At 37.4% G+C, this 1,153,433-nt stretch overlaps 1 long non-coding RNA gene and 1 pseudogene across 1 annotated transcript; one reads left to right on the top strand and one right to left on the bottom strand.

Moving 5' to 3' along the window:
- Positions 1-37,795: 37,795 nt before the first annotated feature.
- On the bottom strand, positions 37,796-600,658 carry LOC147596299 (uncharacterized). Its single transcript, XR_015261405.1, has 5 exons — positions 600,552-600,658; positions 308,957-309,029; positions 237,560-237,667; positions 144,931-144,971; positions 37,796-37,841 (listed from the first exon to the last, which is right to left on the bottom strand). It is a non-coding gene; the product is annotated as an uncharacterized LOC147596299 (long non-coding RNA).
- LOC104484910 (E3 ubiquitin-protein ligase Topors-like) lies at positions 151,942-161,915 on the top strand (annotated as a pseudogene).
- Positions 600,659-1,153,433: the final 552,775 nt, after the last annotated feature.

The raw sequence follows: 1,153,433 nt of genomic DNA on the forward strand, positions 1-1,153,433 counted from the left end.
GTAATTACAGTATTAGAATAAATGGCAGTACATCATCTAAGAATTCTCTGGCAGTACAAAGATAACTACAATTGCTGTGCACAGCTTTCTTTAAGCCTTTTAAGACAGCCTCCAAGATTCCACCACATAAGTAGCAAAAGATCAACTTTTGGACTCCTTTTAATTATCCACAAAATAGTTGCACATTTTGTAACAAGCTGGAGTTATTTGTGTTTGCTAATATCTTTGAGACATGGACATGAACAAGGAGATAGCATACAACACATATGCAAAAATTTTCCTCTTCCATACTTGAAGAGATCCATTTGACAAAATTCAAAGCTAGAGGGTTGCTATCTTTCCATTTCAGTTTTTAAAAAATTACAAATCCCTGACTACCTTCCCTTTCTCAATTACAACATTTCATCATTTCCAGGATCAACCAGTCCAGAGCAGTTTACAATTGGTGACCAAAAAACCAAGAGCACACGTTCCCCTCTCCTTATATTTGGAACTTTCTGTGTTCCCTGGAGTCTACCACTGTAGGATGGCCAGAATAAACAAGATTAAATCACAGACTACCAAGAATACATATGATTCACCTTAAATGTTCATAACTTTGTATTTCTACATATTACCTTAAAAAATATGACTTGTCACAGTCAAGCCTATTAGGACCATATGCTTTTCCAAAATCTCTAATGTTACACTGCAAAAAAATAAAAAACTCCCTGCTCACTCCCACACCAAGAGCCCCCGAAAGGAATGGAGGTACATTTAACATTTATAATCAATGCAACTCTCATAGCAAAAAGATACCTTGTATTCCCCAGCTTACTTGCAGACCAACAGAACCTGCAATGTAAGAAAGAAAAAGTCTGCACAATTAGTCATTGAATACACATATATTCAATATATTTACACACACACGTATACACACACACGTATATAAACAGAATATTCTTTTAGAACTAGTATGTCTACTTTCTGATAGTGTAAACATAGGTAAAAAAAGGAACTAAGCAGTTAAGTACTTCCCTCTCCATGCCCTGAAAAACATTCACAAAGTATAGCAAGTAACACGCTGACATTAAACATACATTGTCAGATTCAGCTGATCACCCACTCTTTTTAGGTTGACAGTGAATGGCTTCCCTTTCTCAGAGCTGGTGAATGATTCAGCAGTCAAACTGCTTTAGTTTTAATTTTGTAATATGTTTGCAAATAATGCTGTATATGTAAATGTCTTGAGTTGCCCTACCTGAAATGAAAAAAAAAAAAAAAAGAAAGAAGTGTAGCAACTCTCTAGAAAGGGTAGCAACAAACCATCTTGTCTATGAACTGTATATTTTTTCTTGTCCTAGACAAGTCCTAATCACAGAAAAAAAACCAACCACTCTGCACTGGATCCTAGGGGAGTACACAAGGAAAATAGAGGTGAAGATCTTAAAAGTCAAAGAAAGTCAACTTTTGCTATGCCAAAGAGCTCATTTTTCACTTGCATCTTTCATAAAGTGGATTTATTTTAATGTTTCTTGATTTATTTTTTTTACAGATCAAATTATGTGTGAGTTTAATCTATGTGTAAGAAATCAAACTTTCAAAATTTTGAACAAATATAATGATCAAAAGAATTTTAAATGTAACATTCAAACCTAGCTGTTCATATCAGTCCCTCTAAGAGGTCCACGGTATTTAATTTCCACTTTCTAATTTTAACAATGACAACACTTAGACTAAAGAAACAATAAAAAGAACTTTTTTGAACTTGAAATAGTACCACTGGAACTAAAAGCCTATCTTTACTGGTAGAAATTGAGTTGCCTGTAGCAAGACTCATTATGACCTCAAATTAGTGATCACACATTTCCTATACAGGAGACTGATTATCATTTAAAACAACAAGATACTCAGTCTCTGATTTATTTCTCATTACACAGTAATGCAAAGAATGGTTAAACGCTTTTCAAAATATATAGTGAAATATAAAATTTAGCAAGGAACAAAAACTGCTGTAAAACAAAGTATATGACACCTACTAATAAAAAAACATAAGGTCTAGGGTCTGTCTTAGTATGATAAATTCAAGATATGATCCAACATTTGTACTTTCACCTCACTGCTTAAGACCAAGAGAAACGACCCCTAAAACATATTATTGTTTGCAGAATATGCTACAGATACCACACATGTGAATACTAAGAAAAAAAAAAAAGCAGCACATCCACGATTTAGACCATGTAAAAGAAAACTGTTCTCTAAAACTTTAATTACAAAATACAGAGCAGTACATCCAGACTTTTTAATACTTAATAAATAGCATTACACTGAGTAGGGCGGGGGCGGGGGTAGGAGGGGAATCTAGCCATTGTGCCATTTCCAGACAATTTTAATTTAACAGTACAGTTAGCATCTTTACAAGATTTGTCAGTTTTAAGCAAGATGAAAGAGGAAAGTGAGAATGAAGGACCTTAATGGTATTATAGTGCCAGGATTGTAGATAAAGAGAGGGTTTGCAGAGTTAATTATTCCTTTCCCACAGACTATGTCCATTGTGTTTTTTAAATATCTTATTCTTCACCTAGGCAATAAAAAGATACTCGGTATATGAGGGAGATCAAAAGAGTACCAGAAATACAGACACAAAGAACTGCAAAGTTCTATAGACCTCACAAGTTCTTTGTCCATGGATCATGTTGGGTTATTTTGACTCTCAGGTTGGGTTATTTTGACTCTCAGCTACAGAATTATTTCACCCTCTTTTAGAGAGACAGAAAACTAAGTGTTGACTATACAGTAAGAAAGGAAAAAACTCCATATATGCAACATTTAGAGGTCTACATAGAGGATGCTGGTCTTCAGTATTGCCTTGTAGCACGATTTCAGCAATACTCATACCTCAGTTCTATAAATTAGTAGCTGACACACATTATTTTCATGTGCGCACACATACACAGCATCCAAGGCAGCTGTGATTTACTGCTCAGTCAGTATCTGAACGCATACAAAATGTACGCATACAGATAAAGCCAGAAAGGTTTTCAATGAGCTTAGTAACACAGTACAGTACACATCCCATAGGGAGAGAATGAACGATAAATCTCATAATGTGTATTTGTGTTAGTTATGAAAGTCGTTTTCTCATGCAGTACTAATCAGAAACATACAGGCAAAGAAAATGAAAGCTTCTGCAAAGAAAAAGCCTAATGTAAGTGACACTCCACTGAACAGTCAGTGGGAAATCACAACTCCACAACATCTGCTTCAACCCTACAAATAAAATTAATTTAAATTAAGTACATAAATAACTTGCTATGCACATATCAACGTAATCAATAAGCAACAGACTCTTAATCACAACTGCCATCAAGATTTGTAGTGAAAGATAAGAATATAGAGATAATTGCAATCAGAAAACATGATGAGGAGAAATAAATTCCAGCAGATTTTAAACAGTGTTAAAGAAAAGAAGTGTTCAGTGGAAGTTTACTGTAGTATGTGAAAAGCCTCCAAAACATGAGGCCAAATTACATCTTCCTCTTCTTATTCCTCATCATCGCTCTTCTAAAGCATGAAAGTCAATTCTGTTTCCCTTACTGGCTTTGTTTATTGCTTGAAACAAATGTAGACCTAAACCTACCATCAGCTTCAGATAGAGACTCTGAAAGAGAAATCAAACTCTAAAGAGTCATAAGTTTTTTTTTTTATTCTCTGCTACTGTATAATCACTTGCAGTTCTGTCCTAGAGTATGTGTTTTCTTGCATGTTTTCAAACTTCATTTTATTGCACACAACTTCACTATTCACTCTTTTTCTATATTTTTGCTTTTGAAGCAGCTTTCCGTACTCCATAAGAACATCCCTGTTGCTTGTTTCATTTTGTCTTCTTTCCACCCAAAGTCCCCAGTATCAATTTCCTTTAAGTTTTGATACTCCTATTTCTATCTCTCCTCCTGATACTTCTCCCCTTCCCCAAAGTCACCTTTCCCTTTCTTTCCTCTTCTGGTATTTCTCTTTCACTTCTGTGACAGAGTGTGGACTTGTGGTATTCTTAAAGAGTATCCTGTAGCAGAAATCCATCATGTGTGGAAAAAAAAAAAAAAAAAAAAAAAAAAGGAAAAATCCTAAAATTTCAGAGTTGTCACTGGTGTCAATTAATTAATTGTTTTTCTTAATTGTCATAATTGTCTTTTCTTTAATTTCTTCTCTACCCTGTCCTTCACTAGGGTAGCAATTGAGGAAAGGCAATGATGGAAACAAGCCATTTCCAGTAGTGATCCATTATTAAGAATAGGGAAAGTGTGCAGCCTTCCAATTCCTCTCCAACCCAGCCCAAATTCAGGTTTCCTCAGTTTCCTGCTCTTGTGTAACACCAGTACAGGAGGGCTCTTTTAAGTGTATGGCTTATTCGGAATTGCATGTATCTCAATAACAAGATGATGTTAAACATATTTTTTTTTCCCAATTGAGTACTTTTCCCAAAATTTTAGGGCTCATGGAAATAGTAAATGTGCATTTCAACAAAGTAGTTTTGCTCTCCAGAAGTTTCTCTAAATGTCAATGGCATGTTCTTTACGCACCCTAAATTCTTAAAGCAGCTCAGGGAATTTGATTCCAAGAGAAAACAGGATAGGTTCCTCTAAAGATTTCTGCCTGAAAAGATAGTGACTTGTGACATAAACAATTGGGGTGAAATTCTTCCCTTGATGACTTATCACTCAGGGATGCTAATGGCTTCAATGGAAAACATGGCTGAGCATCCTAGGGTACAATTTACTTCCTACTGTTTTTGTGTTTACTGAGACTGAAGATTGCTCTAGGAAAGATACTGTATGTGTAGCAGAGAAACTATGTTTGAAAAAGATGTTGATGGATCAAGAGTAAATAAGCAAAGAATTGCACACATATTCAAATAAAGACCTTAAGTTAACATAAATATGTGCGTATATAGTTCAACAGTTTAAAAACTATAGCATGTATGCTAGAAACAAACCATATGCTATCATCACTAACATGGCATCTGCTAGAAACTTTAATGCTCCCAGAAGCTTGCAATGTGTTTGTAGCTCCTGAACAGCAATTCTCAGATTTAGGAAAGAGACCAGCTGCGACACTGAGTCAAGAAGTATGAGACAGAGGTAATGAAGAGAAGGAAACATTTTTAGCAGACTGAATATGTCAACCGCAGTCTTGATGTGAGGATATGGCCCCTAAACATCACCTGCTGTAAAAGAACAACTTTCATTATATGACACCATAGCCATTAAAATTACCAACATATTTTGATTTTATTTTTCCTTGCAGGAGTTTGTATTTTGAATTAGCAAAAAGTTCTTCATTTATGAATTAAGTAAATACACTCACTGGTTTCTGTCAGCATAAAATACATATAACTTCTCTCAATATATGCATAAATGAAAACCTATTACACATATTTAACAGCTATAGATGGATTCTCTGCCAGCTAAAACATTTCATAATAGGAAAACTCAAACACATTAGACAGTTCCTCATTAAAAAAATGAACAAAAATCAAAACAATGCCACGAACCAACCCTAGTCCCCAGTCAACAACAAAAAAACTCATGGAGTGTAATAAGAGCCTTTCTCAGTTCAATGAGGAACAAGTGTATTCCAAAGCTCCTAATGTTTTCTGACTCATCACAACTATTTATACATAAAAAAACCCACAAATGACCTCACTATCGAAAAGAACAAGAGAAGAGAAAGGGAAATAGAGAAATGGAATAAAATGTAAATTGTGAATCCCACATTTATTTATATAATTAATTAATTTGAGACAAATATAGACTCTTACTCTACTCACTCTACTTTATGAAAATAGAGGTGATTTCCCTGAAATCTTATATTAACCTAAAAAGTCAAGAAATGTATTAGTAAATTCTTATTTCTGTGGGTCAAAAGTAAAAATTTTTGCACAAATTCTGTGTTCAGATTTTGCTAGTTAGTTCTAAATACTTTGATTTGGCAAATTACATTTTTTTTAAATTAATGATGCAAAGTAATACGCATAAATATATTGCACAAAGGTATATTATACATATATAACATGCACCAAACCTCTCCTATACATACATAACATGCACAAATACATAACACAACCTTATGAGGACTTTTAGCTTTCTTTTAGTTTTGTTTTACCTTCATTAAACGTCAATGATTGGGAAATGACAAAAAATCAGAAATTTTGCTCACTTGGTTCAGAATTTTGACTCCAACCTCTGTCAAGCATCATCTTTCAAATAAATTGTTAAAGAAACAGTTTGCAATCAGTCAGTCGTAAAGTAAGAAATTCCAATGGTGTATAAAGAAAGAGACTTTTTCTCCAGAAGTCCCAAAGCACGTTCCAGAGAGATGCAGCATTAGCAGCGGCATCAGAAGAGAGATTTTGCTGTATGGAATTGAGAGATTACACATTAAGGAAGCAGTAAGAGGCAAATACATAATAGGTAACCATGAAGATTCAAAATTGTCATGAGGTAATATATAATTATGAGATAAATATGAGATACTATACTCATGCCCCTTTAATTCAATCACAAAAATCTGGCCTACCAAAGAAACTCTCTTAGAAACCCTACATAATCTCTTTATGCTAGTGTTCTCTTGTGCCATACACATACTCTAAATAGTAGTTCTTAGACTATATATGGGCTATTATTACTGTGAGAAGGAGAGTGTTTTAAGACAAATGGGTCAGTGTAAGCCTCTTTACCAAGCTACTGTGCACAGTATATGCCCTTCTGTTTTGGCACTGCAGTGGTGTTATAAATATCCTTCTGCTGCTGATGCTTACTAGCAATGAAAAGTCAAATTACTGAGAAATCAAGTTTTTCTGCATCAATTTTCCCACCCCTTATGTAAGCCAACACAAAACCTTAGTACATTTGTTTGGGTGCAGGTGCCCAGGTGCTGGCATCGAGGGGCTGCAGAGAAGCAGGTATTCCTCTGCAGCCAGCAGAGAGGAGCCCATGCAGGAGCAGGTTTTCTGGTGCGTGAGAGACCAGTACTGGAGTGGAGGAAAAGTGCAAGGAGGAAGGAGTGGCAGATAGGAACTGTTACACACTGACTGCAACAGCCATTCACCATCCCTCTGCACTGCTCAGGAGGGAGTAGGTAAAGGAGTCAGGAATTAAGTCAAGTCTAGGAAGAAGGAGCCAGTGACAGGGAAGGTGTTTTAGCTTTGTCTTTGTTTCTCACCATCCCAATCTTTTTTTAATTGACTATAAGTTAAATTAATTTTTCCTGTGTTTAGTCTGTGCTGCCCTTGAAGGTAATTGGCAAGTGACCTCTCCATCCTTGTCCCAACCCATGAGTTTTTCCATCTTAGTTTATGCCCCTGCTCTGTGGAAAAGGGGGATATCTGGCAGCTGGCCAAGGTCAACCCACCACATATGTGTTCAATGCATGCGGATGATTGTATGGTTTTCATACTACATCTTCCATAAGAAGTAACATATTTCAGGAGTATGAGGGCTTACAAATGTGAGCTGCACACCAAATCTTAACTATATTTTTGTAAAATACCTTAAATGTCATATTTCATGCTTAGAATAGCTCTGTCAGAAAGGAAAAAAAAAGATTACGCTAGCTTGCAGCTTTCAATCAGACCATATCCACAGAAAAACAAAATTAAATCCTTCATTAGATAGGAGCATTAGATAAGAGTAATTCAAATTGTGATGAATAAACCACTACCTACAGAGGAACAGTTATTGAAGAACTTTTGTACATACAACTTGCTTTTTGTTCCAAAAGGGAATTGTTTCTTATTCCCACACATCCAAATCACACATCTTGAAATATACATATGTATATTGAAGGATATGGTGCTGGAGCATTTCTAAGGTGATCACTTTTGCTTAAGTCATTAAATGCTGCATTGAAAATATGGAACTGCTTTAAAAACAAACAAAAAACCAAAAAATGAATACCCCAACTCACTGAAAGATAAAACCAAACACAAATAATATATTATGGGTATGGAAAAAAATTAACAAAAAAAAACTAAAGCAGAAATACCATAAAATACTGTATAACACTAGCAACAATAAAATAAGTCAAAATCCCAAGTTTTTACTCAAAAAGAAGGGAAAAAAGTAGGTTCAATATGTATAAATACTAGTATAAATACCGCTTACTAAGTTGCTGGGAAATGGCTGTCTAAGTTAGAATCTTCTAATCAAATAATGGCACATTCAGAAGAGAAAAGTATATTGAAGAAAAGTGAAACTATGGATTCAGTTTTGCCTTGCAGGACAATGAGGAAAAGAAAAGGCTAACTGAAAATGAGCCTTCATTACTAATCAAAAATCTTCAGTCATGTCCATTTCTCTCTCCATCAGGCCAATTCTGACTTTCAAATATTATATATTCATTTTTATAAAATCACTGAGGCATCCTGAAATCAGTAGCACCAAATGCAAAAATGCAGGGATTTTCAAAGTGATTAAGGTGATTTTATTTATTTATTTATTTGTACAATAACGCTTTTATCTTCAGGATCCCTGGATATCTGGTGAACTTAAGACTAGTTTTCAAGTAAGCAATCCATTGTACTGGATGGGGACCAAAGTGTATAATTCTCTTTCTCAGTTTCACCTGCCAGAGAAAAAAGAGGATGTATCCTTATGCTAAATTCTTTCAAAGAGTTTTAAAAGTATTTCTTTGTTAAGCAAACTGATGTCTGAGTAGGGACAATACAGATATTTTACTCAGGAAACTTATGAATGGATAAGACTAACTGTTTATCACTGGACAGCAAGGTAAGATTCACTTAGTGAAGATTAACTTTATTAACCAGAGAGGCATTTGCAATAATTTTGTATTTCATTTGGCTGCAGCCACTTTTGAAATCTTTACTGCCAGAGAAGTTCCAAAACTTGAGATTGGTTGGAGTCTTGTGTAAAGAAGATAGTTTTGGTTTTATTTTTGCTGGAAAGCTTGCACAACTATGAAGAATACAAAAGACATATAATGTGGTTTTATCTTGCTTTTAAAAATAAAAACTAATAATGATTTTAATTTTACTACAGAAATAGCTACTTTACTTTCTTCATGCTTTCACTATCCTGCTGCTGAAATGACTGTGAACACCCTCTGTAATTACAATGAATGATTAAGACCCTAACTGTTTATGGGCTTTCTACTTAGGGAGAAAGAAGACATACTTATATTTTTTTTTTTAAATAAAGATACTATGGACCAAAGTACTGTTTGCTAATCTACAATGAAATCTACATTGTAAACAAAAACATAAAAAAAAAGAAAACTAAGAAAAAATTTAAACTGAATAATTCTTTATTTCTGTTTCTTTTTTAATAACATGCTAACAGTAATATCAAAATTTTATAGCGAGAATGCTTTAATCCTTTAACAAAGCGGTTTACACATGCAAGAAGTTTTACAAGTTTACTTTACTAGATATAGTTTCTACCATATTCACTTTTAGATAATCTATTCAACAAATCAGTACTGGTTTCTGACTAAAGCATAGATAATCTTATGCTGTGCTTTCAGATAAAAAAAAATATAGATTTCACTAGTTGTTTTTCTTCCCTTATGATCCTAATCATTAACTGAAAATAGAAATCTTTGTTACACAGGTGCTGTAGAAATTTGATAGAAAATTTGAAGTGAAATTTAAAGCAATGCATGCTTTCTAATATAAATTAATTGGAGGAAATTGGAAAAAAAATCTAGTCACACTAAAGCAGAAATCAAAATAAATAAAGAATAATTATTTGGTGCCCACCCTATACCCATATTAGATTACATCCTTATCAACTCACAGTAAAAAGAAAACCTCTACAATTACTCGTCTAGACAATTATTTTGCTAAATACAAAAATGATCAGTGCATAATAGTGTTGCTCTAGGAATTAGACCATTCAAGGCACTACTTTGACTGTATTAAATGTCCATTGAAGAGAATCAACTGCAAATTTTATGTTTACCAGCCTAAAAATTCAAATAAGTGCATTCTGATGTCAATTTGTTTCAAAGTATAGTGAATTTTTGAACAAAAACTGCAATTTTGAGAAACATATATGACAATATATTGATGTACAAATGTTGTAATATATTATTATAACTTTAGCAGTGTGGTATTTTTTTACACTAATTCTACTAAGTACTTTGTAGAACTGCTATATTGCCCTTAAAAATGTGTTCTTTAAGGTTGTTGACATAGTCTAAGGCATATGAAATGGTAAATTACTGTAGATCTGATTGTATCCTTGTTATATTGTTTATTTTAAGAATGGAAATCTAATGATCAGTTCTGTGTATTGTGAAATCTTACAGCATGAAATTTCAATTCATTTCTTGCAGAAAGGGTTGGATGTGCATTCATATTAAATACAACACTATAATTTGACAGATTTTACTCAGTTGCTTATTCACTCTGTGATAATGTAAATTGTAAATCATTATGCCTTAGGATCATGTAGCAAATAATATTGCATATAAGTCCACAAAATGAGAATGATATTCTAAGACTTATTTAGGTTATGAACATTCTTTTAAATAGAGTTAAGTTCTGAGACAAATAGCATAACTTTCAGTGCATGCCAAACATCTACAATAACACTCATTTGCACATGATCATACAAGACAGTTGGGCCCCAAAATTTTTAATAGAAGATAACCACAATTTTAATTTTAGTGTAGACTTAGCTGATTATTGTTTTTAAATGTACATAGTGCTTTGGACTTCTAGAAGGTTAAAATCACTGAGGTGGGGCAGGAAAATTAAGTCACTAGGGAAACTGGTTTGACACTGTTATTCCTTGCTACTTCAATTATTTGCTTGGTTACTAGCACCATGAACAGGGAATGTAAAACCTCAGAAAACTATTCCTAGATGCAAGGTAACATCCTTTTACTGTGTACATCATTCAGTACCAAAAAATACAGAGATGGAATGGATGAGGTATGTGAGAGAACCAGGAAATGTATTTAGGGAAAATGCAGGTTCAAAGGAAGCTTATTGACAGTACCCCAGTCACACCTTGGAAGTGTGTTTTCCATTGCTAATGATGATATCTTCAGCATAATCTTGGATTCACTACAGCTCTTCTGGCAAGTAATGTGAAAATTTATGTTACATGTAACATTAAAAATTTTTACAATATACTGATTATGCAAATTCTGGTGTTGTGGCGGACAGTAAGCTGAACACAAATACACAGTGCACCCTTGCAGCCGTGATGGGAAACTGTGTCCTGAGTTGCACTACCAAGATTACAGACAGTATATTAAGGGATGTGATAATGCTGCTTTATTACGCACTTCACAGAACGGCTGAGTGGCTGAGGCTGGTTGGCCCCTCTGGAGATCGACTAGTACAACTCCCTGCTCAGAAAAGGGTTAGTTAAAACAAGTTCAGAGTATGTTCCAAGCAGGTTTTAATCTCTCTAAGTATGGAGACTCCATAGCCACTCTGAGCAACCTTTACCAGTTTTTAACCACCTTCATAGGAAAAAAAAAAAAATTTATTACGTCCAGAAGAAATTTCAAATCTTTCAGGTTTTGCTTATTGCCTCTTGCCCTTTTCAGTGGACACCTTTGAGAAGAGTCTGGCTTCATCTTATTTACATACTGTCACTCAGGTATTCATGCATGGATAAGATCTCCTCTATTTCTCTTGTTCAGATTGAGGAGTCCCAGCTCTCTCAGCCTCTCTTTGACAGCTGTTTCCATCCCTTAACGCTTTACTAGTGCACAGTAAAAAGGGGAATAAGAAAGACCCAGGCAACTACAGGCTGGTCAGCCTCACCTCTGTGCCTGGCAATGTCATGGAGCAGATTCTCCTGGAAACCATGCTAAGGCACATGGAGAGCAAGGAGGTGGTTGGTGACAGCCAACATGGCTTCACAAAAGGCAGATCGTGCTTGACCAATTTGGTGGTCTTCTGTGATGGGGTGACGGCATCGGTGGACAAGGGACGAGCAACTGACATCATCTACCTGGACTTGTGCAAAGCTTTTGACACTGTACCGCATGACATCCTTCTCTCTAAACTAGAGAGACATGGGTTTGATGGACGGACCACTCGGTGGATAAGGAGTTGGCTGGATGGCCGCACTCAGAGAGTGGTGGTCAACGGCTCAGTGTCCATGTGGAGACCGGTCACAAGTGACATCCCTCAGGGGTCCGTGCTGGGCCCAGCCTTGTTCAATATCTTTGTCGGTGACATGGACAGTGGGATAGAGTGCACCCTCAGCAAGTTCGCTGATGACACCAAGTTGTGTGGTGCCGTTGACACACTGGAAGGGAGGGATGCCATCCAGAGGGACCTTGACAGGCTGGAGAGGTGGGCCCGTGCCAACCTCATGAAGTTCAACCAGGCCAAGTGCAAAGTCCTGCACCTGGGTCATGGCAATCCCAGGCACAAATACAGGCTGGGTGGAGAATGGATTGAGAGCAGCCCTGAGGAGAAGGACTTGGGAGTGCTGGTGGATGAGAAGCTTAACATGAGCAGGCAATGCGCTCTTGCAGCCCAGAAGGCCAACCGCATCCTGGGCTGCATCAAGAGGAGCGTGGCCAGCAGGTGGAGGGAGGTGATTCTCCCCCTCTACTCTGCCCTGGTGAGACCCCACCTGGAGTACTGTGTCCAGTTCTGGAGCCCCCAGCACAAGAAGGACATGGACCAGTTGGAGAAGGTCCAGAGGAGGGCCACGAAGATGATAAAAGGGCTGGAGCACCTCTCTTATGAGGACAGGCTGAGAGAGTTGGGGCTGTTCAGCCTGGAGAAGAGGAGGCTCCGGGGAGACCTGATAGCGATCTTCCAGTACATCAAGGGGGCCTACAAGAAAGATGGGGAGAGGCTGTTTAGTAGTGCCTGTTGCAATAGGACGATGGGTAATGGTTTTAAAATAGAGGGGTGTATATTTAGATTGGAGATTAGGAAAAAAAATTTTTACGATGCGAGTTATAGAACACTGGAACAGGTTTCCCAGAGAGGTGGTGGAGGCCCCATCCCTGGAAACGTTCAAGGCCAGGTTGGATGAGGCTCTGAGCAACCTGATCTAGTCAGATTTGTCCCTGCTTCTTGCAGGGGGGTTGGACTAGATGACCTTTGAAGGTCCCTTCCAACCCTAACCATTCTATGATTCTATGATTCTATGATTCTTGTCATGCTGCTAGACAAGTCAGATCTATTACAAAAAAAAAGTTTCTTTAGCTTTGTTATTGAGAACTTTATCTTGTGACTTGCATAGTTTTCAAAGTACTGTTATTGCTGTAGTTATTATATTAGGCATTTTTCCACATAAAACAACATGAAGATTTGCAGCCTCAAGTAGCCAGCTCTTATTAAGAATAAACTTCAGAAAAGAGTGTAGGACGAAGATTTGGCACTTCTCTGGTCTGGAACACCAACAAAGTTAGTATATCTATTGGTTTACACAGATTTTCTTTTTCATTATTCATTATTGTATGATGGCTATAAGGACATATGTTCTTTGTGCAATTAAGTCAACAAGCAAGTGTTGACATCTATTTTACACTTTTCAGTATCATTCAGTAACATCAACTTGGGTCTTGAAATCAGGAAAATGGCATCTAAATTATGTCACACCAGATAATAAGTCCTTCTTTATAGTTTATCTTTTGTACAATTTGCACAGTAAGTCAAAATGTGTAGAGCTGGTGTGGTAAAAGATGTTATCCACAGCACGTTTGGAGAAAATGATGATTCTGTAGATAATTTTGATGCCATTAATTTTTGGGAGGGGAAAGGCTTTTTTTGAGAAGCTTAATTCTTCAGATAAAGAAGTTTTGAATAGAATAGAATAGAATAGAATAGAATAGAATAGAATAGAATAGAATAGAATAGAATAGAATAGAATAGACTATTTCAGCTGGAAGGGACCTACAATGATAATCTAGTCCAACTACCTAATTAATTCAAAGCTGAACAAAGGCTAACACATGTTATTAAGGACATTGTCCAAATGGCTCTTAAACATTGACAGGCATGTGGCATTCTTGAAGTTTCTGGGTCAACTGCCAAAGATACCCTTTTAGAGTTACTATTTTTTTATGAAGTAAACATATTAATTAATTTATAGTGTTTATAGACAGATTTGCACTTTTGAAAACTTACTCTCCTACTGAGGCTCACTAAACCTAAAGAAGTATCAAGATGTGACAAAACTCTCAGATTCCAAACCAGTCAGAGATTTAAAAGAGAATTATATACATTTTCACACCCAGGAGCCTGCTAAAAGTACATTCCATTTGTAAAGTTATAATTTATTAAGAAAGACAATCCATAATCCAAATCAGGAATTCTAAAAAAATAAATTCAGATTTAAATTCTGTTTTTTCTGGAATAAGTAAATAAAACGTTTGTAAACAAATCTTCCCTATCTATTTTGTCCTTCCTGAATCAGTCTTTTATTTAGTCTCTATTTCCAGCTTATTGGTTTGCAGTGACTTCCTGGACTGAGCAAATACCAGAAATTCTGTTTTGTATCCATAAGATACATCAGCTCAACAGCATGACTGTTCACTCACTGTTCCTGTCAGAGGCAGCTGCTATTGCTGTTATGGATTCCCCCTTTACTCAAACTTAACACATTTTGCATGCTCTATGCTATTTTCTAGAACCTTTCTTCCCTCCTTATCACAAAATACACATGGAGCTCCTGAGAAAATTCAGATTAGAAAATGCATCATACTAGTGAAAGCAGGGATTTATGACCAAGGAAGAGCACTGGGACACTATCCAAACATGCAGGGATGGGGTTAGTAAAGCCAAAGCCCACCTAGAGTAGCATCTGGGTAAAGGATGTGAAAGGAAAAAAAAAAAAAGATTTCTATGGGTACATCAGAAGCAGAAGGAAGACGTAGCAAAATGTGGGTCCACTGCTGAACAAGACAAGAGACCTGATGACAAAGGACACTGAAAAAGACTGACAATACTTTCTTTGCCTTGATCTCTAAGGGTAAGGCTCATGCACTTGTGACCAGCATGAAAGTCTGGAGGAAGAAAGACTTGGACTAGGTGGAGTAGGAAGGACCAGGTTAGGGATCATTTAAATCAACTGAACATGGGACCTGATGGCTTGCACCTACCAGTACTGAGGAGTTGGTTCATGTTGCCAGACCACTCTGAATTTATCTTGAGAGTCTGTATTGACAGGTGAAGGTCTTCTAAGGCTAGACGAATGTAAAGATCATGCCTCTGTTCAAGAACAGAAAGAAGGAGGATCTGAGGAACTATAGGCCAGTCAGTCTCTCCTTGATCTCCAGAAAATCGATACAGGAAATCCTTCTGGAAACCATTTCCAAACATGAGGGACACAAAGGCATTTAGGAGTGCTCAGCATGGATATATGAAGGGGAAATCATGCTTAACCAACTTCATAGCCTTCTATAACGAGGTGACTGGAATGGTGAATGAGTAGAGAGCAGTGAATGTTGCTTATCCTGAATTTAGCCAACTTTAATCACTGTCTCCCCTAACATATTAATAGGCAAATAGGTGAAGTATGGATTATGTAAATTGGACAGGGCTCTGAGCAACCTGATCTAGTTGAAAATATCTCTGCTCCTTGCAGGAGGGTTGGACTAGATGACCTTTAAAGGTCCCTTCCAACCTTAACAATTCTATGATTCTATAAGGACTGTGATCAGACGCACAAAGTCCAACTGCAGGCCACTTACTCCTGCTGTATCCCAGGGGTCAATACTGTCTAACTGGGTCCAACACTGTTAAACATGTTCATTAATGACCTGGACAATGGATAGGGTGCACCTTCAGCAAGTTTGCAGAAGTGGGTCAATAGGCTGACACACCAGATAGGCATGATGTAATTTAGAAGGACCCAGTCAGGTTGGAGCAATGGCTAATTGGAATGTCTTGATGTTCAATAAAGAGAAATGCCCAAATCTGTCCTTAGGGAGAATTAGCTGCATGCAGCAGCAGTCAGCTGGAGTCCAACTGTCTGGAAAGCAGCTCAACAGAGAAGGCCCTAGTGGTCCTGGCGAACAGTCAGTTGACATGACCCAGCAGTGCGCCCTTGCAGCAAAGAACCCCACCACTCCTGGGCTGCATTAGGAAGAGCATTGTTGGCAAATCAAGGGAGGTGATCCTTCCTCTCTGCTCAGTACAGATGAGACATATCTAGGTACTTTGTCCTGTGCTGGGCTTCCCAGTACACAAGAGACATGGACATACTAGAACAAATTCAATAAAGGTCTACAAAGATGATGAAGGGACTGGAGCATCTGTTATACAAGGAGAGGCTGGGAGACCTAGGAGTGTTTAGCCTAGAAAAGAGAGGTCCCATGGGGCAACTTGTCCATGTGTATAAACATGTGATCAGAGGAGTCAAGAAGGTGGACCTAGATACTTCTAGTGGTGCCCAGTGCCGGAACAAGAGGCAACAGACCCAAAGAGAAAGAGAGGAAATCCAGTTAAATATAAGAGAAAACTTGTTTTACTGTGATCGTAGAGTCATACTGTGGAATATCACATGCCTCTGAACATCAGGAAGCACTTTTTTTTTACAGTGAGGGCGACCAAGCACTATCACAGGTTGCCTAGAGAGGTTGTGGGGCTTCCATCCTTGGAAATATTCAAACCTGCCTGGGCACAGCCCTGAGTAACCTGCTGCAGCTGATACTGAGTGACCAGAGGACTAGACTAGATGATCTTCAGAGGTGCCAACAGCCCTCAGACACTCTGTGGTTCTTCTTATAGGTGTCTCCATATATCCCAGAATAAATAACGAGAACAAGACAAATATGCAGCCTTCCTCCCTAAGAAAACTGCACTAAAGCAAATAAATATACCCTGAATTACAGGTTATATTTACTAGAAATAGATGGATTATTCAGAAATTCTTCGAGATAAACATTTAATATTTTACATGTTGTTATGTCAAAACTGGAAGGTACTTCAACTGTAATTCCACTTCTAAAATGTTGCAAAATTGATTGTATAGAAATGCTAAGCATAGAGAAAAGGCATTTAAAGTATAAAGGAAATTGCAATTAAAAAACCCCTCTACCACCAATAAAACAAGCTATTGTTCTTTGTGCGTTCCATCTTATACCAGCTCCAAGCAAGCAAATACATTTCAAATACAGCCTCTGGATTATTTTATAGCCTCCTTTTCAATTAGTAAGAAGGTAAAAAACAGGTATTCAAATTGCATCTGTTCAGCTGTAGACGTATATTTCCTGCTACTCTTCCCACAGTGCTCTATTCTGCTTTTCAGTGTATTATAGAACTGCAGGATTACTGCCTTGCCTTTGATCTAATAGCTACTTGGAGTGTTCTGAGTGACTGACAGCACGTGCAATGACCTTCAGATAGAAAAAAAACAACCTTTTTTTTTACACAAGATTTAATTCAATGCAATTTGTCATGCCTGACTCAGTTTTATTTAGTTCATACATACTTACAAATCCCTTGCAGTGTTAATGACATTATCTGTATTAGTGCATTCATTGATAATAGGAGCTGTTGTGTGCTTTGTGGATCTGCTTTGAGAGAGCCCAGGTGGGATGAATGAAATATATTTAGTAGAAAGTGAGAAAAGGAGAAAGAAAATGTGTGTATATCTTCTAGAGTTTCTGTCGCTCAAAAAAAAATATTGAAATGTCAGTTTAGTGAAGACCCTAAAATAAATCATGCCCATACAATGATACTCAGTATTTTCAATCTCTCAGAAGAAATTGTAGTTAAAATATTTCTATATACCTGCCATCTATGGAAATTAAGAGTTTGCAAATGAATAATTAAAAGAAAATCTTGCTGTTTCTTCATAAATTCAGAACAGCTACTCGATTCTATTTTGTATTTTTGCTATTTTCCAAGAAATAAGAAACCAAAGCCATTCAGTAAGCAAAAAGCAAAGCATATATCTTTAAAGAACAACAGGGCTATTTACCCATTAGCCAGAAAACCAAAATGTTGTAACAGGATGTGCTTTTCAAAAATTGTTGTAATTTAGCCCCGCTCAATACCAAGCTACGCAGTCTCTCACTCACTCCCCAACCCTCTGAGAGAATAGGGGGAAATAATATAACAAAAAGTTTGAGGTTTGAGAAAAGGACAAGAAGAGATCATTGAAGATACCATTATGGGCAAAACAGACTTGACTTGGGGTAAACAGGATATTGAGGAAGAGAACAAAAAAACTTTCCCCCTCTCCCCCTTCTTTTCCTGGGCTTAACTTAATTTCAATTATCTCTACCTCATTCCCCCCACACTGAGCAGCACAGCGGGGAATAGGGAATGGGGGTTATGGTCAGTTCATCACATGTCACTTTCCACCGCTCCTTCCTCCTCACAGGAAGAACTCACATTCTTCCCCTGCTCCAGTGTGGAGTACCTCCCACAGGCTCCAGTTCTTCATGAACTGCTCCAGCGTGGGTTGCTTTACCATGGGGTGCAGTCCCTCAGGAACTGCTGCCCCAGTGTGGGCCCTCCATGGGCCACAGCCTCCTTGAGGCATCCACCTGCTCTGGCATGGGGTCCTCCACCAGCTGCAGGTGGATCTCTGCTCCTCTGTGGACCTCCCTGGGCTTCAAGGGGACAGCCTACCTCACCATCGGCTGCACGACAGGCTGCAGGGGAATCTCAGCCAGAAGTAACATTACTCCTCCTCCTCCTCCACTGACTTTGGCATCTGTAGCCATTCTCTCACAAGAAATTCTTCATAATCGGCTCAGGCAGATACCTCTCAGGTTGCCTTCACTTTTCCTCTCTTTACTTCCCTCAGCTGAGGGCAGGGCGGGAGGGCCACAAGGCACACAAGGCTCGTGCCTCCCCCTGCTTCTGCTTCTTCACATCCTCTTCTTTTTTGTTTTTTTTTTTTTAACTTCTTTTCCCCCTTTTAAAACACATTATTAGAGAGAATTATCAGGGAACATTCTGACACCAACTGGCTCAGCCCTGGCCAGCAGGTGGTCCGCCCTAGGCCCGTCACAGTTCACCAGAGAAAGGGGCAACTTCTAGCAGCTTCTTGCAGAAGCTGGCACCATAGCCCTATCCTCTAAACAAACCCAACACAATAATATAACATTATCAGAGCAAAGGGAAAAATATATATAAAGTAGTAGTAGTATATTGAAACTTGCATATTTTACTTCACAGAGAAACAAAACCTGTGCAGTCTAAAACATTATAAGCCTGTGATTTTACCAACTTCAACTCTATGTAACAATCAGTTCTTAGCAATGTAAACTCCAAGGTGGGCTCTTCCAATGCCAGGGTATCTCATGGATCTTTTTCTTCTTGAAAGACAGTCAGTCCGTAGCAGTATATACTTCCCATCTACAGCTGGTTTTGCATGGCAGACTACCCAACAACAAAGATTTTATCAAAGAATGAGAAATCAACTGCAATGCCATGTGAAGTAACATACATGACACAAGTACTTGTTACTGGTATAAGGCTTGTGGTTGTTACCTGTTGTTAATAATTGTGCATATGCTGCCTAGGATCAATTCATTCATATGCCACACTTTTTATCCCAGATTTGCTGGATTAGTTGGCTTTTTAATTAACATTACATTGCAGCAGCAAAGTTTATAAGACAAATTGAATAGCTTAAAATAAAAATTTTAATCACTTAAGCCTTATTTTAAGTTATGTTTTAGCTTGATTTTTAAAATGTCTACAAATGCAAAAGAGAAAAATGAAAAAAAAAAATCAGGTCCTCTCTGTCTCCTCTGTTCCAAACATGCACAAATTTGAAGCCCATAAGAATAGAATGAAAACCTTACTTTATAAAAAAGAAGCAGCTAGGCAAATGACCAAGAAGGGAGAACTTATGCCTGCCATAAAGTTGCTGTACAGCTGTAAAATACTTACTTCCAATATGCCTCAATTTTGGCTGACAAGGAAGGTAGAAAATGACATGCTAAATGTCTTCCCCCTGTCATGCCAAGTAGAGAACACGTGAGATTTTTTGTTGCAAGAATTAAGATAGATGTTTGAGAAGATTAGACTTTTTAAAAGCATCAAATGTGTGATATTTAGATTGCCTTGGCAAGCCCAAGAAGATCCTCATGGCAGGGAACAACAACAGGAAAATCTATCAGAGGCAAATCTATCAGAGCAGTACAGGCTGGAACTATATAAAAAGTAACTTTAAACATTAAAAGAATTACACAAATTCTTAATCATGGAAGCTGAGAATAACATTCATACACGCCTTTTGCATCTAAAACCTCAGTATGAGATATGAACAACCCTCAAATCTTGTAACTTCTGCACATACAGAACTCTCAACAATGACTAATCCCACAAAGCTTTTTCCTGCCAAAAGGGATGATAAGCAAACATACAAGGAATCATTTATTAATGAGAAATGCTACTGTAGTCTCTGAATCCCGTTATACTTCTTGAGCAGAACTCGTATGAATATTTTTGCCATCAGTTCTTTTTTTTTTTTTTTTTTGTTAACTATCAGGCAACTAGGCCCTAGGAGATGATCAGCTTGTTTGTCTGAGCAGAGCAGTGTGTCAGTACCACCCCTCCACATCTCCTGGTGTGGAAGGATGCAACATGTGCACAGTGCCTTCATCACCCTGGCAGTCTATTACAGTCTGCCTCTACATCAGGAGGCTGCCTGCCTCAGTGCTGATAACAAAGCACTATCGCTTTTCAAAGTGACAGGGCACAGTGACATATCAACACTAGAACCTAAACGAAAAGCCCCTTCTAATTTAACTGCTAATCTGCTGAAGCTGTGTTCAAACTTGGCACCCTTGTTTTCAATTAAAACTTTCTTGTAGCTAGAAAAAAAAAGTTTGGTGTATGCCTTGGCCTTTTTGGGTAGTAAAGTCAGGAAAGAGCTGAAAGGCTAGGTAACAGAATGCGATATTTTTCATACTGCTAAATGTCAGGTATCTGTTTTTCAGATAGAAATTTCTCAGGACACACCTTCTGGAAGCTCTTCCAAACCATGGAAGGTTTGCTATCAAAATGGAAATTTTTCTCTGAAGTAAGATACATATTGATTAACATGCTTATAATGTCACTGGATGACCTTTGAAGGTCCCTTCCAACCCAAACCATTCTATGATTCTATGATTCTATGTCAAAAAAAATTATCCATTACTCAGTGTTAATACAAATGTTGTACCTACAATTATTAACAGCAGAATGGAAAAATGTTAGAATCTTAGTGCGTTTGGCAATTTGAACAGCAAGAACAACGGTTTCTGTAGATTTTTAAGGCCACACTGGCAACTAATCAGCCTCTGCTAAGTGTTTTCTTTCACTTTCACTAATGTCTTGACAAACTAACCTACAGTATAAGGTTTTTAGGCTGTTATTTACGAAAGAAGAGTGTACTCTACTTCAGAGGATAAAAAGCTGGTATTGCTGTTTTAGGGAACATTTGAAGCAATATCTGCATGAAGATGTTAAAAATTTTTTGAAGTAACGTTTCCCTTTGGGCAGACAGCAAGTTTTCTGACAATTTGTCTCTTGAACAACTATTAAGTACAAAGAGTGATTATTTTTTTATTTCTTTTTTTTTTTCAAATCAGCTTCTACCTTCCTTGGTTTCCTTCAACACATTTTTCTTCAGAAAGGTGTTTCAGTGAATTGGCTATATATCAAAATACTGTCTTCTGTGTAATCACATGAGTCAGCCTGTCATTATTTGATTGATCCAGACTTGGATCTATGAAAAATAAAACATACGGCTTATATCTCAACAAAACTGGATTTTATGTGGATAAATACAAACACAGAATTAACAGTGGCTAGGACCATAAGTTTGCTTTGGTTTTGTTTGTTGTTTGTTTGGTTTTGTTTTTGGTTTGTTTTTTTTTAATTTAGGTAACTGTAATGCAGATAAAAATGAAAATATTTTGAAGTTTAGTTATGCATTGTTATGTAGAATCAATGTTTCCTAATAAAAAAAAAAAATCCCTACAATGTTTACAAACTAAAGGTAAATTAAAAAAAACTAGTTAAAGATGTATATTTGTGTTTAATAGCTAATCTAATGCAGAAAATATCTCGAGCTCTTAAAACAGATATGTAGCTATAATAGCACGTACAACACAGTTTATTTTTTTCCACTGAAAACATTCTTACATCTAATTTTAAAATAAAGAAGTAAAATTTACACAGTTAGTAAATCGTGAATTATGTAGAACTCTGTTTCTAATATTCTATGCTAATCCAAATATTACACTGGCCTTTAATTGGAGTCCTGTTTGAATATGTAAATTCATCAGTCTTAGCAACAAGATAAAGTTTCATTAACAAACTACTTTGCCCAAACTTTTGAGAAAGAAGTTGTACAGAATTGAGTAGAGACTGACACTTCCAGAATAATATTTTCATTGGTCCTCCGGCAAGTTTTATCAGGCAAGTGTCAAATTCTTTGCTCAGTACAATAAGCTGTTCCAAATTTGTTAAATCATGTTCAATCTGTTCTCTGGAAGGAAATTTATCTTAGCTATTGTCCTATCTACATGACAAAATATAATATTTTTTGCTTAGGATTATGTCAGAGAGGAAACTGTGGACATATGTAAAAACCTTAATGGGCATTATTTTCTACATTTCTTGCTGTTGGGTACTACTAAGTGTTTCTCTCTTCTTTCTTCCCAAGCTCTGATTTAATATTCCTCTGTTTTCTTAGAAAAATAATACAAGTTTATTTAGCAGTGCTTGGAAGTGACTAAGGTGTTTACTATCTACTTATTAACTATAAATTTTATCTTCATAAGTATAAACACATATGCATACATAACAGTAAAAGTTAAGGAAATTAATTTAAAACTATTGAGTTAACATTATATATGTCAGTTATGTCTATATGATAATTTTATAGAGGATGACAAGGGACATAAGGAAATATCCTAAACCACAGAGTATGCTGGGGAAAGGAGAGGATGCACAAATTACATTTGAAATTAGGCCAGATTTCCCAGATCTTGTGTGCTCTCAGAAGATGAAACTCTTTCCAACATGTAATAAAAGTCCTTGAACATTCTGACAGAAAATGATTTTATTCAGATGTATAAAAAGCTGATAGCACAGTGGAATGATAGCTCATGGCCTCACCACATGTATCCCAATCACAATATATTTTTTTTAAATCTATGTTGCACAGTGATGAGGATCATAACTACTATAAGTTCACCCATGAACTACTCTAATAATGGAAAACTGCCTTCAAGCTCTTTTACCATGAGCCAGTTAAACTGCCAACATGGCTACATCACACTGAATTGTTGAACAGGAGGAAGCCATACTTATAAAAGTGTTGTTTCTACATATATTTTGTCCTTCCTATGTGATGTTAATCTAAATGTTTTTAGACAGATAGGGGACTATCTCACAAAGGCCCAATTTGTGAATCGTATCTCAGAAGCTGCCTAGATTTCATGATACATTACAGCTTCTCTAATCCAAGAGGGGCAAACTTCTGTGAAAAATCCTAATGATCAGATGGAGGATCATCTTCCTAAAAGGGAGTCTGATTTTTGCTCTTGGATATTCAGTGTTAAAAGATAATTTCCCAGATGATCTAAAACTGGTTCTTTTCTGTATTTAGTAAGACACAAGTCTGCTTAACACATAGTTTGCCTTGGCTTGTAACTGAATTTTCCATAATAAGTTATAACCAATCAAAGTGAAAATCTCTGCATCCACCTTACTTAGTTTTTTCTATTACAATTACTAAGACTACTTCCAAAGAGGAGCTTCAGATATTGACAGATATATAAAACATAGAGATGTCTGAAGGGGAAAGTCAGCAAGCTCTCTGCAAATCAGGTGCTCAAATATTCCATCAGGAGTTACACCAGATAGTCCTTTTTCAGTGTACAGTTCTGTTCACATACAAGCACAAATTCACTAATTCAAAATCTCCATAACAAGTCAGTAGAGAGTAGGGAAAAACTGATAAGTGACATGATAAGCACAATAAACAAAAGAGGCCTAGAAAAGAGATAAGATCTTGTGAACTCTAATAACAACATTCAATTAAAATATAGTGGTTTAGAAATAGGATTTCAAATGTCGTTTTATTGCATAGTTTTAAAAACTATTTCATAAAATTTTAAAAGGAAAGGAGAAGGGAAAAAAAAACCACTCTGCAAAATGTTTTTTTATTTTTAGGAGAAAAAAGCATCAGGTAGCTGGTTGATTTTGCAATCTTATATAACTGACAAAGGCACTTTAAAGCCATAAAGCCTCTAGCAAAGTGGTACAGCAGATAAAGATCTAATAATTCATTTGGAAGAATACAGTTCAAATCTTACATCTTGTGATCCTATATAAAATGTGTTGTACCTCAGCTCCTTCTCAGAAACTTAGGTAACAAAAGATTATGTCACGTGGTTTAGAGACCAGATTCTCTATAGAAGGTATCAGATTGGAACGTGCTCTGGAAGCCGCTGTTTCTATGAGATAGATTGTAAGAATATCTAGTAAGTCAGCACTTCAGTTGTTGAATGTATTTTGGCATACATAGATGTATCTCCCTTCAGAACGCTGGCCCACCAATCAATTCCAAATGCAATACATATATCCATCCTAATTTAAATGATAATGACTTATGGATTTCTCTTACATCCAAAACTACTCATGGTAATGTGAAAATTTTTTTGTTTGAAAGTGGTAAGAACCAAACTCCTTTCTCAGTTACACATTCTACATGTACAATCTCAAAAGCCCATAGGTGACCTTTGTAATTCTTAGCAGCTTATGTGGTTCTACTGAACAACATTCTGAAGATATCCAGAGTATTACTTTGAGGCAAAACTTTTTAGTAAGTGACTTCTCAGACTCAAGGTTATTTCCATGTAAACTTTCTTAAACCTGATAATTTACAGATTGTGAATTTGGAATATGACATAAGGTTCAATATGAGACCAAAGCTTTGATCTAGTGATTTACTGCACTTCCTAATAAAACTGAAAAATAATTTGCTGACAGTAAACTGGTGGCAGGTGTGCTTTAGTGTTGACAGCTGCATTTCTGACATGGATCACAGAGAAACTGTCATGTTCATGCTAGAACATCTGGAACATTTGATCAGATTTCAACATCTAATTCAAAAAAAGTTGTCTATTATCATTTCACAAAATAAAGGAAAAATAGTATTATGGTGCAGTGTTCATATTAGCACAATAATAATTCATTAAAATGCTCTCTGAAGAATTTTGTACATGTCTAACTAAAAATAGAAATAAATATCAGTATCATAACCAAATGGTAACTTTTGTTACATGATAGGCATTTCAACATCCTTTTTTTTTAATAATATCAGGCTTCCCCAGGTGAAAAACTACTACCCAGATACGTATTGATGTATGCCCATATGAGCAGTTTTTGCAAAATGCATTACAATGAAATTGGTCATGTGGCAGTGTTACAACAGTCATTACTTGGGCAAGGATGAAATCTTTGTCTGACTACCTGAACCAGCCTAAAAGTATCTATCCAGTCCACCACAACCGAGCTTTGAGAGTTTTCCTGCTTCACATCAGGAGTCTACAGAAGATTTTGCTTTGTTAACTTGCATTTCACAAATGAGAGACAGAAATGTCCGCCCACCTCTGCCACACACAGTCCCTCTTAGAGTTCAAATTGTAGCAAGAGTTTCTTAAGTACCACAGCTGCCTGCTTTCCTCTCCCTCCTTCTCCTCCAGGTAACAATCTCTTTTGAGCTGCTACCACCTCTTGTTCACTTTACTGCTATGAAGTTGCAATGGCACCACCCTCAGTGTCAACGGCCCTTGCAAGGGTTACTACAGAGCATGAATGGCTGAAAAACCAAAGCCATACATTTTTCTTTAAAATACTTATATAAATAATATCTACTTAATCTCTATTTATGAAGTACATTCAGTATTTTAAGATGTGTTTTTGAAGTCATTTATATAAAAGCCATTAAATATGAACACTGCATATACATCTGACAGTAATACCACTCACCAAGTGAAGTATCAATCATCAAATAAAATAGGTTCACTGATTGCTTAGAATATTATTTGGTCATCTTTGCCAGCGCAATGGGGCAGACGAGCACCATGGAAATCTTTAAATATTTTATATCTCTTCTGTGTTCAACTGATTTTGTTGTAAATGCTTGCAGTAGATGCAAAAACTAGGTCATGTGTAACCACAGGAGCAAGAAAATCATGAGCAAGAACAGATGAATGAGATTAAACTGCAAGTAAATTATTCACTCTTAATATATTACTGAAAGTTGTAATGACAGTGCGAAGGACTAGGATGCTGTAATCTTCATGTATCTGTACCATTGTAAAAGCCTTGAAGACCAATTTAAATTTTTGCCTAAAAATTTGTCATAACCCTCCTTTAAGATATCTACTTTCTAATTTGTTGAATAATAATTAGAATATCAAAGTGTTTTACTTTATAGTGAAGAAAACGCAGAAAGTTCTGGCACATATTAGTATACCAAGCTTGAGCTGAGCAGTGTAGGTTTCCTACCAACTCTGACTAGAACTATGAGCCTTCCAGATGAAGTAACTTAACTAAAAGTGAGTGACAGCTTCCTGACCAGCTATTTATTTATTCTATTTAATTGCTCTGTTTTTGAAGTCTTTCTTCCCATTATCATCCTTTTCCACATTGTTCTGTAAAGAATCTACAAATACAATCTTGTTTGGAAAGAAAATATATCTTGAATAGAGGTCAAAGAAGCCATTTAAAGGGTTAAAACTCTGAGTATAACTAGAGTTTTCCTTAGTAAATACCACAACAAGGTATCTGCTGGGTACTGGCTATGAGAAAACAGAGAATCTGTAAAAATATCTGCTAAGAAGAAATTGTTCATGAAACAATACCTACAGAAAGTATCACTAACATTCAACAGCACTACATAGAAGGCAAGAGAAAAGCCACTCAAAAACATAAGGCGAGAGAAAAGCCACTCAAAAACATGAGGTAGGAGGGAAGATGAAAGAACACTGACATAAAAATAATGCTACTTAACTGCAGCATTGTGAATTTTCTCTTTAATAGAGTCCCTTTGAACTGGCCAGGTGTATTTTAGTACCTATGTGGCACTATGAGTCAGCAGGGCACTCATGCACAGGACTTGAAATACATGAAAAATGAGTCATATAGTTCTTTTAAAAAATTATTTATTTTAGTACATATTTAAAATAAATGAAACATGAATAGATGGAAATAGAACTCTATCTGAGAAATACTTAATATTCAGGATTGTATACCTAGAAACCAACAGATTACTGAATGACCTAGGATTACTGAGAGGGCCATGCAAGGGAAGGACCAGTCTGCTAATTCATGAGAATTTCACTATTATCCTCACTGCAATTTAGTCAGAAATATATAAAATTTAGTAAATCTATGTTTAGAAAAGAGGCAGAACTCTTCAGTTTATGGCAAATGTTTTCTAATTGTTGTCTAATTCGTTTTCTCTGCATAGTACGTAGCATCCTTTCTAAGTCATACTTCAGCTCTTGACACATTCCTAAAAGTTACAATCAAAAAACCACAAAGTACACAAAGTGAGAAAATGAGAATAGAAGAATCTGTTAGATCAGAGTCTTCCTTCTCTCCTCCACAGAACTAACTTCTATTCAAATTTAAAATTTAAACGTGTAAATTATCTGACATTTATCGTACTCAATAGCATTTCAAAGCTACAGGTATAGCCAAGAACTGCCTAAACACTGATTCCCCATTCATGGCTAAATGCTGCTGTTTGGTTCATTTTCAACTGTTTCCCACAACAACATTCCTTTCTAGTTTATTATGTCAGTGATGCCAATATTTTTAAGAAAGAGAGAGACATTTTACACACGTAAACAGGAGAGACTGAAAGAAACACGCTGTACAGTTACAGCGTTACAGTTCTGCTGTTATGCTTAAAGAACTGAGAAAAAGTAGAGGAGTGAAAAATTGTTAACATTGTTCTTTGGAAAGTGATGGTAAGAATGACCATGTGTCTTCAAGAAGAAGTATGTGTATTTTGATGTAAGCATGACAAATATTATGTGATGTTTCACACATCTCAGTGGAGTCTTCATGGTCTGTAACAGTGTCCTGCACCAACTGTTACTGAGCTGGAGGGGTTGTTTTGTCATCTTTCACCCTGCCCATGGTTAACTGTATGCAATATGCTTTGTGCACAAGGCACCATGCCAAATCCCATGCTATCATTGTTCCCTGATCAATAACGGCAGCCTTGTGGCACTTTGGTTATGACAAAATCAGATACTAATGCTCAAGAGCTGAACTTAATAAGACTTAGATTATTGTGTCACTTCACCAGTGAATTGCCTCCCAAATCCACACTTAATACAGAAACTAGCATTGCACTTTAAAGCTGAGTGTCACTCATGAATCCACATATTGTATTTTAGGCATTTATTTTCAGTTGAAATTGGCTTGCTAGGCTGAAACAAAGTGAAGGAGTACTTTCTGCTCCAGCTAGCAAGGTACTATTTGAGGTCCATCACTACAGTATCAATGTGTCAAACCTTTCATAAGGAAAGAGAGCTGCCTGAGGGCAATAATAATTGATCATAACAGACTGAGCCACTGAAGCAAGAACACAACTCAAAGTTATTCGTTATCAATGTCTGCTTTATTTCCTCTATGAATGAGTAGATCTCTTTTGTTGGAAAGGAACATGGAGATGGCATGATATCATTATGGTTTGATATATTTTTACACAAAGAATTTTTACACAAAGTGGTTTTTGGGCTTTGCTTTTGTTTTGGAAGGATTAGCAGCTGGAACACTGGCTCACCTGTCCCAAAGGAGGAAAAAAGAAATTTACCGTAACAGAAACAAGGGGAAAAGCATATGCTTAGGGTTAGAATGTGGAGGAGATTGGTCTTCTTTCTTATAATGGGGGAGACATCTGTTCTAGAGAAATACAATCTACTACATTTTTCACAATCTCTGTTTACATTTTGTTAGTTTTTTCAACACTAATTGATTTGGAAATAGCTAGGGAAAAAAAGCCTTATGTCTAATTACATCTAGTAAAAAGAGGCAAACCTGGACCGATACTCATACTGCTGTAGTGAAGGAATTTGTGGCAGGCCTGCATTCTCATGTAGGTTCTGTTTCGTGGTTTTGGTGAATGGGAAAGGAAGATCCAGGCTGAAAGCTCTAATATCCTTCCAGAAACAGCTTCTTGTTTGGCAATGTATAATGTCAATGTATGTTTCCTTTAGTTTAAACTCTCTTGTATTTAGACAGCAGAAAGTAGGGAAACTGTGACACAATATTTTGCTACCTTGTCCCAACTTCCTTTCAGTTTTTTAAGTTTTTGTTTTTCAGATTATGTGTCCTTCCCTGACAACACAAGTCACTGAGGCTAGCTAAGATGTACCTTAAATGTGTTACATGGGCAGTCTAGGGTCCTCTACACACATTAAGAATTATGTGCTTACGTATGTGTTCTGTATCTAGTAGTCTTTGGGCACTTTTATACCACTGTTTCCCTGCCCATGATAAAAACTACAAGATAATTCCACAAAACCAGAAGTACGTATTGTATTCTTCTGAGTTATACATATCAAACCATGAAGAGAAAAGAAGAAACTAATCAAAACAGCAGTAGGTTTCCTCCCATGATTTCAGTAAAATTACCAGAAAATTTAATTCGATTGGATAAATACAATTATAATTATTCTTTTTAAATATACATGAAAAAGTGTGTCCAGTTGTATCTGGAGAAGGTGCTGTTTGTATTCTAGAAAAGGAAAGTCTCCCAGAAGTACAGAATTCTGTTTGCCATATTATAGCAACCAGAGGAAAATCAGAAATATAAAATACGGTGATGTTAGTGCACAACTCTTGAAGACATTAAAGGAAGATTCCATGTTTAAAGCATCTAGAAATGGATAAATGTAAACAGGGCTGCAGAGTGGCAGTCAAAAAAAAAAAAAAAGCAAAATGCTTCATATTTTTCAATCAACTTTTCTCTAGAAGCTAGACATGCTTTCAGATGTATGGGAAAGGTTAGACTCAGCATTAATGCCTATGGAAAACGATGAAGAAATGTAATTTGGAGGAATGACAAAAAGAAAACCTGAGAGAAATTAGAAAGGTATGACAAAAATTTCTCTAAGGAACTTAGAAGATTAAATAATGAATGAGATTGGACATAAGGAAGAAATTTTTTAAGATGAGGGTGGTGAAACACTGCAACAGGTTGCCCAGAGAAGTTGTGAATGCCCCGTCCTTGAACTATTCCAGATCAAGTTGGATGGGGCTTTCAGCAATCAGATCTAATGAAAGATGTCCCTGCTCATAGCAGGGACTTGATGATCTTTAAGGTCCCTTCCAATCCAAACCATTCTATGGTTCTATCACTTTTTCAAAAATATTTTAAGAACATCTAGCAGACTTTTGACGAAGAATTCTATCCCAGTACCAAATCCAACCTTTTGAACTCAGCCATCAGATTCCACAGATGTTTCCTATAGGTTACTGTAAATTATGCACATCACTGTAGCTTTCAGTGTTGTGAATGAAGAAGTGTTGTGCGCTTTGGACTCTAATAACATTTGCAATCCAAAATTACAAGCATATGCTGTGTCCAGCAGAGTAGTGAAGCAAGCTTTGGGAGTGGGAAAGTTTCACAGTTCTGCCAGTTACTCTAGGTCAGTTATGTGTCAGCAGTGGCTAATACTGACAGCAGACAGATAAAGCCAAGGTATCACATGGGAATTCTGCTGTAGTCCTAAACACACCCCAGAAACACCCTCCACTTGGCAGAGGCTGTGAGAGTCTCAGTGACATCAGAGCCCCACATTGCCTTGGAGCTCCTCCTAGTCTCTCTCTTCCAAACTTCTGTTAAAAAGCAGCAGTAAAAATGGCAAACACCCTCCCTAAAGAATATCTGCCTCCAAGCAACTCATACCAAAGATATGAATTTCAACAAATATTCCAAGATTACTGCACTTCTAGATCTTCATGCATTTGCAAAAGAGGAGACTGGAGGAAGTTCCTACAGTGTATCTCCTTACATAGCAGCAGAGTATATATGAGCTAATAGCTTAAAAATAAGGAAAAATGTATTTTTTTCATGCAGAAGTAATCAGAGTGCAAATGATACTCTGAAAATGTTCTAAGCTTGCTCTTTTACAGCTCTACCTTATAATCCTGAGCATGAAAAAAGGAAAAACCAAGGCAAATGACATGGTTCATTTGCCTCTATGCTTTTGTCTTAGCTTAAAATGAACTCATTATTAATGAGAATTTATAGCTTGGGTTTCATTGTGGAAGGAAGCTTTTGCTAGCTTTCTCCCAAGATGTAGTCCCTCACTGAAGTTTCTCTTGAATACGTTAGCAACTGCATGTTTCTCAAGATAACCCTAAATATTTTGAATTTTGAAAAGAGCAGAGATACATCCATATAGAGATACATACGAAAATCTTCCCAAATGCATGAACATACAAGAAACTAGGCCTCAAATCCACAAAATCTTGTTCCTATTATGTAGTAGTTCCACTCTTTACTTCAAAAAGAACTATTCTGTACAAAGAGATTATATGATATTTCACTGTACGAAGTATATAATATAAGGTTAATACAAATGTTTGGATGTCTCTTACTTTTTCACATGACTGCTGCTGATCTGCAAAGGGGTTAAGTGGTTTTGGAAGCAAGAAACAAAGAGTTAAAGCACGAAACAAAATGTTTCTTAAATAAACCATGCTTATGTCTTTCTGTTTAGAGAAAGCTAATCTCTAATAATCACTGGATTTTTTTTCCATAACCTTTCACATATTTCCAGGTATAGAAATAGCATCTTCTCCAGTCCTCATTTTCTGCACTGCAACCTGAATGTAGTTGATTTGTGTGCTACTGATGTGGTGGTGTTAAAAAATCTGATAGTTTTATAAACTGAATGCCATCATCTATATGGCACAACAACTATGTATATTTTCTGTGAAGAAAAGAGAATAGATCATACTGAAAGGAAGGAAGTGTGTCAGAGAGGAAGGATGCTTAAGAATAAAATTCTAGTCTCAAATTCAGAAATGGCAGTCACTTGCAATTGGTATCTACTGATGAGAGTGACAGTTTATTCACAATCTGTCATGTAAAGCTGACATATTGGGTGCTGAATTCCACTCAGCTGCGCAATGAAATCTCATCTATTTTATTACCTCAAGAACTACCTCCTTTCTGTTGAAAGACTTTTGCAGATGTAAATATGCTTCAAAGTCGTTTTCTCAATGCAGATGACTTCTTTTTTTCCCCCTAATTTCTCATAATCAATAAGATGTTCCAACACAATCCTAATCTTGATCTCCCAGTATACACATAGTCCAAATAAATAACAAGTTTCAGTTCAGATACATACTTTGATAAATACTGATAGGGTTATCAGCAGTCAAAAGGACAAGTCATAGTACATAAATTAATTACTCTTGATATGGTAGGGAAAAAAAAAAAGACAAAAAGAAAATTGTATCCTAGAAGTTGTGTACATCCATTCAGAATGTGCATTCAGAGGTGTTGCAAGTAAAGCCCTATGTAACTTCTCAAAACACAAACATGACTGAACTGAGGGAAGATGGAAGGAAGAGATTGTACTTGAAGAAATTGCTAAGAGTATGGAAATCATATAATTTTAATTTGACACTTACATAGAAATATGTGTTCTAGAACACAACATGTCCTTTCTTTTCTTCCTTCCTAGTTCAGCTTAATTTTTAAATTAGACAAAAATTTCTAAGGAATTTGTTTCAGAACTGCAACAATATTTTCTGATTTTCTCTCAAAGGTTGGTTTCATTTGGCACCTAACAAAACATAACAAACTTTATGCAGCCTATCTAGTAATGAAGTCTAAAACTATAAAAATTTCAAATGTTTTCAGATTTCTTCATTATTCTTTCCAACTTTTCAATTTCAGTGTAATACAGTGAGCTGAGTGGAACTGACAATCTGACTGATGGAAGCTTGAGGCTATTTCAGAAGAAAAATTACCTAAATCTTTACAGTCAACCACTACTGAAAAAATCACACTGACCCAGCTGGATCTTTGACTCAGAGTTACAGAGTTTATGCTATCTTCTTTAATGTGTTTATTAAAATAACTAATTATTTTTAATTGGAGTTCTGAATTCAAATCATTTAAGAACTTTTTTTTTAAGACTAACATTGCATTTAGTTGTATACTTATTTACAGATTATAGAAGGAATTTTCTCCTAAAAATTTGGAAGTATTCATCTGAAATCAGATTTTACTGGACTCATTGCCCAGCTGAATGTAGACTAATGTATTGGCTACATCTTCTTTGAAAATTAGGCCCTAAATCTTTTTTCCTACCTCTGTGTATTAAGAAAATAATGTATTTGTACAGTATTGTAACTCAGGTGCACTGGAAATAAGAGTAGTTTTCACTATGTATTTTCTCTTTTTCTATTTCTACATAGTTTCTCAGTAAGCATACAAATTCTGGAAAACTGTTCCACAGACATATACAAAAAAGAACACAACATTTCCCTGAAAGACAATGAGATTTTTATCTGATATTGGACCACAGTTATGAAGTATTGGGAAAAAGACCATGTTGGTGACGTATTTTCACATGGCTACTCCTAAAATAACTTTTGGAAGGCAAGCATAACTCTGTATGAAGTGAAAAAAATAGTTTGCTTCAGATGTTATTTCAACAAACCAATATTAATCAAATTTGAACTGGACCCTTTACACATCCACAGACGTTGACAACTCAGGTGATACTTTTCAAATGGAATATTCTTTGACAAAGTTTGTTTCCTTCAGGAGCTGAAGCTGGATAAAGATGAAAAGGCGGGACATTATCCTTTGAAGCATGTATCTAATAACCTAGCAACAATCTAAATACCTAGTCTATTTTTTTCTTCTATATTTTCCATGTGAGTTTAAATTAGCTAATCTCTGATAAACCTGTACTTTAATAGCACTTTCACTCCTGCAGTGAGTAATGTAAATATTTTCCCCACTTTCATGCTGAATATAAAATAATGAGAAAATAAAAGAGACAACAAAGAGTGATTAAATTTTGGTTTTCTGATGTGTTAAGCAATAAATCTGATGCTGCATATGGCATTTATAAAGTTCTTTAGAATTTTATTGGGTAAATTCCTTATTTCTCTCCATTTTTTGCAAGGTAATGGCTTACTCATTTGCTTAAGGTAATGGCTTACTCATTAATTTTATGTTCTTTACAATCCTAGTGAAATTAATTTATATGAAAGATATAGATATAAATACTCACATACCTAAGAAGTATAATATGTGGATCTGACTGACAAGGCCTTTAGTGTAAGGTCAAGCTCACTAGAAGCGTATGAAAAAGGACTTCATTTGCAGGCCATTGACATTAATAGCAGTCTTTTCACTAGGTTTTGGGAAAGATTCCAGAAGAATAATTGTCAGTTCTTTAAAAATTAAAATGTACCTCATGATTATTTTTTTTTAAGAAAGGAAAGGAAATAGTTACCTTTAATAAAGAAGTTCTCAAATTTATCCCTGATGTAATTTTATCAATGAATTCAGTGAGGTTACATGAGTCACTAATCTTGTCTTGCACCATTAAGGAAAGATAGTACAATATCTTTTGGTCTTGGGGAAAAATTCCTTCCTTCAGAGAGTTAACAGACCTCTGCTGAAGCAAATGGAAATATTTTTGCTATGTTGCATTTTAAGTAATCTCTTTTTCAGATATTCAATACTAATGTTGGAGGCTGGATGAAATAAACAATTTTACCTTTAACTTACAATTTACATTTCTCATTCCACATCCTTTGCAAATGGAAGTAAATCTCAGTTTACGTAAGCAGATACTGACAAGGCCTTTGAATATAAGGTAATAGCTTAAAGCTATTTTTCCCTCTTTTCTATAGCCTGACAGCAACCAACAATAATTGTGTTTAGTGAGATGGCTGTGAACTGTCAAAGAAATTCAAAGATATGTCAGAAAATCAGTCTAAGAACAGTTGGTAATAAACCACTGACAACAGTAGCCACCAGTGTGTCCATTACTAGTCATTTTGAGTGTGTCAGGAAAGGCATGTCTGTCACCCATTGAACAGTTTAAATAATGCAACTGGAGAAATTTATTCCAAAATTAATGCCTGTTTTGCAGTGTTACACCATCATTTCTTCCTTGATTGACTTCATTTAATTTCTAAAAAATCCTTGTCTTCTAGAATTTGCAACTCTGCGTGATAGCCCTGTCTCTTGGTCCACAAGCCCTATCTCTTGATCTATAAGCAAGTTTCAAGATGCAATTAGTGCTGGTTGAAAACTAACAAAGTTCCTTATAGAGAAAAGAATATAGCCACCATTGCAAAACCCTTAGGATTGTAATGTGAATTTCTGCTTTATGTGAGAAGAGATTTACTCCCACTGTATGTTTAGCTCCATTCACCTGGAAATGAGATTCAAGCTGCCTTTTCTTTTAAAGCTGATTTTAACTTCAGAAATAATCATACTCCCAAGTGATACAATGACATTCTCAGAGGTACAAAAGACTGAATATCATTAAGATTTTATAGGGTCATTCTAATGGTAATTTTCCCTAGGCTGTGGCCATGGTGGGACTTTTTAATCAATACTTTCAGAGTATGCTTACTTAAAAATGAAAGCTGTCTTCAGTGTAAAAGCCTTTTTTTTTCTGTTTCATATTTTCTGCAAGTTGGCTAACTTTTCATTGATGCCATTCCTTAATAAAAAATGAATTTGCTAAACAAATTGTGTTTCAAATAAAAGAAATATATATTTTTAGGTGATATATTTTTATCTTTCAGAAGGACATAATGTTTCAGCAAGAGCATCTTTTTTTTTTTTTGTGAACGTCACAAAATTAAAAAAAAAAACCCTAAAAGAAACTCAACATATTCCTGAAACCCTAGTTTCTCAGACCATGAGATATCATTGGTTTTGTACACTTCTTTCTTAAAAATTAAAGCTTTATTGTACACTACACACACATACACACATGTGTACTTGTTTGTATTTTATATAGCATCTGTTGTCCAAAATGTAAGAAAAAAATTTATCAGCAGCAATCTTACATTAAGTAATATATTAGTATTATTATGAGAATTCTCAGTCGCTTCAGTGTATTGTTACTAAACACTTGAGTGTTTCCTCAACCACCGGATATTAAAAATTTAAATTTAACAGGACAGATTTCTATACAGCTAGGAGTTTTGACAATATTAGATGACTTACTACTACAGAATTTCTATTAGTACAGGACCTTTTCAGGAATCTGAATAAGCCCTGTGTTCCTGTACACTTTCTTGGTATCTAGAAACAAGCAAGATTTGAGAGATTTGGAATTTAAAAGCACCTTATAGACTTATAATGGACACCTCTAAATCACCTGCTGCAGGGAAGATTCTACAACTGTGCTGTGCAGCATGTGGGACAGCAATAATCAGCTCCACTCCTCAAGAACTACGAGCAGAAGAGCAAGAAAAAATCTCATGGAAAACCAAAAGAAACAAGATGGAAACAAAGCCTGCCAGACTTGTCCAAACATTAAGAAAAAATATTTTACGTAACTCTTAAATTGATACCACAAAATTCTAAGTTTCAGGCTTTCACAAGAAGCTTCTGAAACAGAAATACGCTTTTAAGCTCAAAAGTTGCAACTCAGTACAAAAAAAATGACATGATAAAATACATCATTGTTTCTGCCATGGTGCTTTTTGAACTACTACCTGCACACAATGAGTGGAATCACAAAACAAAGCTGACAGATTTGTTCCTCTGAGCTTAAGTTTCTACTTTCTACGAGTGTTGTTTGTTTGCTGCCCATACATACAGAGTATGACAGCTATTTGTGTTATATAAATGAGGTTTCCTCTTGAGTTTGATCTCAATTGCATGCTAATCATATTGTCCCTTATTATAAAACAAGCACTTGACTTTATTATATTTAATATTATGAAATAAGCTTAAAACACAGGAGAATACTTGGGTAATCTGTTTAAGCTTGTCTATCTCAATAGCTTTATTACATTACTTATTAAATTATTTCAGCAACATGCTAAATGTCAACATACCTTTTTCAAATGACTTCACATTAAACATAACATTTCCCCAAAAAAACTTAGTATATGGAAAGGAGAAAAAAATTGGAGAAAAAATTGGACTGCAGCAACCACAGATTTCCAGTAATTTTAGTTTTCATTATAAGAGCTATCTATGTTGTACCTTACTGACCATAATTGTCACTTCTGTTAGTAGGAAACCATTTTGATAAAATCCATAACATGATAGTTTTAGTATCTACTACTGCTTGGCTCTTATTCATTCCTAAAAGATGGTTTCTCACAAGGGATTTAATGTACAAAAAATGCAGTTTACTTCTGGAGAACCTCTGTCATTTTTATGAGTCTTTTTTTTCCCCTGTTTTTATGGCCTTTTTGTTTTATGTTATCCCTCTCACTTTGAAATTATGTCAGGTCCTGTGTTTGATGACTATGTTAACATTAGTCCCAAAATGCAACATGGTCAAGTTACACACGTAGCACTGAAGTACAGTTAGGTCATGGTGTCTTCAGTCAAACTATGCTAAGACAAACAAATATGAACAAATTCATTTTCTCTTTACACTGTAATTAAAAAAAAACCACTTTTTTCCTCATAGTTTCTTGAAACAAAAAGAGATTAATTAATTGCTGATATTACCAGCTGACATTATCACAGACTAGGTAGGAATTTTTTTTCATGCTCCAGGAAACATAGTTATATACTGGAATACAATTATTCACAGAACCATTCAAATTCAAGCTAAAGAAATAACAAACATAATTACTTACCTTGAGCTTTCAGGTTTGGAATTCAACCAAAAACTCTCTATCCTGAGATCTGAGAAACACAAAATAAAAGCTTTCTATCACCACCGACAATAAATATTTAGACGTTAGATATACAGTAAAATGACTAAATTATAGCTCAATACTACAAATAATTAACATATGTATATGTTATAGGAAAATCTATTGGCTTAAACCTTGACTAGCACACTTTGAAAGAAGTGCATTTCATGTCAAAAAAGCAGCCCAGTAAAGTCTAAGCTTTCTAGTGTGTTCAGTCTTCCTCTCCCTATCCCCAAAGAGTGTTCTGAGGAAAGATTGATTTTAAGGTCTGTCCTGGGCTGAGAATTTGTGAATTTCCATGGAGACTAATAAGCTCCAGGGATATCTGGATAGAAGAGGTTCAGACTGCACACCAGAGAAGCTCAAACTATGACTTGAGAAGTTTATTTGAACATAAATAGTTTCTTTAGAAAACAAATTACTTTAATGCTCAGAAGATATTTTAAAAAATCAGACTACATCCTAAGATTTTGTTTCTAAGAGTAGAAAATAAAAATAACCAAAATAATAATAGAGGATATACATTTCATGTATGAAAGGGATCAGAATGCTCTGTGACAGCTGATAAAAGTACATCAAAGTAAAAGCAATAGAGAATCTGACTGGGGATGGATGTTTGTAAATCTGGGGATGCAAAAATGGAATTTCTTCTATAAAAGTAGAGGAAGAAATAGATTAGTACAGCAAATCTCCTTTATGACTATCAAATACAAACAATTCATCATTGAATTAACATTCATTTTATGGACTTGGATGCATTTCTTTATAATTGCTAAGATTCGTTATATTTATCAATACTATAACCATGCTTATTTCATTAATAAGGCTTGAGGTTACACATTAGCTTAATAAGAACAATCTGAAATTGATTTTCCTGCAGCAAATTAGTTTCCAACCTTTTGTCTATTGGCATTTTTCTCTTTCCAGCACAACATTAATGAAGATTAATGTTCAAAATTTAAAATCTGGCAAACAAATATTAGGAAATACACAAAGTGAAAACGTGTCTGAATAATAGAAAAGAAGGATGCACAGAAAAAAAAATGATACATAAGCATAATACTAAATTTATTTTCATTTTAAGCTAAGAGTAATTAACATATTAAAGAAGAAGATTAAATGCTATAATGGTAATCTGCATGCTTTAGAAGAAATATGTATGTCTCTGTAATCTTAAGATTATTCAAGACATCCTATTAACAGATTATCCATTCAGTGCTTGCAGTGTTGCCAAGTTCCAAAAATTTTTCCATGGTGTTTGCTTTAGACAAATTAGTTTTGTGAAATTAGTTTTGTGTTTTGTTTTTTGTGGGTTTTTGTTTGTTTGAGTTGGGTTTTTTTTTGTTGTTGTTGTTGTTTTTTTTTCCCCTCGTGGCTCAAGAAATGGCACATGTTCTTCCCTAAGTACTTTAGACATATTCAAAAAAGAAACTGAGGATAAAAATGTATATATTTGGCCTTTCTTTATCTTAAAAAAAAAAAAAAAAAAAAAAGTCAGGTTCTTTTTCTTTTTAAAGTTTCTAACAGGTTTGGAGCTGAACATTTAAAAGTGAATATTTCACTTTCATTTTTTTTCCTAATTAAAGACATCAGAATTTGCACCACAACAATACATTTTGTCCTAGGTCTCCTAAGCTGCTGAACAGTCTGTTTTGTCACTGCAGAAGTCATCATGCAATATCGCCATTGTATTTTTAGGGAAAAAAAAAAACAAAAAACCAAAAAACAACAAAGTTCCTATCCTAAGTGTTTAACTTACTCTTATCTCTCAAAATAATTTTTCTCAGGATGTTCTTTTCTACTTTGTAATTTTCTTCCCTTCATTTTTCTTTCCTTATGAAAGTAGCAGTATATGCCCACCACAGGAGTATGATAGCACAAGTGAAAAAATGCCTCTTAAGTCAAATATACTTTCTAAACAATTGGTCTAGAGGAGTCTAAATTAATCTGTGACTCAAACCATCTTTTTCTATTTTGTTATTTTGAATCTCTATGGGGATAAATATACTAGAATATTATGCTATAGTTTTAACCCATTGAAAAAAAAAAAAAGGGTTACATAGTATTGGAACTGGGTGCAAAAACTTAAATGTTATTACCTTCCCTTCAGAGAATCAGTCCATTATAGCACCAGTCTAGTCCTTACATAGAAAACTTTCAAGTGCTTTAAATCAGGAAATTAGAGGTTAATAAACCTCAAGTATAATCTTTTTTTCTGTTGTGAACTAAAATATTGATGTTGAAAAGTTACAAATTCTTTCTGTCCACAAACTTTTCTGCTCCATAAAATCATCTTGGTATTTTCAATTAAAATTTCTCACGTACTTTGAGAGTTTTAGATGAAAAAGTGCTTTTTTTTTTTTTTTTTTTTTTTTTGCTAAGGATTATTTCTATGTATATAAAACCAAAATATCAATAAGATAGTTCATTATACTGTATTGTCAGCAAATTAATCATACTTTGGAGAGATTAGGAAGTCTACTTCCTGAACATCATCTGGCTTTATTTTAAGTAAAAAGCAATTTATTCACAGAACTCAGGGCATTATTCAGCAACACTTAAAGGATTAGCCAGTTCCAACTTTTGTAGGATGATTCTTTGTTGTCCACAATTACCACAATTTTAGAAAACAAGCTATTATTTTATCTTACCTAACAGATTGTTATCTTCTCTTAACACTATAACTTAATTAAAAATAACTTATATGAATGATTATTAACTAAGTGAACTATTGTGTTTTTAATCTCCTTTTATAACACTCCTTATTTAAAGGCACTATGGGAAATACCAGGCAGTAATAACTATATGATGACTCAGTACTGGACAATGTTAGTGTACCTTTATTTCAACAGGTCAGAAAAAAATAAAGAAGGGATTAAACCTCTGCTTTCAATGATCTTTTTTGCACTTTGACTTCTAATAACTGATTAATAAATCAGCACAGAGAACAAGACCTGCTACTTTTATGATGATGATTACCGAGACAAATTCCAGTAGAAATCCTAACAGTATGTATTATCACCTTACTTCCATTAATTCTTATTTCCTTGTGCAAAGATTGTATCAATTATCAACAAACAAATGTTTGTTTACTCACTGATACTTAAATTCAGTTCCAGGAAAAACATTATCCAAAATATTTTTTCAGTCCTGTTAGACAGTATCCTGAACTATGCACACCAAAATGAGGATATAATTAAAAATTAAGAGTTTTCTAAGGAGGCTATGAAAGCAAAGGAATTTTTAACATTTCATTCAAGTGTAATTATGTTTTTGGCAGCAATTTCTAGTTAATTTTTTTAATGTCTAAATATTTTGCTACTTATGAAGAATGCAAGATCCTTCTCCCCCTGTTTCTCTTCAAGAAATTTCTTGAATTTTTAAAGAAAAAAAATATAATGTAAAAGAGACAGGTGAAAGCTTCATAGATTATTCTGTTACCTAGTTCTTTCACAACTGGAAGCAATTTTAAGTACAGTCTACAGTAAGAGTAGCAGGAGTGCATTTTGTTTAGGACTGGGCTGTCATTTTACCTGGTAACTGTGTCCGCTTGACTTAAAAATCCCAAACAGTCCTTATATATTCCCAAATGTGTGTTTGATCCATGAACTTTAAGTATTGCACTGGTTTTCCAACAACAGCCATTTCACAACCTTTCTATATTCTTGCCTAATCAACATCTTTTTCAATCTGATAAAATTTTGTGAAAAGACACAAAAATACCTGCTGAAGAAATAAAATGGTTCCATTAAATTTTTATTCACATTTTCATAATCTCTTGAGGTTTATGGTAAAAATGCAGTTGTTGGAGCTGAACAGCTCCTCTCTCTTCTGGTTTATGGTAAAACACAGTTGTACGTATTTCAAAGCCTACACATTCAAAAAGGTATCCAATTAAATTATTTAATGGAGATTATCTTCATAATACCCTACATAAACTTCTTGGCAGGTAATCTATACTTGCATAAAATACCTCTCTTTCCCTTTCTTCTTAGTATTAACCTTAACAGAAAATCCAGCTTTGTTGACAAAACATTGCAGTTGGGCTTCCCTAACACAACACAGAGCCTAAGTTTTACATAACAAGGCTATCAAAGGTTTTCTATTAAAGGCTGACTTTTTCTTGCAATATCTCTTTGGTAATTCCTTTTGTTTATGTGAACTGTAAATGCTACATCTGGATGTCAGGGCAGATGCTCCCTCCCTTAACTCCATTGGTCTTGAAGCCCAGATACACACCCTAGAATACGTACTTCTTATTCACCAGAGTGAAACCTCAACACACACTTTCCCCTTATATATTTGCCATTAAAAGTAATCTCAGATGTTGTCATACTTTAGCTCTGTTTAGGACCAACCTATGCAGTCTCTCTCTCTCACTCCCCCCACCCTCTGAGGGAACAGGGGGGGATAATATAACAAAAAAAAAAGGCTCAAGGTTTTAGATAAGGACAGGGAGTTAAAGTTACCATTATGGGCAAAACAGACTCAACTTGGAGAAAACTATGTATTTCCTACTATTAGTAAAACCAAAGCAGGATAATGAGAAAGAGAACAAAGCTCCCCAGCCGAGCTGCACTGGGGGAATAGGGAATGCAGATTATATACACTTCATCACATGACACTTTATGCCACTCCTTCCTCCTCGGCGGAAGAACTCCTTACATTCCTCTCCTGCTCCGGTGTGGGGTCCCTCCCATGGGCTACAGTCCTTTACAAACTGCCCCAGTGTGAGGTCCTTTTCCACAGGGTGCAGTCCCTCAGAAACAGACTGCCCCAATGCGAGCCCCTCCATGGGCCACAGCCTCCTTTGGACATCCACCTGCTCCAGTGTGGGGTCCTCCATGGGCTAAAGTGGATCTCTGCTCCTCTGTGGACCTCCATGGGCTGCAGGGGGATGGCCTACTTCACCATGGGCTGCACCACAGGCTGCAGGGGAATCTCGTCAGGAGCAGCATTACTCCTCCCCTTTCTTCTTCACTGACCTCAGCATCTGCAGCTGTTCCTCTCACAAGACATTCTTGACAATCAAGCTCCATCCGATGCCTCTCAGGTCCTTTTAACATGTCCTCTCTTCACTTTTTGCAGCCCAGACAGCTGCCCGGCAGTTTTCACTCCTTTTTTTAAATTATTTTTTCCCTTCTTAAATATGTTATCACAGAGGTGTCCTCAGGGAACATACCATCACCACTTGGCTCGGCCCTGGCCAGCAGCAGGTCCACCCTGAGCCCGGCTGAGTCCACCGGCAACTTCTAGCAGCTTCTTGCAGAAGCTGTCACTGTAACCCTCCCCCTCCTCACTAAACAAAACCAACACATGCGTACAGGGCTGGCCAGGAAGGAACTACAGTATTCTTCAATAGGTCCTGAAACTTGGATGGTTCAAGAAGCAGCAGTGTGGATCTAGTAAAGAATTTATCTATGCTGTACTGGAACTTGCAGTATTACATGTATTAAATTTTTGTGTTTCTGCATTCTACCAGTTATTTCTCTTTTCTTTCTGTGTATTTGTAGTCATATTCTTGTATTTTTGTTACATAGTGTTGATTTCGGATAAGCTCTCTAATTTGTCAAGATCTTTGTAAATTCTAATCCTGTCATCTGGGGCATTTACAATCCTGCCCAGCTGTTTGTCAGTCACAGATTTTTAAAGCTTATGTTTTTTTTTTCCGTCATTCACATCTCTTCTTTTTCTAAACACTGAAAAACAATATGGCCAAAACAGGCTCCTGTAGGACCTCCTACCTGAAATGATTAATAATGATTCCTTCAGTTATTAAAGCAATTTTTAAAAGAGTTGGTTGCATCTGATTCGTATTTTGCTATTCTGCTTAAAATAATGTAATAGCATGTACACCCTGTATCCCACTTAATAACAACATAATTATATCATATTTACATTCCTTTCCCTCGTGGAAAAAAAATCATGCTGTAGCAATTCATAAATAAATTTGCCTTATGGAGACAAAGGCATAAAGAACATTTCAGAGAATATTCAGGACTATCCATCACTTCCTCCGGGCCTAGTCCAGTATGGCACTATAATCCTAGTTAGTCCAGTATGCAACAATGCAATTATTTGTTTTAGTTGCTGTCACTGAAAACATGCTCTACGTAAGAAGAAACAGAAAGAGAGAGAAACACCACAAAAAGTATTGGCAAATCACGGTGAAAATGAGAGTATTCTTTTTTAAAGTATTTAAATTAAAATAACTCAAACCTAACTTTGTAAAACTATGCTAAAGATTATGCTAAAGATTATGTAATAATGTGCTCTTACACAATTCATAACCTTGCAAAGGACACCATAACTGTCCTATGTTTTGTTATCTTTGGGATAAGAAGTACACAAATAACATAGCACAAATTCTAAGGACATGAGAAAAATTGAAATTAATTAGAAGTGTACACAGCAAAAGCAATCATTCTGGGGAGTGTAGAATTTACAAGATACATCTATTTTATGATCCCTTTCAGTGTACTCTAGGTTATATAAAGAAATATTTCTTCTATTAATTTAGTTTATGGAGGTATGCTACTGTGTATAAAAATATATAAAAAAATATAAAAATATAAAAATCTTTTTACTGTGAAGTGTGGAAAGACAATTTGAACAGCTGGAAATTATATTAGAGTCAATACTATTTTAAGTTTTCAGATACACTAGAATTATTAAAAAACAACATAATATGGTTATCAAATATTGACAAGCATCAGGCAGTACTACTGTTGAAAATATCAAGCATTGCTGCAGGATGGATTTCGTCTTTATTTAACTTCCTAAAATGATGTTTGTTTTGGGTTTTTTTAAAAGAATGACACAATTTACAAAATCACATCATAAAAATAGTTGATCTGTAGATAAATGTTTTGGATGAAGGAAATATGGTAGTTAAAAGGAAAAGTTTAAAGGTTCAGAGCCATAATGGTAACTGCTGCCTATTATTCACAGCTGCCAACTTCTTTTTTTTTTTTTTTTTTGGTGCAGCTTCCAGTTAAACCAGTGCTTCAGTGCTTTCACTGGAAAATAAAAATGCACTTCTAATACAAAGAGGCTAATGATTTGTCTTCTACAATATTACTTTACAGAATGTGTATGTCAAAGGCTAAGATCCTGATTCACTTCAAGCATGCAAGTATGTGAAAAAACAATTTTGAAGAACTCAAAGTTTATAAACAAGCAAGTCTGTTCTCATCTCACAGCTTGCTTTGTTGCAATTACTAGAGAAAACCCTAAAGTTAAAAATATATTAGTTACAAAGATATCTCAGACTATCATTTTTACTGAAGAATTACAAATACTGAATTAAGCAAAGTTTCTTTAAGAAATATCTGGGCTGTATACCTGAAGTTTTATTGTGTATAATATTTTTTTTCATGATGAGCTACATATTTTGAATAACTACAAAATATTGCACGTGTCAAATCACACTTGGAGAAAAGAAAATACACTCTTAAATTAACAGCATTTTTTAATACTATGTATTCTTCCGTTGTGATCACCTCAAGCACTAATGAGTGCTAAGGAGCTGGTGTACAGGGCTGGTGGCTCGTAACATTAGAACAGCTTCTTAGCATTCTCTTGTCTTGAGTCACAGAGTAGTTCAGTCCCAATCGGACCAGAATACGCAGTCTCTCTCGCACTCCCCCACCCTCCAAGAAAATAGGGGAAGATTATATAAGAAAAAATGGCTTGAGGTTTGAGATAAGGACAGGGAGAAAATCCTTAAAGTTACCGTTAACGGGCAAAACAGACTCGACTTGGGGAAAACTATTCCTTTATTACTACAAACAGCAGGATAATGAGACAGAGAACAAGATAACCTCCCTCCACCCCTCCCTCTTCCCAAGCTTAACATTATCTCTACTACCTTCCCTCCCACCCTGAGAGGCACAGGGGAGAAGAGGGAATGGGGGTTGCAGTCAGTTCATCACACGTTGTTTTATGCGGCTGCTTCATGATCGGGGGAAGAACTCCTTACATTCCTCCCCTGCTCCTTCCTGGGGTCCCACCCATATGCCACAGTCCTTCCTGAAACTGCTCTGGTGTGGGTCATCTCTTCCACGGGGTGCAGTCTCTCCAGAATGTCTGTCCCAGCAGGCCCTCCACGGGCCACAGCTGCCTTCAGGCATCCACCTCCCCTGATGTGGGGTCCTTCATGGGCTCCAGGTGGATCTCTGCTCCTCCGTGGACCTCCATGGGCTGCAGGGGGACAACCTGCTCCACCATGGTCATCACCACAGGCTGCAGGGGAATCTCTTCACATCATCTATCTCATCTCCTCTCCACTTCTTGCAGCCGGGCTGGGCCAAGTCGGACCCAGTCGGGCACCTGGAGAGAGGCCAGAGGGTGAGGCCTGCAAGGCCCATGAGGCCCACGCCTCCCCCTCTGCGCCTCTGCCCCCGCTCAGCTTCTTCACATCCTCTCTTCTCTGTTTTTTTTTTTCTGTTTTCCCCTTCTTAAATACTTTATCGCAGAGGCATTATCACGGAACATTCTGCTACCAGTCGGCTCAGCCTTGGCCAGCAGCAGCTCCGCCCTAGGCCCGGCCGAGTCCACTGAACAAAGGCGGACGACTTCTAGCAGTTTCCTACAGAAGCTACCACCTTAGGCCCCCCCTCACTAAACAAAACTACAACAATCTGTTTGTCAAATGGATACAGAATGAACAGGCTCACATCTCTGCTCTATCCAGCATACATACTTGCTATGAAATGTAACTCTAAATCACTGGCAAGGCTGGAATTTGGATCTGCAATATTATATTCAATTAGAAAATAAATTAAAAAATAATGGAAAAGAGTTCGATTTAAAAGTATCATATATGCACTTTTTTGAACTGTGTTCGTACAGATAACAATGTCCGTCAGCAATACAGGTGGGAAATGCTGTGCTTTCCTTTTTTAAATGACAAAACACACATAGAAACTAGTGAAATAAATGACTCTACAGTTCACACACATGATTTAATAATATCTTGACCTGCACTAGAAACCAACAACAAATGTCTGAAAGTATGTTCCACTATCAGTCCACAAGTTCTATTGTACTTATCAAGGAATTAGATTATAAGAAAGCTTTTATGTATGTGTGAGAGGCAGGAGCAAGGACAGAAAGAGAAAGGGAGAGAGCCATTACAGCATAACATAACATAACTGTTCACTGGAAACTCAGTAAATTTTACATCAGAATCCCACAAGTAAGAATTGTTAGATCATTCCCAAGTCACAAAACAAAGAAAGAATTCAAGAGGAAGAGTAAGATACTTTGCAGTTCTTTGTGTAGAATATAGAATCATTGCAAGAGGTCTTTAAATGTCATCTAGTCCAACCACCTTGCAAGAAGCAGGGGCATCTTCAGCTAGGTAAGATTGATCAGAGCCCACTCCAACCTAGCCTTGAATATTTCCAGGGATGGAGCACCCGCCACCTCTCTGGGCAACCTCTTCCAGTGTTCCACCACCCTCATTGGAAAAATTTTTTCCTGTCTGAATTCAGATTCAGCCTGAATCTACCTCCTTCTATTTTAAAACCATTACCACTTGTCCTATCACAACAGGGTTTGCAAAAGAGTTTCTCCCCATCTTTCTTAAAATCCCCCTTTAAGTACTGGAATGCTGCAATAAGGTCTCCCCAGAGCCTTCTCTTCTCCAGGCTGAACAGCCCCAACTGTCTCTGCCTGTCCTCATAGGAGAGGTGCTCCAGCCCTGTAGTCATATTCGTGGCTCTCCTCCGGACTCTCTCCAACAGGTCTACATCCTTCTTAAGTTGGGTGCTCCAGAACTGGATGCAACACTCCAGGTGGAGTCTCACAAGAGCAGTGTAGAGGGGGAGAACCACCTCCCTTGACCTCCTGGCCAACTTTCTTTTGATACAGTCCAGGATGTGGTTGTCTTTCTGGGCTGCAAGCCCACATTGCTGGCTCTTGTCCACTGTCACTCTCAAGTCCTTCTCCACAGGGCTGCTCTCAATCCATTCTCTGCACAGCCTGTACTTGTGCTTGGGATTGCCCCAAACCATGTGCAGGACCTTACACTTGGCCTTGTTGAACTTCATGAAGTTTTCATTGGCCCATCTCTCCAACCTGTCAAGGTCCCTCTGGATGGCATCCCTTCCCTCCAGCACTGTACCACGCAGCTTGGTGTAATCAGTGAACTTGCTGACAGTTTACTGAATCCCGTTGTCTATGTCACCAACAAAGATGTTAAGCAATTGGTCCCAATACCAATCCCTGAGGAATGCCATTTGTCACTGGTCTCCACTTGTACATCGAGCTGGTGAGCACAACTTACTGAGTGTAGCCATCCAGCCAATTCCTTACCCACGGAGTGGTTCATCTGTCAAATCCATGTCTCTCCAGTTTAGGAACAAGGTTATAGTGCAGGACAGTGTTAAGTGCTTTGCACAAGTCCAGGTAGATGATGTCACTTGGTTGACCCTTAGCTGTCATTAATCACCTCCTTATTTTCCATCTGCCTTAGCATGATGTCCAGGAAAATCTGCTCCATGATCTTGCCAGGCACAGAGGTGAGACTTACTGGTCTGTAGTTCCACAGGTCTTCCTTGTTTCCCTTTTCAAAAATGGAGGTTATGTTTCCCCTTTTCCAATCAGTGGGAGCCTCACTGGACTGCCACAACTTCTCAAATATGATGGATAGATTCTTGCTCCAGTTCCAGTTCCCTCAGGACCTGCAGATGCATCTCATCAGATCCCATGGACTTGTGCACCTTCAGGTTCTGCAGATGGTCCTGAACCTGCTCTTCTCCTACAGTGGGTGACTCTTCATTTTCCCAGCCCCTGCTTTTGCCTTCTGGACTTGGGCTATGTGGCTAGAGCCCTTGCTGGCAAAGACTGAGGCAAAGAAGCTGTTGAGTAGCTCAGCCTTCTCCATGTCCCTGTTATCTCCCATTTCTTTCTGGAGAGGGCCCACATTCTCTCTAGTCTTCCTTTTATCTTCAACATACCTAAAGAAGCTTTTCTTGTTTCCCTTGACATCCGTGGCTAGATTTAATTCTGTCAGGGCTTTTTCTTTCCTTACCTGATCTCCAGCTGCCTGGAGAACCTCTCTATAATCTTCCCAGGCTATATGTCTGCGCTTCGACCCTTCAAGGGTATATATATCCTTTTGCTTCCCTTAAAACATCAAACTCTGTTAAAATGCATTTAGGAAAAATAGCTGGAAAGATGACTTATGGTCTTTTAACCATATTCCTTTTACACACATTTTGTTCCAACTTTGCTGTTATTTTCTGTAGAGATCGCATCGAAAAAAAAGAAAGCAGCTAGTGTGAATCACACTGCTCTAAATCTGATTCAGATTCACTGTGTGATGTAACCAGATTACTTAAAATTTTTATGTATGCTACAACAAACTCATGAGGGGTTTGCTTTTACTGAGAAAAAATGTTTTTTTTTTTTCATTAACACCTCCTATGAAGTCAAATAATTAAATATAAGTTGGGGACAATGATGCTAAATTCTTACCATGCACGAAGTTAGCACTATCTTTTATTTTGAAATGAACACATTTGCTTTGAATAAAAAAAAAAAACAAACTTTTATTTCTTTACTGAAGAACAAAGCTCCAATTCATTTACTAAGTGCTACTGTGATAGCGGCAATATGGTCTCACGGTTACAGTAGAGGAGAGTGGACTTACTTACTTTGCCACTAATTTACTGTTCAGTATTAGACAAATCATGATTTTGTCTTTAAGTTTCCTCATTGTTGAACTGTGAATAACACCTGGTCAATGACTTCAAAGATGTGAAATGCTTTCCTTTTATAAACCATACACGAGTCTCTAAGAATGGCAATTATATTTTGTCAAAGCAGAGAGAAATTTTTCCTTCCAAGTTTGCTTCGTTACCAGATCAATCTGAAAAAAACAGATAGTTTAAGGAATACTTTTAAATATTTCTATTACCATGGGGTTTGCAGAGAAATCACTTAATGAAAAGGCAAAGACAATTATTTCTATGGAAGACTAAGTAGCATTTTTACACAGAAAAAAGAGACCATGCAGTCTAACATAGATCACAAATGTGAGATGAGAACTAGTGTAACTCTAAGAAAGAGGAGGTAACCTTCTTAGAGGTAATCATAAAAAGAGGGTGTGGAGGGTGAATGCTCTTTTGTGTAGTTGCTTGTTAATCCACTATAGTATTTTTGTTTTACTGAATGAAAACAAACTCAATCATATACATTTAGGACACTTTGTTTCTTCTTAATTACAGATAGGCCAGTAAGAATAAAGTAAAATGACTGGATAATGTGTAGACTGTTGCACGGAGATGATTCAGTTTTATCTCAAGCCACAAACATTTATAGAAATAATTAAGAGCTTATGTAATCCAAGAACAGGAAAAAAAGATTTTAAAAAAGCGCACATCATCACTATATCATCATCCACTTCAATAAGTTTCTGCAATACATATGTGTGCAAACCTGTACATTCATCTTCACAAAAGTAGTACTCGTGCAATTGAAAAAAAAAAATAGGTTTTTTTTTGCTCTGTTTTCATCTACTGGAGTTTAAAAAGCTACAGCCTTGAAATTTCTTGTCATAAGCATTCCTTTGTTTGTTTGTTTTTGTTTTTGTTTTTGTTTTTCCCTGAGTTCACTCTTCAGTGATTCCTTCTTGGTTTTGGACTTTTTAGTTATATACCCACAGGCTAGTCTATGTTGATTTTAAATGTGAAATTAATAGATCTGATCTTCAAACACAACAGTTTTTTTCATAATGTTCTGCACCAGTGATGGAGGTCTCATGGAGTTATTCTGATTTATTAGTTCCACTATAATTTCCTCAGGAATTGCCACAATGTGCAATGTTACAGAAAGCCACCTCCTTTCTGTGGAGAAACATTCTCTTACCATGGAAGATTTCAGCTGTCCCTTTCTCAAAATCTTAAATTAATCACTTTGGCAATTACCAGTTCCAAATTGAAAACAGTTTGACTCCTATTAAATGAGGGGATTTTGATGACATAATTTTTGGGTGTTATCATTGAAATACAGTTTGTGTATCTAATAATTTCCTTACATGGTCTTTCACATGCTTTTTGTATGCTTTTTAATATTTTCTTCTGCTTACTGTGGAGCTGTTGCAGTGAGTCCTCATTTGAGCTTGTATAACTTGCGTGCACAAGTGTATCTGTCACTTTCCAAGTTTCTAGAGCAACTTTTTTAGGTTTCCCATTTGATTTTTTTTTTCCACAAAAGCCCTTCATTTCTAATGTAGTTCTGAAAATGTATATAGACTGACTGATACAAAGTGCCTAAAAAGAGAAGCTGAGTATTACATTTTCAATACATTTCAGGGTTTTTTTTCAGGTCTTCTGTATTGCCCTTCCCAAAGATCTCCCAGCCAAGACTTAATTTCCTCTCCCATTTTACATACTGTGAACCAGTCTTTCTTGAATATTTGAGAAAAACTCTTGGAAGGCTAGTTTTAAGACCTATCAACTCTGAAGTGAACCTCAGAAAAGCTAAACAGATTTCCAAGGAAATTAGGATTAGTGGATTTAAATCTGTGTGGTATTAGAATCACATCACTCCCTTCCAATCCAAACCATTCTCCCTTCCAACTCAAACCATTCTCCCTTCCAACCCAAATCACTGTATGATTCTAAATATAAATCAATAGTTATAACTCGGCAATTAAAACTGTAGCTATATGTCAAATCAGTATCAGGCATGAAAGATACGGTATCCAAGCACTTCTGTTAGGAACATGAAGAATTAGCCACTTCATAGTATTATACACGTCCTGTGCTTTATTTTAAATCATTTTATACACTAGATATATGGAGATATAATACTTTCAATGTATCTTCAGAATGCAGAGCAGAACACTCTCCTTTTTTGGTGTATTTCAGATAGAGAGCAGTAATATAAATACTAGCAAACAAGAATTTCTCTCTCAAAGGCTCCTATAACTCTCTCTTTGCTCACATTTTGTCTGCAAAGCACAAAACCAGGCAAGATTGTCAGATGTGAGACAACTGCAGACCCTAGACAATTATAACAGAAGAAGGATGAATCAAAGAGCAGTAGTCACTCTGCTGCTGCCCTCTCCCTAACTTTTTCCCTGGAAAATGATATCTGATTTTCCTCACTCTTCTTCCTTCTATCTCACACTCTCTTTCCTAATGCTTGTCTCTAGGTTCAAAAGTATTCCTCACTCAGTCCCAGAGAGGATGATTTGACATCATCTTGAATATGATGTCAAATACAGATGGTAGGTACTATCTGAATTAAAAAAAAATGATTAGGAATTAGGAGATTGTGCTTTTCAAATAAAAATTACATGTACATCGGAGATCACACAAAAAGTGATCTCCCTCTCCCCACACCTTAGTCTGGCTTGGGAAGTAGAGCCTAAGACAGGAGATTTCAAAGTTTTCCTCATGTACCTGTTTCACTGAGATTTCTTTCACAATGTGAAAGAGTTTTGCTTAGAGTTTAATCATTTGCCCCATTATACCCTGTGATCTAGTGCTTATTTCACGTGAAACAAATAAAACGATAAATAGAGAAACACTCAAGTTTATGAAAACACTCTGAGGCAGTTGAACTGAGAGCCATGGGTATGGCACTAGATTGTGTTTTCAATAGTGAAAAATACTTTAACTAGAAGACCATTTTGCTATGAAATTTTACAATTATGGTCTATAATTATTCTGCCTACTTCTGTGTTCCATCCAGTATTCAATAAAAGTAGTACTCATTTTTAATGCATTACTTCAGAGATTGCTCATATTTCTTCAATTGTCTGCTATACATTCTGTTTACATAAAAAGAGGTACATTACCAAAAAGTGTTGTTTTTTTTTTTTTTTTTTCTGAAGGGAGTCAAAGGTTATAGTTAATACACAGGAATGGTTGCTCTTCTCACCCTATCATAGTCATCTCATACATCACTAGTGACTTCTGGCACATTTTTCTTGAAACAGAAAAATGCATCGTGTATGACTGATTTCCAGTTCTTTCAGATGATACAGTGACAAATAAGAAACCAAAGCAATTTAGTCTGAGGTGTCTGTTAAATATCATAGAATCTAACTTGTTAGATAATCAGCCCATTTCCTCCAATTCAACACCTAAATTTATCTTCACACAGTGTACCTATAAATAGCAAGTAACATGATATGTGTACATTAGCAATTAATAAATGAAGATTTTTTTAATTTTTAGTATCACTGCAAACCACTACTGTGCTGTAATTTCAATGTTCATAATTATTCATGTATGAGTAGTCTTTAAATTTGAAAAACATGGTTAAAATTGGTTTTAACTTGGTTAAAATTTCCAGAAAGACCTTGCTGGGAAAATTATTGTACAATAAAAGAATTATTCATTGTTGTCAATGTGTCGTATTTCAGCCCTGCTTGGGACCAATCTATGCAGTCTCTCTCTCACTCCCCCCACCTTCACAGGGAATAGGGAGAGATAATATAAGAAAAAAGGCTCCAGGTTTGAGATAAGGACAGGGAGAGATCCTTAAAGTTACCATTATGGGCAAAATAGACTGGAGTTGGGGAAAACTATCTGTTTATTATTAAAAACAAAGCAGGATAATGAGAAAGAGAACAAGATAACTTCCCGCCACCCCTCCCTCTTCCCAGGCTTAACATTATCTCTACCTCCTTCCCCTCCTCGAGCAGCACAGGGGGGAAGAGGGAATGGGGGTTATGGTCAGTTCATCACACCACACATTGCTTCAACACCTCTCCTTCCTCCTCAGGGGAAGAACTCCTCACATTCCTCCTCTGTTTCAGTGTGGGGTCCCTCCCAGGGGCTACAGTCCTTCGTGAACTTCTCTGTTATGAGTCATTTTTTTCGACAGGGTGCAGTCCCTCTGGAGTGGCTGCCCCAGCATGGGCCCTTCACGGGCTACAGCCTCCTTCAGGCATCTGCCTGCCCCGGCGTGGGGTCCTCCATGGGCTGCAGGTGGATCTCTGCTTCTCCGTGGACCTCCATGGGCTGCAGGGGGATGGCCTGCCTCACCATGGGCTGCACCAGGGGCTGCAGGGAAATTCTGGCCAGGAGCATCATTACTCCTCCCCCTCCTTCTTCACTGACTTTGGCATCTACAGCCGTTTCTCTCACAAAAAAATTCTTCACAATCAGACTCAGGCAGACATCTTTGAGGTTCTCTTCACATCACCTTTCTTCACTTCTTGCAGCTGGGCTAGGCCGAGTAGGGCCCAGTCAGCCGCCTGGCAGGAGGCCAGAGGGTGAGGGCTACAAGACCCACAAGGCTCATGCGTCCCCCTCTCTGCTCCCGCTTCAGCTTCCTTACATCTTCTCATTTTTCCTCTTTTTCCCCTTCTTAAATATGTTATTGCAGAGGCATTACCAGGGAACATTCTGCTACCAATTGGCTTGGCCCTGGCCAGCAGCAGGTCAGCCCTAGGCCTGACCGAGTCCACTGAACAAAGGGGAGCAACTTCTAGCAGCTTCTTACAGCTGCCACCGTAGCTCCCCCCTCACTAAATAAAACAAGGACACAATGTTTTCTGATGTTTTCTCCTTTCTTAGGACATTGTGACTAACAGCATTTCAATTAATAAGTATTTAACTGCTTATAAGTAAGCTTAAAACACTTCTTATGCAATGAAGTGTATTCAAGGTCTTCCTACAGGGAGATGTAATGCTTCTTCACAGTATAAAAAGACAGGAATCATACTGTTTTTATAGATGCAAAATACTAGTCACACTCAAAAATTTGTAATGCAGATACATCAAACAATGCTTCAACATATTGACAGATGCTTCATGTTCCTGGCATTCAGAAAATAGCCTTTTAACAAGTGAAGCTGATTTATGAAAGTTCCTAGTTCAATTAACAAACATATTCCTAATAAAGTTACACGGGAAAGAAAAAAAAAAAATTAGGGATTGGCAAGAGGAAGAAGTTACCACCAGTTATATCAGATACGAATTCAAATCTATCCACAAAAGGGCACTTTTGCACATGCTGTAGTGATAAACACTGCCCATCTGTTTCAGACATTCACAACAGGGAAGACAGCTACGAACTGAAAACCATCGTCATGAAACTGTTTGTAAGGCAAGAATACAATCCATAAGAGGCAGCATCTCAGACATCTGGAGCATAAATTCCATGTTGTTATTTGGAAAATTTAACAATTATGTTATGGGATCCATATGTACGAATAATTTTTTTTTCTGCTGAGCTGGCCGCAAACATACACTTGATGCCAATTTAATAAGTGTGTGTGCAGATGGGTGAAATTGAGTATATTTCAATGGAGAAGAAGTGAAGGGAAGAACTAACTAAGAACTTTCTTGTTCTTAGAACTAACAAGAAAGAACTAACTAATGGAGATGGTTCTTTCTTGTTAATTCCCTACTCCTTTTGATCCTGAAGGCAGAGCAAAAGAGGACTCATCGAAACAAAGCACTGAAGGGCTGAGCAAAGGTCATTTAGGTCATCTACTTTTTAATAAATATGGGTAATGTATATGTATTTTCTGTCTGCCTGCAGACCAACAACTAACACCCATGGGATCAAAGTGAGACAGGGGACAATGGTCAGCTATGGACATTACACATATTGTTTTTACCTAATCATTATTAAATTAGCCTGATATAACTAAGTGTTCCCCTTTTCCTTACACCATTGTGTGGAATAAACAACGAGTTCAGCTACCTGTTTTCTGCAGATTCAGTTGTCTGATTAATGAACTCCAAAGTGAATCAATGTAAGATTCCAGGAAGCTGGAGGAAAATCTTCTAAAAAGCTTCTTTTAAAAAGTTAAGCTTTTCTAAGAGACTGATGTTATACATAGAAAAGGAGTGAACATATACACATGTATCTCACACAAAACCAAGATTAGAGCTCCATGTTTGTTTTGAGAAAACTTCTCTTCAACAACCAAGATATTTTTTAAAATGACATATCTGAAATTCTTCCAAATTCATCCACCATGATCTCTGGGAATCCATTCTGGGAATATTCTGAATGTATAAATAATAGCTTAAATTTTACTTTATTTATCATTTTTTCACCATATAATTTATTTCATATATTTAAGTACATTTTGCATTTTATAAAGGTAAACTTATATAATGCAAACTATGGTTAAGATCCACATTCAGACCTCAGAAACTGCAGTCATTACTTTTTTGTTCATTGAGCTTGAAATGCAGAGTTAAAGAAATAACACACAGAACTCACACTTTTACACTTATAGCAGTTTTTTTTTTCTGGAACCAGATATTGTGTCTGTAATTACTTTCCCATTTAGCAACTTTTCCTGTTTTAACATTTTTGATAAGTGAAGGCAAAATCTAGTCTTAAGAATTAAATGCTTACAAGTGATTTCTTAACAACATCACATAAATAAGAGGAAAAATCATGACAAATATCTCAAGCCTATCCTTTTCCTTTTTCCCTTGTGTGAAACTCATAGAAATGTGGTTCTTAATGACTTCAGTGGTAGGGAGGAAATCCAACTTGTTAAAAAAGCACAAGCAAATTTAAGAACATATAGGTGCTATGAAAATATCTTTATGTCAGAAAGGTTTAAGAATGGTTAGGCTGTACTTGTGTGTTTTTTTTGTTACTAGACTATATATTCATTAAATTTATTGAACACACTGAGCATTAAGAGCTCTATGTACTAGATCGTGAGCAATCCATCAAGTACTTCTTAGATGTAGGTAATTCAATTTTGAAGATATGTATATAAAGCATTCAGTATTCTCCCATTTGTTAACATCTTCCATTTAATCATGGGTAATTAGGACATGTTGATAAAACATAAATGAACTTATTAGTTTACTAGGCACAATAGAGGATGTTCTTCAGCACTGCTGGTTCAGCTGTCCCCTTGATATTCTGTCCTCTAACCAACGGAAACCTATAAAAGCAGCTTTGCAGAGGTTGTGCAGACACAGTATAGTGGCCACACTTGCATCCCTCTTCAGTTTTTTCCAAAAAAAAAAAAAAAAAAGGAAGGTCTCATTCCCCCTTACAGCCTGCGCATCTCTTTTTGACAGCCAAACACATGATGAGTTAACACTTTCATCCTCTTCAGAGCTGATACAAGCTACAGTTTTTATAAACAGGTATACTGAGCTTCCTAAGGATTCTTATACCAGAGTTAAATTCACATGAACACAGTGTGTGTCACACTCAACTATGTTTTTATAACTGTATTTTTAATTCTCAAAGCATTAAATGCAGAAGTAGCTAAACACATGATATGCAAAAATTAAGTTTGTGGAGTTTTTCCACTACAGAAAGAATCAAGTGGTTAAAGAGATCATATCTTCACTCTGCTTAAACTATAGTTACAGTTCTCTGTGGAAACAGAGGAGAAATAGGCTAGTTCAACTGGATAATCACATAACACTCCAGAGTGTGGGTTTTTTTCCATTTTATCTCCTTCTTAAAATATAAGAATAATAATTAAAAAAAAAACAGAAAGGCCTTGAATTAGACTGTGTTTGCTTGTAAAGGCTTGAGAGTAACAATATTTGCATGCAAATACACTGCTGTGAAAGATCAGCAATTATCTATAGATTATCTACTTTACTTGTTACCATACAAAACAAAAAGTTATGACAGCGTTTTTTTTCACAGTCAATATGTACACAATCAGTCATTTAAATTATGTAAATAATATGCTGTGCTACAAAGATACCATCATGTTTTCTTAAACTGATATAGTTAAATACTTCTGTGTTTTCATTTGTTCCAATCTTCTTCTATTTAAAAGTCTCAAGAAGAAGTGAATTCACATAACTGAATTTTTGGAGATGAAAAAATCAGATCAAAATAGATATTTCAGCGTTCTTGAAATGCATCTTTCTAACTGATGACATGTTTCTATATGATGTATTGCAGAATAATGCCCATTACTGATGGTCAGTTATTCTTCTAGGCAAAAAACTCGTTTTTAAGAAAAAAGAAAATTGCTTAACAGTCCAGAAAATTCCTCTATATTGCAGTCATGCATGGTAAATGACACCAATGATGGAACAATTAAAGAAGATTCTTCTAGCCAGTCAAGCGTCAACACTGTCAGCTACACATTTCTCAATCAAACAGCTACTCTCCTTTGTAAGTTCAGTTTTTTGAATAAGAATTGTGAAGTGACTTAGCCAGCTGCCCTATTAAATGCTGCAAATGATCACTCTCACATTGTATTTTATATCATTTTCTGATAATAGTAATTGCTACCTCACAGCCAAAATAAAATAAAAATATTATTTTAGGCTTTCCAGCAAGAATAATTCAATCAGATAAATGAGACTATGTCCAAAATTTGAATACAAACACTCTGTCAATAGCATTACATCATGGATTAACCCCAACCAACAGCTGAGCCCCACACAGCTGCTCAATCCTTCCCTCACAGTGGGATGGGGAAGACAATTAAAAGGGTAAAAGTGAGAAAACTCATGCATTGAGGTAAAGACAGTTTAATAGGTAAAGCAAAAGCTGTGTGCACAAGCAAAATAAGGAGTTCACTACTTTGCATTGACAGGCAGATGTTCAGCCATCTCCAGGAAAGCAGGGCTTTATCAGGTGTATTGATGACTTGGGAAGACAAATGCCATAATTCTGAATGTCTCATGTCTTCTTTTTTTCCTCAACATTTATTGCTGAACATGACGCCACATGGTATGGGATATCCCTTCGGTCAGCTGGGATCAGCTGTCCCAGCTGTGTCATCTCCTAAACTCTTGTGCACCCCCAGTCTATTCATTAGTGGGACAGAGATGGAGACAGGGAAGGCCTTGACACTATGTAAGCACCATTTGGCACTGACTAAAACATTAGTGTGTTATCAACATTATTTTCATGACAAATCCAAAACATAGCCACATACAAATGACCATGAATAAAATTAATTCTATCCTAGCCCACATCACTACAGTTATTAATAAATGTGAAAGATTTTGGGACTCAATACGTCATCAATAAATTCGGTGTTAAGAACAAGTTATACTCCAGTTATACCTTTCATTTATGACTCTGAGTTAATCTTATAATTAACTTCTATCCAATCAAGTCTTACACTATTTAAAGACTGGTACATTTTATAATATTGCACTGCCCAATATAATTTTAGGGCCCACTGTGATAAAGAGAAGTTATCATCTAGATATAATAAACCAAAACAAAGATTGTAAATGTTTACTAACACATTACTCTGTGACATCAGTAACAAAATTCAGAAAAATGCAGGAAAGAATATGCTCCTGTGTGCATGTACGTTTTGGGAATGCGCCATCATCCATTGTATGTGATGAAAAAAACCTCCAATCACCTACACTTCATGGATTTTTTTTAATAAATCTGCAAATAACAGTTCTCTTCAGTTTTTAGTTAAGCACAGCCATTTCTAAGCAGAAATACATGCATTCTGTAGCCCTGCAGAAAGGGATCTATGCGTGATGGTTGAAGGCAGGCTCAGTATGAGTCAGCAGTGTGCCCAGGCAGCTGAGAGAGCAAACTGCATTCTGGGGTGCATTAAACATAGCATAACCAGTCAGTCAAAGGAGATGATTATTCCACTCTATCCAGTGCTGGTGGAGCCTCACCTTAAGTACTGTGTGCAGTTCTGGGCCACACAATTTAAGAAGGATGTTAAGGTACTCAAAGGATCTTCACATAGGAGTTAGCAGGGCTCATTGAAAGAGCTTTAAACTAGATTTGAAGGCAAAAAAGGATAAAACCAGGCTTGCTAGATATAAGCCTAGGAACAGCATGCCAATGTTTGAGGGATGATGCGCTATTGAGGCCTTTAGCCTGCCATCTCAGTGGAGTTAGGGGATGGAGAGCCATGTGACAGCACAGATGCAAGTGTTAAAAACCATGAAAGCACCTCAGAATGGTCATGTAAAAATTAGGGTTTCTTCCTCAAAACAGGTGACAAAATCAATAGTTTGACTGAAGTACATTGTCATAGTTCAGCCCTGATTGGGACCAGACTACACAGTCTCTCTCTCACTCCCCGCCCCACCCTCCAGTGGGACAGAAGGAACAATTGGCAAACAACAAAAAAACCAGCAAGAACACATGGGTTGAGATGCAATAAAAAAATAAATTTTACAGCAATAACAGAAGAAAACAAAACAGTGATGGAAAACAAATACAATATAATGGCTTACAACAAATCTCCAAACCTAGTTTCTTTCAAGTAGCAGGAGGGTCCCATCACCACCCTCCTCACTTATATTCTGAGCATGATGTCAGATGGAATGGAATAGCCCTTTGGCTAATTTGGGTAAATTAACCCCAGCTGTTAGCTAATTAGTTAACTATCCCAGCTGGGTGCCCCAGCCATAGGGGCCACCAGCTCCAGTTCTCTGCCCAGCTCAGGTGAATATTAACTCTATCCTAGCCAGAACCAAGACATACATCTACACCAACACAGCCAGCATGGGCAACAAACAGGAGGAGCTGGAAGCCACGGTGTAGCAGGAAAAATATTATGTAATTGCAATCACGGAAACATGGTGGGATGACTCACACATCTGGAGTGCTGCAATGCACAGGTATAAACTCTTGAGAAGGGATAGGCAAGTAAGGAGAGGCAGTGGGGTAGCCCTGTATCTTAGGGAGTGTTTAGATTGTCTAGAGCTTGATAATGGTGACAATAACATCAAGTGTTTATGTGTAAGAAACAGGGGAAAGGCCAACACAGCAGATATCATGGTGGGAATCTGTTACCCAACCAGGATGACGAGATAAATTAAATATTCTATAAGCAGCTGGGAGAAGTCTCACAATTGTTAGCTCTTGTTTTCTTGGGTGACTCCGATTTACCAAATGGCTGCTAGTAATACAATACAGCAGAGACGAAACAATCTAGGAAGTTCCTGAAGTGTGCGGATGATAACTGCCTGACACAGCTGGTGAGGGAGCCAAATAGGGAAGGCACACTGCCAGACCTGTTGTTCGTGAACATAAATGACTTGTAGGTGATGTGATGATTAGAGGACATCTTGGGCATGATGATTATGAAATGATAAGAGTTTTCAATTCTCCAAGAAGTAAGGAGCAGGGTTAGTAGAACTACTACCTTGGAGTTCTGGAAAGGAGACTTTGGCCTGTTTAGAGTCCCTTGGGAGGCAGTCCTCAAGGGCAAATGGGTCCAGGAAGGCTGGACATTCTTCAAGAACGTCATCTTAAAGGTGCAGGAACAGGCCATCTCTATGTGATGCAGGACAAGCTGGTGGGGAAGAAGACCGGCATGGCTGAATAAAGAGCGTTGACTGGGACTCAGAAAAAAAAAAGAGTCAACAGCTGTCTGAATATGAGCTGGCAGTATGCATAGGTGGCCAAGAGTGCCAATAGCATCTTGTATTGTATCAGAAATAGTGTGGCCCGTAGGAGTAGGGAAGTGATCGTCCCTTTTTAGTCAACGTTGGTGAGACTGCATCTTGAATACTGTGTTCAGTTTTAGGCCCCTCACTAAAAGAAAAATATTGATGTGCTGAGGCATGTCCAAAGAAGAGCAGCAGACTTGCTGAAGAGTCTAGAGCCTAAGTCTTATGAGGAGAGGCTGAGGGAACTGGGTTGTTCAGCCAGGAGAAAAGGAGGCTAAGGGAAGACCTTATCACTCTCCACAACTACCTGAAAGGAGGTTGTAGTGAGGTGGGTGTTGGTCTCATCTCCTAAGTAGCAAGTAACAGGATGAGAGCAAATGGTCTGAAGTTATGCCAGAAGAGGGTTAGATTGGATATGAGGAAAAAATACTTCACTAAAGCATTGGAACAGACATCCCAGGGAAGTGGCTGAATCACCATCCCTGGAGGTAGCTAAAAGACTTGTGGCACTTAGGGACATGGTTTAGTGGTGGACTTGGCAGTGTTAGGTTTACAGTTGGACTCAATGATCTTATGGGTCTTTTTCAACCTAAAGGATGCTATGAATCTATGAATGGGTCCAGATGAGGACAACAAAATCAGTGAAAAGGCTGGAAGGAATGTCTCATGAGTAGTGGCTGCAGACTTTGTCTTTTACTAGTTCGGAGAAAAGGAGGCTGAGGGGCAACCTCGTTGCTCTCTACAGCTTCCTGAGGAGGGGAACTGGAGAGGGAGGTGCTGATCTCTTCTCCCTGAGATCTAGGACACATGGTAATATTTTGAAACTGTGCCAAGGGGTGGTTTAAACTGGACATTAAGAAACATTTCTTTATTGAGAGACAGGTCAAACACTGGAACCAGCTTCCTAGAGAGGTGGTCGATGCTCCAAGCCTGTCAGTGTTTAAGAGATATTTGAATAATGGCCTTAAGAATATGCTTTAACTTTTAGTCTGCCCTGAAATTGTCAGGTAGCTGGACTAAATAATTGTTCCAGGTCCCATCCAACTGGAACTAAACTATTCTATTCTATTATATTGTAAAGAGAAAGCTGTGCTTCTCAACTATTGGTTAGCAGTCATGTTTGAAAAATGCTTTATGCTTCTCGACACTATGGTGCAGTGGTGAAGATATCAGGCTGTCAAACAGCGACCAATTGTGGTTCAACCCAGCAGGCAGCTAAACACCACAGTTATTTGGTCACCACCACCCTGCAGTGTGATAGGGGAGCAAATTGGAAAAAAGTAAAACTTGTGGGTTGAGATAAAGACAGTCTAATAAGACAGAAAAGGAAGAGAAAATAAGAATAACAATTATAAAAGAATATACAAAGCAAGTGATGCACAATACAATTGCTCACCACTTGCTGACCATTGCCCAGCCAGATCTCGAGCTGTGGTGCCCTCTGGCTAACTCCCCTCAGTTTATATATTGAGCATGATGTTGTATGATATGGAATATCCCTTTGGGCAGTTTAGGTCAGTTGTCCTTTCTTTACCCTATCCCAGCTTCTTGTGCACCTCCAGCCTTCTTGCTGGCAGGACATGAGAAGTTGAAAAGTCTTTGACTTAGTGTAAGCACTACTTAGCAAGAACTAAAACATCAGTGTGTTATCAACATTATTCTCTTCCTAAATCCAAACCACAGCACTATTTCAGCTACTAGGAAGAAAATCAACTCTATCCCAGCCGACATCATGACACCAGTTTTGCACTTTTTGTCTCACAGTACCTAACCTGTTTTGTGATTTGGTGTCCAGAGGTCTGTTAAGATTCTTAGGCTGGTTTTTTTTTTGCCTCACTTGCCTTTTTCTTGTATGTTGTCTCCCTGATACAATTATGGATTTTTTGTTATCTTGTGCAGAAAACAACTAGTATTTGTTCTCTCTCCTCACTTTCTCACATTTTGGGGAAAGCCACTGAACACTTCAAAACAAAAGGAGTGGAAGTCTATTTGGATAGGGCATTTCAGATTTGTATGTTTATTATTCACTCAATTTTATTTAAACATTTAATTACATACCTAAGACACTAACATTACTGTAAAGTCATCCTCACTGTAAAAAATGTACTTTCTTGTGTTTACATGGAATTTCATTGTCTTTTAACTTGTGATCATTGCCTTTTAACCTGTCACTGGGTACCGCTTAGAAAAGTCTGTTTCACTCTTCTTCATTCAGCCCCTCATCAATGTATATTTATACACATTGATGAGATTCCCCTGAGCTTTCTCTTCTCTAGGCTAAACACTTTAAGCTCTCTCAATCTCTCCTCACATGACAGATACTCCAGTATCTTAATTATCTTTGTGGTCCTTCACTACACTTCCTCCAGTATGTCCATGCATCTCTTGTACTGGGGAGCCCAGCACTGGACACAGCACTCAGATGTGTCTCACCAGGGCTGAGTGAAGAGAAAGATTCACCTCCCTTTATCTGTAGACAATGCTCTTCCTAATGCAGCACAGGTTTTCTTTGCGCAAAGAGCACATTGCTGGCTCCTGGTCAACTAGGTGTTCATCAGAGCCCCCTGTCCTTCTTTAGAGAGCTGCTTTCCAGCTGGTCAGCCTCCAATCTGTTCTAGCCCCTGGAGTTATTGTTCCCCAGGGGCAAGGATTGGCATTTGCCCTAGTTGAACTTCAAAGGTTACTGTAGGCCTATTTCTCCAGCCTGTCCAGGTGCCTCTGAACAGCACACTCAACTGGTTTATCAACCACTCCTCCCCTTTTGCTATTCTTTGCAAACCTGATTCTGTCCCATAGTACACGTCATTCATGAAGATGTTAAATATTGCAATTTTTGAGCAAAGGTAGTGAATATCTCAAAACAAAAAGGGTGGAAGTCTTTCTGAGTGGAGTATTTCAGATTCATGTGTTTATGTGCTCTGCTTGATTCAGACAATAGAGTACACACCTAGGACAGTAACTTTACTGTAAATTCAGGATTGTTAAATAACTGATGATGTGCATGCAAAAATACCATGATGCTTGAAACTCTACTATCCTGCTCTGATGGTTAACAGATTAATTAATATCTTAGTTATCAAATATTAAAAATAGATATGTTTTTAAAATTAATATACTATTGAAATAAACACCAAAATACAAATAATTTTTCACAAAAGTGATTGTCTCAATGGAAAAATATGAAAATCTAGATTTAAATGATACAATATTCTGTGACTTGAACACAAAAAAAATAGACCAAGCAATTATACTAGCATATGGCAGAAGCAAGAGCACTTTGTAAATCTAAACACAGCATAAAATAAGGAATAGTTAAAAACCTGAGTTAGGTAAACTTTGCCCTCCTCACTAATTTCAAAAACGTTAAATTTATAATAATTTTTCTTTTGAAGCATTAAATGCACTAACACCTTTTTGTCTCTGTCTCTATATTTCTGGGGTCAGAAAAGACCAGAATTATCCAGAAGCACAAAAACTTGTTTTGGGAGTATTTCCAAGCAAGTAGACAGCAGAAGTGCTGTGAATCTTACTAGTGGATTTTTATTTTTTTTTCATTTGAGAAACAGATTTCCTTTCCTATTTTGCTGGGTAAAAGTCTTCTCATTAGCTAAAAAAAATCAAGCTAAATTTTAAACACCTCCCAAAATCGTGCAACAGTTTGGGTGTGGGCTGAGATACCTCTGTTGTGAGTATTAGGTTTTATTTACTCAATTTATATACATTACTATATTAATAGTAAATATGGTTAATATGGTAGACTTTTTATCCTGATGAATATAAGAGAAAACTTGCTTTTGACCTATTATCATAATAAAGAGAGAATATAATAACAATCTCCATCTTTAATTTATCATCATAACACTGCTCTGTGAAATACATGCATCTTTAACATGCAAAGGCAGTCCTGTAATGCAAAGAAATTAAGATTATTTTCTCCACAGTGACATTATCAGAAACTGAATCAGGCTTGTGGGACTGTGGCAGAGCCTATGCCGACCACTTTTTATATACGTGATCTGAAAGAAAAGGGAAGGAAGGGAGCATCTCTTAGAAAGAGACCTGGAAGCTGTCATCCTGGATGTGTATCTGCCTCACAATATTTTAACGAGAAAAATCTCTCCCACCATCAGCTTGGCAGTGATGTTAAAACAAAGCTAGCCCAATATTAATGTTTAATGTGCAACTCCTATGTGACATTTACCTCTCAATAATTTTAATGGAAATTATGAACTCCAGGAATGTTGGGTTTCAGGCTTCGTTCGGTCACCAGGTTTTCTTTGTTTTCCTGCATACATATATGTTGTAGTGTACTTGTATTTTTGTTTTGATTTGAGAAGGCACACCATGCTTTGAGAAAATGACACCTCATTAAAAATAAGAAATATTTCATTCCTCAGTAGTCTGATAACTTCTCTGTCAGTTCACAGCACTTTCTCTGAGCTCTATATGCTGATTATACTGATCCAAAATGACTGTCAATAGAGGAATGGAATAAGTATATTGGGATTTGAGCTAGCAGCCTTTCTATTTTAACTTAAATCTGTTGGCAAGGCAACTGGAGGAAAGTTGGAAATTATTTTTTAAAGAAAACAACAGTCCTAAGATGGTCGTATATATTTTAATCACATCCATTTCTTTTTGGTATTTTGGAGTGTGTTGAACCAGCAAAGGAAATAATTGCTATAATAGCCTTCCTTATGCTGCAAAACAGCAGACTTCTACAACTCAAACGCCCCCATAATTCTTTTATAGCCTTTCCAACTGTGAGAAGCAGCTTCCCTTAGCCCTTGGCCCAGAGGTCTCTTAACATCAGTTCACAGCCTACAGTTCAGAAAGTTAAAGAGATGGCAAAATTTACAGTGTTAACCAACTGGCCCAGGAGGTTGAAATTCCACTAAAACAAGGGAGCATAGAATCATAGAATTGTAGAATAGTTTGAGTTGGAAGGGATCTTTAAATATCACCTAGTCCAACCTCCCTGCAAGGAGCAGGGACATCTAAAACTAGATCAGGTTACTCAGAAGATGATCAGAGGGCTGGAGCACCTCTCCTATTAAGACAGGCTGAGAGAGTTGGGGCTGTTCAGCCTGGAGAAGAGAAGGCTCTGGGGAGACCTTTTTGCAGTATTCCAGTACCTGAAGGGTGCTTATGACAAAGATGGGAAGAAACCTTTTAGCAGGGCCTGTTGTGATAGAACAAGGGGTAATGATTTTAAACTAGAAAGAGGTAGGTTCAGACTAGATATAAGGAGACATTTTTTTACTACGAGGGTGATGAAACACTGGAACAGGTTGCCCAGAGAGATAGTAGATGCTCCATTCCTGCAAACATTCAAGGCCAGGTTTGACAGGGTATCTTATCCTCCAGATATTTTTTTGTTTGTTTTTTAGGTTTTTTGTTGCACAGTTTAACCCAAGATTTTTGGTAGCTTTTAAAAAACACTCTTACTTCATAATAGCCTTCTGGTTCCATCAACTGGTAAGTCATTGATCTGCTGATGGTTTGCTTTGCACACGTGTTATCTCAGCCGTTCTCTCTCTCAAAAAAAAAAAAAAGTTTAATTTGCTAGGAAGAAATTACAATATTTTTGAGCTGACAAGCTAAAGTTTTTTTTTTTATTTTATGATTTCTTGGTTTACGATTAGACAGGTAACTCTTTTTTTCATCTCTATTTTCACCTTAATTCTTAACACCTCTTATTCCATCTAGGCTTCTGCACAAGCAACAAAATGCAGATGGCAGACTAAAAATGACCCATCTTTCTCAGGCATTTCACAGTTCAGGAAAAACATGAAAGAAAGCTTTGCTGTTCATTCCTGCATATGTCATCCTGAAGAGAATGGTTTTTGCATGAGGTTAAAAAGAGAAAAATTATCTCTGTAAAGATGGCTATAAACTCATGGACACCCTTGGAGATTAAAATAAAGTCACTGAATTACAACCAGAAGCTAAAGTGGAATAAATGGAGGGCACAGGCCACATTCTGGGAGGTAAACCTGTCAATGAAAGAGGAAATTACTTATGACATATATATTTGAGATTATCTAATTTTGACCCATAAACACTATCTAATTTTGACCATAAACACTCTCAAGGCAAAAAGATTCAGGAATAGTATATATTAACGTCAATAATACATGCAATCATCTAGAGGGAAGTAGAAAAAAATAGAGTTTTTTTATTTACTAAGAAGTACTATCAACTGTTCTGAAAGCTTAACTGCTTGCTTAAAGTGTATTCTAATCTTCCTGTCACTGTCATGGTTTTCTAAATTTTCTGACCAAATTAAACCAAAGGAATCATCCTTACTAAAAGCAACATCAGACAATATGATAGATAAGCTTCACTGAAGTGACTAATAAAATGAAGGCTTTTCTTCATTTAATTTCACTGGTCAAGTAAGACAGAGGTATAAATTACATGTATCTACCTTCATGTTTTGTTAAGCTTAAATTAGCGAACAACATGCCAGTCTGCCCGTTGATCTGTGGATAAGGGGAGATAATTGGATATTTTATAGTTTAAATTCAGCAAGATGTTTGTCAAGGTCTCCCATAATATCCTTATAATCAAATCAGTGAAATATGGACTAAAAGGGGAATAAAGGTGATTGGAAAATTGGCTGGACAGTCAGACCAAAACAGGTGTGATGAACCCAGCTAGAGGCCAATTGGCAGTGTTGTATCTCAGGGTTTGATTCCAGAGCAAATACTGTTTAATGTCTTTATCAGCTACGTGGATGATCATGGAATCATAGAATCATAGAATGGTTAGGGTTGGAAGGGACCTTCAAAGGTCATCTAGTCCAACCCCTCTGCAAGGAGCAGGGACATCCCCAACTAGATCAGGTTGCTCAGATTCCCCTGGAAAACATGCTAAGGCACATGGAGAGCAAGGAGGTGGTTGATGACAGCCAGCATGGCTTCACAAAAGGCAGATCGTGCTTGACCAATTTGGTGGTCTTCCGTGATGGGGTGACAGCATCGGTGGACAAGGGACAAGCAACAGATATCATCTACCTGGACTTGTGCAAAGCTTTTGACACTGTCCCGCACAACATCCTTCTCTCTAAACTAGAGAGACATGGGTTTGATGGACAGACCACTCGGTGGATAAGGAGTTGGCTGGATGGCTGCACTCAGAGAGTGGTGGTTAACAGCTCAATGTCCATGTGGAGACCGGTCATGAGTGGCGTCTCTCAGGGGTCCGTGCTGGGCCCGGCCCTGTTCGACATCTTTGTCGGCGACATGGACAGTGGGATAGAGTGCACCCTCAGCAAGTTCGCTGATGACACCAAGTTGTGTGGTGCTGTCCACACGCTGGAGGGGATACCATCCAGAGGGACCTTGACAGGCTGGAGAGGTGGGCCCGTGCCAACCTCATGAAGTTCAACCAGGCCAAGTGCAAGGTCCTGCACTTGGGTCATGGCAATCCCAGGCACAAATACAGGCTGGGCGAGGAATGGATTGAGAGCAGCCGTGAGGAGAAGGACTTGGGAGTGCTGGTGGATGAGAAGCTCAACATGAGCAGGCAATGCGCCCTTGCGGCCCAGAAGGCCAACCGCATCCTGGGCTGTAACAGGAGGAGTGTGGCCAGCAGGTGGAGGGAGGTGATTCTTCCCCTCTACTCTGCCCTGGTGAGACCCCACCTGGAGTACTGTGTCCAGTTCTGGAGCCCCCAACACAAGAAGGACATGGACCAGTTGGAGAAGGTCCAGAGGAGGACCACGAAGATGATAAAAAGTCTGGAGCACCTCTCTTATGAGGACAGGCTGAGAGAGTTGAGGCTGTTCAGCCTGGAGAAGAGGAGGCTCCAGGGAGACCTGATAGCAAGGGGGCCTACAAGAAAGATGGGGAGAGGCTGTTCAGTAGGGCCTGTTGTGATAGGATAAGGAGTAATGGTTTTAAAATAGAGAGAGGTAGATTTAGATTGGATATTAGGAAAAATAATTTTACAATGAGGATTGTAGAACACTGGAACAGGTTTCCCAGAGAGGTGGTGGAGGCCCCATCCCTGGAGACGTTCAAGGCCAGGCTGGATGAGGCTCTGAGCAACCTGATCTAGTCAGGGATATCCCTGCTTCTTGCAGGGGGGTTGGACTAGATGACCTTTGAAGGTCCCTTCCAACTCTAACCATTCTATGATTCTGTGATTCTATGATTCTATGATTCTATGATTTACTCTATTCAGTCCTTTACTGCTAAGGTAGAGGTTCTTGTTGTCCTTGGTTTTCGGATGCCATTTCTGAACCTAGGTGGACTTTGATTTTCCTAGCACCAATTCTGCATGCCAGAGTAGTGTTTCTAAACTCCCCCTTTCCAGACTCTCCCTGCTTCCAGCTCCTGTATGCTGCCTTTTTGCATTGGAGCTCTGTCATCAGTTCCCTGCTCAGCCAAGCTAGCTTCCAGTATCTTTGCTTGTCCCCCTGAGTACCACAGTTGACTGTTGCTGCACTTGGAGATGCTGTCCTTAATGGTTTGCCGGTTTTCCTGAGCAACTTTGACTTTCAGTTTCTGTCTACCATTAATGCCCATCTACCATGTGCCAAATCTCTGAATAAGCCAAAATCTGCTGATCTGAAGCCCTACTCTCTTTCCTCACTCCACTCAAGATCTTGGACTTTCTGATAATGTGATCACTACAGCTAAGATACCATTGACTGTCACATCTCTAGCCTGTTCTTCCCTTGAGCAAATAGCAGATCAAACTGCTTATCACTTCTGGTTGATGAATCCCATATCTGTTCACAAGGTTATGTCCAATACTCTCCAGAAATCTTGACTGCTTGTGTCCTCTAGTTTTGCCCTCTGACCAGAGGACAGAAACAGTAAAACTTCTGTGAGAAAAGTGTTCTTGACACAATTATTTAAAGAAAGCTTTGTCCACTTTCCCGCCCTGATGAGTTATCTGTAGCACACTCCTGCCACAGTGTCACAGTTAGTGGTCTGTCCTCTAGCTCTGAAAGACAAGCTCTCAGCCTGTCTTTTGTCAGTCTCCATAGATGAGCCTCACACATCCAAGCTGGTCCTTCACATCGTGGACAGTCCCTGCCCTTGTCTTCACTGTCTGTCTTTCCTGAAGAACCCATCACTCACTCCAGTTGTTGAAGCTGTCCCACCACATCTGCTATTGCAATATTGCTGTAGTGTTGCAGTTGCACATGGAGCTCTAGTCCCTCCTGCTTTGTCTCCAGAGAGTATTTGTGTATGTACACTTGAGGCAGATGTGCCTTTGCCCTGTATCATCACTCCCTTGTTGCCACCATCCGGCATCCTTCTCCATCCATCCCATCTGAACTTTCCCCACTTGACTTTGGGTCATTATCTCCCTCCCTGGTATCACCAGTTTAAAGCTGTAGTTACCACTTCAGACAGTCTCTTGGCAAATGTGCTCTTGCTACATTTTATCAGGTGAATCCCGTAAACCCTTTGCAGTCCTTGATCCTCAGTGTGGGTCCTATGGTTGTAAAAGCTGCGTCCTTGCCATCAGCACCTACTGTGCAAGAAACTATTGACCCACAAGATCCCCAAACTCTTTTCCTCTCATTGACAGAACAAAGGGGATACTCTCCCTTTTTCACACCCTGTGGCACAAACCTTGCTCTGCTATCAGCATCAGGGGTTGCTGGTGTGCAAGTCCCTCACTGACACCAGCCAAAAGCCATTGGGTCCTTCCCTTGGCAGAAGCAGGCTGCAGACAAAACCTCAAATACACTTTCGTTGGAAACAGCTGACAGGGGTTGTCAGAAATGAATGCTAGAGCTTGCCAGGAGGAACAGCCTGCTGTGGTAACCCTTTCTGTTCAGCTGCAGGAAGCCCAAAGTGCCTAGGGTTGTTCCCAGGAGATCCCAGAAGCAGAGCCCAGAGATTACTACACAAACAGCTGCTCATGTAGTTGCATGTGCTAGCCACACAACAGGAGCTGCCTGGTGAACACATAACTCCTTGTTGCTACAGAAAGAAAGTCATGATATGTGCAGTACATGAGTCACCACTGTCTACCTAACCATCTCCACTACAATATCCAGCCAGCTTCTATATCTGGAATACTTGTTAGGCAGTAGTTCTTTTTGGTTGTTGCTAAAACAAGAAAATACTGTAAAGTTCAGATGTAGTGAAAGTTACTAATGGAATGGACCAACTAGGCACTTGCTGTTACCAGTAAATTTTTAGACAGACTAAAGAACAATCAAAAATTATTCTAGTCCCTTCTGCATACAGCAATATTAAGTGTTTATAATACTAGAAGTGGAAATGTTTCACAAAGGAATAGGTACCTTACATTTAAATTTCCTTTTTAATATTAGAGATAGTCACATTTTTTTTTTCCATCAAAGTTGCTTTCACTGGAAGAAAAAGTTATGGAAAAGAACTACTTGCAGCAAATTCATAGTTTAAAGTTGATGGCAAATATTTGGAAAAAAAACCCATGTTTATTTTTCCATGAAAGTTACATGGTAATTTTTTACCTGATTTATGAAATCCATTCTATCAAAGTAAAATTTATATAGTATGTATGTAATAAATTAAAACCAAAACAAAAATAATTAAAATGAGGTGATATTAACCTTTTGAAGGGGACAAAAAAAACTATGAAACTAGGCCTTTGGAATGGCAACAACATTGCATACCAAACACATTCTATAGTTTAATTAGTGATTTTCTGCTATAGCTTCAATTTTCACAAATATACTTGCAGTTTTCCATTCCACCTGAAGCAATAGTAACCAAAACTGCACCTGAATGTTCACTTGAATGTTCTTTCTTTTTTTTTTTTAAAAAAAAAAAGGACAAAAGTATACTTTATCTTTACAATCACTTTTTGCTTTTTGGTAACTTTGAAGATGGAGTGTTTTTCTCGTATAAGCATAGAGAAACAGAAACAGAAAATAACCCATTGTGAGGAACAGAGATTAAAAGTTTGCTAGTAGAACAGAATTTACTGCAGTACTCTAGCTGATGTTTACATATGATGGAGCACTCTCTTTGGAATGTTTCTGTTCTATCCTTGCACATCTTTATCTCCATCATTTCCAAGCAGGGGGAAGCAGGGGTTCTAACGATGTTTTCTCACTAGCTGACCCAGGAGAAAGACACATGTAACATGAGGGAACAATTCATTGCTTATAGACTGTAAAGGAACACTAGAGGATGAGCTGATGATCTTTAGATGAAGAAAATTTCGCCTCAATATAAAGAAAATCTGCTATAGATTGTTGGGTTATATCAGTAATTTAAAATAAATTATGACTTCAGCTTACTAGAAACAAAGTTGGAATTCTTTCTTTATTTTCTTTGTCTAATCAAATTTGTGACTGTTCTTTATTCTTCATCTATTCTTACTCTGGTTTTGCTCTGTGAAAACTGAAACATAACTAACAGTAGCAACAGTACTACAAAAAAGCAATTAATAGAATAAAATTGTATGATTTTTTTTCCAAAGAGAGACTCGGTTAACAATTTTGTTTGCAATTAGAAAAACTGACATAATGTAGGCATACAGAGAAACATAACCTGGACAATTTTAGGACAACATCTGAAAAGTAAATAGAAGGATGGGTACCTCCTTCCCTTGGCCATTCCCAGTATGCATCCTCTTTGAGCTAACCTTAAAAGTTTCAGGTAAAGGACACCTTGTAACTTCGTGCTGCATAAGTCCACCTGCAGATTCTCCAAACAGCATAGTTCCCTGGCTAATCCAGTCTCTTTCAGTTTGCGAAGCTGCAGGTCAGAAATTGAAATCCTGACCAGAAAAGCAACACTAGAAATAAGAAGGTATAAAATTAAATGAAACAAGTGTTTGCATCAATAACTTCCTTAAGTTACTTGTGAAGACTAGAACTTTTTTTTTGCTATGTACCTTTCAAACATGTAAATCTTATGTTCTATAAACTGGAAAATATCATTCTTCTGCCTGATAAAATGCAGAGATAAACGAGTAATACACTACCCACTTTTATCCATATAAAGAAACCGTCCTGCACATAATATTTAATAGCTACCATCTAGTTATTTCTGCAGATAAACATTCAAAAAAGACTAAGAGGGATAATCTGTGTGATATGGGCTACGTTTTAATAACTTCTTATTTACTTTTTAGAGATAAGCAATACCGAAGGACTGGCAAGCTTAAAAGATTGGCAATGGGATGCAGATACATTCAGTAATGGGTCAGTAGTTGAGATCTACTCTAGGCCAAACATAACTGAAAATTAGCACCTGATGGCAGTCATCAGGCATGTGAAATGTACTAGTTGTCAGTCAAGCCAATAAGGAGGTTTCAAGATTTAAGGAAAAAAAAATAGCTTGTAAAATTACAATCACTTGGCCATCTGGGCATTATTAGGGTAGCCAAAGTTTGACTATCTTGAAAGATTTTTCCATACATCCTCCCACTGAAGACAGCTAACAGAAAATCTGTATGTCAACTTGCTCTAATGTTGTAAAAGTATTATTTTATGCCTACGACATTACACGGGCTGATTTTCAGATATTTTGAAGTCTTTTAACCAATACAGGATTTAAACATTTTGGGGCAGATATGTTTCTTCATTTGTGCAATGTGTGTCACTGAATAAAAATAATTCACAGACTAGCACTAGATTCTGGCAGCTGTGAGAGCAAAAATACTCTCTAGTAAATAATAACAGTAGTAGAAACAGAAATAGAAATAGAAATAGAAATAGAAATAGAAATAGAAATAAACTTCATAATAATTTTATTAATTCTAATAATTAATTTCTAATATTTTTTTCCTTTGGAAATGTAAGATACCATTCTATGATTCTATAAAATTGTAATATTCAACATTCTTGTACAGTCCCCAAGAGGATAAGTAATTATTATAGATACTTAGGGGACGACTGAGGTTTTCACCTGATTTCACCTGTCAATGAGCTGTATTAACACAGATAAGTGCACACTCCAGCAGAAAAATAAGCCAATACCATCCAAACAAGGAGTTTTATTCTTATCCTGTTTATACTTAATAATTCAGGTGGAATAATACTGAAGTTGCTAGAGCTATGTGTAGAAGCGGAAGAATATCTACAGTTCAGCTAAGTCTCATAACTGGTCACTAGAAATGTCAAAAATAGAGAATTCTACAGCAGTACACTTATTAAAAACAAACAGGCAAGAGTAAAGTGCATCATATACAGTACTTTTTAGAGAATTTAAGTGTAAAGTGAACCGTATCTTAGAAGTGATGTAATTTTTTTTATACAGCAGACACTATTGACAGCTTGGGGTGGCCTGTCATAACATGATGGAAATGTGTGTATAGCCAAGAGTTTTCTGCATAGCATTTTTTAAAAATGCTATGTTTCTCTTGAGGGCATTGTTAAAGTGAGGTTTCAGAAGCCTTTTAGATGAGCATTTCAGAACTGTGATCTTACTTGTATGCAGTCACGCTATAAGCAAAATACTCTCTAGAGGAAAGAGAGTGGGTGCCGGGGCAGAGCTTGATATTTTCAAATTATTACTGTTATGTCTGCTCTACTCAAGTTTAATTTCACGTGTTCTCATTAAACCCATCATTCAGAGCTACTGTCTGCCAAGATAAATACATTCATTTTCTGCTTTTCATATTTTGTCACAAGAAGATACATATATACCACAAAATGAAATAGTAACTCCGAAGTATGTCTTTGTAAATAGACTGGTGCAATCTGCATATATCTCTAGAGGCCTAGTCTAGATGAGTTCTTAGAAAGACTGTAGAAGTATGAAGGTCTTAGCCACACCATTGTTTTATTTAGTAAAGGAAACTTGGTTTGTTTGTCGATAAATACGTATATTAGAAGTAAGTTTATAGCAGTGTTCCCCAGAGCTCAGTCTTGGGACTAGTCTTGTTTAATATCTTTTATCAATTATCTGGATGAGGGGATTGAGTGCTCTCTCAGTAGGTTTGCAGATCACACCAAACTGGGCACGAGTGTCGATCTGCTCCAGGGTACAAAGGTTCTGCAGGGGGATCTGGACAGCCTGGATCAATGGGATGAAGTGAATTGTATGACGTTCAACAAGGCCAAGTATGAGGTCCCGCACTTTGGTCACAACAACTCCATGCAATGGTATAGGCTTGGGCAAGAGTGGCTGGAAAGCTGCCCAGCAGAAAGGGACCTGAGTGTGCTGGCAGAGAGCTGGCTGAACACGAGCCAGCAGTGTGCCCAGGTGGCCAAGAAGGCCAACAGCATTCTGGCTTGTATCAGGAGCAGTGTGGCCAGCAGGAGCAGGGAAGTGATTGTGCCCCTGTACTCTGCACTGGTGAGGCCGCATCTTGAATACTGCATTCAGTTTTGGGCCCTTCAGTAGAAGAAGGGCATTGGGTTGCTGGAGTGTGTCCAGAGAAGGGCAACAAAGCTGGTGAAGGGTCTGGAGAACAAGTCTTATGAGGAGTGGCTGAGGGAACTGGGATTGTTTATTCTAGAGAAGAGGAGGCTGAGGGGAGACCTCATTGTTCTCTACAACTACCTGAAAGGAGATTGTAGGGAGGTTGGTGTTGGTCTCTTCTCCCAAGTAACTAGCGATAAGATGAGAGGAAATGGCCTTTAGCTGTGGCAGGGGAGGTTTAGATTGGATATTAGGAAAAATTTCTTTACTGAAAGAGTGATCAGACACTGGAACAGGCTGCCCAGGGAAGTGGTGGAGTCACCATCCCTAGAGGTGTTCAAAAATGTGTAAACATGGCACTTCAGGACACAGTTTAGTGGACATGGTGGTGTTAGGTTGATGGTTGGACTTGATGATCTTAGAGATCTTTTCCAACATTAAAGAGTCTATGATTCTGTTAAAGATTTAAAAAAAAAATTGCTGTAAGAATTTTTAGAATATTAATAAAATTTACAGATGACCTACTTCCTTGGTTGAGTCTCTAAAGGACTATTGCATAGAGACTATTCTGACAAACTGGCTTCTTGTATTCTGCTGAGGTTGGATTTTCTGAAAGAGAATGATCAGGCTTTAGCTCTCCAGGTGCTAAGATCTTCAAGACATCTATAAGTGGAAATACTTCCCTTATTCTGCAAAACAATGTATATAAAAAGACAAAAGATTGTTTAAGATAAGAAAGCCTCATTTGCAAAGTATATGTTGTCAGAGATTATAATCTATCACAGTTTAAATTTTTGCTTGCACATTCTTTGTTGTGAATGAAATAGCACTTATGTAATCACAGTAAAGAGCATAGCATGAACAGGGTGTGCTGTCAGGTAGATCTTTGGAAGAAAATTGGAGGAGTTTTTGGGTTGTGTTTTTTTTTTCTTCATGCTCTACTACATGATCTAAAAAAGATACTAAGTTTATTTTATGTGTTTAGAATATCACAGTTGCAATTATAATATACAAGCAGATTAAATATTATAATTTCATCCCTCACAATATAGTTGACTATGGTCAATATATACCTACACACATTTATTTTTAGTAGAGTATTGGAAATGTTAATATTCTGCTTTTTAAGTTTTAGGTTTTGAGGAGTTTAAGGGAGAATGAGTTGAACTCCACACTTCTATATCATAGCCTCTGTTTCTGCTGAAAATGGCATACTCTTCAGTCAGTCCAATCATCTTTTGTGATTGCACTTAATAAATATAAACAGAGAATTCTAGACTAATTAAAGGGATTAATAATAATTACTGTTAATTATATTGTGGTTGTGAAATCTCCATCCTTGGAGATATTCAAAAGTCATCTGCTCTGGCTGAACCAGCTTGAGCAGGGTAGTTGGACACCAGAGGTCCCTTTCAATCTCAACCATTCGATGGTGCTATGAAAAAGTAATTAAAAAATTGCCAGTGTAAGGACAGTTACACTTTCTTACACACATTTACTCTAACTCACAAAAGAGAAACTGTGAAAAAAAAGACAAGAGTAAGCTAGGTCAGGAGAAAGTAGTAGAAAATCAGTTAGTAGAATAGGTACATTTCTGTATCCAATGGCCCCTCGCAAGTCTTTTGTGTGTGAGTTTATAATTTTTTTTTTTTTTTAAATCTCTTTGTATTTCTGAACTCCAGTGTGCTGTGGTGAACTGCTGACATATCACAGGTTACCCTGCAAAACATCTGTGCGATACTGATAGGTCTTTCTGAAGCACAAGAGTATGAAATGTTCTGAATGTTCACAGCCTGTAAGAGGTGGTAACTCTTGAACAAAGTTTACAAGCATAAGACATTTGATTTACTTCAACGGCCCAAGTGCTTCAAGAAGAGGGACTACCATGCTAGCAGTCACTAAAGTAGCATTTTTAAAGCTAAGTGCTTTAAGGTGTTGCCATGTACACTGACACAAAGTTAAAAGATTCATTTGCCTAAGGTCCTAAAAAAAGGTTTAGGCAACATGGGTTCTGAATCTAATTCTATTTCAGACTGAGTGAGGGTTCAGTGGTGATGATGTAGATATATAACTTGTTCTAGGTTGTTAAGATGGCATCAGGAGAGGAGGAGAGGCCAAGTGATTTCAACCTAAGATTTACCTTTCACAAATGAGTCTACAGGACACCTAGTAAGCACCTGGACAGCTACCAGATCCCTTTATCTACAGTTGTGGCAAATGATATAAGAAACCCATCAAAATTATATTTGGTAATTCAATATTAATATGACATTTTAATTTTAAATATTTCATGTGAAAAAGTTTGCTTTAATTATTTACACAGAAAACTGGTTTCTTTCTTTCAGACACATAATTTCCTTCTCTATTTTAAACTTTTTTTTTTTCTTTTTCCATATGTACTTTTGTTTCTTTTCTGGATATTTTGTCTCTCTTTCCTCTTTTTCGTGTTATGGTTTAGCCCAAGTTACCACACAGTTCCTTGCTCACCCTCTGCCTCCCCAGCGGGATGAGGGAGAGAACTGAGAAGAAAGGAAAACTCATGGGTTGAGATGAAGACAGTTTACTAAAATAGCAAAGGAAAATGACAATAATAACATAATATAAGGATATTAAAATATATAAAATGAACAATGTATATTTTCTCACCACCTGATGTACCGATGACCGATATATCCCATCCCGAGCAGCAATCATGGAAACAAAACCGAGCGGCAAGCAAGGGAGCGAAAAGGGAGCCAGCAAGGTAGAGAGACTGATGCCAGCAAGCAAGAGAGGGGTGGATGCCAGGCAGGCAGATACTTGCCCTGGCCAACCCCCACTTATATACTGAGCATGATGTTTATGGCATGGAATACTCTCTTTGGACAGTTTGGGTCAATTATTCTGTCTGTCTTTCTCCCAGCTTCCTGGGAGAAAGATGCTTCCTGCATCTGCACATTTGTAAGACTTGGAAAGCCAGACAGTGTCCTTGGTCTCATTAACAACTCCTATCATCAGAGTGTTTTATCACCATTCTTCACACACAAAATCCAAAACACACTGCCTAGACAGAGGAAAATTAACTCCATCCCTGCTGAAACCAGGATGTCAGACATTGCCTTAAAAAGCAAGTTTTCAGCTTCATTCATTACTTCGTTATCAGTAACTCTGGTAGTTTCTTTCTCAGGAGTGAGGGAAAAGCTGGTTATGCATTTTAGTTGATGTAAACCAATCTCCATATAGGGTTGTTTCAGCCACCAGGATGTGCACGGGAATGAAAGAGCTCCTTCAGATATGGACAATTTTTCAGAAGTCACTTACTGAAAGTTGATAATTTTTTTGCAAAATACAAAGAATGTTACTCAAGCTGTAGAGATGTTTTTAATAAAATATATAAGATCATTATAATAACATTACATGACTTTTGATATAAGTAATGACGTCTTCTGATATTAGTAATGACAGATGCTATCACAACACAGCCTTTTGATTTACTGTAATTTAATTACAATATATTTTCATACTTAAGTTCTATTACTTTACAGATGCTTTCATTTCAAGGATGATTAGAGTTCAAGTCTCAGAGGAACTAAGAAATTATATTTTCTACCTGAAATTTGAGGAAAAAAAAAGCATCAGAAAAGTCAAACCAGAAAGAAAGAAAAAAAAACCCCATACACACATACATATACAAGAATACAGCTGAACTGAATATTTCATCACCAGGTTATTAATTTTAGAAAGACACTTCCAGAGATTATGTCCTCTGCTTGCTAAAATTGCTAAATTCTATCAATATTAATAAATTCTGCCAGATATATATCTAAAAATATTTTTAAAAACTTGACAGGAAAGACATATTTTACTATGATATTTTCCCAGTTTATACTTTTTCCCAATTTTTTCTGCCTACTCATCTTTCAGAAGCAATTACGAAAAACTTTATGTTTATGCCATCCATATATTTCCAGTAGACCAGCCAGTCTCCTTGGTTCTATGTAATTACTGAACATTAATTTTTCTACCAAGTGCTGTAGACGATCCATTCCATACCTCATGCCACCTTCCTCTCACACCTGCCCCAGCTTTGCTCAGGTCTCCCTAAGGACTCTGCTTTCTGAACTACCTCTGTGGTTTTACTAGCCACCATCTTTTCTCTCCCTTCTCTCTTCAAGGAAATTCAGGAATAATGCCACAGCAAAGGCAGACAGAAGGAGAGGTGGGAAAACAGGAGGGAGGTGATACACAGCACTCAAGCCTGGCCACTGCGGTGGCTCTGTGCTGCCAGGGCATCATTTGCAAGACTTCCCCACAAATTGCATAGCTGTTATATGCATGAGTTTATAAAATAACCACAGACCTACATACAGGTTTCAATTTTGAAACAATTTTTGAAACAAATAGACACACTTTCTTTTAATTTGACTAGTCTTGGGTGTTATGTAGAACTGAGGTCTTTTTTTTTTTGCTTACACTAGGATCTAATACTAAGACAGTTTAGCATTTTCAGGAAGGGCAGCAGTCGTTTATTGCAGAGGAGTGCAGTTGCTCAGAGTTTGGACTGACTTAGTACCTAAACAGGACTTCTGTCTTCATAGCAACACAGATCTGCTGAGGGGAGATTCCAAAATTCATTTCACTTTTCTTATTCCCTGAGGAGTCTTTCCTGGCAAGATATATGGCCACAGCTTGATATCATTCACACCTCATTAGCAACAATAGTCACATGGTCTCTTCATCTCCTTATTTTCTCTCCATATACCTGTCCCACCCCCTATCAAATAATGAAAAATAAAGGAAGAGAACATGTGTCACTATAGGTATACCAGAATTAAGGCTCTGGATTTGTATCTCACAGAATGTCAGCATAATGTCTCTCTTTCATTAGTGCTTTCTTAATCGGGCTTCTCCTACGGAAAATTGACTTTACTTCAGCTATTTGTATTACATATTGTTTAATTAAATTAACTCAGACAACACCCCTGCATATAAGGAAAGATGTAATGGCAACTTGATTTTGCTGTATTAAAACTATGTGGAAGAACACATCGAACACATGAAGGGTAATATACAAGTTTAAAGCCATGCAGCAACCCTTTGCTTTTTCAGCTAAAAATTAGAATAAGTGATCTCAACAAGCATCACAGAGAAATGAGAGTTTTCTTGGACACAATGTTATAAGCAAAACCGTCTGAAATTTTCAAAGTTATCTAAAATTGGTAACACCCACTTGTTTTCAGTTCAGTGGAATGTGTAAGTCTAACTTCCTTGGCCTCTTCTGTAGACATATAACCTGTTCTTAAGCATTGGAGATGTATCTGTACTGTGGCAAGATCCACATTTCTAACTTTATAACAATATTAATTTAGAGTTACTCCAAAGAAAGGTAAATGTTAGCACTCCTAGATTTTACAAATGTCTCCCAACACTAGTCTGTTGATGAAAACAAATGCCAAAGTTCTTACAAATTGGTCTCTATTAAGTAGAGTTTCAATACAGGAACTCTTAATAACCAGTACGTTAATAAGAACATATTTTTAAAAAGTGTTAATCATGTCCATCAGCGTAATTTTCAGTTTACACCTGACAAAGTCTGATAAAAAGATTAATAATTCATTACTTTTAATGTAAAACTAGCTATTAGTAAAAGTAAGGTTAAGTATCTTTCACTTCCTAATGGGAAGATGGTAGTATTTTTAATTTGATTTAAAAAAATATTTTTTTAAATATACTTTTAATTTTAGCCCTACTATTGCCTCATAAATTGACATCAGTCTTTATTCCTCATCTTGTGAATCTATACATTCAGCATGATTATTAATATAGGGAATCTTGGAGAACAACACTCTTCAGTATGATTTAGGACTATGTAATGAAGCCATTCACAAAAATTTTAGCAAATTAAGGAAAGCTACAAAGAAGCTTAATCCAAAATACAGAGCTATTGTTTGCAGCCTTGGTAATTTGTATGAATCCTTCACTTTCATGTGCCACAAAATTCAAGACACGAAATATGTAGAAAGTCACTACGAAGACACTACTGGATTGTGAACACATAAGATACATTTTGTAATAGAAGCTTTAAAGCAAAAGTACCCTCACTATAAGGAAATAAAAAACATGGAAATATTATAAAAATTGAAGACTGCAAAATAAGGACTTGAAATAAGGTTAGATGGGGGTAAGGTAAAATATTTTCCCAGAAGAATCAAGTGGGACATTTTACAGATGTTTTCTTAATTTGTCTATACATCCTATCAGTCTATTTTGATAAATATCATAGTAAATTCTACAGGCAAAAGGTACTCTTTATAATCCAATTCAAAACTTCTGTAGGAATATCTGAAAACTTTTCTGCATAAACCTCTTTACACATGCACTTTATTTAATTGCAATCATTCTTTTTACACCACCACTGCAATAATTTATTTTGTCCTCTTCCCTAGCTAAATGACATGCAATTTTCTTTATTTCCTTTCATAGAACAACTGCTTTTTATATAAAAATACATTGTTTTTCCACGCCTTTCTGCTCAATCTACATGAAGAACGAGACTCTGTGCCACACCCTGCCCCTAAACTTGGGTCAACTGAGCTGTGGCTAATTTCAAGAACAGGTGCTGCAATAAGCACTCAACAGGAACTGACAGACTGTGGCTAATTTTGCAACATGAAGCACCTGAAGTACTTTAATATGCTTTTCTTCTGTGGGTATATACCAGTATATGAAAAGATTTCAATAAAACTTAAGGAAAGCCACAAATTTTTGGTCTTGTGAATAGCTACTGCTGTTTGGAGTGCCACATTGTGTATCTCATGTGTCTGAAAAAAATTATTTTGTTGGTGATTCATGAATACAGATGCTATCATCTCATACCAGCATTCAAGGAAATAAATGGAATAATTACTACTTCTTGTAACATTTTTTTTTCTCTTCAGTATTCCTATTAAGGACTTAGTTCAGAAACAGTCATTCTGGTTTCAGGTCTTCTAGTACAAGCTCAAAAATACCATATGGCCGACAATTTAGTTTTGGTGAAAACTTTTTCTGCCAAGTCAGATTTTCTATAAAAATGACCAAAAATTACACTTGCACTTAAATGCACGTTATATTCAGCCACTTCAACATTATGCAGTGTATCACATGTTGTTCTGCAGATAGTGTAAGCTCTATGTTCTTTGTTCTGGACACTCCTTGTGGTTTGGTCTGGCTAACTCAGTTGAAATGTGGTTCTGCCATTTGGTTCATATCACATTTGGGATTGCACTGGTCAGATACCAGTTCTGAGGAAAACACAGTCTTGCATAGAACAAAATTAACAAAACAAAATTAGCAATCTGGTGTGAATATGGTTTGCACTACTTCTCCTTTTCCAAGCACTACTTTTCCTTTCTACTTCCCACACAACTCTGGATAAGCATCTATCTTCTGTTTTGTTTCCAAATACTTTTCCCCCTGCTTTTCTATCTTATCTTAGACATGCAAATATATTCTTGTAATCGAAATACCTTCCTGTAATCCAAATACAAGAGAGCACTTTATCCCACTTCTTTCTAAGTGGCTTGACCTTGTCTCAAAAAGTAGAAAAAAAAAAAACAACAAACAAACCCAGGAAATGAAAGGTATTCTAAGGATTAGGACACAGAAATTATCACAGGCATAAGGAATTCATAAAAACATGGGTAGCAAGTGTGCCTTCTTCATTTAGCTCGTAAGTTGTGGTTTAAGAGGAAATCACTTGTATGGATCTTTCTCCTACTAGGAAAGATCTCTAACACATTTTGCTGAGCAATGAGCAGGAATCAAGCTTTTTGAAAATTTGCCTAGGAAAAACGTGTGGGTTACACTTCATCAACACATTGCAGTAGTTAAAAGGAAGGAAGACATGTAAGTCCAAGGTTTTCTTCGTCCTCTCTTAGAAGGAATTAGATGAAATCTATGAAAGGTATTTAGAGAAGAAACTGAAACTCTGAATTAAGTAGAGGATATCACATTATGGCTTTCATTTTTTTTTTTATTCTGAATCCTACAAATTTTGCATTAGTAGGTTTGTTTGTTTGCTTAGGGTATTTTTTTTTTTTAGTGCAGAAGTGCTGTTTCCACAAAAGGATACTTCCACTCAACATTCCACCTATAATTAGAACTTGGGCCTTCTTTTATAGTAGTAATTTGAAAATCAGTCTGTTGTATCACAGGTCTAATCATTTGGCTGCTACATAAAAGAGTTTAGCAATAATTTATCCTCTAACTGAAGACTATATAAAGGGTATTGTTATTATTGCACTTAAAGACTATTTAAACTTCATAGAAACCTATCACTCTATCCTTATACATGGTAAGTGATGTCCTTTTGCTGAGTAATAAAATTTGATAATGTTTTAAAATCATCAAATTGTAAAACTTCAGAAAAAAAACACAGACTACAAAATATATAGGAAACCTTATCCCATAGAATTTGGAATAAGTTTTAAACTTAATGAGGCTTAAGCACTGTCTTTGTGAAACATGAGTTACATTCATGAGTTTGCATATAAGACAGTGCTGACTAAAGAAATATATTAAAAATGGAATCTTAAATTTGAAATATATAATACTGAGATCAAAGGACTTGCATGTTCAAAGAACTCTTTCATGAGTACTAAAAGACTTAGTACTACACAAAGTTCCTTTCCTTCTAGTAAATGTGTTCCCAGGAGAGGCAATTTAAGTCTGTAAAGGTCTTAACACACAGCTCACATGTAACACATCATTCAGGGGTAATGAAGAGGTGGTGTAGTCCATTCACAGGCTTGAGTGGAAGTAAAAGTAACCAGACAACAGCCCCAGTCAGTGATGCTCAGACATAACTGAAGACAAAACATGTAAGGTAACTGAAAAAAAAAAGTGGTCCTTGTTACATTTTCACTGGGTAGCATGTTTATCTTGGATTTTAACTGACTCAATGAAAGCTTCTCTTCAGAAATATTCCTGACTTATATTTCTGTTGCAGCCATGCTTCCAGCCACTTCAGTGGGAAGTGTGTTATTTGGCCGCAGTGATATAACTGACACTGGGATTTTTCATCTTTATTAGCAAATGAACCTTGATTTCATATCCATATTCAATTGATACAAAAGAGGGTTATTACTCCTGCTATGAGTTCAACAAAAAAAAATTCTGTAACTGACCCATGTTTTACTTACCAACTTAAAAGATGGAACAACGTCAGACCGGATGAGTAACTAAATCTGAATATTAAGGTTTTACATTGCCTTTCTCTTAATGTTATTTTTCTTTGAAAATCAGGTATGGATTCACATCTCAATTGCTTCTACTCAAAACAGAAGCAACAATGTAGTGTTTATTAAAAGCAAAATCTGTTGCTATGGAAACGATTGTGAAACTAGAAATTAAGAATGATGTCAGAGAAACATCTCTTGCACACATATACATATGTTTTTTTTCTAGAGTAGGAATTGGATGGAATATTAGAAAATATAAAATGTGAATAAAAAATAGATTTTGTTTCTCTTAAGGCTGTGTTATTTTTCTAACAAACAAAATTAAGCATCAAACATCCTAGCGTGCGGTTTCTTCCTTTCTGAAACTACTTCTAATTTTTGTAACTAACTATGTCATACAATACAAAATATCATATTCTATGCAGCATGCTTTTTTATTCTGTGCAGTTTAATGAATAATATGGGAAGATCAACAATCTTCAAAATGTAGTAAGACAAGTATATTACTTCCCCAGACCTATTTGCAAACCTATGATTTACTAAGTATTGCCATAGAAACAGAACCAACTTCTAAATAGTCTTCAAAATAATTATTTTCAGAGTTTGTCTGTGGTATTTTTACTTATTCTAGGACTCCTGACACTGGTTCATGCTTAATTATCAAATTGACCGATACACGCATGGGGGGAATGCAATATTCTTTCCTTTGTGCTAAACAGGTATTGATTAATTCTATTCTTTATTACAAAATAATTTTATTTACTACATATGAAATTACTACCACACTTTTGGTATGATGTAGCTCTCAGTACAAGGGCGCTTTTGTCAACTTATTTGAACTATTTAAACTTGAGAGAAGCAAGTTGGCTTAAATCCAAGAAAGTAGCCTAAACCAAGTCCTAAAAGTTGCTGACTTGAACAATAAAGCTAACCTTATAATGTATGCCTGACAACATATTTTTGTAAAGACCAATTTAAGCAAGATACCTTCAACAGAAAGGATGGATGTTAGTCCTTCCGATAACATGGTTAATATATAATGAGAAGAAGGAGTTGCAGTGTGATCCCTAAGCTTGTCTGTTGATGTTACTGAGAATGCACAACTTCTTAGGTTGTTTTCGTTTCATCAAAATCACGATACTCTTGAGTGCTGGCAAGGAAATATGAGGTAATGAGAATGCAGTGAACATGCCTTTCATCAGCTGAAAATCTTTAATTGTAATTGCAGCACATAATGGTGTAATTAGTTGTCTAAGTGACAGGATAGGCTTGAATCTTTCCTACTGTTTTGCAAAAAGACTATTTATCTCCCTGAAACCTTTCTTTAGACTAGATGAGTGGCAGTGAAAGATTGAAGGTTTTTTTTAACCCCTAAGTGTCTGAAGTAAAGGAGGGACTTTCCCTTACAAAATCTCCAGAAAAGCCCTGTGAAGATGCATTGAATTATATAGAGGTACTTGATTATCAAAATCTTTCAAAAATTTTGTGAGAAGTATTAATTTGAATCAAGAAGAGTAACACAGAAAAATAGGATGTAAGGACATGTACAGGAAGCAGCAAAGAGTGGGTACTTGGAAATAATTCTCTGATACTTAGGAGCAGTCAAGACTGATTTGTTTTGACCGTCATTAACACGTATTCACAAATAAGATCAACATAGAACAGGCTAAAGGAGTGTATCTTTTTTCTCATTAAAGAAGCAGTTAAATATCACTGACTCATTTTACAATATAATTTTATAGTGGGGATAGTAGCCCCAGTTCATAGCTTATTGTAACTGTTTTTCTGCCTCTTGAACTTAAATTTAGGATTCTGCCATGGTGGATATTGATGTGTTTTAAAAAAAACTTGACTTACTCTATATTCCCTAGTTCTCTGTTTTAATGAAGAATAAGTTGCCCAAGTGGGGCACTCATCAGTACTTTCGCCTCCTCATTCTTCCATAATTCTTTCAGATGGTTTCTGGGAGGAACTAAGAAGAAGGAGAGTGAACCATGACACAGACCTTTGTAAATGCAAGATGTGTCTAATTAACTGTTGCTGCTGCCTGGTGGCCTCTTTAGGAAACCTTCTGAGAAATCTTCCCTGAGAGTCTGATAAACATATATCAATGCATATCATTCATATACATGAAATGATGGGCTTTGGAGCAGATATTATACTGACACTTCAATAAATGTAGGTTATTAACATTTATACTTAATAAAAAAAGTTCCAAACAAACCTCTACATAAAATTAAAAATCTTGAAGTAAAGGAGTCAAGCTCCTGTAATTAATTCATTGAACACAGTTTAACATATAAAGCTGTGCATGTTACAGCTGTAGAAAAATGTTTAAGTAGAACATTTGCGTAATCTTAGTTTACTGCAATGTTAAATCAAAGGCAGAATTTTAATGACTGAATTAGAATTTGACTGGTAGCTCTAGTGCTATGTTGACACATCTTTTCACTTAGTATCAAAAATTCAGAGAGATAGTTTTGCCCTGGATATTACAGATTATAGCAGAGGTTAAAAAAAAAAAAACAAAACAAACAAAAAACCAAACACCCCCCCAAAAAACAGACAAAAACCCAAAATTTATTATGCGAGATTCAGAATATAGTTTATTCCAATAGCCTTCTCTCTTTGTACAAGAAGAAAATCAATACCTGTCTCAACGTATTTAGGCAGGTACTCATTTAAAAAAAAGAGCTCTGGAAACAAAGTCTCTCTTCAGCAATGAAGAGGTCAAAACTCTTAGCAAACCTTTTTTATTTATTTCTGAATTTCATATTTCACACATGCACGACGCACTCCACATTTCAGTAATTTTCTATTTTCTCCTAATTGGATTAGAAATGAAGAAATAGATACTCTTAATCTTGATCTTTTTTTAAAAAATAAAAAAAACCCTTTTAAGCTAATACATATTTACTTGCTTTTTAGTAAATAAAATATGTCTGAGGATCATATAGTTTAGTATTCAAAATATAACGGTCATCTTTTTGTATATGCTGCTAGAAGGTTCTTTCTCAATTGTGCAAAAAGTCATTAATTTTAACAGATATATCTGTATATTACAAAGAAATTATTTTCAAAGCTTTCCTTTCAATTTTTTTTATCCTTTCTTTCTTATATAGACTTAGCTTTAAATCATAAAATCATAGAATAGTTAGGGTTGGAAGGTACCTTTAAAGGTCATCTAGTACAACCTCCCCTGGTAAGGAGAAGGGGCACCTCCAACTTGATCAGGTTGCTCAGAGCCCAGTCCAGCCTGGCCTTGAATGTTTTCAGGGATGGGACATCTACCACCTGTCTGAGCAACCTGTTCCAGTGTTTCACCACCTTCATTGGAAAAAAAGTTATATATATCCAGTCTGAATCTAGCTCCTTCTAGTTTAAAACTATTACCCCTCATACTATCACAACAGGTCCTCCTAAATAGTTTCTCTCCATCTCTCATATAAGTTCCCTTTAGGTACTGGAAGACTGCTATAAAGTCTAGCCACAGCCTTCTCTTCTCCATGCTAAGCAGCCCCAGCTTTTGTGGAAAAACAGCAGATGTGGGGGAAATAGAAAAAATACTGTTTCCCAAAGTTCAGCTTACAATCTCAGCATCAGAGAAAGTCTTGATGTAAGACGCATCTGCTGCTCGTGGGAATGGAATGCGATTGGCATGGACAAGGCCAATTCTGGCCTGACAGAATGTACAACATCCTTGAAATGGGGAACAGAGTGGTACAGAGCTACCATGGCTCATCCCTGCTATCAAGACTGGCAAAGATAATTGCATAGCTGCTATGAAGGAAGATGGATCACAACTGCTGTATCAGTAACAGTGGTGAAATTGTGTCCTGTAACTGAACTTTGCTTATTATAATGTCATTATAATACTAAAACACATCTCCATCCCAAAAGCTACCTGCCTCAAACGTACGACCACCCCTTACTGAGCATGAATTTCTTTTAGTCTATACGTTTAAAAGCAAAGCAAGAAAAATTTACACCAATTCTAACAAAAGTATGTATGACTAGGGTCACTCAAGCTCCACACAAAAGTAAATAAGTAAAAAACAGTGTAAAAATGACTTAAGAAAAGCAGGACATTGGGGAAGGTCTGGGATCAGTCGATGGGCTGGACCCCTCTTTCCTGCCCATAGGGATGCCTATTGGGTAAGAGCTCTGTGTTATGTGCACTTAGATACTAACATCTTGCTAGCTATTAAAATTTACTATAAGTTCTGTATACATATATATATATACACACACACACACACACACATATATATATATAGTTTCAAGTTTTTTTTCAGAGTTGGGATCTTACCACCAGCTATCTTTGAACCTTTATCCTATCACAAATGTATAATAAAATTTGTCTCCCTATCTATGAATATAAGTTTCCAGAAACTTTAATAATTGATATAAAGGATAGAAGAGATTTGTCTTAGTGTCGCTGCCCACAAAGAGTCCCTGAATAGGTTAGATGACCACCCTCTGACCTTGCAGACTGCCAAGAGGGATTTGTCCCAATGATGCTGTCAGCATAAGCCTGACAGGCTGGCCAAATTTCAAAGAGTTTGAGGAAACTCTCCTTCTCCTTAAATGGAATGTGAGAGGCTGGTTGGATACAAAGGTCTCATCTTTCTTGGGAAATGGGCAGGCTGGTCAAATTGAAAAGAGTTCAGAGTAACCCCCCTCCTTGTCCTCTATTGACACAATCTCATGTCTTATCATGACAGCTCTCTCAGCCTGTCCTTATAGGAGAGATGCTCCAGCCCTCTGATCATCTTTGTGGCTCTCCTCTTATTTTTAAGCTACTATTTTGGTTATTGAATATTATTATCAATAATTACACGTTATTTCTTTCTCTTTCCGTGAAGATTTATTGTAATATTTTGAAACCTTTCACCTCACTAGCTAAGTGTTAATCAGTTCATTGCTTTACAATGGTACATGGGGAAGGATTTCAGTTTAAATCTCTGCTAAATATTCTGTTTCACCACTCATTCCTGAAAATGTAAAAGTGACAAAAATATTAAAAGAAAAAAAAAACGAAGATTAGGCAATTTCTGTGTCAAAGGCTTTTGATACAAAAAGAAGGTACCCTTGGATGACCACTATTGTATTTTAAACATACAGACTGACTGTAAGTCCCAATCTCCAATAAATAGGAAAAAGCCAGTCTTTCATATGATAATTTCAGAAGCTGGCATTTACATATCACTTTTCCAAAATTTGTGGTATAGAGGTATTCCTTTCAATCTTTCAAAAATCCAGGCCCTTAAGTTGCATAAAACACAGTAGCTCTGCCAGTTGATTACTCTGTTTGTCAAAAATATTCAATATTATGTCACTATATACTTTAGAATTAAAAAGAAAATACAAAAATCCAAATTTCCCATGTTTCTCTAATTAGTTTTCCTGATGATTAAATAGTTTTTCTTTGGACATAAGATAAACTGATACCAATTTGTCACTGGTATCACCTAAAAGTGTCTGAATACATGCAGAATCCACTGCATTCCAGGAAATCCTATAGACTTTTAGGGAATCACTATAGCTGGTTTCATACAAAACTGGGAGCTAGACAACTACTTTTATAAAATGTGCTCCAACAAAACCTTGTCTCAGTCAGCTCCTAGTACTTCTTATATGAACTGCAGTTGCACAGCTTTTGTACTACTTACGCATTTGCGTTGGTTTTGCATAGTGGCAGAGGCTACAGTGGCCAAAAAGCTGCTAGAAATTTCTCCTTTGTCCAGTGGACTTAGCCAAATCTTAGGCTGACCTGCCGCGGGCCAGGGCTGAGCCAGTTGGTGACAGAATGTTCAGTGATAATGCCTCTGTGATTTGCTTCCTGATTTCTTACACCTGAGGATCCAGAGTTGTTGCGCTCTATAAAAAGTGTCCTTAAAGATCTGCCAGCTCTGTTCTGCTCTCCTGTCCCTGAGGGAAGTTTCCTAGGAAGTCCTATTGACTAAATCCTTGAACAGATGGAAATTTGCTTTCCTAAAATTCAGGATCCAGCCTTAAGTCTTTGCCTGACATGTATCCCTTAGGACTGTGAACTCCAGTGCATGATTGCTGTAGCCCAAGCTGCCTCCAATCTTGATGTCACCAATTAGCTCACTTGTGTTGGTGACCGACAACCTTGGTAGAGCTGTCTATTACCTGCCTTAAGAAGTTATCCTCGATGCACTCCAAGGGTCTCCTGGATTGCCTACAGCTCACCGTGTTACTTTTCTGGCAGATATCGGAGTGGCTGAAGACCCCAGCAGGATGAGACCCTGCAAGGATGATGCCTCCTGTAGCTGGAGGGGAGCTGTAGGTGAGTCTAATCAATAGGCTCCCCTTGATCACATACCCTGTACTAAATATCAACAACAAAGTTCCCTTTGTTGCCTCAGTCTCCAATTCTTACCCAAAATTCTGTGGTGAGCACTCCATGTTAGGTAATTTTCACATTGTTTTGGCAAAAAAAAAAAGTAAAAGAAAAAATCTAAAAAAAGTTTTAAACATGGCAGATTGATGTAATTTTTACAATATTTACCTGAAAATATACACTGAAGAAAACATTTCCTGTAATAGAAATATCTTCAATAGAATAGCTGAGGCTGGCAATTGTGTCTGGAGATTGCCTAGCCTCAATTCTACTCAAGTAGAGTCAACTACAACAGGTTGCCCACAGTGATGCTGAGTTGGTTTTCTAACGTCTCCAAGGACAGCAACTTCACAGGCTCTCTGGGAACCTGTTTCATTGTCAAAGGGTTAGTAACTCCAAAAAATGAGACTGAAGAATCCTTTACAGGTCAAATCCTGCCCCTGTGCCTCCCCCTGTGCCTCCCCCCTGCCCTGCCCCCCAGTATTTTCTTTGAAGTTATTTTAATTTTTTTTTTTCTTCTTCTTCTAATGGTCATTACTTGTTCTCCTGTCCTTGCACCAAAGGTAAAGTAAAAGTCCATTTCTAGGATAATTGGTCTTGGTCTATCTTGGTCATCAAGTGTTCTGGGCAGGAATATTTTAAGCAAAATAACTGCAGTTACAAGTGTGCATTGGATTATTTTTTCTCCTCCATATTATTGAAAAAAAATCGAAGATATTAATGGTATAGATGTTCTAACTTCCTTGTTTCTTCCCATGGTCTTTAGAGGACCATGCTCTCTTTGAATACGCAGAATTTAAACAAGAAATGCCAGGTGTTTCTCTTCAACTTTCCTTTGACTGTCATCTTGACATCTCTACATATGGATCAGCCAGCTCATGTCCGTGTGTCACTTTGTATCTCATGTCATATCTGCCAGGTACATTAAGGTATCTTAGATGTCCCAAGAAGTCTAAAGCGGCACTAAATATTTATGATTGAGGAAATAAATTAACTTCTCTCCCATATTTTAATTAATTTATTACTCAAGCATAGCTTTAAGTCAGATCTAGAGCAATATGGAGAGTAATGACTTTTTAAAGTTCAAAGCAGCAGATTTCTGAGGCATTATGCCTCCCTGGCACGCCAGTGCAAGCTACTCTCATTTTAGTGGACTTGGAGGATATGAGATGAGAAAACTAGCTGAAGATCTCTTACTAGAGAAAGGTAATGTTTAGAAACATAAATAGCTGCTTTAATTCCAAGCCTTGGTGTTCAATATTTGGGAACTATTTGAACTTTGAATATTATTTACACGTAATAAGAAAAGTTTTTTAAACATAAGAAATAATGTACAAAGCAAAAGACACATGTGGTTGTTGGCTAATTAATGGGCACAACTTTGTAAATAGCTTGTTTGTTTCTGGCAGGAAAACTCTGTATTTCTTCGTGATTCATGTAACAGCACTGTTAAAACCTAAACAAAATCATGCTACTGCTTTTGATCTTATGTTGTTTGTATTATCAATATTGAGGTCAGATTTGAAAACTACTTACTTGCATCAAAAATCCATAGTGAATTGTATGTAACTTCTCATTTTCTTAGTGAAAAAAAAAAAAAAATCAGAACACTTGTTGAATTCGTATCTCAACTACAGTTAATTAATTTTTATGATGAACTAATCCTGCACATATCTTTGTTACACTTCATAATCACAGCTGAGATTTCATAATGCAATAGAGTATTTATGCCTTTCCAAGCTCACAGTGAAGTAGGATGCTTATTATTGTTAATGACTATTGATTTCTCCCATGTAAAATTACAAAAGGATAACATGGATTAGGATAAAAAATGTATTTAAAGATGCCTTTTTTTTCTGACTGCAGGAAAGATTGATATCTACATCTAGATTGTATGCTACTGCTAAATATGTGAAGAATACATTCATATAATTAGAGAACAGTAACAGTTCAGGCACCGAGCTGATGAAGCACCTTAAGAACCAACATAAAAGATGCTTACTGTAATTTTTGTTATTGCATTAGCTAATGTTGTAAATTATCTAAACAGAGAAAAAGACTAGCATGACCCATTTCTTTTATGAAGTCCTGAATAAGGAAAACATTCTTCTTTAGGAGAAAAAAAACATTATTTCAGAAAAAAACATTCAAATACTTTCTTAAGACTGCAATCTACTCTGAGTGAGTGTTAAATACTATTTTTTCTTCTGTGTTTATGCTTTTAAGCTTCCCAAAACAGCTCCTGAACTATGCGAGGGGTTACTACGCTGCTGATGAGCTTCACTTCTTTTCTTGGGTTCTTCCTGATTCCCTGGCAATATAGTTCATATACTTCCTTACACTAGCACCAAAACACAATAAACTCAATTCTGCATGGTCAGCATGGATTGTTGTTGGTCTATACTTGGGGCAAATCATGACTGAGCAATCTGACTGCTGTCTATAATGAAGTAAGAGTCTCAGTAGGCAACAGAGAGTAGTGGATACTGTTTACCTTGACTGTACAAAGACCTTTGACGTGGACTCATGGAGACTCCTTATAGTCAGATTGGTGAGATATGTACTAGATAAATGGATTATAAGGCGGATAGAAAATTGTTGGGATGACTATGTTCAACACAATATGATGACCAGTACAAAAGCTGGTTAGAAGTGACATTCCTCCAAAGTCAATACTGGAGCCAAAAATCTTTATTTATGACCTAACAATGGGATGGCTCATTAAAACACTACATTTCCCTGATGACTAAAACCACTCATAGAAGAGAGCTGATGCTCTTTAAGGGCTGTACTACCATCTGCCATGACGACCGCTGTTGTCTCATTGTTTCCCTGTGATTTCCAACAAGTCTTTATCCATAAGTTGTCTGTTTTGCTATAGCATGATGATTAATAAACATTTGGTAAGCATTCACTGAAGAACAGCAAGAAAACATGAGAAGCAGAAAAGTAACAGAGGGTTGGTCTTCACTTACTTATCCATGAGGGACATGATGAAACCCTACACTGATTCCAAGAAGTATCTAAACATGTGCAGGAACAGTAAGTGCAGATAAACTGAACACATTTTGTTTGGCTCCTTCTAAAATAAGTGCTGCATAGTTTTTAAGTTTCAGAGAATATAAGAATTATCTCATATACTTCTTCTTTGTGTAGGAACAGAGCTTCATAAATGCTTTGATAAAGCTTTCTGATTATATCAGGCACTTTTTACCTATTAGAAAACAATTTAATAATTTATATTTTTAAAAACTAAAACATTCAGAGTCACCTATCAAATTATAATGTTTAATCATCTAAGATTCAGTTGTTTTTATAATATTTATCTACTCATATATTTCTCTTCCCTATTAAGAAGTGTCTTATTGCAAGGGCCTCAAGGTCAGTGGCATTAACTTCCTATGTTTTTACAGGACTGAACATAATGTTATGTTATGAATTTAACCTTATGGTGTTGTATGTTACAATGAAAATACAATTTTGCAGTTGTTGAAGAGTGAAGACTGAACCCCTAAACTTTTTTTTTTAATAGGTTCCTGAATTTGAGCAACCACTCTTAAACCTAAATGTTCTACATAAATAATTTCCTCCTTCTTAAGGGAATAAGTATTCCAGTTTTGTGTACTTAGGATGTATTGCTCAAAGAGCTTTTAGACAAAAAAAGGTCTCACTCCATAAAGTCAGCATAACTTAAAATGTAAATAAGAAAATAAACACAATAATATCTTTTCTTCTTCAAATAAAAATGTATTGTAATTATAAAGGGCAAATGATTATAATGAGCACAAGCACTCATGTAACTTGTCATATTGCTCACTTGATGAATTTAAAATGAAGGGGTTTATTTTCTTCTGATGCATGCATATAGCTTCAATCATACATCAATAGAAGAAAAGCCTTTAGGTGTAATGAAACACAAAACTAATTTTATGTAGTGTGTGGGGTGCAGATATGGAATCCTTACAATGGACTCTGGAATATGATATTTTTTTCACTAGACTCTCCTTCTTATAATCAAGCTTGCATGCAATGGAAACTACTTGCTAGCAGCTGTAAAATTAGCTCTGACGGTGTCATATTTTTACTGACTGTCTTGATCAACTTAGATGCCATTTTGTTTTGACTCATCCTTGATCATGCAGAGTGCACTCATTTATAGTCTAGTTTTAAAAATATATTTCTCATTAAATTATTGTTTTTTTTCTAAATGACTTTCTACTCTTATATTTTAAAAACAAGGATTTCAAAGTACTTCCATTTTTTAGTGCAAAGTCTATTTAAAAGAAATAACAAAATAAAGATTTTATCTTCCTTGAGAGGACAACTGTTCCCACAATCTTCCCTCAATGCATTGCAAGCTCTATCATACTTTTTCTTTACGTATATATGGAGTGCATGAGCTCATTTAGAAATGTGTATTTAATTTGACATAGAAGTGCACAGAGTTGCTGTTAGTGTTCTAAGTATAGAATCATACATTAAATTACCACTATCTTGTAGACTTCAAAGCCAAACATAAAGAGCTGCTTTAGACTCATGCTACATTTAAAATGTTTTTAAAATAGTTATTAAAAAAGGCAGAATAGATTAAAAAATTCAACATACAAGAATGGTATAAAAAGCAGAATAGAGTTAACTCATTAAATAAAACACAGGTTTGTGTACCATATACCTGTATACCTGTATACCCCATTCCACAGAGAGATAAATTAGAAAGATTAAAAAAGATAACGGTCATGCCTTTAATTCCATAGTTAGCACTTAATCCAGATGTAATCAACCACCAGAGATACCAGTCTTAAAATGTCATAATTTTTTGTAAAAAACTAATTGCAATTCTAGTATAAAATCTTCCTTCATCCATCAAGTGGGTCTTTTATATTTTCCATTAGAGAAGTAACAGAGAAGAAAACTATTGAAGCTATTCTTTCTTTTAATAGATGTCTCATTAGTTTAGTAGATCGAGATAGAAAATCGATGCATTAAAATTATGAATATTCTTCTTTTTTAATATCCTGTCCATTGTTGGTTTTTCAATTTTAGTGTTTTAGTGATCTTTCTATCACAACAGTATTTTCAAAGAATTATAGTAGCCATAGGTCATCTCAGATTCATCACTTTGCAGCAAAGTTCAGCAACTAACTACTCTCAGTAGAGTCAAAGAGCTAACTAGGATATAAGTTTATAACTCCTTCTGACCAGATTTAGCTTTACTTAAAAGTGTTAAATCAGGCAAATGAGGTATTTTGTACATAGTTAAAGGTTTACAAAAGGTCCTTGATCTTCAAGGTTGCTAAACAGGTTATTTTAAATTTCTATCATTGTTCATCTTTCCTGACATGAAAGATAAAAAGCCTTTCTTTTTAGCCCTGGAAGAGTTTTAATCTAGCGAGCACAGCAACAGCCCTTTTGAAGCTTTCTTTATTAAACATATAAGGAAATATTTCTGCCTATTTCAGGGGCCAATGATGAGAATATTCAGAGCTTTTAGAAATAATAACTCTAATAGCACGCACAAATCAAAAGGGAATAGAAAACAAGATGTTTCACTGTGTGATGTACTTGTAGCATTCTTCCCTATTGTTCTGGTTTTGTTGGGTGGGGGGCGGGGATAAGGTGGTAGCTTCTGTAGGAAACTGCTACAAGTCGTTCCCCTTTGTTTAGTGGACTCGGCCGGGCCTAGGGCGGACCCGCTGCTGGCCAAGGCCAAGCCAATTGGTAGCAGAATGTCCTGTGATAATGCCTCTGCGATAACGTATTTAAGAAGGGGAAAAACAGGAAAAAAAACGGAGAGGAAGATGTGAAGCAGCTGAGCAGGGGCAGAGAGGGGGAGACGCAAGCCTTGTGGGCCTTGCAGGCCTCACCCTCTGGCCTCGCGCCGGGCAGCCGACTGGGCCCAACTCAGCCCGGCCTGGCTGCAAGAAGTGGAGAGGAGATGACAAATGAATAAGATGTAAAAAGGATCCAGAGAGGCGTCTGCCAGCCTGTTGTGAGGAACGGCTGCAGACACCAAGGTCAGTGAAGAAGGAGGGAGAGGAGTAATGCGGCTCCTGGCCAAGATTCCTCTGCAACTCGTGGTGACGACCATGGTGGAGCAGGTTGTCCCCCTGCAGCCCATGGAGGTCCATGGAGGGGCAGAGATCCACCTGCAGCCCGTGGAGGACCCCACGCCGGAGCAGGTGGAGGCCTGAAGGAGGCTGTGGCCCCTGGAGGGCCTACTGGGACAGCTGTTCTAGAGGGACTGCACCCCATGGAAGAGATGACCCACACCAGAACAGTTTCACAAAGGACTGTGGCCCGTGGGAAGGACCCCACGATGGAGCAGAGGAGGAATGTGAGGAGTTCTTCCCCCAACGATGATGCAGCGGTGTAAAACAACACGTGATGAACTGACCGCAACCCCCATTCCCTCTTCCCCCTTGTGCCGCTCGGGGTGGGGGAGAAGGTAGTAGAGATAATGTTAAGCTTGGGAAGAGGGAGGGGTGGGGGAAGTTATCTTGTTCCCTGTCTCATTCTCCTGCTAATTTTAGAAATAAATGAATACTTTTCCCCAAGTCAAGTCTGTTTTGCCTGTGGCGGTAACTTTAAGGATTTCTCCCCATCCTAATATCAATCCTCAAGCCGTTTTCCTTATATCACCTCCCCCCATTCTCTTGGAGGGTGGGGGGAGCGAGAGAGAGAGACTGCTTAGTCTAGTCCTGATCGGGGCTGGACTACGACACCTATTCACAGAGCAGGGGGCTCCAATTGCAAAATCTACAGTCTTTAAAAGAAGTTTTGTATTATAATCTGTACCACCATCTCGGTTAAATTTTTCAAGAAAACTTTGAAAGGATTTTATTTAAATTGAAAGGAAGGGACATAATGAGAATCAACAGAAATTGATTTCTAGAGCTATCTGTTTAGTTAGTTCTTCATAACCAATTAAAGTGTTAATTTTGATTTTGGAAATTTTCCAGTTTCTGTCTGGATGTACTGTGACAGTCTTTTTCTTGTGACCATTAATGGTTTTCCAACTCTTTTTATGGACTATTGTTGTACTATTTCCCAATGCTAGGCTTGGAGTTGCTACTTCCAAGAAAGAAAAATATTGTTATTTCCAGTATTTTTGTTTAGAATTAGATTTTGTGTTCAAAAGTAGCAATCTTTTCTTCAAAATATAAAATTTGAATGCAGGAACTTTTTTTTTGCTTTTTTCACATCTTTCTCAGTTATAAGTTTATATACACAGTACAGTCTCTTTTTTTTTCTCAGCTTTCGGAATAGACAACATATTTAAGAAGTTAATTGGCCAGCTTTTTGGGGATTCTGCTTTAAGAAGCAGACATGCCAGATTCTACTTAGAAATAAGCTATAAACCACTTTCAAAGACAATATCAAATATAATGCATATAAAGGAGTATGAAGCAAATCAGCTGTGTAAGTTACTATTGCAACATAGCAAGCTATGCTTGTCTTGTTTAAAACAGAAAACAGGCCAGCATGAACAGTCAGAGTGTCTTGCCCATGGTGACAGCTCACTAGGAGAACTGTACTCCTTTCACTGTCTATCTCCTTGAATTTATTGCTGCCTTTTTTTATCAACACCCTTTGCCACTTGTATAAGAAAATTACCTGCCCTCTCGGACAAAGAGAGCTTTTTAACCTCATAGGACTTCAGCACAGAGCAGAAGCAATCCTTATTTCCCAGCAGGAATCTCTGACTAAGTGATCTCAGGCTTCACATTGCAAGCTTTTAAGGAGATTGCAGATCACTAATTGATATTCACAGTACCTTGAACGCTGCATATTCAGACATTGCATAACACAAGTTAGAGAAGCACACGTGTCTGTCCCACTGCATTAAGCTCTCTTAATTAAACTGTTAAGTAATACAGTCATGCTACAAAATTTTTGGTATCCAAGAAAGGAGAAAGTGCCTACAAAGCTGATACATAAGGTTTTCAGCAGCTACTTTCCTTTAAACCAAAGTAAGAAGAAGGGAGAGACAACTGAAACAAAATGAAATAAGTATCATAAATGGAACTGACCCATGGTCCCTACATCCATTCTGACAGAGGCCGATTTCTGGTATTTGTCAAAGAACTGCAGCCTTAACTCTTCCCATAAAGTACCTAACACAAAAATTTTAATATAAATAAAAGTGATTTACCTGAATAGCACTCAATATACTACACATTAAAAGTATTTTTCTGTCACTTCTCTTCTATATGTTCCTTTAAAAATGAAAAACCTCTAATATCTTAATTTATGGAAGCATCTCTACACCTAATGTTATTTGTTTACTTCCTCTAAAAAGACAGTATTATCAAAATTGAATACAGAAGTGTAATATTAGATATAGATTTAAAAAAATAATTATTTACATGTGGATTAAAAATATCTGACAAAAATGTTGACAGCAGGCAGAGATCTCACAGTCACCAGCCTAGAACTTGTTAAATGGAGGATTCCTCTAATATTTCGGTCTCTATCAATTGACCCAAGAACTCTTTGTCAATGTTTTAGAAATTATGTACAGTACAATATTTCTCAGCAGATATTTTTAATCTTAATCAACATATTGCTTTACTTTTGAATGTGACTGCACTGTACTAATTGAAAAACATGTAGTAGGCAAAATTGAGTTCATATATTCTTTCCAAATGCCATCATCTTCCATTTACTTGTGGTCAACTGAACCTGCTGTCATGTTGCTAAACATGCAATTGGCTAGATCATTTTGAAACATCTCTTTCCTTTCTCATCCTTTGCTTAGAAGCATTTTTCAGCGCTCATCCCCATTTAAGTATATGTTATAAACTTTTTTTTAAGTAAAAATTTTAATGTAATTTAATCTGAAAGCCATTTTTAACAGTTTTGCTCTTTTATTTTGGCTTGCATCTAAAAATAAAAACTGCACTCACAAAGTTTCATACTGATAGGCAAAATTCTGTTTTGTATTAGTTCCTTTCTAGAAAGTGTACATGAACTGCAAATCAACAAACAACAATATTTCTGATGCATATTTGTAATAGTGCATGAAATTATATTTTACAGACAGGAAGAGTTTTTGCCTCTGTACACACTTTAAATATTGGTTGAAAGTGTAGATTGAAGTATTATGAGTTTTATTCACTAGTCTGTAAGCAATCCTTGGTCCAGTGCTTTACTTAACAACATCAAAAAGGCTAATACAGCCCTCAAAATTACTAATACAAAAATTTTGTTCCAATCTTATATTAACAAAACAGCTGATGGGGAAGCCTCATTGCCAGCATCCTGGTGATTCTAGGACAGTTTTTTTTTAATGGATCAAATATTTTAACCTGGATTTCCTCAATACAAGTTCCATTAAAACATTCTCTTCAGACAAGCCACAAAATTATTTCAGCAAATACATATTTTCTGACAAAAAATATTTACTAAAATGTATTCATTGTTTTTAAAGATGCACACATATTTAATTGGACATTCTACAATAATTAATAAATGATACAAATTGAAGTGAACAATTTTTCATAGCTTTTTTTTTTTTTTTTGTAAGATATTACAGTACTTTCCTCCAAAACAAAGGTTTAGTGGCAAAGATACAATTTCGTGATTCACAGAATATCACTGGCTAACTATTTGTAGTCATGGTACCATTTGCACAAAACTGGAATTCAAGGCATATTTACATAACTGTTAAGAAAAATCAAAGTGAACTTTCCTTCATTATATTTGTCATATAATTAGTACAACTGTTCTACATCTTAATTCAATGGAGGAGTTATACATACAATGTGTTGCAAGGAATTCCTGTGGTACTTAAGATATGTTCTGGTCAAGAAAATATACACTTCTAGGAGCATTTTTTTTTTTCTTTCAAATAAAGGAGTCTTGTAACATGCATCTAAACTTAACACAGTATTATGATCTCTGGCAGTTAATCTCAGTAAACAACTTTATCGAAGACTTCCACCAAAATTTAGGCACTCTATTTCACTCGAGAGACAACTAGTCAGAAAAAGACAAAAATGTATTTGTAAGGCACAGTCAGGTCACTGGATTACTCAGGAAGTGTTATTGGTAAAATAGAAGCTCTTTTCAAAGACTCTCATGTTCATGTCATAAACTGATTAAAAATAATAAAAGAAGTAATTTTAAAATTTTCTTTTGACAGTACTCTAATTAATATAATTATCTACATGCTTATTACTGCTAGAAGTGGTTTAATATTATACTCTACTTAATTAATTATTTAATTAATTAGGCTTTCTGGATTTCTTTCACTTCCCTTGTGTTTTTCTAAAATGTTTTGTATATAGCTAGTCAGATATATAAGTTCTCATACTGTAACATTTTAAGTTGCCTTTGTTAATATATCAAATACTAATACTCTTCCTTTAAGTTTCTAAATAGGATCTTAAAGGAAGTTAGTAGTTTCTGTTCTTCTGACTTAATGTAATTGTTTGGGTACTAGAGGAAACCTAGGTGGTATGTAAACATATCATAAATTATTAGTGACAGTTTATTCCTTAATAGAGATTCTCTATATGCATGTCGTTGTATTAACAGCATTCATTATTACGTACAAAACCATATTTTAGTTATTTTTTTTTAATGAGAAATACAGTTAATAGCTGCAATGCAGTATTTGTCAAAAGCAATGACGATAAAGGGTCCACATGCTTTCCACTGGGAAGGTGACTGACTGCTGTTGCAGAGCACTAGTACAAAGGTAGCAAAGAAGTAACTTTTCTCTACCTCAGCTCCTTGATGAAAGTATGCAGCAGTGGACTCTGAATATGAAAACACACAGTTGTGCACAGTATTAAATGCAAAATATGCATTGAAGTGAAGACTACAGCCCGCAACCCGTGCTTCAAGCCATTGGCTTGCTAAGGAAACAAAAATTTTGCCTCTCTCTTTCCTGCTATCTATTAATTCCTGTAAATGACACTGGAATACTGTGAAATAATTTTAATACAAAAATAATATGAAAAATTCTGAATTCTGGAGTGAAAAGTTATGTATAATATTCAAATTTTGCAGATTAGCAAGTAGCAAATCAGTTACATTACTATAACTTCCTGGCAGACTTAAATGCACCTTTCCTTGCAGGTTATATACATCTTTCTTTAGGCCTGAGTCATTACAATCTTAGTCTAAGGTGCTAAGGGTACTAATACATTTTTTTCTATGCCTAAGTAGGGAATTTCAATTTCTTTGCATTCTTCTGGTACATGCAAAGGAAGAAAGGATTTTTAGAAATGATTTACATTTGAAGGAAATATGTCAACACTCTTGTAGCCATCAGTAAAATAAATCTAGAATTCCTAAAATAATTTGTCTATTTCTAGGAATTAGTTCCTGTAAACAAACCTAATAATATTTTAAATGTTGTTAAATATTAGATAGCTGATCTGGAAATTCTTAGTTTTTCAGCAACCAATGATGACCTGAATACTTTTAATAAGATTAAAGACAAACCTACCAAAACTAGTAATAAGTACAACTGGAGCTTCCAAAGATCTAACATCTTAAAGTGGAAAAAAAGTGTAAGTGAAATGATTGGACAATATAATTTATGTAAGACCTTATAAAAGATAACTGACGTTTAAGAAATGTTTACTAGATGGCCAAAAAGTCCTTGTTATGTGAATTCTCAAAAAAAAAAAAAAAAAAAAAAAAAAGAACACTTCTGATAGTATACTAGCTCTACTTGAGAGTATCCTGGAGGTTCTGTGCAAATATACCAGTAATTTAAACATAGTATAGGGTCTGCAGTTTGTTCATTCTCAGAAATGATGATAGAACTAACTAGTTATCAGCTACCTTTCAGAAAGTACCACATTTTATAGGCAATAAGCACTATATGAAAAAAAATATATATATATTTTTAAAAGACAGTTTACATACACATTCATTTAGTGACATTATCTACATCTCAGCCAAGTTTGTGAAATCAATTGTATTTATGCTTACTTTTTTCTTTTTTCCAGAATAAATAAAAGCAGATTTAAATCCTGTACTCTCAAGAAGAAAAGAAGAAGAAGAGGAAGAAGAAGAAGAAGAAAAGCAATAGAACTACATAAAATCAATAATTTTAGTTCTTTTCCCTGTAAAAGTAAAGGATCAAGGGTTCAGATATCTACATAATCGACATTGGGAATTAGCATTAATTGTTTCCCTAAGGATTTCCCACCTAAGTCACCTTCTGATGTAATAGTGAAAAAAAAAAAAAAGTCTTTATAGCTTTTGTCCCATTACTCTACAGTAGCCTTTAAAATCTCTTTGCTTCAGAATATCACTTTGATCACTCAGGAAATATCAGGGAGCCTGGCTGCATATACAATGAAGATAACATGTAGGTTGTCCTTTAAGCAATTGCTTCTTCTGCACAAAATAATTGCCTAGAAATTCATATTAAATCTCTAGCTAGTGAATTGGTGATTTGAAGTCTGAAGATCTGTAAAGAAATCAAGGGAACCTCTGCATAATACAAGATTTTCTGTGTGAAAATGTCAAGTGCAGATTCTCAGCAGTGGATGAAAAATTTTTGCTGAAACTTTAGAAGAGATATAATGGAAATTTCAACTTGGAAAAAAAAATTAGTAAAACTATAAGCAAATTTTAAAAAGAGAAACTTAATAAAAATCTTCTGCTGATAGAGCTTAACTACAGGATGTTCCTAACTTCTCCATATTATTTTCAACTAACAGTACATTTGCATGTGTTTGAAAAAAAAAAAAAATTATATTACATTCCCTTTCAAAAGTTTCAGGAAGAAAACATTAAAAAATACTACATGAACAGATTATTTTCTTCTGAAATTGTAGTTCATTAATATTTCAATGCTTAAAATTTATCCTAAGGACAGGAAAGACTTGTTGAGTATATAGGTACTTCTGGGACATTGTCAGTTTTGTTCTATCACCTATAAATATCATTGGTATTTCATAGGCACCTGAATACAAATTATAATAACTCTGTGCCCTTGAACTCATTGAGATACACATATTCTATCAGTCTTCTTGAACATGAAAGTAAATTATTTCCAATAGAATTTGCTCTATCATGGCATAGCAACATAGTTCAAGAGTGCTGAAAAATACTAACTCCTTTACAAACTGACACTTCTTCTAGCATAACATCTACTAAAGCAGAAAAGCATAGTCACCTAGATAGTCAATAAAACAAAAGAGATGAGATGACTAATGCAGATCCAGACTTCTCTATAATCTAGTGCACAGAATCAAAAAGTCAAAAGGTCATTTCTGAAATGCAATATGCTAACTTCAAAGTAAGTCCTTGAATGTGAGGTTGTTGTTTTTGTGAAAGTCAATACACATTTCTTTTCTATTCCAAACAATACAAAATCTATTCAATCTTTGGAGAGATTTTAAACCAGGGAAAATTTAGTAAAATACTAGGAAACAGCAGACATTAACAGATCCTTGTCTCATTTAAAGGCAGGGGATCTTCTTATACTTTGAGCAATTCTTCAATTATATGAGTATGATCAATCTTTAATAAGAGCTACTTTTCCAGTCAAAATTCTCGAAATACTGTAAATTCAGTGCCACATAAAATTAAATAGATCATCTTGGAACACATATTCTCCATGGAGTTTCAAAACCTCAAATATGGCATCTTATTCATTATCACACAAAATCCCTTAAGTGCATGGTCATCATATTGAAATTAGGATCAAAAATAAGATTTTTACATCATTTCAACAAGTCTCTAGAAATTAATTGTATTTTCTCCCCTAAAAGCTATCTTTGTGTTGTCATGTATTTGTGTGGAATAAAGAAGATGAATTAATAAACTATTTTAAGCTATTACAGATAAAATAATTTTGACTAGTAAAACTAAGTTAAATCTAAGACCACAATACCAATAAGTGTTTTACATTGTCAAGCTAGATTTATATTCCTGCATGTAAATTTTAGCTCTTTGTAGTGTCTTGCTTTTCAGTTCAAGGATGACACAATATTAAGCAACATTTAGATGTTGTTGATCTCCATGAGATCTATTCTTCATTTACCTAGGTTTTTACTACCTGTAACACATACCTCTTAAAGTGAATGATTCTGATGAATTACTGTAGGCATTTTACTTAATGTCCTGGAGCCACATTACAGGTGTACAGTGCAGGGTCGTTCAAAGTCTAATAGATATTTTGTTTTGTTGTAAATAAATGTAACTTAAAGAGTTTAAAAACTCCTTTTTCTTGTTTTGCTTATGAAGTAACTCTTGATCATACCAGTACAACTTATTTTAATGGAGCAGTGTACTGCAAAAAAAAACAGAAAGAAAAATTGCTTTGTATTAATCTATATTGTATTATATATAAGACCTTCTCTCAGTGTGCCTTTTTTTTTAAGAAGACTGAATGTCTCACTCAATCTTTTTGCATTCTTTGATTTCAATAATCATTTAAATAACAGTTGCAAAATTCAGTTCAGAAACATCTGCTTTCATTAAGACAATTTTAGGCAATAGTTCCACAGTTGTTCTGAGATTTATTTCCTTACAGTTAGAACATCTAGTACTGTCGTGACTATTTGGTGGCTTTGAGCTTACTTGAGTTGAGTTATAATAAAACTACTAATCTTGAAGTGGAAAGAACACATCCCCAGATTAAGACATCTAAAAATCAGAAGTACTATTTTTTTCTCTGCAAAGTAAGACCAAGTTTCCTACCATTAGGATCAAGAATCAGACCTCCTTATCTCTGCAGAAAAAAAAATAAATATCTATACCAAGCCATTTATAAATTACTCAGGAAATCATCAGGAGATTAGTGACCTTGTCAGATAGATCAATCTACATAGTTTGTGCTGCACAAATGCATGCGTACATCTGAACATACAAACACTATATGTACTTACAAACACAAAAATATATATGGAAGTATTATGCATCTGTGTGCACACACATCTCAAAGACCAAATCCTTGTTAATACTGAGCTCCTGCAAAACCTGTTGAGTTGTATTGGAACTGTGCAGTTCTTCAGAAGGTATAGACAAAAAATAATGACTCATATTAGGTTGCATGTTTAAGCAAAATAAGCTAAAAACATAATAATTTACACTCTGCATACTTTTACTGAGAGTGAAAAGGAGATAGCTGTGATACAGGAAATTAGCTGCATCACAGAATATGAAACTAGTATCTCAATTGTAAGAAAGATCAGCCACTCTTTTCTCTACAGCTGTAACAATATCGCTGACTTTTGTGATCTAATTGGTACAATCAGAAGGCTTAAATCTATACTATATGTCTATATTTCCTTTTGTTAGACTTTTTTTTTTTCCAAACAGTGTGTGCAATGGTAATGAGAAGATAGGGAAGAAGCATGTAAAAATTACCACTTCAACTGCCATGCTGGATAGAGTAAAGAGAAGAAAACACATGACAGGTCATTTGACTTTAAGGGAAGCATGTAATCTTGTACCAAAAGAAAACCAGACCTGATAATTTTACAATTTTATACTGGTTTTGATCTCACAAGCTATCCAGTGCTTTACAAACTACAAAATTATACTTGTATTCTCTTTTGCAGTAGAATATGAAGGCATGTTAATATTTTAATTTTCTACTGATGATAAGCAGAATGCTTGAAAAAAGAGAAAGGTCTTTTCATAGGTAACTATGGCATAATTAAGCAAAGACAAGTAAAAGTTGATTAAATGGTCTAATATGCTTATTTTCCTACATTATGAAAATGTGTACGTTGTTATGGTCATTTAACCACATCTAGTAACTAAGTAACACACAACCACTTGTCCATTCTCCCTGCTCCTCCGAGGAATGGAGGACAGAATTGGAAAGAAAGGAAAACTCATGGGTTGAGATAAAGACAGTTTACTAGGACAGCAAATGAAGAGGTAATAATAAAAATTTATACAATAATAATAATAACAGCAATAAAATGTAGGGATAATAAAATATACAAAATGAACGATGTACCTAATGACCACCATCTAATGACCCAATGACCGATACAGCCTGTCCTGACCAGTGATCATGGGACAGAACTGACAGTGATCTCGGAATGATCCTGAGAGAGAGAAAGCAAGAGTGTTGCCCTCCAGCCAACCCCCACTTATATCCTAGTGTGATGTCTGTAATATGGAATACTTCTTCTGATCAGTTTGAGTCAACTGTACTGGCTATACCCCTCCCAGCTTCTTGCACCTGCACACCAGCAAAACTTGGGAAGCTGAGAAAAGTCCTTGATCTCTTAGTGATAACTAACTAATATAATCGATGTATTATCAATATTTTGCACATATGGAATCTCATCCTAACTCAAACACACAGCAGCTACTGGGGAGAAAATTAACTCAATCCCTGTTGAAATCAGGACAATTGGGCATAAACAAAGTATTTGAGTTCTCATTATTTTCGTTATCATGCACCTAAAAAAATTACACAGATTGGGATGTTAATACATGAGAGGATATAATCTTACAAGGTAGTGAGGGTTTGCTTCTCCTTCCTTTTACGTCTTTAATTTCCTTGACCAAATATATCTTTTCAATGTCATCCTTTTGCAAAATAAAGTAACCTTAATAATAGGAAGCTGCATATCATTTTAAACAGTTAACAGTTAACTGAAAAAGTGATCACAAGAGGGTTGTCTTGTTTTAGCTGTGTTGGCTTTAATGCTAAAAATAATTGTCACACAATAACCAGTAGAGGGAAGCCACCTGGAGAGTGTTAATTGTACTGTAGGACACAGAGATACTGCAACAAGGTTTACATTTTTCAGGTGGAGGTTGCTCATACTCGTACTTATTTGCTGCTACTAGCATTCTGCATCTTAGCAAAGGCATCACCTTGAGCTTTTTTTCCTAATGATTATCCATTTTCTCTCCCTGACAATTGACAAGCTTGACAGACTTGTTAAACTACCAGATTTATAATTTGCAGAAGACCTTCCTCAGTAGTACCTGAATAACAGCAAAGAAGAGCTATAATGTGAACCTAGAAAGCGTTTTAATTCGACTCTTATCTTAAGTCAACTGCTGGCAGAGCAAATTAGGGTTTTTTTCACTAATCAGGAGGAAAGGAATGTAACAGGAAACCAGGAGTACCTGGGCTATGATTCCCACCTCTTTTAGGACTGTTGGCTCCATTTAGCTAATAAATTTGTTCTTAATTTCTGCTATTAGAAAGAGGCTTAATAAAACCTTCAGCCTTATCCTAAAGGCTGGCCTCTGGCCTCTTTACTTGTATTTACTTGGTACTTAATGTTACATGTATGTAGTTTCAATAAACAGTTTAAAACAAAATTCATACATCATTCCATGTGATCTTTTTTTTTCAGCTTCTTTGCTATCATTTTCTATAGATTGCAGACAGAAAAAAAAATGCATTCTGCTTTGAAAATTTCATGAGTAATTTCAGCAACTCTTCAAAATTCACATTGTGAGGTTTCTATAAGATACTCTTCTCCAATGCAGCAGTGCTGTGATGGTTCAGAATTTGAGGGAAAAAGCACTCATACTTCAGAGAAAAAAAAAACAAGCCATATTGATGGATTAGGTTTTTTTTGTCCTACTTTCTCTAATATATAATTTAAATACTCTATATTTTGCCTTTTAATATAATGATGATACTAGGAGTTTTGATTTCTAAAAAAAGGAAGGATGAGTAAACATGAGATCCAGAATTAACACATTGATATGATCAGGGTAATGTGACTTTCAATTGCATCTTTTCCACTAAAAAGGAGAGTAACCAGTATTCTAAGGAAATTGCAAGTGATTGACATGTAGGTGTTATCTTTGGAACTTACCCACCAGACAGTACAAGAAACCTGAGCATGAAAAACTGAACAAACCAAATGAAAAAAAAAATTAAAGTAGAGTTAAGGTAATTTCTTACACCCAAGTTTCAAACCCAGCTATATTCACAAACACAAACCCTGTGATCTTCATAGTGTATATGCTAGCCAGCCTTATGCATTCATACATATACTTGGAAGACAGAGGTTTAAAAGTAATAAAAATAACTATTGAAACCAAACAGATATAGATAAGTAAACACATCCTTCAGGATCACCAAGTTTTTCCCCTGCCTCTCTTTATGTATGCTTTTGCTTTGTTTTTAGAAGGCACCTTCTTATTAATTTGAGGCCAGAACGTTTTTTCTTGCCGGAGTCATAGGTTGGAGATCCTGAGTGTAGCCTTGACCAGAGGGCCATGTCCATGTCTGTTTAGTGACAGAAAGGATAGAATCATGAAATATCAAACAAATGTTGAAGTTCAAAAAAGGAAACACAAGGATAAAGGGACACAAAGATTACCATTTTAAAGCATTAATATTCATATTCAAAAGGACATGTTTCACATTAATACAAGCCAAGTCTCATTTGCAAGCTACAGATGGAGTACTCCAGCTTTTTAGTGATTTCCTTTGATTATAATGACATATGTTAGTAAGGGCAGAGGTGGTCAACTTTAATGCTGCTGAATCCAGAATATGAACACTTAAGAAGACAGAAAATGTCCCTACTTTTTAGGTTAATGGGAATGTAATAGACCTCAATAAACATATTTTCCCCTCCTTCCCATCAGCAAAGGCCAAACTCAGTAATGCAGCACATGAACAGAGCATTTACCAAGTTAGCAGCAGCTTGACTTAACCAAGGTCAGACAGGCTGAAACTGTCTCTGTTGTGCCATGGAACAGCTATTTCTACTATTTTATAGTAGAAATAATATATAATAATATATATATAATATATATATATAATATTTACTACTTTTAAATGTTTAAAGATTATTATTGTTTTTTCTGAAATACTTAGCTTGCTCAGTAGGCAAATATACAGGTAAATAAACTATTGAATTACAATCTATTTTTGTAGCTCTAAAATGCACACTATTTAAAAATGTATTTCACCAGGTAATTCTTCTAAAATGATTACTGTACTTTTTGTGCAGCTGTATAGCCATAGTCCCTAGGATATGCCTAGTTAATGAAAGAAAGATGTGACTGCAGCCTACTCCTGATGTTCTTGTGCAAGCTCCATCTACCTGATCAAGGCGGATCAACTGCACGGTTAAGATGAGCTTTAGCACAATGTAGAACCGCAGCCCTCTTTACTTGGAGAGTTTTTTTCCCTTTTGCTGGCTGGAACACAATAATCATTTTGTCACTGTGATTTTCCTGCTACTTTTATCCATTCCAGGGGGGATGCAATAACCATAGTAGTGTTGCAATAACATCTCTGTTTTGCATTAAAGTCTCACACCTAGGCCACAGCTGTCTGATTGAAGACCATAGCACAGAATATACATGTGGGGATGTAGTGCCAATGTAAAGTGCTAACAACTGCCTGTCAATTAATGCTATCTAGTCAGCCTAGCTACAGAAACAGATGGCAGTATGTGCAAAAAATGTATGACTAGCCATGATAAATGATGGACCAACATAGCCTAACAGTAGTTTTCAACCGAGACACCAGTTGTGAGAGTTTAAAATTACTATTTTGAGAAAACTAGCCCTTTCTTAGTATCCCAGCCTTATTTAATTACAATTCTTCCTTCAATAATGGAGCCATGTATACATAGTTATGAGTGGTTGAAGTGTTCTTATGCACTTCATTTGCATAAGAACAAGTCTATAAAGATGCAGACAGGCTAGAAGTGAGGACTTAATCTGAAAACTAGATGATCATTTTAACTGGTAGGCAAGATAGTTTTACCAGAGTTAAGAATATTCTTCTTTGAAAATTGATACTTGGTTTTATGGAAGGGAAAGGGAAAGAAAAAGGGGAAGAGGAAGAGACATTCTGTTTCATTATTGAAAGGTTTAAAATTTCAGGTTTTGTCCTGGATTGGAAGAATATTTTGAAATAAAAAATGAACGAGAACTCATACTCAGGATAGTGTTTGCATTGTTATTATAATACAGAAATGTCTTACATGCTTTATAATACTTGACTAATGCACACAATGAAACTATTCTTTCTTTTGAAAAAAAAAAAGGTAATTCAAAACAATTAAACCCTTGTGCAGTTCACAAAAGAAATTGATAAAAACTTTTGGGCTACCAAAACAGGTAATCCTCTGCTTACATTAATATTAACTTTGACTTAACATTTGTATGCATTAGCCACATCTCTCAATACCATTTTTGCTCCATCCTTTGAAAAATACATGATAATTTTGTTATTGGATAGAATATTTTATTTTAAGGAGAATCCGCTACTATACCATGCTTTAGCTTTTTTTGGTGAAAGATAAATCAAGATATCTTTTTTTTTTTTTTTCAAAATTGTAAAAGAATTGTGATATAATGAAACCAAGCATAGGAAACTAGGGGTTTTTTTTGCATCCTAGCCTAGTGCAGGGCTTTATGACTAGGCTTTGGAGAGAGTTTCTTCTCTTAAACATTCTAGTCCAAAAAATAGTGAAAGAATTATCAGATTAATACAGTGTTGAATCTACAACTTTTTCACAAAACATTTAATTTCAAAAGAAAAAGGCTAAAGTTTTGTTGGTTTGGTTGCATTTTTTTAAATGAAAACTATGCCGATGTATACATACATATATAAACTTTTTTAAAAGCTTCTGAAATAACCTTTAACTTTTCAGAGTATCCTAGTTTACTGCACAGAGTGTATCTGGACATATTTTTAATTACTCAATCATTTTTTTCTAACCAATTAACTTCACATGTTGTTGGAGACTATTGAATGGGAAGCCTAAATGCTACATGATCAAGTACACATTCCCTGTGCACTCCCAGTATAATTGACCCCCTTTTTAGTCATTTTATGAGATTCAGACCTTTTGTGTGTGTGTGTTCTTATTCCACTAAGCTTCATATAGGCTCTGTAAGCAGCAAATCAGAAAAGAAACCTGAGGAATGAATCTGAAAACATTTATGGAAAGTCTGAAAGATACAGAGAAGGTACCAGTAACATTAGCTGTAAAAACTCACTCAGACATGGTAGTGTTTGTAAGAGGAAAGATTCAGGAATGATCAAAGGTGAGATGTTAGAGAAACTTACACTTTTGAGAGAAATGCACATTTATAAAACTAGGAGATTATAAAAAGACACCTTTCAGACTTAGGTGGTTTAGTGTGGTGGGTTTTTTTTACAATTTATTCACCAATGTTATCCTCTGCATTAAAAATAATAAAAACCAAATCATGAAGTCTTAGAAAATTTTCTAATTGTAGTTCTAGCAACAGTTTCAAGGCTTCATCTACAAGAATGCTGTTCTGACTGAATACTACTTTCTGTTTTCTCTTGTAAGCATATATGAAGTTTGGGTGACTTTATTAAAAAACACATCAAAATTCATCGACTTCTTTTATATCCCAGTGGAGACTGATGATGGGTGGGTTCCTCAGGGGTTGGTATTGGAACTGGCTCTGTTTAACATCTTTGTCGGAAACAGGAACAGTGGGACAGAGTCCACCCTCAATAAGTTCACGAAGAACACCAAGCTGTGTGGTACCACCCACATGCTAGAGGGAAGGGATGCCATCCAGAGGGATCTTGACAGGCTGGAGAGGTGGGCCCATGCAAATCCCATAAAGTTCAACAAGGCCAAGTGCAAGGTCCTGGACATGGGTTGGGGCAATCCCAAGTACAAACACAGGCTGGGTGGAGAATGGATTGCAAGTAGCTCTGAGGAGAAGAACTTGGGGTACTGGTGGATGAGAAGCTCAACATGAGCAGGCAATGCGCCCTTGTGGCCCAGAAGGCCAACCACATCCTGGGCTGCATCAAAAGAAGTGTGGCCAGCAGGTCAAGAGAGGGGATTCTCCTCCTCTACTCTACTCTCATGGGACCCCACCTGGAGTACTGCATCCAGTTCTGGAGTTCCCAGCATAAGAAGTATGTGGACCAGTTGGAGAAGGTCCAGAGGAGGGCCACAAAGATGATGAGAGCGCTGGAGCATCTCTCCTGTGAGGACAGGCTGAGAGAGTTGGGGCTGTTCAGCCTGGAGAAGAGGAGGCTCCAGGGAGACCTTCTAGCAGTCTTCCAGTACCTAAAGAGGGCTTACAGGAAAGACAGGGAGCAACCCTTTAGCAGAGCCTGTTGTGATAGTACAAGGGGTAATGGTTTTAAAATAGAAGGAGGCAGATTCAGACTAAATATAAGGAAGAATTTTTTCCCAATGACAGTGGTGAAACCCTGGAACAGGTTGCCCAGAGAGGTGGTAGATGCCCCATCCCTGGAAACATTCAAGGCCAAGTTGGACAGGGCTCTGAGCAATCTGATGTAGGTGGAGATGTCCCTGCTCCTGGCAAGGGAATTGGACTAGATGACCTTTAAATGTCCCTTTCAACCCAAACTATTCTATGATTTTATGATTCTTCTATCTATCACCTCAGCACAATTTCTGACCTCTTAGATCTTATGCATTCTATTTTATGCACTATAAAACCTTGTTGTCATTTTGTATTTAAAAAAAAAAGTATTTTTAACTTCACTTTTATCTATGCATTGCTTTTCCTCTTATAAGAGCACTCACTTTTATAATCTATGTTCTGTTGTTATCTATTCTTCATTGTTCATACCGTGACTAGAAGAGCCTCTATAAAAAATAGCACAACTGTACCTTGTTATTCACAAAATCATTGAAATTACATAGAAAGGGAAGGGATGGAGTCTCCATCTCTTTAAATATTTGGCCCAAGATTGTATATGTCTCTGAAAGAAATTAACGGCTCAATGTCCACGTGGAGACCGGTCACAAGTGGTGTCCCTCAGGGGTCCGTGTTGGGCCCGGCCGTGTACAACATCTTTGTTGGTGACATTGACAGTGGGATAGAGTGCACCCTCAGCAAGTTCGCTGATGACACCAAGCTCTGTGGTGCCGTCCACACGCTGGAGGGGAGGGATACCATCCAGAGGGACCTTGGCAGGCTGGAGAGGTGGGCCCATGCCAACCTCATGAAGTTCAACCAGGCCAAGTGCAGGGTCCTGCACTTGGGTGATGGCAATCCCAGGCACAAATACAGGCTGGGCGGGGAATGGATTGAGAGCAGCCCTGAGGAGAAGGACTTGGGAGTGCTGGTGGATGAGAAGCTTAACATGAGCAGGCAATGCGCCCTTGCGGCCCAGAAGGCCAACCGCATCCTGGGCTGCATCAAGAGGAGCGTGGCCAGCAGGTGGAGGGAGGTGATTCTCCCCCTCTACTCTGCCCTGGTGAGACCCCACCTGGAGTACTGTGTCCAGTTCTGGAGCCCCCAACATAAGAAGGACATGGACCAGTTGGAGAAGGTCCAGAGGAGGGCCATGAAGATGATAAAAGGGCTGGAGCACCTTTCCTATGAGGACAGGCTGAGAGAGTTGGGGCTGTTCAACCTGGAGAAGAGGAGGCTCTGGGGAGACCTTATATTGGTCTTCCAGTACCTCAAGGGGGCCTACAAGAAAGATGGGGAGAGGCTGTTCAGTAGGGCCTGTTGTGATAGGATAAGGAGTAATGGTTTCAAAATAGAGAGAGGTAGATTCAGATTGGATATTAGGAAAAAGTTTTTTACAATGAGGGTTGTAGAACACTGGAACAGGTTTCCCAGAGAGGTGGTGGATGCCCCATCCCTGGAAACGTTCAAGGCCAGGCTGGATGAGGCTTTGAGCAACCTGATCTAGTTGGGGATGTCCCTGCTCCTTGCAGGCGGGTTGGACTAGAAGACCTTTGAAGGTCCCTTCCAACCCTAACCATGCTATGATTCTATGTTTCTAATTAGTTAAAAAAATGTTACTGAGGGATTAATAAAACTGTGCTGTTGTTTTATACAGTGACCAGGAATAAATTAACAAATTATGTAAAAGATCTGTTGTGCCCTAAATAATGTCAAACAACCTTATACTAGAAAATTTTAGAATAATCATAGTCATTATTAAATACATAGCATACTCTAATGTCAGAGATAGTATAAAATTCCACGTCTCAAAAAAATCCAACCCCCCAAAAATATAATTTCAATTTCTAACACAGAAAAAAGTCATAGAAGCAAGGCCTCTGTTTGCTAACAGTCATGTTTCCTCTAGCCTTTGAAATTCAAGGAACAATTAAAGTTGCAGCAGTTAAAAATTATCCATTAATTAGAGCTGGAAGCAAGCACCCATGAAATACAGGTGATAACCATAAATCAGAACAATTAGTCTGTCTAAAAAAGCAACACAATCAAATCAGAAACTCTCTACCAGCTGCTCATTTAATCTTAGGTTGCAGTGTTTTTCTGTTCTGAGGAGACAAATCTGTATGGGATGATGTTGAAATTTTACAGCTATGCGTCCCTCAAGGTTATTCCCTGAAATAAAGTACAGCCTGAGTTCCCACTCCTGTTAAGATTTTTTTTCATATAATCACCTTTAAAACTGCCAGTAGTTTAAAAGAACCATGAATAAAATTAAGAAGAAACATGAATAAAATTAAAAGTGATGTAGCTTTTTGTAATTTTGAGTGAAATAAGTTGATACAGTTCATTTCCCAAAATCATTTAGATAGATACCAGTATTCAATGCTATGATGAAATGTAATATAATCATTAGAAAGAATCACAAGTGAAAGCTCGAAGTCCTACCACATTAATGCAAAACAGAAAAAAAAAAAAAAAGAAAAAAAAAAGAGAGAGACCTTGAATAGAGCTTCACAATGCCTGCAGAGAAATGGAGAGAAACATAAATAGGAAGGGACAAAACTAGAGAGGCAAAGCGACATACACCATTTATCTCTTTACCCTAAGTGCTGTGCCTGTCATGGTAGGACAATTAGTGGTGTGAGTCAGATTCTATTAGCCCATAAATTTTATCAAACATCAGCTCACCTTTATTTCAAAGTAATTCATTTTTTTTGCAGGTCTCATAAATAATATAAAATCTTCAAGGAATATCTAAATATCTCTCTATATTCCAACAAAAAAAATGCAGGGACAAGTAGGAATTTCTCACAAAAAAAAAATTACTTGGTCATGGGAGCCTTTGGGGAGAACATTTATTCTTTCAAGACAAAATAGATACCAAGCATATTTGGATAAAAGTTTTGCTAATTATTACCATGTCTAATTTTCTTCCTCCAATCTCACAGATATCTATGGATTACTCTTTCAGAAAAAGAGATGTAATGTGCCAGCCCCTAGACTATCGCTATTACAACTCACTCTAATGCTATCTTTTCCCTCTCATCCTGTGCAAAAGAAGGATAGAAGAGAAAAAAAAAATCTGTTACATGTAAGAAACTGGCAGAATATTACAAGTTGCTATTCATTAGAAGTGCCCTGAAATAAACAAATAAAAATATAATAATAAATTGTGGGTTTTTTTTTTCTTTTTTCTTTCAGCAAGACTCTATGGCAACAACACTGAACAACAGCCACTGCCCAGCACACTGCTAAGAGATTATTAGCCTCAGTGAATAGGGTTTGTTCCTGAAAGGAGTAAAAGAAAATTAAAAAATTCTGGATGGTGAAATTGCCAACTGGAGTCTACTTTAATTATTTAAGCTCAACCAAGATGTAATTTTATGAAAACATCATTACTGTTTGGAAATAAACAGTAAGAAAATAATTGAGAAAAGCTGTGATTGAATAACCTTTATCTTCTTTGTCCTCTCTAAAAGGTGGAATATAATTGCAGCTAAAAATGTACCCTTCTACAATCATATTCTAACCTTCAAACATAAAGCTATAATCAAAATAATCCTCTTTTTTTTTAGTTTCATGGAGTCAACTGTTTCTTTCAGTTATTTCTGTTCAAATATTGCAGAGTGCTAACTTATTGCTAGTAATGAGATTAGTTTCTGACCCTAAATGAGCAAAATCTGACAGTTATTTATCAGAAAATGGCAAATACTCAACTATGCTTCAGCTAGAAATCACAAATATAAACACAGTCAATACAGTCAAACCAAGAGCAAAATTGTACCAACATACACATTGTTTCAGGTTTGCTGTATTAATACATCATTTATATAATTTACTAGAATATAATTTCACATCAAGTGCTTTACAAGTATGTTGGTCAAAAGTGAAAGCTTTCCAGTGGAGGCCCTTAGAAATTACAGTAATGAAATGGGATCTATAAATACAGAAGACCTATGATAGAGGGGGAAAAGAAAGAAAGAGAATTCTAAATAACAGTTTTCTATTGCTTTTTTTTCTTCTTCTCCTGGGAATCAGCCTGAACATTTACTTTATGCTACAGGGAGCCCTTTGTAAAGAGCTGGAAATCTATCTTACATACTCAGCTGTTTCTTAGGTCAAGTACTGCTCAGTAAACATTCATAGAATTGTGTATGACAGGTAATATTTCATAATGGCTTCTTCAGTTCTAAGCCACCCATTCTTTAACACTGAACTACCAAAACTGAATTAATATTCAGCTGAAACTGGAAATGTATAATTATCTATTTTACACCAAAATTATTTTAATTATGTGAGGAACTGAGCAGAGGAGTTAATACTTTAAACTGAAGACAAAAATATTATTAGAGGTTACTTCAGAAAAAGTAATATATACCTGTTTGATTTTTTTACCCCCAGTACTAGAATTATTTCAGAATTAGTGTTAATAATAATAGAGATAAATAGCATCATCAATATGCATAATGCTATTCAGTATGTGATTGCTTGTTGTGCCATACAAATAATAACTCTCTACACATAGCAATCAGAGGCACAAAGTGATGTAAATGATACAGTAAACCTCACAATATATTTTACTTTCCACGAGAAGAGAACACAACGCAATCTGAGTGCTGTGGCTTGGATAGCACACAGTAACACAATAAACTTGATTGTCTACTACAACTTCACCTTGTGCAGCTATTTACCTCTGAGAATACTGAGGTATAAAATGCTGTGAAACCATAAGTGCAGGTTTTCACATCTACTTTGTAAGATAAATGACTATATCAGATGCAATTGCGAATAATCAAGTTCATTATTACTTTTCTTTGTAGGACAGTATTGTCAGAAGTGAACAGTTACACAGAATGTAGTTCCAGGATAGATTTTATTCAGGGGAGAAATCAGTTTAAGGATCTCCTTATTGCTCCTGTGAAATGGAGCTAGCCTTCTGTATTGAACCAAAACTATGGTTTGCAGGGGAAGGCTTCATTGTTAGTACCATTACATAACTGTAAGGTTAGAAAAAGGAACTGTATTACTGGTTTTTACTCCAATCATTTCAGCCAAGTTGTTTACAGCACAGCCCTACATAAAGCTCTGTTAGAACAACTGAGGGAGAAGCAAACAGGTGTGAAGACAGAAACTGATAAACAGGAGCAGAAGGAGAAACATTTATTCTTTGCTCAGCTGCAATATCACTGAAATGGTCTCACCAGAGTCAAGAGAAAAATGTGAGTGAATAAGTGCCCTTGTGAACTAGGATGTCATATTTTTCCTTGCAGAACCTTTTAGTCCTTTGCCTGAGCAAAATGAAGCTATATAAAGTTAAGAATTTATGTAAAATATAATAATTTAGTAAAATATCTCTGTATCAGAGACCCTAAAATAGTTTAGTATTAGCCCATCATGCTTACCACGAAATATCATGGGCAATATTTACAAAGAAAAGAACTAGTGGAAAGCCTTTGATTTTTAATGTTCATTAATGTTATTTATTTTCTAACCTACCTCAAACAAAGGCAAACATGTTTTTGCTTATTTGTATATTTTCATTATATGCTGGGATAGAAATGTAAAATAAAGAGAACAAATTTCATGATTAAAAATTAATGCAATTAACAGCTTTGTTTTAGTACATAATCCAATGAATAGAATACTGATAAAGTTTTAAACAAATTATTTCTTATATTCTTATCTGAAGCTGAGGACACATACTACCTTGGGGTGGAGAGGACAGAAAAAAAAAAATTACTTTCCCTGCAGGTAACACAAGAACACTACATGAGATGAGATCTTTAAAAACACAGAAGCCTTGCCAAAAATCTTTTCCCGCTTTTTTTTCTCTGTACATTTTAATCATCAGTTCACCAGCTATTTTTGACTCCATTAATGTAAATTCTGTAATCTTGCAGAACACGGCAGTTTTCATAAAGTTTGTTCACTTACAAAGGTCTTAATTCAGATAATCTGTCAAACAGAAAAAAAAAACAAAATCCCCCAAATTTTTCTTACTTACTTCAAAAATTTACGGCTTAGCACCGTTTAAAATGGAGGTTCTAGTCTTTGATGGTTTTCTTCTTTTCCCTGCTCTCTGAGTCTCTATGTGAACATGTTTAGTTTCCCAATCCAACAGAAAAATATTCTAGATGATCTTGAACTGTCTGATTAATGGATTTGATGAATACAACTAGTTCCCATGTAGGGCTCATTTTTCATACTTTTTAGACAAGAATATGTATGTACCACAGTTGTACTTGCAAGTATCAGAATAGTTAGGCAGGAAAAGATGAATTTGAGAAAGATTTCCGAAGAAATTTGATAATAAAAGAATCAATTTGGTGAGTAGCTTTTACTCTCAGTGGTGAACATATAGTTATTTTTTAAATTAATCTTTAAAAAAACAGATTATATGATTTTTAATTTCATTTTTTTTTAAATGCAAAAACCTGTTTGTACAAGTGGAAAAATTGAAACCAGGAACTACATCACATACCTCAGAGAAGTAATCTGGAAATATTTCCAGACAAAGCTCCCTCTGTTTTATTTATGAATCACACAGTGATGCATTCAAAGAATAAATTTAAAGTTACAGAGTAGTACTGTAAAGATAGAAATACCATTAGTCACTGTCTATACTGCATTCCATGGGCAATCACTTTCTCTCCAAAGATACAGGCAATCCAAACCTAGTAAATTTATTTATCAATTAATTATTGTTAAGATAGACATGCAAAATTCATTCTCTACCCATTTTTTTTTCATTCTGCAATAATCTTACACAACACCATAAAATTTAGAATTCCTTGGCTTCTCTCACAGTTAGCTTATGTTATTTGAAATAGGAATTAAAACTGTTTTTCAATGTTTAAGCCACTTTGCCTGACTAGGTGATATAAGGTGAGGTAACATGGGTCAATTTTTTTTTTTTTTTTAGTAGAAATTGCTAATTTAAATGAAATTTCTATAGCAAGAAACATTTTAATAGGATAGGATTAGAAAGTAAATTTATAAGAAGACTATGCCTGTCATTTAAATCATTTAAAGCACTTCAAAGAAATTCAAGTCTTAGGCCTTCCCAGAATACTTGCTTAAAAAAAATAGACAGCTTAATATTGTATTTTCGCACCTGGTCTTCAAACACGTGAATTTGGGAACCAGGATAAATTAAACACATAGTGGCATGTATATCAAGCCTGACTGACTGACTAAAATACTGTGAAACCATGTTCTAAGTCTTTGTTAGAAAAGTTAATTTCCCTCAAGAAAATAATATGTATTGTCGTGAATAATTTGTTACTGTATAACTGAAGCTCATTCCTGTGTGGAAATCTGACACAAGACCAACTGTACATTACATAAATTATTTAAATAATTAAAAGAGAGAGAGCAAACTAGAATTAAAACATACAAATATGCGTGCTTATACATCTATACATGTCTGAGGATATACATATGTATTTTTTTAAAAAAGCAGAAAAGCTTTTACATTCTGATTTTCCTTTGGCAGATGGTACTTTGTATAATGTAGAAATTTTTTCTGCAACAAGCACCAATATTATTCTTTTCCTGGAGTTTGTCAAGCCTTCTCCATCTGTCTTTTCCTAGGGAATTTTAGAAGGTTTGCTATTGGGTTTTTGAGTTTTTTTTCTTTTTTCTTATTTAAAAATAGTTAGAAAATTAAGTAGCTATTCACATAATTTTCTGCTGATAGCATGCTCACTACAGGTCCTAGGGAATGCCTTTACTTGTTTATACCTGAGTGAAGGAAATCCATTAATTTAGGAGTACTTGCACAAAAATTGAGCAACAGATACAAAAAATTCAGAAACTAAGTAAAAGAATGAGTAATTCAAGCTAGATATAGAACAGTAAAAAAAAAAACCCAAAAAAAAACCCAAAACCCAAAAAACAACCAGAAATAAAACTGATAAATTACTGTAAAACAAAGAACTGGTAGTCAGTTATTTTGATTTATGTGCTTCATTTTCATTTCACATAAGTAATCTATATTGATACAAACACAAACTTTTGCCTCTGCTTTATTAAGTAATATATTTCAGATTTTATGCTTTTAAAAATGGGAAAAAGTAACAATATTTGGGTAATGTGTCAGACAATTTGCTTAATATTAGCACAAGGTGAAATTCAAGCAACTTTCACAGAGATAGAGATACTACTATTGCTTCACCACTGTGTTTGACTTTGGTTTGAGTATTAGTTCTGATTCTGAAAATTCTAGTAGATAGATATAGTTGGTAGTTTTATATGCCATAACATAGGTATTAGTTTCTGACTTTTAGATAGGCAAAGTGATAATTTCAAATATTCTATCAGAATAAATTCATATGACATTGCATTGACTAATTTCTTGGTTTTGTACTGACTGTACCTATCAGTTAAATTTTTACTTCAAAACTTCAGTTTTATTTGGTTGTGCAAAGTGTATGCTACACACATAAAATATTCTTTCCAGTAAGAAAGAACGGCTGAAAATTATTTGTTCACTGAGGTATGTTAAGCCACTTTTATTCCAGAAAGTGCTTGAATGAGACAGTTGGCTGAACAATTTTAACATAAAGGTCAAATTACACAAAGCTGTTGGGACTATACACAGAGAAGAGCAAGGTAGAGGAAGTTTCTGGCCCTAGATGAAAGAGATGCTGGCTGGCATTAGCCTGGAGAAGAAAATAAAATAACTCAGATGCTCTCTCACAAACATACATACAAACATGCCAGGGTAGCATAATGCAATAGTTTGTGGCTTTAAAGTCTCATTTTCCTTCTAGAATAAAAAAAGAACAGAAAAAAAATAAAGCTCTATAAAAGAGGAAAGACACTTTTAGTCAGGAACCATGTAAGATATTAGTCTCGTCGCAACTGATCTTCAAAATATAATCCATACCTGAACTCAAAATATTATTTGTGATAAATGCTGTATAATCATGAGTTTTTTAAAGACTACTAAATTTTGGGTGTGTTACCAAGAATATGGAATCAAGTACTAGTGCAGTACATTCATAAACGTTAGGTAAGTTTTATGAAGTTGGTGATGATTGTACTTTTGGCCACATATGAAGTTTTGTGAAGGAAGTAAACACAATTAGTACAAAATGCACTTCCCAGCTGGTAAAAAACTCATTCCACTGCAGAAATGGAAGGCGCACAGCTCTGACCTTCTTAAAGAGACTTCAAGTTTTCCAAACTACATAAAAATAACAAGTGTTGCAGTACAAAGGGGAGATATTTTATGAAAGTTAACAGGCATGAGTTGAGACTGTATGTTCAGAATTTTCTGTTTGTTCATAGTTTCTAATTGTTGAAAAAATGTATTTTGTAGAAGTGTTTTCATATATGTACTTTCTAATCAGTAAAAAGAAAAAAAACTTCAGATTGAAAAATTGTTGAAATAACAAAACATTTCCTTTTAAAAATAAAAAAGTACATTTTGAAACAAAAAAAATGGTTTATTAAAATCATAAATTCAAATAAAGCAAAATTAGGTGTTGATATTAATTTCCTGCTTTTTTTTTTTTTTCTTGTGAAATTGACATTCCTATTGACCTCGATGGTAATGCTAGAGAGTCAAGAGACTACATTTCAATGAGATTTTATAGTTACTGACAATTTTAATGCTTTCCACTGAGAGAAAAAACTTCTCTCTGTAAGGTAATATGTACTAAAACTTGTGAAAGTTCACTTCCACTGGACATCTCCCCTGTAGTAACATAGAATCAAGTAGCTGACATTTAACTGATTGCTGAAGTGACCAACTATAAATTTGCGTAAAATCATCTTACAAGAGTATTTTTTTCCCCCACTTACCAGCAAACCTAATTCATAACTGGAAATAAGATGAATTTATGAGACTATAGTTTTATTTCTAGATTGGAATAATAAAGGTAGAAAATTTCAATTGTGACAATGCTTACAGAGACCACAGGGAAGCTTTTTTTTTTCTAAGAATAAAAATGACAGGTGAAATTTTGGCTCTTTTCTAGTTAATAGAGCAAATATTTTCATTTCAGTGTGACTATTTCACAGAGACTGGAAAAAGTTCTAACAACTGTTGCTAGGACAGTTTTCTTCCATTTGGGACATGAAGTGGCCATTTTCTCATGTTAAAGTACACTTTAGAATTTACATTTTTATTTTGCAGTTATAGTAGTTTAGCCGTGATCCGGACCAGACTATGCAGTCTCTCTCTCACTCCACCCACCCTCTGAGAGAATAGCCTGCCTCACCATGGGCTGCACCACAAGCTGCAGGGGAATTCTGGCCAGAAGCAGCGTTACTCCTCCCCCTCCTTCCCTCAGCTTGGCGTCTGCAGCCGTTCCTCTCACAAAAAATCCTTCACAAAGGCAGGCAGATGCCTCTCAGGTTCTCTTCACATCTCATCTCCTCTCTACTTCCTGCAGCCGGGCTGGGCCAAGTTGGACCCAGGCAGCCACCAGGCAGGAGGCCAGATGGTGAGGGCTGCAAGGCCCACAAAGCTTGTGCCTCCCCGTCTCTGCCCGTGCTCAGCTTCTTCACATCATCTCTTCTCCTTGTTTTTTTTTTCTTTTTTCCCCTTCTTAAATATGTTATCACAGAGGCATTATCATGGAACATTCTGCTACCAATTGGCTCTGACCTGGCCAGCAGCGGGTCTGCCCTAGGCCCGGCCACGTCCACAAGACAAAGGAAAAACTACTTCTAGAAGCTTCTTACAGAAGCTACCACCATAGCCTCTGCCCCCCAGATAAAACCAGAACAGCAGTGTTTTCTTATGCTGAAGTCTAATTCCACATTCAGTAGTTCTCTAGAAAAAAAAAAAATTCATTTTAAAATTCATTAGGACAGCATCTATTGCCGCCTCTCTTAGCATGCACAATTTTGCCAACATTCAGAAGCCTAAACCGTGGCATTCTTTGAGCTTGCAGACTTATCATGAGAGCTTGTCCAAAAAGGTCAAATAACTTGAGTTTCATGTATACGCTCAACCGGTATCACCAGCAAAAATCTCAATAACAAGGTCACTTGATTTCTTAAAATTACTTACACGTAATGGGGAAATGACTGTGGAATAACATCATTAAAAAGAACTATGCATTATATGCCAACTGTTTTTCCAGACTTTCAAAAGTAGTTGCGTTGTTTCTAAAGTATCTGGAAATGATATTTTAATAAGCTGGAACAAGTAATCTTAACAAATGAAATATTATGTTAGAAGAATGGAATGAAGAAATCAACGCATGGCTTTTCAGAAGCTGTCACAAATATGACTAATTTTTCAGCTAAGACTGAAGTACCTAAGAATAGTTCTAGAAGACTTAATCATAGCCTCTCTTAATCCATAAATTTATCTTTTGAACATGTGAGACTGCATTTTTTTTACATTTTTTTTTGCTGTTAACTACAACCAGAAATCACTGAATAATTTTTGTTTTAAGTTTGCAGCAAAAATTTAAGGATATAACATTTCTTATTTATTTGCTGTTGTTGCTGCGCTTGTTGTTATTCTTACTCACTTTGCTTCCTATGTCAGAATATGAGATATTTCCCCTGAACAGAAATATCTGAATTTGTATTTAAAGACGTGAATCAACATTATTCTCTTTCTAGTTCTTTAATTATAATAGTATTGGAAACTGGTCTTGTCAGCAAATTAGCTTTAGAAACCTTGCATCTCAAGTCACCATGCAGCAAAATGAAAAATCTTACAAAGCCGTTCACTTCTGCTCGATAGTGGATGTGTGCCACATGTAGAAATAGACAATTTCTCAAATTCCTAATTTCAAATTTTTAAGACTGTAGAGGAAAGTATCTGTATTCACAGATGCAGAAGCTACTGGAAATTAATAGAAAGAAGTCCCAAGACTTTTCTAAAACTTTTCTAAATTGTTCTGATTTTTTTTTTATAAATTAAAGTTTGCAAGTCTCAAACAATACAAACTTTTCCAACTATCTTTTCTGTAGACTAGAAAGAAAAAAAAAATCCATATAATTTCTCTATACTTGCCTTATCCTGCTCACACTTACATTCTTTTTTGCTCTCTAAGGGCCAATTGTGCTTTCTGGCAAGACTGAGGAAGAGTCGAAGAAACTAACAACTATGGTGCCACCCAGACATACATCCTCTTCCTGCTTAAGGGAGCTAAAAGCCACACACAGATCTCAGAGACTGATGTGCTTCTGAATGTCACCTTAAAGAGTTTCCTGTCAACCAACACAGGAGGAAGAAGGAACTTTTGTTGATGCTAAATTCTTTCCTTATTTTTTTAATCTGTGAAGTTTTTACTAAATCTCTATTTCCATAAATATAAGTAAGTACCAGGTAGGACTACCTTTTGCAAGAGGAACATCACATTCGTTCTTCACTTGGAGAAGCAATGGTCTTTAGGCTAGGGAATGTTGGATGAATACATTCAGTACGAACACTCTTTCAGGCCAAAAAGCTTCATGCAAAAAGTGATCATGCACGGTTCTTGCTAGTGAAAAAGAACACCCGGAGAAGGTAGAATCAAAATGGAAAACTTGGAAATTGTTTATCAAGATTTCCATGGCACAGTGTGACATTGGGATAAGGAATTAGGTCATGAAGTCATAGCTCAGCGAGTTACTCTGTGGCTGATAAGCATAGTGTAGAATTATAGAATCATAGAATAATTTACGATGGAAAAGACCCATAAGATCATTGAGTCCAACTGTAAACCTAACACTGCCAAGTCCACCACTAAACCATGTCCCTAAGTGCCACATGTATGTCTCTTTTAGCTACCTCCAGGGATAGTGATTCAGCCACTTCCCTGGGACATCTGTTCCAATGCTTGACAACCCTTTCAGTAAAGCAATTTTTCCTCACATGGAGTCTAAACCTCTCCTGGCATAACTTCAGACCATTTGCTCTCATCCTGTCACTTACTACTTAGGAGATGAGACCAACACCCACCTCACTACAACCTCCTTTCAGGTAGTTATGGAGAGTGATAAGGTCTTCCCTCAGCCTCCTTTTCTCCTGGCTGAACAACCCAGTTCCCTCAGCCTCTCCTCGTAAGACTCAGGCTCTTCACCAACTCTGTTGCTCTTCTTTGGACGTGCTTCAGCACCTCAATATCTTTCTTGTAGCGAGAGGCCTAAAACTGAACACAGTATTCAAGGTGCAGTGTCACTAGTGTTGACTAAAAAGGGACAATCACTTCCCTAGTCCTGCTGACCACACTATTTCTGATACAAGTCAGGATGCTATTGGCACTTTCGGCCACCTGGGTACACTGCTGACTCCAGCCAGCTGTTGACCAACACTCTCAGGTCCTTTTCTACCAGCCGCTTTCCAGACACTCTTCCTTAAGCCTGTAATGTTGCATGGAGTGGTTATGACCCAAGTGCAGGACCTTGCACTTAGCTGTGTTGAATTTCATACCATTGGCCTTGGCCCACATATTCAGCCTGTCCAGATCCCTCTGTACAGCTGTCCTGCCCTCAAGCAAATCAACACTCCCACCCAACTTGGTGTCATCTGCAAACTTACCGAGAGTACATTTCAGCCCCTCATCCAGATCACTGATAAAAAAATTAAACAGAACTAGTCTCAGTACTGAGTCCTGAGGAACACCACTTGTGACCAGCCACCAACTGGATTTAGCTCCATGCACCACAACTCTTTGGGCCTGGCAATCCAGACAGTCTTTTACCCGCCAAAGAAGAGTCCACACAACCAACCCACAAGCAGCCAGTTTCTCCAGGAGAATACTGTGGGAAATGGTGTCAAAGGTTTTGTTAACGTCCAGGTAAACAACAGGCTTTCCCTCATCCACTAAGTGGGTCATCCTGCCATAGAAGGAGATCAAGCTAGAAAAGCAGAACCTGCCTTTCAGAAACCCACGCTGACTGAGCCTGATCATCTGCTTGTCCTGTGCGTACTACGTGATGCCACTCAAGACAATCTGCTCCATAAACTTCCCTGACACCATAGTCAGACTGACAGGCCTGTAGTTCCCCCGATCCTCCTTCCAGCCCTTCTTGTAGATGGGCATCACATTTGCTAACCTCCAGTCAATGGGGACCTCCCCGGTTTGCCAGGACTGTTGATAAATGTTTGCAAGTGGCTTAATGAACACTTCTGCCCCCTCCCTCAGTACCCTTAGTGGATCCCATCTGGTGCCATAGACTTGTGTGTGTCAAAATGGTGTAGCAGGTCACTAACCATTTCGCCTTTGATTATGGCCACTTCATTCTGCTTCTCATCCCTGTCTTCCGGCTCAGGAGGCTGGGTACTCTGAGAACAATTGGTCTTACTATTAAAGACTGAGGCAAAGAAGGCATTAAGGACCTCAGTCTTTCCCCTAGCCTTTGTCTCTGTGTTTCCCCCCACATGCAATAAAGGATGGAGACTTCTTAGCCCTCCTTTTGTTGTTAATATACTTATGGAAACACTTTTTATTGTCTTTCATGGCAGTAGTCAGATTACATTCTAGTTGGGTGTTGACCCTTCCAATTTTCTCCCTGAATAACCTCACAACATTCTTGTAGTCCTCCTGGGTTGTCTGCCCCTTCTTCCAAAATTCATAAACTCTCTTTTCTTTCCTGAATTCCAGTCAAAGCTGTTTATTCAGCGAGTCCAGTCTTCTTCCCCACCAGGCTGTCCTGCAGCACATAGGGACGGCCTGTTCCTGCACCTTTAAGATGATGTTCTTGAAGAATGTCCAGCCTTCCTGGACCCCTTTGCCCTTCAGGACTGCCTCCCAAGGCAGTTCTCCAGAAGTCCAAGGTAGCAGCAGGCTACATCCATGCCCCGTGTCATGTCATCTGTATTGAATTGTCCAGGAAGTAACTGCATGTAGCCAGTTAGAACAATTCTTTATATAATTTGAGGCCTTCCTTACACTGGAATTTCTGGTGACTTGAGATTTCAGTATCCCTTGGGTCAATCTCACTCGAACTGCTTCCATGTAAGAAAAATGTAGAAAAATGTATCACTTAGCTATAATAAATTGATGTGCCTAGTGAAAAGTAATTTGATACTCTGAAGTATTTGAAAAAGGCAAGAGTGCAACATGCATCCCTAGTAAAGAAAGAAAGATCGTCTCAGAGTAATATTTTTATAAATAGTTTCACCCATAAGGCATCCCATCTGAGATTCGTACTGTGTGAGAGGTAAGACTTAAAATATATGTCTAAAAAAAATTTTATTTTCCAAAGGCTGTACTCCACTGCCACCTGGTAACTAAAAGAATCAGTGTGGATATTCTGTGCCAACAGCATACTGTATACAATATTAAAACAAATTAAAATGTTCACATATATTATTTATAAGACTTTTATAGAACACAATATTATTTTAGAATTATCTAGTAAAATTTGCACTGAGGATAAAAAACACATTGTTATTTTGCTGATTATATGTGTAACTATACACATAATTATGGTTATATATATATCTAGTTATTTTTCCAATTGTTACATATTAATGTATTGCTTTATAATACATATTGTATTATATGTATTATGTATAAATAAAATGATACTCTTCTCTGTGTATATGCACTTATTCACATAAACATCAAAATAACACTACTTTTTATATAACAATTGTGAGAATAACAATACATTTTGTATGTGTATGCACATATATATTTATATATTTATACATCCATGTGTATGTATATATTTGGCCAATGCTTTTACTTGAAGGAGGAATGGGGGAACGGTATAGGAGTGTACAGCACTAGACAAGCAACCAGGTAAAGTTTCCTTTTAGTTGCACAGGAAATAGACACAATTAGTCAACAATCTTCTGGCTTTGCAAGCAACAGAAAATCTAGTTGATGACTGGAAGAACAAGACTGTTTGCCTTGCAGAGGATGGAAGCAGTTACTCTTACAATGATAAACCATTTCTTTTGGGTTATCAGACACTTCATTTATAAGGAAGAGATGAGAACATATGTACTGCTTGATATTGTCATCTCTAACACTCTTACAGAAGAAAACGTATTCCAGGAGACTCAAAAAAAAAAAAAAAAAAAAAAGAAAAAGCTAATGACAATAGCAGCTATTTGTTGAAATAAAAGTTTTGGGTTTGTTTTTTTACTTTTCTGCTGATAATTCTTCAGTTGTCATGGAGGTCACAAACTGCAGCTTTATGAGGACAGAATGAGGAAAAATCTCTCATGCATTCTGAATCTCGGTACTCCTGTCAGTCTGTGCACTATGAAATTAATATCTTCAACAAACATATTAATTTTAAGCCTTGTGTAAAAGTTAGATAGTGATAAGGAACAGATAGGTATGAAAATTAATTAACTACACTTTGAAAAACCATTCTGAGATGAAAAGATAGCCTCACTGTACTAGGAACAGAAGTTATAATCCAGATTCCACATAAGGTGAGTTTAGTTAAAGTTATTAAAAATCCCAAGCTTCTTACTTGTGAACTTCCTTTTTGCTGTGATCTACAGTATTTTCCTTTATTTGACCTAGAAAATACAGAACACACAAAAGAGACATAGAAAACTTCATAGTCCTATGAATTAATATACAAAATAAATGCATTCTGGGTAAAACATCAGAAATGTTGCTATTGCATTTTCCTATGTTATTCATCTAGTGCAATTTAACATGCTAATAAATAGAAATGTCAGTCTAGGCAATGGTTCAGGGCCTTAAGCTGCTTTATGCTGTATGGATGTCTCCCTTGGAGTGTTACATTCATACTCAATAAATATTACTTTCGTATCTGGGCATTCCTGAACTTCAGTATCTTTATCTCCTTTTGTCAGCATAGAGCCCACTAATGCACAAAATTAGAAACAAGCATTGACTGTTTCATCACAGCACAAACATGATAACTGATATTCTGAACTTTATGCACCATACGTTAATAATTGGCAGTAGAGTAACATCATTATAATCCTCTTGTGACGGAAGAGCTGAGTCTCAAATGCTCTCTCATGCTAGATCTGCAAATACGAATGTGTGAAATAGAGGTCAAAATACAACATAAATTCTATTTCCCTTCACTAAAGATCTAAAAGCATTTTTTATTCAAAGGGTAGGATTGGGATCCTCAATATGTAATTAAGTAGCGTATTATAGATCTACACTTCTTTTCAAAATAGAACAAAAGGAGGATATTCCACATTTCTGTGATGTGAAATTTCAGAGGGTTTTGAAGCACAAAAGCAGCAAGTGGCAGACATTGAAACTGAAGCAAGGGAGTACATGAGGCTACAGGCTTCTACTCTGATGCTGATTAAGATCTTGAGAATGATGGAAAAATAAAATTAGCACAACCTTTGAATGACCCCAAGCCACAGTCATAAATTTCACGTGCGTTTAATCCATACATTGCTTGACATTTTCACTAGCCTCCTACTGTAAAGAATCATACTGTCTTCAGTCACTACCTTGAACAGAGTTAGATCTTTGGTGCCTGGGCTACTTATGACTGATCTTAATTGACTGAATTACCACATTAAGATATGCCATTTTAGGGCATAGTTACCCCAGCACTTCCTCTGGTAACAAAACTCATGTAAGAAATCTCATTTTACCCCTATCCAGAGGTAATTATTTCTGCCTCTGTGATATGGTAAATGCCTCCCATGTGCTATGTTGACCCAACTGCTGTTTAACCATTGCGTAACAGGATTGCAGAAATGGTCCTTTTCAGAGGAATGGGACTTCCCTGATTTCAGTGCTTCACCTGCCTCGAGTGACCGCATTGCACATGAACTGAGGGTGCTATTCTCATCACAGTCTTGATTGAACCAGGACACTTTCTGAGACTTGAGCAACAAGTGTTTTGAGGTTCAAAACCAAATGGCTTCTTCGGAAAAGGAGTGGGGAGATGATACAAGTGTTAAGTGAAACGGCAGAGGTAGAGTTATTTGTCAGAAAGAAAGGACACCGAGCAGGGGTTAACACCCATGCTGAAAACTCACATAATTGTAGTTTCCTTTGTTGTAGCTTTGTTGACTTGTTGGTCTCTTATAAGTCCTAAGTTTCTATCCCATGACTGCAAATAGATACCTTGGTTACACCTGAAATATGTCTGGAATCGTGAGTAACAGTTAACATGCTGTAGTCCTGTTCATCCTACATACACGGATCTGGACCTGCTCAGGTATTGTGCAAGTCACAGTTGGACTGAGGACTTCATGGGCCTCGTCAGTTTTGCATAGGCTCCTGCAGCATATCTAAAAGGTTAATTATAGTCACACATTCAGGAATTTCACATGCATAAATGAAGTAAAGTCTTTGCCAAAGGCCTGGCAGTTCAGCCACTGTTCAGGAAGCTGACTGCTCTGCAGCTTTCAGCAGTTCCTAGGGCTACTTATTTCAGTATAAAAATGGGAGAAAACCAAATAGGAACAGAAATGTTGTCTGATATTATAACGATCTTTGGTATCCAGAGTTTAAGATTTATTCTGATGTTCTTTTCCACATCATCCATCACAAAAAGACATCAGAGAGACGGAAGTAAAAAAAAAAAACAACCCTCTTTCTTGCTTGAGGCTTGGCTTAGTTGGGGCTTTTTTGTTGTTGTTCTTTTTTTGTTCTTTTCTTTCTCTCAGTTTATTGCAATGCTTAATTTTAAATACTTCACTTAACTGGTTTTCTGACTAAAAAAACCTCTTTAATTAAAAAAAAAAAAATTCAAAGCCCTAAAACATGACAGTAAAAATTTATTGAGGATCCAAATAGCTAGAAGCACAAATACCCTGCAGCAACTTCTATGAATTCATAGTGTGTGGGAGTGGATGGGGTTTATACTTCTTTGTAATATGGTCTACAAGGAAGGGGAAATCGGAAAGACACAAGCACTCATTGCCTATCTTCAGAATTTTTACATTTCATTTTAGTATTGACTTTAGAAGGTCTTCTCCTTGCTTCTGTGATTACTGCTTACTTACAATCACATAAGTACAAAGCTACATATTTCTGATTATTTTTTTCTAGTAAGAAACAGAGTCCTAGTAGAGCCAGTATTCAGTTGTCACAGTATTGTTGGAGTATAAGAACTCAGCAAAATATGAGACTGAAGTAGACAGACTCAGGTATGTGACACCAGAAACAACTAATGAAAAGCACCAGAATATTTCACCATTTGAGTCAGGCTGAAATGGAGAAGTACCTGACAAAAGTCAATTATCCTGGATCCTATAAATAGCAACCCTAAATAAGACCCATTGAGCTCTTCTAGATTGCAGTGGGCTGTGACCAGCATCTCCCCACTAAGGCATAGTCTCCTTATATTGAAGAGGTTTAGGGACCGTCTGTCGGTAAAGTTGACGAAAAGCCAGAGCAAAGTTCAACTTCTCGAGGCTCAGTTATCGCCTGTTGAGGAACGCCAATGCATTGTGAATATTAAAACTGGATCAGTGTGGGCAAGATCAAAATCCTGGGGGCCTTCAGCTTCCAAAAAATGCCCTATTCACTACTTCATGGTGTGTCAGTATACTCTTCAGGTTAATACCAGTGAACAAAAGGTCATTATCACTTCTTCTCTCCCAAAACACTTTTCCCACACCAGGCCATGTGATATTGCTGTGTCCATCCGTGTTTGTGTGCGTGTGTGTATATGTGCACCCTAGGTTTCAAACAGTTTTCAAAATGTAGTTAATTGTAAGTCATGTAGGAAATAATCTTAGTACACTTCCAGCTTGCATAAATCATACAAATATTAATTTCCTAACCAAACAATTTATTTATTCAGTGAAAACTTCTTCCTTCTTCCTTTGGTAATCTAATGCGTACCTTTAGTCTGAGTCATTGCCTCGCTGCTGGTACATATGTTTACATGCACAACTGATAGAAAAGAACCTAGGTTGAATAGATCTTTCTTTGTAGTTTAGTGTTCTTGACTAACACCAAGCAGGAGATGAAAATGATGTCTGGGTAATTAACCCTTCTCAACTTTCTTCCAGGAGTGTTGTAAAACTGAGGCATGTTCTGAAGAAGGAAGCAAAGATTGTTTAGAGCTATGTCCTCTTAACTTGTGAGCCACTACATCCATGTATTGGCACAAAGTGCTTTTGTATTACAGTGCCTTTGAAACAGATCTTCAAACTGTGACTGAGAGAGAAACAGGAGTCCTGTCTGCTTCTTTGTCAGCAGTATTATTTCTTAGTCACTGGAGTGCCTATGTATTCATTTTGAGCGGTCTTCCTACAAGAAAACCGAGCTAAAAGTTTTGGACTTCTATCTTCAAAACTGAAGAAGCTGACTAACAAAATGTGTGTACTCAAGCTGGGCTAATAACTTAAAGGACTAAAAATTTTTAGAATTTGTAATTGCAATCACAAATCAATTACAGGAAGAGGTATTTATTTTATTTTTTTTTAAGTGGAACAGCAAGGCTTTTCTTATATAAAAGAAACCAATGAAAACGAAATTATCTAAACCAAGGTGATCCCTGAAAGTATGTCTGAAAACAAGCCGATAGAAAGCTCATACCTCCCTCATCTTCCATCTTCTTCTGTTACTCTGACTAAGAGAGATTTAGACGGGATATCTCTGCACTACAATAGATTGTCCTGTATGAACATAAACTAATAACAAACACCAGACAATAAAGAAGTGTGATTTCTACTTACAAACTTCAGTTAAAAAATAAGGGAAAAATGTGAAATAGATTACCTAGCAAGAAGTACATTATTTAGAGTCATGCAACCTAAGAGAAACAGAGGCTCTAAATGGTTTAGTATGGGGTGAAATACAAACTACTGACAATTGTTTGAAACACTGGCAGCACTCTGTACGTATTATGAATTTCCTGGGAGAACAACCGATTTTGACCTTTTCAGTGTTCACTGCACATAAGAAATAGGACAAAGTGGTACAGCAGCATGGTGACAGAACACTACATATGATGAAATTAAGATATTAAAAGCCCTAGAACATTATTAGAGATGGTATTGTATATTAGCATGATATTTAAAAATCAAATATGTACCTTTTAAGGTGATACTTACATCCAGACCATACTTTTCATTTTAGATACTCCAAAAAACTTTCTGGCTTCTTGTCTACTTATGTTTTCAGCTTTTATGGAAACAAAAGTCTTTAATAACTTCTGACAGTCACATGCAAACACCAAAAAGATTAATTGCTCGTTTCAGTAAAAGAGAGGGGTTTTTTTTCAGACCTTAAACTTTGTAGTATAAACTATGTAAACATAAAAAGATACAATCTGTCATTTATTGCCTTTAAAACAAATGTATAAATCAAAATTGTCTATTGTGAAAACATTAAAGAAGTGTATTTTTTTCCTTACTAACATTTAGTCAGATTTGTTGGGGTTTTTTTTTGCCAAACTGCATAGGCTCAGATAAATACGGTGCTTTCTAGTGAAATACTCAACAACAAAATATTAATATATCATGATAAGCCCTATTCATCATACTCCATATTTAATGCAATATCTGGGTTGGTTGTTTGTTTTTTTTTTTTGTGAAACCTGCTGAGTGTGTTATATTGTCTCTGTCATTTAGTTTTTCTGTATTTTTATAGCTAGATCCATTATCTAATGAGGGAGAAAATGCTGTATAGTGTAATGTTACCTCTAGCATTTTTCTTTTTCTCACTAGCGTTATTCACATATTTTGCTCATTATTGTCCCATGAAAATTATTTATATTCTGGCTTTTTGAGGAAACACCACATATTGCAACAACTAAAGGATTTCCTTCAGTGCTCCAGGAAATCTAATATTTTAGCTCTTGGGCATTTGAGTCATTAAGGGAATTTTGATGTTCAGTACCCTGCAGCAGATTCAGCCATGTATAAGTCAAAACAACCTCACTCCACTTATGGTAAACGATCCATGCAGGAATGTTTTTTTTTTATTATCTGTTCTTTTTCCTTCATCATAGACAAAATTTTTTTTAACCAGTTTTTAATTGTCGTTTCTCAAATAATGGCAAAAGGTAAAAATGGCATCTGCTGATTACCACAAAACAATGACAGATTGTTAAAATCTGGAAAGTTCTGAAAAGTTAAATTTATCTGCCAGTATTCTACAACTAACTGATTTCCATGATGTCTATCTAATACCTTTATTCTCCACAAACCTCCAAGTAGGAAAACATCTATAACCAAGTGCAGTGCCAACACAATCAGTTTTGTAGGCCTGAAGCTTAGGATGTAGATCTTGTCCATTATTATTTCGAGTGAAAAATGTTCTTAAGAACTTCTAATTAGGATTTAATGGGAGAGTTGAAATGCAAAAAGTATTCCTAAAAGGATATCCAAAAGCGAAGAAGGATATGAGACATCTGAAGTTTGGTCAAAGCAGGAAAGGAAAATACAGTGATAAAAGACACAACACTAAGCATAGGTTAGCTGACCTAAACATTAACTTTTTCCTTTTTTTTTTTTTTTTTTGAATGCATACCTTTCAAAAAAGTCAGTAATGAATCAGGAATTATTTTCAATTAAAAATGTGTTGAAAAAAACATAAAATCTATTAATAATCAGTGATAATATTTCTTATATTACTACAAGGACTAGTCTTGCATTTAATGACATTGAATAGTTACATTCAGTAGGCTTTTTCTATACCTAACTACTTGTAGCTGTGAAGGAAATTCAGAAGTTAATCTAGTCTGCTGTTACACTTTCTTTTTGTCCACTTATTAAGTAAATTGTTCTAATTTAGATTTCTTTAAATTTTACATCCATTTCAAAGAGAAGAAAAATACTACGGTTCAGAAATGTTCACTGAGTGTAGCTCTTAATTGAGTGAATAATATAATCAACATAGTCCCCTTTTTTTTTTTTTCATTTCAGCATTTTAGCATGTGAAAAGAAGGAGATTTTCTAGAGCATATCTAATATTAAAAGTAAAAGAAAAAAAAAAAGCAGGTGAAACCCAGGAAATTCCAGATCCATCAGTTAAATATTAGTTGTAAGGGAGTACACTTGGAAATATTCTAAAGTGCTTTGAGAAACACCTGGAAAAAGACACTTTGATTTAGGATTGCTACTCAGGCACCCAAGTTCATGCTTAATTACATAGCATCCTTTGAAAATATTTCTGTAATAATAGATAAGATAAATTCTCCATATTCTGTAAAATTACTCTTTCAAAATGTATTTGAAAAGGTTTCATGCAGGAGGTAAGTGGTTAACATAAATGACCAAAAAGAGTACATATTCTAATAGATATTACATACCCTCCTTCTCCTTGAATTCCCTCACCAATATAAGATAATATAGCAAAGGAAATAGAAATAAATACATTATAGATTCTCTTTTACTCAGTTACATTCTCTACTCTGCGTTGTTGAATAGGTCAAAAGTGAAGATAATCTTCCAGGAGGAACTTACATTACCAACTGGTGTCAGAAATGGACAAACATTCTCTTTGAGTTAAAGAAAAATGTATAGCCAAATTAAAACAAATCTTCTATTTCATTAGCAATTTCTGTAAGGAAGATATTTGAATGCTCAAATTTCATTCCACCATCTCATATTTTCTAGTGAGCTCATAGGCAAGGCCTCTCTTCTGTATTTATTTATTTGGAGTTTGTTAAGCTTCTGTGGACCATTAAGGTAGTAAACTAACACTGTAATAACTTGTATTTCATGTGGGTTTTTGCAGTATGGAGGGAACTGCAGAACTGGAGTTGCCGACTAAGGCTGTCCTGAATTGGTTTTTAAAGTTCTGTTGCTGATCATGGGCAATTCAAATTAAGAATTATTACTTTTCTAAATTTGTATATAATCCAACAAAATAACAGGTTTTTTTTTCTTAAGCATAGGCAACAATTGTTTATGACAGAGTAAAACTCTAACTATGTACCTTTTCTTTTAGCCTTAGGTCAGTCTTCCTCCCCTTCTTACTTTTAAAGACCTCCATCTTGTCCTTCATGACAGTAAAAATTTTAATCTTTTAACAGGATTTCAAGTTCTTTTTGATTAGATTGGTATTAGTACAACAATCTAAAATGGAGGAAAGTCATGATGCATCCTTATGCTAATAGAGTCAGAATGACAAGTCATGTTTCATACAAGTTGAATAGAAATTTAGAAGGAGCAACAAAGTATTTCATGAGAGGCAAAAATAAATGGATTTACATTTAAAATGTACTATTGTTTTAAATAAAATCAGGTTCTATTAGTAAGTCAGTGAAGAAGTTTTTGTTTTTCTAGTATAAGGTTTTATTTTCCCTTCATTCCTCTCAAACCACAGCTCCCAGAGAGGAGAGCTCTTCTGGAGGAATTTCACTGTCAGATAAATTAATTCCAGCTGTAGAGCACTAATTAATAATCCACAGTTACCTCTCTGCAAACTGAGATAAGGCAACTAAAAACCATACTGTTTGCATACAAGTGCATGAAATAGTATGCATCAGGTTAGAAACTCTGGTATCTCTCTACATTTGGAAAAAAGGATTAAATATAGAAATATGTGAGAAAATGTTCTTTTATTCCATTTATTCTAGCTAGTCTTTCAGATTTGTTTTTGGAGAAAGCTAAACTAATCCTATTCAACTGGAAAATAATTTATTCTAAAATTATTATTTACATTGGTAAGAAGTCATTGTGTTGAGTGATCACATAGTAATCACATCTGTAGAATATTTGTTAATATTTGGATTTTATTATAGTAAATAAAAAATTCAAATTTGAAAAGACCATTCCACCTCACTAGCATCTAAAATATCAGCCACTTTATGAAGGTATAAAAAAAAAGTTTTACATTTTTTACAAAAATCTTAAATAAGAATTATCTTTCTTTTTAGTAACCTATTCTTCTGCAATTGTTTTTTTTTAAGATGCCACATGGAGGAACTGTCCTCTTTGTGCCTGGTAGTTCGTTCAAGATTTGTTTAGAATTCTTGGTCACATAACATTTTTTATGAAACAATTAAAAAAATATTCTTAGGTTGCACAACCAACAAAATATGAAACACAAGTGTTGATTAAACCTAATTAAACTCAGTCTAAAAACACATTTCTGTGTATCAGGGGAGATCTAAGATTGAGTTGGAAACCTGTGAGGATCAACTTCAGACCAAAAAAAATTAACAAAGGTAAATTTTCAAGAAATTTCTTTGAAAGCTTTCTAAGTGTCCAAAATAGGTGAAAGTGACAGGTATTTGTGGAGTTTTGCCATTCTGTGGATGGTGTGAATCTGATAGTACAAGTTTCTTCACACTTCTGCAGTCCTTCTCACGTTTCCAGCTCTTTCCTATTTCACTTTTCATCTTTTTCAGAGTTTGCCATTATTTTTTTCTTGCTCTTCACTAACATGTCTGTATATGCCAGAAAACCTTGTGATCCTTTTACCATTTCTTCAAAAATCTCAGTGTAACTTCTCACAGCCTTTTTTTCATCCTTTCCATCAACTATACTCAATAATGACAAAGAAAACATACAGTTGAGTGCTACCCCAAAAGCAACTAGAAGTGCTGTTGTGAAAAACAGCTTTTGTCAAGCTGTTTATTTTTCCTCTTGGAACTATACCTCAGAACCCCTTTTTAGCAATGCTTGAAGTCAATTAAAACAATGTCCTTAGGACTTTAAAGCAGAAGCAGTTAGTACCTGCACTAGCACAGAGGCACAACATCGTAATGAGCTGCTGGATGAGAAGGAGATAGCTGGAAACTTTAGCAGTGTGGAAGTTTATGGGACTAAACTACAGACCTATGGTTCAGCAGAAGGCCAAAAGCCTTGTGGAAAGAACAGGAGTTAGGTTTAACAAACATTTCTAGAGTAAAAAGTAACCCAGCAAAAAGGTGGACACACATCCATTCAGCTGTCAGAGGGGCTGAGAACTGAGTGGATTCTTATCTGTTCCAGGAAAACAAAGGCAGGACTCTTTGCTGACCTCATTTTCATTCAGCCGCCAAGAGAGGAAGGAAGGAAGATCCTTGGAAAGCTTTCCTTTTAGAAACTAGGAAAAAAGTGCTTATCAGCTCTAAAAATAAACCCTGTATCATCCTAGTTCCCAAAGCACTAGGTATCTTTTAGCAGCCTGAATTCTGTTAGTGATATTTGAAAGATAATTCTTCCTTTTTAATTTTACACTGAGCTTAATTTAAGGTATATTATAGAATGAAACATATTCTCTAAATACAAAAAGCACCAAAAGAAAGGCAATTTTTAAGCAACTAATTACCCTCTTTAAGAGCATCATTTTATTTAGTTCCTAAATTCCCTATGTTTTTCCCAAATTTACATACACTAGAAATATAGAATCTAGAAAGCTGGAATCTATGTTTTTCACCTACTTGCAGGACTTTAAAGAAATAAAATCAGTTAAGTCTCTCTTCTTCAGATCTTGTTTTTCACATTCAAAATCAAATTCATAACTGATTTTTATTGCTAAGACCAAGCCTAACTAAAAATATTTTTTTTTTCTACTTACAGCACAATAACTTATCTGTGGGACTAGATATTGAAAGATATATTAGAAAATACTCATCTTTTCTTTATTCAGAAAAAGAAAAAAAAAACATGGCACAGGTCATGCTTTGAATGATTCATACTGCATTTATACCTCTTCCTCTTTTTTTTTTCCTTCTTAAAAATTGCAATAGTTTTTAGATTCATTGGCATTTATCTCTCAAAAGTGAGTTTGTAGCGGGTATTATAATGACACAAATAAAAATATTTTAATTTCCAAAACCTACTAAAAGGCTGTCTAAAAAAAGCAAAAGGATTTGAAGTTCAAATGAAAGACGATATCTGAATAACACTAATCCCCAGGAGAATGCATGGCACCTGCCAGACACTGTAAAGGTTTTATAAATGTTGTCTTCTGCAAAGTCAACTGCAAACATCATAAGGCCTTTGGTAAATATGCATACCAGCCTTTTTGTTTGAGCAGAAATATTGAACTTCCTGACATTATGATTATAAACTACAGAAGATTATTTCAGTTTTTTTTTTCAAAATATTTGATTAGTAGCCTCTCTGTTTTTCCTTGGGATCAAGTTTCAAATCACACACAGAGTTAAGTGTTTGAGAAAAGTCTTCCTTAGCAATACAAGGCTGGCAAAACAGTCTATTTAGAAGTTGATTATAAGTTTAGGTATAGAAACACTGAGGTTGGAGAAGAAAAAAATAATTTAACTGCCTGATGCACGATATCAGAATGAGCAGGCATAATTCTGCACTGCAGGAAAATAATATTGTTGTTTATATTGTATAACACAAAATCTTCATCTCTTTGGCAAAGGCAAAATACCGCATTTTGTCTACAATTATCTACTCATAAGTATATCAAATTAATTTTATCTGATGCTCATAGTGTTTCCTTTTTTAAAGAACAATAAAATTTAAAAAAACTAATAAAAATCAGCAAAACATCTTAGGCCTCAAAATAGACATAAAGAGTTTCAATGAATTATAAAATGATTTATACTATGATGCTTTATAGAAACATCATCATTAAGACAAAACTTCTACATGTATTATTTAGCCTAGTTTCTGTTGTTATAATAATGCAGTCAGAAAAGGGAACAATTTAAAACACTACTGTTTGGACAATGAAAAAAACAATATCATCTTACTTTTCTTCACAATGATTTTTTTTTATTGTTTCCCCTTTACTTTGCTTCAAACATGGAAAATGCCACAGTGCAGACCTTCAAGTACCTCAGGGAAAATTTTTAATCCAGATAAAAGGATTTAAATTCTTCATCTGACCTCCTCATATCCAAACTTTAGAAAGAATTTTCCATCAGCATAAAATTTACACACGTGGATTTTTGGCCCTACCTGTCTTAAAGACTGTCAGAAAATATTTGACTAAAAACATTCTGAATATTAAACAAGGGGGGAAATCTAGGAAACTTTGTTGCAGACAGACTTGCATTTGACTCTGTTTCTTTGGAATAGGCATCATGCCATAAAGAGAAAAAATAATCTGCAAATATTTACCTACATTACACAATTTTATTATAAATATATTTAAAATTTATTTTATGTTAACTGCATTATTGCATAATAATAGTTGTAATAACAAATTTAACTTTAGTTGCAAATAAGGACTATAATTATTCTTCCTTGCAGACAAACACTCCTACTGGCTGTTCAGAAGAAGAGAAACAGGTGAAGATGCTTTCTAATCCACCATTTTTGAAATGTTTAATTGACTTTGGACAATGATATGATTATACCAAAAGCTAAAAGGAAGAATTTTCTGTCCTTTTGCACACACTACATTTATAGGAATGTTTTAGTCCTAATATTTTTAGATTGTTTTTACTATAAGACCTAGATTGTTTTTATTATAAAAAAGAACATATTTTATGGTTATAATAAGAGGGATAAGCTTTTGAATAGACCAGGAATTAGAAAATATTACCTGTCTACAAACTTTGAAACCTGAAGCCATTTAAAACAATAAACAAAATAATTTAAAATTAATAATGTACCTGCTTCCAGACACTATTGCTTAGAAAATTTCCAAATATATGCATTACCCATTAATCAAGTTTTAATAGAGTTTCATATTAGTCTGTCCAATAAAGCAAATATTCAAAGTAGGTGTTAAACATTTGTCATTCAACAGGACAGAGCAGGATTAGTTTAAAACTATATTTCAGCTCCTTCTTTTTTATTTCTCCAGAAAAATATATGGTTTGCTTTTTGAAAGAAAGTTCAGCATCCTGTTCTCCTATATTCTAAAGCTATTATTTTTTAAGCATTCATGCTCAGTTTAAAGACTTTTAAAAATACTTTAATTAAAAACATTTGTTAAGATGCTTTGCATTTAAATGCAGTCCAGGATTAACCTTATGAAAAAAAAATTGCAAATATTAAAATATGACTTCTGTTGATATAATGTTAGCTTAACTCTGTAATCTGAACTTTGTGTGGAAACATATTTATTCTAATGACACCTCTGCTGACATAAAATACTAATCTGCAAATTAGTGAACCTATTTTTACCTGCCAATAGCAGTATAAGTGATGCCTATGGACATGGTTTAGTGGTCAACTGGGCAGTGTTAGGTTAACAGTTGAACTCGATGATCTTAAGGGTCTTTTCCAGTCTAAATGATTCTATGATTCTGTTCTATGAATACAAATGTAGTACAAATCTGGAACGGATAAAAGGTAGTAAGACATAAACATTCTGCTGTATTTTGCATCAAAATACTGGGTTTAGGACATAACAGTCACATTTTTCTGTTCGCTGTATCTTCTTCTTCCTAATTTGCCAGAAATGTCTTGCGTTACTTGCAACTGTATGAAGTTAAACTGCATTCCTAGAGTCTTCTCTCTGAAAATATTTTCATTTAGGAAAAGATCAGTTATCCTTCTTACATTTAAATTTGTGGTTCAGACTTTGCTTATGAATCACCTAATGTTTGCAATGTAATAAATTTAAGGAAAGAAAACTGCATTGGCTTGCTTCTTCCCATTAGAACTTTGTCTCTGCCTATCTAGTGAAAATATCTTGAGGCATTATTAGGATACAACTGTGGATAGTAAAAGAATAGCTTCTGAACAAAAAAGACATTTGTGAATTGAGTATGATGCCAATTTCTCAGTAGGCTTGAAAGCAGCATAGCTTCAAAACTGAAAGGTTTATGCCAAGTGTCTCTTAGATTGCCCTGCTAATGTGACTCGAAATACAGTGTATTCTCACAAAACACATCAAAGGAAGGGAAAAACGAAACTCATTAATTGAAGCAATAAAGATTTATGTTCAAGCAGTGAGATGATGAGAATTAATACCACTCTGCTGAATGGAATGGAACTGCAACAATTGAATTGAACTGGAGTTCAACAAGGCCACATGCAAGGTCCTGTACATGGGTGGAGGCAATCCCAAAAATAAATACAGGCTGGGATGAGAATGGACCGAGGGCAGCCCTGAGAGAAGCACTTGGAGGTACTGGTGGATAAGAAACTCAACATGAGCTTTCTGTGTGCTTGCAGCCCAGAAAGAAAACTGCATCCTGGGCTGCATCAAAAGAAGTGTAGCCAGCTGGTTGAGGGAAGTGGTTCTGCCCCTCTACTGTGCCCTGGTGAGACCCCACCTGGAGACTGCACCCAGCTCTGGAGCCCCCAACATTAGAAGGACCTTGTTGGAGTGAGTCCAGAGGAAGGCCATGCAGATGATAAGAGGGCTGGAGCACCTCTTCTATGAGGACAGGCTGAGAGAGTTGGGGGTCTTCAGCCTGGAGAAGGGAAGGCTCTGGGAAGACCTTATAGCAGCCTTCCAGTACCTCAAGGGGCCTTATAGGAAAGATGGGGAGAAACTCTCTTGCAGACCCTGTTGTGATAGGACAATTTTTTTTTTTATACAATGAGGGTGGTGAAACACTGGAACAGGTTGGCCAGAGAGGTGGTAGATGGCCCTGGAAATGTTGAAGGCCAGGTTGGACAGGGCTCTGAGCAACCTGATCTAGTTGAAGATGTCCCTGCTCCTTGCAGGGGGGCTGTACTAGACGAGCTTTAAAGGTCCCTTCCACCCCAAACTATTCTATATTCAATGATTCTATGATTCTAGGATGATTTCAGTGACTGTAGGAAATCATGCTTATATTTGGGGAAAGGAAAAATGAAAGATTTTCCTAGGAGCCAAGCATAGAGGATCATAGATGATCTACTGCTAGTATTGCTCCTACCTTCAACTCATTTCATCTTTTTTTTTTTTTTATGTGTTCGTTGAAACAAGATTCTTTTTCCTGGCTAGTGAACTTCTGTTTCTTTAGGGACTGGATTAATCTTTGTTCTAAAATCCAAGTCCTAAACACATGAAACCAAAGGCAAAATTCCAAGTGCACTCATGTTCTCCTTTATAACTGCAGGACTATAGTAACTTTACTTTTTGACTCAAACACACTTGCAGTATCATGAACAAATAGAAATAAGTATTAGAAGCCAGCTTTGTAATGTAACATCATACCACTTGCAAATCATTATTACTTACATTGCACTAATTTTGCTGTTGAAAAACAGCATGACAACTTCTTGACTCAGCAGAAACTTGACATAACAAAGACTCTACTGCTAGTCATTCCCTCGGTACCAAGCAGTTAATATATACTGTTCATTTCCGCTAGAGTTGTGCCATTGAGTCACTGGCATGAGAACCTGCTGCTATTGGGATAAAGCATAACAATACAAAATGTGGACATAAAAAATGCTTTAGTTTTAAAGCTCATCAAGTATGCTATGTGAAGAGAGACATAAACTGTATATCAGACCTCTGTAATTTTTTTTTTTGCAACAACAAACAACTTTCCAAGTACTACAGAGAAGATGGATGTTTCAAATATGGAGAAAGAAGTGCTTAACAGGTAGTTAAACATATAAAAATATTTTTATATGGTTTTTATGTGTGAAAGACGTATATAAATGAAAAGATACAGATAAGTGTACTTTATAATTGACTTTGTTTTGTAACAATAGCTCATCTTCCTTTGGGTATATTTTCAACAGGAAAGTTACTTGAAACAAGAAAATCAGCTAGGATGTTTCTCTATTAATAAAACTTTAGGAAATCATGAGAAACACAGCTAGTTAAACATTTGATACTAATTTACTAAAACTGTTAATGTTTAAATTCAATGCACTCTAAAGTATTAGTTAGGGAAAGTTCTTACTGAAATCAAAGTCAAGTCTGAACAAACAGTGTAGGACTTCGTAAACAGGACTCAGTGGGAGCGGCTTACGATTCTTAGAATTAATGGATAACAGATTTTTAGAATTCATGGATAAATAGGTTCTTGAAGCTCAAGATACAGTGTCTAGTTGCTGTTATAATGAAAATTATAATATCACATATTATATCAAATATTAAAAATATCAAGGACAAGGAATTTTTTAACTTACTCTTCTCCGAGCCACATCCTGTTGTGTCTCAGGACAGAGATCTGAAAAAAAAAATAACAAGCATTTGATATTACTGGTAGTAAGAGTCATTGGCAATTGCCACAATTTTAAGCATACACAGAGTTATGTTTGTTGATAGAAGTAGTCAGAAAGAATTATGACTCATAAAGATTGCAATACCCGATACATACCTGAAAAGAACAACTAGGAAAAAAAGTGGAAATGCACTTCTGCTGTTCTTTCCTTCCTCTTTTTAAATTTACCTGATGTTTCTGAATTTCCTTGCAAGTCTATTTCAAATCGTATCAGAGAATATTTTAATTGCAGTTTTCATAATTTAATGTTTAAATTATTTCATAAGTGAAAGTCTGAAAAGATGCAGAATTCAAATTTTGTACTATAAGTCACCATTTCCAAATATATATCTTTGTAATTCTTGAAACATGTTCTCAGACTTGAATTAGTGTATGGATTTTAATATCATTTAAAGACCAACCCAAGTAAAAAGTCTATAATATAAAGCACTTACATGTATTGTTTGCAAGGCTGCATAAAACATTCTAGCAAATATTATAAATTGGCTCAGGTATTTTCTCTGTATTTTTGGAAAATTAGGACTCAAGTAATAATAATTAGATAATAATAATGAGAGTAGGCTATCCACATTAACTTTAGTGTTCCTACATGTTAGCCCTTGATATTATTCAAATCATAGAATCTTAAGGTTGGAAGAGACCTCCAAGATCATCAAGTCCAATTATCAACCAGACACTACCGTGCCTAATAAACCATGTCCCGAAGTGCCACATCTACACGTTCTTTGAACACCTCCAGGGATGGTGATTCCACCACTTCCTTGGGCAGCCTGTTCCAGCCTGATGACTCTTTCAGTAGTGTTTCCTAATATTCAACCTAAACCCCCCCTGCCACAACGTGAGGCCATTTCCTCTCATCCTATCAGTAGTTACTTGGGAGAAGAGACCAACGCCCACCTCCCTACAACCTCCTTTTAGGTAGTTGTAGAGAGTGATGAGGTCTCCCCTTAGCCTTCTCTTCTCCAAACTAAACAATCCCAGTTCCCTCAGCCCCTCCTCATAAGACTTGTTCTCCAGACCCCTCACCAGCTTTGTTGCCCTTCTCTGGACAAGCTCCAGCAACTTCTTGTACTGAGGGGCCCAAAACTGCACAGAGTATTCGAGATGTGGCCTCACCAGTGCTGAGTACAGGGGCACAGTCACTTTGCTACTCCTGTTCCTGATGCAAGCCAGAATGCTATTGGCCTTTTTCGCCACCTGGACACACTGCTGTGAATATATGTGAATATACATATATATATATATATATATATATATATATGAACAATTTTATTGCAACAAAATTGTTCATATGTAGAATTTTTAAATGCCATTGCAGAACTTGGCAACACTGCATAATAAAGTATGAAAGCTTAATCACATTGATTTGAGAATTGGCACTTTATTCACTAGTGGTCTGACCACATGTAATATCTATACTAACAACTGTAATGTGCACATGTTAAGATCTTCATGCATTGAAGAGGAAAATTTTCAAAAGCTCTGTTTGTCACTTTTTCTCACCTGTTTTCTCACCAATCAGTACAGGCATAATATGCACCCCTAGCACGAAACCCATGTACCAAATGTTCACATAAGTATTCCAAATGCTTCTATTCAGAAAAACTTAAGGTTGTTGTAAGCGTGAAATTTTAAGGGGTGCAAGGTCTCTGAATAACAGCAGATACTATTAAGAGGTTTAAATCTACCATACTAGTCCTTGAAGATCTTGGGTTTAGCCCTGCGATAACTAGAAATGTTGAATTTTAAGTGTCCAAACAGGAGAAAATTAATTGCCCCTAGGAAGGATATTTCACTTTATGGGGACAGAGGAAGAAACTTTTCTTAAGAAATTTAACTGTATAAATAATGAATACTTGAAAGTGATTTGGAATCAAGATTTTTCAAATATATTATTGGAAATACGGGCAAGTAAGAATTGCAGTCAGGAATTACACCAGAGGTATATATAGTCAGTTTAGGACATGGCTGACTACATGGCTTATTACTGCTGTATACATGCAGCTGTTGGCCTAAGCAGATATTGAGAATTCCAGTTCCTCTGACCAAAAAAAAAAACAAAACAAAAAAAACCAACCAAACAAAAACAAACAAGCAAGCAAACAAACAAAAAATAACCAGATCTAACCAAGGGCTCAGAATGTACAAATTTATTCCAGTCTGTGTTCATGTTAGTTAGACTTTCAATTAATTTACTTCAGAAACTGAATTACACTTCTGTGGGTTATTTACACTTTTAAACTTTGCAAGGTTAAATTTCTAATTAGCAGTGACCTTCATCTAAATTATTGTTTTCCTCCTTTTGAAACTAATTGAGTCATATAGACACTCTAAAAACCTTCCACAGCTCACCTTTAAGAGCAGTGACTGATCTTGTCACTTGTTAGATTTGTTGAAATGTTTCAAGGGGGTTTTACTGATCAATATCTATATGGAGGGCATGAGAAAGAGTAAATCATATTCTGCAAGTATTCTTTAACTGAGTTTAGAAGCAGGGGGCGTATCTTTGATGTGAAAGGAAAAGCTACTGAATTCTTTAGATTCAATAACCCATGCACTTTTTTTTTAAGTTAAGAATTGTAAGGATCAGTGAAAACACATAGGACTATTTCAAAGTGTCTAATTCATAGCATTTGAAAAAAAAAACAAATTAAAAGAGTTTCTTCACACAGCAAATACCTAAATTCAGGATGTTATTCGCAGGATAATAAATATGCGACAGAGCACCAAGTGCTTATTCTTGAGTACAGGCAAACCAGTCACATCCTTGTGTGGCACCTCACCAAGGTGATATCTGTTTGTCAGCTAAGTGATGTATTTCCTCATGAAACAGTTATTCCCTTCTGCTACCCTTCCTAATCCATTCCTCAAAATATCAACTTTTCTATTGTGTTCCTTTATCATTTAAAATCAGAGGTATTGGACAATAGTCCTTCCAGATAACTTAGTAGTTGGCTTTTAATAATAATCCAACCTCCTCTACCCCATGTCAGTTTTCCTAGACCTGCAGCTAAATAATGTTTTACTTCAAGGACTAATGTTTATAAGAATTCCAGAAACAAAGATCTATACATTGAACCTAAATAGAGATCAAAGATGTGTTTGGAGCTTTTATTGATCATTTAAGAAAACAAACTGATTTCTTGGCAGCAGCTGAGTGACCTGTGTGATATTTGACCATTGTGAATTAATTCTTTCTTACCTTATTTACATTAGCGTCAATTAAGAATAAGGTCACTGGATTTGATATGTTACAATGATGAAAGTAAGCAGAGAAAATGCATGATTTCTCTCTGAAATGGTAAAGTGACTTGATTCACTCAAAGAACACCTTAAGGCAATAAATATTTGAACAAAGAAATAAAATTTTGCATTAATATAGCATTTGCCAATGGGCACAAATAGCTTAACCTTTTACGATTCTTTCAAATGCTTTACGGTAACCCCTGATTGATGAATTTCAACATCACTTACTTGATTTTTGGGGAGATTTGTGAATGAAATCTGAGGGGAGCTCTCCACCCACTTCACACATGAACAGAAAATAATCTTCTCACTTCATCTGTTCAAGCATTAAACTGTGTTTGAGCTACTACCTACTTCTGCTGCTTTCATGATGCGCAGAACCAGAAAAAAAGGACATAGCAACTTTTTTCTTCAAAGAACACTCAGTGTTTTGAATAATCAATGTATTTGCAGTAAGCAAAAATATTTTCTTTGAATAGCAGACTTGTCATGCTCTGAACTCCAAGGCCTATTCCTTACTCATCATATGTCCATGATTTATATCATGTAGAAAACAAAAAAAGCTATTCTGGACAGTGTATTTCTGTCCTGAGGCATATTTTTGTCTGGGTTTGTCTTACACCTTTTCTTCATTATGTTATTAAAGATGGCTAAGCCCTAAGATTTTTGAAAAGTATTTCAGTATGTTAAAGATAGATGTAGTTTTGCCAAAACACTTAATCATCTAACTCTAATCAAAATGATTTCTAAGAGCACCTGTGTAGGTTAGGTGTTCAGGTGCTTTTCCAAGCATGCTAATTCCTTTGAAAATACAATCTGCAAGCCTTAACTTGGAGTTCAAAATTAAAGAGGTGTTTCCATGACTAGACAGATGTTAATGACATCAACAGCTATTCTGAGATTTATTATGGAGGCATCTTAATCAAGAGCATCTGATCCTTCTTTTGGGACTAGGACTGATGGGAGACTTACAGTCTCAGCTATTGCAGTTCTGATGATGATGTGTGTGTGCATATTGCTTCCATGGATATAAAGCCACTGGATAAACATTAGTTTTATTTATAGAATGGTATTTCTTAATAAAGTTGCAGCTGGAGGCCTTTAAACTAGATGTGACTGTTGTATACTTACTTGTGCCGACTCTTAAGTGTCAGTCAGCAGTATGAAATATTTACTATCTGAAGCAAATGGTGATGAAATGTAAAGAAAAAAAATGAATCTCTATCAAAATTAAACCTCTCTTGAAAATACATTCAATTACTGTCAAAAGACTTAAAGAATTTAACCTTTAATCTATGAATATTTGTTTCATATTGATTTATTAGTAATTTCTAGATAAAAAAAAAGTGTGTGGTATTTCAGTTTGCCTTCCAGGATCTTTGTAGCAAAGGCTAGCTAGCTAGCAAATACCTAATTCCTTGCAACAGCTTGTCAATTATAGGTAAATACACACATCAGAAAAGCAAGGGGGTTTAGAATATAGGCAGTAAACTGAAGAGTTATTTTGTATACCAAAATCTTTCTTCAAGAGGAGAATGAAGTGGTATCAACAGATAAAATGCACAGCTTACAAACACCTACATAATGAAAATAAATAAATAAGTGTTTTCCAAGACATGGGCCCATAAACACATTGTTAATTCATAACAGAGGAAAAAAAAAAGAAGAAAATATATTAAAAATACTGTCTTGGGACACCATCCGGAAATTCTCATTGTATCATGAGTAATTTCATATCTGTGTAAGTGATTTTCCTTATGTAACACAGTACACAGGAGAGTAGAATTTGATTTCTTAAGTATTGTCTAGCTGGATGTAGAATTAAGACTGAAATGAATCACTTGTAGTCACAGCATATTAATCTTTAAAATCTTCTTCATATGTTACCACTAAATGATAATTTTTAAATGTTAATAGATCTTCGAAGCGCAGAAGATGCATGATCTTTCTCTTCCTACTTAACTACTTATTATCTAATACAAGTATTTTACATTCAGTCAAAGCTATTACACCTTCAGTTTTGTATCAGAATAAGAAAGCTGGGTAAAATACTGACTTCATTATTTTTACTCTTATAAAAAGAGTAAACTGTTTGGAAGTCTTGGAAATACCCTGAATTAAGTTTACAGGCATGAAGAAGTAGCCCTGATACCCATAGACAAGATTTGTGCGACTGTTTTGTAGTATAAAATAAACAAGCAACGTAATTTACATTCAGTATGTTTGGTTTCTGAGAGTCTTGATTTTAAGTGCAAGGAGTACTTTAATTCTTCTGCCTCAGCAACATTGAAAAAAATGTTTGTTGTCTAATTCCAACATTTTCCATTATTGTCAGATCCATAAAATGGATTGTATTTTCATTCACAAGCCTTATTAGTAGAATTTTACAGAAATTTGATCCTATTTTGCTATTTCAGCATAAATTTGAACACTTAGGCTTGAAAATTGATAGTCCAGAGGTGAGTAAGTTCAATGAAGCATGTAGACTGGGCACAAATCACTGAGGTTATTTACTTGTCTTACAGTTTGTGAAGAATTTCTTAACCACAAAGAGACAGAAAACTTAAGCAACAGTGAATGTTTCAACTCCAGAACAGTTATTCTAAAAGAATATGTAAAAATTTTCTGCATGATCATGTTATACTTGACTCCCATTCTGTTATTATAGATACGAAATAGAGGTATTCTTGATCATTATAGTGATAATAGCCTAATAAATGCAATAGCTCTTCATCATATACACATTACATCATATTCCTAAAAGGATGTCTTCTTAACATTATTCTTTCAAAATCACTTCAGGACTCTGCTACAGCCTAAGACAGCAGTTCTACCAATGTGCAATGACAGCAGTGTGAGAATCATGCCCAGACTGCTTTATATTAATTCATGAAAGAGTATTAGAATCTTTGATAGGGGGAGGGGGTCAGAATCTATCTAAGGGATCTGTATTAGTTCTGGCAGCTGAATTGCACCTGTGAGTGAAAAAATGGTAATTGTACCATGTTATCAGCCTGCAACATTGACATTAATGTGTTACACCACTATACCATTACATGGATGGAAAAGTAATATTTGTCTTTGATTTCTTTTTTTTTTTTTACCAGGGAAAATGTTTTCTGTACAAGACACAGAACATAAAATACAAAAGGAGGAATATTTCTACAGATATCTACAGATACTAATATCTATCCATCATCTTTATTTTTGTTTTTTCTCTATTGGATGTATTTTACATTTTCCTTTTATGTAAACTTGTTGTATAGTCTTCTCAACAAAATCATGCACAACAGGCCTGGACAGCATTGTTCATCCACTAAACAAATTCAAGCTATGATGTCATTTGTCCTCTGTCTTTCACCATGGTAAACTCATTGTTAACTTCTGATACAGTTACTCAACCACCTTCGCAGCATCACTTCAGTCCTTTAACAACCTCTGTTTTCAAGTCTAGATCTCAAGTCACAACGTGTTTCCAAAAAGAGCTGCACAACATACTAACGTTTAGCATAGAACTAGCATCAATATTCCCAAGAACTATCTGTTATTATCTCAGCTTGTCTATCTCACTTTTAGTTTTTCTGGAAGCTGCCCTATTAAATAGTCAACACTACCTAAGGGAAGGCTGTTTATTAGTACTAAAATTTACCAAAAATATAAGATTATGACAATGACGAGTGAGTAAACATACTTATTTCCCCTTAAGTCTTACCATTTTCCGTACATTTAGAGATAGTTCAACTACTTCAAACATTTCTGTTAGGCATTTCCATGTGTTTATACCACTCTGTTGTATCAAAAAAAAAGTACACTGAAAGCTTTACTTGCATCCTTCTCTCATCTGTCCCTTCTCTACAGATAGTTTTAACCATTTAGAGTTGCAATCTTTCTCCAGCCTCTCAACTTCAGTAAAATAGCTATGTAACCATGTAGTATCTTCATCAATAAAAGCATGACCCTTTTTTGTGATTGTGTTTTTTGTTATTTGCATCTTCTGTTTTTCCATTAACCTGGAATGACTTGACAGGAACTATCTCATCAACTAGTTTGGACTTTTTGTTTTAACTTTCCTAACAATGTACAACACATTAAAAAGTTTTTCCACTGTGCAGTTACCTTTTATCTTTCTAGTTTTAGTGTTATTTCCTTCTGATCAAGTATTTCAGAGGCAATAGTCTCAGTCTTCTAAGGGAAATGGAATTTTCTACTCCATCTCCTAGTTTCAAATGCTTTCCTTCCTGTAGAATTGTAGATTGAAGGTGATAAATTTCAAGGGATGCTTTTTCTCAATCTGAATGAATCTTGACAAATCATTAATATCAGTGGGATAGGAAGTTTGTATTGTTTAACACAGCATATAGGAAGGACAGGGAGGAACCCATTGCAGATGAAATAAAAGTGATTCATTATGTTAATGAATCTAAAAAGAAAAACTGTTTAGAAACTTTTTACTCGAAGGAGCATACGGTATATAATTGACCAAAAACCTTGTTTCAGCAAACATATAAGTGGTGATATAAGTAAATGGCAAGGGGAAAAAAAGGCTGCCAAAATATCCCAACACCACCACATAATAGCATCATGTTGCAAGGAAGAGTGCCTTCTAACCAATGCTTGCTTTTCATGCTACACCATCCTGTAAAACCAGTCTTCAAGAACTGTTGTGTTTCTGAGCCAGCACACTGACTTTGAGTTCAGGGTTTGTGCAGAACACAACTTAAGAGACCCAAAAGCACAATTGTCCTGAAGGAGGTAAACTGATGACACTTCTGCTGAGTTAGCTTTATTCTGATCCTGTAACATAGCATACTTTCTTCCAAAGATGATTTTCTTTTGGTTTGAAACAAAAAGTGGAATTCTTTGATTTACACATTAACACAAAACAGTTACAGCCTCTCCCCCAGCATTAAGAAACGAGGAAAAGGCATGTATGTTAACCCTAGGATTTTGGACAGTTTCCAGTTTGGATAATTGCATTCTGTCTACTAACAATTCTCCTGCAGTTTCAATTAGATACAATGTTCTTTTTCACTGTCCTGAGCTGTGGTGCAGTATTGCTGTTCACTGTTTAACAGCTGCCACATTTCACTTGGGAGGTGCTTGCATTTCAGTATTTAATGAGATGAGCCTTATAACAGGGCTTTCAATTAGCTGCATTGTGACTTTTAAACTGCAATCTGTACCAGAAAAAAATAGATGCTGTGAGAAGGCAGAATTTCTCAGAAAAATTTCAAATAGATTAGGAAAGATGTCCTGACACAAAGATGCAGAGAGATCCTGAAAATCAGGGTTTCTATCCACTGAAATAAGCAGTAGGCTAGGGAGTCACACTCATTCCACCTTTCTTCTTTGAGCATATAGATTTTTGTTTTTTTTTTTTTTTACAGTTTGTGTAGGGAAGGCTGATCATAACCTCAGTCCACAGCTGTCAACATCTCCCACTTTTCTCCTCATATTGAAAACAAACCATATGTGCTTTTGAGTTCCATCAGAAGAAATAAAGAATGGGGACAGCTTTATCATATCATGAGTGAATGTGCTCTACTTAGCTCAAGCTGGAATGGGAGGGAGGTGTGACTATCATTGCTATGTGTTGGTATAAAGGAATGACCCTGACTAGGAGAAAAGCCTCCAGAATTTTTGAAAGAGAGCTCAAAGCAAAACAAAACTGAAGAAAATACTCATTTACATCAGTTGGAAAGTTACTGAAAGACTGGAGAAAATATTGTGTAAAAAATACTTTTGTCCTTATCATTACTTACGATCCAGGCACAGGTAATTTCTCAGTGTGGTGTTTGTGAATTTCGCTGCCTAGGTCTCCACAAAAATGTACAGAAGACCTGAAGGAACCATTCAGAGACTCAAAAGTCAGATTTCAGTATTCAAGATTCAAATTCAATCACTGAAAACTGGTGCAACACAGACATATTAAAGGCCATGTGGTAAAAGGCTGAGGTAGTCCCCAGTCTGTGCTGAGGCCCAGCATCCAAACTGTATGTGATTCAAAGGTTTTCACTGAGATTAAGTCCTGTCTATCACTTAGCAATGAAGGCCCACTAACAGTTGGGTCATACTATGTGCACTCCTCAAGTAGATTTTCCATTTCAGTTTCATCTGGAAGGTATCCCATTGGCAGACCCAGGACACAAAGTGAACCAAAGCCTGATCAGTGGAGACACTCAGAAGAGTAACTTCAAAAGCCTGGTCCAAAATCTAATGCTAATGCCAACACAGTGTTTGTAAAACGTTATTGTAACTCAGTTTATTTGTCAATCTTAAAATAAACAAAGCCAACTTTACATTTGCAGATGATGCAAACAAAAATGAAAGGCAAATGAATGAGATATGCATTCCAAGATCTCTAAATTCTGACTCTGGAAATAGTATCTCTAGAATGCTGATGTTTCTCGAACACTTATTTTTTTTACACTCTAAATACATCTGCAGATGAAGCAAGCCATAAAACTAACTGTGAGTTATTTATGATGTCAACAGATGACATGATGTAGCAAATGCTTATAATATAGCAAAACTCTAACAACAGACAGATTTTTAGAGATACCTACAGGAATTTTGTAGCAAGATAAGGAAAAAATAGGTATGCTTTTTCTTAAAATCAAACTATGGTAGAAAAGTATGACTATCCCTATTCAAATCTCTTCTGAGTTTCAATCAGCTACATATCAATATATTTCTCCAGCTTGGTTGATTCATTTCCCTTTTTTACTTTTCAGCTCCAGATAAAGAAATTACGGCATACTGATGACGGAAACTATGTAAACATGCAGATATACAGATAGCCATTTCTTGGAGCAATTTGAGATATATGTAATTTCTGAGTTTATCCATTTATCTGTCCAGGTCTACCTTGGATCTTAATGATCAGTATGTAATAAAAATCACAAAATCTTTACTTGTCATACAGCACCAACTACTATCGCTGAATTAAAATCTCTCTAGTAAGGAATTAAAACTTTTGTTGCTTTTCTTCCTTTTCAGACCAATAAATAGACAAAATTGTATGTGATACAGCCAAGTACATATCAGAGGAACAGTCTTTCCTGTATTCCTATAGGAAACAAGTACTCTTGCATACAAAATTTATTTCTAATATGTTCCATAAGGTTGAAATCTTCTTTCTTTTTACTAATCACTTCACCTCTCAACAAGCTTTGTTAGATCACTGAATCATGACGAGTGATTCTTTACATATTAAGATACTCAGTTCACACTGATGAACTAACAAATTAAAATGTAATATGAAATGATGACACTGAGCATATTAGTTCTTTTGATGTGGGGAAAGAATCCATAATTAGGCCAAGATTTGCCCTTTAATTAAAATATTATCACACTGATAATGCTGAATTAAATCCAGTTTTGAGGAATTCAGTGAAATAACATTAAAACACAAGAAACTATCACACATTTTTTGTCCTGAAGCAGCCATATTTCATTACACAGTACTGAAGGTTAGAAAGCAATCAAGTGTGTTTTGCCATCCCTGTCTCAGGATAAGGTAATTAGTCTGAGAGTTTGTCTCTCTCTCTCCCCCCCACCCCTCCTTATTTTTTTAACTGTGCTTACCCAAGAGGAAAATGAACCACAGTACTTATCAGCACAATGCATACATCAATGATACTGAAGGCAACTGACCATGGCTGGAGCCAGAGGTTAGCTGCAAATCCATTAGTGACTGAAAAAGAAATTTAAAAAAAAAAAATCTATGAATCTAGGCTATAGCTGAGTGATAAGTGTAGAAAAGTCACAAAACATGACAATGTAATTTGCATTAATATTGGATCAGAAAGGCTCTTAAAAGGCCAAGTAACAGAGGTGGAAAGTTATCTATGAGGGGACTGAGAATAAACTTTAAAAAATAGTAACATAAAAAATGCTTCAGTCATGTAGTTATTTGCACTCAATCTGAAAAAAAACCTAATTTTAACAAAAAAGCACCTTCTTTCACGGAAGGATGATAACTACCAGAAGATTATAAAAAGAATGAAATAATTAAAAGACCTTTAAGATCTTAAGTGGAACAGTGACCTCAGAAAAAAGAGACACTAATATTTCAGATTAGAAGTTGAAGATGACACATTAATTATAAAATAAATTGTATTATAGTTTTGGATTTGTTGTAGTCTTATTGATTCTGTTTTAATTAGAAGTTGTGCAAATTGGGTTTTAGTAATTCTCATTTTAATTTTATATCTTCCACAGAAGTCACCATAGTTAAAGGTTATTTATTTTTATTTATTTTATATTTTGCCATTAGCTATTCATACTTTGCAACCTCTTTAAAATTTCATGAAGTTTCATGACTGCTCTGTTTCTACTCTTACTACAAAATATTTCTTTTATTTATTACATAAAAATATTTCCACCATAGATTTGACTAACTTCTTCTTCTGGTCAAAAGAAACTATAAGAAGGAAGATGCATCATTTTATATACAGTTGCACTTGAAGGAAAAAAAAAACATTCATTTACCTAGCAATGATGTTACCAGATGGTCTTTGTATTATCTAATATTTTGACTTAAATAAATGCACATTTGTGGTCTATATCTTTTTTAGATCTTTGTTTTATCAGAAAAATAAACCTAAATCATTGTACCCAACAATTAATATGACAGGATAACTAAAAGTGATGCATTCAACATTTTATTGACTTCATTGAAGAATCAACTATAAATTCCTGCAAGATGGAAACCTCTTATTTATATAAAAGCAACGTAGGTAAAAGCTGGATGTCACAAAATCATTTTGTTTCTGTTAAATTATGCATACTGACCATTTAACTACTCAGTTATGAAATACAGTCAAATAGAGGTTGAATGCACAAGTTTTTGTTGTAAATGTCATCATTTATACAGTACATCAAATATGTCACCAAAAATCCAGCTGTCCAAACTATAAAAGGATGTTTGTAAATGCTGGTTGAAAAGCTTTGTACACTAATTTGTTAAGTTGACAAATTTATATAAATTACACCAATTGATATAATAAAAAATATATATTAAATCACTTCTTAAAAATAATTCTAAAAACAGAGAAATCACAGGCTTCAGTAGTAGTTACCGTTGTCCCTATCAAAGGAAAACCAAATATTTTTCAAACAGAATAGAAATTCAAGAAACTCGTATGTTTCTATAGCATTGTATAATCTTTTTCACTGAAAAGATGAGAGAATTGGGTTTCTATGACTATTTAGAAAAATAAGTGTCAGGAAACTGCTTCTTGTGACTTTTTCAAACTCTCTGCCATTGCAGTGATCTTTGCATGGAGGGCTATTTCAGGACAGATTGCACACAAAATGGAATATACCCTTTTAGATGTATTCTTTGCCGGGCACAAACCCATCACTTTTCTGTCCACTCATGTGTGTGCCTGTCCCTGTGTGTATGTTTTGTGTGTTTGTACAGCACACTTTTTTCCCAGCATTCAGCACGTGGTCACAACCTGCTCCTGGGCTTCCTGCAAAAGATGGCTTAATGACTTTTGCATAAGTAATTTAGTCACTCATTTCCACCAACTCATAATGCCTGAGTATAATATTGATACCTAAAATAACTTAGATTTATGGCTAAGCACAGTGGACAGTCTGACTAGAAAAAAAGGCACTGCATACCTGAGGACATGCATAGGAATGACATCTGGCTGTTTCTGCTAGTTATAAAACCATTGACTAACTTAAAGCGGAAAGTACCTCTGAAGGTCACCTAGGCCAACAGTTTCTATATGTGGTCCACCAATAGCAGCCAGCATTGTTGGCCCAGTAAAGCAGAAGTAGAGGGCATATGAACTGTACAGGCCCAGCAGAACTTTGAGACTGGTACTTAAGGTTAAATACTTGGTTTGTTTTTTTTTTTCCTTAAAGGATGGAACTAACCGTTCTAATATTTTTGATACGTAAAGGTTGGTCTGTTTTGGAAATGTGCCTCAGAGGATGTTAATCAAAATCTTAAGGAACCACTTCAAAAGAGTCATTTAAGTATTGGGAAGACAGAACAAGTGCTGCCTGCAGTCTTCAGGTATGCCAGTATGATTCAAGTTCCACTTAAAACTTCCAACAATTCAGAGTCTGGTTTTAACGTGAAACAGAGACCTGGAATTGCTTGAACAATTTAAAAATTACTCATTGCATGTACAGATCAGATAAATCGCAGCACATTACATACTAGTAGCAACTGACCCTGGAGTCAGCAGAACTCATAGCTTGCTGTGATGTCACAGGGTAATGAGCTTGGTGCAGGAGCAACCCCAGCAACATCATATATCTGGTTCTGCCAGTGCTTCCGAAGTCACTAGATCGGACTGCTGTCTGTCCTCTGACCATAAGCCTTACTGTGTCCCTCAGTTGCTTTTCTTGTTCATTTTCAAGATATCTTACTCTGTGGAGACACAGTCTTAATTCTGTGACACTAAGCAATATAGAAGAACCACTGAGCAGAAGCTACAGCATGCTGACTGCCAAGAGAATTGCCCAGAAGATCCACTTCCAGCTAGTTCCTCATATGTCTTATCCCCAAAGGGCTTTGCAGAAAGTCTGCAGCACAGGAACAGCTGCTGAACCTTGAGAGATTAAAACAGGACAGGGGAGAAACAACATCAGTAGGAAAAGTGGAATGTAGAACTGATAAGCAAATAGACGTCCTTTGGAAGACAGCAAGAACAAACACCAGTGTCAAGGCTGAGCTTCTAATGGTGGAAAGAATGTCAGTGTTTTACAGGACAGGAGGTGTCAGTTGCTGTATTTCTGACTTGTCTGCATTCGTAAGGGAACTGCTGTTTTAAGACTTTTGTGAATACATGATGCTACAGATTCCTATGTGCCCCTGAAAGAGGGGGTGTTGCAAATGAAGACCTCCACTTAAAATGGAGGAGAAAAGACAGTTCTGCTCTTGTTAATGAAGGCAGATGAGATTACTTAATTGGGGAGAGCAATTTTCTAGAAATGTAGTTCCTAAGTCTGCATATTTTTCAGAGTCCTTCTTTTCTGTGTTGGGATAAAATTTACTCATTACACCTACATTTCTTCTGTGTTCTGCAGAGAAACCAAGCAAAGTAGTTAGTGTTGTGTCGTCTCTTTGTTTGATCTTCTCTCAGTGCTGGCTAATACTGGCTTTTTTAACTTTAAAGACAGTGGTTATGAGTCCTTTTTTGTATAGACTTCGAGATTTTTTTTCTCTCTGGAAGAGTAATGGTCTTTCTGTCTCTTTCTTTTGTAGAACATTACTTCAGCAGCTAAGGAGTATACAAATGCCATAACTGAACATCCCCCACCTCCTTCTTCTTCTCACAACTTTTATCGCTAAGTGTGATGTCACATGACATGGGATATCCCTTTGGTTGATTGAGGTCAGCTGTCCAGCTGTCCAGCTCCCAATTTCTTGTGCACCCCCAGCCTACTGGCTGGCAGGGCTGTCTGAGATGCAGAAAAGGCCTTGAGGCTGTGTAAGCACTGCTCAGTGAAAACTAAAACATCCCAGTGTTATTAAGACTGTTTTCATCACAAATCCAGAACATAGCATCATACAAGCTACTATTTAACTCTATCTCAGCCAAAAGCAGTACCTCCGGTGACTCTAAATTAGCATCTCCTGATTCTAAAGCCCCATCTGCTTGCACCAGTTTGGCAACAGTGGCTAGCTAGATCACTGGTTCCAGAGGTTCTATTTCTGTTTGGTCCAGCAGGATGCCTACCCTGCATGCAGTCTGTCTACTCTCTTTTCCACAGAATTTGTGGTGAAGACGTCTTTAAGGAGTACATCCTCAGACCTTCAGAAAATAGCTCTTTTGCCAGCCCTGATGACTGGAGATTTCCTCACCATCATACCCTAAGGTGAGAATAACATAGTTCAGTTGAATTCATCACTCTTGGCCCATCTCCTTTTAACTTAGAAGCAGATGATCAGCATGTGAAATATGACTCTCCTGCTCCGTTGTATGATGAAGAGCACTGTTTAGACCCATCAGTTGTTACAACATCTCCATATAAGGCATATCCTCGAGAGCTAGATCACAGTTTGTCTGTGGTATTGATCAATCCCCCTTGGGTGATGAAACTCTAGGGCTAGCATAAGTTCTCCTCTACAGGTTTCAGAAAGTTCTGGTGTGGACTTTGCTGTGAAAAGAACTGAACAGTAAACTCAGTTGCAGGCTAATGCTGAGTTAAATGACAGTGACTGTTCTTTGGACAATTGTGTTATTGTGTGTTAAGCCATTAGTTGAGAGGATAACAGTTGAGCTGTATTTGGACACTAAGAAGTCCATCAGGGAAGAGAAAAGGGGTGATGTGAAGAAACAGCAGCCAACTCAGTTCCACCGTTGTAGTGACACTGAACCAAGCAGTTCTTTGCCATACTCCTCTATATACTCATATACTCAGAGAACGTAAGTAGGTTTAAAATCTGCTCATCCCCTTCAGTTAAGTAATCTTCTTCAGTTAAGAAGAAAGATGACAAGAACAAATGCAAAGTAAAAGATGTGTCTCCACAGGATTTGATCTGGAGTCCCTCTTTAGGAACAGACACAATGTGTTCTGCTTGTAATCACAGATTTTACAGAAAGGGAAAATCCTCAAATCCACAATCCTATTCACAGCACAGTCAAGGTAGTCATGGCCAAAGAAACAGAAAGCAGCATCATGGCAAAGGTCAACATAAAAGGAGATGATCCAGAAACAGACAGTAGCATACACAGGAGCACAAGAAATAAGAGGGTGTTGAGAACTCATGACACCAACACTTCTCAAGAAAGCCAGAGAGAGTCTCTAAGTCATGAAAGCACTACAACCACAGAAATAAGTAGATAATAAGCACGTATCAAAGGCCCTGGTAAAAGAAGCTCAAGAAGCATAGATGGTCATTGTTACTATAAAAAAAAAACCAACTGCTAAAGTAGATAACAGGAGGGTTCTGCTTTTTGTAGTCAAAACATGGTTGAAGATGTCTATGAATCCTTATGGAGGAGGAGAACTCAGTCTAATGCTCACTATTCAAGACGAGTTACTAGTCTATACAGTCTTTTACTGAATCATAGGTCTGCATAGCTGGAGAAGACTCTATGAGAGACATTATTCTTATTATGAAAGCTGCAGGTCAAGGAGTTAATCAAGCAATAGGTCAAGGACACCCTCTGGAAATACTGGTAGAATTAAAAGTGAAAAGCGTGTTGGAAAAAGGAAGTACAAAACTCACTACTTGGACAATGCGGTCAAGGATAGCACAACTCTAGAGAAAGAAGACGACTACAAGAAAATTTTATCAAAATTCAGTGATTGCTACAAAAATGAAGACAGCCTTTCAGACAATCAAGCATGTAGTGAGACAAAGTGTGAGAAAATGAAAAAAAGAGATGAGGAGTCCACGTGTGGAGACAGTCTACGAATGAAAAATGATACTATCAAATACATAAAAAGAAAAAGGAAAAGCATAAGAATAAACACCAGAAAGATCACATAAGTAACTCAGGATATACTTTTCCAGTTATGATTACAACTGATAGTGATATTGACAAGGAGCCAGAAAGTATTTAATTTGACAGCAGCATTACTTGGACAGGCACAACTCAGATAAATGAGAAGGAAAATGAGTCTCCATCTTCTTTTCTGGGAATGAAAGAATGTGAAGATATTTAGAGAGTCAGTGAAGAACTTGGAGTAGCCACCAAAAATTATAGTTTTACTACCACAAGAAGGATGTTAGATGGTGACATTAGAAATGCTGAAGTTGACTTTCAAGAAATAGCAACTGATCAGAGTACTGTTGTAATTAATACATCCTCAGTCTTCAAACAGAAGTTGTAACTAGCCATGTTCAAGGCACACAAGCAGCATTCTCCAGTCAACTGTCTTCTTCTAGAAAGGACTTTCTTTCTAGAGCATCCAGAGAAACCACCATTGATAATAAGACTGTCAAAGAGATTTGTCAATAAATTCTGTTGGTCTGAATACCCAAGATTAAAAAGACAGAGAAAAAATTATAGAAAGAGAAAGAGAGAGAGAAAGAGAGAGGGAGGGAGAGAGAGAAAAATAGAAAGAGAAAGAGAAAGCAAACCAAAAGCAGGAAAAAGCAAAAGCAAAAGCAAAAGCAGAAGAAAAGGCAGAATAAAAATAAAAATAAAAAAATAAAAAGAAAAGAAAAAGAAAAAGAAAAAGAAAAAGAAAAAGAAAAAGAAAAAGAAAAAGAAAAAAAAAAAGAAAAAGCAAAAGAAAAAAGCAAAAGAAAAAGAAAAATAAAAAGGAAAAAGAAATAGAAAAAAAAGAAATAGAAAAAAAGAAAAAAGAGAAAAAGAAAAAGAAGAAAAAGAAAAAGAAAAAGAAAAAAGAGCATAAACAGGGAATAGCAAACAGAATGCAGAGTAAAATGCTGGGGACATCCCCACTCACACACACTTGGATACAATCATAGTTACAACCAACCTGGTGTGCCAATCCCCAGGTGGCCAGGACAGAGGCCCCGGCGGGTTGGGGTTGCTGAAGCAGGCAGTGTCAGCATAACAGATGCTGCCAGCAGTGCTGTGCCTCTGCCCTTGGAAAGCTCTTGGGCCACCAGACTGAGCTCCTGCTAGAAGCTCCTGGGCTGCCTGGCCAGTTCTCCACTCTGCTGCAGAAAGGCTGTACTCATGTGGCCTAACTCTTTCTATGCTTCCTGCCTGGGATGAGCAAATCCCTTTTCTGGGGCTGGGGAATGTGGGGTGGTGTCAAGTCTTTGGCCAGGTCTCACTCATACCTCATCCATCACCCTGGGGAGCTATGAACATCATCTCAGTACACGTTGCAGCACAGACAGCATAGGGGTCTAGAACAGTAGCTCCCCAACAACACTGGCTAGTTATCCACTGGCAGAAGTTTGAGCCTGGATACCAGAGCAGTTTTACACCCCTCTAGTGCCTTCAGTTTTCTAAACAATGGTTGGTAACCATGGAGATTCACCTGCTGAAGGAGAAAATAAGATGGCCACTGCTAAGATACCTGGACAGTGTCCACCTTCAGGTATACTTTGGTGGACACTCAAATCATGGTCATGGTCATGGAAAGCATATGCCTAATGCAATTGGAGAAACCCTGATGCTCTCCTTGTCAATGAATAGTAACACTTTGCAAGTATAGTTCAAAACTCACAAAATGGACTACTGGATTGCAGTATGATGTATCACAGGAAGGTTATGAAAGCATACCCTAGGTAAAATTATTTCAATGGAAGCATTTAATTCCATTAGCAGTGCTAAAGTATTCCTAGTGTACAAATCTAATCTGTAGGACTAGGAGACACTTCCCAGTTCCAGGATCTAGGGGCTCGTCTTTTTTTATTGAATATTTCAAAGCACCACAAATACTTCTTTCCTCTCTCCTCCCATAGTCCAGTTTCTTTTGATTGGAGACACGCAGCCGTGCAAGAAAGGGAGCATGCAATATATACCAACAGGTCCTGCTGTGTTAACAAAGATATAGGCACTGTTCCCCCAGATAAATTGCTTTTTTCTTAATGTAATAAGTATGAGACTGGCAAATAATAAATAACTTTGTGTTTGGAAAATCTGTATGTGAACTAATCAGATTCACAGACAATTTCACAGCTTTCTCTGAGCATTTAAAAGAAGTCCCTAAGAGACAGAAACATGCAGACAAATGTTATAAGGAGTTAATTCCAGGAATTCCACATATAGTTTACAGATTATGAAACCACTGATCTTTAGTTTTTGTTTCTGAGATCATTTCAATTGGGATAGTAACAGACTTGATTTCCACTAATTTAAGTCCAAAATCATTGTATATTTATTTATTTTAAGATAAGATTCTTATGTTTTCTTTTTGAGGATGTATTCAGCCTTTACTCCAGATAGATGATGAATGCTGCAAATACCTACTAGCATTGGAACATCTGTACTCTTGAGCATAGTTCTTTGTCATCAATGTTCGGAAGATAAGTTTTAAAATTCACTGGCTTACATAATAGGTGCTAGCTTATCTTTCTATATACTGAAATTGTATATAGAATGACTCCTGTAACCAAGACCTCTTTGCTTCCCTCCTGGGGTGGTCGTGGACTCTCAGAACAGTAGATGATCATACACTTAAGAATTCAGAGAGCTAAATAAGAAATTTAATTTAACCTTGATGCCATGAAAAAGTACTCTTTCTCCAGAGTTTGAACAAGGCTTTTTTTTTTATTTTTTTTTTTCCCACTAACTTTCTCTCAGTGTTGAAAAATAACGATATCACAAATGTACAAACCTGGGCAGAGCTAAGAAAGTGTTTATTACTGTACTACCTATTGGAATTGTAGTGCAGTGGAAACAGAAAATAACAATAAATACTATATTTTTAAAAATACTATTCTTCAAAAAGACTGTAATTCTTGGTATCTAGCTGCTATTAGAGAAGCCACATCATGTCAGACCAGAAGCACATCCAGCAAAATACTCAAGAGCGGGCAACAGCATAGGCAAAGGTTAGTATACAAAAGCTAAGCATGGAATATTTCCCTAGTATACATTCTTAGCTTTCAGTTTGCAATCTTCAAATATATGTCAAACTTCTATGCTTAGTAGTGTAGTACAGGTGACAGGATATGTGCCATAGATGCATAAATATTTTAGTATTCTTTCTGAAGTTCCATTGTAGTACACTGAAAGATAATAAGTATTACTGTAAGTACTTGGTATTCCCCCTTGTTCCTCTTAGATTGTAGGAATATGTATAAAAAAAATCCCATAAAATAAAAATTTTGAGTTCTATGTCAAGTGTGAGCTCACAGCCAAATATGTAAACTGTGCAAATTAGAAATATGGACTGACCGTATAATTAAAATGTTTATAATTATAATTTTGCTGTTAAACCAGAAAATATTTTCAACATTCAATTATCCATTCACTAAGCTGTTGAATAGGTTATTTTTCTTCCTGTTAACAATAAAGTACAAGATAGTCAGGCTTGTTTACCTATCAGTATGCATATTAATAATATCTTTCATTTTAACTGAGGGATTGAAAAATTGGGGTGCTAAAAGGAAAACTAACATTAGACAGAAGGATAGACAAAGGTACATACTGTATGAGATCAAGGAATTTGGTGTTAAAGAACATAGCTCAATTTACCCTAGAGAACCAAAAATAAAATCACTATTGGTTCTTGGCTGATGCTCCTTCTAGGAGCAGAACATGGAGAATACGCATAAATCGTAACATCACAACTCACAACTTCAATAAATGGCAATTATTTATAAATTACTGAAGGTTTCTTTTATTTGATACTTGCAGTATTGCCAGGTTAGCAGGTTATGAAATAATGGTATTAACACTAGGCGCAGAAAGAAGCAACTAGTTTGTGGTGTAAAGGTTCTACAAAAAACGACCATTAGTCTTTCCTTCCTCCCTGCTTGCCTCTATTCCCTTCCCCTAATAACTCAGTGATGGATTTTGGAATTAGCAAGCAGCCAAATGGTATTTTCCATTAAATTACAATTATTTCTAACAAATTACATTTTTACACTAATTTTTTTTCCTCTGTCTCCTTTTAAAAATATTGTGAAATATATCCATATTGCAAAATGAGTTTAATATATCCAATCAAAAAGGTTCAGAAATGCATTTTGGAGTACTGTGATACTACAATACCAAGACTGCCACAAGAACAAAGAGTTTTGTTTTGTGATATTTCTGTTCTTATTGTTCTGAGATTGTCATGAAGATGGATGCTATACAGTTTCCTGCTTTATTTTGGCAGCCTTTGTTATGAATATGGTCTGATTTTGTGCCAACCTTTGTCACTAGAATAAGAATCAGAATACATTATGAAAACTAAAATGTACTAAGCATTAAAATTCTGTGATAGCTCATTCTTGTGACAAAGAGATCACTGGGAAAGAATGGCACAAAATTAATCAATTATAGTGACAGTCTCACGATTGTAATAAGAATAGAAAGTGGAACTACATTTTGTGCATTTACATAACGGAGAAACGGTTTTAAATTAACTCATTCACATCTGGACATTCACCTCTTTTACTGGAAAACTAGAATTATTATTCTTTGACTAATGACCACAGATAGTAAATGTACTCTGATATTTTTTTAAAAAAATGCAGTTTCTGTTTATTTTTCTGTCATTCGCCAACATTATCATAATCTCTTTCTAATATATATATTTGTACTTTTTCTCCCAGAAAGAGAAAAGTTTCACCAGCAGCTCCTAGTTCATAGCTATATACTCTGGAAGTGCAGTGAGAAGGAAGGCAAAAATGCTCCTTTGGAAATTAAAAGAAAAGAAGGATTTTTTTACTGTCTGAAATGCTCCTCTTAAAATTCTTACATTCTTATATTCATATTCTTATATGCATATATTTTTTTCAGATTATTTTATCTCTTGCTTATTCCAATTAAAAAGAATACATCAAAAAGCAATTATTTTCAGGAATATGAGAAAAACCAAAAGATAATGGTATTTAGAAAACTCCTCTGTCTGGTTATTGATTCTTTCTTCTTTCCCTGGTTATAAGGTAGAATTATCAAACTCCAGCAAGAGCCCAGGCATATAGATCAATGGTTGAGACCTGACAGTACAGATTCTTTTAGACTGGTGATTAAAATGATATACTCTTCTTCTTGGCCCTGCCTACATGTTTATGAAAATCAAAGAAAATAAAATGTTCCTTGGTTTCAGTGATTCTGCTGCTTCATTAGATCTGTGACTATGCAACTGGAAAATTATATAGAGCTTTGCTTGTTAGCTGGATTATCTAACAAAAAAAAAAATAGAGTTCTGGAGACTTCTCTCCTACTTTTTGATTTTTTTCCATCATAGTACAGTTTCCTAGAGTTGAACGTGGGATCTAATATGAAACTAACCTTCTTTATGGATAAATGTGGTTGTCAGGTTATTATGGTGGTCCATTTTCTCTTCATTAGGATTGTCTTACAGTGAGCAAATTATATGAAGTAGGGCTTCTAATATAATAAAAATTATTAACTATTAGGAAATAGATTCCTTTCCTCCTTCCTGCCAGAGTTCACTGCAGAGATACACAAGTAAAGATGCTCACAGAAATGTCAAGTCTCAAGGAAATGGGCACACAATTATGTTTGGGTCATTTTTAAATAGTTTTGAATTAATACATAAGGAAGAAAAAGAATTTACCTCTAAAATTATTTTTTACTACTGATAATTTTCCTTTTGTTATGCAACTTACTAAAAGTTATCAATAATGGAGTTTACACAGTTGCCACATGACCATCAAAACTAATCTGAGTTTTACTTATTTTAGCTTAAGTATTTTTGCTATGCAATTCATGTTGGTACTATTGCTAAATCTATTTTTAATAAACATTCTAGTAACAGTGGTTAAAAAATACTTTTTTTTTATCAGTGAAAGTGTGGAATGAAATGCAAAATCGAGCAGGCAAAAATAACCTTCTTCATTTTGGAACCTCAAAATATTTTGACTGAATGATATCCAGCCAAATTGAGAGGATAGAAGAAAAATTTTGTATTTAAAATTAAAAATGGAAGCCAATAGCAATTTTTTTTTTCTCCTTTTAATATTTTTGACAGTTTCGTTAATTGGTAAGTAGGACAGTGAACTTTTTAAAATGTATGGTAAATAAAGTGATGGTTCTTAGACTATATTATTAAAAATTAATTTCAGACAGTAAAAGAAATTCTTCATAATGTAAAATACAAGTAATCATTTAAAGGAATATACATAGAGTATTTCCAAATAAAACCTCTATAATTGTGATAGATCTTGATTTTCTACAAATTCCTTATTTTATTTTATATGCTGTTGTACTTTCTTGATGGTTTGGTAAGATATTATTTAATTCCTACATCTTTATTTTCTCCTATATCTTAGGAGGAAAGATAAAGAAGTTGCAGAAAATTACCTTGTCCTTCACAACAAAAGACTAATGAGAGACCGCAGGTGATCATTGTGTTCATTCCAATAAGTGACTGTCTTGGTAATTCATAGCATTAGGAATCGGTCTTGGAAAAGCTTCTTTCTTGGTTTTGTGACTTACCCACTAACAGGCAAAAGTTACACCAGATGAATTACTTTATTGGGCTTTTTAAAATCTTTCAGAAAATTTTCATGTCTTTATATACACATCTCATAGCTAAAGGCTTCAGGAGGCAGTTGCCTTCCTTTGACAAATAAAGTTTCTGTAAAATCACAAAAGCATATCTTTAATAAACTTGCTTGAAACAGATAATTTTTACTGAAGCAGATAGCAGCTGATATCCCTGATCTAGTTGAATCGTTAGAGGAATAGAGCTAAAGGCTGCACAAATGCCATTGTTGTATCTCTAAAGGAGATAGAATGATATATTCCAGTTGCTTCCTAGCTCAAATTAGTGTAGTGCTAAGCCCTGTATATGTACACTTGCATAAACACTTAACTGGTGTGAAAGTTAAAATAAAAGGCAAATCTAATATTTTTCCATAAAACATTAGAACTTATTTATTTGTTTTAAGAAATTAAAATGTGATTTGCTATGTATCACGCTGTACGCACTCTTGCCTTGTGTGTGATCCCAGGATAGATCATCAGATTCTCAAGGATCCACAGAGCTGAACACTTGAGCTTAATTTGCCCATGGGAAATAGTGCGCTAACTAATAGTATCATCCGATTAAGTCTTCTCAGGCAATACTTGTGCTTGGTGGCCATAACATACGAAACTAACATCCCACAACAAAATTAAAATTCAGTGTGATTATCTCAGATGATGATAACATGCTCATAGCATTTAGTCCACTCAAGCATAATACAGTATTCTGATCATAAAAGTAAACTATCTGTCAAAACTTGTATTAAATTCAAGATAAGATGGTTTTCACTAGTTTTTACATTTTACATCCTTTCAAAAAACATTAAAGAAAATTTAAAAATCCAAAAATAACAGAAATTCTCTAAACTTTTGAAGTTGCAATTAATTTATTGAAGCTGAGAGCTCTCATTCTAACACACTAGTATTTTGCAGAGCTAGATGAATGCCTGACTAATAAGATTCACAGTATCTTCAAATTTTGGACAGTGAAGGATGGTTCACATATTTTGGGCTAACATGATTCAGATTCAGTAAGGATTTTTTACTGCACAACAGCCTCTGGATCTGCTATTAATTATTCTAAGGCATCTCTCTTTCCTCTTTCCTTTCAGCTATATTTTTCCCGATTTACATTGCTGGGAGACATTTGTGCCACTCTTGGTCTTTGGATTCCACTCTCTGGAGTGCTAATGAAGAACTCAGCAATGTGCTGAGTAGACAAAAGAGAAGAAAGTGAAAGATCATATCCTGGAAACCTTTTTGCTCTATTACGTTTGTCATGGCACAAGAGAACAAGTATGGGGAAGTGAACAATGTACTTCCAAATACTGATTTCTTTTAGATTTTGCTGACTTTGAAGAGGAGAATCTCAGCAGGGTGCCTAGGAGTGCACAGAAAGAGAACTGAGCTTTTAAAGTTGAATTTCCAAGAGACTAAGCCCCAAAGATCCCCAAAGCCAGGCAAAAGAAAACAGCATTGTTCACTGCAGTTCAATTCTCTTGTGGACCCTTTTCAACAAAACTCAGTTTTCTTTTTTCTTCTTCTTTTTTTTTTTTTTCCATAATGACACTTGTCTTGTCCTTTCTTTCTTCTAGAGGCAGTACAGTTTCTCAGTGGGAAACGTAACATTCTGAATAAGGTGTTATGAAAGCTCAGACAGAAAAAAAAAAAAGTTACAAAAGAAATAGAGAAAGGAAATGAGGAAAGATCTAATAAGGTAAAAGGAATATAGGAGAAGGTAGAAAGAGTTATGGATGAATTAAGAAAAATCTGAAAAAACTTGAAATAAAAAATGATTCAGACATATCTATGTTCTTATGTAAACCTAGAGGGTGACAGGTTGCTGTTTCCATAGGTCAGTTTGCACAAGGAGCTGGGACACAGCCCTTTAACTCTCACAGTGTAGAAGGAGAGGCAAAGGAGAAGATATTGCTGATAAAGAACTGTGAAAGCAAATGAATCTGTAGCAGTAAGAGTGACATTGTTAGGCTTTAAACAGGGAAGTGTGTTGTGATGTTAAGCTTCGTCAAACAGCAAAAGGTCCACCCAGCTGCTCACTTACTCCCCCTCCTCTGCAGGACAGAAGAAGATAAGATGAAAAAAGCTTATCACTTAAGGTAAAGGCAAGGACATAACTTACTAATTACTGTTATGAACAAAACAGACCTGGTTTGTCACAAATACAGTCTGAAAGGAGAATGGATTATGAGGAGCCCTGAGAGAAGGACTTGAGAGTTGCAGTGGATGAGAAGCTCAACATGAGCTGGAAATCTGTTTGCCACCCAGAAAGCCAACTTAGAATCATAGAATCATAGAATCATAGAATGGTTAGGGTTGGAAGGGACCTTCAAAGGTAATCTAGTCCAACCCCCCTGCAAGAAGCAGGGACATCCCCAACTAGATCAGGTTGCTCAGAGCCTCATCCAGCCTGGCCTTGAACGTTTCCAGAGATGGGGCCTCCACCACCTTTCTGGGAAACCTGTTCCAGTGTTCTATAACTCGCATCGTAAAAAAGTTTTTCCTAATTTCTAATCTAAATCTACCCCCCTCTATTTTAAAACCATTACCTCTCGTCCTATTGCAACAGGCCCTACTAAACAGCCTTTCCCCATCTTTCTTATAGGCCCCCTTGAGGTACTGGAAGACCGCTATCAGGTCTCCCTGGAGCCTCCTCTTCTCCAGGCTGAACAGCCCCAACTCTCTCAGCCTGTCCTCATAAGAGAGGTGCTCCAGCCCTTTTATCATCTTTGTGGCCCTCCTCTGGACCTTCTCCAACTGGTCCATGTCCTTCTTCTGCTGGGGGCTCCAGAACTGGACACAGTACTCCAGGTGGGGTCTCACCAGGGCAGAGTAGATGGGGAGAATCACCTCCCTCCACCTGCTGGCCACGCTCCTCTTGATGCAACCCAGGATGCGGTTGGCCTTCTGGGCCGCAAGGGCGCATTGCCTGCTCATGTTAAGCTTCTCATCCACCAGCACTCCCAAGTCCTTCTCCTCAGGGCTGCTCTCAATCCATTCCCCGCCCAGCCTGTATTTGTGCCTGGGATTGCCATGACCCAAGTGCAGGACCTTGCACTTGGCCTGGTTGAACTTCATGAGTTTGGCATGGGCCCACCTCTCCAGCCTGTCAAGGTCCCTCTGGATGGCATCCCTCCCTTCCAGCGTGTTGATGGCACCACACAGCTTGGTGTCGTCGGCAAACTTGCTGAGGGTACACTCTATCCCACTGTCCATGTCACCGACAAAGATGTCGAACAGGGCCGGGCCCAGCACGGACCTCTGAGAGACGCCACTCGTGACCGGTCTCCACCTGGACATCGAGCCGTTGACCACCACTCTCTGAGTGCGGCCATCCAGCCAACTCCTTATCCACCGAGTGGTCCGTCCATCAAACCCATGTCTCTCTAGTTTAGAGAGAAGGATGTTATGCGGGACACTTCATCCTGAGCTGCATCAAAAGCAGCATGGCCAGCAGTTTGTGGGAGGTGATTCTCCCTCTCTACTCTGCTGCCATGAGATCTCACCTGGAGTACTGTGTCCAGCTCTGGAGCCCCAAGATAAGAAGGATGTGGACCTGTTGGAGCAAGTCCAGAGTGGGGCCGCAAAGATGATGGGAGGGCTCGAGCACCTCTGCTACAAGGACAGGCTGAGAGAGTTCAGCCTGGAGAAGAGAAGGCTTCAGGGAGACCTTTTTGCAGTTTTTCAGTACCTAAAGGGGGCAAATAAGAAAGATGGGGAGAAACTCTCTTGCAGATCCTGTTCTTATAGGATGAGGTTAATGCTTTTAATATAGAGGGAGGTAGATTCAAACTGGACATCACAAAAATTTTTTTTCCCAGTGAGGGGAGTGAAACAGTGGAAGAGATTGCCCAGAGAGCTGATTGATGCCCCATCCCTGAAAACATTCAAGGCCAGGTTGAATGGGCCTCTGAGCAACCTGATCTAGTTGGGGATGTCCCTGCTCCTTGCAGGGGAGTTGCACTAGGTGATGTTTAAAGGTCCCTTCCAACCCAAACTATTGTATGATTCTATGATTTGGGGAAAATTAATTTAATTTATTGCCCATTAAAATAGGTCCAGGTACTGAGAAACAATGACAAACATTAAGAAAACCCACCTTTCTTTCCCCCTCTCTCAGGCTCAACTTCCTTCTTCAATCCTTCCTCCTCTAGTTGCCCCAGGCAGTATATTTGGGGTGGGGGTTCAGGACACAGTGGTTTCTCTCTACTGCAGCTTCCTCCTCACTCTTTTTCACCTGCTCCAGTGTGTATGTGTGTCCACAGGCTGGAGGCAAGTCTCTACTCCAGCACTTAGAGCACTTCCTCACTCTCCTGTGGCTCTTGTGTTCACTCTTGTATTTCCCATTATTTTTCACTCCTCTGACTGCCCAGCATCTTTGCCCTTTCTTAAACATGATTTGCCTGAGGAACCATGATATTTTCTGAGGAGCTCAGATGTGCTGTTTGGTAGGTTCACTGGAGGTGGTTGGAACCAACTGTGTCCAGCATAGAGCAGCCTCCAGCCTCTTTTCACAAAGACCACTTCCACAGCACTCACTGCCAGCATCTGGGCACCTGCATGGGATGTACAGCTGTTCACTACTGAGTGATGTGAACGTTGCAAGTAGCCTTGCAGAAAGAGGAGCAGCTTAAGGGTTGCATGAGGGGGATCCATTCCAGCTGTAGGTTGACAAGGTTCAGGCTATTTACGGTCTGGGGACCTATACCTTTAGGACCTGTTTCTTGAGGGAGACTAACCAGGCAGGCTTCACCTGTTTCGACTTCGAATTTTTAGGGTTCAAGAGGAACTGTCTTCGAGAAGTGACAAAACTGCAGTGCAAACCTAACAGCAGTATGGTCCGCTTTTAGATATTTAATTCAGACACCTGAAGCACTGAGTACCTTATACACGACTGTAAGGTACTTGGTGTACATGACACCAAGTTGGGTGGCGGTGTTGATCTGCCTGAGGGTAGGGAGGCCCTTCAGAGGGATCTGGATAGGCTGGATCACTGGGCTGAGCTGAATGGCATGAGGTTCAACAAGGCCAAGTGTCAGGTCCTGCACTTTGGCCACAATAACCCCATGCAGCGCTATAGGCTGGAGGACTGTGAAGAGGAAAGGGACCTGGGGGTGTTGGTTGATGCTCAGCTGAACATGAGCCGACAGTGTGCCCAGGTGGCCAAGAGGGCCAACGGCATCCTGGCCTGCATTAGAAATAGTGTGGCCAGCAGGAGCAGGGAGGTAATCATCCCCCTGTATTCGGCACTGGTGAGGCCGCACCTTGAGTATTGTGTTCAGTTTTGGGCCCCTCACTACAAGAAAGACATTGAAGCCCTGGAACGTGTCCAGAGAAGGGCAACAAAGCTGGTGAGGGGTCTGGAGCACAAGTCTTATGAGGAGCAGCTGAGAGAGTTGGGATTGTTTAGTCTGGAGAAGAGGAGGCTCAGGGGAGACCTCATTGCACTCTATAGCTTCCTGAAGGCAGGTTGTGATGAACAGGGGTTTGGCCTCTTCTTCCAGGCAACAAGCAGGACCCGAGGAACTGGCCACAAGTTGTACCAGAGGAGGTTTAGATTGGACTTGAGGAAAAACTTTTTCTCTCAAAGAGTGGTAAGGCACTGGAACGGCCTGCCCAGGGAGGTGGTGGAGTCTCCGTCCCTGGCAGTGTTCAAGAGGCGGCTTGATGAGAAGCTACAGGATATGGTTTAGTAGCTGTGGCAGCAATGGTAGTGGGAAGACGGTTGGACTAGATGATCTTATAGGTCCCATCCAACCATGTGATTCTATGATTCTATGATTCTATGATTCTACTCAGTGGTGTCCTTTTCTTTTTTTTTTTGTTTGAGTTTATTTCTCATCAGTCCTAATCCTAACTGAGAAAAAAAAAAAGGAAGGTTTTTTGGGTTTTGGTTTTTTCTTTTAAAATCTGATTTTAGCAGATATTTTTTTGTTTGATTTTCCTTGGTTTACTGATACCTAACTGCGGAATAGAAAGGCTATTCTGCAGACCTTTATAAATGCACTGAAAAGTGCTTAAATACAGACAAACATCATCATGAATGTAGGTTGTTTTTATTTGCTTTTTGTAGCTTTGTGATCTATATAGATCAATTGGACAAGAAAACTCTTAAGCCAAAGTATTAAAAGCAAAAAAAATCACTGCAAATCTGTGACTGGAAGTAGGTTTTAAGCATGACAATTTGACTTAAAATAGCAAAGCCAGCAATTATCAGCAATGTGTGGTAGAGAACAGAAAGCAATGCATTCAGTTCTGAAAATGATCTTGTCTTTTTTTTTTTTTTCTCTTCACTTATTTTAGTTCTCTAGGATGTGAAGGCCCTCTAGTTCCAACTCAAAATAAACAGATTTGTTTGTGTTGAAATTCTGTGCACTTTGCAAGATGTGCCTTTATAGTAAACATTTTTTAGAAGGGGAATTAGCTCTGAAAAGACTTCATGTGAATATGTGGTCTGTATCAAAATCACACATTTGGTATTGATCCAAATTTTTCATTATCCATCTGCACATTTAGAATTAAGTAGGAATGGCCAACTTCTTTCTATATGTGTACTTATACCACAGAAATGAGATCAAACCTATTGAAAACATCTGAGAAGAGCAGGAATTGAGCCCTCCTCCATCTGCATTTTGGTGATACACTTCATATCTTTTGAGGATTTCTTCTGAGAAGCATTTGGAATGATGCCCACTCGAAGCCAGTGAAGAATCCACTAACATTCCAACATCTGTTTTGTCTAACCTTTAGTGTTTAACAAAGAAAGATGCTAAAGGGATATAGCAGAGGGATGGTGCTTGTGAATTTACAACTTTAGGTTGCTTGAAAGTGTTTTATTTTTGGAATTGTTTTAATGTGTGTTTTACCTACATGGGTATATGCACATACATACAATTGCTCTCCTAATGTTTTAAATAAATGTTATTTCTCTAAGAAAATAATTAAATTCATTTAAGGAATGTGTATAAACCACGTGACATTCATAACTAAGTGTCTCATCCCCCTCCTGATTAATATTTTGTAGAATGCATATTTAAAATATTTTTACATCTTTCCTCTATAGCTTGCTAGAATCTTTCTTTTTAGAAGTCACGTATTAGCAAAAGAGATGTCACTTCTAGCAATTTCTGTCTTTCGGTAATCTAAGTTGTTTTAGGTATATACATTTAAAGAAAAAAAAAAAAATCCCCCAAACACTGAAACCATTACCGTGTTACTTTTCTTGTATCTTGGAAATCAATCTAAGGGTTAAAGTTCCCTTTTTTTCCATTTGAGTTAAAAACAGTTGCCACACTGCCACCTTATGGCTAACATAGATTTTAAAAGTAAAAACATGTCTCCTACCGAGCTTGTGTTCTGATACTTCAGCATTTCATGTGGTTTCCACTGTGTAAGTAGAGAATTAAACAATAACCTCTCCTGAGAAGCAACTTAACCTCTAGTTTAAATTGAAACATCGTTACCTGACTGGCTTTGTCTCTCAAATTGTAAGAACAGAGTACAAGACAGGGCACACAGGAGGCTTAAAATTGGGCAGGCAACATCTAATCTCATTTTTACAATGATGTCAAACTGTGTTAAAGTCTTTCATCAACATACTCTTTCCTTATGTGGTTCAAGTCTACATATCATACATTATGTTAATGATGAATCCATTGAATATGCCATTTAATTCTTCTAAGTGTATCTATGTAGCCATGAAAAAATAAATGTGACACACACTTAACAACTGTAGTAGAAATTCTGTAGTAGAATGTGTGGTTTCAAATACATTCAAATTTCTTAAATGTGTACAAAATATCTCAGTAAAATTATGCATCATTCTCCTTATTTAAACAGTTAAAAATTACACATTGCTTTCTAAAGTCCAAGCTAGAAGTAAACAATTTGCCTTTCTCAAATGTATTAAGAATCATATCAGATCATCCCTAAGTAAAATAATAATAAACTTCCTCTAATCATCCAGTTTTTTTCCTAAGTAAAATAACAATAAACTTACCCTAATTATCCAATGTTTTTATTCTTTAAATTTTCCAAACAAAATTCTTGCAAATATATTTTTGAGAATAAAAAGATCCCATCTAAAAGAGCAAGAATTGACAAATGACAGAAGCAGGCACTGAACAAGGTGAGTATTAATAAGAAATATTTTGCAGCAAATAAACTGTTTGATAAAAAAGCACTTAAGTGTTACCTATTTATTTAACTTATTTAGTAGTTTGTGTTCTGGGAAAAATTTTTGTTCTTTGGAGTCTATGAAAATAGAATCCAAGAACGTATAAGTGGCTTTCATGCACTGAAGTACTACGATTAATTGGAAAAAAAAAAAAAAAAAAAGCTTCTTTTCAAAGAGTATCAAAGCACTTGATCATTAAATCAGTATAACTGAACTGAATGGCTTCATCCTACTGATTATGTCAGTGAAAACCTCTGTATCATGCATTGTATTCAATTTTTCACAATTACTTATCTGAAATTAACAGTCAGTCAATATTCTCCAGCATTTGCTTAACTTGTGTTCTCTCGGAAGCATCTATGCCAGCAAGTGCATTTGCTGAAACAGTGCAGAATAAAATTCAAAAGGATTTTTTAATAGACTTGAGATAATGTGGTGGTTTGGTTTTGTTTTTTTTTTCCTCAGTATTCATCCAGATGTAGTCAAAAGTGTATGAGCACGCATAAAAATGCCAGTAGCAAAACCAGTCTTTTTTCCTAATGGTTATTAAAAAGCAAACAAACAAAACAAAACCACTAAAACATATATATATATATATATATATATATAAACCAGCTGAAAACAGCTGCTGAGCATAATATGAAAATAAAAGATGCAATTCTTTATGAAGAAGTTCAAAATACTACTAAGGGAGAAAACAAAGACGGAACATCCTGCAAGCAAATCTGTACTAGACAAAACAGTATGAATACAGCTCTATGAGAGGAAATTTCCCTGGCAACAGGATGACTCTTATGCCCCCCAATCTGATTGATCCAATAGATGGAACCTAGATGAGAAGACCTACTTTAAACTGGTGGTATAGAGCTGGAAAATTCACTCGCATGTATTATGTCTTGGATAACTAAATTGATTTTTTTTTTCTAAAAGGGGATTATGAATGCATTTCCTACCATAGGATTGTCTAAACTGTGCATAAAGCATAATCTTTTAGTAGCATTGAATAATCTATTGTGTTTATATTCTGAAGATAAGGGCTATTATTGCTTTATTTGCATAATATTAAAAACAATATGTAGCACAATTATTTAATTCTAAAGAAAAGACAATGAAATTAATCAAACTGTCTCTTTTTGCACTGAGTTCCATTGAAGTGATAATCTAAGTGTTTATTTTGATTTTTCACACATTTATGAGACATCAGATTACATTTGTATAACTGTAAGAAAACTTGGTTAATGAACTAAATCTCTAAAGAAGAATTAGTGGAAAACATTCCAGGACAAAACCAAACATGCTATATTTACGCTTCAAGCAAACATAGTCCTTTTTGATGGACTATGCAAACTTACCTCCAAATACTTTAATTACAATTTGCATTTGTTCTCCAAGACCCAAAAGGTATCTTGCTGTGTGTTTATACAACATGGTTTGTTGTTTTGTATAAAACCTGTTTACTTCAAGAGCCCAAACTATCGTGTACTTTGCACAAAAGTCTATTAACTATTTCTTTTGGACTTAGCGTTCAGTATGCAAACCTCTGTAATCTTCTGTGTGTCCCATTCAGTTCTTGGAGTAAAGTGAAAATTATTAATTTACTCTGATGATCTCATATCATATTAGCTTCCCACCAAAAAAAATATGTTTTTCAAACTGCAATATGGTTAATTATTATTGCCCTTCACACTTTGCAAATGGAGAACAAATGCATAAAGATTTCAGTGCAAGAATATTTACTGTTTTGGGAAATTCAACATAGAAGATGAAGCCTGATTTTTCAAGTGTATATAAAAATGCATACATAATTTCCCTTGCAGTAAAACACTTCTAGATCTTCAGCCTATGAATACAGATAAGATACAATAAAAAATTAAAAGGGGTAGGCGTTTTCTATTTGTCGTGTGAAGATCCAACAGTTCTTCAAATCGCACACCAAGAGTGTTAGAACAGGTACTCAGAAAAGAAATTAAATGTAGTACATATGCCCACTAATACAGCAATACAGAGTATCATTTCACTATTACTGTGTATAAACTGTATACACATTTTATAAATAATCTAGTCAGCTTTCCCCTTACAAATATAAATCTCAAGATTAAAGAAGCATGTACAATGATGTGACTAATAAGGAAATTCAAACCAACAGTGAAGTAGATACTCTCGCATGTAGTTGACATGGACAGAATCTGAGAAAATTTTGATCTAGTTTCCCTATGATGTATTGGAACACGTGGCAAAAAAAAAAAAAATATGCTTTGCTCCAAAGTGTTCGGTAAAGTAGGTTTTTTTATTTTGACCTAATAAATATATACTTTCAAGATGGAGCTCTATTCTAATAAGTAGCCTGGAAAAGTGTTATCAAATAGTTCAATACTTCTACCATCAATTATTAATAGATCACATTTTCTCAGTACTTTAAAGGGATAACTTTCCCAATAGCTCTCAAGCTCTGTGTGACCCCAGAAGAAAATCAAACCAAACAAATAAAAAAAGCAAACACATATACAAAAAAAAAAAATTTTGTTGCATTCACCACTGTTGCAAGTTTCACTAACTCTGCTGTCTTCACCAAAACAAATTATCCACCATATATCAGGTACTTTTAGGTTCCTTTTAGCTGAGTAGATTTTTAAAAGGATCGAACAAACTCATCTACTATACATACTACATAAATAAACAAGCACAAAAAAAATAATTACTTCATCTCATATCGGTTTCAATGAGCTTGGACTAAAGTATTCCTTCTGCCCTGGAAAAATTATTCAGTAATATTATTTGTCTAAATTACTTGCTAGACAAACAGATGAACTGTTCTATACATAAATATGGATAAATTCAAAGATCTATACAGTGGGTGGGTTAAATTTAAGAGTTACTAGAGATTCATTAGAAGTACCTCTGCATTTTGGAAAATGTCATGTCATTTGCATGGATGGCTGTATTTGTGTAAGCCTAATCTCAGTAGCACAAGTAAAAATAGCAGTGAAAAGGATATGTCGCTAAATGCAGCAATTCTTTCCTTGATTCCTCAGGCTTCTGGCACATGTTGTTACTATTCCACTGTTACTACTGCCCCACCTGTTATTCAGCTTAACATGCATATATTACAACTGTACACCTTTACTATCTTGTTTGTAGCCAATAAGATTATTTCAACTGTTTGTGAGAGGTTTTAATTTGTTAAGGGGTAGGGTTTTAATAGATCGGCTGCACTTCAGAAAGATCCAGGAGCCAGTGAAGACTGCAAGAGCACTGATTTAATGTTTCTCCTGAGTAAGGCTGGTATATGGGCAGGTAGTTTCTTGAACAAATGTCCCAGGTATAAGGAATGAAGTAATCTAACTTAGAAAATTCTAAGAAGCATGGATAGCAGAAAAAAGATTACATCAAAAAGGAAAAACCTAAACAATATAAAAAATCATTACTTTTTTAGTGACAGTCATGTCACTCAGTATGTTCTTTTAAGTGCTGGCAATAATCAAATTACCATATTTTTGCTTTATGTCTGTAGTATGAAATGAAAGTTACACAAGGGAGATGACTCTTGAGGAAAAAAAGAAAAAAAAAGGAATCCCGTGCATAATAGTTTTGATGCCAAAACTAAGAAATTCAGAGTTATATAACTGGCCTCATAAATAATTATTTTCATTTTATAGCAACAAATCTGAACTTTACATGGAAGAGAGAATATAGGATGGGGTCTTAGAAGATGATAATTAGAAAAAGAAAAAGGAAAAGGAAGTTTCATTTATCTGCAGCTGAAACAATCAAAAGGGAACAAGTGTCTTTCAGCTGAAGGTTATTAATCTGTATCTACTATATTTGAAGATTTAATAAGGAAGCTGTAAATAAGGAAATTACCAGCTGCCAGAAAAAAAAAAATTCACTATTAATTTAAATTAATGTCCTTCAGGCAAGCTAACATTTTGTTAGCCTGCAGGCTAGTTCTACAATAGAAAATGCATAAATAAACAGTTAATTTATTTCAAAGTTCATTTTCCATTATTTTAACTAATATGAAAATAAACTTTCCTAGACAAAGCACTGTGTTTACAAGAATGAACAACATGAAGAGTGACTTCCCTGAATGATACACAACTAAGCTTGTTTGATTCTTGATTATTGTTATTGATTCTTGATTCTTGTTATTCTCTTTGTCCTCTTTCTTTCTTTAAAGGTGACTTTTACATTGTAAAATTTTCTTAGAACACGTGCCTTGCAAAAGTCAAACTGTAAAGCTTTTTATCCTGAACCTGAGGCAGATAAAAACTACTCTGTGATCTATGTTTTTATACTGTACAAGATGTCAATTATGAGAAGTAATCTTGGTCAGTTTCTCAAACAAAACTGTTTCAGAGATGCCTTTAGTGGTTGAAACCACAGTTTGTCCTCTGTAGCTCACAAAACGTTCTGCTAAATATGTTTTACCTAACATTACCCAGAAAAGAAACACACTGTAAGTGCACCTGCTTACATTATGTCCTTTTCAGCACGTCTATGGAGTGCAAAGAAGAGTAGAGAGAAGATATTGCTGTTAGCAAATATTAATCTCCTGCGTCTATGTAGGGAAGTGCTGAACTGCAGGAAGACCTAAGGCAGGTCATAAAAAGCAGGAGTTTGTGCACTATTAATTACCACTATACGTCATATTTTATCTACAATTCAGACAATCTTCAGGGGAAAAAAGAAAAAAAAAGCCTTGTATTTTCACAAAGTATAAGGTTATAAAAACTGATCTTTATACAATATGCAAAAGTTACATGATTCACATGTTACTGTTTTCCTTATTTATAATATCCCATGATCTGTTTGGGAAAAATAAAAACAAGATAAAAAATATACAAAATAATAACATTTGTATGAACAGAAACGCCATTAGTTTATCATGTTGATTCTATATAATTCTAATGAACCAGTCACTGCCATACTTTGAAAGATAACTGAAGAATATACATAAGAAAGAGTTAAAGTAATTCAAAGGAATAAGTTTGTTTTAATTCCATAGCAGATCTTTAACTTTACTTTCACAATGTGAAGGTTTTTTTAATATGACAGCTGTTATATTCCTGATTTGCATGACAGTGCATATTGTTATTTTCCAGAGGGAAAAAAAAAAAAACAACACCCCCCCCCCCCACACACACACACACAAAAAAACCCATCATGTAATTTATCTCCTTTGGTTCCTTGTGCAGACATTAATATTTCCATACTGGTCAAGATGTTAGTAATGTAATGATTACTGTGCTAATGAGGATATACCAGATGCTTCAAGACTGCAAAGTTGTCTGGGACATACATAGACATCTGTCTGGGACATTCATAGACATCTTCAGAATCAACAGCCATTGCTTATCTTCCATGCAGCCAGTAAAATACTGAACCCTCTTTATCAAAAGCCCAGCTATTTATAAGTGTGGGAAGAATGTTTGGCTGAGATGTAGATAATTATACATCTGAGAGTGAGTAATTAATTTAAGGATCACAGCTTAAGTGGAAAGCAAGTTGGAAGCGATGCAGAAGGACAGACAATGTTTGACAAAGCCTGAAGCAACCTTCACTTTCATACTTTTCTTCAAGCAAACTCCAAGGGCCACAACTTCACAAGAATTGTATTTTCTAGGAGGACGTGCTGATACTGGCCATTGGGTTTGCAATGTATATTCTTGCTTTTTTGAAGAAGTAGTAGTGCAAAGGGGCAAACACCAATTTGTACTCTGAATTTATACCTTGAACTGTCTTTGAATTCAGCTATCAGCAAATAAATAGTTTGCAGTAGCGCATAAAGTACTGTAAATACAGTCTCCCTCAAACAGATTTACAGTATATGTAAAGATTAGGGCGTGAAACAGAAATTCTTGTTTCTCTGCTACAGGATGTTTGTAGTATAGTGTAATATTTTGACAAATAAATAATATTTATTTCACTATTTTAAGCAATTAAACAGAGTAATCAATGCTTACAAGTCCTCTTCAGTAGTTTTCACATCAGTTCTTCTTTGAAAAATATTTGGAAATATTCTATCTCTCTGGAGAGTCTTTTAAAAATAAATAAATTGCTGACGTTTATAAAAAAGGCATGTATTCACATTTTCTACAGAGGCAAAGGACAACAGAGCAATTAAAACAGCATTATGAAAAAGAGATTTAGACAAAATAATTTCTACAACGTACCTCTCAATAAAACGAACATTACTAACATTTTGTTGCTGGTGATTTTACCTGATTATAATGTTTATTTACAGTACAAAAAAAAAAAAAATCTTACTGATCTCTGCATATCAAATTGTGGTAAACAAAAACATGCAGCCAAATAAGTTAAGTCAGGCCTTATTCAGAGGCTATTAAGCATTTGTAATAAACTATGTGAAAGATTTACAAAGCCAGAGGCTTATCTGGGACTGCTGTGAAATACAGCTCTCTCCACTGGGTTTAATGTATAATCATGTGATGTTCTCAAATGGCGAACTCAAAGCTTGCTTGTACACCATCTCTTAAAACCACACAGTTTTGCATTTTTGGAAGAACAAACACAGAATAATGCTTCACATTAACTGTAACTATGTCTCACAGTTACTATCGTAATAAATTACACAGAATTATTTAACCCTTACTCCATTAGTTACATGAAATTCATAAGGGCTAAAGAGCTCTCTGAGTAGCAATTGCTGTGTAAGTACTTGGAAAACAGAAAATCTCTGAATTTACTTCCTGTATTTTGATTAACCATGGAATATCACATTTTTAAATTATTTTACAGCAAGTTTTGCTTTGTTATCTCACTTACAGAACGCATACAGTAATCAGGTTTTTTTTTTGTAATTACTTTTTTTAAAAGAAATTCAGTAGTAGAATAGGATTAAAGTGCAACTCTTCAAAATCACACTACATTGACATAAATAATTACTTACAGGACAGTAACATAATCAAACCATATCAACCAACTGACACACATGAATTCCAATAGATTTCTATCATCACTAGCAAATCATAGACTTCAAAAAACGTATGTTGGGAAAAAAAAAAAGAAATAAAAGATTATAAGTGAAAGTTTTCTCACTTGTATCTAGGATTACAGGTTAAACAGAACAATCTTAAATTATTTCTTTTTTTTTCCTCTCCTCCTAGAAAGATGTTTAAATGCAAAGGAAAAACAGAAAAGCATCATCCAGAAATATGTCTTCAGGGAGGCATAACAATATTGCTGTTCCTCATTCAAAAGTATTTGAATGTTCTAATTTCTATCAGCAAAAGCAAAGGTAATATGAGAGGAAAAAAAGTAGCAATTTTTTGTTACATGAGAAAGAGATAATTTCTAATACACATAAGGCAAGAAACTTTTTGAAGAACAATGCACAAGCCTATCACAAAGCCTACATCTGTGTTTGAAGATTTATTTCATGTACTGTGGAGATGCATTGTGGGCATTTATGGAGCTGGATTTTTATCAACATGTTTTAGTATGTTTTACAAGCATTGGCAGGATGGGGCCAGGAAGAATATGCAGAAGGGATACTTCAGAGAGTGGTGGTGTGCAGAATCAAAACACAAGGAAAATATTTTAAAAGAGAAAAATTGGTGAATGTTCATGGGAACAGAGTGCTGTCTGCATGTGACACAGCGATGATAAATCCAGCATGACCCACCTAAGAAATCCGACTTTCACTAACATCTGAATCAACCAAAACAACACCATGTCTCAGTGATGAGGATCTCAACAGTGGTGTTAGAGGCACAGATCAGACCAGTTCTTTGACTCTAATTTCTGGTGGTAAAAACAGCAAAAACAAATGACATCAAAGGCAACATAAAAGACATTCATCAGTTGTGCTGATCAAAATATTTATACAATGGTTGTGTTAATTGTGATTCTGTGGATAAATATCAGATTACTTCAGGTGTTTCATTGCTACAGCAAGAGCATTGCTTCAGAAACTCCAGTGTAATATAGCAATAACTATATTATGAGGACAATTTTGTTTTCTTCCTTGGATAATCGTTACTGGGTGAAGCTTCATAATGCTGACAGAAATTAATCATTCCACATTTGATATCTAAGAAATAGAATAGAAACTTCTGTTTGTAGAGTACCTTTGTCCCCGGTAGAAAAAGTAACTTAGCACTGAAGAGTTCCGGTCAACGGCTTAGTGTCCAAGTAGAGACCAGTGACAAATGGCATTCCTCAGGGGTCGATATTGGGACTGGTTCTGTTCAACATCTTTGCTGGCGATATGGACAGTGGGATAGAGTGCAACCTTAGCAAGTTCACCAACAACACCAAGATGTGTGGTGCGGTCTACATGCTGCAAGGAAGGGATGCCATCCAGAGGGACCTTGATAGACTGGAGAGGTGAGCCCATGAGAACCTCATGAAGTTGAACACAGCCAAGTGCAAGGTCCTGCACAGGGGTCAGGGCAATTCCAACTGGACCTGTTGGAGAGGGTCCAGAGGAGGGCCACAAAGATGATAAGAGGGCTGGAGCACCTCTCTTATGAGGACAGGCTGAGAGAGTTGGGGCTGTTTAGCCTGGAGAAGAGAAGGCTCCGGGGAGACCTTATAGTGGCCTTCCAACACCTAAAGGGGGCCTACACGAAAGACAGGGAAAAACTCTTAGGTAGAGCCTGTTGTGACAGGACAAGGGGTAATGGTTTTAAAATTCATGGAGGTAGATTTAGATTAGATATTAGGAATTTTTTTTTTTTTTTACAGTGAGGGTGGTAGAACACTGGAACAGGTTGCCCAGAGAGGTGGTGGATGCTCCATCTCTGAAAACATTCAAGGCCAGGTTGGATGAGGCTCTGTGCAACCTGATCTAGTCGAAGATATCCCTGCTTCTTGCAGGGGGGTTAGACTAGGCGACCTTTGAAGGTCCCTTCAAACCCTAACTATTCTATGATATATTATATTAATAAAAGTTCATAAAACAATCATAAACAAACAGCTGTGTTAGAGTACAGTAAAGCACAATTATACCCGTAACACAGGGCAGACATAGTAGAGATAGGACAGTACTGACCAAGATAAATGTTCACTGTAAGAGAGAATAGAATTCAATTGAAAGGCAAAAGTAGAAAAAAAAAAAAGCCTGGAAGACCCAACCAGATAGATTGTAAATGCCTAGGCATTACAATTAGATTCAAGCTACAGTTACATGCAATTGGAGAAAATTGTTATCAGCATTGCACTGTCTTGAACAGCTGAATCAGCTGTTAGCATGAAATATTGAACAACTAAACCTTAAATTGCAAGAAAACTTTCCTAAGTATCAACAAGCTCAGAAGAAATTAAAATTCTTTCAGTGTGAATGCAAAACTGTAGGAGTAAGATAGGATCTGAGAATTCATAAACAAAAGATTGTGGTTTTTAACAGCTCTGTATATTAAATGCATGTAGTTAAAGTATTTTTGTCATCTGTCTATTAATAATCAAGTAAGCAGAATGCGAAGGGCACTTTTGCTACTTAACTTGTAGAGAAGCTGAGACAATAAAAATAGCGTAGCTATATACCAGCATGCATATACCTTGAAAAACAATGATAGGCAGGGAACAAGACAAGTCATACCAATCACAGTAACTTATACCTCTTAAGTTAAAGAAGCCACTAAACATTAATGCCCTACTTGAGGCTCAGCCTGGTAGGAGACCAGAAGCAGGAGGTTAAAATACTGTAACAACCACTTCAAGAGTGGTCAGGTGTCCTGGATGTGACTTTTAGCTAAAAATTTTTGGACTGGATGCTGAATGTATTCCCATGGGAGTTCCCCAGTAGTTGCTGAACAGGAGTGGCATTGTCAGTGTCCTTTGAGTAGATGGTACATTTTGCCTGCTAAGGGAAAGAAGGAATTCTGCAAATATAGTCAGAAGGGAAATTGATGGCATCACAGTGCTGTGATATGTCAAAATAGCAAAGAGCATAACATGATAAAACTAATAAGAATAAAATATGTTTAGTAAAGTGCATGATAGAATTCAGGAAGAGCATGAACCCACCAATAATTGCAACAGTCATTCTTCAAAACTCATTCTTCAAGATTTAGCTTTTCAAATACTTGATAATTTTCTCTTTGCAAGCTCTGCACTCCAGTCTCCTTTAAGCTTCTGAATCCTGACATTAAAAAATCCAAATACATTATAAGCATATATTGAAATTTAAACTACAGTTTTGTTTCAATTTTTTTTTTCTGTAAAGTAGTGCATCATCTTATTTCTTTTCCATACTCTTTATAAATCACACTTGTAAAGATATTGCAGAAAGGGATCACTGAGTATAGCTTTGTTGCTGTTGGTTCAAACATGCAAAAAGAAAAGATCAGCCATCCAAACAAATATCATCAACATGCATTCTTCTTAATTTGCAAAATTATACAGTTTATTTACGTTTTTCTTTTTCCCCCTTCTTGAGCACCATCTGCAGTATTTCAACCCTGTAAAATGCCGTTTAGTGCCATAGGGGGACTTACATAATTTGTGTTGAGTTTCCCTGAGAGTAGTACAAATTGGTTGTTATGACATGTTTGATGAAGTTAACTCTTACTATCTCATAAGACTAACATAGAATACAGTAAAAAAAAAACTCTAGTGTTGCTGTAGCTTGGGTGAAGTTGACGGAAAAAAAATATTCTAACTTTAAAAAAAAAGAAACAAACACTTTTGGACTAATATATATATCAAAACAGCTTTAATACCAAGTAAATCAGTCCACACTGACAGCTTGTCTACCTGTAGGAGTTACTACACAATGAACCGGGATATTAATTTATTGGACACAATTTACTCTGCATTATCGTCCCATGTGTCCTTAGCTTAGATCTTAGATAATAAGCTTTCCACTGAGGACTAGAGTTAACATAAGCTGTAGTTTTCATTTGTACACACACAGTGTATTAGGTGTTTCCCAGAAGACGCAGAAGATACTGAAGATTATCTTTTACAAAACTCACTGAATTTGGTAAAAAACAATCTGAAGACTTATCAATAAATGTGGTTCACTAGGTTAAGAAAAACTCATAGACAACATAGTTTTAGGAACTTGTCATGGAAAAGGGTTGATTATGTATTTAAATCCTACCTTCTCACTTCCTTCTTACAGACGGAGACATCAAATAATTAAGTGATATAGAAGTAAGATACGCAACAAATAGTTCTTCTAATAACCTAGAACTATATTCACATTGATCAAAAGTGAGTGTCTTCATAGTTTTAGTGAAAATTCACAGACAATAAGCAAGAGAGAGAACAGCTAGTATTAGACACTTAGGGTTGGCTCTTGAAAATGGAACTTTCATCCTCACCTTCTTCAGCTCAGTAAATATCCTATGCTGACATATACATGTGCATGTCTCTCTTTCTCCATCAGACAACCTGTTCCAGAAAGAAAGTTCTTTCCCAGCATGTGCTGTTAAAATTTATGTGTCCCCACAGAAGTTTTCAGATTCCACAATTACCAAATTGACTCTGCAATCCATCAAGACCTTAGAAAATAATCATGTATAGTTAAAATTTTCTAAAAGTTCTAGATGTAAAATTCTACATTAAGCTAACAACCAAATCAACTTGCATATTCTTTTTAAGAACTAGGTAAATGTTCTCCAGTTTATCTTAGATGGCCTTTTTCCTCTGCCTGCAGTGATGAATGCACCCACCACCTATGAATGCACAGAGGATTTCCAAACTGCTGTCTCACAGGATGTAAGTGTTCTGATAAAAATAGCATCATGAAATAAACATTATAGACAGAGATAGCTGATGAACTGCATTTATAAAACAAAAGATTATTTCTGTCTATGCTATACCAGTATGTCTGAATATTCAGTAACACAGCATGTAAAGTTTTAATTAATTTGTTTGTTTACTTAAAATCAAAACTTCCTAAAAAGATTTATTCCAAGGTAAATGTTTCTGCTGCCTCAAGGACATCAAAGAATATGCATGATGGCATGCAGGGCAATTATAGTCATGTTTTGTAGGGTCACTAATACAAATTTAATACATGAAAAATGGTTTTGGTAAATGCAGTAATCCAGTTTTAACTTTAATCAAGAATTTATGACCTAAATCTATCCAAAGCTGATATGAACTAGCCTAAGACTATACAACTTTTTCAGTAATCTTTAACCAAAGTAATTGATTGGCTGTAAGTAAGATGAGCAACCATTAAAAGAGATTGATGAAAGACATAGGGAGCTGTGTGTGTCATTTTGAGCACATAACAAAGTGTTCGGAGAAAACAAAAATATTTAGAGGCTTCTGTTCTAAATAAATACTATAGTATGTACCCTGTATGTTCTTTATTTTGGTGAAACTGAAAATATTAATAAAATTTACTGATTTATTATTAAACAAATTGAAAAACAAACCCTGTATGGGCATTTCAAAATTCATACATATTATTAATCTTTTAGTTTTGTGTTGTTTTTTTTTTTTTCCTTTACCTTTAGGCAGCACAAATCAATCAAGTTTGAAGTGCTAAGACAAAAATATTAGAAGCATAATTCTCTAATACCCATAGTGGATTGCTTCAGAAAACATATTGCTGGTATAGTAACACTAGCCAGAAGTGTTCTAATTTTTGGTTTTAATGCACTAGATCTTCCTTTTGATCTGAGTAACAGTGGATAAATTTTCATTGATGCCACCTTTCAGTCCAACTGCAAGTTAAATTGTACAATATCTCTCACTGCTTTTCAATTAAACCTGTTCTACAACATCATGAAGAACACTCTTGTGATAATGTCTTGTAGTTAGAGCTCCGTCTCTTTGCTGAAATCCATAGCACAAGCTATAACATCACTAGAGAAAAATGAGCATTTGTCCAATAGAGAGAGACAAGAAAAACAAATGGGTCCTTATTACAAAAACCTGTAACTGAAAGGATCAAAAGACACTGAACAGGAGCCCTGTTACACACTAGCTGGCGATATCTCTTCAAAATCATTGTTATTATTATGATCCCTAATGACCACCTTCAAGGAAAGCATAAGGAGGCATATCTTCTTAATCTTTACTCCCTTCCAGTTGAGCAGAACTTTACACTGTTATAGAATCATAGAATCATAGAATAGTTTGAGGTGGAAGGCAGCTTCTAAGGCCATCTAGTCCAACCCCCCTGCAAGAAGCAGGGACATCTTCAATTGGATCAGGTTACTCAGAGTCCCATTCAACCTGGCCTTCAATGTTTCCAGGGATGGGACATCTACCATCTCTCTGGGAAACATCTTCCAGTGTTTCACCATCCTCATTGTAAAAAAATTCTCCCTTATATCTAGTCTAAATTTACCATCTTTTAATTTAAAACTATTACTCATTGTCTTCTTGCAACAGGCCCTGCTAAAAAGTTGCTCTGTATCTTTCTTATAAGCCCCCTTTAAGTACTGGAAGGCTGCTATAAGGTCTCCTCAGAGCCTTCTCTTCCCCAGGCTGAACAACCGCAACTCTTGCAACTTGACTCCATAGGAGAGGTGTTCCATCCCTCTGATCATTTCTGTGGCCCTCCTCTGGACCCACTCTAACAGGTCCATGTCTTTCCTGTACAGTGAGCTCCAAAGCTAGATGCAGTACTCCAGGTGGAATCTCGCCAGAACACAGTAGAGGGGCAGAATCTGTGGGGTTTCATTTTTTTTTTTTTTCCTACAGAGTCTTTACTTTAAAGAAATGCTTCTTTTCTTAAGTTTATAACTAGAGTCAGTGCCATCTACTCCGTTCCATCTTATTCAAGGAATGATGATTCTTCTTTTTTCCCTCTTTTTTTTTAATCTCTTTTTTCACCAGATTATTTTTTTCCAGTAAAATGTTACTAATTTTTAATGTATTTAATTAAGTTAGCTCAAAATTATCCATATTCACAGAAATGTGATAGAATATTTTTTTATGACAGAAAGACAAAATTTGGAAATACATTTTACTAGAGCGAATTACCAACACAACTTTTCTCCTTTCCACTTTTCACATTTCACCTTTTTGTCTTACAATGAATGTGACCCACATTTGGACCACTGTAGATTTTTGTGAGGACTCGAGTTATATGGGAGGGAAGTTGTACAAGGTACATGAAATGCAATTTTCCATTCAGATCTGTCTGTGACAATAGGTTTATACAGAATTAAGTACTTAAGCCAACTTCAACACTCTTTTGAGTAAGAAATAGTACAACTATTTCTAGTTGCTATTAAACTTTGATTAAACTGTATTTCTTTAATGGGTTTACCTTTTCCTCTTACTTATTTTTAACATTAGTGCCCATTAATAACACCTTCAAATACAATTACGGACACTTCTCTTATTTTAGAAACATCAACATCGTTTTACATTCATTAACTCTGACATTTAATATCTGAATAAATCAAGGACAGTTAGGATAATAAAAAGGCCAGTAACATATCTGTAGCACCACAGAACTTATGACAGGATTGAAAACCTTAGAAATTTAGAAAATACTTGGAAGAGAGCCAATGCCATCTTTGCTACGTCAGCTCTGCAGTTAGAAGTGTTCAAGACAAATTTTAAAGTGACGATGTGATAGCTGTAATGGTTGACGAGATGTATAAAGGACAAAATTACTGACCTGCAGACCAGCCATCTAAATGGCTCTGTCAGTTAGTTGAAGGACCACAGCTTTTGTGTTTAGATCAGGGAGGTGGGGAGAAAGATATACTCTTAAATATTTGGTGGTGATTTAATCAGGGTATCTGAGACCCCTTCGAGGATCCAACCCTGAAAATGCTTGGAATGGAGACTTTCCACCCACACAGTGAACTACTAACTAAACAATTAAGGTGATGTTACAGTAGTAGAAAAATAACCACAGCAGTCCTGCTATTATTAGTTGATTCTAGCTAAATGCAGATGACCTAATATAAGTATTTATATTGTTATTAAGCACTACTGTGCTTTCTGTTTTAAGTGCTCTAGCTCCAGAAAATTGCATAAACATTGCATCACATGAGAAATTGTAGCAAACTGAACATGGTGTAAGTGCTTGAGTTACAAAGTTAACTATACAGAGAATCATAGAATCATAGAATGGTTAGGGTTGGAAGGGACCTTCAAAGGTCATCTAGTCCAACCCCCCTGCAAGGAGCAGGGACATGCCCAACTAGATCAGGTTGCTCAGAGCCTCATCCAGCCTGGCCTTGAACGTTTCCAGGGATGGGGCTTCCACCACATTTCTGGGCAACCTCTTCCAGTGTTCTACAACTCTCATAGTAAAAAAAAAATTCCTAATATCTAATCTAAATCTACCCCCCTCTATTTTAAAACCATTGCTCCTTGTCCTATCACAATAGGCCCTACTGAACAGCCTCTCCCCATCTTTCTTGTAGGCCCCCTTGAGGTATCGGAAGACCTCTATCAGGTCTCCCCGGAGCCTTCTCTTCTCCAGGCTGAACAGCCCCAACTCTCTCAGCCTGTCCTCATAAGAGAGGTGCTCCAGCCCTTTTATCATCTTTGTGGCCCTCCTCTGGACCTTCTCCAACTGGTCCATGTCCTTCTTCTGCTGGGGGCTCCAGAACTGGACACAGTACTCCAGGTGGGGTCTCACCAGGGCAGAGTAGAGGGGCAGAATCACCTCCCTCCACCTGCTGGGCACACTTCTCTTGATGCAACCCAGGATGCGGTTGGCCTTCTGGGCCGCAAGGGCGCGTTGCCTGCTCATGTTAAGCTTCTTGTCCACCAGCACTCCCAAGTCCTTCTCCTCAGGGCTGCTCTCAATCCATTCCCCGCCCAGCCTGTATTTGTGCCTGGGATTGCCATCACCCAGGTGCAGGACCTTGCACTTGGCCTGGTTGACTTCATGAGTTTGGCATGGGCCCACCTCTCCAACCTGTCAAGGTCCCTCTGGGTGGCATCCCTCCCTTCCAGCGTGTGGACGGCACCACACAACTTGGGGTCATCAGCAAACTTGCTTAGGGTGCACTCTATCCCACTGTCCATGTTGCTGACAAAGATGTTGAACAGGGCCGGGCCCAACACGGACCCCTGAGGGACGCCACTTGTCACTGGTCTCCACATGGACATTGAGTCGTTGACCACCACTCTCTGAGTGCGTTAGCAAATACTTAAAATTGTTTTCTTCTTCATAAGATTGCAGCAAGAGCTCTCAAAAGTATAAGTAACATTTCCTGACACAGCAGGCTAAATTGATGGTAGCTGGGTAGCAGAATGAAGTATGAAAAGACAAATGTAAAAAACTGTGTCAAATTGGAGGCTGCAGAACATCTCTTCAGACAAATTAAATTCAATAGGAAATACAAATTCAGCATATTTCAGTCTATGCTACACACATCACAGTGTTGAATCTCATGTTATCACATTGCCTGAATTCATCCAGTTCTTCATAAAGAAAGTCTTATTACAGTTGAGACAAGACATTTTTTATTATCAATTACTGAGAAATAAAGGAACTCATAGAGAGTGAGTGATTATAAGAAATTAGTATTTCATGCTGACATGACACATATATATCTTCCAACTTCTGTGAGAAAGCAACTTAGTGTTATAGTGTCCTGGAGATAACCACTCCTGAAGCACAGCTCCTCCTGGTACCCTGACTGCCAGTGCTGGGCTGGATGTGCAAAGGAAGAGTCCCCTCTACACACCACACAATTGATGCTACGTAGAGTAAGTGGGTCACACTAACCACACAGCAGGCTCAAATAGTAAACCCGATCACTCAGAAATCGTAGAAGTGATCACAGATTGTCCAGAAGGCAAAGATTTTGGAATGTCATCAGAGAAGGAAGTGAACCATGTTGAAGAGGTCCCACCATGTAATAATCCACCAGAATATGAGAAGCAATAGGCCGCATTCACTGATGGGTCCTGCCATATTCATTAGGAAAACATCAAAGGTGGAAAGCTGCTGAGTAGAGTCCCACATGATAAGTTGCAGAAGGCTCTGAAGGACAAGGTGAATCAAGTCCATTTGCAGAGGTGAAAGCCATCCGGTTGACTTTAAATATTGCTGAATGAGAAAAATAGCCAGTGCTCTGCCTCTGTACTGAATCATGGATGGTGGCAAATGCCCTGTGGGAGTGGCTAAAGCAATAGAAGTAGAGTAACTGGTAGTGCAGAGGCAAACCCATCTGGGCTGCCATATTGTGGCAAGATATTGCCTCCCAGTTAGAGAAGCTGGTTGTAGAAATACATCATGTAGATGTCCACGTACCTAAGAATCAGGCTGCTGAAAAGCATCTAAACAACCAGCACAGGGATCAGGCTACTAGAATTGAAGTGGTTCAGGTGGATCTGAATTGGCAACATAAGGGTGAATTATTTACAAGTCAGTAGGCCAATGACACCTCAGGCCATCAGGGAAGAGATGCAACACATAGATGGGCTCATAATCAAGGGGTAGACTTTACTATGGAAACTATTGCGCAGGTTATTTATTAATGTGAAATGTGTGCTGCAATCAAGCAAGCCAAGTGTTTAAAGCCTCTGTGGTATGGAGGATGATGGCTGAACCATAAATACGGGGAGGCCTGGCGAATTTGTTGTATCACACTCCCACAAACACACTAAGGCAAGTGCCATGTGCTTACAATGGCAGAAGAACCACCAGGTGGCTGGAAACTTATCCCGTGCCTCGTGCCACTGCCTGGAACACTATCGTGGGCCTTGAGAAGCAAGTCTTGTGGAGACGCGGTGCTCCAGAAAGAATTGAACCAGATAACTGGACCCATTTGCAAAGCAACCTCACGGACACCTGGGCCAAAGAGCACAGCATTTTGTGGGTGTATCACATCCTCTATCATGCACCAGCCTCTAGGAAAACTGAACAATACAGAAGATTACTAAAAATTACACCAAGAAAAATGGATTGTGGGACCTTCAAATACAGGGATACACATTTAGCAAAAGCTGCCTGGTTAGTCAACACTCAGGGATCCACAAATCAAGCTGGCCCTGCTCAATTAGGACCTTTATATACTGTAGAAGGGGATAAAGTCCCTGTGTTGCATGTAGGCAATATGCTGCGGGAGACAGTTTGGATTATTCCTCCCTTGGGCAAAGGCAAACCTATGTGTGGGACCTGGATATACTTGGTGGGTGATGTAAGAGGATGAGGAATTCCTGTGTATCTCAAGGAGATCTGATTTTAGGTGAAAATAGCCAATAATTTGAACTGTATTATGTTAATTGCTATATAATACTGTATGTCATCACTTCTATTGTTATGTGTCATATCAAAGGCGTTACAGTAAAAATCACCTAGATTAATTAAAAATGAACTTAAAACTGAGCAAAGTGCAGTGGTAATGGAACCAGAACTGGCTTTAGCAACTGGTGCCCAGCAACTTCCTCAAGATCGACATCTTCAACCATCAGATCATGGACATGATACACCAGCTGCATCAAATACACCAACTGAGCAAATGCTACATCATCTCTTCTGCCCTGAGAGACTGTTGTGACAGATAGAGCCCAAAGTCATGGACTAAATGAACATTTTGGAGGGATGGTCCATAGACTAAGGGGATGATATCTCTGTGTGTGTATATGTATATGTATCAAAGACAGGAATAATGGTGGCTATTAATTGGAAAGTGTAGGATCTGGGCATGACACAGATGGTATAGAATAAGAGGTGGAAAATATCCTGGTTCCTGCTAGGACAGAGTTAATTTTCATGTTAGCTTGGAGAGGAGCTGGAGCCAGTGGCTGGGGGACACAGCTGGGATAGTTTACTCATCAGCCATCAGCTGGGATAGTTTACCCAAATTAGCCAAAGGGCTAGTCCACACCATGGAACACCATGCTCAGTGTAAAAAGTGGGGACAGTGGGGAGAGGTGGGTTTTTGCTACTTGTGAGTGAGCTGGGTGTCAGAATCCACTGTGAGCTATTGTACTGTAAATCCTGTGCTTAGTATACTCTGTAATTGTTTTTGTTTTCTCTCTCTGTTTTCGCTTCCTTTGCTGTTCTGTTAAACTGTTTTTATCCAAATCCATGAGGTTTTTTTCTTTTTCTTTTGATTCTTTTTTTCTTGTTCAGTAATATTTAAAGGCAGGTGGATGGCTTTCACCTCTGCAAATGGACTCGATTCTCCTTGTTCTTCAATGGCTTCTGTGACTTGTGTAGGACTCCACATAGCAGCTCTCTACCTTTGATGTTTTCCTAAGGACTACGACAGGAACAGTCGTAGACAGTGAACACAGCATATTGTTTCTCATTTTCTGGTGAATTATAACATGGTGGAGCCTCTTCAGTATGTGTCACCTCCTTCTCTGGTGGCACTCAAAAGCTTTTCTTTCTGGCCAGTGCAATCCCCTTTCTTTTTTTTTTTCTGATTCTCCTATCCATCCCACTGGGGATGGGAGGGAGGAGGGGGAATGAGTGACAGACTGTGTGCTGTAGTAGTTGCTGAGTGGGGCTAAACCATGACACACAATAACAACAACAACAAATAAATAAATGAAAAAGAAAGGAAAAAAAGAAAGAAAAACCATTTTTAAAAATTCTTTTAATGCTTCTCTATAAGTGGGATATTTTTACAACATAAAGTATCTTTTACATATAAAAGTTCTACTCTTCTTTAAGAAAAAAAAAACCTGTTTTTTTTTTTTTTTTAAAAAAAAAAGCATAGTGTTTTTCTGTGACATTTATTTTGCGAGGTAAGATCATATGAATACCAAAATCCAGGAATTTGAAAGCTGTCATTAGGTGCAGCAATCACACCCATGTTTTTTAGTCAAGTGTAATTACTAGCTTGTCTGAACTGAAAATACATAGATGGATTGAGAAGTAATGACTAATGTTGGTGAGTTATCATCTCAGAATCCACCTCCCTGGACACAAGCCCTGCCTAAAAATCTGTGCAGCCTTGGTCCCAGCAAGTTTTAGGATGTCAGGCAAAAAGATCAACCCCAGAAAAGTGTGCAGTCTACTTGTGTGGATGCACAAATGCGGGCCTGAGCCTAAGAGGCAGAGGCACAAGTGCTGGACTTTGTTCTGTGTTGAAGTGTTTCACCCTCAGAAGCTTACTCCATCTTGAGTATGCTCCACTGCTTAGAAGGATATGGAATCAAGCCAAGAGGACAAGGAATAGAGATGAAGTATAAAAGTTACAAGCTCGATTATTCAGTGGGAAGGGCTTGGGGCCACCATTGCTTTCTCCCCTTCCAGATACCAAACGCCCTGACTATTTCTGGTTGGATATAGGGTAAAGGGTATAACTTAGTTTCATAAGTCTACTTTTTTTTTTTCTATGCCCCAATATCCTTAGTGACCTCAAGGGTTATTTCTTACATTTGCTACTGCAATTAGGTATATTTTGTTCCTGTTCATCCTTTCACATGATATCAAACTCAATGAAAGCTGCTCACCTTTGTGAGTGTGCTAGCAAGTTCCATTACAGATACTAAATAAATGTACAGAAATTGTCACTGAATCTTAATTATTAATTATTCAGCTTAATCTGTGTTGCTTTTAATACAGGTTTCTGTTAATGGACTATTTAAAAAAGCAACTTTCATTAAGAACACTATATAGGGAAATACAAGACTTAAAAAGTGATAATACTTCTACTTTGTGAAGAGAAAGATAAGGAGAAATTTAGACTGTTTACATGCACATAATATATTATCCTGTAGTTGTTTTTCACTATGCGGTCTGATGGACACAAAGGCAGAGCTAAAGACTTCTGAGTAAGTTCCCTAACCCATTATTCTACTAGTATGAGATCTAGCTCTCCAGAGAAGTTACTGCTAATGCTAACCTACAGACCACTAGCTCAGCTCAAAAATACATCACAATAAATGTGATAAAGACAAAATACACACACACAAAAAAAAACAGAAGGAAGAACTTAATGTATGTATTTACTCAATGTTCTTCATTTTTTTTCATGTCATTCTTTCTCACACAGTTTAGATAAGAGATATCAGTGGCCAAGAAAATCAATGACATTTTTTAAAAAACCTTAGCAACACTGCAAACACTGTTACAGTTTTTGTCACTATAGCTCAATGTTACTTAACTTTCATCTAGCACCTTGTTCCTTAGTTCTCCCACTAATATGGACATCACTCCCTGTCTTTAAAAATTACAGGTATTTTGCTATGAATGTTAGGCCCTTAAAAATGTTTATTGAATTCTGAGTTTTTCATAAAAATAGGCCAAGGCTAATAATTTCCAATAGTTTCAAATAAAACAGGCCAATATTTTTTTTTGGAGGTTACACAAGTCCTAAACCCAAAGTTTCAGAAACATAAACAATCTTGGAGACTTCAAATTATTTCTATTAACTTTAGCCTGCATTGGAGTAGTAAACTTAGAATTATAGACTTATAGAATCATTTAGATTGGAAAGGACTCTTAAGATCACAGAGTCCAACCATAAACATAACACTGTCAAATCCACCACTAAACCATGTCTCTAAGCACTCTATCTACACATCTTTTAAATACCAGGGATGGTGACTCAAACACTTCCCTGAGCAGCCTGTTCCAATGCTTGACAACCCTTTCAGGGAAGAAATTTTCCTGTAATATCCAATTTAAACCTTCCCTGGTGCAACTTGAGGCCATTTCCTCTAGTCTTATCACTTGCTACCTGGGAGAATAGACCAACACCCATCTTGCTACAACCTCTTTTCAGGTAGTTGTAGAGAGCAATGAGGTTTCCCCTCAGCCTCCTTTTCTACAACAGGACACTACAATTCTATTTTAAGCTTTCAACAATTTTTGAAGTAAATGTGGTCATACAATAAAGCACTTCTGGTGTGAAAATATTTGTTAAACTACACATATATCTTCAGCAGTGGGATAAATATTAGTTATTATGTTTTGGGGAAAAAAAAAACTTTCTTAAATCTCTTTACAGATGTCATATTTATAGTCATGCCTAATACTCCTTACACAAATGTTATATATTTACAAATGTAACAATAAGATAAGGTACACTGATATGAGATAAGGACGTTGCAGTAATCAGTCAAATACACAATTCTTAAGCATTACTATTCACAGATTTCTAAAAAAGCTCCTCTGAGAAACAAAGGTAAAGTGAGTTGGTTCCAGGAATAGTTTCTGGAAAGGTAGGTTTTTCTTTCTTTTAAGGAAAAAAAAATAGCATTGTATTGTGTTAAATAGGAAGCAAACTGAAGCTTCAAGCATGGATTTACTAGTTATCTGAAAGAACAGTTTCCTTCTCTTTCCTTTCACCATCAACTGTAGTGTAAATCCCAGCATCACACAAGACAACTGTGAAGACACAGTGCAAACCCTATTCACCTTAACAAACAGCAGATAACTTCAGGCCCAAGTAGTGATGGAAGCATTTTACAACGTTCAGCTAATCACAGATTGCATTTCAGTGAATAATTCAGGAAATATCGGTAGAGAGAGTGAAGGCTGATGGTATTTAATAATGTTTTGGTTGTTGTTTCTTTTTTTTTTTTTTTCCTTAGAGCATAGGTCACCTGGCTTTATATTTTAAATGTATAATAGTTGCTTGCAAAGTTGAAAAATTCTCTCTAATCTGTAAAATAAACAAATACAAAATAATGCATATTCAGAAGTTACTTTATTTAGTCTGAAAATAAGTACTAGCAGGTACAACAAACTACATGACCAGAACTGACTTTAAAGCAGAAACTTACGTTCTCTGGTAACATCCAAAAATATCCCCAGAGGAAAAGAGAGTATCAGCTAACAGGGGCAAACTTCTCTACAGAGAAGCAGTCAAACAACCATGAAACCAAGCAAATGGAGGATGCTATCTGCAATTATGTACAACTTATATTGTTCTGAAAGTTGTGGAAAACCTCTGATCACCATCAACATATGGCAAATACCCGCAAGCACTGAGTATCAGTGATTCTCTTCAATGCTTTTTCAAGTATGGAAAACGTATGAAACATTCATGAATTTTCATACATATTTATAAATAGGTTATCTACTTTTCACAGTAATAAATTAGATGAAAAAGGCAAAAATAAACTTCACTGTACTATCCTCTCTTCTGCAGTCTTTTCCAAGTGAAAAGATGACTGAAAACTCTGATGTCAAGCTCACTGGTGTGCACCAATATGTAAAAAAAAAAAATGTTGCTGCTTAAATACACTAAGTTTTTTCACTCATTGTAGACTGCACATTTTAGTGTCCTCCTGTCTTTACACACGTCCAAGATGCCCAAGTCATGAAAAAAAAAAAGAAGATCAGGGACGGAAAGAATAGGGGTACTGCCTGTGAAACTAACATTTGGGCTACTTTCTTAATTACAATGAGAGATCCTAGAATTCACTAATTAGCTGAATTTGATCTCCAGTACCTCACCTTTACTGCTGCAATTTTACTGGTGCCTACACATAGTAGTCCTTCCAAAAAAAAAAAAAATCAACAGATAGTACATTTTCATCTATATCTACTGCAATTTATACAAAGAAAGGAGATACACACTCTCTGTACAAATAATTTTTGGCTGAACAGATTATAGAGCCATTAATTATCATGCCTGATTTCTTAGAGGTTTTCAAAATGTAGCCATAATACCTAACAGCATTTTATTTAAAGTGACATAGCTTCAGTGCAGAGCTGTTTGATTATAGAAGTGGCACAACACCGTTTTATCAGTAGTAGAAGAGTATTTACAGATTTTTTTTTCCAATGTAAATTGAGTAAATATAATAATAAAAATGATGAAGCAGTTTTAAAGGTTCTGGAACACACACATAGAAACATAGAATTGTTTATGTTGGAAAAGACCTTTAACATCATTGACTCCAATCGCTAATGTAACACTGCCAAGTCCACCACTAAACCATGTCCCTAAGCACTGCATCTACACATATTTTAAGGCATGGTGAGTCCACCACTCCAGGCATGGTGAGTCCACCACTTCCTTGGGCAGCCTGTTCCAATGCTTGACAACCCTTTTGGTGAAGAAATTTTTCCTAATATCCAATCTTAAACCTCTCCTGGTGCTATTTGAGATCATTTTCTTTTGTCCTATCACTTGTTACTTGGGGGAAGAGATTGGCATCGACCTTGCTACAAACTCCTTTCAGGTAGTTGTAGAGAGTGATAAGGTCTCCCCTCAGCCTGCTTTTTTTCAGACTAAACAAACCCAATTCCCTCAGCTGCTACTCATAAGACTTGTGCTTTAGACACTTGACCAGGTTCATTGCTCTTCTTTGGACACGCTTCAGTACCTCAATGTCATTCTTGTAGTGAGGGGCCCAAAACTGAACACTGTATTCAAGATGCAGCCTCACCAGTGCCAAGTACAGGGATGCAATCACTTCTGCAGTCCTGCTGGCCAGGGTATTTCTGGTATTTCTGATACAAGCCAAGACGTTACTAGTCTTCTTGGCCCCTTGAGCACACCACTGGCTCATATTCAGCCAGCTGTCAACCAACACCCGGAGGTCCTTTTCTGCTGGGCAACTTCCCAGCCACTCTTCTGCAGGCCTGTCACATTGTGTGGGGTTATTGTGTGTGTCTTGCAGAAGATATGTCAGGGATAAAATTAAGTAGAATAATTCAGGTAGTAATGGAGAAGCCATGTTGAAATCCATTGTATTTTAAATACTGAGTGAGATCTTTATCATTCTTCTATACCTCTTCTTTTTTTTTTTTTTTTGGTCAAAACAATATTTATAATGCAACTATTACTTTGCTTTTAAAAGAAAATTAAATTAACATATTTTGTCAAGTAGATGAAATTGAAAACCAGAATGAAAACAAATCACCCTATATATATATATACATATATATATATATACACACAGGTTTTTTTTCCGTTCTCCAAGAACTTTATTCTCCTATTGATATGTGTTAATTCACAATTAGTCCTGTCAGTGTGTCTGTGTAAAACACTAGAAAGTTTAAATATATGCTATCACATATCATAGCACCACTCAGCTGGGACCACTTTCTTTTTGAGATTAGATTTAATTGTATATAGTAAGACTTAACTCTCTATTTTACTTTTCCCCACATTTATTTTGATTCTAATGAAAGCAATGCTGCTTATTGTCTGCATACTACACTTAGAATTTCCATTGACAGAGGGATTTTTTGATCTAGCAAGAAAAACCTGCCTTTGGCTTTACTGAGCTTTACTTCCTTGAAATCTAGCATCTGCCTTCTGAAACACTCGAGTAACATGAACACCTTTAATAAGTCCCTTAATAATCGGAGTATCAAGTAGAATCCACAAGTTCCTTCCTTTCAACCTTCTACAGACTGGCTATTTTTTTAATCTTTCAATTTCACCAGTTTTGTTTTTTTTTTAATGTAACCTCACCAGCATTACTGTGGAAGTCTACTAAATTCTGTCATTTGGAACTGCTTGCCTGCAAAATGTCATATCACCTCTTTTGAAATCTCATTAGGAAATGTGTTTTCTGCCTCAGATATATCTCTGAATTCCTTTAGCCTTCAGTTAGCATTCAGTGTTCAGAACTTTTAAGGATGCAGTTTGTAAGTAAAAGCTTCCATAAAATAAAGTAGAATTGAACCTGCTATATTTATGCACCTTATATTACATTTTTAACTTATTTCCAATCCATGACATTGTGGAAAAAATGACTCAATATCATAGCAACAACTGTAATAAATAAAGGAGGAGGAAGACTGAAAGTCTCAATGAAAGCAGAGTGAATCTATATATTTACATTTTACCTCTACTTCCTAGTAAAAACAAAAGGTACTTTCCATCATCTGTTTAGAGGTAATATTTATACTACTTTCAAAAATTCTTTCAGTAGCAGTAGAAGTCATTTCACAAAATGACTTAATGCAAATCGTAGTGTCAGAAATTTCTAAATTTTTCAGATACAGAAACAATTATGAATAAGGGTTATTATTAATTTCATAGTACTGACATTATCTCAAAACTACAATATAGATGCAAAATGCTCTTGCACGTAATATTGGATTCTCAGGGGAAAAAAAACTATATAGAAAGATTAATATTTTTCTAATTTTTAATGAACAGAAACTTTTGTCACGTCTTGGTATCTGATGAAATGTAGAAGATTTTTTATTTTTTTCCCAGTGCTGTGTAGTACCTTCGTGTAGTAGCTATTGCAGAGACCTATGCCCCTTATGAAGTATAAACTTAATAATCAAGATAAAATAAATTAGTTTGCTTTGAAGTGAAGTGTAAGTTTTTGAAGATGACACAACTAAAACTATTAAATACTCCATAATGCCATTGTGATACAGGCAGACACAATTTTACATAAGTATGTGACCACTAAAAGAGCAAATAAATGGTATGAAAAAGATTTCAATAGTAACAAATTTTATATTATAGGACTCTGTCCCTGAAATAAGGTCTTATTGGAGACTGAATAACCTTAAAATTTCTCTCACTATAGTTTGAAGAGATTTACGTACTGCATCTGATTTGATACCTTGAGAATCAAGAACTCAAGTGGTTAATGGGGCAAAGGGAGGAGGGGTAGGAATGAAAAGAATGAAAGTTTTCCACTCTGTAAGTCTAGGAAACTTTACATATTTTGTATTTTTTAATTGAATTGCTGAGGAGTTCTTATCCTCCACTATCCTTACAACACTAGCATTAGTAAAAGAAAACTAAAAAATAAGTGGTATTATTTCACCTTTCAACTCCCTTTTACACTACTGCAAGCCACACCTTTAAATAAGGGTGAGTTCTGCACATTTGTGTTTTCACCAGTATGGAAAAAAAAAGAAATATTACAGTACTCCAAACTGTCTGATGGATGTAGTCGTCTTCTCTGTAATGGAATGTTTATTTGTCATCTAGCTGTTTTCCAAGTGAATATAAGTGGTATCTTGCTCCTAAAATGACTGATGGGAACCTAAAAGGTCCGTTTGTCACAGTTTGTCTTTTACAAACAAGATAGATAGATAAAATGCTTGTGGCTCAATCTTTGGCATAGAAAGAGAGATTCATGTTTCCATCAGAATATGTGTACTTTAAAAAAAATAGAATCTACAGCCGCTAGTTTTCTTTTTTAAGAACATGGAAGAATTACATAGCAGTATGTAGATTATGTTATTTGCAAAAGCAAGAACTACTTTATTTTCTATTTGTTTGTGTGTCTTGAGGGCAGGAAGAAAGACTGAAATACCATAAGAGTATGCTATATCAAACTATGTCTTAACTTGAATTTATTCCACAGATGATACATCTCGCAGTTAAGGCAAAACTTCAACATTTCAAAGTTATCAGTTTGGTTCTTCTTTTTTTTTTTTTTGTGTGGTGACTGCAAAGTAACACTAAGTTTGTCACATAGTACTGAGCATGAAATAGAAAGGTCATCCATAAATTTATGGAAAAAATAAAAAAAAAACCCAAACAAATAAAATGAAAAGCAAGACCAGAAAATACAGCAATATAAGTTAGATTTTTTTTAAAAAATTAACTGCATGGTCACTGTCTTGAACATTTGTTTTAATTTCACTGTCTTAAAGATCAGAGAAACTGGTCATTTTTTCTGCATTATTTTAAAACTGCATATTATATTTGAAGTTGTTTATCACAGAAAAAATATATATACATATATTCAATTTTATGTTTAAAAAATTATATTTAAAGCATAAGTTTACTTTTTCTTTTTAAATCAAGGGGGTATATTAAGTTCAACAACTATAAGCTTTTTCTAGGCAGAAATTGTAAGATCTTGATCTTTGAATTCTACTCATCTTTCTACTTTTTTCTTAGGTAGGAGAGTAAAAGTAACAATTTCATCCCTCTGTAGATGACTATTAGTTGAATTTTCTTTTTGCTTACTAAAATTTATAAATTTTATGTTAAATAATATCAAGGCATGTAGGTCTACAATCTTAACATTAAAGAAGTATCTTTATTTTTATATTTCATATTTTTCCAGTGTCTTCCAAGAGACAAAATCATATTTTGGTTTTTAATAATTTAAATAGTCCATCAAATGCACTCTCTACAACTGAGTTTTGCTATACATATAAACAGAATCAAAACTGATATCTCCTCATTGATGGGTATTTCCTTACCTCTGAATTTCCTTTGATGATAAAGGTGAAGCTATATATTTTCTGCATTCCACACTGCTTTCTACGTTTCTACTTCAAAATAACCAATAAGTAGAAATCATAAGAACACAGATGTTGAAAAACTTCCATTAATAACAGGACAACACTCAGACCCTCCAAAAAGTTACCAATTAAAGAGATACTGTGATGTTAGAAATTTTTTCTTAAGAAAACTGTTGTACATGTAAGATAATAATATGTGCCTTTTAATCAGAACAATAAGAGCTTTCAGCCTAGCATTTAATATTTTAGAAACTTTTTCAGAATACCTACAGTTATGTAAATATTTGTTCCACATGCTTAATCAACAGGATGTCTAGGTTAGCTTTGTGTTATGGTTTAGGCTCTGGGATGTTTTTAACACATACATCTGCAAAAGGTTTGTTTATGGACAAGGATCAGCTCACATCTTCTTTACCAAATGTTTTACACAGTCAGTTCAGCTGAATCAGCGTTCAGTGGGTGTAAACAGCACTTACAGTGATTTTATATCCAAGGCAAACATTATGACAAGTTACTGCAAAAAAAATCTCCTGCTACGAGAAGCATGCATATTTGCCATCATATCACAAGAAACAATCTCCCTGCATTTTAAGGTAAAGTTTTGCCCTTTCCATAAGGCATTCATGGCCTTAAAATGTCATTGCAAGAGTGTCCACACTCTGCATTTTATTTATCATAATGACATCTGGCATAGAGCTTACAACATCTCCTCACTTGGCACAAAGAGTTCAATAACAGCACACAATCATCAATACTTTTATTCTTCGTTTTTCTCTCTCTTCAACTGGCAGGTGCAAAAGAAATTTATTTGGTTGCATGAATTGTACATACATGCTTGTACAAGTAATTCTATTTTGTGAGAAGCTTAATCTAGAATACACTACTTCTTTTCTCCTTTCTCTCTGACTAGTAATAGTGTTTTGCACAGGACAAGGAACAGGAGAGGAAAGAATGTAGGCAGCCTATGAGAAGAAAAAAAATGACAATTTCATCCATACATACGTACAAATAGATTGTTTTGGAAAAAGCACAGACTGCATCTCTAGCCTATATTATCTTTCTGTACCACTATTCTGGAGCGGAGATCTTCATTCAAGGCCACTCAAGGACAGCTGACAATGGGTCAATACCACAGTGTGGTTTAAGCCCTAAGAATTATATCACATGTGCATGTATATGACAGACAGTGTTATCAGGGAAAAAACAAAACAAAACAAAACATGTAAGTGCCAGGATCTAAGCAGATCCACAGGCTTCATTGTTCCTTTCTGCTACTGTCCTGTTCCAGTATTTCTGGACCTAAAATCAAAACAGAAACTCTTGAATTTACAATTGCAAAAGTTTAAACAATATATATTTTTTTCCAGAATTTTTGTTTCTGAAAACATTCATACATAAAAGAATAAAAACCTCAAAATATTTTCTTGTTTGAAAATTAATTTCTGATTCCTCCTACTACAACAGGAATGGAATTTATTAAAAACAAAAAGCCCCTTAAAAGAGGTATGATTAGTCAGTAGTTGAAAATATCAACTGCAAATTCAGACAGGTTGTGAAGATTGGTACTGTGCTACTGCTGTGAGCTTCTGACAGTTGTTGAAGGAGACCCCACAGTACCCTGTCATATATTTATAGCTCTGGATTGTCATACAACCACTTTTACCCCTCTCAGATGTGTCCCTCCAATCCGCCAGACATACCCATCGTTTTCTTAATAACTTAATCTCTGGTAGCCAAACAGGAAGAAGATTGGAGATATTTTTACTCTGGTGGACTGTTTTAAGTAGAGCCTACATAACCTGCTTGTCACATTGTGCCACTTACTACACTGCACAAGACAGCAAAGGTTATTTAGTCTCCTAGGACACCTTCTCTCTTGATTAGGGTCAGAGGAAAGATAATTCCTGACCTCCCTTTGTCACTAAACTACTTGAGCTACCTGAGATTGTCTTCCAGAGTAGAGTGAACAGAAACCAGCTGATCTTCCTCCAATTAACTCAAGCATATAGATGAAAAATCTTTATGTGTTTATGTAAGCCACCACAGAGATAGCCTGGTTAGAAGGGGAATGTTACTGAACAGAATAAATTATCTGCTGAAAAACACTGACAGAGAAAAAGGCCTGCTAGCCTGAAACTGCAAGCCTCAGGACTAGACCTCTGAAGCAGAAACATCCTTGAAAAGTGCAGCTGGCCCCTTTGAAGTGCAGCCAGGATACCTAGAAACCAGAGATATCCTGACATACCACGGATAAGCACAAAACCAAGGGACTGTAATAGCAATTTATCGTCTGAGGAGGTGGAATACTATCTGGAAAAGTAAAATTGCTCCAAAAGGACAGATAATGTCTTCATCTATTGGATGTTATAGGTGAAAAATAGAAATTAACACCATCTATCAGCTTCTCGAAGTAGGATGTCCTACACACTTTTACATCTCTAGGTTATAAGAAGACTTTAATTTTATCCAGAATGGAGCCTCTCTCTCTCTCTCTGTCTGAGAAATTCCATGTCAAGTTCCGCATGATTCTTCTATGGGATCTTGGACTTTCACGCCAGACTCTGTTTCAAGGATCTGTTTCGAGACTCTGCCTCCTAGTGGTTCAGTCTGTCCACTCCCCTTCTGGGGATATTTGAGTCCCCCTTTGGCTCCTTCTGAGATCTGTCTAATTCACTTCATACTGATATTATATAAATAATAACTATTTGCTATATAACACTGGAGAAAATAGGTTCAGGAACAAAAACTGTCTGTGACACCTACTGTCATGTAAAAGCCGATGTGCAGACCTTTGAAAAGTCCTGTCTTCCAGAAGTGGCTGGACACATCCAGGGTATCCATTGAGAGTGACACTTCTGTTTGTGCTAAATTTTGAACCCTATCTGGCAATTTCAAGAGTTTGTTGTCCTTTTCTTATTCTCTTTTTTTTTTCTTAAATTATAAGGGTCACTTCAGCCCCTTTTTTTTTTTTTAACTGCCCGAAGCTGCTTGGATGGGTTTACAAAAATCTGTCTCTTGTATGAATAGAAGTAGTGACAAACAGTACTATATTCGCCTTTTCTATGCTGCACACATTTATGTAAATTGCTATCAGAATTCATAGAATCATAGAATGGTTAGGGTTGGACGGGACCTTCACAGGTCATCTAGTCCAACCCCCCTGCAAGGAGCAGGGACATCCCCAACTAGATCAGGTTGCTCAGAGCCTCATCCAACCTGGCCTTGAACGTTTCCAGGGTTCTAACATGAATGGTGTAATGTATTTATTCTCTCATTAGTTCCTATAGAAATATCTTTGATCATCCTCTTTTCCTTTTTCTAGATTTTTGATATACAGGCCAGGGAAGGGACAGAATTACATGCCACATGATAATGACCAGATATACCATCAGGTATTTAAATGGAAAATTTGTATTTATTGTCTTTATTTACTTTCAAATAAAGGACAATATATTATTTGTCTTTGTCTATTTGCCTGTGATTTGAGCCACTGGAACCTACAAAGCTGATTCCAAGCACTCTCCTGTGCATGACTATAGCTAGTTGCCTTCCTAGTAATCACAAACTTAACAGATAATTCAAAAAGGTGCTAAGTATTGTGGTCTGATCTGTCAAACTAAATTTAAACTCTAGACTATGTTTGGATATTTAATTGGATTGAAACCTGTTTTCAGCAGAAGTGAATACAAAATGCATTAATTTAATGCTTTTTTTTTTTTTCACAAAATTAGCAGACTATAAATTATCTCAACATCCTCAATGTTGAGTGCTGGGGATGTTCTTATTTTTCCTAATATCAAAAGCCTACTGAAAGCTCCATTAGAGACCAACCTGTTGTCATTCAATAAGGTCTTTTCAGATACTTGTTTCACAGCTATCACACTGGCAAAACAAGCTCTTTGAGGAGCTTTGACTCTGTGAGAAGCAGAATAACCTTAATTTAGCATCTGCCAGGTTCAGGTGTGTCGTAGTTCAGCCCCAACGGGGACCAGACTACGCAGTCTCTCACTCCCCCCACTCTCCGAGAGAATAGGAGGAGATTTGACAAACAAAAGAAAACCAGAAAAAAAAACAAACACGCGGGTTGAGATTGAACAAAAAGTAAATTTAACAGTAATGACAGAAGAAAACAAGACAGTGATGGAACACAAATACAGTACAATAGCTCACAACAGATCTCCACATCCAGTCTCTTCCAAGTAGCAGGGGGCCTCCATTCAGCACCCTCCTCACTTATATACAGAGCATGATGTCAGATGGGATGGAATAGCCCTTTGGCTAATTTGGGTAAATTAACCCCAGCTGTTAGCTAATTAGTTAACTATCCCAGCCATAGGGGCTACCAGCTTCAGTTCTCCACCCAGCTCAGGTAAATATTAACTCTATCCTGGCCAGAACCAGGACAAGGTGGCTGTGTATGTAACAGTGACCCTGCTTATCTACCAGATGTCTTATATGTATTCTGTTCTGAGATGCTTTGATTTCAATTTTCCAAGAGGAAGAATACTATGTTAAAATACATGTTTAATTAAAAAAGAACCACTATATTTTTTGGAACTTGACAATACGATGGAAAACTGATTTCACTTAATATGCTGCTGCATTCACTTGAGATCTATTAATGATTATGATCTAAAAGTGTGAAGCCTTTCATCAACTATCAGCAAATTCATCTTAAAAAATAAAGTAGATACACATGCAACATGAAGAAGAAAAAGCAATGAAATTCAAGATTCAGGTGATTTAACTGGAAAATCACTGATTTATGGTTATATTTTTTCTGAAACTACATGCATATTAAAAATTATGAATAGCATCAGCCTGAGACTGTTTTCATTCTGGTTTGCTAATGGATAGGGGGAGAAAACTGTCTTTTCTTCATTTCTTCTATTTATTTAGTGACTTTTCTGTGGCCACCATACATTGTGAAAAATAGTAATTTTGTACATTGTCAGATCATTATGTAGTTCACCCCAGTGGAGAAAAACTGAACATATAGGCCAGGCACTAAGTAAACTTTTGGAAAAAAGGAAATTGTTCTAAAACGATGTTTCCAATCTTTCCATTTTAGCCTAGCAGAAGAATGCATTGTATTTTGAGTATTCTGTGTCAAACTTTCTGGTAGTTTGATGACAGTACTAAGTTCTACACAGCCTTCCCATCCATAATCAACCTCTTGTTCTATATCTACGAAGATGAAGATAAAGCATACATAGGCTCCGTTTGAATATATATATTACACCTCTCCAACAACTTAGATAAGAGAAATGTGTGCTCTAGAAAAGAGAATGCTCTACCTAAATACATCCCTCAAGCTTATTGTCTTGATAAGGAGGAGATTTTTTAAAAAACTGCTTTTATTTCGAGACCTCCTTGACCTCACTGGGTATCCTTTTCATATTATAGTTGAATCTATGTGCAGTGATGTACCCATATTTTCACATATGCAGGCACCTGAGAACAAATTAGTAAGGGAGGATTAGTCCAAACATCTTTCTATAGGATCCTTGATGCTGTTGTTTTTTCAAGACATGCAATGATGAGTGAAGAAAGCGGTTGAATCCATAGGTGACTTACGTCATTATTAAAAAAACAGTTTCAAAAACTTTGTCATAATCACATTAATGATCTTGAAGTTGCAAACTGAAGATACTGATTTATTTACCAATTCTACTGCTCTTAGCTTTTAAATTTAGCCTTTATTGTGCTCAGATCCCCAGTACTAAATATTTTGTCTTATCTTCTATGTGCAATGTTAATTTAAAACTCAGGTTCATTCAGTATGGGCTGATTCCTACTACACTTCAGTTCTGCACTTAACAAAATGTGACTCTGATCTTACACTTGGGACCTCTCATTGCCATCATAACACAAGAGGGTAATAATAAAAATAATGTATTCTACTACATGTTCAATAGAAATAATAAGTAAGAAATTATGCAGACAGTTGCTAATATTTTGTTTTCTTATGTCAGAATATACAATTGAGCCTTCTTACTTTTAAATGTACAATAAAATTCTGCTTTTAATAGGATCATCTTGGAGCTTTTCAAATAAGATAACTTTTTATTATCTTTTCTAGGATTGTTTAAAAATTCAGGATTGATACTTCCTTTTATCCGTGTATCCTGAATATTTCTATTATAAGTGTTTGAGTACTCATACAGTCCCCAAAAATGTCTTTAAGAAGAATTAAGGTATTTTAAGTTAGTAAGACATTGAACATTCAACTTGTCCCTCAAAGACTGCTGTAGAATGCCTATCTTCAGCTTAATTTACCATAATCTTCCTTCCTTAACCCAAAGACAGGGAAATATTGACAACTCAAAGCCGTTCTGAAGTTTGGAAATTTTATGCAATTCCTATCTCATGGTTTAGGGCAAAGTTACATGACAAATGCAGTTTGTCATATTATGCTGCAATTTATCATTAGGATATTATCACATAAATCTGGCCGATATATCAACATTGTTCTAAGCAGATGTTTTTGTTTAAGTCTACCAAATCAATTTCATATACAATTTAATTTGGCCCCTGCAGCCCTTTATGAAGCAGTGATCTTGATCACGTCATGCTGTGTCATGTGAGATGTGCCATTTGTTTTTCAAGATGGCAGAAATAGTCTACACTAAAATAATAATTTTCTTTCTGTTTATTATGCTTTCCAGTGCTGCCACAATCTGTAATGCTGTAAGACAGAATATGTTATCATATGCTAAAGCATGAGGAAAGTGTCATATGCAAAGGTAACTCATCATTCTGTAAAAGTCCTTAATTACAGGCAATCCTACTAGATATATATGTAGAAGACAAATTACAAAACTATTACAGATTTAATAAAAAAAAAAAATCTGTGTTTTAAAAACCACATTTGTGTGGAGAATTTAAAGAAATGAGCATAGAAACAAATAATACAGAGGTGTATATTTGGAATAATAAAATATGTGCAGCAACATGCTATGACAAAAATCATTAATATTAATCCTAAAGAGTTTTAATATAATTTTTTTCTAACAGAACATTCAAGTCACTAAGGATGGGTTACAGTATCTTATGTTATACCTTTGGTGTAGTGTATGCACAAACAAAAACAGTGACTAAGCATATACAATCAAGTTCCATTTTTAAAAGTGGCATAAATACAGGGGGCAGATTGTAAACTGTGCTTGGGTGTCTACCAATGCAGTTTTTATACAGATTTTTAAAATGTCTTGATGCCTAACTCCCATTGGTTTCATACAGCAATACAGACTCATAAATCACTGTGTTTGTGCCATGATGATCTGGAGAAAGTCTAAACCCTATGCACACATGAAAAATACACCCATATAAGTGAACAGAAAGAAATTTTGAAATTACTACTTTATATTCTCTTTCATTCCTGTTCCCTCTAAAATATTTTTTTTTTATTATTTAATTTGCTAATGTAGATAAAGTAATCTGTCATTTAACACAGTAAATCACATGTGATTTGCAGAATCCAATGCAAGGAACAAATTAACACACCTACACTGAAGTAAAATTGCTTATGAGTTTGGACACAAAATTAATGTAATTTTAAAATGAAAATGAAATCTGAAGATAAAAGTTGAGTATTTAAGTCAACGGCATCAGTTAAAGCATCTACTGACTAACTTACAGATAGAATCACAACCACAAAGCTTGTGGTTTAATGAACATTTTTCAACAGTCTGCATACTACACCTAACTTTTCAAAATAAAATTTTCCTAGCTGCCTTTAGGAAAAAGAGAACAGCATGTATAAATTTTATATACAAATATCTAAATCAGTTTATTCTGTATCTAAACACTAATCTATAGTGTTTAGTAGCTGTGTTTCAGCCTAGTTCAGCTTTTTCTTTTTGATTTTCCCTAAGCAATATTAAGTAAAATCTTTCTGTCAGCACATTGTATTTCCCTCTATATTACAAGATCTGACTGCTGCAACAGAGAAAGAAAATAAATACTAAGTCAGCAATGTGGTCTGAAATGCAAAAATGATGAAAGCAAAAATTTCACTCTAACAGTGACTATTCCCAGTAGTGCGCATGGAAATATAGTACAAATGTGGTGAAAGGTTAACTAAAACTGGATCTTGCATATGTATTCTGGCTTTGTCCAATTGATTTATAATTCAGTATTACCAACACTGTATCATGTTCAAATCTCCTAGCTTTGTTTTTCCTTTCTTTAAATATTTGAAGCTTCAAAGGTAATAAGTGCCCAAATAAATTACAACAATTAGTACTGAGTTCTGTAAAATTATCTCTATTTTTTTTTGTACTTTCAGAATTCAATGCTTTTCTCTCTGCAATTGTAGAGGGTCTACTCCATCAGAAAATGAGAAATTTTGCTGTTCACCATGCCACAACACAGGAAAAGGAGGAAGGAGTGGTATAGACAAAGAGCTATTGGCCTTTAGACATAGGGGCTACTGTTAACTTTGCACTTTTTTATTTTTTCCTCCCCAAAACCAGGCACACTGATTTCTTTTGGAAAACTTAAATGCTCCAAACTTCAGGCCACATTATTTAGCTAAGTACAAATACTCTACTTGACTGTAAACATCCAAATTAGAATACAGAAATAAAGTTGAAATCTAGTATCTTGTATCAACCTTTTTTGCAACTATTATTTCAGGAAGGGCTGGACAGGACACATTTGCCAAAAATAGAATCTATTTAGTAGATATAGATTAAAAAAACATTCCTCCACAAATTAAAAGCAATGAAACTAACATGGGTGTGCACAGGAAAACTATGCCAACTTATAATCAATATTGTGGACTTCTACACAATTTTTACTCCCATGGAAAGTAATTCAGTTTAAAGTTTAAAGTTACAGTTTAAAACGTTCAATGCTTGCAAAAGTACCTAAATTTAAAGCCTATTGAAGGGTGTCACTGATTCTTTTTTTTCTTTTGAAGATCTCAAGACTTTTTTTCCTGGAACTGATTCCTGTGTGTTTGTCTTACAGTATGTGCAAATCATATGAGGGTTTCGCATCTGTACAAGCACTACAAGGTACTTTGAAACATGCCACATACTTTACAGATTCTTTTTTTCCCGCTATACTTACATTGACACTTTTGCAAGTATTATCTAGCTCTTTTTTTTTTTTTAATATTGGGGATAATATAAATCAAATTGTTTTTTAAATGATCTAGATACTAGGTTGCCTGTTGAAATACATTGTTTACGTATAAGTCAGTTTTCAAAACCCAGCTATCTTCTTGTTCAGACACTTAACAGGATATGTTCTAGGAATAGCTTTGAGATGGATAGAAACAGAAATAGAAGACACTGAATTTCTTTGAGTGTCAATATATATGAACCATATTATAAGACAGTGGGCTATTAGTAAATCAAATTAGTCTAGAAATTGTTGCAAATTGGTTGTTCCGCTGATGTCAAGATACAACTAATTAAAGCTTCATAATATTTCAGAAGATACTGTATAGCTTGTCTAACTGACTGCCTAACTGCCTATCAAATTAACAAGTTATTAACCATTGGTCAGTATTATATTTACATCGAGACTGGTAAATGTCAAAATGAAAGCATGAATTCTTTGTAACTGTAAAGAAACACAAAGTAAAATTATGATCTGCATTTAACGGATGGAGAAACTCTTCCGCAGAGAAAACTACTTGCCCATGTCAATTGGCAGTCCCATCTCCATAACAGGAATTAAAACCTGTCTCAGGTAAGTTGCTATTCTGTAAACTACACAGTCAATACAGTACTGATCTACTAAAGAAGAAAGGCTTATTCTGACCATACTTTTTACAGCCTACATCCTGGGAACAATTTTCCTCTTTAGACTTCTTTCATAAATAAACAACAGACCCAAATGTAAAGTTCAGATTCTGCTTTTACAGACTTCAATAGTTTTTGATTGCTGATGCACGTTCTTTGCTCATTATAAATTAAACAAGGGAGATACATTTTTACCTGAAGAAGCCTGTCTGTCAAATATGTGGCTAGCATGGTGTTTTTCATAAAATTCTGCTATGGATGGCTAACATGCTGATTAATGGATTTTAAGGATAAGTTTGCAGTTTTGAAGGGTAAGTACTCTTTCCAATTTAGCAACCAAAAAATTAAAGATTTTTTCCTCCTGCAAATGTATGCAGATTTATTTAGAGTTGGTATATTAATAAATGACAACTGCTACAGAAAGTAGTCTAGCATTAAATTAAATACATTTCATGACCCACTCACTCAAAATGCATTATCTTTTAATATATTATGTATGCAAATATAATGACACTGCATAAATGACAAACTTAAAGTCTTGTGCAACAATAAAAGCGTATTTCTCTGGTGAAAATAACCTTGAATTATTTATAAAATATTACTGTTTAATAATATTGCAGTATTATGTAATTGGTTTAGCACTTAAAAGTATTTTTTTTTTTTAAGAAAAAGAAATAATAAAAGCTGCTTGCCTATCTATCAGAAATTATCAATAAAGGATAATTAGGGTATTTTACTGCAAGATACAGGACTAACAGAAAACAAGTCTGGAAGGGACTCTTTAAGACACTTCTTGCCCTAGGACACTAATAATTATGTAATCCATGTTTCTAATTCTTTTTCTAATTTTTTTTTTTTTTACAAGTCTGAAATTACGGAGTTTCTACAGCCTGCAGAGTATCTACACACAACTGAAGATGTATTCATTTTCAAATTGAAATCTCATATACAATGTCATTACCTCTTCTAGCCAACATGCACAGGAAAACTTACATTATTATGTCTGGAGCAGGCTACCAGGTTTTTGGAGCATTATCAATGCCTATCCAACTCTTCTCTGAGATAACATAACTACAGGTGTTTCAATCTGTACTCATTAAGTTTTCTGGAGTTCTAAATTTCTTTTTTGTGTTTCTTTAGGCTTTTGAAATGTCTCACCTTTTTCTAAGAGGTCAATTTCTGGAGCTTATGTCAGTACTTCATCTATTAAGACAGCTATTCATTATTACATATTTCTGGAACGTTTTATTTCTAAGTGTAATTTTTTAAAAAAATGTATTTATGTTAAAGTACAACATTATATACGCTAAGTCCAGCATTTGCTACAGTACTTTAATCTTGTGTTCAACACTACTGAAGCTCCTCCAAACATAGTGAAGCACATAAAAACTTTTTTTTTTCTTCCTAATTGTTGGTTAGTTGTAGAAGATTGTTTGGTCTACAGCAACTTCACAGTGAATACAGTTTGATATCTGTTTTGACAGTAAGCCACTAATAGCTATTCTTTCAGTAAGGTCACTTAGACCACCATGCTTCTCAATTTAGTTTATGAAAATACCATACAGGCTAATGGCAAAAGGCTTAGTACAGTCATGATACTGACACATACTCTTTTCTTTCTCTGAAAGTTTTGTTAGCCTGCTCCAGAAGTAAATCAAGTTGATTGACATGATATGCTTAGAATAAATTCAAGTTGATTGTTTTTCTTCTACTTTTCCTCCGGATGTGCAAATACAGTTTATTTTATTATCTCTCACAGTGCTTTCTGAAAACGGAAGTTATTTTGGCATGTCTGTATTTCCTCAGCTGCTCGTCCTAAATGCCTGAAAATATATTCATCACTTTTCAGTCTTCTAGAACCTTGTCTGTTCTCTGCATGTTCTCAAAGACAAGTGTTAATGAATGCATGAATGTGTCAGATAATTGAAAATCCCTATCTCTTCCAAGTAGTCTCCAACAGTTCCCATCCCATTGTACTCTGAGGTCTTATGCATGTTTGTCTCATGCAGCTGTCCCTGCAGTGGACTTTTAGGAGGACAAAGGTAGTGAACAATTCTGCTTTGTCATCATTGCACATTAAGAGCTTTGCACTTCCATTGAGAATTAATTTTCTTAATTTTCCACTTACTACCACCACATCTATAGTTTATTTAACCACTCTAAAATTATTAATAAATTTAAGCCTGATTAATCTGATACCTAGTTGTGATCTACCAAATCCTACAAATGAAGAGCCTGAAAAATTTGAATAACTGTATTGACAGGAAATATTTTAACCATTCTAATAACAAATCACTGTTTATTAAGAGAACATTTCAAGACTAAAGAGACAATGGAAAGATGAGAAATGTTTTTTTTTTATTTCAAGGAACTCTGCATCAGGCACTGAAAATAAGCCTTCAGAAAGTATGTAGTAGAATGGTTGGAAAAAAGTACTTTCAAGAATTCACTGCTTCACAGTTGTACAATGTTTTCTCCTTGTCCACTGTTCCTAAACTGGAAATAACCTCTCCTCACCACTGAGAACAGTTTAGTACCTTGCCCTATTTTGGACTGGGAACAAAGTATTTAAGAACAGCGTAGAAAGCCTGCACATGTAGTAAATTATCATTCTTGCCTGGGAGAGCACAGGTAATTCTTAGGTATAAAAATGATATTTCATACTTTTCCATACATGCAGAAACACCACAATTTGAAAATATTTGCCAGTACAACAAAACATACATATACTGACAAAACTAGAAATTTTCCTAGAAGGTCAGTGGTAGCTGAAATTTCCTACCAGCTATACACTTATCACAATAAACATTAAACATCAAATAATCTTTTTTTTTTTTCCCGAAAAATAAACAACCTAAAATCACAAGGAAATGAATTTTAGTAATATTTGCTAATGTTATCTTCACAGATATTTAGATATTTTAATAATAGTGTAAGTTATAAATTGGCTTATTTCCATGCTGAGAAAAGTATGCAGAGTCAGAATAATATTTTTATAAAATAGTTGGGATCTTTTATTTAAAAAAAAACCAAACCAAACAACTCAATTTTTTGCATCTTTTCTGAAACTACAATGCCATATTCAGTGAACATGCAGAAAATTAAGTAATAGGGTTTCAGTTAAATAAACGAGTGTTAAAAATATATATATTTTTCCAGTATTATAATAAATAAAAAGTTTTTTTTTTCTATAGAAACCTTTTAAAAACAGGCTTTAAGTCAATTTCATTATTTCCTAGGATATTAACATCTTACAACAATGCAAATGCAAATAAAATTTAAATGATTTTTTAAATATCCTAGATAGACTGCATCCTTTTGTATGCATCTGTACATTTGGTCATGCATCAAGTCAACTTTATTGAAGTAGCACACACTGATTATTTCAACACTGAAAACAAAATCACTTGATGCTTTCTAAGAAGTTTAATATTTGTGTAAAGAGAAGGGCAAGACAAATGATCAGTTAATGACCCGAGGCCTCAGCAATGTATCTTCAATGCAGTGGATAAAGCTAATAAAACAATATGCTAAAGCAAATTAATCATGATATATGCAGATTTCAAATTAGATTTCAAAGATAGAGGTTGAATGACAGTCTTTAGCACTAGCTCAATATACATAGGACAATTTGTCAGTTAAAAACATGCTATTTCATACTGAAGTGACACAGGCTTTAACAGTATGTAAAGTACAGTAATAGCTCAACATCTACAGAAATAAATAGAAATATGAATGGAAAAAGCCTGAACATGATTTTGTATTCATACGTTCATTGATGTGTGTCCTGATTTTGTGTAGCTGCAGGGGCTACCGTGGCAGTGTCTGCGAGAAGCTACTAGAAGTTTCCTCCTTGTCTGGTGGGCTCAGCTGGGTCTAGGGTGGACCCGCTGCTGCCCAGGGCCAAGCCACTTGTTTACAGTAATAATACCTCTGTGATAATGTATTTAAGAAGGGGAATATAATAATAATTAAAAAAAAAAAAAGAAGTGAAGAAGTAGAAGCAGGTGCAGAGAGGGAGGAGGCACAAGCCTTGTGGCCCTCACCCTCTGGCCTCCTGCCAGGCAGCCGTCTGTGCCCAACTAAGCCTGGACAGCCTGGCCTGGCCAAGAGAAGTGAAGAGGAGATGTGAAGAGAACCTGAGAAGCATTGGATTGAGCCTGATTGTGAATAATTTCTTGTGAGAAGAACGGCTGCAGACGCCCAGATCAGTGAAGAAAGAGGGGGAGGAGTAATGCAGCTCCTGGCCAAGATTCCCCTGCAGCCCGTCGTGGAGCCCATGGTGAGGCTGGCTGTGCCCTTGCACCCCACGGAAGTCCACAGAGGGGCAGAGATCCACCTGCAGCCTGTGGAGGACCCCACGCCGGGGCAGGCAGATGCCTGAAGGAGGCTGTGGCCTGTGGAGGGTCTGTGCTGAGGCAGCTGTTCTGGAGGGACTGCACCCCATGGAAAAATGACCCACATCAGAGCAGTTTCACAAAGGACTGTAGCCCATTGTAGGGACTCCATGCTGCAGCAGGGGAGGAATGTAAGGAGTTCTTCCCCCGAAGAGAAAGAAGCAGCATAAAACGATGTGTGATGAACTGACTGTAACCCCCATTCCCTCTTCCCCCCCGTGCTGCTCAACACTGGGGAAGATGTGGGGAGCAGGAAAGGGGAGGGAAGGGAGAGAGATGGTGGGGGAAGGGGAGTGGCTATGAAGGGAGGAGGTAGAGTTAATTTGAAATAAAGTTAAGCCTGGGAAGAGAGAGGAATATGAGGAAGTTGGTTTTTTGTTCTCTATGTCATTATTCTGCTTTGGCTTTATTATTAATAAATTGAAATAGTTTTCCCCAAGTCAAGACTGTTTTGCCCGTAACTGTAACTTGAATGATCTCTCACAGTCCTTATCTCAAATCTCAAGATTTTCATTGTATTTTCTCTCCTCCATTCTCTTGGAGAGTGGGGACAGTGAGTGAAAAACTGTGTAGCTTGGTCCCCAGCAGAGCTGAACTAAGGCAATGTGTCAAGTATTTCTTATCAAGGGAGGAGTAAAGATTAGCTAGTGTTTGTAAAGTCAGAACTGCTTAGAATCAACTCGGCCATCATTCAGAACTGCCAGGTACCACTATCCTTGTAACTTTGTTAACATTCAGGTTTTTTTCTTCCTTCCTCTGTAAATTATGAATATTTTTAGTATTTTGATATTACATGGAAAAAAATTCCCATTAATCTACATTCTTATTACTATACTAGGAACTAGGCTTTAGAGTCCTAAAATATGCATGTAAGTTATTTTTAAAGGACTATTTATTCCCCAGACACTTTAAAATTCATTTGGAAATGCTTGAATACATTTGCTTTTTGTGATACTTCAGTATATTAATGAAAAAAAAAAATTGAGTGGGAAAATGTCAAATAAAAATCCCGTTAATATGATAAATCTTAGACACGGTCATATCTTTTAATTAAATCATATTGAAAAAGCTGATCTGAACTTAGTTAACTTTGAGGTACCACAGAAGTTGTTCTCTTGATTAAGCAGAAGATCAAAGAAAGAGTGAAACTGCACTGGCTGGTAAGTTACTTAAAAGCTGTTTTAATTAAAGAATGTTAGCTAATATTCAATTTAATTGTGTTAGAGGCAGCATCCCACTGATAGGAGCTAGGAGATATAGTTAGCTTGTTCTCTGTAAGTTATATGTACATTTGATTGATTTTATGCAGTTTTGAACAAAGATTTGCATTACAGAGACCTGAGGGGAAAAGCTAACTTTAATTTTAAATGTATGCATAAAAAGCTGTTATTTAAAGAAGAAAGGAAAAGCAAATAAAAAGCAAATAAAAACCAAAAAGCCTACAAATTATAAATACTTCCCACCGGTATGTTTTTAGAAAGCAAAGCTCCATTATCTTTTACTTGATTTTATTCCCAAGGTTATGTAGTTTTTGACTGTTTTACTTGAAACAAAAACAAGGTACCCACTGAAGACTGAAATTCATGTAACAAGACAAAAGACTTGCACCAGGCATTGACCATTAGGACTTTATATACTGAATTGTTGTTCAAATGTACGCACCACATTTTTCTGTTTTATTCATGTTTCACATCAAAAGTCTTTTAAGACTTCTGTAAGGAGAAACTATTTTATTTTCAGAATTGCTGGGAGAGCTGGGAAAAAAAAAAGTGCTTTTTTTTTTTTACAGCAGTATGATAGATGTTTTATCCTTTCAAATCGTAGCTTGCACCATCTGAAAAGGTATTTGCATGATCACTCCAGGCCAAATAATACAAAATTAGTATTTAGGATTCCTCTCTGTAAAGAGATGAGAGACCTTTAAATTCTCTTTCTTTCATTCTGTTTTCCAGGTTGAGTGTGTCTATGTTTCTGTGTCACGGCCTGGCTCTACATTCCTGGAAATAAATTACTTATGATAAGAGCCGAGATCTCATAACAGTTTGAAAAGTACATGAACCAGTCACTTCTCTCAAACCATTTCTGGATAACCTTCTAGAAACAGACACTGATGCAGTTGAGGCTGCTTCATTTAGTCATGGCATATGAGAGTTTCTCCACCTATTGCTGCTTCACTGGTGTAGGCAAGGAAAAAGCAAGTTGACCTTCTCTTTAAGAATGTAGTCAAAGAATGTGTACTGCTGGTGGGTTGGAGAGGCCTTGATTTTCCTGGCTATGAAAACACTGATTACTGGAATATTGTACCCATTTTACTTCTGGCTTTATAACTCAAGTCTCTTGACTTAGGTGGCTGACATATGGGGACTTTCACACCCTCCATGGCTTGTTTCACAGGTAAGGCCACTGGAAATGCAAAGAATATTACAGAACTTGGCACGTATTTGCTTTAGATTCGGTTCTAACATCATATTGGTTTCGTAGTTTAGCCCTGATTGGGACCAGACTACACAGTCTCTCTCTCACTCCCCTCAACCTCTGAGAGAACAGGGAGAGATAATATAAGGAAAAAGGCTCAAGGTTTGAGATAAGGACAGGGACAAAGCCTTAAAGTTACCATCACGGGCAAAACAGACTCAACTTGGGGAAAACTATTCATTTATTTCTAAAGCCAAAGCAGGATAACGAGACAGAGAACAAGATAACCTCCTCCCACCCCAGGCTTAATATTATTTCTACCACCTTCCCCCCTGAGTGGCACAGAGGGGAAGAGGCAATGGGGGTTACGGTCAGTTCATCACACATTTTACGCTGCTGCTTCATCGTTGGGGGAAGAACTCCTCGCATTACTCCCCTGCTCCATTGTGGGGTCCCACCCATGGGCTACAGTCCTTCATGAAACCGCTCTGGCGTAGGTCATTTCTTCCACAGGGTGCAGTTCCTCCAGAACGGCTGCCCCAGTGGGCCCTCCACAGGCCACAGCCTCCTTCACGCCTCCACCTGCTCCGGTGCAGCATCCTCCACAGGCTGCAGGTGGATTTCTGCTCCTCCGTGGACCTCCATGGGCTGCAGGGGGACAACCTGCTCCACCATGGGCTGCACCATGGGCTGCAGGGGAATTCTGGCCAGGAGCTGCATTACTCCTCCCTTTCCTTCTTCACTGACCTTGGCATATGCAGCCATTCCTCTCACAAGAAAAATTCTTCACAACAGGCAGGCAGACGCCTCTCAGGTTCTTTTCACATCTCATCTCCTCTCCACTTCTTGTAGACGGGCCAGGCCGAGTCGGGCCCCGTCGGCCACCAGGCAGGAGGCCAGAGGGTGAGGGCCACAAAGCCCACAAGGCTCACACCTCCTCCTCTCTGTCCCCGCTCAGCTTCTTCACATCATCTCTTCTTTTTTTTTTTTTCTGTTTTCCCCTTCTTAAATATGTTGTCACAGAGGCATTATCACCGAACATTCTGCTACCAATTGGCTCGGCGTTGGCCAGCAGCAGGTCCGCCCTAGGCCCAGTCGAGTCCACTGAACAAAGGGGAACAACTTCTAGCAACTTCTTACAGAAGCTACCACCATACCACTCCTCTTCACTAAATAAAACTAGAACAACTGGATAGCTCTTCAGTCTGAGTACCTCAACTGATAAATGCTATTCAGACTGAGTGAAGTTATCATAATATGTTTCCTGTATTTACTCCCAAGACTTTGATTATCCTACCATCTGACTTCACCACAGCAATCACAAATCTGTCCATATCTGTCTGTTAGAGCACTGGGTGTGCCCTAGCCTCATTGCAAAAAAATTTCTTCAATGTTTGGAGACCAATTCATCTTTTCCACACCCTTGTTTAGGACCTATCATGTGTCCACATGCACTTTCTGACTGGCTATGAACTATGCAAAAACAGCTTAAACAAATCAAAGTTAATAACTATTAATATCATGCGTGTCCTGTGCATATCAACGGTACAAGGAATTCCACCATGATTATTAGTTTCTGTTGCTTAATATCCAAGAAGAAATTCCTGCGTAGTGTATTAACTAGGATTCTCAATATAAGTGAGGGTAGTAGATTCTGTTCTCATTTTTTTCTTTTTTTTTCTTTTTTTTTTATGAAGTACTTTCATATAAATGGTATATAAAATGGGATATAACAACACAGAAAGTAGCTGGGCATTTCAGCAAGAATGAATGATCTTAAAAGCTTCTTTCTAAGTATCTAGTGGATTATAAACAAATCTTTCTTGAAGGTTTGCTTTTTCATGAATTCAAGGGCAGTAGGTTCAATTGTTGCTGAAGGAGAAGAAATTAGAGTGGAGGAGAAGTTTGCTTTCTACTTTGAATTAATTATTATTTACCTTTCAGTTTCTGATAACTGATGGAAATTGAATGGCAGGCAATAAATAACAGGTTTTCTAACTGAGACCACTTCTTTTAATTTCATAAGGATTGATTCATTACCAAAGAATAAATTCATAATCATTCATATTGCTATACATTTTATTCAATCTTTCAACATCGCACTTCCTATCTACTTCACATCATTTTATAAACCAATATCCATCCTCGTAAAACATCCACTTGAGTGGAAATTTCCATCTTGGGAAACTACTGTGTCTTTAATAATTCCTGTAAGAACTGTACAACATTCATTGACATGAAAATTTTTTACTTTTTTTTTCAACGGGTTTATTTCCCAGAATCTACTTGGCTTTTGCCTTTCCTATTTCTGTATTGGCCGCTAAAATATAATTGGTCTTCTGCCTCAAAATTCCTGCTGTTTCATGAGCTCTGTTACGATTCAACATAATCTATTTCCCACTGATGCTAGAAAACATAATAAGGTCACAGCAGGGAAGCTTTAGCTTCATTAAAGCACATTATTACAAAAAATAAAATGATCTAGGGTAAATTGGTTTTGTCCTTGTGGTACAGTTTGCATATATCCACATTAATCTGAGCATATAAAGCAGCAATAAATTTGCTAGCCCTATTACATTACAAATAAGTCTCCTTATCTTTCATTTCACCATGGGAACTTCTAGTGGCAGATGGAGATGTCAATACTTCACGTTCCAGGTGATGTCTACCTTTGCTGGGTAAAAAAATATGAAACTTCCCTACAAGAACCAAAAACTTCAATCAATAAACATGTTTATTTCTTTCTCTAATTTGTTTTGAAGAATTTGTCTGTGACCAGCAAATGTACACGTCAGACTTATTTAAAAGACATGGGCAAGCAAGGAAATTAATTTAAATTTTTACCCTCTCAGACTTTCATTTATCATGGAAACCTATAACAGAGGGACTGTGCATAAAGATTTAAGATAGAGAATCAGTAATTGTTCTATTTATCTAGTTTAACTGATACTAAAATCTGACAGAATGAATTACAAGTTGCAGACAGGAAGGCTTATCAATTCATTACTGCTTTCAAGGTCCTCCCTTCTCTTTTTCTCTTCGCCTTCAGCTGCTGGCAAAGGATAGGCTTTTGCAGTTCAATTTTTCAGTTTATTTTTGACTGCTTTTAATTAAATTTGATGGCCTGCTTCTGCACCAGTGAAGTTATTGCAGTTGCAAAGCACTTTCCTCTTATAATGATGGCTCCCTTGATGTCTGTTCATTATTAACTGCTTTTCAAAAGTGCTTCTTTCAACTCTCATTTTATAAATATTTAAATAACTGTGAATTTCTATAACATAAATATCTGGGCACTAGCGATAGGAATTCTATTGCCTATTTAATAGGTTTTACATAGTAATATGATTTTTAAGTAAAGTTATACATTATAATGTTAATTGTGGAAGTGTTGTCCCTAAATCTTGTTACTTGTAAGTGTCAGCACAAACTGTAGTCATATTTCAAAGCAGCAGTAATCGATGAATTAGTCAGTAGTTTGTGAACTATTGCTTATGTAGCTATATTTTTAACACATCTTAATTATTCAGAGCAGTGGAGAAATAAGTAAATAATACAAAACAAAACAGAGAACTCCTAATCTTTGCACTACAAGCAATAACTTGAATTAACCTCAACACCTTCTGAAAGAAATTTCCATTTTTAATACAAAGTTACCAGGAAAAAAAGAAGGTAGAGCAAGGGAAAGGAAATTTTTTTAATTGCTGGCATATTGACTAATGTGAGACAAGAGACTGTAACAGCCAAGTCTGGTGAAGAATTTAAGAGCTGTAAAATCTTTCAACAGGCAGGACATTTGTTAAAATAAAAGACTTCTCCTTGCTGTTTAATGAGTAAGCTACTTGCCCCATCTCCCATGGGCAGGGAGCCTTAAAGGAATATAATACTCCTCTAAACATTGAAGAAGAGAATTTGCACATCCTTTCTCATACTGACAAGTGCTTTGTTCTGCAAGGAGTCACACTGGCTTCAGTGAAAATTCTCTCAGAGGACAGATGCACTCAATACAAGTAATACAGGCAAAATGTGAACACCACTACTCAGTAATGAACAAATTTTGCCTTTTGAGTACAGAAAAAAAAAAAAAAGAGAATAAGAGGTAGTTTGCCACATGGTTGTGGAAGCTTAGAATTATCTTACAATATTCTGTTCTAGAAAACACAGAAATTTCAAATTGTAAATCGGCTATCTCTTTGGCAAAAGGTATATCTTCCTAATTACTTTTGCATTACATAGGACTACAAGTTTCAAAGCCTATGCAAGCAAGTAGAACTTTTTTTTTTCTTTTATCCATAAGGACTGCTCTCTGCTCCAGTTTTAGGGATCATCTGCTGCTGCAAGTTCCTCACCTAACTTTAAATTTAAAGTGCACCTAATTCCTCCTCAGAAGCCAAAAGTCCAAAGTTTGGTTAAGATATTAGTTTAGTTTGTTACTTGAAGTAAGTCCACACTGGCTATGTTCACATGACAACTGAAAATAAAAAGCATAGAAATTCTCCTGCATGACAGTTGGAAAAGGTAGCAATATAGTGCACCCACTGCAAGTGAAGGAAGGAAGCTCCTCTTCTATGAATGTAACATAGGCAGGTATATCCATATTAGATTTAATAGTGACAGCTAAGGTAAATGTGGCCTTGAAGACCTTCGTTCAGTTTAATAATGCACACACACACCTCCCATGTCCTTTACTTTCTACATATTCAGGACTATAGAATAAGTTTCAAATGAGTCAGTTGTCCTCTGTTCTTTCACTTAAAAAAAAAAATCTTGATGTTCTCTGACATATTATAGAGGCAAAATATAAGACATGCTTAATTTACTCATATTTCATAATTTCATACTTTCAATAATTTTAATATAGCCCCTTCAGTTTCTCAGCTGGTGTGATCCCATCTGTCACACACAAATCCTCCAGAAATGTCATACTGCTGCAGGAAATCTGTCCATCATGATCTAGCTGTCCATTACCAGAGAAAGTGTAAGTTTTCTGTCCCCACTGATTCTCCCACCTTCTACAAGGACTACCTTAAACACTTCAAAGAAAATATAAGTAAACTAGGGGAATTCTTGCACGTTACTTACAGCTGGCTAGGACCACTTCTTTTCTAAGTTCAACCATGTTTTAGATGAAGAATAATCTTTTCTAGTAATTCCCTACAAAAAAAAGGCAACTTTACATTTAAAGTAACAACTGCAAAGTTTCCAAAGGATCAGCAAATCTTAATTATTTTATTAATTATGTTGTATCAATAGCTGCTATCTCTTCAACTAACAGTGCACAACCTTTCTGGTCAGTCACGAGAGGGACATACACCTCCATTTCCTTTTTACAACTTGATTAGACCTACTAATCACATAGAATCTAAGCTGAACATCCATGCATGATGGTTCCAGGCCATGTGTCCTTTGCCGCCCTGAGGAGCAGGAGATAGTAGCTGTAGTGAACAGTGACTGTAGTTACAGACTGAAGAGTTGGAAACAAAATCTATGAATGAAGATGTAATCTATGAATCTATTATGCAATCATCATCCTCAGTCTCCTCTTTACTGAGCAATGTGAGTCCCCACACTTGGAATTTGAAATAAATACCTGTACATCTGTCTAAGAACTGTACTGAGGTCCACCACAAACAAAAAGTTCAATTTCCATGAGACTCTTCAGTGATGATGGAATAGGTCAGCACTGAGCTGATCTGTCCTAAAAGAACTGGGTTTCCCAGGGAACCTGAAACCCATCAGGTCTAGATCAAGTTTCATACAGATGTCAGAAAAGATCTTCAAAGACAGACAAAACAAAATGAATGTATTAGCTGCCCTCTTGAAATATTGCTGAGCTTTTCACAACCTCATGAAATGTTTCAAGACTAGAGAGGGATCAGGTGTTATATTTACTACTAATATGCTACAAAGCAGTGAATATCTAAACGTGTGATTTTTGCTGTAATAAGCAACGATGTGTTTGTGTGCATGTAGGCTGTTTGCTAATCTGACTGACATTATTTGGATGCTAATGATTTATTAGAGAATAGTAAGTTATATTTAAATGGCTTTTAAAAAAGAAATACAGCATCAAACTACAATGGCTTGGGAATTTTTAAGACTGATCTGAGATAAAACATGGAGAGAGTTGTTCTTGTGTAATGTTTGCTTGCAAGTTTGATCTGTAATATCAACAGTGAATTCAGAAGTTCTTTCCTTTAAATTACTGCAAACATTCCTCAGCAGAGGAAGCTAACTAAACTTTTCTCCAGAAAGATTACAATCAGCAGGTACAGTTCTATGGAGAATATATTTATTTATAGATGAAAATAAGAATCAATACTAGAAATGAAAGAAAGAAGAAAGCTAGCAGCTTTAAGAGAGTGTGAATTTTAGATGTCATTACCTATTTCTTTTGATTTGGAGGTCAAAAAGAACTGTAGAAAGATGAGGTACAGAGACATGAGTGTTCCCTCTCATTTTAGGTTCCAAAAAATTCAAGCCATTTTGGTACAAGTGATGTACATTTTATTCCAACATATTTAGATTAAAACAACATAATTTTTGTCACTACTCTTACCTTCAGAGTAAATAAATTGCAAATGTTTCTGGTTAAACATTTGCCTCTTAATTTGGATAAAACATATTACAGGAAAGTTACAGGGGAGTATAGGCAAAATATAAAACCTAATCACAGATAAACAGAGTTCTTCAGAGATAAAGGATAGCATCACTCCCTTCCACAGTAAATGTGGATAAATTGGCAAAACTTTAAAAAATGCTTTAAATGAGTTAATTTTGCCATTTGTATCAGTTCTAACATTTTAAAGCCTCATATGTAATCATTAATGGAAAAGATAATACTCATGTCTATGTACTGCATATTACATCAAATTAAGAGTGATGTTCATACTATTCACCCTATTAAATTAGGTAGATAATTTCAAAATGGAGTATTTCATTCTAGATGGAGGGGATTTTCATGTAAGAGGACTGACATGTCTGCACAAAGTTCTTCTGAGATCAACTTGGCATGAACAAATAGAGATCTACCTAAATTCATACCCCTCCCTCCCCCTAAACCAGTCAGGGATATTATCTGGCTTAAGATACTTAGAAAATTATTCAATAGTCCTGTTGTGATGTGTATCATATGAAATACAGATACATATGAACCTTCTAATGAAGCCAGTCTGTACAATATGATAAAGAAACTATATTCCCATTTCAATAAATTATTTCTGAAGTTTTTTTTGCCCTTTCTAAATATGGAAGTTTGTATGTGAAATTGTAAGTAATAATCTTGGACTACTTGTTTTGAGAATTACAGATAGGCCTTTGCAAAGCACGACTTTATTTTCAAGGCTTTAACCTAGAATTTGTGAGAACATCTCCCTAGCTTTCCATATATTCCTTATCATAGACTCATAAATCATAGAATCTTTAAGGTTGGAAAAGACCTCCAAGATCGTGAAGTCCAATCATCAACCTAACACCATAATGTTCACTAAACCATGTCCTGAAGTGCCACATCTACACATTTTTTTTAACACCTCCAGGGATGATGACTCCACCACTTCCTTTGGCAGCCTGTTCCAGTGCCTGATCACTCTTTCAGTAAGGAAATTTTTCCTAATATCCAACCTAAACCTCCCCTGCCACAACGTGAGGCCATTTCGTCTTGTCCTATCACTAGTTACTTGGGAGAAGAGACCAACACCCACCTCCCTACAACCTCCTTTCAGGTAGCTGTAAAGAGCAATAAGGTCTCCCTTCAGCTTGCTCTTCTCTAGACTAAACAATCCCAGTTCCCTCAGCAGATTCCCTCATAAGACTTGTTTTCCAGACCCCTCACCAGCTTCATTGCCCTCCTCTGAATGAGCTCCAGCAGCTCAACGTTCTTCTTGTACTGACAGGCCCAAAACTGCACACAGTATTCAATGTGCGGCCTTGCCAGTGCTGAGTACAGGGGCACTATCACTTCCCTACTCCTGCTGGCCACACTGCTGCAGATATAAGCCAGAATGCTTGTATTTCCCCAGTGCTATATAACATTTGGGAAATTCATTGCTCTTTCTGCACCTCAGTTTCACATTTGCATAGAAAGAATAGTAGTTCCACTCCACAGGACTTATGAAAATAGAAGTTGTCAGGCTCCTACATTTTTAGTAATGATACTGGTGTGCTAGAAAAGATTATTATATTCACATACCATTGCTGTTTGGTCTGCTCTTAGATTGCCTCATTTATTTAGTAGCTTGTATGTCTGTCACACTTACAGTATAGTTACTATAAACCATCAGCAAATTCTGCACTTATAAATATGCAAAAGTACTTACAATTCTATATTTGTAGCTGTTCTGGTTTCAAACACTTTCAATAATGTTATTTACATAACACACTACTATTCAAAGATTCTTTAAAAAGTTGTGTAAAATGCTGTCAAGCTACAATTTTAACACATTAATAGTTTAAGAGCTGCAGATAGGATTTTCATCATGGTTAATAGGAATCAGTTTGCTATTTTATAGTTTTACAAATTGATATTGATGACCAAACAGGAAATAGAACTTCTTACTCTGCAGAGAATATCAGGTAAATAACATCTCCAAAACTGGCAACTCACTATCTGATTATTTAAAGGGCTAAAAACTACGGAGACAAAAGGCTTAAGCTTCTTTCTTGCCCTTATTTACAACCTTAATCAGTCCAGAGAGATTATTTCTCTTTTCCTGTGTCTAAGGGAGCTCTTTCTAAAGTGTGGTATCTTCACACATGTAAATGGAACAATTATAAGAGATTATAAGATTAAGAAACAAATAATAACTATTTCTACCTTGTTGAATTTTGCCATAACGTGGAACATCAGGAAAGCTGCAAAAATATTAACCTTGACCGTCACTATGTATTAAAATCAGGGATAAACAATTGATGTTCAGATAAGTGCTCTCTAGGGAAAGAATAGAAGACTTCATGTAATGGGGCTACTAAAAGCTTGTGAAAATCTGATCCTGATGTTATCCAGACCCAAAGCTTTAACCTTTCTAGAGATGAAAGCTGAAGCCTTGGAACAGGAGTCAAGATAAACGGGTTCCTTTTCTGGCTTAACACCAGACTCCTGGTGTCAAGTGCTTACTTCACTGTGGCTTGGTTCCCAAATGTAAAATGAATATAGTCGTGTTTCCTTCCCTTGCCTTTTATTTGCTAGCATGGGGACAAAGGTGGCCTAGAAAGAGACCAATACAAAACATCCTACTGTCAGGGTATTTTAAACTGCAGTAACATAAACGGTAATATTTATTAGTTTTATATCTTTCATTTTACTATGATTTATTTGTTGTTACTGAGATTGCAAGTGTTAAGTTAATTTCATTAATATATACAGATTTTATTTTTAAACTAAAATAATCTTTTGCTTTAATTCTTACACTTTTCTCACTGTAAATACTTGTGAAATATATGACTTAACATACTTTATGTTCATCTGTTTTTTTATATTGCAGAGAAGATAGATGCTTTCCTAGTCTTAAAAAATTCAGTAATCCTGCTCTGTTTGTTCTGTAAAAGCTTTTCACCACATGCCAGGGAGGTATTTGGGAAATATTTGAAACGTATGTGCTGAATATGTATGAATGTAAAGATGAATCTGGGGTGCACTTAGCTGCAGTCTGTAACAATATGAGGCACATCCACATTCTACTAGAAATTTCTGATCATTTCACTTTTCACACTTTTCTTCAAGAAGGGCATCCTGACATCCAGAATAAAAGAAGTCCATATATTACAGTAAGGAGGTGTCTTTAAATAAATAAACGCTATTTCTCTTCCACAGGTAAATTCGGTAACCTTAATCTGGGCTGAATCTCTGAAAAGCATGGGGAACAGAGACTAGTTGACAGATTCTTGACATGTACTTCTTGAACAAAGATCAAGCCTCTGAATACATGTTCTTCTGGTGTTTTATTTAGTGTTTGCAGTCACAAAACTAGATAATTATTTACTGTACAGATAAGACCTCTGGGTGTCAGTTAGTCCAACCTCTCTATGCAAAGCACATCCAATTAAAGCATATTCTCTGGACGATGTCCAGTCAGGTTTTGAATATTTTTAAAAATGTCCACAGTGTCTCTGGGTAACTTGGCTACCATTACAGTAATCTTTTCACATTATTTCTAGCCAAAATTTTCTGTGTTCCAGCTTGTGTTTGTTGCCTCTTGTTCTTCCTCTGTGCACCTCTGGGAAGAGTCTGGCTCTGTCTCCTCTACATCCTGCTATCGAGTAGTTGTACATGTCCTCTTCTCGCCAACAAAATTGTCCCTTCCTCAGGCTCAACAAGCCCAGCCTCTACAGCCTTTTCTTAGATGCCCTGTCCTCCATTCCCAGACCACATTGGTCAAGATTATCTCCATTACATCAGTGTCTGTCTCATACTGGGGTGCCCAAAGCTGCACACAGCATGTCAGATGCTGTCTCACAGCTATTGAAGAGCAGTGCAGGATTACTTCTCCAGACCTACTGGTTACATCCTTGCGAATGCAAAACAGGATGTGGGAGTGCTGTGCCTGGCTGTACTGCTGCCTTGGGGCCAGCCTAGTGTCCCCCAGAGCTCCCAGGACCATTACTGCAGAGCTGCTCCTCAACTGGTCAGCCTCGGCCTTTACTGTTACGATCCAGATGCAGGACTTTGTGTTCACCTTCCTGCAGTTCCTGACAGGTAATTTCTCTGAGCAGCAGCCCTCCCCCGCAGCAGACTCATGGCTTCATAAACATTTTGTGTCATCTACAAGTATGATGAGAGTGAAATCTGTGCCATCATTCAGGTCATTAATGAAGAATGTGGAATAGTATTAGTGCTGGTATTGCTGCCTGAGGGAAACTACTGCTTTCTGGTCATTAGCCAGGGTTTGTATTATGGATCACAACACAGGAAGCCCAGCAGTCCAGGCTATTTTCAACTCACATTGTTCACTATTTATCTAGTTCATATATCACCAATTTGGCAACAAAGATACTATGAAATCTGCATCAAAGGGCTTTCTGAAGTAAGGGTGATCAAGTATATACCTTCTTGTCCATCTACGGTCTTCTCATCAAGGCTATCACATTGGATAAGCCTGATCTGTAGGGACTGATAGAGACTGAAAAGGTTAATTAATGTCTCAACATTGCTAGATGATGGAAAGATATGAGATTTTGGTTGGTTGGTTGTTTTTTTGTTTTGTTTTGTTTTCTTTTGGTTAGGTTTTTTTTGGGTTTTTTTTTTTTTTTTTGGAACCACCATGGGTCCACGGGGTGATATAAAGTTGACAGCAAATTTATAGTGTCATTGTTTATTGACTGTGCTCTGAGTTGGAGGCAGGGAAATCCGTTTTCCTGCTGTGTATCCAGACCCCAGTTCTGGTGGACCAGAAATCCACAGCCACAAGCTCCACAAGTACTTGGTTGCCAGCCTCACCAAAAAGCAAAAACTGAACTGTTTTGCCAAAGAAAAAAAAATGGTTGCAAAAATGAACAAAATGCTTAATATTTTCATGGTGCTGTATCTTGGGACATTTATGATGTTGTGAATTGCTGTAGTTTTGTTGGTCTATCTTTGTTTACCTTATGATTGTCCTTGTAAACAATTACTTGCTTCTTCTGATCCCCCAGAGCCATAAGCCTCAAAGTTGGCCTGGGACAAATTTTTAGTTGTGTAAGATAAATGTTGATATGTTAATGTTCTGGTTTTGTCATTTACTTAGATATTATTAATTAAATTGAAGTATCTAGCATTTATGTCTCTTTGTACACTAACTGATAAACAATAATGTTCAGAATTGTACATATCTTTTTTTTTATTATTATTCTCTTTTTTATTATTTTCTTTCTCCTTTCCTCTGTCATTTATGCCACCACGGAACTCCGTCCCTGAGGCAACAATGTTGAGCCACGGGGTGGTGTAAAAACTGTGTAAAAAATTTGTCTCAACATTGTTGAAACAAGGGCCACCACCTGAGCAATGGCTTCCCCTTATCTTGCAAGGCAACTCCTGTTGTCTTGCAAACCTGAATGCCGAGCTGATTCCGAGAAATCTAGCCCTAGCCCCCGGCATGTGCCCAGAGATACATATAACCTAGTAATGGGCATGCATATCGCCCGGTAATGGATCACCCGGTAATGGGCATGCATATCACCACCAGGGAGGGGTGCGGCTAGGAAAACCAGCTCTCGAAATACAATGAAAACAACCAACATAAAAAGGGAGACTTCTAGACTTAGACACTTCTTCTACACTTCGAGACTTCTTCTACACTTCTTCGACACTACAGACTCAGACTTCTTCTTCTACACTTCCACATTTCACTTCATTCAACGGAATACACATTCGCCAGAATACACATCCACGGAATCAACATTGAGACGACCAACACCGGACAGATCGTCGCCCCATTGAGCAAACTGAACTGTCGGTGGTAGCTCCGTGGTGGTAGCTATTACAACCGAAACTATTTTCCCTCTTTCCTTCCTTTCTCTCCTTTCTCTTCCATTTACAAACTTCTTATCGGGTTAATAAAGCTACCTGGCACTTGACTCTGTTTTGAGTCTTAATTCTGTTCCTGAGAATATGAACAAAACCATGCTCCGGTGCGTGAGAGGTCAGTCCAGCTGCCCCTAGCCCCCCAGACTCGTCTGAGTTCGGCTAGAACACAAGGGGGCCTTCCTCTCGTCCGAAATCGGAACATGACAGGGACCTACATTTTCCTGAACTTGTTAAATATTGTGTCTATGATCTAGAGCAACCTCCGTGCTTCAGTTTGCATAGCAGCTGTTAAAAAGATAAGATATTACTTACCTGCCTTACATGATATTTCTAAATATATAAAATCACTTTGGAATATGAAATAAGTAAAACAAAACTACTATAAGTGACAATGATCTCAAAGGGATGTACATACCATTCACATTCCACATCACAATTTTGAGGCCGACTTTTTTCCATCACTATGCTTATTAATGCTAATAATTTCATATCATCTTTTCTTACTTCAGAAGTACTGGTTATCTGATATGCCACATAAGTACACCTCTTGGATGAGAAGTCATTTTTCAATTTGTAAAATGCTAAACAAGTGTCAATCAACTAAACATTTTGATCACAGCCACTACCTATGACTCTCTCCTTTTAATGTGAAATTTAATGACAAAATATTCTTCCTTCTTCAAACATTACTGGTTAGCACATTGCATAAAACACAGCAGAGTGCTCAGCACTGTCGAGCAGAACCTTGAAATTGCTTGTATGCCACTAGCTTAGATAGCTTCTTTGATCTTGAGACGAATTTGTGAGACACAGAATTTTAACATGATGTAAACAGAATGGATGAAACATCCAGTAAGTGTGTCAATACAGAAATACTGGTCCTAATTTCACCTTGCACATAATTGAAGAAATGGGCAATCTCCAAGATATCCCCACATTGCTTCTGCTTGATAAAAAAAAAAAAAAAAAGTATCTATGAAGTAGAAACGTTTTTTTTTCTGCTTGAGAATTAGTGCAACTCTTGATTTCTTTGTCCAACCTCATAATATTGAAATAAAGACTAAACAACTATAAAAAGTATTCTGCTTTAAACAGACAATAAGATAATGAATTTAAAAAATGTATTCTTCCACAAACTGCTGTCAGTAGCAAATCTTTCCAGGTTTAGTTATTTAGAATTGCCTTCTAAAAATCTGAAGATTGCTGATTTGTCCCAGAAAAAAAAAAAAAAAAAAAAAAACAGACGAAAATTAATTGTCCCTAGTAGAAAAAAAAAAAAACACAAGCAACCTCAAAAGGTTCACAAAACCCAGTGAGGTGGCAACTGGAAAATCTGTGCATATCAAAGAAGCCCACCAGTCTCCAGTATATCTAGGCAATTGTCACAATCACCCTCTTTAGACTGAGTAGGGCTAAAAAAGTAATTATTTTGTAGCCTGAGATCTCCTGCCTGAGATTCCCCTCTCTAGCTATGTATCCCTTTCATAATTGACTCTTAGTGAATATATAAAAAAAAATACTTGAGGAATTACTGTTAACCTTCTAGGAGCTATTCTAGACTTCATTCAGAAATCAAGGTACCTCTACTGCATACTGTGTATAAATTTGATGTTTTGGTATAGGATGGCTTTTACTGACATCTGTGTTTTAGGATGCTACTTCTGCTACTTCCTGTCATTTCATCCCAAGAAACCTTATGACTTTATAAATTTTTCAGCTCTTTCTGTCTGCCACAGGTTGCTTACCTCGAAAGGTCTGCTTTAAACATAAGGAGTGACAGCAAATGGAGCTTTTAACAGAGGTCTTGTCACAAAAGGAGCACTACTGTTAGAAGATAACTCAAAGACTTTTTCCCTTCCTAGTTTCTCCTAGGATGCCACAGAAAGTGATATCAGAAATAAGATTTTGTAAGGCTCAAGGTATGTTCTCATTATTGCACCCAAACTTTACAGTTAGTCATGTTTTACCTAAAATACTACAGTTTGTCTAAAGTAGATCTTGCTTATTAGCTACTTCCTCTCACTAGCTATTGGATCATAACAAAGAAGTCCCCTTCTCAAAGTCTAGGGGTTTTTTTTAGCATCACTGGGCTTCATCTTAATCAGCAGCCACTAATAAACTCCCTTTAGGCCACAGGCTTTTTAGCTTTCAGAGAGCAATAAGTATTTGGAGAAAATAAGCTGCCTATAATTAATAGAGAGGTTTGCTAAATGCAGCTATCAATTACTAAATTTCTGAAAGAATGCTCTCACTCTTCCAGAAAACTTTGAGTCACACGTCAAACACTTACACAGAATAAAATTGCTAGTTGAAAGTTTTAAAAGGAAAATAACAGCTCTTCCAGAAAACTTTGAGTCACACGTCAAACACTTACACAGAATAAAATTGCTAGTTGAAAGTTTTAAAAGGAAAATAACAGCACACATAAATGTTAGTCTCAGTTTGAATCAAGATTATGCCCATTTTCTTTCCCCTCTATGCCTTATCCAAAAAGATCTTTGTTTAAATATAATTTAAAATTTAGTTTAAAAAAAAAACCCTAAAAATCTCTTAACGAAGATTAACACATTTTATTTGATACATTTGAAAACCTGTGAAGAGTCCTAGTTCTTTTACTTTATGCAGTAAATATTGTATACGACTCATAGCTAAGCTTCATTTGGCTAGCAGTGGACAAAGAAGACAAAGCATATGTTCAACTTTGTCAGCATTTCTAATAATCAGTAAAGTAATTGGTTATCCAAGATTAACACAGCCACTGAAAGAAATCTGGTTCCTCTATTAGACTGTCTCTAAGCAAATAAACACTCTGAGTGATTTCCAAAGTATTGTAATAATGTGAGCTAAGAGTTCATTTTGCAGCAACATTAGCATGCTTACATAGATTCAAATTATTTTTCAATATCATATCTTGCCTGTCTCTCTGATACATTAACATATTTTATTGATACTCCACCCTAACCACCTCTCTTTCTTTCTTTCTTCTTCCTTTTCCCCCTCCTCCCCTCCCTTTTCTCCTTTTACCAGGCTAGTATTCTGCAGGTTTCTTAGCAGTTGTTCAAAGAGGAAAATAGACTGTTACTGAAAAGTTATACTGTGTTATACTGTGAGTAAAAAGTAGATCTGACCAACTGAATAGCACCCTGCCTTTATCTTCTCCATGAGGTCCTTCTAGCTATAGAAAAGTAAGATATTTTTTACATTTACCAGGAAAGAATACTAGGAAAAACAAAATATTCTAAGTTGAACTGAACTGTTGCAGTTTACAAATAATAAAATACTAAGACTACAAGAATGAGATGTGTGCATTAATACAGCTAGTGTCTTCCACATATTTCTGTTAAGAAGTTATCCACATTTTTTTTGTTAATGTGTGTGTATAATTCCTGTATTTTGTGAATTTAGCACTGATGTCACCTTAGCTCCTAGAACATGAAGGATAACTTGTGGGATTCATTCAGAGACCATCTTTGGATAACCAAGCCTTCTAACTCTGTCCTTCATCTCCATTTTCTCCCATGTTTTTTTCCATAAGAAATGCAATAAGAAGAAAGGTCCATTTAATTAGCACCCAAATAATTTTTTTTCATCAATTTGTCTTCCACATCAAACAGACTAATATTTATCTATATTTTCTTGATCACTGAATATATACACCTATGTTCATGTTCCATATTTATGTTTTATAATAATGTGCCATTACTTTAAATGACTGCTTTCAATTGTCAAGAAAGGAAGAGGAATCAGAATATGATGTCATTAAGTTTGCAAAATAACATTATGAAGAGATGAAGTTACATAGTGATTCAAAGATGTGTTTAAATGAGAAATTGAATTCCGTGACATGGGAAACCAAAGTACTCTACAGTGTCTTAGAAACGACATTTTTAATTTATATTTGTTGTTAGAAATCAGCAGGCTTTGTAAATTTAGTCTGAAATTAACTTCCAAATGTGTAAAACTTCACTTACTTGGAGTTGAGGCTGATCAGCTCTTCCACAGCTGGTGCCAACATTCTGCCAGTCAAATTCTTAACTAGGTTATAAAGAGCCAGGAAAGTAGCTGGTTTTTACTCCCACCTGGAACAAAATATTGTGTCAGTTACTTTTTTCACGGTCTTCCAAGTGCAGTAAGACATTCATTACGTTTGCCTATCACATTAAGGGTTCATCAGAACACTCATACAAAGAATGAAAGCATAAACTATTTACATTCTCTGAATTTCTCCTTGAATGTGTGATACAACATGTGTATAAATAAATGATCTAAATAATACTTCATTTTGCTATAAAAATTTCCTATAAAATTTACTGTTTTCTTCATTTGTAACAGTTAAATTTTTTAAAAAAAGATTTATTCTTATAAGATGTGCATTTCTAAGTACTGCTAGTGAAGATAGTAAAGTCAGAACATCTAGCATTAGAAAATAGAAGTGTTTCAGAGCAAAGTAATTTAATATAGGTATCTTACTAATGAAGATTCACATTTATTTTGATCTTAGAGTACTATTTATTTTTTCCATATTTCTTCACCTTATTATGGACTACAGTCTTCATAATTATGACAAACTATTTTTAAAACAGACGGTTAATTAAAAAGTCTCTCAATTTTAAATTGCTCTCTGTCACCTGTTAAAGGTCATGAAGATAAAAAGAAGTCCTAACTGACTTTAAAAGTGACAAATGTTATTTCCATCTACAAAAAGAGGCAAAAAGGAAGGTTTAGAAAACCATAGTTCAATTAGTTTCACTTTAGTTCCTGGGAAAAAAAGTATAGAACTGGTCTTCATGAGAGCTATTTGCAGGCGTAAGAAGGGCAAGCAGCAGCAGCATGATAGCAGGCAGATGTACAGCAGCATGGTGACCACCTGGCAAAAGCAGTGTCCTCTGCTTGTGTGCTTCTAGCATCTAGAAAACCTGATGCAGCCACACAGACAGAGCTCCTGTCCAAGCATGTGACCACCCAGGTTTCTGGCTGTGGGAGGTGCAAAGTGATATTCCTGGAGGTAGAGAGTGATTGCAAGCAAGCTTGTGGCAGGTGTGACCTGATAAATTAATTGCCCTGCTTGGTGGCTGAGCTGCAGGAGTAGGTGGGCAGACTGAGGAGCATTTGAGAGTCTGAGATTGATCAATGGAGCTGCACTCTGCCATTTCTGATGCATACAAGGCAACTCAATGTGGCTACTGTGAAGACAGGTGCCAAGAAGAAGGAAGTGTTAAAAGGGATAAGGAGGGATGGAAGAAGATGGGAACATCTTTCCTTATCCTATAAGATACCCTTACAGAATAGGTATGACGCCCTGGGTACAGTGGACAAAGCATATAATGGGATAAATGATGAACCTATGCAAGCAGTCTTACCAAGGTCAGAGAGAACAACCTCTCACAACAAAACCTGCACTAAGATCAGTGCCAAGAAGAAACCACAGTGAGTTATGGTGATTGGTGATTCCCTCCTGTGTGGAAAGGAAGCACCCATTTGCACACTGGACTCTTTTCAGGGAAGTTTACTGCCTCCCTGAGGCCTGAATTGAGGACATCACTACAAGACTGAAAAGCTTAATACAACCTTCAGACTATCCATTCCTGCTCTTTCATGTAGGTACTAATGATGTCACAACAAAAAGTCTGAGCTCAATCAAGAGAGATTCCAGAGCCTTGGGAAAAATGCTAAAAAAATTCAGGAGCACAGGTAGTGTTTTCCTTGATCCTCCCAGTAACTGAGGGAGACTTTGGAACAGGAAGGTAAGCCCAGGACATCAACACCTGGCTCCAGGACTGGTGCCTTGGCCAAAACTTTGGATTTTTAAACCCTGGAAGAGCCTTTGAGACATAAGTTATGTTGGGGCCTGATGGGATCCGCCTGTTGCAATGGGGAAAACACATCTTTGGGCATAAGCTGATTGAGAGAGCTTTAAGCTACAATTTATGGGGCAAGGAGATACCAACAGGATTGCAGTAGGTATGCCAAGGGTTGACACGGCATCACCTGAGTGTGAAAATGCTAGTGGGAACATTTACACTGACTGGGAGCATGGAGTGCTCAGGAGTGTATCTGAAATTCTTGTACACCAATACAAACTGGATGAGAAACAAACTGGATGAACTGAAAGTATTAGTTAGTACCCAGAACTATGATATTACTTGTATTAGTGAGACTTGGTGGAATGAGTCCTATAATTGGAGTGCTGGGATGGAGGGCTACAGGCTGTTCAGAAAGGACAGGCAGGGCAGGCAAGGTGGAGGTATTGCACTATAGATAAGTGAGAGGTTTGATTGTACAGTCCTTGCAGTTAGTGGTGGTGATGTGGTTGAGAGCCTCTGAGTGAGGCTAAGGGGGATGAAAAGCAAAGGAGATACTGTAGTGAGTGTCTACTATCGATCAGCCAGCCAGGACATAGGAACTAATGAATTATTCTACAGGTAATTAGGAGAAATTTCTGGATCAGTACCCCTTGTTCTTATGGGAGATTTCAACTTCCCAGTCATCAGCTGGGAATATCAAAGTACTGTGATGAGCAGGTCTTGGAATTCTTGAAGTTTGTAGGAGAGAACTTCTTGTCACAAGTACTCAGTGAGCCAACAAGGAAAGATGCCCTCCTAGACTTGCTATTTGTGAATAGAGGACTCATGGGGCATGTGATAGTAGACAGCTGTCTTGGCCACAGTGATCTTTAAATGGTTGAGTTTAAAATTTTCAGTTTAATGAGAAAAAAAGGACATCAGAGTTGCTACCCTGAACTTCAAGAGAACAAACTTTAAGCTATTTGGGTAGCTATTTATCAGGGTACCCTGGGAAGCTGCTTTTGAGGGTTTAGAAGTTCATGAGTTCTGGTCAATCTTTAAGAATAACCTTTTAGAAGCATAGGAGCAGGCCATTCTGCTGTGCCATAAGTCAAGCAAGCAGGGCAGTGTACCAACTTGGCTGAACACAGAAGTCCTCGTGGAGCTCAAGAGGGAAAAGAAATTGTATGATCTCTGGAAGCAAGGTCAGACTTCATAGGAAGATTACAGAGCTGTGGTTCATATATGCAGGGAGAAGACATGAAAGGCCAATGATCAATTAGAGATGAAGCTGGCCAGTGTTGTGTCAAGTAATAAGAAGGACTTTTTAAAGTATCCTAATAGCAAGAGATACAAAGAAAACATTAGACTGATACTCGTAGAAGATGGTCATCTGACTAATGGGGATGAAGAAAAAGCAGAGGCATTCAGTGCTTTTTTTTTCCCCCTCAGTCTTTAACAATATTGACAGACCTTGGGGTGCTCAGTCCCCTGAGTCAGAGGACCACAAACGTGGTGACAGTGAACAGTGACTTTCCATTAGTGGACGCTGAAATTGTAAGAGATAAACCGTAACAGCTGAATGTTCACAAGCCCATGGGGCCCAGTGTAATTCATGCCAGAGTACTGAAGGACCTAGCAGATGTTATGGCAAGACTTCTCTCTATCATCTACCAAAGGTCTTGGGAGTCTAGGAAGGTCCCTGCTGACTGAAAGCTAGCCAATGTTATTCCAGTTTTCAAGAAGGACATAAGGAAAGACCAATGGAAATATGGACCTCTTAGTCTAACCTGAGTTCCTGGTAAAATCATGGAGAAGGTCATAATGGGTACTACTGAAAAGACATAAAAGGAATAATAATGCAATCATCAGACACAGTCACCCCAGGTTCACTGAGTCGTGTTTAACTATTGTGACATCCTTCAGTGATAAGGTCATTTGCCTAGTGGATAAAGGGAAGGTGGTGGATCTATTTTTCTGGATTTTAGTAAGGCTTTTGATACTATTTCTCACAGCGTCCTTCTGGACAAGTTGTCCAGCTGTGGGATGAATGAGTTCACAGTGCATTGGGTGAAGAACTGGCTGAAGGGCAGGGCTCAAATGGTTATAGTTGAATGGAGCTACATTCCAACTTGTGACTGGTCACCAGTGGTGATCCTCAGGGCTCAATTGTAGGGCCAGTTCTCTTAGATATATTCACTAACGATCTGGATGCAGGAGTTGAGTGCATCATTAGCAAGTTTGCTGATGGTATTGTTGGAGGTGGGAGGTGTTGGGAGGTATTGTTGACTTGAGAGACAAGAGGCCTTGCAGAGGGATCTCGATAGATTGGGGCATTGAGTAATAAACAACGGGATGAAATTAAAGAAGTCAAAATGCTGTATTCTGCACTTGGAACAGAATAACATCAGGCACAAGTCTAAACTGGGAGAGGAGTTTCTGGAGACCTGCCCTGCAGAAAAGGATCTGGGGGTGCTGGCTGACAGCAGGCTCAATATGAGTCAGCAGTGTGCCCTGGCAGCCAAGAGGCTAAACTGTATCCTGGGGTGCATTAAACATTGCATAAACAGTGGGTCAAAAGAGGTGATTACCATGCTGTATTCAGCATTTATGCAGCCTCTCCTTTAGTATTGTCTGCAGTTCTGGGTGCAACAATTTAAGAAGGATGTGAAGGTCCTTGAATGCATCCTGGGCATTTGTTACCTGAGGGCAACAAAGCTGATGAAGAGGCTGGAAGGCACATTCTCTGACAAGTGGCTAAGGACTTTGAGCTTGTCTATTCTGGACAAAAAGGAGGCTGATGGGTGACCTCATTGCTCTCTACAGCTTCCTGAGGAGGGGAACTGGAGAGGGAGGTGCTGATCTCTTCTCCCTGTCATCCTGTGATAGGACACATGGGAATGGGTCAAAACTGTACCAGATGAGGTTTAGACTGGACATTAGGAATCATTTCTTTACTGAGAGGGTGGTCAAATGCAGCAACAGGCTTCCTGGAGAGGTGGTTGATGCCCCAAGCCTGTCAGTGTTTAAGAGACATGTGGACAATGCCCTTAATTACATGTTTTATCTTGTGATCATCCCTGAATTGGTCAGGGAGTTGGACTAGATGATCATTTTAGGTCACTTCCAACTGAAATATTGTATTATGTTCTATTCTAGAAAAACCTAACACATATTTAGTAAGTGTACAAACTGTGCTTGACCAAACTGATTGCTTCCCAATATAACAAAACATTTGGTGGATGAAGTGAAATCCACATATTATCTCAAGCATCACAACAAAAGTTAATAACATTAACGATGAAATACAAAAATGTGCATGTCTTAAATATCTGTTCCAATCATATATACTGTGATTCACAACTTCTGTACCACTGCATATCTGGAAGTGCAGAGTGCATATCTGGAAGGACAGAGACATGTATGAAGACACACGTGTGGAAAAACACAATGGAAAAAAACCCATCATTTATTATTGATATAACATTAACATATTCAGTAATTTTATTATGTTTTCTTGGCCACATGAAAGATCTGTTGTTTAAATGAAGAGAACACCAAAGAACACCAAACAAACATGAGGAGAAATAATCATCATATTAAACTCCCAGCTCTGTTACAATACAATGAATGGGTTTCTACAGAGGGCGTAATTTTTCACAAACTCATTGCCTTAACACAACTTTACAGGGAGCTTTTGTGCTATGTTAGCACTGTGGGCAGGACAGCAAAGTTCAGAAAATCACAGCTGGCTTATAAAAATTTCAGCTCTTTATCCATCAACATTCCTTGCCGTACAGGGTATAAAACTTTTGTATCAATGATTCCTTATAATAAGGCCAGACAATAAGAATAATTAATAGTATACAGTTAGTTCCTTCATGCTGTATACAAACATTGGTATGTACAAACATCTGAGAGAGTGGTGACCTTTCATGTACAGTAACCATCTAGGAGAACTAAACTATGTTATATATATGTTATTTTACATATTAATGCTATTTTCTTGACGTTAAATGAGACATCTTTGTTTCTTCAGAAGAGTAACTGTGACCTAAGCACTACAAACTTTCAGTACCACTTCTCCTGTCCTCTAGCTGGTCAAAGAATTCATTTATTACACACAATTAAAATAATCCTATAAAATTAATATGATGTAATTTCCTAACAGCTCCTTCTACTGTGTTCTAATTCTAACATAAAAAAAAAAAAAAACCAAAACACAACAACCTCAAATTCCTCATCTTGGATACAAGAAGTTAATGAAATTTCATGGAATGCAAAATCTACATTATTCCATAAACACTCTGCAGTTGCAGACTGACACAATTAGTGAATTCCGTCTCTCAGAAGCCCTTTTCTACTTTTTCCTTCAGTACAAGCTTTAGTGTAAGTTGTTCATACACACAAATACTTCTAAGGACAGACAAATTTCATTAAATAGGCCTACAGATTTGACCATGAGTAGCTATCTAGAACAGAACTGAACTAGGACTTTTTTTTCCAACTGTTCTAATGTTTTTTTGAGTTTCAAAACTTCTTTTCCACAGGAAGCACTAAAAAAAAATGTTTGAAGACTTTGTCAAAAACTCAATAATCTTTCCAAAGGAAGATAACAGACAAATCTAAGCATCTTTTCCTGATACATTTGGACTGGAAAGACAAATAGGTGGAATGTGGAAGAGAGAAATAAATCTCTTTAAAGTGCTTCAAACATAAACTCTCTTTGTTGTACATGACCTCACAAGTTGCATTTTGCAACCAACTAATATTTTCTTATGAGAAATTATTCTAATGGTAAATTTCCGAATAGCTCTAGCCTGGAATTCCCCAAGGTAGAGGAGCACAGGAGACATATGACAATTAACTTAATACTGAATCACCGGTAGACATTAAGGGGTAGAAAACACCTCCCTTTTACTACTCCTAACTTGACATTGGAAAACAAACTTGTGCAACAGCAACACCATGAGATTTTTCTCCCATACGACCCTGTAAGGAAACAAACTGGGTGCATATTTTCCATTCTGGTGAACCAAGTAACCCCTTTCTCTCAGAATTTCTTTTTCTTATTAAATTCTTATGTTTTCTTTTAATGTACTTCATCTTCTCCTATGCCCTTTCTTGGCTTCTCTCCTCTTCTTGTTTCCTAGTTCTAGTTTCCATTTCTTTTAGTCTCCAACTCCACACATTTCAGTTTCAGTAAACCTATGAGTGCTTTCACCACCTTCTTGCCCATCAGCCCAGCAATTTGTTTTTCTCTTTTCTGATAGGGATGCAGTTGGTCCAAAGTTATTTTTTTGCTGTATTTTGCACTTGTTATCAGTTGGGAACAGAAGGAAACATCACTTTGGCTCCTGAATGAAAACAGCAGATAAGGATGAAGCTTTGGGCTGTCTGCTACTTCTGTTAACCGCTACAGGAGCACTGTGCATTATTGTCTCTCTCTTCTATTATGTATGCTGAAATTCCCTGCCAGGAGGGCTAAAACATTTACATTTTCTCAGAAAATGGGCTGAGAAAGCTAGATGCCAATATATAGTTGACAATATTAGAAAAAGGTTAAGCTTCAGCATTGATATTTACATATATGCTTCTGGACATAATGAATTCCAATATATTAAATTCAGACTTATGATGCTGCTGCATAAAGACGCAGGATAGACACTAAAGGAAGGCTTATAAGGAGAAGTAATATCTCTTATTAGATTTGTTGATAGAACTGGAAAAAAATGACAAGATGCTGGCACAAAAGTCCTTGTTCAGGGCAAACAACTACAGGGAAGAAGAATTCAGGTATGCTAGATGTCACATGGGACACTGATATTATGGGTTGAAAATTTCTTATTAAAATCAGAAGAGATAATCTGAAATCCTGCCTCAGTCATCACAGAAACAATACAATAGGCTCATTCGCAATGACACTCATGATTTCTGAAGATGCGAAAATATTTCCCAAGTTCTTCTTACTAGTATAAATTCACCTAAAAGGAAAATTATTATAAAAATTACATTATATTCTTTCAGCTTCTATAAATAGTGCTAATAACACAGAACTCAGTAAGCTTTTGCTGATTTCTTTGAACACAGGTGGATGGCTATATGTAATGTTGATTACATGAAGAGAAATTCTATTTCTCTTCATTCACACAGGGGTATGACCCTAAATTATGCAGTTTTTCCATTTTAAAAAACTCATTTACATCTACATTTACAGAAGGCTTTCTAACTTTAAGACTTAATTTACCCTGCACCTTTTACCTCTGTTTGTGATCTCCAGATATGTTTACGTGGAGAAATTTCATTTTTCTATTCACTTTTACTGTGTACAGGCAAAAAAAAAAAATCAAATTACTAGAACAAATAACATCAAATTAATAAAACTAGTAATATACACACACATCTTATTTTTAGCTACTATTCCTGAAATTTACACTCTTTAAGAGTAATTTTTTTTTTTTCCGAATGCCAGAATATTTATTACATTTTATGTATTTGAGAGCTTCATTTCCTTCTTTAGTTAAAAGTATCAAAACATTTGCCATTGGGTCATTTTCTTCAGACATAGTAATACAATTTTTAAAAAAGCCAAAACTAAGACAAAATTAAAAACCAAGAGAGAAGAAAAAAAAAAGCAAAGCATGTTCTCAAATGAAGGGGTTTTTAGTTCTTAAAGGTTAGTGTATATTAATTTTACAAGTTTTTATCAATAATGTTGTAACTACACCACAAGCATGGCACCAAACAATTACAGAAGCAAGAAAAAAAAATTAAAATACATCTAATTTTTGTTAGGACTTGAGTACCATAGTCCTGTTTCTAAGTGTACAACATATCTTTTTAAGTGACAATACTAAAAGAAAAGAAAACAAACAAACGAACAAAAAAAAAACAAACAAAAAAACCCAACAACTTCACAGCTATAAACTTCACTTATCTTATTATCTTTATATGTAACATGAATTTCAGAATTTTTATTGATAGCATCAGAAGATATTTGCACTACAGAACATGGTAATCCATGAGAGGCTTTTCTATTACCTCTTTATATTACCAGCTATTGTCCCTTTATAAAAATTTATATTTATCAGCAAAAAGTCATATAACATGTTGCCTATTTTCCTTGTGGGGAAAATAATAAGGAATCTCTTTTACTGTAACATGTCTTCAAGAGAGTATGAGATTATTAGTCTTCTGCTGCTGTTAAAGATGTAGGCTCTGTATCCTACTGCCTATTTTCCTGACCTCTCAAAACAAATTTTCCAAGTTTTCTTGATCTGACAAGAAGGTTCTTGTCAACTGCAATGGCTTTTAGGTAAGATCACAAGTCCTCAACCCACAAGAGATGCCATGCTTGAGACTGGAAGAAACTTGACAAAAAGATGAGATTTCAGCCAGGGCAATGCAGAGAGAGCACACATCCTCACAGGCTGCAAGATGTTAATAAATATATTGATCCTGTCTTCAGAACTAAAAATGGCTTTCTTAGGTAAAAAAAAAAAAAGCAAAGGCATCTTCAAAAGCACCTTATGGAGTTGTAAAAGCTCATTTCTGAGCACAGCTTCTTAATTCTCTGCCCATTCCTGAATTTTAATAGTTAATTTACTATTTGAAATCATAATCAACAAGGATTTCATAGAGAAAAATGTTGATAATGTTTTTCAACATTGTGGTCATAATAATGCAAAAATAGTCATAATTATAAACATTTATCTGCCTACTTTATTTTATAATGTCTTGTTTGCATAGTCTATTTAATTCCTTTCAAAGAATATGATAAATCTTCTGCAATGAAGAACCTGTTCACTCCATAAAGCAGTATTTTTTTTCTGTATGAGAAATATATTGGGTTTCTGGGTGGATAAAGGGAGCTGTAGGAGTGGTTTCTGTGAGAACAGAGGCTCCCACCACATAAGACAGACCCAGTTCTAGCCATCTTCAAAATGGATGCACCACAGGACACAGCTAAGCCCATCAGCCAAGATGATGGTGCCTCTGTGATAATACATTTAAGAAAGAACAAAATACACTGTGTAGCAGTTGTGAGAGAGGAGAGAGAAAAATATGAGAGAAACAGCCCTACAGACATCAAGGTCAGTGGAGAAGGAGGAGGTACTGGAGCAAAGGTTCCTATGCACTTCAAGGAGAAGATGACAGTGCAGCAGATTGTCCCCTGCAGCCCATGGAGGACCACGGTGGAGCAGATATCTACACTGCAGGACATGGAACACCCCACACGAGGGGGCATGCCCTAAAGGAAGCTGCAAACTGTGGAGAACTCACACAGGAGCCTGCGGAGAGGAGCCCACATGGGAGCAAGTTTTCTGACAGGACGTGCAATATAACAATAGCAAGTCTATTCCTGAAGAGCTATACCTGTGGAAAAAATGCATGCTGGGGAAGTTAAAATCATAGAATCATAGAATGGTTAGGGTTGGAAGGGACCTTCAAAGGTCATCTAGTCCAACCCCCCTGCAAAGAGCAGGGACATCCCTGACTAGGTCAGGTTGCTCAGAGCCTCATCCAGCCTGGCCTTGAACGCTTCCAGAGATGGGGCCTCCACCACCTTTCTGGGAAACCTGTTCCAGTGTTCTATAACTCGCATCGTAAAAAAGTTTTTCCTAATTTCTAATCTAAATCTACCCCCCTCTATTTTAAAACCATTACCTCTCGTCCTATTGCAACAGGCCCTACTAAACAGCCTCTCCCCATCTTTCTTGTAGGCCCCCTTGAGGTACTGGAAGACCGCTATCAGGTCTCCCTGGAGCCTCCTCTTCTCCAGGCTGAACAGTCCCAACTCTCTCAGCCTGTCCTCATAAGAGAGGTGCTCCAGACCTTTTATCATCTTCGTGGCCCTCCTCTGGACCTTCTCCAACTGGTTCATGTCCTTCTTCTGCTGGGGGCTCCAGAACTGGACACAGTACTCCAGGTGGGGTCTCACCAGGGCAGAGTAGAGGGGGAGAATCACCTCCCTCCACCTGCTGGCCACACTTCTCTTGATGCAGCCCAGGATGCGGTTGGCCTTCTGGGCCGCAAGGGTGCATTGCCTGCTCATGTTAAGCTTCTCATCCACCAGCACTCCCAAGTCCTTCTCCTCAGGGCTGCTCTCAATCCATTCCCCGCCCAGCCTGTATTTGTGCCTGGGATTGCCATCACCCAGGTGCAGGACCTTGCACTTGGCCTGGTTGAACTTCATGAGGTTGGCACGGGCCCACCTCTCCAGCCTGTCAAGGTCCCTCTGGATGGCATCCCTCCCTTCCAGCGTGTCGACGGCACCACACAACTTGGTGTCATCGGCGAACTTGCTGAGGGTACACTCTATCCCACTGTCCATGTCGCCGACAAAGATGTTGAACAGGGCTGGGCCCAACATGGACCCCTGAGAGACGCCACTCATGACCGGTCTCCACTTGGACATCGAGCCGTTGACCACCACTCTCTGAGTGCGGCCATCCAGCCAACTCCTTATCCACCGAGTGGTCCGTCCATCAAACCCATGTCTCTCTAGTTTAGAGAGAAGGATGTCGTGCGGGACAGTGTCAAATGCCTTGCACAAGTCCAGGTAGATGATGTCAGTTGCTCGTCCCTTGTCCACCGATGCCGTCACCCCGTCATAGAAGGCCACCAAATTGGTCAGGCACGATCTGCCCTTTGTGAAGCCATGTTGGCTGTCACCAACCACCTCCTTGCTCTCCATCTGCCTTAGCATGGTTTCCAGGAGAATCTGCTCCATGACCTTGCCAGGCACAGAGGTGAGGCTGACCGGCCTGTAGTTACCTGGGTCTTCCTTGTTCCCCTTTTTAAAAATTGGGGTTACGTTTGCTCTCTTCCAGTCATCGGGGACCTCACCAGACCGCCACGACTTCTCAAATATGATGGCCAGTGGTTTGGCAACTTCATCCGCCAGTTCCCTCAGGACCCGCGGATGGATCTCATCAGGACCCATGGACTTGTGCACCTTCAGGTTCCTCAGATGATCTTCTGGGTGTTGTTTGGAACTATACCTGTTGTTTTGTTCCAGGAAGCCAGGCCGCGGGGGGAACATCTATTTACAGCTTTCCCCACCTCACCAAGCTAATTTCAACAGCTTTTGAGAATTTTGAATACCCTTTTGATACCCCTACCACCGTGTTCATGGTGACAAGTCTCTTGCAGCTATCTCAGATCTTGATATTGATGAAGTTTAAAGTTTTTTAAAAGTATTATGGCTCCTCCAATCCCGGGAACAGACACTGTGGCTACTCAAACTGCTGCTACAAATACTGCTGCTACTTCAGCCACTACGGCAGGAGCTGCAGCTACCCCAGCCCCTGCTATGGGCACTGCGATTGCTTCAGACCCCACGCCAGACAATGTGGCTGCTCAAACCTTGGCAAGCAGTACCAAAGAGAAACCGAAAAACCAATCATCTACACCAGTATCAGTTGCCCCTGTACATAAGAAATACACCAAAAAATCAGTTTGCATAGTGAAAGATGATGATGAACCAGGCCCATCACATCATCAGGGAGACACAGAAGGGGAGGTAGTCACCCGGTCCCTATCCCTGAGTGAGCTGCGAGATATGCGAAAAGATTTCAGCCGTAATCAAGGTGAGCAACTTGTCACCTGGTTGCTCCGATGCTGGGACAGTGGGGCCAGTAGCCTGGAATTAGAAGGCAGGGAAGCCAGGCAACTGGGATCTCTGTCTAGGGAAGCAGCTATTGACAGGGCGATTGGAAGAGAGTCAGCAGCCTGCAGCCTCTGGAGGAGACTCCTGTCAGGTGTGAGGGACAGGTGTTTCTTTAAGGAAGATATTGTATGCCACCCAAGCAAGTGGACCACCATGGAGAGAGGTATCCAGTTTCTGAGAGAATTAGCTGTTCGGGAGCTGATTTATCATAACCTGGATGACCCACGGACATCTGTAGATCCAGATGAAATTGAATGTACCCGACCCATGTGGCAGAAATTTGTACAGAGTGCACCATCATCGTATGCCAACTCATTGGCAGCAATGAGTTGGAAAGATGATGAGATGCCACCAGTACGTGCAGTGGCTAACCAGCTCCGACAATATGAAGACAATCTCTCTTCCCCGATGCGGGCCTGTGTCTCAGCTATAGAAAGACTGACTGAGAAATCTGAAAGCCAGTTTGAAAAACTGTTAGAAAAACTATCTGAGGTGTGTCAGAAACTTGAAGATTCTTGCTCCCCACCTGCACGGACTAATATCTCAGCTATTAGAAGAAGACCTCATCCTCCTCCTGCTCAAGGGAGACGGTACATGCGACGAGATGACCTATGGTTTACCTTGCGTGACCAAGGAGAGGATATGAGGAAGTGGGATGGAAAGCCTACCTCGGCCCTAGAGGCACGTGTACGTGAGTTGCGAGGTAAAACAATCACAAAGGGAGGTTCTTCTAGGCAATTTGCTGCTCCAGTCTCCAGTGGGCAGTTCCCCAGACAGCGTAGAAGGGCTGATCTCACCTCCGATCCTATGGAAGGAACTTCTGATTCATATTCACAGAAAGTGAATAGGAAATATTATAAACAGGACTAGAGGGGCCCTGCCTCCAGCCAGGCAGAGGAGAGGGACAACAGAGTTTATTGGACTGTATGGATTAAATGGCCTGGCACATCAGACCCACACAAGTATAAAGCTCTAGTAGACACTGGTGCACAGTGTACCCTAATACCATCAAGCTATAAAGGGGCACAACCCATTTGTATTTCTGGAGTGACAGGAGGATCCCAAGAACTGACTGTATTGGAGGCTGAGGTAAGTTTGACTGGGAATGAGTGGCAAAAGCACCCCATAGTGACTGGCCCAGATGCTCCATGCATTCTTGGCATAGATTACCTCAGGAGTGGGTATTTCAAAGACCCAAAAGGGCACCGGTGGGCTTTTGGTATAGCCACCGTGGAGACAAATAAACAGCTGTCCATCTTGCCCAGACTTTCAAAGGACCCTTCTGTTGTGGGAAAGCTGAAGGTTGAAGAACAAAAGGTACCAATTGCTACTACCACGGTGCACCGGCGGCAATATCGCACCAACCGAGACTCCATAATCCCCATCCTCAAGCTGATTCGTCGACTGGAGAGCCAGGGAGTGATCAGCAAGTCCCGCTCACCCTTTAACAGTCCCATATGGCCAGTGAGAAAATCTAATGGAGAATGGAGACTAACAATGGACTATCGTGGCCTAAATGAGGTTACACCACCAATGAGTGCCGCCGTGCTGGCCATGCTAGAACTTCAGTATGAACTGGAGTCAAAAGCAGCCAAGTGGTATGCCACCATCGATATTGCCAATGCGTTCTTCTCCATTCCTTTGGCACCAGAATGCAGGCCACAGTTTGCTTTCACCTGGAGGGGTGTCCAGTACACCTGGAATCAACTGCCCCAGGGGTGGAAACACAGCCCCACCATTTGCCATGGACTGATCCAGACTGTACTAGAAAAGGGTGGAGCTCCAGAACATCTGCAATACATTGATGACATCATTGTATGGGGCAACACAGCAGAAGAAGTTTTTGAGAAAGGGGAGAAAATAATCCAAATCCTTCTGAAAGCCGGTTTTGCAATAAAACAAAGCAAAGTCAAAGGGCCTGCACAAGAGATCCAGTTTTTAGGAGTAAAATGGCAAGATGGACGTCGTCACATTCCAATGGAAGTGGTCAACAAAATAACAGCTATGGCTCCACCAACTAACAAAAAGGAAACACAAGCCTTCTTAGGTGTTGTGGGTTTCTGGAGAATGCATATTCCAAATTACAGTATGATTGTAAGCCCTCTCTATGAAGTGACTCGAAAGAAGAATGATTTTAAATGGGACCCTGAACAACGACAAGCCTTTGAATAAATTAAACAGGAGATTGTTCATGCAGTAGCCCTTGGGCCAGTCCAGACAGGACAAGATGTGAAAAACATCCTCTACACCACAGCCAGGGAGAATGGCCCTACCTGGAGTCTTCGGCAGAGAACATCAGGAGAGACTCGAGGTCGACCCCTAGGCTTTTGGAGCTGGGGATATAGAGGATCCGAGGACCGTTATACTCCAACTGAAAAAGAGATACTGGCAGCATACGAAGGAGTTCGAGCTGCTTCAGAAGTGATTGGTACTGAAGCACAGCTCCTCCTGGCACCCCGATTGCCAGTGCTGGGCTGGATATTCAAAGGGAAGGTCCCATCTACACGTCATGCAACTGATGCCACGTGGAGTAAATGGGTAGCACTGATCACACAGCGAGCCCAAATAGGAAACCCCAATCGCCCAGGAATCTTAGAAGTAATCACAGATTGGCCAGAAGGCAAAGATTTTGGAATGCCGCCAGAGGAAGAGGTGACACGTGCTGAAGAAGCCCCACCATACAACAACCTCCCAGAAAACGAGAGGCGATATGCTGTGTTCACTGATGGGTCCTGTCGTATTGTAGGAAAACATCGAAAGTGGAAAGCTGCTGTGTGGAGTCCTACACGACAAGTGGCAGAAGCCACTGAAGGCCAAGGTGAATCAAGTCAGTTTGCAGAGGTGAAAGCCATCCAGCTGGCTTTAGACATTGCTGAACGGGAAAAATGGCCAAAGCTCTATCTCTACACTGACTCATGGATGGTGGCAAATGCCCTGTGGGGGTGGTTAAAGCAATGGAAGCAGAGCAACTGGCAGCGCAGAGGCAAACCCATCTGGGCTGCTGCACTGTGGCAAGATATTGCTGCCCGGTTAGAGAAGCTTGTTGTAAAAGTACGTCACGTAGATGCTCATGTACCCAAGAGTCGAGCCACTGAAGCACATCAAAACAACCAGCAAGTGGATCAGGCTGCTAAGATTAAAGTTTCCCAAGTGGACTTAGACTGGCAACACAGAGGTGAACTATTTTTAGCTCGGTGGGCCCATGACACCTCAGGCCATCAAGGAAGAGATGCAACATACAAATGGGCTCGTGATCGAGGGGTGGATTTAACCATGGACACTATTGCACAGGTTATCCACGACTGTGAGACATGCGCTGCAATTAAGCAAGCCAAGCGGCTAAAGCCTCTGTGGTATGGAGGATGATGGCTGAAACACAAATATGGAGAGGGCTGGCAGATTGATTACATCACACTCCCACAAACTCGCCAAGGCAAGCGCTATGTGCTTAAAATGGTAGAAGCAACCACTGGGTGGCTAGAGACATATTCTGTACCCCATGCCACTGCCCGAAACACCATCTTGGGCCTTGAGAAGCAAGTTCTCTGGCGACATGGCACTCCAGACAGAATAGAGTCAGACAATGGGACTCATTTCCGAAACAACCTCATAGATACCTGGGCCAAAGAGCATGGCATTGAGTGGGTATATCACATCCCCTATAATGCACCAGCCTCTGGAAAGATTGAACGGTACAATGGACTGCTGAAAACTACACTGAAAGCAATGGGTGGTGGAGCCTTCAAAAACTGGGACAAACATTTAGCAAAAGCCACTTGGTTAGTCAACACTCGGGGATCCATCAATCGAGCTGGCCCTGCCCAATCTGAACTTTTACATACTGTAGATGGTGATAAAGTTCCTGTGGTGCATGTAAGGAATATGTTGGGGAAAACAGTCTGGGTTGTTCCTCCTCTGGGCAAAGGCAAACCCATCCGTGGGATTGCTTTCGCTCAAGGACCTGGATGTACTTGGTGGGTGATGCAAGAGGATGGGGAAGTCCGATGTGTACCTCAAGGAGATTTGATTCTAGGTGAAAATAGCCAATAATTTGAACTGTATATAATCATGTCTGTAGTTCTTTTATGTTCTATCAGAGGTAGTGCAGCAAGAATCACACTCAACAGTGAAGAACAAGCTTTGATGAAAACTGAGCGATGTGCAGCAGTGATTGAGTCAGAGCTGGCGACCAACTACTTCCTCGAGATCAACATCTTCAACCTGCAGACCATGGATGTGATACACCAGCCGCACCAGAGGTACCAGCTACGAGTTTCAGATGCAGTATGTAACAACTTCACACTACATACCATCTCTCCTGCCCTGAGAGACTGGTATCACAGTTGGGGCCCAAAGTCATGGACTAAATCAACTCAACAGACTTTGGAGGGATAGCTCATAGATTGAGATAGTGATATCTGTGTGTATATCTATAAGCATGACGTAAATGGTATGGAATAAGGGGTGGATACTGTCCTGGTTTCAGCAGGGATGGAGTTAATTTTCTTCTCAGTAGCCGGTGTGTTTTGGATTTTGTGTGTGAAGAATGTTGATAAAAACATTCTGATGATACGAGTTGTTGTTAATGAGACCAAGGACACTGTCTGGCTTTCCAAGTCTCGTTAAGGTCTCATTAACGTGCAGATGCGGGAAGCTGGGCAAAAGACAGACAGAATAATTGATCCAAACTGGCCAAAGAGAGTATTCCATGCCATAAACGTCATGCTCAGTATATAAGTGGGGGTTGCCCATGGGAGGGGGCATCATTTTCAGTTATTCCTTTTCTTGTCGGGTATCCGTTCGGGTACCCTTGGCATTCTTTTCTTCTCTCTTGCTTGCTGGCATCATTCCCTCTACCTTGCTAGCTTGCTCTCCCCCTTTGCTTGCTGCTCGGTGTTGTTCCTGTGATCGCTGCTCAGGACGGGCTGCGTCGGTCATTCGGACACCGGGTGGTGAGAAATTGTACGTTGTTAATTTTGTATATTTTGTAGATACTAATATCCTTATATCCTGTTAGCTTTGTAGTTTTTAGTATTTTTAGTAAACTGGTTTTATCTCAACCCACGAGTTTTCCTTTCTTCCCAATTTCTCTCCCCTGTCCCACTGGGTAGGGGGAGGGTGAATAAGAAACTGTGTGGTGATCCGGGCTAAACCGCCACAAAGTGTTAGGAGTGAAGTTAAACCTGGGAAGAAGGTGGGGGTGGGAGGAAAGTGTTCTTAGTTATGTCTTTGTTTCTCACTATCCTACTGTATTTTTATTTGGGAATAAATTAAACTAATTTTCTCCAAGTCAAGTCTGTTTTGCCTGTTGGCGGTAATTGGTGACTGATCTTCCTGTCTTTCTCTCAACCCATGAGCTTTTCCATCTTATTTTTTCCCCTGTTGTGTTGAGGAGGGGAAATGAGACAGTGGCTTGGTGGGCATCTGGAAGTCAGCCAAGCTTAACTCACCACAGAAACATCTCATTTTTAGGAAAGGAAAATAAGGTAGTTTATTCCTTAAGAAAAATACGTAAATGGAGGATGTACCGTGAAGTACTTAGACTTCCTTGAGATTCATCATTTTCTTATTTAAATTGAGCTATAAATTAATTAATTTATTCAACCTCACATTTACAGTGTTCTTTAAGAAGGTACAGATTTTCCCCATTATTTCTTTTTTTTTTTATCCTAAATGGATAATGAATATTCAAGACTTTGCTGCATTATTTCCTCTATCTAATTTTAACCAGATACATTTCCAGTGTGGGATAGTTCTGTCCCCATAAACAGCGTAGAGACATTGACAGAGTACAAGCTTTTCCATCTTATTTTCTCCCTCTGTCCTGTTGAGGAGGGGGAGTGAGAGACCAGCTGAGTGCAAATCTGGCAGCTCTCTAAGGTCAATCACCACAGCTGCCAGCCTTTTGACCTGAGTGTTGCAAGGGTTGACAATTTCCCTTTCTTACAGCCCATAGGCATAATGACTGTATGTGTTTCTCCCTGAGTAGGGCATGACATTGAGGGAAGACTGCATGTGCTTTTCTACTCCAGTTTCTTAATAGTGGTAAGATTTTATTATCTGAAATATACCCAGATAATCCAAACAAAACTGATCTCAGTTTTGACTTTTCTTGTCAAGAAGTTATTTATTCTGACCATAAAATTTAGAAGCTGAAAAAAATCATTTTTTCAGTTGTGACACTTAAGGAGCTCCATCTACTCATTTTGCTGTAGGAAAAATAAAGAAGTCAGCAAAAATCTTCTGTCTCCCCATCAGACTGAGTAGGGAAAATTCCCTACTTGAATAAAATCTAGTGATCAGCATGACCTTGAATATATGAGCAGATACACTGAAGAAAAGGTTTGTAATGTCTTTGTATCTATCTTTTCTTTCAGTTGCAGCTAGTCTCTGATTCTTTTGAGGAAGAGAAAAATATATCTAACAAATTACTCATCAAGACAATGTAATCCTTGACTTTGCTGATGACTGGCTAAAGCTCTGAAGCATGAAATTTGATTTTGTTACTAGTTTAATGTATAGATGCAAGTACAAAGAGCATTAAAATATCAATGCATTAAATTCTATTTTCCCCAGTAGTCTTGAAAGATGATGATGAAAATGGGGAATCAGAGATTAAAAGATTTTAAGGTTCAAATGAACCAAAGCAGCTCTATATCCATAAAAATAACACACAGAGGTTAGAAAATTTTCTGGAGAGAAGTATACTTGTTAATAGCTGTGTTATCAAATGATTGCAAGTTGCACTACTCTGACAATATTTAAATATCTCACAACTAGAGCATTTATTTCTAATTCTAATACTACACTTGTCTAAAAGTTGCCTCTCAATAACTGGATTTACATTGCCATTTTGTCTTCAAAGCTGAACAACTATACTCTCCTTTCTATTATTGTCGTGTGCATACATTCATCCCTCAATCTTCTTTCTGATTAAGCTAGACAACTTAATCTTCAGAGGTCTTGCATTTTAAGGCTGGCTTGATGGTGTTTTCAGAATGAAAGATCTGTCTTCCATCCCTGGCAAACAGTTCCACCCTTAAACCTCATGGTTGAGTGAATAATCATCATTCATATATGCTGCAGTTGGGTACAGATTCATTTCTTAAATAAATTGTCCTAATTTTTAATATGGAGACATCTAAAAGTTAATGTATATGGCAGGAAAATCACTGAAAAGATTGGAAACTGCTTGGGCAGCTATTAAAATAAAATATAATTTTACTTCATTTAGGTACTACCAACCCTTATTATTATCATAATAATACTTACAATTACTTCTAAGTGCAAGAAAGAGCAAAACTAGCAATTTCATTAGCAATCTCAACCTGTAACTCTAGGATCGGTTTCAGAGTTCATAAGCAACAAAGTCTGTGAAGGATACAGTAGGTAAGATCGCTACAGAAATCATAAGTGCTTTCAAATGATGGAGGGGGGAAGAAAATACAAGAACTATAACTGTATATACAGATTCACCAGTATGCTGAATCTCTACTTAGATCATACATACTTACTAATGTGAGGCAGCTTTTTTTAAGATTATGTCCATAGAAACAAAATGCATCTAAGTTAATTATAGAAGTGGAAGAAGTGGCTGAACAAATTGTCTTCTGATTTCTTGGTATGTAGCATCATGATGTGAAGCAAAGACAGCTGGCAAGGAATTCTCAAACAAAACCGACAGTTACTGTAAATGTTTTTTTTAATCACAGAGCCATAGAACTATAAATAATTTAGGTTGGAAGGGAACCTGGAAGTGGTTCTTCTAGTCCAGTTCTCCACTTAAAACAGAGACAACTTAGATCAGACTGCATGTTGTTTGTCTAGTCAAGTTTTCAGTGGAGATAATTAAAACAAGAAACTCCAGGGATTCCAGTTCACAGAGCCTGACTACCAGAAAAGCCTTGGATTTAATAAGGTTTCCTAGATCTTAGAATCATAGAATAGTCAGGACTGAAGGGACCTTTAAAAGCCACCTAGTCCAACTCCTCTGGAAGGAGCAGGGACATCTCCAGACAGATTAGTTTGCTCAGAGCCAAGTCCAACCTGGCCTTGAAAATTTCCAGGGATGGGGCATCTACCACCTCTCCGGGCAACCTGTTCCAGTGTGCCACCACCCTCACTGGAAGAAAAAAAAAAAATCTGATCTAGTTTGAATCTGCCTCCTTCTATTTTAAAACCATTACCCCTAGCTGTGTCACAACAGGCCCTGCTGAAGAGTTTCTCCCCATCTTTCCTGTAAGTCCCCTTCAGGTATTGGAAGGGCGCTATAAGGTCTCCCCAGAGCCTTCTCTTCTCCAGGCTGAACAGCCCCAACTCTCTCAGCCTGTCCTTGTAGGAGAGATGTTCCAGCCCTCTGATCATCTTCATGGACCTCCTCTGGACCCACTCCAACATGTCTGTCTTATCAGAAGGTGTTACCCTACAATATCTGTATACCCTAGCAACCACAGCTCAACAAGGGAGACAAATTTGGTTAGATAAGTTTAAGCTGGATGCTTCAGATAACTTCTTTTTTTTTTTTTTTTTAATGTTTTATGACCTAAAAGAAGATATAGGACACCAAATATGGTAAAATTTTGGAGATACAAGTTATGATGCACTGTTCCCCTTAGTTCACAAAGTGTGTTCCTGAAACGTTTAGTGAAATTTGGCCAGATGTGTCAGGTGTGCTCTAACTTTCCATTTGCTTGCACAAATGTTGTGATAGGCTTGTTCAGAAGAAAAGGAAAATAGGTCATCAGGAAAGAATGTAATTACTGATACATTCTGATTTTATTTCAGAAATCCTTTACTGTGCATAAACAGTCCCTGGTTAAAGAATTGCTGTGCTATTAAAACAGTTATTTGACTCCACACATAAAGACTGGCATAAATCAGTTTTCAAAAACCATATAGGTGGATCTCAATTTTAAGCTTCATGTATCACTGATTTTTTTTCTATACACCTCCAGGAACAAGCTATAAAGCCAAATAAAAGATCTGAATTTTAAAAATTTAAGGCTTCCTTATCTTTCCACCAGAAGTAGACCTATTTTAACAAAAAGTATGGCTGGAAAAATTGTATTTTTAATTCTAAACTTAGGCATAATTGTCTCTGGCTGATTTCTAGCTTTCTTTGATATAAGATATTCTACCATCTTTGTTTTTGTGAATGAATCTGGGAATCTAAAGTGACTATTGGCAACACATACAAAGACTGTCAAAAGCTACAATGCTTTTATCAGGAATCAGCTGTGTTTTCAAGAAATGGGGAATGGTAAATGTGTTACCCCCACACAAGCCACATTGAAGCTGTGATATGGAGTAACACTTGCTCAAATATATTTTATTTACTCTCTCATCAAGGAACTGAAAAATATGCTTACTTTACATGTAGCTCTTGATAATTATGCTAATATGCAGGTTTTATAAGGAATATAAAGTTATGCTGGAAAGAACTAGAAAAGATAATTTCCTTCTAAACCAAGGAGTTATCTTACAGTACTACATGAAGAGCAGATTTATTCAAGTGCCACTTTCATCCTTGTCAATGATAAATTTTTTATAAAGTTGTTTCAGTCATCCTGGGGCTATGTTTCACCCTGAGCACACTCACCAGGGCCAATCCCAACACCCACCTGCAACCTGACATCACAGCCTGGACTTAGGCTGTCCTCAACCCCACAAAAGTGCCTGATGTCCTGCTCTGCAGCTACCCCTGACTGTTCTTTCAGCCTGCCATGCTCCTTGGCTGGGGGCAGCAGGACAAACTCTGTCTGAGGTTCTGCCCTACCAGCCCCTAAGGATTCCCCATTACTGCTGGCCCCAAGGGAGCCCCTATTCCACATGGCACCCTGAAATATATTATGGAAATTTAGGTCATAGGAACCTGAAGTAGGTCACATCAATGTCTTTATTAATTATCTGGATGATAAAGTAGAGTTGTTTAGTCTGGCAGAGGAAGGCTATGGCTAGCCTTAATGCCATCAATGTACATAAACATCTGAAGGGAGGATGCAAAGATGATAGATCCAGGCTCTTTTCAGTGGTGCCCAGTGATGACATCAGAGGTGATGGGCACAAACTGAAACACAAGAGGGTCCTCCTGAACATAAGAAAAACCTTTTTCACTGTTGAGGTGACCGGGCACTGGAAAAGATTGCCCAAAGAGATTGTGGGATCTTTATCTTTGGAGATTTTCAAAAGTCATCTGGACATGGGCCTTGGCAACCTGCTCTACATGACCCTGCTTGTGAAGGAGTTTTGGACTACATAACCTTCTAACTTCAACCTTTCTATATGGCTGGTTGCTGAATCCTAACTATGCAGCAACAATTTTTGATGTCGTACCTCCCATTCTTCTGTCCTAAAATAAGAGCTACTTTTCAAACTTACAATTCTCCTAATAAGGTAGATGTAATGGACTGTTTTCAAAATCTTCTTTGTGGCTTCACTTGCGATTAAGTCAATAAACGTAACTGAAGCCACTTATGTAGCAAAGGCAGAACTTGCTATAAAGCATACTGAACAGTCAGTACACTAGATGAAAAACCACAAACACCAGATGCTTCATACTGTTTTCAGGTACTGCTCCTTTTTCAGGAGTACGCAACAAAAAATCTTGACACACTTTCTTGGTTTGATTTGGAAGACAGGAGATTAGCTTCTTAAAATATACAGAGACCAGATAATCTGGTTTGTTGTTTCTGTGAGACTGACGTTCTTAATAAAGGCCTACTAAGCCAATAAATGATCTAAAGAATTTTTTTTTTTTTTGTGTTAACAGAGGAGGGAACAAAAAGGAGATAAAAACCTGTTGTCAATCATAATATGTTTTAGTCAACAGATAATAGAGTATTAGATTTTATAGGCTTGCAGGCACTCAGCTAGTAGGATTCTGTACTAAATCTAGGTTTGTATCAAATGTGATTCTTCAGGAGTATTTTCAATGCATAATCCAATTATAATTAGAAACTATAACTGAAACTGTTTAAAATCATGCAATATTTCTCCTCATTCATTTTGCCTATGGTAATTTAATTAATTAAATCTGAATGTTTTCAACCAAATCTGAATGTTGGTTCAATGAATTCAGGCACTTCTCACCTGTAATAATATATCCTTAGTAATCTAAGTAACAGATATAGAAATTTATAATATTTTTATTTTGTTTTCTTAATGTAGAAGATTGGTGTAAATCCAGTATGAAGTTGTACTTTATTTGAAGGTCATGCTTATGTATTGCAGATTATGTCTGCTTACATAATCATAAAAAAAAATTAAGTGCACTGTTATAACTAAACTCAGATATTCAACAAAGAATCCTGGACTATGAGGCACCATATCAGATTTCAGAAAGCACACTTGCCCTAGACTTTCCTACAATATATAAATCCTATATCTTACACAATGTAAATTCAGCCTTCTGTGTTGAATGTTATGTTCTTTAATTGTTTCACTTCTGGACACATTAAATTACAAGTGATAAAGAGATCAAAACTTATTTTTTTTTCCTAAAGTGATTCAAATGCAATTCTGCTTGTCAAGTACAGTTCAAATCTGCTTCACTACATAAAGCTAAAGAATCAAATATTCCTCAGGATCTTAGTCTGAAAGCACTTTATACTCAACAAATAAAGGTTTTGCTCAAATTTTCATCATAAATCAGGATTCCTATGCAATTGCCTTCTTCTCACTGTTATAAAACTATTCTCACATCCCTACAACCTACCTATGGAGTTGTACCATTCAAATGAAAGTAGAGTCAGCAGGACTTTTAAAATCTAATTATATTAGTTATATATTCAGAATCTCACTTACACCTTTCAAAATCCTGGCATGCAAAATTATTAATCTAAGGGAGGGTGACAAGACAGAGGAAGGAACAAAACCAAATCAAACAAAAAACCTCACACCTCAACCAACACATTTTTCACTTCTTACTTATTACTTCAGGTTCATTCACCTCAGCAATACAACTGATTATGCACATATCTTTTCTAGCCTTTCTTATTGCTTTTAATAATCTGTCATCAAACAATGGCTTTGCTCTTGTATTTCTGTCTTGCCAAAATACACATATTTGTGATTTCTTTCTAAATCTAATATTTTTTTTTGCTCATGAGGCAAGAAAGTGTCTGCACATGTCAACAGGACCATAGGGGAAAACTGTTCAAGAACCCTTTTATTCCAATTATCAGACAAAAATAGTGCAATGATTCTAATAAATAGTTTTACTAGATTATTATTTTTTTATTATTATTATTTCCAAGACACAGGTATTTTAATGAAACAACTATATGTGCAAAGCCCTTTTTTTCCCTTTGAGATTCATAATGATAGCTAAGCCATATTGAAACTGTAGTCTAGTATACATAATTTCTACCAGGTCTGTTATAACGCCACAGGCTCTGTAGAGACCTCTCAGTGCAGGGTGTCAGGACTTTGCTGTACCTGCCTGAGCCTGTACTTCAGCTTGCCTTAATAAGTGTATAATGCCCAAGTAACCATTGTCAGAAAATTCTATTTCCAAGAGCTGATCAACTTTACAAATGTAACTGGTTGGTCCAAGCACAGTGAAGTGCTGACTGTGAGCTAGTATTGCTACAAAGCACTGTGGAGAGCCACACAAGCATATCAGAGAGCTAGTTCAGGTGCCTCACAAGATTTAAATTTCTCTTAGTTGTTGTTAGACCACCTTTACCAACATAAGGCTCATTTACACTTGATATACCTTTTTTCAGTCTCAAGTTATCTCCAGCTCCAACTGTATAATACTATTTTAGTTGTATCCATGTGCTTATTTTGTTCCAGAATACTTGCCTCTAAAAAGGAACAGGGAGAGGATCTTTTATAGTGCCAGTCTTCATTTAAGGCTGATATTATTAAGGTGGTTTTTTTAGTGAGTGATAATTCCTTGAGTCATATTTGGGACTGCACTCTCAACTTCTCAGTAAAATATGTCACTAAAAGCCTCAAAAAAAAACCAATGTCCCCAGATAAACACTCCCTTCTGAAACAGATTTTCAAAGATGGGTTAAAATACCGGAACTGAACCAGAACTTAATTACAGAACCTTATGTGGTAACAGAATCAGTATAGTATATCCAAATACAGCAACACGTGGCAAAATACTAGAGCAACAATAGTCCATGTTTAGGAAGTAATTCAACAACAGAATGACAAAATTAAGATAATTACCCAATTCTTGGGCCAGATTGATGTCAACCAAAAAGACAATACATGCTCCCTGTTGTTTCCCCCACTACCAATTCTAACAGAAGAGCTACTGGAGTTCAGCTATTTGAGCTCAAAAACTACTGTTGTTTACTGAAATTAGGCCGTGAAGGATTGAAGATCATTCTTGCTTCCACCAGCTTGAAGGAATCAATGAAGTTGTCATGATTTCTACTTACCCATAAGAAATTGCAACTGCACCACATTCCTCACAGCAGTGTTAAATTCCCAGTATGAAGCCAAGTTCATTACACGTTTTGTATGCAAATCCTTTTGATAAATGTTAGCCTAGACTTTGAGTGAAGATGTCAGGGAGGAGAAAGGTCTGACTGCTCACTGTGGGGAGGGACCCAGGAGCCAAGGGTGAATCCAAGGCAGACAGGGTGATGTCCTCCCTTGATGAGGAGCCAGGGCACTGAGACAACAAGTCAGGGTTAGGATCAGGCCCAGAGACCGTGATCAGGGAGAGCCTTGGTACACTCTCCAGAAAAAGAGGGTGGCTCAAGCTTCTGGCTTATCATCAGCAACAGAGGTAGCCTTTGTCTAAATACCTTCATTCATACCGCTGAGTGCCTTAACTCAGCCCACTGAACCTGTAGGAACAGGGCTGTAGTCAGGATCCCTACAGAATGGACAAGAAAATAATGCCATGTGTCAGTCATATCTAGTAAAAGCTATAGTCCTTTTGACTTCGTCTAGCTGAAGAGACATCTCAACTGGATGTTATTTTAACTACTTATGGTTCAAGATTATCATAAGGACTGTTTGTTTATGGGACTGTGACTACTGAACTTGAAGAACATGTACAAAAACTAAGGGATGCAATTTGTGCCATTGGATTATTAATACTTACTCCTGCTATTTTATACCAATAGCACTCTCTGCAATCTTGAGAAATACTGTATAGTTTTTCCATGCTTATACATTCAGCCGTATCCTAATTCTGCAAAAACTCATTGATAAGTTCAGTTTCCCAGTGTAGAAAGTGCTGTCCACGATTTTCATCCACAAAAGTTAATTTAAGATAAAAGCTAAAAAGAACTACAGACAAACACATATATATGTTTATAGGAAAAGTACATTTGAAATCTGGACTTGCTTGTTTATTAGTTTTCATATCATTTAAATACTTTCTCCTGTATACACTGTTAGATTAATTTATTATTTCGGGAATGTTCTGCTCTTTTTTTACTGTCTACCAACCTATTTGAAAATTTTGTTTATACCAAAAGTCAAAATTGAGAGAGTATTGTGAAATATTGTTTTAAACAAGGTCTTCAAAATACTACGAACTTGCAGCTGACTTTGAACAATAGATTTCATTTTTACTGCATTGCTGATGCTTGTATTTCATATTGAGAGTCTGTATAAAGGCCTATATTATATGCTTTTATGGTATGAGACAGGATGCCTTAAAATCCACAAAGAGGTTACTTAGCATCTCACGAGATTTTTTCCTCACAAAGCTTGTTTGAATATACTCTTGTAAAACTTTTCTAAATCTTACCTAAACAAATGAAAGCTATAGCTGACATCTATGGCCCCACCATCACATTCTAGAATGTGTTATATTATACTGCTAGCTGAGTGCTCTGTGGAGCAGTGTCATAGAATCATAGAATGTTTAGGGTTGGAAGGGGCCTTCAAAGGTCATCTAGTCCAACCCCCAAGCAAGGAGCAGGGAGATCTTCAACTAGATTAGGTTGTTCAGAGCCTCATCCAACCTGGCCTTGAACATTTCCAGGGATGGGGCTTCCACCATCTCTTTGGGAAACCTGTTCCAGTGTTCTACCACCCTCACTGTAAAAAAAAAAAATTCCTAATATGTAATCTAAATCTGCTTCCCTCTATTTTAAAACCATTACCCCTAGTCATGTCACAACAGGCCCTACTGAAGAGTCTCTCCCCATCTTTCTTGTAGACCCCCTGAGGTACTGGAAGACCGCTATCAGGTCTCCCCGGAGCCTCCTCTTCTCCAGGCTGAACAGCCCCAACTCTCTCAGCCTCTTCCTCAGAGGGCTGGAGCACCTCTGATCATCTTAGTGGCCCTCCTCTGGACCCTCTCCAACTGGTCCTTCTTATGTTGGGGGCTCCAGTACTGGACGCAGTACTTCAGGTGGGGTCTCGCTAGAGCAGAGTACAAGCGGAGAATCACCTCCCTCGGCCTGCTGGCCACACTCTTCTTGATACAGACCAGGATGCGGTTGGCCTTCTGGGCTGCAAAGGCGCATTGCCTGCTCATGTTGAGCTTCTCATCTACCAGCACTCCCAAGTCCTTCTCCTCAAGGCTGGTCTTGATCCAGTCTCTGCCCAGCCTGTATTTGTGCCTGGGATTGCCATGACCCACATGCAGGACCTTGCACTTGGCCTGGTTGAACTTCATGAGGTTGGCACAGGCCCACCTCTCCAGCCTGTCAAGGTCCCTCTGGATGGCATCCCTTCTCTTCAGTGCATCAACAGCACCACACAGCTTGGTGTCGTTGGCAAACTTGCTGAGGGTGCACTCTATCCCACTGCCCATGTCGCCGACAAAGATGTTGAACAGGGCCAGGCCCAACACAGACCCCTCAGGGACACCACTCATCACTGGTCTCCACTTGGACACTGAGCTGTTGACCACTACTCTTTGAGTGCAGCCATCCAGCCAATTCCTTATCCACCGAGTGGTCCGTCCATCAAACCCATGCCTCTCTAGTTTAGAGAGAAGGATGTCGTGTGGGACAGTGTCAAGTGTCTTGCACAAGTCCAGCTAGATGATGTCCATTGCTCGTCTCTTGTCCACCGATGCCGTCACCCCATCATAGAAGGCCACCAAATTGGTTCAGGCACGATCTGCCCTTTGTGAAGCCATGTTAGCTGTCACCAGCCACATCCTTGCTCTCCATCTGCCTTAGCAAGGTTTCCAGGGGAATCTGCTCCATGACCTTGCGAGGCACAGAGGTGAGGCTGACCAGCCTGTAGTTACCTGGGTCTTCCTTGTTCCCCTTTTTAAAAATGGGGGTTATGTTCCCCCTCTTCCAGTCATTGGGGACCTCACCAGACCACCACGACTTCTCAAATACAATGGCCAGTGGCTTGGCAACTTCATCCGCCAGTTCCCTCAGGACCCACACATGCATCTCATCAGGTCCCAGGGACTTGTGCACCTTCGTGTTCCTCAGATACTCCCGAACCTGCTCTTCTGCTACAGTGGGTGGTTCTTCATTCTCTTCATTCTCTTCATTCTCTTCATTCTCTCTGCTTGTACCTTCCCCAACTTCAGTGGCGAGACAAGAGCCCTTATCAGTGAAGACTGAGGAAAAAAAAAGTCATTGAGCACCTCAGCCTTCTCCATGTCCTGGGTAACCATGTCACCCGTTTCCTTCCGTAGGGGGCCCACGTTCTCCCTTGACCTCCTTTTGTCCCCAGCATACCTATGGAAGCCTTTCTTGTTGCTTTCAACGTCCCTGGACAGATTCAATTCTGTCAGGGCTTTAACCTGCCTCACCTGATCCCTAGCTACTCGCACAGTCTCGCTATAATCCTCCCAGGTTACCTCTCCTCATTTCCACCCTTTATAGGATTCCTTCATGATGTAAAGAAACAGAATTCAAAGATCATCCTACAGTCTAGAAAATGTGGCTATAGGTTATGAGTTGGAAAAGACTGAGCACAGACAAGTACAAAGCTATAACGCTAAAGCACTACAGGCTTGCAATAAGTTAGTAGCCGAGTAATTGCTTTGTGATAACTCCAGAAAACTGTAAATGACCACAGGGTGCAGGTACAGAATCACATTCATTATGTGATTAGTATATTTCCACTAGCAACATTTTTAGCTAAATTATTAAAGTGCAGTCAAGGATAAAATGTCTGAGGAGTCTGAAGTGGCTGATACATGGCTAAGGTTGCAAGGAGAATTTATCACTGCTGGTGATATACAAAGCCAATGCATGAACAAGTAGGAGATTCAGTAATAAGGGTTGTCAATATAACACTTTTTCCCAACAATAAAATCAATAGTATAAAAAATCCTTAAACAGTACCAACTGATTTTGCAGCTTTCAGCCTTAAGATGATCCATGTCTCTCTTAGGAGGTACAGCTGAAATTTATTCCTAGACATTTCAGGAATGCTACCATTCTATAAGCTTGTGATTTATAAGAAAAACTCACTGCTAGGAAAATCAGACAGCCTTCTGAGTTAGGGAAAGGATATTTTTCTCCCAAATAGGTAAACAATTAATAAGCTAGAAGGTCCAAAAGAAGCAGATGGGAAAATTCAGGGAACTAGTACTATATTTAGTAATTATAGCATAGTAGTATGCCCTACTCCGTGGGGACATAACTTTATCTTTGCCACTAATTCACACTGGTATGAATGAAAAGTATCTTACTAACTGACAAATTTCACTCCAGGAAGAGGAGCATTTTATTTCCCACAGTCATGCAATGACAGATGAGTTTAGGACCCTCACATTTCATTTGTATTTCCCACAGCCTTCTTGGATATCTGAAGAATGCCATAGACCTTTCCAAGCATGGACTGCCATGACAAATAGCATTAGGTCAGTGGGCTCTCTTGATCTGTGAAGGACAAATTTTGATCCAAATTGGACTACCGATTTGACTTTTGGGCTCAGTATAATGAAATATATAAGGAGGAAGTAAGGAGTTTGCCTCTGGATATGAGTTTCCCTGCATTTACAGGTCTTTCCTGATACTTCATTTCACTCTTATCAGTGGTGTCCATCATATTCTGTAGCAAATGAAAGGTTAGAGTCCACTAGGTTTGAATTAATTAAATTAATTAGGTGGGAATTTATTGCTACTTATAATAAGAGCATTTTCTTGCTTAGAATTATGGTGATCTTTACTGATTCAAATTAGATTTTTCTGATTTAAAAATGAATCAGTTTCACATGTAAATATGCTTTTAATCTCTTGTTTCTCTTCTGAGGTCTGCAAGTGAACTAAATAGTCAATAAAATTCTCTAGCTGATTAGGATTTTTTTTCTAAATATAAGTCTTGTGTTTCAGTTTCTCAAACAGAGAAAACACTACACTATTTTTCTAAAGAATATGGAAGCAGAACAACAGCACACTACAGCAAAACTGAAATTGTCTTATACAACCCAGATATTCTGGGATGAAAAAAAAACTTGAATTCACATGAATCTCTCGAAAGTGCAGAGGCCTCAAGTGTAATGCCTCTGTGATACTAATGTGGTTAGAAGATGAAAGGTGTCAGAGTGGTCTGAGGCATGAAGTCAAAGAAAATAAAACCAGAAAAATGTAGGATTGACTAACAAGGAGGTATGGGGAAAAAAAAAAAAAGAAGTAGGAATTGGTTCATGAACGTGGAATTAGAGTTTAAATGAACCTTGGCTGCCACACAAGGTTGTATATGTGGTCTTAAATAATGAAGGCACAGCTTGCTCTGCATGCAGAGCGACAACTACCTTTTACTGGAAAAAAAATGCAGGAGGGAAAATAAAGACCGACACCCAACAACATGGAGACTTGGGATATGATTCCTGAAAGGTTGTTTAGCCTGGCTTTGCTCTTGAAAGAGATTATGAAAATAAGTACGTGCCTAAAACTCCAAATTAGACTTGAATGGGCTGGAGAACATTATATTTACCTTGTGAATGAAGGAGATTGAATTGAAATAACAAAAGAAAATACTCATTTACAAATAAAAAACATATCATATCTTCTCATCAAGAACAGCTGTATATGATTATGTTCAGTGTCATCACAGTACTTTGAATGATGCCAAACAGAACACTATTTTCCACAGGTTGTGATGAAAAGCTGTGAAATATGCGCTTTGCAAAAGAAAAATCAGATTTTGGATATGGCTTACATGAACCATTTCAATCTAAGATCTTAAAAAGATTTATATTTAAACAATTTTATAATTTTGAAAATAGTGCATAAATAGCTTGTCTGAAATGTAGTTTTTAGAAGCTGAAGAGTTAGAACTAGTCTTTAATTTATGAAATAATGAAATGGAATAGTTTGATATATCTCTTTTTCTCAAAAAATATTCTTAAAGAAACACACTGAAGTAAGCATTTTTGGAAAGTATCAGCTTTTGCAACATGGCATTTTTTTAATGAAGAGTAATTCATTGAAAGAGCCTATAGCTAATATAGTAGTGAAGTCACATTTTTTTTTGGTGAAGGAGCCTGACTCCTCAGCATGACAGTTGCCTATCTTGGAGTCCAAAACATTATTTTTTGTAGCAGATATTCCTGATGCAGAATAACTTCATGTACTGTAATTCCTCTTTAGAATTAGGTAGTTTTTTAAAATAAATCACATTATCTGGGAGTTGGATAGTTTCTTGGACAAGATGAAAGGTCAAAATCTGAAACATTCAAGGAAAAGTCTGTTAAAAAGAAGTCTATGAAATTACTTGTTACCATGCCCCAAAATTAGATAAGCAAGGAAGATGCAGAGTACGTACTAAACAAAGGAAGAAATATTCAAAGAATCATAGAATCATAGAATGGTTAGAGTTGGAAGGGACCTTCAAAGGTCACCTAGTCCAACCCCCCTGCAAGGAGCAGGGACATCCCTCACTAGATCAGGTTGCTCAGAGCCCCATCCAACCTGGCCTTGAATGTTTCCAGAGATGGGGCCTCCACCACCTTTCTGGGCAACCTGTTCCAGTGTTCTATAACTCGCATCGTAAAAAAGTTTTTCCTAATATCCAATCTAAATCTACCTCCCTCTATTTTAAAACCATTACCCCACGTCCTATTACAACAGGCTCTACTGAACAGCCTCTCTCCGTCTTTCTTGTAGGCCCCCTTGAGGTACTGGAAGACCGCTATCAGGTCTCCCTGGAGCCTCCTCTTCTCCAGGCTGAACAGCCCCAACTCTCTCAGCCTGTCCTTACCTGTCCTCATAGGAAAGGTGCTCCAGCCCTTTTATCATCTTTGTGGCCTTCCTCTGGACCCTCTCCAACTGGTCATCTGCATGCTTCTCTGTCAGAGAATCCTTGGAGACAGCTATGCTACATTTCAGCATTTCATACAAACATACTCAGTTTCTCAGTCTGCCATCATCTGTGTGGGCTACATTCCAGATGAGAACATGTGGGAAAGCATAGTGTCTAAGCTTCATGTTAGTCAGGGAGGTTAGCCAAATGTCTGATACTGATAACTGGGAGTAAGGCCAAAATATTCTTGGCATTTGATATATGGCTAGGTTTTTCAGGAACTAAGCCAAGGAATTCTGCATAGGGGTCCTAGGAAAAAATCTACTGAATGTGTTCTACATAATGCTCTCACTGTACTAGTGAGATATGGCAAGGACTGGTGAATTCAGTAGTCCTTATCTTGGTGCAACTCCCATGGACTTTTATAAAAGTTTTACCTAATGCAGAATATGGATTACTCCATCAAAAAAAAAAAAATGGATTGAAAATCTCATTGCTATTTTGCATGTAACATACAGAGTAAGGATACCTTCCTGTTAAGGTTTGTTTATAATGTCTTTTTTTTTTAGAAATAATTTTTTATTTCATGGTTATTGCAGTGAAATTAATGTAGGCAGGATTTCCTTCTTAAAATCACGAAGGCACTATAGTCTAAAGCATGAACTCTTTTACTTTCTGTACAACATAATTTTGTTAGTTAAGTATTGGTGTTACGATCAACCCAGTCTAACAATCAACTTGAAAAAGAATTAAAAGAAAAGTTTTGTGTTAGTACAAATAGATCTCTCTGCTGTCAGCCTTTTTTTTGGTGTTTTTTTTCCATAATACACTGTACTATGAAGACAGTCCTACTAGCATTAAAAAGGTACTAGCAGTACTGTGATTGGAATTTTCACAGGAAAGGAAAACAGCTGAAGGATTTAGGTGTTCTACTGTTGCACAAAAAAAAAAAAGAGAAGATAATTGAAGGAAGTATAAAATAATAATCAACAGTTGCTAAAATATAGAATGTAAATGTTCATGGGAATACTAAAACAAAAATATTGAAGTGTGAAAAGTAGTGTTCTTATTTTAAAAAAATAAACATTTCTCTCATCAGTAACAGAAGATGTAGTGTGATACTCTGAACAACAAAACAAGAGCTATCATTCAACTGACTTAGTGTTAAACAAAAAAGACTCCTGCCCTTCAATCTACTTACCCAAAAGCTTTTGCCTCTTTCAGTCTCTGTCATCTTTAGTTATGCCCTTTCAAAATACATTTTCCTTTACAGAAAGCCCAGCTTCACCAGTAACCTCCTCAGGGCTATCCTCTGGTTCAGAGGAAACTGAATGTGTTGTAGTTGTTCTATGTCATTCACTTCTGTATCGCAAAGAGAGGTCCAGCAGTGATACACCCAGAATAATCTGCTACTGCTACAGCACTTAGTATCTGAGAAACTACTCTATTGCTTCTGTTACTGACTCAGAAGCAGAATCCACCTGAAGGTTTCAAAGGCACATGCAGGAGAAGATGGTACAGCCTCCTTTGTTCTCTTCATATCCCTCAATTAAGACTGATTGTCCAGGATGAGGTACTGCTAATGTGGACAAAAACTTGTGTATTCAAAGTGTAAGGCTTAGTGAATCTGTATAATTCTAAATTTACACAACATTCTTAGATCCTGAGAGAAAAATTATGTTTTCATTCATAATTTTTCATATGCTGTAAACAATCTATTACAGTAATGTAAAATAAAAAGAATACTCTTACAAGAGAGCATAGAGTTCAGAGGACTATTTTTTAAATGTATTTCTGCTTTAGTCAAAATGCTTGACATATGACAGTTCCCAAATAAATTATTAATCATAGAATCATAGAATGGTTAGGGTTGGAAGGGGCCTTCAAAGGTAATCTAGTCCAACCCCCCTGCAAGAAGCAGGGACATGCCCCACTAGATCAGGTTGCTCAGAGCCTCATCCAGCCTGGCCTTCAACGTTTCCAGGGATGGGGCATCCACCACCACTCTGGGAAATCTGCTCCAGTGTTCTACCACCCTCACTGTAAAAAAATTTTTCCCAATATGTAATCTAAATCTACTTCCCTCTATTTTAAAACCATTACCCCTATTCGTGTCACAACAGGCCCTACTGAAGAGTCTCTCCCCATCTTTCCTGTAGGCCCCCTTGAGGTACTGGAAGACCACTATCAGCTCTCCCCAGAGCCTTCTCTTCTCCAGGCTGAACAGCCCCAACTCTCTCAGCCTGTCTTCATAAGACGGGTGCTCCAGCCCTCCTCTGGACCCTCTCCAACTGGTCCATGTCCTTCTTATGTTGGGGGCTCCAGAACTGGACACAGTACTCCAGGTGGGGTCTCAGAAGAATGGAGTAGAGGGGGAGAATCACCTCCCTCCACCTGCTGGCCACGCTCCTCTTGATGCAGCCCAGGATGCGGTTGGCCTTCTGGGCTGCAAGGGCACATTGCCTGCTCATGTTGAGCTTCTCATCCACCAGCACTCCCAAGTCCTTCTCCTTAAGGCTGGTCTTGATCCATTCTCCGCCCAGCCTATATTTGTGCCTGGGATTGCCCCAACCCAGGTGCCGGACCTTGCACTTGGCCTGGTTGAACTTCATGAGGTTGGCACAGGCCCACCTTTCCAGCCTGTCAAGGTCCCTCTGGATGGCATCCTTTCCCTCCACCATGTCAACGGCGAACTTGCTGAGGGTGCACTCTATCCCACTGTCCATGTCGCCGACAAAGATGTTGAACAGGGCCAGGCCCAACATGGACCCCTGAGGGACGCTACTCGTCACTGGCCTCCACTTGGACATTGAGCCATTGACCACCACTCTTTGAGTGCAGCCATCCAGCCAACTCCTTACACACTGAGTGGCCTGTTCATCAAACCCATGCCTCTCCAGTTTAGAGAGAAGGATGTCATACGGGACAGTGTCAAATGCCTTGCACAAGTCCAGCTGGATGACGTTCATTGCTCGTCTCTTGTCCACCGATGGTGTCACCCCCTCATAGAAGGCCACCAAATTGGTCAGGCACGATCTGCCCTTTGTGAAGCCATGTTGGCTGTCACCAACCACCTCCTTGCTCTCCATCTGCCTTAGCAAGGTTTCCAGGAGAATCTGCTCCATGACCTTGTGAGGCACAGAGGTGAGGCTGACCGGCCTGTAGTTGCCAAGGTCTTCCTTGTTCCCCTTTTTAAAAATGGAGGTTATGTTCCCTCTCTTCCAGTCATCGGGGACCTCACCAGAACTAATCTGTAAGATTTATTAATACAACTGAATTCCACTTTTCAGATTACTTTTAATGACTTATAATAAAATACCAGTTTCTCCTTTTTTTTTTTGCTAAGAGTATCTGAAATGAAATTTTAATTTCAACAAAATATCTTAAAAAATTTCTTATAATTTTACTTTGATATGATTAACTTTTTAATCTGTATAGGACAGTAGTTTTTAATAATTAAAAAATAAACATGGAAAAGTAAATTAAATATTTTTAAATAAATGGTCTATTAAACCGAAAGCACAATAGGAGACAGAAAATAAGGGAAATTTTTTTCAGTTAGTCCAAATCATGTAGAAATAAAAGTTTCTACTTTCACCCAGTGAACAATGAAATCAATTAATTATACAACTCTATGCATATCATACTCTCAAGAGTATATTCTACAATGATCGAGAAAGATAAGAGGAAGTAAAGATACAGGGAACCTTTTTCTTTAAAGCTTAGAAATAGTGCAGGAAATAATCCTGTTTTTTCTGTATGTGTTCTAGAAGTTGGAAGAAAATAAAAGAGGATGTTACATTTGCTCTGATAGGAGAAACAGAGGAGAGTTTTCTCGCTTTCTGTTCCTTCCACACAGGACAGAGCAATGTGGCAGAAACACTATTTTGAAATCCAGTAACAGCTGTTTGGCACAGTGTTAAGTAAATTACCACCAAAAAAGAGCCCTATCAAAAGCTTTTTCCAATCAGAGTTGGTAATGTACATTTCACCATCTTGCCAGTAGTCAGACTGATCACCTGGCATAGGAAAGAATTTTCACATTGGCTTGGGGTGCTGCAGTAAAGCAACTGCTGCAGTAAAGGAAAGTACATTTTTCTCTTTCACATACTCTGATGTTTTCTTTGTCAAAAGAAAAACAAAAAAGAAAGTTCACAAGTTTCTCCAAGAACTAAATCAGCTATGCTTTTTTTTTTTTTACCTTTTCTTCATTTTTGTTTTTAATAATTAATAGTGCTGTAGTACTTGTGATCCAGTTCAACCATGTTATAAACAGGCCAAGGATCATGTATTTTTAAAACCTTTTTAAGGGTGAACTGATTAATTGTTGATCCTTCCCAAGAGGAAAGGAGGAAATGCAAGGAGAACATCATCATATAAGACTTCACACTAAGTGTTTATCCTACTTGTCTAGTACTAAATCAAGCTGTTTGAGCTTGGTTTGATGTCCCAAATCCTCCTTACATTCCAGTTCAAGTTCCTTTTTAGGCAATAGCTTCCACCAAGCAAACTCGCAGATAGACCTAGCAGTAGCAATGGAAAACTCTTGCAACATGACTCCAAGGTTATCTCTAGAAGAAGTTCTAATGGCAATTTGATTCCTCTGCAAAGCACCTTCCAAAGCAGAAACAATAGTAGTAAGTTTTCCTAGGGACATTTTCAGCAACAGTCTTGACAAGCATTCTCTCATAGTTTCCTTAGAATAACAGTACCAACAGAAAGGACAATGAGAAAGATTTATTCATTCACTTATCACTGACATGAAGATATGTTGAGAACATAAGAAAACATCTTGAAGAGAAGAGAATATACCTGAAAGTCTCCAATTAGCTACAAGAATGAAAGTAGATACTTTTACTTGTAAAGACTGTAGCAACAAAGATAGTAAAGGAATGTTCCTGTAAGGATTTACTGGACATCAAACAAGAGTCATCACTAAATTGAACATGTCCTTTACCTTATCTGCTGAAGTAACACAGCATGATGTGTGGTAGTGCATTCAAAATCACAAGTTTGTTACAGTCTTGACTGAAAATATCAAGTTAGGGTGATTATCAGTGAATGTTAATTTAGGTATCTGTTATAAATATTACTTGTGTGGGTGACCTATACAAAATTGATTTATTTTAAATGTATATGATGCCAAACATTGACAAAGTGTTCATGTATAAAAGTAGTTCATTTGCAGTGGAACTATCAAGTTCAAATATATTCAGAATATGCAAAAAATAATTACAAGTTTTGTAGCTTACTGTCTTAAATTAGTCTTGACATTTTACTCAAAACAGCTTTGACTTTCTACATCAAACACTACATTGCTTTAATCATACTATTGCTATAAACAATTTAAGAAATCTTTAGCTTTTGGTTCCACTTCCATTTACATGCATGGGTTATTTAGCACTATACTAGTACATGAATAAATCTTGTCTTCCATGTAGAATCTATCTTTAATATGCTGATTGCTAACTAGAAGATAACTGCTTCATTGAAATTCACTTTTCAGGTTGTTTTTTTTTTTTACAGTAAATGTTATTTACTGTAATACATAATGAAAATCCAACAATGCAGCTCTGGGATACCATTAAACTGACAGATATGCTGTAACAACATTTTCATTATAGAAGTGTCAACACTTTATTTCTTACAAGAGACATCAACAGCAAAAAAAACCAACAATCACTTACTTTTACTAGCACTTCTTGGAATTTTGAAAGTATCTTTGCTTATAATATAATTGCTGTTCTTAATCACATTTGTTATATTCTTACAAATAAGTCTTGGCTGGTTATTTCAGAAGCTACAGATAACTTCTACAGAGTGCTCTAGGGAGAATAAACAATGAAATTACACTTTATGTGTTTAAAATAACATAAAAATATAGGCTGCAGAATAAGTAATAGATCAGCAAGCAGTTTATAAAGTTATTTGACATGGATCTACCTGCAAAATCTTTTTAATGTAAATACATTTAATCTTTTTTTCCCACTAGCAGTGTCAGAAAGTAAATCTTAGGTGAGTACTGCTATCACACATTCTTACTCTATAATCTTTATTGAATCACTAAATTCAAAAATCACTGACTCTGCAAAGATGCAGGTCAAACTGCTTTCCTGAGAACAGTTGATAAAAAATTTCAATTATGTTTGAGATAAGAGTCCACATTTTCAAACTACATTAATAGGACCATGAGGAATACATTTCTAACGGGTAGTAAATGTAATTTCTGCATCTGCCAGTCATAAATATATAACTGTTTGTACCCATATCCTAAAATCTTCATCTATTTTCTAGGAACATTGATCTGCATTTGAACAATGAGCAACTAGAATCCAGAAACAACCCTGCAGAAAAGTAGTTTGCAGAAGTGGATATTTGCTTTTCCAAAATTGCCTCATCACACTTTGGTGCTTATATATTTTTTCCGTAACAGGACACTTGCAGTTATTAGCAAATGTACATATGCTTTCACTGTGCTCCCTGGCCACTCAAGCAGAAAAAAGCCTATAAGAGGTAGATATGGAGATGAACTTCATAAGAGGTTTTTATATTTCTATAGAAATTATTATCTAAAATTATTTCAGAAATCATAACTTTTAGTATTTACTTCATCCTGGAATGCAATGCAGCCAACTCTAAGGTAACCAATTACAATTGCTTTATTACTATGAAGCAGCATGACATAGTATTCGGGATAGGAAATAAATGTTTAAACTCTCAGTAAAATTGAAAATACTGTGGCAATTCATGGAGGAAAAAATGTAAATGTTTTGTGAGATTTTAAAAAAACCTCTTTATTAATTAACTCTTAATTAATTTCTTGTCCCTTAAAAAGTAACCTAAGACCTTAGATTTTTCTTTTTTTTTTTTTTAATTTTTGTTTTGGTTTGGGTTGTAGGCTTTTTTTTTTGAGATAAAAGAATGTTTCCCAGGGAAAAAAAAAGGTTCAGAAATTCAATTAATTTATCTTATAAAATGAAAAATAACTGTTATATTTTGTATGATTGGACTGTCTATCCAAGATCTAGATTTTAACATGCACAATCTGGAGAAGGCCAGCCTACACAAGACAACATAATTCCAGTAAATTGTGTTGTTTTCACAAACAGTGATATAATGTTGTGGTTTAGTTACAGTCAGCAATCAAGTACCACACAGCTGCTCAATCACCCTCTCTCTCCCCAGAGGATGGGGGAGAGAATCGAAAAGAAAAGAAAATTCATGGGTTGAGATAAAGGCAGTTTACTAGGTAGGCAAAAGAAAAGATAATTTTATATATATATATATATATATATATATATAATTATAGTAAAACTAATAGAAAAAAATAATAAGAAGAACAATTAAAAAAAAAACAAAACAACCAAAAAAACAAAACCAATGAATGTTGCACATTTTCTCACCACCCAACAAACCAATGACCGATACAGCCTGTCCCGACTAGCAATCATGGAATAAAAAAACCACCTGTAAATTATCCCAGAACGATTCTAAATGGTGAGAGAAATAAAAAAAAAAAAAAAAAGAGAAAGCTCACAAGCTCACCCCCCGACTTAAGTGCTGAGTGTGACTTTTATGGCATGGAATACTCTTTTTGGCCAGTTTGGGTCAACTATTGTGGCCATATCCCTCCCAGTTTCCTGGATCTGCGCATTAGCAAAACCTGGGAAGCCAGACAGTGACCTTGGTCTCTTTAGCAACAACTAACAACATCAGTGTATTTATCAACATTCTTCACATACAAAATCCAAAACACATCACCTACTGAGAGGAAAATTAACTCCATCCTAGCCGAAACCAAGATATACAAGAAAGACAGAAATAATATATTTCAATTACCTAAATAAGTCTTTGCTTCACTCATCCAGGATTTTGTGTTGCAGTGAAATAAAGCTGCTACCACAACATTTATTTCTTCATATTTTTTGATTCTGACTTAATCTCTAAATTATGCTCTTTCCTCAGTAATTGAACACAAAGAAGAACACATTGCTTGATTTTGCATTGAGTTCAAAGATTACTTGGAAGTATTAAGTTCAATGGTTACTTTGCTGTGTTCTTCATCTTCTCCAACAAAGTTTCAGAAAACTCCCATGGTAGTTTTATTATATTAAGTAGTTAGAAAGTGTATTGCCTCCCATATGTAATAAAGAGATAAAGAAAAAAATGTGTACATTTTTACAAATCAAAATTCAAAACAGATGGATTTTGTCACTGTATGAAAAAGTGTGCTGATATTCCTATGATGAAAATAAAAAAAATGTTAAGTGTTTTTTTTTTTAAATAACATAAAGTTATGAAAATACATACTCTGAATAAGATGTAGTACTTTCTTGCCATTTGTAGTTTAGAAAAGAAAACAATCTTCTTTTCACAAGAGTTATGAATAGATGTTTGAGATCTGTAGACAAAGCTTTCTTACAGCTGCATGTCAATACTACTGTATTGATAATAATTAGGAAGAATATTACAACAGAGTTTTTCATTAGATCCTCCTAAGATAAGATCCTCCTCCCTTTCAAAAATATAAAACAAAATTTGCGTAAATAAATTCGCATTCAAAATGAGAGTTTGGTGCTTTGATGCTCATCAGAGTTTCATCCTTCTCTTCTGTGCTCTTGAAATTTAGTCTTTAATTACCAGTATTTGAGCTTCCAGAGGATGTCAGGATACTTATTCTCCAAAATCCTGGTAAGGGTCAATGACTGTTAAGCACCTGAGACACCACAAATTTCCAGGCCCTTTTTCTTGCTCAAATTTCCACCCATGAATCACTATCAGAAGAAGGACAACCAGAGATAACAGAAAATATCCATGTCACTTATGAGCAATCACCTTTTGGTGTTGACAGCATCTAAGTTAAAAAAAGAGCAGATAACCTGAAGACCTTTACCAAAACCAAACCAAAATACACACAAGAAAAATCCAGCAACAACAAAAAAATTGTACCAGCTACCAAAATTTCATAGGTTGCACTCAGGAAATAAATGACATGGGTGACAGTCAGTGATAGAAAGGAAGACTTTTCCTGTTCATTGTTTCCCACGATTTTACAACTAAATATTTTAAATTGCATTTGATATGAAAGCAGATCATAATGTTGTCACCTGAAGCTTACAATCATGTTCTCTGTCCACCACAAAGAACTTTTACATCCCAATAGCTTCAATGCTAGCTTTAAAATATGTTTCCCTAAAACCTATTATGGAGTAATTGTACAGGTAGGTTTTACAATAGGTCACTTTTGCAAAGTAGTAAGAATTCAAAACATTAACTTCTGTCCCCAAAGCATGAGTTGAGTAAGATAGAAAGCAGAGGAGACACATTCTTCATTTATGAAGTCTAGCCACAAAACTACTGGAATCCATCTGGCTACATTTCAGTATCTGATGTTTTGGTAAACTAGCTTTGGTATTTTGATTTTATATTATGTGTTTCTTAACTAAAGAGAAAATGAAAAATAAGCTGAAAGAAATACCCAGAACTTTTTGGGAATGTGGGTGTTACTGCTAGCATTAATAGAAAGATATAACTGAAAGTGTTGATCATCTCAGTCATAGATACACTGCCTAAAGAATCTTAAAAGTATTGTGACTTTTTCTGAAGAAGTTTTCAACGGTCAACTGTAAATTTTCACTGTTAAAATATCATAAGATTGACTATTATGGAAGACTAAGTTATATGTTCTCTGTGGAGATGATGATGTTAATTCAATACTATTTTTGAAAGGCTTCTGAGCAAACTTAAAGTATCCCAGATATGCTTAAATACCTGAACATCCCAAATACCAATGTGCAGTTTACTGATATTGTCCTTGCTATCTATTTAGCATGCTATTTTTTCAGAGCAGTGACTTCACAGTATATGAATGATAGTGATAGAATACAGTTGTCCAAATATCAAATATTTTGTAAGTAATTTTTAAAGATATCACAAATACTTTCTTTCTTATGTAAGACATTACTGGGTTTTTTTTTTTGTACAAATAAAATGTAATGATATTGACAAAAATATTATTAATCAGAATAATTTTTTTTTATTCTGTTGCAATTCAATTATCTGCAGCCAATTATCTGCTTCTCAAAAATAGATGTCTAACAGCCAAGGTAATAAAATGAACCCATTTTTATCAAGTATCTGAAAAAAAGACAGAATGTATTTTGAAATACATATAGCCTTGAAAAATATCCTTGTAACTTAAAATTTAAGACATCTAAGAGGCTTAAATAGTAGAAGTACATTATAAGGGAAATCATAAACAACATTCATGATTTTTCAAGTTATTAAATGAAAACAAATGAGCAAAGATAATTAAATTATAAGCCTTGAATTTTTTAGCATTACTAATTCTGAGAGCTCAGTTATGTAAATACACCTCCAAACTTTTACACTACATAATGTACTAGATTAAGATTTAAACAATGAGCTTACCTGACATTTTTTAATCTTTCCTACGTAGATTTTGTCTCAAAAATTGTAGCAAGTGTTTTAGCAAGTGAATTTTAGGTTACTAAAGATGAAAAAAAAAGCATAGCAGTCCAAAAAAAAAAAAAACTCAAAGAAAAATGAAATTTCATGATAAATATTGTGTTAATCCTCCCAGAAGAATTTCATTCACTGTTAATAAAAGTCAACCAAGGAAAACAGACTCGTAGATGCAGACATCATTCAATAAATTTACCAAGAAAATAATTTGGTGACCTTTTTCTTTCTTTCTTTTTTTTTTTTTTGTCCTCTTTTTTTTTTAAAAAAAAAAAAAAAAGACATGCACAGTTTTTTGACAACCTATGTAAAGTGTGAGAAACAAACTCAGATTTTCATTGGGAAGGGTGTTTAGATAGATTTTTTTTTTTTTTTTTACCACAAGCATTCCTAAGGAATATTATGCTACTGCAGTGGTCAACATCTTGTACAAAAATGAAATGTTTAACTTTGCAGAAAATATTAAAATACTCATCTGAAGTACCCTCACTGGAGTTCTACACCCATGAAGTTATAATTTTTCATGCACAGGTATCTATAAACAGATGCATTGATTTTCTAAACAACTTCAAAAGGAGAGAATATAGAAAACTGGTCTTAGAAAAATAGGCATCTTTGCTGTTTCTGCACTGATGAGTGTCTTAAGAGAACTGATTATTAGGAAAAAGCAAGAGCTCCTTTCTTTACCCATTCCTCATAAACATAGAACTATCCCCCTACTCCACACCAAGGAAACAAGGAAACTTTTTTTTTTAAAAACTTTTAACAGGTACATGAACTGTTGAATCTACAAATTAACTTCTTTTTGGAAGGAAGTTTTTCCTATTCTTACAGAAGTCCAACCTCAGAAATTCACTGGTCTGTATTTGAAGGTTGTACTTGATTTTTCTTTTAGCATTCCACAATGATATTTTAATTCTTTCTGGCCAGTGTATCAAATGAAGCAGGTCTTTTTTTTATTATTATTATTTATTTTTGTCTGTCAGTTTAATCTGTTAAAAAGAATTTATGATTATCAGAGAGAGATTGGCCTCTTGCCTATTTGCTTTTTGGTCTTCCTTTACCACTACACTGAAAACCAAGAAAAACATATCTATATAGAAGATAAGAAAACAAATGTCTGACAGGGTAGAAAAGATGGGAAAAGAATAATATTTTCAGTGAATCTGTGCCTCTAGCTGTCAGGAAAAAAAAAAAAAAGTTATGTGACCTAAGTGTAAAACAATTACATGCCAATGAAGATGACAGGAAAAGCACCACTTCTGAATTACTGAGTCATATTCTCCCCTATTTCAGACAGGATCGTGTCTCCTGTGTCTTTTTCATTTCTATTTCCCATTCTCTCTCCTGATAAGAGCTGACAATGTTTCACCCCTCTCTTCTATTTTATACTCTGTGCTGTGGAAAAATTCTCTGTCATACAGAAGTGCATGCTTAATATTTTCTCATATTCTGTTGCATTTAAATCTCTCCTTCTTCAAAATTTCTCTGATTGAAGAAGAAATTTATTTCCCTCCCTTCCTTCCAGGACTTCTAATATGAATTTGATAACTGGGAATCTAGTAGACAGTTTCCTAGAACTGAAACAATAAGAGAAGGACCACTGCATGGGAATTCTGAAAATATTTGTATGTTGTTTGAGGTATAATATTTATTCTGATATGAATTATTATGTTTCCATATGTAGAATTATAGATGTCATTTTCAATCAATGTCTTCAAATGACAAATAGAAATTGATATTGATATTGGAAAGTACAGAAACCTTAAACTAGTCTTTTCATAACAGTATACTTCCTTACCTATAGCACTGTCATTTCTACAACTCTTGGGCATTCAGAAGTTGCATCTTGTCAAGCTAAAGTTCAGATCTTGTTGAAAAGTAGGAGGTTTCTGTTCCCTAAGATTAGGTTCCAGCAACTGCATGGAAGTGTTTTAGTTATATATTTTTTTATATATGTCTTTTTCTATATACATATTTGTCTTTAATTTTGAAATTATTTGTTCATATATTGTCCCCAAATGTTAGATCAGTTCATTCTTTCCAGTGTAATCTGAACACCTAGTGATGTCATTTTAGACAACATAATATTTTAAGAAATCAGGCACTTACTTGGAAATAACCAAACCAAGCAACCTTACCTATGATTTTATTGCATAATATTTCTACATTTTTGTGAGGAACAAACTAGATGTGATAAGAGATGTGGGGAGAAAAGTGAGCTTCTACCCGTGTTTCAGAAGCATTCCTCTAGGTCTTAGTCATTACAAAAAATATGTATGCACTCAAGAAGACAGCTGTTTACAACAAGGATCATAAATTCTGTTTATAGTATTGCAACTTTTGAAAGCTTTGGAGACAACTAATGATGCTAAAAGCTTTAAAGATTCATAAAGTAAATTTCAATAGTAAGCAAAAGATACAACATTCATTTATACACCTGAATTTCCATGTTTGAAAAATCAGACCACAAAAACTAGTAGGAAGAGACTATCATGACATTTGGCATTGAATACTTCCGCATGTTTCTTTTTTGGAGACTCTTTTCTTTCCAGTCTAACCAGTGACAGAAAGCTAAGCTGAACCTAAGAATTTATGTCACAAAAGGTTTTCTAGCTCAAAGAAATGAAATCATAATAATAATGTAAAAAATTATATTAGCAGGGGGGTTTGCAGAAGTGGCTTCTGTGGGAAGATGCTAGAAGCTTCCCCCACATCCAACAGAGCCAATACCAGCTGGCTCCAAGACGGACCCAATGCTGGCCAAGGCTGAGCCCATCAACAATGGTGGCAGCATCTCTGTGACAACTTATTGAAGAATGGGGAAAAAAAAAAACCAAACCTATGCAATAGTAGCCAGAGAGAGGAGTGATAATATGTGAGAGAAACAGCACTGCAGACACTAAGGTCAGTGAAGAAGGAGGGAGAGGAGGTGCTCCAGGTGCTGGAGCAGAGCTTGCCCTGCAGCCTGTGGTGCAGGCCTGGTGAGGCAGGCTGTCCCCCTGGAGCCCACAAAGGCCCAGGAAGGAGTAGAGATCCACCTGCAGCCTGTGGAGGACGCCACGCTGAAGCAGGCTGATGCCCAAAGGAGTCTATGACCTTGTGTGAAGCTTGTGCTGGAGCAGCCTTCTGGCAGGACCTGTGCTCCTGCGGAGAGAGGAGCCCACACTGGAGCAAGTTTGCTGGCAGGACTTGTGACAGTGTGGAGAACTCACACTAGAGCAGTCTGTTCTTGAAGGACTGTACCCCATGGAAAGCACTCATGCTGGAGCAGTTCATTAAGAACTCCAGATCGTGGCAAGGACCCATGTTTGAGAAGTCCTTGGAGGATTGTCTCTCATGGGAGGGACCGCACACTGGAGCAGGGAAAGAGTCCGAGGACTCCCCTCCTCGGAGGAGGAAAAAGTGACAGAGATGATCCATGATGAACTGGCTGCAACCTCCATTCCTCATTCCTCTGTGCTGCTCAGGGGAGGAGGCAGAGAAAATTAGGAGTAAAGTTAAGCCTAGGAAGAATGGAGGAGTGAGGGAATGTGTTTTAAGATATAGTTTTATTTTTTATTATCCTACTCTGATTTGATTAGTAATAAATTAAACTAATTTCCCCGAGTCTGTTTTACTCATGACAATAATTGATAACTTATCTCTCTGTCCTTAACTTGACCCAAAAGCATTTCATTATGTATTTGTCCTGTCCAGCTGAGGTAGGGGAGTGACAGAGCGGCTTGGGTGGGCAACTACTCTCCAGCCAAAGTAAACACACCTCAAAAACCTATGACAGTTTTGAAATAAAAGTAGAAGGCACATTTATAAGCCATATGAACACATTCACCTATATGCTTATATGAGCATATTCACACGCAGATTACTAAAGACATTATTATAATATATATTATATTATATTATATTATATTATATTATATTATATTATATTATATTATATTATATTATATTATATTACATTATGTTACATTATATTATATTAAATATTATATATATTATATTATACAATATATTATATATATTATATATTATTATATTAAATTATATTATGTTATGTTATGTTATGTTATGTTATGTTATGTGTCATAGTTCAGCCCCGATCAGGACCAGACTACGCAGTCTCTCTCTCACTCCCCCCACCCTCCGAGAGAACAGGGAGAGAAAATATAAGAAAAATGGCTTGAGGTTTGAGATAAGGACGGGGAGAAATCCTTAAAGTTACCGTCACGGGCAAAACAGACTCGACTTGGGGAAAACTATTCATTTATTTCTAAAATTAGCAGGAGAATGAGACAGGGAACAAGATAACCTCCCCCCACCCCTCCCTCTTCCCGGGCTTAACATTATCTATACTACCTTCCCCTCCCGAGCGGCACGGGGAGGGGAAAAGGGAATGGGGATCACGGTCAGTTCATCACGCTTTGTTTTACGCCGCTGTATCATCGTCGGGGGAAGAACTCCTCGCATTCCTCCTCTGCTCCAGCGTGGGGTCCCTCCCACGGGCCACAGTCCTTCGTGAAACTGCTCTGGCATGGGTCATCTCTTCCACGGGGTGCAGTCCCTCTAGAACAGCTGTCCCAGCAGGCCCTCCACAGGCCACAGCCTCCTTCAGGCCTCCACCTGCTCCGGCGTGGGGTCCTCCACGGGCTGCAGGTGGATCTCTGCCCCTCCGTGGACCTCCATGGGCTGCAGGGGGACAACCCGCTCCACCACGGTCTTCACCACGAGTTGCAGAGGAATCTTGGCCAGGAGCCATGTTACTCCTCTCCCTTCTTCTTCACTGACCTTGGTGTCTGCAGCCATTCCTCACAACAGGCTGGCAGACGTCTCTCAGGATCCTTTTTACATGTTATTCACTTCTCATCTCCTCTCCACTTCTTGCAGCCAGGCCAGGCCGAATTGGGCCCAGTCAGCTGCCCGGCGGGAGGCCAGAGGGTGAGGCCTGCAAGGCCCATGAGGCTCGCGCCTCCCCCTCTCTGCCCCCCGCTCAGCTGCTTCACATCTTCTCTTCTTTTTTTTTTCTGTTTTCCCCTACTTAAATACGTTATCGGAGAGGCGTTATCACGGGACATTCTGCTACCAATTGGCTCGGCCTTGGCCAGCAGCGGGTCCGCCCTAGGCCCGGCCAAGTCCACTAAACAAAGGGGAGCGACTTCTAGCAGTTTCCTACAGAAGCTACCACCTTAGGCCCCCCCTCACTAAACAAAACCACGACATTATGTTATATTATATCATATTATGTTATGTCATATTATATTATATAATGTCATATTATATTATATTATATTATATTATATTATATTATATTATATTATATTATATTATATTATATTATATTATATTATATTATATTATACTATATTATATTATATTATATTATATTATATTATATTATATTATATTATATTATATTATATTATATTATAGGCAGGTTTTAGAACGAAATATTTTGTAATTAACAGAGTTCAGATTTAGACTTTGGGTTCAGAATGTCCTCCATCAATGCCACACTTACATTTAAAGCTATTTACCTCAAGAAAAATAAGGACATTTCTTTTTTTTTTTCCTTTCTTTTGCTGTTGCCCTCCCCCCCACCTTTCAGTACTGCAGAAAGAAAATGGATATCTGCTTGGTAGTCACTTATAAAATGCAAGGCTATAATTTACAGACTCTTGTTCATGGTAGGTTTTGGTCCAAAATAATTAAGTCATTTTTTAGTGAGATACATTCTCTCACATATTGTTACATCACATTGAAGTTACCTGAATACGTTCCCTGGCATGACAAATGCCAATGAGGTTCATTTTAAAGCATTTGCCAGACAAACAATTCACACTGCTTTAGACAATGATCTGTACAGCTGGTAACAGAGCTTGGTGGTAGTAGCAGAAATTATTTAGGAACATAATTTTTAAAAATATATTTTACAGTTGTTTTTGCAATAACATTACACCTTCTTATATTACATTTCTTTTGCATTAGTAATTTATTCACACAAACCACACTGTTCCCCCAAGTAAAAGAACATCTTAGAATCATAGAATCATAGAATGGTTAGGGTTGGAAGGGACCTTCAAAGGTCATCTAGTCCAACCCCCTGCAAGGAGCAGGGACATCCCCAACAAGATCAGGTTGCTCAGAGCCCCATCCAGCCTGGCCTTGAGTGTCTCCAGGGATGGGGTCTCCATCACCTTTCTGGGCAACTTGTTCCAGTGTTCTATAACTCGCATCATAAAATTTTTTTCCTAATTTCTAATCTAAATCTACCCCCCTCTATTTTAAAACCATTACCTCTCATCCTATTGCAACAGGCCCTACTAAACAGCCTCTCCCCATCTTTCTTGTAGGCCCCCTTGAGGTATCGGAAGACCGCTATCAGGTCTCCCCGGAGCCTCCTCTTCTCCAGGCTGAACAGCCCCAACTCTCTCAGCCTGTCCTCATAAGAGAGGTGCTCCAGCCCTTTTATCATCTTTGTGGCCCTCCTCTGGACCTTCTCCAACTGGTCCATGTCCTTCTTGTGTTGGAGGCTCCAGAACTGGACACAGTACCCCAGGTGGGGTCTCACCAGGGCAGAGTAGAGGGGGAGAATCACCTCCCTCCACCTGCTGGCCACGCTCCTCTTGATGCAGCCCAGGATGCAGTTGGCCTTCTGGGCCGCAAGGGCGCATTGCCTGCTCATGTTAAGCTTCTCATCCACCAGCATTCCCAAGTCCTTCTCCTCAGGGCTGCTCTCAATCCATTCCCCGCCCAGCCTGTATTTGTGCCTGGGATTGCTATGACCCAGGTGCAGGACCTTGCACTTGGCCTGGTTGAACTTCATGAGGTTGGCACAGGCCCACCTCTCCAGCCTGTCAAGGTCCCTCTGGATGGCATCCCTCCCTTCCAGCGTGTCGACGGCACCACACAACTTGGTGTCGTCGGCGAACTTGCTGAGGGTGCACTCTATCCCATTGTCCATGTCGCCGACAAAGATGTTGAACAGGGCCGGGCTTAGCACGGACCCCTGAGGGACGCCACTCGTGACTGGTCTCCACATGGACATCAAGCCGTTGACCACCACTCTCTGAGTGCGGCCATCCAGCCAACTCCTTATCCACCGAGTGGTCCATCCATCAAACCCATGCCTTATAAGAAACTTGCCTTATAAGAAACTGTTTACCCAATTGTTTATTTCTTAACAAGTAACTTCTATTAATGGTGGTTTGTCCTACTAGGCTTCTATTAAAAACATGTTAGGCAAGCAAAAAATGTAGTCACAAGCCTATAACAAGGACCAGATTTCTTCTTGGTGCTTTGTCAGGGATTTTCATATAACTTTTTGGAGGTTTTTATTGGAATTGTAGAAAGTGAGCAACACTAAAACTCAGGCCACTTATTTAAAAGCTTTATGTTTCATCACTCGTTGTCAGTGGTTTTGGCTTGGCTTTTTTGGTTTTTCTTGTTACAAGCAGTGGCTTAGGTCAACAGTAATGATTACAGAAAATAGGATAATGGTAAATTCAGTCTGTATACTTGTCAGGGGAGAATTCCTACAAAATTTACCCATCACAGATTCACTAGATCTGAGAATTTGTTTTCAGAAAGAATATCTTTCAGATAGTACTGAAGGCGTGCTAACTGTTACTATTGTTACTATTCTTACTACAGTAATATGTGTAAAAAAATAAAATAGCACTGTTGAATTGCATACCTTGTTACTGTCTGCCTGTCCTCTTAAACTAGGGAGCCAATACTTTAAACAAGCTAATTTCAAGGAAACTGCAAGTCCTTTATTAAAGCATTTCTGGATACATTAAAATAAATTGTTCTTTATATTTTTTTAATCTTTTAACTCTGTTTTCCTATGAGACATAAATTGTTTTCAGAGATACTTGTTTTGCAAAACATTAACTCAATTTTTAGGCTTACATTAGCACCTTTTTAAAGAATAAGCACCTTTTTAAGAAAATTAGTTGTATAAAATATTTGTCTTTGAAGCTCAGAAAAATCAACATTAAAAAACTTGGCTAATTGTTTGTTAAATTTTTGTCATTCATGATATTATACAAACCAAAGCACATAGTTGTTGAACACAACTTAATAATCAATACTGTATCACTGATATGGAGCTGCTTTGTAAAACTATAAAATGGTTTGAACCAGTATACTGTTCTGAAACTCTGGTATGGAAGCAGTCTTTCTAAAATCAGTGTCTTTTCCAAAGAAGTGAAAACTTACCTTGGATTTTAATGGAACTTACTCTAAATTGACACGAAAATATGTAAAAATAAACCCAAGCAAATCTGAGAAAACTCAATAGTAGTTCACTGAAAATCTATTACATTTGCTATAACCTAAACACTTACGAACCAGTCTGATCTTTGTGAGAATGTCAGTCAGTAGAGAACCAACTAGTTTTTACCCTGCACAAAATGGAACCTATGTATATTAAGGTTCAGCTATCTTGCTTTCCTACAGGAAACTGAAACAAGAGATTGAGGTGTTCAGAATAAGTTTTTCAGGTTGTTGGGTTTTTGTTTGGTTCATTTGTTGCTTTCCTGATTTCTTTTTTTTTTCTTTTTTTTTTTTTTTGTATGGCTACTTGCTTGCAACAACACTACACATTACATTTGGAAGCCTCTTTGCAACAGAGTGGAGATCAAGTAACAAATGACACCCTATCATTTTGTAAAACTAACATATACATACTTGTATAGCTGCACACTTAATCTAGTAACTCTTACTGAGATAAGAAAAAAAAAAAAGGCAAAGTTTATTAACATAGAGCTATATTAGGACCTGACCAAAAATCTGTTCAGTGGACTGCACTGTATGGACATAGCACCTTGATCCATCTTACATTCACAGTATAAACAGGTACTGAGATAGTCTCTCTCCTCTCTGCTCCTGATTGTATTAATGTAAGACCTCCTAAACCCAGTCAATATGACATTCTGTCATTGCTAGTGCACGTTATTCAGAATTCAAGCATCTGACATCATGGCTATTATAACAGTATTCTACAGAGCTGCATCATCTAAAAGGACATTTAAAATCTTGAAAATATCTCATCTTCATAGAATTATAGAACGGTTAGGGTTGGAAGGGACCTTCAAAGGTCATCTAGTCCAATTCCCTTGCAAGGAGCAGGGACATCCCTGACTAGATCAGGTTGCTCAGAGCCCCATCCAGCCTGGCCTTGAATGTTTCCAGGGATGGGGCATCCACCACCACTCTGGGCAACCTGTTCCAGTGCTCTACAAACCTCATAGTAAAAATTTTTTTCCTAATATCTAATTTAAATCTACCTCCCTCTATTTTAAAACCATTACCTCTCGTCCTATCACAACAGGCCCTACTGAACAGCCTCTCCCCATCTTTCTTGTAGGCCCCCTTGAGGGGGTGAAGACCAATATAAAGTCTCCCCTGAGCCTCCTCTTCTCCAGGCTGAACAGCCCCAACTCTCTCAGCCTGTCCTCACAGGAGAGGTGCTTCTGCCCTCTCATCATCTTTGTGGCCCTTCTCTGGACCCTCTCCAACAGGTCCGTGTCCTTATTATGTTGGAGGCTCCAGAACTGGACACAGTACTCCAGGTGGGGTCCCACGAGAATGGAGTAGAGGGGCAGAATCACCTCCCTCCGCCTGCTGGCCACGCTCCTCTTGATGCAGCCCAGGATGCGGTTGGCTTTCGGGGCCGCAAGGACACATTGCCTGCTCATGTTGAGCTTAAGGACCCAAGGACTACTGTATTCTCTATCAACAAAACTGTTTTCTACTAATTATTCTTAATTATTATTGTCCCATATGGTATAACAACACCTTTTAACACTAGTTAGGAGACAGAAGTTCCGTTTCCTGGAAAACTAAACAGTTTAGACTTCAAATTTTTTCACGAGTATTAAAAAGAAAAAAAAAAAGATACATGTACTTTTGTTCATTCACAAGGAATAAAGAACAAATAAAAAGCCTGGTCTCAGAGGAGTAACATCTTTTCCAAGAATGGTTTGCCTAGGTGTTAGAGCAGTCAAAGAATACTTTGCCTGGTCATTAGAATAGTCACATAGGGCACTGAAGATATCTTGCACAGACTACATCTAGCACTTATCCTAACTGGAGATTGATGAGGGTAAAAAAAAAAATCCCACAAAACAGTCACTTATGTATTGTTTGAGCAGTTCTGTTTCATATTATAACACATTAGAGAGAAATTGGCAATATGCCTTGTATTAGGAACAGCAGAGTTTTGAATCTATATCCCTTAGGAGGGAAGACTGTGAAAACCCCACAAATTTGGAATTTCAATCATCTCTCATTCTGACAAGCATTTTTATCAAAAACCCAACACCTCCTTCAAGGAAAGCTTTTATCCAAACCAATTTTGTATAATGTTAAAAAAAAAACAAAAAAACCAAAACCAAAAAATGAAAACAAAACCAAACTGTAGAAGGTTTTTGGGACTATATCTTAGAGTTTTATCTGGTACACAGCATCAAGATGCATAGCATCAAGATCCAAGAAGTTGCAGAAGTAAATAAAAATGGCCTGCTATCTTTTGTTACAGGATCAAGAAAAGCCTGCTGGTATTTCAGCTAGAGAACTTATAAGCATCATGACCTCAATTAATTTTAACCAATCAAAAGTTGGGAACATTAATATGAAGAACTCCAGCTTCCACAGAATAAGTTGCATCTCTGCACTTCAGGTAACTGTTGCTACATATTTTGAGGAGAAAATTCTTGGATTCACAGGACTGCAGATCCATCATTTCTTACCATCCCTACTGCTTTGATAATTTTTACTTTCCCTTTCATGACTTCTGTCCTCCTCACCTGCAAAAAAGGAAATATGTTATTACCAGTTTTCCTGCATAGTTACAGAAATCACAATAACTGTTGGAAAGACACATAGAATCATAGAATGATTAGAGTTGGAAGGGACCTTCAAAGGTCATCTAGTCCAATCCCCCTGCAAGAAGCAGGGACATCCCCTACTAGATCAGGTTGCTCAGAGCCTGATCCAACCTGGCCTTGAATGTTTCCAGAGACGGGGCTTCCACCACCTCTCTGGGAAACCTGTTCCAGTGTTCTACCACCCTCACTGTAAAAAATTTTTTCCTAACATCCAATTTTAATCTACCCCCCTCTATTTTAAAACAATTACCCCACATCCTATCACAACAGGCCCTACTGAACAGCCTCTCCCCATCTTTCTTGTAGGCCCCCTTGAGGTACTGGAAGACCAATATAAGGTCTCCCCGGAGCCTCCTCTTCTCCAGGCTGAATAGCCCCAACTCTCTCAGCCTGTTCTCACAGGAAAGGTGCTCCAGACCTTTTATCATCTTCGTGGCCCTCTACTAGACCTTCTCCAGCTGGTCCATGTCCTTCTTATGTTGGGGGCTCCAGAACTGGATGCAGTACTCCAGGTGGGGTCTCGCTAGAGCAGAATACAAGCAGAGAATCACCTCCCTCCACCTGCTGGCCACGCTCCTCTTGATGCAGCCCAGGATGTGGTTGGCCTTCTGGGCTGCAAGGGTGCATTGCCTGCTCATGTTGAGCTTCTCATCCACCAGCACTCCCAAGTCCTGCTCCTCAGGGTTGGTCTTGATCCATTCTCCGCCCAGCCTATATTTGTGCCTGGGATTGCCACGACCCACGTGCAGGACCTTGCACTTGGCCTGGTTGAACTTCATGAGGTTGGCACGGGCCCACCTCTCCAGCCTGTCAAGGTCCCTCTGGATGGCATCCCTCCCTTCCAGCATGTCGATGGCACCACACAGCTTGGTGTCATTGGCAGACTTGCTGAGGGTGCACTCTATCCCACTGTCCATGGTACCAACAAAGATGTTGAACACGGACCCCTGAGGGACACCACTCGTGACTGGTCTCCACATGGACATTGAGCCGTTGACCACCACTCTCTGAGTGCGGCCATCCAGCCAACTCCTTATCCACCGAGTGGTCCATCCATCAAACCCATGCCTCTCTAGTTTAGAGAGAAGGATGTCGTGCGGGACAGTGTCAAGTGTCTTGCACAAGTCCAGGTACATGATATCCGTTGCTCATCCCTTTTCCGTCGATGGTGTCACCCCCTCATAGAAGGCCACCAAATTGGTCAGGCACGATCTGCCCTTTGTGAAGCCATGTTAGCTGTCACCAACCACCTCCTTGCTCTCCATGTGCCTTAGCATGGTTTCCAGGGGAATCTGCTCCATGACCTTGTGAGGCACAGAGGTGAGGCTGACCGGCCTGTAGTTACCTGGGTCTTCCTTGTTCCCCTTTTTAAAAATGGGGGTTATGTCCCCCCTCTTCCAGTCATTGGGGACCTCACCAGACCACCACGACTTCTCAAATACAATGGCTAGTGGCTTGGCAACTTCATCCGCCAGTTCCCTCAGGACCCGCGGATGGATCTCATCAGGACCCATGGACTTGTGCACCTTCATGTTCCTCAGATGATTCCAAACCTGCTCTTCAAGTACAATGGGCAGTTCTTCATTCTCCCAGTCCCTGCTTGTGCCTTCCACAGCTTGGGTGGCGAGACAAGAGCCCTTATCGGTGAAGACTGAGGCAAAAAAGTCATGGAGTACCTCAGCCTTCTCCATGTCCTGGGTAACCAGGACAACGGTTTCCTTCTGGAGGGGGCCTACATTCTCCTTGGACTTTCTTTTGTCCTCTACACACCTATAGAAGCTTTTCTTGTTGCTTTCTATATCCCTGGCCACATCCAATTCCATCAGGGCTTTAGCCTTCCTGATATATACATATACAAAAAGAAGATACAGCAAAGAAGTAGGATTGTATTTACACACATAACAGCAGCATAATCCAATTTTAAAAATGAAGATTAGAAATTCAATCAATGCCTTCTGCTTATTCGTGATAGTCAAAGACACGGTCTGCATCAGTGTGTAATTCAAAGGAACTGGATAATTTCATAGTACAGTGAGGAAAACTTACTTGGCATAATTGACTTATTGACACCAGCTGTCCTCCTGCTGTCACTTTTAATTCTCTAAAAACAATTGTCTCTAACATCCCCTACTGCCAGACACAATTCACACTCTGTGAATTATGGGGGTCATTCAGGACTTTAGCATACATTTTCTTCTTTAGTATCTGAAAAGGATTAAATCAATTGAGCAAAATTGACACTTTGCATTTAAGTTTGTTAAATGAAGATTTATGTCCAGCTATACTATATATAGTTATATTTCTATTAAATAATAACACCTGTATACCTGTATTTTTTATTCAGCTTAAACATATTTGAATTGTATTTACATGTTTTCCCTGGCAACTAAGCAGGCCCAGATATGTCTTATCAGAAGCATTTTGTGGCATTTTCCTTATAATTTTTTAATAAAACAAATAAAATTAAATAACATTCTTACTGGCAACTATGAGTTTAAAAAAAAAAAAATCCCCACATTATTAATTTGGTTTTTATCCATGAGGAAAGCCGCACAAGAAAGTAAACCAACTAGCTAGTGAAAAATAAGCTACTTTTTCTTAAAGGTGTTTATTGATAATAGTAATAATATTTGTTTAACAGCCAAACAAAATATTTTTTTGATGATCACAACCTCATTCTCCATCCTAGTTCATCAGTTTTAAATCACAGTAAACCTCTTCAAATCAATGGATTTTTCCAGGATGGAATTACAGGTAAAGATGAAAAACAAAAAACAAAGTCTACCACAGCAGGAATTATAATGTGCCTGTGTAAGTGAGACAGATATTAATGTCAATAGATAGAAAATAATCAGATAAGTTTTACAATCCATCATTTTTCTGGTCTGAATCTGATTCCATCAAGCAAAAATATAAAGTCTGTAAGAAACCATTAAAGTAAATAACTTTAAAACAGCCATATTGCACTGGGTTATTCTGTTATACATTCCTGTAACTATCTGTAAGAGCTGAAAAAGGCAGCATATACACAAATAAAACCAGCCATGATTAAAAAAGGAGCTGTAACTTTGGATATATGGTGTGCTTGTTTCAGATACAGTTCAAGTCACAACAGGAGGATTTTTCTTAGGCAAAGAATAAAAGTCACAGAAGTGAAGGGGACCCTCTGGGGAAGAGACTTAATATAAGATGAACAGCTATTCTCAAAGTATAAATCAAGGCTCTTCCAGCACATACTCTTTACAAACTTACAACTTACTTGCTCACATCTGCATCTAGAAGAAAGACGGATATGTACCATTTCTTCAAATACTTTTGCATATTGTTATGTCTTAATTTGTCCCAGAAACACTACTCTAATCTGCATATTGACTGAGATATTTCTTTGCACAGAGAAAAGTTTAAGGAGACACAATGTCTGAAAAGATAGTGTGACTTTCTCTTTAGGAACAGCTGCAAAATACAACTGTAGCACTAAAGAGAAGGATCCCTTAAAACAACCAGTCTCCATTCTTTCGAGGACACACTTGTGACGTTCTCAGAAAGCACTCTGCTACTTCTAAGATGTAATTATCAATAACAAGCTGAGAGCAACAATCATCACCTGTGAAACTGAGTTTATTAGAGTGAAATAATCCGCACAGTCCAGAAGCTGTCTATAATAGAGCTTACTAATTCTAGGAGAAAATTTACTTGGATTCATTTCAGTTAAATGAATTACTTCCTTTTATGCAACACAGATATGGAATGTGCTGTGTTAAGTGATAAAAGTCATGCATTCAATATGGACACATGAAGGGATTTCAATCTCTTTGGTCCACCGCAAATTTTAATATCTGGGAGTCTAGCCAAATGTAATTTCAAGGCAGCTTCCAAATCAGTGGGAAAATATCACAATCAAACCTAGATAATTAGCAGTCCCCACCTTTGAGCAAGTCAAGATTTACCAGCTACTGCAATTAATGTAAGAGCCATGAGTTTATTGTTCTGAAGGCAGCAGCTTTTCACTGGATTAAAAACAGGAGCTGTTCTAGGCAATTTTGATTTGATTCTGTTTTTACAGTACAGTGTGTTGTACTGTGCTAAGGTTTTGTTGTTGGTGCCATGTACATTACATGGAAAGCTTATGTACACAGATGTTGGATTTAAGTGTTCTGTAAACATAAGACATTTCTCATTTAGTTCTTTATATTCAATCATAAGACTGTATTATACCTGTATTTCCTGAGAAGCAGCAGAACTTGAAAGGATAATAGAGAGGTACTTGGCACTTTACTCATATGAAAAAACTCAACAATTATCATTCCACTTTCTATTAGCACTATTATTATGATGGTTATTATGAGAAATCTCTCTTCCACTTCCCCTGTACATTAGTGCCTCTTCTTTGATGAAATTTTAGCACTTGTGATCTTCCTATTAAAGATTTTTTTTTTCTTTAAGTTGTAATGTGTCTCAATGTCTCCCTCCAAATTCTTAAGGAAGTTCTATTCTGATCTTGATCAACCTTTCAACAAATATTATCTGATCACTAGAATGAAAGACCTAAAAATCTTCTCAAGATATTTCACATCATATCTTTGTACGTGTCTCTCAGTTGAGAAAAATCTCTCTCCTGCCTAAGATCAGCCCAGAAAAAGAATACCTTAATATTTATTCATGTTAATCCCTAGAAGGAGACGTGCTCTAACACCAGAATGGAGGTATATACACAGCATGACTGTCTACTGTGTCTTTCAAAGCAAAGGACCTTCTAGGCAGGTAGCTTAACTTACTGTGTTTTTTTAAACTTCAATTTTTTTATATATATGATTGCTGCCTCAACAGCTTGCTGCCTCCTTCAGTGTAGGTCCATATTTTTGAGAAAAAGGCAAACACCTCAAATATTCACAAATTTATTTTTGCTTGTGGTATCCTTGAAACTGACCAATTTTTATACATCCGTTACAGTTTACTGTCAAGCAAAGCATCCAGGACAATGGATCCTGACCCATGCAGGAGCACCAAAAGGAAATGGCAAGCGATACTAGTGGGTAACTCCCTGCTACAGGGAACAGAGGCACTCAAGTGCTGACCTGACTTGTCTAGGGAAGTCAGCTGCTTGATGAAGACTCAGATCTAGGATGTTGTAGAGACACAGTCAAAGCTTGCCAGACCCTCTAACTATTAGCTTCTGCTGTTCTTCCATGTTGAAACCAATTACACTACAAGGGGCAACCTGGAGGATAACAGATGTGACTACAGTGCTCTGGGGGCAACAGTTAGGGCATTGGGACCCAGATGGTGTTTTCCTCACTCCTGCGGGTGAGAGAAAAATCCATAAGAGGAAGGCACATAGTAAGAATGTGATTCCAATTTTAAAAGCTCTAGTTAAAAATGTTGATATTTTGAAGTTCAGATAATTTAATTTTTATACAACATTGATGGGTGGTCAAAAATAAATCACAGAAGATACTCTGTGATGCAGTAGGCTTTCTGTGGTTAACGTGAATTCTCATGAAACTAAGCTGAATGATATATTCCTGGAAAACAATCCATTAAAAATATCATCAGAAATCTAAATAATACTACACAGGAAAAACAATAAAGACTAGGTTTTATTTTGGTTTTGTTTTGTTTTGTCAGTGGACAAAATGAACAAAACAGTATTTCCAGTTGTTAGCTTTGACTTTACATCCTGAAGGCCAGAAGCTAACTTAACCAAGAGGTATACAATTGCAATAATTTTCTTGTTTTAGTTGAATATTTTTAAATTGTTTCCAATTTTCTTGATCTTAAGAGTGAAAGAAATACTGTATTTCACCTTTTTCATGAACTAAAAATGTGGTGAAATCTGCTTTTCTCAGCTTGCTCTTCTGGAGCTATCTTACATGAGATAAGAGGTTTATTTTATAATATCATATGAACGTCTGTTATAACATACATTGTAATTTGCATCAGGTAGAAAACTGAAGTGTGAAGAACACATGCAAACTGAGCTTAAGGTAGCACATTTTCTTTAGGTACCTTTATCACAAAACAGAATTCCCACATCTTTAATGAAAATTTCCTAATTGAGTGTTATGAACTTTTTCTCTTCCTAAGAACAAACATATTAATTTTGGTGAAAATGCTGGACAGAAAACAGCCTTTTTCCCCACATATCCTTTGCTCCCCTGATAAACCATCCACAACTAGGATAACATTGGTATTGGGCAGGGATTTGTGTGGAATGATGGTGGGGTTGTCTGAATGAAACAGGGTTTTCCATACTGCTGCATATAGTCTTGTATCATCTTGTACGGAGCTGCCCGTTGAGCAGTCTGTGGCATGGAACTGCTAATGTGCAGAGACTAACACAACTGTATCACCATGGTGGAGCCGATAAAACACACCTCAAAGAGCAACAGGAAAGAGATATTGAGAAGCTGCAGCAGTGTACGAAAAAAATCTCTGAAAATAAGAATAGATGAAGAAGACTTAAACAGTATTTCCTTGTATGCTTGCAAAGACAATGGATAGCCATTGAGCAGGTTTATTTCTGACATTTTGGAGATGTGGTATTTTAAGAGTCTTCAGTTCAGTCAGACAAGTTAGACACTCTAGCAAACTAATGCAGGACTTTGATGATTATTGTATTCGATGCACAAGCATTGCATTTTAAAATAAAAAAAAAAGTGAAAAAAAGAGAAATTGCAAAAGAGATTTGGGACTAGCTCAGCTCATAATAAGATTGTAAACTGGGAAAAATTCTCAGGTAGAAATAAAAGATACTTGTCTATTGAAAGAGCAAGCAGAATTTGCAGAGCAGAGGTCACAAAGAGATTGAAGATGACGGTAAGACAAGGACGTTCAGAGACTGCAGATAGCAGAGAAGTTGAGAAGGGACAAAGATCACAAAATGCAGAGATCGTGGTGGTCATCACATTCATACACAAACAACCACCAGCTCTGAGGCAGAGAGGAGGTGGATGCATGGCACGTGGAAATAATCACCCTCAGGTTTTTCCCTATCAAAGTAATACATTACCAGTACAAACACGGTAACTCCAAACAGCAAAGTCAATCGGTTTCACTAGCTCATCCATGAAACTGTTCAATAGAACTGTGTAAGCATTTTTAAAGCAGCAGAAAAGTGCTTGCCCAATTGGGAGAAAATGGAGTCAGAAACATGAGTAATGATCACTTACATACGTTAAAGATGGACATATGTAGAGAGAGATACACATGGAAATATTCTGAACAAAGAAACTGGGCAAAATGAATTATAATAATCACTACAGCAATTGGATATATACTTAAAAGGAAGATATATAATTAATGTAATTGTTTTAACCTTTCAGAGTGCTTCGGGCAGGAAAAATACATCATCGATTTTGAAAGATAAAATTTATTCTCATCCTGACCGTCTCAGTTCAGCTACATAGATTTCAAATTCCATATGTCCCTTTCGGGTCAATGAATTGTCTCATGGGAGTATAACTAATATCTTCGTGGTTGCTCTGTGCAGTATTACTCCTGGCTTGAACTAATTCTAAGACATCACAATTCAGTTAAGAGTGTTCCATTTCCAAAGCATCTGAAGGATATTTCAGTTCATGAACATGCTTGTTAGCAAATTAAAAGGTATTCTAAGAAGCATTTCCGCTTTCTTTGTACTCCTCTACAACTCTGTGGTTTGTAGTAAAAAAACCCCACACACTTCAATAGTAATCCCTTTCTAGTATGCATTTAGGACACAGATAATTCTATCAATAGTGAAGTCTCTAGGTTATTTTAGAATTATTTTTAAACACTCAGCTCCTTTTATCAGGTACAGCATCTGTTTGAACTAATCACATGGAACTATCAACCTATGTTGTTTCAGTTTTACACAACTCAAGGCACCATTTTGTTTCTTTTTTCCTTTCCCAGCTAGCTGTATTTCCTTTGAACTTGGTGATAAATCTGCAAATATGCAGCTGGCATGTGTTCACTATTTCCCAATATATGCAGATTAGTAGGAACAAAAGCTATAGTTCTGACTAGGCTTCTGGTCTACTGCTGGATGTTGGGACATCACGTACAAATTTTCCTCAAATTTACCTCAAAATACAAAATGCTCAAATCTTACACTAGCAAATCTTTCAGTCCAAGGAACTCAGTAGAGCAATAGCTGTAATCACTACCACTCTAAATATTTCTATTTTCTGTAGCTGTAAAACTAATGGAAACTGAAGGTTCTTTTACCCTGGCCAGTATGAAGGTGTGAAACATAAAGATTGTAACTGGGCATTGGTTTTCTTGCTTTAAAGTTATTTATGCTTTTATTTGAAGCAGAAAGGACATTTAAATTATGAACACATATAAGAATAATTCTATTATGGCATTGTATATCACTTCATTTCCTTTGCAAATTAATGGTTTTAAGCTTCTTTTACTGGAAAATTTCAAAGTATATCATAAATAGTATTAATTATTTTTATATTCCTTCTTGTAGTAAATAATACATTCAAATATTTTTCACATTCAAAATTGGAGAAAATAACTTCTCAATACTATCTTGGCAGGTGTCACCATCCATTCCCACTGAAATCAGAAGGTTTCCCATCAGTTTGTGTGGAATCAGTTTCAGAAAAATAAGTTACTTACATATTTCACTTTCATTGGTCTAAGTAAAAGCATTCTTCAAAAGGATCTACTTCCATTTGCAAACTTGTGTATATCAAATAAATTCAAATGTTTTATCCCTGTCACAGTTTCCTTAAGCTTTGAATATTGAGTTTTATTCAAAACATATACTTATTTTAATTCATATACCAGACAAAAAAAACCATACGTATGTCGACGGCAATGAAATAGTCTGAATATGTGAGTTTGAACTGTGTTTCTCTCACCTAAATTAATTTGAGTTAGAAATTCATAGCTGGGCATTTATATTTTCAAAAGACTCCTTGAACTAGTAAATCCACTAGTAAAGATTAACAAGAACAGTTATACATAACAGTTATAATAAGAGCTCAATAAGACCTAATGTAATTTTGGCAGTTTGTTGTGGTTTTTTTAATTTTTTTTTTTTTTTTAGATTTAAGGCATATGAGTTCTTTGTGAGGTATTTTCCAGACACATGTTCATTTCTCCATGTGCAATACAGCAAAGTAAAGAAAGACAATTTAACTGCAGATAAATGATCATTACAACTGTTAGCTACCAGGTTAACCTCTGTTGCTTAGTAGTTTTTTTCCCTTATAATCCCTGGATGGGTATTGGTTTGTCCCTCTTTTTCACTGTTTTTTACCAGCTTTTGTTGTTGTGGTAGTTGTTGTTATTCTTATGAAAATCATTATTCTTTCTTAAATTAGCATTCTCTGATAAATTACTTTGTTTTAAAAATGACTGTGATCCCATTAAATTCCCTACTTTGGCAGCTACATAGTTTAGACTCCTTTCTGACTTCTATAAGGTGTTACAATTATTAGAAAAGCCAAATCGGGGACCTTGAAAACCTCGGTTGTGTGGAATTGTTGGCAAATATTACTTTTAATAAGCCTTGATCATAGAGTAACTAAAAGAGTCATGTGTGTGTATAAATTACTGCTTCATCCTATCTTAGTCTTAAGATCTCTAGAACTCTTGGTTTTGATGTTTTTAATCACCATTTGCATTTGTATTCATGACAAAGTTCAAAGTCACCCTGGTATTTTGGAAATATAATTCCCTTTTGAATTACTAAAGTTCAAAAGCTACTGCTGTTATTACAACAGATTTGCTTATTACTGTGTATCAAGCCTTCTTTCTTGTCATTCATAAACACCCCAAAACATAGTTCCAATAAAATTTTAAAAAAGAAAAGAAAGAAAAAAATTAGATTTGTACTCATGGGGGAAAAAAAAAAAAGCTTTCCAAATGTAGTTAGCATACCTGGAAATAGGCATTTATAATGAAAATACTGCTAAAGCCTATCTGTATTTGTGCTGCAACCTGGTCAATGTTAGCAGAAGCATTATGCATGAGAGACACACAGTTTTATGCTTTGGAACACTCAGAAACTAGCAAGGCATTTTCCATAATTTACTTTTATGAGCTTCAGTTTTAAATGAATTTTCGGACTTAATGTTTTGGGAAATTATTATGAGAAACAATAATTCAGAGTTGACCTTTTCTGAACTACCTGATATTTGATTGGTTTAGCTAGCAAGGTCTTTAATTGAATTTGTCAGCAACAAAAATATGCCTGCTAACAGCTGCTGACTTACATTTTATAATAATTATTATTATTATTACCTGAGATAAATATTTATGCAGATGAAGAAAGAGAGTAGAACAAAGTCACCTACATAGCACAAAGTGAACAGCTCAATGGAAAAGTTGTAATACTTTTTTCTTTAGAAATACATTTCTGAATTAGCAGAAGTTGTAATACATTTTTGTAATTTAATGAAAAAAAATCACAAGTTATATATCAGATGATGTGGGTAAATAATGCCTAAATACTGTGTTATTTCCTTAGCCAGACCTTCATAGCATCATCAGAAAAAAATACTTGAAATGTACTTGAAAATTCAGGCTCAATTCATATTGACGTCTGCTCACTAGTCCAAAAAAGCTCCAGACAAATACAGATTTGTTCTTTGTGCATAGTCTTGTTCTTTCTGCAATGTACCGTAGAAGTAACATGTATAATTTTACTTTTTAAAAGACATACATTGAAAGTCTCTAATTAAAATAGGATGAAGCAACGAGAGTGCTGAATTTACATAGAAAAACATTATATTATAAAATGAAACTCACTTCCAAATAACTCAGTTCTGATCTCTTATAGTCTAAGAAATCAATAATTTTGCACTGATTTTGTGATGAGAGAATTCTTGGGTTTTCTTTGTTTGCTTGTTTATCTGTTTGTTTGTTTTGAAAGTATCTTAGTGTCATTAAATAATCTGGCAAAGAGAGGAACCATGAAATGTGCCACTGTCTTCTAGGCTTAAACAAAGAATTTTTTGAGATTAAACAGCAGTTTCTTTCAAACCTATCTGACAAACCTTTAATGCTCATTCTTTAATGATGTCCTGCCTAATTTCTTGCCATAGAACTAAAAGAAATGGTTCACATGTTCTACATCATTGCTGAAAAAGAAAAGAAACATTTCTTCAAGGAAAGCATATCACTTCTTATTAACCTAGGGGACTGAATGCGTGTGAAATTATCTCCAGTAACTCAGAACCCAAAATGAATTCAAGATCAGGCCTCTTGATTTTCTAGATACGATTCTTTTTCCTATTGTCATTACCGGAGCTCTCCGCTTCTGAACTTAATGAATAGTTTATATATGGTTATCGAGACATAAAAGCACTGTATACTATTGGGAACTTCTAATGCTGACTGTGTTTGGATAATGTGGGACTTATCAGAGATATAAAAAAAAATCTAAGTACCAATTAGCCTTCTTTGAAGGAAATAGTTTAATTGTTGTACTAGTCTATATGAATGAATTACATGAAGTGAGAAACAATGAATAACAAAGATTTTAGAGTAGAAATTTACACCAAAAATTATTTATCTTCTCTAATGTTTCTGAAATTACAAATTTTGTATTTTATTTAATATTTGCAATAAAGTAGATAAACGCATTTCAACCTGTGGGGGGGGGGGGAGAAGAAATTGTATTTCAATTTTAGAACTGTCATCAGCCTTTGTAACATCTCTTATACAGAATTCTCCTAATTTAAGGAGAAAACATTCTATTTCAGGGACATGGGATTATATGCTATTGCCTATAAAATAAAAGATTATGCATGAGAAGAGATCTTGCTCTAAGTATCCAAGACACATGCGTTTTTTGTTTGTTTGTTTCAGCTAGTGGAAAAACAAGTAAGATAACAGCATATCTGAGATTATCTTGTGCTGCTCACTAACATAAGCAACTTGTCAAAGGACTTTCTAAGGCATGAAGTATCACAAAGATCAAATATGGAAAAGCAGTAGAAATCTGATCCTGTGATTAGAAAAAGAAATCAACAATCCAAGTAAAAAGTTGAGATTATTGTATTCTTTGCTGCAATTCTTATGCAAGCATTTTAGATGAAAGAGAAATATTAAGATGCTTTTAAGAAATTCAAAATTAAAAAGAATATTTTTTTGCAATATTTTCCATGGCACATCTTGTGCTGTACTCTCTATAACAGAAGAGTATGTACTGTAGAGGTATTTTAATAAATGTCTACCAATAATGGATGTATGATGAAGAGACTACAGATTTTAAAAATCTGTGCAGGAAGCCAAGTGTCATGGTGGTATAGCATCAACCTATTAGGGGCTTGTTTTACACTGTAGCTGTGGAATTCATGACAAGCCATGTCATCACAGTGACACACTTCATACAGATCCCTTCTTTCTATATGATAGCATGTTGCTTATTAAAAACATATTTCCATTCACCCTAAAGAGAGACAATTAAGCTCAAAGTGTGTGATGATAAACCCTTTAACCCTTTAAATAAATTACTTTTTCCAAGTATTTGATGTTATTCTTCACCTGAAAACAGGTAAAATCAGACAAATCCACTATTCACCTCTTATGATTCCTAGCAGAATGTCAGTATGGTATTCTCAGGGGAATCAGGTGTACGCAGCAGCCCTATAACAGTTATGTGCCAGTTTTAAGCAGGGAAAAACACATTTTCATACTGAAAAGCTGTTATCCATATTACTGTAGGAGATTAGAAATGCTATCATGAAGCAGTCAAACTAGAGAAACTTAATATAGCTATTTATAACATCAAAAGAACAATATTGAATATTTGAGAAATAGTGAAAGTCCATTTGAATTCAAAATGGAAAAGAGAAATGAAGAAAAAAAAATCACTTTGTATGCCTTGTCTTCAGAAGTCTGATATCCTATCTCACAACTTGCATAAAGTACAACAGATCTTCAACCACTGTCCATTCTGAAAATGAACACTAGATAATATGGTAAATAACTTGTCTTAGTTTTACACATAAAGCCTACTTTTACGAAGGTTAACTACTATTCTGTAAGAAGAAAATACATTATCAGTTATTGAAATGATATATACACATATATATACAAGATAATTGTCTTGACTTAGAAGGATGCTAATTTTATGCCTATTTACATGTAATCACTGCTAATTTCAGACAATACAATAAATATTGTTAGGATAAGAATGAAAACATAATATATAGATTAAAATATTTAACCCAGAAAAAAAACCATTCAAATTTACTAAGCAAAAGTATTTTTGTCAATTATAATTTTGTTTTTAAATATTTCTAAAGTATGTTGTTCTCTGCTACGGATACACTGAGGGAGAACAAGCTTTTTCACTACAAAGTTTTGGTGAGCTCCACACAACACATTGTGACTCAGATTAAAAGTTGTTATCTGTGAACAATGAATTTTTTTTTTTTGCATACACACCCTTCACTAGGCAATAAGGTCTCTCCAAACTGTAAAAGGTCTTTAAATGGCCTTTGTGAAGTAATCAATATTTTTCTCAAAATGATCCTATCATTTAGGAAAAATTGGTGAATACATTAACTTATTTTTGAACATGTGATTATAAGATATACATAAGATATTTGTAAGAGAAGATTGACATACATGTGTAACCACAAGTCACACTAAATATTTTCTTTAAAAAGTTCTGTTTCTCATTCATTTCATTAATTTACATTCATTTACAATAAGGGAAAATGCTATTAATACACCTATGCCACAATTAACCCACAGAACCTGTATTGCATGACTTCAAAATTACCTGGTAAGGTAAAGGTAAAAATGTACGTGTAGAGAAGCAACATTTTCTTTCTTTCAGACTATATTATAACTTTTGCTGTTTTGTAACTCTACAGATCACATTTTGTGACTCATCTGCTATGGTCAGCACATAGCTACTGAGAAACACTGAATTGTATTACATATTTCATTCCACTTTTATTTGTGGTGTGTTGCATATTTGGGAGCAATACCAATATTTATTTGCAAGAAAAATATAGATTAAGAATACTTTCCATTTTATTTTAGTGAAAATAATTTGTAATAGATAATTCAGAAGGAAAAACTCTGATACTCTTGAGAGATGTGTTTTCAAAATGCCTATTATATGAAGACTCGTTTATATGAAGACTCGTTTGATTCGGGTTTCTATCCACACATGACACCATTCTACAAGAACTAAGTTACTTGAAGCACCTCTAATTTTGAGGACAAAAACATTTTTATTAATTATGTTTCTGTGCTGTACCAAGTTTTTCTGCAGTTCCATTAGGGTCGCATTTCTAATCACTACTCCTTCAATGGAAGTGACTGCCTGACTTATGCTATTCTCACTTCCAGTAAGAGTATTTTTACAAAAAACATAGATTTTATCAAAAGAAGGAGGTTATTTTTGTCCTAATTCTTCTAATCTTAAGCTTGATTAAGTGGTAAAGTTAATTTTGTGCTGACGGTAAGAGGCTAAATGAACTGGGATTTTTTAACTGCAACTGCAATACTGCCTGGTGTTGGAGTGGAGTAGAGAGGAAGTTCACTTTTTAACAGGGTGCCTCATTAGTTTTGAGCCACAAGACCTCCTTTTTGACTTGAGGTGCAGTTGACTCTAAATAGACATCTGGATTTTGACCCTTCTGATGTGATTGCAAGATGTGAACCATTGTCATAACATGCAATTGTTTTGGGTTCTTTATCCCCAGCACTTGAACTCCCTTCACTATCACATTTCAGGAAGCCAAATAACTGTCAAGCTAAAAGAATGTTCAAACTCAACCAACCTAAACTGACTTTAAAATATGGCCTAGAGGTTAAAGCTTTAATATTCTAAATTTCCCTTGCCAAGCTATTGAACTGACAGCTAGTGCTAAGAATTTTAAAACATCAATACTTATGTATTCTCATTAATAATATCAAATTCATTAAAAAATCCTTAATAATTGTCTCCTCTGTGAACACAAAAAGTAAAATACTGCATCTTATTTGCCTATATCTTTCATAGAATCATAGAATCATAGAATGGTTAGGGTTGGAAGGGACCTTCCAACCCCCCTGCAAGGAACAGGGACACCCCTGACTAGGTCAGGTTGCTCAGAGCCTCATCCAGCCTGGCCTTGAACGCCTCCAGAGATGGGGCCTCCACCACCTTTCTGGGAAACCTGTTCCAGTGTTCTATAACTCACATCGTAAAAAAGTTTTTCCTAATTTCTAATCTAAATCTAACCCCCTCTATTTTAAAACAATTACCTCTCGTCCTATTGCAACAGGCCCTACTAAACAGCCTCTCCCCATCTTTCTTGTAGGCCCCCTTGAGGTACTGGAAGACCGCTATCAGGTCTCCCCGGAGCCTCCTCTTCTCTAGGCTGAACAGCCCCAACTCTCTCAGCCTGTCCTCACAGGAGAGGTGCTCCAGACCTTTGATCATCTTTGTGGCCCTCCTCTGGACCTTCTCCAACTGGTCCATGTCCTTCTTGTGTTGGGGGCTCCAGAACTGGACACAGTACTCCAGGTGGGGTCTCACCAGGGCAGAGAAGAGGGGGAGAATCACCTCCCTCCGCCTGCTGGCCACGCTCCTCTTGATGCAGCCCAGGATGTGGTTGGCCTTCTGGGCCGCAAGGACGCATTGCCTGCTCATGTTAAGCTTCTCATCCACCAGCATTCCCAAGTCCTTCTCCTCAGGGCTGCTCTCAATCCATTCCCCGCCCAGCCTGTATTTGCGCCTGGGATTGCCATCACCCAGGTGCAGGACCTTGCACTTGGCCTGGTTGAACTTCATGAGGCTGGCATGAGCCCACCTCTCCAGCCTGTCAAGGTCCCTCTGGATGGCATCCCTCCCTTCCAGCGTGTCGACGGCACCACACAACTTGGTGTCGTCGGCGAACTTGCTGAGGGTGCACTCTATCCCACTGTCCATGTCGCCGACAAAGATGTTGAACAGGGCCGGGCCCAGCACGGACCCCTGAGGGACGCCACTCGTGACCAGTCTCCACCTGGACATCGAGCTGTTGACCACCACTCTCTAACCAGGATGTAGTAGGTAACACTATTCTTCAAATACACTACCAAAAAAAAGTCATTCAGAAGATGGATCAGAACAAATAGCTGCCTGGTTTAATAAGTAACAGACTCTGGACTGGGTGATCTTTACATACTAAAGTCAAAAATAATTTAGCCTGTTAACTTCGTAAATTCTCAATTTATGAACAAGAATAGAAAAAAGTAAAGAACAAGACTCTATGCTACATTAGTGGTCCTAACTCTGCAATTGATGTACATCATATAATGACCATTTCTATGTCCAAAGAAAATGTAATAGCATACAACTTTATTCTTCTCAGTATCCAGTACTTTGAAAGATTTTCTTGTACTCATTAAATTCTCAAATATTAATCTCTTTCATGTAACAGGAATGTATAATTGGAGTTGTAAAAGTATTGCTCTAGTTTTATTAATGGATCAATAGAAGTATGGAAAAATACCACAAAATGGTATCCAGCTTAACAAAAGCCCACAAAAGATGTATTTCTTAGCACTCAAGCTCCAGCAGTGATGTAAACTTTCATTTTATAACAAAAAAAAAAAAAAAAAAAAGCATGGTTTATTAAGGTTGACTGGCCAAGCATAAGCAGCTGGAGGTCAGAAATACTGAGAACCACCAGTCATGATTCTCTGAACTGTGACTTGCAGTTGGACCCTTCATTATTCAGAACTGTTCTAACACCTAGAAATATGTGACCATCACTCCTGTTGTCTCCACTCAGGGTCTAAAAGTAAAAATTAAAAATAAACTTATTTCAGATACATATTCCTAGCCAGGGACTGTTATACAGAAGTTACCAGAGTGTTGCTAAGATCTACAGAAGTCATTACATAATTTATTAGAGCTTCATAAAAGTTGTTCATCCAGGGAATATTGACAGGACACAGTGACCTCTTAAATCCATCAGCCCTCCCTGTTTTCAGGAAAATATAAGCTTCCACAGACCAGTCATACTGGAGTGGGAGAGGGGAGGGAAAATTCTGGAAAAAACAGTGACAAAGAGCTGAAATTTGAAAAGCTGACGATATCAGATATTGCTGAGTGACTTACGCTTTACCAAACTAACTACAATAACCACTCGTATTTCCAGACATATAGGAACCTAGGATTTCTGAAAAACAGGCACTGAGCATGTATGAATCAACTGCTCTGCTCCTATGATATAAAGTTGAGCTGTAGAAACAGAACAAACATGATGCCTCTGTGATTCAGACTTCCTACATGTGAAATCAATCGTAGACTTACAAATTTGGGAATTTGCCAAGCGAGAAAGGAAGACATTTCTCAAGTTTTGTCACACAGACACAACACTGAAGGACATTGCTTTAGCAGTTAAACCCGAAATGAGAATTCAAAAGCAAAGCAAAAGGTCTACATCAACTTACCACCTCACCACAATGTCCTCACAGCGCAATCAATGACTGGAGGATTAAAAGTGTAAGACTCTTCAAGATTTCCCTGAAAGAGAAAATAAAACATGTTTTATTTGCATTTCTACAGTAACACAAATAAATTCTGAAGGGTTCAAGAAACAGAAAAAAATTAGTATATTGACAATAAATAACTTGCAAATTGCTATCTTTGATAGGCAGCAGAACAAAGTGGAATTTCTAGAGTAATGCTGATGTAAATCAGTCTAGATCATAAATGGTCATATAGTAAATTATTTTAATCAGATATTTTCTGATTAATGTGCTCATGAAACAATTGTGTTTTCAACCACATTGTCTTAATTATAAACACTTTATTGCCAAGTCAGTGTGCTGGACCAATTCCTTTTCAATATACTATTTTTAGTGCAAAAATGTAGTTTCATAACTGAACTAATGCTATTAGCTAACAAAGTACACCAGAGGTATTGCCTAGATCTGCAGTACTTGCACAGGCAGTATGTTAATCAGTAAATTACCTTAACAGTTGGTGAAAACAGAACTGTAGCCTTGCCAGTAGTAAAGCTATCTGTTCACATATCACAAAACAGTGTCAATCTCTACCATATGGATGTCCATTGGAACTCACTTATTTAACTCTTTCTCACTAGAAGTCAGACTTACAGAGGTTCTATACATTACCTAAGCCAAAATCTATGACTGTCAAGTACACACTAAATGCAGGTATCCTCTTTACAGCATATATTTGAATGTCGCTATAGGAAGATACAATTAAAAAGCACCTTTCCTTTCAGTTGTGTGTATCTTCGTACTTTACTTTTCGATGGATTTAATTAGTCCCTAGCTCCACACTGGTCTAATTTCATATTATTTGTAGCTTGGGAGAAAAAGATAATTGCTTTTGCGAGAACAGGATTTCTATCATGCAAAGATATTCCTTTCTAAACTGACTTTTTCTTTTGCTTCTTCTTCATCTTATTCACATCTTCCCTTTCTGTTTTTGTAGAATGCATCGACCTGTTGATCCTTCAGGCAAACAGCCTATTTTGGCTGCCAAATACTCTTAACTTATTTCATCACATGTGAATAGTCCAGACAAATGATGGTCTATCTTTTCTTCCATAATAAAAGATTGCTTAAGGGGGTAAAAAGCAATCAAAACTGACAAAACCTCAATTGTTTTCTCATTATTGTATTATGCAAGAAAGTTCTGCTTTTTGGTGGGGCTGAGATTAGTATTTTCATGCTGTATTAATTTGTTTATTGCTTCACCTGTGCAATCGTCTTAGGATCTCTTCTCTAAAACATGAGGGTTTTATCCTTTCTCCCTTCTTGTTTTCTAGCTGTAACTTCCCTACTTGTCTTTTTAAGTATCTATCCTTCCCTTTTGAGATGTTTATGTACCTTAATACTTCTCATGCTCCCACCTTCCTTCTGCCTTCCATAAATATAAAATTGTTCCAATTTTTCACCCTTCTCTCTTTTAGTAAAAAACAGCTGGCTTAGCCTTAACAGAGACATTCTACTTTCCTTCTCATCCTTCTTGTACCATACTCTATGGGCCTTTGTAACATCTTCATTTTTAGTACTTCCTTTTCCATTCTTTAGTCTCTTGAATACATATTCCACTTAAAATATAATAATGAACAGAACAACAAAAATAGTAGATTTTGATTTGATGCTAGTCTGTAGATCTTGTAGACTTTATCCTGCTAGACTCCTCTCTTTGTTCTAAAAAAAAAATCCCCCTCAATAATATAACTGAAACATATAAAGTGACAGTAAAAATGAGGTAGTAATACAGACAAACAGAGACTGTCAGGTTTTTAGCCTTTTGATCCCCTCTTACGTACAGTGGACATTGACCACACTTTCAAAATGTGTATGGTGTCCAGAAAGAAATTAATTATTCACTATTGAAAAGTTAAACTAGGACAAGCAATAATAAAAAAGAAACACTTTTTTTTACTCAGAAATATGATAAGCATAACTGTCACTGTCAAGTATTTTGTACTCTCAGTAGAAGCACGTTTTCTCATTCTATTGAATGTGATGGTTCTCTGCAACGCTTTTCATACTCAACAATCACATCCTGCAAGTTCAAGAGCAGGCCATCCCAAAAAAAAAGCAGGAAGTCAGACAAAAATGCCAGTGGACCTGTATGGATAGAACCATAGAATAGTTAGGGTTGGAAGGCACCTTTAAAGGTCATCTAATCCAACCCCACGGCAAGGAGCATAGAATCATAGAATCATAGAATCACATGGTTGGATGGGACCTATAAGATCATCTAGTCCAACCGTCTTCCCACTACCATTGCTGCCACAGCTACTAAACCATATCCTGTAGCTTCTCATCAAGCCGCCTCTTGAACACTGCCAGGGATGGAGACTCCACCAACGGACATCCCCAACTACATCAGGTTGCTCACAGCCCCCTCCAGCCTGGCTTTGAATGTTTCCAGGGATGGGGCATCTACCACCTCTCTGAGCAAACTCTTCCAGGTTTCACCACCCTCTTCTCCAGGCTGAACAGCCCCAACTGTCTCTGCGTGTCCTCACAGGAAAGGTACTCCAGCCCTGTGGTCATCTTTGTGGCCGTCCTCTGGACTCTCTCCAACAGGTCCAAGTCCTTCTTATGTTGGGGGCTCCAGAGCTGGACACAGTACTCCAGGTGGGGTCTCATGAGAATGGAGTAGAGGGGTAGCATCACCTCCCTTGATCTGCTGGCCACACTTCTTCTGATGCAGCCCAGGATCTGGTTGGCCTTCTGGGCTGCAAGCATACATTGCCATCTCATGTTGAGATTCTCATTCACCAGTACTCCCAAGTTATTCTCAGCAGGGCTACTCTCGATCCATTCTCTGCGCAAGCTGTATTTGTGCCTCGGATTGCCCCAACTCACATACAGAAGTTTGCACTTGGCCTTGTTGAGCTTCACAAGGTTTGCACATACCCACCTCTCCAGCCTGCCAAGCTCGCTCTGGATGGCATCCCTTCCCTCCAGCATGTCAACCACACCACACAGCTTGGCGTCTTCCGCAAACTTGTCGCAGGCAAAGATGTTAAACAGAGCTGGGCCCAGTACCGACGCCTGAGACACACCACTTGTCACCAGTCTCCACTTGGACATTGAGCTGTTGACCATAACTCTCTAAGTGTGGCCATCCAGCCAACTACTTATCCATCAAGTGGTCTGTCTGTCATATCCATACCTCTCCAGTTCAGAGAGAAGGATCTCGTGCTGGACAGTGTTAAATGCTTTGCACAAGATGACATCAGTTGGTTGACCCTTGTCCACTGATGCCGTAACTCCATCGTAGAAGGCCACCAAATTGATCGGGCACAATTTGCACTTAGTGAAGCTGTGTTCGCTGTCAGCAGTCACCTCCTTATTTTCCATCTGCCTTAGCATGATTTCCAGGAGAATCAGCTGGATGACCTTGCCAGGCAGAGAGGTCAAGCTGACCAGCCTGTAATTCCCTGAGTCTTCCTTGTTTCACTTTTCAAAAATGTGGCTTATGTTTCCCCTTTTTCAGTAGGCAGGAACCTCATCAGACTGCCATGACTTCTCAAATATGATGGACAGCAGCTTGGCAACTTTATCCGCCAGTTCTCTCAGGACCCATGGATGCATCTCACCAGGTGCCACGGACCCAGATGGTCCTGAATCTGCTTTTCTTCTACAGTGGGTGATTCATCATTCTTCCAGTCCCTGTTTTTGCCCCTTCTGCAACTTGGGCAATGTGGCTAGAGCAACATGACACTTTAGCCAGCAGATCCCTGAAGAGGCCAAAGTCTGTTCTTGTGAAGTCCATGGTAGAGAGCTTGCTACACTCCCTCCTTGATGCCTAAGGATCTTGAACTCCACCATCTCATGGTCACTGCAGCCACGGCTGCCCTTGAGCTGCCCTTGAGCCTCCATTCCCCACCAGCCCCTCCTTGTTGATGAGGACAACGTCTAGCATGGCACCTCTCCTCATTGGCTCCTCTGTCACTTGTGGGAGGAAGTTATCCACACATTCCAGGAACCTCCTGGATCGCTTGTGTCCTGATGTGTTGTCCTTCCAACACTGTCCATATTGGGGTGGTTGAAGTCTCCCATGAGGACCAGGGCTTGCGATTGTGAGGCTGCTCCTATCTGTCTATAAACAGCCTCATCCACTCAGTCCTCCTGGCCAGGTCCAGCAGACCCCCTACTATAATATGTCTCCTGTCCCTACCCTCCCTTTAATCCTGACCTACAAGCTCTCTGTCAGTTCCTTATCCATCCCCAGGCAGAGATCCATGCACTCCAGCTGGTCATCGATATAGAGGGCATCTCCTCATCTCCCCTGTCTGTCCTTGCTAAAGATCCTTTATCCCTCCATTCCAACGCTCCAGTCATAGAAGCCATCCCATCACGTCTCTGTAATGCCAACCAGGTCGAAGCCCTGCAGGTGTGCATACATCTCTAACTCTTCCTGTTTGTCACCCATGCTACATGTGTTAGCATAGAGGCACTTAAGCTGGGCCCCTGATGAAGCTGACTTGCTGGCTGAAGCAGCTGGGATTTCCTTGAGCTGCATGTTAGGAGCTCTCCTACTTACCTGCAATCCTTTCTCAGGTTCTGGGCACCTGTTGGGTGAACAAAGCACTCTTGGCAAAATTGAAACATAAAACAGTGTATGAAAGGTAGAAATATGGACAAGTAACCTGAGAGGAATACAGAGACACTGTCTAAGCATGCAGAGATGCAGACAGGAAAATCAAAGCCCAGGAATAGAATCTGGTGAGACATGTCAAAGGGAACAAGAAAGGCCTCTGTAAGTATATCAACAAGTAAGGAACAGTAGGGACCTCTGTAAGTATATCAACAAGTAAGGAACAGTAGGGAAAATGAGGACCCACTGCTGAATGTGGCAAGGGTCCTGGTGAAACAGGACATTCAGAGGGCTGAGATACTGAATGCCTTCTTTGCCTTGGTCTTAACTAGTAAGACTGCCCTTCAGGAATCCCAGAGACCAAAGGAAAAGTTTGGTGCTATAGGTTGATCAGGCCTTACCTACATTCCTGGGAAGGTGATGGAGTAGCTAATTCTGGAAACCATTTGCAGGCAGTTGATCAACAAGAAAAACACCAGGAGCAGTCAGTGTGGATTCACTAAGGGGGAGTCATGCTTGGCCAACCTGATAACCTTTTGTAGTGAAAAGGCTTGATAAATGAGGGGAAAGGAATTAATATTGTCTACCTAGACTTCCATATGACTTTTAACACTGTCTACAGTAACACTCTCAGAGAAATTATGACAAAGTATGGGCTGGATCAGCAGACAGTGAGGTTGAGTGAAAACAGGATAAATGGATGTGTTTGGAGCATTCTGACCAGCAAAACAAAGTGTACTTAGAGGTCAGTAACCACCTGTGTACCCCAGAGGTAAATACTGGGTAGTACTACATTCAATGCCTCCATTAATGATCTAGAGGATGGAACAGACTGTAGCCTCAGCACTTTTGCAGATTGACACAGAACTGGAAGGAGTGGCTGATGCACCAGAGGTTTCTGCTGCCATCCAGTGACCTCAACAGGCTGGAGAAATGGGCTGACAGCAACCTCGTGCAGTTTACAAGTAGAAGTGGAAACCAGCTTTGCACAAATGGCTCTGGGGCTCTTTGTGGACACTAAGCTGAACATGAGCGAGCAATGTGCATTTGCCCAAAAGAAGGCCAACAACTTCCTGGGCTGTAGCAGGAGGAATGTTGCCAGCAGGTCAAGGCAGGTGATCTTTCCCTTTTATTCAGCAGTTGTGAGGCCACACTTGGTGAGGTCACACTTGGAGTACTGTGTCCATTTTTGGCTCCGTAGTACAAAAGAGATATGGACGTACCGGAGAGAAATAATGAAGTGCCATAAAGATATTGATGGGATTGGAGCATCGCTCCTTGTTGTAGTTCAGCCCCAATCGGGACCAGACTACGCAGTCTCTCTCTCACTCCCCCCACCCTCTGAGAGAATAGGAGGAGATGATATAAGAAAAATGGCTCAAGGTTTGAGATAAGGACAGGGAGAAATCCTTAAAGTTACTGTTACGGCCAAAACAGACTCGACTTGGGGAAAAAACACTCATTTATTTCTAAAATTAGCAGGAGAATGAGACAGGGAACAAGATAACCTCCCCCCACCCCTCCCTCTTCCCTCCCTCTGCCCTATACTACCTGCCCTCCCGAGCGGCACCGGGGGAAAAGGGAATGGGGGTCGCGGTCAGTTCATCACGAGTTGTTTTACGCCGCTGTGTCATCGTCAGGGAAAGAAGTCCTCACATTCCTCCTCTGCTCCAGCGTGGGGTCCCTCCCACGGGCCACAGTCCTTCGTGAAACTGCTCCGGCGTGGGTCATCTCTTCCACAGGGTGCACTCCTTCTAGAACAGCTGTCCCAGCGGGCCCTCCACAGGCCACAGCCTCCTTCAGGCCTCCACTTGCTCTGGCGTGGGGTCCTCCATGGGCTGCAGGTGGATCTCTGCCCCTCCGTGGACCTCCATGGGCTGCAGGGGGACAACCCGCTCCACCATGGTCTTCACCACGAGTTGCAGAGGAATCTTGGCCAGGAGCCATGTTACTCCTCCCCCTCCTTCTTCACTGACCTTGGCGTCTGCAGCCGTTCCTCACAACAGGTTGGCAGACGCCTCTTGGGATCCTTTTTACATCTTATTCACTTCAACTTCTCATCTCCTCTCCACTTCTTGCAGCCGGGCTGGACCGAGTTGGGCCCAGTCGGCTGCCCAGCGGGAGGCCAGAAGGTGAGGCCTGCAAGGCCCACAAGGCTCGCGCCTCCCCCTCTCTGCCCCCCGCTCAGCTGCTTCACATCTTCTCCCCCTCTTTTTCTGTTTTCCCCTTCTTAAATATGTTATCGCAGAGGCGTTATCATGGGACATTCTGCTACCAATTGCCTCGGCCTTGGCCAGCAGCGGGTCCGCCCTAGGCCTGGTCGAGTCCACTGAACAAAGGGGAGCACCTTCTAGCAGTTTCCTACAGAAGCTACCACCTTAGGCCCCCCCTCACTAACAAAACCAGAACACTCCTACAAGGAAAGGCCAAGAGTACTGGGACTATTCAGCCTGGAGAAGAGAAGGCTCAAGGGAAAATTCATCAATACATATGAATATTTGAAGGGAAGGCGCAAAGAAGATGGAGTCAGGTTTTTTTCTTTGGTGTCCAAAGACAGGACAAGAGGCATTAGGAACAAGAAGACACAGAAGGGTCTGTATGAACATCAGGAAACAGCTTTTTACTGTGAGGGTGACTGAACACTGAAGCAGTTTGCCCAGCAATAGCTGTGGAATCTCCATCCTTGGAAATATTAAAAAAAAAAATCTAGAAATGGTCCTGGGCAATCTGCTCTGAGTAGCTCTGTTTGAGCAAGGAGGTTGGTCCAGAGCCAACCTCAGCTATTCTGTAATTCTGTGATATTTTATTCATAGCACTTAGAGTTTGTGGTTTTTTCCACCCACCTAGGCAGACTGTGATTGATAACCACCTTCCACCTTTTTCTATATCTCACTGAAACATTCAGAAGCCATAATATTATCTACTACAATGTAATTATAACATATATTCCTAACGATTCAGGAAAAAGTAAAAGGTAATCAAATAGCAATAAATGGGAAATACTGATCAAGCATGTTTCACCCTAAAAATTGCCTTCCCCTAAACATCAGGGGAAACCATTTTTGTCCTAATACAATACCAGTTTCAGCTGAAAATGTTTTGGTTTTTTTTTTGTTTGTTTTTTAAATGCACTGCACATGCAACACAAAGAAAGTTTTCAAAAACAGACAGGTAAGAAGTTTTTTTTTTCTTCCTAAAAATCATAACTATGTAAAGACTCCGTGACACCAAAGGAAATAATGAACTTGGAGCAAAGTCTATTGGTTCCTCAGATTCTTCTTTTTATGAGGGAAAGCACAGCTAAGAGATACTGAAAAAAAGACTATTTCCTGAAATAGAAAATAGTTCAAGAAAATGCCAGCAGAGTGTATGTGGTATGGTTTTAAAAGTATCCTTTTCTCCTGGATTAAAGTTTAAGCATGATTTATGACCTCCAAGTATCCAAGCATGTAGAGACATAAAAATCTGATCACCAAGATTGCTGAATATTAATGAAAGATAGAATACAACCTTGATCCAAGTCCCACTGAAATCAACAGGAAACTTCCCTGACAGATTAGGCTTTGGCCTAGCCTTCTAGATTAACAACTTAATGAAGCACATGAAAAAAGACTCAGAGTATCACTATTGACTAATTGTATCAATTGCATCCAAGCTAGTCATAAATTAATGAAACAGAAACTACATTTGAGATGTCAGGATTTTAAAATCTGATTTCCCTCTTTTCTCAACAGCAAAATAAATTGTGAGGTATTTTTCTCAAACTAAATCTGTATTTCTCAGTGCAAAATCTCACCCAGATCTGATACAAAACAGAAAGTAAGTGAGATTACACAGAAATTCTACATGTTGCAAATCTAGAAGTACTAGAACACTGTAAATAAATACGGACTGGAAAGCTTCTGACCATGTACAATCTCTTTTGCAAAGTGAGCTTTATGGAAGTACAAAAAGGCTTCTTTTCTATTGTTTACAGTCTAAGGAAGTGGAAGTGGCAAGGAAGAAATATGCAGCTACCTCAAGTCACTTTTACAGCTACTAGTCGAAGCTAACATCTGCCAGCAAACATGAGTTTCTTACTCTCATGTACACCCAGATGAAATGAAAACAAATCTCAGTCCATGTATTTTCTATTTTCTTCTTTAAGCTCTGTGATTTTAGATGTGTATATGGAATTACAATGAGGTAATAATTACAAAATAACTAGTAATTATAAATAGAGTGTTATGTGTTTGATCCCATAACTGGGTCCATGGAATATGCATCAGACTTTGGGTGGTGACTATGGCTAACAAAGAACTCATAACTTGAGGTCTTCTGTAACGAAGTCCATGCTCGATGTCCATGTGGAGACCGGTCACGAGTGGCGTCCCTCAGGGGTCCGTGTTGGGCCCGGCCCTGTTCAACATCTTTGTTGGCGACATGGACAGTGGGATAGAGTGCACCCTCAGCAAGTTCGCCGACGACACCAAGTTGTGTGGTGCCGTCGACACGCTGGAAGGGAGGGATGCCATCCAGAGGGACCTTGACAGGCTGGAGAGGTGGGCCCGTGCCAACCTCATGAAGTTCAACCAGGCCAAGTGCAAGGTCCTGCACCTGGGTGATGGCAATCCCAGGCACAAATACAGGCTGGGCGGGGAATGGATTGAGAGCAGCCCTGAGGAGAAGGACTTGGGAATGCTGGTGGATGAGAAGCTTAACATGAGCAGGCAATGCGCCCTTGCGGCCCAGAAGGCCAACCGCATCCTGGGCTGCATCAAGAGAAGCGTGGCCAGCAGGTCAAGGGAGGTGATTCTCCCCCTCTACTCTGCCCTGGTGAGACCCCACCTGGGGTACTGTGTCCAGTTCTGGAGCCTCCAACACAAGAAGGACATGGACGAGTTGGAGAAGGTCCAGAGGAGGGCCACAAAGATGATCAAAGGTCTGGAGCACCTCTCTTATGAGGACAGGCTGAGAGAGTTGGGGCTGTTCAGCCTGGAGAAGAGGAGGCTCCGGGGAGACCTGATAGCGGTCTTCCAGTACCTCAAGGGGGCCTATAAGAAAGATGGGTAAAGGCTGTTTAGTAGGGCCTGCTGCAATAGGATGAGAGGTAATGGTTTTAAAATAGAGGGGGGTAGATTTAGATTAGAAATTAGGAAAAACTTTTTTACGATGCGAGTTATAGAACACTGGAAGAGGTTGCCCAGAAAGGTGGTGGAGGCCCCATCCCTGGAGACGTTCAAGGCCAGGCTGGATGAGGCTCTGAGCAACCTGATCTAGGGGGGTTGGACTAGACGACCTTTGAAGGTCCCTTCCAACCCTAACCATTCCATGATTCTATGATTCTATGAATCTGCTATATTTCTATGCGTGGTAAATTATGGTTATACATATGGGGTTTTTTTAACCACTTGGGGTTTTTTTTGGCTGCTTTTTGATCCTGGCAGCCTAGCCATTCTGAATTTCTTTCCTTTTTCATGTCTGGGAACATCAGAGGAGGAAGTAACCCCGAACTAGCAAATATTTATCCCACCTCACTTCCTACTCACATTACATGCTTTATGTGCAGAAGCAAATATAAAATTGTTTGAAAACAGAAACCAAATTATTAATTAATTATTAATAATCATTAATTATACCTCTTGATCATCTACCAAACGTCTTGGGAGTCTGGGGATGTCCCTACTGACTGGAAGCTAGCCATTGTTATTCCAATTTACAAGACGGGTGTGAGGGAAGAGCCAGGGAACTACAGACTTGTTAGTCTCACCTCAGCTCCTGGTAAAATTATGGAGAAGATCATACTGGGTACTACTGAAAAGCATTTAAAGACTAATACAATCATCAGTTTACAAAGGGAAAGTACTGTTTAAGTAATTTTATATCTTTTTATGATAAGGTTACCAAGCCAGTGAATGAAAGGAGGGTGGTGGATGTAGTTTTTCTGGATTTTAGTAAGACTTTTGATACCATCCCTCACAGTATCCTTCTAGACAAGTTGTCCAACTGTGGGATGAGTGGGTTCATGGTGCACTGGGTGAAGAACTGACTGAAGAGTAGGGCTTAAATGGCCGTAGTGAATGGGGCTACATCTGGCCGACAATCAGTCACCAAAGGTGTTCCTCAGGGCTAGAGCCAGTCCTTTTCAATATATTTATCAATTATCTGGATGCAGGAGTTCAATGCACCATTAGCAAGTTTCATGATGAAACCAGACTGGGAGGTGTTGTTGACTCAAGGGAAGTTGCAGAGGGATCTAGACAGACTGGAGCATTGGGCAATGATTAATCAGATGAAATTTAATAAGACCAAATTCTGGATTCTGCACCTGAGACAGAGTACCACCATGCACAAGTCTAAATTGGGAGAGGAGTGGCTGGAGAGCAGCCCTGCAGAAAGAGATCTGGGGGTGCTGGCTGACAGTAGGCTCAATATGAGTCAGCAGTGTGCCCTGGTAGCCAACAGGGCAAACCGCATCCTGGGGTGCATCAAACACAGTTAGTGTTTGCAGTTAGTCAAAAGAGGTGATTACCCTGCTGTATTCAGCATTGGTGCAACCTCACCTTGAGTATTGTGCACAGTTCTGGGCCCCACAATTTAAGAAGGATGTTAATGTACTTGAATGAGTCAACAGGAGGGCAACAAAGTTGGTGAAAGGGCTGGAAGATGTGTCCTGTGAGAAGCAGCTAAGCACTTTGGGCTTGTTTGTTCTGGAGAAAAGGAGACTGAGGGGCGACTTCATTGTACTCTGAGGAGAAGTTGAGAGGGAGGTGCCAATATCTTCTCCCTAGTATCCTCTGACAGGATGCATAGGAATGGTTAAAAGCCACATCAGGGAAGGTTGTTCATCAGGAACAATTGGTATCAGGAAACATTTCTTTACTTAGAGTGTGGTCAAACACTGGAACAGACTTCCGAGAGAGGTAGTCAATGCCCCAAGCCTGTCAATGTTTAAGAGGCATTTAGATAATGCCCTCAATAACATGCTTTAACTTCTAGTCAGCTCTGAATTGGTCAGGCAGTTGGACTAGATGAATGTTGTAGATTCTTTCCAGCTGGAAATATTCTATCCTACAGGAGCAACAGTTGGGTTTTCATGTTGGTCATTTTCCTCGTAGGCCTGGAGTATCATCTGCATTTGAGTAAATTCTAAAAGTAACAGCCTTTTTTTCCCCATGCAGCCAAGTTCTAGGCCTTCCATCAGTCCCTGGAATCCCACCCAGTTCTATAAGGGCTCTTGTCACAGAAGGCAGAACATGGGCAGTGACCATGTCACAGAGGGGCTAGTGACACAGCCCTCCCCTCCTAGGGAGGTTATAAAAAGGGTTGTATGGTGAGCCAGCCTAGGCTGGAGCCAAGCTGGTGGGCGAACAAAGGCTGAGATGGATGGACAGGGAAAGGGACAGGGAAGCAGATTGGCAGGGCCTCAGGCAAGGAGGCAGGGGCTGTTTGTGATGCAACAGATAGTGGCTGTTCCTCCTTTGCTTTTAGGGCCAGTGAGAGGACATGACCAGACAATGGCATTCTCCTGCCCTCAGTCACTCAGCCAGAAAGAGTTGGAGCTTTCTACAAGGACATCAATGTAAAGATAAGAACTCAAGATAACATCTAGCTGGTGCTGTTTTCAAGCTATCAGCTCTTGGCACAAACCCCAGTAATGCAGCGCCCATGTCACTGTTAGCAGCAGGGTGGCAGTGGCCCATACCATGGTGCAGTCTGTGACATGACCAGGCCAGGACCAGTGTCTCCTGGCTGCAAGGAAGACCAGGGATTGACAGCCTTGGCCTGAAGCTGCGTGAGCCCTGGGCAGGGGTTGCCTATGGTGACCAAGGGTGGCTGCTCCCCTTGTTTGTTGATACTATCCTTTTTATTCACAGCCTCTGGCCCAGAGATACAAACAGAATATGGTGCAGTTTCATGTCCTCCTTCCTCAGCCACTCAGCCAGAGATTCCTGCAGCTTTCTACAAAGCCATTAACTTAAGGACAAGTACACACAGCCCCACTCTGCACCACACTATGGTCTCACAGGCAGCTGGAAGCTACCCGCAGTCATGGACAAGTGGAGCTCAATGACACTCACCTCTCTATCCGAAACAGACCTTGCAACGCATTTATGAATCCATTGGTTAGTTCTTCTGGTTTACGTGGAGTTTTTTTGGAAAATATTTTGGACCTTTCCTTACATAACAAGAGACAGGATGCATATATCAATGGTAAATGGTGTCCCAATGCCCATCTGCCTCATTTCCATGCTGATATCTGAGATGCCCCTTCCTCCTAATCTTAAACCTAACTTGCTTTATTCATTGATTCTTCAATCTGATATCACCAGATAAACACAGACAGTTTCATCTTCATGAACTTTGCATCCTTTTATAGGAATTTACATACTACCCAAGAGATAACATTAATTGCTTCAAAATGTGATCCAACCATCTGAACATCAAACTGCAAGCAGGATAACAACATAATTTATTCATGGAATTCAATAACTGTAAATTCCTTCTGAATTATCACTCTAAATGTTCATACTTCATTTCCTAGTTTCCTGTTTTTACAGGAAATAGTATTGTACATAAGTAACGATTAATCACATTTATTATTTTTTCCTTACAAGTTGGATGCTTTTTTTCAGTGAACTATAATTTGAAAAAAAAAATTATTAAGATTATAATTCTAAGACACATGCTTAGTTATCCTAACTTTCTCTAAAAGTACAAAAAACTAAAACTCTAGTGTTTATATATTGTAGATGAATACAATTACTCCTTTCCTTGAATTCTAAAACATTTATGTTTATTAAAAACATTTGAACTTGATAAAATGCACCTATTCCTTTATAGCTTCCTGATAAAACATTTTATCTACTTTTATTTTGCATAGGAATAACAGGTATATGCCTTCCTTCTCCTTACATTATAACCAAGTGAAAAACTATGAATATCCATCAGTAGTTCATTTCCAAAACTCAACTTATATTAAAAAAAAAGTTTGTTTTTTTTTTCCTGAACAAGTAATTATTTTTTTCATTTATATTTTAAAAGATACCTTTACATACAATTTAAGTTTAAAATTGAATATTTTATTTTTGCTTTCAGTACGATAAACTAATTTTTCTATATGAAGAGACATTTTCTGTATTTTCTATATGAAGACAAAATTTTGTATCAGAAGTGTATTGTCTTGAATCACTCCCTAACAGCACGGGTCAGATTTCTCACGAATACTGATTTTAAAAATTTAGAGTCATCAGAAATCACATTGTTAGTTATAGATTACAAATAAAAAGTAAAGTACTTTGGAATATCAAATGAATGAAGATCTGAACCTTCTCCAGAACAGGAAAAGTGAGGATAAAAGCACCTACTTTTCAAATAGGTTGGGTTTTGTTTAATTTTTTTTTTTTTTTACCGGACTATCTAAAGGTAAGGAGATACACTCAATGATAAAGAGTACCAGTATATTTGTTAAGTGTAGTTATATTTAAGAATATCAAACTTCCTGAGGTATGAAAAATAAATTGTTAAATAGTCCAAAGCTGGCTCCGGTCTTATACTAAGGTACTAAATTTAGTACACAATTTTATAGTGGTGCCAAGTGTCTTATAAATCAATATGGAACCAGGAAAGATACTTTTCTAATCTTAGGTGACTCGAGTACAGTGTATTACAATCCAAATCTAAACAAAACAAAAATCAATCCGCTAAGCCTATCTTGAAAGCTACAGATATTACATTTCTGAGAGTTTCTCATGTCCTGTTTTCTTGTTATAAGCTTTTAAGAAACAACCAAAATATTTCAGATTCTTTATTGCTATTGGAAACTGAAAAAAGTAAACTGGAAAGATCTCAGCTTCAGCTCTGACAGGTGCCATATATTTCTGAAGTGCTGATTCTCTATGCTACTGTCTCTCACCCATTAAGGAAGAACCCATTATTCTAAACTGGCATATGACATTGCAGGATTTTTGATCCTTGATAAAAGTAAAGAAATGTAAAGTAGTATAAACTGCAAGGGAAGCATATCAGTGTGTCTGGAGCATTTATTTAATATGATCTTGCAATGCCTTCAAATGTGCTGAAACAGGGTTGCACACGACAATAAACTGAATCAATCATTTTGAAGTCAAGAGTGTTACAATATTAGCTATATTTTGCACAGTCATACTGTAAGCACACACTACCCCTTCTATGATGGGGTGACAGCATCAGTGAAGAATGGATGACTTCATCTACTTGGAGCTGTGCAAAGTATTTGACACTGTCCTGCATGACATCCTTGTCTTTAAACTGAAGAGACATGGGTTTGACGGATGGACCACTCGGTGAATAAGGAATGGGCTGGATGGCTGCAGTCAAAGAGTGGTGGTCAATGACTCAATGCCCAAGTGGAGACCAGTGACAAGTGGTTTTCCTCAGGGGTCAGTATTGGGCCTGGCCCTGTTTAATATCTTTGTTAGTGACACAGACGGTGGGATAGAGTCCACCCTCAGCAACATGCTGGAGGGAAGGAATGCTATCCAAAAGGGACCCTGACTGGTTGGAAAGGTGGGCCCATGCAAACCTCATGAAGTTCAACCAGGCCAAGTGCAAAGTCCTACAAATGGACCAGGGCAATTCTAAGCACAAATACAGGAGGAGAATGGATAGAGAGCAGCCCTGAACAGAAGGACTTGGGAGTGCTGGTGAATGAGAATCTCAACATGAGGTGGCAATGTGTGCTTGCAGGACAGAAAGCCAACTGCATCCTGAGCTGCACCTAAGGAAGTGTAGCCAGCAGGTGGAGGAAGGTGATTCTGCCCCTCTACTCCATTCTCATGAGACCTCACCTGGAGTACTGAGTCCAGTTCTGGAACCCCCAACATAAGAACGACATGGACCTGTTGGAGAGTCCAGAAGAGGGCCACAAAGATGACCAGAGGGCTGGAGCACCTTTCCTATGAGTACAGGCTGAGAAAGTTGGGGCTGTTCAGCCTGGAGAAGAGAAGACTCCAGGGAGACCTTACTGCAGGCTTTCAATACTTACAGGAGGCTTATAGGAAAGATGGGGAGAAAGTCTTTAGCAGAGCTTGTTCTGTTAAGTTGAGGGGTAATGCTTTTAAAATAGAAGGAATTAGATTTAGACCATACATCAGGAAAATTTTCTTTCCAATGAGGGTGGTGAAACACTGGTAGAAGTTGCCCAGAGAGGTGGTGGATGCCTCACCCATGGAAACATTCAAGGCCAGGTTGGATGGGACTCTGAGCAATCTGATCTTGTTGGAGATGTCCCTGCTTCTTGCAGGGGGGTTGGACTAGATGACCCTTAAAGGTCTCTTCCAATTCTAACTATTCTATAATTCTATAAGCAGAATTAATAGAAATATGCAATTAATAAGGGATATATGTTGTCTGTGTTGGAGGCTGAATTGTGCTATTCAAATTACTACCTTGAATACACGTTTCACTACATTTTAACATTGATGTGTGTATGACTGAGATTTCTTAGGCTGACACTGTACATCAGTTAGTATTTCCTTTATGTATACAAAAGCATCAATTACCTTTTTTTACTTAAGTTACTTAATTAATCATCACATCATAGGAATTCTGATTAAGCAATATGAATACATAAGTTATGTTCTGAAAAACTGGTGCACTATCCATTTCCCCTTTTTATAAACACATGCAAATGTAAGATTCTTTATGAATTAATCCACTTTTCTATCAGTACCATTTGTTACACTAAACTATGTATCTTAGCTGTTTGTGTCAAGTTTCTTGCTCCAAGTACAAGGGCTTTTATAACTTGAAAATTAACTTGTTTAGTTCACCACTACTGAAAGACTTTCTTCATATTCAGTATTATTTCCCCTTCTGTCAATATTACAATTTTTCTTCTAAATATTCTTAATAAAAAAGCACTACTTCCAACCAAAGGAAATAAAATTTATTCTAGATATTCTATTTACTAAGCTCAATGATAGCCTATTTTAAATAGATTAATTTACTACCATTTTCTTGAAGAGTAGTAAACACATTCTGTGAACATTTAAAAGAAAGAGGAGGGAAGAGACAGAAGAAGAGTTACAGGACTGAGGCTTAAAAAGTGAAATCATAAGAAAGAAAAAATAGGATAAACCACTGCAAGGTTGCAGTAGTGTAATATAAGTTTGGTAAGACTAACATTTTCCCATATTTGGGAGCATGCATACCTTTCATCTCCCTCCCCCTGTTTTTTTCCTACCTACCTTTTCATGGCTTTTTTCTATTTTTATTCAATTTCTTTTAATAATTTCACTGTTAAGGCTCATTTAATTCTCATCTCAGTATGATTAAGGATATCAGTATATCAGTATAGCTGTAAGTCTAAATCACAGATGATAAAACCTCAAAAATTGCCAAAATTAACAGTACAACTGAATATCATAGGATAGCCCTGGAAACGTCTCTATTTGGTTTCCTAAACTTGCAGACACAGAAAAATCTTAATGACTTTGTCAATGGCCATTGGTTATTTAAAAAAAAAAAAAAAAAAGAAAGAAAGAAAAAATAAAATTAAAAAAAAAGTCCTCCCCTGGAAAAGAATGGTAGATTACAGTGCTATAAATACAAAGAAGAAGATTATATTGCAACACACCCTCAAAGCATTAATAGGCTGGTTCCTGCTTCAGAAGAAAATGACTTATAAAATGTCTGTGATATTTTCTACGGAAATATTCTCTCCCTTAAAAAATCTCATGTCTCCAGAACATTTATTTCCTGCCTCTAAGTATAAAATACGTGAAAGCAAATGTCACAACCCCCAAACCTTGTTTCTAAGTCCTTGTCACACAGTGTTACAAGCTCTGGAGAGAAAAGACACGGACCATGCTGAGTGGCTGCCAGCAGATTTTGGAGACAGACTGTTCTGATAGACTGTTCTCTGTGTGACCATGGCTAGGCCTCTCTCAGGTTTGTCACTAGTAAATGAGAATGACAGTCTTCTGCTATGTCACTGACATGCCATGTAAATAAATCCATTGAAGAATACTGTGAAAGAATGTGAATCTACGTGAATGAATGTTACTCATTTCAATTACCTCATTAGGGCTAATTCTCTTGCGGTTGTCCTTTGGTTTTCTTCATAATCACTCTTGTATTGAAACAATGGAAATTGACATTCATTGTATTTCATGCCTTAGGTATGCAAACCTAACAGTTACCAGAGAAAAGAGAGTATGTTCTGCTGTCATGTTATTCTGTCCTCTCCATTGTCACTCCCCTGACACACAGTCAATGAGTCTAGAGAGCTCAGCATTGATACTTAAAAACTAAGGATCTCATTTTCTGCAAATTTACCTCTTTGGAAACAGTCTGATGAACGTCATACTAGCACAGGACAAGAGGCAGAAGTACATGACTTCAGACTTTCCTTTTGATGGTAACTGGACTACAGATTGTTTTTTCCACGATGCCAAAAGGCATCCTCTGGTATTTGAATGTTACAGCCAAGGACAGACAAGAAAGCCTTTAACCACAGAAAAAATGTATCAGGACAAATGAGATTGCAGCCAAGCAATTTTTTTTTTTTTTCCCCCAAGGAGATCTCTTTAAATAATGTGGTTGTGCCACATAGTCAATGCAGTACAAATAATTTGCATGCTGAGATATCCCAGATCTGAGTAACTTTATTTAGATGCTGGAAACTATTTAATTTCACCAACATAACACTGTCCATAACATCAGTTATCTTCAGATTTAGACTTTTAAAAGTATGTAGAAAACCTCTAAAAATGGAAGCATTGAAAAATGACAATATTGGTTTCATTATAAGCAGAGTAAGGGAACTAGAAGTTGAATCCTTTCCAGACTGGAGGTACTTAGGCTGAATTAGAATAATTGTCAGAGATCAAGTTCTACACTTCTCCCATTTCACAAAAAAAAAATGTTTAAAGGTAAGAAAGACTATATAACACTTTGATATATACCTAGTGTTCTTCCTTCCTTGTGATTTTTTCCCCCATAGAATTGAAAAATGTTATTTTTATTTAGAAAATTTATTTTACACATTGCAAAGCAAGATGAAACATAAAGAGCGTGAAAAACTTGTATTGCTCAAATGAAGTTTATAGTGTATTATGCCTTATCTAACCATTTGATTTTATTCAAGAAAGAACACCAGGAGATGTATCTTTGGTTCCAAAGAGTAACATTCAAAAGGAGGAAAGATATTCATCCCTCAAATTAAAACATGTAAGTGTAAAAATAATATCAAAATCAGGCATTTTAACATATAGCAAATACGAGATCTAATTTAGCTTAAGCTGTTTCCTTAGAGAACAAGAATGCAAAGTTCTGCAAAAACGTTAGATAAGCCAGGGAGAAAGAAATTTGGTCTAAAGTGGTGGAGAATATTTCCCATTTCTAGAGACAGTGGGAAAGGAGATCTTAATGTAAATGTGCAAGAAGGATACTGAAATGGGTTGATTTAGGTTTTTGTCTCCACTGCATTTTATAAGAATAAATGATATTTTGCCCTTAAATATGTTTCTCTGAATACTTTCGTTATCCCACATCCATGGTCAATCCAGAACATTAAAGGTCATCTGTGTATTAGTTCAGAAAGCTGGCAGCAGACAATTAAGCTAAGAGTTTTATTTTCATTTGGAGATGTGGGGACAGCCTATTAAGACCTCTCACTTGCCTGATCTTATTTTCACCAACAGACTGAAACACAGCCTCTCTCTTAGGGTATGGGACAAGCAGGCAATCTTCCAGGAATGACTTTAAAGGCAAGTAAATCAGTGTTTCTCCTCTTGTAAAGTCATTCTCAGTAGTATGCTATTTAGAGGCAGCACAATGAAGAATAATATCAAGAAACATGGCATTGCCCCAGTGGGAATGTAGTAGCATAGGAAGCAAAATAGAGGGGTTTCAGGCTGCTATTTGGTAGAGATTTAAGCTCTAGTAAAAAGGCCCCTGCAGAGAGATTAAGTGAAAATGTGTTTAACTCTTTTTCACCTATTAGAATAGCAGCAGAGTTGTTTTACCTTGCATTTGACAAAATTTGCCAATTTCTATTCCAATGATGTTGCAAACTCAAGCTGCAAAAAGAGCTCCTAAATCGTAGGAAAGAACACTGGTAGGTCAGATAGTACTGTTTTCCCCTATTATCACGAGTTTTAGTAATATTAATATAAATATTAGTATTATTCTCCATGAGGCAGAAGTTCCTGGCAGATTTATCACGGGCTGAGGCAAAAGTAGCAGTCAGGGCCAACTCCGAATGTCAAGACCTGGGGCAGCCCTTAAAGCCTGGCCAAATGCAGGCCCCTGCCCGGGTCCACTGAGGTCCAGCCAGTTCCCTTCACACCTCCTGCTGTCCCTGACAGCCTGGGCCACATGTAGGCCCCTGCCCGGGTCCACTGAGGTCCAGCCAGTTCCCTTCACACCTCCTGCTGTCCCTGACAGCCTGGGCCACATGTGCCCTGCCTATCCCCTCAGTGCACTGCTGCAGGATGGGCCTCACCTCCCTGCCCCCTTGGCTCTTTCCTCACCCAGGAGGCTGCACCCCACAGGGAGGGCTCTGCTTAACTTGGTGTGTCCCCAGCTCCCAGCTTGTCTACCCGGGGATGGCTGCACTCCTGCAGCACTTTCCTGAGCCCCAAGCTGCAGGTGGAGGCCAGGCCCTAAGGCCAAGCCATGGCGGACATGCCCCAAGGCTGTGCCAGAGGCTGCCCCACAGCCCGCCCCAGCTGGGTTCCATGACGCTAGGGCTCAGAGCTGAGCCGAAGGTCATTGATCTCATCCTTCTCCCTGGTCCCTAACAACAGGAATCTGGGCTGACCCTTCAGCTTTCACCCCTGCCATGTCTGAGGCCTTCTCTTGCCTCTGTGCTTCACCTTAGCTTCACATCCCCGCTCAGGCTCTGTGACTTTGTCAGACCCCCCTCCTCTTGCCCAGACTCCAGTCCCTGCTCCAAAACAAACCAAATAAATTTTAAAAGTGTTGTTCATTCTTTGTTGAAGTGGAGCAAGTATTTCGTCCTTGCCAAAAATTTCGGTTGCTAGACCTTTTTGAAAAAAGTTGAATTTTCTGAGGTTTGATCATGGTCTTGCCTCTGCAGTAAATTATCTACCTTAGGCTTTTTGTTCAGGTATTTCTGGTATTTAGAAAAATATCACATCATGTCAAGGGGAAGAAAAAAATTCTTTAATCAAATTGCCTCTTAATTGTTCAATTGTCAAAGCACTATAGAATTAATTCCCATATTAATATTACATTTCTATAAAGCCTCTAGATTAGTATACTGGCTAGTCTATAAACTTTCTGAGGTTGAAACTGTTTATACATTTTTTTTTTTCCCAGAGTATTAGGCCCAGAAGACATCACAGCAAAAACAACTCTTTTATGTGAACTAACTTATTGTGCCTTGGAAACAACCGCAGTAGTGACAATGCTCTGTATTTACTACACAGCTCAAAGGTATTATTTTATAAAACCCACCAATCTTCTTAGTGTAATTAAGAATTTGGTAAATGAAATGCATATACAAATTGCCTTGTCTTGTTACTATACTTTTTTTTTCATTTAACTTTTTTTTTTTTATTTTTAATGGTGGACAAGGGATGAGCAACTGATGTCACCTATCTGGAATTGTGCAAAGTATTTGACACTCTCCCATACAACATCCTTCTCTCTAAACTAGAGAGACATGAATTTCACAGATGGACCACTCAGTGGATAAGGAATTGGCTGGATGGCCACACTCAAAGAGTTGTGGTCAATGGCTCAATGTCCAAGTGGAGACTGGTGATAAGTGGTGTTCCTCAGGGGTCGGTATTGGGCCCAGCCCTGTTCAATATCTTCGTCAGCAACATGGACAGTGGGATAGAGTGCACCCTTAGCAAGTTTGCCAAAGACACCAAGCTATGTGTTGTGGTCAGTACACTGGAGGGAAGGCATGCTATCCAGAAGGACCTTGACAGGCTGGAGAGGTGGGCCCATGCAAACCTCATTAAGTTCAACCAGGCCAAGTGCAAGGTCCTGCACCTGGGTCGTGGCAATCCCAGGCACAAATACAGGCTGGGTGGAGAATGGATAGAGAGCAGAGGAGTGTGACTTGGTAGTACCAGTGGATGAGAAGCTCAACATGAGCCAACAACGTGTGCTTGCAGCCCGGAAAGCCAATCACATTCTGAGCTACATCAAAAGAAGCATAGCCAGCAGGTTGAGAGAGGTGATTCTGCCCCCCCTACTCCGCTCTCATGAGACCCTACCTGGAGTACTGCGTCCAGCTCTGGAGCCCTCAAAACAAGAAGGACATGGACCTGTTGGAGTAAGTTCGGAGGAGGTCCATGAAGATGATAAAAGGGCTGGAGCACCTCTCCTGTGAGGACAGGCAGAGATGGGGTGTTCATCCTGGAGAAGAGAAGGTTCCAGGGAGACCTTATTGCAGCCTTTCAATACTTATAGGAGGCTTATAGGAAAGATGAGGAGGAACTCTTTAGCAGAGCCTGTTGTGATAGGATGAAGGATAATGGTTTTAAACTAGAAGGAAGTAGATTCAGACCAGACATCAGGAAAACATTTTTTTTCCAAATAGGTGGTGAAAACTGGAACAGATTGTCCGGAGAGGTGATTGATGCCTCATCCCTGAAACATTCAAGGCTGGGTTCGATGGGGCTCTGAGCAACCTGATCTAGTTGAAGATGTCCCTTCTCCTTGCAGGGGGATTCAAGTAGATGACCTTTAAAGGTCCCTTCCAACTCTAAATATTCTATGTTTCTAAATTGCTTCTATAGCTTTCTAATTCTTTTATCTTATTGGCTCCTTTATATACCTAATGAATGCATTTGGCATTTATGAAAATAGCATATTACCATATTTCAAATGTTCAGAAATTCCTATAAAATAATAAGGAATATCTTCTACTAATGGATCAACTGATATGTCACTCAAATGCCACAAAACACTTACTGGTAAGCTAAAAAGTCATAAAAAGAAATGGAGAAGGGGAACCACAAAGCAAACCCTGAAAATTTTGTAATTATTTCTTCTTGTCATACACCAACAATGAGCTACAAAAAGCACCCTGAAGCAAGACTGCAGTAAACCTTTCCCTTTGTGTTATGATTCTACTTTTTCTGTAAGTCAAGAACTATAGACTGAATAAAATATCTGACATCACGGAAAATGTCAAATATGCACATATCCAGAAAATTATGTTCTGTAGAAAATATATATATATATATATATGTACTCTTGTTATAAAATACAGCACATTTTAAAAACATTCAAATATATGAATGCAATTCTCCACCACAAAAATCTCCACTTTCAGTCTTTGAAGCCATCATGTAGTCCAGTACTGGCTGAGTGAAGCCAAAGTTTCCAAGGACAGATTTACAAAAGAAAAGATAAAGTGATCTTCTACTTGTTCCCATCTTCTCATGTCATCTCACAACAGCATCCTGTCTCTCTAACACTTTCTGAATATAACACATTTCTACCAGCAATTGATACAAGTAAGCTTAGACCATAAGCAAGAGCAAATGGAGGTTAACAGCAAAAGGGCCAGGAATCCTTCAAAGTCTTCTGAACAGATGTGGCAAGTGAAGTACATTTTTTTTTTCATGGAAATAAATAAATAAATAAATAAATAAATAAAAAGAGAAAACTAATGATTCAGTAGAGATACTCATGTTAGTAAAATATATAAAGTTAGAAAATATTATTCTGTGGCTGCCAGTGCACTATTAGTGACTCCTTTCGCCTGGTACATCCATTTTGCTTTCAACATAGCTAAGAAATTGTCTGTCATCGGGTAACTAAAAGCTCTTTCATAGCACTTTTATACAAATTTGTGTATACTAATGTAAGTCCTTTAATTATATTTGGCAAAAAAAAAAATGCAATAGCCTTTTAGACTGGAAGAAAATAAAAACTCTTCTTCTGTGTGTTAACTGTCACATTTAAATCTGGATTACAGTTGCATTAGTTTAAAGTAAGCACAACAGTTTTTATCTCTCATATTTGTCACTAAAGAAACTCAGAATAAGTTAAGATTCTCTTAGACTTCCATTTCATTAGTGAGCTTTACTGACAAGTTCTTTAAATATTAAATAACAGGAAAATTGATGGCAGTGGCAGCTTTATAGATATAATCCCTTGATTATATATGTATTTTTGATTATACTTCTTATGTATGACAATAATTTAATTGTAGTCAGGTACATCTGGGTCCTAAAAAGGCTTATTTATGTACCAAGATATAGTTAAACAAGGAGTTCCACTGCAGAGGGGTTGTTTGCATGATGGAGTTAAGTCTATGTATAGCTGAATAAGCGTTAGGAGCCACAGGCAATTGCTATCTCAGTAGTTGCACTGACTTTTCATCAGGAGGAGAAAATAAGTCACTATAACATTTTTTTTTTCAGGCAAATTTAAAATAAACTCTGTTCATCATTTGTAGGAAGCTGCAGCATACACTAAATTTTAGTTATTTGTCTCCTTTCTAAATATTCTATTTTACAGTATATCATGAACAGGAAGATATTGTGATCTTTTGTGACTAGAAAACAAAGTCTAAGCAACACATCCATTTAGGAAGACTATGTGTATCCTGTTCAATTTCACTTATACTATAAATGTGCTCAGAATGACAAGTCCACTGTAAGGAAATCCCTACAGATGCTGAATAAAAGCCAGACTAGCTTCAGGTTCTTGCAGCTGCAAAGTTAACTTAAGTAGTGCAGCCCTGTAACCTAAACACAGACTTAACTACAACTTTGATCCACCTTCATTTCTCTTGATTATGGATAGAACAAACTAATTATGATGTAGGAGTTAGATGCCTCTTGTTTTGGTTAGTTTCAGATGACTTACTGATACCTGTTATGCTTGGTCTTCTTGAAAATTAAAACTGAAAAATAATAGCCTGTGTAAGCAATTCAGCCATCAGCTGTAAAAAAAAAAAAAAATCTTAACAGGAGAGTTTTCTTAGGATTATCACAAATTTTTAGTCATAGCTAGGGTGGGTGGAGAGTTACTGCCATCTGCTGGAAGGATTATTTTCCTGATTCAACTAAAATAAGCAAAAATGTTTGTTTTTTTTTTTTTTTAATAGTAAAGTAATGAAAGATTAAGACATTTACCATTGCTGAAATTTAGATACATAAAATCTGTATAACCATCTAAATACTCATTATTGTAATGGCATCAAGAGTGTAAAATTGTGAAAATATGGACCTAAATCTCCTTGCAGCGCAGCGTCTGAATGGGAGGCTGATAAATAAACCAGATTGCTAAATATGAACCAGAGGGTATAAATTCTCTCAAAAGTGGGAGATGAGAACATGCAAAGAAAAAGGGGAATTAAAGGCAAAGATGTCTCTGTGGACAACCATTTTTTTTTATTTTATAGCATAAACGTAAATACTACTGTATCATTCATGAATATACGTAAAAATACTATTTTAGGGGAAAAAAAACCCAACAACTACATTTTAAAAAGGCATATGCCATGGATATGTAGCAGAGTAGCAGGGACCTCACAGGGACCTAGCTTTCTGTAAGTGTTGGCAGTTCCAGAGAAGGAAAAAAAAAAAAAAAAAGAAAAAAAAAAAAACCACAACAAGAAACAACAACAACAACAAAAAAAAACAAAACCAAAACCCACACATTCATTTTGTCCTCCAGCTAGAAGACATCTATTTAGGTCACAAAATACACTTCAGTAGTTAGCACTGCAAAGTCACGTTGATGCTGAATGTAGAATAAGCAGTAACATGTAGCTTACACAGCACTGGACATTTTTTAAGAGCTTTTCTGTCTTCATTCTGTTTCAGCTATGTATAGTCCCAAATGCAGACAACACTGAATACTCCTTTCCAGCTACAGGCCTTCAAATACTGATTTTATATCAGCCTGCTGAAGATTTCAAGACAGCCAAGTTAGATGTTGAATGGTTCAGACTGAACTGTGATACGGACATCAGTACTCAGCCTCATACATTTGCAAGTTTATACCAGAATGTCTATAGGCATATGTATTCTACCAAGAAAGAAAGAAGATGTCATATTTAGTCTCTATTTGCTGTCTCGAGGCTATCAGAACTCAATTTATTTTGTCAATTTATTAACCTATTTTAATTTGCTTAGAAATTAATGAAACTGGGAAGAAACAGCAATGAAGGATGGAGTGGAAATAGGACCAGCTAGTATGAGGAAATCAAGCCACCTGAACCACTTGGAAATACTAAGATGGGATAAAGAGGTACAGTGTGTAATGGCTGGCTAGCTAAAGAAGGAAGAATATAAATACACAGGTGAGGTGTGTGGTGAGAAGGAACTATGATCACATAGCCAAATGATAGATTGATTTCAGGCAATCATGCCTGAAATATTTGCTGTACCCAGAAAATATACACTAAGTTATATCATAATTCAAAGCACATGGTGAAACACTTCTGGTAGGTTTCATCACATTGACCATTTCTAAGGTGCAAATAGCAGTTGTTAAATTCAGCACACTGGAATTTCACTCTCAGTGATTATTCATATAGTCCTAACTTTAACTTTGTATTTATGTCCAGCATTCATTACCCTGGTAGCAACAGCTTTAAACTGACCAACACAGATGAGATGTGCTGGGAGATCTCCTTTTAAATGCACACACAGAGATACACAGAGATACATCTCCTCCCATTCTGTTGATTTATTCTGACGAGCAAGAGCAATATGTTTTCCCTCTGCATGAGTTAGGTTCTGGGAAGTCTAAAATTTGCAGTTATTTTTCCATGGTTGTCAGCTTCCTGTGTACTGAATGTATATATACCATATTCTCATGCCTCTACAGGGCCACACTAGGTTTTTTCTAGGTGTTATCTAGATAAATAAGCATTTCTCAAAAAGTGGGACACATCTTCCTGGGAAGAAACATAGGACAATAATGCTCAAGGAGTATATAAGCTACCTGAAGGAACTAGTCTGATGTCAGTGTGATACTGTGCTTGGGCTAACTAGAGAGAAAGGCATGAAAAGCAGAGCGAACCTGTATTGAGGGAGCATAGGTAGATGTGTGATAAACGAGGTAAAGAAACCTGTGTGTAGTCTTTACGATCAAAATTGTTGCATTCAGTATAATTTGTTAGCCTTAGTTGTAATAATGTTTTTCTGAAGTCTAGAAAACCTAAGAAAAGATTAAATGTCAGAAGTACACTCAGATTCAAAATATGCATAGACAAATCTTATACAAACCTTTTGTCTAGAAATGTGAAATGATCAACAGCTTCTGAAAAACATCATCTCTGTAATTTTATGTAACATTTTGGTGACTCTGTGACACACTTTTGCAAGAAATTGAGAAGCTCAAAGAATCACTCTGGACAAAGATGACAAAGTCATTCCTTTAAACAAATGTAAAAACTGTGAAAGGCAAGTTCAATCTATTACAGAATATATAACTTATCACTTTGTAAAATAACTTTTCATTTAGTTCCTACGACCAATCTATTCTGCAGAGTGCTCAGACTGGTTAGAAGGCATATATAAATTAGAAAAACAAAACAAAACAAAAATAATAAATAGAATTACTGACTGTTCATAAAATTGAGGTGTTTTCTTAATTTTTTTTTTAAAAAAAAAAGGGAAAAAAGTTTTTACTCTCATGACCAGTTTCTTCCTCTAAAGGAGATGCACCTCCAAACAGTATATCTTTCACTGTCCCTTGCTCCTTAATTTAGTAGAAGCAGAATTTTGTAATACTTGCCTCTGTAATTTCCTTCTACTTACACTCAGATTTTCTATACACTCTGATCTTAACCATATTCTTTCAATATTACTTAAGAGAACAAGTAAAGTTGTTGACTCGCAAAAGCCACTAGTCTGTGCTGTTGTATAAGAAATCTACATGATAGGTAATGTCTTTAAAATACAGCTCAACTCTTTTTTTTTAATGAACATATTTTGTACTGTTAAATAATACTGCTAAATATTTAGATGGTGTCCCTGCCCAAGGACAGGGTTTGGAACTAGATGATCATTAAGGTCTCTTTCAACCCAAGCCATTCTATGATTCTATGACTTTGGGTCTGAATTAAGTTTTAGCTTTTACTTTCCCAGAATCTGCGATATCGTGACAATCTTGAATTAGAAACTGTATCATATTCAAAGTATCAAACATATTTTACTTCTCCTTTGATTTTTTACTAGAAATAAAACATTGTATCAGGCTAGCTCAAGTATTAAATCTTTAATTTTCAAGACCTAGGTGTGCTTTCTAACAACTAAAATACACAATGGGAAGAATAATTTTTTCTAATATGTATGTCAATGTAGAAGAAAGAAGGAAAAAAAAAAGGAGAGTGAGTAACCACTAACAGAACCATTTTGTTTGTGAATGTTATATGCAATCTACACTTCAGAAGTCTTTGCAGACTACTTGATGATTATGGATAAGGATTAAGCTAAAGCTTAAAAATGGTATTAATGCTATTTGGAAATTATCTTCCACAATAATACAGATGTTCACAGGGGCAGGGGAATAAAAAAAAAGTCCCTAAAGGATATGTCTAGTACATTTTAATGGGACCAACATTATTCCAGAGGTAAAAACATTATTGATATCCTTACAGATGGGTAAGAATTTTTTTTTTTGTCTTTTCAAAAACTTTAAACGGATTATTGCTGCATTTTAACAACAGATTTGTAATCAAGGTTATAGATTATTTTTGTTAATGTGACTTTTGGCTTTACTCTTTCTTTTTCTCCATATGGACTTATATTATCCGTATTAGAAAATAGGGCACTATAAAAAGTTATAAATTTGAAATAATTTTTCTTCTTCCCATTTAAAAACATGAATTTTACATTCTACCATAAGGTAAAAATCCTTGTTAATGACGCCTGTAAGCAACTCCACAGAAGGGATGGGCTGTAGCCATTTTCTATTATTATCTCCTCTATTCAATCAGCAGATAAAGATAATCCTTTCTTGATACAAAGAATTTTATATCTACAATATTTATACTCTATAACAATTTTCACTTCCCCTGGTTGCCTTTGTCTGCGAAGGATATAATTCTTAGAGTATATCAGAAGCATGTAATGTTTTAATTTTTAGTTTTGAAAGAATCAAAAGTAAATATAACATTATAATAATATAGTAATCCCAGTAAATATGTGTGCTGATCAGATGCATGCCAATTCAGTAGGACAATTAGACTTTTCTGTCACATTAACATTTTGATTCATATGTCACAGAAACATAATATCACACGAAGTCTATACTCTTGGACTGTTAAATTTTAGTTAAATTTTATACACTATACAATTCTCATATTTTCTTCAAGAACCACAGTCCTTACTGTCACACAGAGCCTTGCCTTTAGAACTTTTATAAGCTCAAATTACAGGCAACCAATCTGAAGCATTTTGCAGGTAATAAGCAGATCAAATATTCATGAAAATGTGTAATTCAGTTTTAAATATCCATGGACAGTTTGTTTCCATGGATGTTTTACTACTTATACATTGCTGAATGTGATGGGAGCTAGAGAAGTGTTTAGTCATTTTATAACAGCAATGTGATTTTGAGTGTGTCAGTGCAAACTCAATCTGCATATAATTTGGATACTGTCAGCTATTTAGCAGTGTTACTCACATACTACACATATAGGAAGTGCATTTCAACTGTAAAAAAAAATCTAAAATCCATGACTTTTTCTATGTGCTTAATTCTACATGATAATTACAGTTAGCATTCACAACTGAATTTCAAACATATTTATTACAAAAAAAAAAAAGCGAGAATTATAGGCTTTAGGGTTTCAATTGATACAGAGAGTCTAATGGAGAAGTCAAAAGCACAACTCCCAACCTACCTCTTGCCCAGCATCAATTTTCTGGCAGGAATTCCCACAGTCTGTATATATTCCATTTCCAATTCAGGATATCAAGGAGAAATGTTAATGCACAAGGAGATCTAGCTACATGAGTTTCATTAACTTTAAATGTGCCATGCTGGAAATATTCTCTATCTACTTTGAATTCATGCATATATGCTCTAGTCACACCCATGTGGAAGACTCAGCTCCCAGGTTTGCAAGCAGCATTCACAGTCCTTTATCCCTACAAATTCTGTTGAACCATAATCCTGGCATACTGATCTGAAAACAAGTGTGTTATTACAAATTTAGGGCATATTTCTTCATTTTTTAAAATAAGTATTTTCAAAATTAAGTAGTTAAAATTTGATATTGCATTGATTAGAATGTTATTTGCTCTCATTTAGCTAGTTTAATTGTTACTTTTTTTTTCAAAATCTAGCTGCAAGCATAATAAGGAATAAACATGCTGTTGTAGCTTACTGAGAAAAGTCAAGATCCACTGGAGTGGATCTAAAATGGGGCAAAAAGGTAAAAGAAAAAGGTTTGGGTTATGTAGGGAGAAGGCCAGGTCTACACACTGCATTCTATGAAATCTAAAATATTTTGATGGCTTGGATCAACCATTCTGACTTAGTCTCAAAATGAAACTGTTTACATTAGTAAAGGTAGTCCTGGGGAGATTCTCTTTACCTTCATTTTCATGTGCATGTGGTCATGGGATTATAGAAATATGTACTCTAGGATTATGGAAAAATGGATAACTGGTGGTAAGAAGATGTCCATTAACTGAATTCTTCATCTATCAGGGAATCTATTTTATTTTGTCAAATATGCAAGCTATACTGCACTGGGTTTGCATGGTAAGGTTTTGGTAGCAAAGAGGCTACAGAGGTGCCTTTTGTGAGAAAATGCTAGAAGCTTCCTCCGTTATTTGATAGAGCTAGTGCCAGCTGGCTCCAGGATGGACCCATCAATGGCCAAAGCTGAGCCAATCAGCAATGGTAGTAGCGCCTCTGTGATAAGATGAGGGAAAAACTACTATGCAGCAGCAGCCAGAAATTAGAACATGTGAGAGAAACAACTCTGCAGATGCCAACGTCAGTGAAGAAGAAAGGAGAGGAGGTGGTCCTGGCAGCAGATCAAAGATTCCTGTGCAGCCCATGGTGCAGACCATGGTGAGGCAGGCTGGGCCTCTGCAGCCCAAGGAGGCCTACGGAGGAGCAGAGAGCCATCTGCAGCCTGTGGAGGACTCCATGCTGGAACAAGTGACTCTGTGACCCCATAGAGAGAGAAGCCCACACTGGAGAGAGTTCGCTGGCAGGACTTGTGACCCCATGGGGGATCCACGCTGGAGCAGCCTATTTCTGGAGGACTGCACTCTGTGGAAAGGACTCACATTGGAGAAATTTGTGAAGGACTATCTCCCATTGGAGGGACCCACGCTGGAGCAGGGGAAGAGTATGAGAAGGAAGGAGCAGCAGAGACAATATACAATGAACTGACTACAATCCCTATTCCCCAAGCTCCTGCACCACTTGAGGGGAGGAGGTAGAGAAATCCACAGTGAAGCTGAGATGACGAAGAAGGGAGCAGTTGGACGAAGATGTTTTTAAGATTTGGTTTTGTTTCTCATTAACCTACTTTGATTTAATTGACAATAAATTTAACTAATTTTCCCAAGTCAAGTCTGTTTTGCCCGTGATAGTAACTTGTGAGTGAAGTCTCCCTGCCCTTATCTCAGCCCATGAGCATTTAGTCATACTTTGTCTACCCTGTCCAGCAAAAGAGGTGGAGCAGCTTGGTGGGCACCTGGTGCTCAGCCAAGGTCAACCCACCACACTATATATACAGCCACCCTTTCTAAAGGGCTTAGATATTAGTTTAATACCTTTTTTGAAGGCCTTAAACACTAGTTTTAACATATGTAATTGAACAGGAAACTCATAAACTGTGAAGTTCCTGGATTTCTAAGGACTCAGCACACTGAGGCCTGAAACTCCTTGGTTTCCTCTGAAGTAAATGAGAGGGTAACTGTAAGACTTTCAATTCTGTATGAGGTCGGGACCTACAGTATTGTAGTGGAGCAAAGTAAGAACTGGTTATAAGAACATAAATTTGTTTGCCTTGACAATCTGTGCAATTCTAAATGAAACTAAATTACAGAGATGTGCTTCTAAGTAATCTACTGTATGATAACAAAGTATTTGTTGTGGTTTTGTTTAGTAGGGGGGGCCTAAGGTGGTAGCTTCTGTAGGAAACTGCTAGAAGTCGCTCCCCTTTGTTCAGGGGACTTGGCCAGGCCTAGGGCGGACCCGCTGCTGGCCAAGGCCGAGCCGATTGGTAGCAGAATGTCTCGTGATAACGCCTCTGCGATAACGTATTTAAGAATGGGAAAACAGAAAAAAAAAGAGAGAGAAGAGAAGATGTGAAGAAGCTGAGCGGGGGCAGAGGCGCAGAGGTGGAGGCGCAGGCCTCATGGGCCTTGCAGGCCTCACCCTCTGGCCTCTCGCCAGGCAGCCGACTGGGCCCGACTCGGTCCAGCCCGGCTGCAAGAAGTGGAGAGGAGATGAGAAGTGAATGAGATGTAAAAAAGATCCTGAGAGACACCTACCAGCCTGTTGTGAGGAACGGCTGCAGACACCAAGGTCAGTTCAGAAGGAGGGGGAGGAGTAATGCGGCTCCTGGCCAAGATTCCCCTGCAGCCTGTGGTGACGACCATGGTGGAGCAGGTTGTCCCCCTGCAGCCCATGGAGGTCCACGGAGGAGCAGAGATCCACTTGGAGCCCGTGAAGGACCCCGCACCGGGGGAGGTGGATGCCTGAAGGCAGCTGTGGCCCATGGAGGGCCCGCTGGGACAGCTGTTCTGGAGAGACTGCACCCGTGGAAGAGATGACCCACGCCGGAGCAGTTCTACAAAGGACTGTGGCCCGTGGGAGGGACCCCACGCTGGAGCAGGGGAGGAATGTGAGGAGTTCTTCCCCCGACCATGAAGCAGCGGTGTAAAACAACATATGATGAACTGACTGCAACCCCCATTCCCTCTTCCCCCCTGTGCCGCTCGGGGCGGGGGGGGAAGGTAGTAGAGATAATGTTAAGCTTGGGAAGAGGGAGGGGTGGATGGAGGTTATCTTGTTCTCTGTCTCATTATCCTGCTGTTCGTGGTAATAAATGAATAGTTTTCCCCAAGTCGAGTCTGTTTTGCCCGTGACGGTAACTTTAAGGATTTCTCCCTGTCCTTATCTCAAACCTCGAGTCGTTTTTCCTTATATTTTCTCTCCCTGTTCTCTCGGAAGGTGGGGGGAGTGAGAGAGAGACTGCGTAGTCTGGTCCGATCGGGGCTGAACTACGACAGTATTACATGCAAAATATGTGAAAAACCCAGGCAGATTTTACCCAAATAGATTTTACCAGTTAGAAGTTTGCAATATGCTGGTCATACTTTAAGTCATGTGACAGTTATGTACATGTCAGTTATTCGTGGTAGTAAAATACATTCATTTAAGACCATAATTAATCTTAAGATATATATCTGCAAAGAAGATCAAAATTCATGTAGAGGAAGCCCAGAACATTGTCCATGGTAGTAATTATATGCATTATAATGTAAGAGAGAGAATATAAATGTATGTATACTGCATCAACTTTCATGAATTTTCTCACCAGCGTAACAAATTCATTTTCTGCATTCTGTACCTGTAAAACTGACTGACATGCATTTGCTAATATTCTTTGAACGAAGATTAGCAATGCTACATTTCAATTGCACTTCTTTGCCACCAAAGAGCATATTCAGAGGGCCAATAAGTAACCTTGCATCAGTTGAATTTCTGCTGGTTGACTCAATTAATTTTTCAACCTGTCCAAGGCCTCCCTCACACTGCAAAGAGAGAGGCAGGATCTCAAAAAAAATTACGTTGTATTTTATTGGAAGAGATTATAATATCACTTTTAACAAATTGTTTATTACTGACTTTTGACCTTGAAGGCTCATGACTAGCAATGTAAAGTAACGAAATCCATAATGCAGTGGCATAATAAGTTGACTAGACACTACCCATATTTTTCTATCATCAGGTATCACGCTGTGTAAGCTGCTGCCTCTGTGCATTGCTTTTTTCACTCCAACAGAAATCTGCTTATTTCTGTAGGTATTGTATTGTCGCATTACTAAACTGTTCTTTTTGGATTAAATCCATCATAGGTAAACCTGCACACACATGCCTCTGTGTATCTCGCTGCTAGTTTCCAGCTCTTGTTGGCTAATTGCTAAAGTTTAGCAGTTTTTTACAATGTATTCAAAATTAGTTGTATATCTTTCACAAAGCTTCAACAGCAGGGAACAGCATGGGCTGGGTGGGGGAGGGGAGCAGAATCAATTTCTGGCTATGGGGAGGAATGTGTAGTTTACTATGGTAGTCTATCCTCAAGTCTCATTAGTGAAAATATGTCCTCCACCTCCACTGACCCTCCCACTCCATTAACCTGTGTTTTGTGTCCTTGTTTTGTTACAAAAATTAAGATGAGAAAGTAGATTTTTTGTTATTACTCAGATAGGAGAGGGAGGTATTAAAACTGTTTCAGCAAAGTAACAGATTTTATAAGGTTTCTCAAACAAATGTTATATACCATAGGTGTAATATTTGTTTAAAACAGTAATCATAAAGTAATCCAGAAAAGAAAACAAAAACTACAGGAAGAACCACAGGAAATTGATGAAAAAAAAAAAAATTAGTGAAAGGGAGAAATGAAGACAAAATACTGGTCTCAGTGACCAAAGGCAAAACTACTGTACAATTTTCTGAGATCAAGATTCCAACCTTTGCCTTCTGGAAGCTGCTGCTAGGAAAGTTTCTCCAAAGGACTGAGATACAGGAGAATGGGTGTAGTTCCGGTGTCAGGAGCCAGAATGGACAGACTCAGTTTTAGGACTGAAGTCCTAGAGTTAGGAGACTTGTCTATAATTGTCGTTTTTCAGCATATCTCAAAAAAAAAAAAAAAAAAAAAAGTTTATCTTCAGTAGATTAGGAAAATGCATTCTTCCAATTGTGGAAAAGAGTTTTCTTGAGTAGATTAGGAAAATGCATCCTTCCAACTGTGGTTGTGCTTGTACAGGGAAACAGCTCCCTGTCCAGTCCCTAAAACAGGTGCAAAGCAGCAGTTACATAGTTGGCAGTAATAGAATGCCTATATCTTGTTTGTTATTTCAGCTCTATGCAGCATAATAAATTATGTTAACATTACTGTGTTCTATGCTTTTTTCCATTGGTTTTTTGTTGTTGTTGTTGTTGTTGTTTTTAATCAGAGAAACACTGCTCTCATTTTTCTGCACAGGTTAAATAAAATTTGAACTAAGAAAGATCCTCAGCAGACAGAAATTGACCTTGCACTTGTGGCAATTAAACTCTGTTGTGGATTGGGTCCCTACAGGGTATATCAAGATTAAATTCTTCCTTTAATATTAGTGTTCTTTTCTATTATAGCTGTGTGCGCAGTGTAGATCTGATACAGCACTGAATGCGGAAAGCTTGGTAACATTAACAAAATTGGAGTCTGGTGGTTAATGACTCCTAAATCTCCTGCAATATTAATTCCTTTTCTTCTCCTTGACTCCTTTTTGTCCATTTGTTCTAGCTTCTTAAGCTATTGTTTTAACTGCTTTCCTTCTTTTAATCAGGATGTAGTAAGGAATGTTTGGCCTTTCTTACTAATATGTGTGATGTGCTCAGAATACACAAGACCTGGTAACAAATCTACAAAGATTACTTTGTCAATAGGGAGAATATCCAGCACATATACCTCAGCCAAAGAATGCTAATACAAAATCGTTTTCTTCATGAAAGGGAATAAAGCTTCTCCATATCTCCAGCCGGAGCCTCTTGTGTTTCAGCGGCCTCTTGTGTGCCCCTGCCTTTCAACCTCCCACCATGCACCACTATGAAGAGCCCAGCTGCATCTCCTCCATCCCCTCCCAATGGTGCTGGGGATGCTGTTGGGTACCCCTGAACCCATCCTCTTCTCAGCTGTACCAGCTCTGGTCCTATAGCCTCTCCTCACAGGCAAGGGCTTCAGGTCCCATCATCCCTGCGGCATCCTCTGAATCCATTCCAGTTTGTCCATATCCTTCCCATGTCTGAGGGTCAAAACTGAATGTAATATCCAGATGTGTTCTAATGAATGCAGAGTAGAAGAGTATAATACCTCCCCTTGATGTCCTGGCCCTGCCCATATTCATAAAGTCCAGTATACTTGCCGGTGGGCTATACTGAACTATTTTACAGTTACCTACAACTTGGAAAGTCATGCTATGATAACTACTTTACTTGCTTTGTTATTTTTAATATCAGTAGTGATAATCTGTATAAAAACCCAATCTTGTAATGTTATGGTCACTTGACAGTCAATAAAATTATGAAAATCAATATCATCAGTTAAAATCTTGAGAATGGCATGCAAAGTAACAAAAATAAGTAAGAAGTTTTTTAAAAGTTTTTTAAAAGTTTTTAAAATATTTTTAAAAGTTTTTAAAAAGTAAAAAAAAAAAATGTAGCTACACAAATTTGAAGATTCACTCTAACCATGTGTAAGGCCACTGCTTTATGTTGCAGCTGTAAAGAATAGAGTAAAAACAGAAATAAATTCTGAAGTAGCGTTATCATGTACCTTACATCTATCTGCAGACAGGAGAAACACAGTCAATGCCTACTTTTCAAAGAAATCAGATATAATTATATTTTTTAAAATCACATAAAAATTGAAGCAAAAAATTCTGATTATTTAGTATCTATCATTTATTCCAGTGAAGGTTCTACTACCTAAATGTTTATGAATCCTACAAGGATATTTACATAACCACCACAGTATCAAAGTTACATAACAGAGATAATACTAATATTTAGTATATCATTCTTGATTCTAATAGTGGAAAGACATTGTTTCCTACGCACATTTTGATCACTTTAGAGTAAAATGTTTCACCTCATCAAAAGTTCCAATGTTTTTTCTTCTCTTCTAAAGAAAGACCTGAAAACATGACTGTATATGAGATGTATTGTAATCTTCTCTTTAGCTGCCATTTACAAAGTTTGATAACATTGCTTTAAATTGATATATATTCTTTAAACCTAGTTCAAGATCTTCATAAAGAGAATTTGCATCAGTTCTATTCAGTTTACTCAAACAATTTACATTAAAATTTATATAGATTCATCTTTGTGGAACAGAATTCTATATTTCAAAGAACATACATTAATTACCCCTATGGATTCTCCTGAAACTGACACTGAAATGTAACCAAACTAGTGTCACAAACATCCTGAAATGGTGACGTATATCAGCGAAAGAATTCTCACTAAATATTGGACAGACTCTGTGAATTTTAGTATTATTTGAGGACATTCATGACTTTGTTAAGTACAAGGATAAGAAAAACTACAAACAGTAGACTGAATACTCACCTTGTGAAAGTGTTTCAAGTGTGAGTAGATAAGACATCAGTATTGAAGATGAACATGCTTTATTGCTTTATTATGTAGTACTGTTTCTTCTAAATATTTTAGCATTCATAATATTTTCATTTATACATCAAATAATCTGTATCTGCTATAAAGCTACTCTGAGCTGTATGTGTGAAAATATTCTCAGTCTCTATTTTTCTTAGGCTTATGGACTGTGTGTGTAGAAAACTCTGTTGGGAAGGGCTATTTTCAGAAAACCGTCTAGCTGTTTGAAAGATGCAAGTGTGCTGAGCCTTGGGACAACAAGACAAGTAGAAAAATGTGATTCCATCAAAAAGCTATTGAAGAAAAGGTTAGTTATTATGTCCTTGGTTGTTTGACAATCCCTTTGATCCAGTACATTGCTATGTGGGCACCAGGGTCTGTCCATGCAGATTATATTTCAGGAGTCCTAAAAACTGTCAAGCTGCTTCAGAAAGTTCATTTTTATAGTCTTCATTTAATCAAAGCCAAGACTGAAATTGACTAGAGGATGTGGATCTAAGAATTTAGTGCTTTTACTGTTATTCTCATTTAACCCAAGATTTTTTTAAAAGACAATTTGGATTAATAAATATTTGGTAATTTTTGAGTCACTTAAGGGAAAAGTAACTAAAGCATGTGTGTTATTGCAAAATACCATGAATTTCAGAAGAAGTAGGGAAAAGTTCCTTATTCATTCAAGATTTAGGAATATTGGCAATGCAAAAAAAAAAAAAAAAAGCAACCACATTTTACCATCAAAAGAGTTACCATTTTAAACAAAGAATGGAAATTATTAATGAAACATGCAATGTTCTTGCAAGAATAGAGGCAGTCTGCAGAAGTTTTTCCAGGCAGAACTAGCTGCTAATTTGTCAGCACATGGTAAAGTGTTCATAAAGTGCCCTACAGAACTAAAGATCATCTAGTCCAACTCCCCTGCAAGAAGCAGGGACACCTCCAACTAGATCAGGTTGCTCACAGTCCCATCCAACCCGCCTTTCAATGTTTCCAGCGATAGGCCATCTACCACCTCTCTGGGCAACCTGTTCCAGTGTTCCACCACCTTCACTGGAAAATAATTTTTTTCCTTATATCCAGTATGAATCTATTTTAAAAGCATTACCCCTCATCCTATCACAACAGGCCCTACTGAAGAGTTTCTTCCCATCTTTCTTCCCCCTTTAAGTACTGGAAGACCACTATAAAGTCTCCCCAGAGCCTTCTCTTCTCCAGGTTGAACAGCTCCAACTCTCTCAGCCTGTCTTCATAGCAGAGGTGCCCCAGCCCTCTCACCACCTCTGTGGTCCTCCTCTGGACTTGCTCCAAGAGGTCCCTGTCCTTCTTATGTTGGGAGCTCCAGATCTGGACACAGTACTCCAGGTGGGGTCTCATGACAGCGGAGTAGATAAATTTCTACTCTTTATTTTTGAGAGTGGAGGAGATCAATTTCTTTATTGATCACACAGATTTCTGACCATTTTCTTTGATTTAATCATTCTATCCTTCACTACTTAAAAAAAAAAATCTTATTAATTTGTTTCTACTGTTGAAATGGGCAGAAGAAGGAAAGGTCATCCAGACACTCATAATTTCCCTTAAAATAACAAAAGAGTGAAGATATTTTCTGTTTTGCTTTAACTGGGTATCAGAAGAGGAGAGGATGGCATATGCAGCAGCTAACCTATTCACTAAATTCCAGATGTTTCAGCTGAAAAATAAAATGTTGTAACAATATCACACCTTTAAAAAGAACAGTCATCACCATCAACAGAAAGTAGAGGTATTGAAGGAATAAAAAACACCCATCTTGGGACCTAGAGAAAGTAGAGCAAGGAAGGAGACCCAACTTTATACTTCCAGCATCACTTCAGGAACAGACTCACACCGAAATGCCAGAATTAAGTATTCAAGGATGGAAAATTTGAAGGTGTACCATCTGTGTGAACACATAACCCTTGGGCTACAAAATAAATAAGATCTATTCCAAAGAGTCAATACAGCAGACTCACAATTTTCCTTCCTGTTTTGTTAAATCTTGATGGTGTTCATCAGACTGGATGATGTTACCAGGGCCTTAACAGAAAGCATTCAAAAATTCTAGGCTTACAGCCTCATTATGGACTGTCTTCCATTGTCCTGAACAACCCAGTATTTTATTACCATCAGTAGATTGTAGATAAAAGACTTTTGGGCTGCCACTTAAAAGAAAAGAAAACAAAAGAAAAGAAAAGAAAAGAAAAGAAAAGAAAAGAAAAGAAAAGAAAAGAAAAGAAAACAAAACAAAACAAAACAAAACAAAACAAAACAAAACAAAACAAAACAATCAATTTTACAATTATTTTTTTTTCACATCTGTCTAACAGCAGATAAAATGCCCAAATCTCTACTCATGTACCTGCTTTTTTGAACTATCCTAACAATTTAAATCTTCAGAGCTCTTGCTAAAACCTGCCTGGAACTTTTTTCTGTATTTTTCCCAATAATTCCTACCAAAATATGGACATTATTAAACTGATATTGTTTAATTTCTACAGTTCAAAGAAAAATACCAGTAATTTCACTAGACAAGTTGTTTAAAAAGGATTACATAGTTCTCAATACTTTAATCAGTTTTAACAGATCATTTGACAGGTCAGTCTTGGACTAGAATAAAGTTATTCTTCTTTGTTCTTTTCAAGCACTCTGGACAATTTTGATTTTTATATGCTAAATAAGATTGTGCTTCCTCTCAGCATGAGTGTATGTATTTCAGCAGACAGACCTTTCTTGGTTTTACTTGCACAAGTAGTTATGAATAGCACCTACTTTGTTTATAGCCCACTGACATCTTCGTACATAAAGTGGGAACAGCTGGGTCAGAAACCTTCAGTAAAACTGCTATGCGTCAGTGCTCGCATACACCCAAAGAAGAATCTCCAAAAGAGCTAATTACTCTTTTAAGAGCATCAATGGAAAGTAGTTGCACAACTGTGTATTTCCTTCTCTTATCTGAACATCAAATGCTCCCTGAACTTGAAACAATCCAAGCTGCTCATTCTTCCTAGCAAGTCAGTGAAGAGATTCAAAGCTGTACATGTTGAAAGGCTGCCTTTCTGTCTTTCCTGTACCCCAGGAAAAAGAGCCTGCTGATCAATACATTGCCTGAAAAGTTCAACTGAATTTTCACAATATATAGACATATTTACTTAATTTCCTGGGGTTTTGGGGGGTTTGGTTTTTTTTTTTCCCCCATGATGCTTTGTGACTACTCAGTACAAGAGAATCTTCTTCTGCTAACATTTATAATCCAGATTGCACACACTAATAGTATAGGTAACACGTCTTTAGTTCAAATCACAGCATACAGCACTCCTACTATTCCTACAGAAACAGACACAGATATACAGAATGCTTTCTATTCATATTCATCCAATACTCAAGTAATGCTTTGTGAAGATGTACACCTTCAGCAGCTTAGAGTACTTCCACTGTTAACCCCCACTGTCCTTACTTTAGGTAATTGTGGTGACACAAGACAATTTGTGGCAATTTTCTATAGGTCACCCCTCTCATACCTTTAGTTCATGCAGGACTATATTAAAACATACAAACCAAAACATTCCTAATCCTTTGGGTGGACACCTTTTACGTATTCTTAGTAAGACTGAATTCTCTTCTATGAGAGCACTCTTTCATGAGATCTTGAAATGAACAAACCTATTTCACAGGAGAACCTCTTCCATTCTTCCTTGTTCATCAGGATCTCATCTCCCTATACCCCTTCTTTACAAGATAACAGAAGACAAGCCAAGGTGATAATGAGTATCCAGCTTCTGAGGAGTGAGGATGTGGGTAAGTGAGTTATAAATCCATTTTGTGCCTACTCCCAGACTCTGACCCAATAAATCCAGGAGAGACAAAACTAAGGTTTAGAACTCTGGTTCAAAAAGCTTATTTGCTTTCTTGCCTTGCTGCATGTCTATAGGATTTCCTGATTTAGCAGACATGTTCAGGGAACTTTGATAAAATTAGAAAAGATGTCTGTTCCTACTAAGACCATTAGAATAGACTGTATGCTAAGCATCTAGGGAGTGTTGAATAGATTCAAAAGCTGAGCAAAACCTTAGCAAGACTTTGACAGATTACTTCCAGTCATAAATCCAACAATGAGGTAAAAGTTAACCTATTTATAGTCTTATTTCAGTTAAATCACAGGAAACTATATAAAAATGAGATAAGATACAAAGTTAACTGTAGAATCTGATGTGACTCCATATCACTTAATATGATTTGATTCACCTTCATTTGCATAAAAGACTAGTTACCTGAATTCTGCTTATAACAAAATATGGACTGGCAGAAATTGGTATTGAAACTGCTGAACAATCTGAATGCAGAGATCAAAAAGAAAAAATCATAGTATGCATCACGTTCTCCAGACTTACATGACAGTTTTATTTTCATTTGAAATTCTGACTTCATTGAACTGTCACCAAAAATCTCCCTTGAACTAATTCTGAAAAAAAAAAAAATCAGATTTCTCTTATGTTTACATAGAGAGTCAGATTTTTAAAATGTACAGATATCACCAAGAGAAGATTCAATCCCTGTGCCTGCATGAACATGTACAAAAAAAATTCAACGAAGATGTTTAATGCCAAAAGGAGCAGTGGAACAGTTTTCCCATCTTTATAGCATATGTATTTGGAGAGCAATTCTATATCTTTTAATTTATGCAGGGTGACTAGCTGAAGTCAAAAGGATTTATAGGGAACAAATCACTTACAGCAGTAAACCTCATTTATTGATAGATGTTTCACTGAGTTTAAAATAAGATTATAAAGTACTACCACTTTCATACTCAAACTTCTTGCAAAATCAGATGTTTGAATGGCAGCAACTTTACTTCTTACATCATGCTAAAGTTTGAAAACAAAACACAACATAACAAAAAGAAGAGCAATTCACAGAAAATGCAAATGTATTTCTACTATCTTTCAACAAAAAACTTTGGAAAAATGGTGAACTGAAATTCTGCATAACAGCCTTTTTCCATGCTGTTCTGGTTTGGCGGGGGAAGATAGTCCCCACGATGGACCAGAGGAGAAATGCGAGGAGTTCCTCCCCAAACAACAAAGTAGCGGTGTAAAACAATGCGTAACGAACTGACCGCAACCCCCATTCTCTCTTTCCCCACCGTGCCGCTCGGGGTTGAGGGGGGAGGTAGTAGAAATAACGTTAAGCCTGGAAAGAGGGAGGGGTGGGAGGGAGGTTATCTTGTTCCCTGTCTCATTCTCCTGCTAGTTTTAGAAATAAATGAATAGTTTTCCCCAAGTCGAGTCTGTTTTGCCCGTGTTGGTTAACTTCAAGGATTTCTCCCCATCCTTATCTCAAACCTCAAGCCGTTTTTCCTTATATCATCTGCCCCTATTCTCTCGGAGGGTAGGGGGAGTGAGAGAGAGACTGCGTAGTCTGGTCCTGATCGGGGCTGAACTATGACACATGCTTAGGTAAAAAAAAAAAAAAAAAAAAAAAAAAAAATCTACATCCACCTACAATGCAAAGTAAAAAAGACACCTTGTTTCTTTTTCCTTCCACCCCCTCCAAACTACTTGGCTCCATCCTAGATCCTTTTTGTCTCTCTCTCTGGAGAGTCATGAACATCTAATTTACAGTTTGTTGAGGTAACATCGTATTGGACTTATGTCTACCTAGAACCTACTCATGCATTTTTCCCTAAAATCTAAAATATAGATACATCTTATTAAACACTGATGAACTTAGTTCTTTATAATAATGGAGCAAAATACTGTCAGGGAAATTAATCTAATTTCCGTGAAGACTATTGACTTAACTGTCAGGAAAACAATACACAGGGAACATCAAGATCCAATTTGACATCTCTTCAAGAGGCTGAGTATTAATGAGTAATTTTAACGTGAAAAAGAACTGGGTTAAATGGATACAGTTGCTGGGGGCCATTTTCATCTGAGTTAATGTTTAAATATGACTTAGGTAATCAAAGATTTCTGTACCTGGAAGACTCCATAATCCAATTCATGATAAAATGAGATGTAACTTTGTACCTCATATTGAATTACCAGCTTGACTGAATAGGAAGCAAGTGTGAAATCTAAAAATGCATTATCTTCAGTACTTTACAGCACGGTGAATTCCTTCATTGTGTTGACATATAAAACATCCGTATAACTAGTCAAAAACATATCAAAAAAAATCTCCCAAATTTTTTTTGTAGTTTCTTCTTTCTTCATAGAATATGTCCTGCTTTTTGAAGTTGTTTATATTATTGACAGTTTCACATGATAATTTCTCTTTTGTGAATGATCAACTTATACCTTATGTTTCCACAGCCTGACACAGAGAATTTTTTATTCTTCTAACAAGCAGTAAAGCCAGAAGAAGTCTGATCTCTAGGTAAATTTCAAAAATGTTGATGTAGCTAGCATACATATAACTGAAATTGTACCCTGTAATTTTTATTTCAGCACTATCTTTTAACACTAGTTATAACTAAATGAATATCAGATAAATCTTTCTAGGTTATAATAACTACAATTCTGTACCCTCGATGAAAATAAGTTTCACTTTTCAAGATTTTTAAGGTTTTTAAGATTAATTTTGAAACTGAATTTATCTAGGGCTCTGGGGATTTGAAGAAAATAGTAAAATATTCTAATTCAACTAATAGTTAATGAACTTATATATCAACTGCTATTGTTAAAAACCAGAGTTTTGATCATTATTACACAAAAATATTTCAAAAAAATTGTATTTTTAGAAATACACATGGTCTCCTTTATGTTCTTGAATAAAACAGGGCAGATCTGACTAATTTAGTTGCCTTCTATGATGGGGTTACAACATCAGTTGACATCATCTGCCTGGAATTCTACAAAGCATTTGACACTGTCCTGCACAATATCCTTCTCTCTAAACTGGAAAGACATGGATTTGATGGACAAACCACTCAGTGGATAAGAAATTGGCTGGATGGCCACACTCAAAGAGTGCTAGTCAATGGCTCAATGTCCAAGTGGAGACCGGTGACGAGTGGCATTCCTAAAGGGTTGGTATTGGGCCTGGCCCTGTTCAACATATTTGTCGGCGACATGGACAGTGGGATAGAGTGCACCCTCAGCAAGTTTGCCGACGACACCAAGTTGTGTGGTGCCATCGACACACTGGAAGGGAGGGATGCCATCCAGAGGGACCTTGACAGGCTGGAGAGGTGGGCCCGTGCCAACCTCATGAAGTTCAACCAGGCCAAGTGCAAGGTCCTGCACATAAGTTGGGGCAATCCCAAGCATAAATACAGGCAGGGCAGAGAACCAGCCCTGAGGAGAAGGACTTGGGAGTGCTGGTGGATGAGAACCTCAACATAAGCCGACAATGCATGCTTGCAGCCCAGAAAGTCAACTGCATTCTGGGCTGCATCAAGAGAAGTGTGGCCAGCAGGTCAAGGGAGGGGATTGTCCCCCCTCCGCTCTCATGAGATGCAACCTGGAGTACTGCATCCAGTTCTGGAGCCCTCAGCATAAGAAGGACATGGACCTGTTGGAGCAATGAAGAGGAGGAGGGCCATTAAGATGATTAGAAGGCTGGAGCACCTCCGTTATGAGGACAGGCTGAGAGAGTTGGAGCTGTTCAGCCTGGAGAAGAGAAGGCTCCGGGGAGACCCCATAGCGGCCTTCCAATACCGAAAGGGAGCCTACAGGAAACACCGGGAATAACACTTCAGCAGGGCCTGTTGCAATAGGAGGAGAGGTAACGATTTTAAAACAGAAGGAGGTAGTTTCAGATTAGATACTATGAAAAAATTTTTTACAATCAGGGTGGTGGAACATTGGAAGTCGTTGCCCAGAGAGGCGGTAGATGTCCCATCCCTGGAAACATTCAAGGCCAGGCTGGATGAGACTCTGAGCAACCTGATCTAGTTGGAGATGTCCCTGCTTCTTGCAGGGGGGTTGGACTAGATGACCTTTAAAGGTCCCTTCCAACCCTAACTATTCTATGATTCTAAAAAAAATATTTAAAGACTAGAAGGTAAGCATTACCTTTGAACATAAAAATAAGTTTCTTTGGAAGAGCTCAAGGATTATGCTAGTGTTTGGCAGTTACATTTTGGGGACTTAGAAATGAAATTTTATTCACTTGTCTTCCATAAGAAATTATCCAAGATACTTTCATTTCAATTTTCACTTCTTTTCTTACACATGGATATGTTTTCCAGAGAGGTTACCCAATATTGAATGAATAGTTTCTTAATTAAATTTCTGTTTAGCTGCCAGCTGTCAGCTGTGGTTATCCTCTTTCAGGATTGATGTTGAGGTTATAGACCATCCAAGAAACAATCTGTCTGGTAATCTTATAAACTACCAGTGTCAAAGACATCACTCTTATAAAGCACGGAATTAAAGAATGGTTAAGGTTGGAAGGGACATCTGGGCTTATGTTTTCCAACGTCACTGCTGAAGCAGGGTCATCTACAGAAAGTTGCCAAGGACCATGTCCAGATAGCTTTTGGATATCTCAAAGGACTGAGATTCTACAACAGCTCTGCGCACCCTGTGACAGTGCTCAGTCACTCTTACAGTGAAAAAGTGCTTCCTGATGTCCAGACAGAAGCTCCTATATTTTAATTTATTGCCCCTTACCTCTTGTCCTGTCACAGGACACCATTGAGAAGATGTTGGTTCTATTTTCTTTACACCCTCCCTTCAGATATTTGCACACATTGAAAAGCTCACCCTGAGCCTTCCCTTCTCCAGGCTGAAAAGTCCCTGTTCTCTCAGCCTTTCCTCATAGGAGAGTTTCTTTTTGTGGCCCTTTTTTGAACTCCCTCCAGTATGTTCACATCTCTCTGGTACTTGGAAGCCTGAAAGTGGACACTACACTCTAGATGTGGCCTCTTCAGTGGTGGGAAAGATTACTTCTCACAAAAGGGAATAATCACTTCTCTTCATCTGCTGACAATGCTGCCCCTACTGCAGCCAAGGAAGTTGTTGGCCACCTTTGTGTCAAGCGCACATTGCTGGCTCATGGTCAGCTTTTACTACCCTACAGCCTTCTCTGCAAAGCCATTTCCCAGATGGATAACCCTCAGCCTGAGCATATTCCTTCCCAGGTGCAGATCTTTACACCTTCTGAACTTCATGAGGTTGCTGTTAGATAATTTCTCCAGCCTACTGAGATCCCTCTGGATGGCAGCACAACTCCTTGGTGCATCAGCCACTCCTCCCAGTTTTGTGCCACCAGCAAACTTGCTGAGGGTACATTCTGCTCCATACTCCAGATCATTCATGGAGATATTGATCAGGATCAGATCCAGTATTGCCCCTTGGTGTACATCACTAGTTACTAGCCCCCAAACAGATTTTGTTCCACTCACCATCACCCTCTAGGCTTGTCTATTCACCTTTTCAGGTTTTCAATCTACCTCACTGTTCACCTCCAGCCCATTTATCAACAGTGTGTCTTTGGGGATACCATGAGAGCATGCAACTGGTATGCCCTGCTCCCGACGCCTGGTAATAGTGCCATGATCATTCTGTCATGGATTCCTAAAAGAACCTGTATATCCCCTTAGTGTCAGGTGACAGAAACTGTCAAAAACCATACCGAAGTCTAGGTAGACAATATCCACTGTGTTCCCTTCATCTACCAAGCCTGTCATTTCACCACAGAAGGTTACCGGGCTGGTCAGCCATAATTCCCCCTTTGTGAACCCATACTGACTGCTCCCGGTGATTTTCTTGTTCATCAATTGCCTGGAAATGGCTTCCAGGATTAGCTGCTCCATCACCTTCCCAGGGATGGAGGTGAGACCTGACAGTCCTGTAGTTCCCTGGGTCCTCCTTCTTGCCTTCCTTGAAGATAGGAGTGACATTTGCTTTCCTACAGTCCTCAGGCACCTCTCCTAGTCACCATGATCTTTTGAAGATAATCAAGTGGCTTTGCAATGACATCAGACAGCTCCCTCAGCACTCATAGGTGCAACCCACCAAGGCCCACGGACTTATGCATGTCACGGTTGTTAAGTATTCCCTAGCCTGATTCTCTTCCACCAATTCTCTTCCATACTCCTTTCAGGTAGTTGTAGAGAGCAATGAAGTCTCCCCTCAGCCTCCTGTTGGCCTTCTTGGCCACCTGGGCACACTGCTGGCTCATGTTCAGCTGGCTGTCTACCACCATCCCCAGGTACTTTTTCTCTGGGCACTTTTCCAGCCATCTTTCCCTAAGCCTGTAGCATTCCATGGGGTTGTTGTGACCGAAGTGCAGGACACGGCAGTTGGCCTTGTTGAACCCCATACAATTCACTTCAGCCCATGATGCAGCCTGTCAAGATCCCTCTGCAGAGCCTTCCTACCTCTGAACAGATCAACACTGCCACCCAATTTGATGTCACTGCAAACTTACTGAGGAAGCACTCAATCCACTCATCCAAATCATTGATAAATACATTAAACAAGACTGGTCCCAAAACTGATCCCTGGGGAACACCGCTTGTGACAGGCCATCAACTGGATTTAACTCCGTTCACCACAGCTCTCTTGGCTCAGCCATCCAGCCAGTTTTTTACCCAGTAAAGAGTACACCTAAGACTAAGTCATGAGCTGCCAGCTTCTTTGGGAGAATGCTGTGGGAGATAGTGTCAAAGGCTTTTCTAAAATCCAGGTAGACAACATCCACAGCCTTTCCCTCATCCACTAAGTGGGTCACTGGTCACAGAAGGAGATCAGGTTGGTCAAGCAGGACCTGCCTTTCATGAACCAATGCTGGCTAGGCCTGATCCCCTGGTAGCCACATGCCACATGCCAGGTGAGCACACTCAGGATGAAATACCCCATAATCTTCCCCAGTACCAAGGTTAGGCTGACAGGCCTGTCGTTCCCCATATCCTCTTTCTGGCCCTTCTTATAGAATCATAGAATGGTTAGGGTTGAAAGGGACCTTCAAAAGTCATCTAGTCCAACCTCCCTGCAAGGAGCAGGGACATCCCCGACTAGATCAGGTTGCTCAGAGCCTCATCCAACCTGGCCTGGAACATTTTCCAGGGATGGGGTATCCACCACCTCTCTGTGTAACCTGTTCCAGTGTTCTACCACCCCCAGTGTAAAAAAAAATTTTCCTAATCTCTAATCTAAATCTACCTCTCTCTATTTTGAAACTGTTACCCCTAGTCCTGTCACAACAGGCGTTACGGAAGAGTCTCTCCCCTGTAGGCCCCCTTGCAGATTTCTTGTAGATGGGCATCACATTGGCAAGCCTCCAGTCATCTGGGACCTCCCCTGTTAACCAGGACTCATAAATGGATAAATGATGGAGAGTGGCTTGGCAAGCTCCTCCACCAGCTCCCTCAGTACTTTCAGCTGGATCCCATCTGGCTCCATAGATTTGGGGTTGTCCTGGTGGCATAGCAGGTCATTAACTGCTTCCTCCTGGATTACGGGGGCTTTATTCTGCTCTCCATCCCTGTCTTCCATCTCAGGGGACTGAATACTCTGGGTATAACTGGTCTGGTTATTAAAGACTAAGGCAAAGAAGACATTAAGAACTTCAGTCTTTTCCTCATCCTTGATGGCAATATCCCCCCCACCCTCACGTCCAATAAAGGATGGAGATTCTCTTTCTGTTGTTAATGTATTTGTAAAATCATTTTTCGTTATTTCTAACAACAGTGGCCAGATTGAGTTCAAGCTGGGCTTTTGCCTTTCTAATTTTCTCTCTGCATGACCTAACGAGATACCTGTACTCTTCTTGAGTTGCCTGCCCCTTCTTCCAAAAGTGGTAAGCTCTCCTTTTTTTCCTGAGTCCCAGCAAAAGCTCCCTGTTCAGCCAGTTGTTTTTCTTGTCCACCGCTTCGTCTTACAGCACATGGGGACAGCCTGCTCCTGCGCCTTTAAGACTTCCTTCCTGAGGAATGTCCAGCCTTCCTGGACCCCTTTGCCCTTCAGGATTGCCTTCATTCTATACCTGAACCAAAAAGTGCTACCTTTACCAGCAGAGTTCAAATGTTTACTGAGTTAAGGCATAATATTAGTAGTTCCAATTCATGTTCCAATAGATTAATTTGTTACTGATTTTTTAATGAACATTGACTCCAACTTTTCTCTTTGATTCCCATGAGTGAGACAGCAATGTTATTTGTTTAATAAACATTGCACTCCTAATTACTTTTGTCTCACTAAGACTTCCTGTGCAAAATATACATTAGTTACTCCTCATTATATATCAGCACTGAAGACTAAGCTCTGGACACAAGCTACAAATAACCTTTAGCCCTTACATTAGCAAAACTTCCACTTAGGCCAGGAGAGTTTTGCTTACAGAGTGAAGGTAAAAGCCCTATAAGCAGCAGAATGAATGATTTCTGTCTGCTTGCATCCTGGAGATAATAATTCTACCTGCCAACTCTTCTTGGAGTTTTTGCAAAGTAAGCTGTGAGCACGTACTGGAAGTAATCAGACACTCCTGTCTTATATTGTGAGTGGTGAACTGGAGGCATAGCTGAAGTGAAATAAAACTTAACTTCAATATGCTTTTATAAGTCATAAATATTTCTATGAAACAGTAACAGAAAAGTCAATTTTTCATAGCAGTCTGTTTCACATGAAACACATTGGAGCAGCATTATTTTGAACCAATTTTTGTGCTTACCAAAAAGTACTTGAACAGAGGCCTCTGCTACAGTTTGATATTTATTTTCCTGCTAACAAGACTAACTAGTTCAGACTCTTTCTAGAATTTAAACAAGTGAGCACCAGAGTGATTAAGCATCAAGAGCTGATGACAGTAAACTGACTGGTGAGCTGTACAGATCAGAAGTAAGAGTAATCTTGCAGAGAGACCTGGACAGGCTGTAAGAGTGGGCTAGCAAGAACAGTGTGAAGTTTAACAAAGACAAATGCAAAGTCCTGAGACAACATAACCAAAGAACCCAGTAAGGACTAGGAAATATGTAGCCAGGGGGAAGTCTTGATGAAAGGGAGCAAGGAGTCCTGGTGGACAACAAGCTGAAAAGTAGTCAGCAGTGAACTGTAATGAAGGCAAATTGAATTCTGGGCTACATCTCCAGGGACATTACTAGCAGAGATAAGAGATGCGATCAACCCACTCTACTTAGAACTTGTCAGGCTGTGCCTGGAGTACTATGTCTAATTCTGGTCCCCACAGTTCAAGAAAGACACAGACAGACTGGAGAGGGTCCAAAGGAGGGATACAAAAATGATCAAAGGGCAAAGAAGTTAGGTCTTTTCTCCAGGGAGAACAGAAGGCTCAGAAGGTACCTCATCACAGTATTCCAGTACTTAAAGGCTGGCTACAAAAAGGACAGAGGCTCTCTCTTCATGCAGAATCACATGGAGAAGAAAAGGAGCAACAGATAAAAGATGCACCGGGAAAAGTTTCATCACAATGTAACAAAGAAATTTTTTACAATGAGAACAATTAGTCACTGAAACAATCTCCCCACGGATACAGTAGAGTCCCCATGACTGGTTGTTTTCAAGGTATGATAGGACAGGATGCTAGATAATCTCCCTTTCCTACAAAAGGCTGGACCAAAGAATCTTTCGAGGTCCCTTCCAACTAGGCTGTTCTGTGATTCTGTGAATTTCTTAAAAATTAGAATTATTTAAAATCTAAGATCTAATAGATGATTGTGAGATTTTTCACTCGCTAGGGAACAAATTAAAAAAGGATATATATTCTCCAATTTAAGTTAACATATGCAAATCAGTTTCCTGTGTACCATATGGTATACTCCAGCATAAGTGGAATGTAAAATAAACAGGACTGTTTAATTCCCAGTTACCTTCAGCGAAGTTATATATACTGCAGACTAACTCTGCTGTGTAACTGACTCAGTGCATTACAACTTGTGGTCTGATAAAGTTTATTGGTTCAGCTACAGCTTAGTATATAAGTGTAGTGTTAAGCAAACACGAAGACGATGCACACCCCAACAGAGAGACCAAGCTAATAGCTCCTCTGTGACTCAGAACCTTGCAGGCAAGAAGACATGCAAATACATTGTAAAAGCTGAAATAATCTGACAGACCTATCACTGAACTGACCTGATAGTTCCCGAGCTGCTCTTCTACCATACTTCACACATTTGTCATAATACCAGAATGCCTCTCTCTTTCCCCACCTGCCCCCCACCCCCCCCCCCCCCCCATTATTCGGGGCATGAGAACCTGCTTGACTTCAGTCAAGGGAGCTTACAACATTTCATACTAAATTAGAAACAAATAAATCCATTCAGAGAAAATCTGACTTCTGTCTTTGATAGATTGAATGTCCCAAGATACAAAGCTATCTTAATCTAATTTTCAATTGCTGTTACTAGTCATTCTTGTCACATTATAAGAGATACCTATTACCATGTTTGGTTTATGTAAAACAAGGATTTGCATAGTTGATTTCTCAACAGGAACTGCACTAAGAAATTAAAATAATGGGCCTTACAGTAGCAGACTGCTGTGATGACAGTAAGCTAATTTCCAAGGCCTGAGAATTTAAAAAATGTTTTGACAACTAGCAGTGAAAGCTTTCAAGCCAGTTCCACTTCCATAAAAAGTGCCACCATTTTTTATCATGCATTCATAATCATGGACTTCTTCACATGAAGGAGAATTAGCAATCCTGATTTATTTTTCATTACAAAGAGCTGTCAGGTTTTTAAAATGCTGTGCTTTAGTTCTATATTCACTTCAATGCTAAACACAGTGAAGAGCTTATACTAAAATACTCCCATATTAAATAACAGGAAGGACTAGTAACATTTCTGAGCAAATTGCTAGCTAATTTATTTGATGTGTACATAGGCACCCACATACCATATACAATTTGAGATACTGTAATTTTCATCAGGCAAATAGTCTGATAGATTTTGAGGCCTACACCAAAAAGTTAAGGCTGATCTTAAGGTCATACTAAATCCCAGATTTACTGATGATCCCTGCTATTGAGTTCTGCAGCTCAGCTCCTTGCAGCAATCCAGAACATTACTAAGAAGACAGCCAACATTTCAGGCATTGTCAACGTCATACCTGTAGTACATCCTCCTAAAACCACCCTTACCTGCATATATTTGGAACTCTGGTGCACTTAAAATGATTACTGATGAGAAGTCACCTCCCATTTCCCATTTCCTGGCTTTCAACTTGTTGTTCCCGCACTTAGTGGTAGCAGAAGGAAATTCTTTAAAATTGGACATTCAGTTCTGCTTAGGAATATCTAAGATTAACCTAAGTTTCAATACATTGCTCAGCTGTAGTCAATGGTTTTGAGCATTTGGTTTTAGCAATTGCCTCCATTTATAAATAGGTTTGGTGCTAGAATGTGTGAAGTCAGATCTTCTGTATATTGTAAGTTTGGGACCTCCTATTACAATTTCCCTAATATGGAGAAACATTATGTTCTGTTATGATTCTGCAGCATCATGTCTGAAGTACTGATTCACTCCACACTTCTTAATGCCACAAAATGTACTCCTTCAAATATGAAACATGTTTCAGTAAAACCCTGCGGAAATGTGCTGATATCATAAAGCAACTCCTCTTCCCCTCAAGCTGAGAATCAGAAAATTTTGGTCTATCTTCAACGACTAACAACCATCCCAAATTTTTTGGCTTTCAATTTAATAAAGTTAGAGGTTTCTCATTCTTATTTGTATACTGAAATCAAAGCATACCTCAGACATAATTGTAATTCATATATAAATAAGGGATGCAGTTGCCAGTAGATTAGATTTGAGTTGGACATTGGGCCATAGATGTTATGTAACTTGACTACTAAGAAGTATATTTGAATTAAACTTTTCTTTTTAAACAGGCTATATATTAGGTTATTGATGACATACACAATGACAGCACCCAACATAGAAATTTTATTATGATTCAGCTCTATCTGTTTAAGGCTACAGTAATGGGAACAGAATCAATAGGATCTGGCTAGCATGAGATCATGTTTCCCCACCAATAGGTGTTTAAGTAAGTGCTTACACACAAAAGAGAAAATTGTGAGAATGATTCATCTGAAATTCTTATTGGCATCTTTTCCAGTCATTTATTACAAATTGTGTCCCTGTCTAAATTACACCTTAATATCAAATGATGCAAAGTTGTAAAGCAATATAAGTAATTTTTAAACATAACCACTTGAAGTCTTTATGTACCTCACAGCTGCTAATTGTGACACTATTTCCAGAGGGTTTAAAAAATTGTGCTATCTTCCCCAATTTATATGACTAGTTTGCTCTAAGAAGAAGAATGTTCAGGTATTCATCTGAAAACTTGCTATAATCTGTCAATATATGCTGCAACCTAGGGTTACATTTGATGAAATTTTCTTTATGAGAGGAAAATAAAAACAAAATTATAACAAAAGGAATTCAGAAAGCACTTGCAATGATAGGTGAAGAAAGGGTCAATGTATTGAAGAATTTAGTAATAAGTACCATGGAAATTGTATCAGTTTCACTATCATCAATATTAAAGTTGAATTTATAGAATCATAGAATGGTTAGGGTTGAAAGGGACCTTCAAAGGTCATCTAGTCCAACCTCCCTGCAAGGAGAAGGGACATCCCCGACTAGATCAGGCTGCTCAGAACCTCATCCAGCCTGGCCTTGAATGTTTCCAGGGATGGGGCATCCATCAGCTCTCTGGGCAACCTGTTCCAGTGTTCTAAAACCCTCACCGTTTTTTTTTTTTTCCTAATATCTAATTTAAATCTACTTCCCTCCATTTTAAAACCATTACCACTAGTCCTATCGCAACAGGCCCTACTGAACAGCTTCTCCCCATCTTTCCTGTAGGCCCCCTTGAGGTACTGGAAGACCGCTATCAGGTCTCCCCAGAGCCTTCTCTTCTCCAGGCTGAACAGCCCCAACTCTCTCAGCCTGTCCTCACAGGAGAGGTGCTTCTGCCCTCTCATCATCTTTGTGGCCCTCCTCTGGACCCTCTCCAACAGGTCCATGTCCTTCTTATGTTGGGGGCTCCAGAACTGGACACAGTACTCCAGGTAGGGCTCACCAGGACAGAGTAGAGGGGAAGAATCACCTCCCTCCACCTGCTGGCCACGCTTCTCTTGATACAACCCAGGATGCGGTTGACCTTCTGGGCCGCAAGGGTGCATTGCCGGCTCATGTTGAGATTCTCATCCACCATCACCCCCAAGTCCCACTCCTCAGGGCTGGAAATAAAAAAAAAAAATCGAAATAAAAAAGGAGGAGCCTATATTCTGGTAGGCCTTGCTGAAAAGCTGGTTCAAGTGGAATATTTATGAATTCAAGGATATAGCTCTTACTAACTGTGATCACTAATGTTACAATTAATTTGACATTTTGGGACAATACCAAAATCAAATGAAGAAATAAATTACAAGAAGAAACATAAACTGGAACAAAACAGTTTAGGCTTGCAATGGAACTTTGGGTCATAGAGTCAGTCCACTAGAATCAAAAGCAACCACAAAATGTAATAACTCAGCAAATGATTGTCATCTCAACACAAAGATGGGATTTGGCTTGCCCTACAGTTTAGTAGAATGCTGTTCCAGAATTGTGTGAAGCTTCCTTTTATTTCTAGGCAAAACCTATTAATGGACATTACTTTTGTTCTTACACTAACAATGCCTTGCCTTATTGTTTAAATAGCTTTTTTTTCTGTTTGATATTTACACGCACTTCGCTCTTTTTCTCTAGTCCTTCACTCTGTCTCTCCCACACCTAGAAAGAAATTATGTCCCCTTTCAGTTTTTGTTTTACAGTGCTAACTAGGTAAGATTTTCTATTTTCTCTTTTAAAGTGAACAAAGATAACAGCTTTTGTCTGTATCTATTCTATTTTGAATATATATTTTTTAATACTGTGTTTGAAATTAAATTTGGAATGAAAGACATAGTATAGCATAGCATAGCATAGAATAGACAAGACTATTTCAGCTGGAAGGAACCTAAAATGATCATCCAGTCCAACTACCTGACCAATTCAGGGCTGATCAAAAGTTAAAGCGTGTTATTAAGGACATTGTCCAAATGTCTCTTAAACAGTGACAGGCTTGGGGCATTGATCACTTCTCCAGGAAGCCTGTTCCACTGTTTGACCACCTTCTCAGTAAAGAAATACTTCCTAATATTCAGTTTGAACCTCCTCTGACACAGCTTTGAACCATTCCGATGCATCCTATCAGAGGATATCAGTGAGATCAACACCTCCCACTCTAGCTCCCCTCCTCAGGAAGCTGTAGAAAGCAATGAGATCACCCCTCAGCCTCCTTTTCTCCAAATAAGACAAACCAAAAGTAGCCAATGTGAAACGCATGAGAGTTGCTGTACACAACTTTGTTGCATTTAGTATTTTTTTTTTTCTCCAAAAAGTCTTTGAGAGGGTTTATGTCAAAGAGTTGAAAAGCTGAATAACTTCAATGAGAGGATCTTAGCAATGGGCTTGCTGAAAATATTTATTTAAATATTAAATATTCAGTGTTCAGTATCTTTTTCAGAAGTGTATTCAGAAATCAAGATTTTAAGTACTGTGTTATTCTTAAATGTCTCTGTCCAGTAACCTAGGACAGAGGAGGAGGAGAATTGAAGGTACCAAAAACATCATTCAGTAGAACTGTTTGATGAAATTACTACCTTTCTGGTCACAGGTGGACAGGAAGAATTTTATAATTACTTTAAAAGGAAACATAAACCTTTGTAATAAGACTACAGACTAACTTCCTGCCCTGACTGCGCCAGAGTGAGTGCCCAACATCCAAACACACAGCATCAAGCAGAGCGAGGCTCTGCCTTTAGATCTCCCATTTTGCTAAACACTAGGCTTTATCAGGGACTTGACGTCAATGCCATTTTTTTTTCCTGCCCAATTTACCTGAGTTTCACGAGAATTAAATTTTAAAATATTCTATTTATTGGGTAATATCACACTGTTAAGCAATACAAGAGTTAGCCTCATTCTCTTCACAATTTAGCCTCCCAAAAATGCTCGGAGTTTTGCTTACATGGCAAAAGTCCTGAAAACTCAAAAGTTTCCATGACAGGGGAAACTCATCCTCCAGAGGGCTCTTTTTATAGGATACAGGACCCATAAAATCAGATCTAACGTTAAAATATGCATTTAAAGCGGAAAAAAAAAAATCCCGTTAAGAATAGCTCTAATTATGATAAAAAGGCCACATGCTTTAAAGACCCTTATAACTGATTTAACCTTTAAAAAACAGTACTGATTTATCTCTCCACCATCACATTCTAATAATGAATCTCTCTGATAAATGTGCATCTTTTTAAAAAAAAAAACACAAAAAGGGCCAAACTCTGCTTACCTTACTTAACTACCACCATTGATTTAATGACATTACTTACAGAAATAAAATGAATAGGACTGCAATTTCCATATATAAATGCTGAGTATTTATTTTTTAGAACTAGAACTGCCTTAAGATGCTCTGTAATGATGGGAAATATATATATATTCAAAGAAATAGTACTGACCTAGTATCTGCACTTTTCTCAAGCTATTTTCAGCACCTTCTGCACATTTACATTTTATAAGCAGGAAAGGAACATTTCTCTACATTGCTTTATAAAAAATAGGGGCTGACTTTCGTTTCTGTCTGTCTAGAAGCATACTTCACTGAATAAAACTTCAAAGTCTAATCATTCACAGCCTGTCTTTTGGCTTGTGGCAAGGACATGGCTTAGGTCAAACTCTCAAACTATCAGTACTTTTTGAAGGGGGTTATTAGTAAAGCAGTATCAAGAACATAGTTTAAAAAACAAGGTTAGAAACAGTTCATCCTCTCATAAAGCTCAGAAAATCCTCACACAGACCTTAGACATGTGTATGTTTCAGTCATGTGCAAATCCACACTAAGCAGAAGCAGCAAGGTGATATTTCCCTGGATAATATTTAGACGTTCCTTCTGAAATATTGCATGCATTCAAATTATTTTCTATGAAAAAAATAGTGTACTGAAGAATGCATCTTTATCAAGCATGCTAAATTTTTTTTTTGGTTTTTCACCATCTTTTAAACAATCTTAACATTATTATGTTAAGTTCAACATGAGCTGACAATGCGCGCTTGCAGTCCAGAAAGCCAACCACATCCTGGGTGACATCAAAAGAAGCATGGCCAGCAGGTCAAGGGAGGGGATTCTGCCCCTCTACTCCACTCTTGTGAGACCCAACCTCGAGTACTGCATCCAGCTCTAGAGCCCCCAACATAGGAAGGACATGGACCTGTTGGAGAGGGTCCAGAAGAGGGCCACAAAGATGATCAGAGGGCTGGAGCACCTCTCCTGTGAGGACAGTCTGAAAGAGTTGGGGCTGTTCAGCCTGGAGAAGAGAAGGCTCCGGGAAGACCTTATAGTGGCCTACCAATACCAAAAGGGTGCCTACAGGAAAGACAAGGAGAGACCCTTCAGTAGGGCCTGTTGCGATAGGACTAGTGGTAATGGTTTTAAAATGGAGGGAGGTAGATTCAGATTAGATATTAGGAAAAAAAAATTACAAGGAGGGTGGTGGAACACAGAAGCAGATTGCCCAGAGACATGGTTGATGCTCCATCCCTGGAAACACTCAAGGCCAGGCTGGACAGGGCTTTGAGCAACCTGATCTAGTTGGAGATGTCCCTGCTCCTTGTAGAGGGGTTGAACTAGATGACCTTTAAAGATCCCTTCCAACACTAACTATTCTATTATTCTATGGTTCTATGATTCTATTATTATGGTCTGCTTTATCTTATATTATACCTTTCCAGTGCTAGCCAGCAAGCTTAAGTTATTGAACTAAGCAAGTAAAACCTTTTAGACAGCAATGTGCATGGGCTAAAATGCAGTCTGATAATCACTGTAATCAAAGAAGTCCAACTGATGTCAAAGATGGCCCCCACATAGCACAGCAAAGGAACAGACAAGGCTATCAGATGTATCACAGCTGCAGGTGATTACCTCCAATTCAGGTGCTGATGAATGTCTTATTAACTAACACAAAGCCTAGGCATAAATAGTATTATACAAAGAATAAACCTAGAGTTGATCCAGGACGACATTCTGAATAAGATTTTTAAAAGCACATAAACCAAAAGCAAACTAGCAACATAAATACAATAAATGAAACAATAAAGTAAGTGTACAAAGGCAGAAAAAAAAGGCCTTATTCAGTAGTTGGAAACTCATAGTCATAAAAACTCCACTGTATTTAAAACTAGGTCATAATATAAAGAAAGAGAAAAAAAAAATGACAGTACTAGAAAACTTTGACATAGACAATTAAGAAAAGTGCGAAATGCCCATCACTTGGTAATCATATTTGTAACCGTATCACAAGTCCATGTGTCAAAGATAGCTAAAATACATTATGAGGGTTAGCTGAATATTGAAATGTGACCAATTAAGAGTAAAATTGAAAGAACAGTTAAGAAGGATAACATAATACTAATTTTCACTCCATATACATAGTGGTAACAGAACGATGATCCAAAAACTTGGGAAGACATAGTATCAGAACAATAAAGTAGGATTACCATAGTATGCTAAATAAAAAAAAAAAAAAGACCACAAGTGGATACATCATTAGGGATAAACACAAAAAATACATCTGAACTAACTAAAATCCAAGTATGATACTTTAATACAAGTATTGGTGAATAAGACTAGACTTCTGTAACACTGCTTTAAAGTCAGACTAGTATGATAAAGAAGAAAATGAACCTTGGAATACGTTCATTGCAAGCTGAACTCATTTATTTATATTATTTACATCTGAAAGTATGCTTAAGATTCTTTTGCAACCCTGAGGATTCAATACATAATTTAAACATAGGTATTAATTTTAAGCACCATTCTTACTCAGTTGTAAGTTGAGTGTGGTGTTCAGAATCTTATAGGGCCTATCCATAAGCATGTCCTACTGCTATTATCTCTGACCCTCAAACTCCAATCACATAGATTGGAAAAAACATTCATCAAAGGTCTGTATTCCTGATATGCTTCTGTCTACCCAAAGCTTTGTATTCTGGGGTGATGACAGAAAATCTGAGAAAATGGATGTCTGAGTGACCATTTTGCTGGTAAAAATATCTTAATATCTGTCACAGTTCAGCCCCAATCAGGACCAGACTACGCAGTCTCTCTCTCTCACTCCCCCCACCCTCTGAGAGAATAGGGGGAGATGATATAAGGAAAAACGGCTCGAGGTTTGAGATAAGGACAGGGAGAAATCCTTAAAGTTACCGTTACGGGCAAAACAGACTCGACTTGGGGAAAACTATTCATTTATTACCACAAACAGCAGGATAATGAGACAGATAATAAGATAACCTCCCCACACCCCTCCCTCTTCCCAAGCTTAACATTATCTCTACTACCTTCCCCCCCTGAGTGGCACAGAGGGGAAGAGGGAATGGGGGTTGCGGTCAGTTTATCATGTGTTGTTTTACGCTGCTGCTTCATGGTCAGGGAAGAACTCCTCACATTCCTCCCCTGCTCTGTTGTGGGGTCCCACCCATACGCCACAGTCCTTCCTGAAACTGCTCCGGTGTGGGTCATCTCTTCCACGGAGTGCAGTCTCTCCAGAACGGCTGCCCCAGCGGGGCCTCCACGGGCCACAGCCGCCTTCAGGCATCCACCCCCCCCGATGTGGGGTCCTTCACGGGCTCCAAGTGGACCTCTGCTCCTCCGTGGACCTCCATGGGCTTCAGGGGCACAACCTCCTCCACCATGGTCGTCACCACAGGCTGCAGGGGAATCTTGGCCAGGAGCCGCATTACTCCTCCCCCTCCTTCTCACCTGACCCTGGCGTCTGCAGCCATTCCTCTCACAAGAAAAGTTCTTCACAACAGCCTGGCAGATGCCTCTCAGAATCTCTTCACATCATCCATCTCATCTCCTCTCCACTTCTTGCAGCCGGGCTAGACTGAGTCGGGCCCAGTCGGCCACCTGGCAAGAGGCCAGAGGGTGAGGCCTGCAAGGCCCATGAGCCCTGCGCCTCCCCCTCTGTGCCTCTGCCCCCGCTCAGCTGCTTCACATCTTATCTTCTTTTTTTTTTATTGTTTTCCCCTTCTTAACTACGTTACCGCAGAGGCTTTATCACGGAACATTCTGCTACCAACCAGCTCAGCCTTGGCCAGCAGCAGGTCTGCCCTAGGCCCGGCCGAGTCCCCTGAACAAAGGGGAGCGACTTCTAGCAGTTTCCTACAGAAGCTACCACCTTAGGCCCTCCCTCACTAAACAAAACCACAACAATATCTCAAAGCCAGATCAGCAGTACAACAAATCAGTGACTCCTTGACAGAACTATTGGATGCAGGAAAAAGGAAATGGTCATATATATTCTACTTATTATGCACAGTTTACACAATGCAAAAACATCAAGTGAACAAACATCAGTAAAGAGCTGCAGTGGGTCTGCAGTTAATTGGTGTCCTCTCTTTCTCCTTTGGGCACTGAACTATTAAAAGACAATAAATCAGCCAAAATAATTCTAATCGGGGAACAGTGCGAGATGAAGTGGTCTGAAAAATTATCATTCAGAACAAATAGGCATTCACATTGCAAATCGTATATGAAATGCAATATTAATATAGTTTATACAATTCTGAAATAAAAGGTGTACACACTCTCTTAACAAGGAAAAGGGAAATCTGTAGATTTTCCAAAGATTAAAGAGAATTCAGGAAGATGCAGATAGTTAAAAAAAAAAAAAAAATAAGATAGGTATTTCAAGAATACTTGACCTACTGACAATATAAAGACAGGCATGATATAAAGAGATACAAAAATAAGACTACGGAATATGTTACCAAAACAATAAAAAAAATAAGATGAAAAGTTATTTTAAAAGGCACAAACTGTTCCTGGGGTGGGGGGGCGGGGAAAGGTGCTGCTTTCTACTTTTATACTTAAAAGCACAGAAAAGATGATAGGCAATTTGTCCTCATACTGCAGCCCGGTTCAAAACCTCTGTGGGAAAAGACCCTTTCACAGAGACCTCCTGCTCATTCAGGATTTTCTATCTGTTTTTTTTTTTATTCTTAGTTTTTAAATTTTCTCAATCCAAGTAAGTCTAACCTAGAATAATTTTTTAAAAAATTATCTTTGTATTTAGAACCATTCCCTTTTTGTTATGTTTATTGCAGATGTGTCAGTCTTTATTTTTCTCCAAAATTACTCTTACTAGTCATATTGCACAGTTTTAAAAATGTCTAATATCCTGTCAGTTGCAGCTGGGGAATGAGAGGGACATGCTTCTTTTGTTAAAATTAAGAAGAAAATCTTATCAGGTTGATATTCTATTGATATGCCATGGAAAACCCAATCTCATTGAGCCATCTTTCATACCAGAGATAATACTGCAAAACTGTATGCATCTTTTCTTTAGTTAAAAAGTAATACTAATGCAGAAAATAGATTTTTTTTTAATCTATGCTTTTCACAGTTCTGCACATGTGTTTTCCTTATTGCACACTCTAAGAGCAAGTTATTACAGAAAAACAGACACATATGAGGAAAACATTTATTTCCAAGCAATTGCTAGGCTAAATCTTGCAAATTTTTTTTTTTTTTTTTTTGTTATATCCTATTTCTACTCCCTCAGAGCTCTGAAGAGAGATCGCAATTTGGCAGCAAATAACCTGCAAAAAAGCTGCATTTTTCAGTGATGAGTTCCATGTCGAAGTGCATGTCACAGTCAGGTCTTCCATACCTAGCCACAAGTACAACAGAAGCAAAAGGCTGTCAGTAACTGGGAGGCAGGCTGGCAAACTAAATCAATCTATCCAAACCTGTAGTGACAGAAGATCTGTTAAACATACCCCAAGAGGCATGACTTTGAGCACCTTTGCAGCAGATAGAACAGGTTGAGATTGGAATAACAATAAAAACAGCCAGCTAAAATCAGGTGCATAGCATCTACAACTTGTCTCCAGTCTGCTACCCACATTATAATCTATAGGTACAGAGAAATTATACTGGTAAATAAAGGAGGAGAAGGAAAACATATATGCCTGTTTCATTTTTAAATCAGAATTGAGGAATGGTGGGGAGGAAAATTAATCTCAAATTATTGTGCAAAAAGATTGTACTGTTCTAGGAAACATTAAAATACGTCAGCAGTCTCATGCACATCTAATAAGAACAAGGGTAATTGGCTACCACCTGCTTCACATGAGTAATCCTATTGATTTCAGTAGAACTACTTGCATGAATAAGCCAATTAAAAATTTACTCTTACTGAGCATTCACATATCATCCCTCCTGTGTCTCATATTTTCTGAAGCTCCTAAAAAATTGTCTACAATTACTCCTTTTTAGTATTATCTCAAGGTCCATATTCTCTGCCTTCAGGATACCTGTATCTTTTTTCCTTAAATTATGTTAATAATCTCTGATAAAAGGATAGCCATACACTGAATAATGCATGCATGAATAGCAAGACAGTAAAGTTATTAGTCTAAAATAGCTACAGATATCATCTTCCTGCTTAGGATAACACATTTTTGTTGTTAAATGTATCAGTCTAATGTCCTACCACTATGACTCAGCCAGTTTAAAGTACATGAAATCATCACTCATAGAGATTTTGTCATTTTCTTCCTATTGATTCTACCACTGCTTATTCAAGCCATAACATGAATTATTTCTTTTATGTAAAAATATTGATGTAGTACATAATTTATTAAAAAAAATAACTTATTTCTTCAGTCTCCAGATGACTTTCCCTAATTTTTAAAAAACATCCAGTAAGGCATATAATATACAAATGGGACTTTCACACTGTGCTATATCACCTGTACAGTTATGCCAAATTATTTTATCAGAAATAATTTTATTGCAATAACTATCACAGGACCAATGTTAGCCACTTAGTGTAAAGTGTTACCAACTTTTCACTCAATATTATGAAACTTAATTGTTATGACTGCAATGTAAAACTTACATTATTACATTCTACTTGACTAACAAAACTGTGGCCCTGAAGATGGTGATACACATTCTTTGCACAGCACTTAGAAGGGAAGGAAGAAGGTCACTGCAATTCTCTAATTTTTAAAGCTGGACATCTCTGCTCTTGTTTGCAGACTTGTTAGCCACTGTATGTAGGAAAGAAGAAAATTCTGAATCAGGGTGAACTGGTGAAGAAAGAATGTGCTTGGAAAAGAAAGTCAGAAGGTTTTTTGAAAGCCAAATCCCTGTTATTATAAGAAGACTTTGCTCGACACACAAACTAAATGCCACAGTCCTATATTGTTAATTTTATTCAGAGACTATTATACAGTATTAAATTACATTAACATGATTGCAAGCTTAAAGACTCACTTATTATAAACATATTATTAAGATTACATTGCCTTATTTTTCTTTGCAATGTATCAGCATTTATTTTGTGCGAGTGGAGGCATGCACTTCTAGGCAGTAGGAATGATTTATTGATAATCAGAATTTCACAGCAGAACTGTCTTCTTTTACAGTTCTTCTCTGAAAAGAACAGCAGAAGTATTGATAACAGTGCTGCATAGTCCTGCATTTTGGGGTCTGCACTTCAAAATCTAAAACAGGTCTCCGTAACTGACATATCTGATGTTACTGGGTGGACAGGTGACAAAAATCAGCTAAGTAACCAGCACATGGAAGATTCCTAGACAGTAAGGTTTTAACTGTACCTATGCAAGGAAGCACTGTCTGAATGCCCTTGTCATGCAGGTTAAAACAAGAATATCATAGAATGTTTCTAGAATTATAAGAGGCTGCTATAAGGTCTCCCCGGAGCCTTCTCTTCTCCAGGCTGAACAGTTCCAGCTGTCTCAGCCTGTCCTCGTAGGAGAGGTGCTCCAGTTTTCTGATCATTTTCATGGCCCTCCTCTGGACTTGCTCCAACAGGTCTGTGTTCTTCTTATGTTGGGGGCTCCAACACAGTACTCCAGATGAAGTCTCAGCAGAGTGGAGTAGAGGGGAAAAATCACCTCCCTTGACCTGCTGATCATGCTTCTTTTGATACAGCCCAGGATGCAGTTGACTTTCTGGGCTGCAAGTGCACATTGTTGGCTCATGTTGAGCTTCTCATGCACCACCAAGTCCTTCTCCTCAGGATTGCTCTCAGTCCATTCTCCGCCCAGCCTATATTTGTGCTTGGCATTGCCCCAACCCATGTGCAGGACCTTGCACTTGGCCTGGTTGAACTTCATGAGGTTTGCACAGGCCCATATCTCCAGCCTGTCAAGGTCCCTCTGGATGGCATCCCTTCCCTCCAGTGTGTCAACTATACCACACAGCTTGAGGTTGTCGGCAAATTTGCTAAGGGTGCACTCAATCTCATTGTCCATGTTGCTGACAAAACAGGGCTGATTACAATACCAGCCCCTGAGGAACACCACTTGTTACCGGTCCCCACTTGAACATCGAGTCATTGACCACAACTCTTCAAGTGCAACCATCCAGCCAATTCCTTATCCACTGAGTGGTTCATCTGTCAAATCCTTCTCTCTCCAGTTTAGAGACAAAGATGTTGTGCTGGACAGTGTCAAATGCTTTGCACAAGTCCAGGCAGATCATGTCAGTTGTTTGTCCTTTGTCCACCAATGTTGTAGCCTCGTCGTAGAAGGCCACCAAATTTGTCAGGTATGATTTGCCATTACTGAAGCTATGTTGGCTTTCACCAGTCACCTCCTTATTTTCCACGTGCCTTAGCATGATTTCCAGGAGGATATGCTCCATGATCTTCCCAGGCACAGAGGTGAGACTGACACGCCTGTAGTTCCTCAGGTCTTCCTTGCTTCTCTTTTTAAATACAGGGGTTATGTATGCCTTTTCCAGTCATTTGGAACCTCACCAGACATCTTTATTCACCATGCTACATACATTTGCCTAGAGACATTTAAATTGGGCCTTCAAGGAAGCCAGCTTGCTGACTGGAGCAGCTGCAGTGCTGCTTTTCAAGTGCTATCCTGCTGAACTGTGATCCTTCTCCAGACTCTGGGCACCTGTTGGTGGCACTGGCATAGAACTGACAGTAGTGGGATGGACTGAGGTTCCGCTCCCTCATCAATGTTAGTTTAAAGCCCTCTTTACCAGCTTGGCAAGCCCACAACAGAAGATGCTCCTCCCCTTCTCTGTCAGGTGGACCGCATCAGCCTCCAGTAGTCCAGGTTGCTCAAAGAAAGTCCTACAGTCTACGTAGCCAAACCCCTGGCTGTGGCACCAGTCTTGTAACTATTTGCTGATTCACTAGATTTGACTAGCCCTTTCCAGCCCCTTCTCCTTGACTGGGAGGACTGATGAAAAAACCACCTGCGCTTCAGAGTCCTTTGCTGTCACTCCTAAGGCTCTGTAACACTTTTTGATAATCTTCAGGCTGCTCCTGGCTGTATCATTGGAGTCCATGTGAACCAGTAGCAGCGGGTAATAATCAGTGGGCTGTATGAGGCTTGGTAGTCTCTCAGTGACATCCCCAATATGAGTCCCTGGTAAGCAGCACACCTCTCTAGAGTGTGTGGCGGGTCAGCAAATGGGTACCTCCATACTTCTCAGAAGAGAGTCACCCACTACTATCACCTCTTGCCTTTTCTTGATTTCACTGGTTGTTATATGAGGAGCAGATCAGGTTGCCTTACTCAGCCCCAGCATCTCTCTTGCTGTAACAGATCTTTCCTCCTCAGTTTTCAGAGGTGAAACGGTTCTGCAAGGACACCTCAGGTTTCAGGGCAAGTCTCTTCCTCCTGCTGCCCCTTGCCATTGCAAGCTTCCGTTCTTCCGCATTATTGGCCCCCTTCCCTTCTGCAAGTGTCAGTGGGGGAGTTTTGGGCTGTTTGGCAGGGGGTTGTTGTTCCGGTGCAGACTGTGCTTGGAACCAAGCATCCAGCTCCTTCTCAGCCTCCCTGACACTACACAGCCTCCTCACCACCTCCTGCAGCTCAGGCACCTGTCACAGGAGCTCCACCTGGGCACATTTTCTGTAGGCAGGGCTGCCACCTGTCCCTGCCGCAGGACAAAGGTCCAGGCACTGCCTGCAGCCTGAGGCCTGCACTGCAGCCTCTCCCTTAGCAACTCCATCTGTGTAGAGGCATCAGCCACCACTGGGGTAGCTGGTGCAGGCCTCCCAGCAAGAGATGCAGCCTTTGTCCTCAGAGGAGTGCTCGCTGTTCTGCTGTAAGGGTCAGGTAGGACAAGTGCCCCTGACCTGTGCAGATGGTCACAGAACAGTGCCTGGTTGCTGGGTTATGCGTACTTCAGGACTCCCACTCACCCACTGGAATGCCCCTCCTTTGAAGAAAAGATGCCCTCCCTGCACATCCTTCCAAGCTAACTGACACACCACGTCCTGTTTGCCCACCTTGGTCACTGGTGCTTCCTAAGGGCTAGCTTTATACATCTGGTGGGGCTTCACTGCCATTGCCCCTGACCCCACTCAGGTCTCATCAGCCACTGTCTTGCAAGCTGTGGGCTTCTGGCACTTCTCTTGGCTTCCCCTGAGCTTCCTGGGTTCGGAAAACCCCACTCTGCTGTGGGTCTTGCCAGCACCGGAGCTGTTGCCTCAGCGACTGAGTTCTTTCTTTTATGCTTATTTTACTATGGGCTCACAATGGGGTTTTCTTTAGAAATATGTCTAGCAGTCCTGTGTATGCTACACTAGGAGGGTTGTCAAACAGATAAAGAAGTGGCAGGAATAGCAATACTGTTACAGAATTTGTAGTAAGATTTATGCATCTCCTGGTGTTACACCTTTCCCCTTCAATGTCGAAATGAATCAGTATAAGAAAATTTATTCTGAACTTATTCTAGATAGCTCTCACAATTCACATTTTACTCCACATTTGTACTAGAATTAATTGTGTTACAAGTGTGTCACATCACATTTAATATTTTAAAAAGAAAATAAAGAAAACCTTAAAATAAAGTTTTACATAAGATATGCTTATAAGCAAGTAAATAGAAACCAAACAGCCATATTTGCTTTTAGGAAACAAAGTCATTTTCCTGTTATTATTCTTTCTCCTTTCAAGTAGCCCGAGACAGCCTCTTTAACTTCTTTTTCATTTATCTTTCCTACCAGTTTCCCTTCCCTCTACGCAAAAAAAAATCTACAAAGAAAATTAGCAAATCACTACCAGAACTACAATTAATTACAGGAAATAGCATTCGTAACATTGTATACATTCCTCCTACTTTTATAGCTAAATTAAGATAACAAAGTTTTAGCTACTGCTTAAAAATGTAGGACCATAGTATGAACCCTGTAATACCTAGAATTGTGCCCGTTAAAGCATTATTCTCCATTAAAAGACTTCTGTACCACTGACGTTCTCTGTGATTAGTTATTTGTTCAGATACATAGAAATTCTGTCTCCCTGTAGAGCAAAATACGAGCTCTTCATATACTCAGTGGAGATTTCAGGTGATTTAAAGCATTTTAATTCCCAAACAGCCTCTGTCCATTGACTACATAAAAAGCCTGGATTTATAAACTGGCTGCCTAGAGTACTTACCAGGAGAAGCAGTAACCTGTCCTCACTTCATTTTACCTACATCTGTTTGTTTTACTATGGGGTGAATCCACCTGGAGAATCAATTCAGAAAGGAATTGATTCTAGTCAAAGAATCACAGTAGTATGTCATTAAGATAAGAATTTTTGTGGTTTACTGTAAGTTTTTCCATTAAATTAAAAATTTGAAGTATTTTTTCAGCTCAGTAAAGCATTTTATTAACCATAAAATATTCTGAGTGTTTGCACTACTACAGGAAAAAAAAAAGGCATTTTAAAATGGAAAGTAATTTTGACTGAAGTACAGAAATCATTAATTTTTGTGTCAAAATAAAATATTTCACTCGATTTTTAGACTTACGTTTGCACAAAACTGGGAAATGAATTCATGAGATGTTTTATTCAGACATGTCTTATTTTCTTCAGCAGGAAAGAAATAGAGTTCTAATTTTAAAATCCATAAAAAGTTAAAAAAAAAAAAAACAAAGCAAAACAAAAACAACAAAAAAAATTCAACATAGACACACTCATGAACACATTAACAGATTACAATGACCTAGGAAATCACAAAGTAAAATCAGCCACAGAAGAAGTCTCTTCTTTACATAAAGAATGAATTAGGTAGAAATCTAGCTGGAGAATGAAACAACATAAAGAATGAGGCACCATACCTGTCTATTCTTTTGTTTCTTAGATTCCTCTCAATCCATGTTATCAATGCAGTTTGCTGGCTAAACTGCTTATTGGCCTAACTTGGGTAGTCAGCAAACAAAAAGCAAAAAATGCTTAGAATAAAAGTGCTACATCAGCTGCCTCTGCTGAAGATCCTTTATGGTCTGTCTTTTAAGAAGAGCAATATTCCATGCAATAATGTGAAAATCAACACATTTAATGTGAAAAAGCGATATTCAACTTTAAGAATAATTATTTTGATGACGCAGGGCATTGGCCACCCACTGATTGTACTGTCAAACAGCAAGAAAAAGGACTAGCTCATATCATCAATAAATAGCTATGCAATAACTTTGGCACATGCCAAAGAAACACCAACAGAACTGAAAAGCTGTTATTTGGTATGTGAGCCACTAAAAACAGATCATTAAGGAATGAATAATCTGACAGGTCTTGTATAAATAACTAAAACCAAATGTAAGCTGAAAAATCTATACCTAGCCTGAAATATTCAAAATTGTCTAGGAAAACTTAGCAGGAGCTAAGTATCTAGCCTTGACAGCCAACTTTGAAAACTTGGCTCTTTGCTTTTCCTGGCTTTCCTATTTTTTAAGGAATGAGAAATAACAATTCTCTTACTTACCTGTTTTGTACCTTTGATAGAGAAGTGAAATACACTTCTCTTAGAGGAAGCAAGGCTGCGTACTACTGCTCATTTGATCACAATACCAAAAAAAGCACTTCTATTTCCTGTGTGCTGTGGTGGTGTTTTCAAGTCACACATCGTTTTAAAATCCAATAGGTAAATCATAAAGGAAAGCACTGTAAATTAATACAGAGTACAATTCAGTGAAAAGACAGCTCTAGACAATAGTTTTTATGTGAACTACCAAGACTAGATTCTTAGATCCCAATAAATTAAATTATCTTAGTCTTTATCACATTTGCCATCAAGGAAATTTTCCTTTATTAATATGTCAAGTTAGGCTTAACACTGTTTGTGGTCTCTGTCAGTAGATCAAAGCTGCTTTTTTAACAGTTCTGTTCGCGCTCATTACATGCAAATCAAGGAACTAATTTGATCCTATCTAATCGGATCTTATCTAATTATCAGTTTAACCTGGCAATCAACATGGCAGACTTGGATTCCCTAGGAAGTAGGGAAGAATATCACCTGCTAAAAAAGATCTGGAGAATAAAGGAAGCAGGGTCTAAATTCTGGAGGAAAATTTCTGTGCCAGGAAGACAGTAACTGGTGTAAGTAATGCTTTTTCAGTAGACGACCTTCTTAACTCTGAGAAGAGATAGGGAAGAAAGAATGTAAGTGCAGGGAAGGACACAGGCTTCTCACATCTCAGGGGCAAACCTCAGAAGTCTTGGAAGACTGTGAATAAACATCAAATATTAATTTTCCTGAGGAAACCAACACTAAAATATGAAAACAATCACTCAGATCTGCCAATAGCTGTACATTTTTTTTAAATCTTGTTTAAACTGAGAAGTTATCCTTTTTCCTAATTCTTCATGAGCCTCGTTATTTCCACACTCAACTTCCTCCAAATAGCTGAGGTATCAATTCAGAGTGCCTTGCAGATTTAAGCACTAGTGAAGAATTTGTTACAGCTACTTGACAAAGCTTCAGATACTTAGATCTACAGAAAGAGAGAGAGGAGGAGAAGTTCTTGTCATTGGGGAAAATAGCTATGTACTGCAAATTCCTGGTGGACTAACAAAAAAAATTGCCTTGAGTACAAGCAGTCACAGATACAGAAAAAAACTGTTGTCCTTCTCAGTCAATGAAACTTAAAATCCTTAGATGCATTGTTACAATACAGAAATCTTACTGATTATTTCTGAGAATCTTACTAGGATCCTGCTTAAATTCTAGAATAACATAACTAATTTATATTAGGAAGTATTAAAAGTGTGTCCATTGGGTTTGCGTGGAAAGGGTTTGGCAGCAGGGGTGCTACAGGGGTGGCTACTGTGAGAAGCTGCTAGAAGCTTCCCCCATGTTCAGCAGAGCCAGTGCCAGCTGGCTCCAGAATGGACCCACCGTTGGCCAAGGCGGAGCCCATCAGCAACAGTGGTAACACCTCTGTGGTAACGTATTTAAGAATAGGGAAAAAAATCTCTGTGTTATAGCAATTGCTATGGATGGAGAGAGGAGTGGAAATATGTGAGGGAAACAACTCTGCAGACATCAAGATCAGTGAAGAAGGAGGAGGACATGCTCCAGGTGCCAGAGCAGAGATTCCCCTGCAGCCCGTGGTGCAGTCCATGGTGAAGTAGGCCATCCCTCTGCAGACCATGGAGGTCCACGGAGCTTGTAGAGAACCCCACACAGAGGACGTGGATGCCTGAAGGAGGCTGTGACCTTGTGTGAAGCCCATGCTGGAGGAGGCTCCTGGCAGGACCTGTGGACCCATGGAGAGAGAAGCCCACACTGGAGCAAGTTTTCTGGCAGGACTTGTGATGACCCTGTGGCGGACGCTCACTGGATCAGCCTGTTCCTGAAGGACTGTACCCCATGGAAAGGGGTCCCATGCGGGAGCAGTTTGTGAACTGTAGCCTGTGGCGAGGACTCACGTTGGAGAAGTTCATGGAGAACTGTCTCCCGTGGAAGGGACCCCATGCTGGAGCAGGGGAAGAGTGTGAGGAGTCAGCAGAGACAAAGTGTGATGAACTGACTGCAACTCCCATTCCCTGTCCCCCTGTGCCACTTAGAGAGAGGAGGTAGGGAAAATCTGGAGTAAAGTTAAGCGTGGGAAGAAGGAATGGTTAGGGGGAAGGTGTTTTTAAGATTTATTTCTCATTATTTTACTCTGATTTGATTGTTAATAATTTTAACTAATTTCCTCAAGTTGAGTCTGTTTTTCCGGTGATGGTAATCTCTGAGTGATCTCCCTGTCCTTATCTTGACTCATGAGCCTTTTGTTACATTTTCTTTCCCTTGTCCACTTGCAGAGGAGGAGTAATAGAACGGCTTTGGTGGGCACCTGGCATCCAGCCAGCATCAACCCACCACAAATGTGTGTACTCTGAAAACATGTTTTACAGAAGTGCATATATTAACAACAGCAATGACAAAGGTACAACTGAATCGTCACCATTAGCTTACCCAGCAGAGACAAACAACTGTCCTCAAAATCCAAGGCTCATAAAAGCATAGCAGACAGAACTAGAATTGTGAACTCACAAAGTGGAATAATACGCTTATGTCACTAACGCCTGCTGCCCTGTGCAAGCAGGGCACGCTGCATTGTGGATCTGTTTCGACCACTCATGTACTGTTTAGTTATTACATTCAAAGTAATTCCTTGTCAATTATGTCTGTTAATGAAAAGTGCCTTTTTTTTTCTCCAATTATATGTAGTCTATGGAAGTAGCATGTTCTTCTAAGCTCCAGAATCAGAAAGGACTCTCCTTCATAAGCATATTGTTTTAACGAGTGTGACCAGAAAATTATTCTTTTTTATTTCTGAATTATACATAAAACTCTCTTCCCACAGCAGAGATTTATATAATTTTAACATACTGAAATGCTGTCTTAAGCTGAAATAATCTATGCATAAGTTTCATATTCATAAAACGAAAAAAAAATCTGTAACAGTAGTAAAGCAGAGAGCCACTAAGTAAATTGGGTGTGACGCTACTGCCATGTGATGAAAAAATAAAGAAAAATAAATCAGAGCAGAAAAACCTTTCTTTAACAGACCAAGAACAAGAATTTTTCAAAACATAGATATAATTGAACTATTTAATATATCATATCATGCAGCTATATATTTAATTAATGTGATTTATTTTTAATTGACTAATTCTTTTAAAATTTGTATTTAAATCATGTGTATCTTTAATTCACTATATCACACTAGTATACAGTTAGTTATCTCACATAGCCTACCAACACAAACATATTAAAAACATGTGAAATCAAAGAAATATTTCAGAATTACCAACTCACATAAAACATCTTCCTAACACCACAAGACTCTTTCCTGTTATGTGTCTCTAAGAAATCAAGTTTTACATCATGTGTGCTTAGCATGTGTTAATTGCAGAAATAATTATACTCTATTATAAAGGACAGGTAATCTCTTTCTATTTTAACGCAACATACTCTCATCAGTCATTGCTTTTCATGGTAGCTTTTAGATGTCTTTGACATCACGGCTTCTATCTCTTATTACAATGCATTGGGCATAAATGCATGCTCAATGCCCTTAACAGTTTTTTGTTTCAACCATTTTTTGTGTTATGTGCATATGCAGGTGCGTAATATGTATTTTGCACATAATTTACCTAAGCTGGTAAGGAGGCAGAGGCTTAAGTATGACACTATTATATTTCTCAGTGCAAAATTTCCCTATGTAATTATGACTCTTTTTCCTATTCAATATTACGCAAAATTTTCCATACGTAAATTGAAATGTTAGTTTTTCCTGTGTCTAGGAGCACAAAAGAGAAATATGAAATGTCGGTTTATACACATATTTAAATTTCAGCCACACTTTTCTGAATTGAATCTTTAGTCAGACAGCTTGTAAACAATAAAATTGCATCAACTTGTTTATATTTATTGATTAAACTAAACTAATCCAAACTTGCTTCAAACCAGCTGTGAAACACTTAGAATAATCCTTGCTCTTGTCACTTTTGTATTTTCACTGACAAGAGTACTTTCCAAAGCACATTCCTATGCTATCATCCAGCAAATAATGCCCCACGTATGCATTCTCTCCATTTGGGACAACTACCTTCAAAATAGATGTCCCATACTGTTTTTAAGGGAACAGAGAAAGTAAAGCAAGCATACTTAGAAATAGAGCTAAGTGACCCACTTTCAATTTTAGATCCACTTTTAAGGTACCAACCTCTCACTTACTCAGTCTGATGTGGGAATAATTTTAGATTCAGACTAGTGTACTAGGGACATAAATAAATTGATTTGTATGTGATCCTTGTAAATGAAAATATGCCTATCATACTGCTTAGCTGTGCACTCAAATGCTGAAAGATTAGTGTCCTAAATGAACATATAAACCCTAGTGTTCTTTAATTAAATTTTGTAATATTTTACTACTAAGTCCCAAATAATAAGAAACCTCTAGAATTTATAAATACATTAACTAAACAGACAACAGATGGTATTATTTATTAGAGGGCTGCAGTTATCTCTTGGGTTTACAAAGTTCCTGTGATTGTTTTGCAGATGTTTTTTGTCTTAAGATTTGTCCAACTTCTAAGAAATATTTTATAAGTAAAATAAAGAAATTAGAAAAACATATATCGTATTCATGATGGACTGAACTAATATGCAAATCTCGAAAGGTTCAACAAACCCAAGTGCAAGGTCCTGTACACGGGTCAGGGCAATACCAAGAACAAGTACAGGCTGAGTGAAGAATGGATTGAGAGCAGCCCTAAGGAGAAGGACTTGGGAGTGCTGGTGGATGAGAAGCTCAACATGAGCTGACAATGCTCACTTGTAGCCCAGAAAGCCAACTGCATCCTGGGCTGCATCAAAAAAAGTGTGGCCAGGAGGTCGAATGAGGTGATTCTGCCCCTCTACTCTGCTCTCATGAGACCTCACCCGGAGTACTGTGTCCAGCTCTGGACCCACCAACATAAGAAGAACATGGAAGATACAATAAAATAGAAAAGGTTCAGAAAAGGGCAAGAAAGACACTCAAGGTCGAGGGTCCCGCTCTGTTCAGCTCTTGGGAGACCCCACCTGGAGTACTGCATCCAGCTGCGGAGCACCAAACATAAGAAGGATGTGGACATGTTGGAGCCCATCCAGAGGAGGGCCACAAAGGTGATAAGAGGGCTGAAGCACCTCTCTTATGAGAACAGGCTGAGAAAGCTGGGGCTGGTCTGGAGAAGAGAAGACTCCGGGGAGACCTTATAGTGGTCTTCCAGTACCTAAAGGGGGCTTATACAAAAGACGCAGAGAAACTCTCTTGCAGACCCTGTTGTGACAGGATGAGGGGTAACGGTTTTAAAACAGAAGGAGGTAGATTCAGACTAGACATCAGAAAAAAATTTTTACAATAAGGGTGGTGGGGCACTGGCACAGGTTGCCCAGAGAGGTGGTAAATGTCCCATCCCTGGAAACATTCCAGGCCAGGTTGGACGGGGTTCTGAGCAACCTGATCTAGTTGGAGATGTCCCTGCTTCTTGCAGGGGGGTTGGACTAGATGACCTTTAAAGGTCCCTTCCAACTCAAACTATCCTCTGATTCTATGATATACAAAATAGATCATTATTAAGTATCAAGTAACTGAATGTTTATAAGAATTTAATTAAAAAAAAATTATTTAGAGAACTCTGCTTAGGAAAACACCTTCCACTGATAAGTTGATGTCTCAAATTTGAAAGTTATTAAGATAAAATTTATCCAGATGTATTTTTTTTTCAGTATTACTGAGTATTTTTCGTATGTTAAACAAACAAACACAGACACACCTCTGCCCCAGCTCTCCACCATTAAATGAACGAACATAGTATCAGCTTATTCTGTTCTCACAGTGCTCATTCTCATGGTCTATCACCAATTCTCCAAAAGCCAAATTAGCAGCACTAATGGAGTCTAACCACTTTCCACTAAATACAAGGGGAGTATTTCCAGTATATCCTCTCTTGGTTAGTTCTTTCCTTCTTTGTCTAGACAGCAGACTCATACAATTTGTCATTCTTATGAGAGGGAAATGTCATTGCTATTTAGGTGCCTCAGCAGAATAAAATAATAAAGGTAGCTTTTGTTATCTCAAAGCATTTTCCAAATAAGCAAAAATTAAAATCTACATATATAGAAAATCCACACAAAAACGTTTCTGCAGAAATAGAACACTCAGCATTTTGTCAGGATGAAGAAGACACAACTGAAACTTTGTTTTTAACTTTAATTATGCCTTTGTCTTACCAGTGAACTGAAACTTTGTGTTTAACTTTAATTACACCTTTGTCTTATGAGTGAACAGACAGCCAGGTTCTGATTCTCTTATGCTTAGATAATGCTACTTGATTGCAGAAGGGATTGCTAGCGTTACTTTCTCTTTTGTGAGAAACAGTTTCAGACGCTGAAGTTGAACTTAATGCTGACAAGGTGCTCAGTGTCATCTGGTTCTCAAAATATTAGCCAACTGAGATTTTTCTGTTTTTATAGAGGACCAAAATGTTACAGGCCATTTAATCTGTGCAGAAGATCCGTTGTGTATCTTTATAAGCAGGAATCTAACTATCTGTATTTGGCCGCATATTGGTTGGTTCATGCATTCATTTCTTTTTATCTTAGATGGCAGTTGTTCTCCTTTTGTTTCGTACAAGTTCTCTTTCATAAGAACACCAATAGTGAAAAGACTTAGAACGGTATTAACTTTATTAAAGATTTTATTAATTCAGCTAGTCATCAGGTACACTTCAGCAGTTGTGCATACCTTTCTGCTCTATTTTTGCTAAATGCATCTACTCTGGAATTTAAATTATGACGAAAAAGTGGCTGACTAATCTGAATTTCCCAATTTATTCATGTTCAATAAAAAGCTATTCATCAGCTTAAACTCAGCTGCGAGTTCAAATCAAATTTAAACCACCTGGGAGTAAACAAAATTGCTCTTCTTCCCTAGCACTTCAGCTGTGGATAAAAATAACAAGCACATTTCCAAGCAGCTCAAGATTCCGAAACCTCTGTTTCTACCAAAATTTCTTACTGAAATGATTTAATGATTAGAAAAAGCACCTTGGGAGCATGTTAGATTCAATATTTTGATCCATGATTAAAAAGAACAGAAAAAAAAAATAGTGGTAAAATCTTATTTGGAGGTTATAAATAGGCTTTTCTTTTCACTAGTGTCGGTATTAATCAAATATTAATTGCAAGCAAATTTTAGGTTATATTGTCACATTTGCTTGCCTATTTTTCAGTATCTTCATAATCTTATACTTTTTCTATTTTCCTTCCATTTACAGACTGTGTCCAAAAACTTGCAACTGGAAAAATGAGACAATTGAAATTACTGAAGAAGCCAGGTGGAGTGTGAGGTCTTGGCTATAAAATATACATTTAAAAGTAAAGTTCAGCTAGCCAGTTTGCTAAATTAAATACTGTTTTGCCTGAGTTCTATTCAATTCTGACAAGATAGTTCTGTTTAAAACCCCAGCAAAAGGTTCTGGTTAATCTTAAGGACCCTGGGATCAGGAGAGCCAACTGTCAGGATCTTCTTCTGGAGTTAAGCTGCTCAAAACCATCTCTGACACAATGCAATGCTCTAAACTGGATTCTGCCTGCTAGGCTTTTCACTACTGCCATCCGACCTGCTTTGCTCTTCTCACTGGGATGTTGTGGGACTCTGCCCTTGGCCTTATAGGCTTTGCCCTTCTGTTACCAGTTGCTCCTAGCTTGCCTTCCTTTCTGTAGCAGCCATTCTTGCTGCTCACTCACAACAGTTCATATATTGTCAATTATTAAATTGTGACTGATGTATTTTTAGATAAAGTATGATAACTATAAGATTTTTCTCTGCCACGAAGGGGGAACCTGTGCATTGAGAGTCACTCCATCTCATCTGTTGTAAATGATTGATTTTGTATGTTTCACTATAGGCAATGAGTGGTGACTAGAAGTCTCCTTCTCAGCTGTTAGCACATGAACTGCTGCTGAACATGGATGAATTGCAGATTCTCCTATGTGACCACACTCCTCCTTACATGACCAAAGTGTCATGTAATATATATATATATATATTTAATCTAGAAAGCTGTATCTGGCTCTGAGTTGCAGTTAAATAGCATTCTTTGCTGTGTAGTCATACTCTTATCAGAATCACAATGCACTGCACTGTATAGCAAAAGACGAACCAGCAACTGTGGCAGGTGTAGCCTCTGTCTCAAACAGGGCAATGACTCAAGAAAGGAACAGGTTGTAATAGGATGTTCCACTAAGAAGATTATACAAAAGATGGTATAAGATAAGGAAGACTTCCTTTATTATTTTACCTTTTATAAAATCCTCGTGCTTTGAAACTCTTTGAACAAAAGATGACACCTGTGGTATTAGTGAGATAAAGAGGTATTTCTGATAGTGTTCATATTACTGCAGCTCATAAAGATTCTAGTGAAGATCTCAAATAAATAATCACTAAGTAAATGCTCAGAGTTAGTGACTCTTATACCAGAAAAATTAAAGACAGGAAGAGAAAGAGCAGCAGAGAAAAATGTAGCAACCTGTCATTTCCCTATCTGGTAAATGGCAGAGCTAAGATCAGAATCCATGTGATGTTAAGTATTGCTGATGAAGAATTTAGGTAAAACATTTTCTTTCATCCAGAAATGGTCAGCTCACTGAAAGTTAAAACTTTGTCAGAAACAGAAGTTTCACAGATAGTGAACTGGAAAAAATCTCTTACAGTTTCATAGTACTACTGCAGTCAAAGAAAGAGAGTCAAAGAAAGACATGAGATAGTTTAGTCATTAATGCCCTGCTCACTTCTAAGATATGTTCTTGCTTTTGCTCCAGGTGGGAGCAACCTGAATTTTGATCTCCTGTATCTCAGTGATTGCTCAAGTTCCACCATAAGAGAAGACCTTCTGAAATACCACAGTGATTGATATTTATCAGAAATTACACAGGAAGATATGGTCAGTTAGATAAATATATTTTGCTTATTTAAAAATGTAACATCAAATGACACAGTAACACTTATTCAAGCTAATAGTAAGTACTTCCAGTTGAGTAAATAACAGAAGTTTTGAAATAGAATCACATCAGTTTATCAAAATCAAGTAATAGAAACATGCATGGCATTAATAATGTCTGCATATGTGTGTATATATATAGATGCATTAGTGCCATTTTAATGACTGAATGTGGAAGAATTTTTAGCATCTAAATTATGCCTCACCATTTTTTTCTGCTTATTTACTTGAATGTTTTTATAACAAATTTAAATAGAAAGCTAAATATTTATAAAGCTCTGTAAATTATCTCAGTCATGACCTTAAAAGGAGCCAATTCCTTCCAAAGTATAACCTTCCTAAACTCAGAAATTCAGAAAAACATAATTTGAGAAATACTTCTTTTTTTTTTAAGCTGAAGAGTAACAATATTTTCCAGCTATTTGCAAAGGAATAGCTGAATTGGACTTTTACATAATTTTGAAGTTAAACCTGCTACTTCTATACCTCACACTGATGTCAATTAAACCAATGGTAAAATACTACTTAGCTTTCTCCTGAATTACTGAAGTTACAGTCATATGTGCATTTGATATTCAAAAACAGGTTTACTAGACAGCACACATTGTATCAGCATCAACCTTTTTTTCCAATGAAGACCAAATTGAAGAATCACTGTATCACCCATCAGCTATTTCTTGCTCTCCTTTTCTGCTAAGAAGGGAAAACAAAAGGCAAGAAGGTAACACATTTAGCAACTTTTACAGAGAGGTTGGGTGATTCACTGGAAGGTATGATTTATTTCCCAGTAGAAAGGAGTTGAGGGAGCATCACTGCAAGGAGATTTTTCAAGGACAAAGTTAACATACTTCTAGTGGAATTCAATCTATTTGATCAAATGGCTACTCCCATGTGACCACTTGATCTTGAAAGTGTTTTTGCTTTGGTCAAATGGTAACAGGTATTCTAAATTTTGCAGGTAATTTCTTTATGGAGGCTATCTTCGGTTATGTTTTCTCAGTATATCTGTTTTGGTAAGTATTGCAGTGCTAGAGTTACTAGAGTTAATGAATGAAATACTGAATTATATTCAGACTACATTTTTAATACCTGTCAGAAATTTTCATGTTTGGATTTTTTTTTTTAACAGGTAGTAGCCCACATGTAGTAAGCATAAATTCAAAATATTTCTTAGTAAGTCCCTCTTTTGCTCTGTTCTTTACTATTTTGTGGAAAAATACTGCCTACTCCTATTTGACTTATAGACTGGTTTATTTTTTCCTTTAAATAATTCTATTTATAGGTGAAGACATGGCTTCAGAGAAGCACTGGCCTGCAGAGTACATATCTAGTTTAATAAGCAGCTCTATCCTCTCTTCAGCTCCAATGGATATGACCGAAAATCATTATATTTATGGTTTTGGATTTTATAAGTACACCACATTTCAGTAGCTGAGCAGATATTGCTTCCCTCAAATCCACCAGTCTGAAAATACATATACCAATTATTTAAAAACTTAATAGTCCAACTTGCATTACATCATGTCCCCAAAATTAGATGTCATAAAGCAGAAATAGCCTGAAATAGAAATGCGGAGTTCAGCCACCTCAGTAATAGATACATTAAAAATATAGAATTCATTAAAAATGCATAGCAGGGAAAGCTTAAATATTTACAATAATAAATTTGTCTTGCTCCAATTTTTAATTATCTAAGCATTTGCTGCTTCTGTGGATGAGTAATCATAAAGAATACCAAGTGCAACCATATTGTTTTTCTCTCCAATGATAATAGTTACGTATTGATCTCTTTGTAAAATCAAGTTAATACTTTAAGCAGAAGTTTATTTGTTTAAATCACAAAAGCACATCAATATTTTAGTTTATGAAAGTCTTAACAGAAATTCATTATAATGTTCTTGTGAAAAAAGTAAAAAAATAATGCTTCTACTGCCAGGGAGGAGCAAGCATGGCTGCTCCATAAAGACAGGCAATAGAATGGATATTTCTGATCCCCAGCTGCCTAATCTGAACAAGTCAAGGCAATCAGCTATGTCATTTTGACTTACTGCTTCAGAGCAGGAAGGTGGTCTGCGTATGCTCCTCTGAGAATAAAAAGTGGGTGCAGATTAAAGTTCTCTTCTGTTACACACTGCACTGCCAAGACAGGTGTCCCTTAACTACCCGTTCTTCAAAACCTCTGTCTATGACTTACAGGCATGAAAGCACCAAAAGGACACTGTTTCTTTAGCATACATGAAAAGAAATTAATTTGGAGAAAGATGCTGAAAAAATCAAGTGAACTGTGGATGTTCAATGTAGACATTGCCAATTAAGAAAACTTTGAAGTACAGCGTTTAAAGGACTACATATTTTTAAGCATGTGGATTGCTTCCTAAGCCTGGCTGTAACATCTACACTTTATGTTTTCTTTCTATAAGTCAAAGAGAAAAAAAAAAAAAAAAAAAAATTCTGACAAAATGAAGGGAGGAAATGCTAATCTGCTTCATCTAATGCTGCTACTGAAATAAATGCTTTACCTGCCTAAATTAATTCACCTGGTTAGTCTTAATTTGATGCACATTTTCTGTTTTCAGTTGAGGACAGCTAAATAAAACACCTGTTGATTCCTGGAATAGCAGAAGATAGTGAAGGTTAGCAGAGTCTAAGAACCATGGAGCCACTGTCAACAGCTTCCTTCAGACCTGAAGTGGAAATAGATGTACAAATGAAAAAGAAAGAAAACATCTTTGCACAGTAATGTAAAGCATAAAAAGCACATTATTTTTAATATAACTTTATGATGCCTTTTTATGCTGACCACAAAATCTGTCAAAAGTACCCATAAAAGTAAACTACAAACTGCTTGTTATTTTTCCAGCTATTTCTTGGAAATTAAATTTGTTGCTAACTGCAGCTATATTGAATATTTTCCTGTATTGGTGGAGAATAACATTAAACAAAGATTTTTTTTTAAGAAAATAAGGAACAGTAATATTATTTTAATGATATGTCTCCTTCTAGTAAGTAATTGTTACTAGTGCTCTTTTGCCAGGGATTGTGGTTCTACGGTTTATTTAAACCTCTCTATGAGTAGCTTGCTTCTGAAAGAAGTGATCTTGGCCTGTGTTGCCTTCTGCCCTAGTTCTTTGTTCCTATTTCTTCCTTACTTTCTGTGCAGCAAGTTTATCTCACTGAAACGTTCTTTTGTTGTTGTTGATATTGCCAACAGCTGGGACATAGTAGGAATGTGGAGTGGAACTGGAAATATCGACCTAGTAGCTTCAGTTGTTTTTTCTGATAGCTTCCAGGGCTAGAACAGCTAAAAGTCAAACCTGAAAATTTGCATGAAACTATACTCACACACATAGATACATACATATTTTCTGAGCAGATGGTTACAGACATATATATTTCCAGGAGTACACCTATTCAGCTTAGACTATATGATTGAGATTTGAGCTTTGCTCAGTATTTACCAAATTTTGCAGTAAAAGTAATCAGAAGCACAACCTCTTAAATTAAACATCAATTAATGATGACTGTATCTAAAGGAATAGATTAATTATAGTATCATTGTATAAAACCCAGACTAATATGAAATTCCATGAAACAAACAAAAGCTAAAAACGTAGAAAGCCTCAAGGGTTCAAAGCTTCAGAAGTGCTTAGTGAAATTTGGCATAAGTAATGTTTTTTATACATTGTCGTAAATCTTAAAAACCCCGCAATGGTAAGATCTTAATCTGTGGGCAATCAGGGACGTTGAAGACAACTAAATTGAGAATTATCTCCTGAAAGGTACCTATTTTCTAATTGTATTTAACTTTGGTATTCCCTATTCTGCCTAAGATGGAATTCTAAGTGTCTAAAGATACTTCTGGAATATTCTTAATTAAAAATTAAGGCATGTAAAATACATTGGTTTATTGTCCCACATCTCAGCTCATAGAGAAAAAAAATAACTTATTTGCTCTGTATTTTTTTTTTCCAGTTTATCACATCAAGCAACTCATGCTACTTATGTCTCTCCACCTCAAATATCTCCAGCTATCTTCTCTCTTTACAAGTGTAGTATAATAGTCAACTAATGCTCTTGAAGCATCTGACATTTCAACTTTCACTTTTGGGTATTTCAGAAGCAGAGTGATGAAGTCACATTTAGTATTTTATGTCTTGTTACTGAGATACAAAAGATACAAGATAAATTCCACAGATTAGTCAAAGAAATACCACCAGTGAGTTCATATTTTTGAAATTTTATGGTAGAATATTAATCAGAGACAGAAAGCTGTAGAGTTTAATACTTTATAAGTATTTTCAACATACCAGAAACTTAGAAGCAGCAGCATTATAAGCATACAGAAATATGCCAACCTCTGCATTATGATATTATATGCTCAAAAGAAAGTGTACTTTTTTTCTCTTTCTTATGAAAAAAGGTAAATCTGAATTAAACATTTCCATAACAACATGGCAACCAGTAGTCTTTGGTGGTTTTAGGAGATAACAATAGGTAGGTTTGAATGACAGCAGTAAAGTCTCCTTTATTTTAAAGGTAAGAGTTAAATCATAACGATTCCCTGAACCGTAGTCATGCATGTTAACTGGCTTTAGCAAAAGACTAGAAATCATTTAACTACAGTTGTGGAGTAGACTCCACAATTATAGCTAGCCACATCAACCGCACTTTCTGCTTGGTATCTTGAGTAGGAAGAGTTGAAAGGAGATGCTAATCATTCAGTATGACTAAGGACATGCAAACTAAGACAATGGAGCAAATGTGGATTTATGTCCTCTCTAGCACTTATTGTTCTGACTATCTGTCTGTTACCAGTCTGTAACCCACTCACAGGACTTCTACCTTTCCATTTCAGGTTAATACATTACCACTGTCTTTTGTGCTTTAGTCAGGTCAACTGAAGACAATACTATTGGATCCTTGAAAAAAAAAGGAAGTTTCCCACTTACACAGGAAAAAATATGAAAAAAAAACATAAATAGAGAAAAAAAAAGTTGAGTAAAAAAAATGGGAAGTTGAGATAGATAAAAATAAATAGAGATAACATTTCTGAAGATAAGTGAGTCAGAGGTTGTCCAGAAAGCTGGTGGATGCCCCATGCCTGGAAACATTCAAGGCCAGGTTGGACGGGGCTCTGAGCACCCTGATCTAGTTGAAGATGTCCCTGCTCCTTGCAGGGGGTTGGGCTAGATGACCATTAAAGATCCCTTCCAACCCAAACCATTCTATGATTCTATGATTCTATGATTCTAGGTAACAATGATATGGTACAAGATTTATACACTTAAAAAACTTGTCTTCTGAAAACTCTCAGCAGCCAAGGAATCTAGCTAGGTTATGTTTTGAAAAAGTAGGGTTGGTTTGTTTTTTTTTTTTTTTCACAAAGAGTGGTGAGGCTATCTCAAAATTCTACTTACTTTTTCCTCAGCTTTATAACTGAACTTCAGAAAAAATCAGCTACATGGTTAGTTACTATATTACTTTATTCTTAACTGTGCAATTACAGCACTTTAATGACAGTTTCTGTGTGTTTTATATGACAAAAAATTTAGGAAATATTTTTAGTATTTTTCTTCTAACTTATACATACAAACCACATTTTGACACTTTTACTCAGACTTAGCAGAGACCACCTGGTATTCTTAGAGAATACGGTATAACAAACAAGTTAAATAATGCCACAATAAGGTATGCAGCACATATTTAAGATTCTTCCCGAGCTCCAACTGCTTTGTTCTGTTTTGGTTCTTCATAAAGTTTTACTAAAATGTCAAAAGTATATCTAAGGAAGCACAGAAAATACCTGATCACACTACTATAACACTTGTAATTTGGTTTAACAGGAAGTAAACAGTGATAGATGAAAATTGAGGTCATTCTTACACAGAACATGTATCATCGAACAGCTTACACTGCTGACACACATCAGATTTCTTTAATTCTTTTTCAATTTTTTTTTTTTTTCAGAAGGGCAGATTTTAGGTTCATAAAAAACATATTAGTTCAAAGTCACCAAGTGCCATAAAAGCACTAACAGGAAATACTGAACTGCTAGATTATTATTTATTCTACAAAAATGTGATTTCTTTAAACATAAGATCATCTTTCAGGCAATAATTATTGCAACAAGATATGCAGATTTGATTTATCAGGAAATTTTTTTTTTTTTCTGGGGGAGGTGATAGGTTTAATAAGGGAGGAGATTTTTAAGAAGACTTTAATGCAATTAAATAATTACCCCTTAACCTTCAGCCATGTAAATTAAGACTACACAAATTAGCATCCCTCATAAAGCAAGAAAACAAGACAGGACAACAAAATAAGAAATATTAACACAATTTCATAATAGGTAATGTTATCAAGTTTATCGACCTGTTCAAAAGGGATACTCTGCTTGCAGTGTATATGTCCAGAAGACATGCTGAGGATGCTGGGTTTTTCTGTTTCATGCTACAGGTTCACAAAACTACTAGCCAGATCTTGCAATGGTGACAGATATTCTGAAGGCTTTTTCAGGCTACCTCACAATTGTTCTCCTGATAAGTCTTTATAGGAGGTTTGATTAGCAGTTAAGGAGTTGTCGCAGCATGAACTGCAACAAGATACTATGTGTTTCTGTAGTTTTGTGAATATCCAAGAAAATTGATAGACACTATTGCAACTAGGACATTTTTTTTTTTGTATTGTAACAGCACTATTCTCAACAAAATTCTTTGTGGGGCTTGTCTCAGATTATGTTTCTGGAAGGCAGATGGCAGATTAAGCTCTAGGAGTGGAAGACATGAGGAAATATTTACTTTGGCAGTTTCAATGAGCTTTTGTGTACAAAGTAAATGCCCATGTGCGCAATGCAGATGCAGATGCAATGTTGCACAGAAACACTCATGCACATGCTTAGTTTGAAACATTTAGGAAATGAATAGACTCCATTTGCAAAACTCAAGTGCTGTGGACTTTAAATATATGCAGGTCTCATTTGCAGCTCAGTAGCAGTTTTGAGGATTTAGATTTAGGTTTAGATTTTGGATTTGGGCTTTTGTCATGCTCAGTGGGACTGAAGTTCTGTGTATCTAGTGCAGAAAGTCAGATTCTCATGTCAGAGGTAAAGAAGCCTCATTCCATTGAGAGAATCAGCAGCAATAAGTTTGAACGTGCGCAAGGTTTATCAATGTTTGACAATGACAAATCCTCTATATTAAAATAACATTTGTTCTGACCATCTCTGAAATGCAAAGAAAAAACTTTTACCAGAAAATTATATACTTATATAGGGACCTGATGTCATATGCTTAAATCACTGTTAAGAGATTTGCCATGCACTTTCAGACCATGGTTACATAGCATTACAGATGATGAAGAGTCATAGCACTATTTTTACAATGCTTTACAATTAATTTAAAAAAAAAATGGCCAAAAAAAAAAAAAAGAGTCCCATTCTATCAAGAAAACAGAATACAGAGATTTAATATACTTTCGTCTAGGATTTCACAGCCAGGATATAGAAGAATTGAATTGAATTATTACCATATTTAGAACACTGAACACTTTTTTTCTAACAAGACAAATGTGCTCTGATTTCTGAGTTATTAAACAAAAAGAATAACAAAAAAAAAAGTTTCATCTTTGTAAAGATTAAAAAGACTAAACCAGATGCATATTAAGTACCATACAAACTGGGAAAGACTCTCCAGTGCACAATAGGCTAAATTTGTCACAAACTCTAAACTAGTTTATCTGCTGTAGCATAGCCCATTCCCAGAGTTGAGTTAAAATATGATTTCTCAGTTGAACTGACATTTCTTTTTTTTCTGTCTACTTGATTAATTTCAAGGATAATTTATCAGGCTTTATTTTCATTACATTTAGTACGGATTTTATTGAAAGAATGTGCATTTGTTTCCTTTATGAAAGAACACTACAGCATTTACCTGACCTTTTACTTGGTAACTGCATTACGTATAATGATTATCTATCTACCAGCTATTGGCTGGTATAAAGTATTCGTCACTAGTTTAGTAGTTCATAGGCCAAAACTGTGACACTACAGGGTTTACCCTAGAAGTCAGTGGCATTTTGGTTATGGGAAAGGCACTCTGCAGTGAAGATTTCGGGTATCTCTCAGACTTGGAGTATACAGTGTGGTAATTGCTATTCATCGTAAAGTATTTTTAGAAGTATTGTTGTTTCATTGTGGAACAGAAAATACCTTATTCCACAGCATAGTAGGGTGTAGATGTCAGGTTTCTTGCTGCTGGCCTTTATAAAAGACATTTATACAGTAGAGGTAATTTTATATGTATTTATATATATATATTTAATAACTTCAGTTCTGGAACACTGGCACATTTAAACACCCACACTTCAGAGAACAATTGGCCACAAGGGTGAAATTTCCATCTCTCTTATAGTAGGAAAAAAACCACTGTTCCGAAATATGATGAAATATAAGATCTGCAATATCGCTGAACTAGTTTAAACATATCTTCAAAATAGTTTGTAATCAATTTACTACTTCTACATCTCTTTTCTAACTGGAGTTCAAAACAATGTAAAGATATTCTACGTACATTCCATTTTCCATAATCTATCAAAAAGGTTTGTAAAAATTTATTTCCTAAAGAAGGTGACAAATGCATATTATGCAATGTACTGAGTAGGCACAAGGTTTAAACTAGGTTAAAATCCCACCAAATGTGCAACTTATTCCTGGTTTTGTCTCTTTTGAATAAGAGAGTATCAATTTTGCACTCATTCTGATACAATATGCTTTACCTATGCACTATTTATGTCCAACAATTCTAATTCATCGGACAGGCTTCAGAGAGATTTTTAATTTTAATTCCATTAATTGTAAAACCAAAGGGTCCAGTGACTAAAAAGTAGTCAGAAGCCTAGAAATTTTCATCAGAAGGAATTTCAGCTTCAGTAAGAAAAATGAAGTCAGCTCTCTTATCTCAGTGAAGAGGAAAAGAACGGCAAGTTTAACTTGTACCAGACTGCTAGTCTGCGATTTGCCCTGCAAAAAGAGGAGAGGGAAATTTTACCACAGTTTCAGTTGTTACAGTGATTTCTAGACTTTTCTTTTGATGCTTAAAAAAAAGGCAAACACCTCTGCTCAGTGTGAAACTCATCTCCCAAAGTATAGGCGGTCAAATTAAATCAAACTTCAAAATCAACAGTGATCCATAATTAATTACAATATTTTGTAAGTTTCAAAAATCAGCATCAGCTTAAAGAGAAATTTAGCCTGTAGTGTATAATGTTGTTTTGTTTTCCTTTAATGAAGGCTAAAAGAGCTTCCCAGTTTGTACAGGTGGAGTAGAATTAGTTAGCAAAATTTAAAGGAGGCTTTGAAAGATGTATTACTGTTACAAGCACATGCTCAGGTCAAAATAGAATTTATTTTCTGTTCCTACCTCTTATGGGCTTTGTAAGTACCTCTTAATGCAGTAATAATTTAATTTATCTTCCATTACACTCAGAGGCTGAGGTTTTTCCCTGGTTACGCAAAAAATACTAGAAGTGAATTCCGCCAAAAGAAAAAGCAAGTATTGTGGTGTCATTTTTCCTTCTTCCTTTTATTCGCCTTTAATAATTAAAAGTCTTGTAAATTCCTAGTCTTGCAGGCATTTCTAGTGAAGTCAATAAAAACGCTCACATTTGCAAATTATTTTGACAGAAGGATTTTTGATTGTTTTACAAAAAAAAAAAAAAGATGATGCATATCTGCAGTGTGAATCTGTCAGTGTTTGTTTAACATTTTACTACTAAAAAGGATTAAAAACTGCAACTTTTAAATCAGGATTTTATTTAGGAATATAAATTTGTTGAGCTTTTACCTTCATCACTAGATTTTGTTGTAATTGGTATAGATTCACAGATGGTCTTTAGCTGAATACAAAACTTGAGAACATTTTGGTAGTCCAAATATTATCTAATCAGCATATCTCATTAGTTAAAACTCTTGTTTTAGTAGCTGGCATTCAAACAAAACACATTTTGAAGGGATATTTTAATTGGATTTTAAACTCATCATTGATTAAGCTGGATGGCATCATCTGATCTAACATTTTAATCATCCATTATTTCAATTAAATGGAAATTCAAGACAAGGAAGTTATAACGGTATCAATTATAAAGGATGAGGTGGGAGTAGGGGGGTGGTGAGTAGGAGGGGATCCAGAGAACAAATAAGACCTTTACAGGAGTCACAATTCAGCAGGAGCTAAGAAAAGGCAGTTTTGTGGTTTTTTTTTTTTTCCTAGGAAGTTAAGAGATTTAACTGTAAGAATCAACAAGACTACAGAGGATGGTTTAAAAAGATATTTAGTAGGTATTTCAGACTGATGGTACCTGAGAGAGAGAGTTGCAGCAACAACACAGCAGCAGACTGAAAGTGGAGTTCAAGAGGGAGTTAAGGTAACAGAGGATGAAAGGAACAATGACTGCTTGAGGAGGTGGGTTGGAAGGAATTCAGAGAACAACTGACACCTGAAGGATTAGCATTAGATCATTGTGGTGAAGTAAGAGTGGCAGGATACCACTGCAGAGATTAGAGAGAGGGATAAGAAATAACTTCACATGGGACACACAGAGGAAATTCAGGCATACAGGCTACAGAACAAACAAAACCTCAGCTACAAATAAATTACCTGGTTGGACATTTTTGTTTAGGTTTTTTTTGTTTGGTTGGTTTTTGTTTGTTTTTAAAAAGACAATTGTTCTCAAAAGTGACAGCCCTTTTGTCAGGCTACCTGGATAGATGCTCATCTCCACACACACACAGGAGAGAACCAGCAATGTTGGCAGTGGTGGGGAGGATGGCACACAACACAGGATCCCTAATCATCCATCCAGAGCCAGAGCAGCCTGTGGCCTGGGTGTCCCAGGTGATCTCAGTATGGTGGGCAGCTCCATTGGCCAGCCTGGGACTCTCCCAGGACCATGTCCCTGCACTGGCCAGACTGCTGCCAAGGACAGTATGTGTACATGTATGTGTATGTGTATGTGTACACATATATACATATATGTAAATGTAAATGTCGATATATATCTGTGTATATACTTATGTGTCTATACGTTTTCCACTAATGGCCTTTCATTTTAATAGTGCATACTGACTGATCCAGATAACGTAAATTGCTTTATAGTAAGATTCCAAGATTCTTGTCTTGAGTGACAACTTAGAAACTAAACAGCAACCAACAGCTGTTTTCATCAGAATAACATCCATCTAACAGCTCAAGAGGTTTTTTCCCTAGAAAGATGCTGAGACAGTTGATGATGATTTCACATTAAGTTCTCAAAGGCTTAGCAGCAACATTTCATGAGTTTTTCTCTGAAATGTGAAAGGCCTAACAAGCCCACTGCAGAGATTCCTTTCTGCTTGCCCACCACACAAAGACTGCCAAGATTCCTCATGCTGGAGTGAGCCACTGGACTAACCACAGACAATTATCTACCAAACAAATGGAAAGCATATCACAAATTAAACTATTGAGTTGTATTTGCAAAGAAGGAAGGACTCGGCTTGTGAGTCTGTTGAATTTCTGAGACAAATAACCAAGTAACAAATAATACTGAGAAGAATAACATTAAATTACACTTCCATCATAATGAAAAAACCTCAACAAATCCCATGTATGTTTTTTACATATATTGTGTACATATATGTACACACACAGTATAATTTTACTTTTATATCTACCTATATCTACCACATGCTATATATTATAAGTGTTATATATAAAATACATATATTTTAATATACGTATGTTTCTGTATGTACATATGAAAATACTCTTAGCTAGTCACAGTCATGTACTTTGCTCTCCTTATATTCCTTATGCTCTCCTGTCACATAACTCAATAGTAAGACTTTAAACAAAGATAATTTTTAAAAAGAGGATAGTTGGAAAGCTAAGAAATCAATACATGGTATCAAGAGACAACTCTAGTGTCTCAGTAAATATATCAAAAAGTAGCTTTGCAACTGGATAGGATTCTACCACAAAAATGTCTCATTCATCAGTTTACTTAAAGACAGGGAAAACGAACATTAGTCCTTTACTGAAAAAGAGTTATTTGTAAAAATAATCATGTCAATGTCAATTATCATATTAAAATGACATTTGAAATAAGGAAGGTGGGGGTTAAGTGACATAAGATTTTAACACAAATACTTTTTAAAATCTTCAAAAAAGAAAAAAAGCCTTTTGGAGTGTAATATGAACACAGAGAAATGAGAGAAGACCATGCATTATTTTTTTCAAGTAAATTAATATTGCTGAATTTCACTTCCAACGTGAGGATCAAGAACTGTTTGCATATGTTTCTATTCGTTTTAAATCTGAAAAGAATATTCAAATCTTGACAAAATACTAGGATCTTGATGTATCAAAGGCTGTAAATTACAAATCTTATCTTTAAAATCTTTTTTCAATAAACCATCAGACTGCCTTTACCAAACTGAATCTTAACCTTCTCAATTTAAACAGAAACAGTGTTACTAAAATCCCTTGCTGAAACATTGTAACAATGAGATAAACACACATTTACTCCATATAGATATTTAACCTAAAATAATTTTGTCTAGAGACTCTTTAAAAGAAACAGACAGGAAAAATATTTTAAAAGAAGTGGCCAAAGTTCACTGCCTCTGGAGTACTTTTTCATGTTCATGCTAGCAAAGCAATGAAATAAAATATAAAGCTAGTTAATCTGGTTACTGGGTGATTTTTGTAACTTCAGGGAATTACATCAATTTGGAATAAAAAATAGCAAAGAATTCTAAGACGGGGAAGATATAGCTTTATCAAGAAAGACAAGTTGGTAGGAGAATCTAATGTAATGTGGAAGGTAGTTGTCTTTTCTAAGGTACGTAAATGAAGTGTGACTGTAAACCAGGAAAGTAAAAACAAACAAGAAGTCAACCAAGCCTTAACGACCTGAGCTATGTTGGATGAAGGAAATTGACTGACATAGTACAATTCCATATGTAACATAGCTACACGATTACATTTAAAAATCCAGGTTGTGTGGTCCACAAGAACTGGCAGAGTACTCATATAGGAGTCTTTATTATCTTAGTTGTCAGTATAGTCTTGACTATAGGTTTTTCGTACATCTTTAGTGGTCTGCAGTACCTTCTGAAATCTCAATCACTGACTGTTTTTCAATTATTGAAATCAAAACACTTGCCATAACTGGTGTATACCACAAACAACTACTGTAAAACAATATTGAAAAAAAAATACTTAAGCCTCAAACAAATATAATTTCAAAACCCTGATAGTTTGCTTACTAAATATGACATCTTAGCTTCCAAATAAAAAATAAAATAAAATCCACAGCATTAAAAAAAAAAATATGCTAATGTAGCAGTGTAAACATAACTTGTGGATGTGTTAATTTTAAATCTGGGTTATTTATTAAGACATAGTGCCTTTGTTCATTTTAAGAAATAAATGCCTGGAACTGGATTTCTTTTAGACAGCAAGTATTAATTTGACTGACAGTTCAGTCAGGTATTTCAGGATTTTTTGTATTATACATATTCAATTTACTATGGAGTGGTTCATACTTGTTCAAAGGCCTTAAGAAGAGCAAAAAGCTCTGTCAATTTTATTCCCTTCACATCTAGGGAAATTGTGATCAGCATAAAAATAAAACTAATTTCCACAATTTCTGAAAAATATCTGTTGCTAAAATCTTTACCTTTTTCTCAAGCATAACAGCTTTCTGTACCCAAAGATTATATAAACTGAACTTAATTGTAATTCTAGCTCTCAGGGGTACCTGCTTGCTATTTGGCAGCTCTTTGATTTGTGACTCTTTGATTTCATAGCCTCTTATCTATTTCATAATTCACACTCTCTTTCCTTTCCTTAGCAACAAATATTTTATCACAATGGCAGGCCATGCTGAAAATGAAAATAAAATAACTGAAAAAGTGTAGTTTTGGTTCCTCCTAATTTTTTCCCCTAGCACTTTTATGCTCATTTTGATTTTGGATGGTTAGTACTCAGGTAATGTCAGCCTGTATGCTTTCGGCACATTAGTGTATTATATAATTCGGTACTTAGAGTTGTCTCACTGTAGATAATGTTGAACTTCCCATGTTCTTTCTGCATTGTTTCCTAAGGGTAAGTAGATAGTAGGATTGAATGTTACATCCTGGAAGCTTAGCATGGTTGTTGAAATTTGCTGGACATTTTGCAAAACATACTCTAGTATCAGAGGCGACACAAGAAAATGCCTAATTATCTCTCTCAGGTGCAAACTTTAGGGAATTGCTAACATTCACATACACTTTTTTTTACTAGCTTCTCACGTGAGTCAGAACAATAAGCATGTTTGCACCTAAATTAATTTTTCCAAAATGTTCCCTTATCATAGCAGCAGGAACAATTAATGCAACTGAATGCTTTAGTCCTTGCTGTCATGGAATGAGGAGGGCAGTAGGTGGTCCTTGCAGAAGTGCTAGATTTTTTTTTTATTTTTTATTTTTTTTAACAGCAATATAATCTGCTAAAGCCAAAAATCCTCAACTCATTTCATAGATTTTGGCAAGAAGCTTCTGCACATCAGCTATTTCAAAACTAATAACAGATCTGGAAAATAATTTAACCAGGGAACAAAAGTGAAGATTGTTACACTTTGCTCTCCATCCTAGAAGCCATCTACTTCTCGGTAACTCATTTATGTGACAGAAGTTCTTAAAATCTGATACTACATTTTATTGAAGGAGAAAAGAAAACACATATTTCCTTTTCTCCTTCTTTCACTCTCTACATCATAATATCCAAACTTAAAGCCTAGGTGTAAACTTAAATTATTTTTAAAGTAAGGTAAGAATGAGCTTTTTATGTTTGAACTCATTGTTCTTCAACTAATTATCTTGTTACGCACATCATTGAAATAATTATTCTCATTTTCCTTAACAATGTGGTCATATAAGGATTGGTTTTGGTACCTAGTGAATTAATATGAAATTCCTAGCAATCATACCAGACATAAAAACTATGTTTCTACTATCGTAATATAAAATAATGGTTCTGCTAATTCAATTTATGAAATAGGAAAGATCAGGAAATAACGACACAGAGTTCTGTGGCATTTTGAAAACAAGTATTCTACCCACTGCCACTTCAAAAAACCCTGAATCTTAGCATGATATTATCGTTTCAACAACCCCCCCAAAAAAAAAAAACTTCAAAAAAGGCCATTAAAAAACTCACCCAGATTTCTAAAGGCCAAGCTTTCAACAATATTAAAAATAGTTTTGGAAGTGTCAATATGTTATACTTCCAGTTCTAATTTGTCAAATATAGATAAATGCTAAGGTAACAATCCACTCAATTACTAGTGAAATCTTAAAATCACAAACTCTGTAATTTCTTCCAGGGGGTAAACCATGAGAAATAAAGTCCAATATTTTTGTTACTGAATATCATGTTTCTTAGTAACACTGATAAATTTAAACTAATGACAGAGAGCTATCAAGATTGAACTTGTGCTAGAAAGAATGATACAGGTATGGGTGAAATCTATATGTATTGGAACAGGCTTCCATGCAATAAAGGTTTAGCATACAGATAAGAAAGAAATGGAGGCTATCACAAGTATCTGTATAATCACCAGGGTGAGGTACTGGTTACTGACTATTTTCTTTGGTAAATGTTATATTATTAATATTATTTGCTTGTATCCACACACCTACAGAACATATGTATGCTTGAATAGAGCCTCAGTAATTACTAACCGTTAGCTTAAATACAAATCCTTGGTGTCAGATTTCATGCTCCTTAATAGCCAGAAACCCAAATATGCATGCATCATGTTCTTTGCTTCTGAAGAGAAATAAATTAGTGTGTAAAACATTGTAAATGATGTCAGAATAGTTATTCAGGTAATATGCACACGGTTTTTTTTTTTTCATCTGCTAGAATACCATAAAATACCTTCCACAACAGTAAAGCTTTCCATTAAAATGGCTGATCTGTCTACATATTTAAACAATGAAAACATGTTTTTTATTTCTTAAACAAACAGAGCTCTACATTTCAATGTATTGGTATTTTTCATATTCACAGTAATAATTTTTGAAGTGAGGGAGGAAGCATAAAAGAATGAAACATTCTTATTAATTAAGTGTAGGCAGGTGACGACAAGGTACAATGGCACATTGCAATAGCTGTGAAGACTGCACATGCCTTTTTTCCCCCGAGTCAATCCATTTTCATATTACTGAGCAAACATTCCAAGTATCAGAAAAGGTGTCCAAAGATAATGAGAGTGAGAAGTAAGAATTCATCATTGCTGAAACTTCAAAAACTTTTACCTGTTTTACTTTGCAATCACACCTCCAGGTGAGAGAGGAAGAAAGAAATTTGTGAAGTTTTATAGCTATTCCAGTTACCTTACACCAGTCCTCATTTTGCAGACACTGAATGACTAAGATATTTATGAACTCACATAGTGAACAGTATGCCACCATGACAGACAAAACTGTTTTAAGTTTAAAGGACACATGCACTCCCTATCCCCATAAAATAGCCATAGTAGAAGTGAGCATTTTAAAAATTAGATAGGGTGAAAAACAGAAATATCAAAAAAGAAAACATCTCCATCAGTTTCAGTGAGTTTGTTTCCTTCTCTCTTCCATTATGAAGTGAATGTACAAATTAGTCAAACATAACTGTGAGGAAATAATAAAGGTAGTAAGAGCCAGATGCAGTCATTAAAGAGAGAAAAGAAAAAAAAAAAGAAATGAAATTTTAAAATAAATTTTTAAAGGCTCATTAAGCTAGCTTTGTGTAATTTTATTGGGTTTGGACATTTAACCAAATTAGCTTGAATTGCTTTTTACACAAAAGTGGAATTTGCTTTAACTGCCACCCTCTAAAGAAAAGAAAAATTCCAATTAAGTAATCACTTTGATTAGTAGAGACTCCTAAATATACATAGGCTTTTTGTAACCAATTATTATTTATGCAATTCTTTAGAAATAAGTATACTGTATATTAAGTAGAAAAGGCCAGCATTTTCTTTCTCAGTAAAAGGTCAATTAACACACCTCCAAACATGCATTTTCAGCTTCTCTGAAACTGTATTTGCAAATTCAGACTAAATGGGCCAAACAAGTTCATTAGAAGTGGATTTGGTAAGAAGTGGTCTAGGGGCAGTTCCTTTTTTTAGCTTGCTACATGATATGTACCAATTTTGTACGTGGCAGACACATTCAGTTATCTTCCTTGTCTACTGTAACCACCCCTACAATGTCCACTTTCTAGGAAAGTATTTACCCTCCAGGTATCTTTGAGGATAACAGCTACAAATTTATCACAGCAAGTTAAACAAGAGGTCTACCGTTTGCTTGTATGAAGACTGAGATTAAAGTTTTCCAAGTTGATCATCTCAGGTAAATAACTTAATAACTATGTTACTGAACTATACAAAATCATTAAAGAAAATAAATATTCAGTGCAATCATCTTCAGCAGATGTATGGGGTAAGACTGTGGTCAAAATGCCCAGGTTGATGTCACACTGAAGCAACAAAATCCGATTTTCCTAACAGGCTCTCCTTGCCACAGAGCTTTGACAAACATTGTGATGGAGTATATTTAGTATTTTCAGTTCAGCAAACTCGATTTTGCATAAAATATTTATTTATACAAACTAGGAAAACATTCACTCCTAAGTTTAAGAGTATGGCTTCTCAGAATATCCTGTAAGATTCTTCTCCTTCTTTGTAGGTTCAAACCACCTGAGCAGAGGAAGGTCACGCTGTTTTCTTTGGGAAAGACATGGAGGAGCATAGAAGATCCACAAAGAGATAGACAGGAAAAACAGAGAAAAAACTTCTGTTCCCGCTCCCCTTCTTGAAGGGTTCTCGGATCACATCACTATGGCCTCCATGGCTAAGAATCTTCAGGGACCATAGCCTTCCCTACAACATGAATCACATCAGATCTGTGGCACTAAATACACACAGCTAATTCAGAATAAAATTCGTAAAGAGATAATTGGTTTACATATGTAGGGATAAGGACTGAAAGTGGCCTGAAACTGGTCAGTCTTAAGCACTCCCCTCACAGTAACTTCTTATTCCCAGATCTATATAGAGGGATACATACACATAGATACACTAACATATACACATATATAGACACAAATTTATATATAGACACATGCAGACCTATATATACCTATATGTATATAAGCGTGCAAATATGTATATATATTCAGTTTCAATGAGAGATAAAATAAATCAATAAATTAATTGTTTCTAGTTCATCTCTTGGGATAGCAGTTAAATATATTGACATAGGTTAGCAACAAAGAATCTTTGTCCGTATCTTTGCACATATAGAAACTTCTGCATAACACAGAGTACAGGGATTCCGACACTGCAATGTGCACTTTCTATTTTTTATTCCCCCTACATTCAAATAAGGTTTCATTTTTTACAGAAATGTTGATAATTTGAAAACTTGGGGATTCATATTTCAATAAAAATACAGTGGCAACCTCGAAAACTTGGGGATTCATATTTCAATAAAAATACAGTGGCAACCTCAATCATCTCTTCCATGCTTTTTCCTCTTGGAGAAAGACAGAAATCATAGAATCATAGAATAATATGGGCTGGAAGGGACATGGAATGCTTTGAGTAATTTGAGTAATTTGACAATGTAGGTCCTTCAGGAGCAACAATGTCAGTGGTCAACCTAATAAGATAGAGTATAAGAATTATGAAATTAATTATTCTTTGTTCCTCCTGATCTTGATAAAAAAGCTGAATTACTCTTTGTTTCTAGTGTTGAGAAGATCAGTAAACAAAAAAAAAAGAAACACCTCATATTTCTTCAAAGAAAGAAAGGAAAAGAGTAGCTTGATATTACTGAAAATCAGAGTAGAAATATTAAGGACACTCAAATGTGAAAAAGTACTATCATATCCCACTTAAGTACCCTACAGTTCTACTGTTATGATATGAAATATATTTCTGTTCAACATCTTTGTCAGTGACATGACCAGTGAGACTGAGTGCATCCTCAGAGAGTTGGCTGATGACACCAAGCTGTGTGGTGTGATTGACATGCTGGAGTGGAGGGATGCCATCCAATGGGACCTTGACAGGCTGGAGAGGTGGGCATATGCAAATGTCATGAAATTCAACAAGGTCAAGGGCAAGGGCCTGCACATGGGTTGGGGCAATCTCAAACACAAATACAGGCTGGGCAGAGAATGGATTGAGAGCAGCCTTGAGGACAAGGACTTGGGGGTACTGGTGGACGAGAATCCCAGCATGAGGCAGCAATGTGCACTTGCAGCCCAGAAAGCCAACTGCATCCTGGGCTGCATGAAAAGAAGCATGGCCAGCAGGTCAAGGGAGGTGATTCTCCCCCTCTGTTCTGCTCTCATGAGACCCCACCTGGAGTGCTGCATCCAGCTCTGGAGCCCCAAACATCAGACAGATGTGGACCTAATGGAGAGGGTCCAGAGGAGGGCCACAAAGATGATCAGAGGGCTGGAGCACCTTTCCTATGAAGACAAGCTGAAAGAGTTGGGGTTATAAAGCCTGGAGAAGAGAAGGCTTCAAGGAGACCATTGCAGACTTTCAATACATAAAGAGGGCTTATACGGAAGATGAGGAGAAACATTTTACCAGGGCCTGTTATAACAGAACAAGGGATAAAATTTTTAAGCTGGAAGGAGGTAGATTCAGACTAGATATAAGGAAGAAATTTTTTTACAGTGAGGGTGGTGAACACTGGAACAGATTGTCCAGAGAGGCGATAGATCCTCCATCCCTGGAAATACTCAAGGCCAGGATGGACAGGACTCCAAGCAACCTGATCTAGTTGAAGATGTCCCTGATCCTTGCAGGGAGGTTGGAATAGACAGCCTTTAAAGTCCCCTCCAACCCAAACTACTCTATGATTCTATAGCATCTTGTCTGCTTTTTAAGTCAGACATTTTAATGAATGTTTATCCATTAGACTGCCAATGTCATATTTTTGGTAGTTTTTGTTATACTCATTATAAAATGTGAATGATTGAATGACTCAGATCATTAAGATATACCAGCAGATGTGAATGATAAAGCTATTCATCTCCACTGCTTTCTTAAATAAAGTTATTACTGAAATTTCACACGAAACATAAGCCTCCCAAACTCTTTTCTAATAACTACTCTCCACAAGACTATTTTGAAGCCTCTTGATAAAATGTTTAGCTGAGAAATAAATATTCACTGAAGAGATATTGGTATCAAAGACAAGCATTTAGAACTTCACTGGCTTTAATGCCATATGAATTTAGTAGAAAGGTAGGATAGAAAAAAATCTAATATCTTGTTCTGTAGTTGCGTGCAGGAGATGGTACCGATAAAAGTGTTGCTCCATTCACTAATCATCTTGAGGTGTTTTTCTGCTATTCCTAAATGCTTTATTTCAAGAGTTAAAAAATAAGACAGCAACATCATTTTGCCACAAATAAAAGTAAAAAGGAAAAGTAAAGGAGGAAAAGGAAATAATTTGGGATTGTACCAGCATATTTCATAAGGCTAATAGTCCCTGAAGATTGAATCCTGCTTCCACTGGCAGCTCTGCAGCCACACTACACACATGAGAGACTTAGCACTCCTTATTCTGAATAGGAATAGCCTAAATTGTCACAAAACTGTGGAAACTGTTTTCTTGCATCAGCAGTGTGTGGTTTACCTTGGGAAGCGATGGTATTTAGGAAGAGTGATTTCCCTTCCAGTCCATCAGCTTGATCAACTCAGCAAAGCTTTGTGCCATTCTGATTCACACTGAACCCAGGCACATGTGAGCAGTGCACATCTCACTTTGTGCTCCCTCCAAGGGTATTCAGAAAGGTTATCCAAAAGTACAGATAACATATCTGTAACATGTATCTTTGCTAATGCTGAGAGAGAGATAGGCTTTTCTGGAGAGTGATATCAGAGGAGGAACCCCAGCTGAGTGCTCTGAGATGCCCTGCAGCAGAGCTTTGTAGCCCCATGTACGGCAGAAAGGGTCTAGAAAGACTAGTCTCATACACCTAAAATTGGTCTCTGTGGCAACTCTCCAAAGTATACATTCTTGTGTACACTTAACGTAACTGTCAGAAACTATTCCAGTTAAGGAAGATGATCTGCAAGACTCTGTAAGAGAACTGCTAACTATATGCATAAGTGTTTGAAAGTCATTACCTATTGCATGTAGTTACCTTATTTGCTAAGGACAACAAAATGCATTGTATTTTTTTGTAGCATATAGTAGTATTCAATGTTTTCTTTATTAATTCTTATTTTATACAGTAACAGAAAATATTACATGATCTTTAATCCTTCAGGGGAAAAAAAAACATAATGACATAATATTTAAGTATGCTTGTTTGTACTTATTTTAACATAAATAATGAGTCTTATTTCAGACACAGTGTGGGGCAAGCGATCAGTATGACAGGATGGATCTAACAGCTTTTGTTTTATTAAAGAAGAAAAAAAAAACAGCTGAGCTGTAACTTTCAAAAATGCATATATAAAAGCTATTTTTAAAAAGAAGCTGATTAAATATTCTCTCTAGCTACACAGAATTTCCTTTACACATACAGCACCTGTATCTAGGTCAGGTTTAAATGTAATAACATCTAATTATATTTGCAATGGTGAAATACATTGGCTAAGTGTCATTCTTGAAATGATATGATCAAAACGTGTGATAAAATATAGGATACATTAAATCAATAGTTGCACTAAAGGAAAGCTGTTCTAAAATTCTTACTCATGAAACCTGATTCAAGATCAGCATGCTCTAACACACACTTTCAAGTCTTCACCCTGTCCTTTGTTCTTTTTAGCTCTAAGCACTGGCTAACCATTAACTCTTGTGGTTGAAGAATTCCAGAAGAGACAAGAAAATAAATATATATCATATATTATTAAACAAAACAGATTGTTGTGATGTCTCCTGTTTTTAACACACACACCAGCATGTATCTCTGCTTATATAGACTTTTGGGATACAAAACACATTCTCTCAGAAGCTTTGGTATAAGCTAAGAACAGCATTTCAAAGCCTTTGTTTTTAATCCCTTAGTCTTCTGTAATTTAAGCAGATGCTTTAATATTATCTCATCAAATACAAAAACCAGAATAATTGTACTCAACATTGCACTTGAGAAGGTTTGAACAAAGACTTAGACTCATCTCTTTTTCATCTTTGGGCATCTGGGCTTGTTCAATCTCAGTTCAGGTCACTAGTTAAAATAAATTTCATGTACCCCACCTGCTTCTCATCCCTCTACTGGAAAATGATTGACAGCACCCGCTCCAGAAAGCATAGAAGGGTAATATAGAATTATGTAAAGATAGCTATACTCACAGTAAAACTTGAAAGAAAATTGATTAAGTATATGCAATGTGCAAAATTTCTAGGGATGTAGCTAGGAATTCCATTCCCAAAGAAGCAGAAAGATAAAACACATCTTAGGAAAGACAATTATTCTTTTACTTTCCTTAACAAGGGGCATTAGCATTCATTTCATGTACTAGTCCCACCTTATGTAGTTAAGAAAGAAGTTACTCTAGGTCAAACTGGAACATACAGAAAGAGTAGTTCTTGTATGTACATGCTTAAAATGTAATAAATAAATAAATAAATAAATACATTTCAATACAAGAGGCCTTTGCAAATTTTCACCTATTATTCTTTTGATCTGCTCCAATACTACATATCTGGTAAGCCTCCATCGGTTTTGCTAGCTGACACATAAATGAGCTTTGTTAAATACTTTGGCAACTGCAGGGTTATCCCATGACTATAATAAAACCTGGAAAAAAGTACCTTGTCCTAAAAAAAAAGGAGTGTTTTTAAAATGTTAGTTAGTTTTGTTGAAACAGATTTAAACTAAACAGAAAAAGAATGAGAATTATTTAGAATTCTGAGGAAAATATTCTGTCACACTGCGGGCTCTCATATTTTATGTTCTAATAAACTTAAGAGTACTAAAATGGAGTCAGTTTTTGCTAGTTTTTTCCTTTCTTTACTGCATTCTCTCTGAATTATACAATCAAGCCTCATACCATATTTGCACTTACAGCTTGCTTATTGTATCGACAGGTTTATGATTTTACCTTACTGTTCATAAAATGAACTAGAAGTGAAAAAAAATGACTGAAAAATTAAGCCATTCTCCTTAGTTCAATACCTTCAACTTCTCTGATATCTTTGTACACATTACAGAAACAAAGTTATCAGACCTTCAAGCACTTAAACTACAGCATCAGGATCCAGGTTGCTTCAAGATGAGTAGCCATGCGGCAAAAACATGGCCACTAGGAAGTGTTTTTTATATTTTGTTCATGAGTCAAAGCATGCTAATTTGGCCTGTCACGTTTCCAGGACAACCACAGAAGCAAATATATGTTTCAACCAAGGACATAGGAGATTGGAAAGAAGGAATTCTGAACTTGTAATGAAATGAAATACAATAAAATTTAAAACATAAGCAAGCAGTAAAATAAAAAAAACCAACAAAATATTTAGCACACGTTTTACATTATGTCCCATCTTTTAATATATTTATTTCAATGTGAATAATGAATGCTTCCATAACTAATATAGGTAGATATTCCATTATCATCAGAGCCATTTTACCACTGGCAAAAATGAAACAAAGAGGTTCAATTCAAAAAAGGAGTCACCATCAGGACTAAAACAAAGGAAACTTCTGAGACAACCTGTGAAATACCACTTCTCCTTACTCAGTTTTAATTACCAGTTTTAAATACTAGTTGCACTGGGGTTTCTTTTGGTCACAAATCAATAAAACCCTTCTGTATTCAGGACTCACTCTGATGCCCCAGAGGAAGGTTTAACTTCCAGTCACACAAATTGCAAGTATTACTCTCTGTCAGACATTCTGTAAGAAAGAACTGCTTGGTAGTCTAGTATTGACTGGGAATGTATAAAGTAGAAGGTCCCAGGATATCCCAAATTCAAAGAAGTTAATGCTCATCACAATTGTGCATGTTTTTTGTGGAATCATACACATATTAGTGCAAAGAGCATAATTTATATTAGGCAGCCAAAAAAATCTGAATTTTATAAGGAAGAAATATTAGAAATAATTAGATATTTTTTGCACATTATCCAAAGATGAAAGAGAAAAGGCTATCCAAAGTTTTATCAAGGATCTTATGTTAAGAGTTCACTCTCACTTTGAACACTACTATTGTTATTTCAGCCTACTGATAGCAATTTTTAACGCAAAATATATACAGCTATATTTACTAACTTTGAGACATTAATTTATTCTATTTCTGGAAAGTCTAACTTTTAATAGGTACATAGGTTAGAGGATTTCAAGAATATCCTTTTTACAGGCATCAAACTGAGCAATAATATTGCATCTTACATATCTTTTATAGTTCTAGGGTCAATGAAACAAATCTTGTGTGAATTCATAAGAAAAGCAAAATGTAAATTCAAAGATATGGAAACTACAAAGCTTGTATAACTTTCAAAAGCATACAAATAATTTGATAACACATTTTACATTGCCTTTAAACAAAACAGCAAGTAACCAGAACTACACAATAGAAACAGCACGTTTATGCTCTGATAGGAATTCATTCATCACTTCAAAGTAATCTGTTGAAAAGAAAACTATTATGTTCATTCTGTTTAATTCAGCTTATAATTGTATTTAATTATAGTGCATTATACAATGTCATCATATTTGATATCTGTTCTGCACCTTGGGGGACAGGGTTAGGTGACTGAGAGAGAGAAGTCGTGCAGAGTTCTCTCTGGATTTCAGCAAGAAAAGTCAAACAACAAATGGCTAAATAAAATAAGTACTTCAATAATAAGAAGAATATAGATAGCAAGTAAGTCTTATGTTTCTTTAGATTCTGGGAACTCTGCATTGGTGCAGCCTTGGACAGATGCCAAACAGGCTTTTGTCGACAGATCCATCTCAATATGATGCTGCACCAATGAAGTGTGCATTTTGCTGCACCAAATATGAATTAAATGTTTTAAGTAACCAGCTTTCACAAATTAGAAAAAAAACCCACAAAACTTGTCGTGGTTTAACCACAATATCCCTTTGGCTAGTTTGGTCAGCTGTCCTGGCTGTGCCCTCTCCCAGCTTCTTGTGTACCTCCAGCCTTCTTGCTGGCAACACATGAGCTGAAAAGTCCTTGACCTAGTGCAAAGCAGCACTACTTAGCAATAACTAAAACATCAGTGTATGATCAACATTGTTATTATACTAAATCCAAAACACAGCACTATACCAGCTACTAGGAAGAAAATTAATTCTATCCCAGCTGAAACCAGGACAGAACTCTAAAATCTTAACTGAACTTCAAGAAAATGTTATTAAATTTTATAGATTAAACTACTGAGCTCCGAAGTGTTCCTCATAAATCAGTTTTATGGAAAGAAAAGAAACAAAAGATTTGTTCTTAAGGTTTAGCTACTATTCAGCACAGCAACAATTATCATCATCAGCTTTTCCTGGAGAGAAGAACATAATAGATGTCATAATTAGGTTAAACACGGATCTTTCATACAGTTCACTTGGGCCTGTGGTGCCCCTCATATTCTTACAAAAGTGACACAAGGGTCAAAGGCTTATTATTTCTATACTAGATTTAAAGTTCATATAACTAATCTGATACTTTTGATAATTAACAGGGATTTGTATTAAAACCACAAATTTTAATTTTGATGTTTATCCCTCAGAATAGGATAGCACAGCTTTAACCTTGTATCATAAAAATTGGACTTATTCTTCATGCATTTTTACATTCTGCAATTTAATTCAGTCTACCAATTTTTTTTTGCCAATTATAAAAAATAAGAAAAAAAGGAAACAAAATCTTATTCACAAAAGTTTGTATATACATTAAAAATTATATAAATTAATTAAACATAGTATAGTTTATTTCATTTACATTCCACCTCAGACAGGCAGTAATTTTGAATCAAAGAATTAAGAACTCTGTAACTGGAGTATTAAGTTTAGTAAAGCTCTACTTCCATTTAGACACAAGTGCTAAAAAACACTCCTGCATGTCTAGAACAATAGTTGTGATATTCTCAGAAGACAGGAGCCAATAGCTTGAATTAATAAATTATGAGCTAGAAATGGAATTGATTTTTCAAAGTCTTAAGTGCTTAAGGAACTTAAGACATTTTTCAATACAGTACACTAGCACACAAAGATACGTTTTCAGAAATATCTAGAAATGTAGATATATTTCAAAATATTATGCTGCTTATTTCCTACTATTAACTCAATTATTTTGGGAAATTTTACCTCAAAGACATATATTTATATTCAAAAATTTTATTAAAGTGAGATGGTATGCAAACATTGCATTTTATAGGTAACAGAGATAAAAAAGACCCAACAAGCTGTTTTGAATCATTTGTGCATATGTAGAAACAGAAAAAAGAAAATAACTATCTACAAATTATTATCCTGGAAAACAATTTAAACACCTATGATAGAAATAGCACTATTTAAAGGCAATAATAAGCAATGTTATGTTTCATTTAAAAAGTTCAATTGAAAAAAAAATCATAAGAATTTGTATTAAAACCACAAAGTTTCTAAACCAGATTTAGGGTTTATATGACTAATCTGATACTTCTGATAACTGATAAGGATTTGTATTTAAAAATCAAAGTTCCCCTCAGAATAGGATAGCATAGCATTAACTTTGTGTGACAAAAATTGGACTTAATGTGATCTAGTATAGTTACTCTTAATGCATTTTTACATTCTGCAATTGAATTCATTCTATCTTTTTTTTTTTAATCTAATCTAACTTAAAATGTATTTGGATTTATGGAAGCTGTGAAATAATAGTAGTTTGTGCTTTAGTTTAGGTAGTTGAAAAGTTCAGTGAAGTTGAAAAATGTCAATAAATTCTAACATAGCATACCACATTTTATAACAGATCTACTATGCTATTTCTATACTCATTTGTGGAATTTTTATAAATTTTAATATGTTGATATACTTAAATTTTAAAGACCATTAAATGTTAAATATTCCATTTTATTTTAAAACACAAAGGTCAGATGTCTTTTGCTTTAACTGGAGGTTATTTAGCTTGGAATGAAAGACTACCAAATTACAGAGCTCATCACTTTAAACTGTTATTCACAAAACCAGCATTGTTATTTACTGCTGAGATTGAAATTATAAGAAATGTCTCATGACTTTCAGGTTATAAAGGTGTAAATTGCTTATCCTAGCAGTAGATGAAACAGAAATGACAGGTTTTAATTTTACTAAGACTTTCATCAATACAATCCTTTGAAACTGGCAACAAAGCTTCGAAATCAGGGTAGCAGAGAATACTTTCTCCTTTTTTTTTTAAATATGTTCTTCACACTTTTTTATTTCTTAAAAATTATGTCAATCCAAAGACATTTTAAATTTAATTTGCATTATATTCATATTTTGAATTACAGCAAATTGTACTCATCAGAAATGAGAAGCTTCAATTGATTTTATTGTTATTGATAAAGCAGAAAAAGAATCTGAATAAAACCCCAGATTAAAAAAAAAAAAATTGAGATATTGAACACCAGTCTTTACAAGACCCTGGAGACCAGATGAAAATCCTGGAACAACGCTGACTTACACTTAGTGCAAAAAGGGTCAGCTTAGGGAATAGTTAAGCAAACTGGACATTTACAAAACTGTGGGCCCTGAGGTATGCACCTGTTATCTAGCTGACATCATTGCAAGGCCACTCTAATTTTTGAACAATCATGGCAATTGGGAGAGGTGCCTGAGAATTGAAGGAAAGCAAATACTCCTAACTTCAAAAGGGGCAGGAAGGAAGCTATAGGGAACTACAGGCCTATTAGGCCTCACCTCCATCCTGGGAAGGTGATGGAACAACTAATCGTGGGAACCATTTATAGGCATGAGAACAAGAAAAAGGTAATCAAGAGTAGTAAGCACAGAAGTAAGGGTTGACAAACCTTATAACCTTCTACAGTGAAATGATGAGCTTGGTAGATGAAGGGAGAGAAATAGATATTGTCTATCTAGACTTTGGGAAGGTTGCTGATGCCTCCTCCCATAACATCCTCATAGAGGAGATGGTGCAGTATGGGGTGGATGAGCAGGTAGTGAGATGGACTGAAAACTAACTGAATGACCAGATCCAGATAAAAGGAAAGTATAGGGCAGTAACTACCAGTGAACCCCAGGGATCAACACCAGGTCCAGTCATGTTCAATATCTTTATTAATGATCTGTATGATGAGGCAGTGTGTAGCCTTAAAATGTCTGCTGATGATACAAGACTGGGAGGAGTGGCTCATACGCCTGAGTGCTGTGCAGCCATCTGGAGGGACCTTGGTAGACTGGAGAAATGTGAGGACAGAAACCTCATACAATTCAACAAAAGGAAGTACAAAGTCTTGGACTTGAGGAGGAATATTGTCAAGCATATAGGGTTAATGCTGGGCACTATCCACTTCAGAAATGGCTTTGCAGAGAAGGCTATGGGGGATCAAAGTTGCAGATGGAACCATCAATGTATCCATGCCATAAAGAAGGCCAACAGCTTCCTAGACAGCATTAGGTGGAGTGTTGCCAGCAGGTCAAGGGAGGTCATCCTTGATTCTACATAGCACTTCAGTCAGGTGACATCTGGAGTATTGTGTCCATTTTGGGGTTCCTCAGTATAAGAGAGAGATGGATATACTAGAATGAGTCCAACAGAGGGTCAAAAAGATGATTTAAGCACAGGAGAAACTCTCCTATGGGGAAAAGTGGAGTGAACAGGAACTTTTCAGCCTAGAGAAGGGAAGGCTCATGAAGATCTCTTCAATGTGTACAAATATCTGAAGAGAGAATGTAAAGAAAATAGAGCCAGGCTCTTCTTAGTGGTGGCCAGAGACAAGATAAGAGGCAATGGATACAAACTGAAACACAGGAACTCTTATCAGGAGATACTTTTTCACTATGAAGGTGACTAAGCACTTGCACAGCTTGCCCAGAAGTCTTGTGAAGTCTCCCTCCTTGGACACACTCAGAAGATGTTTGGACGTGGTCCTGGTCAGCTTCCTGTAGGTGACCCTGCTTTAACATGGAGTTTCTAGAAGATGACTTCCAAAGGTCCCTTCCAATCTCAAGCATTCTGTTTTCCTGATTTTGTCTTTCTGTGATTCTGTGAAACACTATTTATTATTTTAATAGTTACAATAAATTGGTCATTAGCATAGAGGGAGGTAGATTCAGATTGGATATTAGGAAAAAAAAATTTACAATGCAAGTTGTAAAACACTGGAACAGGTTCCCCAGACAGGTGGTAGAAGCCCCATCCCTGGAAACGTTCAAGGCCAGGTTGGATGAAGCTCTGAGCAACCTGATCTAGTCAGGGATGTCCCTGCTCCTTGCAGGGGGGTTGAACTAGATGACCTTTGAAGGGCCCTTCCAACTCTAACTATTCTATGATTCTATGATTCATTATATATGCCATGTGGACCTTGACCAATTTTCCTAATTGAAGCTCAGTATATTGCTAAGTGGCTAACATAAGGGATACAAATAACACATTTCAGCATCAAAATATATATCAGTTTTCCCAGTCACTGTGAATGTAGAACATAAGAACATGTAAGCTATGTCAGATCCACAGCACCTCACTTCTGATAAAGTGTTGTATAAAAGAAAAAAGACATGGAGGGTTATTTTTTCCCTATTTTACCTTCTGGCAATATAATTTTAGCTTCTGGCAGTTAACATTTAGGGATAGAGAATAGAAAAGACTTAATAAAGCTGCATGTGAGACTGTAATTTGGAAGAGATACCTGGTACTTGTTACATCTATCAAATATTAGTGACTAATAAAGTGTGTTTAGTACTGTGTAATTTCTATTATTATTTTCTTCTACTGTGAAATATTTGTGCAGGGTTCAGTGCTAACTGTTAAAACTGTAAGTCATTTCTGGTGACTCGGAAACAGAAAGTTTATAAAGACAGTTTCCTGAGAAGGAGGGAAATAAGTTTTGAGTAGAAGTGGTTGTAATTTTGTCAGCAAAACAAGCTTTTGAACATAAAAGAGGGAGGAGAGAGGTAATCCAACGACAAAATAAGAAACAGGCCAATGAATGAAGTGCTTCCTGACAAGAATCAGGGAGAGAAAGAAACAGGGTTTGCCAACATGCAAAATAAGACTTTATCACCTATCAACTTTAAAAACCTTTTGCTGCCACCTTCCAAATCTGTTTTCCACACAGTGCCTCCAAATCAGTCTTCAAAAGATCCTGTTTCTAACTTAATATATCTTTAAAAGAAATCTCAACATTTGATAGCATGATGAAACACTCCTGCAGTGTCAAGGTAATCGGCAATTCTTCAAATAAGGGGTTATTGTTTCTGGGCAAAAGCTAGTTTGAACATGTAAAATAAGAATAGGCTTTTTTTGGGGCAACATATGAGTACGATACAGGATGAATAAGGGCAGGACAGGAAATGGTGTAAGACAAAATTTATTCATTATGTAAACCTAATGTTAGATATCTGTAGTTGTACTATATGTGTTTTTCTACTGTATTTCCATCTATGCACACATAAATCGTTATAAAAGTATATAAAACAGTTTATTCCAGTATTCAAGTTACAAAAGCTACTTTAACACAATTAGTTAAGCAATATCAGAGTAGATTAAAAAAATAAATAAGATTTAAATTGCACCATGCTGACCAATAAATACACTTGTCCGGATGAAATTAGTAGAAAAAAAATTAAGTTAATTTCAAAGTTGGAACTATCTTCCAGAATTCAGTCCTGAAGATTTAAATTAAAAAGAAAAAATTACTTGATTTCAGCTCTCATGACAGTTCACTGTAAGGAATGTCTGACCATTTATTGTAAAGAGGTGGCAAGTTATAATTAGATAAATGCTGCAGAGCAGGTCTGTGTTTGCAGATGATGTCAAGCATCTCTGATGGAAGTAAAAGGAATTTTTAGGCTACAATTTCAACTAATCAAAGAAGATCTTAATAAATAAAAATATTTTAAATGACTTTATTTTTTAGGTTAAAATCATAGAATCTTTCAGAGAAATTCTAAGAATATTTCATCATCTACAAAATGCCATGTTTTAGTTTATTTTTCTAAAAGAACAATCATTCTCAAATTCTGCCAGACACTATAAAGGAAAAAAAAAAATTAAGCACTTAGTTTTGGAACAATGAGTTTTGTTCATCAAACTCAGGACCACTATGAATGGTATTTTAGACTAAAAAAATACATATTTGTGGATCTCTTGTTCAGTTCAAGACCCACAGACATTCTGAGTATTGTTTTGTTCCCAGAAAATTATACCTTTAAAACCTATAATTAGAAAAGAGTTAAACTATTTTGTAGGGGAAACCTACTTTTTCTGAAAGTCCCTCATGGGCTCTTTTTGTTTTAGCCTCTGAAAACAATATTCTATTAATAGGTGACAAAAATTGAAAACATTCCACTTATTGAAAATTACTATAAATTTTTATAAAGTTAAGTATTAAAGAACACAGCTTTGTACTGAAAGTCATTTTTATATATTGGAATTTTGCAAAAGTAGATTTTATTTTTCCTCCTTGGCTTATTCAATGTTTCTCATAACAAATGCTTACAAGAATTCCTACATAAATCATAAAAGAGAGATGGATATATTACTTATGTTTATATGAACATACACTATGAAAGAACCACTTGCTATCTCAGTCGAGCATTATTAGAGACCATAAAAAATGTTATGGAAATGAAGCTTTGTAGATAGTTTTGGGGAACGAGCTGTGGCTCCTAACATACTTTACACCCTTGTATCGAGAAGAAGAAATATTAATTCATTTTGCTGGTATTACACATGGCCCAGTATCTCAAAACTTCACTTAGATTAGGGGGCAGGCAGAAGAGCAAATGAGACATTTTGTATTTATGAAAGCTATTTCATACTCTAAGCTGAATTGACCAAAGTACTTCAAGTATCACCTAGAGGTAAAAAAGGAAAGGAAAAAAAAAAAAAGTGCACAAATAAATGCCCAACATGACTGTCTCAACTTTAACCTGTTTTCTTACTAGAGTCTTGGCTATTTCAAAAATTCTTTGAAGGAGACTCTTTGTGTTAACAATATGTATCTGGCCCACAAAATGTTGAAATAACAAGCAAAGCACAATATTTTGTAAACTATTTTTTTTTCCAAAATGGTAATAATACAAAAGATTTTATCAGATCTTTGAAAGAGTACATTGATACATAAAGATTTTTATCAGGTAAGGAGAAATTCAGTGTGTTCTAGGCATTGTAGGTGATAACACATTTTGGAAGAGAAATGTTTGGTCAATGCTTCTTAAAAAACATTTCCTTCCAGGATTCTATCCTTTCAAATAGGCATCTGCATATATACTGAAACACTATACCAAAGAACGGTGGAGATCTACTATAAATTGAGCATTAAGAGCTCTACCTTTGAATTAGTCTAATTTCTTACGTAACATCTAAAGCACTTCCAAATAACAGCTGTTTTATACACCACTATAAATTTTCTAAAATTTGTTTAACTGTTATCTGGGTAACCAGTAGATCAACTTACTTTCAATTTACTTTTTGGATCAAGATCAGGTCTAGTGCAGAGCGGAATGAATACTGATTATTTATCTCTCAGCAATTACAACAGTAAAAAGGAAATACATTTTAACAGCCTCAGCAGATTTCTTAACACTGTTTGCATGATTAAATAATTCCCACAAACAATTTGGAAATCTTATTATACAGAGGCCCCAGTGCCTTTTTCAAATTAAAAAAAAAATGCAGTCTTATAATGGTTCTTTGGAGATCATTAAAAATGATACATTGTTATGCACATTCATACACCATGTATACTTACCATATACAGTACAAGCCCCGCAATCAGATTTTCCCTGTCCTGACCACTGATAAGCACATATCACTTTAAAGAAATGGGTGTGAATTTCTCTTTTCCAAGAAAATTTCTCCACATTAATCAAATTGTTCTAAAAAAAAATTGTTCTTTGCAAGTATTTTGCATATGGATAGTATAGGACTATTTAGAACTAATGCTCAATAATGCACAATCAAGTTTCCAAAAAAGTTAGACAAGCAGGTATTGGTTGTTATAAAAATAATAATTTTTAGTTGCATTTATAAACAGGCATCCTGGTTCTGGCTAGGATAGAGTTAATTTTCACCTGAGCTGGGAGAGGAACTGGAGCTGGTGGCACCTGTGGCTTGGGGACACAGCTGGGAGAGTTTACTCATTAGCCAACAGCTGGGATAGTTTACCCAAATTGGCCAAAGGGCTGTTCCACCCCATGTGACATCATGTATCTACATGTATCTACAGTTAGGATGGTGCTGAGGGGAGATTCCTGTTACTTGGGAGGGAGGTGGGCATCATAACCACTGTGAGCTATTGTGCTTAAGTATTTTCTGTTTTGGAGGTTTTAAAATTTGTTTTCAACCTCTGTTTTCTTTTATTCCGTTATTATCTTAATTTTTTTTTTTTTTATCAATCCATGAGTTTTGCCTTCTTTTCTTTACCAATTCTCCTCCCTTCCCACTGCAGGGTGGGGGGAATGAGTGAGAGACTGTAGCTTGGTCCTGAGTGGGGCTAAACTACAACAACAGATATAATTATTGTTTATTACAAACCTTCTTGTACTCAGGAAACAGTGAAAATAAAGACAATGTCAAAGACAGGTTACTGATGCTATAACATTCAATATTTCTGTATCACTATAATTCATCATGTACTTCTGCATTTTAGAAATGTGATGATCACATATTTTAACAAAAAAAAAGTCTTGCTCTTTTACAATGGAAATCACAGAAGCTGACATAAAGAACTTTTAATATGCTGTAATACTAACTATATTACAAACACATTAATATTTTATTACTTACTACCTGGTTAAAGGTAGTCTTTCTTGTCTTTCAGAAGCATTATTTATGGATTATGTCTAATCTCATTAAAGTCAATAAACAATGGATCAGATCTATATAGGCTCATATAAAGATTTATTTTCAGGTTGGTGTTCTTATGTTCTCATAATCACAGTGTAATGTAAAAAAGACATACAATATAGAAAAATCATTAACTGAGAATCTCTAACAAGGCCAAGTATAAATAAGACATATACTATACTGCAAGGAAAGCCTTCAGAAAAATTTCAGAAATAGTATTATTTCTTTCTACAGGAGATGAATCATAAAGTCCTCAAAATATCAGATCACCTTTAGCAACTGAGGAATGCTAAGGAAGTTGTCCTGTATCATTTCACTGGTGTGTCCCAAGTTACAAGCTAAAGGAAAAAAAAAGAACAGCTGAATTTCAGCTCATGTTTATTTTGATAGCTATATTTTCAAGCAAAAAAAAAAATAAATTATTATCCAAATAAAGTAAAGGGAAGTAAATCAAGAATTTCTACTGCAGTGGAGGATATGGTGAGTATTGCCACAATAGTCCAAAGTTAGTCTTTCAATCAGAAGTTCAGTACCGCTTGATGATATTCTCTAAAACTAATAACATGGAAAAGCCTATAAACAAACACAGTAATAAAATAAAATGGGCTTACAAATGGATGATTTAAACATTTTAGTGTCTGGAGAAAGATTAAGAGCAAAATAATTTTCCCTGCATAAACTAAAAAGTTAAACTAATATAGTTTTGTTTTTTAATAACCTCTTTCCACTACAAGTCTTGACGTATCCCAGAAAGATAGATGTCAAATGTAAAGCTAGTCAACATACTAAACTTTAGCGAACAAGTAGCAGAATGTTGTGTGTGCACTGTGCCATTTTATCCAAAGCCATTGTTATTTAGCTCATTCCATTAGCTGAGTTTGTTTATTTGGGGACTGTTACCTGTTACTTTTAAGCAACAAAATAATCAGTGTGGAAACTCAGATACCTATGGTCCCACTGGTCATATGGCTACTGGCAATATTGATGAGAGATACAAAAGTTTTAATAATGAGGTATCTTCCTACCTCAGTAGAACTACAGAATTTGCAATAATTGCTATTTGCCTAATTTGGTAAAGCAAGATTGGAACATCATATATTATTCTAGGTAAACACATGAGCATATCTTTCTGGGGAGGAAAGAAAAGAAAACAAACATGAAGGAATCAAAATGTGCAAATCATTTAAATGCCTTTAACTCTCCTGAGCAATATTTTTCTTTTAATTATTCATTAATATTGCCAATTAACCATATTTATATTTTTCCCTTAAACAAAACAGAGATCCAGCCAGATAAGGACTAAAGGAATGCAACAGAGATTAAACCATTTTCTGTTTTCAGTACAATGTTCTACCAAATGGCTGCAATTTTCTTTCTCCTGGTGTCTACGCTGTTGATGCAGGAGCACAAACTGACATTAACATGTCTATTAGTATAAAATTAGCATAAAATTCTCTTTTTTATATGTTTAGGCCATATTACATGTCAGCATTGCAAAGACTCATTGTACAGAGAATCCATTTTGGAGAAAGTATTGTAGGATTAGTAACACAGAAACTGAGCAAAGAATTCCCAGTAATTAATTCTCTCCCTTCTTTCTTCCATTATTTTAACTTCTTTATTTTTAGTCTAGGAACTTGTGGATCTGCATCAAATGTTTCTCAGCACTGTTTCTGTTTGAAGATAAGCAAAATTCAGGATGAGTCTCTGTACGGTTTACTAGATCTTTAATTCTCTTAGGGGAAAAGGGTAGAAATTAAAGAGGCATAAGATTAAGAATTTAAAGAAAGTGTTTCAGGTTTCCATCTTGTCAGAAGTATAATTTCTAAGTAACTTAGCAACGAAGTCATTGGCTGGTTTTCCATCAAAATTTGTTTTATATGAAATGCTTACATGTTCAAAGTTTCAAAAGGCTTCTGCCTCTCAATTCCCTCTATCCAAAGTCACAATCAGGCATAAAAGCTGTCATGCCTTAATATTTTGCTATGAGCTGCCTCCTAGCCTTTGAGTTTGGGCTTTCCTGTCCATAGCAAAAAAAAAACATGGATAGGGCATAGCAAGAACTTACTGTTGTCTAGATTGCTAGCCAAGTTTAAGAAAAGCTTTTAAGGAATCAGAAAGGCAGTTAAAAAAAAAAAAACAAAAAACAAAAAACAAACCACAAACGAACCATGTGTCTGAGTGAAACTAATAGCATCTGCACTAAAAAAAATAACCCTCAAATCAAAGATGTCAACGTATTTTGGCATTTGAAATCTCTAAGTCTTAAATACCGTGGCAATGGCTAGAGTCCATCCACTCAGTACATGGATCTGAGGCTGCAGAAATCAAACTTACATGGTATATTTTCTTCTACCCTACCCTGGGAATTGCTATTAACATTAATTGGAGCTGTGTGCACAGATAAGAGTGGGAAGAGGCCCCATGCTGCAGATAATAAAATGTTCAGACATGAAGAGGAGGACAAGGTAATCCTTTCTAATAGCATAAGGAGCTCCTCATCACAAATTTGGAATTAAAAACCACATGGTTTTTAATTGATTTTCCAGACCGAGTGTAAACTCAGAACAGCAGCAACATTCACACTAGCAAGGATACAGGTTATAAAAGGTTGTCACTCATTTTTCAATCAATGGTCTGAATGCTGTTACAAAAAAGATCATGGACTCCAATGTTTAGATAGGTCCCTTAATTTTAGACAATTTCTCTAGGGTTTTTTTTGTTAGTTTTTTGTTGTTGTTGTTTTTGATGGGAGAGGGTGGAGAGTTTCTTTTATCACTTTTCTCTACCTTCCTTGCCTTATTAATGCAGGACAGAAAGGGATATACTAGAGCCCTCCTTAGTGCCTGTTGCTTTACTTTTCTGTTTTGCTTCTGCACAGCTACCTCCTTTCCCTTCCTCTGTCTTATACTTCAGTTCCAGAAGTTCTGCCAATATCCTCTGATTACGTATATTCTCAGTTATTTTTTGATCTCTTTCCTTACCAAAAGCAGACAGACATGTATGTCAATGAGGAAACTAAATTAACTTCATCTCTATTTTCTTAGCAACAACAGTTAGTGGGTAGAATCATAGAATCATAGAATGGTTAGGGTTGGAAGGGACCTTCAAAGGTCATCTAGTCCAACACCCCTGGCAAGGAGCAGGGACATCCCTGACTAGATCAGGTTGCTCAGAGCCTCATCCAGCCTGGCCTTGAACGATTCCAGGGATGGGGCATCCACCACCTCTCTGGGCAACCTGTTCCAGTGCTCTACAACTCTCATTGTAAAAAATTTTTTTCTCATATCTAATCTAAACCTACCTCCTTCTAATTTAAACCCATTACCCCTTGTTCTATCACAACAGGCCCTACTGAACAGCTTCTCCCCATGATGATCATGTAGTTGAATTTTGCCTTAGTAAAATTTCCCTTTTTGTCTCCCAGATGCCATTATGTATTCACTTTCCTCTCCTTCCTTGAGTATTCTGAGAACCAACCCCTCATAACTATTTCTTTCCAAAAAGCAAAATCTGCAAATGTATTATAACAAAACACAACCAAATCATAGGCTTTAATTGAGTCAAATGACATAAGGAAACAAAAATTGCTTTACACTGACAAACTATTAAAGCATGTGGTGCCTTCAAAGAAACAAAGTGTATTATTGTATATGTTTGTAATGAAATAGAGGCTTTCTATCAATACTTGGGAGAAGTAGCACTGTAATGCTCCACAAATAAATTCCTTATCTCTGAACTCATAAATTCAACTTCTACCCTGGTCTAATGTCTCCCTCAGAAAGTCATCAGAGGAAAGGAGAATGAATGCTTTGTAAACACTAAGAGCTTCCCAACCAGATATGACAGGTATCCTGAAGTATCTCGAGCTGGCCCCCAACTGCTAATGCCTGCGCAGTATTCATGGACCATATATCAAGGGCTAGCATAGCAGAGCTCATATCCTTTGGTAAAGCCTGGGGATAAAATCAATTTACTGTATAAATATTCACATTTCTTTCTACAAGGCAGTAACCTGTGATTCCAAATAAATGTGAGTTTAAATGAGTTACTACCTTTAGCACATAAATTCCCATTTCTTCCTTTTCCAGACAGATATGCTAGAGAGCACCATCAAAGAAACATCTTTTTTTTTCTACACTAATTATGACTGCTACTTAAAAGTGTAAGTAAACCAATTGGCAACAATCTGTGTAGGAATATGCTAATGCAACGCACAGAAAGTGCATGGAGTTCACTCTTTACTTCATGTTAAAATATTATGGATGTCAATGGATTTGTTACTCCAGATAACCTTCATGACTGAGAGGGTAATTTTTCCTCAGAAAAAAATGAAGTCACTTTGCAATGATTTTCTAGAGGCATCACCTGGGCTGTAAAATTAATTATATATATTCAGTTGTTTAATTAGTGTTAATTAGTTGTACCTCAATGTCAGCAATTCTGTTATCTTTTTAAATTTTAAAATGACCTGTCCTGTTTTACCACATCATTTAATAAGAAGTTACAATCAGAATATAAAGCAGAAAGATATTTTATTTTAAAATGCTACTTTTTCTATATAGTTTTATCTTCTCTTTTTGTTATGCTACATACCTTATTACAAAGTTGCATTTTAATGGTACATGCAAGCACCATAATACATGTTACTTCTGCCCTCTTTATTTTGGAAAGATGGTAAATCATTAATATAGAAGGTTCAACAGATACAGTATTGTAATTTGACTGTTGTGTTTTGATGAGAAGTTCTCTCTCTATTGATTTTTAACATTTATTGCCATCCTGTGATGCTCTGTATCTAGATAAAGCTGGCCTGCTGCCAATCTCATGAATCTTGGCAGAGAGAGAAGAATAGAGCAACAGGGAATCACCTTCCTTAGTTTTCATACAGTTGAAGAATTTGTTACTTTCAAAAAAAAAATTGAACTTGCACCTCAACATCCAAGAGAAAGCATGAGCAGCATACAGTCTTACATACATACACATTAGACTTTGGGAAATACTGCTTTATACCAGGGGTATCTGAGTAAGCCCAGGCTATGTGCTTTGCATCTCCTTGCTACTGACAGTTGACCACGACTACACTACTACTTAGAGTTCTAAAGTTAATACCTGGAAAAGCCTGCCTAGCTTGTAATAAAGGAAAATATTTTGAATAAGACATTGTCTAAAAGGATTACTGGAGAGAAAAAGAGACCAAGAAGAGAGCAAGTTGCTATTATATGTCCTCTGAGCTCCTTCTCAAGCTCCACTAGTTTTCAGCTCAAGACTTTCCACCTACATGTGTTTCTGTGTCTATTTATACACTCCTGGCAGATCTGTCTTCTAAAAGAGTGTACAGTTTTCCTTGAAAGACATGTAAGTCATAGAATCATAGAACAGTTAGGGTTGGAAGGGACTTTTAAAGGTTATCTAGTCCAACCCGCCTGCAAGGGGTAGGGACATCTCCAACCAGATCAGGTTGCTCAGAGCCCAGTCCAACCCAGCCTTGAATGTTTCCATGGATGGGGCATCCACCACCTTGAGAAAGAGGGGTTACTTTCAAAATGTCTTCTTTAACAAAGCTCCTTGATAGAATATCAAATTAATTAAGGTTCTATGAGAAGAAACCAAATATTTAAAATAATATTTTTGTATTATTGTAAGAAATTAGGAAAAAATTTTTTACGATGCAAGTTATAGAACACTGGAACAGGTTGCCCAGAAAGGTGGTGGAGGCCCCATCTCTGGAAACGTTCAAGGCCAGGCTGGATGAGGCTCTGAGCAACCTGATCTAGTTGGGGATGTCCCTGCTCCTTGCCAGGGGGGTTGGACTAGATGACCTTTGAAGGTCCCTTCCAACCCTAACCATTCTATGATTCTATGACTGTAAGAAAACAGCATGATGCTTACAGAACATTAAAGTCACAGCCAGTATAAATGCATGGGAAAAAATATTTTCTGTCAATTAATGTGGTTTACTAATTGTAAATCTTTTTTCACTCTTTCTCCAAAGGCATATGAAAAATTTCTTATAGGAAACATATAGGCTAAAACTGAACAGTTGGCCTGATATCCCATAATAAGTATTCAAGCACAGAAAACAAAACTACTTTCAAAGGATTAGATGACCAAGTTACACAGTACACACAAAATGTAATATCTTTTATATGTAAATCCTGTCTAGATTTTTTGATCTGAGAAAATCATGTGCTGAGAAATCTTTATACTGCAGTATATTTTCACATTGCATATATCATGGTAGATGTTTGAAAATAGTAGCTGACATAGTGAAAACATTGAGCATGACTGTCTCACTATCAAAGCAATTCTTAACTCTGTATCAAGTATGTGCTGCATGATATCTGCTTTTTCTTCCAGTTTTTCAGAGACAAATGTTTTCACCCTTGTACCCCAGTCATTTATTTTTTTTTAATGTCTAGAGAAACCCTAAAATATAATTTTCTTAGCATATTCTACACATCTGGACTTCAGGTAAAATTATTTGACTCCGATGAAAGCCAACAGTAAGGAACAAAATGAAGTGATACCATTCAGAACATATTTTTGTGGGAGAAAAATAAGAACAGTTGTATTAGGACAGTGGCTTACAAGTGAAAAATAGAGTTGGAACTAATCTTCTGGAAGAGTACTACCTGCTTGGTCTATTCTATACAGATTACATTTGAAAACAAGCTTTCACCTAGAAAAATGCATAAGCCTCCAAAAGTCACTGATGACACTTATAAAAAACAATTCTAGTAACTCATACTCAGCCTTCCTCTGCAGATGCTCTGTAGGATAAATTGTTTTTGCCATGCAGGAAAGAAATCAAGTTAGAACATTCAGCTTCTTGCAAAATGCTGTGAATGCTTCTATGTGGCAACATCAGCTGTTCTTGGAATGCTCATTTAGGTCAGGGGAAAAAACAAAGTGAAAGGTAACATAGAGGAAGGCATCTATTCATGCAGAAGAATTACAGTCTTCATCATCCCCGAGATTTTTTTTTTTATTGACTGTTAAACTCTCCTCCAGCTTTCAGCTTTGTTTATTTCCCAGATTGCAATCATAGAGCTTGTTGATTTTTTTGTGTGTGTTTTATTTTTACACAAGGTTTTCCTACCTGAATGGAGTGCTTCACCTGAAGGTATCCCAGTAATTGAATAAAATTGCTAAGAAATACAAATCTGACAAGGAGTAAGCTAGAGTGACAAAAGTATGACTGCGGCAGATCTCCATTTTCTACTTTACTGCGTGCTGAATAATGTTAAAATTGGATAAGCACAATAGCTACAAGTTTTCCGTAATATATACAGCACCAAGAAGTAGTGTTTAAAACAGAACTAGCATTTATGAAAAAAAAAAAGTTAACATAAAGGAACATATATAAGAACATATTGAAATACATATGCTTTTATGGAGAAAGTGCTGAAGACTATATTAAGAAATCTTAAAAAATTGTGCTTGATTACTAGGCAATTAAAGAATGTAGTCAAGATAAGGAAACTGATTAACTGGCTATAAAAAAAAAAGAATTTGTATGGCTTATCTTTGATCTGTGTATTTGGCTGCTCTGCATTCATATTATTTTGAAGGTCTGACTTGAATTTGGATAAAAGGAAGAAAAGATTTTTGTGAAATTAATTTACAGCAAATTCGGTTTTAGGATTTATCCTTCTCCTAGACCACTCTGCTTTCTGGATACTTTAGCTCTAATTCGAGGAGAAAAGAAAAAAAAAATGCCTGAAGGGAGTTAAAAGTACAAAAAATTTTTTTGACTGATGTGTCTCCTGCTTTTGCCACTTTCAGACAAGCTACTTCACTAGAGAGTTCTGTATTCTACAATAAGATATGGAAAAGAAAATATGTTCGTTACATAAGTTAGTGAGTTGTTTGCAGTGGAACCGATCTGAATATTCTGTAAACTCAATCAGAGTAAGCGCAGTGGTTAAAATTTTACTAAACTTTATAAAACAAAATTATATACTCATTGTCTGACATCATGTTATCATTCTGCCCCTCGTGATATTATTAATCTTGTTACATTAAATAGCAGAGCAAGTATGCTTTTCTTGCCACACACACAAAAAACTGAGACATCATGCTTGAAATTAAACCATGGATTCTATCCTAACAGTGCTAAGGAAGAGAAGAGATTTATTCATAGATCAAATCTTGCAGACAAAGACAAGGGTCAGTTACTTGTTGGTGTTTGTACACTCTAAATCAGGTATACTTGCGGCTTTTTATACTTTTTTTTTTTTTTTCCAGTGAGAGGCACTGAGATGAAATACTATAACTTACAAGCAATCATGCAAACACTATCTGGTTTGATTCTGGCACTGGCATTGATGTGGTTCTTATATACTATAAAATACATATGGGATAATCAGTCTATGATAATCACCATACAGAGAATGGGATAGTGTAATGTCACTCACTACAGAGCGGATCACATCACAGAAGGCTTACACCTCCTGCAAAATTAGAAGGCTGACTGACTGACAATCATTGCTGCAGGTGCATTGACTAGCATAGGGATTGCTTTTATCACTCAGCAATGCACAAAGGTGATGATTTTTGGGAAAAAAATTGATAACTTGCCCTGACCACAATTGCATAATGTAAATTTATCTACACCCCGAACTTTAGAAGATACTACACGGTATAGGCACAGCAGCAATAGATCTCCATACTATAAAACATACAATATCCCTTACTGAGATTCTGTCAAAGTTTCTTTTTTCTTTTTCCTGTTTGCAATTAAATTACAAAACTTTTCCTATCTGCAAATTAAATAACAACTCTATCATGTAGCATTTATCACTATCTTGACATTAGAATTTTGAATGTTGTGAAAGCTGATTACTAATCTATCAGAAGTATAGCCATACAACTGTATATATCAGTGGAAGTACAAATGAAAAAAATAATATTTCAAAGAGTTAGCAAAACACAAATGCAAAATAAACAATATAAGCACTGCCATTCTCTGATTTCAAATCTCTTGAACTCAAAGTTGGACTACAAATATTATGTTTATTACACTACTAATGTTTAGAGTGGGTGTTATTCAAACAGCTCTACTGATTTCATTTTACAACATTACATATATTGTTCACATTAAAGTCTGCAAGAACATATTTTCAATAATTTCCACATGTTCCTGCAGATCCCACAGTGGCAGACAATCACTGTCTCCCACAAACTTACATGGTCTGTATTTCTGAATAAATACTGTTTTTCTTTTACCTGTGCAAAAATGTCTAGTTCCTTGTTTTCCCACAGGGTTATGTTAGCTAAACATAAAACTGGGTCAACTTAAAATAATTCTGCATAGTGATGTAGGGATGGAGATTGCTTGATTTTTTTTTTTTTCTCCACAAAAGCAAGAATTATGTTTCTTATAGATAATAAACTGCTGGCATTTGTGTGCAGCTCAACTGCTCAAAGGACTTAATCATGTAGTCTTTGCTGACCCTGATGCTGGCAAATATTTTCAGGCAGAACAACAAGTAGAAAGGGAAATTAATATAGGGCATATATCTACAGTCCTTGCTTGTGGCAATAACCTAAAACACTGATGTTCTACAAGAACTTATTATTCCAGTTTGCTTCAATCACCACTGCTAAACTGTTGGCCAGTACTTTGCCGATCAAGAAGTGTTTGCACACAGTAGTTCTAGAGACATCCAATTTATTCTGATATTTTTGACACAAAGTTCAGAGACATTACCAATGTCACCCTATTGGCAATCAGAACACTGTCGAAACAACCAAACCTGAAAATATTATAGCAGTTAATCCTTGCCACATAATAAGGCAATGCCAGCCTTACATGCCTGATCTCAACACTGCATATATATACATCATACCTCAAACAAGCATGAACAACTTTGGATTCTTATTGACTGTCTAAATATTTGTAAAAAACAAACATTATTTCATGAATTCAGTACTTTTTTTTTACTAAAATATTAACTAAGGAGAATTGCACTTAATATAATGTATTATTAATGTTAACTATGATTTGCTCTTTTATGTATTTCAGTAGCTGTTCAAATCAAATCGTTGAAAGAGTGTTTTGTAATGTTTAGATCACTACTTATAGTCATATGACTTTTCATTTAGCAACAGAAATAAAAGCCCATGAAATGCAAAAGTGTAGATCCATTGAAAAGGTAAAATGTAATTTCACAGCTGCTAAAAGTTTGGAAGATTTGAAAAAGCCTCATGCTCAGGACCTTTGACTGCTTTTCCTCATTTAATCCAACCCCTAAACTTTTGATGTTTTCCCTGTTTCAGTCTCAATAATGTTTGAAATGAAGACCACTCAAGGACGTGCAAAAGTGTCTATATGCTTTTCCCAAGTCTCAGCTGTGTTCAGCCATGAAATTACAACATCAACAGTATCAAAATATCAGCATCTGATCACAACTATGTTCTATGATAACTGTTTTTATGAAACAATGGAATGAACACTTGTTGAATAAAAGGCAGAGGGGAATAACACACAAGATGGATTGGTGGAAAAATACACAAACCCATGCATAGACTTTGAACAAAACTTATTTCAAACTGTAGTTAATATACAGTGCCTCTGAGTATGGGAATACAAAGATGTGCAGGTTTGGGGATTAAGAGGAAATCCTAGAACCAAAACTAAGGATACAAAAGTGGACTAGATGGACTAGAACTTTTTTTTTTTTTCTTGCAAAGCCTTGATATCCAAGGATGAACCTTAAAATAACCAGCTGTCTATAAACATAAAGAACAATAAGAGAGATTAAGAGAACCAAGCAGATAAACAAAGAGAACTCACTCAAAGCAAACAGCTCTCTTTCTTGGTGAGGGGAAAAAGACAAGGATTTGAAAAATGATAATTATTAAAATTCTTCTGCAACTATGAATTGTTTGAAAATTGTAAACCCCCTGAGTGAATCCCAAGTGGACAGTTATGTAGAAGACAAAATTAGTATAGATGTAGCTACTTTTTTTTCACTGACTGCTACTTCTATGAAAGCAAATTGCTTGCCCTAAATATATGCATATTTTCCTTAGCTTCAACAGTACAGTGAAGTGGAAAACTGTAACCAGAATAAATTAATCTATACATGATAGATGTTACATTAGAAGTCCACCAAACAGGATGCTGAGATTGCAATGTCAAGCACTTTGAAAATAATAGTGGATAAGAAATGTCTCTCTGCTGCTTATCAAGCTTTAATGATGAGTTACCAATTATTTCTGTAAAAAAAAACCAAACCCTTAAGACTCTCCTAAAATAAAAAACTAGATATAAACTCATCCAGGCTAAAGGCTGAAATTAAAGTCTCAATCACTCTTAAATTCTAGACTAGCTCATCTATTGATCTTGAGATAATTTGATTATATGGACTTGTGACCTCTGCTTGGTTCAGGTAACAGATTTAAGCCTGACTCTCACATCTTGAGTTTTCAGTTACTAGGCTGTCCTTGCATGCTTGCACACAGCTCTTTCCTCTTTAATATTCATTCTTTACTGTTTCTCTTTCTGCTTTATAAATGACAGGAAGGGGCCAAAAGAATAGGAATTACAGTCTGCTCCTGAGTATCTAGGTTGAAATACCCTTGTTCTGTACAGGCTGTTCACAAATTAGATGCTAAATAGCAATAAATTTCTACTAATAATTTTTAGGTTTACTTTTATTAATTGTTATTTCTTTTCTTCACTAAGAAGTATTAGAACACTGTAAGAACATTCTTCGATTTATTTTTTTTTCCCTAAGCTAATAATGTTAAGTAACTGATTTACTTCTTGTTGTGAATTTGAAAAAACAATAGTGATTCAAACATGTGACATGGATGACTCTGTCAAGCTTGTTTAAATTTCAGGAAGTTTTAGCACAGCTATAAGTAACAGAAAGTATCACACACAGTCTTACTAACATAAGCCAGAACTGCTCAGTGAAACCAAGTTGGTAGATAAAAGCTGACCTTGTTAAAACAAAACCAAACCAAGTCAAACCAAACCAAACCAACCAAAGTGGGACAATAGAGCACAGGAATAAAATATTGTAGATTAGTTAAAATAACAAAAGAAAAAAAAAGGTAGAAAAGTTGTGAATAAGAAAGAAACACACAAATTGTGACTTTAATCACAGAGTTATAAAAAATGTCTTTTTGAAGTCTAAAAAATGCAATTCTTACCATGGAAGAAAACTCATAATGTACAGAAAAGACATCCAAAATGTTTCCTCCCTCTAAAATGTTCTCCATGTTATCAGACAAAGAAATAAAGATAGGATTTCTGCAGTAAGTGTAACTATAGTACTTATCTCCTAGTATCTTCTTTCTTTATACAGTTTTTCTAACTGGAACCCTCAAGAGACAAAAGAAGAGTCATTCATTGTACAAATTATACAGTATCTGCAATTTTATAAGAAATTAGTAAGAGGAAAAGCTCTCAAGAAACTTCTTAATATAATTCTTAGATTCAACAGAATGGTAAAAGGTGGTAGAGTGGTAAAATATGTTCAAATAATTCTCACAGAAAGCATCCTTAAGGCTAATCACTTTTTATATGGCTAAGACATTTGTAAGCCATCTGTTAAGTGCAAGAGTAATAGCCTGCTTTTCCAGTTTGTAGCAGCAGTAACTCTAAGAGCCTAAATAAAAACAAAACAAAAAAAAACCAAAAAAAAAACCAAACCCCACCAAACCAAAAAAAACAAGCACATGGGGAAACTTCAGGAAGCGCTAAAACTAAATAAACTGCATAAAATATGGGTGTTTGTAACACAGCAGTGTCCCTTGTGCTATGTTAGCCACAGTTTTAGTAAAAAAAACCTTTCATTCTATCATCTCCTGAACAAAAATGGGCAAATGAAATATGAACTACAATACTCTGACTTTGACTCTTAAGACATACGTAGTTCATAAGTTGAGCACAGCAGGAATAGCATACCTCAAAATATTTCTGCAGAAATTTGGGGAATAAAGATAAAGAATCTGAACTAAGTTTAGCAAACATGTTATGTTCTCAGTGAAAGAAACAACAAGAAGTTAAATTGTGATTGACTCCTCCAGGAATGTAAAACTGAGTTGGAGAGCAGTAAGCAAAAATAACCCTTCTACAGCTCAATTCCACATTTCCTCTCTCTTAGGAAAAAAAAAGTCAAAACAAACAAAAAAAAATGGAGTCTGACTCAGTCTTGGTGTGCACATTCAAATCTCTGTAGTCCCTCATGCTTGGGGAGCAAGAAATCTAGCCTCATCCAGTGACTTCCAGGGAAAGGATTTACGTTGCTCTTCCAGTGCTGCATGCACATTCATCTTTAGAACAAAGACAGAAGTGATACGATGAAGGTACATAATATACATATCATCAGAATCATTATTCCTTGACTGTGCAGTGTGACTGCCTCACAGTTCTGCTATTGATTAGCCACAATTGGTTTAATTTTGCTGTCTAGGATAGGTAAAGAAAATTAATGCCTTCATTTTATACAATAGAACAAAATGTCTTCTTGGATTAAGTGGAACATCTGTGATGACACAAAATCAGTCAAAAGAAAAAGCAGCGTAAAGCAGAGCAAAGCATTTCTTTGTGCTCTTCTGGTAGCTGAAATCTCGTAGTCCTTTGTATTACAGCTTACATGGTAATATTTCTCCCCCTTTTATACAGATATTGAATTCAGGGATGCACTTACCTGATTGCATAAGAAAAGACAGGAAGTGTTTTTTCTCCTATATATCTCCAATTATCTGCTTGCATTTCAAGACTTCTGCAGCTAAGTGTCTGGCTTTTGCTGCCTCTCCTTCTCCAGCAGAATAATAGAGAAGGAAACTCAGAGATCTGAATCCTGTTAAGTGCCTTAACCTTTATGTGAGTTCTTTCAGAACTGGGCTGTTAAGCATCATTTTCAGGAGCAAAAATATGCACTGTTATCCAAATGAAAGCTCAGTTGTGCTATTTCTCACTTGCTTCTGGTGCAACCAAATGACAAGGTTTCAAATGTGTTAACTTGTGTCACAGAAAGTGTTGAAGAGATTTTCAGTCCCAAATGAGCTAACAAAACAACTCTTTTCGCCAATATTTCGCCCAAAATATGGACCTTAACAATAGAAAAATTCCCAGTATATTAATATTTGTCTAAACAAGGGCTCACTGTTTAAATCTATACATGTAGCCTAGCTCTGGGGCATTTTCTGCAAGTACTGAAAGTCAAGTCAGTAGAATTGCTCACAGATTTCTCAGTGGGAAAAGATTAGTTAAAATTCTAGCATTCATGAATATACGCTCACATCAGATTGTAAAAGTCTATGTTTGCAAGCTGCATTCCCGCTTTTCATCTTTTATAAAATAAATAAGCATTATCTCAGAGCTATTTCATAAAGTGATAAATGAAATACAACAGGTAATGTAGGGGACAGTTTAAGCTGTTGGAAATATTATCATAAACAGAAGCCATAAATCTTTGTAATCCCTATGTATGCCTATCTCAGCACCAATAAAAAACCACAGAATCAGTATTAAAATACACTCAGAGAAGGTAACAGGTAAAACCTAAACCACCTATACTGAAATGTGAAACAATGATAAAACGAATTATTAACCCAGTTTACTTTTTTTTTCAGACAAAACAGCTTTGACTCTTCTCAAGGGAAATAATCTAGTAGTTACTGTTTATAACAATATATTTAGCAGACTGGTTATTTTATCCTCCATATTTCAGTTAGTAACTCAGAGTTGTTTGCAAAACAAAAAAAAAAAAGAAAAGTTGTTGTCAAAGCTGCAAATACACATTAGGATTTAGTAAAGATGCCTTGTCTGAAACCAGTAAATGAGGGATTTAATCTCAAATATCCTTTTCATGCTATTACTCAAGTCACAACAGTGCCTAAATGCATGATTATAAAAGAGATGGCTTACTATTCAAGATATCCCCATTCATTAGATAGTTTAAGGTCCTAATTTGTCAATATTAAATTTTGAAATATCAGTTTGGATAAAGAGCAATAAATAAAGAGTACATATTTTTTTGAGTAAATTGTTAGAAAAGACCCACAAAAAAAAGAAAAAAATTATTACCAGTGGCCAGGCTTGCATTATTTATCTGAATAGAGGGTTTAATGAAACCTGATCTCACACCTGTTTATTTCCCAAGAAGCATGCATCTGTTGTTACGTCCATTTCAGAATCATGTCATAATATTTTCTGGTACCTAGTCTTACAACATCTGTCACAACTGTAGCTTCCTGTCATATTTCTGAGACGATACACAGAGGGAGGCTATGGAGAGACTGGACAAAGAAGCATCCAGGACCGTGTCAGGTTGTTCCCTTTGCCAGATGTACCACTCTGCTTGTACTGGAGAAATGTAACTTTCTGCTGTATTTGGTTGAAACTGGCATAGCCTGAAAGTCATTGGGGGCCAGGGAGACTGTGAGAACAGAGTGAATGCATAAGATTCCTTTCTTCAGAAAATTGGGGAAAAGAGTCTCAAGGAATAATAAGAAACTTTTTAAAGCTAGTAAGGTAATAGCTCTCCCAGGTGAAATGTATCTTCCTCTATAAGGTCACCTATGGCTATTAAACTACTTAAACAGTTCTGCTATGGTTATTAAGTGCTGAAGATGTGAGACAACTGCCCCTTGAACATGGTCAATTTCACACCTTAAAGAGAAGACTTGGTATATATAACGAATAATAAAATAAAATAAACCAGTTCATTACTGAAACACATAACACTGATAAATCTTTTCTTCCTGTCATCACCACAGTTATATAATACAAATAATACAACATAATATTTTATTTCATACCAATATCACTAAATTTAATGGGTTTGCCTTTAATTACTTGGATAAACGAGTCTTTTCCCCTTTTTTTATGGTACTGTCCATAGAAAGACAAATATATTCATCTAAACCAAAAGTCATTGCCTGAGATATCTTTCAAAGCTAGAAATAGACTGTGGTGCATTACATTTCCATTAAAGACAGAATGGGAACAATGTGATGTATTTTAAGTTCTGAATGTATATAGCTGAGTTAAAGTTGTGAGTTGCAATTGAGGCAAATACAGTTCCTGAGGATGTATTTCAAAACAGAATTTTAAGGAGAACAAAATGAATCTCAATACTCGTATTTAGTTTTCTGTTATTTTGCCAGTAACCGTAGTAGACTGCAGCACAGCTGCGGCAACTCCTTTCCTTCTGATACAACATACAAAAATCGGACAAGGAAATCCACTTACACGAGACAAAATCTATTGTTTGATCTTAAATTCATTGGGAAACAGCTATAATATATTTTAGACTGGCTGTGTAAGGTTCACATATTTTCACATAAATTAATGTATTTTTTTTCCTAAATATATAATAAACTGCTTCACTTTCAAGCAAATAAATGAAAATAAAAAGGAGGTTTAAAAATTGTTTTCCCAATACTGAAGTCCAGCGGAGCCAGTTGGTTTCGGTGCATTCAGACAGGCTCAGCCTCCACTAGCTTTCAGCAGAAAATTTCTAATTAGACTAATGTATGGTATAGGGAGTGAATTTTTTTTGGTGATTTTTATGAAGGAGTACAAACCAACTACAGAATAAGTAAGAATTAGGCCACCCCCTATTTATAGGCAGTTTTCTTCGGGAGTCTGCTTTTTACCCTTTCAGCATCTCCTTCACGCCATTCCAATTTCAGCCAAACAGCTAAAAATCTGTGATTTTTTTTTTTCTGCAAGTTTATATATTTTATTCTTGTGACATTTACAAGAATTAATTGCTGATGACAGGTTTGTCATTTCTCAGCATAGTAAGACTATGAAGAAAGAATGTTTCAAATTACAGGTATTATAATTTTAGCCAGAACAGGAGAAAACAGACTCCTTCTCATCATAAGTTACTGAAACATACTTTTGTCTGTTCCTGTATCTTTAGAAAACAGCAAGTAGTTTTTCATTTGACAGTTGGATTGCAATAAAAGCGAACAATAAGATTCCAAACATGAATTCTCCTACCTCTGCATATTAATCTCTGTAAAATTTACCTTCATTATGTTGGCTAAACAACAGGTTACATTTTGTCAAAACATTCACAAATCAGACTTATATTTCTGTTCCATGGAAAAAAAAATGTTGGTTTATTTCGCTGTCTTCATTTAAAAAAAAAAAAAAAAAGAAAAACAAAACCAAAAAACATTCATAGAAATTAAGACAAATTTGATGACAAATTTGCTGTCCATTACAAAAAAAAAAAAAAAAAAAGGGAAAAAAACAAAGATGAAAAAAGCTAGAGTCTATATCTGTTGTACAAGCAATTTCAGCGATAAGGCAATTTCAGTGATAAGTGATCTTCCCAGGACTACATATGCAATCCGCAGATTTTAATCAGAGTCCTATAAAGGAGTTCTTAATCCAGACTTCTTCAAGAGAGTTCAGCACGTTATGCCAAAGCTTTCTCCTCAAGTTGTTCATTCTCAGAGGTAAAGTTCTATAGTCTATTTATCAAAAAATGTAGATTGAATCATTCATATGCCTCAAAGCTAGTCCTGCATTCTGCCAGTGCTGAGTATTGTTTGGACAAACAGAAGCCTAAAACTATAAATTTTACATGTAAAGGATAACTAAAACCCAAACAATTGCTCAAAGGCAATGAGGATATGCATTAACATGAATGTTATGTCTACATTTGAAATGTCCTCTTTAAGGTTAAAACAAAGCTATTTATGTAAATGTAAAAAGTGAAATGCTATAAATGTTCTATACAAACTCTACAACAGAAATCTTTGCTTGTCATTTTTACTGCTTTGGCTGTTACAGGTCTTTAGACGCTAAGGTACAAAAAACATTTGTCTAGATTATAACAAGGCATAAAAGAGGAATCCAATTTTCTCAAGAGTAAACACTCTTGAGCAGCAACTGTTGGAAGTGACGGTTAGTTTTACTAGCCTGGAAGAAAAGAAAAAAAAAGGAAATCACAATAATTCAGTGGAGGAAGAACATTGGCAAATTAGGTAAAGCAGTCAGTTTCCCATTCCAATAATTATTTGGCACTCTTTTGATTAACTATTGCATGCTGATGCGTGCAACTTTAGAACCTAATGTGAAGCTTATATTCTTTGGGAAGATATTCCACAACAAAGTTTATATGGCTTCAGCTACGTGCACTTTTACCACTACTTTAAACATTGAAAACATAAAAAAAGAGTTGATGAATGGGTTTACTCCTATGTTTTATACCATCTTACTAAATAAGGAGGAGCTTTACATGTCACTGATAAAAAGATATGTACTGTAAAAAGTGCTTAAATCAAGAGTACATGTAATACCAGTAACTGCTATGTAAGATCTTGGAGAATGTAACTCCTAATTTCCAGGCTTTTGTGAAGACTCTGACACCACTATTTTTACATAAAATTCAAAACCTATCTTAAGATACTTCAACACTTCAAAATGTTGCATGCCAATGAATAGACCTCTAGTAATTAAAAAAAAAATAATTGTGTCAAAAAATTACCCAAATTTATCAGTTCCTCAAGAAAATAAAACATTAATTTCCTCAATATTTAATTGAAGACAGATATGGAGACATTTTAGGGATGATCTAATAATTAAGTTTTGTGCCTGGACATTCAAGATGTGGAGAAGGTGGATGAGAAGAAACATTTTGCAGATGCCCTGGAAAAAAACCTCAGAAATGTTTTTGTTTACTGCAATTTCTTTTTGACAAGCCTGATGGAGTCTCTCATACCAAGTCAGGCATGATAGTATTTGCCTTGGCACATAGTTTACTGCTGCAGATCAGATTATAGCTTTTAAAGGATCTAATGCTGTCAGATGCTATAGATGAACACTTCATCAAAAGCAGTTGCTCAGGAAATCCTGGTAGAGGTAGAGTGATTTGAAATGTAAAAGATGCACACTGCTTCAACTACTACGCTCTAGTGGTGCAAAATACAACATAACTAGAGCATTTGAAAGCATTTCTTCTTCATCTTTTCACTACTTTGATTCACCTGGAATATCAATGGATAAACTTATCATTGCTGAATCCTTTCACCCTGTACAGCAGCCCTGCCACTGCAGACAGTCAACTTCTACAATCTGCTGTCATAAGAAGTTGTGTATGCAGATAGTATTAGCAGGTTTTAGAAGACAGGAAATTAACGGAGAAAAGGTCTGTAAGCAGATGTTAAGTAGAATAGGCAGAGATACCCCTGTAACCACTCTAATGAAATCCTATGGCTGTTGTGGCACTACAAGGTGTAGGGAGACTGCAGATATTGATCAGGCATGGTCTGCGGAGCATTTCCTTTTGCCATGATCAGATGCAGAGCTTGGTCAGATACAGAGGTGCGTTGGACATAGTAAAACCTTTACTGAGTTTATATTACAAGCCAAAATCTGTCCCCAGATATCAAACATATTTTATTGTGATGATATGTCTTCCACTGCTGAAAGACTCAAAGCAGATGGTAACATCAGAGTTCACTTTTGTACAAGGTAAGACAAGTATGGGAGGGAGGGCCTGAGAGAGGGAAGAATATATAAGAAAGCACTTGCAGAAGTGGAGACATACCCATTTCTTTTCTCTTCTGGGCTGAGACTGACTGATCCAGCTGAGTAGCTCTGTCAGCCACGTTGCCACCTTGCATATGTTTGTGATTGTGTCTTTTCCTTTTCAGTTGTCCTATCCTCCCTATCTTCTACTGTAATCAAGTGATCTAACAAACTGGATTTGACCAGTTATGCATAAGCATTGGAAAGTTTTCTTTTTGGGCTAAATGAGTCCTGTGGATGTCTTCCTTCACTTACAGTTTCAGCTAGGTAAAGTTATTTCCATTATACTAAAGTTTAGTATTGTCCTATGAGATTACCAATAGCATTGTGGCAGCTTACGGCTAGAGTTCAATGCAGATGAAAGAATAAAAAGATCAGCTCCCAGACAGATATGGACTCCACTGAACCACTGGCTTATGTAGAAGTGGAGAGTAAAAGGTTTGCAAAGATAAGCTTTTTGCCTTCCCCCCTTTCCCTCACCAGTTCACAGTGGAAAAGAAACAGTCAGGGATGAAGGAACAAGCCAAAAACTTTGGCTGTAAATTGCAAGCCTTTATAACTGCCATTGGAGCAAGTTCAAAAGCCTGTTGTAAATTAATGCTGATGCTCTCCAGTATTTCCGCAAGTGAAATTGCTGGCTCCCTTTGAAAATCGACTTTGGGCTAGATAGCAACATATATAACAAACACCCACATATGTCCAGATCTTACTGTGGGATGTGAGCTCTAGGCACTGATATTTAACAGAGCGATATTCTCAGTATTGCAAATCATCTCCATATGCTATTTTTGTCTGCTGACCTTCCATCTTTTTAATTTTTTTTTTCTTTGCTTCGTAACTGAATTAGGACAGCCAGCAAATAGAAGGGGTTGGTTACATTTTGTTTCCCTGGTTGGTTTTATGTATTGGAAATTATTGCAATAAAACAATTAGTAGCAATTTCCACATTTAAGGCTAATGTAACTACTTTAACAAGAAGTGCACAAAATAGTTTTACATATGCCATAACAATAGTATTTGAATAAAATACACTTCCTGAAAAATACAGTTTTATTCTAAATTATACTGCTTAGCTCTTGAGAAATTAAAATATCAGAAAATAAAAGGGAACAGAGATTGATTTTATTTGATGAAACTTTCTTCCTTGCATAAGTTATTATGCTCAGAATAATTAGTGAGTATTCATAAAGTAAAAAAAAAATTCAAAATGTTTAATTTTTTGAGGATCTAATAAAATAAAGCTGATTCAAGCTACTGAGGTCACATGGACACAATTGACTCCATTGGTTCAAACCAATGCTAGTATTTTTGTCAAAGTTAATTAATGACACCATTTGTGACACTTTATAGGAATTAAAGATCATGGCTCAGTTACAGTAAATCGCAGCTAAAAAGTAGGACACTAAGAAAAAATAGCTTTAAAGAAGGAGCTGAGAGATGAAGTTTCTTAAGCAGCATTTCATTTAACATGTATTTCTCTTACATGTATTTCTCCTTACAATAGTTGAAGGGTAAATCTGATGTAATCCCAACTGTATTTAGACTTCACAAATCGACAAAATTTAGTTTCAGCTACTCACAAGCCATATATATGCAACAAGCTTGGCTTTTTATATTTTCATTGTGCTGTCCTTTCATGACATTGTGCATTAAAATGACTGCAGCTGTCACAGGAAAACCAAGCTTTCTTAAATCACAAAAAACCATGTTCTGTGATAGATGAAAACCACAGTGTTAATTTCAGGAAAATTCAGATAGAAAAATAATGAAGACTTTTTACACTTAACATGATTAATGGACTAAATCTTTTAATCAAGAAAAATGGTGTTTTAATGTTTTGGCCTGTATTTTGATAAGGTAACCATTTTGTTCTCTGGTCAAAATAAAAATAGGAAGATTTATTAGATGATTACATCCTCTTTCTAATACAGATTTTTCTCTACACTTTATTTCCAAGCATTTTATCAAGCAGCATTAAATTAATCAAATGAAGCTATTCTCACATCTTCAATGGGGGGATTTTCCTACCTCTAATAGATGTTGGCAACAGAAAATTATCGTAAATATCAAATATTGAGCTTAAATTTTTCATTTGCAGTGGTGAATCATGTTACTGGAAATTGAAGTTTAAGTAATTGCAAAACTCTCCTCACTACTCTCTTTATTTTTTAATCATTATGCCTTAAAATGCTTGAAAAATGAAATCAGTGGAGACAACTGTATTTTTTTCTTAGCAGAGGAGGAGAAAAAAAAATAGAACAAAACCTAAGTCTGCAGTTGTCAAATACTGAAAAAAGTAACAACAGTTCTACAAAATCTACACTGAAAATTCAGAACATCTATTCTCATAAAGATTTCATTTATTTCAATATTCTGCATACTGGAACTGCTAATAAGCAAGCACAGAAGGCAACAGAAAGATGTTACCAAAGCACGTGATCTGCTTCTTTAACAAAAAATTCCAGAGGAGTTTTTTATGTGGAAAAGTAAGAGATTCAGAGAACAGGAAACTCATAAATAACAACTAGCAAATACATGAAGATTTTTGACTCACAAGGGAGTCCTCTCACAAGGGAGAATTGTAGGGATTAATGGACTAATCTCCCATCTGTAGCAAACTATAGATGAAAGATATTTGTCTGATAAAAAAACAAACACAAGCCTTCCCCTTCCCCCAAATCACACTAAATCAAATTAATAGCACCTTAGATTAAAGTGTCCTTTCAAGTAATTAATAGAATACACAACGCATATAGAACAACTGACGTGAAGGCAAGCATCCAACATTTGGCTATGTAAAACAATCAAAGTGACCATTTTATGGTTACTTTTTCCTTTTACTTAACTATAGTTAATTTTACCATATCTAGTTTTAATCTGTATAATGGGACCATGACTATATTTTCGTACTTTTCTTCTAACCCTTTTTCACCCCCAATCCAAATCTAGCAACAAAGAAACTTTAATGCCTGACTGAAGATACAAGAATGACCCAAGCAGTAAAAAAAAATGTTAATAATGAACTAAAGTTAGTAAGACACTTTGGAAGACATAACCTCTAGAATGCTGTTAAATCTCTGCTCTTCCTCATGTTGCAGTTAGCAGCAAACTTCATACTTTTCCAGATGCCATTCTGGATTTGGATGATTTCCTATCATCACGATTAGGCATATCATATTTTCATAAAAATTTCTGTCGCACTTCAGCCCCGATTGGGACCAGACTACGCAGTCTCTCTCTCACTCCCCCCACCCTCAAAGAGAACAGGGAGAGAAAATATAAGGAAAAACGGCTCGAGGTTTGAGATAAGGACAGGGAGAAATCCTTGAAGTTACCGTCATGGGCAAAACAGACTCGACTTGGGGAAAACTATTCATTTATTACTACAAACAGCAGGATAATGAGACAGAGAACAAGATAACTTCCCTCCACCCCTCCCTCTTCCCAAGCTTAACATTATCTCTACTACCTTCCCCTCCCTAGTGGCACAGGGGGGAAGAGGGAATGGGGGTTGCAGTCAGTTCATCATACGTTGTTTCACGCCGCTGCTTCATGGTCGGGGAAAGAACTCCTCACATTCCTCCCCTGCTCCTTCGTGGGGTCCCACCCCTACGCCACAGTCCTTCGTGGAACTGCTCCGGTGTGGATCATCTCTTCCACGGAGTACAGTCCCTCCAGAACGACTGTCTCATCGGGCCCTCCATGGGCCACAGCCGCCTTCAGGCATCCACCTCCCCTGGTATGGGGTCCTCCACGGGCTCCAAGTGGATCTCTGCTCCTCCGTGGACCTCCATGGGCTGCAGGGGGACAACCTGCTCCACCATGGGCTGCACCACGGGCTGCAGGGGAATCTTGGCCAGAAGCCGCATTACTCCTCCCCCTCCTTCTGAACTGACCTTGGCGTCTGCAGCCGTTCCTCACAACAGGCTGGCAGATGTCTCTCAGGATCTTTTTTACATGTTGTTCACTTCTCATCTCCTGTCCACTTCTTGCAGCCGGGCCGGACCAAGTCGGGCCCAGTCGGCCGCCTGACGAGAGGCCAGAGGGTGAGGCCTGCAAGGCCCATGAGGCCTGCGCCTCCCACTCTGTGCCTCTGCCCCCGCTCAGCTTCTTCACATCTTCTCTTCCTCTTTTTTTTTTTCCTGTTTTCCCCTTCTTAAATACTTTATCGCAGAGGCATTATCACAGAACATTCTGCTACCAATCAGCTCGGCCTTGGCCAGCAGCAGGTCCACCCTAGGCCCGGCTGAGTCCACTGAACAAAGGGGAGCGACATCTAGCAGTTTCCTAAAGAAGCTACCACTTTAGGCCTCCCCTCACTAAACAAAACCACGACAATTTCCCAGTGCAACTCCTATCCTCATAGTATTTTTAACCATGGAGACAGTAGATGCAATGGGAAATATCTAAGAAAACAGAAATCTTCCTCATCTAAGAAAAGACATTAAAAACAAAACTGTACATTATCTGATTCTTTCTGTAATATCTACCCAGGCAAACAGTTACCTCAGCACTTGTATTATTTCATTCTTTACACCATTTTCATTGTAAACACGCAAGCATTAGCAGACTGCAACATTTTAAAAAATTATTAAACCTGAGCTCATAAACATGAAAAGAGATAAATATAAAACATGTATATATAACAAGCAAATAGAGGTGAATTGTCTTAAGAGGAGCTTTTAAAAAGTATCACAAAACTAGATCCCCGGCATAAAGATAGGATGATAGTGAACAAAACTCTCATTATATCAGAACTCTTTTGAGTCTTGCAAGCCAATAACACTTACGACCCTTTGCCATCTATCATGTTCTTTGCAATTCAATAACTACTATGTCAAGCCTTTTTTTCATTTTAAATATTTTGTCACTTAAGAGATATTGTATCACAAGTGGGAGATGTGATTGAATGTACGCTAAGATTTAAATAATATTTTCCCTTATGGAATCTACAGTTTAATATTTTGAAGCTCACAGGGGTTGATGGAGAAAGACTTGTTACTTCATAGAAATTTGCCACATCCATTTTGGTGAGCCCGAATGACGGACTAGACAGTACAGTTACTGAATTTCTTTGTATCATTGTTGAGAAATGATGAAAAACACAGTTACATTTGTAAACTCATTTAAATTGCATGCAAGTTTGAAATATACCTTAGTCTAGGATATACACTTTTAAAAAAAAAACAAAACTGTATGGGGCTTTAAAGCTGTAGAGACTCAATTGTTCAGCACAAAATCAGAGTAAATTAGGAAAGAATCTGCAGAGAATGTCTCCCTCATGAATGATGTAAGAATTGAAATGAAAATCTGATACGCAGCAGAAAAATAAATAAATTGATGGACATATATACAATACGATGTGTCAGTTTTAGAAGTTCCCTAGGGAAGTGAGATCAGCAACATTTAAACAGAGGAAACAGGAAGCCACAGAGAGAGGAAAAACTGGATGAAAGGCTTCAGAAAGAGTGAGTAAGCCTGCAAAGCAACTGCTTTTCATTATTCTTCAGTTCTCTATAATAAATATTCCCCTGGATGACTGCATAGCCGATCAGTGAACATGATTAGACTGGCACTGCAGAATTTCATCTGGTCCTTCAGTTCCCTGTGTTCAGCACACTCTGTTCCCTCATTACCTACCTCACTGTCATAGAAAAAACTATCCTGTTGGAAAAGTCTGCTATAAAGCCAATTTTCCATTTGCCGATAAGAATTATGAACAGTACTCTGCTATTCAGGGGGTTTGGTGGCCACAGAGTACGAAGGTATGCTGGGGACAGGGACTGAAATTGAGAGTGATTAACAAGAGGTAACTAGTAAAAGTAAAAAAAGCACACTGTGAGAAAACAGAAATATGCAAATGAAGTACTTCAGAGAGGCAATTAAAAAAAAAAAAAGATAGTCCTTGCAATGTTTCTTGAATGATCTTCTAAATAAGCTGCCTTGATATCTCCAAGTCTAAGGAAGATTTGCTTTCTTTTCTGGGGATGAAGGAATATTTTCAGTTAATTCTTCTGTGGAAATTCTGCTGTGAATCATAGTATTGAGACCTTGTACATACAATATCAGAGTCATTAAGATAGCCTGTGTCACTGATTCCTGTAGACTTAATACAATAGATTTTTTTTTAATTTTATTTTTGTTTCTAACATACATTACTCTACAAATGAATGGCTTCTGGATGCAACATGTCTGACTATATAGTCATCCATCTGTATGAGCTAATTACATAATCCAAATTACTGACAGTGATCTTTGATTTACTGTACAGACATATAGAACTCAAATAGTTAATGTTCATTATCATATATTAATTTAATGCTACAGAAGCAGTCCACAGATTTTCCTTAAGCAAGCTCTGAATACCACTGGAGAAGACACGTTAAAAATAATAATGGCCATGTGTGTACTGCAAGGTAAAGATGACCATGGAAAAGAATGAATAATGGTTCCTGGCACCAATAATTCCACCTCCTGAGAATTTACTCATACTTGCTGTGAAAGTAACTATCTGATGTACAGCCAGATTGTCACAACATTTGCAAATATCATTTTTATCTCCATTCTCTTCTAACACACTGTAGATATCCTTGGACATATCAGAACACTTAACTGTCCTGTTAGATAAACATTTTGTGATAGTTCTATGCAGCCGTATGTTTATATGACTGCATTTTTGTATAACATGACAGTAAAGGTATTGAAAGAAAATATACAACACAAACATAAGGTCAAATGACAAGTGCCTCAAATAAGCAATTGAGTAAATTCATATTCTGCTAATCATCTTCAGTATTCAATGGTACTAACATAGCTATGAAGATGTTTTTGTTATTAATTGCTGAATTTATATTGCTGATGTGATAAATCACAAATGCCCTTCTGATCCAAAACAGTGGTATTTGTTTGAACTGAAGTAGTATATCAAATGCCAGTTTAAGCCATCAAATTATATGTTTTCATCATTTTCCCAAGTCAATTCTCTTTTAAGCTCTAATCAATAAGTAACACACCTACTACACTGAAGCAAAATGCTTAAATTTTCTTCAGTATACAAAAGCCATCTTAGGGATACAGATATCCTTTGTTGGCAAAATCTCTCTAGCAAAAGCAATTTTTGTACTGTGTATTAATAAGCAGAGATTCCTTTTATTTTTTTCCCCCTTCTTGCTGACTGAAATATCCCATTGATACTCCCTTTTAATGTCTCTTTGCACATATTCTCCCTGAACACCAGAAAATGTGTGCACTCATGTACGGAAAATCTCAAGTTTAAACCTGCTTTCTCTAGGGAAATCCATGTATCCTTATTCAAATAGTTTGGTAAAATCCATATCCAATGGATTTGTTTTTCAGGTGAAATTATAAAATACTTCTACAATTTTACATGTAAGGAGGAACTATTGAAATATCTAGTCACATAAAGAAATTCTAATTTCTTATAAAACTTTGCATACAACATATAATCAGGAGTATCATTCAACGCACATAATTTCACTGGTTAATAATAACTTCTAGAAAAAAAAAGTTGAAAGAGATTAGGCTTAAAAACATAATTCTAGGGCCCATTATGTCTGATGCTGGTGTAATAGTTTAGTTATAGAAAAACTCCATTTCCCATTTCAGAGGAACATACATAGCATTGCATTTATCATATTAGAACGGATGTTTGGCATATCAAGGAATCAGTTATTTCGGGGAATGTAGAAAAGGAGCATTAAGTTCCTTGAACATTAATGACTGAGAAAAAAAAAATCAGAGAAGTAAGCTACAGTGAAGTAGTGCATTCCTTCTCTCTAAACTAGAGAGGCATGGGTTCGATGGATGGACCACTTGGTGGATAAGGAGTTGGCTGGATGGCCGCACTCAGAGAGTGGTGGTCAACGGCTCAATGTCCAAGTGGAGACCGGTCACCAGTGGCGTCCCTCAGGGGTCCGTGTTGGGCCCGGCCCTGTTCAGCATCTTTGTTGGCGACATGGACAGTGGGATAGAGTGCACCCTCAGCAAGTTCGCCGATGACACCAAGCTGTGTGGTGCCGTCGACTCGCTGGAAGGGAGGGATGCCATCCAGAGGGACCTGGACAGGCTGGAGAGGTGGGCCCGTGCCAACCTCATGAAGTTCAACCAGGCCAAGTGCAAGGTCCTGCATCTGGGTCATGGCAATCCCAAGCACAAATACAGGCTGGGTGGAGAATGGATCGAGAGCAGCCCTGAGGAGAAGGACTTGGGAGTGTTGGTAGACGAGAGGTTCAACATGAGTGGGCAATGCGCCCTTGCGGCCCAGAAGGCCAACCGCATCCTGGGCTACATCAAGAGGAGCGTGGCCAGCAGGTGGAGGGAGGTGATTCTGCCCCTCTACTCTGCCCTGGTGAGACCCCACCTGGAGTACTGTGTCCAGTTCTGGAGTCCCCAACACAAGAAAGACATGGACCAGTTGGAAAGGGTCCAGAGGAGGGCCACAAAGATGATCAGAGGGCTGGAGCACCTCTCCTATGAGGACAGGCTGAGAGAGTTGGGGCTGTTCAGCCTGGAGAAGAGGAGGCTCTGGGGAGACCTGATAGCGGTCTTCCAATACCTCAAGGGGGCCTACAGAAAAGATGGGGAGAAGCTGTTCAGTAGGGCCTGTTGTGATAGAACAAGGGGTAATGGGTTTAAATTAGAAAGAGGTAGGTTTAGATTAGATATGAGAAAAAAATTTTTTACAATGAGAGTTGTAGAGCACTGGAACAGGTTGCCCAGAGAGGTGGTGGATGCCCCCTCCCTGGAGACGTTCAAGGCCAGGCTGGATGAGGCTCTGAGCAACCTGATCTAGTCAGGGATGTCCCTGCTTCTTGCAGGGGGGTTGGACTAGATGACCGTTGAAGGTCCCTTCCAACTCTAACTATTCTATGATTCTATGATTCTATGATTGTACAATCCTTCTGTATGAAAACCTGAAGTATTGAAGTGTTATGGTTGCATTCAAACATTAATAAACTAGAATGCCTCTCTTGCCAACCAGACAGGGATATATTTTCAATACTTGTAGCACCCTCTTGTCTTCAACTCCATGTCCTGGTCTTCTTAACCCTGTCCATTCCTGCAGACTCATTCCTTCCCCAAATCCACAGCTCTTTTAATGATAAAGTTAGATTTGCAGTTTCCACCACTAGCTGGATGAAAGAAAAGGGAATATGGAAGGAAGATCACTCTCAGCGTGTCCTTAAAATTTTACAGGTTTTGCCTCGGTACTAGGCTTGGTGGCTGGGGTCCACTTTACTCTCCCACATACAGTTATCAGTAGGAAGGAGATTTCAGGTATGTAGTAATTTCACTGACTTTTGATTCATTCTCAAAGGCATAGCAAAAAAAAAAAAAAACACATACTGCCATTATTATGTTGCCTTTAAAGTATAAAAGCAGTGTCAGTGCTCAGTGGAAGAGCTATTTGAACATCTTAGCATCAGAAAAAGTTCAAATTATTGTGGAGGGAAGGTTGGGAAGGTTGACTTAAACTCAGTAATAATTTTGGAAGGCAGTTAGGGGAATGAATTTTCACCTTCACTGATGCTACACAATATACTGCATAATAAAAACACAGATGGAAAAACTTGCCAGACTTCCAAGCTTGTTAAAGCAGAAATATAGCCTGGAAACAATTTTCTTGAAAGGGTTACAGAGTTTGGCAAAACTGTGAATAGAGTAAGTAAGGAAAGGGAAACTTGCAAGTTTGGTACAATGGACCTGCAGATATAATTTGTTTTAAAGTAGAAATAACTTTGAATGGGGAATTTCCCTGGTGTGTCCATCTAACTGGCAATGAGAAAGCTGCTGAATATCAGTACCAATAAAAAGAAAAGTGCTTCAAATAACACACTTTCCTTTCTAGTTGATTCACCTCTCCAACTCCCATACTGTCCTTAGAGGGCAGGTAACCTCTGTCTCATTTACTCTCTCTTTCATGGGTTGTGAAACAGGAAAAGCAACATTTCTTCACTGGGGGACTCAAGTCATTAGTAGCTGCAATGTATGGTGATATCTCCTAATGGAATGTGGTAGGCCAATACAAAGTGTTGCTATAATGGGAAAGCATTACAGTCTTCACACTTAAGAGCACTTTTGTATGTGTACTTTAAACAGACAATTTTGAAAACTGGTCCATTGTGTCTACTAGTGAACTGCTGTTTATGATTCAACAAACCTGGCAGAGCAAAATCTACCTTTTAATAAGTTTAATAAGTCATAAAATTCAATTATGAAACTGGGGAAATATTTGATTCAACTTTGTCACAGTTTCCAAATGCTTTATTCAATTTCTTTTTCCATTCTATTTTTCTAATAGAACTTTAAGTGTCACAGACACAATTACTATTTTTTACAGTCATATAGAATAATTGGTTCTGTGGCAGTAAATATTTGATATGTATTTTTATAAGTCAACATTTCAAGGAAGAAAGGAGTCAATTCTATAGCCAAATTTGCAGTGCTTTATCATGCCAACAACAGCTAAATCTGTTTGCTCAGTAAAGTAGGGGGAAAAGCTTGGCTGAATTAAAAAAAAAAAAAAAGTAAAAGTTAGATATGCAATCCATAGTATAAATATATCAGGAAAAGGACTAACACAAAAGCGAAAAAATGCTTTTCAAAGGAAATTCCCTTGAAAATGGTTTCGCCTAAATTAAGAAAATTATCATCATTGTGAAATTTGGATACAAAGATTATCCTCATCATTAACCTAAAAACAAAGACGTGATTAAAAGTTCTGGTGGTGTTCTCATACTGGCAAACAGTGTTTTCTAGTCAAAGGGTATCAGGAAACAGTTACTGAAATTTTCTTGTCATAGCAATATAACCACCTGAAACCCCTCTATAGGTAAGCAGAGTAATAACAAACAATTTTCAGCTGAGTTTATGATTGGTTTGAAGCTAGCACTGTCATTGGAACAATTTATGCCCACACATTACTTGACCTAGTATATAGTTAATAGCTGTAGACGGTTACCATATTTTACACTTGTAACCAACTTAGACTGTTTATAGCTAGATGAGTCATTTTGCTCAGCAAATGTTACTTCTTAGATGTTTCAGCCTAACCTGGTGAATCAACTCTTCTATTTTTCTCAAAACATTACACAGTTAAATTTATTGGATGCAGTGCACTGCATATTACTGGTTCCATTTCATGCATGTTTCTTTTGAAGATTCAGATTCTTTCTGAGGCAGTATTAAATTCACCACTCTAATAGTCTTTGAGGGCATTGAAGTAAGTAGCAGAAGAGGTATGATAGAACACTATTGGCATATCCCTATGTTGCTTCTGTGGACAAAAGGTATCACCTATGTTCATTCATGATTACATAGGTTTGTAGAAGGATTACTTAATAATTTCCTAATTAATTTACCTGACACAATAAAAAGGACATACAGGAAACCTTTGTATCCTTAACTGTGCGTTCTTGTTCAACAGGAATCAGAAGATGAGGACTTCTGAATACAATTAATAAAACATTTACATTTCAATTTTCCAATTTCCATCACATCTCAAAAAAAAAATGAAACCCAGCCAAGTACTTGAAACAAAAATAGAAGAAAAACTAGTCCACTGGCATGGACTTAACAGGACAATAAGACAACAGGATAAGAGGAAAATGTCACACAGCTCTTCTCTTGCAGTTTTCATGGTAAAATCTTCGTCAAAAACTCTTTTACCCCTCCCCTGGGACATATATTTCTACATCACTTCATTCTTAAGTTTTAAATCCAGCTCTTACATTGCTTCACTCTGACAATTTAGAAATTACTTAATCTTTAAACCATTTAATTTTCTGTCAAGTGGTTGTATCTTAAAATCTTTTAAGATTGTACCCAATTTATACACAGCATTTTCATTAAAATGATAGCAAATAATCTAAATACAGTAATAGAAGACTATAGTTCATGTCTTTGAATATTTTAAGCTACATTATTCCTTTCAGATGTTAATAAATGTTCTCCAAATCATAAATAAATAATTTTATGAAGTACTAAGCTAAAGAAACATAGTTTTGGAGAGTTGCATTTTCTATAGGATACTATAGAAATATAGATACTATAGAAATGTTGGCACTACCCTCATCTAGTATTTTCATTCTCAGAGCAACTGTAATAATGATGTAGCTTCACAGACTACAGGCTTACTTCACTCTAAGTATCTTCTATGAAAATGTGACCCAGCTTTGAGGCCCCACCCTGGCTGCTGGGCTGTTACCATACATTTTTGCAATCTAATGCCATATAAAATAGTGTATCAGAACCATACAATATTCCTATTAAATGAAAGTATGTCACAGTGCTCCACATTCTGATGAGGCTTGTATTGATTTAGTGTGCAAAATTAATCTCTGATGAAAAAAGTAAAAATAGTATACAACCGTATTTTGTAAAAAATATATTTTAAAGTAACATTTTTACAACATAAATTATTTTAAATAATAATAAATAAATTGTAAATAATTTTACAATATAAAATATACTTTATAGATGTATTTGTAAAAAAAATATATTTTGAAATATTTATTCCATAGTGTTTTCTCTAGCAATAGGGTTTTGGCTCCAGTGCTTTGCCTGCTGTGTAACAGCATTTTTCAGCATATTAGTCAAGCCATTTACATTCTTAAAGTCCAGATCAGCAAAAACATAATGTTAGACATTGCGCTTAGGGACATGATTTAGCAGCAGATTTGGTTGTGTTAGGTTAACAGTTGGACTCAGTGATCTTAGAATCATAGAACAGAATAATGGAATCATGGAATAGTTTGGGCTGAAAGAGACCTTTTAAGGTCATCTAGTCCAACTCCCCCCTGCAAGGAGCAGGGACATCTCCAATCAGATCAGGTTGCTCAGAGCCGCATCCAACGGGACCCTGGGATGGGACATCTACCACCTCTCTGGGAAACCTGCTTCAGTGTTTCAGCACAATTTTTCATTGTAAAAAATTTCTTCTTTGTGTCTAATCTAAATCTACACTCTTTTAGCTTAAAACCATTACCCCTTGTCCTATCGCAACAGGCCCTGCCAATCTAAATGATTCTATAATTCTACATTTCTAACAGTTCTGTGCCACCGTATTGCATTTCTAGTTTATAGATTATTTCTGTAAATTTCCTATTGAAGGTTAAGAAGGCTTTGTATTTAAATGTTATTGTCTTTTCTTTTTTTTTTGTACAGTACACTCATTTTCTCAATAAATCCTACTCAATTTCTCCTGTAATATTATGTAAAAGGAAGAAATAATATAAGTTCCTTTAATGTAGATATTTTGCAGAACGTCTCCAAGATTCAAAGACTACAGAAACAACAGTTATATTGCATTAGAGTGGAGTAGCACATGAATGGGATTATTTTTAATATAGATAATTAGGTCGTAGACAATATTGCTTAACACAACAGCACCTACTACTGAAAAAATCCACCTCAGCTAGCTTAAGAGACTCTGAAAAATCCTACACTCTATACATGGCTTAACCTTGGTAATTTTTTAATCACTCTTCCAGCTGTTTCCTTATCCAAAAACCTCCTCCTTTCATTAAGGACTTGAGTTCCAAGCATCTAACATTGTATACTAATGGGAAAAATAATTGTATACTTTTTGCCAATGTCTCAGGGTCATAGACCCTCCCTGGTTTAGAATCAGAAGAGGAAATCTGGAACACCAAGAAGAATCATTCACATTACATAAGAATTTTTATATAAAACCAGATACAACAGAGTGAAAAGGCCAGACCTTTTAACTGAATGCACAATTCATTTCCACAGGATAGTCAGCAGCTTCCAGTGAAAAATAAAACCCACTAGTGTATGTGAAGGCAAAGCAGGCTATGTAACATCACCAGTATCTACAAAGATTCCGTATTTGGAGTAAATTCAATTCCCACCTACAATATTGTAAAAAATAATTGCATTTAAAACTCAGCCTTCAAAGCAACATTTGAACCTATATTAAAGTTCCAAATTAGCAATAAGTTTAACTTCCCAGTTTTCAAGTAACAGTAAAGTCCTAAAATCAAAAACTGTTATTAAAGAAGTCATCAAATTCTCATAAATAGTAAACAATCACAGTGAAAACTTAAGTTAAAAAAAAGTTGAAAAGTAATGCAAAGCTGTCTCATCAATTTAATGCACTGAACGTAATTCCAACTTTAAAAACGTATCATCTAAAATAAAATATTATATCAATGCTTTGAATATCTCCTGATTTGGGCTTAGCTTGAAGATACTGACCAGCACCAGGTGACTGTCCACTTAAAACATGTCAATTAAAGCAGAACTGAAATAGAGAATAAAAATCTTTCTGTTCAGCTCATTTTGAAGACAAAAAAGAATACATATTCCTTTAAGTACTGTATGCAAACTTGAAAACAGAACAGAAGGCTGAGAAAGGAATTCCATAGATAAATGATACTGTTCTGAACTGCCCTGCTAATAATAGCCATTTCAGTCCAGACGTAATTGTCAATATTGGTTATTGTAAATGAAAGGAAATTATTTGGAAAGCAGATATTAGGTTAAAAAAAATCAATTTTTATTCCTTAAATTTAATATTTTGCTGATCATAACACAAAAGCTACCAAATCTCTGTGGAATTACGAAAAGGCTCAAATTTCACTGTCTAGACATTCAGAGTGGACAGAGTGGTAACCATTCTCTAAAAGAACAGCTACAGGGCTTTTTGTGGGGGGAGGGCCTGTAAATCTCTCCTCATTAGCTTACACGGAAGCAAAAATAAACAGCAGGCAGCCACAACTCCATTGAAGAATGCAGAATTGATAAAGATGCTATGCTTTCAGACAATCTTTTCTGCACTTTGCACACCAAAGCTGACAAAGCGCAAGAATGATTCAGTATGAGCAGCATCATAACTTCTAGACATGAACTATATTTTAGAAATTTAAATTCTAATTCTATTTTCTTGGTAGAAAGCTATTGGTTACTTTAATCACACTTGCACTGCTGAGTTCTGAACATCACTGAGGAACAACAGTTATTATTACAGCACTCAAACCATATGCTGGAATTCCATTATCTTGCTAACTAAATAAATGTAAGTTTATTTGATAGTACTTTTAAAATTAGTATCAGAGACCATGGATTTTAGAGAACTGAGCAATATTGCTGTTACATCAGAAATGTTGGTCTTGGGGAAAAAGAATACAAAAACCCAAACCCAACCACACAAAACCTCTTCTAAACTTCTGAAATCAGGCATAAACACAACACACATTCATAGAAAACTGCCAGTGATGAACTGGCATCTTAATAGAGACAACTCCTGCTATGCTCTAGTCATCTGGAAACAGATCAGAATAACTACTATTTCACTGTATTTTTCTGAGATTTTATACTCCCATAAGTCTCCTCAAGAGAATTTTAGAGAGTCTAATTTTTTTAAAAATATTTAAATATTAAAAGCAAACAATTGACTAACAGTAAGAAAATGGCATTGAACCTCTCAGATGCCCTCCTAAATCTTGATTTTTTCTGACTTAAATTATCTTCTATTTCTTCCTTACAGTGAAAAAAAAAAAAAAGAAAGAAAAATACTGTCCAAGATGCACCACACTGAGGAGAAAAGAACCCACACAATGGCTCTATGCTTTGTAATTTTTTTTTGCTTGCAGCTATTGTTCTGTTTCCTGCCGACGTGGCATTTTACATGCTCTAATGAAAACTGCAGAGAAACCTACACCACAAACAGCATATTGGTGCCTCTGATGAAGCTAGAAACACATCTTGAACTTTTTTGTTGTTGTTGTTAAAACAGTGAGAGGGATTTGTTGCTACCAGGACATATCAAAAGTTTAGTAGGTGGCAAGATCTCACTGCAGCTCACTTAATTAATGTCTGTAATATACCTGTCATTTATTAAGCATCCTGTGTAGTTATTACACTATAGTTACCATTATGTATTACTCAATTTCGTATGCCCTGAGGGCAACTCACTTTAGGGATTCTGCACAATTTTCTGTCAAGGTTACTCTTAGGTTCATTGCCATTCAAAATATATCACAACAAAATACAGCTCTGTTATCAAAGTCCTTTTCTTCTCTGCCAGTTTTGTATTTTCCTGGCTGCCTGGTTCCTCATGAAAACAGGTATATAATCACCTTCTGCATCTGTGCAGCCTGTTTGATTCTTGCCACCTTTCCATGATTTCTTTAATAAATGTAATAGAAATAACTCCATTTGCATTATCACTGTGGTACTATCATCCCAGTCATCCACTGTGCACTATAGATTTATACATAACTAAACTCTTAAGTTTTCTTCTTTCCCTTTACTTATGAGCTTTACTAAAAATAAGTGCATGTAGTCACTTATTGCTGAGCCCTTATTTCCAGGTAAGAGCTTGTAGAATCAAATATACTTCTTTTTTTTTTCCTGTAGTTTTATTATATTATGAATCTTTTCTCCAAGATTTAGTCAATCTTTCCTCTTGTCTATCTGTACTCCTTCTCCATTGTCCCCAACCCTCGTAAGTTTCTCATGCATAAAAGAAGAGGAGGATTTCCACTCTAACAAGTTTCCTAGTTCTGTATCTACTCTCTTACTGTTACAGCCCCCTGACAAATAATGTTCTGATTTTTGAACCAAGAACTAGAATTTTTGACACCTTGGTTAAAGAGTTACTGGTATAACCAAAAAGTTGAGATTTCCATCAGGACATTAAAGAGAGATGAAGCTGTGCAAATATTGTATTACTACCTTAATGTAGCTTTTTATGATATAAAGCATAGGTAACACGTAGATGACCTTAGTAAACTCTTTTTTTTTTTTTTTTGTCTAGTCCATTTTAAGAAATCCCTTGAAAATCTTATTACACCTTTTCCTTAGAAACACACACTTTAAAATCACAGGTCATTTAGTCAACTGCACATTAAGAATGCATGATAACATTGCTTTAAACAAGTATCTGAAGGTATATTTAAAAAGTATGAAAGCAAAGATTTATTTTTCAAAATACATTAAAAAAATTTAACAGAATATGCTATTGTGTATCTTGATGTCTAAATATCCACTTAAGACAGAACAGTTCTATTCAGAGTCTTCCAAATTTATCAAATGAGGCCAGAATTCTTTCTGCCCTAGTATTACGACTTTTGTAGAGTGAAGAGGAACTCACCCTAGGGAAGATGTTAGATACAATGTCTGCTTCTTTGATGGTCGCCCTGACCTATCAGGAATAAAGAAGTCTTCCACATCTTTATTTTATTACTTTTTTATGGACTTAATAAAAAGCAAGTATTCTGTCCTGGGGAGATATTTAATGGCCTATCTCACTTCAAGAAATGTACCTGATACATTCTTGGGATGAAGAAGTTTCAGAGAGATAAAAGACAAAAAATAGCATTAAATGGAACCTGAAGTTATTCTTGGGAATAATGGAAAGGTTTCATGACAACTTTTTGAGGGTAAGTGATAGAAAGCATTGTACTTATGAAAGACACACCGGGGGGGAAATTAGGGTGACATTCCCCCATTATGAAGCTGCCTAAAGAGGTCAGTAACTTTGTTTTATTACTCAAGAATGGTTGCTTTACATAGTTTGAAAGTTTGTGCTTTCAAATACCTTCTGATCTCTCTATCACAAGCTAAGCACAACACAAGGATCTGTCTTTTCCTCAGAGGCTTCAGGAAAATCTTTCACAGTTTTGCAAGTGGAAGTGCAAGAGAAGCCTGTGTGAGAAAGCCAAAGCCTAAATTTGACATGTTAAAACAAAATGACAGATTTTAGATATTCAACTGTTCTGTCACGGAGTGCATTTTTTTAATGGAATCATTGTTTGTGAGTTTCAGGTAGGAAACATCCTACTTTCAAAAGCAAGTGAAATCTCCTTCTGACAATATGTAAATAAAATTTCCTGCACATAATCACAATAAAAAAAAAAGAGAAAGAAATAGTTAGTAGTGTCAAGATATTAGGAGAAACAGCATAGCCAAAAGCATATCAGAATTCATATATTTAGGTCCTATAATTATTTCCGTTTCTTCAGAGCAGTTTGATTTAGGATTTTTATGATGTCATTACAGATTTATTTTAAGAAGGGAATTCATAATGCTAGAAACAATACTTGATGATAACAACAGAATTTCCCATTTCAATAATGCCATCTATGGCATCAAAGAGAAATACTTCACTAAAATAAAAGTAGCCATGTCTCAAATAAGTGTATATAGCTGCATACCTACAGACACATTTATACATATATGTATATAGATGCAGATATAGGTACATAAATACAAATAATTCACAAGAGAAAAATACATATAACTGCTGAAGGAAAAGGAAAAAAATCTGTCTCATAAACAGATTTGAATTGTTAGCAGCATTAAAACTCCGGAAACAAAAACAATGCCAACTTAAAAACACGGGTATTTTACCTGGCTAGATAATCCGATGCTGAGTTTGCTAACAGCACTAACACCAAGTAACCTTCACTATGAATACCTACCTTTTAATCTACAGAAGGAGTACAGAATTGTCATTTTCAACACAGGTAAAAGGTCTAGTGCAGCATAGCAACATCTTTCCAATTATCTTTTCTACTAAAATCTCACACGGTTTACTAGAACAATACCACAGTGTTAAATGGAAGCAAACGATGATATCTTCCTTTATCTCACTGTACATCGTACACATTTTCATTCTTCTGTTAAGAACTATATTTCATTTGACTACTACTACTAAGTTTATACAGTATCTTGCAAAGAAAGTTGAAATTTTACATCTCCTGTGAGACATAACAGCCAAACCTGCCTATGTAAACCAGACATTTATTTTGCAAGAAGACTAAAATAGTGAAATATGCAACATCTGTCACCATGAAAATACTTCAGTATTTGACTTCTACTTTTATGATGTTTAAATATGAAATTTCAAATATGAATTGACATAATGAAGACATAAGGATTAACTATTTCAACACAAAACTTTAATATGAAAAGGGTTATCACTGCATATTTATAATATATTATTATTGTATTGCATTGCATTGTATAGTGTTGTACTGTATGACATCATAGATGACATGATACATTGATATTATATTTATTATCCTGTTCAACAGATAAATGCTGCCATAATTACCTATCCAGTTACTGCAAAAACAATTTCTACATTATCAGCTGAAGATACGTTTGAGAAACAACCAATGCCATAGGACTACCAGGTACTAGTAATACATGGGCAGTACTTATTGTTGAATATACTGATTTCCTCTGTGCCATCCTTTATTTTGGTACCAATGAAGTACATACCCAAAAAAAAGGATGGCTATTAAAAAAATCACTATCAAATCACTCTAATTATCTTTTTGAATCCATAAATAAAGAAACAGATTAATTTAGATATTTTATACAAATATGTTAAATTTATATCCATCTGTATTTTATAACTTAAATACATTATATTTCTATTTTATGAATATTTTATAGATATTTTTATATATAGGTATATATATGAAATTCCAAAATAAAAATGCTTGCTTACAATTACTAAATTGTTTAAAATACTGAAGCTCGACTGAAGAAAGTAGTTGTATGTCTGATACTAGAGTAAAATATATGATATATACAAAATGTAGATGTAGTAAATTGTGGCCAGATCAAATTATTCATTCATTTTTGGAGATTAAAATTTTTAAGAAAATTTGAAACTTCATGCCTAGTTTTGTGTTTAGAATTTTTCATTCAGTTATCCACCACACATTGAAAAACATACAGGATAAACCAACTCCACCACTTTCAGTCTTTTTCAGGGCTAAAATCCAAGCAGTTCCCAGGGAGATCAGCCTTAAATTTTACTAGGTATTTTAACTCATTAATTACACTTTTATAGTAAAATAATACATTTTTTTCTTAATTTACTGTCTTTCTTTTTTTTTTTTGTTGTCCCTGGTCAACACAAATGCATGGGATATGGATCACATAATATGTTGTTATGGTAGCATATCCCATAAAACTAATTGCACAAACTCAAATGACTCTCTGAAAAATAAGTAAGGTAATAACTCTTACCGAGGCATCAGAGACAGATCAGAATTTTTCAGCTGGAAGAGACTTGCAACATTTATCTAGTCCAACTAGCTGAGCAATTCAGGACTGACCAAAAGTAAAGCCTGCTATCAAGGGCATCGTCCAAATGCCTCTTAAACACTGACAGGCTTGGAACATTGACCACCTCTCTAGGAAGCCTGTCCCCATGTTTGATCACACTCTTAGTGAAGAAATGTTTCCTAATGTTAAATCTAAACTTCCCTTGGCACAGCTTTGAACCATTCCTATGCATCTTATAACTGGTTATCAACACCTTCCTCTCCACTTTCCATCCTCAGGAAGCTGTAGAAAGCAATAAGGTCATCCCTCAGCCTCCTTTTCTCCAAACTAGACAAACCCAAAGATCCTTAGCCACTTGGTATAGGACATTCCATGTCCTATTGTGAAGGAAAGATGGTAAAAGAAGATCGTGAAGGAAAAAAAAAAACACAACAAAACAACACTCTTACAAAAAAAACCCTCTGAAACTTAGACTTGTATGGCTTAAACTATGTCTACTTTTACTTAACCATAACAGAACATCCAATAAAAGACACAAATTTCTCCCTAAATTTTTGTCTTGCTTATATCTGTGAAGAACATAAAGGATTATATTAAAAACATTACTGTTGTAACTAAAACATGGAAATGTCATTCAGCGAATATTCTTGAATTTTGTCAGAATTCAGCAGTCACAGTTCATCATAGACTGTACAGAACACCTCTGAGCTCAGTTCATAGTGGAGAAGAGAAAACATCAAGAGCTGCTGACACCCTAACAGACCTGCCCTGTTTTGCTTCTAAGAGAAAAAAGCAGATGTTGGTAAAGTGGAGAAAGGTTTTGCATAAAGCAACAGCTCTTCTATCTCCCTATAACTACCTAAGAAAATAACACAGAATTATAATTCTGACTGTCTTTTACAGTGTTTACCACACCACCATAGCTGCAAAGGTCTGAAGGTTCTAGGAACCTTGCAAAGCAAGTAAAAGGTGATTTTCTCACATACAATTAAATGTTCATGACAGCTTTCAATCTTTTACTGAAAGCGTCCTCACTTGGTCATGGGTGAAAGTATTTTGAATTTTCCAGTGGAATTAGTAGATTTCCATTATTAGTATAAGCCCTTCTGTCTGAGGTATACATGTAACAATGTAAAGATGGGCTAACAGTGGCATAAAAGCAATCTGGTAGCAAAGAACATCAAGTTTGATTAGTTTATTTCATATCCCAGAAAAAGCCCATAGATGTTCCAAATAAATAAAACACTTTTAAAAAGAATGATCTTCTTAATCCATAAGAATGTGTTGTGCCTGTCCTTTACCAAACAGCATGAAAAGAAACCTACAATTATGAAAACTTTTTCATAATCATATACTTTGGAGCATCTCGAAGTATGTAAGACAAAAATACTCCTTACCCTTGACCAACAACTGTTAGAATTTGCTTATTTACTTGAAGAACTGAGTATCTCTTCTTCCTAAATTGCAAAATTATTCTTAACCAGTCTTTGGTAATTTTGCAGATCATAATATAATTATTACTGATGAAAAAGATTAAAATCTGACTGAAAAAATTGTTTGGCATCACATTTGCTTTTTCAAGAACTATGTGTTCAGAAAATGGCCTTCTCAATCATACTTTTTCTAAAAAAAAAAACCCAAGCAAATAGAAAAACCTCTATCAATATGTCTTCTGTAAAATAAAAAGAGTGGTATAGAAAAAAAGAGAATAATCAGATCTTATGACCAACCTCAGAACAGAAGTTGCTCTAATGGATCAGACAGTTGTCTAACCAAGACAGTTATCATGTGTGGTGGCAGCTGACATAAAGTGTTAATTCCAAGACAGGATGGAAAAATTAATAAATACAGCAAATTGTAGAGCACTGAGAGGAAAAATATCTTCAAAATCAAATATGTTCTCTGAGTAACAACTTCCATGCAAAATACAGTTTAAAAAGTATATTACTAACACTTGATGTCCATTTTTGGTACACGTCAGTACCCCTTCTCTCTCCTCTCAAGTAAATACCTCTTCTAAGTAAGAAGCATTGTTCTGGTGTTTATCCCTTCATCAGACATGCCCTCCAAAAGACTTTCCATAGGACATATGCAAGAGCCTACATTAGTAGATAATAACGAATAGTAGTCAGAATATAAGCAAAATCTTTAAAATCCCTTGAAAATAAAATTTACACTCTCACATATAATAAAAACGTGGTATGAATATAAGGATAGGTCCCTCCTATTTGTGTTCTACTCCTTTCTTGTCTCCAATAAGCTATTAAACACTTTCTAAATTGATATATCTTTTTAACCAAATGCTAATGGGGAAAAATGATACATGACTTAAATTCTAGAAAACTATTTAAAAGTTTTATAGTCATCAAGGCCTTTTTTTTTTGGTACATAAAACAAGAAATAAAACAACCAACTCACCAACCAAAAATAGTAAAAAGGCAAAAGCTAAATATCAGCTTGAGCATAATTTGGGGGAAAAAAAATCAGAGAACCCTCACCAAATTGTCACAGCAAGCTGGACATATTAGACTCATGTAACTGTCTTAGCCACAGGCTTCAGCATCCATGTGGAGAAACACCAGTGCTGACATGCAGAAAAAAAAGCCTGTGGTGAAGAAAGAAAGGATTCTCGTCTTTCACTGGAGAAATGACAGTATAATAGCAAAGTCCCTGGTGTCAGCCTACCACCACCAGTGCTAACAAAGGATGAAATAAACAGCAGCACTAAATGAATGACAAAACAGATGCTAGAAATAAGTTTCAAATCAAGCGTTACACAGTCTGTAGAAAAATATATGAAAGAAGGAGATGGCAGAATTTAGAAGCTGAAATAAAAGTGAATAAAGTTGTGTGAGCAATGAGGAATTTCTTCAGTCAAGCAAAAATTTTGCTGATATAAATGAGTTAGAGAAATATGAGTACATTATATTTATATCTAGCTTGTATTTCTGCTGTAGAACTGCAGAAGATGCCACAGAATTGAACACACAGATTAACTGCACTTTATTTCCTTAAATTCACTCTTTGTTAAGGACTATTAACTACTGCACTATGCCTAGCCCTTCTAATGCATGAAACTACTCTTACGACTAGTTTCTTTCATGCTTTACTGTTTGCACATTTCAGCATAACAAAACTTAACAAAACTTAGAGCATAGATTTTGCATGTGACATCCTGTGGTTACTCAAGCTATTCCATAAACAAATGTATAATGATCCATGACATATAGTAAATTCTTGCACCTTTAATTTACTACAGACTACTAGTATCACTTTCATTGTTCTGAGACAATGAAGCTATAATAGCTTCATTATAAGACAGTGCCTAATGACAAAACAAGTGTTTCATATGAATTCAGCAAACATCTTAGGTAGACTTTTTTCTTCTGTTTCCCCCCTCTATGATGCAGTCTCACAGTTTCACATCTTGGTTTTCACTGTCTTCATTGTGATTACATTTTCCTGTAAAGAGATTCTTCAGAGAAAAAAAGACTAAGCAGTACTTGACCATGCTTTTATTTATGTTTCTTGGAGTGGTTTTTTGTGTGTAAAAAAAAAAAATAATAATAATTTGAATACATTCAAAATAAAACATGCATTTTTGTTTTATGGCCACCTTATCAATAGAATGCTATTGCATAGCACTCCATCCGTATAAAAGGAGCTATGATGAAGTAGATATGGCCAGACCAAGCAGGCAGATAAAAGGAGCATGAATTCTCTCTATAGTATCCTTGAAATACTTACCTTTTCTAAATCAGAAAACTACACAAAAATCTGCACCCATCTCAGAATAAATATGAATTAGAACTGATCAAAAACATTTATGAAATAGTTTTCTGTCAAGTAATACTGTCAAAATTAATCTCTTTTACAGGAATGTATTGAGTGCAATTACTTTTCTTTAAGTATGATAATCCTAAATATTTCACTGATGTGGTTTTCTTTTTTACTTGATTAACTTTGTTTTATTGAATATAACAAAAATATTTTGCCTACTATTAAATAAATAGTATATAAAAATATAGAAATGCAATAGTTAAAAGGTGATGGAAGATTTCATGTATTCTAAGCACAAAACAATGTTTCTGTCCCTTACATTCTGGATCTGCCAAATTTATATTCAGTCCACTCTATCATGTTTTTTTTTAATAGCATTCTCATCATTTGAATATTCTTGATTCTGTAGCAAAATAATCCTGAAGAAAGACCTTGTTCAGAAAAGGCCAGGAACAGTTCTGAAATTTCAGAACTGCTTTGGACAGAATAAAGGGTGACACAATTCACAAACAATAAAAAGGAAAAAATAGGACAGAAAACTACACCAACTGGAGAGCTTACAGGATTATTTTGAAAAAGTAAAGACAGAAGATCTAAAAATCACCCTTTGAAAAATGCCTGCCAGAAACAAAATACTTTAAAACAATAAAGAAAAAAATAAGTGTGTAAAGAAGAATCAAATAAATTTGTAATCTTATTTCCTTATTAATACAATAATTGACTTAAATGTAAACAAAATCTGGGATTAAAATGTGAATAAACTCACAGTAAGCAAATTTTATATGCACAGATATCATACAAATTACTCTAAAAAGCAACCTATGAATATCTACAGATAAACACTGTCTAACCTTTCCCCTGTCAGAGGACAACTCACGTCACCCACTGATGAATGTAAATATAGCCATTTACAAACTTTTCAAATATTTCATTTAATATGCAGCAGAAAGTCAGAATTTCTTGATAGGACATAGGATCTAATCTATAAGTTTAAACTCATCAATGTACTTTCTAAATTACAGTAGTAAAGAAAAAAAATCATCATGAGTATTTCAGTTCTTTGAAGGGATGAAATTAAAACAATTAAAGCAATTAAATAAAGAAAAAACAAACTATACTCAGTTCCACGGATCAGATTTTTTTTTCACCTATAAATGCCGAGAAAGCTGGATTTCAATTTTGTTTTTTAGACAAGTATAGAAATATAAGCATTCTGTCCCAAAAATGATTCTGTATAATTTTGGTACAACAAAGACAATGACAACAAAGACAACAAAGACAACAAAGACAATGGTAGATACACTATTTTCAAGGACCACTGGTGCACAAGCTTTGAGACATTTTCTTCTAAAATCGGTACTATTTTTTTTTTTTATCAGCTATGGTGTGTTAGAATGACATTGTTGGAGGTTCTTTTAGCCTTATCTCCACCAGGAAAAAGTCATTAATTGTGAAAGTTTTCACATCGAGATTTTATATTTTTCTTTTTTTTTTAACAATTATTTATTATGGCATTTGCATATTCCACATGCACATTCAGAGATTTCAGTTTTCAGAAAGAAACTGGTCTTCAGAAACGCTTCAATCAATCCAATGGATTTCTTCATGATCATTTCAGTGCAATGGACAAAGACATTCTTTAATATGTGTGTCACTTGCATCTTTCATGAAGCCTTATTTTTACCATTCATTTTTCTTCCAAAGGGCTAACACTTTATTGCAGAGAAATAAATTGCTTCTGCTAATAAACAAAAGTTTCTTGCTGAGTCTAGGAAGATGATGCCAAAGTCTACCGTGATTTGACTGGTGAAGCTAAATCAACCTTTATTACAAATAATTTCTGACAGATAATTTCATAGCTTTTATGTGAACATTTCACGGACTCTGAATTTGGAATTTTTACACTTGCATGTGAATGCCTTGTACCATTTAATCAGAGAATATAGCATCATGTGACTTACATTACTAATCAAAACAGTATAAATATTCATTACTAGTTCATGTACTTTTTAATACTTTGAGTTTTATGCACCTGATGTTTGAGCTTCTCATATATAATCCACCAGCCAATGAAGCTCATCACATACATGATCCAAAGGTGAATAACACATTTTGAATCAATAATTTTACAGTAATTCTATAAAGCTTATGTGAACATGAACACTGTGTTGCGGATCTCAAAGACCTTACATTATAATAACTGTATTATGAAGTAAATGTATATGAAGTAATTGTTATGTCTTGTCATATTCACTCCAGACTATTTCACTTTTGCTGAGTATGTGGACATTGAAGGCAAGATGCTAAATGAGTTAACTGTTAGTACTTCTTTGCTGAAAGACATGCAAAATAAATGTTATAGCAGGTTTTGTGTCCTCTAGTTATCTATGCCTTTCCCATTTCAAAACAAACAAAAATCCCAACCACAGCTGGTCTAGCTCATGCAAGGTGCTAAAACTGGGAAAAGCTCCATCTGTCTGCTCAAGAGACTGCTTTCTTTTCTACGTGGTCACTGTATGTTGCTGTGTGTGCTAAACAGTAAAATTAGAAATTTTTTATTTTTCAGAAATTTATTCTTGCCTTTTGATTGTTTACCAAACTTCACTCCACTGCATTTGCTGCCACTAAGTTCACCTTTCTTACCCTAGTATATTGTAAAGTATTGACTACAGATTAAATAATAATGACTTCAACCTGCACAGCACATGTGTATGGACTACCAACATTTGAGTCTGTGTAGACAGGTTCTAACTTTTTAACATACATTTATACTCAAGTTCAAATTTAACTAGAATCTCAAGATAAAAAATATTTATAATTAAAATAATTATTTGCTGCTATTAATTAATAGCAATTTTAAAAAGTTGAAGGAATAGCAACAGTAGTTGAATATTGGCAATCTGAATATCTGCTTAACTAAGAATTTTATGAGATTTTTAAATGCAAAATTATTAAATAAAAGTAAATTGCAATTTGCAGAAACTACTAAGATACGTGCCTGAGAACATGAAACAGAGACAAAGTTCACAATCATGTAAAGTGGCCGTGTAAATACCTTAAATTTACATGCTCACACAGAAGGGATTTAATTAGATAAACTTTTATATAATTGCACATAAACAGACAAAATAGAGATTTTTATCTCTCATAATCTAAGGAAATCTTGGAACTCAAAAATTGTCTGCTTGTCTGTTTCATTAACCAAGTTATTTTAAAAATCTTGGTGCCAAAAGAAAATACTATCTTTCATCCTAACTGGTGCCGAAGAAATCCCAAAAATTTCTGGTTTTTAATTTAAAATAACTGGGTATATTGTATTGAAGTCAGTTTTGTAGAGTAATTAAATGTCTTTAACATAAAGTAACTATATATCTTATTTGCATAAATGGTGCTATTAAGCAGTTCAGTGTACACAAGGGACACACTGTTATTTCATCAAAAACTTTGTGTGCTCAATACAGAGGGATAAGGCTTATAACATTAATATTGTTATCATGCCCCAGACTGTGATACAGCTGAGACTAACTCAGTTGAGGGTAGCTCTACAAATTGTACCAGGTCATAAGTGTAATATAACTGTGAGGTGCTAATAAGCAGTTCAGAGAATGACTGTCAAAATGGAAGCCCTTATTGTTTCTCCAATTTCTCCATTTGTCTTTAAAACATATGAGAAATATTTCACCTTTTTTCCTAGAATTAAGTTATTAATTTTACCTCAGAATGGGCTTTCCATTCATTTTACTCCACCTCTATGCTCAAAAGAATCAGCACTAGTCTCTGGCATTATTCTGTCATCTTCAAGGCTAAATGGTAGAGTAAGTACTGTTTAAAAAAATCCAAACCACATTCTCAATTCTCTGACTCAAAAAGGACATAATTCTTAGCTAAAAGTTACAAATTTTTTGAATTGGAAAAACTTGGAAAAACTGAGTATATTTTCAAATACTAGAAGCTTTCAGCTTACCAATGGCATTAGTGGAGATCTAGATAATTAACATTAGTTGATTCGAATTCGGTTGATTCTTGTTCAGTAGCAAAATATTTATTTGGTTACAGACTTTTCACAGTCATGTAAGGAATTTGTTCCATTGCTCTTGGAATAAATAAGAATTTCTCATAAACTTGCACATTGTATTTTTTTTTCCTTTCAACAATTTAAAAATAAGTTGTTCAATCTAAAAAAGAAGAACGGATTAGGTCACTACATCTGCTTACATTTCTCCTTGACGTGCTTCACCCACCCAGATTCTTACTCAGCTTTGCATACCTATATACATTTCTCTTTCAAGATGGCTTTAGTTTAAATTCACATTACAATGAGATTAGTTTTAGATATCTCAGAGCATATTAGATGTTGGCTGGAAATTTTCTTTACACTTATATTTGTGTTCGTGGGATTAGAAAACCTACTAAAAACTTTGTGAATCAATAAACTATTAGTTATAATTATGCATGACTAATTTGTGTCAAACCCAAATGACTGACTCATGAAAAAATAAGGATCTGTTTTGGAAAAAGAAGATTTGTAGTACAGTTCTTGTAGGTCTAGGCCATCTCTATCATCAGCACTGAAATAATAATGTAATTTCTATTCATCTTAATGTTGTCAAAATCTTGAATTAGTTATATTAGATTAAAAAACCCCAACCTTTTGAAATTATTACTGCAACAGGGGAAGTAACAACAAAAACATAGTTCATTAGTGTGAGAACAGATGGAAGATCATTATGGCATAGTAGGCTTGTAGAAATGTGCTTGAGATAAATTCGCTAGCAGAGCATATAAAATCTTTTTTTTTAATCATTGCGATAAAAACTGCAAGATTAATGTAGCAGAAAAATTTAGATATATTTGATTTATCTAATTAGTGTTTAGTGTCATAGAATCAGAAATCAATTTTTATGTGGAACAATTATATCTTCTTATTAGAATCATCCAGAGTATCCACTGTATCTTTGCTGATTTGGAACATCCTGGTGGTCTTCTAGCAAGAGGGAGTCCAGCTGTAAAGTTCCTTGTTTTCTCCCACTGTTCATTAATATTTTCTTCTGCATTAGCCAGTGGACAGATATGATGTCTACAGTATTGAGGAAGTACGGTAGAGAGAAAGAAAGAATTTTCCAAATTGATCAAATAATAACCCTGTTTGGTGAACACTTCATAATATCACTCATTAAAAATTAGAACTCCGTCCCCACATTTTGCAGCTTTTCTGTTTCTCAGTTAACATTGTGCATGGACATGGTCTTCTGTTGTGCCTGTTCCAAGAATTTAAAATATAAGGGTGACTTATATGAATGATCTAGCAGTATGTTTCAAGTTCCTAGCATTTTATCCTTACCACACACACACACACACAGAGAGACAAATTTCAAATGCATAACATAATGCTCATTTATATTGTTCAAAGTTACCATCAGCTATAGAAGATAAGAAAACTTCAGCAAGGGAAAAATACCTAGACACACAGTGAATGTACATATAACAGACAAAAAAAAAAAAAACAAACCCAACCGGTAAAGAGGAAGTTGTATTTTCCACTGTTAATTCCATTTACTCTTTCTAAGTTTTGTTTAAGCCTGTAAGTGTTACAATTACACAGAATCATAGAATCATAGAATCACAGAATGGTTAGGGTTGGAAGGGACCTTCGAGTTGAAAGGTCTCCTAGTCCAATAGTGCTGCAATGTTCAGGAACATCTCCAACTAGACTAGACTGCTCAGCCTGGCCTTGAATGTTTTCAGGGATGGGACATCTACTGCCTCTCTGGAAAACCTGTTCCAGTGTTCCACCACTGTCATCGCAAAAAAAAAATTTCCTTATATCAAGTCTGAATCTACCCCCCTCTATTTTAAACCCATTACTCCTTGTCCTATCACAACAGGTCCTGCTAAACAGTTTCTCCCCATCTTTCTTATACTGGAACACTGCACTAAGGTCTCCCTGGAACCTTCTCTTCTCCACTTCTCCAGGATGAACAGCCTCAACTCTCTCAGCCTGTCCTCATAAGAGAGGTGCTCCAGCCCTCTAATCATCTTCGTGGCCCTCCTCTGGACTTGCTGCAACAGGTCCATGTCCTTATTATGCTGGGGGCTCCAGGGCTGGACACAGTATTCCAGGTAGGGTCTCACAAGAGCAGAGTAGAAGGGGACAATCCCATCCCTCAACCTCCTTGCCACACTTCTTTTGATGCAGCCCAGAACGTGGTTGGCTTTCTGGGCTGCAAGCACACAAAGAATTGTAGACTAGTTAGGGTTGGAAGGGTCATCTAGTTCAACCCCTCTGCAAGAAGCAGGGACATCTCCAGGTAGATCAGGTTGCACAGAGCTCCATCCAACCTGGCCTTGAATGTTTCCAGGGACGGGGCAAACATTGCCAGCTCATGTTGAGCTTCTTATCCACCAGCACTCCCAAGTCCTTTTCCTCAAGACTGCTCTCAGTCTCTTCTCCTCCAAGCCTGTATGTGTGCTTGGGATCATCCCAATCCTGCATTTCGCCTTGTTGAACTTCATGAGGTTCTCACAGCACTCACCTTTTCATCCTGTCAAGGTTGCTCTGGATGGCATCCCCTCCCTTGGTCTACTGAATGCATTATAACTCACTCTACAGGTGAGTTACATATAACATTAGACAGTATCGAAAAATAAATCACTATGTTCAACAGTATTGAATACAAAGAAAAGGGGTTAATGTATGAATGCCAGATAAATCTCAATTCAGCCTTGTTCTGGTTTTGTTAGTGAGGGGGGGGCCTAAGGTGGTAGCTTCTGTAGGAAACTGCTAGAAGTCGCTCCCCTTTGTTCAGTGGACTCGGCCGGGCCTAGGGCGGACCTGCTGCTGGCCAAGGCCGAGCCAATTGGTAGCAGAAAGTCCCGTGATAACGCCTCTGCGATAACGTATTTAAGTAGGGGAAAACAGGAAAAAGAGGAGGAGAAGATGTGAAGCAGCTGAGCAGGGGGCAGAGAGGGGAAGGCGCGAGCCTCATGGGCCTTGCAGGCCTCACCCTCTGGCCTCCCGCCGGGCAGCCGACTGGGCCCAACTCGGCCCGGCCCGGCTGCAAGAAGTGGAGAGGAGATGAGAAGTGAATAAGATGTAAAAAGGATCCTGAGAGACGTCTGCCAGCCTGTTGTGAGGAACGGCTGCAGACGCCAAGGTCAGTTCAGAAGGAGGGGGAGGAGTAATATGGCTCCTGGCCAAGATTCCTCTGCAACTCGTGGTGAAGACCATGGTGGAGCAGGTTGTCCCCCTGCAGCCCATGGAGGTCCACGGAGGGGCAGAGATCCACCTGCAGCCCGTGGAGGACCCCACGCTGGAGCAGGTGGAGGCCTGAAGGAGGCTGTGGCCCGTGGAGGGCCCGCTGGGACAGCTGTTCTAGAGGGACTGCACCCCGTGGAAGAGATGACCCACGCCGGAGCAGTTTCACGAAGGACTGTGGCCCGTGGGAGGGACCCCACGCTGGAGCAGAGGAGGAATGCGAGGAGTTCTTCCCCTGACGATGATACAGCGGCATAAAACAACGCGTGATGAACTGACCGCGACCCCCATTCCCTTTTCCCCCCCCGTGCCGCTCGGGAGGGGAAGGTAGTAGAGATAATGTTAAGCCCGGGAAGAGGGAGGGGTGGGGGGCAGGTTATCTTGTTCCCTGTCTCATTCTCCTGCTAATTTTTAGAAATAAATGAATAGTTTTCCCCAAGTCGAGTCTGTTTTGCCCGTGACAGTAACTTTAAGGATTTCTCCCCGTCCTTATCTCAAACCTTGAGCTGTTTTTTCTTATATCATCTCCTCCTATTCTCTCGGAGGGTGGGGGGAGCGAGAGAGAGACTGCGTAGTCTGGTCCTGATCAGGGCTGAACTACGACAAGCCTGTGTCTAGGTACAGAAAAAATGCTTACTGAACTCAAGACATGAAAACGTCTATAATCTTGCTTCATTTCAATCAAGAAGTTTCAAATAACTATTACATTCTAACTTTTTTTCTCTATTTTTTTTTAATATTAGGCCAGATACTGGCATGATTTGAAGACAAAAATATTCTTAAGTGTGTTTTACCTTTAGTCTGTTTCAGTTATACTCCTCTGTGTCTGCTCTTCTATGAAATTCAATTTCTTCCTATGTCAGTCTATAGTTAAACATTCTAGCATCTTCCTTAATCTGGCTGAAAGATCCATTTCTTCAGTCCAGTTTAGAAAAGATGTGGTTATCTACAAGTAATAAGTTAATATTTTAGTGTAACTAATTAATGATTAATAAAAATAAGTCTCAACTGTACATTTATATGAAAGATTTACAAAGACAAATTAAGCAGCTGGCAGGACTGTAAGATGTCATTTAACTGAAATGTGATCAAAAGTCTGTAAAAATATTGCTTTAGAAATCTAAAATTTGAACAATTTTATTTTTATCCTCCTTTCTGTTTGTGCATTTTTTTTACTCCTCATATTACAGAAATGCTTCAAAAATTTACTTCAGCTTTGGAGTTAATTCCAGAAAGTCTCAAGCTATGTAAGTGGAAACTACCCATTTAAGTGATTATCCTGATAGTCTGATGTTGTGACTTGTTACTACTCTCTGTCTATTCAGAGAAATGTCTGAATGATGCCAATTCCCCATTGCTTTATGGTTTTTTTTAGCAATTGATTTTAAAAAGATTGAATATAACATCAATCCAAAACAATATGAAATAATGTTTTTCCTTAGTAGTTGGAAATGAGTAGTGGTAGTAACACATTATCTATGCACTCATATGTAATTATTATGTTTCTTTCACCAGCAAAGGAACAGTTTGGTTATTAGATGCAATGATAAGAAAAATGTGACGTATGAAAGCTACATTAGATGCCTTGTACATAATTTCTGTTTTGAAGACCAAAAGTCCATATTAAGTTTGACCTAATATATTTGTTCAGTGGTTGTGTGCAGAGTAGCCAAAACTGTCCTATATAATATCATTCACACACACAATCATCTGCTATGCAAAAACTTATATGAAGGGAAAATTCTATTCTAAAATTTAGTTATTATTTAAGGCTTTCTGGTTTGCCATATAAGAGTATGATATGTTTGCTCTGATCTCTGTTTACCCCTTTTATCCTCTGCACATGTATATATCAATATTTGCCCCTTTTCTCTCACTGTCAGAAAAAACATATTGATGTAAATGCTGAACATTTGAGAGTCCTCTCAGAGAAAAACAGAAGGCAGGCAGTTCCTACAGTGCATCACCTTTGCTTTGTAAGATAATATACAGAGATACTAATTATGATAACAGACTATACTGCTATCTGAGACATGCTGACATAAAAAGCAGTGACGCATAGAAAGTTTGTTGCTCGTTTTGTTTTTTTTAAAAATTAATGTATCAAATAAATCAACCCTTGTGGAAAAATGAAGAATTTCTCTCTAAAAAGCATAAATTAGTTTTAAGGAAGCTTTTTAAAGGATGTTGAAATAGCATAAATATAAAAGGCAGGTTATAGGCAACTAAAAAAAAGAGTAAATAATATAAATTACATAGTTATTAATAGGCAGATAGCACTGTTACTGAGTACTACTTAAACACACTTTTCCTAAGAATGATTATGTGATCACTGGATATCAATGTATCTCTACCATAAGTTTTTAAAAGCCACAATTATTTCAGATATGTTTAACCTTTACATGTAGGCATGACAATTCTAATAAGAACACTCTAAACCTAGGCCAGAAATATTTTAGACCTCATTTGAAATTCAAATAACATGGCAAGATGGCAAATTATGCTACAGAAATGTACAGATTTTAGACCTTTCCTCAGCCTTAAGAGTTCTAATTAAATTAGTTAATTTCTTCTGCTTAAAAAGATTAAATAGCCACGGGATATAACCAAACAACATAGCTCAATGGGGCTGGTTATGTTAACCTTAAAATAAGCTTAATGTTACGATGTACTGTATCTGTCATAGGAAAATAGGCGTTTCTAGATCTCTTAGGGAAATATGAAACTGAGTATTTTAAAATGCTTAACAGCTGTTTCATATGAACTGTGCAGTTAACAAGTATACAGACAGTATCTTTTCCAAAATTTGGTAGCATCCTAAAATAGCTACTTCACTGGCAGCTTATTAGAGTTAGTAGGATAGTATCTTAAATATGCAATGTCATGCAAATAAATATGTTAACAATGGTTGGTATATTACACCCACTGATAAAATCCACTTCCTTGGAAAAAAAATCAAACAAACCAAAACAATACACTTGTGTAAAGCCCACAAACTTCAAGTTCACTCTCTCAAGGACATTCAGTAAGTTATAAAGCAATCTAAAGCATTCCAGTCCACAGATTTAACAGTTTTCTTCATTCTCTGCTTTTTGAAGATTAAAAATCTTTGTCTTCTGCAGCACAGGGAACACTGACTATGCATAAAGTAGATTTAATTAAAAAATAGCTATTTTTGGAGTCCATGCAAATCTGAAACTTCATCTCATTCACTATCTTTCTCATAACTTAATTGTTAGAAATACTCAATGTCATTTAATAGTGTGGACTAGTTTTGCCCTTGCAATTTCTTCAGCATGAAGGTCATATTGAACTCTGGCTCTCCTCTTACTAGCAAAGACTTCAAAGTTCCCCTGCTACCCTCAATGCACTCTACCCTTGGAGGTTAGGAACAACATATAGAATACTCAGTAACAGGACTCTCAGAGAAACATGGTGCAATAATTAATCAGTCAAGTATCACAGACAAATTTTCCTTTGACTACCTCAGCTGTTTTAGTAGGTGTCCTTAAAAACATATACAGGCCTTCCCACCAGAGAAACTAGCTGTAGCTATGGACTGTTCAGTAGATAAGGAACTGGCTGGATGGTCACATCCAGATAGAAGTACCAATGGCTCAATGTCCAGATGGAGATCAAGGACGAGTAGTGTCTCTCAGGGGTCTGTATCAGGACCAGTAATGTTTAGTATCTTCATCAGTGACATAGATGGTAGGATCAAGCACATTCTCAGCAAATTTACTGACGACACCAAGATGATTGGTGGGGAAGACACATCTGAGAGATCGGAAGCCATTCAGAGGGACTTAAATGGGGCTTATAAAAAAGATGGGAACAGACTTTTTAGTAGGGCCTGAAGTGACAGGAGAAGAGGTAATGGTTTTAAACTAAGAGAATAGATTCAGATTAGATATAAGGAAGAATTTTTTTTTTATTATGAGAGTGGTGAAACACTGGAACAGGCTGCCCCCTCCCTGGAAGCATTCAAGGACAGGTTGGACAGGGCTCTGAGCAACCTGATCTGGTTGGAGATGTCCCTGTTCTTTGCAGGAGGTTTGGACTAGATGACCTTTAAAAGTCCTTTCCAACCCAAATAATTTCATGATTCTATGATAATGCAACATCCTTTTGAAACTCTGCAGTGGTATCTCAACTTGTAGGAGCCTGTATTAAGCTGAGCTCTAGTCCCGTGAAGAGAATAGGAATCTATTAACTTTCCAAGACTTGTAGGAAGAAAGGAAATAATTCAAAGACTACATACATATTTCTCTCCCTTTTTTTTTTTTGGTAAAGTATTCTCCTTGACTAACAAACCTCTCCTCCTTCTACCTGGTGTAGAAGGAACTCTTCACAAGTTGCTTGTGGCCAAGCCAGAAGAGCAAATAATCAGCTAGTACAAAACTCAACATCAACCAGTCCAAAAGGATTGAAGAAAACAAAGTTAGCTATTTGTATTTCTTTTTTAAAGAGAACCTAGAAATTTTAGGCCTGAAAGGTTGGTTTGGATATCCAGGCACTAAATCCAACTAGTGATAAGCAGAATTATTGTTAATATTTCAAGGACAATAATGACATACACAATAATTAATAGCATCAGATTTTTCACCTTCTTGATAAGCTATCTGGTCTACTGCATAACTAAAGATAAACAAATAAAATAAGTCCATGATTCATACTATATAGTTTGATTTCAGCAAGGCTTTATGATTTGTTCCACACAGGAAATAGTTTAATAACAGATAAATTAAATCTCCATGAATAAAAGTGAAAAACAAGCTAAAAAGAAAAATCATATGTTCTGTCCACTTCTATTGACATCTTAATTTTAGTTAAAAATCATAGAAAGCACTGAGCTCAGAAGTTTGAGTACAGGCTTCAAACTCAGCATGACCTTTACATAGTGGGGAAAGTATGTAATCGCACTAAAAAGAATGTAAAGACAAGAATACAAAATACTAGATTTAGCAAGAAGAAATTATAAGCAAAATGGAAGATCAACAATTACATAACAGATCTACCACAACTCTTTGTTATAGTGGATCATAGTCTTGAATGCCTCACTATTACAAAATGTCAAACAACCCTCTATACGCATTTAGCCCTAGTGACCACAGTTTCTTACTCACCCTCCCCCTCCCCAGTGGAATGGGGGAGAGAACTGGGAAGAAAGGAAAACTCATGAGTTGAGATGAAGACGGTTTACTAGAATAGCAAAGGAAAATTACAATAATAACAAAATATAAATATACAAAAATATGCAAAACTAATAATGCATGATTTCTCATCACCCCATGTCCCAAAGACTGACAGAGCCTGTCCTGAGCAGCAATCACAGAAATGAAAATCCAAGCAGCAAGCAAAGGAGGGAGAGGGAGAGAGCAGATGCCCCTGCCTAGGCAACCCCCACTTATATACTGAGTATGACATTTATAGCACAGAATACTCTCTTTGGACAGTTTGGGTCAATTGTTCCTGCTATATCCCTCCCAGCTTCCTGCACCTGCACATCAGTGAGACTGGGAAAGCCAGTGTCCTTGGCCTCATTAGCAACTACTTATAACATCAGTATGTTTATCAACATTCTCCACACACGAAATTCAAAACACATCAGCTACTGAGAGGAAAACTAACTCCATCTCTACCAAAACCAGTACACCCTCTAACAATGCCCTCCAGCAAGTGTCTTCTATGTGAAAACCAGACAATAGATATTCAATGGCATTTTGCATTGGAAAAATTAATATGATATATTTCTGCACCACTTTTTAAGAAAGAGTTTTAAAGTAAAAAACGGAGTAGGGTTGAATGATAGGAGGTATGAAATACCTAGCCTCTTAGTATAGCCTGAAGGAACAGATTTTTTGTAATCTAGAAGAGAAGAGATGAGGAAATGCTAGATACTTCATTTTTCTACACACATACAAGGCAGTTAACACTGTTCCATTTCTGCAAGATAAGATAAGAAGAAATTGTCTTACATTTTTAATAAAATTATTACTTTGTATTAAAACTAATACGTTTATTTCCTAAAGACATATCTGAGTTGACTTTCAAAAAACAGATAAGCAATAAATCTCTGAACTGGCATCCTAACATAATTATATTGCTACCCTGCAGAAACATAGATTCAAGGAGATTCTCTCTCAAAAGCAATACACTTTTATGGTCATAGCACAGAATTTGTGTGTTCTTTCCATTTATCCTCCAATAAGCTAGTACGTTCGAGGAAAAAAAGAAAGGTGGTTTTTTTTTCCCCATAGTTTTCCAGCAGTTAGAAGGTAGAACTTTGTTGTTGAAATTGTGTATAGGTGTACATAATTTACATATAAGGTTCCGAATTAATAAACTCATTTAATTAACTTTTCATTAATATGGAGACAAATATTTAGTTCTATCTAATTATTTAAGAACAGTTTTTGTGCAAGATGTGAAAAACACAGCAATTCCATGCACTGTGGAAAAACTCCTCTGAAGTATTTTTCCCCATGCACTATTGCAGTTAAAGCCACCAGGATTCCATTTAACAAAGCACTAAGCCTAATTCAGTCACTGAAATATCATAGGCTTTGCCCATTCTACTTCTCAGGTGCTATGGTTCTGAAAACAGAAGTGGATTCTGAATACTGATGAAAATTAGCATACTCAATTATGTTTCAGAAGTAAAGTGAGAACTTCGAGAAATCCATTCTATCCAAAACAGTTGAGAGACATTGAAAGATACTACTCCAGCCTGAAATAATTTATTTGCAATCACAGTCTGTGCTAGTTCTGAGACAGAACAGGAAAAAAAAGTATGCAGGTATTATACATGAAAACATATTAATAAGCATGAGTATCTTCTCCTATTCTGGAAGTCATAAAATATATGTTAGTAGACTAAGTCTACAGCATATCGAAATTTTACAGCATAGTAGGTAATATTGCAATATGGTATGCTACAACATAATACCCATTTATCTGCTTAAGTGAAAATGAAAGTTCTAATTCATTGCTAGGTGGAGGAATACAAAATTCCAATTTATGAACTAACATCTCTCCTTGCAATTGTAGCCTTAACCAGTAATAATGCTACCAGAAAGCTACACAGAAATTAACCATTAGCAAGGTTGCAAAGAAATAATTTGTTCTTTATCCTTCTGACAATAAAATTTCTACTGTATTGTTTATGCTAGAGTAAATCTAAAACTGAAATAAGAACATAGAGGTTTAAATTCTCACTTTGTCATATGCACCATTAAATCACAGAGCTGTTATACAAACAATTATTAGAAATTACAGGAGTTGTTAGGCTTGCTTCCTGCTACTGTGCCATAAAGAATATGGATTTGATATGTCTGAAGGTCAGTCAGCCAACCCTTATCTTCAATCCCTTTTGGATATGGAATAAACGATTTTAAGTTTGTAATGATTGTAACGACTGTAAGCTGAGTAGGTTCCTTACTCAGATCTCACTGAATGCAGAAAATAAAATATTTTCACTGAAGATTCAAAAAGAGGAACATTAATATGGTAGTGTTCTTCTTTGTCTTTGTCTTTAGCTCCTTAGAGTATATGATAAAATAGCAACTATCTGGAGTACCACCTTTGAATCCCAAGAAAAGATATACAGCAGGGCTGAATTAACCATACTGGGACTGAAAAGAAAGTGAATCTAACAATTACATTAGTAAAAAACAGAATAAGAAATCTTCCTTCTCAGATACTCTAACTTGAAACCTCATGTTGCTGAGAAAAAAAAAAAAAAATTCCTTTCCCATTCAAAGTCTATTTCTGGATCATCTTCAGTGTAGCGATCTCATTTTTCTACATGGTGTACAAACAAGTTGTTTTTTCATGATATTTAATGAATAGAGTTAGCAAACTTATCTAGATGTTAATTTCCTTAATACTGTAAAGGTTTAATTATTTTCAAACATTTTCAATTCTCTCCCCTTGCAAAGGTATTTATTTACCTCAAAAGAGAGATTCCATGGAAATTAAAAAACTTTTTAAAAAATTTAACCTAAATGAAGGAAAAAAAATTAAGTTAAAATTAAGCTTTTGATCATAGAAACATTTACTATGAATAATTAAATAATTTTATTATATAAAAATGTCCTATACAGAAATGCGTTGAAGAAATTTGTTTAGTCAGGTCAAATCCATAGAAACACTTCTATAACTAAGAAAATAATGTTCTGGGAGAGTTTGATAAATGTAAAAAACTGAAAAGCTGCCATTAAGTTGGAGGTCATACATAATTTCCCCTTTCTTTTGTATCTAGCAATTGCTACAAAGATTACCTTAAAGATAAACAGCACCTCATGGCAACAGTGCAATTTACATGCACCTTGCAGTGTGCTTCAGGAAAAAATCAAACAGGTGATCTTTTGCTGTACACATTAAATACGTTACATCTTATAATAGAAAAGAGTAGATTTCAAACTAAGCTGAGCACTAGATACACAACTTATAAAATAACTTTTCAGTTCCTGAAGGTTTACTTTTGTGAAGGAAAATTGTTGTTCCGCCACTGAAGAGAACGATTTCCATGAACATGGTTTGGATCAAGCTTCTGTCAAATAGGTCATTTAATATTTTGCTTTTGTATATAAACATTTTTCTGAATATCAGAAAACTAAATTGATTTTCTAATTAAGTATCTTTTTCAACAGTGCTGTTTGCACAGCAATCTTTTATATATTGTTTATGATATTCTGCCCGAGCAGCCACATATTTTATCTAGTAGATAAAGAATTCCTCTTACTAGCTTCCTCAAAGCTAGTGATTATGTATGACACCTTCAGAAATAATTTTTAAAAAAGAAAAGGAAAAAAATAACCACACTTTTTTTTTCATTGCCAGGAGTAGAAACAGCCTGCTAAAACTGGGGTATATAATATTTACTAATTATTGATGTAATTACACTCAAATGTAGTATTATGTTTTGTACATAAGTAAGTTATAAATAATTTTTAAGTATTAAAAGGTTCATTCAACATAACTTTTTGAAGTAATTTATAATCTCTCTTGTGCAACTCAGTCTGCTAAGGAGAGGCTTTTAGAAATAGAAAAGTTTCTTCCTTTGCCTTTACTCTAAATCTTGTGACAAAAATAAAAGCTTATTCAGGAAAATGCTGCTTGACCTAAGTCACTGTTACCTGAAGTAACTTAAGATCATGATGTAAGATAAAGTTCTTAGAAAGTCAGACAATGAAGTTAACTAGATTCAGAAGTGTAACTGTTCTTCATCAATTACCCCAGCATACAGTATATAAATACATTTCTTATTCACTAATCCCTGATGTCATGTTTGATTCCTCTTATTCTTAAAAATAAAATAAAATAAAATAGATTCAATTTGGCACTTAAACTAAATTCAGGGAGTTAAGTGTAAGCTCAAATTTTAGACTCAGCTAAGTATACACCACGATAGTATTTCTAAACCGTTTCAGGAACTGCTTATACAAATGATGTAAGACACACACAGAAATAAGAGAACTTCAACAAGATTTGCATAATTGTTTGTTCTCTAGTTATCAGGAAAAAAAAAAAAAAACAACCTTTCTGTAAAGCCTTCTCTAATCATATGACTAAAGCAAAACCAATTCACTCTTGAGGTTCTCCGTTATCTTAATTACTTCAAGAGTTACTACATTTGCATCATGTTCTCTTCCTACTGTACACATTTAGCTTATCACTATTCTCTCATCTCACTATTTCAGGATAACATAAAATAAAGAAGCTGTACCACACTTAATACTGCCTTTTTCACCCTTCACAACTCAATGCTAAAGAGTAAATGCCAATGTTTCATGACCCTCATACTAGTAGTTCAGTCCTTCAGCACTAAAATTGATTTTGTTCATCTTGGCATAGTAAAATCCAACATGATCCTTTGTGCCATCGCCTGAAAACCTGCACAACACCAACAGAAGGTAATATAGAGGGTTTTCATAATAAATTTTCCGATTTATTTATATCTCAGGGCAAAGTTCTGATTAACTAGAGTAAAGCACAGATGTATTTCAAACATTTATCACAAGAGGTTACACTTGTCAAGATCTTGCCTTTACAATGACTTCAAACAGATCCCATTTATAGCCAGTCTACTGCTCTACATATACATTCTTTTACATACATTAGCATTAACAACAACACAAAAGCAAACAAAGAAATGCAGTTACAGAAATACAATCCTGCCTTTCTAGATGTCACATTCTCTGAAATACACCTGACAGATTTTAAACAAAAAGTTATTATAATATTCCACAGAAATTATATTCTGACATCTCTAAAGGTCAGATGAAGAACTTATTGAGCACACATCAGGTGTTATTACTTATGTTTAAATTGTACAACAGTGGGACACATTTGCAATTATTTATAACTGTGCATTGTTTGAGCAACTCCAATTATACTAAGAGAACTAAGATGTACTGTGTAGCTCTACAGAGGCATTGAAATTTATTCTAGGTTCTTAAGGTATTAAAAGCTTTTCAGAAAAATACACAGTCTATGGTTAAAGACTGAGTTTGTTCCTTCTATAACTAAAAGTTTCTGCAGGAATTAACTCATGAGTTAACTTTGCCTATTTATGTAGCACATTAAGTGCTAGATAGGGGTGATCTCATAAAATTAGCCCTTTCACCTATATTTAGTCTTACATTTGTTATTTGAAATGCCATTCTTCAAAGTCAAATCCCAATACCATGAGCGTTTCTGGCAGCTATTCACTCATGAGACAAGAGAAAACAATTGGAAAAGTAAAAGAGTAGTTAATTTCTTATAAATATCTTGAACACTAATTATTATGTCATAATTTCCCACAGAATATAACCCTGCCAGCTAATTTTACTTTTTAATAGTTTTCCTGTTAAATTTAAGTAGGTGTGTTTAACAGAGGAACCCATCTGAGATCTGTAATGAAAATGGGAAAATAAACTTACCTCATTTGATAAAAATAAAATAAAGATTGTTGCTTCCCATATCCTTTTCTGCAGTGCAGTATTAATAAGTTCACACACTTGAGAAATATATGGTAATATTTACTGTATGATGTCTTACATTATTGCTATTTACTCACCTGTCAGTCACTAAAAAAAGTACAATTATAGGTCCAGAACATAATAATTAAAATATTTTTAAAACTGTAACCAAAATAGCATTTCACTAATCTTCTTTTCCACCACTGAGAATAAATATTTTCCCAGTGCTTTTACAAGCATAACTAAAAAAAAAAATCCCAGCAACAGTTCTTATGTTTTTTCAACATGTTTTTTTTTTTTTTTCCTTGTTTGTGACACTTAGCCTCAGTTCTTCACTCCATTTTATTAGCGAGGATACACTGAAAGTTTTCTGTAGCTAAACTCACTGTATTTGAAACTGTTTAAGCTAAAACTTATAGGATGTATCACACAACAATATTTATCTTCTTCAAAGAGAACTTCTCACATATTTTAAATAAATAAACCAAATTAATTAAATATATGATTGATATTCAAAATGTTGTTACAGCATTTTGACTACTAGATGCATTTGTTAAAAGAACAGTGAGTTTAACCGCAATGTACTGCCATTGCCTAAGAAAGGGCTTCCACATTTCTTTGGATTGTACCTTAAGATGGTTAATTTTTGTCCTGTTTCATTTTTCTCCATTTTTAGACTGCTACATACCAAAAGTCAGGTAGGAATAATGAACAGTGACAAGTAACAGTAACAGCATTAGAAAAGTTACACATTAAGCTTTCCTCCTCTTAAGGATGCTGGAAGGAATATTATCTTAGGATAGAATATGAAAGAATACATTAAATATAAATGATTGTTATTCATTTTTTTTCAGATGGCACAAAACTTTAATCTCATTTTCCTCTATACTACCCTGTAGGTGTCCTAATCAATTCACAATAAAAACAAAAGCAAAAAGATCTTTTCAAAGGAAACTAAAATTAAGGCCTAATTTATGAGTCTTATCAAAAGAAACAGAAACTCGTCCTCAGTAAATAGAGACTATGGTCCATACTTATAAACACAAAGAATAATTTCATTTATCATAAAAGGAAGTGATACTGAAAACTTTACTTAGTAAAGATCTTGACCTGATGCTTTAAATCTACTGGGGATGAGTTCTCACACCCATTCCAACAAGTCTCTGCTTGCAAACAGGATTTGCATTGAGATGAACAGCTGCAACACTGTTCAATCTGTCTCTGTATCCCAGAAACCCCCCGGGACAGCATTGCACTCTGTAAAGATCAAAAAGTAACTGCAGTGCAAATCCACTCAAATAAACTTTTGTAGATAAGAAGCTAATCTTCCTTTATGACCTAGCCAATGACAGTGTCTGTAGCAACTAGAAAAAAAAAAAAAAAAAGGCTGTATATTCATCACAAACGGTTTTCTCTCAAATACAAATTCTGATTCAGTGGCAATCAGTGCTCAGGTTCATCCTTAACTTAAAGGGCAAAAGATTAATTTTTGGTCCTCCATCCCTTTATTATTTTTTGAAAAAAAAGCTTAAAAAATCACATGCAATGTGATTGTGTTTGCAATATATTTTAAAAATATTTATTCTTCCTCCATCTTAGGCATGTGATAAACTAGACATCTCTTATTGTTAGAAGGTATGAATATTTATCCGGGGAACAGGGGTGAAGAAGAAAGGAGCGATATTTACTTTGAGTTGTAATTTCAAAGAATTCTAAAGTATATCCTTAAAAAATAACACAAAAATAAAGTGTTTTTATATTGAAGATATGAAAGTTCTGAGTTTAACATAAGATTGTATTTCAGTGAGATACAGGGGACTAAAGCTGAAATCTGACAAATGAAATGCCATTTTATGAAGAGATTAGTCTGACAAATAGAAGTAGCGGACAGGAGCCATTTCAGTAGTTAAAAAAACATATTATTTTCCTTATTGAACATGTATTTTTTTTTCCTGAAACAAAAGCATTCCTATCAGCCTGCTTCACACAACTGAAAACTTTGGTTTACTATGGTAAAGGGAAGACTTATGACTATTATCTCTCTCCACATCGACTAAAAAATATAGGAAATGCACAGCAATGTACCATTTTGCTATATACACCTCCAATGGGGCAGATATGCCCTTCTATATTTAGGGGTAAATATTGACCAGTTAAGTTTATTTGTCTTCTGTGGTAGAATTTTCATCATTAACTGACTTCCAAATAAGCATTTATCTGTCATCTGAGAAAGGATTCCATGACTCCTTGGAGAAAATATAAGAGTATAATTTCTGTTAGTATCTTGCTCTTCTCAAAAATCATATGACAACACAAATTGAACTGCAAAGTCACTAAGGGAAAAGAGTGTTTAAGAAATTATTTTTGTCCTTCAGGGCAGATAACACACAGCATTTTCTGTATAGTATCTGTCTTGATAATTGAAATAAATTGACACTATCCTTCAGTGTAATTCATTCCATCAAACAAAGTAGATTTGGTTCAAATGTTCATCTCCAGAGTGCCTAAAGGGTACAGTTACAACTTTTCTGCCAAACCAATTTATGCTGTGCCCAAATATTAACAAATTTCAAATGACAGCATATGCTTATAAACTCCAAATTAAAACACTGTATGCACTACTTATAAAGAGATTTATCAACCATTTGGTTTTGATTGACTGCATTTTCTTTTCTTTTCTTTTTTTTTCTATTTCCTTGACTATCTTCTTATTAAGTTTTCTGCAGATGTGCTTTGTGCCAAAAGGGTGAACAGTAATTACAATAAAGTTTTCTATAAACATAACTTTGTAAGCTGTTACAGAAATTATTTTGATATGTTAAACATATTAACACAATTTCTAATAGTTTTGAAGAGTCATTCTCATGTAGGCCATCTTACATAGCATTACTAAGAAAAAAAAAAAAGTGTGGTTTTGGAAATAAAATTCCAAGTTAGGCATTATTGCTTATTAACTACCAGAAAAAAAAAATTATCTGAGTAACAGTATATTCAAACCCTTGAGATATGTGACTTGACTGCCTATTTATAGACTAACAGGAGTCTTACACATGCTTTCAACAAAACTGTATACAGTGCTTAGCCTTATGAATTTGCACTTGGAGGAGGTACAAAGTTCATGCCTACTAAGGTTATGGGTGATCATAAAAATAACCAAAAATGGTTTCCTCACTCCTGCTTCTTCCATCAATAATTTTATAAATCTAACAACTTTCTATCAGCTTTCTGTCCTAATGATACTAGTTTCGAGTGAAATAGTGTATCTTTTCTCAAATAGTAAGGGAGAGGTCATGCACTGTTCCCTTGTTCACTGTCAATATCTCCTTCAACAGAGACTGTACAAGGCACGGCAGTAACAAGGTATTTTTTCATTAACAATTGTTGAGTACAGGGAATAGATGTCAAGTTTTTTTTCCAAGAAAATTTAATGCCATATTGTTATGGCAACAGAAATTCAGGTGATAAACATATTACCTTTTCTTGAAATATGTGATTTTTAGGCATTCTGGAATTGGATAGTTGACAATATTGCCTTTTGATGTCATTATTGTAAAACAGAGCACTAGAAGGCCTTTCATTTAATATGCAATGGTTCTGGTGGCAATGAGACCTGAGCTAACTTCCTCCTTGACCTTTTTTTTTCATAGGAAGAGGAATTTTATTTAATTCCTTTAAGCATTGCTATGCAATTTTGACTGCAGATACATGATAAATAGGTATTATGATTGCATTTAAAGAATATAAAACGCTTCAGGTCACATACTTGCATGTCATCTGTAAGAAGGTATTTTGTTTGTAGCGAAGGCTATTGTTAGTTCTATTATGTGACCATAAAATGCTAACTTTTTCATACTGTTAAGAGTCTATGGTACTAAAAGCCTTTGGTAACCTACAGTTGACTTCTGGAAAACGACGAGAAGGAAAAAAGCCTGATAGATTCGTATCACTGAACTAGAAAGTCTTTTTTTTTCATTTGACTTCTTCAGGAAAGAACTATCTGTTTCAGATGCCACAGAACAGAAAGGTGGGACAGTATGTTACCAATAAAAGTTGCTGTGTAAGAGTATCCAAGACTTCCCCAAATAAATGTCAGCTACCTCTATGCTAATCACACCAATGCTTTTTATCATATTCAGATGAATTTCTGTGACAGATGAGGATTCCTGGTGAAACTAACTCTCTGATACTGAGTTTCACTTTAATAAGATTTAAAGGCAGAAAAATGTTCTGCAAGCTTAAGCATTTAAAAATCTAGTTTCCATTTAAACCTTATTGCATTACCTCTGGGTCATTAATCTATTCGTCTAGTCCATCAGCTCTTTATCATCAATGTGGTGTAACTAAAGAGGAGACTTTATTGGAGGATTCTCTGCTCATTACAGTCTTAGTAAGTTGCTGAGATTGAGTGATGAAACTATGGTATCATACATGGTGACTAATGCAGCTATTAACAAGTGTACCAAAACTAATATATAAACCATAATAAAGTAGCAGACTTCCCAACACCTAAGTGTGGAATCTCCTATCTAACCGAACAGAAAGTGTTTTCTATTTACTACTTTTGCTGAGTCAGTGAATTTACATGAACGCATTTTCTTTTGTTCTAGTTCTGGTAAAGAACTAGGACCCGTATTCACCCTAGTAAACTGGAAGACTTCCTAAGTGCCTTTTTTTCTCAACACTAATCTTCAATGAGATTTCACTCTTTCATATATAAATGCTGCAGACTGCAGCATTATAAGGTTGTAAGTCAAATGTAAATGCACAAAGAGAATGATTTCTCATCTAGCAGGAGAGATGGAATTAATTCAGCTTAATATTTTGAGGATATATACCAAATATCTTGCAAAACTTAGTCTCTTTCTATACTACACAGTTTCCTTTAAAACAATTTATGAAAAAAAGAAAAAGATAGCTAGACACTCTAAATGTCCTCATTATTGAAAAATGCTCTAATTTTACTAAATGAATAATTCCACAGAATGTGTAACATTAGGAAGTCACAGAACAGTTTATAAATATAAAAATGTACAGTTGTGCTAATTAATATCCAGAAACTGTAATGTGTTACAACTTCTGAATAGAGGTAGCTTACCATCACCTCATGAGCAAGCTTTGCATCTCACTTTCAACCTCATCTGTAACCTAGAACTGCAGGTTTTGCAGTTGGTTATTTTCATCTATGATTCATAAGCATTACTAAAACGAGTGAGATATTTTTCAGGTGTGCATAGAATTTTCCAGCTTGTTTCCTGATCCTCAAGAAATCCCAGACAACTGTGATGCAGTCCATCATAGTTTCTCAATGCTATGTTTTGACTCCTTCACCCTGAGTTACACCCTTCTTCCTAAGGTTGCTCTGTAGCAGCCTCTTCAAGAAAAGTCCAAATAAACCAGATGTAATTGATGCCTGCACACCTAGACATACAATTTCAGTCTCTCTCTGCCCAGCACAAGGGAAGTGACAGTCTGTCATCTCTTCCATCTTCTCTTTCCAGCATAAAAACCTGGAAGCTTCCCCAGGCAGACCTGATAATAACAGTCATTCAGTAAACATCAAGTGCATTCAGTGCACTGCTCAGTGATCCCTATTAGGAATCTCTCCGACAAAATAAATCCCACACATCTGATCAGAAGATTTTGTTTCAAAACTGCTACTGGGAAACATATCATACACAATGAACTGGATCTCCTTTAAAAAGGTCAAGTCTGCATTAGCAAAACTGAAGTTTATTTACAAAATAGTAGGTGATTGTTTTCCCTAGAACACCTGTTGACATGTAAACCACATATTCCATTGTCTAGGATAATCACCACTAACTATTTGAAACTGTCCGCATATTTCACATCAGGAAAAAAAAAAAACAAGAAACAAACAAACAAACAAAAACAAAACAAACCCACCCCACAAAAGAATCAAAAACATAAAAGAAGTCAAAAAAACAACAAAAAACCCACCCTAAACTCTACGACCAACAAAATCCTCTACTACTTCTTTTAAAAAGTCTATTTGCAAAATACATTGTGGGTTCTAAATATTGATATTGAAGTTCATCACTTAATGAACAGATCCCTTGAAAAATCATGAACAGAAGAAAAGAAAGCTTGTGCTGAATGTTTTTACTGGCATTACAAATACAGAATAAATCATCAAGTGAGGGCTGTGAAAGCTTAGTATCTCTTCATGGTCTGTTAAGAAGACTCATTCTTAAACATCTATACTCACTTGGAATTGTAATATCCAATGTTTTCCACTGGATTCAGAAGGCAGCTATTTCTCTGTACAGGTCCAAAATTAATTATATCTTGGTACTGCAGTCAAGCTGCCCAAGCTTGCATGTTCTGCTAATGGCATGGATTCTCATTGACTTCAGTGGAACTACAAACTAGATAAAAAGCCTGAGCATTCAGACTTCATGCTGACAAAAACACTTTTTGTTTTAAATAACTAAAACCCCCAAATTCAACATCACATTTTTTAAGTAATGTCCTAATTTTTTTTTCAAAGCCAAAAAATAGTCTTATTTCTAACAACAGAATTTTACTAAAATATTTGCAACTAAGCTCCAGTTCCTTACAATTCCAAATAAATCCTCATAAACTTAACTGCGTTTGCTTCCCCCCCCCCCAATAGCTGTGATGACAGCTAATAAACACAGTGGTAGCTAATGAAGTGTTTGTTATTGAAGTGTTTGCTATTTTATTCACATTTTCCAAATACATAACCAAATTTAATGATGAATAGGATATTAAAGTTAATATCTGGTATTGAGGTAGAATTAAAAAAAAAATGAAGATATATTTAAATGGGATTTCCAAATGTTCCCTCACAAATATATTAAATAAAACAAAACAAAGGTGATTCAAACTGAGAAGGTAGTGAGATACAATAATCTTGCAAAAATTAACATTCTCAGAAGTTTGAAAAAACACTCAAACAAAGTTTGACCAGTTAATTACATATTAACTGGATCATTTAAATTATTCACAAGAGTTAATGCAGATCACTAAAAACATTTTGATAAGAACAACACCTTTACTAGTTTCAATACTGTCTGTGGCATAAAAGCTATTTTTGAAAAGCCATGCATGACAAAATATCACAAGCATTTTGTCCAATTCAAAAGAAAATGCTATGAATATCAAATTATGTCAAATATGTCTGACATGCTTAGAGTAGTTGTCACCAAAAAGGCTAAATAAAGAGTGGAATTTTAGAAATCAAATATTCCTACTTTTTACAATAATAATTATCTTGTAGCTATAATAAAAACAAGATATTATTGCTCTTTATTTTTGTAAAGAACAGAATGCTAGAGAGTGGTACCAATGGATATAAAGTTACGTTTCCTACATAGTACCTAAACCAAAAGAGGGTAACAGGGCTGCACAAGCCTGAGCGCTTACTATGTTTTGAGATATTACATATCATAAAGGATAATGTACAAGGTAAGAAAAACACTACTTGACTTAGCTGTGGCCCTAAGTGTTAAACATCATTATAATTTTTTGAGAGAGTGCACAGGTTTTGAATGCACTGATAGAATAATATATATATCACCTTTATTTCTAATTCTATAGTTAAATTTAAACTGCACTTACCTTCATTATTCTGAATCTCCAAAACAATATTTATCAGTCTAGTACAACCAGTCATTCCACATCTCTTATCTTTTTTAACATTTTAATTAAAAAACATGTGACTTAGACAGGAATCCACTTTTCTTCTTGAAAATCAGTGGTCTGATTAACTCATTTTTACTTTGCTTGACATACATTTAAGTCAACACAGCTAACTAAGTTATGGTGGATTTGAAATCAGGAAAAATAAAAATAATGTATATCAGAGTCTCTAGCACACATTCTGTGAGACTGTTGGTATAGTCAAAATATTGTTTTTCATATGCAACTTGAGGAAAACAATAGCTTTCTAAAACTTAGAGATCTGTATTAGGAAATGAAACCTGGACAGGGATACACAATTGCTTCCTTTAGTCTTTAAAAGTTAAATTGATGCAATCATAGGACAGTTCAGGATTGAAGAGACATCTGGTGGTCATCTAGTCTGACCCCCTCCTTGCAGCAGGGTAAGCTAGACCAGGTGGTTCAGGCTCTGTCAAGTCAAATAATAAGTAGATATTCTCATATTTCCACCAATGATGTAGAGTTAACATCCTTTCCGAGTATCTGTGTTTGTCCAAGACATAGCAAAAGTCTTTCTCTACACCTTGTCAGAACTCCATTGGTTCCAACTTGTAATAATTTCTGCTATATACCTGTAAGAGGCTGGATGCATCTCCTCTACACCTTCCCATTGTGAAGACCACAATAAGATATTCTCAAAACCTTCTCTTGCCCAGGAACAAAGTTTTCTCAGCCTTTGTTGTATACCATGTGCTTCAGCCCCTTATCATCTCTGTAACACTTGATTGGACTCACTCAAATATGTCCATGTCTCTTGCACTGGGGAGCACAGCAGTGGACACAGCACTCCAGGAAGAGACTCACACATGCTGAACAGAGGACAGTTTCACTTCCATGAGCCTCCTGGCTGCACCCTTGTTAAATTAGCCCAGAAGGTGGAGGGTTAATTTGCTACAAGGGTACAAGGCTGGTTTGAATTTAGCTTTTGTCTCTCAAGACACTCAGCATTTTCTCTGTCAAGATGTCTTCCAGCTGGTGAGCCACAAGTCTGTACTGGTATGGGGGGTTTATTAATCTACAGGTGCAGAGTTTGGCATTCCCCTTAGTTGAAATTCATGAGGAACCTGTTTGCCTATTTCTCCGGCTTTTCCACTTTCCTATAAATCATTATTCATCTCTGCCTTCCAGCATATTAACCAGTTCCCCCAAGTTGGTGTTGATACCAAATATGAGGTTGACCACAAACTTGCTTAGAGTGCACAACTTCCTGTCATTCCAGCTGTTTAATGAAAACATTGAACAATACTTATAGTCCTCTATCCAGTCCATATTTCACCAATTTGACAATAAGAGACTAGGCCAAAGGTCTCATATGTAAATGAGATCCAACTATCTCCCCTTAAACATCAAATCAGTCACATAATCCCAGCAGGCAACAGGTTTGGATAGGTATAATTTGCCCTTGGTAAACCCCTATCAGCTTCTTCCAATTCATCTTTCTCTTGATGTGTTTGGAAAAGTTTTCTAGGAGGATTTGCTCCATAGTTTTCTTGAGATAGAATGGCCTGTAGCTCCATGGATTTTCCTTCTTGCTTCTGAAGACGGTTATGACATTAATCTTCTTCCAGTTACAGGAACCACCACCAATCATCTCATTCACCAAAAAAAAAAAAACCAGACTATTAAAGATTAACTGCAATTAGAAAATTTATGGTGCTAATAATCTGATCCATATAAACATTTGGTCATAATTCTGTCATAACAACTTTTGACTGTTTACTCTATCTAGGAAAACCTATCTGAATAGTAATGTACAAGTTTTCCTCAGCTTCACATAGTACCTTTTCTCACTCCAAGACAAAATGAAGGGACAAACCTCTTTGATTAAACCACACTCTTAAGATACTGTTTAAGTATTAATATGATATCATTGGAAAAATTCTTGGCTTCTGCACATTATACTTCAGCAGCTTTAAAAATGCCAACAGCACAGGGCATCACAGAAACAGATTATTGGAAAAGAAGTTTGTTTTGTTAAAACAAACAGAATCCTGTCTTAGTTTAGCCCCACTTAGGAGCAAGCTACGCAGTCCCTCACTCACTCTCTTCACTCCCTGAGGGAATGGGGAAGAGATATTATAACAAAAAGCTTGAGGTTTGAGATAAGAACAGGAAGAGATCATTCAAGTTACCGCTACGGGCAAAACACACTCAACTTGGGAGGAACTATTTATTTATTATTAATAAAACCAAAGCAGGATCATGAGAAAGAAAAAAAAAACAACTTCCACCCATCTCTTCTTCTTCCCAGGCTTAACTTAATTTCAATTATCTCTACTTCCTTCCCCACCCTATGCAGCAGTGGGGGGAAGAGGGAATGGGAGCTATAGTATCACATCACTTTCCTCCACTGCTTCCTCCCCAGGGGAAGAACTCCTTACATTCCTCTCCTACTCCAACGTGCAGTCCTTCCCATGGGCTACAGTCCTTCACAACCTGCTCCAGCATGGGATCCTCTTCCACAAGATGCAGTCCCTCAGGAACCAGCAGCCCCAGCATGGGCCCTCCATGGGCTACAGCCTCCTTGAGACATCCACCTGCCCTGGCATGGGGTCCTCCAAGGGCTGCAGGTGGATCTCTGCTCCTCCGTGGGCCTCCGTGGGCTGCAGGGGGACAGTCGGCCTCACCATAGTCTTCACCACGGGCTGCAGGGGAATCTTGCCAGGAGGAACATTACTCCTCCCCCTCCTTCTTCAGTGACTTTGGAGTCCACAGCCATTCCTTTCTCAATAAATTCTTCAATCAGGCTCAGGCAGATGCCTCTCATGTTCTCTTCATACCTCCTCTCTTCACTTCTCTCAGCTGGGCCAGGCCAAGTTGGGCCCAGACAAATCGCTGGTGGGATGCCAGAGGGTGAGGGCCACAAAGGCCACAAGGCTCGTGCCTCCCTCTCTCTGCCCCCACTTCTGCTTCTTCAGTCCTTTTCATTTTTTTCTTTTCCCCTTCTTAAATATGTTACCACAGAGGTGTTATCACTGTCACCAATGAGCTTGACCTTGGCCAGCAGCAAGTCCACCCTAGACCTGGTCAGGTCCACTGGACAAAGAGGAAACTTCTAGCAGCTTCTCCTAGAAGCTGCCACTGTAGACCCCCGCTACAGAAAACCAGCACAAATGTATATAATCAAAAAACTTCCAAATAAGACTTCTATGCATTGCTTTACTTGCATGTCAATTAACCACTTCAAAAACTTGTTCTTCTCAACTTTTTACTTTGTATTTTCATGAGAAAAAACAATCTGAAAGAAAAACAAACCATGCAGTTGTCTTGGATCTTTCACTGAGAGAACTGAAAGAAACCTAATTCCAGCATAAAGGAAGTAACAGGCTGAAGTTTTGCTCCCCAAAAACTATGCCTTCTTGCCATTACTTTCACCAGCTAGACTTAAAGCTGTACTGCTTTTTCCACCATTGGATCTGACCTCAGTTGCTTATTAGCATAAGGTAACTGAAAAGACCCACCAGTTTATATTCAGTTCTTGTGTTTAGCATCTTTCCATTTCTACGAAGATCTTTCTTTCTTTAGTGCAGGCCCTGTACTATTCTATTGGAGTTTTCTATATTGTGCTTACAAATGTTTAGACCAGATGAATGGTTGTTTTGTTTTCCTTTGTGTTCTATTTTCTGTTGATTCTTAACTCTTCTATTAACAGGTCATTTACTACCTTCTCTTCCTCTTGCTGAAATTGTTCAACAGATACCAGATTTCTTAGAAGCACCAGCCAGACATTTCAAAGTGCCATCACTATCACACTAAAATACACAATGTAATATAATAAGCATTAGCATATCTAGTATGCCCAAGTGGCATTGTTTCTTGATAACTTCAAATATACCAGAAAATTGTAATGCCTGTGGAACAGAAAATATTTCTCTAAAAAGGTTCCTCAGTGAGTCAATCAATGTTTTTCTTCATGTTCAGGACATACTCTCATTTAATGAAGCACAGGTATTGCTGAAATTAAACTTCTAGAAAGATGAATCCAACAACAATACAGGCTGAGTAAATAAGACTTAAAAACTACTAACATATCACGGTTAGCTAATGTAGCACGTTAAGATGAACTTCATTTTCCATCTCATTCATGAGGTTTCATTACAACTGTAGTTTGCTTCATGTACAATGGAGGATAGAGATTAAATTAATACATTGGTGAAGGAACTGAAAATTTTCTGTCATACTGCTAAAAATAAGTCATAATTAAAGGACACAAGTTTAACTAAAAATAGTCTGCAAAAGAACTATAAAATAACTATAACAGAAAAAAAGAAACAACAGAATGTCTTTCATCTTTTGTTTCTGTCTAATAAAGTTTCCTCCTAAGTCGTGCCTAACTGATATAGTTAAGAGCAAATATACTAGAAAATGATAACCTAAAATTAGTTTCTGCTTCCTTTCTTTGTTTAGCCAAATGCTTCAATCTTTCTGCCTATGATTCCAATGATATGATCCCAAACAGACTTTCCCAGTTAGAAGTGAGAGCGATATCCTACAACTGGATGCATTTGTTCATTAAATATTTTCTTGTCATTCTTACTTTGCAATAATGCAGATCTGTTGACTTTCAGGACACAATGTAAAGTTTGCATTTTAGAAAGGATGTTGAGGAAAAAGACATTGCCTAAGTGGTGGTGGTTTGTGGGAAGTGTGATTTTGTTGTTGTTGTCATTGTTGTACTTGCGCTACATTGTTTTAAGTTACTCTTCTTTTGTTGGGTTGCAATAGGCTATTTTTTTTTCTTATTTAAACAGGTGTTTAAGTATATGCAAAGAAATGCTCAAAAACAATCAGAATATAACTATCACATTTATTTATAACTTTAATACATGTTCCATGAAAACAATTATTTTTACCAATTATTAGAAAACTTACAATGAAAATTAGAAGCATTTTGGGAATAATGAACACGTGTAAACTTAAGGTAGAAAAGATTAAAGGTATTTGTTCTGTTTTTCAGAGAAGAATCAATATGTTATCATAAACAAATTCTCATTAAATTCCTCCACATATAGAAAAAAAAAACCCCTAATAGTTCAAAATTATCTTTGTTTTCCATAAACAAAAAATAAATAAACCTCATTAAGTTCAAGAAGGAGATACACAAAGCCTGTCACCTGGGGAGGAACAACCCCAGGAACCAATACATTCTCAGGTACATCCAGCTGGAAAGCAACTGCACAGAAAAAGGACTTGTGGTTGAACATGAGACAATAATATGCCCTTGCCACAGAGAAGGCTAATAGGATCCTAGGATGCATTAGGCAAAATATTGTGAGCAAGGTGAGGGACATGATCCTTCCTCTCTACTCAGCACTGGTGAGGCCACATCTGGAGTCCTGTGTCCAGTTCAGGGACTCTCAGTACAAGAGATATATGAAGCTACTGAAGCAAGTTCAGTAAAGCATCACTAAGATGATGAAGCGGCTGGAGCATCTCTCCTATGAGAAAGGGCTGAGAGAGCTGGGATTGTTTAGCCTGGAGAAGACAAGGCTCAAAGGGTATACTTTGTATACACATCTTAATGGTGTATACTAATAAGTGAAGGGAAAACATGAAGAAAACAGAGACAGAATGCTTTTACCGGTGCCCAGAGACAGGACAAGAGTCAACAGGCAAAAGCTGAAACACAGGAGGCTCCCTCTGAACATCAGAAAACACTTTGTAATAGCAAGGGTGGCTGAGCACTAGCAAAAGTTGCCCAGAGATACTGTGGAGTCTCTATCCTTGGAGGTATTCAAAAGTCGCCTAGACATGGCCCTGGGCAATTGACTCCACGTGACCCTGCTGGAGCAAGGAGGTTGGACTAGAAGACCTCAGAGGTCCCTTCCAGCCTCAGTCGTTCTGTCATTCTGTGATTCTATGAAAGAGACAAAAGTCTCTTCTGTTTTCCTTGATTCGAATTGCTGTCATATGGAATTTCATATTCTCTGGAGAGAGAGATTCAGATGACATCAGCAAAGATTTCAATCCATTTTCTGAAATTATAGTCCTGTTTTACCATGAATTTTAATTTAAATCATTAGAAAGTCATCAGTGAAAGCTGGCTTTCAAATCCTGCAGTGTTGCTGAGGGAGAAAGCAAATATATTTCCCTGATAACGCAAAGGTTCTTCGAGCCCAGTGTTAATGGTACACTATGGACAAACCCTCATTTTCTGAATGACAGTTAGGCTTCTTGCCAGTTGACATTCTCAAATCCATAGATGCTTATATATGAGGGTGGGAGTGGGGGGAGGGAGGGAGACATAGAGACACGTAGAGAAAGAGACACCAAGACAAATGGAGAGAGACACAGAGAAAGAGAAAGAGATACAGAAATAAAAGGATTAAATATTCTTATTAACACATCACAGTAAATAAAGTATAATAGACTATAAAGAGAGACATCTAGACTACTTCTTGAATGTGGCTGGGGTATGATGTGTTATGATCAAGGTTACCTGAAAGACAATGAATTTGCCAAAAATATTTTTTTTATGTATTTATCTCCTCTACTTCAATGAATAATCTTTTTATTTAACACTCATTATTCTTTTCAATGTTTTTCCTTAGAAATTAAAATAATTTTATATTAAAAATAAATTACTTAGAGATGTAAATCAGTTCAACATCTGTAAATAAACTAAACCAAATGCCTCATTTTTCAATGATTTATTTTTAAAGGAAAAAAAAAGAACAAGGAAAAAGATGTAGTACTGCTTGAAGTGGAGATCCATTTTTGTAAATATTCTTGACAGTTCGCTGTATCATGAGCTGCCTCAAATGATTAACCCCATTCAGAAACCAAACATGAATTAAATACTGAACATTTCAAGTGTGCACAATGCCAATCAGTGCTACAGAAAGACAAAGACATCATAACTTGCCCTTTTCTGCATTGTAAAAACGATGTTTTAGCATAGCAACTTGATATGAAAACTATGATTAAGTCTTTCAGGATGTTCAACAGATATGTCATTATCGTATAATAGTATTTTTAGAACTAATAGACAGATTTATTTATATAAATACATTAGCAAATGCATTCAAACCCACTAGTAAAGTATTAATATCACTGAAATCAGTAAAAAGAAAACTCTATTAGCATTTTCTTTCAAAATACTAGCAAAGTTTGCTATTTTTTTAATAACCTTAAACAAGAATTTATCCCATTCTATATTGAATGCAGTTTTTAATCTGATTATTAAAAGCCCTGTGAATGCTATACTGTCCTTGTTGAATAAAATTTATACTATTTTAATAACTTATTTTACAGTGTTGACAAAGTATAATTTACTAGTTGTATCTTGTGTGCAGTGCTTTCCTTGTTAATGGATTTAAGAAAAAAAACCCCATACTTTTATAAAACCTATATTAGTTCATATGGCTGCAGCTGCTTCTATGCTCAGTATCAAAATATAAGCAAAAGCTCAATAAGAGAAAAGAAAAAGAACAGTGGCTGACTGAATAAAGTATGCATTTTTTTAAAACTAGATTTTTAAGATATTGGTTTTGCATAGTTGCTGTCAATCCTAATGTTAAAAGAATGTAACCTTTGAATTAACAGCCACAGCATCACTTATTCATTAGAAAAATACAGTAAGAACACAGCACCATGCTCCTAAAAGAAATATCATAAAAAGCTAAGAATAACTGCTATAAATGCAACTTACATTCATTTAATCCTAATTATAACAGCACTTTCCACTCTTTACTATTTGAATATTCAGAGTTGCTATTAATTTGCCAGGAGCAGTTTTCATTTTCCACATATCCTCAGGACTCAATTAAATTATTCTAGATACAGTTTTCAGAGTTTTAAAACATTTACACTCTGAATATATAATTTTACTTATTCATGGAGTTTAAGACATTCGTTAATGACATCTTCTAAAGGAGAAAAGGAGAGATGATTAAGTAATAGGGTTGTTTTTCAATCAAATTATGAGACAAAGTAGAATATGGTGCATTATCTATTTCACACAGCTTTTATTATACAATACGTGAAAAGAGCATAATAACAGTATGCTTGCAAGCTTTCAAGTCTTTTACCAGCCGAAGCATTATAACTAGTAATACAAACTCACATTCAGTAATAGATAGTATATAATTAGCACTTATATCTTTAGAACCCTGTATAATCATTAAATAATTAATACCTACAATATGTGTCAGCAAACCTCTGCTGTACTGTAGGTCCAATGTGTTCATTCAACACATAAAAAACCCAAATCCTAGGTTTAGGGATTCATAACAGAAGTCTTATTTTTGCCTCCCATACTAATAAGCATTTCACCTTTCATGGATGATAAATCACCCAATCACAGCAAGACTTTGACTAGTCCACACCTCTGGAGTTCGCCCAGTCCTGCCCTGGTGCAGAGGATGGTCGGATACAGAAGACTGCCCACACGGGTTTGGATAATTCCAATGATGGATACTTCTCAACCTCTAGGCAAGTTATTCCAGTCTTTTATCACCACTACCAAAAAAAAAAAAAAAAGTTTTTTCTCATATTTAAGCAGAATTTCCTGTGTTTCACTTTGTGCCCATTGCTTCTACCCTTGTTACTGGGCAACACTTCAAGTGTCTGTCTCCATCTTCTTTACTGCACCCCATCAGGTATTCAAACACATAGATAAGATCTCCCTGAGCCTCCCATTCTCCAAGCTAAACACTCCCAGGTCTCTCAGACTCTACCCATACATCAGATGCTCCAGTCCCTTGATTATCTTTGTGGCCCATCACAGAATTGCTTCAGTATGTCCATGTCTCTCATCTACTGGAGAGCCTAGCACTGGACTCAGCACTCCAGATGTGTCCCAGCAGTGCTGAGAAAAGGAGGATTACCTGTCACAAGTAGTAGATGACGCTTTGCCTAACGCAGCCCAGGAAGCTGCAGACTGCCTTTCCTACAAGGACGTACCACTGGCTCATGGTTAACTTGATGACCACAAGGACTCTGAGGGCCTTTTCTGCAAAGCTGATTTCCAGCTGTTGTAGTTCAGCCCCGATCGGGACCAGACTACACAGTCTCTCTCTCGCTCTTCCCACCCTCTGAGAGAATAGGAGGAGATGATATAAGAAAAACGGATCAAGGTTTGAGACAAGGACGGGGAGAAATCCTTAAAGTTACCGTTACGGGCAAAACAGACTCGACTTGGAGAAAAACACTCATTTATTTCTAAAACTGGCAGGAGAATGAGACAGGGAACGAGAGAACCTGCCCCCCACCCCTCCCTCTTCCCGGGCTTAATATTATTTCTACTACCTCCCCTCCGAGCGGCACAGGGGGGAAAAAGGAAATGGGGGTCGCGGTCAGTTCATCACGCGTTGTTTTATGCCGCTGTGTCATCGTCGGGGGAAGAACTCCTCGCATTCCTCCTCTGCTCCAGCGTGGGGTCCCTCCCATGGGCCACAGTCCTTCGTGAAACTGCTTCGGCGTTGGTCATCTCTTCCACGGGGTGCAGTCCCTCTAGAACAGCTGCCCCAGCGGGCCCTCCATGGGCCACAGCCTCCTTCAGGCATCCACCTGCTCTGGCGTGGGGTCCTCCACGGGCTGCAGGTGAATCTCTGCCCCTCTGTGGACCTCCATGGGCTGCAGGGGGACAACCCGCTCCACCATGGTCTTCACCACAGGCTGCAGGGGAATCTTGGCCAGGAGCCGCATTACTCCTCCCCCTCCTTCTTCACTGACCTTGGCATCTGCAGCCGTTCCTCACAACAGGCTGGCAGATGCCTCTCAGGATCCTTTTTACATCTTATTCACTTCAACTTCTCATCTCCTCTCCACTTCTTGCAGCCAGGCTGGGCTGAGTCGGGCCCAGTCGGCTGCCCAGTGGGAGGCCAGAGGGTGAGGCCTGCAAGGCCCACGAGGCTCGCGCCTCCCCCTTTCTGCCCCTTGCTCAGCTGCTTCACATCTCTCCTCCTCTTTTCCTGTCTTCCCCTACTTAAATATGTTACACAGAGGCATTATCACGGGACATTCTGCTACCAATTGGCTTGGCCTTGGCCAGCAGCAGGTCTGCCCTAGGCCTGGCCGAGTCCACTAAACAAAGGGGAGCAACTTCTACCAGTTTCCTACTGAAGCTACCACCTTAGGCCCCCCCTCAGTAACAAAACCAGAACACCAGCTTATCATCCTCCAGCCTCTGCTGGTGCATGGTGTTATTTGCCTTCAGGTGAAAAACTTTGCACTTCCTTTTCTTGAACATAATTAGCTTCCTGTCAGCCTCTTTCTTCAGTTCATCAAGGTTACTCTGAATGGCCATATACACATATAGTGTATCAGCTTCTTCTCTCAGTTTGGTATCTACAGGAAACTTCCTGAAGGTGCCTTCTGTCCTACTGTCTTGGTCAATAAGGAAGATGCTAAATACTATTGGACCCACTACTGACGCCTAGAGTACAACAGTAGTGACTGTCCTCCAACTGGACTTTGTGCTACTGACCACAACCCTTTGGGCTTGGCCATTCAGCCAAGTTTTCACTGCAATTCACTGTCCAATTGCCAAGCCTCAAGATGTTCACAAGTCCATGAGGCCTGATGGGATTAATCTCAGAGTACTGAAGGAACTAGTGGATGTTACGGCAGGACCTCTTCTCAATCATCTACCAAAGGTCTTGGCAGTTTAAAGAGCTCCCTGCTGACTGGACGCTAGCCAATGTTACTCCAACTTACAAGAAAGGTGTGAGGGAAAGCCCAGGGAACTACAGACCTGTTAGCCTAATCTCAGTTCCTGGTAAAATTATGAAGAAGATTATATTTGGTACTACTGAAAGGCATTTAAAGACCAGCGTAATCATGAGGCACAGACACCATGGGTGTGACAATGTCACACAGCTAGAGGATGAAGGGATGGTGGTGGATGCAGTTTTTCTGTATTTTAGTAAAGATTTTCTCTACTGTTCCTCACAGCATCCTTCTGGACAAGCTGTCCAACTGTGGGATGAGTGGACTCACGGTGCACTGGGTGAAGAACTGGCTGAAGGGCAGGCTCAAAGGGTTGTAGTGAATGGGGCTATGTCTGGCTGGCAATCAATCACTAGTGGTGTTCCTCATTGTTCAATTCTAAGGCCAGTTCTGTTCAGTATATTTCTCAACGATCTGGATGTAGGAGCTGAATGCACCATTAGTAAGTTTGCTGATGATGCCAAACTGGGAGGTGCTGTTAACTGTCTTGAGGGACCTTGCAGAGGGATCTAGATAGACTGGAGCATTGAGTTATGATTAATGGGATGACATTTAACAAATCTAAAAGCCAGATTCTGTACCTGGGACAGAGTAATGCCAGGCACAAGTCTAAACTGGGAGAGGAGTGGCTGGAGAGCAGCCCTGCAGAAAAGGATCTGCAGGTGCTGCCTGACAGTAGGCTCAGTGTAAGTCAGCAGTGTGCCCTGGCAGCCAAGAGAGAAAACTGTATCCAACACAACACAACCACCAGGTCAAAAGAGGTGATTATCCCGCTGTATTTAGTGTTGGCATGGTCCCACCTGCAGTACTGTGTACAGTTCTGGGCCACACGATTGAAGAAGGATGTGAAGATCCTTGAATGTGTCTAGAGGAGGGCAACAAAGCTGGTGAAAGAGTTGGAAGGCATGTCTTCTGACAAATGGCTAAGGACTTTAGGCTTGTCTAGTTTGGAGAAAAGGAGGCTGAGGGATGACCTCACTGTTCTCTACAGCTTCCTGAGGAGGGAAAGTGGAGAAGGAGGTGCTGATCTCTTCGCCCTGGTATCCAGTGATAGGACGCATGGGAATGGTTAAAAGCTGCATCAGGGACATTTAGATTGGACACTAGGAAGCATTTCTTTACTGAGAGGATACTCAAACACTGGAACCGGCTTCCAAGAGAGGTGGTTAACGCCCCAAGCCTGTTAGCGTTTAAGAGGTATTTGGACAACGTTCTTAATAACATGCTTTAACTTTTGGTTAGCCCTGAATTGCTCATGTAGTTGGACTAAATAATCACTGTAGACCTCTTCCAATTGAAATAGTTTTTTTTCCTATTCTATTCAAGCCCATGCTTCATCAGCTTGTCTATTAAGATGTGACAGGAGCTGGTGTCAAAAAAGTTGCTAACATCAAGATAAATAACTGCTGCTCTCCCATCATGCACTGATACACTCATCTAATCATAGAAGGCCCTCAGGTGGATCAGACACCATTTACTCCTTGTAAATCAGAGATGGCCACTCCTGATCCCTTTTGTGTTCTCAGTGTTTGGAAATTATCTCCAGTAGGATTTAAGTATAAGGAAGATATATTTGGACATAAGGAAGAAATTCTTTACTGTCAGGGTGGTGACGCACTGGAACAGGTTGCCCAGAGAAGCTATGGATGCCCCATCCCTGGAAGTGCTGGTCAGGAATGGTGGCCAGGTTGGATGGGCCTTTGAGTGACCTGGCCTAGTGGAAACTGTCCCTGCCTGGGGCAAGAGGGCTGGAACGAGATGATCTTTAAGGTCCCTTCCAACCTAAACCATTCTATGATTCTATGATAATTCTATGATTTACACTATAACCTTCCCAGGGATTGGGGTGAGGCTGACTGCTCTGTATTTCCCCAGATCCTCCTTCTCTTCTTGACAATAGCAGAGGCATTTCCTTTCTTCCAGTCCTCAGGCACCTCCTGTAAATATCAAGGCCTTTCAGAGATAACTGAGAGTGGCTTTGCAATGATGTCACCTAACTCCCTCAGTGCTCATGGGTACATCTTGTCAGGTGCATCCCTGCTTGTTCAGTTTACATAACTGTTCCCTAACCTGATACTCCTCCAACAAGGGTAAGTATTCCTTGTTTCAGATTTTGACACTGGTTTCAGGCACCTGGGATTGCTGAAAACAGGTGTTACCAGTGAAGACAGAGCTGAAGAAGGCATTCAGTACCTCAGTCTTTTCTAGGACCTTTGCCATCAGGTCCCACCTCTATTCTTCCTTTGCTGCTGCTGAACCTGTAGATACCTCTGAATATTCCTACTGTATTGGCTGCAACATAGAGACCTACTAAGAGATGTACTCAGGGTCACGGAGAAAATTAGAATGTGTGAGTTCTAGTGATTCTAAGAGTCATTCTTGGGGCTCATAATGTGTACAATCAATTAAAAAAAGGCCATAAACAAAGAAGGGGTTTTCATGTCCTTAATAACAGGAGAGCCTGTTCAAATGAAACGACAACCATCAAAGACAATAAAATCAATCTGAATTATATCTTTTCTGCAACTCAAAAAATATTTATTTTCCTATCTTTTCACCTTCTAAAGCAGATTTAACCAGATTCATAGACTGAAATGAAAACAGATACTCTCTTCAAAGTGGTTTCCTTTTGCAATGCACTTTTGTCCTTTTAGTCTTGCTTAGACTGCAAATCAAAATGTTGAATGTTGTAAGATTCTTAGTAAGTACATTTTGCATGCTACATTTTTTTGCCAAAATAGAAACCAACCACCGTGGATGGTGATCTTTTAAAGTAGAAAGGGAAAAGGTCACTTAAGGCTTTATTCTCTAAGATGTCATGTGGCTGAGCACATGCTTTAAAGCTTTGTGATACAAGTGACACTTTGCTCAGCACCTTGCACAGTTGATCCTTAGCAAGGAAATAACAACGATTTACTGTTGCCATCAGTTTGAAGTATTTAAGCACAAGACTGTATCTGTTTAAGCACAGGACTATATTTTTGAGGATTAAAACTTCTTGTAGCTGCGATTCATTCAAGTACAAGAATTCTTTGCAAAGCCCTTCAAGTACTTAATTTTCATGTTCAGAATATGCTTCAGAATCTTGGCAGCTCACTGAAGAACAGGCTTCAGGAGCCCCAGTTATAACATCTCCACCTACATATGACTGACTGGGTCATCTGGGCCAAAGGGCTATACTTGCCATAGGTGTGATTTTCGCTTTCACAGAAATATCATGTTTTGTCCATTTAAAGTCTTAGTGATTACAGCATCATAGAATCTTAAGTTTGGAAAAGACCTCCAAGATCATCAAGTCCAACCATCAACCTAACACCACCATGCCTACTAAACCATGTCCTGAAGTGCCACATCTACACACTCTTTGAACACCTCCAGGGATGGTGACTCCACCACTTCCTTGAGCAGCCTGCTCCAGCACGTGATCACTCTTCATGGACCATATGGAACATATTATCCTTAAATGGAACATATTATTATGTTTCTCTTCAGGAGTTTTGCTGTGCATTTTTTTCCTGAAATACTGTTATTTATATATTTGTTTATTTATATTGACCTATACTATTTCTGGCCAAAGGATGCCCATATCACAGACTAAAGCACAACTTAATAGCAGCATGTTCACAGCTAAACAGCTAGATTTCAAACAGAACATTTTCATATAGGACATGACAATATTTCAAACTTTCTCATTTATATCTTTTTATGGCTAGAAAATACAAAATAGTTCTACAACTAATTAAATATCATAATAGCTGATTATCTCTAATTAATAATAACGAGGAATGAATGGTGTCTCTAGAGCACTGGATGCTTTTCTGTGATTGTTACAATTGATCTTTAATTGTTCCATGTAAAAATTAATTTCCTGTCCTCGTTATTATCTTCTTTGAAATACTTACGAATAGGATCCAGCTAAAAGCTATTTTGACTAATTTCCCTGAAGATGGTCTGAAATTTTTCATATCACTACAATTGTCTCTGAAGAACTTTTCCTTATTTTTAATAAAAAAATGTCATTCTTACACTTGCTTTCTGTCATATTTAATATTCTTTTATCATGTTTTCAAGTAATAAAGCATATAGGTAGTTTGTTCTAATCTATGTAGACTACAAAGATGCACTCTTATAAAATGACTCTTTGCAACATCCACATTCTACTTAAAGGACTGAACAGGATGCAGCCAAGCTAGTTATGATGTTGCTGTCTCAGCCACATCATAGCAGTTTGAAAGATGCTCTAATTTATGTCAACTGCTGTAGCCTCTGAGCAGTTATGCAGCAGTCTTCTGCAATACAAACACTCTGACCACTTTTTATTGCCTTTTGCTTCAGCACCTTGTTCTACTGGGCTTCTTAGGAAGGTGGTAAATGAGACAATTCTTTACACTTTCTGTTGCCAGGTATCTTCTTCTTGCTCTTAAGAACCACTCCTCTCTAGGTAGGATGTCAGAAACAGAGTAGCAAGAAAAATCTGCTAGTTGTGTACAGCTCACACATCGCAGGGGCGGGGCTGGGAAGCGGACAATCTGCCTTCAATTCTATCTAAAAAAAAAAAAAAATCCCAAACAACAACAACAAAAGAGTAACTAAAAACTAGGTTAATTACAGAGAGTTTAAAGTAGATTGCACCAGATCCTCAACAGCAGAGGAGAGAGAAGCTGAGGGAAAGCATTTCTACATACACTTTTAAACCAAGTGTTACCTGCAATACGACCTGAATTTAGGACACATTTAGCTTCATCAAGTTTGCAGCTCAGTGTGAAAACACTAACAGTTACATTATTTTTATAACATTTGTACCAACAAATCAGTCCATACATAACTCAGGCATTTGGGGCATACTTTGATCTGATACAATTTATAGAAGTAATGAAATATGTTTTTTTAAATCTGAAAGACAGTTTCTCTTTGTTTCAGCATTTTCTTTCATTGGCCTTCAAAGGAAGAAACTGAAGGAGACAATTCCTTTTACTAACTGATGCTGCTGGAATTTTAATTGGTTTACTCATATGCTAGTGAGGACAAATGCCCCTCGATAAATTTGTTCTTATATTTCTAATTTGGAAACATGTTTAATACTTTTTGTTTTCTACAATTTGAATAAACATTTATTGAAAACTAGAAAATGTTTATCAAAAATTAAAATATTGTATTTATTGTTATTAGAATAAGTAAGGTTTATTAAAGCAATATTTCAGATATTTTTCTCAGGTTATTTGACAGGAATTCCGTAAGAATTAGAGTAAGACAAAGAAGTTGGTTGTGGATTTTGGTTTGGGTTGGTTTATTTTCCAAATAAATGAAAAGATTTCTGTAAGTGTGTATTACAAAGTACGAAAACGTGTTTATACTCAGACATTTACTTAACACGATAAGAAGAAAAACAAAACCAAAACTAATTACAGCAACTTACATTTTAAAGATATTTAAAATGCACTGCCCAGTTAACAGCTTGTAGTCATTATTTAAGTACATTCTTTTATTTTCATTTACCTCTGATTTTTATCTGTTTTATGGTTCCAATATACAGCAAGGATTAATTTTTCTTCTGGAAATACAATGAATTATAAAGACATAATGAAGAATGCTAGCCAAACTGGTAGTGTAGCTTTGGCTACAATACTGTGCCTGTTTCAAGAGCAGTACAATATCTTGAGAAAAATTCTGCCCTTTATTGCAAAAGAATGAGATATAGAGCTTTATTTGAAAAGAGTGGACTAGAAATAGAGCAACAGTAGAACTGAGAAAATGCAATGCAAAAATATTCTAAAAGGTAAGCTCGACTTGAGAAATTGGCTGTTCTGGTTACTTTGGTTTTGTCGCTATTTCAGGGGTGCAATAAGGAAGGGCAAAAGGTACTGAATTTGTAATTCAGAACATCAATTGGCTAGTGATCCTACTCTGAGCTTTAAACTTTCACATAGTATTAGGTACACCTGATACTTCATAATTGCACCAGTCTAAGGAAAAATACAAATACGTTCTGTTTTCCCTTACTACCAGAGAGGTCTGTGTGAGTAGTTTTCTGTGGGAATAAAAAGTAAGACTGAGGGCTTTGAGGGCTTTGCGCATGCAAACACAGATTTGTTTGATCATTTTTCCAAAAGAGACACAATTTGCATGTAAACTAGTTGCCCTTTTGTCTGAGTCAGGTGCTGGAAGTATTCTAGTGTCAATCCCATAATCTACTGGACTTTTCCCTGCAAGTTATACGTCTACACAGTCTTTTGCAGATATACATGAATTTACTATGCTTCAATTCAGTGACTGCAGGGCAGAAGGTATTTACCATCCTGAAGCAGTATGACTATTAGGATGATAGTACACTCAGACTCAAACGTCTTGCTGAGAGACTGGGCATATTAACATTAATAGAGGGAAATGCTAAAATGGTCAACATTTGTATCCATGAAATCCCTACATTTCTCAGGTACTGAACTGTTTAAACAGCCGTCAGACTACTCACCCCCCCTTACCTATATTATCTTAATACAAATGGTTTCAGACTACTTTGCAATCTTGAATAAATTCATTTTGATATAATCCTATAAGATAAACTAATGCTATGTAATATGACCAAAGTTATGTACTGTGGTGTAGTTATACTCAAGCTCACTGTCTCCAAGTCAGCTTTGAACTAGAAGCAGTGAGCTGCCTCAGTGCAGCTCTAAGCTTGATTGAATTAGTCACGGCTATTACTTCTCAAACACAGCTATACTGCATTTGGGACCCAGGCGTGTATTGCTATATGGCTTTGTACTGAGTCACGTAGACATTAAAACTCTATCAGACCTTGACAGAACTCCTTTATTTCTGCTCTATTAGCACTATGGAGCAGCCCCAAGATACACATATAAGAAAGGAAGTTAAGCACAGAAACATTCAGTGTTGTCACAACTAATCTCTAGGCACTCTCGGGAGGATAAAAATGAAACAAAAGCCATATACCTGCATTAAGCATTTTTAAGCGGCATTAATAGTGTCATCCCTCAGTATAGACAAGAAAAAGAAATACCAGCTTCCTAAACAAAGTTAATAACAAAGTTACGGTACCTAACTTAAGTGCCCCTTAGATACGTAAGTACTTGGGAGGAGTTATGAAGCTGATGGAGACGGAAGAAGGTATTGAACACTGAACTCCTGAACTCAGATTTCTTTCCCCAACGAGCAGAAGTTATTACTTTTTTACTGATTATTTTGGACATTGTATTATATCAAAAGATGCCAGTGAAGAAGTTTGAATACCAGTACTGTAAACAAATAAATTATCTTCTTTTTTGTTCTCCCAGTTTCTGAAAGCCGACTCCAGAATTGAAGGCACAAGCTGAGTAGAGTATTTTATTCTTCATTCTGCCTCCAGATACATCTATGGTGTTTGCACTTGGGCTGTTTTCTGCTTGTAGAAAAGCACTTACTGTGCTTTATCGCTTATTAGTCAGTTCAATCAATATCCGTGGTAATATGAGGCAAAAAATAAGGAAACCATATAAAAGAGAACCAAGGGCATCGCTTTGATTGGACCTCCTCTTGATGGGGTCCATATACCTTACTTTGAAACTCCATCTCTCTAATTTCATCCATATTGTATACTTATCATATTGGTAAGAATTAATTCCAGTTGTTTGGCTTACGCATTGCAGCAGTTATATCAATATACCAACGAATATACTATTTCATCCACTTTGGGGGCTGGTGTAAAAGACAAGTCTGTGGCCTAACATTAATTATTGCTACTAAAAAAGTTAACTTTATGTGTTGAACATTTCAGAGTCACAGGTGATACAATGTCTTTCACTTATTCATAGGTCACAATTACTGATGGCCAAATTTTACTGATAGACATAATTACTGATAGCAATATTTCATACAGACATTGCTATATTATTCCAAGCTCCAAATGTGTAGAAATAGAGAGAATTTTAAAAACTAACAAATTCAAGTGAGGCCTTCCTAATTTTGTTAAATGCATGTCCTTAGAATGATGCAAACAAAAAATTATATAATATTGTTTTCACGTACCATTAACCATGAAAGCACAGACTCATACTTGTTAGGAGCAGAGAGGTAAATGTGCATAAATACAACACCAGCACAATGGAAGCAGGTTCCTTGCCCTAAACCCCTTCTCAAAATTCATCACAGATACCTCATAAATTGGACAACTTGAGCAAATAGGACTGGGTTTGCTAAGCATAAAAAAAATTCCAAACTATGGATGATCTCTCTATCTGATGAGGAGAATCAATTCTATGCTATATTTTACATTTTTATTGTCTTTTCAGGTATTTTATAAAGCAGCATAAATAAATTTAACTATTCTGCATTACCCTGAAATGCTAAGTTTCAGGCAACTGAAGTTATAAGAAAACTATAGTATTGTAAGACTGCAAGAAGTATATAAGAATAAATCCAATTATATCCACCACATTTATATTAATATACTATTTTTTTTAATTTTCACATTTATTTTTTCATACTTTTGAAATGAGAGTCAAAGAATCCAAGATCTCTTGATTTTCTAATTATAAGATGACTTTTTAATTAACATTTTTTATGAGAAATTTTTTTTATTGTTTATTTTTAAAGGAGAGATTCTTCTTCTTCTATTTAGTTCACATTCTTTAATATGTATCCATATAAATTAAAGAATGGTCTGTTACACAAGACAGCATTACTATACACAAAATTTGCTTGGCTGTACAATATATATATCGTGATTAATGATGCTTTTAAGATAAAATTTACTAAAAATGCATTATCACCTGGAAAAGGCCCCATACTTTAGTTATTATAACTAACAAAACTAACAAAAATATAATGGACAGGCATGACAAAACATACACGAGACTATACAGACTGAATTTTGATAGAAATAGTAGATAGAAAGGGATTTTCATGTTCCAGGGAGTTTTACATTTTGAAACTTCTGTTCTCCTGTAGAAGAGAAAAAAAAAATTTGGTAACTTTTGTTATCCAAAATTCTTAAACTCAATAAATTATGTGGATTCACCTTTCTCAATTGTTCTGGTTTTATTTAGTGGGGGGTGGGGGGGCCTACAGTGGTAGCTTCTGTGAGAAGCTGCTAGCAGTTGTTCCCCTTGTTCAGTGGACTCGGCCGGGCCAGGGCGGACTTGCTGCTGGCCAAGGCCAAGGCCAAGCCAGTTGGTAGAAAAATGTTTTGTGATAACGCCTCTGCAATAACCTATTTAAGAAGGGGAAAAACAGAAAAAAAAATGGAGAGAAGGCAAAGAATACGTGAAGATCTTGAGTGGGGGCAGAGATGGGGAGGCATGAGCCTTGGGAACCTTGCAGCCCTCACCCTCTGGCCTCCCACCGGGCAGCTGACTGGGCCCGACTCGGCCCGGCCCGGCTGCAAGAAGTGGAGAGGAGATGAGATGTGAAGAGAATCTGAGAGGCGTCTGCCTGCCTGTTGTGAAGAATTTCTTATGAGAGGAATGGCTGCAGACACCAAAGTCAGTGAAGAAGGAGTGGGAGGAGTAATGCAGCTCCTGGCCAAGATTCCCCTGCAGCCTGTGTTGACGACCATAGTGAAGCAGGTTATCCCCCTGCAGCCAATGGAGGCCCACGGAGGAGCAGAGATCTCCCTGCAGCCCATGGAGGACCCCATGTTGGGGCAGGAGGATGCCTGAAGGAGGCTGTGGCCTGTGGAGGGCCCACTGGGGCAGCCATTCTGGAGGGACTGCATCCTGTGGAAGAAATGACCCACATCAGAGCAGTTTCACGAAGAACTGTAGCCCATGGGTGGGACCCCAGGATGGAGCAGGGGAGGAATGTGAGGAGTTCTTCCCCCAATGAGGAAGCAGCGGCGTAAAGCGGCAAGTGATGAACTGACCATAACCCCCATTCCTTCTTCCTCTCTGTGCCGCTCAGAGTGGGGAGCTGGTAGAGATAATGTCAATCCCGAGAAGAGAGAGGGGTGGGGGGAGGTTATCTTGTTCTGTGTCTCATTATGCTGCTTTGTTTTTAGTAATACATGAATAGTTTTCTCCAAGTCAAATCTGTTTTGCCTGTAACAGTAACTTTAAGGACTTCTCCCTGTTTTTATCTCAAACCTCAAACTTTTTTTGTCCCTATATTGTCTCTCCCTATTCTCTCAGAGGTTGAGGGGAGTGAGAGAGAGACTGCGTAGTCTGGTCCCATTGGGCGTAAACTATGACATCAATTTATTTTGATTTTTAAAAATTGAATATTTATTTATTTATTATTTTTAAAGGAAGGAAAATTCATATAACTAACTCAATTAAAGGTGTTGAGAGGGATATATGCGTTTTTAAAGAAAATAATGACCTGAAGTAGAAAAAAGCTTCAGCAGAATGCACACCTAAATCCATAGGCTGCTTTAAAGTATTTCAGCCCTTTCACTATTAGCAATTCAGTTCAGTGAAATGCCACTGAAATTGATTTTGGAATCACCTCAAGTAATTTGACTTCAAATCACACAAGTTCACTTAAAACTTCAGCAACAATATCATATGGATCACAGAATTTTTCAGCATGAGATTTATTTAATTGTAATAAATCTCACAGACCAGAAACTACCTGTTTCAGGAAACAGAAATAGAAACGACAAACAGATGTGCTGTACTGCTGTTAGAGTGCATTTTATACGCTGATATACACCAGTGTTCAGAAATTATTCACAACAGGCTAATCCAGCAAAACTTCAAGTAATTTAAAATATACATTACCTTACCTAATAATAAAACACGGTCAAATATTGATGACAGGTTTGCCATTTCTCTTTTACGTGACTTTTATATAATGCAGCAAAACATTTCTAAAAGCTTCATGATATTTCAAGGGTACTTAAAATAGGTGCAGCAGCTAAACTGTGAGCATTACCGTAACATTTTATGCAAGAGTACTATTCACATGTGAATACCCTACATAACTCAAAAAAACCCTTTAGTGTTAGAGCTTGAACATAGTATGAATTTGCTTATGTATCTTATAAAAAGAACTATTTAATGTAGCTGAATGCTGTCATCAAGAAGGAGATTACTGAATTCAAAACATTTTATAACTGGAATATTCTGCCAATATATTATCATTCTTACTCAAGATGTAGCTGAAAAGAGATGCTATCCAAACATGTAATTCCTGGATTGATTAGGATGGAATTTTTCTTGAAAGGAATTAGGACCAAATGAAGTGGTTTCTATGTCTATGAACTTGTATAACTCAATTCATTATATTATCTCTAATGATGCTGCATTCCCAATTTAAAAAATTCCTATTTCTACTAGATTTCTATGTGGTAAAAAACAACAAACTGAATAAATAAAGCATATTCAAAAAGTAAGTTTGGAAATATCAGTGCACTTCAGTTATTTGCACATCTTCTCAAAACAATTAGATTAAATCATTATTTGTCACTGAAATGGAATTAATAAAAATCACTTTGTAACTTCTACTTACTCTATGTACAAAAGGAGATGCATTTTCCTCCTTCGAAAAACTATGCTGTATAGTTTTCAGTATGTATAAGTGTACGTTTAACATATTTCCTTTAAGTCTTGTATTTCTCTCTTGAAAAAGCAATAACTAGCATCTAAATGTATCTTCTCATCCAACCATTCATATTTAGTACTAACACATTACTGATGGTGGTATATTAACTTTTTCTGTCGATATTCCTTGGACATTTTCCCTATTTCACATACAAACTTCCTATGTTCTCCTACCTAATCACTGTTGACAGCAACATATAGGTCCCGTTAGGTGACAATTTACAACTCATACACTTCCTTGTCAGACAAGTGGAATCACAACCTTCAGAGCAGGTTACAGTTCAAGCCTGTAGTTCGCAATAGGCTTGAAAGTAAAATTAACAAATTAAGTTATTCTTTGCTTTGGACAGCCTTAATAAAACAGAAAGTGTTACAAGAGAAACTTTCTTGTTTCTACATTTTAGGATTTTTGTTTTGTTCTCTTTTGTGGTTTTTTGTTTGGTTTTTTTTTTCTTCAGCCTTCTCTGTGGTTATATATAAAATGGGATAAAATACAATAAATACAATCCAGTAAAGACTTCACATACGTTCAATAAGGCCTGTAATTATGAGATGTTTTGTTTGTTCATAATAATCAGATTTTTAAATATTTGGCTTATTTGTGTATGTATAAAAGTTCAAAATTGAAAGATGCAGAAGAGACACCAGGAAGATACAACAGGAGCAGAAGACACTCTGAACCTTCCAGGCTTACACTTTTAACATACTTGTTGTTGATTACAGCATATAAAAACAAATCTGTTGTTGGCTTTCCCAAAGCAATTATTATCAGCATTCTCAATAAATCATTCATGGCAACACTAGCAAGAAAATACAGTGCAGAACTAGAGGAACAAATCAATTCAAAAAACTCCCTTCCATCAGTAAGTGGAGCTACTTGCTAAGAAATCACAGGTTTACGTTCTTGTGTAAATCAAAGCTTTCCCAGTGTAACTGTGTGGCCTGGAGAGGCTCCTGCAACCCAGTGCAGGTGTCTGTCCTCCCTGCAGAGTCAGGTAACTCCCTCTTCGATTTGCCTTTTTATCCATCCCCGTGCCTTCCCTGCATCAGTCAATATGGATGAAGATCCACACTGATGCTGTCAAAACCAGCCCTTCTCATTTTTTTATTGAGGTGGATCACCAATTCTTCTGCATTATTGGACAGTAATAATTCATTTATTCCACCACTGTGTTTCTGACACTGTTCAGGAAGAAACACTTTGGGAGAAGATGAATACAGTAGCTGACAATGATAGCTCTTAGTTGTTATCCCATGTCTTAAATCCTCAGATCACTTTTTACTTAACTCCTTCCTCTTCTCCAAAAAGCAGCAGTCTGCAACAACTGTGGATGTTGTCATTGTCCATGAAAATACTTAAGCACTTGCTCAGACTGTGCTAACTTGTCAGTCTTTCAGCTATCAGTCACACAGATTAACTGCATCCTCTTATAAAATAATACTTCACTTAACCATTTGACATGTCCTCTTTCAAGTCTGTTAGCATGAAAAAGCCTAAACATTAAGCTCCAATCTACCTTCTTTTTACTATTTATTCTATACTTAGAGTTTTTATTTCTCTCTGAGACAGTTCAGTCTTTTAAACCTTTCTATACTTGTTCATTTCTTGTCAATTTGAACATCAAATTATTGCTATTTTTGATAGCTGATTAACAGAAAATAACACAAGTACTTCAGCCCACTCAACCATTGATATCTCAACAGGAAAAGTAATCTGATTCTGATGTTTAGCTTTCACATTTTCTTAATAGCAAAATTCTTCACTAAAGCACTGAAATTTCAATTTTAATTTAAAGATCATGCTTAGAAAATCCATTATTAAGCTTAGTTTTGTTAATTACATTTACTTATTCTGCTGTTTTAATCCAAATCAGTAAGGCATAGACAATAGAAAAATAAATTTTTTGTTTCACCCCAAAAATATGCCAATGTGTACCTGAGTCACACTTTACGAAATACCTTTCCTATATGCTCTCCTCTATGATTAACGATGCTACCACTGAAGTAGGTTTAAAAGAACAACACTTTGTCTGTTTCAAGACAAAAGTTACACAACCTCTGTGGCAGCACAATTATTGCAGTAGCTTTACCTATTTGCAGCCAAAATGTGTAGTTAAAATTCCTATATTAGCAAGCATTCCTACTGATTCAGCAATAAGTTGCAGTGGGGAAAAACCTACAGGATTCAAACTCTAAATGAGAATTTGAATGTGACAAGGAAATGATAAGTATATTTAACAGATGTCTGCTTTATAAATTCTACATTAAAATATACAGGAATCTTCTTAGTAAGACCTTAAGGCCATAACAAATCAATCATGATAGTTTCAATTATCAGTTGTTATTTTCATTTAGATCCTTATCAAACAAGTATTCATGAAACAGCAAATGGGGTTAAGTGCTCAAGAGGTTTTAAAATGAAAAGAATTCTCAAAGAAGGTCAAATCATTTATCCTTAAGAAAGTGGTTATGATAAAATTTAATTTAATTCGGTAACATTAAACTATGAATAAAAGCACATCAGAGAAAATCTGTGAAATTTTGAGATGTAACAAGGATTTATGACACATATTTGAAGAAAATTTTCTATTACTGTAGGAGAAATTTTTCCATTCAGCTTTTTCATTATGAACTGTTTGTGACCCCATTTAAGGAAGATTTCGCAGGAGATACTATCCTTGTCAGGATGAATTTGATTCAAGTGACAGTTGATGTACACTGCAGTGACTTTAGCTTCTCTGTTGAAAGAAGCTAGCTTTGGAGATTTACAGCCAAAGATTGAATCTAGCAGTTCACCATAAACTCAATTTATCATGAGACATTACCTTATCAGATAGTTCCATATGGTAGAAAAAATACGCAAAAGGTTTCATTAATTCTTTGGTGTTTGTGGCTCAATTCTAACGATATATGGCTTCAACATGAACATTTCACCGTGGACTGACTTTATTACCTACAGTTCACATGAACACATGCCTATAACTCTTCAAAAAGACAGAAACAGCATCCTAAAGCAGATTTACCGGTTAAGTTTCTTGCCTAATACAGAAACTTTACTTCTCTGTCTCATTAATTCAAAGGCAAGTTTGCACTACAATACAAAATTACAAAGTATTGCATATGACTGACAAATTTTCAGAAAAGTTTAGTGAATTAGCTAGACTACTAATCAAAACCAGCTTGAGAAATCTCTGTGTATCTGAATAGTCTAGACAGGAAACACCTGTGACCCAAGTATGGCCCACCTCATTAACAGATACTTTGCATTTGGGTAAACCAGTAAGTAAACACCAGACCAGGCTTTGAAGCTCTCTCAGTACTCTAACTCCCTGTGATTTGTTTCAGTTTCACACCTTGCTTGTAACAAATTAGCCAAGTTGCTTCCACTGTACACAGCAAATAAAAAACTTACAGAAACAGCAAAGATCTGTGGATCTGGGATCTCGTCTGATAGTACTGTAAGGTACTTTCACGTGTCAAATGTCAACAAGTCCACACTCAGCTTTCAGAATATACACAGGTCTTGAAAGATAACTCGTTTAGATATTTATTTAAATTGAGTGAAATGTATTTCCTAGAATATTTACAGACAGATTTGTTAAAATACATATGAAATTTCCTCTTCTTACTCTTACAGATTTACCTGCTAATTATAGAGGGGAGTTTTAGGTGTCCATAGCTAGTTAACGCTGGAAATTCTTACAAGTTTATTATGCTACTGTATATGTTTAGTTTTTTACTGTCTCCAATTCCCAACGAAATCTTGGTGGCAGAAATAAAGTATTCACGAATCTTTCATGAACACCAGTAACACCTCCTGAGTGTTCTGAAGCAAGAATCCATGCTAAGTGTTTTTTGTTTGGTTAGTTTTGTCTTGTTTTAATGTTCTCTAATAGAGCTATAGCAGCAGTAAGACAGAAACAAAAAGGGTATTGTCCCCAAAATCTAAGAAAAGGGGTTTCTTAGTTTACATATATTGAAAGACTGAAGAACAAGCACACCCACCAACCTGTCCAAAGCTGGTGATACAAATAGACACAAACTGAAACTCAAATAAATATTCAGGCAAAAATAATGCTGTGGTTTTATGATTGAAAACAAACAAACAAACAACTAAGATTTTTTTTTCATTTCAATGTCTTAAACTTCCGTACTGAACTAAAAAAATAAAAATTAAGAATTGGATTATTCCCATATAACATTCTCATTTAATTTAAACAATTTCAAACTTTTAAAAAGTTTCATGTTTGTTCTGTAGAGATGCATCAAAATCAAAATATTACAGTAATTTCATTAATCGGGCACTTTGTGAGCAAATATGTTCCATCAGAAAAATTCTGATCAGCATCAACTACTTAAAGAAATATAAGTGAAGTGCAAGTAGGACCTGCATTTCAGAAATTATATACAAGGCAAGACTGAGATTACACTATTTGCTGGGGAAAAAAAAACCACAAAACAAAATAAAAAAAAAAACACAAAAACCCACAAAGACCAAAAAACCTAGTATTAAACCAGGAGGGCTGGTAAATTGCTGATGTGTAAAATGGCTCCGATTTTTAAAGAAGCCTCAAATAATTAGGCATCAAAACGTCACTGATCTTCAATAGAATTTGAGTGCTTCTGCAAAAATCCCACCCCAAACTCTCTGGATATTTAGCACCTATTCCAACCCATCTTCTTCAATATAAAATGTGTTTGATTACTCTCATATTTTCAGTAAATTTCTTCCGCCCCAGTGTTCCAAAACATTGCAAATCTCCTCTGTTTGCTAGGAAAGAGTATGACTGAAGACCATTGCACAAGTAACAAAATTTTACTAAACTAGGTGATAGCACTATTATTCTAAATTTCAAAAGGATCTCAGCAGTAAAGCCCATCAGGTAAGTCCATTCACCCAAGTGGAAAGAACATAAATGCTGGGGATTTTTTTTCCAGGTACTATTGAAAATTTTCCTTAATGATCAAAATGGGAGTATTTCAGCAAAGCAGTCTGTTTCCAAAACATATACGTATCCCCTACTACAATGAGACCATATGGCTTTTCATAATTATCAGAGGACAGTGGAAGTCACAGACACAGACTAACAAAAGCTATTATGTGAACTCATCATGTCACTCAGTAATAAAAATATACTTGACATATAGTTTTCACATTAACTGCACCTATTATGTCTGCGGTAGCACAGTCAGAATTAGGGCCCTGTAACCATGTAAAGTGTTTCACAAAACAGATAAATAAGGCGCCTGTGCCAAAGAGTTTTTAAAAGGAAGAAGAGTGAAGAAAATATGACAATTAAAATAAAAGCTGATACTTACAAGCAAATATGTTTTGCAAAATACATTGTGTCTGAATCGCACTAGAGTGGTTTAGCAATTTTCTCTCTTCGAAGAATGAAAGCGTGAAAACGAAAGGGCATTTTTCAGAAGACTTTAATCTTGAGCAACATTTGAATCAAGGTTATTTTCTCTTTCCCTTCAGTCCCACTAGCTTTTTACCATCAGAAAACAACTGTCTACCATTGTACTGCTTTTTCACTGTTCAGATAAGTGCAGTATGCAGAAGCTATCTCTGCATGTATATTATAGCACACTTATCAAGAAATTCCATTGTATCAGTTGCTAAAACACTAATCATAGTACTTTTTAATGTACTCTGCACAATTAGACTACTAATCTAAAATCTGTGCTATGAGGTCAATTAGTTGAAAGCAGAAGCACAATGATTATTAAGAACAAGAATCTGATTTTTATATCTATCAATTATTTGCTGTCCTCTCTCCATTGCTTATGACTCCTGAAATAAAACCTTCATATAATCTTCCTGCTCTACAGCTACTAATACAAATTTTCAAATGTACAATTATACAGCGCAGAGATGATAAAACTGTATGTAAGAGCATAAATAAGATATTGAGAGCAGTTAACAGGAACCAGAGCACTGGAAAGGAGTTCTCTACTTCACATCCTTTATGCTGCTTTTAAGACACAAGTCATAGCAAAGCAGGGTAAAATTAGTTTTCCTAAATCAGCAACTAAATAATATTGATGGACTGTTTTGTGGCTGAAGAATTACACCGGGATGCATGGATCATGAGTTCTATTCCTGTTTATATCATACTTTACCTTGATAGGAAAATTAAACCTATCTGTAAAAAAATTCCTCATATGGATGCTATTTGGAATATTTAGGTTGTTATTTCTTCAGGCATGGACAGTTACTGAACTGAAACCTCTTATCTTTCCTCTCACATAAAATAACAATGAAAACAGTAATTTTGTTGTAGTTTGTAGGTCTATAAGCTCAAAATAAGAATGGTTGGTTAAAACATTCTGATATTCACTACTACTTTCTCTCATATACTGCTGAATGCACTGGCCAGGATAGCAACACTAATCTAATACTAATAGCACAATGCAAATCTAAATGTATAAACAAACCTCCTCATTAAATATCAGCCTTATAACAAATAAATCAAGTATTCTCAGACTCATACAATATACGTTGTAAAAAAAGCATGGACATTCTTCCCATAACATTGCCAATATAAAGAGGAAACATAAATCAGTCATGTGAGAATTACACTGTTCAGAACAAGCTTAGTGTCTCTGCACAATACACTTCTTTTCTGTTACCTCCATGAAACCTCTGAGTTCCAGTTACTGTTATCTTCAGAGAATACTGCCAGACTTCAAGATCTTTCAAAGAAACTTCCCTTCTTTCCCCACATGAAGAAGTGTTGTCTGATTTTTTTTTTACTTTGCTTGCTTTCAACCCTCTCTAGGCTACAAATTGCTCACCTCTAGCCTATATTCAAATCCTTCCATCATCAAGTGAAAAAAGAGAAGCAGGCAGCTTTTTCCTACTCCTTGTCTCCTGAGTCAAGGAAAGGTAGTATCACAGTCCCTTCCTTACCCCCTTCCTCCACATAGGTGAGAGAAACCAAAGGCAAAGTTACACTTTAGCCACGGATTTTAAAGGGCAGCAGGGGAGACCAGAAAGGGAAAGTAGCTTGTGTGTCTCTTCTTCTCTTGGAGCTCCAAAAGGAGAATATCCCTCATGGTTCCTTTTCACACTCAGCAATGAGGCAAAGTGAAAGGGAGGCATTTTACATGTTTCTCAGGTGTATTCTGACCTTATATTTCGTGAATTGGAAATGTTGTATAAGCTTCTTTAGTTATGGGTGGCTACCAGAACAATTTACAAAGTGCAACTGATATTAGAACAATTAAGCTCTCTTTCCATGTGTTCAGGTTCCTCTAGGGTCCTTAAGTTTTACCTCATTGTTTTCTATAAAATTTACAATGTGGGGACATTTACTAGGAGTTAGTCAACACAAATCTTTAAAAGGTTTAACTTCCTGTCAGTGATGTAGAGTAGTACAACACCACAGTACTTTCAGATTTCAGAATCTAGTTAATCGACCCATAATGTCACTTCCTCTGGTGGGAACATTGCCTTTTTAAGAGTAGTCAGCTTTTTTAAAACTGTATCATCAATGAAGAAGTGTTCCCAGGAAAATTTGATTGGTTTAACAGGATTTATTTGCAGTAGATGAAGACAACTTTTGAAGCCACAAAGCCCTACACAGATCACTGATGATTTCAGAGGGCAAGCAACAGGGATGCCATCAACAACAGAGGAAATACTTTTCTTAGACTAGTATATCTAATTTCAAGCACTGACAAGACTATTTTCTTCCCAAGCCAGATGAGTGCATGAGGAATAAAGGGCAGAATATATACAAACCTGTAATACTATCTGTCTAAGGTCTGAAGCTACTGTATTTTACTTTCACAAGAAACCCATAAATTTTGAAAGCTGTCTACAGTAATAGCTGTCTTGTACTTTAAAGATGCAATGGATGTCTCAAACTTTGGATGACAGACCATTTACAAAAATTGCTCTTAGTGATATTATACAACTACTCTGGAAACATAGAGGCATTTGTCTGGAAAAGTCAATCCATTTCTGATGATTTCTGACACTCTAATATGTACAAGTTTTTTAAAAAAGGAAAAGAAATAAAGAAATCAGATGAAAAGTAAAGGATTCAAGGCTCCATTTAAGCACGAAAACCAGGGTCATATACTCCCAGATAAGGTTTTTCAACTTCACAGGAGCGCTAGAATGTTCAAGCTGTTTGTCTAGCGAATAAAAGAGTATCATCCAGTCTGAACAGATACATTTGCTCAGAACAATATTCTAACAAAAATACAAGCTTCCAGAGAAGCCACAAAATTTGGAAAAATCTTTACGTTCTCAGCTTACTTCTCAACTTGAGGCTCGCACAGTACTAGGCAGGAAAGTGTAAACTTGCCAAATTCATTCTTCATGCCATTGAATTAAATCAACACTTCTGAAAACAGTTTATGAATTAAATACATTCATACGTAAAGGAGGTTCAAGTAGGTTTCAATTCTTCATATGATATTCATTCTCATAATGACACCTTTGAAAAAGGGTCAACTATTTTGTTTCATCTACAATAAATGGAATTTAGTGTTGCCATTCTCAAGGCAAGTAATAAAATATTTTTGCCTTTAAAAATATATAGATATTTCATAATTCTGGCCCTTTAGGCTTATGTTTCTCATAAAAAAAAAACAGCAGACATATATTTCTGAAAAGGAAACAAAAAACATTGTAAAAGCATGAATTCTCACGAGTAATAGCATTATCTCTGTGGAAGCAAAGTAAGCACTTCAAACTAATGGTGGCAACTTTTCCAGTTCTAGGAACCAAAGTGATAACAAAATAATTCAGTCAAATAGCCACTGTTGTAGTTGCAATGGGATGTACAATATTCACAATTTTAAATATCTTGTAACAAATCTTAGCTTTTCAATCTAATTTTCCTATTTACAATGAAAAATGAGAGTTAACTAACATTTCTTCCCCAAACAAAAATATCTGTGTTTCCAGAAGAAAGGTGTTTTTTTTAAAAAAAAAAAAAGAAAATTGTGAAGAAGGAAAATTTCATGAGAGGTATTATATGACTGTTACATTGTCAACAATTTCTAGAAAGACATTTATATTTATGACTGTTCTTGTTTTGGCCGGTATAGAGTTAAATATCTCCACAGTAGCTTGTATGGGACTATATTTTGGATTTGCACTGAAAATAGTGTTAGCAACACTGATACTTCAGTTACTGTTGAGCAGTGGTTACACAGTAAAGGCCTCTTCTGCTCCTCGGACTGCCCCGTCAGCAAGTAGGTTGGAGGTGCACCGAAAGCTGACACGGGATACAGTTGGGACAGCTCACCCCAACTGACCAAAGGGATATCCCATACCATATGATGTCATGCTCACCACAAAAAGAGAAGGAAAAGGTTGGTGGGGAGTCCACCGTTTGGAGACTGGTTGGGCATTGGTCTGTTCGCGGTGAGCAATTGTTTTCATGTGCATCACCTGTCTTTCTTGGGTCTTATTTTCCTTTCTATTTTTTTTCTCTTTTGCTTGCAATTTATTATTATTATTATTTTTATTGCTATTGTTATTGTTGTTATTATTATTATTTTCCTTTTAATTATTAAACCGTTGTTATCTCAACCCATGAGGTTTTTTTCTCACTGTTACCCTTCCAGTTTTTCCAGTTCTGGGGAGTATGTGAGCAGTTTAGTTGCCAGACAGCGTTAAACCACAACAATGACCAAGTTTCAAAGTGATAAGCAGGAGCTTTTCAAACCTATAGAAATGAAATAATGTCAATGTTTTGTAGGATATGAAGAAGTAATACGTGAAATCTAATATTTTCCAGTCTGCAGAGTAGAAAGCTCCCCAGGTTCCAGACAACAATAAACATGAGCCCCCAGTACATTCTGCAAGTTTGAAAATGAAAGTAATTTAAAAAGGAAATCAGTAACAACATTCTTACGTTTGTTCCAAGGGTACTTCAAAAACAATGTGATAACTAGGGATAAAATTCTTGCAGTTTTGCCAGACCATTCAGAAAGAGATTTACAACCTATTGAGAGTCTCACAGAATTGAAAGTACGACATGCAGGCCAGCTTGTTACATCTACTGGAAAACTCCTGCAGAGGTTTTAAATACTTTTGACTCTTTTAATATATTTTATACCTCTTATTAATTGTATCTTCAAGATAAGATTGAGAAAGAAACAGTTGGTTTAGCTTCAAGATAGTCTTAGTATTTTTGAGGCATTTTGAAGAAATAGCTTGCAACCAGGATGACATGAAGAGTAATTTTATTGTTGAAAAAAATCCTTATATGTTCTATAATGAAATAGTGGAATAAGTGGGAGGTAACACATAATGATTTCAATTTATAATGTCATATGGATGTCCAAGAGAATAGAAATTTCAATAAATTATTGTGAGACATTTAATACTAATTTACTTCTTAAATATTAAAAGTAAGTTCAGCTTCAAAACAACCTATTAACAGGAATAAGCTCCTTCTATGACTAAAAATGTTCATATGAAAGATTCTCAATTTAATAGCTGCTTAAAATAATTTCCATTAAGACTGTAACCAAAACCTACACTAAATGTTTAATTAACTACAGAAGCAGTCAATTAAAAATACGAAATTAAAAAAAGAGTTATCCTCTCCCGTAACTGTGATCTTGTTTTTATAAACTACATCATGTAGTTAATGATTTTAATCTGCTCTTGCTCTAGCCATGACATTTATAAAGTATACTTGAGATCACATGCAATTAATCATATAATCATATTAATTAGTAGTATTCACCGTTATTGTTTGATATCTTACTTATCCTATTTAATTTAAAAATATAACTTTTTATTTTTATGGCCTTATTTTCCATGATTTATCATTTATTCTACAGAAATAAATTTTACTAAGTAGAAGCATAATTTATTTGTCATTCTGTTCGTTGCATGTTATTTTCTGATCTCAGAAACACTGTTTTAAAAAAAAAAAAAAAACCAAAAAATAACCAACAACCTGGAATTTCTTCCCAGGACACACTGTTATAGCAAAAAAGAAAAAACCCTTTCTGAAAAGTGTCTTTTTAGGAAACAAGTTTTTTATTCAAATAACTGAACTTTTTAAATAAATAAATCATGTATGGGTCTGTCTCATAGCCAGAAGAAAAAAAAAAAACCCAAAAGAAATAGTTGAGTCATAATCAGTTATTGCTTTTCAGACATAAACATGGCAAAGAAATCCAGAAAAAAACAGATCTTTTTAAATTAAGTCATAGCATTGGAACAGTACATCTAATCTAAATCTATGAGAAGGACCATTGCCTTTAGGCTTACTGGGAAAGGACTGGGAGTATGTATCTGTAATGTTCAGCAATGATGTACTTTAACTCCTCTATTAAACACCGGACTTAAAATTTTTAAGTTCTTAAATGTTTTAATTATCTTTCCGTACTTTAAATCTTTAAGGATCAAGTACTACTCTTGATCTTTAATTCATTAATCCTTAACAGAGTAGCTCTGTCATGTCTCAGACAGTTTCTTTCACATGCCCAGCTTCAGTAAGGGGGGCAAAAATCCCAGGAGCCAATCTTTCACCACCCAAGAATTAACAACAGGGAAATTTCCTAGCACCAGAGAGCCTCAGTAGCTCACTTCACTTCCCCATAAAGCATAACGTAGGACTAGTCCAGGAAGCTCTTATTAAAAAAGATTTTTCCGTATTTTCCCAGAAGCCAAACATTTGCTGAAATGAGGATTTTTTTGGATGGATCACTTCTGATGTTAGTCACAGGTCAAAGGAAGTACAACAAATACAAGCGTAAATAATGTAAACATAAACAGGTCTTAGCTGCTGGATTGATGAAGACACTGTAAATGGAAAAAAATAAATCACAAGCATTTGCAGTAGAAAGTTCTGAATATTGACTTCTTAATGGTTTTCAACTACACTTTTGTGGGAATATGACAATATAATCTGCTCTCTTTCCTCATATGGAATGACAACAGATTACTCAAATATATTATTTTATTTTACTTACTTACTTTTAATATAGAACCTCTAAATAATGGAACACAGGGAGTTCTATCTTGTTGACAAAGCCTTCAAGAGCATGGTTGAATGAGATTTTTTTTTAAAGTCAAAATCAAGTTATTCCAGATTTAAAGTGGATTTAGGCTCACCACCAGTGGTTTAAAGTTCTTGTATCCAGTTATAAGAGTCCTAGACAATTCTGTCTTGCTTTAGAGAGTTTAAAAAGCATTGGTTTTTGCAGGAGCCACAAAGGACTCCTCATATCATGTTAGGAAGATCACAGTGGCTCACTGTGCAGTATCACTGCTTTTATGTAGTTGTATGAATATTCTATGTGTAAATTATAATAATGCTTAGTGTTGATTCTATTTTTACAGCTACGAATCAAATATTAACTTAAAGTAGTGTAAGATTCTTATATAAAAAAAAAGATCATGAGCATATGTACTACATGTCCTTTAATATATTTTTCAATAATTAAGTCAGTGTTCCATTAGTTTAATTACACTTTTACACCTTCCTGATTAGAAAGCTAGTTTAATGACTCTTTCCACACTTCAGGCTGTGAAGTGTGTTCATATTAAGATTCTATAATGAGAAATAAAACATAAATCTGAAGAACATATTTCAGGCAAAACAAATGAAGATTTGCCAGGCTCAACCTGTAAAAACAAAACAAAATAAAGAGCCACATAGCAAAGAATTGTAGCTTTGCACAAATCACAGTTAGCATAAGAGTAATGTAATCATTATTAAACTGTGTAATTCCATGATTAAAAGAAAAATCAAAGAAATATTGTACAAACCAGTCTACCAGCAGTTATATTTAAAAAAATAAATGAAGTACGTTCCCTCTTGTGTATAGGTTAATAACACTGTTAGTAAAAAATGATGCAGTCCATTGAAGTGATTTCCTGATGTGTGCAAAGAAGATTAATTTTTAATTGTTATCAGAAATCCAATTTATCACCGGGTATAAAATGAACACCTTCGGAGAGCAGTTACTATAATGAAACAGCATGTCAGATATCCCTCTAGAAAACAACATTTTGATGACATAAATGACAGCTTAAAATGTATTCTCAGCAGACTGGAAAAAAAAAAAAGATACAGGTCCAGTTTCACTAACAGTGGCAGTTTTGAACATCCTATTGAAGTTACATGTGATAAAACCAGGAAAAGACAATATAGCTTCTGTGAAGGAAGTACAAGCCTCACAAATTTAATAGACTTCTCTGAAAGGCTCAATAAACACGTAGGTAAGAGAGAGATCCAGTCGATACACCCCGTTTAGGTTTCCGAGAACTATTTAGAAAGGTCTTTAACTAGCAAACCTTGAAGAAAGTTAGATCATAGAATCATAGAATCTTTAAGTTTGGAAAAGACCTCAAAGATCATGATGTGCAGCCATCAACCTAACACCACCATGTCCACTAAACCATGTCCCAAAGTACCACATCTACACATTCTTTGAACACCTCCAGGGGTGGTGAATCCACCACTTCCTTGAGCGCCTGTTCCAGTGCCTGATCATGCTTTCAGTAAATAAATTTTTCCTAATATCCAACTTAAACCTCCCCAGCCACAACTTGAGGCCATTTCCTCTTGTTCTATCACTAGTTACTTGGAAGAAGAGTCAAACACCCGCCTCCCTACAACTTCCTTTCTGGTAATTGCAGAGAGCAATGAGGTCTCCCCTCAGTCTCCTCTTCTCTAGAATAAACAATCGCAGTTCCCTCAGCCGCTCCTCATAAGACTTGTTCTCCAGACCCTTCACCAGCTTCGTTACCCTTCTCTGGACACACTGCAGCAATTCAGTGTCCTTGTACTGAGTGGCCCAAAACTGAACACAGTATTTGAGTATTGACTCACCAGTGCTGAGTACAAGGGCACAATCACTTCCCTGCTCCTGCTGGCCACACTGCTCCTGATACAAGTCAGAATGCTGTTGGCCTTCTTGGCCACCTGAGCACACTGCTGTCTCATGTTCAGCCAGCTGTCTACCAGCACCCCCAGGTCCCTTTCTGCAAGGCAGCCTTCCAGCCACTCTTCCCCAAGCTTGTAGCGTTGCATGGCTTGTTGTGACCGAAGTGCAGGACCCAGCAAATAATGGCCTTGTTGGACCTCATACAATTCACCTCAGCCCATTGATCCAGCCTGTCCAGATCCCTCTACAGAGCCTTCCTACCCTCAAGAGGATCGACACTCCCGCCCAGTTTGGTGTCATCTGGAAACTTAATGAGGGAGCACTCAATCCCCTCATGCAGATCATTGATAAAAATATTAAACAAGAGACGCCTCAAAACTGAGTCCTGGGGAACACCACTTGATGTCATGGTGTTTCATAAAAAGATGGAACGCCCTTATATAAATAACCAACCAGTTAAGGAACAGGAGATGTAATATAAGAATAAATAATCATTTTTAACTGTCTCCATTGATGATTGTGTTGCTGCTTTTCTGTGTAATAGTTTCACAAATGACTCACAAAAAGGGGTGAATTGCCCAGTGATGACATTTAATGATTCTGCTCAAGTATACAGAGTACTAAATTTGAGGCATGAGTTGCACAAGAACCTTAAGCGACTGTCTGATAGAAGAGCCAAGAAAATGACGCACATGGGGGAGAAAAAAAATTCATGTACAAACAATGAACTGACTACTACCACTTAGAAATTTTCTGTGAAAGAATCATTTCACTACCTAGTAGTCATCAAGAATGCAGACTGTAAGAACTACTAGGGAAGGAGAACTGAACAAAATATGCAAGATATAGAAGTGTCCTGGTTTCAGCAGGGATGAAGTTAATTTTCCTCTCAGTAGCCAGTGTATGTTGGATTTTGATGTGAAGAATGTTAATAAACACACGGGTGATATGAGTTGTTGCTAATGAGATCAAGGACACTGTCTGCCTTTCCAAGTCTCACTACAGTGCAGAGGCAGGAAGCCTGGAGAAAGACAGACAGAATAATTGACCCAAACTGGCCAAAGAGAGTATTCCATGCCGTAAACATCATGCTCAGTACACAAGTGCGGGTTGGCCAGGGGGTGTATCTGCCTTCCTGGCATCCATCCTCTCTCTCTCTTGCTGGCATCACTCCCTCTACCTTGTTGGCTCCCTTTCGCTCCTTTGCCTGCTGCTTGGTTTCATTTCTATGATCGCTGCTCAGGACAGGCTGTATGGGTCATTGGGACATCGGGTGGTGAGAAAATGTGTACGCTGTTCATTTTTTATATTTTAATATCCTTATTTTCTGTTATTACTGTAATCTTCCTTTGCTATTTTAGTAAACTGTCTTCATCTCAACCCACAAGTTTTCCTTTCTTCCCAATTCCCACTCCCATATGGAGGGGTAGGGTGAGCAAGAAAATCTGTAGTGACTAGGGCTAAACAACAACAAGAAGTTATGATACACGCCCTTCTGAACTAATGTTTAATTTCCATCACATCCTTCTCAAAGAGAGTGCAATTGACCTTGGAAAGGTACAGAGAATTGTGACAAAGATACCCAATGAAGTGAAATGGCTTCTGTACAAGAAACAAGTATGTAGAACAGGACTTGAAAAGTAAGACCACCCAACAGGCAGAGATATTTAGCAGATTCAAGGTTATATGTAACATTGAAAATTAAGAGGGAAAATGTCCTCCATCAAGAAAAAGAAGTCTTCATATGAAGTGACCCGTTAGGTGAGGAAACTGAACTGCTGATAGGATAAAGGTCTGTGGATATTCTTAAGAAATGCCAGCTTTTGCCTGCATTTCCCTCATGGTCTTTCCCAGATAACTGCGATACTGGATACTGTCTTCACCTATTTTACTGGAAGTCAGGTGCCAGTGTGACCATACCAAAATTTCAAAGTCCTCAGTCAAAAGGGTGTAGAATGCTACAGAGAAATTAAACAGGATAAATTAAATTATTATGGAAACTACTAATGAAATTAAGGGAGGAAGTGTAAGAGAGTGAGAAAACAAGAGCATGCGTCTGAGGGCTTTTATTTGGTTGACCAGATATGAAATGTGAATGGTGTTCTTTTTCTAGGTCCAGGAAACTAATATCTTTCAGGATATATTTAATTTCCAGTAACATAATTACTGCACAAAACAACAAAATCACCTTTCTTTAGGTTTTGTTAGTGAAGCAATTGCATCTTATCTGCAATGTTCTGCAGAACTTGAGTTCATGTCTCTTTTATGCATTTGTTATAACTGCAGAGTAAATGGCTACTTCAGCGACAGAACTACCCAGTCAAGCAGTATACATTGTCTTCCAAAATGAACAGTGGGACCTTAGTGGAAAAAAAAAGTAATGGTTAAAAAAAACCAACAAGAAAGTCTGACACTTGAAACTTTTAAAGCTATTTAAAAAAAAAAAAAAAGCAGAACTCCCAGTAAGGTTACAAAAAACTTATTTCATTTTCAAAAGAAGAAGAAGAAAAAAACTCATTATGTAACTGCTCTTATTTTTCAGACAACATTCCAGAAACAATGTCCCTGTGACTTATTACAATAGTCTTTCCCAACTGAGGAAAAGCAATCAGCTAACATGGCCCTTGACTTTTTTCATTTCTTTCACAATTCTTCTATTTTTCTTCTTCCTTTTTGTTTAGTGTTTTTAATATTTAGAAGAATGGACAAATGTGCTAGATATTAATATTATCTGAATCAATATATACAGGACACTTGCAGGTAACTAGTTGGGTGGCTCCACCTCTGCTATATGGCAGTGCTGTAGCTCTGTGTCAGTGCTATTATCCTTCTCAGTGAAACCTTTCACCAGCTCGATTACATTCTGGTAAATGCCTTCAGATTCAACAACTCTGTATTTTATTATGAAAAAAACCTACCGCACTAAGAAAGATTTCCAGGTTCTACTTGCAAAGAACATAAGAACAACAGCAATGACCATCTACCATGCAAAGAAAAAACTAATAACTCTGTCTTCAGAATTGGGTTTAACAAGCATGTAGAAAATACAGCAGGGGGTGCATTCTTTGAATAACAAATGAAAAACATATCAAACAACTGCTTATTAAGTGAGAACTGCCAATTTCACAAATCAAATGAGGCAGGGTCTTACAGAAAAAAACACAGCATATAATTAGACAGCTAAATGATAACATAGTGCACAGAAATAAGAAGATCAAATTAAAATATTGTAAGGAGTCTCTTCTTTTGTTTTTTTTTTATTTTAAATTTTCTGAATTGCCTGCTTAACCTTTCAATCCTAATACTATTGTCTAAAGATAGACTTGCTTGTTTTTTTCAGCACACTATAATCTTTGCACCATTTTCTACTAACCAGCATTTACAAATTAGCTCAATTACATTAGAGAAAAACACAGAGAAAAACACATTTACCACAAGTAGCTTCAGTATCGAAGAATGTCCTGCATTAATGGAAGCTCTAACCATCAACCAGTTGAATCTGCGTGTGGGACTGAACAGTTACATAGTGCCATGCTGCAATCTGTACATCATCTGAAAGACCTATGGGACACCAATGTCTTTGTGGTGTGGTAGCACATTCTTTGGTCATCTACAACAACCTATTTACTTATGTTTAAACAATAAAATCCAACTCTGCCTGTACAAAGCTAAATCCATGTATCCATCTTCCCGCTTAAATTAACAACTAGGAATGCACTGTTTTGGTTAGTATGCAGCATAAGCAGCTGCTATTTAAGTCTTTCCATTATGGCAAACTCACAATCATTAGTCCCTCCTTCTTTTGTGTACTTCTTTACATTGCAGTTCGGCCTGATGAAGGTGCCATATGTAGCAAGCACTGTTCTGGAAAGGGACAACACTTAGTGTTTGCTGAATAGAACAACATTCTCACAAAACCTGATAAAATCACCACAGGCAAAGTGAAAATACACTGCATTTTTTTTCTATTTTGAAAATTTAATTTTCAGCTAAAGATCTTGACTACAGTTCATTTTCTACAAAGCATATATACAGTGAATGAAAATGCCCTCTCTGGTTACTTACTTCTCTTGGATTAATAGCTAACAACTCAACATCTGTAAGTAGTACTAAGCGTTTAAGAAAAGGACTGCCAGCATATCCATCTGGTTTTACATTTGGATCTATCATAAACTTAAAATTTCTAAGTGAAATTAAATAATCTATTAACTGCTGTCTCTAGAGAGAAAAAAAAAACAAAACCAAAAGCAGAATAAAAACATAAGAACAATAATAGTTCTAAAATTGACTTTGAGACCTATGAATCAAAGTTGTCATTTATATCGATGCAAAATGTTATTAATAACCAAGACAATCTATTTCTATACTTTTCTAACTAACAGCTACTTTGGTATTCACTAGAGACATTATCATTATAGATACATGGTCTTCTCCAAACTCAGTATAAACAGAGTCTATAAAGGTGAGACAATTTTTCCATGAAAAGCCACAACTCTGGGTTCATACTCTTTCAGGAAACTTGACTCACACCTGTGTCATGAAAGTAAATAGAAACTTTTGTAACATAATCTCCTAGAGAAAAATACAGTCTCTTCAGAAAACATCCAGATGATCTCCACTATGTAGCCTTGAGAAATTTCCCGAAATGTAATTTATTTTTTTTAGCGTATTGCACCACAGCCACTTGGACAAGGTCTCACATTATTAGTTCAGTGCCTGTATTATTTGAATCTGGGCAGCAGGCAGTCTTCATCCCCTGCAACAATATAATCCTCTTCCTCTAGTACCTGTAGGACACTATCTGTAATATCTGGGTCAGTTTTATCGCCATAGCATGCACTGCTCTCCACTGTCTCCTCTACATATCTATTCTCAATCCCTCAGGAATGCTGAATACTTTTAGTTTGAGACTGAACTGACAGTTTTTCCATAATCCTCTGCAAACCAACGATGCTTCCAAACAGATGGAGGAAGTGCACGAATGCGACAGCAGAGAGGCTTTGAATCCAAGGCAGTGCTCAGGACAGAAACTGGACTCCTTCCCTGTCACCGAGTTACTGCAGTTTCCCAGGGTGAGCCAAACAGCCTGCCAACTATTTATTTGAAAGCTCAGTGTCACTAAGTATATCCAGATTATGTAGCTTTCTGGTGGTTTCTACACATGGATGTGTTCAAATATTGGATTACAACCTTGATGATCAGAAAGCTGTAGTATCACGAAGACCTTTTTTTGGTTAAGCAAAGGTAGGTTAATTTAATCTTCTGATTCCATTCTACAGTGGTTTGTTTTTTTTTTTTTCCAACTGTATATAATTTCAAGGTTAAAAATTTGCACATATCCAGTGAGAAATTTAGTTTTTAATACAGGGCAGGTTCATTAAGAGTACTCAAGACAGGAACTTGTAGAGGCTATCATTATTTTTATCTGATGTCATACACAGTTCAGAGTCATCTGAAGTCAAAATTATGGAGTATTACTTTTCCTTGATTGCTAATCAGCATGAAGTCCTGAGTTTAAACAATGACTCCCTCTGCCTGACATAGTACAGTATGAATGATCTGCCAGTCTTTCAAAGTCAGGCCGTTTTCTTATGTTGATTTCTGTCATATGGATGGTATAGTTAGTCTGAAGTTGGTCCTCAGGCAGATAAATTCCAGTAATCTCTTTCTCCCTAATTATTAATTCTTGCAGTTCCTTTGACAGGTAAAAAATGGGACTTTGTTATATCATGAGCATTCTCATTGACTCTACAGGCAACTCAAAACAGAACTGGGCATTGAATGGCTATTGAGGGTATCTCAGTTTTAAAATTCTAAGTGCCCAAGACTTAACTGAAGTCTATTGTTATGCATTGTATCCCTCCTTAACGTTTGACAGGGCAATTACTTAGACAGCTCTCTTTGAATGACACCATTTTCAAATACTACCACATTGTTCATAAAATGTGTTATAGCGTAACATTCTCTTTTGTAACCACATAGAATCCAACAGAAATTACTGGCTAATTACTGGTTAATTACTTTAACACAAAACTAGTGAAAAACAAGTGTACTTTGTTAGGATTAAAGACTATAGAACCTATATGCTATCAAGTTAATTAATTTCTGAATTTTTCTATCCAGCCTATATGTGAGTATATTATATAAAAGGGAACAAAACTTGCTCCCAGTGCCCATGACTAGCTCGTTCAGCCTTTCTCAACTGTCTTTACCCACCTTGCCTTTTAGCTTACATCACTTTTTTATCTGCAGACAGTTTAGATCACAGACACCTCATGGTCACATGATTTTAAGTTTCCCTATGATGATTGTAGGTTTTAGACACTAAGCCCACTTAGGCATACTCTATTTTAGTTCGAACATTTCTTAGCTCGGCATAAATTTGTATACCAGATGCTGCCTTATAATTAACACACTGGGATTTGTGAACTGTAGATTTTTCTGGTTACAAACTTCCCATCAAACCGACATCTGTGATTTATGCTTCCAACTTGCTTTCAGTATATTTACATAATCTGTTCAATATAAGGAGAAATCATAAAATCTCTTTACATATTTAGAAATAGATTCCACAGAGAGAGTTAAAACCAAATCAAGGAATGGTTTAAGCTTATCTTTTACAGTGATAGTTATTTTAAAACACCTATAATCAAATCTACACTGAATAAAAATAAATTTTAGAATCATAGAATTATTTAGGTTGGAAAGGACTCTTAAGATCAGAGTCCAACCGGAAATCTAACACTACTAAGTTCACCACCAAATCACTTCCCTAAGCACCACATAACATCTTTTAAATACCTCCAGGACTGGCAACTCAACCACTTCCCCAGGTAGTGGTTGATAACCCTTTCAGTGAATAAATGGTTCCTAATATTCAACATGAATTTCCCCTGCTGCAACTTGAGACCATTTCCTCTCATCCTATCACTTACTACTTGGGAAAAGAGACTGACACTCACTTCGCTAAAACCTCCTTTCAGGTAATCATAGTGATCAGATCTCCTCTCAGCCTCCTTTTCTCCAGAATAAACAACCCAGTTCCCTCAGCCACTCCTCACTCCCCGTCTCCTCTCAGCCTCCTTTTCTCCAGAATAAACAACCCAGTTCCCTCAGCCACTCCTCATAAGGCTTGTGCTCTAGACCCTTCACCAGCTTCAGTGTTCTTTGGACACTCTCCAGCACCCCACTGTTTTTCATATAGCGAAGGGCCCAAAACTGAACACAGTATTTGTGGTGCAGCCTCAAAAGTACAAAGGGATGATCACTTCCCTAATCCTGCTGACCACACTATTTTTGATACAAGTCAGGATGCTATTGGCCTTCTTGGAAGCATGGGCACACTGCTGGCTCATATTTAGCTGGCTGTCGACCAACACTTCCAGGTCCTTTTCCACCAAGCAACTTTCCAGCCACTCTTCCACAAGCCTCTAGTGTTGCGTGGGGTTGCTACGACCTAAGTACAGGACCTGATAGTTAGCCTTGTTGAATCTTACATAACTGGCCTAGGCCAATGTCATAGTTTAGTCCCGCTCGAGACCAAGTGTCTTGCTTACTCCCCCCATCTTACGAGGCAATGAGGGAGAGTTAATAAAACAAAAAAGCTCAAGGTTTGAGGAAAGGACAAGGAGAGGTCATTCAAGGTACCATTACAGGCAAAACACACTCGACTTGGGGAAAAAAATTTAGTTATTATTATTAATAAAACCAAAGCAAGATAATAAGAAAGAGAACAAAACTACTTTCCCACACCCCTCCCTCTTCCCAGGCTTAACTTCATTTCAATTACCTCTACCTCCCTTCCCCTGCCGAGTGGCACAGAGCACGGAATAGAGATGGGGGTTGCAGTCACTTCACCATATGTCACTTTACACCACTTATTCCTCCTTAGGGAAAGAACTACTCACATTCCTCCCCTCTCCATCGTGGCGTCCCTCCCACAAGCTACAGTCCTTCATTAACTGCTCCGGGTAGTTTTTCCACGAGGTGCAGTCCCTCGGGAACCAGCTGCCCCAACGCAGGCCCTCTACCAGCCACAGCCTCCCCGAGGCATACACCTGCCCCAGCATGGGGTTCTCCATGAGCTGCAGGTGGATCTCTGCTCCTCCGTGGGCATCCATGGGCTGCAGGGGGACAGCCGGCCTCACCACGGGCTGCACCATGGGCTGCAGGGGAATCTCAGCCAAGAGCAGCATTACTCCTTCCCCTCCTTCTTCACTGACCTTGCTGTCTGCAGCTGTTCCTCTCACAATAAATTCTTCACAGTCTCAGGCAGACGCCTGTCAGATTTTCTTCACATCTCCTCTACTCACTTCTTGCAGCCAAGCTGGGCCAAGTCAGGCTTCTCCTTCTTCACTTCTTCTCCTTCTTTTTTTTTTCTGTTTTTCCCCTTCTTAAATATGTTATCACAGAAGTGTTCTCACTGAACATTCCGTCACCAATTGGCTCAGCCCTGACCAGCAGTGGGTCCATCCTAGACGCATCCAAGTCCACTAGACAAAGGGGAAACTTCTAGCAGCTTCTGCAATAAGCTACAACCATAGCCTCCCCTCCACTAAACAAAATTAACACAGCTTATCAATCCAGCCTGTCCAGACCCCTCTGCAGAGCCTTCTTATCCTCAAGCAGATCAACAGGCCCACCCACCTTGGTGTCATCTGCAGACTTATTGAGGGTAGACTTGATCTCCTCATCCAGATAATTGATAAAGATACTAAAAAGAACTGGCCTTAATATTGAGTCCTGGGGAAAAAATAATGTTTCCTTCCAAGGGAGGAAAAAAAAACTTTACTATTCACTTGGGAAATATAGCACACAAAAAAGGAGGTTCAGAAACTGAAATTGATGACCTTTCTCTGACACTTGAAAATTGCTTGTTATTTTGGACTTCTCCACTTTGGTTAGAAGCATTTTAGGAAGCAGGGTCCATTTTAAGAAGACTGGTGATGTAGAGCACATTTGTGCGTTGGTCTTCAAGAATGAAGCTCATACCGACTTCAGTGCCATGGTTCTCTCCTCTAGCCTGCACAACTGCCCTTGGCATACAAACAGTTTTAGTATTTTCTCTCTGTAGTTCTCCCTCAGAACATCTATCAGGGCCATCCCGTAAATCAAACTGATCACATCAAGGGGAAAGGTTGTTTGGTGCTCTGAAGGATCTCAGTAAGTAGAGAAGAGCAGGAATTGCTCAGGAGAGTAAGATAGCCTGAGACTCTTTCCCTTCTGTCCTTCCTCTTCTTCTCTTGGTAAATGCAGGAACAGTAGCAGACTTGCTGCCCCTGCATTCCACATGGGACTCCTTCTCAAAAAAAAATTATTTCCTCCTATGCTCCCTAAATCACTGCTAATTAATCAACACTCAACTTTCTCCCCTCAACTCAACTGATTAAATCTGAACAGCTACAACACATTTGTCCAAGTACTTTAAAGTATATAGTATGATATGTACTTTAAAGTATGTATTATGATATCAGGGTTCATCCGATCCAGTGAACGTTTCCATTAAGGGCTGAACTCCCACTGACTACTAAGGAGGTACTTTCACACTCTAACTCTGTACTGCCTGCAATATCTTAGAATTTTTCTCTAGATATCTTAGGAAAGAATCAAATATTAGGAGAACATTACTGTATTAAAGAGGACTGTAGACTACTAAAAATTAAAATTGTCGAAGCCTATCAGAGAAAATTTGAAATATTATGATGAAACATGCATATATGGCTATCAAATATTATTGGAAATAAATACTTTCACAGCAGATGGCCATTAATTAAAATAATTAATTTTAATAACCACATAGAAAAAAAAGGAAAAAACAAAGAATATTGAAGATGCTTTTATGTTCTGATCCAAGCCAAATAATTCAATAAAAAAGATGGAAATAAACGGAACCCATTACAATAGATAAGAAATACAAAGAAACAACACTGGGTTTCATTCTGAACATCACTGTAAAATCACCCTCCAATATTTCTTTTCAGAATATATTTTGATTAAAGTTTCCTGTCTGCCTGATAGAATACTTTACTCTGGGAATTATTTATTCACCTACAAAACACTGTAATGACAAGATATCAAAAATTTTTCTGGAGAAGCTGTGCAGCAAATTATTTTTTAAGAAAAGGAAAAGAAATCCCAGAACAAATCTTTTTCTAATGTCTTTGTTTATTAATTTTGTATCTAGCAGTTTCACCGGGAAAATAAATCACAGAGTATATCTCTCTCTATATATACACACAAGTATACATTTGTCCTGGTTCTGGCTAGGATAGAGTTAATATTTACCTGAGCTGGGTGGAGAACTCAAGCTGGTAGCCCCTATGGCTGGGATAGTTAACTAATTAGCTAACAGCTGGGGTTAATTTACCAAAATTAGCCAAAGGGCTATTCCATCCCATCTGACATCATGCTCAGTATATAAGTGAGGAGGGTGCTGAAGGTAGTCTCCCTGCTACTTGGAAGAAACTAGGTGTGGAGATTTGTTGTAAGCCATTATACTGTATTTGTAAAGTCTTCTGTCATTACTGTTAAATTTACTTTTTGTTCAATCTCAACCCATGTGTTTGGTTTTTTTTCCTGGTTTTCTTTTGTTTACCAAATCTCCCCCTGTTCTCTCGGAGGGTTGGGGCAGGGGGGGGAGTGAGAGAGAGACTGCGTAGTCTGGTCCTGATTGGGGCTGAACTACGACAACATTTTAAAATATATATGTATTTGCCCCATACAAATATGTACCTAGTTTCTGATTAGACATGAAAAGTGGAAAGATATGTTTCTCTTTTTGTAACACCAGAGGTCAATATTTATTTACATTTGCAACAGCACATTACTATCCTAATGTAATGACAGGTGAACTACAAATCAGATTATATATTTCTGAATAACCTTAATCCACAGAGAGTATTCTAACTAATACCATAAAGGAAAAAACATTAATGTGAAGACAAGTCATTTCTAACAGGAAAATTAGAGACCACTGGCTACAGCTAAAATTCAGCACCTTTAAGAGACAGCAATTATACAGATATTAATATACATTTTTATTCATTAAAAGTAACCAGAGACAATCTCCTTTGAAAAATCGTGTAGCAGATAAGGACCTTACTGTTCATAGCCACAGCATGGTGTTCACTTGGAGAACTGAAATTCAGATGGCATACAAAGGGAGGGGCAGGGCTCTTCAGGAGGTGTGTTGCCAGGGGAAGGCTACTGACATCTTCCAGAACCTTCTTTCCAAGAGAAGCTCAGAGCAAGGCAGGGGCTACTGTGTCAGAGCTTGAGATATAAACCCATGGAGAAAGAAAAGAGGACATCGATATAAAATGCTCTGTTATCCAGACCCTGCTGTGCTTGTTATCTTTAAGCTCCAACACCTTCCATCTGTAACAATTACTATTACCTAGCACTTGCACAGATTTTTTTTTTCCCTGCTGCTGTAAAACAGAATTCTGAGAAGTTAGTAGAATTTTGTTAAGATACCTTTCTGAGCTTCTCCTCAAATCCTCACAATCCATATTGTTTAATGGTTCATGCATAGTCCTTCTTGACTTAACACTATGCAGTGAAGTCTCTGGGTAAAGTACCAGCTAGTTTAAGAACACTGGAATTCAATGTAGCTTTTTTTGAACTTGTAGACTTTTCTGTAATTTGGTACTGTTAGGTTTACAGTTCAACTTGATGATCTTAAGAGTTTTTTCCAACCTAAGTGATTCTATGACTTTAGTCTATGATTTTATATTACAGCCAATATAGATTAAAAATATACTACGAATCAGCGAGCAATACAGGCCAGTGACCTTCCTACCTCCATTAGTTAATAAGTAGGCTTTTTAAATAATAGTTGTACACTAAAGAATTATTTGAAAACATGTTCATGACCTCAGTTATTGGAAAAGTGTGTTGCCTTGCTACACACATACTTCGTAATTTAGGCTACCCAGCTGAGCTTCACTACATTGCTGCAATTAATGTATAACTGCTTTGTGAACTTAATTTCATCTTCTTTGGTACTGCTAAAAACAAAACTGTGCAACATCTGATTTTTCCAGTATGTTTACCACTACAAATAAAGAAAAAATAAAGATAAAGTCCATAAAACATGGAAAAATGTGCTTTCTTTTTTGATGCAAAATAGCAAAGCAATAGCAAAAATAGCTAAGCAATGCAGTCCAATATATGATATATTCTATTCAAACAGAAGGGAAAAAAAAGTTATACCAGTATTAAAAATGCTTTCTTAGAGTGAAATATATGATGAAAATAAAAGTTGTGAGTGAAGTGAAAGGAAAGGAGAAATGACTGCATGGTTGTTTAAAGCTTTTTCAGCAAATGTTTTCCATAATTACCTCTTTTCCCAATAAATGCAAACAGCACAGCATAAAGCCAGATGAACTACCCAGGATATCTAAGTAAGTTTCAAAATAAGCATAGGGAGATTGAGAAAAATAAAGTACCCTGGATTCCATAAAACATACATTGAAGTACAATTTTAACTTGCTCTCATCAGAGATCAGAAATGCCAAGTTGTTAATAAAATGTTACTGAATTGATATTAAATTTAAGAATAAGGAGAAAAAAAAAAAACAACAATAACCAAACAAACAATGAAAAAACTGAAACAGGAAAAGTAATCTTTATATTTTTAGTACATTCAAATAAGTACTGTACCCCTATTTCTGGGGTGCTATGCAAACTTGTGTCGCCAATTCTACTGCCTAGAATTCTACCAGAGCAAGATTTTGAAGAAAAGAGGATTGAGGTTAGGAAAAGTCAACGTTCCTTATTCAGAAGTTTGATTGGGCAGGAAGGTGGTGAGGACTGGCTGACATCACACATCTCAGATACTTGACCTTTAGTTGCAATATTCTTTATTTGTATTTTATCTGTTTCCAGGAACTCTGCAGGATTCCTGTCCATGTTTTTATTGTTTATTACTTTAGTTTCAGTTGTACAGGACTAAAAGCTGTGTGGTCAAGAAGCCTCTTGAAAACTCAATACAGTTAAAGTCAACCAGCCAGCTACGAATTCGGAAGTGTTAAACGTGTTGGTGAGGCATCTTCACAAATATGTGTCAAAGCTGTTTGCCCACTTTCAGATGCCGCCAGTTTCCACATTTCTATGCCATACTGCCTGCAGACCTGGAAAATCCTCCCACACTGAAATCCATGCATGTAAAGCTAAAGCTGTAGACATGGAAAATTTGTCCCTCCTTCGTTTTCAGAACCTAATGTTGCTCAGAGATCACTGGAGAACATTAATGAAAGCAGCATGACTTGAACCACCAGTAAAAAAGAATATACTTTGAATTATTCATCTCCAATTTACAGTTTAAAAAAATGCAGGAAGGATTAGCTCTGAGTTTGCTTCTGAAAAAGCACAGTTACATGACTGGTGAATTAAGAAGGCTTACTATTGTTTTCACAGAAGGGCACTGTAAGCCAGGGTGAGGGGAAAGAAGGATAAAAGCATTTATTTTGCATTTTCTCTCATCTGGGTTTGATATCGTTCATCTTTTTGTGGGGTTTTTTCAATCAATTTTAACAAAGTGATTAGCAGCTTGTAGGTAAATGCATGTGTGATTAAAACCTTAAAACAGGTAACAAATCCTAAAGATCCAGCTATAACACGCACTTACAGTGCACCTGCACACATAAACACAACAGGTGCTCACAAACACAGATCCTACACAGCTCAGTGTCCTTCATCACAGCTGTCTGTTCACACCTTAAAGAACTGAGAGTTGAGTAAGTAAGGCTGAATTACTCTCAAACTTGGAGAAAAAAAACGACTGCTCCAAAGTAAAGTTTCTGACGTTACAGAAAAAAAAAAAAGGTTGCAATCACATAAACTTTCGGTGTGGCTACACAAGTAGTATTATCTACTATCTGGTGTTTGTAGAGGACACAAAGAATATTTTTGTATCTTTATTTGATTTTTGTAGCACAATAAAGAAGGATTTCATTAGCTACAAATATAGGAATACATAAAAGGGCTTGTAAAAAAGATGTAGGGAGATTTTTTTTACCAGGATCTGTAGTGACAGGACATGGGACAAGGGTTTTGTACTGAAAAAGGGTAGGTTTAGATTGGACATAAGAAAAAAGTCTTTACAGTGAGTGTGGTAAGACACTGGAACAGGTTGCCCAGAGAAGCTGTGGATGCCCCATCCCTGGAAGTGTTGCAGGTCAGGCTGGACTGGACTTTGGGCAACCTGATCTGGTGAAAGATGTCCCTGCCCACGGTAGTGGCAGTGGACTAGATGGCCTTTAAAGGTCCCTTCCAACCCATGATTCTATGATCCTATGATAATATATCAATATGTAACTATCAAATATTTAGAATTACAGAAAACAATTTTGAACATCTATAGGTATATAAGGCTGATTGACTACTTAAGAATACAGGAATATTCCATGCAATAAATCTGCATAATATGTTTTTCTCAGGTAATGGCCTGAATGCACGACAATCCAAATGTATACAGAGCTGCCCTAGATGTGGAGAAAAAGAAAATACACATGAAATGTACCTTCTGAGAGCAGCACTTAATAATGTTTGGGTACAGTGGTGTGCAATTGTTTTCAGCTTTCATAGAATTTACTACTTCAGTAATGACCAAAGATAAAGTTATTTTACTCCATAAAAATAGATGTCAACACAGAACAAAAATTTCTTGAGGAAAAATGTGGAAACTGGGAAGCTGAAAATTAGCTCAGCTGGCACAGTGTTATTCAGACATTCCGTCATTCTGTAGTTGTGATACATCCCATTGGGCCACCCAGTTCCTACACTAATGGGACCATTTCAACTGGTAAAATATAGTAAGAGATAACTGAAAAGTATATCTTACATACAGTTGTGATCACAGCTCAGAGTGTTTGGGAGGGAATGAATGAGTGAAATATAAGTTGTGCTTATATATTAAATAACTACTTAGAAGAGGGAAGAAATTAATTGGTTATAAAAACCTTGTTTTGCTTTCAAGTTCTCTGAAAAAGCAAGGACTATAGCCTAGTGACCATGCGTCACACATCAAAATTGGTTTAAAAGATCAGTTCCTTACAGATTGCTCTGGTCTGTGGACTGACATGAAATCAAAGTACAATTAGGAAACCAGTGTGTGTCCCTTTGTTAATTGATTGTTAATAGAGACATATGTTTTATTAAACCACACAGGATTAGCACAGATTTTTTCTAGTACTCTGGAGATAAAGCAGAACATTTCTCCTGTAATTAAGTAAGTTATTTTCCTAGTAGTTTGCAGAATAACTATAGTCAACTAATAGTTTCTTATATTGATGCCTGACAAGAGTTGAAAAATCATATTTTCTAGATGCAGGACCCCTTCACTCTTAGAATCACCCTTTTACACTAGGATATGCTTTTCTGGAGCATGCAAAATATTTACAATTTCTATACTCAAAATGCAGTATTTTCATTAAATAGTTAGATATAAAACTCACAAGAAATATAAATCTATATGAACCTGCCCAGGATTTTGGATCAAATGCATTTGGAATTCTGTTGCTGCTTAGATTTTGATACCATGGGCACTCTTTATTCCTTGTTTTCTCTTTGTCTATTAGGCCTCACTCATTGTGTACAGCAAATGATCTGCAATCATGGAATTCTTCTCTACCTAGTTCTGTTAAAACAAAAAATAAATCTGTAGCACATTATTCTAGACTAGACACCAGTAGCATTTTTGTTTGTTTGTTTGTTTGTTTGTTTGTTTTCTCTGGGAGATAGAAGAAACAGAAACTGTGAAACAATGTCCTTTCGAACACCTGATAGAAGCACAACATTCCATATTGTGCTTTAAAGGGAACATACATCCTGCTCTTCCATTAGCAATGTGCAATTAATTGATACAAAATTCCAAAATTTAATTGTCTGTACTGGTTTTGTTTCTTTTACCTTTGAAACTGCTGAAGTTAGTATTTTATGTATATTCTAAAATATCTTCCCTCCTTAGTAGCTCAACTATACACTCATTGACAAATCTTACTGATAATCAGCACAAAACTGGATGGTGTTTTCTTACACACATGTGCAGCATGTAAGAAACAAAATAAATTTTTAAAAAATCAAACTTCCTTCCACTCCAACTGAAAGGCAAAGTCGAAGGAAGGAACTTCTCAGAGGTTCACAGTTACAGGATGACAGGCAGCAATTACATGATTAAAGTCATGTATTTTTTTCACTGTGAGGGCGGTGAAGCAGTGGGACAGGCTCACCAAAGAGGCTGTGAGAAATCCATACTTAGAGATACACAAACCTTTGCAAGACAAAGTCATAAGAAATCCTGCCTAACAACTGAGCCACTTTGGCCTAGAAGACTTTCAGACGTCGCTGTCAACTTAAATTATTCTATGATTCTATTGTATTTATTTTCTACGTATACATTTTCCAGCACTAAGAGATAGTTCTCACGTTCCTTACTATACAAGATACTATAAGGAAACATATTAAAAACTGCCAAATTAAAAACCAGGAGAACTCTGATCCCAGACAGGCCATCACATGGACCTTTGGTACCACCTCCATGACTAGTGAAACAGCACATGGACCACCTTCCTCTGTACTGAAAGAAAAGAGAGCTAGTCGTGGCACCTACGTACACAAACATATGATGGAAAAGATTCAATTTTTGTGTTTCTAGTTGTGAAAAGTGCTCGAAACATGCATATTATTATTATTACTACTACTACTATTATTACTATACTCAGCAATATAATAGATTATATTTCTTGAGTCAAAAATATCAGTGTAACTGCAGAAGCACTGGTTGACTGTTCAATCAGTTTAAAAATAGGTGCTATGAATAAAATGTTAACTTAGCCAGGAGATCAATATTGTTTCTATATCATAAGTGGCTGTCGAATATTTTTATGTAAGTCATCCTATGAAGAGTATAGTTAACTGAAAATTGCAAAATAAAATATTATATATGAAAATTTTCACCTTTTATTATAGGTCACAATCGAGTACACCTGTTGATCCTCTGTATACAGAATTCTATTTATTATTTGCACTGCATTTTAAAGGCACATACATTTACCCATAAATAGAAAGAAAATTATTTATATACAGATATAACAAAAAATTTATACTACACTAAAGCAAATTAAATAGTTCAGTGACAGTCCTGATTATGCATGAATGAATGAAGTAATCCAATTATATTGTTGTCAAGTATTCACAAGGTGGATGATTTAATTTGACTACAGAGCCTTCTTTTTTTTTTTGCATTTTTAACCATGGTAATAAAAACACACAAACAAAAATTTATTTAGACCTGATAAAAAAATAGTCTACATTTTAGATTAGTATTAATGCTCTCAGTAGCATTGAGAGAGATTACCAGCTACAGAAAAGCAACTGGGAGTTTTGTCAGTATTCAGAAAAAAAATATCCAGTAATGTCAATTTAATTCAAGTTAAAGAGAAACACAGGTGATATCGTAACCTAATTTTCCATTGTACTGTGCACTTTTACACCTGCTGAATAGACTAAGCATGGTTTTCTGTCAAATCAAAATGGTAATGTTTTACACCTGCTTTGCAGGAGTATGAAATGATTGTAGAGAATAGAAGAGGTACAGAAGAGGCTTTTGGGACAGTTTAAAAAGCTTTATGATGTAGGCCAAGATAGCTCAGTTAAGTAAAACGAGAGTTAATGGTTGCAAAGGAAAAATGCCTATTAAAAAAGCAACTTACTGAAATCCCATACATTCATGGTGTAGCAGTTTATGCAGACAGAAATTTATTTTATACTTTTAAAATATTTTTGATCCTTTAAGTTGTGTCCACAATTTACATCACATCATGAATAAAAAGACTAGGATCTTCTTTTTTTAGTAAATATATTCTCTTAGTGAGAAACACCTGCTCTGTGGATCATGAACAATTAACGAAATCTAACGTAGTTTACAAAAATCTCACCATAAGGTAAAGAGAGAGAAAAAAAATTGTGTTACTTAATTAATATAGATAGAATTAGTACTGTTAGTATTACACACAATATATAAACTTGCATTCCTCACTGAATGCGGCATTACAACCAAACAACTGTATCACCTCTCATGGATCATGCTGTAATTGCTAAAGTTTGCCACTGCACATTAACAACTGGGTTTACTTCGTTAACACCTGCCTTTTCTGCTAGGGTTCACCAGAAAGCATGCATGTTTCCTGCTTGCTATGATATATTAGGTACCAGTGACAAATCAGCTGTCCCAAGCAGCACTTAGCCTCTTAGCTCAGCAACTCTGTGACTGTTCCCACTTCAACTCTATTTTCTCTCAGTCATACACTTGCAATCATGATGAAGTCATCCATCTTCCTGACAACAAAGAAGACCTTAACCCTTTGATACAAGTGTCAACTACAGAATCTTTAAATCCAGGAAAGCTAGAATTACTAAGAAAAACATTTAATGCTACAAAAGGCACAACCATCCCCAATACACACAAACATTTGTATATCTACTATAATTTGTTTGTAGAAAGCATCTGATGATATTATGTAATAAAGCTTTTTTTTTTTTTTTATTTTTAAGCATGTCAGGGACAGCTGCACTGTTGAAAAGAGGTAAAACTTTCACTTCAGAAGGCCATCAAAGAAGGGCACCAGCAAGACTTTTGAGTCATGTTTCTAAGTATACACTGTTGAAGAGGGGATTTAGAAGAATAAAAGACTAATCAGAATAATAAAATTATCAAATATATATCCTAGCAGGAACCCTGCCTAACAATTTAATTCTCGTATGAAAATATAAACTACTAACCTTGAGAGAAAGAACAGTAGAGTCATAAACTTAACATAACAATACTTTCAGGATGCTCTAGCAGGAGCTAAGATAAGTTAGATAGAAACATCCTGAGGGGGTACAGACACACTGGCTGAAACCAAGACAAGGGGGCTTGAGGAGTTTAGGAGCAACTGATAGGATGCACAGAGACAGTGGCTGAAACCAAGATAAAGGGACTTAAGAAGTTTAGAACCAACAGATAAGGTGGAATAACCAAGGAAATTGGGAACCAGCAAAGATAAGTCAGCAAGAAACCACCCTGGCAGCAAGAACAAAGCAGGACAAAGGTCTGAACCCACACAGCTGGACACAGTGATAAGGAGGAGAGAACGACCACCAGAGAGACTGTGACTCCTGAGCACAGACATGAGATGGACGCAGAGCCTGGGGAATAACCTGTTGTGGGAGGAAACTTATGATAAGGATTTCTTGGAAACCTAATTAATATATAACCAAGTCCACGGGAATTCTATGAATATGCATGTCTATGATGCATAAATACTGTACCTGTTGCTTAACACGTTGCACACGTTTGGAGAAACGATCCCTCGTGCTGCCCAGCGCTGAATAAACATACCTACTTTACAGTCTTACAGATTGTGGAGTCTGTTTTCCGCATGTCACTGTGTACTGCCACGAAAAAAGGATGGTAAAACATTAGCATTTAAAACCCAGGAGGACAGGTGCCTTAGTTACTCCAAGTATGATAATTCAGGGGTCAGATGATTAAGAAAATAAGTATACATGTATTTTTTTCTATTACTGCACACATTCTATGAGAAGACAGCAAGATAACCAAGGTCAGGACCCATTTCCCTCTGAGGTACTATTATAACAACCTTTCTTCAGGGTAAGTACATGGACATGGATATAGTGGAAATATCTTTCATAAAGTTTTATTATTAACCAGAAAGTAGATGAAAAAGTGGTTGTAAAATGTGATAACTTCAGAAAGTTAGTGATAGAGCTGTACAATAAAATAATCCTGGTTTTTTTTTTTTTTTGGTCTGAAGCTCAAACAAGATTTTAATGTGTATTTGTATTACACAAGCAATAAGAATGACGTCTCCTTTTACTGGATACCATACATGCATATCACAAGACTGAACCTTTTCCCACCACTGTCGCAATCTTGCAATGTAAACAGACAATCTAACACCACAATTCAAGGGTGTTGCTAGGTAGAGTGTTTCATATCTGAGTTTAAGTACCTTACATCACATTACACAGAATTTTTTGTGAATTTTGCAGCTGAAGGAAGGTCTCCTGATTTACTATTCAGTCCCTCAGCTGCATGACCATCATTTTCTTTGTCTAGCTAACTGCCAACATCTTCCTAACTTCACTGCAAAACAAACTGTTTAGGTTTACATGTATGCCATCTTCATTTAATCTAAGTAATCAGCATCCACTCTGAGTATCATGACCCCCTCCTTTTTAGGTACTTATGTGTTCTCGAACAATTTTATCATACCTTTTATTTCATTTCATTTTGCCTCAAGCTCCCTAGGGAGAGAGAAGCAGTACTGCTCATCTCAGTTTCTTGAAGCCAGCAATTCCCTTATTCCTACATTCTTTATACCTGAGAAGAGACAAATTCTTTGTTTATAATTTCTTTAACAGTGAAAATATTTAAGTATAATTTCTTTGCAGTAGATAGTAAATATTACTTATTACTAATGAATGCATATTCCCTTTATAGGCACATTTTCCAATTTAATTAAACTGAAAAAGATAATCCATTTCATAGTAACCACCAAAAAGTATATTCATTACTTCTTTTCAACACTTAAAAAAAAAAAAAAGTCAAAATTCTGTGCTTGGAAAAGAGCAATACACTTCAGTCCACATGGTTTTCATGGCAGATTAAAATTCTTGGGTATGCTCCCTAAAGATTTTTATTGAGCAAGACCTTTAATGTGCTCAACAAAAGTTCAGGTTTTGTAACAGCTCTTCATTAAGGATGAGTTCAAAGCAGCCAGTCTTTTGCCTTATTACAAGAAAATGCTGGTCAGGGAGCTTTGAGTTTAACACCATGTTATCAAAAACAGTCAGGATTAAGCCATGGGATATCCCCATAATTACTTCACATACAATAAACCTAGACTTAATTGGAGAAATAGTCTGTCAGGCTTCCAATTTTTATAATGTAGCTACTCAAGTAATAGGAAAATAGTACCCTATTCTCCATTTTCTCCCCGTTTTCCCTTAACAGTGACAATAGTTTGTAGCTAAAGACTTCCTGCTGAAGCTAAAGATAGATTCTGAAGGGATCAATAAAAAAAAAAACATATTTCCAGGTGTCCATTATATTCCCATGTGATTTACTGCTTCCTCAGCAGTGTGAAGACCTGGTATTCTTTAAAATAAATTAAGCATACTTTTTTTTTTTTTATGTGAAAGTGCCGAGTGACTTGAAACATGATCAGCAAAATAAGGAATAATCATTTGGGGAAACTCCTTCAAGATTTTGACATAATACAGCAGAAGTGTAAGGCATATTGAGCTGACTAAAAAAAATCAGAGCTTATGGGTAAGAAATCACAACAGCTTTTTAGATTTGGGGTACACCTCTATCACTTTTGTTTGTTGAAAACTGCAGATGTCATACCTCACTTATTTGGCTTTCCATTAATCAACATTAGGATTTTTCAAAGAAAAGATCAACTTCATTAAAAAGAAAAAAAAAACCTCATTGTATATTTTCTTAATACACATTTTCTTAATCAAAGAAACTTCTGAGCCTTATGATGAGAGAAGAAAATGCTGACTGCAACAGTGAGTTTTGTGGGAATGAATGATACACAAATGTCAAAATTTTATACTTCTGTTCTAAATTGACAACTTTTAAAGTTAGGGAGACATAGCAAAAATCTCCTATCCCTCTTAAGCAGCAAACCTTTATTTTCTGACTGTAATAAAATAACATTAATTACAACAATAGTGCAGATTAAAGAAATGAAGAAGTGTTAATATAATCAAAACCTCTCTAGGGGCTACTGTCACTACCCATTAAAAGGTAACTGACAAGTTCTTCTTAATTTGCTATTAATCTTCCATATTTCCCCTACAATTTAATACAGAAACATTTTATTTAATTAGTATGCTCATTATAATTGTTTGTCATAGTGGTTTGTTTAGTTGACACAAGTTGTCTAACACTGACTGTACAGATGGCAGAGTACCAGTGTCTAGTCTCAGAGGAACTATTTGACCACTGCAGTAAAAGAGCAATAAACAAAACAACAACATTGCAGCCCACTCCAGTTTATGTAGGCAGTCAGCCTTTTATCACTGTAAAACCTTGAAATGGATGTATGAGCGCTGCTGCTATAAACAAAGAGTTGTTTACAGCTTTGGGATGGCAGATACCAGTACTGGCCTAGAAGCTTCAGCAGCCTGAATGTCAGAAACTGACTAATGTGAAGAAACACACTGTGGCTGGTTTTATAGAGAATATGTTTTATAAACCTCAAGCGACAATTTATCACAAATTCATCCACTCTGCTGCAGATTGCTGCTTTAATGTTGAATACTGGATTTCAGTCCACACATCAGCTCAAGCAAAGAAGGGAGAGGAATCAAAGGGTATACCAGTTTCTCTTCACTTTATCATGATAATTCTTGAACTTCTTAATAGAAAATGTATTTTAAATACTTATTTTCCCATTTGTATAAAGAAAATATCCTGTGATTTATGGGTAGTTTATTAGAAAAAGTCAAACCTAGTTGCTGCTATATCCTGTTTCAATCCTTCATATTTATTTGCATGCTGTTGTTCAAACTGCATGTATGCCACTTAACAATAATGAAAAACACATTTTATGCTACTAACAGGCAGGTAAAAATGCAACTGTACTCCTACATTGAAAAAAAAAAAAGTATTTCAAGAGCAGAGAAAGAAAACTGATTCTGCACACACAGATTTTTTTTTTTTATTTTCTTATTAAATATCAGTGTCAGTAGCCAATAAGTAGTCACCATTTTCCTCCATCCCTCGATAATAATGAGATGGGTGGCAACTACTACATTAATTTTTATATTTCCTTTACCTGTTCTCTTTGCACAACATGCAACACGTAATTCAGATTGGCAACGTAAAGTCAGATGCTGAGCACTGCAAGGAAGCTTGGTTTCTTTCCACTAATACCAATTCCATACTAATGCAACTCCACAGAATTGCACAAAATTTATACTGATGGAAAATGTGAGATAAGAACAGAGATCTAACACTAATTTTACTTATGTCTTCCTTCCAAAGTAACATTTTCAAAAGCACTTAACAGAAGATACAAATCTGCAAAACTTTTCTTTGATTCCTATATTAATACTCTAAACCTTGAGTCATATGTGGTAATTCACTCCAGCTTTTTTTTTTTTTTGGAAGGCTTCTGTTAAAATATGTTACAGAAGTTGCATGACTTCCTTCATATTGTGTACTTTGCTGGAAAAGTTACAGCGCTCTTCGCACTCTTCCAAATTTGTTCCTGAGGGACTATTTGAGCATTGCTTCCAATGGAATTTGAATTTTCACTGAGGGTTTAGGCTGATAAACCACGTATAAGCTCACCGTGCACACATACCTTCCCAGCACTTCTCAAGCCTTTGCCTATTTCTGAATCTTTGCCTCTCTGAATCTGAAACTTCGCTTTCTGAAATAGGTGAAAATTATGTTCTCATGATCAGTAAGATTTTGGAAAGAGTTCTAAAGAAAATTGGGTTGGCCAAATGATGTAAGTATGTTCTTCATAATAGAATATAAAATTAACTTTTGTAAGATGACCACATGGGCTTTGTTCACCATATTAGGCATAAAGAGACATCTGTGAAGGGATACACTTGTAGGTAGCTTTTGTACTGGTTTGATACATTACTCCTGCAAAGAAAGCATAACTTAAAATCTCATTAAGGCTTAAGAGGAGCTTTTAAGACTGAATAATTCTGAAATGAAAACTTCAGTGAGATACTGAATTATTTCACTCTGGATGCTTAGGAAGAACAGAGAACAGAGAGGATAGTAAGTCCCCCTAAATTTAATGCTGACAATATAGATGATGAGATTAAATATAAGTAAGTAAAATAAGTAAGAAATACAAAATAAGCCTCCACATTTTCATTCAAAATACCAGCCAAGCATAAAGTTTAAATGTCATTTTAATGAAAAGGAGATTTTGAGAATAAAATACTAGTTTTGGAGAAAGTGAGATCTAGCCAAGGGCAATAATAATTTGATTCTTAAATTATGAGTGAGTCTGTATCTTACTTACTAGATATATACATACTTACTAACATTGACTCTGAGAAACACACCATGTACCAAACTCTACATTTTATTATCTTTAGAGAACAACACCATAAACCAATTTAGGGCCCTTTTGCATTTAAGAAAAAGAAATACATTGCCTTGATCATATTATATCCCCATATTATATTTTGAGTTAATAATCACTTTATGAATTAGCCATATTTTTGAGGTCTTTTATTTTTTCTTTCATTCTAAGTAAATCTAACACTAATCGGAAAATTTGAATGATAGCCTAGAAAATGTTTTCTTTGCAATAACAGGACATTCAACACCAGTACAAGTTCTCTCATTTTCTGCTTGGCCAGTGCTAATCTCAACATCAGTAAACAATCTTCAAAGTTGACACAACAGAGCTCAAAGAGTTGGTCTGAACTTTTCAGCTTAAGGCTAGAACGTGAATAAGAACACGAATTAGCCTCACTGGCAGAAGAAGGACAGATGGACTGGTAAAAATTGCTGCTAACAAGATATCACCATGATTTAATGTCAAGTAATTCACACACATGAGACAAGGCCTGCAAGAACATACACTTGAGGTATCACAGGGAAATAATGGCATTTCTGCATTTCTTGAAGCCTTACCTTTATTCTGGAAACTTGTTACCATGCTCTATGCCATTCCAGGAAGGAAAACTACAACTCACCTATTCGGTTTCCATTGGTCAACCACATAACGTACCTAAAATTGTTGGAAGAAGAAAGCTGGTAACCTTTTTCTGACTTCAAGGGCAAAGGCACAGATACTTGGAAAATGTTCAGCTTGAGACATGAACAGAATTGCCAGCTTCTCCCTGTTGCTTTCTTATGGCATGCAGCTTCTCATTGTTAAAGTAAAAGTGGTCATAAAAAAGAGAAATTGTGAACAGTGATGCATCCTGGCCAGATGTAGTTCTGCTGACCAGCCACCTCACGCAATGTCTAATGACTCACAAGGCAGATTTTTGCTCACTATTGCAAGGAAAGGATGTTATGTCTATGACTGAGGACAGTCTGGCCTGGCACCATCTGCATATTTCTGAGTATATGGGGGATGGGGAACTAAAAAGAAAAGGAGCAATTTGCAAGAAGGCTTTCTTGGAACCATGTGATTACTCAACGGTAACATGGGACTACAGGAGAGGGAAACAACTTCCCTTGAGAACAGCAGGAGTCTAGTCCTGTGCTGCAGAATTAGATGTGAATCTCTGTTAATAAAGTAGTAAGAAAAAAGACACTGACAACTCTCCTACACATATACCCCAGAGCACTACCCTGACAGATACAAACATTGTCCTGTCTTCCGTAAGTGATGTATATGTAACCATAAAGCATGTACTGGGCCCACACTTTCTGTCCCTCAGAACATCTTCATATAATTCAGGACTTTGATAGATTAAATACTGCATATTTATCCCAATTATTTTTTTCTACATTCCACCAAGTATCACGTGAACTCAATATTGCACTTCCCTAAGAAATGGTCAGTGAAGCAGCATTACACAAGGGATTTTCTTCACCTCATGTTTTGTCCTTCCAAAAATGGAATACTGGAACCAGTAAGACCAGAGTCTTGACATCAGTGCTAAGGGCTTGTGAAGTCCCACTATCCACTCTCTCACTCTCACTGCCATCACCTTGAATATGACAAGCAACTAGATTTTATCAGTTGAACAACTGAAAAAAAATCACTGAACGCTCTGATAAGAAAGACTGTTCAGTAGGGCCTGTTGTGACAGGACTAGAGGTAATGGTTTCAAAAGAGAGGGAGGCAGATTTAGATTATATATTAGGAAAAAAATTTTTACACTGAGGGTGGTAGAACACTGGAACAAGTTGCCCAGAGAGGTGGTAGATGCCCCACCCCTGGAAACATTTAAGGCCAGGCTGGATGAGGCTCTGAGCAACCCGATCTAGTCAGGGATGTCCCTGCCTCTCGCAGGGGGGTTGGACTAGATGACCTTTGAAGGTCCCTTCCAACTCTAGCCATTCTATGATTCTATGAAACTGAAAACCAAGTGAAAAAAAACAGAGCTTCGAGAAAGAAAGTCTGGCGATCCCATGTAGCATGTTACCCATCTTAAGAGGAAACTACAACCAAGGTCCTAGCCAAGTTTTGAACTTAGAAGTCAGAAGACTATCTCAGCATATTTAGCTAGTGGAGTCATGATACCTTCACCTACTCTATTGCCTGACCGCTGTGCTTATCATCAACATGACCATTACAGCTGGGAGAACAAAATCTTGTATTCTGAGCTGAATATAAGCACGAAACCTAAATTCCAAAATTTTCAAAGGTGACGGGCTCTTTGGCAAGTCTTTCAAGATTATTTAGATTTACAGACCTTTTTCACAGGAAGAACTCATGGCCTTTAGGACATTTTGATGCCTGCTTATATATTGTTGGCTATTATCCCTTTAGCCAGCCTCCTCTGAAGTAACAACATTAGAGCATATATTCCAGTCCGCCTTTCTTTTCTCCACTTTTGTTTTTGATGCTATGACAGACAGATTCAATCCCCACTTACTGGAATTTTTTCATCTTTAATTCGCTATCTCTTCTCCTCTAAGGAAATCAGCCTGTATTCTTTTAGCTCAGCTTATGGCTTCCTTTTCATCCACAAACCAAAATAAGAGAATTGCTAATGTCATGCTTCATTTCAAGTCTCCCATTTCTCCCTGTATTTCCATTTTGAGATCTTTTCATTTCTCAGAAAGTCCCCACCACTTTTTTTTTTCTGAGTCTAGCTGTCAAGACTTTCCCATTCATTCTTTTTTGTTTTTCTTGGCAAATGCCAGGAAGGATCTCCCTCTCTTTTCCTTGCTCCCTTAGTTTCTGTTAAGCATAATACAAGGATAAACACAAATCCATTTATATTTGTATCAAACCAGTTAAAAAGAACAGTTATTTCACTAGCTGCAAGCAAAATATGACTGAATTAGCTTTCTGTTCTTGAAAAATCCAGATTTATGCCTAGTGACTTCATTTACTTTGTTTGCAACTGAAATGAAATAAATCAGCTGGGTAGCATTTAGTAGATCTTTTCTCACATCATAAAAGCACTACACAATTTGGCACTGTTCTGAATAACTGGCAGCTTCTACTCAGGAGAGGCCAATGAATGAAATGCCAAGGGTTTTACAGGTCAGTGTTTTGGCAGAACTATATGGGAAAGCTTGATTCACTCTTTGGAAATGCTATAAGTTGCTTATATTCACGAAAAATAAAGTGCGACCAAATTAAAAAAGCTAATTAAAAAAAAAAGGGCAGCAAGGTACTCATTGAACAAAGTTGATGCGGGAAGGAAGTATTCTGATTTTATTCTCCCTACTCCTTCCAGAAATACAACCAAGTTTTAATAGCTTTGTAATGGTGAAAATATTCCCTTTGCTGAAATGCTACCGTGTTGGCTGCATAATTTTCTAATCTGTTTGTCATGAAATAATGTTACAGAGTAATGAATCAGCAGATGTGTAAGTACAGCCTCAGACAATGGTAGTATTACACTGTTACTTTAGCAGTGAGTGTGGAAATGCTTAAATAATAAAAATAATGAATTCCTAAAATCCAATTTGAGATATTAGGTAGGAAAGAACAACAGGGGTAAGGATAATTAATCTTTTATGTACTTGAAATATATTTGGAACCTAAGAGATGCCTTAGCTATCTTGGGTTTCTACTTCTGAGACTGATCTGTTATTTGTATGATAAGAAAGCAATTTACATGTCAGTTTTCACTATCTGTATAGCTAGAACAATAACACTTCTCTCTCTGAAGCGCATTCATGGACAGAAAGCAGGACTAAAACAATAATGTGAATGACAGGTAAGAATATCCATTTATTTTAAAGGGCTTATACTCAGTTTGAGTGTCCAGCATGACAGACTTGAGAATGTCTTCATCTTTTGTTCATGTGTTTATGAGATATGTGTAGCCATATTGCCCAATAAATATGTTGTGGCCATTGTTGCCATAAGAAGTCCACATGCTTTCTGTCAAACCAAAAACAGAAGCCTCAGGATTTGTAAGGCTTTGTCTAAACTTGTTTTGGACTGCCTTGACATCTGTTTTAGCTTGTTTAGCAGTAACAGCAATTGTCTAACCACCAGATGTCTATTAAACACATTGCTTTAGTTTTTGCTATATTGTGCAACTCTATTGTTTATGTATCTTTAACTAACAGTAATGACAAGCAGAATTATGTGTTGGATTAACTGTCTATCAACTTAAAATAAAAATGCAGTGTAGAAGAGCACAGGCATGGACAGATATGGCTTTTAAAGTACAGACACATAAGGATATGGGAGGACCCAGGCTACAAGAAACTCACAAAAGTCAATTAGCAGGCAGTAAACAAATGCAACCTTGGGAACTAGATGAAAACAGTTTTAGAGGCAACAAAATACATGAAAGCAAGTATCAGTCTTAAGAAAAATGGTCATATACAGTCAATCATTCACGTATCACAAATGCAAGATAATACAGAACTGCAGACCAATAAAAAAAAGAGCAAACTGGTGGATTGCAAAACCAAACATGTAAAAATTACCCCAACTACATCCAAGAGTAAGAAGACAAAACCCCCAAGGCACTTCTTCCAGCCAAGGACATGTCGTGCTGACAGTCCACTGTACTCTTTGCACCCCAAGATTGAAATCATTGACCTTAGTACCTCGGAGCAGTGGAGAAATGATCATGACACCTGACATACCACAAAGTTTGTTTATATTATTTGTGATCACATAATTAATGTAAATGAGCTGCAATAATTAGATAATCTGAACAATATATGTCAATATTACTATGAGTGGAGTAATGATAGTTCTTTCAGTAGACTGTTAAGACTTTAACTAGTCTAATAATAAATTCATGGCTTTCCTTGGCTACATATATTCCACAAGTACTAATCCACTAGCTGATGAAGAATGCAGACAAGCTACTAAATGATCTGGATGGAATAATTTGGCAGCAATTGGTGAAGTTGTAGGTAGCAGCCTGCACCACTACAATTTGCAGCAACATAATGAAGATTGGAGTAAAAGAATTTAAAAACCAAGAGTACTGTTTCTAATTAATCCAGCTAATGTTGTACTCAAAACTCATTAAAACTATTTGAAATATGAGCCAAAAAAAAAATATATATAAAGGTCATGGTGAAATATTTCAAGAGAATGTGGATTTGGTGTGTCACCATCTTACAACATGCTATAGATCATGCCACACATACTATTTTTCAAGCACAATTAAGATCACATATAGGAATCCAAGTAACAAAGGATATAAAACAAAACATCACCACCATGTAAAATTTAGTATCAGATTCATTTAACCAACAACAAATGGCAGCAGTTATAGAGGGTTCACGAGGTATAAGCAGGAGTGGCTAGTCCCAGGAGAATCACGTATAGGAACAGTATCTTAGTGATAGAGAATAGTGGAAGAACACATACTAAAAAAAAAAAAAAATTTCCAACCATGGAGAAATAATTAAGTTTTAAAAATATTTTTAAAGTCATTTGCAGCTGCCCATGCTAAAAAGACCTGAAATCCCATTAACTTTTATAAAGTGGAAATATCTTTCTTATCTATTTTATATATATATATATATAAATATCTATCTTTCTAGAAGAGTCTAGTTTTATTTCAAAAGCACTTATTAATTTGTAAATTATCACATCCTAATATTACCTTAAAATTCAGCAGTCTGCTGTGATACTTTTTAATACTGAAAGATTAGCATATACACTTCTGATCTACATAAACCAGTGGAAACTATACTTGCTGATATAATGACAAAATTTGCTTTATAAACACAGATGCTCTGTACTAAGAATAACATCCTACTTCCAATCCCTTGTAACCCTGCATCAGCTTATACTGTATTATAAAATGGCATAAATTTTTTATTAGCTCACTGAAAGGATATGAAATACACTTTTCTACTTCGTCCCCAGTCATTGCTTTGCTTTAATTGCTATGTAACGATTTAAAGAAAAGCGAACCACATAAATCTCGAGGTTTGGGGTTTGGGTTTCTTTTTAGTTGAAGGAAGTATATTGTATATTAAAATGCTGTTTGCTAGACAGTGACCCTCAGTAGAATAGATAGAAGTACAATATAAAAGCATTGACTTTCTGAAGGGTAAAATCTCCGATCGTGAACTCATTGAAGTCAATGCAAGCTGTCCCAGTAACTGCAGCCACAGCAGTTTTGCCCCCTCTAACTCCCTGCAGTGGAATCAGATTAAATAATATATGGCGACATTTCTATGAACATCCTTTTTTATCTTCTGTAAGCCTATAATAAACAAAATCCAATCAATGACATACACCTGTCTGCAGAAAGAATTTTAAAGAAATCAAAGGGGGACATTAGTTTCTACAGATTTACAATAGTATATTTGGTGGAAGAATTTATTCCACATTGTCCATACTGTGTATCTGCCTGCCATATGGGTTTTGTGCTATTTAGCAATCACAGATTCAGTAAATGTTTCTCTGTAGGGTCTGCAAAAGAAACTGTATTGTATATTTTTACCATACGTTTCTAACAGCCTAAGAGTAAAAACAAAAACAAAGCAAAAAATACCAGGCAAGTTACTGTATTATTTCTGACACTGATACGAATGAAAAAAAAAAGATAAATAAAAACCAAAACCAAAGTAGAAAAATACACAGCTGCAAAAATGTACTGCTTATAAATTTACTAATTGTAACGCAAAATCCTTTAAGTTTCTCTGGAGTACCCTACTTAAAAAAACATTGTGACTGATGATGACTTAAATCTCTTCCAATCAAAGAACAGAGCATTCCACTTCTGTAAATTGTACTGCAACTGAAGGGAAAAAAAAACCAACCACTCACCATTCTGCCAGGGGAATCCAATATTAAAAAGCAGAGCATGACCTTTGCCCACTCCCAGAAATTCATCATACAAAACCATGATGCTAAATTTCCCAATTCAAGATAGATCTGATATTATACTTATATGGAAGGCATTTTTTTGAGTTGTTCAATGCAAAGAGAGGAGGAATCCTAACGCAAAAAAAAAAAATCATCTTTCTACAAATAATGTAATAGTGAAAGACTAAAATGCTACGTCACTCATGCCACATAAAAAACATATAGCAGAATAACAACAACAAACATTCAGAAGAGAATTACAAACACCCTCTACGCATGCATTTCAACGAGTGTTAATGATGGGTGGGGAGAATCCTATTAGATTCTACTAGACTGAAACAAAGAAAGAGATTATTACAGCCTACTATCCACTAAATTCACTACAGGTGTCAAAATTGCTGAAAGGGGATCTTCTAAGAACTTGCAGAAGATTTTTTCCACAAATTACAGAATAAAAATAAAGAAATGGCTCATTACATTAGGAAGTAAATAAATACATAAGTATGTTCTCAATTACTGAGTGTATTGTACATATTGGAGAAGCAAGTACTTTTGGTTCTTCTTTCAAGCCAGTTCTGCCCCTACCTATCTGTCTCGGTCACGAGTGCCCTACTGTTGTACTGCCATCCCACTATACTTTATGTCTACAGTATAACTAGAAATATAACCATCGTGTCTGCCATATTTATTTTGGAAATTAAAAAAAATAAAAAAAGATTTTTACGCACTACAGGGCATCTGCCAATGTTTGAAACAATACATTTCCACATGATTAGAGAAACTCTAGAGGGGGCAAGAAGGCAAAACAGCTCACTGGAATAATGCAAATGATCTTTAGGACACTGCGAACATACATCAAAATGTTAGATGGCCAATGTGAATGTGTGACTGTGAATGTGTAACTGTGAATGAGTAACTCTTACACCACTTTACATCACAGCTGAGAAAAGAAAGTTGTGTCTGTTATTGGGTATTTTAGAAAATTGTCATTTAGCTACTGAGTATTATAAATTTACCACAAAGGAAGAGAGAATGCAATAAATTCTCTCAGTCCCTCCATTCATCTGGAATAATTTTTATATAGTAAGGTCTCTCTCTTTCCTACCATCTAGATCAAAAGATTTTATCTTCTTGAACCAGTTAACAGCCACTTCAACACACAGGTAAAAATATATTTTTGAACTTACCGTGAACTCCTGATAATCAAGATATTTTCCCTCCGTAACAGTCATAAAGATTACTCACATTTTGAATTATATCCTCTGCTGTAATGAGAGAAAAAAAAGTGCAAAAGCTCTTTTGTTTTTTTTTTTTTTTTCTGTCAGCCTTTGAGGAAATAAGAGCTGGCAGTCACATGTCAGTTGAAAAAAAATAGAAAGTTGTAAAATAAGGCATTATTTTCAGATGAGGCACTAAAAAAAAAAAAAAAAAAAAAAAAAAGAAGCATTACCAGGTAAACTTTGATTCAGTGATGTAACACAGCTTGAATAAAAAGGGCAGGTATTATCATTTCTATTTCACAGGCACTGAATTGTCCACAAACACTGAATGCAGATACTCTCAAAAGGCACAGACATAGTTGGTACCCAGTGTTCATTGTCTAAGTCTCTGTAATGGGTTTGTATGGCAGTGTCAGTGATATAAATACACTTATCTGGCTATTAAACCTTTTCTTGAATGCCTAAGCCACACCAGAATGAAAATTCTTATCTAAGGTATTACAGTTACATGCACTGTACTCCGTGCAGTCTATTTATTTTGTCTTAGACTGCTGACAAAATGTTTGTCTAGATAGAGATGTAGTTACCCTGTGAGAAGTCTGATCAGCCTATCAATCTATCTGATTATATTTCTGAACAAACACAGTTTCAGAATAGTGCAGGAACTGTTTATTTTTTTAAAATCCATGTTATCATCTATTTTCATCTATCATGTAACCATTTATTTTCATAGCGGTTTTCTCAGAGTAGAAGAAGCCTTTCTTTCTGGCACAAAGTAATACAATAGTCTTCCAGACTTTTAAACTGCAACAAAAACAAATATTCATAGTTCTCTGCACACCTTTGGTAAAAATAATATACAGTTTTAATTCTTTGGTAGCAGATGCACTGAAAAGAATGCAATATTTCTTTTGATAAATAAGACCAAGAATTGCATTTTGTTTTGTATAATTCTAAGCAAACTAAGACCAAGTGAAAGATCATAGATGACCACTTTGCCCTAAATGAGTGTGAAAACATCAAGAAAGAAAATTTGAATGCTATACATTTTCCAAGTAAAATAGTGTTACTCAGGCCACGTTTGAAGATAAGTTGTACACAGAAGGCAATTTAAGAAATCAGTCAGATATTTCAGCTCCAAATTCAATAGTAACAGTCATCTCAAGAGCAACTTAGTTTCCCACATGTTGGCAGGTTCATACAAATTTGCATCCAAATGAGGCTGTATTACAAACATATCCTAACTCCTACAGTAAAGTATGAAGATTCAGACTTCAAAACTGAGCGTCTTTCTTTTTTCCAAGTCTGTCTTACAAAACTGTAAGAAAGTAACACATTCAAGTAGACTATACAAAAGACAGGTCTAGTCCTGTATCTTAGCTGTAACCACACATTTTGCTGTATGAGTTCTTTACGACGAACTAAGCATCGTCCATTAGTTGTATCAACACCTCTCGTTTTTATTCACCAGAGACTCACATCATACCCAATTCATTTTTATTTCTTCTTTGAAAACAAATAAATAAATGTATGCTTTCCTTTTTGTTACTCTTAATGCCAGATCTTCCTCCTGGAGACTTGTTCTTTCTTTTTGTTTTTTTTTTTTGTCCTACTAAAACTTCTTGAGGTAGACAGCGTATCTGATCCGTACTCCACTTAGCACAAAATTATATAAATACTTCATAACAATATTACAGTCTTGAATGACAAAATCTGCCCATACTTTGAAACTATTAGTAATGCTTGGTACTTGCACTTCCCCTTAACTGTTTTTCCCCTCCAACAATGAATTTTGTCACTCCAATTTAGGACAAATCCTCTTTCTCTAATAATGACAAAATACCTCCTCTGGATAATTATTCTGAAAAATCTCATGAGCATCAACAAACTTTTGTAATACAAATAAAGAATCTAAAATTGTGTTGCAATTGTGGTAAATATATTCTTAAAATGTGTAGGTTGGCTTGAAATTTATAATTTGTTTCAAGAGAGGAGATTTTGCATTTGCATTCAAAGGATGTAACCAAACAAGAAAGTGCAAATGCTACTAGTCTGCCTTACTGTTGATGGAGGAAATATTTTTTCTTCATCACCTCCTGCTGAAGTTATCAAAACTCTTTAGAATCCCTAACTAAAAACTAACAACCATATATATCGTGGTCTGGGTGTGATCCCTATTTCCTCATAGGAGATGTGTTGTGGTTTAACCTTGGCCAGCAACTAACTACCACACAGTAGCTCACTCACTCTCGCTGAGCTGGAGAGGGGGAGACTCAGAAGGGTAAAAGTGAGAAAACCTGAGTTGAGATAAAGACTGTTTAATAATTTAAAAAAAAAATTATAAGAAAAAAAAACACAACACAGAGAGAAGAAAATAAAAGTCAAGAAATACAAGTGATGCAAAACAAAACAACTGCTCATCACCAACCCTTCAATGCTCAGACAACCAACCCCAACAACCTCCACTCCCACCCAGTTTTATTCCTGAGGACGATGTCATACAGTACGGGATATCCCTTTGGTCAGCTGGAGTCAGCTGTCCCAACTGTGTCCCTTCCCAGCTTCTTGTGCATCTCCAACCTACTTGCAGACAGGGCAGTCTGAGAAGCAGAAAAGGCCTTGATGCTCTGTAAGCACCGCTCAGCAATAACTAAAATATCCCTATATTATTATTAACATTGTTTCATTACAAATCCAAAACATAGCCCCACGAAAGCTACTAGGAAGGAATTGAACTCTATCCCAGCAAAAATTAGTACAAAATGCTGGAATATTCTCTGATGATTTGTACGTAACAATTTTATTACAAGAATGTAGGATTTATTTACAAATAACATTGATAGTTTGCAGTGCCAGTGTAAGATTATTCTTCTGAGCTCATGATCTTGATGAGACAATCATATTACTTTTGCCTCTAATACTAAGTGTATGATACAAATTAGCAGGCAAATTATTTGTAATCTGAAAAAATAATACTCAGACTAAATTCTTGGTGAAAATTCGCAGAAAGTATAAAGGGATAAAGTGATTCAGCCCAGTCCTCAAGAAAACACTGCCTTCCAGCTTCAAATACAAACACTGAATGAAGTTGAAACAATTGCAATTCATATTTACTAGAATATTATTATAAAACAGTCACCCCTTATTTCCAGGGGAAATAAAGGCCATTAGCTGGATGTTATATACTGAAACATTCATCAACCCAGCCTACATCTAGAATCAAGGATGAATTTTATTTTTTCAGCACAGATACTGCTAGAATGTAGTATCATTATAAGAAATTGTCAACATTTTTCAGGATTGACAAAAAAAAAAAGCAGCATTTTTTTCATTAATTTCTGCATGCTTTGGAGAATCTTTCAATGGAGCAGATACAGCATCTGAAAATATTACTCTAATACCAAAACGGAAAATATTTTCATAATAGCTTTTTTTTTCAGTCACAATGCCTGAAAATTTATTGAACAACTAGAGCACCCTGAGGCACTCAAGAGTAAATGATAACTGAGTTTGGTGAAGTCTAATGTTCCTGTGAGGGATGAATGTGGAGTTATGAAGAGGACACATTCATAAGCATGTTCTACAAACTACATCTTTGACAAAATCAAGCTTCTGTGATATAAGTTCTTTGTCAAATTACATGATTGCCTTTGGTTCCTGTTTACATTTACACTTTTCTGTTCCTACTTTTTGGTTTGTTTTTTTTTTCTTTCATTTAGACTGCACACAATGTAAATAAAAATTGGTATAAAAATACACAGCGACCTATATAATGACAATCAAAATATGACTCTGAAACAATTATTGTCTCACTAAACATATTCATGTTATTAAATCTTTTGGAAAGGGTTCAGTGAGACTCAGGTATACAGAAGATCACTCTTCCTCCCTTCGTACCATCCTGTTCCTCAGATACTGGGGACACAATTTTAGACCCTGTAGCTGAAAGCTGCTTGCATGGAAGTGCACTCCTGTAAAGCCAGCATAGTGGCCTGCACACCCAGTGCTGCCCCCACAGACTCTCACTACCTCTAGCTGTGTGTTCGTTCTGCTCTACATCTACTCTTTCAGGGGAAAGAAAAAGAGCAGGGCAAGGGAAAAGAAAAGGAAAAGAGCAAGGGGAAGAGGAGAGTGGGAACAGAAGGGGAACAGGAACAGAAATGGGAAGAAAGTGCAGGAGTGTGAGAGCCCTGTGTGCATCCTAGTCCTCTTGGGACTTGGCTCCTGTGCTCAGGGCCAGCTGTAACGCAGGTGTCCAGTTCTGCGCCAGACAGCCTCAACGGGGGCATGCCTCTTATTCATTTAGGAGCTGCTTTTAAGCACAGGTTCATCCTTTTGTCCTTGCCTAAGCTTGCAGCCCTGCCTGCACCTGGTGACACATACACCAGTAGAATTCTGACGCTGACTCATGGGCTTGACTTCCTGGCTTGATCGTGGACTTGCCCCATTACCACACACTGCTGGCTCCCCCAGCCACCATCACAAACCTGATCCCTTTACCTCGTTCAGATATTGCAGGATAGCACCCTTGTCTCTGCCCTGCTGTGATGCTTATCTCCCAACTCCTCTTCTCTAACAGGCCACTATCTGCCCTTCCTGCTCCTTCATTCCCAGTTCCAGTCCCTCCCCAATGCAGGTATAACTGACAGGCTCTAAGGGCATGCAAAATAAAAAAAAAATTAAAAAGCATACACGCCTGGCCAGCATACAATTTGATACAAGATTGTTATAGTAAATACAGCGATGATATTGATACATTTTACAACATTTGCATTTAGAATTACAGTATTATCATAGTATCCTAGTGATACCTGTCACTGCGTGTCGTAGTTCAGCCCCGATCGGACCAGACTACGCAGTCTCTCTCTCACTCCCCCCACCCTCCGAGAGAACAGGGAGAGAAAATACAAGGAAAAACGGCTCGAGGTTTGAGACAAGGACAGGGAGAAATCCTTAAAGTTACCGTCACGGGCAAAACAGACTCAACTTGGGGAAAACTATTCATTTATTAGTACAAACAGCAGGATAATGAGACAGAGAACAAGATAACCTCCCCCCACCCCTCCCTCTTCCCGAGTTTAACATTATCTCTACTACCTTCCCCTCCCGAGCGGCACAGCGGGGAAGAGGGAATGGGGGTTGTGGTCAGTTCATCACATGTTGTTTCACGCCGCTGCTTCACGGTTGGGGGAAGAACTCCTCGCATTCCTCCCCTGCTCCGTTGTGGGGTCCCACCCCTACGCCACAGTCCTTCGTGGAACTGCTCCGGCGTGGGTCATCTCTTCCACGGGTACAGTCCCTTCAGAACAGCTGTCCCAGCGGGCCCTCCACGGGCCACAGCTGCCTTCAGGCATCCACCTCCCCCTGTACGCGGTCCTTCACGGGCTCCAAGTGGATCTCTGCTCCTCCGTGGACCTCCATGGGCTGCAGGGGGACAACCTGCTCCGCCATGGTCGTCACCACAGGCTGCAGGGGAATCTTGGCCAGGAGCCGCATTACTCTTCCCCCTCCTTCTGAACTGACCTTGGCGTCTGCAGCCGTTCCTCACAACAACAGCCTGGTAGATGTCTCTCAGGATCTTTTTTTTTTACATCTTATTCACTTCTCATCTCCTTTCCACTTCTTGCAGCTGGGCTGGACCGAGTCGGGCCCAGTCAGCTGCCTGGCGAGAGGCCAGAGGGTGAGGCCTGCGCCTCCCCCTCTGCGCCTCTGCCCCCGCTCAGCTTCTTCACATCTTCTCTCCTCTCTTTTTTTTTTTCTGTTTTCCTCTTCTTAAATACGTTATCGCAGAGGCGATATCATAGAACATTCTGCTACCAATCGGCTCGGCCTTGGCCAGCAGCAGGTCTGCCCTAGGCCCGGCCGAGTCCACTGAACAAAGGGGAGCGACTTCTAGCAGTTTCCTACAGAAGCTACCACCTTAGGCCCCCCCTCACTAACAAAACCACGACATTGCGCTACAAAAAAAAAAAAAGGAAAATAAGGAAAATAAGAACTGCATCATGTTTTATTTATCTTAATCTTTCCCTTCTAGTTCAGAATAGTATACTGAATAAGAAGAAAAAATATGTGATTCAGAAATAAACATGTGGCTGATTTGAAATGCCAAGCACCATATGTATTAATAAAATATATATAGCTGTAGATAAGACAACTTGTTACAATATGATAAACACATAAAAATGAATTGTTGAGCAGGTGCAGTGAAAGGAAACATCAATTAGAAAGTCAATTGGAAGGTCAAGATATCAATTAAATGGTTAATGAGCTATTTCTAGGAAAATCAAAGACAACTGCATTATACAGAATCTCTTCAGAATAGAAGCTAGGAAATCGCTCACAAAGATGAAAAAGCAAAAGGGTGAACATGATGTATGAATTCTAAAAATCACAGTCAGTCATAGTATTATTTGTCTGCTTTTTATGTAAGCTGCAGCTTAACTGGCAACTATACTGTATCATAAATGTCAGCAATTAAGACAGCTAGCCATTTCTGGCATATAACAGCCAGAAAGATGCAAAACCAACCTTAAAGCAATTCGTTCCTCTGTGGTGAGAATTCTAATATGGCATTAAGCCACATTATCTCCTATGCCTTCTCTCTTACGGTCTCCAGAACAGCAGACGTAACTATGAGAAGAAGTAAAGCCAACTTTTTTGCTACACTGCCAAGTAAAGAAAACCTCAGAACTGTTTTTGTTTCACTTCTGTAAAACCTTCAGGTAATTGGTTGGACTTTTTGCTTCAAAAATTGTGAAGAGCTGTGCAATCTACTCATTTGGATGAGATATTCAGGCTGCAGCCTGCAATTCTCCAGTTTTGTTTAGTTAACTCTCCAAATACCTGTAAAATACACCTGTTTCTTCTTGAAAACTACAACGGGATGATCAGTGACTGAAGACAAACTTCTTCAGAATAAAGCACGCTTTGTTCTATGAATTTTAAAGAACAACAATATTCAATCAGATCAAGGTAGATGAAGAGTGTAACTAGCACACTATCATAACTCTAGCAACACCCATAAAACTATGCCTCGGAAAAAGTAAGAATAGCTCCTTTCTAATGTTATCCCATGTTTTCCTGGACCACAAATATTTTCAGTTCATGAGATTTCCTGAGTTTGATGTGAATTGTGCAGTAAACTCCAGTTAATCTCTCCTGCAAGTTCTTATTCCATCTCTACTCAAATCTATGTAAAAAACTTGCACTCACAGTGCACATCCAGTTTGCACAATGTACATACAAAGACTTCCAGAAGTCTACCTCCTATTGCAAGAGGAACTACATCCTTTTGTTTTAAACCAGTTTCCACATCCATTGCATTTAACAAACCCTGCTTGTTGCAATGGGAGAAGCAGTGAGCAGGCTACTCTCTTTTGCTCACGGTTCTGCAGACTTTTTCCATCCCTTTCCATCATCTATTTTCTAAACTAATGAGTCCTAGTACCTGCCACTGTACCTAAAATGCTAGGTACAGTCCATACCTTTTATAATCCACATTGCGTTTCTCGGAATCGTTTTTTACACATTCTTTTTTGAAACAAGCAACCAGAACTCCTCACATAGACTTCAAGCCATGGCAAGCCATGAATTTATGCAGTAATAGAAATCATATTCACTGTTGTGTTCTTTGTTCGTTTTCTAATCCCTTCTAATATGTCACTTGTTTCTTTGACTCCTGTCAAGCATTGATCTGTTGTTTCCATCAAGTATCTATCTCAACTTCTAGGCCTTTTTCCTGAGTAGTAATGATGCACTGAACCCATCATTTAATATGTGAAACGATTAGAATCTCTGTTATGCCTCAGTTTATATTCAATGGCACTGAATTTCACCTGCCCCATTATTGCCCAGTGACACAATTTTGTAAGGTTTTTCCGCTATTCTTCACAGTCACCCCTCGCTCTTCTTACATACAATACCTTTGTACTATGAGCAAAATTCCTCATATCACTGGGTCAATCTTTTTTTCTGGCAGTTTTATGAATTAACATGTTAAAAGACACCAGAAGAGATACCTGCAAAACTACACACTGCAAGACCTTATCCCTTATGCTATGAATTATTTACCTATACTAGACCTTCCCATTTACTTCACAGATGTTGAAATTCCTTAAAAAGCTCTTTTGGGAATCGAGGTAGTATACAGCAACTCACTTATATATTCTGACTCCTTCAAAACACTCCAAGGAATTTACAGTGAGACTTTTCTTTGAAGCAAGCTTATTCCTTTTCAGGCAGATTACTTTTATCCAATGTTCAATAATTGGATCTTTCACAATAACGTTCAGTCCTTTGCCCAGTACAATGTCAGGCATACAGATCCACAGGTCTCTCCCTGGAACAACTTTCTGAAGACTGGCAACACGTTTCTTGTCTCACAGTTCTCAAGGACCAAGGAAGTTTTACATGCCCTTGTTAGCAATTGTGCTAGAATTCTTAGGTGCATAGCATCCTATCCCAGTGATCTCCTGGTGTTTAAACTATTTATTTAAGACCATCAGCACTCATGTGACAACACAACACACGTGGTATGTCTCTTTGTACCATTACATCTTCACTGTTACTTGTACCATTCTTTAGTTGATCAATAGAGGTCTTTATTGGTAAGTTCTTGACTGTCAACAAACAGAGCAATCTCCTCTACCCTCCTGAGGTAGATTTAAGATCTTCTTCGATTCCAGGGCTCTGGTTTTGGAAAGAGCAGATCTGTAAGTAGTTTCTTGCCATTGCTATATTAAGTCTCTTGAAATTTATTGTACCAGATGTCTTACCTTTCCAGATATTCACTCTTCTTTGATCTCTTACAGCATCCTCTTCAGTTAATCCCTTCATGTTAAAAATGGCACAATAATTACTTATTAGAGCAATTCAACTTGACAAGAGTTTAAGATCAAAATGTACACTGAAGAATAGGATTCATATTGTCTAACTATAGAAATCCGTAGGATCCACATCACTAGACTCTGTAGGCTCCCTTTTATTGGAAACAAATACATACTTCAAAAGTGCAGTTTAGCTGACTAGTTTCAGAGATTTCCCGGTACGAATCAGATACAAATCATTATATAAAAGATAGTATTGCCCTTCACTATAAAAGAACTGCTATAGACTAAGGGTAGCAGTGCAGAAACAGGTCATATCCAATGGAGGCCATTGCACTTTGTTCTTGCCTAGCTAGGTTACTCACTGTAGCACAAGCTACAGACTTGGCTCAAAAGGAAGTTGGGTCTTGTACTTTTACTGAAAACAAGACTAATAAGAAATAGTTTATTTTTGTGTTGACCTCACAGTTTCATTACATAACTTGTTCTATTAATTTGTCAGGTTCATTAGTTTAATATACTGATTTTTTTTATTGAATCCTAATTCTGACTTTAATTTGATCACTTTAAAGTTCTGTCTAACCAGTTTAATAAGTTAGTATAAATCAGCTCACACATACACTCATTCCTTTTAAAAGAAATCCAAACAAGGTGTACACAGCTAATTTTTATTCCATCAAATTGTACAGTGACTCAGAAAATCAGAGTACAGAAACCTCCAATAATGAATTCACAAGCGTTTTGACTCCACTTTCAATCTAATACTCAAATACAAGATCTTGGCAGATGTTTTAGTCCACTTCACAGTGACAAACATAAAAAGCCATCAAGAACCAACTTGGTTCACCAAAGTACAAAAAGTACAATTGTTTTCTGATTGCTGGGCAAAAAATATTAACTCTTTAAATAATTCATCAAAAAACATCAAAGGCTGTTATTCAGCCATCAGCCAGGATCTAACTATGGATGATTATGCATTTTAATGCTCTTCACACTCATAGTTTAGATTTGAGATCTTTGCCTTTAATACCACTTTATCAATGACATTAATTAAAGCTTATTCTGATACGTTCTCCTCAGAAACATATAATCTTGAATTTTTTGTAGGAATACAAATGTTCTCCACAACAAGTAGAGATGAGTAACATATTAAACACATCTGTAAGATTTGCATAGTCAAGAGACTTCATTTTACTGAGTCTTGCCATGATTTGGATTCACAAATAGGTTTTCTTAAAATCATTGGTTTTACTACGCCTATGCAGTAGACAGATTCCTTTATTTGTTGTACAAATAAGAAGAGGCTTAAAATCCATTTTCTGTGCCTGAGGTTGCTTTTTGTTTTCCTTTTTGTTTGCACTGTTTATTTTACTAAATATTTTTGCATATGTGTTATTAAGCAGCTTTTTTGAAAAGCAGATAACAGATGGAAAATTATGTTCAGAAAAGAAACATTTCAACCATAAAAAATATTACAGCCATTATAAAAACAGCTTTAATTCCCACTCATTTTAAGGATTGTAATGATACTGATGTATTGGACACAAGATTTCCCTGGTGCTATACACCTTCAAAGCCAACTGGTTTCAAAGGCAAAAAAAAAAAACCAAATACAAGCGTCACAGAGACTGATCTTCCCCGCGAACTCAGTTAAATTTTGGAAATTTTCTGATAATGCTCCTGTCTGCCACATACCTACATATTCAGACCCCTCAAAGGCTAACTTTCACACAACTTCATGTGATTTCACAGTTCTAATAGTTCTTATTCTCAACGGCAAAACAGTTATTTTGTGGGTCTGGGGTGAAAAAAAAAAAAATGGAGAAAAGAGGCCAGCTGTTATTCCTAGCCCTTTCACAGAATCACTGATATTCCACACAGATATTTTTATGTCCTAGATAAGAGATGGTTGTATGAAACAGCTGTTGTTCCACGTATGTGCCATCTTTCTCATCTGTTAGATGAGGAACCTTTTGAGTTTGTCTTTGACAGCTGTTCAAGAAACTCAAATTTTTATGGGCTTTGAGAGTCTCCAACATAAGCCAGTAAAAACAGCAAAATATTTGTACTACACCTAGTACCAGGAAATGGCTGCTTTTACTAGGAAAAGGAACTGTAGAGAAGATACATAGTCAACAAAAGCCAGTTTCTGTTTTGCTCTGCTCTTCTTTTGTCCCCACTGTTTCTCTGATAAGGAAAAAAAAAAGGCTAGAATGACAAGTTTTGGCTTCATTTTGTTGAGGTTTTTTAACATTAAGAAACAGAAAACTACAAAAACTACATTACATATCTAAAGAAATATTTGAACCAGTATCACTGAACTATCACAGTACCTTTGTTTCTGATCCATACAGTAGAAGCTGCCACTTCACTGAAAACACCTGGACATTACCACCAACATGGTGGTGATAGTGAAATGGCCTGTTTTCATGACAAGTCAATGAATAAAATTTTCTAAGCTGCCACTTTCCTCTCAGAATTTAAGCCTGCAGCTTTTCTCTCCCCCTCCCACGCCTCCCCCTCCTCCAAATCTGGCAAATTGATGATGTAAGAAAAAACAGAAACAGATGAAAGTTATGTACCGCTACTAGTTAACAAGATGTATACCATACAAAGGTGGAGAACTGCTCAACTTCCTCCTAGTGGTAATTTTTGGGGAGTAATATGAGGAGCTGGTAGATAGGACAGAACATCTGATTCTATCCAAGTAGGCCTGTAGATCAAAGAGAAAATGAAATCTCAGGAGGCATTGAAGCTTAATCTAGGACAAGGAAATACTTCAGGATACCAAGAGGCATTTAAAGTCGATACTTCAATCTTCTCTTACTGCCAATGTGGGATCTCCTTAGGTCACATCAGCCCTGGTGACAGGTCAGATAGGAAGGCATTACTTGTTATTACACCTAATGCACTGTGTACACTGAGGTTCTGTTACACCAGCTGTACTCTGATCACACTTCAGAAGATTTTTAATTTCCTCTTAAGGGCTGATGACATAAGTTTTAAAAAACTAGATTTACATTCTGACATGGATCCCAACATACAAGAACTACTGTGCCTGTGAAGTGAGTAACTCTAGGAAGAGTACAGCCCATCAAAATCCGTATGATCACAGCTTGTATTTATACAGTGTCTTCTACAGCTTTTCTGTGTGTAAAGCTTGGGATTCGTGATTGCCATATACTTCTTTAAAGTAGCGGAGTTTAAGAAAGTACTCTAGGAAAAAAGAAAAACTAGCAGTGGCCCAGACTTTCCACTTACATGGCAGAAAAAAAATTATACATTACTGAAGTGCGTAAAGAAATAATTTAACAAAATACATTTAATGAAGTTGTTTCATCTAATAAAGTAGTAAAAAATTGACAGAAAAACAGTATGAACTGCAGCTTCAGGAACAACTAAAATCTTTGTTGCTCATATTATTTTTTTTAATCAGAACTACACAAGTCAGTTTTTTTAGCAGATGAGTAAGAATTACCTGAAATTGCAAAATAAAAATTATAACTCACTAAAGGTATGTACCTAAGAAGAGACATTCAGTTAATCTTTGATGGTCATAAATACACTTAACTCTTAATAAATGAGTTATAACTTCTGTTGTGTGCAACCCAGGCAAATAACTTAGAAATGTAAGAAAAGACATTGTAACATTACACAAAAAAGTCTTTGTATCCACAAATGAAAACATATTTTCAGATAGAAGTAACTAGTTAATATATATTATTGAACTATTTCAGTTGCACTACTTACATGACATTTTCTAACATTTTGAAATAATGCATTTTGATTTTTATTAATACTCTTTTCTTGTACACAGCTGTTTTCAGTGACACTAGTACAACAAATTATTTAATACCTAATAATTTTGTCACTGGAAAAAAAAATCTTGGTGGCTTTAACAGGAGTCAGGCCATAGTGTTTGTTAGGTCAATTGTCTTTGTTTCCAAGAGGTGTCATCCTTATATTTCCAGGAGGTGAAGTACGAGACAAATAGGGACTTGATTTTTGTTTCTCAGCAATCTAAAAGCTTCAAGTGTGCAATTCTGCCATTATTTCCCAACAATTTTGCCACGCTCATTGTTAAATTCACACTGAAATGTGCCACAGAGGTTGAAAGGTTCATTGCATGTACCATGAACAAAACTCAGGTATGCTGAAGACTGCAGTTCTGAGATGTTAAATGCAGGTGCTAAAATGCACCTCACAGTGTTTTCTGCAAATAAATGCAAGCCTGATAAGTACTGGTGATAAAACTAAGTCTCTCATCGCTATACACTTTTTATAATACCAATATACAGCATAATACAAATCAGAATCCTAGACAAATGTATAGTATACATTAGCTATAGACTGTTTACTAGCATGGTCTGATGTCTACGTTCAATGTGGGCCTCCCACTAGGTATTTCAGCTAACACTACATATCTAAGAAACAGCATGACACCAGTACAAATCAATTCTTTGGATTCACCAATATGGAACCTTCTAAACAAAGTACTAATCACCTGTGGTTTACTAATCTGTCCCAGCATAGTCGTTACTTCCTATAGTAATTGTCTGTTTAGCAGTTACCTGTGAGAACTCAACAGACAGTCTGCTTAACATTTGTTGGGTATTTACCTTCAAACACAATGCTCTATATCAACAAAGTAACTACCGAGCTGTTCTTTTACTCAATTCATTAGAAAGTTAGGCACAATACATGCAGTATCAAATTAAGCCTTTTCCCATTTTGAAATAACTTATAGAAAAAAGTGGCACAAAGCTCACTAGATCTAAAAAGGTCATTACCTAACCTCTGGTTAACCCCTCGGCTTGCATATGAAATTCAGGTGTTCATCACTTCTCAGAACATGGTCCACAATGCTTCTTTGACAGCTATCTTGAGATGGTACCTATAGATCCTAAAAGAAATTAGGACCCAAATGTTTAATATTGTATCAACAGCTGGATGTTTGGTTTAGTGTCTTTTTTTTTCCATTTAAATTAAATGTATTGTTTCAACTTCCAAGATTTCTCCCTACCTCATCTTTTTTCTTAATAAGTATGCAACACTACAGAGAAGTAAAACTGTTTACAGACTGATTTTAGATATAATAATTTATAACTATTGGGTTAGCAATGCATCAGACATGTTACAGCTTAAATAAGATTAAACCATGTAAAAAACACCAAAGAAAATTACACTTATAAATCTAAAGTAGAAAGTAAGGTAACACAGACCTTATTACGACAAATAATTTCCAGGAGGAAGTGGGCCAATGTGAACATCATGAGGTTTAACAAGGCCAAGTTTAACAAGGCTCTTGTATCTAGGTTGGAGCAACCCCCAGTATCTGCTAGCCTCTGCAGGCTAGAGGATGAAGGAACTGAGAGCAGCCCTGCAGAGAAGGATTTGGGGCTACTGGCGGATTAAAAACTTAAAATGACCTGGCAAGGTGTGCTCACAGCCCAAAAAGCATACCGTATCCTGGGCTGCATCAAAACAAGCATGGCCAGCAGGTCGAGGGAGCTGATTCTGCCCCTCTATTCCACTCTTGTGAGACCCCACCTGGAGTACTGCATCCAACTCTGGAGCCCCCAACATAAGAAGCACATGGATCTGTTGAGGCAGGTCCAGAGGAGATACAGAAAAATTATCAGAGGGATGGAGCACCTCTCCTATGAGAAAAGGTTGAGAGGGTTGGGGTTGTTCAGCCTGGACCAGCGGAGGTTCCAGGAAGACTTTACTGCAGCCTTTCAGTACTTAAAGGGGGCTTATAAGAAAGATGGGGACAGACTTTTTAGTAGGGCCTGCAACAGCAGGACAAAGGGTAATGGTTTTATACTGAAAGAGGGCAGATTAAGATGAGATATAAGGAAGAAATTTTTTTTCGATGAGGGTGGTCAAACACCAGCACAGGTTTCCCAGAGAGGCTGTGGATGCCCCATCCCTGGAAACATTCAAGGCCAGCTTGGATAAGACTCTGAGCAACCTGATCTAGCTGGAGATGTCCCTGCTTCTTGCAGGGGGGTTGGACTAGATGACCTCTTAAGGTCCCTTAAACCCAAACCATTCTATGACTCTATACCACAATAGTAACAAGTAAATTATGCAATATATGAATAGTCTAACTAATAAACAAGTATACTAACAAGAGAGGGCATAACAGGTGTCTCATCATTATGTAACATTCAGCCTTGTCTGCTGATACAATTGTCACTAATACTGGCATCACAATAATATTGCCACCCATTGAAAGATAATGCTACTGGCTTAAAGAGGTTACCTATTTAATGAAATTAGTCCTGGTTAGAAATGTGTCTTAACAGTCTAATTTGCTTCTTCTCTTGCCAAAATAAGTTCCAGAAAACATTTTTCAGATAAATACTGCATGGCTTGCTCATAGAAGACATCAGCTCCTCTGGGAGTGCAGAACCAGCGACAATGGAGATGCCACATCTTCAGCTGCCTACTTTTTCTGACCTTACCTTAGCAGAGAAGCTACAGTAAATTTTAAGTATGGAAATAACCATCTCCACCAGTCTGCTTCCGAGGTCAGAAAAGCAAGCACCATGATTGGTTTTGTGTTTTACTAAAAACACAGCCATTACGCAGGTAAAAGACTGCGGAGCAGAGGAAGGATGACATACATTTCTCACATCATCTACCTTAACCTATTTGGCTAGTGAAGCAACCAATAAATCAGAAGATTCACTATGAGAAGACAATTGTGGTGGGACACATAATAAGTATTTTGGAGAAACTGATCTACCTTTCCAGCTGAAAGCAGAAATCCTGCACAGAAAGTTTCTAAAATGCATGTGTCTCCTTCTGAAGGAAGTTGGTGAATATAGATTACTTCTGATTTATAATAAAGATAATCTCTTTGTCTGTAAATATGAACCAGAAAAAAAAAAATTCTATTCTAGGTGCATTGCTCACAGCACACGTGCATGTCATTCTTCTTTTGTCATAACAAACACAATAAGACTTTCAACATATCTGGCAAAAATCATAATTCAGTACATTTCTCTTATTTCCATTACCCGTTTTCCCTTCTCTAGTGAGAAGGTCAGCTGCTCAGTTAGCCTATCACATCTGGGCTTGCACAGAATCTGGACAACCACCACCAAATATTCTGTGTAAATGAGATATTGGTTTCTAAACAGGCCTTTTCCCTAGCGCCTTAAACTCTGAGTAGATTGTGTAGCATAAAAGAAAACTCAGTCTTAATCTTTGGAGGTGGCTAGCTAATGTTTTCCTCCTATGTACTACACAAGAGAGATCCGGGAGACTTCTTTCTAGAACATATCATCAAATGATAAAATGTGTGGAAGATGTTAACTAATACACACAAAAACTCCCACATTTGGATCTCTAATTGCAGACTGAAATAAATTTGTTTAAAAAAATTAAATTTAAAGAAGGTCAAAAAATGCTTCCTTAAAGACACGAGATCCTATCAACTACCAGAATTATCAAGAATATTCATTCTTTTAAACCTAAAGAAGCATAGTAATGAACATTCTATTTTTGGTCCTTCAAAGAAATGCAATGGTTTAAGCTACTAGTAATAACTTGTCTAGGTTTTTTTAATTTGTCATATTTCTGTTTAAAAAACAATTAAATAAATTTATGTAAGGTCATATTAGCCTTTGCAAAGCAAAGCAATGCATTTCAGTTTGACCATAAAAGTCCCAGAAAGAAATGTGCTTTAGTTACAGTTTTTAGAGTCTATGTGTATACATAAGATATAAATATGTCTTTTCAAACGATATTATGCACACACGTTATATAAATATATACACACATTTCTTTCATGTAAACATAAAGGTTGTGGAGAGATACATGTAAATCATCTCTCAGATAATATAGCCACTACCTAGAAGGCCAGAGAAGCCATGAAAATGTAAAGGAACTAGCTGCTGAATGATGCTTACTCTTAGCTTTTAAGGATCTTCTTCATGTGTACAGCTTATGAATGGCTCATCCATTTCAAGTATCAAAAAATATAATTAGATCTTACTTAGAATTTGAATGCATTTGTTCTAATGATAGAGAAGACCATCATTGTCTTCTAACCTTGATTTTGATTGCTATATTTTTGAACTTATAAATTCTGTGTAAACAAATTATTGCATGAAATAGAAAAATTAAGACTGTTTCTCTTACTCTAAAACAGTGAACTCAAAGTACAGACTTCAGAATTATTTTTTTTAATAAGCTTTAAATCTCTAATTGCCATGCACGTCACTTTGTGTTTGCCATATCTGTCTGCCAGCAAGAGACAGTGACCACTTACGGTGATTACAAAGTACACCAAATGTAGTATGTATGTCACTTCTCCACAAGAGCTTGTTGGCAGCTTTGATCGACTTCTTTTTGATTACACCACAATCACCTCATTCCACTTTAGCTACTCTCACTCTCACTCTCTCTCCAGGGGTTCAGATGTCATTGCTGTATACCTTAGCAGATGAATCAGTTTTCCTTCTGTTAAATCCTCTTCCTGGGAAGATGAATCTACTCATTGATTTTGACCAAAGACTGGTTTTTAAAAAGGGTAGAAAAGACTTCTGACCTTTCAAATGATCAGATTAAGGTGGTTATTTTCACATTATTAAGTAATCAGGAAAGAAATACATTAAGCAAGAGTTTAGTTCACAGGCTGCTTTGCCGGCTTCTAAAAACTGTTGTGCACTGACAGCTAACCTAGATTCCATTTCTTCCTTTTCCTCTGAACCACAAGGGAAGCTAAAATGCATTTTCACATTGCATTTTGCCTAAAGGCTCTCAGTAAAATTTAATTTTCTTACTGCATTGATTTTTCCATTATAAGTTGTAACAGTCTAATGATATCTCATAAGAATTTTTACTGTCGAGAAAAAGGGATGTGAATGATTTAGCAGTAGTAACTGCAAGTGCTAGAGGATTTATTCTTATTTTCTCAAGAACCTTCCAGCTGTCTTTTTGATGGGCAGTTGTTGAAAAGATCTACACCATATCACCATCCACTGGATGGGCTGAATGTAGTTCTTTAGCCTGTTTCTTAAGGGGAATACGTGATCTAATTTCCTCAAAACCTCTTCCTCCACTGCTAACTTCTAAAAATCAAAATAAAGCTTTCTAATACTGGAGCTGAAAACAGTACTTAAAAATTAATGGGCCACATGGAAACAATGCATTTGGGAGACTCAAAAAGCACAACTGTTTCTGCCTTGTGGGCTACATCAGGCTCACTAAAGACTGACACCTTATCCTTACTACCCCAAATACTTCAAGTTCGTCATGTTTTTTTTTTTTCCTTATTTTGGACAAAGAATACATCAAAGAAATATGCCATGTTCCCTGGGAAAAAAGAAAACTTGTAGGCTGACTCTTTCCTTCAAAACAATTGTATCATCACCAAAGCTGCAGAAATCATGTCTGAAAACAACTGGTGTGACAGACTACAAAAAACAAGGGCAGTGCCAGAGCGACTACAGCAGAGGTTTGTGAGTCCCTGTGTTCCACAGCTGCAAAACATTTCCTTACTTATTTCATATTGTCAAGGATTTGATAGATGGACAGAGATGCAAGAAATGTACAAATGTACAATACATTACTAATTAAAACAGAGTAAAACCTGGTGTCTGTTTTTCTTGGCAAACAGTAGCTTGATTGGTATCTTCCTCTAGCTTTTCTACAAATTTGCAGAAAGCTGGAACAGTGGCCAGTTTCCTGTTTTCTGTATTTTTTTTTCACAGTTAGTGTTCATAAAAGTAACGAGATGGACTTTATTACAGATGCTGGGAGCAAATTAAGGCACATCTCACATCCAGTCAAAGTCATCTGGATTCTTCAGGGGCACATTTTCCTTTTTTGAATCCTGGAAAATAAATTAAGCTGAAGAACAGAACTTACAGAAAAATAGGTCTGAAATGCCCCGACTACAATTCTTGAGAAGCACCTAAACAACTTTACAAACTCAGTCAGTTGTGGGATTTGGGGGGTTTTGTCATCAACATTGCAGTTTTCTTGTTTTTCCTGGAAGAGTTGGTTGGGTTTTTTCCTAATTTGTTGTCATATAGAAAGTAGGTATTTCTGATAACACAATCACAATTTCCTGAGAAAACACAATTTTCATGGTAAATGCTTTACCACTACTGATTATACGTTACATCTGGAATGAAAATTTTGTCTAGTGTGCTAAAACACTTATTTAATTTAAGCTTAACTAAAATTCTGTAGTGCTTGCTACTACCCACTCTTACTTGTCATAAAAATAAATGAACGTAAATATCAAAAAAGCAGTTTCACATAGCATTTTAAATCCTCTTCTTTGCAGCTATAGGATTTTAAACACAAGCAGTTGCCATAAAGTCATACAGTGAATGTAATATCATAATTAGACAGAATCTGTTCACTATCATATGTTAAGAAGGGACCTAATACAATTTTTTTATACTTCATTGGACTGACAAGTCCTGTTTGGAAAAGAGAGCTAGATATGACCATGACTTTATTATAGAAAAGATACATCAAGGTTAGGTCCTTTATGGCTCAAATACTATGGAAATATGTCTGATATAATAATTTAGATGATGGATTTTGCATGCTTCCACAATCTGTGGATTTTTTTTTTTTTTTAGCCAGCGCTATCTCTGCTGTGCAGTAAAACTGTACATCAATACACCTACTCCATCAGAGAAGCTGACGCTGACATTCGAGACTCTTTATTTTTAAAACTGCCAGAGCTTTAGCCTCTCTCTAAATAATGGACCTGCCAACATATTAAAGGGGGAAAACACTCACCCATTCTTGGATGACACCACTTCAAGTGTACAAATTAACCCTATATTTTTTAAAATGAAACACAACTATTTAAATTTAGCCCAAATGTAATCACTTTCTACTTCTTCTTCTGCTAGGGCTTAGAGTCATTCTGTTGTTGATGCAGAACAGTCTTTGTGCTAACAATAGACATCTTGAGAGAGTGGAGGGAGTCTCACTTCTCCCTTCCACTTGAATCTAGCTTCTAGGACAAAAACAAATTTGTGTGTTAGCTGTTAACACAAGGGAAGAAACCCTGTCAACACAGTCTCACCACAAGCAACAACACTAAAACCCAGCAGCTGCAATGCAGCACTCCTACTCCTCAATTCTCCTAAAAATATCCAGAAAATTAGTTCTTGTCAAATGAGATATTATCTCACACAGTTCAGGACATCCATACTGTCTGTAACCAAAGGCCAGATTGGGACAGTCAGAGTCATGCCCTTCAATATTCAGTATTTGCCATTCTCTTAAAATCTGTCAATTTTATTTTAAAAAGTAGTCTAGGGGGTCTTACAGTTTTGCCATAAAGCTGGCAATGAAAAACAAGTCTGAGATTTGATGCTGTTTAAACACAGTCAGTCATCTCAGTGAAGATTATGTGGCAGGTTATGATCCTTAACCTGGGAAAGGACGTCACTTCTTGTCCACACAGCACAGTTACGGACAAGCACAATGTATCTGATTAAGGAAGAAAACTTTGCTAGCAAGTATGTAATGTTTCTGGGGTGCACAAGGTGGTGACATACTACTCTTCTTCTCAACTTAAGAAGCAGAGGTGGGGAGGGGTGGAGAGAAACAAAGATTACCATCTACAGAACTTAATTAAAAGAAAAAAAGTAAGAAACTAATTTCCTCAGAGATCAGTACTCATAACAAAAAAAAAAGATGAACTCTAAGGAGCCAAAAATGCAGCATAAATCTACCTTATACAGCAAAACATTCCAGTAACTATGAACAGAGTTTGGGTCAAGATTATATTAAAAAAAAAAAAAAACAAACAAAAAAAAAAAAAAAAAAAAAAAAAAAAACATGGTCTGTTGCAGCTAAGGAATCAACAGTTTGAAGACAATCATAGAATTTTTTTTTTTTGTGCATATCTAATTCGACGCTGGAAAACATTAAGACAAGCCCAGTCTAATTTATAGATCTAGACATGGAGGGATATATAAAATACTGTTACCTTGTATTGTAGTATAATATTACATATGTATTATAAGTATTAATAGAATACTAACGCTTCATATATTCTAGTTTTATAGGAGTTACATTGAAGTATCCAAGACAAAGAAAAAACTAATAAAAACTATGTACTCTTAAAAGGAAGCTAATCTATGAGATAAAACAATCATTTAAATTAAACATTAATTTAATAAGAAAAAAAAAATAAAGGTCTTCCCATAAAGTCATTCAGCTCTTCTGTATACCATACCACTTGTTTGCTCAAATATCTAATTCTAGTTATTCAGGTTCACACAGGTTTTTTTGAAGGAGACTGATGAACAAACTATAAGCCATTAATATAATTAATGTCTGAAAAACAAAAACAAACCACTGGAAAATTAAAATGTGGTTCTGAACAAATGAATCTCTCAAATTATAATTCAAAAATATACTTTTAAAAATACATTTTTAAGTTGTTAACTAATTTCAGAAATGATAAAATTAATGCCTTAAAATGAAGAAGTTCAAGATTATATTGGGTGCATCAATCATTCAAAAAACAGAATTAGAATTCTGATATCTTTATACACAGAAGTCGAGTCCAGTTTTGAAATGTGTTCAAGACTATGAAAACTGCTATATTCACATACAGAAGTGCTGAACACAGAAATATCTAGTGCAGTTTTACTAGGGTCATCTCTGCTAAAATTTCTGCTGGTTTTGAATTTTTACAAATGACCTAGATTGTTAAATTTGCTGATAATATAAAATTCAGATGAAAACTGCATACTTAGCAAATAGTAAGTCAAGTTTAAATGAATTCTGATTATCTCTGTAACTAGGCTGACAAGCAGAAACTGAAATTTAATGTTGACAAATGTAAAGCAATAAAAGCTGAATATAAAAATTAAAAAATGAACATTTTATAAATAGATTTGTACCAAAACAAGAAAGCTGTTGCCCTTCCCCCCCAAAAAAAAAAAGATAGAAAGATGGTGAATATTCCTTTAAATACATCAAGGTAAGATAAGGAAGCAATTTAAAATACCTTAGAACTGCAATTCTTGTTTGAATATTCTGTGAACTTTTCATCATAACATTAAAAATACTGTATTTTCCATACTTAATAATTACAGAAAAAGTAAAACTAGTCTAATTTCATAGGTGAGACTTGGAAACAAATCTGAAAAATAAACAAACAAAGATCTGTAGAGTTTTGCATAAGGATAAGGAAGTGATGTAGCACACCAAATTGACTAATCAAACAGCCTAACGTCAGAAGTGTTACTGGGGAAAGCGGGGAGAGGAAGTACTTTGAATAAGACTTCAAATGATGAGCATAACCTATGAAGTACTGTAAAACAAAAATCATCCTCCTAGATTATTTATTCTCCTTTTGCCAAGAGGGATGTGTGGGCAATCTCAACTGTAGACTGGCCTCTTGCTTATTACCCTTCTTATGAAAGTATAAACTTCATAGGAAGGTTACACAATGTCTTGCTTTGTTTTTCCTATGTTCTTTCTCATTCTGGAACAGCTTGCCCAGAGAGGTGGTAGATGCCCTGTCCTTGGAAACATTCAAGGCCAGACTGGACTGGGCTCTGAGCAGCCTGTTCTAATCGAAGCTGTCCCTGCCTCTTGCAAGAAGGTTGGACTAGGTGACCTTTAAAGATCCCCTCCAATCCAAACTATTCTATGATTCTGTGATTCATGTTAAACAAGAACAGACAAAAACTGGGAAAAGATTATATATATATATATATATATATACAAGAAGAAATATCTTTCTGTTGCCTATTAGAAACCTCCAGAAATTCAGGCACTGGTCTGCATCCCCAACAAATAGATCTGGGTTTGCTTACTAAACCACAAATACTTGGTTTAGACAGTTTGCTTAACCTAGCTGTCTACCTCTTTGGAAACAGAGGTAGATCTTTTGGGATTTAAAGCAATATTATTCCACAAACATAAGTCAAAGACAACAAGAGATTTCACACATAATGAACATACAACGTTCTTAAGTCATTCATCATCTGCTCCAGCACCCTTAAAGACTTGCAGCAAGTCTGTTGTCAGATTACAGAATTCTCTAGCTATTGAAGGACCCCAGTTCTTCTGCACCAGGGGAAAAACACATAACTAACAATGCAGAAGAGAAAAATACTTACACAAGAAAACATATATTTCTTTTTTTTTTTTTTCTTTGTAAGACAACAGCAAGAAACTGAAATTATTAGGTACCTGAAGGGCTTTGTCAGTACATGCAGATGAAGGCAGTGGAAAACTTATTTACATATACGTGCACAACTGCTTTTCCACACACATGCACAGACACACACACAGTTTCAGTAGTGTTCCTGTGTTAAATTAACCTCTCTTCACGTATCTCTCTCGTTCTTCTGAACCACTCTTCTTTGGAAAGAATTGTCAACGGGGACTTCATTTCAACTTTCCTTTTCCCATTTAATTTGTGGCATTTTAGAATCAAGATAAATGTAAGGAATTAATTATTATGAAATATATCCTGTTAACAGAAAACCACTGCACACTTAAGACTGCTGACTCTATTCTCATTAGTCTTCCATTCTATTCCTGTTCCATTCATGTTTGCATGGTAATAGCTTCATAAGAAGGGTTTACCTCCAACACAGCAAGTTGCTGAAATTCTACAGTGAACATCATTCTGTATTCTACACTAGCAAGACAGAAAGAAAACTGTTTCTTGACAGTGCAAATATGTTTGCTTCTTTTTTTTTATTTTTGTTTTACGCATTTCCATTCTGCTAGCAAACATGTTCCTGATATTTTTCTAAACGATTACATTCACATGAACAAAGGGAAAATTAATTCAGACGCACTCTGAAAAAAAAAAAAAAGCCATCTCCATCATATTTAACAAGGTTACATTTATTTCTTCATTTCAGAAAAACATAACTTTCTAACTGAAGTTAACAAAGCATACAGTTACATATGACGCGACCCTCTTGGATGAAAGGAGTAATATGAATGTATCATTAGGAACGCTGAAATTGCAACTCTTTTATTCTCAGCACTTTGACCAGTAATCAATACTGTAGTTGAGGGTCATTAAGTCAAAAAGTGAACTCAGGTGTTATTTTCAACTGAAGATAAGTGCATTAAAATAATTATCTTTTGTCTCCTATTTTAGCAGTGAAACCTCACTCCTGAATATGAAGCACTCTTAAAAAAAAAAACAAACAAACCCACCAAAACAAAACAAGCCTCTCAGATAACATTTTTTCCAATTGAATTTGTGTTACCTTCCCCCCACCACCCCTCCCCCCTAGGAAAAAAAAAAAAAAAAAAAGAGAAAAAAAACCTCAAACTCTGCCACTTTCTTCTTTTACAAACAGGTGATTTGTATCAGTTATTCTGTGCATTGTATTACTTCATCTTTACTTTTTTTTATTTGGCTACATAAACATCTTTAAATGTAAGTAAGCCATAAAGGAGACTTGCACACAGAATCCTGCCACTGTCTCCATTACATAAGAAAGATGGTTGCCATTTAAAATTGTTTATTTTCGGGATGACATAACACAAGACTACTTATTTGAGACTGGAAAATTCTTTCCAATCAGAGAATATTTTTAAATTGACAGACATTTATTACAAACTGCTGTTTTTCTCAAGCTATTTGGTATCTGATTGAAGTTCACTGACTAACAGCGTAAGTTGAATAAATGGCTTACAATTTTCTGAGCTTGACCCATTTAACTCATCAAATCACTGAATGGAAGACATCAGAGTACTACAAGGTCACACCACTGCCACAGTTATTCATCTAATGAAGTATCAGAAACACTTCATCAACTTAAAAGTCTTTGAAAGTAACAATATGCCTTGGATACAGTAGTTTGGTGTCCCCATACTGAAAGATAAAGTTAATTTTGAAGAACAATTTCAACATCACCAAATTAAAATAAGTAAGTTATTTCCTTACTTTACCACTTGAACTTTGAAGATGTAAATATATAAAGATTTTACTTCTACGTTGTCAGGGAAAAGAAAAAACATTGTGTAGATTTCTCTTTCAATGTCTCAGAACAGCTTGGCTTAATTACTTAAATAATACTGGTTTTCATCATTTATAATTCAAACCATATGTCAATGTCAACAGGAAAAAAAATACCAATTTAATCATGTTCTTCAGTTCTTATTACATATTTTTCAAAACTTATCTTGAAAACTAGCATAGGAACTTCAACTAACTAAAACCTTAATTAACACCTTAATTCATATATATAAGTTATTTGAATCTGTGTTCCTAAACTATGAACCAATGTAACTGCTAATTATAAATTAATAGGTAAGACGTCAACACTTTTAATAGGTGAGTGATTTTTCAAAATTCAATAAAACTCTTTTCTCTAAACAAGACATTTTAACAGTAGAAGTTAAAAATAGATACTATCCATGCAAATAAATACCCTCTAAAGAAAGTGAGATAAAGGAGGAAAAAAGTAACAAAAAAAGGTAAACACCACATTATTCAGACAAAGTACAAGTACAGTCTTTGTCTGTTAAGGTGTTGTTCTGAGTTCTATATAACTTTCACTGAAGTCAATTTTTGCTCTAGAATTAAATGTGCTTGGAATTAGAACCTTAGTGCTTTATTACAAAGGTGTCTCAAGTAATTTGAAGGTTTCTTGGTTTCTTAGTAACAATCTGAGACACAGAAGAGTCTTTACTATAAAAGTGACATGTTTCTTGAATAGCTTGCTTCATTTCTACATGTATACAACATGCTTTGGTGTCCTACAGGAGTGACTAGTGGCCTCAAAAGAGAATCTGGACGTTAAATTGAATTGCAAGTGAACTGAATTGCTGTTGGTTTGCATGACACTGGCTCACCACCATGTAACAAGAATCCACTGATAAACAAAGAATAAATATTTGTTAAAATAAGTGGCATTTAACAGCATTTGATCTATTTTTACAGGAAAAAAAAAAAACACAAAAACAATGTCATTTCTCAGTCTCCCTAATCATTCCAGCACATTTCCAAGAATCTAATTATACTGCAGAATCATTGAAGGTTTTTCATCAGCAAGACCTTGGACTTCATACTCATTTCTGCTGAGTACAAAGCCCAAGGGCTTCTTAGATCATGCTGACTTCATAATCTCTATATATGAAGAGCAGCCAGCGTGCTTTATGATGTAGATCCAGGAACTGCAAGAACTGGCCTATCCCCACCTACCTAGCTACCAGAAAAAAATTTCACTTTTCTCCTCAAGTCGGATTTCTAGACAGGAAATTGAAACTAAGAACCTAATATTAAGCCAGCTACTTATCAGTGGAATCAAGTTTGTAGGAGGAACTGTTATCCTATTCAAACGTTATAACAGATTTTTAGTAGCAATTTCCAATATTAAGGTTATGCTCTTTTTATGGCCACCCTAAAATTGAGCTGACGAGACAATATATCCAAGGAAGACTTTATTCCCCTTCAGTGGCACCTTCTATCATTTACTGTTAATTCTCCTCAATGGTTTTGCAAGTTGAAGGGAATGATTTAATATATCTAATATGACATCTGAAATTTACCTCCTTTCTCAATAAGGAGGTTCTGATGCATATTTCCATTATACTTACACAGAGTTTGTATGGCTTTATAATCACATCTTCTTACTTAGATAGAATAGACTTTCCCTTTCCTATATTCTCTGTTCCTCTTACCTTCTCTTTTCCTCTTACAGAAAGTAAATGGATTGGATAAAGATCCAAACATAAAAGCATCCACGTAGGTATTTGTTATTACTCCTTATTATTCATTGTTTTATTATTTTTCTGACTGTTCCCTAGTACTTTGAGTCAGATATTCTCATGCACCACTATTTGTAGTACCAGAACAATAACAGCAGAATGCAGCAAGGACAGAATATGTGGAAGCTTCTTCATACAGCCTCTTCCCATTCCGATTCAGTCCACAACAACCTTGCTCTTGCACTTCTGACATTTTTTCAGACTAATACACTTAACTTTTTAAAAATCCATAAATTAAGCCATGTTTTATGGCAGTTTCATAACAATTACATTTCCAGTTGCATGAATTACATAGTTTCAGCAGGCAAAACTGAAGTCGTTGATTTGTGACCTGTATAATAGTGTTTATTGCACTAGTTCCTCATTTGAAAGAGGAAATAAATACTAAATAAATCTGGGGCCAGTTGAGCTTTGCTACTGAACATAACACTAGCTTCAGTATACATGCCAACCTCTGAGAGCATGTATACATACTCATATTGAATTCTATGGTAGCAGAAACATTTATTCACAGATTAAAATATTTTATATTAAAATCTTTTTATTGTTCAAATAACTTTAAATGACATCTTGATATTCCATCATAATCCAAAAATATATAAAAGGTCACAAATAGTAAAGTTCAAAACATTCAAAACATCAAATTAAGATGCCACATTATTGTACTGTCTGCATATGTAGGATACTCCCTGTCCTACAGCACTTCAGGACAAATATAGAACTTCACATAATTCTGTTTCTGAAAGACTATGTATCTATGGTAAATTTTCACATACTTTTGCTTAATTAACTACATAACGAAAAAACCCTTCCTTCTTGAGACACACAGTCAAATTAACTAAGTCTATACTAGTGAGCCATGCAACAGGGTTTGGAGCGATCTGAGATGTTGCCAGAAAACAAAAGTCTGCAATTTACAACATACCTATGATCATACTGTCATCTTCCAGGAGTATAAAAAATTACTGCTTTTATTTTTAAAATGTTTTGAATGCTGTAGATTTTGCTGTTTCTGTTTACAGACTTGATGATACATGCACCTCATGCTCTTATGAGGAAGAGGAAACCACGCGCTCCAACTGAGTAAACTTTGACTGACTACTTAAGATTTCTAGCTGGTGATGAACGTGCATAGAACCACCACAGGAAAAACCATTCTTGCTAGCAAGGCATTAACAGTGCCACCTGGTCCCAGGTGTCCTATGATTAATATGGAGGCTATTATCTATAAAATTCACATTTGCACGTACAACAGTAGCTTATGACTGAGTATTGCTAGCTTTTCTTATTTTATATCATATGTGTTTGCCACTGCAACTATCTGATTAATATAACATAATAAAATTAATTAGTTCACACTGCTATATTTAATAATGATGTGTACATTTCTAGTGCACACATGTTTTAATTACCACCTTTTGAAATCTTTCCAGTGATTACACAGCAGCAGGGGGGACGAGGAGTATGCTATGTGTCAGTCTTTCCTGGGAAGCACACACAAAAATCATGTTATGGCCCTTTCCAAACAAAAAATAATTACTGATCACCATGAGAATTTAAAAATTAAATGAGCAATTAGTACTTGAAATAATGGAAAATTATTTGAAAGGCTTAAATAGTTTCAGTTTGGAATATGCATTGCTGGAATTATGGAGATTTTCACCAATTCTAACACTCTAACGATGAGAATGTTGTTTTCAAACACCTTTATGAAAGTCAGTAGCAAGGACAATTATATTTCACTTTACAAGAGTTACTCGAAAACTGATACACAGTTCAATTAACACTCCATTTTCATATTTTGGGGAAAAAGATTCTGTTTCTCCATGAATTAACTCATGGTATGTATTACAATAACTTCCTTTTCCAGTGCAGTTTTGGGAATAAGATTTGCCCGTAGCTACTGGGACATAACAACCACATTAATTTGTATACTTAGATTCAATCTAGAGTTTAAAGTGCACTGCAAAATTTTTAAGGAAAAATAAATTAAAAAAAAAGAACAAAAACACCTGCTGGAACTACCTTGTAAAAAAAGACAAAACAAAAAAATTGATTCCTGATCCCAGAGGGAAGGGAAAAAATTGCATCCTTTCCTTCAGGTTCCTGTCCACTGCCTTCCTTGTGAAATCTTTACTGACGGAAGGTACAAACTGATACTTAATAGAAGCAGTTTAACAGCCTAGCAGTGCCACGCTGCTCTTGGGTGGTTAAAACTGTCCAGTCTGGTACTCCCTACTACTCCTGTTTTCTTATTTACAACTTAAAATAAACAGTAGTTCCCTTGCAGGGCTGTGGGGATTAAGAGAGATGTTCAGGGAAAAATAATCCAATTAACACTTCAACTACTGTTCCACTAATGTCTGAACCCATCTGTCACACTTTTTTTTTTTTTTTTCTCCATAACAAGGAATAGACACCTATAAAACTATTTAAACACCTTGTTTGCAGATTTTCCCAGCTGTCATTCAGGGCTTCACTGGGTAAAAATCAAATTATGCTTATATGTTGTCTTTTCACACTTAGGCACTATGACAGGAACATGTTTTACAAATGGAAAAAAAAAATTGCAATGCATTTCTGTATAAGGATGTTGAGTGAAAGTTACTCTCACTTTAAATATGGACTATGGAAAAAAAATAACAGAGATATACACACACTCTGAATTATTTAACTGCTTTGCTCTTCTCAAAGTTCAAGAGGGGAAAACTCTCTGAGCTACTTCCCACCTCATTACCAACTTTGATGGAAGGTAAGATAAACAAGCTGAACAAGACAGGCTTCACAAATTCTTACCAAGACATGCTTCCTTTTACCTGACTACTTACAGACAGCTTTACTTAAATGATTATCATATTTCAAAATTTCCACAGGAAAGAGGCATTTCTCACGTACATTCTTAGCACAGACCCTCCGAGTGTTTCACTCCACTGGAGCTGTCACAGTGGAAGAGGGCACAGACTTGCCCCCAACATACGAGCAGGCACTGATCCCCTGAAGGGGAAACCAGTGCAGGTTTTAAAATCAGCTCTGGTTTCTCTGACTACTTGTTCCTGATCACTAGAGTTTCTGTAGCTTTCACCTTGTAAAGACAAGCAGCAGAAAAGGATGGACCTGTGTGATCAACATTTTTTTTTTCATAGAAAATTCTTCCCGAGTGCAAAGGGAAGGTATGCCTCTGTCCCCAGCATAAGCCAAGTAACAAGTGCTTGTTTCTCTCCTCAATTCATCTTCCGCTGCCATAAAACAAAAGTTAAAAAACTCTGTCTAAGCATATCCGGTATTAACTAGCTCAGACATTATGCTCGTTTTTAAATCAGCAGCATAACGCCATACTTTCAGATGGCATTATTGAGAATTAATCCCCCAACAGAATAGAACAGACTTCACAACTATACCATTTTCTACTCAAAAAAAGTCTACAGATGGTGTTCAAGCCACATAATACCAAGAATTATTGCTATTTCTCCCCGACAAAGAAATTCATAGGTACTTACAGAACGTGTTGTATAAGAAGATGAAGGTGATGCTTTACTTCGCAGTAACTTCAAAAGTCCATTTAGCAATTCAAAATGAACACAACAGACATGATGAGACAGTACAATCACTAGACATTCCCACATGTGTACCAACACACTCTCTTCCCTCCACCCCCCTGAAAACCCCCCTAAAAAACTGCATTGTACCAGAAAACAAGTAGCAGACCTTAAGTTGCAACCAGTAACACAATACTTCTGGGTCAAAGAAACTTTGTTAAAATAACCTCAGATCATTGTTAACTTTATTTTAGCTATTATCACATAACAACCCTTTGGAAATTACCATATCTGCTTATGTGAGAACTGATTTTCAAAATTGAATTTTTAGTTAATAGTTAGATTTAGCTGCTACAAACAAGGAGAGAAGTTCATTCCATAGAAAAGTCACTGCAAATATTCATCTGCAAGGTAGTCTTCTGTCGTAGTTCAGCCCCGATCGGGACCAGACTACACAGTCTCTCTCTCGCTCCCCCCACCCTCTGAGAGAACAGGAGGACATTATATAAGAAAAACAGCTCAAGGTTTGAGATAAGGATGGGGAGAAATCCTTAAAGTTACCATTACGGGCAAAACAGACTCAACTTGGGGAAAACTATTCATTTATTTCTAAAACTAGCAGGAGAATGAGACAGGGAACAAGATAACCTCCCCCCACCCCTCCCTCTTCCCAGGCTTAACATTATCTCTACTACCTCCCCTCTCAAGTGACACAGAGGGGAAAAGGGAATGGGGGTCATGGTCAGTTCATCATGCATTGTTTTACACCGCTGCATCATCGTTGGGGGAAGAACTCCTCACATTCCTCCTCTGCTCCAGCATGGGGTCCCTCCCACGGGCCACAGTCCTTCGTGAAACTGCTCCGGCGTGGGTCATCTCTTCCACAGGGTGCAGTCCCTCCAGAACAGCTGCCCTAGCAGGCCCTCCGCAGGCCACAGCCTCCTTCAGGCCTCCACCTGCTCCAGCATGGGGTCCTCCACGGGCTGCAGGTGAATCTCTGCCCCTCTGTGGACCTCCATTGGCTGCAGGGGGACAACCTGCTCCACCATGGTTGTCACCAGAGGCTGCAGGGGAATCTTGGCCAGAAGCCGCATTACTCCTCCCCCTCCTTCTTCACTGACCTTGGCATCTGCAGCCGTTCCTCACAACAGGCTGGCAGATGCCTCTCAGGATCCTTTTTACATCTTATTCACTTCAACTTCTCATCTCCTCTCCACTTCTTGCAGCCAGGCTGGGCTGAGTCGGGCCCAGTCGGCTGCCCAGTGGGAGGCCAGAGAGTGAGGCCTGCAAGGCCCACAAGGCTCGTGCCTCCCCCTCTCTGCCCCCCCGCTCAGCTGCTTCACATCTTCTTCTCCTTCTTTTTCTGTTTTCCCCTATTTAAATACGTTATCACAGAAGAGTTATCATGGGACATTCTGCTACCAATTGGCTTGGCCTTGGCCAGCAGCGCGTCTGCCCTAGGCCTGGCCGAGTCCACTGAACAAAGGGTAGCAACTTCTAGCAGTTTCCTACAGAAGCTACCACCTTAGGCCCCCCCTCACTAACAAAACCAGAACACCTTCATATCTTAGTTCCCTTCTAACAGTGCTAAAAACACAACTTAATAGCAAAGCAGACAAAAAAAAAAAAAAAAAAAAAAGCATTACATTGTTCACTTTCTTCCTAGATTTTTTTCCTTGAGTACCAAGCAAGAAAAGAAATCTGCTTCCTCTGAACTTTACAATGTGGTCTCGCTCTCACTCGATCATAAGGCATTATCATAATTATCAACATCATCATTATTAATCGTCCTCTTTAGTATCCCTTACTTTCCATCTGGATCACAACTTTTATATGATTTAGACATAAATGACAACAAATTACACTGTACTACTTTTAGAGACAGAGTAAGGTTATGAGCATCTCAACTTGGCATAATTTATTTTATTTTTGATTCCCCAAGTCAGTAAAACATAAACAGCTGCTGAATTACTATAAACAGATGTTACAGTTTGCATGAGCTGGGAAATCATCCTACAGAGACGGTATATTGCTTAGGGGCATATATATTAATAAAATCAGATTAAGCAATATAGACTAAGGTTTTCTTGGATTAATTTTTTTCTGCTTTTGAAACCACTCTATTCTTTCTGATTATTAGGATAATTTTCAAAGATCACTTCATCTTCTGTTTATGGAAAATGCTTCTGGCTCACAACGAGATCTATTCTCTTGCCTTTCTAAAACCTTGATAGATAGGTTATAGACAAAGACCTCCATTTGTAAGAGCAGTCTCTCATGCATGCTATTCCCAATATCCGTTATCAAGCAGAACACTTAGAATGTCCTTTGCAAGAGTCATTTAATGAACATAATATCCAAATTATTATTAACATCAGTAAATGTATATTCATGTATCACAAACGTTTTGTCCAAAACAAATAATGTTAAAAGTTAAATCCAAATGGAATTATTACCATAAGATTTATCATATCAGCTCTGCTTACAATCCAAAATCAATAGCCCTGACCTCATAAGAAAATATTACTGCCAGTAATCTTTACTGGTTGCATAATGGTCAAGACATCAATAATACAAAAACAGGAAACACACCTCATCTCAGCATAATTATATTACACGGATCCCTAGGTCCATAGTTCCTTTCCAAAAACAGAAAAAGGTGACCTACCAAAGCAGCAAATAAGAAAAAGACAGCGTGACATTACACAGTTCATCACTTTTGCAGTGCCCCTCTCAGAGGCACCAGTACGGTCTCAGAGCGGGAAAATATAGAAGTTGATTCTGTGGGGTACAGTTAGTAGCATAAGTTTGTGGACTTCATCAATCTGTGTATCATCTATGAAAAGGGAAAAAAAAAAGAAAATAAAAGAAACAAAAACAAGAAATCAACATATAAGCTTGTTTCAGAATATGAAGACAAGGATAATGTCACTTCCAACACACACAGATGCATACATGCATGATAGGATTTCTAGGATGTCTCCAAAATATAATTAATCTAATTATGCTGATAGTTAAGCACAAGTGTTGATTAAGGGAGCTCTCACTGTTAGCTTCAGATATAATTAGCATAACATGAAAAAAATCCTTGCCTTTGGGAAAGGCAAGGAGGAAAGGCAAAGTTCTAGATACAACATCAGAATACAGACATGCTCAATCCATAATCCTAAACACAGATAAATGTGGTAGCGTGTATGTTCTTGGTTTTCTGAAATACCTATATAGGACTGGCGGACATGGTACAAGAGAACAGTAGCCTGGGGCTGAGCAGATACTTCAGGGCATCTTAAAAGGCATGAGCCACCTAGGGTTAGGCAACTAAATCTCATCCCTTGCGATTAAAGAAAATGACATCTGACCTGACAGTGCACCAGAGACCTGAATAACGAGACTTCTTTCATTGCTGTGGATTTCTTCCATTTCATTACTTGCCCATTTTCTACCCTCATTTTCCTTTCCTTCCTCCTCATGTATCTTCTAACAATCCCTTTTCTAAAATATACAATGGAACATACATTGCAATTTTTTTTCAAAACCTTATTTAAGTAACCAAGAAATGCTGAAATTAATGTCATAATTCATGCCTTCTTTAATTTGTTCAGCACTGATTATTAATAAAACCAAAAGAACACTGAACAGATAAGAATATTCATGGACTTCCTTTTCCCTCTTCCTTAAGTTCTCAAGCCAATTAACACCTGTTGAGGAAGGGAGGGGGGAGAAAAAGATGTAATCTGTATAACTGCACGAGTGTTGCACAAAGATATCAGTACATCTAACTGATCCCAACATTCATAAATGTCTACCTCATTAATTCCACAACTCCTGCAAAACACTCAGTTACTTCTTCATCTCTCACCCTACATTAGGAAACATCTCATTTTTAACAGTTCTAGGAAAAAGAAAGTAAAAACATTAAGACATTTTCCTACTTAAAAGTGAATTTTTACCCAAGGAGAATAGGTCACTATGCTCAGGACTGGTGAAAATGAACAGAAATCCTAGTTATGAGCTAATCGCAAAATAATCAGACATTTTAACCATGTTTGAGTCTTCTGCAGAGGAAGGGTATGAAAAACAGGAAGACAGGGAAGGGTAGAAAAGGCTGGCCTCCATGCTGATAAAGAAGAAAGATGATTCTGAGCACAAATACATTTGGACACTTTCTAATTTATGATCCTATATGGAATATGATAATAAGAACATCCAGGGGCTTCATTTCCACACTTATAGAAACCTCTGGAAATCTACAGTTGATAAGGAAAAACAAGTGCTGCAATGCAACTTACTGCTTTTGTACTAAATAAAAAAAAAAAAAAATACTTTTCTCTAATAACCCTAGAATAGAAAACAAACAACCTACAGTGGGTTCTTAAAGGAAAGAGATGTTAAAATAGGAGAAATCACACATTTTGATTAGGTTGGCAGAGCACCACAACCTATGTGGAAGCTGCTCAGGAAATTATTCAATTGTAGAATATTTTTTATTACAGATTGCACAGAAAAAAAAAAAAGAAAATAAACTTCCTGACCACTTTATTCCACCCAATAGCCACCAGTAGCTAACATGACTTTTGCACTGGTTTGCATCCTTTCTTATACTTGCACTAGAAAGGAAAATTGAAAGCAAACTGTACAGAAAGTCCATTGCACTTTGTTCTAAAAATGGAGAAGAAAACAATATAACCCTGCTTTCAAATTATTTCTCAGTTCTTCCAAATAATATAACTATTGTATGCTGCTGACCCAATTCTCACTGAATAAATTAATTTTACAGAAGACCACATCATGGATATAGGGAGCATAGTTAACAGTATTCAGTTACCTAGGTTTAGTGACCTACGTAACTTCTGGCTGCTCTTAAAGCTTCGCAGTCCATTGTATACTTCCTAGCTGAGGCTTTTGACAATAGAATCTCCAACCTCACTAACTGGTCTTAGTCTCACTGAATTGTAAGAGGACACTGAGTTCACAGGGGAAAAGAGGAGTCAAATCAACCATATGGCCCACTTCAAAGCCTATGCTTTGTAAAAACAAGCAAACGCATTTCTGCAGCTTTTCAAGTCTAGTTGTCTAGCAATCTTAAAAAAAAAAAAAAGTTAAAAAGGAAGTTTAGGACTTAAGTTGTGTGAAAAAGCCATTAGTATATCTTTTAGTCATATGGAGAAAGGACAATCTCACGTAAAACTGAAGAAGTGACTAAATTATCCAAAGGAGAACATAGGTTATCACTATATTAATGCATTAGTTGGGGTTTTTTTTCGTTTTATTGTTGTTGTTGTTTTGGTGGGTTGGGTTTTTTTTTGTTTTGTTTTGTGGTTTTTGGGGAGTTTTTGGGGGTTTTTTTGTTTGTTTGTTTTTTGTTCAGTGTGTTGTTTTTTTTGTTTGTTTTTTTTTTTAAGTACTCCAGTTGGTATGTTAATGATGCCAGCCCAAATCTACTAATGTCATATTTGAAATTGATGTCATGTTTTGCTGGACAAACTTCTGTTCCTGAAGGAACACCAATGATTAATACAACATTTCATCACAAATATGTCTATGAACAGTAGACATACAAATCATATTACAGGTTATATGGAATATATTATTTGAAATTCACATTTATTATTTATCCATACCTACAGATTTGCAGAGGTAGAAATATTTTTAAAAGTTAACTATATCACCGCTTCAAGAGAATTTTTTTTATATATATTACAAATACTTCTACTAGCATATGCAGGATATTTCAGTAATAATTACTTCATGTTGATCAAGCCTCTCCCAGCACATTTTTCCCACTACCGGAATTTTACAGGTCTCAAAATAGGTTCCAAGTCTGACTTCTTATGGTATGAACTTTAATACCCTAGCTATACTGACAGTTAAGGAGTTGATTCATACCACTAATGCATGAGCATGATAACATTTTTCTGTTATGGTCAAAACCCACAATAATTAACATCCAAAAAACCACATACTTCCTTAAGGAAAACCTAGATGAAGAAAGTATCAACTGTAATTTCATTATACTGATTTCTGATGAAGACAGCACTCCTTATGGTTTTTCCAGCTCTCTGAAGAAGTCTGAGGATGCCATCTGGCAACCTCGTGGTTGCAGCAAGAAAAGCAAAGCAACTCATGCAGACACGGACGACTCATATGGATTCTCCTCTTTGAACCCTGTCCTTTGAGAACTGATGTTGCTACTGAGCTTTGCCTAACACTACATCACAGCACACACCTTTCAATGTAAAATGAAAATCTTTCGAGATTGAGTCAAAGCGCTATCCTGTAGGACTTTTTCCTGTCATTTTTAAATTGATGTGATGGATACGCTTATTTCCTTCTACCCAAGTAGACAGCAACACAGATATCATTTGGTTTATCTTATTGCTAGTAATTATGTAGCCACCCAAGTAAGAGTTACATTATTGCGCTCTCTTATGTGCAAGTATTGAAAGTATATTGTACTTCATCAGAAATTGAATACAAAATCAGAATTTAAGGTTAAAATGAAATCTTTCAGTGAAGATTTAAAAACTGTCCTGTAAAGATTCTTATTTAACTCCTATTTGGTGAAAAAAAAAAATAAATCTTTAGACTTTAAATTAATATGATATGTTAGATCTAGTTAAAATGCGGAGGACTACTTTTTTTTTTGCTAAAGACAGAAGAAATTCATTTTAGGCTAAAAGTGCGAGGAGAGTGAGGAGAATACAGAGCTGAACGTGAACTACTTTAGACTCTGTCCTATGTAGTACAGGGCCTGCTGAGACTGGATATCTTGCAGTACAAGGAAGGATGCATTTTAAGAGCAGAGGGGAGAGAGAGAGAGAATGTGTAAAAGCTAGAGCAGAGTTACTTTGCCTGACATACTCCCACATTGACTGTTAAACTGCTGCATGAGAGTCTAAAAATCACTTACTTCCAGGCTACAGTAGACGCAATTGTTCTTCGCAGTTACTGCAGTAACCTGAGGAATTACAACTCCTGAAAGACTAACTGGTGTACACTTCCAACATGCTGCCACCAGAGGACCTTTATTCAGGTTGCTCACCTTAAATCAATCATCATAAAGCAATTGTTCTGTCACCTGTGAGAAGCTCACCAGCTGGGAGGTTTCTTGAGCATCCTGGAAATAGGAGTTTACCTTACTCACACAGTTTCAGTAACAACTGGAGCAGCTAAATAGTCTCATAACCCATTAAACCATGAGTCCTCATGTTTACAGACTAGGCAATCACCCCTGGTGAAACAGTTTCCTCTCCAACCCATCTTTCCACTGTGAACAAAAAGCATAAGTACTTAACATTACACTGCTGGGCAATGTTACACATACTTTGCAAATGAGCTAGGTAACCCAAAACCAAGTAAAAAGCAGCAGCTTGGAGAAAGAGTAATTTCTTGAAGGCCACTGTGTAGAGCTCTTTTTTTAAATTCAGAAGAAGAGCAGAATGCACCATATGCACCAAAATGTTCACCTTACCTTTTGAAAAGTCATCCTGAAATATACTGTAAAAATTCAGCTTAACACCCTTCCAACGTCTCACAATGAGATTAAATTAAACATGGGACTGACTGCCATAGAGAACATTTTTTTCTAGACTCAGTGTTGAGAGAAAGCAGAGACTTAGGCCTATAATACGTATCTGTCTTTCAACTGCTAAGTACATGAGCTCATGCTGCTTACAGCTGGAACAAATTCCACCCAGTATTGTTAGAAAAAAAAAAATTATTGTACTATTTTGAGCCTTCTTCATATTGCAAACATACACATCAAGAAAGCTCTTTCTCCAAATATATCTCTAAAATCTTAATTTTACATTTCAGCACAATATAAGTGCATAATCTGGAGAGTGTAATAGTATTTCAAACAACTCTAAAGGCATTTAAATGCATGCCTGTATTCAGCATAAATTTAAAACATATTAGTATTTTGATAAATTTTACAGTACTTCTGACAGAAATTTTATAAAATTGACTTTATAAACCAGATTCTGCAGCTTGCACTCAGTTAAAATCTTATTCAACTACATGTTAAGCTTATGCACTGATAAAAAAAAAGCCACTTTTTAGAAGTAGTTACAAAGTTGACAGTGGAGAAATATAGAAAGTGAAAAATTGCACAATAGTTTTCACTTAATAAGGTGTATTTAATAGAACAGAAATACAGGAGAAATAGGACCGTTTCTGCAACTATTGACAATAAATGAAAATAGATGCGTAATTCAATCCTCGTATTGACCATAAAAGTAGTCATTTCTCTGCAATTTTCCATTTATTGCTAGCTTTTCTGTTATTGTTTTATACTGAATCTTATTAAAGAGACTACTAGAACAGATAAACTGAAAATCAGACAGCATCTAATAGCATCAAGAATGCTAAAAAAACCCTTCTTATTATTATTACTTTGCTTAATCTTGTGTGCACGTTTCCTTCTCTTAGTCTTTATTAAGTATATTTAATTCTTGTTCGAGAATTAATTCATCCATGCCTCCTGCTTATTTCCTATTGAAATTTTAAATCCATCTGCTTGCTACTAAACATTTTTCATCACAATCAAATATGTCCAAAAAATTAGAGACCAAATGCACTCTGTCAATACTTTCTAACCCTATTGTCACCATTGTGTTATCACTGTGACATAAAATCCCTTGTTAACTTTATCAGAGTTTCTCTTAGTATTATAGATGCAAAACTGCAAGGTGGAAAGTCTAGAAGAAGGAGGGTTAACATAAAAGCTCTTCAAGAAACTTCTAGTACTAATGACCTTATAACGTGTGCAGCAAAAAAAAAAAATCCAAAAGCACATAAACAGGCATTCTCCAGCCCAAATTCATTTGAATCAGAGATATTTATAAGGCCCTTTTTTCTTTTTTTTTTTTTTTTCTTTTTTAAAGACTGGCTTCCTTCTCCCCAGCTGGTTTCCCTAGAATCCCTGTGGCTACTAATGAAGGAAAAAAAATATTTTTTCAGTATATATATCAAAATCCAACTGTAAATTACAGATCCTCTGCATAAATGCCACTGTTAAATTTGCATTTGCTGCCAGGAACATTTGCTGCTTTACAAGGTCTTGAAAGTTATACTAAATCAAATCAAGCCTGCTCTAAGTATGTGGGATTCAGGTACCAATCTGATTTCACACTAAACAAGCTTTGGACTGACAAAAAGTATCTGTAACATTTCCCGAAATGCTGAACTGGCCTGTTTTCCAATTTACCCAATGATATCTCAGTTTCTCCAACTTGTTCTAGTACTTGGAACCCGCAGGATTAGCATTCATACACATAAAAGTTATCAGTGCTGTATAAGTTGGTAAAATAAGACACACAAACCAAGCTGATTAAAACATCTGTGTATTATTTTATATTTATCATATCCACCATTTCAAAATACTTTGTGCTATCAAGCATCATGTTTGTTATGTACTGTCAGTTTCTTCAGTAAAGCCTCATGTAACAAAGAATGAATAGTTTGTCATAATATTTCCATCACAGTTCATCATCACAAAGTTTGGTAGCACATTGGTATACTAAGTGATTCATTTTAATAAAGACAATGTTATTTCACATTATCTACTGCAAACTAATGCAGGTATGTAGGATTTCAGTAGTAAGAATTCCTACAATAAGCACACATTAGAGGAGTAAATCATTCATTCCCTGCAGACTGCTTATATATTTCATCAGGCCATTTTCGGATCTGAATAACAAGAACAATTGCATAATAAAACACATTACTGCTGACGCGTGCAACTTTATTTTGTCAACTTTATATTTACATAGCAAGAGGTCTTTTTTAAGTCCTCTATTGTTTCTTCTGAATTAGATTGACCTGATTTGACATTTTCCTATATCAACAACTACGATCAAGATTGTACATACATATATGATCAAAAACAACATGTACTAAACTTAATTGTCAGGATTTGACTCAGGTCATTTATCACAGTAGCAAGTAGCTAATTACAGCAAAAGTGGAGTATGTGTCAAGTCATTTTTTTTCACATAGATACTGAAGTACTGCCATGAGATACCCTAGATTTAAAGAAAATCCAAAAGACAAATAATGAAGACTATGCTCCAAACTAATAAAGCCATTAAGTATGCTGTGATTCAATCTAAACTAAACAATGTAGTTCCTAAGTGATTCGTCAAATTTATTTAATTCTTTTGTTCCTTTATTGTAAAAATAGACACTTTGTTAGACATTTAACATTGCATGCTGCATGTTTGGGACCACGCAGCAGAACAGAAAGCTTAACCTAATAAACTTCTCTCTATTCAGTCTCGAAACAGTTCATCCAAATTATCTGGATATATTATTTTAACGCTCTGCCCACAGGGAGTACAACACAGCAATGAGCCATGTCAAACATTACCTACTGAAAAAAAAAAAAAAAGGGAGGGGGGGAAGCTTTGTTTTTAACTGCAAGATAAATTCATAGTACTAAAACAATAACAGTAGGATTCCTTACTAAGCCAGCTGATGTTATCCTTTTATGTCAAGTTCCCAAGTTCATTGGGTATTTTTTCTGTCATAAATGCTACTGACAATTATCCAAAGAGTACTGTGATGCAATATGAAAGTCACCCTGATTCACTACCTCAGAACTTGTAGCCTATGCTTTGTAATTATTCCTAGCTTTAAGATTATATCAGAAAGCAACTCTGAATGTCATTCTTCTGCTACTGCAGATTTAGCCTTTCCTGCTTCTGTCACATTAATTTCCTAAATAAATTTTGTCAGATTATATTTACTTTTGTGACATAAACTAATTTCTTCACTTCACAATGAAAAGCATTTAATTTGACCCTAATAAACTTTCACTCCTGGAGACATTTATTAGTTGTGATTGATTTTGAATTACACCTGAAAATACATTGAGATGCTTAATAAAATGCACTTGTAAATGCATGTTTAGCAGCTTCAAATGACACAATTCTGATTAAGTGAACAATAAAAACATAACATGTAAGAGATTTGAGTTGTATAGTTTATTTACAGTATGCATTTATTGTTGTGAATTTGCACTTTTGAAATAACCCAAATTTGTAAACAATTTGTAGAGAAGTGATATTATTTTATTCGAATTTAAATCCATATTGTCCCTATAATAGATACAATAATATGCGAAGAATTTAAATCTAAGTCCATTTGGCAGGAATAGAGAAAAAAATTCTGAAATGCTATTGATTCCTTCCAGTACATTCAAAATACCTGACTCAACTATATTTCTACGGACATAACACAAAGGTTTTATTTTGATATTAGCAACCACGAGCAAATATTTTTCATTGACATACTTTTCGTCCTTATTTCTTCCCTCTACCTAGGAAACAGTTAACCCTCAACTACTAGTACTAGGTGTTTCCTGTAACAGAGATGCAGCTAATGTCTTTCACACTTATTCTAAAAAGTGCCATCAGTACTTTTAAATATGTCCCATAAAAGCACTTTGAAAGCAAAGCAGTTGTCTGAAACTGTCATCCTCATTAGAAGAAAAAGGATACACATATTTTATACATATAAAACTTCATGAAAAATCTGACAACTTCAGAAGCGCAGACAAAAACCGCTTACAACTGAATACAGAAAAAAAAAACACTATTAGTGTCTATAATCCATGCACATTTTACATTAAACTGAATGCCCTGTCACCTGGCATTACTTCACAGGTCACACTGTGCTGTAGACCCCTCCTGAGGGAGTGTCTCTTTGTTTAGATTTTGCCTGTAATCTACCACATACCTATACTCAAGCTAAGGTAGACCTTACACAATACTTGACACACTCAGTTTCTTCACAGAAGTATTCACCTACAATTTTATTTCCTGGTAAGAGATGAGCAAACCACTTCACACACTTTTCCCACTGAAAGCAGTTCAAGTTACCATTGCCAAGTTTCTCTCTAACCAGAGTGGTGTGACTTAAAAGCAGAAATACACACACACACACACGCGTATGAAGATGTGTGTGCGTACATATGCTAAGAAAAGGTCTGGAGGAGCAGAGAACACGGGGACAGAAACCAGGCACAGAGCATTTACTCACTAGTGCAGTCCGCTCGGACCTCTTTGGAAACCTGAAGGAGTCTCCGCTTTCCCCTCTTGCCAGTCAGGCGTCGCGTCGTGCCCCTAGTCCACACAGGCCCAGAAGGAACTGCAAAGAGAGAGAAGCACATGCCACATCAGGCAGCTCTTTTTTGGTGGGATCCAACGCCGCTGCCGCTAGCTCCTCGGGGGTATCCCTGCTTTCACAGCGGACTCCTGCAAAAGAGTCATCCTTCCAAAGCTTTTATTATTATTATTATTTTTTAACAGTGGTTTGTTTGTTTGTTTGTTTTTAAAAAAGGCCCCCTCCTCGAGGCCCCTGCACCCTAAAATTTGCCGGGGGGCGGGGGAGAGGCTGGTGGGGAGGGGAGAGGAAAGGTACCTGCAACTCTCTCCGATGAGGCCGGCAGAGAGAGAGAGAGAGAGAGAGAGAGAGAGAGAGGGAAGGAGGGAGGGGAGAGGGGAGGGGAGGAAGAGAGCGAGGAGAGGGAGGAGAGAGGGAGCGAGAGAGGGGTGGGGAGGAGGAGGGGAGTGGCTGTTTGTGTGTGTGTGTCCGTCCGCCTGTGTCTATCTGTGTGCACGCGCGTGCGGGGCAGGGGGCGCAACGGCCGCCCCCATCAGCTGCTGGGGTCGGGGGGGGGACACGCTCCCCGCCGGGCGCCGCACACCCTCAACCCCACCCCGCCCCGCCGCCGCCGCTCAGCCCGCTCACCTGCATTTCTTTAAGGAGCCACTTGATGGCTGGCAGCGGCGGCGCACCCCCCTCCCGGCACCCGCCGCAACTTTGGCGGCCGCGGAGCCACGCCGCCTACCGCGGAGCTGGGGCAGGTGCCGAGCGCCTCTCCGGGCGGGGACCCGGCCCGCAGCTGCCCGCGGAACTTTCCGCCCTGCGGCGGGTGATTAGGGGAGCTGGGGGGGTGGGGGCGCTGGGGCGCGGGGCGAGTGGCGCGGCGCCGCGCCGATCCCCGCGGGTGCGCGCCGCGAGGCCGGTGGCGGGGCGCGCTCCGCCGCCCGCCTCCCCTCTCCCCGGCGCTGCCTTCTCCCACCGCGCTCCCCGGCGTGTGCGAGCGGAGCGAGCGATCTCCTCGCGGTTAGTAATAATAAGCCCCTATCCCCACCTTCCTTCTCTCCCTGGGAAAACAATTAATAATGCATTAAAATAATGCACCTTTAAAGCCACCGGCTGGCAATAATAAAATAATAATATTACTACCACTTAAGCGAGCGCTGCCGTGGATGTGGTGGCGAGGCACGGTTTCCTATCATTCACACCCAAGCGCGAGCACAAATCACGCTTTTGGTATCAGTAAGCCTTTTTTTCCCTACCCGTGCAACTATCGCTATCACCAGCCAAGAGAAAGTCTCTCTCCAAAGCGCAGTGGAGACACTGAGTCCCCGGGTGGCTGCTGTGGCTGGGCTGTAAGGAGGACACCCCCCCTTCCCCCCCCCCCCCCGCCGCATTCCGTACGCCCCAAACCAATCTCATCGCTTCTCCTCTTTTGCTTATACCGGTGGGTTAAGCATTGCGTTTGGCCCTTTTAGTGCTTTCCTTTCCGTTCCTCCCCTGATGATAGTTTGTGTATTTTAAATAAAGATTTCATTCTGCCAACCCGCAGGAAGCTTTTAACAAGATGCAGCTGAGCGTGTCGATATCTTATATCTTTTTACTGCTGCTCCGGCGTGTACATCAACTCCAAACTCATTTCTTTTCTTCTCTGCCTGATACTGTAGCATCTCAGAGACGGCGGCGGCAGCAGCAGAGCGCTACTCCCCGGGGGCACTTTTACTCTGCCCTCAAACTATCTCCCAGCAATGAGAGCCGTCGGAGCCCCCCCCTCTTCCCCCCTCCTCCTCTACAGAAAAAACGCTGGGGTGGCTGCTGTGCGATTTCGAGTTCCAGTGATAACACTCCACAGTCGGAGAGCAGACGGGGGTGGGGATTTTCTTTTTGTTTAGAACACAGCTTTGTGTGTGCGCTATTTTTAATTAAGATTTTTCCAGAAATAGATCCCATCGAGATTTAATTTACGAAGGTATTTCTAACGCTGGTCAATACCGTCTTCCAAGAGGAACATTTGCAATCATTTGCTTCCCCACAACGATGCGCAAAAGCTCTTCACAGACCTTAAACCGTTTATGAAAGACTTAAAAAGAGATTTTGTTGTTCTTTTGTGTGTGTGTGTTGTGGGGTTTGTTTTTTGGGTTTTTTAATTTTCACTTCACCTGTATTAAAATAAAACTTTTTTTTTCAGCATGCCTGCTACCTCCTATTGATTTCTGGTTTTTAAGAAGCGCTACTATTGCTATTATTTGGGGTTTTCTTTTTTTTTTTTTTCCCACCAGGATGTTTTGAATCAAGGTGATTTCTTTCCATCGCGCGTTTCCCAGCCCCGAGCCGCGCAGTTCTAGCTCGCCAGTCCCCTGCCACTCCGCGGCTGCTGAGCCGTAACCACCTGCTCGGGCTGAAGGCTCAAGCACCAGGCGAAACCGTAGGAGACGCACCGCGTGGGCCTCAGGCTCTCCGAAAGCTCCCCGCAGCCAGCTGCGAGGAGAAGCAACCCCACTGGCTGAGGGGGGAACGCCAACGGGGCCGCTCCCAGCCCCGCGGTTGACGGGGGGCTGGGAGGCTGAGCTTCCCGCGGCGCCCCAGCCCCACAGCCCGGTGCTGGGGATCGAGCTCACCCCGTGGTCGCCACACACGGCGGGCAGGTCAGCGGAAACACTCGACCTCCGCTCCGAAAAAGGGGTAGGCAGGAGTTTCCGACCCTAAAAGTGACAGGGAGCATCGTCCGCTAGCGGGGATTATTTAAACACCGAGGTCTACCCTGCAGAAACCAAAGCACGACCCTTGAAAGAGAACAGGGGATGGAGAGCTCCTGATACACCTCCTATTGAGCATTGCTGGTTTTTCTTTAAGGTTCACTGCAACTCAATTTGACCTAGTTCGAAGCATAAAGATTCAGAGGTTGGAGTGGGGGGGGGAGAAGGAGGAAAAAAAAGAACAATGCAAAAGTATTTCCACACTTTTTTTTTCTTTTTTTTTTTTTAAAAAAAAGGAGGCTGAAAATTGTGCTATTGCAGACTGCACCTGCATTAAAGCAAATTAAATGTTTTCTCCCAATGGTGTTTTGGTAAATCACTTTTGAGTATCACTTTAATTTACAATTAAATACAGCATCACTAATGTTTGTAAAACTGATCTTAGCTATACAGTAAAACACTGCTAAATGCAGTAAAAAATTAAGTATTCTAAAATCTTAATACTCCCTATCAAATTGGAATTACACATCTTTCACTCTTATGTTCCTTTTGATCTCCAATCTTTCCCTGTATTTTTTCTTTTACTTAGAATTTTCCAGCTGACTAGATCTTGTTCCTATATTTCACTATGAATCTCTTAAGTGGAGTAAATTTTACAATTTGTAATCTATTGATATATATTACCTTTCATAAGTACCAAAGATTTGTACAGTAGAGTATGTTAAGAAATCACTTTGCCACAATTTATGTGAAGCCTGAACGAAGCACCTATTCTGCACCCTGGGCATTACACTATGCTTTTTAAAGTTTGTGAAGGCTGGGGTGAATTAAACATTAGAAAGTGCTGCAAAGGTCGTCACATAACAGCAACTGTGAGAAAATCCGTGTGGATGCAAAATCACATAGAAGCAAACAAGAAATAAAAATAAAATGTTCCAAACACTAATTTAGAAATAAAAATACATCAGAATTAAAAAAATCTCCAAGCTGCAGTGTCTGTCAGATCTTATGACACCTGTCATCTGAAGTAACTAAGTTTAACATAGAGCTAGTACTGCACCTATATACGCAACCGAGATAGTCAGAAAGGTGATTTGCATATCTGCTTTTTCAGAAACAAGTTGTAGTAGTAAATACACTGGTTTATACATCACCAGCACTTCTTTTGGGGCATAATCTATTTCTTTGTTGCAAGCAATCCATGAAAAGTATGGCTGAGGCTGGGCGTTGTGAAAATAATGGGAATGAAGCTTGTGCAAAGGAAAAGGCAAGTCTAGGAAAACTGCAAACCTGACAGTTTCAAGATTCAAAGTACCATCCTATTTTGCTTCCACCTTTAGGTCTCTGTGGGCACACATGCTTCTTTTTTTTTTCAATCAACTTCAATCCTCAGACTTCTGGTTTTTTGTGGACTAACATCGCCAAAGAAAAGCAGTAGACATTTTAGTATGTAGTGTGTTTATAACAATAATGAACAAAAAGAGGTTGGATCATCCGATTCCAAAATAAAAGTTACGAGAGAAGCAGAATAGAAAATAGATGGGAAAGAATACAGCAATAAATGCTTTGTGAAACTCCTCTTGAGTATTTTTTCCTAGGATAGAGTCTAACATCTCCTGCAAGAAACTGAGAAGATGACTCAGCAATTTGTAACCACCTGAAAGGCCAAAAGGACCATTCCTGCAAGGATGAGGTGCCTGCAAGCAGCTCTGAAGCCCTAGTATCTTCACATCATTAATTTGTGTAACACAGCTTCATCAGCACTACCTCCCCATAGCTGACACTTCCTTATTCACACTGGTCAGAGCTAAATACTTCATTCTCAGGAAGAAGGAAAACATTCAAATGAAAACTTATACAGTACCTGTATTAACATACTTTTCTAATAATCGTATCTTAAAGCAGACAGGTGAAAAGGTGACAGGGAAAGGTTCATATGTATTTTTCTTCTCACTGTGCGTAAAACAATTGCCCATTGTTCCAAGTCTGTATCTGTAAGCTACATATACTACAAATCTGCACATGATGAGATAAATTAAGAAAGAATTGCATGCATATACACAAATTGACTTCCTTACAAATTGAGAGAAATTTATCTCTGAGAAGGTGGATCGCGACCTTTGGATCGCAAGGTGCCTAAAAAGGTACTTGCTTAAATAATCTTTCATTTTCAGGTTGCTGAAATGGAGTTCCTTTTGCATACAAAGGACTGGGTACGCACCCAAGAGTCAAATGTCTCATGGGTCATAACGTGCATTTTTCCTAAGGAAGGACTATAGCTTAGGGGCCATGACAGAATGTACTGATGAAAAAAAGTGTCATTTCATTATAGAATAGTCATACTTATATATTGATTATGTTCATTTATAGAACAAAAACAACCCCATCTCCAAGTGCACATACATAAATATATTTTGGTAATGCTAGTTGTATCTGGTAGTATTTTAGCTAAAAAAAAAAAAAGTAAAATAAAAAGTTCAAATTAAGATGTTACAGATCTTTTGATTAGAAGAATAAATTGGTCTTTGGATCCTCATTATTGAGAAAGTATTTTTTCCTGTATGACTGAATGCCGCAATTTTTCTTCATTATTCCTGACCTTTATGCATTCACAGTCTCACATTGAACAGAAGAATTGTGTCTATTTTTAATAATATCAAGTGGAAATTTTTAATATTTATACTCTACAACCTAGGTCAGAGTGTTTGGATCCGACAGACTGAAGTTATTTCCCCTTGTATCCCTCTCCCTAGAGCTCTATTTAGGTACCCGTGTTTGAATTCATAGAACTGCTGTTTCTTGTTATTTCACTAGAGCAACAAGCATTAGCTAAGAAACAAGACTTTTCACTGTGATTCTACTGAATGTGCTTAGCTCCTGCTTAATTTCAGTTGAGGAGACCGAAAAAAAAAGGGAAAACCAGCTTCATGTCCTTGGGTCAAAGTAGATTTCTAAGTGTTGAGAGATCAACCTAAGAATAAATGTGAAGGACTGGGCATTCAACATCAATATATGTTTGCACTATTATTATTACTTTTATTGAAACAGCTGATGTTAGATTTGAAAGCCTGTCTAACTGAACCATACATCTGACCAGTATCTCAATACTGATGTTCATGTAGGCCTTGAAAAATTCCAGGGATTTCAGGGTGCATTAACATATGCACGGAAGTTTTACCAGAATGTAGGCCATTATGGATTTAGGTTCCTGTCTGCAATACTGAAAATAAAGCAAGATTTTGCCATTTAATTTAGTGAGAACAGGACTGGTCTCCAAATGAGTAACCTCATCTCTGTTCTTAAGCAGAGGACCTGGTAAGAGCTTGACAAGTGTTTTGTTAATCCACCTACTGATATTTTGGTTGAGTTTCTTATACACTTAGAGTACAGATTGAAGATAACTTAAGATTTCTGAAATGAAAGGAAAAAACAATGTTGTTCTCACCTTAAAGCCTCTTTTTTCACTAAGTCCTGCAATATATATCTTTGCACATATGTTTATGTCCTTGATTAAAAAGAAGTGAACTGATAAAAATAAAGTAAAACTCTGAAGACGGGAGAATAAGGTAATACTTTGGGGACAAAAAGATGACTGATGGCAGAACACCTCAAGGCAGATAGTGATGGTACCTTATGATAAAAAACATCATAGTTCTCTTTGTGGTCCTTTAATAATGACCTTCATCTCTATTATACTAATGGTTTCAAGACAGAAAAGTCTTTTATGTCCCTTGTGGAATGTTTGTCAGGTAAGCATGTTATTTTTAATTTGTGGACTAATGTAAAACATGCTGAATTTTTTATATATCAAATAATGTCTTCATGAATCATAAAATCTCTTCCTCCTTCTTGCCTACTCATCTGATTACTTTTACCTTTTCATTTTAGGGTTTAATGAGTGTCCCTTTTATTCCTTCACAAATTAAAACCAAAGCTATATACCATTGGAATCAATAGACCAAGCCTATGCAACTTAAAATGTTCTGTATATGACTTTAAAATACAAATTAAATTAAGAATAAAACCTTCATAGAAAATAATTATTTTAGAGAATCAAAGGGATATTTGTCAGAAGCATTTTGTAGTGTTCGGAAAACAGGAATGCTTATTCAGTGTAATTCAATTTTTGGTGAAAAGCTAATCTATTCTGAAGTTTTTTCCTAAGGTCCAATTAGGTTTCAATAGCCTATTTAAATTAAGATTTATCCTCACTTTGGTGTTTTCTATTACCTCTTGCAACTACAATTGGAAGCAGAACTATTTATTATGCTCTAGCCTCTGTTATACCTTTCATTGCAGAAATATGTACATATCTGCAGATATAGGACACTATTCCTAAATTGTGACATACCTCAGGTACAAGCTGTACATAGCGCTTAAACCTGGAGTTCTCAGTTTCCACTGAAACTCCAGACTCATAATATAACTTGTAATATTATCAGCCACTTTTCCATTTACTTCTACAGAATATCAGCTAAACTATTAATAGAAAAAGAGCATGTAATATGAAAAGGAATGCAAAAGTTACAACGTTCTTGGAGTCATCCCTTCAGATGTGAAGAAGTAAATGCATTGAGGTGCTGAGCAGATGTTGGTCAGCTACAATGCCTATACCTCCCTAACAAAACTTAAAGACCAGAAGAGACTTATGGCATTTCCATAAGCTTATACATAAAAACTATACAAAATCCTCTATGAATTATTGCATGCATCTGTAGAAAAATAACTGTGAGCAGTAATTGTCTGACATTTCTTCTAAATCTGGATCACCAATAAATTTACCAGCAAAAATTTGACACGTATCATGCATATTTTTGAACATGACCAAGAAGAACTGTGAGATGCAAAAGACAGGAAACAATCAGAGGAAGAAAGAAAAAGAAAGCTGAAGAAAGAAAAAGAGGGGAAAAAATAGTGGATGTACCCACAAATAAATGTAACAGCTATTTCTTGTTTAGAAATCACCTCCCTACAAACCCGTTTTCATGATTCAGCGATCTAGAAGTCTATGATTTGCAATACTAGATCTATCAGCAGTGAAGGGATATTTAGGTCAAAGTGAAACTTTATTGTGGAGAGGACAGATGAGAGGAGTTGCACAGCCTGGGTCTGAATGATCAGTGTTTTCAGCAATTTGCTATGACATTAGGTAAGTGATACAGTTTCGCACAGCTATATAGTGCCAGTACTGGTGGTGGCAAGCGTAATGATGGTGAAGCAACATTAAAGCCTATGGGTGAACAAAATTAAATCTACAGTGACACTGCTGTTGGGAAAATATTGCCTGAGAAAGCAATATTTTAAAATGGGATGCAGACTTTGCATACTCAATACAGTGGCTTCGAAGTTTTATAGGAAAAATACTATAATGATGTGCCAAATAAAAAAAAAAATATTTTAAAACATTTTCAAGTTAAAATTCATTAAACATTTCGGAAGATGAAAATGCCTGCTTTTCTGAACAAAGTTCCACACTAAAATTTCCTATGAACAATTCTCTCTGTAAACAAACACTGATACTCTTTCAAAAGGTAAAACTCACCCACCCATTCCAATATTTTTCTTGATCACTCAGAGCGAAATGTTATGTATTTTAAAACTAGAGATTCATAAATGCTAACTGCAAAAACAGAAAAAGTTGGAATTTAAGCTACTGTAAACAGAACTCTTGCTGCTTTGGATGTGCAGTGCTGGGCACACCACGAGGAAACTGGTGCATAGGCCATGGCAGTGTCTCACAGATTTTATTGCTCTTACATGTTATTGACAGGGCATGCTAAGTATTGTCCACATTACCCAAAAACATCCAGAGAATATCAGATAGAGTCTGGTTTACATCTGATATATCACAACATAATAAATACATCTATTGTTATTTTTATAAGATTGCTTATATATTTCAAGTATCTGATAAACCAACAGGTAGTATTTTGGTTTTGCCTTTCCATTGTTGAATTTAGAATAGAGTACTATCCAGAAATTCTGATATACTTTGTCAGATTCCAAATGAGTTGCAGATAAATTTGATTCTTCTGTGACAAAAATTCTAAGTATAAAAAGCAAACTAAAGCTGAAAAAAAAAGCAGAAGGGGCTTAACAGGAAAATTAAACATTTCTGCTCTCATTTTCATTAAAGTTCTACTTGCATTTGACCTTAGAAAAATCCCTGTACACACTCTCTTAGACTGTCTTACCTGTTTAGAATGTCTCCTACAAATGTATGTACAATGACCAACATAATGACATAAAGAGACAGTGCAAGGGTAGAAATAACCCTTAACCTGGAAAATGTCATTAGAACCATAAATTGCAGAGATATACAATGCTTTCCATGTTCTGCCATATTACAGCACTTAGACATATTTTAATAAATTGCTGAAGAAAGAACCTAATAGGTGTATGTTCCAGTACTGCTGTACGTATGATAGAGGGTAGTAGGTTCCAGTGTCATACAGCAAAATTCACACATGCAGTGACCTCTATACTGCAACTAAACCACCAGATTCTAAGCTATTTGTTTTAAGTCTTAAACTTTAAGGTATAATAAAGACAAAAATAATTTTTTTCTTTTAAGTTCCTAATTATGCTCTCCCCCACACTAGGTTCATTATCATTAGAGCGGATGTGCAACAGTTTATAAACTCAGAATCAGGCCCATGAGTATTTCCAGATGCGCTCCCCCAGTATCACAGTCTGACCTTCAGCAGTCCAAGCACTAACAGAAGAAGCTTTTTCTTTCAACTGTATCATGACAGTGAACTACAATAAAATGCTTCTTAAAACAAACCAGAATCTCTAGACTACTTAATGACCAACTTGTTCAATTACAGAGAATCAATAGCAAATAAAACCGTTCCAATTCCAGCTAGCTAATGTTATTAAAATAAATTAAGTTTTGAAAAGTTTACAGTGTGAAAGAAGTTTAATTTAGTATTGTAGAGTCCTGGGAGCTGAGTCTTAAGTACTCCTAATTTTATGCAAAAGATGTGGTGACCAAGAAGCTCTTTCTTTTGGTAACTTGTATAATAATGACTACCTTCTTCCACTATGATCCATTATTTGGACCACTGAGCCTTCAGCTCAGGCTCTTTTCATTGCCTCAGGTAAGTAACACAACACTTGGCCCAGCCCCAGAGAAGTTATCCCCACCTGGTATGGCCAGGACAAGACTCTTTGCCCTTCTCAGGCTGGTACTGGGACTGCTAGGCCCATGGCATCTGTGCCAAGAAAGATACAGCCTCTGATATTGTCCACATGCAGTTACAGAATATGTAAAGATAATAATTTATTGCAGCAACTCAAAGAAATGATGATCATTACAAAACAGAAGTGCTTTGCACTTTGCAACAGTACACAGAAAATCAGTAGATTTACCTTTCAGAAAAGATGAGTTTTCAACTGCAGCTCCCAGAGAAGCTGTTAGCCCCCCAGAATAATGGTGAAGGGAAGCAAAATAATTACCATGGCTGTATGTTACAAGTAGTTGTTTTGTATATAATACAAACCTTACAAATCTGGGCACTTCTTGCATGTTTACAGAACTATGCCAGTCCAATTCAGGGATCAAGTCCGTATATTTGGGATTTGTGTGTTTTGTTCTTTCAGGATGTCCCGTATTTCACTTGCTGATATATCTCTGTTGTCAATTAACTGGTAACTTACTCCTGAATTCTTTTAGAGGGAAGCAATGAAAGTAAGTAAGGAAAATAAATGCATTTTCCCGCAGTGACTTCTCACTGGGACTGTTAGGTGGGTCAGCCACTGACTAAACAATGTGCAACATACAATGCAAAACATTTTCCAGGAGTTGTTTCTCTAATTATTTCAAGAAGTTCAATAGCATTCAATAGACTTTCGATTCCAGGTATTCTCGAATGCCAAAAACTTCATTCACCTTCATCATATTCATCTTTCTGTTCATTTGGCATTGAAAGGATTTAGCTTCATGTATCAATATAGACCCCATGGTATCTTGGGCTGCTAATATATTTTCCAACATTTTGGTTCTCAAAACAATTTGGAAAATCCCATTACATATAAATTCAATCCTCTTATTTATGCTTGAAACTGCTTCTTGAAAACTATCTAACCTTTATTAAGAATATCTATCTTTACTGTCACCTTTTGTTTCAGTCCCATGATCTCTATTCTCACAGTGGAGACCATACATGTGGACACAAGGATGACAACATGGGAGCACTGACTAATATTCAGTGACCTTAATTTCAAAAGTGAGACTAAAGATTTAGCTTTGCTTCTGTGAAACACTTGAACTCCAGAAATATTAGTATGGGATTTTAAAGTAGTCCAACCAGTCCTTAAAACATATCATATTATCTGCTTGAAGCTTTGTGTATTAGATGTGTTAAATGACATTTACAAGCTAGATCACAGAATCATAGAATGGTTTGGGTTGGAAGGGACCTTTAAAGATCATGTAGTCCAAACCCCCCTTGCAAGCTAGAACTAGAAAACTAACTATATTTTTATTTTTCTTAAATGTGTTACGATTAGAAAGATCTATTAAATGCAAAAAAAAAATAGTTTAGTATGTTTTGTTAACATTTAGCTTTTCAACTCTTGTATATTTGACAGAGAACACCTCTAAAACCAAACCAAACTGAAATGTTAAAATTAACCCTACAGTGTTAGTCTAAACTAAGGATTTTTAAAATTTTTGAGTAAAAACAAGAATGTATGCAAAGTTATAATAGCATGAAAACTTACCTTTTGTTACACACAAAAAAAATAGATTTGTTTTTTTTAGTATCTCTTCTTAGAAATTCTAATGTTTCTCTCACACTTACAATATATAAGTACAGTTGTATTTGCACTTGCTGGGAGAAAAAACATCAAAAGATATGGATACTACTTCTGCAAAACATTTCTTATACAATCACGTTTTCATCACAGGATTTGGGTTTCTTCTCATATACTGCTTATTGTTAACAGAAATCTTATATTGTACACTCCCCCTTTACTCAGAAATAGCAGGTCCATAAGACCACGCCTTACATCTTTCTTGCCTTTAAACTTCAAAGAGTACTCTGGCCCTAGTAGAATTTGAGAACTTTTGAGAACTTGCAGTTTATTGAATTAGAAGTTAACTCAAGAGCTTAATCTTCAAGACTGATTTTTTAATGTCTCTATCAGGTAAAAATCTTTCTTGAGTTGTTTCAAAAAAGGAATATCTGACTGCTTTTGAAGCCTCATTCAGACAGGAATCTTCACTCTAACTACCCACCAGTAAAGAATTCCTGTTTGTCAGCATTCAGTTCTTCTGTGTAGAATGACTTTAAAATCTCGATCTCAAATTGGTTTGGAAGAGGGGAGAACTCTCTATTCCTATCTGTCGATTTACACTTAAAAGTGAAGATAAGCTCATTGCTTCCCAAACATCCCCTCTGGCAATGAAAGCTCAGCAGTCCAAATTGCAATCTCACTAGAATGTGGCAATCTCCTTCAGTTTATGCTACCAGGGCTGCATTGAAAAAGATGACTAGGGTTCTTTCTTAGTGTTGTTGAACATTTATTTTTAGAGATTTATCCTACTGAAACTCAGCAGGTCTGTGCATGTGCAGATCATACCTAGCCTCTGACAATGTACTCTACCCGCAATGCACAAATCCAGTGCTATTCATACCATTTTCTCTCAGGTATTGCTGCTCTGTAATACTGCTCGAAGTAAAAAGGGACATTTGTTTTTGTCACAAAACCATATACTCATAAGGCAATGGCTTTCTGTTTATATGCTTGCTTATCAGAGCCCAGAGCAGCTGGAGCGTTGCTGTGCTGCCTAGAAGCTACTAGTGTGTGAATAGAAAAGTCTCAGCAATATGAATAGAAACGTCTCAGCAATAGTAAAGGAATTAATCTGAATAAACACTAAGAAGATACATAATAAGCAAGAGATTGTAATATGCATAGTTTTCCTTAAAAGCGTGGCCACACTTTAGGGTCTATGGACCTGTTGACATCCATGAAATTTTCCGGTTGCTTCAGAACTGGCAGATCAGTTTCATTGTGCTTCTGATGTTATCTGAAATTCTGGAGTATATATGGCTCTGTCTTTATTAAAAACCTATATTCAGCTGCTCCATATTTTTCCAACACAACATAGTTCCCTGCAGGTTTGTCGTGTTCCTCCCAGCCAAAATGAATGCCACAGATATTCTGCCCCTAAACTTCCTACATGCCCTTTTATTTTTAACAGTTCTATTCAATTACCAACAAAAATGAAAACTCTCCTTTACATCAGGAATCACAATGTTCTGTCCTGTATGATGAACACCTCCTTTCTGTTTGGGGCGCTGCCTGTCCCTCTCCTTACCTCTGTTGAGATCTCCGAACCTCAGAAGTGTTCATCACTAGTAACACTCTCCCTTCCTTTTAGGCTGCAAGACTTGGTGATTCTGTCCCCAGAGTATTAGGATTGTGCCTTGTTTTTCAGTTTTGTTTTATTGTTTGTTGCCTTATGGAGTCTAGGTAGTCACCTTCTGGACCTTTAGATGCCCTACAAACTCAAAAGAGTGAGTATTTTTTTCATGTATGTGAGAAATGCAGACCTGGTATTTTGCTACCACTGCTGCCACCCTCTAGACTCCAGGAATGCCACTGTTTGTGAAACATTTTGTGAATGTGTAATGTTGTTTTGTAATTGTTTGTAAATATTTTCAGCTGTGTCTTTAGTTGAGTTGTCTAATTATGATGTCAAGTTCCATGGATACTCCAACAGAGACCTGGGCAGAAAGGGTAACGGAAACTTATAGATAGAATTAGTATTAATTACTACCCTGATGATCCTTTGTCTTTTGTCTCCCCTACCCCAACCCCTTTGGCTGTATGCCTGGTTGTTCTTTTGAGTGTCTGAACAGGCGTTTAAGAACTTCTATCTTCTACTAAAAAAATCTAAATAAACCTTGTCATTTTTTTCAATAATGAAAAAGGAAGGTAAAAGTAAAGCAAATAAAATCAGCAAAAAAAAAAAATGAAAGAGAAATTGAAATCTCATCTATTAATTTTCATTATTACTTGTAGTAAGAAAATTTCAGTATTGATATACAATCTTTATATACTATTAATCCATTTAAATTACACTTACACTATTAATTTATATCAAACATGCTTTTGATTTTTTCCTACATTTAGGATGGACCTATAGTTTACTGTGTTATTTATGTTATTGATGTTATGATATTATTTCCATGCAATGTATGGTATATAACTATTAGACACCTGTGTTTTAATTGCTTATCTAATTTAATTAAATGTTTTACATAATCAGGGAAATTCTGAGAAACTTTTTGCATTTTGTCAATACATAAGTTTTCCAAATTTCAACAGAGTTCATATGACCTTGTCAGGGGAATTCTTTTTTGTACTTATAATTTTGTATTACTTGTATGTGATGCTATTTCATACTTACAAAGCCTACTGGGATCCATGAAATTTAGGCACTCTTCCATGATCTTGTTGTGTACCAAAGAGCCAAGGATCGTATGCCTTTTTGTATAGATTGTGACATTACCAGCTGCTCAACTGCCCCATTCTAAAAAGCGAAGGTCCATTATGGATACTGGGTTCATGTTTTATGGATTAGCAAACCTATCCGAATGTCCTGGAGCCATGTCTTGGGATGATGATCTCTGCAAGAACAACTAACTACTCTTGCTTTAAAAATTGCAATGCCAAAGAAATGAAATAGCTTAGTGTTTGTCAGTTTGGTGCAAATTAGCTTCAAGGAAAACTCAGTAAAACTTTTTACAGAATTTAAACTCCTGAATACAACTGCTAAGACTTGTAAGACATTTGTAGATTATGCCAGTTAGTAAAGAACTGGCATGAAGTATAAGTAAAAAGTCACTAAATATGTAATACTGCCCAGTGTGTTATATGCAACAAGGTTTTCATAAATATAGGTTCCTAGTTTTGGGCATCGGAGGATCTTCTTGACCAAAAAGAAGACACTGTCATAGTTAGCAATTTTATTTTGGGTTTTGTGGTTTGTATTTTGTTTTAAATTGAGTTCTAAAGTTCAAATGAGAAATTTAGAACCATACAAATCTTTACACACCAAGCAATTTGAAAATCTGATAATATTTATTTCCTTCTTTTGACATAAAAGTCATGTAATGGAGATCATGCTGTGTCACCAACTGTAGATTAGTTTCTGCATATAGATGTTACAATTTTTGGTCTCTTGGTTCTCCCTTTTGAGGTGCTTCTCTAGGTATGTGTCCTTTGACTCTGGAGCTTCCAAGAAATGCTACCCGTAGTACACCATATTTGAGCTAAAGTGTGGGCAACAGGAGAGATATAGTCTTCTCACCAGTCTGGTTGGAAAACACTTGGATACAAATTTGATGCAGGGATAATGGATCCTTGATGTTAAAAACATTAAGATCAACTAAATAAATACAATTCAATGAGTCATCCAAGGTCAAAACTGCATGCATGACAGAGACAACTCTGATCTTCACATTTCCAGTTTTGTGACTTACTGTAAAATCTTCCTTCTCCTTTTTTTCAACACTTTTCCTCATTCTTGAAATTTTAAAATTATTAGGTAGTTTAGAGAAACATTATCGCTGACTTCCCACAATTTCCATGGACTAAAACAAAAACACATTTTAATTAGAACACTTGATTTAATTGGTGCTATGAATCTTTAGTTGCATTTGGCAATGAATCACAAATTAACATAATCTTTTTTTAGAACTTCGCTACAGGTTTCCTGTTGTTATTTTTTAAACCCACAAATTTTGCATTCCTCCCACTGCCTGCCCCCACATATGGTCTCTTAAGATTCTAAAATAGTGTAAGTCTCCCTGACACGCATTACAACCCAGCTGTATTTAAACAGCTATGCCTTCTACTGACTATTGGTTTATATTATTCTGTGATTCTTCTGCCTCTCCACTTTTTTTTTTTAATCTTTTATAATGCATTGTCTATTCATATCTGAGGAGAATGCTGTCTTGTCAGAAAGACAGCTTGATAGATACCATACTTCTAAAGGAGTCAAACTTAAAAATGTTAACTATGTAGATGTTGTCACTGAATCAGTCCTCTGAATTTATCCCAAATTTGTGCCTTCAAATTACAGTATTTCCCATTTTATTTTCTGTTCTATACATGCAACAATAAGCACACTAACCAATGTCTTTCCCCTTAATTTCAGAATACTGGTTGTTTTTGCTTGCACCAATAAAACGCCCTCAGAAATGTAATATTAACAAAAGAGATGGAAACTATACCCTACAGTTAGACAGAAAACCCTGACAGGAGGTAGCAATTTTTTTCTAATTATATATGCAGCGTCAAAAAAGCACTGCTAGCACTTTACCACCACTGTGTTCATGCAGTCACATGTCAGAGCAAGTGTCGGTTTTAATGAATTTACAATTAACATGCAATTTTACTCTTCCAACTCATGCTGATATTAGTCATTTCAATTGTGCAAGTTTAAAATATAATACTAGGTTACTGTCAAGGAGATGAAGCCCAACCTCACCCAAATGTAGAAAGATTTATAATCCCAATTAACATTTGAAATATATAGGGATAAACTTACAAAATGTGAAGTGTCAGTTACTAAAATCCGTGATCTGTTTCCCTAGATCTCATGATGCCATTTCTATAGCATATTGCCAGAAGCAATATGTCTATGAGTCAATTATATATCAACATTTATTTTTCAGTGACTCCCTTAGAAGTCTAAGGAATTGACTATCTAGATACATATATAGCCTCATCACCATAGAATCAAAGTGCCTGTGGAGTATTTAAAAATAGAAGAAACAGCAGACATCCTTATTTTTCTTCTCCTTTTCTCCCATTCTCACCCTGTAACAGATATAGCTTAATTAATTGGAGTGGAGAGTTCAGGTTTTTTGTTTTTTTTTTTTCCTTTGAGAGGGGAGGACGAGGAGGGTGCTGGTGTGCACATATCTGCGGTACAGGGAGAAGCTGTACACATATCTCCTAGTGAAAATACCTTATCAAGGGAAAGCTAAATAAAAATGTTTCGTATTTAATTCTGAAAAATGCCAAGCCTGTGGGAATTCTCAGTATCTGTGGGAGTAAGTGCTATAGGCTAGGTCCCAATCTTGTGGAATTTCTGTCTTCTTTACTCACGAGTCTCCGTAAATTGATAAATGATGGCATGATTCTGTTGGAAGACACCTGCATCAAAGGCTAAAGTGGGAGTGAAGTACATGACCATTCAGGGACCTAACAACCAAAGTCATATGCAGTCTGAATTTCTGGGTAGAAAGCTTGAGTATTCAGTGGGGACAAAGTATTGAGAAATAACGAGACCATGTAGTCATAATGATAGCTTCTGCTATAAAGTATCTGGCTTTCTATTTGTGAATCAGCTGGAAATTTTTAAATATATGATATTTCTTTTTTTTTATTACTTGATGATTTTTGAATAATGGAGAATGAACATTGGAAACATAGAGCTTGTCTTGGTGAATATGATGGATGAGAAATGCATTAATACAGACTGTTGACTTGCTATGGATAAAGGAGTAATTTTTCTCTCTAAAACTATGCCAATTTACAGTACCACTGGGAGGTGTCCAACAGGCTATCTGAGACACATGTTATTAACAGAGAAAGATGCTAAAAAGAAGCAAGTTCTTCCAAGGAGGTCATTCTCTCTGAAATATCACCCTCTTTTTAAATGTCCTGTCAGCTTTTTTTAACAGTTTTTCTTTGATGCAGCAGTGCCAGATACACATTAAGAAAGCAGGAGGTGGAAACAAAGGAGATCCAAATACAGGTACTCAGTTGCTTGCTGCTGCCATATAGCTGTGTAGGCAGTAAGCACCTCACCATCCCTTCCAAAGTAGTTCCTGTACAATAAACATTAATTCCATTAATACTAGGAATTACACTGTGCAAGGACTACAGAAAATATTTAACCATATATTCATAATCATAGTATACTAGCATCATGAGATATCATAGAATTCTAAATGAGCTGCTGTCTGGTACTGTACTAAATAAGCACTAATGCTTATATAGAAGAATGTATTAAATTACAAGTAAAAATGTAAGTGCAATACATCAGATATTTGAGCTATTATTATGTTCAGCAATTTGTTGATGAAAAATACAACTGCAATTTTCTGAGTAACACAAAACTCATATATGACATGCACTTCTTTGGAAATGGAAATTTTTATCATTATATTATGAGGGATATACTATTCACCTTAATGTCAATAATCATCTTCCAGACCTCGTTTATTACAGAGTCTCTACCTTCAGAACACGGTATGATAATAGTAAATAGTGGGCATGGCTTGGAAAAAAACCCAACCCAACCCAACCTTGCTTAAACTCATAAATAATGCATCAGGGAATAAAACTGTTTATCATCTGTTTATCATCATCACCTTACATATTCAAGGTCTCCTCCTTGGTCTGCTGATAAACCAGCTTAAAGGTTGAAAACTGTCTCACAATTTATTACTAAATATCTGCAAGCTTCCTAAAAAAGCCTATTTGTCCTATAGATAAATGAAAAGGCAGGGTCAAAAGCAAAGCACTATATATCAGCATTGTGTTTCCACTTAAGTTGGAAATCTCTACCAGTTGCTGCTGAAAACTACTGTATGTTTTCATATGAAAACTAGTTTGTTGCCATAAATGCTTTGTGGATGTTGCAAGGCTGATCCATGATTGGTGCAATTAGGATATAGCAAAAAAAACCCACACAATATCTAATGGGTTATACTCAATGGTAATCTCTCCTCCCACATCTCTCAAGACCATGAGAGAGGCAGGTCTCTCAAGGCAGGTTATTAGGGGAAAGAATTCCCTTTTTGTAGGAGAAAATTAAGTTTGAGACCATCTGAGGAACCTAAATATACACAAAGATAAGATGCATTCCAGGTTCTGAGGAAGCTGCCTCATGTAGTTGCCAAGGCCCTCTCCATATTTGAAAATTCATTACAGTCCCCAGTGACTGTAAAAAGGGATACATCACCTCCATTTTGAAAAAGGGTAAAAAGGAGGATCCTGGGAACTACTAACCAGCCAGCCTCTCCACTATGCCCAGTAAGCTCATGGAAAAGATCTCCCTGGAAGATAAGTCAAGGCATATGAATGACAGGGAGGTGATTAGAAACAGCCAACATGGCTTCACAAAGGGCAAATTGTGCCTGCTTAATCTGGTGGCCTTCTTCAATAGAATGACAGTATAAGTGGATAAGGAAAGAGCAACTGATGTAATCTATCTTGACTTCTGCAAGGCCTTTGACATGGTCTCACACAACTTCCTTGTCTCTAAATTGGCAAGATATGTGTTTGATGGATGGACTATTCCATGGATAAGGAATTGTCTGTATGGCCACATCCAAAGAGTTGTAGTCAAAGGCTCAATGTCCAAATGAAGATCAGTAACAACTGGTGTTCCTCAGGTGTCTGTATTGGGACCAGTACTATTCAATATCTTTATTAATGACACAGACAGTGGGACTGAGTGTACCCTCAGCAGCTTTGCAGATGATATCAAGCTGAATGTTGCATTTGATACACATGAGGGAAGGCATGCAACCCAGAGGGACCCTGACAGACAGAGTGGGCCTATGCAAACTTCACGAAGGTACACAAGAACAAGGGCTGGAATACCTCCCCTATGAATAAAGTTGGACAGAGTTGGCGTTGCTCACCCTGAAGAAGGGAAAGCTCCATGAAGATTTTATTGTGGCCTTTTGATATAATTAAGGGGATTATAAGAAAGACAAAGAAAGACTTTTTATTAAGGCCTGTTGCAACATGATAAGGGGCAATGGTTTTAAACAGAAAGACAGCAGCTTATATTGTATATAGAGAAGAATTTTTTTTTTTTATTATAAGAGTGATTATACAGTGGAACCAGTTTCCTAGAGATTCTGTGGATGCCCCATCCCTGGAAGTGTTCAAAGTCATGTTGGATGGGGCTTTGGGCATATTGATCTGATGAAAGATGTCCCTGCCCATGCCAAAGGGCTGGACTAGACTATCTTTAAAGATCCCTTCCAACCCAAATCATTCTATGATTCTGTGAATAACATCCAGGTTCTCAGTGGCTTAGTAATTTCAGCTCATCTTCCTCTTACTTTACATAATGGGGTAAATAAGTGACTGTGAAATGTGAGTAGAAACAAGTTATGGATGATAGGATCTGGTAGCAGCTGATGTTTGCATGGTGATAGTAACCAATTCATAGGCGCTAATTGTTAATTTGTGATAATGGTAACAATCCCTGATGGCAGTAGTAAGATCCTTGCATGTGCATACAGTCACATTCTGACTGGAGCTGTAAAGATGAAGGGGAAATATCATACTATTATATTACTTGAGAGACAACTGTAAATGTATACATCAGTCAGGGTTGTCCTAGGATATTGAATAATGTTGTAAAAGCTTGAGACTTCTCCCCAAGTCCATGACATATCTGGCAGCACACCTTGTATCACTGAAGTAAAATATATCTTCTTTCAATAACTGGTGGTGTATTTATATGGATTTAATGCATAAAGAAAAGCATGACTCATTCATACAATTAATCTCTGTTCTCCACTTTGGGAAATTTTATTCCCCTCAGTTTGTTTTTCTACACTATTACTGGCAACCAATATTTTTTACCTAAAATTTTGTAAAATCCATTTTTTACTTTATTATATTTGATAAAATGACATTTTCACTTTAGCCAAATTTCAAGGACAAGTAGCTATATAAGAATGGCAACTTTAGATTTTATATACTTATTTACTTATTTTGTCTGAGATGTTCTGTGCTGACCCTCTTCAGCACATGGCATATGCACAAAAAATGGAGCATCCTACAGGAAAACTATAGAACTCCTACTTTAGAATAAAAGCCAACAAAGTAAGCTAAAAGTCAAACATTCACCATCAAAAGCTATATTGAAATTTTGGCTGAAATCCAGGAAAAATAACTCTTCATTCCTAGTACATGAAGTTTTATATGATACATTGCCATTTCTGAGGAAGCTGAAAAAAAATTGGAAAAGAGTTGAATCTGAGAGTGTTTTGAATTTTGTAACTAATACTTCATATAGCTGTAATCTCAATCTGGGCCACCATTATGGCTGCATGCACTCATACATATCTACAGACCACTTGTCTCACACAGTTTATAAAATAATCAGCATCCATCTTGCTTTCTCTACTTTCTAGATCTCCACAGGACATGTTGTCTAACATATACCATGTTTTACTAAAGAAGATCTTGGTAAATCTTATTTAATTGAAATAAAATTTATCCATACTTTTCTAGTCCCACAGCATCCCCTCCCCTGTATACTGATGGCTATATATTGTTGGTACAGAGTATGGCCATTTGTTAAGGAGCATTAGTGTTGGCTGATGTCACTCTCTGTGTCTATTTCCTAGCCAGTACGATATACCATTCACAGTACAAGTACCTAACTGCCAACTATTGTTCATGGAGAACATCTTTTTTAGGCATGTTAAAGATAAATTGCCTCATCAAAGGACAGCCTACCAAAGAGACACCATAAACAGCCAGATTTATCACTGTAGGGTGATTTAGAGGGAATATAACAAGCAAGAGAGACACAATATCAGGAAAATTTTGCATTCAAAATGAGCATCTGTCCCTAGGGAGCTTCAGCATGACTGGGTTATAACAGGAATGAATAAAGTCATGGCTTTTGCATAGATTTCTATTAGATTTTTTTTTTGTTTTTAGTGTAAGGATACAAATGCTCTTGATGACATCACAGTTTTAGGTATAACAAAGGTGACCTCATGGTCCTATAGTAAGGGATGTCCTCAATCATCAGGGCATTTTTGAATGCCCTTGTCATCTTTATGAAGCAGATAGGTGTATTTTGTTTTGTGCTTTGTTCTGCTGTAGTAAATCACTGATGATTGATTGGAGGAAGCAGCCATGGAAAACCTGAGTCAATAAAACTAGTGACTGACAAAGAACAGATCCTCCTTGACCATTGTTTTTGCATGTCACCACCCTACCTTTTCACTAGCTGTACGCTTGAATATTAACTTCATCAATCAAATGTCATCTTACTTGAAAAAGGATACCTTGCTAGATACAGTAATTGTGATTTTGGAAGTTATTAACAAATATCGTACTAACTGATGACATTGCATGTTCTGACAATATTCTCTACTATTACAAGTTCAGAATTCCTCTTCATACTGTTGAAAAACTATAAAAAGTAATAGCCTTAGTACTCTTAGTACAATAGAATTTGAAGAAAAACCTTTTACATATTCAGGTATTTTTATCATTTAGTTTTGATCAAACATATGCTGTATGAAAGCATATTATAAAATTACTCACTATTACCTTAAAGCAAACAACTACAAAAACTTTTGTATGAACCTGGGATCTATTATTATAAACATGAAATGACAATATGTGTGCATTGTTGTTGCTGGAACTGACCCAAGTTCCATTTCATTTAGTATCTCGTTTCCACGAATAGTTAGTGCCATCTGCCACAGAAGATGCACGGTATCTAACTACAGGACAGCTTGGTCACTTGCCCTTTTTGCCCCAAAAGAACTCACCTGATGACTAGCAGTGTTAAGGACTGAACCTGTGTCATGGTTTAGCTACAGTCAGCAACTGAGTACCAAACAGCTGCTCAATCATCCTCCCTCTCCCCAGGGCATGTAGGAGAGAATCAGGAAGAAAATAAAACTTACGGGTTGAGATAAAGACAGTTTACTAGGATAGCAAAGGAAAATATAATAATATAGATATATTATAATGAAAATAAAAATAGAAAAAAATAGTAGCAGTAGCAGTAGCAGTAGCAGTAGTAACAGTAATAGCAGTAATAATAATAATAATAATAATAATAATAATAATAATAAGAAGAAGAAGAAGAAGAAGAAGAAGAAGAAGAAGTAAAACCAACCAACCAAAACTGAATGATGGACAATTTCTCACCACTCAACAACCCCATGACAGATATAGCCTGTCCTGAGCAGCAGCCACAGAATGAAAAAAAACAAACCTGTAAATGATCCTGGAATGATTCTGAACAGCAAGAGAAAAAAGTGACCCAGCTCACCAGCCCACCCTCCACTTAGGTACTGAGCGTAACAATACTGTCTTTGGCCAGTTTGGGTCAACTATTCCGGCTGTAGCCCTCCCAGCTTTCTGTACCTGCACATTAGCAAAACCTGGGAAGCCAGACAGTGACCTTGGTCTCTTTAGCAACAACTAACAACATCAGTGTGTTTATCAACATTCTTCACATACCAAATCCAAACCGCATCAACTACTAAGAGGAAAATTAACTCCATCGTAGCCAAAACCAGGACAACCTGTATGTATCACACAGCTCTATTGTTGGTGTCTCAAATCCTACGAAACTGAACAAAGTGATGAGATATTAATATATATCACACAACTTGCTAAGTTCATTGTTCTCTCTTTATAAAGATAAAAAGCAGGGTTTCAGGGTTGTTTCAGGGTTAAAAGATATTGCACATGTGATGTGGCTGAGCTATCAGAATTTAGTGAACTGTGTGCAGTTTTCCACACAGAATCCTTTCTTCAGTCCTCTTCCAAAGCCTCTTTCAGCTGCCACATCAATCTTCTGGTCTGATAAAACAAAAGAAAAAAAAGATTCTTCTTCCAAGGAAGAACCTGTAGAAAAACAACAGCAAAGCTTTCTGAATACAAATAAAATAGGAATAACAGTAGTTTTTTTGCTGGCCGTGCCTTTAGTTAAAACATTATTGCTCCTAAAGGATGAAAGACATGAAGAACATTAAAGAATAACATTGGCAGTGCACTGAAATCTGTCAGCATCCTGCATAACCAAGGTTCTAGACAGTTTGCAGAATTTTGCTAAATTAAAAAATTTATCTCAGAAATATGTAACAAATATTTAGAAATATGCAGTACAGTATTATAGTCTTCCCAGTACAGATGCCTTTTTCTATGATTTGTTCCTAGGTACTGTCTTTTTGCTTGTTAACTTTGCTATTTTAAATCTGAAACTTTCATTTGTTTCCTTGGGAAAACTAAGATATGCGTTTTCTACATAGCAGTGAAGTTGATCCTGGAGACAACACATTCTCAACCAAACAAGAAACAAAGAAACTGTCACTGTGAAACACTTTTTCCTACCTTACACTTCATATGAGAAAATCAGATTTGAGACTATTTGTGGAACCTAAATATACACAAGTCCATAGGACAAGATGCATTCCAGGGTTCTGAGGAAGCTGCCTCATGTAGTTGCCAAGCCCCTTTCTGGCAAAGTCCCCAGTGGCTGTAAAAAAAAAAATCATCTCCATTTTGAAAATGAGTAAAAAGGAGGATCCTGGGAACTACTAACCAGTCAGCCTCTCCACTATGCCCAGTAAGCTCATGGAAAAGATCTCCCTGGAAGATAAGTCAAGGCATATGAATGACAGGGAGGTGATTAGAAACAGCCAACATGGCTTCACAAAGGGCAAATTGTGCCTGCTTAATCTGGTGGCCTTCTTCAATAGAATGACAGTATAAGTGGATAAGGAAAGAGCAACTGATGTAATCTATCTTGACTTCTGCAAGGCCTTTGACATGGTCTCACACAACTTCCTTGTCTCTAAATTGGCAAGATATGTGTTTGATGGATGGACTATTCCATGGATAAGGAATTGTCTGTACGGCCACATCCAAAGAGTTGTAGTCAAAGGCTCAATGTCCAAATGAAGATCAGTAACAACTGGTGTTCCTCAGGTGTCTGTATTGGGACCAGTACTATTCAATATCTTTATTAATGACACAGACAGTGGGATTGAGTGTACCCTCAGCAGCTTTGCAGATGATATCAAGCTGAATGTTGCATTTGATACACATGAGGGAAGGCATGCAACCCAGAGGGACCTTGACAAGCTGGAGAAGTGGGCCCATGTGAAGCTCATGAGGTTCAATAAGACCAAGTGCAACGTCCTGCACCTGGGTTGGGCCAATCCCCACTATCAGTACAGACTGGAGGATGAATGGATTGAGAGCAGCCCTAAGGAGAAGGACTTGTGGGTACTGGTGAATGAAAAATTGCACATGAGCCAACAATTTTACTTGGAGCTCAGAAAAGCAATCATATCCTGGGCTACATCAAAAGAAGCATGACCAATAGGTCGAAGGAGGTGATTCTGCCCCTCTACTTCAGTCTTTGGAGACCCCACCTGGAGTATTGCATCCAGCTCTGGGGGTCTCAGCACAAGAAGACATGGATCTGTCAGAGCAGATCAAGTGGAGAGCCATAGCAATGCTTAGACAGCTGGAATACATCTCCTGTGAAGAAAGGCTGAGAGAGTTGAGATTTTTCATCCTGAGGAATAGAAGGCTCTGGGAACATCTTATTGCAGTCTTTCCGTTCTTAAAGGGGGCTTTCAAGTTAGACTGAGAGAGACTTTTTAGAAAGGCCTGTAGTGACAGAACAAGGAGCAACACAGAAGGAAGGACTTTTTAATTATGAGGGTAATCAGAGGAACAGGTTTTCCAGAGAAGTTGTGAATGCCACATCATTGGAAGTGTTCAAGGTCTGAATTGTTCAAAGATGAGCCTTTGAGCAAGGTCATATGTGGAATAATATCACTGACCATGGCAGGGGGATGATGACTAGATGATCTTCGAAGGTCCCTTCCAACTGAAACCATTCTATGATTTTATAATTCCATGATTCTATGTTTCTACCTAAAACTACAAACCAAAGTGTATAGAGCTGCACATTGTCTTTTAATACCCACAAATCATGAAGAGAATAGAACTATTTAATTCATATTAGAGGACCACAGGGTAAGCACGATTTTATTTGACAAGAAGTGGGGAAATAAAATAATTCTCCTGATTTTCAGAAATAACTCCAGTTTATATAAGGGTTCCCAAAAGAGTTCTGAAACATCAAAAGAGCTGTGCTCTTCCTTAAAAGTATAAGAGGTAGATAAAACTTAATAAATGCAACAGCCAGATTAGGTTTCCAAGTTCCTTTTGTCCTCTTAGCCAGATATTTCCAAACTGATGTGACAGAAAATACCAAAACCAACACCAACTATCTATGTTGTCTCTTCAGGAAAAAAAATCTGAACTTAAATAAAATAATCACATATTTACTATGCTGGAAGTTCTGATGGTAAAGGAATCTGAATGCAACCTTAAAAAAATTATTATTGACCTGTAAAAATTATGTTCTAAAATTACTGAAGTATTTAATGCAGCATAAGTTTCTAGATGCTCTCTGGTAACCTCTGGTAGATTTTTGCACAAAGATCAAAAAAATCTCTGCTGGAAAAAAAACCAAAACAACTCAAATAAAAAAAAAAAAATCCCTCCAAACCTCCCTGTATTTCATGCTTTAGTACATGCTATCTGCTCCTATGTACGTGGGCAGCACTGTTTTGTCAGTATGAGAGCACTCTGGTGAAATAATATCTTACTGTAGTTGTTTTGTCAGTATACATAGGTGCTTTTGTTGAGGAGACTTTAAGACTTCATGAACAACTCTCAAAAATTACATAGTGGTGGGGAAAGGTGAAGGCACTTACTACAGTATCGTTTGTTTAGAGGTAATAGGAAATGAAACACTTTCTTCAACAGTAACTATGGACTTCAAAATTAAGGAAATATTCAATCAAGAAAGGCTTAAGTGTCACAGCTTGGAAAATGCCAGAAAAAATGAAGTAGTGTTAATTAAGATTTTTTTAACAGAGAAAGACCTTTAGTAAACTAAACACTTAATGTTCTTTCTTTGAAAATGGGGAGATTCAACAATGTACTACAATGAAGCACATTCAAGCATCTTTTTTTTTTGGTTATAAAGGTTTTAAAATTAGTTGTTCCAATGTAAAAATATCTTTTATTAATACATCCACATTAGGGATTGCATAGATCGGAGGATACAATTACTGAAATTACTATACATGGCAGATTTACAAGGCGTTTGTGCGAAGATGTGCCAGAGGTTACCAGAGAGCATCTACAAACTGTACAGTTTTTAAATTGAAACAAATATGAAATTAAAAACAAATGAACGAACTCCAAATTCTCAAACCAGATACACCATGTTTAACAAAGATCTAATGTAATAAACTACTTCGTTTAGTAAAGCAACACTGAAGAAATAAAAACCAGTAAATATTTTTTTAGATAACTGCTTAACTAAAAAAGCACTCATGGCTTTATTTTTGAAAGAGTAACGTAGGGAAAGTAAGGGTTTTCTTTTTTTTCTTTCTTTTTTTTTTTTTTTTTGGTAAAATCATGTAATTGGTTTTCATCTTTGTATTTCTGCACTTGGGCACAGTTAACAAGATGGGGGACATTAGCCCAGCAGAATATGTTTAAACTTGAGTAGCCTGATAACCATTAAGAGCTGATTGCTATCAGCTGTCTTATGTTGCCATTTTTTTCCCTATTCTCTTCTAATAGACTTATTAGTATAAAGATATAAATATTATAAAAACTTATATAAATCTTATAAGTATACTAGATTAGTTTCTGAGCATTCACTTTACGTTCTTTAATAATCAGCCTATGCTACACATACATAAAAAAATAAAATATAAATAAATGTAAATAAATCAATTGTGTAAAGATTTTGGTCTGACCAATTGCTGTGGTTTTGTTTCTTGACTGGGTCCACCTCGGCCTGGTCTGACTGCAAGAAGTGGAGAGGAGATGAGATGGATGATGTGAAAAGATTCTGAGAGGCATCTGCCAGCCTGTTGTGAAGAACATTTCTTGTGAGAGGAACAGCTGCAGACGCCAAGGTCAGTGAAGAAGGAAGGGGAGGAGTAATGCGGCTCCTGGCCAAGATTCCCCTGCAGCCTGTGGTGATGACCATGGTGGAGCAGGTTGTCCCCCTGCAGCCCATGGAGGTCCACGGAGGAGCAGAGATTCACCTGGAGCCCGTGGAGGACCCCACATCAGGGGAGGTGGATGCCTGAAGGTGGCTGTGGCCCGTGGATGGCCCACTGGGGCAGCTGTTCTGGAGAGACTGCACCCCGTGGAAGAGATGACCCATGCCAGAGCAGTTTCAAGAAGGACTGTGGTGTACGGGTGGGACCCCATGCTGGAGCAGAGGAGGAATGTGAGGAGTTCTTCCCCCGACTGTGAAGCAGCGGTATAGAGCAACGCGTGATGAACTGACTGCAACCCCCATTCCCTTTTCCCCTCTGTGCCGCTCGGAGTGGGGAAGGTAGTAGAGATAATGTTAAGCTAGGAAAGAGGGAGGGCTGGGGGGAGGTTATCTTGTTCTCTGTCTCATTATCCTCCTGTTTGTAGTAATAAATGAATAGTTTTCCCAAGTCAAGTCTGTTTTGCCTGTAATGGTAACTTCAAGGGTTTCTCCCCATCTTTATCTCAAACCTTGAGCCATTTTTCTTACATTATCTTCCCCTATTTTCTTGGAGAGTGGGGGGAGTGAGAGAGAGACTGCATAGTCTGGTCCTGATCGGGGCTGAACTACGACACCAATGCTTACGCATTTCTTTGTAGATCCTTGATTTCTCCTAGCCAGAGTAATTGAATTTTATGGACGTGTCTTCTAGTTTTAATTTAGGAAATGTCCTGAAGTTCTCAGGTACAATTTGTCCTGATCAATGTTTCCCAGAAACTAGGGAAAATCAGTATTTCCAGAAAGCATTGAGAATTCCTGATCAGCATTTTGCAGCAATTCATGTATATCTTCACTGCACATAAAATTACTTCAGCCAGACCATAGCTGTTCCTGTTCCTTTACCCTCTGTCTGTATTTCATACATCTATATGTGAAGATGAATGGATATAGAAACACCAAACCTATTCTTTTTTTTTTTTTTTCATAGAAAGGATTCATTAAACGCAGCATTAACATATAAAATGATGTCTATTCCGTATCTCAAGAGAGGGTGAAGGAAACCACTTATGTGTGCTTTGATCAACTTGCTGTCCTCTTCCATCACAATCAAAGACTAAAATGTCTTTTCAGCTCTGCCTCTGAGTATAGCCCAAGATCATATAGCACTGCTCCTAAGATTAAAAAAACCCCAACAACAACCAGATATATAATTCAATTTCCAATTAAAGAGGAGTAAGCCCCTGAAGATTTTATTACCAGAATTATAAAATAAAAAAGGAGAAAATAATATACCAAAGATAAAATCCATTATTCTGTGTTCTTCTCCTTTGGGAAAATTCAGCAATATCAAAATCTCTGTTTATTTTTAGGAGAGAAGAATAAGAATTTTTCCATCACATTATGGAAAACACTTGAAAATAAAATTGGAAGTATAATAATGCCAATAAAACATAAATATAAAGATAACTTGGGCTAATTTTTTTTTAAGAATGTATAGCTTTCTTAGAAAATATTATAGCCTTTTAAATTTTCTGGTTTTTAGTTAAAGTATCAAGGCCTAAAAATCAGTTTTCATTTTAAAACTCCCAGCTTTTCCACCCATAAATAAAATATTTCTTCCCTTTCTAACAGCTTTTTTCAGCTTTCCAGCTCCTAATTTGCAGCTTTTCAAGGTTCATATTAATCAGAAATGTTGAAAGTAACAAAAAAAAAAAAATTAAGCACAGATCAATATGCCTTTTTTTTTTGTATTTGAAAGACCAAAAATAGGATAGCAGATAAAAAGGAAGCATAAAGTAAAAATTTTTTAAAAAGCAACTCCCCGAGTATTTTATGATAGAAAAAACCTTTATGAAAAATTTCTGAGGAAAAAAAAAAGTGTTTTATTTTCTATAAATAGCAAATTATTCCTAGTTGCCTACATTGCCTGCCAAGGTTTAAGAAACTCCTGGCCGTAAGTTTTTGGAAGAGCCCAGATCAGCACATGACAATGAACAAAGGCTGCCCAGCTCATTTTCAGGCAGTTGCCTACAGCTAATCCATCTCCTTTGCAACAGCTTTCTTTCTTACTTTCTTGTTTTCTTCACTTTTTTTTTAAAAAAAGAATTCTGTAAATTACGATGTGTCTAGTAGCATAGATCTTGCAACAGATCCTTTTTTGTTTGTTTGCCTTTCTCTGGTACAGAGATTTTATAATTTACTATTAACTACTTACCCCACCTCAAGGCATCCTTTATTCCAGAAGACCTATGTGTTTGTGAACTCACAAACAAGAAGTCTCTTAAACAACACAGAACTGACTTTGACCTTTAGCTCTACATCACTATTCTCAGCAGAAGCATATCATGTTGTACTGAGAAAAAGACAACCAGCTTTTTAACCTACAAACATTTTTTTTTCACATTAATTGATCCTTCAAATCTAAGGCATATCAATTGCAAACAAAAAGAATGAGCAAGAACCCCAAATAGGATACTTTGTCTTTGTCTGATTTTGGACGCTAGTCAATTTTTGCTCCTTCCTGTTAGTGGACATAATCAAGATAGATATGCAATATTACACCAACTAAGACAATATGGGGTTTATAATCACTAATTAAGTAACTTTCAAAGCATAAAAAGCATTTCTCAAGTTCTACTACCAACGTCATTAGTTTCCACAAATTCTACTGGTTGTGTCTTCATAGATATTTTTTGGTATATTTGTTTGCATATGTTCATGACTGTTACAGCTTGAGGAGACAAGATACTTTCCCACTGGATGGAGATGGAGAGAATGTGTAGAGAAATCTATGATGTTTGCTTCCTTATATTTAACTTCTCCTTCTCCTGGAGGAGAGATAGTGAGAAGTAAAGTCATGCCCCAGATGGGTAAAACATCAACAGCAATTTCATTTCCACTCTGCCCTTCTATCACCATCAGTAACTGTAATGAACCGATAAAGGTCCGGTCATGAGAGATGCAAATTTCTTGGTTACAGAATTAAGACACAACGGTGTCAAACGCATATGTTGGTTCTTTATTTCATCGACACACAAAGGGTAATGGGTGGAAAGAGAAAGAGAAAGAGAGGATGGAGAGAAGGAGAGAAAGAGAGGAGAGGAAATACCACCATGGAGAGTCAGAGTCCTGAGAGTCCATCTTACAGAGTGGGTGGGTGAGCGTCTCAAAAGGGTGAAAAGGTCACCACAGAGAATTGGCATCCCAAAGGTCTGTCTGAGTGGGTGGGGTAGAGGTCCACACATGGATTTGTGAAGCGACCCTTTTTGTAATCCTTTGTATCAGCCCCTCATTCTTGACTTTTTGGGGGGCCTTCACTGGTCCTTCCATCCTAGGAGGACAGATGCTTTTCACCTGTGCTATCATGCCTCTGAAAAGGCAGAGGAGTTTGTGGTTGCTGTATCCTGTTGATCTGTCTCCATGGTCATGGTTGTTAGGTCTCTGCAAATGCAAAGCTTGCTTGTTCTTTGTAAGCCATGCGGTTATCAGAAGCATGTTGTTACCTAATGTTCAGCAAGACAGTGTCCAGAAAGTCATTTTGCATCCCCCCAGAGCTGGCCTCCATTGTGCAGTCACTTGGCAGTGGTGTGCCCAGGGCCTGAGCTCAAGCACAGGGTCTGGCTCTATTTCAGGGGAGGTGTACAAAACCAGGATACCCCGTCTCACAGTTATGGAAGCTTTTAGCAAAACATAGAGACTTTTTTTTTGGTAAAATCAGACATTTGCGGTTCGTCGATGTTTTGTTCGGTTCTTTCCATCATCTAGCGATGTTGAGACATTAATTAGCTTTTTCAGTCTCTGACAGCAACATAGCTACTTGCCCCTCTGGTTTGTTCAGAAAACCAGTCCAAAATGTCTGTTTAGCCAGTTGCACCTTAACTGGTAGGTATGCCTGCAATGCAGATGCTCCCTCTCCAAGCTTCTGTTCTCAAATAAAGAGCGCAGAAAGACAAATTGAGAGTGTTTCAATGAGCTCATACTTCATTGCTTTTTAACTCCAGTGTCTGGAATTCAGACACCCTGACTTAACACATGTATACAAGATTGAGAGGATAATCCTCTCTGGTTTTATCTTCTGTTACCTGTATTTTTTTACTAGCTGGTAACAATCTGCCTTTATAGCAAATACAGTTGTTAGAGTAATACTGCTGTAGGTAAACACTAATTTTTTAATATCACCCAGATAGCAAAGTGAAGAGAGATATACAATGAGAAGTAAACGAATACTTGCTCTTTACTCACCGATCACTTAAATATAAAGAATTTGGTTTAACACTGTAATTTTGGATATGTAGGAAAAAGGAATGAGGCAATTTCATCCTATCTTACTATAACACAAAATTGGCAGACAAGTTATGTGATTACTTGGGGACTGTATTTCCTGTAGCTGTTTGAAACCCAAACAAATGCCTTACTATGTACATGAATGAGATAAGGATGGTAATTACTTACTTATTCTGAAACCTTGCCACTAATGTATTATTTTCAGTTCATAATCAAAGATATTTCCATGCAGAATCTAACACTGATCATTTTAATCTTTACTCCTAATAATCTTCTTTATGTAAATTTAATTGCTGAAAGTCTAGTAAATAAAACTGATGACCTACTATGGTGTTTATTTTTGCAATCTGGTGGCCTCATGCTTCTAATAATTTCCTAGAAATTCCTTCCTCTTTTTCTGCTTCCCAGGAAACAACTTTTTGGAACTGTTGTTCTGGGTTGTCTTACGAGAGCATCTGAAATCTAACATGATAAAAACAATTAATGAACTACTTTCCACCTAAAGATAAGGTAACTTTTTTTTCCATGTTAGAATTCAAAACAGATAAAGGAATCATATTTCAAGATTCCTGGTCTATAGGCAACATCATACGTTATGTAAAACGCCTCCTTCATCCAATATATACACACATATATAATTATTTATACATATGTATGAAGACCAAACAGTTTGTAATGTTATAGCAAAGTGTTGTAGAAACTTCTACATTCTCTAGTTAATACTTTTATAATAAATTAATAATTAACTTAATAATTTTATTTAAATGCTTTTGAACATGGCCAAGGGATCATTGAATGATCATCAATAACTGCTTTTAAAGAAAATATGTTCAAGATTATTAAAGAAATTGTCCTGATTGTGGACAATAGCTAAGGAAGAGTTCCTTTAAACTGATGGTTAAATTCCAGGTATCTAATTGAGATGGTCATCAAATCTGTACCAGAAATGCGGGTAACCCCATTAATATCTGTAATCAAAATATATGATTTCTCCACTCTTTTGCTTTTACCTATGCCTGCTTATTAAATTTAGGTTTTGCACAGTGTGGAAATACTACTTTGCAAAGTTTAGTTTTGTTAAATTAATGAGAATAATAACTTACAGAAAGGAACTTAGAATGATCATTGCAATTTAAATTCAAGAACTGGCTCTAAAGGCAGCATAACAAAAATAGGACTAGAAATTATACAGAAGACAGAAGAAAACAAAAATACAGCAGAACATCCCCAAAATGGATAACAGAAAAATTGGCAAGTTTGTTGAGGAGAATGGCAACAGATAGTATCTTTAAAGAAATAAAAAATTGAAAATTCTCCTGAATGGCACAGCACAAGAAGTCTAGGAGGGCTTCCTGAGTAAACAAGGAAAGCATGCAATCAAGCTTCACTATCCTGAAGCTGCGTTTGCTAATTTTTGTAATGCTTTACTTGTGCTTGTCCTATAAACACAATCTGCCATAACAGGATATTACATCTGTGTACAATAGTAACATAAAAACAGGAGAGAGAGAGAAGCATGAAGGGATATGTAGGATATACATCGAGCTACTGACCTCCATTAATTTTTTTAAAGGTATTTGTGGCAGATGGAATTCATTAGCAGATAACTAATTTGATAGGATTGAGATTTCATGCTGTTTTGCAATCTCAAGCACAGAGAGATTAACTTCATTGGTTCAGATATCTACTTTCACCAAATATAGCTATAACCTCATGACTACAGTATATCCCTGGTAATTTTGATGTGTATTAGCTTTCAGTACAATTAAAACAATTTATATGGTACTCTGTATACAAACAAATCCTGAAAGTCAAAATTAAGTATAGAGTTTGAATCTTGTCTTGGACAAATCTTCATGGGCAGATATGCTTCACTATGCTTTTGTCACTCTGAGTTTCAGACTGCATCCACGTTTAGTAACTGCGTAATGAAGAACACTATTCAAAAGATTGCTCTCCTCATTCATTGACTCTACCAGAACACAGATCCTTTCCTCAGATCACCAGAATCATAACCACATTTCGGTTGAAGAAATTTCATCCTCATCTTCTGGAATGACATCTCTCATTTCTCTTTATTTAGGGGATTCAAATAATGGAAAGAACAGTGATATTGATTTTCTGAGGGCATGTTTTGGTGCTTTAGATTATAACTTGTTTTGTCAAAAGAGATCACTTGTCAGGTACTGCTATAGACTTTGTAGGATTATTGGTGCCACTGATAGGTTATGCTTAACAATTCTGAATTCTTTTGAACCTGGAATAGGAAGACTACACAAAGCATATGAAAGTATGTACCCAGGTCATTTCCCACCAAGGAAAGACTAAAAATATAAAATTGATGGAATGAAAAAGAAAAAAGAAAAAGAAAAACAAAAGAAACAACACCCCAACCCCCCAAAACCATCACTACTCCAACCCCAAATTTGTTTACATTTTAGTAGTTATTTAATTCACAAATAAATGGATGCAAAATATTTCATCTGAAGTGTGATCAAATTTAAAAAGCAAGAATTTTTGACAGAATATACTAAAATAGCAAAGGTAAGCAAACCTTATGCAGAAATTGAAATAATCGAGGTATCTAAAGGATGAAGATGGAAGGAGAAATGGCATTTGGTGTACTGCAACCTTAAAGGTTGCAATGACTAGGATACTTTATAAGTACAGAGTTGAATAAAATTCTACATGAATCTGAAAAATAAAAAACGATTTATGAAAGAAGTGGAATGTAAGTAGGTACTGCATTTGAGAATAAAATGACTACATCCTATGATTTAGAGAACGAATGCCTAAATTTTAGCATACAAGCTTTCTTTTTTTTTTTAATTCAAATTCATCAGAATAGAATGCCTTTAAAGAAATTGTCAATTTCTTTTGATAAAATAACTGTTATATTGAGTAAGTGTTTCACTTTGTTCTTTTCCTTTTGTTAAAACCCACTTCTTCAGAGAGTTTCTTTTTCTGGAAACTGTCAATTTTTCTGCAAACTTACCCTATACGTTTGTATGCAGACATTATTTTGCATATAAATGACACTTTTTTCTTGTCTTTGTCAGTCTGGTTTTTAATTCTATGCATTCCGTTATTTAATGAAGTGGTAATGGAGACTTATAGTTTTCTTTCCTTACTCCTTTAATGTACACACAGAGGTGTCTCTACAGTATTTGACTACTCCACTAACTACTTTTTTATCCATTTAACTGGTAAAGAACACACTATGTCTAGTTGTTATTAGCTACACTTATTTAATTTCTCCTCAGATTATTCCCTATTCCAAAGATTTCTAAAACATAGATAAACAGAATAATGGAGAGCCTGATTTATGATTTATTGGCATAGTGCGTAACATAGTTGAACAATAATCACCAATATGTTTAGGAATTCTCATCATTTCCTAAGATTAGAAAGGAAAACTATAATTCAAGGGTACAGAATGTCTTTATAACCACCAGCTGAGGATTAGTAATACTGGAACCATAGACTTCTGGATGTTCAGATCCAGTAAATCATACGTGATAGGCCACTTGAAGACATAAATTACCTAATCACATAACAACATTTTTTTTTGTTGGGAAGGTTTTGTATAACATATAATCTACTGCCAAGCCACCTTCTCCACCAGAGGAAATAACACCTGATCTCAGGCTGCAAAAGCTAGTGGGTGGACAATATGGGTGGCCAGAGTAGCAGGAGAGACCGCTAAAAGATCCCGGGTGTTTCATTCTTGTGAAGGCCCCTTATACCCGCATTGGGCTATGTTTGGTTTGATGGACCATATACAGGGTAGGCAGCACATATGGAAACAGTCCAGGACAGGCTTGTCACTTGTGTTACTGTTACTTCCTTGACAGGAATGATTCTTCATTAAGGGGTAAGTACATTTTTTTTTTTCTGATGCATTTCTATGGTGGATTTGGTGTTGACTGTCTACCAGACCCTCACCCACCCACTCTCTCACTCCCCCTCCTCAATAGGACAACAGAGAAAATAAGATGGAAAAGCTCATGGGTCAACAGGGATATCAACTCACCTTTTAACTGTCACAGCAAAACAGACTTAGCTTGGGGAATATTAGTTTAATTTATTGTCAATGAAAATAGAGTAGGATCTGAGAAGCAAAGACAAAACCAAAAACATTTCCTCTCACCCCCACCTTCTTCTCAGGCTTACCTTTCACTCTTGACTTTTCTACTCGCTCCCTGCTCCAAGCAGTACAGGGATAGGGAGGGGGCTTGCAGTCAGTTCACAACCCATTGTCTCTGCTGCTGCTTCCTAACACTCCCCTGCTCTAGTGTGGTTTACTTCACATGGTCTGCAGTTCTTTCGGAATGGATCCAGCCTAGGTCCTTTCCACAGTGTACAGACATTCAGGAAAAGACTGTTACTGCATGCATCCCCCATGGGCCTCAGTTCTTCCAGAAAACCACCTCCTGCATGGGCTTTCCATGGGCTGCAGCTTCCTTCAGGCCACATCCACCTTCTGCGGCATGGTGTCCTCCATGGGCTGCAGGGTGACCACCTGCTTCACCATGGTCTTCTCCATGGGCTGCAGGGGAATGTCTGCTTTGGTAGCTGAAGCACCCCACTCCCCTCCTTCTTCATTGATCTTGGTGTCTGGAGGGCTGTTTCTCTCACATTTTTCTCAGTTATCTCCCTCACAACTGCTGTACAGGTTTTTTTTACCCTTTATAGGTAGGTTTTCCTAGAGATGCCAGCAGCTTGGCTGCTGGGCTCAGCCATGCCCTGTGGTGGGTGGGTTGGAGCTGGCTGCAAGTAGCTGTATCTGGTATGGGGCAGTCCCCAGCCTCTTCTCACAGAGGGCATCCCTGCAGCCCCCTCCTCTTCTACTAGCACGTTGCCGCGTAAACCAAATACATTTGCAAACCCATACTGTGTGACTCCAGCTTTTATAGTGTAGGCTAACACTTTACTAGCTGATCAGCTAGTATTTTGTGCCTCGATCATTAGGATCAATGACACCATTAGGACCACAATTCATAATTTGCATCCATGCATCTTCCAAGTTTTATGAAGCATCATTTTTTTTTTTTTTTTGTCAGATCTTCAGTTACTGAATTAGCAGCATAACTGTCACGGTTTTGTTAGTGGGGGGGGGGGCTAAGGTGGTAGCTTCTGTAGGAAACTGCTAGAAGTCGCTCCCCTTTGTTCAGTGGACTCGGCCGGGCCTAGGGCGGACCTGCTGCTGGCCAAGGCCGAGCCGATTGGTAGCAGAATGTTCCGTGATAATGCCTCTGCGATAACATACTTAAGAAGGGGAAAACAGGATAAAAAAAAAGAGAAGAGAAGATGTGAAGAAGCTGAGCAGGGGCAGAGGCGCAGAGGGGGAGGCGCAGGCCTAAGGGCCTTGCAGGCCTCACCCTCTGGCCTCTCGCCAGGCGGCTGACTGGGCCCAACTCGGCCCGGCCTGGCTGCAAGAAGTGGAAAGGAGATGAGAAGTGAATAAGATGTAAAAAAAATCCTGAGAGACATCTACCAGCCTGTTGTGAGGAACAGCTGCAGACACCAAGGTCAGTTCAGAAGGAGGGGGAAGAGTAATGCGGCTCCTGGCCAAGATTCCCCTGCAGCCTGTGGTGATGACCATGGTGGAGCAGGTTGTCCCTCTGCAGCCCATGGAGGTCCACGGAGGAGCAGAGATCCACTTGGAGCCTGTGAAGGACCCCGTACAGGGGGAGGTGGATGCCTGAAGGCAGCTGTGGCCCGTGGAGGGCCCGCTGGGACAGCTGTCCTAGAGAGACTGCACCTGTGGAAGAGATGACCCATGCTGGAGCAGTTCCACGAAGGACTGTGGCCCGTGGGAGGGGAGCAGGGGAGGAATGTGACGAGTTCTTCCCGCGACCATGAAGCAGCGGCGTAAAACAACATGTGATGAACTGACCGCAACCCCCATTCCCTCTTCCCCCCTGTGCCGCTCAGGGAGGAGAAGGTAGTAGAGATAATGTTAAGCTTGGGAAGAGGGAGGCGTGGAGGGAGGTTATCTTGTTCTCTGTCTCATTATCCTGCTGTTTGTAGTAATAAATGAATAGTTTTCCCCAAGTCAAGTCTGTTTTGCCCGTGACGGTAACTTTAAGGATTTCTCCCTGTCCTTGTCTCAAACCTCGAGCCGTTTTTCCTTATATTTTCTCTCCCTGTTCTCTTTGAGGGTGGGGGTAGTGAGAGAGAGACTGCGTAGTCTGGTCCTGATCAGGGCTGAACTATGACAATAACTTTGTAATGTATGCCTGGATAACTGAAGGGTGGAGATCCCTCACCTCAGACTAGAGGCCTGTTGTTAAGACACTTCCTTGTTAAGGTACTGTTTGCCTGCTACATCATCTGCAATGTTTGCAATAGGAGGTGGGAGTAGGATGGTAGTATGACTATCAGCTGGAGTTTGCTCCTTCACCTGCAAGGTCCGAGTGCACCAAATCACGAGAGGTTCTCTGGAAATGTACTTCACACCAACTCTTGATATTAGCTTCTGTAACTTGCTGTAGTCTGGTATGGAAAGCAAGAATAAAACACATCATTTTAGTACTCTTAGCTTTTTCTGTGCTCAGCCATTGCAGACCAGCCCTTGATCAAATGCAGGGTAGCTGTGAGGGAGTCTTCCTGCTATTGAGGCAAGTCCAGAATCTTTTCTTATCTGCTTCCTGTAACAGTGCATGAAACCAGTGGAATATCTGTTGCACAAAAGATGCTCGAACAGACTTACCACACATAAAGCTTTACTCCGATGGGTCATTGCTGATGACACACATCAATCGTAAGTGTGGAAGTTACTTCCGGGGGAAAAAAAAAAGAAACACGAAAATCAAAGGGAAAGTGAAAAGGATAAGTTGCTTAATGACAAGTCAGGAAAAGCACTGCTGTAATCTCTTCCCTGTGCATCCCCTCCAGCATAGCAGATGGTGAAGCTGAAGGTGATGAGAATGTTGACTCTTACCACAATTTTTCCAGTACTGTATGATTTTCATTAGGACACACTCAATTGGGTTGTTCCTGCTTATTATGATATTACTGTAGATTACAGATGCTTAATCAGTCAGGAGCATTATGTGCTGATTGACTGCTAAGCTCTCTTGCATACATATTATTAGCTACTGCTTACTGCATATTTAAATGACAACTGTGTTGTTACTCATTAAGTTTTGAGTTTCTCTAATGTTAACTAAACCCCACAAAACAGGACATAGGAAAGAGAAGTAGTAAAGGGGTGATTCTAACATCAGTGACATTTACTTCGCATGAGAACTCAACAGTGAGAGAATTGGTGTTTGCAGGTACAAGAAAAACAGCACGATAATAACACAAGGAGAAGAATTGCACTGAAGCTCTGGAAAACAGTTAGTGCAGCTTGGGCACACAGTTACAGAGCTGTAGAGGAAAGGTAGGCTGAAGATTTGCAAATGGAAAGGCCTTGACTGCTACACAGTTTAAAGTTCTTAAGGTTCTGTGCAGCCTTGGGAAAGTGCACACAGGCCCAGGTATGCATCTGGGGAGGTAGAGCCCTTTACAAGGCAGGAAGTTCAAGGCAAAAGTCTATGGGCAGGAAATACTAACTGGCAAGTACTGAAAAAGTGAATAGTAGTAGTACAGAGCTGCTATACTTTAATGTGAGCAATGACAGACTGGGCAGTGAACTAATAGAATAATGGGTATGAAAGGATCAAAATAGTATGAAAAAATGTTCTGACATCTTAATGTTGGGAGATCTAAAAAAAGTCCAACTTTTACATGTGATAGAACAATTAGTATATAGTTTGCTCAGGCTGTTTTTGTAAGGATGAAGATGCCTTCTCCTTTCAGAAAACTACCTCATATATGTGTACCAATAGTTGCAGACTACATAATATTTCCTCAAAAAGTCTTAGCATAGTTCTCTTCATCCTCTGAATAGATGTTTCTTATGATCTTTCGATATCTTAAATTACTCTATAATCCTTCTGGACTGTTTTCTGAATCTTTACATGATGCTTTACTCTTTCTAAACTGTACAAACAAAAGTGCACTGTTCCCATTATTAAATATGTTTAGGACAGATCCTGTAGTCTACATGTACAAATGAACAGTGCCATAAGTTAGTGGCAGCCCATAGTCTATTGAATGGTATTTTAAGACAGTTCAGTGCACAGCCATCATTAAAGTACAGCTTTGTTATATGAGAAGTATTATGCCAGTAGATTTTGCTGAGATAAAATATTTTTTATTTCCTCAGGAAGCATACCTTTATAAATTCTTTCCTGCGGGGATTTCCAGTCTGCAGATTCAGCAATGTAGTGCATGAAAATGTGCTGCTCTGCCTGCCTAAACCCGTACTGACTCCACTGAGACTCTGTTTTGGAGTGTAGATCTTTTTGTATCTGTTTTTTTTTTGGTTTTGTTTTTTTTTTTTTTGAAGGTCAAAGGTGAAACAAGGCAAAAATAGTACAGAAAAACACTGAGGGGATTTTTATGGCATAGCATGACAGGAAGGATATCAGGCAGTGCAATAAAATACTAAGCTGCCTTGTGGTGTTGACTCATTTTTTTTTCTGAGAAGGAAAATATTTTTATTGTTCTTGACAATTATTCTCTTCACTTTCACCTTCACTGCACTGAAGCAAGTATGTAGGTAAGCGCACAGAAACTGCAGAAGATGCAAAAAAATTATGAAGCTGGGAAACTGCTATTTGTATTACACTATTAACATACTATATTTTTTTTTGTTTATTTACACATATAGAATCATAGAACCATAGAATCATAGAATAGTTTGGGTTGGAAGGAACCTTTAAAGGTCTGGGTTGGAAGGAACCTTTAAAGGTCATCTAGTCCAACTCCCCCTCCAAGGAACAGAGACATCTTCAACAAGATCAGGTTGCTCCCAGCCCTGTCCAACCTGGCCTTGAATGTTTCCCGAGATGGGCCATCTACCACTGCTCTGGGCAACCGGTTCCAGTGTTTCACCACCCTCATTGGAAAAAATATATTCCGTATATCTAGTGTACATCTACTCAGGAGTGATGCATCCCAACAAAGAGGAAGTCAGGTGAAAACATCAGGAGGCCTGCATGGATGAACAAGGAGCTCCTGGACCAACTGAAAACCAAAAAGGAAGCCTACAGAGGATGGAAACAAGGACAGGTAGCACAGGAAGATTACAGAGAGGTTGTCCAGCAGCCAGGGATCAGGTAAGGAAGGCTTAAGCCCTGGCTGAATTAAATCTGGCCAGAGATGTCAAGGGCAACAAGAAAAGATTCTTTAAGTACATCAGGGATAAAAGGAAGACCAGGGAGAATGTGGGCCCTCTCCGGAAGGAAATGGGAGAACTGGTTACCTGGGACATGGAGAAGGCTGAGGTATGCAATGACTTTTTTGCCTCAGTCACCGACGAGGCCTCAAGCAACATTGCCCCGGTCACAGAAGGCAAAATCAGGGACTGGGAGAGTGAAGAACTGCCCACTGTAGGAGAATCATAAAATTTTAAGGTTGGAAGAGACCTCCAAGAGGAAGTCCAACTATCAACCTAACATCATCATGTCCACTAAACCATGTCCTGGAGTGCCACATATACACGTTCTTTGAACACCTCCAGGGGTGGTGAATCCACCACTTTCTTTGGCAGCCTGTTCCAGTGCCTCATCACTTTTTCAGTAAAGAAATTTTTTCCTAATATCCAACCTAAACCTCCCCAGCCACAACTTGAGTCCATTTACTTTCATCCTACTACGTCCAGTTACCTGGGAGAAGAGACAAACACCCGTCTCCCTACAATGTCCTTTCAGGTAGTTGTAGAGAGCAATGAGATCTCCCCTCAGCCTCCTCTTCTCTAGACTAAACAATCCCAGTTCCCTCAGCTGCTCCTCATAAGACTTGTGCTCAGGACTCTTCACTAGCTTCATTGCCCTTCTCTGGACATGCTCCAGCAACTCAGTGTCCTTCTTATACTGAGTGGCCCAGTATTTGAGGTGTGACCTCACCAGTGCCGAGTACAGGGGTACAGTCACTTCCCTACTCCTCCTGGCCACACTATTTCTGATGCAAACCGGAATGCTGTTGGCCTTCTTGGCCACCTGGGCACACTGCTGTCTCATGTTCAGCCAGCTGCCAACCAGGACCCTTAATTCCTTTTCTATCGAGCAGCTTTCCAGCCCCTCTTCCCCAAGCTTGTAGTGTTGCATGGTGTTGTTGTGTCCAAAGTGTAGGACTCAGCACTTGGCCTTGTTAAGCCTCATACAATTGACCTCATCCCATCGATCTAGCCTGTATCTTGATAACTTAAAATACTTCTTCAGAAAATATTTCAAATTAAAAACTTGATCATATCTTCAAGTGATCAAACAATAAAGGAAAAAATGTTGTGACAGGAAAATACAAAAATTACCATCCTTTCAAAGTCTCTCAATACAGTTTGGATGGCAGGCCACATGCCACAGCATAAGAAATAATAGATATGCATTTTTCTAGTAAAGGACTACAGAGAATAAGGAAAATAAGCAAATTCCTATTGCAATATCAATGTGGAAAATGAAAATGCAATGTTACTTCAAAACCTGGGAAAATAAAATATTCACATCACAAAGTTCAATCAATACAAATATGATCTTGCAAATTTAGAAAAAACCCCACATGGATTGTAAGAAAACATGATCTGAGATTATGAGAAAGCATACTAGTATTATTCACTTCCATTGTCATATTTATAGGATTCAATTTTGTTTTGTTTTGTTTTGTTTTTAAATTAATGTGAAGAGGTTAAGAGTATCTTTCCCCATATTGATGGCCCTATAGAATTTTTCCAGACAGTTTCAGTAATTTAGCTGATTATATTTTTTTTTTTTGGTCAGAACACTAATCTTGAGAATAATCATCTATGGAAAAAGGAGTATTTTACATTCTCTGGCCAGATTTTTCTCTAAAACACAAATATGCAACAAGATTCTGCCCATCAAGCAAAGAAAATACCAGACTCAGTACACACCTGGGCCATAAGAGGTGAGCAATAAGTGTCAGCATAGGGCTACCCACAGGAAGGAAAACATTGTAAGGATATCTTGGATGGGTTGATCAGATTTAATTGTATGTGCTGAGATCTGTTTATGGGTGAAAAGTGTTTGGTAAATTGAGTAATGCAGTACAGATTCTTCCATCAGTACTAGGTCAATGGTTCTGATCTTGCTTTGGTTGGTAATGACTGAAAATGTTTTAATAAGGGTGCTGCACAGTAACTTATGTGAAAAAAAGCTGATACTGTCAGTCCTGCTCCTTGAAGTCTGTGTTAAAGCAAAGCCACTTTCACTATTCTTCTTAGCTGTCATCCTCTTTAGTAGTGTCAGCAATGAAAGAGAGGCCCGTGTGGACATAGGAACTGAACTATCTCAGAATGAGTATCTTTGGATCCTGGTTAGTGCACACTGGTGAGGGAGGCCCATGATGGTAATTTGGAGATCAATTAATCTCATTGTCAAAACAGTAGCTAGTGAAAACACTAATGCTCTTTTATGGCATGGAAGAAAAATCTACAAGCATATTTTAATGTGTAAATCTTTTATTCACTTAACAATTATGACCATGGCACCTGAAAACACATTTGAGAAAACTTTAGGACTTTTAATCACAGAAGCCATCAATAGGCAATTGTATTTAGTACAGAGGAGGTCATAATTACAGGTATGCCAGATAATGAGTTTCTAAAGACAATCGGAGGTGCTGGTATTTAATATTAAATAGCATTTGAGATACAGAAGAATCTTTGTTTCTAGCTTCCTAGGATTGAAAACAAGTACGTATGTACTAATAGTTTTCAATAACAACAGCATTTGGTAAACTGTCAGGACGTCTTTGACACTAGCACTGATACCTATATTCAAGTAGTGATGTGCTTGTGCCTTGGCCTTCTGCCTCAGGGAGCCATTCTGTCTTAGAATTGCTGTTCCATGTCTCCAAGACCTTCAGGGTGAAAACAATGGCTGTAGCCTTCTTGTTAACATAGTCAATCTTACTTTGTAACCTCATGGCTTTATTCGCTTTGTCTATTGAGAAACAAGGTATCATTTAACATGGTGCCTTCTCACTCTAGATTTGCAAAAAATAATTCCCTTCAAACTTCTGCAAAGCATTGTTACCTTAAATGTTAAAACTTGCATGTCACATAATAAATTGTAGCATATAGTTTTGTCACCTCAAGTCAGTAACCCACTGGATTTCTTACCCTGCGTAGACTTGCACTGTGCTAGGACTTTAAACTAAAGCTTTAAAGTAAAGTTGCAGGGGAGGTGAACCTCAGTCCATCAAACTATTATCAGTCTGATGCCAGTGCAAGCAACAGATGCCCAGAGCCTGAAGAAGGATCACAGGTAAACAGGAGAGCACATAAAGTGCAACACAAAGGAATGCCAGCTACTCCAGCCAGCAAGGCGTCTTCATTAGGGTCTGACTTAAATGCCTGTATGGTAATGCACATTACCTGTATGGTAATGCACATAGCACCTGCAAGGCTATGATCTTATTGGTATCATGGAGACTTGGTGGGATGGCTCCTATGACTACAGTGTTGGAATGGAAGGATATGGGCTCTTTAGGAAGGACAGGCAGGGCAGACAAGGATGGAGTGTTGCCCTCTGTGTCAATGACCAACTGGAGTGCATGGAGTTCCACCTGGGGATGGATGAGCAGCTGACCAAGAGCTTATGGATTGGCATTAAAGTGAAGGCAGGGACAGGTGACATTATAGTGGGGTTCTGCTACAAGTTACCCGATTAGGAAGACCCAGAGGATAAGGCCCTATGTAGACAGATAAAAGCAGCCTCATGGTCACAAGCCCTCGTCCTCATGAGGGAATTCAACCACCCGGAGATCTGTTGGAAGGACAACACAGCAGGGCATAAGTAATCCAGGAGGTTCCTGGAATGCATGGATGATAACTTCCTTCTTCAAGTGATAGAGGAGTCAAAGAGGAGAGGTGCTGTGCTGGACCTTGTTTACACCAACAAGGAGGGACTGGTGGGGAATGTGGAGCTCAAGGGCATCCTTGATGAGTGATGTTCCTCAGGGGTCAGTATTTGGACGAGCACTGTTTAACCTCTTCGTTGGTGACATGCACAGTGGGATTGAGTGCATCTTCAGCAAGTTCACCGACAACACCAAGCTGTGTGGTGCAGTTGACATGATGGAGGGAAGGTATACCATCCAGAGGGACCTTGACAGGCTGGAGAGGTGGCCCTGTGCAAACCTCATGAAGTTCAACAAGGCCAAGGGCAAGGTCCTGCACATGGATCAGAGCAATCCTGAGCACAAGCAAAGGCTGGGTAGAGAATGGATTGAGAGCAGCTCCGAGAAGAGGTACTTGTGGGTGCTGGTGGATGAGGAACTCAACACGACCTGGCAATGTGCATTTGCAGTCCAGAAAGCCAACGGCATCCTGGGCTGCATCAAAAGAAGTGTCACCAGCAGGTCGAGGGAGGTGATTCTGTCCCTCTATTCCACTCTCATGAGACCCCACCTGGAGTATTGTGTTCACATTTGGGGCCCCCAATATAAGAACATGGACCTCTTGGGGCGTGTCCAGAAGAGGGCCACGAAAATGATGAGAGGGCTGGAGCACCTCTCCTGTGAGGACACGCTGAAAGAGTTGGGGCTGTGCAGCCTGGTAAAAAGAAGGCTCTGGAGAGACCTTATAGCAGCCTTCCAACATCTAAAGGAGGCCTACAAGAAAGCTGGAGAGGGACTTTTGACAAGGGATAGGACAAGAGGTAATGGCTTTCAACAGAAAAAAAAGGTAAATTTTGATTAGACATAAGGGAGAAATTCTTTATTGTGGGAGTGGTGAGGCACTGGGACATGTTGCCCAGAGAAATTGTATGCCCCGTGCCTGGAAGTGTGGAAGGCAAGATTGGATGGGGCTTTAAGCAACCTGGTCTAGTGGAAAGTGTTTCCTCCCAGAGCAGGAAAGTTGGAACTAGATCATCTTTAATGTCACTTTCAACACAAACCATTCTATCATTCTGTGATTCTATGACTTCAAATATTAAGCTTTCAGCAAAAAGTCAAAGAACATTTCTGTTGACATTCCTCTGTGTCAGAATTGAACTCAGGTTTTACAGGGCATTGTGATAGCAAAGAGGTTGTGCTTTTGAACAACATATAAAACAGACTTTTTGCTTATCCGTGACAAGTAAGAATCCCTTGGAGCTCTTTAACTGAAAGATGACATCAATCATGTTGTCCCAACCAAATATAGAAGGGAATTTCCCCTCTGCTTTCCTGAGCTATGACTGAACTGTCCAACACAGTAGTTTCTACTTTGTATTACACAATACTCTGCTCCGAACAGAATTAAATAGTCGCTTTGTTTCAGTCTAGAGGTATCTAGTAATAAATTCCTACTTTTATAGATAATTAAGAAGATATAATTACCTGTATCTCCTTTGCATAATTGAAAAAAAAATTAGTTGCTAAACAGATTTTAGATATTTACAAAGGTGACACTTATATGAAGTAAACTATTCTTTGAAGTGGTATATAAGGCCACAGAAAACTCCTTGCTCGATGACTTGACACTCATGCAAGGACAGGCTTTTCAACAGGAAGAGAATTGAGAAGCAAGGCAATAGTGAGAGAAATATAAGTAGTAATAATAGTGTGATACTCAATTTCAGCACACAGAGGTTGCTGAGTCCTTTAATCAGAAATTCAATTTCCTTTTTGCACTATTATACCACTAATTTAGTCTCTGTTTTGGAAAGCAATGAGGACGAGTATGATGTCTTCCCTCTTAACCCTTTCCAGTTATCCAATATAAATATATAGAAAAACAGATTGCTTGGTATAATTCTGAAAGAAGACCTTATACTGCATTTCTAGCTGTCATTGATATTACTTCATCTCTCTTAAATTACCGTGTCAGTTACATGAAAACAGCTTCTCAGCCAATCATGCATTATGAGCTTTCCCGTTTTTCCAAAGATCATGATGTTTCATTTAATATGGTAACAAATAAATCCTTTAGAGACCATTATCTATCACATCAAAGGGCCTCCATACATGGGCTACCAGTAGAATAAAAAATCCCAATCTCTGTTAATGTGTTCTCAGCTTGATATTAGAACCATCTGAGACTGGAGAGAGCTTATTTTTATGTTCCTTGCAGAGTATTTTAAGAAAAAAAAAAGAAAATAGAACAGAAATCTAACTGAAGTCCGTTTTCACTTTTTTTCTCTCCTATGCCTTTTGTCTATGTTTTTTTATAATTGATTTTACAAAGTAATCTCATTTTCTTAAGAAGAGAAAGCTTAAATCTTGACGTAGAAGCCTCCCTAACTGTTACCTTTAGTTCAGACAGAACATGAAGCTACTGCTGTTTCCCATTTTATATATGTCAAGTATGTAAGATTTACCTAACTCACTGAAGACTTTGAAAAACTGTTTTCTTCTGATACTTTTTTTCTCCATTAAGTGATTCACTTAGCAATACAATCTGGTTTTCTAGACAAAAGAAACACAGCATGATTTTACATTAGGTATAAAAGTATCTAGTTTCATTATTTATCTAACATACGTGGAAAACTGAACAGTATTCAGACTATCTTATTTTTATCTATAAAAATGAAAACAAACAAACAGGTGCTAAGATCTAAACAAATAATTTTCTATCTCTTTTTTTTTTTTTTTGTAAAATGGACTCATAGGTGGTAGACAATTCTCCATATCACATCCAACTATAATCAAGTACTGTTGTTCTTAAGGTATTTTTTTTTTTTGTGCAGCATAGTGAACTAAGGAGACATGCAAAAGAAGAAGAAAAAAAGAGGAAATACTCAATTCACTCAATATGTCAGTACATCCCATGCAGATATTTTTTATTGCTACTTTTTTTTTTGTCCTGCTTGTATGTATTTCTGCTGTGTTATTTTCTCTTTTAGAACTCTTCATTCGTATAATTTTTATTATAATACAAATGATTAGTCAACAAAATTCTCTTACAAGATCCATATTTACATTAATATCCATGTAGCAAAGTTAATTGAGCAACAGAAGAGCTGTTATTCCATTATTGATGTCTTTGCTGCATCATGAAGGCAGCAATTTAGCACAAGGCTATAAATAGAAAAATACAGTGGATGGAACTGGCTGGTCTTGTGTTTTTCATATTCCCTTCAGGGTGAAGTATGACATAACCTAATTACAGTGGTAGAGATTTCATTGCAGGGAAAACTGTTGTTATTCCATTTGACAATCAAGTAATTATCTTCTCTACTGAATGTTGTACTGGATGTTACTAATTAAGTCATCCACAATAATTTATTTAAAATTTAGGAAATGGTACTGCTGTTATAAAAATTTGCCCTTCAATAATGTCAATAATTTTTACAAAACCAGTTTTTTTTGGGGGGGAGTTTTTTAACATCTACCTGTCAGAGTGCTTACTTAAGCAGAAAGCAGGCCTTCTTTCTGACTACATCCCTGCTCCTTATTCAGGGCATGGACTCAGCCTGTAGTCCCTTCATTCTCCTTTGGGCCATACGGCTTCTGCTGAGTGCTGGCAGCAAGTTCTTAAAACAGTAAGAAAAGTGATGACAGAGCTGTGTTAGTAGCAGGGTTCGTTGGGACTCCAAATTTCATGTAGTTGTCCGGGTGTTTCAGGAAAGAGGAAGGGAGGTAGCACAGTATATCTTCTTATGAGAGGATCTGCAAGCAACCCTATCTGTATTTCTCCTTATGGGAGAATCTGCAAGCATCTTTGTCCTAACCCTGGTTTAGGACTTCAAACTGTGTAACTACATACTCTGTCCTTAGATACTTTTTTTTTTTTTCCTGTTTTGCAGTATAAGCATATAGAATTTGGACATTCTTTCCTGATTATATCATCTGTAAGAAAAGCAAACAATCTGTGTATTATGTGTTAACAATTGAAAACAGGAGATTATAATTGTCTTTTAGGTTATTGATGCTATCCTCACCCATCATGACACAAGAATAGAGCTACTTTGCAGAGAATACTTTTTAAAAGATTACATCAATTTTAGTATTAACAATAATAAAATTTGCCATGTATCTTCCCGTACTAGCATCCTGAAGTTATACTGGTACAAAATTAGGAATAAACTTTGTAAAAACATCAGCTATACCTTAGCAAAAATTATCTCCATATTTTAATATATTTAAACACACTTTTTTTTTTTCTTTAAGAGTATTTGATTATCTTTAAACTGCTTTCTCTGTGACCACATTCATGGAAATATAAATCTTCAAAATCTTCACTGTAGAGAACTAAAGAAAAAATGGAAGGATTGAAGAGAAACATTATAATATTTGAAAATTAAGGTGCTTGAGAGTTCTGCACCTATTTTCTCAGTGTCAGAGAGCTAAAGAAAGGAAACATGACTGACTGAAAGTAAACAGTGGAAAGGGTTCTACCAAATTCCTGAGATATGTCCACAGAAGTTATACGTTAATTCTCACCTATACATGCTGCATATGCACACAGCATATAGATGCACTTTGTCCTACAAATATAAAACTCTTTAAGCTGTATGAAAAAAATGTAATAATTTATTCACACTTCAGGTATTCCCATTATGGTAGCAAAATCTACATTACAGCTGGTAGAAAATTGTCTAATGTTAGGTGTATTTAAAGTTGTAGGTAATGCCTCTTTCTCTTTTTATCACTGTTCTTCCATTTAAATCCAGTCAACACAAATTATACCTGGGCTGAGTTTGCAGGATTTGGAGCACTTGAGTGTTCCATTCCTTTGATAGTTAGATTACACTTGTCTTACTGCTTCAGTGTAAATGTAATTTGAGGGTCTTGTTGTCTGTTTCTGCTAAGTGTTGTGACTTGAAGATGAAAATATGCCATGCTGGCTTGTTGGTTCTACTTGAAAAAGACATAGAACTGTCACTGCCAAGAAGGAAGAAAGTGTTTCATCATCCCCATTAAACACCAAGGGCTTAGGAGATCTGCTGTGTTTACAAAGTTTCAAGTACTTTTTGTTCAGCAACTATGTACAACTTCAAAGCAAGGATAAAACTGGATTTTATTTAAAGAGAAATAATATAGCATTGGAGAATCTTTGTATCAAACCTCAGAGATTTTTCTCAGACACAATAGAATCTTTTTAAATCTCATATTAACAAGGAAAAGCTAAATATACCACCTGTAAAAGAAGTGGTGAGAAAAATATATATTATGATTCAATTTCTCCTTCCTAGAAAAACCACAAGCTTTACCTTCCTCAAGTTTTAAAAAAATAGCTTTGAACTTTGTACACAGGAGAAAATCTAGGAAGGTACTAGAAAGAAAACATCCACTCAAAGGCCTATCAAGTTAAACCAGAGATGCTCATGTCAGAGTGCTGCTGCTGCTACTGAATCTGTAGCTAGTGAATCTATTTCTGTCATGTATGCCTTATGTTATTTCATTAAAAAATATCATAAAATCAACACAAAAAACCCCTCCGTGCTCATCTATGCTGTATTGCCTAATTTAGTAGTAAAGGGAAGTTTCATAGCAGCTCCCTTTAGTATCACTGTATTTAAGATTTGTCATGTTTCTATTCAAAACCATAAGCAGGTCTGTATGTGGAGTAGCTCAGTAACTAGTTGAATCTTATTTTTTTTTCCCCCCACTAACATGTTTGTGGATACAAAAAAATTACACCAATTAACTTCAGTAGTAGGCTTGAATACAAATCCTCCACTACACACCTAGTAGATGGAGTACTCATTATGCAAGTTAACAGACCCTGGAAAAAAATTCTAATGTAAAAATCCATTTAACTTTGTGGGAAAATTAAAATTATGTTAACTCTTGCATTGAGATCCCAAATAGTCTTTGTTCTTACAAGAAAGCTAAGCTAGTTCCAAAAAATAGCTAGAATGTACCTGTTTGTGCTGGAATGGTGAGAGGTAATTTCAATGCACCAGGTTGGAAAAGCCAAGTTGTCCCTTACTGCCTGAAAGAAATACTTTTCACATGGAACATATTGCAGCCATCCAGTGTGAGGATGTGATATAGCAGTGGTAACCATGCCAAGTGAAACAAATCCAGATCCCTTATGCATTGTGTACTAGCTTCTGTAAGGTAGCTGCCATTTCAGAAAATGCTTGGGACTGAAACAGAAAGTAGAAGCCTTTCTTGATAACTGGAAAAGTGCTTGAGATCAGTAACAAAATTATTTGCTTAGTAGTAAATTATTTTATGAATAAGATGAACAGCTCATATGCTGTGTGTGTTGTGCACACATATTCAGCAGAGGTGAAAATTTAGGATGGTGATAGGAGAAGCGAAACAGAAGAGAGTGAGTTGCTCCAACCCTTTCTATACTATAGAATAATACTGTCAGGCAGTATTATACTACCAGTGTTTATGTATCTAGTTCATTTTTGAAATTTATAGACATTAAGGTCTTTGTTATCTAATAAAATTCTGATAAAATGAGGTACATCATCTTGATGTAATATGTATTTAAATAATGTAACAAGATAATCTGGAATTGAGTGGAATTCTCTATTTATTTGTCTGTTTATCTTCCAATATGTAAAATGGATAACTGAATTTAGTTGACAACCATGCTCAGGCAAACACATCTTTAAGGAGGTGTTTAATATTAATTACTTCTAACACATTCATTTATCACTCTACTTACTTATTTCTGACACATCTATTTCCACATTTTGAAAAACTAAGAAAAAGTTTTGTTTGAGGTATCCCTCCACCCTCAAACACCACAGGATCAGAAATATCTACTGAAGGCATCAGAGTAAATCATGTATTAAATAATACAAAACTATACTGGGCTTTATTTATAAATCCACTTTTTTTTTTCTTAAAAAAAAGGTATTTTTAAGTATGTAATTTTAAAGTTACATTAAAACATGAGAAAAAGAATTTGGTAAGACTTCAGAGGGATTTTTTTCCCCCCTTTCAGGGTTTTCAGACCTTTTCCCTCCATCATTAGCTAGCAACTCTTGCAAGCAAGCCCTAATTAGATTTTAGGTACTTATCATTTCTGCATGCTTCATAACAACAGTCTGATGAAACTGGAGATGAAATTGTCAAAAAATATAGGCAAATAACTATTGTAACCTTGGTGGCCTGTTTTGCCTGTTCTTACTGTTTCTTTTATTTGTCATATTTTAATTCTTCTGTAGGGACTGCTGAAGATGAATGATATAGGATCTTTTAAATGATCTGAAATGAAAATAAAAATGTACATAATATATATTCTATGCATACTTATAAGCCTGAAGAATATTGAGAAAAAGAATCTCCTAAGCAAACAGATCTTAGATAAAATGAGTGAAAAATAGGCTGTGCTTTCTTTTAGGTAAAGATAGTCAGAAGATCTTCATTGACACTGTCTAGGAGCAACTTGAGAACAAACAAGAAGCCTTGCTTTTCCACAAATAGTGAAAAAAGACTGTGGAACGCACTGCAAAAGGCCTGTATGGAAGCTTAAAGTACTTTGACAAAAAAAACCTCAACAATATAGTCACGTTCATCCTATTGAGATATCCAAGCACTGCTGTCATCATGAATCTTCCAGCTTAAAAAATCCTTAAATTATTCATTACTATAAACTCTACCATGGAAAGCTTAGCTTTCCTTCAGTATCTGCTTTCTGATTATTATCAGTGACAATATACTGGGCTGCTCTGCATTACAGTGCTAGTTTTCTTTTCTTTACTCACTGTTAGGGAGGATCAAAATCCCTGTGGGGAGCCAGGAGCTGAAGGTGAGTGCAAGGCAGGCAGAGTGATGTCTTCATCTGACAAAAAGCCAGGGCACTGACACAAGAAGTCAGGGTCAGGATCAGGCCCAGAGACAATGGCCAGGGCAAGTCCCAGGGAAGTCATAGCCTGTTAAGTCCACAGGGGCAAGGCACACTCAGGGCCAAACTGGCAATCCATGTGCATTGGTCCAGGTTGGGTCAGGATTGAGGTGGTATGAGCCTGGACATAGACATGCCTGCTGAGCAGTTGAAATGTGGCTTAGGCAGGGACAGCTTCTGCTGAAAAGTAACTCTGCCCTGAAGAAGGGCAGCCCAAGCTTCTGGCTTCTCATGAACGGTGGACTTGATCTCCAACTCATCCCATTGAGCCCCTTAACTCAACCCACTGAATTGCAGACGAGTGAAAAGGACTCAATGTGTTGACACTTCCTCTAAAAATTGAATATTCCTTTTCTCTTTTCGTTCCTACCTAAAGTAGCTGTTAAGAAAACCATGTATTGCAAGTGAATAACTTTTCATAGGTTTACATTTATAAAGAGGATGTGAAAACAGGCAGTCAAGTTAGTAATTATTTTAATGACCTGAAGGGAGTACCTAACTTTTTCATCAAGCAGGTCGCCTTTCTTTTCCATAAAGGTATCACTACAGTGAACACATTTAAGTTCAGGGGATTTACTGCAATAATCCTTACAGTGCATAATAAAACTATCACTCATAATTAAAATAAATGAATAATATTTAATTAGAAAACAACTGTCAGATTTCACATAAAAGAAAAGGAAAAGGGTTGATAAAATATTAAGTTCATGCATATGAAGAGAGAAAGACTTCTTAAGCCTGTTGAGAAAGTTAGAAAAGCTTAGACAATATTTATTATGAGTTTGTATTTTAAGACATCAGCCTTTCTGAACTAAGCATATTTTACATGAGCTACATAAAAATAATAATCTAGTATTTTAACTTTTTTTCCTCATTTTTAGGTCTTTATGCATCAGGAAATACTATGCATTTTATGTAAGCATACAATAAGCAGTGATAGAAAGAATGGAATTTTTTAAAGCCCCTCCACACCTTATATTTTGTTTGCATTCTGTGTCCATCTTTACCTGAACTACTGGAAGTCAAACCATTGTCAATAAATACATACATGTTTGAAACAATTATAGTTTGTTTTTTTTTTTCCACCAAAGGTGCAGTTTCATTCCTGTCTTTGAAATCTAACCAATAGTATAAATTATTCTTCTAATGTGACTGCATAGACCTAAGAAACTCCGAAGATGAGATTTGTACATCACAAAAAAAAAAAAAAAAAAGCTGTATTCAAAAAGCTGTTCTAGTGAGCAAGAAAAATCTCTCAATCAACCTTCATATGAATATATTGGAGAAGCTAAGTGGAACTGTCTTTTCCAGGAAAATCTTGTTTCTGAGTGAGGACTTCCAGAACAGGTGCAATGTGACTCTTAGGTTAAACAATTTTTACCTGTTTTACAACCTCTAGATTAACGACCTGTTTAGCATATAATACATACTGTAGTACAAAAAAAAAAATAAATCCAGGCTAAAATGATAATAACTAGTAACTTTCACTTAAAACTAATAACTAATTTACATGAATTATGTTAATTTCTTTTAAGAAATAGGAATGCTATCAATAATTTTAATTCTCATTTCACTTATACCAGATTTACACTGAATTTAGAACCCTTTTTTCACATAAAAAATTACAAAAATTGGGTCTTCCTCCACACTGAAACACATTTGATGTTCAAACATACTCCCTCCATCAGCTACGTTATGCTAGACACTGCCTGTAGTTTTATTTGATAACAGGAGTATCAATGTCTGGTAAACGTGTATGTTATATACTTGGTAATAAGGTAGAGCAAAAATAAAATGGTATTTATAGTTTTGTTGTGATTACTGAAGTTCCTGAAGTGCAGACCTGGCTTCAGTAATGGGCTCAGTTAACAGTATAAATGATACCCATTAAGGTCCATAAGGAGACTTTCATTTTGATCTGATTTGATATAGTTTATATAATTGTGCCACTTTTATTTACCTTTTATGCTTCCAACCTATATTTATATTTGAAGAAGATACTACTGTGAATTGTTAAAAATTAGTGAAGCAAACATGAAGGGATGAAATATTTCTGACTGATATTGAGCAATAGTCTAGTATTTCAAGGTCAGGCATGACAAAATTCAGTGGTACTGTATTATTATCTTTATTATTGATCTACTACTACAAAAGCAACTCTGACCTCAGATGTCTCTCTGAAAACCAAGAGACACTTTTTTTTCCAAAGATAGACCGAAGCTTACATGTTTCACTCTGATATGAGATAAAGATATCTGAATGGCTTAGGTATACTGAAAACTTTGCTAAAAGAAACAGATTCTAGATGCCAGTGAAGTCAAAGTGGCAGGTACTTCTCTAGTCTACCAGTGAAAAATGGCCTGTGACGAAAGCAGGAACTAGCTATTCCTTTTTTGAAGATATTTAAGGTACAATTTTAATACTGATTTGTGGAGTTGCCCGTAAGTCTGTTACTACAGATGACAGGTGACCTTCACAAATTGCTCATATTTTTCATTCAATTTCTTTGTGAAAAAAAATTCATTGCCATTCCTTCCTGTTGAGACTGCAAGATTTTTAAGCAATGCTAAAGAAGCACATTTGTCAATGAATGCACTCTGTGGATATGGGGAAAAAGCCTAAAAAAAAGTCTTTCTCAAAACCAAAGATATTTACCTGTAAAAAAAGTTCCTTCTCTGATCTGAAAAACCCTCAAAAAGCCATGGAGTTCATCTTCACTCTGATTTTAAACATACAAAATATGCAATAGCTTTGAAACTGGAAGTCAATGATATTGAACATATATTATTGAATAAATCATAGAATCATAGAGTAGTTTGTGTTGAAAGGGACCTTTAAAGGTCATCTAGTCCAACCCCCTTGCAAGAGGCAGGGACATGTTCAACTGCATCAGGTTGCTGAGAGCCCAAGGGTTCCAACCTAGCCTTCAATGTTTCCAGGGATGGAGCATCTATCACTGCTCTGGGCAACCTGTTCCAGTATTCCACTACCCTCATTGTAAAAAAATTCTTCCTTACATCCAGTCTGAAACTACCTCCTATTTTAAAACCATTATCCCTCTTCCTATCACAACAGACCCTCCTAAAGAGTTTCTCTGTCTTTCTTGTAAGCCCTTTAGGTACCGGAAGACTGCTATAAGGATTCCCTGGAGCCTTCAACTCTCCAGGCTGAACAACCTCAACTCTGTCAGCCTGTCCTCACAGGAGAGGTGCTCCAGCCCTCTGAATCATCTTTGTGGCTGTCCTCTGGACTCAGTCCAACAAGTCCATGTCCTTCTTATGTTGCGGGCTCCAGAGCTGGGAGCAGTACTGCAGGTGGGGTCTCATGAGAGCAGAGAAGAGGGAAATCACCTCCCTCGACCTGCTGGCCACACTTTATTTGATGCAGCCCAGGATGAAGTTGGTTTTCTGGGCTGCAAGCACATATCGTCGGCTTGTGTTCAGGTTCTCATCCACATAACTTTCAGCCCTGTGAATAGGTGCCACTAGGTTCTGTGTGGCATTGTCTATGGTTCACCTAATGATATATGAGGGCAGCCCGGATTCAGTGGCCACCTCTGCTGCAAATAGAGCATTATCTTATGAAAGCAAATGATGAACTGACTGTGTCCTGATGCCAAAGACTGCCAAAATTCAGAGCCAAGGGGAACTGTTTACAGGTTATGAGGGTTTTCCCACAGCAGTCCCCGTTCTGGTGACTCCTAGAGAGGTTAAGGACTAGCATTAATACAGATATCAGCTTCATTTATGTGAGACCCTTAATCTTTCTCAGTTTAAAATGTGCACATTTTAAAACTGAACAGTATTAATTTCTCTCTTTATCTGTGTTGTGGTTTAACTACAGACAGCAACTGGGTACCACACAGCTGCTCAGTCGGTCTCCCTCTCTCCAGGAGATAGGGGAGAGAATCAGGAAAAAAATGCAAACCATGCATGGGCTGAGATAAAGACAATTTATTAGGATAGCAAAGGAAAATATACTTTTATATATATATAAATGATAATAATAATAATAATAATAATAATAATAAAATGTAAAAAGTAGGAATAATAATAATAATTAAAAAAAACCTCTGAATGATGCACAATTTCTCACCACCCAGAAACCTGATGACTGATACAATCTGTCCAGAACAGCAATCACAAAATGGAAAAAAAAACCCTGTAAACCATTCTGGAATTATTCCAAACAGTGAGAGAAAAAAAGAGACTCAGCTCACCAGCCCACCCCAACTTAGGTACTGAGTGTGACATTTATGGCATGGAATACTGTCTTTGGCCAGTTTGGGTCAACTATTCTGGCTATAGCCCTCCCAACTTCCTGCACATTAGCAAAACCTGGAAAGCTGGACAGAGAGCTTGGTGTCTCTAGCAACAAGTTGTAACATCAGTGTGTTGATCAACATTCTTCACATATGAAATCCAAAACACATCAGCTACTGAGAGGAAAATTAAGTCCATCCTAGCTGAAACCAGGACAATCTGCCATATCTACTTATCCCCATGCATTTTGATATGGTTGTATGATGCTTCACACAACAGGATTTCTATTTGGTTTCAATGTGGGTAGAGACACATAGTGCAGTGGAGTAGCACAGAAATACACAAGCTATCAAGAATAATCTACCTCCCTATAGCCATGGATACTTGGTACTTTATATTGGCAAAAGTCAGAACGCTTCTTTCTGGGCCTGCCACCAAGTTAATGAGACCTAAATAAACACAGAGCCTATAGCTTGGACTGGGAGCTGAATTAACATGTCCACATTTCCAGTTTGAATAGTGGGCAGCAACTAGCTACTTCAGTATATAGTGACCAAGAACCTCAAAATTCTGCATTGCATGAAGTAGATATATCCTGAATATTTTGATAATAGAAGTGCTAAAGGCATTACATAATCACGTGAGCTTAGAAATACACTTTTTACTCAAAATCCCATGATAACATTTTCCCTGGTTATTTTCTTTTCATTGCTTCTATTTCTTTCTGTGAAGAAAATCAGTCACCTTGTCAAAATCACTAGGTTTTCTTTTTGGAAAGGTTAGTCTGTCTGCTTATCTGAGAAATCTTACTTTCCTGGTATGACTTTGAGAAAGTTAAATATCATACCAAATCCTGTATCAACACTGATGTAATATTTTTAAATGTGCATTTCTTTATCCACATGTTTTCTAGAAAAAAATCAACCCTAGTCAGAGTCATTTTAAAATCAGTATTTGTTTAAATGTTCTTCCTCCACTTTCTGTGGGATCTTCTTTTACCACAGAGTGTCTTTGCCCTGGTATACAAGAATTAATGGAATCTTATTTTAAACTGTTTAAACCATTTGCTAACATTAGCATATTTTGTTTTGTTTTGACAGGGAACTTACTTCCTTTAATCCTCAAATGACTTTGCATGTTGTTTGATTCCTTCTCCCATCTTAGTGCAAAAAAAAAAAAAAAAACATGTAATGCCCTTTTTTTTAATGCAATTTTATAATAAGGAATGAGACAGAAAATTTGATATTTTGAAGAGAACAACAAACAATTAGCATTACTAGATGGATTTTCTTCTTTTAAATACTTCCATTATTTGACAGAATTTTTCCTTTTTTTTCATACACATACAAGCTCTCTTCCCTACATGTGTATTTCATAATGAACTCTTGATTAGAGGGACAGGCTGGAGAGGTGGGGCCATGCAAACCTCATGAAGTTCAACCAGGCCAAGTGCAAAGTCCTGCACCTGGGTTGTGGCAATCCCAGGCACAAATACAGGCTGGGTGGAGAATGGATGGACAGCAGCCCTGAGGAGAAGGACTTGGGAGTGCTGGTGGACGAGAAGCTCAACACGACCAGGCAATGCATCCTTGTGACCCACAAGGCCAACTGCATCCTGGGCTGCATCAAAAGAAGCGTGGCCAGCAGGTCGAGGGAGGTGATTCTCCCCCTCTACTCTGGTGAAACCCCACCTGGAGTACTGTGTCCAGTTTTGGAGTCCCCAACGTAAGAAGGACATAGACCAGTTGGAGAAGGTCCAGAGGAGGGCCACGAAGATGATGATAGGGCTGGAGCACCTCACCTATGAAGACAGGCTGAGAGAGTTGGGGCTGTTCAGCCTGGAGAAGAGAAGGCTCTGGGGAGACCTGATAGCAGTCTTCCAGTACCTCAAGGGGGCCTACAGGAAAGATGGGAGACACTCTTCAGTAGGCCCTGTTGTGACAGGACTAGGGATGATGGTTTCAAAACAGAAGTAGACAGATTTAGATTAGGAAATTTTTTTTACAATGCGGGTGGTAAAACATTGGACAAGGTTGCCCAGAAAGGTGGCGGATGCCCCATCCCTGGAAAATTTCAAGGCCAGGTTGGACAGGGCTCTGAGCAACCTGATCTATTTGGAGAAGTCCCTGCTCCTTGCAGGGGGGTTGGACTAGATGACCTTTGAAGGTCCCTTCCAACCCTAACCATTCTATGATTCTATGTAGCTAAATTACAAGGAACAGAGGAACCCTTAAAACAAGAAAGGTTACAACAAATAGAACACTTTCAGAGGCTTACTGAAAACAAGACTATTTCTTTCCTACTGTCTGTGAAAGTATGTAAAACCACAGGGAAACATGTACAGCAAATTTGAGTAGAATTTATTTTATATTGAATTTCCATCAGTGCAACTTATCTTTCCCAGTGAGATTTTTTTTTTCTACCTATTTACAAGCATGATATCAACAATGAGTTCTAGTTTTGGAGGTTTTTTTTTGTATAAGACAGAGTTTGCATATTCTTAAGATTCATATTAATAAAAATTGTGTAATTCAGCACAATAGACTTTATTTTATAAATAGAACTGTCTGGTTTTTTAAATGATGTATTTTTAGCAAAAATTGTTGACTAACATAATCGCCATGCTTACATAATCATAAAATCATAGAATCATAGGACAGTTAGGGTTGGGAGGGACCTTTCAAGGTCACCTGGTCCAGCTCCCCTGGAAGGAGCAGGGACATCTCCAATCATATCCGGTTGCTCAGAGCCCTGTCCAACCTGGCCTTCAATGTTTCCAGGGCCATCTACCACCTCTCTGGGCAACCTGTTCCAGTGTTTCACCACTCTCATTGTAAAAATTTTCTTCCTTATCTCTAGTCTGAATCTGCTTCCTTCTAGTTTAAAACCATTAGCCCTCATACTATCACAACAGACCCTGCTAAAATATTTCTCCCTATCTTTCCTATAAGCTTCCTTTAGACACTGGAAGGCTTCTATAAGGTCTCCCTGGAACCTTCTCTTCCCCAGGCTGAACAACCCCAACTCTCTCAGCCTGTCCTCATAGGAGAGGTGCTCCAGCCCTCTCATCTTTGTGGCCCTTCTCTGAGCTCACTCCAACAAGTCATAGAATAATTTGGTTATATCAATTTTAAACCCTATTCTTTTATGCATGTGAAACAACATCAAAAGAATGGATAACTTTGAATGTGTCAGGCCTAAAATATCAAGTCCAATGTTCCCACGAGTTAGTCAAAGAGACCACACTTCAAAGTTTAAAAACGCTTCTCAAAACAGAATTATAGTTTAGACAGCTATAATTCTTAGTTTTCTCTGCAGGTAGCAATAACTGAAGCAAACTAGACAATTTCTTCCATTTTACTAGTGAGAAGACCACTACTAATTAATGACAAAAGCATCCTATATTACATTGGAAGTACTTTGTTTCCTCTGTCCCAAACTTGTGCAAGAGCTTTCTTGGGATTTGATGTTTATAAAAATCGTTATAGTATTTCCCCCTTGGAAGAATTCTAACCTTACTCCCACCCCCGCTTTCACCTCCCTTACTGTACAAAAATATTGCAACGGTTAGAAAGTACACACAAATTTTGCTGGATGGTTGGAGGTGGTCAAATAAAATATTACCAATTTTTTTTTTCCCCTCCAGCTACAACATACTGGACAGAAGTTGGACATTTCTAATGAGTCAGCTAATGGAAAAAACTTTCTATACTAACAAATTTCACAGGTAAGTCTGATTAGAAAAACAATTTTGCCAAATTTTGCACAATTAAGTTTTGCTATATGAGAACAGTATTCCTGTTTCTAGATGGTTAAAATGAATTCCATAAAGTTTAAGATACTTCAATATTTTAAATTAAACCTCTTAACTGACTAAAGTAAAAGTTCTGAAACAGGTCAATAATTAAGGAATACATCATAACCCAGACTTGTTAAATTATTAATGTAAAGAAGTTAAGAGCAATAACTATACCTTGTTTTTAAATGTCCTGGTGGATTACCAGCAGAAAGGCTGGTGTAGTTGTATAGATTCTCGGTGAATGAGCAGCACCACAAAGCTGAATTTATTAGTAATTTAATCTGACCTCTTCCCCTCAAGAACATAATGCTAAAAGCAAAAATACAGCAATGCGTGTAAGTAAATGCAATCAATAAGAATTGTGGGTTTCGGCTCTTTAGCCATAAAAAATGTGAACAGCAGGTCAAAATGTACTAAATTCAGTTTCCAATAAATAGGTTCAATTTTATAGGAAATTTTTCTAATTCATAATGTTACAAAAAATGTTGACATTAATTGGTAAATAGGAAATTATGTGAGGGATAGACAGAAGATTTTTAAATTCAAAGAAACAGTATATATCTCTATTTCTGTTAGATCAAAGATTAATATAAAAGCTAACAAAGGTTCTGGGTATATCCTTCTGCCTTGCAGTTCACCTTTAATGTCAGTGACAATTTATTTTTTCCAAGTATTTTATTCTGGCAAAGTTTCTCTCATACTCTGTGTAAAAATTCATGAACAATCTGGTCTTCCTGGCAAGGTAAGGTCTGATTACTTTGATGTCACCAGGAAGAATTTCTTTACGTAGTTAATGGAGCAGAAGTACTAAAGAATGGCAGAAATAGTTGGATACCCTTTCTCTTTCGTTTCAACATCTACAGGAAATCCTAGAAATTGACGTAATTCAAAAGGCACACTGCCAAGAATGTATTTTTTAAACAAAGATGAGTTCCGTGTAGTTATGTAAATAATGTAGCATTTCACAAGATTATTGCATAGGTCAGCAACTATTTCAGATGATATACAGATAAGATAGGAGACTAGCTTAAGTAGGTTTGGTTTTTTTTTTTCTCTTAATCCATTTAAAAGACGTCATACATATAGGTATTCATACACTGTTGTATTTTTTTTGGCTTTGGTTTTTTTTGCCTTTACATTCCTGATACTTACCAGATAGTTTTTGCCTAATGTGTATGGAGAAAGAAACAGTACTCATTTATCTAAAGCTCTTCAAAAATACTGAAAAATATTACATGAAACAGGACCAAAGTTGTGTTCTAATTGCAGATACTAGGGATGAGTCTTAGATTTCTTTCACAGTATGCAGAGTGATAGGATGCTTGTAATATAGACTGTGACTGCCACCACTCTAACAATTGTTTAATGATATATTTAACAGTGATCTCACATATGGCACTGTAAAACCCAGAAGTCCACATAAAATAAGGGAGAATTGTTAACTCTCTACAGGTAGCTAAGCCTCTCATGAAAAAATAGTTCCACACTGCATGTAACAATCCAGTCCTGAGGGGAACAGTTGCTCTGGATTTTCCAAACCCAGCATGCTTATAAGTTATGCCATGCCGTAATAATGCATTAAAAAAAAAAACAAAACAAACCATCAAAAAAACCCATGCAAACACTGCATTTAGATTCTATAGTCAATCAAGCTCTACACCATCTCAGGGCCAGCCCATTAATACAAGACAATCCTGCATCCTGAGACTAAGGCCAAGTTTTCACTGTGTTTTTCAGCCCGCAATATGAGTACTAATACATAAAAAAAGATTTAGTGGCAAAAGGACATTGAAGCCGCTCCAAAGGATATGAAAGCAAAATAAACTGGATTGTAGCAATTCTTTCAAGCTCAAGAATCAAAGAAAGTTTTGCTAGCTTCCTGATTGTTTTTAAGTTCTTCTGAGAAGATAAAAAAAAATCCAAAAAGTATATACCAGTTGCAGTACTTAAACTTACCTATGCTCTTGACCACTGATGTCATAGTTTAGTCCCACCTGGGACCAGACTACACAGTCTCTCCCTCACTTCCCACACCCTCCAAGAGAATAGGGGGAGATAATATAAGAAAGAAGGCTCAAGGTTTAAGATAAGGACAGGGAGATAAAGTTACTGTTACGGGCAAAACAGACTTGACTTGGGGAAAACTATTTATTTATTATTAAAACCAAAGCAGGATAATGAGAAAGAGAACAAGATAACTTCCCCCTACCTCTCCCTCTTCCCGGCCTTAACATTATCTCTTATCTCCTTCGCCCTGAGCAGCACAGTGGGGAAGAGGGAATGGGAATTAGAGTCAGTTCATCACTTGTTGTATTACACTGCTGCTTCATATCAGGGGAAGAACTCCTCACATTCCTCCCCTGTTCCAGCATGGGGTCCCTCCCATGGGCTACAGTCCTTCAAGAACTGCTCCAGTGTGGGTCATTTTTCCACGGGGTGCAGTCCCTCAGTCCTAGGACAGGCCCTCCAGAAGACACAGCCTCCTTCGGGCATCCACCTGCCCTGGCATGGGATCCTCCATGAGCTGCAGGTGGATCTCTGCTCCTCTGTGGGCTTCCATAGCCTGCAGGGGGACAGTCTGCCTCACCACAGTCTTCACCATGGGCTGCAGGGGAATCTTGGCCAGGAGCAGCATTACTGCTCCCCCTCTTTCACTGACCTTGGCATCTGCAGCCGTTCCTCTCACAAGAAATTTTTACAATCAGCAGGCAGATGTCTGTCAGATTCTCTTCACATCTCATCTCCTCTCCACTTCTTGCAGCCAGGCAGAGTCAGGCCCAGAGAGCTGCCTGGCAGGAGGCCAGAGGATGAGGGCCTCAAGGCTCATACTTCTCTCTCTCTGCACCCGCTTCAGCTTCCTCACATTTCTTTTTCCCCTTCTTAAATACATTATCGCAGCAGCATTCTCAGGGAACATTCTGCTACCAATTGGCTCAGCCCTGGCCAGCAGTGAGTCTGCTTAAGGCCTAGTCAAGTCCTCTGGACAAAGGGGAACAACTTCTAGCATCTTCTTACAGGAACTGCCACCATAGCCTCCCCCCACTAAATAAGACCGGAACATTCCATCCCTTGCCTCTGCAAATTACATATTTAATAATTATAATTAAAATACACACACACATCAACAAACAAACAAAAAAGAATTGCCCACACCAAATCAAAATAATATCTTCACAACACTGAACAAAACTGGATGATTTACACACATTCAGCACTTGTCCCTTCACCACAATTAGAACATAGATTTCCCATAATGATTTTACTCTTTTATCAAGTTCAGTCCTTGTTTTGCCCGTTACTGCTCCCAATTAATATCCTTATCCCAAATTCCTCATGCCCCATGTTGAGTGCCAGAATAACTTATATTTCAGCCCCGCTCACGACCAAGCTATGCGGTCTCTCTCTGTCACTCCCCCCCACCCTCTAGTGGGACAAAAAGGAGAATTGGTAAAGAAGAGACATCAAAACTTGTAGATTGAGATGAAACAAACAAACAAAAAAACCAGATTTAAGAGAAATAACAGAAGAAAACAAAACAGAAGTGGAAAATAAATATAGTACAACAGCTCACAACAAAATATGATGCCCTATTTCTCCCAAGTAGAACCAACAAACTCCCCTTACCATCCTCCTCACTTATATACTGAGCTTGATGTCACATGGTGTGGACTAGTCCTTTGGCCAATTTAGGTAAACGTACCTCAGCTGTTGGCTAATTAGTAAACTATTCCAGCTGTGTCCCCCAGCCATAGGGGCCACTAGCTCCAGTTCCTCTCCCAGGTCAGTTGAATGTTAACTGGATCCTAGCCAGAACCAGGACAACTGATTATCTTCAAAAGCTATTTGTTCTGGTTTTGTTTAGTGAGGGGGGGCTATGGTGGCTACTTCTGTAAGAAGCTGCTAGAAGTCGCTCCCCTTTGTTCAGTGGACTCGGCTGGGCCTAGGGGAGACCTGCTGCTGGCCAAGGCCGAGCCGATTGGTAGCAGAATATTCCCTGATAACGCCTCTGGGATTTAAGAAGGGGAAAAACAGAGGAAAAAAAAAAAGGAGGATAAGATGTGAAGACACTGAGTTGGGGCAGAGAGGGAAAAGTATGAGCCTTGTGTCCCTCATCCTCTGGCCTTCTGCTGGTCAGCTGACTGGGCCCAACTCGGCCCAACCTGGCTGCAAGAAGTGGAGAGGAGATGAGATGTGAAGAGAATCTGAGAGGCGTCTGCCAGCCTGTTGTGAAGAACTTTTTGTGAGAGGAACAGCTGCAGACGCCAAGGTCAGTGAAGAAGGAGGGGGAGGGGTAATGAGGCTCCTGGCTGAGATTACCCTGCAGCCTGTGGTGAAGTCCATGGTGAAGCAGGTTGTCCCCCTGCAGCCCATGGAGGCCCACAGAGGAGCAGAGATCCACCTGCAGCCCGTGGAGGACCCCATGTTGTGGCAGGAGGATGCCTGAAGGAGTCTGTGGCCCCTGGAGGGCCCGCTGGGACAGCTGTTCTGGAGGGACTGCACCATGTGGAAGAAATGACCCACACTGGAGCAGTTTCATGAAGGGCTGTGGGAGGGACTCCACGCTGCAGCAGGGAAGGAATGTGAGGAGTTCTTCTCCTGACAATGAAGCAGCAGTGTAAAACAACGTCTGATTAACTGACTGTAACCCCCATTCCTTCTTCCTCCCTGCACCACTCAGGGGCAGTAGTAGGTAGTAGTGATAATGTTAAGCCCGGAAAGAGGGAGAGGTGAGGGGGAGGTTATCTTGTTCTCTGTCTCATTTTCCTGCTTTGTTTTTAGAAATAAATGAGTAGTTTTCCCCAAGTCAAGTCTATTTTGCCTGTAATGGTAAATTTAAGGCTTTCTCCCTGTCCTTATCTCAAATCTTGAGCCTTTTTTTTCTTTTATTATCTCTCCCTAGTCTCTCAGAGGGCTAGGGGAGTGAGGGAGAGACTGTGTAGTCTGGCCCCAGTTGGGGCTAAACTACGACACTATCCTAAATTGGATTCTTCTGAACTGCACTGTGTGCACATCTTCGGTGCAACTGGACTGAAACATAGTGATGGACCACTCGAATCTTTGTAGGCTTGACCTTATCTACAAAACCCCAAAAACTACTGATGCTAAAGCTAGAATGCTATTAGAATAAAATTATGGGGCACAAATTGTAGTAAAGGTAATGACAAACCTATTATTGAGTTTTATTTTCAGAGTTCTGTTATCACTGATTATTATGATAATTCTTGATTATAGCCTCTGCAGAATCCACTGACAAGTGTAACACATTATAAAAGTGCAGATCATTGTTACTTGCTGAGCCTCATGGAAAAGGAGAAGGGCTGTGAGTCACTCATTTTAACGCCTTTGAAGAAAGCACACTAAAAAAAAAAAAAAAGACAAAAAAAAAAACAAGCACAAAACCCTGGAGAAATTGAGTTGCTCGTAAGTGGCTTGACCACTCTGTCTCTAATTGACTCTCCTTAAGCCTCTCTTTTATTTCTATCCTGTTTCTCAGTGTTAGTCTTTTAATTATCAAATGTTATTTAAGCCTTTGGTACAGTATTTTTAAGCTCTCATGGAGCTCTGCCAAGCCGTATCACATACCTTTTCCTTAAGCAATGAGAAAGACCTCTTATAACAGATCTGTTAGTCCTGTTAATTAGTCTACAGTTGATGCTTTTGACTCTCTCCTGCCTAAAGACTTGTAAAAGACATCATCAGATCTTTCTCCTGCATAATAATGTAGTCGCCATCTGCATGGCCACTGGCTCAAACCAAAGTAAAGCACCTATATAATTCTTTGAACATTTCTGAAGTACTGAGGGAGTAAGATGAAAGGTGAGTACATCTATATGCAGGCTATTATACTGTAAGCTAAGGCTTACTATCTTAATGATAAAAATATCCTGGACAGGCTGGTGAAATTTGAACTCTGAAAAATGAAGCTAAGAATCCAAGCAATCCAGTGGAGAAGTAATTTTCTTTAACTTTCGTACCTTTTTATTAGGCTGAGAAAACATTTAAAGAAATATTTACAGAATGGGAGTAATGTGTAAACACAAAACCAGCATAATGCTAGCAACTGTGAAATGCATGTTCATGCTTGAAAATAAAAGCTGCAACCTACATTTAATCCAATTGCTTAGATATCTGTATCATTTCATCACAGCCAATATGACAGTTTTTCTACCCAAGACAGTCTGAACTGTTCAATTCAGATTGTCTGTGATAATGCACAATATAGCAAAAAAATAAACCAGGAGGTGGTTGTGAACTTAAATATGAAGTCAGAGTCGTGCTGAGCTAGACTAGTCAAAGTTCTGCTCTTAAACTTTGATTTTAAAAAAGGAAGAACTAAAAAAAATAGTGTGAAAACTGGTGTCAAGAACAAGAAGAGGACGGAGCAGGAAGGACACTGCTTGCAACAAAAATATTTTTGAGTTTCAATTTCTAAGTGCATTTTCACCCCTGAACTAATTTTCATAAATAAATATAACTGGCTATGTAGTTTTTTCAGAAGAAGCATATCTTGAGAAAAGATTTCAGAGGAGATGGAGCAGAATCCAGCAGGCAGAATGGAAACGAAGACAACAACATTTCATAAAGTATGTAATCTTAATACTGTCTTTTCCCTAACTCAATCTTTCAATACACATGCTAAACACACAGGCTGCACTCTAATTCCCCTACCCAGAATTATATGAAAAGGGGATTAATCTTAATAAGCATAATAATTTTGTAAAACTTTAAACATGTCCTTAAAGTTCTCTGTAGCTTCTGAAACTCTGTGGATGTAAGTACACCAGCAAGAATGATCAGGTTAATTTGCAATTCATGGGAGAATTTTCAGAGGAAAAGCAGGAGAGTTACTATAACAGCTATCTTTTTCCTAAACTTCTTAGCAAAAGTACATTTGGTGGTTGATGCTTCTGAAGTCCACACCCTGTGTCAAATTTATTACTGGCTTCTAGAAATGGAAATCATATAAGCCTGCTCAGATAGTATTTCTACCCTGAGGAGCTATCCTTTAAGAAAACTCAAGAAATTAAAGTTCTTCTCCTAGAATGTATCATCTCATCAGATTTCTATGTTGCAGTGTATTCAACGCATAAAATGACAGTGGAGTTTTGTGGCTTGACAATAACTCTTAAAGAAAAAAAACTACTTCTGCAAAAATTTTCAGAAGTCTACACTTCTTAGAAGTTTCTTTTTTATCCATAACTTCATCTGTGGAGGAGTCTGATTTAAGATAAATTCTGAATACTTCCTGGTATGTACATTCTGCCCTGGTGAGACCCCACCTGGAGTACTGTGTCCAGTTCTGGAGCCCCCAGCACAAGAAGGACATGGACCAGTTGGAGAAGGTCCAGAGGAGGGCCACGAAGATGATAAAAGGGCTGGAGCACCTCTCTTATGAGGACAGGCTGAGAGAGTTGGGGCTGTTCAGCCTGCAGAAGAGGAGGCTCCAGGGAGACCTGATAGCGGTCTTCCAGTACCTCAAGGGGGCCTACAAGAAAGATGGGGAAAGGCTGTTTAGTAGGGCCTGTTGCAATAGGACGAGAGGTAATGGTTTTAAAATAGAGGGGGGTAGATTTAGATTAGAAATTAGGAAAAACTTTTTTACGATGCGAGTTATAGAACACTGGAACAGGTTTCCCAGAAAGGTGGTGGAGGCCCCATCTCTGGAAGCGTTCAAGGCCAGGCTGGATGAGGCTCTGAGCAACCTGATCTAGTCGGGGATGTCCCTGCTTCTTACAGGGGGGTTGGACTAGATGACCTTTGAAGGTCCCTTCCAACCCTAACCATTCTATGATTCTATGATTCTATGATTCGCAATACTAACATACAAGATCATAGGATAGTTTGGGTTAGAAGGGACCTTTAAAGGTCATCTAGCCTAATGCTCGTGCACGGAGCACAGACATCTCCAACTAGATGAGGTTGCTCAGAGCCCCCTCCAACCTGGCCTTGAATGTTTCCCGAGATGGGCCATCTACCACCACTCTGGGCAACCTGTTCTAGAGTGTCACAACCCTCATTGTAAAAAATGTCTTCCTTATATATAGTCTAAATCTACCTCCTTCTATTTTAAAACCATTACCCCTCATACTATCACAACAGGCACTGCTAAAGAGTTTCTCCCCATCTTTCCTATAAATATTGAAAGGCTGCAATAAGGTCTCCCCGGAGCCTTCTCCAGGCTGAACAACCCCAGTTCTCTCAGCCTGTCCTCATAGGAGAGGTGCTCCAGCCCTCTCATCATTTTTGCAGCCCTCCTCTGGACTCACTCCAAGAGGTCTATGTCCTTATTATGTTGTGGGTTCCAGAGTTGGACCCAATACTCCAGGTGGGGTCTCACCAGAGCAGAATAGAAGGGCAGAATCACCTCCCTCAACCTGCTGGCCATGCTCCCCTTGATGCAGCCCAGGATGCAGGTGGCTTTCTGGGCTGCAAGCACACATTGCTGGCTCATGTTGAGCTTCTCATCCATCCAGGATAAGGACATATAAGAACACACAAGGTCTGTACTCAATTTCTGAACGTTGACTAGTTTCATTTGTATCAAAAGGACCAAAACATAGACTTTGAAAATGGCAACTGTGACTGAACACAGGTCTTTTCAGCAGACTTGAAAGTCCCTGAAAGAACAGAATGTAGTCATTGCAAGACTGTAGGCTTTTTTTTTGGCCAAGCTACATTAAGTATTCAGATATTTTTTCAGGAGACAGTACCAAGATGCACTAACCAAAATAATAATTTGTGCTGATACACAGAGTAACACATATCAATGTCAGTCATAAGGTCTTAATTAATATTACTTAAACATCTACCATAACGGTTCAGAGTTATGAGTGACAAAATATACTCAAATTACATAAATACTCTTAGTACTGCTCTCTGTGATACTTTTGACCCCAAAGGCTTAGAGCAAAATCTTTCACTAGTCAAAGCTTTAAATATAAAGGAAAAAAATTCCAGTCCTCTTGTTCAGTCATCTCATGTTTTCATAGCAAGCCATCTCACCTCTTCTTCCTCTATGTGCTATGTTATTTCATTGGATTCCAGTTATTAAATAGTTTCACTGATTGTTCTCTTTTCACTCCTTTGTTGCTTAAACTTCTTACATATTTATACACAGATATGTCAGTCATTTCTCAGTCCTTAACAAAATGTCAATCTAATCAGATATCAATAAGAAGAACAAACTACCTTTCCATTTCCGCGGTACAGCTAATAACTTCATACGTTATTGTCATACCAAAACTGCCTAATTACTTCTTTCCCAGAATAAAAATTTCTACCTTCTCTATCATCCCTGACATGACATTCTACCTTAGCTCTTTAAAACCAACTTTTTATATTCTAGTACATATTTTTTGAGACACGGGGGATTGGAATGGCACATTATATGCAAGATACAGACAAAATATAGATGTGTACAATTACATGTTTATATTATCCATTTTACTGCCTGAATCCTGCATTGACTTGAATTATTCTGAAGATCACCATAACACTGAGTAATTTATCCATTCTGAGGTATTCAAACTTCATATATTCAAATAGGAATGTAAGTGGTGTGTTATCTGTGTTATAACAACAACAAAAAAAAAATCATATTTAGCATAGACCTTTTCAGCCCTCTATTCATATTTTGTACAGTTGCTACTAGCAGACAGCATGCACTTCTGTTATCTAGACCCACTTTCCTGATCCCATAGATCTGCTTTTGGCACACATATAAGTTTTAAGTGTTTTTCCATGTCTGTGTGCTTCCTTCAACTGGTATGACTTCTGTCTTCCCTTTCACTCCTACATTAGCTCTTAAGTTTTGGTCATACTGATAATTTCTTCCTCTTTTGCTAGAACTAGATTTTTAAATGTTATCATTATAGCATAGAATGATTTATAGTATACTTGATTCTCTTCTCTATTCTAGAGATTTAGAAGTTTTTCATTTTGTTGCTAAGATTTTTCCATGGGTCAGGGTATTACGCTGCTGCTTCTCCATACATATTGGTTTCTAAGCACTTAATTCAATCTTCTGCTACGTCCTATGGAACCTGCATTCAGTTAGATAAAATATGTTCCTTGACTTGCTTTTTAAATCTCCATCCCTAGTGTCTCCATCGTAACTTAGCAGAGGTACACAGTCAAGATTAATGTTTCAGTCATGTCTTCTGTGTCCAGAGACATTACTGTCTCTCTTCCTTTCAGCCCCATAGTGTTTCCTCAAAAAAATTCACTGACTTTTACTATAGATTTCAAGAAGAAAGGACAAAAATTTTATAAATTATGTTACACCTGAAGTATCCTCTCTACTACCCATCATTTGTTGGCCCTCTCTGATACCTTGAGATTGACTGATAGACTTAGCTCAAATGAGATCTGGCACTGAATAGAGGGCTGACAGGGAAGCTGAGTGCCAAAAATGATTGAAGGCAAATAGCCTCTAACACTTCCACTTGGTGGGTCTCCTTTCTCCCCACATGACATTGTCCTCAGAAGCTGATAACTAGCAAGCAGAAGGAAATATGTAAAAAACATATCCGTCAGGAAAAAAGGATTAATCTGTTTCTCCTCAGAGGCAAATCCTGTTTGCTAACAGATTTGCTCTTGTCTATGTTTTCTATCTTCTCTGAAGTATAATCTATCAATTAAACTGAAAAGTTGTGAAATACAAAATGCTGCAACGATGCTACATTTCATTTTTTGCTAACATTCCTCTAAACTGAAAATTAACAGATTCTTGCAAGATTACTTCTGGTCTAAGTAATTCAGAATTCTAAAAAAAAAAATATTCTGCAAGACAAAAATCACAGTAACCCCCTGAGTAGGCTATTCTTAGGGTTTTAGGAACACACGGTCAAGTTAAGAAGCATTAACCATCCTACTGACCTCAGAAGCACAGAAGAAAAAATTAACACAGGGTAAAACAGAGTGTGTGTATGACAGTAGATTAGTTTCCTTAGAATTAGCTGTTATGTGATTTAGACTATCGTCTGTCATTGATGAGGTAATAGATTACTGTCTCCTGTAAAGGATCATCTGACTTCAGGGTTTAGCATTTCTGCAGGGTAGTTTTGACTAAAGATTACCATTTAGTCTTCTCAGAAGGTCAGACAGTTGAAGCAAGTGGTCTTCAGTTAGATGAATACACCCTGAGGGCTTGAAAGCCTTTCTGTTATGAACTTTCATGTAGCTTTTAACATAAGCCTCAGAGTTTGCAGTCCTTTTCTACTGGATGGAGAGACAATACAAGTCTCTTTGGTCCTTTCTGGTTCTATGTCTTTGCGCTTAAATAATACTTTATGGCAATATTTTAGAAAAAGAGGGGAGGGGAGGGAAGGGAAGGGGAGGGAAATATATACAAAAATTAATAATTTAAAATTCAAGCTAGTCCAGGAAATTTAAATTAGAAATATTAATATTTAAGTGCCCAAAATAAAGTCCAGGATAAGATTTATGAGCAATAATGAAAATTTCAGAATGGTGAGGGAAAAATTACATTTAGAGACAGAGACATACATATTACATTTGTTCTTAATTATACACTAATAATTTACTAAGATATATGTTATTGATCAAGCTCCTCCAAATTGACAGTTTTCCTCACTTTTGTTTATGAACCCAAATATAATCAGTCTTTGCTGGACCCATACACACTATGTTCACACACAGAAAATACGAAACTGCCATTTTACTTCACCAAGTTAAATGTCATGGAGTCACACTATCCTTTCAGTTTTCATTGGTAAACATGAATTATCTCTAATAGAATGTCCCAGTTAAATTTCTAAATAATAAATGTCTTTGAGAAGCATTACTACAAGAAGGTGGTTTATGACGCTTGAGATAATTTATCATCTAAATATTTGCAAGTGCTGGCTGCTTGCAAGACTGATTTTTGGATGTAAAAATAAATAACTGACTTAGTTCAAGCACTTAAGTCATTCAGTTGCAATTACAATCTAATAGACATTTGAACATACATAGTTTTGTGTGCAGCATTGCAGCATTTCTCAACTGGCACAGTGAAAAATGCTTCAATATACAAAACCAGATCAGGTATAAAATGAAGAACATATCCATGTGGGGCGTTTACTGTTTGAATTCTTATTAATATTAACTGAATTCTTCTACTGTAACTAAATAGTAAAAACGCCCTTAGAAGTATTCAGAATCTAAATATTCAAAAAGAAAGCACATATACAACAACTTCTACCAAATTCATATATATGAATCATGTATATCTGTAAGAATAATGTACATTAAGCTTACAGTGTTCAGAGTTTTGTTTTATAATTCAAGGTTCAGATGAATAGCTTTATCATGAATGCTATATGACTTTGGAAGCCATAGTTAACTTCAGTGTTTTCAGATCCTAAAAAGAAAACAAAACAAACTTCCCCCCACCCCCCCAAGAAACACGAACTAGCATAAGATATTTTACATGATAAGGAGTTTTACAAACTGTAGTTTATGCAGTCTATCAGTTAGAAAGAGCTTGGGGATGCAAACTCTCCGAGTTTGCTGTCACTATTTGGTAATGGAAAGAAGCAGTTTTATTTTATTTTTGAGATTCTATTTATAATCAAAATTACTTTTCATTTCATAGCAGATAATTACTCTTTTTTAAAAAATATATTTTAGAGAATCTTCATTAAAGTATTATATATAAACTAGATCGTCTTTCTATTCTAAACACATACAGTCAAGTAAATATAAACTTTAAGATTAATTAAGATATGTTCACAAGAAGTAGAACCAACTAGTTATTTTCACATGGTTGATAGTAAATTTGCTATAAAATAGAAGATAAAAATTAACTAAGTAAACAAAACTTAAAATACCATTCCCAGAAATATGAAAAGCATACATTCATAAGAGATATAGACATTCTTTTGTGCTCAATTCATATACCACAGTAAAACTAGTAAAATTTTTAGTTTTTTTCTAGTACACTTACATCTATATGCAGTTAACTCACCAAAATTACAGTGCATCTTATGAAATGTGGCATTTACTAGGCCATGGATACGGTAAGTCTAAGTAAAGAGATGTTTTAGACATGTCAGAGAATGAAGAGTAGAGAACTATGTGCCAGGTTTAACTTTGGATTATTTTAGTTGGACAAAAATAGTATTTTTGTTTAATATTAGGTTTTGGAATCCAAGACAAATTATTTCAGTAAAACAAGTTTTATCTCTTCCTGAAAGATATAAGTTGTTTTATCTTTGTCAAAACAACACTTTTGCATTGTTCCAATATTGATCTAACACTAGGAAACTATTAACCAGTGACAATGTTCTTCTACATTGACATTATCTCTTAAACAGATATCAAAGTACAAAAATATTATTTTTAATTTTATGATAGATATTCTGTCAGGAATCCATGGTTCTGCTTATGTACTTTGTTACTTATAAACCCTACCAATTACCTTTCCTTGTGGCACAATTTCACTGTTACATGCTGACTATACCTCTCACAGTGATAGGATAGAATCATAGAATCATAGAATAGTTAGAGTTGGAAGGGACCTTCAACGGTCATCTAGTCCAACCCCCCTGCAAGAAGCAGGGACATCCCTGACTAGATCAGGTTGCTCAGAGCCTCATCCAACCTGGCCTTGAACGATTCCAGGGATGGGGCATCCACCACCTCTCTGGGCAACCTGTTCCAGTGCTCTACAACTCTCATTGTAAAAAATTTTTTTCTCATATCTAATCTAAACCTACCTCCTTCTAATTTAAACCCATTACCCCTTGTTCTATCACAACAGGCCCTACTGAACAGCCTTTCCTCATCTTTCCTGTAGGCCCCCTTGAGGTACTGGAAGACCTCTATGAGGTCTCCCCGGAGCCTCCTCTTCTCCAGGCTGAACAGCCCCAACTCTCTCAGCCTGTCCTCATAGGAGAGGTGCTCCAGCCCTCTGGATAGGATGTTTCTTATAAAAGAGTACTTTGATCAAATGCTCTGATCACTGATGAGTTGAAGAAAGAAAACGTCTTCAGAGGCAAGTGATTAAGAGAGAAAGAAAAGCAAAAGTATTCTAAATGGGGGGTGATGGGATAAAAGGAGAAAAAAAGGAAGATGTTTCAGCTTATTTACTATTACAGTCATAATAGATTTTTTTTTTTGTCTAGAGGAAAAATATAAAAATAATCACTCAGTTTTAATCGGGTTATTCAAAGAAAACAGCTGCAGCTATGAATTACCATTTAGCTTGAAAATGGGATACTGAATTTCCTATTAAGTTTATTGCCGGAGGGTCAGATGTGAAAAGGCCTTTCCCCATTTTCCTGCCACTTAGAGTAAAGAAGATAGGCTCATGTCTTGAACCAGTTAAAATACTTTAAAACCATAATGTTTTATGCACTGGTCTCCACAGAAAATCCAAACAAGAAGACTTGATAGGAATAGAGGGGAGAACACACAATTTGTACTCTTGGAATAACCACAGCCCCTGACAGTCTTTGAGCCTTTTCGGAAGTTTGAACAATTTAATCAGTATCACAATTAATTAATACACTTGCAAAACACACTTCTAAAACTTGTATGCTAATGTTTGCACCTTCCACATTTCTGCTTTCTGCCTTTCTAGTTGGAAGCAGTGGATGCAGGAGGACATGCTGACTTTGAATCTCACATTGACCCAGACTGTCTCATAGCCATAATTGTAATCTGAGAAGGACATGAACACATAGATTTACCCCTGGTTGTTTATATTCCCTTCACTACAAAGGCAGTGCTAATGAGCTCTCAGGAATTTTTCTCTCTTGCCTCTCTCCCTTACTATTTCTTTTTCTCCCTCTCATTTAACATGTTACAAAGAAATTATGTATCTGATTATAGCAACTAAATTCATGATTGTTCATATCACCAGAAGTGGTAGTGTGTAACTTATATAGATCATTAGTAACCACTGAAGCTGTTAAGAAAAGACATTATTAATTCTCTAATACTATGTCATACAGTGAAGGTGCTGTAAAATGTAAATAATCAGAAGACCTTTGCAAATTAAGTCCTGTTCATACATTTTAGAAGGGTCACGACATGTACTCATTTTTGGGGATCTGACATTTGAGTTTATTAATTTACATGATATTAAAACCAGCATAACATCTGCAAAAGAACAAGAATGGGAGATAAAAGTACAGTGGGATGCTTTAATTAATGTTAGGCTAACCTTGGGAAAAGTAAGAAATTTCAGGGTGCACTACAAAGATGAGATTGAGTTTAGTATCTAGAGATATCCAGAGACAAGAAATTATTATTTGTTTCTTAGGAACAGAAAAAAAAAATATAAAAAATGGACCTGCTTCCATCAGCATCTGTGAAACATGAGCTGATACTGAAGTTCACTGACATTCACAGCAGTAAAGTCCTGATCTTAAACCCATAGAAATCAATAGTGGGATTGATTCAGGTGCTACCTGTCATCTTTCATCATAGTAAAACTTATGTCAGTTACCCCTTTCCCATCAAAAGAAGATTTCTAAGTCATAAGACACAAACACTGAGTAGGTGACTATGTGATAGGCTACCAATACTTTATTTTTGCTTGTGTGTAGAAAGAGATTCATTTTAATATGAGTAAACCATGCTTCACTTGCTTTCCTTTCCTTTCTTATATATGCCTTTCTTTGTATAACAATGACCAGACAAAAAATATGATAGCAATTTCTTTAAGATAGTTGGAATTATCTTGTGTTTAACCAGCTAGCTCTTCTGCTTTTATATATAACTTTAGTATGCTAATCTTATTTTCATTAATTACATATAAAGTACCTTTGACTGGACTGGGCTACTGAATCTTTATAGGAAAGTTAGTATTTAGCTAATTTTATCATCACAATTGGAACCTGATCTTTTCTACAAAACTCAAGAATATGTACATTCGATCTTGAATATTGTCTACTCAGAATAATTTTCAAAAAAGACTGTGTACAGATCTTTGTCATATTCTTTCTACTGATGCTGCAGAAATTTTTATGTGTATTTTTACATTGCATTAGGATAAAGCCATGACTGTTTTACATGGTGTAAGACAGAGAGATGCTAGTAAGTAGTAGGGGGAAAGGTAACATTAGGACAGGAATGCCTTGATGGTTTCAGTAGTCAAAAATTGCTCAGTAAAATGTAGGAATATGTCCATTGCTAGACAGTACCTGATGCCTTAATCTCACTGCTATTCAAATACGTTCAATTCTGTGCTGCTAGGGTAATAAATAATTGTTATTCAAGTGACATTTTGAACTTATGTATCAAAGCACTTTCTTAAATCTGTTATTCATATCCATTCACAACCCTAGTGTCTACCGCTGCATATGGGATTTTACAATTACAGCTGCAGAATCATCATCTGAAACTGAGGAACTGTTCAGTGCCTAGTAATTATTATTTCTTTGGAAATTTTAACAGATTCTTTCTGAACTTCTCTAGTAAGACATTGTAAGACATTGAATAGAACGATAAAACATAGGTCACCTTTTAGTCTGCAATAAAACTGCTGCAAATCACTAGCAACATTAATCTATGATATCCTAATATGCTACATATATTTAGTGTTAGTCTTCAAACATTTAATCCATTACAAACTATTCAAACTGTGAAGTCATAACCAGCTGCTAATCTGTAAATATCGCTGCAGACAGGGAAATTCTTGTAAACTGGAATCCTCTTTGAAAAAATTCAGCAGACTACCCCGTCATTAGAGAAGAGAATCTTGTTTCTGGGAAAAAGGAAAGAATACAAAAGCTAAAATGAGATTTGACTGCCACCAACTCTGGCAAGAGTTTGATTAAAGTTGGCTAGATGAGGCAAGCAGAGTATAGCCATGATTATCCTATTCTTCTACACAGAAGCAGAACCAAAATTTCTTGGCTAAAATACATGTTAAATTTACTTTACTGTTTAGACTTTCTTAGAAATGGTGCTTTTGAGATGAGGTTAGATATTGTATAAGGGAGAGATACTGGGCCTGCTGTGCTGTTTTAGATAAGGAACTTGGAAAATTCTAAAGTTAGAAACACTCTACATAGGCTGTGTGAAAATTTGAAGAAAGATATAGAAGTACAGTAGATCATAATGAAGCAAGAAGACTGATTGATAATCGTAGAATCATAGAATCTTAAGGTTGGAAGAGACCTCCAAGATCGTCAAGTACAACCATCAACCTAACACCACCATGTACACTAAACTCATGTCCTGAAGTGCCACATCTACACGTTCTTTGAATGCCTCCAGGGCTGGTGACTCCACCACTTCCTTGGGCAGCCTGTTCCAGTGCCTGACCACTCTTTCAGTAAAGAAGTGTTTCCTAATATCCAACCTAAACCTCCCCTGCTGCAACTTGAGATCATCTCCTCTTGTCCTGTCACTAGTTACTTGGGAGAAATGTAGAGAGCAATGAGATCTCCCCTCAGCCTCCTCTTCTTTAGACTAAACAATCCAAGTTCCCTCAGCCACTCCTCAGAAGACTTGTTCTCCAGACCCCTCACCAGCTTTGTTGCCCTTCTCTGAACACACTCCAGCAACAAAATGTCCTTCTTGTACTGAGGGGCTCAAAACTGCACACAGTATTTGAGGTGCAGCTTGATGATCATGGAGGTCTTTTTCAACCTTAAAGATTCTATGATTCTAGGACAACTTAATTCAGAGGACTTCCTATTTTAACATTTTTTAAAGTTGTTAGCATTATTGTGGTGACACCTGGTCTCTGATTTCATCAGGGTAATGGCTGCACAGTTAAAAAATACCCAACAGAAGTGGTCATCATCCTTCTCCTTTAGGGCCTGTAAAAATATTTGCTTTGTTGTATACCTGCTGCTTTTCAGGCATCATATCAGAAGTTTTTTTTCACATTACACTTTGCCTGAACACCTCTACACCACCTAGTTTGTCTGAATGAGATTTTCAAAGATAATATACTAAGGACTCTGGTCCTGTAAGAATATACAAATTTACTAAACCTAATTACTATAAATTATTATGAATAGCTCCATTGACTGATTATGGAAATCTGCAGAGCTGGAACTATGGATTTCAAGTTTATGAATAGCTTCAGCTCTGCAGTACAGCACTTAGCATAGTCTTCATTTTGGTATATGTGTTATAAGATCCTCAATGTACGAGGGTATAGAAACCCGAAAGTAAAATGCTTACACAACTAATTTTCTTCTGATTTCATAGGTTGGCTAGTACTCAACAGTAATATAATATAATACAGATATTCAAAGTAATTTTACACTGTGTTCTATCATGCACAGTAAATTAAAATATTCCATTAACTAAACAAATTTGTGGTGTCATAAATCAATGTACATTAAGTAAATCACAGTTAGTGAAAACAGAATTGTAATTCCATCACAGTGATTAAGCAGAGGCTAGAAACAATAAGATTTATCATATTTAATGAGTAGAGTGTGTTTATGAAACATACAGATTTGGGGTCTGGGTTTTTTTGAGCTTTTTTTTTTTTCATGAATTGCAGTATTGTGCTTTTTTATAATTTTCATACTACTTCACGACATTGTCAAAATTAAGAAAAACCTTTTTAAGCCTGTATTTTAGCAAATTTATTTCAAAGCAGATTATTGCACAATGTTGAAAAAGACAACAGTGTAATAGAATCATATTCATGTTTTGGAAATGAAAAAAGACTGTTATTAAACAAGTGATGTTAAAATTGAGTATGTTCTCCCCAAACTCCAATCACGACCTACTCTGTGTTCTGTAAAACAAACATAACACAATAGGCAGATGATAAAGCACACCGTATAATAAGTGTATAAACAGAACTGTATCCCATGTGGTACTTTCAAGTGTTTGTTTAAATTCACAAAGATGACAGCCTATTGCACTCGACTGAGCAGCAAACTGATATGACTTGCAGAACCATTTTAGGTCGTTGTACAGATGTCTCTATCAAGAGTATGTTAATAATGGAGAGCTCATCCAAGTGAACCAGCCAAGTTGAACATTGTAGTTGGACTACCAAACAGTATTCTTATTCATCTAAATATTTTTATTGCAATTTAAGTTAGAATATATAAATGTACAAATGGGCAAAATTTTTAATCATTTTCTTCTGTACAAAAATTTTGCCTCATAGAGGACTGAGGCATAGTGGAGGATTGATGTATACCTATTGTAATGCAAAAATCTGAATTATGACATGTTGAAATATTAAATTATGGCATGTAATGCTTTTGTTCTCAAACTTGCTAAATGGCACAGACAGGAAATCTTGCTTGCTGGGTTAGCTTCAGTCAATATCAGGAGGCATGTATTAAAATTTTGGTTTGAAATGTTCTGACAGACATTACTTGTGAGGTTTCTGAGTTGTCCAATTGAAATCTATTTCAAGTAAGCATTTTGTCATAATCTTAATTTTTAGATACTCTGAAGTTACTACAAGCTCTTGTGATATTAACCATAGCCATCTGCTTAAAGTAATGTGTGTTTCAAGATCTTCCTGAAAAGTTTTGGGGCTGAATCTCATTATTTTCTCTATTTCATTAGTATTCTATTTGTCTCGTATGTTTACCCTGCTAGTACAGCTTAGAGTGTCCAGTCTTTCTTTGTTTAAAAGCTATTTTCACTAGCTTAGAATTGTACTACACTTTAACTATTAAAATTAAACTATTCATTGTCACATACCACTCTTATAGAAAATTATTTTTAGCCAATAAAATATTGCTGTTTTTTAAAGTAAGATTAATGGAAGCAACCCTGCTTTCTATACGTTATTGCAAACATTTCATTAATACATTTAAATATCATTAGGATTAAGACTTGAAATTTGGCATATGGAGGGGAGACCGCCTTTTGGTAACCCCCTTCTGTGAAAATCTGTTGACATTTGTAAATTGCAAGACTCTGAAAATTCTGTTTGCAAATTTGTAATGGCTGCACAGCTGAATTCTCAAAACTTCCCCCCAAATCTACCATCAACACAGCATACCAACTTCCAGATCCTATGCGTGAGCACCATCTCTATTGAGTGACTAGACATTCTTCCCTGTAAGGTAGTAATTAAGTGAACTTCTCCTCTCCCAAGTTCTAATTTTGCCAGCCAGAAGCATCAGACACATTAGGTGCAGGAGTGTAGACATGCAAATTGCTCTGCTATGAAATTCCCAATGGCTTTTGCCTAGCTTATAGACACATAAGGAAAAAGAGAAAGCCACCTGGCTAGAAGGCTGATGAGCTGGCCCTGGCATGGTAATGCCACTATGAGTGAGGAAATAAGAGGCCACATTTTATGAAAAAAAGCTGGTGAACATGGAAACAAGGGTCTAGTTAACTACATAAATTCACAGAACCACAGAACTGCTGAAGCTGGAAGGCACCTCTAGAGATCATCCAGGGACTATATAATCTTTATAATAATATATCGTTTTCTTATAATCCTTTATAATCTTCATGGTTCTTCACTGGACTTGCTTCAGAATATCCACATCTACCTTGTACTGGGGAGGCCAGACTTGGACATAGCATCCAGATGTGTCTCACCAGCACTGAGCAGAGGCCAAGGATCACCTCATTTGACCTGCTGGCAGCATTCTGCCTAATGTAGCCCAGGAAGCTGATATCCTTATTTGCTGCAAGGATATCTTTCTGCCTAATGGTCTACTTATTTTCCATCAGGACCCCTCCCTATACTTTTCTGCTAATCTGCATTCCGAACACTTCCTCCCTAATCTGTACTGCTGCAGGAGTTATTTCTCATCATGTGCAGGAAAAAGACTGCATGACAGAAACAAGAACTAACAAATGTTAGCAATTCTCTGCCTTCAGGAAACAGCTGCAAAACTTACTGACAATCATCTGCATATGACCGACTGACAAAGAAGGTGTCATTCCCACATCTCTAACAGTGATAGCTATTTTTAATGTGAGAAGAAGGTAGTTTCTCCTTGTAGTGTACAATTATTACAAAAACTTATAATTTCTGTATAACAAATCTAAACTTTGCTTCATTCTTTATTTGAAATGTATAAGTTTGAAACCATAAATGATTTATTCACGCAAAAAGGTGCATGCATAACACTCTTAAAGTTTTTATCTAATTACTCTTGTTAGATGAATTAAATGTTAAGCCTCATCAGTTCCTCTGCTCCCTCATTTTCTAAATGTTCTGTCTGCTCACCATGTGTTTTTGCCCTAGTATCCCCTTTAACCTTCATAGTTAAATTGGCATTTCCAAGAAAGTTAGAATTAAAAGAAAAAATACAAGAAAAATTATCTATCATTTTCAAATACAGACCTCTGCATGATTTACAGAAAGTGACTACATAGTGTAGTTACTTGCAAAAGGGGATCACAAGGCAAGAAAGCTTGTGGCATCCTTTACTGACACTATTCAGACTGTTTCACATCCTCATTTTCCATACAGCATTTAGAAAACAAAACAAAACAAACTTTTTAAAAAAGAAGAAATCTTTGAGTAATAAATTGTGAATAGTCTTTACAGTCAATGCTTATAAGAAGATTTCTTAAGTATTTTACAAACAGATATTGCAACTACAAGGAGTGACAGGGTTGCTACAGGAGACCTAGTGTATCTTCCCTTAGCCATTACTAAATTCAGTAATAATCCACCGCTCAGCTTCAATCAGATGTCAATTTCGGAATAAGCATGATTAGAATAAACCTCAGGATCACAATTGATGAAATAAACAAAGAAACCTCAAGGAAGAAATGACATTTCTTTAATCTTCTAAAGATCTTTTTAAGAAGCAACACAGGTGGTTGTATTGGGTCTACATGGCAACTTTTTTGATAGTGTGGTGGGGGCTGCAGGGGTGGCTTGTGTAAGAAGGGACCAGGAGCTGCCCCCATGTTGGACAGGGCTAGTTACAGCTGGCTTCAAAGTGGACCCACCACTAACCAAACCTGAGCCCATCAGCAATGCTCGTGGCACCACTGTGATAACATTTATAAAGGATAAAAATTACTACACAGGAGTTGTGAGAGAGAGCAGAGTGAGAAAAATGCGACAGAAGCAACCCTGCAGACACCAAGGTCAGTTAAAAAGTAGTAGTAGGAGGTGCTCCAGGTACTGGAGTACAAATTCCCCTGCAGCCCATGGAGAAGACCATGGTGAATCAAGTGGTCTCCCTGCAGCCCATGGAGGATCAAGGTGGAGCAGAAATCCACACTACAGCCCGTGGAGGACCCCACACCACAGAAGATGGATGTACTCCGGAGGAAGCTGCAGACTGTGGAGATCCCATGCAGGAACAGACTCTGGCAGGAGCTGCAGTCCATGGAGAGAAGTCCATGCAGGAGCATGTTTTCTGGCAAGAAACGGGGCCCATGGGGCATCCACACTGGAGAGTCTGTTCCTGAAGGGCTGTACTCCATGGAAAGGACCCATGCTAGAGCCATTCTTGAACAACTGCAATCTGCAGGAAAGATGCACATTGGAATATTTTGTGACAGACTTTATTCTGAGGGAAGTACCCTACACTGAAGCAGGAAACACATGAGGAGGGAGCAGCAGAGATGAAGTGTTGTGGACTGATCCCAACATCCATTCCCAAGTCCCCCTGTGCTGCTTGAGGAGGGGAGAAGGAGGCAGAGAAGTTGGGAGTAAAGTTGAGCCTGGGAGAAAGAGGGAGTGGAGTGAAGATGATTTTACTTCTGTCTTTGCTTCTCACTATCCTACTAATTGGCAAGAAATTAAAATAATTTCTCTCAAACAGAGTCTGTTTTGCCTGTGACAGTAATTGGTGAGTGATCTTCCTTGTCTTGAACTATGAGCTTTTTCATTTTACTTTCTTCCCTCATCCTGCTCAGGAGGAGAAGTGAGAGAGTGGGTACCTTGCTTTGTGGACACCTGGCAGCCAGCCAAGGTAAATGACAAGAAGGCCTTATGTTTAGTTAATAGTGACCTGCTTCGTGTAGTAGAAGTACCCCCTGACAAAGCTCATGCTTGTAAACATTATCATTTTCACACTGTCTCCTTATCTAAGCAAGTTGAGGGTTTTTTTTGTTTTTTTTTTCTTGTTGTTTTGGGTTTTTTTGTTTGTTTGTTTTTTTGTTTGTTTGTTTTCCCCCTGGAGTGCTTAATGTGTGTTACTTATTTTTGCATGATATATCACAATTTATTGCTACCAATAGTAGTCTTCTTGGAATTAAATCTTGCTTGGATTATCCAACCATAGCTGGTGATGATGATGCAGGAATTTAAAAAGAAGACAGAACTTTATTTTTTTCCAACCAAACTGACTCTGTTGGATTAGTAGGTTTTTTTTTTTTTTTTACAGGCAATATAGTGTGGTCCCTAGTGGATTTCTGTTTTAAAAACAAAACAAAACCTTTTAAATTACATAAAAATTAAATATAAGAGATTGGGATTTAAATTTTCTTATAAAACAACGAGCTTTCAGCTTGAAATTATTGCATTGCATGACCTTTTGGTTACACAGTGGATCTACCTATGCTTACAAGCAGTTTATAGGAAAACACTTTAAAAATACGGCTGCTGCTTATGGCTGGGACAGAGTTAATTTTCTTCGCAGTAGTTAGTATGGGGCTATGTTTTGAATTTGTGCTGGAAACTGTGTTGATAATACAGGGATGTTTTGTTATTGCTAAGCAGTACTTAGACAGCCTCAAGGTCTTTTCTGCTTCTTGCACTGTCCCATCAGTGAGTAGGCTAGGGGTGTACAAGAAGTTGAGAGGAGACACAGCTGGGACAGCTGACCTTGACTTATCAAAGGGATATTCTATACCATATGACATCTTACTCAACAAGAAAACTAGTGAGGAGGCTGGGGGTATGGTCTGCTGATCTGGGATTTGCTAGGCATAGGTTGGTTTGTGATGGGCAATTGTTTTCTTTTCCATCACTTGTCTGTCTTGGGTTTTATTTCTCTCTCTCTTTATTATTTTCTTTTTCATTACAAATTTTTTATTATGATGATGATTATTTTCCAATTATTAAACTGGTTTTGTCTCAACCCATGAGTTTGCTTACTTTGACCAATCTGATTCTCTCCCCCTTCCAGTTAGGGTGGAGAGTGAGACAACAGCTCTGTGGTGCTTTTTGCTGGCCAGAGTTAAACCATGACAATGAGCAAGAGGGATATTTTTCTAAACTTTGCTATGGTGTATTCCTATGTGGAGCTGAAACAGCTACATAGAATAGTTTGCCAAAAAGCACATAATAGGCCAGACTAAAGGTGCATGAGCTAGAAGAAGAAAAGTTTCCCTTAATATGCATGCATACTTTAAGTCTGTTTTAGTTTTGCAAAGGGAACAGTTGGGAAGTGTTTATGATCACAACTTATTGGACAAATCTGAAAAACAGATCTCTTGATCATAAATCAGACTGAGTGGCAGTTAGATTTCCAAACAAGGAAATTGCATATTTGTTTTTATTCTGTTTGGGAACCGATGCTTTTGCTATTTGTAAGTAAATAAGAATACATTAAGTAATATACCTAATATTGATAATAAATTTCTCTCACTAGCAGAAAAAATCCTACAAAGTTCTGATTACTTTATAACAGTGTTTGATGGATGCACTCCTCAAAAATATTACTAGTATATTTCCCCTTTTCCTAGTATTGCTGTGCAATTGGTAGGCAGAATACATAAAGAAAGGCCAACCAGAAGGCCAGGTGCAGTAATTTTGTTCCATGAAGAATAAAGTTCTAACTGTTAATTTACAATTGGGAGTCTTCTAGATTACTGACTAGGAAGGATTACATATAGATAAAATATACTCCCCCATAAAAGCATTTCATACCAAACATTTGGAGAAACAACATTTTGCACAATTGAGACCATTGTACATAGTCAAACCTGAATGTATCTGCTACTGACTAGAAGTTCAACTACCCCCACAAAAGGTAGAAGCTTAATATAATCTTACTTTTAACTGGTAAAAAAATTCTGTGTGAGTGTAGATCCTTCAGTCCAAGCTGACGAAACAATGTAAAATATTTTTTTTTTTTAAAGACTGAAAAAACCATCAAAACAACAACAGAGAAGGTGCACACCAGACAAAGTTGTTATTTTATCTGAACTGGAAACAGCAGCCACAAAACAGCAGGAAGAATGATCTTTCAGAGCCTCAAGAATGTCACAGCTTAATTCAGCTAAGGCCATTCCAGCCTGATAATCTTACTGGTTTGGACACTGCAAGCTTTAGACTCAATATGGCTAACAGTTGAGATGTGAAGATAGTGTGGCTAAATGCTATTACGAGAATGAGAATTCCCATCTATCTGTCTGAGATAGCTTTACTTACACTGTAAGCCATTGAAACAGTAGAAGAAATTTACTGAAAAAATAAAATACTCCTTCAATGCTTATGGGGAGGAGGCTGATGATGGAAACCATTGCACCACTAAAAGGAGAACTGAAGACTTTAAATGCTGCATGATGAGGAGAACGCAGAAAAACTGAGTGAGTCTTTATCCACAGTGCTTTAATGGAAAATCAAGGTAAAATACTAGTAAGGTTGAATAACTGTTCAGGGGAGAACAGAAAAAAATAATATGCCATTAAACATCATAAACAGTTTGAGTTGACTAAAGAGACTACATTTACACAAAAGGTGTGTGAACTTGGGAAGAAAAATTAAAGGACTGCGTGATATTTTGACAACCTAAATATTCCAACAGCATCCTACAAAAATTAGAAATGTCTATGTTTTTCTTGAGTAACTGTCATGCAAATATGCCAAGAGGTCATCTTCCTTGTCACTGAACTCAGGTACAACAACTTCCTGAAATAGGTCATTTATGTTCTAGGTGTGTACTGTCCAACATTTTCAAAGGTTGCTGGCCAAAAATAAAATAAGGAACAAGATATTTCACAGCTTAACTAGATGATCTGGAGGCAAACACTAAAATCTAGTACATCTTGAAAACATTTTGTCTTCTTAGTGGTTGAAAGTTGTGCCCTGGTATGAGTATGTAATACACATGCATAAATGTAATAACATATAAAAATCACCACCACCAGAGTTGTTAACAGGCAGTAAACATAATAGATTTTAGAGGTAACTACAGCCAGCTGTGTCTGTGGAAAGCAGATTCAACATAAGTCTGTGTCCTGGTTTCAGCAGGGATGCAGTTAATTTTCATCTCAATAGCTGGTGTGTTTTGGGTTTCATATGTGAAGAGTATTGATAAACACACTGATGTTACAGGTTGTTGCTAGTGAGACTAAGGACACTGTCTGTCTTCCCGGATTCTGCTAATGTGCAGGTACAGGAAGTTAGGAGGGCTAGAGCCAGAATAGTTGACCCAAACTGACCAAAGACATTATTCCACACCATAAATGTCATTCTCAGTGTATAAGTGGGAGTTGCCAGAGAAGGGGTGGGACAGGCATCTCTGGATCTCTGGATCCTTTGCTCTCTCCTTCTCATTCCTTTGCTTGCTGCTTGGTTTCGTTTCTGTGATCACTGCTTAGGAGGGGATGTATCCATCATTGGGACATCAGGTGGTGAGAAATTGTGCATTGTTCATTTTGTATATTTTAGTATCCTTATATTCTGTTATTATTGTAATTTTCCATTGCTATTCTAGTAAACTGTCTTCATCTCAACCTACAAGTTTTCTTTTCTTTCCAATTCTCTCCCCTATCTTGACGGAAAGGGTGAGCATGAAACTGTGTGGTGACTAGGGCTAAAAGAACCACAGTCTGTTTGCAAAGGTCTGCATAATGTCCTTGAAGAGTGTCTTGAGCCCAGCAGATTTTCTCTGCAGTAAACTGAGATCTCAGCGTTTTGAGAAACTTTGCTGTTGCTTTGAAAAAACATCAGAAAAACACCCAAGGCCTAATCACATACTCGAAGAATGTCTACTTAGCTTCATCAAGTCAAATAAATGGTGAAATGTCATAATACAGTTATTCATCTGGGAGGATCGGGGTGGGAAATGCGAGGGACAGGTCCTTCTGAACCATAGCGAGAAGATTAATTGACCATTAGTGGCTTCATCTTTTGTATTGGTATCATGTGATTAGGACTGCCTGATTTAGTCTCTTCAGTCAGGAGCAGCCTCAGGTAGGCTTTGTTTACCACGGCAGTGGTCAGTGACATAAACAGAGAAAAGTCCTCCAGCTTCATTTATTAGTGTTGTTAAACTGCAGTGGGGAAAAAAAATATACATTATATCAACAACAAATCAAAAGGAGTCGAACAGTAACTCACTGATTCTGAAGTGCCTATATGTACCACTTACACAGAGACAGGGGGACTGTGCAGTGGACTTCATCTGTTCTTTCTATGCCTGTGTCCCTTTATAACTGCACTGCTGAGGAAGGTATAGTGATCTGGCAGATGACTTGAAGGGTGCAATTATTTCTATTTAGTAAATAGAAAGTGCATACTCAGCATGCAGGAAAGAGGCATAAAGCTCCTTAAAGTTTAGAGCAATAGGAAATACCTGCCTTTACCAAGATGGCACTGTACACAGCTCAATGTGAGGCAGTGACCCCTCCTGTTTTTCAAGGATAGTATTTTTATATTTAAATCAAATTAAAATATTTTTGCACTAAAATTTACATCAAAGTTGTCTTTGCTTTAACATATATAAACAGAACAAACTTTTAATTCAAGGAAGATAAAGTGGATTAATTCTATATGTTCAACAGCTCTTTTCAGGTAAAATTATCCAAAATTCCATATGAAAGAATTTCTTTTTGGTCATTCAAACAGTATGAACAGTAGAGATTAAACTCTCTGCAAAACTGCTCTTAGAATAAAGTACGAGAGTTCAGTTAAGTAGAGGAACTAAAAAATAAAAGAATCTTTGAGAGTTAGATTTTTTGGGGATGGTGCAAGAAAAGGACATTGAACAAACAATGAAACACCAAAAATACATAGTTAAAAATATAGTTACTAAAACCAGAGAAATTAAAATTAACAGAAAGTAAAATTCTTTCTTAAAGGAAGTGATGAAAGTCTTATCATATATGATCTCAGTGTAGGTAATTAAATTCAAGCAATACAAAGCATTGTTCAGCAGAGGTGTTTCCTTTCTAGGAAAATCAAAACAAGTCTTTCCCATCTTAAATCTCTCTAAGATAAGATACTAATCAGAGATTTCTGGGTTATGTGATAAAAAAAAAACTTGTTTCAACACAAGGGGCACAGAGTGGTAGAGAGGAACAACAACAAGTTAGACAATGCTGCCACCTCCATGAAGGGTCCCAGAGGCACTATGGAGATGGAATATCAATACCCCAGCCAGAACACCAGTGCCCATCTGGCCCCTCTCCAGGGTGTCCCAAGGAGCCTCTTCCCCAGGGACTGGGGAACACCCAGCACCAGGAGTCCATGGGATCTTTCCAAGTCTCATCACAAACTGAGGGGCCACTGCCTGGGTGTGCAGGTCACTTCATGGGATGCAGGGAGTGAACAAGGCTTATTGTGGGATGTGTAGGGGAGGAACCAGAGGCCGGAGAGGTGGGGATCAGGGAGGTTTGAGGAGAAGCAAGTGTGGGAAAACAGAGGGAAAAGGGGATACAAGGGGCTGTAGAGGTGTGAGCAGGGACTGGCCAGTGTGCTCATGGGGCCATGCCCTGTGCCTGATTGGTGCCATTACCTTTGCCTTCTCTCTAATCTCCATTTCTGTTTCCTGGGTGACGGGCCCTGTCTCACATGTGGGGCAGATGGTGGCTGCAGGGTGGGTCAGGGTCCATGTGTCCATGACGGCAGTCACTGGAGCCAGCATGAGTATGTGTGCTGGTGTGTAATCACCAGGGAATGACCAGCTGGTGAGTGGGCAAGTAGCCCAGGACTGGGCTGTGGGTGCTTCTGAAGGTGAGGCATCCAGGGGAGTTGGCTCCCAAAGGGATCAGGAATCCAAGCCTGGAGAGACCATGGAGATAACTGAGAGATCTGCTGTGGGAGGTTGCATGTGCATGTGTATGTGAGAGAGAGGGAATCGGGGTCAGGTGGATTCAGGGAAAATTAGTGGACAGACTGTGTGTCTAAGCCTAGCTGCAACAGGATTCACACCGGTGAATGTGTGTGTCTGTCTGTTCAAGGGGCTCTGTATCAATGGTAAGAATGAGGTTGTAAGTCCTATCAGTGTCTACAAGACAGCTGTAGCTTCTACCCGTATGGAACTCTGTGGCCTGCTGTGTCTATGTGCATATATGCGTATTGTATATGTGTGTTTCTGTGTGCATTACTGGAACTACATGCTCAGCCTCACCAACTTTCCACCTCAGCCTGGTGGGATTTGGGTCACAGAGCTATGGCAGCCTTGTCACTGTCAGGCTGCCAGATTCAGCAACCGCTTACAGAAATGTAGATGTCAAACAGCTCTTCAAGTGTTCAGAGATAAAGGTAATGATTTTGGAGCTTTGCTAGGCCACACTTTCAGACTTAAGTTGTAAAATGACAATGTTAAATCATTAATAGAAAAATAATTGCTAAAGCTGGTGAAGCAGTAAAATAAAATCCTTATCTTCCTCTACTGTCTCCAAAATATGAAATATCAAGGGATAGCAACATGTGGAAACAAAACAAGTAGATCACTGATAATATCTTCCCAAGAAATCAAAGGGAAAATTAATTACTGTCATACCCTTTCTGTCTCCCTGCTCATCTTCTGTCTTCCTTGTTCTCATTGTCACTTTCTTCCCCACAGCCCAAGTCTTCTTTAGTTTGGCTTACATAAAATACAGCTTTGACCTTCCCAAGCATACAGTGACAATTTGAAAAATGAATCCATTTTGTCCAAATAAAGTATCTGATCACAAAATCCTTACTGAAGCAAAACTCCGATTGAAGTCAATGAGTGTAGTGACCACTGAAATCAATGCAACCTCATTTTGGCATGGACTATGGACCTACAGTTAGATTTTCCCCACTTATCCCACTAACAACCCACCTTTTTTCAGATTTCAAAATTATTGACTCGTGTCCACAATAATGTTCTGCAATGGCATGTTCAGGAGGGATCAGTGCCACAGGAAAAATCAAAATAAGAATAAAAGGGAGAACAGCTGCCAGCTTGCAAGAATTAAAAAAAAAGATATATACTTGAGTAAATAGTTAATTTCACTTATAACTTTCATGATAAAGGAATGATACTTCTTGAGTATTATTCAAAGTAATGTGAATTGTGCATACTGGCTATTCCTTTCCTTGATTGTAATATTTATGACTATAACCACCAAGCAAAGTAAATGTAAAGATTTGTGCCCTTTTCCTTCCCCAGACTACACCAGTACTTCTCTCACTTGATTTACTCCTACAAACTGGCTCAGAAATATAGCAACAATCTCTGAGATGTTTTCTCTGTCATATACCATTTAATCTGTTAGTACTAGACAGAAGTGTTTCAATTTGAAATGTGTTTAACTTTAAAAAAAATAAAAAGAATATCAGGACTTGCAAAGATGAAAATCCAGTTTTCTTGTTTGTAAGAGTGGCAGAGCAAGACACAAAAGCAACCTAAAGAAACAGTTGAAGATTTGTTTCTCTTTGCAGGACAGGATTTTAATTTCAGTAAGAATTTGCTCTGTGATTGAGTGGCAATTAAATTCAATAAGATCTGTTCGGCCTGAGTTAAAAAAAAAGAGGCTTAATTAATTACACAAACAACTGATGGCCCTGTCAAATTCGCAAGTACATTCATTGCTCTTAAAGTTAAGCTGAAAACAAATGAAGAATTGACAAAGTAATACAAATACTACAATAGAAAGGCGATTAGAGATAATAACTGTGAAAAGGCAGTAGATACTGTAAAGAAGGGAAAGATTTCTCTGTGGTCACAGTCAGAAGAATGTTGTATTAAAAGAAAAAGACACTTTCAGGCACCGGTATTTTGCTACAGTCAGAGGAAGTGAGCCTCACCTCTGGGCCTGATAATATCCTGTACAGGGCTTCTAAGAAAGATGGAAAGAGACTAGAGCGTGTAGTGACAGGACAAGGGGGAACATTTTTAAACTAAAAGGTGGCAGATTTAGATTGGATCTAAGGTTGAAATTTTTTATTATAAGGGTAGTGAAACACTGGAACAGGTTTTCCAGGGAAGTTGTGGATGCCCTGTCATTAGAAGTGTTCAAGGTTGGGTTGGGTGGGGCTTTGACTAAGCTGATATAGTGAAAGATGTCCCTGCCCATGGCAGAGACATTGGACTAGATGATCTTTGAAGTTCCCTTCCACTCAGTGGTGGGCTCAGACAGGGCTGCTCAGGCTTAAGCCAGTCAGCATGTTAGCCTAGAATTAGAGATGGCCCAACCTCCCTGAGCTCCAGCTTCACTTCTGGGCTGTCTGCATGGGAAAAAGGCTTCTTTTTATTTCCATCCTGAGCCTCCTGCATTTCAACTTGTGCCTCTGCCTCTCTCCATCCCACTATGGAAGAGCCCAGCTGTATCTTCTCCATCCTCTCCTGTCCCCTCCTGTTGGTGTGGGGGATACTGGTGGGTGCTCTCAAAGATATCCCTTCTCTCGGCTGAACCAACACCGGTTCCATAGCATCTCCTCACAGGACAAAGGCTCCAACCTTACCTTTTCGGTGTCCTCCCCGAACCCACCCCAGATTGTCAATGTTTAGATGTACTGCATGTACTCTTTATCTTATATATTCTGTGTGTCCCTCAAACTCTTCTAGTTTTCTTGAGTGAAACATGCTATTTCTTAAGCCAAATTGTCTTCTGTGGCAGGAAGAAAACTCAAGCAGACTTTTAGTTGTTAAGCCCATTGGACACAGACTAAGTGCCCAGCACAGATAATGCGCTACTCAAGATGAACAATAGCTATCTCTGCAAAGGTTTACAGAGCTCCTGCTTTAGGTGGTTCATTGTGGTCTACTTAGTACTGTTTAAAACAACATTAAATTCTGAAGTAAATTTGTGTAAGATGCAGAAGGCGCAAGATCTTGAAAGGAAGACTTTAAAAGAATTCATTCTACACAGATCTATAAGAAAAACATTTTCACTGGTCTAAATTATTTGGGATCAAATGGAATATTTAGTTGAATTTGAAACTAAATCAGTCTCTTTTGAGTGTTTATTTAGACACTCTTAACTTCTTTAAAAATTAAATGTAGCTTAAACTCAAAAAAGTTTGGAAGAAACTTCTAGAATTTTCACTATATTACAAACTCCATTTTTGTAATGAAAGATATTTATCTGAACGAATGTTTGCAACCCTAATGTGGATGTCCTAATATTAACATTTCGTAAACATGGACTCCAGTTTCTGTGATTTTTATGTTATTCAAATGTGTTTTAAGTGTGCTATTGCTTATATTACAAAACAATCACAGTTAGGATTTCATTTAAATGCAGAATCAGTAAAAGATCTGATAGAAAGTCTGACTTTCTCTGACAGCAATTTAAAGGTTTGTTCTTTTCCACAGAAAGACTACAATTCAAGATCCTTGTGTAGGAAGGAAGACACTTCAGTATATCTTTAAGCACGAAAGTATTCCCAGTAACTTCAAGATGGGTGTTATTTTCTCTGTCAAAGACACACAGAGACTTAAATCACTTTACTGGTTCAGAATCTAAACAGAGCTACTTAAACTTTTTCTATCAGATGCTAAAATACATATATATATATTTTGGTTTTTTGCAAAATATTATCTCACTTACTGTGGGCAGAAGCTGGTAAAAAAGAGATCATACGTCTCTAAATAACATCTTCTTTCATAAGACTACTAAATTGCAGTGTAGCACATTGGAGATGTTTAACTTGCAGTACACCAAACCTACACCAGTATTATTAATTTCTGACTCTTTTAGTCAGAAAGAGACTCAGTGAGGCACTCTGTTAAGAATTATAAACACAATATTTAGCAACCTACACATTTTAAGGGAATGTAATTTCATATCTGTTAACAGAAATTATATTAGACTTGTATCTCCTAATTAAATAACGGATTTTCTTTTAAATTATATTAAAAGGATATATAACTGTGGTTTCATGGACCATAGACAAAATAGGCTTTATTGTATTTTTCTAATTAATTTCTCTTATTAAATGAAGTTCAAAGTAGCTGTTCTCCTTCCTTCTGTCTCCTCTTGATCTTTGAGGAATAATTTTTATGCAGGTGATCACATTATGCCAAATTATATAGATTCTTGTACAGTGCCTCTTAAATTATGTGATGCATGTTTATGATTTTTAATAAATCATTTATATTCAGTCCATTCTTCCAGAAACTTCCTTGCTATTTTACTATTAAAGGAAAGAGTGGAAAAGGAGAAACTATCTTTAATATTTTCAGTTTGTGGGAAAAAAAAAGAATCCGTTTTTAGCAAAAAAAAATTGCATAAGTGTTTAGAAGAATGAGTGAATAGGTGCAAGAAATACTAAATCATTCATTCTTCTGTTTCCTCTGAATCCCTTTGGGTTTATTTCCTTTCACAGAAAAGTTGACTGCCTTCTACTTTGCAGTGTGTATTAGACATTCTGAGTGTATGTGTCACCCTAGACAGGCACGCTTCTGCAATGATATGCTCAAAGCATGAAGAAACGTGTGCATACATGTGTACCTCTCTTTCTTCAAGCTAATTACTGTGGAGACTAAACTGACACATTGACAGAAAGACTATGCAAAGATGAGAATTACAGGAATTTTTGAAGCAAACCATTGATTGTTCCTAGTTTACAGGGTGGGAACTTGTTCCAAGTGTGGGAAGCAGTTTAATAGAAGAAACAGAACAGGAGAGGAGAGGAATAGACAGGAATATAGTGGATGAATTGAGAGGAAGAAGCTGAAACTAAGATAAAGAAGAAAGTGTATAGTAAGACCTTGAGAATAAAACTGAAGTTTTGAAGTTGATACACGTGTGTATACATACTCAAATTATTAAATCTGTCTAGTTACCTAATTAGAAAGGTTGGAAGGACAAAACCCGAAAAGAATAATAAGAAGGATGAAAAAAAAAGATGGGTGTCAGTTACTCAGGAAATAATTTCAAACTTGTTCTCACTACAAAGCACTTAATATGCAAACACACACATTCATCAGTGTATCTCTTTTTGTGTGTCCAAATCCCAGTGAAAAATACCTGCAAAGGAAATGTGTGATACACATGGTGGTCACATAAATTATTTGTATCCATTTGTATTCCTAGTAGGCAATTTTTTTCCATAATTGTCCTTTTCCCAGGAAATAAACAAATCATAACTTAAATAAAGAAATATTATCAAATGAACAAACTAAAAAAAAAAAAAAAAAACCAGCCAAACCAAAACCCTTGCTATTTTCATATGATTCTGTGCCAAGACACAAGAGAAACTGGTAATAATGCTGTTCTTAGAAGCTTATGAGTTCAGTAAAGGGGATCTAATGATCCTGTGAGATAAGAATGTGAAGTTCCGTATCTGGAGACATTTTTTAAGCATGATTTTTTTAAAATGGAGTTGAAAAGCCTTTAAGCCAGAGTTATATAGGAAATGTTCTTTGTTTATTGAATATGGACTTAACTATACTTTTAAAAACATCTATTAGGTAGTAGATGAAAACTGCCTGTAAAACAAACAAACAAGCAAGCAAACAAAAAAAACCACCCAGTCAGTTTCACTAAAACATGTACATAAAGCTTTACCCAGAAGCAGTTTAAAAAGTAAAGCACAATGTATTTCCTGCATTCATTAGCAATCCACACTGATGAGAAGAGTAAGAGCCCTGAGGTCTTGCAGGAATCTATGTTTAGAGTGTAGATCTGTGCAGCACTATTGCCAAATCATTAAGCCACCTTCAAACAGAAGTCCTAGCTGAGACAGGTGTTAGCACAGTGGGTACTGAGAGGAGAATAGGAGTAGTGTTGGATGCTGTAAAAGACAAATACTTTACAACTCAAATTATGAGTGGACTACTACAGACCTCCCTGCAGCTAAGCAAGGCTGATGCCAGCCATTGATTTAATGCTTGCACACACCAATCCTCACTAATTCAAAGAAGCAAGGTCATTTTAATTCACTTTGTTTTTGTTTTTGGTTTTTTTTTTTTTTCTATTAAGGCAGCAAATGCGCCCAGGAAATCTGAAAGAATGTTAAGTACTGTGGTTACATTTTAGCCTATCTGCAACAACTGCAGGACAGATTTTCTAACAGAACAGATGTTACATAGAAGTGCTTTGACTTTTGAAGCCGTTGACATAATTACAAAATCGATTAAGTAAGGATTTGTCCATAATAGATTAACTCATGAAAATAGATTAGTTCATTCATTCTTTTTGGGAGCTAAACTCCTGTTCTTTAGAATCAAAGATCCTTCTGTTTGTCATGCTAGACATTTTCTTAAGAATATCTGTGGATGAATTTGATTTTCAAAAAGAAAGAGACTGACAGTACTGACAGGACTTAGGTTTCACTGTGCTTTCCTATCCAAAGCATTTCTGTTCTTACTAAAGCCTCCATCTTTCATCAGGAACAGTGTGCCCAGCAGGAGCAGGGAAGTGATCATGCCCCTGTGCTTGGCACTGGCGAGGCCACACCTCAAATACCATGTGCAATTTTGGGCCCCTCAGTACAAGAAGGATGTTGAGTTGCTGGAGTGCATCCAGAGAAGGGCAATGAAGCTGGTGAGGGGTCTGGAGAACAAGTCTTACAAGGAGCATATATGAAATAAAATTATTACAAAGGGAAGAAACAGCAGACCAGAAGTTTGAGTTTCTGAAATGTGATGCAGCACTAAAAGACAAAGTTACAAGGATTAATCATGCTGGTAGGATAATGGAGTGTATGACATAGGAGAACTTTTTTATCTCAAAAATATATATCATACATGTTCTAATACTCTTGAGATGTGCTTAATTGTATTGTACTATGCCCCCAAAATGATGGATTTGTCGACTTGGCCTCTATGCACATAAGGATCAGAGAAAGCTACAAAACTATTTTGTTTTTGGAATCCACACAGAATTTTAACAATTAATTATTAAAAGGCTAAAAAAGAAAGACTAATTCAGTAGATTTCTTTATCTCTTGCCTCCTTATCTACAATTTCACCTTTAGAAAACACACAAAGAAAGGTAGCAAGGATATTAAACAGAAGCAAAGGTATTTGGAGTTAATTATTACAGTATTTCCTGTGCCAGATCCTGCTCTTTACAGAAATTTATTCTCCATTAATTCATAGATAAATAGAAATCCAGTTCATTTCATGTTTGTAAATGACTATCAGGAACGGGATCATGGGACAAGGAATGTAAGGCTACCTTCAAATGTAGCAACACAGAAGTGCGCAGATACCAATCATGTCATGCTTTGGATTCAGTGGCACAAATACAGCCTACGTTCCTCTTCTTCCAGGCTGGGGAGCACAATGGCTCATGCTGTTTCTATATTGATTCATATGCTTTAGTTTTCATCTTACAGATCAGAGCAGCTGCTCTGTAAAGTAGGTAAAGAGATATTACTTAAAATGTTAGAGAAGAGGAAAAAAGATACATCCCATGAAAATACAACAACAACCACTGCCTCCACAACAATACAGAGAAAAAGTACTCATCAAAAAGACCTATCAGCCTAGTTCAAGAACTTACTTTGGCTAGCAATGGAGCACTAAAATATGGTTTTATTAGCTACATATTTGTATTACCTGAATATGAGAATCATGTCCTTTTTAAAAAGGGATCTGAACACTTTTTATAGGAACTTTTTTTATCATTCAAGCTGAAAAATCCAAGTTTTATACATTGAGTTTGGCAGATCGTAATACACAGGCTGCTTCTCATATATTAAGGAAGACCAGGAGCAGTAGTTAGCAAGGGAACACCAGGCAAAATTAGTGTTGTATGCAGAAAAATATTTAAGTTTTAGACTGAGCTCAGAAGCGGAGTTCACAAAGGTATTTGTGAAAAGAGCTTAATAAAGTCATCTGATTTCAAGATTCTCTCAGATTATGTAAATGCTAATAATTGCCTGTTGCTGATCACATTAGTTAAGATTATTAAGACAGAGATGAACTTAATTCTTCCCAAGGAAGGAGGTATCTGGAAACTTCCTTCCCAAAACCCAGTTCTGCTCCCCAAACTAATTTGTGAAACCTGAATTTTGGATACCATGGACTCATATAGACCCAAAAAGTTTTACAAGGGCAATTCTGCATCAGAATTTTCATGGACGCACCAGTAAACTTCAGCAATCACACTGTCATAGGAAATTCAAATTATCAGCAATTTCAGCAATTTTTAAACCAAACAGAACAGACCTCTATGAAATTATCTGCAGATAATACATACTTTATATTTATCTACAGCACGTTTCTAGAAAAGGCTTTTCACACTATATCTTTTGCCTGTCACAAAATTTTTAGTTCCTGTGTTGCAGATTCAATGGTCTGACTGTCCTTGTACTTCTGCAACCTAACACATTTAGGCTTCAGTTGTGTCAGGATGCCAGTATAGTGTAAATAGTTTAGTATAAGAATATGCCAGTAAAAGATGTCAAGTCTGTTTATCTTTTTTTTTAATCCTTTTTTTTGGTGTTATTTTCCATTAAAAAAAAATCAGTAGCACTACCTATCTTCACCATTTCAAGCCATATCTTTGAGAGTTTGATACAAACCACATACAGATCAAGTACTATTAGGAATCACACTGTCCAGTTACTCAATGAACCAGAACTAGACTACATATAATAAATCCTTTCTTTTTTTTTTTTCTTGAAAAGTTAAAGTAGAATAGAATAGTATATTTCTACAAAAAATGTTTCCCACCTTGTATTTATCAAATTGTCTATGCTTGGGTGTGTATCTATTCATCTTCATCCTTACTAGAATTCATATTTATTCAGTATTTTCCAACTTACTCATTTTCCACTACCTTTCAAATTTCAGCGTGCTTGAAACCCTTTCCTGCTTAGTGTTACCTGCACATTTAGGAAGTGTATTCTTTACCATTCAGCTTGCTGATGAAAATACAAAGTGTCATTAGATACATGGAAGATGAAATGTAATTTTTGACATCAAATGATAAGTTATCATTCTCCTGTACTATGTTTTTCAACATGTTTTATGCTTGTTTCATGGAGGCCATATTTTTCATTCTTACCTGTAGAACATATGACCTAATGTCAGCATCATTACCATACAATAAAGACATGACATCTACTGCTTCTATTTAGTCTAGAAGGGCTGACAATTCATACTCTTAATTCAGTTTTATTCCACTGTATTTACTTTAAGTAACTCTTAGTTACTTCTATGTGTTGCCTGTTGTCTTCTGATTATTTACAAATAGTTCAAAATTTTTGTCCAACTTTTTTCTAGAAACAAAAATTAGGCAGGATGGGCTGTAACACTAGTGCTGTCCTTTGTGAGGAAGAAGCAAGCTAGCTGTTCCAGGATGACTTCAGCTAATTGTTCAGGAAAATTATGAAGAAGTTGCTAAACTCAGTCAATATGAAAGTTTCTCCAGCTGTTCTAGAAACAATTCACCACCAGTACTGGTAGCACTTGCATAAGCATCCTGATTATATTTAAATGTTTTAGCCTATAAATAGCAGTGTCGTCATCAGTAATACCAACATGCAGAATTTGAACCTTATCAAATACACAGGCATTGGGACTCATTAGATGTTATCTGAAGTTGTCTTGAACTGCAGAGAGTTCTATTTTACCTTGTTCAGTTGTAATGGCAACTGTTTAACAGCCAAGTCACTGCTATATATTTGTGTGATGTCATTTTCTCTGTTGTTCATAAAGCTTTAGGATTGCAATAGCTATATGTACATATAGAAAAAACAAGTTTTAATCATATTAAAAATACCACAAAAGAACTCTTGAGTACAAACAAGAACCCTTCACCCTCAAAGTCAATATTGGCTTACATGTGAAAAGTGCTGATGACTCACTGTAATATCTCCCTGCCTTAAATCACTGTCATTAATATAAGGACTATACAGGCAGTAAAAAAGTGAGTATAAGTCATACTAGACTCACTAGGAAGTGTATGCTAGCAGTTGTAAGTATTCTTATTGACATTTATTCTGTAACAGTATTCTTGGGGGTTTTTTTTTGGTTTTTTTTTTTTTCTATAAGCATCACATTTGGGAAAACAGTAATTCTTTGATTAGACTGTTATGATTACATTTTGGATAACAATAACTTTTTGGCTTTACATAGAAAGTGTGTTACTTAGGCCCACAAATTGAAAAAGTGGCAGTCCAACAAATCAGTGGAGAATGCAGGTAACAAGATTTACTTTTAAATTGTTGAGAAAGTGAATACCTGTGGCATGGCATTTTTGTGAGTAGACTTCTGCAAAAGCGTTTTCTGAGCATTAGGCTATGGCAATCAAAGATGAAGAATGCTAGTAAAATGTATGTGTTCATACAGTTCTTCCTTGTGGATGACCATATTAAAACCCTCCTTCCAATTCTTCTGTTTCTGTGAATATATTTACAGAATCATTTCTTATTAGAAAGATTAATCACAGATATTTCATTTTATATGTTGGCATTTCTGATTTTATCATTACATACTAATGCTCCTAGTTGATATAACTGTACTGGAGGTATCACTATGCTGACAGAAGCAGATTTTGGACAGCAGAAATGGATTAATATCACTTCATAAATATCTGATAGGTCATATGGGACATAAAGAATAGCTTAGGACAGGCTGTGATCTATTTAAGAAACCTTGCTTATATCTTCAAATTTTAGAATTCTCTGTTTGAAGTGATAATATTAAATTTTACAAAGAAAATAATACTTTGTCAGTAGTAACTGGTAAAGAACTAATCATCTTCTAAAGTAACTTGCAATCTAATCTCCAACTTGAAGGTATATTTTCTCATTTCCTCTGGACTGTGTAGCAGCAAGAGACAATAATGAGAGAAAATATTTCTGCATTAGTACATCATGTCACTCAAGTTTGTTAATGGTATTTCTTATTGGCTACTTAATGTTAAGATTGGCAACATGGCACTTACAGGATGGAGAGAATCACAGCAATGAGGCCAAATAATCGAATTATTCCTTTAATCTCAATAAAACTGTGAAATACAGAATCTGATTCTCATTTCATAGACTTCCACTGAGTCTCTCAGAAACATGCATTAGTTATAAACTAGAGTGTTCTGGAAAGACCTATTTAAACAAAATCTTTAATTCCACTTTAAAGCAAGGCAGTTCTTAGAGATTATGCACTAGTGACTTAGACAGTGTAATTACAGACTCGCTTCCCCACTGCCTTTACTTCTTTGATACACTTAATACTTTAAATAGCGGGTTTTTTCATTGTTTTATTTAACTCCTGTGGAATATTATTTTGCTCATACAAATAAATAGTGATACAAATAACGTAATTATCCAGAGCTTTGTAATAAAATCAATAAAAACATTGGAAAAAAAAGAAAAGGATACAGAAAGCAACCCCATCATTTAACTAGCAAAGCTCAAACCACACAAATTAGACTAGTTAATATTCTGACAAGTCCTTTAAATGTATTTATTATTCCTGCATGTTTGTGAATAAATATACCAGTTCCTTCAAATACTAATATAGACCTTGCAGAGTTTACTGATTTTAATTTACAGATATGATTAGGATTATGGACAACAGATACTTGCTTGATGTTACTTTCTTAGACAGTCTCATTAGCTTTAAGAAGGATATTGTACATAACAAAATTAATACCTGTATCTGCAGATTAGATCTTTGTTAAATGTTAAAATAGACCTTTTGTACTGTTTTAATTTCTTTTAAGACAAGGCATGGAGGGAAGGCTGACAAAATATATCTCTCTGATAACAGAATTTATTTGCAAAAAAAATACAGAACCTTCCAAGATTCTTGTTTTCAGAGATTTTCAGTCTACTTTGAGGAGTATACTTAACTAAACGTAACAGGCAAGCTACCAAAGAGGAGCAAGGCATAGAAGATGATTACTCATTTGTAGCTACAGTATCCGTTTATCCACAATGTAGAATGGAAAGCACCCATTGTACTCAAAGGTTGTCTCTATAACACAATTCATTCAGTGCTGGGTATGCTGAAAATGTCTTTCTTCTATGCATGTGCAAATACATGCATAATGTGTATGTGCAAATACAACATTTAACACTTTGTCTACGCTTTCAATTTTATTTGACTATGGCCAAAACCCAGACATAATACTCTACTGCTACAAACATATGATACAATTTTAAGTTTCCCTTCCTGGCAGTGGTGGTCTGTGCCCATTTTGTTCTTTCAGTCTCATAGAGATAACACACAGAGAAAAGAGTTCCAGAAAGAGGAAAATGGTAATTTGGTCCCTTTCAGTCTCATGAATGCCATCTATATTTTCCCCCTGTTCAGTTTAAGTCCTTTATTTCTGAATATCAGCAAATATTGTATTCTCGCTACACTAAAAGTATTTATTTGTTTAATTTTTTGTTGTTTTAAAAATTATTTTGCCAAGTAAATGGCATTAACTACTTCTACATTGTCTATGTGCTTTAAAATGTCACCTTTTGAAATATCTCTTCCACTGAGTGACAATATGGTAGGTAAAATACATCCCTATGTGAATAAACATACATGCTCACACATGCACAGATATACTTGTATAAGTTCAGTGATCTGCATTGAAAACAAGTCTGTGAAAAGCTTGAATTTACATCAGTAACCAACAAGACCCTTACATAGGGTCCAAGTTTCATAATTCTGTGAAAAAAAAAACCAAAAAACTTTGATATCTCATGCCCTTAAATACAGTCACACAGACAACCTAAGTCTGCATGATAGTCTAGTTTTCCCAGCCACACATTTTCTGGAAGTTAAAGTACTGTACATCATTCACGGACTGCAACAGTACAGTAAGATTCTCTGATACAGCTTTTGAGAGTATAAAGGAACAACAATCAATTAAATTGCAGTAGGTTACCAGTGTCATATGTATCTGTCACCTATAGAAACAAAATCTGCAAGCTATCTTCTCTAGAAATAATTAAATATTTAATTCTATGGAATATCAACTATTGCATGTGTCCATGGGGAATCACAAGTTGGCTGTTTCTCTAGTTTCATAAAAAAAACCTATCTGCACACCTTCTATCTGTTAAAGCTTAATATCCTAAGAACTACAGTGCTGTGACTAGCATCAGTCCTTCTGGCACTATCATTAATAAGTATTCTATTTCTATGGTGCTAAAACCTCCATCAGCCCAGAATGTTGTCCTTTCTTCTCGTTTTTTGGCTGCACATATTAAATGTCTTGCCTTAGGCGGCAAGGTAAAAACAAAACATGGACCCACAGGTATGAAAATGAGCCACTTTTTTTTCTTTGGGATGGAGTATTGTTTTGGCACACTAATTTCCCCTGCCAGAGCCTTGAAAGCACTAGAAAGTATGTTCCTACCTTCTCTACTAAAATCTTATGCATAAGTACTTTTAAATATATAGTGCACTGATTAATGTCTTTTTTTTTTTTTAATAATGTTTTGTCACTCCATGCAGATACATACATCTGCTCTGTAAGTAACAAGACTTTGAAGTGAATCAGGCAAAATTAAACTGGCAGTTTACCTTTTGTTTGGGTAAATGAGAAACTTAAGGACAATTAGCACTGAAAGATAATTACATTATCCAGACAACTACTGATCTGACAGTCCTATCTTTTAGGAACATACATCATATTTAAAATGAAATGTTTTGTCCAGCACCTACAAACAATCAATTAATGTAAATTATCTACAATACATTAGTAGTGCAACCTTTCCAAGGAAACATATTTGCTTAGGTTATTTTCCCAGAAGAAAATAAGGGGTTTTTTTGTTGTTGTTTATATGAAATAGAAAAAAAAAAAACAAGAAAAGCAAGTAATAATAAAGATTAAAAGTAATAGAAACATTCTAGAAAACTGTCATCCTCCAAATGAAAAGTTGTTTATTATTTTATTATAACACAGACTTTTCCATATTCTCTTGCTGCTCTTTTTTGTGGCATCTGATTGTCTCCTAGTCATTACTGGATTCAAACTTTTTAATGATACTTTGTGGTGAAGAATCATCACTTCCCTTTCACAGAAGGAAAAACAAAACCACAAAATTACCCAGATCTCCTAGATTTTCAGAAGGATTTTCTTTCAGTTTTTACTCTAACATTTTTAGCATTTTTTCCAGTGATGAGCCCATATGAAATATTTAAACAATGACTGTAGGAAAGACTTAAACCCAGGACTCTCTCCTTCTTTTAACTGTAGCTGAATCTTGCTTTAGTCAAAAGGACGTCCAGTTTATGAGCCTTGATGAGATTTAGGTAGGAAATAGTCATAGAATCATAGAATGGTTTGGGTTTGAACAGACCTTAAAGATCATCTAGTTCCAACCCTAGCTGCCATAGGCAGGGACCTTCCACTAGACCAGGTTGCTCAATGGCCCGTCCAATCCGGCCTTGAACACTTCCAGGGAAACCTGTTCCAGTGCCTCACCACCCTGCCAGTAAAGAATGTCTTTCTTACGTCTAATCCAAACCTACCCTCTTCCAGTTTAAAACCAAATAAGCACTGAGTTGTCTAGCTCTATCAAGATACATTTGGGATAAGCAAAGAAGTTGAACTCTAGAAACCAAAAAGTGCTTCAGGGTTGGAAATGCAATCTCCTAATTCTCAAGGGTTGTACATACAGCCCTTCTAGCTTAAGATATTCTTCTTGATGGAAAATCTAGACTCTACTGGAAAAAGGACAGAAAAAAATCAAATACTAGAACTTCTGAACTAGTCAATCACTATCATTCTGTTTATTTAATTTACAGTTCATAGGTGATTTTATTACTTTGGTACACATTCCTATTTTGTAGGATTAATAATAAACAAAATATTTATATTGTTACTTTTTTTTTTTCTCAGCATCTAAGAATCTTTACAATGTTAATCTCTTGCAACAGTTGTACTTTATTCATATAAAGTAAAAGTACTCTTATCTTAAGGAAAATATCTGCAAATATAAATTAACTATATTCAGTTTACAGGTAATTGCTGTTAGTGAACTTTGACCAAGAATTAGCAGTAATCTGTCTCATGAAATGGCTGAGGAAACCTCCTCTGCTATTAGTTCAATTAAACATGTCTACAATTCATGAACAATGTTGTCTGCATGAAAATAAAACCTAGCTATCTGCAAACTGAGAATATTTATAGTATATTATTAATAATAAACCTAATACCAAACAGGCAGAGGATGATGGCAAAGTACTGATGAGAGGCTGCAGGTTGTAACAAGTACTTAGAGCATCTGGCTACTAGCACAAAGGTTTAGAGTTCCATCTGTGCTCTGGAATCCTACTGCAAGTTGCTTACCCACACAGAAATATATATGTATAATTTTATTCAGGGTGGAAAGTCAAAAATAACTGGACGTGATACTGGTCCCATCATGATCTGAGTGCTGCTTGCTACAGAGACAGATGTGTCTTCAGTAGATTAGTTTAAGTACTCCATGAGACAATCGTGCCTTTTTCCTTGCATGGAAAACATAGATATCTTTCCTGGGTTTTTCTTCCACCCTAAAGCCTTATATAAGTACCACACAGAAATACATGGCTATAGTTGTCTCCTTATTATCTAAAATCACGTTTTTTTCAAGGGAGAAAACATTGGATTTTGTATTAAAAACAAAACAAACTAACGCTAATCTATAATTGAACATGATTTTATTGCTAAAATCAAAGTTCCCAAATAAACGACTACTGCACAGCATTAAAAATCACTAGCATTTGAAAAAAAAAAAAAGTATTTTTAAAACAATTTTGAAATCAGCAAAAATAAAGTTTATTTTATCATCATGCTGAGGAAGATTTCATTGAAACATAATCCTGTTTTTGTATAATTAAAGATAGATAGCAGTAAACATTTGAATTTCAAACACTTCATTATACCACATTCAGACGCATATTTTTTCCCCCTGAGAAATTATAAATGTGTAAGTTGTGTGTGATGACACTGGGAGAAGAAGAGAAAATAGCACAATAAAATGTTCCATTTATAAATGGGAGGTGAAACAAGTGTGTTGAAAAAGAATTTGAATATGGTGTCAATTTCTCAGAAAGCACATTGGTGTGGTTTTTATACACAGTACTTCCTACTTTTTTGACAAGAGTTGCATAGACATTTAGCACTAATCAATAGTGGAATATTGATCTAAATGGTAATATGACCTCCCATCAATGAGGAGAAGTATATTACAGAATTTGCTACATTTCTGTAAGCATAGGGTTTTGTTTTGGGTGATTTTGTTATGCTATCTTAAAATGTAAAGTCAAGTATTATTATCTGTAATCCTTGTGCTCTAGACTGTTACTGTTAAATGAGAAAAGGATTCTCTAAAAATAAATTAGAGAATGCAACCTAAATATGCCATCAAGAAACTGTGCCCTAGAGAAGATCTTCAAAGCTCTGTGTGTGTATAATCAAGCTCTTTGTACGAGACATCCTATTAACATTCCTGTGCAGAAAAAGAAAGTTAACAGTTCATTCTCCTTTGCATACTATAGAATTATTCTTGTGTTAACTGTTTTGTAAATGAAAGCATTTTGAAAACTCCATAATGGATTTATTTGTCAAGTATTTTTGTCAACATAGGTTGACTCATGATCCATGTGATGCACAGCTCCATAAATAATATAAGTTATGCCCCTAGCTCACTGTAATTGCAGTGGAAATTGACTCTGCAGTGGCTGTATATGCTATTGCAGTCACAACAGAGCAACACACAACAACTTTATTTCAAGCAGAGCACTTAGGAAAAAAAAAAAAAAAGGGGGGAAAGAAAAAGCATGTGGAAACAGACGTACTCAAACAGGGACTCAGTAATTCACCAGAGGCTGTAGAAGGAAATGGGACAGAATCATGAACAGTACGGAAATCTGCTGACTCCCATTACCTCCTACTAACCTCTGGAACATGATGTCTTACAGTTTTGATGGATGAGACAAAGCTGTCTTTGTGAGAAACAGAACAAACTGCGGTAATATTCCTTCACCCTCTATTATTTAATTAAAAATTGTTTATTCATAATGCACTGAAACCAGGAGATAAATATTTAATGAAAACTATATTCTTAAAATATACTGAAATGTCTTTCAGGTATTGTAAAGCTTGTTTGTTAACTTTCCTGAAAGTGTTCTGCTGAACAGTTAAATGAGATCTGTTACGCTCAGGGGATTAGATCTATACCTGTATAAAAACTCTTAGTAGCATTATAATGTAATAGAAGAATATATGTCAAAATCCTGAAGTCTGCAGAAAAAATGAATGCTCATTTGTTTAGTTAATATTGAGGAGAGGGGCCCAGAAATAAATTTAGGTAGGGAAAAGGAGGAAAGGCAAAGAAAGACAGATAATCAGAAATCAGAAATCTTTCCATTGAGAAGTTACAAAATACTGCTGTGTCTACTTAAGACAGCACTATTTCATGCCTTTATTTCCTTTCTCCTAGTATATCTTTATGCTACTTGTTAGTAGCTACAATTTACAGATCTTTCTCACTCCTAGCAGAGCTAAAGGCAAAACAACAGGAGGGAAAACATTCTTTAAGATCTTAGTTCAACAAAAACCATCATAGACAGGTAGAACTCAGACCTTGTAAACTTTGTACCACTTAGAAGTATTATGCATCATTTCTCTTCACCTTTCAGATAGTGGACTCTCGGGCTTTATTAGATGCATTTAATATGTGTACCATTCTTAAAACCATACGTGCCATTCTTAAACAGAGCTCTAAAAACTCTTTGGAATTTCCTAGACACCACCTGCAATACCATGAACACAGAGTGACATCAGATTTGTTTACTTTATTTTCATGTAGTTTTATGAAAAATAAATTTGAAAAGAAAACCCAAATCATTAAAACAGACAAATTAAAAAACAAAAACGAAAAAGTATTACCTCTAATACTTCTCAAGAACTGGATTCAGATCAACAAAGTTATGTTGCCTGTCATTCCTATCTACCAACACTAAACAGTTTTAAAAACATTTGGAAGCAATAAGCATAAGATGGGAACATCTGTCCAAGCTGCCCTCAAACTCTGTCTGAGTCTTAGTAGTTCCTTTATTGCTAAATCATTTTTCATCTTGACTCTACTTTCCAAGAAGGTAGCCCTGGAGCAAGATCTAACAAGCTACATCCTTGTCAGCTCTGAGCCACAGCTCACGGTCCAATGCCTCCTCCTTTCTCCCATTCTACTTCCCACACAGTCGTTCAAATTATTATTTGGGGAATAAGCAGGAAGAGCTGGAGATGCATGCACACGAGCAGGGCTATGACCTTGTTGGCATCATGGAGAAGTGGTGGGATGACTCATATAACTGGAGCATCGGCATGGAGGGGTGTAGGCTTTTTAGGAAGGATAGGAAGGGGAGACAAGGAGGGGGTGTCACTCTTTATGTCAGCAACCAGCTGGAGTGTGTGGAGCTCTGCCTGGGGATGGAGAAGGAGTTGACAGAGAGCTCATGGGTCAAGGTTAGAGAAGGGGAGGGACAGGGGACTTTACGTTGGGGACCTGTTACAGGCCGCCTGGCCAGGAGGACAGAGCAGAAAAGGCGCTCTATAGCCAGATAGGAGCAGCCTTATGGTCACAAGCCCTCATGGGGGACTTAAACCAGCCTGACATCTGTTGGAGAGATAACAGGGCAGAGCACAGACAGTCCAGGACGTTCCTGGAATGCATGGACAACAACTTCCTCCTGCAGGCGATGGAGGAGCCAACAAGGAGGGGTGCCATGCTCAACCTTGTGCTCACCAACAGGGAGGGACTGGTGGGGCATGTGAAACTGAAGGACAGCCTTGGCTGCAGCAACCATGACACGGTGGAGTTCAAGATCCATGGGGCAACGAGGAAACTACGCAGCAAGCTCTCTGCCCTGGGCTTCAGGAGGGCAGACTTTGGCTTCTTCAGGGACCTGATGGGCAAAATGCCATGGGAGGTGGCCCTGGAGGGAAGAGGCACCCAGGAAAGTTGGTCTGTATTCAAGGAACACGTCCTCCAAGCTCAGCAGAGGTGCATCCCGATGAAGAACAAGTCAGGCAAAAAGGCCAGGAGGCCCATGTGGATGAGCAAGGAGCTCCTGAAGGTAAGGAAGGAAGCCTATAGAGGGTGGAAGCAGAGACAGATAGCCTGGGAGGACTACAAAGAGGCTGTGCGAGTGGCCAGGGATCAGGTGAAGAAGGCTAAAGCCCTGACAGAATTGAATCTGGCCAGGGATGTCAAAATAACGAAGAAAGGCTTCTATAGGTATGTAGGGGACAAAAGAAAGTCCAAGGAGAGTGTAGGCCCCCTACAGAAGGAAACCGGTGTCCTGGTTACCTGGAACATGGAGAAGGCTGAGATACTCAATGAATTTTTTGCCTCAGTCTTCACCAGTAAGGGCTCTTGTCTTGCCACTCAAGTTGAGGAAGGTACAAGCAGGGACTGGGAGGATGAAGAACCACCCACTGTACTGGAAGAGCAGGTTCGGGAACATCTGAAGAACCTGAAGGTGCACAAGTCCATGGGACCTGATGAGATCCATCTGTGGGTCCTGAGGGAACTGGCGGATGGAGTTGCCAAGCTGCTGGCCATCGTATTTGAGAAGTCGTGGAGGTCTGGTGAGGTCCTCAATGACTGGAAAAGAGGGAACATAACCCCCATTTTTAAAAAGGGGAATAAGGAAGACCCGGGCAACTACAGGCTGGTCAGCTGTACCTGTGTGCCTGGCAAGGTCATGGAGCAGATTCTCCTGGAAACCATGCTAAGGCACATGGAGAGCAAGGAGGTGGTTGGTGACAGCCAACATGGCTTCACCAAAGGCAGATCGTGTTTGACCAATTTGGTGGCCTTCTATGAGGGGGTGACAGCATCGGTGGACAAGGGACAAGCAACGGATATCATCTACCTGGACTTGTGCAAGGCATTTGACACTGTCCCACATAACATCCTTCTCTCTAAACTAGAGAGACATGGGTTTGATGGACAGACCACTTGGTGGATAAGGAGTTGGCTGGATGGCCACACTCAGAGAGTGGTGGTCAACGGCTCAATGTCCAAGTGGAAATAAGTGACAAGTGGCGACCCTCAGGGGTCCGTGTTGGGCCCGGCCCTGTTCAACATCTTTGTCGAACATGGACAGTGGGATAGAGTGCACCCTCAGCAAGTTCGCCGACGACACCAAGCTGTGCGATGGAAGGGAGGGATGCCATCCAGAGGGATCTTGACAAGCTGGAGAGGTGGGCCCGTGCCAACCTCATGAAGGTCCTGCACCTGGGTCGTGGCAATCCCAGGCACAAATACAGGCTGGGTGGAGAATGGATTGAGAGCAGCCCTGAGGAGAAGGACTTGGGAGTGCTGGTGGATGAGAAGCTTAACATGAGCAGGCAATGCGCCCTTGCGGCCCAGAAGGCCAACCACATCCTGGGCTGCATCAAGAGGAGCATGGCCAGCAGGTCAAGGGAGGTGATTCTCCCCCTCTACTCTGCCCTGATGAGACCCCACCTGGAGTACTGTGTCCAGTTCTGGAGCCCACAACATAAGAAGGACATGGACCAGTTGGAGAGAGTCCAGAGGAGGGCCACAAAGAGGGCTAGAGCACCTTTCCTATGAGGACAGGCTGAGAGAATTGTGGGTCTTCAGCCTGGAGAAGAGGAGGCTCTGGAAATACCTCATAGCGGTCTTCCAGTACCTCAAGGGGGCCTACAAGAAAGATGGGGAGAGACTGTTCAGTAGGGCCTGTTGTGATAGGACGAGGCGTAGTGGTTTTAAAATAGAGGGTGGTAGATTTAGATTAGATATTAGGAAAAAAATTTTTACAATGAGAGTTGCAGAACACTGGAACAGGTTGCCCAGAGAGGTGGTGGAAGCCCCATCCCTGGAAACAATCAAGGCCAGGTTGGATGAGGCTCTGAGCAACCTGATGTAGTCGGGGATGTCCTTGCTCCTTGCAGGGGGGTTGGACTAGATGACCTTTGAAGGTCCCTTCCAACCCTAACCATTCTATGATTCTATGATTCTACTCTAGGAAAAGCTAAAGGAAGCTGAGTGGATGCAGTGCTCTCTGAGGGAAACTTGAACTCTGAAGTCTGAGAGGCTTAGAAGGAACTAAATTTTCATTGCAGCTTGGACAATTCTGGACTAGAATTAAATAGTTCCTCTAAACATGTCTAGAACTGAATCTCCAAGCTGCGGTTGTTTGCTTACATATTGCATTATAGCCAATCCACTTGCTCTGGCAGAATGATGTCAGAGACGCCTCAGCAACTTTTCTCTTCAGAAGTTCTCATTTCTGCCATGAGTTTGTCTTGAAAGGAAAGAATGCGTGTAGATAAGGAGGATGACACTGCAAACATTGATAATACTGTAAGCAAAAGAATGACATTTATGAACAATATATTGTAAATTTAAATCTAAATTTTTTAAATCTACCTCACTCACAGTATGAGCTATAAAAACAGAACTTAAAGACAGCATAACATACTCTTAAAGCTGCACATGCGAATGTGTTTACATTCTTACGTATTTGCATATTTGTCTATTTACAAGTATATGTTTCCTCATATAATTTAGATTAGCTCTATCATGTTAAATACTGAAAGTCAGGTAAGATTAAGCTACACAAACCACTTTTTAATCTGTAGAAAGAATAAAAAGATAAAAATAATTTCTGCTTAGATATACTTTGTTTTCTCTATGTTTCTCTTTATTAATCAGTATTCTAGTCTCCCATATTTGGAAGAGTTTGAAAATATACCAAATCAAATGACAAGAACAACAAAATGAAATACTGATGATCAAGGAGATATAAACAAATTAGTATATTTACTTTGATAAGTTTCCATATTATGAATATCAGAGAGTGTTTTAGATGTGACTCAACCAGGCTCCCAAAGGCAGAAGATGGTACAGACACATAAATTTTTCTGTATCAGTAAGGCGGCCATGAAAGAAATCCTGAAACAGCATTATTAATCCTGAACACCTCACAAAGAGGAAGAAAGATATTTTTTGCTTAAATTCCTAACTCCCATTGATTCTCACAGATGAGAGATGCAGGCAGCAGAAACAGAAACTTAATGTCTGCATTGCACTTTTATCCATAATTTTGATCCACAATGTTGGGGCAGCAAAAATCCTCTCCACTTGTCCAGTAGCATAAAATGAGACTCTGAGATACGAGTAGCTTGCAAAGTCAGGCTACTAAATTTCTTCATGGTTTAAAATAACAGTCAAAACCACATGCCAAAGGTAAAATGTGCTTCCTTATTGTGAGGCCTCACTCTGCCCTCAATCTCAGTTTTAGTTTTAATTAATGGGTAAACTATCTGCATTAAATAAGTGTGTGCTAAATGTCTTAAGAAGAGACCGTGCCCATCTTCTAAGAGTCCAAGCTTCCAGGTCTCGTGAGACAGATTTCCAGAAACCTGTTTCGGTAGGAACCTGCTGGATGAGAATTTGAGAACATAGCTGTTGTTGCTGCCAGCCCAGCTGCCTGCTTTTTCATATACCCCTGTGAACCACAGGAGGCTCACAAGTGCAGGTTTTGCAGCCAATGATGCACAGACTTTGCCATTTTCACCGCTACAAGGCAGAAGGACCACACATAGGGATACAACAAAGGTTATTGTTATTTAGGCATATACATAATCCTTAGATTCACACAAAACTTACAGAGCTCAGACAGATGCTAATATCTAGAACCTCTAGCTTCTTCCTGGATCTTTTCCGGAGCACTATTGTTTAGACATTGACCATACGTCATACATTGGCTGCAAAGGAGAAGACTGAAAGCCCAAAGTTACATTGCACAGGTCCAACTAATAAGAGGAGAGTAATACTCTGTGTTAAAGCAACTTGTGTCTATTTTCTTTTTCTACTTGCATCTGACACTTATGCTTAGGAACCAAGAGATTAAGTGTTATTATCTACAGAACATCTATGCCATAGCCACTGACAGAGGGTCACCTATCTTTAGAGCTTAGGTGTGATCTTGGCAAATGACAAGATTTAAAGAGGTGACGAAACTGCTACTAATGTACTCTGGACCTATGTTTTGCCTTAATCTCTAGACTGGAACATCATTGCTATAGAAGAACAATAAAGATGCTTGAGTCAGAAGATGATTGAAAATTAAGATACTAAATGTGTTGATTAAATAAACTCCTTAGAAAAGAATTAACAAGTTTGAACTCTATAGTGATTGGTCAGGAAAATGGCTTGATGCGCTTGATCTGCAGTTTGTCTTCATTTCAGATGTAATTTAATTACCAACAGTAATATTCTTAGAAAGAATTCATCTTGAAGTATGGGAATGTAGATGTCAATCCTGACAAACCTCAGGTAGTCAATCCTACTTTGACTTTTTCTTTAGAGAGCTAGAGAAAATGCTCTTATTTCCCTGATATTTTCATAGTCCCAGCCCTGATATTTTCAGAATCTTGCTTGTTGTATTTTGTGTTACCAGACTGTAAGAGCAACAGGAGAAAAGTGTATGAAGTCAGACTCACAGTCAGATATTGATCAGTGTCTTAGTTATCCATCAAGGATTTAGTATGCTGACTGATGGAAAATGAGATGTAATTGCTTGATATTGATTGTAATAGGCTTTGCATCAACTTGTAATATCATGAGGATGTAGTTTTTTTGGTCAAAATAGTAAGTTATAACTTTGTCTGAACTGAATGATATGTTTCCCTCAGTTGCTGATGATGAGTTTTAAGAGTGAATGTTTGTAATAAAGCTTTAAAATACTATAATCATTTTACCATGTGAATACAAGTGTGTACTGGATGATTTTCTACTCTTTTTGATGTTTTTATCAGTATCATATCACATGCATTTCATTTAGCATATTTACTAATAATTTTATGTACCTCAAGTTACAGTTTTGTGAGGGTGCATACATGCATACATCACATATATAATATGCTTGCATATGCATGATTTTATAATGCTTACAATTGCTGTACATTATATACACATTGTAATTCAGTAATGCATACATATATATGCAGTCCTGTTTATTAATTATACGCATCAGTAAATAATTGAAAAAACAAGAAAATGCAGATCCATCAGTTGAACTCCATGTCAGAGAACTGCAACAAATAAAATGAAAAAAAAAAAAAGTACATCAAAAAGGAAGAAAGAAAAGTCTAAATAAATATATGGCCCAAACCTTTATATCCTATCCCCGTCTAGTTCATACTAGACCATTTTTCAACACGTACATTAAACAATTTCCTTGGAGAAAAGCTCTTGAATGTCTGTAGCAGTTAATCATTTAAGATCTATGAAGAGTAAGTGATCTAAGTTACGCCAACTATAATAGTTCTATGTTCTCCTGTTTTTGAAGTGTATAAACTATTTTAAATAATGCCAAATGTTTTTACTCATTCTACAAGACCTTCAGCTTGTTCAATACTTAATTGCAAAGAACCTTACAGAAAATGCTCTGTATTGTCATGAAATATATTCTGTAGCATGCCAACATCTCTTGGACAGGATTTATGTCAGCCACACAATTTTATCAAGCAGAGCTGCAGGCAAGTATATTTGAGCTGACATAAATACCACAAAGATTTTATTATGACGTGACACAAGAAAATATGTTTTCAAATTCCTTTTGAGCTTAAAATGCAAAATTTATTTAGAAATAAAATCACATACAAAAAAAAAAAGAAAATATTAATTTTGAATATATGCACGTAGCTGTGCCTGTATGTATCTGTGACTGTACGGAGTTTACCAGGAAAGTTTGTGCATGGAATTTGTAAGTGTATATTGATGCTAAAATACTGACTCACAGTTTGCCTGTAGATAAGCTACAATATCCAAACTACACAGACTTCATACACCTCGGTTCCCTCGGCTATGAAATCTTACCTTCCTTATGCAGTGTTGTGAAGTTGATTAAGCACTTATGACCTTCTAATAAGTGTAACAATTGTTAAAAGATAAACATTTATAGCTATGAGGCACATACTTTTTCTCTAGCTAACAGAATAATATTAGAATTAAGTTAATAGTTTAATAGTAAAATACATATTTATTAGAATTCTGTTCAGGTAGACTTAAAGTGAAACAGTTTTTCTACAAGTGGAGGTGAAGCATTTTTCAAAGCAGTTAGTTGACAGTGAATGGCATGAAAGGGATTACATATTTTAAGATTTGAAAAAGAAATAATATTTGCAACAAGCACCTTTTGAGGTAAGGACCTCTTTTTAATGAATGTGAGGGGAAAGATACTCTGTAGACTGCTTTTTTTTTCCTGTAATTTTTAGCTTCAGTATTTTACAGTGTGTAACTCAGTTATAATCAGTCAGAATTGCTGTTTGAGACAAAATAAGCCAGCTATGTTGTTGGTCTATTCTAAAGCAATGTGTATGTTCTTATGAAATGAAGAAAGTGGAGAAAGACTTCTCGGAAATGTAAGTTACATTGATGAAAATGTAACTAGCAAGTCAGTAAATTATTCATTATGAGAAAAAAACAGTGTGAAGCTATTTAAAAATAACCACTAGTATGACTTTAAAACAAAGAACAGAGTATACCAGCAATAATAGTAACGTTTTCTAATACATTGTTGGAAGTAGTAACATATCCTTCTGTGTGTGTGGCCAAATATTCAAACCAAACTGCACAACCACAGAGATTAGTGAAGTAAGCAGGATATTCTCCTTCTTTCTTTCCGCTATCAACATTGTAACATTTTATTTCTGAAAGATCTTAGGTGACTTTACAAGACTTTGATTGCTAACACATTTTTTTTTTCCCCCAATTGCTACTCAAAGTGTTAAGACAAGCATCCTTTTAAAGGCACATGGTTTAGTCAAAATTAGATGTAATGTTTCTTGGTAAATTATAACCTAATTTGTCAGGGATTTTTTTTTTAATTACTCCCAATTAAAGTGCTTAAAAAGTTCCTTTTTTAGAAACTTATCAGGTGAAATGTCCAAATCATTCTATTAATTCTTCCTTTTATGGATGGCATGGTGACATGGAAAATACACCAAAGGTCTATATTCCAAAGCTATTTAGTGACATATGATTAGCCAAATTGGATCACAGTCTTGCAGTTTAAGTGAAAGAGAGATCCTTCCTTTATATCAGAGAGACAAAAAAAACCCAGAAAATGTCTGTGATTTAAGCAAGCAAGCTACTTCTGTCTTTAGAATGAACAGAATCTGTGGGTTTACATGGGTTGCAGAACCTGATCCTGCAGCTGCTGAGACTGAGCATTCTTGGATTCAAAAACTTATTTTGAACTGATCCAGTGAGAGCTATGCACAGAAAGACCAAAGAGTCATTCTTATCCGAACTGCACAGATCAGATATTACTTTTTAACACAGTTCAAAGCAGTGTAAACTCTTGTCTTGTAAATACGGGTAATGTCTGTAATAGTTGTTCTTGAGCTCTGATCTACAAAAGAGTCCACATTTTGGTTGCCCAGAAATAAGTTTAGCAAGTCTTTAAACAAGAAGTACATCACTAGCTTTTTACAAACTGTATAAATCTGCTGGCCTTACAGTCTTTTTCCACTAAGGGAAGAAAAGCAATTTCCTGTTTTGTGACAGGTAACCAGACCTTTTGCCCTCTCCAAAACCACTGACCAGTTCCTTACATTTGTCTTTTTAGCCTCATTCAACTATTTTTAGCACTATGTCACTCTCCTTCCTTGATTTTTTCCTACAACTCAGTCAATAAAAATCGAAATAAATGAAAGGGTATTTTGTTCAGAAGGTGGCCTCTCTTCCACTGTGTAGAGTCTGATTGTAAGACTGCCTCCTGATTCTTTTTAAAAGAGTGTACTGCTATCCATTTCTTATCTTAAAGAAACCTGTTCCTCCTTGTACAAATCATACACTATTATTGAGGTCAAGAAAAATCTTGACGAAGTATCTGTAAGCTCAAGCATTTTGTATGGAAAGGTTGGAATTCAGACTGCCAAAATCAGTCAGGAGGAGGAATATACTTCCCTGTTGCAAGTGAACACCATGGTCATGGAGAACATTCCTCTCACAGTTTTGTAAATAGCACTCCCAATCATTGTAAGACAATACAGTTAATTAAAGCAATGCTCAGTATAATCAATGTTCTCTGTGAATTTACGTATTTTCAGAGCCACAGTGTCTCTTTGATCTCCATAAATTTCTTTCCAAACACTTTGTAATTTTGTATGGATTATTGCTCAATTTATGCTAGTTCTTTGTCACCATCTCACACTAATACTACAACAGCTCCACTCCATAACCAATATTAGTTTATTTGCAGATTTTGCAGTCACTCATAACCCAGATTTTGTGGAGTTATTCGGGGGATGGTTACTTTAAAATCTCTTCTGTCAGAAAAGAAGATTGAGTCCAAATGAGCAGGGTTGCCAAGTTTCTGTTACATCTTATGAGGGTACCACATTTGGAATAATTTGCTAACTATTTTCTTGTACCCCAGATAAACTACATAGTTACTAACTTCTATTGAAATCATTCTTTGATTTATGTTTCTAGAATAAGCAACCCTGTAGAAACCAAGGAGTAGACTTTAGATGAAAACTATCTTTTTCACTGTTGTGTATATATTTTCTAAATATTTTCCAAATAAAAAATGGAATGTAGTATTTCTTTCTTCTGTGTTCTTGAAAAATATCCTTGTATGTCAAATTCCACCTGTATCTTTTTTTTCCTTTTGAGAAGAAGAGAGAATAGGAAAGGCTGTATCCAGCACTAAAACATCTTGAAAATTGTAGATTAAGAAAAATGTTGTTTGGTTTGATTTGATTTGTTTTAAGGTATACATTTATTTGTATGCATTTTGTTGAAAAATTTTAAGCGAAGTTGGGGAGAAAATTTTCAAATTTGATTCTTTTTTTTTTCTAAAAAGATATTAAATTTATAGTCTATATACAAAAAATACAGCTATACAGCCAAGAAGCTTGTAAGTGCCATGGTGGATGGTAGGTTGGGGAAGAATTAGAATGTGCCCTTCCTGCCTAGCACTCACATCAGACATGAAAAAAAGTAAAATATTCCAGTGTTCTTCTGGAAAGCTAAGAAAACAGAGACCTGCATGTCTTGTGATCATTAGAAGTCCATTCCTGACAAGAATAAGCAGGAAAAAAATTAAAATTAGTTATTTATATTCTTGTTACATAAATTACTCCTGCACACTTATGTTTTGTATTTTGTTGTTGTTGTTGTTTTGCGGGCTGATTTGTTTCTTTTCTTTTTTTTTTTTTTAAGACTGGCTCAAGTACAAAGTGCTTTTAAAAAGCCACTGTTTCATTCTCCATATAAAGTGCCTCACAAATTAATACTTTTTGGAAAGCTTTCCAACTAAACATATTGTAGAAATGTAATATATTTATCTTTAAGTGAGAAGTGAATAAGGAATCATAATAGCCCAACAGAAAGAAAGACAATGAGTGAGGTCATTTGATTAGGTCATAATCTTATTAACTAATTTGGGAATTTCACATCAATAAATTATACAACCCAGACAGTTATTTCTTTCTTAATAATTTCGCCTAGTGAGAGCTGCTGTAAGCTTTATGCAAGACCATTAAGGCATAGGTTTGGACTGGATTGGAGCATCTACTGACAGAGGCCCCCAAAACAGCATCCATCATATTTCTCTAAGTATCTATACAAAAACCAGTGATGCAATGATAGGAGAACTGTTTGCTAAGCTAATATGTTCAAATACTCAGGCTGCTGGTGTTATTCCTTTGAGTGCACATTTAACATTGCATAACATGTCTAATTTCCCAAGGAAATTAGATGTGTGTATTCATAGTATTTTTATGTCTGTCTGTCAGTTTGTTCATGTCTTATGACAACTTTCTAATGTGTTGCTTAATTTCAGTCATATATGATGAAGGGATGCAAAGTTTAAAAATGTCAGATTCCTAAATGCTTCACAAAAGGTCAGTGCAGGAAGCTGATCCTATTATCTGCTCCCTGGAGGAAAAAGCTGAAGTATGAGTTTAACCTTTATTAGACATAAGAGAATCCACAAAACAACTCATGACAGTTGCTCACATACCAATTTAATAGCAAATAAGAATAACAAAATTGATTGTGTTCCTCCAGCCACAAACACCTTTTTTTTTTTTTTTTTAAAAAAAAAGGATAATTACTCCCTTGTGTATTTCTCAGTCTTTAATTTGTAGACCTGATTAGGTAAGAATCTTCTATCAGCTAAAAATATTGTGTATTAGTGTTTCTGGAACAAATCTATAGTTCCTAAGTGAATAATGACACTATTACTGGTTGTTTACATTAGAATACAGATTCCTTGCAAATGTACAAACTTGTTTAACAAGTTCTCTTCTTGTCAATTGCACATATGTGATTACCTAAGCAAATCCGAACTGGTCATTCAATTATCTTTGTCCAAAAGAAATACTCTTATGTTGTGCATTACTCCCAAATGTTTCAGCAAACATAGCACTGGATACTTGCCATTCAGAAAGAATGTAATAAATAACCACTGTTGACATTTTCATGCTTTCGCTTTTCTTGTATCATAAAGGACAGGCCCATCATAAAACATTTGAAGATTGTAGTATAAAATATATTAATGATGCTGTAAATCTTAGCTGTATTAACAAACATTGCTCTTGTTACAGGCAGCTGAATAGCATCAAGTTAAAGGAGAACAGAACAGGGATCTTAATAGCCTAATTAATCAAAACCATGGAAAATCAGAGACTACTCATAGCACAGCCACTTTGTGCCTGATCCTCTGTTTGCACATTAGAATTGTAAGTGAAAGTCAGTTATGGAAGTACTCATGTTTCTTGTAATCATCCGTACTCAAAGAATACAGGACCAAGACAATCATAGTAGACTTTTTAGTTCTAAACAAATGGTATTTAAAGATCTTAATTTTTATAATCTATTTGTGCAGGTAGCCTCTGAGTTATCCTCCATTAAGTTATATAAAAGAGATTTTAAGACTCCCTTGAAAGAAGCTGGATGTCCTTACTTTCATCTAAAACCAGGTGGTGCTGAATGCCCCAAGATTTACTAGTAGTTTATAGAACTGAGAGGCTGCTCTCTCTTTCAGAATATTTCTGGACCAAAAGTTTGTAAATTAAAGTATTACCACAGACAACAGTTCTTTCACGTGATTTCACAGTGAGCCAGTTTGTAATTTCATGAAAGGAAGTTATTTCTGAGTTAGAAAAAAACCTTATTACTCAGTCTTCTCATATGAACTGCACTTTATTGTGTATTTTGCTTTAAAAAACTTTTTAATAAATTCAAAAAGTGAAATATTTCAACTAAGTGTTTTGTAATGTTTTAGAGGAAATCTTCCAAGTAGTGTCATTTAAATGAAACACATAAAGTAATATGAAAAACATAAGTTTTTAGCATTAAAAAGTTGCTCTTGTGTGGTGAGTTTACCCCGGCTGGATACCAGGTGCCCACCAAAGCCACTCCATCACCCTCCTCCTCAACTGAGCAGGGTAAAGAAAATGTAACAAACTATTCATTGGTTGAGATAAGGACAGAGAGCAGTTACCATTGCTGGCAAAACAGACTCGACTTGGGGAAAGTAGTTTAATTTATTACCAATTAAATTGAAGTCGGATAGTGAGAAAAAATCCAATCTTAAAAACACTTTCCCTCCACTGATCCCTTCTTCCCTGGCATAATTTTACTCCCAAGTTCACTACCTCCTCCCTCTCAGCAGCGCAGTGGGAGAGGGAATGGGGTTGCAGTCAGTCCATCAAAAGTTGCCTCTACCGCTCCTTCCTCCTCAAGGAGAGGATTCCTCACATTCTTCTCCTGCTTCAGCACAGAGTCCCTCCCGTGGGAGACAGTTCTCCACAGACTTCTGGGAGACAGGTCCCCATGAACTTCTTCAACATGAGTCCTTCCCACAGGCTGCAGTTCTTCACAAACTGCTCCAATGTGGGTCCCTTCCACAGGGTGCAGTCCTTCAGGAACAGATTGCTCCAGCATGGATCCCCTGCGGGATCAGAGGTCCTGCCAGAAAACCTGCACTAACGTGGGCTTCTCTCTCCACAGGGTCACAGATCCTGCTAGGAGCCTGCTGCAGCGCAGGTTTTCCATGGAGTCTCAGCCTCCTTTCAGCATCCACTTGCTCTGGTGTAGGGTCTTGTAGGTGATATTTGCTCCCTTGTGGACCACCATGGGCTGCAGGGGAACAGCCTACTTCACCGTGGTCTGCACTACAGGCTGCAGAGGAATCTCTGCTCTGGTGCCTGGAGCACCTCTTGCCCTCCTTCTTCACTGACCTTGGTACCTGCAAAGTTGTTACTCTCACATGTTCTCACTCCTCTTTCCAGCTACTGTTGCATAGATTTTTTTTTTTACCCCTTCTTAAATATGTTATCACAGAGGTGCTACCACCATGAGGCTCAGCCTTGGCCTGTGGTGGGTCTGTCTTGGAGCCGGCTGGCATTGGCTCTATCAGACATCAGGGAAGCTTCTAATAGCTTCTCACAGGAGTCACCCCTGTAGCCCCATGTAAATCCAATACACTTTGTAAAAAGTCCTTCACTTTTTACTTTTCATAAATGTTTTTCTGGAGCCATGCAATTTCCAGTATCTCTGGGATTCTTCTTTTGTCCTAACATATGAAAAATAAGAGATGAAGGAGTTAAAAGAGTGTTTATCAAATTTACATCATCCATACTATCTACTTCAACTATTTTAAAGCACAGCTTTTTTATTTTATTTCTCTCTAGGTCATCTTCTGATCTCAGATAAAACTATCTCAAAGAGAACAGAGTTAGACTACTTTCATTTTTTTTCAAGAAAAAAAAAACCCAAACCTTTACAATACAGGAGAGTTTGGAGGGGGCTAAACTTTTAAAAAGATATTTCCTTTTTTATATTCACTTAAACATGTGTCTGGGTTCTCTTCAGTGTCATTTTTTTATTTTTTGGTATTTCAATAAGAGTTCATTATCTCTGGGTAAACTGCCCATGTATAAGCTAATTATAATTACAGTTGTGCTATTTTCAAGGGCATACTTTACATCTCTTACTGAAGTGTTATTGGGATTCTGTCTCAAGACCAGAATACACTAGGGATTCTGTCATATAGAAGGGAAAAGGAATTATGATGGTTTTCTGAAACCTAGCAAATATTTAATTATTTTTCTAATAGTGTAATTTATGCAAAATTTGGTTTGCTGGAAACAAGAAAATGAACAAAATATTAAGATCAGAGTTCTGTTAATTGTTTATGATTCATTTAACATGTGTGACTGCACTGTATGCGAGCCAAATTTTTCTTTCATTTAAACTATTATTATTTTAATGAATCCCATTGATTTGGACAGACTCATTATAGAATTATAGTTATGTAACAGTACATGACTTGCCTCAGTCTTGTTAATGCCATTAAGATAAACACTTAAAATATAATTTCTCTTGGTTGGGGCAAAAAAAAAAACCAACACTGTTGAAATAAAATAAAATTAAAACCATTCACAGTTGTTAAGAATGTCTCTCCTTTTTATGGTCTATCTAGCCTTATGACTTCGAATTTTTGAAAATGTAGTTCAGGTAAAGGCAGTTTTCAACTCAATTGGACATCTACATGATGCTTTCTCAAGGGTATTATTGTTCCATTTTGTGGTGAAACCTATTCTTTTCTAAAAAAAAAGTATCAGGAAATGGCAGAGCACAACTCAGAAGGCTTAGTGCAGAAGTTCCTTATTTCAGATCTCTTCTTGTGATATAGTTTCCTTGATCTCTGTGATTTTGTCATTTAGTCATTAGTGCGTATCTTTGTACTACACAAATGAATTCGACCAGTTCCTTTTTATACTTCCAAAACATGTCCTGGAACAAATAACCTTTTTTACTTTCTTTTTTTCCTTTTCAGAATGCACAATGGTCAAAAGTCTAACCTCAGTATAACTTATGACAGCAAATGTGTTTAGTTCTGTTAAACAGCCAAAGGTATGAAATAAATGTATTAAAAGGATAGTAAAAAGCAAATCTTTTAATAAACAAATAGAGTCTATGCACATTGTGTGATTTTTTTTTCCATTTTTTACATTCCAGTGGCTGTTTTATAGCTATAGTGTTTTGAACAATTTACCCTTTCCAGTTGTTCTAATTATACCCATCAAATATGATACAAGTTTAATTGGATTTTAATAGTAACTCCTCATTTAGCAGCAAGTTTAACAGGAGTATAGTTTATTATTGATAAAATATGAAGTGCCAGATTCAGCTACTAAATAAGTGCTAGAACTGCATTTAAAACCCCTATTCTGAATGGCATTGATGTTCAGAAGGTAGATACATCTAAACCAAAGTAGAATACAGTTTGCGTATGTATAAGATAAGAAAGAAGCTACTATTCAAGTGTCTAATAGGTCCTAGTTACAAAAAAATGCCAGGTTTTTGGTAGAAAAATGTTGTGTGTGATTTTCACATGAATTACGTATAGGACACAGAGTTTTCAAAGTATGTCAGCAAACATAAGTTCTGAAAAAGAGTATCTAACAGCCATTGAGGCTGTGAAATGTCTGTAGATACGGTTGACCAAAGAAAAGATATTTGTTAAAAGAGTCATCCTAAGTATAAATGATGACAGACAGAACTTTTAAATGTCAGCAAAGAGGCAATCAGCTATGCAGTCATCATTACACATAACATGATAACTGTGCCTAATGTTTCTGACATACCAACTGGAATGAGAATGCATCTTTGACAAAATATAAGGGTGGAAAAAAAGCAAGCAGAATGTGCAGCTAAAAGACACTCCTTCTTCTTAAAAAAAAACCAAAAAACAAAAAACAAACCCCCCCAAAAAAACCAACAATCCAACCAACCAAAATCCAAACCACAAAGAGAATTAAAAAAAAAAACAGAAATAAGAGAGAAAGATGACTACAGAACTGAAGTTATAGACTTGGCTTGCTCAACAAATTAAGACAGATGTAAGCATGTAGTGGAAGTGTTCTAAATTTCAGATCAAACCCTACTTATCAGGTGATCTGCACTCAAGAGTACAAATCCAAAGGCATTTGGAGTCCTCTGATTTATAAAGTTTTTAAAAAGACAATGTGAACAAACTAAGGTTCTTTTCAGTATTTGATGGGAACAAGAAATATGTGACCTAGTTACCTGGGACATGTAGAAGGCTGAGGTACTCAGCAAAATTTTGCCTCAGTCTTCTCCAGTGAGGGCTTTAGTTACATTGTCCTAGTCACAGAAGGCAAAAGCAGGGACTACGAGAATGAAGAACAGCCCACTGTAGAAGTAGACAAGATACGAGATCATCTAAGGAAACTGAAGGTGCACAAGTCCATGGGACCTGATGAGACGCATCTGCAAGTCCTGAGGGAACTGGTGGATGAAGTTGCCAGTCTGTTGTCCATCATATTTGAGAAGTCATGGCAGTCTGGTAAGGTTCCTGCAAACTGAAAAAGGGGTAACATAGCTCCCATTTTTTAAAAAGAGAAACAAGGAAGGCCCATGGAACTACAGGCCAGTCAGTCTCACCTCTGTGCCTGGCAAGGTCATAGAGCAGATCCTCCTGGAAACCATGCTAAGGCAGATGGAAAATAAGGAAGTGGTTGGTGATAGTCAGTACAGCTTCACTAGGCGCAAATAGTGCCTGACCACTTTGGTGACCTTCTATGACGGGGGTAGAGCATTGGTGGATAAGAGACAAGCAACTGATGTCATCTACCTGGACTTGTGCAAAGCATTTTACACTATTCAGCACGATATCCTTGTCTCTAAACTGGAGAGACTGGATAAGGGATTGGCTGGATGGCTACACTCAAAAAGTTGTGGTCAGCAACTTGATGTCCAAGTGAAGACCAGTAATGAGTGGCATTCCTCAAGGGTCAATATTGGGACTGGCCCTGTTTAACGTCTTTGTCAGCAACATGGACAGTGGGATAGAGTGCACCCTCAGCAAGTTCACTGACAACACCAAGCTGTGTGGTGCAGTCGACACACTGGAGGGAAGGGTTGCCCTCCAGAGGGGCCTTTGCAGGCTGGAGAGGTGGGCCTGTGCCAACCTCATGAAGTTCAACAAGGGCAAGTGCAAGGTCCTACACATGGGTTGGGGCAATCTCAAGCACAAATACAGGGTGGGTGGAGAATGGATTGAGATCAGTCCTGAGGAGAAGGACTTTGGGGTACTGGTGGATGAGAAGCTCAACATGAGCCAGCAATGTGCGGTTGCAGTCCAGAAAGCCAATTGTATCCTGTGCATCAAAAGACGCATGGCCAGCAGGTCAAGGGAGGTGATTCTCCCCCTCTAGCTCACCTGGAGTACTGCATCTGGCTCTGGAGCCCTCAATATAAGGATGTAGATATGTCAGAGTGAGTCCAGAGGAGGGCCACAAAGATGATCAGAGGGCTGGAGCACCTCTCCTATGAGGACAGGCTGAGAGAGTTGGGGCTGTTCAGCCTCGAGAGGAGAAGGCTCCAAGAAGAGCTTATTGCTGCTTTCCAGGACCTAACGGGGGTTTACAAGAAAGATGGGGAGAAACTATTTAGGAGTCACTGTTAGGATGGAACAAAGGTTTTAAAATAGAGGGGGGTAGATTCAGACTTGATATAAGGAAAAAAAATCACAATGAGAGTGGTGGAACATTGGAACAGGTCTCCCAGAGAGGTGGTAGATGCCCTATCCCTGGAGATGTTCAAGGTCAGGTTGGACAGGGCTCTGAGCAACCTGATCTAGTTGGAGATATCTGTGCTCCTTGTGGGGGGGGCGGGGGTTGGACTAGATGACCTTTAAAGGTCCCTCAACCTATTCTATGGTTCATTGATTCTCTGTGTGTATGTGTAGTCACACAAAGTATGTGTGTATATGCATGTGTTCATATATATGTGTATATATATGTACATGTATATACACTTGCACATGTATAAGAATGAATTAATAAACAGACACAATCTTTCTAAAAGTTGAAAGACTCTCTTCAGGCTTCCCAAATAACAACTTACAAATGTTACTTTTATGTAACACGGCTTGTGCTTTTTCAGGGTAGTGGTGTCTGGTTCTAAAGATAGCACTCAATAAACATCTTCGGTCTTGCATATAAAACACTCTCAATGCAGTGCTTCATTCACATGGCTGTTGCACCTATATGCATTTCGTATATTTTTGATATTTTTGTGATGAGAGATTAAATATCATAGGAAAATAAATTCTACAAATAGAACCTTGCCTGAAAAAACAAGGAAGAAAACATATTTTTAATAAGGTTTATTTATTGTGAAACTCTTTTCAGTGTCAGATATTTTTTCTTGCTGATTTCCTTTTCCTAGCTGCTCTAGAATTTAAAAAAAAAAACTTTTAATTTTCAGTAATTGTTAGGATTAGCAGTAAACAAGCAAATGTTTGAGAAGTCAAATGTACTTCTCAGCTTACTCAAAAAGTAATCTGTCTCCAGCACTGCATTTTGTTTTCTGTTCTTTTAGTTCTTAATTTTCTAGTCCTTTGCCTTCTCTATTTCCACGCTACTAAGCAACTGATTTTACCTGCCATTTTTTTTAAAAAATATGTTCATGAGAAATCTTAATTTGTATTGATGCATTGTACTAGTGTAGTCCAGTTTACTGGAGGTAAAACATCCTCTGCCACAAAAGCAGTGATTGACTTCATCTCTACCTTGCCTTGAAAGATATGAGGAGAGGACTTGTAGTGAATTTGTGGGAGAAAAGACTGTATACAAAAAAAAAAGAGCAGTTACAAAGTTAAAAGCACTGAGAGAATTATTTTTTGAAACAGAATAGATTACAAGAAGAGTACATAACTTTCCATTCTTAGAAGAAGATGTCTTGAGGCAGTATATTGAAAGCTTTTTTTTTTTAATTTGTGAAATTATGTTCGCCAAAATAACAATTTCATAATCGGTGGCTGTGGTCTTTCAAATATAGTTCAGATACACAGAGTTTCAGCAAAAAGGAAGCCTGTTTGGATGCTACTACTGAATATACCTACAGAAACATAAACAAAATGATTCTATGTGATGCATTGTGTTTCACTTATTTTATGTTTGGAAGGAACGTCTAGTTATTAATACTTGATTCGTATGCCCTGTCTTTTCCTGGGATCTAGACCGGGCAATGCAGGTTCTTACATGTCAAATGCCTTCAAAAGGCTCTGCTATTTCCACTTATAATGAAGGGTAGGGTTGCTCTGCTATTTCCACTCATAATGAAGGGTAGAATTGCTCTTAACTCGGAAGAAATGTGTTTAATGATTGTCCTGGTTTTTGAAGGGGAAATAGCTTTTTAATATTTTTGCCCCTCCAAACAGAGTAACTACATTAAAAAATCAAGTTGCTATGTTAGGAATGTATACATATTAAAAAATATCAAGCTATATGGTGTGAAGAACTGTATAAAAATTCATATGAAATACACACATGCATTTTCCTTAAGTGATTCTTTGTTCTTTGAAAATTCCTAGGAATTATCTCTTCCTTTTGTAAATCTATGCTTGCTATTTTTAATCAAATTATAATTTTGTATCTGTCCCCCATCTCTTGAGTGACTAGCATTTCCAGTGGTTTTACCTGTTACTGAATTTAATCTTATGGCTGTGTAGATTAAGGAATCCCCCATAGATCCTTTCTTAAATACGATGTCATATTGGTTTCTTGTTTCATGCCTCCTCTGCTTTCAATTAGCCATCCTATACAAGTAGAAGATTGAATTAATACTTTATAAAAATGAAGAAAAAATCCAATGCTATTGAGATAGTCTGTTCTCAGAATACTTTAGTGATCTGAGGGACTATAAAGCTGCTGCAAGAAACCTAAGATGCCTCTAATTTCTAGTCATCCATCAGCCACCAAGAAGTGTCAGTTTTGGATGTAATTCTGTATCTTTTGTTTGTTTGATTTTATTTTTTTTTTTTGTTCTCATATCTGTGTCATGACTTTAGGCTATCCAAAATTTGTAAAGCATGACATTTGAAAGTGTATGATAATTATACTTCATGTGGAAATACACAGAAATTACAAAGCAAGCACAGCGATGACCATCTCTTTGCCTATTTTACTGTCACCTTAACATCCAGGTTTATGAGAGGCCTATGTTATGCAGCTTTTTCAGAGACTTTGTTGTTTACTCTTTGCTAATGTGTTTTATTTTGGATGATGATAATGGATTCTCTTTTTGCATGTAAAATATGAAATTATACAGTTTGTGCTCATTTCTACACATTTGCTGTTTCCAAAAGTGTGGAGTGGGTGTTTGATACTTTCTGAAATCGGCTGGGAGAGGTAAAACCAGGCATCTGATTTTAAACCTCAAAAATCTGTTTAAAAAAAAAAAAAAAAAAAAAAAAGCAATGAGCAGGGGAAAAGCTTGTAATTGCTATTGTTCACCATAAAGTGTTTTCAAAATTATCGGACTGTAGGCGATGTGAAGAGATCTACTTGGCTTTGCAAAGAGTCTGCAATTTCTCTGAAGTATGATCTATTTTATTTATTTTTGAGAAAGACTGGCTCAGACACTAGGGAAGGTTTCTAAACATTAATACTACTGACTGTCCTATCAACCACAGTAAGTGGAAAACGAAAAGAGAAGAGTCATGTAAACTCTGCCTTACTGGAAGTGAATTTTCTCTCAACCTCCTTAACATAATACTGTTATTTAAAAATATGTGCAGCTATTGAGACTTTGATTTAAACACTCTTGGTCAGAACTTTGAGACTTGAAGGTGTAAAGAATTACAGACATAAAGACTTACTTAAATACATAAAGACTTGTGTGAATTAAAAGGAATGTTGCATCATCTGATTACCGGTAAAAATGCTTGCCAGACTGGTAAAGAGGGCCTTAAATGAATGTTGTCAGGGGAGGAGAACCACAATCCATCCCACTACTGTCATTTTCATGTCAGTCCCACCAACAGTGCCCAGAACCTGGGGAAGGACCACAGGTAAGTACAAAAGCACCTAGAACACAGCTCAAGGGAATTCCAGCTGCTCCAATCAGCAAGTCAGCCTCATCAGGGGCCCAGCTTAAGTACCTTTATGCTAACACACGTAGCATGGGAACAAACAAGAAGAGTTAGAGATCTGTGCATGCCTGCAGGTCTATGACGTTGTTGGCATCACGGTGATGTGGTGGGATGGCTCCTATGACTGAGGAGTTGCACTGGAGGCATATAGACACTTCAGGAAGGACAAACAGGGGAGATGAGGAGGAGGTGCCATCCTCTATCTCAACGACCAGCTGGAGTGCATGGAGCTCCACCTGGGGATGGATGAGGAGCTGACAGAGAGTTTATGGCTCAGGATTAAAAGGAGGGCAGGGATAGATGACATCACAGTGGGGGTCTATTACAGGCCACCTGACCAGGAAGACTGAGCGGATGAGGCTGTCTATAAACAGATAAGAGTAGCCTCATGGTCACAAGCTCTTGTACTAATGGGGTACTTCAACTACTACAATATCTGTTGGAAGGACAACACAGCAGGGCACAAAAAATCCAGGAGGTTACTAAAATGCATGGATGATATCTTCCTTCTTCAGGGGATAGAGGAGACAAAGAGGACAGGTGGTATGCTGGACCAACAGGGAGGGGCTGGTGGGGAATGTGGAGCTCAAGGGCAGCCTTGGCTGTAGTGATCATAAGATGATGGAGTTAAGGTAGATCCTTAGGGCAGCAAACAGGGTGTGCAGCAAGCTCTTTACCCTGAACATGAGGAGAGCAGACTTTGATCTCTTCAGGGATCTGCTGGGTAAAGTGCCATGGGATACAGCCCTGGAGGGAAGAGGGGCCCAGTAATGTTGGTTGATATTCAACCAACCTCCTCCAAGCTCAGGAGTGATGCATCCCCCCCAAAAAAAAGAAGTCAGGTAAAAACAGCAAGAGGTCTGCATGGATGAACAAGGAGCTCCTGAACCAACTTAAAAACAAAGAGGAAGCCTAGAGAGGGTGGACAGGTAGGCTGTGAAGATTACAGAGAGATTGTCCGAGTGGCCAGGCATCAGGTAAGGAAGGCTAAAGCCCTGACAGAATTAAATCTGGTCAGGGAAGTCAAGGGCAACATGAAAAGCTTCTTTAAGTACATCGGGAATAAGAGGAAGACCAGGGAGAATGAGGGCTCTCTCCATACAGATATGGGAGACATGGTTACTCAGAAAATGGAGAAGGCTGAGGTACTCAATGACTTTTTTGCTTCAGTCCTTACCAGTGAGGGCTCTAGCCACATTGCTGAAGTCACAGAAGGCAAAAACAGGGACTAGGAGAATGAAGAACTTCCCTCTGTAGGAGAAGACAAGATTCAAAACCATCTAAGGAACTCGAAGGCGCACAAGTCCGTGGGACCTGATGAGATGCATCCACAGGTCCTGACAGAACTGGCAGATGAAGGTGCCAAGCTGCTGTCCATTATATTTGAGAAGTAGTGTCAGTCTGGTAAGGTTCCTGCTGATTGGAAAAGTGGAAATATAATCTCTATTTTTTAAAAGGGAAACAAGGAAGATCCAAGGAACTACAGGCCAGTCAGTCTTACCTCTGTGCCTGGCAAGGTCATGGAGCAGATTCTCCTGGAAACCATGCTAAGGCAGATGGAAAATAAGGAGGTGATTGGTGATAGTCAGCACAGCTTCACTAGGGGCAAATCGTGCCTGACTAATTTGTTGGCTTTCTATGATGGGGATACAGAGGTGGTGGACAAACGACAAGCAATTGCTGTCATCTTTTGCAAAGCCTTTGACACTGTCCCACACAACATCCTTGTGCAAACCTCAAGAAGTTGAACAAGGCCAAGCACAAGGTCCCACACATGGGTTGAGGCAATCCCAAGGATAAGTACAGGCTTGGTGGAGAATGGATCACGAGCGGACCTGAGAAGGTCTTGGGAGTGCAGGTGGATGAGAAGCTCAACATGAGCTGGCAATGTGCACTTGCAGCCCAGAATGCCAAATATATCCTGGGCTGCATGAAAAGAAGCACAGCCAACAGGTTGAGGGAGGTGATTCTCCCCCTCTACTCCACTCTTCTGAGACCCCACCTGGAATATTGCATCCAGCTCTGGAGCACTCAACGTAAGAAGGACATAAACTTGTTGGAGTGAGTCCAGAGGAGGGCCATGAAGATGATCAGAGGGCTGGAGTACCTCTTTTATGAGAACAGGATGAGAAAGTTAAGGCTGTTCAGCCTGGAGAAGAGAAGGCTCTGGGGAGACCTTACAGAAGCCTTTCAGTGCCTAAAGGGGGCTTACAAGAAAGATGGGGAGAAACTCGTTAGGAGGGCCTGATGTGATAAGATGAAGGGTAATGCTTTTAAAATTGAGGGAGGTTGATTCAGACTGGATATCAGGAATTTTTTTTTTCCAACGAGTGTGGTGGAACACTGGATTAGATTTCCCAGACAGGTGGTGGATGCCCCATCCCTGGAAACTTTGAAAGCAAGGTTGGATGGGGCTCTGAGCAATCTGATCTAGTTGGAGATGTCCCTGCTTCTTGCAGAGACAACTGGATTAGGTTACCTTTAAAGATCTCTTCCAATCCTAACTATTCTATGATTCTAAATGAAACTAAAATGACACTATAATCTGGCTACAATAGGGGGTGGAGTTATACTAAGTCACGAGGTCTTGCTCGTATGTATCACTGAATAAACAGCAAGCCAGAAAACCAAAAAAGAAGTTTTATGAAGTCAACATCTACTTTAAAAGAGAATTTGATAAAAGATATGGTGTGAGATGTCAGTTTTCTTATGGGGCAAATATTTCCTTTTAAAACAAATCTAATTAATATTTTGGGCATTTCCCCCCTCCTAACACAGAATGGAATAGTCTGGATAAAGTATGTAATCCTTCCTTTCAAGAAAACATGGTTGATCCTCCTAAGAGTGATTCTAATTTAGTACCGTGGTACTGCTGATCTCGAGTGTATTTTGGGTTTTGTTATAACAGCCAGCTTTTGGAGCCATGGAATTCCAGGAGAAATTTTGCTTTACTTTTTCTCATGGAAGTTTCTCAAGCTAGTATTTGTGGAAATTATTTTGGAAGTGTAGAATCACACATACTAAAGTTCTGGACAAAACCTAAAACAGTCATCTAATTCATTCTTCTCACTGGCAGTGTGCCTCCACTGCCAGGGAACTACATCTTTCTCACTGAAGAAACCAAAGCACTAAAAATGGATGGTAAACAAAATATGATTTGAAATATAATGTAAAGGTATTTTTAAAATTTCTGTAGAGACTTTTTTAGCATTACTGCTGATTTCTTTTCATTTTGAACGTAAAACAAAAGAAAATAAACAAAAAAAAATCCCTCAAACTGATGGAACTGCTCATTCCTATGCTTTATTTTTCTTCTCTTGTATTTTAAGAAATTAAAATAGTTACAGTGTAGAAGAAAGTCACATATTCTACTGCTATTGATCTTGAAAACAAGAAAGGGAGGGATGCCATCCACAGGGACCTTGACAGGCTGGAGAGGTGGGCCCATGGCAGCCTCATGAAGTTCACCAGGCCAAGTGCAAGGTCCTGCACCTGCGTCTTGGCAATCCCAGGCACAAATATAGGCTGGGCAGAGAAGGGATGGAGAGCAGCCCCGAGGAGAAGGACTTGGGAGTCATGGTGGATGAGAAGCTCAACATGAGTTGGCAATGAGCCCTTGCGGCCCAGAAGGCCAACCACATCCTGGGCTGCATCAAGAGAAGCGTGGCCAGCAGGTCAAGGGAGGTGATTCTCCCCCTCTTCTCTGCCCTGGTGAGACCCCACCTGGAGTACTGCATCCAGTTCTGGAGCCCCCAACACAAGGAGGACATGGACCAGTTGGAGAAGGTCCAGAGGAGGGCCACAAAGATGATAAGTGGGCTGGAGCACCTTTCCTATGAGGACAGGCTGAGAGAGTTGGGGCTGTTCAGCCTGGAGAAGAGGAGGCTCTGGGGAGACCTGATAGCGGTCTTCCGATACCTCAAGGGGGCCTACAAGAAACATGGGGAGGGGCTGTTCAGTAGGTCCTGTTGTGATAGGACGAGGGGTAATGGTTTTAAAATAGAGGGTGGTAGATTTAGATTAGATATTAGGAAAAACTTTTTTACAATGCGAGTTATAGAACACTGGAGCAGGTTTCCCAGAGAGGTGGTGGATGCCCCATCTCTGGAAACATTCAAGGCCAGGTTGGATGAGGCTCTGAGCAACCTGATCTAGTCAGGGATGTCCCTGCTCCTTGCAGGGGGGTTGGACTAGATGACCTTTGAAGGTCCCTTCCAACCCTAACCATTCTATGATTCTATAAGTATATTGCAGGATCAACTAGGTTACATAACATACTTCATAGCCAAAAACTAGTACAATATTACTGTCTTTTCAACGTGGTACCATACTGCCAGGTAAATACATAAATAGCTTACTTTGAAATTCCTGTGAGATTGCAGATATTCAATTACAATTCAACATGGATGTGTAACATCATCTTATTTGCTGCAAGGAGCAAAGCATTTTTTGTGTGTATACTGTTGTTAGGATTATTAAGCTGTTCAAGTATTAGTTGCTACAAATTCATATTTAATTTTTTAAACCAAGGGAGGATCTGTTTAAACAGGAACAGTTCAATGAAAAAATTGTGTGTCACACAATTTTGCCCTTTTATCAGTTGTGAAATCCTTCCAAAGTCACTGTTGTGATATTACTGGCTGAATGTTAACTTCGTGATGCCTATTGGAGGTGAGAAAGAAGTCTCTTCATTTGTAGAAAGTTTGATTAGACTTAGGTTCTAGAGCTAAAGATCTGAAAAGGGTAGGTTTGGCGGATTGAGGTTGTATTTAAGAAGCTCCCTCAAGGAGTTTTTTATAATGCATTCCCCTCAATAGCCCTTGCATTCCTTCTTGACATGTTTCCCTGAATAGCTGCTACATCACAGACCCTTTCTCTAAAAAGCCTCTTTCACCCCATCAAAATGGCATCTGAGCAGTCTATCAGGAGTCCACCAAAGCAGTGCAAAGCAGTGCCCTGCCATGACCATTTCCCAGAGGACCAGAAGTAGTAGATGGATATGAACTCAATTTAACTGCACCGACTTTTGTGATACTATAATTTCAGTAGTTCTCTAAGCTAAATATAAATGATTTATTTAATCTAGGATGTTAAAATTACAACAGGAATGTTATCTATGATCTGAATGTTATTCTATGATCTGTGGATCACTATTTTGAGAAATTTCATAATATTCATTACAGTATATGTGACGGACATTCCCTCTTTTTATTTCCAGAAAGTATTGCCTAAAAGTTGAGGTGTCCTGAATTTTTACAACTGAACCAGCTATAGGATCTCCAAAAGCTCATTACTACTCCTAACTTGTTTTCACTAGTGGTGTTTGGAAAGAATTAACTGGAACAGGTAAACCTTACCTGCATCACCTTCTAAAATATCAGAATTTGAAAGTTTTAGTTGTGCCTAAGATTGCTTATTCAAATACATTTTTCTGGAGGGAAAAAAAAAGAAAAGACAAACAAAACTACACACCAAAGACTGGTGTTTTTTCTTTGTCTTCTACACCCTTTTATAGTGCACAGTACAGAGAAGAGGTGATCAGCTAAACCTCTTCACCTCTTCTTACAGGTCTCTAGTGTAGTTCCTTTTCAACTTTCCATTAAAAGAAAACAACTAGCATAATTTGACATGCGTTACATTTAAATGAAGTTCCTTAGCAGTGGTTCCTGCCCAGCCTCGCACTTTACCACATACACCTATGTAAAGAAGTTATCCGCAACAGCTGATCATATTCTGCAATTTTGAATGCTGTCAGAGCTTTGGTATTAACTTCCAACAGACAAACTCTACATAAATTTTTCAGTGTGTTTGCAGTTTACCAAAAAATTCCCCTATGTTTCAGAGTTAACACATTAAATAAAAACGTGTCATTTGTAAGTCATATAGGATTAAGACAAGGGAAAATAAGCCTTTTTTTTTTCCCTTTTTTTTTGGTTTCCTTTTGTACTAGATACTAAAACTGTATTTAACCTGGATATCTCAGACATTAGAGAGGAATGAGGGAAACAGAATGATGTCACAGAAATGAATGCATTATCAGGTAGACACTTAGATGACATCTGTTGAAAGCAGCTTAATTTTCACATGTTAAAAAAAAAAAGAAAGCAATAATGACAAAATAAAAAGTTATGTCAATCTTCTGTACAAATTTAACTCAGTAGGTCACTTTAAGGAAGACCTGATGATGTTAAAAAGAGTTCTGGTGGGTAAGTGTAGTGTTTGGCAATAGGTACGTTCCAAGGGTTTTGAAATGTTATTTTGCCTAAAATGGGATTTGAAGTGGATACTTTAGTACTATGTCCATCAGGAAAGAATAAATTATTAACCCAGTGACCACTGATGAAACCAGATAACTGATTTATTTCCTCCTACATGTGTGACTCACAGTACTGTCATTTGTTTTGTACAAAGCATTAGAGAATCATAAAACTTTACAAATAAAAAAAAGAAAAAACAACCAAACAAAGAAAACAAAAAAAACCCACCTCATATGGTAAATTTTCTCACTGTTTGGTGGTAAATTATTATTTGGATCTCTGATCCAAATCACTGCATTTCACCAGTGAAGGTATTACATGACACAAGAGATGAGGAAAACTGGCAATAGCTGGAATTAGGCACCAGTTCTCAAAGTGTTGAAAAGCAGTTAACAGTGATCTGTACAGAAATAAAACTAAGAGGTTTGGACAAGATGCTGACAGTCGCATGTGTGGAAATAGCCTTTTTTTTTTTTTTTTAGTGGAAGGTGATAGAAAAGACTGAAAAGCGTATTGCTACCACCAGATATGGTTAACCCATAAGGTTTGTTAATACCAGAATGAAGTGCTGGAGCAGCAACCAATGTTCAAATTCCTCACAATTATAGCTATTGCTTTAAATATTCTGAATGAAACAGAAGGAACAATTCTGTGATTATCATTCTTGTAGCAAAATTAGACCATGGAAGGGCATGATTCCAACAAATGCATTGCCTAGCCTTTGTTTATTTCTTTCTAATTTGTCAATAAAGCTACAGTGGAGATATAAAAAGCATATGGCCATGAAGGAAAAAAATGCAGCAAATTCTGTAAACTCTCCTGCTATAAATATTTCTTCAAGAGTGTTCCTTCTGCAATTGCTAGCCAAATTAGTCACTCTCTATTGTCAGAAAATCGTGTTATGTTATGGAATAGAAAAACTTGAGGTGCAGTTGTAGTCTAAGAGAGAACACTGTAAGAAGTGAGAATGACAGGCCAACTTGGAAACTCACAATGGCTCTCAGAATAATTTTATTCAGTTTTCTTCCACTCCCTAGCTGCTTTCAGCCTTTCAAAAGCTGTCTGGGTTTCGAAGTCAAACTCTGTTTCTGGCTCCTCAACTTCCATTGCTACTAAAGATTTTCAAACTGAAACTGGGATAGGAAATCTGTTCACAGCTACTTGCAGAAAAGAGTCCACATTTCTTTTCATGGTTGTATTGGCTGTGCAATGAGAACAGTACTTTCCAGGGTTAAAATGAATACCTCCAGAAGTTTTACACTCATTAATAAGATAACTCATATGGGAATTTGACTTACTTAAACTAAAGTTCAGACTCAGGTTGTTTCAGGAAACCACTGAGACAGTGATTTGCCTAAAGTTATATAAGAAGTCTCTGGACTACCCAAAAGCAGAAATTTAACTCCCAACCTCTTGCTTCAACAGTAACATATTCACTTCTTAACTGTTTCAAAATTATATTAATAGTAAAAAAAAAAAAAAAGAAAAGAAAAAAAAATCATAAGATATTGTCAGCTCTGATGAGCTCAGCTCAGTATTGGCATTTGACTGAAAGCAACTTAATTACACTTTAATTGCAAAGTATAAAAAAAGTCCAAAAAGATTTTACAGATCTTGTCCATGTGCCAGGCACTTTATTAAGTCTCTCAAAATGCCAAGGGAAGTCTCTCAGAATGCTTTTGGGAAGACAGAGTAAAAGTCAGCTTTTACAACCTACATTTCTGAGAAATAAATGGTGTATCTTTCTGCTCCTCCTCTAAAACCACTATTGCAGGCCACTGAGACAAGGTAATGGATTCAATGAACCACAGATCTGGTTTACTATGCCTATTCCTATGTGATTTATTGTAGCACTTAAGTTTAAAAGAACCTTTTGCCCCATGAAGACTGACCTCAGCTGTACTGCAGTTACTTGAAGGTCAGAGGAGATGTCATCCAACAGACTCTACCACTCCAAAACAGTCTGTAAAGTGGAGAAATATATAAGTGGTATCTAAGTCATTGTACTCTCCCTGGATTTCTTATGTTTCATCCTTGAAAACAATGATGACTCTTCTAGTTAGTACAACAAGTGCACTAGAAAATTTTCAATTTGTTAATCAAAAAAAATCTGAAACTTGCTAAAGTAAGTGATCAAATTTCCATAGTCCTGAAAAGGGCTATGAATCAACTTATTTGAAAAGAAGACATGTCCAGTATGGCCAATTGCTCCATCCTTTTACATTTGCAACCTTTTTCATTTATTCCTTGTGTCCTGTTTGTCTCACAATGAAAGCCATGATAGTAGTTTCTCTTACATGTATCAGTTCAATGCCTTGTAAGAAAACTGAAGCTAATGCAGTAGCTTTTCAGACTTAAGAGTATGTTGAGATAAAAGTTTCTCACTAATGAGAGCTAATTCATGCTTGTGTAAAAAATCAAACCATTCAATGAATTTAAAATATATAATTATAAAAGATTTTGCTTTCTTCTTTAATCCCTGGAGGAGTAATGATAACCTCTCCGTAGTTCTGCAAATCTACTATCAATTCTAGCTGAGACCTGAAATGAAACAAGGAACACAAATAATTTTGTTCCAATTCACTTTTCTTCCATCACTGCTCAGACACAAAGAATTTAGGGGTATGCAGGGGCAGAATTGTTTGTGTTAAAAATCTTGCCTTTTTTTACAGATGTGGTTCAACACTAGTTAAATGAGTGTCGAAAAATACGTTACAGTTTGAACAAAACTTCAACGGTAAAATCAATACATCTATAGATTTATTTGAATAGTAGATAAAAATGTTCATCTCTGGCACTGATATGCTATGAATTAATTGTTTCAAATAAATGGTAGAAAAGTAATGAAAACATGGAATCTAGTAAAGCTCAAAGAAAAAAAATGCATGTTGCTAATGATAGATTGGTTTTATCTTCACATTTTCAGTAGTTCAGCGTGTCATTCATAACTATTTTTTGTCACTGTAAGCATCTGAGGACAGTTAGTGATTAACTATAATCCTATTAATAAAGCTGTGTAATTTTGATCTCTTGCTGAAAGCAAGCAGCACCTCGTATCATGAACAGATCCAGTCAATGGCATAATGTATTCACTGTGAGGTTCTTTGAGGCAAATGCGTATGTAAAATCTGATTGTTCCTTATCATGTGATAGTTTTGATCTTGAACACTAATCAGGTATTTTGGCACCTACTAAATGGTGGACATAATTATTGAAGAGTAATGCTATGGAATGGTAAGATACATTTTAAATATAGCTTCACATAGTGAACTGTCTTCAGAAATAGATGTAATTGATCAAGTCATATTAAAAGAGACAATAGTGACATTTAGTAGAAATGTTTCTGCCACTTAAGAACCTAGACTTTTTATTAAAGATATAATGTGCCTCTTTATCATGTTGTCATTATAGACTACAATCTCTGCTTCAGGAACAGAATTATGATGAACTATCCTATTTTCCCTAGTGCCTACAGGATTTGAAAACCTTACTGCATAGAGTTTAAAAAAAAAAAATATTGTAAACCTGGCACGAACATATTCTAAACTATGGATTATCTGGCTTATTGAGCTAGAATTTGAAGTGCAGCATTATCTGACAACATTCTCACAGAAAGTAATAGGAAATCTCTCTAAATATAAAGGAGTAATTAATTTTTCACTGCACAGTGGTGTTAGTGTATATTATATTATGCTGATTTTTTAACTAGAAGAAAACAGGTCTGCTAAAGGATAGATATGAATGGACTGGGAGTTTAAGTTTATACAGAGGCAGGCAAAAAAACCCCAGTTTGCATGTAACAAGCCATTTCAGAGATGATTATGTAAGGATAAGAACTGAAACTATCTACTGTTGCTGCTAAAAGTACAGCTAACCAATTTCCACATTTACTTTTTACTTCTATTGCTAATACATGAGGTTTCAGAAGTAGGAAAAAAAGTCTACTTGTGATTTTGTGTCAAATCAGTGAATAGTTCTGCTGAAAATTTCCAAGAAATACAAAACAAATCCTGGTGTTAAAAAAAAAAAAAAGTTGCTTTGAAACAGCTTACTAAAATTGGCATGCCAAAATTTACCAAAATGTAGTTAACACCAGGTACAAACACGCTCATGACATACCGTGTCTGTATCAGATACAAAAGTGTTTGAGCATGGGGTGCTCAAGTCCAATTCCTTACACCCATACTCTGTGTTTAATTTTGCTTGATTTTTTACACTAAAAGAATTTAAAACACCTTATCAAAAGGGATAGAGATCTAAAAATTCACCTCTATAAAAATATCTTCAAAAACTTCAAAGTTTTTCCTTTTTATGATTACATATAGTTTGTAATGTTTTATTCATCAACTTATTTTGTATTTCCTTTCTGAATTTGCTCTCAGTTGCTCCAGGATCAATGCAGTAAATACAATCAGCTTGTAGTGGTGTTTAGAAACAAATGCTAGTTTCCCAAATCTGTATTTCCTTCCCTAAAGTATTTTTCTTTGAATTCTTTAGATAGAATAGTTGTGCATTGTCAAGAATATTTAAGCTATAACAAATAAATCTTTAAAATACTATTTTCTCAGAAACTAATTTGATATTGATTTTGTCCACATGTCTTTGCTGGGTAAAAAAAAAAATCTTGCTTCCTCTATTTTCATCAGTAAAAATAACGAAAATAGGTAAGACTGTTCAGAATTTTTATAGGCAGACTTGGCAGCAGTTTTTTATTTACTCAAATTATGAAATAGAATCATAGAATCATAGAATGATAGAATGGTTAAGGTTGGAAGGGACCTTCAAAGGTCATCTAGTCCAACCCCCCTGCAAGGAGCAGGGACATCCCCCACTAGATCAGGTTGCTCAGAGCCTCATCCAGCCTGGCCTTGAACGTTTCCAGAGACGGGGCATCCACCACCTCTCTGGGAAACCTGTTCCAGTGTTCTACAACCCTCATAGTAAAAAAACTTTTCCTAATATCTAATCTAAATCTACCACCCTCTATTTTAAAACCATTACCCCTCGTCCTATCACAACAGGACCTACTGAACAGCCCCTCCCCATGTTTCTTGTAGGCCCCCTTGAGGTATCGGAAGACCGCTATCAGGTCTCCCCAGAGCCTCCTCTTCTCCAGGCTGAACAGCCCCAACTCTCTCAGCCTGTCCTCATAGGAAAGGTGCTCCAGCCCTCTTATCATCTTTGTGGCCCTCCTCTGGACCTTCTCCAACTCGTCCATGTCCTCCTTGTGTTGGGGGCTCCAGAACTGGACACAGTACTCCAGGTGGGGTCTCACCAGGGCAGAGTAGAGGGGAAGAATCACCTCCCTTGACCTGCTGGCCACGCTCCTCTTGATGCAGCCCAGGATGTGGTTGGCCTTCTGGGCCGCAAGGGCTCATTGCCAACTCATGTTGAGCTTCTCATCCACCATGACTCCCAAGTCCTTCTCCTCAGGGCTGCTCTCCATCCCTTCTCTGCCCATCCTGTATTTGTGCCTGGGATTGCCAAGACGCAGGTGCAGGACCTTGCACTTGGCCTGGTGAACTTCATAAAGCTGCCACGGGCCCACCTCTCCAGCCTGTCAAAGTCTCTCTGGATGGCATGCCTCCCCTCCAGCATGTCGATGGTACCACACAGCTTGGTGTCGTTGGCGAACTTGCTGAGGATGCACACTACCCCACTGTCCATCTTCGACAAAGATGTTGAACAGGGCCGGGCTCAACACGGACCCCTGAGGGATGCCACGTGTGACCGGTCTCCACTTGGACATTGAGCCGTTGACCACCACTCTCTGAGTTTGGCCATCCAGCCAACTCCTTATCCACCGAGTGGTCGGTCCATCAAACCCATGCCTCTCTAGTTTAGAGAGAAGTTTAACAAAACTTCTCTCTAAAAGAATTCCCAGTTTGTTAACGAAATAAATTCCAGGAAAAAAGCAGAGGAATGAATATGCTGCATCCTAAATTCTGAGTTAATGCCATTTGACTATGAGAAACACAGATTAGTGCAATAAGAAAATGCTCAGACAGAAAGCAGAGCATATGTATTCCATCCTTGTTAAATACCCCAGCACAACTGAGGCTAATTTATTGCAGCAGTTGACAGGTTTTGGTCTTAAGTACTCTTAAGTGACGTTGAAGGGTTGAAGGGTACCCAGCTAAGTGATATGCATTTCATTTTGGGAATATTGTCTATTCTTTCAATGTCTTCTTTTTACTATGCTTACGTCTCCTTTTTTGTAGTTGTTATTTTGGAGTGAGGGGTGGCAGGAAGAAATTGTTTGTTTTTCCTGCTATCGATTTATATCAGAATGAAATGGATTCAATGTCTTACTCTTTTCATTTATCAAGGCCAGCAGAACCCTTACCATTCTGGTAAATTTGAATTGTAAAGGAAAAACTTTCTAACATGTTTTTCATTACTTAAAAACATATTAATGTTTTGCTTCATCCCTCCTCTTGCTAATCTATCTAAAATGTTGTTCTTCCCTAATATATATATGATTTTATTATTTTAAGTTATTATTAGGCATTTCACTTTTCTTCAAGGCCATTCCCTTTACCTCCTTCCACATCAATTCACTGAAATTTGTTTGGAATGATGGTGAATACTGATGACAAAATCTCGATGTGTTTCTGGCTTTTAATGTGTTTGTGCTTTGGGCTGAGTTCTTACATATTTCTTGTTTTGCCTTTCAAGAACTGAAAAATATATAGTTTGCTTTTCATGTGAGCTTCCAATCTATTTCAGAGTCAAAGAATATGCTGCTTTTAACAATGTGGTATTCTGTTGACTACCAGATTGATCATGTAAATGAAATATCTGCTGTTTATCCAGATGTTGTGTTATATCATTCTTATACGTGCACTATATACACTATTCAGCTTGGGTCAATCTATCTTGTTCATTTAAAATATTCCGTGAAGGAAAGTTGTCTTTACAAATCCTTTGTCAGTATTGGCATAGCATTCAAGATTATCAGAGGAATTTTCATTTAAGATATTACAGACAATAAATGCAAACCCTTCCCTCATGTCCATGTCTGCCTCCCCCTGCCACCCGCCCTGCAGTTCTAGAACTGAACGGGGAAAGCTCTTAGGAAGCAGAAAATGGTTCCTTAGTAATGACAGTTTCTGGAAATCTGTCATGATACCAGGGCCTGGGAATGGAGGGGGCTCCCTGGGAGACAGTGTGGCAGGGCAGGATCTGGCAAGCCAGACCCCATCCCATTGTCCCAAGCCAGGGACTAGGGAAGTCAAGGGGGCAGCCAGAGACAACCCCAGTCCAGGTCATTGGGTGCCTCCCTGGGGACTGGGACAGGCTGAAGCCACTGGAGCCCATGGCTGGGCAGGGCAGGGCTGTGGTGAAGTTCAAGACTGGCATCCTATGGCATTGCTATGGGAGGCACTGATGGCTTCATGGGCACTAGGAATGCAGATTTCCCACTTTATAAACAAACAAACAAATAATATACTTTTTTTTTAAAAAAAGTGTGGTATTAAGACTCAACATCTGGGAAGGTTTGCTTTTTGTGTAACTGTATAGTAGCAAACTATAAAGGACTTAAGTTCCAAACTGACTCAGTTTGAAGTGTCAAGGTGCCTCACATATAGCTATATGAGTTTTATGACTGTATGAGTTCACTTCTTAGTGGCCACTCCAGATGTGATCTAGAGGAATAAGCCACCTAAAGCAAAATGGTAGAGAAAACATCATGTAAAAAACTCACTTTTAACTTAGCCATATAAATGCCCTATCCACTTGACATCTTCCTGAAAATAAATACTTATAACTTTTATTTCAGCCAAAAAAAAAACCCAAGATGTCTTGACAAAATCTTTACTGCAGAAGGCAACACAGACAATATAGCATTTCACTCTTGTTTAAGATGATTGTCCATCTCTATAAATTATAGTTACCTATGTAAAAATTGAGCCATGCATATGTGGTGAGTCAATGTCTCTCGAAATGTTGAAGTTGAAAAGGGTGAAAAAGATTTCATGCATTTCCAACTGGTGCTATTGAACATAAAGTCAGGGTATTCAGTTGTCTCACTGGCAACCACCAGAATGAGAGTAAAATCATCTAAGTTGATTAGAAGCCCAGTGATGGGGCTTCCCACAGTGAGTGAGTAGAATATTTTAATAAATCATTGCAGCCTTACTTCATCAGATATATACTCTAACTTCTTATTTGAAATTGTGCTACTGCTTGTAAAAAATTCTTATGCTCTTTAAGGTGAGCATAGTATAGGTATAGAAGTGATTGTGACTTTATCTGATTGAGGCAGTCAGATAGGCACAGAAGCCTACCCCTAATGTACTTTAACCATCAGATTCTTAGATAAAAGGGAGACATGATTATTTCCCTTTCCAGCCATCTAAAAATGTACTGGAGAACATGTATGATGTCTGAATGGCATTTAGTTGTCAGGAGTACTGTGACAATGTTATTGGCTCCAGAACACTGTGGGACTTATAAGTCTTGGGTAGATTTCAGTTAATTTTAGGCATGAGGTTCTCACCTCTTAGGTAACTGGGAAAGTGTTGAACAAACGTATCGTTCTAATGCCTGAGAAATTTTACTTCCAAATACTGCCCAGAAAAAGAGTAAAAGAGATATAGAAAAGGTTTCATGAGTGTTTCAGGACTACACTTAAATACATAAATTTCTTGTAAGCCAGGGTTCTCTCTACCTCCCCTAAACATCATCAGGGTAAAAATACTGTGGATTTTCCAGAAACTTTTGGCAAGATCAATTAGCATTTTATTGACTTTGTCAAATATTTAATATTGGCTATTTTTTTTTACATTACTGTCTTTGCAGTTCACCTTCCAACGCATGATGCGTCTCGATATTGAGGATAAGAACTTTAAAAATGCAGTTTGAACACTTCAAGATTAGAAACTTGCTCCTCCATATAAAAGCTTTCAAAATCATTAAACTGAAACAAGTTACTTGAGTATTTTAGGTTTGGCATTTGCATGATTAAACTCTCTTTGGAATGAGGTCAATTTTTTTCTTAAGATGACAACGTCTAAAACCAGTTCACACTGTTTTACTGAGAGTCTTGAGAAAGATTGTTGTGAATTACGGTAAAGCATAACCTTACTTTTTCTGCTATAATGGCTACGATCTGACAATTTTGAAATCAGAGGTGAATTTGACAGATTTTTTTTAACATGGTTTCAAAGTTTTCTCTTTTTAAGAAAAAAAAAAACCAAAAAGAAAAAAAAAAAAAAGAAGAAAACCACAGTTATACAAAAGCTTAAAATCCTTCCTTAAAAGTAGCTTGACTGTCCAAAGTCTCATGAGTTCCTCAGTTAATTTAAAAACATGAGACTTGGAAATTTAGAAGTTTAAATTTAATTTAATTTAATTTAAAATTTAATTTAATTTAATTTAATTTAAAAACAGACTTGGAAATAGCTTGGGAACTTTTTGAGCTACATAATGTGCTGCAAGAATACATTGAATCTATGAATGCCTTAGTAATTTGATATTTCAATATCTTTGCTTTAATTTAATTTAATTCTTATCTATATTTTGTTTTGTAATTTTTGGCACATATTAAATCTTAGACATCTGCCAAGTATAAACATGATTGACCTAAATTCTCATTTCTTGGGTCACTTGCTGTTTCTGCACAACCTTGAAGACTAAAGTAAAGGATGAAATAGAAAAATCAAAGTGTTATTAAAAACACTCCTGAGGATTTCATGTCTTTAATTCACAGACTGCAAATGTTGCTGTGAGGAAGTGTTTGAAACATTTGATACTTGTTAGCTTGCATAACAGAACACAGAAATGACTGTATAGGCAAAGCAAAAGGTGGGACTCTACAGTACTTTGTATGTAATTGAACTGGAGAAGGACTTAAATGAAGTTTCTGTGGAAGTGTAGAGTTTTGAAGAAAAGGCAAGGTGCCGGAAGGTGTGGCGAGGCGAGGCGAGGCGAGGCAAGGTGATGCAAGGCAAGGCGAGGCAAAGCAAGGCAAGGCAAGGCAAGCAGCTAGACTGCTTAATAATCTGCTGCTTTTGTAAGGATGTCCTAGCAATAAGAAGCAGACACATTAATATTTTAAAACTTTTAGAACTCAATAAAACATCTAAAACCTGTCTAAAACATAATGAAGACTTTGTGTGTACCTTGTAGTACATCCCAGTACTCTTGTTCTTCTAGCCTTGCCTCGCCCTGTGCTTGGCTCCACCAGTAACTCCACAGATTTTTAAACCAATCTGGATCTGGCAGAAAAGTGATTAAAGTAATAACTTTTCCAAAGTGGAATCCTAAAAAGGGAATACTGGAAGGGAAATTGTTCATCAATTTTCAAGGAAGAATCCAGTAGTAAGATGAACTCTACTTCCAGTAACCATCAACAGGTTTGGTATTTTACATCTGGATTATAAAAATACCTCTTTATCCATAGTGACTAATCTTGCACCACCATTTACTTGTAGATTTCCTACCTTTCATTTCAAAGAACATTCTCAGATATCAAACATTATTTCATATTTCAGCAAGTCACTTCACATTCTGCAGTAGTTCTTCCATTTTTAAATAAACTTCATGTTCCAAGAAGGGAAGCGGAGAGTCTCAGGTTTACAGATGATATTTCTGATTCTCATACAGAAATCCTTAATAGTTTTCTGGTCTTTACTGCTACTATATACAAAGTAAGCTACTTCTAAGAGACTGAATAACATCCAGTTACAGAATAATCCAGAGTATTCGAATACTGGATATTACATATAGACTCAACTTATTTTATAACTTCTATTGAAATTCACTGTTCAAAAATTAAAGCACCCAAGCAGGGTTTAAGGGAAATATATTTTTTTTTTACACTGATACAACCGTTTTAAAAAAAAAAATCTACTTTTTTGACAGTCTAATATAAAGAAGTTTTTATCTGTTTAAGTTTTATACTTTCTATCAGCTTAAAGCAGACCTTGCTTAACTGAAGAGAGGAAGTCTGACTGGAGTAAAGGCTCACACATTTGAGTTTATATAAACCCTCTAAGTGGCTAAGAGGCAAGAATAAGTGGCACATCCCTGAAAGTAAAAATGTGGGGCAGGTGAGAAATAGGCTGGTTCAACATTTCATGAATATTATTTCCATTGTCAGAATGATGCCATGTTTTTGAAGAAGTCCCTGAGTCACCTTCAGGAACAAATTCTATACCCTCTCATTCTGTGCAACACACTTGAAATTGTGCTCACCAAGGCAGTTAAAAAAAAAATAAAGTAATATTGGCCTTATTACACTTCTATAGACCTAAAATTTAATAAAAAAGATGCTTGCCTGGCAGGCTTCAGAGATCCTCTGTGCACTCTTACGTCTAAGGAGCACTGGCTCTGTTTTTTAACTTATTCTTCCCTGAAGAGATGTGAAAAAATAGATCTCTAACAGTAAATATGGTAGTAAATGGGAAGCAGAAGTTGTGTTGAAATTAAAATATTTTGTTTTGAAATTAAGTTGTTACTGAAATATTTGTTGAACTTGTATCTTGAAAAGGAAAAAGACAAAAAATCATATATTTTTAAATTTAACTCTCTCACACTTTTCTACAGGGATTTAACTGGCAGAGAAAGTAGAAGAGAACTCACAGTTTGAGGTTAACCTCAAGGTTACTTAAAACACCAATGAGCAGAATATGTTTATTAAGACAGATCAGCTGTTTTTGCTAATGTGTAAAAAAAAAGCAATGTAAAGGTGTATAATATGGTGTTATTTGAAATAATGCTAAATACTGTCGCAGTTTACTCCCGCTCAGGACCAAGCTACATAGTCTCTTGCTCGCTCTCCCCACCCTCCGAGGGAATGTGGGAGAGATACTATAACCAAAAGCTCGAGGTTTGAGATAAGGACAGAGAGAGATCATTCAAGTTAATGTTATGGGCAAAACAGACTCAACTTGGGGGAAATTATTTGTTAATTATTATTATCAATAAACCCAAAGCAGTATAATGAGAAAGAGAACAAAAAACAACTTTCCCCTACCTCTCCTTCTTCCCAGGCTTAACTTCATTTCAAATTCTCTCTACCTCCTTCCCCACTCTAAGTGGCATTGTGGTGGAATAGGGAATGGGGTTCATGGTCAGTTCATTACATGTCATCCTCCACTGTTCCTTCCTCCTCAGGGGAAGAACTCTTCACATTCGTCCCCTGCTGCATCCTGGGGTCCTTCCCTCGGGCTACAGTCCTTCAACAACTGTTTCAGCATGGGGTCCTTTTCCATGGGGTGCAGTGCCTCAGGAACAGGCTGCCCCAGCATGGGCCCTTCATGGGCCACAGCCTCCTTCAGGCATCCCCCTCCTTCTTCACTGACCTTGGCATCCACCGCTGTTCCTTTCACAAGAAATTTTTCATAACCACACTCAGACAGACGCCTTTCAGGTTCTCTTCACGTCTCCTCTCTTCACTTCTTGCAGCCGGCTGGGTTGAGCCAGGCCCAGATGTCCACCTGATGGGAGGCCAGATGGTGAGGGCCTCAAGGCCCACAAGCCTTGCACCTCCCCCTCTTTCCCTCTGCTTCTGCCTCTTCACTCTTTTGGTTTTTTTTTAGTTTTCCTCTCCTTAAATACATTATCACAGAGGTGTTATCACCAATTGCCTCGGCCCTGGGCAGTGATGGTCTACCCTAGACCCAGCCAGGTCCACTGAACAAACAGGAAACTTCTAGCAGCTTCTCTCCGAAGCTGCCACTGTAGCACCCCCTGCTACACAAAATCAGCACAAATACCCAGAATATCTATTTTTTTCCAGCTGTATGCATAGTGCTGAAGATACAGATAGCACTGATGAATGTCAGGTGTTACATTAAAACTTAACAACAACAACAAAACCTGTGAAAAAATGGGAGATCTTCCCAAATGAGGTCAAGTACAATGCAGTAGTGAGTCTAAGAAGTGCAAAACCAATTATTGCTCAGGTGCCATTTCTCACTCATTCTGTTTTCACCCAACACTGTAGAGCTGACTGCTATAGGCCCCATATGCTATGTGTCTGTGTTGAAATTGCTTTCCTGTTTATTGCTGTAGTTTACTTTTGATCCCTAATGAAAGAGGCACATTTAGTGTTCTCTTGTGTTAGAGATGTTAAACTGAAACACTTCCCTTTAATTGCACAGACATGAGTGGTTACTGTTCAAGCTGAAAGTAAAATGACTCTCTTCATCAAGGCCAAACGCTTTGTGGGGAAGTTTTTCATAAATAATTGAAGTACAAACAGTTGTAATAGTAACTAATGGGAATTCGGGGACATGGGCTTACAAACACAGCAATATGTTTTGCAGAGCTAAGGAAACCTGGAGTAAGGTTGTGGAATAAGATGACAAAATGTTTTCTCTTTCACCTGTACAGAAATTTAATATTTCACCTGTAGTGAATTTTTAATGTCTCTTATTTTTGATATCTCCTTTCAAAGTGCATTTTCATTACAAGAATTTAAAGAGTTTTTTTAAACCTCTTTTCATTGTATCAATAAGTAGAAAAGTCAATTATATCTTTTTAACATCCATTCATATTGATAAACAATCCTCTTTGCTATAGTTATGTTAGAATAGGATTAAATAAACAGTCAAGTTCTGTTTGGTTGATCCTTTTATATCTTTGACTTCTAATAGAGACAGAATTATTTTAAAAGATAGAATTAAATAACTTGTATTAAGTGATCAGGGTTCATTTCGTGTATTTTTTGGAACTGTGATAATGGACCACTCTCATGGGATTTAATAAATGCTAAAGAAGAACCTCTTCATTTTGGTAAGATTACTTTAGATGTTCAAGACTTACTTTTTCCAAAAAAAAAAAAAGCGGCTTATGAAGTGTTAGATACATGTTTCTCTGAGTTCTACATCTGCTTATGTATGGGGCTTTTTTGAAGTAGTAGAAGTAATAATTTTTTTAAAAAAGAAACAGAGCTATTCTATGAGCTATTTCAATATTATTGAAATATAACTTATAATACCAAATAAAATAATATATTTGATAAATAATTTGAAATATTTAAGTGAAAGAAATGGGGGAGGGAGGAGTGTTTTCCTGTTCTGATATCAACTGAGAATAATTTGTCCAGCCATAGAAATAAAAGAAGGATCTGTCTCCCTAAAAGAAGGAAATTGTCATATTCAATTACAATCACACTTTGTCTGAACCTATGTACTTCTCTGACAGCAGATGCGTTCAAGTACCTTTAAATTGGTAAAACTCTATTTATGTGCTTTATGCGGTAAAAATAAAGTGGTTTGGTTTTGGGTCGTTTTTTTTTTTTTTGTAAGCCCAGAGTTAATCTGTATTTTAAAGATAGGCTTGAGATTATTTTTAACTTTAGTGGAATAGGTTTTTTTTTTCTGGAGTAGTAACTTTATATATGCATGCTCTATGTGGTTCATTATTGTCTCCCAGCCTCTTACTTGATAAGAACTTCATTTCTGTGTCAACTTTTGAGCCAAATAGTGGCTCAAATGGTTTACAAATGGTGGTTGGTCATTCTGAGCGCCTCACATACAAATATCAATATAATTATGTATGAGAGATGTTTTTTTGTGATATTTAAGGACAAGATATCAGAACTTAATGTTATACTCAGTCTTGTCCTGGGCAAAAGGGAGCTGTATACATGGAACCAAGACTATGTTGATAGTCGCATTAATGTTTCAACAGCACAATACAGTAAATTAGAAAAATTTCATTAATAACACAGTTAACATTGTCATTCAGAAACTTCTACCACTTGACTCCAGTGTTGGGCTCACTTTTCCAACAACTCTCCCAAGTCCTAAGACTAATAGTTCAGGTTTCCTGTGGAAGGACAAGAGAGGAGGTATAGGGTTTCAACAAGATCTGGCCTTTTGAGATCTTCACTAGGAGAACTATGGTGTATATTCTGGGGATTCCTCTCAGTCCCAGATACACTGAAATTTGTTTCTTTGTATTTCTGTGTTACAATCTGCTTCCTTCTCATTGCTTCCCAGCTGAAGCCTGGAAAGTATGCAATCACCTCCTCCCACATCTGGGGATGTAAGGAGAGTTGCTGGTCACACTGGACCTCCCTAGGAGACTCAGGTCTTGTCCAGATACAGCACCTACAGAATTGCATTTCCAACAAGTTTGGCAATGGACACCAGATCCTTGTTAAGGCAGACTAAAACAAGCCAGGGGCCAAAGCCAGCCTAGCCAAGTCCTGACACCCTGCACTGCCAGGCAAGTACAAAACCTAAGCCTTTCTACTAGTGGTGTTAAAGGCAATATGTCTTGCAATACAGCAAATGATCATTAACTTATTACTCTTTGACTCTGTTGCAAACACTGGCAATCTCATAGCTCTCAACTGTTCATAGCTGTCGTCCAGGAAGTGGTGGAGTAAGCAGAGACAGAATGAACAACTTTTTTTTTTTCTGAAAGGAGTTTGTTAGAAGTTTTCTTTGAGTCTCTTATTTGTATTTTATCTTGTATGCCTAAAATTCTGTTTGTAAATGTACATAGATACTTTATGTTCTTTCCTTTTACTGTCATGTTCCATGTGTTTGGCACTGGAAGCCAAGTGAATGAAAAGATACAGTCACCAGATCTGTAATACTTACTTGAGTAATGGCATTTGGGTCCCTCGTCTGCAGTAAGAAAACAGTTGCTGCACTTTTTCTGATTTGAATGAATTTCTGTTATTCCAGCCTGAGAAGGCTGAAATCATCAAAAGAGAAAACTCACTGCCAAATTCCAGCTAACATTTTCCCTTGATTAGTATATATTTGCATGGAAACTGATATCTTATCCATACTGAATTTCTTTAAGTTAATCTATCATTATTCTCTTATCACTACATGAGTATTTTGAGATACATGAGAAAGATCTAGATGCATTTAAAAAAATAATCTTTTGTTCAACTGGGAAATGGAATCTAAGAAGTCATTTTTTACTACCTCTCTTCATTATATACATTTACACACAAATACATACATAATGTATTTAGACTTCCATATCCTATGGTTTTTTATGTCCATGGTTGAGAGAAGGATCATGCTCAATCAAGGCAAGGCTACTTGACAGTTGAGTTTCATGTTTCCTTAAAACCAGAGCTTGAAAAACAACCCTAGATGAACATTAAAGCTTAATGTTTTGTTGACTGAAATTCAAATAGAATATATCCTCCTACTTGACTGTAAAAACATTGTGAATTCAGTTCCTCAAAATCTGTGTGACCATGCCCTAGAGCTGCTCCCTGGTCTCATCAGTCCTAGGCTGCATCTCTTCAGGGCTCTGCCTTCCTGATACAGGGCTTGGCCTCATCCTTACTGAATTTCATGGGGTCCTGCTGTCTCCTTTCCCGCACCTGGCTTTTGTGCTACTTGGTGCAAATTTCAGTCAAGAGATTGTTTTAGCTCATTTCTCTCCTTTCTTGGACTGGAGTCTGCCGTTTTTGCTTCCCTAGAGTAACTAGTGGTTTCTTTTTGATCTAAAACTTCATTTCAAGACTATTCCTGTAGAGAAGATTTTGATGTGAGTAAAGACAAAAGGCTGATCTAGTGGGCTTCCTTATTTGTTTACTATAAGTAAGTACTTACCCATTACAGAGGTCCTATCAGTACTTCTAATCCTATCAGCCCCATCAGTACTTTTGGTAATGTAATAACATTACCAAATTAGATGGATATTTTCTTATATGTTTCTACAGATTAAAAGGGGTTTCCTTTTTCTCTTATTCAACCATCTGGAGCTAGAAATCACCTGAAGTCTGGAAATACCTAAAATACTTCCTCCCTCCCCTATTATGTCCTTGTATTCTGCTGCCAGGAGAGAAAATATGAGGCTAATACAGCTATCAATACTTTCTAACAAAGGATATTCAAGAAGCAGACTTTCCAAAGGGCAGATAAAAACTAGACCACAGTAATAATCATAGCACTTAAGGCCTGTTCAATTTTTTATTATTGCTTTTACTTTGTACCTGCTGTGTTCATACTGTGCCATTTTGAGAACACATTAGCTCTAAGCACTGGTACAACCCACAGTCAGGTTAACAACACATTCCAGTATTCAGCAATCATCAATGCTCAGCAGACACCGTTAATGATCTACAATTATCAAGAAGTAACAGATGAAAATTTCTCTGTGATCGGGAAAGCCACAGACTTCTCTGTTACCTATGCTTAATGGCAATTATTGTTTTCCAGTTTTAACTGTCCATGCTGACATTTTTTTCCCTCCAATCTACAAAATGAACAGTGTTTTGAGGATTGCTTTTCATTTGTGTAAAACCAGTATCTAATTTTTCTACCCAACCTACCTGCAGATCATTGTCCCTCTCAAGAAGAGATATATATTCTGCAGTTGTTCTTCCAAGATATTTTGTCTCGAGCACATCACCTAATTACCCACCACAAATTAGCTAGTTCAGCTACCAGAAATAGCCAAGGTGCAACAACAGCAGCTTTGTAGAGACCAAATTACTCCCCTGAAAGTCAAACAGGGTTTCTGTTTCTTTTTCTACCTCTGCAATTGCAGGCTGAAGACCTAGAGGACAATAGGTCTGTTATGCTACTGCTCAGTACATGATTCAAATAAGAGAAGAAAATACCTGTTAGATTTTTTAGCTTTTGGATTAGATATTTTCACAGTTTAATGCAATTCTGCAAAGTCCATGAAGTGACAGAGCTCTGAAAGAAGATGAAAGCTGATGCATGAGCTGATGAATTAGACACAGAAGGCCTTAATTTCATTATTACTGTTAAATCAAGGGTGTGACTTGCTAATACAAATGATTAATTTGAGAAATGTATTCTTTATTTTGTTCATCTAATAGAGAAGTTCACTTCTTACACTGAGAATTTTTTTTTTTTGACAAAAGGGAACAAACTGTATACATAGAACAAGAGTATGCTATTAGTCACATCAATGTTTCAAGGGCACAATATAACCCAGAATTATGTTAGTAAAGCACAAAAGTCTCATAAATTACAGTTACCATTGTCATAAAGAAACTTAACACTTTCTACCCCTTGACTCTGCATTTAGCTCACTTTTCCAATGTCTCTCCAGGTCCTAAGGTTAACAGATCAGATTTTTCTCAAAAAAGGACAGGGGAGCAGTGGGAGGGTGACAAGTTGCCATCCTCCTGTTAAAGCAAACTAAAACAAGACAGGGGCCATGGCCAATCCATCCAGGACCTGAGACCCTACACTACCAGGCAAAAATGCAAAGCCTGTGGCCTCTTACTAGTGACAGCAAATGAACACATTTACCAGAACAGAAAGTGTTTTTTTAGGTGTTTTGTTTGTTTGTGTTTTTCCCTCTATTCTTCATTGTGCTGCTTTTTAGATTCAAATCCTTTTATTGTTGCTCCTGTATTAGGATACCTAGTCAAAAGTAAAATAATGTCTGAATTATTTTCTTTTGCCTTTTCCACATGTGGAATATCGTTAATATAATCTTAATAAAATAAAATAAAATACGATTTAAAAGGATAGCATCTATTCTAGAAGAGAACAGAAAATAAGCTTTCATTGTATTTGCCAACAGGTTTGGATTTCTTTTACTAGAAGAAATTCAAATGCAGCTTTCCATGTGCTTGTGCTAGAGATGTTGCAAATTAGATATATTTATCACATCTTAAATTTTTCTAAGTTTGTTAAGCAAGTTGAGCAGTAGCTGAAAGTCCTGTGCATGTAGCAAGTATTAGCAAAGTTAGAAAATCATTGCCTATTTTTTTTTAAAGTAAGGAAGAGATATTTTTTTTAATTTCACAGCTCTTTCAGTATAAACTGAAATGATCTGATACTTGCTCATCCTTTCAGTGCTCTTATTAACACAAGTTATAATCACAATATTGTTTTTTCATTTTGTGATAGTTCATAGAATCATAGAATCTTAAGGTTGGAAGAGACCTCCAAGATCATCAAGTCCAGCCTCCAACCGAACACTACGCTGCCTCCTAAACCATGTCCTGAAGTGCCACATCTACACATTTTTTTGAGCACCTCCAGGGATGGTGACTCCACCACTTCCTTAGGCAGCCTCTTCCAGTGCCTGATCACTCTTTCAGTAAAGTGTTTCCTAATATCCAACCTACATCTCCCCTGCTGCAACTTGAGGCCATTTCCTCTTGTCCTGTCACAAGTTATTCAGGAGGAGAGACCAACATCTGTCTGCCTACAAACTCGTTTCACGTAGTTGTAGAGAGCTATGAGGTCTCCCCTCAGCCTCTTCTTGTTGTCTAAAATAAGACACAAACATACCAAAATACTTCAGATGCCTAGTTCATGTGCCAGCTAGATATTTTCTTCTGTATTTGTCAGTATGTAAGCCCAAAGCATAATACTTTGGGTTGAATTTAGCTGTAAGTAGTAAAGCAGAGTCTAGCTATACAGTGTCAAACCCTGCTGACTCTTCAGATGTAAGAGCTGTTAATGATAACCACAGCAGCAAGGAGGAATTTTTTATGCTTAAGCTTACAGCTCTCTTATAACATGATGCTAATGTTGTTTAAATTAGTACAAATATTTCCCTTGATTATTTACATGGATTTTGGATCAAACACCCCCGGAATCACTTTCAATTAAACAATGAAAATAGATTATATTCCTGTGGTTGCTGTTACAAAGGTTGCCTAAGAAAAACGAAACTGTGCTGCTGTAAGACAGGTGATAATAGAGTTAAAACTCCAGCATGAAGCTTTCAGCTAACAAAGACTCAAAGTGTTGAGGAAAAAAAGTACTAAAATAATTATCAAAGACATCACTTCTGAAGCAGCTTAAATAGTACCTTTCCTTTAGCAGTCTTCCAAAATCTATTTCTCCTGAAGTTCAAAGCTGTTAAATTCTCATAATAGTTGAAAGTTACAGTCATAATTCAGTACAATTTGGCTTGCTTGTATTTCTGGGGGTTTTATTTGCTTATTTGTTTTGGTTTGTATTATTGGTTTTGTCTTTCCCTATTTGGTAATGGTGCCAAAACAATGTAATGAAGCATGGTGAATGGACATATAAAACATGCTCAGCACTTTAAATGGTTTGTTAATGAATTTTCAGATGGTAGTTGTTGGTTTTCCAAAAATATGCTGAAGGCATTATAACCAGTACAGGCAGAGGTCACTAGCCTGATGATCTCTGAAATAAGCTGTTTCAGGCTATCCTGTTTTTCACACCCACTCTCTTCCTTCATCTCCCATGAGCCGTCCAAATAAAGCTGCTTAACACAGTCGCACATTTTCTTGGCTTATGCTAGACAGTATTATCTATCTTTTCCTGTCTTTGCCTCCTTGTCTACAGTTTATGACCACCAAAGATTAATAGAATGCATTGGAAAAGGGAAAAAATGCAGCATGAGGGCTGAAAACTGTCATTTAAATGAGCTGTTGTCTCTTGGATATCCCTTCTTTCTAGAATAATGAGTTACTGTGCTCTTTCTTGTAAAAGATTGTGTATTACAAAAAATAAACTACTTTAACTGTACTGTTAAAATCAGTTTTTCCAACAATTACTTGCTTTGCATCCTAAAATGAAAACAGCTACTGTTTGAAGACTGCTAGGTCTCCTTTAGTGCCCCCATGTAGGTGCATGTATCTGTCAAACCTGAGTTTCAAATCATATCTATATCATAACTATACAGCCAGCTCTGTATAGTTAGAAAGGAAGGATTTAAAACTGATCAAAAGAGAGAAAACATCACTATACCTTCCTTATTGCTCCATTGATCATTTCTCTTTGGTTAGTTTTCAGGAGGCAAATGTGTCTACTGCATTTGAGAAAGATGTTTAACTTTTTCCTTGCCTTTGAGTGAGGAGTACACTGTTTCTTGAGAGTAAGTCATCCCCAAGATCTTTCCATATTCCCAGAAGGACTTATAATACCAGAGGCAGAAGGCACTGCCTTCCAATGTTTAATTTTACTGCCTTGATCTTTGCTAACCACACTGCTTATAGTTTTCCTATTTTCTATATTGCCTCGATTGTCTATTTTAATATCTGTGGATATATATCATACAGTCTCCTACCCAAAAGTAGTTGATTGCATTAGGCCTTTAGGTCATGCAAATACTAATCATAGTTTTCAAAAACACCTAAATCTCTTAGTAACTGAAGATCTGTTAATAAGAATTGCTTAATACTATACATATTCCAGAGCACAAAGTAAGTTCTCTGAGATGCCTTGCCATGAACTGGGCTGACTGGGACAATATCTATCTTCTGTGACAATACTAGTTTTGCCCTGCCCACACAAACTATTAGTTTGTGTCAAAAGGTGTTCTTTTCTCTGAATTCCTCCTTTAACTTCGCTGTGTTAAATTTTAAACTTACTTTTGTTTTCTGAGACTCTGATCTTGCTATTAGCCTTAGAACTGTGCTCTCTCATGACGTTTCTCCTTCTTTTGTTTTCTGTTAGTTCTGATTGCTTAGTAATCCATCTCAGACAATTCTTCCTCTTCTTAATCTACACATCTCCCAAGGATGCTTCAGTGGTGTGCAGAAAAAGAGGTGGAAAAATGTCTAAAATTGGGAATTGCTCATCTATTTAATTCAGTCCCATATTAAAAATATGCAGCTCCTGTTATACACACCACTTGTAAGATGTTAATAAATGTAGTGCATTCATTTGCTTATCCTGCATTGTAAGAATGTGTGCTGTGTGAAAGAACATGTCACATGCATTCTAAAAGGACGCCCTATGGCTGAATTAGGAGTACTAGCTAGCAAAGGCTCGTGAAGTAAAAATAAAGACCTGTTGCAATAATAAAATAAAAGCATCATGAAGCACTCTTTACTCCTGTCTTTTTTTTAACACAATCTTAAGTACAGTAATGTAGCATAACTGTGTAAGCATTTTTGTATCCAGTGGCACGGTAAGAATTTTATTGTCGTTTCTAGTAGCAGGCCACAGGTATAATGTCCCTGTGCTGATTATGCAGGGATGCAGTCCAATCCTGTCAGGCTTGTTATCGACTTGTTACAAGAACATGCTAGGTGAATGAGAGCTTGAAATTATATTACAGGCAATGTTATTGATATGATATTACAGAAATATTATTGATATTACAGGCTTGAGGAGTGGGCCCATGAGAAGCTCATGAGGTTCAACAAGGCCAAGTGTGAAGTCTTGAACCTGGACCAGGGCAGTATCCAATATCAAAACAGACTGAGAGCAGCCCTATAGAGAAGGACCTAGGGATACTAGTGGATTGAAAACTAGACATGAGCTGACAACATGCACTTGCAGCCCAGAAAGCCAACCATATCTTGGGCTACGTAAAAAGAAGCATGGCCAGCAGGTTGAGGGAAACAATTCTGTCCCTCTACTCTGCTTTTGTGAGACCCTACCTGGAGTACTGTATGCAGTTCTGGTGTCCCCAGTACAAGAAAGACATGGACCTGTCAGAGCATGGACCTGTCCAGAGGAAGGCCATGAAAATGTTCAGAGGTCTGGAACACCTCTCCTGTAGAGAAAAGCTGTGAGAGTGGTGGCTGTTCAACCTCAAGAAGAGAAGGCTCCAGGGAGACCTTATTGCAGCCTTTCAGGATATAAAGATGGGGCTTATAAAATAGACAAAGACTTTTCAGAAGGGCCTGTAGTGACAGGAAAAGAGATAATGGTTTTAAACTGAAAGACAGTAGATTCAGATTGGACCTTAAGGTGATTGTTTTTACAATAAGGGTGGTAAGACATTGGAAGAAGTGGCCAGAGAAGTTGTGGTTGCTCCACCATTGAAAGTGTTCAAGGTCAGATTGGAGAGGTTTTTAAGCAAACCAATCTAGTGAAAAATGACCTTGTGCATGGCAGGGTCAGGTATACTAAATGATCTTTAAAGATGCCTCCCAGCCCAAACCATTCTATGATTCTATTATTCTATGATTCTATGATACTATGATTCTACTATTCTATGATTCTATAATTCTATGATATATAGTTTAAATGGAAGATGGTAGCAAAGATCTTGAACACATGGGCACATTTTGAAAACCATTAACCATAAACAATTCACTGATTATTAATTACAGATCATTGAAAAAACATAGCTACTGAAACAGGGAAAAAAAATGTTTTTTCTTCACAAGGAGAACAATCAGCAGCAAAGTGAGGAAGAAAAACAGAAGAGCAAGAGGATAAGACACTTGCTGCAGCCTTGTAAAGTAACACCACTTAAGCATCTTTCAGCATATGGTAGCCTCAGCTTTGACCTCTAAGACCATCAATGACCACTTCAGTAAACCAAATTATCTCAGTTGTATGGTGTTGCACGCTAGCTGATGTAGAAAATGATCATTAAAGTCTCTGCTGTTAATGTGGCAGTCCAGCAAAGTTTACTTTTAAAGCCTAACACTGGCTTGATTAAGGAGTCTTTCAAATACTCCCACCACAATGACATCAAATTTCCCCACTTTTATACATAAGCATAAATATATACAGTTATACACACACATATTTAGGAGAAACAAGCCTTTTGAAACAGTAGTTTGGACTCCTAACCTCTAGGACTTTTTATCATGCAATGAAAAATGTTCCTCCTCTCTACAAGAACCTTTTTTTTTTTCTGTTAGAAATAAACACGTTTTTATGATATGTAAAATTCAGAGATCAAGAGCAATGGTTTATATGAAAATATGTGGGAACAGTGAAGCAGAAATGGAGAGAGGAATCAGTTTTCAAAGCAATGCAACTTTGAGTAGAAAGTCTTAAGTCTGACACTGGCACTGTATCTTTTTGCTCAGTTATTCTACACTGGAGGAAAGGATTTTCGTTCAGAAGAAAAGGAAAGACAAACATTTTTGTGCAGCTTATGATTATTGTTACTGACTGAGAACATGAAGTCAGAGAATCTGGATGTGTAAGGAAGATAATTGACTTTACTCATGGATAAAGGACAACTCAAGTGTTATTAGGGCATGCTGGGCAAGATAGTGGTTTAGAGATATGAATGCATGCCTGCCTTGCTGATCTTATATTAATGACTCCACGTGTAAACTGCAGAAAATCAAGTCCCATTTGTAACTTTTCCAGAATGCATTTTGCTTGAGACTGTGAAATGTTATGCAGACAACGGCCCTTTTATTGCAAGAAAATGGAAATTGTCTTGGATATTGTAAGAAAACAGTAAGAATATTACTTTAGAAATGATGTAAGACATTTTAAGGTGACTATCTGCACAGTTTAATGACCTAAGCAGGAATTTGTTAATGCCTTCTTTAGATGACAGGATGTAATGTAGAATGGAAAATTGTGTTCCCTGTACCCTACGGAACACTTTAGCTTTTTTTTTTTTTTTTTTTTATTAGAACTTTAAGATGATACTTAATTTATACACATTTTTGTTATGGCCAAGATATCCTTTCTTACACGGTCACACCAGAAACTCCACCAAGGAGTTTCCCAAGGATCTTGACTTGAAATTGTTGAATTTTCTTGAAATTCACATTCTAATATGAAATGTGGATGAAAGTTCAGTTTCTAACATGTGGTAAATTCCAAACTAACTTGAAGCAAGCTTAAATCCTTAAACCTGTTGAATGTTATATAAATCAGAATATTGATATTCTGAACTGTTGAAACTGAAATTTAAGATAGCCATCATGTAGTTTTCTGTATTGGTTTTCATCAGATTATTCAGATATACAGCTTATTGGCAAACATTAGTAGTGGAGACAATAGTAATCAGACAATAAATAACTCACAATAACTTGTTATTTTTATTTAACTCTTTTTCCACCACCTAGCATAGATTCCAGTAAAATCTAACAAGTGTACTTTTATCAAGTAAGTATTAATTCTTGCTCATTTTAAGTGGAGTACTCATAATTTCTTCTAGCTTAAAAAAAACCAAACCAAACCAAAACAAAAAAAACACAGGCAGGTTTTTTTTGTGAGGTTTTGTTTATGTCATAGTTTAGACCTAGTCACCACACAGTTGCTTGCTTTCCCTCTCCCTCCCCAGCAGGACTGGGGAGAGAACTGGGAAGAAAGGAAAACTTGTGGGTTGAGATGAAGGCAGTTTACTAGAACAGCAAAGGAAAACTGACAATAATAACAAAACAAACAAAACACAGGGATACTAAAATATACAAAATCAATGATGCACAGTTTCTCAGCATGCGACGTCCCAATGGCTGATACAGCCCATCCTGAGCAGCAATCATCATGGAAATTAAAATCTGAGCAGCAAGTAAAGCAGTGAGAGAGGGAGAGAGATGCCCCATCCCAGCCAACCCTCACTTACATACTGAGCATGATGTTTATGACATGGGATACTCTCTTTGGCCATTTTGGGTCAATTATTCTGGCTATATCTCGCCCAGCTTCCTGCACCTGCAATTTAGTGAAATCTGGGAAGCCAGACAATGTCCTTGGTCCCTTTAGCAACAGCTTGTAATACCAGTGTGTTTGTGAGTGCAGTGAGCCATGAGGCTCACCTGTTTCTAAAAGATCTGGGAGCTTGCTTCAAAGAGCATCTTGAGACATACTACAAAGACTGAGTGTTTGACTTAAAAAAAAAAAAAGCCACTGATGAAACACAAGGAATTTTGTAGACCTTTCTTGCAATGAGACTGAGCTGTGCTTTCCAACTGTTGGAATGCAATTTATCATAGAACAGAATTATGGAATCATGGAATGGTTAGGGTTGGAAAGGATCTTTAAAGGTCACCTAGTCCAACCCCATCTGCAAGAAACAGGGACATCTTCAACTAAATCTGGTTGTTCAGAGTCCCATCCAATCTGGTCTTGAATGTTTCTGGGGATGGGGCATCTACCACCTCTCTGGGCAATCTGTTCCAGTGCTTCACCACACCCATCAAAAAATTTTGTCCTTATATCTGGTCTGAATCTACTCTCTTTTAGTTTAAAACCATTACGTCTTGTCCTATCGCAACAGGCTCTATTAAAAATTTTGTCCCCATCGCTCAGAAGCAATGCATCCCGATAGAGAGCAAGTTGAACAAAAATGCCAGGAGGCCTGTGTGTAGCTCCTGGACCAACTGAAGATAAAGAAGGAAACCTACAGAGGGTGGAAGCAAGGACAGTTAACCTGGGAGGATTACAGAGAGGCTGTCTGAGGGCAGACGGAATTGGATTTGGCCAGGGATGTCAAGGGCAACAAGAAAAGTTTCTACACGTATGTTTGGGACAAAAGGACATCCAGGGAGAATGTAGGCCCTCTCCAGAAGGAAATGGGTGACCTAGTTGACTGGAACATGGAGAAAGCTGAGGTGCTTAATGACTTTTTTGCCTCAGTCTTCACTGATAAGGGCTCTAGTCATGCCACCCAAGTTGTGGAAGGCAAAAGCAGAGACTGGGACAATGAAGACCTACCCACTGTAGCAGAAGATCATGTTTGGGAACATCTAAGAAACCTGAAGGTGCACAAGTCAATGGGACCTGATGAGATCCATCCGCGGGTCCTGAGGGAATTGACGGATGATGTTGCCAAGCCACTGGCCATCGTATTTGAGAAATCGTGGCAGTCCAATGAAGTTCTTGACGACTGGAAGAGGCGGAACATAACCCCCGTTTTTAAAAAGGGGAACAAGGAAGACCCGGGGAACTACAGGCCAGTAAGTTTCACCTGTATGCCTGGCAAGGTCATGAAGCAGATTCTCCTGGAAACCATGCTAAGGTACATGGAATATAAGGAGGTGATGGATGACAGCCAACATGGCTTCACTAAGGGCAGATCGTTCCTGACTAATCTGGCAGCCTTCTATGATGGGGTTACAGCATTAATGGACAAGGGACAAGCAACTGTCATAATCTACCTGTTCTTGTGCAAGGCATTTGGCACTGTCCTGCAAAACATCCTTGTTTCTAAAATGGAGTAACATGGGTCTGATGGGCGGACCGTTCAGTGGATAAGGAATTGGCTGGATGGCTGAACTCAGAAAGTGCGTTGACCACTAGGTCAATGGTTCAATGTCCAGGGGGAGACTGGTGACGAGTGACATTCCTCAGGGGTCCATATTGAGCCTGGCCCTGTTCAACATCTTTGTAGGTGACATGGACAGTGGGATAGAATGCACCCTCAGCAAGTCTGCCAATGACACCAAGCTGTGTGGTACCGTTGACATGTTGGAAGGGAGGGATGCCATCCAGAGGGACCTTGACAGGCTGGAGAGGTGGGCCCGTGCCAACCTCATGAAGTTCAACCAGGCCAAGTGCAAGGTCCTGCACCTGGGTCATGGCAATCCCAGGCACAAATATAGGCTGGGCAGACAATGGATCAAGACCAGCCCTGAGGAGAAGGGCTTGGGAGTCATGGTGGATGAGAAGCTCAACATGTGGATGAGAAGCTGAACATGAGCAGGCAATGCACTCTTCCAGCCCACAAGGCCAATCTCATCCTAGGCTGCATCAAGAGGAGTGTGGCCATCAGGTCAAGGGAGGTGATTCTCCCCCTCTGCTCCACTCTGGTGAGACCCCACCTGTAGTACTGCATCCAGTTCTGGAGCCTGCAACATGGACCAGTTGGAGAAGGTCCAGAGGAGGGCCATAAAGATGATCAGAGGGCTGCAGCACCTCTCCTATGAGGACAGGCTGAGAGAGTTGGGGCTGTTCAGCCTGGAGAAGAAAAGGCTCCAGCGAGACCTGATAGCGGTCTTCCAATATCTCAAGGAGGCCTACAGGAAAGATGGGGAAAACTCTTCAGTAGGGACAGTTGTGACAGGACAAGGGGTAATGGTTTCAAAATAGAGGGAGGTATATTTAGAGTAGATATTAGGAAAAGAAAAATTATGCTGAGGGTGGTAGAACACTGGAACATGTTACCCAGAGAGGCGGTTGATGCCCTATCCCTGGAAACATTCAAGGTCAGGCTGGACAGGGCTCTGAGCAACCTGATCTAGTTGGGGATGTCCCTGCCTCTTGCAGAAGGGTTGGACTAGATGACCTCTAAAGGTCCCCTCCAATCCTAATGATTCTACGATTCTATCATCTTTTATAGAATATGAAACGCCCCTTTTAAGTATTGAAAGGTCACGATATGGTCTCCTGGGAGGCTTTTCTTCTACAAGCTGAACAGCCACAACTCTCTTAGCATGTGCTCATAGGAGAGGTGCTCCAGTCCTTTGATCATTTCTGTGGCCCTCTTCTGGACGTGCACCAGCAGGTCCATGTCATTCTTGTACTGAGGAATACAGAGCTGGGTGCAGCACTCCAGGTGGTGTCTCACGAGAGCAACATAGAGAGGTAGAATTACCTCACTTGACTCGCTGTCCATGCTTCTTTTGATGCAGTCCAGTATATAATTTGCTTTCTCAGCTGTGAGTGCACATTGCTGGCTTATGTTCAGCTTTTTACCCACTAGTAACTCCAAGTCCTTCTTCACAGGGCTGCTCTCAACCCTTTCTTTTGCCAGTCTGTACTGATACTGGGGGTTGCCCTGACTCAGGTGCAAGACCTTGCACTCGGCCTTGTTGGACTGTACGATGTTCCCATGGGCCCACTTCTTGAGCTTGTTCAGGTTGCTCTGAATGCCATCCCATCCTTCAGATACATTAACCACACCACTCAGCTTGGTGTCATCTTTAAATTTGCTTAGTGTTTCACTTGATCCTGCTGTCTATACAGTTGATGAAGATATTAAACAATACTGCTCCCAGGATGGACCCCTGAGAGACATCACTCGTCACTGACCTCCATCTGGATGTTAAGCCTTTGACAACTACCCTCTGGATGCAATCATCCAAATAATTCCTCATCCACTGAACAGGCCATCCACCAAATCCTTATCTTTCCAATTTAGAGAGAAGGACGTTGTGGGGGACCATGTCAAAGGCCAGATAGATGACATTCATAGCTCTTCTTTGGTCTGCTGATATAGTCACTCCATCGTAGAAGACCACTATGTTTGTCAGGCAGGACTTGCCCTTGATGAAGCCATGCTGGCTGTCTTGACTCACCTCTCTGTCCTTCAAGTGCCTTAACACAGCTTCTAGGAGGATCTGTTTCACAATCTTCCCAGATACAGAGGTAAGGCTGACAGATCAGTACTTCCCAGAGTCCTCCTTTCTATCCTTTTTAAAAATTAGTGCAATGTACCCCTTTTCCCAGTCACCAGGGACTCTACCTGAATGCCATGACTTTTCAAATATCATGGAGAGTGGCTTGGCAACTACATCAGTCAGTTCCCTCAGGACTCTGAGATGCATACGCTTATGTATATTCAGGTTCCTCAGGTGATCACAAACATGGTCTTTTACAGTAGGAGGGACTTTGCTCCCCCAGTCCCTGTTTTGCTGTCCATCCACTCAAGAGGTGTGAGAAGAGAGTGAAGTGAAGACTGAGGCAAAAAGTTGTAAAGTTCCTCAGCCTTCTCCTTCTCTGTTGTTACCAGTTTTCCAGTCATCTTCATCAGCAGGTTTACACTTTCTTTGACCTTCCTTTTCTGCCTGACATACCCATAGAAGTCCTTCTTATTATTCTTTGTGTCCCTTGCCAAGTTTATCTCCAGCTGCACCTTGGCCTTCCTGATTCCATCCCTACACAATCAGGCAGTGTCCCTATCCTCTTCCCAGGATACCTGTCCCTAGTTCCACTGTCTGTGCATTTCCTTCTTGTCCTTTAGTTTGACCAGCAGGTAGGTCTTGACTCATCCATGCTAGCCTCTTACCTTCCTTTCCTGATTTCTTATACCTGGGGATCAAGGGCTTTTTTACTCTATGGAAAGCATCCTTAAAGATCTGCCAGCTCGTTTCTGCTCCCTTGTCCTTGAGGGTAGTTTCCCAGGGGGTCCTATTGACTAACTCCTTGGACAGCTGGAATTTTGCTTTCCTAAAACTCAGGGTCCTGACTTTATTCTTCACCTGTCACATTTCCCTCAGGACTGCAAACTCTGCCAGTGCCTATTCACTGAGCCTCAGGCTGCTTCCATTCCTGACATCTCTGATTAGCTCACCTGCATTGTTATCAACAGATAGTAAATTTTATTCACAAAAAAAAAAAAAAAGTAATTCAGAATTAATGAGCTGTGAGAAGGATTCACTTTCACAGGTGTGGAATTGGAATTTGGATTATTTCAGAAAAGACAGTAGTATAGGAAGACAAACAGATAAACTATACTAGAGATACCACTCTCCGTTTTCTAAATTCTGTCTTACATCATGGGATCTAGATTCATCAGTGGTAGAATACCGGAACATGTTGCCCAGGAGGTGGTGGATGCCCCATCGCAGGAAACGTTCAAGGCCAGGTAGGACAAGGTTCTGAGCAACCTGATCTAGTCAAAGATGTCCCTACTCCTTGCAGGGGAGTTGGAGTATATCACCTTTGAAGGTCCCTTCCAACCCTAACCATTCTATGATTCTATGATTCTATGAAGTTTCCCCTTTTTCTGGTGGACTTGGATGTGTGTAGGGCAGACCTGCCAAGCCAATTGGTGACGGAATGTTCCCTGAGAATGTATTTAAGCAGAGGGAAGATTACAAAAAAAAAAAAAACAACAAAAAAAAAGGATGTGAAGAAGCCAAAGTAAGGGCAGAGAGGAGGAGGCACGAGCCTTGTGAGCCTTGTGGCCCTCCCCCTCTGGCTTCCCACTGGGTGGCTGTCTGGACCTGACTCAGCACAGACAACCTGGTCCAGCCAAGAGAAATGAAGAGAGGAGATGTGAAGAGAACTTGCATCTGCCTGAGCCTGATTATGAAGAATTTATTGTGAGAGGATGCCAAGGTCAGTGAAGAAGGAGGGGTAGAAGTAATGTAGCTGCTGGCAGAGACTCCCCTGCAGGCTATGGTGAAGCTGTACCCCTGCTGCCCATGGAGGTCTACAGAGGAGCAGAGATGCACCTGCTTAAGGTGCCATCAGTTATAATATTTAAAAATGGTGTAGGTAAAATTGCAGAGTTAGTGCAATGCGTAATAGTCCTTCTCTAACAAATAGAACTCGATAATTAAAATTGTCTCTTTTTAATTGCAAACCTTTTTTTTAATGACTCTTTGTTTTGGTTATTGTAACAGCTGTTAACAGCTGACTTCAAGATGTTACAAATTCTTAACATCCATTTAGCCAAATGGTAGACCTTAATATGATATTTGTTTTTCAATTCCAGCACAATATAATAGACATGTTTTCCTTCATCCCTTTCTTCCACTATTGCTTTCCCTGCCCTATGTTCTTAATACTTCTGCTTCAAGAAAAAGTGACAGAATTGTCATTTTCAGATATATATAAAAATGTGTTTGAACTCAGACACTTTCTTTTCCAACTTGCCTAGTTTTAATGAACATTGAAGTTTTTAATTACACTTTTATATAACTTATTTTCCATGATTAATTTTAATAGTTGCCATAATCATACTTTTAATGGCTTTTAAATTAATAAGGTATTTAGCTTAAAACCATCTTTATTTATAAGATAGTAAGAAATAATTACATTTATTTCTTTTAAATGGGTTCATAATTAACATTTCTAATTTTAAAATTGAAATAAATACATCAATATAAATGCAAAATAGGAGTAATGAGTCCCTGATATAGTAAAATATATTTTCATCTCCATGCTTTTATAAGGTGTTGAGATCTTCTGAATGACAAAAGCAAATCAGATTTTTTGTTGTTTACGGTGTTCCATGTGTTTACAGAATAAAAAACCGTTGTGGAAATTTTTTTTTAATAAAAGAGAACCTAAAGCAAAAACAAAAACATGGAAGTTTTCAGTTTGTTCCAAAAACATTGAAGACTTTTCATTTCTACAACATATAGCCTTAGTGCTTTATAAGTAAACCAAAATTCAATTATTATTTCAATACAAATTACTTTATTAGAATTCAAGTAAATTTATAAAATTAATAACCATGAGATTAGACAGATATTTTATACTGTTTAGTGTACATCCAGAAAGCTCAGGGAAATGTATATTATAAGGTTATGACCTTTGGTTTAACCTTCAAGAGTACTTAGATTCATATATTATTCCACTGATGTGAAGAGCAACTATTGAGCTATTGGAAAAAGAAGACATGGGAATAATTTTCAAGACAGACGTGCGATGACTTTTGAGTGTGTTGCAAATAGCTGTCCATATTCTGCTATCATCAACAGGCAATATTTCCATTGATATCAACAATAGCTTGCCAGAGTAAGGATGATTCCTCAAAAGCTTTGTAAAATTAATAATCAACCTAAAAAAATTTCAAAGGATAAACATTTCACATGAGGATTTATAACTTTGGCATCTCTGGCAGAAAATAAAATGTCTTCATTTCTAACATGTTTAATATCTTCAATTATGTATTTTAAAAGGCATATGAAATGCACATAGAGTAATTGAATCAGCATATGCAAACTTATGTCTAACAACATGGTCAGGGCCATAAGAATAAAATAAGCTGGTGGAAATAGAGGAATCTGGCTATATGATTAAAAAAAAAAAAAAAAAAAAAAGGAAAAAAAAGTTTGGGACATTATTGTGCTCTTAGAACCTGAATAAAAAACTTGCCAAATTTCTTCTCTGTGTAAACTGAAAACAAAAATATATTCTCTGTCAAAAGTTATTATTTTTTAAAACAAATAAAACCTAATAAAGATTTTATCCAGGCAAATGACATTTTGTTGTAATCATGTGCAAGTGTAGTGCTCAGCATACATGATGGAGCCTTTAGAATATATTTTTTTTTTGTTTATGTGTTGATTCTATAGATATTTAGCTAAAAGGAATGGTTTGCACATATTTGTCTTGAAGAAGTTGAAAAATACTTCCTTAACACCAGGAATACTATCTGCTTTCACTTCACTGGGACTTTGTATCTGTTACAATTGGAAAGACTCCTTGTAGTGAAAGCGAAAAACCTCACAAGATCAGATTCTAAAGGAGTACTCAGTGTTAACAGAGAAGTCATTCATGTGTAGGCTCCTCATCTTCATTTTCTTAATAAGGTACATTATATTCTAAAAGCCGGATCTCTTCACCCACTTGTAAATTGGTGTAATTTCATTCAATCCCTAGGAATTGTGTGCCAACCTTCAATGCTGTAAATATTAAATCAATAACGGGTATCTTCCAGAAGATTCACACTTTATTATAGATCTAGAAGAATAATATCTGGCTGAAATGTTGCAAGTTTATAGCAAAATACGCTATAACAATTCCCTATAGTTAGAAATTGCTTTGAAAGTTCTGCTCTCATTTGAAACTGGTTTGAAGCAATCAAAATGGTGCCTATATATCACTGTGCCTGGAATTACACTTTTGTTAGTCTGACTAAAATAAGGATCAATATTACAATATAAGGATCACAAGAAGTATCAAAAAAGTAAACTGTTTGGGTTGCTGTAAGGGATTGCTGGTAAAAAAGAAGCGTTTATTATAGCATTTTATGATAGCTAATTATTTAACTTTGCTAATCTACAATATTGCTACCAGATGATTCCTCTCCTCCCTGAGGCTTCACTACCACAAAGTGGATTTTTACACCATGCAACAAGTCATCTGACACTAAGGGTTCTAGGTGGTTGTTAGTATGGAATGCATCTGAACTTGTAGACCAAAGATAAAACACTCCCATTTCTCATCAACATACTGACATAAACTCAGTAAGAATTCCTGCACAACTTCCCTGATACTGCAGTAAGCTGCTGTCAGCAATGTGTTAAGCTTCAGGACCCTTGAAAATCTTGGTTACTACTCAGCAGTACAGGAACTACTTTAGAAAAATGTGATGGCAAAAAAATTAAACAGAGATAAGAGCATGAGATCAAGGATTATTCATATCTCAGGAGGCCAAGAGAGTCTGAAAGAAAGAGAATTATTTCAACTAGTTTAACACAGGATCAAACAAAGGACATCTTTTTACTTTCATCTTAAATTTTTATATTTTGCTGCTTACTGGGTGAAGTGGTATATCTCACAATGATGTTATCTGGGCTGAAGTGACTCCAAAATTTAAAAATATGAAATAATGAGAATTCTCATTTTATTTTTTTAAAAGTGTCTAATTTTCTTATTTTAGTCTGAATTTTGGAACTATTTTTCACCAAATTCTAGAATTCTGTGGAAGCTGACTGATGCATATATGTCTAGTGAATATGTTAATGCAGAAAACTACCTGAACTTTCAGCAAACTTAAAGCTTTAATCTTTCTGTCAAGTAAACTATTCAGATCACTCAATAAATAAATAATGAATTTTAAAAATCCACACAACTCTGCACATTAATTCAATCTGGTGACCAATGAGACAAAACTGTTTCACAGAGGCTGATGTTTAGTCCAGTTTTTACACAGTGAAAAGGTAAATAAACAACTAAATCAATTGACAAATTAAATTTTATGAATTTCTGTTAGGGAGGTTAGGCTGTGGAACTTGATTGTCGTCTTCATAATACTCTAGATGACGAGATGTTCAATACGAAATTTTAATCTGAGTTTTGTATGACCTCTTCAAAAATAAGGTGGGAGTGGCAAATAAACAAAATTGTTCTATATATTTTCAGCTACTTGAAGGCATGTAATCTGCACCTGTGTTTGGTTCTGAAACTGCAGATTTCATTTGAATAGCTTGAGATAATATCTAATTCTAAATACTTTTATAGGAAGAATTACTAGATGAAATTGTGAGTAGGTAGTCTTATAAAGGTAAGAGCAAGATTTTAGTGCTCATTTATAAAAGTGGAAGCTGAACAGAGAAAGATGTGAGCAGTTAAGGAACTTGTTATCATCTTGTTTCTCAGTTAAGCCAATTATGGAAAGAAAAGGATGGATTTTGACAAGTAGAAACTAATTCTAGGCTGGTAGTTAATGTTTTTTCTTTATTACCACATCTATTCCAGGGTGCTTATATGTGGGGATAAAGTAAGCTTTGCTTATGCTATGTTAAGCGTCCTTGGTACTGATTTCCTATTCACTGGGCTGTTACTCTGTATTTGCTATGATTTGGTAAAAGAACAAAACTGAATAAGAAGTCACAGTTCCTGTGTCCATTGCATGCATTTTACTTTTCTCAACTTTATGAGGATTTCTTCTGGAAATGATGGAATAATTTGATGGTGGTTTTGCGTGCAAAGGACTAATAGTTCTGAAATAAAATCCTTGGCTTGGGGAAAAAAAATAAAGAGCTAAAAGTGTACCAGAAATATGGATTCACATTTATGCTGTAATGAATCTCAAGGTTTAGATCTATATCGATTTTGATTAGCTATCTGGTGTCTGCATGTTTATGGAATTTGGTGTTGGGTAGTTAATAAATTTTACTGCTATGTAGGATATAAACCTTAGGCAGAAAAATATGTTTCACTTCAGTTGCTCCTGTATCACCAGATGACAGAGCTGGTGTGATCACAGTACTCAACATGCAAAGGTCTGGATATCAAGATATGGCTGAGAAAATGAAGTGCAGCTGCCTACTGGACTGTGTTATAGATATTTGGTTCTTTTTTTTTTTTTTTTTTTCCTCTCCTATCTCTGCACCATACCTGTTGTCTGGCTAGCTGCCCCAGAGGATTTGCCAGGTGGTTCGAGAGCTTAACTGACCAGCCAGAACACATGCGTATCTGTCACTAAGCAAATATAATTAAGAAAGTAAACACAAGTTTAGAAACAAGGATCTGTTTTTCCAAATATGACTGTCACATTTCATCACCTGTGTCATTACAGTAAAAATGGCACTTCTTAACAAGAGACTTCCAACAAAATATTTGTATGCACCTTTAGCTCAGTGCACCCTAAACCATTTAGCACTTTCTGTGGAGCAGAAGGAGAGGTATTTATCATGAACTGGATGACTACCAGAAACCTGCTCCCCAAGCACGAGTTTACCACAGGATGTGGTAGTGAAAGTGTATGGTGCAGGATGAAAAAGGAGTAATTGTGTTCTGGTAACATAAGTTGAGTTTTGAGGGGTTTTCCCTAACTCTGATTTTTCATAGTATAACAAACAATACGTCAAACTGGATACTTATTTTACAGCAAACTGCAAATACGTAGTGCACAACCGACACGTCTGTTGCAGGTCTGTAACTTGAAGAAAAACAATCATCCCCTTTCACCCCAGGGGCCACTTGAATCTTTTGATGGTAGCTTGCTTACCTTGCACTTGTGGCAGAGCCTTGAGTTATGGATTGTACAGGGAAGTTCATAGTCAGTATTGGCGCAACATATGCTCCTCTGGAAGTAATTTGTTGCACCAGCACATAGGTTTCTGCTGGTCATGGGTTTGACTCCCCCAATATCAAGCACCTGGACATCACTTTCTCTTTCCTCTGGGAACTGTTAGGTTATTGGCAACGCATATTTTTCTGTCAGTGTTTCCCCTGCATGTGGTATTAAGACTCTGGACAGCACAGGAATTTCTCCTCTAATACTTAAAATATAAAGAAGGTAAAGGCAAAAGTGCCAACTGATTCTTCTGGGATTAAGTATGTCTGAAGTATGCTGTTTTACTAACCCAAGACATAACTGGAGGGCAAAAGGAAGAAAACATCCCTTCTTCTTTGCAGATAAGGTAAGGTTACTGTGGACTGTGAAGAAGAAATGAAGAAAAGTATAAAGTTTGACTTTGTCATTTAGGTGTGAATCTGACCAGAGGGCATGAAGCTGCAAATGCCATCCCTGTCGGTAGCTGAAAGAGAAGTACAAAATACTGACATCACAAGATCCCAAAGGGATAAAATTTTAGGCCCTTGATGCTGTGAACCACTGTCTGCCTTAGCTTTTATTTTACTACAGACCTAGACCATTTGGGCATCTTTTATTTCTGAAAGATATTACCTTTCTGTGTCCCTCTCTTTATACTGTCTATTTTGCAAAAAAAAAAAGCCACCACTCCAGAGTAGGTTTAATTTCTATTTCCACATTTTCTCCCTCAGTGATCACAATTCATTTTATTACTGGTAAAATTCCAGTTCACAGCATGCCAGCATGGCTGTTTTTCAGACTAGTCGTCTTTCTTACGTAAAGGTGGAGGGACTGTGGGAAAAAGAGTGAGGAAGGAGAAGAAAACAATCTAGATGCAATTATGAGTGACCTTGCAATACTGAACTGGCATACTCTACAGAATCAATAGCCAGACAAGTTTCTGTGGCAGATCCAATAAAAGGAAAAAGCACTGGTGGGAGGGAGGAAGCCAAGTAGATTTAAAAAAAAAAAAAAAAAAAAAAAGAAGAGAGAGATGATGGTAATAGTACTATTATGAGGATGCCAATGCTCTGATTCAAGTTTTGAGGCAGAAATTTGATTCACACAAAAAGTGACAGCTGTTGTGGCTTTGGCCAATTAAATGATGAAAAAAGTAATAATTTTATGCCCTGTCTGGTATATAGCCAGGTACTTGAACACCAGGCAGCTAGATGAAAACAACGAACAGTACAAAATTTTTTTTGCTGTGGACCCAGAATTTTCTCCTTCTTTCTTTCTGTCTGTCTTTCTTTCCTTCTTTCTTCCCTTCCTTCCTTCTTTTTTTTTTCTTTCTTTATTTTCTTTCTTCCCTCCCTCCCTCTCTCCCTCCCTCCTTCCCTCTTTCCTTCTTTTCCTTCTTCCCTTCCTTCCTCCTTTCCTTCTCTTCTTTCTTTCTTTCTCTCGTCCTTCTTTCCTTCTCTTTTCTTTCTTTCTCTCGTCCTTCCTTCCTTTCTTCCTTCCTTCATGCCTTCATTCCTTCTTTCTTTCTTCCTTTCTTTCCTTTTTTTTCTTTTCCTTTTCTTGCTTTTTTTTTGTTCTATTTTTCCTTTTTTTTTTCCTAAGGGAAATAATTTGAGGGTAGAATATTTTGATAGATCAGTGAGTACATAAAATTAAAAGAGAAGCTTCAAAATGTAGGACTCTTAGGCCCTATTTGTTTCTTTTTTTATTCATTGGTAGAGAAGGCAATGCTTATTAATGTAATTTTTGTACCTCTGTACACAGAGATTCATCTAATCAGATGACAGCCATCTCAGTTGTAAATTTTGAAAGACAGTTTTTGCTATAGACAAGAAAGGTATTTTGGTTTGTTTTGGTTTTATTTGTTTCCTCTGTGAAAACAAAAGCCAATGAATATTGTTTTTTTCCCTCCCACTAGACTTTCTTCAAAAAAAGAAAAGAACCGGGATTCAAATTTTATCTCCCCCTTCCACCTTGAATGTGTCCCTAGTTTCTAGAAGTTCCTTTTAATTAGGGCACATAAGATGGTAAAGTACATAATATAAATATTATTGATCAAGTCTAGGCTGCTTGGGTTTCATATTATGTTAGTTAATCCCTCGTCTTGTTCCCAAATTTTAACCTCAGTCTCTACTAAACTCAAGGTAAAACCTGGGATGCATTCCTTCAGAGGGCTGCATTTGTGATTGTTGCATGTTCCTGGACTCTGACTCTGTGAACAATGGTGATGGGGAGCAGCTACCTTTAGGACAATATCCTTCATATACAAAATATGTCATACATTGTATTTATTTTGCAAATGACTTTTCAGATCTGTCACACCAGGTTCACCCTTTCTTCCCCAAACTTAGTAACAGAGGAATTGACAGCTTAAACACGTCAAGAGGAGCAACATGCCTTTTGCACTGACTGCTCAGAGTTTGGTGCAATGCACATGAGGCAATAACAATATATCTAAGCAGTGATATTTAACAATTTGCTAATGTCATGGAATGATATATTTTGCTTCCTTTATATATTTTATCAAAGCAGTGGGACAATGATCTTCAAATCCTTGGAGCATGACTTTTTACTTCCTACATCTACTCTTCCATAGGCCTGTGGGGCTGCCACCATCTGAAACAGAGATAACACTATTCATTTTCCAAGTCTTGCCAGGATTTTGATCTCTGAGAATGCCTAGGCATGCTTGAAAACTGGATCTGGGCCTTAATATCTATTAATATTTCTCCCATCCCCACAAAAAACAAAAAAAAAAACCCAAAAAAACCCAACAACACCAAAACAAAAAAAAAACCAAAAAAATAAACAGAAAAGCACCACAAAAATCCAAGCAAACAAAAACCAAACAACAAAGAAACAACTCAGAAACACTTATATTAGAAAGTTGTGTTTGAAATCATGGTTTTAAACTAATAACGAGAAGGATTATATTAAGGAGATCTTCCAAAGGAAGATAATTATTCCTTGAAAGAAACATATATATGTCTGTTTCAAGGCACTTACATACACCCAATATTGTAACATCTTAAGTTTCTTTCAGTGCAGTTAGTGTCTGTAGTTTTTTTTTTTTTCTTTAATGAAAGTAACACACAGAGGTGAATGATTATAAAACAGCATCCATATGTACCTGCCTAGAGATTCTGTATTAAGTGTGTTGTATAGTAGGACAATATTGAAGCAGTTTATTAAAATTTTAATGAGGTCAATAATTTGAAATTTGAAATTTGGGACACTTACACAATCAGCCAGGAAAGGTAATGCAGTTGTGTCTTTTTCTCCAAAATAGCTTTCTCACTTCTTGCAGCACATTAGATTTAAGTAAGGGGTTTTGGGAACTTCTGTAGTTGCTGTTATAATATGCTTGCATTTAAAATTGCTTTTGTTCACTTTGTTTTATAAGGCAAATGTCTCTGCCTTCCCCCTTCTTTTGGTGGCATTTTTTCAGAGGTCACAGAATTAAGATTTCACACTGAAGGGATTTTGTAAAAGCATCTGCCACATGCGCATGATGCAATGATGTATACCTGAGGTAAAGACACTTCTGTTTCAGACGATGGCAGTCCCACAGGCCTATGGAAGTGTAGATGTAGGCAGCTAAAAATCATACTCCAGTGATTGAACATCTACTTCATGGTCGCATTCTGTGTTTTCAAATATCATTCCAGAAAGAAATACTCTATATCTACTTCATTAATCTGAAAGGCTAAGCTAACTATACCTACTATTGAGCTCTACCTAATCAGAAAAGCAAGGTCCATGCAGGAGTAATTTCAAGCTAGATATTCAGTGAGAAATGGGCTGGAGAAAGGGAGTGGAAACAGGATGAGATTCAGCATCACTGAACTCATGTACAGCATAACAAAATGAAGAAAGTGGATGGACAATAGGGGACCATTTTCCCTTTTCCAAAGTGAGGCATTTTTGCTTATTCTCTGCATAAATAGAACACCTGGGGGCAATACTTTGTTCTAAATACCACATTAAAACAGAGTCCCTGACACAATGAAGATATGTCTCAATTTAGGACATGATTCAAAATATATGATAAGATGATCAGGGAAAAAACACCTGGTGGTACAATTTCAACCCTACATCTATACTACCTTCTTCAAAGTCTTTGGAGCAAAGGCTATCGTTAGCCTTATGAGAAGATGTGACTGTAAAATCAATATGTTGGAGTGTCCTATCTGAGGGTTTGTGAAACCATTTATTAGAATCACACCAGGGAACCGAATAGTGCAGAATTGCTGCTGCCTTGTGCTGTTCAACCTCTCTCTAGTAAGAGCTTAATTATCCCAGTCAGGATGATTTGTCTCTAAGGCACACAAATATAATATTTAAAAAAAAACCCAACCCACTTTTTTACCTTTCCTTCACTTTCTCAAATTGCAGCAAGATGCATCAACTCTAAGATTCTCTGCAGTGTATCCTTCCAATGTATTTTCTTTTCAGATTCTTGAATGCTGTCTGAAACTATTGGTTTACTCTCTTTTTAAAAACAAAGAAAAATTTAAGATACCATATTTCTAGAAATTTCACTTTTTGTCTTTAGAATTATATTTCTAGTTTCTTTGGTTAGCTAGAACTATCTTTTTTAAACATGCAAACAAAATTATCGATTTCTCACTCCAGCTCTCTACAAGGACACATTCCTTGGCCTTTGACATTTATTATGGACTTTGTCTGCCAATGAAAAGGGAAGCATCTGTGGGTGTTCCTCTTGTTAATATTCTGGTGGTTCATCAACATGTGTGAAGAAAATAGGAACTATTTAATAACATAACACTCTACAATTGAATTCTATTTGCCATTAGAGTAGCCTGAAATTACATCAAACTGCTTCCCAAAGCAGTTAGAAAATTATATTGATACAAAAGAAATGATTGCATATCTCTTAGTTCATAATGTTGTACCTTAACATATTCTACATTCTGAGTTTTGTACACAGTTTAAAATTGCCTTTTTCTCTTTTGACAGGAAAAAAAAAAGAAATATAATCACATAACTTCTGCATAATTCTGAATGTCTGGGTTATATGGTATAACTTTTTATTGTGTATCTAGAACTCAGTGATGAGCTGTTACAAACATATCTCTGTTCTTTTCATATTATATGTGTTTGTGCAGAGCTGCCGATATGAGTCTTTGATACTCGAGAAATTGAACCAGAGACCTTTGCTACATTAAGTAATGACATCAGAGAAGTGCAGTTTACATAAATGTGTGCAATTTCCCTTTTTTTAATGCCTACAGTTTCTTCCCTTCCTCTCTACAGAATTAGCAAAGTACATATTAGCAAAGTACATCCCTATTAAGAATGTATTATATGTTAGACCTAAAGTTTCCAGATTTAACTTTTGGCATTAGGCAAGTTAGTTATTTTGCTCCATGTAAATGATAGTGGGGAAAAAAAAAATAAAATATCACCTCATAACTGAATATTCTCTTAAGGAACTTTCATGAAAAATCTTTTTATATCTAAGTGGTAATGAAACAAGAATAAAATTTATCTTCCAGCTGATACCTTTCAGATTCCTTTTTTTTTTTTCTGCCTGTCATAAATGAAAACACCTCCAAAAATCTACAATTTAGCAAATGACTGATATGTGAAAGTAAATTATTCTATTATAAATCTCTCTTGCAATTTAACCTACTGAAAATGACCTCTATAACATACACTCAAAACCAATGTATTTAGATTTCAAGATTAGGACCATGCACTAGGTATTTATATGAAATTTTCAGATAACAAATTAAATCCTGAGTATGAATATGTATTAGAGAAGAACTTTTGTCCGATTAAAATCAGAAAGATATTTTGAATTAAAACGATATTTTCCTGGGACATAGAGAAAATAGTTCAGTGGTTTTAGATGTTTTCTTATGTTCAAATATTTCACAGAAATGTTGAGTTTAAGAAATGAAACAGAGGTAGGAATGGAATTTATTATTCCCCAGAAAAATTTAAAATCCTGTAAGAGTCTTAAGTTACAGAAGAAAATAAAAGTACCATATGATGCAAATACATATGGAGATTCCATGTGATAGAAGAATCTATGTCCATTTGTGAATTCCTTACTTTGCTTTGCTTGAGCATGCAGCCTTTGCTTTACCTATTAACTTTTCTTTATCTCAACCCATGAGTTTTTGCACTTCTACTTTTCCAACTCTCCTCACCAACCTGCAGTGGGGGTATGAGGGAGAGACTGTGTGGGGCTTAGCTGCCTATTGGGGTTAACCAAAATACACTTCTTGTATTATTAGTTCATGCAGTTAAAATAAATAGAATCTGTAATTCAGGATTCTTTCATCCTTGAAGACCAACATTACAGCCACAACTCTAGCAAAGACATAACTTCCAACCAAAATGATGTTCTGTAAAGATACAACCACAGGAAATTCTCATAAGGCACAAAATCTCTAGTGGTGTTGTCAAGCAGATTTTACAACAGTTCTTTTGTATTTTGCATTGAAGAGACTAATTCTGTGTGAATTTACATGAAATTAGGGCCAGTCTGCTAATATTCCTTTCCTTGTTTACTAGTTCTAGTAAAATAAACTATTTATACTTGTAATATATCTGCTAATTATATGACATCTATAGCATACATGATATGTAAAGGTTTGAAGATTTGAATTTTCACGTCTTTGAAATGCCTCTTCTCAAAACTATGTCTATGAGAGGGTTGAGCAAATGTAGCATGGCTCTACAAATCCAACTGAAAACATATGGCTCACTCTGGGTAATGTTTGAAGAGATTTCTCAAAGCAATATTATGAATTAGGTATTCAGCTTCTACTGGGTAGTCATAGGGATTTACAAATCTGAAATCCATCTGTTATCTTTCTGTAAAATTGTTCCCTTTTTAGTGTTGTTATAATTGAAATAGGAGGATTAATTAACACATCAAGTCAAGAGAAGGGTCAAACTTCATAACAAGTTGGCAGATAAATTTGCAGCTGTTGCAAGAAAATTTAGAACTGTTGTGAATTCTGTAAACCATATAAAATTAAGTGTAACTGTGTACAACTCTCAGTTCAACTGTCAACTTTCAAAATTCTGACATAGAGGCACTGAAATACCCAAATCAACTATACTTTGCCTCAAGGTCTATCATAGAATCGTAGAATAGTTAGGGTTGGAAAAGACCTTTAAAAGTCATCTCGTCCAACCCCCCTGCAAGGAGCAGGGACACCTCCAACCAGATCAGGTTGCTCAGAGCCCCATCCAACCTGACCTTGAATGTTTCCAGAGACAGAGCATCTATAACCTCCCTGGGCAACCTGTTCCAGTGTTTCACCACCCTCACTGTAAAAAAAAAATAAAAATAAAATTCCTTATGTCTAATCTAAATCTACCTCCTTCTAGTTTAAAATTATTAGCCTTTGTCCTATTGCAACAGACCCTGCTAAAAAGTTTGGCACATCTTTCTTATAAGCCCCCTTCTATATCTTCTGTATTGTTTTTATGTTTTACTCAATACCATAGGACAAACACTTAGAAAGAGGAAAGATTAGTCAATATCTTGGGTAATATTTAATTTTTGAACCTGAGTGAAATAAGAGCAAAGATTTCAAATAATGTATATCATGCATCAGTACAGAGAAGAGCTTGCTGCAGCTAATATAAAAATACTTCCTGCAAGAAGATAAGGAGAAAAGAGAGAGCCAAGGAATTGCACAAATAATAAAGGTAACAAGTCTACTTTCCTACACACAAAGTAAGCTAGCAATAGTTTGTTTTCCCATAAAGGAATAAGGAAGTCTACCTGGTGTTAACAGAGTGGCTAGCATCAAGTAAATGTGCTGCTTACTTGCGGAGTGACACAGTCTTGCTGACTTCTGTCAGGGTTATACAGAATGAGTCTGAAAGCAGCTGGAAAACAACCTTGTTTATGTACTATGTGTAAACTAGACCTTCATGTTGTGCATAATTTAATCTTCCTAATATGCATTTCCATTTCTGTCTGACTTAAAATCCCTTTTAGAATGTTTTATTTTTATTCACTATGATATCTGCCTAGTATTAAGAGATTCTCAGACAATATAATAAACTAGATTGAGATTAAGCTGAAAATGTTCCACTTTTTCTCCCTATACAGCAAAATGAATATACATAAACATATGCACATGCAGACACCCTCTACCGAGGGGGTACATATACATACGTAAGCACTTACAGATGGGCTTGAAAACTGACTATGGAACCAAGACCTGAACACTGTGTCTAGTCAAGTTGCTAAGAACCAGTATACTGCCCAGGGTCAATTTTGGGGAATAAATATATTTCTGGGAAACTTAATTTCCTCTGGCAATAACACAGAACTGTACTTTCTATGATGAATAGTTGGCTAAAAAGCACCTTGTGGCTGCTGGAAATTGTACATGAAAAGAGCAGAATCAAATCTACTGAAACTGAGATATTAATTTAAAGCAGTAGTATGCAGGCCTGGTCCTCCTAGAAGTGAAGAGCATACATTTTGGCTATTTTAACCAAAGAACATAGCTTCTGCATGGGTAATTAAATTCCACCTGAGATTGTATAAAAATTCTTCTCTACACATTAGTTTTCTGCAATAATCACCATATGTTTCATTTTTTTTTTCTGGAAAAAAACAGCTAGAGTGGGGGAAGAAAGACCACAAACTGTCTTGCTTTTATAGAAACTGACAAAAAAAAGAGATTTATTTCCTCATTATTTTTGACAATGATCTATTTCTTTATTTTTATTGCTAAGGATAGGGGGGGTGGGGTAGACCATCCCTGGAATGTTCAAGGCCAGGCTGGATGAGGCTCTGAGCAACCTGATCTAGTTGGGGATGTCCCTGCTCCTTGCAGGGGGGTTGGACTAGATGACCTTTGAAGGTCCCTTCCAACCCTAACCATTCTATTATTCTATGATTCTATGCCTGTGGCTGATCGCCTTCACAAAGTCTTCAGTAGGATTAGCTCCCTACATCATTTTGGGATCACTAGCTATTTATAGGGTCATGAATGTCAACGTATTTGATATCAAAGCTGAGCCTGCATTTCATACAGTAATCCTCCTAAAATACATTTGTAACTGTTAGCAAAATCCTTCCTGTACAGCAGATAAATAGAGCTGAGGAAATGTAGACCACAGTAGAAAAAAGACTATCTCCCATACACAACGCCCCTGCAAGGTACTGGTTCAGTATACACTGGTTCAGCTCAACAAGAATACTGGAAAAGTGGTGGGTTGTGTTTCTCTTACACCTTAGATGATGAGTGTCATATTTACAAAAAGAATCATATCCTGTATTTTCCCTTTGAGAAGCTTCATAGCTGCATATTTATCCACAAACAGCTAGTTATTTGAGCCTCTGTGTTTGACTGAAGTTAATGAAACTGCTACAGGTGGTTGATACTGTGCATGACAGTGCTCACGGAACTAGGCTTTTGTAAAATTAGTTGTTCAGCAAACTGATACTATGCCTACTGAATTGCATTATATCATTGTTGTTTTTCTCACATCAATCAACACACAATACTTCTTGCTTTCTGTGATAGTCTATGACTTTGATCTGATCCTAATGAAGATAGCAGAAAAAGCTATTAGCATAATGTGTCATGACAAGCACACAGCCAATTGTCCAAAAAGTCACAAATTACAGGTGATATAAACATGAAGAAATTTGACACTTATCAGGTCATGCACACCTGCTCTTTATACAACCATGAAATGTACAATACTTCTGTAAAGCAGTGTCTTAGAAGAGATATTACACCGCTAGTCTTCTCCAGCTGTGAATTTTTCACTGTTCAGTAGAAATTATGAAAAATGTAACATTGATTTCCAAGTTAACTACAAAAATTTTACTTTCTCATATCCACAAAGTGGAGAGTATTTTTTATTGAAGAAAACGTCTACTGGCTTTAACTGATAGTAGCAAAGCCCTAAAAATATATTAACAAAAAATAATTAAGAAATAATACAATTTATGTTACAAAGCAATGTTCTGAATTGTGAGAGGAGTCAACAATAAATTCTTTAATTGGACTGCTAACATGGGAAGGTAAATGCCAGTTATGTAACAGATCTCTTTTTATGCATTGTGCAAAAAGCATGGAAAGTTTTCTGGCATATAAAGAAATTGTCTTCTTCCAACAGCCTTCACAAGCCAGAAACTCTTTTCTCTATACCCAGAACTGAAAGACTGTTACTGCATTCAATATGTGATACTCTCCTACAGACCCTGAGCATTGTTACTAATGACTAGAGATGGTGGGTTCTTGCATTCTGAAGGTTGTAGAAATTCACTTTAATAATATCAAATAAACTTGATTTTTCTCTCAAGCAAATGTTTACTTCCATTAATTTTTAGCCTTACATGACCTGCTGGGTGCCAACCACTCCAAAATTTTGTATTAACCAGTCTCAGGAGTGATTGTCACTGAAGAAGACTGACAGACACTTATGAGCAAACTATATATTAGAGATGACATCAACTTTTCAACTAGTATGTCCTTCTAGAAGGCTTGTCCCACCAAGCTATTTTCTGTTATTTGGGAACACGGTAACACAAAGCTAGTATTTTCTTATATATGACACTGAGGACTTACTGCCAAACACAACAAAAGCCCAGATCAGCTGTCTGTGAAAATCGTGTTAAGTTGAAGGGAAATGGACTCATACAAAGTGAAAAAAAAAAAAAAAAAGAAAAAGAAAAATCAGACAATACTAAGAAGTCCTGGAAAAAAACATTGATCAATATGATACTGAAGGTGAGGAAATATTTACAGTTGAAGGAACACCTTCTAGTGGAGAGTTCCCAAATAAGTTTTCTCTAGTGAGTTTTAATGTGATAGTGCTCTTCCATTTTCTTAAGCATCGTTTATTTTGAATAAAAGAAGTGAAACATGTAAGTTTTAAGACTGTCTCTAACGCTCATTATCTTCTGTGACTCTAGGATTGAGCTGAATTGTTAAGCTGAATTCTTATAATACAAGCTTCCTGACAGGTTAGAAGAGACAAGGACTAAAGTCTACACAGTCCACAGCCACGCCTTGCTCAACAATCCTGATAACTGTCTCAAGTTCTTCTAGTAGCAAGTCTTCATTATTTTTCTTTCAAATTTTTATGCTTGAAGTATTTATTCTTTTAAGTGTTGTTTGCTTTCTATTCAGAACCTAGCTGAGCCAGCAAAACTCCTGTACAACGTCACTACACAACAATAGGTAGATAAGCAGCTATATGCTATGCTTGAAACATGCCTTATAAAATTTTGCTGTACATCACAATGTGATCTGGTTCCACATCCACATGGCTCCAACAGTGATGATTCAGTGAGTAAAAATAGATTTGCACTGCATAGAGAGCAGAGGTGGTATTACAATGTAAATTCTGGTGCCTCTTCACTTTTCCGTTATTAGCTCTGCAACTTCAGTAAGCTGCTTTGTAATACATAGACTATGTACTTCAATGTTATATGCAAAACAAAAAGCTATGGAAATCTTGATAGACACTTGCAACACCGGTGTAATGAAAATATACTTGAAGGGGAAATAATGTTTTATAGGAAAATGGGGTAGAAAAAAAAATAAGTAAGATATTATTGACTGCCAGAATCTGTTCTGTTCATGCTCCTCATGAGCAGAATGCTTCTTCATGCTTCACATCTCTGGATGTGACGGGATGACCTTTAGGTTTGCTGCCTAGCAGCTCCCCATGTCTTATGAAGAAACAGGAAAGGAAAGCAAAGAGCTTTACTTTTTTGTCAGAGAGAACTTCTTGGCCCAGTGCAAGTCAGAGTAACAGATGTGATACTCGCTCCGTGCTTTGTGGGCAGGAAATGGGCAGTAGCACCTCTGTCACTATTCACCAGTTGAATAGTTGACATTCATTGGGGAAATATTTCACACCCTTTCAGTTGTGTAACTATTATTGAATTTCTAAATGGTAATCCCATTTCTTCCTTATTTTTTTTTCTGTCTGTTTGTAATATCTCATCAACATACTTATCCTGGTATGCTGGTTACCATAACAACTCCTTATTTTGATCTTTTCTATCATTGTTTTCATGGTAAAGGTTTTCAGTTTAAAGCTAGGTTGCATCCTTCCAGAATTGCTCTGAAACTGTTGATTCTTTGCTCAGAAGAATAATGAGCTCTTTTGTTTGGCCACAGGTGAAGCTGGTGATTTGGAACAAGACTATTACAAAATAATGGAAGAACCCATATAGACACATCTCCTTGAGAGCAAATAAAATACAGCATCCCTTTAAAAGAGACTGTAGCATGCATGGTCTGAATACTATTTAGAGCCACAACAGGAAGATAAATTAACTCTTGAAACTGTTACAAAGTATTAGGGTAATTTCTTCAGCACTTGACTTGGAATTTGCATACAGGAGTTTACTGTCTTTATAAAAAGTGGGGTTTAGTACAAGCAGAGGCTATAGAGGCTGAAAAAGGCTTTACTGAGCAAAGGCCATCAACTTCAATATAAGCAAGAACAGAATCATGCCCATTTGTAGAACTACAGTTTTAATAGTTTTGGCATAATCTGTCCTCTCTTTCTTTGCTTAAATGAGCAATTGTCCTTTAAGTAGTAACTAATTATTACCCTATAGACTCATTGATGCATAATTACTTTTTTACTAATCACTAACAGATATTTGTTTATGGAAATGTTCTTGGGAGAACAGCTATAGCAATTTAACAGTTAAATGTTGAGTAAGAGTGTTAGGAAAAACAAAAATAATTAAAGTAAGACCAACAAATAGAACAGGTCCTTAAGCTTTATTTGTAAGAGCATAAGGGACAATTATTGGCAATCTTGTAAAAGCCACAAAACTTAACAATGCAAGTGGCAATGTTCTTTATCTCTGTTGTGTAGATGGAAGTGCTTATTATTGATGTATTTACATTTTAACTGGCCCAGAGAGACAGGTGGGGAGAGAGAGAGAGAAAGAGACTCTATGTAATTCAGACAAATATATGTTTTATTTTTCAATTAGATCTTGTATTCCAGTATAATACTACAGTTACAGACCTACTGCTCTGGAAGGAAAAAAAAAAAAAGGAAAAGAACTCAGAAAACAAATACTACCTTAATACCTTAATCTAACCAGATTTGTTACTTTGCATGCTATGGTAATCTTCTCAGATAAAAAGGTAGGATTTGCGTTTTTTTTTTTTTATGGTGATATATTTTTGCAGGCATAATGTCACAAATATGAGCAAATGCTCCATATGAAAACTGCAAGACTAATCAGAATTTATATCAAACAATCATTTAATCTTGCATCTGCTAAATTCTACATCATTACTCTAATACAGAAAATGATAGGAAATGAAATATGGTTTATTGAGTATAACCAATCTTGTTCTGTATAAAATTAAGTTCTGCTTCAGTATATAAGAGGGAAAAAAAAAAGACTTAAAAATTTTCAACTTAAAAATAAAGGTACTTATTTATGTACTCAAGTAAATTTTCAGGATTATAGTTAGAGGCGTAATTTTAGAATTCTTTTAATAAGACAAAACTGAGAGTGACACAAATACTTATTTCTAGTCTAGATTAATAATAAAATCTTCAGACCATGTCTCCTTTGTTGTTAATTTTTAAAATTCCTTCCTATATTAGAACTTAACAGGCACAAACTAAACGTTTATTGGCACTGAAACTAAAGAACTAGGCAATTCTAGTATACATTGAAATGGATATATATAAAAGGATGTGAAATAATTATTTTTATGTTAAAATATTTCTTTTTTTTGCATGCATATGGAAAAAATTTGCTCCATTTCTACTGTTCCGTAAAGATTATATCCATAGCTATAACATTTTGATTATCATAGAATCATAGAATCAAATAATCATAGAATGGTTAGGGTTGGAAGGGACCTTCAAAGGTCATCTAGTCCAACCCCCCTGCAAGGAGCAGGGACATCCCTGACTAGATCAGGTTGCTCAGAGCCTCATCCAGCCCGGTCTTGAATGTTTCTAGGGATGGGGCTTCCACCACCTCTCTGGGCAACCTGTTCCAGTGTTCTACAACTCACATTGTAAAAATTTTTTTCCTAATATCCAATCTAAACCTACCCCCCTTTATTTTAAAACCATTACTCTTTGTGCTATAACAACAGGCCCTACTGAACAGCCTCTCCCCATCTTTTTTGTAGGCCCCCTTGAGGTACTGGAAGACCGCTATCAGGTCTCCCCGGAGCCTCCTCTTCTCCAGGCTGAACAGCCCCAACTCTCTCAGCCTGTCCTCATAAGAGAGGTGCTCCAGACCTTTTATCATCTTTGTGGCCCTCCTCTGGACCTTCTCCAACTCGTCCATGTCCTTCTTGTGTTGGGGGCTGCAGAACTGGATGCAGTACTCCAGGTGGGGTCTCACCAGGGCAGAGAAGAGGGGAAGAATCACCTCCCTCCACCTGCTGGCCACACTTCTCTTGATGCAACCCAAATGCGGTTGGCCTTCTGGGCCGCAAGGGCGCATTGCCGGCTCATGTTGAGCTTATACTTTTGGCTTATTTTTTCATCCAATTTCAGCAGCAAAAAAAGATAGCATATCTCTTCTATGATTTTGAAGACATATTCAGTTAAGACGTTCTGTGTTAATGAGCTCTTTATTTTAACATGTAACTTCCTTCCACATGGACAAGAAAAAACATCTTAATCAAGAAATTAATGAGAGGCATGTGGTAGATTGCACGCAGGTTTATTGTTAATTGTTATAAACTGTAATTTTGTTCTTCTGCTTCCCTTGAGACTCCCTTGGGAAAGTTCTCTTACAGGAGTACCTCTTTCCTAGAGACCTACAGAGACATCTGTCTTTTTTGGAAAGCATATTTTACCTCTTTAGGAACAAGTAAAACTCCTATTTCTTCTTCTAGTGGTTAGCCATATAACCAAGGCAGTTGTGCAGGTGATCCTGACAGGCCTAGTACTGCTGTAGAAACACTGTTTCTATGTGTAGTCCTCCTGTCATATCTGTAGAATTGCTTTGAATATTTACAGATCAACGTATTATTTTTAATGGACTCTCCATTCACTATACCTTCCCACTCTGCTCTGCTAGCCGTTATTTTCATCTGGAAAGAAAAATGTTTAAAAAAATGTTTTCTCATTCAAATCTCAGCTATAGATCTTCTGAAGAAATTGATATTTTTAGATGTTTGTTTTATTGTGTTGTACATACAAGGTTCAAAAATTCAGTTTGATTTACATGTGTTGTCAGTTTGCAATACTTAAGATGTTTTTACAACAGCATCAAGAATTCATAGTGCTGGTGCTTTTCAGTTTTATAATGTCTTACACACAGTAATTTCAAACTAAATGTATGTGAGCATGAAAAAGTCTTTATTCTAGTTAGCTGTTGGGACACATAGGTTTGAAAATAAATATAATTGACCTTTTCATACATTATTGTATATATAGTTTGTCTATAAATTGTGTTTCCATAGAAAATTGAGATGAACTGCTGTTCTGTGCTGCTTTTTTTTTTTCTGTAGATTAACTGAAACTTTCAGTGGATTGAATTCATTGGTCAGTACCTAAAAAGTCAGTATCAACATCTTAATGTACTCAAATAAGTACTTTTCTCCTAAACATGGTAATATCTACACTAGTTTCATTATAACAATTGGAATATAGAACCAAAATAAGACATAAATAAAAATCCTGCCATTGTGCATTTCCAATCTGTTTGTCAAATCCTACAGTCACATCCAAGTGCAAACACTTATGTGTGTAGTTACTGTTAAAAATACACTTACTAGATGCTTTGGGCTTTAGGTTTGTCTTTTATCCATTCTAACATAGACACTTTGTTATAAAAAGCGTCATTGCTAATAAATGAAACTTCAGTTTAGCAATTATTAAAGCATAAGCATCAGAAATAAAGCAGGTATCCTTTTACCTTTCAGAAAGAAAGGCAAATTGAAGCATGATACAGCGGATACTCTACTAGTAATCCCTGGAAACAGGGATTACTTGAAGGAACTGAACACACGTAAATCACTGGAATGAGATGTGCTAGAATCTGAAGGGAAAAACAACATGTCAAGGAACAATTGTCAATTCATCCATGCTTTGTTCTAGGGGTTACAATTCCTCTTGCAGTACACTTCAGGTCAGATGAAGGAGAAGGTGATTTGACATGGATGAACCTTTTACAGAATCACAGAATAGCTGAGGTTGGAAGGGACTTCTGGAGATCATCTGGTCCACCCAACCTACTCAAGCAGGGCCACCTACAGCTGGTTGCCCAGGACAGTGTCCAGACATGTTTTTAATATCTCCAAGGATGGAGACACTACAGTCTCTCTGGCCACCTGTGTCAAGGCTAGATCATCCTCACAGTAAAAAAAAAAATAAAAAAATGTGGGTTTTTTAATGTTCAGAGGGAACCTCCTATGTTTCAGTTTGTTCTCATTGGCTCTTACGCTGTCACAGGACACCACTGGAAACAGCCTGACTTTGTCTTCTCTACACCCTCCCTTCAGATATTTGTACACATTTATAAGATCTGCCCTGAGCCTTCTCTTCTCCAGGCTGAACCCTAACTCTGTCAGCCTTTCCTTATATGAGAGACGCTCCAGTCTCTTCAATATCTTCAGGGACCTTCACTGGACTCTCTTCAGTATGTCCGTCTCTCTCTTGTACTGAGGAGCCCAGAACTTGACACAGTAGTCCTGAGGGATGGCCTCACCAGTGCTGAACCTTGACTTGCTGGTAGTGCTTTGCCCAACGTAGGCCAGGATACCATTAATATTGACTGACCTAATCTCCTTCTACGACAAAGTGACCTGCTTAGTGGATGAGGGAGAAGTTGTGAATGTTATTTATCTGGCTGTAGTAAAGCCTTTGACACCGTTTCCCATAGCATTCTGCTGGAGAAACTGGTTGCTCAGGCTTGGACGGATGAAAAACTCTTTGACGGGTGAAAAACTGGCTGTCAGGCCAGGTCCAAAGAGTTGTGGTGAATGGAGCTAAATCCAGTTGGCAGCCGGTCACAAATAGTGTTCCCCAGGGCTCAGTATTGAGGCCAATTCTGTTTCATATCTTTATCATTGTTCTGTACGAGAGGAGTGAATGCACCCTCTGTAAATTTGCAGATGACACCAAGTTTGGTGGGAGTATTGATCTGCTTGAGGGCAGGAAGGCTCTACACAGAGATCTGGACAGGTTAGATGAGTGGGCCAAGGCCAATTGTATGAGATTCAACAAGGCCAAGTGCCAGGACCTGCATTTGGGTCATAACAACCCCATACAACACTACAGGCTTGTGGAAGGGTGGCTGGAAAGGAGCCTGGTAGAAAAGAATCTGAGGGTGTTGATCAACAGCCAGCTGAATAAGAGCCAGCAGTGTGCCCAGGTGGGCACGTGTGCCCTGGCTTGTATCAGAAATAGTGTGGCCAGCAGAACTATGGAAGTGATTATCTCCCTCTACTCAGCATTGGTGAGACTGCATCTTAAATACTGTGTTCAGTTTTGCGCCCCACACTATGAGAAAGACATTGAGCTGCTGGAGTGTGTCCAAAGAAGGGCAATGAATCTTCTGAAGGGTCTAGAGAACAAGCCTTCTGAGGATCGGCTGAGGGAACTGGTTTGTTTAGTCTGGAGAACAGGAGGCTGAGAGGAGACTTTATCACTCTCTATGACTACATGCAAGGAGGTTGTAGCAAAGTGAGTGTCTGTCTCTTTTCCCAAGTAGTAAGTGATAGGGCGAGAGGAAATGGTCTCAAGTTGTGCCAGGAGAGGTTTAGATTGGATGTTAGGAACAATTTCTTCACCAAAAAGATTGTTGAGCATTGGAACAGATTACTCAGGGAAGTGGTTGAGTCATCAACCCTGGAGATATTTACAAGATGTGTAGATTTGGAGCTTAGAATCATGATTTAGAGGAATTTGGCAGTGTTATGTTTACAGTGGGACTCAATGTTTTTAAAGCTCTTTTCTAATCAAAATGATTCTATGAACATTCTTTGCTGAAAGGGCACATTGGTGGCTCATGTTTAACTTTGTGTCCACTAGGACCCGTAGGTCCTTTTCTACCAAACTACTTTCCAGCTGGGTGCTCCCCATACGCATGGGGGTGTTCTTCCCCTAGTGCAAGACTCTGCACTTCCCCTTGTTGAGCATCATGAGATTTCTGACAGATCATTTATCCAGCCTGTCAAGGTATCTTGGGAGAGCAGCACAAACCTCTGGTGTATCAACTACTCCTTCCTGCGTCATGTCATCTGCAAACTTACTGACAGTACACTCTCCTCCATCATCCTGGTCATTAATAAGGATGCTAAACAGGATTTGAACCACTATTGATCCCTTGGATACCATGCTAGTTACTGGCCTCCAAGTAGACTTTGCACCACTAATCGCCACTCAGTGAATGGCCCAGCCATTCAGCCAATTTTCAATCTACAACATTGTCTGCTCATCTAGTCCATACTTTATTAGCTTCTGGATGAGGATCTTGCAGGTGAGAGTGTCAAAGGCCATACTGAAGTCCAGGTAGACAATATCCACTGCTCTTCCCTCATTTCATCACAGAAGTTTATCACATTTATCAGGTTTGTCAGGCATTAGTTCCCCTTGGTGAATCCATGCTGACAAGTCCTGATGATTTTCTTGTCCTTCAGGTTCCTGGAAATGGTTTCCAGGACTAATTGCTCCATCACCTTTCCAGAGATTAAGGTGGGTCCTATAGTCCCCGGGATCCTTCTTCTTGCCTGTCTTGAAGATGCGAATGACATTTGCTCTCCTCCAATCTTTGGGTGGTTCTTGCAAGTCACCATGACTGATCAAAGATAATTGAGAGTGGCGTCATAATAACACCAGCCAGCTCCCTCAGAACTCTTGGATGCAGCCCTTCAGGGACCATGGAGTTATGTATGTCCACTTTGCTTAAGTGTTCCCTGACTTTATCCTCTTCCACCAAGGGTACATCTTCCTCATTGCAGACATTCCCCCTGGTCTTTGGGACCTATGATTCCTGAAGACTAGTCTTGCTAGTAAAGAATGAGGGAGAGAAGGCATTCTACAGCTTAATTTTCTCCATGTCCTGTGTAACTGGGCTACCCAACTCATTCAGTAGTAGGCTTGCATTTTCCTTAGTCTTCCTTTTGTTACCTATGTACTTATAGAAGCTCTTCTTGTTGTCATTGACATCCCACACCAGATTCAATTCCATCTGAACAAACCACAAACCTTCAGTGTGATGCCTCCAACACAGGGAGGATGGCAAAAAACATGACCGCTGAGGCTACTGAGAAGGTGGTACTGGAGCCTTTGCCCTGCAAGGAGTAGCTGTGGAACTGAGGCTGGTTCAATCACGGGAAGGGACTTCTATGGAGCACCCAACAGCATCCCCAGCACTGGTGGCTGGGCACAGAAGAGACGCAGCCAGGCTCTTCACAGCTGTGCATGGTGGGAGGGTGAGAGGCAGCATCACAAGCTGAAACACAAGAAGCTCAGGCTGCAGATAAGGAGAAACTTCTTCCCCATGAGGACAGCCCAGCCATGGAGCCAAGGCAAAGGAAACCTGGGCCGTCTCTGGCATTGGCGGGTTTCACACTCCAACTGGATGAAGCCTTGAGCAGCCTGGTCTGACCCCATGGTTAAGTGCTCTGAGCACAGTCTAAGATTGAAAAACTTCCAAGAAGACCTTCCTGCCAGCCTGAATTATCTTGTGATCCTACTACAATCAAATGAAATAATGTCCTTACAGCTACAAACAGATACAACCAGGATCCCAAGTTTCTTGAGATGGCTGTTCAGTAATGAATTGATGAATTGATCAAAAAACCAAACCAAAACCAGTAAAAGTTAGCTAAATAAATACAAGTAAAGTACTCATATTGCTTTTATGCTCTACAGTCTGGACTAAGACGGAAATCTCTCATCACTGAGTAAAACACATAGATGAGTTAAATGATTGCTGTGTGTCAGTACAAATGTATCAGATGTGAATATATGTGTTTCCCTTCTCTTTTCAAACTTATGCAAATGTTTTTGTTCCCGTTCCCGAACAGAATCATTTGAGAGCTCATTGGTGATCCGTTGTTTCCGTGCAACCATCATCTCCTTTCAAAAGGTCTGTTCCTATTTTCACTTTGTAGGAAATGAAAAAAAAATACCAGTTAAGAGAAGTAGCTAACAATAAGAGAAAGACGAAAATAATCTTTCTGGGTATTTCTGTTTCAGACAGTCATTCAAAAAGGTCACATTGGTAAATGAGAATTTTGGCCAGACAAATGAAGCGTAAGAGTAATTATAAGACTTATTGGTGGAAATCCTGCTCTTAACAGATGTGTGCATTTAGATGATGTGGTGAGGGAAAGCAAAGCACGTGGTTCCAGATACTTCTCTGGCAATAAGCCATCTTGATGATGCAAGTTGGCTAGACCAGGAGGTATGCTGCTGAGTATAAAACACAGCACAAACTGGCAGAGATCCCGCTTTGTTATGCAGGAACAGAGCACTGATTCTTTTACCTTCTTCCCTTTCAAGTCACCTGGTCTAACTACAGAACAGAGAGCATAAATTGGTCTTTTTGTAACAATTCCTGCAAGGAAAGTAAGAATGCTCAGCCATATGAAGTTAATCTCTTAGCAAAAAGGTTAAAAAGGGGTAGACTGGGTCTATAGATAGATGTTCACCACCTTTCTTCTGTGAAATACCAACTATCTGCTTTAGTATGAGGTGGGTTCAGGTGACAAGTTGACTAACCTGAACGTACTAAGAACATTTTTAGAATGCATATGTAGGAAGAAATTTCTGTAGGTTTAGAACTACTCTTAATAAAGGTACTGAAAGCACATAATAATGCGGTTTTTACAGGAGGAATAAAAATAATTTGATTAAGACTGAGAAATAAAGTGCAGGAAGAGCATGATTCCATTTGATAGATATTGATTTCATTTAGATTTGCTAAGTATGGATAATTGGGTGGGTGTTGTGAATAATATTAGAAAATGTGAATAACAAGGGCATGTGTTAAAGATGTAATTTTAATGAATAGAAGAAGAACTTTAATGGCTGGAAGAAACTGAATAGAATTAGGAAAAATCTCTTGTATTTTTGTCTTGTAGTTTCACCCTAGTATCCTGGATATAAAGGTGAAGTTTAAAACTATATAAATAAAATTCTCAGTAACTTGACTGAAGTGGTAAATTCAGTCAGACTTTTTTTTTTTGTTTGTTTCCTCCATACTTCAGTATTTGTGTAAAGACTAGATGCAGGCTAACAGTTCAGAAAAGCAAATGACTACATTTGATAAAGACTACTATTAAAATTGATTTTCATGACACATATTGTGCTCAAGTGTAATGGTTTAACATGTTTGACTTACCATAAAATGGCCCCTCTTGCAAGCATCAGGATTTCACAAAGTAAAGTTTAATCTGGCAGAATTTTCCCGTGCAGTTTTAAGACACAGAAACTGTAATGTAGGAGAAACTGGGTCAGAGGGGTGAGAATGGAAAACAACCAAAAAACAAACAAAAAAAACCCACTACCGAGAAAAATCTGCACTCTGCAGATCTTAGTGTTGTAATTTTCTTTTTTTTTAATTGCTAATGTTTACTTTTAAATACATATATATATTTGGGACAGAAATAAGGAATAAATCTCGGGGGATGGAGGGGGAGGGGGCACCAAAAAAAACAAAAACCACCAGCAGCAGTTTAACCTTCCTACAGGTTGAGGTAGGAATTCAAACTAACAAATTTCAATGATAAAACCCATAATGTAAAGCAGTGATGTATGGATATATCTACAAAATCCAGATATAACACATATCAGATATGCAGTGGCGATATATGTTATCTTTGCAGCTGCTACATGCCATGTTGCATCAGGCAGTGATATTTAGAAGTCATCGTTTCTGTGAGACACTTGCATCTGCCCACAGGAGCATGAATGTATCATGTAAATTTAAAGATAAATATGTCCCTACATTTATTTAAATAAGTTGTTTGCTAGTAGGATGTACTTTTGTTTAATTGCCACAGGACTCTTAAAAACCTAGTTTGGAAGAAGATAAACCTAGATGAAACAGCATATGTGAATATTTTTAAAATGTAAAATACTTTTTCCTTATAATCACCACTACCTATTCATTTCTCTTGCACTGTATCTTCATTTCTCAGAGATACCTTTTACTTAGTCTTCATGTCCATAGCTTTTCAACATTGCAGATCTCTATGAAAATGCAGGTTCATATCCATTTTCTATAGCTAACACAGACTTCAAGAAAATATCTTCAAGATCTTGTATAACTTATAGGAGTCCTACTTTTAACCATTAGAATATAATAATTTAAGTATTCACCAACTAGTGGGAATAGCTATGCAATTATTTTTGAAGTGGGATGTGCAGCCCAGATTAATTTTTGTTTTAAATTATATTCTGAGGAGATGAGATTAGTTTTAATTTGAGTTCTCATGTATTGTAATACAGTGTTAACCCTTTTTCCTGAATTCCCCAGATTCAAGCAATGATCTACAGGCAGCTCTGAGCAAATGTAATTTGCTGGAGCTCTTTCACATAAAAACGACCTTAGAATTCCTGATGTGGTGTGATCAATATAGTTAAAGCTGAGAGTGGCAATCATCTCCAGTGTAAGGACATTTGTCATAGTGACTGAAGTAAATTACATTTTCCTGGGACCTTAGCTTTTTTTGTAAGAACCATGTATGTTTTTCCATGTTAAAGTGTATGAATAGCTCCTCCTAGGAGTATCAGAAGTTGATGGTTATTCTGTGCCTCATGGAAGAGGAATTATTTTTCAGTTTTGCATAAAACTTCTAATTCAATTTGTGATGTTGAGATGTGTATATATATAAAAAAATAGTCCACATTAGTGGACTATAATAGTTATACAGGTATAAACATTTGTAGTACAGGGCTAACATTTTGAAAATAACTCAGTGATGTAAAAATCCTAGTCTCATTTTTTGAAGTGATTTAGACTTTTTAGAAAAAAAAAGAACAATGAACCTACGAAAAAAAATTCTACTTAGAGATGTATTGCAAAATAAGAACAAAATTAATTGTAAGAACACTTTCCAAAATACGAAGCATTGTTGTGAAATATTTAAAGTTGCCCAAATCTAATGAGTTGTGCAAGCTCTACCTCCACAGCACAAATACGTCTAGACACTTGGAAAATTATGATTTCTAAGAAAAAGAGAATGAAATATCCTTTTTACAGTCTATTTATTCATATTTTGGATTATAACTATTTTCTGGTACTTCATGCATTTATATTTTCAAGACTAAGTTCTATAATTCATTCCTTCTTGTCACAGAAAAGAAGCTGACAATGAAGATTCAACTAGTTCCTAACACAGGAGTCCCCCTCTTTAAAATAATCAATGAGAGAAATTACGTTAAATTCATATTCCACAACTGGAATGGGCTTTTTTTTTTGCACTACCGGATTCACAGGTAAATTCCAGTCCTGGGTTACAAGCTTTTAATCAGACAAACTGGAATTTGCTGTTTTCTTTCTTTTTTTTCCTTGGCATTTTTAAGATGCATCATCATCAACAGCACATACCATCTATGTTGCAGGGAATTAAATAAGAGCAAAAAAATCTGTTGACGATACCTCTCCCTACCCCAAATTAAAGCTACTGCATTTTTTCTTCTGAAGTCATCAAATCACACTGAAAATTTACCATATCACTTGACTTCAAGTTAACAGAGATAAAACTAAACAGTCTTCTCAGCACTAAAACACACACAAACAGAAAATCAAACGAATTAATTCCAAACAGGAGATACAATGCAAAATGACTTAGCATTTGACACTTGTACCTCACTGTATAGACTTTTCAGATATGCTGATAATAGTTTTTGTTCAAGAGAAGAAAGGATTTGCCTTTCAAAACTTTTACTAGTTTTACCATATACTTATAAATAGGTAAAAATCTCTTACTATAGAGATATTTATAATACAGTTACACATAAACACTCTGCATGTGTAGTGGCGATAGTGGGGAAGTGTGTGTAGTGATTGCTATCTATTTCTTTCTAAATATGTTGACATACATTTTGATGATGGCTGTAATGACATTGTGTTGTACAGTGTACTGTAGCAGATGAGTATAACATTTTATTGTTGTCTGTTTTAAAGTGGTGTTTTAGCCTTGCCACTTAAAAACAAAATAAAGAAAATAAAGAAAGAAAATAAGTGAGTGGGTATAGTAGTGGGTAGGAAACCTGCAGCAGGTACTCATCTCTCTTATTGCCCATGTAACCTTCTCACGTTGCCTCTTCTGTCTCCCTCTCTTCCTACCATTTCTTGTGTCCTATATTCTGACTGTAAGCTCTCTGGAGCACCAACTGTTGCTCACTTTCTGTCATAGTGTAGCATAACTCTTTGGAAGCTGATGCACTGCTGTTTCCTTAAAAAGAAAGTTATGGGGATTGGAATAAATACTACTGGAAACATGTTTTTTTATCTATTCCTATAGCACTGAATTTCAGTACACATACCAGTGCAAGCCTTTCAGTGGCTGGCTGTTCCATCAAAACTACTAAACAAATCAGGTTTTATAATATTTCTTTATGTATGAAATTTTGGTTAAAAACATTGCCCTGTGTTTTTCTTCTGTAGTGAGATATGAGATAATATTAATATAATATTATTATAACAGACATGCATGAAGCTTCTTACTTCTATGTCAAGACCTAATGTTTCTCTTACAGGCCACCAAAACAATTTTGAGAGAAAGAAGGACAGAGAATGGAAGAGAGGGAAAGTTACCACTGTAATTTAAGAAGAAGTAAATCCAGACAGCTAGTTTCTCTGAGCTCCCATGACTTTCTTTTGAACAATCTCTTCTTCCTGTTATGTTGTTTGGTCAAGGAGAAAGAACCACCTTGCAAATAAGCACCCATTTGTTCTTTTTTTTTTTTTCTGTTAAAATGTTCTATTCATACTCTTTCCTAAACAAAACACAGAAGTAAACAAATTTAAAAAGTAAAAGCTAAGTATGAATATATGTCCATTGTTAATTCAAAAGATGCAGCATGCAGCAGAACCTCTCTGTAGACTTTTTAGCTACAACACTTCCTTTATGCTCTTACCTATTAGACAAACATATAATGTCCTGAAAGAAATACAGTTTCAAGCTCTAATTCTGTTAATCTTTACACATTTGAGTAGCTTCACCAGAACCCAGCAGAGTTCCTTGTGAAAGTATGGCTAGTCATATTTCTACCTTTCTGTAGGCTAAACACATATAAGAATTTCGAAGCAACTGTCATTAACTCAGCAATAACATCTGACTGAACTTGCATAAATAAATTATGGCAGATGACCAAATGACAGGGACGTGATTCAAGATGATAGTCCTACGTGTTATTTCAGAAATACCTCTCTTTTGTCACATCCTATGATATGTAGCCCTCAGTGCAAGATGTAAAGATTTGCTTCTGTTGGAGGCTATAGTAACTCAGCTGGTAAGAGATAAATTAAGAAATTTACTGGTGCTCAATGGATAACGTAAACCCTATTTTTAATCATTCATATGTCCGTATATATGTGTCCTCAACTTGCAGCTTTGTAAGTGCTTAACCACAGGCTTGCTGTTAATCACATTGAGATAAAAACATTCTGTAAGTGCATAAACTCATAGTTGAAAACCTTAAATATCTTTAGAAAGTTATCATTTTATTAGGAATATTGAAGAAAACTCCACAAGTTGTTAATCAGAAATACATTTGAACTACTAAAAAATAATTTACTCTGGTAAAGAAAATATGCACATGACATAAATAGATTTCACTTATAATTTAATATCTGATCACTAAGTCATGCAATCAGAAAGACTTATTTTTAAATAAGAATACTTCAGAATGGCTCAAGAAAGAATTGTTCATTTATCAAGTTGAAATATAGGTAATGACTCCACAGAACAATGTACTTATATGCAACTTGCAAAAACTGTGAGCTATTAGCTTCAAGGAGGCATCTCCATCAACATTTGCAGCACTTAGAATCAAGTTGAAAAAAGACCACTGAAGAACAGGGAGGGGAAAAAAAAAAACAACCAACAAAACCCAACCAAAACAGAAAGCAAAATCCACTCATCAGAAATGTTACTTACAGACCACATTACAAGGTCTTTCAGCAAGAAAATTTACTTGTGTAGTAGATCGGATGTAATTCTCCCTTGTGTTTGGAAGACTGACACATTCTGTACCTGTAAAATTATTTAGTTATCTATGAAAACATTCTGAATCACAGCCTTGAATAATATTCAACAGCACACTTTCTGAAAATATATATTTACAAATAAGGAGAGCCATCTTTCACAGCAAATTCATTCAGCCTCCTAGTTTAGGTTGATTTACATAAGCATTGTGGAAAGGAGAATTACCCCTGGTGTTAAATCCACTCTCCACAGATGGTCTTTTTGATCTGTTAATCAGATTTCCTGTATCCTTAGACAATATCTTAATTGGTTATGCCCTGACATTAATAAATATATTAAAAGATATTCAATTATCCTTAAGGAGACAGGAATAACTGTTACAGGCTTTTCCCAATGTTGTGAAAGTGTATTAAACATAGTTCGTCAGGACAGAGGAAGAGTTACATTTAATAACAAAAAACATACTAAAAATATACTGTGTTTTTCATTACTGTATTTTCTGCATAAATTCTAGATCAATTCTATCCATATTCCATAAGCTTTGTTTTGTGACATTTCCCAAGTATGTGGATTACTGTGGAGAAATTTGCATATTTAATGCAAAACTATTCCACGTTCACCACTGCACAGCACAAAATCTTTTCATTCTGTTTCTACCACTCTAGAAACATCTTCAAAGGTAGTTAGAGACTTTAATGAAGAAGCACTGTAGTTTTTGTCTTTTCTATGAGAGTTGAGGCAACCACCACTGGTACACTACTGGGACCAGAAAAAAATGCAAGACACAGGCAACCAGATTTCCATTTTCACCACTTAGCTATGAGACCATTCCTTCTGTTTATGCTAGTTGGAGGAGATTTGTTATTTGATTTGCACAGATACTAACGTATCTCTTTAACAATCAATATATATTTTCTTGTTGTAGCTTGGTTCATTCACTTTTCCCCTCAGTCTGTACTCGGTAGGATTTCCAGCAGATCTAACATCAAAGACAACCTTTGCATTCTTACTGATAATTTCATGTGATTAATACATGCATGCAAAGAATCATGTAGAAAGGACAGAACATGACTATTTAATTCACAAACAAGTGAAGCAGTGTATGTGCCTTGTAGCTTGTAGAAAAAAATACACTCAGTAACCATAACTACAATATATGCACCTGTTTATAATGCTAATTCCAAATTGTTGAACAGCTGCCAATATTATAGTACATACTCTTAAATGCAGCCATGTATCTGCCAATTATTGCATTATTTAAACACACTTTTCATATCAGTCACTGAAGTTTTTAGAAGCATCTAAGGGGTCAGGATGATATATTGTCTATGATTAAGCAAAAAAGACTATCTGAATCATAATGTATTGTGCGGGATACTCCTTTATCTTTCCATTCTCTTGTTGTAGTTCAGCCCTGATCGGGACCAGACTACACAGTCTCTCTCTCACTCCCCTCACCCTCTGAGAGAATAGGGGTAGATAATATAAGAAAAATAGCTCAAGGTTTGAGATAAGGACAGGGAGAAATCCTTAAAGTTACCGTCACGGGCAAAACAGACTCGACTTGGGGAAAACTATTCATTTATTTCTAAAAATAGCAGAAGAATGAGACAGGGAACAAGATAGCCTTCCCCCCACTCCTCCCTCTTCCCAGGCTTAACATTATCTCTACTACCTTACACCCCCCGAGCGGCACAGGGGGGAAGAGGGAATGGGGGCCGCGGTCAGTCCCTCACGTGTTGTTTTACGCCGCTACTTTGTCGTTGGGGGAAGAACTCCTTGCATTCCTCCTGTGCTCCAGCGTGGGGTCCCTCCCACGGGCCACAGTCCATCGTGAAACTGCTCCAGCATGGGTCATCTCTTCCACGGGGTGCAGTCCCTCTAGAACAGCTGCCCCAGCGGTCCCTCCATGGGCCACAGCCTCCTTCAGGCCTCCACTTGCTCCGGCGTGTGGTCCTGCATGGGCTGCAGGTAAATGTCTGCTCCTCCGTGGACCTCCATTGGCTGCAGGGGGACAACCTGCTCCACCATGGTCGTCACTACAGGCTGCAGGGGAATCTTGGCCAGGAACCGCATTACTCCTCCCCCTCCTTCTTCACTGACCTTGGCATCTGCAGCGTTTCTCTCAGAAGAAAAATTCTCACAACAGGCTGGCAGACACCTCTCAGGATCTTTTTACATCTCATTCACATCTCATTTCCTTTCCACCTCTTGCAGCCGGACTGGGCCAAGTCGGGCCCAGTTGGCTGCCCGGTGGGAGGCCAGAGGGTGAGGCCTGCAAGGTGCACGAGGCTCGCGCCTCACCCTCTCTGCCCCCACTCAGCTGCTTCACATCTTCTCCCCTCTTTTTTCCTGTTTTCCCTTACTTAAATATGTTACTGCAGAGGCGTTATCACGGAACATTCTGCTACCAATTGGCTTGGCCTTGGCCAGTAGTGGGTCTGCTCTAGGCCCAGCCGAATCCACTGAACAAAAGGGAGCAACTTCTACCAGTTTCCTACAGAAGCTACCACCATAGCTCCCCCCTCACTAAACAAAACCAGAACATCTCTTCACAGGTGATAGTTCTAAAATGACAATATTCAACACAGCAACATGCATTATTTGAACATTAATGAGTATATTATTCTATTAAAAGGAGTATGTGTATTAGGATGTGTGTGTGTGCATTGCCATCTGACTTAGTTCTGAGACAAAAAAATCCAAAATTGAACCATAGAGCCAAAACTGGAACTGGAAGTAAGAGAACATTATCTATCCAAGCTTTATAAAATTAAAGCAAAAAATACATACTAGTTAATTCCTTGGGTCACTGCAGAAGTAACAGATATGAGTAATGTTAGGTATGTATCAAGTTAAAGTTTTCCTTTAGCTAAAACATACACACCAACAAAGCAGAAGCCACAGTTCATCCCACATTTCCTTTTGTGTATGGTTGACAGTGGAGAGTCTTTAGTCATTTTTACAATAATGTCAGTAAATCTGTCAGAAACATTTTAGACAAAACTTTCCTTATGCTGCTTAAGAAGCCAGAAAAAAATGTTGTGTTGTTCATGTCTACAGACTTTTTTTTTTATTATTAAAAATAATGCCAACAGCACAGCAATAACAGAAACAACAGCAACAAACTAAGCCTTGCCTTCCAAAGCATACCAGTGTCACAAACTATTTGTATATCCTGAAGGACCAGAAAGTCTGATCTTATTTTTATATAGATATAAAAATATCTGCACAAAATAACTGGAGCTGGTGAGGCTCTGGACAGGTTGCCCAGAGAAGTTTTCAATGCCCCATCTTTGGGAGTGTTCAAGGCAAGGTTGGATGGGGCTCTGAGTAACCTGGTCTAGTGGAAGGTGTCCCTGACCAGGGCTAGGGGCTTGGAAATAGGTGATCTTTAAGGTCCTTCTGAAACCAAACCATTCTATGTTTCTATGAAACTGTGTGCAATATGCACAACTGGTAGACTCAGAAGTGTAGGCTGTAGACATCTATTTGGCTTTACTTGCTTAAATAGTATTTCGGCTGTTGACAAAACTGAATATGATAGAATCATAGAATGGTTAGGGTTTGAAGGGACCTTTAAAGGTCATCTAGTCCAACCCCCCTGTAAGAAGCAGGGACATCCCCAACTAGATCAGGTTGATCAGAGCCCTGCCAAACCTGGCTTTGAATATTTCAAGGTACGGGGCGTCCACCACCTCTCTGGGCAACTTGTTCCAGTGCTCTACCACCCTCATTGTAAATTTTCTTTTTCCTAATGTCTAATCTGAATCTACCTCCCTGCATTTTAAAACCATTACCCCTTGTCCTATTGCAATATTATTGATCTTTCAGGCACGTTGAAGTTATATCAGTTGTATTTTTTTTTATTTTGTACTTTTCCTTCTTAAACTACAGTTAACACAATCATAGAAACCTTGTTTGATGTTCAGACTGGTATTTTCATGCCTGGTGAATTTAAGATACCACTGCATGCAAGAGTGACTCCACTGGTTGCAGTGCACTTTTGCTGTTCTATTGATGCAAAGATTCTAGTCAATTGACTGAAGAGTGAGAAGCCCATATGCAATACTTAGTAAATCCTGAAAACACAAATCCATTTTGGACAGCTTCCCAGAATTTCTCTGTCAGTTAAAAATCTTGCAGGAGGGCAGTTCCTCATTTGGCTCAAAGATTTCCTGCACGCCTTGATTCAGTTCTCTCTCATATTATTTTCTTTGGTGACTTTGATTGCTTAATTTTTTTAGTGTGTCATATTTAGATTGTGTTTTGATTTAGCCCATCCAAATTCATATGCCAATGGTCCTGTGGCTGATATTTGAAAATTCAAATACTATATAAATGTCTAATATTTCTCTAATAACTGGTATATAGATTTTTTTTCACATGCACAGTTCATGTCAGCACATATGAATTTTTCTTTTCTTGACCATAGCAAAGCTTATAGTTATGGAAAAGCTTAATCATAAATGCATAAAAGAGGGGTAATATTCTCTACTAAAATCTGTAGACCAACATTTATAAAATTATATAGATTTCTCTAGTATCCTATTTATTTTTTCCTTGATCAAATTGTATAGGATTTTTATATCATTGTTCTGTGAAGTTGTACATCTCTCTCGGCTTTGAAGGTTATGGTACTTTTTACTCTACCATGTGCCCTTTTTGCCTAAGTAAAACACAAAGATGTTACATTATTTAATTTAATAGTCTGCAAATGCATTTTTTATTAAGTGTTTAGTGTCCTAATCCTGCACACAAAAAATAATAAGCTAATTAATTAAGTGAATAATTTGAGATGCTGGCAAGAAATATTGCTGTCATATGGCCAAATGGTAGTATCTACACTGCTTAGTCTGAAAAAATGTGAGGCAGCACCTGTCATGCTTTTTACTTTTCAGCCATTCAACAAATTCTATTGAAAGAATAAAGAAATATTAAAAGTTGTGACTGGATTGCCCAGTATCTTGGATGTCACTGATTGTACATAGAAAACATATATATATTTAGAATTTTATCTCAGCACAAAATAACTGGATTTAATATAAAATCTATACTAATTTAGAATTTTGTCTCATTGTAAGGAGGTGTAGGGCCACAGTTTAATATCAGCAAAAGGAAAAAAAAATATAGAATTACAATTAGAACTTCATCATCAATTGGTAAACAATTAAGATGCCAATTGTGATGCATTCCATCCTCTTTTTTTACAGGTCAGCATAGTAAATATTCTGAAGTGGAGTGAAAGTAGTTGAAGTTGATCAAGATAATTTGACAGTTTTTGCAGGCATTGAAAAAAAAAAAATCAGTATCTATCCAAAAGCAATACTGCTATAAGCTTGAGGAGACTAACAAAAGCCTTGAAGACTGTTGTTACATCACGTGAAAGTAATTAAAAAGTAAGAACAAATTCCTAAGAAATTGATGAAATTTTAAACCAGTATCATTCTTATCCTTTAAAAAAAAATTACTTTTCTCCACATAGGCATCTCAAATTTTGGTGTATAGAATTAGATTACATAAGTATTCTAATATCATAAGTCAGTTCAAGAGAGCTATGGCATTTGAGAAAGCTGAAAGTATAAGACAGGAATTTATTAATATCTCTTATACTAATGTAGAATAGTATATAATCATTAAGCCTAAATACTTCACTGACAAACAGATGTCCATCTGATTCTCTGTGTTTCTTAGGCAATAATTACAACACAACCAATGGGTCAAACTTAGCTGCACCTAGTTCAACTTTCAGAGGCTATAGGTCTTATAAGTGGAGACATAGGAGGTGGTATAGAGGAGCACAGGCATAGGCAGGTAAGCAATGGGGTCAGGCCTGACAATGGAGACCTTGCAGTTACAAACAGTGCTCTGTTAACGAACTGCAGGCCAGGCCTGGAAAAAGTCAAGTTCAGGCAGAAACAATGAGGAAAGATAAATAGTGTCTGGCATATGCAAAAGGTACCATATATAGCAAAATCAGATGTAAGATGAACTTGCAGACTGGGAAAGAAAAAACAAGATCTAAAAGTATTTTAGCAAACATGTAAAAGTCACCTCAAGCACATCCTAGACTGCGGAAGAAGAAACCATCCATAGCAACATATTGTTCCTTGTTGAAGAACTCAGGCTGATGACAACTTGTTGTACGCTCCCTTTCCTGTTCTCCTGCTGTCAACATCAGGTGATGACATGAACCTTAAGATTGCCAGAGGAGCAGTGGAAAAGTGAGCATGACATCAGGAAAGTGAGAGTTATTAGAAGTTTATGTAAAACAAATGTAGCCATATTATTACTACTGATATTATTGTCCTATATAGTACCATTCTTTTTTTTTTTTTTCTTTTTGCTTCCTTTTTCTTTCTTTTTCTGTAATAACTAGGTCTGGAATAAAAATAATTCTCAAATTAGAATTTCAGTTTTACTAACAATAAATTCTTGGCTTTATATATAAAGTATGGTTACTCATAACAGGATTTTTAGCTTAACAAAATTAATGTAGAGAAATAACAAGGAAAAGTAGGTGAAATGACTGACTATCAGATGACATCAGAAAAAGCAATGCTTGACTGGACAGCCATAAAAAGTTGACATTAGGTAACTGGCATGATAAACGCTGGGTGATAAACCTTTGCAGATAGTAGTTAGGGAAAGGTGCACCAAAGACTCCAGAGAACCCCTTTCCAACAGACCTGGCTGTGGTGTGGGACCAGGCGACCTGCAAGAGGCAAAGCATCAGAGCCACCTCCTCATCTTCACTGTAACCTGGACAGCATAAACAAAACATAGTGCACAGATACAGGCAGTGGCAGCACCACCCCATCCTTAAGGCTGATCTAAGTCTATCAGTCATTGGAGAAAGTGTGTTGGAGACCAACTTCTGCCTCATGTCTATACAGTGAGTTGTAGATAGTATGTAAGATAGATCATGTGTGAATGGAGGGGGTGTGTGTGTTGTGCTCATTCTTGTTGCTCTTTAAGGAGGGATTAAGGAGCATTTGCATACTAAAATTTAGCATTGTTTTATTAATTTTAATTAGCAAAACAGTAACTGAAAAGCAGTTTGAATGAAGGAAAGGGTCACTTCTTTCTGTGGTGTAATCACCACTGCCACGGTAATTAACCAACTGCCAAAGCACAACATAACAAAATTTGATGCAGTATGTGCCAGCAGACATAAAAAGTTTTGAGAGCTGAAAAATGATCCTTGTGTTCCAGCACCAAAGCTTCCTGCACAAACTGATGGAGAGTGTTATCAAGACAGAGCTGCTCCAGACCACGTATGGTGTTTCAGAGAACTTAGATTAGTAGATCAACTCTTTGTTAACATCCAGTTAACTTTGGGGTTTCCCTTAAGAGAAAACAAACAAACAAACAAACAAAAAATCAGATTTTGATTTCAATATAAATAGAATTAAAGTGTTCTAAAGTATGGCAAAGGAGATGACAAGAGGATGAAGAGTTACTACACCCACTTATATAAGAGTTATATATAAAAGATTATAAGAGTTATATATATATAAAAGCTATATATATGCGAGTTGCTTATATTGTAATATAAGCTTCATTTTAAAAAATATTATATGAAGTCAGACTAGATATTATATAGAGAGACTTCATATTGTGCTTTTTCAAGAGATAAATTGTATTTTGTCTTTCTTCCACAGCTATCAATTTCTTCTGTCTTTTCTATCCCCTTAATTATTCCTCTTTAGTGTTTTACAAATACTTTTTTGTCTTATTAATATTTAATCTTTTAGTCTCCTTTCTCCACTTCCCTACCTCTTAAACTCCCTTCTTGTTTAATACAAGAGAAGGAGGTTTATCGCTTTTGTTCCTTTCTTTAAGTAGTGGGTCAGCATATATACACTACAAAACCTGTTTAAGCTTTCCAATACAATTCTCATCATCTGTCTCACCTGACTGTAAAACTATCTACAATCTTTCTGCACAGTGTTGCTGCTGGGAAGAAAGATGCATGCTCTTCATTGCATATAAAATTTTGAAAAAAAAATACTTATTTTGGGGGTAAATTTATCAGTATCTTCCTCAGAAAATAATAAAAAAAAAAGTTAAAGTAAATTTTCCTTATCCATGGATTCAGTTGGATTTCAGTAAATCTCTGCCAAAGCAAATAAGATAATGCTCAGAACAGGAGCACTGTAGCACCTGCTAGGCTACAGAATTATAGGCTACAACGTCTTGTCTACAGAAAGATGGAAAGCAACAGGAGAATGGTTTCTTGGCTGTCTGGATTTTTTGGGGGAGTTTCTGCTCCCCACTAGCAATAATACTACCTTATTATTAAGATCTGAAAAGGGATGCTTCAGTACTGATTGGTGGATGTTATCAATGTTATTCTGTCTGGAATGTCCCAGAATGGTGATACTGATAAAGGAAGCACATATTCACATTCCAGTCAAAATGCTTTCTGGTTCCTGACAATCTCTAAACAGGTTTCTAGACAATTGTTCTTATATATAATTGATATAAAGACTGCCAAATTAATCTTTAAAAACTCATAGATCTCTAAATTTATTCTCCCCTTATAAAAGAATATCTGATGCTGCACATGACCTCTGATTTCATTACTGGTTGCTGGATTACAAAGGAGAAATGTAAATACCTGTATATTTACTTATGACTAGAGGTTTTGGGGTGGATTTTGTTTGAGTCTGGGTGTTTCGTTGTTGGTGGTTATGATGGTGGTTTGGGTTTTTTTTTTTGTTTGTGTTTTTTTTTGTTGTTGTTATCTTGTTTTGTTTTGTTTTGTTTTTTTTAAGTGGACAAAAGGAAAATGGTTCATTTCTTTAGTTTTGCAATGGTGCCCATACTGTATTTCTAATTAATAGTGGCACTGCAAAGCTCCCAGAGGAGTCATTCTTTTAGGTTTTGTGTTTAAATCTGCATAAATAAAATATTATTTTGACTGGGATTTACTACTGGGTAAACTTGAATACAACGGTGGTCATGCAAATGTTTCTTGTGAGTATCTTTTGCCTCAGAGAGCCAGGTACGGAGCAAAATTAAAAAGTAATCTGGTTTTACTTTGGTAGTCCACTATCAATTAATTGAATTATTTTCCAATTGAAAGATCTCTTTATTTTGGTCTCTTAAATCGTTCACTGTGGAAAGACAGGGGAAAAAAAAACAACCCCAAACTCAGCTAAAATACCCTCTCAACCAAGTCTGTTGTCATCCCCTAGCTTCATCCCCCAGTTTGTGTTTCTGAGGAAGAGAGGTTTTTTTTTAAAAAAAAAAAATGTGATCAGCGTAATATTTGTTGTTTATTCCCAAATCATATAATTTCCTTCTATTCTAGCTGTTAGCTGGCAGAAGTCAACTTTATTTCCTTATACGGCCAGATTGCATAATTACAGAACTGTAATTCAATAATAGCTGCTATCCCACCACAGGTGAAGCACTTGAATGAATCTACTTGGTTTGAACTACAAAAGCACACTTTTGTAGTTAGAATAAGAATTTATTCAGCATTCAGGCAAAGAGAAACAAATAGCCCATAACTTGAGTACGCTCTACCTATTATTTTCTTGACTGCACCTGTGTATTACAATGAGGTGCATTTACTTTGGATTATATGGCATTATATTAGCACTGAAGATGGATTAGGAGAAAAGAGAAATATAACTCTTTTAAGAGGCCACAGATTGTCTACCACAGTGAGTGCCTTTTGAGGTACCAAAGAGACAAGGGCAGATGTAAAAAAAAAAAAAAATGAAATGGCATGTTGGTACATTAATATACCTGATATTTGTTTGTTTTTCTTTTTTTTGTTTGTTTTCTTCCTAGCAGGTAACCTTAGTAGTATCATTAAGCAAGGAGAATTCACATGGTGACTTTTGAGGCTTCCATCTTTTACTGCTTTCTGTGTGTTTTTTGAGGAAGAAATGAGACCTGAAGTAGTAATAGGATGTGACAAAGGCCGTAGTAATCTGTGTCCATTTTCTTATCACACAATTTTATTTAGAGTGGTATATAAAATAGTCCATCTTGAACATCGATTGTTGTACGCAGCATAAGAGCACTGTTGATTCACTGCATCTGATGAACTGCTATTTTCTTTCCATTTTCTATGCAATATACAAGACTTACACAGTAGGAATGCAGTTTTCTGTCTGGAAAATACAATTCTGAAATACTAAAATCAAATGTAACTGACAGTGGAGATACACACACAAAGGTGTTTCTAACAAATAACATACTGTAAATTTGTTCTAGATGTTCTTCAGTGTTATATTATAGCTATTCATTTTCCTTTAACTATACTGTAGAAATATCCTCAGTAGTAAGACTTTCACTTCAGAGAATGTGAATGCGAAGGTCTCACTCAAAGCACTTGCCAAGAAGTAGTTTTGCAACAGAAAGCTCACCCAGCTTGTAAAGAAAATAAGCCTTGACTGTATCGGTAAAATTACCATGCTATTCTCTTTCTACTACTGTGCAGACTTTGTTCTGTTTGTTTTCCAAATGTTTCAGTATTAGAAACTGTGCAGAAAAATGGACAACCTTGCTTAGTAGCAAGGTTTCAAAGTTCAGGTCTTGTATAGAGAATGTTCGGCCTTAAATAAAACTAAAGCCAACAAAAATCCCAACCCAAAACAAACAAACAACAAAAGAACCACCAGCCAACCACCGAACCAAAAACTTCCCACCATTTTAACATCTTCTAAACCAAAACAGTATACCATTTATTTTCATCTTGGTGGGCATAGTCAGGAGTGTGATCCTCGTGAAATATTATAATCTAATCATGATATATGATATATACAGACATGTTATGTATGTAGCAGAAAATGTTGAGGAATAACTTCCCTGTGGAATGCAGCGGCACAGCAGCAGGCACATCAGATGTGCTGTAGAAGAAGTCCAGTAAGTGGCCATAGAATAGTTCAACTGAATAGTTTCTGTCCAAAAATTGTCCTACAATTAGCTCCAAATACAACAGTGTATTGGTTATCTATATGTTCTTATACAAAGCTTTGTATATTCTTGAGTTAATACAATATAAAGATGCATTTACAGTGCATGCAATAATTACTATATTTTTTTCCAAAGGAATTTTATTAATTTTAACTATTCCCACAATTCTAAAATATGCAATAAGTGCTGTTTCCTACTCCTTAGATACAAAAAAGTGAATAACATGAAATAAGTTTAAGCTGGCGTTTTTAAGATGCCTTTTAGTAAACTGTAATACTTAATCATTCTGCTGTGCATTCCATTCTATGCAGTAGGGATCTTATACAACAGGTCTACTCAATAGAATATTTCCCAATTTCAATGCATAATTTTGCATGAGAAACACAAATTTAAGCGTTTTCTTCCACTTATTCACTGTTCATGGCAGTAAGTCCTGAGGTCATTGGCAAATACTGCTGCCATTCTTCTGTAATACCAAATATGAATTAATGCATTCTTGGAATATTTTTGTTGGAATATTCTCAGGGGAACATTTTGTTTCTACACTTTTATTTTTTCCCTTATTTGTTTGCTCCATCTATTTGTTTCTTTCTCATGTTTTGGTTGTGATTACGCTTTTGAATCTCTATATGCTTTCCTCCAGGTTTGGTATTGGGACCAGCCCTATTTAACATCTTTGTCAGTGACATGGACAGTGGGAGAGAGTGCACCCTCAGCGAGTTTGCTGATGACACCAAGCTGTGTGGTGCTGTTGCCGGAGGGAAGGTATGACATCCAAAGGGACCTCGACAGGCTGGAGAGGTGGGCCTGTGCAAACCTTATGAAGTTCAACAATGTCAAGTGCAAGGTCCTGCACCTGGGTTGAGGCAATCCCAAGCACAAGTACAAGCTGGGTGGAGAATGAGTCGAGAGCAGCCCTGAGAAGGACTATGTGCTGGTGGATGAGAAGCTCAACACGAGCCACCAATGCAGGCTTGCAGCCCAGAAAGCCAACATCCTGGGCTGCATGAAAAGAAGCATGGCCAACAGGTTGAGCGAGGTGATTCTGCCCCTCTTCTCCACTCTTCTGAGACCCCATCTGGAATATTGCATCCATCTCTGGAGCCCTCAACATAAGGACATAAACTTGTTGGAGTGAGTCCAGAGGAGGGCCCTGAAGATGATGAGAGTGCTGGAGCACCTCTTCTATAAGGACAGGCTGAGAGAGTTGGGGCTGTTCAGCCTGGAGAAGAGAAGACTCCACAGAGACCTTACAGCAGCGTTCCAGTACCTAAAGGGGGCCTAGAGGAAAGAGAGGGAGAAACTCTTCAGCAAGGCCTGTTGTGATAGGATGAGGGGTGCTGGTTTTAAAATAGAAGGAGGTAGATTCTGACTGGACATAAGGAAAACATTTTTTTCCAATGAGGGTGGTGAGGCACTGGTAGCTGCCCCATCCCTGGAAGCATTCAAGACCAGGTTGGATGGGGCTCTGAGCAATCTGATCTAGTTGAAGATGTCCCTTCCCACCCAAAGTATTCTATGATTCTATGAATATAATAGAACAGAATGGAATGGAAAACAAAATAAAATAAAAACAGAACAGAAACAAAAACCTTGAAATGCCCTAGATCTACCATCACTGGTATTTTAAGTAGCTTTTGATTTTATTTCTGGTATTGAATCAGTTTGCAGTTGATATGATTTCTAGCTACACAGTATGCAATTCTGTATTTTGAATGGGAATTTAATGCTTAGCTTTTTTTTTTCACTAAGAACTTAGGTCTTACAACAAGAAAAGCCTACAAAAACTTGAAACAAACTAGAGTAAATATTAGATGTTGACATGTTTCAAGGCATTATTATTATTAGGATTTTTAGGAATAGGAAAGGTTAAGCTGATCTGTAACATTTGCACAGCAACAACACATCTGTGTACCTAGGTGTTGATAAAGACAGATGGTACATGGAGTAACAGCTGCCAATGAAAAACATGCAATATGCAATGTAGGAGTTGAAAAGAAATCATTTGGGCCAGATCACAATACTAAGATAAGACTCTATGTATCACAATGTGCCAAGATTAATTGCTTTTCTAAAATTAGAACCACAAAATCCTAAAGTAGCATCATCTGATGCAGATCAGAAAGGTTTCGAACAATGCATCTCTTTAAAATGGAGGCATTTAGATGCTGCTGAGATTCATTTGTCTTTAGCATCTGAACACGGGATAGTAAACAGAGCACTCAGTGAAGAAGGAGGCTAGGGGTTGGAACAAATATCGAGAGGCTCTGCTTGTATATTGCCTCCTCAGGGTCTGACTGAATAGGTTTTAAAAGGAAGTGCATTCTGTCTGAGAGCTATGGCAAGGTCAGTGCCAGCAACTTAGCACTTATTTAAATCTCAGTACCAGGAAACCCCATCTTTGATCTAAACCCAAGGTTTGATATGGCGCCTCATTTACCTCAGGCATTATGGTACTGGTGAGGACTGAGAAGACTGTTCTGATTAGACTGGAAGTAACAAGCTGAGATGATCAAGACAATTACTTCCAGTGGGATGAGGCTTACTGCTCTTCTCAGTTTAGAAACTGAAATCATATTATTCATGCAGTTGCAGAACAGGAAAATATGGCATTGTGATAACACCAGGGATTACTGGGATGGCAAGGATTATATTTCTGCTCAGGAGGGAAGGACACAATTTACTCCAATTCAGTAGTTAGATCAAATGGGGACATAAATTCTCTTAGTATGTGTCTCTTCTTAATAGGAGCCTTCAATAGAAGACTTTAAGTATTGTTAGATGTACAGTACCCTGCTATTCACTTACAAATGGCCTAATGGGGTATTCCCCACATGACATAGTGATAAATCACAGAAGTGCCAATTAAAATGGAACACTTATTGTGTCAATCATTTAAAAGTAATGTTAAGCTCTCGTAACACTCTTTCAAAAATAAAAGGTATAATGAAAGCTTTATATGCAGAGCTTCCTCTTCACATTACTGCCTCCTGGTGATAGAGGGGTTCTTACAAGTGTATTACAATTGAAAATCTTTTCATTTATAATTTTCATGTTTTCAAATTCCAGTGACTCCAATTGAGGGTATTCTTCATCTGACAAAATTGGACCCAAATGAAGCATTCTTATTGTAAATAATTGGTATTTACTGAAATTTTTAAGCCTCAACACAATCTTACATCCACTCAAAAAACTCCAACACCTCTGCTCACAAAACCAAATATGAAGGTACAAGATGAAATAGAAGTGGAGAACAAATAGCTTTTATATTCACTATGAGGATGAAAGTACCAGTTACCAGCTAAAATGGATAGAAATTTGTCTTCTTGGGACCTGTTCCTTTTTCCTCTCCCTGTTTGCCAATCTGTACGTTATTGGTCTGGATGAATTTCAGATATGGCTCTTTCTTTGTTGTCACTGTGTAGCCTTTTTTTTTTTTTTCTTTAACCAAATTATTTTCTGTCTTTGTGATGAGAAGTCTGTATCATGCTGGCCCAATTAGTTGTTTTTATGTCAGTCTAGGGTAGCATAACTGGGAAGAATAAAAGCAAACTGGCCTTACCATGAGTCCCATGTTTTTTGAGTCAGCTTCTACATGGCCTCCAAGGGTTACACGAAAATTCCTATTAGAGGATGGTGTTTCTAATTTCTTTCTGACCAGAAGGGTTTTTTGTCACAATTTCTCTTGCTATTGATATTTTCAACTTCATCTCCTTTAGAACATGCAATAATTATTTTATAGCTCACCACCACATTTGTGCTGCAGCCTTTTACACAAATAATTCAGATTGTGGAATTACGCATTTCCATCCACATCTGTCCTTTCTATTTAATCACTACTTGACCATAGAGGTAAGCTTTCCCTTCTCTCCTTAACTTCTTTTATTAAGAGCTTAAGTGCAGCAGCATGTTTATTACAGACATTACAATTGTTATGCACTAATCTTACATGCTGTATTATTAGCAGTAACAGGGCACAACAGAGTGAAGCCTTCACTTGGATTTGTTTCCTTTTATGTTTTTTTTTTTTTTGTTAAAACCATAAGTGCAGATTTTCATTGCAGTGTGTGTGGGTTTAGCCATGCAATTCCCATTAATATTAAAAGGAATCACACAGCTAAGTTCCTGCATGCCACACTGAAAATACTCCTTAATGGTATTTTAATGAAGATTCTTTTATGAGTAAATTATTTCAGAGTAGCTGAGCAGTTATTATCTTCCTCAGTTACCAGTGATTGCCCACAGGGTAAGCGTTCTCTAATATTACATTGCAGCCCCCGTGCCTTTGCCATGTTGTTATGGGACCTTTCTAGTTATAAACGATTTTCATTGTGGTGTGCAATTAGAAACTAGCCAACAGAGTAAGGCACCAAAACTTGATTTTGGCTGCAAGTTGGAGCTGCCCCTGGTGGTCTTTAATTTATGCTCTGCCCTTTTTTATAATCTTTTTTTTTTTTTTTATTCACCCCATTTGTTCCTCAGAGGAAATATTTCTCTCATTCTTGAGGTTCATTCTAACTTTTTTATGGTTTACAAGTCCTTCAGAGTTGTTCTGAACTGTTAGTCATATGCAGAAAGACCATAGAAGCCTTTAATGAAACATGGAATCATAATTTACTCATTTAGGTGTACTTACAGCTTTGTTTTGAAAACTGGCAAGTTGCACCCAGATATCCACTACACAGTTAATTAGTGTATGTGAACTATATTCTTCCTTCCAAACATAAATTACATTCATTAGCAACTACTTTGTCCTTACCTAGAGATGAGTACTTCCCCAGACCCGCTGCCCATGTGGATGTCTCCCTGTTCCCACCCTACCCTTCCTCCTCCTCCCCCTACTTAGGAATGTAACATTTTATTCTTATCTCTTTGGGTTGGAGCACTGCAGACCAAAATACTGTGGATTAAAGGGCTGCTAATGGTTCTGATTTAGAACAACTGTAAATTGCTATGACATATTTTTTTCTGAAAGGAGTTCTTTCTTTTTATATTTTTAAATTTTTTTTTATTTTTTATTAAGAGTCAATGAAATAAAAATTGCTTAGACAGGCCCAGCTCATTACTTGGTTCTGGTACAGGCATTGATAATATTTTGTCAGTTCTAGAGCTTTTTTTTTTTTTAACCTCTTTCTACTAGATTCATTCTTTTATCTAGACCACAGGACTCAACCTTGGCTAACACATATTTCTAACATAAAATGTATTTTGAGCTGTCTCCTTTTTGTGGGTGCATTCTCTTACCGTGATGGTAAAATGTAATCCATAACAATAAAAATGCCATTCTGTGGTTACAAAAATTGCATCACTTTTATAATTTATATAAAGCTATTCACTATGGAATCATTTTGATAGCTATGAAACAGTAAAAGTAGCCAACTGCAATGTTTTGTTGTTTGGTTTTTTTTTTTCCCCAACTCACATCAGGTCTTGCAGGTTGATCTCTACAAGAGGTGAAAAAATCTTTTCTGTGCATTATGTAATATTCTTCCTAGAGATCAAGACATTAATCTCATTTAAGCTATAGACTATTATAATCCTGAATCAAGAAAGCCGTTTACCATATCCTTGCTTCCTTCAATCTGATCCCACATGATTTCTTTGAGATCAGTTTCTAAAGGCAGAGAAGGTTTATCTTGTGAATATATAAAAACTGATTAACTTTTATTGACACTGGCTGATCTCACAAATTTGTTTCTTGCTGCTTACTAATAAAGAGTTCGTGTGATGTGTCACAGCCTATGACAATAGTAATGAGCATTAATCAAATTATCTGCCCCCAATTGACTTTGTATCACATTACCCATAAGGATATCCTCAGACTCAATCAGTTCAAAAGAACTTTTTCATCAGTCTTAAGAAATAAAAACTAGGCCGATAATTTAGTAAAGCCGAATTTCTTTCCTTCTTTCCTTCTTTCTTTCTTTCCTTTTTTATTCTTTTTAGTAATTGGAAGTTCATCGATATGAATCATATTTCAACATAAAATGACAATATAAACATGTAGTTTATTTCAATATACAGTAAATGTGAGTTAAATACTGTTTTTGAAAAGTGCTCTAAATATTGAGTAGACATTTTCAAAAGGCACTCTAATTATAAAATCTGTGTTTCACCCTCTCCAGTCAACTGTACATAAATGAACAAACGTTAAGCCACATTTCACAAACTGTATTAATTTCAAGTCCTCTGTCTCCTTTTTTCCATTTCCTCTATTGATTTCTAAAAACCAGAATTATATTTGATTACAATGAATGTGTATACTCTAGTCAATTTTGATATTTCATTTGCAACTTGCTTTGTGTAATGCCCTACTCCTCTGATCTAATAATGAAAATGTGTCAGTATATTCTCATTATAGAAACAAGGTAAAGCGGTTCAGGCCTCCTGGGGACAGTAGGACTACAATATGTGAATTTAAATCACTAAGCTACAACTCCCATATTTTGTAAATTGCATGTTGCATACTTTACTTTTAGCAATAACAGAATAAGAATTTAGAGACTATGTACATTAACCAATATTTCTGGAAAATTCAATTTTTTTTTTAAAAAAAAAAACAACCTGAAGTGTGAGTGTGGTCTGTTAGGAGTGTTAGAAAGAAAAAGCACAGTACACAATTAGGCACCCTAGTTTTGGTCTTATTTATTATGTTGATTTCCACAGAAAATATACAGTCCTTTATTTGGTCTAAGACTGAATTAAACATGGCACAGCTGATGTTAGTTCTATGCAGATTCATCGATATGTTGCGGCAATACCAAAAGGCCAATGAAGCAGTGTTTTATTAAAACCCTTTCATACCTTCTTACTTATACAAATAGTTCTGTGTAGTATGGCCAATCTTTTTAAATTATTATTCCTCTCTTTACATGTGATAAGTATTTTGTATTGGTTATGTCTTTAACAGCAGGAAATAAAAAGTGGGGAATAGAAAATATTTATCCACGTGTAACTTCAGTTATATCAATCAAGTGAAACATTAAAAGACTACATACAAGCAGCAGGTACATGGATTTTTACTTAGTATAATGAAGTGGTGATGCCTTCATGTATGACTACTTGTGCTATTATTTTACTGAATGGAATGTTTGTTACTAAACTGAAGATTCTGAGAAGGTAGTCAGAAAAAACTTTTACTGAAAAAACTTTGTGCTTGTCCCAGCTGTGAGCTTTGAAATGGTAATGTTATTTCAACACTTGGCATACATGTCCATAAACTCACTTGTCAGCCTCAGAAAAGTCACAGTTGGAGTCCTGGAGCCCCCAACATAAGAAGGACATGGATCAGTTGGAGAAGGTCCAGAGGAGGGCCACAAAGATGATAAGAGGGCTGGAGCACCTTTCCTATGAAGACAGGTTGAGAGAGTTGGGGCTGTTCAGCCTGGAGAAGAGGAGGCTCCAGGAAGACCTTCTAGCTATCTTCCAGTACCTCAAGGGGGCCTACAAGAAAGATGGGGAGAGGCTGTTCAGTAGGACCTGTTGTGATAGGATGAGGGGTAATGGTTTTAAAATAGAGGGAGGTAGATTTAGATTAGATATTAGGAAAAAAATGCGAGTTGTAGAACACTGGAACAGGTTGCCCAGAGAGGTGGTGGATGCCCCATCCCTGGAAACATTCAAGGCCAGCTTGGATGATGCTCTGAGCAACCTGATCTAGTCAGGGATGTCCCTGCTCCTTGCAGGGATGTTGGACCAGATGACCTTTGAAGGTCCCTTCCAACCCTAACCATTCTATGATTCTATGAATAAAGTGAAAAATATCAGGGCTAGTTTAGCTTTAAAATTTTTTTTTTTTTTTACTAAATATGCTACTGGATTATCAAATATTGTAATTTGAATATATAATAAAATTTAACATAAAGATCTTATTTTTAAAATGTTTAAAATTTCAAGAAGAATGTACTGCAAGTTTTTATAGTCTGCCTTGAGAAATAATTCCTTCCATCTGGGCCTTTTATTTGCATAACAGGAGTTTCAATATGTTGAATGAACAATATCAGTCTATAAATAGTACTATTCTGTTTGTTTCATGTTAACCATGTAGTGTGATATGCATCACATATGCTTGGAACTTGGCAAGAACCATTCCCTTGGTTTCACAAAAGTTTTTAAGATTAAGTAAACCTACCCATCCTGTGCTAGCATTAAATTTAGTTTTTAAAATTAGAGTGAAAGCAAATATAGATTTTCACTCATTTAAATGTTAAAATTTAACATTTTACAAGTCTTTGTCTTGAAAGTCTCCAAGGTCAGGGATTGTACAGCTTTCTGAGTACTTTATTTCAGGGTAGCATTACTCTCTTTATGATTTTTTTTTTTCCTGTTAATGTCCAGACTGAAAATTCCAAGACAAAACTTCTGGTCACAGTACCTTTTGTATTATCTACTACTATGTAGAACAGTTCTGTTCCGTCACTTTCATAACATCATCTCAATTATCTGGAGATCTGTTCTCTTCTTCAACAGGTTAAAGTAGTCCAACTTCTTCTAAACCACCTTTGAGGTAATTTGACCTTAGTAGCTTCTGTTGAACTCCATGCTGGTTTTAATGTCCTCCTTTAGATATATGTGGTGAACAAAACTGGGAAAAATATTCTAGGTGAGATCCTGTCACATAGAGGAGGACTGAGTGAAGGAGTTAAAGAAATTTTAATAGATATGGCATTGATTAATTATTGCTGTGCATCCTAAGGAATCCTAAGTCGATAAATAGTGCTTAATGTTTTGCTAACTACTTGCTTAATAATTTGTGCAAACTATCTGAAGCAGAAAGTCTTGCAATTCTTCATGAAATATAGTTCCTGGTAAGGACTAGGGGGTCACTTCAAGAACCAGCTAAAACTGACCCTGCAACTTGAATGAAAGCCAAGGGGTAACTGAGTTTGCACAAGAACAAAAGGTTACTAGCAGTGATGAAGAGGAGTCACTTGCCTTCATCTCCATGACCCCCCAACAACCACCACCAGGAGGCACTGCGCAAGCGCAGATGGGAGGAGTTTATGAAAATGACCCCTTGGGACTAATTTTAATATGAAGTGGGGATAGGTCTGTCACGGCCCACTCGGGACTCGTGATGGTTCTTTTAATACGATCTCAAAGTGCAAAATTACGGCGAACACGCCAAAGGGGTTGGTTTCAATCAAACAGCACAAACTTTATTATTTTGCCCGTAAAGCGGTGTGTGATAGGTGAAAGGGAGTGAAAAGGAAAAGTAAAGATAGGGAAGGGAAAAAAGAAGATAATAGCTGCCACCGCGGGTCAGAGGCGTCCCTATGGTCCCAGGTTCAGGCAGCGTCCTGCTGGTCCTCACGATTGATGTCGATGTCGATCCTTGGTGGGGAGAGCTCTTTGGGGGTCTCGTTGTTAGGGGTTGACCTTTTATGCCAAGTGGCAAACCTTGCTCCTCCTTACTTCGGGGATCTCCGCCTGTTCTCGGCCCTTAGGATAGAAGTGTGTTTTTTGTACATTATAATTAGCAAAGTTCCGTTAAAGGGCACTTTCTCACCATGGTTTTTGAGACAGGAGTTGTGATTCAACCTCCTCGATAGCAGCTGCATGGTTATCTCTGCCAGTTTTGACAACAGGGATGAGCCGTGACACCTCTGCGCCACTCTGTCGCCATTTCAAGGATGTTGTACATTTTGTTGTTAGGCCAGAGTCGGCCTTGTCCATAACAGTTCCGTTCTGTTCCTGGGAGAAAAAAAAAACAACTGCATCTCAGGCAGGCTGCTCACAGCAACTCATGTCAAGTTGGGAGCCTAACTTTTAGGCCAGATCAAGTCCATAGTTCACCTGGAAGTCCTCGATGACAAGGTTGAGACAATACTGATTTTCTGACTGACCCTTACAAGGTCATGCATATGTATAGGCGTATCGTGAAACTTTATGTATATGTAACACTTGGTTGTATAAATTTAAAGTGAGCTACCACATCAGGCACGCACGGTTTTGGTGGAACTACCCCCCTGCTGTGCTGCCCAGTGCTGAATAAACATACCTACTTTACAATCTTATAGATTGTGGAGTCCATTTTCCGCACATCAAGACTATAACTTCCTTAAAACTGTTGGCCACACTCCTCCTAGTGTAGGTCAGTCTGCTTTCTGCTTTATCAACCATGAAAACACACTGGTCGCTTGTCTAGAACTTGGCATTCACTGTGATCCACTGGTCTTTTTCAGTAGAACTGAGTCAGGCAATTAGTTCCCAGCCTGCCCTGATCTGGATGCCTATTCTGGAGATTTCTTATCTTGCTCTTGAACATTAGGAGTTTTCTGGTGTGGTCTGTTTCTACCTCTGGCTTGGTCCTCAAGCTGCTCAAGATCCTTCTCAACTGAAATGTTACCATTTGACACGCCAGCCACAGATCCTGAATTAGTATCATAGATAAAGTTGGTGAGGGCAGATTTTATCACTCATGCAGCTGATAAGTTAATGCATGATACTAGTCCTAGTGCCAAGATACTTCGTCTGATAATTGCTTTCAAACCACTGATTACTTGCCTTTTATGTTAGAGGTCCAGATGGTTCACAGTTCAGCTAACAGTGCACCCGTCCAGCCCATACCTCCTCTGCTTCCAAAACTGAATGCTATTTGGAACAGTATCAGCAGCATTAATTGAGATAAAGATATATTACATCCTCTTGTCAATGAAGCTGGACATTTAATCACAAAAGGCAAGCATGCTGCTTAAATGTGGTTGTAACAGTGTAAATCAATGCGGATCTTTCTTATGAGCTTCATGTCTTGCACGTGTTTGGAAATACATTATTTTCCGTGATCTTTTTCAGTAGAAAAGTGATACTGGTGGACTTTATCTCCCTAGATAAACCAAGGATGCATGTTGGATCAGGTCTTTTCCAGCTGTCAGATACCTTGCCCAGTCACCATGACTTTCTGTAAGTGACAGTGGTCTTGCGACTACATGACTGTTCTTTCAGCACTCTCAGGTGAATCTCTTCTATCTCATGAAATCTAGTAACCTCCAGCTTCTTTTGTAGCCTTTTATTTGCTACTTTCTGTCAGTGATTGTCCTTCTTCCCAAATAATATTCTTCCTTTTTTTTCATCTGAAAAACTCAAGGATGTTTTTTTTTTTTTTTCCCTCTTTTTGTCAGGTATCATGACTTGAGAGTTCTTTGTTTTTATTTTAGAAAACTAGTGTATGAAAAATCTTTCTGGACAGTACTTATGAAACCAAATAATCAGAAGGTGAGGTTCCGTAATAAGTGGGACATTATTCACAGATATAAAGAATATGAAGGCATTAGAAATATAGTTAATTAATAATAAAAATGTTTTGTATGTAAAATACACGAGAACTCAGTTAGAATTACTGATTGGCTTTCAGTAATTACCTGCAGAGAGAGGCAATAAAATGTGTAGATGAAAACATTATTTTAATGAGCACTTGAAAAATCTACAGTAGAGTTCAGAGGAAAAAGCTGTGTGAACAGTCATCCTGTTAAACAATGAAATTTGATAGTACCACATGCAACATGATGTGGACTACAAATGCATAATATTGAATTTTAAGTGTAGTTTGAGTTTCTGAAAAGAGAAGAAAATATCACTGTAGAAATCTCAGTGAAAACCTGTGTTCATCTGAAGCAGTAGCTAAAAAAGAAAAAAAAAAAATAAACAAATAAAATGATAGAAAATCAAGGAAGTAATTCTGTGAATAACATAATGTATGAAAATCAGTTTCCTGGAGTTTCAGAGAACAATGTTTAGCTACCAAGTGAATTCTCATAGTGTTTAATAATGTATTTGTGGTCATTGAAAACTTACCCATTTAGAGTGAATACTGTGGGTCTCTGTACTCTGCCCAGAAGACTGTTTCATAAAACTGATGGACCTGATGTATATTTGAGATCTTTCTCATTCCCAAATGTGATTGAAATCACTGCACCCAAAACAGAGATCTGTGACATCTAAAACCCACTCTCATTAGGATGTAGACAATTGTATTGTTTTGCCTTGAACCTTTAGTTCATAAAGTGTTCACTAACTATGCATCTGAAACAGTATATAATTATTTTGTTACACTGTCATGAAATAACCAGGCACAATTTATAACCTTGTTACATAAATATGTGTGCAAGGTGACCACCCTAGGGGCAAAGATGTACTTCCAAGTTGTACATCCAAGTTAAAAAAAAAATAAAATGGTAGGTAGTGCAGCAGAAAAGGAACAACGGATTTCTTATAGGCAGAAATTCCTGCTGGATACAAAGAAGGATGACTGGCAAAACTAAAAAGAAGATAAAAAATAGTGGGAGGAGAAGATGGGAGCAAAATAGCAAAATCCCATCATGCATACAGAAGAAAGGTGGAAAAGAAGTTCAGCCTATTAGTTCCAACTTCTTTTGGCAAAGAGCTTTCAAGCCTGATTACCATGACTAGAGTAAGAAGAGATCTTATCAGGGACCACCACCACTTTTGCTAACTTTACTCCATCAGCTCCATGGCACTGTATTCTCACAGCTGATTTAGAATGCAAGTGTTAAAAACTGTTAATTCCCTGATGTATCTATATCACCTACCTCACCATCAGTAAACAGGGATTAGTAAATGCAGAGGGAGACAGAGATAGCATGCACTGACAAGCAGACAAACAGCAAGATCATGAAAGTCTTTGTGTTGGGATGACCTGGCCAACAGTCAAGCACCAATATAGCTGCTGGCTCACCCCTGTCTCCTACGGAACAGGGAGAAAATGGAAGGTGAGGAGACTCAGAGTCTGAGATGTAACAGTGTAATAGCTAAAGCAAAAGCAGCATATGCAAGCAAAGCAGAAAGAAGGATTCAGTCTTTATTTCCTACCACAGGCAGACGTTTAACCACTTCCTGGAAATCAGTGTGTTAGTTTTTGTAATAGTTGTTTGAGAAGAAATTTGCCATAACCATGAATGTCCCCTGCTTCCTCCTCCTTTACCTGAGCTTTCATTCCATTCCATATGGAACAGAATATTTTTCTGGCCAATTCAAGTCAGCTGTCTCGGCTATGTTCCTTTACCAACTTCTCACTCAAACCCAACTTAATTACTGGGGGGCAAACTGAGAAAGAGGGAAATTCTTGACACAGCAGTGTTCACAGCAGCTAAAACTTTTTATTACTAATATATAAAAGAAAGTGTATATTAAATGTACTACTGGTAATATTTTAACTTATATTTTTCGGCAGTTTTTAAAAAAGACATTTAGGCTACAGTACTTTCTTACTTTGAAATGAACTGACCTTTTGATCAAATGGGTTAGGTTTGAATGACAAAGTTTTGTAACTTGGATTTTTAATGAGAAATCTAACAAAATCAACCCTAGAGATTTGATGACAACAATAAACTAACATAAGCAGTATCAGCTTTATAAATATAAAGGAAAAAAAAAAAGCAGTATAAGTATGTATTGATGAGGAAAAAGAAAATAGAAAACTAAGTCTGTGAGTCATCTCCTAAAAATAAGCCCACCCAACGGCCCAAACCAGAAACATTCTTTTAATCCTATAAAAAGACTGCAATTTTTTTTTTTTTCCTAGAGCTGCTGCCACTTGGCAAGCCATTTTATACATCTTCCTAAATTGTTAACTAAAAAAGTCATATAGTCTACTGACAAACTTATTTGTAGACTTTCAAGCAATAATTTTCCTCAGAAGATTAATAAATATTAGTAGACAATTTCATTATATTTTTATAACAGTTGCAGTAGCAAAAACATTTAAAAGTTCTAACACTAATAGATATTTCACTATCCTCTTTACCATCTAACCCTGAAGACCAAGTGTTAAGCAACAAATCTGGTTTGAGTTTTCTATAGCTCCTTCTCTTCTGTTTCAAAAAGGCAGCAGGCATTCTCAAGGCTGCCAGGTGTCATATATTGGGTTTGCCACATTTAATGACCCCCTACTGTGTCACACCTGTCTAGAGCCTAGCTTGTTTAATGTATCTTGTCACTTTCCCAATAAAAAGGAAGTATCTTCATGTTTCCAAAACAGGGTTCCTTATTAAAGAATTTCCAGAGATGTTGCAATTGCAGATAGCATTCAGAGTATGGAGTTGTTTTATATGGGCCAAAGGCCTCTCCTCCAAATTCTGTTCCTTTCACTTAGTCTTCCATGCACATTGTCACATTTTATCTCTAACAAGGTTTTTTTTTTTTGCAGCTTTCTCATTCTTTTAAAGGTTTCTCATTTTTTTTTAATTTTCTGCTAACAATTTATAATATTTTGGGAATATCACTTTGAAGTATGCAACATCCCAAGGAGGTCTCACACTTACTGCAGGCCTATTCTTGTCTGTTATTAAGACAAAGAAGATGTTTATCTAGTGAAATGGCTTTCTTGTCCTTCATGTGCTGTAAATAGCTTCCAGGATTAGTTGTTCCACCGCTTTCCCAGAGATTAAGGTTAACCAACTTGTCTTTCCTTTCGACCTCTTTCTTGTATTTGAAGGCAAAGTTCAGGTGGAATCCTATCTGAATTCTCGATGGAGGTTTCCATTACCAGAGCCTTGAAAGCTGTGGACCAAATGGAATAAGGCCAGAAATCACATAAACAAAACTTTTTTTTTTTCCTGGAAACCATATTTTCTTTTAGTTTCTAGCAGCTTTCTTTTTTATATTTTTGTTGTTGGAATAGAAAAACTTTTGTTTTTTACAGACACCACTTTCTTGGATAGTCTTGTGTATTCCCTCTGTCTTTTTCTGATTTTATTTCTCCTGTTTTACCTGTATGTGGCCAGTTAATGACTGTAGTTCAAACTTTCTTTGTCCTGGCCTTGTTCTTGTTTGTTCAGATATACAACTAATTCTGTCTCTCTCTGTCACTGTGCTCCTCTTCTCTGTTCCATTTTTATTGTAATCCCTTGGATCTAGTTAATAAATTCAATGAGTCTTCTGTTATAAATTGGACTGCTCTCCTGTGTTGCTGCTTCATACAGCTATTTGGTAGTTGGAACCAGACATGTCGCCGAGAGAATACCTAGCTTCATACGGCCCACAGACTATTATCCGCTACTGGTGTTTCATGTGGGTGCCAGCGACACAGCTGGCAGCAGCCTGAGAAACATCAAAAGGGATTTCAGGGCCCTGGGTCAACAGTCAAAGACTCTGGGGCACAGGTGGTATTGTCGTCAATCCTCCCAGTCAAAGGGCAGGGACCTGAAAGGGCCAGACGTATCTGGCAGGTTAACTCATGGCTCAGGGAGTGGTGCTACAGCCAGGGCTTTAGGTCTCTAGACCACAGGGCGTGCTTTGAGAAGCCCGGGCCACCAGGGGCGGATGGCATACACCTAACCGAGAAGGTGAAGAGTGTGCTTGGACAAAGACTTGCCAGGAGGGCTTTAAACTAGTGTTGCTGGGGCAGGGGGAGCACAGTTCAGCCCATCGCTGTCAGCATGGCGCCAGTGCCAGCACCAAGGGTCCAGAAGCTGAGGAAGGATCTCGGTATGTGCAAATGAACTTAAACTGCAGTCCAAAAGAACTCCTGTTGCTCCAGCCAGCAAGTCGACTTTGTCAGAGGCCCAGCTGAAGTGTCTCTATACCAATGCAGGCAGCATGGGAAATAAACAGGAAGAGCTGGAGATGCATGCACATGAGCAAGGCTATGACCTTGTTGGCATCACAGACACGTGGTGGGACGACTCGTATGACTGGAGCGTCAACATGGAGGGGTATAGGCTTTTTAGAAAGAACAGAAAAGGAAGACTCTACATCAGTAAATGGCTGGAGTGCGTGGAGCACCACCTGGGGATGGAGGAGGAGCTGACAGAGAGCTTATGGGTCAAGATTAGAGGACGGGGATGGACAGGGTATGTTATGGTGGGGCTCCGTTACAGGCCACCTGGTCAGGAGGACAGAGCAGAAAAGGTGCTCTATAGCTAGATAGGAGCAGCCTCACGGTCACAAGCCCTGGTCCTCATGGGGGACTTCAACCACCCTGACATCTGTTGGAGAGACAACATGGCACAGGTAGTCCCTGGAATGCGTGGACGATAACTTCCTCCTGCAGGCGATAGAGGAGCCAACAAGGAGGGGTGCCATACTCGACCTTGTGCTCACCAACAGGGAGGGACTGGTGGGGGATGTGAAACTAAAGGACAGCCTTGGCTGCAGCAACCACGACACAGTGGAGTTCAAGATTCACGGGGCAGCGAGGAAACTGCATGGCAAGCTCTCTGCCCTAGATTTCGAGAAGGCGGACTTTAGCCTCTTCAGGGACCTGACAGGCCAGGTGCCATGGGAGGCAGCCCTGGAGGGAAGAGGGGCCCAGGAAAGCTAGTCCACATTCAAGGAACACCTCCTCCAAGCTCAGCAGAGGTGCATCCCGATGAAGAACAAGTCGGGAAAAAAGGCCAGGAGGCCTGCGTGGATGAGCAAGGAGCTCCTGGACCAACTGAAAGTGAAAAGGAAAGCCTATAGAGGATGGAAACGGAGACAGGTAGCCTGGGAGGTCTACAAAGAGGCTGTGCGAGTGGCCAGGGATCAGGTGAGGAAGGCCAAAGCCCTGACAGAACTGAACCTGGCCAGGGATATAAAATGCAACAAGAAGAGCTTCTATAGGTATGTAGGGGACCAAAGAAAGTCCAAGGAAAATGTCTGGAAGGAAACTGGTGTCCTGATTACGTGGGACATAGAGAAGGCTGAGGTACTCAATGACTTTTTTGCCTCAATCTTCACCAGTAAGGGCTCTTGTCTCACCACCCAAGCTGTGGAAGGCACAAGCAGGGACTGCGAGGATGAAGAACTGCCCACTGTACTCAAAGAGCAGTTTCAGGAACATCTGAGGACCTTGAAGGTGCACAAGTCCATGGGATCTGATGTGATCCATCCATGGGTCCTGAGGGAACTGGCGGATGAAGTTGCCAAGCCACTGGCCATCGTATTTGAGAAATCATGGCAATCTGGTGAGGTCCCCGATGACTGGAAGAGGGGGAACATAACCCCCATTTTTAAAAAGGGGAACAAGGAAGACCTGGGGAACTACAGGCCGGTCAGCCTCACCTCTGTACCTGGCAAGGTCATGGAGCAGATTCTCCTGGAAACAATGTTAAGGCACATGGAGAGCAAGGAGGTGGTTGGTGACAGCCAACATGGCTTCACCAAGGGCAGATCATGCCTGACCAGTTTGGTGGCCTTCTATGACGGGGTGACAACATCGGTGGACAAGGAACGAGCAACAGATATCATTTACCTGGACTTGTGCAAAGCTTTTGATACTGTCCTCTACATCCTTCTCTCTAAACTAGAGAGACATGGGTTGATGGATGGACCACTCGGTGGATAAGGAGTTGGCTGGATGGCCGCACACAGAGAGTGGTGGTCAACGGCTCAGTGTCCAAGTGGAAACTGGTGACAAGTGGCGTCCCTCAGGGGTCCGTGTTGGGCCCGGCCCTGTTCAACATCTTTGTCGGCGACATGGACGGTGGGATAGAGTGCACCCTCAGCAAGTTCGCCGATGACACCAAGTTCTGTGGTGCTGTCGACACGCTGGAAGGGAGGGATGCCATCCAGAGGAACCCTGACAGGCTGGAGAGGTGGGCCTGTACCAACCTTATGAAGTTCAACCAGGCCAAGTGCAAGGTCCTGCAGCTGGGTTGTGGCAATCCCAGGCACAAATATAGGCTGGGTGGAGAATGGATGGAGAGCAGGCCTGAGGAGAAGGACTTGGGAGTGCTGGTGGATGAGAAGCTCAACATGAGACAGCAATGTGCTCTTGCGGCCCAGAAGGCCAAACGCATCCTAGGATGCATCAAGAGGAGCATGGCCAGCTGGTCGAGGGAGGTGATTCTCCCCCTCTACTCTGCCCTGGTGAGACCCCACCTGGAGTACTGTGTCCAGTTCTGCAGCCCCCAACACAAGAAGGACATGGACCAGTTGGAGAAGGTCCAGAGGAGGGCCACAAAGATGATAAAAGGGCTGGAGCACCTTTCCTATGAGGACAGGCTGAGAGAGTTGGGGCTGTTCAGCCTGCAGAAGAGGAGGCTCTGGGGAGACCTGATAGCGATCTTCCAATACCTCAAGGGGGAGTACAAGAAAGATGGGGAAAGGCTGTTCAGTAGGGCCTGTTGTGATAGGATGAGGGGTAGTGGTTTTAAAATAGAGGGGGGTAGATTTAGATTAGATATTAGGAGAAAAATTTTTTACAATGTGAGTTGTAGAACACTGGCACAGGTTTCCCAGAGAGATGGTGGAAGCCCTGGAAACGTTCAAGGCCAGGCTGGATGAGGCTCTGAGCAACCTGATCTAGTTGGGGATGTCCCTGCTTCTTGCAGGGATGTTGGACTAGATGACCTTTGAAGGTCCCTTCCAATTCTAACCGTTCTATGATTCTATGATTCTTTGTTTTCCTTCATACAGAAGCTTTTGTTTCCCACGTTACAGCAACGTCTTTTGCTTGCCATTCTTTCTATTGATTCTGCTTCTTGTCTACCATTTTTCCATTCAGCTTGTAGGAGATTTACCTCCATGGAAAAGAAAACCACAATTTTTTCCAGCAGTATGCCTCCTGCAATGGGCTGCAATATGATCCCCAAGATGTCACTTTGCATTGAGTGATTTAGACTGTTCTGTAGTGCTTCCTCAAAGAGTCACAAGTGTTTTTCTTTATAAAACAAGCCGTTCAGTTTGTGTGAGGGCTTCTTGGTAAGTGTCCTGCCAGAATACAACCTAGCAAAAAGAGCTTTTTAATTTACAATGATTATTTAAGTCCTTGCATTTAATATTAACATGAAATTAAAAATAGACTTAAATTCCTTTCCAGCCTTTTAGTAAGATCAAGCTCACCTTCTATGGGGTTGTAAATTGCCTTCTATCCCTATCCTTTCCATTATACATTCTTTTTTGGACACCCAGCTTATGCAACTGGAGTGTTCTTGCTTCATTTCTCAAGCCTTAGTCCCTGTCATATCTAGTGTGTGTCCTTCTCGTGATGCTACATTGTGTTGGTTTTGTTCAGTGAGGGCAGGCTACAGTGGCAGCCTCTGCAAGAAGCTTATAGAAGTTTCCCCTTTGTCCAGTAGACTCAGCCTGGTCTAGGGTTGACCTGCTGCTGACCAGGACTGAGCCAATTTGTGACAGAATGTTCCCATATAATGGGAACATATAATGCAATAATGTATTTAAGAAGGGAAAAAACAAACAAAAAATAATAAAAAGAAGATGTGAAGAAGCTGGAGGGTAGAGAGGGGGAGGCACGAGCCTTGTGGGCCTTGTGGCCCTCACCTTCTGGCCTCCCACTGGTGGCCATCTGGGCCCAACTTGGCCCAGCCCGGCTGCAAGAAGTGAAGAGAGAAGATGTGAAGGAAACCTAAGAGGCATCTGCCTCAGCCGGTTGTGAAGAATTTCTTGTGAGAGGAATGGCTGTGGATGCCAAGGTCAGTGAAGAAGGAGGGGGAGGAGTAATGTTGCTCCTGACAAGATTCCCCTGCAGCCTGTGGTGCAGCCCATGGTGAGGCTGGCTGTCCCTCTGCAGCCCAGGAAGGTCCAGAGAGGAGCAGAGATCCACCTGCAGCCCATGGAGGACCTCACGCCAGGGCAGGTGGATGCCTGATGGAGGCTGTTACCCATGGAGGGCCTGTGCTGGGGCAGTTGTTCCAGAGGGACTGCACTCCATGGAAAAATGACCCATGCTGGAGCAGTTTGTGAAAGACTGTAGCCCATGGGAGGGATGCCACACTGGAGCAAGGGAGGAATGTGACAAGTTCTTCCCCCAAGGAGGAAGGATTTGTGGAAAGCCACATGTGATGAACTGACCATAACCCCCATTCCTTGTTCCCTCCCATGCTGCTCAGGGAGGGGAAGGAGGTAGAGATAATTAAAATTAAGTCTGGGAAGAGGGAGGCGTGGGTGGGAGTTGTTGTTTTGATCTCTTCCTCATTATTCTGCTTTGCTTTTAATAATAAATAAATAGTTTTTCCCAAAGTCGAGTCTGTTTTTCCTCTAATGGTAACTTTAATGATCTGGCCCTGTCCTTATCTCAAACCTCAAGACTTTTTTTTGTTATGTTTTCTCTCCCTTATTCCCTTGGAGGGTGGGGGGATTGAGTGAGACACTGTGTAGCTTGGTTCCGAGTGGAGCTAAACCACAAGACACATCTAAAATCTGTCATGATTACTTCCAATTCCCTTTCAAGGAAAAACCTACCTTACCCTTAAAGCTAACATCTCGCCTAGCAGTGAGGAGTAAGTTCTTCACAATCTGTCCATTGTAGAAGTGTTATTTAATAGTACCTCATTTTGTCTAGCAGCTTTCTAAATAGCCTATCACCTGATATGTAGAGGGATAATAGACTTCCATGATAAAACAATAGGTGTCTGGTTTAGATTGTTATTCTCCAACTTTTGTGATTTTTGTGGGTTTTATCTTTTTTTTCACATGAAAGAGGCACCAGTTTCAACCCTTTTGGGTTACGTGCACTTAGAAGTAATGCACTGTCTCACTAGTACATGTTCATGACATTTTGCACTTTGAGTTCATGGTCCCAAATTGCATCTTCCTCAATAACTCTTTCCCCTACAATAAAGATGTCAAGAGTTGTAGTTTGCGATCTACCCCTTCCACTAGTACATAGACCAGTTGACATTGGATAACTATGGACATTCACACCTGTCAAATGGTTTATCAAACCCTGTCAGAGAGCTGGAGCTCAACGAGCTCAGTATTCCAGAAGCCATTCTTAATGCTATATATGGTAAATAGCTCTGTCCTGAGTTGCCTGCTATGCAGTTTCTGCCTGTCTGTCATCACACATTCAACAGTCCACACAGTGGAACTGAGACCAGTACTTTCTTAGTTTTTCTCTTTCTGTCCAGACAGGATTTGGATTTCTGTATCTGGAGCCTCTCATGTGTTTTATTTGTGTGGCTGTTCATGTTTTAGTCCAGTTCAGCTGTACTTGCTTCTTCACTCTCATTTAGTGCACGTTGTAGAACATATGCCTATGAATGATCAAACTCCACAGGACTTTTTAAGGTTCTTCCAGTGGGTGACTGAGAATGCTGGAAGGACGGGCTCATTTTCGCACTGAGCTTTGAGTAAAGGCTTCCTCTCCCAAAACACACAGGGACCTTCAACTCCTGTCAGAAACAAGATATACTGCAGTTGTTCTGAGAGACTGTTTATCCACACTGATGCAGGGCTAATAAAAGATGACAAAGAGAAGAAGAAGGAAAAAATCCAAAACAAGACAATAACAACAACAAAACCAACCCAAACCCCAGAAGATGTAGAACATACTTCAAACTTACTAAGCTTCTTAAAACTGGAAAATTTTACCTAGAAGCAAGATTGCACAAAGTGATATATACTGTTCACTTCAATAGATAATGACAGAAAAAAAAAGTATTAAAAACTAAAGTATTAAGCAATTCAATAATTTTGAGGTTGTATTCTGAAGTAATCTTATTTATATATTAATTGTAGATGTTAATAAGACTTTTAAAATTGTTTAATAAATTATATTAGAAAATATTATTTTCAATATTTGATTGCTTATGCAATTGGTCAAATAGAATAGAAACGAATCATAGAATAGTTAGGATTGGAAGGGGCCTTTAAAGGTCATCTAGCCCAGCTCCTCTGCAAGAAGCAAGGACATCTCCAACTAGATTAGGTTATTTAATGAGTAAATACGGGAAGCTCCTGTATTACAGTAACGTGTGGTGTATGAAGCTGAAGATCCAAAAGACTACTTTTTCCACTCTTCATCAGTTTAGTTGAGGAATGACAGTAAAAATTAACTGTATAACATATTTAGCAAATATTTTTGCACTTTGAATCATCTCTAATCAAAATGCTAACTCCTGAATTCTGTTGCTTAAGAATTTTTATTACTCCGTCATTTTAGCCTGAACTGTAGTAGGAAAAGGTAAGTGAAACCTACACTTGTCTCTCTTTTCACAGTTCCTTGATTTTTTCTCTTTCTAAGTGGTAAAACAAGTTTCAGCTCAGGAATATTAACAATCAGTTTCACATTCCACTTTCTTTATTCTGATTCAGGCAACATGTAGGTAAGTTTAAAAACCTCTTTTATAATTTCTTTTATAAATTTTCCACACTACAACTAGTTACATTAAGGTCAAACTCTCCCTTCAAGTCCTAATTAACTTGAGATGGTCACTTGAATTATGTGGTTTCTTTACAGGTGCGTTTAAAGTTTTTAAAGCTTGATCTAGCTCTAGTTACCTCTGATTGATGAGTGTTTCTGAATACAGAACCATAGTAAAATGTTACAACTGACTGCAAAAGAAAGAGCTTATTCAAATATGTGGAAAATCTGTAATTTGAAAGTTGAGCAATGCAAATTATAACACAAACATCTTTCGTTTGTCTCATTAAATATTACAGGAAAAATTATTTTTAAAATTGTTTCTTTATATAAAACAAATTCACCATAGTATAATTAATGTAACATAATTAATAGGATACATAGAGTTCTCAGTATTGATGTGAATGCTAAAAACATTATGAAAAGCATTCTGCATAATGATTTGTTCTATATTTAGTAAAATTTCATTAGTGCGCAGACATGTCAGCTAAATAACCAGCATACTTAAAAGCCCCTAAGTATTCATAGACATGATCGACTGTAATGCCTGTAGTTATTAAACAGTAAATCTATAGTGTTAAAGACTCGATCAAAACCTGCCAAAAGCCAGAAGGTTCAGAGTTGCAAGAACATTCTTCCTTGTCTGACCTTAAAGGTTCTGCAAATGTACTTCCTAATTGAGAAATCTGGAAGACATGGTGATCTAACATCCATTCTCCTACAAACATAATAGATTATTTCAAATGCAGAAATTCAAAGGTGCAGGAATACCTGCACTCTCATCTTTGCACTTAGATAAGAAACTCCAGTCCAAGAAAACTGTGACCATGACCAGTGCCTTTTGATGGAACTGAAGCTTCAATTCTGAATCACACTACCACATCTAGCAACATTTAATCCTAGCTGGATTATTCACAAATTGAAAAGAAAATGCTTTTTTTTTTTTTTGCACTAGTTGTAAAGTTTTTGCCTCTAAATCCAGAAATAGCATGACCCATTTTAGTCCATGAATGTTACAGATACAATATCCTAAACTGTGCTTCTGGGTAACACCATTTCCGTAACTTTCATTTCCGTTTTTTGGTAATTTTTTTTTTTGTAAAACTAAAAGAGATTGGATTAACTTTCAAAGAGTTTGTTGCTGATTTTAAATTCTTTGTCTTAGATCTGTATCTATTTATTAGTATGACTAGGTAGTTCATGCCATTTCTAAAGTCTAGCAATTTACATTCTCTACAGACATCGTAAAATTCTCCTTTTTGCTGAATGCTTCTGGGATTTCTTATAACAAAAGAGCCCAGATGCTAGCCAAAAACTCTCAGTATTTTTCTACTTTATATTTTTATATTCTAATGGTAATGCTGCTACTGGAGCTGTTGTCACATGAGAATAATACCATAACATCTTGGAGAGCCTCTGGTACTGTGTTCCATGTACTGAATTTTTAAAATAAATTACACCTTTTAAAATTACTTGACTCATCTGGATATTGTATCAGAAGCAGTTAATGTCAGCATTTTTACATGCTGTGATGTAAAAGTTAACATAATCAAGTATCATGTATCACATATCCTATTGTAATTGAAAATAGAAAGAAAAATATTTTAAAAAATCATATTTACATCAAAAATATTTATAAACCTTACCATAAAACCAGAACAGAACATCTTCTTCAGGAATGGGCTGAAGACAAAAGAAACTTCTGGAGTTACACAATCCTCTTGCAGATAACATGGATTTTTTACGCACAGAACATAAAAATGAGGAGGGGTATTAGAATCCTCGTACATCTCCAATGAAGGAACAATGGTATTACCATGCTGTTTTACAAGACAAGAATCCAGTTGTAAGCTGGGTAGCTACAATGCAAAACACATATAAACCAGGATTTCAAACAAAGCATTGTGAGAGTTCTAATAGCATAATTATGAGTATTTTAAAGAAAGCATTTTTGAAATAATGTTTTAAATACCAAGCAATTACCAAAGGAGAATCCTGCAGATTACATATGTACACTTTTAAGAGTCTATGATAGCTTTAAAATCAGAAATCTCCATAATTTTTATCTGTCTTAAAATAACCACTTCACATCGACAACGTTTATCATGTTCTTCTTATCTGAAGCCACTTACTCTGTTCTCTAAGCTTTCATCCTGTGCGTACAAAGAGCAGAATAAAACAAAAATTGCTGGTAAATAGACCCACCTTCATCCAGTATATTCTTCAATAGTCCCAAAAGGAAGGCGAAAAGGAGAGACAAGCTTTACAATATTCCGCCAAAGCCAGAAAAAGTGAGCAGGCTCTTTGGGTGGAAAACTGATTCCAAAGCCCAAGTCTGTCATGAAGTAAGCTTTTCTGAGGAAGCCTTAACAGGAATGCTTCTGCTCATCTCAGCTTTAACAGTATACTATGGGTGAGAAGGTGATCCTTCAGATCATCTTATTCCAGATCACCTAACACTTTATAGATTAAAGCCATAGGGAAGGAAAGATTGTTTGGTGATTATCACTCCTAGAGCTCAGAAAATCTAGGTTGAGTTAACAGCTTTGCCAGAAACTGTTCAAGCAACTTGCCATAATGTGTGCAGTTCTCAGCCTTTAAAAGGGAAATAACTAGTCTTCACTCAATCACAGATATTTTGAGGGAATAAAAAAAATTCCATCAATGTTACCAGAGGTCTATATAAGTGTTTACACAGAGAGAACCATCTCCTCATGGTCTAACATCAGTCAGTGAAGACACAGAATGAATATTATGAAAATATATATACTTTCCAGTTTTCAGTCTTATTGGTCTCTTAAATAATCAAATAGTCTTAGATTCTTCATGGACTCTTTCCTAAGTTTTTGTTTCCCAACTTTTCATTTGACTGATTTCCTTAAAAAGGGTCTTTTATTTTTCTGAAATTATGAAAACAAGGCCCACCTGGCCTGTGAAGCAGGGTGAATTAGGAAATACTTGACGTATTCATAGCACTCTCAGCTTAATCACAGTTATACGTCACACCATTCTACAAAAACATATTCAACTGAAAAGCATATCAAGAGCCCTTTGACAATTTGTTACAAACCTCATAACAATATGAAATTTGACTCTCCAGTGATGATAAGAATGTGTTATCAAAATTATTTTACATTTTAGTCACTCATATATTACCTACACATTCACTTTAGGCTTACTCCTCCTACCAAAGTAATTAGGCATCAACTGGAGCTGGGAATATGTGTGTAATTTTGATTTAACTATGTAATTGGCTTTTTGCCATTCTGTTGATGTAATTGTTGTAGCAATGTTATTGAGATCTGAGACTACAACACTAATACTAGACAGTGGAATTACAAGATGTTCCTGAAATCATACCAAAAGTGAGGTTCTGCAGAACCTGAGTGCTTATGTGTAAGAGCCATTTTGAATGTTCAAGTGCCCTCTCTGACTGACATTTTCATTAATCTCTTCCCATATAATTTACTTGAATTGCAAGGCATCTGGTTGTGGATGCACCAAAGATCTTGCATTGGTTGTTCATAAAATAAATGTGCACAGCCTTCTTATAGCAAAAAGAGCAGATTTCCAGTGGAGATAATTTCCTATGATAGCAGATATGTTGATATAAAAGGCATCTTGTGCCTGGTTATATATCTTGTTTTTATTTCAGATCTATAATTCCTTGTGTGTCTTACTCATCCACTGAATTAGAAAGGCAAAAATAATTTTTTTTTTTAATGTGAGGAACACTGTTGATTTTTTTTTATTGTTACCTGAAGGCTTTTCTTCCTAGGAATTTTTTCAAGGTCCATCAGCCACTGTCAAAGGACATAGATACATACACATTGTATTTTATATCACATGAAATACTTGGCTCTTTCCAAAACACTATGATCATACACAATCAGCATAAAAGTAAAGGACAGCTTGCTAGCACAGGAAACAATTGGGCATATGTCGTAGTTCAGCCCCGATCGGGACCAGACTACGCAGTCTCTCTCCCGCTCCCCCCACCCTCCGAGAGAACAGGGGGAGATGATATAAGAAAAACGGCTCAAGGTTTGAGATAAGGACGGGGAGAAATCCTTAAAGTTACCGTCATGGGCAAAACAGACTCTACTTGGGGAAAACTATTCATTTATTTTCTAAAATTAGCAGGAGAATGAGACAGGGAACAAGATAACCTCCCCCCACCCCTCCCTCTTCCCGGGCTTAACATTATCTCTACTACCTTCCCCTCCCGAGCGGCACGGGGGGGGGAAAGGGAATGGGGGTCGCAGTCAGTTCATCACGCGTTGTTTTACGCCGCTGTATCATCGTCAGGGGAAGAACTCCTCGCATTCCTCCTCTGCTCCAGCGTGGGGTCCCTCCCACGGGCCACAGTCCTCCGTGAAACTGCTCCAGCGTGGGTCATCTCTTCCACGGGGTGCAGTCCCTCTAGAACAGCTGTCCCAGCGGGCCCTCCACGGGCCACAGCCTCCTTCAGGCCTCCACCTGCTCTGGCGTGGGGTCCTCCACGGGCTGCAGGTGGATCTCTGCCCCTCCGTGGACCTCCATGGGCTGCAGGGGGACAACCCGCTCCACCATGGTCTTCACCACGAGTTGCAGAGGAATCTTGGCCAGGAGCCATATTACTCCTCCCCCTCCTTCTGAACTGACCTTGGCGTCTGCAGCCGTTCCTCACAACAGGCTGGCAGACGTCTCTCAGGATCCTTTTTACATCTTATTCACTTCTCATCTCCTCTCCACTTCTTGCAGCCGGGCCGGGCCGAGTTGGGCCCAGTCGGCTGCCCGGCGGGAGGCCAGAGGGTGAGGCCTGCAAGGCCCATGAGGCTCGCGCCTCCCCCTCTCTGCCCCCCGTTCAGCTGCTTCACATCTTCTCCTCCCTCTTTTTCCTGTTTTCCCCTACTTAAATACGTTATCGCAGAGGCGTTATCACGGAACATTCTGCTACCAATTGGCTCGGCCTTGGCCAGCAGCGGGTCCGCCCTAGGCCCAGCCGAGTCCACTGAACAAAGGGGAGCGACTTCTAGCAGTTTCCTACAGAAGCTACCACCTTAGGCCCCCCCTCACTAACAAAACCAGAACAGCATATTAGTGCTGATTCCAGTCAAAAAGGGTACATATCTTCAACTAGTATTCCTACAAATTGTATTTAAACTTTGTAGAACTAATTTTCTGAACTAAATTTTCTTTAAAAATATTTAATTATAATGAATCTACAGTTCTTATAATGCATTTGATCTGTGCATAAAAAGCCTACATTTAATTTTGAGGCAGGTAATCTATTTCAGGGTCATATTACACCTTTTCTGTAGGAACTGTTATAATTTTAAATCTGTGGGTCTCAGACTGTTTGTCTAATACCAAAAAGCTTGCACTGTTCCTCATTCTAGAAGAAGTGTGGAACTTAATTATTCTTGTAAAAAATGAAAAAAAAATGAACTAGGCTTTTTGTAAAGAAAAGTAATTCTAATGTTTTATAGATGTACTGAAATAACAAGAGTAAAAATAATAATAATGATCATCCTTATCATCATAATCTATCTTACTGAGAAAAAAAGATACAATGAACTGAAATGTACTCTAACAAAGAATTTGACTACAAATTCAGAAAGAAGATACAGAGAGGTAAGATATTTCCAAGTATTTTTCAGTATCTGAGAATTTTCTTAGAAGTGTGGAACAGGTATGAAATTCTGAATTTTGATATAAATAGTTCTGACAAGAAAAAGATTCTTAAACTTATCAAAGATAATTTTGTACCTTTGGACTGAAATCTCTGGATAAGAAAAAAAAGTACATGTGAATGAGCAGTATATGTACTTTGTTGAAATTCTGATGTATATTCAGACTGAGGAAATACTTTCTCTGTGCTTTTATCAATATAACATTATAGAAAATCATTATCAAAAATTGAGTAAGATATTCAATTTAAGGAATATTGACATATAAGTACATATGTGCTAAATGCCTTAGATGTAGAACTTTATCATAGTGAAAAAGTAAAATGTTTCATGCACTAGAGAATACAACCACAGCAGTGTTCTGGACCTGTTGTTGTCAAAAAGTGCTGGTCAGATCTAAGGCAGCTACTGCAATGGTCGATATAGCCTCTATGTACTATAATGCCGAGTATGTTTCTGAGCATATTTACTTACTACTGCAAATGAGAACTAGCAATGGCAGAAACCAAATCATAGTTGAAATATAAAAGCTTAAGGAATGAGACTACTCTGGCCAATATCCCAAATTTCTCATATTAGTTGACAAAGAGAAAAGGCTACAAGAAGCTAATGCCTTTTGGTGGTTTTACCTTGTTTGCTATCAAATACACAGGCCACAGTAACCCTCAGAATCTCATAAATTTATTTTTAAAATGTGGTGGGCTTTATTTTTCAAAATGATAGCAAATATTTCTAAAATCCTGCTCTTTGCACACATTCCCTGTTCATAGAATTAGATAAACAGAGAATCTTTAATGTAGAAGTAGCACTGCTTATGCAGTATCTAAAATTAAGTGACCATTTTAGAAAACATTTAAAAGTTACAGCTTCTGTTCTAAGAAACTTACAGCTTATGTTTATAAAACAGGAGAGAAAAGTGGGAAAAGAAAGTCCTACTGTTAAAATTCAGGAAAATCTAATAGGGAAAGCCTCCTGAAAAATCTGCATGGTTTCTGAAACTGGCACTGAAAAGAAAAAAAAAAAGGCTAATTATGCAAGTGCAATACCACACTGATGCAGCTGTACTACTTCTGTGGTTTGAACTGGATAAGTATCTCAGCATATCTGGGTTATTCCATAAAGATATATCAGTTCAGGTAGTATCAGTACTTCATTGTACCACATGGACATACCCTACAGCTTGATGTTTCCTTACAAAAGGACTTTACAGAGAGAAGTGTGCTTCCCATAAATTTCAGCAGGGCTATAGCAAGAGAGTTACCTCAGATAGTCTTAGATTTCTTGACGGCACCAGAAACTTTGGTTTTAATATCTATTTTGAGATGATCTTTCCTTCAACACAAGTCTTATTTGAGAAGAGGTAATGGAACAGAGATGAGGTAAAGGTCACTAAAGTGACAAGCCACCCTTTCTACCAAAATACATTGTTTACAATTCTGTGGTTGATTTACAGCATGATCTCTCTTGGCAGTGGGAAAAGGTTGAGAGGTTTCAGGTCTGACCTTTCATTATCCTTCCTTTCTGGAGTAATGACAAGGTTAGGAGGCATCCACAAAATACATATAAGCTAACCTACCACATTCCACCAACATTTGTCAGGTCTGTATAATCACATGTATAACCCCAGGAAATGGACAATGATTCAGACACATGCTAATGTAGGAAGGTCTAGGCAGGCTGGAACCTCACGCAGTTCATTAAAACTGAAAGCAGAGCTTGGCCCCTGGGACAGACAAATCCCTGCAGCAGGACAAACTAGGGTCAACTGGAACAGCAGAAGAGGCCCCAGGGCCTCAGGAACACCACTTTGGCTAAGAGGCAGCAGTACGCCTAGGCAGTAAAGAAGTCCCCACCACATTCTGGGCTACATGACCTAGGGTGCTGCCAGAAGGTCCAGAGAGAGATCCTTCCCTGCTGTCTGGGAACCTTGAGACAATTTATAGTCCCTTGCCCAGCTTAGGGCTCTCCCATATGAGACAGACACCAATGTATTGGAGCAAGTCCCACAGAGGCCAGTGAACTGGCTGGGGCTGAGGCACAGGGCATCCAAAGACAGACTGTAGGAGCCGAGTTATTTCAGTCTTAAGGGAAGATTTCAGCGAAGTGTGCATTGCTGTCTTCAGGTAAGAGGAGAGAAGACAGGGCCAAACTCTGCCTGGAGGTGCAGAGTGACAGGTCAAGAGACAACAAAAAAAATTCAGATTAGAAGCAATTACTCTTTCCTGATTGATCTTTGTCTTTCTCTTTCCCTTTCTCTTTCTCTTTCTTATTCTTTCTCTTTCTTATTCTTTCTCTCTTTCTCTTGGTTTTTTTCTTTTTCTTTCTTTCTGTTTTCCTTTTTTCTTTTTCTTTTCTTTTTCCTTTTTCTTCTTTTTCTTTTTTTTCTTTTTCTTTTTCTTTTTCTTCTTCTTTTTCATCTTCTTCTCTTTTCCTTTTCTTTTTCCTTTTTCAAAACTATGAAAAGAAAACAAAAGGAGCAAGACAACTTGCTTAAGTGGAAGCACTTGCAAAACAGGACTATTTCTAAGGGGGGAAAAAGATTCCATCTCCTTTCAAACATTGAAAAAAAGGTAAAACAAATTTGAAATTAAGTTTTATATGAAATCTAACAAAAGTTTGGAACACTGTATTTTTTCAGAGCGTAATAGGAAAGGTCTGAAACCAAAAACTTTTGCCAGAAAGAGGGAAAGATGGTGGACTAATAAGGACATTGAAACCTGAAACTTCTGGTTGAAGGATTTGAAGATGTAACACATACTTCTGGTATTCAGTTTGATCCCTGGTTAATAACTGGTGGAGATGATTGCATCTGGTCTGTAAAAGCTTTCATATTCACAGGGCTAAAATGACTTATTACATTTATACTGCCAGTATATACTCCTCAGACATGAACATCACATTCACATATGTATAGTGTGTGAAAAAGTCAGGAAAGAAAGCAACTGCTAGTGTTTGCAGATTCTGCTACAACATTAAAAGCTTGCTTCTCTTTGTGGTAACAGTATAAAGCAACAAGAATCAAGACAGAGCAGACGATTTATGCAGCTGCTACAGCAAGTGCTTCAATCACATTTATTCATCGTTTTACAGTAATTCACATGCAGATAACATTGAGATTTATATACTGAACTGCCAGGTTCTAGGAGTTTTTTGAGCTTATGAATATCTAATATGAATTGAAGACCTTTCAAAAAATGTAATTATTTTTCTGCCAAATGATAGATTATATAGATTGTATCTTATTACAAACTGCATATACTAGTTCAAATAGCAGTTCTAACTGCTTTAATTCATCTGTTTTTGCTTCAAGATTTAGAATGCCCTATAAAATGACTATTGGAAAATTAAAAAAAAAAAGGAAAAAAAAGAGAAAAAAAAAAGGAAATAAATTCCTAGCAATAAAGTGACAAGGAATAGAGTGGAGTAGCTACAGAGTCACAGAAGAACACTGTGACAAAACAAAAAAAAAATCTTTGTGTTTAAAATGTGAGAAACCTTTAACAGTCCAAATACTGCACACTTTTTCAAACAAAGCGAACGAAGTTCAGTTTGACCCAGCTTACAGAAGGTCATACTACTTATTGTTCTGGTTTTAAATTGCATTTAAAAAATAAAATAAATTTCAAAACCAAAAACAGTTTCTTAAACATTTTCAACAAATAACTTCTAAAATAATCTTGATTTTAGCACTCATATACATCTCAGTAACATTGATTTACAACATCTCACAGTGTGGCCAAAGGAACTTCTGTAGAATCAAAATTCCACTTGATTATGTAAGTAAATGTAAGCTATCAGAAACAGAGATGCTGACTAAACAGCGTATTGTATTTGAAGAGCTACTACCATTATGCAATTTTAAAAAGCATATACTTGCCCCATTTCTAATTCACCGTTGTCAATGTGTCGTGGCTCTGGACCTCAGAGGCAAATTGCTGTGTGGCTGCAGCAGTTTTGACTTTAAATTCTTCATTCTGAGAGCAGGTGGAAAGACTGATTTAAGTTAGCCGAACATGTGGTAGCAAATACTTCAAATTATAATGTGTTAAGGACAATATTTTTTGCAAAAGTGGCTGTTGTACAAAGCAGGTAGCATGATTTGTTAGGACAATAAACCTTCCTCTTTTTTTTAAAGCTCGTTCCATAATATGTATGCACTCAAAAATAAATTTAATATTGAAGCAGCTGCATAGAATTCATTTCAGTATGAAGATAATGAACTTCAGTAGCTCCTTATATTGCTAGACAAAGTGCAGCCCATTCATTGGGTTCACTACCATAGTATACCTGCAAAGAAAATACTGTAAATAAAAACTAAAGGTTAACATAATTTTAGAATTTGTAAGATGAAGGAAAGAGATTAAGAAATTGCTGCTGAAGCGTCTCAAACCTCCAATCTTCACCAAGGACTTTTGAGCCAAAACCCATATACAGCACCACAGAAAAAGACTGTAGCAGAAAGGACAACAGAAAACAGATCTCTAAATATAGACTAGTACATGAGTATTGCATCTCCGCCCACTGTCCATTCTTGCTTTCATTTGTCCTCATTGAATTTCCTTTATTGTGAAACAGAAGTGATCAGCTTAAAATGATGAGATAGTGCAAAAAGTATTGAAGGAAAATACATTTGCCATCAGACTTTGTAGGATATATTGCCTCTAGTGAACAAATTACAGCTATTTCACAAGTGTAAAAGTGATAAAAGAAGAACTCGTGCCAATAAAAAAAATAGCAAAGTTCTAATACTATCACTGATACAATCAGCCATTTCAATGATTCCAGAAAAAGTACTGTGGACAGATTAGAGTTTGTTTACTTCTGATATTAGTAACTTTTAGAATAAGGTTGTTTCAGAAAAAAATGTAACATTATAGCTTGAAAACCGGCCATATGATTATGTAGATTTTGTTTACAAAAGTCTTACAAAAATGAACACTTTTGTATGCAAGCATGTAACAAATAGAAAGTTCAAATTGCTTAGTACTCTGTCTAGGAAATGTCTTGTATGCAACAGAGTGAGCTTTTCATGGCATGCCAAAACTGAGATTAATTCATGTTTCAAACAGGCACTCACCCATCTCTCTGATTAGGATCCAAATGCTGTGTCTTTCTCTCCTGCAATACAGTTTTTCTGTTGTGAAACTAAAAGGAGAGAAAAAGTCATGATTTTTTTTTCTCCAGCAATGTTCAGGAGAGGATTTCCCCATGGAGAAAGGAGAGCTATTCCCTGACCTTTTAGATTTGTCAAGATGATCAGGAATACAAAGCTGTATAGCTAAAGTGTTTAGAATACCCTTCAGTCCCTAACAGTATGGTTGCACTGTCAAGGATGTCTCACTGTGGATTACACTAAATAAAATATTTCTAACCTGGAAAGGGAACAAAGTATCAGAAGACACTACTTTCCCCAGGAAATACCTGGAGTTCTGGAATGAAGAGCCTCCATATGTCCTTGTTCTGTCCTGCACAACTACTATTTCTGGACCTCCAAACAACAACAGTAACAACAACAACAAAACCATCACCCATGAGAGAAAAATTGTGTGGTATCATAAAGACAGCTGTCACCAACTGTTTTTCTATCCAGGTGCACAGGCAAAGGTATCAGATCAATGTGAAGGCTCCCAGGAGAACTGTTATCAGTTCTTCAAGTTCCCTACATTCTCAAGAAAATGCTTCCCAGATGATCGTCTCTTTTTTTTTTTTTTTTTGTATTTGTGCAGTCTGTTGCACAGATTGTTATGATGTATGTAGATTCCTGTAAAATTGCTCTCAAAAAAAAAAAAAAAGAAAAGAAAAGAAAAGAGAGAAAGAGAATGCAGTCTGGGGTACAGTGACTGAACGAGGTCTGAAAGCATACAGCTGCTGACTGCTGACATGGCACTCTACAGAGCTCTGATCAAAACTTGTGTTTCTGTGAATTTATACAGGTTTTCACCTGTCTCCTTACTTTAGCACGCAATTCTCTTGAAGTCTATGTCATATTCTTTCATTTCTTAAAGAGCCTAAGGAGTTAGAGAGTGTTGAGGTTGTGCAGCTGAGAAAGTAGATGTGAGTTGAGTTGCAAATAAACCATACAGGTAGAGAGCCTTACTTATTTCAGTGTTATTATGAAGCCTATTATCTCATGTACTTTAAAATTATTTTTGTTTGGTTTATTTGTAGAAACAAACAGTTTTACTTTTTTTTTTAAAGTAAGAAATGACTGCACAATATAAGCAAGCTTCCCTTGGCAAGGTATAACTCAAGTATCTGTTCTTGTGTTTATCCCCAGTTAGATGACATTGTAAAAACATGGAGAGTTGTGCTGTTGGATTGATTATGTTACCTGAGAGGGTTGGCAATAATTTGTCTATTTTTGTTTGTCTTTTTTTTATTCTTTTTGTATTTTATTCTAAATAATAGATTATAAATGTGAAGACTTCTATTCTCTTGAATGAAATGCAGATCAAAGTTGCAATTTAAAGAAACCTAAAATATAAATCTCATACCTTTCCTACAACTGCTTCTTAGAGTGCAATGTTTAACCCTTGTTTTGAATGTGTATCCAACTATACAATAAAAGAAAAATTAAAATTGAATCACTGATATGGGAAGAAGAAAAGATGGAGGAAGACACCACTTTTTATTTTTCTTTTGATTTTTTGTATTAAGACATTAACAATATATGTGATTAGTTTAACCATACACAGCCAATAATAGCTATATATGCTTCATTATCTTTGAATAAAACATCTATAAGCATAAAATGTGCAAGTGTTGAGTACAGTGAAGATTAGAGACTGTGATATAGAGAAGATAAGAGCAATAATTTTCTGCTTAGGTTTTGGAAGTGTTCATGTGATTACTAGGTTAACATTTTCCCCACTGGCTATGATAGTTTAAAATTCTGATTTTTTTCCAAAACCAACTTACATTCATTAGAAAAGTGTTACAAGTGTCATTTTAATATTTTACTCAAATAACTTTTAGCAGTAATTTAAAATATAGTTTATTTTCCAGTTCATAGAAAATCTTTTATTTCTGAGAGGACTTTACTTGATTTAATACTTATCTAGTTTTGCTGTCATGTACTTTACCACTGAGCTTGATTTAAAAAGGTTTGCCTTGGGCAAATTAGCAGCCAAGTGAAGACAGAGGTGATTTGTACCACATCTCAGGTAGTGTTGAGCTGACACTGAATAAATCTGTCTTTTACCATTTAATGATCTTTGTGTAGTGCTTAAAAATTCTGTAACTGAAACACTAGACAATGGCACAGTAGTCTCGCTTTAGAAAACTGCCTAGCCTAGAAGAGGAAAATGTGGAAGGAATATAGCTATTTAAATCCTGGAAAAATAATTTGAATAAGCCATTCATTGCTCACTTCTTGATAACAAGTTCCTGGTTGGAATAAGTTTGGAGTTTTTGCTACTTCTGATGCGACTTCTGCTGCTTCTTACTATCATGCCTCTTGGCACACCAATGGCCCATGCAAACCTCATTAAATTCAACAAGGTGAAGTTCAAAGTCCTGCACATGGGTCAGGACAACCCCAAGCACAAATATAGGCTAGGTGGAGGATGGATTGAGAGCAGCTGTGAGGAAAAGGAGTTGTGGGTATGGGTGGATGAGAAGCTCAACATAAGCCGGCAATGTGCACCTGAAGCCCAGAAAGCCAACCATGATACCCCACCCTGAGTACTGCATCCAGCTCTGGAGGTCTCAACATAAGAAGGACATAGACTTGTTGGAGTGAGTCCAAAGGAGGGCCACGAAGATGATCAGAGGACTGGAGCACCTCTCCTATGAAGACAGGCTGAGAACGTTAGGGCTCTTCAGCCTGAAGAAGAGAAGGCTCTGGGGAAACCTTACAGCAGCCTTTCAGTGTCTAAAGGGGGCTTACAAGAAAGATGTGGACAAATCCTTTACCAGGGCCTCTTGTGACGGGACAAGGGGTAATGGTTTTAAACTAGAAGGAGGTAGGTTCAGACTAGATATAAGGAAGAAATTTTTTCCAGTGAGGGTGGCGGAACATTGGAACAGGTTGCCCAGAGAGGTGGTAGATGCCCCAACCCTGGAAACATAAAGGTCCCTTCCTTAAACTATTCTATAATTCTGTAATTCTAATATTCTATAAGTAATCAATGGGAATGCAAATATTAGTAAGATATATATAGCTTTGAAAGCCAGCACCAACTGGCCAAAGGGAAATTCTAGGGAGCTATTAATAGCCAAAAAAAAAAAAAAAACCCAAAAAACCAAAACAAATAAAACCAAGCACCCCAAAAGATAAAAAAAAATCATAATGAAATAAGTTATAATAAAATTCAAAACCAGCTAAACTTCAATGTGTAATGACTACAGTCAATGGAGATAAATTCAGGCTGATTTTAAACTACCTGGGTTGGTTTGCCAGTCTTGGTCAAGCTATGAAATCATGGAACTCCATATTTCTAAGTATATATGGATAGTCTACATGCATTTCACCGAGTCTGGTGTAATGTTCTAGCATTAACTAACTAATGGGTAACACACATCCATCTGGGATGCTGGATACTGTGTCTTTGCTCCTGCGAAGATTGACAGCTCCCTCTGCTGTTCTCATCGTGAGGTGCTCAGAATAAAGTCTAATTTTCCTCCACACAATGTTGGACTCTCCCGGTTTGTCAATTAATGGCTATCAGGAGGGCATGCTTTCAAAAACTGGCTGGCATTCAGATGCCTGATGGCACCTTTAGGACACCTGCTTGGACAACAAATCCATTTCAAAGTAGAGCTTGATAGTGTTATTAAAGCAAGGTATGAAAATCAAACCTTTTTTTCTTCCCTTCCCTTTTATGTTTTTTGGTTTTTTTTTTTATTTTTTTAATAGAGCTTTCTATTTCTGTTCCTACCCATCTGGTCTATTTACCACAGATGCAGACTTATGAAAGCTGTGCTGCTTGGCAATTGAAGTCTGACTTAAGGAACTGATATTAAAACACTGCATAGATGCTGTAATATACTACTCATCATTCTCAAACCAAGAAATATGTTCTTTCTTTTCTCTGCTTTTCATCTCATCTTGACCATGTTTTTCTTTTAAATATTTAGTAGTTCCTGAAGTAACATTGATAAAGAAAGTATCTCTTTCTCTTTTATTTTTCTACATTTTAGCTGTAATTTGCTCATTCTTTATGATGAAATATATAGGCTGAATTAAAGCTTGTGCTCTCTGAAAGAAAGAAAAAGAGAGTGAGTGATGCATGTTCTCTCCCATGTTTAAGTAGTAATGATACATGGCTAGACTGAGCTTCTAGGGCTGAAGTTATCTATGATGGTTTGGATAGTACTGAGTAAAAACCCACTATATTGATTAGTAATTTCTTTATCCTAACAAATCCTATGTAAAGAAAACCAATAGCAGGAATCTAAATTTTGTCTACATGACAAATTCGCTACACTTTTTTTAAATCAAACTCCCACACAATCATACATAATTTTGAATGCTATGTACCCAACAGAAACAGCAGAGCCCATATCACCCTTAAAGACCACTCAACACATGTTGTGCTTGCTGAGTAAATCAGTTGTAGTATGTATAAGATTTCCTGTACAGAAGTCTTGAAATAAAACCTCCATCTGCTCTAAATACAGAGTAAAAATGCAGGGCAACTTTTTGGAACAGTGGGGTCTGAACTATTCCTTTCATGGCCTAGTTTGTTATTTCCTTGCCTTATCATGCAGAGCCATACATAACATTCCCCATAATAGGAAAATCTGTTATTACAGCTAAAAAATCATTAAAATTTCTATATGTTTTTTGGCCTTAGTGAAAATAAAAGACAAAACATAAATGCCAAGTACTGTAGACACAAGAAGCAGGTGCTACCTTCCTACATCATTGTCTCATTGAACTAGTATACCTGGTAGTTTTAGGAATCAAATTTTCTATTTAAAAGTCCTGTTCACTAAATCATTGTGAAAAGGATTTTCATGGTAGTTGAAACATCATAGGTAATTTCAAAACTTTCTTGTTAAGTTTTCTGTTGGAGATGTAACCTTGGCATTCATGTGCTGAAAGACTTTGTTGTAGTTTAGCCCCGCTTGGGACCAACGTACACAGTTTTTCACTCACTCTCCTCATCCTTTGAGGAAATGGGTGAAAGATAATATAACAAAGAGCTCAAGGTATGAGATAAGGACAGGGAGAGATCATTCAAGTTACTATTATGGGCAAAACAGACTTGACTTAGGGAAAACTATTTCAATTTATTATTTAAAAAAAAACAAAGCAAGATAATGAGAGACAAAAAAAACAATCTTCCCCCTACCCCTCCCCTCTTCCCGGGCTTAACTTCATCTCAAATTATCTTCACCCCATCCTCTCTCCGAGTGGCACAGGGGAAATAGGGAATGGGTATTGCAGTCAGTTAATCACATACCATTTTCCACCGCTCCTTTCTACTCAGCGGAGGAACTCCTCACATTCTTCACCTGCTCCAGAGTGAGGTCCCCTCCCATGGGCTACAGTACTTCATGAATTGCTCCAGCGTGAGGTCCTTTTCCATGGGGTGCAGTCCTTCAAGAAACAGCTGTCCCAGTGCGGGCCCTCCACAGGCCACAGCCTACATCAGGCGTCTGCCTGCCCTGGTGTGGGGTCCCCCATGGGCTGCAGGTGGATCTCTGCTGCTTCATAGGCCTCCATGGGCTGCAGGGGGACAGCCAGCCTCACCATGGGCTGCACCACAGGCTGCAGGGGAATTCTGGCCAGGAGCAGCTTTACTTCTCCCCCTCCTTCACTGTCCTTGGCGTCTGCAGCCATTCCTCTCACAAGAAATTCTTCACAATCAGGCTCAGGCAGACACCTCTCAGATTCTCTTCACTTCTCCTCTCTTCATTTCTCTTGACCGGGCCAGGCTGTTCAGGCTGAGTCAGGCCCAGATAGCCGCCCGGCGGGAAGCCAGAGAGTGAAGACTACAAGGCCCACAAGGCTCGCGCCTCTCCCTCTCTGCCCCTGCTTCTGCTTCTTCAGTCTTGGGTATTTTTTTAATTTTTCCCCTTCTTAAATACATTATCACAGAAGCAATATCACTGTAACCAGTTGGCTTGGCCCTAGACAGCGGCAGCTCCGCCCTAGAGTCAACTGGGTCCACACATGGGGAAACTTCTAGCAGTTTCTCACAGAAGCTGCCACTATAGCCCCCTCCACTACACAAAACCAGCGTACACGTTAGACCTCTTTGAACAATAGGCTTCTACAAAGGAATCACAGTGAATGACAAAAATGTTCCTACTGCCTCACTGGATGGTTGATCTCTCCGCTAGCTTTTTTGTGACCCACTTCAGATAGCTTCACCAGAACAAAGTAGTATTAAGCACATTAAAGATTTATCTGCTAACCTTAGAGGTTGTTGCTTCTGAAGGATATTCATGGGCAAGCTCTGTGTTTATTGAAGACATTTTTTTCCCCCAAGCACAGCTACTGTTTACCAAGCAGGTATTCTTGGTCCTACTGCATGTCAGTGATGGCCTACCAGAAATGCTAGGTTAGCTTTCATTTCTAATGTAATCATTCCTTTCTCAAAGTCAAAAGATAACAAATGCAAGCCAAAACCCTCTGCCATTCACATGGCAAAAAGAAGAGATACTACAGTTATTATTAAACCAGAAGAGTTCTGCTTTAATGAAAAGAGTTTTTATTTTTCTTTGCTGATGCATCTAACTTTTTCTTTTTAACTAAGACTTTTGCGCAAAAGATTTCTTTTTTTCAATAGGTTTAATTATTTCTGTAGGTTAAAAACACTCCATTAACCAAATAGCTGCATTCTCAGAATAAGAAATTAGCTTATTCATCGTGCAGCAGAAATTGAGAGCTCTACAATACAGTACACTCAGTACATGCCTTGTCATTCTCTCTGTGCACTGAGTATACATGCACAGCCACTCACACATGCATATTCTTCACTGTTGGCACTGCATAAATTCCCTTCCATGCTTTATTATTTTGGAGACATCTCTTGTACAGAGCCATACAGTGTAAACTCAAGCTATGGGCTGACTCATTGTTGAACCAGTGCCTGATCCAATCAAAATGACATGTTACATATTCAAGAAAGCTCACTGGAAATGGTGTCAGGGATATGTACTACAGCTCTGACTTTCCTCCCCGAATTTTAATTGATAATGTAATAAGTTAATGCTATGTTATTATAGCTTGTGCTAGACTTCACTATTCATTTACACTATTCATTTACCATTCATCCATGATACAGTGATCTTAAGCTGTCTATCTCCTTAAAATTAAAGGAAGACATGCACAAATCTCTTTTTTACTCTCTATTTCCCTGTATCTCTGGTGAATTCAAATTTTACACCACATTACACAGTTTTGCATATTTTTTTTCCTGTTGTAGTCTCCTGGGATCACATATAATAAATTATAAGTTTCCATTAGACTAGAGGGGATACAACACAGTGTTTCTATTTGATGCTTACCTACTTATACAATGATAGTGACTGATCTTAAACCGAAATGAGAGAATTACACCTGTCAGGTGCATCTGCTGTACCCTAAAATGCATCACTATTTTGAATTGCCTATTCTAACACAAAGTTTTGCTTACTCTGCTTTTTTATTAAATGAAGTTTTCACAGTACAAATGTCTGTCTGCTCTCCAATATTAACCATCATTCTACTAGACAAATTTATTTTTTCCTTTATCTGATTTTTCCCATCAGGTAGAAAGATTGACTTGGGCTTTCTGTTTATCATTAACAAGGCATTGAATAGTAATTTTTAAGTAGGCATTTTTAGCAAATCCTTTCTTCTCAAAAGTATATGTAGGAAGGATGATATACTGTATCGGCTAACGTCAGTTCATATCCATATTTTATCATTATTGCTGTGTCAGTCTTATGAGATTATCCTGATTTCTATTCTGCATTGTAACTCCCATCAAGCCTTAAGGTCAGGATAAGCTACCCATTAATCATGTTCTTACAGGAACCTAACAAATCCTCTTTAATTTGGATCTGCTTCAGTTAGACTTGTTTAGTAAAATGTGAGATGGCCAATTACACATGCATAATGCTGAAACCTTTTGCAAATCTTTATTAGCATAAACTTATTTGAAATGGTGGTGCACCTGAGATCTCCAACAGAGACATCATGTAAAAATGAATGGGGATAATTGATGTGGTATAGCATTAGCACTTGGATTCTCTAGAAATTTTCTTCTAATTTAAAACAGTAAACATATTCATAACATAGTTATACAAATACTGTTCTTCAGATAGTACTCTTTTCTTTAATTTGAAGAGAGTTTCCAATTTTCCTGAATGAAATATTCCTGCATTTCTAGTCCTTTTCTGACATAGAGAGGTGTGTGCACGTACGCATTCTGATTCTTGTCCTACAGTCTCTAACAGCTCCTTTCAAAGTTGTAGCAGTATATGCGTATGTGGTGGACAAAACATCTTCCATGCTTTCCTCTAATTTGCTTATGTTAATACTAACACAAAGATAATTCAAGAACAGCCTCAAGGGAAACAACACAATAGCAGAAAGTGCTTCAAGGAAGCAAGGGACCAACTCTGAAAGACAAGTCTTCTCTTCAGGGGAAGTTTGCTCCTCCTAGACTTTTGCAAGGTACAGCTTCTTCCTAAAAGAGAGCGAGAAGAAGGTATACTTGATAACATCTCAAATGTTAAAACTGATAAACTTCATATAAATGGTAATAAAGGTTTTTTCTTCTAGGTGCATAAGGCAATAAGTAATTAGAATAACAATATAAGATAAGCATGGGCAGTGAACATAACTCTATGCAATGTCCCCTTTGACAAGAGAGGGAGCCATATTGACAGTTTTCTGGCTTCCTTATGTGCACAAACCTGTGAGACTACAAATCTCCTAATGTTCGATGCCTAACATGGTCACACATCCCTCTTTGCCCTTTCAACATCAGGTATCTGCACCACAATCTTTTGGCAAACCTACAGATTAAATACTAAACTGGACACAATTCCCATGCAACTCTCTGAAGTACGTCTTTCTTCTTACTTTAGGGCAGCTCTGATAGCTATGCACTACAAAAAAAAAAAAAATCCCAGCACTGGTCAAGAGGTAAAACTTTTAACAATTACAGCATTTATGAATACTCTTTGACTTGCAGGAAGGCTGCTTAAAATAATAAAAATCCCATAATGATGGATTTTACACTAAGTGAAGCTTCTTAAATATTGTATTTGCTTTCTGTAACAAAACTCTAAGGAAAATGAAGAGATAGAGATACAATCATCAGAGACATTAACCAGAGATGCCTATTAAAGCCCCACATGCTTATTGGAGAAAACACCCAGGAAAAAATGTCCTGAAGAAAATTGTGAGAGAAAAAGGACATTGCCTAAGGAAATGATGGAATGAAGACTCATAGAGATCTTCAAGCACACCCAAGGAAAGCCAGCACTCACATGGAGTACTATGTGTCAAGACAGTGGGAAAGTGTCCCTCGACAAATATAGGCTAGTGCAATGGATGGTGAGGGACAAACAGCAATCTGAGTCACCCATTATTATAACACTGAGGTTTAGTACTGTGGAGAGTTACCTTTTGTTCTGATTTACAGGCTGGAACAAGGTATTGGGGAGAAAACAGAAAAGAGGATGTGAATTATGATTTCCCAAGGAATTTTATTTCAGTACGCACAATGAAATGAATGAAATCCCTGCACAGGCTTAGTGACCTTTGGACTCTTCTGTTTTTCCTGCCCTTCCTTATCTAAACAACTTGCAAGATAGCAAGGCTCAGTCTGTGAAGGAAGGCAGAAACAATTATTTCAGGAACACTGGTTCTTGTCAGGAATGTGCATTTAAGAGCTATCACTATACATCCACTTCCTCCTTCTCATACAAAGTGACATAATTTCATTTACTATGAGATTAGATTTTGTGAGATTACAGTTCATTCATCTCTTTACTGAAGACTACTGAGAGTAGAATTAAAACCAATTTTGAGAAGTGATCTAAGAAGATGAGATCCATTTTCAAAAGAGCTTTTAGGAATGTAGTGTCTCCTACAAACATTTTCATTACTGATATGGAGGATAAATGTGCATCTATAATTTTTTTTTAAGAATTCCAGGTTAAATGCTGCAAATGAGGATGCTTTTTGTTTCCACTTTTGTTGTTTCCATATGACAATTTCAAGATTCTATCTACCTGTGATTTATTAATTTGTGTTGATTTTATAGAAATTGGAACAATGTGTAGTAAGTTAGCCAGAGACTGATGAGGACCCTATGTCACCTATGTCACCTCTTCTCAGTGGAGGAAGCTTCAAAGCAAACTAAACAAATAATTAGATTTAACAACTATGCTCTGAGTATTGAAAAGCAGGGATATAGATAGGAACAAAGGCTCTTAGACTAAGAAGAGGATTTATGGCTTAAAGAAAAATTAACAGTAAGGGACACTGAGTAAAGGAGATAGAAAAAGTTATATATTCCAGAGGGGAAACCATTAGCAGAAACATCTTTGAATACTGAAAAACTGATTGGTTAATTTCTGAAGACTACAGTAAAATGGTTAAAAAATCAAGGCTAATAATGACATAGAAGCATTTTAATACTATGTTTAGATGTGTAAAGTTGCATTGCTTAAAGTTTTTATAAAGACTCATCTTTGGAATTATTTACTTATTTTAACTACCAGAAATCATGTGAAGGGTGTATGTATAAGATTACACTATGGAAAATACTGTGGTTGTAACAGAAATTTTGAGGAGATGGGCTATGTTATGAGTCCTTTCTATTTCCTGCAGGTTAGAAACTGTGTGTTGAACTTCTGATGGAAGAGTGCCTTTCTTCACTTACATAAAAAAGTATGAACAGAATAATCCTTAACTGACATAAACACCAAGAATAAAAGGGATTCAGTATGGGTCCAATGTGATGAGACTGCTGAGACACTCAGCAGAGGAAGATGTGATAGAGAAGTGACATTTAGCTATTAGAATACTTACTTCCCCTTAATGGAGATTATTTTATGCCTTCTGTTTGTATAGGATTTACCACAACATATTTCTATTCTTTAGAGTAACTCAAATACTGGAGGAGAATAAATTTCCAATCATGAATCTACTATATGCAGCATCTCATTTTGCATTCCAGTGCCTTAGAAGGATACTGAAAGGTCATATTTTGTAGACCTAATGAAGGGAGTCTGGGGATGTGGGCAGGTTGTTTATCTTTTTGTTTCATGTTATTTTAATCTAGCATGCAGAAGCATAAAAAGAAAAAAATTCTGGTTATCAGAAGGAAAAACAGCCTTTCACTGGAAAATATTAATTATAATCTCAAAAAAAAAAAAAGGAAAAGTATTGTCCTTGTAAAATCTGTGTCTAGATATGGAAATATTATATTACTGACAAGAATTTAAAATAAATAATTTGTTTAAAAAACAAACAAAAAATAAATTGTTTAGTCATATACTTCAAGAGACGAATCAAAAGGTAGAATCTTCAAATACATTGCTCTTCTCCCGCATCTGGTAAAATTCTTCTGTTAAAACTTTCTAAAAACTAATACTTACATGCTCAAAGTTATGAAGTTCTTAAATATTGATCTATTGCAACAATGTACAAGGTTTCAGCCTACAACCTGTGACCATTGCTGGTATATGCTTTACAAGCACAAAAGGAAGAGAAACATTTCTATTATCTTGTTTATGCTTATATATTTGTTCCTATGTTTTCATCGTTAAATATCAGAAATAAGATAAAATAAGTTGGTTAGGGCTCGGCCAAAGAAACAAAGTTTAATGAATACACAATACAATTTGATGTGTGTCTTTTCAATATAAGTTTGTAGGATTTTGCAGATGTCGTGACATAGATGAGTCTAACATTGCTGCACAGACATGAAACAAGTTTCTGCTCAGTTCAAATCTGTGTTTTTGCACAATGGCTGTAAGTAGTGTACAGGAAATAGCAAGAATAAGGCAATGAAATACAATGTTTTCCACAGATACCCACCATGTCTCTAGTAAAAGTTCACATGTTGGACTGTATAGGCCAGTTGTGGTTTCTACTTATTTTTAAAGCTTCAGAGCATTTCTGTCCTCTAGTCTGTTCAGTCTTTATGTGAACCCATGCTAGCAATCAGCATGCATCCCGTCCAGTCTCTGCCAGCAGAGGTGCAAGAAAACAACTCTTTTTCTTTGTCTTGAATCAGTTCCTCCTACCTTAATCTGATGCCCCCTGGTTCTTGTTGCCAAAGGAGAGAGTAATACATATTTTTTTCTGTTTGCTTTGTTTAAGGTTTTGTAGCCCTATATCATAGCTGTTCTTACCTGTCTTTCTCACAGTCTGTAGTATCCTAGATTACTTGATTGTTCCTCATACAGAAGCCATTCCATAACTCTGAATATCTTCGATTTTTTCCCTCTTAAACTTCTTCTGTTCTATTAAGTAACTTTTGGAAATGGAAACGAGCTACAGTCAGCATTCAAAAGGCCAACAGTAAAAAAAAAATTATAATTGTCACAATGATGCCCTCTGTTTTGTTTCCAATACTTTCCTAATGATTTCTACTATCTTACTTGCTTAATATTTTTTCATTCCTGCTCACTGAAGCTGACATCTTCATGGAAGAATTCATTACACTGCCAAGGTTTTTTTGAGTGGCAATGGTAACACAGAGACCATCACTTCTTAAATAAAAAGTTAGGACTTTTTTTTTGGAAGTCTGTTACACTGAATTTCATCTGCAATTTAATTTTCCAACTATTTAATTTTGTAAGGTGCTTCTGTAATTCTTCATAGTCAGTCTTGTCCTTTATTCACTTTATCCTGAAGAAGTTAGCATCATCAGAAAACTTTCTCATCTTACTGCTTACTTTCTTTTTTTTTAGGCTGTTATAAACACGTGGAACAAAATAACTATCAACCCATATAACTTCAGAACACCACTGGTTACACTTTTCACTTCTGACCACTTATCCTCATCTTCAGTTTCCTGTCTTTTAAATAGTTATTAATATATTCCACATCTTTTCCTCCTCCCTGCCATGGCTACTTACTTTATGACTACTTACTTTCCCCAGTAACCTTTGGTGAGGTAGGTTGTCATAAAATTTTTGGAAATTCAAGTGTATCAACTGAATTGCCCATAGGTATGTGCTATTCACCTTTTCAGAACAGTCCAGTAGAGTTTAACGTGGAAATTCCTTGTACAGAAGCCACACTGGCTCTTCATAAGGACAAAATATTTATGCAAGTGTCTGTATTTGTTTTAAGTCAGAATTTTGAATAACTTTCCAAGTTCAGATATCAGGAGTTTCCAAGGACACCTCTGGACATTTTTTTTTTTGTTTTGTTTTTCCCACTTTTTCCACTTTTTACCAACATCTTGCCTGCCTTTTTCAATTGTAATAGGCCAAAGTACTTCTAAGTAAGACCTTATACTGTGTTAAGCAAAACACCGTGTTAGGAAGGAAATCAAATTATTCTTGCCAGCTTTTCATGTTAAAGCATTCTTTATTAGAAGAATTTTTTGTCTATGCTTCTTTTAAGCTGCAAGTGATACATACAGTTTAGTACTGCTCTCACGTGAGGAAAGAGTGTGTTGTAGCTAACCTCTGTGCAGTATTATTATGTAGTGTATTATTTGAGCATTTTTTCTTCTCTTTTATTATAATGAAGATACTAGGGAGTGAGTTACAGTGTTAGCTCCACAATATCGATCCAATATGCCTACTAATTGTTGCTATAAAGCCTTGGTCTAAATATTACATGATAGGCTAAAAAAGAAATGATGAGCTGTATTTCTATTCAACTCAGAGTACCAGAAGTGAAAGATGGTCCTATGCATTGATTTAGTGAGATAATAAGATGCCACAACCATTCTCCTCCCCACTCCAAATTCAAATTACTTTCCCACCTCTTCCTATGGAGAAACAGTCCTCCTAATTCCAGCATGAAACAGGGAAGATGAGATAGGTTTCCTAAGTAAGTGTTTTACTGCTCTGGGCTTTAGATTTTGATATTTTTTTTTTTTTTTCATTTTGCTTACTTCACTCATTGTGGGATACACAATTGCTTCCTTTATCATAGACATAAATTGTTTTTGTCCTATCCAAGCCATGTTCAGTTTAGAAAATGCATGCTATTTTTTTTCCTTCATATAAAACTGGAATTTTCACTTGTTTCATTTTCTTTTCATCCAAATATTGTCTATTATTTTTTATTAAGAGAGGACATCATGCCACAGGAACATGACAGAAATAACAATCTGAAGATGAAATGTTTTCCAATAGGAATTAATAAAAAATGAACTGAAGTTGAGTTTATGTCATAATTTTCCTGTATTACCCATAGATTTTCCTCATCAGCTTGTGAACATTCACAGGAAAAATGTATGTGTAGAAAAAAGAAAAGCAGTTACAGCTAAAGCCCAAGCGACAGATATTCTTGTAATGAAATATAAATTGAGAGGCTTTAGTGGATTTGAGAAGTACTAAAAGTGAATATTTCAAGTTAAATTCCTTGGTAATATAACTCCAAAGGATTTAGTGGACTTACTTACATAGATAATATGTTTCTTAAAGTACATAACCACTTTCAATAGGAATGGACTACAAAAACTACAAAACATTTTTAACACTTGCAAAAGTATAGTGCTTACAGAAATTATGGGTTAAATACTTGTGGTTGGTTTCCATTTGGATTTGAAATAAAGATTTAAATCTATTTTAATAAAAATATTCAGAAGGAATATTATGAAACCCACAAATAACTTGTAATGGAAGAAAAAATAATAATAAAAAAAAATAATAAAAAAAAACAGGAGAAAAAAAACGCAAAGTCTTTAGCGAGCCTCAATTAAAAGACATTTAAATAATTTATTTCCTGCTTACACCACTTTCCTATTTACTCACATTTAAGTACTGGCTGATGCTAGACAATGTCTTCCAATACTGGCACAGGAAGGGATGTTCCAAAATAAATGATCAATACAAAGTTTGCTGAACTTGAAATACGCGCCCTTATTCACTGGCCAGACACTGTAAGATGCAACATTTGCCTTACAGCTCAATAATTTTTACACAGTGAGGACTGTTTTGGCTTAAATACATATAAACCTTATGCATGTACATACACTCAAATGAATTATCCAAAATAACACAGTATAGTTCATCCTGGTTTTTGTCTTTGAGGAAAGCTTCAAGAAACAAAATGACTTCACAAATTACTATAAAGACAGATAGTCAAATCACTCGGTACTCTAATGATCCTTAACTCTTGTTATCTAACAATAACAAGGTCTTCAGGGACTATTGTAAGCCAAGTTGTATAAAAGCTATAGAAAATTCTATGAGGTCAAGCTTAGTAATCGATAGATACTTCTTTGTTGTAGCTGTGGGTTAAGTGAATAAATTTATTGATTTGGAAAAATATGTGCTTTTTCATATTCAGAGCAGTAATTGGATGCCAAACTTTTCAAGAGATAAGATGACACAAACAGGTAAAGGATGTATTTTACTCTCACAACTACAAAAATATTCAACACGGGTTCTCCATTTCCCATTTCCAATGGTGAATATGCGGTCTTAAAGAGAGTCTTGTCCATAATGATTTCTTTTGTTTAAGTTTAATTATGAAAATTATTTGGATTGATTTCACAAGAGAAAAAAGGAGGAAGACTAGATTCGCCTCTGCCAATTTTGATTCCAGGATTCAAACTTCTCTTTTACACCAAGCAAGAGAGACATTCCTTAAAAAAAAACAGGATATAGTAATGTGAAAGTGGTGTTTACTTTACATATGCATATGAATACGCTTATACACATATGCACATGCATACACATATACATATACAAATTCATATACACATAGAGAATTTATGTATAGCTAGTTCAATATTTAGATGATTGTACTGATTTTGGCTGGAGTAGAGCTAATTTTCTTCATAGTAGCTAGCATGAGTCTGTGTTTTGCATTTGTGCTGGAAACAGTGTTGGTAATTCAGGGATATCTTAAGTTATTGCTGAGCACTACTTACATCAGTAGAGCGTTAAGGCCTTTTCTGCTTCTCGCATCACCCCGCCAGCAAGTATGCTGGGGGTACACAAAAACCTGGGAGGAGACACAGCCAGGACAGCTGACTCCAGTGAATCACATGACCTCATGCTCAGCAATAAACTACAGGGAAGGTTCACTGGGGGACCACTGCTTGAGGACAGGCTGGGCATCGGAGTGTTGGTGATGAGTAGCTGTTTTTATTTGCATCATTTTTCTTTCTTGGAATTTATTTCTCTCTCTTATTATTTCCCTTTTCATTACAATGTATCATTTTTGTTATTATTACAACATTTTATTTCAATTATTAAACTGTTCTTTTCTCATTCCACAATTTTTCTCACTTTTACCCTTGCAATTCTCAACCCTCCATCCTGCTGGGGGAAGGAAGTGAGTGAGTAGCTGTGTGGTGCTTAGTTGCCAGCTGAGGTTAAACCACAGTAATAATAACTGGAAAACAACATAGCACAAATACATTACTATTTAATTATAGTCTGGAATAAGAGCATAGGTTTTATATCTTATTTTCAATGTAAGAAAAATAAAATTAAGTTAAGATTATGTGGTAGGACTACATGCAAAAATGTGGTATTTGGACCCTGGTCAAAACAGGATGAACAGCTTGATGAAGAAATGTGTAAGAAAAGCTGACCATTTAGATAATGTGGAATATCCTCTTAAAAAGACTGTAAAGTCCCAAGAACAATATACAGAGATTTGGAAATAACTTCTTAAAAAATTTCTTATCTTTACAGTAAAATCTGAAGAGCAAAGGGAAGAAAAGTTTAAAAGGCAATAACGTACATAGAAAATATTTAAGAACTGATGACATTTCCATAAGAGATACACAGTTTTAAATGACACCAAATTTTTTACTTTACCTTCAAATTATGATAGAAGGCTACATAAATAACAGGAAGATACACTTCAAATATGATCACAGAAAGTTACCTGAGAAACCTATATGTAATATTTTTGGTTGTGTCTATTTAATTAGTATATTGAAAGTGGGGAAAATCAACAACAACACAACCAAAAAATACTGATGCCAAAGAGAGAGTAGAAACACAGTGTTAATGAGATTCAGACAATAAAGATGTGATGGACTGCAGATAAAAGGAAAATGCCAATTTCTTTGCATTTTAATTAGCAAGATCACAGTTTTGATGAACATGCCAGAGGGACTGTTTTGTGCTCTGCTTCCACAGTGAATAAAGGAAACAAAATGAGCAGTTTTATATTGAACATTTAGTGACAGATGATACGTCCTTTGGGATTAACATTAGAACAATGGGGACGATGACAGTTACTTACCTAGCTAGGGAAATGCTTCAAGAAAATTCCAAGAAAAGACAATTACCTAAGTGCAAAATACTGACAATATTTATTAAGATTTTAAAATAAATTTGCCTCAATTAGTATTTTAAATCTATTCTGATTTTATATGGTGAGTTATATATGTGCTTATATAACTTTGAAACAAGGGTAGAAAATACAGGTAAAGAAAAAAAAAAGTCATATTTCTGCCATTAATTGCTGAATATCCCAGTTAATCCATAAGAAAGGTTTTGGATTCTCACATGTACAGAAATAAAACCCCTCACTCTAGTGCCATACACCCTAATATGGATATTAAATGTAAGAATTTGTTTTTAACATTAGTTAAATGTTTGATTAATGTTTTAAGGAATAATAATAAAACATGCTTGCATAGTAGTTTTTTGACAAATGAGGAGGATATCATTATCTACTGAGAAAAACTCCATACAGTCTCACAAGGACTGCTTGTCATACAAATTCTATAAAATATATTAAACCACTATTTGCAAGGAAAATAAAAGATTTGTTATTGAAAAGCCTCAGATGAAGAAATAATAGAATTATTTATCAATGCACTACAAAAGATCATTCACACCTCTGATCTGGAATTAGCAATTGTGCCAAATAATGTATTCATCTTTTTAGTTGGCCAATGTCATACTAATAAAGAAATTTTTAAAAAGAACAGATCTGAAAACCTGAAATATAGGTCATACAAATGGAACGAAGAACTGCAGTAGTAAAAGCTTTAGTACTAAGAAGGACATTAGGAAGAATCTAAACTTCAAGAGTAATACAGTAGCTTTCTTCTATAGAAGTGAGGGAGGGCTTTGAACATTACAGAGTTGTTTTTAATACATGGCACTGCGAGAAGTGCTATTGAAATAGCTATTTCATTGACACACTTTTAAAATGTCATGGAAACATGGAAGGGAAAACAGAAAGGAAAATGGATACAAGAACAATATGAAACCTCCTTTATTGTAAGATGATTAGGGAAACTTAACACATTTTTTAGCCTTTTAGTCTCTAAAGAATACATAAAGAAAAAGTAACTTCACTGGACATCAGTATGGTGCTGCTTCTGAGGTAAAATATGGCATCTTTTTAACAATATAAGTGTTGTAAATCAACCCCATCTAATGGTTTTGGCATGCAATCTCGAAATTCATAGACAAAATTGCAGGAGAAATATTAAGAGGAGAATTATGCCTGAGATTAGCTGAAATTATTAAGAGTTTGAACTCTCTGTGTAACTGAATGAAAGGTTTAACTTGTGGCAATACAATGGAGATTATTTTACCTCCCTACCTTATAAGCATGTTGTAACACTAAAATACAATCCTCAAGAAATGTGTAGGAGATTACAGAAAAATGTTAACCTGAAGATGTTACTAGTATGTTTCAACTTTAATTTAATGTCTCTATTTAAGTTTCTTGAAGTCCTTTGACATCTAAACCGTTGAAGGTATTATAGGAGTACAAGGTATTGGATAGCCAAATTATAACTACAAATACTGAATTTTGACTGAGGTTTCAGAGTTAACACACTTTTAAAATGGACTAAATATTTTACTGTACTGTGAAGAAAGAAAAAGAACAGGTTAAATGTAAAGTCAAAAGACAAGCAACTTTAAAGCAATGTTGAAGTTAAACAAAGAAATTTGATTGTCCTAATTTTTGACAATCTCTTTTACAGGAGGAAAGAGGTGTTCATGCATGCGTCACTCATAACATGGAAACCAGGCCACACACATCTAAAATGGTGACAAATAGAAATATCTTTGCTATTTTAATTCACTATAATTTTACAAAATATTCAATAAAATTCAGTATTGATTGCAGTCCTAGCAAGCTAAGCCTCAGGTAAGAGAAACAAAGTTCCCAGGTTTGGAACATGTTTTAGAAGATGTTACAAGTTACTGAGCGATCATAACTTTGTTCATATGTCTCATTTGAAAGATGGCCTCTCTAGTTGCACAGTGACTGTGACTTGACTTGTTTACTGATTGGGAGGGAAGTATACCACTAACTGAATCACCCACACAGCTGAGAAGGTTGCAGGATTTGAAATAATAAAGTAGGTTGACCCGCAAGTTCTGCAACATCTAACTAGGCAGAAAAAATAAGATTCACATGAATTACAGTACATTTCCGGTGACTGTTTGAACAAACCCCAATAGGACAGTTCCACTTCCGTAATGCAGTTGCTGTTACGACTATGTAGAAAGTCTGAAATTTTAGGAGATATTTAATTTTTTTTTTTTGCTTTATGTTTTCTTGTGCTATAAAAACAACACTTAATTGCAATTATTAAGGAAGATCGGATCAAAATGTTATTTTCTGTATTATTAAAATTTTTAAATCTCAATGTTTTTCTACTTAAAATTACACCATGGCTTTTTAGTATAAAGCAAAAGAAGAAAATATTACTTTGACATTTTTGAATTAGTAATCCTAGTTCTCAAAAGGGATATACTGAATGACTACTTTTAAAATATAAGCAGATGGGTAGTCACTATGGCAATGAATGATGATATCAGATTAATCAATTAAATTCCATCTTAGCAATACACACCTTTGCATTCTACACCTATTAATGCTTAAAACGGCTTAGTACTTTAGAATTATGAGTATGAGAAGAAAAGTAAATTGCTATATTAATTGGGAGTGTTTAGGTAAGAACATAAGTATTAAAATAGAAATATATTTAAGGTAGTAACTATCTATGAAAAAATGCTAATAGGAAATACTTGTAAATTTTTAAAAAGGCAAGGCCTGAAAATATAATACTTAACTTTTGGAATTGCAATCACATCACAATTGGACAATCTTGCTTAACCCATGATCCTACAAGATAAATTCCTAGCATTGTATTGAGAAACAGATTTACAAGTGATTGTGACAATAGTTGAGACTCTATCTGCAGAATAAAATTCCCTGGGGAATAACGCAACGAGGAATCAACACATTCCTAAACTCTTTGCAAAACAAATGGGATAGCTGGCAAAGACTCATACTTTTATGTTACATGGAGACTGATATAATGATTCACAGTCTATCAGTCAAAACTATTTTCTAAAAACAAAACAAAACCTGATGCTTAATTTTATATATATGTATATGAATATATACTACATATATATACACATAAATATTATATATTGCCCCATGTGGCTGAAAAGCTTTCTGCAGTTACACTGTTCAGATTTGGTCAGATTGGTGCTAACAGCATTATCTTTTTGAACCAATACACTACTTAACATGGGCCTACGGTAAACAAACAATAATCAAACAACTAATTTTTTCTTATTGTCTTGAGAGGTATTAATTTAATAAGGTAAGCTATAAATATATAATAGAGCCACATTCTCGTAACCCTTCCAAATAATAAATCAGAATGTGATGCAAAAAGAGGACCTTTACCCTTTCAGCTGTAGGGAATTTATATTCTTTTGTGTTCTCTCAGGTATAAACTTCAGAAATGCGGGAACAGACATTCTGGATGCTCAGCTCCATATCAACACATATACACACACAATTCTTTCCGAGTTAGTAAGAATTCAGACTAGTGCTTGTGTTATCTATTTCACTGATTGATTAGCAAAATGTTACTATTCCAAATTCAGTGTATTTTTTTTTTCACTAGGCTAGTTAAAAACATTGCCCAACATTAAATTATACTGTCTACAAGGAAAGAGGCTTAGAAAAACGAAGCCAGAGCTATTGCAGTTATCCATATTGGTTCTTTTCCTCACTAGCCTAAAGAAATACTCCAAAATTGAAAAAAAAAAAAAGATCCTCACCTCAAAGGAATCTCTTTTTATAGATTAGGAACAAGTCATTTTGTTCCTACGAATTGTTATCACAAACATTACCAATGGGTTTGAAATGTGTTAGAAAGACTGCACAGTTTTGGAAATGATGCTAAAGCAAATCAACTTCTGAATCAGATGAGTCCCATTTACTCAGCTATGACACCGTTTTTCTTCTTCAGTGGACTTTCCAGAACTCCCCCAGAGAAACTGTCACATCTACTAGAAAACATAGGACTGTTTGACAACAAACTGTGAATGGTTTCTGAGGAATTAGCAATAACCATATGTGGGCATTCCACTGGTAACTGCAATTTTAATCTGAGTCATATAAAAAAAGGTATACACATACAAGAGCTTCCACTCCTTCCTTTTCTCAAGTACTTTCTTTCTTATTTCTGTCCGAGAAGGTGTTCTTGCAGTCACATTGTAAAGTTGCAAACACCCTGACTCAGGATATGTCCCTTCAGTTTTCTTCAGTGCCACATTCCAGGTCTATTAATAAAGCATCTTTTCAAAGAAGCTGTCTTGCAGACATTTTATAGAAACTTTCTTTCTCTTTGTGCTACCATTGCCATTTTTGAGATGCATATATATTTTAAAATTTAAAGTCTACCACCAGCTCTACCACCAAAACAAAAAAAAAGAAAAAAAACAAAACACAAACAAAAAATTAACTAAACTAAGATTAAATATCTTCAACTCTATAATATCAAAAACTTTGAGATTTACTGTCCAGACTTCCAGTGTGCTCTTAGCTTAAAAATAGCTTGATATCTTTGTTAGGCCAAAAAAATCTCCAAAGTCTGCTAGGAAGGAGTTCCCTTAGATAGAAGAGACTTTCAGAACAGGGAGTGAATCATACTTCTCATGACTGGTTGGTTATAATATCTGTATCTTCTGAACTTTTTCTCTGTCCCAGTGAATAATTCATTACTCAATCCTGAGTGGTACTCTGCTAACGTGAGAAATTTCCAGTCTTGATAATCACATGAAATAGCCCTGAAAAGGCAATTGGTATGACAACCTAAATGGCATCTAAACTTGGTATTTTGTGGTAGGTTTCATTTTAAAGATGTTTGACAAACTTGTTAGTTTATCTTGGATAAGTTCTAAATGTTCAACAACTCTTGCACTATAATAACCAAAACTGGACACAACTAAAGCTTAAGCAGCATCAGTCTAAGTATAGAAGTTCATGTGCTTTTCAAATTACATTTCAGTAAAACATTTGCTCTTTGGAAAGAGTTTAATATGATGAAATTCATTTGATCTTCTTCTGACAACCTGTAAATATTACTAGACTACTATAAATATGATTCCTTTTGTTTTCTATCTTTCAAGTAACATATCTGTCCACTTTCCATGATCTACAATTTCTTGAATGTGGAATTTCATAAAAATCATCATTAATTTAGCTTATATTTCTGTCAATACTTAAATACAGTTATGAAATAATGCTTTTCCAAATCATTACTGCCTGTCCCAGGTTCATATCATTAGTGAATTCAAGAGTCATGCATTTTAGTTCCATAGAACCAGATCTATCACTTGCCCTGTTAAACTAAGAAGCGTTGCCAGCAGGTCCAGGGAGGTGATTCTTCCCCTCTACTCTGCCCTGGTGAGACCCCACCTGGAGTACTGTGTCCAGTTCTGCAGCCCCCAACACAAGAAGGACATGGACCAGTTGGAGAAGGTCCAGAGGAGGGCCACAAAGATGATAAAAGGGCTGGAGCACCTCTCCTCTGAGGACAGGCTGAGAGAGTTGGGGCTGTTCAGCCTGGAGAAGAGGAGGCTCCAGGGAGACCTGATCGCTGTCTTCCAGTACCTCAAAGGGGACTACAAGAAAGATGGGGAGAGGCTGTTTAGTAGGGCCTATTGCGATAGGACAAGGAGTAATGTTTTTAAAATAAAGGGGGGTAGATTTAGATTGGATATTAGGAAAAAATTTTTTATAATGCGAGTTGTAGAACACTGGAACAGGTTGCCCAGATAGCTGGTGGAAGCCATCCCTGGAAACGTTCAAGGCCAGGCTGGATGAGGCTCTGAGCAACCTGATCTAGTTGGGAATGTCCTTGCTCCTTGCAGGGGGGGTGGACTAGATGACATTTGAAGGTCCCTTACAACTCTAACCATTCTATGATTCTGTGATTCTAAATCTTACAGATTTTGGTTTACTGAAGCAGTTGTAAGTTTAAGAACCTAGAATATTTCCACTATATTTGCTGCTACCCCATGTCATTGTATTGCTCTCATAGCACAAGAGATGGAACTGCATAGTGAAAGACCTCTTATGTTTATCAGCAATATCTCTCTGGCCTGCGTACCTCAGCTTCTCCCATATTATTGTTGCTTGGAAATCTGCTGCACCCAAAGGAAACAAAAAATACATATAAATCTGTTTGTAAATCGATCTTTCATAAGATATTGACCCACTGTTACGTACCTCCCCTTGTGCAACTTGGGAAGCAATTCATTCTCAAAGTCTGCCTTTCAAAACTACTGCCCTAAGCCTCCTGTTTAGGATCAAATAGGCTGAATGAAAAATCAAATTGTAAATCAGCGTGGTTATTTAATTGTATTTGGTTTATGCTGCAAGGTTTTGTAGCAGGGAAGGCAGTGAGGACCTGCAGAGGTGGCTTCTGTGAGAAGACACCAGGAGCTGCCCCCATGTTGGACACAGCCAGTTCTAGCTGTCTCCAAAATGGACTTGCTGCTGCCCAAAGCTGAGCCATAAGCAATGCTGATGGTACCTCTGTAATACCGTGTTTAGAGAAAGGGTAAAAAACAACAGCTGTAAGAGAGCAGAAAATTTTAAGAGAAGCAGCCCTGCAGACACCAAGGTCTGTTAAGAAGGAGGGGGAAAACGTGATCCACGTGCTGGAGCAGAGATTCCCCTGCAGCCTGTGGTGAAGACCGTGGTGAAGAAGGCTCTTCCCTTTCAGCCCATAGAGAACCATGGCAGAGCAGATATCTACCCTGGAGAGCAGCTGATGGAGAACTTCACATCACAGCAGGCAGAAGTGCCCTGAAGGAAGCAGTAGCCATGCAAAAACCCACACAGGAGCAGACTCCTGGTAGGATCTGTGGCTCATGGAGATAAGCTTATGCTGGAGCAAGTTTTCTGGCAGGAAATGACGCCTGTAAGGGACCCACGCTGGAGCAGTTTGTTGCTGAAGGACTGTACCCAACAGAAAATGACCCATGCTGGAGCCGTTCTTGAAGGATTGCAGTCCATGGGGGGGACCTCACAGTGGAACCAGGGAAAAGTGTGAGAAGGAAGGAGTGGCTGAGATGTGCTGTGAACTGACCATAACCCCCATCCTCCACTCCACTCTCCATCGCTCAGGATGGGAGAAGGAGGCAGAAGAGTTGGGAGTGAAGGGAGCCTGGGAATAAGGTGCAGGTGAGGGGTATGTGGGTTTAGATTTGTTTTTTTTTTCTTGCTATCCTATTGTGTTATTAATTGTCAATAAATTAAATTAATCTTTCCCAAGTTGAATCTGTTTTGCCCTCAATGGTAATTGGTGAGGGATCTCCCTGTCCTTATCTTGACCTGTGAGCTTTTAGTCTTATTTTCTCCCCCTGCCTTGCTGAGGAGGGAGAATGAAAGAGCAACTTGGCAGGCAACTGGCAACTAGCCAAGCTTAACCCACTACACTAGTACTTTCAGAGTCAGCTGAAAAAGAAGTCCACATGTTAAAATAAGCAGATATAGTAAGATGAAAACTCTGAGTTGTATCCAAGTACTTACTTCAATTGTGATCAAATTTAAACAATATATATCCACAACAATGCTCAATCCGAGATGGCTTCCCATTATGAAACTTAACCACAAGCAGTTTGCATCCTCATAAAATTTTCTGAAATGCCAATACACATTTACTTTTATATTAAATGTAAATTTTTACAATAAATGTATGTTTTACTTTGTATACACTGTAAATTATCTGGCATCCCACCTAAGGTGAAATTTGACACTTGTAAGTGGATATTGAACATCAGTTACTACAGGGCATGGACAGCGCAGCTTGAATCAATTTCCTGTTTTCCAATGTACTACGTGATAATCTAGAGTCTATATTTAACAAATTTTGTATAATAAATATGACAGTCCAAAAAATACCTCCCCAAACCTACATATCTCATTTTAGCAATTTCTAACTATAGTTTCTTGTTAACAATTTTTTTTTTTCAAGCAGTCTAGCTAGAACAACACATTTGCCATGATTAACCACTATCTCAGCTGAAACATTCTGAGATGTAAGTTGTCACAGTCTGTCTCATCGTAGGCTTAAGTTTTTGTATAGGCAAGACTTCAAAACTGCAATATTGCTGAGCCAGATATGTACCTTGCAATCCAGATTGAACAAGTAGCATTGGATAGTCAGCAAACATTAAGCAAAAAATGGAATCAGAAAATATGAATATAGTACCCAAGGATAAATCTCATACCCCCTCTCCAATGTGTTAATTAGCATTCCTGGAAAATGCAGCGTGTTTCCAACATAATTTATTTCTAGTCTTCATTCCATTTGTCTTTATTTGCTTTTGTTTTTGCAAATCTTATCATTTTGAATGTGATTTTTTTTGCATATTGATGGCAAATTTAAAAATATTTTTGGTCATTTTTGGTTGCTGATCATTCCAGCAATCAGATTTCAATAACTAGTTCCACTGAGCGATATCAGAATAGTTTCATTTCTGTCAATTGAATGAAATAAATAATTGTAAATAAATAAACAATGAAAAAAAATGGTATTCCTAAATTTCAAATATGTGTATTGACATCATTGAAAAAAATATTACTTTATATTTAAGTATCTTAATTATTACAAAATAACAGTCTCTTTAATACTAATTTGGCAGTTCCCCTCTGGGTAAAGTAGTAGCTTGCGTGCTTTTAATATAAGCCAGTCTTCCAGTCCAGATAAGTAAAGAATGATCATTTATCCAACATTACTGTTTCAGACATATTCCTGCTTCTGTAGTGCATTCCAGTTTGAGACAAAACCCTGGACAATGTTTCTGGTGTTTTACATAGTGATCATGGGTTGAATATACTCATGATTCACCTGATTACCCCAAGTAAATAGTTTGCAGCACTTACTACCAAGTGCTTAGGTTTGAATTATGAATTTCACCACAGAATCTCAGCTGACAAAATGCATGCTATAAGCCATCTCTTGCATAACAACAGCTTCCAATGCCTACTTCATAATCCTGTTCCTTTTGCTAAGTTTCATTTATTCATCTCTCCTTGCCATAAATTTCTGGTGGTTCTGTCCTAGTTCAAGAAAAAGAGGACATATTGTAAACATGATTACTTGCAGACACACTTCAAACTTGTCACTCCAAACTTGTCTAGATGGGCATTCTCCAGAAGCATTGCAGAACAGAAAGCTTTTCTTCATGGGAAGGTCATATTTATGGGAGCAGAATTAAAATACATGAAACATAATTCCAACTCAGGAGTAAATGTATTATCCTTTTTATCTTTGAAGAGTTTGGACTTCATAAGTGTCTGACTAAGGCTTTGAATCTTTTTTTTTTTTTCCCTTTCACATAATTAAAAAGTTATGCTGGTTTAATAAATGGACAAAGTTTTAAACTCTGTCTTCCCAAGTACAAAATAAGTAATAAATACAACTATTGAGTGCAATGCGGAAAGTTTTTTTTTTTGTTATTCTTTCATTTTAGTGAATGATTAGGTAATTCATACTTTTGCCTACTTTTTGTAATTCATACAAAGCCTTCAGTGTTTCTACAACCCCTCTTATTTTAATCCTTATTGATCAATTGATCCATCTTGGAATCCTTATTTCAGGGAGGTGGGGCTGGGAGGACACATGTAGTGTTTTTTGAAGGGCAGGGAGAAAGAAAGACATGGACTGTCACTTCTGTGCATTTACTGATCAACTTTGTCCCTGGCACCTTTGTTGAATATTCACTTTTCTGAAACTGTGTTACTGATAGAAATGTTTGTGTAGTTCACTTCTAAACTGTATCATTTTGATCTTTCAAACAGTAAAACAATTAGATGACATTGCCCATTCTTCATTTGTTTGCTAAGTCTGGAATTAAATCCAAGGTTTACAGCTGGAGCAAGGCTTATTTATCACTAAGGTGTCACACAGGCTTTATTCTTGCTTGGCTTGAATTCTTCCTACAAAACTGCACTTTTGACTTCTAGAGAGTGATTTCCTCAATTTTTTTAAACACTAAAGCCCAACATGCAGTATGGACATCTATAGGATGCTACTTCAAATCCAACACGCAGAACAATGCTACCTCTGCAAAGTCAGTCCCACTCACCCTCAGTTACATTAACAACACTTCTGGTATGCTGAGCATGTAAATAAAGTTACTCTGCACTGTATTTTCCTGTCTGTAAGAAAAAAAACCAGGAAGACTGTTTATCTCGGCGTGTGATATATACTTCATGATATTTGACTTGTCCTACGTTTACACTGCTGTGTATCATTTCTCCAGGTATCCCATTTTTCTTCTTTTTTTTTTTGTTTTATTTCTACCACAATTTCATAAATCAAAGTATCAGACTCACTTTCAGAAGACATACTCTCTACCATCAGACTCGAGGACTTATGAAAGTCAGATATATGGAGCACTGAAGTAAGCAAATACTTCTTATCATAGAAGACTTTAACCACTGCAATAGATTTCTTATATTTTAAAAGTCTTACTTTTCAAAGTACACAGAATAATTTCCTAATGGTAAGACTAGCAACTTGCTAATATTTTCAAATATTTTTATTATTATTTATTATTGTACAGTCACTGAGATGACTGTAAAGTGTCATCATCTTAAGTTAATCTCTCTTCTAGTTTCCCTTGTCTCTAAAGATGTTAAAACTGTATAAGAGCACTATTGGGATCCCATGATGGACAGTCAGTATCTCTGTTTATTTGATGCCCTGAGAAAACAAAACATTTATTTTGAATTTTAACCCATTACCATCTTCAGAATTAAGCATCATGCACAACATTATGGTCTGAACAGAAAAAATATATTAATATAAATGAAACATCTTAACTAAAAAATAAGATATCTGGTATCCTGTCTGTGAACATTTGAAAATTACAGTGACTAAAATAAATTTGCTAACTACCTAAATTTTAAGCACAAATATGTTAATGTGCAAAAAAAATCTTACCAAAGTATTATAAATAGTGCTTGAAAATGTCTTCCTACAGAAAATGAATTGAAGACCTTTAGAAAACAGCATAAGTGACAATAAAAAGGAATTAAAGATATGGTTCAACATAATCATTATTAAAGCTTTTGGCCCAAAGCCTGGTCCCAAATCTAGTGGAATAAATCATCCAAGCCTCTGGAGCTTAAATTTTACTTCTTCAAGAGATCTAGCTCCTACGGCAAGTTTGCAATTTACTCTAACCTTTCCTAGCACACAGGTTTTGTGTTGCTATTTCTAAACTAAAAAAGTCTAGTAAAAAAAGGCTAGAAGATTTGTATATGAGTGACTAACACAAATTGCCTCAACTATAATAACTCTGGAAAATCATAATGGATTCTACTGAAAGGGATTTAACTGCTGTCATCAGGCATAGTCATCATGGGTTCACAAAGGGAAAATCCTATCTAACGAATTTGGTATCTTTCTATGACAAGGTCACCTGCTAGTGGATGAAGGGAAGGAGGTAGATGTCATTTTTCCGGATTTTAGTAAGGCTTTTGATACCATCCCTCACAGCATCCTTCTGGACAAGTTGTCCAACTGTGAAGAACTGGCTGAATAGCAGGTCTCAAGGGTTGTAAAAAATGAGGCTATGTCTGGCCAGCAACCGGTCACAAGTAGTGTTCCTCAGGGCACAATTCTAAGGCCAGTTCTGTTCAACATCTTTATCAATGATCTGGACGCAAGAGCTGAATGCTCAATTAGGAAGCTTGTTGATGATTCTTACCTGGGAGTTGCTCTCTTAAGAAACAGGAGTATTTGCAGGGGGATATAGGCAGGCTAGAGCATTGGACAATGATCAATGGCATGAAATTTAACCAGAATAAGTGCCAGATTCTGCACCTGAGACAGATTAACTCTGGACACAAGTATAAATGGCGACAGGAGTGGCTGGAAAGCAGCCCTACAGAAAGGCATCCGGGGATGCTGGTTGACAGCAAACTCAACATGAGTCAGTAGTGTGCCCTCGCAGCCAAAAGTCTAAATAGTGTCCTGCAGTGCATGAAACACAGCATAACCAACCAGTCAAAAGAGGTGATTATGCTGTTGTATTCAGCATTGTTGCATCCTTAACTTGAATACTGTGTGCATTTCTGGGGCCCACAATTAAAGAAGTCTATGAAGATACTTGAATGTATCTAGAGGAACGTAACAAAGCTGGTGAAAGGGCTGAGAGGCATCTCAGATCCTCATCCATGAGGAGCAGCTAAGGACTTTGGGTTTGTCTAGTTTGTAAAAAAGAAGGCTGAGGGCCGGCCTCATTGCTCTCTACAGCTTCCTGAGGAGAGGAAGTGGAGAGGGAGGTGCTGATCTCTTCTCCCTGGTATCCAATGACAGCACACATGGGAATGGTTCAAAGCTGCATTGAAGACAATCAGAATGGACATTAGGAAATATTTCCTTACCAAGAGGGCGGTCAAACACTGGAAAAGGCTTCCTAGAGGTGGTCCATGCCCCCATGCTTGTTAATGTTTAAGAGGCTTTTTGACAATACCCTCAATAGTATGCTTTAAGTTTTGCTCAGCCTGGAAGTGATCAAGCAGTTGGACTAGATGATTATTGTAGGTCTGAGACTATTCTATTCTATTCTATCCTATTCTATTCTGAATTAAACCCAACCCAGTCAAAACAGCAAGTATGGACCCTCCATAGAGCAGGCTGCTTCAAATGTTTCAAGGGTAATAAGGTATGAGGAAGACCACAGACATACAGTTCTACTTCAAGACTTTTATGGTCTTAATCCAGGAACATTGTGATAGAGGACTGATAGAATAATTCTAGCATTTTCTCAAAAATCACATGGAAGTTCACTGTGTTCTCATATTGTCTCTAGCAAAGGCTTCTCAATGAAGGCAGGTTGAACAGTTGTATTTGGTCAGCTGAATGACTCGTGCTCAAATCAGAAGTCCAAACTTGTAACAGAAGTACTTGAAATAATATTTCAGGTATGGGGAATAGGATGAGGAGAAAGGAAAGATTTAAGACAGACTTTAAAGTGGTGGAATTGCTGGTGTTATTACACAAAGACTGTGATGCTCTGAGGTTTCAAGGCCTGAAGGATTATTCCTGCTATCATGGTTGGCATTTATAAGTACAAATGAAATAACCAGCATGTATGAAAATATAAAAATACAATTGCTTCAGTACATGAGAAAAGACATTATTGAAAAGGCAGCACAGAACCCTTTTGGTATGCACAGGAAAAGATGAATAGAAGGTATTGTACTACACGGATACTAGTAAGAAATCCTTACCAGCAAAAGAACAGAAAAAAAAAAAAAACAGAGGAGAGAGGAGTCTCTGCACATATAAATAGCTTAGAGCTACACCCCAGCTTCCAATAGGAGTATGCACTTTGTCAGATTTTTCTGAACTTCACTAGGCAGAGAAGGATAACATACAATGACACCTATTTTCTGCCTCTCCAATTGTCATCTTTGCATTTTGGATAGAAAATATCCTAAGTAACAATTATAAGTCAAAATTAACTGGCAAAGCACACATAGTCATGCTAAGGAATATTAACTGTCCAATAGCAATGATTTACTCAATATGACATGCCGTATAACTAACTAGCTAACTAACTAATAATGTTAAATATTTCCTCAAACACATAAGACATCCTTAGAACTGAAAATTACAGAGGAAAAATAGAACAATAAGACAAAAGGAATGAAGAGAGCCTTTTGTTGTTACAGTTTGTTTTGTTTTCCTTGCCTGATTTTCAGATGAGTTTTCAAAGGCAGGCCAGGCATGCAATATGATAAAAGTAATACACTTTCAAGCTTCTGCCGCAGAATTAGTCATTACAAAATTCTTTATTAGTTACATCTCTTGGTGGTTTATTTTCATGTGGTTTGTGATTTAAGCTACCTAAACCAGTCATTTACCTAAGAAACATCTGTAGCAAACCTGTTGAAGCTTTGTTTCCTGCAGTGATACATAAGAAAAATGAAAAAATAGTGTAAGATGTAAGAATATGTGTTTCAAGCTTCTTACTCCCTTGCTCTAACATTTTGAAGGAAATCACACAACATTTATTTAACAACTGTAACTTTTAACACTTTTTAATTACTTCCCCCTCATACTTTAGACTGAGGGCATCTTTTTTAAAGGTGAATTTGAAAATATCTTTTAAAAATGCCTTTGTTTTTCAACACTTCTGTCAAAACAACTGGAATGACACTGCCCAAAACCCCTGCACTTCTTTACCCACTGTCTGTGTGAGTGGCAGCCATGAGGAGTCAGAAGACTCTCAGTTTGTGCCCCATCATTTCAGGAGCAGTGCAGCTCAAATTAAAGTCTGCATGGTTTCATAGAATCATAGAATCATTATGGTTGGAAAAGATCTCTAAGATCTTATTCCATGAAGATCTTAGACCTGTAAGTGCAACTATCAATGCAACATTACCATGCCTACTAAACCATGTCCCGAAGTGCCACATCTACACATTTTTTGAACACACGCAGGGATGGTGACTCCATCTTAGTGACTTCTCTAGGCAGTCTATTCCAATGCCTGACCACTTTCAGTAAAGAAATTCTTACTAAAATCCAATCTAAATCTCCAGTGATGCAACTTGAGGCCATTTACTCTCATCCTCTCACTAGTTATTTGGGAGAAGACACCAACACCCTACAACCTCCTTTCAGGTAGTTGTAGAGAGCAATGAGGTATCCCCTCATGCTCCTCTTCTCCAGACTAAACAATCTCAGTTCCCTCAGCTGGTCCTTCTAAAACTTGTTCTCCAGACCCTTCACCAGCATCATTACCCTTCTCAGGACATGCTCCAGCAACTCAATGTCCTTCTTGTACTGAGAGGCCCAAAACTGAACACAGTATTTGAGGTGTGGCCTCACCAGTGCTGAGTACAGAGGTGTGATCACTTCCCTACTCCTGCTGGCTACACACTACAAGCCAGGATGCTGCTGACCTTCTTAGACATCTGGGCACACTGCTGGCTCATGTTCGGTCAGCTGCCAACCAGCACCTCCAGTTCCTTTTCCTCTGGGCAGCTTTACAGCCACTCTTCCCCAAACCTGTAGCGTTGCATGAGGTTGTTGTGACCCAGCACTTGGCCTTGTTAAACCTCATACTATTGACCTTGGCCCATTGAACCAGCCTGTCCAGATCCCTCTGCAGAGCCTTCCAGCCCTCAAGTAGATTGATACTTCCACCCAATTTGGTGTCATTGCAAAATTATTGAGGAAGCACTCAATCCCCTCATCCAGATCATTGATGAAGATATTAAACAAGACTGGCCCCAAAACTGAGCCCTGGGGAACACCGCTTGTGGTCAGCTGCCAGCTGGATGTAACACCGTTCACCACAACACTCTGGGCTTGGACATCCAGCCAGTTTTTTACCTAGCAAAGAGTACTCCTGTCTAAGCCATGAGCCACCAGCTTCCCTAGAAGAATGCTGTGGGACAGTGTCAAAACATGATGTATCAAAACATGATATGCCACAACATCCAAAAGTTATGAAATCTTTGGACAGAGGAAGATGAGTGACAATTAAAAACTTTCAACATTATTTTTGTGAGGTTTTTTTTGTTTGGTTTTTTTTTGTTTGTTTTAAAGGAGAGGCAGAGAAAGTATACTAACAAAGGTGAATAGAATGGAAATTCACTGTTTAATATGTCCTTTCCTTGTGGCTTGCCTGGTTTTTGTAGCCCATGGTGTTTATTCCAGAAAGGATAATTTATTGTGGCCTGTTCCTTCTCCGTGCAAAAGTAGCAGTTCAGCAGTAGAATGACAGTTTAAACTTGGTTAGAAGTTAGCTTAAATTTTATCAAACCCATCCGCACTGCTGCATGGAGGGTTATTGTTTCTAGCAGAATAAGCAACAGTCAGAAAATCCAGTAGCGCTGAAGTACTTGGAGAAAATTCTCTGAAATTCATAATCCATTTACTGCACACACACGGTTGTCTTTTGTGTGTGTTTTAGAGCATCACAATGTCTATGCATCTGAAAGCTCTGGGACTCTGACAGTCAAAGATATTTTAAAGTCTGCAAGTGTCAGAAGAACATCATCTAGGTTCAGTTAAAACAAGAGTAGATGGTAAAATATGTATAAAGGTGCACATGCTGCTACACAAGGGATGCTTATTTAAAAATGGATGGAAAATGTGAAGGCTTTTGGCTGGCAGAGGCATGCAAGGTGCTTTACAGAAATGAAAATGCACATGTTCTGTCGGGTAATATGGGTCAGATAACTCTTGGTTTATTGAGTATTCCAGTGCACTTTGCTTCTAAGGACAGATAGTGACATGTTAAGCTTGCCAGATGTAAGACACAGCTAGGACTGTAATGAGAGCTGGGAGCAGGAGTGCGTGTGAAAATGAGAGAGCATTTATCTTTTGGGAGGAAGAGAATGTAAGGAAAACGAAAATGGGGAAAAGTCAGCTACTCAGAGAAAATAACAGAAAAGGGTACATTGCTACTCAGGAAACATAACAAGGTAAATGTCTGAATTCTTACATGGGAATGACTACATTATTTTCTGCAGTAACAGTAGACTGATGTCTCCCTCCCACCCACAGAAAGTGTCCAAGTTCATGTTCACACCCGCCACCCACTTCTCCGCAATCTAGAACAGACAATATATCTAAATATTCATTCACTGTTGCTTTGGAGCCTATCATGTTAAGCCACATAGGTTTCCAAATCCTGTGAACATCTCAAATCTTGGTATTGCTCCTGCCCCTAGTCTATGGGCTGACACTGCCTAGGCACATATTTGTCTAGTACAATATCCTGTGGTTGAAAAGCTTTACAATATGTTCTACTAAGGTCCAGCTTCTAAGGCTCTCCGACATATTAAGCAGCCATATCACACACAGTTTTCCACCCTACAACATGGGATGGGCATTTCTGACAAATACACTTTATACAGAACTATAAACCAAATTATTTCTTACTGAGTGCAACAATAACAAATGTCTGGACAATGTCGACTTAATATATTTTCTGTCTCCATTTCTTAATGCAGACAAAAAGTCATTGGGGTTTACTAGTGAATTATTAAAAGTAGATAAAGTTTCCATAATAGAAGTGGTTTCTCTTTGGAATTGTGCCATATGTCCCAGCTCAGCTTGAGATGACTTCTTTTAAAATACGTCTTTTGCATACCATGATAACACATTCATTCTTTTTACCCAAAATACATATTTTTGCTAGCTTCTTTGTTGTACCCAGTCCCTTTGGTTTTAAAAATTACCAGAGATATCTTTGTTGTGCATTTTCCCTTTGCTAACTGCCATTTTTCTACAGCACCCAATGATCTTCTCACTTGATCCAACCAGCTTCCTGAAGTTTCTTCATCTGACTGGATAATCATTAAGATCTAGTAAGACCATGAGATACTTTTATGTTCATTTGAAAATTAATGATTTAATAACTCTTGAGCAGGAGGCTCTTTCAAATAACCTGGACATTCATCAAGACTATCTCTACATTTTTTAAATCTCCCTTTTGAAAGTGGGTTATACAAAAATGTGTTAAACTGCTCTTATTTGTTCTTTCAGTGTAAACTAAATATAAACTTTACTGAAGTTAAATAAAAAATGTTTGATGATATTTGCTGTTGACTGATGACCAAGGCAGAATAATTAGCTATTTTCCTACTACTTCAAATTATTGACTATTAGCAACTTAGCTATATACTTCACAGAAAGAAATCTGTATTGTAATATCCATCCAAGTCTCTAGATGACATGTTTTAAGAGAAGCTTTTTGATATTCAGAAAAGAATGTGCTCTCATAGCACACAAGTTCCTGAATGCTCATACAGCATACAAGTAAAACCATAGAATCATAGAATCACAGAAGTTTCAGTTGGAAAGGACATATAAACATCATCTAGTCCACGCCCCCTGCAAGGAGTAGGGACATCTCCAACTAGATGAGGTTGCTCTGAGCCCCATCCAGCCTGACTTAGAATGTCTAAGGCATCTACCACCTCTCTGGGTAACATGTTCCTCTGTTTCACCACCCTCATTGTTAAAAATTTCTTTCTTATGTCCAATCTAAATCTACCTCATTCTAGATTAAAATCCCTACCCCTTGACCTATTGTAACAGACCCTGGTAAAATATTTCTCCTCATCTTTCTAATAAGCCACCTTGAGGTACTGGAAGGCCACAATAAGGTGTCCCTGGAGCCTCCTCTTCTCCAGTCAGAAGAGCCCCAACTCTGTCAGCCTGTCTTCAGAGGTGCTCCAGCCCTCTAATCATCTTCTTGGTCCTCCTCTGGACTTGCTTCAACTCGTCCATGTCCTTCTTATGTTGGGGGCTCTGCCGCTGGATGCAGTACTCCAGGTGGGGTCTCATGAGAGCAGAGTAGAGGGGCAGAATCACCTCAGTCGACCTGCTGACCTCGGAGGATGCCATCATTACACCTACTAGTATTATTACAATAAACCTCCCTCTTTGGTTTTCTACTTTGCTTTAGAATTTCCCCCTACAATGGTAATCATGTTTTCCCCCTAACTTTACTTGCCTCCTCCTATATTTAAAGCTTGCATTTTTTCCACATCCTTTTTCTTTCTCTCCATTTTTAGAGGGATAATTCTCTATGAACTATACTTCTTGATACAATTATTTCTAATCTGACAGCCATTTTGGGTGTAGAAATTTAGTTTTAGAAGACACATTTTAGTATATGGTCATTGCATTCTTTGGACAAGGTGATTTGACTTTAAAAACCCTCTGAACTCTGCAATTTGTGAGAAGCTGAGTCCTTTTAAGCAAACTTGAGATTACTGGTTGAGGTAAAAGGATAGCAGTCCTGTATGAGTCAGAAGAAAAGTCCGATGATAAAATTTCCCATCTTCTTCTAACCATGCCTGGCAGTAAATGAGAACTTATGTATTGTATTCTTCTCTGACCACATCCTGATAAATTATAGAATCATAGAATGGTTAGGGTTGGAAGGGACAAGCCCCCTGCAAGAAGCAGGGACATACCCCAGTAGATCAGGTTGCTCAGAGCTCAGTACAACCTGGCCTTGAATGTTTCCAGGGATGGGGCATCAACCACCTCTCTGGGCAACCTGTTCCAGTGTTCTACAACTCTCAGTGTAAAAAAAAAAAATTTCCTAATATCTAATCTACCTCCCTCTATTTTAAAACCATTCCCCTTTGTCCTATCACAACAGGCCCTGCTAAAGAGTTTCTCCCCATCTTTCCTGTAGGCCCCCTTTAGGTACTGGAAGACCACTATAAGGTCTCCCCGGAGCCTCCTCTTCTCCAAGCTAAACAGCCCAAACTCACTCTTTCAGCCTGTCCTTGTAGGAGAGGTGCTCCAGCCTTCTTATCATCTTTGTGGCCATCCTCTGGACCTTCTCCAACTGGTCGACGTCCTCACACACCGATACATTCTCACACACTGACAAATTCTCTTGATTTTGTTGACAAGAAGGGAGAGATGTAGGTCCCCTGTTGTTTGGTAGTACTATCTATTTCTAAACTAAACCATATATATTACTATCTACTCTTTCTTGTTAAACCATTAGCTGAAGGTTGCTTCAATGTTTGTAAATTCCATTTGAATAGAGTTAGTTTTCTTCACTCATTTCAAACCAATAATGAAATCATTACGAGCTCCATCAAATTAACTCTATTCTGGACTCCAGCTATCAAAGGTTTATTCACAGTTCAGTTCTGGCTTGTCCTGTGGCAATTACTCCCTCATAGAGAGCAATGATGCAGGAAAGGTTCCTCAACCATATGGGTGTAACAGTGAAAGCAAAATAAAAAATTAACCTGTCAGAAAAGGAAAACAGCAGCAAAAAATGTCCATGACGACAACGTATTTGCTATGCTGGCTCAATATATTCTTATTCCAGACTGCATTAACCTTACTGAAGAATGATCTTCACCAGTTTCTATGACACTTTGCCAGGTCTGAGCTTTAACTGGGGAGGAGGATACTACTTATTTAGATTCCAGAATATTCAGTCAGTCTGTTTCACTCTGCATTACCCTGCATACACTGTATCTAATCTGCTACTTTGCAAGGGCTTGCAGCTGCTGTTAAGTGATTTATCTCAAGTAACCTCTGTGCTATGACAGCTCTGAGATACTAGATGGTCCCAGTGGTGATAAGAGCAGCCACACTCAGCACAAACTGCACAACTGCATATTTATGTCAAAGTAAAGTTTGCCAAATAAAATTTGTAATGCTGTGGTTAATCAGATTATTTTTTTAATACACAAAATACTCCTAAAAGAACAATGCAACCTCCAACCCCTTTTGCAGTAATTATTATCTCTGAATGGGCATGAACTTTTTAAGAGAGAAAAGCTTTCTTTACTTTTGTGTTTAAACAACTTGACATTCAAAAGCAGAGACTTGTACTAGGAGAACTGATCTCATATTTTATAGCCTCCAGATGTATCCTAACAGCAACAATGTGTATAAAACCATATTAACTGGAATCTTGAAGATCCATAATATTTGAATATGTTATTTCAAACTACATACTAATTTTGTGTATACTTCGTATCTCATGACCATGCTAAAATAATTTTTATAGCATAAAATATCTTTACAATGTTTTTTAAAAAATAAAACAAAAATCACAACATGTCTCTAAAAAAGATATGATAAGAAGACATTATAAAGTTCCTATGTTCCATCCAAAAAAAAAAAAAAAAAGATGAAAAGGCAGAGAAGGAGCCAAGTTTTCCATATGTCTGAATTCCCAAAGAGCAGAATTATGTTTGACTGAGGATGACTTAAGTTAATGTTACTCCAGCAATTGAACCTTCCAGTCTCAGCTTTCCCTTCAACTAGCTGTGCTGAATAGCATCTATTCCATTACAACTAAGTAGGCCTTGTTCAGGTTTCTAGAATACATATCCTCAGTAACATAAACTGTCAAATTATACTATACTCTGCATCAATGGCTTAATAATGGTTAGAAATAAGCTGAAATTATACTGATGTCTTTCCAGAAAGTGATTATTTGGGCTTGTTTTTTGTCTGTACCCCTACTCAAAGAACTAATATTTAGGCTAAGGAAGAAACATATTTTTAAGCCTTCTACTGAACATCAACACTCCCTGCTTTCAGACTTCATTGATGTCTGTATTGGGTTTGTGTGGCAAGGTTTTGGTAGCAGTGGAGCTGCAGAGGTGGCTTCTGTGAGAAGATGCCAGAAACTTACTCCATGTTTGAGAGGGCCAATGCCAGTCAGCTCCCCATGGAGAGCCCATGATAGAGCAGGCTCCTGGCAGGAACTGTGATGCAGTGGAGAGAAGCCCACACCGGCTCAGGTTTTCTGGCAAGACTTGTGACCCCATGGGGAACCCATGCTGAAGCAGTCCATCCTAAAGAACTGCATCCCGTGGACAGGACCCTTGCTGGAGCAGTTTGTGAAGAACCGCACCTCATGGGAAGGATTTTCATTGGAGAAGTTTGTGGAGAATTGTCTCCTGTGGGTAGGACCGCACACCAGAGCAGGGGAAGAATGTGAGGAGGAAGGAGCAGCAGAGACAATGTAGGATGAACTGACTGCAACCCCTGTTCCCCATCCCCCTGTACCGCTTGCGGGGAGAAGGTAGACAATTTGGGAGTGAACTTGAACCTGGAAAGAATAGACAGGTAGAGAGAAATTGTTCTAAGATTTGTTTTTATTTCTCATTACCCTACTTTGATTTGATTTGCAATAAATTAAATTAAATTTCTCTAGTCAAGTCTGTTGTGCCTATAACAGTAATTGGTGAGTGATCTCCCTGTCCTTATCTCGACACACGAGTCCTTCATTGTATTTTTCTGCCCTTTCCAGTTGAGGGCAGGGAGTGACAGAACAGCTTGGTGGGCACCTGGCATCCACAGAAGGACAACCCACCATAATATCTTGCGCAACAATTCTGAAACATGAAAGATTAAGTTCTTAGTTGAAGTTTAGTAGAAACCTAGATTCAGATTCAGTGAGGTGGTTCTTTGTATTGGTACAGCAAGGATGCAATAGCTCAAAATCTGAAATGCTAAGACAAGGGAGCAGAGTTCACATATCTACTGTATGTCCATATGTTTCCTGTATAGTTAAAAAAGTCACTGCATTCAGTGATGGATTTCTATACTTTAAGGCGAGACAAATGTGCGTTCAAAATCCTGTTTCTGTCCTGAATCCCACATGAAAATAGAATTTGGAAACTAAATCTGCTTCTTTGATCTAGATGTTTTTGTCACTTTTTGTGAAATAAATCCTTCAGTCACTATGTGGATCTTAGTTTTCTCAAAAACTTTGTGTGTCCAGGCCTCGATTTTAAAGTTTATCGCTATACAATTTCTGTTCTGCCTGAGCCTGTTTGAAGAGATGAATATTTTTGTCAGAGAACTGTAAAGACACATCTTTTCCTCTTCAGTCTTTCAGTGTCAAAGTGCCACAGACTAATATTTACCTGATTTTCATTATTGTGTATATTCAAAAATGTTGATAAATTACTTTTCATCTCTTGTTGTATTGTAAATTACTTTATACAATTAGATAAATTACCTTACCTAAACAACAGTTGTAGAAAAGAAGTGATTGTATAGGTATGCACCTGCACAACTATGTTTTCAGAAGTGAAGGAAATCTACATGCATACTGCAACAAATTAATAACATTAAGTATTGGTGTCTAAAATGGCTTCTCAATTAAAATATTTTAAAAATGAAAGTGTTTTAAATCTAGAAGGCTGAAATTTCCTTTCTTCTCATCTCTATATCACCTATGATTTTTTTTTTTTGCTGCCATAATTACCTATACAGCAAGCATGTGTATGATATTTTACAGTTAGGTTAAACAAAAAAAAATACTAAAAGAAAAGTCATTAAAGAAATAGTACTTCATAGAAAGTGTTATGAATTGAACGACTGACTTCTAACAGGTTTTCTAGCAGAAATTTTTGGTTCCATCTCCCCAGATGTAATATTAGTTCAGGACCCTTGTCATATGTGTTCATGTACATTCAGGCAGTTAGTGCTTAACCACAAAAACTCAGTGTTACTTGGCAATGGTAGAAGAGGTTGTTCTGAGTTTTTTTTTCTTGTTATTGTGGAATTGTTATCTCTCAAAATGCACTAGATGCCAACTCAAAATGCAGTATCCTTCCCTTCTGCATATATACGCCTTTAAAGTTTAGATAAAGTGAGTTGTTGTAAAGAAGCTCTGCCATAAATTACAGCTGACAGTGGAAGTGATTAAGGCATATAGTTTGATTGCATGCATTAATCTCTACAACCTTCCTCAAGTCTAGTTTAATTACTCACAGATGTACATTTCTTTTTAATTTATTAGCTTTGCTGGTAATCAGTTGCACTGTATGCTATTGCTTGCAAAAAGTGCAACCCAGCTACATTCATGGACAAATTGGATATTAAACAGCAAAATGAAAAAACATCAAGTGCCACACTGCTCCCTCAAGTTTGTACTAATACTGTTAAATCAACCTGTGAAGTAAGACTAGTTATTTTATCATGAAGAATTGTCAGATATCCTGATTGAGATGCATCCACTAGCCCAGGAAAAAAACAGTTGAGAAGGCTTAATATTTTCTGTTGTGGAAACAACTGCTGTTGTTGAAATACCTTGCTCAGATGTATATAGATTTTTTTTTAATAAACTTTGTCATTATTTGAACAATGCTGTCTATTCCTCCAGATCAAGTGAATATGAATACTGATGTTAATTTTAATAGACTAAGATCAAGACGCTGATTTTCAGCATGCCCATCACTTTAGGTCCCATATGCAAGATAAGCACATTCTCTCAAAGTTTCTTTGTAAACCAGACAAAACACTTTTTAAGAATTTTTGTACAACTAGCAGAAATGTCAGTTCTATAACTCAAATGCATTTGTAGCCAGTAATGCTCACAAGACTCTCTACTCAGAAGCATGCCTCTGGTCAGTCTTTTGAATTTAATACTATACCGTCTTGTAAAGATCCATGCCTTTCACTTACAAAACCTCTAACCGAAAGAAAGATTGTCCTTTTTTTTTAAAAAAAAAATATATATTTCCCTATGCATTCTATTCTTCCGATGACATAGAAGCAGAGGGGTTTTGTTTGTCCTATTTTAATAAACAATAAAATGTGTTTTAATTGTGATTAAAAACCCAGGAAGAACAGCTGTTGATGTTATTATTTCCATAATAACATGGACAAAGCACAGGAAACAAAAATTGTTCTGTACCAATAGATGAGGAACTGTCAACAGCTCTGCACCAAGCTCTATTTCTTCTATGTCATTTCATAAAATTTGGTACTATGAAACTCCTCAAACAATTGTAAATCTGGAAAAGGAGTGATTTCATTTTTTTTTTTTTTAACTAAAGCATATTTACTCCCCACTGGCCTTTAAAGAGTGCATAGTAAACTATTTCAAACAAATATCATGTTGAAAATGTACACCAGGGAATTTAAAAAGGCCTCCTAAATAAAACAGTGAATTGCACAGAGTATCCAATTATTATTAAGCTTGTTTAGTGAATACATGTAATAAACCTGTTAATTATGGGCAATGGAATTTAATGATTGTACTTGCTGACAGACAGAAAGAAGCCTTCCCACGAAGTAAATATGTTGTATGCGTCTTAAGAGAACTGGCAGATGAAGTTGCTAAGACACAGTCCATCATATTTGAGAAGTTATGGCAGTCCAATGAGGTTCCTGATGACTGGAAGAAGAGTAACATAACCCTCATTTCTAAAAAGGGGAACAAAGAAGACCTGGGAAACTACAGGCCAGTAAGTCTCACCCCTGTGCCTGGCAAGGTCATGGAACAAATTCTGGAAGCCATGCTAAAGCACATGGAATGCAAGAAGGTGATTGGTAACAGCCAACACAGCTTCACTAAGGGCAAATTGTGCCTGACTAATTTGGTGGCCTTCTACGACAGGGTTACAGCATCGACGGAAAAGAGACAACCAACAGATGTCATCTACCTGGACTTCTGCAAAGCATTTGACACAGTCCCGGCACGACGTCATTCTCTCTAAACTGGAGAGACATGGTTTTGACGGATGGACTACTTGGTGGATAAGGAATTGGCTGAATGGCCGCACTCAGAGAGTGGTGGTCAACGGCTCAATATCCAGGTGTAGACCAGTGACGAGTGGCTGTGAAGAGGTCCCTCTTCAGTAGGGCCTGTTGCAACAGGATGAGGGGTAATGCTTTGAAAATAGAGGGAGGTAGATTTAGATTAGATATTAGCAAAAAAAAATGTTTACAATGAGGGTGGTACAACACAGGAACAGATTGCCCAGAGAGGTGGTGGACTCCCCATCCCCAGAAACATTCAAGGCCAGGTTGGATGGGGCTCTGAGCAACCTGATCTAGCTTCTTGCAGGGGGGTTGGACTAGATGGCCTTTAAAGGTCCCTTCCAACCCTAACTATTCTATGATTCTACTTCATGACTATAAATGTAAGAAAATATTTCTAATGCACATAAATTATTGCAGTTCTTGAGCAATAACTTCAGTAGCTCCCAGTGTCTGAAAATGATAGAACTAATTAGGACTTGCAAATGAGTATATGATTGTGTTCTGTTGTGTGCCAAACCTCATGAAACAAAAGATAGCACAACTCTGAAGTAATATAAACAAAAAAGAAGCAGGAAAGCTTTCAGTTTGAACACTATATATCAACTATACAAGATATGCAGCAGGTGGAGAGTGCTATGTCTGTATTTTACTGTTTAACTTTCTTTTTCCTCTATTATGGACATTATGCAGTGGGGCTTACTTCAAAACTGTTTTTATTTTCCACAAGGTTATAGGTAGACGGACCAGATGAGTAACAGCAGCTCCAAGCTGGTGGAGGGCATGCTATTCCCCTTGCAGCTCAGAAGGCAAATCCCATGCCAGGGGGAATAGTGCAAAGGAAGGTGCTATGTGGCCAACAAGAGCTCATGTTGGACAACCAAAATAAAGAAAATCTTAATGAAAAAAAAAGACTCAATTAGCCTTGGTGGTCCAGCCACATCAAAAGAGAAAACTTTAACTTCAAACAAGATAGAAAGTGTAAAATGGTTAAAAACAGTGAATGCATGCTACCATTCTCAAATTGAGAACCAGTGTAAGAAAAAAAAATTGCTTACTCATGAATATCTTCAATATATTTAACCAATTTAAAGAAATAAACTTGCAATTTAAGATAGTAAGAGATAGATTTAAATCTCTCCGAATAAGAAGTTAAATTGGATACATTGATTGGAATAGCAATTAAAAACCAATATATTCTACTGTAGCTGTTCTGCTTAATCTCTCCATGAAGTTTAAAGATCTAGATTCACTGTCTTTAATCCACTATAAATTACGTGGCTTGTTATAATGGTATATTGTGTGGACTCTATACTGTTGACCAAGAAAGTTTTTCAGAGATTCTCCCTTTATATCTATTATTTTCTTTTATTTTCTGTACACATATGTTGCTCAGAACATCTTAAGTTTCTACACTAGTGTTAATTAAAGACAAATAATGAGTTAGGGATAGTGGAAATAAAGATGGGTGTTGGATACCTGGAGTATCAGGGACACTTAGTGAACAATCCAGACCGAATGGAATTGTTATGTTTGTGAGCAGCAGGCCTCAAGGACATCACTGAAGCTGCTTGTGAGAAAGTAATGAAGCTTCCTGTGAGAAAGTACTGAAGCCACCTGTGAGAAAGTAATAAGGCCGCCTGTGAGAAAGTAAACGAAGCAACCTTGCAGAAGATCGTAAATAACTTTGAGAAAGTGAAAACATGAAAAGTACAGGACTTTCCAGGTTAACGGACTTTCCAGGTTAACTAACTGCAAGTAGGAGGGATATGCAAATGTCACCATTAGAGCTTAAGCCAATCACACAATGACTAGTAGGCATATTTTATCTTAGCAATATAAATATGGGCATCCGGGACTAATAAATGGAACTACGCTTATTACTCATATTGAGTCTTTTGTCGTACGTTCCTCCGTTGCTCACAGATGGGGGGAGAGGGATACTAATACAGACTTCTGAAAGCAATTACACAGCTTTAAAAGTAATATTTTACAAACTTTGCAAACATACATTGAGAAAAATACACAAACTGTAATCACCTAGATAATACAGCTGTGACTTTATAGTCACAATTACCTAGTATAGCAGTTTAACCCACACTTGGGACTAAGCCCTGCATAGTCACTCACTCACTCTCCCTGCCCTCTGAGGGAATTGGGGAGAGATAATAAAAGACTCAAAGTTCAATATAGGGACAGGGAGAGATCACACAACAGTTACAGTTATGGGTAAATCATATTCAAATTGGGAAAATTAATTCAATTTATTAACAATAAAACTGATGTTGGATAATGAGAGACAAACCCAGATATTAAGAACACATTCCCTCCACCCCTCCCCTCTTCCCGGGCTTAACTTAATTCCAGACTATCTCCACCTTCTTCCCTCAAATGGAACGGGGCAATAGGGAATGGGGGTTGCAGTCAGTTCATCACAAACATTTTTTCTGCCTCTCCTTCCTCACTATAATTTCTCACATTCCTCCCCTGCTTCAGCGTGGAGTCCCTCCCACAGGCTACAGTCCTTCACAAACTGCTCCAGCGTGAGTCCTTTTCACAGGGTGCAGTCCCTTGGGAACTGGCTGCCCCAGTGTGGGCCCTCCATCGATTATAGCCTCCTTCAGGCATCCGCCTACCCCAGCGTGGAGTCCTCCATGGGCTACAGGTAGATCTCTGCCCCTTGTGGGCCTCCATGGGCTGCAGCGGGACAGCCTGCCTCACTATGGGCTGCAACATCAGCTGCACCACGGGCTGCAGGGCAATCTTGTCAGGAGAAACTTTACTTCTCCCCCTCCTTCTTCATTGACCTTTGCATCCACAGCTGCTCCTCTCACAAGAAATTCTTCACAACTGGACTCAGGCAGACGCCTCTCACTTTCTCTCATATAGTCTCTCTTTTCTTCTCTTCTTTCGGCTGGGCCAGGCTGGGCTGGGCCTAGACAGCCGCCCAGCATGAGGCCACAGAGTGAGGACTGCAAAGGCCATGCCCCACACCTCTGCCCACAGTTCTGTTTTATGTTCCCATTCTTAAATATGTTATCATAGAGGCTTTATCACTGTCACCAATTGGCTTGGTCTGGGCCAGTAGTGGGTCTACTCTGGAGCCGGCCAGATCCACCGAACAAACGGGAAATTTCTAGCAGCTTCTTGCAGAAGCTGCTGCTGTAGCCCCTGCTGCTACATGAACTCAACACAACTAGTCTTCTGCTGCAATGTAAATAAGGCTGACTCTTTGAAGACAAAACAAAGAATGAAGCCCATATTCTTCAGGTATCAGAACAGAGGAATAATCAAGAGCCAAGGGGAATGCTACTTGTTGAAACAAGTTATTGCCTCTTTACCAAAGATGGGCTTAACTGTGCTTACTTCACATTCCGTCTGATGAAATAGCTGTTCCTCACCTTCCAGAGATAGATTAGGAACGTTTAGTCTGATCCAGGTTCTTCCTTTCTAAGTGTCATTGTTATTTAAACAACATAGTAAATTAACTGTTTATACTGCAAGATTATTTCTCAGATTAATTACCACTCAAAAGTAATATTAAATATAGAAGAAAAGCACTTAACATATCGAAGAGCAAAAGTTTACTTAAAACTAACATTTTAAAACAGAAGGAAAATGAGGACCATTCTGGATGGACCTGCATTAGCCATCGAGCTAGTACTGCCCAGCCTCTTCACAGACCTACCCTGAATCAAGATAAGCTGAGCATCTTGTTCTGTAGACTGCAAAGTCAGCCTCTGTTGTCTGATTCAGAGACAGAGTGCAGTAACAGTACTCACCCGTTTAATTTATCCAGCCATGCCATCCACACATGCTATGAGTGTGATCTCCAGTCAAAGGTCAGTAAGAGAAATTGGGTGTAGGTGACTAGCAAGTTAAACAGCTGACACTGTCTAAACAAAAGGAATACTGCTTAAAATAATAAATAATAAATGAGAAAATAATGAAAAATAAGTTATTTTTAGGAGAAACGTACTTCAAAGCAAAGGAGACAAATAATGTTGTCGTAGTTCAGCCCCGATCAGGACCAGACTATGCAGTCTCTTTCTCACTCCCCCCACCTTCCGAGAGAATAGGAGGAGATGATATAAGAAAAACGGCTCAAGGTTTGAGATAAGGACGGGGAGAAATCCTTAAAGTTACCATCATGGGCAAAACAGACTTGACTTGGGGAAAAGTATTCATTTATTTCTAAAACCAGCAGGAGAATGAGACAGGGAACAAGATAACCTCCCCCCACCCCTCCCTCTTCCCGGGCTTAACATTATCTCTACTACCTCCCCTCCCGAGCAGCACAGGGCAGGGAAAAAGGGAATGGGGGTCGCGGTCAGTTCATCACATGTTGTTTTACGCCGCTGTGTCATCGTCAGGGGAAGAACTCCTCGCATTCCTCCTCTGCTCGAGTGTGGGGTCCCTCCCACGGGCCACAGTCCTTCATGAAACTGCTGTGGCGTGGGTCATCTCTTCCACGGGGTGCAGTCCCTCTAGAACGGCTGTCCCAGCGGGGCCATCCACGGGCCACAGCCTCCTTCAGGCCTCCATCTACTCCGGCGTGGGGTCCTCCACGGGCTGCAGGTGGATCTCTGCCCCTCCGTGGACCTCCATGGGCTGCAGGGGGACAACCTGCTCCACCATGGTCTTCACCACAGGCTGCAGGGGAATCTTGGCCAGGAGCCGCATTACTCCTCCCCCTCCTTCTTCACTGACCTTGGCGTCTGCAGCTGTTCCTCACAACAGGTTGGCAGACGCCTCTCAGGATCCTTTTTACATCTTATTCACTTCAACTTCTCATCTCCTCTCCACTTCTTGCAGCCGGGCCGGGCCGAATTGGGCCCAGTCGGCTGCCCGGCGGGAGGCCAGAAGGTGAGGCCTGCAAGGCCCATGAGGCTCGCGCCTCCCCCTCTCTGCCCCCCGCTCAGCTGCTTCACATCTCTCCTTCCTTTTTCCTGTTTTCCCCTACTTAAATACGTTATTGCAGAGGCGTTATCACGAGACATTCTGCTATCTATTGGCTTGGCCTTGGCCAGCAGCGAGTCTGCCCTAGGCCCAGCCGAGTCCCCTGAACAAAGGGAAGCAACTTCTAGCAGTTTCCTACAGAAGCTACCACCTTAGGCCCCCCCTCACTAACAAAACCAGAACAAATGTGTAATACAAATCTTGAGCAATGTTAAAACTGAAGCTATGAAACTGCTTGCCCCAGCCTTGTGCAACATAAAATGTCCTTGTTGACTAGACATTTTAAAAGATTTTGTCTTCACTGAAAACAGAAAGGACATGCTTTGGTAACTTACCACTTTGATTTGTAAAATCAATTTGTAAGAAACTGAAACAGCTCACCTCTTTTAACTTATCTGAAACTTAATCTTAACATCTCTTAAACACAGTTCTCAGGTCATTCCACAAATTCAATACAATGACTTTTTGAAGGCTTTGAAATATATTCCTTTACAAAGAAATCTGATCTGAACAGAATGAATGAAACACCCTCCCATAGAAATGAAGGCCTAATTTTTGTGATGGAAGACATGGATAAAACTCTACCTCACTCTTTGCAGAATCCTATGCAAATAATATGATGTCTATGCAAAAAGTACAATTACCAAGATATAGGCTTATAAAGATGTTTATTTTTCAGTTCCTTACTGTGACTTCCGAGGGAACGAATGGTGTTTTTCTACTAGTTTGGTTTTTGTTTTTCTTTAACTAAGTATGTGCACAGGGGAGTTTGGCATCTGATTAATTTTCAGGATGACTTGCGTTTAGAGCATACTTTTGTTTTCAAATCACTCCATTCTGAAGCAGGGTGTGCACTGAAAGCTGAAAGCATGGAAACTGGAAATTGGCATGCTTTACAGGAGCCTGAGACAGAATATTTCTCTGCATAGTAGCTCAGGCAAAATGTGTAATTATTTTCACATCTTCCAGGAACATTGGTTTAGTGCATTTACAGTGCAAAAGATTAAGAGATTATTAAATAATTCTATCCACGTAGAAAACAATTACTTTCCAGTTAAATTTACCATAAAGTTTTCTCGCTTCATGTCTCTTATACTTGATAGTTTATTTTCAAGGAGTGACGGTATTATTGCAGGAGTCAGGCACCAGTTTGCTTGCTGCCCTCTCAGGCCTGTTTTAATTATTTCAGTCATTTACATATTTTTCAGAATGCTGTCACCTAACTCCAAAAATAAAGTGTGTATAAAGTTCCAATATAGATGAATGCAAACTGAATGGCAATACTTCTGATGGAAGTATAAATGGCTTCCCAGCATATGAAGAACAAGGAATCACCTTAACAGTCAAAAAGAAAAAACATACAGAGCAATGTGTAAGCTTCTTTAATTCCTGTGCCTCTGGTGTTGAAGATCCTTCACAGGAGTGATTAGAAATATGCTTAGAAGATCATATTTTTATACATATTTTGTAAAAATATGGTCTATGTCCCAATTATTTTTTAATTTTGTCTTCAATTATTGTTTGCTTAGAGTCTCTCAGGAAATGGGAAGCTTAATAATCCTACAGTATTCAGTGCACTATCACATAGTAACATAAGAAAAAGTACTGAGCTACAAATAGGGTGAATATATTGTAACGTGAGTTGATAACCAGCAAGATTATAAAGATCAAAGGTTTATAAACTGTGGCACAGTCCAGCTGGAGGCCAGTTACAATGGCAGCCTGTCAGACAGGTGGTCTGGGATCAATATTATTTCTCTAGCATTTAATTATCTATTTAATTATCTTTATTACAACCTAGATGATGGGACAAGCTGCACCCTCAGCAAATCTTTGGATGGTATCTAGTCTGAATAAGTGGTTGATACACTGGAAGACAGGGCTGATATGCAAAGGGATCTAGAGAGGCTGGAGAAGCAAGTGGACAGGAACTCCATGAAATTAATCAAAGGCATATGCAAAGCCAAGCCCTGGGTGCGGGCGGAGGGCTACAGTGGAACAGGCTAGGGCCCACTGGCTGAGAGCAGCTCTGCAGGTCAGGCTCGGATGACACCAGGTTGGCACTGCCCCTGTGCAAGAATGCAGTGCACCACCCCTCCCAGCCCTGCAGGCCTGGACAAGCAAGGGTGCAGCCAGAAAATACAAGAAGGCATCTTGTCCAGCAGTCTGAAACTCTTGAGATGCTCCTGAGTGCCCCCAGCCTGGGGCTCCACTGCCGGGCACCGACACTGACATACTGGTACAAGTCCTACAGGGGCCACTGAGGCAATCAGGGCTGAAGCACTGGACATTCAAGGAGGGGCTGCAGAACTCAGGTGTGTTCAGCTTTTAAGAAACAGAAGGTTGAGGGGAAACATGATTGCTGTCTTCAGCTATCTAATGGGAGAGTATAGAGAAGATGGAGCTGTATGGTGAAAAGAGGAGAGAGAACATATGAAAGGCAAGTTCCACCTAGGTAGCGAGAGAAATTTTTTGCATATTGTGGTAGTCAGAGATTTGAATAGATTGCCCAGAAAGCCTGTGTGATCTCCATTCACAAGTATTTAAAAATCAGCTGGACAAAGCTCTGAACAACCTGATCTAGTTGTGCTTGGTTCAAGCGGACGACCAGATGACCACCAGAAATAATTTCCAAAGTATGTTTTTCCATGCTTCTCTGTTACAGAAAGATTATCTCCTAACCATTTATTTTATGGCTTGTTTTACCAATAGGTTGCACTCTCTGGGAATGCATTTACATCTAACAATGACACAATATTTTTGTTCCAAAAAAAGGTTATCAAGCCTTATGCACACACTTATCTTAATTGTCTTTCAAAAGTGTTGCACACACATCCATCTGGGACTAATGTAAATTGCAATACAGGATTCAGAAATAAGGGAAATTTGCCTAGTTGAGATCCTATTTTCAATGTGATGGGGTTTATTCCATGACGTACTTTTTCAGGCACTCCTGCCTGATTGTTAGAAGCTCAGTGACACCCTGAATATCCAGGATGTTTTCTGATCATGTGAATACATAATGAAATATACAAGATTACTATCTTTTGAGACAGAGCAAAATACATTTATATTTCAATATCTAGTTTACTGACAAGAATGAGACAGACAAGAACTGTGTACCATACTGCAAGTTTAGATTTTGGGTATCTCATCCTGACACTATCTTTCTAAATGCCTAAATAGTTCTATAAATTTATTTTCTTATTACAAAAAAATAAAAATTAATTTTAAAAAAACAACCAAACAACAGGTAAATCTTCCAGCCTAAGAGAATTCAGCCATTTTTGCAAGGCATGTGCTGTGAAAAATGCTATCTAGACTAAGATGTCAAAATCATTGGAAAATATAAACTTAATTCCCCAAGTTATAATTAAATACTCGACTTGTTGGTGATTTCTGTATTTATACCTCTACTGAAATCGGACCACATAGAGCCTTGATTCCCGTGATTACCTTTGGGCAGTCCCTTTGCTACATACTTTCAGAATACTGTCAGCCATTAATCAAATCAAATCATGTCAAAGAGCTTTTGAAGTATCATAAACCAGACAAACTTGAAAACGTCAGTATTTGGTGGGGATCTGAGGCCTTAAAGGATTATAAGACATAAGGCAGACAAGAAGAATGAAAGACAAATGGCAGGGAGGGTGAGGGGATGGACAAAACCCCTGTAACAAAACCTGCAGTTCATTTGTATGTTTTATTAACTCTTCACTGTGGTTTTTTGCTTCCATAAAGTTTATTTTTAAGGAAGTGCTGGGCAGTATCAAACTTTGTATGTTATGATTAATCAAACATAGGATGCCATTGGAAAAACACTGCCAAAGCAATTAACAATTTAACCCACTCTGAGTTTTTCATATTAATAACAAGTGGAATTTTTCCTTCTTTCACAGGGGAAACATACATTGGCTGTTTTATTCTGCTGCTAGTAGCTAAAAGACTGGGCTATTTGTGCCCTTTCTGTCTCTCTCTGTCTCTGTCTGGAATCAGCTTAATGAAATGAAACCAACAATGGAATCACAGTTGTCTCCATATATCAAAAATGTGATACAGAGTTTGCTTCAGGGTGTTTCATTACTGATTTGGTTGAATGAAAAATGTATAGGATCAAACACAAGATCTAAATCACCTTGTGTTCAGGTGTCTTCTCTTTCTACTGATAAGCAACCTCTGAGATGCAAGAAAAGCTGTGAGACATGTACTGAAAAATTATTTGTGCCAGAAATCTATTTTCCCTGGTGAATTTGCACAACAATTTAGTGACATTTTTGAGCTTTTTCTTTTCCTCATGCAAAGCTTCCTTCAAAGCTTTGGCATAGCATTGTTCTTACTTTACAGCAAAGGACAAACCTCTTGTGATTTGAAGCTGCTGATGTCTTCTCTTAGAAGGCCTGTGATGGAGATTATTTTGCATCACAAAGAGAGTCCATATTCATTATAGTTTATGCAAAAGGCTGCGTCACTGTCTATGGGCTTATATAAGAATTTTAAAATTCACATTGCTCATGGGAAAAGTATTTCATGGACATAATATACCATGTCTATAAAGGGAAAAATATATAGCAGTTTAGAGCCACTGGATAGTTTCAATCCACATTTATAGAAAACCAATAGATTTCCTTTCCCAGGGGAGGTGAAAAGATTAGAGGACAGAGGAAAAAGAATCTGTCAAAGATGCCTTCCTAGCATCAGAAATCAAGCAGTATTTTTTTTCCCCCAAAGCATCACAAATGTTTAAAATTATTCCCTGAGTTTCTACTTTTTAATTAAAATATATTTATAATCTATGCCCTCATCAACTGTAGCAAATACTTTCTCATGAAAACTAAACAACAAAAAAAAAAAATGTTCCTACCACCTGCAGATGGCATCAGTGGCTGATGGTCTGCAAAAAAAAATCTTCCTGCATAAAATTTATACTGGTTTAAATACCATCTAAAATTCCTCATTATAGTCTTTGTTTTGATACATAAGGTATGAAGTTAAAAATCTAACCTAAACGGAGTATTCAAAAAGAAGCAATACCATAACAAGCCAAAGGATTATCTTGTTGTACTTAGACATCTCTTTACTACCAATATACTGCTTGGAGAATGTGGGACAGGAATAGGTTTCTCACCTTCTTATAATGTGAACTGACTGAAACATCCGTTAACGTAGATCAAGCCGTAACACGTATTTTAAAACATTGATACAGTATTTTTGACTTGAAGAGGCAGTTTCCATGCCATTTTCGTTCAGAAATAAATGTAAGCTGACAGATACCATCATAAATTTTACAACTGCTTATTATCAAACTATTAAAACTACACATCAATATAGTATTTGCTAAAGGTAAATAAAGCAGCACTCTGTTCTGATACTGTCATTGCCAATTGTTTTTCAAGTATTTACCAGAAGTAATGCTCTGATAAACTTTACTTAGTGAAATTACAACTGTAGCTTATCTTAAATGGAGATTTTTCAATCCTCTAGATCTCTAATGCAAAATGCTTCATCTAGCCTGACAGCACAGTGTGAAATTCTAGATATCGTACGCTTTTATAACAATTGCTTACAGGCTATAGGCTCATATGTTATACTCTCCATTTCGCTTTCTTCCCTTCCTCTTCTGCATCTCAGATGCTTACAGAAAGCAAGAAACAGGAAGGCAAAACATGAGAACATTGAAATAGACAGGAAAAAAAAAACCCAAAAATATACAGCTTTACATGATTCTAGAAAAGGTTATTGTGGCTGTAATAGAGCAAATATAACTGCAATAGTCTGAATGTCAGCTGAGCAGATGAAGGTAGATCAAACATGTTTTTATTTGTCCAAACTGTCCATTTTGTTTAATACTTTGACATTTCGTAGCACAAACTAAATAATGTTATCACTTCTTAATCTCAGCAATTACTTCAGTTTTGTGGGTTTTCTAATAAAAAGATATGCTTATGTTGGAATAAGTGTGCCTCTAGATAAAGTGAACAACAATGATGTGTGAATAAAGACTTCCTGCTCCATGAGCACATGTGATATGTAGCAGCTCATGGTTCCCCAGGGGACTCACTCCAGGATATCCATGTCTCTCTTGTACAAGGCAGCCCTAATGTGGCAGGATGGTGCTGGCCACCTTTGCTGCAAGAGCGCATAGCTGACTGATGGTCAGTTTATTGTCCACCAAGACCACAAGGTCTTTCTCTGCAAAGCTGCACACCAGCTGATGGGCCATCAACATCTACCGATGCATGAGGTTACTCCTCCTCAGCTGCAGGGCATGCCACTACCCGCTGTTGAATTTAATGATGTTGCTGTTGAACCATTTCTCCAGCCTTTCCAGATCTCTCTGAATGGCAGTGCACACATCTGGTATACCACCCACTCCTCCCAGTTTAGTATCTTCTGTATCAGATTGTCAACTCTTTCTAGTATAATGAATGACTTCATCTCAGCCACTGCTGTGCTTATTCTTACAAAAACTTCTTGTACTGCATATTTCAGCTTCTACTTAAACACATGAGCTTGTGTTTTCACACTTGGCTATTATAGTTTCAGCTGTCTCATTACACAAAGACATTAAATGGCTGCTGCTAGTTTACACCAACAGAAAGACAGCTGTTATGCTACCAGCTCTGAAAGAATCAAATCCAACTCCTTCCAAATGAGAATCCACTATTTTGCAGCATCACGTTAAAGTCTACTTGTATCTTCTGCACAAGTCTGTGGAGAATGACACTAAAAATCTTGGCCTTAAATTTGCTTGCACAGAATGTAATGGGCATCTTACCATTAATTCCACTGGAATAACTAAGCCAATGATAAGTGCTTAGGAAAAAATCCTACCATATGTGATTTTTAAATATTCATAACTCATAAATAGAAAGAATTTTCTCTTGAAGATAGTGTTAGTGCTGTTTCTCAATGAAGGTTTAATTTACCCCAGAATTCAATATTGAAACAGAAATGTATGCAGTTCTAGGAATTCTCAGCAGTGTTTCAAAAGAGAACAAGAAAAAAAGTCTCAAATCAGAATTTCTAATTAAACTGTGATATAGAATTTAAGCATGAAAGCAGATTAGAAATCCATATCATGGCAAAGTGCAATTTATACCTCTGTTCAACATATGTAATTTTACATGTTGGGAATATGTAAAAGGTGCAATTGTAATTTCATTCCCTATCCCACATAATTTTTAGAGGAAATCTTCTGATAATCTACCATGTCTTAAGAATACCATTACTGATACTTAATTATACATGGAGAATTTAATATTTTTACACAATACACTTCAAATAAATAAAAAGAAAAAATTTTTATAAGAAATTATAAGCAGTGCTTATCAATTCTTTATGTTTTATTCCATGTTACTTTTTCACTTGAAGCAAAGACTCCGAATTCGATTTTAGAAACATTTTGCTTGAAAGAATATCCATTTTAAAAATATATTTACTTTTAATATATGAACACCTGAGTAACATTTCAGTATCATAATATCTTAATTTATGTTTTGACAATATGATCTGATCAACTCGCTGATAGGAAGATGAAGTAGGATCACTAGTCCTTTTGTTCTCTTACATCTGAGGATCTGCCTTATTTTCCATGAGGAAAATTTGGCTGAGTACCAAATGCTCAGTTTATTCAACAGGTTATTCACAGGCATTTCTTAAAAATATGCATTTACTGCATCATTAATAGAATAGAACTTTAGGTCATGGAATACAAAAAAAAAACCTCATCCAGGGATGGAAATGTCTACTATGCATTCACAGATTTTGATTTGTAGATTCTTTTACTCTTGGCCGAGAGAGAAGCAGCAGAGAATATATTTTTCTAAGTTTATGATTACCAGTTTTCATTTAATTGTACTGAAGCATGGCAGTCTTCCCCATCTTTGACAGTTGTTACAGGCTAATCCGTGTCCAAGCAGTAACAACATTCTTCTTTTGCAGCCCCTCCCAAAGCCGTCTGAGGGAAGATCACCCTTTGCTTATTTCTTCTTCTGAGGGACATGCATTTATCTTGAAGTTGACTTAAAAGTATCTTTTACTAATAAAATATGACATTTCTGCCAATGAGACTTTGTTGTTCCACAAGCTGTGTTTCAGGACCAGCTTATTGTTTTGGGCCTAGAGTCATTATTTACTTATATGTTACCTAAAACCTAGCCAAAACAAAAGCCAATTTTGTTTTTCATAAACATTTCTTCAAATTGGTACAATCTCTTTATGGAAAATGTTGTCAGTTTTATCGATGTATTAGAGGGGCAGATAAACTCTACATTCCACTCTTAGTAATCCTAAAGCAACATTTCTTTCTAGTTTTCAAGTTTTGAAGAGAAAAATTAGTGCGTTCAATACATGCTTATATGATATTGCAAAATTATTCAATAATTTTGCTTCCTTTATTCCTTACCTCTGCTTATCTCAGTCTTTTAGTTTTGCTGTCACTTGAAAGTATTTGATTGACTGATATAAGGTACAGAAGAATGTGACAAAGAGGGGTCAAATGTGTTTATATCAGCATCTTTTCTAGATGATGTGTTTAAAAAAGGTTCCATGTCAGGAATTGTGAACAAAAGGGGATATACGCTATATTTACACCTCTACTTGCATTTTAAGAAGTTTTGCATTTCGTAGAAGTAACCTCTAGTTTTAAGTAAGTTTATTCCCTTTTATTTAGAGAAGTTACCATGGATCCCATACATCCCTTTTTCTCTTTTTCACACTCCTGAAGTGAGATAGTTGAACAAATGCATATTTCTGGTGGTTTGTCAATTTAAGAATCAAAACTTGGATATACAGAAGGTGATAATTGAGATGTCTTTGTGTAAACTGACAATTAAGTTCTTTCTTCAGAATTCAATAGACACCTCCACCTCTTTTAAATGCAAAGCCACTTTTGTCTCTTTTATATTTTGATGCTGTGTTGTTTATTGTTTACACTGAAACTTTTGCAAAACAACAAAAATATTTTTTTAAGACTAGGTATGAACAAAGAAAAAAATCTTTGAATGAAAAAAATAAGCAGATTGCTTGAAGTTGACCACTGTCTTGCATATTTTTTTTTGGAAATAAGAATGAAAAAAATGAATATATTTTAGATGCCAGTAGACTAATTCACTGCCTGTGCCTAAAGACGGTGTGGCAGAACATTATAGTATATACTGTAATGCATGGACAGTAAGTATCATCACTACCAGATGTTAAAGAGACATTGTTATAGTTTAGCCCATTCAGGACCAAACTACACAGTCTCTCACTCAATCTCCCCACCCTCCAGCAGAGCAGGGAGGAGAACTGGTAAGGAAAAGAAGGCAAAACTCATGGCTTGAGATTAAAAAAAAAAAAAAAAAAAGCAAAGGAAAAAAAAACATTTAAAAGAACAACAGAAGAAAATGGAGATGGAAAACAAACAAAACACAATAACAGAAAATACTTAAGCACATATTTTACAGTGCAATAGCTTATGGTGTATCCCAATGTCCAGCTTCCTTCTGAGTAGCAGGAGACCCCTCTCAGCACAATCCCCACTGTATATACTGAGCATGATGTCACATGTTATAGAATAGCCCTTTGGCTAATTTGGGTAAACTACCCCAGCTGTTAGCTAATGAGTAACCTATCCCAGCTGTGTTCCCCAGCCACGGGTGCCACCAGCTCCAGATCCTCTCCCAGCTCAGGTAAATGTTGACTCTATCTTAGCTGGAACCAGGATAGACATAAAGTGGAAAGGCTTATTGTAGATTCAGATAAGAAAAGATGTAAAGAATAAATGACAATTATTTTCAGATATGGTGCAGCATGGTGTGTACGTGCCACAAAAAGTACCCACCACAGTTGACCAGTCAGTGGCAGACTTCTTTCTTTTACCATATAGATTTAATTGCGTTCAAAAAATTTTAAGTGATTGGCTAGCAGATGACAGTTCACACAAAGCAGATATGCAGAATTACTTTATTTTATCCTGATACATGAGTGATTTTTCCTTTTAAAATCTTGCAAGATCTTACCTTATGAATTGTATATAGAACTTTGAACTCTGTTTCTGTCATATCAATTTGAAAGTACTGGTTTGTATGCATGACCTTTTACTTTTACACTGTACACTTCCTTTTAAACATGTGTTTCTTCATACTGAGGATTAGGCTTCAGCAGCTGTCTGAGTCAATCTAATACCTCTGTAGAGAGAGGTTGTCTTACTTCAGCACTGTGGCTGAGCAATTGTACTGTTTTCTCTGTCTTGGGTCTGCAGCTCTCTCTCAGTCAACATAGCTCACCAGCTTCTCAGAAAAATATGACAGAAAAAAAAAAAGTTTTCTTCTTTATTAAGCTGAATAGACTCTATAATATATATACAAATACTGTATTCAGAACAAAGAACAGCTATGAGTAGAGATTAATATAAAGAGGGAAAATAAATACTGTTTTCATCTTATATGAACACTTTGACCTTATTTGCTAGCTTTGTTAGGTTGAAAGCATATTATCAGGTATCCAAATTTAGGGGTTAAAAGACAAAGGTTCTTTACTTAGAAATGCATATGTTATATAATTGCCTAGTTGTTTTGAGTAGAACAGATTTTACACATACAGGCTGCCTTGTCTAAGAAGTCACATGGAATGGCTTTATGATGGCTCCCTAGCCAAAGAATGAGCAAGAAAAGGTGGGATATTCCAAGAAGACAGTAATGACTTTAACTGGGAATGATCTTTTCTTCTACTTCAGAATGAGGGGAGCTGCATCAGGAACTTGCTCAAGCAAAGGTTAAAGGACAACATTAAAACAGTGGAGTACTCCTTTTCTATACATTTATGTGTTCCAAATGACCTTTGTGTTTGGTCAGTTAAGTAAAAAAGAGGGTTTTTTGACTTGAAGGAAAGTTTTTCTCTATTTGAATACACCTGTTTTCTCAGGTCATTTACATGACTTCTGGAAAAATAAGGCCAGAAAGCCAAGGTCTATAATAGTGAAAAGAAATTGTAGAAAGAACTTGCACAAACCATCAGAGATTTGAGAAGCATATTCCAAGCCACAATAAGGCATGCATTTCCTCCATTAATTTCAGATGCCAGGAAAAGGATAGCTATAGAATCTACTCAGTAGGACAGTTTATTGAGATCTTAAGTCAGTGACAAAGAGTTGGGAAGCTAAAAAGTTAACCAGCAAAGATCTTGGTAACCAGGTATTGCATAATCTGAAAAGACTCTGAGAGTACCCAGGAGAGGAATTTGGTCAAGTACTGTTCCTGAAGCCACATCATAATTGTAATTTCTGCTTTCCATTTTTTTGCATGTGTGTTTTTTTTTTTTTTAATGAATCAGTTATCAGCATATCTGTCGTGTGTCCTAGGAGATGTTTTGCTATTCTAGTGCTAAAAAAGGTAATTATAATAACATATAAAGTTGTCAATTCTAAATCAACTACTGTGGAGAAAAATCTTGCATTCTATTATTTTATAAATTATTAATATTTATTAATTGTTAAGATTATTTTAAAAGTTTTGGCAGCATATATTCTGTGAAAAAGAAAACCGTTATTTCAGAAGTATGTGGCTTCAATAATCCAGTAATTGACTGCTCATGATCAGTCCACTGAATGATAATACACATATAACAGATGGTTGTGACAGAATGTTTCTTAGCCCTACATGACCTGATATAAAAAATATGTGTATGATGTGTACCTTATTGTGGGAAATCCCATTACTCTTATACTGTATATTGATAAGGACAAGAGAAACAGGACAAATGTGTTTTGGTTTATCTTGTTTTGTTTTGTTTTTAAAGTGATTGCATGTGAGAGTCTTGAATACTCAAGATAAACTGAATTCACAAAGATTCTACTAAAATTAAGCTAGAAAGCTGTCTTTTAAAGTTACATGAAACAGTTTCATGTACCTCAGCATAGCTGACAAAACTGACTAAACTCAATCAGGAGTAAGGAGAACACCTTACACATCTTAGAGAAAGTAGCTTTTTAGAGTAGAAAAATGTCATCACATGACTGAACACAAGTGGGTTACAGAATGATATAAGGGGATATAGATAAAATCCCCTGTTTCTTACTACTTTCCACTACAATCTACCAGATTTTTAAAAAATTCTAGATGTATAATATCTAATTTCCAATAACAAATAGAGATGGGGTACTTGAACTACAAGTGTATACTTTGCCAGCCAATCAGGATCAGAAACAAAAATCCTTACTCAATATTTACCAAAGTTTAGCAACACAGCTGGAATTTCACCCTTCTTTTCCACAGAATAAAATTCAGAAAGTAGTAAAAAATCTTTGTTACTGATTATAAGAATTGAATAATACATATTGAGCACTCCACAGAAGAAAGGAACTCTGGCATTCTTTAGCTCCTGATGTGGTTCATTTTTTAGTAAGGAAGTTCAATGATTGTAAGGCAGCTATATATTTTCATTAGGTTAAAGAAAAAATAATTTATTAGTTATATCCATGAATTTATTTCTAATTGATAGCATTTTCAGTGGGAAATCTATTGGTATGCGTATACAACAAATATGAGTAAAATAAAATGTTTTCACAGAAAAATAAAATAATCTGTCAAGTTCTAGGCATCCTGTTCTGGCACATCCACTGTATTTGATATGCTCTAAACTTAGCAAGAGATTGATATTGGAAAAAGTTATGCTTGTCCATAAAATAAATGCAAACAAAGTAAGAGATTAGTAATCTTGAAATTATCAGCAGCAATTTTGGAGTTAGCAGAAATATCATTAATGCACCAGATAGACCTTGAAAATTGGATTCTAAGTGCCGTAACAACTATAGGGTATAAAAGTAGTGTGGCAGGTCACTTTTGCATCTAAGGCTGTGGTGCGTAGGGACATGATTTAGTGGTGGTCTTGACAGTACTAGATTAACGGTTGAACTTGATCTTGAAAGTCTTTTCCAACCTAAGTGATTTTCTGATTCTATTCTATGATTTTATGATCAAAACTGTGCAGTTTTCTCATTGAAACTGATAAGTTTTGCGGAGAATTTTCAGTAGTGAAATTACTCAAATTTGTGTTGGGTTTAGCTTCAAGACTACAGCCTATGTGAAACTAAAGGACAGCCTTGGCTGCAGCGACCACGACATGGTGGAGTTCAAGATCCACGGGGCAGCAAGGAAACTACATGGCAAACTCTCTGCCCTAGACTTCAAGAGGGCGGACTTCGGCTGCTTCAGGGACCTGATGGGCAAAGTTCCATGGGAGGCAGCCCTGGAGGGAAGAGGGGCCCAGGAAAGTTGGTCTATATTCAAGGAGCACCTCCTCCAAGCTCAGCAGAGGTGCATCCTGATGAAGAACAAGTCGGGCAAAAAGGCCAGGAGGCCCACATGGATGAGCAAGGAGCTCCTGGACCAACTGAAAGTAAAAAAGGAAGCCTACAGAGGGTGGAAACGGAGACAGGTAGTCTGGGAGGTCTACAAAGAGGCTGTGCGAGTGGCCAGGGATCAGGTGAGGAAGGCCAAAGCCCTGGCAGAACTGAATCTAGCCAGGGATATAAAAAGCAACAAGAAGAGCTTCTATAAGTATGTAGGGGACCAAAGAAAGTCCAAGGAAAATGTAGGCCCCTCCAGAAGGGAACCGGTGTCCTGATTACCTGGAACATGGAGAAGGCTGAGGTACTCAATGATTTTTTTGCCTCAGTCTTCACTGATAAGAGTTCTTGTCCCACCACCCAAGCTGTAGAAGATGCAAGCAGGGACTGCGAGGATGAAGAAGCGCCCACTGTTCTGGAAGAGCAGGTTCGGGAACATCTGAGGAACTTAAAGGTGCACAAGTCCATGGGACCTGATGAGATCCATCCGCGGGTCCTGAGGGAACTGGCAGATGAAGTTGCCAAGCCACTGGCCATCGTATTTGAGAAATCGTGGCGGTCTGGTGAGGTCCCCGATGACTGGAAGAGAGGGAACATAACCCCCATTTTTAAAAATGGGAACAAGGAAGACCTGGGCAACTACAGGTCAGCCAGCCTCACCTGTGGTGCCTGGCAAGGTCATGGAGCAGATTCTCCTGGAAACCATGCTAAGGCACATGGAAAGCAAGGAGGTGGTTGGTGACAGCCAACATGGCTTCACCAAGGGCAGATCGTGCCTGACCAATTTGGTGGCCTTTTATGACGGGGTGACAGCATCGGTGGACAAGGGACGAGAAACGGATGTCATCTACCTGGACTTGTGCAAGGCATTTGACACTGTCCCGCACGACATCCTTCTCTCTAAACTAGAGAGACATGGGTTTGATGGACGGACCACTTGGTGGATAAGGAGTTGGCTGGATGGCCGCACTCAGAGAGTGGTGGTTAACGGCTCAATGTCCATGTGGAGACCGGTCATGAGTAGCGTCCCTCAGGGGTCCGTGTTGGGCCCAGCCCTGTTCAACATCTTTGTCGGCGACATGGACAGTGGGATAGAGTGCACCCTCAGCAAGTTCACCGATGACACCAAGCTGTGTGGTGCCATCGACATGCTGGAAGGGAGAGATGCCATCCAGAGGGACCTTGACAGGCTGGAGAGGTGGGCCCGTGCCAACCTCATGAAGTTCAACCAGGCCAAGTGCAAGGTCCTGCACCTGGGTCATGGCAATCCCAGGCACAAATACAGGCTGGGCAGAGAATGTATGGAGAGCAGGCCTGAGGAGAAGGACTTGGGAGTAGTGGTGGACAAGAAACTCAACATGAGACAGCAATGCGCCCTTGTGGCCCAGAACGCCAACCACATCCTGAGCTGCATCAAGAGGAGCATGGCCAGCAGGTCGAGGGAGGTGATTCTCCCCCTCTACTGGTGGGGCCCTAGTGAGACCCCACCTGGAGTACTGTGTCCAGTTCTGGAGCCCCTAACACAAGAAGGACATGGACAAGTTGGAGAAGGTCCAGAGGAGGGCCATGAAGATGATAAGAGGGCTGGAGCACCTTTCCTATGAGGACAGGCTGAGAGAGTTGGGGCTGTTCAGCCTGGAGAAGAGGAGGCTCCGGGGAGACCTGATAGCGGTCTTCCAGTACCTCAAGGGGGACTACAAGAAAGATGGGGAGAGGCTGTTCAGTAGGCCCTCTTGCGATAGGACAAGGGGTAATGGTTTTAAAATAGAGGGGGGTAGGTTTAGATTGGATATTAGGAAAAAATTTTTTACAATGAGAGTTGTAGAACACTGGAACAGGTTGCCCAGAGAGGTGGTGGAAGCCCCATCCCTGGAAATGTTCAAGGCCAGGCTGGATGAGGCTCTGAGCAACCTGATCTAGTTGGGGATGTCCCTGCTCCTTGCAGGGGGGTTGGACTAGATGACCTTTGAAAGTGTTTTCCAACCCTAACCATTCTATGATTCTATGATTCTATGATACTATATCAGAATAGCCAGTAGCTTGATGAATATGGGTGGAATATTTTAAATTATTATTCTGAATCTGTGAGTAAGCTTTATCCGCTACTCTATTTGATATACTGGAGGCACAGGTATATGTGTATTTGTTTTTAAAAATATTTTGAAGTACTTTATGTATATTTTTTTTGCAATGTTTTGAAGTGGAAAAAAAAAAAGTATTTCGAAATCCTAAAGTGTTTCATTATGTTTCACATCTGCTGCAGGAAAAAAAAAAAAAAGACAAGAAAAGTGCCAAACAAAACCACCAAAACAACCTCAAATTCTGATCTAAGCTAAAAATCAGCAGCAATTTCTACAGAGGAAAATTCCTGCTACTAAGATGTAGAGATATGTGAAAGATAAAGTCTTTGAATAATACACAAAAAGCATTAAAAAGTATTCTGAAAGTCTGTTAAGCCAGTGATTAGAGAGGTAGCGCAAACAGAAAGCCAGATGTGAAAAAAAATCAAAGAATGACAATAGCAGTCAACTGTGTTAAAGATGATGTTTGCTCTGGCCTGTGAGTAGGAAGAAGTTACCTGACACTAGTTACTTTGGTGCGATGCAATGTGCCCATGTGAAACTGGAACATCCAGTATGGAACTGTGATGAAAATATCTGAAATAATTGGTTATACATTAATTTGCTTTGTGCATTACATGTGCAGCACATTCTACAGGTACAGTGTCTGGTATCTGTGTTATTAAAGAATTTGCCTCTCTAGGTTTTGTTCCCTTGCAGATTTAAATCAAAATCTCTTTTTAACTTCTATGACATGGAACTTTGTTTTTGTATCTTTGAATTCACTGTAGGTGGGATATATTGATGTACGGGCCAGAAACAAGATTAGATAAAGTAAAAGAAATTTAACTGAGAATTGTATAGTGCTCATTTGTTTTCATTTTGCATCCAATCATATGTTCATACTGATAGAGAAAAAGAAAAATAACTCCAACAATGAAATTACTTTCACTAATCTGACTGTATATCTCAGTAAAATTTGGCGGAAAGCCAGGAGAAATGTCCTGAATGCCTGTGCCATATGGGCACAGAAAGGCTGCCGTGTACCATATGTTGGGAACATGGCCCAGGAAGGCTTCCCAGACACTGGATGAACAACATCAGGAGCTATGCAAGAAGGGAGTCTGTCAACCACAGACATGTACCCCAGAATTATCACTATTTGAGCTAAGTGCTGAAACAGGTAATAATCTGGAGTCTATTGTCCAGTATCGAAGAAAAGCCTGTCTAGCCAAATGGTGTCGGAGTACATAATTCATACACTTTAATTGCAAAATATCAATGCAGTCAATATAATTTATAAATAACAACTTTAAAACTAAAATCAATTGCATATGTTCTAAATAACCAAGAACCTCCCTACAATCTATGCAAACTATAAAATATTGGCAGGATTACTCTAGGAGGAGGGGAGGGGTGAGGAGGGGGCTGAAAGAAGAAAGGTAAACAATTTTGATGCAGAGACTGCAAGTCCATATGCAGTCTTTAAAAATGCAATGAATCTGTTCTATGCAAATGCAACTGAAAAGACAAAACCCACTTCTTTCCTTTAAGTACAGTATATTCTTTGTCAGGAGATATCTGCCAAATATTCAGTGCAGGATACTATAGAATTTTATTAAATAGAAATGGTAATTCATAAGTAGTGACACATGGTAACCATTTAGAAAGGAAATGTGTATCTTAAAGAAAACACAGTAAAGACACAGAAACTCTGTCAGGATTATATAATTTTCATAATTGTTTTCTAGAGTTTTTTGAATTACAAATTAAATTAATAATATAATTTTATTTTGTAGTTCAGTAAATGTAGGACTGATATTACTACCTGAGTAAATGTACAAATATCAATGGCCTTAGAAGAAATAATTAGCACAGCACTAATATAATCGGATTTTACATGGCAGACTTCCTAAAAGTCAAGTGCCTAATACTGCATTTCGGGTACATTCCCTCACCAACCTTTCCCGTAGACAAAGCAATCATGTTTCTCTAGTCGTTCTTTAACTGGAACCTTTCCTCACTCTCCTTTGAAGCAACATGCATGGAAAAAAAATGAGACCTTAACATACTTATGATGCAAAACCAGAGGTTTTATTGGCATCTGAATGAGCCACGCAAGAAAGGATAGAATCATGTCTGCTGACAAGCACTATTAACTAGTCTAGTAGAAAGATAATCTTTTGCTTTTCTATATTTAAATGCAGCTTCTTTACTGCCTTACGCTGCTGCAATTTGATTGCTTATGCTTAACCCTGAATATATCACCACCTCACATCTTTTGAATGTTACTAACCAGATCTTCAGTTCTGTTGTGGTTTAACCTCAATCAGCAATTGAATACCATGCAGCCACTTAGTCCCTCTTCCTAGTGGGAGGGAGGGAAATAATTGAGAAGAAAGGAAAACTCGTGGATTGAGAGGAAGATAGTTTACTACAATAGCAAAGGAAGATGATAATAATAACAAAATATAGGGATACTAAATAAACAAAATGAATGATGCACAATTCTCACTACCTGGTGACCCAATGACTGATACAGCCCTTCCTAAGCAGTGGCCATGAAAACAAAACTGAAAAATGATCCTGAGCAGCAAGCAAAGGAGCAAGAGAGTTGCACCCTGGACAGTCCCCACTTATATACTGAGCATGACATCTGTGTTATGGAATATTCGCTTTGGCCAGTTTTGGTCAACTGTACTGGCTCTACTCTTCTCAGCTTCTTGCATCTGCACATTAGCAAAACCTACAAAGCTGGAAAAGTTATTGATCTCTTTTAGCAACAACTAACAATATGCTTCACATACAAAATCCCATACTGAATCCAAAACACATCAGCTACTAAGGAGAGAATTGCCTCCATCCAAGCTGAAACCAGGACAAGCTGCTAGAAATGAACTAGAGGAGAAACGGTGAAATTTACAAGGGCAAACGATTACATTCTCATGAGTATATTTTCTCACTCTTCTATTAATCGACATTAATCTTTATCTTAAATACTACATAGGAAAAAGTATTGTTTTGGTTATTTTTCAAATATTATTTGTGTACAGGAGATTCTACTATTCCTTTCCTTTCAAGCTTTTTTCTCAATTTCTCACTGCCTGGTAGAAAAACATTAGCAGCTCCTGAGACAGCAAAATTGACATTGTCTTTAATGCAAATGAATGATCAGCCTGAGGATTTCTGTGGTTGTTCCTAGATGTATGTGAACAACTCAGAGCAATGTGAAGGTCTGGTAGTAGGAAGAGGTCCCTGGAGCCTAACACAGGATAAAGCCCATCTCCTGCAAATTGTGTGAGCCCTGAGACCCAGATCCAGAAAAAGCAGCTGAATGACCAATTCCCACTGGCATTTTATGGAGAGTTACACCCATAAATCACTCAGGTATTTATAAATTTCAGTATTCATTGAATTTAGTGATCATTATATGTCACAGCTCTTTCCTTCAGAAACATTAATGAGTAAATATATTTTCATTTGCTACAGAAATAATAATTTTATTCTCTGCCCAATTGTGGATGATTATGGAGGGAATGGAACTGCATCTGCTTTGATTTAGGATCATGCCAAAGGGAAAGTGTCTAAAAACCCAATCACCTGATGTAGAAGTAGTAGAAGGAAAGTAAGTAGCAGAAGTAGAATGTTGAAAGTAAGTAGTTAAAGGAAACTCATAAACCACTATTCATTTTGAATCATAAAATAATCATCTCTAATTTGGATCTTATTATTTCATTATTCATATTGTTTTATTGGGGGCAGTCCAAAATACTAACTCATAATATATAGTCTATCACAGAACACTCTGCTACGTGCTGGCATGTCTTTTAGTTTCAACAATTTCCTTCCTGCTTTTCACCTTTGCATATTAGATCCTTTTATTTAAAAATAACTCACTAAAAAAAAAGCACTTCTGCCATGAAAATTAACGTGTTCAGTGTGTGAAGTCAATGTAAATATCTTTTGCTTTGACTTGTAGGATTGTTTGATATTCGCAGGAGACTGATTTCTTGCATTATATTGTTCTGAACAGTTTGGAATCCAGGACTGAGAATAGTTCTTTTTGTGGATCCTTCTGAAAAGCTATAGTTAATTTTGCACTCATTATTATTAACATTTAAAATAAATGGTTCCACGTCCTTCTTTATGGAAAGTTATGCTGGCCTTTTCATTTGTCTGTGGCTGTTTAAACTCACAATGAGAGCTAAGAGGTTGTTTCAGTAACCCTGAACCACCTACTGTGGTTTCTGAAACCCTTAATTTCACTAAAAATTATAACTCTCTGAATGTAGATTTTCCTCCATACTAAAATTAAACAGTCCACTTCTGAGTGGCAGCCCTCAGACTCTTTTAAAAAAGCTGGCCTATATGCGCTGAAATTCAGTGATCCTTTTGAAGTCTATTCCTCATGATCATTGAGAGCTCTTTCTTCTTAAAATAAATGTTTTGTCATTTTTTTAGTTACTTGTTACAAATTATTTTCTACATACAAGATTTTCTTGAGCAGCAGAAATGACAAAAGGGAGAAAATGCAGCAGAAGTGCTCAATAACATTCAGCTAAAAAGTACAATAAGCACTCTTTCAGCATTTACAATGAAAACTGACAATAATCCCCATCAAATTAACTCAATAGGGTAGCAGAAAGTAGTTTCACAATTGATATAAAATTGGCAGAGCTTCACTGAAATCAGTGGAGCAATGCTGAATTATTTCACCTAAGCATTTGATTTCCTGGTTGGGGGGAATGTAAAGTGTTTTAATCTTAAAATAATAATGGATGGTTACTTTTTCACAAGGGACAATAGCTTTTCTGTAAAAATGTTCTACTATGTTATCTAATATATATCATTTGAGTCAATCATGTGAAATGTTTCAGCTAGTAAAAAAAAGGCTGTACTCAAAGAGTTGTGGTCAACGGCTCAATGTCCAAGTGGAAACCAGTGACAAACGACGTTCCTCACGGGTGAGTGCTGGGATCAGCCCTATTTAACATATTTGTTGATGACATGGACAGTGGGATTGAATGCACCCTCAGCAAGTTCACTGTTGACACCAAGCTGCGTGGTGCGGTCAACATGCTGGAGGGAACCATTCCGGAGGAACTGCAACCCTTGGAAGAAATGACCCATGCCAGAGCAGTTTCACGAAGGACTGTGTCCTGTGGGTGGGACCCCACGAAGGAGCAGGGTAGGAATATGAGGAGTTCTTCTCCTGACAACAAAGTAGTGGTGTAAAACAACGTGTAATGAACTGACTGTAACCCCCATTCCCTCTTCCCCCCCATGCTGCTCAGAGGCGGGGGGAAGGTAGTAGAGATAATGTTAAGCCCAGGAAGAAGGAGGGGTGGGGGGAGGTTATCTTGTTCTCTGTCTCATTATCCTGCTTTGATTTTAGAAATAAATGAACAGTTTCCCCCAAGTCGAGTCTGTTTTGCCTGTAATGGTAACTTTAAGGATTTCTCCCAGTCCTTGTCTCAAACCTCGAGCCTTTTTCCTTATATTACCTCTCCCTATTGTCTTGGAGGGTGGGGGAGCGAAAGAGAGACTGCGTAGTCTCGTCCTAATCGGGGCTGAACTATGACACCAGGCACAGCAGAGTAAGATGATAAGGAGTACAGTAAGCAGCAAAAGTAAAAACAGCCACTGGCAAGCACTACACTTCAATATATAGTCAGTTAAGCAAGCCCCATGGCAAGCACATGAACCTGCCAATTAGTAGCTGAATGTCTGTAAATTTGATGTACGCACTCCAATCATATATGTTGTTATCTCAAATCCTTTGAGCCCCACATAGGGCTCAAAAAAAAAGGGCTACTGTAATTTAAGCCCAGTTGACAGCTAAGCCCCACATAGACATTTGTTCACTACCCCTTAGTAGGATGGGGTAGAGAATTGAAAAGGTAAAAGTGCAAAAACTCACGGGCTAAGTAAAGTAAAAACTGCAGAACAAAGTAAGGAATACATTCACTACTACCCATGGGCAGGCAATTCACTACTATCCATCTCCAGGAAAGCAAGGCTTCATCACGTGCAATGGTTACCTGGGAATACAAACCTTGTAGCTCTGAATGCCTACCACTTCCTCCTTCTTTCCCTAGCTTTTATTGCCGAGCATGGCATCATATAGTACAGAATGTCCCTTTGGTCAGTTGGGGTCATCTGTCCTGGCTTTGTCCACTCCAAACTTCATGTGCACCCCCAGGTGCAGGGCAAGGCAGCATAAGAATCAAAAACAGCCCTGATGCTGTGCAAGCAGTATTCAGCAGTAAGTAAAACATTATTATGTTATCAACACTATTTCCATCAAAAATCCAAGACATAGCAGCTTATAAATTGCTGTGAAGGAAATTAACTGTATCCCAGCCAAAACCAGTACAACTAGAAAGAAACAATAGCAGTGAGGGATATGGTACCACAGCTTGACAATACATATTCCACTTGAACTAATTCAATAAAATTTTTATTCAACTATCTTTCCCTACATTGTTCCCTTTCATCTGTCATCTTCTTCCTCATGCTGTGTTTTATTTTAATTTTACAATTACTGTTTAAGTGCTATCAAGCATCGTGGCTGGGTCCCTTCCCATTCACATTCTGTTATCTTATCTTCTTACTCCTTAACTTTTCTTTTCTGTCCAAAATGCTACTGAGAAGGCTTGAGGGGCAGTCCCACCAAAGTACTGTGCATAATGTATGTCAGGAGAAGAGGGTCTCTCCTTCCATTTTTTCCTCCAAAATATTTGCTTTTAAATGTGAATAACCTGTGGATCTCCTCGTGCCATCACTGGAGGATTTATCTATTTTAGCGTTGGATATAACTAATGGGAAGAAGTTTTAACTCCTTCTTAAAACAGAAGTAGAATTCATACCTCCTATTTTTGCATCTCAGTTTGGATTGCACCAATGAATATGTAGTCCAAGAGCCAGAGACCTTATTTATATAATTTAAATAAATTAGCTGGTTGGGATTTCTAGACCTTCAGTTTCATGTAAAAGGAATGAATAAGCCCTTCATCTCCTCTGAACTGCTATCTGACTGATCATTGATATGTGTGTCCTTCACTTTGAGTTCAGTTCCTTCTTCTCAACTGTTTTATTATATGTAAGTTACTGATGTCTTTAATACTAGATTCCCCTTCTATTTTAAAGAAATTGTTTTCTTCCTTAGAGTTTATTCTACTGTTTAAACTTCTTAATTGGATCTTATTTTGCTCACTTGGGACTGTTAAGTATACTTGAGTCTCACTAAACTTATTAAAAAAAATAGCTCCCAAAGAAGCTGATGAGGTTTCCTTCTTTTTTTTTTTTTGTCAACAGATCAATACACTACTTAGTTCGTAACTTTTGTACACACTCAAAAACTTTTTCTGTGAAACTCTGAGAATTGAAGTAGTTAAGGAAAATCTACAGCAGAGGAGAAACCATTATTATTACTATTATTATTAGCATAATCATCTCACTTTTAATCAATGTAATATCTCAGTTTTCAGACTGGCATTTGGTCATGATACTGAAGGAGTGAGTTAAGCAAGACTTTGGAATATTCATATCTGGGGTATTTTCTGAAAAAAAAACCCCTAAGTTTTGTTTATTTAACTTTCTCCTATTTTGGGTCAAAGGAAAGTAGTATGAAAGTATTTTGTTTTGTCGTTTTAGAGAACTGCATCTGTGTATCTCAGGAAATACAGCTGTTAATTTATTACAAAAAAAAAAAAGTTCTGTCAGCACTACAAAGAAAATACAATGTATTATTTTTTTCCATGCGCTATCACAAACTGCCTGTTAAGTCTTAATTCCAGAATCTTTGAGGGTGATGAGGAAGGAGACAAGAACTCAGTCTGATTTTCAGAGAAATTACAAGCATGTACTTCTTACAGTAGGAAAAATCTGGTTTTAGCTTACGACCAAGTGAATTTGATATGTAAGTCAGTAATGGAAATAAACACAGAAAAGCAAGATATCATTTTACAGAAGCTATTCTTCTCGCATCCCTCCACCTTATCATGCTTGAAGGCTAGCAGGAAGAAGTTTGAATGAGTGCCAGTTCATCCTTTTCCTTCATGGCCCTCAAATCAAAAGGAGCAGAGCAAAAATATTAAGAAAGTGACAGCACAGAAAATGAATGACAAATATGACTGCTACTATATCCAAAGGATAAAATGAAAAAAAAAAAATAGCATGTGAGAGAGAAAAGGAAAGAGAATGAGGAGAGGTGCAGATAGAAAGAGATAGAGAGATACAAGCCTTGAAGTGAACTAATATCTAATATGATGGTTTACTGGTACTTAGGAGAATAAGTAGCGGGTTTCCAACTTTGGTACTTAAAATAGGAATTAAAGCACCTTACCTGAGCAACTAGTCTTTGTGAGGCAGTTAGGTATATACTCAGTGGGCAATAAGACATGTTAACCAGAATAGTTTCTGGAAGAGATCTGTCTATGACAACAGGTAGATGAATTAGACTGTAGAGTCTGTGTTGCTACTTCTGCACTGCTTTCACTATTCAGGCTAGTGTTTATGACTAGCTCAGCTATGTGAATAATTCACTGGAGCCAGAACTGGAGAGAACTTGAGAGTGTACATGCAGGGAACAATGACAATGGGTCAATTCAAAACATAAGGCCAACTGAGAAAAGACAATCTTGTCTTGCTACACTTGCACAGCCCCTGATAATTGTTCATTGCAATTAGAACAGCATGGGTATGAGAATAAAATAAACATTTTCATAATAAAATAAACATTTTCATAACTTTCTTATGATTCCTTACACTGATATAAATTTCTCACAATTTTATTATGAAAAATGTAAATAGTTTGCACAGTTCCTTAATATAGAAGCTTTTCATAACATGAAGAACCTAAGATCACTGTATGTGTGAATGCATTCTTCCTTTTCTCACTGTTGAAAATCTGAGATTCTGTGGTTCTATCACTTCCTAAGTGAAGACAGGTGCTCTGAAAATACCTTTTTAGGTACTCTTGATGACACCCTTAGTGTATGAGTTTTTCAAGTTTAAAATTCTGGAAATACAGAAGAAATATTACTATGCAATTAAATTTACTAGAGGCCTAGGAAAGAGATGTAGACCAAAAGATATGAAGACTGTAATCCCAGGTCAAGATAGAAGTAACTTAGTCAAGATTTCTGCAAGAAAGAATTGCAAATTTGCATCTTGCTTATACTTCTGTTTTAGAAGAGAGGACTTTACAAAATTACAGTTTGGGATGCACACTCTGACCTGCAGAAGTGATTCATTTCAGCAATAAACTATTACTTTACTAGTTGGTCATTACCTTTTCACTCTAGGTTCTGAGTATCTTGAAAATAAGCTGCTGTGACAGAGATGTTAAGGTAATTGTCACATTCCGATTTCAGATAAGAGGAAGCCCCCCTTGCATTCTAGCTGACCTCAGACAAGTCTGTGAGACTAGGGGCAGCTGGACCAAACTCACACACACCGGAGCGTGGTTTTGCTCGTATTCTTGGGAACAGAATTAAGACTCAAAATCATAGAATCATAGAATCATAGAATCACATGGTTGGATGGGACCTATAAGATCATCTAGTCCAACCGTCTTCCCACTACCATTGCTGCCACAGCTACTAAACCATATCCTGTAGCTTCTCATCAAGCCGCCTCTTGAACACTGCCAGGGACAGCAACTCCACCACCTCCCTGGGCAGGCCATTCCAGTGCCTTACCACTCTTTGAGAGAAAAAGTTTTTCCTCAAGTCCAATCTAAACCTCCTCTGGTACAACTTGTGGCCAGTTCCTCGGGTCCTGCTTGTTGCCTGGAAGAAGAGGCCAAACCCCTGTTCATCACAACCTGCCTTCAGGAAGCTATAGAGTGCAATGAGGTCTCCCCTGAGCCTCCTCTTCTCCAGACTAAACAATCCCAACTCTCTCAGCCGCTCCTCATAAGACTTGTGCTCCAGACCCCTCACCAGCTTTGTTGCCCTTCTCTGGACACGTTCCAGGGCTTCAATGTCTTTCTTGTAGTGAGGGGCCCAAAACTGAACACAAGACTCAAGGTGCGGCCTCACCAGTGCCGAATACAGGGGGATGATTACCTCCCTGCTCCTGCTGGCCACACTATTTCTAACGCAGGCCAGGATGCCGTTGGCCCTCTTGGCCACCTGGGCACACTGTCGGCTCATGTTCAGCTGAGCATCAACCAACACCCCCAGGTCCCTTTCCTCTTCACAGTCCTCCAACCACTCAGCTCCGAGCCTATAGCGCTGCATGGGGTTATTGTGGCCAAAGTGCAGGACCCGACACTTGGCCTTGTTGAACCTCATGCCATTCAGCTCAGCCCAGTGATCCAGCCTATCCAGATCCCTCTGAAGGGCCTCCCTACCCTCAGGCAGATCAACACCGCCACCCAACTTGGTGTCATCTGCAAACTTACTGAGGGTACACTCAATCCCCTCGTCTAGGTCATCAATAAAGATATTGAACAAGATGGGCCCAAGTACCGACCCCTGGGGGACACCACTTGTAACAGGCTGCCAGCTGGACTTGACTCCATTAACCACCACCCGCTGGGCACGGCCCCCTAGCCAATTCTTTATCCAAAGAAGGGTATACCTACCCAGTCCACAGGCAGCCAGTTTCCCTAGGAGAATACTGTGAGAGACCGTGTCAAAGGCCTTGCTGAAGTCCAGGTAGACCACATCAACAGCCTTTCCTTCATCCACCAGTCTGGTCACCCAGTCGTAAAAGGAAATGAGGTTGGTCAAGCACGACCTGCCTTTCGTGAACCCGTGCTGGCTGGGCCTGATCCCCTGGATGCCACTCATATGCCGAGTGATCTCACCCAAGATGATTTGCTCCATAACTTTCCCAGGTACTGAGGTCAGGCTGACAGGCCTGTAGTTCCCCGGATCCTCCTTACGGCCCTTCTTGTAGATGGGAGTCACATCGGCAAGCCTCCAGTCCTCCGGGACCTCCCCAGATAACCAGGACCGCTGGTAGATGGAGTCAAGCGTCAGATAACTTTATGTACCCAAGAAAAAGTTCGCAAATGAAAGAGAAAAAAGAGAAAGAAAGGAAAGAGAGAGAAAAGAAAAGAGTTTCAGTTGCAATAGCTACCACCACGGAGCTGCAGCGTCCCGACAGTCCAGTTCACTCGGTGGGGCAACGTTCCGTCCAATGTTGATTCCGTCGATGTGTTGTTTCCTTGATGTTTTTTCCTCTTGATGTTTGTTCCCCTTTTTCACGTTGGTTGTTTTTGTCCTTTTATTGTCCATTTCATTGCATATTCATTGTATTCCAAGAGCTGGTTTGTCTAGCCACACCCCTCACCTGTCGGTGATATGCATGCCCATTACCGTCTCTGGGCCCCTCTTTTTTTTCTTCCTTCTGGCCTCGGGTTTGGGCTCATGCTGGGGCGTAGGGCTAGATTTCTCAGAATCAGTTCTGCATTCAGGTCCGCAGGACAACAGGAGTTGGATTGCAAGATAACAGGAAGACTCTAGTAACTGAAGTTCCATTGTTCGGGGGGGTGGTTTGATGTTTCAACAATGTTGAGACAAATTTTTGACACAGTCTTTTACAGTAATTTACACACATACAGTAGACCTGATTTTTTGGGGGACACTCCTGTTGTACTGCTTTCAGACCTGACAGTGTTTGAATATCTGAAGTCTAGTCTTTGATTTGTCTGGTTTTACATCACATAGTAATCTGGAAGTTGCAGCTTTCTACTTCCTTCAGTGACAAAGAAACTTTAAATTATATCTTCATACACAACCATTTTTCTTCTGAATGTTAGTGAAGTACTAAGCAACCTATATATAAACCACAACTGAGCTATGGAAGTCTGAAAGAAAAGTATGCTGCATACAGTATAAAATTGCTCTCAGAAACCCAATCATTAGCAAAGCAATTTAGGATTATGGTATTTGGTAAATAAAGATTTTTCTATATATTTATGAGCTAAAACTTATGTCCCCACATCCCCTTCACCCTTACTCACTCTCCTATCCTATTCATCCCCCTATCCTATTCACTCTCCTTTAAATCTACTTTGAAAGATACAGTCTCAAAAAGGTTGTTGTACAACATTAGTTTAGGACTTCTTTGTGATTATTTATTTATTTGTTTGTTTTAACATACATGTAAGAGATCAGTTTAAAAACCACCTAAAGGTAATCAAGTAAAAGTAAATTCGACGTTACTTAAATGCAGCCACTGTGAGTTAGATCACTGAATGCCAGGTAATTATAAGGTGTTAACAGTTTCTTCATGCTAAGTCTCATCCATGTCCAACAGAGTTAATGAAGCAGAGACCAATCATTCCTGTGTTCATCTGTTGTTAGAAAATATTATTGTGTGGCAGTAAAAACACGGACTCCATGGATGATGTTCCAAAGACCCTTATTGTTGGTCAGCATTAGTCTTTTATAGTCTACCAAAGTTACATGCGAAGTGCACACACTTAATAATCTAATTTTATTGGTAGCAATATACTGTTCACGCTCCTTATGCTTCATTTGGATTGGTTATAATTTTTTGGTTGTCTTTACTATTTTTGCCTTTGGTATTTCCTTATCTTGTTCTAGTTGCTTTTTTTTGTTATTGAGCATGTGGTGTTCAAGGACATAGCCCAAATTCGTCAATGTCAAACAGCTGTGCTGCACTCTCTGCCTCCACATTATTGTAATTTCTAAAAAATGAATGCATATTAATAATGATAATTGATGCAGTAGAAGTATATGAGATTAAAAATCCTGGCATGTTTAATTTCAGAGATGGAATTCATAGTGCATCCTAATTCTTCAATAAATATCAAACAGGTTATGGACATTTTGGGAAAATTATCCATTATGCCCCAACCAAAGGAGCTGACAACTCTAATTTAATTTAGGTAGTTGAGACCTAATAATGAAGTAGTGCTGTCATTCTATTGAATTTTGATATAACACTTGACATGAAGCACTGGCACCACCTGTGAAATCTTTGACTTGTCATTTGGAAAGCCAAATAAGTAGTTCAACACTTGCTGTTTAAAAATAGATTTTTTTTTTCCTAGTGTAAAGCCAGTTCTAAAAAGGAAAGGCTATCATCTCTTCTTGGTTGCTGACAGTTTGTAAGTAGATTTTAATAAATTTTAATTGCTGTTCAATAAGTTAATTGTGTATTTTCTGAAGTCATTACTTGTAACTATGTTTCAAGATTTCTATTTTCACCTGGATGAATTGTAATCAAGAAGCCTATTAAGAGCAATGCAGAAATCCAATACACAAAATACTTGCTGCAATGAAATCAGGGAAGCTAGAAAGAATAGCTTAGCTCTTTAATAAGATTATTGCCTATATCTTAGAAGAAGAGTGTCACATATACATATATATACATATATATAAACAAAACAAGCACTTAAAAGTGCAAGTAAATTAACAAAGGCATTACATTTCAGACCCACCTGTTCATGCATTGTCAAGTACAGGCTTGACTACTTTGTAGGTTTAGGAAGAGTTCATGAAACTTCACTGTGGAAAAAAATACTGTATTTTTATCTCTTTTTCAATAAACTTAGAAACAAGACAATACTTCCCCCATTTTCCTTTTCAAAACTTTGTATTTCTTGGAATAAAAAAAAAAAAGTCAAAATTAGTGAAGTAATGTTAGCTTTTGTGTTCAAAACCTAAATGCTCTGTTTATCGTAGCTATCATAGGTCAAATATGTACCATGGAAGCGAGAATGTGCAACACATCCAAATATTTTCATAAAAAATTATCTATGATACACTTGCTTGTATTAGAAATTATGTGTATATTTAAATGACATATTTCATTATTTATATACTGAAATTATAATTAAAATTCCTGCACATGGGTCAGGGCACTCCCAAGCACAAATATAGACTGGGCAGAGAATGGATTGAGAGCAGCCCTTAGGAGAAGGACTTGGGGGTATTGGTTGATGAGAAGCAAAATGTGAGCTGGCCATGTGCGCTTGCAGTCCAGAAGGCCAATCATATCCTGGGCTGCACCAAAAGAAGCGTGGCCAGCAGGTCAGTATCAAAGGGCTGAAGCACCTCTCCTATGAAGACAGGCTGAAAGAGTTGGGGCTGTTCCACCTGGAGAAGGGAAGGCTCCAGGGAGACCATATTCTGGCCTTTCAATACTTAAAGGGGACTTACAAGAAAGATGAGGGCAGGCTTTTTAGCAGGGCCTGTTGTGATAGGACAAGGGGTAGTAGTTTTAAAAGAGAAGGAGGTAGATTTAGAGTAGATATAAGGAAGAATTTTTTTTTATTATGAGGGTGGTGAAGCATTGTAACAGGTTGCCCGGAGAGGTGGTGGATGCACTGTCCCCGGAAACACTCAAGGCTGGGTTGGACAGGGCTCTGAACAACCTGATCTAGTTGAAGATTTCCCTACTCCTTGGAGGGGGGTTAGACTAATCACCTTTAAAGATCCCTTTCAACCCAAACTATTCCATGATTCCGTGATTCTGAAAATATCAGACCAGAAATTTGGCAAGGTCTTACTGCTGGCAATATATACTCAAATCCTGTAGTCAAAGTGTAAATGTATTTGCAATGGCAGAGCTTAAAATGTAAAAGTAAAATGTATAAAAATAATAATTTGGTAGAGGAAGAACAAAGGGATATAAAATTAGACTCAGCATATTTTACTGTATTTTTTTTAAAATCTCTTTTTGCCAGGAATCAACAGATTTTATAAAAGTCAAAAACAGCACCCTCTCAAAAAAGAACACCTTTAATGCATTCAGTAGGTTTTAGTGAGATGCTCAAATTCAAATTTCTGCTTGGAGATGACTGATGTGAAATCAATAGATGGAACATCATTGACACGATGCAGCAGGTCTTCGATTTACAGGAAAGATCTCATCCAGAGGTAAGATTTTTGTTCTCCTAATGCAGTAAATTAATGTAATTGAAAATTAAAATTCTGACTTGCTTACAGATTATCACTGTGGAATAATATTACTAAATGTATGGTACTTGGGATTACTTTCATGTTTAGTTGGTTACAAGGCAGTAAAAGGTCAGTAATTAGCCACTTTATCAGGACTCATTTAGTTACAACATACACTGGATTAAAAAGCATTTGCAATGACAATTGATTCTACAGCTGCTTTACAGGACTGACGTTTTTTTCCCTCTTCCAACAAGAAGCTGGATGGCATCTCCTCTCAGAGCTCAAGATGGTACCCTTCTCTGGGCATAAAATGTGCTGATATCACACTTGTGCTCTTATATTTATCTTGGAGTCTAAGAAATCTGACATCTCACTGCCATTATTTGTGCAGCAGAACTTGAATTGTTTTTTTTTTTTTTCAAAACAAATGATTAATGTATAAGAGTTTTCAATTTAATACTATTTTTTTTTCCTGCACAAGCATCTTGGATCCTGATTTCAGCAACTGATTTAACATATAAATTGGCCAAACTTGGCAAAAGTTGAGAATATTTAATAGGATACAGATGGTACAGCAGAAAGCAATATCCAGAGATTTGGGTGACTTGAGTACTCTTTAGCCCTCTACCAGCTGCTTTGGCTCAAGTATGAATAAAGACCTTTTAAGAATCAATAAGTGTATCTTATGTTGTGCCTAAGCATTGCCCACCCAACCAAACTGACACTAAATGCAAAAGCAACCATATGGTTTTAACTATATTAATGAACAGGGCATTACAGCTTTATACTCAAGATTAAATATGTTAATTTAATATAATCGATTGCTTGCACAATGCTAATTTCCATTGGCCATCTAATACAAAGAAATGCACTTCTCTCCAGATTTTAAGTTTTACTAGTAACAGAAAATAAGACAGACAGCAAATGCCTGAGGCTAGAGGAAAATGGGAGACACTCAATTTCTTTCTTTACAAACCATAATAAAATCACACTCAAACATTTTAGTTATTGGAACCATAAAACAACACTAGCTGCAGTTAACAATTAAGTCCTTTGGGGCTGTAACTGCTCTATATGGTGTTTTCAGCTTGTAATGAATGATTACTAATTACAAGACTCAGATTATATTGCAGGCATTTGAGTGCTGATATCCCAATATAATATAGCAAAGAACCTCCAGCAATGTTTTCTTTGTTTTTCCAGCAGCCTGCATTTGATAAATTGATCTTCAAGTTCCTAATAAACACTAAAACATAAGTGATGGAGTAGATTTCAATCGTAAATGGATTCCTAGGGCATTAGATGCTGAAGGCAATATGCTAACAATACTCCATGCTTTCCTTTAGCATTGACTTGTTTTTACACTGAGAGAGGCATATGGCTGTGTATATGAAGAGCAGTATTACTGCCACAGTTCAGGCTATATACTGCTGTGGAATCTTCTTTCACAAAAAAAAAAAGGAAAAAAAAAAGATACGAAACTAACCTATTGCATCACAACAGTGCTCACAATCACAATCAATCAAGTAAACAAATGAAACCTTGTTGGTTCACCCATATATATGGGTTAATTAAACAAAGTTGTGCATTTCATGCCTTAGTAGCCATAATTGCTACTTTTTTTTTGGTCTAAGATCTGGTACTTTACAAAGCTGTCACATTCAGAATTGAATGAGACTTTGGAATCAAACCCATCTTTCACATCGCATTCAAAGGAGAACTCTAAGTTTTTGTCCAGTATCTGGGACAGGAAACTGTGCTGGCATCTTTTTGTTATCTTTCCTTTTATCATTCTGTTCTATTATAATTCCTTCTTCCACCTTTGAAGTAATCTGTAGTCTCTTGTCTTCTACCTACTCCCACAGAATATTTCTCCTATGGTCTCCTGCGATTCATATTCTCCTGCTTCTTTCTTTAACCAGATCCCCTCTGCACGTGCAGAAACACCAATTCCCTTCTTCACCTGCAGTCTCTATTCTGTTAAGACGATCTTTATTTATGTCATAGCAGCACACTGAGCTCTGGAGAACACTTCATTATATGACACACTGCTGGATCATGGTCTTTAGAGTTTAAAAGATATATCCGTGTGCTAGGGATGTACTGTAGGAAGTTAGCCCTTCAGGGAGGTACAAATGCTTCTGGCTAATTACTTACATGTGCTGAAATCTGTTGTTTTTCCCTTGGCTTCTTTATGTATCTGTGAAACCTCACAGTTGGCTAACTGGTTTCTTAACCTTGGAAAACAGAGGTCATCCAACTTCCGTGAAGATGGTTTACTTTCAGTTCCTCTGAAAATTGAGATACCTTCACTTCTGAATCAGTGAAAAAAAAAAAAATTGTGAACATTTCAGCAAGCCTGGAAGCATCTGTAGCGTTTGTTTCAAACTTATTTCAAAGCATGAGGAAGATCATAAGAATTAAAGGTAAACAAAAGAAAAAGGTTATCACAACATGGTCAAATTATAAGTACTGGTTAGGAAACAATCTCAAATATGATGGCCGATGAAGTTGCCAAGCCACTGGCCATCATATTTGAGAAATCGTGGCGGTCTGGTGAGGTCCCCGATGACTGGAAGAGAGGAAACATAACCCCCATTTTTAAAAAGGGGAGTAAGGAAGACCCGGGCAACTACAGGCCGGTCAGCCTCACCTGTGTGCCTGGCAAGGTCATGGAGCAGATTCTCCTGGAAACCATGCTAAGGCACATGGTGAGCAAGGAGGTGGTTGGTGACAGCCAACATGGCTTCACCAAGGGCAGATCGTGCCTGACCAATTTGGTGGCCTTTTATGACGGGGTAACAGCATCGGTGGACAAAGGACGGGCAACGGATATCATCTACCTGGACTTGTGCAAGGCATTTGACACTGTCCCGCACAACATCCTTCTCTCTAAACTAGAGAGACATGGGTTCGATGGATGGACCACTCGGTGGATAAGGAGTTGGCTGGATGGCCGCACTCAGAGAGTGGTGGTCAACGGCTCAATGTCCAAGTGGAGACCGGTCACCAGTGGCGTCCCTCAGGGGTCCGTGTTGGGCCCGGCCCTGTTCAACATCTTTGTCGGCGACATGGACAGTGGGATAGACTGCACCCTCAGCAAGTTCGCCGATGACACCAAGCTGTGTGGTGCCGTCGACTCGCTGGAAGGGAGGGATGCCATCCAGAGGGACCTTGACAGGCTGGAGAGGTGGGCCCATGCCAACCTCATGAAGTTCAACCAGGCCAAGTGCAAGGTCCTGCATCTGGGTCGTGGCAATCCCAAGCACAAATACAGGCTGGGCGGGGATTGGATCGAGAGCAGCCCTGAGGAGAAAGACCTGGGAGTGTTTGTAGACGAGAGGTTCAACATGAGTGGGCAATGCGCCCTTGCGGCCCAGAAGGCCAACCGCATCCTGGGCTACATCAAGAGAAGCGTGGCCAGCAGGTCGAGGGAGGTGATTCTGCCCCTCTACTCTGCCCTGGTGAGACCCCACCTGGAGTACTGCGTCCAGTTCTGGAGTCCCCAACACAAGAAGGACATGGACCAGTTGGAAAAGGTCCAGAGGAGGGCCACAAAGATGATCAGAGGGCTGGAGCACCTCTCTTATGAGGACAGGCTGAGAGAGTTGGGGCTGTTCAGCCTGGAGAAGAGGAGGCTCCGGGGAGACCTGATAGCGGTCTTCCAATACCTCAAGGGGGCCTACAGGAAAGATGGGGAGAAGCTGTTCAGTAGGGCCTGTTGTGATAGAACAAGGGGTAATGGGTTTAAATTAGAAGGAGGTAGGTTTAGATTAAATATGAGAAAAAAATTTTTTACAATGAGAGTTGTAGAGCACTGGAACAGGTTGCCCAGAGAGGTGGTGGATGCCCCATTCCTGGAATCGTTCAAGGCCAGGCTGGATGACGCTCTGAGCAACCTGATCTAGTCAGGGATGTCCCTGCTTCTTGCAGGGGGGTTGGACTAGATGACCGTTGAAGGTCCCTTCCAACTCTAACTATTCTATGATTCTATTATTCTATTATTAAGGTTGCTTTCCTGCATTAATCAGACCTCCTTGTGAAGTGTTGAAACCAAGACTTAATTCATAAAAGTTACTGAGAACTTTTTTTCTGGGATATATCAGAAAACATCTGCTGGGAAGTGGAATAAGCAGTTATGACTTAATAGTATATTACTTCTAGTTTTGAAAGTTCAGATGTGGAATGAAGGACTAGCATAAATTGAGAGAATAACGACAAAATTTCACGTGTGTTTTTCCTATACTTTTTTTTTTTTTTAGATTTTAGTCTTGTTGTTTTAGGGGTTTTTGGTTCATTTTTTTTAGGTATTTTTTTTGTAAAGTGACTAATGATTTAGGATTAATATCAATGTAGTGAGAGTACAGAGGTATGGAGGACCTGTTATATATGATGATCTGGTTGTTGAGTATCTGCTGCTTGACTTGTGTTTGTCACAATATCATCACATTTACTTTGCTGCAGAGACAAGAATGAGAATGTACAATACTATGGAAAGTGAGCTTGCAAGTAGTATTTTTAACCTCAATATAGACACAGTCACTTTTTCTTTATGTCAAGATTGAAAAGGTGAAAACATACTTAGATACTTAGATATAGATTTAAACAGAATAAACAGATGATAAAATTTATATAAATATAACATTAGCAATTATAATAATAAAAATTTTATAAATCAACGAGTACTTCCATTAAATTTATTTTTCAGACACGTAAGTAAATTATATTTTTATATAAACTGGCTTCAGAGGATAAGTATTAACCTTTTTCATAAAATGAGATTAAAATCTTGCCATTTTAATCACAACTTGAAAATTTGCAAAGGTTAGTTAAAAATGTCTAAGCAGTTAAGCAAAACAGAATCATTGGATAACTAAGGCTGGAAGACTCTCAAGAGATCTCTAATTCAAACTTCTACCCAAAATAGATACAGCTTGAAAATCTCCATGGAGATTACACAACCTCTTGAGGTCCCTGCTTTCCTTCTGAAAGGTGATTTTTTTTTCCCTTGCATCCAGCCTGAGAGTCTCACATTTCAGCTTGTGCCCACTGCCTTTCACTGTCTTGCCACGCACCACTACTTCTATGCAATATATTAAATATATCACTTGCATTTCATAATAAGTGTCTTCATCTAAAACATCTAAGCCATGTTTTAAAACTCTTAGTTGAAGATATAGAGTAGGCATAACCTCATTCTGTCCCATCTGAAAGCCCATTATTAAATCTCCTCTGCAGAAGCTCTTGTCTTCACTTGCAGTTTCTTGGAGTCTGCTTTTGTGTTGGTCATTTTCAGCAGTCACAAAGCCATGGGTGGAAGGAGATCTAAGCATCCTTATGATACCTCTATCAGTCTGCTCAGGACAGAGTGAGGCAATAGAAATGTCAAAAAAGTTCAATACCTCTTTGGATCACAACTGTCATTATTAACAGGTGCTGGTGACTTGTTAGACCTGGATTTCCTAGTGGAACTAAGGGCATTTTAAAGTGGTGTAACAACAGTTCATTCATGTTGACACTACATGTCAAATACCATCAATGCAGCTGCAGCTGCCAATAGCCACAAAACAGGCTTTTATAGAGAAGGATTACTTAAAAGGTGAGAAACTACTTTTCTGATTTCTTTCCATCATTCATTACATACTGAAAATATCTCTACTGTCTTTATTTTCTCATTTTCATCATCCATTACATCAGAATTCTTTTTTTTTTTTATTTTCTTCTCTTTTCTGTTCTCTGCAACTCTTCTAATCTTATTTCAAGTGTCATCTTCTCATGTACAGTCTTTATATCTTTTTTTTTTTAAAAAAACTTAACTTCTCTCTCTCGGCTTCTCAGTTGTGTTCTGCTTGGTCTGACTTCACTTTGTCTGGGCTCTTTTCCCTATTACCACTGTCAGGGTTTAGCTACAGTCAGCAATCAAGTACCACAGCTGCTCAATCACCCTCCCCCTCCCCAGGGGAAGGGGGAGAGAATCGGGAGGAAAACAAAACTCACGGGTTGAGATAAAGGTATTTTACTAGGACAGCAAGAGAAAATATAATAATACATATATTTAATAATAATACTAATAGAAAAAAATAAGAATAATAATTTAAAAAACAAATAAACAAACAAACAAAACAATGAATAATTTCTCACCCAATGACCTGATGACCACTACAGCCTGTCCTGAGCAGCAGTCACGGAACAAAAAAAAACAACCCTGTAAACGATCCCAGAATGATTCCGAACAGCAAGAGACAAAGAGAGAGAGCAAGAGCACTCACTGGCTCACCCCTTGACTTAAGTACTGAGCATGACGTTTATGGCATGGAATACTCTTTGGCCAGTCTGGGTCGACTGTCCTGGCTATATCCCTTCCAGCTTTCTGTACCTGCACATTAGCGAAACCTGGGAAGACAGACAGTGACGTTGGTCTCCTTACCAAGAACTAACAATATCAGTGTGTTTATCAACATTCTTCACTTATGAAATCCCAACCACATCAGTTACTGAGAGAAAAATTAACTCCATCCTAGCCGAAACCAGAACAACCATCAATGACATTTGTGAAATCAATTTGTGAAATCAATTTGTGAAAATAATGTAAAAACACTTTTCTTTCAGTTATATAAAAGTGTTCTGTCATGGTCCCTTCCCTTCATCTCATAATAATTTTTAGTTATGGAAATAATTGTATATATTACCTTTCTTCACCATCTTTCAAAACAGGGTGAAAATCAAAGCTAGAGACCTTTGTGGTAAGCCAGTGTAAACTAGCATTGCCATATGACTAACACAGTTCTGCAAAATAAAAGCCTAGTTTGGGTTTTACTATTTTTTCCCTACTCACATCTAACTCACACTTTCCTCTTTTAGCTGTGGCTACCAATGAGGACATCCTCAGTGGATTACCTTAACATAACACAAAAAAAAAAAGTTTAGGATTTTCCTAGTACTACTATCTTTTAATAAATTGCCATTTATTTTTTTTTTCAGATTAGGATCAAAAATACAAAAGAGAAAGCACATGCTAAAGGTTACTTAAATGTTCCAGCTTAACCATGGTGAAATTTGCTTCACTAAGCCTACCAGGTGCCATTTCTAAAATTAATAGACAGGTCAGAGACATTTTTAAAAAATGTTTCTTCAAGAGGTGCAAAGCTGTGTTGATCAGATCATCTGTACTTTTTAACAGTAGAAACAAAAATGCAGCTTGGCAGATGTGGGATATTTGAAAAGCAATGGGCACATAGTGAACAATCCAGACACAATGTTTAATCTGTGAGCGCGAGGCCTCTGCAGGCAGCAGGCCATCTATGTAGTGGATGGGAATATGAGCAAATGTATCGATGTAAGCAAATGTAGCGAACAGAGTAATGAGGATGGGAATATGAGTAAATGTATCAAAGCGAACAGGACCTGAGCACAATGGACAAAGTAAGAAGCACGTGACTGAAAGCAGGATACAGGCAGAGGGAACCGTTCGGGTGGTCGGAAGTCCTTAACCAGTCAAATTATTGCTTTAGGCACATGGACAGTACATGCTAACCAACAAACAGATGACTTGCACATGAACAGGAACTAAAATATCTATATAAACGGAGCTATTAGGGCAATAAAGTGGCATTTGCTTGATCATATTGGTCGTTGTGCAGTGTCCATGACTTCTACGTCAACAGGCAGATACATGAAAGTCTGTGCAGGATAGAAAGAAACTGAACATTCACAATTTAGCAGTAGAAAATAATAATTACAAAAAATGAAACTAGTCAGCTGCAGACATTCATGAGGTCATTGTGTTCAGATATACTTTGACAAATGAATATGGCAATTAAATACGTATGGTGCATAAAACTACTGGTAATCACCACATATCATGGCATTTATATCATATTAGATATGCTAATTTGATACAATTAACCTTTTGTAATTGTTTTAAAGACCTTGTCTAATCAGGCAGAATATTACTTCATTGAAGGAATAACTACTGAAGTATAAACTAGAGTCAAGTCTTCAAGAAACCAATTACACTGTCTGTATACAGTACATATTTTCCTGGTAGGGTTTATGCCACTTTTGAATTTTTTTTTTTTATATATATCTAGGTATTTCTATTTCTTTTGTGAAGAGTTTCCAAAAGTACTCTAATTTCTAAATAATTTGTGATATGTATTTTTTGTTCCTTCCCAGAATTTTAGTAATGGAAAACCATTACTTGTCGCTACGCGACAATGGACCGACCCACCCTACTGGGATCCCATCCCAGGGAGAGAGACACAGACACGGATGCCATGGAGTCAGATCTCAATTTACTGCTGCGTCACGTTGCTATATATACCCATGCGCCCGCTACAGAAGCCCGTACACCCGCTATGCACACGAACGCACCCTCCCCCTGCACCCCTGCACCTGTCCGTGCCTAGAGCGCGAATAATTGCGGACCGCCCTTCCTGTGCATGTGCAGCCCCGTTCATAGCCTTGTTTCTGCCTTGCAGGGACCCATAATTACTCAAAGTTAAATGCTTGGTTTTCGTTCTCTTCTCAATTAGAGCTAAGAGATGCAACTGAATACTTTCATGGGGTAGGGCAGGGAGGAAGAAAGATGATAAAAACAGTGCAATTTACAATTGTATATTCAAATTAAGGAAACCATTTGTAAATTTTGTGCTTCGTTGCCCAACAAATGCTGATACAGGCAAAAAGAGCTAGCACAAACATTTTCCAAGTAATAGGTTCTGGAAAAACTGACCAAGTGGCAGAATGCCACTGTGTGCTAGTATGAATCTGGAATGGTGTAAACTACATTGGTCAGATTTCATGCAATAGAAGTTTACTCTGTTTAACCAAAAAGGAAACACAGTTATTGAAGAAAGGTAGTCTAGGGTAACTTATGCTTTTCCATAGTACATCAGAAGCTAATCGGTAACTAGATTTTTAACAATAAGTTGAGAGCCAGATCTGCCTCTGCTAAACCCTTCCACCTTTAGTTTGGTGTTGCCTGAATCAGTTATTAGTTTACTAAGTATACAGACCTTTAGTTCCACCTCTGGATATTTGATCTAAAGAAGTGGTTAGGAGCATTTCATAGAATCATAGAATCTTTAAGATTGGTAAAGACCTCCAAGATCATGAAGTCCAACCATCAACCTAACACCACCATGTCCACTAAACTGCACCTGAAGTGCCATGTCTACATGTTTTTTTGAACACTTACAGGAAAGGTGACTCCACCACTTCCTCGGGCAGGCTGTTCCAGTGCCTGATCACTATTTCAGTAAAGAAGTGTTTCCTAATATCCAATCTAAACCTCCCCTGCCACAACTAGAGTTCATTTCCTCTCATCCTATGACTAGTTATTTGGGAGAAGAGACCAACACCCACCTTTCTACAACCTCCTTTCAGGTGGTCGAGGAGAGCAATGTGGTCTCCCCCTGAAGGGGCTTCGTTGCCCTTCTCTGGCCATGCTCCAGCAACTCAACATCCTTCTTGTACTGACGGGCCCAAAACTGAACACTCATGTCAGAAATGAAAAATATCCTGACTGGAGGCTGTTCTGGTTTTGTTAGTGAGGGGGGGGCCTAAGGTGGTAGCTTCTGTAGGAAACTGCTAGAAGTCGCTCCCCTTTGTTCAGTGGACTCGGCCGGGCCTAGGGCGGACCTGCTGCTGGCCAAGGCCGAGCCAATTGGTAGCAGAATGTCCCGTGATAACGCCTCTGCAATAACGTATTTAAGTAGGGGAAAACAGGAAAAAGAGGGGGAGAAGATGTGAAGCAGCTGAGCGGGGGGCAGAGAGGGGGAGGCGCGAGCCTCATGGGCCTTGCAGGCCTCACCCTCTGGCCTCCCGCCGGGCAGCCGACTGGGCCCAACTCGGCCCGGCCCGGCTGCAAGAAGTGGAGAGGAGATGAGAAGTGAATAAGATGTAAAAAGGATCCTGAGAGACGTCTGCCAGCCTGTTGTGAGGAACGGCTGCAGACGCCAAGGTCAGTGAAGAAGGAGGGGGAGGAGTAATATGGCTCCTGGCCAAGATTCCTCTGCAACTCGTGGTGAAGACCATGGTGGAGCGGGTTGTCCCCCTGAAGCCCATGGAGGTCCACGGAGGGGCAGAGATCCACCTGCAGCTCGTGGAGGACCCCACGCCAGAGCAGGTGGAGGCCTGAAGGAGGCTGTGGCCCGTGGAGGGCCCGCTGGGACAGCTGTTCTAGAGGGACTGCACCCCATGGAAGAGATGACCCATGCCGGAGCAGTTTCACGAAGGACTGTGGCCCGTGGGAGGGACCCCACGCTGGAGCAGAGGAGGAATGCGAGGAGTTCTTCCCCTGACGATGATACAGCGGCGTAAAACAACGCGTGATGAACTGACCGCGACCCCCATTCCCTTTCCCCCCGCCCGTGCCGCTCGGGAGGGGAAGGTAGTAGAGATAATGTTAAGCCTGGGAAGAGGGAGGGGTGGGGGGAGGTTATCTTGTTCCCTGTCTCATTCTCCTGCTAATTTTAGAAAATAAATGAATAGTTTTCCCCAAGTCGAGTCTGTTTTGCCCGTGACGGTAACTTTAAGGATTTCTCCCCGTCCTTATCTCAAACCTTGAGCCGTTTTTCTTATATCATCTCCCCCTGTTCTCTCGGAGGGTGGGGGGAGCGGGAGAGAGACTGCGTAGTCTGGTCCTGATCAGGGCTGAACTACGACAGAGGCATAAGCATAACTTCAGAAGCGAGGAGAGTTCCCTTAGCTTCTCAACCCCTGCCATCTTTACAGGTATTCTTTGAAAGTATCTGTGTTTGCACAACCAAAAGACAGCAGCTGTGTTCTTTAAGAAAAAAAAATAAAAGACATGCAGCGCTAGCATCAGTCACATTTCTTATCTGTTATGAGCATTATTTTAAAGATTTATAAGAAATGTGGTGTCAACTTGTGGCTGAGCACCTGCTGAGCTGGACAGTATACAAACATATGGAGAACAGTCAGTTCTGAATCTTGAGTACTAATAAACATATTCAAACCAAGAAATGAAAAAAAATGCAATATTAAAGCAAGGAAAATAATTTTGAGGTTTATTGTTCTGTTGTTGTCTAATTTAAGACATGTATTTTGGAATACAGAAAAAGTTTTGTGGGAAAGTGATGACATTTTTCTTGGAAGTAGTTTCCAAGTATATTTTCTGTTAAAAAATTCATATGACTCTCAAGTTCCATCTAAAATTATTACAACATAAAACATGGCACAAAAGCAAACCCACTTGGATGAACTGACATAGCCAGTCTTCCCTCAAGAGTCTAACTGAACCTTGAACTGAAGTTCCAGAAAAATTATGCTAAAATCACATATTTCCGTTAAACTTTTAACCTGGAGATCGAAGTTATTCCAAAGGGGCCCATTAAGGATAAGAACACACTGAAAAATGGAAAAGTAGCATTCACAACATATTTTGAATTCTGAGAAACTTAAACATGTCTGAGCTTCTTTTAAAATATTTTTTAGCCTCTATTGGCATTGCTGGGTTTATATTTGCAAGAAAATAGAGGTGAGTGTGCTCAGACAAATCTGTTCTTTATCTTTTAATTTCTAGTGGGTCATCCAAATTAGACTATAGAAGTAACTGTGATTCAGAAAACTGCTCATTTACCTTAGGCAACAAAAAAAGATAGAGTAAATTTTTTTTTCTGAATTATTTAAGTTTTATTTTCAAAAATAAGTTGCTTATCTTAGTTCTGTTGGCTATGTCTACCCATACTTCACCAAAAAAAAAAGCAAAAATAGTTGTAAAACCCACGTGTTCTTAGAAGTACATAGCTGCCTTGGAGAGAGATGAAGAACATGTTTATAATGTAGAACAGTTACACAACTATCTACTACCAGAAGAGTAAGCTTTAGCATGAGGAGTACTCATGTAGGAGTACTATATTCCAGTTACACCTACAGGTTCTCTGTCTATGAAGAGTCAGTATGGAGTTATCCTTAGATTTTCAGTAGTGACATCCTGGAGGAACATCAGAAATTTAGAAAATTTAATGGAAAAGGAACATTCCATTGTATTTGAAAAGTCATGGCAGTCAGGTGAATTCCCAGTGACTAGAACAAGGAAAACATCACCTTCATTTTTAAAAAGGGTAAAAAGGAGGACCTTGGGAACTACTGATCAGTCAGTCTCACCTCCATGCCCAGTAACATCATGGAACAGATTCTCCTGGAAGCATATCAAGGCACATGGAAGACAGAGAGGTGATTAGAAGCAGCCAATATGGCTTCATCAAGGGCAAATCATGCTTGACTAATCTGGTGACTTTCTATGATGGAGCGACTGAGTGGGTGGATATGAAAAGAGCAACAGATGTCATCTATCTGAACTTCTGTAAAGCCTTTGAAATGGTCCCACACAACATTCTTGTCACTAATTTGGAGAGATATAGGTTTTGTTACTGTAAAACCAGTCAAAAGAACTCTCTAACACTCAATATTGGAGTTTTAGAAACCAGGAATTCTTTTATTGCAGCACTGGATGCATGGGGGATAGTTCGTCCCAGTGTTCATACTGCAAAACCTAACAAACAAAGCTTATCTTGCTCAACTATATGCATATGTATTAGATTTCCCAGAATGGTTATACATATTAATTCTATTTCCTGGAACTAATTGCAATACTTGCATCTTAACTACGCATGTGCTTTAAGTCCTTCAGGTTCTTCTGTGAGGGTTTTTGGTGGTCTTCAGGACCCTCTGGTAGTTGTTTTCTTGCTATCCTTTAGTTGAACTTTTATTTGAAGCATGTGCAGTGTGGGCTAATCCATATGGCTCACTTCTTTTTTATGGTTAACTGGTTCTGGCTGGTTATAATCATAAGGCTCAAGGCTCCTTTGAGTCCTTTATCTGTCTGCACACACTGAAAGTTTAAAAATTGCCTCAAGCAAGCATAAATCAAGCACAACATATCCACCAGATATGTGGATATCTGGTGAAATCTTCTATCCTTTTAGCTTTTGTTCAAGGTATCAATTTGATAAATGGACTGTTAGATAGGTAAGGAATTGGCTGCATAGCTAGATCCAAAGAGTTTCAGTCAACAGCTCTATGTCCAAATGGACATCAGTAATGAGTGGTGTCCCTCAGAGGTCCCTACTGGGATCAGTACTGTTCAATATCTTTAATAATGACATAGACAGTGAGATTAATTGCATCTTCAACACGGTTATGGACAACACCAAACTGAGGTGCCGTTGATATGCTACAGGAAAGGGATGCCATCCAGAGGTACCACGGCGGGCTTGAGAAGTGAGTCAACCACATGATAGTTCAATGAGGCCAAGTGCAAGGTCCTGCACCTGGATTTAGACAATAATCAGTATCAGTACACACTGGGGAATGAACAGAATGTGAACAGCCCTGCAGAAAAAGACTCAGGGTTATTAGTAGATAAAAAAATTAAACATGAGCCAGTAGAGTGCACTTACAGCCCAGAAAGCCAATTGTATCCTGGGCTGCATCAAAAGAAGCATGGTCAGCAGGTACAGGGAGTTGATTCTCTGATTCTACTCTTCTGTCATGAGACCTTACCTGGAGTACTACATCCAGCTCTGGGGCTTTCAGCACCAGAAAAGCATAGACCTGTTAGAAAGGGTGCAGAGGAGGGCCTCAAAAATGGTGAAAAAGTTAGAACAACTATCCTGTGAAAAATAAGTTGAGAGAGTTGGGGTTGTTCAGCTGTATACAAAGGTTGTGTGGCCCTTTAATATATAAAGGCAGCTTACAATAAAGATGGCGAATGACTTTTTTTTTTATGAGGGCCTGTAGTGATAGGAGCAGAAGCAGTGATTTTAAACTGAAAAAGGTTAGATTTAGATAAGATATAAGGAATTTTTATTTTATTTTATTTTATTTTATGATAAGGGTGGTGAGACCTTGCGAAAGACTGCCCAGAGAAATTATGGATGCCACATCAATGGAAGTGTTCAAAGTGAGGTTGAATGGGACTTTGAGCAACATAAGCTGATGAAAGATATCCCTGTCCATGGCAAGGGAGATGGGAACTAGATGAATTTAAAAGGTTCCTTCCAAATCAAAACCATTCTATGACATTATGTTTCTTGATTCTATGATTCTTGAACCATGGGTATTGTACAATTTCATTGAAAAATCAGAGACAAATTCATGTGCATGAAAGTTAACAATTTCTAAAAGGTAATAAAGCCATATAATTAAATGTCTAATTAAAAAAAAAAAAGTTATTTTTTACAATGAACTTTTGGATCAACCTCAATAAGAAATTGTACCTCACAAGTTTTATGTTGCACAGTAAAGAATAAATCATGGAGTAACTTCCATGAGTAGCCTTCAGAAAATTGAACAGCTTCTTACAAAATCTTACCTTCAGTCCAAAATAAAATGTATGTTATTGCTGCAGGTTCCAAGGAACTTAGATTGCCGTTTTATATTGTGAAGCTACTGTTTCTTACTCTAGAAGCAATTGTGATTTGATGGAGGCTGCAAATCTTGTAAGGGTAAATCTTGTAATGTTTTAAATCTGAAATCACACAGATTATGGCAGTATGAGGTGTTTCAATTATTACTCTAAATCTGCAGAAAATATTACCATTTATACCATTACACATTTATAAGAAATCAATATTTTCATTATTGTTGTTTCACTCATAAGTGCTTACTGTCAAAAAATAAGTAATAAAACAATGGATTATCTTGCTTACTTCATGGGAAATAATCAGAAATGTTTATCCTTGGTCAGATAGAGACTGCATGGTTAGCTCTACTAGTTCCAATATACTTCCACTTATAATATTTTAACAAACGTAACTGGGTAGCTCACATTCCAAGTGATTCCTCCTTCACATGCTTCATAGAAACATCCCACAAGCATAAAGGTACAGTCAGTTTATACTTTACTGTGTACCACATTTCAAGCAAAATTATGCCAGGTTTCTACTGAAAGAACATATAAAACTACTGTACCCACACTTTTGAGTGGGGCACTGCAAGTAATAGGAATACAGGGTTTAGAGAAAAAATATTGTTTCCATGGCAATCCACCTGAAATGCAAATAACTCCTAATCTCTTGAGTTTATTCTGTTGGCTCTTCCCTAGCTGGTTTCTGCCATTGCTCCTTTCTAGAGACACAAGTGCAGACAATTATTTGGACAGATGAGAGATATGCATCTGGAATTATTGTTTGGGTGAAATACCTTTTGGAGCCGAACGATGCAGCACACCACTGAGCTGTAACATCTAATCATCACTAGTGGCACAAAATGCTGAATTGATCAGCTCTTCTATAGTGCTGCTTTATGCATTGCTTCTGTTAAAATGTCCAGTGTTCAATTACACAGAAGTTGAGGGGTACTTCCATTCATCAGTCATTTGAAAGGAATATTTCTTTGGAAGGAATGGATTAGTCTGGTGTTTTAAAAATACAAAGCTGAGGGGAAAGAATGTCTCTTTTATAGACCACAGAATTCACCTGGAAAATCACTTTTAGTTAACAATCTGCTTGACACAGATAAAAAATAAGAATACCTTCCCTTATATTTTGGCACTTTGTTCTATCCTTTCCACAAGAGGAAAAGATCCACTTCCTGAGAAGGCTGTTTGTAGTTATTTTGCTATTTAGAAAGATTACCATTCTCTCCCTCTAATCTCTTCCATCCTGCAGTGCACTGCAAGCTTGAATTTCATGGAACTAGTGAAATAATTGTTATAAATTATAGATTTTTGCCATATATCTGAAGTTTCCAGTAAAAAAAATTCCTAAAACCTGCATTCTGTTATTTATTGTGCAGATACTTTTTATCACAAACAATATAACTTTGACACCCTAGCATGGTACAGAAGTTATTTTCTTATTTCCTGGCGATTTTTTTTGAAAGCTATAGTCAAAATTCACCATTATGTTTACTTAGCGGTGGAGTGATAGCAAAAATCAGTAGACAATTTTTTTTTATAAAATATTTATTTTATGATATAAATACCTCTCACAGTAAGTGGCTGTATTAGCCTGCAACAGACATGTTTTGGTATGCAATATCCTTTCTTAGGTTGGCCCTTTTTTTTTTTTTTTCACAAATTTTATTTTGAATTATTTAAAACAAACTGTAGCCTCCCACTTTCCTTCCTATCACTTGTAGCTTGTCAACAGGTGTTTATCTCATTAGAAGTTTTAAACATCTAACACTCCAGTGTCAGATGTAATAAAACTCTCCTAAACACACAGCTCTGGACCAGGGTCTGTTTATTTCTGTAACCAGATTATTAATTCAGTAGTTGTATTTTAATTCTCAGAGAGAAAAGGAAAGCTCTAAGTCTTATTACTAACTAAAAACTTCCATCACAAAAGAGATTCAATGAGCATTGGAGCCACTGTCAGGCTGCTTGAACAGTTTCCCAAAGAGAAGGACAGAGAAACTACTCCTCAAATACTGGCACATGTATTATAACTGGAGGTGGAAGAGATTTTATAAAATACTTCCAGCTGCAAATCTAGAACAGCAAGTTAATTGCATAAGAAAAAAACCCACATTTCCACTGATATCTTTTGGCATAATTTTATTTTTAATGAGGTAAAATGTACAAGTTGTTTTACAGCCTGCATATTTCATTTTCCCAACCCACTTTTCATTCTATTTCTACTGAATTCAGATAATAAAACTTTCTACCTTTTTCTGGTGCATCCTTCATCTGAGGAACAAAATATGTTCTACAAACAATTCATACAACCCATGAAAGTGATAAACATAAAGGATCATCAGAGGGTCTAAAATATATCTCCAGAAAGGGGGATTTGGTTGGTTCATTTATTTTATATTGATACTGGTAAAGTTAAAAATGCACTTTTCAATAAATAAGTGCATGAATGACAGCTCAGTGAAAATTCAAGTCTTCATGTACTAAGACTAGGGCATTGAGATATATCTAGAAAGCCAGTCAGGAAAAAAAAAAAAAAAAAGCTAAAATGCTCAAGGGCCTTGAGAAAAGTGAAAGACAACTCCGTGAAGACCAAAAAAGGAAAAGGAGAGCTCAGAAAGGACCCTAATGATAAGAATAGCATACAAAGACTCATTTCCCATTTAACAAGTGATTGCAAAGTATTTTATTATGTAGACCTTTATAATTTACCAAAAAAAAAATAAATTGTAGCAAGCAGTGAAAAGGCAAAAACTGAGAGAAGGTATCACTGTGTACAATCTCCACTGGAGGCTTTGATTGATAAAGACAGCTATTTTATCACTGTTCAGTGCATATCTCATCAGTTTAGATGTGCTAAATAACAGTTCAGTTACTGTCTCTGGATTCCTCTACCTCCTTGGAAAGTATTCCAAAGTCTTGACATGATACTGGATGTCTTCACTTTCTCCTTATGTCACTTTTAGACTTTACACAAATAATTAAATATTTGTGGGCATGAAAAGGGAAGAAGTATTCTGCAGCCTAAAGGTTCAGACTCTCATCTGGGAGCTAGGAGAGTCAGATTTTATTCCCTGATTCACAAATGTTTAATTATTCATGTAAAGTGAAACACAGTGTGAATGGAAGTAATTGAGAACACCCTACCCCAGAGACCCATATATTGTGATAACTGGGGATTTTTACTGTGATGAAGTTAAAATCTCCTCAGAGGAAGGAACTGAATCTCCTGTTTCTTCCCCCAGTTTCACAAGTCTCTTCCTTTGTGTTTGTGATTCTGAACATTAAATATGCTGTCCAGAATCAAGTGCTTTCTTAGACAGCAAGAAGTACTTCTTATAACACAACCAGTTAAAAAAAAAATGAAGCAAGTCCATCAGCACTTTTTGTCTCAAAGATGTTTTGTTTAGCACAAAAGACACATACAGACATAACTACTTGCAGAACATTAGTTCAGTCTTTTCTTTATTTTCTTTCACAAGTTATTGGTCTGAAAAACATGATTTGACAAGTGTAAAATAAGAGATAAATGTATGGTGTATAAAAGAATTACGAAACTCTAGGGATTTACCAAAGTGGGTCAAACAATTCTGGAAAACCTTGGGCTTCAATGGATTTAAAGCATGACATCAGAGTCAACACGGAGCATGAGATTTACTGACTTTGCTACTGTGTCAGGTTCTGGTGCAAGATTATTACCTCCAGGTAGTTTCTCACCCAGTTCTTTCTCTCAAAAAAACCCCACATTTCAACTGTAGATTCTAAAGGAAGGTTTGTAATGTGGATTCTGATGTTTCCTACTTTAAAATTCACATTCCATGAGTATTTTGTAAAATCAAATTAACCATAAAAAAGATTTGGACAATCTTCACAAGTAGATTACTAGTGCTTACTAATGTAGTGCATCTAATGAAAATAAATGCAGTAGAGATTTGATATTACAATGTTAAATGTAATTTCTCCTTAAAGAAAAATAAAACTATGAATTCACCTAGTCCTGCTTAAAAGTCGATAAATTTTAAAAGTCAAGGTTTCTGTGACAACACAACATGTATTTCCCATTTCTAAAAGGAATAGTTTCCTATTTGTTTTCTGTGGAAACTTTACATATTACTCTGCTTTTTTTTTTTTTTTTTGTGTTAGCTTAAAGTATTCATGTATGTAATGTGACCAACTAAAGCATTGCATTTGTGTGTTTGGTAGTTATTGATACGTGCTGTACAATTTTTCTTGTAATCATGGATTGTTTATGTCATAATTATTGATACTAAAGGCGCCTCTAACAACAACAACTGAAGGAATTGCAGAAGTATAGTACGTATAGCCCATATAGTAGTATAGCCCATGTATTTAGCTAAAAATCGATTCTCACAGGCTTCCAAAGAAAGGCAAAAGGGAATGGAAAGTAAAATGGAAGCTCATTTTGTGAGTGGCAAGTTGAGGCACAAAGATGATAGGTAGCTTCTTGTCGCAAAAGGTCAAGATCAGATTTCTAAGAGATCGGATTCTGTGGCTGGTAGCACTTAAAGATACTAGGCTCTAACAGCTTGCTCTGTGAAATGTATGGCCTGGTCTTCAGAGCAGTTCAGCACCCAAGGAACTGGAAAATTACTCATACCTCATTTGGCATCTCAACAATGTAAGTCAAACCTTATGAAAATCTAACTTTAGTGATGAATTCTGACTACTGTATCAAATCTCTCACTATGTCACTTTGCACAAGGTCACATAAGAAATCCATCAAAGTGCCTAGACCTGAACTGTCATCTCTAGAATTTTAGCAGAGTACTTCTTTTGGCACGTACAGAAATTCAGGGAAAGTGCACCACCATAAACTACTCTCAGTGAATGCATTATACTAGGAGACAGTGAAAAAGAAAATAGAAAAAAATCAGAAGAGAAAAGTTACTTCAGCATTTTTTTTAAGGAATTTATGCACCATATTTTTATTTTAGATTCAATTTGCCTTTACAAGCTGGGGTGAGGAAAGTGATCTTTCTTGTTTATTTTCTAAGAGATGTGCTAAATGACCAGGAAATATAGAACACACTAGAGAGTTTGGAGATTTCTTAATTCATTGCCTTAGTGTACAGTAAATCTATTCCTTGAACAGGTTTATTTCTTTTATCCAGCAGGATTTCATCTAATGGATGGCACTGATATAAGATGGTGACTGTATGGTGAGTGATGTTACTAGAGGCAAGACCTATCATTGTGATGAAAAGTAAAGAGAAGCAGCACTTTACAAATAAGTGCTCCGTAAAGAAAATGAGATTTAACCCAAACATTTATTTCATACCTGCAAACAAGTGCATTGCTATGAAGGAGGCAGACTTACAACATTGCCTTGACCAAGGCAGTCCACTTCACTCCTAACCATTGACTCCAATCCTCTCTTCATTCTAGTCCTGGGTAGAAGAAGAAAGTTTAGCAAGTTAGTAGCCTTTATATGTGTATAAAGTTTTCTGCATATATTTTTTAGTACCACAGACGAGACCTGAGCCCCAGCTGAATTCCAGGTTAGCTAATTACATTTTTATTAATATGTTCATTGGTGCCATTTGGCTTCTAGTATAAGCTAAGACAGCAAGGCTTAAGAACAGGTTACATGTCCAAGAAAAATGTGACTTCAGACTTCTTTACCTTAGAGCAATAAAGAAATTTCGGCATGTGAACACAGTATAAAACAAAACCAGGATCTTCGTCTCTGTCTGCAAGCAGCAGATGCCAGACTTCAAACTCTCCATCTCTATTTTTTTCCCCTGGAATATTATTATAATAATAAATCTTCAAAGACAGTAATACTAACTATTCCAAAGGTAAAAGAAGAAAGGTGGTATGAATGATACCATTAAAGGTTACTGTTTAGGATTGGCTGCCAGGAAGAAATTCAGAAGAAAGAAGAGACAGAGAGGACTCCAGGAGAAGAAGGAATAAAGAGAGGATGGATGGACAATAACAGTGGTGTGAAGATAGGCAGGTACTTTTCACTAATCAAAGCTCAATGTGGCATTACAGTATCAACTAAACATATCAAGATCACTTCAAGAATTACTTTGCCCCTTTCTGTGTAGATCTTTTGCTGATTCTAGTGTAAGACTATGTACAGTCTCAGGGGGGCTAAAAAAAACCTCTTTTTTTTTTTTTTCTCAAGAAAATCTGGAAGTCAGTAGAATCCTCAAAAGAGGTTTTATACCTTACTCAGTGACAATGACAATGATGTGATTAATTCATGACTGGGGTAAGGTTGACAGTTATTGAAAGGACCCTGCACCCCTCTCAGTAGTCACACGCACACACACACATCAAGACCATAAGGGTTTCACTGCCAGTATTCAAGGCCATATTTGATGAGACAAGGCTGCCTGGGCCTGCATAACAGCTGAGAGAAATGGCTATGAATAATACCCCTGCTCCCCTACCTTGTTCAGGAGCCCTTCCAGCTGTGCCAGCACCTGATGACATACTGTGCTGATCCAGACTGTGAACCACAGACTCAACTCCCTTGCTTGACCTTTTGGTCTCAATGAGACCCCTGGCTGACCCTGGTCATCATCAGGGACCTGGCCTGGTTGCCCTGCACTGTTGACGAGAGATTGCACCTGTCAGCAGCACTGTCTGCTCTGCCCCGTTTTGTCCTGTCCTGTCCTGTGCTGGTGTTGCCCTTTGCTCTGTTGCCACTGTGGGGCAGCGCTGCTTGCTGCTTCCTGATAAACTATAGTTTTAAAACTCATATGCCTTTGCTGAGAGAAGCTTGCCTTGCTGCTTGAGAAATGTTTTTTTTTTTCCCCAATTTGCTATATGTCTTCACCAAAAGGAGTTTCAAATGTTGTTTTTGCTAATTTTTCTCAGTGGACTTAAGTCCAGTGAAGAATTTTATAAGATATGAAACTGCTATAACGTGTCTCACCTCAAACGTCCTCCTTGAAAATAACAAGGTAGGCATAACTGAAATATACGCAAGATAATCTTGATTTCTGAATTCTGACCAGTAAGATATTTGAAAAGTGATTACTCTGACCTTTGAAAAGGTCTTGGAAAACCAAATTATCCAAGCACAGAAGAATTGAGAGATGACTGAAAAAATCTGTACAGTCCCAATAGAAGTAGCCCATGGGTGAATCTAAGTCACAGGTTATAATATTTTAATTAGTTTCTTATCACTGCTCAATTCAGCAAAACTTGCTTTTGATAACACGTGATGCAAACAAGAATAGACAAAACTGCAAAGCTGCTATGGCTACTGGGGGTTTACTGACACATTGTCTGAATCCAGACTAAAGGACGTGCCATCTGTATCCACAGGAATCTTCTTAATACAAAGTCATTAACAGTGCAGTTGTGCCAGTATTAACAACAGTGATGCATACATTCCCAAAACTCCTTTTTACGGAGTCAGTCATCAGAAGAATTCAGCTAGAGCAAAATTCATAGAATTCATAGAATTCATAGAATCACATGGTTGGATGGGACCTATAAGATCATCTAGTCCAACCGTCTTCCCACTACTATTGCTGCCACAGCTACTAAACCATATCCTGTAGCTCCTCATCAAGCCGCCTCTTGAACACTGCCAGGGATGGTGACTCCACCACCTCCCTGGGCAGGCCATTCCAGTGCCTGACCACTCTTTGGGAGAAAAAGTTTTTCTTCACGTCCAATCTAAACCTCCTCTGGTACAACTTGTGGCCATTTCCTCGGGTCCTGCTTGTTGCCTGGGAGAAGAGGCCAAACCCCTGCTCATCACAACCTGCCTTCAGGAAGCTATAGAGTGCAATGAGGTCTCCCCTGAGCCTCCTCTTCTCCAGACTAAACAATCCCAACTCTCTCAGCTGCTCCTCATAAGACTTGTGCTCCAGACCCCTCACCAGCTTTGTTGCCCTTCTCTGGACACATTCCAGGGCTTCAATGTCTTTCTTGTAGTGAGGGGCCCAAAACTGAACACAAGACTCAAGGTGCGGCCTCACCAGTGCCGAATACAGGGGGATGATTACCTCCCTGCTCCTGCTGGCCACACTATTTCTAATGCAAGTCAGAATGCCATTGGCCCTCTTGGCCACCTGGGCACACTGTCGGCTCATGTTCAGCTGAGCATTAACCAACACCTCCAGGTCCCTTTCCTCTTCACAGTCCTCCAACCACTCAGCTCCGAGCTATAGCGCTGCATGGGGTTATTGTGGCCAATAGTGCAGGACCCGACACTTGGCCTTGTTGAACCTCATCCCATTCAGCTCAGCCCAGCGATCAAGCCTATCCAGATCCCTCTGAAGGGCCTCCCTACCCTCAGGCAGATCAACACCACCACCCAACTTGGTGTCAGCTGCAAACTTACTGAGGGTACACTCAATCCCCTCGTCTAGGTCATCAATAAAGATATTGAACAAGATGGGCCCAAGTACCGACCCCTGGGGGACACCACTTGTAACAGGCTGCCAGCTGGACTTGACTCCATTAACCACCACCCGCTGGGCATGGCTCCCTAGCCAGTTTTTTATCCAAAGAAGGGTATACCTACCCAGTCCACGGGCAGGCAGTTTCCCTAGGAGAATACTGTGAGAGACCGTGTCAAAGGCTTTGCTGAAGTCCAGGTAGACCACATCAATAGCCTTTCCCTCATCCACCACTCTGGTCACCCAGTCGTAAAAGGAAATGAGATTGGTCAAGCACAACCTGCCTTTTGTGAACCCGTGCTGGCTCGGCCTGAACCCCTGGATGCCACTCATATGCCGAGTAATCTCACCCAAGATGATTTGCTCCATAACTTTCCCAGGTACTGAGGTCAGGCTGACAGGCCTGTAGTTCCCCAGATCCTCCTTACGGCCCTTGTAGACGGGAGTCATGTCGGCAAGCCTCCAATCCTCCGGGACCTCCCCAGATAACCAGGAGCACTGGTAGATGGCTGAGAGCGGCTCGGCAATCACCCCCACCAACTCCCTTAGCACCCTAGGATGCAGCCCGTCCGGTCCCATGGACTTGTGGCAGTCCAGATGGAGGAGGAGCTCTCTAACTGTCTCCACCTGTACCACAGGGGGTGTATTTGGCCTGGCATCCCAGACTTCCAGATTAGGGCATAAAGTGCCCTGAGGATAACTGATCTGCCTATTAAAGGCAGAAGTAAAGAAGGCGTTGAGGACCTCAGCCTTCTCCTTATCCTCAGTGGTCACATTCCCCGCTGCATCAAGTAAAGGGTGTAAATTCTCCTTGTTTCTTCTCTTACCACTGACATATTTGTAAAAGGATTTCTTGTTCTCTTTTACTGCAGTGGCCAATCTGAGTTCATGTTGAGCTTTTGCCTTCCTAAGTTCCTCCCGGCAAACCTTAGAAACTTCTTTGTAATCTCCCCAAGTAGCCTGTCTCTTCTTCCAGAGGACATAGACTCTCTTTTTCTTCCGGCGCCTCAACAATAGTTCCCGGTTCATCCACACTGGTGTTCTTCCCCTACGGCTCGCCTTACGGCATTCAGGAACAGCCTGTTCTTGTGCCTTTAAGATCTTCATTTTGAGGAGCGTCCAGGCTTCCTGGACCCCTTTACCCTTAAGGAGCGACTCCCAAGGGACCCTCGCAACAAGTGTCCTGAACAAATCAAAGTCCGCCCTCTTGAAGTTCAGGATAGCCGTTCTGCTAGTCATCCTTCTGACATCTCCAAGAATAGAGAATTCCACAATTTCATGGTCGCTCTGCCCAAGACAGTGCCCAACCTTCATGTCTCCCACCAGTCCTTCTCTGTTAGTAAAGGGTAGGTCAATCAGGGCACCACCCCTGGTAGGCTCTCATACCAGCTGCATAAGGAAACTATCTTCCACACCCTCTAGGAACCTTTTGGACTGTTTCCTCTGTGCTGTATGATATTCCCAGCATATATCAGGGAAGTTGAAGTCTCCCACGAGAACGAGTGCTGGCGATCGCGCGACTCGCTCAAGCTGCTCATAGAACGCCTCGTCCTTCCCTTCATCCTGATTAGGCAGTCTATAACAGACCCCCACCACGATGTCTCCCCTACAGGCCTTTCCTCTGATCCTTATCCATAGACACTCAATTGTATCATTCCCAACCCCAAGCTCTTCAATGTCAAAATAGTCTTTAATATAAAGGGCCACACCACCACCCTTCCTTCCTCGTCTATCCCTTCTGAAGAGCTTGTAGCCTTCCATCACAGCACTCCAGTCGTGGGAGTGGTCCCACCACATTTCAGTAATAGGAACCAGGTCATAGTTATCCTGCCGCACAATAGCGTCCAGCTCCTCCTGCTTGTTGCTCATGCTGTGTGCATTGGTGTAGATGCACTTCAGCCGAGACAGCTGCCTCAGTCCCAGATAAAGCACCATTCCCCTGGGCTCTTCCCTTGTGGGCCTTGTTTTGTCCCTTTCCCCCTTCGTAGCTAGTTTAAAGATGGTGATAATTATGTAGGTCTTGGCACACCTAGCGTGCCTTTATCTCCAGGATCTCAACCAACACCTCATGCACTTTGCGGCCCTGTTTAGTCCTGTGTGTATAGACATTCACTTAAACTAAATAACTTCTGTAAAACAGGGAGTCAATTATTTCCTAAGCATAATACAATATGAAAGGTTAATGGCTAAATTAAAGGCTAGTGTAAGTCTCAAGAAGTAAATACAATTATACTGCAGATTAATTTAAACCACAACTAACAAAAGACAAAAAAATATAATATTCTCAGAATGCTTAGAAATTTTAATTATTTGATTTTACTGTTATGGAATGGGTGTCTAATTTTTTCATATTGACATACACAGTGGTGATATTACCATGTGTTTCTTTTTACGATAAAAGTGCAGGTAGACATTTGAGTATACCTGAATGAATTACTTCATCTACCAGCTACTAGTGTCCTTCTCTTTTAGAGTACTTATTTCCATTCAGTTCATAGTTCCACATATTGGCTTGCCAAAACAGTATTTTCAATAATGGATTACTTTGATATCTTTTGCTGTTTTGAATATTCATAACAGTCTTTAAAATGTGAAATTGCTTTTCAGTAGAAGGAACCTAGCTACTCCCTTCTGCCTTTTGTTATTAGACGAGGTAAAAATTGAAGCAACTGAGCTGATGATTTTGGTCTAATAATGGACCAGCAATGGATAATCTTTTTGGTCTAAACATGAAATGAATAGATGACTGAAAGAACAGAATGTCATGTAGCAGCAGGAAAGATGAAGCTACAGTACTTATTAATGATTTGGTAAATGGAAAGTGATCTCTGTTCTGAGTGCTAGAAAATCAGTTTGTAAATGCTAGTAAACATAACCAATTTTCTATCATATTTGATTCCTAATGGCTGCACCACTTCTATGCTTCTTGTCCAACCTTTTTGAAAATGAAATATTGTTGCAGTGAACTATTTACTAAGTCATCAATTTAACACCTATGGAAGCAGCCACTACTATGGAAAACAACTCTATTAGACAGTTACCCATTGCCAGCTTTGCCTCAGGATGGAAAAGTAACTAACCAGTTGCTAATTACACAAAATGCCCGTCTCCTTGGGACATGCAGTTTCAATAACGCATGGCTTAAATACCACACTGTGCTATTCATCCTTTACAAAAATAATCTGTTTCTTTCCATTGTCTCTATTCCATAGTTTGTAATATGCATTAAGATAAGATAAGTCCACACTTAAAAGGAGGCACTGCTCATAGCCAGCCAGCCTCTTCAAGATAAATTGCTCATGGCAGGGGCAGAGAGAAGGGATAAATGGGTTCCATGTTTATTGAAAAGAATAACCTATTGCTTTAGGAATTTGCTTCTTGCTCCTATTTTTCTTTATATTACTATATAGTTTCTATATTAGCTACCATTGTGAAAAAAAAAGTTATTTTTTAAATAGAAAGAGTCCTATAACCAAAAATTCAGTGTCATTCTACCAACTTAGAGGCTTTGTAAGAGTCCCTCTCTCATATAATGTATCATGCAAATGAAGAAAAAGAAGGCTATTTTTTTTTTCTGCAGCTCAAACCAACTATTTCTGTGAAAGTTTATGGTCACACTTCACCTTGAAGTTGTTTTTCAGATGGGAAGAAAGTAATGGATGAATAGTAATTGTATTTGTTAAATCACAACTTTTTTTCACCAAACAAACAAACAAAAAAAGCAACAAAATAATTCTTTTGAGCTTGGGAAGCATTAGGGCCATGCAGTCACAACAAAGAATAAGTACAATCTAACTTGTTAGACCAGCTGTGGTAAATATGAAATACTCACATTTAAGAGTTGACAAATGAGCTGCAGGATAAAACTGGTTTTCTTTTTAATATAAATAATTGGTCAAACAATTGTAAATTGTTTATGAAGTTGTGTCATATTTATGAACAAATAAAAAAGCTGACTTTTCAAATAAGCTAAAGACAATGAAAAATTTACTTAGTTTTTACCGTGAATAGATAAATTTAACCTTACACTATACTAACAGCTGACACACTCAAGCTTTGGAGAATGAATTTTCCAGACAGTAATATCCATCACAAGAATTTTACAAGGGCTTTTTTTTTCTTTTTCAATGTTACATGACAGTTTATGTGAACTTACTTTTAGGAAAAATCTTGCATGGTTAACTTTCTCATTTATTTCTCTCATGTCTTGTTAATGAGATAAAGTTGATAAACATTTGCTGTGATTTGCTGATGATATATTATCCACTCTCTTTAAATATAGTTATTAGATTACAAAACAAAACTTGATTTAAAAATCAATTATATTTGTGTTTGCCTGTAGAGTATAGAAATTGCATGCATGAGTTTCCCAAGGCACTCCACATTGCATATGAACTTCCAAGGGACTCAGCATTTTTGTACCAACACAGAAGTGAGACTTACAACAAACATGGAATCATAGAATCCTTAAAAAAAAAAAATCATAGAATCATAGAATGGTTAGGGTTGGAAGGGACCTTCAAAGGTCATCTAGTCCAACCCCCGCTGCAAGGAGCAGGGACATCCCCAACTAGATCAGGTTGCTCAGAGTCTCATCCAGCCTGGCCTTGAACGTTTCCAGGGATGGGGCTTCCACCACCTTTCTGGGCAACCTGTTCCAGTGTTCTATAACTTGAATTGTAAAAATTTTTTTCCTTATATCCAATCTAATCTACCCTTCTCTATTTCAAAAGCACTACTCCTTGTCTTATCGCAACAGGCCCTACTGAACAGCCTCTCCCCATCTTTCTTGTACTCCCCCTTGAGGTACTGGAAGACCGCTATCAGGTCTCCCCGGAGCCTCCTCTTCTCCAGGCTGAACAGCCTCAACACTCTCAGCCTGTTCTCATAAGAGAGGTGCTCCAGCCCTTTTATCATCTTCGTGGCCCTCCTCTGGACCTTCTCCAACTTGTCCATGTCCTTCTTGTGTTGTGGGCTCCAGAACTGGACACAGTACTCCAGGTGGGGTCTCACCAGGGCAGAGTAGAGGGGAAGAATCACCTCCCTCCACCTGCTGGCCACGCTTCTCTTGATGCAGCTCAGGATGCGGTTGGCCTTCCGGGCCACAACGGCGCATTGCCGGCTCATGTTGAGTTTCTCGTTCACCAGCACTCCCAAGTCCCTCCTCAGGGCTGCTCTCAATCCATTCTCCGCCAAGCCTGTATTTGTGCCTGGGATTGCCATGACCCAGGTGCAGGACCTTGCACTTGGCCTGGTTGAACTTCATGAGGTTGGCACGGGCCCACCTCTCCAGCCTGTCAAGGTCCCTCTGGATGGCATCCCTCCCTTCCAGCGTGTCGATGGCACCACACAACTTGGTGTCATCCGTGAACTTGCTGAGGGTGCACTCTATCCCACTGTCCATGTCGCCAACAAAGATGTTGAACAGGGCCAGGCCCAACATGGACCCCTGAGAGACGCCACTCGTGACCGGTCTCCACATGGACATTGAGCCGTTGACCACCACTGTCTGAGTGCGGCCATCCAGCCAACTCCTTATCCACCGAGTCATCTGTCCATCAAACCCATGTCTCTCTAGTTTAGAGAGAAGGATGTTGTGCGGGACAGTGTCAAAAGCTTTGCACAAGTCCAGGTAGATGATATCCATTGCTCGTCCCTTGTCCACCGATGCCGTCACCCCGTCATAGAAGGCCACCATACTGGTCAGGCACGATCTGCCCTTGGTGAAGCCATGTTGGCTGTCACCAACCACCTCCTTGCTCTCCATGTACCTGTCGTAGTTCAGCCCCGATCGGGACCAGACTACGCAGTCTCTCTCTCGCTCCCCCCACCCTCCCAGAGAACAGGGGGAGATGATATAAGAAAAACGGCTCAAGGTTTGAGATAAGGACGGGGAGAAATCCTTAAAGTTACTGTTACTGGCAAAACAGACTCGACTTGGGGAAAAGTATTCATTTATTTCTAAAATTAGCAGGAGAATGAGACAGGGAACAAGATAACCTCCCCCCACCCCTCCCTCTTCCCGGGCTTAACATTATCTCTACTACCTTCCCCTCTCGAGCGGCACGGCGGGGGGAAAAGGGAATGGGGGTCGCGGTCAGTTCATCACGCGTTGTTTTACGCCGCTGTATCATCGTCAGGGGAAGAACTCCTCGCATTCCTCCTCTGCTCCAGCGTGGGGTCCCTCCCACGGGCCACAGTCCTTCGTGAAACTGCTCTGGCGTGGGTCATCTCTTCCACGGGGTGCAGTCCCTCTAGAACAGCTGTCCCAGCGGGCCCTCCACGGGCCACAGCCTCCTTCAGGCCTCCACCTGCTCTGGCGTGGGGTCCTCCACGAGCTGCAGGTGGATCTCTGCCCCTCCGTGGACCTCCATGGGCTTCAGGGGGACAACCCGCTCCACCATGGTCTTCACCACGAGTTGCAGAGGAATCTTGGCCAGGAGCCATATTACTCCTCCCCCTCCTTCACTGACCTTGGCGTCTGCAGCCGTTCCTCACAACAGGCTGGCAGACACCTCTCAGGATCCTTTTTACATCTTATTCACTTCTCATCTCCTCTCCACTTCTTGCAGCCGGGCCGGGCCAAGTTGGGCCCAGTCGGCTGCCCGGCGGGAGGCCAGAGGGTGAGGCCTGCAAGGCCCATGAGGCTCGCGCCTCCCCCTCTCTGCCCCCCGTTCAGCTGCTTCACATCTTCTCCCCCTCTTTTTCCTGTTTTCCCCTACTTAAATACGTTATCGCAGAGGCGTTATCACGGGACATTCTGCTACCAATTGGCTCGGCCTTGGCCAGCAGCAGGTCCGCCCTAGGCCCGGCTGAGTCCACTGAACAAAGGGGAGCGACTTCTAGCAGTTTCCTACAGAAGCTACCACCTTAGGCCCCCCCTCACTAACAAAACCAGAACAGTACCTTAGCATGGTTTCCAGGAGAATCTGCTCCATGACTTTGCCAGGCACACAGGTGAGGCTGACCGGCCTGTAGTTGCCCGGGTCTTCCTTGTTCCCATTTTTTAAAATGGGGGTTATGTTCCCTCTCTTCCAGTCATCGGGGACCTCACCAGACCGCCACGATTTCTCAAATACAATGGTCAGTGGCTTGGCAACTTCATCCGCCAGTTCCCTCAGGACCCACAGATGGATCTCATCAGGTCCCATGGACTTGTGCACCTTTAAGTTCCTCAGATGTTCCCGAACCTGCTCTTCCAGTACAGTGGGCAGTTCTTCATCCTCGCAGTCCCTGCTTGCGCCTTCTACAGCTTGGGTGGTGAGACAAGAGCCCTTATCGGTGAAGACTGAGGCAAAATGTCATTGAGTACCTCAGCCATGTAAACAGGACACCCGTTTCCTTCCGGAAGGGGCCTACATTTTCCTTGGACTTTCTTTGGTCCCCTACATACCTATAGAAGCTCTTCTTGTTGCAATTTATATCCCTGGCCAGATTCAATTCCATCAGGGCTTTAGCCTTCCTCACCCAATCCCTGGCCACTCGCACAGCCTCTTTGTAGTCCTCTCAGGCTACCTGTCTCTGTTTCCACCCTCTATAGTCTTTCCTCTTCACTTTCAGTTGGTCCAGGAGCTCCTTGCTCATCCACACGGGCCTCCTGGCCTTTTTTCCCGACTTGTTCTTCATCGGGATGCACCTCTGCTGAGCATGGAGGAGGTGCTCCTTGAATGTGGACTAGCTTTCCTGGGCCCCTCTTCCCTCCAGGGCCGCCTCCCATGGCACCTGGCCTGTCAGGTCCCTGAAGAGGCCAAAGTCCGCTTTCTTGAAGTCTAGGGCTGAGAGCTTGCCGTGTAGTTTCCTCCATGGATCTTGAACTCCACTGTGTCGTGGTTGCTGCAGCCAAGGCTGTCATTCAGTTTCACATGCCCCACCAGTTCCTCCCTCTTGGTGAGCACAAGGTTGAGCATGGCACCCCTCCTTGTTGGCTCCTCTATCGCCTGCAGGAGGAATTTGTCGTCCACGCATTCCAGGAAACTCCTGGACTGCCTGTGCCCTGCCATGTTGTCTCTCCAACAGATGTCAGGGTGGTTGAAGTCCCCCATGAGGACCAGGGACTGTGACCGTGAGGCTGCTCCTATCTGGCTATAGAGCACCTTTTCTGCTCTGTCCTCCTGGCCAGGTGGCCTGTAACAGACCCCCACCGTAACGTCCCCTGTCCGTCCCCATCGTCTAATCTTGACCCATAAGCTCTCTGTCAGCTCCTCCTCCATCCCCAGGCGGAACTCCACACACTCCAGCCAGTTGCTGATGTAGAGAGCGACACCCCCTCCTTGTCTCCCCTTCCTGTCCTTTCTAAGAAGCCAATACCCCTCCATGTTGACACTCTAGTCGTACGAGTCGTCCCACCACGTCTCCGTGAATTCAACTAAACTCAGGGAAGTCTACTCCTGAGGAGATGGAAATCCAGGGATACAGATTTTATCTTGTTGCCAGTTCAAGAAACCTGCTGACAGTACAGCTTCTTTCAAAATCCCCGTACTGAAGAATCCTTAGGTGAATAGAACATCTTGCAGCACATTGTCTAAATTTAAATTGAGGGATCTATCTCTTGTCTTTATTTTTCTATTTGGACAGGCATAGAAAATCTTTTGCTTTGTGGCAAGTGGATGTCAAACATCAAGGAATAGGAGAAGTTTGAAAGATGTAGGGTTTTCCAAGAGTAAGTAACTCACAATTATTTCCTTTTACATTCCAATGTGAGCAAGAAAAGTCTTGCACCAAATCCATCAGTGCAATATGTCTGCAGCTTTCAAGTATCATTTTTCAAGTGAATTCTTTTCTGCATTGTTCCCTTCTGTGACAGAAAGTAGTAGGAATTGTAGGAATTTTAAATGTGTTACTGTTTTAAGAAACACAGTCAGAAAGGGAAGTTTGAGTTTTATATAAAAGTGGAAAGATATTAGACCATCTGAGAACAATACTGTGGATGACATTCATGCTGGAGTTAGCTGAGTGTCAGAGATTGCTAGATTCCAGTGAATGATAAGCTATATTTATAGTATAAATGTATTTTCCCATCTAAGAATGAGAAGGAATTGTAGGTAATAGAAAAATGAGGAAATTGAACTGTAGGAAAATAAGAAGGGTTTGTACAAACATTGTGTGTCATCACAGTATATGTGTTCTAAGCAGCCAGCCATAGTAGAATACATTATTCAAATATCTTGCAAGCTTCATTATTATTTCCAGTCCAAGCAGAGGCTAAAAGTATTGTAAATCTCAATAGGAAAACTGTTTTCAGAAGACTGCTCATTCACATTTGCTAGCATAAACATTTCACATAGCTTGTATTCGTAAGTATAGGTTTTTATCTAAAATAACTTTGGACTATTTTTTCAAATAAACTTATTTTCTGTGATATGTACACTTGCAAGAAAGTTACATGAACTGAAATTGTTGGACTTTATGTACCCACATTGTAACATCAGATTTCCCTACAAGATAGATTACTTGAAAGAATCACATCTCTTTTTCACATGGTTGCCATATAGAAGACAGACAAATTTACAGATGCTTTCCTTAACTTCATGGCACTCAGTAGCCTATGCCCAACCTACTGAAAAAAAAAATAATCTTCTACCCTACAGTGAAAGCTAGTGTCAGCAGCTCTGTTACTTTAGCACAACGTATGTTTGTTCACTAAGAGTAAATCCTGTCTTACGTAGATAGAGAGCTACCCCTGGGAACTGAAGACCAGTGGGACCCTCATTGTCATCTGTACCAGGCATGGGATACATTTATTTCCTGGTCCTGACTTCTCATGTAAATACACAATAGTACATTTAGGAAATCTCCACAAAGACAGAAAATAAATAAATAAATAAATAACAAATTCTCCACTGTTCATTTTTCTTTATTTGGAAATAACAACAAGAGAACAAATAAATGCAGAACAGATGTTAGCCACACTACTTAATACACTACAAGAAGGCACTTAGATTTCCAGAATTGTAGACAGAGTAGAATCTGAATGAAATGAGGCAGACATTCAGCAGAAATGTGAGGCTCCCACAGAAATAAACCTGTGTTACGGCCAGAAATGTAAGGCAAAGCCATCTTGAAAACAACGCTTACATTGTTAAAATTTTAATCTGTGTTCATTCTCCAGAGCTTTTTTAAGTTTCACTTCCTGCACTCTTAGATCTGTAATTATCTGTTTACCCATAAATATAATGTAGAAACTTCCCACTAACTGAGCCAGACAGTCTTTTACATGCAGTACATCTATACGATAGGTTGCAAGAATGTATCAGGTGCTAACTTGAGCCAGTTGGGAAAAGGCAGCCTTTTCTTTATTGAAGCCAATAGATCATTGAGTTATTTATCCTATCTGTAGTGTCCTTTCTTGCCTTTAGGTCTCAGGAAAATGTAAATCAAAAGCTTTTTGAGTTATAGTTCCTGATGATTCACAAGGTAATCTTGTAAACACAGCATGGAAATATACGATTTGCAAATTGCTTAAACGACATCTTTGCTATTACCTTAAATTATTGTTGCAGTAGATCTCATTTTACAATATTTCAGCTTGATTATATTTTAAAACTTTACCTTTCTCAAGATAAATACTCTACATCCTATTTGCATACTTTAGTTTTTTTTTTAAAAAAACTTTATTCTTACTGAAGGACTGAAAGTTTTATTTCAAAATGACCTGAGGTTCATTTCTTTATGCTAGCATCTACGTGTATTTTAAACTATTTCTAAATCCTTAACTAATGCAATTTCTTATACAGAATTATAGTAGGATTTGCCTGAAAACTAACAGTTTCAAAATGCTAAGGATTTCAGATTCAGAATAACTTTGGATTAAGCATAATGTTTGCTTACATATCTACGGAGTATTACATTCCCCTCTGAGTCCTAAAAGCAAATAGGCAATTTTATTAACTACTTCACTTCTTGGAGATATATTGTGAAATAATGTCTTTTGGTTTTAACTGAAAATATTGAGGACATGCAATTAATATTCCCTGTATTTAGTTTTGGTCTACAAAAATCCAATCTAACTCCATGAAAATATAGCCACATTATACTTCTTTATGCAGATCACCACCTGATAGTTCTGAACATCAGAAAACCTAGGGACCATTTTCAGTTTCTGTTTTCTGTATTAAATGTATGATACTTGGAAAGAATTGGCGTTGTAAAAGGTTAAAACTGACCCCATGCACCTCTCGATCTGCCTAAAGTATAGTAACTAAAAAAGCATGCTTACTGAGACAGTTGCTTCCAAGTTAATTATTTTTTTGGTGGTGGTGTTTTTTAACTTATGTCTAGGAGACAATCAGAAAGTGCAGTAACAATGAGAGTTCTTTTAAGATCATAATGTGCTTTCAATCTACTGGATACATGTATTTAAAAAAAACTACTTTTAAGGATTTTTGGGATTTATATATTTGATATATGTAGTATATATATTTAGTGACATATTTATTACATCATGTGCATTTCCAATTCTTTTTTTTCTGCTTTTCATTGTAATTTACATAATGATAATAATACCTCAAACATAATTCATAATAATTCTGTTCAATTTATAATTATTAGTATTTAACATTTTAAAATTTCCATTATTTTACCAAGTTTGTCATTAAACACACATATATAGTTTTATTAAATATTTATGCTTAGGTCTATTAAAAATATTTGGATGTAATTATAACTTCAGGTGATAAGATTTCTATTTTTTAATGAGCCTTCTTGTTACCTTGTGACTAATTTTTTTTCAGCATTTTCCTATGACATCCATAAACCTGCAAAAAGCAACTAAATCAAAGTAAATCCTCCATCCAGTGAACTCAATGAGTAAAGAAAACTGAAAACCTAAAAACCTTTTCCAGTTCTTGCCCAACTAATTTGAAATCTGACTGCCTGCCTCTGTGAAAGCACATCAGCACTATGTAGTATCTGGCTTAGCCAGGGAACTACAAGATTAGCTGCACCTGCGCAACACTGGAAGTAAGAACTTGGCTTACAAAGCAGGCTTGCTATTCAGCAGTTGCCTACATGTCTGGAGGCACCATTTTATGCCGTCCTTTGTGTAACAATGTTCAGACAAACCCTTGAATTAGATAATCTACTGCAGATACATATCTATATAAAAAGAATAAATTTTTTTTTGTAAATGAAAAAATTGCAATCAGGAAAATAAAATGTTTATTAAAAAAACCCATCCCTAAACAACAGCAATTAAAAAAAAATCCAAAGCCAAGATCACTGAAACACCAGGCACTGTATGTTTCATCTGATGTATGGTACTCACTATTAAATATGACATTACAGAATTAAAACAGTACTTCATGATATTTTGATCTTGACTTCCCCAAATATTTTCTTGCACTCTCTGTAGGGGAACATTAGAATGCAGATCAGTTCTAGAGAATAACATGTGGAGTATGCTTGGCCTTCCTTTTTTTTTTTAATCAGGATGATTAAGAGAACCTTTAATATGAAATATATAGTGTCAGCAGATGAAAAATTATTTTCTATGATAAAAAAAAAGATCATTTCAATATTTATTTCAGGATAAAAAGACTTCAGTTTTTCAGTTGTAGGGGAGGAGGTTGTTGGGTTTTGTTGTGGGGTTTTTTTTCTCCTAAACCTTAGTCCTTGCCAGACAGGTTCTACATAATGCATTCTAACAGGAAACTATACTGTTCAAATGTTTCTTGGTAGCACTTAACATAGTCATAGTAGTCAAGGAGAAGCAATGATTACACACTAGTTTAAGAGGGATAAATGTTACTTCTACTTCATAAATTGGAGAATTCCATTTCCAAACAGAAGCACTTAATTATGGATATCTACAAGTGCAAAAATATCCAGTAATTGCCCATAGACATGTTGTGGATGATGTCTTACACTTCAGAACTTCAAGTGATCTCTCAGTAACTAGGAGCTTAGCAGACAAACCAATAGACTGCTCCAAAGGGGTTAGTAGAAATGATTTGTCATGCAACAATGCATTAGCTGCAGGCATCTAAAAATACCTGGCACTCAGTCAAAAGCACTTTGAAATCCAAGTCTTATTATCACTTTTGCAAGCAGAAACTTTGGGGAGTGACATCTTAGGACAAGAAAAATTGGAGTTTCTCCATGCAAATGTCACTTCTAATGGAATGTTTCAGACATAAGACTGGTTTTGGATAATTCATTTCTAGGAATAATATTCAAGCCTGTAGAATAAACTGCTATACTAGAGACAGTGACATATCCTGGATAACTCTTACAACAGTAAGAAATGCATTAAAGCAATTATATCATCAAAATAAAGTTCTTGGAGTGGTATTTGCCTATGTGAAAGCTGATGAGCTATGGGGCTAGCCACTTCTCATTTCTTCTTAGCAAGCCCATTATGAATGCAGGTTATATGAAAAAAAAAAAAACACAAAAGCCAATGGGTTGTAAGCAGCTGGAATTTTTTTCTTGAGCAGTGGCCTGGATCTGGCTGAATACCAAGAAATTTATCCAGCATTTCAAATTTAAAAATTAATTGCCTTTGGTTGTGTCTTCTTACTATGAAAATGAGCGTGATTGAGATTTATTTGCATACATGTGCAAGAAATGTTAGGCTACAGAAAGACTCTCAAATGACTGTGTTCAGACTAGTAAACTACACACTAGGAACTGTAATACAGTTCCTACATTTTTCTGAAGGATTCTTTCAAACCTTTGCCAAACCTGTGGTTTAAAAGGATTTAAGCAAAAAGTTTAATTGTAAACACTGTAATTGGTAAGGAAAGACAGTATTTTTGACAGTAGAAAATAAACTGACGCATATACATTTTTTTAGTTAGGATCCAATATCAGGTGAAACAATATTGGCCCTTCCCGCTTTGAAAAAATAATGAAAAAATGAAAGACTACACTTTTCACAGTAAACACGGGGGCTGGAGGTAGTTAGGGGGGAAGATGAGAAGGAATTACATTACTATTGGCAACAGCCAATATTCAACAATTTTTATGGACTTTCTTCTCTGTTTGGAAGCACAGTGTCAAGCTATAAGCACTAGGAGAACAAAGAAATGGTGATATAAATCTATGATAAAAGTGTAGGGACTAGGAAGTGTCTACATGAATGAAAGATTGTTAAACTGCTCACAGGCAAATCTGTAGTAAAGTAGCCCTTGATTAGGATTAGTGATATCTGTGTTGGTCATACAGTATCCTCTTTTCCATATTCCAGGAGGTTCCTGGAATGTGAGGATGATAACTTCCTCTTCCAACTCCTAGAGGAGCCAATGAGGAGAGGTGCTATGCTGGACCTTGTTCTCACCAACAAGAAGGGGCTGGTGCAGAATATGAAGCTCAAGGGCAGCCTTGGCTGCAGTGACCATGAGATGGTGGAGTTCAAGATCCTTAGGCAGCAAGGAGGGAGTGAAGCAAGCTCTCTAACCCAGACTTCAGGAGAGGAGAATTTGGCCTCTTCAGGCATCTGCCAGGTAAAGCACAATGGGACAAAGCCCTGGAGGGAAGAAGCACCCAGGAAAGTTGGTTGATATTCAAGGATGACCTCCTCCAAGCTCAGGAGTGATGCATCCCAGCAAAGAGGAAGTGAGGCAAAAATGCCAGGAGGCCTGCATGGATGAACAAGGAGCTCCTGAAAACAACTGAGAAAAGGAAAAGGAACCTTACAGAGGGTGGCAGCAAGGACTGGTAGTATGAGGAGATTACAGAGGGGTTTTCTGAGCAGCCAGGGATCAGGTAAGGAAGGTGAAAGCCCTGAAAGAATAAAATCTGACCAGAGGCATCAAGGGCAACAAGAAAAGCTTCTATAGGTGTGTTTGGGATAAAAGGAAGACAAGGGAGAATGTATGTCCTCTCCAGAAGGAAATGGGAGACCTAGTTACCCAGGACATAGAGAAGGCTGAGGTACTCATTGACTTTTTTGCATCAGTCTTTGCCAATGAGGGCTCTAGCTAAATCACGCAAGTTGAGGAAGACAAAAGCAGGGACTGGGAGAATGAAGAAATAGCCCACTATAACAGAAGAGGATGTTTGGGACCATCTAAGGAACCCGAAGGTGCGCAAGTCTGTGGGACCTGATGAGATGTATCTGTGCGTCTTGAGGAAACTGCAGGATGAAGTTCTTAAGCCGCTGTCCATTATATTTGCAAAGTGGTGGAAGTCTGCTGAGGTTCCTGCTGACTGGAAAAGGGGTAACATAAACACCATTTTTAAAAAGGAAAAAAGGAAGATCCAGGGAACTAAAGGACAGTAAGTCTCACCTCTGCCTGGCAAGATGACGGAGCAGACTCTCCTGGAAACCATGAGGCACATGGAGAGCAAGGAGGTGACTGGTGACAGCCAAGATGGCTTCACTAAGGTCAAATTGTGCCTGACCAATTTGTCACCTTCTATGATGGGATTACAGCATGAAGGATGAGCAACTGATGTCATCTACCTGGACATGTGCAAAGCACTTGCCACTGTCCTGCAGTGACAAGAGACATCCTTGTCTCTAAACTGGAAAGACATCGATTTCATGGACAGATCACTCAGTTGATAAAGAATTGTCTGGATGGCTACAATGAAAGACTTGTGGTCAACATCTCAATGTCCAAATAGAGACTGGTGATGAGTGAGGGTTCTCAGAGATCAGTATTGGGACTGGACCTGTTTCACATATTTGTCAGCGACATGTACAATAGGACAGAGTGCACCCCAGCAAGTTCATCAAGGACAGAAAGCTATGTGGTGCAGTCACGAAGCTGCAGGGAAGGGATGACATCCAGAGGGGCCTTGACAGGCTGGAGAGGTGGGTCTGTGCCAACCTCGGTTCAGTAAGGTCAAGTGCAAGGTCCTGCACATGGGTCAGGGCAATCCCAAGCACAAATACAGGCTGGGAAGAGAATGGATCAAAAGCAGCCCCGAAGACAAGGACTTGGGATTGCTGGGAGATAAGAATCATACATAGAATCATAGAATGGTTAGGGTTGGAAGGGACCTTCAAAGGTCATCTAGTCCAACCAACCTGCAAGGACCAGGGACATCCCCGACTAGATCAGGTTGCTCAGAGCCTGATCCAACCTGGCCTTGAATGTTTCCGGGGATGGGGCTTCCACCACCTCTTTGGGCAACCTGTTCCAGTGTTCTACAACTCTCAGTCAAAAATTTATTCCTTATATCCAATCTAAATCTACCCCTCTCTATTTTAAAAACATTACTTTAGAGAGTTTAGAGAGAAGGATGTTGTGCGGGACAGTGTCAAAAGCTTTGCACAAGTCCACGTAGATTATATCCATTGCTTGTCCCTTGTCAACCAACGCTGTCACCCCGTCATAGAAGGCCACCAAACTGGTCAGGCACGATCTGCCCTTGGTGAAGCCATGTTGGCTGTCACCAACCACCTCCTTGCTCTCCATGTACCTTAGCATGGTTTCCAGGAGAATCTGCTCGATGACCTTGCCAGGCACCACAGGTGATGCTGACAGTCCTGTAGTTGCCCAGGTCTTACTTGTTCCCATTTTTAAAAATGGGGGTTATGTTCCCTCTCTTCCAGTCATCGGGGACCTCACCAGACCGCCACGACTTCTCAAATACGATGGCCAGTGGCTTGGCAACTTCATCCGCCAGTTCCCTCAGGACCCGCAGATAGATCTCATCAGGTCCCATGGACTTGTGCACCTTTAAGTTCCTCAGATGTTCCCGAACCCGCTCTTCCAGTACAGTGGGCAGTTCTTCATCCTCGCAGTCCCTGCTTGCGCCTTCTACAGCTTGGGTGGTGGGACAAGAACTCTTATCGGTGAAGACTGAGGCAAAAAAGTCATTGAGTACCTCAACCTTCTCCATGTTCCAGGTAATCAGGACACCGGTTCCCTTCTGGAGAGAGCCTACATTTTCCTTGGACTTTCTTTGGTCCCCTACATACCTATAGAAGCTCTTCTTGTTGCAATTTATATCCCTGGCCAGGTTCAGTTCTGTCAGGGCTTTGGCCTTCCTCACCTGATCCCTGGCCACTCGCACAGCCTCTGTGTAGTCCTCTCAGGCTATCTGTCTCTGTTTCCATCCTCTATAAGCTTCCTTCTTTACTTTCAGTTGGTCCAGGAGCTCCTTGCTCATCCACGCGGGCCTCCTGGCTTTTTTTCCCGACTTGTTCTTCATCGGGATGCACCTCTGCTGAGCATGGAGGAGGTGCTCCTTGAATGTGGACTAGCTTTCCTGGGCCCCTCTTCCCTCCAGGGCCGCCTCCCATGGCACCTGGCCTGTCAGGTCCCTGAAGAGGCCAAAGTCCGCTTTCTTGAAGTCTAGGGCTGAGAGCTTGCCGTGTAGTTTCCTTGCTGCCCCATGGATCTTGAACTCCACTGTGTTGTGGTTGCTGCAGCCAAGGCTGTCCCTTAGTTTCACATGCCCCACCAGTTCCTCCCTCTTGGTGAGCACAAGGTTGAGCATGGCACCCCTCCTTGTTGGCTCCTCTATCGCCTGCAGGAGGAATTTGTCGTCCACGCATTCCAGGAAACTCCTGGACTGCCTGTGCCCTGCCATGTTGTCTCTCCAACAGATGTCAGGGTGGTTGAAGTCCCCCATGAGGACCAGGGACTGTGACCGTGAGGCTGCTCCTATCTGGCTATAGAGCACCTTTTCTGCTCTGTCCTCCTGACCAGGTGGCCTGTAACAGACCCCCACCGTAACGTCCCCTGTCCGTCCCCATCGTCTAATGTTGACCCATAAGCTCTCTCTCAGCTGCTCCTCCATCCCCAGGTGGAACTCCACACACTCCAGCTGGTTGCTGACGTAGAGAGCGACACTCGCTCCTCATCTCCCCTTCCTGTCCTTTCTAAGAAGGCTATACCCCTCCATGTTGACACTCCAGTCGTATGAGTCGTCCCACCACGTCTCCGTGATGCCAACGAGGTCGTAGCCCTGCTCATGTGCACGCATTTCCAGTTCTTCCTGTTTATTCCCCATGCTGCCTAGAGACACTTCAGCTGGGCCCCTGACAATGCCAACTTGCTGGCTGGAGTGACAGGGGTTCTATTGGACCGCAGTTTAAGTTCTTTTGCACATACCTGCGATCCTTCCTCAGCTTCTGGACCCTCGGTGCTGGCACTGGCACCATGCTGACAGCAGTGAGCTGAACTGTGCTCCCCCTCCCCCAGCAACACTGGTTTAAAGCCCTAATTTAAAGCCAACACTAGCTTAAAGGTCAACATGAGCTTGCAATGTGTGCTTGCAGCCCAGAAAGCCAACTGTGTCCTGAGCTGCATCAAAAAAACTGTGGCCAGCAGGTTGAGGGAAGTGATCCTTCCTCTCTACTCTGCTTTTGTGAGACCCCACTCTGGAGTCCCCCCAACATAAGAAGGATGTGGACCTGTCAGAGCGGGTCCAGAGGAGGGCCACAAAGATGGTCAGAGTGCTGGAGCACCTCTCCTATGAGGACAGGCTGAGGGAATTGGGACTGCTCAGTCTGGAGATAAGGAGGCCCCAGGGAGACCTCATAGTGTTCTTCCAGTACCTAAAGGTGGCCTACAAGAATAGTAGGGAGGTACTTTTGACAACAGCATGCAGTGATAGGACAAGCGGTAATGATTTTAAAATAGAGGGAGGTAGATTCAGACTTGATATAAGGAAGTAGGATCCCCTCTAACACACTTCGGTTGCCTCAAGCAAGCAAAAGTTTGCTGAGTTGAAATTAGAGGCTTTTCCCTCTGTCTCTGAAATGCATTCTTTTAAGACATAAGAACAGACAATGGCTGTAAGGAATGTAGGAAGATGAATTGCCTGCGACCCCAGGAGATTCTCTAAACCTTTGAATGTGGAATGAACTAATATCACCTCTTCATGAATCTGTAGTAGAGTTCCTTAAGCACCAGAGCATACAGACCATTTACCATGAACATTCAGAAACCCTAGCCTTTGACAGGGATTCAGACCAATGCTTTCAGCGAATGCATTGCACCTGTAATGTGCAGTTATGGCAGCCTGATTCTGCTATTATCAAGAGAGAAACTACATTTTAAAAGTGAAGGTTTGCTCAGGTATACTCCTTAACTGCATACCTCGCCTCTGACGAACATGAGATGAACATCAGATCTGGACAATCACATAGATGTAATTTAGTTGTGAAACAGTGAAAACTAGCTCTATTGTGAGCTAGCCCAGACGGCTTGCAAAAAAGAACACCAACTTTCAAATAACACAAACAGAAAACTCAACTACTACTGGGATTAACTGTTGCCTTAAAAAAAAAAAAAGAAAAAAGAAAAGGAAAAAAAAAGATGAAAAAAAAAGAGACTCCTTTCTACAGATGGAGAGATGTTCACTAAAGTGACTGATACCAGAAGAAGCAGGTAACAGAATCTTCTGTTATCACAATGCACAATGAGTTGAAACCAATCAATCAGAAGCAGCACCTCTTTATTATGTTTTTGGTTACCACTTCTGAGAACAGTTAAGTCCATTGTAAAATGAAAAATCATCCTCTACTGTGATTTAGAAATGAACTTGTTTGCCTGACTGTAATATCTCTATCTCAAAGGAGGAAATCTTGATCAGAGAGCAATTTTGAACTAACAAAACCAGTGACTTCTTATATAAGGACTTCCTTTTACAGGACCTCTCCTGCATAACTGCAAAATATTTGTGTTTAGGCAGGCCCAAACCATGTGATTATTGACTATAATAGCTATCTCAAGTGAGAGTCTTCAGATCACTGACCTAGTGTTCTGATTCATTTTTCTTACTGAATATATTTATCTCTTAATCTTCCTTTTCTATATAAGTTTAAAAAAACCTAGTAGATACATACTAAAACCTTTAAGAAAAGTACATCTTAGATGCTTGAAAATTGATGACTTGTTTTCCTCTGAAACAAAGAGAATTCGAAGTCGTATGGCTCTATGAGGTATTGCCTTGTCAAAAATGGTGCCTTCTGTGTAGATACAATTTTACAGCAGCCTCTGGAGAGCTACACGTAACCTAGCTTGTGCTATGTTGGAGTGTGTGTTCGTATACGTGTGTGTCTGCATGTCTGTGAGTCTGTGTGTCTGTGTGAGAGCAATTAATAGGTGGTGGAAGGAGAAAAAATCCAGGACTTTCAGTTTTAATTTTTGTCAGAAGATAAATATTATTATTCAACTGAAAGGAAGAAAGCAACACAATTAGGAAAGGGGAAGCATAATGGCCAGACTACTGGGGAAAACACCTATTTCTTTATCAACTTCTGTGGAACTATGATGATTTCCAGTGCCTAAGAATCCTCTATTCACATTTGCTAAAAAAAAAAAAAAAAAAAAAGCAATAATTAAGAGGTGTCAGGAGTTACACATGACTTAAAATGAGAATACAAAACTATTCCATAAGCATACTTTATCAATATTTGATCAGTGTATTTTCAGAAGCAGAAAACACACCTCCAGACTCTCTTGGATTTTCTGCTGGCTCAAGCCCATTTCTGCTTTTCTCCACTTGAGAGCCCTAAAAGGTCTGTAGCCAGTACACCTCAAAACCAGGGCACAATCAGAATAGAAGCCAGCAAAGGGAAGTCAAACACATGTTACCTGGAAGAAGACAACTGTATAGTGATGGTAAGGTTGCGATAAATTATTTTTCTTTATCATGATGTTCTGAAGATGGAGAAAGACTCATGCCACTTTTCTTGTATATAGCATGATAAAGACGTTAAGTAGACTTATATAGCTTAAACTTCTGTTGAGATTTCCTAGGAGAATAAAATGGCCTAGGCGTCTTTCTCAGTTTGTATTTTTGTACCTAAATCCTTCAATCCTTTTAGGCAATTTGATCCTTAAAATTTCAGCTGGCTGAATTCTAGATTTACCAACATATTTTTATATCTGAATTATATAACAAATTTGGTGCCATCTGATAACTAAAGTGAAAATGTGAGTGTATGTAGAATTTTTAGTGCAAAATGCTGTTCAGGATGTTGCCCTGAGAGTGCCGCATCTACAATGAAGTGGACTTTAAAAAAATGCACATTATGACACCTTATTAAACACTTGTTAATGTAGCTCTAATAAGTGAATACATTTGAAAAAAAAGAAAGACAATCCTCATTAATACTGTATCTTTATTTGTACCTCATCTCTTCCTTATGCAGAAGTGATGTACTTGATTTGTCCGTATTCTAGGCAGATCCTTTCTGTATCTATAATATATGTGATTTTCAACATGTATATTATTCTTCATTTTAATACTACTCTATTATATTCTTTTCCTATCAAGAGTTAGCTAAATCCATTACACTGATTGTTACTTAGCCATCCAAAAAATGCAAGCCATTTCCTTGAACAACTATTTATGTCAATAATCAGTACCCTATGACAACTGCATATTAGCATTTCACTTTCATTATCTCTCAGTGTTTAAGTGTAACAAAGTGTGTAATTTCCCTGGAACCATCCACTAAGCCTTTAAAGTGTGAATCAATTTCATACAGTCCACCTCTGTCATACTGCAGTTCCAGAAGCGTACTTATTACAGCCACAAAATGCACAGGGAATAATGATACAGTATGGATAGGTATGTAAGTCCCTGAGAATGTTTTGTCCCATTTGGTCTGTTTAGATTAATGTTGAATCTGTTTACTAGGCAGCACCTGTTCATATATAATATTCTATCTACTCATAACGAACTCCATAAGTTAACATAGAAAGTTATTCCACAAAAATGAATGTATTGCATGGTCTCCTTGGGCTAAATGTGTTAGTAAAATATTATTTCATCATCCTATATCTACTGTTTTATTTACTAATAATCACTAGATGTCTATATAGAAGGAAAATTAACAAACACTATATTTTTCCTCACTTCCACTAATCTTTTTTTCCTGTATTAAGAAATATGTATTTGTAATGAGATGGTCTACAAGTAATGCACTGGATGATGATGACAGGTTGGTAGAGCATCTTAATAACATACAGTACCTATGCAAATTTTCTGAGATTGAAAAATGCCAACTATAACTTACAATATGGACCATAAAAACACAAACATTGAACACTCATATGTACAAAACTACTCAGAGTGTACTTTACAATCCTCCAAGATTCTAGGGGAGAAAAAAAAACAACCAAAAACCAAAACCTCAGAACAAAACTATAGCAAAAACCTGAATAACTTTCTCAGATAACTTTCTCAGAGAGAGTTAGTCGTCAAGTGATATTCTGCATGAAGGACACATTCAAAGACAGACCTGAGTTCACACAGTAAGGATGTAGGAAACCCAGGCTGCCCACTTTTTTGAGCAACTTTCTTCTTCCTTATTTATCTGATTGCTAGTAGTCTCTTCAAAACAATAGCGTAAGGGGGTTTATGTTTTTTTTTCACTTTGTCTTAATTTTCATAGAGAATCAAACAGAATTGGAAGTTACCTCCATATGCTCAGAAATACAATGTTTCTGTTTGCTTTTTAAATTTAAATTGGACTCAAGAACAGAATATATTTTGCACAGGAGGTGCAAAAGTTCTTGCTCTGAGTTCTAAAATGCCAGCACAGTTGAAAAATACAGTCATTTCTGTTTAAGAGTAGATGGGTTAAATAGCAATAGCATTATTTTCTTCACCCAGGGTTACAGATATTGACTTTACAGATTCTGATACTACTATGGTTACCTCCATTCCACAGCATTTTTTTTTAATAAGGTTGCAGAAATACAGTAATGTCATATTTTACATAAGAAAGACTATTACTCTCTCTACTATAGGCGTGTAGACAGTGAAGAGATGTAAAGACAAGAATTATTCTCCAGATAGGAATCCTTACCTCTATCTCTTCATTATTAACAAAAAATACGTAAAGCTGAATCAAAACCCTATTAACATAAAAGGGATAAAATATTTAAACATTCTACTACTTAAAAAGAGAGTTTGAGTTTAATTTTTTGGTATGGATTTATATTCTCATATAATTAAACCAGTTTATAAAATTAAATAATTTAATTATATCATTTAAGAATACTTTTTATTTTGAAGGTATCCTTCTGAAGTGCATACTAGGGCAGATACAGAATAAGAACTTTATTAAATGCACCATCAGGCTAACAGTGATTGCTTTTTACAAGGTGCTGTAGTTCTACAATCTCTGTGCTTTAGATTTTGGGGAATCAAGACAGTCTAAGATTTTTTGTAGGGAAAAGCTTGATTCTGGAAAATGAAATAAAATTCCTGGACAGGACTCAAAGCCACTGAATTTACAGATTCTCTTTCCCATAAGCATGTGCTACCTGACCAAAGAGAGAACTGTTGCTAAGCAACGCCATTCCCCTTTCAACCTGGTTGGGATTCAGGCTCAAACAAAGGCTCACTGAGCGAGTGGTTGTGCCAAAGAGCACTTAAAAGTGAAAAGCCGGCATATTAAGCAACAACAATTTCCACCCTGGATCCACCCTCACAGGACCCAGATTTGGGGAGTTTCCTGGGTAAGGCACAGGGCAATGAGGAAAGGAGGGGATATGAGTGCTTTGCATTCTCTTTACCATTTTCTGCATTTTAAAATGGGGGGGAAGCCAGAGCCTTTATTTTGTACACAGCACATGACTCATTGGTCCCCCTTGGCATCTGTCTAGCAAAAGATAGATTTCCTCTCCAAAGCTGTTCCAAATGTGGAGGTTTTGTGTTACAGTGTGAGGGCCTACCACAGAAATGCTCTTGAAAATGTGTATAGGCACTCCTGTAAGACTCAAACAGCTGTTTCGGTGTCCACAAGATCCTGGCTGTACCAAGTTCTTAACAATTTGTTCATAAAAACAGCCACTCATTCCATCATTAAGAGATGAACAAATTAGGTTAAAGTGTTTTTTCCTGGTCATATTTCAAGTGGACTGTATTATATTTCACTCTGCTAGATTAACTACTGTTGCTGTTACCATAAATTGCTTCAAAGTGCTGGGTGCAATACAGGCACAAGATTATACTTCTGCATTTAACTTTTAAGGTTTTTCATTGCTTTTGTTTGTTTCTTTTAAGATATTACTGTTTGCTATTCATGTTAATGAATGATACCCTTGCCAAGACCTCTGCATTCATTCCTCTGATTATGTGGATAAAAACCATTAAACACCCTCCTTGTTGTTCTGGCTATCCCTACAGCTAAAGTATGATCAGTGTAACTCCATCTGCATAGGGCACATGGTTTGGTGACAGATTGTAGCACAGCATTATGGACACTCCAGCTGTACTAAGCTAGAATATTAACCCAGGGAAAACTATGTCAAAGGTAGCACAAACAACACTCTCTCCTAGAAAGCTGAGAACCGTTGCATAGTATTTTGTTTTGCAAGTTCAGCAGATCATTTAGCTTGCATTGCCTAAGAGGAAAATGATAACAGGGAGATGAACAGGATAACGGACAACTGTTACAATACTGTAACACCCTGACTGTACCAAATAATGAGAATCCTAAGTGAGGATCTGCGAGTGAAAAAGGCAGAGAAAAAAAAAAAAAAAAAACCTATACTGTGGCTAAGATATTATTTAACCCTTCATGCATAAAACTGAATCCAGGAATCCTTGAGAAGATAGTAAACCTCACAGGAGGACTTTGAAAATAAACCATTTTTTACACGTATTATTTTTCAAAATGTCATTGCACTACAAGCTTCCAAAAGAGAAGTTACTTGCCTCCCTTGGAAGCACTGGAACAGGATGACCAAGGAAGTGGTGGAGCCACCGTCGCTGGAGGTGTTAAAAAAATGTGTAGATGAGACACTTCAGGACATGGTTTAGTGGATATGCTGGTGTTAGTTTGACAGCTGGACTTGATGATCTTAGAGGTCTTTTCCAACCTGGTTACCCAGGACATGGGGAAGGCTGAGGTACTCAATGACTTTTTTGCCTCAGTCTTCACCGATAAGAGTTCTTGTCCCACCACCCAAGCTGTAGAAGGTGCAAGCAGGGACTGCGAGGATGAAGAACTGCCCACTGTACTGGAAGAGCAGGTTCGGGAACATCTGAGGAACTTAAAGGTGCACAAGTCCATGGGACCTGATGAGATCCATCTGCGGGTCCTGAGGGAACTGGCGGATGAAGTTGCCAAGCCACTGGCCATCGTATTTGAGAAGTCGTGGCGGTCTGGTGAGGTCCCCGATGACTGGAAGAGAGGGAACATAACCCCCATTTTTAAAAATGGGAACAAGTAAGACCTGGGCAACTACAGGACTGTCAGCCTCACCTGTGTGCCTGGCAAGGTCATCGAGCAGATTCTCCTGGAAACCATGCTAAGGCACATGGAGAGCAAGGAGGTGGTTGGTGACAGCCAACATGGCTTCACCAAGGGCAGATTGTGCCTGACCCGTTTGGTGGCCTTCTATGACGGGGTGACAGCATCGGTGGACAAGGGACGAGCAACGGATATAATCTACGTGGACTTGTGCAAAGCTTTTGACACTGTCCCGCACAACATCCTTCTCTCTAAACTAGAGAGACATGGGTTAGATGGACGGACCACTCGGTGGATAAGGAGTTGGCCAGATGGCCGCACTCAGAGAGTGGTGGTCAACGGCTCAATGTCCATGTGGAGACTGGTCACGAGTGGCGTCCCTCAGGGGTCCATGTTGGGCCTGGCCCTGTTCAACATCTTTGTTGGCGACATGGACAGTGGGATAGAGTGCACCCTCAGCAAGTTCACGGATGACACCAAGTTGTGTGGTGCCATCGACATGCTGGAAGGGAGGGATGCCATCCAGAGGGACCTTGACAGGCTGGAGAGGTGGGCCCGTGCCAACCTCATGAAGTTCAACCAGGCCAAGTGCAAGGTCCTGCACCTGGGTCATGGCAATCCCAGGCACAAATACAGGCTGGGTGGAGAATGGATTGAGAGCAGCCCTGAGGAGGGACTTGGGAGTGCTGGTGAACGAGAAACTCAACATGAGCCGGCAATGCGCCGTTGTGGCCCGGAAGGCCAACCGCATCCTGAGCTGCATCAAGAGAAGCGTGGCCAGCAGGTGGAGGGAGGTGATTCTCCCCCTCTACTCTGCCCTGGTGAGACCCCACCTGGAGTACTGTGTCCAGTTCTGGAGCCCACAACACAAAGAAGGACATGGACAAGTTGGAGAAGGTCCAGAGGAGGGCCGCGAAGATGATAAAAGGGCTGGAGCACCTCTCTTATGAGAACAGGCTGGGAGTGTTGGGGCTGTTTAGCCTGCAGAAGAGGAGGCTCCGGGGAGACCTGATAGCGGTCTTCCAGTACCTCAAGGGGGAGTACAAGAAAGATTGGGAAAGGCTGTTCAATAGGGCCTGTTGCGATAGGACAAGGAGTAATGTTTTTAAAATAGAGAGGGGTAGATTTAGATTGGATATTAGGAAAAAAATTTTTACAATTCAAGTTATAGAACACTGGAACAGGTTGCCCAGAAAGGTGGTGGAAGCCCCATCCCTGGAAACGTTCAAGGCCAGGCTGGATGAGGCTCTGAGCAACCTGATCTAGTTGGGGATGTCCCTGCTCCTTGCAGCGGGGGTTGGACTAGATGACCTTTGAAGGTCCCTTCCAACCCTAACCATTCTATGATTCTATGATTTTTTTTTTTAAGGATTCTATGATTCCATGTTTGTTGTAAGTCTCACTTCTGTGTTGGTACAAAAATGCTGAGTCCCTTGGAAGTTCATATGCAATGTGGAGTGCCTTGGGAAACTCATGCATGCAATTTCTATACTCTACAGGCAAACACACTTGATTTTTAAATCAAGTTTTGTTTTGTAATCTAATAACTATATTTAAAGAGAGTGGATAATATATCATCAGCAAATCACAGCAAATGTTTATCAACTTTATCTCATTAACAAGACATGAGAGAAATAAATGAGAAAGTTAACCATGCAAGATTTTTCCTAAAAGTAAGTTCACATAAACTGTCATGTAACATTGAAAAAGAAAAAAAAAGCCCTTGTAAAATTCTTGTGATGGATATTACTGTCTGGAAAATTCATTCTCCAAAGCTTGAGTGTGTCAGCTGTTAGTATAGTGTAAGGTTAAATTTATCTATTCACGGTAAAAACTAAGTAAATTTTTCATTGTCTTTAGCTTATTTGAAAAGTCAGCTTTTTTATTTGTTCATAAATATGACACAACTTCATAAACAATTTACAATTGTTTGACCAATTATTTATATTAAAAAGAAAACCAGTTTTATCCTGCAGCTCATTTGTCAACTCTTAAATGTGAGTATTTCATATTTACCACAGCTGGTCTAACAAGTTAGATTGTACTTATTCTTTGTTGTGACTGCATGGCCCTAATGCTTCCCAAGCTCAAAAGAATTATTTTGTTGCTTTTTTTGTTTGTTTGTTTGGTGAAAAAAAGTTGTGATTTAACAAATACAATTACTATTCATCCATTACTTTCTTCCCATCTGAAAAACAACTTCAAGGTGAAGTGTGACCATAAACTTTCACAGAAATAGTTGGTTTGAGCTGCAGAAAAAAAAAATAGCCTTCTTTTTCTTCATTTGCATGATACATTATATGAGAGAGGGACTCTTACAAAGCCTCTAAGTTGGTAGAATGACACTGAATTTTTGGTTATAGGACTCTTTCTATTTAAAAAATAACTTTTTTTTTCACAATGGTAGCTAATATAGAAACTATATAGTAATATAAAGAAAAATAGGAGCAAGAAGCAAATTCCTAAAGCAATAGGTTATTCTTTTCAATAAACATGGAACCCATTTATCCCTTCTCTCTGCCCCTGCCATGAGCAATTTATCTTGAAGAGGCTGGCTGGCTATGAGCAGTGCCTCCTTTTAAGTGTGGACTTATCTTATCTTAATGCATATTACAAACTATGGAATAGAGACAATGGAAAGAAACAGATTATTTTTGTAAAGGATGAATAGCACAGTGTGGTATTTAAGCCATGCGTTATTGAAACTGCATGTCCCAAGGAGACGGGCATTTTGTGTAATTAGCAACTGGTTAGTTACTTTTCCATCCTGAGGCAAAGCTGGCAATGGGTAACTGTCTAATAGAGTTGTTTTCCATAGTAGTGGCTGCTTCCATAGGTGTTAAATTGATGACTTAGTAAATAGTTCACTGCAACAATATTTCATTTTCAAAAAGGTTGGACAAGAAGCATAGAAGTGGTGCAGCCATTAGGAATCAAATATGATAGAAAATTGGTTATGTTTACTAGCATTTACAAACTGATTTTCTAGCACTCAGAACAGAGATCACTTTCCATTTACCAAATCATTAATAAGTACTGTAGCTTCATCTTTCCTGCTGCTACATGACATTCTGTTCTTTCAGTCATCTATTCATTTCATGTTTAGACCAAAAAGATTATCCATTGCTGGTCCATTATTAGACCAAAATCATCAGCTCAGTTGCTTCAATTTTTACCTCGTCTAATAACAAAAGGCAGAAGGGAGTAGCTAGGTTCCTTCTACTGAAAAGCAATTTCACATTTTAAAGACTGTTATGAATATTCAAAACAGCAAAAGATATCAAAGTAATCCATTATTGAAAATACTGTTTTGGCAAGCCAATATGTGGAACTATGAACTGAATGGAAATAAGTACTCTAAAAGAGAAGGACACTAGTAGCTGGTAGATGAAGTAATTCATTCAGGTATGCTCAAATGTCTACCTGCACTTTTATCGTAAAAAGAAACACATGGTAATATCACCACTGTGTATGTCAATATGAAAAAATTAGACACCCATTCCATAACAGTAAAATCAAATAATTAAAATTTCTAAGCATTCTGAGAATATTATATTTTTTTGTCTTTTGTTAGTTGTGGTTTAAATTAATCTGCAGTATAATTGTATTTACTTCTTGAGACTTACACTAGCCTTTAATTTAGCCATTAACCTTTCATATTGTATTATGCTTAGGAAATAATTGACTCCCTGTTTTACAGAAGTTATTTAGTTTAAGTGAATGTCTATACACACAGGACTAAACAGGGCCGCAAACATCAGAAAATAGTAATGAAAAGAATGGTATTAGGAATAGGTATTCATCAGCACAAGTTGAAGTACAAGAATACCACAATATTTTGAAAGCACTGTGTCTTTTAAAATTCTTTCCAAAATGTTAATGCCAATAACAGTTTAGTCTGTGGAAGGAAAAGAAATGTCATCACAGCCTCAAAAAATGTAATTTTTTTTGTGCATATATATACTTATACATGTAAAATAAATAATGTCCTACAAGTATTTCTATTTTATTTCCTTTATACTTCCTCAGGTTTCTTATATCAAATGAGGAGAGAGAGCAGTACTGCCAGATACCAATGCCATAGAGATTAGGAAATATGAATTATAAATAGGTTGGCAAGTAATTAATGAACAATATGTTCGTTAGAATTTGTGTGCATAGAACAATGAGATACCTTTTTTTAATCTTTTCAAATATACAAAAAGATTTGAGTTAGTTCACATGTAATTTGTTAACAGGAAATTGAACTATTAATGTTAAATAGATTGGGCATATCGAAGGATGCACCTAGCTGGGATAACTGTCTGTCCTCATTTCCTTGTGATTAAAGAAATCACTATCAGAGAAGCATATGAACTATTAAGCTGATAAAAGGCAACTTAAAATTTAGACCCTTTGAAGCTGTGTTGCAGTAAAGGGCCTTCTTGTAATCAGTTTTTGAATCCAGGAAGTTAATGATTAAGCTGGTCAGGCCTGTTTTCCCTTCTACCAGCAGCTAAAAGGAGGAACATCTTTCCTCTCACTCTTGCAGACACCAGTTCTCAAAATCTCCTGCCATATGTGCTGGGAACTTTTTTATTTTCATCTTACATAATCAACCAGTTTTGCTAAAAGGAATGTGCCATCTGCCTAACCCTTTGCTATGTATCTTACTGTTTCACTTTGAACGCATTGGCCTCATTTTGATATGTTGTCATAAGTCCATATTTAGAGGCCTGTAAGGGGTTACTTCAATCACTAGGGGAAACTGTACATAATTATTTTGCATTTAATAGTCCTACGGGCTTGAAAAGTGGTCCAAGTATTATATTTCTGATACACATGGGTTTTTTTCATTGACCATGGTTCATTACCATAGTAAAGAAACACTCGTACAACACCTACAAGAGCATAAGAAATTACAAACTTTTAGCTCTCACAGCAGTAGTTAATTGAGATTGATCTAGTTACATTTAGAAGGATTTCCATGTAAAATTTTGTAAGGGATATCAGCATTTTATATGAACTCTTTTACTTCAAATTATTACTGGACCATGAGTATTCTTTGGAGTAATCACTCAAATTGTCCCTCAGAGGACTACAACTTTGGAAACTCTTTTCTGACTTATAATATCATATCAAAAAAAGCTGAACTTCTGGACAGTAAGATAGTGAGTCCTAAGGTTAAATACACCACAGGTTTGTGTACTACAGCTTGCTCCTAGTTTGTTGACTTAGGAAGCAGACTTCTTCAAAACAAGCCACTGAAGATAAGTGGATTATTGTACTTAGACATTTGCCATCTTCAGTGAATCCAAGTGGGAGCTGAAGAGAGTAATTCTACAGATATATTCATCTGTTCTGTGGCTGTATGTACAGTCTGGTGAATATATGCTCTGCAAGGAATAGCACAGAGGTAACTTTAAGATGGTTTAGATGTTCCTGGGCTAGCTTTGGAAGTAAGAAGGCAAGTATCTGACTCCCCACGGTTGCAAAGTGTTGTTCAGTTGTGCAGTGGAAGAATGTGTATGCTAGAGTTTTCTCCTTTTTATGATTTATTTCTTGTGAAGAGGCCATTTCTTTCACTCTGTAGATAACCTAGGCTGGTCATGTTACCTCACTGAAAGTGAAATAGAATATTGGAACTCTCTGGCTCTTTGGAGAATAGCCAGCTATTGTGTGGGTTAGCAGAAAATGCTTTAAGAACTTCTTAGAATAAAGAAGTAGATTTATTAGAATTCAGAGATGAGAAAATCTGACTAGATGGAGAAGTTTTTGCAACTTCTATCTTTTTCAAGTTCATTTCATGAAGCTTCCAAGTAGATAGATGTAGGATATATTGTTAAATCAGGGATGTAAGGTACAATATCTGTTTGTTTACTACAATGAAGAACTCTCTTAGTGATATCTAGAGCTCCTTCACTGTATTACTGGCATTCAATAATCGTCAGTAGTCTGACTGTAAAATTATTTCTACTGAGAACAATCTCTACTGTGTACATAAAATATGCAACATTGAAAAGAAGTGTACCTTTTTGCTGATTAGTTATGAGTTGAAAACTGTACATATACTTTGTCAGAGGCTTGTATAGCTCATTCATGAAGTCTGAAAAATTAGTAAAGACCTTTCTCAGGATAGCATACAAATCCTAACATAATACAAAAACCTACCATGTTTTACTGGGTAACCCACCATTTATAGAGAAATTATCAGAGTTTTTATTTGAGCCTTGGAAATTGCAAAATTTTGTCGAGAGATAGAACTGCTAGTTATGTATAACACCCTTGACTGGATAAGAAGTCTTCCAGTTAACTAGGAAATTGTTGGTCTCCAGTGAAGAGATTCTGAGGTTCAGTAATGTACCAGGCAAACATAATCTGCAAACTTATTGTGTCCATGTTTCATATGTACATAGGCATACAAATTTCCTAGCCTTACAACTACATACTTGTAGACATAGTTCTATTTTCATGGCCCTTGTCCTTCTGTGACTGCCTCAGTCATCTTCTGCATTGTAAGCAGCCATATTACCAGGTGGTTCATACTAGAAGATTTAAAAAAAAATCCCTCTGCATATCTCCTTCCCCAGAAACAGGAACACCAAATAAGTGAACTGGTGGAAAGCCTTGATGTGCCCAGAATGGTCTTGGAGTTCAGTACATTCAGATCTCTAAGCACAGAGGCCCTCATTCAAAATTACCTACCTGTAAACAACAGGTTCTGAGTGGGATTTTCTAACATGTCTAGGTGCCTTACTCCCCCTAACACTGTGCTGAGAATGAGACCTCTGTGTTTTGAAATTTCCTGAGCACCTGCATACTTCTTAAAATCCACACCCAGTCCTTTGGGGTCTAGGTCTTCACAGGCTCCCCAGAACACTCACAGCTAGGACTTCCAAGAATAAATTTCACATGTATTTATTCAGCACGTACTGAGCAAAGATGAACCAGCAGTTCCTTATTCAGCTCAAGATGCTTTCCTCTACAGCCATCGAAAATGTAAAATCATCCTGGTGTAACCTTTCTGCATTTGTTTCTTAGTCTGTAGGTCTGTGGCATTCTTCCCTGACAGATAATGATGCCCTGTTCTCCACCTTTGCAGGAAATCTTGTATGTAAGAAGTTCTCAGAAAAGCCTTTAGAAATTGCCTGTTTTCTTGTGCAAGGGATCATATTCTACAATTCTGATCAGTTTGAAGTGAAACACTGGAGGAAGCAGAACTCTGTTAGACACCTTGGCTCTGAGTAATCACAAAGAGCCAGCAGTGCCAGGAATAAATCACCTTAAGAAAAATACTTTGAGCACAGGAATGGAGGTGTGAAAACCTCACTAGAGTTGGAGTGCTTCAGAAACACAGAGGAAAACTGGAAAAGGTTTTAAACAGCACCCAAATTTTGGGTACAGACATAGGACTATCAAACAAGGGAGATGTCGCAGTTTTTAAAAGCCACAAAATATTGATCTTGATTGACTGTGTGCTCCTAGCCCAGGTAAATGGGAGTAAAATATGTTAGCATAGCACTACTTGGAAGTAAAAAAACCCCAACACTCTGCCTGTTTACCTGAGCCATGTAAATGTCTTGAGAAACAATTTGGAGCTATTTACAGTGTCATACTTTGTATTCTGTTGCATTTACAAAAGCTTAGGCACATACATACAGATATTAAAATATAGCTCACCTGTCAACTGTGATCATCAGTGAATCACCACCTGAGTTAATGTGGTTTATCTATCTATATAGAGCCTCAGCAATGGGATCCTGGGAGGGAGTGGAGGGAACTCAAAAGGTAATGTAAGATTTCGTAATGTCTGGTTGTAAAGCCTTTCTGCTTCTTAGAGTTTCTCAAATTATTGCAAGTAAAATAATTATGAAATTACTACCTGGTTGTTTGAGGATAAAATATGTAAGCTAAACATGTAAGACTACAAAGAAAGAAGATGAAAAACAAAAAAAAAAACACCTCACAAGCAAAAAAGCAAACAGTGAAAGAGAGAGTGAAGATCCCAACTGTCCATTCTGAACCTGACTAAATCCTACTTGTGGGGAAGACTTTGTTTGGAAATTGGTACTGTATACTCAGAATACCGAAAAACACACATACACATTTTAATAAACTACATCAGATTCTGCTTTGAATCATTTGACACTGTCTGAGTGAAAAAAAAAAAAAATATTTTGTTCAATGCCAATCAGATGAAATTTAAAAACTGGTAAGTTTAAAACTCCTCAGTTCTGAGCGGCTGACATTGGTACCTGCTTGCTTTTTGCATTCAGTGATGTTTAGCACTCTGAACTGAGGAATGAGCTCAACTACGGCAGTATTTTTTGTTTCAGCATTCTCTATGGAGAGCAGATACACCTATACCTGAAAATCCAACCTTGGCATTTTTCAAGGAAAACCACCCATCTTCTGCTTTTCTTCAGGCTACTGTGCAATGCTATCCATTCATTTCATGCAAAATTGTAGTTTTCTACTCCCTTCGGTAAAGTTCAGCCAGAAATTATAATACTTCTGGAGTTGCAGCTTGATGAGATTTGGTTTTCTGAACCAAGCCAAACAGAAAATAAGCTTTCTTGTCATTTCTATCCTTAAAGTCCTAGCAAGTAGTTCACCTGAAGCCACCTCAGAGCTGGACAAATGAGGAACTGATATTTTGCCTGAATGGGTTTCAAAATACGGAAATACTATTTTTCTGAAAATAAAAGAAATGGCTACACAACAGTAACCAGATGGGTAATGGAACAGGGTTTCTTTGGCCTTCAGATATTAGCATTTTTAAAAGAAAATTGGAATAAAAAGCTAAAACAGTGTACACAGGGCAAGATGCAAAAGGTGATGGAAAAATTTTTTAAAGTTTTTTCCATACTGTTTTATGTTTCTGGCTGGTTGCCGACGTTTAAGCAGGACATATGGATGAAAAGTAGAAAAATTAAAAATGCCTTGCTTTTTATTCTTTATTTAGAACAGAGGGGAAAAAAAAAAGTTTAAAATAAGAAGGGAGCAGTAGAAACAATTTTATCTATTGATACCAAGCTAGAAACAAGTGTCCTTGGGCTACAGTATTTTTACACTGTATTGAACCAGGAAATATAGGGTAAAGATTTTACATTTAATTGGCAGTGCTTTGCTCATTTCAATTTTTTTTTCCAGAGATTTTAAGAAGAAAGGAAATTATATGTACATATATTTTGCTGAAGACTTTAAAAAGAAAACAAAAAACACATTTAGAATGGAAAAAGTGTCTGTCTCCTGCAGTTGCTTACTTCAGCTAAATAAAGTAAGAAAATGTTGAATGATTGCTGTCGTAGTTCAGCCCCGATCAGGACCAGACTACGCAGTCTCTTTCTTGCTCCCCCCACCCTTCGAGAGAATAGGAGGAGATGATATAAGAAAAACAGCTCAAGGTTTGAGATAAGGACAGGGAGAAATCCTTAAAGTTACTGTTACTGGCAAAACAGACTCGACTTGGGGAAAAGTATTCATTTATTTCTAAAACTAGCTGGAGAATGAGACAGGGAACAAGATAACCTCCCCCCACCCCTCCCTCTTCCCAGACTTAACATTATCTCTACTACCTCCCCTCCCGAGCGGCACACGGGGGAAAAAGGGAATGGGGGTCACAGTCAGTTCATCACACATTGTTTTATGCCGCTGTGTCATCGTTGGGGGAAGAACTCCTCGCATTCCTCCTCTGCTCCAGCGTGGGGTCCCTCCCACGGGCCACAGTCCTTCATGAAAGTGCTCCGGCGTGGGTCATTTTTCCACGGGGTGCAGTCCCTCTAGAACAGCTGCCCCAGCGGGGCCTCCACAGGCAACAGCCTCCTTCAGGCATCCACCTGCTCCGGCGTGGGGTCCTCCACAGGCTGCAGGTGAATCTCTGCCCCTCCGTGGACCTCCATGGGCTGCAGGGGGACAACCTGCTCCACCATGGACTGCACCACGGGCTGCAGGGGAATCTTGGCCAGGAGCCACGTTACTCCTCCCCCTCCTTCTTCACTGACCTTGGCGTCTGCAGCCATTCCTCACAACAGGCTGGAAGACACCTCTCAGGATCCTTTTTACATCTTATTCACTTCTCATCTCCTCTCCACCTCTTGCAGCCAGGCCAGGCCAAGTTGGGCCCAGTCGGCTGCCTGGCAGGAGGCCAGAGGGTGAGGCCTGCAAGGCCCACAAGGCTCACGCCTCCCCCTCTCTGCCCCCCCGCTCAGCTGCTTCACATCTTCTCGCCTTTTTTTTCTGTTTTCCCCTACTTAAATATGTTATCGCAGAGGCATTATCACGGAACATTCTGCTACCAATTGGCTCCGCCTTGGCCAGCAGCGGGTCCGCCCTAGGCCCATCTGAGTCCACTAAAGAAAGGGGAGCAACTTCTAGCAGTTTCCTACAGAAGCTACCACCTTAGGCCCCCCCTCACTAACAAAACCAGAAGAATTTCAAAAGGTTTCTTTATCTTAGGGGGATTAATAGTCACTCAAAATCTTATACTTTAATATTTTCTGCAAAATTAAAACAGTGTTCTGCTATAAGAAAAGAAAGACTAGGGATCAACTGTTAGAAGACACACAGTTTTGGGTTTTGGAAAGCACAATAGCCCAGGCAGTAACCACATGTCTGGGAATAGGCACAAGATCCTCGTAAAACATACTAAATACCAGCTCGGAAATAGCATAGTAGAGACCAGAGACAGCAGATACTGTCTCTGTTTTTTAATGTGCAATACAATAGGGCTAGAGGGTTCAGACTCTCAGCTGTGGTTCTTAGCCAGGATATGAAAACCTTTCCTCATGCCGTGACATTCATCCCAGGAAAAATGATGAAAAGCCAAAGGAGAAGGTCTTGTTTCAGCGCTATGGACAATGTCCAAGTGAGTTACCAACTAGGTAGAAAGGTACAATATGGTGCATGACTGTCCCATGGTAAATACTCAAAAAATATTCTCTCCATAAATCCTGCCTCTGTTCTACAGATGATTTAGCATAGAGTCTTAGATATTCAACATTCGCTTCTTTCACGTAAAAGTTATCACTCATCAGTATTGTTCATGGAGAGGGAAAATGACATTGCTCCAATCACCATAGTTGACCATAATGACCACTGATGACAGAAAAAATATGCCAGCTTTTGAAAAGTAGACTAGCTAAGCCAGAGTTTCTGATACGATGACAGACAAGGATTTACAGCTTATAAACCTCCAGATTCAGGATGGCAAACATTCTGTGCTGCTTCCAGTTTTGACATCTACCGCTGTCATAGGCAAAGGAACTGCAAGTGTGCTGCAGCACCTATCAAACAAGTTCTGTTGCTTCTGTTCTTTGAAAGTGCAATTTTCAGCTTATTGCTGCCATATATACACCTTCTTAGTTCTATTAAAAGAATGAGGACACATGCTGAACTGTAGTTCAGAACCACCAAGAATCCACAGAAGTTATTTAGGACTAGGAATTTCCATCAGGGCTATGATCTCCATCTTGTTGTGAAATCAAAGAGCTATATGTACAATAAAAAAAAGTGTCATAGTTTTGCCCCACTCAGGACCAATCTACACATTCTTTCTCTCACTCCCCCCACCCTCCGAGGGAATAGGGAGAGATAATATAAGAAAAAAGGCTCAAGATCTGAGCTAAGGACAGGGAGAGATTCTTAAAGTTACCATTATAGGAAAAACAGGCTTGACTTGGGGAAATTTATATGTTTATTATTAAAAACAAAGCAGGATAATGAGAAAGAGAACAAGCTAACTTCCCCCTCCCTCCTCTTCCCGGGCTTAACATTATCTCTATTGTCTTCCTCTCCCCAAGCAGCATAGTGGGGAAGAGGGAATGGGGGTTATGGTCAGTTCATCACATGTTGTTTTATGCCTCCTTCCTCCTCGAGGGAAGAACTTCTCACATTCCTCCCCTGCTCCAGCGTGAGGTCCCTCCCACAGGCCACAGTCCTTCATGAACTGCTCCAGTGTGGGTCATTTTTCCACGGGGTGCAGTCCCTCTAGAATGGCTGCCCCAGCATGGGCCCTCCACAGGCCACAGTCTCCTTCAGGCACCCACCTGCTCTGGTGTGGGGTCCTCCATGGGCTGCAGGTGGATTTCTGCTCCTCTGTGGGCCTCCATGGGCTGCAGGGGCACAGCTGGCCTCTCCATGGTTATTACCATGGGCTGCAGGGGAATTCTGGCCAGGAGCAGCATTACTCCTCCCCCTCCTTCTTCACTGACCTTGGCATCTGCAGGCGTTCCTCTCATAAAAAAAAAAATCACAATTGTCAGGCAGATGCCTCTCAGGTTCTCTTCACGTCTCATCTCCTCTCCACTTCTTGCAGCCAGGCTGGGCTGAGTCGGGCCCAGATGGTGGCCTGGCAGGAGGCCAGAGGGTGAGGGCCGCAAGGCCCACAAGGCTCGCGGCTCCCCATCTCTGCCCCCGCTCAGCATCTTCACATCTTCTCTTTTTTTCCCTACTGTTTTTTCCCTTCTTGAATGTGTTATTGCAGAGGCATTATCAGGGAACATTCTGCCACCAATTGGCTCAGCTGGCCAGCAGCAGGTCCGCCCAAGGCCCAGCCGAATCCATTTGACAAAGGGGAAACTACTTCTAGCAGCTTCTTACAGAAGCTACCACTGTAGCCCCCTCCTCTCATTAAATAAAGCCAACATAACAAGAAAAAAAAAAACCACAGTCTGGAGATAGTGAATGTAGATAAAATAATATCTCCAATTACTTAAAAAAAAATATACTGCAAGTAGCCTCCATGTCAGTCTACATACAAGCATCTAAAGAACACAGAGGTCACAGGAAAAGGCAAATATATACCAGTCAGAATCACAAGGAATGGTGTGGTGAAGCAGATGAGTTGCTTCAGTTGTCTGCCACCCTTGATGAATGAGTACTGTGTGAACTTGAGATGTTTCTGCAGGAGGCTAGTAATGTCCCGGTCTCTGGGATATCTGTGGTAATGAGGAGACTAGACTAGAACACTTAAACTACAACATTTGAGTTTGGGGAGGATTTATTTCAATGTCTATGCTAAACAATGAAAATAAGGTTTTAGATCACAGTACAGGAAAAGCTGTAAGCATTCCTTGCATATCTGCCTAATGACAGGAAAAATGGGATCTGTTGCAGAGATCTAGCAGAGAATGAAGGCTCTCCATTCAGCTTTTAAGTGAAGAAACAGATGCAGCTTAGAGGACGTGGTCCATGGAAGCTGTGCCTTTGGCAGCTTATGTACTAATAGCTATCACTTACATACCTGTGATCAAGGACTAGCAAGCATAGAGAAGAAAATGTTGAGACAAATTTTCATGCTTCTAGCAAGTATGAAAAAAAATTGGTTTATATTCACTTAGGTGTTCAGTAGCATCCACAATACAGATAATGCTAGCAGTACAAATACTTGAAACTATATGTTAATTTTTGCCAATCTGGAAATCCCGTAATTCTATGCTGATATGGCTGTGGGTTTTTTTGTTGTTGTTGGTTAGTTGCTTGGTTTTTTTGCTTGGTTTTTTTTTTTTTTGGTTGGGCTTTTTTTGGGGGTTGTGGTGTTTGGAGTTTTTTTTTGTTTTTGTTTTTTTTTTTTGTTTATTTTGTTTTGGTTTGGTTTTTTGGTGGCTTTCCACTCTTTTAAGTAAGTGTGCCTTTAGGATATGGTTACACAGGGACCCAACCCTGTTTTATGAGCTTCTTTATTGGGCGCCATTCTTGGTAAGTATGCACGCACCTAATGAATATCATATCAATAATCTGTCACTGTAAAGTAAACTAATAATTGAGGAAAGTGTTGTTTAAGTACCTTTGAGTCAGATGTGTTTGTAGTGGTTATTTTCTGGGTACTTTTCTCTCATTTTTAGACTTGAGATGTTCTCAGTTCTTCATGGCTGTAGACTAAGTTGTTCTACATAAGAAAATCCCTTTCTGTTAATTTCCTCATTGTACCTTAGATCCTATCAGCTTAGACAGCTTTTAAAATCCCTTACTAATTTACTGTCTGTAATCTACAGGATCTGAATTTCCCTGGTGTTATACAATATCACAGCAACTCTGTATTAGTTACACTAATTCAAAGCCCCTATGAATTCCTTAAAAAAAGAGTTTTTACTCCTTTGTGCACAGCTTTTTCATGCAGTTATTCTAAACAACGTCAGTGCTAGACAATGTGATTCAGTATCTAGGAACAGTGTTTTTATAAACCATACTGCAAAATCTTTGTTTTGGCATGTGGTGTCAGTTTCTTTTATCTACTTCTCTGGAAAAATTTTGGTTCCACAGTTGCAGTTAAAGAAAACTACATGGAGTTACAGAGAAATTTGGCAGATGCTTTGTTTACAGTTCAGTTTTGTTTGAACTTCTCTATTACCTAGAGACAAGTGATGGAGGTCAAAATATTTCTGGTTGTTTGGAGACAAAAAAGTTCATTCAATTTACTGACAAGTTCTGTTCGAAATAAATCTCAAGTAAGAAGAGAAATGCCGTTTCACACTCTGTAAAAGATTTGAATTTGCTCACTGGCTTGTGTTTAAGAAATTTGGTATAAATCCAACCCTCATTTCAACAGAAGACAATGATTTGAAAAAAAATATATATATGCCTCTCAGTGTTGCAGTATCTGAGAAACAAGATAGAACATCTGGTTTCTATGATTTGTTTGGTCAGTCTGTTCAATGACGATGTCTCACTGTTCAGTGTAAATGTGAAATTCATTATTCTACTCCCATACATTTACTAGACTCTCTTAAAGTGAAGCAAACTTTCTTCTCCTGTAAATGATCATTTCTACAAGTGATGGTAAAAGTTGCAGTAAAGATGGTGTGGAGACTTCTAATCTTTATTCATCTCATTGCAGAAGTAATTTGTTGGAGAATTCCCCAGAAGTAGAAGCAAGTTGAGCTAATAGTTCCTTCCAGTATTTCAGAACTGATTGATTTTATAAAATAGCTGCATGTCCCTAATCTTTCAACTGCCACAGGGTAATACTATAAGGAGAACTAAAAATTGTCACCCACATTGCTCAATTTGCTGATGGTGACTAAGGCTGCATCACCAATAGGAAAGGTTTTAAACTACATTTTCCACTGGTCTTACAGGTGTCAAGTACACAAAAATGCTTCTTTTTCATAACAAAAAAATAATAAAAATCCATGGCACAAAATCTTACAAACAATCTTGCACAACCTTCACTGTCTTTTCATTTGACTGTTTATGTTGACCACTTTTTGTATGCTATTTCTTGCATACAGAGGAGGCAGCTACTAATATTCAGTCTGAATAAAGACAGATTAGGATGTGGAGAAATTAAGATCCAATGTTTGATATGAACATATTTCTAATATTAACTGGAGTACAAAATACCTTCTTGAAGAACTTGTTTTTCGGCACTGTTTTTCCCATAGTCTGTTGTACACAGCCTGTTTTTAAGGTAGGGAAATTTAGAGAGCAATCTCTTTCAATCTTCAGAAGCTCACAGAAATATTCCTATATGATATTTCAAGTGCTTTAGCAATATTCTCATACTGTGTTCTGTAGCAAATATTGTTGCAAACATAATGAGCCTGAGGCAATTTACTTGTACACTGGTATAAACTCTAAAAGATTTTGTTGCTTTAATTTTATATAAATTTTGAGGACAGACTGAAAATCTTTTGTTTCACCTTCCTCTGTTAGGCTTGCAAAATTAAAACTTTAATTCTGACTCTGTAAAACGGTAAAGCTAAGCCAAGACTATAGAAATCAACTTGTATGGTTCAAAGACATTAGCTAATTACTAGAAGACATAATAAAAGTGAGTCTAAAAGAGAGTCTAAAAGCCCAGCTGTGACAACAGTAAATAAAACAAAACAAACATGGTATATCTCCAGGGACAGCTGGAAAAGGTAGAGGAAATAAACACATTTACAAGGAGGGAAATGAACCTTGGGGGCAAAATTATAAGGAATACAGTGATCTCAGTGCGGATAGTGCAGATATGAAAGTATAGACCTGATAAGCTTCTTACTAGCACAGACTTCTAGGGCAACAGCTATCTTGCAGGGGGTCTTTTGAACTCAAAAGAAAAAAAAAAAAAAACAAAAAAACAACGACATGATAAGGTAGGAAGAGGACTCTGGATGGAGACTCAGGATCAACTTTCCACATGAAGAGAGGGCTAATGAATTAGAAAACAAGACTGTTATGGCTCACAGCCAGACCACAAAGCCTTGGGACTTAAAAGCAACTCTAGTTGATGGGCACTCAGTAGAAAGAGACCACAAGTGTCTCTTTCAAACCAATCAAAGTCCAGTTAAGAGGCAATTAGGTTAATTAATTAGGTTAATTAATTGCCTTTTGCCTGGCAAGATTTTCAGCACAATGAGAAATTGCTCAAGTTAATTCAGAGAAGTGATATAATTTACCAACTTCTACAAAATCCTAGGGTTTCTCTCAGTTAATTTTATGGATGGTCTCTAGTGCCTTATGCCTACTCTGATCCCTCTAACTCTAAAACACAAACACACACCTCCTGGTATAACATATTCATTTTCTTCCTTTTTTTCGCCTTCTTCCACCAGGCCTCTGAGGTAATATATAGAAAAAAAAAAACCCTATCCTAAATATATATATTTAAGTAGAATACTTTTACAACAGTGTATGATTACAGTTGGATCTAGAAATATGTTTACTTAAATATTTTACAATTTTGTAGAGAAATACCTACTTGACAAGTACTTGATTAAACAGAATATATTTAGTCTTTTCTTATTAATATTGTTATAATTCCACCAGCCTTATACGTGCCCTGCTTATGAATAAATTTAATACTGTCCTTAATCATGCTTTCTATGATAACATGTTAAATTAGTGTTTCTAGAGCTAAATATGCTGAGATTCAAGAGAAAGCTCAAACTAATTACATATTTTTATCACTGTAGTTCTATATGTCCTGCACACTAAAATATATACTGAAAACAAATGGGAAGGTCAGGTTTTTGCAAAGGAAAGAAGAAACAGCTATTAACAAAGAAGAGAAGGGTACCTGAAGTCTCACATTCTGTCAGGTTGGTCAGGAATACTTACCAGGTATACTTACCAGGAGTAGGAGGAAGAACTGATGGGTGTCTACTTACACCACGGACAGAGTGAAAAATAGTTTCTGTGTTTCTGAGTAACACAACATCGTCACTGATATGCTTTCTTTCTCTTGCACACCTCTGTAACTACCCAATGTGGAAACTGAGTACACCTAAGTCTCAACCACAGTAGGACATTTCTGGGTACACAAAGGCAGAAACTGCAAATATTCATGCTTTGCAGACTAGCACATGCAGAATGAAGCAAAGCTGAACAGAGACATATAAGATGCCTCTTTGAACTTTGGTAGATGTTAAGCACTTGTATCCGTTTTAATCTGGTCCTTGACAATTGAAGGGAATTCCTTTCTACCTTCTTGATATTCATCACATTTTGCCAATCTGACAAGCCTTTTTATCTTCCATTACCACTACCCAATATGCATACAAAGTCATGCTTAAAATATCAGTTGCAATATAAAGACACATATATATGTATATATGAAGTGACAGAAACATTCCTCTCTCTCCATCAGTCCTTCCTGAGGGATATCAGTCAGAAAATCTCATAGCAGAGAATGAGCTCCATCCTGCAGTAGCTGTCATTTAAGGCAGTTTGACACTTTGGAGGTTTGCTTGATTTCTCTGATCAAATCAACCTGGTATGTGATGTCAAACACTTGGGTTACATAATTTGCAATGTATAAGTTTGATAGATCTGCAAGATGTGTGGTAGATGGGCTTTATAACACAGTTATACAACAGTGTGTAATTTTATCTTTAGATATATGATTAAGTCTCACAAAGTATTTCATGCCTCTTGTCAGTCTATAAATACTTCTTCAGAAATACTAGAGTAAATTAGAGACTTCTGAAGAAGTCTCTAATTGTACCAACACCTTTTAACCTCACATTTATTCAGTTACCTAAAAACTTCATGCATATCACTAACTGTGAAAATATTCTGATAGATGTATCATAGGTGTAGTTTTTAATCTGCTTCAAATTTATTTCTGTTCCATGAGAGGAAGAATATGAGAAAAACAAGTTTCTAATTTCTGTAGTTCTAGTTCATTTCCCTTCCATATATATGTGTGTGCATATATATGAGTGTGTATGCGTATGAGTATATGTGTGTGTATATATATGTGTGTGTGTTATCTCTTGCTAAGGATTACTACTTTATTTTAAGAGAGTTCATAGTCTGGGCTCTTGCTATGGACTCATTTCCCTTGTTTCTCAGGCTTGTAGCATTGTGTTTGAATGGCAAATCAAATATCTGAAAACTATTGTTTTCCATTAATGCTTTTTAAAATTCTTTTGTGTGTGTGTGTGTTTTGTTTTTTTTTTAAATACAGATAATCTTACCAGAAACAGTCTTTGTAGATATCTACATGATTCATAATCTAAAATATGTTGTCTTGTTTCTCGTGCAGTGCAGACTGAGCCCAATTCTTCCCTTCCCCTTGAAATAGAAAATAATTTCAAATTGAATTTTTGAAAAATACTGCCTAGTTTATTGTGTTCTACTTCTTGGAGAACTATATGGTCTAGGAGCAGAATGTCTAAATCCTTCCCAAGACAGCCATGCAGGGGCAGTAGAAGCTCTGTAACTCCCATTGGTTCATTAATCAATGGTCAATACCAGATTCCCACTTAAAAGGGAAAAAAGAAACTAGAAACAGAGGGGTTTTTTTCTACTTTCTTTCTCCAATTCTATATTTAAAACTCCTGCTCTGGAAGAATTTAAGTTAATCTACCAGGAGTCCTGAAGGAACATAGGTTATTAGATCTTTATGTGTCTTGTCTATTTCTTCAGTAGACATCTTCAGCTATTTTAAAGACAGAATATTCCAGTACTTGGAAGTGAAGTTAACTGTCCAAAGTCACCTGTCTAGTTTAGGGCGAAGCTGGGAAGATGAAACTGAACCTAATTTATTATACACTAAATTTGCCTCCTGTTTTACTATTCATCCATTAACATAAAATATTAATTCTCGTATATGCTGAGAATAAAATAAACCATCACATAATGGAACATTTAGTTAATAATTCCTATGTTTTTGAAGGCATCTGTAACAGCAGCCCTCTACCTCTCACTTTAATAAGCAACATTAATTTTTGGTGAGGGAATTCTTAGAGCACTTGAGCATATCTGTTGTGGGAAAAGAAATGAACATAATAATCTGAAAAGTTTGACACAGTGTGAATTGATTTTTCTTCTTAGCATTTCAAGACAGGCAAAGATAAAAGGTGACCTCATAAAAAAAAAAAGCTTGATACAAAAATGGAGAAAAAACATGTTAGCATTTTGTTAAAATTGGAAGCATGGGAAAGCGAGATGCTTGTGTAATTCTGCGTATTACAATAGCAACTTTCTTTGTGGTTTTATGCTGCTACAGTGCCCTCTGTCTTTTAATGTCACTATATACTCTTATTATCCCATGAGATACAGTGGTTTTGTTTCTTCAAAATCAGGACAGCTTAGGTTGATATTTCTGTTATTTGGGATATACTTTTTATCAAAGCAAAAACAATTCAAGAGATCGTCTGATAAACTGGGATTTATTTCATATCTTATATAATTGCATGAGTTATTTAAGCCATTTTTTCCATAGGTTTATTGGTTAACTTCTAGTATTTATATTATCATAGCCTAAGTGTATCCATTTCAGAAACTGAGCAAAACCATACAAACTGAAAAGAAAAATTCACTGATAATGTTAAATTAAAAACTACCAGGTGCTTTATTAGTATAGTTAAAGGATGCCTTCAGCTGATAACCACTATAATGTTCAGAGGTGTTATTACTCTAATTATCACTCAGCAATTAATACTGTTACCATTAAATCCAGAGAGGTTTATGTTGTTCGATATACTTCAGAGATACCTACTCCATTGGTCCATAGGACAAAAGAATATTCTGAGGATTTGGAATTTTGGACTTGGTAGCTCATCTATAAAGCTGAACAATATAATTATTGAAGATACAAGCAATAGTATGGGTAAATTGTCTGAGGTAAGTACCTGTTCCAGTGGAGAAGAAGGTCCTCCTGCTATATATGGAAAGGAAAAGGTTAGAAAAGGTAGTGCTGAAAATACCTTAAAATGGCAATGTTCTAAAAATACCTGTGCACATTGCTTTTCCATAAAGTGTGAGCTTTGAATTCCCTTAAAAAATCATATGGCACACTTTTGCTTGAGAAGACTTTGTTAGCTTGTCAAAATTCTGAATGCTGTTTTCGCGTAAGCCCTGTACTTTTGTATGTAACACATGCAGGTGATATACACGACATGACATCAATTATTATGCTCCTTTTTTATGGGAATTAATTCCTTCCCCCTCACACACCCTTTTCACTTTCCTATTTCCTCAGTATTACAGCATTACCCAAGAGACCTCTAAATGATGCATGGCTAGAACAAAGGCAAGGGAATCTAGGGCACTGCCGCAAGACTAGACAGCCTTAGTTTCTGCTGTAGCATGTAACAATGCAGAGTATTAAACATTTACACATCTGCTTGTTATCAGAATTGCTTAACTTGTACTTTTTTTAATAATAATTCCTTTGATTTTACTGTAGCATGCAATCTGCTCTTAGCAGGAAAGAAACACAGAAGAAATGTTTCCTGCCCCAGAAAATCTTTTTCCCACAGAGAAGTAATGTATATACATTAAATACAAGGAAAAAAGAACCACAAAACAACAGTGAAAAAAATGTAAATACAGCAGATATATTGCTCTTTCTTCTCATTCTCCAAAATCTGATTATATAGGATTGTTTGCAACGATTGCAAAGACAGAATAAAATAGCATAAAATTTGAGAGATACTATGGCCAATCTTAAATTATCACTTGCAAGATATGCTTTGTTTCCTGAAGCATCTATTTTTGGCACCGTTAGAGAATGCTCATTGTGCAACATAGGAAACAACAGGAAAACATCTTTCCGCAGTGTTGTTCATGAATTTTTCCCTTATGTCTTCAAAAAATAAAGTGACAAGTGAAAATCTGAAAACTGCTGTTGTAAAAGTTCACCATACCAAAATGTCTGGTGACAAGGTATTTTTGGTACTGTCTCAGCAGAACTAACAAGCTAGATCAAGCTGCACTAGGTCAGTTATTTGCCTGGCAAATCTCCACTAGGATGACAGGGGAAGTGGCAATGGTGGTTTAGTACTTGGTTTTCTTCTCTGTGTGATAGTAATGAACAAATGGTATCACACATTGCAATGAGGTGTTGTGCTGAGACAGGTAGTTAGTTATATTGGAATAGTTAGTAGCTGTAATTTGTCTGCCGTGTGGTCCAGGATGCTTTTGTATCAAATATGGATGCTACCCAGGAGAGAAATTGTCCAGCAGATTGCAATTAATAGCACACAACCTATTCAGACTTTTCTGTTGTTTCAGTCAGAGTTGACACTGGTTTTACTCTTAAGTTCTTACTCCATCCAGCTGTGAATTTTTTCATCCTTGCAATGCCTTGTTCAGGAATCAATATGGTGCTGTACACAGCAAGAAGTGATCAGTATATGCAAGATAGGCACACACTTGTGAAAGACTTATTTCCTCAGCAGATTTCAGTGGTATGGGAAGTCTGGTAAGCAGCACCACTCCTAGACTGTGGTCTACTGACTTCAGCTGGCCTCCTTCTACATGATGGGAAGGGAATATGCACCACAAACAGATGGCACCCACCAAGATGCTTCAGTAACGGATACATGCAGATCACATCCTGTAGCTCATAGTCTGGGCACAAGGTTTGCTTCCTTCCTGGTGCTCTACAACACAAGTATTAAACTGTACCATGGAATTAAAGTTGTTATTATTGCAAAATGAGCTCTCTCCTGGATGTGCTCTAAAGATTCCCACTGATTCCAACATCTCCAGATGTATCATAGAGCAAAATAGGCCAATACAAGAATGTTTCCCAGATCCACCGCAGCTTAGAGAAATTGATTTAAGTCCATTTATTCAATTCAAACTATTAGTCTCAAATCCAAGGAAGGAAAACAAAATCAATATAGCTATTTGAGAAGCTGACAACACTTGCACCTGAATTCAGGGATATTAGAGTGCACACCAACACTTATTGATGTATGTGGAAAGATCATTATTATGATGTAGTTCCATCATCCTTACTAGGATTTTAATATTTTCAAGGGCTTTGTTAGATTTTTATTTCCCTTTGCCTGTAAAAAGATTCCAGGTTAAAAGGGTTGTGCTGAATAGTCCATTTTAGGTATTGAAGATATACCTAAAATAATCTCCTGTGCCTATATTTTCTTTCTGGTCTCTGTCTTTAGGAAAAAATGTTGAACAAACATGTGGCACACTGTCTTACGTGGTTATGCAGCACATGTATACTTCCGGATACTGACAACAGTCCTGCTTAAATTAAAAAAAAACAAAAAACCTGTGATTGACACATATTGGGTTAAAATGTGTATGAATTTTATTTGAAAACAACAACCAAAAAAGTCCTTTTAAGAATGAGTCATAATTTCACAAATTTATCAATATCCCCTGAACCTAGGATCTTTTAAAAACAAGTTATTTTGACTGCTGTAAGCAAAGAAGATATTTTGATTAACTGTAACTGAACAAAATCACAATTGCATTGAAATTGAAGAAAAAAATTTACTTAAAAAAAGAGTTTGTTTACAGCAAAGCTTGCTGTAATATCATTTTAACAAAACCACTGCAACTTCACTGGCTTTAGTTGAGTTATTCCTGCTTATCCAGCTGCAATAATGGGGAAGCAGACCAAGTATCTGTGACAAAAAAAAAGAAATTTCCAGTAATTAATGTTTTTCTTACAATATGTGCTACTACATCACTTTAAGGTAAGACAAAATACTCTCTTTTTTTTTCCCCCTAAGAAAAGATCTTACAGTTGCAGACATCTCCTTTCCCTTCATTTTACATGAATGCAAAGAAACGTCCTTATTATAGTCAAAAGGAAAATTCAATATACTTGGAACAACTTGAAGAGTTTCTTCTCTTAAATTACATGGATATGCTTTTTTTTTAGTTACAAAGACCTTTCAGAAGTGAGTGTTGAAGCCCTTTCAGAAGTGAGTGTTGAAGCCCACACTCAAGAAAAGTCCATGGTTAACTGTCTCGTTTCCTATGTTGCTAAGAGAGTGTACCTTTTACACCAGTCTAGGTGAACTATCTGCATTTAAATGGAGTGTCTTTAGAACTGTTTATGCAACAGAGCTCAGGGCTACTGGCTTCCTTGAGTGCCAGGAAACAGAGGTAATTTATTTTATACAGTTCGTTTGTGCTGCTGCTCTTGGGTATGAGGCAAGTAAGGTAAAATTTAAAACTGCACAGGAAGGAAGGCTTGAGAGGCATATAAATACGAACTCAAAATGAGTTACCTGAAAGGCTCATCAAAGGTCTCCAAGTGCAATCTACTCTTCAAAATCTTATAATTACAACTAAAAAAAAAATAAGAAAAGTCTTACAAAATCTGAAGAGATGTGCTAAATGAAAAGCTGGTTTTACATAATACCACAAGCTTTCATCTTGATGATTCAGTTAATTCTTCTTCATTTGTTACCTTTTTTATCTGAGACATTTCTGGAAGGATAGAACATTAAGGTCTTATTTGTACTCAGGTAAATTCACTGAGAAGTAGCACAGTGGGTAAATCCATAATTGCTTATGTCCTCATTAAATTATGTAAATATAATGAAACTAGTAACTATCCTTAGATATTTAATTTCTTGTCAGCAATACAAAATGAATCCTGAATAGAATAAGGCCAGTCACCTTGCAGGCCATATCAACATGCACAGGGCTCCGAACACAGTAATAATCTTGGTATTTACCAGCAGGTAATGATGAGTATAAAGACTGATTGTACTGGACTGTGAATAGTATAGTGCAAGAGTCAACAAGACAAATACCTAGAAGAAACTGAGTCTTTCATATCTTTTAAGGAAAGGTCCAGAAGATGAATGAAGTAAGAAATTTCAGCAGAAATTTCAAAGCCAGGCTGGATGAGGCTCTGAGCAACCTGATCTAGTCGGGGATGTCCCTGCTCCTTGCAAGAGGGTTGGACTAGATGACCTTTGAAGGTCCCTTCCAACTCTAACCATTCTATGATGCTATGATTCTATAACATGGTCAAACTGACAAAGAAGGAATGGGATTTTAGTTGTTGATTTATCATCAAGGATGATGTCATCACCATGCAGAGGCAATATGACAACCAGATCTTGCACTCCAACCATTCTGGATTTCTTTGTTCAAAAGTCAAAAGTGTCAATATAAATATTCTGTAAATAAATTTATTTTGTTCTATCAGAGGGATGTTCTGAAGGTCAGATGCTTGGAATACAGAAACAGAAAAGAAAGAGGTATCAGAGAAATTTCACTGTTGCTGTGATATTGAAAGTTCCATTTCCACTTTGTCCTTCCAGCGATGTTCCATTTTAAATGTTTTATTTGTTGCTAACTGAAAGAGTAAAAAACAATTTGATTAAAATATGGTGCTTTTTTTTTTCTCATTTTGTCAAAGAAAACTAAGTATCCAATCAACAGGAAAAAGCTTTCCTTTTGTCCAACACAAACAAAAGGTGAAATTATTATACAGCTGTGTTCTTTACCAATTCAAAGTCTATCCTGACATCAAGTTGTACTCTGAACCTATTGTGAGTTAGAAATTGTACAGTAATTAACATAGATACAGGTAGAAGTTATCTTCTACCAGCAGTTGACAACACAGACTCAACAAAGTGATGAACAGGGAAGAAAAATGGAGAGAAAACCACAATACATGAATGAAGGCAATAAGGTCTTTAGTGAAACGAGTTGAGATACACTGCAATGGTCTATTCTAGCTGTTAGGTTTCTTTTTTTTTCCCAAAAGCTTCCCATTCCCTTTTCCAACGAATCTCATTTCTATAGTCCTTGAGAGAAGCATAGTTCGAGTCAAGGTACGAGACTATCAAGAGGAATGGTGAAGAGTCAAAGGTGGAGGGAGCTTTATGCGTCACTGAAGTCAGACTCTTTACAGAAGCATAGAAGCACAAGCATTTGCAGAGGAACATACAGACCTGTGTGGTCTATTACTGTCGCACAGAAGCAATTCACCTTGTACTTGAATTTAGACAAGGATTCTTTCTTCCTCCATAACTGCGATTACTACTGTCTTAATTTATTTGTCTAGATGAACTTTTATTTGTTTTTAAAAAGTATGAGAATTTTTAAAAATTCTATCTCCTTTTTTTTGTCCTCATAAGTTTCAATTTCTGCACTGCATTGCATTAGCTCATTATGTGTTAATGCTCCATATAGATCGTATTCATGCTGATATTTATTGACCTAGCTTTTGATTGCCCTTCCCACATGCTAAGTGTGTTTCATTAGTAAAACTAATTTTATTGCATGCTTTGGAATATGCACTTTACTCAATATAACTATCTCTTATTTCCACATTACACTGTTATTACAAAATGTTGACTCCAAAACCATCTATCTTCCTTTCCTAGGAACCTGCTCACTCCTATCTGTGCCAAAAAAGCTTTCATTTTTTTCCTCTACTCTGTTCCTTGTTACTTTTCTTTTATATGTAACTATAAATGTATAAATGCATATTGTATTCATAAGTATAAATATGCAATTATATATTTCATATATATGCTCACATATGAATACACATACTTTCCTGTAGATTCTGAAGCACGGATTGATTCAATGATAATGATTTTCTACTTGTTCATCCATTCCATGGTGTGAATCACCAAAAAGAAGAGAGAGGAAAAAGCAGCAAAGGCTTTTCACCAGTGATAAATGTAGATAGTTGTAAACTAAACCCACAAAAACCCTTCAGGCACCTAGGGCTATTATTAGCAATCGAAGCACATATAGCCACTAATTACAACCATATGGTTCTCTCTGCACCATGCCAGGCAAACTGTGAATTACAACAGTATGTGAAATTCAAGCAAGTCCAAGACAGCTGTAATCCAGTATTTTGAGTCTGGTCTTAGGGCTCTGTTCTCTCATATGCATTTAATTGCTTTAGTTGCCCAGTAAAAAGGGAGAACCATCACAAATTAGTCCCCTGATTCCTGCTAACAGAGCACTATTGCCTTCTTACTCACAGTTTATCTGTTCCCTCTATAGCATTTTTCATTATGTGGCTTCAAAATGCCCCAAAATAGCTCCATTGGGTCCTAGGAAGAAGTTCTACAGTATTTTCATCAGTTTTATTTTACAGATATGTATAGGTATGACCAAGAAGACTAATGATTTTAGCAAGCTGGATAGCAAGACTGTTCTTCCCTCAGAATAGGCCCTGGGCCAAACTCCGATTGGCACTGCTACCGGAAAAGAGAAAAAGATGGTAATGCTATTCTCTTCCTACACAGTTCCTCCCATGAGGATCAGATAAAATTGCTGATCCTGTATTAGGCCAGATCTGGAGCATGAGCTCAGTTCTGGATTTTGATTTGAAGACACACAACAACTTACTGGCTTGGACTGGATTCTTTCTTAGCTTTTCTATTGACCCATATTGTGGCCTTGCTTATATAGCTCATATCTTGTATTTTTCATCCCTCCTACCTTCTATGGGAAGGTATTTTGAGAAAGAAAGAAATCCAAGGCATTATCTGTCCACTTTCTATTTTGTCCATTTAGGTTGAAAATTCAGCTTACTATGCATATATCTACAATGCTTACTTCAAAAGGACTTTGGTTCCATCAATAGCCTTTAGAAAACACTATGATGCCAGTAGTAGATATATACTTCCCTCCTAAGTGACCCCTTGTATTCCCTTTTGCAGTTCTCCAGTCAGGATTCTCATCTATCTACCCAACAGCCTGGAGAGCGGAGCATTTTTTATTTCAGTGCATGGAGGGATGTAATCCTGAATAGAATCATAGAATCTTTAAGGTTGGAAAAGACCTCCAAGATCATCAAGTCCAACCATCAACCTAGCAACACCATGCCTACTAAACTGTGTCCTGAAGTGCCTTATCTACAGGTTCTTTGAACGCCTCCAGGGATGGTGACTCCACCACTTCCTTGGTCAGCCTGTTCCAGTGCCTGGCCACTCTTCCTAATGTGATTTTGTGAAAAATTATGAATGTGCCACAAATGTGGAGAAACACTGCTTCTTATAAGTAAAGGTAGAAGACAAAAATTACCTGTGGGTACAACGAATCCTGCTACTACTTGTGGGTTTAGACAGAAGCAAGCAGTCTATTACCATACTGTCAGAGTCATCAGTCCTTCAGGAAAAGAGACTGAGCAAAATCGCCAAAAATAAACTAGTGTCAACTCTAAAATGCCATTATCTCTTATTTCTAGGGGGGTTTTTTTTGGGAGTGGATTTTCTTAACTCTGGGTGTTTGTTTTTTTTTCTTTTAAAAGTTCTTTATTTAGTGCAAATATACTTTACAACTGAAAGAAATTGATCCATTTGAGTATTCCCATTTTCTTACATGCAATTAAAGGAGACTGTTTACTTTCCTGCTCAGGGCGAAATGAAAGGAAGAATCATGGAACTATTATTCTGTCTCTGTTACGAAAATATCTGGCACAGAAACAGTGATGTAGGATATACAGATGGAAGATGTAGTGACTAATTCACCTAGCATCCTCTGTCACTGGAAACTAGAATGCCTGACTGTCACAAATAGCTCATTTAAGGGAAAGAAGGCAGAGAGCAAACTTATATTCAGCTTGGTGCAGATCTAGCAAGACATCTGGGGAAGGCTATGAGTTAATGATAGATAAAGTTGCTCACAATCCCAGTAGGGAACAAGAAAAATTCTTTGACTACTGCAAGTGTGCTCTTTCTGGGAGCAGGCAGAACAATAACAAAACCACAAACACAGTTATTAAGGTGTGCAGTTTGCGAAGAGCAATATTGTTCTCTGTAACCCAAGGAAAAAAAAAAAAAAGAAAGCAACAAAAACCCAAACCACACCAAAGAAGTCAGATTAACTGTCCAGGAAGTTTCCAGTAGTTTTTATTTCAGTGCTGTCCCTGCTTTCTATCAATTTTCTGTTTTCCCTTATCTTTTTATTGTTAAAACTTGAAGCTAGGTCCAAAACTTTTACACTTTCTTCAGTGCTACCTCCAGAAGCAGAGGACAGCTGACTGCACGCTTCTAGGACGCTCTTCTAGGACAGAGAAAAGATGAACAGGATCAGGATGACTTCTGTGACTCTAAGGAAAGGTTTTGTCATCTTTTATTTAAAGGTGACAAAAAAAAAAAAAAAAAAAAAAAAAGGATTTCCAAACATCATTTTAGTTTGACCCTGCTGGAACAGTAGTATTACAGTATTTGAAGGAGAAAATAATTTCCTGACCTAACTGTTCTGAAAAAGAGGTTGTGATTAAGATATCCACAGATTTTATTATTCTTGTTTTCTTCTTGTAACATGTTGGAAACTTATAACTCCTGAAGCAGATGAAGATCAGTACCTGTGTCTCTCTTCTCTCTCCTGATGTACTATTCCTTTTTAAGTATATAGAGTTTAACTTCTTTTATATACATTACCCTCCTCCTTAGACATGTAGGATGCAAGATTTTAACTGGAAAGTTACCTCACTCACAGAAGACAAGATATTACTTGTTTACAATAACAGTAAAGAAAGTTGTAGAAGTGGGAGCTGCCTTGTTAAGTCAGTATTTTCTGAAGATTGCACTAACTCTGTCCATGCAGATAGATTAACAGATTTTCAAATATTTATTAAAGCACTCCCCTCTTTTGATATTACCATGAGATAATTACTAGACCTTTACCCATCACCATTTGCAGTGCAAGGTGTGAAAGTAGCTTGCCTTAATAATATCTTTTAAGTTCTTGATTTGGTTCTATATAATCTGATTTTCATACACTCTGCACAAAGTGTAGCCACTTCATCAATGTCTCATTATTTTTCTCTTAACAATGCAATGGCAGTGATTAATTTCTGAAGACCAGTAAACAAAAACCCAGCCTTGAAAGTGATTAAAGCTTAGCTGTAAAATGTGTGCGTGCACACGTTAACTAAATACTGTTATTATAAAGTTAAACAGTGCTCCAAAAAGGAATGTTCAGATAGAATGGAGTACGCAACAACAACAGAAACAGTGTGCAATACAATAGTGTTTTTTAGAGATGTTCATTAACACCAAGTATACATGAATATGACCTGTAGAGAAGAAAGAATCTTCTTTGGAGTGACATTGAGAAGCATAAGAATAAATTAATTCTCAATAAATTTGATGCGACTTTGCAATCATGTAGGATGAATTTCACATATGTTTTTGAACCTGTGTTCCACTGAAGTAAATATATTACCCTCAGTAATTATAGTGACATTTTCTTTTCTTTTAAATTACAGCCCTAAAAATACAGGACTTGGGAGACTTTGTGTACCTCTTGTTTCCCACTCTGAGTTGAATGTTTTGAAGTGAGGTGCTGTCAATCTCAGCAGTAACAGTAGTACTTGATTAAATATTATTATTAAGGTAATGAAAAGATTTGTTGTAAAAAGCTCTGAAATGGCTTCTCTACTATTTCACATCTAGTAATTCAATACTGAACCAAAACTTTGTAAGATACAGTGATTGTGAACACAACATCCCATTTTATTTAATAGTGTCATGAATAAGCTGAACTTGAAGGATTCATACTCTAGTAATGCTGCAGGCAATGAAGCATACAACAACTAAGACCCTGAAGTGTGTGCAGATAAGAAGATAAAAGAATACCGAAGACATTTGAGGAGTAATACTTATATTGACTCCCAATTGCAGTATTCTGCACAAGCACAAGTTGTGCTGAGAAAGAAAGCAAAGTGGAAGAACACAGTCTACATCAAAACAGAGCTGTAGCAGATTTTATCTCTTGAAAGGGCCACAGACCTTTATACAAGCTCTTATATAAGTTGTACATAGCATTCCTATGCAAAATTTGTAGGATTTAGCAAATTATTGATTAAATAAATCTAGCTGAAAGCCAAGCTTCTTTTAATTTCTGTTCCAAGTCATCTATACTCTCATGGGGTATAAAATAAATGAAAAATATATAACAAAATTTTTGCTTAAATAAAAGTCAGTGTCCCAGAAGTTAATGACAATAATAAGAAGAAAATCCACCTCCTCCCTATTCCAAAAAATCTGTTGTTTTTTTAATTCTGGTTTGCTAGATTAAACAATGTTGACATTGAAAATCAAGATGTCAGCTTCCGAACCATCAGGTTTGTTATTAAAAAAAAATTTGTTCTGTGATAATGTTAGGCAGGAGACACTTTCTAGTGATGCATGTATAAAACTCTAGAATTGAATTTAAAAATAAATAAAAATTTAAACCCCCACTAAATTAGTATTGCATTTGTGTCTTTCATTCCAATCTCATTATAATCTCTATTGGTTTCAAAGAAAAACATGCTTTTTTAAAAAGATGTTAAGAACAGAGAAAAATAGTGTCTGAATTTGATAATGTCTCACGATCGAGGTGATTTTACATTATTTAGAATCTTTTGATGAATTGTGTCATTCAGGTAGATATTCAGCTAGAGAGTGGTGTCTTTTAAATGTATATAGAGAAGATGTATAAAAATTGGTATCAGCAACCAAAAGAAATAGTCACTTTTAAAATGGATTGTAAGAAAATACTTTACTAGGAAGTCTTTGAAGTGTGTAATTACCTTTTCTGAAAAAAAAAATCAATACTTTTATCAGGTATCATCCACTCAAATCCTTCATTTTGTCCACTGTTTTTTTTTTTTTCATTTGTAGAGTTTTATTGCATTTCAATAATCAGTTATATAAAGTAATGATTAAATTAAGTGACTTCGTGATGGCACACTAAAGTGACTATCTATTAATCCTAAATTTCACGCAGAAGAGTACATTTCAAATTACATGTACAGATATTTTGTTCAGAATTTTTAGGATTGCAAGATCACAGGGAGCATTCAAAGTACTTAGCAACACAGCTGCTCAGCCACAATACACCCACTCACATATTCTACAGAAGGGATATTTTTTTTAATTTTCCCCTCCCCTCTCTCAATCTTTAATTTGTTCTAAGAAGTAATTAGTTTCAATTAGTCATCATGAAACTTGTTACCATAGTTTAAGTAAAAGTCTCAAAAACTCCAAAACCATAAGTATTGTATAGACATGAATTATTGACTATTTTGTACCAGTTCTAGTATAATAGATCTGAACATTCTAGGCTGAAGTACAGCAATCAGGATTCAGCTTGCTTGTAGGAGTCCATAGCTTGAACATCAGGCAGGCTATTACTTTTTTTTTCCGTTGGGAATGAATCATCTTCTGTAGTCAGACGTTCAGTAAAGAACCCCCTAAGGTGATCCACGGCATATTTACAAGAAGGTATAAGCTCTATCAGGAAAAAAAAAAAAAAGAAGTCTGGAAGTACCACAAACTTAGGAGTATTCCAAATGTGGTAATATTTAGATCACTGGTGATGTAAAGGTTGCCTCCTTCATACTGTTCATCCAAATTAGAAGTTAAAGGGTAATCTGCTGTGCCCCTTGTAAGAGATGTGAGGCCAGCCTGATGGCTAATTCTTGTCTTCACCAAGATGGTTCTACAGGCTTTCACTTTCAGCTAATCTTCAAGATTTCCACAGTCTAACAGGCTTCTTACAGAACTGGTTTGCAGTCTTGTAATTTGTGCACTCCTTTATTCCTCCAGAGTAGTCTGGGACTATTGTCTTTCTGTCTAATCAGTAGGAATAATTAATGAGCCTAACGTTTTTCAATAACATTTGTCTTTCAAGAATTACTTTGTACTCTGAGTTCCGGAAAGTCCTCATGCCACAGGAACACTGTCCTGGCAGCTATTAGAGAAACAAACGAAGTCTCCTCAAAACCTCCAATGGCTTTGTGCTACAATTTCTAGCTTTGCAGATTGAATTGGCGACCATGTTGCCTCAATCTTACTTCAGGGTTTATCATCAAACAGTCTGTAAAAGCAACTCAGAGCTCAAACACAAATATCATTTCCATAATAGACTTGATTTGTGTACCCACAAATCTCCCTATTGTTGGAAAACTGCATCCATTTCTCAGGAAAAGACACTAAAATTGCTCTGTATGTTCCATCTACAAATGGTGATCCATCTTACTAGCACAATTGCACAGTAATGTTCAGTCTTCACCCTAATGAGTCCCAGATCGATGGCTATGACATCCCTGTTTCAATATTGGTGAGTCTGGCTCTTGAGCTGCTGCTTATTTAAGCTGTCTTAAGTGGCTCCACTGTCATAGGACTGGCAATGATCAATATTTCATTAGTAAAACCTTCAGCTTGTTCTAACTGGTCAGGAAACTCAATGGTTTGCATATTGAAAATATGTTTTTAAAAATAATCTTTATGGTTTCGTACCTTGAGTTTTGATCTACTCAAGGTAACTGTATCTTCAGCTGCCCAGGACTTAGTGCCTGATCTTCAAGATTTAAGAGCACTGAAAACTTTACATGATATCAAGGAGAGGTGTATGTATCTAAAGCATCTCACACTGCAAGAATAAAATCAAACATAAATAAATAAATAAAGAGAGCTAAAAAATCCATGCAGAAATAAAAAAGTCAAGTAAATTAACAAGCATTTAAATGCATATCTACACAGTTGTTCATATATCAACACATAAAACTAAAACATAAAGATGCAAATCTTAGTAAATTTTCACTCGTAACATAACCCTGTTGCGTTGCTTGTCTACTTCTCGTTCACTGTAAGAGTTATATTTTGGTTTTAGTACTGGAATATTAAAGTCGTTGAAGCCACAACTACAGCTTTTGTTCTTAAAATTCTCTTTAGAAGCTATTATCTACATTACCTTCTTTATGAATTCCACATTGAAAACTACTTATTCCTCAGCAGTAATATGTGAATACATATTCAGATTTAGGATTCTTAAACATTGCAATTTGGAACAAATGTATCAATGTCATAACTACTCAAATATATAGAAGTTAATTATTCGTTATATATGTGTTATCCAGTTAATCTAACCTTTTGCAGAATACACAAAATTTCATTTCTGTGGAAAACTCTTGAATTAATTACTATGGAGAAGTTAACCTAATACAACAGTCTAAGGTTTTACTAGAAATAATTTGTTGCAATTATTCAGTATATGCACCCTGAGTTTAGAACTATGTATCTTAATTACAAATAATCAAACAAGAAGAAGGTGGCAAATCCTTCAAGTACAAAAAAGATGAAAAAATATTGTGTGAATGTGTCTATTTGAATGAGGTTTAGAAAATAAAAGTATATTTTCAGATTTTTTTAGGCACCACAAAAATGACTGCATGACTAAAGTAAATAATTTAAAAATAATTTTAAAAGTTAAGACAACATTTACAGAAGCCTTTCAGCTTGAGTGCTTTTTTATTTTTTTAGTTAATTACTGAGAGAAAATATTTATCCATCTTTAATCCATGTCTGAGTATAAGACAGTTCGCATTCTTTGTTTAAAATTATAGACCCAAACACCCAGATTTCAAAGTGTAGTTGAAAGGCAATTGTGTCTGCTGGGATGGTGAGTTCACAGTCTTTGAAATATTGGGATAAGAATGTATGCTTCCAATTCCTCATTCACCTAAGCTATTAAAATGGAAATACTTTATCAGGGGAAAAAAAAAAAAGAAAAAAAAAAAGAAAAAGGAAAAGAAAACCCAAAGCTACCACTCTTCCCCAATCATCAATTTGAACCTTAAGTGAGAAGGCGGGGGGGGGTGTTGCATCTTTCTCTAAATCAAAGTCAGCTGTCTTTGTCAGCTGTTAGTGGATAATCACCAGTGTTGATCTGTTAAGCATGGAAAAGGGGCTGTAAGGACAGGATACACCTAAGGGAGCTTTTCTGAGAAATATGAGGAATTCAAAACAACAGCAGGGATTGATTTTACACACCAGTAGCAGTAATATACAGGGTGCAGGAAGGAATGGAAAAACAATCCTGTAGTAAGAAGTAGTATAGCAAATACTAAACAGAAGAAAAGCATTTATTCTATCCTGAGAAAGAAACACACAATTGCACAAAGAACAGAAGAGTTATGTTGAAAATATGGTAACAAATAATAGAGTAATCATAGAAGCAATGTTCTACACCAATTATTCCTAATAAAAATGTAATAGGCTGTTCTCTGAGAAACTAATGAGAAAAATAGTGAAGTTCAACATCTATTAGGTTTAATTGATAATTTACAATTATTGAAAGGGTAGGCCATGCGAGGATAAGTCATTTGAAACAGCAGTGATGTATGTCCAACAGTTGCGATTGTATCCTGCTGGAGTAAACAAGCTTACAACAAGAAACCTAACAAGATGCTTTAATAAAGACATCCACTTCTGGTGTACGTGTTTTGTGGAAGACAAGTCAGTTGGAATAGAGCATATTCTTTGGAGAGCAAGTAAGCATTCAGCAATGAAACCTTAATGCTTTCTTTTTCTTTTTTTTTTTTTTTTTTCCAACAAGGAGTAACACCTGAAGGCATGAGGTAGCAAGTGTCCTTTCTCTAAATAACAAAATCTGTTTTCCTTACCAATCAGTAATTGAATGAGGCAATAATTGGAGTTAAATGGATAGCTCTAATTCCTTATCTTGAAGGATCAGCTGTGATATCCAGTAACAAGACTTGCATGTGTATCTCCCAGACTTTCACATAGAGCTTCAATGAAGATAAACAGTGAAATATATAAGCCATTTATGAGAAGTCCTGAAACATATATTAATATTGTGTTAATGTCTAACTTCTAACATTATGACAACCTACTTCCCAGCATTCCGTTGTTGACCAGTATCAGCAGTGCAGACAAATTGCCCAACACTCTTCCTCCTGACTAACGTTGGCAGCAGGGATGAGATGCTGTCCACATTGTTTATGCAAGGTATGAACTATCCCCTCAAATCACACTCCTGTTGGTGGAGTCAAGAGGTGGTACAACTCCTACCCACATTAAAAAGTTTTTGCATGATTAACTGTTGCTGCCAGATGACCCAGGACAATAAGCATCCTTGGCAATCCACTAAAGCCATATAGCATCACTGACAATCCTGTGTTTGCTATCAGTGACCACTGTATGGGCATGTTGTTTCTTGTCTTTTTAGTGTCTCAATAAAAGTTTGGTTTTTAACATGTTGTCAGACCCCATTACTATTTGGACTACATGTTAAGTGTTAGATCTTTCTTAACAGATAATCTTTTAAAAGAAACTCTAAGCTTAGTAGGTTGGTGCACTGGGCTGGATTTCATTAGACTCTTGTGTGAGACTGTTACTTTTGAAACTACCAAACTGGTTGGAAAATAGTTTTGTGTACTAATCTGAAAGATTCTTTACCGTGGAGGATACAATTTTGGCTAGGCCTGTTTATTTGTGTCTTCCCCATCTGTTTTTTTCCCAAATGGTCTCCTATGTTCCTTCACTCTGGCGTTGCCTTTTACACAAGGCATGAAATGAGATTACTGTTAATTTCTTTGCTTTCCTCAACTCAGAGAACAGGAGTCAAAGGACTAAGAAACCACAAGCCGATCCTAGATAAGCAACCAGATTTACGAGAGCAGTTTGTCTTGAAGATGAGCTATGGTGTTCCTACTGTAGGTTTTTGGCTACACCAAAAAGGAAATACAAGATTTGCTGCACCTTTGCTACCATTTATCTTTAAAATAACAGAGTTAATGTAAAAATTGAAAGGAATTATTTGATTTTTGTGAAAACATTGCACTATTTTCCCTTATTTGTTATTCATTGCATGATTGAGGTTGCCCGTGCCAACTTCATGAAGTTCAATCAGCCCAAATGTAAGGTCCTGCACCTGGGTCGTGGCAATCCCAGGCATAAATACAGGCTGGGCGGAAAATGGATGGAGAGCAGCCCTGAGGAGAAGGACTTGGGAGTGCTGGTGGACCAGAAGCTCAACATCAGCAGGCAATGCACCTTTGCAGCCTAGAAGGCCAACCGCATCCTGGGTTGCATCAAGAGGAGTGTGGCCAGCAGGTCAAGGGAGGTGATTCTCCCCCTCTACTCTGCCCTGGTGAGACCCCACCTGGAGTACTGTGTCCAGTTCTGGAGCCCCCAGCACAAGGACATGGACAAGTTGGAGAAGGTCCAGAGGAGGGCCGCGAAGATGATAAAAGGGCTGGAGCACCTTTCCTATGAGGACAGGCTGAGAGAGTTGGGGCTGTTCAGCCTGCAGAAGAGGAGGCTCTGGGGAGACCTGATAGCAGTCTTCCAGTACCTCAAAGGGGACTACAAGAAAGATGGGGAGAGGCTGTTCAGTAGGGCCTGTTGTGATAGGACAAGGAGTAATGGTTTTAAAATAGAGGGGGGTAGATTTAGATTAGAAATTAGGAAAAAATTTTTTACGATGCGAGTTATAGAACACTGGAACAGGTTGCCCAGAGAGGTGGTGGAAGCCCCATCCCTGGAAACGTTCAAGGCCAGGTTGGATGAGGCTCTGAGCAACCTGATCTAGTTGGAGATGTCCCTGCTTCTTGCAGGGGGGTTGGACTAGATGACCTTTGAAGGTCCCTTCCAACTCTAACCATTCTATGATTCTATGATTATTATTTCCATTATTTATTTCTTATTTACCAGTCAAGCACTGCAATCTAATTTTCAAGTTATTTATAAGGAATATAACTATGATTGGAATCAAATAACAATAATGTGTTTAGGAATAGAACATGTGCCTCAAAAATTGTTGGAACATACTCTCAGTTTTAATATTTAAAAAATAAACCATTTTAGACATTTTTTTTTTCTCTATACTGAGCTCTGCTTATTGAAAGCATATCTGCTTCTACTTTTATTCCAGAAACATTCTGGTGAAACAAATTCTTGACTCCTCAATGGAGTACTGCAATTTGACTTGTGACTGCAATTATGTGTTCAGTGGACATTAGGAGACTTCAGGTAAGTGAACCTCAAACTCAAAATGAAATATTTTTTAAAATATACAAATGGCAGGCACCTGGTACACTTATAATTTGGAACTTCATTTCAGAATTACCTACAATCATAACGTATCTTTTCTATCACAAGTAAGGTGACACAATGTTTAACCGTGGCAGGAAAAACATTTAAGCATATACTTAGCTGTTAGTATATAATCAAATACTCTTTCCATTAAAGGGATTTATATCTACTCAAAGTATTTGACTGAACTAGCGTCCAATGAAACAACATTTTTAAAAGTCTGAAATTGGTTTGTTACACGCATAGCCTCAATAAAGAAGTAAGCAAATGGCAACTAAATATTTGGCCCTTTTCTGTTTCATGTGATTTGCAATTTTAATTGTGACAGCTCAGTAATTCTTCTCAGAATCAAAAAAGAATTTTATGGGGCATATCTGCGCACTGGAACAGCCCTCTCCCATGTCAGCTTAACACATTTTTCGCTACGCATTCTCTGAATTCTGACTGATTGAAATTGAGCTGCTAAGACTATGATTAGGATTTTTGAATTATCTTGTAACAGTTTCTTGACAGCAGGCAGATCAACACTCCATCCATTTTTGAACAAGTCTATACTATATTTGATGGATGGATGCTCTTGTAAATAAATTATAAACTAAATAAATTATAAGATTGCACATCATATAAAGTCAGTTGCTATTTTTTTCTCTATCTATGATTTACTTTTTCCATCTATTTTATAAGTGTATTCTACCACAGTTCCTTTCTCTCTTCTGATAATTTACATTCTATTGGCATGGTAATTTTTTTCTCACACAGGCTGTTTGTTTTAAGATATGTGTTATTTTTCTATTGAAATGTACATTTAATATCTGATAATTTAATTTACATTTAGTATTCTATCATTCAGTATCACCTGGAGTACTGCATCCAGCACTGGAGGCCCCAACATAAGAAGGACACGGACCTGTTGGAGCAAGTCCAGAGGAGGGCCATGAAGATGATGAGAGGGCCGGAGCACCTCTCCTCTGAGGACAGGCTGAGAAAGGGGCTGTTAATTCTGGAGAAGAGAAGGCTCCAGGAGACCTTATAGCAGGCTTTCAGTACCTCAAGGAAGCTTATAGGAAAGATGAGGAGAAGCTCTACAGCAGGGCCTGTTGTGAAAGGATTGAGGGGTAATGGTTTTAAAATAGAAGATGGTAGATTCAGATTAGACATCAGGAAAAAATTTTTACTTTTAGGGTGGTGGAACACTGGAACAGGTTGCCGAGAGAAATGGTGAGTGCCCCATCCCTGGAAACATTCAAGGCCAGGTTGGCTGGGGCTCTGAGCAACCTGATCTGGTTGGAGATGTCCAACCCCTGCTACTTGCAGGGGGGTTTAACTAGGTGACCTTTGAAGGTCCCTTCTGACCCAAACTATTCTATGATTCTATGATTTTGTATGATGTCATCAAATCATATTGAAGAACAATAGCTACCTCAAGATGATAATTCTAAAGACTAATCAAAAAAAATAAAGCAGCAATGCAACATATTGTACTGCCTATAAATACTGGAGGTTGAGAACACATGTCAATAAATATTGTAAAAGGCCACCTAATACTTATTTAATTACTCATGGTTTAATTCTGGAAAAAAGTTTGCAAGTTTTAACCATGTACCCCAAATATACTTAAAGTTAGAGGGAAAAAGCGATTGAGCATCACAGTCTAAAAATAAGACAAATATAGTGAAATATAGTGAAATATAGAACTAACATTATCAGCCCCTATATATTGCAGATTTAGTTCCTTTATGCTTATTTGTCCTTTACACTGAAGTAATAGAAAACTATACACTTATGAAAAGAACTACAGTAGTGTAAAGGATGAGTTATACTAGGATAATAAAAATTAATAAGGCAAGTTACTAAAGTAACTATAGTCCCTGCAAAATTAAGAAATAATTACATCCCACAGGTTACAAACATATAATATCTGGCAACATATCCCTGCAAAATCAGTTTGCGCAGCATAATACAGAAGGAAGAAATTACGGTTTTGTAGGTGATTTGGAAATAAAAACATTTGGTCAAATTTAATGTAATGGTTCAAGAGATAATGGCTTGCGTCTTTTGTTTGTGCTTTATTTTTCTACATTTCAAAGGCAGATTAGATACATCCCTGTAATAAACTCTTTGTAAATTAAGTCATCTTTATGTTCAAGTATTCAGCAATCAATTTTCAGAGTCTTCACAAAGTTTATTGTTCCAACAGTTCATTCCATATGAACAAAAATATTAATATTTTGGTATGAAGGTATCATTTATGGTTTAGTCAAATTTGAGTAAAAAATATTAAAATGCTTCTAAAAGTGTGGAAGATTTAAAGGGGAAAATCTCTTTCAACAAAAAAAAAAAAGGAAAAAATTTCTAGAAAAACGTAAGTTTTCACTTTTGTAAACACTTGGGTTTTTTTAAAACCAGAACTTGTTTACCCATTCAGTCCTAATAACTTACATGTAACTTTTATTTATGTTGACAAAATAGATTTTTCTTCTTAAAAGTTTACAGTGCTCCCAATAAGAAAAAAAAAAAGATATTTTAAATATTTTAAATATTTTAAATATTGTATGTAGCCATAAAATATTTCTCTTAAACTGCTACTTTTACATAGTGTGGACCTCGTTTTTAACAGCTCTTTTGTGTTTGAGGGTTTTCATTATCTCATAGACATAGAGTTCACAAACTCTTTCATGTGTCCCCATATAACCTTCCTCAGGAGGCACAGTGAATGTCAGTCCTGTGTACCAATGCAACACTGCAAAGCATCCTTACTAACTGCTCATTATGGGAGGGAGTATCACTGCTGTGTTGTGTAGTGATGAGTTACTGTAACAAGACGGAAAGAAACTGGTGTCACTACCTTATACTTCACAGCCATAGTCCTTGAAAGAATAGAAATATAGGCAAGAGTCTGTTGTGCTGTGTCTGAGACACTCTATACTCTGCAAGACTGTTTTTGTGTTGGTTGTTTTTTCTTTTAAATTTCCTCCATCACATCTGAGCTTCACAGACAACATAATATCTCATTGTAGCAGTTTACACAATCACAGTCTCAATATTCACAAAATAGCGCACCAAAAAATAATTTGCATCCAATTAGATTTAATTTAAAAATCAAAGTCTTATTATTAGGCTTGCTACTTCAAGATAGGTGCAGAACAGCCTATCAGAATGCTCCATGAGGAGCAGTAGGAGAGGTGTCATTCTTCTATAATCTGAAATAACCCTAGAAAAATATTTGAGGAGACTAAAGTCATCAGGAGTCACTCTAATTCCTCAGATACCGATGTTTCTACAGATTTTTCCTATTACCACTAAGGATAATGAGCCTCAAAATGAAGAGTTGGATGTTTCATCTAGCAATGAGGTTAAAGGACTAAGCCTGAACCCGTCTAGAGATTATTTTCACTGAGAATGTAAATTTGGCTCTGTTCTTCCTGACTTATTAGTAGTCAGTTCTGGATGTGGGCAAGATTTTGCTAAATTGCTCAAATATCTGTTTGGGGTTTTTTTTTGTTTTTTTTTTGTTTTTTTTTGTTTGTTTTGTTTTGTTTTGTTTTGTTTTTAAATTATGTTATTGAAAGTAACCACAAGTCTTCCTTTGGCAGCCAGGGGAACAAGGTGAGATCAAGAGAATGGAGTATAACTTGATTTTCTTTCGGAATAGTCTTCCGATTTCTTACAATGCTTTTCATCTTCCATGGCTAGTTTGATAAATGAAATTAAAATTCATTATTTTCATGGATTAACTAAAGGGTTTAAAATTGCTTTAGCCTCTCTAAAAAGCAGAAGTCATAAGAAGTTATGAACACTTTGCCACATCACATTAGAAAGAGAAACTTGCTTAAGCAGTGAAGGAGGTCTGTGTTTAAAGAACTATCTTCCATTGCAGTACTATCCTCATTACACTGCTTACTTATTCTGCTGAACATTGTAAGGACCATTGCCTCCTAGGTATGAACAATCATATAAGCTAATTCTTTAATTGTATAGTACTTTAATATAAAACATACCAATAGATCTAGTTTTCTTCTATTTGTTTTAGTCTTTTTGAGATCCTTATTGTGCCTACATGAAAATTCCTGTCTCGTAACTTCTTCATTAGTGACATTCACAAATATTTGAGTAGTAGAAAAGAAAGCAAGATAGCCCACAATTTTTGTGAGAGTGAAAACTGTCTACTAAATATGAGTCAACTGCCTACAATGAAGTAATAGTAACTAACAGAAAGAACCCAGGGATTTCAGGACCATGATGACATGCTACAGCTTTTGGTCCCTGGTTCTTACTACATTATGTTTTGTACTGCAGATACTTCCTACTTTCATTTGCTGGAATGCTTGCTTTTCCTGCTGCTGAAATCTACCAACAAGAGTTCCTGTCCCAACCGACAAAGAGTTCTTGTCCCACCGCCCAAGCTGTAGAAGATGCAAGCAGGGACTGCGAGAATGAAGAACTGCCCATTGTACTGGAAGAGCAGGTTCGGGATCATCTAAGGAACCTGAAGGTGCACAAGTCCATGGGTCCTGATGAGATCCATCCGCGGGTCCTGAGGGAACTGGCGGATGAAGTTGCCAAGCCACTGGCTATCGTATTTGAGAAGTCGTGGCGGTCTGGTGAGGTCCCCGATGACTGGAAGAGAGGGAACATAACCCCCATTTTTAAAAAGGGGAATAAGGAAGACCCAGGTAACTACAGGCCGGTCAGCCTCACCTGTGTGCCTGGCAAGGTCATGGAGCAGATTCTCCTGGAAACCATGCTAAGGCACATGGAGAGCAAGGAGGTGGTTGGTGACAGCCAACATGGCTTCACCAAGGGCAGATCGTGCCTGACCAATTTGGTGGCCTTCTATGACGGGGTGACGGCATCGGTGGACAAGGGACAAGCAACTGACATCATCTACCTGGACTTGTGCAAAGCTTTTGACACTGTCCCACGCGACATCCTTCTCTCTAAACTAGAGAGACATGGGTTTGATGGACGGACCACTCGGTGGATAAGGAGTTGGCTGGATGGCCGCACTCAGAGAGTGGTGGTCAACGGCTCAATGTCCATGTGGAGACTGGTCACGAGTGGCGTCCCTCAGGGGTCCGTGCTGGGCCTGGCCCTGTTCAACATCTTTGTTGGCGACATGGACAGTGGGATAGAGTGCACCCTCAGCAAGTTCACGGATGACACCAAGTTGTGTGGTGCCATCGACACGCTGGAAGGGAGGGATGCCATCCAGAGGGACCTTGACAGGCTGGAGAGGTGGGCCCGTGCCAACCTCATGAAGTTCAACCAGGCCAAGTGCAAGGTCCTGCACCTGGGTCATGGCAATCCCAGGCACAAATACAGGCTTGGCGGGGAATGGATTGAGAGCAGCCCTGAGGAGAAGGACTTGGGAGTGCTGGTGGATGAGAAGCTTAACATGAGCAGGCAATGCGCCCTTGCAGCCCAGAAGGCCAACCACATCCTGGGCTGCATCAAGAGAAGCGTGGCCAGCAGGTCAAGGGAGGTGATTCTCCCCCTCTACTCTGCCCTGGTGAGACCCCACCTGGAGTACTGTGTCCAGTTCTGGAGCCCCCAACACAAGAAGTTGGAGAAGGTCCAGAGGAGGGCCATGAAGATGATAAAAGGGCTGGAGCACCTCTCTTATGAGGACAGGCTGAGAGAGTTGGGGCTGTTCAGCCTGGAGAAGAGGAGGCTCTGGGGAGACCTGATAGCGGTCTTCCAGTACCTCAAGGGGGCCTAAAAGAAAGATGGGGAAAGGCTGTTCAGTAGGGCCTGTTGCAATAGGATGAGAAGTAATGGTTTTAAAATAGATGGGGGTAGATTTAGATTAGAAAGTAGGAAAAAATTTTTTACGATGCGAGTTATAGAACACTGGAACAGGTTGCCCAGAAAGGTGGTGGAGGCCCCATCCCTGGAAGCGTTCAAGGCCAGGCTGGATGAGGCTCTGAGCAACCTGATCTAGTCAGGGATGTCCCTGCTCCTTGCAGTTTGGTTGGACTAGATGACCTTTGAAGGTCCCTTCCAACCCTAACCATTCTATGATTCTATGATTCTATACTAATCACATTAATTACAGATATTTGCATAAGCACTCAGGCTTTTTTTTAAAATAAAAAATTATCTACAGCAATATGAAAGGTGACCACAGGCTTCTTGTCTATATAGAAAAGATATATGTCTGTATCTTACTGCAAATAGGGAGATAATTTTTTTTCACTTTGCATTTTTGTTTTAAAATGGTGTCCAGCTACGTCACCAGTATATATGCAAGAGGAAAATAGTGCAAAATTACAGTAATAATTGCTTCAGGGATCTCACATGGTATCATTGTCATAGTAGGGAATTCAGCACACACCTTCTGTTTTAACAACAGGACCTTTTTTTGGCAGCCTACCATGTATGTGAGTAAATTACTCATACACTGTAAGCTTCTTTACATGCTCCTTCTCCCTTCCCATTTTAATACATAACAGTCTGTTTGCTTTTATCCTTGAGTCCCCTTGCTTCTGTTTCTGCATCTGCATCCTGTTTTCCATTGCTCTTTTTCAACATTAATGGACTAACACTGGAAATTTCATACCCACTCAAATGAATTGCCAGTATTGATCTGCATCGGAAAGTTCCTACATTATGTCACCTCAGTGACCACTGTATTCCCACAATAATAACCAGTTACATTTCCCCAGGAAACATTTTTTATACTTAGTGGCAGATAGAGACTTTAAATACAATACTTTGCAGACTGTGATACTCTTCTAAAATGCATTTGTAGAACACATATCTGGCTGAAAAACTTTCAAGCTATATTCCAAGATTTGCGAAGTTACAATATACAACCACTGCACCCTATAAGTTTCTCAGTTACCATAGCCAGTCTCAAAACTGCTCTTTTAACAATGCATAAATCTGAAGGGTTTCTAGTAATCCTTCCAACGTTCTAAATTCAAAGGGGATTATACCTGCTCATTATCTACTTTTCTATATTACATTGAAGTAATGAGAAAATGCTACTGAAAAGTATATCCTCCATGTTACTATACACCTAATAGTGCTAAATAAGTCTGATGACAATTACTGAGATACTAAGAATGGATACAGTTCATACTGAGTAAAGGATTAAGTGATCATAATCAAAGGAAAGGACAAAAGAAAGAAACAATATAAAATCCCTGCTCTAGATATTCCCTGGATTCCAGATGTTCAGTTATGATTAAATAAAAAAGCAAGCTGAGGGAAAAAAAAACTACCACTTTGCTGAGAGACAGGTAAGCAGAGAATCAAAGCAGTGAAAGATTTCAATATATTCACAGATCTAGCTCCTGTATAATGTTTCTGGGGGAAGAAAGAGTCTATTTGTCACTTACTTAATGAATAAGTACTCTAAGACAGGTTGAGATGACTTACAGGAGTGAAATCTGCACGATAGTCAAGGACATAGGACATCATCACAATAATCTTCAAGACCTTTCCCAAAAGAGCTAGTATAACTCCAAAGCAGTTTTATCCATTGCCAATACCAATAAGCAAATAATAAGATCTCACTGCCACAGATTCTGAGTTCTTATCAACTAATTTGTTCTAGTTCAAAGAGTTGCAGTACAGCAACCTGCAGTACAGACTGGTGAACTGGCTTATTGATTCCAGCTCTACGATCTCATGTAGTGTCAATAAGATTCATAGTTCCTAATCGAAGATGACCAAACTATTCACAGCAGTTTCTTCAGAAAGTTTAATTTCCTTCTCCCCCTTCAGGAGAGTGAGATATTTGTCATTTCCTTGTAAGTACTTGTCGCATGAAAGTAGCTTCTGACTATCTTCCTTTCAGGATGTCTACTTCTGGAGATAACAGCATGCTTAACCAACTCCTGCCAATAAATCATGTATGTTTGAGTTTCCCACTGTAAGTAACCATATTTTAAGGCTACAGAAAGATAAATGCTTGAATTGTAAAAATACACAGGTAAGCATTTTCAAAGCCATGGTCATCCTGCCAGTTTGTTTTGCCTGACTCAATGTATATCACCTCTAGAGCCAAAATTTAGATTGAAACACTTAATTATAAGTGTACACTTTGCATAACGTTCCCTTTAAGCAAAGCTTATAAAAAAAAATTACACAAGTCTTTTCCCAGCCTGGAAATTAAGCAGAATTGATTAATTATGGATACTGTTAAGAAGTCATATTTTGCTCTAATTCTCTAAATAAGGTAAATTTTCAGGAATTCTGCTACTTGATTGACCTTTCCAATTTTAATTATTTTCAGGGTTAACCTCTCCATTTTAAATTGATTAAAATAGTCTTTACTTCTAGTAAATGATTAAACAAAAAACTCCAGGAAAATAATCTGAATTCATTTTTCACACACCCACAAGAAACTTCCTAACAGAAGATATATAGTTCTGTTTTGCATACAAAACTTTTCCCAGGGTTCTGTTGCCAACTTTGTTTAATTATCACTTGGCAGTGATAGATCCCAGCTGTTACATGCCTGCACAACACATGCATTGAACTACTCAGCATATACAGACCTTATATTATTTTTGTCAGGCAAATGACAAAATAATTTGTGAATATTAAAAAAGGTATTTTTTAAAGTAATTTTATGAAGAAGAGTGAATTGACTAACCCTGAAGAATCATTTAATTGCCTCATCAGGAAAAAAAAAAATTAAAACATTTAATTGAAACCAAATCATAGTAAAACTTGAAGCTGTAAAGAAAGAAGATTTCTATGGCAGCCCAACTGATGTTGTGAGAAAGCTTGTATTGTTGCTGGTTGTACAGTACATGTGACTTGCATAAAGTGTATATCATTCCTGAGCATTATTAATTCAGCATCTTTCACATAAAATGAGTTTAAAATTATTCTAAGGACTACTGAAAAGGTTTTAGCTTCCTTCTTCATTAAACAAATTCCCAGAGTTTATTTTGTGCCTGAAGACTCCCCAGCTTCTGCCAGCCTCAGGATTTTATCAACCTGATCTAAATTCAAGTCTTCTGCTTTGCTGTGTATTGTGTTGCTAGTAGAAAAGCAGGCTGAATACCTTAGAAATCTGTGTTAAGGAGTTCCCCAACGATGTGTATTACACACAGCACTGTTGTTAAGGGGGTATTTATGGGCTTCTAAGTCAATAACTGAATCCAGGCTCCATATGCCAAATATAACCCTGCACCAGCTGGTTGAAAAGCTGTTTCTTTCCCTCTCAGGGAGAGCTCTGGGTAAAATACTCATGACTTGAAAGGAGACCTTGGAAATTATTGCTTTTATAAATGGAAAGAAAAATTAATTCTGTGCTTAAAGGATAAAAGAAGTCCTATAACTTCATGTTCTCCTTTTTCCCATATTAGCTCAATTCAAATAGCCATTCAGTAGTTTTATGCTAGTCATGCCACTTGTCTAGAAACAGCTTTCTTTTTCCTCCTAATTTATGAAACAAACATCTGTGTGGAAGTCAAGTATCTTGATCAGAGTATGAAAAGTTAGTATTATGTATGGCTGGATCTCTAAAGGTTCATATAGTATTCAGATCTGTAGAGACTTCATTAGAAATGTTTAATCTACTAGACCACTAACAACCTGGAGGATGAAAGAGTGGCTTTTGTGTGCATTTAAGTGTGGTGTGTGTGTTTGTATTTTGAGTTCTCATTTGCTCAAACAATAAAACATCAGCCAACACCAATTATTATTCCACAGAGGCAGTTCTGTTTGTGTTCAACATTAGATGCTAAGATATGTCGCTTATCTGACCAGTGAAAACATGAGGTCACTATAAGGTTTTGATTTATTTTAATGCTCCCTTTTCATACTTGCTATTTAGAAGAGCACCTCATTACGTGACTAGAGCATAGGAGCTGAATAAAAGCTTTCGTAGTTGATCTTTAGCCAGTAATAATGCAAGGTCACATCACATAGGAATTGTAGGGGGAAGGGAAGGAAAAAGAAAAGGAAGGCAAGGCAAGGCTATTCAGAACAGACCTTCCTGGTTTCTGTTAAACTTAACTGAAGAAAATAACACCAAAAAAGTGAGATAAGAACACTCACAAGTTTTGATGTAGGTATTTGTTTCCCTCATACATCTTTTTTGCTTAAAAAAAACCCCAAAACATACAAGAGAAAAACAATTACTCGGGGACGAAATAGATTTAGTTCTGAAGACTGTTGATTCTCCATCTGTGTCCTACATATGTTTATCATCAGGAGTTGTGAAATGTCTCCTCTATTCTGTTTTGAAAGCTATCAAATATATTTTCACTAACTAGTCTCATCAAGGCAAAAATAACTGAAAACTTTGAGAGGCCTAATTTTTATGTAATTTTAGAATTTTCTCAACCCCCAAATGCAAATAGTTTGCTCCAACTAGATAATAAAAAAACAGTTGTTCTGGTGTGTGAAAGCAGTGAAAAGAAAAAAAAAAAAAGAAAGAAATTGAATATTACATATTAAGATATTCTCTCAGTATTCCTCTATCAATGAATGCTTTTCTTTCACTCAAGAGCCTAATGATTTAGTCAGTTCAGAACCTCTGTTCTGAGCTCTAAATATCACTATTAATAGGCCTCATTTCACTTAGTTGCACACAACATAGTTATATGTCAGTGTTAAATTATATTTATTTTTACTGTGGATCTTTGAGCTAAAACTCATAGGTTTCTTATATATATATTAAAACTATGAAACTGTATATAGGGCCCAATTTGCTTACTATCAAATACAAAGCACTCAGGCGAGAAACTGTATCTTTAAATAAGCACAAATACCACACAACCAGCTTTTCCCTTATGAGGTAATGCTTTGGCTTCAGGGGGGAAAAACAACACTGTGGTCCATCTCCCTTTTGCACTTCCTTGGCTATAGTGTCACTTTGCATACAGGATTGCATGCACACAACCCATTTTAAAAGATAAAATAACGATCAGCTGCTGTGCCATGTGTTGTGAATGAAAGCGTTCTACCTGCACCTGCAGGTAACTGTGGCAGATGGCTGCAGAGCTGCTTCCTTCCAGGTGGCAGGATGTTGCTCCCCTGTCCAACCTGAACTCTCCTGCGGATGTTTCCTAACTGTCTTCAATTTAGGAGAGACAAGATGGCTAAAATTTGCTTTTCACATCACATAGGTGCAGTGGCCTGATTTTTGATTGAAATAAATGCAGTTTCCATAAACGAAGCTTCATAGCTGGCAGGTCTGAGGCACTGGTAATAAGCAAGTGTGGGCAGTAGTTTCTTCAGTTGGCATAGCTGTAACCAGAAGAGGATATATGCCAACAGCCTTCCTCATCTGAAATAGCATGGGTAACCTCAGGGAGCCAAAATGGCAGAATTTGTCCAGAGGAAAGGACACAAGCTCCCTGGAAGCCCACAGAGCACCATTATTGAGACAAAATGCTCTTGCCAAAAGGAAACTTCAGTCTAAATTAGAAATGAAGGAAAATGGGTAGATGTGGCAAAAAGAGAGGGAGGCACAAAACAATGAACAAACAATGAATTAACATAGTAAACAGTGGCTGCAAGCTGTCTAACTACTGTGCAGTGTTCTCAGAAAGGCATTTACTCTAAGATTCAAATTTTCATTGCAGATCTGAATTCCTTAGATGCCATGCTGCATCCATAATTAATTGTGGATGCAATCTCTGTTATTTATATACTTGTCTGCACTCATAGTAGCTTTCTCTTTGTGATAAAAGCTGGGGGTACAATAAAGGATGAGTAAGGTCAGAACAGAGTGAGGGGGGGCCTAAGGTGCTAGCTTCTGTAGGAAACTGCTAGAAGTTGCTCCCCTTTGTTCAGTGTACTCGGCCAGGCCTAGGGCGGACCCGCTGCTGGCCAAGGCCTAGCCAATTGGTAGCAGAATGTTCCGTGATAATGCCTCTGCGATAAAGTATTTAAGAAGGGGAAAACAGAAAAAAAAAAGAAGAGAAGAGAAGCTGTGAAGAAGTTGAGCGGGGGCAGAGGCCCAGAGGGAGAGTCACACGCCTCATGGGCCTTGCAGGCCTCACCCTCTGGCCTCTTGCCAGGCGGCCAACTGGGCCCGACTCGGCCTGGCTGGCTGCAAGAAGTGGAGAGGAGATGAGCTGGATGATGTGAAGAGATTCTGAGAAGCATCTGCCAGGCTGTTGTGAAGAGCTATTCTTGTGAGAAGAACGGCCGCAGACGCCAAGGTCAGTGAAGAAGGAGGGGGAGGAGTAATGCGGCTCCTGGCCAAGATTCCCCTGCAGCCTGTGGTGATGACTGTGGTGGAGCAGGTTGTCCCCCTGCAGCCCATGGAGGTCCACGGAGGAGCAGAGATCCACTTGGAGCCCGGTGAAGGACCCCACATCAGGGGAGGTGGATGCCTGAAGGCGGCTGTGGCCCGTGGAGGGCCCACTGTGGCAGCTGTTCTGGAGAGACTGCACTCCGTGGAAGAGATGACCCACGCCACAGCAGTTTCAGGAAGGACTGTGGCGTATGGGTGGGACCCCACAATGGAGCAGGGGAGGAATGTGAGGAGTTCTTCCCTCGACCGTGAAGCAGCAGTGTAAAACAACGTGTGATGAACTGACCACAACCCCCATTCCCTCTTCCCCGCTGTGCTGCTCAGGGTGGGGGACGGTAGTAGAGATAATATTAAGCTTGGGAAGAGGGAGGGGTGGGGGAAGTTCTCTGTCTCATTATCCTGCTGTTTTTAGTAATAAATGAATATTTTCCCCAAGTTGAGTCTGTTTTGCCTGTGACAGTAACTTTAAGGATTTTCTCCCTGTCCTTATCTCAAACCTTGAGCTGTTTTTCTTATATTATCTCCCCCTATTCTCTTGGAGGGTAGGGGGAGTGAGAGAGAGACTGCGTAGTCTGGTCCCGATCGGGGCTGAACTGTGACAAAAGAGAAGACAAAAGAAAATTAAAATGACTGAAATGAAAGGAAGAATAAAGATTACATATCATATTATAAAAATTCAGAGAGTTAAAATTTTATTATTTTGTTTAAGTGAATAACTAGCAGTCAGCTAGTCAGTAGTCAATAACTAGTAGATTACTGACTTTCTGAGGCCAGTAACTAGAAGTGCACCCTGAGAGTCAGTAGTGAGTCTAGTCCTGTTTAACATTTCATTAAACTGGGGGCCTCCAGACAGGAAAACAACTTTGCAGAAAAGGACCTTTTGAGCACAAACTGAAACACAAGATATTCCCTCTGAATACAAGAAAAAAACTTTTCACTGTGAGAGTGAGTAAGCCCTGACACAGGTTACCCATAGACGTTGTGGAGTCTTCCTCCCTGGAGATGTTCAAAAGTCATCTGGATACAGTCCTGGGCTCTTTGTGGCCCTACCTGAGCAGGGGACTTGGCCCAGATGACCTCCAGAGGTCCCTTCCAATCTCAACATACCCACCTTAGATTATTTTTATATATACATAAAATAAACCATTAGAAATATACTTTATAAAACGATTAATTTCTTGACCCACATTTGCAAATTACTTAAGTAGGTGCTAAGGTTTAATGGAATATTTAGTTTTATAATATATTTGAAAATTTACAGCATTTTGAAGACACATTCACATTTGTATTCTGAAAGTTACTTCTGGAAAAGGAGTTTGCTTTCAATAAATTCTTTTTAATTGTAGTATTAATAATGTTATGTTACAAGCTATATGGAAAAATTAAACCACAAAATCAAGGGTTATCTGCTGTACTGAGGAAGGACCATCATTGTTCAGTCTTCCCTTTTGTAAAAAAACAAAATGCTACTTTCAGTACTTATAGAGTATTTTAAACTCCCCTCAAAAAGTCCCACATGAGAAACTGGAAGATTTGTACAAGTCAGCAGTAGGAACATTATCCAAGCAAATAGTCAAACACATTATATCAGAGCATGGAGATAATGCACCCTAAGGCTTAAACACAGAAAGATAAATTATAGGATATGGTGGCTGGACAACAATAATATTTTGTTTCTTTAGTTTTACTTTCTTATGTTAGAAGAAGGGAGACAAGTCTCTGTGGTGGTTTGACCCCAGCTGGCATGTAAGTCATCTGGTAGTACACTCGTTCCTCTAGAGAGGGATGGGGGAGAGAATGGGAAGGGCAAAAGTGAGAAACCTGCATGTCAAGATAGACAATTTAATAAGTAGAGTGGAGGAAGGAGAGACAAGGGTAGAGGGAAAGTGACACAAAAAGAATAACTTCCTACGAGATGACTGATGCCCAGATAGTCCCTAAGTGGCTACTTTGGTCCACACCACCCCTCCAATCCCCCTGACAATTTTATCAGTTTTACTTCTGAATACCACATCATGTCCCAGTTGTGTCCCCTCCCAGCCTCCTGCCCACCCCCAACCTACTTGTTAGTGGAACAGAGTGAGAGACAGAATACCTTGATATTGTGTAACCACTGTTCAGCAACAGCTAAAACCATAGATGTTCTATCAACACTGTTTTGGTTACAAAACCAAAACACAGCACCAGGTAAGCTGCTGTGGAGACAATTAATTCTTATCATAGCCAAACTGATACTGCTGTGTTGTCTGGTACACTCCTTGTAGCAATCAGTAATTAGAAGTACCTGTCACCTCAAGAGAAGGAAAAGAGGGGAAGAGGGAAAGAGGAAGAGGAAGAATTAAAAAAAAAAAAGAAAAAGGAAAAAAGTTGAAAAAAGTTTAAAAAAGGAAAAAAGAAAAAGAGAAAAAAATGAAAGAAAAGGGAAAGGGAAAGGGAAAAAAAAAGAAAAGGGAAAGGGAAAAAAGAAAGGGAAGGGAAAGGGAAAAAAGAAAGGGAAAGGGAAAGGGAAAGGGAAAGGGAAAAGGAAAGGGAAAGGGGAAGGAAAAAAGGAAAACTCTTTAAGTATCCCACAGTCAGAGATAAAAGAATCAGCTGGAAACCTTAACATTACTGTAGAAGATGTATAAGTTGCTGTGAAATTAGACTGAACCATTCCATGAGTTGTTCTATATTCATACATCTTAAATTAGGATGTTTCTTTGTAAAAGCATTTCAGGGTGTTTCTAGAAAATTAGGGTAAAAAGTTCATTATAGTAGTGTAGAAAGTTCTGCTGTTAATGCTCATAACTTGCACTTTTATGCCCTGAGACTAATTTCTGTCTTTGAACAGAATTTTGTCTTGGAATATTGAAATTCTGTGTTGAATTGAGGGACAAAATTTACTTTTCTTTACTTTGTTCTTTTACCTCAAATTTTCTTCCTTCTTTATGTCTGTCTTAGTTACTTAAAACAGCAATCCTCTAAACATACTGCTTAACTCTGTTATCATGAGCACTCCTGCTGATTTCAAGCCTGTATTTAGGGGAAACCCTTTTGACTGTAAATACTTCATAATACTGCTGATTTCTTATTCTAAGTATCTTCAATACCTTGTATAATGAGACCTTTACTTTTTCTAGCTCTGCCACAGACACAAACATGTTATTTGTTACACTGATATGGAATGTTACAATGGTATGGAATTTGGCTCTATTACCATAGCGAATATTAACTGGGAACAGGGGGGAGAACTTATGAAGGAGGACTGAAAAGTGGAGATGGAATTTGGAAATGTGAAGAAGTCCCATACCAAGGTTTAACAGTGATAGCAGAAGCATATGAACAAAGAAAGACAGAAGTATGAGAACAATAACGACCGCATAAACAATGCACAAAAGTTGTCACAGAATCATAGAATGATGCTATTTGCATTTCTAAACACTTCTTATTTCAGGCTCCATAATGTTGATTTTAGTACTTAAGCTACTGAGTCATAGAAGCATAGAATCATAGAATAGTTATTGTGAGGGACCTTTAAAAGTCATCTAGTACAGCCCCCCTGCGATGAGCAGGGATATCTTCAACTAGATCTGGTTGCTCAGAGCCCCATGCGACCTGGCCTTGAATGTTTCCAGGTATGAGACATCTACCACCTCTCTGGGAAACCTGTTCCAGTGTTTCATGACCTTCATTGGAAAGTATTTCTTCCTTATGTCTAACGTAAATCTAGCCTCTTTTACTTTAAAACAATTACCCCTTGTCCTATCACAACAGGCCCTGCTAAAAAGTTTGTCCCCATCTTTCTTATAAGTTTCCCATAAGTACTGAAAGACCACAGTAAGGTCTCCCCAGAGCCTTCTCTTCTCCAGGCTGCACAACCTCATCTCTCTCAGATCTTCATAGGAGAGGTGCTCCAGCCCTCTGTTTATCTTTGGGCCCTCCTCTGGACTCACTCCAACCAACAGTTCCCTGTCCTTCTTATGTTAGGGGCTCTAGAGCTGGACGCAGTACTCCAGATGGGGTCTCATGAGAGTGGAAGAAAGGGGCAGAATCACTTCCCTCAACCTGCTGGCCACGCTCCCCTTGATGCAGCTCCAGGTGTGGTTGGCTTTCTGGGCTGCAACTGCACATTGCCGGCTCATGTTGAGCTTCTCATCCACCAACACCGCTAAATCTTCCTCCTCAGGGTTGCTCTCAGTCTATTCACTGCCCAGCCTGTATTTGTGCTTGAGATTGCCCCAACTCATGTACAGGACCGTGCACTTGGCCTTGTTGAACTTCATGAGGTTTGCACAGGCCAGCCCCTCCAGTCTGTCAAGCATGGCATCCTTCTGGATGGCATCCCTTCCCTCCAGCGTGTTGACTGCACCACACAGCTTGGTGACATCAGTGAACTTGCTAAGGGTGCACTTTCCCACTGTCCACCATGTCACTGACAAAGGTGTTGAACAGCACCGTTACCAATACTAATCCCTGAGGAACGCTGCTCTTCATTGGTCTCCAAATGGACATGGAGATGTTAACCACAACTCTTTCAGTGCAGCCATCCAGCGAATTCCTTATCCACCGAGTGGACTGTCCATTAAATCCATGTCTCTCCAGTTTAGAGACAGTGTCAAATGCTTTGTACAAATCCACATAGATGACATCAGTTGGTTGTCCTTTATCCACCAACAGTACAATGTCATCATATAAGGCCACCAAATTGGTCAGGCATAATTTGCCCTTAGTGAAGCCATGTTGTTTGTCATCAACCACCTCCTTATTTTCCATGTACGTTAGCATAGTTTCCAGGATAATCTGCTTTATGACATTGCCAGGCACAGAGGTGAGACTGACTGGCCTGTAGTTCCCCAGATGTTCTTTATTTCCCTTTTTAAAAATAGGGGTTATGCTTCCCCTTTTCCAGTCAGTGGGAACCTCATCAAACTGCCATAAGCTTGGCAACTTCATCCATCAGTTCCCTCACGTCCCACAGATGCAGCTCCCCAGGAACCATGCACTTGTGCATCTTCACGTTCGTTAGATGATTTTGAACTTACTCTTCTTCTACAGTGGGTAGTTCTTTGTTCTCCTTATCCCTGCCTTTGCCTTCTGTGACTTGGACGGTGTTGCTAAAGCAGTTCCCCATGAAGACTGAGGCAAAAAAGCCATTGAGTACCTCAGCCTTCCCTATACCCTGGGTAACCAGGTCACCCATTTCCTCCTGGAGATGACACACATTTACCCTAGTAATCCTTTTATTCTTGACATACGTATAGGAGCTTTTCTTGTTGTCCTTGGTGTCCCTGGCCAGATTTAATTCTATGAGGGCTTTGGCTTTCCTAGCCCAATCCCTAGCCACTCAAACAATCTCTCTGTAATCTTCTCTTACTACCTGTCCCTGCTTCCACCCTCTGTAGGCTTCCTTTTTGTGTTTAAGCTGGTCCAGGAGCTCCTTGTTCATCCATGCAGGCCATCTGGCATTTTTGCCTGACTTCCTCTTTGTTGGGATGCATTGCTCCTGAGCTTGGAGAAGGTGATCCTTGAATGTAGGATCTTGATCTTATCAGTGTTGTTAGCAGTTTAAGTTCATTTGCGAACTATAGTGGTTCATTTGCTAACTATAGAGGTTCAGTTTGCACTGTGCCACATTCTTGTTACTGTAAAGTGTTGAGTATTTTGCTTATCTTTTCACAAATTAAGTGTCATTAATCCACAGGGAGTGATGGAAAGATGGATTTTTTGGGCAATATTTTCTGCAAATGTATTGAATGGTGTTGCAAATCCTATTAGAAAAGAAAGTGAATGTCTCTGAATAGTGCACAATGTGTCTGATGAGGCACATTATCTACACAGAACTGATTCAAACTCCAACCAGTACGTCACTGGGTACTGGATAAGGTATGAACCATCAAGGAGCTAGAAGACTAGTTTGTTGTATATCTTCTTCACATCTCTATAAGGGTCTTTTAGTAGGGTCTTTTAGTACAAATAAGTTAGCATAGAAGCATTCCTTCTCATGTGTCCCGTTTGGATATGAGAGCTTTGGTAATCACAAAGACCAGCTCCACAGTCAAAAATCAGATTTTCTGTGGCATGAAAAACCTAAAACCTACTGGAAAAATTGGGCATAACTCATCCTTAACTGACAATGTCAGACTCTGATCACCATATTTTTCTGGTCCTACACACTCTTCATTACAAATGTTAATTATTGATCTATTCCAGTCCAAAGTAATATCCAACTAAAAATTAAAGATAGACATTATTTTAAGAAATCTTACAATAACCAAAGCAGTCACTGGCAAAGAATAAACCACAGTGTAAGCACAGTGGGAAAACCAAATGTGTTGTTATACACATAGGTCTGTATCAAACTCAATATTGGTTCCACTTTCAGATCCCACTTGACACCTTCCTGCTTTAAACATCTACCTTTTTAAATCTAGAGTTTTTGTCTATCTGAAAGGGTGATGAAAAAAAGTACTATCCACTACTTACCATGGTGTCTTGCAGATTTTTACTTTGTTTTGTCCAAAACTTAGTTCAAAAAACTCCTGTGATATTCCAAATAAATTTATATTTCTCATAGCTGTTGTTAAATAGGAATTGGTTATAAAGTTTTTTACTACTCTTTCTCTATATTATTCCAGATTAATGTCCTGTCTATCACTAAAAGGTTATTAGTGACTTGTAGTGTTTCTTGATGATGGAGTTGTATTTTATTTATTTATTTGTTTATTGTTACTTTAAAGAAGATAGAAATGTGTTCATATGTCCTTATTTTTTAAGGGTCCAACAATTGTCTTGATAGGTCTTGATCCGTGTTGCAATGTATATGGTCTCAAAGCCTCAAAATATTGTTGTAAATAGGATAGCTTTTAGTAACTGGATATGGGATAACTTTAAGAATAAGATAACTTTAAGTAATTTTAAGGATAATAGGATAAGTTTAAGTAACTTTTCTGATGCTACAGATTCCAAATTTAAGCAATGCTTGGTATTTCTGTATGTAAATAAGCACAGAGACCTCTTCTGCCAGATACGGCTGTTTCCCATATGTATATCATATACCCATTCCCAAGAAAGACAGAAGCACTCCTCAAAACAATTTTGAAGTGATGAATCCCTTGTAGTTTCAACTTGGTGTCATCTTTCCTGAAGATGCTCTCATCATCTGTTGCCAGGTGGTAGCACAGTACAGGATCTTACTCCTTACTGAGGGCATCTGGAATGTGATTGCATGGGAAGAAAACACAAAGGACAATGTGTGTCCTTACCTCTTTGGGGAGATTTCAAAATTTGGAGAGTTTGTCTGGGCAGCATAAAGTACACTTAAGTCAAGTGGATAACCACTTAACACCATATGACCAGGTTTATACACTGTAGCAGTCAGGTCTATCAAACTCTGAAAAAAAAAGAGAAACATATGGTCTCAACATTCCTTTCTGTACAGTCACACATTATCACATGAATGGTGATATGGCAACTGTTTTTCTGTTTGTTTTTTTTTTCTTTCTTTTTTCCTAGGTGCTTATTTTCCATAATGCTCTTTTGGATGTCTGGTTTTGCCTTGCTTAGTGTTAAGTGTATTATTTTCCCTTGTAATGAAATATAAAACATAATTTCCTCTCTTTGCATTTCCAGATCTGTCATATTTTTTCATTATTTATTTTTAACAATGTATAATCCATCGTATCTACCAAAATAGTATTGATACTATAATAATAGTCTTTATGAAAAGAGAAAAAGATAATATCTATCTCTAGTGCGACTGCCTGGTGTATTTAAAACTACAACTACATTAGAGAGGCTGCCAGAAACTTTCTCATCCCCAAAGTAGAAAATATTCTATTGCAGATTAGATCAAAGTTGAACAGTAATCAACTGCCAACAAATCTGTCCCTGTCATAACCCTTCCAATAATTGGTTGAAAAGATAGATCATAGAATCATAGAATGGTTAGGGTTGGAAGGGACCTTCAAAGGTCATCTAGTCCAACCCCCCTGCAAGGAGCAGGGACACCCCCAACTAGATCAGGTTGCTCAGAGCCTCACTGACAGCTGGCTGTCACCAACCACCTCCTTGCTCTCCATGTGCCTTAGCATGGTTTCCAGGAGAATCTGCTCCATGACCTTGCCAGGCACACAGGTGAGGCTGACCGGCCTGTAGTGACCTGGGTCTTCCTTGTTCCCATTTTTTAAAATGGGGGTTATGTTCCCTCTCTTCCAGTCATCGGGGACCTCACCAGACCGCCACGACTTCTCAAATACGATAGCCAGTGGCTTGGCAACTTGATAGTTGGCAACTAGATACATAATTGCTTTTAAAAACTGGAGCTGCAAAGAGACTGAGAACTGTTTATCTAAACACTTTAAACTGTCTACTAGCTAGCCTGTGAAAAGACCTGATCATTTTACTGTTACCCTTGTTTTCTTTACTTATTCTTTTCTTGCTCTTGCTGTTTCTCTAAACATACTTCTAAGTTTTCTTTTAAGACTAGGTTGCGATGTTGCAAAACAATAAAATCAGCTGTGTCTTACTATATACTATGTATTGTTTAGACTAGAAAGGCCTAAGCATTATAGCACAATTTTATAGCAAGTATAAACTCAACTAAGAAAACATCACAAACTGCTACAGTTACCTCAGTTTTTAAAAAGAATGTATTTCAAGATTCATCTTCTGTAGCTTAACATTTTTATCATAGAATCATAGAATGGTTAGGGTTGGAAGGGACCTTCAAAGGTCATCTAGTCCAACCCCCGCTGCAAGGAGCAGGGACATCCCCGACTAGATCAGGTCGCTCAGAGTCTCATCCAGCCTGGCCTTGAACGTTTCCAGGGATGGGGCTTCCACCACCTCTCTGGGCAACCTGTTCCAGTGTTCTATAACTCGCATCGTAAAAAATTTTTTCCTAATTTCTAATCTAAATCTACCCCATCTATTTTAAAACCATTACCCCTCGTCCTATTGCAACAGGCCCTACTGAAAAGCCTCTCCCCATCTTTCTTGTAGGCCCCCTTGAGGTACTGGAAGACCGCTATCAGGTCTCCCCGGAGCCTCCTCTTCTCCAGGCTGAACAGCCCCAACTCTCTCAGCCTGACCTCATAAGAGAGCTGCTCCAGCCATCTTATCATCTTCGTGGCCCTCCTCTGGACCTTCTCCAATTGGTCCATGTCCTTCTTTGTGCTGGGGGCTCCAGAACTGGACACAGTACTCCAGGTGGGGTCTCACCAGGGCAGAGTAGAGGGGGAGAATCACCTCCCTCCACCTGCTGGCCACGCTCCTCTTGATGCAGCCCAGGATGTGGTTGGCCTTCTGGGCTGCAAGGGTGCATTGCCTGTTCATGTTAAGCTTCTCATCCACCAGCACTCCGAAGTCCTTCTCCTCAGGGCTGCTCTCAATCCATTCTCCACCCAGCCTGTATTTTGCCTGGGATTGCCGTGACCCAGGTGCAGGACCTTGCACTTGGCCTGGTTGAACTTCATGAGGTTGGCACAGGCCCACCTCTCCAGCCTGTCAAGGTCCCTCTGGATGGCATCCCTCCCTTCCAGCGTGTCGACGGCACCACACAACTTGGTGTCATCCGTGAACTTGCTGAGGGTGCACTCTATCCCACTGTCCATGTCGCCAACAAAGATGTTGAACAGGGCCGGGCCCAGCACGGACCCCTGAGGGACGCCACTTGTGACCGATCTCCACATGGACACTGAGCCGTTAACCACCACTCTCTGAGTGCGGCCATCCAGCCAACTCCTTATCCACCAAGTGGTCCATCCATCAAACCCATGTCTCTCTAGTTTAGAGAGAAGGATGTCGCGTGGGACAGTGTCAAAAGCTTTGCAAAAGTCCAGGTAGATGATGTCTGTTGCTCGTCCCTTGTCCACTGATGCCGTCACCCCGTTATAGAAGGCCACCACATTGGTCAAGCACGATCTGCCCTTGGTGAAGCCATGTTGGCTGTCACCAACCACCTCCTTGCTCTCCATGTGCTTTAGCATGGTTTCCAGGAGAATCTGCTCCATGATCTTGCCAGGCACAGAGGTGACATCCTTGCCTCTCTGCATTTTGCAGTTTTTCTTTCACATGTTTTCTATGAGATTTCTGCCTAGTTTGTTAGTCATTTGTCTGCTGCACATTTCCTTCAGCACATTGTCAGTCACTTTTGCTCACCAAAGTGCTCACAACATTTCATTTTTTTTTCCCTTTCATAGCTTTTGTTTCACATTCCAGAGTTTCAAATACCTCATGAGCATTTCTGTTAGGAATAGGTGATGTTATTACAAGGCATCCTCTGGGTGTTTCCTCTCTTGAAGTCTGGAAATGGACTTCCAGTGTGACCTGATAGCACTGGTGTAAAAGACTCCTGACTTTTCTGACTGTAGAAGTCTGACATGAGTATATCCAAAAAAAAGAGAAGCATTTATAGTCCTGTCCCAAACTATAGTGATCAAGAGCAAGGTTGATCTCCTGATCATATGATCTCGTATCCCTTTTTATACCTTTTTTTTCATCCATTTTTCTTTCCCAAATTCTTCATCTTTACTAACCTCACCACTTCCAAAATAAATAATCCATCCTGTTTATTTTTACCTCTTCAGCTGATTTGGTACCCTTTTTTTTGGAACTTACAGTTGCCTTGGTAATCTACACTTAGCTAGTGATTTGCTAAGGTCCTGCTCTCTTTCCTGTTAAAATCACACCATTAGCTTGTTAGTGTAACTAGGTGACTCAGGCTTGCTGTCTGCTGGGATTTTACTTTTTCTGTCATATCAGGAGCATCTGTCAGCTTCTCTTTCTGCTATCTTGCCAGGGTAGCCATATAGTCAAAGTAGGCCCTTTTAATTTTTCCTTTACAGCTGTGACAAAGTCTCTGATACTGTATTCTGCTGTCTTCCACAGCCTGCAGCAACTACTGAACAATTATCCCATAATTTTGCCCACCCATCACACTATTGGTCTTTTTTTTTTGTTTTTTTTTCGTGAGCAGAATATTCTATGTTAATTTCTGTAAAAGAGCATGTGAGATTTAAAATAACTAGATATAGCAAAAACCAGACAGAAGTCACAGTCAGTTTGTCACAAGAGGCAAGTGACTTTCAGTGGCATCTCATCTCTTTTTCACAGTTCTGCTTCCCACCAGAATTGTCCAGGATAAAATGTCTGCAATGCTTTAGGCCATTCAGATATGGTCCCTGAGAAAGTCAGTCACTCTGTGTGTTTAATGATAGTTCACACTATTTTTGCCAAGTGTAGAGCAATTCATAATTTAACTAAACTAGACCAGGATTCTCTTGTTGAAGGGGTACATCTGCTCAGAGATGTGGATCACAGCTGTGCTTCTTTGTTTTTTTTTAGTTTTTTGGAAGTAGAGAACAAGATAGAGAAGAATGCACAATGCAGAGAAACCAAACAACTCAAAAACATTTTCTCAAGCTACTGATTTTAAGCTTGGTAACAATTTCATACCACGGTAGCAAGCGGTGCAGCTGTCTTAAAAGCTATCAATGATAGGAACACTGGGAAGGTTAGTGAAACAATTCCTCTGTAACATCGATATCTCTCTCTAGGACAGCTAGAAGAACACCTGAAGGAAATGTTAACTCAGTTCTTAAGCCGTATGGCTGCACAACTTCCTGATTTGCAGTACTTCAGCTGCTATGGCTTGAAGGAGGACCACTTCCAGTCTGTTTGCAGCTACCTGTGTAGAAGTGACCTTACAATCTCTTTCAGGGAATAGTCAATTAAGAAAAATGTATGTATCTTGCAAAATTTTCTTTGCTAAGCACCAGTCCACAGTGATATATTCTGTGGGTGAAAACAGTGTGTTAAGAACAGAACATTTTAAAAATATGTATACATACAGTATATACATACACTGTAATTATGATGCTCACAAAAATGATAATAAACGTTTGTGGTAAAATTACTAAAACAGAGAAGAAAGAAACTAGACGGCTGTAAACTATAAAAAAAAATTAACTGAAGATATGGTTATGTATTTTACGCCTTAAGTCAAGCCAGAGGAAAGGATTTAGAAATAGTGTAGAAAATGATAATCAGCAGTTTCTTGAAAGACAATACAAATTATTTATTAGATACTAGTGATTGCGTGAAATTAACACTAGACTGTTCACATGATTGTATAAGAAAACAAAATGTGAAAAATTAATGTACAAACAGTATTTGGGCATGAGAATGAGAATGATCTTTTCTTCTGGAGTTTTAGAAGAAGAAAAGGAAGAGCTAATTAATAGGTGAAATGCTTGTCTATTCTTCAAAGAAATAACACTTCATTCATTCTTTTTACCTATAATCACTTTTTGCAATTATTTTGTTGAAATATCCATGAAATATGTAGCTTCTAACAGATCAACAATTATTTTTAGTAATACCATAACAGAAGAATAGACCAGGGAGGGTTTAGAAATATTCACTAGCCTCTTAAAACAGAATATGTCAGGGTACTTAGCACATGAATCACAAGAAGTAATGAGGCTATATTTCCATAGCAGCATGGGTAGGCAGGAGACCACCTCAGACAGTCCTGACATAATCATTATTGGATCAGTGTTTCACATAACACTAAAATCTTTGTCAAAACTGATAGCCTGGTACTTATGTGGGAGTTTCTGGTGGTGCCACTCTCTCCCATCCTGAGCACAAAATTAGCTGATAATGTCCAAAGACGGACGGAGAGCATCAATATAATTCTGATAGGGTTTCTACTCTTCTGTCAGTGGTAAGATGGATCCTCTGTGTCCTTTAACTGTGACCAGAATGGCGTCTGCTATGTCTTGGTGAAGGTTTGCTGGCAATGTTTGATGCTGAACATTAGCTTGGACCAGTAATTGCAAATGTTTTTGGTTTTGAAAAGGCTGAGATGACTGTTCTTCTAGGACTAAGAAATGGATCTACATCTTCTGGTGTAGCTAAGATTTAATGAAATCTGACCTCAATATTTTCCAGTTCAATACCAAATATTAGCCCCTTACTAAGTGGCCAGCTAATTTACCATGTGAGTACTCCTTGCAGTTTCCTCAGAAGAGAGTTATTTCTTCTGATTTTTCCAGCAATGTTGTGGTATTTTGGGATTCTGCTGGTGTGACTTGATATTGTTCTTCCAAGGGAACAAATTCAGCAGTCTTCACACTAAACAGATTGCATGTCAGCTAAGATGGGTGAGAGGGCAATAAATTTTTAACCCAGCTGGGTTCCTCCTTCCTTTCTCCTCCCAAGAACGTAACACTACATTAAGTACTTACAATAGCAATCTAAACAAACATGCTGGTGTCTTTACAGGCCCAGAGACTGCAGCCAGACTGAATTTCTCCAGTTAAACCGTTACTGTGACTAAAGAGCAGCATTACTGTTTCCTTATAGCTTATCAGCTGGTTTACCCTTAATTTCCACTTCCTGTTCTGGAAGCGCTGACTCAGGATCACAGTAGTAAACTGCAGTGCAAATCTGGCTGCTGTTATGCTGAAAGGCTGACATAATGTTGCATATATATTTTATGTTTACTAGTAGAATACATTAGGACTATTTTAGTAGACTTGATTTGTAGCAGAGCTTAATAAATGCTAGGACCTTTGGTATTCATTCACAGCCACAGATAAATTGCATGTACTGGGAGGTAACTGCATGTCCTAATAAATAACCTTATAAAAGTGAAAAGTCAGCATTTGCTGTAGTGGCTAAAATAAAATCTTGCTAGTGTAGTGCTGCAGTGTTGTAAGGTTAACTGCATTCTTTCCAATGCGAAGCTAAAATTAGACCTTTAGTTTTATCTTGGCAGAAGAGCTCAAAAATCTATGGATAACTTTAAGGCGTTTTACACAGTCTGCCAGCTGCAGTATGTACTGGAGACAGAGTTTATTTGAGAACTGCATGTTGTTTTTCTGAAGCATTCAATTTCATGGGTGGCAGATCACATTGCAACACGTCGCTTATGACACTTCACCATCTTGCATTGCAATATGTCAGCATATGGTAGAAAGCTGCATTTCATCACATGAATTGTTATAATGTTTCCTGAAACATAGCATGAAGGAAAGCTTACTGGCAGATCGCTTACCCATTAAGTGCTAATATCTGATCTGTCATCAAACGGGAAGACAAGGGCAGACAGTACCATGGTTCATCAAGTAATATAATTATTTCTGAATAGTCAGGCACACCTCTGGAATCAATGAACTATTTCCCTTTTCTTTCCTTGACTTTCATTTATGACTATGAGTATCAAAAGTGACAGCTGATGGCACAAATATTTCTGTTTATATTGCTTATAGTGTTAGTATAATTAGTAGCATCATTCATAATAACCAGGCATAGCATGCATCAGTGACACTCCTGCCATTAAGCAACACTAATACAGAAGCAAAAATCCCATGAAGAACACTCTTTTCAAAGGTGGCTGAAAGCAGATGCTTAAAACTATGTATGTATGCAGGTTTCTGTAACAGAATCCTTTACAATATGTTAGTGTCAAATATTGTAAACAACTACCCTATGATACAACTATATTTAATGACTGCTGTATTTCCTGATATTAATGTCCTTTATATTTATTTATATATGTTTTTATATACATAAATATATAAATGCATATCTGTACATATATATACACACATAAAATATAGTATACTGTAACATAAATTATATATATAAGAGTCACATGCCTTTTTGAATTGGTTTGGTAATGATCTGTAATTGCCAGTGCTAGCTGAAGACTAAATTTTTCTATTCTTCATCAGGTAACTGAGTAATTATCCCACAGGTAGTCCAATTTAAGTCAATCCTATTACTTGGGACAGAAAGCACCCACAAAACCCTGGTAAGTGTAAGGGTAGCAACACAATGCAATCATACTTGAGTATCTGATTAATACTATTTTCAGAAGCCCTACTAATTTCTTGTATTATTAGAGCTCACAGGTTATGTTGGAACTCTGTAGTAATCATGAGCCTTTCTAGTTAGGAGCTCAGGAACTGAGCAGACACAAAAGACAAAGGAGGAAAGAAAAAAAAAGGAAAAGAAAAAGAAAAGAAGAAAGAATAGTAGTATTCTCCCCATTTTACAAACCTGTGCCTGCACTCACAAATTCTATATGTGGCACAGGGAGGCATTCACCTTAAGTCTTCTGAACTCTGCACAAAAAAAATACCCTTCCCTGTACAGAGAGAGAAGGTCTTTATGAAACCTGTTTATATCCAGTGTAAGCTGGCACCAGTGGAATGTCAGTGCTGATAATTCCTTAGTTGGCTATGTTAAATGACTTGATGAAGATTTCTTTGTAGGCAGATGTCCATGAAACAAAAGCATCCTTATGAGCTCCATTTGACACCTTTTTTTTTTTTTTTTTTTTTTCCTGTCAGGCTGAGACCTGAATTTGACTGAACTTGGGAGTTCTTGTCTGAAACGCAATTACCGATACTAAGTTATCTGGAAGGAGGGGTAGTGATTCTCATTGCTGCTGCATGAGTTGTACCTCTTCTGGTGCAGGCCACTAAACCATTGTGCTAGAGCTTTCTGTCAGTTCTGAAACCACTAGAAATAAACTGTTTTACAAATAATGTTCTGCCACCCAATGGCATTTAAAATTGTGCTAAGCGGCATTTACGCATGATGAAACTGTGGAAAATTGACCTTCTCTGCCAAAGCTTTGCAGGGCCGAGTTCTGGCACCTTTTGACACGAAGTGTGAAAATTTGAGGTATGAAACATTTGGTTAAAAATGGATATTGTCAAAGTATAAATAATTAACAACATCCTGTAGATTAATGACTGCTCATGCATCTGTTGCTTTTTGGCAGCTATCAGCAAAACATTACAATAGTTTTGAAAGAAATTACATATTGTGTATTCTTTGACAAAATGTCACCAGTCCTAAAGTATAAAGCAAGCCAACAAATTTAACCTGTGAGGGTGATTTAGATTCTGATTAGACTGCAGACTGAGAGGTTTGGGGTTTTTTAAAGTTTTAGGAAAAAGTAGCATTCTGCCAAACATTCTGGTCTCTGCAGTCCTACCTGATACCGATTTACACATGAGGATCAGTGAGCCAGAAAATAACACCAAAAGACCCCATACTATGCCTCAAAGTTCCTCCCACTGGGATCCTAAAAGCTGGTCAGCTCCAGACAACTGTATAATAAGCAGGAAAAAAAATTTAACCACTCTTGTCAAGCCTCTCAAGAGGCAGAGGTCACTTTACCTGTACAGCCAGGTCAAGAGATAGTTAAACGTGCTAGTAAAGACTTAAGAGTCAATCTGTGCCAATTTTATTTCTTCTTCAGGCTTATTTGTTTCTTGCTCAATGTCTACAAACAGAGAACAATGAAGTAGGCAAATCACAAGCATGGCATACTACTGCCTTGTCCCTATATTATTGCAATTATATTGCTTTTCTCAGTGGGCTGTAGAGTCACTCTTGTTACAAAAACATGTTATTCCTAAAGCAAATGATATCCTAGAAAAGATTCTACAAGAAAAAGTTGCATGTTTGTATGAATATTTGAAAATATTGTTATGTTGGTATCACACATAGCCGAGACTGAGGTCCTGTCTGCCTCACAAAGTAACCAGCATGATGTAGAAAAAGCATCAAGTGTGAATAGTAGAGCTCCAGAGAACCATGGTTTACTATATGATGTGGCACCAGCAACTCAATAAAAGAAGGAAGTGGGAAGGAGAAGTGGAAAATGAACAAGAACTGACTAAGAAGGATACCCCTTGGCCTAAGTTATTATTATTTGAGATCTCAGCATCTGTTACAAGTTGTTTTTTTTTTTTTTTTACATCTGAACTGTGCCTGTGGAGATGTTTAAGGTTTTAGTCATCCCTATTTTCCTACAGAATGCATTTCTGGGAAAGGAATAAAACTCAGGGACTCATCTGCATCTGGGATCCTAGATGTTTTGGGGAGGATTAATGTCACTGAGTCATTGCAGTCATTGGATTACAGTATTGAAAGGGAAAGTGACTTTAAGTCACTTTACTACTATTGATGTAAAGACATCTCACATACTTAATCATTGTGCCAATAAAACATGAAATTCTAAGTGTTCTGAAAACTTCTATTAGAAAAACAACAACAAAAAAGATCTGTCATGTCTATAAAATATGACTTTGCTACCAAGAAAATTTCTCAATTTTCCTAAATATCCACAGAGCTGAAAGAACTAATCCTGATAATTATAGCTGTGTTTTGGTTTTTATTCAAAAACAACAACAAAAAAAAGAAAATACTTGTGTTTTCCTAAACTACTCATACAATTTCACATTGACTGTTTTCTTCTCCACATCCTATTCTAAACTTCTGTGAAGTGTGGTAAACACCTGTGACATTCTTCCCTTAAGCTTAGCCATGAATAATAACAAGGAGAAGTAGACCTAGGGCTCCTAAGAAACAGCTGTGGAACATATGACCTCCCTCTGTTGCTGTTTAGGTCAATCAGAGCACTTCCTCTCATGTCCATGGGAGGAAATTTGTATTTACGATTAGGAAATGCAGGTACTGTACTGAAGAAGCATGTTAAAAGCTGCAGAGTAAAATGAGTAAAATGAATGCAGGGTTTTTTCTCAGATTCCATTGTCTTGGCTAAAATGTTTATGGGCAAATAAAAATAAATTTAAAACAAACAAGCAAAAAGACAAAAAAACTCAAACCCCAGAATGGCTGGCCAGAAGGCTCTTTATTCTGGGGCAAAATGTTTTTGTCTAAGCAACATTTCACATGTGTGAGTATGGCATGAAGGTGCTTCAAAAAGTGTGTCTTCCAGCATACTACACTGCTGTGCAAAGACATCTGAAATATCTCTGGATAAGTTAGCTCAGAAACTGAAAAGAGATTATCTATGTGAGAATAGCTTTCTACTCTGACTGAACTGCGAACACCTTTCTTAACAATGAATGCATTATGGTTTCTGAGTCAGAGACTTCAAGCCACAGTCTACCTTCAGGTACTTTTGTCTCTTCAGATCCGTGGGACTTTCAAAAACTCTCCTGGAAGCAGAATAGAGATCTTCATGCAAATGAGTCATTGTCCTAGTCCACATCAGCTTCCATTCTGTTTTATATAGATTAGAGACCCACAGCTGTATATATGGAAACTCGAACTAAACTTCTAATCTTATTACATAGATGTTTGGTTTTTTACAGGAGTGGTTCTATATTTAACTGCTAATACACAGATCTGGATAGGCATAGCTCAAATCCCATCCAGCTGTTTTTTGTTTAAGTAAGGACTCTCATTGATACCTGACTATCAATGATTTTTTATCATATTGAATGTAGGAACAACTTCTACTTTCAATTTTTCAAGTTAAAAATCAAACCAAACCAAACCAAACCAAAACAAAACAAACCAAAACAAACTATATATTTTAAGAAATGCTCATTTTCTGGAGAACTGCAGGACTCAAATGTAATGTGATTCTGTCCTAAAAGTGATGGGATCAAAGAACCCTGCAATATGCACAGACATACTCTAAGACCACTGTGTCTAGAAGCCATAAAATCAAAAGGTTCATATGAGTACAATTTATTAAAATATCCTTCCCAGCAGTCTCTGATTTACACCAAAAAAATGCTAAGGATTAATAGTCTCCTGACAGAATAAGTATGCCCAGAAATTGAGAGAAAAACTGTTACAGCTCTGAGCTATTCCCTGTAACTGAAACTGCAGTTTGGTGTTTAGACACAAGATTGCAAAGCAACATTGACAGCCTTTGGAAAATAAGGGCCAAGGACAATAAACATAATTTACAAGTATTACATGCTCAGTAAATTTTCACAGGAAAGAATTGTATTTCAGTCCTCTTGGGCCTATTTCATGGAATTTGATTTGATAGTTTAGCTTTTATCGGTCTCAAAGAGGCTAACAAACAAGTATTTGAAAACCAAAGTTTTGTACTAAAAAGCAAAGGCATGTTTATAGTATTTCATTGTATTCTATTTTACTTATTTTTCTATTTTTTAAAGATTTATTCAACAGGTATAATAAAAAATAATGCTGAAAACTTTAAAAGAACAGATACTATATTTATGGTAGAAAATATTAGGCTTAAGGAGACTAGCGTGTTCTGAACAAATACATGAGTGAATACTTTGTAAATAACACATATTTCAAAGCAAAAATCCACTATGGAATAGAATAGAATCATTAAGGTGGAAAAGACCTCTAAGATCATCAAGTCCAACCACCATGCCTACTAAACCATGTCCTGAAGTGCCACAAGTACACTTTTTTTTTTTTTTTAACACCTTCAGGAACGCTGACTCCACTACCTCCCTGGGCAGCCTGTTCCAATGCTTGACCACTCTTTCAGTAAATAATTTTTTCCTAATATCCAGTCTAAACCTCCACTGGTGCAACTTGAGGCCATTTCCTCTCCTTCTATCACTAGTTACTTGGGAGAAGAGACAAACATCCACCTCTCTACAACCTCCTTTCAGATAGTCATAGAGAGTGAGAAGGCCTCCCCTCAGCCTCCTCTTCTCCAGATTAAACAATTCCAGTTCCCTCAGCCGCTCGTCATAAGATTTGTTCTCAAGACCCTTCACCAGCATAGTTGCCCTTCTCTGGACATGCTCCAGCAACTCAAAGTCCTTCTTGTACTAAGGGGCCCAAAACTGAACACAGTATTCGAGGTGTGGCCTCACCAGTGCTGAGTATAAGAGCATGATCACTTCCCTGCTCCTGCTGGCCATGCTATTCCTGATACAAGCCAGAATGCTGTTGGCCTTCTTGGCCACCTAGGCACACTACTGTCTCAAGTTCAGCCAGCTGTCAACCAGGACTCTCAGGTCCTTTTCCTCTGGGCAGCTTTACAGCCGCTCTTCGCCAAACATGTAGCATTGCATAGGGTTGATGTGACCCAAGTGCAGGACCCAGCACTTGGCCTTGTTAAACATCATACTATTGACCTTGGCCCATTGAACCAGCCTATCCAGATCCCTCTGCAGAGCCTTCCTACCCTCAAGCAGGTTGACACTTTGATCCAATTTGGTGTCATTACAGACTTACTGAGGGAGCACTCAATCCCCTCATCTAGATCATTGATGAAGATATTAAACAAGACTGGCCCTAAAACTGAGCCCTGGGGAGCACCGCTTGTGACTGGCCGCCAACAGGATTTAATTCTGTTCACCACATGTCTCTGGTCTCGGCCATCCAGCCATTTTTTTACCCAGTAAAGAGTACTCCTGTCTAAGTCATGATGTGCCAGCTTCTCTAGGAGAATTCTGTGGGAGACAGTGTCAAAGGCTTTGCTAAAATCCAGGTAGATAACATCCATAGCCTTTCCATCATCCACTAGGCAAGTCAACTGGTCATAGAGGGAGATCAGGTTGGTCAAGCAGGACCTTCCTTTCATGAACTCATGCTGGCTAGGCCTGATCCTCTGGTTGTCCTGCACATATGTGGTGAGCGTACTCAAGGTGAACCACTCCATAATCCTCCCCAGTACTGAAGTCAAGCTGACAGGCCTATAGTTCCCCAGATCTTCCTTCTGGCTGTTCTTGCAGAAGGGTGTCACATTGGCAAGCCTCCAGTCATCTGGGACGTCCCCTGTTAACCAGAACTGCTGATAAATTATGGAGAGTGCCTTGGCAAGCTCCTCCACCAGTTCTCTCAGTACTCTCAGGGGGATGCCATCTGGCTCCACAGATTTGTGAATGTCCAGGTGGCCTATCAAGTTGTTAACTGCTTCCTCCTGCACTATGAGGGGTTCATTCTGCTCTCCATCCCATTCCAGCTCAGGAGCTGAATACCCTGGGGATAACTAGTTAGACTATTAAAGATTGAGGCATTAACTATCTCAGCCTTTTCCTCATCCTTGGTGGCAATGTTCCCCTCCACATCTAATAAAGAATGGAGATTCTCTTTGACACTCTTTTTGTTGTTAATATATTTGTAAAAACATTTCTTATTATCCTTAATAAAAATGGCCAGATTAAGTTCTATATGTGCTTTTGCCTTTCTAATTTTATCTCTACATGACCTAACAAAATCTCTATACTCTTCCTGAGTTTCCTGCTCCAACTTCCATAAGTGGTAAGACTCTCCTTTTTTTCCTGAGTCCCAGCAAAAGCTCCCTGTTCAGCCTGGCCAGTCATTTTCCCTGCTGGTTTGTCTTATGGTACATGGGGATAGCCTGCTCCTGTGCCTTTAAGACTTCCTTCTAGGAGAATGTCCAGCCTTCCTAGACCTTTTTGCCCTTGAGGACTGTCTCCCCAGGGACTCTTTCAACCAGTGTCCTGAACAGGCCAAGGACTGCACTCTGGAAGTCCATGGTAATGGACTGGAGTAGTGCTCCAATTATGAGAGTCATCCCACCATGTTTCTGAGATGGTGACTAAGTCATAGCTATCCTGCCACACAATGGCTTCCAGCTCCTTCTGTTTGTTGTCCACACTGTGTACATTGGTGTAGATGCCCTTGAGTTGGGCTATCAATTTCACCCCCAATATTGGCTTGCCACCCCTAGGCTCACCTCTAGTAAGCCTGGTTATATCCCCTTCCCCCTTTGGACCTAGTTGAAAGCTCTCTCGATAAGCCCCACCAATTCATGAGCAAGAACCCTTTTCCCACTTTGAGACAGCTGAACCCCATCTATTGCCAGCGGGCCTAGTGCCATGTAAACCTCCCTATGATAAAAAAAAAATAAATTAAAAATTCCACTGGTGGCACCAGTCTCTGAGCCATGTGTTAATCAGCTGAGTTTTCTTGTTCCTTTCAGTATTCTTCCTTGCCATTGACAGGATTGAGGAAAACGTTACCTGTGCTCCTGGTCCTTCAACCAATCGCCCCAGTGCCCTGAAGTCCCTTTTGACTTTTGGACTTCCCTTTGCAACCTAATAACTCCCAACCCGCATAACCAATAACGGGTAATAATCAGAGAGCCATACCAGACCAGGGAGTTTCCTAGTAATGTTTCTAACCTGAGCCCCAGAGAGGCAGCAAACTTCTCTGTGGCATGCGGCTGATCGGCATATAGGGCCCTCTGTTCCTCTCAGAAAGGAATTGTCTAAGACAATTACTCTACTTTTTTTTTTTTTTTTTCTTAACAGTGGCTGTCATAATGCATGGGGCTGACATCTACATCCTCGTTTGCCTGGCCTTCAAGTTCCATGACTATCTGTGAAGGTGAAGGGATGCCAGAAGGGGATTCACTGGCTGCCCCAAGGAGGGACTTGTTTCTACTCCCCCCTATCTCTTAGGTCTCCTCCTTCTGCTAGTTGGCAAGAGAGTAAGGGATCCTCTGCTTTTTGTGGAGCCTCCATCTGCTGCCTTGGCCTCAGGGATGGTAGGGTGTGGCTCCACCAACCTATCTCCCCCTCGCACTCCCTGGTAGTCCTTAGCATTTCCACTTCCTCCTTCAGCTCTGCCACCAGGCTGAGCAGATCATTCATGTGGTCACATTGAAAAGAGCTGCTGTCTCTGCTGCCCTCCAGTACAAGTGACAGGCTCAGGCACTTCCTGCAACTGGGGACCTGGACAGCTGTACGTTTGTGTGGGAGCGCCATCTGGGTTGCCACATTCCTTCTGGCAGTGCCCTTCAGGTAGGTGGAAACCTTCTCTCCGAGAAGGGCGATGACCACTAGTTGAGTTACACTTTAGAGCCAGGAAGTGGGCTGTACCCTGCACGCACACCTTCCCTGCCCAAACTGCTGCGCAAACTGCCATGCCATGCCCTAGTCACTCGTGCTCCCTGGGGGCTGCTCTTGTATGTGAGGGGGTTTGGCTGCTGTCATTCTTGTCCCAGCTCATATTGAGTCAGAACGCTCATCAGGAGCTCATGTGTAAATGTGTTTTAAAGTAGCTGCTTTTAAGCCATTGTGGCAAGCATGCAGCCCATTAAATTCAGCCTCTTACAAATACTTTCCTAAAGCGTTCTACTGCCTGTGTAGTTGAAATGCTATCACAGCAGTTAGTGAAGTACTGTGATATTACAGTTTCCCTGTAAATGGATCACTGAGAAAAAGGTAACCATTCAGAGAGAACAGAATGCTTTCATCAGTGCATCCTGACTAGTATCAACACTGGAGAGAATATTTTTTTAAAGGTTTAATTTTTACTGATTCTAAATTGGGCTTTGTCAGGGATTCTCAAGAGTTTTAGAATCTCAGGATGAGTGAAAAGTGTCTTGGGAATCTATTGTCAAGTAGTCAAGATCCTGTTGTAAGTCCAGGGTTTATTTGACTGACACACTGACTTTGAGAATATTTACATGGCTGAGCCATTTGTAGGTTTGCCACCGACATTTATGTAGTCAGGTTTAGGTTGTTAGATTATTTGGAAATTGTACAGGAAGGCTTTTTGTTTTCAGAAAACAATTCTGAAAGTTAAGAAAGAAAAATATTCTAATTCATAACCTCTAATGACTCTAAACATACTATTTAGTAAGAAGTTCAATAGACTTATGCTTTGGTCAAATACCTTAATAGTACTTTTGATCTCTTTTATAGTCTTAAAAATGAAGTATACTAAGCAAAATGGAATATATAAATATTTATGCTTATTGTAGTTGCCTGATATTCATAATTTATAACCTCTGAAGATACAAATCATGAATGAAACTATTAATTATTTATTAACAGTACCCTACTGATGAGAGGCTAATGGCAATGTTTGAAACAAGCCAGAGTGTATCTTAGTAAACTGCAACACCATAGAAATTGTAATCCTGGGTGTTTCTGCTTCAGAGATTATAGTTTTATTTCATTGCAGTGTATGTGGCAAATTGAGACACTATTTCTTAATTATTAACACCTGCATCTTTCTCTGTTGATGACTGATGTAAGATAGAAACCAAGCTTCAGTTTAGAGAATTGCAGACTGCTTACTTCCTCCTGTCCAGTTCTAAGACAGTTCCGATTTATATCACTGTAGACCTCAATAGTTCCATTAATTATGACCTGAATTAACATTTTACAAAAACACATGCCAAAATCTACTGACTTTGATGCTGATTGGTGCAAAATGTTGATTTTACAAATCATTAAGAAATCATTTGATGCCATACCCTGCAATTAAGAAGTCAAGCAATAATAAAATCCAATTAACTGCATGTCTGCATTCAAAATTTTCATCTTATGGTCAGAAAAAAAAGAACATAAAGTCAAGGGTAATAGTGTAGTAGGGCGGAGCTAGGGACCAGTTTGGGGAATAAGAAAGTGTAAAGCATAAGAAGGGAAGGCAGAACAGCAATCCTCTGTCTCTGCTGGCATATAATTTCTTATCTTCTTTAGCCATTTTAATTAAGACATTAATAGATTTCCCGATAGATTTAATACTCAGTGACAATTGTGAGGCATAGACTGAAATGTAATCTAATGCAGAAAATTTGTAACTTGCAAAAAAAAAATCTTTATTGCCTAGTCAAACACAGTATTTATTTTTTTAATGTTCTATTTTTTTTCCTCCCTGAAGGGAAAGATTGCTGTTTAGAAAAAGATTTAAACTTTAGCCCCCACATATTAAGCAGAATTAATGATCTATTTGCTTAGATGCCATATATTACTTCTAGTTTATCCATCCACTGGATAAACGATAGGCATTACTTGGTCACAATGATAGATTTGAATGCAGGCTGGGACATCAATCAGTGCTGGCAACTGATTAGTTGTTTGTGTCTTTGACAAGCTCTTCCATCTCACTGAATGAAAGCCTGCTGATTGCTCTCACTTCTCTCCACATTCATTGCCCTCCACTGCCACTATATTATATGGTTAATGCTGATGGTGGAAATCCTCCTTGACAGCTAACAGTGAATTTCTCCCATTCCCTTATCATTACATACACTCTGTTCTATGTTTCTCTGGGGACTAGAATTTCTAAGTGAGGTCATCCATGCTATTACGTATACAGAGGGTTGGCATGGTAAGGGTGGGACCTGCTGATGAGAAAGGTTTTGTGTATGAGGAAAGTAAAAAGAGGTTGCATAATAGCATGATATGTATCTGCTCATAAATGATGACCCGGTTGTTGCACAAGAACAAATTATGATTAAGAAACAAAAATTCCTAAGAATCATGCAGTTGGAGGGTTATGCAACAGGGTAGCTGCACTAGATGTGAAAGGCACTGTGGAAAATTCAGTTTCTTCTTATGGCCACAAGCAAAATGCAGGAATCTTGGCTGAGATTTTCAAAGCTGCTCAGGGGACTTAGTTCATCCCTATCAACTAATAGTATTTTAAAAGTCTCAACCTTTGGCAGTAATAGAATAGATTTAGCAGATAACTTTAGCATCACTGTAACAGATGGAGAGAATATATTAGCTGAAGTATTTGAGGAAGTACAGAAAATATGAATGTTAACTTTCTTGACATTGAGCATTGTCTGGCATATGTTCAACGTGTGTGATTAAGCATCAGGAGGACTGGAACACCAGTAATGAAGATCAGTGATGCTTTAATCAGTTCTAAAGTGCATATTGAGGACAGGAAAACAACAACATGCTCTGAAGAGTCTTTTACTGCTTGTAATAAGAAGTATAAAGTGTGTATTTACACATATCTTAGACAATAACAAGTGTTCTTTGGAGAAAGCTTTGTGGGGATTTTTTAGGGATTGTTGTTTTGATTAGGTTTTGCTTAAATTTGGTTTGGTTTGGTTTGATTTGGTGGTTTGATTTTTTTTTTTCCCCCTAAGATATCTTTCCATCCAAGCAGTGCTCAGGTGTAAAACACTGAGTACTGTTTTATACATGAAAAAGTAGATTATAATGGTGGATATATTATGGGAAAGAAATAAGGATGCTCTTGTAAGTGACTGAGTACCTATGAAAAACCAACTATAAAAATAAAGAAATAAACTTTACTTTATCTCTCAGCTGCAGATGTCAATTATGTGAATAAAACAAATAACATTCCATTTATGAAAGAGGAAAGCTAAAAAGGAAAATAGAATCAGGACCACCCTGTATGTGTAAAATCATGCAAATAAGCACTCGAATTCTCAAGATAACTAAGTAATAATTTAGTGCAGGATCACTATCAGATCTACATTTCAGTTTTAACTAAGGAATAGAGACATACAGAAAATATAGCCATGATTAATGAACCTTCTTATTCCAGGCATGTGTAGAAAAACTAGCCTAATCCTCAGTCCACTTTTGCAGACATACTCCACCTCATGCTTTCTCTTTACTTGCTTACATTCTGGTTGCCCTGCTAGGTGTACTGGAAAGGAGGATCTCTGCAAAGGGAAAACTATTTGATGGTGTTTTCTGATTTGCCACAGTTTTTTTTTGTTTGTTTTTTTTTTTAATATGTTAGATCAGTGAAGGCTATGTAGCCCTTCAGAGTAGATTTTCTAGCTAGCTGATGGATTTATACAGACATTTAGTGTGATGAGATGATTGGACAGAGTCATTTGCTCTGGTTCATGCAAGCTTTGACAGAAGGTCAGAGAAAGAAACTGTATGATTAGTAGAGCTTTGGACTATCAAATTCTATTTGGTAAAGAAACAAAACAATTGAGGCTGACAAGATCAGTATTGCAGCAAAGTGAGTTATGTTCAGAAAAGCATCACCTCTTGTGCTGTATCCATTTTTGCACAACATTAGATAAACAGAAACATCGGTCTGTGCAATTCATATTTCTTGTGCTTTATTCCTCAGTTGCAGTCTAGGAATTCCAACATTGTGCATTACTGCGCTTTCACTAGATTTTTCTTTAAAGAAATCATGGTAACAGTTTTACACCAGACATTGTGTATTTCATGTCTGTACCATCCCTTTTAGCTGTGCTGAAAGGCCAGGAAATCCTTGAATTCTGCAGTTTGAATTGCTATACCAACCTTGAACTACTACAGCTGCTACTTGTTGTACTTACTTCCTGTGGACACATGAATCCATTCAAGCTCAGGTTTCAGCCTCTGTGAAGACTCCAATAATATTTTTGAATGGGGAAAAAAAAAACGTAATTCAAGCAGCTCTTTCATATTCCATTCCACTGCAGCAGCAAATGCTGATGTCTACTTTCCCTGCTTTGGTGCTCAGGTCTGACGTTCTTCGTAGTAGTCCTGCATTAACCCTTGAAAAGCTATGAGGATACAAGCACAGTTTTTGAAGCTGGGGGAGATATGTGCATATGTCTAACTGGGACAGTTTAATATCATCATTTACTGAAAGAAGGACTTATTCACTGGTTTTGCATTAATTAACAATTACCTAATATATTGAATTAATGTCATATAGTACTCCCTGTATTGCACTACACTGCACTGCACCATACTACCCTGAACTTGGATATCTAAGACTCTATTCCAGCCATTGTGCAAAAAGTACAAGATGGAACAGAAGGGAAAGGGCCAGAACATGTCCCAAGGAATCTGTGATTTAAAATACAGGACAGCCACTTCTTTACAAACAATAATTATTACAATTTGATTAAGAAATAATTTATCTTTTTCCACAAAAATAGGAAAACATATTTTCCCTGAAGCAATAGCTAGCATACAAAGAGTCTGGGTACCTATATTTTTTTCATGGAAACTCCTTAGAATACCAAAGGTACGTTTTTCTCTATCATCTGGAATGTGAGTTTGTCTGTGAAACAAAGTAATTACTAGAGCTATTTTGTAGCATATTGTGTGCAATTTTAGTGTTATTTATTGACAGATGTTTTCAGATTAATAATGGCAGTGTCTCTACATACCTATCTGAGTAAGGAAATTGTTTCTACATCCTCTTGTATCAAACTTTGATTAAATTATCCTTCTTCTCCACTCTAGCTTATTTAAAGAGGTATTTATAACCTTAAATTTGGATTTCATGGTGGATTAAACTTAAGTTATATTAATCACTTTTACTTGCTCTTTTAAAGCCTGGCTTAGATTCTAACAGTATTAAGACAAAGGACAGAAAGTGTGTCTTCCCTTCAGCACCCCCTCATGGATCCACTAGCCTATGCTTACTAACCTGTTTTCAAGGAGTGTTGAATGCTGTCATATTATCAAGCTGTTTCAGTGATAGTACTTTACACAATCAAGTTAATGCTCAACTGTTGTTACAGACCATTGTAGAGGATCAAATACTGGAAAGAAATATTTAGAATGGAAGATTTGCAATATATGATGCACCTTTTTATCGGTTTTGTACTCTGTGTGGAATGACGAGAAAGGCTCTTACTTTATAAGAAAAAAATAATAATAGTTACTGTTGAAAAAAAAACATAAAATCATTTTAAAGGTTTAATATGAAGAATCACTGTAACTTTGGAGAGCTACTACAACTTTCATTACTAAGGTATCAAACCAGTGTTTTGTTATTAGCTTGGTGTCTAAAAGCAACTGTAAGAAAACATTTTTAGTTCATGTATAAAACAAAAAGATTTGAGAATTATGTTGAATCTGTATTTCCATCTTGTATTCCTGGTTGCTCTCAACTGCTACAAATAGAATGGAGGGGGGGGGGAAAAGAGTCTTTTCTGTACAGTACAAAGAACAACATCCAAAGCTTAGTTCAAAAGCATCACAACAACAATTTTCTTTAAAAGAAGCAGTACAGGGATACTATATAGTATTAACACTTGACAAGGTAATGAACAATTTGCTCTCTCTTTGGGAAAACTGGCTGCAGATGCAGATTTACTTTCTATTGAAATGTAAGGTAACTGAAATATGTTTCAATAGTTCCTATCTCTTTCAGTTTACACTTTTTCAACCCCTCACAGAGATCATATGCCTTTAGAAAATTATTATTGCTGTGGTAGAGATACAAGCATTGAAAAGAAATGAACCAGATCTCAGTCCTGTTGCATTCTGAGAGAAAGTTGTCCCTGAGTTCACTGAGAGTAACATTAGCTCCCATGAGTCACGTGTGACAATGAACCCTGAAACACCATAAGTTATTTGGGATGCTTTTTTAATCAGATGCAGTAGCTGAAACTCCCTACGTGCTTATTTACAACTGTAATGAATGTGTCAGATAGTGCACGTTGGAAAGCAGCATAGCCAGCAGTGTTGTTGCACATTTTATACAGTAGATTGTAGCTATTTTGTGTGAATGACAGATCTCTTTTGTTTAATGTTCCTGTGAATGGAAGAAACATTTACAGCATGAAATTGACTTCTGAAAGATAACCAGCATCACAATGAGCCACAAAAAAAAAAGATCAGTATAAGTTTACTTTTCCACAGTGTATTCAATAAGTTATTGTACACAGTGCAAGTGAAGAATTGCTGAAAATTTGCCCCTGTGTGTTTATTCAGGACAAGAAACAGCCTTGCCATTATCTCTTTCAGTCTCTAATGTAAATCAACCAGATTGAGTCACAGAAATCCTATTTATTATCTTTGATCTTCAGCTAGATTCTGGAATACTTACCAAGAGGAAACATATCGGTTTCAACGGAATTACCTCTCAGAGTAAGCTCTATTTCAGTAATGCATCACATTCTAGCTGTACCTCGTGTCATTTTCTTAGCTGGGAACAAATCACAGACAACTGCAATACTTACCTCCCTCTTCCTTCAAATACAGAGATACTTCATTTGCTGTTGGTCTAAGACATCTTGTCAATCAAACACATTGCAATGCCTAAACTGATCTTTTTCTAAATCCTCCTGCTTGGCAAATGTCCAGCTGTGCTGGTGTCAGAATTGTCAGAAAGTGTCCATAACAAAAAGATTATGTTTCAAAACCAACATCTTTGTATGCAAACTAACTGCACTGTGTAAAAAAGCACAAAATAGGTGTCTAAATTCCCCCATCTATCTCTCCTGTAATATATACACTTTAAAAATCAAATTTTCTCCTGCACTGTTAAACACACTAAAAATTCTGATATTGTGAATAATGGCAAAAGAGGTCAAAATTAAAAAATAAGTATTTTTCTTCAGAAATACTCTAATCAGAAAGAATTTATCTTACAGAGATGGTATAAGCTACCTTTGACAATAAAACACTTTTAAAGGGGAGCTAATTGATAAGGAGAATGTAAGGAAGTGAAAAATTATTAAGGTAAAATACATCCTCAAGTGCACATATGAGTGATTTTGAGGGGCTTTGTACAATTACAGTCTTTGCATTTCCTTCAGTTGTGGAAGAACAGATGGTAGATGTCATTTGATGGAGGGATTTGAATATGGTAAGGGAGACACTATGGTTGATTGTTTTAGGAGCAGCACACCAATTGCCATACAGAGAAAAATTATGAAATGAGAGAAATTAGAAAAAAGAGCATAAGGACTGATTTTACTTATATAGCAGAAGAGATCTGAGAAACAGAAAAGTGAAACAAATCAGAAAAATCACAGTAAGCTGCAAAAAGCTAGGATAAATTCAGCAAGCCACAAAAGGATGAGCTCATACAGTGAGCAGTCCAGAGAGAGGTATTCAAGGTACAAACCAAATGATGCTTTTACTCCTCCTTTAGTAACAGGGAAAATATTTAGCAATGGTCATGCTGTGTCAAGAGATCAAAAGCTAATATAATATCTGACTAGTTTCAGAGGACATCTTTCTTGATACTCTTGAGCATATTTATTGCTCCCTGATCCCAGTCAGAGCCATGGCTAGCTCCTATCATTGTTAAGGGCAGAGAGACCCTGCTGATACTCAGGCTCCAGGTCAGGTTTCCATGCAGATTAGCCATATGCTAATCATCTCATCATTAAGTGCACAGGGAGCACCCCTGAAATTGACAGCAATTAATACTACTTAAAAGAAAGCTACAAATTTCAAAGAAATTTGGAGGGAAGTGATAGGATTAAAAGTGTTACTTCTGCCAGCTCAGAAGCTTTTATGCACTTCTAAACGCCACCTAATGGAAATACTAAAGCAGGCTGATTCAGTTCCTGGTAAAGCTGTCGTCCATCTAATGCCTGCATTTGGAAATGTTATCTTGGAATTATTGTTTGTGATAGGTATAAATGCCGAGATTTGACAGAAGGGTTTAAAATGGATACGTTCTTTGAGAAATCAATTGGACTGTTAATGATTAATTTACCTGAATTTTACAGATGTGACAATTGCTTCTGGAAAAAGATCAATTTTGCTCTAGAGTGATTGTCTCCTGTAAACATACAAATACTGAACCTCAGGCTGAACAGTCCTAGGTTCAGATAAATCCAACATACCTTACAGTTTTCTATGTGAAAAGGTAACTAAACTCCCTGCTGAACCTAGCATTACATATGACCAGGTATCTGTGCAAATCTCTCAAAGTAGAAATTCTGTATTCACTGCATAGCTGCAGGCTCACTCTGTATTCTGGTACCATGAAATTGCTGAAAATCCTTTTTATTTTGCTATGCTCCCATAGGAAGATAATGCTGCTTCTAACCACGGATTCGCAGAGTAATAGGTTGGAAGGGACCTCCTGAAGAGATCACCTAATCCAACCCTTTGTTCAAAGTACATCCAATTTGATTCTATTGCTCTAGGCCTCATTCATCTAAGTCTTGAATACTTACAGCAATAGAGATCTAAGAATCTCTCTGGGTCCTAGTTCCTGTATTTGATCATCATTTCTCAGGATCAGACACCTGCCCCTTGCCTTTTGTCCTGTCACAATGTAGTTCCAATTGGAATCTCGCTCCATCTTCTCTGGGTTCTCCAACCAGGTAGTTGTAGACACCTATAAGGTCTCCCAGAAGTAATCTTTTCTCCAAGGTGAACCTGCCAAGCTCTCACTGACTTTATATATCTGGGCCCTGAGGACATTAACAGACCTTATTGGCCCTCAGTAGCCTCACCTGGGGCCTCTGACACCCCTGTACAGGACCCTCATTTCAACTCAGCTTAGGACCATCTGTCCCTGTCCAGAAACATTGTATGAGCACAGGTCTCTAGCACTGCCTCTTGCCTTACCTCCTCAGTTCCTGACTGATGTCCGTGTGCCATCCGTTGATCAGGCTCAACTCTAATTTTGCCTGGGGCTGTCAGTGCTCTCATGTTTTGCTGTATTTTGGGTTTTTGTGTTTGGTTGATTGGTTTGTTAAAGTTCCAAGATTTTAGTCTACTAGTCTGAAGACACAATTTTGTTGTTGTGCCCATGCACAGCTTGAAGTCTTTTCTTTTTTTTATAATACTTAATTTACCACTGTAAATCTACTTTTGGTATAGTTTCAGATTCCCCAGTCTATTCTTCTATTCCTACTTTGTGAGATTTAACCTTCTCTCAGTGTGCCTGCTCTTCTGCAAGCCAATGATAAGAACAACTTCTGTCTTGTACCTGTAGCTTATGCTATCTGGTAGTGCAGCTTATACTACATTGTTGCAGGCTAAATATGAGTTTATTTATGCAGTTATCAAATATATTTAGAAATATAAAAAGTATGCTTGCAGGTATCAAGCATGATTTATACCTACTGGTATTCGCGAGCCAATCAGTTACCTGCTGAGACTGTAGCCCTAGGCTGGGAAGGTTGATGTGGCTCATGTGGGTGTGGTGATAGCAGCTCACTGCACCTCAACTGTACACAGGACAATAGCATTTAATTTTCACCCTTAAGGAATACAAATGCAGCTGGCAACTTTCCTTTCTGTGGCTTAGATATTTCACATAATTTTAAGCATAATTAGTAAATGTCAATTGTAAATTACGCTGATGTTCTAAACATTACGAAGTTAGCTGTGAATAAGAATGACAGCCTTTACTACCTGAATAATATATCTATGACTTCTGCCTGAGGATTTAAACCACTACTTCGTCACTTAAAAGGCTCTCAGCTTTCTATGTAGTTCCAGAGGAGATATTTTTTTCAATACCTGTGTTACAGCAAGAGGCAGAAATGAGAATACACCCTATAACGCTCAAGTGGCAAGCACATTTATTAAATTATTAAATTCAGCTGAAACTCAACAGATTCCTGTCTAAGAAGTAAAAGTACGTTAATTATTTAATTATTCTATAATACAAAGAGTTTAGCCTGGGAAACTCTTGACTGGATAATAGTGCTCAAAATTCAAACAGTAAGCAAGAAAGGACTCCCAGGCTGTATGGTGAGTGTACAAGAACGATTGCCTTGTCTTTGCCACCTCTCAAACATGCATTCATCTCAGTCTTTCTTGTAGTTTCCCAAAACTGCTGATAGAGTATCTAAGATCAATAGACAAGAGAAGTGAGAAGTCAGTGTAGTAGTAGGAAGAATAGGGGGATCAATTTCTTACCACTTTCACCTTCTCTGAGAAAACTTATAGAGAGAACTCCTTGGGGAGAAAATGGTATCTTCTTTCTGAGAACTCACTATTGTTTTGTCTTGGATTTTGATGTATTTTTCTCTTTAGCTTCCACTTGACTTCTACTTAGGTACTGTTTATAGTCAAGCAGATATTTTTGGGAGAGGATGAGGGAGCTATGTGAAAGCACTGCTTATCCAAACCTGCAACTAAAGGCTGCTGTTCTCTAACTCCAGTTGTTTTTACTCCTACTGCCAGCTACTTATGTGAGCCTGATTTACAAAACAGCAGCTTAAATACACTACAGAAAAAAGATCCTAGTTTCTATTGGGAGCTGCCTTCTGTGACAAGAATTGGAACTGGAATTTATCACACCATAGCTAGTAGCAGTGTTCAATATTTATACTAGACTGACAATAGCTTGGACACTACCACTAGAGTTGATTATCAATGTTCCTTAGAGAACTGTATCTATTCCTATATGTCTGTCAGCATGCAGAAAATGGTATTTGCAGCACATTGATTCCCATCCTGTTATTTTAAACCTAGTCAATACCTGGGAATTGGGGACAATTAAGGAAGTAGAACCAAAAGGCAGAAAATAACTTTTAGAAAATTAGTGGTTTACAACTACTTCTGGTGCAGACTGAGGACTAGATAACTACTACAGTAACAAATGAGACATTATTTATGTATATAACTGTACAACACAGTACAGAACAGCTATCAGTTCTTCATATCCTATTCCGAAGCAGTGGGGCCAGTGTGCCTAGTTGTGCTTTTTTTGTTGTCTTAATACTTTAAAGACAGCTCCATCTGTGTTATTATTTATATACAGCTTCCCTAGGTTGTTACACAGCTGTATATCAGCAAACGGGTATTCATGTGACTGGGCCTAGGACTCCTAGTACCATCTCATTCCTGAGCTTTCCAGAACTCTGCCAGCCCGCTCACTCCGAGGCCCCGGCTGTGTCTCTGGCAGGCCGTCACTACAGACAGGCTTAGTCTCAGGTTACTGGAGCATGACTTTACACAATAAGGTTTAAAAGCATATAGATATATGGATACATACATACAAATGTGTGTATACACCCATTTTTTTTTTCTCAACTCCTTTTTCCAATATCTATCTAATTACAGCAGTGTTATTGGTGGGGTAACTGTAGGGGGAAGTGTGGGGCTGTAACAATCCTTCCCCTTTGTTAGTGTTGGTGGGACTCTGAAACTTCACTCCTTCCATTTTAATCTTCCCCCCCTCCTCCCCCAAGTCCAATATTTGCTGTCTAGAGCCCTAACCACAGTTAGCCTAATATCAGTTCCAGAAGGAAAGAAATGTGTCTTCTAGTTCATTTGTAAGCTTTCTTATTTGCTCAAAGTAATCCAAAGTATACACATACATATAAATGTGCAACTCCTCTCCCATAATCAGCTCAAGCTACTGTTTAAACTAGAAGTCAGTTGGATCAAAATTTACAGCAGGAGTATTTACATTTTCAGATAATGAGCCTAAGAGAATTTAAATGAAATTAATTTTCAATGGTGCACATGCTGGACCATTTTCTCTAAAAAATGAAAGTGGAGATGTGTTAGAGGCTATTGGAAACTATCCTACTAAGGTAGCATGCATCAATACAGAAGAGATAAGGAATCACTTAGGAAACACAAAGGAGATAGATAAAGATTTGTTAGTAACTAGCCAGAGAAAAAAATAAATAGGAGTGAAGGACACAGTTTTGAAGTTTAGTTCTATTTTCTTTGCCCTTTTTCTGTTCTGTATCTCATTTAAACTTTGAAAAGTGATGATATAGAGAGACTAGAAGTTATGGCAAGGCTCTTACACTTAGATGTAAGCTGTCTGTACCTCGCTGCCTTTCACCAGATGTCCAGTCATATGGGGTGAAACAGGTGTATGCTGATGACCCAGTAGCTCTAAAATGTAGCCTTTGCTTGTGTAACACATTTCTCCTTTTTCTTAGTTAATTTTGTCTCTTTCATTTTCCTCACCTAGCCCCTCCAGTCATTTTTTATTTTCTCAGGAAAAACTCCTATTGGGAGTGTCAGTGCAAGACGGTTAAAGGCTGATTTCATAGTTATTTCTTAGCTGCATGGTGCTGAGTGGAACTATCATGATTTGTGCTCTCCTCCTCCTTTATTTTGCCGGAGCATCATCCCTAAAGGCATAAAGTAATCACTACAGCCCTCTCTCCTGCATCTCCATTTAATTCTGTTCTTGCAAATAAGACCCAGGAAACAGAATATGATTTGGGAAAACTGAGTTCCATCTTTAAGTGTTATCCCCTATTGACAGATGAGGTAAAGACAGAATCATAAGATTAAGAACTCAGTAAGTTTATCCGGCAGGCTGCTATGTTCTGTCTTTAAAAGAGAAGCCAACAATGCAACACTCATTCATAATGTAAAACATGATGGTTGAAAGATGAAACATGAGTGAAGATACTTTCTGCTATGAAAAGAATTCACTCAGAAAATTTCATCTGGGGAATAGGAAGCTGGAAATAAGCTTTTATTTAAAAGTCCTGGCTTAAGGAGGGGAGGAGACATGTCAATATCCACCAGAAAAGAGGTAAAATGTAGGATATTATAATAAAAAGATAATCATCATCAGTTCTCTGCTTCTGTAAGGTCACAGATAACAATGTAGTTACCTAGTTATCAGTGTCCTGGAGGCCTTGCTCTCCTGTGATACAGCATACTAGACTGTATGCGAGGAAAAGGACATAGAAGTGGTTGGTAAGGGGTAGGAAAGCAAGGAATTAGAGAACCTCTGTCAAACAGATCAATATTCAAGAAGATACTTAGGTCCCACTTTTCATAGATTTGCAAAGTTCTCTCTTTTGTCCACTGGCCAAATAAAAATTATGCAAGATAATCCCTCTTCCTTTGAAAGTCTTCTTATGATTTTTTATACAGGCACTTACACTCTAGAACACAGTACATTTTTCTCTCTTTCTCTTTCCCACAGGAATATATGTGTAAAAATAGATAAAAATATTAGGATTTTGTAAATAAAAAATTAATCACAATTTTTATTTGCCCTGTTATCTTCTGTGTGCTCTATTAAAAAAAAAAAAACAAAACAAAACAAAAAAAAACCTCCTAGATTTTGCAAGTAAAAATCTCAGTAAAATAAAGGAAAAATCTAACAATTTACATACACTAGTCTGTAGGTTCACAAGACTAACAAAGGGCAATCTGGCATTGATTCCTACTATATATCAGCCGAGCATTTTTCTGACTCTTTTGTGAGTCAGTAGAGAATTTTGGTTATGCACTCTTATTCCATGACTGTTGGCTATTCATCACCTTTGCATCCCCAGTTCCGAAGCATGTGGCAGCAGTCACAGATTAACTGAACTTATATTGGCTTCTGGACTAAAGGCAACAGAGTACAGGTGGAATATTTAACATAATTAGCTCACTATAATAATTATAATAACAAAATATGAAAGTTGGAGTTGCACATCAAATGAAACACATTAATTGTCTACTGTAATGTTATAGAGGAACTTAATTTGAAAAATAAACTCAAATTCTCTCTTGCTAAAGGCAAAGATTTACCAGAAGACTGTTTTCTTCCTTGTTACTGACTTTCTTCTCTTACTTTTCCATCTTGGGCTCCTTGTAGACACTACTGTGCCTTCCTTCTGACCTGAAACACTTTATTTTTTTTTGTGAACGGAACCCAGTGAAGCTCTAAGTTTGTCCTTGTTTTTGGATCTTTCTCTGCTTATCCTTACTGTAATGAGTTACTGTTTTAAAATAATATTTACATACAAAAATAGTCTTACATTCAGAATTCTTACTGTTACGAATGTGTATTATTTTTATGTCTTAGCAAATATCTATTTATGACAGTGGTGTAAGATTATCTATGACCTACTAAATTATAGTGTTACTCTTAAAAATCACCATATTGTTGAAAGGTTAGGAAGTACTTGAGACAGTTCACTGCTGTACTCTGAGTGATTTATATTAAACCTCAGTCCTTTTGTTCAGATAGTAGTATTTAAATATTTTCAATTTGGAGAGGTAATACTTGAATATTCAGTTTTAAAGGTAAATTATCTTCAGTATTGACCAGCCTTTTCAGATGGATGAAAAATAAAAGTGGGAGCATATATACAAAGATAGGTAGACTATTTCAGATTAGACTTTAAAAAAAATCTATCATCCTAATCTTGAAATGTAGGTGCATTCTTTACCAATAAGCGACCAAAAATTCCTTTTTTTTTTTTTTTCTCTTCTCTATGTGTAAAATAGAAATCCAAAGCTAACTCCTAATGTATGGAGTTGGAACTGTGATTTCATTGCATTTGACTACTGAAGGTGGCTGATTGTGATCTCTGTCCCAAAAGAATCAGTGCCGAACAGACTTCAGCAAATACCTTGCAAAGAAACATACAATGGATGTATATATATCTTTCTGTAGTGTTGTATAGTGAAAAAGATACAATGGAATATCGTTGTGGGGTTGACCCTGGCTGGATGCCAAATGCCTACCGAGCTCCTCTAACATTCCCCCTCCTCAGCTGGACAGGGAGAGAAAAATAAGTCATCACGTGAGTTGAGACAAGGACAGGTAGATCACTCACCAGTTACCACCATGAGCAAAACAGACTTGGGAAAATTAATTTAGTTTATTGCCACTCAAAATCACAGTGAGGTAATGAGAAATAAATCCAAATCTTAAAACACTTTCCCCCAAACTCTTCCTTTTTCATGGGCTCAGCTTCATTTCTGATTTTCTCTACCTCCTGCCCCTTAGTGGTAGAGGGGTACAAGGAATAGGAGTTGTGGTCAGTTCATCACACTCTGTATCTACCACTCCTTCCTGGTCACACTCTTCCCCTGCTCCAGCGTGGAGTCCCTCCCGTAGGAGACAGTCCTCTATGAATTGCTCCAATGTATGTCCTTCTCATGAGTTGCAGTTCTTCACAAACTGCTCCAGCATAGGTCCTTTCCATGGGGTACAGTCCTTCAAAAACAGACTGCTTGAACACATGTCACCTATGGGGTCATAAGTCCTGCCAGAAAATCTGCACCAGCACGGGCTCCTCTTTCCACAGACCGCACGTCCTACTAGGAGCTTGCTTCAGCATGGGGTCACAGCCTCCTTCAGGCACATCCACCTGCTAGGACATGTGGTCCTCCATGGGCTGCAGGTGCATATCTGCTCTACCATTAACCTCCATGGGCTGCAGAACTGTCTGTCTCACAGTGGTCTTCACCGTGGGCTGTGGGGGAATCTCTGCTCTGGCGCCTGGAGCGCCTCCTCCCTTTCCTTCTTCACTGACCTTGGTGTCTTCAGCGTTGTTTCTCTCACATGTTCTCAATCCTCTCTTCTGGCTGCTGTTGCACAGCAGTTTTTCCCCTTTCTTAAATATGTTATCATAAAGACACTGCCGCTATCATTGGCATGGCTTTGGCCAGTGGAGGGTCCATCTTAAAGCCAGCTGTCATTGGCTCTATTGGACATGAGAGAAGCCTCCAGTAGCTTCTTACAGAAACACCCCTGTAGCCTCACCGATACTAAAACCTTGCCATGCAAGCCCAATTAAGATTGTTTCTAAAACAGCTTTTGAAGCATTAGTTCTTCATTTTTTTTGGTAGACGTGGTTGACCCCATGAAGAACTAATAGCAACGATATTGATAATGTTCTTTTTTCTTCTTTCTTTTCTTTTCTTTTTTTTTTTTTTCAATTTTTACCCCTGGAGAATAAGGTTATTAGACTTCAAAATTATAAGGCAGTATTAGAAAATAAAAAAGTGTATGTGGAACAGAAACTATAGTAATCTTGAAAACTTGTTGCAGTTGTCATCTCTCAATGTGCAGTAGAATATTCACAGTCACCTGTAGAAAGCAAACGACATTTTCTTTCTTGAGAGAAATCATCATTCCTTCTATCATACTATACTATCTTATAAAGAAAAACTGACACTATCTGTGACTTGCTGTCTTCCCCCCACTGTCTGTATGCTTAAGAGCTTGAACATGGCAAAATAGAGCACAAGTCGTTACTTTTTATATTCCCTAAGACAAAGAGAAAGACTTCAGAAGTATGTCTGGACTTTCTAAAATATTCTGGATTTGCTTTTTACCTTTCCTTGAAATATTTTTCTTTTTCCACTGTGTAAGATAAGATATAAAAATGTGCTTTTGAAACAAAATATTTGCTTAAATCAATTTTACATTACATAATCTAGGAACAAAAAAAAATCCCTTGCAGAAAGCAGTGTTTGGAATGGACTTCAGACTCTAGCACTTCACACTAAAGGGCTGCAGTCAATGGCTATAAACTGTTCAGAAGGGACAGGTAAGGAAGGAGGGATGGGAGGACTTGCCTTTCTATGTAAAAATAAATAAATAAATAAAATGATTGCACAGAAAAAACTTTGAAAAAAACCAGCAATGAACAGAGTAAGAGCTTATGGGTAAAAATCAGGGGCCAAGTCAACAAAGGAAATCTCAGGCCACCTGACCGAAGGGAGCCTGTTGATGAAGCATTCTTATTTCAGCTACAGGAAACATCACACTCGCAGGCTCTGATCCTGCTGGGGAACCTTTTTTCACCTTGACATTGCTGGAAAAACAGCACAGCAAGCTGTAAATGGTCCAGAAGAGTCTTGGAGAGTGTTAAGGATAACTTCTTAATGCAGGTGATAGACAGCCTGACCAGAAGAGAAGCATTATGGGACCTGTTGCTCACCAATACAGAAAAACTAATTAGCAGTGTCAAGACTGGTGGCAACCATGGTGGAATTCACAATCTTAAGAGATATGGGCCAGATGAAGATGGAAGTCAGGTCACTGAATTTTAGGAGAGCAAGTTTTCATTTATTTACAGAATTAACACAAGAGCTCTCAATTCCTACATGTAAGAAATTGATCAAGGAAGGCAGGAAACTGGCATGGCTCAGTGTCATGATTTAACCCCAGCAGGGTTAAGTGGCTAAGCACCGCAGAGCTGTTTGCTCATCACACCCCGCCCCACCCCCTCTCAGTGCAATGGGAGAGAGAATTAGAATGGTAAAAATGAGAAAATTTGTTGGTTGAGGTAAAGATAGTTTAATAGGTAAAGTAAAAGCTGTATGTATAAGCAAAGCAAAGGAGTTCATTCACTACTTCCCATCCACAGGCAGATGTTTATCTGCCTCCAGGAAAGGAGGGCTTCATCACATGTAACAGCTACTTGGGAAGACAAATGCCGTGATTCCAAATGTTCCCATTTCATGTTTCTTCCGCTAGTGTTTATTGCTGAGCATGACATCATATGGTATGGAATATTCTGTTCACCACTTAGGGTCAGATGTCCCAGCTACATTCCCTCCCAACTTCTTGTGCACCTCCAGCCTACTCACTGGCAGGGCAGAATTGGTAAGAGAGAAGGCCTCGATGCTGTGTAAACACTGCTTATCAGTAACTAAAACATCAGTATGATATCAACACTCTTTTCAGGACAATTCGAAACCACAGAAACATACACTCAGTACACTCAGTAAGGACTTCCTGGTCAAACTGAAGTATCAGAAGGAAATGCAGCAGATCCAAGGATGAATGTTCTGAGAATAATATAGGGATGCTGCCCAGATATGTAGGGATAGGATTAGGAAAGCTAAGATACAGTTTGAGCTGATTTTGATGAGGCATGTGAGGAACAACAAGAAGGTCTGTTGGCCAGATAAGGAAGATTAAAGAAATGCTACCCATTCTGGTAAATAAGAAGGGACACCTGGTGAAAAGTGACACAGAGAAAGCCAAGAAACTTAATGATTTGCCTCAGTTTTCTCTGGCAGTTGCTCTTACTGCATCTCTCACATCCCTGAATCTCAAGGAAGGGACTAGGGGAACAAAATCTCAGCCATTGTAGAAGATCAAGTTCAAGACAACCTGAGGAACCTGAATAAACACGAGTCGATGGGTCCTGATGAGACCCATCCCAGGGTCCTGAAGGACTGGTAGATGAAGTTGCCAAGCCATTCTCCACTATATTTAAAAAGATGTCACAATCATGCATAGTCCCTTGTGACTGGAAAAAAGAGAAACATCACATCCATTTTTAACAAGGGTAAAAGGAAGGACCCTGGCAACTACTGACCAGTCAGACTCAACTCTGTGCCCATTAAGATAATGGGACAGATCCTCCTGGAAGACATGAGGAAACATATGTAAAACAGGGAGATAATTAGAGACAGCCAACAGGGCTTCACCAGGGTAAATTGTGCCTGAGTAATCTAATGGCCTACGATGGAGTAACTGCATCAGGGGACAAGAGAAAAGCTATGGATGTCATCTACCTGGGCTTCTGTGAGGCCTTTGACACAGTCCCACACAACATTCTTGTCATTAAATTGGGGAGTTATGGGTTTGGTGGATGCACTGTTAGGTGCATAAGGCACTGGTTAGATGGCTGCATCCAAAAAGTTATAGTTAATGGCTCAAAGTCTAAGTGGAAACCAGAAAAGAGTAATGTCCTTCAAGGGTGCATAATGGGACCAACACTACTGAATATCTTTGTCAATGGCAGACAGTGAATTGAGTGCAGCCTCAGCAATTTTGAAGATGACACCAAGCTCTGTGATGTGGTCGACATGCTGGAGGGAAGGGATGCCATTCAGAGAGACCTTGATAGGCTTGAGGAGTCAGCCCATGTGAAACTTCTGAAGTTCAACAAGGCCAAGTGTAAGTCAGGACAAACCCCAGAATCAACATAAACTGGAAGATTAATGTATTGAGAGCAGCCCTGTGGAGAATGATTTGGGAATACTGATGGGCAAAAAAAAAAAAAAAAGTGTATGTGCTGCAATGTATGCTTGCAGTCCAAAAAGCTGATCATATCCTGGGCTGCATCAAAAGAAGCGTGTCTGGGAGGTCAAGGGAGATGATTCTCCCCCTCTACTCTGCATCCAGCTCTGGAGTCCTCAGTACAAGAAAGACATGGGTCTGTTGGAGTGGGTTCAGAGGAGGACCACAAATGCGATCAAGAACTGGAACACCACTCCTGTGAAGAAAGACTAAGAGACTTTGAGTTGTTCAGCCTTAAGAAGAGAAGGCTCCAGTGACATATATTGCAGTCTTTCCCTATACACAAAGGGAGCTTATAATAAAGACAGAGACAGACTTTCTGCCATGGCCTGTAGTGACAGCAACAGCTTTAAACTGAAAAAGGGTAGATTTAGATTGGATCTAAGGAAGAAATGTTTTACTATGAGGGTGGTGGAACACTGGAATAGGCTGCCCAGAGAAGTTGTGGATACCCACAACTGGAAGTGCTGAAGGTCAGGCTGGATGGTACTTTGAGCAAATTGATCTAGTGAAAGACATCTCTGATCATGGCAGGGTAGTTGGATCAGATGAACTTTGAATGTCTCTTCCAACCTCAAAACATCCTATGATTCTATGATGCTTTGACTTTCTACTTTTACATACTTCTTCCATTTCTCTGCTGCTGAAGATCTTAAGTTTATTTTAATTGTCTAAATTTCCTAACAGTTTATGTAGTTAATAACTTCTGGCTCTCTTGGCCTTTACTGAATCTCGTTAACATACACCAGGCAAGAATCCAGTTTTGCCATTTGAAATATGTAACAAAGCCAAAAACTGTATTGTATTTAAAATTACATGAAAATGGTTTATATTATAGGATGTCACTACATATTAGCTTGAACAGTTCATTTCATGCTATCCTGAACATCAGAGTCCGTTGTAAATACATTCTTCATAAAGCAAATATATTTGAAAGGTAAGATATTTGCTCTCATTTTAAAACACATTATGTCAATTTGATGAGACAGCATTGTTTTGTGTGATCTTCTGCTATCTCTGTTTCCGTACCTCAAGCATTAGTGCTTCATAGTTAGAAACTATCTGAAGTCTGAATATAAGGTGTAAAATTAAAGTCTTACTTTCAGGTAGATTTTCCAAAAATAGCACAGAACAACTCTCCTGGAAGTTACTGTGGCTAAGACATTATGCTTGTAGACTCAGAGGTGAATTAGTGTTAGAGTAAAACACTATGGAGTTCAAGAAGACTTTTCATTTACAGATATCTTTGAACTGTGGCTACATGTTCTGGACTATGTTCTATGCATTCATTCTCAGATTTGATGCAGCATTCTCAGAAAAATCAGTATCCTTATACATGACTATTTGAAACCTTCTTATGAGTTCTACCCCCTCCTCATTTTTTTCTCTCATATCCAAGCCTTCACCAATTAATGCTTACTCTCATTTTCTCCTTCCTGGTAGTTTTTTACACATTATACATTTGCTGTCACAAATAACTTCTGAAAAACGATTACATAATTTTTGAGTTTTGGTCAACATCTCAAATTTTTAAATCATCTGCTTTTGTCTCCTGACTTTTTCTTTTCCTTCTTAGATTATCTAAAACACTATAAATAGAGTAATCCTTCTGCCTCTTTAATTCAGTAAAGTGAACTCTAAGTCATCTCTTTACTATTTGTTAGGAGAGGGGTTTAGTCTTTTTATTACTTTCTTTACAAATATAAGTTATTTGGGTTTTTTCTTTTTTTTTTTTTTTTAGTATTCTCTTCTTGCATTTTTGCTTTTGTATGAACCTACTTATATATCCAGTACATTCTAGCCATTTTCTTCACTTTGTATTTGCTGTTGTCACAAGCAGTTGCAATAAAGCAAGCAACGGGATTTGGAAAGAATTCTTCAAATCAATAAGAGACAAGAGGGAGTCAGAAATGACCCGTAGGTTGCAAAATTAATGGCTCAGATTCACCTGGCATTCTCTCTATAGATATACCTAGCACAATGGCAGTTTAGAGGGAAAGATGAAGAAGATGGTGGGGTTTTGGGGGGTTTGCTGTTTTCTGTTTTTTGTTTTATTTTTTCATTTAAGGCAGGCAATGTCAGAGAAAGACATACTAGGAATAATAAATTATGATGACAATAATACAGACAAAGAATCTTCTCTAGATTATTCCTACCTGTCAACTTTGCTCTACATTAGTTAATATTTTACCAGTCTTTCCCAAGTTCAGGATTTAGTTGAAGTGTGGCCAGAGCCTTTATGTCACAGTACTACTCACCTCTCTAAATTTACAAAGAACCTATGTCCTGATACTCCTTGAAACCCTTGGGGAAAATATTCTTCTTTCCCCTTAGACTTTGCAGAAGCCTCCTCAGACATCACCGTTTACTGAAGAACTGAGTTTGTGCATAGGGAAAAAATCATTATACATTTTCCATTAAACAATGGATTTGTGTTCATAAGGGAAAGAAACTGGGAAAGAGAGCAAGGTAAGGCAAGAGCTTGAACTAAACACAGCTTCAGAAGTCCAGGCTGATTATACTCCACTGACTTATTTCAGGAAACACAAGTATGAAAGCAGACATTTCTACTTTGTCCTAGCTATGTTGATTATAATAAAAGGATGTGAAATTAAATGCACCACATTAGATTGAAACACAAATGTTAACTTCATTCTGATATATTCAAAACTAATTAGAGTTTTCCCAAGACAGATTATTAAAACTGCTTGAGAAACATAAACAGTTCAAGGGAACTGCTAGTTCATGTGAAATGACGTGAGTCATTTATTTTACTGAAAGATTTTGCAAAATACCTGTAGGGATTCATACATAGGTGCTGACCAGTGGATAAAAATATTAATTGAAAAAACAAGTACAAGTTCTCAGATGCTCATTAGCTAAAAGTTTCATTTTATGCAGGATTCAACTAAGGTGACCTTTTCATAGGAACCAAAGCAGAAATAGCTGGCATGAACACTACGTGTTGTGTAGTCACTTTCAGACACTGTCTAAGAAACCCTCACAAATAGCTATTATAAAGCTTTGTCCTTTAATTGATCTTATTATAAAAAATTTGTAGAACTACAATGGCTGCAGGAAGAAAACTATTCAAATTGCCTTTGTCATTATTTGTAAGTGAATGCAGTGCAAAAAAAAAAAAAAAGAGCATTTGCTCTTAAATTATATTCTAATGAAAATTAAAAAAGGAGGATCTAAATAATGAAATTACATTATTTTTACAACATCAAACAGGGTACTAGCATAATCAAGAAAGCCAAAATCTTCTTTTTCACATATGTGCTAGAATGTGGACCTGTTGGAGTGAGTCCAGAGGAGGGCCACAGAGATGATCAGAAAGCTAGAGCACCTCTCCTATGAGGACAGGCTGAGAGAATTGGGGCTGTTCAGTCCGGAGAAGATAAGGCTCTGGGGAGACCTTATAGCAACCTTCCAGTACCTAAAGGGGGCCTACAGGAGAGACATGGAGAAACTCTTTAGCAGGGCCTGATGTGATAGGACGAAGGATAAATGGTTTTAAAATAGAGGCAGATTCAGGCTTGATATAAGGATTTTTTTTTTTTTTACAATGAGGGTGGTGGAACACTGGAACAGGTTGCCCAGAGAGGTGGTTGATGCCCCATCCCTGGAAACATTCAAGGCCAGGTTGGATGGGGCTCTGAGCAACCTGATCTAGTTGAAGATATCCCTGCTTCTTGCAGGGGAATTGCACTAGATGACCTTTAAAAGTCCCTTCCAACTCAAACTATTCTATGATTCTATAATTCCATACCTCAGTAGTGCAATGACTCATTAAGTAGTGGAAAATATAGGTTTTTTATTTTTTTTTTTTTCTGAAAGCAGCAGTATTTTTAAAGCTGAGGATTGAATTCTGCCTGGGACTGAGACCTTTCTTATGTTTCTACCCCTGCAAATCTGGATCTTATCAGAAGATGCATAAAGAAGGTTTAGCCTGGGAGCTTGTTTAGTCAATATTACAGGTAAGTGATGTAATTTGTAGTGCTGGAGTAAATGAGCAGAAAATTACTAGCCCAGTGAAGAAACAATGACAATAAAAGCAATACACCTAGGTCATGTGAATAAGTAATGCTTGAAAGACTGCAAGCTCCAGGGAAGCCTTGCATAGTTATGGCTGATTTAGAGCTACAGCATAGCACACACTAAGAACAAAGAAGAGAAGATGTTTAGGTGTATCTAGAAAACCAATGAGACAACAAAAAATAAGTTATTCTGAGGAATATTTCTTGTTTATAACATGTAAAGTAACCTTTGACAGTATAAAGCTGGCTTAAGTGAATGTCATTAATAATGGAGAAAGTTACGAATGAGTAACATGATCTATAAAACTGTAACTGTTTGTGCCATGGAAGACACAACACACAAATTTGGCACAAAAAAAAAAAAAAAGTTGAATCAGAAGTTTAGCCTCCTACTGTGCACAAATTGTTCATGGAAGAATGAGGTCACTCTTTAAAACTGCTTCACAATTAGCAAGATCAAAGGAATATTTTATACTCCAGAAGCTTTAGATTGCAACTGTATTATAGAGTAGGAACCTACTGTTCCTACTGCAGGACAGTAAATATCTGATAATAGAGAGGAACTTCGAAGAGCCTAGAAACATATGAAACAATTCATTTTCTTTTTCTTGTACAAATAAATTGGAATACATTTTTTCATTCCTTTGGAAAGCTAGAAAGTTTGGTGTTTATTATTATAGCCTTGCAATGAGTATTATTCCATAAGTATGACAGTGATAATATAATGGAAACAATGGCCATAAAACATGCAGGTTTCTACAGGTAACACTGGAATGTTCCCTTTTCCAGTGTTGTGAAAAAATGAATTTGCATATAAAGGGTTAGCTGGGAGAATCTTTTCCATCATCACATTTGAATGTCTGTCTACAGATAAAACAGCATTCTCTACAATTTCATTCTGCGTTATATCCAAGTACGGTTGTGTGTTTTGTGGTTTCCTACACTGCAGTATCAAAACATAGATCTTAGAGTCTTAGAAAGAGAAAAATGAGAGCTTTGCATGGAAGGCAAGGATCTTATATCACTTCCTATAGGCCAGTCCTTGAGCAAAAACTGTTTAGCTGTCACCGTGAAATGTTTGCACTAAGCAGAATCTTTAAGTCAAGAACAGCAGAAAATTACTTGTTTCTCACTAGGGTATATCAGGTTTTTTTATTGACTTTTGAATAACTTTGACTGGATTGCCACTGGATTCACCAGTTAGTTAGAAACAGTTGAAGAATCTTTCCGTTTTGCTGTAATCTACCCTTATGCCTCCAGTCTATGAACTAAGTTGCATTAGTTTGTATTTGTATTCATACAAGTTCATTTGGTATGAATTAGAAAAGCTTTCCTTACTGTCTTATGGTTATATGACTGTAGATTCAGAAAAGAAGTGCCAACATGCAGTTAGGAATATATTGTTCATTATTCATTACAAATTTGGTACTGCAGCCACTGTGTTTGTTCATTGGGCAATGGTTATGAGAATGTTATTGGATTGTCTGGATTCATTAAAATAAAAAATAAATAGAAAATACTCAAGATAAATACCCTCAAAATCTCTAGCTTTCAATTTGAATTGCTGCATATATTCACAGCACCCAGTAATTCTGAGCTGAGGCAATGTATTTATTTCCTAAGTAAGTAATGTGTTTATCTTATACTGAATCTTCATTTTCTGAAAATAAGACTGCCATTAAACACAACAATGAAGAATAACCACATAGCATACTATGCAGCAACTTTCCAAATATAGTTCTGTTGAAATCATAACAATCTATCATGGTACAAAATATTGTAAAAAAACAGAGCCTGTCTCCTTTGAATAGAGCCCGGAGTTCTATAGTTTTGTTTTGTTTTGGGTTTTTTTTGTCTTTTATTTTACAGTTCTCTTTCAGAACTCTTTTTAGAGATAAACAAGCTTATTTGTAGATTTCAGTTTTCAGAATAACTTTATTCTGTATTATTTTCACATTACTTCAAGTTTAAAAGGTGAAATTTAAAGTGTAGAACATCAAGTCATCTAATTTTTTTAAAAAACCGATATTTAGAACAAGAAAGGTTCTTTTAACAACTGTCACAGAATGACAGTTCAGAAGTGTGACTCTCGCTTCCTAGTCACATGGTGCTTTCTTCTCATGTTTTATGTGACACCTCTGTTAAAGGATAAGAAAATAATGACTTTGTAAACTGATTCTATTTGCAAGGAAGAAAGATAATTCAGCCCCTTCTGATGAAAATATATAGCTCTGATCCACTCTGTAGAATTCTTCATCTTTGAAAAATCTTATTAAAAAAAACTAAATTACAAAACAGCTGTGGACACTCTTTCTCAGAGCAGATTCCTGAGACTACACAAATGTTATAGGATCAGTTTTCCTGAGATAATGTATTTTTCTAATTTGTGTTATTGTACAAGGGGAGAAGTGTTCTGCTTTATTGGCTCTTTGTCTTTTGCCCACATGGTTCTAGCATTTGCAGAGCATTTACAACTTGAAACTGAAGACTGCTATGAACCTAGCTGTTCCACAGAGATGGTGAAGTTCAATAGCAAGCAGGCATTTATATGTCTTTGAAAGGACAATGTAAAATAAAATAGTATGCAAATATTGGAGAAAAACAGGCATAAAACCACATGATAAGAAATCTGTAGATCCATGTAGAGGAATTAAACACCTTTTTACCACTAAGAATATTTAATTCCCTTAGACATTTGTGCTCTTGCTCTTGAAAGAGATTCATGGCAGTTTACAGTTTTTCATAACTAGCCAGAAAATTTTCCATAGTAAATTACCAATTAGAAAGGTAAATATATTTGCATCAGTAGATTTTTAGCCACATAAAATTAAAATACTGACATTAAATATATGCAACAAAAATTATGCATTAGCCTTGAAAACATATCTTTTTTTTTTCCAAGATATTTTTGAATACTCACAGATTAGAACTAGTAATGCTTCTCTAAATAAAGAATTGAAGTACTTCATTATAAAAGTAGTTTAAAAGGATAGAAAGAAACAAGACTGTTACTTATAGTATTGAGTGGTAATATTCACAACACTATCTGTCTGGGTTTTTTCTGGCTATTTCCTGGGTATGCTGCGATAGAGACCCTTCTGAAGAGTTATAGTAATAGCCAAAACTGTGACAGTAGCAGCTCATGGGATTTAAATCAATCTGTCCTTATCTGACTCATTCTGTCCCACTTCTACCTGAATATCCTCTCTGCTGTTTCTTTGGTGAGTACTGACTCCATAGTCATTACTCATTATTTCTCCTCCAGACTACTTAAACTCTTACTTTTATCCATATTTTACAAGTAATATGATATCATTTTGATCCTTTTCCTTCTCATATGTCCCTTCAGACATTGAATGATTGCTTAGATTGAACTCTTGATTAATACCTCAGGAGGGTGACTTAGTATTCACAGGGTTTGTGAAATGTTACGCATAACTGTAATAAAACTAAAAGCAAAAGGGAAAAATAAATTATTATATAAAATCTAAACAAACAAACAAAAAAGTAGAACAACAGGCTAGATTCTCAGTCATTATAAAGCAGCACAGCTTCCCTACCGAAAGGCAGATATATCCATCCATCAGCTGCACAACCATTTCCTCACCATAATAATCAATCTGAGGTAAATGAACAGGTATACCCTTTTAGAAGGGCTTTTGTTTGAAATGGTTCAGTGAGCAGGATTTTTGTTCAGTTCTTACTTGCCACAAGGGAACTCTCATAATCTGTAAAACTGTGGTGTCGTTCTATGTTCACATATCAGCTTGCATATTTATGGGAATACATTCCCCCAGAGAAACACTCCTGAATACTAACAAATGCATTGTCTTGGAGCACTTAAGTCTTTCCAATCTGTCTTATGGACACACGGCTCCACAGCATTTCAGTATTACAGAACAACAACATGACTGAAGCTGGTGAGCAGCCCTGAAGCTGGTGAGCAGCTCTGGAGATCATCTAGCAATACTCCTGCTTGAAGACAGGTTGCTCAGGGTCATCTTCAACCAGGTTTAAATACATCTAAAGAATGGAGACTCTAGAACCTCTTGGGGTGACCTCTACCAATCTTTGACCATCCTCCCTATTAAAAAAAAAAAGGCATTTTGTTTTGTTACAGCAGAATTTTCTGCATCTCAGTTTGTGCCCATTGGCTTTTCCTCTGTCACTGGACATCATCAAGAAGTGTGAGGTTCTGTTATCTTTACTTAGTCCCCATTAGGCATTTACACACATGGAAAAATCCACCCAATCCTTCTTTTCTCCAGGCTGAACAGTTCCAGCTCTCTCAGATGCTCTTCATATAAGTGATACGCCAGTCCATGAATCATGTTGTCCCTTCACTGGACACTCTCCAGTATGTCGATGTGTCCCCTGTACTGACGAGCCCAAAACTGAACACAGTAGGCTAAAGGTGGCTTCACTTGTGTTGAATAGAGGGTAAGCATCACCTCCTCCAGCCTGCTGACTCCTCCTAATGCAGCTCAGGAAAACATTAGCCCTTTTTACTACAAGGACACATTGCTGGCTCTCGTTCAGTTTGGTGTTCACCAGGACCTGCAGGTCCTTTTCTGCAAAGCTGCTTTCTAGCTACTTGGCCTACAGCCTGTGCTGCTGTGGTGGGGTTGTTCCTCCCCAGGCATGGGACTTTGTACTTACCTTTGTTTAACTGCTTGAGGTTCCTGTCAGCCCACCCATCTGGTGTATCATATTATCCTCCCTGTTTTGCACCATCTCAAAATTTGCTGAGCATTTGCTCTGCTCTACCATCCAGATCATACATGAAGATGTTAAATATCATCAGACCTAGTACTGAGCCCTGAGATACACAAGTAGTGACTAGCCTCCAGTAAGAATAATCACAAATACCACTGATCACAGTACTTTGAGCCTGGCTGTTCAGCTACTTTGTAGTCCAAGTGACTGTCCACTTCACTTTCCTATATTTCATCAGTTTGTCTATACAGATATTACGGTAGACAGTGTTGAAAACCTTGTTAAAGTCGTTATCAACAACATCCACTACTCTCACTTCATGCATCATGCCAATCACCTCATAATGTAAAGCTGTCAGGTTGGTCAATTCTGCGTTCATGAATCATAGAATAGTTAGAGTTGGAAGGGACCTTTAAAGGTCATCCAGTCCAACCCTCCTGCAAGGAACAGGGACATCTTCAACTAGATCATGTTGCTCAGAGCCTCAGCTAACCTGGCCTTGAATGTTTCCAGGGATGGGGCATCTACCACCTCCTTGAGCAACCTGTTCCAGTGTTCTACCACACTCACTGTAAAAATGTTTTCCTGATTCTAGTCTGAATCTACCTCCCTCTGTTTTCAAACCATTACCCCTAGTCCTGTCACAACAGGCCCTGCTGAAGAGTTTCTCCCCGTCTTTCCTATAAGCTCCCTTTAGGTACTGGAAGGCTGCTATAAGGTCTCCCCAGAGCCTTCTCTTCTCCAGACTGAACAGCCCCAGGTTTCTCAGCCTGGCTTCATAGGAGAGGTGCTCCAGCCCTCTGATCATCTTTGTGGCCCTCAACTGGACTCTCTTCAACTGGCCCATGTCCTTCTTTTTGGGTTGCAAGCACATACTGTCGGCTCATGTTGAGCTTCTCATTCATTAGCACACTCAAGTCCTTTTCCTCAGGGCAGCTGTCAATCCACTCTCCATACTGACCACTTCCAAACACCATCCTGTTCTCAGCACATTTAGAAATTGCTTCCAGGATTATTTGCTCTATGACTTTCTCGAGCCTCAAACGGACACTGACTGACCTCTAGTTCCCCAGAGCCTCCTTCCTGGCCTTGTTGAAGACATTTACCTTCTTCCAGTCCTCTGGAACCATGCCTCTTCACCATGACATTTCGAATATAACAAAGAATGACTTTGTAATGACATCACCCAGCTCCCCCCTTCCTTGGTCCAAACTTACTCGTTGTTCTCAAGAACTCGGGGACCAGACTGGAAAGCAGGTCCTATTAGTGAAGAGAGAGGTGAAGAAGGCATAGACTCCACTGGTTTGTTCTATATCCTTTGTCATCAGGGCCCTTGCCCCATTCAGCAGTAGGCTTTCATTTCCCTTATCTTCATTTTGCTTCACATCCCTCACTGTATTCAACCCTCTGTGGCTTTTGGCTTAGTCCATCTTTGCATGCTGTGATCCCATGCTTGAAGAAGTGCCTCTGTATTTCCCCTGGGTTAATTAATAAAATTGTTCTTACAAGAAAAAAAGCAAAAAATCGTGATAGCGTGTTTCAGCTTAGAAAGGCCATTACCACTGACTGTTTCACTCTTTATGTCAGCAAAACCAATTGAAATAAAGCCGAAATCAGTGGACTTTTGCTTTCATTAAGACAACGTGAAAGACGATTACATATACAATTAGGGACTCTCTGAGTTTGCTGCCTTCCCTTGTAGAGTCCTTCTTTTAGAACTGTGTGCTGGGTATGACACATTTAAGAATGGCATGGGTCACCAAGGTGTGTCCTTGGGAAAGCTAGTTGATTCTACAGTTATTCACATCTTTAGGTAACCCTCAATTATTCAGAAATATTCAGATTGGTTATTTAGTAACCTCTCTGGAGATTTACTTGGTAAACAACTGATGAAAAATAAATAAACAAACAGAAAAATTAGGTATCAGTATTGTTGTCATAATGTTATTTCAATTTCCTTTAACCCCTGATGGTGTGAAACATTTTGAATGAAGATGTAGCCTCCTGTAGATTGAAAGAAGCAATTGTGTGCTCTTACGTCTTACTGCTGCTTTCTAAGCTCTTTGTAATTACGTGTTATTTAGCAGGGAGGCTAGATAAGCTATAACTACAGATTTTCAATCAAACTGAAAGAAGAGTATAACTCATAGGATAAAGTAGTTCAGGCATTAGTGAGTTATACTGCTGCTTTATAAGTGGGATTAAAAAAAAAGAACAAAATATAAATGAAAAACAAGATATCAATCATTCCCACTGGAAATCATAACCTAACAGTTGATAATATACATATTGCATTTTAATTAAGCTATGGGCTATTAATGTTTTGTTACTGAATTTAGAATGTAGTACATCATCTTATAGGAATATTGTAGGGGGAATAGAAGCTTTTTGTTAGCATCCATCCTGATTACAGCTGGACTGATTTAAAAATCATTACAGGATTTGTCTGATCTAAAGTGAAATCTTCTTCAGATTGCTGGTATTCAAAACTTCTAACTTATAATTTATAAACTTTCAAATTTTTAACCTATTGTCAAATAGACAAAATATTTACATCTCCTGAGAAATATGCAGGTATATACATATATGCTTATTAGGATATATATGAGTACGTAAATACCTGCTTGTGTGTATATAAACATAAAAGATTGCACGCATATAAATAGTTTATATGGTCAACATTGTACAGTTACTGTATGTATATTTCTTTGACTGAACCTTGGCAATTTTTCTGTTTTAAATAAACTTTAATTATTCTGGCTACCATGATAGCAAAGTATCAAATAATACACTGTTTTAAAAAAACACACTGACATGCTAGCTAGAGTGCTTTCCAGACAAATGAGTGCTTGCTACATTTTGTTTTGCTTATTGAAATTGTTTTTAAGCAACAAACATGAGCATAAAGAAAAAGCTTAAAGAAATATCAATGCAAATTAATGCATTTCTTTCTACTCCAGGATGATGGAAAATGCCATGTAAAGAGGTGTAAAATGCCCTTTCCTTCTCTATCCAGGTGTTAAATCACACCACAGCTGGGTTGGCAGCAGTATAAAACCATCAACTTCTTTGAACGAGGGTGAGAGGAGATGGGAGAAATCTTCAGTTTTCAGTTGCTCCTTACAAACCACAAACCACAGTGCTAAGCTGTCAGAAGATGCAATCTCTTACTGCGTAATCTCTGACTCAGCTTCTAACTCTTCCAGTTAAAGAAAAATAAAAGCTGAGAGGGAGCTGATATGCAATAGATGATGCTCTGAGAAGCTAGCTAATTTAAAGGAAGGTCATGTCAGAGACAGTGCTGGGGTTGTTCATTTCTGTAGGGAGATGAAGTGCTGGTCTGAGTGCTGTGCTGTGGTAGCCCTGGGTAGCACAAAGGCACTCTGTTTTTTTCCCAAAAGAGCTGCCAATGGGCAGGTAGGACCCTGAGACCCCGTGTGCTGCAACTGTGAACACAGAGCAGCCCAGACAGAACATTTTTGAAAGAGTGGTTTAGGGTCAAGTTCCTTTTTTGCTATCAGAAATTCATACAGCTTAAAGCATAGGCCACTCCTTGGGAGTGTGCCATGGACCAAAGAGAGGCTGTCTTAAGTCAGGCACGTGTTTGTGAATTGTCAGAATTCCAGGTTATCCTGTCGCTATGTTTTGAAGATTGCAACACGTGGCACATCCTTTCTAGCAGAGAGAGGTAGCAGCACATGTATATCCCTGTCCTCATCTACTGTACATTTTACCTTCACACATTATCTCGTTATAAAAATGTTTTGGCCATTGATACATATCAGTGGATTAGTTCAGAATATCATAGGCAAAGACTCAATATGAATGCAATTAATTTGTCTGTCAAATTTTATACAGAAAAAAATATATACTCCCTGTACCCTGACAAGCTGCAAATACAGTGTAATATTGAGAAAAATATGTGCAACAATGCTTGTCTCCAAAAAGAAAGAACAAGTATAAGGTGATAATAATAATTTAAACTCATGAGATCATGCTGTAAAGATGAAAGAAATTAAAAGATAAAACAAAAAGATGAAAACTGAGAAGAGAAATCTCAGTTGTTGAAGTTGGTTGAGACTGTGTTGAAACCTCAATGTGAAAAATCAAAAGCCAAATAAAAGCCAGCCTTTGCACATTTTTATCATAATTAGATACAAGTTAGATAAGCTATAACCTGAAATCAGCCTGACTTAAAATAACCACATTAAAGAATTATTATTTTCAAGTTATAAAGAGACTAATAGCACATTTTGTATAATCTTTTCCTTGTAGTTATTTATATATGATTGAAGAAGATCTATGACAACACTTCTGGTTAAAATCAAGGACTATTTCATTAGTTCTGGAACTGGTAGAAGTCCTGAACTTCCTTGGAAGGAAAATAGAAGTCACAGACAAGGTCTATTTCTCAGTACAGTTTCTACTGTTTCAGAAATATGATTCATGTCATTGTCTTCTCTGTAGTGATGATCTGAACTAAGCTGTCAATTTTGAGGAAACATCTGTAATAGACAAGTTTTAGGTAAACTAATGACAGAAAAGTATTTATGTCCTTTGTTTGCTCTTGGCTTATACTTGACTTACATTGTTAACTAAGACTGGAAAAGATACAGATCTTTAGAAACAGCCTTGTGGTTCATTCAGTCAACAACAATATATATTGAAAATAACGTTTTGCTGTGTTTTGACTTCCACACTAAAAAACCCCACACATTCTGAATCTTTGGAAAGAGCCTTCCTGCTTTTCCAGAATTTTGAGTTCTCTGAGAATGGTAGGAAAAAAATACAGAAATAATGGCAGGTTAGTTGGGAAATCCAGGCACTAAACCTGTCATCCTGGAATCCCTTTGCTTTCCTGCTAACCTCCTGCTTCCTCATGAGAAGGTCTCCATTTAAATTGCTGCATTTTCTGTATCTATGTATTAATCTCTAAATGATACATTATTATTGAGAGCCCTCGGTGCATCGTATTAGAGACTAGCATTTGTCACACACTAATTAAAATCAAGATATTAGTAGCCTTAGGGACATTTATTTTCCCAATATCCTAATTGACAGGTTTTGAGGTTTATGAGTGTGTATTTTTTGCATTAAATTGAGCATTCTATTACATGGTGTAAAGGTTTCATGAAAAGATGGATGCTGTCTTTAACATGAAGTAGAATAGCCTTGGAGAGGAATAAAGAGAAAGTAAAGATTACAGTTTACGATTCATGGATTTTACTAAGTCTTTGTATATGTTTCTTGTTATTATCACACATCAAATTTTATGTGAAATTTCACAGCTTGTGAAAGAACTCCGGTTTGCAGTTTAAACATATTGAAAGGGACACTAATTATATCTATAATAATCAGTTGCTGAAATGAAATGTCCCTGTATGGGTAAGGAATTTTATATTACTGTGCAGAAGTTATAGCAAAATACCATTTTCTAAGTTTAAAGGAATCAAAATACATTTTTAGTCACACCTTTCAGTGCAGGAGGGAGTTTGGGGGACACGCTCCGCTGTCAAGCAAAGGTCGTGTCACTTATGTCACTGCTGAAATAATATATTGAGTACCTTTGCCCTGTGCTTGTGGCAATTTACAATAAAAGGCATAGAGTTTGGCAAATAAGATCTAAACTAGGAATATTTTTTCCAAGCATTTTACGCATAACCTTGGTCTTGTAAAAGAGTAATCAGTGTTCTTGCAGTAAAAAGAAGATTATCTCTAGCTGAAAATCTGGACATGGTTCCAGATCAGTGCAATAACTTTCTGGAACAACATTAACAGAAATTTGCCTTTACATGTGTTGCCCCTCAAGCTAGTTGGAAAATGTTTTATAATTTCTAGCAAGAAAGATTTTAAAATAATATTTTTCCTCATTAAACTCTCAGTTATTTTTAATAACTGAGAATGAAAAAAGATCCATTCTGAAAATACAGATGTCTATTATTCCATTTATGGTCATAGTGTTTTGAAAGGAATTTGAATCATCAGAATAGCAGTTCAAACTACAATTGGTTTAGGTTTTTTCTAGTTTTGTTGCGACAGTAGGAAAGATAAAATCTCTCTGAACTTATTGACTATGTTTATCTTAGTAATTACTGTAGCATGATGGGTCCTAACCTGTAGAGTAAACTGCTAGCTGCTGAGAATGTGGTGTCTACCTAACACCAATTCTGAGGAGTTTAGCTCAAGTCGTGGCACAGCCCCATGGACCAAGTTTCTGTCAACAGTCGGAGTTCACAGTGTGCATACACTCCTGGACCACATCTTCTGGTGTATTTTCATCCTAAAGTACTTCAGTCATGTGCTCCAAGACCACTTCACAATGCAAAACAGAGCATAGTATGTGGGATCAACTGGGTAATGCATTTAGAAGATAAATTATTACACTTCCATGTTACTTTACAAATTATCGCGTAGTTGTTGCAATTAAATTTTAACAACTAACCCTCAAGAACAGGGACATGAAATTACTCTGTGCAATTTTTAAGGGTTAAAGAAATACACCTTAATTCAGAAGACAAGAGTTTACTGTGAGACAAACTATAGTCTTAACAGTCCAAGAATTAATTTTCCAGTAGACACCAAAAGTTATAGTCCAGATTTTCCAATAACATAATCTCAACTATACTTTATACTCTTGCTCTGTCAATGTCAATGGTATCAGTCTTTTTCAGGAAGAAGATGGGGATGCAGAAGGTAATTTTGATGTGTTTTTAGAAATGTATGTTCTCTGTTAAGAGAGTGCAATGTTCATGATGCATCTTCTTCCTTCTCTTTCTGGGATCACTTTCATATGTTTCCCAACACAATCTGCTTAGCAACTCGTTCTTCAACGGTGCTCAGTTCCACATTATATCAAATTTTACTATATGTGGTTTTACTTGTGAAGGAGATTTATTCTTTTTTGTTTGTTTGTTTCTTATAGTTAAAGTTGTTGGTTGTACACAGATCTAAATGTTACTTTCCTTTAATAAACCAGTAATCAACTATCTGTGACTTGTGCTTATAGACCTGCTATTTCTGCTTGCATTTCCAGGGCCTCTGCTTTCATCATTGTGCTTTTGAGGTCTCTATTACCACCCCCTTTATATCCGACAGCCCTCAAGATGTGGTTTCTCAGTGAACAGTTTCAGTATAAAAAACTTGTGATGATCTTGTTTTACTTTAGTGTAAATTGAGAGTTCCTAGTTCTTGCATTTATTAAATACTTCTGTTCCAGATTAATACTTAGCTATTACAGATTAACACTGGAGAACAAACTTTCTTTTGAGATAAATTATCATTACTTAGTTAGCTGAAATTTAGTTCAGGATCTTGCTATATATTTGGCAATTACTATTTGATAGACAAAGTGTCGAGGTCATCTAAGACTATTATATTGGCCTACCTATCTTAAAAAAATCCCACCAAAACCAACATAAAAACAAAGAACATTAAAATTATTAAAAATATTTAAATTGCCTTTTCTTTTTTTTTCTGTTATGATACCATAGCTGCTGCCAAAAAGTTTGCATGATCTAGAAAATTTGCAGTTTCTTTAAAGCAATGAGGTTTGAAATGTCTACCTTCTACCTAAGATAAAGATGGAAATAGAATTTTCAGATCATTATCAGTTTAAGTATTTAAAGAACTATTGTTCTTTCTGGATAACTTTTCATTACACATATCCTACATTTAGCCAACAATTTAGCTTAACTTGCTTCATGCACAGCCAGAAGAAAAATAATAAGAAAATATCTCAAATCATGTGTTAAAAACACAAGAAAAAACCCTTAAAAATGAGTGTGATGATAATTTTTCAAGGTGCACTGACTCAAATATCTTGCTACTGACCTATAGTAAAATTCTCATTAGTCTAACAGGTGATGATCAGATTCTTCAGGTATTTCCCTTCTGTTTATGTATCATTTCATTCTGTTTATAACTCACAGTGTGTTATTCTCTCTTTACATAATCTTAGCTATCTAAATTTTTCCTAACCTACACGTAATCTTGCCTAGACAATACTTTCATATTAACTCATGCTAATGTATGCATATGCAGAGCTTGAAGTTAGAGGGATTTGAAGTTTTATACTAATTATATGGGACTTCGATCCTAAATCATGAACTGTTCACATTCTGTACTTAGGTTATTTGCATAACATGTCTATGTAAATCCTGTAGGTTTAGAGCAGCACAGTATAACATTAAAAAAGGCTATGACTTTTTTTTTTTAATGAGGTGACTTCTTTCTTTAAATATGAAAATTAATAATTAATACAATTATTATTTTTACTTAATCATATAATTGTATTAATGTAATTTAGTGTTCATAATACGGGCTCAGTAGACTTACATAATTGCCTTAGTCATAGCTTATGCCCCACAAAAACAATCAAGATTGGTTTGGTGGTCATTTGCTCACAGGTGGTAAGATTCAACATGGAGTAAATTAGAAGAGTCTTGTTTTAAATATGACACTACTCTCAAAGACATAAATGAAATTTTAGCATAGACTTCTTCTAGATATTATAAGACTGCATCTAATTTATTCTGTGATTGGTGCACAGAGTGACTCGTAATTAACGTACATGAATCTTGGCCATATGACTGTGATTTAAAGTTTATAAAAACCGTCAACTTGTACAGTAAGTGAGCAACCGACTTTCTAGGCTGCAAAAGACTTGACTACTTAATCTACTCTGTGAAGCTGCAAGCATCAGCTGCCATCAGCAACTCCTCTTTGTCAGAAATTTTGATATCTCCTTGAGATCCTCTTACCCTTGTAGTTAGAACTGAAAATAAACACATGTTGACAGAAATGAAGTAATGGAAATTCAAGGTATGAAGATGTCTTAAAAACAAACCAGAAAATAAACATATAAAGAGGTATCAAAATGAAGAAGAAAAAGCAGAAGAACCAAAAGAAACAGATGAAGGAGAAGGAGAAGGAGAAGGAGAAGGAGAAGGAGAAGGAGAAGGAGAAGGAGAAGGAGAAGGAGAAGGAGAAGAGGGAGAAGAAGAAGAAAGAAAGTACTTATGAAAAAAAAGCAAAAATTCGTGATAAAAAGTTTTTATTAGATGAGGACTTCAGAGTCCTAGAAAGAGCCCTAAAAGAGGATCAACAATGAAGGTGTTACTACAGATAATGTCCTACCTCTAAAAATTCTTGACTCATCTTCTTGCCCTTGTAACAATCTCATGAAAAGCTTGCTCAACCTTTCCCACAGACCTGTAGCGAAGGACTCTCCAAAACAATCTTCCTGGTATTGAGTACTTCCAGTTCTCATAGATCTCATTGTTCGTGGTTAGATGGACTGGACCACTGATTTTCATATGCCAAAATAATTTTACAAAATTATATGCACAATTCATATATTCCCTTTTAAAAAGTGATCCATAAGGCCAAGAGACTCTATTTAGGTTCCAAATATGGAAATCACCAGCTGCTGTGTTGATTCATCAGAATCAGCTTCACAACAAATTAATTCTCTGGTGTGCAGTAACGATATTGTTGAATCCAATGGCAAAACTCTCATTTACCTCAGAAGGACCTAGATTTTAAGCACTAAAGTTCAGACAGCCTTTCATTGTTCCTAAAATATGACATGTATTTTGCTGTGCTACAGGAAAGTGAAAATAAATGTAACCTTCAAGTAGGATGATTACTATAAGAAATGTATATAACATACATATATAACATATTAGATCATTAGACCTAGACAATACTGTTTTAGTGTAATGGGTGAAGCAAAAAAGATTACCTTAAGACTTATACCTTAAGCTACATTTGATATCTTTGATATCAACATCAATTTACCTTGCTTAACGGGGCACAAAAAGATATCATGTTTACAAATGAATAACACATCCACCATATCTCTCCTGAGGTGATTTTACTATTAATACCTTGTGCACAGGTCTAGCTGTTTTATGACAGTGCTAGCAGTAATGCATCTGAGTAAAATTGGATCTTATGTTGAATTATGTAGATGTATAACTGTAGTCTGGCAATTATTTGTTTGCTTATTAACAAAAGTTTATAAGTGACAGAGAAGAAGCAGCAGCACTGGGAAAGTTAAATAGCACAGTAGGAAAAGTAGCAGAAAGGCAGGAGTAGCACGGTATTACTCAGTACTGTCTTGAATTGGATGCCTCTAACCTTAGTTATTTAATTATTTAGAAAGAGAAGTGAGCTGAAATGTCTTTTCTTGGTATATTAACTCCATTTTCTGGTCTAGGTGCTTATACAAAACAATATTTTTTTTGTTGTTAAAATTATTTTCTCTTTGTACTGATATACAGAGCTCACACGTAAATAAACTACTTTTCAATGTTGTGCATGCTGTCATTTAGCCCTAGTCAGCAACGGAACACCATGCAGCACCTCCTCCCCTTCCTCCTCCTCAGTGGGATGGATGAGATAATTGAGAAGAAAGGAAAACTCATGGGTTGAGAGGAAAACAGTTTACTAGAATGGCAGAGGAAGATGACAATAATAACAGAATATAGGGATACTAAAATATACAAAACGAATGTTGCACCATATCCCACCACCTGCCAACTTGATGACCAATACAGGTCATCCTGAGCAGTGATCATGGAAATGAAATCAAACAACAGTCAAAGGAGCGAGTGGAGAGCTGCACCCCAGCCAAGCCTCACTTATATACTGAGCATGATGTCTATGGTATGGAATACTCTCTTTGGCCAGTTTGGGTCAACTGTACCAGCTACACCCATCCCAGCTTCTTGCACCGGCATACTAGCAAAACCTGGGAAGCTGGAAAGTGTCCTTGGGTCTCTTTAGTAACAACTAACAACATCAGTGCATTATTAACATATTTCACATACCAAAACCCATACTAAATCCAGAACACAGCTGCTACTCAGAAGAAAATTAGCTCCATTCCAGCCAAAACCAGGACAGTGTAAAATGGTGGTATTTTGTCCCATCCCCACGCCCACCTCCTCAAAATTATAGAAAATATCATTTACATCAGCAAACCGTTTTAAATTAAAATTTCTTTCTGAATCAGAATATCAGACTGTTAACCATTATATTATTTTAATGCACCTATACACATGCAAATTCTGAAATGGAGCTAGAATATAATGTTTTTTTTTTAAAAAAAATGCTATCACAGTTAAATGCTCTGGTACTACTAAAGATAAAGGAAATTGCTGTATAATTTGTTTGGAATAATTTTCCTGGTTTGTGGGAAACTTGGATTTTTCATAGAATCTGATGAACTCTCGTACACCTCAGTGGCATAGTTTCTGTGATTTAGTGTGACACTAAAGTGAGGTAGCATCTGTACAGAAGCCAGAAGACATACATTTATGAACCTTCAGTATTTAATGCATACAAAAAAACCCTTGAAGAATAGTATTAAATACTTGTAATTTTACAAATATCATCAGTAGCATGTCCAATAGTTGTATTCAATTTTAGCATTTTTAAGAAAAGGTTAGAAATTAAGACATCATGTATTCATTAAAATTCTATAAATCTAAACTAATTCACATTTAATCTCTTCAATAAATGAGCTGCATAATCACATATTTGAGAGGAATAATTGTTCTAAGACTGTTAATAGGGAAATATATAATGTGGTCATGATGAAAAATGAAAATCAGCAAGGAGACCTGTAAAGGTAGATCCTTTGTTCTTTGAATCATGAAAGAAACATAATTTATATTATGATAACCCTGGAAATTACAGCAAAAAAAGACTGAGTATAGCTTAGATATATAATGAGGAAGGGAATGTTTTAATTTGTGACTTGCCTAAAGAAAGAAATAAAACTCGCTAAGCAGTTTCTCGTCAAGAGAAAGAAAGCAGGGAAAGTATATATACATGTGTCTACTGATATATATGTACCTACTGGGACCTGGAACCTAAATAACAAATGTATACACATACATGTCTGTATGCATACATATACTTTACATATAAATATATATCTGCATATTTGTATAAAATTTCTACATACATGTATGTATGTACACATATATGCTTATAAATGTATGTGCATATGCATACATACATGTATGTATTTATATAGTATATATGTGTATGTATAGATGTGTAGACACACACATTACCTTAATTCTCTCTTTTTTCCTGCTGAGACATTTATTATCTCATTATTAATTTCATTGTTTACTGTATACACCTTACTTTTATACATCTAAGGACCCAGCTCTCATTTTCCGTAATACCATGGGTTTTTTGGATGTTTTGGGAGTTTCTTCATTTGTTTATTTTAGTTTGTTCTTGCTGTTTTTAACTCAAATTTGTTTTACAATTACAGTGTAACCTTGTGTTTTGTCTCCTGAGTTTTTGTGATCTATCTTTAATTTCAATTAACACATTTGTTCCATTTGTTTCTCTGGTACAGGCTGCTTGGAAAGCCCAGTCTTTCTTCTGGGAGTAAGAATGAATACACAGTTAACAGAATATATGTAACATATTCTACTGTTGCAAAGCCTCATGATTTGGTGTCTTGGATTTTTACTTTTTTTTCAATCTTTCCAGTACCTGCTTGTGCATTTGCTATTTAATTCACACGTTCTACCTTGTTCATTTCCACACTGGTATGGTGAGCTATCTATATGTCTAGTTCACATATAAGCTTGTTCCTGCTTTCTCCTTGATTGTCTTTGGAGAAATCTGATCTGAACTGGCCATTAAGATGACCACAATTTCCTCTTTTCAGGTTTTAGTTAACAGACCTGAGGTCAAATGAAGTCATCTGCAACGCAGCCTGTGTATGATTACACATATATGTACGTATGAGTCATGTGTTACCGCTTATATTTAGTTTCTTTGTTTTTCAAGGTATTGGGGGGTTTTTTTTGCTTGTCTGTTTGTTTTGACATAGTAGAGTATACAGATCTTTCTTCACATTTAAGTGTTTAGCAGCTTGACTAACACCTGTCTACTCAGTACACCTAGATTCCGTTCCAGATTTAGATTTAGATTACATTCTGACAGTTCTTATATGGTAGGAAAGAAGATGTTTCATCCTTTACATCCAATTCTACTGATTATATCTCTCTTTAATAAGCAGGTACCTACTGCTAGCTAGATCCTAAATTTGGGGCTAGTGGGGACTCTTCTTTGAAGGTAGAAGACTGATAATGAAGTGCAAGAAGTAAAGTGAATGTTTATGATGATTTTTCAACAGCAAATTTTCCAAGACTAAACAAGTAAACTGCACTTTCACAAGCATAGGAGTAACTACTGTTCCTTCTGTACCAGGAATGGGTAAATAAAGGCATTTCACCTTTGAGAAACAACGCCTCCCACGAATACTGCCTGGCTGTACTCTGAATGTACTATCCAAAGGTCAAGTATGGCCTTTCCTTTGGTGATTAGCTCTTTTCTCTACAATATAGAAAAGGAAAAAAAAAAAAGAACCCAAGAAATAAAAAGGTGTTTTCCCACATATCTGACATCTCTGCAACCTTCGATCAAAATGCAGATTTTGTGGATTTGGATGTTTTGTTGGATTCTCTTTTACTGTAATTCAAATTCCCTTTGATTTCTAAAAACTTTCTCAACTTCTCATAGACCTCATCTACCTGAATCCAGAAAAGAAGTTACATTAGTCACAGACATTCATATCAACATATTTCCACAAGGCAACTGCTCAGACAGTAACACTATCCACTAGTGACAGAAGACATACTGATTTTCTCTGTGAGCTTTAAGTTCAATATTACCCAAAAAAACTACCAATTAAATGATGATAAATAAAGCAGCAGGTTGTACATTGCCAGACATCTTCTTAACTTTAGAGGTGTGTTAAACTTGTTATAATCTCAAAAGAGAAACCGTAGAAAGTCACTCATTAAGTCCCCATCAAGAACTCATACTTGAAAGACTACAAGGTAAATTTTCTCATGTCTATTAAGCTGCTTGAAGAGATCATTAAGAGAAGGATTTCTCCTAAAGAGCAGGATCAATTAGAGTTGCCCTGGCATAAGGTTTAAACTCATTAGAGCACAAGTGCTTTCTTCCTTTGTGAGCGCTTGCTGATCAAATTAATCTCTGTACACTACACAATAGTGACTGCAGCAAATTTAAAAAATCTAAACACTGAAAATTACCAGAAGATATATCAAGATGGTATTTTTTTCTTTCCTGTCCTCAATGCTCCATGTAGCATTTTGCTCATAAATAGTCCATTGTATGTTAAAATTATCTTTGTGCATTAACCTAACCAACAGACAAAATCAGAAATGTCTAACTTTCAAAAGAAATAACTGTGAAAAACTAACTAGGAATTTTGTACACAAACATTTTCTGAATGAAAACTATTTCTTTAGCATAACCAATAATTTCTGCATGAAATGTAAGAGTTTCCTCATTTTTCTGAATTAAATAAATACTGCCTGTGTCCACGTGCAAAAGATCAACCTTCTGCTTCAAATCCTTCTGGTATTTGACATAATTTCCCTTTCCCCTTTCCCTAGCTGCCCTCCTCCTCTGTCCCCAAAGAGAATTAAAACCAAAAAAAAAAAAAAAAAAGGAGTCAAAATATTTTAACCTTTTACTTGGAACTAGGACCAGCTAGTTTTTCTGGTTTATTTTCCCAAATAGCACAGCCTGAAGCAGGCAGGAAGCAGAGAAATTTGCTCATCAAGTGATTAAACCTTAGAAAAATTGGAAAGAGTTAGAAACAGGATTTATAAAGCAACATATTAGGCAATTTTACCATAGATATTAGTGACAGTTCTCTTGTGCTAAAGTGTTTATTTTGTCTCATACTATATATTTTAAAACTTATTCTGAATAATTTTATCAGATTTCAGCAAACTTTTATATAGAGAGCACTAGTATTTATCTTCAAAAGTTTCATCCTCTATAAATAGAGAAAAAAAGTATGGTCCTTTCTAAGTCCAGTGTTCTTCTAAAGCAAGGATTATGCCATTGGGCCATATAAACTGAATTCCTTATAAATTTACCATCAGTGAAACTTCAAAGACTGTTCTTATACAAGTCATTGGATGACACTAAGCATCTTTAAAATTATGTCTAAGAAACCTCTTCCTGAGAAAGTACTGCTGACTAGTGGAGTGCTCCTCCCTACCAAAACACAAACATATTCCTGCTTGCTGACACACCTGGTGCAAAAATATCATGGGCAAACCAACAAAGTCGAGGTGCAGAAAATTTTAAGCAAATTGTTTGAGAGATTAATAGTATAAATAAGGAATTTTCAGCCAGACTTTCATAGATACTTATAGTATCTGGGATGCACAATGATGCTCACAGTTGCTCTGCATTGGTGCACATTAGCACAGTTGGTTTTTGTCATGTATCCTGTGCTTATGTAGAGAAACATGTTTTCTGCTACCTCCCTCTTCTTTGGAAAATGCTCATCACTTTAATTTACACACAAAATTTGCCTGGATTAAAAAAAAAAATCAATGAATACTCACTGATTGACCAACATGTTAGCTTTGTATCATATATAACAATGACAAAAAATGCTTTTCAGCTTATCTAAAGCTTCCTGTCTAGACTTTTAGAATAAATCCTGTGAGGTCAGACTATCCTGTGAAACTTGGAATTAATTTAGTTCTGGACACACCCAAGGTGCATGACCAAGATAAAAGGTTTTTCTTTTAGCGTTTTCAATAGATTGACTTCCATTCTTTATAAAGTGAACACAATTAAATATTCACTTTTATCAAGTTACTAGCTTCTCTTTCAGTAAAAAAATTCCTTGATTTTATTTGTGGCTGCTTAGGTTGATTCTACACTGTCTTAAGAGCTGTCTTCCACACAAGTGAAAGAAATGACAATGTAAACAAACAGGTAAGAACTCATTATACACATGGAAGTCAGAACTCAGCTTTTAGGGAGAGAAAGATAACAGTTGTTGCAGTTTAACCCCAGTCAGCAACTATATACCACAGAGCTGTTTGCTCACTCCCCCCAGTGGGATAGGGGAGAGAACTGGAAGGGTGAAAGTGAGAAAATTCTTGGGTTAAAGTAAAGAGAGTTTAATAGGTAAAGCAAAAGCCACATGTGCAAGCAAAGTAAAATAATGAGTTAATTCACTACTTCTCATTGGCAGGCAGTTGTTCAGGCATCTCCAGAAAAGCAGGGCTCCGTCATGCGTGGTGGTTACTGGGAAGACAAATGCCATTACTCCGAATGTCCTCTCCCTTCCTTCCTCTTCCCCCAGCTTTATACACCGAGCATGAAGTCATATGGCATGGAATAGTTTTTTGTCAGTTGGAGCCAGCTGTCACAACTGTGTCTCCTCTCAACTTCTTGTGCACTCCCCCTAATCAATGATGAGATGAGATGAGAAAAGGCCTTGACTCTGTGTAAGCAATGCTCAACAATAACTAAAATATCCCTGTATTATCAACACTGTTTTCAGCATAAATCTAAAACTTAGCCTCATAGTAGCTACTACGAAGAAAATTAACTCCATCCCAGCCAAAACCAGCATAATAATTTAAAGGGATGAAACGTATTTCAGAACAGGTATCTTCCACACTAAGTTGAAAGTTTTACTGTTTTCAAAACAAGCAAAAACCTTCACCAAATATGTAGATTGTATATACCCTCTCATGCTTTATTTTCATTTGTGACAATATGATAGTTTTCCTGTGTTTTTGGCAAACAGTGAGGATATTCTGACAAAGGAGTTGAGAAGTACCTGGGAACCTCCATGCTTTTTTATTTGAAATTCTTCAGTAAGGCTTCTTGGTTAAATTTCTAGGTTATGTAAGACCTTGAGCAAGGATTTGCTCATAAAGTGCATCAGTATAAGTCCTTTCCTAGGAGACACAGTAACTCAGGGACACCATTTACTGACATTTATTTCTTACTTTCCTCTTCATTCTCAGGAAGTACAAATAGATTGCTGTATCAGCTATGGTCCATGCCACCAATAAATTGCTGTCCTTCAAATGAGTATTAACACAGACATTAAAAAGCAACTCAGAAATTGGACAGCAGTAACCAAAGCTCTGCTCACTCCCTCACACACAAAGGCTGACAAATACAGCATTGGTTTTGGACTCAAAGTCTCATTTTTAACAATTTTTTCCCTGTACTTCATCTCTTATATTAAAATGGGCAATTGTATTTTTTAAGTTCATTATCCAAGTGACTCACCTCATGCAATCAAAAAGTATTAAGGTAAATGCTGTGTATTTTTAATGGCTTACAAGGTACAAAGAAGGAAAAAAAAAAGGGGGGATTTTTAGGTGTAGACAGTACCTATTTCCTGTGAGTTGTGGCTTTATGGGGAGAGGTAAAAGAGTGAACAGGAGATGGGAAAATTATTGGATCATTTCTATTAAATTAAATTCAATTAAACAAGACCAGGTGCTACAACAAAAATGCAGCAGAGCTGATTCAGTTGTTTCAGTTAATGAATGAGTTCAGTTTTCATGGAGATTTTGAGGAAATCAGACTTGGCCAATCATCTACTGAGCTGTGCTTGAAATTATTTAAATTTGCAATGCAGAAAGATCTAAAAAATAAGTAAATGGTGTATATAATTTTCCAAAGAGGATATATACAAAACCCATTATTAACATAATGAAAGGAATGGTTGTATAATAAATTGTGGACATAGCCTGCAAAAAGACACAGATGGAATATTTTTTCTTTCCCATGTGAAATGTGATGAAACAAAGGATATGAGTTGTGTGAAAGTATCCACTCTTATATATTATGTTACAAGTCATCTGAGAGCTAGGTGTTCAGGCACTTTTGAATTGGAAAAAATATATGAGCTGCAGCATGCTGTTTATGTCACCAGCGAGCTTGAGTGAACAAGCCCCTCTAGGCTTCCGTGTTGCACATCAGAAGGTGTCATTCACCAGCAGATTTTTTTTTTCATCAAATTGAAAATGAGAGGGAAAAAGACAGATGATATCAGTGAGGAAAAGGAAGGTAAAAGATGTGGTGTGCACTTCATTGTTCTTATACCGTTTTAGCACCCAAAGGCACTAATAAGAAAAGCTTCCTGTTCTGCCTGCTTTCGGCAAACACACAATTTAGGAAGCTGAAAAACATGCTGCTTTATGGGAACTTCTATAAGGGAAGCTTCTTTGTGCCTTCTCTCATTCTTTGTCTCTCTTTTTTTTTTCCTCTTTGATTCTTCCTTTGTTAAACACTTTTACTTAAAATGTCTAATAAATGGCTTTCCTTTCATATCTTCTTTCCCAGAAGAGTTTCCAGCAAAAGAGACTAATAACACACCTGAAGTGCTACTGACCAAATAATCTTGAAGAATTCTCCATGGCTTGAATAACCTATCTGCTAAGACAACTATTAAGTGAAATGCTTAATTTCATGCTTCAAGAAACCAGAAGAAGGAAATCAGAAGGAAGCTTCCATTTCGCACTGACTTGCATAACTACATGTATTCCAGGGATTGATGTTAGGGTTTTTTTTCCAAGAGATTTTTAAACTCCAGTCTACCAGAATGAATACTCACTGAGAGTCATTTACAATTCCTTGTTTTCAATAACTTAAATTAGCAATTTTTGAAGAAAACAGTAATCTAGGCTCTCTTTAAAGCCAACAGGGAGAAATTTGCTCTGTTTTACATTGAGGTTTCTAGTTAGTGGTCCAGGGTCCATTTATTATCAATAAAGAGAAACAAGCACTTCAGGACTGCAATTCATTTAATCCTGATGTAGATATCTGACAAAGATAAATTACTTCCTCAGAGTATGTTACTCTGTACTTAGAGCTGTATTACTCTACGTATTGACTAGAAAGAGGTAGTGCTTTCAGATGTGGGTATCAAATTTGTAGATTTGGAATTCTGGGAGAGATAACCTCTTTTAGTTTTGTAAATCACAGTAAAACAATCCTCCTAATGACATACAGATTACAGTTTCTCTTGTTTCATAGAAAGCATTTTCATTGGGATATCGTATGAGAAAAATTAAGATACTCATGAATGTTTTCCAATATAAAGAGTTTTTAAAGAGCGTTAAAATCCTAAATATGCTTATTGCCAAATCTCATATGATGAGAACAGTTCTCTACTGAAAAGCCTTTCCTTTGAACATTTTTCCACCAAGTTTCTCTCTTTGAAATTGTAAGCAGCTTTTGTGATTAATTGATTTCTGCTGAAGACAGAAGAAACTGTCTACAGTTACAGAAACAGAATACAAACTTTCTGATTGCATCAGGGGAGTTTAATTTCATTGGCAGAAACATCTCAAGTATAGAAATAAAATTGCATCCTATGATAGCTTTCTTACATGAGCACATTTTGATTCAGCTAGCTCTTTTATTTCTTTTCAGGTATCAATTTACTTATCAGAGGCAAGTACTCCTAGTTGCCATTAAAGAACAAAACTTGATCAGTATTTCACAGAGGCAGTGAAGCTAGCTTGCTGTTTTGACTTAAAAGATGACAGCAACCCTTTTGTGTAGTCATTTCAAACTACCCTGAAGGTTTCCCTGTGAAAATTTCAGTTTATGTAAAAATGTCTTATTAACTTCAAGTAAGTGTTCTCTGATGTGCGGATTTTTTCCACATCCTGTTTTAGGGCAAAATGAAGATGTTGAGGCAGAAGGCTGACAGAGAAGAAAATTAGACAAATTAATTTTAGAACAACATAGAACATTTTAGAATTCATCAATGCATTAAATTTCTGAAACTAATCATATTTTGGTGATTAATCTTTAAATTTAAATTATCCTTTTAAGCATATTTTCCTATTATATTTCAGGATTCAATGTTAGCTTGTATAGTCTGTCTTCCAGTTTCTTCAAGATACGATAACACTTTCCAAAGAGTGCTTTTTTTCTGTCTTTACTGTCTTTCCATAAACGATGGAGCTTTTAATATCACTGTTTGTTTCAACATTTCCTTCTCACTACTACACAAACCACTCATTTCTTGAGAAGGGTGTCCAGGAACAGCCTGCAGGCTCTGTCTACTGTTTCTGAGGTTTTCTGCTTCTCCTTTCCTTTTTTTAAAGAGTATTTTCTCATAGATTTAAAATCTGCTCTTTTAAATTTCAGCATCACTTTCCCATAATGTTGAGCAGTCACAATACATTGAGGTTCTTCATGTTTTCGAGAGAAGATAATTACAAAACTGTTAAACAATGACATCTATTTAATGTTGTTCCTGAATACACTCAAAATGTTTCCAGCTCATAATTTGTGGCATACACACTTTTCTGTTCCTTCTCCTTATGTATTTCTATTCACTTCCTGTACTTTTGTACTGGAGCTCTCTATCCAATTTGCATTGTCCACTTGGGTGAAATGCTAACTCTGTTAAAGCCATTTTGGTTTAGGGACCCAACACTTTAACAGCCTCTGATGAAACAGTTCAGCTGTTTGTGTGAGTGTTCCTTGTGATGTTTCCATCAAAATGGGCTTCATTAGTGAAGATCTACTATTTCAAATTTTTAGGTTAAACTAGTATATGTTGACAGGCTTGGATTAGTAAGTGATGTACAAGCAGCACAGACAGCCAGATTGGAAGACAAGGCAACGTCTGCCAGCAGGACAGTGACCAGACCCTGAGGTATAACTGGGGCACTAATTGCTTCAAATGTGGATGTTTGGTTGTGGTTGCCATTAGAAAACAGTATCATCCAGTGCCAGAGAGAAATAATCAGGGGTTTTTTTTCATCATTGCCATCTGTCTATGACAACTCCTTCTATATCTTCCACACAATTTCTGCTATAAACCCATTAGATACTCTTCCTTCCATGCAGTTTTTTCTAAGTTTTCTTCAGCTAGACAAAGGTTTTTCAGCCACAATTTCTTCCTTCAACACGGCCTTGGAAATGGGAGCACAACCTCAGTCCACTTGCCTTAATGTACAGAGAGACACGAGGACAGGGCTGCTGGGGCTGTCCCCCTGCACAGCAAGCAGGGCCAGACCAGCCTGCAGCCACCACTCACGCTCAAGGTCTGGCCAGGGTGCCTGGTGCATGGCTGGGCAATGGCTTGTTACTATCTCAACACGGCTCGAGCTGGGACACCAGGCAAGGGTCTGAGCCAAAGAGCAGCTCTCAAGACCCAGGAAAGGCTTCTCATAGAGTTCTGTCTCACAACGTCTCTCTTTTTAGAGAAGTCTCATCCAAAATTAACGCAGCTTTACTGTATCAGAGCTCACCTTAAGTTTAGGTAGTTACACCCTCAGGGTGTGGAGGGCATTGTAGGGCATGGTGTTGTAAACAAGGCTCTGGCACAGATAATTTTAAAACATCCGTGTAGCTTTCTAGCAAGCTGCATGTGTTCTGGAGTCCTCATCTCTGCTCTCTGCTCTTTATTTATAAGGGTTTTTTTTTTATTTATTTATACTACTTATAATCATAGACTATGGCATAACACTAACTTCCCTATTTCTTCCCTTCATAGATGTATTTGAAGACTTAAAGCATTGCTAAGAAATTAACATGGAAATAATATGACCTTGATATACGCAAACAGCAGGTTACTAGGGAAAGCTATATCTGAAAGATATTTTATGAAAGTAAATATAGTATCTTAAAGTATTGGTCTATTTTCTTCTTATTTTCCTAAAGATTAGTCCATTTTTCCAGAAGATACACTTTTCCTACACAAAAAAAAAATATTGCAGCGATCCCCATGTATGATTCCTTGACAGTTATGATGGCATTTTCTACATCAAATACCAAAATGTCTGGCATAGCAGTGAAAGTCAGTTAGACAAGTTATAACTTAGGGTCACACTGGAAAAGAACCCAAAGGTGCACTTTATGGACAAGAAATGACAAGATATATTTAGATGTAACAATTCCCTTTTCATAGATGCTTAATTGTCACACAGAGTGTACTAAGCCTAAACAAATATAATAAACTAAAGCATCTTAATCAAAGGTAAAAAACCCCAAAGTTTCTACGTACATACACTCAGAGAGTATTCAGCTGAAAATATATTTACACACAAGTCATACAAGTGAGAGAAGGCATATAGAGGACACAAGTACTAAACTCCTTATTAGGTACTTTCCGCTGTGATGATGAAGTGGAACCAATGGATACCGCCTTGTATTTTTCTGAAGGCACGAAAGCTTCAATTATAATGCAAATAACCTTCAGCCAAGAGTATATATTAATGAATAGCCTTTGATCTGATAAGAGGGTGGCTTATAAATGCTTAATACAAGAAGATTTCGGTACAAATTCTTAAGTATACCTTACTGGTGACCCTGACCCACCATCCCCACCCCCGCAGCCACCACCTGCCCCTCCACACACAAATGAGACAGGCCCCCTCGCCCAGGAAACAGAAATGGAGATCAGAGAGAAGGCAAAGTGAATGGCGCCAACCAGGCACAGGGCATGGCCCCATGAGCACACTGGTCAGCCCCTGCTCACACCTCTCCAGCCCCTTCTATCACCTTTTCCCACTGTTTTCCCATGCTTGCTTCTCCTCAAACCACCCTGATCCCCACCTCTGGTTCCTCCCTTACACATCCCACAATAAGCCTTGTCCACCCCTTGAAGTGACCCACACACCCAGCCAGTCACCCCTCAGTTTCTGATGAGACTTGGAGAGACCTCATGGACTCATGATGCTGAGTATTTGCCAGTCCCGGCACCAGAGGCTCCTTGGGGTGCCCTGGGGAGAGGCTGGGGGTTATGACTAGGGTATCAGAACCCCCATGGTGCCTCAAGGGTCCTTCATAGGGGTGGTGGTGTTACCTGGGTTCCCTGAACTGTCTTTTCCTTTTTTTTTTTCAGAAATAGGCTTTTTTTTTCTCACATAATCTGCAGTTTATCATAGTAAACCAGAAATATTACATATATGTTTTGTTCCTGTACAATAATATTTAATTTAAATGAAAAGTGCTTTGTGGTTCCTGTCTCAAAATGACATTTGAAGGTAGTATCTTGAGAGTTTTACAATAAGTCCATCTGTCAGAGAAGGGGAAGAGCATCCTCTATTACAGAATTGCCAAGCTGGTGAAGAGGGCTTCAGACTCAGGGGAGGGGAACCTCAGTCTATCCCAATACTAACAATTTGATGCCAGTGCCAGGAATAGATGCCCAGAAGCTGGCGAAGGATCACAGGTCAGCAGGAAAGCACCTGAAGAGCAGGACAAAGGAATTCCAGCCACTCCAGCCAGCAAGCTGGCTTCATGGGAGGCCCAGCTTAAATGCCTCTATGCAAATACACATAACATAGGAAATAAACAAGATGTGCGCACACCTGCAGGGCTATGATCTTGTTGGCATCATGGAGACATGCTGGGATGTCTCCTGTGACTGCAGTGTTGAAATGGAAGGATATAAGCTCTTTAGGAAGGACAGGGAGGGAAGACAAGGAGAGGGTGTCACCCTCTATGTCAACAACCAGCTGGAGTGCATGGAGGTCCGTCTGGGGGTAAATGGGGAGCTGGTGGAGAGCTTATGGGTCAAGATTAAAGGGAAGGCAGGGAAGGCAGGTGATATTATAGTTGAGAGTCTGCTACAGGCCACCCAACAGGTAGATCAAGTGGATGATGCCCTCTATATATAGAAATGAGCAGCCTCATAGTCACAAGCCGTGGTCCTCATAGGGGACTTCAACCACCCTGATATCTATTCAAGGGACAACACAGTAGGGGATAAACAGTCAAGGAGGTTCCTAGAATGCATAGATGATAACTTTCTTCCCCAAGTGATAAAGCAGCCAAAAAGGAGAGGTGCTATGTTGGACGTTGGTCTCACCAACAACGAGGGGCTGGTGGGGAATGTGAAACTCAAGGGCAGCCTTGGCTGCAGTGACCATGAGATAGTGGAGTTCAAGATCCTTAGGCAGCAAGGAGGGAGTGAAGCAAGGTCTCTACCCTGGACTTCAGGAGAGCAGACTTTGGCCTACTCAGGGATTTGCTTGGTGGAATAACAAGGGACAAAGCCCTGGAGGAAAGAGGGGCCCAGGAAAGTTGATCACCTCCTCAAAGCCAGGAGTGATGCATCCCAGCAAAAAGGAAGTCAGGCAGAAACACCAGGAGGTCTGCATGGACGAAAAAGGAACTCCTGGACAAACTCAAACACAAGAAGGAAGTCTACAGAGAGTGGAAGCAAGGACCTAGGAGGAATACAGAGAGATTGTTTGAGCAGCCAGGGATCATATTAGGAAAGCTACAGCCCTGATAGAATTAAATCTGTTTAAGAATGCCAAGGGCAAAAAGAAAAGCTTCTATAGGTACATTGAGGAGAAAAGGAAGACTAGGGAAGATTTGAGCCCTCTCCAAAAGGAAATGGGAGACCTGGCTACCTCGCATATGGAGAAGGCCAAGGTATCCAATAACTTTTGGCCTCAGTCTTAACCGACAAGTGCTCAGTCTGCATTGCCCATGTCATACAAGCCAAAGGCGGGGACTGGGAGAATGAAGAACCACCCACTGTAGCAGAAGATCAAGTTCAAAACCATCTAAGGAACCTGAAGGTGTACAGGTCCACGGGACCTGATGAGAAGCATCCACAGGTCCTGAGGGAACTGGCGGATGAAGTTACCGAGCAGCTGTCCATCATGTTTGAGAAGTCGTGTCAGTCTGGTGAAGTTCCCACTGACTACAAAAGAGGAAACATAACTCCCATTTTTGAAAAGGGAAACAAGGAAGACCCAGGGAATTACAAGCCAGTCAGCCTCACGTCTGTGCCTGGCAAGATCATGGAGGAGAGCCTCTGGGAAACAATGTTAAGGCACATGGAAAATAAGGAGGTGATTGGTGACAGCCAACATGGCTTCACTAAGGGCAAATTGTGTCTGACGAATTTGGTGGCCTTCTACGACAGGGTTACAGTGTTTGTGGCTAAGGGAAGACCAACTGATGTAATCTACCTGGACTTGTGGAAAGCATTTGACACTGTCCTACACAATATCATTGTCTCTAAGCTGGACAGACATGGATTTGACAGATGGACCACTCAGTGTGTAAGGAATTGGCTGGACGGCCACACTCAAATTGTTATTGTCAACAGCTTGATGTCCAGGTGCAAACCAATGACAAGCAGCATTCCTCAGGGGTCTGTATTTGGACCAGCACTGTTTAACTTCTTAATTGATGACATGGACAGTGGGATAGAGTGCACCCTCAGCAAGTTGCTGATGACGCCAAGCGGTTTGGTGCGGTCAATATGCTGGAGGGAAGGGATGTCATCCAGAGGGACCTTGACAGGCTGGAGAGGTGGGCCCGTGCCAACCTCATGAAGTTCAAAAAGACCAAGTTCAAGGTCCTGTACCTGGGCAGAGGTAATCCTGAGGACAAACACAGGCTGGGTGGAGAATGGATGAGGAGCAGCCCTGAAGGACTTGGAGGTGGTGGTTATTGACAATCTCAACATCAGCTGACGATGTGCACTTGCAGCCCAGAAAGCAAACCACGTTCTGGGCTGCATCAAAAGAAGCATCACCAGCAGGTTAAGGGAGGTGATTCTTTCCCTATACTCCACTCTCCTGAGACCTCACCTGGAGTACTGTGTCCAACTCTGGAGCCCCCAGCATAAGAAGGACATGGACCTGTTGGTTGGAGCAAGTCCAGAGGAGAGCCACAAAGATGATCAGAGGGCAGGAGCACGTCTCCTGTGAAGGAAAGCTGAGAGAATTGGTGATGTTCAGCCTGGAGAAGAGGATGCTATAGCAAAACTTTATTGTAGCCTTTCAATACTTATAGGAGGCCTATAAGAAAGACAGGGAGAAATCCTTTAGGGGGGTCTGTTGCGATAGGACAAGGGGTAATGGTTTTAAACTAAAAGGGAGTGCATTTAGATTACACATAAGGAGTACATTTTTTACACTAAGGGTAAACACTGGAACGGGTTGCCTGGAGAGGTAGTGGATGCCCCATCCCTGGAAATATTCAAGGTCAGGTTGGATGGGGCTCTGAGCAACAAGATCTCATTGAAGATGTCCCTGTTTCTTGCACGGGGGTTGGACTAGATAACGTTTAAAGGGCCCTTCCAAATCAAACTATTCTACTTTTCTGTGATTCTGTGATTGTAAGTTTGACTTGTATATATGGCTTCACTTGGAATAACAGAGTATGCTTCTCATCTAAATTGTAAAGATGTTCTGGAATTATGAATAGTTATGCTGTACCAAAATTAAGACTGAATTTATTTGACTGTCTAGGAGTGTAATAGCCTGACTTCTGACTCTTTTTATCTTTACAAAATCTACTGCAAGTAGAGTATTTCCAAATAAAACTGAAAAGCAGGTTATGATTTGAAGTCCATTGAAGTCAACATACTAAAGGACCTCATCTGAGATCAAATCACCACAGCTCAGTTAAGTTGCTGCTCTAGAATTATGACCTATTTCTTTAAAATTGCTCTATTACTACAGTATTCTTCTGTAACAATAGCAAATAATATGAAATTGAAACTTGGTTGATTAAAATGAACTTTACTTCCAAATAGTCCTTGGTGGGTAGCTGAGATTTGTCGACTCCTTTGCAAAAGTCAGAAGCCCACATCAGATCCTTGCAAACACCCAGACCTCAGCTGTTGGTGTGAGTTATTCCACCCTGTCAGCAGCTTGAGGTTCTTCTTGGCTCCTCTGAGTGACAGCTCCTAGCCTCATGCTAGCAGGAATGAGAGAATAGTGTCAAGTACTTCTTCTAAACTTACTTATGCTAAGGCATGAGTTATGGTTACTTCTCCTTCCCCTAACATGTACATGAATGTGCATGCACATGTACATTCCCTATGGTCTTCTCACTTTCCTCAAACACTTATTGAAGGAATAGCCTCACAGTGCTGTGGAGGATTGACTGAAACATCAAAATTCAGATGTTGAGAAACCTGCCTTAGCCTCATATGTGTTGGTGTGTTTCTGTGATTGAAATAAACAGAATCAAACCCTACAAACATAGCCATCTTTTCTCTCAAAAAAATGTCAACACTTTGCCATGATTTATGTGTGTTGGAATTTAAGGTGCAATTGACATAACCTACTTAGACATTCCGAGGTAATAGATATTCTTATGAAATACTTAACAGCTGCGTAAGCCAAATAGGGACTATTTGGAAGGAAATACTCTTGCTGAACTAACTTCTCAATAGGTCCGCTCCTTGCCTGGGTTTGGCACACCCCAGGCAGATCTAGAGGAAGGTAGTTTAATTCCACAAATATCTCTCAGTAGTTAACTTTTGGGGCTGTAATTATACTTCACGGTAAAGAGTTTACTATAATACATTTTTTTTCCTTTCTAATTACATTATGAGGAATATATATTTGCAAAGATGAATGTTAAAATTAATCCTTGTAAACAATCAATCTGGACTGAGCTGGACATCAAATGGACAGGAACTATAATATATTATTTCAGGAGTATTGTTCTGTCTTTTTAATCTACAATAACTTAGAAGAAGTTTATCGTGCATGCTCTGTTTAGGTAGAAGCTAAAACATTTATCATGACAAGAGGTAGATTTTATAAAAACAGCAGTAACCAAGGAATTATTATTGGTGCTGATGCTCCTATAGCCCATTGTGTTTAAATGCTAAAAAAAAAAAATGGTAGATTTAACACTGTCGTAGTTCAGCCCCGATCGGGACCAGACTACGCAGTCTCTCTCTCGCTCCCCCCACCCTCCGAGAGAATAGAGGGAGATGATATAAGAAAAACGGCTCAAGGTTTGAGATAAGGACAGGGAGAAATCCTTAAAGTTACCGTCACGGGCAAAACAGACTCGACTTGGGGAAAACTATTCATTTATTTCTAAAATTAGCAGGAGAATGAGACAGGGAACAAGATAACCTCCCCCCCACCCCTCCCTCTTCCCGGGCTTAACATTATCTCTACTACCTTCCCCTCCCGAGCGGCACGGGGGGGGAAAAGGGAATGGGGGTCGCGGTCAGTTCATCACGCGTTGTTTTACGCCGCTGTATCATCGTCAGGGGAAGAACTCCTCGCATTCCTCCTCTGCTCCAGCGTGGGGTCCCTCCCACGGGCCACAGTCCTTCGTGAAACTGCTCTGGCGTGGGTCATCTCTTCCACAGGGTGCAGTCCCTCTAGAACAGCTGTCCCAGCGGGCCCTCCACGGGCCACAGCCTCCTTCAGGCCTCCACCTGCTCTGGCGTGGGGTCCTCCACGGGCTGCAGGTGGATCTCTGCCCCTCCGTGGACCTCCATGGGCTGCAGGGGGACAACCCGCTCCACCATGGTCTTCACCACGAGTTGCAGAGGAATCTTGGCCAGGAGCCATATTACTCCTCCCCCTCCTTCTGAACTGACCTTGGCGTCTGCAGCCGTTCCTCACAACAGGCTGGCAGACGTCTCTCAGGATCCTTTTTACATCTTATTCACTTCTCATCTCCTCTCCACTTCTTGCAGCCGGGCCGGGCCGAGTTGGGCCCAGTCGGCTGCCCGGCGGGAGGCCAGAGGGTGAGGCCTGCAAGGCCCATGAGGCTCGCGCCTCCCCCTCTCTGCCCCCCCGCTCAGCTGCTTCACATCTTCTCCTCCTCTTTTTCCTGTTTTCCCCTACTTAAATACGTTATTGCAGAGGCGTTATCATGGGACATTCTGCTACCAATCGGCTCGGCCTTGGCCAGCAGTGGGTCCGCCCTAGGCCCGGCCGAGTCCACTGAACAAAGGGGAGCGACTTCTAGCAGCTTCCTACAGAAGCTACCACCTTAGGCCCCCCCTCACTAACAAAACCAGAACAAACACATACATCAGTTTTGCACACAGCCATTTTAGCTGCTTATATTAACTGTATTTTCAGTCCAATCATATCTTTGTTTTTTTCAGCACAGTGTGCAAAGGAGACAGTGTATTCATTCTGTATAACATTCATTACTAGGTGTTAGTCATATGTTTCTAAGGAAATTTCTTTGTAATGGTTGAATGTGGATTCACATATGCATATATATACTTATGCATATAAACACAAAGTTACTTCTGTGGCTAAATGTAATTGTGTCTGATACAGACTCATTCTTAGTTCCTGACGTGGAGGAAAGGCCTGACAGGAAAGTAACATATCTGAGCTAAAAGTTTTTAGGTGTACTGTACTATTGCACCAAAACTCTCAACAGTGTATCTACACTTAGGTCAATGCATAAAATGCTGTCAAAAAATGCTGTAAAAAAAAAAATAGCATGAATTCTCAGTAAATGCTTTGAATTTACTGGGAATTCACTGGTCAGGGATGTGTCCATGGTGGCAGCCGTTGGAGCCAGCATGAGAGCATGTGCCAGTGTGTGTGAACACCAGGGAACGTGCAGCCCAACAAGCTGGGTAGTGGGTGAGCAGCCCAGGACAGAGCTGTGGGTGCCTCTGAGGGTGAGGCATCCAGAGGCGTTGGCTCCCAAAGGGACCAGGCGTCCAGCCCTGAAGGGACCACGGGGATGACTGAGAGATCTGCTGGTGGGGGCATGGGAGGTTGTGTGCATGTGTGTATATAGGAGAGAGACTACTGGGGTCAGGAGGATCCAGGGGAAGTTACTGGACAGACTGCCTGTCTAAGCTCAGCTGCCAGGGGATTTACACTCGTGCATGTGTGTGTGTGTGTGTGTGTGTGTGTGTGTCTGTGTGTCTGTTTAAGCAGCTCTGTACCAGTGGCAAGAGTGAGTCTATATCCTCAATGTTTGCACGTCCAGGAACCAGCGAGACTGGGATCCAGGGGCAGCTACAGGGTAGAGTGGGTTTCTGAGTCCCTCCACATTGTGCTTTATATGTACATGCATGTATTCCCACTAATTGGCCCTCCTCCTGACCAGCAAGAGAGGGAAATAGGAGGAGGCTATAAGTGCTATTTCTGCGTACCTGCAAAAGTGCTATGGTTTCTGGCCGTGGTCATCGGTCTGTGTGCATATAGATATATTGTATATGTGTGTTTCTGTGTCTGCTTACTAGGAGTACATGCTCAGATTACCCCCAGCTGTCTGCCAGATTTGGCAAGTTGTAACAAAAACCACTGGCATGCAGAGTCTATTGGTAGAATATTACATCTGAGATTTACATTAAAATGATATGACTGACCAATGTTTCAAATTTACATTTGTTTACAGCAGATGAAGAATTTTCTGATAGACTTCTTTTCAACAAGTTACATCAGATTTTAGACTGCCAAACTTCTTGACAAGTACAAGCTTCATAGTACCCCCGGTTCCACAAGCGCCATTGTGGCTGTCTGTAAATCAGATACATCTGCGGTTACACCTAGGAGCTTCAGATGTAAATGCAAATGATTGTCATGTCCTAGTGTCTTGTTAGGACTAAATGAGGGTATGCACTGATCTCTTTCAAAGACCATGACTTTCAGGGAAAGTAGGTTTGACTGTATGTCGCAGATAGAAAGAGTCATGCACTCCAGACACTCAGACAGGATCTAGACCTCACTGCAACATACACCTACAACAGTGTTACATTCAAATTAAAGCAGAAGCTTTCTTTCAAGAGTGTCACAGGCTACCTGAATGTATAATATATGGGGAAAAAAAAAATTCATTTTTTCCTGTAGAAGAATATCAATGAACCCCAAATCTTAATTTTTAAAAATGTTGAAAATTAAAAAAAAAAAAGTATGGCCTTTTTGGTGAAGAAGAAACAGAACTATAGAAAAAAATAAAGAATATATTCTTAAATACTCACATTTCTTTTGTGAAAAAAATTGAGAAGCAGATGAAAAACAACACTAGAACAACAGCAGAAGCTCCTTTTTCTCATTTGGTCTGTCTTAGTGTCTATGTTAGTAGAAAGTGGATGAATAAAAAGCCGTTGCGTAGACATTCAAACGGTCTATGGGGAACAGCATACGTGGTAACACTACATATCAAGATACTGCATCACCTGAAAGATCCTTTAGATGGAAAAGTGCTCACAGTGCTATTTAACAAACAGAAAGATCAAGCCAAAAAGCAGAGCAGTAATGGTGCATCTTCTGGGAAGCAAATGCAGTATCAGGGATGATATTGATGATGACACCCTTAATTTATTTTTTAGAAAAAAATTAGACTAAGAATGGAAAATTAGAATAGGCTGTGTCTGTTTTTACCATATCACCCACCAATAAATTGTTACTCTGGGCAATGAGCATGCAGTTAGTAATTTTACCCTGTTTGCTTGTCATTCAACTCAACTTGTAGTCAGGGTTCACCTAAGTGTTGTAACTTCTATATGTAACATATGTATGTATGTACATTTATAGATATGTATGTATATATACCTACACAAGTATATGTGAAAATATGAATATATAGTGTATATGTCTATAGAGTGCATATATTATACAGATGCTGTGTGTGTTATATATATGTATTCATGTGCAAAATGTTTTTTGTACACATCTAGGGACACAATGATATGAGAGAAGAGTTGAGACAGAATATTATTTTAAGAGAAATCGAAAGCTCCATACATTTCATCCTATACCATGTGACTCAATCCCTATGTGACAAGAAAAATAATTGTGCCTTTGTGCATCCATTGTCAAAATCTAGCTGAGTCCACCAGCCCTGCAATTAAAGCCATAAAGTGTTGCTTAAGGTAATACATGTAAAGTTGGGTCTGCATTGGCTTGGACTATAGCACAATTTGTCTTAAATTCTTCCTCTAGTGATTGTATGCCATGTAGTCTTCCAACAGAAGCACAATGAGAGAAGTCTAGAAGAATTTTGCAGCATTTCCTCTGTAATATTGATGTTACTCACAGCTTTAGCAACTGGACCTATGAGTGTTTGACTCGTTTGAGGTTACAATGATTATGCCTCGGTGCTGATTTTGTGCATTTTCCTTATGTTGATAGTAGCAGCTTTCACAACTGTGGTTCCTTTTAAAGAGAGTTTTCAAATGTAGGCAATTGAGAACTAAATTACTAATTCAGTCTAAATCTGGACTAGTTTCCTCCACAATTCTCCATATAGATGATGTGAGAAGATTTACAAAATCAAGTAGCCCAATAGTATTGTTAGAATGTCCTTTTTGTTGTAGAGGCAGAAAATGCATGTTACACCAAATAAATTTGTGATAGGCTCTATCCCAAGGAATTCAGATTCTGAAAGCAGCAGGCTTGTGAAGAGGTAAACAGAAGTCATTTCAGTACAGATTAAAACAGTTTATCATGGGCGGCACAGCAGAAATCCACATTCTGTAAATGGAGAAGTATAATGTTTTGTAATACAAACCCGTATTACATGTCTGGGCCGGAAAACAACCATCAATTTCCTACCTACTTTCCCTATTAGGTAGTATTACCATCTGCTTTGGACTTCGCTCTCTTTGATATATAGCAAGTATATGTAAGTCTTCTGCCCTAACATGTACCTAAACAAATACTTATTGACCTATATATCAATAAGATTCAACATTATTATAGGTAAAAGTCTACACTTACAGCACAACTCTACTGGATTTAGCACTTAGAAGATTTAATCTAATGAATTGCGTAACTGAGATTTTAAATCCTCAAAATTTGCCAATACCTTCCTTATTCTGCATATTTTTATATGCATAGAGGATCTAAAAGTGTATGAGTCAGTATGTGACAGTTAATGACAAAATGCCTTGGAAGCTAAGAGCTGGCCTATAAAATGTACTCATGTAAGTTAGCACTTACTTGAAAGGAGGGGCTTTAATGGAACTGCTTGCATCAGTAAGTGCTTATCAGCATGAGCTAAGGCTCCACAATCTGGCCCTTTAAAGAAAATTGCTTCTCTGAGTTTCAGGTGGCACATTATGCAAGCCTGTACTGCAGCACCTGCAGTGTATGATATGGAACAACATATGCTTCTCCTATGGCACCACTTATTTAGAAATAGCATACAACACATCTGATGATAAAAAGAAGAACAAAACAAATCAACATATTTGTTTTCAGAACTACTACCTATTTTAAGCCCATTATTTTTTTGCTGAGGTTTTGGGTGGGATTTTTTTTTTTGTTTTGTTTTGGGGGTTTGTGAGTGGGCAGCAGCGAGAGGAAGAGAATATGCTCCTTATGTTTTTTAGAACATTTGCTACAAAGTGATGCTTTAATCAAATCAAATAAAATATTTGGGTAAAATAAGATTATCTGAGAGCTTGCAACACATAATTAATGGTTATAAAACCAGAAATCCATGCTTCCCTGAGGTGTTAACATCGTACTTAACAGCAGAAAATACTGTGTGCCTCTGCTTGAAATGCTGATTGTGAATGTCTTTTTATTTTTTCTGAGTTTAGTTGTGGATGAAACTGAATCAATTCTATTTTGTGATCTCTAATGATGTCCTGTGATAAACATGGAAGGACCCATAATCTTACAAAATCAGTATACACTCTTTTTAGAACTACTAGGCATTTTGCCAGTATGTAATTCATGAAAGGGTAAAAGATCATGTATGTGAATTATTTAAAACCAGAAGCAGGAGAGAGGCCAGAAGTTATCTCTATTACTGTTCATGAACCAAATCCTGCAGTGATGTAAAGGCCAGTTGAGTTGGCAGAAGAAGGACCTCGAAGTATATTTAAATATCCTAACACTGAAAGGTCTTTGGCATAAGCAATGAACTGCAAAGAAAAGAGAAGTGTGTACGTAGCAGTGAAACTGGTGATGTATACTACCTGACGCTTCTCCTGTACGTAAGCCATCATTTATATGCGTAATGAAATTAAGCAAGGTAGCCCTACCATGCAATTCAATAATCAATGAAACAACTTCATCAGTTCTCATCTGGAAATACCATAAGGAGAAGATTAAGGCTGGAGCAGATTAAGGCTGAAGCAGGAGGTTTTGGAGACAGAACTGTGGCCTGGGTAGCTAATTATTAAAAGGTGAGAGCAGAGGGGACAGTCTAAGGGCTGGGGATGAAGATCTGCAGGAAGGGTTAAATTCCTTATGTTCTCTCTGGAGTACCTCCCTGAAAAGTCTAGCTGACTGCAGCCAACTCATATATTTGATTGCTTTCCCACATTTGATTTTCCTTAGAGTCCCTGACCCCAGGGTTCAGATGCCAGGGCATAAAAGCTAGTTTTTCAAAGCACAGCCATGGCATCTCAGTTCAGCTTTACTGTAAGAAAATTTTGGTGAGCTTTGGGCAAGTATCAGAGTTAAGACCATGCAACATCAGAAAAGAAAAAACAACGGACTGAAACTGTTGAGTCAGTTGTAAGCAGTAACTCAAAGACTAAGAAAAATACTGACATGAAAAGGTAAAAAGCCCAGAAAAATGCAAAGCTGGAAGGCAGCAACATAGCAAGGTAGAGATGGGGCTCATTTTGTCATCAAGAGGTCATAACTTCTCCAGCTGACTTGTAAATTCCTGACCAGCAGGCCATGCAACTGTGATGCTATTTTTAGGAAAGAAGACCATCCTACTAATCTTTGTCTCCTTTGTTCTGCAGTGTCAAAGTGTCTCCTCTGTATATTACTACATCCGCCTAAGCTCATAATCTTGCCTATGCATGGACTTACAAAATATTGTACTTTGTGACAATTTTTGCCCCACTTCAGCTATATACTTCACAATTCTCATGAATGGCAGCTACTAGAAATTTCAAATATGTTAATTTTTTCTTCCCATTGATAACTTTAATAATTACATTTAATGTTACATTACATGATTGTCAGTGTCCTTCTGTTAGCAGCTATAATTCCAGCCTCATCTTTACAAAGACATTGACAGATGCATTATCTAGGAAAGTTACTTGTTTCCTAGCATATCAAGGAGACAATGAGCACCTATTGGTGTTAGTAAACACTTTCAAAGTACATTTTAAAAATGCCTTAGTTCTTATGAAGCTAAAGTTATGGATTTTGTAATTTTAACATACACACTCAGCTGTGGTAAGACTCTTAGGGAAAAATGTTAAAAGAATGTATTAATTAGAAAAAAAAAAGAAAAAAAGAGCAAAAGATGTAAATTATATTAGGCATATTCCTCAAATATGCAAAATAATGCTTTGATTTATATGCACTCTTCAGACCTTTGAGTCGTCAGCTTTAAAATAAATGTATTTTGTGTTTTATCTTTTTTCAGAATATTCTTAATGAGAATTCAAGGTTTTTACTTAAGAATTTGCCCATAAAAGTGCCTTTTCTAACGAAACCAGTTTTACATGTGCAAACAGCAGAATTTAAGAGTCTGATTATCCACACTAAAATCAGTTGGCAAGCTGGTTTTGGTTTATGATAGTCTTTATATAATTCTAATTAGTAGGCTCTCACAATCAAAAGTAAGTACTGTAAATCAAAAGTCCTGCCAAAATACACACTCCAGACTGTACTGATCGGTAATCCAGAGTCCAAATACTATGTTCAGATACTTTTCCTTTAGCTCACACAGAAAATACAGGCATGATGAAGAAGGATATGGTGAACTTTGAGTTACAGAAAGTGCTTTACCACTAATCTGTCCTGGCCTACAGATCCAAAGTGTAGAATACACTAATTAAGTAGAATCTTTTCTGTTTCTTTTTTCGTAGTATTTAAATCACTTAAATACCATGTTAAAATTCATTATATGTATACATTTAAAGTACATTTTATTTAAAACCTGATACTCAGACCAGATATAAAAACAAAATTAAGTTGCACTTGAATGTTTAAACTATTAGAAATTTTCTAGGAAGTAAGAGAACAACGACCCATCTTGTATGAAATTTACTTCTCTTATTTTCATTGACATGTGTTCACAATGGTTTGACATTTCATCCATACTATTGTATGAAATATAATATGAAGAAACTAACAGATGTAATCTCTTGCATATCCAAGGCAACAGGCATGAAAATGCTCTGATACAGAGCTTCTTTCTTTCTATTTTGTTTCACTACCACAGGAAGGATAAAGATCGAGGATTCAGAAAAAAAAAAAATCAGAATCAGATTTGGAGTTTAGGAATGAATCGGGGGTAATGTGGATTTGACCCTGAGAAGTTCTTACGAGGTTTTACCTTCAAAGAGATGAAATTTCATACCAAAACCTATTTACAGTACATTTTCAGCAGTTTCAGAGACCTCTGAGGAGTATATTGAGAATACAGGATTCACCATTTTTAATGAATATGGGTTTTGGCTGCTAGAGATGGGAGCTGATACCACTGCAAAAGGTCTTTGATCTCTTCTAAGCATTGTGTCACAGCTTAGCTTTTTAGTTCTTGTGAACTGTCTGAGCTAACAATTTAGAAGATCAGCGTGATTAATAATGCTTTCCTATCATGTATTTAACCAATTTTAATGAAAAAAAAAAAAGGATCTTAATTCCTCATATTCAGACCTTTCATGGATCTTGACAGCAATGGTCAAGCTATCTGGCATCGTTAATTATATAGGTCTCTCTGTGGCACTAGCACTGAATTCAGATGTTCTCAACATAGGGCAAAAAGGCATGGCTACACTTTGTGTAGCAGGTGAGACCGTATTTTGACATACCATTGTGTAAGTGCTGGAACAGTTCAATAACATCTAATGATGTGGTCAGTCTGGGTTGGTATCCGCTAAAGTACACTGACAAATAACACTGGCCCTTACAGTGATGTCTTGTAGTAGTTGCTTATACCCATTTCTAAACCTTCACAAAATGAACAAAAAAGATATAGATTCTTATCTGAATCTGACAGATGAAGTTCTCTTTTAATGCTAACTGTGTGCAGCCTGCCACCAGGTGATGGATTAGCTGAGGTTCAGAAGCAGTATGCCATATCAGAGTTCTCAATGCAATGCTGTGTGAGATGACCTCTTATAGAATTTAAAGTATGTAATAGAGAATGGTAAATTACAGTCTTTCTTTTTCTCCTGTCTTTCTTTTTCTTCCAGTTTAAGAAGAAGCCCCTGAAAAGAAACAGGTAGTAAACCATATGCACAAATCTTAAACAGGAACTGGAAAACAAAGATGTTTACATTGTTTTTGCAACTTTATACCCTTCTAAACTTCCTCAACATTTCCCAAAAGAGTAAATGGATTGTAGTATAAATAAGAACCAGACTTTAGGCATATCAATTTGACCTCTAATTTGTAAGGAACCATGAAAGTGATGCAAATATGTCAGAAAATGAAAAAAAAAACAACTGGAAAATAATTAAGGAGGATGTTTTCAGCTGTTAGAAGGCAGATCCCTGCTGAATAACTTGTTAATATAAGGGAGAGTGGGGAGGGAAGAGGTTGCTAATGCATTGTTACTCATCCACTCCCTATTCTTTAAGATGGTGACTGCAGACATTCACCTCTGGAAGTTAAGAAAACCTTTAGATTTAGAAAAAAAAATCTTTGCATTATTCTCTTCCTTCTCTGGACCCAATTACTGTCTTTTTTTTTATTATTTATTATTCCATACTACATATTTTATAATATTCTAACCTTCCTGGACTGCTCAGAGCAAATGAAGGAGACTACATAATACAGTTCATTTGTAATCTGAGGCATTGTAGGTTTACTTCTTGAGATTTGACACACTGACCACATCTTTCTGTAGCTTGGTTCAGATTTTAGATGCCCTTTGGAGTGGCTAAACATCCAACAGACCTGAGTTTAACCAGTGCAGACTAACTTTGAATAGCCAGAGCCTAAAAAAAAATATATATATATATATATATATATGTATATATGCCATTTTTGCCTGAAACTGAGTTATCTTGGAATATCTTGTTCTCAGATATTTGCTTTTTTTTTTCTTTTTCTGAAAAAAAAAAAAACCAAAAAACTTCATAATCCTGTGATATCCTAAATGAAGACCAAAGAAAACCAAACAAATAGAACCCCCAACAGTTCACCTCTGTTGAGTATGGCAAGTCAGTTCCTAGAAAAAATGCTGTTGTATCTTAATAAAGCTTGCACCTCTAAAATTAGCAGTATGGTAAAACATTGCATTATTACAATGACCTCTTTATTTCCTGCCTGTTAACTGGAGCATGAATTTTGAAAAGAGCAACCGGAAATCTTCTCTCCTTGCATTCTGTTTCCAGAAGCTACTAATCTATGCTACATGAATACCACCAATTCCCTTATACTCATTTGACAGTATTTTTTGTCTGCCATCTGTATGATGCTAGAGTTCTTGAGATATAGTCTATACGACAAATATTTTTCCTCTACAACAGAAATACCACTAGCCTACACGTCCTCTGGGGTGTCTAAGTACTTACTTTATGTTTCTGTGTGCTCCTCAGCTGTCTATTGTTTAGTCCTTGCTAAACTTTGTCTAAAATCTTGTTCTAGGTTTCTTCAATAGAAAAGCAAAAACTCTGCATAAAAGCAGTCATTTGATGAGATGATCATATAAAAAAAGTATCAGTTTAGGGGATTTCTTGGGGGTTTGTTTTTGGAAGTGGGTGTTCTCAGTTGCATGAACAATAAGGTATTTGCTTCTGAAATATATAACTTGAGGTGTGCTGCTCTGAAAATTTTGAGTTTTATGTAGCTAAACTTTCTGATTAATTTAGTGCTATTGCACCTTTTACATGGCACCTGTATACCTCAGAAGTGACCACGTGTACAGACCACACACGTGCATACACACACACACACATGCATACACACACACACACACACACAATCACACAAAGCATTTTTTCGTAGATCCCTACCAACACTTAGAAAATGGAAATCAACCCGAATTTTGACTGTAGTCAAACATGGAACATGGAGAATGGGATTATGTACCTCTGAGCATTGTAGCAAGGTAAATGAACTCCATGCACATAATTTACACAAAATGTGATCACCAAGATATCAGACCATCCAAACCCCACTAATTAAGCAGGGTTGGACGGTTTTAGTTACTCATAGAGAAACTCCTAGAAAGTCACAGTAGCTTGTAGAGCATAGTGCTAGTTGTGGAATTGTTTCCTCTGATTCAGCCATCTTCTAGCACTACAGGTAATGTCCTGATTGTGATAAAACTGTCATCTTCATGCAGAGAAATCTTGAATATTTTTAGTAATAACAACAGATCTCTTCATTAAGTACATTAATAACAAACACTTCACTAAATTCCAAACCAAAGAGTGGTTAAATATGGAAATGGAATATATTCAGGGCACACCATACTCAGGGTAGAAAATATGCAGAGAGTACTTGAAAGTAGAACTTGGAAATCTGAATACCTAACACTATCAAATAAACCTTAAGTAAGTCACAGTATTAATTTCTAATAGTCCTAATGTACTTTAATATCCTTATAAATCAGTAAGTGTGCAAATAAACTTGATTTATAAATAGAAGTCCAGACATTTGGGTCCAAAAAAGTCTGTAAAATTTTATTATTTTTTAAAATAATGTAAAGTCAGCTTTACTGAATTCACCTCATTGTCAAGTGAATGCTTTACCTACTACCATTTGGTGCAATAAAGCATTCAGTTTTATCAAATAAGCAGTTCTTCTCACATGTCTTGTCAGAAATCACTTTGCTTTAGTAACAGATTAAGTGATCTTCTGTGTACATTTGTAAGGGACTCCAGGTGCTTTAAACTGAAGTATGATTCAAAATATAACACATTATTAGCATAATACAGGTAAATAGACTGTCTTTCACTTTATTCTGGTACCTGCTGAAGTATTATACAAATTCATGTTTTAGCATTTTGTTTTCAAGCTGTTACTCATATTTCCTGTAGTTCCTCACCATTTATTATGTGTACTGTATAAAAGTTTTTTTTTTATTTGCATGTTTGCTTTTTTCTGAATGCCATCACTTGCCATATACTTGAGATGACAGAAAATGATTACAGTTTATGTAGAGAAGAATCCACTCCATTCTTTTAGACATGTTATAGGCATTGTTCTTATCTAATTGCAACAGTTTTTTAATTAGTGTGATTACTACAGTTAGCAAGTGGATACTACTCCTCTGTATAATATATATAATGTTTATATATAATAGGGAAAAAAAGAGTCCATTTGTGGTGTATTGCCTGATTTGTTGCTGTTATTTTCCATTTTATTGGGAGATAAAATAACCTCTTTGAGGCCAGACAAGTTGTCACTTCCAGTTACTGTGGGTGAGTATGATACAGCATGCAAAATTGCGCACCATGTTGTTACAGCCAGAAAAATAACGGGTGTTACCACTGTAATTGCTGATAAAAATTTGTTATGTGATACTTAAATCAATTACCTACCAAAGTTGTCTTATGCTGGAGTCCGCTCTAAGAGGAATCTAATATAGCCTACTGACCTGTAGTCAATCATCGTATATAAGGAATGATGAGTCTTCAGGGAAATATATTATACAATCATAGTATGCATTTCTATGTTTCAGTCCATAAAATGACTTTTAAGGAGAGAAAACGGTGTTCAAAATTGATATTAATAATAAAGGTTAAAAATGTCTTTCACTACATCTGTGATTATTACATATTGCAATGATAACTTGAGACATTGTGAAAAGCAGAAAATACTGTTACTTGTAAAAATGTACATGGGTCAAAAAATCAGTGTGAGAGAGAAAATACTAAAAATCTTAGGGGAAAAAAAAAAACAGTTATTTTTAATTTTAAAAGTCCAGAATGTCATAATCAGCACAAATACCTGACTGAGATCTTTGAAGAGAAAATACAACAAGAAAGGAATCACTTATAAGGGCCATTAACTGTGAGCAGATAAGAAACTAACCCAAGAATGACCTACTACATTTAGGGTAGCACAGAGCTCTGTGTGGGAAGCTGAGTGAAATGGCACAAAACTGTTACAGCATCTGAGATCACAAGGATGCTTTTTATTTATTTCTTAGCCTTCTTTTGGGCCAAATCCTGAAAAGCTGGTTCAAGATGGAATCTGTACATGACAGTAATAATAATAATAAAAAAAAATTGTATAGTGAATGGCAATTAGCAAGGGCCCAGATCTGATGTGATTAAATCAACAAATTCAGTTTTATGATTGTGAAATGGTGGGGTACAAGGAGAGGAAAAGTAGCAGGTATTTGGTTCTTCAGAAGCAAGTGTTAACCTTCCTTTTGAATCAATGTGAAAAAAAAGTAATCATTCAGTCAGGGTGAGTGGCACAGTTTCCATTGTCTAGCAAACTTCTGTACCTGGCATGGAATTGGGGAAGAGACAGGACAAAGATTTTTGAGGTTACTCCCTGGAAGGTTTATGTAGTTCATGTTAGCCTCTGCCCTGGAGGAAAGTCCCAGTTTTGGGGCCTAGGACCAGAGACCTGAATTTCCATCATCTTCAGCTGAGTAGTCTATTCAACAGATTACAATGATGAATCTTCTTGACAGCTTCCTGTCTTACTCAATGCACATGAGTCTGCCTATCTGACATAGACTGCTTAACTCTGAATAACAATGGAGCATTGAATGGGAAATAAACACCTGCCTCACCACTGCAGACCCTTCCATATGGAGGCAATGTTAGGATTTAGCAGACTTCATCTCCCACAAGATTTTTTTATAGCTAGTAACTGTCCTCAAATAAACTTCTTAACAATTGTTGAGATTACCACTCTGACTTAGAGTCACCTGTAGGTAAAATACGATTAGCCTTTTCAAAAAACATTTAATTTCTTTCATCCAATGTTGTTCTTCAAAATGTTTATAAACCATCAGTGAGCAGATTCAAAACATTTATATTCCTGATGTAATTCTATTTTTTTTTTCACCAAAGCCATAGCAAAAGATCTTGAATATGTCCACATTGAGTTATCAGTTAATTTTTAAATAGGTGCAATGGCAAACAGGAGTGAAGACCAGTCAATTCTTTATACAAATCTGATCACACTATAAATTAAGAACAGTATTTGAAAATAGGGCATAGACACAGAATAGATACAGAAATGAAGAAATGCAGGTCACAGGTATTATACAAGAGAACATATTGACAGAATACTGAAAAGCACTTATTTGAAGATGTAGGTAAGATTGAATTTAATTTGCTAAGTGTACCTCACTAACCTGTAATACCGTGTGATCTTTTCAACTATGGAATTATTTGTTAAATAAAATACGTATATTTGCAAGTGAAGAACATCTTTAATTCATTTTTTTGACCTGACAAAAACCATCACATAATGTCAATTTTCTAGTATAGTTTTCTTTTTCACAGTCATGCTTTCACTGTTTTTGAAGCTAACTAGCAATGTTTCCTTTTGCTCTTCATTTGGAATAAGTTATTTTAGGATTAAACTAGTTTCCCAAATGGAATATCATCCAAATGTCCACCCTACCTCACATAAAACAAGAAACAATTTAAAAAAAGCAAATAAACAAATAAAAATTCCATTTTTAAAGTCATTATAAAGTTTCCTCTCCTAGACTGTCATACAATAGGTGCTAGAGAAAGAAAGACCAATAAATCACTGGTACCTCTTCATCTAACATATATAAAGACTCAGCCAGCTGTCAGTACAGTAGGGAACCTCAGCTGAATTGGCCTATTTCTTGCCTAGTGTAAAATTCCTGTCTCCTTCTCCACTAATTATACCTTTAGAGACTATTTATGTTTGCTAAATATATATATATGTGTGTGTGCATTTATATGTCATCTACTTTTTTTTTTTTTATTTTACCTTGTTACTGATGCTGCACTCCTTTTTTATTTCCTATTTCTTTCTTTGTTTCTGTAAAGCCAGGGCTTTAGACATCATTCAGAAAATTCAGGATTCTGTGAAAAAGAAGAAAGCATTCTTTGCCCCAATCGTTTAATACTTGTTAAATATGATATTTTTATTTCAGTTCATAATAACAAGATGTGTGGTTTTTGGTATAGTTCAGAACAGGAAGAAGAGCTAATGTGTAACTACTAGAATATAAGACTATAAATTAGATTATTTTGTTATAATCTTAGTGTTTTCACTGAAATCAGTCTTACAACTGTTCATCCATACTATTGTATCTCACAAGGATAAAATAAGTTCATTTTTGAAAAATGATTTGTGAAACATTCACAGTCTAGCCCAGAATAAAAAGTCTTTAATGGTTATTTTAGCTTTAGAATAGCTGCATTTGAACACAATGTACCGCAGAGGTGAAATGGAGGAGAAAGAGAATGAGCAGGAAATACGGTATGCTGTATAAAAGTGCATGTTCTCAGGTCACAGCATCTCTGGTTTTGTATAGAAGTATTTGTTTCTTCTTTCCTTTTTTTCTTGTCCCATTTTAGAGATAAAACCTATGTGGAACACAGTGAAGCAAGAGGAAAAGTAATTTTTTAAGCTATTTTTTTAATATTTATTTTGAGAATAACAGTGTATTTGTACCTGGTTCTGTAAAGAGGATGTGGGTGTGGGTTCAAACAGGCCCAATCTCATTTTTAAATAGGATCTGGGGCAATGATATTCTCTACACTCCCCCTGTTATAAAAGTCATCCTCTTTGTCAGAAGATGCCTTTTCAAGGGAGACAGATGGTACGAGCTGAACTGCGTGGAAAAAGTGTTTGTGCTTTCTCACTGCACCTAGAAGCATTGCACCTAAGGTACAATGCTGCTGTAATTTCTGAGGGGCCAGAGCCTAAAGTAACCTCCTAAAGAGGGCTATGGTTATGCTTACTCGGCATGACAAATTCCAACTGAAATTTCTACTGCAGCTCCTCTGCTGCTGCATGTTATTGGAACATTTTTTTTTACAGTAATTTCTTTTATATAAGTGATTTTATAAATATCTTTCAAGTGCTTTGGTGGTTTTTAAGTTCCCCAGAAGCCGACAAGAAACATATGGGCCTTCCTGTGCCTATTGCCTTCCACCAGACTCTGTGGAAAGAGTACAGGGACCTAGACCACAAGCACAAAAAATATTTTATTGTAAGTCTCCCTCCAGCAACGCCTGTATTTACTGAGCAGATTCAGAAACTGGTTCCTGCCTGAGTGCCAGCATTAGTACCAAGGTTGACACCAAGTGAATTCTTGTAACTTCTGTGACAGAAACTACTTATGATGTTTGCTAACATTTTACTGTCTGCAGACTGCATGATGCGTTTTGAAAAAGGAAAATCTTTTGCCCTAATATTAACTGCTGCTCGCTGAGTTAGGTGCAAATTTTTGCCAGGAAGAAAAGACTCTGTCTTTTCAAGTAAGAGAGTGAGGCAGGCAGAGGAGAAGGAAGGCAAAGTGGGAAGGAACTTCATGCACAAATACAGACAGTGAAACGCATTACGTGCACTCAGGGTGACATAGAAGGAGGTTTTCCTGAGGACTTTGCTTCAACCCATGAAGATGCTAGGAGCTGTTGGACTGAAAAGCATGACTAGAGGTAAAGACCAACAAATCTTATTTGTTTGAAAGGTTATCCTGTTCTTGCTTTTGTCCTAGTAACACATATCTTCAAGGTCTGAAAGCCATTTCTGTGCTTTTGGAGTACTCATTTTCTGTGAAAGTTACAAGGAGATACACTGCAAATCTTTGTCTATTCAGGGTCACACCAGCACTTGAAAATGCCCATTGCTTCAAAAAGTTTTCCAAATACATATATTTTAACCTTCGTCTCTGAGCTGGCAACTTTCCTATATTAGTGACCTACATAAGCTATAAAAATAGTAACAGCATCACATAGAAATGTGAGCTTAACTCCATTACCAAGGCTGATTATTTGTTATTTACAGTAAAGCCTAGTCTTCTGTAAAATAGCAGTTGAGAAACAACTATTATATATTTCAGGGAAACTGGTAAAATTAACTCTGCTTACAAAAATACTTGGCTGCTGCCATGGAAAAATAAATGGTACAAATGACACAATGAATGTCTTTCTTCCTCATCTCATTTACAGGGCATAGTTCCACTTAGTCATGAAAAGAAAAATCGCCTTCAAACTAGAGGAATTTGGTTATCTTACTTTATTAAATCAACATCATCTCATATTTTTCTGCATCTCCAAAGAGAACTAGAAAGAAGCTAAGAAAAAACCTTTCTTGTGATCACCACAATGGCAGCAAGTTCACAAGGTCTAGTGGAAGGTTATATTATGCCTCATGAAAATGACTACACACTTTTCCTCATGATTGATTTTCCTCATGATTGATTTTCTTTTAAAATGAGAAAGTATGATTTGAAGTTATACATTAACTTGGGCCTCTAGTTTATTTAATCCAAATGAGCATTTTGACCTGGACCTTTAGCATCACAATGCTGAAAGTTCTCTAGGCCTGACTAAGCAGTTCTGCCTGTTGCAATAATAAGTAATTTACGTAATGAAACTACAGATAAGTTTGTCTAGATTACAATGTCTTTTCATCTCTTAAGTGACAGCCTTAACAAGAAGTACATTCCATTGTCAGTATTTTAACATTTATCTTCCTTAATGTAAAATCAATACTTTAACATAAGCTAATTACTCTCGGCATTAAGTTAAAAATGTACTTCTCTACTGGCCTGGAAACAAAAGAAAACACAAGACACATCAGCTTGTTTACTAACATAAATTTTATCCAATTCCTCCCTCCCAAGTAAAAAAATCCTTTAAAATTGTTCGTATGTGTATCTAGACACTTACAGAAAATAAGTCAAATTAAACAGTTATCATAGTAATGGTTTAAATTTATGTAAGACTTGTTATCTAATGTGTTAACACAAATCCCTCTCTCTTGTTTGACTTTATAAATACATGTCCTTTTATTATTTTTCAGCGACCATCAGGATATGTGTAATCATTTCTGTTGTTATAGTTGAGCTTCATATAATTCATGTTGATTTAAACATGTTTCTAGCTTTTTAAGTTACATACATATATATGTGATGTATGCACATATAATTTTGCATTCTACTGAAATAAAGTGATAACTACTATGAAGTTCTAACTTTTCCTGAGTAAATAAAATAGTATTAATTGCACAAAATGCTAAAGTTACATTTAAGTTAACTCGGATTGAGAGTTCTTGAGTTTACTTACAAATATCCTTTTTTTGTATTTTTTTTTAAACATAAACTATGCAGATGAAATTATAAGACAAAATATGTGTAGGCAATAAAAAATTACCTTAAATAATCCACCAGTGGATGGTGAAAAATTATTTCTATTTTAAATACCAAATAGGAAAATCTTACAAAGAGAGACAAAAATGTTTTCTCTAGCTGCCACTATTTTATTTCATTCTGTTAAACAATCTTAACAGGACGCATTTTACTGGTCACTGTTAGAAACAATTGCAACAAAGAAGCTTAAGAACACTGCCAAATGAAAATCTTGTCATTTTCAGATAATGAGATAGTATTTTATTTTTAATTTGTGCTACTGCCCAGCTTACAGTCTCCAACCAAGATGTAAATTGAATTGTGCTAGGAATGTACAAGCACAAAGAAGATGTAGTCACTGCCCTAGAAAGCCTAGCAGCCTAAGCAGAGTAGTCAGACAAAGAGCAAGATAGAAAACCTACGTACTCAGATGCTTCTTCTTGTGTGTTCTTAATGCTTCCCCCACCCCCAATTCTTTTTTAAACAGAAACAGGATTGATGTTGACAGTATGCCTTTCAAATACAGCAGTGTGATGAAACAGTGAACCACTCATAACATTGTGAACTGAAAGAAAGACAGGATTGTCACTTATCATGGCAGGCAGTGTCACAGTAAAATATTTCTTCACTTATGTACAGCATTTTTTTATTTGGTTACATGAAAATCAGGATGCACGTATGTTCAAGGGCTAGAAGCACAGATTTCTGTTGGCGTGGCAGAAAAGATGATCCTTCTCCCCGAAGGATTTTCTCCCACCTGCAAGCAAGTACAGTTCTACCTCTACATATTGCTTTCCTTCCTCGTATTTGAGTACAAACGTTCCCGAAGAAAACAAACTTGATAATACTCCTTTTTTTTTTTTTTTTTTTTCACTTTTCTATATGGGTTATTTCAAAGCTCTGAGACATCAAAAAATCATCTCGCTGGTAGCACCTACTTCATTATAGAAATTGTACATGTCTTTCTTACTTGTCTTTTGAGGAAAGGCTGAAAATATCAACTCCTCCATTCTGCTGGTGAGTTGCTAATCACAGGAATATTCCTGAATGCATGACTGAGTGCCTACTAATGGAAATAAAGGGTTCACTCTCTGGCTGTATAAAAGTACTATTACTATAGATTACTAGAAATGCATGGGAGCAGGGTTCTTCATAAATCTTGTGCAGATATTTTACAAAATATTTATAACTGAAGCAGTTTCAATTAGTATATTTTGGGTGACACCCTGGTAGTGCTACAGTAACACAGAGCCAAATGCTTCTTTCTTACAGTGACATAAATTAAGAGTAACTGTCATTGAATTTTGAGGAGAATCAACATATAGAAGAGCAAAATGAGGCCACATTGTTACTAATGCACCCTATAAAATGATCCTGTTCAATCCACATGCAGAACGTGTACTTATGGAACAAAAATGCAAAGGATATGTCTGCCTGTTGTGGGCAATATCACAGGGCTAAGTGCTGAGAATTATTCTGGTGATTTAGGTCATGGTAAACACACTCTCAAAAATATCAAGCCTAAATTATATAAAGTGCCTAGCTGGACTGACGAAATGTGTTTTATACCCTTACAAAAGCTAGGGAATTTAAATCAATCACTAGGAAAAGCAAATAGATCAAGTGAGTGCCTTCCCATTAGCACTGCAATGCTTGACAGAAATAGGACAGCAGAGAGTATGTTTTTTTCTTGGTGCACATGGGGTTCTGTTGATGTCATCTGAATTTTATTCTGCACTGCTTATCCACTGTTGCCTAGAGGAGCCCTGCAGTCTTGAGGTAAATACAGTAACTTAAAGCTTTATCACTGAACATATTCCTGACAGTCTATTATCAAGATAATGGGCTCTTTTTCAGGCAGTGGAGTGAGTTCTATCCAGATAGTACCACAAAATTAACAGAATAAATAAAGAATAGCCAATGGGACTGATGAGTCCGCCCAATATAGAATAATAGAATACGTCAAGTTGGAAGGGGCCTATCCCAATGTCCAGTCTGAACTTCCCCAGCTACAGTTTAATTGCATTTGCTTATGTCCTATCAGTGGTCATCAGAGAGAGGAGATCAAGCACCCCCACTCTGTTGATCCTTTTGAAGAAGTTTTAGAGTATGATGAGATCACTCCTCAGCCTTCTCTTCTCCAAGCTGAACAAGCCACGTGACCTTAGCTGCTCCTCAAAGTCTTTTACTATCTTGGTCACTCTCCTCTGGACACAAGCTAATAGTTTGATATCCTTCCTATACTGAGGCTCCCAAAGCTGTACACAGTATTCGAGGTGGGGCCATGCCAGTGCAGTGATGAGTGGGACAATTGCCTCCCTCGACTGGCTAGCTATGCTGTGCTTGATGCATCTCAGGTCATGCTGGCCCCTTTCAGCTGTCAAGGCGTGCCATAGACTCATATTCAACTTGCCATCAACCTAAACTCATAGATCTTTTTCTACAAGACAAGGCTCTCCAGTCTTTTATTCCCCAGTTTGTACACATAACCAGGATTATCCCTTTCGAGGTGGAGAATCTGGCAGTTGGTCCTTTTAAATTTCATATGGCTGGTGATTGCCCAGCTCTCTAGTCTACCCAGATCTCACTGTAAGGCCTCTCTACCCTCAAGGGAGTCCACAAGTCCTCCTAGCTTATTATATATTCCCAAAATTATTAACATTTCATTATAACAAAATAATACTAAAGAAGAAAAGTATTTCAATTTTAATATTTGTGTTGCATACCTCATTAATAGCTCCATACCATTTATAACCAGAGCTCACCTCATGCTAAACTGAATTATTGCCTACTAGCAATGTCTCTTACATGCAATACGATTCCTTACTAGCAATCATTAGCAAAGAATTACAGTATTTTTAGTTTGAAGTAGCACTAAGTTCACCTCACTGTATGTGATTATACGTTCATATGATTAAATCTGTGCTTGGTACTATTTTGATGGTTTTCTAAATTTCTCTTCCTATTATTGTTTTCGATATCTTCCAGTCTTTTAACAGGATACCTACCTATTAGCCTTAAAAAAATCTGTTGGCTTGGATGTCACTGGCCTGTGTAAATGAGGGTGTAGTAGCAGATTTGGTCAGCCTGAGTTTACTTATTTGTGAAGACAATATAAACAGCTTTTTTTTTCTTGTGCTAGATTCATAGACCAAAAGCTGTGCAGAAGCTCTGAATTGCTATTTTTATTCCAGTGAGCAGCAAAGGGTCAGTGAATTCTGAAGTCCAGGTATAAATTTTCAGAAGTATCATGAAGAAATTGCTGAGAAACTATGTGTGTTAGTTTTATTTAGTGTGGGGTGGCTACCGTGGCTGCTTCTGTAAGAAGCTGCTAGAAGTTATTTCCCCTTTGTCCAGGGGACTTGGCTGGGCCTAGGGCGGACCTGTTGCTGGCCTGGGCCGAGCCAATTGGTAGCAGAATGTGCCTTGATAATGTCTCTGTGATCATCTATTTAAGAAGGGGAAAAATAGAGAAAAAAAAAAAAACAAAGGTAGAGAAGATATGAAGAAGCTGGAGCAGGAGCAGAGAGGGGAAGGTGTGAGCCTTGTGGGCCTTGCAGCCTTCACCTTCTGGCCTCCTGCCCGTCAGGGCCCATCTTGGCTCTGCCCAGCTGCAAGAAGTGAAGAGAGGAGATGTGAAGAGAACCTGACAGGCATCTGCCTGCGTGTTGTGAAGAATTTCTTGTGAGAGGAATGGCTGCAGACGCCAAGGTCAGTGAAGAAGGAATGGGAGGAGTACTGCAGCTCCTGGCCATAATTCCCCTGCAGCCCATGGTGCAGCCCATGGTGGAGCGGGTTGTCCCCCTGCTGCCCATGGAGGCCCACGGAGGAGCAGAAATCCACCTGCAGCCCATGGAGGACCCCACGTCAGGGCAGGTGGATTCCTGAAGAAAGCTGTGGCCCATGGAGGGCCTGTTCTGAGGCAGCCATTCCAGAGGGACTGCACATTGTGGAAAAATGATCCACGCTGGAGCAGTTCATGAAGGACTGTAGCCCATGGGAGGGACGCCACATGTGACCCCACAGAAATGTGAGTTCCTCCCTGGAGGAGGAAGGAGTGGTGTAAAACAACTTGTGATGAACTGACTATAACCCCCATTCCCTATTCTCCTCTATGCCATTCAAGGCAGGGGAAGGAGGTAGAGATAATGTTATGGCTGGGAAGAGGGGAGGGGAAGGGACGGGCTAAGTTATCTTGTTCTCTCTTTGTTAGCTATCCTCATTGGGAAAGTACACTTTACCCTTCTGGCTGGGCATAAGCAATTGTGCTACAGAATGTTCAGAGGTGTTTTTTTTCTAATACAAAGTGTTCCAAAGGGATCCAGAGTATGTCCAGAGAGACTAACGGCCTAACCACCAAAAGAATCACTGCACTCAACCATAAAGTCATTTATTGTTATTCTACTCAAATTAAACAAAGTGACTTTTTAGCCGACTTTTTCTTTGTGGTTTTACTTTTTTAATTGTCAGTGCGGCTTTTTCTCTGTTTCTGTGCCTTATTCAGGTGGCTTGTACCAAGCCCCACTCCCCTGTTTTTTAAATAATTTGAAGAGTATGTGACCAAAATGAGAACAGTGTAAAGAAAGCTGTATTACATTTTGATGTGTGTAACAAAGTCAGAAATAGTTTTATCTTTTTGTGTGTTGTGTCATTACAAAGAAGAAATAGAAAGCCTTAGCTGCTGCACAGAAAACACTTAGTCACTTTACTTCACAGCTCCTTCAGCATTGTAAAATTCATTTAATAGCTAAACCCACTCATAAAGAACTTTTTTTTTCATCCAAAAATGCATATGTGTTTCCCTCTGCCTTCATCAGAGTACTTCAGAGTCATGTCTGGCACAGGAATAAATCAGCCCCTCTTTTGGATCTTAGGATTCAAAATTATGACCAAATAGATTTTATCCTCTTTGGAACAAAGAAAATTGAGGCTTACCTCCATAATTAGTCTATTTCATGAAGAATAATTGGTAAAGAGTAAGGTACGATGTACAAAGCTTCAATTGTCTAAATATTGATGAATCAAACAACTTCCCCTGCTTAAAGTTCCATGTATTTTCCAAACTTTTCTAGAAAGGTCCCTGGCTCTAAACTTTCTTCAGAGTCATATTCTCGGTGCATGTTCAGGAGGTGCTTGGCTTTCTGTTTCTTCTCTAATTTTTTCAGGGATGCTTCTGTACTTCCTCTCTCTTTCTCACACACAAACACATACATCTCTCTACCCAAAAAAAAAAAAAGAGAAATATACAACAAAAAAAAAACCTCCACAACTAACAACAAAAAACCCCCAAAGCGTAGTGAAGTCTTATCGTTCACATATACCTTTATTTTAGAAAGTGACATTTGTCTGTGCTTTCAGTGATGGCTCCTACTTTTTGTAGAGGAATTTATAAGTGACTTGTTACAGCTATTTTCAGGGAATGGTGGCAGTTACTCTTACCTACCACAGTGACATTTTATCCAGCCTGCAACTTTACATAAACCCAATAGTAATTGTCAAGATACGGTGCCATATGTTTTTCTGTTGTTTTATTTAGTTTGGATGTTTTTGTGCAGATATTTCCACAGGTAAAATTGGAAGGGTTTTTTTGGGTTGATTTTTTATTTTGTTTTGTTTGCTTTTAAAACATACATACACTTGTAAAAATTTGTGCTCAAGAAAATTATGAGATACGCCATGCTGGATTTATTACATTTATTCAAGAAATAGAAAGAACAGGTAACACCTACAAGCTCTCTAGTCATGGACAAATGTGAAAAATTGACACTTAGGATGTGCTAGGTAAATATTAGTGACAGGCACATAGAGGTATGTGTTAAGTAAAATATGCAGTGACACAACAGAGCTAAGAAAAACAAGCAAGTTGAAAAAAATATAATCTTTTCTGTCTATCTGCACATTTAAGAACAAAGTACAAAGAGGACACAAATTTTATATATACAAAGTAAGCAGTTAATCAAGTAATTTGTCTCCTTTGATAGGTTTACTAAGAAAGAAACTTACATACTTGGATTTAAAATACAGCCCATATTCTTTCAGGATTTTTTTTTTTTTTTTTGCATTACAGGAGAATGCAACTATGATAACTAAAATTCTCACTGCCAAAAATACTAAATATAGGTAAGCATTCCCTGCTCTGATACATAATATATCATCACCAAAAGCATTCTCTGTCCTGATGAGTTTAGGCTGTAAAGGAACAGGGAAGTCAAATAATGGAGACAATGAAAGCATTTTACACATTTTACAGTCAGTAAACCAGAGTAGAAATATTTGCCAACATTTGTCTACCCTGCTCCCGGATGCTGCTTCCTTTGACACAAGGATTCAGGGTGAAAAATCTTATAATAAAGTAAGAAAGCTTGTTTCCTAACTTACAGCCAGGGCTTGAAACAGTGCAACCATTTAGTTCACTAGGCTTCTATTGGATGTTCTTTAATAATGAGGATTTTGTAACACAGATGCTCTGTGAAACAGAACAGGAACAAAAACTACAGAATTTTCTTCAGACACTCTTTCTAACTACTATCAAAGAGCAGTGATTGAAACCCTGCCAGCCATGGCTGCACTTGAACTAATGACTTGTAAGTGAAAAGACCCCACAGTCTATTACTATTCTCCTGAGTCATCTGGGCTTTCAACCTTTTTTTCTCAAAGCTATATTTACTGGGATCAGAACAGTTGCCCTTCTTAGAATAGATTTTAGGTGGCAACCCATAGTCCAGAGTTCAAGAGTCTTCCATTTATAAAGGAATAAGTCATAGTGTCCCTGTACGGTCACTTTCTGACAGCAGGGCAAAAACTTACCTGTCCAAATAATACGATATGATTAAAATTTCATCCTCCCATGTTAGATATCTCAGCTTTCTATGAATGCATGCATAAAGACAAGTGCCTTCTATTTTATATATCCTTTGTTTGTCATTGGTTTTTTTTATTTTTATTAAAAGCATACCAGGTTTATCTTAAAAAAAATGCTAATTTTATAATCTACCATGTTACCTGCTGGAACAAATGAAAAAAAAATGAAGTTATGAGAGAAATAAGGAAGTACAAGAGAGAAAAAGACTATTTACAACAATAAATAGTGTTCGTCACTGTTACCACCCATTTTAGAAAGGTAGTGCCAATTTATCTCACAGGGCATACGAAATATGCTTTCCTATTTTCTGTCTTCTGCAATTTAGAACTATTATTTATTCCCCTGGAGTATTTGAAACTGGGAATAACTGTTATGTGCAGATTTAAGAGGCCCTCCTTGTATCATGGTCTTCACATCTGCTTTGAAAGTCATACTGCACCAGTGTATAGATGTGTGCTTGTGCAGTGTGCATGCACGTGAGTGATCACACACAAGCACATTTCTGAATTCTGATGCTGAAATTCAACACTGAACTCATAATGGAATGGAGCACAGCTGCAGGGGTCACTTGCATATGTTCAGACAGCTTTTCTGTAGCAACAAAGCAGTGAACAGAAGCAGTTTTACTGCACTGTTCTTCATACAGCATATGACAGATTCAGATTGCAATGCTAAAGCAGCAAGAGGAATGCATTCTAGTTTCTAATAGTTATAATGGAGAATATGCTTTCATGCTGAAAAGTTCCATCAAGAGGGAAAATAACATTGCCTACTTGCAGTTTAAACAGTTCACTTGGCATGATCCTGCCCTTGCTTCTAGAAATAACGAATTCTTACTAGGCATGTAATGGAGTCTGTAAGCAGGCAATAGCAATGTTACATCATTCTAACATGCTGTCATTTTATTTGTACAGTCTTTTACATGATCATAACTGATATTTATCCCTACATAAGTTTGATAGACACTTAGAAAAAAAGCTGCACAGTTGCTAAGTGTTATCACAGCAATTGCTCTTCTCCTCTATTAAGTACACTAACATATTGTGTTGGAGCACTGCTCCTTTGAGGTTTGGAGAAAGTTACTAAAATACAGAAACCACAAAGAAAGACAGAGGAAAAAGTTTATTTGTGTTTGTGCTTCCCAATGTTTCCATCTTTCACAGTGTCACTTCAGTGGTAGTTGGTGTATCTTAGATTGTCAGTCAAGTCTGAGTACTCACACTGTCACAACCTCAGCGCAAATATTTATTGGGCATATGTAAGCAATTTTTTTATTTTGTGTCTCGGGAAGTACAGCAACTATGGGTCTTTTTACTGGGAAGGTCTAGGACTCTCCTTCAACTTTCTACAAGGGATTTTGCCTGTTCTTCCCAGAGAATAATGTAAAAGAAACTGGAGAATACCCAGCACACAAATTACTTCACTTGTATCTTCTCCATAATGTACCAGCCTGAGTCTTAATGGAGCCTATGTTCCAACATACGTCTTCATCTTCGTAGACCAGATAAGGTTTAAAGGACTTTTAAATCCTACTCAGTTTCTTTGTTTGAATGAAAAGGTATAACAGATAAATAAATTCTAGAATTAACTATGCAGTAAAGATATACACTCTTCAGGAAAATCTACAGAAAGAGAGTTATTTTGTTAACTGAAACCCTAAGTGGTTTTAAAAATGTGTTTTTGTACGTATCTGTTAGTATAAACAAAGGTTACTATTTTTTTTTTTCTGAATTATTTTCAGCCTCAGGATATTTTAATCATTTATAAAGCAGATTAGAGCTCTAACTTTTATGTATGAATGCCTATTCCACTGAAAAAAAAAATCTATTTGCACTTCTAATTCTGTCAAGAGTCATAGCAATAAGTTCCAGTGTATGAATATTATCACATCAAGAGTGTAGCAGCTCTCCAGCAACAAGAATTTTCTTAGAGAGGTTGTATTCCTAAGAAATTTAAAATTCTGTTCAATGGAGTGAGAAGAAGGAAAAGTAAATTATGGTACAGCCTATTATTTTGCAAATCTTCTGATAACCAAGTTAGGACTCTTAATTTCCGTGGAGCTATTCTTTTAAGAGCTTTATATTTGTAGACTCAATTATAGCTTCTGTTTCTTGAAAAATGAATGTGACCAGGAGAACTGTTGTCATGTCTTAAAAGATATATACTCAAAAAACATTTAGATGTAAGGACTAGAAATTCCCCAAAGACTTTTAAAAGACTGAGTGCAGATCTAATACTTAATCTCACAACATTGAGTTCTTCTAGGGTCTCAAAGCTATGCTATCCTCCATGAACACAGCATGATATACAAAAATCAACATAGAAAAAAGCCTTCAACAAAGTATTTCTAGGAATATTTAAAACAAGTAGTCTATACATACCTAATTAGAATGAGACAAGGAGACATAAATGCATTCAGAGACACGTCTACATTGACTAAATCATCTTTATTTTAAGTTACAGTTCAAACATTCTTACCTTATTTATTCACACAATTACATTGAAACTAAGACTGGAATACAATAATAAAAGAGCGTACATGGGTTGGGATAATTTATTGAGTCAATTTTCAAGGTGTTCAGGAAGTCAGAAGACTCATTCCAGTTAGCTTTTTCCCAATCTCTCCTGTTACTTAAAGCAGTTTCATTTTAGGTATCTCATTTTAAATTACTTTTTAAGGATGATTTTGTAAAACTTCTTTGATATTTGTGGACCTGCAATTTTATGAGAGCTACAAATGCCACAAATGACAGGTAGGGGGTAATATTTTGATGGAAAGTATTGCTAGTACCAGGGAAAAACTTGTGTTACTGGATATCGAAATATATTCATACTACTTTTCTCCTTAAATTACACAAAGTTTCCTAACCGTTTGATTAGATTAGTAAAACATTGTTCAGAGAATTCAAAATTATGTGCTTTGATTATTTAAACACTTTTTTATTCTTTTCTTCAGCAGTCTTATGATTTAGATGCTGTACAGCATTTCTGGTGATTTGTCAGCTAAACTAAAGTGAATAAATCTTTACACAGACTCAGGACAGGCCTACAGGTCTTCTTCAAAAGGTTCTAATAATGAAAGCAGCAGGGAATGAAAAAGGATAGAGAATGAAGATACATTGTTCGGTTCCAAATACCCAAGGAGACTCTTTCAAATAAAATCTTTTCATTTTGATGTTTGAAAAAAAAAGTTGGAAACCGCAACTACACAAAGCCAAATAGTAGAACAAAGATTGAAGTATTTCAAGGTAGCATGTGCAATTTTGTGAGATGCTTCTGACAACTGACACAGTGTAAAGCAACATGAGAAAAACACTGTCCTTCAGGGAAAGATTAATTCCTGTCTTGATTCTTGAAAATTGGTGCTTCTTTTTACCACTTTCTTTAGCTATGCAAAAATTTTTAAAATAAACAGGCTTTTAATAATATAAAACAAGAATATTTTCTTTGTATCTTTTCTTAGATACGATGCTATCCTTAAAAACACTTCTAATTTCAGAATACTGCAAATTTTCATCAGAAATCATAGGTATTATAGCTGTGCCATACAATGGAGATCTGTTTCATGCTAAGGTTTTGGGAAAGTTATTTTTTGTTTTTTTTTTTTTTAAGTAAAATTGTTTTTCAATCTGTCAAACTTTCCTGAATAATCTTAAGTGCATATTATTCTTGCTGACTTCAACATACTAAATTCTCAAATTAAACTATATCTCCCATAGTGCACCAGAGCCAGGGGTTGTTACAGTGTTATATATGGTACACAGTCAGGAAGAAGGACATAGACTGTTCAGGTAAGCAGTGTGTGCTCAAAAGCAATGAAGAAGTGTTAATGGATCTCCAAGTATTGTATGTCGCATGAAATTTATACACCTGTAATTAATTAATTTATGCAGATCTTCTGGGCAGATCATTTGCTTTTGTTAATAATTTATTATAAATTAATTCCTGATGATTTTTTTTCAAATAAGCTAATATTTAATTTAGTGTAAATGTTTGCATTTTATCTTAAAATTGAAATTCATCCCCTAGAACTACCCTGGCCTGATTTGGACTCTTGGCTCTATCTATCGTTACGATTATACTGTGCAGCGTTCTTAACAAGTCGTGCTAACTTTCTTACTATAGCTTTCTAGTGTAGCAAGATGTCCACTCATTCTGTTTTCTTTATAATTGTAACAAAATTTTGAGGTCCACGTTCCTGAAGATGCATTGCAAGAATCTAATTTTTGACATGACTTTTTTTTTTTTTTTTAACAGGAACATATTCCTATAATTAACTGGAAATCTAAACACCAGTGGTGAGCTGCATACTCTATTTTCTCTGGACAAAAGGAATTTAAGCCCCTTACCGAACACTGATGATGTAATCATTAACAATTAGCAATGTGTCAATAAAGTTGCCATCATCAGGTTTCAGAAATAACTTTATTTAAAAGAATGACAGAAGGTCTTTTTTCTTTTTTTCTTTTTTTTTTGTCTGAAGAGTTAGTACAACAAATCTGTATCCATGTAGAGGTGACATTTAGAGATTCTGAAACCAGAGTTTCATGGAATTATGACTAATGTTGCACAAGTAAATTATAAGAATTGAAAAAAAAAAAAGTTTTCTTCCTGCACAATACATTGTCACTCAGTACTTTCAGAACATGTCTGACATAAAATATTTTCTTCTGTAACTAGGATAATAGATTTCATTTATTATTGTTGTTCTTGTAGGAGGACATTATGCAGAATGGAAATGGAGACTATTAAATTACTTGAAATTTTAGTCCAAAATAAGACTTTCATATATGCATAACACAGCAGGATTTTAATAAATGTTTGAGCAAAATGCATGTCTGAGGACTATGTGATATACAAATTGTCCTTTAAATAAACATATTGAGCTACATTTTCTTAATACAACAAACTAGGTTCATGACAAGAAAATGCAGATTACCTTCTTCGTATATTGACAAGTCCTAAGGACCTCGTGTACTCTGTACCCTTCCCATAATGAATTTTGGTTAGCCACTTATTTACAGCCTAAACAGACTGTACAGATTCATCAGCCTTCCCAGTCAGCCTGTCCAGTGTTTCTCTATTGCGCTAAATAGCTTTCCTAGTATCCAATGGCAACTTACGTCATTACCTTTTAAGAGCATTATTTCCTGTTCTTTTTTTTTTCATGGATGTGAAAAGATTATGTTCTTATTTTATAAAGGTGAAGACTTCTATACTTGAAGACTCCTGTCCTTGTCACTGACAGTCCTTCTTTAAACTAAAGCATTAGCTATTCTTAAAGATCATATGTTCTTTCCACTGCTTTTCTCTGTACTCTTTCCAATTACTCTCTTGAAGTGCAATGTCAGATCTGAAAAAAAAATATTCCACCTAATGACTTACTGAAGCTCAGCGTAATAATGTTTTACAAGCTGTTCTCTCCTTCTCTGGTTTTGGGTTTGGTTTGGGTTGGATTTTTTTTTTGTTTGTTTTTTTTTTTTAATTTATTTTGGGTAACAGCATCTTTTCTTTCAAATTATTGTTCTATGACTTGGCTGTTAGTGTACTAGCATCATATCAACTTCACAGTGAATAAACTTTCAAAAGTTTTGTTTAGGTTCAGTGACAGTAAGGAATTTGGAGGGGAGGCGGAGGGAAAGATCTATGGGAGACTTCATATAAGACTATCAAAAAACCTCGAAACCAAGTGCTTAAACTGGTACAACAAGGTCTTACAACTGGTACAACTGTATACAAACTATACAACTGGTATAACGTTCACTGTAGACCCACTAATGTTACCTTAACAGAGATATAAAGTCTGTATTTGTCTAGGCAGGATGTGTTCAAACAAACATAGAATTCATGTACTGGAGAATGACAGTGCAGTAAAACTATTTAAATGATCTTTTTTTCAGACAAGGATATTGCAGTGAAAGAAAACCAATTTCACTCATATTTTCAAGATAAGAAAAAATCCATATAGTATAATCTAACAGAAATTTATTTCATCTTAAAAAAAAAAATCTTCATAAATTTTCATCTCTACTATGCCTGAATTCCATTCAGAAAAGTACTCAGCAAATGTTGTTGGTCTTAAACAAATTCTGACATGTTCATAAAAGAAATGAAACTGTGTTGTATCACTGGCTCCCAGCTACAAAGCAACCTGTTGCTTCATCTGAACAATGTGATTGAGCTTTGTTGAATTAATTTACTTTACTCCAGAGGACTGCTCACTTGTATGATAACACTGAGTGATTCCAGGCTGCTGACTCATTTGTAAAAACTTCTACTTTATTTAATCTTATTACAATATTTGAGGGAAATTCAAGATCACAATAAAAAGGAATCTCTCCAGCAAAGTTCACTAATCATAGTCTTCTGACTTTTTTTGTTTTCCAGAACAGGGATGAACATGTACATACGCGCTCTCCCTGGGCACACCTCAGGGAACTGAATGGCTTTACATAATGGAGCAAGAATAACCTCATCCATTCCAAAGAGAGGAACTGGAATATACTGCAGTGCTCAATGGCCAATGAATCCCACTTAGTAACACTTTCTAAACCATTTGGTTGTAGAGAGGCAGAGGAACAAGGATTTGTACTGGTGTATAGGGCCGTACTTTCTGCCTGTTGTTAATTTGATCAGCAGCTTTATCTGTCACACACATAGACAGTACGTATATAACGCATGTCCTAGCCAAGTCCTGGAAAAACTCCTGCTAGCTCACTATCAAGCTGTAAAGTTTATGACTGTATTATCTCAATCCTGATTCACATCTCCTCTCTAGAGGTATTCCCAAACCAGTTAGCAAAATCTGGCCCAGCACCTTTTCCTGGAGGGTCTTAATATTATTGCCGTTTCTCAGGTCAACTCTTCATTCTAAGATGAGATCTACTTTACTAGAGCATCTTCACTGAAGGGCAGGGGTATGTGGAGAGTCACCAGTCACTTCCTTGATAAAGAACAGTTAAGACTGACCACTTTTTCACTTCCTTCTGTACTGACAAGTGCAATAAGAAAAAGAAGACATGCAGTTTATAGGAACACCTTTGTGGTGCATGGTGCAGTCAGTGAGAATACTGATTGACTCATTTTGCAATACAGGAAAGTACAATAAAAGAGCTGCTACTAGCAACAGGCCCAGTGTTGACTAAGTCTTTATCAAACATCTGAAATTGCAGGAAATGTGTACATATATTGAAGTAGATTTTTTTTTTTGCAAGCCACAGTTGGTAGTATCTCACAGTGTTGTTACCTCTGTGATTAGCACATTATTCCTATGCTTTCTACATAAGAAATTCCCTTCCCTTCCCTTCCCTTCCCTTCCCTTCCCTTCCCTTCCCTTCCCTTCCCTTCCCTTCCCTTCCCTTCCCTTCCCTTCCCTTCCCTTCCCTTCCCTTCCCTTCCCTTCCCTTCCCTTCCCGCACCTTCCCGCACCTTCCCGCACCTTCCCTTCCCTTCCCGCACCTTCCTGCACCTTCCCTTCCCGCACCTTCCCTTCCCGCACCTTCCCTTCCCTTCCCTTCCCGCACCTTCCCTTCCCTTCCCGCACCTTCTTCCCGCACCTTCCCGCACCTTCCCTTCCCTTCCCGCACCTTCCCTTCCCACACCTTCCCTTGTCTCAGTGTCCCTTGAGTTGATTTTCTTTTTTCCTCTTTTCTCAAAAATGCCATGAAGGTCTCCTGGCTCTTATGTTTTACCATAAAATCAGCTTTATCCACTCAGCTCGTGCTGAGTGAGAACCTCTTACTTCTGCAGACTGTGTGTGTTAACAGTTTGCAGCATCCTTCTGTTTACAAACTATTTCCTGAAAGCTAAGATAAATGAGCAAGAAATAAGTAAGATAAAAGGAAATAAGCTTATTTTGATGGAAGATATTAATGGAAGAGATTATGATTGTGGAAACAGAGTGTTGCTAGAAACAAAAGTGTTTTCAATACTTTCATTCTGCAGTCAAGCAAAGGGGCAAACAGAGATCTGCACCAGCAAATGATATTCTGTACCTGAAGCACAGAAACATAGTCTCCTATAAAATACTCTGAAATTTCGAATCTCTGTTAGGATCTGTTTAGGTAATGAAATAGAAAACAAAGATGTGCACAATCTCAGTACAACTGAAAACCAAACAAAAAACCAAGAAAGGGATTGAGTTACACTAATGCAGAGACAAAGTCACAAAGATGTTTACTTTTTTTTTTTTTTTGTAAAATAATTTGTACATATCTCTGTTTGTACATAAGTGGATATAAATATATGTATGTCTATGTATGTGGGGGTACATATACACAAATATGTGTGTGTACACAGAGAGAGATAATATGTGTGTGTGTATGCCTTTCTTGGCAGCAGGAAAGACCCCTGCTGAAAAACACACAAGTTGGATAATAGTATTTTTTATGTGTGTGTGTGTGTGAATGTGTGTGTTTTATATTGGCATCCATGGGGAAATACAAGAGAATACATCACAATCATAAAATGGATGATGAATCATACACATTTTCATCTGATACATAATGCAATTCGATCTTTGTTACCATTGTCACTATAATCAATACATACCAACTGCAAGTGACATATAGAGAGACAGCATTAGTATAATGAAAAGAATTTTGATCAGCAAAGCCATAGCAAGTCTGTCCCCATGCAGTGAAACTTCATTAAAGTATCCAAGCAGGAAGCAAAAACATAACATCCAGGCAGTCAAATGGACAGATTGTTCATTCCAAGATATGACTTTCTCTTCTCTACTTTGTACCTTTCCTCCCGGACTTCATAATAACCTTGAAAAATCAACCACATCATGCTGTGAAAGCCCAATTCTGTTGTTGTCTTACATCACCTGTGAAATGTTGGTTTTCTTGCAAAATGATAGTATTTTCATATTTTTATAGAAATTACTCCTCTGCTTCAGAAAATAATAATTTATCTGATAATACTGAAATTGTAACACATTCGCAGTATTAAAAAAAATCTTATAAAAATATTGAACATTTTGAATAATAATTGTACTATTAAGAAAAGTCTACTTATATGACAATCAATTAACCAAGAGTCTACACTCAGTCACATGATTTTGTTTTAGGTAGTCCTGCAAGGAACAGTGTGTTGGACTCTATGAACCCTTGTGGTTCCCAAGTAGCTCAAAATATTCTATGATTTTATGTTTCTATGATATACGATAAAACAACTTTAAAGCTGCTAAATCAGACATTCGTAAGTTAGATATCCTAGTTTCAGATTTGCCTTTGTAGCTCTTCTACACCTATGTATCTAACAAGAATCTTGAACTATAACATACCTGTCTCACTAGATGACTCTTGACTTCAGTGTCCAAGGCAGAGTGCTCATTACCAAACAGCTATTTATGTATTTACTCTGTTTTTATTGTTTAGCCCCATACCTTGCCTATTGAACACTATTTAGACTGTGTTCTAAAATGCAGAATTATTCACATGCTTTTTGGCTGTGCTATGACTTCAACACAATCACTTATTACATTTTTTAAAAGCATTCCTCTGAGGAGCAGATTTCGCTGCAGGCATAAGTAGTCTAAAAGGCTACTTAGGGTGCTAAGGAATATGGGTTTTTTTTTTCCTGGCCTCTTATTTCTCTCTCCTCCCCACTCCCACTTTCTGAGATACCCATCTGTCTGTTGGAACTCCCTCTGTGTAAGTTCTTACTCTAAAACAATGGTAAGCTCATTAGTGATTTTGCTTTCATGTAGGAGTAAAAGAGCCTGAATTTTCTTAAAACGTGAAGGGCTAGTAAGAGAGTGTGGAGTGTAAGCAAAAAAAAAAAAAAAAAGGGGTTTAGGAAAATGACAATAATTAAGGAATTGGACTGGTTAAAAGTGTTTGATAATTCAATATGAAATCTTTTAAAGGGAGTGAGTAGACAGATTTACTCATTTTAAGCCTGGTATTTATTTTAAATTAGGATTTTTTATTGTTTAATCTGTCCATTACAGTCAGTACATAATTAACCCCATACTAGGGATGGAGACTGCAAACACAGAAATCTTAAATTTAAAAACATTGCCAACTAAGTCTCTTACCCATGACATAGGGTATTTTTCAGAATTTTGAGTTCTGTATAAAACAAGCTTATAAGTTTAGCTTTGCAATTTGTTTATATGAATACCATATATTTCAAATGTAAAATATTGTAAATTTACAATAAGTAAGAACTGGAAAATACGACAGAGACAGGGATAAAATTCAAGCTCAGTAGGACATGACATTAATATTTTTGTGAGAAAGTCATTAACATGATTAACAGCACTGCCATTACACTGTACACTGAGTTGCTCCTCACATTGTCTATCTGTCTGGTTTATTCTTCATTAATACACTAACTAGATGTTGTGGAAATTTTTGGTCACTCAGAGTAGGGACTAGATGCTTCTGAAAATCTAAGCTAGTCCCAAACTAGCTTTAATGCTCCAGGAGAAACAAATCCTTAAACGTGGATATACGTGAAGAATGATCTCTTTTATGAGTGAAACAGACGTTTTTATTGAGCTACCACTGATAATCAACTGTGCAAATTTTAAACTAAATACAAACTAGAGTTATTGAGACACAAGCTTCTGAAAAGCAATGCTACATAGATCTCACAGTTCAGCCTTATCACAGAGCAAGTTCTGTCATCTTATAATGTGATATAGATGATCCTTGATTGAGTAGAAGCATGTAATTCAATTGAAGAGTTCTGCTGACACAAGAGCAGTCTTCAGGTGATTTATGAACGGAAGTAGAGCATCTCATCTGAATTACAGTCTTGGTATTCAGCTTGAAACAGGTTTGCAATATACACCATTAACTTTATTCTGGGGTAGGGGGAGGTGGGGAATCAAGGGAAGAGAAGAAACCAGGATAAAATCTGCCAGTTGGAAACATAGGCAATGAAATAGTTTCATCCTCAATTTTTAAAATATTGTTTATAATATTGATTTTGTTCTTTGTAGAATTTTGACATTTCAAATGTTTGGACATAATTTTGTGTTTCCCCAAACCAAAACATTGTGGAACTTTTGGCTGTTTCATAACACATATCATGATTAAATGACAAGTCTTTTCCATGTAAAAAGTGATTTATTGGTATTTTCCTTACAAACTCTAATTTAAGAGCACTGATCCCGTAAATTAATGTTTTCCTGAAACTTCAATGGCAGAAAAAAAAAAAGAGGGAGCTGTTTCTATGCAGGCTTTGGAGACTATAAGTATGTGGAAAAAAACCAATCCTAATTAAATCAAATTTTGCCTTGATATAACTTATTTGCAGGACGTATATATTCGTGTAGCTTCATTACTTCTTCCTTGTAGGCCACCTTTATGTTCTAGAAGGCCACTATGAGGTCTCCCCAGAGCCTCCTCTTCTCCAGCTCTCTCAGCCTTTTTTCATAGGAGAAGTGCTTCAGCCCTCTGATCATCTTTGTGAATCTCCTCTGGACTCACTCCAAAAGGTCCACATCCTTCTTACATTGGGGGCTCCAGAGCTGGAGGCAGTAGTGCAGGTGGGGTCTCATGAGAGTGGAATAGAGAGGGAGAATTACCTCCATTGACCTGCAGCCATACTTTTTTCTATGCTTCATCTGCTTATTTTTCCTGATCAAGCAGTCTTCACAAAACACCCACAACCTTCTCCACAGTTGTCTGACTTCAGCTGGCTCATTGCCCATCCCTAGGCAGAGCTCCATGCATCCCTGCCACTTATATGAGGAAGAGATCCTTCCTCCCCACTGTCCTGGCCCGTTCTTCCTAAAAAGCCTGTATCCATCCATGGCAGCATCCAGTTGTGTAAATTATTCCCCTGGGTCTCCATGATTGCACACCTCCTGCAGGTGCCAAGACCCTGTGTCCCTGGCCTCAGCAAGAGTCCCTAATATTGCTGAAACTCCTTTCTGCAGAGGTACCTTCTCCCTCAGAAGCTTAGGCCTCTAATGTTACAGAGACTGAGACAGTATTTCTTTAGCTTGTTACAGTATTCATCTTTCAGTAATACCTTTGGGGGCAGACACACACATGAGACATTACCTCAATCCAAGATTAAAGCTAACAAATGATTATGACATAACCAGAAATAATTTTAATCATATGATGAAAAATTTACTGCATGCACTAAAGCATACAACTTGAGACATGTTTATCTATATTGTATGTGGCATCATGGAATTGAAAATAAGAGGACAAAAGGCGTCTTCTCCCACTAAAATCTGTGGAAAATATTAACTCTTGAAATAAGCTAAGTGATGCTTTTCCTGTGGATTTTTTCTGCATGTGCTTTGGAGAGGATGATCTGACTGCATAAGATGACCTCAAATAGCGGCAGAGAACTTACTTTTATTTTCTTAATCCCATATGTCTACCTGCTCAGTGCTTTCTTCCAAGTCAATATGGAGGTAAAATACTTATTGCTCCAAGGGTGTCCTTACTGGCACACTGGGGGTCCGTTCATCAGAGCTCCACTCTGCCCTGCCACAAAGTCGTATATCTGGGGCTGAAGGAAAACAGAGAAATAACCCACAAAGAGTGAAGGCTAGCGGAGTTTGGGGTTGGTTTTCTGGAGTTTTGTTGTAGTTGGTTGGTTTCTTGGTTTGGGGTTCTTTTTGTAAGTAGATGCAGTGAAGGAACCTGACAATATGAAATTTAAAAATGTTATTGATTTTTTAAAGGGCTTGAATCAAACTGATCAGTTTAGATATATCCAGTCAGAAGATTTATCATGTGGAACTGGAGAGAGATCAAGAAGTCAGCAAAATCATGTTTCAGTTTGAGCCCACAGTGGATAATTAGACTGATGTGCATTTCATCTTATCCAAGTTACATGTGAGTAAATATCTAACCTCATCCTTTTGGTCTTGTTAAACTCAATACTATAAAATAAAATTAAGAAGTTGGTAATTAAATTTTCCAAAGTATACCTAGAAGCCACAGACTTCTATGGATTTTTTCATTTCTTGTTCTTAGCAATAAAATGGGACATGGAGCTTTAAATCCCAGTAGGGTTTCAGTGTAGTTTAAGGGAGGAAATGTATTCTGAGAGCAGTGTGCTACTAATATGCCACTTTCCTGACTGTCTTTCTAGTCTTCTTTACAAAAGCAGATATTTTCAGAAGATCTCTGAGTAATGAGAAGTTGATAATCTAAAGAAGAAAAACACAACAGCTAAGCCTGTTAAATAGATTATGATGCTGATGTCCTGCAGTATTTACTTCTGCCTTAGTAGATATCATTAATGGTGCTCTAAGGACAAAGATGCCGTCTTTTTTTGTTGTCACCTCTGATGTATGTTGGTTTTTACAATTTGCTGATCAAATAAATAAGTAGAGTCTAAGGAATATCATGAAGGAACTTTTTTTTGTTTCTTGCTTTATTGAAGACCAATATCCTACATTTTAGGATTAGTTTTCTCCTTGTCTTTGACATCAACATCCTCGTACTTAAAAGGAATACACAGACACAGTTAATCTAAATCAAAAAGGCTGGGCAAATCCAAGACTACCCAAATTAATCTGGAGCTTTGTAAACATGAATGATGGCAAAATAGAGAAAGTACATGTGAATTAAGTAAATTAAGTGAAGAAATAATTTATAGAAAAAACTCTATTTGATCACTTCTGCTGCACATAATTTTTCTGATTGTAACCATCACATCAAGAAGATGAGATTTACAGGCTCACTGACTACAGAGTTGGATGGGGCCCCTAAAACTCCTCCAATTATGATTGTAATGAGACTAGAATACACAGGTGGGCAAGGGGTAGATGGTCATCTAGAGATCTAGTAAGGGATTACGTCCTAAGGATTATTCCTTCCCTATGAATTATTCCAAATTACTTTTCCTAGCCAACATCACTAGAAAATAATGTTTCCTCTCCTCACACTGGGAAGTGGTCCAAAATTAATCTTCAGTGATTTAGGATTTAGGTTTTGTGTCTGCGCCAAACTATCAGATCCTAATGTTTTACATTACTATGCCCAGAAGTTACCTGATGTGTAATGAAACTGCAGAGCTGATGAACAGTTTACTAAGCTAAAAAATATAGTGGTAGCTTATGCCAGGCTACAAAACCAAAGGATTGGTTACATGAAAATAGAGGATAAATTCTAAAAGAAAACATTCACGTAATAATTTTTTTTTACTAATTACTACCATCTATCAGAAAATGAAGGAAAATGAACACAAATAATATTTTTCTTCTCCCTATGTATACTTTTCCCTTATCAGTACAATTTAGTCAGTTTTCACATTGCAAGTTAAAATGATTGTAGATTTGCATCCTTGTTTACTGATTGGTTATTTCATATAGCACTTTTTTGGGAGGTTATGGAGCATAAAATCAATCTCAATGGAACTGAGTTTTGTTTAAAAATTATTTTACTCATCATTGATTGTTTTCTAGTTTATGGAGGTTAGATATTGCATTCATGCAATATTATTGCAATTGACACATTTAAAAAGAATACAAAAGATTTACTTTCAGTGATTATACGGGGGGCGGATTTTCTCATTATGGTTATTCCTAATAAGTAATAATATGCCTTATCTGCTATTGCTTCTCCGAACAAAAAAAAAAAAACAAAACCAAAAACCAAAGAAAAAAACAAACCAAAACCAACAACAAATCAAAACAAGCAAAGAAAAAAAAATTAGGATTCATTTTCTAAAGTTATTTAAAAAGTAAAAGGTAAAATATTACTGCTAATTTGACTTATGATATCATCACTAGAATAGGAGCATTTTCAACTCCTTCTCCATATAACCATCCCCTTTTTTTTGTACAGGGCAAACTCCTTCTGGGCATTCATAGAGACTAAAACATTACTTTGCAATAGTTTAAACTGCTTGTGGGATGCCATGTGAAAGAGCCAGAAATATATGCCAGGGAACAAATATTCATGTCAAAAAGCTCAAAATAAAATCATGGCTTAGTTCCTGAATGAACATTTTGTGCTTCTGAGTGGTTCCTCCAGATTGCCAGGTAAACACTGGGAAAAATTTGTACTGATTTTATATACCCTCCAGTGTTATCAGAAAAAGTACTGACCTCATGAGAGGTATTTCATAAAACAGTATGCTACGGGATCTGAATTCTATATTAATAGATTAAAAAAAAAAGGTAGCTGCAAAGCTGTTAAGTAGGGGATTTTTTTATTCCTATATACTCATCTTAATGGCTCTACCATGTTAGATCTGCCAACTTTCTTTTCCTTCCTGTATTTTGTAGCCTTTCCCCTCGGATTGTATCTCATCACCATAACTCATTTGGTTTTGACGAGTGTCATTTGGTAATAGATGCAAATAACTAACAGAGACAAAGACAGTACAAAAAAAGTGCAATGGCACAAATCATCTGCAGTGAGGCATTCTGCAGTATATTTGCAATTAAAAAGCTCTCTAGATAACTGTGATGACCAACTAAATCACAAAGAAGAGGAATCCCTTCACAGGAGTGAACTGAAAACTGTTTGAATGGCCAGGCCCAGAGAGCTCTGGTCAAGTGGAATAAAGTCTAGTTGGATGCTAATAACTAGTGGTATATCTCAGAGGTCAATACTAGGTCTAATGTTGTCTAACATCTTCATTAATGACTTGCATGATGCGGCAGACTATATTCTAAGCAGGTTTGCAGATTATCCACAACCAGGAGGAGTGGCTGATATGCCCGAGGGCTGTGCTGCCATTTAAGAGGGACCTTGACAGACCAGAGAAATGGGCTGCTGGGAACCTCATGAACTTCAACAAGAGGAAGTGCAAAGACCTGCACCTAGGGAGGAATAATTTCATGCACTGTTCAGTATGTGTTGTGCGCTGGCCAGCTGGAAAGCAGCTTTGCTTGAATCCACATGGTGGATCCCATGTTAAAAAAGAGCCAGCAATGTGCCCTTCTGGCTAAGAAAGCCAATAGCGTTCTTGGCTACATCAGATAAACTATTGTCAGCAGGTCAAGGGAAACAATCCTTCCCCTTTATTGAGCATTGGTGAGAGTGCTGGTGTACTGGAGTACTGTGTCCTGTTCTACAGTCCCCAGTACCAAAGAGACGTGGACATACTGGAAAGAGACCAGCAAAGGATCATTAAGATGATCAAGGGACTGGAGCATCTAATGTATGAAGAAAGACAAAGGGATAGTTTAGCCTGGAGAAGAGATGGCTTAGAGGGAATCTCATCAATGTGTACAAATATCTGAAGGAAGGGTGCAAGGAAGTCAGAGCCAGGCTGTTTTCAGTGGTGCTCAGTGATAGGATAAGAGGCAATGGGCACAGACTGAAACAGGAGCATCGATATGAACACAAGGAAATGCATTTTTTAAGCTGAGAGTGACTAAGCTCTGGCATAGGTTGCCCAAAGAAGTTGTGGAGTCTCCATCTCTGGAAATACTCAAAAGCAACCTGAACACAGTCCTGGGCAACCGGCTCTAGGTAACTCTGCTTAATCAGGAGGATTGCACAAGATGACCTCTAGATGTCCCTTCCAACCTCAAACAGTTCATGATTCTGTGATTCTGATCTTGGCAGTCTTATTTCAAAGCTGATTTTTAAACAAAAATACCAGGTATCACTCAAGCAGAATTTCTTACCCTTTTTGATATGCTTCAGTAGAGTGTCTTTATTAACATTTAAAGTTTTAGAACTATTTTTCATTGTTTGTCACTAAAGCTACATAAATTCTTCCACAGCTGTGCCTGAGTCACTCAATAAGTTAAAATGTCCGGTCGGTGGAAAAATGCCTTGGAATTTTGAAACCAAACCATTAATGGTTTCCCTGCTACATCAGGAAAACCTCTGCAGACTCTCATTGTATTTTATTGTCAGTTTTAAAACTTTGAAACTAGTCTACCATTCTCTGCCTTAAATTTTTCTTTCTTTCTGCAAGACAATTTAAACATACTTACAGTCAAGTAAAGAGAAGGGAAAATCTTGAAGACAATTTGACCTCTGCTGAGGTAAATTCTATGTTTAAATTCATTATGTTCCAGGCTGGCAGTTTTTCCATTCCTTTTTCAAACTTCGAAGTAAAGGGCTTTACTTTCCTGTTACCATTGTATACCTTTTCTTGAGAATAAGTCACCATGAGTTTTAATCATTCTATATAGCTTTCTAACTTCAGCTCTTTAGTATTTCATACTTTGATTGGCAAACATTTAAATTCTATGCTCTATCACCCAGACAGCTTGTAAACAGGAAAACAATACAGGGACCAAACACTCTCAGGCAAACTATTGATCTAAAGGTCAAAGTGAAAGAGCATTTCAGTATTATGTCTTGAATACATGAGTTATTCAAATTATTACATCTTAGCCTCATTGAAAGAGTATAAATCAAAAAGAAATGGCAGAGCATTAATTCATTCTTATGGCTTAGACAGTGGTGATATGAAGAATCACAACACAGTTTATTAATTTATTTTTTTTTCTGTCCTTCTGAGAATCTGATTACCAATAGGTTAAGTATAACATTAAGTGATATCAACAGCTGCTCTTGTCACTATTATGCTTTCTCCCATCTCCTCTTCTTTGTTTTTTTTTTGTTTTTTTTTTTTTTTTTCCATTTTACAACCATTTGTCATATCTTGTCTAAAATGACATTGTATGATTCTTGGAGAAAGGATGCACTCTTCTTCTGTTTTCAAAATTCATCACATGGTTATGGCTGCTGGATGTTGTCAGAGAACAAGCAGCTACTAAAATTACAGCGCAAAGGTATTTATCACAACTAGATCAGGTCAAAAGTGACCAACCCTAGTGCAGTCTCATGCACAGCAACTTGCTTTCCTCTCAAAGAGAAGGTACATATCTGCAATAAATTTGAAAAGCTAAAGAAGACAAAATCTTTTAGCTAGTGTTGATAGTAGGGCTGGGCTCTGCTCTATGGCCTCGAAAGGCATAGTGTTACACTTCAGGCACTGAGAAGACCCTAGTCCAGAAAAGTCAAATCAGTCAAACAGGAACTACTGCAACATTAAACACATTTATATATAAAAGATGACAGAAACTTAAATCTTTAACTTTTAAGCAATTAAATTGGCCTTTCTTTTCACCTTCTTCTACCTGACTATCTGTTTTCTTAAAGATAATTTGTATATTACTTCCTTCTTAGTCCTCTGCACTTGGATGATGTGGTTTCTGGATACTTTATCCCTCATCTCATGTACAAAATATCTCTTTTAGACATGCCTAATGTTGTAGTCAGAGATAGTTCATCAGATTTCAAAAGCTACAGTCCCTCCCACTCCTAGCAGTTTTGTTCTCTTGCAACTGTATATTATGCTTTTAGTTATTTCAGTGTATGTCTACTTTAAAATGATGGGAGGGTGGCCAACTGCTCTGTAACAGATCATTAACCTGAGTGACAGGTTTTGTGCTAACTGGCTTTCCTATAACAGCATCATTCTCCCTTCTTTGGATGACTGTGCCTATGTCTTGTAAATAGTAGGATTTTTGTTGATTATGCAATTTTCACTGAAGTGTAGTGCAGCTACCCACACCATTACAAGGTTAGTAAGGTAAATAGAAGCCTAACTGTGAGGTGAAGTAGTTGAAACCTGCACTCGATGAAAGAAAAACTAATGTAATATTAACAAACTTCTTTCTAAGTGACAAGAAAGTAAGATTTATCTAGAGACAGCTGAAAGGTTCCCTTTATCTTATGATAGTCTCCACAATCTTTCATTTTCTTCCTAAGAGAGAAAAGGGAATGTATAACAGCAGACACCCCAAAATATCTATAAAGAGAATGACATCTCCAATTATCTGGCCAAGAATATTTCACTTAACAAAAAAAAAAAAAAAAAAAAAAAACCAACATTTTAGTTGAATTTATACTTTGATCCTTAGTGTTAGTCAAACAGCGAAGGCAAAAATCTTCTGTTAGTGCATGCCAGAATATTGTAGCAACAGATTAAATTTGGCTGTGCATCTCAAGACATTCTTACATTAATTTAATATGCGCAGAAGTTAGTTATGACAGAAGATAGTGAGATAATAATCCTTACAACAGCATGAACAAATTTATAGGCTCTGGTACTATTCTGAATAAACAAATCATTTAAATAATTGTTTCTGAGGCATTCTAGCTCTGAAACATGAGCTTTAAAACTACTTTGATTTTCTTGTCTCTCTAAAGTATGCAGAATTCCAGTAGGTACTGTTCTAAATACTATTTATCCTGTGTTTTTTATGGCATTTTTTAAGTACAGTGCTGACTATATTAATCAAAAACCTTGCAGACTCCTAAAGGAATTTCAGTGGAAAGACCTTAAAGGGTCAGGACTTTAATTAAAAAATTAGGTGAGGACTTTACCTAACGAGAGTGTTTTGTTTTTTCATTAGTTTTGTTGTTTAGGTGGGGTTTTTTTACATTTTGGTCTCAACTTTTCATTGAATTTTTTTTCTATACCTTGCTAATTTCTCAGAGTTACTTTCTCATTAAGAAAATTGACTGGTTAAGTATATATTTTAGGAATAGATACTTACTTTTGCTTCTCCATTTTATTCATCTGGCAGCTACTCTGAAAAGTACATTGTATCATTCAAAAAAACATGCAAAGCTTTTAGCTGGTAAGAAATAGGTAAACTAAACATATTAGAACACAAAACACATCTAGTGCTTCAAATCAGTTACAGAAGTTAATTGAACCAGTTACACGTTTTCATTAGCAATTATGTTGCAGATAAACTATATGATACAGGACCTGGCAAGACTGGATATACAATTTCGGTTATAAGGAAAGATTTGGGGGGGTGCCGAGGGGGTATTTTTATCTCAGTGTGGGGGGTTTTTTTTGTTTGTTTTGTTTTTATTTTTAGGCACATACGACTGGACAATGAAAATATCCTTTCTGGTAGTTTCATTTTGTATGATTTTTTCCTTACTACATATATCTATTCATTCTCTATATTGAAAGTACAGATGCATCTAATTACCATCTCAGGATTATCTTCAAAACTGTTGATCACTTCAAGGTTCCTAAATTGCTGTTTGTTAATATAATGATCTCTGTATGTTAATATATCCAATACCAAAATTCTAGGAGTTACAAAAAAATTTCAGGGAATTTATAGATCTACTGTACTTTGGTTATTGCCAGCCTCAGCATTCAATGTAAACTATTTCTCTGTCTGACATTCCTCTGCCTGATCTGAGTAGCATCTATAGCACAATTGACTTACTTGAAAGCGTTGCTGAGAAAGCATCAACAAAACCTTTAACTTTCAGAAAGGGTTCTATCTGAAAGGGTATAAATCCCTCAGTTTGCCACCAGCATACTGTAATTACTGTTTTTACACCAGTGTGGCACAGGCATTCATCAGCACCAGTAAGATGAAACTGTTTTCCTTTCAATAAATGATGTATTCACTGAACCAGTAAGACCAAGGTTCTGCCATTAAATGTCCTGTGGAGGAATGAGGATAGAGACCAAGGGACCATTCCCTAACTGAATGAATATTTTTTTTTTTTTAATCAGAGTGGAATCTGAATCATGAATACATGTTTAAATTAATGATTCATGCATGTGGTTGTCCATATCTTCACCTCTAACTTCCAAGGCTTGCTTTAAAGTCATTACGAGTATAACACACAGGGAGGACTTACATGCTATTTCTAGAATAAATGTGATCATAGTTTTTAAAAATCTTTATTTTTCTTAAACTCATCCTAAATAAAATGTACTTTATCTCTCAGTTCACAATAATTCTTTACTACTGGAAGCAAAAGTAGCAAAAGAACTACTAAAAAAAAAAGTAGAAAAAGAGCAAAGCAGTCCTTCAGAGCAATGTGGTTAAGGCACACTACTTTCTGTAACCAACAGCAGCGAAAAAAATATTACCAAATCTAACCACCTTCTTAGCCTAGACAGATATTGCTAGCTAGATCAGTGAACATAAATTGGCTTTAGTTAAGCACAGAATTTGCACTGATTATCCCAGAATCACAGCTTGAGATAACAATATAACACCAGCCATAAAAGTTAGACTTTGTTCCTAGTAGAGATCAAACTCTGACAACTAAGCACAAGAATAGCCAGTAGAAAAGGTACATAATAGCGTCTGAACCACTTTGCTTTCTATCTGTAGTATACACTCTGATGTATGCAGCATAAGCAGTACTGGAGCAGAGCTGATTTTGGTATTCTTTCTGACTCTGGAAGGAGATCCTAGACAAGCCCTCCAGGGAAGGAAGGCTTGTTTCAGGTGAAAGCAATTTTAAGTTACTAGAACAGAGAATAAGTGACAGAATTTTTCTTGAGAAAACATTACCCTGTTTAAGGCTAAGTTTTTCCCGCGCATAAAATTCTTCAAGGAAGCTTTGAGCCTTTAATATTTCTTGTATGTATTTGTCCTCCTCTGCCATTAATGATAGGTTTTCTGGGGCTGTTAGGAACACTGGGTATTGTTCCCTTTCTGAGGGTCTGTTAAAGACCTGTTTTGCCTCCTCCTCCTTACCCTTCTAGGCCTCAAATTTCCAAATCAGCAAATTCAGTATTCTTTTCCAACCCTCACATTTGCTTCTGCTACATCATGCAGAGTGTTTTTGAAAACACTTCACTGAACCACAGAACTAGTGTCTAAGGGTGGCCATCAGTGCACAAATACAAGTAGCACTTACCAGCATGACCTGTTCCATGAAAACAGCCTGGCTAGTGACCATCGTTCCAGGAACCACGTCTGATTACATCCTTTCCCCATTCAGTATTCTCTGAGAGCTAACTATTTGTTCCTAATTACCCGAAATGTAATATTTGATCTTCACCTGTATCTCCCACATGAATCCAAGCTAAAGGATGCACCAATTAAAGCTAAGATACTATCCACAGCTAAATATTTCTGTAACCTTCTTTCCTTTTTAAAATAGAATCTCTCTCAGGCAATTTATTTCATAACTCTAGAAAGAGCCTTGTGAGGAAGAGTTTAAAATGGAAAAAGAAAGGAAAAAAAGAAATGTTATCCTCAATTAAGATGTACTCTAAACGGAATCTTTACTGTGACTATTCTGCTTTTTCTGCCTGAAAGGTTTACAAAACCCAAGTGAATTGAAACCTTATAATTAAATACATCTAGACTACCCAAAGGCAAAGGAAAAACATAGAGTTAAACAATCCCTTATGTCTTGACTATTTTATAAGCATAAATGCTGGGTATTAACTGTATATATATTTATTAGAAGTTATATGGGGAACTAATATTTAATCAGCCTGTGCATTAAATATTAAAACTCAATCTGATATAACAAAATATGCTCTAAACAATACTCCAGAAAGCCCAATGGATAGTAGCTGTTTCAACTGAAATGGGATCCTCATTTAAAGAATATTTTGATATAGATAGCTGAATCAATGTAAGTATTGTATATTTTTTTACTAGACACCATCAGGATATAAAGAATGTGGGAAGGTTGGAGCTCATGACTTTATATTCCAGATAAAACCATTATAATTTGCTGAGCCTCTATAGTGGAAAAAGATGATAGTGCTGATGATGACAGTGAAATGAATGGGAAGCAAACCTGAATGAGTTTGGTTAGGGCACTTATTACTGCCTGGTGAAAGGTTAGCATAATATTCAAAACCTTTATTTAAGTGTATAATAATATTCTTTTTGCTAGGGAATAAATTCTGAGATAAATGGCCAGTGAATCAATAAATGCTCCAATTTGTGGCCTGAGAGTTCATTTATCATGAACCATTTATCTCCTCACATACTCTCCCATAAAAACAGCTTAATTAAATTTCATGTAGACTCCTTAGGTTGTGGTATTATCGGCATGCACTAACAAATCACAGCACTGACAAAAAAGCATATCTGTAAGCACACTTAAAGATAGTCAGAAAGGAGTCATTACTTTATTGTATCTAAACTAACTTTCATAAATAAACAGAATTAATAATGTATTAAGACTGCAGTATAAACAGCATGTATTGAAGAATTACATCAGAAATACTAATAACAACATTTAAGCAGTGAATATTGCTGCAGTCATTGTATGAATAATCAGCAGTATCTGTACTGCAATCAACCTAGTCTTCACAGAAAACTTTATTTAGGAGATTTAAGAAGTTAACTTTCCATTTACTCTATCTAGTAATCTAGTAAGATATTTCCAGAAATTACTTCTCTTGTCCTTCACTAAAACATCACCAAATAATGAAAAACAGAATCTTAACCAGCAAAGAATGGCCTGCCTGTGTGTCTTTAAATGCTGTTCAAAATTCGGAAGTAAAATGAATAACAAATAGTCCTTGTTGGAAAAAAAATCTTCCAGATAATGCAAAATGGAAGGCATTATGTTTTCATATCTGTCTATACAGCAGTAAAGAACTGAGATGAAGGACTTTTATATTAGACTTTTTGTGCTCAAATTAGAAACTATTAATGAGGTCATAAGTAGGTATGATTATTAAAACATTGTATTTACCAAAACAAAAGGACTTTCTGTCAATCTTCACTGTCTATAGTTTATTTTAATGCAAAAAAAATGCATTGCAGCTTGATGCACTTGAAAGACTTGAAAAATGAGTAAAATAACTTAGAAAAGGTGTTTCTGTGCCTATTCATTTATGCAGTGATAAATGCACTTAGCAAATATGGAAAACTCAGGGTCAGTTCACTCCTCTTCCTAAAGAGCCATGATTGACAACTCCTGCCTCTTAGAAATATGCTTTATATAGCAGATGACATGATGTTCTTGAAAGCATGCTCATTCTCTCTCCCATGCATGCCTCCAGACTGTCCCATATTATATTTTTTTTGGTACATAAGTGAAATTCTTTCTTCCTTTTTTTTTTCCTTTTCAAAAAACACATAAACATTTTTTTTTCAGTTTGTAAAGATCCAAGTTTTTAAAGATCCAAGTTTTTAAAGATCCAAGTTTTCTGACAAAACTTCCACAGCAATAAATACAGTGCAGTTTTTCATCTGAGATCAGAACATATTCTGTCTGATCTTCTAGCTCTTTTAGGATTATGAAGTTCACACAGGTGTGTATATCAGTTAACACACTTCTGTGGGTCTCAACATTTAGCAATATTTTAGCTGATGTCATTGGTTTAATCACTGCAAGTTGTTTAATTTCCTATAGATGTTATAGAAATGATGGGTTTTACAAAATGATGATTTGAAGAAGATTATAGTGGTTTCATTTTAATTGCATTTGCATTCCAGGATAAAGAAATGAGCTGCAGTACACAAAAGCACCTCAGTGCCATACAGTTTTCTTCTGAAAGGATCTCTCTTTTGTGAAAACATTAAATTCATTACATTATGTCAAGAATTAGGACAAAGTGTCCTAGAGGGAAACATTCTCTTTAAAAAAAAAAAATTAGTTCCTCAGAAAAAGTAAGGAAAATTACTAAGAAGCCTCAGAGGATCCCATATGTTTTACAGTCTCCTTAGAAACACGAAGGAAACATTCTTCACCATGCTTAGGAGGTGGCTTTAAGGTTGAATGTGCAGTTGTGTTGGTTAAATAAACCCAGCTGATACTAAGATGGAGATTTGTAGTCCCTTACAAAAAGAAAGAGTTCCCCACACAAAACTTCTGAGTGCTAGGTGATTCTACTTGGTCTCATGTGGGATAAAAAAGAGATTTTGACTTTCAAGTAATTTTGCTGATACCTTTGAACTACAGTGTGGTGGTGTCAAACACATTGCATGGAAACAGTCTTCCAGAGTTTTTTGAACTGAGAAGAAGAAATCAGGTTACACTACTCACCGGTATTATTCCTTATCAATAGATTGATTGATTGATTGAAGATTTAAATTAGTACCTCAGATTTAACCCTGTTTCAGTTCCTTGAAATGTTTGCTTACTATGGCAGGGGAAAAAAAAAAAACCAAACCACAAACTCTAAAGCAGTATTTCAAAAAAAGAGGAAGCTACTTCTCAAAAAAATAAGTTTTGTTTTGTTTTGTTTTTATAGTGGGATACATGTATACCCAGAATCTTTCCCAGTTGCACTGTTTTGGTGGTCCAGCCCTAGTTAGCAAGTTCTGAGATATTGGATAAGAGAAGTGTCGTCTTCTCATTTAAAATGCATTAAGGCAGCCATTTGGCCTGAGGCATTGGAAGCACAGAGCACATGTGCACAGTACAGAAACAAGAAGCAGGTTTTCCTAGGACAAAAGGCGTAATGTACTTAGGAGGTAACGTCACTTGTGGTGTCCGAGCTATCTCACTGGGCATGTCTATGTGACTTGTGTTGTGCCGGGGAGAATAGTCCCCACATTGCATTGTTGATAAACATCTTGACCAGTCTTTTAAACGGCAATTTTTCACATATCTAACAAGAAGTTTTCAGTTGAATTTATTAGACTCTTACAGTTATCTGCCATACACCATCAAGCAGAAATAAATCTGGTTTTGAAGTGGAAATATTAAATTCTAATAGCAGCGGGTATTTCTGCATTTTTGTAAGAGCACTTGTGTCATGGATGGTGCAAAGATTACTAGGAATTCCACCATATTCACTATTAAATAGCATCCTCTGACAAGAAGATATAAAGGGTAGTTGTTCTACTTTACTAGTGTCTGATTTCCTTTTAACCATCATAATTTCTGGCCATCACTGACGTATAGACATCTAGTATGTATGGTTCTTAATGAGAAAAGCCTTGGCCAAAAGGTTTGGAAAACATCACATAAGTCTGCTATTCTGTACTTCTGTTAATTAAACATGTTCTGCCTCTAACTTCCTTTACTTGTGATTAGAATACACTATCACTTACACTGACAGGCAACAAATTTTTATTTCTTTTAATTTTTATAGTTAAGATAATGCTAAAAGGAGAATGGCTATTTTGAAATATAGGAAGGAAGAACATGAGAAAAAGTATTAATAGGCTTTCTGGGGGAAACCACTGAGTAGAGAAAAAGAATACCTATATATGAAATCAACAAAATTGTCTCACTTAGTTGACATTACGTGCTTTCCTTCTTTTTTCTTTCTTATTTTAATATCACTTTGTCTTTGCTTTGTTGGTAAGTGTAGATCACAAGGCAGGGAGTTTTCAGTGAGGCTGTGAATACCACCCTCAGGAGTGCACACAAGTATACAAAAAACAAAGAACCCAAGCAATCATTAATCTAGCAGACAAAGGCATAACAGCAAGTTAAACAACCAGATATTGAGCAATGCAAAGTGGAAATAAAGTGCAATTTTTGACAGTGAGTATAATTAGCCATTAGAATAGCTCACCATGAAAGAGTAGAATCACAGCTGCTTGAACTCTTTGAAGGAATATTTCTCTAGAAGAGATCCTATTCAGACAAAAATTGTTATACTCAATGCAGGGATTACTTAGGATTTTTACGTAAAATGTTAGACTAAAGGATCATATTCTTTAGCCTTAGTGATGATAAGAAAATATGCATAATTTCAATCTAGTCCTGGAGTATGATGGAAGCAACGTCAGTTAGATTTATCTTCTCAGTACCCATACACTTTGAGAGGAGATAAGTGGTAAATGTACTGTTTTGCTGCTTATACACCTGACAGATAATCAACTTGACCTACCAACTGTGAGTTCTATTCAACAAGTCATGAGATTTCTGTCCTGTTACAAACAATCACTGTAGGCGTTGACATTTTTTTCTTCATTTCAAGATGCCTTTTTTTTTAATAGAACTTAGGAAAACAGTTACTTTTGAAAATTCTAATTTTTTTTTTCCTTTTTTCCTCTCCTAGTTTTTTGCTTTTGCCACCAATCTGGCAGAATCAAACCTACTTTTATGGTTTCCCATTAACCCTTTCTGTGTTTTCCATTTGTCATTTGTCCACTCCAGAAGCTTTCTGAATTTCCTAGCCTCTGAAAAGTGATGTTCTGAAAACTAGAGGGTTCTACAGATGTAAAGGGAAAGAATGAAGGTTACAAAAAGTTTCAGAAAAAAAGGACAGCATTAGTTGCCCGTATGTATTGGCAAAAGAAAAACAGACAAACAGCAAGAACAACAAGAAACAAACAAAAAAAAAGCAGATGAATTTTAACCTGTGAAATTACAAAATCTTGAAGAATTGAAATCTACCACGAAGGTATTTTGCAAAGAACACAGCTATATGCCTTCTCAGTGCCACAGAATGGAAACATACTGATGTTTCCAATATAATTGCTTTTTTCATCATTTAATATTTGCAATGTTTTGGTTGTACTCATTGGTGTACATAATACCTGTGATGGATGCTTTGCATTCCTTTGAACAACAGCTTCCTAATGTCTTCAGCACAAAGAGAAAGTCAGTTTGCTTGGCTTAGTGGATTCGATCATATCTTGTCCTTCAAATAAAGAATCAGCTCAGGAGAGGTTGTGACATGATTCACAGCAAATAAGGAAGATGTTTTTGCCTTTTCTTTTATTGGCACAGCAGTTTATTATTTATTATAGTTACCTTATTTAACAACATTTTCCTCAGATTGTGTTGACTAAGATGCATTTTGTCTATTGCACATCCAGCTTACAGTAAGTGAAAAGCAAATTAAAGCATGCTTTTGAAGAACACCACACTGTGAGTTTAAGATACACACCTCAGCCTATGCATAAAGATTTGCTCATTGTGTACAACCCTTTCCCTACCTGTGTGGAAGAACACAACTGTCAAACTGACTGTGAAACTAAACAGTTCTTTGACAAACCAAAGCAGACTGAATTGAACTCAGAGCTGTCTCACAAAGCTAGAGTGCAGCACAAGACACAGCTTCGTATGCCAAGTTCTGGACTGATAGATGTGAATAAGAGATGCCTTTGCCAACATTTAATTTGTGCTCAAAATATCAATAAGTGCACCACAAGTCCCCTAATTGATATAAAAAGCCCCAGATCAACTATGCAATACTGAAACAAAAAAGGGAAAAAAAAAAGAAAAAAAAAGGAATATAGATGATGTGAAGGCAAAGGCATTTTAAACTACCCTGTTAACTTTTTTTAAAACAAAGACTGAAAAAAAAAGCAGAGATGAAGATAAGGGATGCCTCAAACTACACAGAAGTCCAAGCTCTGAAAAAAAAACCCCTGTCTATTAATGAGCTATTCTGAAGCACAATAAAATTGAAAATAAGATTGGAAATCTAATGAAATGGCATACATCTATTACTAGGTGCAAATATAAAATATTTTGCAATCTGAGGCTGCTGTTCTAGACAACTCATTATGTATTTTTTGTACTGTGCATTGCCACTTACTAGGTATATTACAATGTGCTGGATATTTCAGCCTGCAGCTGTGAAACATATACCTGTTTATCCTGGCCCTTTTTAAGAATTTTACATCCAAGCCATGAGTTGAACTTTTACAAAAACATAGTGTTAGACAGAGGACATATATCTTTGTTTGAAGCTGTAGATAGGGGAAAATGAAAGAAAGTTTAAAAAAAAATTAACAGTAAACCCTTTAACATTCTGGATGTAACATCAGCTGGAAATCCTGCAGGCTGACCTAAAAAACCTGTGAGAAAATACTACACAGATGCGATAGGATGAAAAAAGATAATGAGAAGGGGTTGGGAAAACAACATATTATGCTGTATTCCTGTTGCCTAGAAAAAGTGAAATGCTGGAGAACTTCTTTTGTATTTCATAAATATATTTCCACTATATTTTGTAAGGGAAATCTTAAACAGTCCTGTGGTTGTGAAACAAACAAGATCTGCACTGACTTTAAGGCCTGCTGTAGTGTTACCTCTGATAAGTAATTTATTAAGTTGTATATTTTAAGTAACTTTTAAAAAGTCTTACTTTGTTTAGCAAATATTTAAATGAAACGGATTTGGCCAGTAGAGGGGATGAAAATGGAGCATATAGAAGTGTAGGAGCAACAATTTTGTCCCCTAACAAGAGCATATTATGCTAGTAATTAAGAGTATCAAAGATAAGTCACCGGTTTCTACACTATTGGAAAACGCAAGGAAAATTTTCACTTAATAAACAAACAAATGTTATTTTTGAAGATTTAAGACATAGTAACTCATAAGGAAAGCAAGCTGACCTAAAAGCGTAGTTTACAGTGTTCGTTGATGCTTGAAGGTTTTGACTGACCTTTGGTTAACCCTGAGCCTTGCTAACCTGAAGTTTGGGTAAATGAGGTTGCTGAAGAGAAAACTCAGACTCAAAAACTAACCTTAAGGGACTGAATTACCAAAGGTCATTTTTCTTCTTCTTCTTCTTCTTTTCCCTACCATGGAATGAGAGGAGGTTGTCAGAGTATCTTTATTATGGCCAGATACACTCTGATTTCAGAACTATGGATTTCCAGATGAAACCTGTGTATCCTTTCATCTGTACAGAATTAGGAAGGTGAATAAAATGGAATAGCTACAGGATAAAAATTTTCTTTGGTAACAGATGTACACGTACTTCCTTCCCCGTCGTCCCAATAATTATTTCAAGTTGAAAAAAGGTTACTAAAAGTGTATTGAGAACCATCATTTTCATTAGTATAGGAAGAAGTGATGGAACCAAGCTAACAATGAATTCAGGAACTGCATGATCTACAGTTTGACTTCACAGAAATTTTAAAAATGCTTCTCAGTGTTGCTGCATGTGGGACACTCAAGTGACTCCTTGTCATACATACGTGGCCTCTTCAGTGGTGTGACCATATCAAGGTCAGACATTTTTATTCCATTTTCTGAGATTTCTAAATTACCTTTTTTCTCCACTTTTTGAAAAAAACAGTAGCAGCGCAATGTACTGATGGCTGTGCAAGACCAAAGGAAATGCCAATTAGAGAACTAATAAAACAATTTTAACTTTTCCCCAGTACATAATCAAATGTAACAGCGTAACATAAATTCTCCTTGTAAACTGGGTTTAAAAATGTTATTAATATTAAAGAAATGCTGGATTTCATGTTCTGTGAACATACAGATAAACAATGAAAAACATTTTAAGTGTCAGGCATTACAGCCACAGAACACAGACAGTTTGCATATTTTCCCAGGAAGATTTGATCACACTAAGCAGTGTTAGTTTATCATAGTACCATTTCATCAACTATTTGTATTCCAAGGTATGCAATGCATTTTATTGTACCTACTACTCTTTTATGCATCCAGACTCTGAAATAGATGCCATCTATTGAGCAGTAACAAAGTACTAGGCCCAAGAAGCCCTATAACTTTGTGTTCAGCACCTCATATCCTAGTCCTGCAGACTCCTACCTTGCCCTGCTGTGGCTTTCATCCAGAAAATTTATAACTGTCAGTGTGCCATTTATTCTTACTCTACCTTTTATTTGAAGTTTCCTTCTAGCTTTACACTTAAACCTCTAGCTCTGTCCCTGGGTCTCTTGTCATATGACCAGGGAGCTATGCGTAGAGATGAATAAACCACATACATGCAGACCATGCCTTAGTTCTTCTTCTGGACCTTCACAAATGAAGATTCTTCCTAAGCATCAAAGTTCCATGCATCAGGCTACACAGTAAGTTTCTGATTTCCAGATGTGATGTTATGTATATTTAAGATGTAAGGTGTACCCATTAAGTACATTGAGACTCACCTTCTGAAAATGCTGTACTGAGAGATCGATTTTTATGTAATTTAATCGTTTTGAATGTCTACTTTACGGGATTGTCAAGGCCAGTGCACGCAAACCCATACTCCTTCACCCTTGCAAATACTTTGTGATTTTCCAAAAACTTAATCTGCATTTTTTTTACTCATGTGGCTATTGTGAGTGAGATCTTCCCTGACAGCACTCATTTTCACAAAAGGAATCAGACAACATTTGCAAACCCAAATACACCGGTAAAGGAGGAAACCGATACTTATGCAGGCAATCACTGTACAGAAAGCCTTGCTTTCAAAGGTGGTGATCATTGAAATAAACAGCAGTAGATGCTCTACCCTTCTAAAATTAGGCTGGTTTTGATATATCTTAGCAAGAACATAGATGCTTAACTTTATGCCTTTTTGTGTTACTAGAGCTCACTAAAACTTAATGTTTGGCTTTGTAGGTTCTGCACAAATATTTTATTCAGTTTTATCCATGTAGATTCATACCCTCCCCCTCAACTTTTGCTTTGAGTTTCAGGTTCAAACAAACTCAGACTCTCAAAGCAAAATTGCTGAGTACCACCTGGTTTAATGTTGAAACCTTGAAAACCTACATGTTTCACACTGTGCAAAATCATAACTTGACCCACTTTCAATACAATTAATTAGCCAAAAGAAAATGTCAGGGTTTTTTTTTCCTCCTTGAGATGTGAAGATAATGCAGAATCACATTCTTAATTAATCTTTAGAGCTAAGGACTACTTGGGCCACCTTCTCTTCTGGACATCCTAGAATTTTTCAGTATTCAGTTAACCTTCCTCACTTTCCTTAAGGGACTTTCTTTTTCCATCCAATAATTTGAGGTTACAGTAGCTGAACAGTGGAAATGATATGGGCCTCATTATTTCTTTTGACAAGCCTCATTGATTTCAATGCTACATAACCATTAATTGCTAGTAATATCTTCTAATCCAGTTGTAATTGATCAGCCGTTAGAGCTATTTTTCTGTTTGGTTTAAGAAACTACCCATCCTGATCAGAAAGCGATGATATCATTAATTCTCCTCTGCTGCTTTAAAGGAAATTAGTAATCCATTTTCCTTCTGCTCTTGTTAATTTATACTGTAGTAAGGACAAAACAGTCTATTTCACATGGCAAGAAATTATGTAGTAAAATAGATTCTTAAGCATTCACTGGAATCTTCTCATTCATGGCATTGACTTTAAAAAAAAAACAAACCAAGAAGTAAGGATCAGTGCGCTTTAAATCAACTATAGAATCAATTATGCAGAATACTGCAAGTGCCCTCCTCATTCCCAGCACACTTTCGTAACAACCGTATTGATCCTAGAGGCACATCTACAAACAAAAGTCTTCTGGGATAATTATGTTCACTTTTGACCTTCGGGGGACCGATGCTAAAGATAAATCTTCCCAATTGCCAGCAATATCTAGTAGAAAAACATATATTCGAACTGAATGTCTTATTGATGTAATGGTCTTTAGCAAAACTGATTTCAGTGCAAGCATTTGGGCTGGAAACTGTACAATATAAGGAGCCTTTAACAGCTTTGCAAGCAGAGTAATGGTATCATTTTATCACTGTGTCAGCCTCATGTCTGCAACACATCAAGGAGACTAGTAGTTATCTGATGTTTATTATCTGAAGTGCTTATGCACTAATGGCTGAGGACTGATTAAAAAATGAGGTCTTAACCTGCACTACATACCATAATCTTTGTGAATAATGATTTTTTTTCCCCCCTGTCTTTGATACTTTACTGATATCTTGTGTCTATGCCAAGTCCTGCAGATTGTCCACGGAACTTGCACTTCTGTGCCTGGTTTGATAGGAATGGAGTTTATACAACAGTCTGTAACCAGCAAAGCTCGGTGCTAATTAGTAATTCACATTGTTAATACCGTCAGCCTGGCTATGGAGTAGAAAATCGCATGCCATGCTGCCCCCTGCTGCAGTGTAACAAGCTGACTGTCGTTGTGTCTAACAGTAAATGGAAGAAAATATCCCTTAAAAGCAAAAAAAACCACACCACGGAACAGTGATACAGACAAATTTACAATTTTTTTTTTTTTAATGTGGCTTGTGCATCCTTAAATGTCTTATTAATAACTAACTTCTTAATTGCAAGTTTAGTTAATGGCAAAGTATAGCCTACTTTCTGTAGCTGCATTATACAGAGTAATGTTGAAATCCAGATTTTAGCACTGAAATAACCTTCTTATTTTATTTTCTTCAGAGAAATAAGAAAAACATTCCTTTTTCTTTCCCCACAGAAAACAGATTAGTTCTCACTACAGAAAAAAATCAGCATACTGTTTCCGATGTTAATCAAAATAATGAATACTTAGTATAGGATTCCATATATAGTGTATATGATAATGAGTTAAATACTGAAGATAGTTATTTTGCTATTGATTTGCTGAAGGTGGAGATACCAAGTGATACTGGTTAGAGATAGTGATCTAAAATGAATTACTGACTAAAAATTGACTTACTGTTTTCATACTGAGTACTCCTAAATAAAGATTATAATCAGAGGAAAGGGATTATACCATAAGAAAATGCTAACAGATTTAATTTTTATTTTCTTTTAATTTCTTTAATTTCTTCTTTTCATTTCTTCTCCTTTGATAACATTCTGAAATCAAAACATAAAATAATTATTACTTAACTTTCCCACACCTCTCACCAATGTCAGAAGTTTAATGTAAGGTTAGCAAAAAATTCTACCATTTTAACTTGAAAGTAGGTGTTATGTTCAATTTTAGAAACAAGAAGGATAGTGAAGAAGGAAGACAATCATTAAGTGGAACAGGCTGTGGTTTGTCTCAATTTCCAAATGCTGACAAAACCATCCTGCAAATGGCTGGAGTTAAACAAAGATGCAATACCTCCCGAGACAAGAGACTGGAAAACAAATAAGTGAGCAGAGACCACAATTCCGAACAATTGTTGGAAAATACACTTCATAGTAGTCTGATGTTAGGGTAGGGAAAGAGGGACTCATGGACTATACATGTTGTACACAGCTTTCCTGGACACTTCCTGTCTCATCCATGTTCTCTCTGGCTTATTCACACAGTGCTGGTCTATGAGAATAGTCTCTGAAAACACTCTGGCACAGCAGGTAACCATTTTCATTCAGCTAGCACTCTTTTGTTCAGAGCTAACACACCTCAAAACTTATGTTAAACCTTAAGAGGCAACACACTGATTCCGACTCATTCCAAAAGGCTCACTCACCACTTTGACACACACCAAAGTGTGACTTAGCTGCCTTTGCCTTCTGAGTGGACTATGCCAGCCTTTTATGCCTCACTTTAACTTGTGCCCATCTGCTTCCCTCCACTCTGCTTAGTGGAGAGGAACATATGGCCCTAAGTGCCTAACTCTGATTTCTTGCCACACCTTCAATTACATTGCCATATGTTCTAGTATCATACTGTAATTGCTGATAGTGCTAGAAATACAAAAGGGGCATTTCACAAGCCAACAGGTTTTCTTCTGCTATATAATAAAGCAGAAACAGCTGTCACTGTACTGTCTTCAGATAATGTCCTGACTTGCTCTACACACAATG

This window comes from Chlamydotis macqueenii, chromosome Z (assembly GCF_036417535.1).
Source record: "Chlamydotis macqueenii isolate bChlMac1 chromosome Z, bChlMac1.mat, whole genome shotgun sequence".
Classification (NCBI taxonomy): Eukaryota; Metazoa; Chordata; class Aves; order Otidiformes; family Otididae; genus Chlamydotis; species Chlamydotis macqueenii.